Source organism: Bufo bufo, chromosome 3, assembly GCF_905171765.1.
Source record: "Bufo bufo chromosome 3, aBufBuf1.1, whole genome shotgun sequence".
NCBI lineage: Eukaryota > Metazoa > Chordata > Amphibia > Anura > Bufonidae > Bufo > Bufo bufo.
In genome coordinates this window covers 637,819,443-638,972,052 of record NC_053391.1, presented here as the reverse complement: position 1 = coordinate 638,972,052, position 1,152,610 = coordinate 637,819,443, and the positions used below count along the sequence as shown (strand labels likewise).

At 44.8% G+C, this 1,152,610-nt stretch overlaps 3 protein-coding genes and 1 long non-coding RNA gene across 5 annotated transcripts; 3 read left to right on the top strand and 1 right to left on the bottom strand.

Annotated features, from left to right (window-relative positions):
• Nucleotides 1–11,586: 11,586 nt before the first annotated feature.
• On the top strand, nt 11,587–84,058 carry NUP58 (nucleoporin 58). 2 transcript variants are annotated; one of them, XM_040426189.1, is made up of 15 exons: nt 11,587–11,798; nt 22,287–22,420; nt 23,767–23,904; nt 25,591–25,728; nt 35,943–36,044; nt 41,532–41,556; nt 41,687–41,752; nt 44,635–44,809; nt 45,540–45,619; nt 52,841–52,959; nt 53,312–53,394; nt 58,897–59,098; nt 75,116–75,214; nt 79,657–79,752; nt 82,445–84,058. In XM_040426189.1, the coding sequence occupies exons 1-15, from the start codon at nt 11,686–11,688 to the stop codon at nt 82,612–82,614; spliced, it is 1,740 nt and encodes a 579-aa protein (XP_040282123.1). In that variant the 5' UTR covers nt 11,587–11,685; the 3' UTR covers nt 82,615–84,058. The 2 variants fall into 2 exon arrangements, with proteins under 2 accessions (XP_040282123.1, XP_040282124.1); XM_040426190.1 differs by lacking the exon at nt 75,116–75,214.
• Nucleotides 84,059–130,190: 46,132 nt separating this feature from the next.
• Nucleotides 130,191–151,054, top strand: SHISA2 (shisa family member 2). Its single transcript, XM_040426188.1, has 2 exons — nt 130,191–130,867; nt 148,775–151,054. Exons 1-2 carry the CDS (start codon nt 130,555–130,557, stop codon nt 149,329–149,331), a joined length of 870 nt encoding a protein of 289 aa, XP_040282122.1. The 5' UTR covers nt 130,191–130,554; the 3' UTR covers nt 149,332–151,054.
• A 59,818-nt stretch (nt 151,055–210,872) lies between these two features.
• ATP8A2 (ATPase phospholipid transporting 8A2) lies at nt 210,873–939,334 on the bottom strand. The gene is made up of 36 exons (XM_040422449.1): nt 939,234–939,334; nt 883,626–883,725; nt 875,069–875,167; nt 868,668–868,713; nt 867,164–867,204; nt 864,921–864,994; nt 856,574–856,643; nt 847,577–847,704; nt 845,600–845,711; nt 841,414–841,579; nt 839,242–839,369; nt 835,184–835,261; nt 828,636–828,724; nt 825,775–825,819; nt 814,869–814,941; nt 806,669–806,774; nt 803,676–803,758; nt 800,147–800,196; nt 779,956–780,025; nt 766,230–766,314; nt 755,217–755,356; nt 750,913–751,051; nt 748,647–748,711; nt 696,537–696,709; nt 582,527–582,710; nt 575,230–575,340; nt 441,542–441,616; nt 429,626–429,748; nt 422,854–422,932; nt 389,591–389,652; nt 389,440–389,496; nt 385,302–385,409; nt 267,763–267,851; nt 252,781–252,885; nt 215,462–215,553; nt 210,873–211,264 (listed from the first exon to the last, which is right to left on the bottom strand). Exons 1-36 carry the CDS (start codon nt 939,332–939,334, stop codon nt 211,167–211,169), a joined length of 3,444 nt encoding a protein of 1,147 aa, XP_040278383.1. The 3' UTR covers nt 210,873–211,166.
• LOC120996336 lies at nt 312,070–357,423 on the top strand. Its single transcript, XR_005777758.1, has 4 exons — nt 312,070–312,192; nt 317,333–317,423; nt 349,972–350,499; nt 357,122–357,423. It is a non-coding gene; the product is annotated as an uncharacterized LOC120996336 (long non-coding RNA).
• Nucleotides 939,335–1,152,610: the final 213,276 nt, after the last annotated feature.

The window sequence follows — 1,152,610 nt, the reverse complement described above, 5'->3', positions numbered from 1 at the left end:
CTTGGACAACCCCTTTAACAGCGACCTCACAGTACCCTGCTGCCTTAACAGAGACCTCCACAGCAGTTGCCCCTTTAATAGTGGCCCCTGCCCCCTTAACTGTGACCTCTACAGTGTCTGCCCCTTTAACAGCGACCTCCACAGCGGCCTGCCCCCTTAACTGTAACATCCACAGTGAACTCCTCTTTAACAGTGACCCCCACAGCGCCCTGCCCCTTTAATGCTAGGGCTACACGACGACATGTGTCGCGCGACATTTTGTCTCGACAATTTTAAGAATGATAGTATATGGTGTCGCAAGATGGATTTTTCTGCGACTGTCGCGTCGCAGTCGCAACATGTCACGTGCCCCATGGATTAGTTTTGCACCGGGGCCCCATGGATTGTGTGTACGCCACTGCGCACATGCTCAGTTTCAATCATCAACTGCCATCAGTTTTATCTACTGCTAGAATCTGTGACAGTTATTAAGGCTAGGTCTACACGACGACATTGATGTCGCGCGACGATTTTTATAATGATAGTCTATGGTGTCGCACTGCGACATACTGCAACTGCGACATTTTGAATGGATTTTTTTGCGACTGTCGCGTTGCTGTTGCAGCATGTTGCATGTCGCACTGCCACACTATAGACTATCATTATAAAAACCGTCGCGCAACAAATGTCGTCGTGTAGACCTAGCGTGAAGGAAGTCAGCAGCAGCAAGGACACCCCCTTGTGCTGTTATAGGGAGAAACCTGCAGCAGAAAGGACACCCACCCCTTGTGCTGTTATAGGCAGAGAGCTGCAGCAGAAAGTACATGCCCCCCCCGAGCTACCAGAGCAATTCTAGCAATGAATGGGAAAATCTCTGGATCGGGATAGAGCCGGTCCTGTATAATGACATATGATGTCTGATTTTCACATTTTACACTAGTCATAGGATAACCCTTTTAAGAAAACAAAAAAGTGGACCCCAGTCAGCACCTCCCCATATAGAGCATCTTGCTCTGCCAGCCACGCAGCAGCACTACTACTTTAGTATCTCAGATGCCGTGGATACAGCCATGTCCAAGTGATTTTCTCATTTTACATAGAGGGGGCAGTTTCTGACGATCTGGGGGAGTGGGTTCCAACTAAATCCACCCAAAAAAGCCAACTAGTAAGAAGAGTCCAAGAAACTGCCAAATAAAGTATAGGCCGCTTTATAGAATTTGAGTAGGCCTGCATGCTGAAACATTTCTGTTTTTGGCCTATATGCCAAGATGTCAACCTGTGAGAGCCCCTCATATAATGGTACTTGTGCTATGGCTAAATTGGAGTGGCCTTTTAGGGGTGTGGTTTACATAATGGGGTGTGGTTTACGTAATAGGGTGTGGCTAATCTAGACCATTCATGTGACTACAGCACTGATCAGTGGCTGAATAAACATTTACATTTAGTGATTTTCAGGTGAAGTTTCCTCCAGAGTTCTTCTATTTCCTTTACTTTCCATCTGGTTCAGACCACCATGATGACTTCCCCCATACACGACTCATCTCTGTATATACTCGTCTCTGCACCCTGTACAGTCGTGGCCAAAAGTTTTGAGAATTACATAAATATTGGAAATTGGAAAAGTTGCTGCTTAAGTTTTTATAATAGCAATTTGCATATACTCCAGAATGTTATGAAGAGTGATCAGATGATTTGCATAGTCCTTGCCATGAAAATTAACTTAATCCCAAAAAAACCTTTCCACTGCATTTCATTGCTGTCATTAAAGGACCTGCTGAGATGATTTCAGTAACTGTCTTGTTAACTCAGGTGAGAATGTTGACGAGCACAAGGCTGGAGATCATTATGTCAGGCTGTTTGGGTTAAAATGGCAGACTTGACATGTTAAAAGGAGGGTGATGCTTGAAATCATTGTTCTTCCATTGTTAACCATGGTGACCTGCATAGAAACGCGTGCAGCTATCATTGCGTTGCATAAAACTGGCTTCACAGGCAAGGATATTGTGGCTACTAAGATTGCACCTCAATCAACAATTTATAGGATCATCAAGAACTTCAAGGAAAGAGGTTCAATTCTTGTTAAGAAGGCTTCAGGGCGTCCAAGAAAGTCCAGCAAGCGCCAGGATCGTCTCCTAAAGAGGATTCAGCTGCGGGATCGGAGTGCCACCAGTGCAGAGCTTGCTCAGGAATGGCAGCAGGCAGGTGTGAGCGCATCTGCACGCACAGTGAGGCGAAGACTTTTGGAAGTTGGCCTGGTGTCAAGAAGGGCAGCAAAGAAGCTACTTCTCTCCAAAAAAATAGATCAGGGACAGATTGATCTTCTGCAGAAAGTTTGGTGAATGGACTGCTGAGGACTGGGGCAAAGTCATATTCTCCGATGAAGCCTCTTTCCGATTGTTTGGGGCATCTGGAAAAAGGCTTGTCCGGAGAAGAAAAGGTGAGCGCTACCATCAGTCTGTGTCATGCCAACAGTAAAGCATCCTGAGACCATTCATGTGTGGGGTTGCTTCTCATCCAAGGGAGTGGGCTCACTCACAATTTTGCCCAAAAACACAGCCATGAATAAAGAATGGCACCAAAACACCCTCCAACAGCAACTTCTTCCAACAATCCAACAACAGTTTGGTGAAGAACAATGCATTTTCCAGCACGATGGAGCACCGTGCCATAAGGCAAAAGTGATAACTAAGTGGCTCGGGGACCAAAACGTTGACATTTTGGGTCCATGGCCTGGAAACTCCCCAGATCTTAATCCCATTGAGAACTTGTGGTCAATCCTCAAGAGGCGGGTGGACAAACAAAAACCCACTAATTCTGACAAACTCCAAGAAGTGATTATGAAAGAATGGGTTGCTATCAGTCGGGAATTGGCCCAGAAGTTGATTGAGAGCATGCCCAGTCGAATTTCAGAGGTCCTGAAATAGAAGGGCCAACACTGCAAATACTGACTCTTTGCATAAATGTCATGTAATTGTCGATAAAAGCCTTTGAAACGTATGAAGTGCGTGTAATTATATTTCACTACATCACAGAAACAACTGAAACAAAGATCTAAAAGCAGTTTAGCAGCAAACTTTGTGAAAACTAATATTTGTGTCATTCTCAAAACTTTTGGCCACGACTGTATACTAAGGCTACTTTCACATCTGTGAGTTTGCTGTCCGGTTTTGAGATCCAGTATTGTAAGTCAATGGGCGCTGGATCTGTTTTTTTTCGTGTCCGAAAAAACTGGATCTAGCACCATTGACTTACATGGTTTTTGTTCAGTATCCCATGCCACACAAAAAAAACGCTGCTTGCAGCGGTTTTGTGTCCAGTATGGGAATGCGACAAACCGGAACGGAATGCATTCTGGTGCACTTCATTCCAGTTTGTTCAGTTTTGTCCCCATTGACAATGACTGCGGACAAAACTGAAGCGTTGTGCTACGGTTTTAAGAGCCTGTGCCGGATCTCAAAACCGGACAGCACAATGCAGATGTGAAAGTAGCCTAACACAAACTCCTCTTAGTCCCACGCACTGTGCCCCTGAATACAATCATGTCACATATTATGCCCCCTGAAAATGAAGACTCACACAGTGCCCTTTAAAGGGGTTGTCTGGGTTCAGAGCTGAACCCGGACATACCCCCATTTTCACCCAGGCAGCCCCCCTGACTTGAGCATCGGAGCAGTTCATGCTCCGATGCACTCCTTTGCCCTGCGCTAAATCGCGCAGGGCAGGTATTTTTAGGAGTTCCGGTGACGAACCGTGCTCTCCATGGGGCTGCCAGGAAGCCCGGTGACGTCACCGGCACTGATGGGCAGGCTTTAGCGCTGCCCTAGCCAGTAAAACGATCTAGCGCAGGGCAAGGGAGCGCATCGGAGCATGAGATGCTAGCCTCAGGGGGCTGCCTGGGTGAAAATAAGGGTATGCCCACCCCTTTAAGAATAGAGCCGCACACTGTCCCACCTGTAAATGGTGCCATAGACTGTGTCTGGAGCTCTGAATGTTCTCCAAATAAAGCAGCTTACACTTCATTGGGCTGTGCCTTGGACTCTTCATGCATCTAAAGCTGCATTCACACACGGCAAATTGATTGCAGAAACTTCTCCTATTGATCTGAACTTGCTGTGCAGACACTCACGCATCAAGTCATATGGCTGGAACTGATTTTCAGGACCAGAAATGTCTGCCACCAATGTGCGGTGTATGAGTAAATGCGCCTCGGAAGGGGATTTTCTGGTGGAGGTTGGAACATATTAAACATGGAATCCTCATCCCGAGCATGCAGATGGAGTCATCCCGAGCATGCAGATGGAGTCATCCCGAGCATGCAGATGGAGTCATCCCGAGCATGCAGATGGAGTCATCCCGAGCATGCAGATGGAGTCATCCCGAGCATGCAGATGGAGTTTCTGCAACACAGTTCACAGGCATAAGAAATGTTCCACCATGGAAAGAATGGCGTGTCCTTCAGGCTGAGAACACAGGGATTAGCCCCACTGAATGCCAATGGGGCTAATCCCGGGGCAGCTCTAAGTCAGTGCACAGTGAAAAGCTGATGAAAGTTTATTTCTTGGATTTCTGCTATGGAAAATACACGTCAGGTTTCAACAAATCATGTGAACAGAGAAGCTAAGACCTCATTCAGATGCATTTTGGGCTGGGGCTATCTCCCACTGTGAACTAATAAATAGCAATGAGGTCTCAATGTGACACAAGTAACAAAAAGAATCCAACACTTGCAACGGTTGTCGCAGGTCGCATGTAGACCACAATGCAGGTTGCATGCGACTGTGACTTTTCTCCGTTTTTTTTTTTGTTTTTTTTTACGGCCCAATCACAAATCTAAAATAGTTGCCCAAAAGCAACTTGCAGAGAAGTCGCACAAATGTTTTGGCCGCAGACTTTTCTGTGACTTGCTATCGTACGACATATGTCCCGTTGCTGCCCCAGCCTTAAAGGGGTATTCCCATCTTAGACAATTGGGGCATATCGCTAGGATATGCCCCCATTGTCTGATAGGTGCGGGTCCCACTTCTGGGACCAGCACTTACAAGGAGAACGGAGCGGAGAAAGTTGAGAAGGGCGCACTGCGCAGCCGCCCTCCATTCATTTCTATGGAGTCGCCGAAAATAGCCGAGCACTGGCTCGGCTATTTCCGTTGGCCCCATAGAAATGAATGAGAGCGGTGGCCACGCATGTGCGGTGTTCGCTCCCATTCACTTCAATTGGAGAGGCGGGGAGCTGCGCCTGGAGGTGGACCTGGGGTCCTCCAGCCACAACTCGTGTGTCTACTGACCAAAACTATCAGCATCTTAAGGATATAGACTGCCGGAAGTTCAAGTCATTAGACTCACAGTCGGGCCAAGATTTGTAATAATAATGATAATAATCTTTATATATATACGTATATAGATAGCTCCATTTACAGTTCAGAGGGTACATGTACAAATCAAAATAGAAATCTCAGGATAAGGCCTCATGCACACGGCCGTTGTTTGGGTCCGCATTTGAGCCGTCGTTTTGGCGACTCGGATGCGGACCCATTCACTTCAATGAGGTTGCTCCGTTCCGTGGCCCCGCTAAAAAAATATAACATGTCCTATTCTTGTCCGCGCTTTGCAGACAATAAGCATTTATATTGAAGGCTGTCCGTGCCGTTCCGCAAATTGCGGAATGCGCACGGACGCCATCCGTGTTTTGCAGATCCGCGATTTGAGGACCGCAAAACACACCACGGTCGTGTGCATGAGGCCTAAGGATCCATCCACACATCTGCAAAATGGGTCCGCATCCGTTCCGCGATTTTGCGGAATGGGTGCAGACCCATTCATTTTCAATGGGGCCGGAATGTGCTGTCCTCATCTGCATTTGCGGATCCGCACTTCCGCATCTGTGCTTCCGTTTCCGCAAAAAAATTGAACATGTGCTATTCTTGTCCACAATTGCGGACAAGATTAGGCATTTTCTATTATAGTGCCGGAGATGTGCGGTCCACAAATTGCGGAATGCACATTGCCAGTGTCCGTGTTTTGCGGATCCGCAGAACACTTACGGACGTGTGAATGGACCCTTACAGGACAGAAAAGGTAAAGTTAATTGTTTTCTAAAGTGGTCCGGCCATCTTTGTACTAAATAGAGAAGTGCAGAGGGAGCTGCAGGAGCCAATGCACTGAATGTGGGGATAAGTGTCAGAAGATGGCACCCGTCTGAAGAATGAGGGGCGGAGGGGTAATTGGGGAAGCGTCAGTTTAGGGAACATAATAAGCCTGCCAAAAAAAATGTGTTTTTTTGGGCACGTTTGAAGCTAAGGAAGTTGGGAATCACCATAACCTGATTGTCTGGGGCAGTGCAATCCAAGAGAAGCTCAGGAAAAGTCTTGAAGACGGGACTGAGAGGTTCAAATTATGGAGGATGTTAATCTTAGGCCGAGTTCACACAAACGTGTGTGACCCGTGCCCGTGCTGCGCAATGCACGATCGCCGGCCGTAAGTCAGCCGCATCGGATCGCGGACCCATTCACTTGAATGGGTCCCCGATCCACCCGTTCTGCAAAAGGATAGGACATGTTCTATCTTTTTGCGGAACGGAAGTACAGGACGCAACCCCACAGAAGCACTCCGTAATGCTTCCGAGGGGTCCCGTTCCGTAATTCCGGATTTGCGGACCCATTGAAGTGAATGGGTCCACATCCGTGATGCGGAATGCACACGGAACTGTGGCCGTGTATTGCGGGCCACAATACGACCACGGATCACACACGTTCGTGTGAACTAGGCCTTAGATTGTAGAGCACAGGTAGGATGGAAGACAGAGATGAATGAGGAGATGTATGGAGGTGCAGCACTGTGGAGGATTTGGTCGGTGAGAAGTTTGAACTGTATTCTGTGGTGGATGGGCAACCAGTGACTGGCATAGGTGTAGTGGGTGGACAGATAGATGAGCCTGGCTGCTGTATTTAGGGCAGACTGAAGGGGGGAGTTTAGTGAGAGGGAGACCGATTAGTAATGAGTTAAAGTAGTCAAGACAAGAATGAATCAAGGCAACCACCGTGAAGTGAAAAAGGGCAGATCCTGGAGATATTTTTGAGGTGCAGACGACATGAGCGAGCATAAGATTGGATATGGGGAACAAAGGAAAGATCCGAGCCAAACATGACCCCAGGACAGCGGGCGTGCCCAGGAGTTATGATAGTACCACAGACTAAAATTGAAATATCAGGTTAGGTGAGTTAGAAGATGGGGGAAAGACAAGAAGTTCAGTTTTTGAGAGGTTCAGTTTCAGATAGAGAAATGTAAGAGACAGTGGACAGTCATTGGTGTTCTGTAGTAAAGCCGGAGTGATGTCATTGGCATAGGGATGTTACTGGAAACCAAATCTGTGGATGCTCTGTCCAATTGGGAATGCATAGAGAGAAAAGAGGAGAGGACCTAGAACTGAACTCTGAGGTACCCCAACAGCAAAAGAATGGGGAGAAGTAGAGGTGGAGAATGATACACTGAGCATCAAGAGCGTCGCTCCTGATCCCCGCACGGCCGCGGTGGGGGTACAGGCAATAGCAGGCTGCGATGGGTACGAGCCTCCCTAACATCGCAGGTGACGTTAGGGAGGCTCGTCCCCGTGGCGGCCTACTATTGGCTTAAACCCCACCATTCCCTCGCCAGATGTTTTGATCCGCGTGACGGGGGAACCAGAGCAACGTGGGTACCGGGATAAGTATAACCTATATGAGTTGCCCGGGCATTGGGGGGAGGGCGTTATAGGGGTTGGATAACCCCTTTAAAGGGGTTTTCCAAGAGTTTATAACTGATAACCTATCATCTACAGTCAGGTCCATAAATATTGGGACATTGACACAATTCTAACATTTTTGGCTCTATACACCACCACAATGCATTTGAAATGAAACGAACAAGATGTGCTTTACCTGCAGACTGTCAGCTTTAATTTGAGGGTATTTACATACAAATCAGGTAAACGTTACAGGACCAAAAGTAATGGGACATAATAATAATCATAAATCAAACTTTCCCTTTTTAATACTTGGTTGCAAATCCTTTGCAGTCAATTACAGCCTGAAGTCTGGAACGCATAGACATCACCAGACGCTGGGTTTCATCCCTGGTGATGCTCTGCCAGGCCTCTACTGCAACTGTCTTCAGTTCCTGCTTGTTCTTGGGGCATTTTCCCTTCAGTTTTGTCTTCAGCAAGTGAAATGCATGCTCAATCGGATTCAGGTCCGGTGATTGACTTGGCCATTGCAGAACATTCCACTTCTTTCCCTTAAAAAACTCTTTGGTTGCTTTTGCATTATGCTTTGGGTCATTGTCCATCTGCACTGTGAAGCGCCGTCCAATGAGTTCTGAAGCATTTGGCTGAATATGAGCAGATAATATTGCCCGAAACACTTCAGAATTCATCCTGCTGCTTTTGTCAGCAGTCACATCATCAATAAATACAAGAGAACCAGTTCCATTGGCAGCCTTACATGCCCACGCCATGACACTACCACCACCATGCTTCACTGATGAGATGGTATGCTTAGGATCATGAGCAGTTCCTTTCCTTCTCCATACTCTTCTCTTCCCATCACTCTGGTACAAGTTGATCTTGGTCTCATCTGTCCATAGGATGTTGTTCCAGAACTGTGAAGGCTTTTTTAGATGTCGTTTGGCAAACTCTAATCTGGCCTTCCTGTTTTTGAGGCTTACCAATGGTTTACATCTTGTGGTGAACCCTCTGTATTCACTCTGGTGAAGTCTTCTCTTGATTGTTGGCTTTGACACACATACACCTACCTCCTGGAGAGTGTTCTTGATCTGGCCAACTGTTGTGAAGGGTGTTTTCTTCACCAGGGAAAGAATTCTTCGGTCATCCACCACAGTTGTTTTCCGTGGTCTTCCGGGTCTTTTGGTGTTGCTGAGCTCACCGATGCGTTCCTTCTTTTTAAGAATGTTCCAAACAGTTCTTTTGGCCACGCCTAATGTTTTTGCTATCTCTCTGATGGGTTTGTTTTGTTTTTTCAGCCTAATGATGGCTTGCTTCACTGATAGTGACAGCTCTTTGGATCTTATCTTGAGAGTTGACAGCAACAGATTCCAAATGCAAATAGCACACTTGAAATGAACTCTGGACCTTTTATCTGCTCATTGTAATTGGGCAGATATTCAAACTTATAATTTGGTTCAAATAGCCTAGTTGCCTAGACTAATAAGCTCCCGTTTCTGGTCAGTTTAAAACGTAACGTTTATTTAGTTTCATTTATTATAAATATAAAATGGGAGGACAAGGAATAGTTTAAAATTCTAGGTGCGGTAGGGCGCTAGTGGCTGAGATAAGGGTTACTTCACCCATATATTTTAGATGGACATCATGCTGGAGGTTGATAGTATCTCCATCCCCTGAAGAAGCCACATGCAGTGGTGAAACATGTTGGGGGAGCTTTTGTCTTAGTTTTTAGATTAGGTGTAGGTAGGACTAAGTGTCATAATGCGGAGTAACTGCAGACTCAACTGTGCTTTGATACTAGTGGTGGAGAGTCGCACAAAAGAGAAAGTTATTTAAAACAAAATGACTTAAGGCGACTGAACAAGTGTTTCTCCAGCATGATGTCCATCTAGGTCAGGGATCAGCAACCTCCGGCACTCCAGATGTTCTGAAACTACAACTCCCAGAATGCTCTATTCACTTCTATGGGAATTGTTAGAACAGCTGAGCATGTTTGCATGCTGGGAGTTGTAGTTTCATCACAGCTTGAGTGCCGAAGGTTTCTGATCCCTGATCTAGGTGAATAAAGTACACCGTCGAATAAAAAGGGGGATGAACGGATGCTAGGAGGCAAAATATATGGGTGAAGTAACCCTTATCTCAGCCACTAGCGCCCTACCGCACCTAGAATTTTAAACTATTCCTTGTCCTCCTGTTTTATATTTCTAATAAATGAAACTAAATAAACGTTACGTTTTAAACTGACCAGAAACGGGAGCTTATTAGTCTAGGCAACTAGGCTATTTGAACCAAATTAATGAGGGAATAACACACACCTGGCCATGGAACAGCTGAGAAGCCAATCGTCCCATTACATTTGGTCCCTTAACAAGTGGGAGGCACATATGCAAACTGTTGTAATTCCTACACCGTTCACTTGATTTGGATGTAAATACCCTCAAATTACAGCTGACATTCTGCAGGTAAAGCACATCTTGTTTGTTTCATTTCAAATCCATTGTGATGGTGTATAGAGCCAAAAATGTTAGAATTGTGTCAGTGTCCCAATATTTATGGACCTGACTGTATATAGGTCATCATTACGTGATCGGTGGGGGTCCGACACCCGGCATCCCTGCCAATCAGCTGTTTGAGAAGTCATCAGAGCTCCTGTGAGCACTGCAGCCATCTCACAGCTTTGCCTAGGCCAGTGACCTAGGTGCAGCTCAGCCCCTATAGAAGTGAATGGGGCTGAGCTGCGATACCAAGCACAGCCGCTATACAATGTACAGAGCTGTGCTTGGTGAGCGCGGAGAAAGCCATGGCGCTTACAGGAGCACCGGTGCCTTCTCAAACAGCTGTCGGACCTCCACTGATCAGGTAGTAATGACCTATCCAGAGGATAGAGTCCAATAGAGTGGCCAATAGAGTGGAGCATGGTGAGGAGGAGATGATGGTCTACAGTGGGAAATGAGGCAGACAGGTCCAGAAGAATGAGTAGAGAATAGCTGACATTCATTTTCGCTGTCAGCAGATAATTAGACACTTTGGTAAAGGCAGTTTCTGTAGAGAGTAGAGGACGAAGGCCAGATTGTAAGGGCAGAGAGGTAACTTATTAGGTGAGTGTAGACCAGACTTCCCAGGAGTTTAGAGATGGAGAGATTAGAGACAGGTCAGTAGCTGGCAGCACAGGTCGGGTCAAGAGATGGTTTTTGGGTAGTGGGGTTATAACAGAATGCTTAAAAGAGGACGGAAATATGCCAGAAGAGAGAGAGGGGTTAAATATTGCAGTTAGGTGACTAATGACAGTCGGGGCGAGGGAACAGGATCACTGCTGCAGGCCGTGGGTCAGGAGGAAGAGAGGCCTGGAGACTACCTCCTATTTTATAAGGTCAAATGAGGAGAGAAAACAAGAGGGAGTGATGGAAGGGATGGAAGGACGGGGATGGAAGCTGTTTGGGGGCTGGGAGATTATTTCCTTGCGGATGGCAGCGTACACCTCTCAGCTCTATCTGGCGGCCCCGGAGCCCTGCCCATGCGTGACCTGCCGCCCCAGTCATTCGGGGTCCTTGTGGTCGGACTATCACCTGGTGGATAGGGGTATACCGAATAGCTCTAACCAGAATACCCCTTTAATCTGGAGGCTAGCATTCACCCAGGCCTAAGGAACGTTAGCTCCTTCCAAGAAAGCTCCTAAAAAGGCAACTCCACAGTATCTGGAATTGTCCCATGAATGGCACACAATGGGAGGAGTACTAAGACTCCAGACAAATAGTAGAAAGTACAGAAATATTTAGATGGCCACTGCATCAGTCTGAAGGTGGCCCGGTGTGCATGACGTCATCACCCCGCGCCCCACAGCCAGGACGAAGGAGAGGCGTGGCATAAGGAGTGTCGCTCTCCTGATGACGTCATTATCCGGCGCCTGCCTCTCACTCAGGCTCGGGACGCGTTTCTCCTCGGCTTGTTTCCGGTGTGCGTCTTGCATAGCGGGAAGACGTCTCCGAGACAGAAATGTCCAGCGGGTTCAGTTTTGGGGCGGGGGGCGCCTCCACCACCACCACTACCCTCAATCCGGCAACTGGCACGGCGGCGCCATTCTCCTTCGGAGGAACCCCAGCTGCGAGGTGAGGGGAGGCACATGGCGTTACGGAGGGTGTTCCTGCTATACTTACCTGTAGCTGCTCCTCTATCACCACCTGTGCCAGGGTGGCAGGACCCTTCAGCAGCACAAGTCACGTGAACTTAGAGCCGTGGCGCCACAAGTCAGGGAAAACTGCCTGTTTCCCATAGCAACCAACCGATTTTTTTTTTTTTTTTTTTTTTTATTGGTTGCTGTTAGCAACACCTTTCTGCCATTTGCACCAAGTGATGGAGGAGAAATCTTTCTGGTTCAGTAAATGATGGCCGTTACTAAGGCTCTTCTTACATGGCAGCAAACGGTGCAGATCGATGGTATTCTAGTCAATCGGCGCTCGTTTAATGGACCTTTCACTTGGCCCAATGTAAAGTGAAAAGGGGGATGAATGATCGTTATTACGATTGTTCACTTCCTGACTTGTTTGTTTTAGTAAATAGTTTTATTCCTCATAAAATGACAGTTCTGGAATATCTTTGCTTATAACTATGTTGTGCCGTTCCTCTGTTATTCCTGCTAGAAGTTTCTGAATACATTGACCACTGGCTATTAGCAGTTGGGGGGTGCACAGTCAGTCCTGCCAGTGGCGCACCCTGGTGTGAGACTTCCCTGGTCACTGCATTAACCCCTGTCGGGCACCTTCAGGGACTTCACTGATGAGGTGGTATGCTTAGGATCATGAGCAGCTCCTTTCCTTCTCCATACTCTTCTCTTCCCATCACTCTGGTACAAGTTGATCTTGGTCTCATCTGTCCATAGGATGTTGTTCCAGAACTGTGAAGGCTTTTATAGATGTCGTTTGGCAAACTCTAATCTGGCCTTCCTGTTTATGAGGCTCACCAATGGTTTACATCTTGTGGTGAACCCTCTGTATTCACTCTGGTGAAGTCTTCTCTTGATTGTTGACTTTGACACACATACACCTACCTCCTGGAGAGGTACCCTTTACCACCAAACGAATTTCATAAGCAGAAATTCGTTCATCTGTATTCAACACCATTAAAAAAAAAAAACTGTGCTTAAAAAAAGCATTTTTTTTTGTCACATTTTCATCACAAAAATTGTAATACTAAGCAATCAAAAAGTCATATGTACCCAAAAATAATACCAATCAAACCATCATCACGCAAAAAATGAGACCCTACATAAGACAATTGTCCAAAAGATAAAGATATGGCTTTCAGAAAATGGAGACATAAAAATTAGGGATCGACAGATATAGATTTTTTAGGGCCGATACCGATAATTTATACCGATATTTTTTTTAAAATCCTTCTTTCATTTATACTTAATATTTACTAACTTTTAGCCCCCTTAGGGACTAGAACCCTTGTCCTATTCACCCTGATAGGAGCTCACACTGTCCCTGCTGCTCTGTGCACACAGCAGCATGGAGCTGAACATGGCAGCCAGGGCTTCAGTAGCATCCTGGCTGCCATGGTAACCGATCGGAGCCCCAGGATTACACAGCTGGGGCTCCGATTGGAACTGCCACCAATGAGGAGGAGGGGACCCTGTGGCCACTGCCACCAATGTTTTTAATACTGGGATGGGGGTAGGGGGCGCACTGCGCCACCAATGATTAATTTGGGGGGGCACACTGCGCCACCAATGATTAATACTGGGGGGCTTGGGGGGCGCACTGCGTCACCAATGATTAATACTGGGGGGGGGGTGCACTGCGCCACCAATGAAGAGAAATCTCTCATTAATTCATATACAGGAGGCGGGAGCTGGCTGCAGAATCACATAGCTGGCTCCCGACCTCTATGAGCGGTAGCTGCGATCCGCGGCACCTGAGGGGTTAACTACCGCAGATCGCAGCTATTGCTCATAGAGGGTCCCCCCCCCCTCCTCTTGTCCTCCTTCCTCTCATTGGCGGCAGCAGCAGCACAGGGGGGGGAGACACTGCTTCCTTCTCCCCTGTGCTGCGGAGGGGACACGGAGAGCGCTGAGAGCAGCGCGTTCTGTGTTCCCAATACGTTATCGGAATATCGGCAAAATAGATGCCGATACCGATAACTGTCAAAATCCTGAATATCGGCCGATAATATCGGTAAAACCGATAATCGGTCGATCCCTAATAAAAACATGATTATTTTTTCTTTCAAAAATGCTTTTATTGTGTAAAACCAAAATAGATATAAAAATGTAGACATATTAGGGTACTTTCACACCTGCTTTGTTGGATTCTGGCAGGCAGTTCCGGCGACGGAACTGCCTGATCCGGCAATCTGTGTGCTAATGGATACCATTTGTAGACTGATCCGGATGCGGACCCGTCTCACAAATGCATTGCAATACCGGATCCGTCTCTCCGGTTGTCATCCGGAAAAAACGGATCTAGTATTCATCTTTTTCACATTGTTTAAGGTCTGTGCATGCACAGACCGCAAAACCGGATCGATTTTTCCAGAACACTTGGGGCTGGATCCGGCATTAATACATTTCAATGGAAAATAATGCTGAATCCGGCATTCCGGCAAGTGTTTCGGAATTTTGGACGGAGAAAATACTGCAGCATGCTGCGGTATTTTCTCCGTCCAAAAAACGTAAAGTGACTGAACTGAAGACATCCTGAATGGATTGCTCTCCATTCAGAATGCATGGGGATAAAACTGATCAGTTCTTTTCCGGTATTGAGCCCCTGTGACGGAACTCTATGCCGGAAAAGAATAACGCTAGTGCGAAAGTACCCTTAGGTATCGCTGCGTCCGTAACAACCTGCTCTATAAAAATATCACATGATTTACCCTGTCAAGTGAAAACCGTAAAAAATATAAAAACTGTGCCAAAAAATAAGTTTTGTCACCATACATCACAAAAAGTGTAATACCAAACGATCAAAAAGTAGTATGTACCCCAAAATAGTAACAGTCACCTCATGCCGCAAGAACTGAGCCCCTCCATAAGATAATCGTCCGAAAAATAGGGTTTTCAGAAAAAAAGACCCAAAAACATGATTTTTTTTTCTTCCAAAAATGCTTTATGAAAGTAGACATATTTAATATCGTCACGTCCATAACAACCTGATCTATAAAAATAGCACATAATCTAACCTGTAAAAAATAAAAACTGTGCCAGAACAGCCATTTTTTGGTTGCCTTGCCTCACAAAAAGCGTAATATAGAGCAATCAAAAGTCATATACAGTGCTGCCCATAATTATTCATACCCCTGGCAAATTTTGACTTAGTTACTTTTATTCAACCAGCAAGTAATTTTTAGACTGGAAATGACATAGGTGTCTCCCAAAAGATAATAAGACGATGTACAAGAGGCATTATTGTGGGGGGAAAAAACATTTCTCAGCTTTTATTTACATTTGAGCAAAAAGTGTCCAGTCCAAAATTATTCATACCCTTCTCAATAATCAATAGAAAAGCCTTTATTGGCTATTACAGCAATCAAACGCTTCCTATAATTGCAGACCAGCTTTTGCATGTCTCCACAGGTATTTTTGCCTATTCATCTTTAGCAATGAGCTCCAAATCTTTCAGGTTGGAGGGTCTTCTTGCCATCACCCTGATCTTTAGCTCCCTCCACAGATTCTCAATTGGATTCAAGTCTGGACTCTGGCTGGGCCACTCCAAAACGTTCATGTTGTTGTCTGCTAACCATTTCTTCACCACTTTTGCTGTGTGTTTTGGGTCATTGTCATGCTGAAATGTCCACTGGTGCCCAAGGCCAGGTTTTCTGCAGACTGCCTGATGTTGTCGTTGAGAATCCTCATGTATTGCTCTTTTGTCATGGTGCCGTTTACTGTTATTAGGTTCCCTGGTCCATTGGCTGAAAAACACCCCCAAATCATTAGGTTCCCACCACCATGTTTGACAGTGGGGATGGTGTTCTTTGGGTTGAAGGCTTCTCCTTTTTTACGCCAAATGAAGGAAACATCATTGTGACCAAACAATTCAATTTTAGTTTCATCTGACCATAACACAGAAGACCAGAAGTCGTCTTCTTTGTCCAGATGAGCTTTTGCAAAGGCCAAGCGAGCTTTTGTGTGCCTTATCTGGAGAAGTGGAACCCAGCAGTGTCCGTTGGATTGTCTGCCTTGAGACATTGCCACCAGCAGAGCCCAGATTCACCAGGATGGCCTTGGTGGTGATCCTTGGATTCTTTTTCACCTCTCTAACTATCCTCCTGGCCAGCACAGGTGTCACTTTTGGCTTCCGACCACGTCCTCTGAGATTTTCCACAGTGCGGAACATCTTGTATTTTTTGCTCAAATGTAAATAAAAGCTGAGAAATGTTTTTTTTCCACAATAATGCCTCTTGTACATCGTCTTATCTTTTGGGAGACACCTATGTCATTTTCCGTCAAAAAATTACTTGCTGTTTGAATAAAAGTAACTTTAAGTCAAAATTTGCCGGGTGTATGAATATTTATGGGCAGCACTGTATACCACAAAATAGTACCAATAAAAGTGTCACCTTATCCTGTAATTTCCAAAATGTGGTCACTTTTTGGAGTTTCTACTCTAGGGGTGCATCAGGGGGTCTTCAAATGTGACATGGCAGCTTAAAATTATCCCAGTGAAATCTGCCCTCCAAAATCCATATGGCGTTCCTTTCCTTCTGCGCCCTGCCGGGTGCCCGTACAGCAGTTTACGACCACATGTGGGGTGTTTCTGTAAACTGCAGAATCAGGCTAATAAGGCCTCATGCACACAAACGTATTTTGTTTAGTTTTTTTTTGCGGCTAGGATGCGGACCCATTTATTTCAATGGGTTCGCAAAAAATGCAGACAGCACACCGTGTGCTGTCCGCATCAGTATGTCCATTCCATAGCCTCGCAAAAAAAATAGAACATTTCCTATTCTTGTCCGTTTTAGGCATTGTTACAATGGATCCACAAAAAAAACAGATGGCATACGGATGTCATCCGTTTTTTATGCGGATCTGCAATTTGTAGATTGCAAAACACATACGGTAGTGTGCATGTAGCCTAAATATTAAGTTTTATTTGGCTGTTAACCTTTGATGTGTTACAGGAAAAATGAACAAAAATGGAAAATCTGCCAAAAAAGTTAAATTTAAAAATGTCATCTCCTTTTTCCTTTAAAGGGAACCTGTCATCAACTTTATGCTGACCGTACTGAGGGCAGTATAAAGTAGTGACAGAAATGCTGATGTCAGCGGTGTGTCACTCATGAGCTAAATGTAAGTGGTTGCCGAGAACCAGCATCATAATCATTGCAGCCCAGGCCTTGGAGTCCAATCTACCTGAGAAGAGTCCTGGTTATACATGAGTCCCTGCTCTCCTGCCCACCTGCTGATGACTGACCGTCTTCTACCTAGTTTTCTCCCTTTCTCTCTAGGAGAGAACTGCCAATCATCAGCAGATGGGCGGGAGAGCAGGAGATTAGGAATAACCCGGACTCTTCTCAGGTAGATTGGACTCTTCTCCAGGCCCGGGCTGCAATGATTATGATGCTGGTTCTCGGCAACCACTTACTTTTAGCTGATGAGTGACACACCGCTGACATCAGCATTTCTGTCAGTACTTTATACTGCCCTCAGTGAGGTCAGCATAAAGCGGATGACAGGTTCCCTTTAACCCTTTGTGTTCCACAAGAGTTAACAAAGTTTGTAAAATCAGTTTTGAATAACTTGAGGGATGTAGTGTCTACAGTGGGGTAATTTATGGGTGGTTTCCACTATGTAAGTCTCACAAAGTGACTTCAGACCTGAACTGGACCTTTAAAAAGTCTGTTTTGGAAATTTTCTTTAAAATTTTAAAATCTGCTTCTCAAATTCTAAGCCTTTTTAAGATCCTAAAAAATAAACGGGTGCCCCGCATGTACAGATATTTACCTCACTTACTACTAACCCATGAAAGGTCCTCTTTAAGGGCTCATGCACACGACCGTTATTTTGCGGTCTGTTTTTCACGGATCCATTGTTCCGCATCTAAGTTTTCTTCTGTTACGTTATTGCACAAAACATAACACTTATGGGTTCAGCATTTGATCCATTTTTTGCAGAACGGGAACAGTAACTTATTAATCATCAAACACATGAGCAATGTGGGCTGGGCATAGCATTTCTATAGTATGAATACAGATGACATACGGATGCGTTCCGTGTGCGTTCCATATTTTGTGCGTATTTTGTGTGAATGGGGCCTCAGATTGTTATTTGCGGACAATAATAGGACATGCAGTACTTTTTTGCAGAACGGAGATACGGAAATGGAATTCACACAGAGCACCTTCCCGTTGTTTTTGCGGACCCATTAAAGTGAATGGTTCCGCATACGGTCCACAAAAAAAAGTAACAGAAGCGGAAAGAAAATACGTTTGTAAAAGAAAGGAATCTCAGTATCTGGTTTTAAAGAGGTTTTCTGTGCTGTTGCTATTGATGACCTAGCCTCAGGATAAGTATTGAAGACGGGTCGGCACTGCGGTTTGCACGAGGTGCACGCGTCCAGGGAAGGCGTCCCACTAGTATATAGCGAAGAAGGATCGGCACTCACTTTCTTGACGATATGAAGACACTAATGACATCAGTGACTGCAGTTTGGAAAAGGCTCCGGCTTGAGTTGAAACCAGTCACTGATGATGTCATTGTTCCTTGAATAGAAGTGTCTTCATATCGTCAAGAGTGAGTGCCGCTCCTTCTTCGCTCTATCCCCAGGATAAGGGCTCATTCAGACGGCCGTGTGCTGTCCGCAAAAATGTGGGTCTGTTTTTTTGCGGATTAGATGCTGACCTGAGTCCCATTCACTTCTATGGGCCCTTTTCTTCCATTCTATGGCTCTGCAAAACAAATAAAACACGTCCTATACTTGTCAGTAAAAATCAGGACATGGCCCCATTGAAGTCTATGGGTCCGCAAAAATACGGAATGCAATCCGTTTTTTTGCGGACATGCTGAACTGTCCACAAAAGAACGGATCCGTATTTCAAATGTATGGGCTTCGGCATTCGATTGTACAACTTGAAAACCTTGTTAGAACAGGCACGTGAAGTCGGCTTCAGTACCGAATGGTACCTCCGTACCAAAGCCGGCTTCACATTCCTGTTCTAAAATGGTTTTCCAGTTGTACAATTGAAGTTCTTCACCGCTCTCACGAGACTTCAGCGATGACTAATTAGAACTCGCCGGAGCGCATGTACTTTAATAATATACAGAGACCGGTCTCCGTACAGCTTGAACGAAGCGACTTCAGATCTATGATCCAAAGTGCGCTTTGCTCAACCCCATACCATATGGCAGCACAATTTCCACTAGCGAGTCTACCTTTATTGTGAGCGGTTACATCACAGCTGGTGATGTCATCGCTTTCCATGTGATGTCACACTGCTCATGTGCAGTCGTTGATCCCCATTCTGGGGTTGAGGGCGTAGACCGGACGCCGTGTGAAAATGATAAACTTGTTGAGAATGTGTAAGAAATGTAGCACCCCCCAAAGAAATCTGAATGTGCCGGCCGAGACGAGGTGAATGGATTGTGGGGGGGGGGGGGGGGGTGAGGGGGAGGGGTGCTACTAAAATCTGTTTAATTTATGATTTTGTGTCAAATAAAAAGTAGCTCAGGCCCCGCTCTCGTATACTATTTGGTATCGCCGCCGGCAAATGTTAACTTTTTGAAGGTCATTAAGATATATTAAAAAAGAATAAGGCCCCTTGCAGACGAGCGTGTATGGATGCGTTCAGTGAAAACTGCGCGATTTCGCAAGCAAGTCTATTCAGTTTTGTTTGCGACCACGTTCAGATTTTATCGCGCGCGTGCAATTTGATTTAATGCGTTTTGCACGCGATAAAAAACTGAAGGTATACAAATAGCATCTCTTAGCAACCATCCGTGAAAAATGCATCGCATCCGCACTTGCTTGCAGATGCTTGCGATTTTCACGCAGCTTCATTCACTTCTATGGGGCCATGCGTGAAAATCGCAGAATATAGAACATGCTGCGGTTTTTACGCAACGCACAAGTGATGCGTGAAAACCAACGCACATGTACACAGCCCCATTGAAATTAATGCGTCCGGATTCCGTGCGGGCGCAATACGTTCGCATCACGCATTGTACCCGCGCAGAATACTCGCTCCTGTGAAAAGTTCTCATAGTCAGGAAGGTCTTTAAAGCGATCACAATCATTGTGAACGTGCACCTGACGGCAGTTAAGGAGGTTGTGGCTGTTTAATATTCATACCGTTTCCTCAGGCCTTAGGCTACATGCACACGACCGTATGTGTTTTGCGGTTGGCAAATTGCGGCTCCTCCAAAAAAAAAAAAACGTATGCCATCCTTTTTTTTTTTTTTTTTTGGCAGATCCATTGTAACAATGCCGAAAACGGACGAGAATAGGACATGTTATAATTTTTTTTTACGGTGCTATGGAACGCACATACGGATGCGGATAGCACATGGTGTGCTGTCCGCATTTTTTGCGGACCCATTGGAATAAATGGGTCTGCATCCTCTCCGCGTTGCCCCTGCTCCTGGAGGCTCCGTTCTCCCACCTCTGGCCACGCCCTGCTACACTAGATGACAGGGCCAGGCAGCCTTCACCTCCCATTGCCGACCCTGTGCGCTGGGGAAATCTCGCACTCTTCAGTATTCGGCGCAGGTGCATTGAGGCAGCCGGCAAGCGCCCTTCACTCACTGCACCGAATACTGAACGGGACGGTGCAGGCAGTAGGAGACCAACGCTGCCTGGCCCTGTCAATCTAGTGTATCAGGGCGTGGCCAGAGGTGGGAGAACGGAGCCTCCAGGAGCAGGGGCAACGCCCCCCTCAGTGCACCTAGAGGCTAATTAGAATATTATAAAAGTTATATTTCAGAGCCACTGCTCCGTACAGTATTAGAACAAAGTTTTATGCGAAATCGACTTCGGATGTTTTCATTTGAAGTTGATTCACTCATCCCTAGTTACCAATATGAAAGTACAACTATCGCCATGTAGAACAAAATACCTTATTTCTTGATGTACCTTTCATTCTGCGCTTCTGGATTTCATTTTTGAGTAAATCCACTTTTTGTATTATGCAAATTAGGAAGTAAGGTGCCCAGAGGGGCGTTATCTTTCTAAGGTGCCCAGCCCGCCCTCCATCAGAACCCAAGCACGCCTCTCCAGGGCCGAAACTACACGCCCACACCAGCACTGTTGTAACGCCCCCCTCCCCGCTAAATTATTCAGGTGATATAACTCCGCCCACAAATGTCTCCTACAACGCAGCAAAATCTCTGCGCTGAGCCCAGTGACACATTTGAAGCTGTTGCTTTTTGGAAGATCTGTATCGCGCATGCAGTCCGCGGTACTACTCCTGCGTGAGATTTCTCCGCATATGCGTTAGGCAACAGTGCTGGTGTGGGCGTGTAGTTTCGGCCCTGGAGAGGCGTTCTTGGGCACTAGAGGGGGGCGTTTCTGAGCACCTTAGAAAGATAACACCCCTCTGGGCACCTTGCTGCCTAATTTGTATAATAAAAAAGGTGGATTTACTAGAAAATGAAAGCCAGAAACGCAGAATGAAGGGTACATCAAGAAAAAAGGTATTATGTTCTACATGGCGATACTTGTACTTTCATATTGGTAACCCATGTGACGGATTTCCTTTGAAGTAGCACTCTCTCACAAAACATTTTATTCTCTGACCTGTTACAAAGGTCCATGATGTAAACTGTAGTGAAGGTAATCTTCTTACCAGTGACTGTACTTGTGAGATATAACCTCCCTTCTGATCCTCAGCTGTGTCATGTGACCAACACTCTGATCTTCAACTGACACAGGACAGGAAGTCGGCTACTTCTCTATTCATTCCTATGTGACTGACATTGAGGCTTCCATAGGAATACATTAGAGAAACTGGCTTCCTGTCCTTACATAAGATGCTGCGTTATTTGGAGAGTCAGTGTTGGTCACATGACACAGCTGAGCATTAGAAGTGAGGTTTTATCTCACAACTACAGTCACTTGTAAGATGATTACCTTCACTACAGATTACATTTTTTGGGGAGTGCTACTTTAAAGAGGACCTGTTGCCTCTCCTGACATGTCTCTTTTAGCAACTACTTGCATTCCCCATGTAATTCTGGAGAATCTATTTATATGACTCTGTGCAGTGCCATTCCTCTATTATTCCTGCTAGAAGTTATGAATGAATTACTAGCAGTGTGCAATGAAGGTCCAGCTGGGTGTTACCAGTGGGGGTTGTCCTTGTTCAGTCCGACATAGCGGAGCGCTCAGCTGTAGTCTCTTCAGACAGCTGATATGACCAAGGTAGCTGTGGCCAGCCAGGCATCTCTCCCTGCAGATATCTACCAGTATGACTGCCATTCAGGTGCATGGTTTTCCATCTAATACACGGGAGTCTGAGTAAATGGGAGCCCCTCATGCAGGCTGCCTCATCCTCTGGTCCACGGGATGAGGCCATCTAGGTTCTGGACCGGGGTTATCCTCCCCAGTGCAGTGTGGATGACGTAGGCCTGTGGACATCTAATCATGCCGATCTCTTCTGTCTTGCAGTAACACTGGTGCGTCGTTTGGTTTCGGTGCCTCGGCAACTCCTACAACAAGCGCACAGTCTACAACAGGTTTATCTGGAACTCTCTTTGGAGCAAAACCTGCCACAGGGTTCACATTAGGAATGACGAATACAGGTGCCATTTTTTAATATCTTGTATTGATGCTAATACCATCTCTGTGCCTATGACTTGAAAACACGCAGGTTCTTTCCCACTGAGGCACATGCTGCTTGGGGACATGTTAAAGGGGGTTTCTAGGAGTTTTATACTGACGACCTATCCTCAGTATCTGATCAGTGGGTGTCTCCCCCCGCAGATCAGCTGTTTGAAGAGGTACCGACGCTCGCAGTAGCGCTGCAGCCCTCTCTCAGCTCACCGAGTACAGAGCCGTACATTGTATAGCGGATGTGCTAGGTATTGCAGCTCAGCCACATTCAGTTCAATGTGACCTATGAACATGATGTGATCTGGCCTAGAGATGGCCGTGGCGCTACTGCAAGTGCCGCTGCCTCTACAAACAACTGATCAGTGGGGGTCCCAGAGGGTTGGATCACCATCTATCGGATACTGGTGACCTATCCAGAGGACTGGTCGTCATTGTAAAACTCCCAGAAAAACTCTTTTAACCCTGAAGCCAGTAAATTGCTGCAGTGGTACACATGGCCACGGACAGGTTGCCACTAGTCTTAAGCAAATCGAGCTTCTGATCATCAATCTGAAGTTGATTTAATCAAAAACTTCTCCGTAAAGCATGAAAATGTATTGGTTCCATGGAGCCAAACTTCATTTCAGCTGAAGTCGGGCGAGCCTTCAGTATTCAATTCTGCATCTTTAAAAACATTTAAAATTTAGGAATTTGAAGTCGGGTTTGGTACTGGCTGGTACCTCGGTACCAAGCCCGACTTTGGATTGCTATTTTAAAATGTTTTTAAAGACGCAGAAGTGATTACCGAATTAATTCATTAAATTCCTACACGACTTTGGCTGAAACGAATTCTGCCTACATGGTGGCAATACATTAGGCTAGGTCTACACGACGACATGTGTCGCGCGACAGGCAGGGCACCACTACACTGCGACATTTGTCATAATGGTAGTCTATGGTGTCGCAATGCGACATGCTGCGACGCGACAGTCACAGAAAAACCCATCTCGAATGGATTTTTTGCGACTGTCGCAGTGCAACACCATAGACTATCATTATAACAAATTGTCGGGCGGCAAATGTCGTCGTGTAGACCTAGCCTAAAACCGAAGTGTTCTCAGCGAATTGAGTTTCAGCATCGCTGTGAGGACCTATCTGGCAGGTCAGTTATTTGATGGCATTGCCTCTGTCACGTCCAGTGGGTCAGAAAGATGCCTTTATAGTGTTTTTGTATGGTCTATAGCTGATGGACTGCCCTGCTCCGGGAGCCCCTCATCTGCAGCAGTCTGATTTTGTATGTTTTCTATGATCTGACTTTTTCATTATTTGATTACAGCGCCAGCAACAACCTCCACAACGACCCCAGGCTTCAGCTTGAATTTTGGCAAACCTGCAGGATCTGCTACACCTTTCTGTTTGCCGGCTGCAACTACCTCAACCGCTGGGTTTTCCCTCTCCTCTACCCCAGCAACAGGTAGGAGCGAGAAGCCTTTATAGCCACTACAGGCTGGACTCTGACATCACTACATGACTGGTAGCAGGTAGATCCAAATATTTCACGTTTTCACCAGACTTTCATTGATACCTAGTCTATCCTGCATTATCGCCATTTGCACGAACCTGTGCGTCAGCAAATGCTACGGAGCCCATTGTATATTGGCAGAAGACAACGAAAATAGCTGACATTGTAGTTTTAAAGACAGGGTAAAAGTGATCAGCAGTGGATTACATTTATTTTCTGGAATAGTTGGTGTTTAAGCTGTTAATGTGCTCTGGTGACATAGGCAGATGATAATGGCAGACCTTGCGGCTATTGACTGCAGCATCTAAGTAGTAAACTGACCTGAATCTGTACACCAGCCCTGGTCACTGCTTGACACTGTCCATACTCGTGGCAGGGAGTGAGCAGAGTGGGACCGGGAAACAGGGGATGCATCTTCATGTCCTAATTAAAACTGGCACGTCCATTAGGGAGCATTCACGCGACCGTGTTTTTCTTCCGCGTCCGTTCCGCAATCTTTGAATCCGTTCCGCAATCATTCATTTCTATGGGTCCGCAAAAATTGCGGAATGCCTTTCATTGTCATCCGTGTGCTATCTGTTCCGTGTGTCCGTTGCTTTTATTTTAGAACATGTCCTATACTGCAAATTGCGGTCCGTGGCCCCATTGAAAGTCATTGGGTCTGTAAAAAACGGATAGCACACGGAAATGCATCCGTATGTCATCCGTTTTTTGCGGACCCCTGAAAACATTCTAGGAAACCCCATTTCAGTTTTTTGCGGACTGTGAAAAACTGATGACACACGGAAGCACTATATGACACACGGAAGCAGTATTATACGGACTAATGGAAACGGAAAGATAACTGAAGACATACGGAACACACGGATCCGTGATTTGCGGACCGCAAAACCAACACGGTCCGCATGTGAATGCTCCCTAAGGATGTGAAAAGGCAGTGGAGTGATGGGAAGTAGTTACAGGGAATGTGTCATCAGAAAATGACCTGCTGTTTAAATCCCGTTTTATGTTTAATTTTTGGTGATATTATTTTTAATTTTCCACGTCCATATCTATAATTTAAACAAAAACCATAAAATCCTGCCGTTTTCGCACTGGTCACTAAACCGAATAAAAGGCACCACTTCTTGGTCTGTACAAAACACTTCACTGCAGTCACCAGCTAATCTGTCATTCTAATCCTGCCTGTAATGATATCACCTCTGTGTATAGATAAGACTGGATCCACCATTCACAATAGGTGATTGTCAGAGCTCATCTCTTCTCTCCTTGTACAATAACCTCTGCACAGGTCACAGAGCGGCCTAGAAAACTCTCCCATAGAAGTCAATGAGGTCCCCTCCTGACCATTGAGTCTATGGACCATGGGGCTGCCCTAAAGCAATTTTCTTAATGCTGTGTAAATGCAACAGCTCAGGCAAGATGGCCGCCCCCATAATCATGTTCAGGAAACAGGATAAATCTATAATCGGAAAATAAAATCATTTTAGAAAAAAAGGAGATGTGTTACTATCGGGTTTTAACTGGCAAATACAATTTTTGGTGACTCATTCCTTTAAACTTCATGACTTCACAGCAGCAGAAGTGAAGGTGATCTTCTCACTTGTTTTTTGTTTTATATCTTTGCTTTTAATTAAGGAACTGGTTTTACATTGAATTTGGGTACGTCCGCACCTGCTGCTGCTACTACTTCTGTGTCCACTACTGGTCTGTCACTTGGTACCCTGTCCAGCCTGACTGCATTGCCATTTCAGAGTACAGGTGCAGTATCTTCAGGTAAATGTGATTTACTTTCCTAAATGTTACCTTAGTGGTAACTACTGAATGAAAACATTGATGGAAGTCTAAGGCCCCTTGCAGACGAGCGTTCCTCCTGCAGCGAGTCCGCATCGCAGCACCCGGCCTGACCTCCCAGCACTGACTGGATTAGCATAGCATTATATTGATTATATGATGCTATGTGACCCCCCCCCCCCCCCCCGTCAGTGCTGGGAGGTTAGGTCGGGTGCTGCGATGCGGACTCACTGCAGGAGGAACACTCGTCTTCAAGGGGCCTAAGGGTGCTGCTTTTTGGCAAACTTGGGGTCCATTCACATGGCCGTATGTGTTTTTTGCGAATCCGCAATACACTGACACCGGCAAAGTGCGTTCTGCATTTTGTGGACCGCACATCGCCGGCACTCTCTCATAGAAAATGCCTTTTCTTGTTCGCAATTGCAGACAAGAATAGGACATGTTCTATTTTTTTGTGGATTTGGAAGTGCGGATCCGCAAATGCGGACAGCACATTCCGGCACCATTGAAAATGAATGGGTCCATACCTGTTCCGCAAAATTGCGGACCCATTTTGCGGGCGTGTGAATGGAACCTAAGATTTACATTCACTAAGGTTTTGTTAGGGTGGTTTCAAAGGTTTTTTTTTTTCTTCTTTTTTTTTTTACTTTAGCAAAAATTAGGAATTTTGAGATGTCCTCTTTTCATTCCTTGATAGAGATAGATAGATATATATATATATATATATATATATATATATATATATATATATATATATATAATTTTTTTTTTTTTTTTTTAAATCGCAGAATGTTCTGGTTGTGACGTTTCTTAAGGCATTTTCCCATAAACCACTTTTTAGGGAAAAATACAAGTAAAACGTCACAAAAAAAAGTGCATGCCAGTAAAACCCCTTTAAAGGGGTTTTCTAACAAACGTGACGACCTGTACTAAGTGATGATTAGTAGTCGTCTGACTCCTGGACTCTCTACTGTTCAGCAAAAAGGGGCTGTGGTACATTACCAGGCAGAGTCACATGGAGAGTAACACCGTGAAGAGGCCATGGTCCCTGTCTTCTGCAGCTGAATTGACAGATTTGCTGTGTAGACTGGAACAGAGTTATTAGACGGGTGGTTTATAGGTCACATGATACAGAGAGATCAGTAGAGAGACGGCGGCAGAAGGGGGGGGGAGAAGTGGCTGCTACCGGAGACATCATGGCAAGGTGTGCAGTTACTGTGTCAGCATGATGTGCTGATGGAGATGTCTGTTCAGGCTCCTGAGAGGAGAGAAATAATAGTGACGATTGGGGGTATTTATTACATCAGAGGAACTTACATATACCGTACAGATCTTGTTTTTTAGCTTTTTAATGAGAAATGGTTGGCAGTCATTTGGTATGCAATGTTGTAAATTGTAGCCTGCTGCATTTCCCCATACAATTGGCCACTAGGGCTAATCCTTATTAGTTTGGGGCTACAAAAGTTATATATTATATTTGTGGTCAAGGCTAAATACGAAACTTGGGCAGCGTGCCTGCCTGGAACCTAACCGGCTGAGGTGTGCCTGGAGCCGGGTATGAGAGTAGCCTAAAAGGGGGCAAAATGACAACAAAATAGTTAAGGTGTAAGACTTTATTACCTTATAACACCAAAGACCGAAATGCCTGCGAAATCTCCACCTGCGGGTTAGGTATGTATCTGGTGAAGCAAGACGAACGCCATCTCCCCATCTTTCGAATGACGTGGGCGGGGACCCCCTGCCGGGAAGCCGTGGAGGCTGCCCCAATGCGGAAGGAATGACCGGACATTGCTCCTGAGTCCAACCCTAAGCCAGCAGCCACCGTGCGGATGTGGCTGATGAATTGCGCCGTGGTGAGAGCTCCCTTCAGATGGGGTAGCAGAGGGCTGTGAGGTGGCGCATCCCGGAGGGCGAGGATGAGCTGGTCAAATACCTGTAACGGGCACCATTCATTCCTAGTGGGAAAAAACTGGACCTCCACCGGGGGGCCTGTTTGACTGGTTTTGGAGATAATTATCTTCAGCGCGTAATGGTCAACCACCCTCACCAGCTGCTCTCGGTGCAGGCTGCACCGTCCCGCCGTGCTGCACGTGAACTCGCCTGGCCTAAGGAAGCCGTAAAAAGCTAAGTACATGGCAGCTTTGATGATTAAGCTGGAAAAGGGCCCAAAAGGAACACCATCCAGGGCTGAAGATAATTTCCGGAACATCTCTCCCGTGACGCCCTGCCTGCGGGACGAGGGATTGGACCCACCCTTCTGGACCCCTCGTAAGGTGGCCTTGACTGCATGCGCAGAAAAAATGGATCCGCCCCCTGGGTTGCGGAGCATGGTGTGGTGTTGGACGCCTGCTAGGTACAACTTAATGGTGTTGTAGGAGAGGTGTAACTGGTGGTGGCAATGGGCGATGAAGGCCATGATGTAAGGAATGTCCGCCAGGCCCGCCTGCGGGTGCAGACGTGAAAACTCCTGGAAGGTTTTCAGGCCTGAAAGGTAGTTCCTGGCCGTGTTTGGGGCAAGGGACTGCTGCGCCAGGTCCCTTGCTGACGAGACGAGCAAGCCTAGTCCATTGACAGGGAACTGAAAGGCGGGGTGGGATATCTGCGTGGCTCGGCCTCCGGCATGACCTGGAAGAAGAGTTCAAAATTAAACCTAGACAGTGCGTCGGCTGCTACATTCCTCTCCCCCGGGATGTGGCTACAATGCACATGGAAGTTATGTGACAGGGCCAGCCAAACCAGCTGGCGCAACAGCGCCATGGTCTTGGGGGACTTGGCCCTGCCCTTGGCCAAGATGTCGACCAAGGCCTGGTTATCTGTCACAAACATCACCGGCAAGTTAGCCCAGAGGTGGCCCCATGCCTGAGCAGCTGCCACGATGGGGTATAATTCCAACAGAGAGGAGGTGCGGATGGATTCAGCCTCCTCTAAGATGGTACTGTGCCAACGATCCGCTAGCCACTGGGAACCCCAAATGGCAGCGTAGCCGCAAGATGCAGCTGCGTCTGAAAAAATGGTCGGGCAGGAGGAAGACCAAGGTGACACGAAAAAGGAGACGCCGTTCCATCGGGACAGGAACAACTCCCACATGGCCAGGTCTGCCATGGCCTGGCCATCCAAACGGATGATGCTGTCCTGTTCGGGTGCTGAGGGAAGAAGCTGGAGCAGCCTTGACACAAAGGTTCTTCCCTGGGGCATAATCCTGGAGGCAAAGTTGAGCCGCCCCAGAAGAGACTGCAATTCGACTCTAGTGAGGCATCCCGTGGCTGCCGCATGGGAAATGACCTCCCGACACTGAGTGAGTTTCTCCTCCGGTAGGCTGGCTTGCAACAGAACCGAATCCAGGACGATGCCCAAGAATGAGACCCTCGTGGCAGGACCCTCAGTCTTTGACTCCGCGATCGGAACAGCCAGACTGGCGAACAATCCGAGGAGGATGGTGAGTATGCTGGACCCGCCCTGCGGATCCTCGACAACCAGAAAATCGTCGAGGTAGTGGATGACCGACCGGAGGCCCCCGTGATGGATCAGGATCCAATGCAGCGCCTTGGCCAGCTGGTCGAATAACCACGGGCTACTCTTGGATCCAAACGTGAGCCTGTTGGCGAAAAAATACTGGCCGGCCCACTCAATGCCGTAGAATTGCCATAACTGCGGCAGGATGGGCAGGAGTTTAAATGCATCCGCAATGTCAACCTTTGCCAGCCAAGCGCCCCTACCATGTGACAGGTTGGCCTGGATGGCGTCGTCCACCGAGGAATAACTCATGGAAAATTCCTCTGAGGGAATCAGAGAATTAAGGCTTGGAATACCGGACACATGAGGGGCGGACAGATCATAAATTAATCTTTTTTTATTAGTGTTCTTTTTTGCCACTAAGCCGATGGGGTTAATGCGCCATGAGGAAAACGGGATGCGTGGGAACGGGCCTATGAGGAACCCCTTGGAAACTTCCGACTGGAGCAACTCGCTAGTTGCTGGAGGGTCCAGGGTGGCGGACAGCAGATTCCTGCCCTGCCAGGGCACCTGCGGCAGGGTGATGAGCCCTGTGTGGAACCCCTGGCGGAAGCCTGCCAACAGGAACGCCACGAAGTCTTGATCGTGGTGATCGTGAAGGAGTGCCGCCAAGAGGTCCACGTTGATGTCCGCTAGTCAGGAACCTTTGGAAGATTTCTTTGGGCAGGCGGACCGTGGGTGAGCCCTGAAGCACAGGGAGCAGACGTGGAGTGACCTGCAGCTGGCATATGAGCACCCCCCTGAATTAAAGTTATTACAGACTTGGCTCTTCCCCAGGTAGACAATAGGTCTGCCGAGCTTGTCTGTGGAGGGGTTGGATGGAAATGACCCGGAGGTCCCCGGGATGGCCCTGTCCTGAGGCGGGTGCGCGGTATTGGGGCACCACTCTGAGGAGTGGAAAATCGACTGACACGTCGCACAGTTGGGAACCCTGAGGCCAGCGAAGTGACGGCAGAAGAGCTCGGTGTCAATCAAGGACCAGCTGGTGACATACTGGAACTGGGCCAGAGCTGCCGCCGCCTTAGCTGCAAAGGAACGGTGGTAGTCATAGAAGGCCGACCCACCATACTTGTGCCCTAGGTCAGTGACCAGGTACAAATAGCTGTCAAGCTCCTCTCTTCTCTCCGGCTGTGCGGTGCAGACGATGTCCCTGAAGAGGCTGAAGGCCAGGACAAATTCCGGAATGGACAACTTGCGGTTGAGCCGCGAATCCTTGGCCCGAAGGACCACCGACACATCGCCACAGTTGATGACCCGGTTCTCGGGAACATCTTGAGCGGCAATGAGGATTGATGCCAGATTGACATCTTTCCCTGCCAGGATGTCTCTCTTAAGGTTATCAGGAATGAAGTGAGAGGGGGACACATGTGGAATGGGTCTTGGCGTACCTGTAGCCAGCCAGCCTGATGTAGAGGGAGTCATCAGCGGAACGGGAGCCGGGGGTACAACGGGGGGCCGGGATTCGAGCTCCGAAACCCTTGCCCGCACATCCGCCACCGAGTCCACCAAGGAATTCAGGGTCGCCTGTAGCTGCACCAGGGACAAATAGATGGCCGACGCCTCTGGCTGCACTGTTGTGGTGCTGGGGCTGGTCATGAGCAGTTTGTATAGCTCTGCCTTTCTTGCGGTGGCCGGATGTGGAATGCCTCTTCGGTTCAACTCGGCCAACAGTTTTGGGATGGTCCAACTCCGAAGGGATGAGGGACCCGCTTGGCTTGACACGATTGAGCCGGAGATGGAAAGGCCGTCCTCCATGTCCGAGGCTCGAGACATGGCAGAGCAGCTAAACAAAAATACAAGGCATAACAAAATAAAAGGAAAAAAAAAACGAGGGTGACGATGTACTGGAATTTGGACTGGTGCACGACAGAGAGACACGTACCGGTAACGGAATTCACGAGACGGCTCAGTCGAACCTGGCCTAACCGAACAGACCAAGACAATTAACGCGTGGTTATGACTTGACTGGGACCGAGGTGGTGCCAGTGCGAACTTACCTGAACAGGACCGAAAGGAACGGAGAACTGGGAACAAACTTCTGTAAATAAAGCACAGGCAAAAAAACATTTGAAAGTGCAGAGGACACGGGTGCCCACCAACCTGCGGAACCAGGCGAACTGGCCAGGCTGGGGCTCACCCTAAGGCCAAGTGACCATCCGAGCGCATCGGATCGAACACCTGACCGAAAAGAGAGCCGCCTGAGCGTACCAGGCGGTTTGACAGGAGAGAAGGCGCGTAGCCATGAAATAGAGGCTGCGCGTAGCCATGAAATAGAGGCTGCGCGTAGCAGCGGCCCGCGAAGGGCAGTGGTAAGCCATAACCTAGGAGTTACGGAAAGCAAGAATGACCCGGGGAGAAGCCGAGGACGGCCCCTTTGGAAGACTTGAAAGCCGAAGGACAGGTGCGTGAACCCGTGTGATAGACAAGAAAAACATGAAGACCTGGGCGTACCAGGAGTGAACCGAGCCCCTGGCGTACCAGGGAAGAAGGAGGTGCCACCAACCGCGACCGGACACCTGACTGTGACCGGCCGACAATGACTTGGCAACAAGACAAAACCCGGTGGCCTGGGCGAAACCAGGAAGACCAGACACCCTGGCCGTAACCAGGTGCCCGAGGTGGGGCCAGATCGGTCCTACGTGGGACACCTATCCTTGTCCAACCGAGAAAATTAAATAATTCTTTTTTTTTTTTTTTTTTATTAAAAGGGGGTTAGTCGGTGTCGACTATATGGCGGGTTTGTGCCGCAAATACATATATATATTTATATTTTATATATATTTTTTTTTTTTCGGGTTGATGATCCGACTATATGGCGGGTTTGTGCTGTAAATACTCACATATACCCTTTTTTTTTTTTTTTTTGCGGACTATATGGCGGGTTTACCAACGTACTTATCCCTTTTTTTTTTTTTTTTTTTTTTATAGACCCTGTGGCGGGTTTACTGCACACACTGATACCAATTGTTTATTTCATTTATGTGAATTATTCCTTTACTTTCCCCTCCTTTCTTCCCCCCCCCTCCCCGTCTGGCCTGGCTGCCCGTGAGCCCGCGCCCAGCGTGGAACGCAAGCTGACATTGCAGCCAGGGAGACCGGCAGGGGGCGGGTGACGTCACAGAAGCGCCGGAAGAGGAGTGCGTGCTGGAACGCACGCCTATGTGCACCGGCTTCCATGCCGCACCCGGGGTGCAGCCTTGCCCAGGAACCCAACCCCCCCCTCCCCGATGAACGGGTATCCGCCGGCAGGCGCTGATTTGTCCCTGCTGCCGCCGGAAAGCAAGTGGAGCGGGCGGGGACCGGAACCAGGAAGTGCGTGCGTTCCACCCTGGAACGCACGCCTTCCTGCGCCGTGCCGGGAACAAGGTGAGCCGGCCAGACCAGGGAAAAACACCCCCCCCCCCCCCCCTCTCCAGCATGACGAGCCGACCGGCTGCCGGGTGCGCTACCTGACGCCATACCGCCAGGAACACAGGGAGACGAGTGGAGGAGGAGGGGAGCCGGAAGCCTGTGCGCTCCACGCTGGAACGCACCGGCAGCATGAGGCGGAGGGAGGGTGCCAGACCGCCGCAGTCCTTGCCCTGCGAAAGAGCCCCCCCCTCCCCTACTTACCACCAGGAGACACGAACTCTGCAAGAGGCGACCGTAGGTACCAGGAAACACACGAACACTAGCCAGTGAATAACCAAGAACCGGAACGCCCACTGTGATGAGGTAAGTGGGGGTTTAAATAGGCTCAAGCCCCTCCCACAAATGCAGGCTGAACCTCAGCCTTACATGAACACAAAAATAACACATCCTAGATCTGAATTAATTAAATATTCTTCTGAAATACTTTGTTCTTTACATAGTTGAATGTCCTGACAACAAAATCACACAAAAATTAAAAATGGAAATCAAATTTTTCAACCCATGGAGGTCTGGATTTGGAGTCACCCTCAAAATTAAAGTGGAAAAAGACACTACAGGCTGATCCAACTTTGATGTAATGTCCTTAAAACAAGTCATAATGAGGCTCAGTAGTGTGTGTGGCCTCCACGTGCCTGTATGACCTCCCTACAACGCCTGTGCATGCTCCTGATGAGGTGGCGGACGGTCTCCTGAGGGATCTCCTCCCAGACCTGGACTAAAGCATCTGCCAACTCCTGGACAGTCTGTGGTGCAACGTGACGTTGGTGGATAGAGCGAGACATGATGTCCCAGATGTGCTCAATTGGATTCAGGTCTGGGGAACGGGCGGGCCAGTCCATAGCATCAATGCCTTCGTCTTGCAGGAACTGCTGACACACTCCAGCCACATGAGGTCTAGCATTGTCTTGCATTAGGAGGAACCCAGGGTCAACTGCACCAGCATATGGTCTCACAAGGGGTCTGAGGATCTCATCTCGGTACCTAATGGCAGTCAGGCTACCTCTGGCGAGCACATGGAGGGCTGTGCGGCCCTCCAAAGAAATCACACCCCACACCATTACTGACCCAATGCCAAACCGGTCATGCTGGAGGATGTTGCAGGCAGCAGAACGTTCTCCACGGCATCTCCAGACTCTGTCACGTCTGTCACATGTGCTCAGTGTGAACCTGCTTTCATCTGTGAAGAGCACAGGGCGTCAGTGGCGAATTTGCCAATCTTGGTGTTCTCTGGCAAATGCCAAACGTCCTGCACGGTGTTGGGCTGTAAGCACAACCCCCACCTGTGGACGTCGGGCCCTCATATCACCCTCATGGAGTCTGTTTCTGACCGTTTGAGCAGACACATGCACATTTGTGGCCTGCTGGAGGTCATTTTGCAGGGCTCTGGCAGTGCTCCTCCTGTTCCTCCTTGCACAAAGGCGGAGGTAGCGGTCCTGCTGCTGGGTTGTTGCCCTCCTACGGCCTCCTCCACGTCTCCTGATGTACTGGCCTGTCTCCTGGTAGCGCCTCCATGCTCTGGACACTACGCTGACAGACACAGCAAACCTTCTTGCCACAGCTCGCATTGATGTGCCATCCTGGATAAGCTGCACTACCTGAGCCACTTGTGTGGGTTGTAGACTCCGTCTCATGCTACCACTAGAGTGAAAGCACCGCCAGCATTCAAAAGTGACCAAAACATCAGCCAGGAAGCATAGGAACTGAGAAGTGGTCTGTGGTTACCACCTGCAGAACCACTCCTTTATTGGGGGTGTCTTGCTAATTGCCTATAATTTCCACCTGTTGTCTATCCCATTTGCACAACAGCATGTGAAATTGATTGTCACTCAGTGTTGCTTCCTAAGTGGACAGTTTGATTTCACAGAAGTGTGATTGACTTGGAGTTACATTGTGTTGTTTAAGTGTTCCCTTTATTTTTTTGAGCAGTGTATAATATATATATATATATATATATATATATATATATATATATATATATATATATATATATATATATATATATTTTTTTTTACCATGTGGTAGTGTTTACAGCTTCATGTACTGACATGCATATGTGTCTTAAGTGTTAAAGGACTTCTGTCACCCCCCATTGTGCAATTTTCATTAGCCGACATTAGCTATTTGTTAATGTCAGCTGAGTGCAATCATGCATGTCCTGCCTTTGTCTGTGGCTTATTTCTTGTAAAAATCATACTTTTATCATATGCAAATTTCTTCACTACCAGCAAGTTGGGCGGTTACTTGCTGGTAGCCGCCGCATCTGCCGTTTCTAGACACGCCCCATCTCCTCTTGATAGACAGGGCCAGCGAGTGCTCTCCTCCTCCCGCTGGCCCCGTCTATTGCTGAATTCCCGCACCTGCGCCGTAACGTTCCTCAATCGGCGCAGGTGTACTGAGTGAAGGACGCGCGCTTGCCAGCTCCTTCCTCAGTGCGCCTGCGCCGATGACGTCACACTACACCTGGAAGAGAAGACTGCCGGCATCAGCGATAATCGGCAGTCTTCTCTTCCGGGTGTAGGCTGACGTCATCGGCGCAGGCGCACTGAGGAAGGAGCTGGCAAGCGCGCGTCCTTCACTCAGTACACCTGCGTCGATTGAGGAACGTTACGGCGCGGGAATTCAGCAGCAGACGGGGCCAGCTGGAGGAGGAGAGCGCTCGCTGGCCCTGTCTATCAAGAGAATATGGGGTTCCTTTTAGGGTTTATTCATACATCCGTTGTTTCTTTCCTGATCTGTTCCGTTTTTTGCTGAACAGATCTGGACCAGATCTGTACCCATTCATTTTCAATGGGTCCTGAAAAAAAATCAGACATTGAGCTGTCCGATTTTTTTTCAGGACCCATTGAAAATGAATGGGTACAGATCTGGTCCAGATCTGTTCAGCAAAAAACGGAACAGATCAGGAAAGAAACAACGGACGTGTGAATGGACCCTTAAAGGGGTTTTCTGAAATTTTACTACTGATGACCTATCTTCTGGATACGTCTTCAGTATCTGATCGGTGAGGATCCAATATCTGGGACCCCCACCAAACAGGGATTTTTGCTAATGAGGACAGAGGAAAATATGTATAATCTTGTTGTGTTTGTTTTTTGTTTTTTTTAATTAATTTATTTTATTTCCGCGGATTACCAAAATTGCTTGAAAACTGCCTGAAACATTAAAATTCCCTTGAAGGTCTAGAAGCCGAAGTATCAAAATTGTAATTTGAAATATTCTTGCTGCTGATGACACAGTCCAAGTAATAATCCCATCTTTATATTCAATTGCAGGTCTGGGACAGAATCCTTTAGGCTTGGCTGCTCCTGCCGCACAGACTACTGCCAATGAAGGACTCGGTGGAATCGACTTCAGCAGTTCTTCAGACAAAAAAAGTGAGTACTGAAGGGACCACAGATAGTCATAGTTCAGATCTCAGTGAACATGTGAGTCACAGAGTTGACATGGTCTGATTAGATACAGGAGGAGAGTAATCCTCTCTCCTTTAGGCCCCTTTCACACAGGCGAGATTTCTGAATCCGGACCCATTCATTTCTATGGGGCTGTGCACATGAGCAGTGATTTTCACGCATCACTTGTGCGTTGCGTGAAAATCGCAGCATGTTCTATATTGTGCGTTTTTCACGCAACGCAGGCCCCATAGAAGTGAATGGGGCTGCGTGAAAATCGCTAGCATCCGCAAGCAAGTGCGGATGCGGTGTGATTTAAACGCACGGTTGCTGGGAGACTATCAGGATGGGGACCCGATCATTATTATTTTCCCTTATAACATTGTTATAAGGGAAAATAATAGCATTCTTAATACAGAATGCTTAGTACAATAGGGCTGGAGGGGTTAAAAAAATAATTTAACTCGCCTTAATCTACTTGTTCGCGCAGCTGGCATCTCTTCTGTCTTCTTTGCTGTGCACAGAAAAAGGACCTGTGGTGACGTCACTGCGCTCATCACATGGTCCGTCACCATGGTAAAAGATCATGTGATGAGCGCAGTGACGTCATCAAAGGTCCTATTCCTCAAAGAAGAAGACAGAAGAGAAGCCGGGCTGCGCGAACAAGTGGATTAAGGTGAGTTAAATTTTTTTTTTTTTTTTTTTTAACCCCTCCAGCCCTAGTGTACTATGCATTCTGTATTAAGAATGCTATTATTTTCCCTTATAACAATGTTATAAGGGAAAATAATACAATCTACACAACACCGATCCCAAACCCGAACTTCTTCACAGAAGTTCGGTCTGGGTACCAAACATGCCGATTTTTTTCTCACACGCGTGCAAAAAGCATTACAATGTTTTGCACTCGCGCAGAAAAATCGTGCATGTTCCCGCAACGCATCCGCATCTTTTCCCGCAACGCCCGTGTGAAACCAGCCTTAGTAATTTTCCCTCTTTCATTGCTAAGGTAGGAAGGTAACATGAACAGGGGAGAAGTGACAGTGACGGGCTTTACTTCCTGATGTCACTTGCAACTACCATAGCACAGATATATATAATTTTTTTTTTTACACACATACACCATTTCTTTTGCCTTATAAGACGCCCCTAGGGATCAGAGGAGGAAAATAAGAAAAAAAAAATTATATATAATATGTATATATATTTCCCCAGTCGTCTCCATGATAGCACATCCTGAGACTGACTTCCTCTGATAGGACAGGAAAAAACAGAGAGGTTTAAAACCCCCACTCCTACCCCTCATCTCCAGTGTATTTTCCCGTCCAGAAAATATCTGAGGTTTGCAGTGAAGCTGAAAGAGAAGATTCTTCACTTTCAATTCAACTGTCTCCCTTTCGGAATATCTTCTGCTTCTCGCATCTTCTCCAAGATTATGGCAGAAGTAGTGGCCTCCCTAAGCCAAAAGGGAATATTAATTATTCCAAATCTGGACGATCTGTTAGTTATAGCAAAAACATCGGATCTCTTACAAGCTCCTCTTCAGGTGGTCCTCTCTCACCTTTAGAACCTGGGCTGGATAGTCAATTGGGAGAAATCCAATCTTATCCCAAACCATCAAAGAATATTTTTAGACATCCTCCTGGATTCTGTCCTCCAAAAATCCTTTCTTCCATCTCTGAAGGTCCAGGGTCTAAGGTTAGGGATCCAACAATTCTTTTGTTCGATCAGACAGGCCATGAAGATTTTAGGTCGCCTAACTTCTTGCATTCCAGCTGTCGCCTCGGCCCAATTCAACATGAGGCCTCTGCAGGACCTCATCCTCAGGAAATGGAACAGGTCTCAGTTAACCCTAGACCAAAGGATGTCCGTAACCAAAGAGGTAAAGACCTCCTTACAGTGGTGGCTCAGAGACAAGAATCTGGAGTCAGGAGTCTCTTGGAGCCAGGAGGAAGTGCTATCGTTGACAACGAAAATTACATACGACCCACTAGCACATATTGAGACTCTGTATATGAGAATATTTTAATTTGGTCAGTGAGACCATAATTTGTCTCTTGGTTGATACGTGCTACTAAATGTATTAGTTATTTATATATAAAATTTAACGTTTATTTCATCCGCTTAATAATAGATGCCTTTGAACTCACACATTAAAACGATCAGTGGTGCCTGCCCTATTGCAATGTATCTTATATTGTATCTTTTTATGATGTGCTTGTTGACCACTGGGGGGCCCTTAGACTATTCTCTTAAATAATTCCTGCTATCTCTGTTCAGCAGTGATCACCGTTATTTCAAGAGCACTGTTATTACCACAGTGTACTACTCTCAGTCATGGGCTTCTTCCCAGGGTACTAATTGATATCTGCGCACTGTTGTTTCCACAGTGCGCTACTCTGAGCGGCGGGCTTCTTCCCAGTGTACTGCTTAGTGACTAATATATGACGCTCCTGCTTGGCATGGCACTCACTGCCTAAACTAACATTAATCACACTCTGCCCCCCGACATGTTTCGCCAAGCTCTCTTGGCGTCTTCAGGGGAACGGGCAGTGTCACACTGCCCGTTCCCCTGAAGACGCCAAGAGAGCTTGGCGAAACATGTCGGGGGGCAGAGTGTGATTAATGTTAGTTTAGGCAGTGAGTGCCATGCCAAGCAGGAGCGTCATATATTAGTCACTAAGCAGTACACTGGGAAGAAGCCCGCCGCTCAGAGTAGCGCACTGTGGAAACAACAGTGCGCAGATATCAATTAGTACCCTGGGAAGAAGCCCATGACTGAGAGTAGTACACTGTGGTAATAACAGTGCTCTTGAAATAACGGTGATCACTGCTGAACAGAGATAGCAGGAATTATTTAAGAGAATAGTCTAAGGGCCCCCCAGTGGTCAACAAGCACATCATAAAAAGATACAATATAAGATACATTGCAATAGGGCAGGCACCACTGATAGTTTTAATGTGTGAGTTCAAAGGCATCTATTAAGCGGATGAAATAAATGTTAAATTTTATATATAAATAACTAATACATTTAGTAGCACGTATCAACCAAGAGACAAATTATGGTCTCACTGACCAAATTAAAATATTCTCATCGTTGACAACGGACGCCAGTTCCTGGGGCTGGGGTGCCCTTACTGCCACAGGTTCCTTTCAGGGGACTTGGTCCGAAGCTCAGAGTAGGATGTCGTCCAGCTACAAATAACTTTGGGCTATATGGGAAGGCGTCAAAGCAACTCAGACTCCATCCACGAACAGTCATGTACTAGTCCACTGAGACAATTCCACATCTGTAGCTTTCATCCTACATCAGGGAGGTACAAGACATGGTCACCTTCAAAACAGATTTTTCTATGGGCAGAGAAGAACCTAAAATCTCTGGCTGCGGTACACCTGAAGGGTTCTCTCAAGCTTCAGGTGGACTTTATTCCTCAACAGAGACTGGATCCAGGCGAGTGGTCCCTATCCCAGTCGGCCTTTCAGAGAATCCAAAATCAATGGGGCAATCGGAGTCTAGATCTGTTCGCCTCAAGAAGAAACCACAAAGTACCGCATTACTTCTCGCTCAATCTAAGGGATCCCTGTGTGGCATTAGACGCCTTTACTCAGGACTGGACGTTGGGGCTGGACCATTTTCTTAGTGGCAATATCCTCTGCGAGAAGAGTTTGTGAGCTTCAGGCTTTATCTATCCAGGAGCCCTTCCTTAGAGTGTTTGAAGACAAGCTCATATTCAAATTAGATCCCAATTTTCTCCATAAGGTTTCTACTTTCCACAGGTCACAAGACATTGTTATTCCCTCGTTTTCTGCGAACCCCAAAAACAAGCAGGAAACAAGATTTCATAATTTTAGATATTAGAAGAAGTGTACTTCATTATCTAGATGTCACCAGAGATTGGAGGATAGATAAAAACTTATTTATTCAGTTTTCTGGCCCAAATAAGGGTAAAAAAGCAGCAAAAAGCTTTATATCCCGCTGGATTAGGTATGCCATTTCTGAGGCCTATAGAGCCTCCGGTAAAGAAGCTCCTCCGTCCCTCAGAGCCCATTCAGTAAGATCAGTGTCTACTTCCTGGGCCCAGAGAGCCTCTGCGTCTTTAGAACAAATTTGCAGAGCGGCCACTTGGAAGAGGGCTCACGCCTTCACCAAGCATTATAGGGTTGATGTATTTGCCAATGAGGACATGGCCTTTGGACGCAAGGTCCTAGGTGCTGTTGTCCCCCCCCTAATGTTTACTTTGTTAGTTCTCAGGATGTGCTGTCATGGAGACAACTGGGGAAATGAGTATTACACTCACTGGTAATCCGGTTTCCTGAAAGTCTTCATGACAGCACACATATTCCCACCCTTTTGTTGATAATTTTACTTTGGTTTATGTTCTACCCCTTTTCCTGGTTCCGTTAAAAATACACTGGAGATGAGGGGTAGGAGTGGGGTTTTAAACCTCTGTGTTTTTTCCTGTCCTATCAGAGGAAGTCAGTCTGTGTGTGCTGTCATGGAGACTTCCGGGAAACCGGATTACCTTAGAATTTTGTGAAAAGGTTCATTATTCTAGGCTCAAAGTGTCACACTAGTCAGCTAATTAATCCATACCCCCTGAGCAAAGGGAACCTGAGATTGTGACTTTGGGGTTTCTTAAGCTGTAAGCCATAATCATCCAAATTATAACCAATAAAGGCTTTAAATATCTCGCTTTGCATGCAATGAGTCTATCTCCTATGTTAGTTTCACCTTTTACTGAAATAAATGAACTTTGCGTCCGAGACATCATATTGCGCAGGCGTGGAGTACTTCTCATCCCGCGATAGTATCCTAACACACAGAGGACATAGGAGCCCACAGCCAAAATGGCAACCTAGCACTACATATCAACTGGGCATGCTCCAGCCCATAGAGAGGTGGATACAGTCTGCCGATCACATGATCATGTCACATGACCGCCATTCACACACAAACAATCATTCTTCATATATATAATATAACAAAAAGGTAAGGCGGCACTCCGGTCTTCAAGTGAATCTTTTATTACACCCAACAGCATTTCAGCTCTCTCAATGGAGCCTTTGTCAAGCAGTGAACACAGTGCTTCAAGCTCCAAACATACTTAAATAGGGCTGAGTACATAAGTGTTACATAATTGATCACAATAGGTGAATTAACAGGATTACATTGTGAAAAACCTAATTACAAGTGTTAGACATTTCATAGGATTACATAAAGTCCAGTGATCGCTAATAAAACAAACAATTCAACCGTGTCCAAGATTGTATCAAAAATACATAATTATATCCCATCAAGACATAATTAATCAGTGCACCTGTGTATATAGTGTAGGGCGGCGACGACTAGGGACAGAGCCTGCAAGCACCATTATGTTCTATGCCCAAATCGTAAACCTTTGCACAGAATATGCAGAATAAATTGGATATATAGAGAGCGCTTCCTAACCTGTCGGTGTTCTCACTTTCAGGTGACAGAACTGGAACCAGACCAGAGTAAGTTACCTGAAGGTTGTGTTGTCGTCTTTGCTTTTCATTGCACATGAATATTTATAATGAAACCTGGTCCAAGTGCAGGAATAATCCGTTCACTTGGCAATTGTGACATCTTTGCTTCTCTTTATAGGGACAATAAAGCTCTGAAGGATGAAAATCTACCTCCGTTAATCTGTCAAGATGTGGAAATTTTTCAGTAAGTTAAGTGGTAACAGATTTCTTTTGGGTCTTTAGAATTACCATTTGTCTACTTTTACACTTTGCTTTTCTAGGTTTAGTTTTTCTTTATTTTTGGTGTGCATCAGAAAGTAGGAAAACCTCTTGCCGTGGTAAAGATTCTGCTTTCCTTTAATGGAAGCCAGTCATGCTTTTGCCTGGGACTATGACTCCCATGCTGATGTCGGATGTATTTTGATGACTTGCACACCCAAGTGCAGTTCTTTAACCCCTTCACTACCAACGCTGTACATGTACGGCGTTGGGCAAACATGGCGTCCGCTCCCACGTGCAGCGGGCATATGTGGTTTCAAACAGTAGAGACCCGCGGCTAATGAATAATAATCAATAATGCCGATCGCGGTCAATAAAGCCTTTAGATGCCGTGATCAGGTGAGATCACAGCATCTAAAGGGTGAAAAACCCAGAAGCTTGCGCTTTGCAGAGGATGCCGGTAATTGATTTGAATGCCCTAGGTCTCGCTGAAGAGACTAAGGGCATTGAAGCTGCAATTATTATTTTGGCCAGAAAGCCAACATAAGAAATTAGCGATTCTGAGAAATAAATGGATGTAAAAAACCCATGATTGTTTCGAATTAAAAAAAAAAAATTATTTGTATGCTCAAATACGAACTTCAATAAGTCATGGAGGTCAGAATATGGTGATGTAAAAAAAAAAGTTTACATTTATTTTTACACTACTTAGACATAAAAACCTATAGATATGTGGTATCGTTGTAATCGTACTGACCCAGAGAATGATGGGCACCGGTCAGTTTTGCCGCAAATGGAACACCGTGAGAACAAAACCCGCAAGACGGTGGAGAAATGTATTTTTTTTTTTTTTTCTTTTCTTAATTCCACCCCATTTGGATTTTTTTTCCACTTCCCACTACATTGTATGCCATATTAAATGGTGTCATTAGAAAGTACAACTTGTCCTGCAAAAAATAAGCCCTCATACAGCTATGTGAACGGAAAAATAAAAAAGTTGTGGCTCATGGAAGATAAGGAAGAAAAATGAGAACCCAAAAATGAAAAAAACCTCCGGTATCCTAAGGGTTGCAAAGGACCTGTCCCCTCTCCTGAGATGTCTATTTTAGTAACTACTTACATTTCCCCTGTAATAACAATTCTGGAGCATCTATTCTAATGACTCTGTGATGTGCCATTACTTTATTATTCCTGCTAGAAGTTATGGATGAATTACTTGCATTTGGCAGTGAAGGTCTAGATGCAGATGTCGCAGTAACGCCTGCACAAACGTCATAGACGCCTGCACAGGCCATTTAAAGAGGACCTTTCATCGGTCCAAACATTGTAAGATAATTATCACGCTACATAGAGCGGCGCCAAGGGATCTCACTGCACTTACTATTATCCCTGGGCGCCGCGCCGTTCGCCCACTGTGTCCTCCGGTATCTTCACTGAATTGGTTCTACTAGGCGGAGTCTGCCCTGTTTCTAACTGGGCGTTCCTTCTCCCAGGCTGTAAGATCTGCGATGCGATTGGACAGCGCTACAGCCTGGGAGAAGGAACGCCCAGTGAGAAACAGGGCAGACTCCGCCTAGTAGAACCAATTCAGTGAAGATACCGGAGGACACAGCAGGCGAACGGCGCGGCGCCCAGGGATAATAGTAAGTGCAGTGAGATCCTGGGGCGCTGCTCTATGTAGCCTGATGATTATCTTACAATATCTTCCTCTTTAACTCCCTGATAAAAGACTTGTGCGTATTTCTACTCATGGTCTTTTCTAGTCCGGAGTGCTGTATCAGCAGACTGCCAGGTCCTGCACAAAGGAAGCCCCTCCCATCTCCTAAGAAGCTCCGCCCCTCACTGGCACCTCCCTTACCAGGATCATCTCCATACACCACATTATGGTTACAGGACCTGTGGTGATGTCACAGCCATGTGATCAGCCACATGTGTGGGCGGAGTTAAGGGAACATGAGGCCAAAGAATGTGAAGGTACGTTGTGTGGAGCAGGGCTAGGTGTATGTGTAGTTTGCCTATTGTACCGTGTTCTGTGTGTAATGGGCATGTAGTGGAGCTGTGTATAAGATGTATATTGTAGTAAAGCCATCTATGTAATGGGCATGTAGTAGCCCTGTGCATGTAATGGGCATGTAGTAGCCGTGTGCATGTAATGGGCATGTAGTAGCCCTGTGCATGTAATGGGCATGTAGTAGCCGTGTGCATGTAATGGGCATGTAGTAGCCCTGTGCATGTAATGGGCATGTAGTAGCCCTGTGCATGTAATGGGCATGTAGTAGCCCTGGGCATGTAATGGGCATGTAGTAGCCCTGTGCAGCCTTTTTGCAGCTTTCCCTAGGACGTGTGATGTCGCGTTCATCGGTCACATGTCCTAGATGCAGCTTGGCCCCATTGAAGTGGATGGGACTGAGCTGTGATTCCGAGCACAGGCTCTATACAATGTACAGCAGGTGCTGGGCTTGGTGAGCTGAGAGAAGGCAGCTGCGCTACTATGAGCACCAGTGCCTTCTCAAGCCGCTAATCAGCAGGGGTCCTGGGTGTATGGCCCCCACTGATGAGATACTGATGACTTATCCAGAAGAAAGGTCATCAGTTCAAAAATCTTGCAAAACACTAAATGTCTTGTGAGAATAATGGAGGAATGGCGCAATTATAGTGTTAGAATAAAAGATGCTGCAGAATTCTTACATGGGGATTGCAAGTAGTTACTAAGGCATGTCAGGAGAGGGGACAGGTCCTCTTTACGCTTTGCAGCCTCTGTTGTGTAACTGATCACCTACGATGTTTATGTAAGGACTGACGTCCCGTTCTGCTACTTTGGTTATAAATACATTGTACTGATGAAATCATGTCTTTACTTTTGTGCAGGAAGTTTGTGAAGGAGCAGAAGCAAGTGCAGGAGGAGATCAGCAGAATGTCCTCTAAAGCCATGATGAAAGTACAGGAAGACATCAAAGCTTTGAAACAGCTTTTGTCTGTGGCATCCAGTGGCCTTCAGAGAAATACTCTGGCTATTGATAAGCTGAAAATTGAAACTGCTCAGGTATTTAACACATTTTCAGTGTATTGTATAGCTTATTGTTACACAGATGCTACCACAGGTTCACCGCTCATTACGGTCACGTCCAGATTTTACTGTGGAAGTATTTAAAGGGGTTATCCAACCCGGGCCTTCTCATATAGATTGTACTTGCCTCGCCTCCTGGCACCTGCGTCTCTTCTGACGCCCACACGGCTGCCACTTCATCTTCCTGTAGAACGGATGAAAACAGCAGGCCGCAACGGGGAAAACAGCGATGCTAGGGAGGCTCGTTCCAGACTGCTATTGGCTGCCCCCGTCCCATGTGACGGGGAGATTCAGCAGTGGCCATGCGGGTGTCAGAAGCGACGCGAGTGTCGGGGAGCGAAGTAAGTACAATGTGTGTGAGGGGCGCGGGCATATGGGGTGGCATTTTATTGGTTGGCTAACCCCTTTAATCATGACTGATCTTGGCGTAAGTGTTTTATTCCTCTATTAATAACCCTGTGGTAAAAGAACGCAGTCACAATAGGTTTTCAGCCTGTGGATGTAAACGAGAAGGTTTCTATTCGCTGACAGCAAATAGAGATTGGAAAATTAAATAGACGAAAAACTTGAATTTTACGGGGACACTAGTACTTTCATATGTCATGTGACATTTGTAGGCCCAGGGTTCACTAGTGGCTACTTGGTAGTAATATTTCTCATGAAGTGCTTTTAAAACCTGCTTATTGCCTTCCATTTTCCTTTCTAGGAACTCAAAAATGCAGAAATTTCTTTGCGAACACAGAAAACACCTCCCGGCCTTCAGCATGAAAATACGGCCCCTGCTGAGTAAGTTTGGGCAGTTTGATCATAAAAATGTGAGCGATTGGGAGATGCCTTGTGTAGTTTCAGCAGGGGTAAAATTCACTGCTTTAAATGAACACTCTGTGCAAAAATGAATTATCATCCGTCACAAAGGCTTTGTGCTTGTTGGTTTTAGCCATTACTACGTATTTTCCACCTTGTAAAATCAGATGGCTGCCATTTACATGACTCCATATTTTCAGACCAGTAGCTGAGTCAGCCGTATGTCAGTTACCTCTTCCTATATAGATGTCAGTGGGCAGGCGCACATTCAGTTGGACACCATGCGTTGTTGGCCAAACTGACATAAAAATGAGGTATGTACTATGCACATCTTAGGCTGGGTGCACATCATGTTTTGATGTGTATGTTAGAAGAAAAAAAAGATACAAAAACGCTGCACACCACATTCTTGTATTCTACACATCCGAAAAAAACAAACAAACATATACCGTATTTTTCGGCCCATAAGATGCACCTAGGTTTTAAAGGAGTACAATAAGAAAAAATATTTCTTACCCATTCCATTGGGGGGACACAGACCATGGGTATAGCTTAGGCCATTACTAGGAGGAGACACTATGCAAATAAGAAAAAACAGCTCCTCCTCCACTGGCTATACCCCCATGCTCCAACAGGAGGACCTCAGTTTTAGCTTAGTGTCGGATAAGGAGGTGACACTCCTGCTCCTGCAGGGTTGTCCCTGTAGTTTTTTCTTCTCCTGTTTGTTTTGTTTTTTTCTAATCAGAGGACGCAGGGTCGCATGGTGCGTCCCTGGTCTCTCAGTGGAACGAGCGCCGGGGTCGAATGGACGTCCCCGGCTACCTCCCCTTCCCCCCAGAAGATAAGTGGAACCAGGCTCGACCTGCAGCTTCGGTGGCCTACCAGATCCGGGTCACCTAGTCCTGCCCTCTTTCCAGATCACTGCCACTCCTTGTGCCAGATGACTGAAGAGGTGACCCCGCTGGTCCGGAACAGATGGTGAAGAGTGCAGGACTCGGATAAGTACAATGGCTCTCCTGCAATCTCCCCCTCCCCCCTGTACTAGCTGTGGACGCGGTTCTTTAGGGCTTACCTGTGGATCAGGGGTGGCCGCTGGATTGAGAGGGAGGAGAGATTTCTTCTTGGGGCTGTGATTAGTCGCAGCGCCTTGCTGCTGCGCCTTTTCCGTTTGCGGAGGGCTTTTTAACCCCTTCATTCTGGCCGGTGGACGCCATTTTCGGAGGCGGGGGTCTCCTTTTTTCATATTTCCCGGGTTTTCGCGCGATCTGTGACGCATCTGGGGGCGGAACCTATCGCGTCTGCTCTGGCGCTTCCGCTTTGCCGGCAGCGCTTCTCCACACTAGGCTGCTCCTCACAGGTCACGGTAGGACTCTAGCGTTCTGCAAAGCTTGGAGACCCTGACTCCAGGATTGTCGCCATCATGCCAAAACCTGGGGCCCCCCAAAAATCTAAAGCGGCCACTCAGCGCCCACTGGGATCCTGTAAGGTATGCTGCCTGCAACTATCGGTTACAGGATCCTCTGACTCTTGCCTTGCCTCAGTACAGGATCATCATCCTCCTCCTCCCCCCTCCACCAATCCAGCCCAGTCCCTACACCCCCCTTCGGAGCCCTCCTGGGCATCTGCTATATCTAGGGCGGCCGCGGACTTGGCCCAAGTCTCACGCGCGGCCATGGCCTTTATGGAACGCATGGCGGCCACTGATCCTGTGAATAGCACTGCTCCACCTCCTGGTGCCCCACACAGATGATGCCCGACTGTTAAGAGGCAGCGCACGCAGCAGCATCCCTCCTCGGATGACTCTGCTTCCCCCCCTCGCCTGGAGGCGTGTTCAGCCTCTCCCCCTCGCAGGGATTACAGGTCTGAAGGGGAAAGGTCCGGCTCGGACGAGGACACAGAGCCGGAACCCTTACCTAAGCTCTCCACCTTGGTGGCAGACTTGGTCACGGCGGTACGTGACACCTTTGACATCCAGGGGGAACCTCCTTCTACTAGTAGCCAGGAATTCCCCTCTTCCACTTCAGAAAACCGGAGGCAGTCACATTCCCCATTCATGGCGAGTTCGCCAAGGTCCTTTCAAAGGCTTGGGAACGCCCTAATCACGTTTTTCTGCTACAAGGAGCATGGATACTCTTTATCCTTTCCCAGCAGATAATGTGCAGCAGTGGTCTTCTCCTCCTAAGGTCGACCCGCCGGTGGCCAGATTAGCTAAGAATACGGCAATACCAGTCCTGGATGGGTCCTCCCTACAGGACTCCGTTGACAGGTGTTTGGACTCTTTCCAAAGCCATCTTCACTCTGGCGGGCACAGGTCTGCGGCCCGCGTTCGCCCCGGCCTGGGTAGCCAGGGCGCTTTCGGTGTGGTTGCAGCGCCATCATCAGGACCTCGCGGAGCAGGATTCCTCTGCGGACACCCTAAACTTCATCCTCCAGATGTCCCAGGCAACAACATTCCTCTGTGAGGCCTTATTGGACATCAGCACTCTCTTTGCGCGGATTTCGTCCCTCTCGGTCACGCAGCGCAGGGAGGTCCGGTTGAAGGTCTGGGACGCCGACGCTTCCTCCAAGCGTTCCCTCACTAACCTCCCCTTTGCGGGCTCCAGGCTCTTCGGTGCTAAGCTGGATGAGATTATCTCTGACGCTACGGGGGGCAAGAGTACACACCTGCCCCAATCTAGATCCAAGCGCACCTTCAGAGCTCGCCCCTCTGGCTCTAGAAACCAGTCCTTTCGGCGCTTCTCCTCCAGGTCTGCGTCAGCCCCCTCCTCCAGCGGCTCTCAGGACTCCCGCAAGAAGCCTTCCTTTAAGCCTCAACCTTCCTGGCGCCCGCGGGCATAGTTCCAGGGGAGTTCTGCCCGCCCCACGGTTCCCAAGCCGTCCTCCGCCTGAAGGGGCGGTGGAGCCTCGGCCCTTTTACAAGCGGTTTCTTCCCTTCTGGTCCGGGGAGTAGTTGTCCCAGTACCTCTGGAGGAACAGGGGGCAGGTTTCTACTCAAATATTTTTTTGTAGTGCCAAAAAAGGAGGGATCAGTGCGTCCGGTCCTAGACCTGAAGCTGTTAAACAAGTCCCTGCGGGTGCGGAGGTTCCGGATGGAATCCCTCCGCTCCGTTATTGCTTCTCTTCTTCCAGGGGAGTTCCTCGCGTCGGTGGACATCCGGGACGCATATCTGCATGTCCCTATCGCAGAATCTCACCACATGTTCCTGTGCTTTGCCATTGGCGACCGTCATTATCAGTTCGTCGCCCTTCCCTTTGGGCTGGCATCAGCCCCGCGGGTATTCACAAAGATCTTGGCGCCGCTCATGCCGCTTCTCCGTACCAGGGGCATATCTCTGCTGCCCTACCTGGACGACATTCTGATAAAGGCTCCCTCTCGTCCCCAGGCCGAAGACAGCATTCAGACTCTGCAATCTCCTGGACAGTCGTCACCACCGAAACCAGTCTCCTGGGTTGGGGCGGCGTTCTCCGGGCTCGGACGGTTCAGGGGGTGTGGTCAGAAGTGGAAGCCCGCCTTCTGATCAACATATTGGAGCTCAGAGCAATTTTCCTCTGTCTCATTGAACCCCCCTCCTAGCGGGTCTCCCGGTAAGGATCGAGTCGGACAATGCCACAGCCGTGGCCTACATCAATCATCAGGGCGGAACCCGCAGCCGGCCGGTGATGCAGAAGGTGAAGAGGATCCTCCAGTGGGCGGAGGCTCACGTTCCAATATTGTCTGCAGTGTACATCCCAGGGGTCGAAAACTGGACGGCGGACTTTCTCAGCCGCAGCAGGGTGGATCCGGGAGAGTGGTCTCTGCATCCGGACGTATTCGAGGACGTCTGTCGCTGTTGGGGCCGCCCGGACGTGGACTTGATGGCGTCCAGGCTCAACAACAAGGTTCCCACGTTCCTGGCTCGGGATCCGGACGCGAACGCGAACGGGATGGACGCTCTGGTGTCTCTGTGGCAAGACTTTGCACTCCTCTATGTCTTCCCACCACTGCCTCTACTCCCAAGGGTTCTTCGCAAGGTCGTGGCAGAAGGAATCCCGTCCATCCTCATCGCCCCCGATTGGCCTCGCCGCACCTGGTTCTCGGAGGTCACTCGGATGCTGGCGGACGTTCCGTGGCCTCTTCCTCTCAGGGAGGACCTGCTGTCTCAAGGACCTCTCTTCCACCAGAATTTACAACCACTTCGTTTAACGGCGTGGCTGTTGAAACCACCATCTTGAAGAGGAGGGGCTTCTCGGACTCTGTCGTGAAGACCATGATCAAAGCCAGGAAACCAGCTTCCTCCCGGATATACTATCGTACCTGGAAGGCCTTTCTTGCCTTTTGCGAGAAGATAAGCGTTTTTTCCCTTCATTTCTCCGTTCCGGTGGTCCTCTTTTCTCCAGTCGGGTCTTGAGATGGGAATGTCCCTGAGCTCTCTGAAGGGTCAGGTCTCCGCTCTGGCCATTTTCTTTTAGCGCTCTCTGGCTCTGCTAGGTCCGGTGAGGACCTTCCTGCAGGGGGTGGCGCATTTGGTCCCTCCATATGTCCCTCCTCTGCCCCCCTGGGATCTGAACCTGGTTCTGCCTTCTCTTCAGGTGGCTCCTTTAGAGCCCCTGAGGGACATTTCCCTGAGTCTTCTCACCTGGAAGGTGGTCTTTTGGGTGGCCATCACCTCTATTACGAGGGTATCTGAGCTGGCCGCCCTTTCCTCTATAGAGCACTTTTTGGTCTCCGCCTTCCACCTTAATGAGGACATAGTCCTGCCATCCTTTTGCTTCGCCCCGGCGAACCACAAGGAGCGCGCTCTCCATTCTCTGGATGTTGTCCGTGCTTTATGGGTGTACCTGTCAGTTACTGCCCCATTTTGCCGCTCGGACTCCCTTTTTGTGGTTCCCGAGGGGCCACGTAAGGGTCTGGCGGCCTCCAAGGCCACTGTGGCTCGATGGATTCGGTCCACTATTGCCATGGCCTATAGGTTCTGGGGTAGGGTTCCCCCAGCGGGGGCCTCCTGGGCTAGGCGCAATCGAGCCCCTACATCACAGCTTTGTAAGGCGGCCACCTGGTCGTCCTTACATACCTTTACAAAGTTCTACCAGCTGCACTCTCTGGCCTCGGCTGATGCTGCCCTAGGGCGCAAGGTATTGCAGGCTGTGGTTCCTGTTTAACCGTTGGACGTTTCCCTCTGGAGGTGCTGGTCTCCCACCCCATGGACTGCTCTAGGACGTCCCATGGTCTGTGTCCCCCAATGGAATGGAGCATGGGGGTATAGCCAGTGGAGGAAGAGCTGTTTTTTCTTATTTGCATAGTGTCTCCTCCTAGTAATGGCCTAAGCTATACCCATGGTCTGTGTCCCCCAATGGAAAAGACGAGAAAAAGATTTTACAGGTGAGTTTCACAAAAAATCTCCTTTTTTCATTAGACCTCAAATCAGACCCCCAATGTTACTCAGACCTCTGCTCACAGCTCCAATCAGACCCCCAATGTTAAGACCTCAGATGAGCCCCCTCCTGCCATTTATCAGCCCTCATGCCTCATAGCAAATAAAAAAAAAATACTTACCTCTCCTGCTCCGGTCGCCATTGCTCCTCACCGCCAGCGCGCTTTCTCGTCTTCCTGCCGTGGCTGTCAGAGAGAACCCTTACACTGTGCACAGCCGAGAGCCGAGGACCAGGAAGCGGTGAGTACAGAGCCTTCACCACTCCCTGGTCCTCCGGTACTAATGAGTGCTTATATGGAAGTGCTCATTAGTATTCTACCCATAAGATGCAGTGACATTTTCACCCCACTTTGCGGGGGAAAAAGTGTGTCTTATAGGGCGAAAAATACTGTGTTTTTATTTTTATAATGGACCTCTATGGTGAATGATTAATTTGTGGGTGGCAATACCCGCTTGGACTCCTTTTTAGGCTGGGAGTTTTTGTCATGTACATGCAATGATTACACAATAAATATATTTGTGCAAAAAGGCAAGAGATGGAAAGAATCAGAATAGAGTTCCAGTTGCATGCAACTCGCTTAAATGGGCTGAACGGCAAAGATGGTTTAAAATACCCCATCTCGTACCAACACCTTAACAATTTCCCTAACTTTGGATGTACCTTGTATGTCCTTGTTTCTGATGGCTGGGTTCCAGGCTGTGTAACAACAGTAAAATGCAGTCAATACGCGTCGCCATGGCTGAAACTACAAAAGTAAAAGGAAGCACAGTCCAACAGCACTCTGCAAACAAAGAATGTGTGAACTAATGCTTAACTTGCTACATAAAATGAATGATTTCCTTAACAAATATATTTTGATCAAAATTACGTGTGCCCATCCACCACAGCAAGGTGACCTTTCTGGATGGGAACCTACTTTATGATACTTCTCTCTGTGCCAATCAGCCTCTGATTTAAAGGGTGCAGTCTCCACGTGGACATTGTGTCTGATTCATCTGTTATCTGGCAGGCCATTTTTAATGAATTCAGGGAGGGCAGAGTACTAGGCCAATTTTGAGACTAGTCGCGATATATTGTGAGTTTGTTCCCTTAGAAAAAAATGTAACTTGTAATATATAGTTACTAGAGCCTCAGTTATCGGAAAGCACCCTCCACAGTCAAGACAGCTGCAGCAATCAGGTTGCCTGCTTTCAGGAAATATATAGGTTTTGGGGTGCACTTACTTTTCTGTAATCCCGGTATTTTATAGGTTGCTGCTATTTCAAAATTTCCAACTTAAAACCAGATTTTCCAGTTCTGGTTATTTTTATGACAATGTGTTCATGTGACTTTAGGCCTAAGTGGCATGTACGTACTCTGCACGTGTTGAAGGTTTATTTTTTAGAGGTGCAGTACTTATACATTCTGCTTGGGTCACACTTTTTCCCACTAATCTTGAAATTTTTATGCAAGGTTACACTGAAGCAAAGTTGCTTGAAGGAGTGTGTAAAGTGTTGAGTGGCATTTTTACAATGTGCTGGGTGTCTACTTACAGAAAATATATGGGGGTTTAGTGTAAGTTATTTGTACATGTCAAAAATTTGTCCTGGCTTTCAGAGGTGCAAAATGTCCAAACGCCTGGTGCCGTAGATAATGGCGAGAGGTTTTCATGGTTACTTTACACAAGCAATTTTATTAGGAGAGAGCAAGAGGAAATATGTGCAGCTTTTATAGCGGAGTTGATCTGTAATGTTGAAGGTGGGGCTTGCATTGGGAATCTACTACAAAAAAATCTATCTCCATATTTTCCAGCTACTTCCGGTCATTAGTTGAGCAGTTTGAAGTCCAGCTCCAGCAGTACAGACAGCAGATCGAGGAGCTGGAAAACCACCTAGCGACACAAGCCAACAGCTCGCACTTAACGCCGCAAGGTAGGTTATCTGTATCCGCTGTAAGATTGTGTACTTAAAGGAAAATATTCTACAGTTTTCAAACCAGCACCTGGATCTTTTTGTAATTGCTTGTAATTAAAAATTACGGTGGCGATAGCGAGGGTCAGAGACACGCCTCCTGAGCGGCGGCGGAAATGACATTTTAAAATATAAATCTAGCAGAACAGTGAATGTGGAGATCTCTGGACCCATGTGAGGTACAGGGCCGGTTCTAGCTTTGTTAGAAAGAGACTGTCATGTACTATATGATGTCTGATTTTCATTTTTTACATTAGTTATGGGATAGCCCCTTTAATAAAAGTCTTATCCACGTCTTTGTCTTGACTTTTAGATCTCTCCATGGCAATGCAGAAACTCTACCAGACATTTGTAGCCTTAGCAGCACAGTTACAAGTCGTTCATGAAAATGTTAAGGTATGTGCACCGGATAATGTTACAACCAGTACTGTAGTGGTATGTACAAAGAACTTTACAAGAAATGTGGATGATGTGTGGCTGCTGTTTCTTTATTTGACAATATGGTTATTGTTCAGTTATTAAAACATAATTTGGAATTTGCACAAGGGAAGGGTAAAAAGGTTACACTTAGCATCCTGATTCCAGTTACTATGCATCAGAGGTCACTGGAAAATAGAGACTATCTGGATTGGATGCTGTTGGTGTAAGGCTACTTTCACATCTGCGTTTTTCTTTTCTGGTATTGAGATCTGTCTAGGGTCTCAATACTGGAGGAAAAGGCTTTTGTTCAGTCCCCATTGACAATGAATGGGGACTGAACGGAACAGAGTGCACCAGAATGCGCTCCGTTCCTTTTGGTTGCTTTCCCATGCACGACAGAAAAACTGTCATGCAAGCAGCGTTTTTCTGTCCAGCATGGGATGTGGAGCAAGACGGATCCGGCATGAAACACAACGTAAGTCGATGGTGCCGGATCCATTTTGTCAGACACAAAAGAAAACGGATCAGCACCCACGAACGTGCCGTGTTTTGCGGTCCGCAAAAGACGGATGCCGCCCATGTGCCTTTTGCAATTTGGGAAACGGGCCGCCCATTATAGAAATGCCTATTCTTGTCCGCAAAACGAACAAGAATAGGACATGATCTATAATTTTTTGCGGGGCCACGGAAAAGAGCAACCGATGTGGACAGCACACGGAGTGCTGACTGCATTTTTTGCAGCCCAATTTAAGTAAAAATATGCGGCTTGGATGCGGAACCAAACCACGGTCATGTGAATGAGCCCTCACAATGGTTTTAATGCCGCATCCGTCATGGCCATTTTAAAGATAATACATTGGATGCAGACGTTTGTATTATCCAGACGGAAGCATTTTCGCTGATCCATCCTCCACCTCTCCCTTGCGTTAATGTTGATGGGTATATCTGAGTACCTCGTTTTCCATTTCATCCACCATGACGGCTACAGATGAGATAGACCCCTTGACCTCTGGGGGTAGGAATCCACAGACAGAGTTTAAAAGCCCCCACTCACTCTCTCCCTTTAGTGTTTCCTGTCCCTATGGGGGCATTGCACAAGAGAGGCCTCCCGGGAAGGAGGTGAAGAGTTTAAATTTTTATAATTTTGTTCTTTTTTTTAAATTTATTTTCCTTTTAAATATAACAGGAGGTTGACCAATCTTCTCCTCTGCCCTCCTGCATCTGCTGCTAAACCTGGGCAGAGGACATTAGGGTGATTCTAGTCCCTGAGATCGGGGGCCTGTTCTCACCCCTTGCTGCATGGTCTCCCTTCCCTCCGGTGAGAATGCAGACCAGTGAGGGTGGGACGTCGAAAGGGGGCGGAGCCAAGATCTAGCTCTCGGATTCCCAGAGGGGCAGAACTTCGGGACACGTGTGGGGACGAGTCATCGCACTTGGGACGCAGGCTGATGACACCAGACACCACTCCATGTGAAAAACAGCAGGCAATTCTGACAATGCTGTCTCCACTAATTCCAGCAGCATGTCTGCTCCAGAGGCTCATGGAACCCGCATGGACAGCGCAGATCCGTGAGTTCGGCTGTTGGGAATCTGCAAATTGTCGTCTCTTTTTACTTTTATGATACCTTCCGATACCTGGTTGCTCTTCTCTTTTTAGGGAGTGAAAAGAAACTAAAATCAAATCTAAATACAGGGTGGGCCATTTATATGGATACACCTTAATAAAATGGGAATGGTTGGTGATATTAACTTCCTGTTTGTGGCACATTAGTATATGTGAGGGGGGAAACTTTTCAAGATGGGTGGTGACCATGGCGGCCATTTTGAAGTCGGCCATTTTGAAGTCGGCCATTTTGAATCCAACTTTAGTTTTTTCAATAGGAAGAGGGTCATGTGACACATCAAACTTATTAGGAATTTCACACGAAAAACAATGGTGTGCTTGGTTTTAACGTAACTTTATTCCTTCATGAGTTATTTACAAGTTTCTGACGACTTATAAAATGTGTTCAATGTGCTGCCCATTGTGTTGGATTGTCAATGCAACCCTCTTCTCCCACTCTTCACACACTGATAGCAACACCGCAGGAGAAATGCTAGCACAGGCTTCCAGTATCCGTAGTTTCAGGTGCTGCACATCTCGTACCTTCACATCATGGACGATTGCCTTCAGATGATACGAGATGTGCATCACCTGAAACTACGGATACTGGAAGCCTGTGCTAGCATTTCTCCTGCGGTGTTGCTATCAGTGTGTGAAGAGTGGGAGAAGAGGGTTGCATTGACAATCCAACACAATGGGCAGCACATTAAACACATTTTATAAGTGGTCAGAAACTTGTAAATAATTCATGAAAGAATAAAGTTACGTTAAAACCAAGCACACCATTGTTTTTCGTGTGAAATTCCCAATAAGTTTGTGTCACATGACCCTCTTCCTATTGAAAAAACAAAAGTTGGATTCAAAATGGCCGACTTCAAAATGGCCGCCATGGTCACCACCCATCTTGAAAAGTTTCCCCCCTCACATATACTAATGTGCCACAAACAGGAAGTTAATATCACCAACCATTCCCATTTTATTAAGGTGTATCCATATAAATGGCCCACCCTGTATATTAAATGTGCCACTTGTGCTAAGAAACTCCCAGAAAGTTACAAAAAAACTATGCAAATCTTGCATTAGTGATCTGTTAAAAGAAGAGCAACCATCTATCCTTATGGAAGTAAAGTCCATGATTCAGAATGAAATTAAATCCTCCCTGGCCTCCCTTACGCTGGTTCCTCCTATGCCTCCAAGGTTATCTAGTCCATCCTCCTCTGATGCAGAGGACATGGATGAAGAGGCATCCACCTCTAGACCTGATATTGATGATCAGTTGTCAGAGGGTGAAATAGTCGGAGACGATAAAAAGTTTTTATTTTTATTTTTCCTCAGATGAAATGGAGGAACTACTAAGGGCAACCATGGGTATTGAAGACATCTGAAAACCACGATCGGTACAGGACGAAAAGAGATTGGGTGTCTCTAAGGAATTTAGAAATAGACTACTCTTTGATCTGTCTGAAACTAAGACCTTTAATGAGACCCCAAAAATTGATATACAGGTGGCAAAAGTTGTAAAGAAAACTTCCCTGCCATTCGAGGATTCATCGCAGTTACGCGACCCAGTGGAACGAAAGGCAGATGCCCTTTTGAGAAAATGCTGAAAAGCCTCCATGTTTGGGGTAAAGACAAATATTGCGGCAATTTCTGTGGCTAGGGCCATGTATTTCTGGCTTGATGAGTTAAAGAAAAAAGAAAATCACATTAAAAATAAAACCCCTAGGGAGGAAATTTTGCACTCTATTCCCCTTCTTAGGTCCGCCACTGCGTTTCTAGCAGATGCCTCTGCGGAATCAGTCAGATTTGCTGCCAAAGATGCGGCCCTTTCAAATTCAGCTAGACGAGCGCTATGGATGAAATCCTGGGGGGCGACAGGACCTCCAAAGCGAAGTTGTGCTCCATTGCTTTCTCTGGAGAATGTCTTCAACCCTGTACTAGATAAAATCTTCGAGAAAGCGGCCGATTAAAAAAAAAAAAGGTTTCCGGAAGAGAGTAAAAGGAAACACTTTTGTGTATTCAATTAGCAATCCAGACCCTATAGGGGAAAAGGAAATACAGGGCGCTGGACCTATCAGAAGGGGGACAAAGGAGGGGATTCCTCCTTAATCCCCAAAATAAGCAGAATGAAAAACAATGACGCCAGAGTAGGAGGGAGGTTGAGAGATTTTCTGACTCAGTGGGAATCTGTAACATCAAATCCTTGGGCTTTAGACATCGTGAGAAACTGTTATAAAATAGAATTTCCCTCAACTCCCCCAAGAAGATTTCAGACCACTTCCCACAGTTCCACTATTCTATCAAAGATATGGCAGGGCGTTCTAGAGTTAAAAAAAAAATCAGGCGTAGTAAAAAATTTACCCGAAAAAGGGAAAGGTTTCTATTGAAGGCTATTTCTAGTCCAAAAACCAGATGGATCTTTCCGTAACATCGTAAATTTAAAGGATCTAAACAAATCGATAATGTACAGAAAGTTCAAGATGGAATCAATTTTTAATCAAAAAGGGAGCCTACATGACATCTATCGATCTGAAAGATGCCTCACAAAAGTATCTCAGATTTGTACTAAAAGACCCCGAGGGCATATTGCATCATTTCCAATTCTCCGCTCTTCCATTTGGTATTTCCTCAGCGCCAAGAATCTTCACAAAGTTGGTAGTCGAGATGATATCCCCTCTCAGACAGGAAGGACTATTAATCTTCCCATACGATATCCTAATAGTAGGAAGTTCAGAAACAGAAGCAGTCAGACTATTTTTTGCAAAGGGTATCGGACTTAGGCTGGCTAATAAACATAAAAAAGTCATCCAACAGAAAGTTTCTGGGAGTAATGTTGGACTCTGTATCCCAAACATCATCTCTCCCACAGGAAAAGATAGAAGCTATCATAGCAAAGATGGAAAACTTCCAATCTCTAAACCGGTGCTCTACCAGAATGGCTATAAGAATTCTAGGTCTTATGACATCCTGCATACCAGCTGTAGCTTGGTGTCCGGCTCACACTAGAAATGTGCAAACCTGGATCCTAGGGAGTTGGAACAAAAAACAGTCGTCCCTAGACAGAAAGATAGTCATTCCATACCCAGTAAAGTTGGATCTAAATTAGTGGAAGAAAAAGATAAATCTATCAAAGGGCATCATCTGACTGAAAGACCCAGAAATACAGATTGTGACAGATGCAAGCAGTGTGGGGAGCAAAAGTAGCCTCCAACCTGGCAGGGAAGGTGGTCAGAAAAGATAAAAAAAAACAGATCCTCAAATTACAGAGTTGTGAGCGGTCTGGGAGACTCAAGATCTTCTAAGCAAAAAACATCTAAAAATATTCTCAGACAATACAAGAGCGGTCGCCTATTTAAAACATCAGGGGGGTACAAGGTCCCAAAGTTTGAGATCTCTAGCGGAAAAAAAAGTCCTATCCATTACAGCGGTTCAAGATGGAATAAATTCCTGCCCCTACATTGGTCAAGGGGTCAATCTCATCTGTAGCCGTCATGGTGGATTCAAGGAATTATGCCACTCCTTTTTTCCTGTTGCATTCTGTAGCAGTCTGATAGAAAAATAACCTTTTAAAAATGGAGGCGTCCAGAGATGCCTTACCCCCAGAGGCCTTTTCGGCTCTATACAATTTTTGAATTTGCATTTGGTTGAGTAACGTGTATGGGCCCCGAACGTTACCCAGAGACGTTATCTGAAATGTTAAGTGACTTCTGGCCTTTGCTTCTGGTACGTAACTCTTTTTTTCATGAATTACAGCCTCAGATTTATTTATATTTTTGGAGGGGGTTTGAGACGTGTCTCACTATCCACCGTCCACTTTATTTGTTCTAGTTGAATTCTGGACTTTACTGTTTCAAACTAAAATGGCTTTCCCTCAGATGCTCAAAGAACAGTACCTTGGTTACCGAAAAGCCTTCTTGGGCGACCCCACCGATGTCTTTGAAGCTAGGAGGGCCGAAGTGAAGAAATGGCAGAGCGCTCCCCGCGTTACCACTGGACCGACGCCTTTCGGCAACATCCCAAATGCGGCCGCCGTCGCAATGGCTGCCACCCTGACCCAGCAGCAGCAGCCTGCTACAGGTCTGAATGCATTCAAGTTCTAGATACTTTACAACTGTGCTGGGTAAACTTCTCTCTGTGCCCGGTCTAACTGCAGGCAAAGTGTTTTCTTTCCTTTTTTTTCTACTCCGTAGAGCTTCTAGAATAGGCAGGTCAGCCTTGGCAATAATTCTACCTTAGTCGTCTACTATGTGACTTCACTTTCTCCTGGAGTGAGCCGAGCTCCGTTTAGTACTCAGTACTGTTTGCTTGTCCTTAGGGATCTTTGGGTCTCAGCCGTAGTTGAATTGTTATACTTGAAGAGACTCTTATATGCCTATGCTGTAAAAACCTTCTGACCTGAAGTAATTGTGGCCTTGTGGATGCAATGGAGAACTAGTCTCAAACAACTTCATCTCAGAATGTAATTTATATTTAAAGCACGAAGGTAAAACGCATCTTGCCATTTTTACATGACTACTGCTTTAAGCCTAAGCTACATGGGCTCTTTTTATGTGTTTTTTTTTTTTTTTTTTTTTCAAAAGATTGATCAATAATCACCTCCTTAGGGTACTTTCACACTTGCGTTTTTCTTTTCCGGCATAGAGTTCCGTCCTAGGGGCTCTATACCGGAAAAGAACTGATCAGGCATATCCCCATGCATTCTGAATGGAGAGTAATCCGTTCAGTTTGCATCAGGATGTCTTCAGTTCAGTCGTTTTGACTGATCAGGCAAAAGAGAAAACCGCAGCATGCTACGGTTTTATCTCCGGCGAAAAAAACTGAAGACTTGCCTGAATGCCGTATCCAGCATTCTTTCCCATAGGAATGTATTCGTGCCGGATCCGGCATTCAGAATACCGGAATGCCGGAGCCGTCCTTCCGGTCTGCGCATGCGCAGACTGAAAAAAAGGTGAAAAAAATAAATGCCGGATCAGTTATTGCCGGATGGCACCGGAAAGACGGATCCGGTATTTCAATGCATTTTTTCGACTGATCAGGCATTTTTAAGACTGATCAGGATCCTGATCAGTCTTACTAATGCCATCAGTTGGCATACGTTTTGCCTTAGAAGTGTTGCTTGTTAAATCATTGCTTAAAAATAAAAAACAGTTAAAGGGGGTGGCCCATCTCATATATCAGTGGCATACGCCATCATTGTCAGGGGTCAGTCCTATCTCCAGAGCTGGGCCCCCAAAGTGATCAGTGAGGAGCTGTGCCTACGTGTCCGCCCTCTGGGACTTCCGAAAACAGCTGAACACGCTCGCTCTGCTATTTTTGGAAGTCCTATAGGGAAGAATGGAGTGCAGTCTTATCCGCTGTGTGCTCGCCTTCACTTCCGGGATCTGTTATGGAGGTAAGAGTGGATCCCAGAGGTGGGACCCACTCTTATCTGACATGGATCCTAGCGAGATGCCATCAGTGTCTCAGATGAGCCAACCCCTTGAAGCACTACCTTACCCAATGCATTGCTTTCTTACATTAGTAAAAGCGAGCAAAATATTGCAGCTATTTACTACAAAGGGATTCATTTGGGACATTGAGTTGCTCAGGATTTAATTACACGATTGTCAATTCTTAATATATATGTATATATTTATGTACTAAAGTAAGCAGTCGGTAGTTTTTATTTATTTTTTTTTTCATTTTTTTTTTTTTTTAGAAGCAAGATCTCGCTCTCTCTCGAGCTCTGTGTCTGATAAACCGAGCTCCGACCACTATAAAGCTTGTTATATTGCCAGATAATTTGGGGTTGTGTTAATAGCCAAAAGTTCACTTAGCAGCCGTGGGGTATATCTCTCTATTATATGACAAATCATGGCTTCAGTTACTGTGACCTTTATTACTCCGCTCCTTTCCTCAGTCTTTTTCTCTCGCTTTAACAGACTGAAAGAGAGCGGAGTGTAAATCCCCCTTGCTCATCAGTTTTCCCATATCGAATCGCTTCTTTCCTTCCAGTTTATGGAGCACTTTAGAGCAGGGATGCCCAACCTGGGGCTCTCCAGCTGCTGCAAAACTACAACTCCCAGCATGCTCTTACAGTCTACAGCTATCAGTCTACAGCAGGGCATGGTGGGAGTTGTAGTTTTACAACAGCTGGAGGGCTGCAGGTTGAGCATCCCTGCTTTAGAGAGTTGGGAGATTGTAGAACTTGCTGCTAAAAAAAGAAAAAGAAATCTGCATTATCTTTTCTATACCTTTCCCTCAGAGTAAAGCCTCATTCACACGTTGGTGTCCGTGCTCAAATCCGTGAGAAGGTGGTCAGTGATGCATTCGTGAAGGATCTGCGTGTCCGCTTTTTTGCTCTCTGTATGTCATCCGTGTTTCACTGACACTGCACAGCTGAAAAATAATTTTCAAAGCATCTCTTAATGATCCGTGAAACATGGTTGGCATCCATGGTTTTCACGGACCTATAGACTACAATGGGCGTGACGGACAAAATAGAGCATGCATCCGTGCTAAAAACACGGACCCACGGACAGTGCTATAGCACTGATGTCTAAATGCATACGTTAAAATGAAGGGGGACGTGTGCTACCCGTGGAACACTGTGGTGTGAATGAGGCTTTACCAGTCAGGTCTTTGGATGCTTTTTGGACCTGTTCCTTAGTACTTTTTGCACGGAGTATTAGTAATGCTGACATGTTGCTGTATTTTTTCCATAGGTGATAGCCCTCCTAATATATGTAGTGTATTCACTTTGCCTTAATAGGGCATGGATGTAATACAAGGTACAGGCCATGAACTAAAGTGGCGCCTTTTTTTTTTTTTTTTTCCTGGCTTTATACTACCCCTTAAAGAGGATGTCCAAGCATGCTCTTCCTGCCTGAACTTGTATCAAAAGCTGTGAATGCCTATTGCATGCTGCCAAGTCAACCATCTGACGCCCAGCAAGTATCGTGCATAGGACCCATTAATTAGAATAGAAAACGCGCACTATACTGGCGGGGCCTTGGACAGTTGCCTCATCTGTTATCTCACCCAACCAGCAGTAGCGGGTGTAAGGTCGGGAAGTATGTCTGGACAACCCCTTAAAGTTCAGACCGTTTTCCATTGACTTCTTATTGCCAGCCCACGACCATACTTGAAAGTGCCAAAAACCGCCATATTCCTTTGCAGAAAGTTGCTACTATTGGTCTTTCTACGTAGTCTGATCCAGTAGCCTGTCCAGAATGGCTGCCAGTACCAGTCAGCAGCATGAACCCTTCTTTTCATTATGTTATTGTAATTAACATCAAATTAGCAATCAAGTTTTATCTTTTCATGATTCCTTTTTAAAATATCTGTAGACGCCAGGCAAGATTTGTGTGTGAAGACTAGCTTATGCGGCCACGGTGTGCAGAATGCATATTTTATTTACTTTTTTAAAGAAATCCTTTAATGCTGCATACATATTTACTGCCAGTGTTTGGTTCCAGTGGTGATTTAAATGTGGTTTACATAGTTTGGATTCCTATTTCCATGCTGACTTAGACCAATATTTAAAGAGCATCTGTCAGCAGTTTTTTACCTATGACACTGGCTAACCTGTTCCATGTGTCCTTGGCAGCTGAAGGCATCCGTGTTGGTCCCATGTTCACATGTGCCCGCATTGCTGAGAAAAATTATGTTTTACTATATGCAAATGAGCCTCTAGGAGCAACGGGGGCGTTGTCATTACACCTAGAGGCTCTGCTCTCTTTGCAACTACCACAACCTGTGCATTTTGACAGGGCCAGGCAGTGGAAATGTCATCACTTTTGGCCCTGACGTCTTGTAAAGTCAGAGTGCAGAGGTTGTGGCAGTTTCAGAGAAAGCGGAGCCTCTAGGTGTAATGGCAACACCCTCGTTGCTCCTAGAGGCTCATTTGCATATATTAAACTATCATTTTACTCTGCCATACCGGCACATATAAACATGGGACCGACACAGATGTCTTCAGCTGCCAAGCGCACATGTAACAGGTCAGCCAGTGTCATAGGTACAAATCTTCTGACAATGCCTTTTAAAGGGGTTTACCCATTAACAACGTCTCTATCCATAAGAAATTGTCACCTGGGCTGTTGGAGCAGTTGTGCATGTACGTGACCACTGCCCCATTCACATCTCTGGGACTGCGGAGATGACCGAGGTTTGTACTCAGCAGTTTTATAGAAGTGAATGGAATGGTAGTCATGCGTCTGTGTGCACCGCAACTCCATTCAGACTGGGGACTTCGGGACCCCTGTTCTTGTGATTTGGTGGGGTTCCAGCGCTCAGACCTCGAACGATCATACATTTATCACCCTCTTGTGGATACATGTTAAATGTGATTAATGGTTAAACTCCTGTAACTGCTTTTTTAATCATGGTTGCTTTTTTACGAGTTGACATTTTTGGCAGCCATTATTTCCTCATGTTATTTAATAAGTTATATAAGTTATACATTAATGTTGTGTTAGAAGCACTACAAGAACCATTATTTTATTTGAAGTCTACCTCCAGTGAGGAAAAAGTCAGTGCTCCTCATGCACATTACCTTTTTTGTAGAGCCTTTTCCTTCAAACCTCAACCATTTGTGTTGTAGACCCTTCCTTCATCTTGACTGTCTCAAATTTTACAGCTACAGTGACGTTCCCTGGTCACTATGTACACAAGCCTGCTATCTCGCATTAATCTGGACAATCTCTCCCTTCTTTGTATACTTCTCCACACTGGTTGAATCAGTGCAGATGCTGCTGTAATCACAGGACTTCTTTAACTAGTAATTTCCCTCTACATACACACACACACACAAACACACACAGTTTGTCTTTCTGAGGGGCTAAATTTTTTTAAGCCATATCTCTTTTGATCTATCTACCAGTAGTAGTAGTAGTAGTAGTAGTAATAATAATGTAACAATATTTATACAGTACCAACATATTCCGTAGGGTTCATGTACTAACAAAATCAGACTTTAGACTAACAAGTCTACAATTGAAACGAGAGGCGTAAGGGCCCCGCTTGCAATCTGAAGTAGGCAAGGTACAAAAGGTATAAAAAGTGCTTGCGTTGGTTGTACAATGGTCCAATCATCTTAACAAAATAGTGGAGTACATATAAAGCTGCATGAGCCAGTCACTAGTTATCTCTCACCATGAATCAGTCGGCATCAGCAGGGAGAAAGTAAAGGGCTGTAGTAATTCAAATCTCCTGAATGGGATAAGCACTTATTTTTTATTTTAGATAAAAACTTGAATTTGCTATATTTTTTTCTGAGGTTTTTAACTGGATCTGGAGGTATGCTTTAAATACTCATATATTTTTTATTTTATTTATTTTTTTGTTTGTGTAATGTGGTACAAGTTCACCGGTAGATGCCCTTCTTGCCATTTGCTGAAGTGCTTAATTTATTGTACTGAGTAAAGGCAATAAACGTTGTATATATTTTATGGTGCATTACAAATGCAGATAAGTTATGGTGCTGCAGAATTGGTATCACTAAAATTTACGTTTGAAGTACGATTTATATTTTTATGTAAACTTGTGTGTGACTGTGTGTATAGTATTTTATACATCTATTTTACACACATACTTTAATTAGCACTTACTCATGTAACACATACCGATAAAACCAATACATTTCAGAAAATGCTTACCAGTTTGATCCTGAACTCTTGTTAACAACATGTTTGGGCTGTAAAATATTACAACAGTGTTAACTTTTTATAAATCACTCACCCACTGTAGGCAGCCAAACTGTCTCATTTTGGACTTTTTTTATTTTGTGTTTTACATACTTATATTTTTTTTAACTCTAGCTAAATTGAAAAAATTGTCACCCTCTTACGTTAGTAACATTTAAAAGGGTTGTCCAGGATTAGGCTATCAGTATCATATGCCTGCTGATCAGTTGTTCTATTGTAGCTCCAGTGCCAGAAGTTGGCATTGGGATTACACTGCCCTCCATTGTGTAGTGCACAGAGCCAGTTACTGCAGCACTGCTTCGCGTGAATTGGGAGAAGCTCTGAAGTACGAGCTCCATCCACTGCACAGTGGAGGGCCTCCATTATGGTATTGAGGCCTTATCCTGAGGATAGACCATCAGTGGCAAAATTCTGGAAAACCCCTTTAAAGTAGTGAAAGAAATTGCTGACTGCTTTATTATCAATCATGACTGGTAATATAGAGAATGCGATCAATCACTGATAACACCTCCCCGTGTACAGATATCAATACCTGACGGCTATCTCTGTATACACACTTATACAGAGAATGCTATCAATCACTGATAATACCTCCCCTGTGTACAGATATCAATAACTGACAGCTATCTCTGTATACACACTTACACAGGGAATGCTATCAATCACTGATAATACCTCGCCTGTGTACAGCTATCAATAACTGACAGCTATCTCTGTATATACACTTACACAGGGAATGCTATCAATCACTGATAACACCTCCCCGTGTACAGATATCAATAACTGACAGCTATCTCTGTATACACACTTACACAGGGAATGCTATCAATCACTGATAATACCTCGCCTGTGTACAGCTATCAATAACTGACAGCTATCTCTGTATACACACTTACACAGAGAACGCTATCAATCACTGATAACACCTCCCCGTGTACAGATATCAATAACTGACAGCTATCTCTGTATACACACTTACACAGGGAATGCTATCAATCACTGATAACACCTCGCCTGTGTACAGCTATCAATAACTGACAGCTATCTCTGTATACACACTTACACAGGGAATGCTATCAATCACTGATAACACCTCCCCGTGTACAGATATCAATAACTGACAGCTATCTCTGTATACACACTTACACAGGGAATGCTATCAATCACTGATAATACCTCGCCTGTGTACAGCTATCAATAACTGACAGCTATCTCTGTATATACACTTACACAGGGAATGCTATCAATCACTGATAATACCTCCCCTGTGTATAATGAAGTCATAAACAGCAGAGATATAACTGTATAAATTAGAAGTTATAGTGAGTATTTTCCCATAAAACAATATATCAATCTGCTCAGCTCCTCCTGATCTATAACATGCTGTCGGCAGATTGCACTGCATTTTGTGGTGACAGGTTCTCTTTAAATGAGTGCAGATTTTATTTTTATTTTTTTAATTTAGACCGATTTGTTATGGCATTTGCAGAAAAATGAAATCTAAACCTGTTAGGTCTTTCACACGTCAGTAAATTGGGGATGTTTGCTGTCTGTGGTATCCACGGACCACTAGTGTATCCATTGACTTCAATGTGTGTATTCACTCAATGGTTTTCCATAGACCGTGGAATATGCCCTGTTTTGTCCTTGATTATAGATCCCTCATGCATATTATAGTCTGTGGATCAGTGAAAACAATGTCCATCCCATCCGTGTTCTGTCTTTGATCTTCAAGGACCATTGGTGAGATGCTCTGTGAACCAATTTTCAGCCTATCGGTGTCTTTGAAATACAGATGTTACATGGAGACCATAAAATGGACACACAGACCAAACTCGAATGAACCACTGTCCATCTTGTCACCGATAACATATAGAGACCTAACCATAAAAATGTCTTAACAGAATAATGTAGGTCAAATCTTCAGGGTGCATAGATCCTAAAAAGGCTTTTCCAGGATTATGGCCAGTTTTAATTAGCTGCAGTAGTATATGGTACCGAATAAAAAAAAATATACAATCTTACTGCCCTGCTACTTCTGGTTCCCAGCTTTACTTCTGGATGGTGGTCATGTGCGCCGCTGCAGCCAGTGACAGGCCTTATCGAGGACATGTCCCCAAGTGGCACGTAACCCTTTAGTGATATGCTGCGTGGGGACACATCAACTCTGAGGACAGTCATTGGCTGCAGTAGTAAACAAGTCGTGGACCTAAAGATTGCAAAACAGAGCGTCGGGGAGCAGGTATTGTGATATAGATATATACAGTATATATATATATCTCTATCTATATTTATTTTTTCATAGGTTACTACACGCTTATAAAAATTGGCCATAATCCTGAAAAAAAACCTTTCAATATTTAAAAGATTTTTCACACTAGTTTTATAAAAGTACACAGCATCCTCATATTTCTGCAGATATTTTTTTTTTTTTTACACCCCCCCCCCCCCTCCTTAAGTGTGGATGGGGTGTAGCTATTCTACCACATCTGAATGTCATCTAAGTCTATAAGATGATAATTCTTAAATGGGTTCCCTTTTTTTTTTTTTTTTTTCTCCAAGAAACAGTGCCACCCCTATCTATAGGCTGTGTCTGGTATTGCAGCTAATGCCTTAGGCGTGAACCCAGTATATCTATAGAACGACTTCTACGTCATCTTTTTTTCTTTCTTTTGTTATTGGTATTGTGGCTAAGCCTCATTCATTTGAATGGAAAGTAAGTTACAATATCGGAAGCCAGAAAAGGCAAAGCTTTTTTTTCTAGTATCAGACAACCCCTTTAAGGTAACAGTTGACCACACCATCCGCTTTTATGACCAGTCGACTCGTAAATGCTGTAAGGCTGACGGGACCCCACTTTGTGACCATAATATTCCCTTATGGGCCATTTTATAAAGGATTGTTTTTTAATTTTTCTAATGATTGTAGCTCGTGAATGCTCTTAGTAATTAGTATTTATTCTCCTTTTTGTTAAGGTACACGATTTTATTTTTTTATGTTTGTTTTGCAAGCTTTGGCTTATATTATTATTTGAAAGATTGTTTTATTATTAAACTGACTTAACAGGTTGTTGGCTGGAGAACACTGGGAGTGTACTTAAAGGGCTTCTGTCACCCCACTAAACTTTTTTTTTTTTTTTGGTACTTATAATCCCTATCCTGCGATATATCCATACATTATGTTATTAATCATTTTTGTTCAGTAGATAATGCAAAAAACATACTTTTATAATATGCAAATTACCTGTCTACCAGCAAGTAGGGCGGCTACTTGCTGGTAGCAGCCGCAAACAACCGCCCCCTCCTCCTGTTGATTGACAGGGCCAGCCGCGATCTCCTCCTCCCGCTGGCCCTGTCTGCATTTCAAAAATCGCGCGCCTGTCTGGATTCGGCGCAGGCTCTCTGAGAGAAGGAGGCTCGTCTCCTCAGCACTCACTCAGTGCGCCGATGACGTCACCGAAAGAGAAGACGTCATCGGCGCAGGCGCACTGAGGGAGTTCTGAGGAGGCGAGCGTCCTTCTCTCAGAGCGCCTGCACCGAATCAAGACAGGCGCGCGATTTTTGAAATCCGGACATAGCCAGCAGGAGGAGGAGATTGCTGCTGGCCCTGTCAATCAACAGGAGGAGGTGGCGTTTTTTTGCGGTAATTTGCATATTATAAAAGTATGTTTTTTGCATTATCTACTAAACGAAAATGATTAATAACATAATGTATAGATATATCGCAGTATAGGGATTATAAGTACCCCCCCAAAAAAAAGTTTAGTGGGGTGACAGAAGCCCTTTAACCCAAAAATGTGATGTTTGATATTTCTCAAAGCTGCTGGTTGGTTATAAGGCTATATTCGTGTACAGTAAGACTTTGATTCTGGAATTACAATCTACATTGTGTAACTATTACTTGAGGTTTGAAGTGATTCCTTAAATATTAGAATAGCAGTTTTAATCCCCGATGTGCATGGCAAATCTCTAAGGGCTGTTTTTGTCTTCCGGTGCCTACACAAAGACTAGTTGTAAAGCGGACCTGTCCCTTCTGAGCCTGGGGCCTGTTCACATTGCCTGCTGCTAATCATTTCTAAAATGTCAGATGACGGACTGTATTTGACGGACTCCATTGAATATAATAGGGCCTGGTGTAATTGCACTTAGTCCCGAGCATAAAATAGCCAGGTGGCTTTATCAGTGTGACCGACACTGGGGCTGCCCATACACATTAGTCTAAAGTCGATGAAACTGACAATTTCAACCCAAACAATTGATTGTAGAGTGAAATTTAAAGGACGTGTCATCAGAAAATGACCTATTATTTAAATCACATTTTTAATGGTAACATATCTTTTAATGTTTTTAATTTTCCATGTCAAGATCTATATTTAAGCAAAAAACCCATAAAATCCTGCAGTTTTTGCACTGGCCACTAAGCCGAATAATAGACGCCACTTCTTGGACTGTACAGATCAATGTACTGCAGTTATCTGCTTATCTGTCATTCTAATCCTGCCTATAATGATATCACCTCTGTGTATAGATAATATAGGATCCACCATTCACAATAGGTGATTGTCAGAGCTCATCTCTTCTTTCCTTGTACAATGACCTCTGCACAGATCACAGAGCGGCCTAGAAAACTCTCCCATAGCATTGAATAGGGTCAGCACCAGACCAGTGTGTCTATGGACCGTAGGGCTGCCGTAAAGCAATTTTAGTAATGCTTTATAAATGCTGTTAAAAACGTCTCAGGCAAGATGGCTGCCCCCATAATCATGTTCAGGAAATAGGATTTTGAAAACATCTGCAATCAGGAAATAAAAACAGATTAGAAAAAAAAAAAGCAGATATTGTATCCGTTTTTAACTGATAGATGAATTTCTGGTGACACATTCCCTGTTACATCAATGGTTTTTGCTGACCAATGACTGGCATTACCTGGAAAGAAGTGGTTTAGAATTATTGGATGACAGTCGCTGGCGGTCTGGGAACACCATTCCTAGAAAACCGCTTCCTCCTCAGCACAGTGGTGTGGAAATGTACGGCCAATGTGGACTAAAATGTGTGTGTGGTGTCGGGGGAATCATCGTTTATTAGGTGTTCTGTCATCAGCCTACTTCTATGTAATGTGTATGGACACCTTTATGTTGAATCCATCATATTGTCTTAAAGGGTATCTGTCACCTTGATCAACCCTATTAAAGGGGCTGTCCGAGATTTCATTATTGATATCCTGTCCTCGGGATAGGTCATCCATATCGATTAAGCAGGGGTCCGACTTGCAACACCCACACCCATCAGCTGTTTGAAGAGGCTGCGGCACTGATATCACATTTATCGGCCACATGGCGTAAGCGCTGATCAGTCCTATTCAAGTGTATAGGGCTGAGCTGCAATACCAAGCACAGCCGCTATACGATAGACACCTCTGGTCTTGGTAAGCTGCAAGGAGGCTGTCTCACTCAAAGAGCTGATCAATGGGGGATGCCGGGAGTCTTATCCCGCCCCGATCCAATATTGATGACCTTTCCTGAGGAGAGGTCATCAGTATTAAATATCCAGACAACCCCTTTAAACCTGGTATGGTTGATCATGGTGACTAAAATGAGCCCATTTATTTTATTTTTATTTTTTTTCTACAACCAGTATTACTGATGCAGTGAAATTCTTATTTTTATTAACACGTAATTGAGGCGCTCGGAGAACCCAGGGGCTGGTCTTACCCCATGGAGTGCTGCTTCCCTCCACCCCTCCCTGTAGCCACTCTCCCTCGCAATGAGATTGAAACTTCTGACATGCGCTGGTGTTGGTACCATTGGTGCATGTGCATCTCAGAGTAGGGGCGATCACTGATGTCAGGGTCAGTCATCAGAGTAGTGTTGATGCCTCGCCATGTCAGACTCATTAGGAGAGGGAGAGGCAACAGAGATAGGAGGAGGGGAAGCAGCCCCACGGTGCTCCGAGCACCTCATTGCATCGGTAATACTGTTTGCACCGAAAATGGGCTAATTTTTATTCACCATGATCAACACTAACATCAGTCTCTGTCCTCACCGGGGCTCAGTGTAATTTTTCTATCTTGGACACACACAATTTCATTTTCGGTGTGTGGGTGTATACTAGAGCATAGTGTTGGATGGTGCTTCATGGAGGCGGCATAGGGATTGCTTATAGGTCTGTAGGGACTGTGCACTGCCGTATATAAACGGAGTCTGTGGACTTGTTCAGTCATGATTTACACCAATCACATTGACACTTGCTCAGCTATTAATGTGAGGTCATGTGATGGGCTAGATGCCGATCGGCATTTAGAGGAAGCCGCTAAATTGTGTAGTCGGAGAGGATTGGCTTCAAGCCGTTATTTACTAAAAGTACATTGACGTTCAGGAGGATTGCAGTGCAAGTTGTATAGTGTAAAATAGGTTGTAAAATAAAAAGCCTTTGAAGGCAACAGCTCATGACCGTTTACACCCATTATAGGCCGGCTATAAAAGTCTTTAGAGGTGGACGTCTAACGCAGCACTTATGGCTCATAAGGAATTTTCTTTGAGAAAGGTTGGTTGTTTCAGAATCGGTAACTCCCTGCTTTGTGTTCCCCAGGATTTATTGAAACTGGCTGCCAGCAACCCATAGGTGTGGATGGATAGGATGGGTTACATGCCATCGCCTGCACTCATCTTACAGCGCTGATCTCTACTGTTAGGCTGCTCAGTCTGGTGACTTATGGCAGGATCGCATCATTGATATCTTTTGTAGGGTGTAAACTCTTTGTGCTATAAGCCATCAGGCTGAGCAGCCTGACAGGAACGCTCAGTGCTGTGAGATGAAGGCATAGTGTGTGGTGAGCCCCGCAGCAGGACACAACCCGTCCTAATCCTATTCTAGGATGGGTGTTAGCTATTTTCAATAATTCCTGGGTAACCCCTTTAGATATGTTCCCCCGGCCATTACCACCAGCGTAACTTAAATCCTCTAACAGGAAGGCTTCACAGACAGTGTTTTTAAGAGAAAAGGCATTGATCTTTATTTATTTTTTTGACTATTTTTTTTAGCCAGAACCAGAAGTCGATTTAAACAGAATGACGGAATATAGAGGAAGGACTTCCTTCCTGCTGGATCCACTTCTTTCTTTGGCTTAAAAAATTCACTAGTTTTAGATGCAGTTTTTCATTTATTTTTTTATTCTGAGGTTTAGAGGTAATCTGTCAACTTGATTTACTGCTGGGAACTGCAGTACCACGTGAGTAATACAGCTAGCACTGATCACCGATTGGTACGTTTTAGTCTCAACCTCCCCGTGCTCTGTTCCAGCAAAGCTTCGATCTAGTACTTTGTTGGACTTGTAGTGGTAAATTGAGGTGACAGTCCCTTTAAAATGATACACATATTAAAGGGCATGTGTCATCAGATTTGTACCTATGAAACTGGCTGACCTGTTGCACGTGAAGAAGGGATCTGTGTTGGTCCCATGTTCATATGTGCCCGCATTGCTAAGAAAAATGATGTTTTAATATATGCAAATGAGCCTCTAGGAGCAACGAGGATGTTGCACTTTGATAGGGTCAGGCAGTGTAAACATGATTACTCCTGCCTGGTCCAGTCAATAGTGAAGAGGGCACAGCAGTTGCAGAGAGAGCAGAGCTTCTAGGAGTAATGGCAACGCCCCCGTTGCTCCTAGAGGCTCATTTGCATATATTAAAACATAATTTTTCTCAGCAATGCGGGCACATATGAACATGGGACCAACACAGATGTCTTCAGCTGCCAAGTGCATATGTAACAGGTCAGCCAGTTTCATGGGTACAAAACTGCTGACAGATGCCCTTTAACAAGGCCTAATCTATTGGATCGGCCTGTTTTTAAAGCCGATCAAATACATGTAATATCTTCTGCCATGTTATAGTATGTAATATTGCTGTCTTTTTAAAGGATAACTGTCATATTATTATTATTTTTTATTTGTTAGTTTATTAGAGCTAGGCTTGTATACCGGAGTTATTCTGTCAATGATTGTCAAAAGATCTGTAGTTACCTTATAAAAACAGCTTTTATTAATGTCCTCTGTCCCTTTCCACTGCTCCCTTAGTCCTTGCTAGGACTCATGTCTCCGGCTAGGAAGACAGAGGGGCGGTCCTTCACACTGCATGCCTGCATTAGGCTTCAGAGTGAGGAGGCGTGTCTCTCAGTAATCCAATCTGATTGGCTGGCAGGGAGCTGCTGGCTACAGCAAGTGTGTATGTGCAGTGAGGGGAAGCAGATTTGGCCTCAGAGAACTGGCAGAGGAGCCATCTCGAGAAGATCCTCATAATGTAGGATTGAAAAAAGTAGTATGTGAAGAAACTAAAGATTGCTTTATGCATAATGCTGCTGCAGCAGTAACATATGCTAACATTGATTTTCTTGATGAAAATGACAGTTATCCTTTTAAGTAAAGGTGTCTTATGTAGACATGCAGGCTAGGCTGGCCTCCCTACAACCTGACAGATTTATGATAATTTTATGTAAATCTCTGCCAGCTCATATCTAACATAGATCTGCTTTTCTGGTGCGTGGACTGCCGGAAGATGTGCCAAAGAGGCCCGCTCCTCTAAATACATTGGGGTCGTCTTACTGCACCATACTGATGTATGAAACCCCAGTCTTAGTTATTTTCCCCCATAGATCCAGCTGTCAAAAGGGTTATCCGGTAAATTAATATTTTTAACTTCAGGATAAGTCACCAGTATCAGATCGGCAGGTGGTCCCGGGTGTCAGACCCCTGCCGATCTCGCCAATCTGATATTTATGACCTATCTTGAGGGTAAGTCAAAAAAATTATGTCAGAAGAGGCTGGCACTACATGAGTTGCAGGACCCCTGCTGATGTGAGGATAGATCATTATTTACTTGGGATAACCCCTTTAAGTCACAGTTCAGACAGTGGAGGGAAGCTTATGTGTTGTCTACTTCCTAGGGAAACCTGCAGAATTTCTGCTCTTAACGAGAATGGCTAATTAACCTCAATTAGTACACCAGGGATGTCAAACCTGTGGCCCTCCAGCTGTTGTAGAACTACAACTTCCATCATGCCCGGACAGCCTACAGTTAGTTTTGCAACAGCCGTAGGGCTAAGAGTTTGACATCCCTGCAGAACACAATACGTAAAGGACTTCTGTTGTTTTTTTGTTGTTGTGTTTTTGTTATTTTTTTGTTTTGTCTTTACAACAAAACCTCTGAAATCTCCAGATGTGGAGCTCTCAGCAGCCCTGAGTGAGTGCATGGATCTTTCCTAAAGTACTACTGGACATAGGACCTGTCATCCTATTTCTTTTTAGTAAATACTTGCATTCCATAAAAGAGCAATTCTGAAGCATCTGAAAACTCTAAATGTATGTTGTTCCTTTGCTAGCACCTTCCATAATGACAAAGCGGAAATCTGGGAAATAGTTTGCAGTGCCCTCAAACGGCGCACAGCAAAAGCCAGAAAGATCCCTACGGGTCCAGTACAAGAGCCACAGGATAAACCATATGTATAGTTAAGGTTCGGTCCTGCTGTAGGCAATAAAACCTTGTATTCCTTGATATCAGTCTTCTCCAGCCTGTGGCTCTCCAGCTGTTGCAAAATGACAACTCCCACCATGCCCTGACTGCCTACGACTCTCAGGATACGCTGGGAGTTGTAATTTTGAGAGTCACAGGTTGGCGATCACTGCTTTTATATAATTTTTTTATTTTTTTTTGTTTTATAATTTGAAGCCTCTGTATTTGTACCCTGTACACCTATCTATGCTGACATGCTGGGGGCAGTAAGAAATCATACAGACACGATATAGAGCTTGCTTTGATCATGTATGTACCCTCAGCACACCGGCTTCCAGGCTACCCATGTGTGTGTGAAACTGAATTATCATGTTACCCTTTCTTTGAAACTGAAAATAAATGGTATAAACATTACTCTATGGTTGTGTTCTTTATATGCTAGTAGTCATTCTGTCTCAGGCCATCCACAGCTATCTCTCCCGATCCTTCCATACATATGCATGCTCGGCGCAGCCAAGCATGCATATGTAGTGAATGGGGAGTGGGAGAAAGACTGCTCTGGCAGCAGCTTATTCCCCAGGAGAAGAAAGGAAATCCAGCGTACCCAATCCTTATCTTCCCCGACACGTCATGTCGAGGGGAAGTCGGGAGGACCCATACACACTAGATGTTCGGCCGAAATGATCAGGTACGGCTGATAGACATCTAATGTGTATGACGAATGACTATGGGCGTTTGTCCTGTGCGGTGATGTCTTAGTTGGTCTTGCCTCTCTGCCTTTTAAGTTTTGTTTAATTTTTCAAGTAAGGAATTTTTTTTTTTTTATTCTTTTTTCTTTCTTTTTTTTTTTTTTTGTCTGCTTTTTTTTCTTTTTCTTTTCTTTTTGTTTGCTCTTCATACTAGGGCCTCGGCCTTCTCTGGGAGTGGGTTTTGGAGCACCATTCGGCTCTGCTATGAGTACTGCTCTGCAGCCGGCTGGCTTGGGCTCTTCAAATCTTGGAGGTACTTTTTTTTAAATATTCTATTATCATTATAAGTTTTTATATTACACTATTAGAAAGTGGTCTGAGACAGTTTTGCAGTTGCGTTCTACCTTGTAATTTATACCGTTAGGAAAAAAATAGAATCTCCATAGCCCTCTCTGGACGAATGCCTGTACAGGCAGAGTAAATGTGAGAAGTCCTTCTCCTCAAAACTCGGGAATCAACTTTCGGGATCGTTTTTATTACCATAGATATAGCAGTTCAGCTGAATTATATTAAGGCCCCATGCATACAACCGTATCAGTTTTGCAGACTACAAATTGCCGATCCTCAAAATACGGATGCAGTCCATGTGCTGTCCGCATTTTATTTGCAGACTTTGTTTGCAATGATTCCGCTGTCTGTATTTTGCAGGCATATTCTATCTTTGTACGGAACTGACCTATAGATGCGAATAGCACACGGAAGATCTTTGTGCTTTCTGCATCCTTTTGTCCGTTCCGCAGAAGAATAGAACATATCCTATGCTTGTCCCCAAAATTTGCACCCATTGAAGTCAGTAGATCTGCAAAAATGGGCATGTAACACAGACCTCATCCGTATTTTGCAGATCTGTTATTTGCAGACTGCAAAATGGACATGGTAGTGTGCATGGGGCCTTAAAGTGGTTGTCCCATCTTGGACATTGGGGGTATATCGCTAGGATATGCCCCCAATGTCTGACAGACCCCAGAGGTGGGACCTGCACCTATCCTTAGAACAGAGCTTGCATACTGACGCACAACATACGAGGGCACAACGTGCATGCGCAGCCATTCTCCATTCATTTCTATGGGAGTGCCGAAAATAGTCGAGCAATGCGTTCAGCTATTTTCGGAAGCCCACCGTGCAAGTGCAGACACTGCTCCATTCACTTCTATGGGGCTTACGGAAATAGTCGAGCCAGTAACATAGAAATGAATGGAGGGTGGCTGCACGTGCACAGTGCATCCTCCATCACTTTGCAGGTCCCAGAGGTGGGAGTCTGGGACCCGCACCTGTCAGAAATTGGCGACATAGCCTAGCAATATGCTCCAATGTCCAAGATGGGACAACCCCTTTAAGCGATGTTCCTATCTCTGGCATTCATAGCATATCTACAGGATATGCCATACATGTCTAAGATGGGAATACTGTGTTAAAGGGGTAGCGGTACCACTCTTATCCATGGCTGCGTCTGGTATTACAGATGTCATGCTGGACCCAGCCCATGGACAGGATCTACCATGACTAACCTCAGACCATGATGATCATTATGTCCATGTTAGGAAAGTTTGCTCATGCATTTTCTGGCCAGTTACAGACTAAATACTAATCATCTTGCAAAAAAATTGCAGTGCGCATCTAAATGATTTTGCCGCATGTCTATATAGCCTCTTGCATAGGCCTCTGTGTCCCTCCTGGCTCTGCTGCTTTCACACTTGAACACTTTTCCAACCGTATAAAACATATGGTTCTGCCATATAACCTCCCCCTTAACATTGATATCAGACAGAACCGCAGCTGACTATCACATGGCAGTAAAATGAGCGCGCCTCTGCCTGTAACTGTGGCATGTGCGGGGTTACAGCTTCATGTACAAGGGAAGGGTAGGGTCACGTTACACGAAATTGGGTGCGATTTGTGTACAGTCTATCTATCCTCCTTAGGCCCCGAGCTGGAGGGATCCACAGATTGAATGCTCGTGAACTTAGTACATACAGTAACTTGCAAAAGTGTATTTTTTTTTTTTCTTCTTTTTCTTAAAACCGCCCCATAGTTTATTTCTAAAAGTTACGTTTCTTGTCAGAACCAGACGCTCAAGTTTTATATGTTTGTGTCTTAAAGGGACTATTGTTTTATCTTTTCTTTTTAAGAAAGGAACCCTATTAATCAGCTGGTCGAACCCGGCGGCAGGTGTTTTATTTCCCTACAGCGCCACCACAGGAGAAATAAAGCATTGCATAGTGCCCATTAGAATCAGTGGGCCGTTTGAAGGCTCCATTATACCCATGCATTGCACAGAGACTCTCCCATAGCAGCTCTCTGTTCCTGCTATTTGTTGGAGGTTTTTAATGAAGCTCGTCCATTTATGAACTTCGACCCGGTTCCGCTTACTCTCGTGGGCTGTCCTTACGTATGTATTTTGGCAGTGCTTGACGATGACGGAAGCATTTATCAAGCTATGTCCTGGAATAGTAGAAGGGGATGGTAGTAGGTGGCCAATTGTTGGCTCTCATTTTATGTCCGAAATCTGCATGCAGTAGCATTGTGCCTTCACGTCTACGGGTTACTTCTGTTACTTCCCATTATGCTTCCTCTTCCGCTTCCTCTTTACTGTTGTTTCTGGCTTTGAGCTTTAGAAGAAGGGACATATTATTTATGTAGCATTGCCTATGGACAGTTTAATCACTTTTCAGCACCATCTGCTCATTTGGTAATGGCTCCATACTCCTCAGTGTGTACAGTGTGCGAGACGAGTAATGGAAACTGTTTTATCCCATGTTCTTTATCTGACCAGATGCAGAAGGGAAACGATGGGCAGTCTAATGAAGAGGAATCAGCGCCTGCATAGAAGGCGTCAAACAGCTGATCAGCAGGGGTGCCGGACCTTTAACGATCAGATATTGATGACCTATCCTGAGGATAGGTCATCCATATAAAACCCCTGCACAATCCCTTTTTAATATGAAGAATTCCTGTTTATATGAAGGTTCTGTGCGTGCCGGAAACATGGCACTCCGATGGAGGATCCCTTCCATCAGCGGCCACCATTCACTTATACTGGGTACTGACAGGGAAACTAGCGCATGCGCAGTCCATCCACAGTGGAAATGGATAGAGGCCGCTGACGCTCAGAATCCTCCATCAGTGGCCATGTTCCCAGCACAGCTCTGGCATGCAAGTCAGGAGATCTGAGTGTGAGCATCAAGTCAGGGGATCTGAGTGTGAGCATCAAGTCAGGGGATCTGAGTGTGAGCATCAAGTCAGGGGATCTGAGTGTGAGCATCAAGTCAGGGGATCTGAGTGTGAGCATCAAGTCAGGGGATCTGAGTGTGAGCATCAAGTCAGGGGATCTGAGTGTGAGCATCAAGTCTTCTCATTAAATGATCGGACATCAGTTCTGATTATGCGTATTGCTATCTGCATGTATGTGCAGCGAGTAATAGATACTAGACAATCCCTTTAAGTGTGCCTCATCCACCATGGTGCATTCGATCAGTGCTCAATGCCAGTATAGAGACCTGATCAATGGTAGACTGGTTAAGGGTGCACTGTAGAGCACCTATCGTACAGTGTTTTTTGTAGCAGTAAGTTTGTCTAAAATTGCCATCTAAACTGAGGCTTTTTATGATCGGGGGCCAACATTGATGATAGATCAGTCAGAAGTGACCAGATGGCTCACATGTGGTCTCCTCTCAGCTGGGTAGATCGTAGCATTTCTGGGTAGCCCTACAGTCAGTGGGATTGTTCTGCCTGGTGACCCTTGAAAGCAAAATATCACATCCATGTGGTATTCATAAAATAGGGAATCAGAAATATTACTCCAGTATCAATGATTGCACTTCACCTGAAGATATTGTGTGTTGGAGGAGCTGTCACAGCGGTCCTGATGTGTGTGGATTCCACCTTAAATGACCATTTTGAAGCCTCTGTTCTTATGACTCGATGTTGTGCTATTCCTTGATTTTTGTCTTACTATTTATAAATAAATTGTTAACTGGAGGGGTTACCAGTTTGGGGGGTGTCCCTGCACAATCTACCACTGATGGCACTGATTTATAGTGTCGGACTGTGCAGGGACACCCCCCCCAGTTGGTAACCCCCAGATGGCAATTCATAAACTTGGCGCAGGAATAATCGAGAACCGGTACGACCTGGAGTCATAATAATAGAGGCTTCATGGGGGTTACCATTATTTAGTAAAAAAAAAAAAAAAAAAGACTTGCCGGTAGGGGTCCTATTTAAAGGGAAAATAAATTTTTATGCCTTAAAGGGACACTCCAGGCAACACTAACTCTGTCTGATGGTCTATGCAGGGACTGAGGGTGCAGGGCATGACAAAATGGTTCTCTAGTGTATTTTGAATCCATGTTGTGATAAAATAATGGGGCAGATTCACAAAGACTGGTAAGATGTGTAAAAAACAACAACTATTCTACCATTGGTAAATCTGCCCCATAGTCAGGGTCATTTCCAGCACCTCTGTTCAGCTGCCGGCCCTAATGATCTCACAGAATACTTACTGGTGTTTCCTAGTTATGACTTGAAGCCCCCCAATCCTGCCCCCATTTTATAAAACGGTGTATATTTTCCTATTTAGTCCATGAGTTGGTGGAGGAGGGCGATGTCCATTGCTGATCTGTGTGTTATATATAACCCTTGTCTATGTCCATATTACCAATGATGTTACATGTCTTTTGTCTAATACTGTCCCACTAGGATTTGGAAGTAGTTCTGCTTTTGGAGGTAACACCTCCGGGGCCTCCACCTTTGGCTTTGGAGCAGCAAATAAACCATCTGGAAGCCTCAGCGCAGGTTTGTATTGTGTGTCTGTTATTCAGCAGCTCTGTGTAATAAAGCATGAAATCAATGTTATACAGATGACTAGAAATTCTTATGCCATCCAGCAAAATGCAGATTTACGTGGGGTCTAGGTTGTCATTGATCACTGTCATTTCTATGACTTTTCTTCTGGTGCTGCTTGTGTGCCATCTAGAGGTCCTCACCAGGTGGGTGCTTCTGCCCCTGCAGGGGAAATCTGGTAGTACATGCTAGCCTTTCAAATGAATGGCTCACCATGTTCTTCATCTATAAAGCAGGTTCAGCAAGATCAAGAGCTGCTCATTGCTGGGCACTGTAGCACATTGGGTGGGTGCAGCGTGGTCACAAGTGGCTGATTGCTGCAGAAAAATCTGTAGGTAAAGTCTCATCCACACATTGCTTAAAGAGGACCTGTCACCGCTCCTGACCTGCCTGTTTTAATAGCTTCATGCATTCCCCATATAATAACAATTCTGGACCGCCCGCAACATGTTACCACCCCTCTGTACCCTTACTGCAGACTTCTAGCAATGTCCTGTTACACGTGGAATAAAGAAAGTATAAAATTAGGTGAATTAAAGGGATTTTTCAGGTTTATGTGAAATAGTGCTTAACCTTTTACCTAGAGCAGGCATGGCCGACCTGCGGCTCTCCAGCTGTTGTAAAAGTACAACTTCCTCCATGCCCTGCTGTAGGCTGATACCTGTAGGCATCAGCTTGTTAGAGGCACAAGAAAGTGTGTGTGGAGGGGGTCTGAAGTTGAAGACCCTCCTGTAGGACCTCCATAAGTCCTATAAGGGCATCATATGGAAAGTGACTGTCCAAATTAAACATTAAAGGGCATCTGACAGCAGATTTTTAGCTATGACACCGGCTGACCTGTTCTATGTGCGTTTGGCAGCTGAAGACATCTGTGTTGGCCCCGTGTTCATATGTGCCCACATTGCTGAGAGAGATGAGACTTTACTATATGCAAATGAGCCTCTAGGAGCAACGGGGGGCGTTACCATTACACCTAGAGGCTCTGCGCTCTCTGCAACTGCCTTGCTCTTTCCTCTCTGACAGGGCCAGGCGTGGTGATGTTTTCACCGCCTGGCCCTGTGGCAGTTGCAGAGAGAGCAGAGCCTCTAGGTGTAATGGCAACGCCCCTGTTGCTCCTAGAGGCTCATTTGCATATGTTAAAACATATTTTTTCTCAGTAATGCGGGCACATATGAACATGGGACCAACACAGATGTCTTCAGCTGCCAAGTGCACATGTAACAGGTCAGCCAGTGTCATAGGTACAGATCTGCTGAGTATTTGAAGGCGACGGGTCGGCACTGCGGTTTGCATGTGGTGCACGCGTCCAGGGAAGGCGTCCCACTAGTATATAGCGAAGAAGGACCGGCACTCCCTTTCTTGACGATATGAAGACACTAATGACCTCAGTGACTGCAGTTTGGAAAAGGTTCCGGCTTGAGCAGAAACCAGTCACTGATGATGTCATTGTGCCTTGAATAAACGTCTCATCATATCGTCAAGAAAGTGAGTGCCGCTCCTTCTTCGCTAGGTACAAATCTGCTGACAGATGCCTTTTTAAAGAAAGTTCTGCAACTTTGTAAAATACTTTGTGCATCAGTTCCTCTGCCTTTGCAAGACATGGAAACATTCACAATCAATGACTGAAAAGCCATACAGTACTAATACTAAAAACTAGGTCTAGATAATCCTCAGTTAAAAACAGGAGTACAAATCTGTTGTACGCTTAGTGTAATAGAACATAAAAAAAAACTGTTAAAGTGTATAACGCACCTCACATGGCCTGAAGTGTCTAGCATGCATGTACAAGTGATCATTCTATGGTGGTGCCATGTATTACATTTGTACAAGTGATCGCCAGTGACCTGAATCTGTTAGTTTCCTTCTCTGGCCTCATGCACACGGCCGTTGTTTTGGTCCGCATCCGAGCCGCAGTTTTTGCGTTTCGGATGCGGACCTATTCACTTCAATGGGGCCACAAAAGATGTGGACAGCACTCCGTTTGTTGTCTGCATCCGTTGCTTCGTTCCGTGGTCCGCAAAAAAATTAATAACCGGTTTTATTCTTGTCCGTTTTGCGGACAAGAATAGGCAGTTATATCAATAGCTGTCCGTGCCGTTTTGCCAATTGCGAAACGGACGCCATCCGTGATTTGCGGACTGCAAAACACACAACGGTCGTGCGCATGAGGCCTCTCAAAAACGTATTTCCTCGCTTTTCATTGTGTCCTATGAGATTTAAAGTGAACCTGCCACTTAAATATGTGTAAGGGGCCAATTTTTCATCCAAGAAGCTCATTTTCCCAGGAGGCTGTAAGTTATTTGGCAGCGTCACACATAACTGCTAAAGGCACACATTTTTGGAAGGTGTAGTACTAGGCGCTTCTTTTTATTTTTTTTTCCCACGAGGGTTCCCAGCACAGACCAGTCAATCTGACATTTATATCTAAGCCCAAGGGAATGTCAGAGCGGAGCGAAACGTCATTTCTTTAAGTGATGGGGTTCACTTTAAATAACTTTTTGTGATGTTTTGTCACTCCTGAGTTTCACACGCTGCGAATGAGTGGAGGGGATTGTGTCTGGTGTTTTGGCTAGTGTAAAGTTATTTAAATGGAAACCCTTTCTCACTTAAATTAATGGTTTCAAATGTATTTTATCCCCTAAAGGATTTGGCAGTTCATCTACATCTGGATTTAACTTCAGCAATCCTGGGATCAATGCATCAGCCGGCTTAACCTTCGGAGTCTCTAACGCCTCATCGGCAGGTTTTGGGACTGGATCACAGCTGCTACAGCTTAAGAAGCCCCCAGCTGGAAACAAGCGAGGGAAACGATAGACATTTTAGGCAATCTCGTGTAGTTAGTGCGTTGAAAAGATCTATTTTTCTAAACAAGTGCTGTAATTGTTCCCCAAGAGGTTTATAAAAGTTTTTGAAATGTGTTTTTTTTTTTTTTTTTTTCCTCTTCGATTTATTTTCACGTCCGGAAGTCATTCATATATCTGTAGTGTCTACCCTGCAAACGTATCATGAAAGCTGTTCCCACGAGTTAATAAATTCAATACACACCGCTTGTCTTCACGAAGGCTTTCGCCTCAATGGTTTCCTATAGCTAGGAGTCGACCTTAAATGGTAAAGTGTTCCCAAAAATGTGCAATGTATAGTGTGTTTTGGCCTTTTATTACAGCGGTAGCAGTGTTGCCATATTGCGCTTACACCCTAAATTAATTGTACATGTTTATGACCACTGTTTTGCCACGGAAGGTATTTAAAAGCAAAGTAACCCCTCCAGGCAGACTGCTGTACTGCAGCACCCAGTCCGTTTGCATAGCTTTCTAATGCTATTTCAGCCATAGGTGCGGGAGTTTTTTATATATATATTTTTTTCCTTTCAAAGCGGTTGTGAAGCCCGTAATATTGTTGATTTCTTCTATGATCAGCGGGGACCCCAGCACCTCCGCAAATCAGCTGTTTGGTGGCGTTCCTGCAAGCACGGTTTCCTCTTCAAGATCGCGCTGCCTGTCGCCTCGTTTGCAGCTGTGGTGCAGTGTAATTACAAGCTCTCGTTCCATTCAAGTAATTACACTGCGCCTCCAAGACGACGCGCAGTGTAATGGTGACGAGGAAATAGCACTTGCACGAGTGCCACCTCCTCTCCAAACAGCTGATCGCATTAAACCAGATACGGAGGTGAAATCCATGATGTGGTCTCTGTGCTGGTTGTAGGTCCATCCAGATAGAGCACTAGTAAGGCCTCATGCACACGACCGTTTCTATTATGAGCGGCCCGTTCCGCCATTTGCATGCGTGCATGAGGCCTAATTCTAAAAACGATGCAGTGGAGTTTCTGTTCACATAAGATATGTGGATGCGATTCTCCTCTCCACCTTGTCTTTGGCCTTACTGTCATTAGGAAGGATGCACACGCATTGTATAGCTGCCTTTTTTTTTCCCTTTGCACACGTATGCATACATTGTGTAGACGATAAGCCGCATACATCAGTGCCGTTTTGTTGCCTGTGCCCCTGACAGCTACGGTTTGCGGACACTGAATTATATTTTCCATGAATAGATGTCTGTACATTTTGTATTAAGCCAGTGAGGGTAGTAACTCTTGATTGCATGTTTTTCACTGTATTGTGTATGTATATGTACTGCATACTGAATATGTATGTGAACCAGAGCTGCGTAATTGTGACAGTTTTTGTAGCACGTCTGCTTTTTCTCACCAATTTTTGTAATATTTCTTTTCCTTTTTAAAAAGTGATTAAAGTAATGTAAGGCATCGGTCGTGGTGCTGAATTACAGAGATGTATCTTAGTCTTGCTGTGGTGAAGTATCCAAAAAGACCATCGATGAGGATGGTTACCTTCCTCAGGCAGATTCTGCCAGTCTGTTCAATATCTGAGATGCCAGTCATACACATAAGCTAGCTGTTTGACAGATGCTCATATGGCTCACAGCAATGTCTTCTGACCCCCACCCCTATAATTGTGCATTCCTAAGGGCCCTTTCAGACGAGCGAGTGTCGCGCTGCGGACTCGCAGTGTAGCCCCCGTTCTGAACTTCCAGCGCTGCCGGGGTCACATAGCATTATATTGATTTATGATACTATGCAACACTTGCAGTACTGGAATGTATTAGATAACACTGACAGCATTATGTCAGTGTTATCCAGTACATTCCAGACCTCTAAGGGTTATATAGCATCAAAGATCAATATAATGCTATGTGACCCCGGCAGTGCTGGAAGTTCAGAACGGGGGCTACACTGCGAGTCCGCAGCGCGACACTCGCTCGTCTGAAAGTGGTCTAACTCAAAACAGAGAGAGAAAAAGCCTCTACCAGACATACATGGCAGCGTCTTATTCCCAGAGGGAATTAGTGGGTTCGTTAAAACCAAGCTAAGAGACAGGTTGAGTGCCTACAAATTAGATCATGGAAAGGCTTTCGCTGGATTATTGATAAATGTATAGCTACCTTGGGGGTCCCCAGTGATCTCAAAATTGTGGGTCCCCCTATGTGAATGCAGCGGCTGTGCACTTGAGTCACGTCCATTCTGTGGGGACCAACAGATAGCCTTGCGCTGTGCTCAGTGGTCCCATAGACTGTTTATGGTGCAGCACTACTGTTTCATGCGCAGGGGATTTTGAGACCATGGTGGCGTCCCGGTGATCAGAACCCCAGCAATCGTACATCCTGTGGGTAGATGATAAAGGTTTATGGGAAAACCCCTTTAACAAATGCAAATAAAATGCATCCACTTTCATAAGACCAGCATTAATCTAGTACAGGGGTCAGCAACCTTCGGCACTCCAGCTGTTGTGAAACTACACTTCCCAGCATGCTCCATTCATTTCTATGGGAGTTCTGAGAAGAGCAGAGCAAGTATACATGCTGGGAGTTGTAGTTTCACAGCAGCTGCAGTGCCGGACATTGCCTACCCCTGATCTAGTGTACTGCTGTGTCACAAGCTAATCTCGTGCCGTCCTTACCATGGCTGCCTTATGGATTCACTGCCGCTCTGGCTTATGAAATCCCTGGCACACAGCTGCGGGCCACATTTCCCTGCAGCAAAACCTTAATTGGACCACCCTGTAATTAAGGGGGTTGTTTAGTTTCAGGAGGAAATACACTGACGATGTGCCTGCAATAAAGAATAAATAATCGCAGATCCTGTGCCGCTCTGGTTCTGCCGGCTGCACCGCTGGCATCATGTCGACAACACCTGACCTTTGCAGCCAGACACACCCTGTATGGTTCGGTCCTCCAGGGCTGGAGTTGCTTTTTTTTATTTTAGGTGGTTCACGTCTATTACTTACTACTTTTATCCCCATTAAGTAACAGTAAATAGAAAAGTGTCTTAAAGGGTCTCAAACCCCCATAATTAAATTACCATGCAGCACTTCTCTACTACCCAGAAGGAAGAAACCAAATAAATGCATCCTGGATCACACGTCTTACAGAAGAAGGAATGGCATTGAAGAAGTCTAAAATATGACACGATAAAGATGGCTACCGCATACGATGAATGAGTGGAACGCTTGTTCATCAGGTGAAATGATCTGCGGTGCAGATACCTCAATCGTCGTCTCTGGGCAGCTGATCTTGCTGTCCAAACGGCACTCTGCTGCCCAGGGACAATGCAGCTGCACGATGACGATAAATAGCAGCAGCCGCCATCGCTTCTCTTCAGACTGTGGAGGTGATCGCTGCAGGTAGCTCTTACTTAACGAGCAGCCGGTTTTCGGGGAGGATCGCTTCCTTCCAGACAATCGTCTGCTCCTTGTAGTGTCTAAATGCGACTTAAAGATCTCTCCCTTCTTAGAAGCGGTGGCACTCTTGTTGGTATTACAGTTAATGACCCTGTGCACATGAACGTATTTTTGTTCTGCATTTTTTTTGCAGATCAGATGTGGAGCCGTTCATTTCAATTGGGGCGTAAAAAAAATTGCCGACTGCCCAGCCCTTGAAAAAAAGGGGTCTTGAGCTTATTTTTACGTCAAAAGCTGCCATAAAAAATTGTTTGTAAATGACCCCCTTGTTGTGTGTGGAAAATCCCCAACATTTAAACTAGGAAGAAAAAAAAAATTCTCATCCACACCCTCCGTCTGCAGGTAAATCCGCACGTAACGACATGCGGGGTGAATGTTTAATTTGCAGGATGTCAGTTTCTGCTTGCATATATATTGGCTGCGGATTTCACCCTTTGCAATCTACAATCACATCTACTACGTTTCTGCGCAAAAAGTGGCCAGTTCTGTTGTGGAAAAGCACAGCGGACCTTTGGAGACCTTTAACTTCAGAGCACCTATGGGCACCCGGGCTGCAGTATCCCAGGGCCACATTTCTGGGAGAAATCAGCCCCGTATGAGATGTGCGATAGATTTAGGCTACTTTCACACTAGCGTTCAGAGAGGATCCGTCTGGTGTCTGCTCAGACGGATCCGCTCCTATAATGCAGACGTTTGTATCTGTTTAGAACGGATCCGTCTGCATTATATTGTAGAAAAAATTCTAAGTCGGAAAGTAGCTTCAGACGGATCCGTCCAGACTTTACATTGAAAGTCAATGGGGACGGATCCGTTTGAAAATTGAGCCATATAGTGTCATCTTCAAACGGATCCGTCCCCATTGACTTACATTGTAAGTCTGGACGGATCCGTTTGCCTCCGCACGGCCAGGTGGACACCCGAACGCTGCAAGCAGCGTTCAGGTGTCCGCTTGCTGGGCGGAGCGGAGGCTGAACGCTGCCAGACTGATGCATTCTGAGCGGATCTACTCAGAATGCATTAGGGCCGGACGGATGCGTTCGGGGCCGCTTGTGAGACCCTTCAAACGGAGCTCACAAGCGGAGCCCCGAACGCTAGTGTGAAAGTAGCCTTTCTTGGTCTTCTGGGAGTCCTGCAGGTTCCCCCTTTTTCTGGGAGCCTCCCAAATGTTCCAGGAGAAATGGCAAGTATGAGCTATTCCTTAAGTTTTCTTAGCGGCTGCCTTTACTTGTAGTGTTGATGGTGTTCTGCCGATCGCAAGATCTCCGTGTCTTACAGCGAGGAGCCTGGAGCTGTATTTCAGAACTCATCTGCAATGGGAGCGACGTAATGGTAAAACCGCCTAATGTCCTCCATCAGCCCCTTATGTCTTGCTCTATATTGATCTTGTTCTACAACCCAGGGACAATGTGAAGTAATTGGGTTCCTGTGTCACATCCATCCAGAATAACGTCTTGCTCCAGTGGCTTGTTATCAGAGAAGGCATGTATTTTTATTTGGCGTTGTCGTATATGTTTTACTCTCCTTGAAAACTAAAGGACAGATTTCTGAAACTGTCTAAAACAGGGGAAATTATTTGCTGCCCAAAGCAGCCAATCACAGTGCAGTGTTCCTCCTTCAACAGGGGGATATGGAACAGTAGCTGTGCTGTGATTGGCTACCGCTTTTTTGTTTTGTTTGTTTTTTGGACCGTTTCATAAATCTGCCTCTAAGTTTATTATATACATGCATTAGTCCTTTCCTGCTTGGCGATGATCTGCTTCCAATGAATGCGTGAAAGAAACAGCCCAGGGTTGCAAAAACATGGCCGCTTTCTTCTGAAAAACACCTGTTCATAGGTCGAGTATGATATTGCAAGTCCTCTCTGTAAACTTCAGTAGTCCTGGCACAACCCACAGCATAATTCCAAAGTCAAAATAGGAACATTTAAAGGGGTTTTCTGAGACTTTTCTACTGGTCGGTGGCAGTTCGACACCTAGGACCCCCACCGATCAGCTGTTTGAGAAGGCATCGGCACTCACAGTAGCGCCATGGCCGTTTCGCACCTTTGCCTAGGCCATGTGATGGCACTGTACATCGGTCACATGGCCTAGGCACAGCTCAGCCCCATTGAAGTGAATGGGGCTGAGCTGCGATACCAAGCACAGCCGCTATACAATGTACCGCGCTGTGCTTGGTGAGCAGGGAGAAGACCGCCATGCTACTGCAAGCCTTCTCAAACAGCTAAGCCAAAACGCGTCACAGAAAATGAATTTGACAATAAAGAATACACAATAGCATCGATAAGTGAGTAGGTCATCAGTAGAAAAGTCTCAGAAAACCCTTTTAATTCTCACCACGGTAATGTGCCAAAATGACCACTTTTGGGCAGGATTTGCATAAGCACCACCTCTTTTGCAGGGATTGTGCCATCAGGACTGTTGACAAGTATGCCCATGGACAGGCATTTATTGAAGAAAGCCATGTTTTTCTAATCCTGGACAACCCCTTTAAAGGGGGTATTTCAGGTTCAGAGCTGAACCCGGACATACCTCCATTTTCACCCCGGCAGCCCCCCTGACAGGAGCATCGGAGCAGTTCATGCTCTGATGCTCTCCTATGCCCTGCACTAAATCATGTAGGGCAAAGGCATTTTTTGGAGATCCGGTGACGTACCGGGCTCTCCACGGGGCTGCCAGGAAGCCCGGTGACGTCACTGGCACTGATGGGCGGGCTTTAGCGCTGCCCTAGCCAGTAAAACGGCTAGGGCAGCGCTAAAGCCCGCCCATCACAGCCGGTGACATCACCGAACACACTGCAGTGTGTGATTGTTAATAAAAGAGCCCTTGACCTGCGCGATTTAGTGCAGGGCAAAGGAGAGCATCGGACCATGAAGTGCTCCGATGCTCAAGTCAGGGGGGCGGACTTGGTATGTCCAGATTCAGCTCTGAACCCGGACAACCCCTTTAAGAGTCAATACTCAGTCTTGGGTTGGACACCTTGAGGTTCTACAGAGCTTAGATGTCTATGGTGTTGTATGGTGAGGTCAGTAGACTGATGAGGGGGTTAATGTCATTTTTGGGGCTTTGCAGCCATGTTACACCCTTTTGAGACTGGTCTTAACCTACTTGTAGTAGTGAAAATATTTTATAGAAGCCATATAAATTCTTGCAATGATTTTTTTTTGTGTGTCTGCGTTGAAGCCATGGAGAGTTCCACGGTCTTTGTACCAGCCCAGGGATTTGTAATTCGTAGTATTAGTAGTGATTTTGGCAGCCATTTATCACAATCAACTATGTACCGGTGACGTACTCCAGTGACAAGACGCGTGCGGCCAAGACTTCTCCGTGAAAGCCAAGCTCACTGCATCCGCCTGGAAAGAATGAGTCCAGTATTGATCCTTTTGTTGTGGGCCAATTCCCGCTAGGTGATGCAAGCACACAAAGCAAAAACTACTGATGAGGTGACTCCAAGGAGCAAATCAGACTGAGCAGCAGAAGTGGAGACGTCCGTGAGGCGTAGCGCCTAGTGCTGCCTCACCAGACAGTGCAGACCGTGGAAAGTAAGTGGTTTCTTATGGAGCCTGAGGAAGTGTTGGTTCCTCTGTAAGACAGAAAGCTGGAATCGAGCTCTGCTATACAGAACCCGTTCTTCTGGATTTGGTTACGGCGAGGTTTACAATAGCATCATACAGATTGTATTACTAGTAATTAGCATGTTCACGGTAATCCCCGCTAGAGTGCCAGCTGCGGTGATGTTCCCCTGGCATCGTAACTCAATACCCCTGCGTTTACATGGAGGTGTAAGTAGATATCCACCTATATGTTTAGGCTTCACGCACACGATCGAATTTTGCATCTGTGTCCGATCCGCATTTTTTGCAGATTGCTCTTGGACCCATTCATTTCTATGGGTTTGCAAAAATAAAAAAACGGACAGCAAACGGATGTCATCCATCTGCTGTCCACATGTGTGTGTCCTTTCCTTATCCTTATTGCGGACAAGAATAGACATTTTTTATTAAGAGAAATGCAGATTGTTCACAGAAGGTGCGGCTCCATGGTTTGCGGACCACAATATGGTCACTGCCGTGTGCATGAGGCCTTAATAGAAGGGTTTCCTAAAGCTGGGTTCACTCAGGTCTTTAAGGGCATTTCGTGCACTTTTGCGTTTTTACTTCACCTGTGTTTTTTGGTGCATTTTTTCAGTAAAAATGCCATCTCCAGAGGTTAACTGAAAGTCTATGGGAAATCTGAAATGCAGGACACAGCATGCTGAAGTTTTTGGTGTTTTGACATCTCTATAGGGGGGAAAAAAAAAACATGATTCACACAGTCCATGCATTATGGAAAAACACCTGAGCAGTTTCTATGGTGTCTTTTTAATGGTGGAAAAATGCCAGTGCAAAATTATGTGGGTGAGTAAAAAATCAGGGCCTCCTGTAGCCATTTTTTCACGTCCCTTATTGGCACAGAGTTGTATAGAGCCATACTACGGCAGCCGCAGTGCTCTCATCTAGTCATCAGATGGCATATTAAAGGGGTTCTCCAGGCTCCTGACATTGATGACATATCCTCAGGGCAGGTCATTAATATCTGATCGCTGAGGGTTCTCCACCAATCAGCTGTTCCCTGCAGCTTCTGGCACTGTAAATGGAACAGGAAGGACAGCGCCGCTCAAAGTGTAGTGGTCTTGCTGGGTTACTGCAGCTCTGGTCCCATTCACTTCATGAGAGCTGAGATGCAGTAACCCGACACAACCACTACACTTTGGACGGCGCTGTACATTCTTCTTCATTCACAGTGCTAATTCCAGTGCCAGAGGCTGCAGGGAACAGATGATCAGTGGGTGACCCTCCCCAATCTGATATTGATGATCTACCCTGAGGATAGGTTATCAACGGCCTGGAAAACCCCTCTAAGAAGGTATTCTCCCCTTGAAACATTGCTTCTGGAGAAGCCAATCCAGCGCCAAATGAAGTGCCTTTGGCTCCATGTGTTGCCATACATCCTCTGCTTACAGCTGTCCCGGTGACTGAAGTTGCCCATACATGTTACATAAATGCCAACCTACTAATCACCCAAACTCTTCCCTGATGGCAGATAGTTTTGTTTCCCATGGGAGATAAGCTGATCAACGTGTAGCCCTCCCACCTTTGGAAACACATGTCCACACAGCACCTCTCCCATCCGGGCCTGCCGAAGTGACGCCCTCATCCATAGACCTTATCGGAAACTTGCAGCAAATCTGTCAGTAAACCCTTAGGCTCCATTCACACGTCCATGGTGTGTTGCGGACCCGCAAATTGCGGATCCGCAACACACCCGCCCTGCACCCCTATAGAAATGCCTATTGTCCGCATGTTCTATCTTTTGCGGAGCTGCGGACCGGAAGATCGGGGCCGCGCTCCGCGGATGCGGACAGCACACTGTGCTGGCCGCATCCATTCCGTCCCCATAGAGAATGAATGGGTCCGCACCTGTTCCGCAAAATTGCGGAACATTTGCGGACGTGTGAATGGAGCCTGAGGTGTGTAATGCCTAGTGCAGAGTCTGAGGGGATGGTCATGACAAAGAGATCCAATGGACAGGAGCAGATTTGCATTTCTGGGGGCCTCAGTCGTACCATTAAAGGGGTGTTTGAGCTGATGGCAGCATGTTACAGAGCAGGAGGAGCTGAGCAGATTGATGTATTGTTTTATGGGAAAAGATTCAGTAAAACCTGTAATTTATACGTTTATATCTGTGCTCATTTTGGGCTTTGAAGTCTGGGAGGCGGTCCTATCAGTGATTGACAGCTATCTCTGTATACACAGTCATAGAGGGAAGACTGTCAATCACTGATAGGACCGCCTCCCAGACTTCAAAGCCCAAAATGAGCACAGATATAAACGTATAAATTACAGGTTTTACTGATTCTTTTCCCATAAAACAATACATCAATCTGCTCAGCTCCTCCTGCTCTGTAATGTGATGCCTATAGCTTACATGGCACTTTTAAGGTGATAGTTTCCCTTTAAGCCCCACCCGACTACATTGGTAAGCTCTGCCCAGCGGCAACATAATCCAATTAATAAATGAAATGTGGAGGGGCACTCGCTAGATGGGAATGGGTGATAAGACACTTGCATAAAATATCCACATAAAATGGTTTATCCACATAAAATAGTTATTTAATACTCTATATAGTAGTACATAAAGCTAAAATGACATAAAGCCAGCAATATTAAAATATCAGACATAAAGTGGTGCAACTAATTAGAGTAAAAATCTTGCAGACCCCCTAATATCTCACAAGTCCGCAATCACCACATAAAACCACAGAAATACTGCTGGGTGGTTGGATATTATCATATATTGCACAAGCCCGCTATGTCCCATAGGTAGCATGGTAGACAGGATCCAGAGGAATGACAGTAGGTAAATAGCAGCAGGATCGTATTGGTGTATTTGATGGAGCCTCCACAACCGACAGCGGTAATGTACCATCATAGAACTACTGAAGAGGAGTATATCCTCCATCAAACACACCAATACGATCCTGCTGCTATTTACCTACTGTCACTCATCTGGATCCTGTCTACCATACTATCTATGGGACATAGCGGGCTTGTGCAATATATGATAATATCCAACCACCCAGCAGTATTACTGTGGTTTTATGTGGTGATTGCGGACTTGTGAGATATTAGGGGGTCTGCAAGATTTTTACTCTAATTAGTTGCACCACTTTATGTCTGATATTTTAATATTGCTGGCTTTATGTCATTTTAGCTTTATGTACTACTATATAGAGTATTAAATAACTATTTTATGTGGATAAACCATTTTATGTGGATATTTTATGCAAGTCTCTTATCACCCATTCCCATCTAGCGAGTGCCCCTCCACATTTCATTTATTATTGCTTTCTTTGGGACGGACGAGTCCAGTGAGGTGTGCACCCATTTTCATTGCGCCCAATTGGTGAGCCACCGAATCCACATAATCCAATTAAATTCTGCCCCATTGGTCCACTAAGCCCAGCTCTTAGCTTAGCAATTGGGCACCTCTGCTATTGTCCTACAGTTGGGAAGGGCTCCCCTGGCTCCTTGGGCCCCTGTGCGGCTGAGCCGGTGGCATTTCCAACCCTTTGGTTGTTTTTGAGCCAACCATTTGTGGCCAGCAGGTACCCCCTGATCTCTGGGGCCACAAGCATTTGTTTGGTTTGTGTGGTGTAAAGTCCGCCAGTGCAGTCATGCTCCACCAGCTGAATGCTCCTGAGAAGGACTGCTTGGAAAAACGACAGCACTGCTGGCTGTGTGCTATACGAGTAATCAGAAACATGTCTGAATATAAAGGAAATTAAAAAAAAAAAGAAAAGAAAATTACAATATATCCACAAACCATATGATCATCTCCATGTTTCCATCGATACATTCCTTACTTTCATTTTATAGATTAGCAAGATTGTGTTGGTTTGTGTTAGAGGAGACAAGTTTATTACGCTTTGGCCGTATCGCGCTCCACGTTAGGAAAGCCTTGTGTTCTACATGATCCCTTTGCTGACAGAACAGCTGAAGAAGAAATGTCTGAGGTTTGGAAGGAATGCTATCTGAAGAAAATCAACTCGTTCTGTTTCTTAAAAGAGCCTCCAGACATTTCAGATTCCACTGTTGTGGTCTACCCTCTGGTATCAAAGATGGATGACTCACAGGCACATGCAGATGCACTAAAATGTTCTAAAACCAGTGGGAAACCCTTCTCCATTTCAGAAGAGTCTCCACATGTATGGAAAAATAAATCTGAGGAACCATGGAGGAGACCACTTCCCGTAGAGGCTTGGGCGAAGCTGGCAATCATGTACACTTGCCAGCCACATTTGGTCCGGGTCGTTCTGGTTCACACTGCATCTGAGCCTTTTGTTTCTTGTATATGTTGAGAGGATATCCTGAAGCATACGTCTGGTGGAAGGCTCATACGTTTACCATAGCCATATGTGACCCAGAGCTTCCCGTGTAATGCACAGTATACATTTGTTGTGGTGGTCCTCTCTGTAAGAACAGCTGTCTACTTCACTTTCCCATACAGCTGAACAAAGGTATGCCAATGCACAGAGGCCCACCGGAGTCCAAAAGGACACTTTTTGGCCTTTTGTCAGGTGAATAGAGCCCTATGAATTCATAGACTAGGATCTTTTCCTGGTGTATACCCTAAATGCAGTAGTCAGACATTGGTAGAAAGAAGGATCGAACATATTGGGTTTCACAATCGATACATCACTGAGACATCTGACTGGGTTTTCTACCTCCTCTCCACATCGAAACAGATGAGCCGATTTAATTATATCTCCTATTTCAAGGGATTGCGCCACGTTTTAAGCGTATTGCTCTATCCACAGTATATCTGATCAGTTGCATTCCAACCACTGGGAGCCCCGCCGATCATGAACGCGGGTCCTGTGTCTTCCCATACAAATTAAACACCAATCTACAAAAAATGAGGTTCTGTAACTCATGTATTGTATAGGTAAGGCTCAAAGCTACAACTTACCTTACGGTACACCATCCATCAAAAATGAGTCACATTGTTTAAAAGGCCGAAAAAAGACATCTGTCTATCCAGTTCGGCCTGTTATCCAGCAAGTTGATCCAGAGGAAGGCAAAAAAAAAAAAACTGTGAGGTAGAAGCCAATTTTCCTCACTTAAGGGGGAAAAAATTCCTTCCCGACTCCAATCAGGCAATCAGAATAACTCCCTGGATCAACGACCCCTCTCTAGTAGCTATAGCCTGTAATATTATTACGCTCCAGAAATACATCCAGGCCCCTCTTGAATTCCTTTATTGTACTCACCATCACCACCTCCTCAGGCAGAGAGTTCCATAGTCTCACTGCTCTTACCGTAAAGAATCCTCTTCTATGTTTGTGTACAAACCTTCTTTCCTCCAGATGCAGAGGATGTCCCCTCGTCACAGTCACAGTCCTGGGGATAAATAGATGATGGGAGAGATCTCTGTACTGACCCCTGATATATTTATACATACTTATTAGATCTCCCCTCAGTCGTCTTTTTTCTAAAGTGAATAAACCTAATTTTGATAATCTTTCAGGGTACTGTAGTTGCCCCATTCCAGTTATTACTTTAGTTGCCCTCCTCTGGACCCTCTCCAGCTCTGCTATGTCTGCCTTGTTCACAGGAGCCCAGAACTGTACACAGTACTCCATGTGTGGTCTGACTAGTGATTTGTAAAGTGGTAGGACTATGTTCTCATCACAGGCATCTATGCCCCTTTTGATGCAATCCATTATCTTATTGGCCTTGGCAGCAGCTGCCTGACACTGGTTTTTGCAGCTTAGTTTGCTGTTTATTAAAATTCCTAGATCCTTTTCCATGTCAGTGTTACCGACAGGACCGTCTTTAACGCGGGGAAAAAGGGGCAGCTGCCCCTTGACGAGTTGCTCCTGGGGGGCCCAAGGCAACTGCCTTTTGAGCCCTGCTGGCCACTGGAGGACCTTTCATGGGTCCATACTTTATTAACTAAGTAGCAGGACATTTAGGGCATACATGGGGGATGTCCCTGCACTTGCTATTATTTCTGGGTGCCGCTCCATTGCACCGCTGTGGCCCCCGTTACATTCTCCCACGCTGTATGCCAAGTAACATCATCGGAACACCAGGGAGGAGACATCAGCTTTTCTCTGTGGGCGTTCCTTCTCTCTGGCTGTGACGTTCTGCGCTGCGATTGGACAGCGCTGCAGCCAGGGAGAAGGAACACCCAGGGAGAAAAGCCGATGTCTCCTCCCTGGTGTTCCAATGCTGTTACTTAGCATATAGCGCGGGAGAATGTAACGGGGCCACAGCAGCGCAACGGAGCGGCGCCCAGAAATAATAGTAAGTGCAGGGACATCCCCCATGTATTCCATACATGTCCTGCTACTTAGTTAATAAAGTATGGACCCATGAATGCGGCACTTGTGTTCTCCCTCTTGCCCAGGGTCCAATCAATATTAAATACGGCCCTGGTTACGCAGTGTTTTACCATTTAGTATGTACGGGTGACTTGCATTATTCCTTCCCATCTGCATAACTTTACATTTGTCAGTGTTAACCTCATCTGCCACTTCTCTGTCCAAGCCTCCAATCTATCCAGATCCCTCTGTAATAGTATACTGTCCTCTTCAGTGTTAATTACTTTACACAGTTTAGTGTCATCTGCGAAAATTGATATTTTACTATGCAAGCCTTCTACAAGATCATTAATAAATATATTGAGGAGAATAGGGCCCAATACTGACCCCTGAGGTACCCCACCAGTGACAGTGACCCAATCTGAGTGTGTACCGTTAATAACCACCCTCTGTTTTCTATCACTCAGCCAGTTACTTATCCACTTACAGACGTTTTCTCCCAGTCCGAGCATTCTCATTTTATATACTAACCCTTTATGCGGTACAGTGTCAAATGCTTTGGAGAAGTCCAGATATACGACATCCATTGATTCGCCGCTGTCAAGTCTAGAACTTACCTCCTCATAGAAACTGATTAAATTAGTTTGACATGACCGATAATCTTCACTGGTAATGTAATAAGATATATAAAAATATTAAAACATGGCATAATCCATCCACAGATACATATCTCAACCATTCCGAAGAGTATAAGGTCAAAGGTACCGTATATCATTCAAATGCAAGTAAAGGACCTGCGATATAGAAAGTCAAATGAGGAAGGTACCCTCTATTACATATAATAATTACCTGGCTTCAACATGTCACCCCATAGATAAAGTCCATAATAAATTGTTACTGATGCTGCGTTGAGAAAGCATCAGTGGAAGCAAAATGGTCCGTCGGCCGGTGGTTACCTGCTATGTTTGTTACCCGTTGCACTTTGTCTTTTTTTTTTTTTTTGCAATAAAAGAATATATCAAAGTGCTGAGTGCTGTGAAAATTCTCCTCTTCGTATGGACCAAGTCATAGAATTCTGTGGGTCTAAACTCTGATCCATATGGGATTCACTGTATAACAATATTCTCCCGAAGAAGCGCTGCTCTTGTATTCAAATATCTCTGTAAGGGCTCATGCACACAAACGTATTTTTTTTCCGCATCCAATCCCCATTTTTCTGGGTCGATGCGGACCCATTCACTTCCGCAAAAGATGCGGACAGCACATCCTATGCTGTCCGCATCCGTATGTCCGTTCTGCGGCACCCTCAAAAAAAATAGAACGCGTCCTATTGTATGTTTTATGGACAAGGATAGGACTGTTCTACTGAGGCCATATAATGCGGAGCGCACACGGTCGGTACACGTGTTTTGCAGATCCGCAAAAACGGCTATAGGCGTGTGCATGAGCCCTAATATGGGTCCATACAGAAGCATCATGCAGCTCTCTAGTGCAGACTCCATGCATACCGCTCTGCTGGGGATCATTTAAGGACTCGGGGCTGGTTGCCATGCTAGGATGTAATAAGCAATAGCGTATGGCAGAGCATTGATCACACATACGTGTACAATTCCATGTTACTGGTTTTCATTATATTACCACCAGCGCACATGGACTTTTTCCAAGCTGCCGGAGTGTCTGTGATGAGATCTGGAAGAGTTACCAAATCCTGAACTCATGGAAAATTAACCCTTGAGCTGCCCGTTAGAAAGCAATTTGTCTAATGTGACAACTTCCATATGATGCTTACTCAGCAGATGAAATTCTGCAAAAAGCTTAGATTACGTCATACTGGTAAGGTTTCTGTGTTTTATTTTCTGGTACGCTGTGGTCCATACAGGACTAGTCCTGACCTCTACGAAGAAAGCGACTACAGCTTCCAGCAGCTCGGCCTGACTTCTGTATGTATGGACTTGCCGTATCCGTGTTAGTTGTCTACTTGTTTTTCCTTTGATATGACATTTTAGGGGTTTTGAAACCAATGACTGATTTCCCATCGAGTTATGGTCTCAAATTTCAATATGTTCAACTTACGATGGTCTTCTCAGACCCAATTAATATTGTTGCACGAGGGACCACTGTGCTTGTGTCTACCAGAGTCAAAGAAGATCCTCTCAAGGGGATCGCTCTTTCGTGCAGTACTACTAAGCACAATTGTCTTGCAATTCTCTGCCTTGGTATAATCCTACCACAAGAGGGAGCAATATTCATATGTTTTTGCAATGTGTGGTTACGTTGTGTTACATTGTGCTACTGCTCCTTTTTCTCTTTTGAGTGGTTGTTACGTACAAAGTTGTATACACATGAGGAGGATAACTTGAGAAATATGGGGAATAAAATATATGTGTATATATATATATATATATATATATATATATCATTAAACAGGTGAACAGTCAGTTCCTGAAGAACAAATAGGCACACGTAAGGATCTAAGCGACTGACAAAGACCAATTTGTGACGGCTAGATCAATGGGTCAGACCATGTCCAAAAACAAGGTTTTGTGTAGTGTTCCCAGTATGCAGTTATTAGAAAGGTGAACCAGTGATAGAGTCATGGGTGCTTAAAGGGAACCTGTCATCAGCTTTATGCTGATCTCACTGAGGGCAGCATAAATTAGTGACAGAAATGCTGATGTCAGCGGTGTGTCGCTCATGAGCTAAAAGTAAGTGGTTGCCGAGAACCAGGATCATAATCATTGCAGCCCAGGCCTGGAGAAGAGTCCAATCTACCTGAGAAGAGTCCTGGTTATTCCTAATCTCCTGCTCTCTCCCATCTGCTGATGATTGGCAGTTCTCTCCTAGGGAGAAAGGGAGAAAACTAGGTAGAAGACTGTCAGTCATCAGCAGGAGAGCGGGAAGTCATGTATAACCAGGACTCTTCTCAGGTGGTCGTGACTCTTTTCCAGGCCCAGTCTGCAATGATTGTGATGTTGGTTCTCGGCAACCACTTACTTTTAACTTATAAATAACAGACCGCTGAAATCCACTCACCGGTCTCTACTTTATGCTGCCGTTAGTATGGGCAGCACAAAGTTGATGACAGGTTCACTTTAAGGCTCATTGATACACTTGGGGAGCAAAGGCTAGCCAATCTGGTCCAATCCCATAGAAGCTCTGCTGTAGCACAACTGGTTGAAAAAGTTCCTGCTGGCTATGATATAAAGGTGTCAGAACACATGGGATCACAGATTACTACAAGTGGGGCTGCATAGCCACAGACTGGTCAGAGTGCCCCTGCGGACCCCTGTCCAGTGCCGTCAGTACCTACATTGGGCACTTGAGCATCTGAACTGGACCATGAAGCAGTGGAAGAAGGTGGCCTTGTCCGATGATTCACATATTTTTTTGAAGCATGTGAATGGTGTGGTTTATGTGTCACTTACCTAAGGAAGAGATGGCATCAGGATGCATGAGAAGAAGACAAGCCAGCAGAGGCAGTGTAATGCTCTGGTCAGTGTTCTGCTCGGAGAGCTTGGGTCCTGGCATTCATGTGGACGTGACACATAATGTACCACCTACCTAAACATTGTACAGGTCAAGTAGCCCTCTTCATGGCAGAGTTATTCCCTAAAAGCAGTGGGTTCTTTCAGCAAAATATTGCCCTGAACACACTGCAAAAAGTGTTCAAAAATGGTTAGAAGAACATGACAAAGAGTTCAGGTGTTGACTTGGCCCCTAAACTCCCCAGATCTCAATCCAATCAAGCATCTGTGGGATGTGCTGGAAGTCCACTCCATGGAGGCCGCAACTCGCAAATGCAAACATCTTGGTGCCAGATACGAAAGGAAACCTCCAGATATCTTGTGGAGTCCATGTTTTAATGGGCCAAAGCTGTTTTTGTGGCACGAGTGCAACAGCCCAGAGGGGAGGATAGGAGACAGAGTGGTAGTGGTGTTGGGGTACTTAGTAGCCTCACAGTGGCTGGTCCCCTCTCCCTCACTCCCAGGGTTGTTACAGTGAGAAGGAGGTGCACCTGGTTGTTGGTGTCCCTGGGGGCACACCCTAGTTGGAGTCTTCTGTCTGATGGATGGTGGGGTGTCCTTGGTGTTGCAGTAGTGCAGTGCAACAGGAGGCAGAGAGGCTGGAGATTTCAGTTGAAATATAAGCACAAAGGGAGTGATTAATCAAACTGGTATAAAGTAGAACTGGCTCATTTGCCCATAGAAACCAATCATATTCCACCATTAATTTTCCAAAGGAACTGTCAAAAATGAAAGGTGGAATCTGATTGGTTGCTATGGGCAACTAAGCCAGTTCTACTATTATACCAGTATGATAAATCTCTCCCAAAATGTTTACTGAAGATTCATGTAATCTTCCACAAGAAAGAGGCACACTTCTTAAAGTTCCAACACAATTACAGCAGGTTCTGGGGCTGAATCAGTGTCATATCTTCAGGACATCCCTTCAGAGATGTGCTTTCAAATAAACTGTACTTTACGTCCCAGTCCAGCCTGAAGGTTGCAATTCCAAACAAAATGTCTACATTTCCCACTGCTGGGTGTAGACCCTCAAAATCAGCACTTGCAAGATGCCACAATAATATGACTGGGAGCTGGAAGGCTCTAGACCAAATCAACAGCTGTAAAGTCCATTAGCCTTAGATGAGCATTACCTTCACAGATTTCATGCACACCCTCTTTTTTATGGCTGCTCAGCCTTCTTAAAGGGGTTCTCCGGGAATTAAGAAAATGAAAATATGTAAATATTACTTTATTATAAATATATTCGCAAATACCTTTCATCAGTTATAATGGCTCATTTTGTCTGGGGAGCAATCATCAGGGGAAACAAAATGGGCGCTGTCCCATTAGTTTACATAAAACCTGTCCTGATCACACAGCAGGATAAGTTACTTCACAACACTGAGGTAAAGAGCTGCCTCATCCTCCTCTCCTACTTGTCAGGGATTATGATCCTGAATACAGATGAGAAGATCTTCATCTAAATCTCTGTGGGAATGGAGTTCATAAGGAGACATGAAGTACAGAGAGGAGGGACAGCACAGACTGGGGTAATGGAGACTGCGTACAAAAGCTGCTGCTCATTAGCCACATCTGCTCATGAACTCCATTCCTACAGAGATTCAGCTGATGACCATATTAAACTGTATTCAGGATGATAATTCCTGACAAGCAAAGCAGAGGAGGATGAGGCAGCTCTTTAGCTCAGTGTTTTGAAGTAACTTGTCCTGCTGTGTGATTAGGACAGGTTTTGTCAGTACCAATAGGACAGCGGCCATTTTGTTTCTCGTAATGATTGCTCCCCAGACAAAATGAGCCATTATAACTAATGTAAGGTATTTGGGAATATATTTATAATGAAGTAATAATTAAGTATTTTCATTTTCTCAATTCCCGGAGAACCCCTTTAAGGATTCTGATCTACGATCCATCCTTATTTGGGATGTTTTCTGGCTTTCTCCCTGAGTCCCAAAGTTGGTCTGATGCTGCTAGTTCCTCACACTCCTGTCTAACATCAATTAACTAACTTCATGGGAAACAGCTCAAGCCCGGTTGTTAAGGAACTGAAATTAACCCTGTGCTTCAACCTGAAGCACATGCAAATAACATAGTATAACACATCATAAAATTTGAAGGACAGGTAATGTATCCAATCCTATCAATAGCTGTGACATAGTGGGTCACTGCACAAGGGGAATCCACATAATATTAGGCATCTGGTTTTAATAGGGCTGTTAATGATTTTTTTTTATTTTATTTCCCCCTCACCCAGTGGGACCGGTGCAGAAATCTATAAATACCTGCTTGCTGACACTCTTCTCGAGCTCTGTAGCTCTGGGCAGGTTTTCAACGGAGTTCCAGTCCCTGTGTGTAAACTTCTTGCATGGATGGTTTCATGAACGCTGCTGCAGGCAATGAAAGGCCTCAGAGCGGTGATGTGTCCCCAAGAGGTGCTTTACTGCTCGGTCATGAGACCAAACATTGGCGGCAGCAGTAAACATCACCTGTTCACAGGACGTGGACCAGTAGATAAATAAAGGGAGCCAGAACGAAGTGGGGGGGGGGGGGGGGGTCAGATCAGTATGATTTTTGCAAAACGTAGAGCACGCTTCTACCGAAAGCTAAGAATGTCCAACAAGCTGGACAACCCATTTAAGGCCGGTTTTACACTAGAGTAATTTTTAGCCCAAATTTAGTTCTATTGATGTTAAGTCAGGATTTGTGAACATAATATGGGTGGAAAAATGCATTCATCTTACGCTTGGGTGATACAAGCCTTAGGCCTAATTCTGACATCCATAATATGACTGCATTATAGTTTCCAATCAGGCCCGACTACTGGTGTTATGGACTATTGATACAAAATGGATACTTGCTTGTTGAGGACTATGTTTAGCTAAGATGGCGGCCAGGCATTCAGCCAACACCTATAAACTAGAATCTTACTTTGTGTTTTATCATGTGTTTCTTTGTGGTTTCCGTTCAGCTCAAGCAAGCAGTTACAAAGAAAGAAGAAGTAACGGTTTCACCCACGAGCAAGGGGGGAGGGGGGAGGAATTTCTTCTGGCCGTCAAGGTTACAGAAAAGTATAGAGTTCATAGCCAATAGGAAAGATATACTTTATCTTTTCACCCCCCCCCTACTTCTCCCTGTCGTAAAACCTATGAATTGTCTGCTGTTTTCAGAAATAAACCAGAGATACTGTTTAACTCCGAGCTGTGGGTTGACTCAGTTTTGATCTCTCCGTGCACGTACATTAATTAATTTGGAGCAGTACATCAACCGAACTGGCAGCTTGGCCAGAACCAGAACAATTTTGGCGCCCAACGTGGGGCTCGAGGATTGGACCCTCTGTTCCCGTACCCCCAGAGACCAGACGAGGAGAGGCGCACTAACGGACACCGGGATCGTAACCCGTGATATGAGGTAAGAAAATTGAGTCATCTTGCCCATAAAGTGTCCCCTGGTGTAGCCTCTTGGTGTTCGTCTGAGGGAGGGGTGCGGAAGCAGTCTGGGACGTCCTCGAGGGCATGAAAGTAAGAACCCCATATGTTTTTTTAAAGTCTTGATGTACTGTGTTGTGCCTATAAGTTGTGAAGACCCTGTTGACAAGTATCACTGACTGAGACACGGAGTTCTCCTGTGTGCCTGTATCGGAGTTCAGCCCGGTGTCTGACTCGAATCTCCATAAAGGGGACGATCACAGATGGGTGGAGAGCGGTTCGCGGTAGCCCAGAGTGTGCTGACCGGGACTCAAAGGTCTTCACGTCCAGTGATTACTCTATACAGAGGTCTTTAGGCGGCTTCAGTAGGTACGAGAGATAATGGGAAATGAGGAAAGTGTCCCGAAGGGCTACTGTTCACCTGAACAGTACGTGGCGGACAGGAGAGGCAAACGTTTCATAAAAGGATTAACTAAGTTGGAGAAGAGTTATAGTGTCTGTAAAGGAGGCATCCTATGTAGTGCCACCTGGCAAGTGTTGTTAAACGAGAAGAGGGGGAAGTTAGAAGATGATAAATTGACAGACATGGTCCGTGTGTGGTTGGACTGTAGTAAAGAATTTGAACAGACCGGGGGGGAACTATATTTTGATGAGAAAAGACAGAGATATTTCTGTAAGCCTGGTGTTGCATTGATACAAGACTTGCCACCACCCTATAATGGCACCGGGAAGAAAGCAAGTGGGTGGACCTGCAAAACATGTGGTCAACAGAATCCCTCCTCCCCTGATACGTGCCTTCCCTGTGGGGTTCCCCACCCACAAAACCACACCTTGGTAACTACTCCCCGGCACGTCCCATCACTTCCCGTGTTAGCTACAGCGCCATCTTGTCCCCAGGCAACGCCCATGAACGGACCTTTAATATCATTCGGTCCGGACCCCCCCCCGTCACTCCTATGTTACCCTTGCCCCTTCCTACTACCTTGTACCCCATGGTTAACCCGGACGGTACATTCATGCTACCCCACTCACCTGCCACCCTTACTCCTATAATGGTAGGGGGGCAACCTGATGAAGCAGAACAGGGGGATGCAGACGGTGCTGCAGAATCCACAATGGGCATACAAAATGCACCGGGTAATATGCAGACTCCTTCGCGGGGTACCCCGACAGACTACGGTGATCCGCCAACTTTATCCCTGGCACCACAGTGGACTGTGCCCATGGTCGTGCGCCCATCACGACGTTCACAAGATCAAATACTGCAGGGTCAGATTACAGAGTTACAAAAGAACTTACAGAAAATTGAGCAGGGAAACCTTGAGACACTGAAAGAAGCCCTAGCACTTAACCGGCCACAGGGACCACCAAAATATGTGTCTTTCACCCCACAACAGTTATTCACCATAGTGAATTTACTGCCTGACCCTGAGACCCATCCCATGCCCTTTTTCAGGAAACTGTCCCAAGTGCATCAAACCTATGGGTGCACATGGTCGGACCTGCAAAGTATAGTGGAAAACAAGACAGGTGAATACTCCACACTGATAATGGATCAAATCCACATCCCTGAACTTAAAGGTGCTAACTTTGACCCCCGGGATCATGAGTCTGGAGAATTCTTTATAGAACAACTACAGAAATGGGCGAAAGCAAGATTAGCAGACCAATCCACGACATTACAGGATATGACACAGGAAAAAGTTGAAACTGTCGAGAAATTTGCTCAGAGGATTAAACAAAATTACAAAGACATGGGTTTTAGTCAGAATGAGCCTGTTCATCTCAGACTCTTGGCCCGCTCGTTTGTCGATGGTCTACGACCAGAGATAAACAAAGCCCTTGTGACCTGTCGCCCCGAGTGGAAATCCTTGACACTAGATATGTTGGAGCAGATTGCAAAGGGTCTAGAGAGTAACACAAAGAAAACCCGTGCTGCTGTGATAGCCGTAATGTCAGGAGAAGATGGTGGAGAACACCCACCCCCTTATGTCTGTTATGGGTGCGGCAAGCCCGGACACATAAAACGGCACTGCCGTAGCAAACATCTGTGGCCAACCAATCAACGGCGACAGGGGGGCACTCAGCCCCCTTCATCGCAATAGGACGCTGGCAAACCAGTGCAGGGAGGGGACATTCCATATATGACAGTCTCTACCCCTCCTACCGGTCCCACCCCTCGAGTGACTCTCGAGGTTGAAGGGAAGGAACTTTCATTTCTTGTGAACACTGGTGCAGCCCGCAGTGTATTATGTGAGACTGCCGTACCTCATTCTTGGCTCACTGACATTCAATTACCTTGTTCTGGACTAGAGGGGGTTGTGCAACATAACTCCGTGACCAAGCCACTCACAGTCACTTCCCCTAGATTCTCCCGGACTAAAACCCCCCAACTCCACCTCCCTGCAGGAGTCATGTCGCAGTTTGTTGTCAGCCAAACATGCCCCTTCAATCTGTTAGGCTCTGATTTTCTTCAGAAAATCCAGGCTAACATACAGTTCAAAGAGGATGGAACAGTCACCCTCGGTACAGCCCTACACCCGGAAGATACTTGCCTCCTTATGGCATTAACCACACTTCAGGACGCTGACTCATATGAACAAGGGGATTCGCTGCAAACCATTTTGCACCTCATCCCCGATACTCTCTGGACCAAAGGACCCCAGGATATCGGACGCCTCAATGTCCCACCGGTCACTGTGACCCTGAAGGATCCCAAGGTTCTGCCATACAAAGCGCAATATCCGCTTTCTATCTCACAACAGGATGCTATTACCCTCCAGGTGCAGGCCCTCCTGCAGAATGGGGCAATCAAGATCACTACTTCTCCCTGTAACTCACCCCTTTACCCAGTACGGAAGAAAAGGGAGAAAGGACAGCCTCCGAGCTGTCAATAAGGGCTACTGTTCTTGAGACACCTATTGTCCCCAATCCGCACACACTCCTTGCTGGCATTCCACCCACTGCCACTACTTTCACTGTCATTGATCTGGCCAATGCATTCTTTTCTGTTCCCTAACATGAGAAATGTCAGTTTCTTTTTGCTTTCACACATGCAGGCAAACAGTACACCTGGACTGTTATGCCTCAAGGGGCTCAAAACAGCCCTTCCTGCTTCAGCAAGGCTATGTCCTCTGTTCTACAACCCTGGCAAGCAGATCACCCGGATGTGGAACTCCTCCAGTATGTGGATGACCTTCTCCTCTGTGCGGTCTCTCCCCAAATCTGCATGACAAAATCTGTCTCACTTCTCCAGTTTTTAGCCTCTGCTGCATGTCGAGTCTCACAAGCCAAACTACAACTGTGTCTACCCAAAGTTGTCTTCCTAGGTCATTGCATCTCTCAAGGTCACAAGCACCTAACTGAGGCGAGGAAGAAGGCTATCTCTGACATCCAACTCCCGGACACTCCTCATTAGCTGCAAACCTTTCTGGGACTCATCTCCTACTGCAGGCCTTGGATATCTGATGCTTCTGTCCTCATGCAGCCCTTATATGACTGTATACCTCGTAATGCTGCTACTCCTTTCCAGATGACAATAGAGGCCGGAGAAGCTTTTCAGTCATTGAAGGCCGCCATTGCATCTGCCCCTGCTCTTGGCATCCCCAACTACAACCTTCCTTTCCGGCTGTATGTCATGGAACGCCAAGGTCACGCCACTGGAGTCCTCACTCAAACTCATGGTGGCCGCAATCGACCCTTGGGTTACTATTCTAAGCGTCTTGACCCGGTAGCCAGAGCTGCCCCTTCCTGTGTCAGAGCTATCCATGCTGCCAGCTCTCTTCTAAACGTCACATCTGACGTTGTGCTGGGTCATCCCCTCACTATTCTGGCTCCCCATGACATTTCTGCCATCCTCCAGCAGACTCAACCTAAACACCTCACTGCACAGCGCCACCTCCGGCTTCAGTGTAGTTTGCTTCTGCCAGATAATGTCACCATTCAGAGGTGCCACATCCTCAATCCTACTGCACTCCTTCCTCTTCCAAGGGGGGAGTATAATGGAGATTCTGAAGATTTTATTGATCTACATGCTGAAGAGGATCTTCAGGAAGAAGAACTATGGGCCTCAACCGACTCTCTTTACAAGGAACAAGAACATGATTGCATCACAATGATGGAAGCTGAAGTAGGGACACCACCATCAGTCCAAGACACTCCTCTGACAAACCCTCATTGGATTCTCTTTGTGGACGGCTCAAGGTACGCCGATGACAAGGGGAAGTTCCATACAGGCATGGCAGTCACAAGTGAGCATGAAGTGCTGTGTGCAAGACAATTGCGCCCAGACCAGTCAGCACAAGAAGCTGAACTCATTGCCCTCACTGAAGCCTGCCTCATGGCAAAAGACTCTACCGCCAATATCTACACAGATTCTAGATATGCCTTTGGAGTGGTTCATGACTTTGGACTAATATGGAAGGCCCCGGATTACATCACAGCTGCAGGAACCCTGATTAAGAATGCTGCAGCAGTAGCAGCCCTAATGGCAGCAGTACTCCTGCCCAACCAAGTGGCAGTGATCAAAGTAAAGGCCCATACTCGAGCTGACACCCCTGAGGCCAGAGGAAACGCCCTAGCTGACCAAGCGGCCAAGGAAGCAGCAGTGAAAGAGGAAAGAGTCCAGTCAGACCAGATTATGATAACACAGGAAGACCTGGAACAAGAAAAAATCACATGGGACCTCCTGAAACAAATGCAGAAACAGGCCACTCTCAGGGAAAAGGAAATCTGGCTGAAAGAATCAGCCCTCGAAGAAGAATCTGGACTCTGGACACAAGGAAAGAGAGTCTGCCTATCCAGAGCTCTTTATCCCCTAATAGCCTCAGTGGCCCATGGGCCCACCCACCAATCCAAAACCATCATGAAAGAACTAATTGACAAAATATGGGTGGCCCCAGGGATAACCCCTGTCCTGGTGAGACATACTCAAGCGTGTCTCATCTGTGCAGAGTGTAACCCCGGCAGAACCGAGCCCACTCCCAGAAAATGTCTCCCGAAAGCCTTATATCCCTTTCAGAGGATACAAATCGATCATATCCAGATGCCAATGTGCCAAGGGTTTCAATATGTGCTAGTAGTGATAGACTTGTTCTCTGGGTGGCCAGAAGCCTACCCCGTCCGAAACCAGACAGCAAACACTACTGCAAAAAAACTGATGCAGGAGCTTGTCTGTAGGTTCGGAGTACCTGAGGTCATTAAGAGTGATCAGGGCCCAGCATTCACTGCTAGTCTAACCCAAGAGGTCTGGAAGATGGTAGGGTCACACCTGGCGTATCATACCCCATACAGGCCCCAAAGCACCGGCAAAGTCGAAAGATTGAACGGGGTGTTAAAATCTAAAATGCTGAAGATGACCAGGGAGACAGGGCTTAATTGGGTTCAGTGTTTGCCTATAACCCTCTTTTCAGTTAGGCATACACCAAGGCCCCCACACAAACTAACCCCATATGAGATCTTATTTGGAACAGGGCCAAGAATGGGACAGTATTTCCCACAACAGTTACAAATGCATTATGAATCTGTTGCAAAATATGTGATAGCCTTGAGCAAGCAATTGTCTAATATACATGCACAAGTTTTCTCTTCCATTCCAGATCCTAACTCCCTGGAGGGAAGCCACACTCTCAAACCTGGAGAGTGGGTGGTGGTCAAGAAACACGTCAGAAGCACCCTCGAACCACGATACGAGGGACCTTACCAGGTGTTGCTGACCACCCCAACCTCTGTGAAACTCGAAGGGAGACCCACCTGGATCCACGCTTCACATTGTAAAAGAGTGAAGGCTGTCCCACCGTCCCAGGAACCATAAGCCATGAGGATTCACATACTGATCATGACTTTGACAGTGGGCATATCTGCAGTATTCACGCCACTGGGTGATGAATGGGACAATTCACTGATACGGCACCATCAAATTTTAGTCCAGGGGTTGAAGGAGACTGAAACTCTGAGAGATTGTTGGATCTGTACCCACAGTCCCGTGAGTTCAACCAGTATGCCTTATTTTGCAATACCCCTGGACCTTTCTGAACTGATTGACCTGTCTAATTCTACCATCTTTCTCACTAGTATACACCAAGTTAAATCCAGTACAAACAAGGACAGGGAAGTAGCCTTACCTGTTGCAGGGTGGGCAGATGCCCCATGGCTCATGATAAACAGATCAGGACCCTCGGTAGATTATAGCTCTACTCCTTGGCAAGAGGGACACTGGGCTAATGTCACATGTTTTCCTAGCTGGACACACTGTTATTGTCTCCAAGTACAAACCAAAGGTATGACATTTAGTCCACACATACACTCAGGTTGCAATGATTCAAAAACAGACAGCCACGTGCAGTGTATTGGTGTAGATGCTGTGAACGGAAAGGATCTGCCCTGTAACAACCATACTGTACAGGATCTCCGGACAGGTATATTAGCTAACGACACCGAAAGTCAGTCAAAAGGATATGAGTTGGCGAAAGGGACACAATTAGCCAAACTAATTACCCGATTATTCAATGGCACAGCAGTAGCAGTTCCAGACGACATATACTTAGTTTGTGGACACAAAGCATACAAATGGTTATCCGAGAATGTCACAGGACTGTGCACCATCGCCAGGCTTACTCCTGCTACCTTTATAGTACCACACTCTGAAATTGACATAAATGCAGTACCTAAACACACCTTGTATCGTAGGGCCAAAGATAACACACCCAGACCAAATGGCAAGCCACATGTAGTAGAGATGAGCATTACCAACAAAATTGTTAGTTCCATCTTCATATATCCCATGATAATGCAGATGTGGGAACATCTGGTAGTAGCAACAGACTACCTGGATGACCAAATATGGGAGGTGATGAGACTTATGAATACCTCAAACATTGTGCAAAACCAGTTAATCATCGTCACCAACCAACACACATTAGTTCTAGATTATGTTACAGCTAAAGATGGAGGTATGTGCCAGATTGTGGGACCCTCTTGTTGCCATTACATAGACCCGCAGGGTAATTTGCAAGTTAAGGTGGATATAGAGAAGATGGCGGATTTAAGAGATAAATGGCTGGATGCACATAAAGCTGATAAAGATACATGGTGGTCTGATACCTTCTCTTCCCTTAACCCCAATAACTGGTTCAAAGGTATTGGGGGTTGGCTCATGGGAATTGTCCAAGTAATATTGCAGGTAGCCCTAATGATATTGGTGATATATGTAGTGATAAAGCTCGTTCTTATTTGTGTGACCCGCTTTTCAAAAAGAATGAAGAAAACTGATGAACGACCTATCATGCTTCTCTACGATGAGGAAAGACAGAAGGAAACATCGTTCAACACAGCTCCCCCTCCTCACAATGATGCCTGGCTGAGATAGGGTGAGATGAATCCCAGGGTATTACCACAAGTCCGAGCAACCGGGAGCCTACCTATAAGGGGTAGGTTGTCGCCACTGCGGGTGAAGAGGATACGAATGGTATGCCCAGGGGATTCGCTAGGCGAAGGGAAAGTCTACAATCAAGTTTCCAAGGGGGGACTGTTATGGACTATTGATACAAAATGGATACTTGCTTGTTGAGGACTATGTTTAGCTAAGATGGCGGCCAGGCATTCAGCCAACACCTATAAACTAGAATCTTACTTTGTGTTTTATCATGTGTTTCTTTGTGGTTTCCGTTAAGCTCAAGCAAGCAGTTACAAAGAAAGAAGAAGTGACGGTTTCACCCACGAGCAAGGGGGGAGGGGGGAGGAATTTCTTCTGGCCGTCAAGGTTACAGAAAAGTATAGAGTTCATAGCCAATAGGAAAGATATACTTTATCTTTTCACCCCCCCCCCCACTTCTCCCTGTCGTAAAACCTATGAATTGTCTGCTGTTTTCAGAAATAAACCAGAGATACTGTTTAACTCCGAGCTGTGGGTTGACTCAGTTTTGATCTCTCCGTGCACGTACATTAATTAATTTGGAGCAGTACATCAACCGAACTGGCAGCTTGGCCAGAACCAGAACACTGGTCTAATGTCCTGAACATTGTCATATTAGATCCCTGTGATGATGTTGGTCAAATTTTGCTACCGTAACACGGACACTAACATGCGGAAGCATTATGGGTGTCTGAATGAGGCGTTACACAGAATCCACTTATCTAGCAGGGAAGTCGAAGTGTTGAGATCCAAGAGCACCACAGCTTGTCTGTCAGTGCTGTAACTTGGAGCACCCTCTCATCACCCCTTGCAGGGGCTGAAGCTGCAGTCACCTGCACTCTAAAGGGGCCAGGTGAGATGGAACATGACACTTCATGAAGTTCTGTGTATGTACCGGTAACATCTGAGACACATAGGTCAAGCAGAGTTGTTTAGAAGAATAATTAGAGAGTATGACCTGGGCACTTTCCTCTAGCTTCTGCCAGGTGATGGCATTATTTGATTACTGTGGAAGATGAACCTGTTAGAGGACGTTGCCCGCTGTGTAGTAGGTGCAGTCACTGCTCTATTGTATATGAGAAAGCTAAGATTACCTCTTCATCCTCTCTCTCTGCACCTGGAATAATCCACATAAACAACATACTGACAAAGAAAATCCGTTCTGGACGGAAGACAAGATGCTGAAACGGGACTAAGCCCAAAAACAACAACACTGCAGTGCACTGAATGGAAATACCAAGAAGTAATTGTATTATATCGTCTTACAGCAACCATCTCCACCACCCTCCCAAGTGTCCTTACCTGGATTCAGCAATCAGCATCTAGTGCCGCACACTTGAGACATATAATCCATTTCTATATGCTAATCAAATATTAATTTGGTGACATTGAGCGAGCTCTGCAATGCGTCCAATTTGGGAACTTACACTAAACATACAGTGGTGTTTAAAAGTTTGTGAAACCATTAGAATTTTCTATATTTCTGCATAAATTTTACCTGCATAAATTTGATCTTCACACAAGTCCTAAAAATAGATAAGGATAACCAAATCAAACAAATGAGTCAAAAATATTAGATTTATTTATTGCGGAAAATCATCCAATATCACATGTCTGTGAGTGTCAGAAGTATGTGAACCTTTAGGATTTGCAGGTAATTTGACAGCGAATTTAGAGTCAGGTGGTTTCATCCAGTGGGATGACAATCAGGTGTGAGTGGGTGACATGTTTTATTTAAATAACAAAGATCTATCAAAGTCTGAGGACCTGAGAAGAAGGGTTGATGATGCTCATCAGCAGGGTTGCCAACCAGAATTTTCCTTTTCTCTAAACAACGGACAGACAATATTTTTTTGCAGACAAATTGAAAAAACCATAATGAATGATAAATATTATAAGTAATACATGTCTATAGCTCAATATATTGATAAGAACTCATTACCAGCATTTACTGTGAACTGTAAAATGATGATTATTACCACCAAAATAATCTAGTCAACTACCACTAGCCTCAAAAAAAAATCACAGACACATCTAGGTTTTTTCACGGACTCGGCTATTTTTATGGACTGTTCATAAATTTCTGGATGGTTGGCAACCCCTCTCATCAGGATGGGAAAGGTTACAAAACTTTATAACTCTACCAATCCACAGTCAAACAGATTGTGTACAAATGAAGGAAATTCAAGAGCTTATTTAACCTCCCCACCGAATGGTCAACCAACAAAGATCACACGAAGAACCAGTCGGCAGCCGCCACTTTCCGTAAAAGGGGGCGTATGTAGTGCCCTGGAGCAGGAGTACTTTGAAGTCTGAACATTTGTGGACATTTGCCACTATTTCCCTTATGCAACATCATCAACTCCTTACTTTATTTCACTTTATAGGGTTAACTTGTATTGACTTATACTGTTTAATACTGTGTAACTGCATTTTATATGTATATTGTGATATATTTCCTGCTCATTTGCGCTATATTTGCACAGCACTGTGGAAAGGGTAAATGAATACTGAGAAACTTTTGGGACTCTCTAGCTAATAATGAGAAGCTGGTAATTTTCCACAGCTACCATAAGGTTTAAAGAAGAGAATTTTTTGGAGGGAAAAAGCCAAAGTTGCTTACTACCAAACCTAGACAGACTGACCTTTTGAATACCAGCTGCTGATACGCTATTATGTTTGAAAACCAGTTTTTGTCTGGAAAAACTGCTTTGTCATTGCCATTAAGTATCATTGAAGCTCTAATGCAAGTCTATGAGAGACTGAAATTGTAACATTGTATTTGTTTGTGCTGAGTTTCTCCACTCCACCCCTCCCACTAGAAGGTTCTAGTTCAGCTAGAAACTGTATATAAGGAGACCACCTAGTGTTCTGCAGTTAGAGAACAGTGCTTAGAGGTGGAGACTCTGCCAGACTACTTAAATGACCAGAAGAAGACACAGAGACAGGACACTCTGCCACAGACCCTGGGCCACCAGCCTTTGGCCAGGGTAACAGCCTTCTGACAGAGAGAGGGACAGCTAGCTCAGGCCTTTCCTCAGCATTAAACCCTTCTTCTGCCAGGGAGGAAACTGGAGAAGCTAGCCCTATGCCTCACCTGTACTGCACCTGAATTCCTCCAGTAAAGAAGCACACTGGTTTACTGCAGTCCCTGACTCTCTGGACTTTTTCCCCATTGGGGTGCACCATGCCATACCATCCCTTCTGGAGAGCAGCGAAACATGGTGACACCTCAACGGTGTCCGGGGGACCCAGCGTATCAAACTCGAACTTCAAAGCATGAAGTTCGCGCATTACTAGCCATAGGCTGTTAAGTAGTTCTGACACAACACACTCGGTTTTTTTACACATTGCGATCTTACAGTCCAGGTCTCTTTTGGGTCACACTTTTGTAAGATTCACTACCACCCCCATCATGTAAACCAGGGTTAAGAATGGGCCATGGCCTTAAACATACAGTACACTTCTTATTGAGTACTTCTTAGTGCGGTCACACTTCACATTCCAGGACGATGGAGCTGCTTCCGTACTTATTACACAGGATTTAGCCATAAATCTATTTTCAGTAAATTATGGAAATCCTTATATAAACCCCCCATCCCATGGAGAATAGGAATGACATAATATGATATGAAGCCTGGTCTGGTAAATGTCACCCTAACCATGGAGAGCTATCTTCTCTGTGTGGGCTGCAGACACTTGTGATGTCACCTCCAGACAGCTCTCTGTGAGGAACAGCTGAGCGGTGGTTGTTGACCCTCCTGTCAGCCAGCCGCTGGGCAGCAGGATAGGTGAGGCCTGTGTCAGGGGTTTATTTATGACCCGTGCTCAAGTGGTCAGGTGGGGATTTTAACTGCAGGCAGGTGTCACCAAACAGCGAGGGGCCCCCCAGCCTCGCAGCTTTCTGGAACTAATATACAGTAACGAGGTGTAAAATGACAAGTTTTCAAACTTTCTAATTCACTTCTAGTTTCAATTCCTCTTTCTTTTTGAATATTTCTGCTGGCTTTCAGTGAATAGAAACACTGGGGGAGATTTATCAAAAACTGGTGCAAAGGAAAAATGGCTCAGTTGCCCATAGCCACCAATCAGATTCCATCTCTAATTTTTCAGAGCTCCTTTATATTCCCTTTATATCCAGAGGCTCAAACCCTGTAGGAATGTGATACTATTCACAGCTGAAGGTTTGTCCCAGTGTACTAGTCAAGATAATCCTTATCTGTCCTCCCTTGATCCCGGAGAGGTACGATGCCATTACCCGCTTCGATAGGGCGTATTATGCGACTAATTCTGATGGTCGCTCACTATCCCTGTACACATCCACTTTACAAATTGTGATTGCAGAAAATATGTTTATCGGACCCCCTCCGATCAAATACTGACTACTTCTCCCGAGGATAGGCCATAAATAGTGAGGAGAAGGACCAAGCCTTTAAGGGGAATGTGTCATCAGAAAATGATCTATTGGTTAAATCAAGTTTTTGTGTTAAACATTTTTTTTTACATGTCACAATCTATATTTTACATTTTTTTTGCATATAATCCTGCAATTTTCACACTGGCCACTAGGCTTAAAATATTTTAAGACTTCCTGTCTTAAGCAGCCACATGGGCCATAGGCACAATGGACAGGAGGGGACCTCATAGACTTCTATGGCAGAGTTTTCTAGACACGCTCTGTGACCTGTGCAGAGGTCAGGAGGGAGTAGATGAGCTGTGATATAACCTATTGTGAATGGTGGGTCCTGTGTTATCAATAGAGAGGTGATATTTGTCATTGTAATCCAGCCTGTGATGATAAGGATAATGGCTACTGAAAGGTTTCCTGTACAGAACAGGAAATCATGACCTATTATTATGTCTACTGGCCGCCAGTGGTGTGGAAAATAGCAGGATTATATACATTTAAAAAAATATATATAGATAGTGACATGGAAAAAAGAAAACCTCTACAAAAATTATTTAAAAAAAATTCCATCAGTGTCTGACCTCGATTTCGTATTCCGAAAAAAGCAAACCAACAGCAAAAAGTGATCAAAATCGGCCAATATGGATGACAAAAATCACTATCGGCCAGCTTCAGGCTTCCTTCACACACAAATAAGCATAAAAACCGCTTGGACTCACATGAGTTTTTTATTGTGCCAAAATGTTTGGGTATGGTGGGTCTTCCAGTCAGGCTCCACCACAGTAGTCATGTAATATTAAGGCCGCCATACACATAAGGCCTCATGCACACGATCGTAGTTTTGGTCCGAATCCTATCCGCATTTTTTACGGATTGGATGCAGACTTATTCATTTCAGTAGGGCTGCAAAAAATGCGGACAGCACACTATGTGCTGTCCATATCCACACGCCGTACCTCGTCCCCATAAAAAAAATAGAGCATGTCCTATACTTGTCCATTTTGTGGAGAAGAATAGACATTTTGTTACATAGGGCGGGACCTGTGGAAGGGAAAATGCGGGATGCACATGGCCGGTATCCATGTTTTGTGGATCGGCGATTTGAGGACTGCAAAAGCGGTTACGGTCGTGTGCATGATTCCTAAGAAAAAAGTCATCTGCATCTGATTAGTGATGAGCAGGAGGGGTCATATTCGAATTCATGATATTTCGCGAATATTTTGTAGAATATTCATCATATATTTGCGAATTCGAATATTCGTTATATTCTACATTCTTTTTTTTTACGCAAAAATCGGCAAGGTAATGATCGCGTAATATGCGAATATTGCGCCCTCAATACAGGCGTGGGTCAAAAACGAATATATAGCACTGTAGAATATAGTGCTATATATTCGTTTTTAGAATATTCGTCATTTTTTCCATCTGAACACATGATTCCTCCCTGCTTCTTGCTTGTCGGCCAATGAGTCATTGGCCCACAAGCAACTTAAGCAGGGAGGACTCATGTGTTCACTTCAGATGGAAAAAAATGACGAATATTCGTCATTACGAATATATAGCACTATATTCTAAAAATGTGCGAATTCTCGAAGTGCCGATATTCGCGATTAAAATTTGTTATTTGAATATTCGCGCTCAACACTAAACCTGATGGTTTGGCAAAAGCGGCTGATTATCTTATGTGTATGGAGGTATGCCAACTCTACCCCCGTCAGCTGAAGGATTGGGCATGTTGAACTTCGACGTCCGGTTCTCAAAGATTCTAAGTGGCAGCAGCTTACTCCCCTCCCTCTACTGAGAACACATACACCCGCAGCTGAGCTGAACGCACATGAGTATGGAGGGGTCCAGACGATCATTCTGCAGACAACTATTGAAGGTGTAACAATAGGACCACCATGTTTCCTGCAGTGGGGATCAATTACTATGGATAATGACATTTACTAATATATGAAAAATTCTCATTTACCAATTTTTGGGCTCGGGCAGAGGTTACTCAGCGGGACTGGAATGCCCTGAATGCAGGTTGTTGGACTAATAGCGTGCCGTTGTGTAATTTGTGGTTCCCTCCATATGCGCTCCTGTCTAGTCAGGTTACCTCTCACAGTTATATTTATCTGTCTGCAACTGTATCGCTTCCTGAAAGCAGAAATAGACTGGACGTTTCATGGCCTCATACGAAGCATTTGCTCAGGAAGTTTTCCTCATCTGGGATACGATGATCCCAGGACAGTGAATGTGTTTTCACATACCAGGCAAGGTAAAGTGGTCAGCTGTTGTCACCATGCCGCTGCAAGGACTGGGACAGTCCAACAGATATATATATATATGCCCGGTATGTTTTCAGGAAGAAAAGGTATGCAGAGGTATAGCTATAGGGGGGCAGGCTCAGACTGGCCCACCGGGGAGGCGGGGGATTCCTCGATGGGCCCCCAGTCTCCTGCGCCCGGAGATAAGACAGAGGAGTAATTATTTCTCTTGTTTCTCAGGAGAGATAATTATTGTAGCCACTAGGTGCAGCCTCCTACTGGTGTAAATTGTACAGGAGGCCCCGCAGTATCTTCTAAACTTCCCGGCTGCTGGCAGTGAAGAAGGAGAGAACATGTCTGGCCATCCTCCTGCCCTCCCTGCTGTCAGGAAACTGTGGTTGCTGGAGAGAAGGACTCCTCTGCGGTGTTGGGCTGATTTCTCAGGTGCGTGACGGTAGTGAGCTGTAGGAATCACGTAGTGTTCACGGCACTCTATCTAAAGCTGACAGGTTTTGGGTGCACGTCTTGGTGCGTTCCTTGCTCCACCTCTTGGAACTTCAGAGTATTTAACAATTTAGACAGCACTCCAGTATTTGATTAAATTAGATGCCGGCAATACACTTACTTGGATACGCTACTAGCCTGATGAAGGGCATGCTTTTTGCCCGAAACGTTGCCTCGGTTCCAAAAAGGACCACTATGTCCGGCTAATAAAAAGCATTTAATCAAATACTGGTAGTGAGCTGTAGGAGACTGTAAGGGGGAAATAGGGGATTTGTTTATAGTAGACTATGCTTTAGGTGCACCCCCATTAGCGCCACAGCTCCAGATGCCCCCCAATGCCCCCACTCTAAACACACCCCTAATATTGCCTCTTTTCCAGTTGCCCCCCTAATACCTCTGCTCCAGGATCACCACTATTACCCTGCCTCAGGCGACCCTAATGCCTCTGCTTTAGGTGCACCCCCCTTAGTGCCACAGCTCCAGATGCCCTCACTCTAAATGCACCACTAATATTGCCTCTTCTCCAGTTACCCCTGCTCCAAGATCCCCACTACTACCCTGCCTCAGGTGACCCTAATGCCTCTGCTTCAGTTATGACCCTCAGTTTGTGCCCTTTGCTCACGTTGCTCCTCTAGCACCTTTGCTTGGGCTTTGTTAAAGGTTATGACCTGCAAAGGGGGTTGCACTTATGCCCGAAAAATTCTGCACAGTGCGTCACATTCTCCAGTATTGCCACGTATGGTTTACATGGCGGTATTGAGGATATTCCGTATTTACAGGCATCACTGCTGCCATGTAAACAGATACTGGTGGTGGAGTGGTGGAGGATTTAAAGGGGTGTGCAGGTTTTCAAGTTATCCTCTCCACACCATAGGGCATAACTATATGATTAGTGGGGTCCAATTAAGCAACCCCCCATTGAGCCCAGGAACGGGTCCTGGTCCCCCTTTTTGATGGTGTGACAGACCACACATGTCCTGCTGCTCCATTTATTCTCTTTGGGACCACTGGAAATATCCAGCGCTGTACTCTGCCATCTCCAGTGACCCCATAGAGAATGGATGGAGAGGCAGGGCATATGCTCGACCTGCCACTCAATCAAGGAGTGGGATCAGTGGGGGCTCCAGCGTTCAGACCCCCACAGATCTCTTAGTTATCCCCGATCCTGTGGATAGAGGAAAGGTGGACACAGGCCCTTTAACAGGCGAGCATTTCTATTTTAGTTTGACAGATATTTTGGGCCAGATTTTTAATTTTAAATTTCTTTTTACACCCAAAGAAAACCTTTTAGGATAGGGAATGTGAAAAGGTCCAACAGCTCTGACACGACAGGTGATAAGTGTCTGATTGATGGGGGTCTGACTGCTGGGACCCCCATGATCAAGGGAATGTGGTCTTAAGACCCTTGTGTACATAGGGTCCATGTTTTTATTGAACACACCATGTAAACATTCACAGTGCAGGTGGAAAAAGTATGTGAACCTCCTAGACTAATGACATCTCCATGAGCTAATTGGAGTGAGGTGTCAGCCAACTGGAGTCCAATCAATGAGATGAGATTGGAGGTGTTGGTTACTGCTGCCCTGCCCTATAAAATACACACACCAGTTCTGGGTTTGCTTTTCACAAGAAGCATTGCTGGATGAGAATGATGCCTCGCACAAAAGAGCTCTCAGAAGACCTACGATTAAGAATTGTTGACTTGCATAAAGCTGGAAAGGGTTCTAAAAGTATCTCCAAAAGCCTTGCTGTTCATCAGTCCACAGTAAGACAAATTGTCTATAAATGGAGAAAGTTCAGCACTGCTGCTACTCTCCCTAGGAGTGGCCGTCCTGTAAAGATGACTGCAAGAGCACAGCGCAGACTGCTCAATGAGGTGAAGAAGAATCCTATAGTGTCAGCTAAAGACTTACAAAAGTCTCTGGCCTATGCTAACATCCCTGTTGGCTTAACAGAAGAAAATACGCCTTCTGGAGTGGCCCAGTCAGAGTCCTGACCTCAACCTGATTGAGATGCTGTGGCATGACCTCAAGAAAGCCATTCACACCAGACATCCCAAGAATATTGCTGAACTGAAACAGTTCTGTAAAGAGGAATGGTCAAGAATTATTCCTGACCGTTGTGCACATCTGATCTGCAACTACAGGAAACGTTTGGTTGAAGTTATTGCTGCCAAAGGAGGTTTAACCAGTTATTAAATCCAAGGGTTCACATACTTTTTCCACCTGCACTGTAAATGTTTACATGGTGTGTTCAATAAAAACATGGTAACATTTAATTCTTTGTGTTATTAGTTTAAGCAGACTGTGATTGTCTATTGTTGTGACTTGGATGAAGATCAGATCACATTTTATGACTAATTTGTGCAGAAATCCATATCATTCCAAAGGGTTCACATACTTTTTCTTGCAACTGTATGTGTAAATTCTGCCACATGTATGTTTGTGCATTTTGCTGTGAGTGTCTGCCATCATGCTTCATCTGTAATATTTCTGTTTTCACTGTAAGTGCTCATGCACACGACCGTTGGATGTTTTGCAGTCCGCAAATTGCGGATCCGCAAAACATGGATACCGGGTGTGTGCATTCCACATTATGCGGAACAGAACAGCCGGCCTCTAATAGAACCGTCCTATCCTTGTCTGTAATGTGGACTATAATAGGACATGTTCTATCACTTTGCAGAACGGCCATATGGACATACAGACACAGAATGCACACGGAGTCATTTTTTTTTGCGGCCCCATTGAAGTGAAGGGAACGGTACGGACATGGAAAAAAATAAGTCTGTGTGCAGGAGCCTTATGGTGGGCCCCCAGAATCAGTTACACTGGTGGGCCCTAAGTACCCCAGTCCGACATTGTAGGGGGGCACCGAGGTCCTGGTACCCGAGACACATGGTGTGGGCCCAGGAACTTCAAAGTATTGCTCTGAAGGTATGCCTAGACATAGTCATCCCTCTTTATTATGCTATAAATCATTGTAAGCTTTGTTTTTATTTCCACAACAGGTTGCTATAAATTGTAGTGTAAGTGGAAACCATAGGCATGTAGAAGCCTCAGTATTGCAACTATGAAGCGTGATGGTACCTCAAACGCCCAATGCAGGTAGGCCTGGTGAAGAGGATGTTTGCTATGGACCAAGACTTTGCAGTTTTAATGTTAGGACGATCGGAAGGCTTTTCCTAATGCACATGACACATGTGCACCGTTCAATGATAGGGATGAACGAACCCAAACTTTGAGAGATCGGGTACCCGGACTTCAGTGAAAATAGTCCGGGTTCGGGTTCGGGTTCGTGTTCAGTGTTCAGGTAATTTTATTATTTTCTGTTATAACATGGTTATAGCGGAAAATAATAGCATTCTTAAGACAGCATCCAAAAGAATATGCCAATTTAGGGGTTAAAAAAAACAAACTCACCTCATCCACTTGATCTATCTATCTTTTTTCAGCAGGACCTGCAAAAGGACCTGCGATGATGTCACCGCACTCACCACTCCTAAATTGCCATATTATTTTGCATTCTGTCTTAAGAATGCTATTATTTTCCGCTATAACCATGTTTCAATGGGGTCTGGGTTCGGGGTCAAGTTCAGGTCCCAAACCCGAACTTTTGATCTAAAGTTCGCTCATCCCTATTAAAGAACCGAGAGGAGGAACAGTACTGATGGTGAGGGGGTGGTGGAATTTAATCCATTGAGTATGTAAGGGGGTCGGAAGGATCTCTTGGCCTGTGAGTGGTATATGTGGCTCCACACTCAAGAATGGTGGAAGGAGACAGCTGACACCGATGGAACGATGCACAGGGGCTTGTACTGGACTCACACAGGGCAACAAGCTTGGTGGTTACAGTCTTAGGGTCCATTCACACGTCCGTAGAATGTGTCCGCACCCGTTCCGCAATTATCCGGAATGGGTGCAGGCCCATTCATTCTCTATGTGGCAGGAATGGATGCGGACAGCACACAGTGTGCTGTCTGCATCCGCATTTCTGGAGCGTGGCCCCGAACTTCCGGTCCACGGCTCCGGAAGAAAATAGAACATGTCCTAATATTTTTCGCAATTACGGACAAGAGGCAGTTCTATGTGGGTGCCGGCCGGATGTATTGCGGATCCGCAATACACTACGGACGTGTGAATGGACCCTTATGTGTACAACATGCACTCTAGGAGGACGCTTCACCTCTTGCTTCATTTAACCCTTCACTGCCATCAATTTACAAGACATCTTTCACAATACAATGTGTTTCTCACAGTAAACCATTTTCACCAGCCGGAAACTGTAACCGCGTGATGGTCCCCTATACTTAATAGTTTCTTAAAGGGGTTTTCTGGGATTTTCAGTGCCTTGAAAAAGTATTTATACCCCTTGAAGCTTTCCGCATTTTTTCACGTTACACCCACAAACATAAATGTATTTTATTGGGATTTTATGTGATGGAACAACACAAAGTGAAGTCAAAAGAAAATAATACATGGTTTTCAAAATTTTTAATAAATAAAAATCGGAATAGTGTGATGTGCATTTGTATTCAGCTAACAGTGACACGACGCTGTCACCAGCTGCCTGTGACATCAGAACAGCAATATACCTCTACCATGGCCCCAGTATGCAGGGCGTTTTATCCATTTAGCTCACATAGGCTCAAATGGGTTTTCCAGTGGAATCATTTTATTTTAAAATGGAATGGGAATGAGTTAAAATAACAATTAGGCTTGAGCGAATTGAGCTTCGGATCATAGACCTGAAGTGGATTCGTTCATAAATAGGGTTGAGCGAACCCGAACTGCAAAGTTCGGGTTCGTACCGAACTTTGCGAGTTCGGGTACCCGGACCTGAACCCGGACTTTTTCACTGAAGTTTGGGTTTGGGTTTGGGTTCGGTGTTCGGGTGATTTTATTATTTTCCATTATAACAAGGTTATAACTAGTGTTGAGCGAACTTTGTGTTTCAAGTTCGGAGTACAAGGTTCGGGCTATCTAAGAATTCTATTATGGATTCCGCTCTTACGGACCATGTAAGTTATGGTCCGTGGTAGTGGAATCCATAACGGAATTCTTAGATAACCCGAACCTGAACCTTGTACGCCGAACTTGAAACACAAAGTTATAACAGAAAATAATAGCATTCTTAAGACAGAATGCTAAATAAAATGGCCATTGAGGGGTTAAAAATAATTTAAAAAAACCTCACCTCATCCACTTGATCGCACTGCCCATATCCTCTTCTTTCTTCTTTCTGCAGGACCTGCGATGACGTCACCGCGCTCACCACGTGGTGAGCGCGGTGACATCATTGCAGGTCCGGCTGAATAAAGATAGAAGGACCTGTGGTGACGTCATCGCAGGTCCATTTGCAGGTCCTGCAGAAAGAAGAGGATACCGGCTGCGCGATCAAGTGGATGAGGTGAGTTTTTTTTTATTGTTTTTAACCCGTCAATGGCCATTTTATTTTGCATTCTGTCCTAAAAATGCTATTATTTTCCGTTATAACAAAATAATAAAGTGAAGTTCGGCCGAACCTGGCGAACCCGAACTTCCACGGGTTCGCTCATCCCAATTCATAAACTTTGTTTTTAATGTTGTTTCCATACAGCAGGCTCCGTGTAGGCTTTGGTAATGGTGGTTCCCTCGGTACCAAAACCCACTTCCAATTCCTAACTTAAAATGTTTTTAAATATGCAGATAAGAATACCGGACTAATTCACCGAAGTCTCGCGCAACTTCGGACGTACATTTAGACCATTTTCTACGCCTATAACAGGCATGACCCGGCGTGAGCGGGGAAAAGTCGCGGATAGCGGAACTTTGCGTTGCAATCTGTGCCAGAAATACGTCTATAAATAACCCCCAATGTTTCCATGCAATGAATTCAAGCAGAGATCTTGAAAACTTTGATGGAAAGAATTTTAGTGCAGAATCTTCCATATACATTTATAAACAGGATGTAACCCATTATAAAGTTATTGCGCTGCTCTAAGAAAGAAGTTTTTTTACCATCTTAGTATGTCCGCTGTAACTAGTATTGAGCGAATCGTGGACTTCGATCCAAATTTCAGGAAAAATTCAATTCGCCGCAATGCCAAATTTCCTCGTGCTTCGTGGTAGCGAATGGATGTTCCCTGAATGGAGGTAAGAACGAAAAAAAAAAAATCATACAGTACTTACCTCATCCATTTGATCTCGACAAGCCGGCTGCCGTCATCTTGATTGAAGATCTTGCACGAAATCCTGTGTGCGGTGACGTATGATGTGTCACGGGCCGCACGAGATTTCGCGCTAGATCTTCAATTAAGACGGTGGCGGCCGGCTCGTCGCGATCAAATGGATGAGGTAAGTATGATCTCATTTTTTGATATTTTTTTTCACTCTGATATTACTGTCAGCTTTGAATGTGGCATCTGAGAGGAACAATGACGGGAAGGGGGGGGGGCAGCACAATCGCCGTTCCCTGTCATTGCACCCACAACTTGCAAAGAAATAGAAGTAATTTGTCACAAAGTGAATTTTTTTGTAAAATTCGGCGAAGCAGCCAAATCAGAGAGAATGTGGTCAGCTCTCCTTGTGAACCCTCCTGGAGATCAGTCACAGATATATTGCACCAGGCTTGGTGACACATCTCTCCAGGGACCACTGCCCCCTGCCCCGGCCCACCGGCAGCTGCTGGTGGTAATTACCTAAAACCCCTAATGATTGACATGATCATAAGATGTTTAGTGAGGGGCAAAAGGAATCCGAGTGCGCCATCCAGAACATTAATACTTTTTCAAGCTGAGGTCACAATGGGATGTAATGACTCCTGTATCCATAGAGGAAAAACACAACTTCCAGGGTCCAGGAAAGGCTGCTGACCACATCTCTAAGGCTAGGTCTACAAAACGACATTTGTTGCGCGCACCAATGTCGCGCGACAATTTTATAATGGCAGTCTATGGTGTCGCACTGCGACATGCTGTGACTGCGACAGTCGCAAAAAATCCATTCGAGATGGATTTTCCTGCGACTGTCGTGTCGCAGAATGTCGCATGTCGCATTGCGACACCATAGACTGCCATTATAAAATTGTTGCGCGACAAATGTTGCAGTGTAGTTGTGCCCTATCTGTCGCGCGACTTATTGTCGTCGACACATGTGGTCAAGTAGACCTAGCCTAACACATCAGTGCTTGGCTATGACCTTTAGGCTACATGCACACGAACGTATTTTGTTTCCGTGTCCGTTCCGTTTTTTTTGCGGATAGCATGCAGACCCATTTATTTCAATGGGTCAGCAAAAAATGCGGACAGCACACCGTGTGCTGTCCGCATCACTATGTCCGTTCCGTAGCCCAGCAAAAAAAAAAAAACATCCCCTAGTCTTGTCCGTTTTAGGCATTGTTACAATGGATCCGCAAAAAAAAAAAACGGATGGCCTACGGATGTCATCTGTTTTTTTTTGCGGATCCGCAATTTGCACAAAACACATGCGGTCGTGTGCATGTAGCCTTACATGGATATGGCTCATCCTTAGACTGGAAGGGGCTATGTTATACAATATGATCTCTTCACAAGACCACCTCATGAGGAATCTGTCTCCATGAAATCTGCACTCCACGTGTTATAGAGCGGGAAGAGCTGTGCAGATTGATATGTAGTTTTATGGGAAAAGATTCTGTAAAACTTGTAATTTGTACATTTATATTTCTGCTTTTTCCAACGTAAGACCAGTTCTAAAGGCTCTATTACATGTACAGATTATTGTTAAGATGATCACGTTCATATGAACACTCGTTAGCGATCATCTGGCAGTGTAATACTGCCGCCGATTATCCGATGAACAAGGTATTTGGGATCTTTTAACATGTTAAAAAATCCTGGTTTGTCGGCAGCAGATCGCCCCGTGTAGTAGGCGCTCTGCTGCCGGCAAACAATGAGACAGTATAGGGTCGAGTGATCGCTCATCCCTATACTGAGGAGTAATAGCAGCGTAATAGCAGCGGTCTTTTAGCGTATGTCAGTTGCGCAAAGAGATAGAATATGTCCTTTACTTGGCTGCAAAATGCAGAACATAGACCTATTAAAGTAAAAAAAAAATGAGGACGCAACACTGACCTTATCCGTATTTTGCGGATCCGCGATTTGTGGATAAAATGGATACGGTCGTGTGCATGAGGCCTTATACAGAGAATCTGTCTACTGATTGCTGTTCATGGGGGGAGGTCTTGTGTTACAGAAAGCAGAGATATAAATGATAAGTTTTAGGGCTCATTCAGAAGGCCGTATGAATGAGTCCGCATCCGTTCCGCAATTTTGCGGAACAGGTGTGGACCTATTCATTTCAATGGGGCCGCAAAAGATGCAGACAGTGTGCTATCCGCAACCGTGGTTCCGTTCCGCGGCCCTGCGGAAAATATAAAACATGTCCTATTCTTGTCCGCAATCGCAGACAAGAATAGGCATTTTCTATTATGGTTGCGGCCATGTGCGGTCCGTAAATTGCGGTGTGGTGTATACCATAAATACTGGCCATTTTCTCTCAGAAGACCACCCCTTTAATAACATGTATACCGGTTATCTTCTCTGAGAAGACCACCCTTCTAGAAAACCCATTTGGGTGGTCATTCCACTATATGAAAATATTGCCATAAATTAGAGTCACCGAGGTCACTGTGACCAAGAGATTTTACACCCGTCACAGATTGTACGGGGCAAAGTCACAGCTTTACAGAGTTGGCTAACGGGAAAATACATAGAGGGAGATTAATCAAAACTGGTGTAAAGTAAAACTGGCTTAGTTGCCCATAGCAACCAATCAGATTCCACCTTTCATTCGCCAAAGGAGCTGTCAAAAAATGAAAGGAGGAATCTGATTGGTTGCTATTAGGGATGAGCGAATCGACTTCGGATGAAACATCCGAAGTCGATTCGCATAAGTCTTTGTTTCAATACTGTACGGAGCGAGCACACTCCATACAGTATTGAAACAAAGTTTTATGTTAATCGACTTTGGATGTTGCATCTGAAGTCGATTCGCTCATCCCTAATAGCAACCAATCAGATTCCTCCTTTCATTTTAGACAGCTCCTTTGGCGAATGAAAGGTGGAATCTGATTGGTTGCTATGGGCAACTAAGCCAGTTCTACTTTACACCAGTTTGATAAAGCTCTCCCATAGTCTGGTGTGAAGCGCAATGCAGAAATTTTCCTGGGCATGGACCCGCGCCCTTGTTGATGACTCCGCCCCTTTCCTACGTAGCCATGACCCCTTTTGAGACGCATTACACCCCTTTCCCGTGATGCGATAGTACCTATGGTTTCCTGGCACTGCATACAGTTAGTGGTCCAGGAGGGGTGTTTTCTGGGAGAAGGCAGCCCTCCATGTGCTGTGCGGAGTTTTACCAGCTCATCCAGAGCCTCCCTTTTTTCGGGAGCCTTGGCAAGTATGGGTACATCAGTTATAAAGCACGAACTTCATATCATCCACTGAGGACATGAATGCCTTACTTCTTTTTGACCAAAGTGCCACAGAAAGTGCCAGCCACGGTGCCCCCTCCAGTGTAATATGTCCCCATTACCTGCTGCCCACAGTTACATGTGAGGGACCAACCTGGCAGTCACATCATACTCCTGAAGAACCAAGATGATGGAACTCCATGTATGCCTTAGGCTACGTCTACACGACGACATTTGTCGCACGACATTTTGTTGCACCAATGTTGCGCGACAATTTTGATAATGGCAGTCTATGGTGTCGCACTGCAACATGCAACATGCTGCGACTGCGACGCAACAGTCGCAGACAATACATTCAAGATGGATTTTTCTGCGACTGTTGCGTCGCAGTTGCAGCATGTTGCAGTGCGACACCATAGACTGCCATTATAAAAATTGTCGCGCGACATTGGTGCAACAAAATGTTGTGCTACAAATGTTGCAGTGTAGTTGTGCCCTATCTGTCGCGCGACTTATTGTCGTCGTGTAGACGTAGCCTTAGACACTGTATATTCTAACATAATTAGTAAAGCACCATTACCAGAGAGCAGTGTATCCTTTCCCAGCACTGGTGTGCTACAGCTCAGACCCCATTCACTTGAATGGGCGCTGAGCTGCAGTACCCCAATCGACCACTAGACGGTGTATGGAACTGTCTGCTTCAGGCTCCATTCACTGTATGGTTTCCAGCACTGGCAGCTGCTCAAAACAACTGATCGGTGGGGGTACCAGGTGTCGGACCCCCACTAATTTGATACTGCGGACCTATTCTCAGAATAGGTTATCAATACCTAAGTCCTGGAAAACTCCCTTCAAAAGGTTGTGCAGAATTTACAGATATATGGCTGCTTTTTACCAGAAATGGTGCCACACCAGTCCATGGGTTGTGTCTCGTAGCTTAGTTCCTTTGAGGTGAATGGAGATGTGCAGTACCATGCACATCCTGTGGTGAGGTGTGGCGCTGTTTTTGGAAGAAAGCAGCCAGGCCTCTTGCACACAAACGTTTTTTTTTGTTTTTTTTTTCGTTTACGTCCCGTTTTTTGCATTCCGTATACGGAACCATTTAATTCAATGAATCCGCAAAAAAAAAAACGGAAGGTACTCCGTATGCCTTCCGTTTCCGTATTTCCGTTCCAAGTTAGAACATGTCCTATAACGGACAATTGTCCGCATAACGGACAAGGATAGGACTGTTCTATCAGGGGCCAGCTGTTCCGTTCCACAAAATACGGAATGCACACGGACGTCATCAGTATTTTTTGCGGATCCGTTTTTTGCGGACCACAAAATACTGAAAAAGCCATACGGTCATGTGCAATAGGCCTAATAAATGTGGCACACGGTATAAAGCAGGGTTGATTTAGTAAACGTGCCCCTGTGTCTTACCACTACATGATATGAGCGATCTGTTATCTTTCCAGTATCAGTACATTCACATTCCGATCCTAAACATTTAGTCATTGGGTGAAAACTTTATTAATGAATGACTTTTCCTCCATTAATCCTACTATAAATCCTGACAATGTCCCGCAGTGGATCTGTCACTTGCACACTTGTGTCATGGAGAGCACACCACCCCCCAGGACTGATGAAAGAAGAGGATCATTTGTAGATTTGGCACCAAACAGTCCTCGGACTGTTTTCTGCAGAGCTCCTCAGTCACAGGGGACAAAACATTACGTCCCTCGTGACAGATCCTCATTACATGCTGCAAGTGCGGTGACAATGACGGGGGCCGCCAAGAATCCCATCAGTCCCTCTGGCGATGACACAGCGTATCAGTTTTACCTGGGGTGTTCCTATAATCCGGCAGCAGTAGAAGTCCCCGGATGGTCCATTTCTTAGGCTCTGTTCACACTAGCACCATTGCGTCTGATTATTACGGAAATTGTGTTGGTGTGCCGAATCCGTCAGACGGCGTCCTACAGGCTTTACCGAGTTAGGCCTCTTTCACGCGAATGATACGGATTGTGTCAGGATACGTTTAGGGAAACTCGCACCATTTCGCGAGCAAGTTCGGTCAGTTTTGTCTGCGATTGCGTTTAGTTGTTCAGTTCTTTCCACGCGGGTGAAATGCGTTTTGATTCGTTTTTTATGTGCGTGAAAAAAAAACGGAAGGTTTACAATCAACATCTCCTAACAACCAACAGTGAGAAAAGCATCGCACCCGGATTGCCTCCAGGTTACATCCGGATACGATGCGTTTTTCACTGATGGCGGACAAGAATAGGACATGTTCTATTTTTTGGCGGAACGGAAGTGCGGATCCGCAAATGCGGATGCGGGCAGCACATTCCAGCACCATTGAAAATGAATGGGTCCGCACCTGTTCCGCAAAATTGCGGACGTGTGAATGGACCCTTATAGAGCTCATGCACACGAACGTATTTTCTTTCCGTGTCCGTTCCGTTTTTATTTTGCGGACCGTATGCGGGACCATTCGCTTCAATGGGTCTGCAAAAAAAACTGAAGTTACTCCGTGTGCATTCTGTTTCCGTATTTCCGCCAAAAAATAGAACATGTCCTATTATTGTCCGCATCACGGACAAGGATAGTGCTGTTCTATCAGGGGCCAGATCTTCCGTTCTGCAAAATACGGAATACACACGGACGTCATCCGTATTTTTGCGAACCCGTTTTTTTCGGACCACAAAATACATACGGTCGTGTGCGTGAGCCCTTATACTCAGATACATAGAAAACAAGGCAAGGACTGTGTGAAGCAGTATCATGTATTGTCATATTATCAGTATTCTATAAATATATGAGCCCTGTATAGATTTATTATTGATATATTATTAGTGTTTTCAAGTGTATTATTAGTAGATATTATTTGTGTTCTATGTTGTATATTTTTATTAGTAGTAGTATTGTGCAGTATAGTCTTCAGTATATATTATTTATCATATTACAGTATTTGTAGTATCTAGTGTATTATATATTGTTTATATTTATTAGGATTATTGTTCCCATTATATTGGATATTTATCAGGAAAATCATTAGTATATTAGTATTATATATTGTGTATATTTATTAGGAATATTATTACTACTATTGCAGTATTTTGTATATGACTGATATTCCTGTAAGACTTTGCTGCTGTTCTTGTAAAGTTCAGCCAGAGTTCCCACTGCTTTTCCAGCCTCTGCAGCTGCTGGAGAACTACAAATCCCAGCCAGCCTCGGCAGCTGTGCCGCCAGGTCGGGGTTGCGGGAGCAGATGCGTGTCTTCTGAGTGCGGGTGAGGAGGAGGGGGAGGAGGAGGAGGAGGAGGCTGCAGGAGGCTGCTCTCCCCGCCGCACTCCGCTGTCACCTCCGCGCCGTCCACATCTCCGGCTCTCTCCTCTACGCGCCATGTGAATGGACTGCGGCGTTTTCGGGGCATCAGGATGCTGGCAGGGACGCGGGCTCCTCTCCGGGCAGGACTGCAGGGCGCCCACTTCTCCCGCTTCATGGTAGGGCAGGGAGGGTACGGTTGTCAGGTAAGCTGGGCACCCGCTGCCTAGCCCCGGGCACTGGACACTTCTGGAGAACTTCTTGTCTGCAGGATTACCGCGACCTTCTCGCTTTGTGTGAACCCTGGGCTAGAACTCCACTAGAAGAAGAGGCGATTTCTCCGGGACTTCACACTAGTTGTGCCCATCATGTGGGCTGAGGCTTCCCCCCTGGCACTGCTGACAGGCGCCTCCTTCCTGCTGGCCGTGCTGGCAGCTGCCCGGGGGAGCGGGGAGTACTGCCACGGCTGGACGGACACGCAGGACGTGTGGAGGGACGGCTTCCAGTGCCCGGAGAGGTTCGACGGGGACGACTCCACCATCTGCTGCGGGACCTGCGTACTGCGCTACTGCTGCAACAGCGCCGAGGCCAGGCTGGACCAGGGCTTGTGTAATAACGACCGGCAGCAGGGGGCGCCAGAGCACGGCAGAACCGACAAGGACAGCCCGGACTCGGCAGCAGGTAGGAGCGCCAGCCCGGGGAGCAAGTGGGTGGCATGTGCACGGAGGGGGCACCTGATGCCAGACACTGATCCTAGCTGACCCACCACAGGCTTTACCTCACAGCAACAGCATAGTCTGTAGTCACAGTCAGGTCTACTGTGGGGCCGAGCACATAGGAAGCCGGGCATAACAACAGTGGATATCTGTCTATGTCTATATCTATCTATAATCTATCTATCTTATATCTATCTGTCTCATATCTATCTCTCTCTCTCTCTATCTGTGTATATCTCTATCTATCTCCTATCTATATATCTATCTCAGATTTACAGTATATGTCTCGAACTGGTATGAGAAATATGAAATATATATATATTGGTTGGAGAAGGTCTCTGCCCCCACGGTCTGCACCTATATAAAGGCTTTTAGAAGAAGAGTTGCAGTAACAAGAGTAACAGATATTAAATATAAAGTCTATGTATCTACCAGGTATAAGACCCCATAGTGATCGGGGGTCCTCCTCTTTGTATAGTCATGGTCTAGAGTTCTTTTCTGGTCCATCAGACCGATCTTACAGATGATGAACTTGTTCTAGATTGGCCGTTAACACCCACGGGTATTTTCTTGGCACAGAACCAACAATCCTCATCTTCCTTATCTGCTATGGTCTTCCTAAAATAAAACCTTTGTATTCCCTATAATATAGTCAGTTGTCTGGCAAATGAGACATGAATTAGCCATTTACACCCCAGTGTAGGCTGATAATGGTCTGATTGGACGGAAATTGGTCAGATATCTGCTTGTGTAAAGGCAGTTTCATACTAAGCCAACAGTGAGGAGATCAGATTGCTGGGAGGAAGTCTACACAAACAGGGAGAACTTGGTTGGATGCTATCTATCTATCTATCTAATATCTATATCTATCTATCTAATATCTATATCTATCTATCTATCTCATATCTATCTATCATCTATCTATCTATCTTCTATCTATCATCTATCTCATATCTATCTATCTATCATCTATCTATCTATCTATCTCTTCTATATATATATATATATATATCTATATATATATATATATCTATCTATCTATATATATCTTCTATCTATCTATTTATCAATTTTCTTTTTCTTCTTTATTTATCAATCTATCTATATATCTATCTTTCCATATATTCTACTTTTATTTCCCAATCTTGAGCCTTTGTGAAGTCAGTAATAACATTTCGCAGCCACGACTCACGACGCCGTCGTTATCTGGACATTTATTACACTTGTATTACCAGGTTTTGTCTTTGAGTTGTGGTATTTTGCCGCTGAAGTGACCGGACTGGAGGGCATGGCATGGCATCATGAGTTTTACTTGTTTCATTGATAGGATACAGATTAAAACCAGATTTAAAATAAGGGTCTGTTCATGATGACGGGACGCCTATGGGCAGACTAGTGGCACTTGCCGTGGCAGGAGCGGGCTGTCACCCATTCAGGTGCCCCTACCTTGACTCTGTAGATTCTGCTCTCATTCCTGGTAAAATGTGTGACTATTAGGAGCGCTAAGAGTCGGCTCAGCGCTCAGAATGTGTTTCAAAGGTGTTAGTGTATTCATGTATTATACATGAGAGTGGTAGAAAACTGGCAGATCTTTCCACTTCTTAATACATAAAGCATTTCTCTGGGGTATTCCAAGATCAATACATGAGCTGTGCAGCGACTGAGGCTGGAAGGAGGTTTGGGGACTGAGATTTGATGAAAATATTTTCTGGGTATTGAAGGAAAGTAGAGCAGAAGCTGCGGTGCCGCTGGATGTGACTTGGACGGCATTGCACATGGTGTTTCTGAGCTGTTCGCTGGGAGAAAGGTGTCAGGAGCATGTTGTCTTGGAGTGGAAGTCCTCAGCCCAGGACACACCAGTGGGGAGCCTGCTCCGACTTTTCATATAGACACTACTTTCTCCACTAACTTTTGAGAACATGTTTTCTGATCCATATGCCGTATTTTTGACATCATAAAGGAGGGTTCCCTGCTCGAAAACCCTTTCTAGAAGACAAAAAGCTCAACTGATAAGTAAGAACCTACAGACCCTCTCAGCAGGCTTGGCCCAGCCATATATTAGATGGTCACTCATTTAGTTTTTTTCACAGATCGCGTGAAAACACCTTGTCAAAATTACACACCCCTTAATGGGGTTGTCTCATATAGGGTTAACCCGGTCCATATGACCTGCTAAGGCATATGGAAGTGTGAGGAGATCCCATCCTTGAGACCCTCTCTGTAGGTCAGAAATGCCAAAAATATTCACTTCGCCCAATCCTTCGAGATCCGAGTTGGGAGCTTTCCATACACATTAGACTGTTGACCCAAACCGCCATTCTTATCGGGTTCATGCGGACAATACACGAATGTGTATGGGGGCCTTAAGAGCAACTTCTGTTGAGGTGGACCTGGCTTGTCCATGTATTCCATGATCAGTCACTCATTGAAATGGCTACAATCAATGACTGAACAAAGTCTCCCCAGCAGTTCATCAGGTTATAGGGACTCAGATCCCACTACTTTTAGAGCAAGGCAACCCCTTTAACAAAATGATATATTGAATGACAGGGGTGTGGTGCTCTATGGAACTCCCACAGATTTCCAGGCCAAGGTGACTACTCATGCCTAACCATCTCTTTGCCAAAAACATACATCAGGGACTTCTGGTTCAAGACATTTTGGGGATTTTACCTCTTGAACCCCATAAATATGATTTTTACTTTTTACGTGTCTGATTGGCAAGTTAGAGGATCTAGTGATGACGCGTCATAGAATAACAGATGTCGTTATGTTGAGGTAAGCCTGGGTGTGAAGATATATGCAAATCTGGAACAGAAATGTTCTTTCTATGACAGAAATGAAGGATCATCTCAACGATTGCAGCTCCAACCATTAAATCACAATGTGATGGGCAGAATGATCTGTAGGTCCAAGCAAAATATCCGTATCTGACTCCGTGGAACCAGAGCTCAGGTTTGGTAGAATCGTGGTATCACTATGTATGGAGTACAAATACTGACAACCCGCCAACTACTGACCATCAATAACACAGGTCATAAGAGACTCCGATAATTCCTCAATATTTGAACTTTTTCCTTCAGACAAAGCCTTGGGTAACAGAAATGAGAGATAATTAGGAGATCCTAGTGAAGTCTCCTCTAGGTGGAAGTTCAGACACTGGAATGGTGAAGAACTGCAGCCCTACCATTCACATGCACTTACAAAAAGTGCAAAATGTGCTGTTTGGCCTAGATTTTTGGGTTGTCTTCTATTGATGTCTATGGCAACTAGACAAGGGGTTGTATCACAAAAAAATACCTTACATTTTTTTGAAACCAGCACTTGGATCTGAATACTTTTGTAATTGCTTGTAATTAAAAATTTAGCATAGCCACAGAGTTATTCAATAAAATGTATCTGTATAGCGCCACCTGCTGTTTGTTCTTCTCCATATTTTTTGTCCGTCTCCTCTGAGCTGGTCGAATGCGCTCAGTTTAAATCTTTAACTGCCACCAGCCGTACGCCCCTGAGCTCCAGGCTGAAGAAAGTCTAGCAGAACAATTGGAGCAGTGAATGTGGAGATCTCTGGATCCATGTAAGGTACAGGGCTGGATCTAGAAAGAGATTGTCATGTTCTATATGATGTCTCTGATTTTCATTTTTTACATCAGTCATGGCATAACCCCTTTAAACGTGGTTCTTAAGAGCCCTTCACACAAGCCGACTATACAAGCAGTTAAAGGAAACAAAATGGTCATTCCCAATAATTGCCTTCTTGTCAGAGTAGGTGAGATCTGCATATATATATATATATATGCAGCAATCACTTCTCTTGTATGGGGACCAACAATCACTTCTGCGATCAGTTGTCCCCATAGAGAACACAGCACAATCAACAGCATATAAGATGCTTTCACCTGATGAATGAGCATTTACTCTTTGATCAATGACACCTTTCCCCAGTGCAATTATTGGGAACAAGCGTTCCTAGCCTGCCGCTTCCCAAAAATAGCGATATAAAGCGGGTTTTTTTGGCTGTTTTTGTTGGTTTCCAGCTTATTTATGGTCCTAAACCTTGTACTAATTTTGAGCAGTGTTATGCAGTCTCTAATGTTATTGGTGCCCCATAGTAGCTGCCCCCTCAGGCCATGAGTGGTTCCTGAGCCCCACATTTCGGAGCACCACTTTTTTTAACAATCTTTACTTATTAGAATATATTGTCTTTTGCGATCTGTGCAGCTACATCTGCAGAATACCAGATCAGCACAATTCACCTGTTCTCCGTGGATAGTCAGACTCCTGAGGGTACAGCCACACCATCCAGTTTTTGAAGCAAAAAAAAAAGAAGAGAATTAAAAAAAGAGGAGAAGTCGTATCTGACCTTAGTACTTTCTCTCCTTTTATGATCAACTCCTGATTTTGGCTTCAAAAACTGCATCAGAGGCAGCAGCCTTAGGGTACATGCACACGTTCAGGATTCATGTGCGGAGAATCCGCACTGAAATCCGCAGGTGTTCGCAGGCAAATCTGGGCGGTCAATCCGCATCAATTGGTGTGGGTTTGGTGCGGATTTTACTAAGTGAATGAAGAAAATCCAGTCAGGAAAAATAAAATAAATTGACATGCTGCGGATTTTAAAATCCGCGCGGAAATAATCTGCATCGTGTGCATTTAGAATTTCAAATTCTCATAGAACACAATGTACATGACCTACGGGGTGGATTTTCCGCATGAAAATCCGCGCGCAATCCTGATCGTGTGCATTTAGCCTTAGGGTACTTTCACACTTGCGGCAGAGGATTCCGTCAGGCAGTTCCTTCGCCGGAACTGCCTGCCAGATCCGGCAATCTGGACGCAAACGGATGCATTTGTGAGACGCATCCGAATGCGGATCCGTCTCACAAATGCATTGCAGTACCGGATCCGTCTTTCCGGTTGTCATCCGGAAAAACGGATCCGGTATTTTTAATTTTTTTCACAGATTTAATGTTCTGCACATGCGTGGACGGAAAGAACGGATCCGTTTTGCCGGAACACTTGGGGCTGGATCTGGCATTAATGCATTTAAATAGCATTCCCGCAAGTGTTCAAAATTTTTGGCCGGAGAGAAAACTGCAGCATGCCGCGGCCAAAAAACATAAGAGGGACTGAACTGATGCTTCCTGAACGGATTGCTCTCCATTCAGAATGCATTAGGATAAAACTGATCAGTTTTTTTCCAGTATTGAGCCCCTAGGACGGAACTCAATACCGGAAAAGAAAAACGCTAGTGTGACAGTACCCTTACCAGAGATGGTCCAGTGCAGTATTCAATAGAGACTACTGCACCAACTACCACTGTAGGACCTCTAATCAGCCTGGCCCCAAGGAGCAAATGCCCCCGAGGCTCGAGCAGTGTGTATCTTCTGGAAAATCCACCCTTGATGTAATTGTGAGAGATGACCGCGCTCGATCAGGGAAACATGGCCCATGTATTGGCCGCATCTCCATGACCGACCGCAGCTCCTCTGACCCAAACTGACTGCATTATAGTGATTTATAATACAGTCAGTTCCTATCTGATTGTGGCTCTGTTGTACTGTGCTCACATCATCATTTGAGTACAGTACAATAGAGCAGTGATCAGATAGGAACTGACTGTATCATAAATCGCTAGGTCAGGGGATCAGCGGTCAGTCCTGGAGATGTGGCCCTTAGGAAGCCTCTCATTAATTCAGAGTGTACAGAGGAACTAATTATGTGATGCAACTTTCATTCTGTCACCTGAATGATGTGCCCCATTGATGCTACAGCTAACATGACCCCATAACGGCATCCATTCTCACTGGATCCGTCTTACCCACCAACAGTCTGTGCATCGCTTGTTTTTTTTGTTTGTTTTTTACCATCTGTAATGAGCAGGGGACACAACCTCTTCACAAGGGCAATAGTAACACCCGGTTCTCAATTTATTCCTACATTACCAGGAGGAGTAACAGAGGAATGGTCCAAGACAAAGTTGTAAGAATTGATATTTCATTGACTGTATTAGTATTTTCTAAAATAGACATGTCGAGAGAACTGATAGGTCTTGTTTAAAGGGGATCCCCAAGATTTTGTAAAATTGAGCAGGAAGAAGTGTTAAAAAAAACTACTCAACTTTAAAATCTCCCGCTAATCCTGTGCTCTTACTACAGTCCTTTGCTCTCCGATCCCTACGCGTTCATTGTACTGCAGCCGATCACTGGCCTTGGCGGTCACGTAGTGCATGAACAGCACATGACCACTGAGGCCATTGGTTGGCTGCAGCGTTCATGGGTACGATCAACGGCTCTCTGCCTAATTTTACAATATCTCGGAGTACCCCTTTAAGTGAATTATTTCCTCAATATTCTAGGGTGGTATACTCTTCCTATACTTCAGAGATAAGTTTAGGACATTAAAGGCCAACTACTCCCCACAAGGAGATGATGGCCATATCTTAGGACTTGGTAGCGGCTCCTGTGCGCTGCCCGACCCACCCCTTCCCCCTTCCTTAGTCTTATATTCTACAAATGCCTGTTAGAAAAACCAACACTTCAAACTGGAGAATTTAAGGAATGTGTTTGATGAATTGCAGGGATTATGACAGTATTACCGGGCACACCAATTATACTAGCAGCAATTTGAACACATTTTCTTTCTCCTAACCTCCAAGGTGATGAAGGGCTTGTAGATGCGGAGGAGCGAGAGGATTATAATGAGGACGGCCGTTTCAAGCTGGCCCCCTTTCGCTGACTTTCCTAAATTACGTTCCAATTAGGTCATTGACATAATATCTGTGGCCACTAATCAGCAATTACCACTACACGACATGGTAATTATTGTCTTAATTGCCCTTCATTGTGCTTGGAGGAGCGGTATACGCAGATACGGGCCCCTCCTGAAGGACATCAATGCACAGCAATTCGCAGCAATGCAGTAAGTCATAGGGTCATGGACAGTGGCGTAACTATAAATGACTGGGCCCCACAGCAAATTTTTGAATGGTGCCACCCCCAGGAACTTCTTTGCAACCCCCTTCTTCCGTGCAACCCCCACACCAGTCGCTAGTCAAAATTGCTCTCTCAAACGAGGCCCAACAGCCACTGTCTGTCCGTTTTCTACAGTGTCTCTGTATATTATGTCATTTTATAATACTGTTGGGGGGGCCCTCACAATAAAATCTTTTAGTCCTCCTCCTGGGTTGGCCCCTTCAGAGTTTGGGCCCCAAAACAGCTGCTTCCCCTGCTTTCCCTATAGCTATGCCCCTGGTCATGGATGTTTATGGGTTATATATATGTGTGTATATATATATTTATATAAGGAAAGGTTCATCAGCAAAATGTCCCCAAGGGTCCTCCTCCCAGCCATCATGTAGTTGGCTCATTTTGATGAGTAATTTTAAAGTCTACGGCTATAGTCACACGGCGGAATTTGACTTTGTCAAAATCCGCCCTTGATTCCATGCTATGAACCCCCTGGTTTCTGCCGCGGTTTTAGCCCCATCACTGGGGCTAGTCCGTGAGCAGACTCTCTTTCTTGTGGTGTCCGCAAGGAAACAGCGTAGAGTGGACATGTCCATTCTTGGCGCAGTCTGGAAAACCACACGTAAATGGTCCGTTGCCGCTTGAGCGGCAACGCGGACTACCATTGAAAATGAAAATCTGCGCTGAAATCCGTGGAACATGTCTGCCGTGTGAACATAGCCTAACTCTACTACAGAATACCTATGGGGCAGGTTTATAAAGTTACTAGCAGAAGGACCCGGCTTCACACGGGTATATTTCATCTATTTCATTTAATGTTTGTGTGTGTCGTTAAAAGATATCGACAGTATCCACTATAACAGTGACATCTACAGTACCCCGCCCCTTTAACAGTGACCTCCACAGCGGCCTGCCCCCTTAACAGTAACATCCACAGCGCCCTCCCCTTTATCAGTGACCTCCACAGCGACCGCACCTTTAATAATGACTTCCACAGTACCCTGTCTCCTTAACAGTGATTTTCACAATAACCTGCCTCCTTAACAGTGACCTCCACAGAGCTCTGTTCGCTTAAAATGTGACCTCCACAACACCCCGCCCCCTTAACAGTGACCTCTACAGCACCCAACACCATAACACTGACATCCATAGCGGACCGTCCCCTTAACTGTGACCTCCACTGTTCCCTGCCCCCTTAACAGAGACCTCCACAGCGCCTGCCCATTTAACAGTGACCTCCTGCACAGCATCTGTGCTGTCTGAGCATGAGCTGCAGGGAGAAAGCCACCCTCCCTTCCACCCCTGCAGCTGACAGAAGTTGATTTTTACCTTCCTTTTTTCAATCCCCCGTCGGCTGCGGAGTGGGAGGGGGTGTGGCCTAACCCGATCGGGGGCGTAGCTTAGCAGGGCCTGGGGGTGGTGTTTTTAAGTCCGTCTTTTGAGGGTGGCCTGAATGGCCCTACCTGCCCCCTAACTGTGACCTCCACAGCACTCCGCTCCCTTAACAGTGTCATCCACAGCGCCCTGCCCCTTTAAAGCTGACCTACAGCAGTGAAGAAAAATGGCTGGGTTGTTGTGGAAACTTGGTGTAAAACAGTGTGTATGTGGAGACTAAGGGCCTGCAAGCTTCTATTGGCTGATAAAGGTCATGTGACCAGGCTTCAATTGGCTAATGCATTCTTTGGGAATATCTCAGGAACGGTATGTGCTAGAGAGCTGGGACCCGGTCTAAAACCTTCCCGGACATCTGATGTACCTGTGTGCCAAATATCGTGATTGTAAATGTGACTGCGGATTCCTTTAGCGGACATACACACATACGCACATACACTCAGCTTTATATATTATATTTAAAAGAAAAACTCCCTTTTTGCCCACAGCAACCAATCACAGCACAGCTTTCAGTTCTAATAGTGCTCTTGGAAAATTAAAGCTGTGCTGTGATTGGTTGCTATGGGCAACAGAACCAGTTCTCTTTTAAACAGCTTCATAAATGTGCAACTTTATTTGTATTTATGTATTTGTAGTCCGTGTTCTTTGGCGCAGATTTAGCAAAACCTTTGCAACCTTTTTTATGCCATAAAATTATCATGGTGAACCTATAATTTGCCGAGAGAAAAGGGCAAGGTTTAAGTTGTAGGTGACAGGGTGAATCACGGTTCCTAATTTTCATACAGTCCCTTTCAACTTGGGCTTTTAGGGGCCAAAAATGGCCATGGCCTATGCACGGTTTAGGGGCCGGATCTATTCCATAATTTACCAAATTTACAGAAACAACTGAAGTAAATAATAGCTCATATCTACAGCACCTGTGAGATTTGGTTTTCTGGCAGTAGGTCTGTGAGAAAAGCACCAAATTAATCGAGAGGCCTCTTAATAAATGTAGTGCATTTCGTGGCGAAACCAGCTGAAAACGGCAGGTTTGTCCGATAGTCTAATGGGTATGGGGAGCTCCCGACTCTCCCACAACAGATGATGTTGGGGAAAAGAAGGATCGGGTGAAATGAATATTTTCTCCCGATCCTTTTGTTCTCCCCGGTTAAAAGGCGCGGCCTGAAGTGTCTGACAGCGGCTTTCTCTCCCCATTGAACACACATGCACATTCATTGGAGCTAAAAGGTTAGTGTATGGAGGAGCTGGTAAGGACAGCTGTTTGTTGAACGATTGTTTGGCCGACAGCTATTGAATGTGTATGGCCGCTCTAAAGGTGTCCATACACATTAGAAGTTGGTTGATGGTTGAACATCAGTTGAATTAAGAATCATCTGGTGAACATTTGTTTTGCAGACACGGCCATACACATTTTTACTCCATATTAGCCAATTATGAGTTTTTCAATCTGCCTGTACACATTCAATGAGCTGGCATTGAACAAAAGATCTTCCTGGGAACATTCTTTCAATGAAACATCTTTTGTCCACAAATAATCTTTCTTGCATGGCGTATGACATTGTATAGCACAGTGGCATAAGCTGGGTCTTTTCATACAGGGCATACGCCAGAAGATTCCCCCGGTGTGTATGCTGAACATAGCCCATAATGTGATGTGAACAGAGCAGGTTATCAAATTATAGGAACAGGCCAACTCTCCCACTGCCTTCACCATCTATGGACTTTTACTTCCTCCAGTCCTTCCTGGAAATTTCTAACAACAAGGCACCAAAAGTTTTAGGTGTATTGCAAACAGTATAAAAGAGGTGTCAAATTTTAATGGCCAGGGGCCTCCACCAAACTTGATCTCCCCCTGTACTGAGGTGGAGCTTGGGGGGAAATAGAAAGTTTGGAGAATCCGATCAGTCAAGTCCTACTCTCAGGCAAACCTGGCTTTTGCCCAATGTAAGGTCGGCAATCTATATCTGGTGCAAAGATTGAATATGGTTTCAAAATCCAAAACGTTTTTTGACTAAAATCTGTGTGAGATATGTACTGACTAAGCTTGTTAGCATGAAACTTTCTGCAGAAAGTCAAGAAAACACACCTGTTTCTACCAAAGATCAGCCAAACATATGGTTGTCAGCGGAAAGAATGCTTGTCACACCTACATAGTTCAACAAGGGTAGCGAGTAGACTCCCATGTGGGACCTCCGAGCAGTCATCACCCAGCACTTTTATAGGATAAACACTTTCAGCATCTCACAATTTGTTCAGATCTTAGAATTTAAATGTTGTTCAGACATAGAAAAATTAATCTGCTGGGGATGAAGGACCTGGAGGAGAATAAATCCTGGGTTATTATAGCTCAACAGCATTGGATATATGACCTATGGCGATTTCTCCAATACTCCTTTGTCATACACTCTCTAAGTGCATTAATTGAAAGAGGCCACTTAGCAGCTTCAATATTCAAGTGATGATGGACTCTACAAGCCTCAGTGAAAACACCTTAGCCTGCATGGTTTCCTCTAGATTTTAGTATCCTCTGCCTCCACTGAGGAGACATCCAACGTTTTTCTTCCTGCAGGGGACCAGCAATATTTCATAGTGTTCTGCAGACCACATCTTTAGACATGTGCCTGATGGACCAGGTTGTAAAAAAACAGAAGTAGTAATGGTAGCTCATTGTCAAAAGCATTGAATTCACCTTGGAAGTTCTCTTCTGGAGAGAAGATCCATTGAAGAATTCCAAGAAAGTTGTGGCCCAAGAATCCACATTCTACATACATCCAGTAGTCCAGAATATCTGCTTCTCCAACATCATGCACTTTCCTGTTGTGGCAGTTTACTATCCCTCATGTGTTATCAATATCTGTGTGGATAGGTGGCAGTCATGAAAATGAATATGTATAACCATTATGTGCTTGACTAGGATTATGTCATAAGGTGTGATGTAGACTGAAATAAAAGTAGCCTTCTTGAATTCTTTCTTCGATCCTTTCTTTCCGTCCCTACCTTCCTTTCTTCCATCCGTACTCCCTTTCTTCGTTCCTCCATCCCTGTATAGCCTCCCAACCTGCCTCAGCAGCTTCCTTCTTTTCTCTTTCCTGCCCTCCCTTCCATCCTTTCTTTCCGTCCCTACCTTCCTTTCTTTTTTTACCTTTCCTTCCTTCTTCCCCCTATTAACTCAGTTTTTTCTTTCTTTCACATCTTCCATTGTAAAGCATCTGAACATATATGAAGCCACAGAAATTAGGTGGAAAATAGAGAATTATGGGAATGATTTCAGCATAAGCCTGTTATTCAGTGCACATCCCAAACTGAGTATTAGAGGGATTAAAATGCACGCTGTGATATTAAATATCAATATATGGTGCCTGATTCCATATGCAGAGAGAAACAGATGTCTGGTTAATTTCCGAGGATAAATCACTCTGCTGTCAGATGGCATTAAGAGGGGAGGACATCCAGATCATCTTAGCTGCATTGCAAGCAGCGGCCATAGTGTACAGCTATGATCTGCAATCTACGCTTTTCAATCTGCTGTGAAACTACAACTCCCAGCATGGCAGGACAGCAACAAGATGTAGTGTACTGCTGCAGAAGGAAACGTTTGTCCAGCTCACCTATTCGGCATATAGTATCCCGTGTGCCCGGAGTCAAGCCAGCAAGTTCCTGGACGTATAGGCAAAGTGAAATGAAAAGGACGATTCCGGCACTTATTGTTCTTCCCATAAAATCTTCCTCTTTATTGAATCACATCATATGCGGAACAGTATCACAAACAAGCAGTTGTTTACGCGTTTCGGAGACCTTCTCCTTAGTCGTAACAATGTGGTCTGAGAGTTTGGAAAAATTTAAAGACCCATGTACCCTCCCCCAACTAGTGGGTGGTGGTAACATGATGTCATGAATTGAGCAACCCAAAGACTCACACCTGGAGTATCATTCTCAGTAGACATTAGTTCAAATGGCCCCACATGATGCTCTCCGCACAACCCTGCGCTTGGACTATGCATATCATAGCCGGAGGCTTTCACATATCAAGAGAGCAAGTACAAGCGCAAGGTGTGAGGAAACGCATCGTGTGAATAGGGCAGATACAAAATATCAATGACAGATAAAATATACAAACATATAACCTGTAGAGAACTGTCTGCAATCTTCAGGTTGTTATAATATAAATGAACGTGTTGGAATTAGCTTGCAAAACAAACCATGATAGACGGACATATGATATAGTATAACATATGACAAATAACATCCAATGGCAACTGGAAAATATATACTAACTTCCAGTATGAGAGGTTATTGGTAAATATACATCAATTCTTTCTTTTGGTTGAGACCTGTTGGCACCTTGTGTTTAAAAGGAAAATCCAAAAGGCCTCTCTCAAAAGTATTTTCTTTTGATGGTCCCCCCCCTGGCTGGCACCATTACCTTCTCAATTGCAAATGCACGGAGGGATCCCATGCTGCGGCTGTGTGTGTGGATGAAGTGTTTGGCAGCACCAGAAATATTAAGGATAGATGGATTTGAGATGTAGTTCAGATGTTCTAGTATTCTGTTTTTGAACTTACGTATGGTGCTGCCAACATACAACAGATCACACTCCACACATTGTATAACATAGATCACCCCCGTGCTATTGCAATTGATATATGTTTTTATAGGAAAAGTTGTTGAGTGATCAGCATTATGAAAGCTTTTTTGAACTGATACATACTTGCATGTTTTACAAGGATGGCTACCACACTTTGTAATTAATCCACATGCTCTGTAATTTTTTGTTTTTGTTGGCAACGTACAGGGAAGGGGAAAGGGAACCCGCCATAGATGATGCTTTTCTAGGTACTATCTTGCAGCCATTTTTCAAAGCATTGTACAGAATATTGTCATCAAAAAAATTGGCCAACAAAAACAAAAAATTACAGAGCATATGGATTAATTACAAAGGCTTCACTAAGGGCTCTTTCACACTTGCGTTCTTTTCTTCCGGCACAGAGTTCAGTCGTCGGGGCTCTATGCCGGAAGAATCCTGATCAGGATTATCCTAATGCATTCTGAATGGAGAGAAATCCGTTCAGGATGCATCAGGATGTCTTCAGTTCCGGAACGGAACGTTTTTTGGCCGGAGAAAATACCGCAGCATGCTGCGCTTTTTGCTCCGGCCAAAAATCCTGAAGACTTGCCGCAAGGCCGGATCCGGAATTAATGCCCATTGAAAGGCATTGATCCGGATCCGGCCTTAAGCTAAACGTCGTTTCGGCGCATTGCCGGACCCGGCGTTTAGCTTTTTCTGAATGGTTACCATGGCTGCCAGGACGCTAAAGTCCTGGCAGCCATGGTAAAGTGTAGCGGGGAGCGGGGGAGCAGCATACTTGCCGTCCGTGCGGCTCCCGGGGCGCTCCAGAGTGACGTCAGGGCGCCCCAAGCGCATGGATCACGTGATCGCATGGATCCATGGGGCGCTCTGACGTCATTCCGGAGCGCCCCGAAGCCGCACGGACTGTAAGTATACCGCTCCCCCGCTCCCCGCTCCTACTATGGCAACCAGGACTTTAATAGCGTCCTGGGTGCCATAGTAACACTGAACGCATTTTGAAGACGGATCCGTCTTCAAATGCTTTCAGTACACTTGCGTTTTTCCGGATCCAGCGTGTAATTCCGGCAAGTGGAGTACAAGCCGGATCCGGACAACGCAAGTGTGAAAGAGGCCTAAGTGTGGTAGCCATCCTTGTAAAACATGCAAGTTTGTATCAGTTCAAAAAAGCTTTCATAATGCTGATCATTCAACAACTTTTCCTATAAAAAGTTTTGCAAGCTAATTCCAACACGTTCGTTTATATTATAACAACCTGAAAATTTGCGGCCATATATAATCCATCTTTTTACCCATTTTTCGCATGTAGAGTTCTCTACGGGTTATATGTTTGTATATTTTATCTGTCATTGATATTTTGTATATGCCCTATTCACACGATGCGTTTCCTCACACCTTGCGCTTGTACTTGCTCTCTTGATATGTGAAAGCCTCCGGCTATGATATGCATAGTCCAAGCGCAGGGTTGTGCGGAGAGCATCATGTGGGGCCATTTGAACTAATGTCTACTGAGAATGATACTCCAGGTGTGAGTCTTTGGGTTGATCCATTCATGACATCATGTTACCACCACCCACTAGTTGGGGGAGGGTACATGGGTCTTTCAATTTTTCCAAACTCTCAGACCACATTGTTACGACTAAGGAGAAGGTCTCCGAAACGCGTAAACAACTGCTTGTTTGTGATACTGTTCCGCATATGATGTGATTCAATAAAGAGGAAGATTTTATGGGAAGAACAATAAGTGCCGGAATCGTCCTTTTCATTTCACTTTACTGCTGCAGAACACTGCGTACTATTATTTTGAATGGGCCTCATAATGAGTAATCGTAGCTCATCGATTATATAGCATGCATCTGTTCATCTGCTGTCTATGGCTGCCGGGCTGTAGAGAAACTGCATCTACTACTAAAAGGCAGTCAGAAAATGCTGAGTGTTGTAGTTTTTCAACAGCCACAGGTTTTGGGTCTATGATATGATCTTCTCAGTAGCTATTTACACGCTCGTGCAGAAGTGGAAACATTCTCCTTTCCGTTACTTGATGCATAGTCTTTCCCGTGGCGACCAGTAAAGACAAGAATTGGTTCAATAAGTGAATTGATCCCACCAGTCTAATCCCCTAATCCTATAATTACAGCCTCTGGTTTCGCAGGCTGCATTCATTTTAGGAGCTTACCCAATTATTAGTATGAACGAGGGGATAAGATTGCTTGGCCAAGGCGAAAAACATTGATTTACTCTGTAAAGGTCCTTTTACACGGATCGATGGTCTGGCAGATTATAGGGAACAAAGCTGACAACCCTAAGCAGCTCTAGTACCTTTCTTCTGATTGGTAAAACTGCCCATGGAGGTCATAATTTTGATCAAATATTTAGTGGATCCAATATTTTAAATAGTGCGTGACAAATGGGGTACCAGAAAAAAACAACACTCATACACGCCGCTATATTACAGCTCCTAATACAGTTTTATAATACAGCACCCATAGACACCTATAGGCTCATACCGGGTGCTTCATATAGTGCCTACAGACTACAGGCCCATAATGCGGATGCATAGGTTGTGCCAGACAGGGTTCTATGTTCATGAACCCTTAAAGGTGTTTTCACATTAACAATAGGACAAAATAGATGCTTTGTGATATGTAGATGGACAGCTTTACTAATCGGAAGAAATGTATATTTATTCCCCCTACCTCTTTTCTATGACCCTCGGGCCCGTTGTCCACATGTTTCTTTGGATAAAAAAATAAAGAAATTAGAAGCTCTTTGTGCATATTTTTTTATAAAGAATATGTATATTTTTTATCAAAAATATGCGCAAAGAGTTTCTAATTTTCATGTAGTAAGTATAGCAGTGATGCAGTTTACATTTATTCTTGTCTTTTATGTTTGCATACGTCGAATATAATAAAAGGCAGTGGATCAATCTGTACTGAGCCCCAATAGTGGCTACATGGTCTACCTTTATGAAATATTCACCAATGTGTCTTCCTGGCATAGGTTCCTCACCAAAACGTTGCAGTAAGGAGATGTTTCCATCTGGATAATGTCCAAGATTTAGAACGGACAGCACCCATACTGAACACTGACCCATTAAACTGAATGGGGGTAGTCACCTGGGCGAGCTTCCACACGGACCAGAGAGTGTCATGGCATGTTCTGTCTTTGTCCCATTTTCCCCACAAGACTCACTCATTCAAGTGTAGGAGTTTGCGGGTAAAAATGGACCACGCACAGATGCCATCCAGGTTCAGTCCATTAAAAAATGTGTCCGTGTTTCCATCTGGATGAGTTTCTCTGACACTGGCCTAAGAGACAGAGAAAGCCATGGGTTAATCCCCACCAGGACTCCTTGTCTCTCCTCTTCCCTTCATTAGCTGCAGTAGACATTCTCCATACCCAAATGGATGGGACGAATGATACCAGAGATGTAATTTGAGGTCCCTAGGCCTAAAAGCAAAATTTGTAACAGTGCCTCCCCCCCACCATGTGTCATTTATAAAACGGGTGTCCATAGAGCCGCCTCAGGAACAAGGACCTGGGTGTGACTGTTATCTCTGCAACCCTATTGATGATGACTGACATGTTGAGATATGGCATTACAGTCAGCGGTTAGTTCATTATTTATATGTTTCATTAGATGTCTCCTGCCATAGTGCGACCATGCATACACAGATTATATTCACTCACATGATATGTGACACGTCCAGTGCTTGGATATGTTGAGAAGAGCAGTGTTCCTTGCCTGAAGATAGAGTAATGGAATGATACAGTAGTTTGGTTGTTGGGTTAGGTTACCTCCAAGTAAGAGAGGTGCTCAGAGTCCCCATAACCAGACACCAGGTACAGAACGATCTGCCTAGGACAAGTTTATTGACAGGCCTAAGCATGATGCCGCCATCTATTTCTAGACTGTCGTCAAGTACTTAATTAATATTTGAGAATTCTGGTATGTGATACAATGTGTGGTGTACAAATTACTTGAAGTGTGATTGGTGGTAGTCCAACTATTGGGACACCCACAACCCCATGAGTCATGTGCCCAATCTTCAGTGGAGAAGTTGCCACCCATTCTCCACTCTCGATTTAAGTGTAGGAAAAGGACTTTGTGGAAACAGCCGAACTCCCTTGGGTTGAATAGAAAACCCAGAGGTAGCCCCCACCGGATCATGTGTTTATGGTATCTTAAAACATGTATTACTATTTAAATCAAGTTTTTATGTTAAATGTATTTTTAAGAAAAATTCTAAAATCTTGGGGTTTTCACTTTGACTACAGATCCCTATGTTCTGTAGAGATCTCTTCTCAGCAGTTATCTCATTATCATCACGGGCAAAATTACATTGAGAGATAACTAGGGATGAGCGAACTTCAAGAGGATTCCTGAATAACGGAAACCAGACGGATCCGTTATGCTGGCCATGCCTTTAGAGGCATTCCATTATGCATTCCATAATGGAATTGCGTTATGGTCCGTGGTAACGGAATCCATAACGCAATTCAGCATATACCCGAACTTCAAAACTTGAAGTTCGCTCATCCCTAGAGATAACAAATGTATATAGGTAAGACAGAAACCACACAATAGGGATGGACACAGTTCACCTCCTCCCCATCCCTGCACAATGACCTCTGCACAGGTCACAAAGCATACCCACAACACTCTCCCAAGTCAATGAAGATCTTCATTCTGAAGGTTTCTATGTCCACATGGCATCTGTAAAGCATATCTCTGTATGTATACTGTTAACAGTCCAAGATGACTGCTCCCATAATTATGTACAGAAAATAGAATACTAAAAATCTACTGCTAATTAGTAAAAGAACTGTAAGTAATACATTCCCTTTAATGGGAAACACCTCTAATGACCTACCAGAGCTTCGTTTCTCCATTCTAAACCTGCTGTTCTGTTTTTCTTCCAGTTCCCATCTATGTGCCATTCCTGATTGTTGGATCAGTGTTTGTTGCGTTTATCATCTTGGGGTCCTTGGTTGCCATTTGCTGCTGTCGCTGCCTGAGACCGAAGCAGGAACCCCAGCAGAGCAGAGCTCCGGGAAGCAATCGCCTTATGGAAACTATCCCTATGATATCCAGCGCCAGCACCTCACGTGGCTCTTCCTCTCGGCAGTCCAGCACAGCCACCAGCTCCAGCTCAAGTGCCAACTCAGGGGCAAGGGCTCAACCAACGAGATCACAAACCAACTGCTGTCTGCCCGAAGGTGCCATGAATAACGTGTACGTAAACATGCCCACCAATTACTCAGTGTTAAACTGTCAGCAGGCGACCCAAATGGTCCCGCACCAAGGACAATATCTTCACCCTCAGTTTATGGGATATGCCGTACCTCATCATGACTCTGTCCCCATGACCCCAGTGCCACCTTTTTTAGATGGACACCAAGTTGGATACAGACAAATGCAATCGCCGTACCCTCACAGTAACCCTGAACAGATGTTGTACCCGGCAGTTACTGTTTAAGGCGAGCCATAGGCGGCAGAATCTGTGCGGAAATGGACTCTATTGGACACATGGCATTTTACAGGGCAACTTTATTGTAAAATGCATGATGGTGACAAAAGTTTTTTTTTTTTTTTTAACAATTGTGCATATGCTTTTTATTTTATTGTTGAGGGGAAGGGGGATACGTATTACTTTAAATTGCCTGAGCCAATAACCTGCTCTCTGCAGAACTACGCTACGCCATTTCAGCAGGGAGCAGGTTTCGTATATTCTGGTATAGCAGGTATAGGGATAATTTTTTTTTCCATTCATTTGAAGTGTATAAAATAAAGTGAAAATAACATTTTTTTATATTTAATACAAAAAAAAGACAATCATTCAGACAATCAAAACATGAAGACAGTGCAATTACTCGTGTCAGGCCTGAATAAAAGTGATATAAATGTAATGATTCTTATCATTAAGGGTTAAAAAAGAAAATGAATCGGAAACAAGCCATGACAGTAGTTTCAGTAGACAGATGCGGTATTTGGTTCAAGGCCGGAGCTACTTGACGACTCGCCTCAATCTTCAAGAGACCAAAAATTGCTGTGTAGCAATGTAGCCTCACAAGTGAATGGAGGGGGGCAGTGCAACTTACCGATTGCTGCAACTGTGACCCCAGAATCCCAAACTGCTGGATTTTCTGTAATTCTAATTTGCAAGTCATGCAGTGATCCCATTCATTTATGAGGCTACACAAGGCCAAAGTTGTGTAGCCTCAGCCAAAAGAGAATCTCCAACATTATGATACTTCCACGGGTGTAGCTATAGGGTGGTGCAGGGGTAGCAGTCACACCCGGGTCCTGGTGCCCAAAGGCTCCTTTTCCACATAAGAAGGCACCACTATTATAAATGGCACATGGTAGGTTGGGAACCAAGTTATGGATTTTGCATTGGGACCCAAGAAATTCTGTTTATTCTTCACCTCATTATTGATGGAGTATGTCCTACCATAATGCCAAATCTCCTTGTTCCACCACAGATTAGGGTTCAGACCTCCATCAAATATCCAACATGCTGTATGAAGTTTCCTTCACCTGGGGGCAATATTCAGTTAGCTGTCTTTGCTTAATGTCTCTATACCTTGGCCATGGTAGAGTGTCTTTATTTCTCCACCCTTCCCGGCTTTTCGCACCAGGGGCACCTACACCACATGTCCCCCTACTCTAGCTATGCCATTGCATTATTGAAATAGACATGGAGGTCTGGATCTCTAGACCCTGGATTTTGCCCATGGAGGGAAGGTGGGGTTTAGGGTTGAGTATATCCCAGAGGCACAGCAGAGCATACTCCATTTCTGAGTAAAAAATGACCCACTGTGACAGTTTCTCTATTACGTGCATCAGTTACCTACAGTAGAAGAGGCCATCTTGTTATATGCTAATATTATTAAGAATTTCACATAGCATCCAGAGATGTAATTTTTTTTCACAATTATCCAGAAGGGATTTTCCTCCACATAATTGTTTGTTAGGATTCCATAATTTTGTGCTGAATCTGCCAGGAATTAACGATATAACCGAATCAAATTAAAAACAAACCAGGAACTATAAGAACTCTGCATAGATTGAATTCATGGCCTTATTAACATATATAGGTTGCTTTGTGATATGTGGTTTATATCATCATCCAGGATTGGTACAGATGTACACCTTTGGGGACAATTTTTAGTATTATTGCATTCTAGTCATTTGGGGCTTGGTTCAATTGGTCTTTATTAAAAATATTGAGCCGTTCTGTCACAAAGAGTTAAAATAGCTGTGTGACTGGCACTTTCACTTTGTGCCGGTCATCTAATAACCATTATCTTAAAATTACTAAGAGGTCATAAACACTTATTTAAGCCACATTCTTATCAGTAGCATAAGGATTGAGCTTTGATGAGTGTTTATAATGTCAGAGATAAGGAGCCCGTAAGCTCCCTCCTTGACGGAACAGAGACAAAATTCAGATCCTGCTAGTAGAGCATCTCAGCTCTGTGCAGAGAAAAGGACTCCATATTTTTAATAAAGACCAATTGAAAAAATTATTTTTAGATCATAAGTACAATGCACTAATAAAATTACCCCTAAAGGTGTACATAGACTTTAAATCTGCTGATCTTATAGGGCCCGTGCCCATGGGCCTATGCAAACTCTGCACAAGGGTCAGGCATTTAGTGCCAAGGGTGGGATTGGATTGAAAGCTTTGGAAACAGCTTTCCTCCTCTCATCCTGTCCTTGGCCCTAAATATATGGATGTTGCATGGAATCGTAATAAGGTCGTTAGTGCTAATGTAGATTTGTACTTTACACAGAAATGTTTTCCTTCAGCAGCTGTAAGAGCCAAATTCTTCTGGCGACTTCTCCCTCTTCTCTGATCCACCCTGATGAAGGACATGTTGTATCCAAAACATTGCTAATCCTGAATTCAATATGTATACATTACTACACATTGGATTGCGGGCTATCTCTTTTTAGACTTTTTGGCTGTTTGTCTTCATCATTTCAGGAGGAATATGCCAGTGAAAATTAGGTACAAGATATAGTCCTTCTGTAGCAGTTAGCCCAGGCAAATAAAACTCCTTATATAGATAGAAAACCCATCATCGGTTTACTGCTGCTGTAAGGGGAAGATACGATGGTCTGAGAAAGTCAAGTGAGGCTATTTACTGTGCTTAAAGTCCACAAAAGGGAGGAAGTTAAAGAGCCAGGGCAGAAGTAGAATACACTGAGCAACTTCAAAAATTATATCCAGAAAAACTATACACCAGTTTTTTTGTAAAAAAATAAATAAATTTTAAATACATAGAATATTCACACATAGGTTGCTAATATATGATTAAAAAATTGACGGAAGTGCATGTTTTAAAACACTAAAAACAGACCTTACTGTTTGGTCGCACCAACTATATTAGCCTTTTATACATGAGGCCATAAATGAAAATAGCTGCAGATAATAACATTGATGTTGCCCCTAAATTCCTGCTTTCATATTGGTTCTTTTCATAAATTATTCCTGTGCAGAAATATTTGTATTGGTCATACATTTCACAAACACCCACTGAATTTTACTGTGGTTGGTCACATTGAGTCCAATCTTTGTAAGAACCACTAGCGGTCCAGAGTAGACAAAGTACTGTAAACTTGGTGGGAGAATTTATAATGAGGGAAATTTTTGCCATTATTTGGGTCAAATTGATCAATTGTCACATGATATTTGATAAATGTGCTGCATCTTTATGTCTACCACTTCTGTCTTGAGATGTTTACTCTGCCTTGTTACTAAGATTGTGACAATTTTTGCAACTTTTTGAAAACCTGGAGTGAAACTAATCAGTTAGCTAACCATGCCAACTTTTCCACCCACTTTTCAAAACTGGAGTGACCGGTGTAAATTGCAAAATGTAAAAGGTTTTGCACAAATAAGTCCAAAAAGTCTCAATGCCGTCTTTTGAGACTTTTTTTGAAGCCAGACTTCTGGAGTGCAGTTTGTGATATCTCCCCCCCCCCCCCCCCCCCAAGAGCACATTAGACCACTACTGGAGCCAGTGTGATTTTTCTAGTAAGCAGGCAAAAATAAATTCCATGGACATCAATTGAAAAACTTGGAAGCCAGCAGCAAATTTCTAAGTATATTGGCAATTTGGTGCCTGTAATTTTCCAGCACTGTAGAGGTCGGGAGACTATTAGAATAATAGATGCTGTTTGGTGTACAAGAGTTCAGTTATAGGGGGTCACCTCTCCTAATTGTAGAAGTATCTCAATAGATTACATTGGAACCCCCCTCAGTTTTTCCTTCATCAATGAAAACTATGCAGGTGTCTCAGAACCACTCTACTTGTAATGTGCAGCTTGTAGTCCACCAACAATACATGACTTTATATTACTTCTACCTGCTCACCCACAATATGTACCAGTCAGGGGGCCTTATAATGCAAAAGCTCATCCCCGAACACTACCCATTTTGGCTATGCTGAATGGTTGAAAGAGCTCATAAAGCGGAATGGCATAAGTGGCAGGGTTTTCCATTGTCCCTTGATTGCCATTTGTGGGATTTATTAAAGGGGTTGTCCGGGTTCAGAGCTGAACCCGGACATATCCCCATTTTCACCCCTCCGGCCCGGCCCCCCTTACATGAGCATCTGAGCATTTCATGCTCCAATGCTCTCCTTTGCCCTGCGCTGGATCGGGCTTTTTTGTTTATATTATTACACTGCTGGCAGAGGCTTCCGCCCATCAGAGCCGGTGACGTCACAGGCTTTGATGGGCGGGCTTTAGCACTGCCCTAGCCATTTTACAGGCTAGGGCAGCACTAAAGCCCGTCCATTAGTGCCGGTGACGTCACCGGGAACACTGCTGGGCGGAAGCCTCCGCCTAGCAGTCCTTATGAAGAGCTCGGTACATCACCAGATCTCCCAAAAATGCCTTTGCCCTGCGCAAAGGAGATCATTTCATGCTGCCTGGGTGAATATAGGGATATTTAAGTGGGTACAATAATAAGATGTTATTATTAAGGCATCTGTGTTGAGTTTCCTGTCCCTTTAAATCAATATAAGGCGTGTATTTCCCTGCAGTGATTTTTTGGGGTACAGACTATAAATGTGCCAAATTGCTCAGAAACATCTTAACCATGCTAGGGCATCACCAGCATTTCCTATTCAATTCAAATAGAATAAAAAAAAAAAATATATATATATATATATATACTTTTATTAGCCCATTTTATAGACCTCCTAGAAAAAAAAGCACCCATTGCACAAACCTGCGTTTTTCTGAGTCATCTCGGTCAGGGGTCAATCATTTGTATATTATAGACTGTAAAAAATTAAACTAAGTTAAATTTCTAAAAGGTTAAAAAAATATTTTCCATTTGTTGGGGTTGAAAGAGATGAAATACAAATTGCGATATGTGGTGTTTTGCACAATTTCTATGTGTAACGTGTAACAGTGTAAAAGAAATATTCATGTTTGCCATCATTTTTTTGGAAAAGGGCACTTAGAGTGTTTCTTAAAGTGAAGTCAATAAATGTTTTATGGTGTGATATGTGAACGCTATCATTATAGCCTTATTTTTGTTTTTAAAGAAGTTGCCTGTGTTAAAAGGGTCTGCGACTTTAGAAGCTAGCCAAAACTCTGCTCTTCCTGCATCCTGCCGACTGCTCTGCACATTCGCAAGGTTTTGGCAAGACTCAGATTGAGCAGGCCGATGGAGTTTTGGCTAGCATCTGACATGGCAGAGGAGGGGGCGGTCATAATGGGGTGTCACTGGGAACTGATGTAGAGGTGGACCTGGGCTCTTCAGGCGGGCTTGGGCAGCCTTTACTCTCCTTGGGGCTCACCTTTAATCACTCCCCGGGCACTTGGCTAATTAGCATATCATAGAAACTTTATTTTCTGATGATCTGAAAACATGACAGCCGTATACAGCTCCAATGCAGACCTTGTAGGGTTAGAGAGTACAAAAACATTCTGTGCCCCTCTCAGGGGTGGACTGGCCATAGACCCTACAGGATAATTTCCTGGTGGGTTGACGCCCAAGGGTCAGCCAAAGCCCTCCACATGGCCGCCAGCCAGGTGCATAAAGATCGGATGCTCTCAGCATTAATTAGTGTAGGAGCATCAGGCACTTATGCACCTGGCCAGCGCCCACAGGTGCCCTCCTGAATTCAACTGTATTGACATCCTAAGGACAATGATACAGTTTTATACTGTGGCCCGTGGTATTTGGTTTTGCAGAGGCCGTATATTGTCCTGCACTGTGGTATTTGGTTCTGCTGGGGCGGTATTTTGTGCTGCACTATAGTATTGCTGGCCCCGCCTACTTCTGTTGGCCCTGCCTACTTGTGTTGCTCAGCCTTCTGTCAATTTTGATCAGGCAACAACATGTGGCCACTTTTAGGTTATTTTCCAGGGCCACTTTAAGTTCTCAGTCTGCCTTACTTCTTTATTAGCTAACATAAAAGAGGGGACAGAAAGGAAGTAACGCCCCACAGGACTAGACTAAACTAGACTGTGATCCTGAAAACACATAGGTCTGCATAGGAGCTGTATACATGGAAGGACAGTTTCTACGTTGCTTTGGGCAACTGCTATACCTGCGGATGGCTGGGGAGATAATTGCCTGTCTCTGGATCAGGATATCTAACAGCCGGTTCAAACCTGAGCGTTTTACAGCGCGTTCCTACACGCTGTAAAACGCTCAACAAGGAGAAACCAATGCTTCCCTATCGGTATGGTCCTCACCTCGCCCGACGCCCCAAGAAGTTCAGGAGCTTCTTTGGGGTGTAGTGTCGCGTGTTCCCGTACATAGACTTCCGGGAACACGCGACTATGGGCGTTGCTTGTTGCCGGAGCCGCGTCTGTAAACGCGCGATACAATCGCGCATACAGAGCGCTCCTTCGGTACGCTCAGGTCTGAACCCAGTGTTATATCTAATCATAGAAAGTAGTCACACATAATTGTATCAGTTTCTAACAATGGACCTGCAGATTAGTCAATGTCCATCATACAACCCCTGTCCACTCCTCTCTATAGGTTACATGGTGGGTGCTGCTCTTTTCTATAGGTTACATGATGGGTGCTGCTGTTTTCTGTGGGTTACATGGTGGGTGCTGCTCTTTTCTATAGGTTACATGATGGGTGCTTCTCTTTTCTATAGGTTACATGATGGGTGCTGCTGTTTTCTACAAGGTTACATGACGGGTGCTGTTCTGTCCTATAGGTTACATGATGGGTGCTGCTCTTTTCTATAGGTTACATGGTGGGTGCTGCTCTTTTCTATAGGTTACATGATGGGTGCTGCTCTTTTCTGTGGGTTACATGGTGGGTGCTGCTCTTTTCTATAGGTTACATGATGGGTGCTGCTGTTTTCTGTGGGTTACATGGTGGGTGCTGCTCTTTTCTATAGGTTACATGATGGGTGCTGCTCTTTTCTATAGGTTACATGATGGGTGCTGCTCTTTTCTGTGGGTTACATGGTGGGTGCTGCTCTTTTCTATAGGTTACATGATGGGTGCTGCTGTTTTCTGTGGGTTACATGGTGGGTGCTGCTCTTTTCTATAGGTTACATGATGGGTGCTGCTGTTTTCTGTGGGTTACATGGTGGGTGCTTCTCTTTTCTAAAAGTTACATGACGGATGCTGCTCTTTTCTATAGGTTACATGACAGCTGCTGTTGTTTTCTTCAGGTTACATGATGGGTGCTGCTCTTTTCTATTGGTTATATGACGGGTGCTGCTCTTTTCTATAGGTTACATGACAGCTGCTGTTGTTTTCTTCAGGTTACATGATGGGTGCTGCTCTTTTCTATTGGTTATATGACGGGTGCTGCTCTTTTCTATAGGTTACACGATGAGTGCTGCTCTTTTCTATAGGTTACATGATGGGTGCTGCTCTTTTCTATAGGTTACACGATGAGTGCTGCTCTGTTCTATAGGTTACATGACAGCTGCTGTTGTTTTCTTCAGGTTACATGATGGGTGCTGCTCTTTTCTATAGGTTACATGATGGGTGCTGCTGTTTTCTATAGGTTACACGATGAGTGCTGCTCTGTTCTATAGGTTACATGACAGCTGCTGTTGTTTTCTTCAGGTTACATGATGGGTGCTGCTCTTTTCTATAGGTTACATGATGGGTGCTGCTGTTTTCTGTGGGTTACATGGTGGGTGCTGCTCTTTTCTAAAGGTTACATGACGGGTGCTGCTCTTTTCTATAGGTTACATGACAGCTGCTGTTTTCTTCAGGTTACATGACGAGTGTTGCTCTTTTCTATGGGTTATATGACGGGTGCTGCTCTTTTCTATGGCTTACATGACGGGTGCTGCTTTGTTCTATAGGTTACATGACAGGTTCTGCTCTGTTCTATAGGTTACATGATGGGTGCTGCTCTTTTCTATAGGTTACATGATGGGTGCTGCTCTTTTCTATAGGTTACATGATGGGTGCTGCTCTTTTCTATGGGTTATATGACGGGTGCTGCTCTTTTCTATGGCTTACATGACGGGTGCTGCTTTGTTTTATAGGTTACATGACAGGTTCTGCTCTGTTCTATAGGTTACATGATGGGTGCTGCTCTTTTCTATAGGTTACACGATGGGTTCTGCTTTTTTCTATAGGTCACATGACAGGTTCCGCTCTCTTCTATAGGTTACATGATGGGTTCTGCTTTTTTCTATAGGTCACATGACAGGTTCCGCTCTCTTCTATAGGTTACATGATGGGTTCTGCTTTTTTCTATAGGTTACATGACAGGTTCTGCTCTGTTCTATAGGTTACATGATGGGTGCTGCTCTTTTCTATAGGTTACATGGTGGGTGCTGCTTTGTTCTATAGGTCACATGACAGGTTCCGCTCTCTTCTATAGGTTACATGATGAGTGCTGCTCTTTTCTGTAGGTTACATGATTGATGAGTGCTGCTCTATTCTATAAGTTACCTGATGGTTGTTGCACATTTTTATGGGTTACATAAAGAGTGCTACTCTTTTCTATAGGATAAAAGACGGGTGCTACTCTTTTCTGTGGGTTACATGACAGGTGCAATTTTTTTTCTTTAGGTTACATGATGGGAGCTGCTCTTTTCTCTAGGTTACATGGCTCGCGCTGCTTGGCGCTTACTCCAAAAATCTATAGGGAAATAATGCCTTTCATTTAAGAGTACTTTCACACTAGCGTTATTCTTTTCCGGCACTGAGTTCCGTCCTGGGGGCTCAATACCGGAAAAGAACTGATCAGTTTTATCCCCATGCATTCTGAATGGAGAGAAATCCGTTCAGGACGTCTTCAGTTCAGTCTTTTTGCCTTTTCAGGACGGAGATAAAACTGCAGCATGCTACGGTATTATCTCCGTCCAAAATTCCAGATCAGTTGCCGGATCCGGCATTAATTTACATTGAAATGTATTAGTGCCGGATCCGGCATTAAAAATACCGCAATGCCGGATCCGTCCTTCCGGTCTGCCCATGCGCAGACCTTTAAAAATGTGGAAAAAAATAATAAAAACGGATCCGTTTGTCCGTATGACAAACGGAGAGACGGATCCGTTTTTGCAATGCATTTGTGCGATGGATCCGTCTACAAATGCTTTCTGTTTGCAGGCAGATTGCCGGATCACTGTGAAAGTAGTGTTAGTCTAAGCAACTTAATTCTCAGCATGTAGCACTGGACTCTCAAGAAGCGGGCAATGTAAAACGTGTTACTGAAAATGAATGTTGACCAGTCTACCTTAAGGGCCATAAATCTCGGTGTCACGGAGTGAGAGCACATATTCAGTAGGAACCGTCCAAGTGAGCTCACTAGGAAGCGTGTTTATTCTGGCTGCTGGAAGAGCAGACAGAAAAATTGGGCAAGTCCTGGAAACTGAACAGAATGTGTCTGTGTACGGAAGACATATCTATACTTAACTGTCCTTCCATATGTGTGAGCCGCATTAAGCAGCTCCCTGTTTGTTGCTATGACTCAACCTTATTGTTGGAGACTATTTTTTCATGGGTTTCTGAATATTTTTCCGTTTCGGATATATTAGAGCGGACAAACAGATGTATTTTTTTTAGCAGCCAAAACGGAGCTTAGTTTGGAAAGCAATAGGTTATATTGTATTGTACATCCCGGCCATACAGTACGTGGTCTGTTTCTACAGGGGCAGCATAACGTATGTGCAACCTGTGCAGCCGCATAGGGGCCCTACAGGCAAATGGTGGCGCTACTTGAGGACCCGGCTCACCTGTGCATTATGCAGATGGGCAATCACTTTCTTGATCATGGGCAACAAAAATCCCCCTTGACACTCGTCCTCTGCAATCAGCTCATCATCTGTGGACAATGTTGGGGGAGATTGTCCAAACGGATATACTCACTGGATATCCCAGAAATGGGTCCTGCTTCTGGTACCCTAACATATTAGGAGAACCTCATGACCAGGGGTAGACTTTAAGCTAATGCGTGCACCCCACAGATCAGGGCGCCCCCTCCTGGCCACAAGTGGTTGCCTGAGAAAAAACAACTAAAGGGCCGCAGGGGGGCAGGTGGCCTTTCCAGCTGTAGCGCAGAAGCAGAGGCGACCAGGTTCCACTGCTAAGCTTAGGGTGAGGCTTGGCGGGCTCCTGGGGGGTGGGGCTTAGTGGTGCGATGGGGTGGGGCTTAGTGGTGCAATGGGGAAGACTTTAGCGGTACATTAGGACACCTCAGGCATAAGTTTGTTCGAGCCCCAAAGCCACCCTTGGTCATGAACACTGGTCACTGACTCATGCTGGCCTCTTTCCCCATACAAGTGAATAGAGAGGTGACTGTAAATGTTGAAAATGGGGATAACCCTCTAAAAAGGCCCTGTCACCTGTCATCTGACATATCTGCTTTATTAACTACTGGCATTCACCATGTAATAACAATTCGGGATCACTTTCTTATATAACGCTCTGTCGTTCCATTCCTCGGTTATAGCTACTACCAGTTTATAATGGATCTGGGTGTTACAATTTGGGGGCGTGTCCCTGCACAGTCTGATACTGGCAGCACTGATTGGACAGTGTCAGACTGTGCATGGACACCCCCGGCAAACTGGTGACACCCATTTGCCGATCCATTAATTAACTTCTAGCAGCGATAACAATAAATTAGGAATGGGGTAACATAGAGTCATATAAGAAAATGATCCAGAATCGTTAGTGCAATACAACAGACACGTTAGGAGAAGAAACAGGACCGCTTTACGTTGGCCAAAGACATAATTAAAAGAAAATAACAAAAAATGTAATTTATAGTGGTTTCTGGGAATTTCTCAGTTGAGTCTCGTCGCACAATACCATGCACAGCGCCGTACAGCATATAGTGGCTGTGCTTGGTATTGCAGCTCAGCCCGAATTCACTTCAATGAGGCTTAGCTACAACTAAGCCACATGACAGATGTACGGTGACAAAAGGAAACACGGATCGGCACTCGCTGTTAGTATATAATCTTGCGATTTATCGTCACATTCCAGTGACGCATTTTGGCATACAATCTGCCTTTATCAAACTAGCAGATTGTATGCCGAAACGCGTCACTGGAATGTGACAATAAATCGCAAGATTATATACTAACAGCGAGTGCCGGTCCGTTTTTCCTTTTATCTACATGGAACGCCTGCCCTGGGGACACGCGCACCGCCACTCTATTTCCCGCAGTGCCGATCACTATATTGTATACACAGATGTACGGTGACGTCACATGGTCTAGGAAGAGGCCACAGCGCTCATTGAGAAACCAACCTCTTCTAACAGCTGATCGGCGGGGGTCCCGGATGTCGGACTCCCGCCGATCAGATCATGATGATCTATCCTGGGGATAAGTCGTCAATATCTATTACCGGATACCCCTATAAATTCCCGAGTTAGACAACATACCACGTCCGCAGATCATAGAAAGTATTTTAATGACATGAACATCATTTTTATATAAAAATTTCGGACAAACTTGTATTTAGCGCAACAATGAATCAGTCATTAGCGACACATTTTCACCGCGTTGGCTGCGTTCTATTCCGCCACGCACAGAAGATAAGCCCAACGTATTATCTTGTCGGTGGTTAATGCAAACATTGCTTGAAGATTGTCCTCAGGTAACGTCAGTCATTATGCGGATTACCAGTGATTCGGAAGAGCGGAGGTGCGGACATAGCTGGAGGATTTTCACATGAAAGACAAACAAACTATAGGATTAATGTCAGACAGAAGATGCTGAGAAGGATGCGCAGCTCAGCCAAGGGAGATAACATTGTGAGGCTGCCCAGACGTATGCTCATGTCTGACTACACACGTTGTGGATGTCTTCAGGAGAGGAAACGCTCCCACCAAAGGAGACATCACGAAAATAGGTTCCAGCGAGATCTTCATCTGCAAGTTCTGTCCGTCAATAACCAAGCCATAGATTGTTTGGCTGATAGCTGCCTCCCTGACTACTACCTCATTAAAGATGGAATAAGCGGCTTCTAGACACTTTTGATGCCGCTTATCTCCAGGGGAACAAAAGATTGGACAGATATCCGGCAGAGGATCTCAATACCGGAATTAAACAGCAAAAAACGGCAAAAAAACAAAACGGAAAGTTAATGGGTGACGGATACGGTTTTTTTTTTAGACTCCTAAAAAAGCAGCTTGCAGCGGTTTTGTGTCCGGTCACAAAACGGAATGCTGACGGAACGGAAGACATCCTGACGCATCCTGAACGGATCTCTTTCCATTCAGAATGCACGAGGACTAAACGGAAACATATTTTTTTTTCGGTATACAGATCCTCTGCCGGATCGCAATACCGGAAAACAACAACACAAGTGCGAAAGTAGCCTTAGTTGCAAGGAATGTCTGTATCCAGTTTAATGGTCTTACTGCTGTTACATACATACTGGAGGTCATTTCCAGGCTTTATGCCATTTTTTTCCCCAAAAATTTTGAGCAAATTGCATTTTGCGCAGTAATTTTGCATCTTTTTCACGTTTTATGCCACTCGTGCTACGTTTTTAAAAAGTGGGTTAGGCTTAGCCAAAGGAGTGTTGCCACGACAGTCAAATAAATATTTAATATAATTTACGGCAGATGCAATAAATGTATTAAGATTGGTTGCATCTTTTTACTAAGTCTGTCATGTGAAACGCCAAAATTTCTTTTAAATGACCCCCAAACTGCTGTGTGAACTGGATGTATACCAAGTATGCAATCCATAGGACATCTGTATGTAAACCTGATGACTGCTGTGGAGTTGGCTGACGATCTGTGTATGGGGGCATCCTTACTGTGTCCTGGTGACAAATGTTGGAGAAAAGAAGGATTAAATGTCAATACCCCCGGTCTTTGGTATGTGAGACTTAAATGTTTTTTCAGAGATGTAAATACTGATGACCTACCGGTATCCTCTAGATAGGTCATCAGCCGAACAGCTCCGGCTCTCCTGTGAGCACCGCGCAGGCTTGTCAACCAGAATTTTTCTTTTTTCTGGACAACTGATCCCAAAATCACGGACAGCCAACATTTTTACGGACAAATTGGAAAACCATAATGACTGACACAAATTATATAGACCAGACCTCATGACCAGCATTTACTGTGAGCTGTAAAATGCTGGAAATTACCACCAAAATAATCTAGTCAAGTACCACCAGCCTCAAAAAAAATCACAGACACGTCTATTTTTTTTTCACGGACACAGAAAAAAAGTTGCCTGTTTTTACAGACTGTCCACGAATTTCTGGACGGTTGGCAACCCTGGCGCCGCGGCCTTCTCGCAGTGCCATACATTGGATAGCGGCTGTGCTTATTGCGCTCAGCCCCATTCACTTCAATGGGACTGAGCTGCGCCTAGGCCATGTGACCGATAAATGGGACGCCACTGGCCTAGGCAAAGCTACAAAAAGGCTGCTGGGCTGCTGCGAGTGTCGTTGCCTTCTCGAACAGCTGATCGTGGGGGTCCCGGGTGTCGGATCCCCACTGATCAGATCCGCTAAGTCTAAGAAAACCACTTTAAAGGGATAATCTGAGTGTTTTATACTAATGAGCTAACCTCGGGCTGGGTCATCAGTATGTGATTGGTACAGTCCGACTCCTGGCACGCCCGCTGATCAGCTGTTTGGAACGGCCACTGCGTTCCAGTGAGCATCACAGCCAGTGGCGTAGCTAGAAATGACTGGGCCCCACAGCAAATTTTTGAATGGGGCCCCCCTCCCCCTGTTTTTGCAACCCCTTCCTTTCATGCCGTTCAACCCCTTCCCCCATTCCTGTGGCTAGTAAAGATCATTCTCTCAGACCAGGCCTGGCAGCTGTTCCATCCGTTTTCTACACTGTCTATACTGTCACTGTATATAATTTCATTGTGTAATACTGTTGAAGGGGCCCTGACAAAATCTTTTAGTCCTCCTCCTCCTGGATGGGCCCCTTCTGGGTCAGGGCCCCAAAGCAGCTGCTTCCCCTATAGCTACGCCCCTGATCACAGCTTCTTTGTAGGCCAATGACATTGCGTTCATCAGTCACATGACCTGTGTGCAGCTCAGCCCGGTTCAAGTGAATGAGCCTGAGTAGTGATTCCAAGCACAGCCGCTATCCAATGGACAGTGCTTGGTGAGCTGGGAGGAGGTCAGAGCCCCACTGATCACATACTGAAGACCTATATCGTCACCTATCCTGACATCAGCCTTGTCATGTCTAATAGATCTATTTAATGCAAAAACATAAATGCAATCGCACTCTGCCCTGCCTCTATGCTGGATGTTGAATGGGGCATTGGTGTACATTTTGGCCAAAGCGTAATAAGCCACTCACCACGTCAAGGTCGCCTCCATGAGTGGTCCCTAACACTAGTTCCTACCTGTTATGGGCCATGACAGCCACACAAAGTCCAGAGAGCGTAGGTACAGCATGCACGCCAAGCACACTCTGCTTTTAACCCCGTCCGGTGCCATTACAGCTTTCATCGGATCCAGGGATGCAAGTATCAACATGCATGCTGAGCCCACTATATACTTCTCCTGGAGCCAAATGGCTACTGGTAGGTGCTATATAAGCAGACTCAGTTTTATACTGACTTTAAAACCAGCCTCCAGGGCAGACTAACTGGTCAGGTGTGCATGGCTGCTTGGAGATCGCCACGCCTCCAATATATACTACAAAGAGAAAAATGTGGGGGATTTAGCCAGCACAACCCTGTATGCAGGTGCACATTGCTATGGCGAAATACAGATACAAACGCAAAAACATAAATGCAATCGCACTCTGCAACCAGCATTCTGCCCTGCCTCTATGCTGGATGAGGCATTGGTGTACATTTTAGCCAAAGCGTAATAAGCCACTCACCACGTCAAGGTCGCCTTCATGAGTGGTCCCTAACACTAGTTCCTACCTGTTATGGGCCATGACAGCCACACAAAGTCCAGAGAGCGTAGGTACAGCATGCACGCCAAGCACACTCTGCTTTTAACCCCGTCCGGTGCCATTACAGCTTTCATCGGATCCAGGGATGCAAGTACCAACATGCATGCTGAGCCCACTATATACTTCTCCTGGAGCCAAATGGCTACTGGTAGGTGCTATATAAGCAGACTCAGTTTTATACTGACTTTAAAACCAGCCTCCAGGACAGACTAACTGGTCAGGTGTGCATGGCTGCTTGGAGATCGCCACGCCTCCAATATATACTACAAAGAGAAAAATGTGGGGGATTTAGCCAGCACAACCCTGTATGCAGGGGCACATTGCTATGGCGAAATACAGATACAAACGCAAAAACATAAATGCAATCGCACTCTGCAACCAGCACTCTGCCCTGCCTCTATGCTGGATGTTGAATGGGGCATTGGTGTACATTTTGGCCAAAGCGTAATAAGCCACTCACCATGTCAAGGTCGCCTCCATGAGTGGTCCCTAACACTAGTTCCTACCTGTTATGGGCCATGACAGTCACACAAAGTCCAGAGAGCATAGGTACAGCATGCACGCCTATTTAATAATGTATGCAGCTTGTATTGTAAAATCTGGTGGCAGAAGTTCTTTAAGCTGCTCCAATTCACTTCTCCTCATAAAGCCCATCATGCATGTTCATGTTGGAACTGGGAGAGCTGGAGATACATGTCTATGGCTAAATATAGTAGCACTCCATTGGACAGCTGTAGCACTATTTGTGTTCAGTTGCTTTATCTCTATTGAGTACATTAGGTCATAGGAGTCAAACCATAGACACCCATCTGTAGACAGCACGGTTTCAGGGTTCTTGACCCTCATCAGCACAGGGCAGGATACTGGCTGGATGAGATTAGACACAGATCACTGTCTCTTCAATGGAAAACTGTATCTAAGGCCACTCACCCAGCCAGCCAGTATCCTGCTCTGTACTGATGAGGGGCAAGAACCTCGAAACAGTGCTGTTTACAGATGGGTGTCTCTGGTTTGGCTGGTATGAGCTACAGTAATTTGCACAATTGTTTCCCATTAAAAATAAGGCCCTGATTTATCAAGGCCGACGTGTGAAGAACCAGCCTTAATAATGCCTGTCCTGCAGGAGGAGGCATGTAATATATGACAAGGCTTCCTCCAGCTCCAGGCTGCCGTAGATTTCATCAGTCATTATTTACTCCAGTTTCTGGCATAAATAATGATGATGGTCCAGTCCTTGCACGTCCTCACAACACCCCCTTTTCTTTGACTTGGGAGGGCAGCATAAAATGCACTGAAAAGTCACAAATACAGTATGTTAGACAGTCCTGGTACCCAGGCCAAAGAAAAGACATCAGGATACAACACACTTGTGTATGGACAGGTGGACAAGATTCACAAGTTCAGGTGTTGTTTGCAGCCTGAAGATAATGGCGCTTATGGACTGGCTGACACTGTCTGCTCTCATCCTAGATAATGAGGTCACATTGTGGATATTAACCTGATATCAGTGTGTGTGTGTATCTAGGGGATCTCTGGAGACAGCATTGAGTCACACAACGTTCATTACTGATCAAGAGATTGTAATGTGACAAATATTTATCAGTATTACATAATGCAGACCCTATCAGCAGGTACCATATATACATTAGATAATGCAGACCCTATCAGCAGGTACCATATATACATTAGATAATGCAGACCCTATCAGCAGGTACCATATATACATTAGATAATGCAGACCCTATCAGCAGGTACCATATATACATTAGATAATGCAGACCCTATCAGCAGGTACCATAAATACATTAGATAATGCAGACCCTATCAGCAGGTACCATATATACATTAGATAATGCAGACCCTATCAGCAGGTACCATATATACATTAGATAATGCAGACCCTATCAGCAGGTACCATATATACATTAGATAATGCAGACCCTATCAGCAGGTACTATATATACATTAGATAATGCAGACCCTATCAGCAGGTGCCATATATACACTGCTCAAAAGAATAGGGAACACAAAAATAACACATCCTAGATCTGAATTATTTAAATATTCTTCTGAAATACTTTGTTCTTTACATAGTTGAATGTGCTGACAACAAAATCACACAAAAATAAAAAAATGGAAATCAAATTTTTCAACCCATGGAGGTCTGGATTTGGAGTCACCCTCAAAATTAAAGTGGAAAAACACACTACAGGCTGATCCAACTTTGATGTAATGTCCTTAAAACAAGTCAAAATGAGGCTCAGTAGTGTGTGTGGCCTCCACGTGCCTGTATGACCTCCCTACAATGCCTGTGCATGCTCCTGATCAGGTGGCGGACGGTCTCCTGAGGGATCTCTTCCCAGACCTGGACTAAAGCATCTGCCAACTCCTGGACAGTCTGTGGTGCAACGTGACGTTGGTGGATAGAGCGAGACATGATGTCCCAGATGTGCTCAATTGAATTCAGGTCTGGGGAACGGGCGGGCCAGTCCATAGCATCAATGCCTTCGTCTTGCAGGAACTGCTGACACACTTCAGCCACATGAGGTCTAGCATTGTCTTGCATTAGGAGGAACCCAGGGCCAACCGCACCAGCATATGGTCTCACAAGGGGTCTGAGGATCTCATCTCGGTACCTAATGGCAGTTAGGCTACCTCTGGCGAGCACATGGAGGGCTGTGCGGCCCTCCAAAGAAATGCCACCCCACACCATTACTGACCCAATGCCAAACCGGTCATGCTGGAGGATGTTGCAGGCAGCAGAACGTTCTCCACGGCGTCTCAAGACTCTGTCACGTCTGTCACATGTGCTCAGTGTGAACCTGCTTTCATCTGTGAAGAGCACAGGGCACCAGTGGCGAATTTGCCAATATTGGTGTTCTCTGGAAAATGCCAAACGTCCTGCACGGTGTTGGGCTGTAAGCACAACCCCCACCTGTGGACGTCGGGCCCTCATATCACCCTCATGGAGTCTGTTTCTGACCGTTTGAGCAGACACATGCACATTTGTGGCCTGCTGGAGGTCATTTTGCAGGGCTCTGGCAGTGCTCCTCCTGTTCCTCCTTGCACAAAGGTGGAGGTAGCGGTCCTGCTGCTGGGTTGTTGTCCTCCTACGGCCTCCTCCACGTCTCCTGATGTACTGGCCTGTCTCCTGGTAGCGCCTCCATGCTCTGGACACTACGCTGACAGACACAGCAAACCTTCTTGCCACAGCTCACATTGATGTGCCATCCTGGATAAGCTGCACTACCTGAGCCACTTGTGTGGGTTGTAGACTCCGTCTCATGCTACCACTAGAGTGAAAGCACCGCCAGCATTCAAAAGTGACCAAAACATCAGCCAGGAAGCGTAGGAACTGAGAAGTGATCTGTGGTCAACACCTGCAGAACCACTCCTTTATTGGGGGTCTTGCTAATTGCCTATAATTTTCACCTGTTGTCTATCCCATTTGCACAACAGCATGTGAAATTGATTGTCACTCAGTGTTGCTTCCTAAGTGGACAATTTGATTTCACAGAAGTGTGATTGACTTGGAGTTACATTGTGTTGTTTAAGTGTTCCCTTTATTTTTTTGAGCAGTGTACTATAAGATGCAGGTACGATATAAACTGTACATTAGATAATGCAGACCCTATCAGAAGATGCCATCTATCAAAGTCTGTTATTGATGATAATTCCTAAGGATAGGAAATCCTCACTAATGGCAGAGGAGGCCGATATCTCAGGAGACATCTCAGTAGTTGTAGTTATCACACACATGCAACAATTGTGGCCAATTATAAATGAACTGTAGGCAATCACAGTCCCAGTTCTGCTACATCTGTATACCCGGAAACCTGTTTGAACATAAGTATAACGAGCAGTCATAGTTAGTGTAATGGCTGATGGATGCTCCAAATGTAACTAACCTTGTAATGGACTGGCACACAATTTCAATTTTAGTCTTCCGCGCTCATTTCCTGTTCTTTTATGCAAATGTTGCCAGGAGTGCAGATTCATTGCCATTGTAAATTTGGTTTGGCAAAGGGTATGGTTGTTGTACAATAGTATTGAATTCAACATTAATATCCCATTTCCATATACCCTGGCATTTTAACGTTCCACAGACAACCACTGAGGAAACATGCACCACTCCATTATTCCATTCCTGTACAAGGAGACTTGGCTTTCTCTAAGATCACAGACTGGTGGTTTTTAGATGAGGCTATATAGAGGAACATTACATAACTCATCTGTCTGCTCCGTTGTTCTAGATAGTGTGACACAGTGAGAGGTTTGGTCTGGGAAAACAGGTATTTTCCTCCCAGTATGTGCTGCTTAGCGGATTTACAGCCAGGTGAGGTCAAATACCGGACCGGATTTTAAATGCCGGTCCGGGTTTTGGCAGCACCTGGCTGTCCTTAAATAGGCAGCTGGGCTCAGAAGCCATGTTTCTGTGTTGGGATCTGGGAGTCTTGTGTCTGGATGAAGGCTTGCTACCTGTTTGGCATGAAAACAGGTTGGTGCTGCTATGGTCAAGGACTTTTTGAGGCAGAATTGCCTCATGGTGTGAATTACCACCAACACCGCAAGGTGACTTTTTGTTTGAATATGACTGCTTGTTTTGTCACTTGCCTAAAATGTGAATAAAACACTGAACTGTTTGATCCAAAGAACTTGTTGTTGCCTCTATACTGCGTCCGCTAATCCTGTCTACCAGAGCGAGTCCCCACAATATTTAACCACCCAAGTTGTATTCCTCCACAATGACATTGCCTATGTAGACTTCTGACTGGGTGTAGGTTAAGTATTGCACACTTCTTCCTTTTTGCTTTACTAAGCAAAGCTGTTTAGTAGTGTTGGGTGTGAATATTCGAATAGCAAATATTAATCGCGAATATCGGCACGTCAAGAGTTCGCGAATATTTAGAATATAGTGATGTATATTTGTATTTTCAAATATTCTAGATTTTTTTTCTTCTGAACCCATGATCCCTCCCTGCTTCTTGCTTGTGGGCCAATGAGAAGGCTGCAATGTCTTTGTCTGAGCTTAGCAACATCTCTAGTAACCAATAGGAAAGTTGCCTACCCCTTACTATATAAAAAAACTCCCCAGCAGCCATTTTCTACAGTTTTTTTTAAAGTTCTGAGAGAGACAGCAGTGTCATTGCTGTGCTCTGTGCTTTCCACTCATTACATTAGATAGCTAGTTAGAATGCTTATATATATAATACATGTAGTTAAGTAATAGTGGGAGATAGTCAGTGTAGGTTAGATAGTGATATAGTGTAGCTGATAGGTTCCAGTGCAGGGTGTTAGGTAGTGTGATAGGAATTACTGTTTCTCTGCTGTCCATACATACATGCTACAGACATAGTGTTCTGATGTCACAACAATACTTAGTGCACCAATCAGTAATATCTACTCAGACCTGATAAAATGTGAAGTTTCAAGTATTGCACCAAAATATGCGCATCATTAATTGCCGATTAGCGCAATCGCAAATATATTGGAGCACTCTAACTGCATATAAAGCCATTTTTAATGTTCTGCCGTGCCAACCATTTTCTCCATTCTCAGGAAATTTCTAGCAGCTTGGAAAATGTAGCAAAAGTGACCCACGCCTGTATTGTGCGCGCTTTACGCGAGTATTACATTGGCGATTTTCGCAATCAAGAAAATAATAGCGAATTCTCGAATTCGTGAATATATGATGAATATTCTACAAAATATTAGCGAATCAGCGAATTCGAATATTGCCCTTGCCAATCATCACTACTGTTTAGTAAGACTCATTTGAACCCACAAATGATTCTCACCCCAACCATTTATACTGCTTGACTTCTGAATCTTTACCCCTCAGCTCTCCTTCATTCTTTACACTATATTACTAGATACTAATCAACCAAACCCATTCTTGTATCACCACTCAACTGAGATTCTAGATTTTCTTCTTAAAGGGGTTGTCCGAGTTCAGAGCTGAACCCTTATTTTCACCCCGGCAGCATCCCTGAGGCTAGCATCGGAGCATCTCATGCTTTGATGCGCTGCCTTGCCCTGCTCTAGATCGCGCAGGGCAAGGGGTCTTTTGTTTATCATAACACACTGCCGGGCGGAAACTTCCACCCAGCAATGTGTTCGGTGACGTCACCGGCTCTGATGGGCGGGCTTTAGCGCTGCCCTAGCCGTTTTACTGGCTAGGGCAGCGCTAAAGCCCGCCCATCAGTGCCGGTGACGTCACCAGGCTTCCTGGCAGCCCCATGGAGAGCCCCTGTACATCACCGGAACTCCTAAAAAATGCCTATTTAGCGCAGGGCAAAGGAGAGCATCGGAGCATGAACTGCTCCGATACTCAAGTCAGGGGGGCTGCCGGGGGGAAAATGGAGGTATGTTCGGGTTCAGCTCTGAACCCGGACAACCCCTTTAATACCTATAACCCAATGAGGACCTTGACTTTATGGATGGTCTACACCACCGTTCTCCAACCAGTGGGTCTGGAGCCCTCTGGCTCTCTGTATGTGGCTGCTCGGCTTATGGCAGCTCTAAAATTGTGCTCTAATGGCACCGGGTTACCATACTATTACTGAAGGTTCACACTAGGTAACAATATCACTGACAGAATTAGGGTAAAAGCCATGTAAACTTGTCTTTCATACCCAGTGTGGTACACACACGTCATATTTGAGAATAGATCTTGGTTTGGAAGAGATTTGAAGGTTCTATATTGGACCAACTGATATTTATCATCTGCTTCATCCCACCAACCAGTTTCTAATTTTCCTTGTCAACTGTTTCCAGTAACAATTAGCTGAATTTTGAATGCACAGATGAAACTCGAAAAATTTGAATATTGTGCAAAAGTCCATTTATTTCAGTAATGTAAATTAAAAGGAATTACATTAATGCAGCTTAAAATTTGAATTTTGTGAAAAGGTTCAATATTCTAGGCTCAAAGTATCACACTCTAGTCAGCTAATTAATCCATACCCCCTGAGCAAAGGGTTCCTCAAAATTGTGATTTTGGGGTTTCATAAACTGTAAGCCATAATCATCCAAATTATAACAAATAAAGGCTTGAAATATCTCGCTTTGCATGTAATGAGTCTCATATGTTAGTTTCACCTTTTAAGTTGCATTACTGAAATAAATGAACTTTGTACAATATTCTAATTTTTTGAGTTTCACCTCTAGCTGTGGACCATACAGGATGCAACTAAAGGCCCTTTCAAGATAAGTAATCCAATATTTTTAACTGCAAAATAATGCCCAAATATGAACATACTCTTTAAAGAGGGTTTTCCGACACCTAGGTCCTCCACAAATCTAATGATAATCCCTTCCTCTATGGTATATAGAATGATAATTTTGTGTTTTTTTAAGCATTGTCCTGTTTACCTGCCTCTGCAGCATCTTCTCCTATTAATTTACCACCTCCACTTCATTCCAGAGCCGCTACATCAACAATTCTCATACTGCTTTTCTTCCATCTTTATTCCTCCCCCTACACCTTTTCTCTCCACCCCACGTTGCTGCTCCAAATGTCCCTTGTTCTACCACAATACCTTCCCTACACTGAGGTAAATAAAGTAACTAACCTCCCTCACCTCCTAAATGAGAATGCTTTACTGTTCATGCTCTTTGTAGAAAGAATCCGATAGGCTTGAGCATCTGGAAGATCAAGCCACGGCCTCTTGAAGTCCTGGCTAGGATGGTCCACTTTCCCTTACTGTCTGAGGGTGATGTTACATATACAGAGCCGCAAAGGCTCATGGATCTTAGTTTGCGGGATCTCACAGGAAGTAATGAGGACCTGAGTAGTGCGGTAACTTGACTACTGCTGAGAATAGTGGTGTGTTTACATGCCCCCATTGTCGGGCAGATTATCAGCAGGGTTGCCAACCAGAAATTTTCTTTATTCTGGACAACTTATCCCAAAGTCACGGACAGCCAACATTTTTTACGGACAAATTTGAAAACCATAATGAATGATAACGATTATAAGTAATACATGTCTATAGCTCAATGTACTGATAAGAACTCATTACCAGCATTTACTGTGAGCTGTAATATAATGATGATTACCACCAAATAATCTATAAAGTATCACCAGCCTCCAAAAAAATCATGGACACATAATTATTATTTTTTATGGACACAGGAAAAAGTTGCCTATTTTAACGGACTGTACAGAAATTTCTGGACAATTGGCAACCCTGATTATCAGGGACAGCACTCTACTGCCCAGAAACAATGCAGTTGTATGATGACGAGCGATTGCAACAGCGATCCCTCGTCCTAACCTCCACTAACAAGCAGCCAATTATCGAGAAGGAACGATTTCTTCCCGATAATCGGCTGCTCCTCGGGCTATGTAAACCCACCATAAGAGTAAAGTTAAAACAAATGCATTAAAAAATTGTTACGGGGGGAATATAAATGTAATTGAAGGTGAGTTTTGGAAACACCTTTAACGGACAACAAAGAACATGATATGTTGAAACAGAGATCATTATTACTCACTGTCCACAGTATAGCTTCTAGCCTAATTACTCAAACTCATAGTAACACAAGTCCCATTTCACTGGACAGTAGATTTGAGGTTTATTTAGGGTAACACTAAATAACTAATACAAATTACTAATCAATATATTAATTTAATAATTATTAAAACCATATTAAAACCAACCAATTGATGTAAACTTCATGGACCAAGTCCACCAAGCCCAACACCCCAACAAATAAACATTGCAACGAAGCTAAAATCAAGGGAGGGTGGGCAGGGGCCTGGTTTAGTAGCTCCTCAAGGAATTACATGCCAACCCCTATGTGGTGCACATATAAAGGAGATCCTTCCCACCATTGCCGTCGTCCTCAATCCAATAGCTATGAAGAGCTCTTCCCGCCACTGTAGTAGCCTACCAATCTGCCAACACATAGAAACAGCATGGTGATGCAGGAAGATTTTAGAACTTGATGATACTTCCATACAGCTGACCCATGAATGGCTCCCATCAGGAAATATCCATTAACACCTATAAAACAAAAGTAGGTTGGGGGGAGAGAGAACATATAGGGAGAAAAGAGAAAAGCATGGCACAAATGACCACTTTTACTTAATAATCAATCACCAGGGACTGTTACCATGCATCCCCTAAGCTATAACACTCTGTGGGGCCCCTTGTCATACACACTAGGGCCAATTTGTCTATCAGTATGTTTTTGGAGTAAGGCAACCCACACAAACATGGGGAGAACATACAAACTCCATATAGAGGTTTCCCTTGGTTGAATTCAAACCCAGGATCTAAGTGCTACAAGGCAAAGTCATAACCACTGAGCCACCATGCTGTCCACTATTACAAGAGAAAAGTAGAGCAGTTGCCCACAGTAAATTCGCTCCCAGAAAGCCCACTGCAGCCTCAGATGACAGGCCACCGTTCAGCACTTGACACCAGCCTCTGGATTTGAGACCACTTTCTCAGATGACTTTTGCTTCCTTGATGCCTGTCATAAGCAGGCAGTGAAGGGCAGGTTTCTCCTTGTTGATAGTGAGCCCTTAATTTCCTGGCTCACACATCCATGCATGCAAGGTGTCATGGAGGAAAGATGACCCTCCATGGTGTTTGTCCGTATGTCCCTTTGATTAGCATACTCTGCCGCATCATATGACCATGTCACTGAACTGTATACAGAATCTCTTCCGAATTTTGCTTCCTTCATGCAGCTCTCCGGTAAGCAGTACATATTGAGCCTTTCTATGCACGTTCTGCTCCTGTAAGAAGATTTCTATGTTCATCATGGGATTTCACTTAATATAAATTTTTCCTTTTCGCAACAATTTCCAGATTCCGAATCAATCCTCAAATCACACGACACCTTCATGTGCGCAGTTGTCAAAAAAAAACATTGCATCATGTATATCTCTGCGGGTGAAAATGAGCTAAAATGTCTTTTCAAAAAATCTGCGGAGCTGCTTGTGGATTTTGGACCCCGGGCTATCAACGAAATTATCCATTTTTAACGAAACTAGGACAATACGACCTTCTCTGGTAATTACTATGGGAAACGGGGGAAAAAAGGTCCAATGTAGTTTTGTATTTAAACTACCAGAAGGCATTTATGGGATGTGAAAATGACACTGATTTGAGAGGGGGAAAAACAAGCAATTGAAGCAGCCGGCGCTCTGCTGGGAGGCAATTAAACATCTCCCCACAGCGTGTCTTGCTCTGCATATCCAGATTAATACTTCCATGTCTAAGACAATATTTAGGCTGCATGAACAAGGCCGGGGAGCAGCAGCAAGCACATGATTCTGCCTGCTGATGAGATGGTCCCTAGGAGCATCCTGTCACTCAAGCAGCTAAGTATGTGACCCCCTACACAATGAGCCGTGCTATGCTGTCAGCATCATGCCGTTCACTTACTCACCCCCCTCCCCTTCAAGATGACACTTGTCGCCTTTCATTTTCTTACTATTACCACGGTTGCTAGAAACTCAGGGCCTTGCATTCAGATATATTATTATTATTATTATTAATGTATGTAAAACGATATCATTAAATTACAATGTATATACATTAGGGCAAATCAGAGACTATGATGAAACATGACAACATCCAGTATATGATAGCGATCATGTAGAAAATGCATGTTGTCTTCGCTGGGAGAGCGACTGTTATGTAATTAGTGCTTCAATGGAGAAAATTTGTAGAAAGATTCAATTCAAATTAGTACTGCCAAATTCTGATACAGAGAAAAAGTAGGAAGGAGTTAATACACAGTGGAGTCACACTATTATGACCAGGGTAACTAACGTGCGCAGCACGGACAGCAGCTAGACGGCCTGGGAGTAACTCAATAAGGTCCTGGTAGGTTAGATCGAGGTGGTCCCATAGATGCTCAATTGGGTTCAAGTCTGGGGAATTAGGAGGCTAGGGTAGTACTTGGAAGTCTTGGTCATGCTCTTCCAACCAATACTGACCTGGACATTTCTAGGCGTGTGACATGTTGCATTGTTTTTCTGGAAGATCCCATCTGTCCTAGCATGTATGGGTGTACGTGATCCGCAAGGATGGATTTATACCCAAAGCGGTAGAGTGCCTTCCACATGGATGAGTGGGCCCAGAGAATGCCGCAAAAACATTCCCCAGACCATAACGCCGCCACCGCCAGCTTGTGTGTTCTCTGATGTATCACGTCAACGTCTATCCGTTTGATGAAGTAGAAACGGGAATCATCGGAGAAGACAACCCTTTGCCAAATCAGCGGAGCTCCAATTCCAATACTGCCATGAAAATGTAAGTCTTTTCTGCTGTTGAAACTTTTTTAGCAGAGGTGCAATGACCATCATACACAGTAGGGTTCTCTGAACTGTTGTGTTAGACACATGTCTGGTTGCCCCCTGGTTCACTTTGGTGGGGAGCTGCTCCACTGTATTGTGTCGGTCTGCCCTTGTGCACCTTCATAGCCGACATTCACCTCTCAGCTCAATGGCTCGTGGTGCTCCACAGTTTCCACATCGCTTATTCTCAATAGTGCCATTTAGACACACTTTCACTACAGCCGCACGGGAACAGTTAACAAACGGCGCAGTTTACTGCAACCTTTGGCCCAAAAGCCAATAATCATCTTTTTGCAACTCTCATGAATCGCCCCTTTTACCGATGAGAGAAATTACAGATATGTGTGCAGACAGCCTACTGCACACCTTATATGCCCACCAAGCCGGCTCAGCACACATGACTTCCCTCATGAACTACGTGCTGCCGATGATAAAAATACGAAATGGTATTAACAATGTGACTTGATCGTGTAGTAGGATGTTCGACGTTCATGGCACGCATTATATACCCAACCAACAGATTATAATTGGCCTCCTGTAATGCCTTACTTTACCTGTGGTGGCACTGTAGGGGAATTAAACACTTGCAGCTGGGTTCAGCCGATCGATGGAGTTCCCAGCAGCAGAACCACCTCTGGGGATCTGTCTAACAAAAAGGGATTGTCCAAAGTGAACAAGAAAAATAAAAGAGCGTCAGTTAATACTCTTGGCCATATTGCTTTGATGCACTCTCATAGGGAATGCTATAAGGTTATCTTGAGCCCACTAGAGGAAATGAGTTTGAGGGCTCCTTGACTATTTTTGCAAACCATGTATATGTTAACATTTTACTGCATCATAAACTATGTTGTTATTATAGGAACTTAAAGGCTGTGGACACCTTTGGGAGCATTTTTTTATCATCAAATTTTATGCATTTTGGGCTAAAAATAGCTTGCTTGCCAAAATTTTTCTAAAGTTTTTTCCTCTACAGCTTTTATTTTTAGTGCATCTACAGACTATTGCTCTCTACCTCACACTGAATCTGTCAGGGTGCTTCTCTGTCGGCTTGATCTGCAGCCATCTGAAGTCCTGACAGCTCATAAACACTCATTTATACCATATTCTTATCAAAGTAATAAGAATTTAGCTGTTTTGGACTTTGATAAAGATTTTACATTGGTTTTACAGCGACTGCACTTGGTATTGCAGCTCAGCCCCATTCACTTCAATGGGACTGAGCTGTGCCTAGGCCATGTGACTGATAAAAGTGACATCCATGGCCTAGGGAAAGCTCGGAGAATGCTGGGGTGCTACTGCCAGGGCCAGTGCCTTCTCAAACAGCTGACCGGCTGGGTTCCTGGGAGTCGGACCCCTACCAAAATATCAGAAAACTCCTTTAAGTCATTCAGACCTTTTTTTATTATTATTCCCCTGGTCTGGAATAATTAATTTGACCAATTTTGGTGGGATTGGTCAACAATATTGTGTGTATGGGGTCTCCTAAGATGGCAGAAGTCAAAGGAAAGAAGTATCCGGCATATTGGATTACGGCATGCCCAGTCCTTCCTTCCCATGTGAGATTAGGCACTGCCATAAGAGGTACCCTTAGGGACCCCTTGTACAGCCATACAAAGTCGTGTGGGTCTGCCATGTGTATGGTCCCTTAATAACTGCATATATTTTTTACCAAAAAGGTCAACGGTTAGATCTGGCCATCCTGGTGTACATATCACTATGGACATTATGTGCATCAGAAATTTAGCAATGAAATACAAACCATTCTAGTCCCAGTATCCTGAATGCTCTATCATTTTAATGGTGGTTTTGTAGGGTATTGCACAATTGCGCCAGTCTCGTACAATGACATGGTTGTCTGTGTGTCTTGTGTCTGTGCGAAAAATCCTGGCGCCCAACCAGTAATTTATCACGATCAAGAACATATTGTTGCATCTCTCATTTCAGTTTGAGATAAAGATTCCCTTGCCCCCTCGCTGCTCTGTATGTCAGTAGATTACATTACTTCTCACAGAGATGCTATTTAGGAACCAGACAAAGATCTTTTATGACCTAAATCATTCGCATGGCTAAGTATTGTCAACATATATGATTTTAAGTCCTTGCTGAAACCAGGCCAAGTATGCACGAAAATGCAGACAGAGGGCATCGGAAAGAAATTATATTTTAATAAAAGCTCCAACTGGACATTCATTATGTCTCAGTATAAATGTACAATATGGTGACCTTTTGGCTGCCCCCGAAACAAGCAAAGTTTTGTTGAGCACACAATTACTTTAGTAACATAGTTTATAAGGCCAAAAAAAGACATTTTTCCATCCAGTTCGGCCTGTTATCCTGCAAGTTGATCCAGAGGAAGGCAAAAAAAAACTGTGAGGTAGAAGCCAATTTTCCTCACTTTCCGGCATGCCTGGAAAGCCTACAGCTATTAGGGCATGCTGGGAGTTGTAGTTTTTGTTGGCTGTCTCCAACAGTTTTGCCACAGCTGGAGGGCTGCAGGTTGAGTATTTAGGGGAAAAACATTCCTTCCCGACTCCAATCAGGCAATCAGAATAACTCCCTGGATCAACGACCCATCTCTAGTAACTATAGCCTGTAATATTATTACACTCCAGAAATACATCCAGGCCCCTCTTGAATTCCTTTATTGTACTCACCATCACCACCTCCTCAGGCAGAGAGCTCCATAGTCTCACTGCTCTTACCGTAAAGAATCCTCTTCTATGTTTGTGTACAAACCTTCTTTCCTCCAAACGCAGAGGATGTCCCCTCGTCACAGTCACAGTCCTGGGGATAAATAGATGATGGGAGAGATCTCTGTACTGACCCCTGATATATTTATACATACTTATTAGATCTCCCCTCAGTCTTTTTTCTAAAGTGAATAACCCCAATTTTGATAATCTTTCAGGGTACTGTAGTTGCCCCATTCCAGTTATTACTTTAGTTGCCCTTCTCTGAACCCTCCCCAGCTCTGCTATGTCTGCCTTGTTCACAGGAGCCCAGAACTGTACACAGTACTTCATGTGTGGTCTGACTAATGATTTGTAAAGTGGTAGGACTATGTTCTCATCACGGGCATCTATGCCCCTTTTGATGCAACCCATTATCTTATTGGCCTTGGCAGCAGCTGCCTGACACTGGTTTCTACAGCTTAGTTTGCTGTTCATCAAAATTCCTAGGTCCTTTCCTCAAGTTGTGGGTCGTGAGGTGACATGGTGGCCAAGCCAAGTAGGGGGTGCTAGATCAGCAAATGATACAATGCTACTACACTAAGCTGGAGACTTTTTGAGAAGAATTGTCTGTTAAACATCAAGAATCGATTAACACAGGCTAGACCCATGAATGTCCAACTGGACATTTATTATGTCTCAGTATAAATGTACAATATGGTGTCCATCATTAAGAATTGATTAACATACTTTAGACTCACGAATGTCCAACTGGACAGTAATTATGCCTCAGTATAAATGTACAATATGGTGACCTTTTGGCTGCCACCGAAACAAGCAAAGGTTTGTTGAGCACAAAATTACTTTCATCAAGTTGTGGGTCGTGAGGTGACATGGTGGCCAAGACAAGTCAATGGCCATCAGCCAATTAGGGGGTGCTAGATCAGCAAATGATACAATGCTACTACACTAAGCTGTACACTTTTTGAGAAGAATTGTCTGTTAATCATCATCAAGAATCAATTACCACAGTCTAGACCTGGCAATGCACATTATATCAAAGTTGGCCAAAAACACTGATTTTGGAAGGATTGGTCAACTGTCCACCAACAGAAGATGTGGGAGGAAGAAGGATCGGACACATTGGATTTTAACATGGGATAAGTCATTGTCAAAGATATCTGTCAGGAGCCCCCAGTCCCCCCCCCCCCCTATTGAAATAAACATGCACCCACTGCTGAGGCAGATCTGCATCTTAAAGGGAGAGTTAAGTAAAACAGTATTTGGCCAAATTCTATATTGTGTGAATAGCCAGCTTAAAGGGACTGCTAAGTATTTTTATATTCATGGTCTATCCTCATGATAGGCCATCAAAATCTGATCAATAGGGGTCCGACACGCTGCACCCCTGCCTTTTTCTTGAGCACAAAATTACTTTACTCAAGTTGTGGGTCATGAGGTGAAATAGTGGCCAAACCAAGGTTAGGGCATACAAGTCAATGGCCATCTGCCAAGTAGAGGGTGCTAGATCAACAAATGATACAATGCTATTACACTAAGCTGAGAAGAACTGAGAAAAACTGTCTATTGACCATCATCAATGTGTTAAATGGAGCACTTTTCTATAATCAATTAACACATTCTAGACCATGCATGGTAAATCAAAGTTGGCCAAAAACACAAATTTTGGTAGGATTGGTCCAATGTCCCCCAACAGCAGATGTGGGGGGAAGAAGGGTTGGACACCTTGGATTTCAACATGGATTAAGCCATTGTCAAAGATATCTGGCAGCAGCTCATTCCTCTCCCCCCACTGAAATAAACATGCACCCTCAGCTGTGGCAGGTGTCCATCTTTAATGGAGAGCAAAGTAAAACAGTATTAGACCAAATGCTATGGCATGTTAATAGCCAACTTTTTTAAAGGGGCTGTCCAGTATTTTTATGTTCATGGTCTAACCTCATGATAGGCCATCAATATCTCATCAGCGGGGGTCCAACGACCTGCACCCCTGCCAATTAGCTGTTCTACAATAGGTCCAACTCCTAGATGGAGCTGGTTATTGCAGCTCATCTCCCATGGGAGAAGCACTACAACAGACACTATGCAAGGGATGAAGCTGTGTGGTTCCAACACTGACTTGAGGATAGGCCATTAAAATAAAAATCTTGGACAACCCCTTCAAGGCTCGTTTTAGATGGTCATGAAGTGACCACTGGACTTGTCCCCCTTAGATAAGATAGGTTGAGTTCAATGCAACCATGTTGGATCCATGACTGCATCACAGCCTAAAACCCACAGAAATGATCTCATCGATATGCTGCTTTGATCTGACCACGCAAGAATTAGCACATTTCAGCATCATTGACTTGGGAGTCAAAACACTTTTGTCCCACGTGGAGCTTGACTTTAATGTCACCTCAAGTACTTTCTCTTTGAAGATCTTCTTACTACATGTTCATGGGTTTCCTGTCAGCTGCCTGGTTCAACACGTCCAAAGACTTTTTGGCTTTTGACAAACTGTGCTTGGCGTGTGTCCTGCAGTATTAATATCTGGATGCTCATCCAGTGCAGATGATGTACTGGAAGAAAGTTCTCAAGAAATGGAGCAGTAAATAGCTCCATCTGTCTCAGAGCTATAGAAAGTCTATATACAACTTCATGTATGTGGGCAATTCAGATATAATGACTACTGTTTTATTCTACCCTCTTGAAAAAGAGATATTGTAGATTGTAAGCCCTCGCGGGCAGGGTCCTCTCTCCTTCTGTACCAGTTAGTCACTCGTCTTGTTTATGCTTATTGTACTTGTTTTTTATTATGTATGTATACCCCTTTTCATATGTATAGCGCCATGGAATGAATGGTGCTTTGATAAATAATAATAATATTAATATTGGACTAATAGCATGGAAGTCCATTTTGAAGGAAACCTTTCTCTTTGAACATGAAGTCTGAGCTGCAGACATCGTGTTATAGAGCAGGAGGAGCTGAGCAGATTGATGTATAGTTTTATGGAAAAAGATTCAGTAAAACTTGTAATTTATTCATTTTAATCCCTTCTCTTTCTATACCTATGAGTCTATCAGTGAATGACAGCTATCTTTATGCACAGTCATACAGGGAAGAGTGCCTCTTGGGCTTTGAAGGACCCAACACATTTCTACACTACATGGACAGTCCATTGATGTCCATGGGAATTACGTAACAGTTAAAGGGGTTGTCTCACTTCAGCAAGTGGCATTTATCATGTAGAGAAAGGTAATACAAGACACATATATTGTGATTGTCAATTATCACCCTTCTCTTGTAGATTGTAAGCTCTTGCAGGCAGGGTTCTCTCCCCCTCTGTACCAGTCAGGGGGGTAGCTAAAGGCCTCATGCACACGGCCGTTGTTTTGGTCTGCATCCGAGCCACAGTTTTTGCGACTTGGATGCGGACCCATTCACTTCAATGAGGCAGCAAAAGATGCGGACAGCACTCCGTGTGCTGTCCGCATCCGTGGCTCCGTTCCGTGGCCCCGCAAAAAAAATATAACATGTCCTATTCTTGTCCGCGCTTTGCGGACAAGAATAGGCATTCATATTGCCGGCGCCAGTTTCGTTCCGCAAATTGCGGAAGGCAACACGGGCGGCTTCCATTTTTTGCGGATCCGCAGTTTGCGGACCGCAAAAAACGGAACGGTCGTGTGCATGAGGCCAAAGGCTCATGGCCCCTGGTGCAAGAGTTCCGCTAAGGCCCCCCTTCCCTCAGTGCTTTGTGGCCAGGGGCCTGAGGCAAGAATTGAAACGGCACCCCTGTCATGACCAATTCTGACCTAACCCCTTCCTTCCAGCCAGAGGTGTAACTTGACCAGCATGCACTTTCTATAATACCGGTGTCTTCGTATGCACCACAAGGGTCTTTGGGCCCCCTTGGGCTCCTGGACCCGGTAGCGACTGCTACCTCTGCACCCCTATAGCTATGGCCCAGTACCATTCTGTTAATAGTTTCTTATCGTATTTGTGTTTTTATATTATTATGTGTACAGTGCCATGGAATTAATGGCGTTTTCAAATAAATAATACTAATATTGCCTCCTTTGCTGGCTGGATTCATTTTTCCATCACATTATACACTGCTCTTTTCCAGGAGTTACGGCCACCGCTGCAGCGCAGATACAAGATGAGGGGCTGGCGCTTTTTCCTGCACGGCCACTGCTGCTGGATTGCAGGGTTGCCATAACCCCTGGATACGAGCAGTGTATAATGTGATGGAAAAATGAATCCAGCCAGCAAAGGAGGCAATATGGACAATCACAATACATTAGTAAGTGCCTTGTATTAACTTTCTCTACACGATACATGCCATTTTCTGAAGAGACACAACCCCTTTCTTTTCCCCTGTGGTTGCGCTATAGGAGAACCTATAAACCTGATCACTAAAGGCCCCCATTCATTTTATTATCTTGTTGCACGTACCTGTGGAGAATGGCCGACAAATGAATGTGTATGGGGAGCTCCTGATTCTCCCCCGACAGATGATATTGGGGGGAAGAATGATCGGGCGAACTGAATTTTTTCAATCAACCCTTTTGTTCTCCCAGGAGAAGCTCTCTCTCTCCCATGGTTTTCTCCTCTCCATTGAACTGAAGGTATGGTATGGAGGAGTCAGGAGAGATGGTCGTTGGCTGAACAATCTTTTGTTTGACAGCTATGGAATATGATGTGTGGCCGACTTTACTGCCGGGTTCCCTTGTAGCTTACTGCTGATCCAAAACAGCATAGAGGCCCCCTGTGATCAGGTTATCATTGAAAATGGTGTTGGACAGAAGCTGGGATGTCCTCTTCTAAAAAGCTATTAGTGGTGGCATGATGAAAAGTATAATGCCTCATTCACACGTCAGTGTTTGGTCAGAAATTTCCATCAGTGATTTTGAGCCAAAACCAGGTGCGGCTCTAAACACAGGAACAGGTGCAGATTTCTCCATTACACCTAATCTCTGTGCGGCCTACACGCTCACAATCACTGATGGAAATCACTGACCAAAACACGGATGTGTGAAAAAGGTATAAGAAAGAAAAAAAAACCTGTTAGGGTGCAGCCACACGGTGAGGTTTCCTTATGCAGTTTTGGATGCCAAAATCAGGAGTGGAACATAAAAGGTCTAAAAAAGCATAAAGGACAGATGCGACTTTTTTTATTTCCGCTTCTAAAACTCAATACAGAAACCTGACCAAGTGTCCATACCCTCAGGCCTCACGCATGCCATTGTATCCATATTTCGGTCCACAAAACAGGGATGCCACAGAGATCTGCAAAAAATACTGATGTGTGCATGGCCCCATAGAAATGAATATTTTGGTGCACTATCCACAAAAATTGCAGAAAGCGCAGATCAAAAACAGAGTCATGTGCATGAGGCTTTATAATGTGGGAGGGAAGGGATGCAAGTGAGCTCTTAACGAGCTCTGCCTCTAATGCCACCAGATGTAAGGCAGCTATCCTGTAAGTCAATGTTCAGCTCTTAAAATAAGCCTTGAGACATGACCTGGATATTAGAGGCAGAGCTCGTTAAGAGCTCACTTGCATCCCTTCCCTCCCAGAATTCCAGAGGAGCAGGTATGGCCTATAGGTCTCCTCACACTGATTAAGGGGCTCTCTCCCCAAGGAGAGTTAGTCCCCCCCCTTGCCTTATAATGTGGCATGGTGATTTCATGTGTGCTGGAGTTTTTCATTTAATCCAAATTTTCTAAAGATGCACAGGAGATGAATTTGATAAATTTTATTAAAAATAAATAATAAATCTGCAGTTCTGTAAAACTGGATGTCTCACCAGTCCTCATTGCGCCCTGCTGGAATATCGGAATGTAATAGAAATCCATTCCTGAATATTTGTCGCCTTCACATTCTGCATTGAGAACGTTTTGTCAGGTCAGCTTTAATAAGGGAGCGCGTCTAAAACGTCAACTGAGAAATGCCACTGCCCCAAAGCCCTGAAGGACAACTCCAGCTGACATAATACATTCCAGCAGATTCTATAGATCACTGGGTTGCCTTCTTCCCAGCATAAAACATGTCACCAGTCACATTATTGGACTGGACCGACCCTCAAAAAGAGGATTTTAAAAAGAAAACAAAGATGAATCATTGCTCCGTTCCGATCCCTGAAATAGATGCAGGGCCCCATGTTCTCTAGATTCATACAGGAATCTTTGGATCTGATACTCACTAATAATGTGTTCCAATTTGATCGGCAGTGGTACCGCCAGATATTAGGTACAGTGATGGGCACACCGGTGTCGTGTACTTTCGCGAACCTGCATCTGGCGGTATTCGAGGAGATGTACGTCTTCTCATTGGGGAACCCCTTTCTGAGACATATCCATCTCTACCTACGCTATGTAGACGATGTATTCCTGGTCTGGTCGGGCAGCGAGGAGCTGTGTCAGCAGTTTGTACATCATTTAAACAGTACTAACCACATGAATATGAGATTTACTCTCAATTTCGGTGGTGGCTCCTTGGATTATTTAGATGTAAGGGTCACCACAGAGAATGGTATTCTTCATACCACAGGCTTCCGTAAGCCGTTCATCCATCTGCGGTGAAGGATGCGGTCCCGTTCGGGCAATTTATCCGTCTCCGCAGAATTAATAGCACGGATCAGGGCTATTTTAACCAGGCCCATCAGCTTAAGGAGAGGCTCTTGGAGAGGGGTTATCCCCGGAGAGACGTCGTCGAAGCCTTACATCGTGCTAGCCATTATGCACGTTAGAATCTCCTCAGTGACAGGATCAAACAATGTGATAATGATAGACTTGCTTTTGTCTTTAAATTTAGTCCAGCAGCTGGTATAGTGAGACAGGCCGTGTTGAATAATTGGGACCTACTAAAGGGTGAGTCCGTTTTAGGGGACCTGGTTTCTAGAAAACCCTTAATTACGTTTAGAAAATGTCACACTCTGAGAGACAAATTGCTCCATAGCATGGTGAGACAGTCTAAGCAAATTAATTGGTTGCAGAGCAGGAAACCGCAGGGAAACTATAAGGCCCCTTTCACACGAGCGAGTATTCCACGCGGATGCGATGCGTGAGTTGAACGCATTGCACCCGCACTGAATACTGACCCATTCATTTCTATGGGGCTGTGCACATGAGCGGTGATTTTCACGCGTCACTTGTGCGTTGCGTGAAAATCGCAGCATGCTCCTCTTTGTGCGTTTTTCACGCAACGCAGGCCCCATAGAAGTGAATAGGGTTGCGTGAAAATCGCAAGCATCCGCAAGCAAGTGCGGATGCGGTGCGATTTTCACGCACTGTTGGTAGGAGACGATCGGGATGGAGACCCGATCATTATTATTTTCCCTTATAACATGGTTATAAGGGAAAATAATAGCATTCTGAATACAGAATGCATAGTAAAACAGCGCTGGAGGGGTTAAAAAAATAATAATAATAATTTAACTCACCTTAGTCCACTTGATCGCGTAGCCCGGCATCTCCCTCTGTCTCCTTTGTTGAATAGGACCTGTGGTGAGCATTAAGTACAGTTACAGGACCTTTGATGACATCACTCCGGTCATCACATGGTACGTCACATGATCTTTTACCATGGTGATGGATCATGTGATGATCGGAGTGACGTCATCAAAGGTCCTGGAATGAATGCTCACCACAGGTCCTGTTCAGCACAGAAGGAGACAGACGAGATGCCGGCAGCGCCAGCAAGTGGATTAAGGCGAGTTAATTTTTTTATTTTTATTTTTTAACCCCTCCAGCGCTAGTTTACTATGCATTCTGTATTCAGAATGCTATTATTTTCCCTTATAACCATGTTATAGGGGAAAATAATTCAATCTACAGAACACCGATCCTAAGCCCGAACGCGAGTGCAAAACGCATTACAATGTTTTGCACTCGTGCGGAAAAATCGCGGGTGTTCCCGCAACGCACCCGCACATTTTCCTGCAACGCCCGTGTGAAAGAGGCCTAAGTGTGGAACATGTTCATTTTACCCCCATAATTCACAGAGAAAAATGTTAAGTATGGGGGAGGTCACCCATAGGGTTAAAGACTTTATCACCTGTCGTACGTCCTACGTAGTCTGTCATAATGTGTACCTGCCAGAGGTTTTACATTGGCAAGACCATCAGACCCCTTTTCGAAAGAGTCCGGGAGAGTCCGGGAGCATTTGAGTTGCATTAGAACGGGACGGGGCTCCCCCCGCCTGATTGATCACGTCCGTGCAGTCCATGGCGGTGATCCATTGAGCCTCTCTTTTGCTGATATTGAGGGTGTGGGACCCATCCCGCCTCTTTCTGCAACGGGAGGCCCGATGGATCATCAGAACCAGCGCCATGGGTTTACAACGGTCTCAAAGATAAAAATGATATGGCAGTATTTCTATGAATATTCCTCTGTCTTCATGCGCTCCGTGATTACGACATTGTGTTGCTCATATACCCTGTTGCGCTTGTGTGTATGCGCACAGGATGTCCTTTTTGTTGTCTGATTTTAACTACACAGTTGCGCACCTGTGGGAGCGTCTCCTGGTTACCTTGGTGATGATCGGGTGGACGTCCATATATAGTATGGCGGTGCGCGTGTGTGTCACAGCGGTCCGAGGAAGCACAAAATGGCCGTCACCGCCGATTCACACTGAAGGGCCATCCCGCTCCCCAGCCTGCGAACTTACTGCATGAAATAAAGCATTGAAGTTCTTCCAAGACAGTGGTGAGTGCCGCGAATTCTTTCATCTATTTCCATGTCATAGATGCAGGACATTGCTGTCTATCCTCTTACTTCTGATACTGCTGGGGAATGACGTACTCAGCTTGTGGGTCTCAGTAGAGGTCTCCATGTTACTTTATACCGAGGCTTCTGCATTGCATTGTAATAAGCTCAGGATCAACAGAGACTAAAGTCAAGCAATGGATTTAGCGTTATAGTTCTTGGTAAAGCACATTGTGCTAATGTGGGATTTGTGTCGTTGTATCCCCCAAAACAGCTGGTTACATCCATCACAGAGTACAGGGCTCATAGAGGGTGGTGGTGGGCAGGAGAGGGTAGCCCTAAGGCTACGGCACCTCTAACTGGTGACGCTGAGAGCCTTTTCAGTGGCACAAATTATTAAAGGGATCCTGTCAACTTTTACATATAATTGTCCTTTCTGAAGTCTGCATGTTATAGAGCAGGAGGCGCTTAGACTGATCTCTGGACAGTTACAAGAAATAAATATGCACAGTGTATATGACCTGAAATAAATGCATAAGGCTACTTTCACACTAGCGTTCGGAGCGGATCCGTCTGATGTTTCATCAGACGGATCCGCTCCGATAATGCAGACGTTCGCATCCGTTCAGAACGGATGCGTCTGCATTAAAACTTAGAAAATTTTCTAAGTGTGAAAGTTGTCTGAGCGGATCCGTTCAGACTTTACATTGAAAGTCAATGGGGAACGGATCCGCTTGAAGATTGAGCCATATGGTGTCATCTTCAAGCGGATCCGCCCCCATTGACTTACATTGTAAGTGTGGACGGATCCGCTTGCCTCCGCACGGCCAGGCGGACACCCGAACGCTGCAAGCAGCGTTCAGGTGTCCGCTCACTGAGCGGAGCGGAGGCTGAACGCTGGCAGGCGGATGCATTCTCAGTGGATCCGTCTCCACTGAGAATGCATTGGGGCCAAACGGATGCGTTCGGGACCGCTCGTGAGCCCCTTCAAACGGAGCCCACGAGCGGACACCCGAACGCTAGTGTGAAAGTAGCCTAAGATGACACTATATAAGACCATAGGAGAGAGTAGCGGGGTGCAGAAGTGGTAATGCCACTCTGGGGCGTTACATTTACACAGACAGAGAGATAGATATTTTCATATACAGATGCTTCCTTCCTTACCTTGGCTTTTGGCTTGAGATGTCCTGAGATGAGTGGCGGAAAATTACCAGCTTTGGAAAAAAAGCAAAAGTTTTTTTTTTTTTTAACAGATGGTCATCTTGTGTCACTCATCTCGGGATACCTAGAACCAAGATAAGGGTTAAGGAAGGTAACATCTGTATCTATATTAAAGGGGTTTTCTGGGACTTATATACTGATGACCTATCCTCAGGATAATCAGTCTCTGATCGGTAGGGTCCAACACCCGAGACCCTGAAAAATCAGCTGTTTGAGAAGGAAGCAGCATTTGCAGTAGTGCCACGGCCTTCTCCAGCTTGACCTAGGCCAGTGATAGGCAAAGACTGCCTACAGCTTTCAGCCTACAGCAGGGCATGTTAGGAGTTGTAGTTTTGCAACAGCTGGAGAGCCGCAGTTTGCCTATCACTGACCTAGGCCATGTGATAACACGTTTATAGGTCACATGGCCTAGAAGCAGCTCAGCCCCATAGCAGCGATACCAAGCATAGCCGCTATACAATGTGCTTGGTGAGCTGAGAGAAGGCCACGGCGCTCACAGAAGCGCCAGTGCCTTCTCAAACAGCTGATTGGCGGGGTCCCGGGTGTCAGACCCCCACCAATTAGATACTGATAAACTATGTGGAGGATAGGTCATCAGTATTAAAGGATCAGAAAACCCTTTTAAAGGGGTTCTCCAGTTTGCATCAACATCCTTTAAAACAATCACTTATGAGGGCAGCTGTAATTTTGTAATGTATTTCTTGTATTGCTCCTATCTTCCGTTCTGAGCTGTGGTCACATGACCTTGTCCATGCAGCTCTTTCTTATTTCCTGTGATGTTATGTCCATGGGCGGGGCAGTGATATGGGAGTGTCTATGTAACTAGCTGGGTGGGAGGAGCTATAAACTAGCTGGGTGTTAGAGGCGGCGCTGGGGCTGTGGCAGAGAAAGGAGAGGAGCATCATAGGTTTGATTGGTTACAGCAACAAGAAGTTCTACTTACAGGATGTAAACAAACCAGAGATTGGTTTACATGGTGAAAGTGGGTCAGGAAAGACCAAACTAAAAAAAACATGGGAAAGGTGTACATCAGGTAAGCTACGTGATTCCAGAAAACCCCTTTAATGTTTGAAGGGGTTTTCCTGGTAAACACTTGTTTTAGCTCCCTAAAATGTAATGACCAAACATCTTACATGTAGATGATCACTCTAGAGAGGACATGGGTATTTTAGTCACATAACTACACAGTGCACAGTGTACGAGTTGCCTGCCTACAGCCCTGTACACCAGCCCAAACAGCTGATCAGTGGGGGTGTCGGACCCCCAACGATCTGATATAGGTGACCTATCCTGAGGAGAAGGAGCCCCTGGTGGAGTTATGAAGGAGGGCCTGTACCAGGTTGTACTGTAGTGGGATGAGGAGGGATTGGACAAGGTTTCTATAGCCATGCACAGGAAAGGTCTAAATGTGAAAGAACTGTCCCCCTCCCTTCAATCATATAAAAATATGTTTAGTATGTGTCATCAGTTTTTTGTCAAGATTTGGTTTTCTGCATTTACATTTACCCCTCTTTATGGGTGCCAAAGGATCCAAGCTCTAACACATTAAATGGGCATCCTGAAGACAAGCTGATTTGGAGGTGACTTTGTAGAAAATCACTTACCACTGTGGTCTATTTCTTGGGTAGATTCACATATATCCTATTAGATCTGATTGTGCAAAATGGTAACAGCCAAGGTCCTGGTGCAATTATAAGTCGATGTGCACATACTTGGAGGGTGGGACCTTTGAAACATTTCCTTTGGTGGACCCAGAAGAAAAAAATTCATTGGCTCCTCATACACAGGCCGATGCCGGGCCACTAAAATGCAGTGATCGACGATATTCAAGTTGACTGGTGTTTTTTTAAAGGGCCTTTCACACACTGCTCGATGCAATGTGAATGGGGGATGAATAATCGTCCTTACAATCGTTCATCCCCCGTTCATTTTCCATATTGTCGGCAGCACATCCCTGTTTACACAATGATTTTAGACAGGATCGTCCGACAAATGAGCGTTCTGCATTTAAACAGGCCAATTATAGGGAACAAGTGTTCAGAGGCAAGTTCATACTGATTAGGGATGAGCGAATCGACTTCGGATGAAACATCCGAACTCGATTCGCATAAAACTTCTCCGTACAGCATTAGAATGTATTGGCTCCGATGAGCCGAAGTTATTACTTCGCGAAGTAACTCAGTATTGGTTCCAAGTGGTACCTCGCTCTGTACAGTATTCTAACAAAGTTTTATGCCAATCAAGTTCGGATGTTTCATCCGAAGTCAATTCGCTCTTCTCTAATCCTGATATTTGACCAGTGGCGCACCTACAGGGGGGGTCCAGCGGGTCTGGACCCCCCCTAGAACAACCAGCCGAATTATTATTTTTTTAATCCTTCAGGGCCGCACCGCCGATCACCACAGGCGGCGCGGCCCTGGATGTAATTGCGGCGGCGGCCGCGGTGGTGGGGGGGCCCGGGGGCTGGCAGTAGGAGTACTAGGAGATGAGCGCTTCCATTGTGGAAGCGCTCATCTCCATATCTAATCCATCTGTATCGCCGTCCTTAGGACAGCGATACAGATGCCTGTGCTGTGCTGCGGCAGGGGAGGGAGAGGCGTGTCCCTCCCCTGTTCTTCTGATAGGCCGCAGGCACTAATGCCTGCAGCCTTTCAGAGGCCGGCTCAGGCGAGATGACGTCATCATCGCGCGCGCCTGAGCCGGGCAGCACACAGCAGGGACACAGGCCGGAAGAGCCTGCATCACTGCTGATGGAGGTAAGTATCAGTGTATTTTTTATTTTTTTGGAGGGGGGGGAGCTGGCACTATGGGGGCACTAAAGGGGAGAACGGCACTATGGGGCATCTGGTGGTACTTTTTTTTTAGGTGCCACTTCTTACTGGCACATTATGGGGGGGGGACACCATGGGGGGAGAGGAGCACTATGGGGGCTCTAAAGGGGCTTTTTTTTAATATTTTTTTACACATTATGGGGGGCACTATAGGGGAGAACGGCACTAGGGGGCATCTGGTGGCACTATAGGGGCATTATTTGGGGGGCACCATGGGGGAGAGGAGCACTATGGGGGCTCTAAAGGGGCTTTTTTTTTTTTACACATTATGGGGGGCACTATAGGGGAGAACGACACTATGGGGCATCTGGTGGCACTATAGGGGCATTATTTGGGGGACACCATGGGGGAGAGGAGCACTATGGGGGCTCTAAAGGGGCTTTTTTTTTTACACATTATGGGGGGCACTATAGGGGAGAACAGCACTATGGGGCATCTCGTGGCACTATAGGGGCATTATTTGGGGGCACTATGGGGAAGTGGGGGTTCTAAAGGGGCCTTTTTTTCTTAATGGCACATGGGGGCATTATGGCATCTGGTGGCACTAAGGGGGCATTTTTTACTGGCACATTATGGGAGGCACTATAGGGGAGGGCAGCACTATGGAGGAGTGGAGCACTATTAGGGCATATGGTGGCACTTTGAAGGGGCATTTTTTACTGGCACATTATGGGGCGGCACCATGGTGGAGAGGAGCACTATGGGGGCATCTGGGGGGTCTAAAGGGGCTTTTTTTTATTGACATATTATGGGGGCACTATAGGGGAGAATGGCACTATGGGGCATCTGGTGGCACTATAGGGGCATTATTTGGGGGCACTAAGGGGAAGTGGGGGCTCTAAAGGGGCCTTTATTCTTATTGGCACATTATGGGGGCATTATGGCATCTGGTGGCACTAAGGGGGCATTATTTTACTGGCATATTATGGGAGGCACTATAGGGGAGAGCGGCACTATGGGGGAGTGGAGCACTATTGGGGCATATGGTGGCACTTAGAAGGGGCATTTTTTACTGGCATATTATGGGGGACACTATGGGGAAGGGGGAGAGGAGCACTATGAGGGCATTTACTGGGGCACTATATAGGGGTATTTTATACTGGCATACATTATGCGGACATTAGCTCAACAGCGGGCACTAAGCGGGGGTATTTCATGTACTGTCATATTGTAGGGAGAATTATTAGTACTAGGAGGTATTATACGGAGCTTTGCTAATACTGGGGGGCTATGAGGAACATGATTACTAGTATGGGCACTATAGGGGCATTATTACTACTAAGTGTGCTCTGGCAGAGAATTATTTCTATTTTGGGGAGCCCTGTTACTTTGGGGGGCACCCTGCCACAGTATCAGCTTAGCACAATAATTTTTGGGGGACATTATCTTTATACTATTAGTGTCTGGGTGCAGTTATTTTTTTAGAGCACTGTGTGCCAATAATTGTTGAGGGGGCACTATCTGTGTGGTAGCAGTATTTCCAGGGGGACTGTTTCTGCAGTATAGTATTGGGGGCGGCAGGAAAGGGTGTTCAGAAGATGTGAAGATGATGGAAATGTGGGAAACTAATGTCTGTTTGTCAATCTCTGCAGAGACGGGAGATGGCTGAAAAATCATCATGGCGGTCTGGTCTGAATGGAGAAGATGAGGAAAGAGAACGTCTAGAACAAAGGTGACATCACTGGATGTAAGAGGTATGGGGCGCTATGTAGGAGAGGAGATGCTCCGGCTCCTCCCCCTGCCATTTGCAGAAGGAGGTTTCAGAGCTGGGTGAGGACGGTCAAGGGGGGCAGCAAGCCACGGGCGGGTGGCAGATGGTGGGGGGAACCACAGGCCTTGAGCAGGATCAGGGGAGGGAGGAGAGCGGAGGAGCTTCCTGGCTGTAGCCGGCTGTCTATTGTATAATGTGAAGCAGGCAGTGCAGCCAGGACAGGTCCCCCCTCTCCGTATGATGTGTAGAGACAGGCCGCAACTATAGAATGTCAGCTGTACAGTGTTTGTTGGGAGTGGCCTATTATATGTAGGAGGGGCTTTTAATAATGGGCGGGGCCAAAATTTTTGCATTGTTATATTCCTGCAGGGCTTTTAGAATTGCCAATTAAACAATCAGCACAACACACTACACCCTTTCACTGCATTTTTAAATATAAAGGGGGCTTTGAAAAATTGAATTATCACAGCGCACTACACATGCCACATTTTTTTGCCTTTCGGACCCCCCCTAAGCAAAATTCCTGGGTGCTCCCCTGTACTTGACCAATCTCATGCCCAAAAGGTGCCACCAATGGGATCCTGGATGTGAGTAAATAGTGATGAATTAGGGCAAAGTTCTTTCTGCATAACAAGCAAAGCCATGGACGACCCCCCCCCCCCTCCATTTCCCTCCAAGCACTTTGCTTATGCCTCTTTATTTGATTTCATTAGTATAATTGTTGGTATTAGGCAATTCTCACAGACCCCACACTTTTCCAGAGGTCTCTGCAGTCTGCTGGGTTCATCGAGAACATTCGCAGGATAAGTACACAGTGGGTAGTAGGTTCATTTAGACATCTCTACTTTAATTTCAGTAGAAGATAATCTTTTCATCCCTGGCCAACAAATCAGTGAACTGTAAACGCACCTTATACAGTATATCCCTTACATCTCAATTATCTCAAAATTATCTGGTAAAACCGTATCATTTTGTATTATGAATGTGCAACAGGAGATGGAAGCGCTTCTGACCTCAAATATGATGGTAGAACCAGAAACAAACAAAAAAAAAAAAACATGAAAAGCTACATAAATAGCTTTAAATGTGCTGGAAAATGATCACTCTGCTTCAGACAGTAATGATTTATGTCCGTTTGCTATCCGGCCAGCACCCACACAGCACATGTACTCATTAAAGGAAGCCTGTCACCAGCGACCTCCCTATCCAACTGTTTGCACAGACACATAGCTGTGGTTCACCTAGTAACACGCAAATTGGGCATTTGGTGCAACACGGGTGTCACCTTTGCACCCAAGCGCCGCTTCTTTCTGTGGCCTGCACCTCCCTGCAGCTTTGCCTCTTCCTGGCCCTGTCAATCAAAGCAGCGAGGGAGGGTCTGACCGCAGAAAGGAGAGGGCAATTAATTGGTTCACATTTATTACCTGTCAACATATACATCCAAGCTGTAAAAAATAGTTGGGCGTAAGGCAGCTCTCACCTGCTCCACGACACCCTCCGGGCCCGGACACCGCACCTGGATGCGGGAACGAACAACGGTTTAAAGGAAGGAGAAGTCCAGCTCAGGTCAGGTGTGAATACATGGCTTCTTTATTTCAGCGGTTTAAAATTCCATACAGCAAGGTGCAACAAGTGACGCGTTTCAGACCTCTTTGATATCAGGGTCCTTCTTCATGACAAACACAAAGTACTGTGGGAGCACCCCCTGATAAATCCCCGTCCGATCACAGACTAATGGTGATCACCTGAGAGAGGGGGAGGTCCCACATGTCCTCAATTAAAAAATTCAAGATACAAAGTATGGCTTAATAATAAATTAAAATCGTGGGAGGAGATAGTCTGTTCATAAATATTATCGCTTATGCCTAAGTAGATGTCCCAGTGCAAATATAACAAACAGAAACTGAAAAGGACACAATAATAGATGAGCATATAGTGCATAAAATAAAGATAAATATAAATAAAAATAATAACTTCAATATTGTAATATAAGGTCATGGCGTTTATTTAGACCTGACGGTTGGCGGGATCCCAATTGGAAAATCCAAAAGGCCTCTCTGTTCAGAAGCTTCCTTCTGTGATCCCCCCCTCTAGGTGGTAAGAAAACTCTTTCTATGCCTTGTACTTTTAAACCAGATGTATCCCCTGCATGTAATACCGCAAAGTGAAGACTAGCGGCTGAGACGTTGCGGCTCTTATAATGCGGCATGTCCGAGATGTGTTTTCGTATCCTGTTTTTCAAAGGGTTAATCGTGCAGCCTACGTACTGTAGTGAGCATGTTTCACAGGTAATCAGATATACCAGATATTTAGTGTTGCAATTGATATGCGATTGTATATTAAATGTTTTGCCATCTGCTGTAGATCTAAAAGCCTTGTCACTGACCATATATTCGCAACCAATACATTTGCGATGCCCGCATTTAAAACTACCTTTGGAACTAAGCCATGTTGGTTGTCTGGGCTTTCCATCAGTAAAGAAACTCGGACTGATTAAATTGCCTACGGTAGGAGCTTTTTTAGCAACGCATCTTATGCCATCAGATACCACATTTGCCCACTGCCCATCAAAACTTAAAACATGAAAATATTTCTGCACGATTTTACAAATCTCCGGAAATTCATGGCTGTAGTGTGTTACAAAGTGGGTAATGTGTTTATCCTTATTGGCAGCGCCAGCAATAGTCGGGTCTGGGTGGAGCATCGGAAATACCAGCTGATTTCTGTCTATATCGGACACAAGTCTGTGAGCTCGTTCTATGTTGCCGGGTGTATATGCCCTGCGCAACGACCTGGTTCGTACTTCAGATGCTTCCTTGTTGTAAGCATCAAGATCCGAACAATTGCGGCGTGCCCCTACCAGCTCTCCCTTTGGAATATTTCGGCTAGTGTGGGGTGGAAGGCATGAGCGCGTGAATAAGGTAGTGTTGCCAGCTAGTTCTTTGCGGTGAGTGGATGTGTCTACCCTGCCAGCTGAGGAGTTGCCCCTCAGGCACAAATCCAAAAATTGAATTTCTATGATGTCAAAATGAAAAATGAATTGGATTGAATCCAAACAAGAATTGAAATGGGCAGCCAACTCTGGTATGGACGCCACACCACCAGACCATACCATAAGCAGGTCATTGATGTAACGTCCATACCAGAGCAGGCGGTCAACAAAAGGGGAGGTGTCGATGAGGAGGAAGCGATGGAGGGAGAACTTGGCCCCCATCGACACCCCTGACAGCTGCAGAAAAAAAGTATTGTCAAATAAAAAATTGTTGTGGCCGAGGAGAAACTCCACAGCTGAAAGGATATATGCTCTAAGTTCAAGCGTATAGTTGCTATAATGGTTCATAAACCAATGTAAGGGCCACAAGGGCTAGATTGTGTGGGATGTTGGTATATAGGGACTTAATGTCTGCCGTAATCCACACAAAATTCTCCCTCCATTCAAAACCTGAAAAGGCCTGTAATACAGACCGTGAGTCCTGTAAAAATCCAGGAATAAAATGGACCAGGGGTGGAAGGAGGGAGTCTACCCACTCTGAAAACCGTTCAGAGTAGGACCCAATTCCAGCTACAATAGGCCTTAGAGGGGGAGGGAAGACATTTTTGTGAATCTTGGTGAATGCATGGAAAATTGGGGTTACCGGGTGTTCCACATAAATGTAATCCTTGTCTTTGCTACTAAGGCAACCCGATGACACTCCTGCTTCTAGAATACTCCTCATTTTGTGTTGAAAAGGTGTAAGAGGATCCCCAGATAATCGGGTGTACACCTGAGTATCCTGTAGCATGGTCATGACAAACTTTTTTTTTTTTTTTAATTCTTTATTTCTACTTTGCAAAAGTAACAAAATTATTGCATGTTGAATCACATACATTAGAAAATAATAGTCGAAGCCATGCCGACTGACAGTCATGGAGCACAATCCAACAATACACTAACAATTACAACACATAAGTCTGTGTATGATATTCAGCCTGCGGTGACATTAAAGCACCTTGATTCATCTGACAAGAACCAAATAAAACTCAAAGGGCCAGAGATGACGTGGCCTCAGCATGAAAATAAAAAATTCAACAAACAATAGGAACGGAGGGAGCACTGGACAAAGATACAATAGGGAAATTGGGGAACAAAGGGTTAAGGAAGCAGGGGGGATAAGTGAAGTGTACAAGAGTGTCCAGACGACACCCTCAAGCCAGCAAGTTCCGATACTCCGAGGAGTCTTGAAAAGTGAACCAGGGGGACCACATAGCAACAAAAGCTCTGTTACCACCTTTCAAAGAGGCTGTGAGTTCCTCCATTCTCCGTATCTCTTCAACCTTCTGAATCCACATTCCCATGGAGGGAGGAGAGACAGACTTCCACTTCGCAGGGATACAAGATCTAGCCGCTATAACCAGGTGACGCAAACAGGATCGTCGAAATAGGATCAACGGTAGATCCGAAAGAAAAAGTAAAAAAAACTCTGGTGTGTTAGGAATCGAAAAGGGGAAAATGGAAGCCAGGGTCTCATGAACAGATTCCCAGAAAGGTTTGATTTTGTCACATTGCCAGAAAATATGTAGAAGCGAACCTTGGTGGGAGTCGCATCGCCAGCATAGAGGAGATGCCGACGGGAACATTCTCTGGAGACGGATTGGGACATAATACCATCTCGATAGCAATTTGTAACTGGCCTCCTGATATTTACTGGCAATGGATGATTTATGGGCAAGTTGGAGAATTCTAAGCCACTGGTCGGAGGAGATATCCTTCTGCAAGTCCTGAGTAAGAAGGGAGATAATCCGACCCCGGCGTTACCAATGCCTTGTATAATTCTGAGAGAGAGTGTCGATAAAGACCGGAGCCAATACATGTCTTTTCAAAAGGAGTGAGTGCCCTATCAAACCCCTGAGAGGAAGGGATAGATGAAAGGAAGTGGTGTAGCTGTCTGGATCTCCATGGACCTAGAGGGCAGGGATCCGTCTGCCCTAATAGTTCCGAGTAAGTGTGCCACCTACCGGAGGGTCTAAAGAATGGTGCCCGACACCTGCCGCTCGATCTCCACTGTGCAAACGTGCCCCCGGAGCTACCCGCCGGGAAGTCCGGATGTCCCAGGACAGGGAACATCGGAGAAGGCGTGGGAGAGATTGTAGAGATCTGTTGGTACTTACGGAATTGAGTCAGGGTAGGGCCTATGAGAGGATGAGAGGAGAGGTCACTAGGAACTTTCCTATCCGTCCATAGCAGAAGGGCCAAAGGAGTCCGGGATGCAAATTGCTCAATGGAGATCCATTGTTTGAACGTGGTGTGTCGGCACCAGTCTACCACACGTTGAAACATAGAGGCTGCGTAATACTTCCTTAGGTCAGGAATCCCTAAACCCCCCCTTTCCTTTGGCACATGCAGTAAGGATCTAGACAATCTAGAACTCTTCCCGGCCCACAGAAATTTAAAGAGGTCACGATGTACAATAGAAAAGAAACTGGCCGGAATGTGGATGGGGAGGGTCTGGAACAGATACAATAGGCGTGGAAGGACATTCATCTTAAAAATGGCACACCTGCCAAACCACGTATAGAGGCCTTTGGACCACCTCTTGAGGTCTTCCCTGATCCGACTCAGGAGGGGGGTAAAATTCCTTGGGAACAGCTCCCGCAAATCCTTGGGAATCATCGTGCCCAGATATTTAATGGCACCTGTCGTCCAGCGGAAAGGTAAGGAGCCCACCAGTTCGGCTTCAAGAGCGGACGGAATGGAGACATTAAGCGCTTCAGACTTCTGTAAGTTAATTTTCAGATTGGACAAGTTATGGAATACTTTGAATTCCTCAATTAGGTTGGGGAAGGTGACCCGAGGTTTGGTAATCATAAACATCAGGTCATCTGCGTAGGCTGCTATCTTAAACTCCTGTCCTCCCACCATCAGACCAGAGATGACAGGGTTTTTCCTTATAGTCCTCAGAAGTGGTTCTAGAGTGAGGATAAAAATTTGAGGGGATAGAGGACAACCCTGGCGCATGCCATTCCTAATCTCGAAGGGAGGCGAGAGGACACCATTAACCTTTGTGGCTGCCGAGCGAGAGGAGTATAGGGAACGGATCCATGCCAATAGAGAACCCTCCACACCCACATGGTTAAGTACTGCAAATAACTATGGCCATCCAACCCTATCAAAAGCCTTTTCGGCATCCGTAGATAGGAGACATAGGTTGGAGCGTTGAATCTTGGCAAGATGGACCAAGTTCAAGACTTTTGTGGTGTTATCTCTCGCCTCCCTTGAGGGAATGAAGCCAACCTGATCTATGTGTATAAGGTCCACCAGGAAAGGGGTCAGACGGGTGGCCAAGACTTTTGCGAAAAGCTTAATGTCGACATTAAGTAAAGATATGGGTCGGTAACTGGCACAAGCGGTCGGGTCCTTACCTTCCTTATGGATAACAGTAATGTGTGCATGCGACATATCTTTAGGGAGAGGGACTCCGGAGCTTAATTTATTCAAGGCATTGGTAAGGGGAGTACGCAGAAGGGGGAGGAATCTCTCATAATAGGAGGCCGGTAGGCCGTCGGGGCCTGGAGCCTTACTAGGCTGCATCGACTTCAGAGCCTCCTCAATTTCATCAGCGGTGAACGGGCTGTTCAAACTCTCAAGAGCCCCACTTGGCAATTTGGGTAAACCCGACCTAGCTAAATAGGAACTCATGGCCGAGTCCAAAGCCAGACTCGCTTGACTAGACTGAGGAAGATTGTACAGGTTCTGATAAAAGTGGGAAAAAGCTTCTGTGATAGAGTCGGGGTTGTGTAGCACCGGTCCTCGCGGTGGGGCAATGCGTGGGACGTAGTTCCTTGCCCTTTGTTCGCGTAAGGATCTGGCCAAGAGTCTACCACACTTATTGCCATATTCAAAAAAGTGTCTCCTACCCTGCGAAAGGAGGTATTTTGTACGAGTATCTAGTTTATCTTTAAGCTTGCACCTTGCCTGTGTGAGCTCTGCACGAACAGATTGTGCAAGAGAGCGTTTGTGGACCTGTTCCAGATCGGAAATGTCCTTTAAAATCTGGGATATTTCCAAAGCCCTCTCCTGTTTACGCCGTGCCCCATGTCTGATGAACTCCACTCTAATCACACACTTATGCGCAGCCCACACCATGAGGGGGGAGGCATCGTCTACCAGGTTTTCCTCAAAGTAGTGCGAAAGGGCCGAGTCAATACCTTGTGCCACTTCCAGATCCTGAAGTAGGGACTCATTAAGACGCCACCTCCAGGACCGGGGCGAAGGCAGAGGGGATTTCAGAGAGACATGCAGCATGGCGTGATCCGAGAAAGTAATTGGGTCAATAGAGGAAGAGGCAATGAGGGGCACTGCCGAGTGTCTAAGCAAGAAATATTCCAATCTGGAGTATACGTCCCTAGGATTGGAATAAAACGTGAAGTCCCTGACCTGAGGGTTAATCACTCGCCACACATCCACCAACTGATTAGAATGAAGGAGGCTCCTAATACGGCGAATGTAAGAGTAAGGCAAGTGAGAGGAGCCCTTGGAGACATCCACCAATGGGTCCAGGGCCACATTAAGATCCCCCCCGACCAGAAGCGTGCCCTCCGTAAAAACTATCCAATTTAGACAGGATTCCCGTAAGGGCTCTCAATTGCTTCGTGTTGGGCAAGTACACATTGGCCAGGGTATACAACTGGCCCCCTATCTTGCCCTTAACGAACAAAAATCTGCCAGTATCATCAGCGCTAGAGTCCAGGAACTCCCAGGGGGCGGATCTAGCAATGAGGATACTCATACCTCTCGATTTAGAATCACTATAGCAGCTGTGATAAGCGTCAGGATAACGGGGAGAGCTAAATTTCGGCATAGCATCCCTGCGGAAGTGAGTTTCCTGAATGAAGGCGATCTGTACCTTTTTACACCATAGGAGTCGGAGAATGGAGGAACGCTTCTCAGGAGTGTTCAGCCCGTTGGCATTAATGGACGAAAAAGTGATCTCCGACATGGTCTGGACCTGTAAAAAACAGAAAGCAGGGGCGGGGGGATGTATGAGGGAAGGGAGAGGAAAGGAGACAAACACAAGGATGGGTAGACACCACTAGAGAGTAGACAAACAAATACAAACACGCCTGGAGGGCGAAGTATCAGAACCAGCTATTCCAGTTCAGATGACAATCCAAATTAAACAAATCAAACAGTGGAGAAAGCAATCCACTATGCGACTCTTGGGGAGCCCAAAAAGAGCCAACCAAGACTCACGGACCTAGTGGGGGTGAAGAAGAGCACTCAGTAAGGCTGCCCGTTCCCCCGGCCCAGTAATTAAAGCAACAACAATACAAAGTAAGGGAGGGGGTACAGAGAACAGGCTGAATTACAGGATACAAACAGCAAAAACGCCTAGGCAGCACCCTGTTCCCGCACCACCCCGCACACTGGCACAACATCAGGTATTGTGATCGAAGAGCAGGAGTCATGATCAACCCCTATAAACTAGAGCTATTCAAACCGAAGACAGTCCCCTATCCAGGTGAGTGTGGGACTGAAGGACGAGCTTGACGGAGACCATCAGACAGACGTGAAGGAGGCCCCCCCATTGGGGATGAGAGAACTGGGACATCTAGCCAGTCCGGCAGGGAGATGAGAGGACAGTCCAGGAACTGACTAAGCTCACCCGCCTGGTCTGGGGAGTGTAGAGCAAACAAAACACCATTCTTGCGGATGATTAGGTGAAAAGGGTGGCCCCAGCGGTACGTGGCCCCAGCATTTGTGACAATCTGCAGAAGGGGTTTGAGCGTACGTCTCATAAGCAGAGTTCTCCTGGACACGTCAGGTAGAAGTTGGATCTGGCATCCGCTGAATGGGATAGGACCCCGTCTCCAGGCCCGTTGCAAAAGGTCCTCCTTTTCCCTGAAGAAGTGAACTCTGCATAGAACGTCACGAGGAGCGGAATTCTCTGAACGTCTAGGGCCCAGAACCCTATGAACCCTGTCAAGTTGAATAACAGACTCCTCCGGCCTGTCAAGAAGCGAGTTAAATACAGCAGACACCACCTTCCTCAAATCGGCAGACGGGACCTCCTCCGGGATCCCACGGATTTTAATGTTATTACGCCTGCCCCTGTTTTCTTGGTCATCCATCTGTAGCAACAGGTGTCTGTTTAAAACCTGTTGTGATGAGACCATCTTTTCCACATTAGACAGGCGGGCATGTAGTTCAGACGAAATTTGGGCTTGTGAAGTCACTTTGGTGGAGATGGATGTTAAGTCCGCCTTGACCTCAGCAATAGCCTGATCATGTTTGGCCTCGACCCTCTGTATGATCCCCTCAAGGTCTGCCTTAGTTGGGAGCGTACTCATCAATGACCAAATGTCCTTCAGCTTGGGACGTTTAGCAGGTTTGCCATGAGAAGATGAGGTGGAAGACGATTCCCCCGATGAATCAGAGGCAGCTGACGGATGGAATATAGCCGGAGTGGAGGGAGGATCAGGCGAGTGAGCCTGGGCAGGCCGGCCACCTCTAAACACTACCTGCGCACCGCTCAGGGCCTGTAAATCAGGAGCGTGTATCAAGGGCCCTTGCGGGGTAATGGGTTCCCCCGACTGTGGGACAGGGGGTCCTAGGTGACTGAGAGGGTGCTTTTGGGCTGGTAAAGCGTTGGCTGGTAGCCTAGGTGGGGATTCGCGGCATGTCGCACTCACCGGGGTCAGAAGGTCAGAACGGAGGTCCCGCCAGAGTCCATAGGCCCGGGAGCGGACGCAGGAGGCAGCATGCGTGGATTGTCTCCAGACGCGGCGAGAGGTAAGTGGACCCTCTGCTGTGCAGCTTGTGGGACAGGGCCCGGTGAGCCTTCCGGCATTACAGGTGCCTCCATCTCTTGCGGACCGTCCGCCGCCATCTTAGGCCATAAAGCTGCTTGGACGTAGGACTTCCTGCCCGGCCCGTATGTATGGCCCACGGGCATGGAGGATACAGCCAGCCAGTCCGAGGACAGTCAGAGTGGCGGCGGGGAGTCCGCTTGTGTCTGTGCAGAACCGCCATCCCCCAACAGCGAGGGAGCGGCCTGCAGCGCAGCTCCTTCCTCCATCGGCGCCATCTTGGTGGGGACTGGCGCGGGAGTTGGCGTGGCCGTAAAATACCTCGCAATATGAGGATCCGAGGACATAAAAGTAGACCCACGGCGGCCCGAACGTCTGACCATGTTTTTTAGGCCAGTAGCATCAGAATCGTTATAAGGGCCAAGGGTCCAGGAGCTCTGTAACGTGCGTGTTCACTGCTGCATGCTCAGGCCACGCCCCCTCGACAAACTGTTTGTATAAGCCCCTATCCAAAATGACCACAGCCCCTCCTTTGTCAGCTTCTCTTATTATAATATCCTGTCTATCCTTTAGATCTCGAAATGCAGCTCTCTCTGCCCGAGTCATATTAGAATGACTGTTGGGTTGTATAGTATCATATAGGAGACATAGGTCCTTTTCTACAAGTTCCTGATACTTATCAAGTGCTGCAGATTGGGATTGTATTGGGTAGAAACCTGGATTGGAAGTCTTAGGCCCCTTTCACACGGGCGAGTATTCCGCGCGGATGCGATGCGTGAGTTGAACGCATTGCACCCGCACTGAATACCGACCCATTCATTTCTATGGGGCTGTTCACATGAGCGGTGATTTTCACGCATCACTTGTGCGTTGCGTGAAAATCGCAGAATGCTCTATATTCTGCGTTTTTCACGCAACGCAGGCCCCATAGAAGTGAATGGGGTTGCGTGAAAATCGCAAGCATCCGCAAGCAAGCGCGGATGCGGTGCGATTTTCACACACGGTTGCTAGGAGACAATCGGGATGGAGACCCGATCATTATTATTTTCCCTTATAACATGGTTATAAGGGAAAATAATAGCATTCTGAATACAGAATGCATAGTACAATAGCGCTGGAGGGGTAAAAAAAATAATAATAATAATTTAACTCACCTTAATCCACTTGATCGCGGAGGCCGGCATCTCCTTCTGTCTCCTTTGCTGAACAGGACCTGTGGTGAGCATTCATTACAGGAAAATGACCTGTGGTGACGTCACTCCGGTCATCACATGATCCATTACATGATCTTTTACCCCTCCAGCCCTATTGTACTATACATTCTGTATTCAGAATGCTATTATTTTCCCTTATAACCATGTTATAAGGGGAAATAATACAATCTACAGAACACCGATCCCAAACCTAAACTTCTTTGAAGAAGTTCGGGTTTGGGTACCAAACATGCGCGATTTTTCTCACGCACGTGCAAAACGCATTACAATGTTTTGCACTCGAGCGGAAAAATCGCGGGTCTTCCCGTAACGCACCCGCACATTTTCCCGCAACGCCCGTCTGAAAGAGGCCTTAAAGTGACTCGAAGAATTGACATGACCAGGCTCATGGTTCAGCATGGTCTGTAAGGAGTTCCAGTGGACCAGCTCAACAAATCCCAGCCCACTAATGCAGCTGGTGGCAGATGGTACACTGCAAGTCCCACTCTTCAGATCACTAGATGTATCTCGTACAGCTGTAACCAAAGGATGTGTGCTGGTTAACCCCTTACATACATTTACTTTAGATGTTAATGGCGAGGAGGGTATAACAGTATGACCATAGACGTCATTCATCGATTCATCCTGAAAGTGTTTTTTCAGGGTGAGATTACGGGCAAAACTATTAACGTCCAGGATAGTACGGTATAAGTCAAAATGATAGGTAGGGGAAAATGATAAGCCTTTCTTCAAAACACCGACCTGATCAGATGATAAAATGGACGCTGACATATTGAGGATTTGAATGTCCACTTTTACTTCTTCTGACGAGACGGGTAGCGGCGATTTTTTCCTGTGCCGCTTGCCTGCCCTTCGTTTTTTGACTGTCTTTCATGTTGGCCCGTTGGTCGTGGAAAGTGCTCCGAACTCCCCTCTCTCTCATCAGACAGATCACCAAATTCAGGTGAAGATTCCACTGAATCCCGTTCAGCTGAGCTAAATGATACCTTGGACGTGCGCCTGTGTCTCCTCCCACGATTTTAATTTATTATTAAGCCATACTTTGTATCTTGAATTTTTTAATTGAGGACATGTGGGACCTCCCCCTGATACCTCCCCCTCTCTCAGGTGATCACCATTAGTCTGTGATCGGACGGGGATTTATCAGGGGGTGCTCCCACAGTACTTTGTGTTTGTCATGAAGAACCGCTGAAATAAAGAAGCCATGTATTCACACCTGACCTGAGGTGGACTTCTCCTTCCTTTAAACTGTAAAAAATGGTTGAAAAGATGAATTAGAAAAATACCAGTTAAGATGAAATCCAATGATTTCTATTCATATCTTAGGGCTTGTCTTATGAAGGTAAGTCCCTTTTGAACTGAAGCCACCTCAGTGATCAAGGGGAAGCTACAGCTAGTAATACAGAATGATTGAACATGTAATACGTGCCGGGATGAAAGATTCTAGTATGATCCACCCTATGATGACTGTATCCCCTAATAGGGGTCATATGTAAGAGAAAATGAGGGCATCCTGCTGAATACTCACAGGGCCGACCCTGCCTCACCTCCCGGGAGGATACATCTCCATTGTACTTGTGGTAGCCACAGATCGCCCCATTCTCTCAATAGGTGAAGGTGCCAGAGCTCACATCAGTCAGGCCCTAAATAATAAATAATACTTCCCAAGATGAGAATCCCCCTTTAAAGAAAAAAAATATCTTATTGAGATGTATTGACAATTTTCCATCAGATCAGAGATGAGTGAATTTCCTAAACTTCACTTTAGTCGGATTCCTCAGAATCAGCCGAGAAATTTGATTAGAGTACAAATCGATTCTACCTCTCGAAAAATTCTACCCAAATAAATTTGAAGAAATTCTGATTCTACCAAATTAGATTATTTTTTTTCTTAAACTCGGTCCTAATTCTGATTCTAACAAATCAATTTGCTCATCTCTACATCAGATGAACGATGCCATCCAATTCCGTAGAAATTTGAAATGGATCAGTTTCTATATATTTTTGTCATGAACCTGGAAACTATTCCCACTAAAAAGTCCTATATTTTTTCTTACTAAAAAATTTATACTTTGGGTCAAGCCAAGCCCGCGTATATTCAGTAGCTGATCCTGCAGGAAGCATTAACTTCATCTGATTTCAAGTTTGTGCAAGAAAACAAAAGAATAAAGTATCAGATTGAGGTCAGTGACTCTGTTCACCTAGATAGAGTGCGGCAGGAGGAATGCAGGGTCCTGACCTGCCAGGATCTCCAGGCTTAGCATTGGTTTACTTTACTGTCTTAAAATGCTGATAAAGTGCGACCCTGTGTCACGCTGTCAATGACCAAGTGATGGGAGCCATGTGCAATTCCCATTGACTTCTCCCTCAGTACGCATGTAAAATAGCTTAGTCCATGGGAAGGAGCAATACCATTAGTGACTTCAAATAAAACAGAATTGAACTGCCTCAACTAATCACATAGTAAGGACAGCTGACCCACCTTAAAAAAAATTACAATTTATGGAAAACTTGAGTGAAAGAAAAACATATCAGCCAAATGACAAATTACAAATCAACGGTGTAGTTTAAATGGGTTTCATCATCAGATTGTGTGCCACCATGGTGATCAGCTGATCTTCACAAGTTCGGCCTCTGGCCAAGCTGATTTAGGCATGGGAAGCCTTGGACAGATGAAGAAATTGTCCATGTTTGGTACATAGGTGACTCAAGGTTGTCAAGAAAGGGAGCCACTATCATTCAGTTTGCTGTTCTAGCTCATAGAGTTCGGTCCCAAGCAGTGGACTCCCCCCCCTACCCCCATCATGTATTAGGGCATATTGACAGGGGTTGTCTTCATGCGACCACCCCATGGATGACAACAAAACTTGGGTCACCACCACAAAACATTTCCTGCAATGACATCATACAATACCTTACATGATGGCATCATTATCATAAACCAGAGTGGCCATATTTAATCATAGTTTATAACTCAAGGACGTTGTACATGTGAAATAGAAGGGATTACAGAGATTGGCCAGACCGTACTTAGCTAGTCCCGAGGTCCTACTGTATGTGTCATCTACTTGTTTTGGGCTGCAGATTGGAGAAAGGGGGCAGAGGTCTGTGCCCACCTTGTCAAGTTGGCGACAGCACAGTTAAGCGGGTTGTCTCAAACTCTGCCTGGAGTGTCAAGACAGAAGAAAAGGTCCTTTCCGTAATCTAAGGAAGAGAGGACCCAGACAGCAGTTGGGGCTGTAGAAGCTGGGTAGCTCCATGAAGATGTCCTTCACATCCAGGACCCCAGTGTAGTAATGCAACCACTAAACCCCAGAGCTGACCCTATAACTTGACTGTCTCTCTGACTTATCCATTAGTCACATTAGATGTCATTGGGGGAGATTTATCAAAACTAGTGTAAAGGACAACTGATTTAGTTGCCCATAGCAATCAGATTCCACCTTACATTTTCCAAAAGAGCTCTGAAAAAATGAAAGGTGGAATTTGATTGGTTCCTATGAGTGCCAGTTTTCTTTTACACCAGTTTTGATAAATCTTCCCCATTGTATTTTGATCCAAATAAAATTATTATTACTGACTTTTTGCTTCTCCTTCCAGCATTCCCTCCACATATTTTTTATCAGCGTTCTGTGCACCCACAAGAAACATCAACTGCATAGGAAATTCCATTTTATTTCTTTTTCTTTTATTTTTGGAAAGCTAAGTACATTTTTGCAAAACCAATGTAAACCAAAATATACAGTCAATAAGTGAAACACCACATGTTGTGAAGATAGAGGAAATGCCAACTTATAGTTCCAATAAAGCCAAGTCAGATATGGAGGCTTGAGAAGCACATATGGCCATTTATTTTTTCCTGGTTTTCCATTCTTCCTGCGTGATGCCATTGAGCCAAAGGAATCTTATATTTACTACGAGGTGTGCAGCGGAAGTGTAGCACTTATATGGCTATTCAAGAACTGGCTGCCAAGTCTCCAGTTAATCGCAAGCTCCAAGGTTATATATTATATAATTGCAAGCTTTGTAGTCAAGCAACCTGCCAGAAACTGGCAGATAAAGCACCAAGTCACAAAGGCGTTGTTTTTGTTGTATGCAAGTTCCTACAATTCCCCCATTATTGCCTGAAAGATTGGTGAGGGTCATATGCCACACGTTGGCCAATATAATGTGCTAATGCTGTAGAGCAACTTACCAATGCATATAATTTAGAAATTCAATCTCCACACAGTTGGGTGACATAGGGGTTGGAATGAGGCAGCTCCATGTTTATGATATGTACGTAGATTTCCACGAATGTAATCCACATCCAGAGCTATCTGTATGGTTGACCATATGCAAACAAAAATACTTCCCAGACCCCTTCAGTTCCTGAGACCAGAATTTGAGGACTATAGCTTAACATAGGATAAATGCTAGGATGCGCACTAATATATGAACATACCCAATGTAGACAGTAGGGCTCAGGTCGTGACTCTAAAGGGTTCTTGTATCTTCTGCGAAACTTGAGATTTGTGACATTTATAATTGCAGACTACGCAAAGAGATTTATATTCTTTTTATTATAGTAAGACTTTGTTCACATTTGCATCCAAGGCTAAATAGCAGTTTATACGGGGTTAATTTTCTCGTTAAAGCAACGGACACCGTGACAGAACCCGTCAGAAAACATAGTAAATCCGTGGTAGCAACAGATGTGATTACTATGAAAAAAGGAAACTGCAATGCAGATGTGAACAGAGCCTTAGACACAATCCCTGTAAATTAGTTGCAAGAATCTAGAATAGTAAGACAGACAAAATCATGGTGGAAATTTAGGCCGGGAATTGGGAAGCCAAGGAAGCTCCTTGGTGGGTCTAATCAAAAGTAGGCATGTAAAACATAATAAAAAAATAAATAAAAAATTCTATGCGATTTTGGGGTCATGTTAGGCTACTTTCACACTAGCGTTCGGAGCGGATCCGTCTGATGTTTCATCAGACGGATCCGCTCCGATAATGCAGACGTTCGCATCCGTTCAGAACGGATGCGTCTGCATTAAAACTTAGAAAATTTTCTAAGTATGAAAGTAGCCTGAGCGGATCCGTTAAGACTTTACATTGTAAGTCAATGGGGAACGGATCCGCTTGAAGATTGAGCCATATGGTGTCATCTTCAAGCGGATCCGTCCCCATTGACTTACATTGTAAGTCTGGACGGATCCGCTTGCCTCCGCACGGCCAGGCGGACACCCGAACGCTGCAAGCAGCGTTCAGGTGTCCGCTCACTGAGCGGAGCGGAGGCTGATCGCTGGCAGGCGGATGCATTCTCAGTGGATCCGCCTCCACTCAGAATGCATTAGGGCAGTACGGATGCGTTCGGGGCCGCTCGTGAGCCCCTTCAAACGGAGCGCACGAGCGGACACCCGAACGCTAGTGTGAAAGTAGCCTAAGTAAGTAGGAATAGGTTGTTATTTACTACTGATATGCCTTAAATGTCCAGATGGGAATACCCTTCAAAGTCCTGGACAATATATGTTAGTCTATCCAAGTAGATCTTCCAAATCTAGCACTGTGGGTCAATGGGAACCATTTATTGGCCAATGACCATAGATGATAATCAACCAGAACGTTGCATCTTTCATCTAAAGATGGCCACAGAAGTAGTGGTTGCATCGTACTGGTTTGTATAAACAATATGTGGCACTTCACTCTGATATCTGAAGAGTGTTTAGTTGTCAGTGATACCGTACCAAAACATAGACCATCACTTATTCATCTTTGTGTCCTGTCCCAAAATTTCCATTATTAAATTGAGACTTGTTAAGCTGGCCATACACATTGTACTTTTGTCTGCCAAACCTGCAGGTTCAGCCGGTACAGGAGGGAGAAGGGAGAGATAGATGTTGGCTGACAGCTATTGAAAGTGTATGGCCAGCTTTAAAGGGGCTATCCAACCCCTATAATGACCCCCCCATTGCTCAGGCCCCTCATATAGATTATACTTACCCCGCTCCCCGACACCCACATCACCCCTGATTCCTGCATGGCTGCTGCTGCATCTCGCAGGTGACGCTAGAGAGGCTCGTCCCCATCACACCCTGCTATTGGCTTTGGCTACCCTCCCCCATCACCAAATGTTTTGATCCATGCAACAGGGAGATGCAGCGGCAGCCGTGCGGGACTCAGGGGTGACGCGGGTGCCGGTGAGTGGGGGGAGGTCATTATAGGGGTTGGATAAGCCCTCTAAAGGACTTGTCCAGGATTTTTATATTGGTGGCTTATCCTCAGGATAGGCCATCAATATCTTATCAGCGCACCACTGCTGACCTGGCGCCATAGCTACACAGCTCTGTCCATTGTGTAGTGGATGGAGGTTACTGCAGCGCTGCTCCCATTGAGGAGAACGGGAGTGACATTTGTAGTCTATGCTGATATTTCTCAGCCCAATTTTTTATTTTCCACCTTGAGATAGGCAGCCACTACTCCCCCTCCAACGTTGAAATATCCTACACATTTGCCAAGTCTAAATTACGCTAGTCAGGAGATCAAGGTTGACAATTATTGTCCAAAACACATTTTGGTCTATGGTTATTTTAAGTATATGGCCTGCTTCGGGTCAACCATGTCTTAATCTAATGGAAAAAATCTCCAACCTTTACTGTAGATTCAAAAAGACTTTTTGTGAATTATTGGTGCTGACTTTTGCGTCTACAGAGCTAAGTTTACAACTTTGCCCGTTTTGTAAATTTTTCGTTATTTTGATGATCAGTCTGATTGATGGACCAATTTAGAAGTAAAGGTGAGAATTGCTGTTGGCCCAAAAAGTTGTCTTCTTTACTCCTTCTCCATTCGCATGCACGCTCAGTTGGCCGAATATGCATGCATTGCCAATGGAGAGATGCTTCCAGACACTCAACATGCACACCCATTCTTCTTGCAACATATTCTGTTGGAGAGGGTCAGAGGGGCCAATGTTTATCTTATGTGTATGAGGATCTTTAAGAGTCAAAACAGCAAAAAGTGTACTGACACAGGAAAAAAAAAAAAAAAATTTCACCTATTGCATCTTTGACAAACTTTTCTCCACAATGTCCCCTCGTTATGAAGAATGGCCCCTAACTGCAGCATTCCATTGTAGTAGCGATGGAAAAACGTGGCTGCGAGACAGGTATGTAATTGTGGTAGAAAAAAACAAAAAAAACAAGTCGGAATCAGGACACAGCCAAAGAATAATTTTTTAACAGGCTGTGCCCCAGCGAGAAGTACACAGCTTAACCTCTTAGCTCCCAGCCAGACCTGTAATGCATAGTTTAATTGAAATCTCATGCAGGTCCTGCTGGGGGAAAATAAAAGTTAAGAAATTTATTGGCAAAGGCCACAGAAATGGATTTCCCAGTTTTTGGCTGCTGCGGCCAAACGTAGTGAAATATCTCTTAACAGTAGAAGTATTGTCCAGAGCTCATTATTTCTGCCACCGGTCACTGAGGTCTTCTGTTATTCTATCCCACTTCTTTGTTTTGTTGTGTCATAAGATCGGACAACTTGAGACTGGGAAACAACGCCGTGTTCTTCTTGAGAAAAGGCAAATCCATCTGAAAAAATAGAAGTGAGAAAAGGTAGAAGAACATTTCAAGAACGGCACATTGGAACAAAAGGATGGCGGGTATTATCTGACCTATAGGGGAGACTGTGAAAGTAAGATTCCGAGGCATTTTTGCATTCATTTTCTGTCCATTTTAACGTCCGTTTTGCATCCATTTTTAACAGCCATTAAAAACAGCCAATCAAATCCCCCACCATAGTGCCCCTAGTATAATTAATTTCCTCTTCAGAGTCCACCACTGTTATTGATGTCCCTATTATTGCCCCCAGTATTATTAATACCCTCATTAGTGGCCCCTAGTATTATTAATTCCCCCATTAGTGGCTCCTAGTATTATTAATAGCTCCATTAGTTGCTCCCAGTATTATTTATGCCCCCATTAGTGGCTCCCAGTATATTAATGGCCCTATTAGTGCCCTCTAGTATTATTAATGCCCCCATTAGTTGCTCCCAGTATTATTAATACCTCCATTAGTTGCTCCCAGTATTATTAATGCCCCCATTAATAGCTCCCAGTATATTATTAATGGCCCTATTAGTGCCCTCTAGTATTATTAATGCCCCCATTAGTGGCTATCAGTATTATTAATACCTTCATTAGTTGCTCCCAATATTATTAATACCCCCATTAATGGCTCCCAGTATTATTAATGCCCCCATTAGTGGCTCCCAGTATATTATTAATGGCCTATTAGTGCCCTCTAGTATTAGTAATACCTCCATTAGTGGCTATCAGTATTATTAATACCTCCATTAGTTGCTCCCAGTATTATTAATGCCCCCATTAGTGGCTCCCAGTATATTATTAATGGGCCTATTAGTGCCCTCTAGTATTATTAATGCCCCCATTAGGGGCTATCAGTATTATTAATACGTCCATTAGTTGCTCCCAGTATAAAGAAGATTTTAACCCCTGAAAGGCCTATTTTTTACCTAGTGTATCCGGCTTTAACATATGTTAGACGGGTGCACTTCTGTCTAAACGGCCGTTAAAAAAAAAAAGGGGTCCACCAGGCCATGAAAACGTCCAAAAATAGGACATGTCCTATTTTTTGACAGCCGCTATTCACGGACCATTAAAAAAATGCCCATGTGAACAGTCCGATTGACTTAAATTGGTTCTAAAAATGGCCATGTGACAGGATTTACTTAAACAGCTGTCACATGCCATTTTGCCAGTTTGTGTGAATTAGGCCTAACAATTTAATGCATTGACGGACGTTAGAGATGTTTGTCAGCCATTTTGACAGGATCGGCAAACAATGTAATGTCTATAGACCTGGCCGATCCCTGGCTGAGGTCAGCTATCAGGGGAGTGAAACGCCAGCACGTGCCAGCTGCTTATCTCATGCCCCACTGTAATGGTAGACATCAGGTCTAATATTAGTGGTTGGCCGGATCACTATCGATTACGTTTATGGCCAAGCTCTTGGTTAGGCTACTTTCACACTTGCATTGTTGGTTTCCGGTATTGAGATCGGGCAGGGGATCTCAATACCGGAAAAAACTGCAAGCTGCGGTTTTTTGTCTGGTCATAAAAACTGAATCCGGCACTAAAAACAATGAAAGTCAATGGTAACTGATCAGTTTTTTTAGGAGCCTTACCCATTGACTTTCAATGTATTTAGTGACGGATCCTTTTTTTTTTTTTTTTCATTTTGATTTCACACAACTGCATCCTGATGTGCAAAATCAAAACGGAATCGTTTAATTCTGGTATTGAGGTCCTCTGCCATATCTCAATACCGGAATTAACAAAGCGGCGCGCAATTTTACAGGTTCCATGGCAACTGAAAGGGGAACAAACGATCACCACTACAATTGTGCGTACCCCCTTTAGTTCGCATACTGTTTATTCGAGGAGATGTGCTGCTGACAAAACATGATTTTGGTGCCGTATGAAAGATTAAAACACCCGGTAAAAAGGTGTTCACTCATTTGTCTGGTGATTGGTGGCGGCAGCATGTATACACGGGTCAATAACCGTGAACGACTGTTTTTGTTACCAATCATCAGCCTGGGCAAAAGGCCCCTTTCACACGAACGAGTATTCCACGGGGGTGCAATGCGTGACACGAACGCATTGCGCCCGCACGGAATCCAGACCTATTCATTTTTCAATGGGGCTGTGTACATGAGCGTTGGTTTTCACGCATCACTTTTGCGTTGCGTGAAAATCACAGCATGTTCTATATTCCGCGATTTAGAACATAGAAGTGAATGGGGCTGCGTGAAAATCGCATCGCATGCGCAAGCAAGTGCGGATGCGATGCGTTTTTCACAGATGGTTGCTAAGAGATGTTGTTTATATACCTTCAATTTTTTTAATTTAAAACGCATTAAATCGCATGGCACCCGCGCAATAAAAACTGAACAACTGAACACGATCGCAGGCAAAACTGAATGAACTTGCTTGCGAAATCGCGCATTTTTCACTGAACGCTCACGCTCGTCTGCAAGGGGCCTTAAAGGGGTTTTCCACCTTTGAGATATTGATGACCTCCACCAATCAGCTGTCTGCAGCAGCCACCGACGCTGGAAACCAGACGGCAGACAGAGCTGAAAGCAGAAGGCTCCATCCAGTGTGTAATGGACGTGCCACGTTCTGCAGCCCAGTTGAAGAATTGGACTGGTTGGATTTTAACCTGTTACAACCCTTTCTTTTCCAAGGAGATAAAAGGCAGAGATATCTGGCAGCCGCTTATCTTCCATGTGGGGTTGTCAGAAGAGACACCGGTCAGCTATCTTATGTATATGGCTACCTTATGGCAGAAACTGATTTTCTTGAGGACTTGCTATGTGTTGTGAAATCCTATACTCCCCCCCCCCCCTCCTTTCCTGACATTGTCCTGTGAAGTGTCCCTCGTTATACGTCTTCCAGCTGCCAGTGACTATCACATAAGACATGTCCAAGATTCCCGGCACCATTCAGCTTCAGCAACTCTTGAAGGGACCTAAAGCCCAATGACCGTGTGATGAATACTAAAGGCGCATTTACACGTGCTGCCAATTGTCGGGAAGGAAGCGTTATAATATGCTTCTATAGTTTACAGAATATTGGACATTTCCAGGAAGAACAACAGAGGAATAACACAAAGTAGAGTTCTAAGAAAAGATGGTTGAAAATGATTTCACTGGAAGTATACGTTTTTACTAAAGCAGTCCTCTTTAAAGATGTCTATTTTTAGCAAATCATTGTATTCTACATGAAATGACAGTTCTGGAGCTTCCATATTTCTGACTCTGTGTGTGCAATTCCTCTATTATTCCTTCTAGACGTCTAGGAGTAAAGCTACAACTTGGTTTTGCCAGCTAGGGGTGTGTCCCTGCACAATCAACCACTATCCAATCAGTGCTGCCTGTGCAGGGCCACACCCCCAACTGGTAACACCCAGACGGACCTTCATTCACAAAGTTCTAGAAGGAATAACAGAGGAACGGCATAACATAGCATTCAAAGAGAAGACAGTCAATAATTATTTCATGGAGATTAGAAGTATTTACAAAGTCAGCTCCTCTTTAAAAAGACTTCATGCAAGAGAATGGCTCCTGGATCTAGATTCCCAGGTAATTTGCATTATTTTAGGATAAAATCCCCACTGAGCCGCCTTTATCCAGTATAAGGGCTCATGCACATGTTCATGCGTTCACGCAAACAACGGGTCCACCATATATGGGCCCCACCATTTTTGCATCGCATCAAAGATGCGGACCTTTTCACTTGAATGGGTTCGCAATCCGGAAGGCGCAATGCGGAACGGAGGCACAGAACCCCACGGAAGCACTACCGAGTGCTTCCACGGGGTTCCGTGCCTCCGCACCGCAAAAAAAATAGTTGAATGGGTCTGGATCCGTCAGCGGAATCTGCACGAATGTTGCCCGTGCATTAGGGACTGCAAATTGCGGTCTCCAATGCACAGAATGGCCGAGCAACGGCCGTGGGCATGAGGCCTAACCTTTACCAACCAGGAAGCAGAATGCCTTTATGAAGCACAAGAAAACAGGCTTTACCTTTCTAACAAAGCGTACCTTCAAGCCTGGGGTCAGATAGAGATCCCAATGCAAATTCAAGTCTCCGAGCTCAAAGCTTCCTCTGGTATCGGCTCTACCTGCTTTAATTAAATTCAGACCCCCCCACCTGCCTGCAGGAAGCGGCCGGCCGGATTCTTTACGCTCACATACTTACATGATACACTTTGCTGGACGGAATTAGCACGAAACAGGCTCGGAGGGGTTTTTCTGCCAAGTCGCTTCAACAAGTGGTCACGTTCGTTCAAGCTGCAATGAGATCAAATAAACATTACTTTCAATGCTTGTCAACCCGGGCGGAAACAGCTGCTGCCTCCCTTCTCAGATGGGCTCCTCTTACCGGAGGGCAGGCTTTTCGGCAACCAAGGGGGAACTTTTCTTATCCAAGATGCAGAAAACTAACGCTAGGACTGCATCAATGGGGCGCAGTTACTAAAGTGTTTGTGCCTGTTTTAGTCTAAGAAATATAGCTGTTTTAGGGCTCATGCACACAAACACAATTTGCTGTCCCCAATGCACGGGCACCATCCGTGTGGCTGGCGCAGTCGGATGCAGACCCATTCCACTTGAATGGGTCCGTGATCCGTCCGCACCACAAAAAAACATATGTTCTATTTATTGCGGTCGGGCAGAAAACCACGGAAGCACTCAAGTGAATGGGTCCACATCCGTGATGTGGTGCACAAATGGCTGGTGCTATTGCAGACCTGCTATTCGTGGGCCGCAATACGGCCACCAGCCAACAGCGGTCGTGTGCATGAGCCCTTAGACAGTCTTATTTTTTTAGTCGCATTTACTACTGAAACTGCATCTGTTTTGGAGGCTTTTGCGCCTCGTTCTCCTATTTAGATTTTTTAGACCAAGTCAGAAGTTTTCAAACTTTTTCAACTTTTTCCGATCTATTTATGTAGGTGCGCCTTTTTTGCACCTGAATTTGTCGCACAACCAGTCTAAGTTCTTCCCCACCCCAGGGTTGGCGTACTTTTCTTTGTCTGTTTTCAGTGGTGAAGCATGACTTTTTTGCATTTAAAGTCACACTTCCTAGGAGACATGCGATTTTTCTACACAAAGATGCAACTTTTTTCCATGCACAAATAAACTAGACCAGTCTAAGTCAATATGATCCGCAAAACATGGATGACATGGATGACGCCCGTGTGACGTTCGGTGTTGCATCCATCTTTTTGCTCAACTGTTGACTTCAATGAATCAACATTTTGCAGCCAAGAATAGGACATGTTCTATCTTTTTGCGAAATGGACGTATGGATGCAGACAGCACACAGATGACATCTGTGAGCAGTCCAGTTTTTTTTAAAGGACCCATAGAAATGAAAGGGTTCGTGTGCAATCCTCAAAAAAATGTGGATCGGACATGGATACAAAATATGGTCGTGAGCATAAGCTCTAAGTATTATACTTGCAGAATAAGGCCTCTTTCAGATGTCAGTGAATAGCATACATATATGCTGGCTGTGGTCCATGGACAGCATACGTACCCATTGACTTTAATGTGTGTATAGTCTATGTGTCTATGGATGCCATCCGTGTTTGGTCCGTGGTTTTCATGGATCATTACTAGAAGATGCTCTGGAAACTAATATAGCAATGTCTGTGGAATACGGATGATGCATGAACTAAAAATCACAGAACCACAGATCAAACACGGATAAATCACAGGCAACGTCATGGATGAAAGACGGACCATGCCATCACGGACACGGATTTGTGAATGAGGCCTAAGTCTAGTTTCACATTAGAAGTTCAGAGATCCGGCAGGCTGTTCCGGCAGAGCTCTCTGGATCTGACATTGCCAGGCGCTGCCTGAATGCCCAACTATAACTATAATGGAGACTGGCGGAGATCTGGCCACCACCCGGCAAATATGCCGAGAATGAGCCGGACTAAAACTGTGTTGCGTCTGGATCTCCGCCAATCCCAATTATAGTTAATGGGGCTGACGGGCATTCACGCAGCGTCCGACAATGTTGGATCCAGAGAGCTCTGGAAGGCTGTTTCATGCCGGAACAGCCTGCTGGGTCTCTGAACACTAGTGTTAAAACTAGCCTAAGGGTATTACCACACGGCATGGCCGCATTCCGTTTGGAGCATGGCCAGCTTCAGTCAAGAACCACGAGGCCATTGGGGGAGAGTTGCCAGTCTCACCGGAAAATGGCAGGTCATCTGAGACTCAGATAATGTGTATAGCCCACTTTATATGTACTTTTATTCCTAATTTTGCTTTACTACAGAGATTTATCGAAACACATAGAGCAGGCGGCCATGTTCTCTGGTTACTAGAAGGAAGCATATCTTGAGGAAATAATGGAGTAATGTATCATCTCAGGCGCCAGCTTTGATGTATAACTGATACCGATACATAGGGAGCTCGCCCACTATAAATGTTTCATCTGCTCCGGGCGGTAAAGCGAATGTCAGCACATATCATATTCTGCATAGGAATCATAATACTCTATATATTCTCCAGCTATAGATGACAATCAGCAGACCTCAGGCCGGACTGACATGCAGCTTTTAATGTGTTTCATTTCCTGCTCGTCCATTGTCTTGAAGCTGCGTACGTTTACTGGAGGAGAGATGATTAGGACTCGATGGATTTACCTAACGCTGAGACACATGCTGCATATATTCAGTTATGCATATAGAGTAATATCAGTAGCAGGATTGCTATATACTGCAGGTATTCTTCAGCCCTCCATGTGATACAACCTCCCTGTACGGCCATATTTCCTTTTTAGTACCATAAAAACGACTTCAATATTTACTTAGAATGTGCACTGGAGTTTTCCAATACTTAGATATTCAAGATAGGTCATTAATATCAGATCTTTTGGGGGAACCACCACGGACTAGCTGTTTTGGGCAACCGTTGGCACCAGAAACAATACAGTGGATGGAGCAGGCTCTGTCCACCATGATGGGATATTGCAGCTCAGATCCCACTCAAGTGAATGGAAGCTGAGCTACAGTACCCCCAAAACTACAGTGGATGGAGCCTACTCTCCACTCTGTGGTGTCTGATGCCACAGGCTGACCAACCAAAACATCTGACTGGTAGGGGTGTGGGTTGTCTCACCCGCACCGATATTGACAACCTATCCTGAGGACAGGCCATCCACATCTGAGTACTGGAAAACCCCTTTAACATTCCTGAGATGACTAAAGAAAACAACCTTCCCACTAGGGGTGCAGTTATAGGGGGTACAAAGGTTGTCCTTGAACCCAGGTTCTGATCCACAAGGGGACCTAATGGTCTCTATCACATACAAAGCCACCAGTATAATAAATGACATGTAAGGCCCCTTTCTCACACTCAGGATCTAACACTGATTTTGCCACGGATTTAAGTGGAACTCTGCGTCAAACTTGATGAAAGCCCACCTTTAATCCAGATAAATCGGGTTTCTGTAAGCCTGTTCAAATGCACCGGAAGAAAAATCGGTGAAAATCTGTAGCGTGTGACATTTGTCACGCGACAAGAAAGTCTCGCAACATCTCATATAATGTATTTCAATGTTGTCGCAAGCTACTGCAACATTTGCAAACTAAACATCCAAATTGGAATTTTTTGCTAATTGCATCACAGTCCCAGCATGTCGCATTGTGACACCACTGAAACACATTATATGACTTTCTTGTAACCATACCCTAAGAATTTTAGAATTTTCTTGGAGGCTTTTCTTGAGGTTCTTTCCATTTATAAGTCAATTTTATCTAATTCCCTATGACTGTTTTATAATCCAGACTATTTCATCACCCACATAAACATAATGAAATGCAGGAATCTCTACTGAAGCTGCCCGTATATATATGATGGCATTAGAAATTCCTGACAACAGCAGAATCTACAAAGCTAATTTCATAATCCGTTTAGAAAATTGCTAGAGAAGAAAAAGGGTTAATTACTCTTACCGCTAATTGGATTTTCCAATAGCATCCACAACGGCACTCTCAGGAGGGTGTCCCCACCTCCCCAGGACAGGAAACAACGTAGAAGCTAAAGTTTAGAAGGCCCCCTCCCTTTACCTGCTTCAGTTAATGACATAGGACTTGTTAGTAGTGCAGGAAGTGTATTGAATATTTAACAAAACAACATAATTTACATAAAATAATAAGGATTGGGAAACTCCAGTGCCATTGTGGAGGCTATTGGAAAATCCAATTACCGGTAAGAGTAATTATCCCTTTTCCCCAGCGGCACTCTTAGGAGGAGTAACAGAGAAACAAAAGTTTTTAGGGTGGGACTACCGCAGATAATACTTTTCTGCCAAATGATAAATCATAGTTATGGAGCACATCCAACTTACAATGTTTAAAAAAAGTATTTGGGTTTGCCCACGTGGCTGCCCTGCATATCTGTTCTACAGACACAGAGGCATTTTCTGCCCATGAGGCCGAAACCGCCCTAGTGGAGTGAGCTTTAATCTCTTTAGAGTCAGGTTCTTGTGAAGATAGCAGAATTCTATGGTACTCTTGCTTGCTGCTGATCCTTTATGCTGGCCTTGATATTGAAGAAGAAGGTGATCTGAGCTCCTGAACTCTTTGGAGACCTCCAGGTAGGTTAATATACACCGTCTTACATCCAGGTTATGATATTTTTCCTCTATTTTTGAAGATGGATTTTGGCAAAAGGATGGAAGGGATACCTCCTGATGACGATGGAATTCGAAAACAACCTTAGGCAGAAACATAGGGGTATGTCTGAGAATAATACTGCCCTCCAACACCGTGAGGTATAGTGCTTTACGGGAAAAGGCTTGTATCTCCCCCACCCTTCTGGCCGATGTAATTGCCAATAAAAAGGTGTTTTTTAACGTTCGAAGTTTTAGCGAGATAACTTGTAAGGGTTCAAAGGGCACATCCATCAGAACCTCCAGCACCAGGTTTAAATCCCAAGGTGGAATAGTGCAATGAACAAACGGTAATCGTCTTGTTGCCCCTTTTAGAAATCGCTTTATCAGAGGTAGATCTGCCAGCTTTATTTCTAAAAAATTGCTTACTGCCGAGATCTGTACTTTAAGGGTGCTTGGTCTGAGCCCCCTATCCAGACCGGACTGAAGATAATCCAATATTAGTGGAATATCGGGATCTTGACTGGAATACCATCTATCCCCTGCAAATCTTAAAAAGGTTTCCCATGTTCTTGAATAGATTTTGGAAGTTGTATCCTTTTTACTATATAGAAGAGTGGGAATTACCGGTTCTGACAGACCCTTTCGTTTTAGCAGAACTTGTTCAGTCTCCAGGCTGTTAGGTGCAACTGGTATACACTTGGATGGAACACTGGGCCCTGACGCAGGAGATCTGGATAGGCTGGGAAGGACCAGAATTCCCCGGCAGCCAGATCGAACAGGAGAGGAAACCAGGACCTTTTCAGCCAGAAGGGTGCAATTAGTATCAGTTGAGTTGCGCCTTCTCCTCTATTGCCTTCATCAATACCCTCGGAATTAGACTGAAAGGCGAAAAAGCGTAAGGAAGACCTTTTGGCCATGGGGTAGACAGAGCGTCTACTATCAGAGGCTGATCCCAAACAGAGAGGGAACCAAATTCTTTGACCTGTCTGTTTTTTCAATCTTCGAAAAGGTCTACGATCGGGGTTCCCCACCTTTCTGATATTTGTTTGAACATTTCTGAGTCTAGCGACAATTCTCCTTCTTTCAGACTTTTCCTGCTGGGATAGTCTGTAACTGTGATTTCCTTGCCTCTTAGATGGACTGCTGTCAGAGTGGTTAAGTTTTTTTCTGCCCAACAAAAAAATCATTTTTGAAAGATCTTGCAGTGCCTTGCTCTTTGTCCCCCCCCTGCCGTTTTAGATAAGCCACTGTAGTGGCATTGTCGGACAGAACCTTCACATGTTGGAATTTTACAATTAATTGTAGGGAAAGAAGTACTTTGTATACCGCCATGAGTTATTTTAAATTTAATGATGCTGCTGCCATTCTTTGACTCCAAATACCCTGAACTGCTTGGTCTTGGGTGTGGATCCCCCAACCTCGACCGCTGGCGTCGGTTGTAATAACTATCTGATTTGTATGTCGCCAGAACACAACTTTTTGAAGATTTTTCTTTACCCTCCACCAAAGAAGGGACTGTTTTACTCTTAGAGGGACCTTTATTATTTTGTCTAAAGTGGGAAGAAATGAAAATGAGCTCTTAACAAGCTTAGCCTCTAATGCCACCAGATGTAAGGCAGCTATCTTATAAGTCAATATTCAGCTCTTAAAATAAGCCTTGAGACATGACTTGGATATTAAATAAGCCAGCACCTCATCTGCAGACAGCTGTTTCGGGGTGATTGCCCCCCATCAGTGCAGAGCAGAGAGTACTGGCTTAACTGGGTAGGAGGCCTGTGTCCGAGCAAGGGGGGGGGGAACTAACTCTCCTTATTTAATATCCAAGTCATGTCTCAAGGCTTATTTTAAGAGGTGAATATTGGCTTATAGGATAGCTGCCTTACATCTGGTGGCATTAGAGGCTAAGCTTGTTAAGAGCTCATTTGCATTTCTTCCCTCCCAGAATTCCAGAGGAGCATGTATGGCCTATAAGTCTCCTCACACTGATTAAGGTGCTTTCTCCCTAAGGAGAGTTAGTTCCCCCCTTGCTTTGTCTAAAGTGTCCTGATTTCCATCCCATGACTTTAGGAGGAACATCTGCAGTGTCCTCGTATGATGCTGGGCCCACCTGACTGCAGGGATTGCGGAAGTCAAATGGCCTAACAACGTCATGATATCTCAGATGGACACTATTCTGGACTTACAGAATAGCGCCACCTTCTGAGAGAGGGAGGTTTGGTTTTTTTGAGGGAGGAAGGACATGAGATTGTGGGAATCTAGCATGACTCCCAAGAATTTTTTCCGTTGACTGGGAACTAGGTCTGACTTCTCTTCATTTATCAACCAGCCTAGTTCCAGCAATTTTCCTTTTACAACCTGTAGATGAACTTGGAGGGATGGGGCTCCCACCAGAAAGTAGTCCAAATATGGAACAATTAATATTCCCTAGAGATGCAAAAAACTCGTCACTTCGGGCATAATTTTTAAAAAAACCCTGGGGGCTGACGACAACCCAAAGGGAAGGGCCTGAAACTGGAAATGACGTTTTTGCCCCTTCAGAAAAATCCCAATCCATGAGATATTTTTGATACTGTCTGTGTATGGGAATATGGTAATATGCATTGGAGAGATCCATGGTTACCATGTAGCAATCGCGAGTCAAGAGATTTACTGTCGATTTTATTGTCTCCATCTTGAACTTCTTGTAAGATGTGGCTTGTTTAACTTTTTTAGGTTTATTACTAATCTGAAGGATTTGTTTGGTTTTTGGATTAGAAGGATGGGAGAATAAAACCCCCTTCCCTCTTGATCTTTTGGAACCGGGACTATGACCTGTTTTTGTAGGAGACACATTATCTCGGATTCTAGAGCTTGCTGTTTTTATTTCTGAAGTAATGGTCTGTTGAAAGTGAAGTAATTTGGGGGAGGTGTACTGAACTCGAGCTTGTAGCCTTCTCTTATAGTGCTTATTACCCAGGGAGCGGTAGAAATATTTCCCCAGGCCAAGACAAATCTTGTTAGTCTGCCTCCTACCTGAAATCTGGCGTCATTGTGAGGGCTTTGCAGAGGTTTCTGGGGTAAATAGGAACCCTCTTTCCTAGAGGGCTGCCACTTTCCCGAGCTCTCTTTCCTTTTCTGGTCAGATATAGGTCTCCTTCGGTTTCAAAAGGACCGTCTTTGTTGATTTTTAATTTGACGGAAAGCCTTTTTTCTTGTCTCATGCCTTATCCAGTATATCTTCTAGGACTGAGCCGGACAGCTTATCCCCTTCACATGGGATGGAGCATAGACAACTTTTAGAACTGGCATTGCCAGACCAAGACCTGAGCCATATAGCTCTACGTGTGGCATTTAAAAGGGGAGAGGATCTAGCTGAGAGCTTCTACAGATCTGCCGAGGCATCAGACAAACAATTTGAGGCCTGTTTCAGAATGGGGATGGAGGCTAAGATTTCCTCTCTGGGGGTACCGGCTGCCAGATGTTCCTCCAACTGGGTTAACCAGACTGACAATGATCTGGAGGTACAGGTGGCCGCTATACTCGGCCTTAACATAGCCGTGTTCGTCTCCCATGCCCGTTTGTGAAGACCCTCAAATTTTTTGTCCATAGGGTCTTTTAAAAGGCCCATATTCTCAAAGGGCAGCGAGGTCTTTTTTGATATGCGGGCAACTGGGGCATCAATCTTGGGAGTCTTATCCCACAAAGTTGAGTCCAAATCTGCAAAAGGATATTTCTTTTTAAAGGCATTGGGGATTGCATTACGCTTCACAGGATTTTTCCATTCTTTAGCGATCAGCATTTTTATATTATTAAGAACGGGAAAAACCTTTTTCTTCTTTTCACCCAGTCCCTGAAACATCCTATCTTGAATTGACTGGGGCTCTTTTACTTCCTCAATTTTCATAGTGGCTCCTATAGTGTTCTCGGGGGTACAGAAGGGCTTCCGCGAATCATCTTAAGAGGATTTAGAGCCTACATCTGAGAATATTTCCCCATCATCAGAGTCAAGTTCAACTTGGAAATCTGTGATCTTTCTAAGGTGGTTGGGGTGAACACGGTGGTAGTCTTGCGTCTATGACTGTTTTTACTTCCTCCTTGATCATATTTTTTATAGATTCTAGGAAGGAAGGGGACTCTTCAGTCACTACTTTGTCCGTACATCTGGGACAGGCGCCTTTTTAAATTTTGACGGCAGGGATTTTTTGCAGATCGCACATTTTTTCCGCCCTGATTCTCCTCCAGAGGATTTAATGGTGCTGGCCTCCCTGCCCTACAAGGTAATAATATAAATCATGGCTAGGGGCCATAAAGTTAACTTGGGAGCAGCAGCACACCAGTGGGGGAATAAAATCAAATTTGTGCCCCCCCCTCCCCCGTAGCAGGAGTAATACATAGAAAAGAGAATGCAAAGAGAAAGTGAGCTGGAGTCTAACAATGGCTGGGTGCGGCCGGTATACTTGTCTACTCAGCACAAGGTACAGACAAGTCCTGTGGGATCCATGCCTGGTTCATTTTAATGAACGTGAGCTTGTCCATGTTGGATGTGGATAGGCGGCTGCGCTTGTCTGTGATCACCCCCCCCCCCCCATCGTGCTAAACACATGTTCGGACAATACACTGGATGCAGGGCAGGCCAGCACCTCCAAGTCTTCAAGGGCAAGCTCAGGCCATGTGCCCAATTTTGAGACCCAGAAGTTAAATGGGGCAGACCCATCAGTTAGTACATGTTGCTGAAATTCTGTAATCAGCACTGGTTAGAATGTGGGCAACTTGGCGGTCGTTGCGCAGGCACTGCAGCATGTAGTTGCTCATGTGTGCCAGGCTGCCCAGAGGCAAGGACAAGCTGTCCTCTGTGAGAGGTTTATTGTCTGTGTCCTCTGTATACCCCCAGCCACGCTCCAGTGATGGCCATGAGCTGCTTTGGGTACGACCCTGCTGTGAACACGGTTCCTCCTCTTCATCGTCTTCCTAATCCTCCAGAACTGTGTCCTGGCTGGACAATTGTGTACCTGGCCTCTGTTGGTGCAGGAACCCACCCTTCGAGCCACTTGTGAATGACTGGCCTAATAACCGTGGGAAGACCCCTCTTCCTCCTCCTCTTCGTCCTGTGCCACATCCTCTTCCATCATCTCCCAAAGTGTTTTTTCAAGGAGATATAGAAGTGGGATAGTAACGCTGAGGATTGCGTCATCTGCACTGGCCATGTTGCTGGAGTGCTCGAAACAGCGCAACACAGCACACACGTCCCGCATGGAGGCCCACTCGTTGGTGGTGAAGTGGTGCTGTTCTGCAGAGTGACTCCGCTATCGCCTGCTGCTGCTCACACAGTCTCAAAATGTGCAAGGTGGAGTTCCACCTTGTGGGTACGTCGCATATGAGGCGGTGAGCGGGAAGGCCGAAGTTACGCTGCAGCGCAGACAGGCGAGCAGCAGCAGGGTGAGAACACCGAAAACGCGCAGACGGCCCGCACTTTATGCAGCAGCTCTGACATATCGGGGTAATTTTTCAGGAACATCTGCACCATCAAATTCAGCACTGGCGCCAGGCAAGGGATGTGTGTCAAACCGGCTAGGCCCAGAGCTTCTACGAGATTTTGACCGTTATCGCACACAACCAGGCCGGGCTTGAGGCTCAGTGGCACCTTCCACTCATCGGTCTGTTGTTCAAGGCCCATCCACAGCTCCTGCGCGGTGTGGGTTTTTTCCCCTAAACAGATGAGTTTCAAAACAGCCTGCGGTCGTTTCCCCCTGGCTGTGCTGAAGTTGGTAGTGCAGGTGTTACGCTGACCGGATGAAGAGGCGGTAGAGAAGGAAAAGAAGGAGGAGGCAACGAGAAACGTCCTGCAATCCTCAGTGGCAGAAGGACATGAGCCAAACTGCTATCCGCCTCAGGCCCAGCCGCCACTACATTAACCCAGTGTGCAGTTAGGGAGATATAACGTCCCTGCCCGTGCTTACTGGTCCACGTATCGGTGGTTATGTGGACCTTGCCACAGATGGCGTTGCGCAGTGAACACCTGATTTTATCTGCCACTTGGTTGCAGGGGCGTAGCTAGAAATGCATGGGCCCCATAGCAAAAAAAAATTATGGGCCCCCCCCCCTCTGTGCCATCCACAGATCCCCCTCCCCTAAATAGTGCCATCCACAGATCCCCCTCCCCTAAATAGTGCCATCAACAGATCCCCCTCCCCTAAATAGTGCCATCCACAGATCCCCCCTCCCCTAAATAGTGCCATCCACAGATCCCCCTCCCCTAAATAGTGCCATCCACAGATCCCCCCTCCCCTAAATAGTGCCATCCACAGATCCCCCTCCCCTAAATAGTGCCATCAACAGATCCCCCTCCCCTAAATAGTGCCATCCACAGATCCCCCTCCCCTAAATAGTGCCATCCACAGATCCCCCCTCCCCTAAATAGTGCCATCCACAGATCCCCCCTCCCCTAAATAGTGCCATCCACAGATCCCCCCTCCCCTAAATAGTGCCATCCACAGATCCCCCTCCCCTAAATAGTGCCATCCACAGATCCCCCCTCCCCTAAATGCAATGCCTTCTTTATGGCTGTGAGGGTTAATGCTTTGCCTCTGATACACTGATACATTGGAGGTTGTGGGTTCGAATCCCAGACACATCAGGAGACTTTACAATACAGTAAGATTAGAGCACATTAGCGAGGGGGCCTGGTCAGCTGCTGTGAAGGGGCCCTGAACAGTAAGACATCGATATTTAACTAACTTGAAAATAAACTGTCGGGCCCCGAAGCAGCTGCTTCCCCGGTAGTTACGCCACCTCCTGGCTGCCTGTGTGTAGTGTCTGTGTGTGTTAATAAAAAATAAAAAAAATAAAAAATTTGAATGCGGTCGGACGGGCCCCCTAGTGGCGTAGGGCCCCATAGCCACTGCTATGGTTGCTATGGCGATCCCTACGCCACTGCTTGGTTGTGCAGGGCATGGATGGCTCGGCTGAAAAAGTAGTGGCGACTGGGAACCACATACTGTGGGACAGCCACCGCCATAAGGTGTTTAAAAGTCTCCGTCTCCACCAGACGGAATGACAGCATTTCAAAGGGCAGGAATTTTGAAATGTCGGCATTCAGGGCCAGGGATCGCTGGTGGGTAGGGGGGTACTTCCTCTTTCTCTCCAGTGTTTGGGGGATGGAGAGCTGAACGCTTCCATGGGACAGTGTGGTAATGGTGGTGGAGGTGGTGGTGTTGCTAGCAGATCTTCTGTTTGCGGGGTGGCAGGTGCCACTGTCACTCCAGAGGGGGATGAAGAGGCCGAGACTGCAGCGCAGGAGGAGCCTGAGATCTTTTGTGGTTTTTGAGGTGTGTACTCCACAGCAGCTCGTGCTTTGCACTTAGATGCCTGGTCATGCAGGTTGTGCTCAGGTTTAGAACATTTATGCCTTGCTTCAGGCTCTGATTGCACAGCGTGCAAACCACTTGCGTTTTGTCGTCAGCACATTGTCTGAAGAACTGCCACGCCATGGAACTTCTTGGAGCTGGCTTTGGTGTGCTCAGTCCCTGGGTGCAGTGGGCAGTAGCAGGCGTACTGGCTAGGGGACGGCCACTCTTCTTTTGCACCCTGCTCCCTCTTTTGCTGTGCTGGTGGCTCTGTGTGACCAAAACCTCTTCCTCTGAACTGCACATGTCACTCGCATGACCTTGATTCCATGTGGGGTCTAGGACCTCATCATCCTCCACATCATCTTCCACCCACTCCTCACCCCTGCCCTCCTTGCCGGTCTGCACACTGCAGAAAGCTGCAGCAGTTGGCACCTGTGTTTCGTCATCATCAGAGATGAGCTGTGGTGGTCCTCCCATGTCCACATCCTGAAACATAAGTGGTTGGGCATCAATGCACTCAATCTCTTCCACTTCTGGGGCATGGCTAGGTGGATGACTGACGAAAACCCTGCCAGCAGAGTCATCAAAAAGCATAAGAGACTGCTGCATGACTTGAGGCTCAGACTGCTTGCCTGATTTGCTAGGGGGTGAGGTGAAAGACAGATGCCCATGGGCTGCAGGTGCCAATTCTGCGCTTTCAGCAGCGGACTGGGTGGGAGACAATGTAAAGTAACTGGAGGCACTGTCAGCAACCCAATCTACTATCGTCTCTACTTGATCTGGCCTCACCATTCGTACACCGGTATTCGGGCCTACACAATAATGCTGAACGTTCTGTCGCCTACGTGCACCTGAAGAAGTTGTTTCATTTGGGCGTGTAGCTGGCACAGATCGACCACGTCCATGTCCTCTCGCTGCAACAGGCTCTCCACTAACACCAGCAGCACCACGACCAGGGCCACGTCCCTTATTTGATGCTCTCCTCATTCTTTGAGATCACCCACCAAACTAACAGATGGATTAACTAGATTTATTTCCCTGCCACGTATGCATTGCAGGGGTACCTCACACAAACAATAGGTATATGTCACCCACCAAACTAACAGATGGAATAACTATTTTGGTGGTGCACCCACAAATAAATCGCTATATGTCACCCACAGAATTAACAGACAGATTATTTATTATATTTGTGTCAGGGGTGCAAAGCTGGTGTATTGCACCCACAAAAAAATCACTATAGGTCACCCACAGTATAAATAGCCAGATGTGATTCCTAACACTGCCCCTCACTTCAGCTGCCTGCTTCCGGTCCCTGCAATACTCCCTGCTATAAGCAATGCGCCGCACAGACCTGTCACTTACCAGTAGGAGGAGCTCCTGGCCGGTCACAGACATCGCAGGTAAGTATAATGCTTCTATTTATTGCTAAGTAACCATGGCAGCCAAGACTGCAATAGCGTCTTGGCTGCCATGGTAACCGATCGGAGCCCCAGCAATTAAACTGGGACTCCGATCGGAACTCTCCGCTGCCACCAATGATGGGGGGGGGGGGTGATTTTAATTAGGGGGGGGGGGAGAGGGGAGGCCGCACTGGTCAGATTTAATACTGGGGAGGGAGGGAGGGGGGCCGCACTGGCCACCAATGAATATAGAGGGAGGGGGGCCGCACTGGTCACATTTAATACTGGGGAGGGAGGGAGGGAGGGAGGGGGGGCTGCACTGGTCACCAATGAGTTAAATACAGGGGGGGGGTCTGCCCCCTGCTGCCTGGCAGCACCTGCCAGGCAGCAGGGGGCAGTCATGTACACAGTTCTCAGTATATTCTAACTTGAAGCGTCCCCATCACCATGGGAACGCCTCTGTGTTAGAATATACTGTCAGATCTGAGTTTCACGATCTAACTCAAATCCGATGGTATATTCTAACATATAATGGGGGACGGATCCGTTTGAAATTGCACCATATTGTGTCAACGTCAAACGGATCCGTTCCCATTGGCTTGCATTGTAAGTCTGGACGGATCCATTTGGCTCCGCACGGCCAGGCGGACACGAAAACGCTGCAAGCTGCGTTCGGGTGTCCGCCTGCTGAGCGGAACGGAGGCCAAATGGTGCCAAACTGATGCATTCTGAGCGGATCCGCATCCACTCAGAATGCATTAGGGCTGGACGGATCCGTTCGGGGCCGCTTGTGAGAGCCTTCAAACTGAGCTCACAAGCGGAACCCCGAACACAAGTGTGAAAGTAGCCTTACAAAGTACCAAACATGAGGCCTGGAAAGGTGACTCATGGTACATTAAAGGGGTTTAATACTGATCAGTGGGGGGTCAGACTCCTGACACACCTGCAGATCAGCTGTTTAAAGAGAAAACCTTTTCCCAGGCCATGTCACATCATGTTCATTGGTCAAATGGCCACAGCTTAGTTCCTTTCAAGTAAAAGGGGCTGAGCTGCAAGACAAAGTACAGCAGCTATCCAATGGATGAGGCTGTGCTTGGTAAATTGCAAGGAGGCTCGTGGACCTCCACTGATCACATACAGATGATCTATCCAGACTGAGCAATACTCGGAAAACCCCTTTAACTGATCTGGGTTTGGAGAAAATTTAGTCCCAGTCATTTAGCCCTTAAATGACCTCCAAAATCGGTTTCAAAGTAACTGTACCACTATTTAGGGTAGGTTCTCTGAAACATAACCATACATAACCATCTCTTGAGAATAAAATCTGGTCCTTTAATCCTGATAAATGCTTTTATTATTTTTTATGCAAATGTGGTTTACGGTGCACTATTGGTTGGGCCACTCTTTTTCGTGCACTACCGATACGTCATAATGCAATGATGCGGGGCAAGCCAGGTGCACCACACGGAGTGGCCCAGGTGCACCACAAACCTTATTTGCATAAAAATAAAAAGAAGCATTTCTCAGAATCAGGGGCGTGGATTTTCACAAAAAAGATATGCTTATCTTTTGGGTACCTACCCTACATAACAATATGTTTACTTTGAAACTGATTTTGGAGGCTACAGACTCTCTTTAAGCTTCCACAATCAATACTGATTGTGTATCAAAACGAGACCAAAAGCCTTAGATATCTCTCAACCATTGAAGACAACAGCTATTCTGCGCAACCCCGGCCCCCCTCCACCCCCCATGCACATACACGCTCAGTTCATCTGAGCATACATGTGTTCTCAACAAGGAAAGGGGAATAAGCTGTTGTTAGACACCTCTGGTGAAATCAAAATGCCCCGACTTTTGCTATTGCAGGAGATTGAGTACACACCCAGACACCTTAAATGGCTGAATTAGACGGGTTTGGCTGATGTTCATCTGATGTGTATGGTCACTTGATACCTCTCTTTTTGTCACACCTGTCCAAACAAAGGCCCAAAGAACTATCCTGTAAAAATTCCTGTCAGGGCTTTCCTATTTTACTGGCCAGCTGTAATGTATGAACTGAATATATCAGTTCCTAGGCCAACAACCAATGGTTCCTTAGTGGTTTACAAAGGTGCCTTTAATAAAGCAGTGTACTGTATATGGAGAATTATCAATCACCTCTAGTGACCCTGCCATGTGGAGTTCAGTAGGGATGGTCTGAGATCTGGTAGACATCTCACAGTTGTCAATGACAAATCTAGTTTTGGCCTTTTTCAATTATTAGTAGACATTCTTTTTGAAGATAACCAGATAATGAGAAGGGAGCATGGGGTGGTGGAATTAATAGACCTATCACAGTTTTTCTGGTATTTTTGCCTTCCTGTATGTTCTCACGTACAAGAAAAAAAGAGACAGAAGGAGCTTGAAAATTCTTACTGATCTCTTACGGTTTACACAATAAGACCTGCCAGGTGTCATTCTCAATTTTTGTGGATGATCATAGGTTTGATCCTGTGTTGTCTCTCTGGACCAGGCAATTCAGAGCTTTTAAGTTTCCTATTTGATGTAAAAGGAGTGTGCCCCTTGGCTCTTGTATCCACAATCACCTCCACACCAATTACCCAACAAAAGACTAATTAGCACTAATGATATAATGGCACTGAATGATTACTCATTTATTTTGTCTGATGACTTAAAAACCAAGGAGTGACAAAGGTTTAAGTGGAGCCGATTTACCTGTTCTCCAAGTTCCTCAGTCATAACCTCTCCTGACGAACATTTTGAGAAAATCAGACAAGGTCACAATATTGATCTGAGCTTACCTGGTGTGATCTAAAATTTGGCAAAATGAAGGAGGACCAAAGATAACCCAATATTGTTATAACTTTTGCCACTCTGTCCAAGTGGCTTATCAATTATGGAAAATATCTTGATTCTCCATCCTATTATCATGGCCATCTCCAATGCTGACCTTTGGAAATTTCTACATGTAATCATAAGACGATCCATAATCTGGAACTACATAGGCTGCAAAGGTGACCATACACGTTTGATGAAAGCCCTACTGATCTCAGAGGGTCCGATGATCCAGTGCGTATTAGGGTGTCCAGACCAGATTTCGACATTTGAGACTATTGTCCCTTTCTCATTGAAAAAATATTTGCGCTCAGTGGAGCCTGCATATGGACTTGAGACTAATAGATGTTGACCAAACTGGAGTGAGGACATCGGCAAGGAGATCACTGAATCTGAATGTCTCCAAATAATTTTGGAAAAGACCAGTGGCGTAACTAGTTATGGTATAAATAAGCAAAAAGTCTAGCAGGCACTCTCTATATGGAATATAGCTGGACACCCTAGGTATATGTTAAATATACTAGTATATTACAAATAAATGGATGATGTACATAAATGCATATATCTTATTTGGCATATAACGATGCTATATAGTACTGATTGGGCGCCCAATATAAAATGACATAAAATGCAATTTAAATACAATAATGAAAAAGAAAAAAGAAATCTCCCAAAATATCTCGCTGGTGTTGCGCAATCCTGTGGTTGTAAAGTATAGCAATAGATTTGTATTTGTGCCACTATGGGCAAATAAACATGGGTTGATGTTAACGGCGTGATGTCTGTATTGTAGGTAACAGGCTTTGTTTGCGTTGTGCCTGGGCTGCAAATACTAGACTTGTACTAGTGTTCTTAGTCCACTCTATGTTATGGAATGAAAGTCCAGATTAAGAACGCTGGTATAAGGAAACAATGTATGGTCTTTTTGACAATGTCTCCAGTACTTCAGTATTGTGGCATTGTTTCAAAACCGTAGAAGATAAGTATCGACCTTGTATCTTATTTGTGATACAGCATAACATATGGATACACAAATACAAATCTATTGCTATACTTTACAACCACAGGACTGCGCAACACCAGCGAGATATTTTGGCAGATTTTTTTTTCCCAATTACCAAATTAATTTTTTATTTTTCATTATTGTATTTAAATTGCATTTTGTCATTTTATATTGGGCGCCCAATCAGTACTATATAGCATCATTATATGCCAAATAAGATATATGCATTTATGTACATCATCCATTTATAGTATACTAGTATATTTAACATATACCTCAGTGTCCAGCTATATTCCATATAGAGAGTGCCTGCTAGACTTTTTGCTTATTTATACTTATACTATTGGATAGGGTGATCCAATTAGCAGTATTGCCCCTGACTTATTTTTATCTGAAGAGTGGAGCTACCTTTTCCTATTACAAGCAGTCGGTAACTAGTTATGGCCCAACAGCAAATTTTTGAATGAAACCCGCCTCCCCCAAGCAGCTTCGTCGCAACCCCTTCCTCCCGTGCCAACCCCACTCCTGTGGCTAGTCAAGATTGCGTTCTCCCTCTCCCTCCGTTTCCTACAGTATTACTGTATGTAATGTCATGGTATAATTCTGTTGAGGGGGCCTTGACGATAAAATCTTATAGTACTACTCCTGGGTGGGCCCCTGCTGAGTTCGGCACCCAAAGCAGCAGCTTCCCCTATAGGTACGCCCTTGGAAAAGACAGAAATGGTGGTAAGTAAATCAGACCATTTGTGACTGCAGACCTCTATACTGTCCACTTTTATAATCAATTCATCGTAATTTTTGTAATTGGTCTAGTCCAGGCCTGGTCTACTAGAGCTACCTATGTAGCACATTCATAAGGCCTCATGCGCATACCTATATTATGCTTAGACAGAAGAATACTTATGTAATATGGCATGTTTTGGGGTATGCCACACTTCAATAAAATCAGAGGCATGAGGAGGAACAGCAGATGCCCACACATTTCTTTAGGTGTCATATTTGGGATCTGCAGACCTGTACAGATACTTTCTATACATTTGCCTGGATGTAGTAGCACCATTGTTTACATTGATGGCCATGTCCACAGAAGCTGAGAACGATGGACAATTATTTCATGACCGGGCACATGCTCATTCATAACCTATTCAACACACCCATAATTGGTAGATAAATAGTAATCCCCATCCATGTGTCATACTGAGCCACTGCCAGAATCTGTGTGGGCAGCGAGTCAGCTTTCATTGAGGGCAGTATTGATTGATGTCCAACATTGCAATCTTATCTAAACCCAGATAATCCCGAGCACTTGTTTATATCTGCTACAAATGATAAAACGGCCAGCGCCGGAGTATAATCTCCAGAGATTAATATCGGGAGCCGACTGGATGCCCTCATGTGATGTCAATAACTCCTTGGATTACTTATCTACACATTATCGGCCATTGCTGGGTGGTGGGAACAACTGTCTATACTACTGACCACTGTCTGCAGCTTTTATACCCAAAGTCATCCTCTATATTCTCTATACCCCCTATGTATTCTGGACAAGCACTGTTTACAATATTCATCCCATGTCTCAGTGTCCCTTGTGTCCCCATGTCCTGATGTTTGCCACATATTTAATATGGAATGTTAAAATTGTGTATTTTTTTTTTCAGAGGCTCTCCCATTACAAACCCGTGGCGGTTCGACCTGGGACAAATTGGGATCCAGAGTCCACATAATTGGCTGTTAGTGTCCTGTAACAAGGAGAACTGATCGATGATATACAAGTCTATTGGTGTTCATTCAAAGGACCATCAATATGGACCAATACAAAGTGAATGGGGGATGAACGATCGTTATTATCATCATTCATCACCCATTTTCTTTATATATTATTGGCAGCACATCTCCCGGTTTATAACATGAAAGATGCGATCACTTGATGACTGCACCTTTACATGGGCCAATTATGGGGTCCCTAAGACAAAATCTGTTACATATCCCCCACCATCATGTGCTATTTGTAACACTAAATGGGGTGTTAAAGGAAATGTATCTTCAGAAAATGACCTATTGTGTAAATCATGTTTTTATGTTTTACCATGCATCTTTAATGATACTTTTTAGTTTAACATATTTTTTTATGTTATTTTTTGTTTTTCATGTCAATATCAATATTTAAACTAAAACCATAAAATCCTGCAGTTTTCGCACTGGTCACTAAGCCTAATAATTGGCGCCACTTCTTGGTCTGTACAGATCACTGTACTGCAGTTACCTGCTTATCTGTCATTCTAATCCTGCCTGTAATCACATCACCTCTGTGTATAGATAAGGCAGGATCCTCCATTAACATTAGGTGATTGTCAAATCTTATCTCTTCTTTCCTTGTACAATGACCTCTGCACAGGTCACAGAGCGGCCTAGAAAACTCTCCCATAGAGGTCACTGAGGTCTGACCATTGTGTCTATGGACCATGGGGCTGCCGTAAAGCAATTTTCTTAATGCTCTCTAAATGCTGTTAAAGGGGTTGTCCAGGTTGAGAGCTGAACCTGGACATATCTCTGTCTTCACCCAGGCAGCCCCTGCTCCGATGCTCTCTCTTGCCCTGCGCTGTATCACGCAGGGCAAGGGCTTTTCTGTTAACATTTCTCATTGCTAGGCAGAGGCTTCCGCCTAGCAGTTTTCCCAGTGACATCACCGACACTGATGGGCGAGCTTTAGCACAGCCCTAGCCGTTTTACAGGCTAGGGAAGCTCTAAAGCCCGCCCATTAGTGCCGGTGACATCACCGGGCTCACTGCTAGGCAACAGCCTCCACCTAGCTTACCCATGGAGATCCTGCTACGCCACCGGATCTTCAGAAAAATCATGAAATACTCCGATGCTCATGTCAGAGGGGCTGAGTGGGGGTAGATGGGAATACGTCTGAGCTGTGAACCCGGACAACCCGTTTAAGAATGGCTCAGGCAAAATGGCCGTCCCCATAATCATATTCAGGGAAGGGAATAAAAAAAGTCTACGATCAGAAATTAAAAAAAGATTAGGAAAAAAGGAGATGTGTTACTATCTGCTTTTAACTACAGAAAAAACCTTTTGGGTGACAAATTTCCTTTAGGCACCAGCGCCTGGGTGTGACTGCTACCTCTGAATCTCTGATAGCTACGCCTCTCTCTTTTCTTACTGCCATTACCTTATCCCATTCTCACTTATAATGCCGTCAGTCATCCGCAGACACTTGGACAACCTGTACGTGAATACAAACAAGAAAGTCTCTGCTTTGAACCAGGCAAAGTGTTTGGCTCCATCCACCTCCGCGGCGGCACACATTAGCCGGGCCTCAGGTATGCTGGAGAGAGTCCTCTCACAATACTCTGAAGAGGGAGGCCCCGGAGCATTGGATTTCCTGCTTTCTGTTTGGAAGAAGTTCTCCATTACTTTTCTCTCTTTATGGATTCAAGAGGCCCATTGAGTAATTGGGCCAATAATAGGAGCTGACTGGTCGATGCTGGGGTCACGGCTATTGAAATGACTAGATATGCATCTGTATTCATTGGCGGAGCAGAAAGGAAGAGGAGATAAGTAACATACCTCGGTACAAGGGTGAAACTAGTCATGCAGTCCCTCTTAATCAGCCGTGCAGCGGCTTTAAAGTTCAGCAGAAAAACCACTTAAGTGAAAGGGAATCTCACAAGTAATTGTGTCCCTTGTTAAAAGGGACAAGAAAGGAGAACAGAAGGAGTGGCCCTGGCTCTTTAATCTGGGCCCAACATGAGCCGCCCATATCAAAGCTACAGAAAGCAATAAACGGCCATCTTTTCTTTAATGTAAAGACACATTAACATACTTTCCTGTTTATACTTCTGCGCTGGAGCTAATTTAATTGCATTGAACACTGAGGCTGCTTTGCGGCTGCTTCATGTCGCTTTACAATTAAAAAGTTATTTTTTTCCAAACTGATAATAAAAAATAATAAAAATAACAAAAAGTTCCCAATGTAATTTACGAAATTTGCCCACTCTTGATGTGTCATCCTGGTGATGCCTTTACCTATACTTTTATTTTAAAATAATTCCCTCAGTCCCCATTAATATCGTTGTTAGGCTGGCTCTTCTGATGACCATGACACAATTGCACTTTAGTGTCCGTATTATGGCGGCAGCAGGACCCACGGCCCCTGTAATTCTTCTAAACTGAACTTCGATCATCAGAGGACCCCATGGTAATCTAAATTTGGTATACATGTCTGCAGGGCCATAACAGGGAAGCTAAATCCGGCTGTGTCATGGTCATCTGAAGGGCTTGTCTGGTGGTCGGACTTGTTTTTCCAACACATTCCACAGATGCCCGATAGGGTTGAGATCTGGAGAGATGGAGGCCAAGTCAACACCTTAAACTCTATGTCATGTTCGTCAAACCATTCCAGGACAAGTTTTGCAGTGTGACAGGGCGCATTTTCACTGACAATGAGTAATACAGCTACCATGGTCTACAACAAGGTTTAGGTAGGTGGTAAATGTCAAAGTAGCAACCACATAATCTAAGGGTTTCCAGGCAGAGCACCCAGAGCATCACGCTGCCTCTACTGGCTTGTCTTCTTTCCATCCTGGTGCCATCTCTTACCCAGATAAGTTTTATTAATTATTACTTATATAGTACTGCTATATTCCACAGCACTTTACAGACATTAGGATCAAACTGTCCCCAATGGGGCTTACAATCTAAGTTTCCTATCAGTATGTCTTTGGAGTGTGGGAGTAAACCCAAGCAAACACAGGGAGGACCTACAAACTCCATGCAGATGTTGTCCTTGGTCAGATTTGAACCATAGGTGCATAAGTGCTCAGCTGTCCACATAATGTAAAAGAAAATGTGATTTACCAAACCAGGTCACCTACTTCCATTGGTCTAGTTGTGATGCTTATATGCCCATGTGGGCATTCTTTGTTGGCAGATATCACCATTAGTTCTCTGACAGGACTCTGACCACCCCATACACGGCAAGCAAGGCACAACGCCCTGTGTGTCCTGGTGCCTTTTTTTTATCACAGCCTGCAGGAACTTTTTCAACAAATTTATTTTACAATAGTTCTGTGTGACTGGACCAGACGGGCTAGTCTTTGCTTCCCATGTGCACGCATGAGCCTTGGGTGCCAATGACCCTGTTGCTGATTCACCAGTTGTCCTTTTTTGGACCACTTTTGATAGGTACTTACCACTGCATATCAGGAACACCTCAAATGACCTGCGTTTTGGAGCTCTAACCCAGCCATCTGTCATAATTTGGCCCTTGTCCTTAAAGAGGACCCATCACCTCTCCTGACATGTCTATTTTGGTAACTACTTGCATCCCCCATGTAATAACAATTCTGGAGCATCTATTCCTATGACTCTATGATGTGCCATTCCTGCTAAAAGTTATCAATGAATTGCTAGCAGTTTGCAGTGAAGGTCCAGCTGGGTGTTACCAGCTGGGGGAGGGGTGTCCTTGCACAGTCTGACACTGGCAGTACTGGCGTCATACTGTGCAGGGACAAACTCCCCATTGGTAACACCCATCTGATCCTTCACTGCAAACTCCTAACAGGAATAATAAAGGAATGACACAACATAGAGTCGTAAAAATAGAAACTCCAGAATTGTTAGTACATGGGGAATGCAAGTAGTGACTAAAACAGACATGTCAGGAGAGGGGACAGGTGCTCTTTAAGGCATTTTTAGATGGGCCAAGGGTGATTGTGCATGTAAATGCAGCTCTTACCTCCTCTGACGAGCAGGCAATTATCGGGAATGAATGGTTCGCCCATTTATTCTGCTTCAAAAACATCATCTTCAAGAACTGACTGCTCATTTGCTGCCCCCTATATCCCACTCTTTGCCAGGTGCCATTGTCACCAGATAATGTTTTTATGGCTTTTCTGTGTATATATTCATATCTGGAAAATGGCGTTCACAGGTAAATATAAACTTTTACAAATGTGATGACTTTTGTATCTGCGGGTAACTGGGGTAATGATAAATTGTGGAGGACATATTGATCTCCATGTTATCTGACATATCTACATAATTTTTTGATATACTGAATTTGGCGTATATGTATATTAAGAACCAACTTTATTCTCCAGATACAACTGTTCTTCATTTTACGTCCTGGAAATGGTGGCAATCAATCACCGGGCTTCGGCCAATTATATATAAGTGTAAATACACACATCTGTCACAACGACCAATTTGGTCCAACCTGGAGCAGGACATTTAACAGCCACAATTAAGTGTAACTAGCGGGAAACAAATGGATGAAGTGTGTGAATACCAGCATTATTCTGGGGGCACGGCAGATCACTAATGAGACGACACCACCAGCATCTCAGCTTCTGCTTTCCACAAACATTTATGGCTGGTGGATCAAGATGTACTTTTTCCAAGGACCCAAGCCATTTTCTCACCAAGGGGTAAGGAGACCGCTATTGCCTATAAGGAGATAGGCAATGACACAAATGTGTCCTGAAATCACCAATATGGATCACCAAGAACTGGATCATGTAGGAAAAGGTAGCGATAGCGAGCAGTGGCTTACATAGAGAAGTAAGGGCCCCATAGCAAGAATCAAACACAGGACAGAAGGGATTCTGCTGAAACCCTTTTCAGTGACCCTTGGGCCATTTTTCCACGGCCTCATTTGCTAAAAGTTGTTCCTTTAGAGCAGGGATGGCCAACCTGCGGCTCTCCAGCTGTTGTAAAACTACAACTCCCACCAGGCCCTGCTGTAGGTTGATAGCTGTAGGCAGTCTGGGCATGCTGGGAGTTGTAGTTTTGCAACAGCTGAAGAGCCGCAGGTTGGCCATCCCTGCTTTAGAGGGTAGAGTCCTGATCAAGTTTTAACCTTCAGTAGAAGAGGAGATGATCCCAACTAAGACTGGGCCCCCTCTTGCCCTGGGCCCCATAGCAGTCGCATGGTCTGCCGCTATAGTAGTTACACCCCTGGTAGCGAGTAATTCTGAAGAAATTCTAAAATGATAATGCTATATTCTTCTAGAAGGGAAAGCTGCCTATGGCCGCCCTTAAAGGGGGTTTCCAAAAGTTAACTATTGAGGATGTATCCTCAGGATAGCTTTGTTAGCACCCCCACTGATCAGCTGTTTGACAAAGCCGTCGTGCATAGCGCCATATATTTTATAGTGGCTGCGCTTGTTACTGCACACTATAAAATGTATGGCGCTGTGCACCACGTACTGTCCCACGTTCATATGTGCCCGCATTGCTGAGAAAAATTAAGTTTTAATATATGCAAATGAGCCTCTAGGAGCAACGGGGGCATTACCATTACACCTAGAAGCTCTGCTCTCTCTGCAACTGCTGCGCCCTCTGCACTTTGATTGACAAGGCCAGGTGTGATCATGTTTTCAGAGGGCGCAGCAGTTGCAGAGGGAGCGGAGTCTTTAGGCGTAATGACAACGCCCTCGTTGCTCCTAGAGACTCATTTGCATATATTAAAACTTAATTTTTCTCAGCAATGCGGGCACATATGAACGTGGGACCAACACTGAAGCCTTCAGCTGCCAAGCGCACATGTAACAGGTCAGGCCCTTTAAAAGCTAAATGTGGTCCATGCAGATTTCAGTGAGATTGTCGAAAAATATCTAATGCATTAGGGGGTCTCACAATTGCCCATGACAGTAGATATTAGGGAAAAAAAGAATCAGACATGTTACATTTCTACATACCTGTCAATTGGTTCTTACACAAGACCACCAGAGATGAACTATACATACTCAGCTGAGCTGGGTATGTACAGTACAGACCAAAAGTTTGGACACACCTTCTCATTCAAAGAGTTTTCTTTATTTTCATGACTATGAAGGCATCAAAACTATGAATTGACACATGTGGAATTATATACACTGCTCAAAAAAATAAAGGGAACACAAAAATAACACATCCTACATCTGAATTAATTAAATATTCTTCTGAAATACTTTGTTCTTTACATAGTTGAATGTGCTGACAACAAAATCACACAAAAATAAAAAAATGGAAATCAAAATTTTCAACCCATGGAGGTCTGGATTTGGAGTCACACTCAAAATTAAAGTGGAAAAACACACTACAGGCTGATCCAACTTTGATGTAATGTCCTTAAAACAAGTCAAAATGAGGCTCAGTAGTGTGTGTGGCCTCCACGTGCCTGTATGACCTCCCTACAACGCCTGTGCATGCTCCTGATGAGGTGACGGACAGTATCCTGAGGGATCTCCTCCCAAACCTGGACTAAAGCATCTGCCAACTCCTGGACAGTCTGTGGTGCAACATGACATTGGTGGATAGAGCGAGACATGATGTCCCAGATGTGCTCAATTGGATTTAGGTCTGGGGAACGGGCGGCCCAGTCCATAGCATCAATGCCTTCGTCTTGCAGGAACTGCTGACACACTCCAGCCACATGAGGTCTAGCATTGTCTTGCATTAGGAGGAACCCAGGGCCAATCGCACCAGCATATGGTCTCACAAGGGGTCTTAGGATCTCATCTCGGTACCTAATGGCAGTCAGGCTACCTCTGGCGAGCACATGGAGGGCTGTGCGGCCCTCCAAAGAAATGCCACCCCACACCATTACTGACCCAATGCCAAACCGGTCATGCTGGAGGATGTTGCAGGCAGCAGAACGTTCTCCACGGCGTCTCCAGACTCTGTCACGTCTGTCACATGTGCTCAGTGTGAACCTGCTTTCATCTGTGAAGAGCACAGGGCGCCAGTGGCGAATTTGCCAATCTTGGTGTTCTCTGACAAATGCCAAACGTCCTGCACGGTGTTGGGCTGTAAGCACAACCCCCACCTGTGGACGTCGGGCCCTCATATCACCCTCCCAGAGTCTGTTTCTGACCGTTTGAGCAGACACATGCACATTTGTGGCCTGCTGGAGGTCATTTTGCAGGGCTCTGGCAGTGCTCCTCCTGTTCCTCCTTGCACAAAGGCAGAGGTAGCGGTCCTGCTGCTGGGTTGTTGCCCTCCTACGGCCTCCTCCACGTCTCCTGATGTACTGGCCTGTCTCCTGGTAGCGCCTCCATGCTCTGGACACTACGCTGACAGACACAGCAAACCTTCTTGCCACAGCTCGCATTGATGTGCCATCCTGGATAAGCTGCACTACCTGAGCCACTTGTGTGGGTTGTAGACTCCGTCTCATGCTACCACTAGAGTGAAAGCACCGCCAGCATTCAAAAGTGACCAAAACATCAGCCAGGAAGCATAGGAACTGAGAATTGGTCTGTGGTCACCACCTGCAGAACCACTCCTTTATTGGGGGTGTCTTGCTAATTGCCTATAATTTCCACCTGTTGTCTATCCCATTTGCACAACAGCATGTGAAATTGATTGTCACTCAGTGTTGCTTCCTAAGTGGACAGTTTGATTTCACAGAAGTGTGATTGACTTGGAGTTACATTGTGTTGTTTAAGTGTTCCCTTTATTTTTTTGAGCAGTGTACATAACAAACAAGTGTGAAACAACTGAAAATATGTCATATTCTAGGTTCTTCAAAGTAGCCCCCTTTTGCTTTGATTACTGCTTTGCACACTCTTGGCATTCTCTTGATGAGCTTCAAGAGGTAGACCCCTGAAATGGTTTTCACTTCACAGGTGTGCCCTGTCAGGTTTAATAAGTGGGATTGCTTGCCTTATAAATGGTGTTGGGACCATCAGTTGCGTTGAGGAGAAGTCAGGTGGATACACAGCTGATAGTCCTACTGAATAGACTGTTAAAATTTGTATTATGGCAAGAAAAAAGCAGCTAAGTAAAGAAAAACGAGTGGCCATCATTACTTTAAGAAATGAAGGTCAGTCAGTCAGCCGAAAAATTGGGAAAACTTTGAAAGTAAGGGCTATTTGACCATGAAGGAGAGTGATGGGGTGCTGCGCCAGATGACCTTGCCTCCACAGTCACCGGACCTGAACCCAATCGAGATGGTTTGGGGTGAGCTGGACCGCAGAGTGAAGGCAAAAGGGCCAACAAGTGCTAAGCATCTCTGGGAACTCCTTCAAGACTGTTGGAAGACCATTTCAGGGGACTACCTCTTGAAGCTCATCTAGAGAATGCCAAGAGTGTGCAAAGCAGTAATCAAAGCAAAAGGTGGCTACTTTGAAGAACCTAGAATATGACATATTTTCAGTTGTTTCACACTTGTTTGTTATGTATATAATTCCACATGTGTTAATTCATTGTTTTGATGCCTTCATAGTCATGAAAATAAAGAAAACTCTTTGAATGAGAAGGTGTGTCCAAACTTTTGGTCTGTACTGTATGTTTAGGGTGGAGTCTGAAGAAATACCTGGCAGTGGACAAGTGTTCGGCCCACATGCTTAAGTTCAGTAACAAAATAATATGTGACTTATATACATCCCATGTGATGCCCTCTCCTGGTCCATATGAGGTCTTCTAAAACTGCATTCATTGACATGACTTCCTGCTCCAGTGACCACAGAGTCTTCTCTCCTAACATACCAAACTTTGGTGGTCACATACAGTAGTTCACCTGGAGACTTGGAAGAGAACCGGAGAGGGAGGCTCCACTGATGAGGCCACATCAGATATGGAAGGCTCCACTGATGAGGCCACATCAGATATGGAAGGCTCCACTGATGAGGCCACATCATGGAAGATGGCTTTGGGGGGATGGGATGTTTGCTTGAAACCAGTAGCTTTCCATTGATGTCTATGGAAATTTTTTGGGGTGGGCCACAAAAAAAAAGCCAATCTAGCTCCTGGCCTGATAGGCTCCTGGAGTTCATCTCTGATACACAGCATCTACAAAGGGCAGATTTGGGTGCCACCCTCCTAATGACAAAAGTAGAATACATGGAATATTTATGTAGTCATCATCTGCCTTTCCTGAAGGAAGTGAACACTAGTGCCAACTGCATGGTGACAACCCCTCTCTGTCCATAAGAATACAGATGCTATGAGTGGTGCTACATTCTGCGGATGCCCTTGCTCTGTTTGACAGATTCATATTTATTAAACTAGCTCAAGTGGGGAGTTTTCCTTTAAGTCACATAAAGAGCGTATATTTAAATAACCCCGTTTCACCGTTTTTCTCTCTGTTTTCTACTAATCTGCTTGCTCCCAGGAGTGTTTTTAATATAAAGCATGTGCATAATTCTGCACGCATAAACCAATGCATTAAAAAGAAAGACTAAGACACATGAAGAAAGACAGTCCTCTTAGTTTCCCAGGTTATTTCATAGCTAAAAGAGATGGAAACAAGTACCACTTTGTGAGGGAGCAACTCTGAAATGAATGAGGGGTGAGAGGTGTAAATGTGATAATATACAGCACATACAACAGATTTTTTTTCCACTTCTGTAATCCATGCATATTTGAGTCAGTAAAATAAGACCTGGTAGGAATATGCAGACGATCTGCACATCTGGACGGCTGCTCCAGGGGGATGGGGGTAAATTAATTCACAACGCAGAAGAAGTAGGTCTAATTGTATCATAAAAGTGCTGCATAGTATTACCAAACCATAAATAAGTCTATTCTCGCATGTGCCCAGTCCAACAGCAGATGACATGAAAATGATCAGACGTTATTGGAATGATTTTATGTATTATGTTACGCCCTCTTAGATTTTCTAGAGCTTATTGCATACAGCTTATACATTAAACTCAGCTCATACGGCTCCTAAGCTTCCTGTGGTGGTGGCAGCAGATTGGAGGTGTAGCTAGGGATTCAGCCCAGGGGGGAGGCAAAACACACCTGAGGCCTGCATGGTCGCCCAATTCAGGGAATGCTATGCTGCGTTATTTTGTCCTGCAAACTGACAAACGCCATGACAGAAACCTGATGTACTCCGTTACGGTCAATGGAGTTTATTGGCCAGACATGGTGTCCGTCATAAAACGGACCCAGCTCTGCTTTTATTTCCGTTGCTCTACTCCAGGGATCAGCAACCTACAGCACTCTAGCTGCTGTGAAACTACAACTCCCAGCATGCAAACATGCTTGGCTATTCTTCTAACTCCCACAGAAGTGATTGAAGCACTCTGGGAGTTGTCGTTTCTGGACAGCTGGAGTGCCGGAGGTTGCTGATCTCTGCTCTACTCCTATGATGGAGCAGAACAATGGAAACAACAACAGAAGTGAACAGAGCCTCAAAGGGGTGTCAACAACAACAGCCTGCTCATTTTTTGGGGGTGGCGATTGCACCTTTAAGTTGGTACATGCTACACACTTCATACAATTTAATGTAAAATTACCGGATACATGTTTGCAACCCCTCTGTCCCCATGGACCACCCGCTCCATGCACTCTTCTCCGGCCTAGCCAGCTACAACCTGCTCCCCTTCCATCTGCCCGTAATTGAAGGCTGTAATGGCAGTGGCTGTACTCGCAGACCATCTGCCTACAAAATGGACTTCTCTCCAGGTAGGAGACTTATTGACGTATTAACTAAGTAGCGGCATGGGAGAGCTGGCTGCTGCTTTGCAAGAAGAGGCTGCAGAACACTGGTGCGGACAATATAGGGAAGCTGAGTTCATGTCAAAGGGTCAATGGACTACCTTAATATCTGCACACAACATTTTTGTGCACTCTCCGGACCTCATTAAAACAGGTATTATGTAAGGTATAGAAATTTTGGGTGAGGGCTAAGGTTTTATGTAAGGAACCCACCAGAAAGAGAATTTTTGAGATTTAGATATTAATCATCTATCCTCAGAATAGGTCATCAATAACAGATCTTTGGGGGTCTCAAACCCGGCACCCCAACTGATCAGCTGTTTTGGGCAGGTGCTGGCACTAGAATATACAGTGGATGGAGCTGGAAGCACAAGGTTACGTCCACTGTGTAGCGAGTGTGTCGAGGTACTGCAGCTCAGCTTACATTCAAGTGAATGGGAGCTGAGCTTCAGTATGCTGGTGCCGGACACTATGCAGTGGATGGAGCCTGCCGTACACTGTATAGTTTCCGTCACCAGCAGCAGCCTCAAACAGTGAGGGTACCTTGTGTGGGACCCTCACCAATCTAATATTGATGACCTATGTCTTTCCAAATAGGTGAGCCTTAATGGATGATAACATCGAGAAAAATGCACACATTTTTTAGGGGAAGCTCACTGACAGTGGGTGACATGACTTGCCATGTTAATTTGCTATAATTTTTTGAACTGTATTTTATTCAAACTGTTTCATAATTGTGCTTTATGTTACTTTATATTATTGTGTTCTTCAGCAGAGGTCACGTCATCATCTCAGTTCTGTACATTGTTTCTAGAAATTCTCATTAAATATGATGTCCCCTGGATGGAAGTGAAACTTTTTATCAAAACTAGAGAGGATAAGGAGCAGAGAACGATAGACTACGGTATGAGAAGATGAGATCACACGCACGTACAAGATTCAGAGGAATTTCTTACAAATTATAATTGGAATGCTTATCTGGGAAATAATGTTTTTAGAAAGAGACTTAAGAAAGTACAGAGAGGTTCTTGACGAATACTAAAGGGCTAAGAGCCACAGAGATAAGTCGTGGGCTGGGAAAAAAAAAGGTTGGAGACACGATGGGCCGGTGGTGACAGAGTGTCTAGAGAAGATTGTACTGAACAAGAACAAGTGAGGGTGGAGCTGAAGATTACGTCTGACAAAGGGGAAAGGAAGGAGGTCAACAAAACCTAATATGAACCTAGGTGTCATCGATCAGTCCAAAAATCAATATATGTAGCAGTGCATCTATCAACAATCGGCAGGACTCAATATCATGCAAAAGAGCTATGTCCTAAAATGTCATATCTCCCTTCTCATCAGGACTTTGGTTTTGATTGTGGAAGCTATGAAGTGGGACAAGGACACTGGATTTGTGTTGAGGATGCTGATAATTTAAAGGGGTTGTGCAGTGCTATAATACCGATCACATATCCTCAGGATAGGTGTAAAAAATCAGATCAGTGGGGGTCCAACTCCTGGCGACCACCTGTCTCCATCAGCTGTGCATGCGCTGCTTCCGCTTCAAAGTTACCTGTGCATCATCTCACTTGTAGAGGCGGTACAATGTAAGTACAATTACACAACCTGAAACCGCTGATCAGCAGTGAAGCCGGGAGTCGGACCCCTGCCAATATGATATTGATGACCTATATATATATATATATATATATATATATATATATATATATATATATATATAATCTGTGTGAATCTGCAGCATGTCCCTAATTTTATAATGGTACAGGTTGGTATTTGTAGGGGAAAAAAAACCTTTGTATTTGTTTAAAACTCTTCCTAAGAGAGTTCCCTTGACAATAAGCTGCTTACAAAGTGTTTCCCCTGCTGGGAACCCCAGTGATCAGCTGTGATCTGTTGTAAAAAATGGCAGTAAATGTTGAGTTTTCCTGCAGTGCCACCACAGGAGAAATGAAGTATTACACATTCTTCATTCAAATCAATATGCTGTCTGTGTAACACAGGACAGCACAGGTCCTCCAGAGCAAGAGACGATCTATGTAACCGCTCTCCACTCCGGCCAAAGAGATCAGGATCCTGAGCAGAGGACTCTCCTTTATAAATTCAAAATTCCCTAGAAGGATTGTATGAAAGTATGTTTTTCTAAACTGGAAAACCCCTGTAAAGGAAACAGCGTTTGATTATCTGGAGGAATCCGGTTCTGTAAAAGTTTCTCTATCTATACACAATGTAAGGCTGTGATTTATCTTCATGATCCTGCAAATGGTTCTTGAAGCCATTTGGTCACAATTGTAAGGTAAACATGAAGACAGTGTGGTGGAAACATTGGAGAAATGCCACCTAGGCTCCCACTAGAAAGGATTTGTCATTTGGTATGGAATTTTCAGATTTTACACAAGAAAAAACAGGGATTTGCAGACTTTTTTTTTGGAGAAAATGTACCATCATTTCCCACAGTAGCATAGCCGCTAATCTATTGGCAGCAGGAGATGCTGTGACATGAGTGGGACATCCCCACCACTGCTTAGGGTGCCCATACACCCTCAATAGCTATCGGCCAAATATCTCTCCTGGTTCCCAAATACACAATTCTAGACACCTCTGACAGCAGCTTATCTCTCTGGAGAACAAAAGGATTGGGCGTTAAAATTCAAAGCACCTGATTCTTCTCTCCCCCGACATCATCTGTCAGGGGAGAATCAGGTGCTCGCCATATGCATTAGATTGATGGCTAACCCCGATCGAAATAGGTTGAAAGAGAACCTTTCACCTCGAAAATGCAGCACAATCTGCAGGCAGCATGTCATAGAGCAGAAGGAGCTGAGCAGAGCGATATATAGTTTTGTGGGAAAAGATTCAGTATAACTTGTAATTTATTCATTTATCTCTCAGCTCTTTGTATGCTTAGGTGTCCAGGGGATGGACTGGGCCTACTGGACTCCTAAGCATAGAAATCACCGGGATTTCAATCAATAAATGACAAGTTCTTTAGAATCTTTTCCCATTAAACTACAGTATATATCAATCTGCTCAGCTCATCTTGTTCTGTAACACAATGCTGGCGGATTTAGTAGCATTTTCATGGTGCCAGGTTCCCTCTGATGCCACCACTCCTTTTCTATTGTATGAACCATCTCAAGGGCTTCACTAGACTGGGCCAGCTTCCATGGAGGAGTGTCATGTTCTTCAACTGACTCGCACACAGACACATTTTAACAAACAATTACAGCACAACGAAAGCTTATTAGAGGAAGAAAATCCAATGAACAAACAATTGAGATGTTTTGCTAGAGGATCTAGAGCTCAGATGGCATGTTTACTGAAAATACTTCTATAGACCAGGTGTCGGCTTTTTGTATGTATGTATTTCCTGCTATCATTTTCGGTGCACATAGAACCTGACTTTGTTTTGAGGTTTTTTTGAGCTTTAACATGACAATAAGTCTATTCCTTGCTGCATGTGCGTATTGTCTTGGGTACAGGCCTTGGAATACAACATGTTCTTTCATCTCCGGTAACACACCTCCACTTGTGATCTGATCGGCAGTCCACTGAGGACAGGCAACATCAAACAGCGCTTTTCAATGAAGCAGGTAATCTGTGGACCTCGGCTAGGACTTGTAATCACAAGCTGACTTCTGAATGTTTGTTCACCTTTGTGTAATGTGGTTTCCATAAGTGTTCTTAAGAAAGAAAATCAAGATAAGAGATGTTTTCATCACTAATAAAGCAATGGTGACTGCCCCGCTAATGAGGGGGTCTCTCGCAGGTCTTGTTTCTACATTAGTGTAATGTATGTATGGCACTTATGCTGTCTCCTGCTCATCCTGTCTCCTTATGCCTCAGTGTCATTGTATTGTAAGAATACTGATGATGGGGTCATATCAGGCCCAATACTTCATTATACTGTAATGTGACTGACATTACATTGCATTCTTCCACATTGGCATTGATGCTTATCGTTAAAAAAAAATTGAATGCTCAGTTTGCAACCTACCCTTAGGAAATTGCATATGTAGCAGTTCCCTCGTGTAGCTTATCGCATTTTGAAGTAGCATTCAGGCTTATGTGAATTGTTTGGTTGGGCTTCCACTTGATTCCATTTCCAATAGACTTCTTTTTTAGGGGAGCGATTTTTATAACCCCCACAAAGTGACAAACACAGGGATTGGCATGTTGTAGCCTTTGGATAAACTTAAAGGGTTATTTGGGTTATATCACCCGGAAGTAAATGGAGTGGCAGGTTGAGAATTCACAATGACGCTTCATTCCTTTGTATCAGACTGCTGGATATAGCTGAGAGCTTGTACTTGGCCATCTTTGGTAGTCCCTTGGAGAATGAATGGAGTGGCACCGCACATGTCTGACCAGCAGCTCCATTCATTCCATGGCGACTTGGAGGGTGGGTGTCCCAGTGATGGTGGATAAGGGATAAGTTGATATCACCTGCACACCCCTTTTAGATTGCCATGCACATTAGATAGATGTAGGCCAAACCTGCTGATTTCAGTAGGATCGGCCAGTCACCTAATGTGTATGGGGGACCACTGCATATTTGCATGCAAAAAATCAGCATTAAATCGGCACCAAAATTGCATACAAAAATGTAGATAAGGCCTCGTTCACATCACCGTTTCTCGTTTCTCTTCTCCGGCTCCGTTGAGGAGCAGGAGAACAGAAAGGACGGATTCTGCAGATAACTGAGACCTAACTGAGCGTAACGGAGCCTAAAGACCCCAAAGACTATAATGGGGTCCGTTCGGTGTCCGCTCAGATGGACCCCATTATAGTCTATGGGGTCTTTAGCCTCCGTTACTCTGTTAGGTCTCAGTTATCTGCAGAATCCGTCCTCTCCGTTCTCCTGCTCCTCAACGGAGCCGGAGAACGGAAAGGAGAAACGGTGATGTGAACGAGGCCTACATCTGAACTCTTTATCGCATTTTTGGTGCCTGTTTTGTGCTAATTCTGGTGCAGATTTCCTGTTTACGTTAACAATCCCATCGAAGTGTATGGGGAAAACCACTATATCAAACAATTGATATGTTTGCAGATTTCAAAATCTGCACGGTAGATCGATATTTACATGGAACAAAAACACATAGTGTACATGAGATGTGTTTCACTTTGCCGATACTGTATACTGAGTACGCTGTGGTTTTTCTGCAAGAAAATCTAAACGGAAAAACCTGCATGTAATCCACAACGTGTGCAGGTGGCCTTCAGAACATACGATATGCAAGTGTATGGGGGGGGGGTGAAATAAGCAAAGTGTATAAGAGATTTGACATATTTCTTTCACTTTGCTGGTACTCTGTATTAGGCCTCAGGCACTCGATTGCATGTATTCTGTCCTCCACAAAACGTGGATCCACTAAATTGTGTTACATCCGTTTGCAGATCCATTGACTTCAATGGGTCTGTGGTCTGCAGTTTGCGGCCAAGTATAGACCATATTCTATCTTTTGCGGAACATACATACGAATGTAGAAAGACCATGGGCATCCTTGTTTGTGTACTGTGCCTGATACGGCAGTTCATCCTCTCTGACGAGAACAAGGCTGTGTTTTTCCTTGTCAACATTTTCATCTGCTTTTATTATTATTATTCACTGCGGGCGAATTCCCGCGCTGAAACCTTCTGCACCTTGTACACGCGATATTGAAAAAATCTCATCTACTAGGCAGGTACTGTATTGTACATACTATGAAGCTACAACCTGTTGTTTTCCAGCAACATGTGATAAATCAGTAAAGAAGCTGAGATGGAAAGAAGTGTCCCGGCGGGGAAGCTTCTAATAAAACTGGATCAAGGTTATTGGAAACAAAGAGATTCTGGTTACTTATTTGTACGGGAGCATTCCTGAGCTAAGAAAACGACGAGAGTGACTGGCAGGAGGTGCCCAGCAGGAGCGGGCAGCGGGGCGGTTATTACACAGATAAACACACTCCATGAGAACAGTGGGGGGTGCAGGCTGCAAACACAAACAAGCCTTAGAGCAAAATCCCACTCCACTACTCATCTAGTGGAGACTGCCAGCGCCCCCTCCCCGGAGACATGCACAATCCAAGCAGGTGTGAAAGGGCCAAGATGCAAACGGGGACAGATGAAAGAGAGAGCACTCCAGAGGCCACACCATGGCACACACTGCAAACTCTGCAAGATTTAAGCACTCCACCATTATCTAGATCACAGTTGGACCACCCAGTGAATCTGGCAGTAATTAGGAAAGAGGGGGGGGGGGGGTGTGTAAAGGGATGGCGGGAATTCAAGGGGGGAAAAGCAGAACGGAGGTGGACTGCTTACATCATATCTATGCATGCCTTGTGAATGTAATCTGCATGAGGGAACAGAAATGAAAGTCTGCGTTGAGAATACAAATAATACAAGGAGAAAAAAAAAAATTAACATAAAACACTGAACGTCATTATAAGGGTTACTGGCACGGAGGCCAGACACAAGGTGGCTCCATGGAACATGATACACAACCGCAGAGGTTCATATCATCAGTGCAGGGATAGGATCTCAAGCAAGAAATGAGCTCAAGTCAAGAACTCGTGGAAGTGTTGATTGGAAACATTTCTCACCCGGAGGAATTCACATGCAGTCATTAATTATATCTTGGGTTTATTAGGGTCCATATAAAACCACTTTTTATATATTGGTACAATTATCATCCCATAAAGGAGCTGTCCTATTATGACAATCCCTCCTTATACTGAAGAAGGACCAGCGGGTCTGACTTTGGACACCCCAACAATATAAGGCTCTGGCTGGCCATACATGTAGTATTACGTACAGCTAGTCATACAATATATTGATGAACTGGGCCACCAGTCTATGTTTTTAATGATGCACATCTGTATTAAACAGGTTTTATGGGAGTAAGTAGAAAATCGATGGTCTATCCTCAGGATAGGTCACCAATATCTAACCGGTGGGAATCTGACTCTCGGCACCTATGCCGATCACCTATTTGAAGAGGTGTGGCTCTCCAGTGATGTGAATGATGTCATATTCATTGGGAATGGTCAATGTGCAGTTCAGTCCCATTCAAGTGAATGGGCCTGGGCTGCAATACCAAGCACTGCCACTATACAATGTATGGCGCTGTGCTTCATATGTTGTGAGGAGGCTGCAGCGCTCACCAGAGGCAGGGGTTGCGGGTGTTGGAACCCCACCAATCAGATACTGAACTCCTGGAAACCCCCTTTAATGCGCTGCTAAATCGAATGTAATTCATGTGAATAGCAGCGCTGCTTACCTGCATTTACACTGCATTTGCAATGTATTAGTTCCTGATCTTTACCTCTGATGTGTGCCGCAGTTTAGCCATACAGTGACATATGTTGCCTATAGGCCTTCATGTTTAAAAAGTATACTGTATATAATCATAGAATGTTTGCACTGACCGCTAGGCCACAATTTCCTGTTCTGTACAGGTAACTTTTTAGCAGTCATCTCATTATCATGACAGGCAGGATTACAATATAGGGAATAGTACAGCAGACTGTGCTATGCCATAGAGCAGGGGGGAAAAAAAGGTACACTGACTTATACCAGCCAGACAAAAGCCAATAAGACAGTCTTTCGGCCTCCGTCAGGTGAATTGTGGCATCAAGATACATTTGATGTGTGTGCACAAGCTTCCCAAAAGTGAATATGGCGAACAGCCGCTGCAAATGTAGTGCGAAAGCAGCAGAACTTGCACAGATCATGTCCAGGACGAGGTATTTCTGGATATCCGGGGCACTGATCCTGTGCTCACCTCAGTGAACTCTACAAACCTGGTGAATCCCCTTCTTTGAGCCTCACTTTACTGCACTGCTGCTCACACCTAGCATCTGACAAAGGATGGAAATACAACAATTGTACCTTTTTCCATTGGAATCACGAAGTGCAGCTTTGCTCATCTCCCTGGACCTGGTCTCTATCTCCTGGACTTGCTCTAAAAGTGTTTTATGACAGCTGTTCTTGACTCTGCAAATAGAAAAGCATAAAAAACCATTCAGATATAATCTCATAAAAGCTTTCAATGTTATAATATTCACTGCTGTGATCCGAGAACTCCTGATCCTCTGTGGGTCGAGGCCATGGAAAGGACGTTAAGAGATCCAAACCTTGACAGGAACAATATAAAAATATATGAGTGACCTTTTAACAGATCAGATAAAAATATGCCAAATCCCGTCCTGGTTTTGATGAGATTAGTCAACCAAAGGTATAACTTTAAACTCTTGTTCGGTAGATCTAAACTCTTGTGCGGCATCTTTGGACCATTTCAGAAACCACGGCCTAGGTGCGACTTTTACCTCCACATTCTGCGGCCAACTACATAGTTGCCAACATTCATGAATTTGCAGGGACTGTTCCTAACTCATCAGAGAAAATTCCTGCAAATTTGGGCTGTCCTCGGCCAAAATGGGCAGGGTTTTTTAAACGGGCTGTTTCGTTCTGTTTGGGAACATTCCCAGGGCAGGCTTATCTGTCCAGTGTTATGACAGTGGGTGTGGAACCATTTTGCCAACCAACAGGTTTGACTTTGGGCTAAGCCTAAGGCTGTTATTCTGGCAGTACCCTGGTATTCACCCTTCAACCCCTTTAAAGGGATCTGGACTTTGTTGCAGGGGAACCACAAGGCCATTTCTTCCTGAAACAGTCTCTGTGTGGTTGACAACTGATCCACGGAGGTCAGAGACATTGTTGCAGAGCATAGAGGCTAAATTGTAGTCAGGGACACACTGAAGTCAGGGCAGGCAGAGTACAGGCAATCCAAAGAACAAGCTGAGGTCACAGCAGGCAGTAAAGGGCCAAATGGTAATCATGCACAAGTCGAGTCAGGAATTGGGCAGAAGTCAGCACATGGGCAGACAAATGGAACAGCAAACCTTTACATGAACTAGAAATCTAGAATAACCTATTGATCAGGTACATTCCCATAGCCTTAAATACTCAGAAGTGACCAGCCATAGGCTTGTGAAGAGTTAGGGTGTGCATGGGCTTGCTCTTTAAGAGCAAGAAGGAGCACGCTTGTGCCTTATAGACAGGAAGAAGAGGCCATTGCTGCCACAAAACAGGCTGAAGCCTGCCAGAGAAAGACACATGGGACTCCTGCGGCCAGGCCTGCTGCTGGAGGGCAGAGGAGGACCAGCAGGTTTTGACCCCCAGAACAGCAGCAGTGGCAAGGTAAGGACAGTGGTGGGCATGGGCTGCCGATATAATATCCTGAATAGGGATGAGCAAACTTCTGTTGTAGAAGTTCGGGTTCCGGGTACCAAAGAACTGCGTTATGGATCCCGTGACCATGGACCATAACTTATGTTCCGTAATGTAATTCTGCGGTAACCGGAACCCAAACCCGAACAGAAGTTCGCTCATTCCTAATCCTGAATTTACCAACTGCAAAGCTGGTCAGTATGCAACTATCTAATGTGTGTGAGGCTTCTCCACTGCAGGTGACAGCAGGTGACAGCAGGAACAGGCATGATGGACTTTAACATACATGACCCTTTGTTCTCTAGTAGATAAGCCCCTCTCTATTGAATTAAACATGCATGGTCAGCTTTGGAGGGGCAGGATAGATAGCCAACAGCTATGTTATGTTTATGGCTATCTTTAGGTCACTCTTAAAGGGAATGTCACAAGGTTTATGCTACCTTATCTGAGGGCGGCAGTGACAGACTCCCTGATTATAGCGGTGTATCACTTACTTGTCAATATGGTGTAATATTCATAAAATCACAATTTATCAGGTGCAGTGCAAGCCGACCACTCTGTGAGCCAGAAGTTCTCACAAAGATGTGCTCTCCCTCACGGGCTGCTGACTCTCAGTGTTGACTTGCTGCTCATTGACAGCTTTCTCCTTATGCAGAATAAGGCCTCATGCACACAACCGTTGTGTGTTTTGCGGTCCGCAAATCGCGGATCCGCAAAACACGGATGGCGTCCGTGTGCGTTCCACAATTTGCAGAACGGCACGGACAGCCTTTAATATAACTGGCTATTCTTGACCGCAAAGCGCGGACAAGAATAGGACAGGTTATATTTTTTTTGCGGACCACGGGACGAAGCAACGGATGCGGACAGCACACGGAGTGCTGTCCGCTTCTTTTGCAGCCCCATTGAAGTGAATGGGTCCGCATCCGAGCCGCCAAAACTGCGGCTCGGATGCGGACCAAAACAACGGCCGTGTGCATGAGGCCTAAAAGGGAGAAAGATGTCAATCAATGAAGGGATTGTAGGGGAAGCCTGCTGCTCATGAATGCTGACTCCTGGCCCTACAGCTGATGAACTGTGGTTTTATAAAAACGACACTAAGTAAGCGACAGACCGCCATTACGAGGGTGTTTGTCATCACTTTATGTTACTTGAAGATTGGGGAGCATAAACCTGAGACACCTTCCCTTTAAAGGGGAAAATCATCAGAAAATGATCTATTGTTTAAATCTTGTCTCTAGAGTAAACCATTTTTTTCATCTGTCTATAATCACGCAATTTTTGCACTGACCACTAGGCCTGAAATAGTTCACGACTTCCTGTTCAGTACAGGTAACTTTTCAGCAGTCATTTCATTATCATTACTGGCAGGATTATAATCATTACTATCACCTCTGTATAGATAACACAGGATTCACCATTCACAATAGGTGATATCACGGCTTATTTTCTCCCACCTGATCTCTGCACAGGAGCAGGCCTAGAAAACTCTCCCATAGAAGTCAGTGAGGTCCCCTCCTGCCCATTGTGTCTATGGCCCATGGGGCTGCTCTCAAAAAGCAGGAAGTCTTTACATAATTTAGACCTAGTGGCCAGTGCGAAAACTGCAGTTTTTTTTTTGTTTATCAAATCTTTTTTTTATTATTATTGACAGGGATATTTTACATGTATACAAAATGTACAATATAGCATATCAAGAAAAATTATTTTTCCACTAAGATATTTGAAATATAATAACCTCTAACAGCCCCCCCCCCGCCCCATCTAACACCTCCCCCCTCCCCCCAACTCACTCGCTTGTTACTCCGCTCCTATTCCCTATATCATGATATTGCTATTAGACAACCAATCACTCCATAGCTTGTCAAATTTTTGTGTGCATCCACAGACTAACATATTATTAACTTTAACCCTGAATTCCTCCAATGTTGGAGGACTTCCCTGTATCCAGTGTAGGGCTATTAGTTTTCGGGCTACGTATAACAGTCTACCCACCGCAACCTTTCTATAATCATCTGTCCCCACCTTAGAGACATATCCTAATAGACATATTTTGGGATCCCCATCTACCCTCACTGACATTTTATCACGTATCATCTCCAATATACCGTTCCAATATCCGTCTAAGCTCTGACATTGCCACAGCATGTGGATCAAATCAGCTGGCTCAAGAGCACCTTGGGCATTGTGCGTCTGTTCAGACGCCTATGTGCTTCAGAAATATTGGCATTTTGTACACTCTATGTACAGTCCAGATCAAAAGTTTAAAACCACTTGAAAAATGGCAAAAAAACATATTTAGCATGGCGGGATCGTAACAAGGTTCCAAGTGGAGCTTCAACATGCAACAAGAAGAAATGGGAGTGAGACAAAAAATTTTTGAGCATTCAATTTAATGAAAACAACGAATAAACTGAAACAGGCAGTTTTTCAGCTGATCAAAAGTTTAGGACCACACCTCCAAAAAAAAACTAACCCCCCCCCCCCAAAACAGAAATCCAACTTCCAAACATGAACTCAGTAATGAGTAGCTCCGCTGTTATTGTTTATCACTTCTTGATGCAAGGGTTTCCATGAGGTGAGTAGGAACATTTCTCCAAGTGGTGAAGACGGCCGCACGAAGGCCATCTACTGTCTGGAACTGTTATCCATTTTTGTAAACTTCCCTTTCCATCCATCCCCAAAGGTTCTCAATTGGATTTAGATCAGGGGAACACGCAGGATGGGCCAAAAGAGTGATGTTATTCTCCTGGAAGAAGTCCCTTGTCCTGCTGGCATTATGTACTGTAGCGTTGTCCTGTTGAAAAAACCAGTCGTTACCACACAGACGAGGGCCCTCAGTCATGAGGAATGCTCTCTGCAACATCTGGACATAGCCAGCGGCCGTTTGACGCCCCTGCACTTCCTGAAGCTCCATTGTTCCACTGAAGGAAAAAGCACCCCAGACCATTATGGCGCATAGAAAACATCTCAGGTGGGATCTGCTTGTCATGCCAGTAACGTTGTAAACCATCAGGACCATCAAGGTCACATTTTATCTCATCAGAGAATAAGGCCCCTTTCACACGGGCGAGTATTCCGCGCGGGTGCGATGCAGGAGGTGAACGCATTGCACCCGCACTGAATACCGACCCATTCATTTCTATGGGGCTGTTCACATGAGCGGTGATTTTCACGCATCACTTGTGCGTTGCGTGAAAATCGCAGCATGCTCTATATTCTGCGTTTTTCACGTAACGCAGGCCCCATAGAAATGAATGGGATTGCGTGAAAATCGCAAGCATCCACAAGCAAGTGCGGATGCGGTGTGATTTTCACGCACGGTTGCTAGGACACGATCGGGATGGAGACCAGATTATTATTATTTCCCCTTATAACATGGTTATAAGGGGAAATAATAGCATTCTGAATACAGAATGCATAGTAAACTAGCGCTGGAGGGGTTAAAAAAATATAAAAAATAATTTAACTCACCTTAGTCCACTTGATCGCGATGCCCGGCATCTCCTTCTGTCTCCTTTACTGAACAGGACCTGTGGTGAGCATTCATTATAGGTCAAGGACCTTTGATGACGTCACTCCGGTCATCACATGGTACGTCACATGATCTTTTACCATGGTGATGGATCATGTGATGACCGGAGTGACGTCACCAAAGGTCCTTTACCTGTAATTAATGCTCACCACAGGTCCTGTTCAGCAAAGGAGACAGAAGGAGATGCCGGGCCGCGATCAAGTGGACTAAGGTGAGTTAAATTATTATTATTTTTTAACCCCTCCAGCGCTAGTTTACTATGCATTCTGTATTCAGAATGCTATTATTTTCCCTTATAACTATGTTATAAGGGGAAATAATACAATCTACAGAACACCGATCCCAAGCCCGAACTTCTGTGAAGAAGTTCGGGTTTGGGTACCAAACATGCGCGATTTTTCTCACGCGAGTGCAAAACGCATTACAATGTTTTGCACTCGCGCGGAAAAATCGCGGGTGTTCCCGCAACGCACCCGCACATTTTCCCGCAACGCCCGTGTGAACCCAGCCTAAAACTTACTTTCACCTTTGAATGTCCCATGTTTGGTTCTCTCTTGCAAAGTCCAAACGAGCAGTTCTGTGGCGTACAAGGAGTTGTTTTTGAAGCCCTTCAGTCTCAGATGCCGTCTGATGGTTATGGGGCTGCAGTCAGCACCAGTAAGGGTCTTAATTTGGGTCGAGGATCGTCCAGTGTCTTGACGGACAGCCAATTGGATCCTCCGGCTCAGTGCTGATGAAATTCTTTTGGGTCTTCCACTTGACTTTTTTGTTCCATAACCCTCAGGATCATTTAAGAAATTCCAAATGACTGTCTTACTGCGTCCCACCTCAGCAGCGATGGCGCGCTGTGAGAGACCCTGCTTATGCAGTTCAACAACCCGACCACGTTCAAAAAGAGAGAGTTTTTTTGCCTTTGCCATCACAACGTGTGACTACCTGACAGAAAATGACAATGAATCCACATCTTTGCACAGATTTGGCTTTTTAAAGGCATGTGGTCCTAAACTTTTGATCAGCTGAAAAACAGCCCGTTTCAGTTTATTCGTTGTTTTCATTAAATTGAATGCTCAAAAAATGTTTTGTCTCACTCCCATTTCTTCTTGTTGCATGTTGAAGCTCTACTTGGAACCTTGTTAAGATCCAGCCATGCTAAATAGGATTTTTTGCCATTTTTCAAGTGGTCTTAAACTTTTGATCAGGACTGTATGATAAAGAGTTGAGATAGTTTCCCTTGTTCACTCAGTGAGGTCAGCGGGATCGCCTCTAAGATGTCTTCCCATTGATCTTGTCACAGCCCTCCCAGATCTCTCTCCCATTTTCTCATTCTAGTTAACGGATGAGAATCCAGGACCTTATCCAGTAATAAAGTGTACCGCATAGATATCAGACCTCTCCTTCCACCTCCTGTGAGAATTCGTTTTTGGGCTGTTTATTTAATGATGCTAGTACCTTTTTTTAAAGTAGTATCATACGCGTGTCTCAATTGAAGATATTGATAAAAGCTAGTGCGAGAAATCCGGAATCTCTCCTGTATATCCGTAAAGGACCTGAACACTCCATTGTCTAAAAGATCTCCTATTCTAAGGATCCCTTTGTTTTTCCATTCTTGAAGACCAGAGAGAGGAACTCGGGAAGCATGGGATTGTTCCACATGGGAGATATTTCACTAACACATTTGACCCCTTTCAGCTGCTTGACCTTATCCCAAACTTTTTTCATTAGTTCAATTAAAGGCAACTTTTCCTCCAAAATATGAATTCCCCTACCCTCCAAAATCCACACCAGGTCACTCTTACCTATTGTATGACATAATATCTGACTAGTCATATCTTTAAGCGTATACTCCATCCACCCCTTAGGATGCTGACTCTGCGCTGCTAAATAATAAATCCACGGCTTTGGTACCGCCAATCCCCCCGCTGTTTTAGCATATTGCAAAGTCTCCAGTTTAATCCTGGGCTGACCTCCTCTCCATATTAAGTCCCTAAATATCGCATTGATTTTATGAAATCTATCCAGTGGTAACCAGACCGGGGCATTATGGAGTATATATAACAGTTGTGGCATCATTATCGTTAGGATTTATATTTAAATATAGATAGTGACATGGAAAAATAAAAAAATCACCCAAAATTATTATTTTTTTTAAAGGGGTTTCCCAATAACTTTTTACTGATGGATAGGTCATCAGGATCTGATCGGTGGGGGGTCTGACACCTGGGACCCTGCTGACCAGCTGTTTGGGAAGGCGCCGGTGCTTCCAGTAGTGCTGCAGCTTTCTCTTGCCCAAGTGACGCCACGTTCATCGGTAACATGGTTGAAGTGAATGGGGCTGAGCTGCGATACCAGGCACAGCCGCTATCAAATGGATGACGCTGCGCTTGGTGAGCACAGAGAAGGTTGCGGCACTACTGCGAGCGCCGGTGCCTTCTCAGATAGCTGATTGGCGGAGCTCCCGGGTTGTCAGACCCCCACCGATTGGATATTGATGACATCATGATGAGGTCATCAGTATAAAGATCTTGGAAAACCCTTTAAACATAAAAACATGAATTTAAACAATAGGTCATTTAATAATAGGGAAAAGTCAGCCAGGATAGGAATCTTCATTACAGGTAACTTTTCATCAGTCATCTCATTATCATGGCATGGCAGGAGCTCAGAAGTTACCGCACAATGATTTAATGATGGGGCTACACAGCGACTCTGGCTATAGATCTCAGCGCCAATGTAGGTGAATGGCACCACACTGCAAAACGCAAGTTGCTACAACCACAACGCAACAAGGAATCCAAAAGTTTTTTCCTTCGATTTCTCATGTAAAAGAAAAAGCTCAGCACAGTTGACATTACGTGTAGATGGGGGGTTAAAATAACACAAAATCCTGTAACCAGAAAACCAATCTCAACTGAAAAGTCAAGACAAGACACAGATAAGGCAGAAATAAAATAATTGAGGCTCTCAGCACCGCGAGATACAAAAAGCTTCACTTCACAAACACAGATCCCATCTTCAGGGAATGACATTCTCTTCAATTATTGACAGTGAGAAATTGTACAGGAGCCGCCGCGCCAGAAGCGGGAGGTATAATTGTGCCTCCGTAATGTCATAGCATGTGAACTGAAGTGGAGCATGCCCCAGATTTGTTTATTCAGACAGGCACCAGGGATGTCAAATCACAAGAAAGGGAGCTAATCAGATAATAGAGCAATCATCTTCTACCAGGGTGTCCCGAAATGAGCTCGTCAGGCCACAGCGCAGATAGTTACGGAACGCCACAAATGAAGACAGAAGCGTACTGGAACAACAATGCATTAGTGCGCTGAGGGGATATAAAACAACATAAAACAAGACATTACAAAAATATGACAGCAGCAAAATGTAAGAAACTGGGAGAATGTAACTATATTCAACACGTGTCACTTGATGCGAAAGATGATTAAGTGCAAAGCGGAAAATGGATGAAAGCTGTCACGCTGCTCGCTGCTTGTCGGGGCTCGGATTTCCCGCATGTAGTACATAATCTTCTGCATATACCGCTGCTTATAGATTTTCACAAATGCAAATAATCCTCACGCACACAATCTTATCTGTTTTGAAGTCTGCAAATCGCTGATCCGCAAAATACGGATGCAGTTCGTGTTGCATCCATTTCATCCATTAACTTCAAAGGATCAGTTGTCCGTATGGATCATGTGTGCTTTCCGCATGCATATGTCTGTTCCGCAAAAAGTTAGATCATGTCCTCTACTTCTCCACAAAATACGGACTGCAGACCCAGTGAAGTCAATGGGTCCGCCACAAATGCTGATGCAACATAAACTGCATCCGTATTTTGGGGATCTGTGATTTGCAGACCGCAAAGCGGATATGGTCGAGTGCATAAGGCCTAAAAAAGTAGGTTCATTCAAGGATGAAAATGTGGGGTCTGGAAACAAATGCTGTGGCCCTTAACTCCGGGAATGATTAGGACCTAATGGGCCTAAAGTGTACTTATATTTTTTTCCTCCCACATGATCTGACCATCTGGCTTGGTGCAATGTTCAGCCATGTTGGGTAGTAACGCTTCTGTGGCAACTGTGGCACACCCAAAGAAAATTGTGCACTGGTCCATTTCATTAGAATTGAACCCCTTCATGAAAGTCTATGCATTTGCAGTAGTGTCCCACCACGCCAAATCCACATACCTCCCGACCGACCTGGATCGGCAGGACAGTCCTGGATCCTGGAGGCTGTCCTGCAGTCCCAGGAAGGCTGAAGTATGTCCCAATTTGAACTGTATCTGCATCCTGAGGATGCTGAGACAGTTGAATGCAATGGTGAAGCAGGGGGCAATCAGCTCCACCATTCATCAGGCCGGTGACCTTAATAACAGAGAGCACATGCCGAGAAATGATGATCATCCCGACCTGTGCAGTGACGTCACTTCATCGTGCCTGCTGCTGGGGAGAGCAGGATGAGGTCAATTCACCAGGGGAACAGGGCTAGGTGATTATTATTTCTATTAATACAGGCTTCAATGCACATCTACTGTGTGGGGCACTAAGGAGGCATTCTACTGTGTGGGGGCACTAAGGGGGCATTCTACTGTGTGGGGGCACTAAGGGGGCATTCTACAGTGTGGGGGCACTAAGGGGGCATTCTACTGTGTGGGGGCACTAAGGGGGCATTCTACTGTGTGGGGGTACTAAGGGGGCATTCTACTGTGAGGGTGACACTAAGGGGGCATTCTACTGTGTGGGGGCACTAAGGGGGCATTCTACTGTGTGGGGGTACTAAAGGGGCATTCTACTGTGAGGGTGACACTAAGGGGGCATTCTACTGTGTGGGGGCACTAAGGGGGAATTCTACTGTGTGGGGGTACTAAGGGGGCATTCTACTGTGAGGGTGACACTAAGGTGACATTCTACTGTGTGGGGGCACTAAGGGGGCATTCTGCTGTGCGGGGCAACAAGGGGGCATTCTACTGTGTAGGGGCATTAAGGGGTTATTCTACTGTGTGGGGCACAATGGGGGCATTCTACTGTGTGGGGACACTAAGGGTCAATTCTACTGTGTGGGGGCACTAAGGGTCAATTCTACTGTGTAGGGGCACTTAGGGGGCTTTCTGCTGTGTGGAAGCTCTAATAGGACATATCTACTGTGTGGGTGGCACTAAGGGGACATTTTGCTGTGTTTAGTGGCACTAAGGGGGTATAACTATGGTGTGAGAGCAATCAGGGGGCATAATTACTGTGTGAGAGCACTAAGGGGAAATAACTACTATGTGGAGGCACAAAGGGGACTGGGTGGGTGAGTGGGAAAGAGTTTGGCCTAAATGCACCCTTATAGGGGGTGTAAACCTTTTGATGCACGGACATAAATCTAGTGTACAGTCGTGGCCAAAAGTTTTGAGAATGACACAAATATTCGTTTTCACAAAGTTTGCTGCTAAACTGCTTTTAGATCTTTGTTTCAGTTGTTTCTGTGATGTAGTGAAATATAATTACACGCACTTCATACGTTTCAAAAGCTTTTATCGACAATTACATGACATTTATGCAAAGAGTCAGTATTTGCAGTGTTGGCCCTTCTTTTTCAGGACCTCTGCAATTCGACTGGGCATGCTCTCAATCAACTTCTGGGCCAATTCCTGACTGATAGCAACCCATTCTTTCATAATCACTTCTTGGAGTTTGTCAGAATTAGTGGCTTTTTGTTTGTCCACCCGCCTCTTGAGCCACAAGTTCTCAATGGGATTAAGATCTGGGGAGTTTCCAGGCCATGGACCCAAAATGTCAACGTTTTGGTCCCCGAGCCACTTAGTTATCACTTTTGCCTTATGGCACGGTGCTCCATCGTGCTGGAAAATGCATTGTTCTTCACCAAACTGTTGTTGGATTGTTGGAAGAAGTTGCTGTTGGAGGGTGTTTTGGTACCATTCTTTATTCATGGCTCTGTTTTTGGGCAAAATTGTGAGTGAGCCCACTCCCTTGGATAAGAAGCAACCCCACACATGAATGGTCTCAGGATGCTTTACTGTTGGCATGACACAGGACTGATGGTAGCGCTCACCTTTTCTTCTCCGGACAAGCCTTTTTCCAGATGCCCCAAACAATCGGAAAGAGGCTTCATCTGAGAATATGACTTTGCCCCAGTCCTCAGCAGTCCATTCACCATACTTTCTGCAGAAGATCAATCTGTCCCTGATGTTTTTTTGGAGAGAAGTGGCTTCTTTGCTGGCCTTCTTGACACCAGGCCATCTTCCAAAAGTCTTCGCCTCACTGTGCGTGCAGATGCGCTCACACCTGCCTGCTGCCATTCCCGAGCAAGCTCTGCACTGGTGGCACTCCGATCCCGCAGCTGAATCCTCTTTAGGAGACGATCCTGGTGCTTGCTGGACTTTCTTGGACCTCCTGAAGCCTTCTTAACAAGAATTGAACCTCTTTCCTTGAAGTTCTTGATGATCTTATAAATTGTTGATTGAGGTGCAATCTTAGTAGCCACAATATCCTTGCCTGTGAAGCCATTTTTTTGCAACGCAATGATGGCTGCACGCGTTTCTTTGCAGGTCACCATGGTTAACAATGGAAGAACAATGATTTCAAGCATCACCCTCCTTTTAACATGTCAAGTCTGCCATTTTAACCCAATCAGCCTGACATAATGATCTCCAGCCTTGTGCTTGTCAACATTCTCACCTGAGTTAACAAGACGATTACTGAAATAATCTCAGCAGGTCCTTTAATGACAGCAATGAAATGCAGTGGAAAGTTTTTTTTGGGATGAAGTTAATTTTCATGGCAAAGAAGGACTATGCAATTCATCTGATCACTCTTCATAACATTCTGGAGTATATGCAAATTGCTATTATAAAAACTTAAGCAGCAACTTTTCCAATTTCCAATATTTATGTGTTATGACTTTAGCGCCAATGTTAGAAAAAAGATGGAAATCTTGTTGCACATGATCAGACTGCACATATCCAATACATACCTCTGCCAAAAATTGTGAACAGAACAAAGCTTTTTTCTGCCTCCTGTCTTACATTTATGACTTAAAATCCCAGGTCCTACTCTCCCTGATGGTTTATAAATCATGGTCAAATCTTCCTTAATGTACCTTGTAGATAACAGCCCAGCGTGTACCCCCCACTATGCTGGATGTTTATCCTCCCATGGATTATGGCAATGCACAGACGCCAACACTCAGGCAGAGGTAGTAGAAGTGCTTGGGGTCACCTGGGCTGAGTTATGTTATTGCTACCCTGACAACCTTCTAATCCTGCTGTGTGCAACCGGTGATTTGTGGAGGACTTCCTAGCCCTGCCTGAGAAGATATTGAGCAAATCCATCACAATCGGCTTTGTTGTCTAATGGCTTGAGTAAGCTTGTTACATCAATTAGTTGGGAAGTGTTATGGAAACCCTGCTTAAAAGGGAATTTATTCTGACAGCTCCAGACTAAGCTATGACAAGTCCCATTTAAACGCCTCAGCTGTAGGACTCCATTGGTTTTCGGTTTACGTTCCAAATTCTATAACATTGTTTTTCTCGAGGAATATTTCTTGCAGATGTATAAATGTTTAATGATTTGCACATGTAAAATATTTTCTTTTATAAGTCATGGTAACGGGGCAAATATACAGTTTATTGCAGACTGTTTACTTGTGGTTAATATATTAATACAATTTATGTTCCGGTTTTAGGAAGGGCGCTGTATTTTTCCATAGACGGACTGCAGCTGTTATAAGTCATGCAATACTATGGCCACATATGATTAAAGTGGGCGCCCCATTACAACTTGTGAGAACAGGGGGGATAAGTTGTTTTAATGGAACAACCACTTTAATGACTGTTGGCCACCCAAAAACATATAACTTTGGGGTTTTCTTTGTTGTAAGAACATAAGTAGAGAAAATGGCACCCTATAGCAGAAAATGAATGTAGCTCCCCCACCAATCATGAGAATGGGGGTCTCATCTTCTCTACGGCCCGCTACCAACCAACACACGTTTGGTACTCTGGTTGAAGGAATCCACTAAAGTCACCACCTCACATCTCTACAGACATGAAAAAGGAGTCTTGTATTCCGAAACGCGTGGATCCATTAATGAATCTGCTTTCATCCCTTATGGTCATGTTGCACCATTTAAAGTTTCCCTTAGAGACTTGCTGTAGATCCACCCTGAGTTGAATCTACCTACCTGTTTAATGCTATCCCACTCCTCCCTATGGCTGTCACCCTTTTGGTGAGAATGTGATCCACTTTGGCAGCACCATCCGACTTCATCCTACCTTCAATGCATGTCCTTGGACAGTGTTGTGCCTTAGCACAACTAAATAAGGTGAGCACCATCTTACCTTTTGGGGATGCATTTTTTCCTGATGATTTTTACCCTATGAGCGCCTTCTCTAGTTCTGCCACAATTGTGCATGTGCACTGCCACTCCATTCAAAGTCTATAGGACTGATGCAGATAGCCGAGCATTGTGGATCGGTGATAAGTAGTGTTGAGTGAATCGAAGTTTCAGGGAAAATTGGACAGCCTTCAATGGTCATCTCAGCGATGAATGCGGCATCAGAGGGGTTCAATGACGGGGTGCGGCACCGTTCCCCGTCATTGCGCCCACTACTCACGAAGTAATTCATCACAAAATGAATTTCTTTGTGAAATTCGGCGAAGCAGCCAAATAGAAGTTTTAAGAACTTCGCCTATCTCTAGTGATAAGTTCTGATTCTTGGAAACACCCTTGAACCCCTTATTCCTATTGTACCCGTTGTATGTGGCTGCTAGAAGTGGTCTGTACCAAGGAAACAGCTGAGCTGGTTGTGCTTCGCTGCACAAGAGAGAAATAGGAGTTATGGTAAGAGCATAGCACAGCCCCCTTGGCTGTTTCAATAACCTTGACCACTGTGTAGAAGTATATTCAGATCTCTGGAACTTTTCTAGGAAATTGCGTCCGGAGTGACAAACACCACATCCCACTCACCAATTTTAGACAGTTTTCTCTAATTTTTAAAATCCATGGTGGTCTACGGCATTGAAAAGGTATTGGTAAATTCATGCAGCTCGTGGGAACCCTCTTCTTGAAGGTACCTAGGAAATGAAGGGTCTAGCTTGCCATTCTGGTCCTACATTTATGCTATATGTGATACTTGCCCTTCCAACACAGACTTCTTGTAGGGATATGCTGCACGATTATACTGTTTTGCCTTGGTAAAAGTGTGTAACTATTAGGAGCAGAGAGATTATTGTTCGGTGACTGGTCAGACTGTCGAGTAGGCAAATATTTGTATGAACAGATGTGCCCTTCTACTCTCGTCTTGCATCTGCACAGTTTAATGGGCTGACAGTTGTGCTGACTTCTTAGCTGCGCCTGGGAGCAATCTGTCTGCAGGAACAGTGACTCGTTGAGTCCAGACAAATTAGGAAACAGAACGTAGGATCAGCAGCAGGTGCCGTCATACAACGGGATGCAATATGTGCTTTACATTAGAAGGTTCTCTATGTGCAAATGTCATTTGAAGGAATGCAACGCTGAGAAACTCATGTAAGCTGCAATGTCTGGCAATGGTCACAGTCCAGTCTGAAGAGAAGCAAGATGATATCACCTCTAATTAAGGGGGATTTCTAGGTGAATTATATTGATGACCTATCCTCAGGATAGATATAAGCTGCATTTACATGGTCTAGTGTTATGGCCGATTATCTGGAACATGCATTCCTACGAACGCTCATTCCTGATAATCGGTCAGTTTAAAGGAAACGCTCATTCATCGAGGTGCGGGCACTTCAATCATCGTTCCCCGGCAGATCATGCTGTCTAAACAGAACTCTGCCCAGGAACAATGATTTTGTCTGGGGACGACTGATAGCAGTAGCCATTACTCGTCCTCATACTGTGAAGGTGATCGCTTAATGTAAATGCAGCACTTCACTTCCTTCCCAACAATTGGCTGCTCCTTGCAGCATCCAAATGCTCCCATAGTGTTCTGGTTGGGGCTCTGATATATACAGGTCCAACGTGTAGTGGCCGTGCTGGGTCACAGCAGCTCACGTGCTATGAGAGGGGAGAGGGAGGAAGAGCAGAGTGCAAAATATGATGGCAAATACACTGTAACTTACGCTCTCCACACCACGTCTCGTATGAGGCAAGCAGCAGGGACCAGCAGTAATCCAAGCCAGAAGTATCCACATTTCAGCACCATCCCAGCCTGGAATAAAGAAATAGCCATGAGGAAAGAGACAGCACCATAGCTCATATCTGTGAAGCTCAGAATGTTTGGTATGACAGAAAAGAGCCCTAGGACAGTGATGGTGAACCTTTTAGAGACCGAGTGCCCAAACTGCAACCAAATACCTACTTATTTATCGCAAAGTGCCAACACAGCAATTTAACCTGAATACCAATATAGTATATCTTCCATGTACTTTATCATTTAGCTATAATAGCTTAATAGCCTACATTTAGTGCGCTGCCTGTGCTGTTCATAGTGCGTCCTGTGCTGATGAATGGCAGGAAAAGTCTAAAGCATATTGGTACGCCATAGACTTTTTCCAAGGTGCGTGTGCCCACAGAGAGGGCTCTGAGTGCCGCCTCTGGCACCCGTGCCATAGGTTCGCCATCACTGCCCTAGGACTATGTATCCACGGAGGTCCAATGTACCGCACATGGCTTATTTGTATCTACCGGTATCGGTGGGTAATGAAGGGTTGTTGCTGAGCTGCAAATATCAGCTTCTTAAATTGCAGTTGGAAATAATTGAAATTCAGGTTTGATTCGCTAGCTGCATTTGCTTTGGAGTCAAACCTTGTGTGATAAATACACTTCAAGACTAGAGGTAATTGGCACAAGCAAGTTGGTCGCACGTGGACAGCTGTTGAATTTACAGTAGTTTGCAGAGACCATAAAACACAAATAGACTCAAGTTTTACAATTATTTAGAATCATTACATGAATTAATTTTATAATTTTTTATTATTAGTTCTTTTTTGTATAAAAAATCGTATTATGTACTGCCATCTTATTACGTTCAAGCCTATTTCTCCTTTTTGGGGAATCTTTTCTTAAACTTGCTTGAAATATGGTGCATTTGGATGAGGGATTAAAGAGGCTGTCCCACAAAAAAAAAAATCTAAATTTTTCAAACCAGCCCCTAGATTTGAATACTTTTGTAATTGCATGTAATTACGGTAAACATTTTACTAAATAGCAGTAAGAGCTATTCAGTAAAATGTATCTGTATGGCACCACTTGCTGTTTGATCTTATTCTTATTTCTTGTCCACATCACTGAGGTGGTCGCACGCTCTCAGTTTCATTCTTCAGCTGTCACCAGCCATTCTTTTGTTAGAAACTGGGGCAGTTATAGGGAAAGAGCTGCAGCAGAAAATAACACGTCCCCTGAGCTGTGATAGGGTGAGAGCTGCAACAGAAAGGCCTCGTCCCCTGAGCTGTGATAGGGTGAGAGCTGCAACAGAAAGGCCTCGTCCCCTGAGCTGTGATAGGGAGAGAGCTGCAACAGAAAGGCCTCGTCCCCTGAGCTGTGATAGGGTGAGAGCTGCAACAGAAAGGCCTCGTCCCCTGAGCTGTGATAGGGTGAGAGCTGCAACAGAAAGGCCTCGTCCCCTGAGCTGTGATAGGGAGAGAGCTGCAACAGAAAGGCCTCGTCCCCTGAGCTGTGATAGGGTGAGAGCTGCAACAGAAAGGCCTCATCCCCTGAGCTGTGATAGGGTGAGAGCTGCAACAGAAAGGCCTCGTCCCCTGAGCTGTGATAGGGAGAGAGCTGCAACAGAAAGGCCTCGTCCCCTGAGCTGTGATAGGGTGAGAGCTGCAACAGAAAAGCCTCGTCCCCTGAGCTGTGATAGGGAGAGAGCTGCAACAGAAAGGCCTTGTCTCCTGAGCTGTGATAGGGAGAGAGCTGCAACAGAAAGGCCTTGTCTCCTGAGCTGTGATAGGGAGAGAGCTGCAACAGAAAGGCCTTGTCTCTTGAGCTGTCAGCCCTAAAAAAAAAAATCTAGGAGAACAATTGGAGCAATGAATGAGGAGATCTCTAGATCCATGTGAGCTACAGTGCTGGTTCTAGCTTTGTTAGAAAGAGATTGTCTTACATCAATCATTACATATCTCCTTTAAACAGAGGCATAGCTATTGGAAGGGCAGGAGTAGCAGATGCACCCAGGTTCTGGAGTCTGAGGGAGGCCAAAAGGCCCCTCTGCTTCATATGAGAACGTCAGTACAATTACAGATTTTGCATTGGGGCATAAAGTATTAATTGAGGCTAAGTATCTGAGGGCAATGAGGTGGAAATTTCCTCAGCACAATATACAGTATTATTTATGGAGAATGCACCAGCCCTGCACCTTCTGGAACATCTGAAGTCATACAATTCCAGCTCTAAATGTGTCTGTAGACCCCATTAGCAACGTAGAAGTCAGGAGGTCTGTAGGCACAACACAAGGCAGGTTTATTTATGGGCGTCAGTGCATTAATTGAGTCCTACTTAGCAGCTCAGGGATGACAAAGGGCAGGTGGTCACATAGTCATTTGTCAGATGTTAGGTGCTAAATCCTTCGGCTGTTGTCAAAGTGACAAACTGGTTGTAAAATTGTTGCTGCTCTGTCAGCTGAAATCTCAGAGCGGCTGTTTTTGCTTAACTCACATACAGAAGAGAAGCAGGAGGCTCCTGGGCTGGTTTTGCATTGTCCAATGTCCTACAGTAGTTGTGGAATTAAGAAAATTCCCACAGGTTGGAAGATTTTATTTTATCTTCAAGGTACATTGGAAATGTGTTATTTCTTTAGACTATTTTTATTTAAAATCACAGTTTTGGTCAATAGCTATTAAATGTATATTTAAAAAAAATGCAACACCTAATGTATCTCTACACCTAATGTATCTCTACCCAAAGATGTCACCAGAGTGAGAACGAGGCTTCCCTTCATCCATGATAAAGATTCAGTTTACTCCACTCGCCCATCATTTAAATATCCTGGTGCCTGATGGTGCTTCCACCCCCAGGGCCTGGCCCAAAGGCCCCTCCACCCATTAGGTACACCCCTCAGATGCTGGAATCTGAATATGTGAATACAGAAAATAATAGCAGATCAAGTAATGGTCATAACCTAACCATGGCTCAGACTAGCATACAGCTGATGTTGGGTATGATGAATTGGGCATATTTTCAAACTTTGCTACAGGGCACTATAGTTACAGACAGCGTTTTGGTGTCCGCCCCTAGAGCGTAATGGTGACTGAACGGAGGCAAAGTGATGCATTCTGAGCGGATACTTTTCCATTCAGAATGCATTAGGGCAATACTGATCAGTTTTGGAGCCCTGAACGGATCTCACAAACGGAAGGCCAAAACGCTAGTAGTGTGAAAGTAGCCTAGAACTAAAATTTTAACTTTGTTTCTGTTTAGGCTGTGCTTCTCCACTCCACCCCTCCAACTAGAAGGTTATACTTCAGCTACAAATTGTATATAAGGAGAGCAGTAAGAGCCCTTAGTTGTCTGCAGATTGGGACCAGTGTTTAGTAGGAGAGGCTCTGCCAGACTGCATGAGTGACCAGAAGAAGATCCTATAATGGGGATGCTGAGCCAGAGACCTCAGGTTACCAGCCCATTGACCAAAGAGCCAGCTGAATGATTGAGCCACAGACCGTGGGCCACCAGCCTTTGACCAAGGTACCAGCCTTCTGAGTGGGACAGCTAGCTCAGGCCTTTCCTCAGCATGAACCCTTCCGTCTGGTAGGGGACTGGAGAAGCCAGCTCAATCCATTGCCTGTACTGTTTTGCATTTGCGTTCCTCCAGTAAAGACCCTAACTCTCTGGACTTATTTCCCATTGGGGTGCACCACACCTTACCATCAGTTCCAGAGAGCAGAAACACATGGTCACACCGTAATGGTGTCTGGGGGACCAAGCAAAGCACTATTGGACTACTGCAGCATCCTCCCCTGTGGCCTCCCATCTAGTACTCTTGCTTCCCTACAATCTATGCTCAACTCTGCTGCCCAGTTAATCCACCTCCCCCCCTTGTTTCTCCTCTGCCTCTCCCCTCTGCCAATCCCTTCACTGACTCCCCATTGCCCAGAGAATTCAGTTCAAAACACTAACAGCAGCCTACAAGGCCGTCCACAACCTTTCTCCTCCTTACTTCTCTGATCCGCCTTCCCAATACATCCCCAAACGTAATCTACAATCCTCACAGGACCTCCTCTTGTCTGTTCCTTGCACCATTGCCCACAAGATTTCTCATGTGCATTTCTCATACTCTCTACCCCAACACATCAGACTCTTCTCCAACATCCAAACGTTCAAAAGCAACCTGAAAACCCACGTCTTTGGAGAATCCTACCACCTGCCGCCACACAGCCAGATGAGCAGCTTTTACCCTCACCTACTGGGTCCTTCCCCTTCCTTTGTAGATTGTAAGCTCTAGAGCACGGATGCCCAACCTGCGGCTCTCCAGCTGTTGCGAAACTAGAACTCCCAGCATGCCCGGACAGGTTGAGCATCCCTGCTCTAGAGGATCCTCTTCCCCACTGTTCCCATCTGTTAATAAGTTCATGCCTATTGTACTTGTTTTTGCTCTTATTTTATTTTATATGTATAGGCCCATTGAAGATCTACAGGGCCTTGAACTTAATAGTGCTTGAAAATACCATAAATAATATTAATGATACGACTTGACAAAGCTGCAGTGCCTTGACTAATGAATCCCGGAATCCCTGTAAACCCATATTCTCCTTTGTCCTTCACATATCTCAAACCTGCTTATCACTTAATGATGACCACTAACGCACTGAACCTTTCTTTATAAATTGGGACCACCAGCTAATTTTCACAAGTGCCCTCAAAGATCTGTCAGGTGGAGATGACTTTCAGCCGCCGCTGTAACCTTGAATGAAATGTAAAAGGCGTCTTCTAGGTGTAAGGCTTTCTGGTCCTATGCAGAGTCACTGAGCCATGCTGTGTTGTAGGAGTTCCTGTCTCTTCTGATGGTTGACTGCCTTTAAAACACGTCGGTGTTGGAAAACAGCTTCTCCAGCCCAACACACAAGAACATGCGCTGTTACACTGCTTAACTGCGTATTGATGGCTTTATGTTACTTGAAGGGAAATCTGCTTTAAATATTAGGTTCTGCACCGTCTGGCTTTTCTCCTCTTTGGGTCCTATCAAACCCAAGCACAAAAGGCGCAGAGGATCCCCGGGGAACACTGAACAGAGGGTTTGGCACACACAGAAAGAGTTTATTTGTGTAACTTTTTTCAGCATCTTTCAAAGGCTCTATTATATGTTTAATAGCCTTATACACCTGCGAGGCAGCGGATATGGTGGACTCCTTGCAATAACAGTTAATGGGATCCTATCTTAAAGACACACATGGGGGGATGTGTGAGAAATGACATTCATAAAACAGAACATGTCTGACGTGACTCTGGCTGCAAAACAGGCAACGGGGGCCGTAGTATTCGCGTGCGGATCTTTAATCGGAAACGGTGCCTTTTCCAGCTTTAGTACACAGCATATGGGAGCATTCACATGACCGCATTTTCGGTCCGCGTCCGATTAGCATTTTTTTGGGATTGCACATGGATCCATTCATTTCTATGGGGCCACAAAAAATGCAGACAGCGCACCGATGTAATCCATGTGCTGTCCGCACCCGTGCAGCCGAGACGCAAATGATACAAACTGTCCTATTTTTGTCCATTTTGCAGACAGGAATAGGCATTTTTCAATGGGGCCTGAGAAAAGTGCGGGGTGCACACAGACCGCATCTGTATTTTGCAGAGTCGCAATTAGTGGACGGCAAAACGGATACGGGCAAATGAATACCCCCTAAGAGTATGAGTTATTTCATTAAATAATATAGAATATTCCATCAAATATCTATCTTATCTATCTCATATCCATCTGCCACAAAGGGGTTAATGTCTTGCTCCTCCAGTCTAGGACAGAAAATAAATCATTAGTGCATCATGCACACGACCGTATGTATTTTTCGGTTTGCAAAAAACGGATCCGCAAAAAATACTGATGATGTCCGTGTGCATTCTGTATTTTACAGAACAGAACAGCTGGACCCTAATAGAACAGTACTATCCTTGTCAGTAATGCGGACAATAATGGGACATGTTCTATTTTTTTTGCAGAACAGAAATACAGACATACGGAAACAGAATGCACACGGAGTAACTTCAGTTTTTTTTGCGGACCTACTGAAATGAATGGTTCCGCATATGGTCCGCAAAAAAAAACGGAATGGACACAGAAAGAAAATACGTTTGTGTGCATGAGCCCTAAATCAGACTAATTAACCCCCCTACAAAGGAGTGCACACCCACCAGGTAGATGTGTTTTTTCCTTTTGTCTAGGACAATGAAGCTCACACATACAGAGGCTCCTGCTGCTGTGAAGGTCAGTATGGTAGTTAAGCCTGATATTATATAGCTGGAAGTGGTTTCCAGAATATCATATGAGGTGCTGGAAGAGAGTCCATTGTTTTTGCATGTCATTGAGATGGAGGTGTGCTCCAAAGTTAACTGCAGATCAGGGCCGTCTAACACGGGGCAAAAGGGGCAGCTGCACCGGGCCCAGTTGCTCCTGGGGGGCCCAAGGCAGCTGCCTCTTGAGCCCCGCTGGCCAGTGGCATAGCGGGGGGGAGGGGGGGGGGCGGGCGTATCCGTATGGTCAGAAAGATTGTTTCCTTCTGAAACATAGTAATTCCTTGTCTATGGCGGAGAGCAGAGCTTCTTTGGCTTCAGTTTCCTAGTGTCATAGGGATTGCTTCCCCACGAAGTCTCGCTTAGTCACTAAGATTGGGGGTCCATTCATAGAATCATATCCGATTTTGCGGACCACAAGTTGCAGGTTCAAAAGGACACAGGTCCGCCGTGTGCATTCTGCAATTGTGGTTCAGAACTTCCTGCCCTATATGGTAATGCCCATTCTTGTCCTCAATATGGAAAAGGGTGGGACATTTTCTATCTCTTTCGGGGCCGCGAAATGGATGTGCGGATGTGGACGGCACACTGTGTGCTGTCCATGTCTCACAGTCCCATTGTAATAATGGATCCGTTTGGGATCTGCCAATTGCGGGACATGTCGGAATGAAAATATTATTTCATGTGAATGGGCCCTGAATGTCCCTCTCAGTTCATGTGATCCCCATAGACAGACGGACATTCTGTTAGCGCCATTTTTTTTCCTCACCAAATTAATTATATTTAGAATTGATCGTTAATTAATCGTTGTTACAGAGGGGTCTCCTTTCCACCTCTAGGTCTAGTTTCATTCTTCAAGCACTAGAAAGTAGAAATTTGGAACAGGGAAACATCAAATTTAAAACACCAGGCTTCCAGTGGGATTACAGAACCTTTTCTCAAATTGGGCAAGGATTATGTCCGACTCCTGAATGGAATCTTGTACCAGGTCACTCCCTTAGGTTAAAGAAGTAGCCCCCCAAGGCAAAATGGTCAACCCTTCACAAAGCCTCATATGGTGGTTGTTTCTGGTGTCTTTTCAAGAGTGTATGCAGTTGAAAAGCCACAGGTAAGATGGAGGTTAGATTTGACGTGTTTAAATAAATACCTTCTTGGAACAATTTCATGATGTAACATTCACCAGCAGGACTATTTTATAGCCAAGATCTCATATATACCTATATCACGTTACTGCCAACCCATCACAAGTTCTCCGGTTGGCCATCACTCACCAGGGTATCTCCTCTTCAATTCACTGGCCTTTGGTTTCATCGCCTGGTATTTTTACTAAGTGGTGGCACTAACTCAGCCCTTAGCTTCCAGTTAGACTCCAGAAACTGGTTGCTTAAGCTCTCACAGGAGTGGATCCAGAAATCAAGATGGATGTGAGTTCTAAGGTCCTATCACCAAGTGCCAGTGGAGTAACTAGAAATAACTGGGCCCTACAGCAAATATTTGAACAGGGCTCCCCCAGCATCTTCTGTGCAAGCCCCCCCCCCCTTCCCCTCCTCCCGTGCAACCGCTGCTCCTGTCACTAGTCAAGATCTCTATCAGATCAGGCCAGGCAGCCGCTCTGTCTACAAATATTTACTTTCCTGACCTCTTAGATAGAAGCCGTAACATGGGCATTAGTGTACATTGCAAACCAACATTGTTTCAGGAAGAAACCAATGTTTATCAAGTCTGGTTCGTCTTGTGGTGATCAAGCCAGAAACTCGGGAAGACCTGTATTGATGGCTTCGTCCAAGAAATACTAAACAAAGTAGATTTTTCTGGCCATTCCGATAACTCTGGTCGGGAAGTACACTTCCACATTCTTTGAGTTCAGGTTGAGGCGGTCTCCTCAAGAGATGTATCTCTGATCCAATATCCGAGACTTGGGAGCAATTTATCTAGCTCTTCATTTAGGGGAGGCTCAAGAATCAGTCAGTGGGGGAGCAAACAGATAATCTCCACCATGCGCTATATCAATAATTGGCACAGGACTCACTGTGATCCACGGTACAGTCAATGCAGTCAAATTTATACTTGGGCAGTGTAATGTCAAACCATAGACAGCCATCCACATTCAAGGTATTCTGAATATTCAGACGGATCTGTTAAGTAGGTCACTGTTGAAGCACCAGTAAGGTTGATATCTTGAAAGGTTTTATTTCTGGTGGCATGTGCATCAGCCAAGAAGGTGTCAGACTTTGCAAGGGCCATATCTGAAAGTACATCAAGACAACTCGATTTTAAGGTTGATGCCCTATATCCCACCAAAGCTCTCATCTGACATGAATGTAAGTTAAGAAATTCATCTGTCAGAATCCTCAATCAGCTGAACAAGACAAGCTTCATCTACTGGTCATTGGAGAACCAGGGTCCTTCAGGTCGGCTAACCAGCTGTTTATATAGAGTAGTATAAAAGCCAGCAAGCTATACTGCTTGGATTAAGAATACTATTAAAGTCTGCTTCTAAATTCCGAGTACTCCAGATACCAGGTGGAGTTACAGCACACTCAACTCAGTCCACTTAGTCGCTTGGGCAGAGATGAAAGAAAAACAAAACAAACCAAAAAACATTGGATCAATTATGCAGAACCTCTCCATGCATCTTTACAAAACAATATAAGTTGAATGTACAGTCCTGATCAAAAGTTTAAGACCACTTGAAAAATGGCAAAAAAATCATATTTAGCATGGCTGAATCTTAACAAGGTTCCAAGTAGAGCTTCAACATGCAACAAGAAGAAATGGAATTGAGACAAAACATTTTTTGAGCATTTAATTTAATGAAAACAATGAATAAACTGAAACAGGCTGTTTTTCAGCTGATCAAAAGTTTAGGACCACACCTCAAAAAAAAACTCAACCCCCCCAAAACAGAAATCTAACTTCCAAACATGAACTCAGTAATGAGTAGCTCCGCCGTTATTGTTTATCACTTCCAAAATTCGTTGCCGCATGCTTGATGCAAGCGTTTCCATGAGGTGAGTGGGAACATTTCTCCAAGTGGTGAAGACGGCCGCACGAAGGCCAGATACTGTCTGGAACTGTTGTCCATTTTTGTAAACTTCCCTTGCCATCCATCCCCAAAGGTTCTCAATTGGATTTAGATCAGGGGAACACGCAGGATGGGCCAAAAGAGTGATGTTATTCTCCTGGAAGAAGTCCCTTGTCCTGCGGGCATTGTGCACTTTAGCGTTGTCCTGTTGAAAAACCCAGTCGTTACCACACAGACGAGGGCCCTCAGTCATGAGGAATGCTCTCTGCAACATCTGGACATAGCCAGCGGCCGTTTGACGCCCCTGCACTTCCTGAAGCTCCATTGTTCCACTGAAGGAAAAAGCACCCCAAACCATTATGGCGCCCCCTCCACTGTGGCGCGTAGAAAACATCTCAGGTGGGATCTGCTTGTCATGCCAGTAACGTTGGAAACCATCAGGACCATCAAGGTAAAAAAAATTCTCATCAGAGAATAAAACTTTCTTCCACCTTTGAATGTCCCATGTTTGGTGCTCTCTTACAGTTCTGTGGCGTTCAAGGTGACGAGGTCTTTGAAGACGTTTTTTTTTGTTTTTGAAGCCCTTCAGTCTCAGATGCCGTCTGATGGTTATGGGGCTGCAGTCAGCACCAGTAAGGGCCTTAATTTGGGTCGAGGATCGTCCAGTGTCTTGACGGACAGCCAATTGGATCCTCCGGCTCAGTGCTGATAAAAAAAATTTGGGTCTTCCACTTGACTTTTTTGTTCCATAACCCTCAGGATCATTTAAGAAATTCCAAATGACTGACTTACTGCGTCCCACCTCAGCAGCGATGGCGCGCTGTGAGAGACCCTGCTTATGCAGTTCAACAACCCGACCACGTTCAAAAAGGGAGAGTTTTTTTGCCTTTGCCATCACAACGTGTGACTACCTGACAGAAAATGACAATGAATCCACATCTTTGCACAGATTTGGCCTTTTAAAGGCATGTGGTCCTAAACTTTTGATCAGCTGAAAAACAGCCTGTTTCAGTTTAATCGTTATTTTCAATTAATTGAATGCTAAAAAAATGTTTTGTCTCACTCTCATTTCTTCTTGTTGCATGTTGAAGCTCTACTTGGAACCTTGTTAAGATCCAGCCATGCTAAATAGGATTTTTTGCCATTTTTCAAGTGGTCTTAAACTTTTGATCAGGACTGTATCTGGTGCTTGCAATTCAGCCTTTGACAGATAAGTGATTATTAAGGCTGCGATTTCGACCCCCCCTTCTTTAATACTGCTTTTCAGATCCCTTTGTGTTGTGCTGTCTGTAGGACGATAAGGAAAGTCTAAATCTGCTTACCGTAAATTCTTTCCTTGAGTCCAAAGGCAGCACAAATATCCCTCCCTGAAAAAGACATTGCTTGGAAAAAACACATCTACCTAGTGGGTGTGCACTCCTTTATAGGGGGTTAATTAGTCTGATTTACTAATGATTTATCTTCTGTCCTAGACGGGAGGAGCAAGACATTAACCCCTTTGTGTTGTGCTGCGTTTGGACTAAAGGAAAGATACATTTTGTTATGCAAATTTAGTCTTTCTCGTAAATGTTCATGTATGTGAAAGGGTAGCACACACTTCCCTGCTCTGTTTGGATAGGATGTGGTATCATGCTGGTAACTTTATGGCGTTGTCCCCAGGCAGTCATTTTAGTGTCTGATATGAGGAAACAAGCACTTTACAGCAACTACTTTTTAAAACTTTACTTTCCTGAATCTGATTGCCCAAAGGTGTTACAAGCCAAGCTGTCGATACTAACGTACGTGTTCTGATTTTTATATTTAGGTACATTACAAGTTTAGGTGTTGCGCAGCAGAGATGTAATTTGAGACTCTTGGACACCTATGAAAAACCTGAAACAGGTCTCCCTGCCTACTATCTGCACCACAGCCCCCGTTCCACATCCACCATCAGTAGCCGTAGCTGGTCCAATCTAATTCACCAACCGTACTCAGTGAACATACACTTCATGGTAATTATTACCAATCCAACGGGAAACCATGACCATCTATGTCTAGGTCAATGGTAATGGTGTGACCATCAGATATCCGAGATCTGCAACACTGGAAACAGTCTTTCTCATGGAAAATCACTTTCATTGTGATAAATATTTTTCAGTGTAAACTCTGCCGCTGATCAGCACCCTGATAAAACACCGGGGGGATGTGTGGGAAAATCTTCCCTCTATGGAAGCCTCATCTATGTATCAAGCACTACAGAGGTCACACACCTCCATCTTCCACTGACTGGTTGATGCCAGTGGTTGAGCAGAAACAACAGGAAAGGACGACACTATAGAGCCAGCCATACAAAAGCTCAGATTTTGACCATTTTCTGTCAACCCTCACCTCTTTTTCATGACATGATCAGGTGTGACAGATGCTAGTCAGATATTTATTAAAAAGTTGATCTGCGTTGTTGGATTTTTTTGTTTTTTGTCATGCCTTGTGACAGATATGCATCTCATCAATGAAAGGCCAAGCCAGGCGACAGATCATGGCCGAGTTTCCAAAAAGGTTATCCGAAATAATAAAAAATCTTGAACAACCCCTACAATTAAGACGCTGCAGCCAATCATGGTCTTCCTGTAATTTGTTGAGAACAGTGACTGGCTGCAGCAGTCATGTACCAAATCCAGGTGGGAATATCGGACCAGCACCGCAGAGAACATCGCTGGAGAAAAAAGAAATACAAAACTGCAGGGATCACCAGTGCAATCACCAGTGCATACGATTTATAAAGAGTCTGTTAGCAGTTTTGACCCTCAAAGCTGCTGACAGAACCACCAAACCAACAGCGACAATCACGCTAGTTACGTGACCTAGAAAAACAATTTCTAATCCATCTGGGGCTGAGATCAAGGGTTCCTTCATGGCTTTCTGCTCTTGAATGAAGGGCTCTAGCCTTCACAGCAGGACACGTCACAGGAGGGGACCACCCAAGGAACATGGACTAAAATCTGCTTTCCTCTGTCATGCAATTAACATGATCCTTCGTGTTTTCCAAGCTAGTCCAGCGTTGGCATCTCTTAAAACTGGAGCCACACTTTTTATCGAAAAACCCTTTGAGCGCACAGCCCAGTTGTCTAACATTAGGCACCTTGTAGAACAAGGCATACCGTGTTTTCAAGCACTTTGATTTCCAGCAGCTTTGTGACACTGTCATATGACATTCATGGCATTAGCTGTCCTTTACTACCAGCTGCTTATCTTGTCCTGTAGAGACAGTGTGTTCAGACAGGACAATGTTATATGGCCGCCATGCAGGAGACAACACATTTTTTGGAGTACGTTACATTGTTTGTTTAGAAAAGCTCCATAAATCCTCACCACACAAATATCAGGCCCTGGAGCAAAAGGTAGCCCCATATATTCTAAAATGTTACCGCCCTGGGTGAGATGCTCTGTCCAGCTGACACCTGTTCCAGTGTAAACCAACTGTTGTCCGTGCTGGCACAGATGAATAAACATGCCAAGGCGCCTGCCAGACCTCGTGTGATTTCAGTTGAAATCTTGAGATTCCAAAACTTTCCACATCGAACACCTCAGCTATTCACGCTGGCCAACCCCACCCAAAGTATCTCCTCCACCACTGCACCCCTTAGAACACACATAATAATTTAACATGCAATCCCGACCTCAAAGGGAGAACGTTTAGTGGCTATGGTTTCTTCTTGTAAAATCAGCTGCCTGCTGAGGGACATGGAACTAGATGTCATTTAAAGGCATTATAGCTAGGGTGACTACAGTGCAGGCATTTGGTGGAGCTGTCTATCTGATATATATGGGGGGCCCCAACTCCTACTCAACAGAGGATGTCTGGGAAATGTAGAATTTTACATAGCTGATCCAGTTATTCTCAGCGGAGATAAGCTACGTAGCCTACCACTGCCCATTGAGAACACATGCACACTAAGCCCAGTTAAGTGTGCATGTGTATGGGGGAGGGGGCCGCCAAGAGTTATCCAAAATACATGGCCAGCCGAAGAGTTGGAGCTGAAACATGAGCTGATCATCATAAATTCTTATCTGTTCACTTGTCTCATCTTCAGGCTATGACCTTGTGTTTCTTGCCGTCTGCAAAATGCGGATCCGCAAAACACGGTAGACGTCAATGTGACGTCCATGTTGAATCTGTTTTTTGCAGACCTATTGACTTCATCTGTGTGCTTTCCGCATCCGTTTGTATGGATAGATCGTGTCCTATATTTGGCCGCAAAATGCAAACCACAGACGTCAATGGGTCTGCATGCGACACGGACGTCACCCGTATTTTGAGGATGAGTGTTTTGCGGACCACAAAGTACAAACGGTTATGTGCATGAGTCCTAAACGAGGACATCGCCAAAAGATGAGACAAGTGAACGGATATGAAGTTATGACAATCAGTTTGCATATTAGCTCCAACTCTTCAGTTCACCATGCGGTACATTTTAGATAGCTCTCGGAGGCCCCCCTTCCCCATACACATTCATACATAGCTGTGCATGAGGCCTTAGTCAGAGAGAGCCATTCATTTAGGCTTTGACATTTATTTTCATATTACATGAATGTATTATTTTAAAAAAAATCACAAGGTTCAAATTACAGGTCCTTCTTAAAAGACAATCGTGTAATGCTTCATTTCACCTGTAGGGGCGCTGCAGGGAAAGTGAAGAACTTGTTGGTGCATTCTCCTGCAGATCACAGCTGATCGCTGGGGGTCCCAAGGACCCATGCAACAAAAATCGACTATCTAACGTGGGCAACTAATAATAATTTATAATAGATATTACTGCCGACTATTAGAGTATTAATAAAGAGAACCTTGTGATGCCGGCTAGTGGTTTGCTGCTATACCTTTACCTCACTGGTGTTTGCATGAATCTCTTATTCATAGTTTATATACTCAGGGCATGGAGAAATAAGACACTGAGATCTTTGCCAGTGAGCGCTCCACTAACCTCAGTAACACATGTTAGCAGAGAAGAACAGCTGCAGCGCTGCCTTCTAGTCTTGGGTGATAACAGGTGTTGGGTGCTTATGTCTTAAACCCCTTGTATAATGTATCAGCCCAGACAGGACCAGAATCCACAGGGCTGACCTTAGCCTTTGCCTTGTGCAGAGACCGAATATGGTATTTGAGCAAGATCACTGCTGGGTCTGAGCAAATGGCGTAGTGCCCTGCCGGCTATTTACAGGGAGGAAAAACTGGAGTCTACTGGACCATTATATACAATGAAGATAGAAAGACCACTTCTATGCATTGTATTGATTACTGCACAGTAGTTGTGGTTGCGGTAGGATTATTCATGGTGTTTGGGCTTCTCGTCGGTGTGTCTGGACCCCCCTTCCCCCCATTATTAATCTCACATTCAGGGCAGGGTGGGAAAAGGCAGGCGTGGCAGGGGCACGGGTATTATATCTACCAAGGGATGCAGACAGGGTTGCAACAGAGAAATGTATAGTCCAAAAAGAAGGGAACATGAGGATCATATCAAAGTCAGCTGAGAGTCCAGAGAGTCTGATAATCTGGCACAACAACACAATGTGGACCTTCAGAAGACAGGGTAGAGGGAATTAGGAATACAAATAAAATCGTATTTTTAACTTTCAGAAGGTTCTCCATTTTTAGGGTACGTCCACACAGGATGGGTTCAATGAGGATTTTCTACAGCAGAAAATCCACAGCGTATCTGCCGGGAATCCTACAGCAGCAAAAATGACAGCAAATGGTGCAAATTTGGTTGCAGAATTAATTGTAAATGCTGTAGGTTTGCGGCAGATTTCAGCCGCTGCACTTCAAGGGGTGAAATCCATAGTGAAAAGTCGGAACATAAATCATTTAAATCTGCACCGTGGGTCAATATTTTAAAGGTGTTTTGCAATAAACTACTTTTTAATCAAAAGCGCATTTTCATTAATTACTCTAGCTCCCATTCCTTTTTGGATTGTTTTTTCCCCCCCTGCTGCTGCAGAGAGATAGCAAGTTAAGACACCTTATGCACCTCAGAATAGTGGACACTACAGCCACAGCTGCCAGGGCACTGCTATTAGCCAAAGAGCAGATATTTTAGCCAGAGTAATCTGAGGGTCAATACCGTATTCATCTGCTTAGGTCATGCTGGGATATATGGGAGGACTTTGCATTGTATACAAACTACTGCTGGTTATACAACAACTTCAATTCTGCATACAGTAAAGAGAGACTCTTGCATCTGGCCTGGTCTCTGACTCTCCTATTTGTATTTTATTTTATTTTATGCACTTATATAGTGCTACTGTATTCTACAGCACTTTACAGAAATTAGCATCAAGTTCCCTATCAGTATTGTCTGGAGTACCCAGAGGAAATCCACGCAAAGCCCGGGGAGAAGATACAAACTCTGGCCATTGCATCTCCTACATGTTCCCTGCCAAGCACCCACATGGACCTTAACACCATGGCCACCTCCAAACTACCATCAGGTAGGGAGCCCACAGTTCCAGGGAATGGTGCCCCTCCTTCAATGCTCTGACCCCTGGGAGTGATGGCGTGAGGGAGTATACTGTGGCACATTATCATTAGGCCCACTACCACTCCCATCCTCTGCTCTGGCTCCTCAGGGGCTCACTGTATATATATATATATATATATATATCTCAGTCCCCACTGTAGCTGTATTCATGAATCAGCTTATGCTACATGTAAATTGTGGGAGGACACAGACGTCATAAAACAGAAATATGAGCTACAAGTGATGCTTCTCCTTTATTTGGATCTTCAACAGCTTTTAATATAAATCACCATAGTGCCGTGCAAATCGATTACTTGATATGAATATTTCTCATATACTAAGCTTCGTTTTGTACATGCCATCGAGCTGACTCTCCTGCAATGGCAAGGATGAGAGATAACTCTGATCCCGGTGGTTTAACCCTTTAGATGCATCAGTCAATAGCGACCACTGTATCTAAGTGTTCAGAGGGAGGTCATTCCCTCTGTCACTGCTTTAAAGTACTGCAGTGTATTATACTAGCAATCAGAAGATTGGATCTTCAAGCACCCTAGTGGGACTACAAAAATAAATAAATCCCTTAGTGGGATTTTTTTTATCCTGCCCTCGGCACTTTCTGAAAAGGTGGAGTGGCGAGGAGGGGACAGAGTCATCCACATATATCTTCATTTGTGCCAGTCTGACGAGGCTTGTGCCTCATCATCATTTAGGTGCAGGCAGCGCAGGAGATTTTGAAGATCGGCGTAAAACGCCCCCATGTCCCGAAATAGGAAAAATAAAAACATTATGAGGGGAGATTTATTATCTTCCTGCGCCAGAAAAGTGCAAACACGGGTATTTTACTTTTTACATACAACTTTTTTTAAAAGTCGCCAGTAGCTTTTTTACGCCACTCTCGCCACTTTTCGAAAAGGGAGTCTGGCAAGTATGGGAAGGGGGCATGGCATGCTGCTGCGACAAATTTATCTTAATTTATGCCAGTTTTCTGGTGCAGATGAAGCCAGAAATCTACGGCAGCTCTGAGCTGTCGTAGATTTCTGTTTAGGCTCACGGACTGCTGGAGGATCCGCCTAATTTGTGATGAAGCCTGCGCCTCATCATAAATTGGGAGCATCCTGCGAAAGTGCAGGGACCATCCAGCCTGGCACATAAATCTCGCCCTATGGCTCTCAGAATATGGCAGCATAAAAACAAATGAATTTGTTTAAAATAGTTTTTAGTGTGCAAATTTTTAAAATCATAAGAACTATTGTAAATCTGGTATCTCATAATTGTACCGACCCACAGAAGAAAATTAACATTGTCATGTATAATGCTCAGTGAATGGCATAAAAACAAATCCCCCAAAATGGCAGAATTGCTGTTTAGCTCCAATACCCCCAAAGAAAAACTACTAAAAGTTTTTCAATACATTATATAAACCTCATTGGTGCGATGAGAAAATACAACTCGGCTTGCAACAAACAAGCCCTCATAAGGCCTCTTTCACACTATCATATGGCTATTTCAGTGTTTTGCGGTCTGTTTTTCACGGATCCGTTGTTCACCTTTTTTGTTTCCGTTGTGTTTCCGTTTCCGTTCCGTTTTTCCATATGGCATATACAGTATACAGTAATTACATAGAAAACATTGGGCTGGGCATAACATTTTCAATAGATGGTTCCGCAAAAATGGAACAGATACGGAAGACATACGGATGCATTTCCGTATGTGTTCTGTTTTTTTTGCGGACCCATTGACTTGAATGGAGCCACGTGATTTGCGGGCAATAATAGGACATGTTCTATCTTTCAACGGAACGGAAGAACGGAAACGGAATGCATACGGAGTACATTCAGTTTTTTTGCGGAACCATTGAAATAAATGGTACCGTCTACGGACCGTACACGGAACGCAAAAAACGGCCCGCAAAACGGAAAAAAAAAACAGTAGTGTGAAAGAGGCCTAAGGCTGTATCAATGAGAAAAATAACAAAGTTATGGCTCTCGGAAGGTGGGGATGAAAAAACTAAGTAATTGCTGCATCAAAAAAGCTAAAACTGACTGTAGTGTTAAAGCCTAGCAGCCGACTTATGAATGTCACACACATTTCCAAGACGTCTCTAAGACAAACAGAATGGAGAGAAGAACACGCACTTATTACAAGCAGCCAATACAAATCTTTTTCATGGGTTTAAAAGAAAAATCATAAAAATACTTCTTGTGTGTAGGACAAGATTTATTCGGCTTTATATGACAGCTGGTGCTAGGTCTATTATTTTCTCCTCCGTGTCAGTGAGGAAGATAGGAATCCATAGAAGCCGCTCGCTTATTAGGATCCTACAAGTCACTGACATATCTCTGGTGCCGGCCTGGAAGGCTGCTGTATCGCATGTGAATAGAGACTTTGATTGGGCACTTTCAACATATCTTTCAACAGTGCGAGACAGCTGCCTGTCTCATTAGAATCCCGCCAAGACGAAGAATGCCTTTAAACTCCAGAATGTATATAATCGCACTAAAATAAAAGCACATGCATTGCAATTTTGCCTAATGCACTAATAAAAAAAAATCCAGTGTTACGTCTTTCACTGCTGTTTTGAAACACTTTCCTTTCTACACAAAATTTTGGTTTCCCCTTTTCTATTAGAACATCCAGATGTAGCAGAGCTGAGTGTGTCCATATGTTATTAACGCTATATTTGTAAACTCGGGGTATGTAATACTCGTGCCTGGGAATGTCCCAATTGTGCTGGGAATATCTCTTAAAAATTAGGGACGGTTCTTGCTATTTCAGGACTTGGCAACTACGACCATGTGATATATGTGGTTTTACACTGTAGCTAAACCAACTGAATTATCCTAAAGAGCATTCTCATCTCAAACATTTATGGCCTAATAAACATAAATGTCTGATGCGAGTTCCACCTCCTCACGTCTTTCTCTAGAACGAGTCCCTCCCCATCGAGCCTGTGCTACCTGGAAGCATCAGAACAGTGCAGTTCATTTTGCTACACTCTTAAAGGGCATCTGTCAGCAGTTTTGTACCTATGACACTGGCTGACCTGTTACATGTGCGCTTGGCAGCTGAAGGCATCTGCATTGGTCCCATGTTCATATGTGCCCGCATTGCTGAGAAAAAGTATTTTTACATACATGTAAATGAGCCTCTAGGAGCAACGGGGGCGTTGTCATTACACCTGGAGGCTCAGTCTTCTCTGGCCTCTCTTTGATTAACAAGAACAGGCATGATGACGTTATCACTGCCTGGCACTGTCAATCAAAGTTGAGAGGGCACGGCAGTTGCAGAGAGAGCTGAGCCTCTAGGTGTAATGGTAACGCCCCGTTGCTCCTAGAGACTCATTTGGATATATTAAAACATAATTTTTTCAGTAATGCGGGCACATAGGAACATGGGACCAACACAGATGCCTTCAGCTGCCAAGTGCACATGTAACAGGTCTGCTAGTTTCATAGGTACAAAACTGCTGACAGATGCCCTTTAACGTTACCTCCCATTTACTTGTATTGGCGGTATGGAAACATAGCCACTCCTCGTTTTACACAGTCCCGTCTCACTTAAGGCTGGAATCACACATGCAGTTTTTGAAGCAGTTTTTTGAGCCAAAGATAGGAGTGGATTTGAAAGGAATAGCAAACAAAGGGCGACTATTACTTCTACCAGTGGATCTACATCTGGGTTAGGCTCAAGAAACTGCACTAAAGACTGTATCTCAAGCTGCATCAAAACCTGCATGTGTGTTTCCAGCCCAAAGAGTTTTAAAAGACTAGAAATAAACAGTTTTTTCCCCTAGAAGCAACACTACTTATGTTTGGCTGTGGTATTGCAGCTCATGAGCAAGACTGGCGCTGTTTCTAGGAAAAAGCAGATCCTTTCTTCTGATCTCCCTAACTCTGTGAGCCATTACCATGCACATATCATTCACTCCCAAAAAGTTCAATAACAGATTTGGTTTAGTTGATGCGCAAAACTAATAAGACATGAGAGAAGGACAAAGAAGCTCTTTAGTTTCTGTGTCATAGGTGGGTAAGTTCTTAAGACCATGTGCAGGTCCTCTTGCATATAGGAAGGAACTAGATGAGCAATGGTGGCCAAATTTTGACAAATATGATGTCAATGATGCCAACACATCTTAACTATTCAATGCCCAAATAAAACCACTATACAATGCTTACATAATATGAAGGTGTGGTCTAGTGCGATAAAGGGGTTATTGGTACAGTTTTGGTGATTTAGGGCAATGAAGTGGTCAAAGGCATATTCAGTGGTGGTCTAGGACTGTGATGGGTTGAATGGTAAAGTCCATGGTGATCTAGGCCAGCAAAGGGTGAATGGCATGTTTAAAGGAGATCAAAGGCAGTGAAAGGAACAGTAAGGTCCCTGGTGGTCTAGGAGAGTAACTGCGTGAATGTCAAGTTCCCTTGCAGTCTAGGGTAGTAAAGAAACTGGGACCCTTACCATTTGCTTAGTTTGTTGCCACCATATAAAAACTGTCCTTTTGTGGCAGGATGAAAAAAAAAAGTTTTTTCATTTATGTATACTGGCCTTTTATTTTTTTGCTAATAAGGGTATCGGTGCACTGTGAGTGGGGATGCACTGGTGCTCTGCTGTCAAGTGACTCCCCCTATTGTTTGATTAACAGTCGCTGAGGCATGTTGACACCTGTGAACAAGTGCATTATACTTGGCCATCTCAGTCAATCCCACAATCATGGTTGTCCATCTTCGGGGTCACCAAAGGGTTCCAGCTCCTTCATTTCCATGCTACCGCTGTCGTGGTCTGGTCCCGCTTGTCAGGATAAGGTTTGATAGGGGTCATGTGTCCCCCATGTGTCATGTCTATGGGTCACATGATGCATGAGGGACATGTCACCACTGCAGGCAGTCATTAGCTGCCGCAGTATACATAGCCCCCATCAAATGGATGTTGATGAGATGGACCAGAGAGCATTAGAGGACTGAAGGTGCCAGAACCCTGGAGGGGGAAGCAGATAAGTATGCTTCCCTCAAGAGGTTTGGCAACATTGGAGCGTCTGGCCGAAAGGCTCTGAAGGTAGACAACCCCTTTAGTACAGTGATCCCTCAAGTTACAATATTAATTGGCTCCAGAAAGACTATTGTATGTTGAAAACATTGTAACTATAGTAATCAGTTCTAAAGCTCTAAAATATAATCTAAGAAAAATAAGCAGATAACTAAGTCTGATAAAACAAGTCCTCCCATATAACATCCAGGACTAGCTGCTAACTAGCAACTAATAAGCTATTTTACCAGAAGTGGCCTTGATTGGTTGGATCTGAGTCTGAGACATTCTATGTTGAGTCTGGTTTAAACTTACGATGGGTCAGAAAAAAACATTGTATGTTGGAAATATTGTAAGTATCTGGAGGGATCACTGTATTACAATACCTAAAAACATCTTGCCTGTACAGAGGTCATCTGTAGGGTTGAGCGAACCCAAACTGTAAGGTTCGGGTTCGTACCGAACTTTAGGATTTTTGGACCCCGGACCCGAACCCGAACATTTCAGTAAAAGTTTGGGTTCGGCGCTTTCTTGGTGCTTTTTGAAAGGCTGCAGAGCAGTCAATCATTAAGCGGTTAACTGTCTGACCTTAGAAGCCATCACAGCCATGCCTACTAATGGCATGGCTGTGATTGGCCAGTGTAGCATGTGACCCAGCCTCTATATAAGCTGGGGTCACGTAGCGCTGCACATCACTCTGCTGTGCTTAGTGTAGGGAGAGGATGCTGCTGGTGATTTCAGGGAGAAAATAGGAGAGAGTCTTTTTATCCTGAGCCCAGTGACCAAAAAAAAATAACTTTAATAAGTCAGTTAGGTGGGAGGCGACGGCGGCGGCCATTTTATGCAAGTTCAGTGCACCAGCACTGCATCTGAGCTTTTGGGACATTGAAAATCCCAATTTTTTTGGGCAATTTACAACATCTGGATTAGTCAGTGTGCAATTTAAGCTAGAAATACACCCATCATTTTCTGGGGTTTTAAAAACACACTTTTTTGCCAAAAAACACTATTTTCAGGCCTTGCAGCATCAGCACGTGTGAAATTACAGGCTTATATACTGATGTCAAATTCAGTTATTAAACAAACACCCGTTTGGACAAAAAAAAATTAGTTGGCAGCCTTTGATGCAGATGTCATTGTGAGATACACCCTTAATACATTTGGGTTAGATTCAGATATTTGAAATACCGCCATTTGGTGTACAAATCTTTAATTCGGGCCTACTGTGGGTCAGGCCGTGTGAGATACACCCTGTATATACAGGGCTTATATTCTTTCATTAATAAAACACCCTTTTTGGGGCAAAATACACAATATTTCAGGCCTTGCAGCATCTTGACGTTTGACAATCCTGGGTTATATACTGCTGCCATATTGAGTTATTAAACAAACACCCATTTGGGCAAAAAAAGTTTATTTGGCAGCCTTTGCTGCATATGTCATTGTGAGATACACCCTTTATACATTTGGGTTATATTCAGATATTAGAAATACCGCCATTTGGTGCACAAATCTTTAATTCAGGCCTACTGTGGGTCAGGGCGTGTGAGATACACCCTTTACATACAGTGGTTTGATTCAGGTATTTGAAATACAGCCATTTTGGGCAAACAAATCTTTAATTGAGGCCTACAGTGGGTCAGGTCGTGTGAGATACACCCTTTAAATACAGGTGTTTGATTCAGGCATTTGAAATACAGCCATTTTGGGCAAAGTAATCTTTAATTGAGGCTTACAGTGGGTCAGGCCATGTGAGATATACCCTTTAAATACAGCGTTTTTATTCAGTTATTTTAAATACAGCCATTTTGTGCAAAGAAATCTATAATTGAGGCCTACTGTGGGTCAGGCCGTGTGAGATACACCCTGTATATACAGGGGTTTGATTCAGGCATTTGAAATACAGCCATTTTGGGCAAAGAAATCTTTAATTAAGGCTTACAGTGGGTCAGGCCGTGTGAGATACACCCTTTAAATACAGGGGTTTGATTCAGGAATTTGAAATACAGCCATTTTGGGCAAACAAATCTATAATTGAGGCCTACTGTGGGTCAGGCCGTGTGAGATACAACCTTTACATACAGGGGTTTGATTCAGGTATTTGAAATACAGCCATTTTGGGCAAACAAATCTTTAATTGAGGCCTACTGTGGGTCAGGCCGTGTGAGATACACCCTTTACATACAGGGGTTTGATTCAGGTATTTGAAATACAGCCATTTTGGGCAAACAAATCTCTAATTGAGGCCTACAGTGGGTCAGGCCGTGTGAGATACACCCTTTACATACAGGGGTTTGATTCAGGCATTTGAAATACAGCCATTTTGGGCAAAGAAATCTTTAATTGAGACCTACTGTGGGTGAGGCCGTGTGAGATACAACCTTTACATATAGGGGTTTGATTCAGGCATTTGAAATACAGCCATTTTGGGCAAATAAATCTTTAATTGAGGCCTACTGTGGGTCAGGCCGTGTGAGATACAACCTTTACATACAGGGGTTTGATTCAGTTATTTGAAATACAGCCATTTTGGGCAAATAAATCTTTAATTGAGGCCTACTGCGGGTCAGGCCGTGTGAGATACACCCTTTACATACAGGGGTTTGATTCAGGTATTTGAAATACAGCCATTTTGGGCAAAGAAATCTTTAATTGAGACCTAGTCTGGTTCAGGCCGTGTGAGATACACCCTTTACATACTGTCATTCTATTCTACTATTAATTAAACACCCATTTAGGGCAAGATCCTAAATTTGAGAAATATAAGGAGTGGTGGTGCTGGTGGAGCTCCTGTTGCCGGGAGAGGACGTGGTCAGATACACGCACAAGTGAAAAGTAACCCTTCCTCAGGTGCAAGTAGGCGACAGAACCTGCAGCGGTATTTGGTCGGGCCTAATGTGGCTCTATGAATGGTGAGGCCTGAACAAGTACAGGCGATAGTAGATTGGGTTGCTGACAGTGGATCCAGTTCATTCACATTGTCTCCCACCCAGTCTCCTGCTGAAAGACCACAGTTGGCACCTGCAGCCGATGTCCATCAGTCTTTCATCTCATCCCCTTGCAAATCAGCCAAGCAGTCTGAGCCCCAAGTCATGCAGCAGTCTCTTCTGCTTTTTGATGACTCTGTTAGCAGGGTTTCCCAGGGCCATCCACCTAGCCCTGCCTGGAAGGGGAAGAGATTGAGTGCACCGATGCCCAACCACTTATCTTTCAAGATTAGTACATGGGAGGACCATCGCAGCACGTCTCGGATGATGACGAAACACAGGTGCCAACTGCTGGGGCTTTCTAAAGTGTGCAGACTGACAAGGAAGGCAGGGGTGAAGACTGGGTGGAAGATGATGTGGAGGACGATGACCTATGTAGTTCGGAGGTAGAGGCGGTGGTCGCACAGAGCCACCAGCACAGCAGAAGAGGGAGCAGGGTGCAAAAGCGGAGCGGCCATCCTCTAGACAGTACGCCTGCTACTGCCCACCGTAGCAAGGGACCCAGCACACCAAAACCAGCTCCAAGGAGTTCCCTGGCGTGGCAGTTCTTCAGACAATGTGCTGACGACAAGACACGAGTGGTTTGCACGCTGTGCAATCAGAGCCTGAAGCGAAGCATAAACATTCTCAACCAACCTGCATGACCAGGCATTTAAGTGCAAAGCACGAGCTGCAGTGGAGTAGACACCTCAAAAACTCTGGCTCCTCCTGCTTCCTCTTCTGTTGCAGTCTCGGCCTCTTCATCCACCTCTGGAGTGACAGAGCCACCTGCCACCCTGCAAACAGAGGATCTGCCAGCAACACCAACACCTGGGTCACCAAGCATCTCCACAATGTCCCAAGGAAGCGTTCAGCTCTCCATCTCCCAAATGCTGGAGAGAAAGAGGAAGTACCCCCCTGCGATCCCTAGCCCTGAATGCCAGCTTTTCTAAATTACTGGCCTTTGAAATGCTGTCATTCCGTCTGGTGGAGACGGATAGTTTTAAAGGCCTTATGGCGGTGGCTGTCTCACAGTATGTCGTGCCCAGCTGCCACTACTTTTCCAGGAGAGCCATCCCTTCCCTGCACAACCAAGTAGGGGACAAAATCAGGTGTGCACTGCGCAACGCCATCTGTGGCAAGGTGCACCTGACTACGGATACGTGGACCAGTAAGCACGGTCAGGGACTTTATATCTCCATAACAGCACACTGGGTAAATGCAGTGGCGGCTGGGCCTGAGGCGGATAGCAGTTTGGCGCATGTCCTTCCACCACCGAGGATTGCAGGGCACTTCAATTTGCCTCCTGTTGCTTCCTCCTCCTACTCTGCTTCCTCATTCTCTACCAGCTCCTCATCCGGTCAGCGTAACACCTTCACCACCAAATTCAGCACAGCCAGGGGTAAACGACAGCAGGCAGTTTTAAAACTTATCTGTTTGGGGGACAAACCCCACACCGCGCAGAAGCTGTGGATGAGCCTTGAACAACAGACCGATGAGTGGTTGGTGCCAGTCAGCCTCAAGCCCGGCCTGGTGGTGTGCGATAATGGGCGAAATCTCATAGCAGCTCTGGGACTAGCCGGTTTGACGCACATCCCTTGCCTGGCGCATGTGCTGAATTTGGTGGTGCAGAGATTCTTTAAAAATTATGTCAGAGCTGCTGCATAAAGTGCGGGCTGTCTGTGCGCGCTTTCGGCGTTCTCACCCTGCTGCTGCTCGCCTGTCAGCGCTGCAGCGTAACTTTGGCCTTCCCGCTCACCGCCTCATATGCGACATGCCCACAAGGTGGAACTCCACCTTGCACATGCTGGCCAGACTGTGCGAGCAGCAGCAGGCGATAGTGGAGTTTCAGCTGCAGCACGCACGGGTGAGTCGCTCGGCGGAACAGCACCACTTCACCACCAATAACTGGGCCTCCATGCGAGACCTGTGTTCCTTGTTGCGCTGTTTCGAGTACTCCACCAACATGGCCAGTGCCGATAACGTCGTTCTCAATGTTATTATCCCACTTCTATGCCTCCTTGAAAAAATGCTCCTGGCGATGATAGCAGAGGATGTGGCACAGGAGGAGGAAGAGGGATCATTTCGTAGGGTTTCCGGCCAGTCATTCCCAAGTGGCTCCGAGGGTGGGTTCCTGCACCCACAAACGCCAGGTACACAATTGTCCAGCCAGGGCACAGTTCTGGAGGATGAGGTGGAGAATGAGGAGGAGGAGATGGAGGAGAAGGAATCATGTTCACAGCAGGGTGGCACCCAGACCAGCTCATGGCCATCACTGGTGCGTGGATGGGGGGATACAGAGGACACAGACGATACACCTCCCACAGAGGACAGCTTTTCGTTGCCTCTGGGCAGTCTGGCACACATGAGCGATTACATGCTGCAGTGTCTCCGCAACGACCGCCGGGTTGCCCACATTCTAACTTGTGCTGATTACTGGGTGGCCACGCTGCTGGATCCCCGTTACAAGGACAACGTACCGTCCTTAATTCCGTCACTGGAGCGTGATCGTAAGATGTGCGAGTACAAGCGCACGCTGGTAGACGCGCTGCTGGTGGCATTCCCACCTGACAGCGGGGGCACAGTGGAAGCACAAGGCGAAGGCAGAGAACGAGGAAGAGGTTGCCAACGCAGCTGGGGCACCGCCAGCACCTCAGAAGGCAGGGTTAGCATGGCCGACATGTGGAAAAGCTTTGTCAGCACGCCACAACAACCAGCACCACCAGCTTATATGCAAGGTCTTAGCAGGAGGCAGCATTTCACCAACATGGTGGAGCAGTATGTGTGCACACGCCTACATGTACTGAATGACGGGTCTGCCCCCTTCAACTTCTGGGTCTCCAAATTGGGCACATGGCCTGAGCTTGCCCTTTATGCCTTGGAGGTGCTGGCCTGCCCTGCAGCCAGTGTATTGTCTGAACGTGTGCTTAGCACGACTAGAGAGTTATATTTCCCAATGTTTTGGGGTGTACCCTAATTTAAAAAAATATAAATACATTTTAAACCAAAAAGCAGTGTAGGCTACCTCCTCCTCCTCCTCCGCCACTTCCACCTACACCGCCACATCCACCGCCTCCTCAACCTCCTACTCCATATGGACCTGGTCCTCCTAGATCAAGAATATTTATTTTTTATTTTTACGTATTTTATGTTATTTAAAGCAATTTCCCTATCCACATTTGTTTGCAGAGCACTTGCCATGCTCTTAACCACATTTTGATGACATTTGCAGCCCTCTAGCCCTTTCCATTACATTTTTACAGCCATTTAGTGCTCAAAAATTTGGGTCCCCATTGACTTCAATGGGGTTCGGGTTTGGGGTCAAGTTCGGGTCAAGTTTGGGTCCCGAACGTCATCTGCATTTGATTGTATCATACAACTTCAAGAAACTATTAGCTGTTGTAGTGATGGCGTTAACAATGAAACAGGAAAGTCTAGTGCACTGAACAGAGCGGCCCCGCCCATGGTGCACTCAGAGCCTATTTGCCTATAACTAAAAAGAAGCATTTCTCAAGATTGATGTGTTGAGGCACCTACCGTACATGACAGAATGCTTGCTTTGAAATGGATTATGGAGGTGAAAGACTCCCTTGAAATCCACAGTAGATATAACGAACTGCAGGTATGAAAATCTGCATTATGCCCGAAATGGTTACATGTGGGCAGGGCTGGTGTCATAACCCGGCATCCCCGGGCAAGTGCCGGGGCCCAATGCTCCTGGGGGGGCCCACTGAGCTGCTATGAGCACTTCCATCAATACAGATGGAAGCTCTCACTGCTGTCATTTCACTTACGCAGTACCCCTCTGGTGGGCCCCCTGAGCTGCAGAGACTTGGGACATGCCCCCTCTACACAGGACACGCCCCCTCTACACAGGACACACGCTGCCTGAGGAGAGAGACCGCAGGGCTGGAGCAGAGAAGTGTGAAGACAGTCTGTGAGTGAGTCTGCACTGTGACTGTCTCTTGTCTGTGGGATAGAAGGAAAGGGGGGGGGGGGGGAATCTTCGATCTGCTGCTGCTTCATTCAATTTAGTTGTGTTACTGTTTCATTAAGCAGTTTGTCTCCATGACACCTGCCCCCTCATATCCTGTCCTATCTCATCCTCATGGAGCCCCTGCTGTCTCCTTTCCGCCCTCATGTATCCAGGGCTCCTGTCCCACCCTCCTATCTCCTATTGCTGCCCTGCACAGACCTCCTGCCACTACTTGTATGAATCCCCCTCAGAGCCCCTTCCACCTACTTGCTGTGTCCACCCCTCCTGTCCATCCAGGGCCCCTGTCTCACTCCTCTGCCTCTCATTATGGTGGCATCTGAACCGCATTCACCATAAGGACCTTCTAACGTCACAGGGTCATGTGACTGTGCCCGCCACCCCGTACTGTGCCCCTTTATACCCTGCATTGTGCCCTCCTACCACACCCTGTGCAGTGCCCATAGTCATTCCCTGTACTGTGCCCTCTTATACCCTTTTATCCGGTCACTGTATGGCGGTGTTATCACTATATGGCGGTGTTATCACTATATGGCGGTGGTATCCAATAACATGGCCATAACTGTATCCCTTCCCTGCCCACACCACTTTTTTTAGACCTGGCATGAGCGGGAAAAGATACAGATTGCGGTGTTAAGGACCTTTGCGCCACAATCTGTGTCAGATATACGCCTAATATAGACGTATTTCTATATAATAAATGACCCCCTAATTGTATTATTATTCGGGGGTAGGGCTAATATCTTTATATTATATAGATTCTAGTGTATGATACTGTGCCCTGTATTTCCCAGTAGAAAATGATCCTTGGGAAACACAGTCCTCACCCCTGACCACCAGGACCAGGTAGCGCTCTGTCAGTACATGGCGGCCTACCCTCTCCGCCACGCTTCTCCGCTGTGTACTGGTGCTTATTCTGAGACTAGGGCTGGGTTCACATCCTATTTTTTCCATCCATTTAATGTATACCAAAAATGTATGCGTTAACAGATGCCTCAGACTGATGCCGTACAGTGGCGTCCGTTCACCATACAGATCCATGGTAGAAAAAACATATACGTTAACGTATGCATTTTTTACTTGACTCTGCAGGATACAAAAACGTGGAGTGCTGCACATGTGTATACATCAAACCGATAGGAAAAACGTAATGTGAACACACATTGGGGGGAAGGGGGGGCGTACTAAATTTCGCTGTGGGGCCCAGTCAGTTCTAGCTACATCACTGCACATCTCCTTCTCTCCTCCAGGCTTGGCCCAGGGGTGACGTCATGACGTGCGTCTCACTGCTGCAGCGGGCCGGAGGAGAGAAGGAGCGCAGGGAGCTGCGGTTAGTGAATGACATAACCACCAGCTCCCCTGCAATGATAGGTATGTGAGGGGGCCACTGGGGGGTCATTCATCACACTGTGAGGGCCCCTTACACAGTATAATGACTCCCAGTGCCCCCCATTTAGTATAATGATCCCCATTGACCCTCCATTTAGCATAATGACCACCAGAGCCCCCATTAAATATAATAACCCCTTGTGCCCCCTCCATACAGTATAACCCCCAGTGTGGGGGCGACTGGGGGTCATTATTCTGAATGGAGGGTCACTGTGGGGTCATTATACTGTGAGGGCCCTTTACATAGTATAATGACCCCCAGTGTCCCCCATTTAGTATAATGATCACCAATGACCCTACATTCAGTATAATCACCCCCAGAGCCCCCTCCATACAGTATTCCCCCAGTGTGGGGGCTACTGGGGGTCATTATTCTAAATGGGGGCGACTGGGGGTTATTATTCTGAATGCAGGGCCACATGTGGTCATTATACAGTGGGGGGGGGAATTGGGGGTTCATTATACTGTGTGAAGGGCCACTAGTAGTCATTATACTGTATAGGGGCCACTGGGGGTCATTATACCGTGTAGGAGCCACAGGGGGACATGTCAATGTAAAAAAATGCCTCATGGGGGATTTATCGCCCAAGGGCCCACATGAACCTGGAGCCGGCCCTGCATGTGGGGTTTGAAACCCCCTATCCATACGCATTGTAATTCTACATTGTAAATCCATGACGTGTGAATTCTCCAATATGGTTCATAGTCCAGATCTCCTGCCCCGGCCAACAATGTGTTCCAGAAATTAGACAATTAAACAAAAGAACATATTTATTAACTAAATGCTAGCCATGGGACAGCATTACATCCGACACACCTAAATAGTGGGAGTCGTAAGAACGCCTAATTATCTGAACATGCATCTTTACTATTTCCCACCGAAAACAGCCTCTACAGCTGGAACAATACCAAGCCATACTAAGCTTAAATTCACAAAAGCCGTTGTACTGCTGGAATAGCCATCAGAACACAATATCATGGACTCCTATAAATAATAAAACCTGAAGCAAGCACAATTTGTACTAATAGTTAAATTGTCTCTTGAAAAACCTCAACAGATGGATCATCAGAGGACAGTGAATTACTATAATTGAGGTAACAAAGCTAACTATAAAATCTAGGGTGAAAGATGTGCTAGATACACCCAGTGCTTTCAGAGACTCTTGTGGAAAGTTTCTGTCTGGGAAGAAAAGCTTTTATGACATTCTCCCGGGCCATTGTTGATGCAAGATAGACTTCCTTGGATGGGTATAACCTCCCAGACTCTACTGTCTCCTTCTCAATACCCAGTTAGTCTTGGAGGGTTCCACACCGTAGTGAAGAACAGAACAAACGTTGGCCATGTTGAGTAAATTGTTGGTATTAAATAAGAATTCCATAATGATCTATAATCATAATTACTGTGCAAAATAAATGAATGCATAGTTATTCATCCCCATTACCTTCATACACGTCATCACTAGAACAGCCAATAGTTTCTTGAAGTTGTATGATATAGTTAAATCTAGATGACCTCTCTACAGACAAGATGTTTTTAGTTATTGTAGTATTAAAAGGGATTCTCCAACTTCAGTAGCCCTACGTCCAGACCCCCCCCCCCCCCCCCATCGTGGAACCAGTGGAGGGAAGCATACTTATCTGCTTCCTGCTGCAGGATTCTGACTCCTTCGATCCCCTGCCATGTTCTTGTCTGTCAACATGCGGTTTTGACGGGGCCCATGTGTACTGCTGCAGCTAATGACTGGTTGCAGTGGTGATGTGTCCCTTATGTGACCTATTGACATGGGAAACATATAATTGGCTGTAATGGCACACGTGACCCCCCATCAAACCTGATTCCCAGCAGGGAAATAAAGGAGCTGGTACCCTACGATGGGGAGCAGGTATGTATGTTTTCCTCCACAGATCCAGCGACATGGGGGGGTCTGGTCAAAAGGCCGCCCAAAGGTGAACAACCCACATTGGACATTTATCCCCTATCCACAGTCCACTGTTGAGACCCCTGCAACCACTAGAATGGAGGTCTAAGCACTCCCATTGTTCCTCACTGGACAACAGCAAAGGGGTATCATGTCTGTGGGAATGACTAAGATGACGAGTACAATGCTGTTGTTCACATGTGTAAACATATCTCATGTCTAATGTGGTCCAATTATTGTCACTTACAGTATGTAGGAACAGAGAGCAGCTATAGAAGAACTTCACTCCCCTAGCGTTACATGGGCAGCACACTGATTTCAAGTCCTCTAGTGGGACAAAAATCAATAGTAAAAAAAAGTGTTTTATAAAAATAAAAAAATAAAAGTTTCAAATTAAAAAAAAGCATCCCTTTCCCCTCGATAAGATATTTACAATAAGAAAATAGACATATTAGGATTAATATCCATAATGACTTGCTCTATAAAAATATCTCGTGATCTATCTTGTCAAATGGACGGCATAAAAAACTAAATGCTAATGGTGCCAGAACAGCAACTTTCCTCACAGAAAGCACAATATCAAGCGATCAAAAAGTTCACATTTACCCCAAAATGGTACCACTGAAAATGTTACCTCAACAGCTCCTACACAAGACCATCACTAGAAAAATAAAAAGATATGGCTTTCAGAAAATGAGGACATAAAAATGTGATTTTTTTCTTTTTAAAAATGCTTTATTGTGTAAAGCTGAACAAAATGTTAAAAAATAAATATATGGATTAAAATTGAAAAACTGCAAAAAAAAAGGGAAATTTTGACATTTTCACTTACATTTTCCTTTAATGCATATGGAACACCTAAGTGGTTAACAACATTTGTAAAATCAGTTTTGAATAATTTGAGGGATGTTGTTTCTAAAATGGAGTAATTTATGGGTGGTTATTTTGTAAGACCCACAAAATGACTTCAAAACTTGGTTTTTAAAAGAGCCATCATTGGAAATTTTCTTGAAAACTTGAAAAAATGCTTTCAAAATTCAAAGCCTTCTAACATCCTTAAAAAACTAAAATGACGTTTACAAAATGATGCCAACATAACGTAGACATATGGTGAATATTAATTAATAACTATTTTATGAGGCATCATAATCTGTCGTAAATGCAGAAAAATTATAACTTTTAAAATAGCAATTTTTTTCAAAATTTTCTGTATATTTTTGATTTTTTTTTAAAGGTAAAACATATTGATGCTAATGTCTGTAAAGCGCTGCAGAATATAGTAGTTCTATATATGTACATAAAATAAATAGATAAATATCATCTCAAATTTATCACTAATATTAAGTACGATGTGTCACAAGAAAACATTCTCAAAATCGCCTGAATTAGTAAAAACATTTCAAAGTGGTAAAAAATAGGCTCTGTCGGGAAGGAGTTAAAAGGGTCATCCAATTACTTTATGTTGATGGACTATTGTAAGGAGAGGCCATAAATATCTGATTAGTGGGTGGCCTACACCCCACATCCCCGATCAGTTATTGTGAGCCAAAACTAGTAGTGAAGCCTACTCAGAGATTAGGTATACAGGAAAGATCTGCTTCTCTTCTGTTTTTGACCCACATCTGGTTTTGTCTCACAATAACTGATGGAAATAACTGACGCACATGACCGTTGTGTGTTTTGCCGTCCGCAAATCACGGATGGTTCCGCAATTTGCGGAACGGCACGGACAGCCTTTAATATAACTGCCTATTTTTGTCCACAAAGCGTGGACAAGAATTGGAAAGGTTATATTTTTTTTGCGGACCACGGAACGGAGCAATGGATGCGGACAGCACACGGAGTGCTGTCCGCATCTTTTGCGGCCCCATTGAAGTGAATGGGTCCGCATCCGAGCCGCCAAAACTACGGCTCGGATGCGGACCAAAACAACGGCCGTGTGCATGAGGCCTTAAGGGGTTATCTATAAAATGCTCTGCGATGCTAGGGAGGCTCGTCCCTGTCCCCACCTGTCATTGGCTGTGACCCCCCATGACACCGGATGCTTTCATCAGCGCAGAAGCTGCAGAGGCAGCGTGGGGACCAGGAGCGGCGCAGGGAGCCAGGTAAGTAGATTCAGTGTGAGGGGCCGGTGCATATGGGGGAGCATTTTATAGTCTTGGATAACCCCTTTAAGCTGTTTGGGAGTAGCTCCAGTGAGCTAGTGGACGAAGCTGGTTCCTGCAGCACTGCTCCCAATTGAACTACCCCGATTCGATGTTGGACCACAGATAATCAGATATTGATGGCCTATCCTGAGTGAAGGCCATCAATATAAAAGGAGTGGACAACCCCTTTAAGGATTTAATCATTCTATTTTTACAGGCACTAAACATAACGCTAACATAAATTTGACATAATACCGTTGTAATAATTGCAATGAAAATTTCACTTACAATATTGTAAGCTATATCAGGTAATGGACAGAGCTGACATTGCGGCACTATGAAATTCTGCATCTTGCTGGAAACCAGTGCAATGTACCTGTCTCAGTAGTCTTCCTTTGAAAAATGTAAAAAGCATCTCTTGGAAATCAGAACTGTCAATCACAGGTCTACTGACTGGCCAGGCTGTTAGGAGGTGAAGCGTGATTGACAAGTCTATTTTCTTAAAATAATTCCCTACAATGACCCGTCCTGTGGGTGACAGGCTTCCTGCGGCGAGTAAAATATTTCAAGGTATTCTAGGGGCCTTCATTGCCTTTGTATTCATTCCAGTGAATCCAATACCCGCCATTTACCAATTCTCCATGTAGTTCAAAACGAAGGAAAATATTTCGGCGGATAACAGTCTACAATTCCAGTGGGATGACTGATAATTTGATATAACTATGGCCAGTAATAATAAGCCTATAGCTCTTTCACCAGGCATAGAGCTATGTATGATTTCTACCTGGAGCGTTCCTTTTAGCCGTCTAGATAAACAAAATTTTAACGGCAGATTTTGCTTCCCCCCCAGATCCACTAATGATCCCATATCTATAGAATCTCCTCGTCCCCATGAAGTATGTCAGATATAGCCATATTCATAGAATATGTACAAGCAGGTTTTACATTTGGTTACTGAGGCACCTACATAATAATACATATATTACAAATTACAAATGAAGACAGGGAGTAAAAAGTGTCTAAAATTGAAAGTGGTGGTGGTGGTGGGGAAGCGAGGGGATTGTTTTAATGAAGGGCTTTTCCATACTGGTATAGATGTTGCTGTCCCTAGACATACAATTAAAGGGAACCTGTCATGTGGATATTTGATTATAATCTAACTAATTAGATACAATCATTAACTACTAAAAAGTGCCTTGGATGTATTCACTTACTGGTGTGACAGATGGTTATCTCATAATATACACACACAGATGCCACATGCTGCATGCTAATGAGCTGATTTGAGTCCAGCATATATTTAATTCACAGCTATAGCCACTCCCTTGCCCACCTGCTGCTGATTCATATGGAAAAAAAATTGTCATTCAGCAGCAGGTGGGCGGGGAGAGTCAGGAGCTCATGAATATTCATGACTCATCATTATCAGCTGGAGCTTTTCAATACAAGATGTTGGCAGATTGACTGGGTCAATTAAAGAAAGTGACCCAGCATTTTGCTAAGAGAATCAGTCACTTATTTATGTTGCCCTTAGTTAGGACACCATAAAACTGGTGACAGGTTCCCTTTAAGGAGTCAAGTTCTACTGATTGGTGAAGGTTCCAGAGATATGATCCCCACCGATCATACACTGATGGCCTATCCCAGTGATGGCTAATCTCCGGAACTCCAGCTGTGGTGAAACTACGACTCCCAACATACTCCATTCATTTCTATGGAGATCTGAGACAAGGCAAGCAAGTGTACATCTTGGGAGTTGTAGTTTTACCACAACTGGAGTGCCGGAGGTTAGCCATCACAGGCCTATCCTAACTTTTAGGTAAGTTCAATTAATTATGATCAATAGTGTTGTACGAATCCGTTCAGGATAAATTCGATTCGCCGCGAAGCCACGCTTCGTGGTAGCGAATCGATTTGACCTGAAATAGTGCAAAAGACAAAAAAAATCATACTTACCTGCTCCATTTGCTTGCAACAGGCCAGCCGCCGCCATCTTGCTTGAAGATCTCGGCCAAAATCCAGTGTGCAGTGACGTATGACGTCACGATGCCGGCCAGCATGATGACATGATCTCGGGCTGCGCGAAATTTCACTGCAGATCTTCAAGCAAGATGGCGGCGGCCAGCCATTGCGAGCAAATGGAGCAGGTAAGTATGTTTTTTTTATTTTATTTTATTTCATACCGTGTTATGTACATCAGATGCCATGATCATGTATGAATGCAGCATCTGAGGGGTACAATGACGGCACAATTACCGCTCCCTGTCACTGCACCCACTAATTACAAAGAAATGCGCTTTGTGACAAAATAATTTGTCACAAAGCAAATTTTTGGGTAAAATTCAGTGAAGCAGCCAAATTAAATTTCCCAATACTTCGCTCATCTCTAATGATCAATATAGAGATGAGCAAATTGATTCGTAATCAAAATTCGACCTGAAAGAAAGAGTTTTCCAGGCATTCAAAGTTCTTTCGATTTGGGTAGAAAAGATTCAATTACTACCCATATCTAATTTCTTGTCCAATTCGGACAAAACAAATTTTAGAAAATTTGCTCATATCTAGATCACTATTAAAGAATAGTTCTGTGGTTTCACGTCGATCTTTCTGTGCATTCAAGCTGGCCACGCACACATTAGATAAATGGTGGCTGTACCCACCAATTTCAAGTGAGACAGCCGACCGTCCCTACTCTCCCCCGATAGCAAATGTCAGGGGAAAGAAGGATTGGGAAGCTGTATCAAAATACCTGGTCCTTTTGTTGTCTTGAGTATTGAATTTTTTATTTAAAGGGGTTGTCTCACTTCGGTAAGTGGCATTTATCATGTAGAGAAAGTTAATACAAGCCTCTTACTAATGTATTGTGATTGTCCATATTGCCTCCTTTGCTGGCTGGATTTATTTTTCCATCACATTATACACTGCTTGTTTCCATGGCAAATTTTTTGCATGGAGGATTCGTTTGCGTCTTGTGACCACGGAGCGGGAGTGAAGCGCTTGCTATTACTTACCGCTCCGTGGTCACCCGCCGGCCCGTACTGCGCTGCTCTGGATCCTGACACATTTTCAGGTCATAGTGCACGTAAGCGCGGACTATGACCCGACGCTGTGTGACGTCAGGATCCAGTGCAGCGCGCAGAGAAGAAGAGGAAGGAGCTGTGGAGCGGCGCCCCTACAGGAAAGGTAAATATTTTATTTCATTGGCGCTGGGGACATGACACTGAAAGGGGACAGCCGGCAATGGATGGCATGGAGGGGCAGATGGCAGTGGGGGACGTGGAGGGGCTGATCTGATGGCACTGGGGGACATGGAGGGGCTGATCTGATGGCACTGGGGGACATGGAGGGGCTGATCCGATGGCACTGGGGGACATGGAGAAGCTGATCTGATGGCACTGGGGGACAAGGAGGGGCTGATCTGATGGCACTGGGGGACATGGAGGGGCTGATCTGATGGCACTGGGAGACATGGAGGGGCTGATCTGATAGCACTGGGGGACATGGAGGGGATGATCTGATGGCACTGGGAGACATGGAGGGGCTGATCTGATGGCACTGGGGGACATGGAGGGGATGATCTGATGGCACTGGGAGACATGGAGGGGCTGATCTGATAGCACTGGGGGACATGGAGGGGATGATCTGATGGCACTGGGAGACATGGAGGGGCTGATCTGATGGCACTGGGGGACATGGAGGGGATGATCTGATGGCACTGGGGGACATGGAGGGGCTTTTCTAATGGCACTGGGGGACATGGAGGGGGTGATCTGATGGCACTGGGGGACATGGAGGGGCTGATCTGATGGCACTGGGGGACAAGGAGGGGTTGATCTGATGTCACTGGGGGCGTGGGGGACATGGCAATGGATGGCATGGAGGGGCTGATGGCACTGGGGCAGTGCAGGTGAAGGCACTGGGGTGGGGGACAGCTGAAGGCACTGGGGGAAAGGAGCTGATGGCACTGGGGTAGGGGACAGCTAAAGACACTGGGGGAACGGAGCTGATGGCACTGGGGTGGGGGAGAGCTGAAGGCACTGGGGGAACAAAGCTGATGGCACTGGGGGATAGTGGAGCTGATGCACTTGGGTTGATCGCACAGGAGGGAATGAAGGGTGTTGGGGACTGATGGCAGGGACTTGATAAGTTTTTATAAAGGAAAGCAGTCTATTAATTCATTTTTTCTTATTAGATTACTCGATTAATCGTGAAAAAATAATCAAAAGAATACTCAATTACTAAAATAATCGTTTACTGCAGCCCTAGTAGGCACCACTTCTTGTTCTGTACAAATCACTTTTCAGCAGTCATCTCATTATCATCAAAGGCAGGATAACAATCATAGCTATCACCTCTGTACAGATAACACAGGATCCACCATTAACAATAGGTGATATCACAGTTTATCTACTGTGATTTGCTCCACATGCTGGGATAATTTTCAACATATACTCCAGCTCCGCAGTACACAACTGCAAGTTATACAGTGACATAAAATGTCCATTGACTCCTGTTATTTAAAAAAAAAAAAAATATTGTATGCCAAAAGGGCACTCTTTTGGGTCACATTAGGCTACGTTCACACCTCCACTAAAATAATCCAGTAGTCTGTCAGGCAGAGGAACAGACTACTGGAATGACTGTATCTGGCATATCATGATACTGCCGCACACCGCCAGGCATCACTGGAATCCCTATGACTATAATAGGCTTTATGGAATAAATGCCGACTTTCAGTAGGATAAATACATCTACATGTAGTGATATTGTCACGAACCAGGGGGTGTGAACCCACTGTGCCACGTGTCCTATCTCCTCTAAGGGCGTTGTCTAACTGAACCCCTTGATATTTACAGTACCCCTGATGGTGGGGATAGACTTTCCCAAGGGAAAGACCAGGTCGCTACCTCTTGAGGAGGATAGGCACACGAGGCAGCTGGTCCAGGCAGACCAGGAGGTACCTGAGAAAGGTTCCAGTGGTGCAGGACCAAAGGATGAGGCAGAAGCGTAGTCAGACAGGCAAAAAGTCAGGGCAGGCGGCACAGGTACAGGTCAGGCAATCCGGATCGGCAACAGGAGAGTCAAGGCAGGCAGGCAGTGATCTAACAGGTAGCAGAGTCTAGGAACACAGGAACACAAGTGGAAATCAGGAACCTTAGCAGGACACAAGGACCTTGACACTGAGGCATCTGGGAAGGGGGCTGAGCCACTTATATATGCGCAGGAGGGCTAGGATTGGTCAGCGGTCACATGATCTAACCCATAAAGCCCAGGAAGTGACGCACGCCGGCCCTTAAAGGGATTCTGTCATGAGATTTGAGCCCTATAAGCTAAACATATGGCCAGGTCCGTACTAATAACATGAATCCTAAACTGCCCTTATTAAACCTGCTTGTGGCTCTATTAGCCCAAAAAACAGTTTTTTATAAGCTGTCACTCGCCTACCTAAGGTGCCCAAGGGGTTTTACGTTAACCCAGGGTGCCCGCCCGCACCCCTCGCTGTCTGGTGCCCAGCGCAGCCTTCCTCACCTCAGCCCCGCCTCCGCAATCCTCCCGTCCCTCTGCTAGATCCGGCGCCTGCGCACTAGGCTCAGCCTGATGCGCCGCGGACTCCTGGCAGCAGCTTAGTTGAGTGAAGTGCGCATGCGCATCAGGCGGCGCATGCGCACTTCGCTCAACGAAGCCGCTGCCAGGAGTCCGCGGCGCATCAGGCTGAGCCTAGTGCGCAGGCGCCAAATCTAGCAGAGGGATGGGAGGATTGCGGAGGCGGGGCTGAGGTGAGGAAGGTGGCGCTGGGCACCAGACGGCGAGGGGTGCGGGCGGGCACCCTGGGTTAACGTAAAACCCCTTGGGCACCTTAGGTAGGTGAGTGACAGCATATAAAAAACCGTTTTTTGGGCTAATAGAGCCACAAGCAGGTTTAATAAGGGCAGTTTAGGATTCATGTTATTAATACGGACCTGGCCATATGTTTAGCTTATAGGGCTCAAATCTCATGACAGAATCCCTTTAAGAAAGTGCTGCAGGAAACAAGCAGCAAGCATGCTGTGGCCAGGGCCAAGAGGAAACTGTACCCAGAACAACAGTACCTACACAGACAGAGCCCAGGACTGCAGCGGTGAAAGGGAAATACTGGCCGCAGATAACCGCTAAACACGACGCCCGGGACTATGGCGGTAAGCAGGGGAACCGCTTAGTTTAGCTCTGTTGTTTATATCTGGAAACTGCTTAGTCATTCCCATTGACTTGTATCGAGGCACAATACAGGTCTATGGCAGTCAAGAATTGCAACATTGTTTCTGTTATGGGGTCTCTCTCCAGCAATAAACCTCCCGCTAAAAGGTTCTGGATCAGTTAGAAACTGTATGGAAGTAGAGCAGTCAAAGTCCCTATTGGTCTGCAGATAGGGACCAGTGTTTAGAAGGAAAGATTCTGCCAGACTGCATGAGTGACTAGAAGAAGATGCTGAGACAGGGATACCCTGCCTGATGACTGAGCCACAGTCCCTGGGCTACCAGATAGGAACCAGTGTTTAGTAAGAGCGATTCTGCCAGACTACATGAGTGACCAGAAGAAGATGCTGAGATGGGGATACCCTGCCCAACAGCTGAGTCACAGACCCTGGGCCACCAGCCTTTTGTTCAGGATAGCAACCTTTAGAGAGAGAGAGTGACAGCTAGCTCAGACCTTTCCTCACCACAGAACCTTCCTCTGCCATGGAGGAGACTGGAGAAGCTAGCTCAGTGCATCATGTCATGCACAATGCTATCCCTTCCCCCAGAGAGCAGCAACAAATGGCGACACCTCAATCGTGTCTGGGGGATCTAGGGTAGTGTTGGGGCCACCTCAAACCTAGCCACTGCAGATGCCTACTTTTCGAGCAAGCACAATAAAATTGTATTATGAGTATTTCCTGACACATACACTAAGTACTAAGAAAATAGCCCTTCTTCTCAAGCCCAGTCTGCGTAACACATACTCAGTCAAAACACTTTGCAATCAAACACTTGTTTTTTCAGAAAGCCAATTTAATGCTAATGTTGATATTGGAGTAGTAGGCACGCAATTTGGCAGTCGAGGTTTTCAACATGTTCTACCAAAACTATGGATATTCGCCCGGCACATATTCTGTTGGCTGCCTGGACAGATCTTGACAGGGTTCTCAGATGACTAAAATATGGAGGCTCAGTTCCTCTCATTATGGCTATGTGCCCTTTAACCAATTCTGAATGGAAAAAAAAAACATATAAGAGAAGGAAATCAAGTCAACGAGTAACATGAGCATCAGTATATTTTACAAATGCTGGACTCACATGACATAAAAGAAATTTACAAGCCATTTCCATCTGTGGGCCTTTCTATAACACACTATGAAGGCAAAGTCAATAGACTTCCCAATTTAATATCCACATGATAATTGTCCTCTAAATTTCTTGTCCTGTTCTTTTTGGAACGTGCAACTTCTTTTCTTTTTTCCCCCCATAATATATAGGAAAATAAATAATTAGCAAACTAATTTTGTGAGTCCAAGTTACAATATAAAGTATAAATTCCAGCAGTCAAAAATGTATAATTGTAGGTAAGATATTTCTTTCTAAGGTTAAAATTACATTGCATCTCTGATTTCTTGGGCACAGAAGTCTGATGTGGACTCTTCGATGGATGAGGTCTGGCAATTGCCAAATGGATGGAGGGGTCGAGCCATGCTGTCCAAATGTTGCCTTAGGCAAAGTGTTCCTGTTACCTCAAGATGGGATCTTATTCAACCTTTGGCACTAAATATGCAGATCCTATACAGAACCATATTATAGCCAAATGCACAGTGGGCTGAGACCAGCCTACATATAGTATGTTGCATCTACTATTTTCTAACGGTCAGAACTTTGTTGGAAACATATGTTGGGAACATTTTGGTTCAGTAGAAAGAATCTAGGAAACCTCTTGAAAGCTAAATGCCATTTTTTGGGGTAGAAGGATCTACCAACAACAGGGTAATCACAGAGTTCACCCCCCTAGCAATTAGCTGTAATCTGTGGGAGACCATAGCAGCAAGTGCTCAGTTCCCTTACAGCGCCTCAGCAGGGCACATCAAGCATTACACAGTTCCTATTGAATCAATGAGCTGTTGTTGTATTCCTCTGACATGTTAGTTTCTCCAGGGGAAGACAAGCTCTTCATAGCCATTCTCTCCTGAGGCTGATAGAAGTGGGTAATGAATGGGGGGACTCTCTGCTATTAACTTGGAATTCTTTCATAGGGTCTTCTATACTGGACAACCCTTTCAAATATGAATGTACTTGAGTTTAATGAGGACTAATTTGCTCAGGGGCAATAAAGACTTGGTTTGGTTTTTAGTATGGCTCTAGTCAGCCCTCAATATCTATTCTACCTCACTTCTTCTGATGATCTTGAATATCCCAGGAATTCCTATCAATAAGACAATACTCTTCTCCTCCTGTACCAGTTTGTAACTCGTTTTGTTTAGGATTAGTCAGACAATTGTCTGTATTATGTACAGTACAGACCAAAAGTTTGGACACACCTTCTCATTCAAAGAGTTTTCTTTATTTTCATGACTATGACAATTGTAGATTCACATTGAAGGCATCAAAACTATGAATTAACACATGTGGAATTATATACATAACAAACAAGTGTGAAACAACTGAAAATATGTCATATTCTAGGTTCTTCAAAGTAGCCACCTTTTGCTTTGATTACTGCTTTGCACACTCTTGGCGTTCTCTTGATGAGCTTCAAGAGGTAGTCCCCTGAAATGGTTTTCACTTCACAGGTGTGCCCTGTCAGGTTTAATAAGTGGGATTTCTTGCCTTATAAATGGGGTTGGGACCATCAGTGGCATTGAAGAGAAGTCAGGTGGATACACAGCTGATAGTCCTACTGAATAGACTGTTAGAATTTGTATTATGGCAAGAAAAAAGCAGCTAAGTAAAGAAAAACGAGTGGCCATCATTACTTTAAGAGATGAAGGTCAGTCAGTCAGCCGAAAAATTGGGAAAACTTTGAAAGTAAGGGCTATTTGACCATGAAGGAGAGTGATGGGGTGCTGCGCCAGATGACCTGGCCTCCACAGTCACCGGACCTGAACCCAATCGAGATGGTTTGGGGTGAGCTGGACCGCAGAGTGAAGGCAAAAGGGCCAACAAGTGCTAAGCATCTCTGGGAACTCCTTCAAGACTGTTGGAAGACCATTTCAGGGGACTACCTCTTGAAGCTCATCAAGAGAACGCCAAGAGTGTGCAAAGCAGTAATCAAAGCAAAAGGTGGCTACTTTGAAGAACCTAGAATATGACATATTTTCAGTTGTTTCACACTTGTTTGTTATGTATATAATTCCACATGTGTTAATTCATAGTTTTGATGCCTTCATAGTCATGAAAATAAAGAAAACTCATTGAATGAGAAGGTGTGTCCAAACTTTTGGTCTGTACTGTATGTATACCTCTTCTCATATGTACAGCGCTATGGAATGAATGGCGCTTTAATAATAAATAATAATAATAACATCATTAAGCTATATAAGACCTTCATACCATACACATTTTTGGTCGGACCAGCCGATCTAATGTGTATGGGAAGCTCATGACTTGCCCAAAAAGATGATGTTGGGGTGAGAAAGATCTAGCACGTTGAATTTCAACTCCCAATCCTTTTGTTATCAGGGAGACAAGCTGCCACCAGGTGTTTCTGTCAGTAGCCTTCTCCACTCTTTATTCCTCCCATAAGATTGAAAACACATAGGCTCCCAGGCGAGCATGTATAGAAGAGTCAGTGGAGATAGTTGTCCACTGAATAAGCACTTGGCCAACAGCTATTGAAGGTGTTCAGGTGTCAAGTCTGTAAAACTTTTACCATTTTGTATGGCTGTTTTTCTACCACTTTTCACTACCATGGCCCTGTTTGGAGCTATCAGCCCCAATTAATGGATGACCTTTCGACGTTAACAGATTTTTTTAAAGGAGTTGCCTAATCTGAGACTACATTTCTCTAAATGGATCCTTTGCAACTATTTACAGATTGCCTTGGGTTTGGTAAGATATTTCGCCATTGCAAAGGAAATGTATTAATGGAGGTCATTCAGATGGCTCATGGGGAGGGGGTCCTTAACAGGCATATGGATAGGGGTTGTCATCATGAGACAACCCCTTATTTTAGGCTGCTTTCATGAAGCAAAGATATTTATTGCTCCAACTACACAAGGCCATCATTAGGAATTACGTTCCTTTCATCTATACCCAAAACAGTCGCTAAAAATACATTTTGACTATAAAGTTCTCAGGACTTCATATGTAAAATCCAAACACTGCCTTAATGTACATAAAAGCATAATCATTGTGTTGGTATGTAAAGATAACAGTACATATCTCCCACATGCAAAATGGTAATCAATTATTATTGAAGTAAACCAGGTCCATTATTACGCTCACTTGGTTTAGGATTGATGAAGGAAGATCATGAAGGAAATTTGGCTGGAACATTAATTTTCTTGCACTTAGGCCCCTTTTACACAACATTACTACATGTCCGATTTCCATTTCATATCTTTAAACCAAACTTGGAATGGTTCCCAGCAAGAGGAACAAGGTAGGAATTTCCAAAAGGAAGGCTCTTATAGTTCCCTCTTATGAGATTCATTCTTGCTTGTGGTAATATGTACAATTATACCTTTCCAAAAGATTACTGCCTTGTCCAGACCAGTTTTCCTATGACACTTTTTCAGTTCAACCAAAAATTATGCATACTGGCCATCTTCTTTGAGAAGACAAACCCTTAGAAGATCACATTTCTATGCAATTTTGGGTGGTCGTCTTAAAGAGGTTTTGCTGTATGAGGTTAGGGTTATCTGACAATAATGATACGGACGTTGCTATATATTGTGAGAGATAACTATGTCTTATTCCTGCAATGCTCTAGTGACAGCGGTTTCCTGGTGTGCCTTTATATGATGGAATGTGTTATAAACACAGAGGTCCCAAAAGTCATACGTCCAGCTGACAAGATGAGAAGAGTAGACTCTCGAGCAGTGCAGTCAACTGATAAGAAGTCTTCATTTAGTCTGTCCTTCCTTATGGAACTAATCCCTCTAATAAGAACATCTGCTGGTGGGTTGAAATTCTTTTTCTAGGTGAGTGTGCGTGTAGTTTAATGATTGTGACATTTTTATAAACAAAATCCAATTAATGGCTAATAAAGCAATCATGAAAGTGGCTTTTATGTGCTGCTCCTATTGAGTGAATTCTCAGACCTGCTACCGGGGAGAGATCTTGGGAAAATTGTAAATTCTACCTACAAACTATCTTCAAAGTGCGAAAGTTCTGTAGTTCTTTGTTATTTTGTGTTGTTATTGGAGGGATCGAATGACTAATGTATGTAAAAAGAAGATTTTTTTGGTGTTGTTTGCATAGCAAATTACAGGTCTGATTATGCATAATGGGTCATGTATGTATATGGAGCATCTGGAAAAACAGGGTATGTTCACACAACAGATTTTGACCGTGTCAAAATCCGCTGCTTATCCCACAGCAGAAACCCCAGCGGTTTCTGCCGTGGTTTTTCATTTGGAATGCTGCGGTCAAATTCTCAGTTTGTCTCCATTGAATGGAGCTAAACCGTGGGAACGGCTTCCTGAGGTGTCCAGGACAAGTCCTGTACATTCTTGGTGTGGTCTGGAAATCCACACGTATAAAAAAAAAAATCCTCAGCCTCCTGAACCCTTATATTTAAAGCAATGGGAGGCGGTTTCAGAGCAGCTTCTGTGCGGTTTTCGCGCACCAGATCCACAACTGAAACTTGCGCTAAAAATGTGCTGTCTGATATGCCCTTAGAAGCATAGAACTTCTTGAGAATAATTAATACAAGTAACTTATGAAGAATAAAAGAGGCCCCCATAAAAGTCGGATGAACCCATTGACTTTGGTGGACCAGGACAACTATGTTATATGTATGGAAGCCCTCAAGCTCTCTTGTGAGAGATGACGTCAGATGAAAAGACAGATTGGGCTGGTTGAAGTTCAATGTCTGATCCTTTAGTTTTCAGATCAGATAAACTGCCACCACCAGAGGTGTCTGGCAGCAGCCAACTCCCCTCTCTCCACTGGCAACAGGTACATGATGACTATGGAGTAGTGGGGAAGAGTAGCTGACGGCTGAACAACCATCAATCGCCAATAGGTTTGAAGGGGTAAAAAGATTACCAATACTTTGAAATTACACAAATTTTAATGGTTGTAGATGGTCCCTAATGTAATAGTGAGTTCATGACTGTCTATCCAATAAGAACCAAGGCTACGTTCATATATGAAATGTGAACCTTGGCAACCTGATCCGGCAGAGGAAAAGACTTGCTGGAGTTCACCAAATTTGGCATAGCTGGATAGGGCTGCCCATAATTGATAGCTTTCAGCTGGCCAAAAAGTTGTGCACCATCCAAAGTTTTGTCTATCCGAAAGCCAGCATTTATACCGGAAAGCGATGGATCCTCATCAGATCCCACCTGTAGTCAAGAAGGATCTGGTGGTGCGCTACCATATCCAGCGATGTTAGATACGGTGAACTTTGGCAGTCTGTTCCCCTGAGAGATCAGGCTGCTGGAATTCACATTGCATATGAACACAGCTTAATTCTTCCATGTAAAGGGCTGGAATCTCATTTGATGTTCACCCCCTGGTTATTGTAGTAATACCTGTCTTTCAGATCCTGTCACACTGAGTTAATTACAAAAAGTGTTGATGAACCGTCTCAATTTCTTTAATGTACGAGTCTTTCATCTCACTCATGAGCCCAACATATAGTCTTGCAGTCTTTCAAATTAGTCCCTGATGTAAGGTCTCCACTGGGCAGATCCATGCATTCAGCCCAAAGATCTCACCTCGGTACCTGCTCCTGTGACTTGGCCTGTGCCATCATCAATTACCATTTACAAGTTCAATCTTAAAGGGTTTCTGTCACCTGAAAAATGGGTATTAAAGTGGTTGACATTAGTGATGTGCTAATGTCAGCTGAACATAACTATATTAGTGCCATCTCACTGCCGGAAGCCTTTATTGAGAAAAAATGAACTTTTATAATATGCTTATTAGCCTCTAGGAGCAGGGGAAGGGACGGTGCCCCTGCTCCTAGAGCAGGGATCGGCAAACTCGGCCATCCAGCTGCCTACAGCTATCAGCCTACAGCAGGGCATGATGGGATTTGTACTTTTAAAACAGCTGGAGGGCCGAGTTTGCCCATCCCAGTCCTAGAGGCTCCGTTCTCCCACCTCTGACCACGCCCTGCTACACTATTTTGACAGGGGCAGGCATAGTTGGTCTCCTACCTCCGGTCCTGTCAGTATTCGGCGCAGGCGCAGTGAGGAAGCTGGTAGCCGGCGCCAGATTTACATGGCAGACAGGACCGGAGGTAGAAGACCAACGATGCCTGCTCCTGTCAATCTAGTGTAGCAGAGCGTGACCAGAGGTGGCGGAACGGAGCCTCTAGGAGCAGGGGCAACCCCCCCCCCTGCTCCTAGAGGCTAAATAGCATATTATAAAAGTTTGTTTTTCTCAATAACGGCGGCAGGCAGTAAGATGGCGCTAATATAGTTATGTTCAGCTGACATTACCACATCGCTAATGTCAGCCAGCTTAATACCCATTTTTCAGGTGACAGAAACCCTTTAAGGGCCACTTACTCCATTGACAAGATTTATCAATAACCCGAGATCATTAAAAAGAGGCACTTGAGTGAATCTGGGAGCATATTGAAAGCAATATTTCTTCTTTTGTCGCAAAGGCAAAGCCCACTATTCCCTGGCAGACCTTGCCAATTAGCATCACTCACCAATGCCTGTCAGATGGGATTTAAAACCAGTATAAAAGAGGGTCAGTCAGATGCTAATTTAGATACAACTGTGACAGTGCAGTGTTCGGGGAGCACGCCTTCACGATTTAATGAAGCTCGGGTTTCTATGAACTTATATTGGTAATTAAAAAGCCTTGGAAGAGGAAAATCATGGGAGCTGGGAATTCAGATCCATGCAATATCATGTTTTTATATAAATATAGATTTATTTTTAACAACCTACAGTACACTGAATTTATATTTTCTATAAGAAAAGATCAGAGAAAGTATACACATATTTACAAGGGTACATGGCTCCAAGGCTGCATAAACCGGGGGGCCACTGACTTCGGGAATGTCAGCATTGAGGGCACTATCTAACAGTTAGTTATCTTGTGGGGCTTAATTTCTTCATTGGCTGGGGAGATCACATGCCCCAACCCCTCTTACTTAATAAAATCCTCAAGGGAGGAAGCTGCGCTCTTAAGGTTGCTCCCCAGCCAATGAATACAATCTCCAACCAACCTACTTGAGATTTATTATCCTCATTATCGTTAAGGTTCTTGCTGATTATTATCATCTTGTTGTTCTTTGGACATTGTTGAAGATTGTATTTTTTAACCTGCTGTACTATCACTCCCCTCCTCTTCTTGCTGTGTGTGCAGCTGCATAGCTACTTCTAATTGATTATCAGCTTCTGCTATAACATTGAGCTGCTGACCTCATTTCCTTGCCTGAGCAACTAGGTTCCAAGTGTGCCTGTTCCTTGCTAAGATTTTTGTTCTCTGTTTTCTGCCTGTGTACCGACCAGCGCCTGTTACCTTTGTGACCCTCTGCTGCCAGCCTTGACCTCTGATCTGTATCTTGGATACACATGTAGCCCTGACCTTGGCTTTTTTCTGACTATGTGTTTTACCTGATCACTTGGTGCCTTTAACCAGTGTCTCTGACTTTCATTGGTCAGCTGTCAACCACATTGGGACTACTCCACAAGGTACCGCTCTATTGGTTCCCTGCAGCAAAGTTCAGACCCCTGTATAAGGGATAAAGGGTGAATACCAGGGAGCCTCCAGGATAACGTCTTTAGATTTAACCCAAGTAAAACCGGTTGGTTGACACAGTGCTTCCTCACGCACTGCCATAATATATTGTAGTTTGTTTGAAAAGATTCTGTAAAACATGTCCTTTATTTATTACAATTTCTGCTCTATTTATCTATCTATCCTTAAGAGTCATTTGGGTGGTCCTATCAGTGATTGACAGCTATTTTTGTGTGCACAGTCATACAGAGATTGCTGTCAATCACTGATAGGCCGCCCACTGGACTCCTAAACCCAGAAGGAGCAGAGATTTAAATGAATAAGTTACAAGTTACACTGCATTTTCTCCATAAAACTATATAGCAATTGTGGAGATACGTATGGGAAAGTAGTGGAAGGAGTGTATATCTCCCCAGGTTCCTTAGCTGGGTGAGATAGCAGGAATCCAGAGGGATGGATTTGCTTCAGCAGAGCATAGTCTGCTAGAGCTCTTTGTTTAAGTTTATATGGGCTGGATTTCTTTAGACTGGGAGATAGGTTTGGTAGTGGGTAGTGGGGTGCCAGTCGGGGGGAATGAAGTGTGGAAAGCTGACTTGTGTGGTTATAGCTTGGTGACTGGCTGACCGCGATGGCGAGTGAAGCCTGATCTTCGCTGGTGTGAACGGGGCTCTATAGGTGAGACAGGAACTGTGTATTAGGTAGAGTCCAGACGGGCAGGTATTTATTTTGTTTTATGCTATGCTGGTGCTATAACTTCACTGCACCAAATGACGCTATAACTTGGATGTTACTCTGTTATGCTGAGGTGACCAAATAAAGTCATGTTGGCTCTCATGGGGCTTATATGTTGGGCCTCCCACTGTCAGCTTACTCTGGTAACTAGTCACTCTTATACAACCTTCCCCTTCACATTTTAACACTACTGGAGTGCCATTTTTTTCCGAACAGCCATAAGGCTGGCCATACACATTAGATTAATGTTAGCCAAACCCATTGATTGTAGCGGGAACATGTAATTTGTATGGGGGCCCCCTGAGTCACCCCTAACTACAGATGTTCCGGGAGATTTCAACAAGCCAGATCCTTTTGTTCTCAGTCGCAATGGGGGAGGAGGTCGAGAGGTCCACCATTCTCATGACAGTAGGTGTCCTAGTATTCAAAAAGAGCTCCACATAGCACGTGAACATAGCAAATATGCCAGTGTTCATTTTAAAAACGTCTCAAACAGAAGGGGCAGTAATTAACCCATTAAAGTTGTGTATATAAATCTACATTTCAAGTTGTCAGACCGAGGCCAAAATACACATCATTACATACAGGCAAAGGGTATTTTATTCAATAATGAAATAAAAATGTTCGAATGCATTTTCAGTAATATATCATTTTCCTCTTCATTATTTTATTTTGCAGAAATCTCCTGCTGTGCCACATTATAGCCTGTGAAAGTATCAGAGAGGAGATCTAGGAGCCAGTCCAAATATGAACGTTTCACTGCAACCTCGTAAGACCTGGAATCAATTCCAATCAGATCTTTATACAGTTTTAACAGTAATGGAGCCCTTAGCGCGAATGTAAATTGGGTCTTGTATCACCCAGTGTGATCTGTTGTCTCATTTGGAAGTAAACTTATCAAAAATTGAGCCCTAAGCATAAGACATGAAAAACAGCCTCAGTCCTTGCACTTCATTAACACTGCCATGTATGTGCAATGATGTCATGATCAGGCTGGTAACTGGGACATGTATGGGAACCATCAAGAACCAGTGAAGATCAAAACTAAACATTACAAGGAATCTCCTATAACATCAAGGCCGGACTGGGATTACAACAGCCCTGGCACACAAGCCCCATCAGCCCATATATGATAATACATAAAAATAGTGGTGTCAAATAAATGCTGCGACAAATTATCGTTTACTTGGCCTGCTCCTATGTAACCATCAATACAAGAATGGAAATAAAAGTGGAACACAGAAATGCCTAATCCTGCTGTCAGGGACATACGATACCTCCCCTATAGCACCACATACCAGGATAAACCTCTAAATACCTCGCCAGCATCCAATACCACCATGCACCACAAAATATCTCCCCAACAGCACCAAATAAATACCGCAGTGCACCACAAAATATCTCCCCAACAGCACCAAATAAATACCGCAGTGCAGCACAAAATACCTCCCCAACAGCACCATATAAATACTGCAGTGCAGCACAAAATACCTCCCCAACAGCACCATATAAATACTGCAGTGCAGCACAAAATACCTCCCCAACAGCACCATATAAATACTGCAGTGCACCACAAAATACCTCCCCAACAGCACCATATAAATACTGCAGTGCAGCACAAAATACCTCCCCAACAGCACCTTATAAATACCGCAGTGCAGCACAAAATACCTCCCAAACAGCACCATATAAATACCGCAGTGCACCACAAAATACCTCCCCAACAGCACCATATAAATACTGCAGTGCAGCACAAAATACCTCCCCAACAGCATCCTATAAATACCGCAGTGCAGCACAAAATACCTCCCCAACAGCACCAAATAAATACCGCAGTGCACCACAAAATATCTCCCCAACAGCACCATATAAATACCACAGTGCAGCACATAATACCTCTCCAATAGCACCATATAAATACCGCAATGCAGCACAAAATACCTCCCCAACAGCACCCTATAAATACCGCAGTGCACCACAAAATATCTCCCCAACAACACCATATAAATACCGCAGGGCAGCACAAAATACCTCCCCAACAGCACCATATAAATACTGCAGTGCAGCACAAAATACCTCCCCAACAGCACCATATAAATACTGCAGTGCAGCACAAAATACCTCCCCAACAGCACCATATAAATACTGCAGTGCAGCACGAAATACCTCCCCAACAGCACCATATAAATACCGCAGGGCAGCACAAAATACCTCCCCAACAGCATCATATAAATATCGCAGTGCACCACAAAATACCTCCCCAACAGCATCATATAAATACCGCAGTGCACCACAAAATACCTCCCCAACAGCACCATATAAATACTGCAGTGCAGCACAAAATCCCTCCCCAACAGCACCATATAAATACCGCAGTGCACCACATAATACCTCCCCAACAGCACCATATAAATACCGCAGTGCACCACAAAATACCTCCCCAACAGCATCATATAAATACCGCAGTGCACCACAAACTACCTCCCCAACAGCACCATATAAATACAGCAGTGCAGCACAAAATACCTCCCCAACAGCATAAAATAAATACTGTAGTGCAGCACAAAATACCTCCCCAACAGCATCATATAAATACTGCAGTGCAGCACAAAATACCTCCCCAACAGCATAAAATAAATACCGCAGAACCCCAGAACCAAGAGGAGCATTGACTGGCTCATGATGATACTCCTCATGCATACTCAGCAGCCTCCATAAGGAAAAATAGCACCCAACCAAGGCCTCTTAGACAGCCAAGCAAGTTTTCTTTGCTCAGTTCTGCTAAAGGGTGGTTCCTTGTATGAGACACTCCGTATTCCTTTCTTTTTGGAAAAGGGACTAGCTTGCAGGTCTCTTTTTCAGAGATTCATTATGTGGTGATTTAAGCACAGCAATAGATAAAAAATATTATTATGGAAAAATAACATACTAGAGTGATGGCTAACCTCCGGCACTCCAGCTGTGGTGAAATTACAAACCGGATTCCAAAAAAGTTGGGACACTAAACAAATTGTGAATAAAAACTGAATGCAATGATGTGGAGATGGCAAATGTCAATATTTTATTTTTAATAGAACGTAGATGACAGATCAAACATTTAATCCGAGTAAATGTATCATTTTAAAGGAAAAATACGTTGATTCAAAATTTCACGGTGTCAACAAATCCCCAAAAAGTTTGCACAAGTAGCAATAAGAGGCTGGAAAAAGTAAATTTGAGCATAACGAAGAGCTGGAAGACCAATTGACACTAATTAGGTCAATTGGCAACATGATTGGGTATAAAAAGAGCTTCTCAGAGTGGCAGTGTCTCTCAGAAGCCAAGATGGGTAGAGGATCACCAATTCCCACAATGTTGTGCAGAAAGATAGTGGAGCAATATCAGAAAGGTGTTACCCAGCGAAAAATTGCAAAGACTTTGCATCTATCATCATCAACTGTGCATAACATCATCCGAAGATTCAGAGAATCTGGAACAATCTCTGTGCGTAAGGGTCAAGGCCGTAAAACCATACTGGATGCCCGTGATCTCCGGGCCATTAAACAACACTGCACCACAAACAGGAATGCTACTGTAAAGGTAATCACAGAATGGGCTCAGGAATACTTCCAGAAACCATTGTCAGTGAACCCAATCCACAGTGCCATCCGCTGTTGCCAGCTGAAACTCTACAGTGCAAAGAAGAAGCCATTTCTAAGCAAGATCCACAAGCTCAGGCGTTTTCACTGGGCCAGGGATCATTTAAAATGGAGTGTGGCAAAATGGAAGACTGTTCTGTGGTCAGACGAGTCACGATTCGAAGTTCTTTTTGGAAATCTGGGACGCCATGTCATCCGGACCAAAGAGGACAAGGACAACCCAAGTTGTTATCAACGCTCAGTTCAGAAGCCTGCATCTCTGATGGTATGGGGTTGCATGAGTGCGTGTGGCATGGGCAGCTTGCATGTCTGGAAAGGCACCATCAATGCAGAAAAATATATTCAGGTTCTAGAACAACATATGCTCCCATCCAGACGTCATCTCTTTCAGGGAAGACCCTGCATTTTTCAACAAGATAATGCCAGACCACATTCTGCATCAATCACAACATCATGGCTGCGTAGGAGAAGGATCCGGGTACTGAACTGGCCAGTCTGCAGTCCAGATCTTTCACCTATAGAGAACATTTGGCGCATCATAAAGAGGAAGGTGCAACGAAGAAGGCCCAAGACGATTGAACAGTTAGAGGCCTGTATTAGACAAGAATGGGAGAGCATTCCTATTTCTAAACTTGACAAACTGGTCTCCTCGGTCCCCAGACGTCTATTGAGTGTTGTAAGAAGAAGGGGAGATGCCACACAGTGGTGAAAATGGCCTTGTCCCAACTTTTTGGGGATTTGTTGACACCATGAAATTCTGATTCAACATATTTTTCCCTTAAAATGGTACATTTTCTCAGTTTAAACTTTTGTTCCGTGATTTATGTTCTATTCTGAATAAAATATTAGAAGTTGGCACCTCCACATCATTGCATTCAGTTTTTATTCACGATTCGTATAGTGTCCCAACTTTTTTGGAATCCGGTTTGTACAATTCCCAGCATGCTCCATTCATTTCTGTGTGTTCCTAGAACAGCCAAGCAAGTGTGCATCTTGGGAGTTGTAGTTTTACCACAGCTAGAGTGCCGGAGGTTAAGTTATCACAGATCTAGAGTCATTCTCTCTGATTTGCCCAAAAACGAATCACAAAAACTTTGGATGCGTTAGAATCCAAAAATTTTGGAGAAATTTTCAAACCAGTAAAATTAGTTTGCTCATCCTTTCCCTCCAATCATGGGAACAAGGGTCCTGTATTCACCCGTTTAAATGGAGCAGAGGTGAACTGATGCCAAGGAAATGTTCACTTATGGGACCCTTCCTCCATTGTCTTCATGTCCTAACCAAGTTACTTAAAGTTTACTGCCCCTCAGCTGTTTCCATGGAATATGTCATGTATACCAAGTGGCTTCAAGTCACCATTCTGCAAATGTTCTTCCTTTGACACGTCTGGAATTTGTTGTCTACAGTGACAATTGCAGCGAACAGCTGTGCGAAGAGTTCCTTTGCTAATCTATCTATTATCTATCTATGTATCTAATATCTATCTCATATCTATAGTGTATCTCATATCTATCTATCTATCTCTCATATCTACAGTGTATCTCATATCTATCTATCTATCTATCTATCTATCTATCTATCTCATATCTACAGTGTATCTCAGATCTATCTATCTATCTATCTATCTATCTATCTCATATATATCTAATATCTATCTATCTCATATCTATCTAATATCTATCTATCTCATATGTATCTATCTATCTATCAATCATCTATAAATCTGTCTATCTAATATCTATCTCTATCTACCTGCATTGACCCGGTGGTTCTGCTAAAGAGTTAATGTAGTATAGTTCATTGCCGAGAGAGTTCATGTATGCTAAGTATGCATTTTCAGTGGTACAGATGGTTATATGTTTGTATTATGCACCTTATGATCCAAAAAGGCTGTATATGGGAAAGAAATGGTTAACTGGCCGTCCTTAGTAACAGTCAGTCAGCTGGCCCATTTTCCCCTGGTTAGGGGTTGTTTGCAAGTAGGCCAAGAGAGAAGACGTGCATGTAGTTGCTGCTGTGTGACCCATCCAATCTGAAGCTTATGCATGGGAACACCATCCCTGTGTGATCTAAACCTGCCAGGAAGGCAACTGCGCTAAGAGCAAACATCTGAGGGACAGAAGCATTGAATTTTCATTGAAGACCGTGCATGGACAGTGCATGGACAAGAAAGTCATTAAAGGTAACACGTATTTATGGCTTTGGACTTTATTGCACACGGTATGGGTTTTATTGCTTCAGGCACCTGCTACACTACTGGCCATCCCATCTAGGACTGAACCCTGCAGCTGGGCATTGCAGAAATATAGTGAAAGGAATTGCATGCTTGTGGTGAATTGGGAAGATCGCATTGTGAAGCTAGACAGAGGCTTAAAAGGGATCATACTACCTACTCCCTATACACAGCATTTTTGGAAACGTCTGCCATGTGATATACTTGAGAGCTGTGCCTACTGTTTATATGTGCACTATGCCACCCACCATTCAAGTAAAGAAAATGTTCTTTGTGGTAATCAATCCATATTGGTTATTGCCATTCCACCATCCGCTAACCTACTGCGCTCTCCTCAAGCCTTGAACCCTGCTACCCACCAGTAAAGGGCATCCCAGTCACCATCAGGCAGGAGCAGCACTGCAGCCACGGCCATGGCCTGGGGGATAGCTGGAGTAGGATTTGCCACCGTAAGAACTATAACTACTTGTATCGCCAACGCTACCATTCTCATCCTCTCCGCCTCACAAGCACCCCTCCCTTCAACTTGCAGGCCACACTCCCTGCATAACTATTTACTTATATCTATAGTTCTCTAATTCCTCTCCATATCTATCTATCTATCTAATTACCTATCCATCCATAATAATGGCACCTCCTGTGTTTAATCTGTATAATACAGATTAGGTAGTTGCACATGCTCAGTTCCATTTTCCAACTGTTATCAGCCATATCTACTGTTAAAAGCTGTCACAATTAGGCTTCATGCCGACATCCGTTTAAATGGTCCGGATCCGTTGCGCAATTATGCGGAACGGGTGCGGACCCATTCATTTTCAATGGGACTGGAAAAGATGCGGACAGCACACAGTGTGCTGTTCGCATCCGCACTTCCATTCCGCGGCCCCAAACTAATAGAACATGTCCTATTCTTGTCCGCAATAGCGGACAAGAACAGGCATTTTCTATTATAGTGCCAGTCATGTACACCTGCCGGCTGCAGCAGAAAGGACACACCACCTGAGAAAATACACACTGCCTGAGAAAGGACATGCCCCTGAGCTATGATAGGGAGAGAGCTGCAGCAGAAAGGATGAGCTGCAAGTGTGAAATAAATCTAGCAGAGCAATTGGAGCAATGAACAAGGAGATTAATGTTACTGGTTCCCGAAACAGCCTGCCTTTCCTTTATTATTTCTACTAGAAGTTATGAATGAATTGCTAGCAGTCTGCAGTAAGGGTACAGAGGGTTGTAACCAGTTGGGGGGGGGGGGGGGGGGTGTACCTGCACAGACTCACTCTTTCCAATCAGTGCTGCCATTTTCAGACTATGCTTGTACACACCCCTCTGTACCCTTACTGCAGACTGCTAGCAATTTAGTCATAACTTCTAGCAGGAATAATAAAGGAATGACACAACATAGAGACATAAGAATAGATGCTCCAGAATTGTTATCACAGGGGGAACACATGAAGCTATTAAAACAGGCATGTCGGGGGGTGACAGGTCCTCTATAATTGTAGCATCTGAGGGGTTAAATGACGGTACATCACGGTGGTTGAAGGGGGTTAAGGAATAAGGTGCTATAGTTTGAAACAAAATAATAAAAAAAAATTTTTGCTAATTTTTCCCCAAATAAAACGAATACAGGGAATTCTAACAAACATTACTCCCTTAGCGACCACCCATATGCCTTTTTATGGGGGTCACTAAGGGGCCTTAGGCTGGGCCGCCTCTTTTTTACGGCAGCCCAGTCTAAGCGCTGCACGGGTCCCCTGTGCAGCAGGGACCCAGCTCTTACATGAGAGCCACGGCCCTGCTCTAACAGCCCAGACCGGCAGGAGTGTCGATCCAGGCTGTTTAACACTTTACATGCCGCGGGCAATGTCGCCCGCCGCATGTAAAGTGCTGACAGAGGGAGAGGACTCCCTCTGCCTCCCATCGGCACCCTGCAAATACGATATGTGAAGGCTGCCTGGGGTCTGATGTAGGCCCCAGACCAGCCTTGAGTAATTTCCAGCAGGTCACACCTCTCTGGAGCAGCCTGCTGGTCAATGTCAGACTAGCATTGCCATTAAAATCCAAGGCACTATAGGGATAATGCATTGCATTTTAAAAGCAATCAAAAAGCTGTCTGTTATAGTCCCCTTGTGGGACTATTAGGTGGTAAAAAAAAATAAAAAATCATATATTCAATAAAAAAATCCCATAAAAAATGTATTACGCTAAAAATCTTTCCCATATGTTCTGTAACGACCCGGACTACATAAATATCATGTAAATTATCCCCTATGGTGAGCGTCGTAAAAATTAATTAAAAAAATTACAGAATTGCTCATTTATTCTTAGTTGCCACTGAAAAAAACTTAATAACAAGCGATCAAAAAGCGCCATTTACTCCAAAATGATACCAATAAAGAATACAAGTCATCCCCCAAAAATCAAGCCCTCACACAACTCCATATAAAGAAAAATAAAAAAGTTATGGGTCTTGGGAAGTGGCAATGCAAAAACATTTTTTTCTTTAAAAAAAATGGGGTTTTATTGCAAAAAAGTTGTAAAAACGTAAAAAAAACTATATGTATTTGGTTTCACTGTAATCGTACTGACCCGGAGAATAAAGATATTATGTTATTTATACCGAAAAATGAACACCGTAAAATTTATAACTTAAAAATGCAGTAGCAGTATTGCTGTTTTTCCCATCTCCCTCCCAGAAAGAGTTAAAGTGGTTCTGCAGTTTGTTTAAACTGATGATCTATCCTCTCGATAGATCGTCAGCATCTGATCGGCGGGGGTCCAAAACTCGGGACCCCCGCCGATCAGCTGTTTGAGAAGGCAGCGGCGCTCTGTTCACTTGAATGGATCTTAGCCCCGCCCAGGCCAGTTGATACTAGTCGTGACGTCACTGGGCCAGCGGTAAACAGTTAGAAGGCCGCGGCGCTCCTGACGTGCAGCTGCCTACTCAAACAGCTGATCGGCGGAGGTCCTGGGTGTCGGACCCCCGACGATCAGATGCTAATGATCTATCCAGAGCAGGTATCCTCAAACTGGAGGGCCGCAGTTTGAGGATGCCTGATCCAGAGGATAGATCATCAGTTTAAACAAACTGCAGAAGCCCTTTAATAAAAGTTAATCAGAAAGTTATGTGTACCCCAAAATGGCGCCATTAAAAACTACGCAGAAAACAAGCCCTCATAAAGCTATATAGATGGAAAAATAAAAAGGTTATAGCTCTTGGAACGTAATGATGAAAAAATGAAGAAAAATGCTTGGTCAGTAAGGCCCAAAACAGAGTGGTCACTAAGGGGTTAATACATAGCCCATGGTTTCCCATTAAAATGCAGCAAAAATTATTTTAGTATTCCAACAAATAATAAAGTTAGGACTGTTAAACCACTACATGCACTATATCACGAAAAAGTGTCTGGTCATCAAAGGGGTTTCAGGCACCTCCCCGGAGCCGCGGAGGGGAGCATACTTACCTGCACCTCTCCAGTCAATCCGTGTCAACATCCAGTTTGAAATGCGATACGTGGCTGCTGCAGCCAATCATGTGACCTGTGTTAAAACCTGATGTTGACACAGATAGAGCGGAGAGGTGCAGCCGGGAAGCAAAGGAGCTGAAAGCCAGCAGTGAGGAGCAGGAAAGTAAGCTTCCCGTTGCAGGTTCAGTCACATGGGGTGGGGGTCTGAACAGCCCCTTTAAAGTATTTTCAGGCCTGGTCATTAAAAGGTTGAATAGCATTGTTCTCCTAAAAAAGGTCTTTCCTGGAGAACACCAGATACTTCAGCTTCTACGGGTCTGAGATTCTGGACCACAGGAAAGCTGCGTGAAGCCTATGACATAGCAGTGATGGAAGTCATAATGTCCTTCCTATAACTAAATACAGAATATAGTTTGATAGAACAAAGAAGACATCTTAACTCGCTGAGTTTTCTGGGATTTTAATATAGATTAGCATGCTCTATCAATATTCCATTTTGAGAGTCCAGATCTCAGCTCCCCGATCGACCGACTGGATGAAAGGACTGTGAGCTCTGCATTCTCTGCATTGTTTGCCCAGGCACAGTGCCATACATAAGGCTGTGACTGTGCCATTCAGATAACTGGCTGGGAGTCAGATCTCAACCATTCAAAATAGCCTATTCTAATTAATATTAAAGCTCCAGAAAATCCCTTTAATTCTCTTCCTACTTATCACTACATAACTACACCCTCTTGCTATGTAGGACTCCAGGGGCAGCGGCCATATTGTCTATCCTTCAGGAATCTCAGAAATGACTGAATGGCACAAGGGTGGAGTTTTACATTAAGCAATGATGAAAGGGGGTAAGTCGGATATTTTACTAGGAAAAAGTGTTAAGTATCCAATTCATTCCCAATGTAACATTAAAGGGGTTTATCGGGGATGGGCATTCTATAAAAATGACTCAAAGTTGGTAAAAAAAATTCAAAAAGTGATATTAACCCCCACTGATCCCCCTCACTCCTGTTCTGACCTAAAGAACACCAGCCCCCCTCTATAAAAAAACAAAAACACTATTAACCCCGGTTTTTATTTTTGCACTTTTATTTTTTCCTTCCCTCATTCCAAGAGCTGTAACCTTTTTACTTATCTGTTCACATAGCCATATGAGAGCTTGTTTTTTTCAGGACAAGTTTTATATTTCTTTGGCACCACGTAATTTACCATATCATGTATTGAAAATGGGGAAAAAATATTTATTGGGTCATTTTCGAACGCTAATACAATAGTCTGCAATAGTATACTATTGCGGTCTATGGGAATTGGCTATACTGCCTTTTAAAGGCTTTGTTCCTCAAATGCAGTGTTCATGTCAATCAGCCTGATGAGGGAGTGGCCAGAGGAGGGGGATCAGACCTCCATTGGTTCATTTTTCACAAAAACTGAGGCACATAGAAAGAAGGGACAAAGACTTAGCTTCAGCTGACATTAGAAGACGTGTAAAGTCAGCCATTTTAATAACCATGTTTCTGATGACAGAAGCCCTTTAAACTCTTTTTTTTTTTTTAACTCAATTGTCTACTTATCGGGAGAACATTGAAAGGGGTTTAGGCAGAAACCCTTCTGCCCTGTGTGGGGGGCCTGGTTTTATCCTTGCTATGGGGCCCTCACTTCTCTATGTATGCCACTGTGGACAACCCCTTGGCCCGAATTGCATATTAATACATAGCAACATACATTACCAACATAACTGTGTTTGTGGTATAAAGATGCAAGGTGGTGTGCGCTCATCTGTAGCTATATATATATATATATAGAGCATATTCCTTATCTACCATGGCTCCAAGGCTTATACAGCAGGGCCAAAGTGCTTATCGTTCAGACCTGACTGTTGTCTACTTGTCACATAGAGAAAGGTGTCAGGACGCCCCGTGTTGCCCCATAGACAAGGACTGGCTCCATTCACCACTCAAATGTGATAGCAGAAGGAGAGAGGACAGTTTTAAGAGCTGACATTTGTGACCTCGTTATCCTCTTAAACCTCAAATAGCTTAAAAGTAGAAACATGTGAGCCGACAGATAAGAAACGAAGAGATCCAGGGGAGGACAGACACTATATCCAGCATGTGTCATCATCCGTTACTACCAATCATCGCTCCACAATATTTAAAGGGGTTCTGCAGTTCTTTTAAACTGATGATCTATCCTCTGGATTGATCATCAGCATCTGATGGGCGGGGGCGGACACCCGGGACCCCAGCCGATCAGCTGTTTGAGAAGGTAGCGGCGCTGGCAGCAGTGCCGCGGCCTTCTCACTGTTTATCACAGGCCCTGTGATGTCACGACTAGTATCAACTAGCGTGGGCGGGGCTAAGCTCCATTCAAGTGAACAGAGCTTAGCCCCTCCCAGGCCAGTTGATACTAGTCGTGACGTCACTGGGCCGGTGGTAAACAGTGAGAAGGCCGCGGCGCTGCTGGAGAGCCGCTGCCTTCTCAAACAGCTGATCGGCGGGGGTCCCGGGTTTCAGACCCCCGACGATCAGTTGCTGATGATCTATCAAAAGGATAGATCATCAGTTTAAAAGAACTGCAGAACCCCTTTAAAATTTATTCATTTAGCAAACTTTTGGACCCTTAAGGGCTCCGGTACACATTCAATAGCTATAAGCCGAAAGACCATTTAACGATAGCTGTCTCTTCCAACTTGTTCCTCGTGTATGTGTATTTAATAGGGAAATCTGCCAGACACCTCAGGCAGTAGCTTATCTCCTGGGGGATCAAAAGGATCAGGCGAAAATATTCACTTTAGCCTATACTTCTCTCCCCTGACATCATCTGTCGGGGAAGAGCTAAGAGCTCCCCACACATTAAATATCCTCTTAGCTTGGAACCATTAAAGGGATTATCCAAGATCTATAATGCCCCCCCCCCCCCATATGCCTGGACCCCTCACAGAGGTTGTACTTACCTCGCTCCACGGCTCCAGTGTCACTTCTCATACCAGCTTCTCAACAATTTTTGCTCAAGTGGCGTCACTACTCCGGCTTTGCCACATTCATCATCTTATAAGCCAGTTTTCTGCCGTAGAAGAACACTGAAATCTATGCCAGCCAGGGGCAGGCATCTGGTTATCATAGCCTGGCATATGCCACTCACCCTGTGTTTATATATGTTAGGAGAGGATGATACAGCTATGTTGGGGATGCACTATTGCAATTGAGCAGGATAGATAGACGCATAGTATGAACTGAGTCCACACCAATTGCTAATTAGCTGCTGGAAACAGTTACACCCAATATAAATGTGTAAGCGATTGCTTTTGATGATCCGGTCCAGAGATTTGAACCTACCTAAGAGGGTTTAAAGGATGTGTGTTAGGTCCCAGTAATCATTCATTATTCTTGTACCACTGAGGAAGGAACAGTAGGTTCCGAAACGCGTCTGATGGCGGTTTCCAAGCTGAAGGTGTGCATCGATATCTACCAGTGTTGCGGTACAGCAGAGCCCCGGCCGGCTCTTGGCGTCTTGACGATCCCAGTACGCAAGCACGGGGAAGCGCGAGAGGAGACGCTGCGTATTCAAGCCGGCATGTAACGAGGTCTGTCTGTGGGAGACGAGCGCTCATTGTATCAGGATCCGTGAGTAACAAATACATGAAGCATTGCTGAAAACAGCTACGGATTAAAAAAAGGGCTTTACTAATATAATATATGCGCATTAAATACGAGTTTACTGACAAACAATACAATAAGCCACTCAACTACATGGGAATATTGGAGCAGACTGTTAGGATGGTGAAGAGAGATACAATTGCCAAATATCAACTGACACTACTAACTGCACGCCAAAGTGAAGAACTACAAGACAAGGAAATCGTGGTCAGTGGGCTGGGCTCCAGCTCAACTGGTGAGCATCCTCTATTCTATTGCTAATTATTAGGATAATATCCCCCTAAGTGTTATATAAGCAAAAATTCTGATCCTGTAACTGTCATCTCCCATTTTATTGATAATCCCAACAAATAGGCAACCCACGCAATTCACTTCAAAGAAGGCATTGTGGCTCTGATTTATCAACACAGGGATGTGCTATCTCAATTTTGACAGGCCCTGCACTGAGAGCAGGCATTCCAATTTAAAAGGAGGCACAGGCCTCGTCATAAATTAAATGCCTCCCTCGGCAGTCCGTGCACCAGGCTGAAATCTACTCCAGTTTGTAGCTGCTGTAGATTCCACTCATTATTTACAACAGTTACTGGCATAAATAATGATAAATGTGTCGGAGGCGATGGCCCAGCCCAGACCTGCCCTCACTGCACCCACTTTTCAGAATCTGACGAGAGCAGTGTAAAAATGCCAGTTGTGACTTAAAAAGTTGCAATGGCATTTAAAAAGTAGCAAAACCAGATTTTGCTACTTTTTAATGCCAAATTCATGGCATAGGGGAAGATAAATCTCCCCCTTTAAACTAAAAGTATTTAAACCAACCAGCCCTGTACCTCGACTGGATCCAGGGATCTCCCATATTCATTGCTCCAATTGCTCTGCTAGATATATTTGAAGCTAGCAGATCAGCAGCATGTCCTTTCTCAGTCGGCAGTATCCCACTTCTGGGGCAGTGTCCTATCTCTGGGGTCAGTGTCCCATCTCTGGGGTCAGTGTCCCACCTCTGGGGCAGAGTCCCATCTCTGGGGTCAGTGTCCCACCTCTGGGGCCAGTGTCCCACCTCTGGGGCCAGTGTCCCACCTCTGGGGCCAGTGTCCCACCTCTGGGGTCAGTGTCCCATCTCTGGGGTCAGTGTCCCATCTCTGGGGTCAGTGTCCCATCTCTGGGGTCAGTGTCCCATCTCTGGGGTCAGTGTCCCATCTCTGGGGTCAGTGTCCCATCTCTGGGGTCAGTGTCCCATCTCTGGGGTCAGTGTCCCATCTCTGGGGTCAGTGTCCCACCTCTGGGGTCAGTGTCCCATCTCTGGGGTCAGTGTCCCATCTCTGGGGCGCAGGGTCCCATCTCTGGGGCGCAGGGTCCCATCTCTGGGGCGCAGGGTCCCATCTCTGGGGCGCAGGGTCCCATCTCTGGGGCGCAGGGTCCCATCTCTGGGGCGCAGGGTCCCATCTCTGGGGCGCAGGGTCCCATCTCTGGGGCGCAGGGTCCTTTCTCAGGGGATGTGTTCTTTCTCAGAAGCCGTATCCTTTCTGCTGCAGCTTTCTCCCTGTAACTGTCATAGTAAAACCGTCTGGTAGCAGTAGAAAGGTAGAATTGAGCATGTGTGTCCACCTCGGCAAGGAGGACATTAAAATGCAGAAAAGAAAAAACAACAGGAGGCACTATACAGATTATTTAATATCTCAGTGGCTATACAAAATTTCATGCAATTACAAAAATATTTAGATCCAGGTACTGGTTTAAAATTTTTTGAATATTTTTTGCGAGACAACCCCTTTAAGGTTTGAAGGAAAGCCGCCACTACATTAACAATCCTGGACTTTCATTACAGTTTACACGAGTTAAAATCTTCTACAAAGAACATTTCTTATTTTGCCAAAGGAAGAGAAAAAATGATGTAGCTGCTTTCATAATCCCATCATTTATGCACAGTAAGACCAAAGCTGACTGTGAGTTATCTATTTATGGAAAGGTCACAAGTCTTGAGGGGAACCTGATGGGAGTGGAGGCTTTTTGTGGTTCATCTGTAAATACTTACAAATGTCCAGAACGAAGCGCCAATTGTTATTAACCACAAGTGTGAGGGAATAAATGGAGAAAAGATGTGTTGGACATTTAACCTGCAACACAGCAGCTTTTGCGAAAGTTTCATGGTTTGACAATTTATTACTTTGGAAATTGTGCTATGGTTTGTATTTAAGAGATTCACAGCCCCGGGGGATGCAGCTTTTGCGTCTGGTGGGTAGATTTCAGGGCTAATGTTCACACTGTACTTTTGAGATTTTATTTGGATTCCTTGTCTGTAAGCAATTTTCATTACGAGGACGGTTTTGGCTGCAGCGGCGTTGCCGCTAGCATGGAGGAGCACACACGTCTTTTTTGGCAGCGCAGTCAATGGAGTCACTGCACTCTGTACTATCAGACGTTCAGCAAGCAACGAGGGACGGGAATAAGAACGGCTCAAGGCTTATCTTCTGAACTACGACTTCAGACTGTTTTGTTCATTTCTGTAAATAGATTGCTGAAATTTTCTATGTACTTATGTTAAAAAAAAATCCACTTTAAAGTGGCATTCCCATCAAAAGCATTTATCTCCTATCTACTGGATGAATGGGGGGCCCAAATGTTGGGAACTCCACTGATCACTATTTTCCAGTTCTCCACAGCTGCAAGATCACAGCTAGATAGATGGAGCCTGACTTTAGCATCCAGCATACGCCCTACCGCTCCATTCAGAGTCTATGGCGCTGAGGAAAACAGTTAGGCCCCTTTCACACGGGCGTTGCGGATTGGGGCCGGATGCGTTCAGGGAAAATGGTGCGATTTTGACACTAAAACAAGTCAGTTTTCACAGCGATTGCGTTCCATGTTTGCATTTTTTTTCCGCGCGGGTGCAAAACATTGTAATGCGTTTTGCACGCGCGTGAGAAAAATCTGCATGTTTGGTACCCAGTTCACAGAAGTTCGGGTTTAGGTTAGGTGTTGTGTAGAGTTTATTATTTTCCCTTATAACATGGTTATAAGAGAAAATAATAGCATTCTTGATACAGAATGCATAGTACAATAGGGCTGGAGGGGTTAAAAAAAATTAAAAATAATTTAACTCACCTTAATCCACTTTAAAAAAAAAAAAGGCTTTATTTTTCCATTTTCACAGAAATAAACAAACTTTAAATAGGGGAACAACCCCCTCAACAAGGTATAACCTTGAACATCACATTCAATTGATCACATATAGACAATATGTCTGCAAATGCAAAGGTTATAATGTAATTCACATCAGTCATAAAGCAGAATTATTGTCATAAAGTCGAATTGTTTCATTAAGACCTGTCTCCATTCACGCACACATTCATACTGGCAGTGACCTGGACATCTCAAAACTCCTCCAGCCCCATTACACAGTGACCGAGTTCGCAGATTTTCCTAAATTTTTCCGGTATGCCCCTAGCTTCGTAGGTTAGCTTGTATACTGATAATGTAGCATTAATAAGCTGAATCCAATGGGACAATGTTGGTTTCTTGGGGGGCTTCCAGTTTAGCAGAATTGACTTTCTCACATAAAACATCAGCAACCTATAAAGGATTTTGGTATGTTTAGTTGGAATAATATCTTTGACAAGACCTAGCAGACTAACTTCAGGTGTTATAACTGCTGGGAGCCCCAGACGAGCATCAAGATAGTCATGCACCTGCGTCCAGAATTCAGCAATGACCGGACACTCCCATACCATGTGCAGTAGGGTCCCCCTGCCATCATCACACCTTATACACGTATCTGAAGCAAGTTTATGCATGCGTACCAGTCTCATTGGGGTATAGTAGACTCTATGTAACCATTTCGTCTGAATCAGCTGATCCCGTGCACAAATCACCGTCCCCCTCCAAGAGGCGACAGCTCTTTCTCATGACAATCCTCCAATGCGGGAATATCAGCCCTCCACTTAAGAAAAGCTCTTGTCATCGGCGAAGGCCGGGAGGATAGAAGGAAAGCATAAAAAGACGACACAATTTTAGTATGGTTTGCCCGTCTGGCAATTTTTTCTACTGCATTATATTCTAGCCTCAAAGGACCAGCCCCAAACTGGGATTCGAAAGCATGTCTCAGTTGAAAAAAATCGAAAAAGAGATGCTTGTGGCAAGTTGTATTCTGTTTGCAAGGTTGAGAAGGTCTTAAAAACCCCGTCTTCATACACTTGAGTCAGGTATTTGACGCCCTCAGGGGCGTAGCTAAACGCTCATGGGCCCTGGTGCAAGAGTTAGGCTTGGGCCCCCCTTCCCTCAGTGCTTTGTGTGTCTTCTTATGCAGCACAAGGGTCTTTGGGCCCCCTCAGGCTCCTGCGCCCGGTAGCGACTGCTACCTCTGCACCCCCTATAGCTACGCCCCTGGACGCCCTTTCGCGGCCAGAACTCAATATCAAGCAGAGAATTTAGTTCCACCAGTTTGGGATTTCCCCACAAGGGCATCACTGGGGATAGTATATTGCTTTCCTCTCCACCGCCCCCCCCACCCCCGCAAAAGTATTCCACGCATTAATCACCCCCGCCATCAATGTAGTAAAATGTTTTACCGGGTACTTCCCTGCTCTATACATTAAGTTCGCCATAGCTTCATACGACCCCATGAGAGCCGCCTCCAATACCACCGCCGGGTTATAAGAGTCTGCCTTAATCCACCAAGCAGCATAATTTAGTTGTGTCGCAATATAGCATAGATTCACCTTAATCCACTTGATCGCGCAGCCCGGCTTCTCTTCTGTTTTCTTCTTTGAGGAATAGGACCTTTGATGACGTCACTGCGCTCATCACATGGTCCGTCACATGATCTTTTACCATGGTGACGGATCATGTGAAAGGACCATGTGATGAGCGCAGTGACGTCATCAAAGGTCTTTTTCCTGTGCACAGCAAAGAAGAAGACAGAAGAGAAGCCGGGCTGCGCGATCAAGTGGATTAAGGTGAGTTATATTATTTTTTATTTATTTTTAACCCCTCCAGCCCTATTGTACTATGCATTCTGTATTAAGAATGCTATTATTTTCCCTTATAACCATGTTATAAGGGAAAATAATATTGATCGGGTCCCCATCCCGATCGTCTCCTAGCAACCTGTGCGTGAAAATCGCACCGCATCCGCACTTGCTTGCGGATGCTTGCGATTTTAACGCAGCCCCATTCACTTCTATGGGGCCTGCGTTGCGTGTAAAAACGCTGAATATAGAACATGCTGCGATTTTCACGCAACGCACAAGTGATGCGTGAAAATCACCGCTCGTGTGCACAGCCCCATAGAAATGAATGTTTCCGGATTCAGTGCGGGTGCAATGCGTTCACGTCACGCATTGCACCCGCGCGGAAAACTCGCTCGTGTGAAAGGGGTCTTACTCAAAAATAAGACTGTGTCCATCCTTATACTTATTTTCTTCTGTTAAGGTGGTAAGATGCCACTATTCCCTCAGTTATCACTGGGTGTACACCAAGGTAGGACACAGGGGTTTCGCTATGTTCTTTAACAGTCCTGAATGAAAGTCTGACTATTAAAGCTGTGATGCCCCCCCCCCCCCCCTTCTGTGTCATTGCATGACCAGCCAAGTTTGCTTTCAGAAAAGACTAGTGTTGAGCGAACTTGTGTTTTAAGTTCGGCGTCTAAAGTTCGGGTTATCGAAGAATCGAGTTATGAATTCTTAATTCCGTTATGGTCCGTGGTAGAGGAATCCATAACACGATTCTTTGATAACTCGAACCCGAACTTTAGACGCCGAACTTAAAACACAAGTTCGCTTAACACTAGAAAAGACCAATAAACTCTTAAAGGGGTTACCCCATGAGTAATGTAAAAAATGAAAAAAAATGATAATCATGCATCATATAGTACATAACAATCTCTTTCTTACAAACGTAGATCCAGGCCTCTAACTCACATGGATCCAGAGATCTGCTCATTCATTGCTGAACTTTCTCAGTGGACACGTTCTTTTTTTGCATCTGGTGGCAGTTGAAAGAGGGAACTGAGCATGTGCGTCCATCTCAATGAGCTGGACAGAGAATTTAGAAAAAGGATAAACAGCAGGTGGCACTATGCAGATTTCAGTGAATAACTCATTGGCGATACTAGATTTTTAATGACATGGGATTACAAAAGTATTCAGATCCTGGTGCTGGTTTGAAAAATTCTGACTTTTTTCATGGGGCAACCCCTTTAAGAAAAGTGGTTATGCTGGTTGTCACCCAGATCTCTAGCAGATAGTGAGCCTCTACAACATGAACAGATGGGCACAGGCTAAACTGTGTGGGACATGAAGGTATGGTCATGATTTTTCCAGGGTACTCCCAAGATCATGTTCTCCAGGATGATCTCTAGTGGTAACTACATACCCAGCAGGTGAAGGTGAAGACAATGCACAGTCAGATCAGAGGGTCAGGTGGCAGTGGTACCAAGAGACAAATACAAGAGACAAACACTTCAATTTAAAGTCAGGATTTGAACTTAGCAGCTGAAATGTCACCAAGAATAGAGCACAGGGTCAGAGACAGGACCACCAAAGAATATACTAGGTGCTGTGCAAGGTATCATGGCAATCAGGCACTAAGGACTCATGCACACAAACGTATTTTCTTTCCGCTTCCGTTCCGTTTTTTTTTGGTGGAACGTATGCGGAACCATTCACTTCAATGGGTCCACAAAAACAACGGAAGGTACTCCGTGTGTATTCCATTTCCGTATTTCCGTTCTGCAAAAAAGTAGTGCATGTCCTATTATTGTCCGCAAATCACGGTCCGAGGCCCCATTCAAGTCAATGGGTCCACAAAAAATACAGAACGCACACAGAACCCATCCGTATGTCATCCGTGTTTTGCGGATCCATACTGGAGAAATGCTATGCCCAGCCCATATTGCTCATGTGTTTGGTGATTAAGGCTACTTTCACACCTGCGGATCCGTCTGGTATCTGCACAGACGGATCCGCACCTATAATGCAAACGCTTGTATCCGTTCAGAACGGATCCGTTTGTATTACCATGATAATGCAAACTGATCCGTTTTGACTTACACTGAAAGTCAATGGGAGGCGGATCCGTTTTCAATTGCACCAGATTGTGTCAGTGAAAACGGATCCGTCCCCATTGACTTACATTGTAAGTCAGGACGGATCGGTTTGTCTCCGCATCGTCAGGCGGACATGCTCCGGCGAACGGCTGGTTTTGAGCCGTTCGCCGGAGCATGCGCAGTAGTTAAAGCGATGCCGTGCCAACAATGGGCATCGCAGTGTGCATGCTCCGACTCGGCGAGGCAGTGCACAGTCGCGGGATCTCGGCCGGACCTTAGGATGACGCAAGGGAATAGGAGGGCGGGCATATGCAGAGGCTGGGGCGGGGGAACAATGAAAAAAGGCAGGGCAGCCTGGGCACCAACACATTAAAAGCCGCCCCTGGGCACTTGCGAGTGCAAGTCTAAAGACAAAGGTACCATAACATTCATGTATAGGTGTGCTATAGGGCAATGTAAGCACTGTATATGGCCATATGGAGGTGACAGACCCCCTTTAAAGTGTAGAAAATACGATATATATGTGGGTCAATAGAGGGAACTTAACACCTAATTATTTATACTGTAGAGCATCGGTCCCCAACCACCGGGTTGCTGGACCATCTGATACTGGTCCACATGGAGCACCGTTGTTGAGTAGCATTGATAGGAACTATTGGTTTCTGTGCCCCGCCGTTTGGCCTCATAGGCTGAAGGGTGCTAGGCTTGAGGTCTATGAGACAGTGCTAATGTGCAGGAGGTCGCCGGGTCATAGGTGGCCTGACTATGTCAGTAATGCAGCAGTGCCGTAATGCAGGCAGCCGGGGAGGAAGTAGCAGCAGGGTGGAAAAATGACGTGGACAGACAGCAGGAGCGAGGTGAGTATTTTGTTATTTTTGTATTTTTTTTTATTTGGTTTAGGGACGCAACTGGGAGCATCATATCCTAAAATGCACTACAGGGGGGGGGGGGGGGGGGGGGGGGGCTTTAGTTTAGAATTAAAGATACCACTACTGGGGGAGCATTATATACAGTTGCAAGAAAAAGTATGTGAACCTTTTGGAATGATATGGATTTCTGCACAAATTGGTCATAAAATGTGATCTGATCTTCATCTAAGTCACAACAATAGACAATCACAGTCTGCTTAAAGAGGACCTTTCACTACAATAAAAAATGTAAACTAAGTATACAGACATGGAGAGCGGCGCCCAGGGATCTCCCTGCACTTACTGTTATCCCTGGGCACCACTCCGTTCGCCCGGTATAGCCTCCGGTATCTTCATAGTTAGGCTCCACCCAGGGAAACCTGCCGGGGTCTCCTTCTCCCAGGCTGTAGCGCTGGCCAATCACAGCGCTCAGCTCATAGCCTGAGAGGCTTTTTTTTCCTCTCAGGCTATGAGCTGAGCACTGCGATAGGCCAGCGCTGCAGCCTGGGAGAAGGAGACGCCGGCAGGCTCCACCCAGTTGAGCTGAACATATGAAGATACCGGAGGCTATACCGGGAGAACGGAGCGGCGCCCAGGGATAACAGTAAGTGCAGGGAGATCCCTGGGCGCCGCTCTCCATGTCTGTATACTTCGTTTACATTTTTTTATTGTAGTGAAAGGTCCTCTTTAAACTAATAACACACAAAGAATTAAATGTTACCATGTTTTTATTAAACACACCATGTAAACATTCACAGTGCAGGTGGAAAAAGTATGTGAACCCCTAGACTAATGACATCTCCAAGAGCTAATTGGAGTGAGGTGTCAGCCAACTGGAGTTCAATCAATGAGATGAGATTGGAGGTGTTGGTTACAGCTGCCCTGCCCTATAAAAAACAGACACCAGTTCTGGGTTTGCTTTTCCCAAGAAGCATTGCTGGATGAGAATGATGCCTCGCACAAAAGAGCTCTCAGAAGACCTACGATTAAGAATTGTTGACTTGCATAAAGAAGGAAAGGGTTATAAAAGTATCTCCAAAAGCCTTGCTGTTCATCAGTCCACGGTAAGACAAATTGTCTATAAATGTAGAAAGTTCAGTACTGCTGCTACTCTCCCTAGGAGTGGCCGTCCTGTAAAGATGACTGCAAGAGCACAGACTGCTCAATGAGATGAACAAGAATCCTAGAGTGTCAGCTAAAGACTTACAAAAGTCTCTGGCATATGTTAACATCCCTGTTAGCGAATCTACGATACGTAAAACACTAAACAAGAATGGATTTCATGGGAGGATACCACAGAGGAAGCCACTGCTGTCCAAAAAAAACATTGCTGCACGTTTACAGTTTGCACAAGAGGATGTTCCACAGCAGTACTGGCAAAATATTCAGTGGACAGATGAAACCAAAGTTGAATTGTTTGGAAGAAACACACAACACTAAATGTGGAGAAAAAGAGGCACGGCACACCAACATCAAAACCTCATCCCAACTGTGAAGTATGGTGGTGGGGGCATCATGGTTTGGGGCTGCTTTTCTGCATCAGGGCCTGGACGGATTGCTATCATCGAAGGAAAAATGAATTCCCAAGTTTATCAAGACATTTTGCAGGTGAACTTAAGGCCATCTGTCCACCAGCTGAAGCTCAACAGAAGATGGGTGTTGCAAGAGGACAACGACCCAAAGCATAGAAGTAAATCAACAACAGAATGGCTTAAACAAAAGAAAATACGCCTTCTGGAGTGGCCCAGTCAGAGTCCTGACCTCAACCCGATTGAGATGCTGTGGCATGACCTCAAGAAAGCGATTCACACCAGACATCCCAAGAATATTGCTGAACTGAAACATTTCTGTAAAGAGGAATGGTCAAGAATTACTCCTGACCGTTGTGCACGTCTGATCTGCAACTACAGGAAACGTTTAGTTGAAGTTATTGCTGCCAAAGGAGGTTCAACCAGTTATTAAATCAAAGGGTTCACATACTTTTCCCACCTGCACTGTGAATGTTTACATGGTGTGTTCAATAAAAACATGGTAACATTTAATTCTTTGTGTGTTATTAGTTTAAGCAGACTGTGATTGTCTATTGTTGTGACTTAGATGAAGATCAGATCACATTTTATGACCAATTTGTGCAGAAATCCATATCATTCTAAAGGGTTCACATACTTTTTCTTGCAACTGTATACTGTGGCCTAAACGGGGATGATTACCAAGTAGGGGCATAAAAGGAGGCATTAATACTAAATATGTGTGTTCAATTATGCAGAAAGAAGTTGTGGTCAGGAGACGTCATCATGGTGATCTGTGTAGGACCGAGAAAAAGGAAAGAGAACGACTCCAGCCAGAGTAGACATCACTTGTAAGTCACTGAGTGGGGGCTTAAATGGGTTTATTCATGACTGGGTAATGGTGTAGCGGTATTACTTGTCCTTAATAAAGTGTTATTATTGGCCATGTATTCTGTTATGTACTTTATTGTATTTTATTATGTACGTGATTAACCGCCCCCCTTCCGCCGTCACTCCACGGATGAAAAAATATCTTGTATAAAATCGGCACCTGGTGTGAAAAAGTTGGGGACTACTGCTGTAGAGGACACCATGGCCCACTCTCACCAGCTGGGGGTTGAGGGAGAACAATGCCACACCACCTACTTACCAGTGTAGCGGAGAGCGGCTACTGCTACACTCACAGAGTGTGCCAAGTGGTTCCTGCTGCCCAGGGACGGGTAGGGGTGGATTCCACCAGTGTCTACGAAAGTAGTTCAGTGGGAAACAAGCAACCGCCACGTTGGTTTGTCCTGGGTATTCTGTGTATTGGAAATAGCCGATGCCTTTGCATTACAACCATTATTCCTAATTCTACTAAGTCATTTTCGTGAACATGGAGATTTTTAGACATAGATAGTAGTCGTTGTCCTGGAACAAGACCTCCGCATTTTCTATTACAGTCCGCGGCCTGGGACGGACCATCCACTAGTTTCTGATATTTCCGTGCACCATGTTATATTAATGGATGTATAATGAGGACACAATGACCCTTGTGTCATCAGTTCACGCCCCAGTAAAATAAGTGGCCCACTGGGTCAGTACCCGCACATATGAAAACACACAGCAAAAAGGGAAATGCAAAGGAGAGTGTTGGTGTGTAACAGACCATAGTCTATGAGGAAACCTTTCAATTACAGGCCACAGAATAAAATTCATATTCATTACAATGTTAACGTGCGCTGCGGAGCAGATGTGACATTTTGCAGGGGAGGACATTAAAGCTGAGGCACGGCCGCGTTCTACACAAACACTCGGTGCAAACTGGAGGATTCCAGGAAACAAGGGAATGGAGGGGACTTTTAGAGGGGACTAGTAATTGGATGTAAATGAAAGGAATGGTGATTGCAATCCGCCAGATGTGCACTGCCATTACTTTGCTACCAGTTCATACATAAGTGAACGGACATGATTAATTTCTTCCGTCCATCCAATAATTGGCTGCATCATGCAAAAGCCAGGAAGTGGGTACGCACGCAACGTTACATGTGTGCCCAATGTAGTCGTAGATCTAATTGTGAGCAGGAAGTTTTAGAAGTACAGTTTATAATGAAGTCTACCTAGGAAAGCAGATCACAGTGATGTGGTATTAGCATATCATGGTCAAGCCTGGCTGAGGATTCATTAAAAGGCATCTGTCAGCAGGTTTGTACCTATGACACTGGCTGACCTGTTACATGTGCACTTGGCAACTGAAGACATCTGTGTTGGTCCCATGTTCATATGTGCCCGCATTGCTGAGAAAAATAATGTTTTATTTATGCAAATGAGCCTCTAGGAGCAACGGGGACGTTGCCGATACACCTAGAGTCTCTGCTCTCTCTGCACCTGTCGCGCCCTCTCCACTATAAGGCCGAATGCCCACGGTAGTGAGTGGTCCACGGAACACGGCCTGGCATCCTGCTGAGAGCAGGAGCGCACGGCATCATTGGTTGCTGTGACGCCATGCGCTTCATGCCGCCGCTGCACTACAGTAATACATACACTCATATAGATCATACCAGTGTATTACTGTAGTGCAGCGGCGGCATGAAGCGCACGGTGTCATAGCAACCAATGACGCCGTGCGCTCCTGCTCTCAGCAGGATGCCAGGCCGTGTTCCACGGCCGTGTGCATTCGGCCTTATTGACAGGACCAGGAAGTGTAAATGCCATCTCACCTGGCCCTGTCAATCAAAGTGCAGAGGCTGCGGCAGTTGCAGAGAGAGCTGAGCCTCTTGGTATAATGGTAACAACCCCGTTGCTCCCAGAGGCTCATTTGCATATGATAAAACAATTTTTCTCAGCAATGCGGGCACATATGAACATGGGACCAACACAGATGCATTCAGCTGCCAAGCGCACATGTAACAGGTAAAAATGGATGAACTTTAAGGTAGGTGCGGATTGAATGGAGAATTGTAGAACCCTTTCTAAATACCGCCATACAGCACTACAGGGGAATGGCCGTTCATGGCATTGAACTGTTTCAGTAGCTCTCATTGCAACATATGGAAGCTAAGAAAACATTGTAGCACAGCAAGATATGCTGTTTATATAACTCGGAAGCAGGATAGCTTGCTGGGCTAGATCCCATGTACGCAATGAGAGCTACTGAAACATTGACCGCCGGCTCACTGTGGTGTTTCCTGCCCACCTGGTGGCAGCGACTTAGTCTCATTTCATTTTAGTAACAGCGAGATGAAACAAGCTCTTTAAGCCAGAATTATCAACTGAGACTCTTAAGAAAGTCATAAAAATTGCCTCAGTCTTGCTTCAGCAAAAAGGGTGTCATAGAAAGGGGAATAACATCTCAAGATAGAAGTGTTAGACTTAAAAGGGTGTTCTGAGACCTATCTACTGAAGACCTAGCCCTCAGTATCTGATCGGTGGGGGTTCGACACCAGGGACCCCCTCCACTCATCTGTTAGAGAATGCACTGGGTCTCAGAGTAGTGCCTCCACCTTCTCTCAGCACACCAAGCACAGCGCCGTACATTGTATAGTGGCTGTGCTTGGTATCACAGCTCAGCCCGATTCACTGCAATAGAGCTGAGCTGCGCCTGGGTCATGTGACTGATGAGCGCGACATCACATGGACTAGATAGAGCTGAGAGAAGTCTGCGGTGCTATTATGAGCGTCAGTGCCTTCTCTAACAGCTGATCAGTGGGGGTCCCGGGTGTGAGACCCCCATTGATCTGTAAAAAAGGCTCAGAAAACCACCTTTAACCTGTAAATTTTTCTAAATAAAACACATAAAATTGTAAAAAAAATAAAAAAATAAAGAAAACCAGACATATTGGGTATTGCCGCATCTGTAACGACCGGCTCTATAAAAATATCACATGAGCCACCCCTCACCTTAACGCCGTAGAAAAAATAAAATAAAAACTGTGCTAAAACAATCTTTTTTGTCACCTTACATCACAAAAAGTGCAACACTAAGCAATCAAAAAGGCGTATGCCCCCCAAAATAGTACCAATCTTAACCCACAAAAAATGATCCCCTACATAAAACAATCGGGCAAAAAATAAAAAAAACTATGGCTCACAGAAAATGGAGACACTAAACATGATTTTTTTTGTTTCAAAAATGCTTTTATTGTGTTAAAAGTGAAAAAAATAAAAAAGTGGATATATTCGGTATTGCCGTGTCTGTAACAACCAGGTCTATTAAAATATTACATTACCTAACCCCTCAGGTGAACACCGTAACATTACATAAAGTGTAATACCAAGCGATCAAAAAGTCATATGCACCCTAAAATAGTACCCATTAAACCGTCATTTCATCACGCAAAAACTCAGACCCCTACCTAAGACAATCGCCCCAAAAAAATAAAAATAATAATATGGCTCTCAGAATTAGGGTTGTTGCGGGTATCGAAATTTCGATACCCAATCGATACTTTTGTCCCGGTATCGATACGATACCGGGATTTCCGTTTTTTCGATACTGGGCTGCGCTGCTGCGCAGTCTAGTATCTCTGAACATGAGCGCGCTGCTATCGGCGCGCTCATGTTCTCTCAGCAGCACGGGGAGAAGGAAGCAGTCCTCCCTCCCCCCTGTGCTGCTGCCGCTGCCACCAATGAGGAGAGAGGGGCGGAGGAGGGGCGGCAATGAGAAGAGAGGGGCGGAGGAGGGGCGGCAATGAGAAGAGAGGGGGTGGAGGAGGGGCGGCAATGAGAAGAGAGGGGGTGGAGGAGGGGCGGGCGCACTGCGCCACCAATGATAGGATTACTATCGGAGCGATGGGAGGAGACATCAGCTTCACTAGTGGGCGTTCCTTTTCCCTGCGCTGCGATTGGACAGCGCTACAGCCAGGGAGAAGGAACGCCCACTAGTGAAGCTGATGTCTCCTCCCATCGCTCCGATAGTAATCAGCAGCATGTGGAGCAGGAGAGGAGACAGTAATGGGGCACTGCGGGCGAACGGAGCGGCGCCCAGGACTAAATGGTGAGTGCTGAGACATCGCTGGGCGCCGCTCTGTGTGGCCTAATAGTGAAAGTCTGGACTCATATACAGTAGTCAGTCTTTAACACATACAGGAGGCGGGTGCCGGCAGCAGAATCGCATTGCCGGCACCCTGCCCCTGACAGGGAGCTGCGATCAGCGGCAGTTAACTGCCGCTGATCTGCTAGTACCCGCCTCCTGTATAAAGGGGTAAAATCATTGGTGGTGCAGTGTGCCCCCCCCCCCCCTCAATCCCCCCATCCCATTAAAATCATTGGTGGCACAGTGCGCCGGCCCCTCTCAACCCTCCAGTATTAAAATCATTGGTGGCAGTGGCCACAGGGACCTCTCCACTCCCCCTCATTGGTGGTGCAGTGGCAGCTTCTGATCGGAGCCCCAGCTGTGTAAGCCTGGGGCTCCGATCGGTTACCATGGCAGCCAGGACGCTACAGAAGCCCTGGTTGCCATGGTAACATCCCTGATGCTGTGTGCACAAAGCACAGAGCAGCAGGGACAGTGTGGAGTCCTATTCACCCTGATAGAGATCTATCAGGGTGAATAGGAAAAGGGATGAAAGATCCCAGGTTCTAGCCCCTAAGGGGGGAAATAGTTATTAAATAAAAAGTGAAAAAAAAAAAAACACTAAAATATGAAGTATAAATCACCCCCCTTTTCCCAATTTCACATATAAAATATATAAATAAACATATTACATCGCCACGTCAGAAAAGTCCAAACTATTAAAATATAAAAAAAAAATCTAGGTGGTGAATGCCGGAACAGAAAAAATAAAATAAAAACTGCGCGATTCGCCATTTTTAAAAATGAGGAATGCACGTGGCTTTTTTTGTTTATTTTTTTCGCGTGGTATCGAATGGTATCGAGTATCGCAATACTTTTTCATGGTATCGAAACCGAATCAAAAATTTGGTATCGCAACAACTCTACTCAGAATATGGAGACACTAAAACATTATTTTTTTTGTTTCAAAAATGCTTTTATTGTGTAAAACTTAAATAAATTTTAAAAAGTATACATATTAGGTATTGCCGCGTCCGTAACAACCTGCTGTATAAAAATATCACATGACCTAACCCCTCAGATGGACACTGTAACAAAATAAAACAAAACAAAAACTGTGTCAAAAGAGCAATTTTTTTTTCACCTTACATCACAAAAAGTGTAATACCAAGCAATCAAAAAGTCATATGCATCCTAAAATAGTACCAATCAAACCGTCATCTCATCCTAAAAAAAATTAGCCCCTACATAAGACAATTGCCCAAAAAATAAAAGAAAACTGAAACAAACAACCATAAAAACTGAAACAAACAACCATTAGTCATATTTGGTATTGTCGCATCCGTAACAACCTGCTCTATAATAATAGCACATGATCTAACCTGTCAGATGAAAATTGTAAAAAATAAATAATAATAATAACAATCATAAATGGTGCCAAAACAGCTATTTTTTTATTACCTTGCCTCACAAAAAGTGTATTATAGAGCAACCAAAAATTACATTTACCCTAAAATAGTACTAACAAAACTGACACCTTATCCCGTAGTTTCCAAAATGGGGTCACTTTTTTTGAGTTTCTACTCTAGGGGTGCATCAGGGAGGCTTCAAATGTGACATGGCAACTTGGAATTATCCCAATGAAAACTGACCTCCAAAAACTATATGGCGTTCCTTTTCTTTCTGCGCCCTGACGTGTGCCCGTACAGCAGTTTACGACCACATATGGGGTGTTTCTGTAACCTACAGAATCAGGGTAATAAATATAGAGTTTTGTTTGGCTGTTAACCCTTGCTTTGTTACTGGAAAAAAATGGATTGAAATGGAAAATTTGTCAAAAAGTGGAATTCTGAAATTTCATCTACATTTTCCTTTAATTCTTGTGGAACACCTAAAGGGTTAACAAAGTTTGTAAAATCAGTTTTGAATACCTGGGAAATGTAAAGTAATAACTAGTATATGAGGTATCACTATCTGTTTTAAAAGCAGAGAAATTGAATTTTTTTTTTGTAAATTTGTTTTTTTTTTTTTATAAAAATGAAAAATATTGACTGAAATTTACCACTATCATGAAGTACAATGTGTCATGAGAAAACTCATCTCAGATTTGCTTGGATAAGTAAAAGCGTTCCAAAGTTATCACCACATAAAGTGACACATGTCAAATTTCCAAAAAACGGCCTGGTCCTTAAGGTGAAAAATGGCAGGGTCCTGAAGGGGTTAAAGATGCACCAAATTTATTAAACCATCCAAAGTTTGATAAATTTGCACAGACTCCTGTAAAAAAAATTCCCCTCATGATAATTCCCTCCATAGTACCTGACTGAGCAGCGCACTGGCAGAAGTGGATTGACCTATGTGCTAGGGCAAGTGATGTCCGTAAATGCTGCTTTATAGACGCCTTCACACATTACACAATGTGGAAAACATCTGGTGCAAAACGGTAGATCTTAATCCACTCCCCTTTATCATAAAACCATGCTCCTTTTCAGTGAACCCGCATCCCCTCGCAGGGCAATGTACGACAGAGTATTCTTTTTGGCTTACTTTGTTCATAAATGTATCTACATGAGAAAAGGCAAAAATGTGCCTAATTTTACCGCAAATTAACCCAGAATTCAGGAGCATCCACCATAGTAAATGCAGGCCATTTTTTTGTATTGGGAGGATAGTTAGTACCTGCGCAGATCTGCGTTAGGCTACTTTTACATCCCCAAATACCGGCAGGGTGTTCAGGCAGAGAACAGCCAGTCGGAATTCTCCGGATCCGGTGCTGCCAGATGCAGACGGAATGTCCGCTGGCCACATTAAGTATAATGGGGTCCGGCAGAGATCGGAACGCATTCCAGCAGGCAAACGGATAGCTGGCTGGACACAAACTGCTGCATGCTGCAGTTAGTGTCCGACTGATTCTCCGCAGGTGTCTGCCGGAACGGCCATGCCGGAGAGTCACACTGGAGGTGTGAAAGTAGCCTTAGGTAAAAAGATCAGCAGCACAAATATCTGTCTTGTCCTGAAAATGTGTAACAATGTATCAATCAATGTACAATATGTAATAAATAAATCACCCTGGAGTAAAGCCACGCCTCTTTCTCACTAAGCCACTCCCTTTATCACGCAACGTGCGCCAGAATTCTGGACCAATTTGACTAGTAAGGGCTCATGCACATGAACGTGTGCCGCCCATGCCGTGCATTAGGGGCTGCAAAATGCATCCGTGTGGCCTGTACTGACAGACGCAGACCCATTCAACTTCCGTCTGCACAGGAAAAAAATACAGCATCTTCTATTTTTTTGCAGTGCGGAAGCACGGACCGAAATGCCACGGAAGAGCTCCGTAGTACTTCTGTGGCCTTCTACTCCGTGCCTCCGCTCAAGTGAATTGGTCAGTATCCATGATACGGTGAGCAGACGGCCGATGCCTGTATATTGCAGACCCGCTGTTTACCTGCCGCAATACAGGCACGGCCGGCACACGTTCATGTGCATGAGCCCTAAATCTGGCTTAAAGCATTTTAGCTTTTCATTATACAATGAAAAAAAATAGAAAATCCCTATGAGGCTTCAGGCACGCCGCCATGTTCGTAGTTCAGTCCACAAACAACAGATCCACAAAACACAGGTATCTGAGCATTTCGTATTTTTCTCACTCCCATCAACAAAAAGGTTTCTATGTTCATGTTCTATAATTTGTGGAATGGCCACATGGATCTGCAAAAAATACGGATGTGAGCATGGCCCCATAGAAATGAATGGGTCACTGAGGATAGTACACAGATGGAAAATATGGCCGTATGGAGGATGCCGCTTGTGTGCAATCTGCATTTTTTCACTCCCATTTATAGAAATTGTTATTCTTGTCTGCAAAAAGGACAAGAACAGGGCATGTATCAATTGCTGGACGGATATATGGAGGCAGACACACAGATTTTTTTTACGGACCCATAAAAATGAATGAGTTGTGTGCATGAGGCTTCAGGCTGAAAACACACTTAGATGTTTTGTGGACTTTTTCTGCACTTTTCTGATTTTAGTGGTATTTTATGCACCTGCATTTTTTTGTATGGGAAATATGAAATGCAGGACCCACGAGTTTTTTTGCCTCTCCAGTGTTTTTTTTTGTTAAAGATGCATCATGTTGAAGCTTTTGCAGGTTTTTCATCCTCTTTTCTACACGGGAAAAACACCTGAACAAAATATGGCATCAACACGTTTGTTTAAAAAAACACACCATAAAAGCCGCATGCGCTATCTATCATGTTTTTTAGTGACCAAAAAATGCCAGAGCAAATTCATGTGTGTAGGGACCTTGAAGAGATGGTCTGATTACGATAAGCCCTGCCATTAGTGCATATGGACACCATAGAGGGGGCATCTGCTAAGGACCCACCTCTAAGCGTCAGAGAAGATCTGGTGGACTCTGTCCGTCTATTTATAAGGTCCGGACTATACTGTGAGGGTCATTTACACCGGTCTTTTACTTTCCTTTTGTGCTGGCTTTGCTGCCAGAAGAAGTGCAACATTTATGACGAGGCGTGCGCAGTGCGCCTCATCGTTATTTAGACGCACCTTCAGCAGACCGTGCGCCTGGTTGTATGCCTATTTCCAGGTGTAAATGTCGGTAAATTTGTCAGGGCCGATATCACCCTGGTCACCCTGTGACTTTTTGTAGTACTACTGAGTGACAGCTGGAGTCCACAAGATTGCAAATAACCTAAGGTACCGTATCTGCAACACATCTGCCATGTGTGAATTCATCCTTACTGTAACTAGAAGTGCAGTTACATTCCTTAAAGTAAATGTAATGGGTATAATTTTGATTAATTAAAAACAGGTACTGACACATATTCTGGAGATCTGTTGATTCTATTTTCAGTACATGTTGCCTGAGCTGTTAACCTATCATCATGTAATACGATTATGTAGAACGCCACACTTACAAACGGGTGTGTACGGGGATATATCCTGGATTTTTTTTTTCTGTGAGCACCTCTTTAGCAGCAATTCATAAATATGCTTTGATGAGTCGCTGATTTCTATTGGAGAGTGTTGTGAGCATGCTCTGTGACATGCACAGAGGTCATTGTGCAGGGAGGGGGAGGAGCTGTGCTGTGACATCACCTACTGTGAAAGGTAGATCCCGTTTTATCTATATGTAGGTGTAATTTTGCCTATGATGATAATGAGAGGACTGTTGAGAAGTGATCGCTATAGAACAGGAAGTGTCAGACTATTATGAGGCTTAATGGCCATTGTGAAAACTGCAGGATTTTAGGATAAAAAAAAAAATTCTATATATATATATATATATTGACAGCATATATTCTTAAAAAATATGTTTAACATAAAAGGCAAAAGCTGAAGGAAAAAGGTTAAAGGGGTTGTCCCATTTCACTTCTTGGACCTGCTCCTATCTCAAGAAAGTGAACAAGAGTATATTGCGCATGTGCAGAGTGCTTTCCATTTATTGCTATGGGAGATCTGAAAATAGTGGATCAAGCGCACTTGGCTATTTTCGGAGGTCCCATAGCGGTGACCTCTCCATTCCCTGCTACGGGATTCCCAGAAATAGCGGAACCAGCACTTGGTTATCTTTGGAAATCCCATACCTGTAAATGGAGGATGGCCACACTTGCGCAGTGTGCTCTACTTCACCTCAGGGGTCTGTTCAGGATATAGGAGCGGGTCCCGGAGGTGGGACCCGCACCTATCTGACATTGATGACATATCCTAGTGATATGATATCAACAACTGAGATAGGAATACCCCTTTAATACCTAATCTGCTACAGTTACGTAATTTCCTAGTTCAAGAGAATTTGCTAATTTCTTCTTTTTTTTCTACTATTAATGTAGTCAAATTACGTTTGTCATTCAAGGTTCGAAACAAGCGACTTTCTGGATGATCAAATGTCGGATTAAAGGAATTATGATATTAGGAAGATTGCTGAATTACCAATTCGAGAGGCAGCACTGGAGAGCAGCCGAGTCTGCAGGATCTAGATTTTATGGAAAATTTTGAAGCGGGTGAAAGCCATCTCAGGGCACAGATTATTGGATAATTAAAGAAAAAACACACAGAAAAAAAAAAACAGGGGTCTGCGACTTGGCAACCGCGAGATTCTCACCATTCAGCAAGGCAGGGAAAAAAGAAAATAAGAATTAAATGACACAGAATATGGTTACTGTCTGCGCTCCAATCCCGCTGTGTGGTCGGGTCCGTTACATTCTGACAGAGAAGCAAGAAATAAATTGGTGCCCAGCTCGGGCTTTGGAGAAGTGGTATAATTCAGAAGATAGCTGAGATCCTGTGTGTCCTGCATTCCTGGAGGGCCCTGAGAAATGGCAGCCGAGCAGCTGCCGCTGTTTATTTACGTACATTCCTGCCTTAAATTGAGCTAATGAAGGTAATTTTCGGGCGGTCGATGTCCTTTTAGCTCTTTCTTTGTATCATTTGACAACTCTTTCCTTGGCTGTGTTCTAAATTATGACACGTTGTAATTAACTGCACAGAACAGAAACGTTTCACGCTGACAAAACCGCCATGTGTTAGCCCCTTGTCTTAATAATCTTCATACAGTCATATCAGGTTTCCGCTGTAATTCACAGCGTAGGGTTACAAACTGAAGCTCAGGCTCATCCACTGTGAATTTTCAGTTCTATCTGTTTCGTATACAAGGTACTATTATTTATATTCTAAGAAAAAATGATCCTAAAGAGCCAGGTCTTCACTGTCTACTGGACGGAGGTCACTTTCATTGCAGAAACATGCATAGAAGAGGAAGCTGAGGAGCAAATGTGGGGATCTCCACCAGCACCAGCAAGTCCTGTAATGAGTGGGCTTGAGGCAGTTACCTAGAGCAGGAATGCTCAACCTGCGGCCCTCCAGCTGTTGCAAAACTACAACTCCCAGCATGCCCGAACTGCCTACAACTATCAGCCTACAGCAGGGCATTGTAGGAGTTGTAGTTTTACAACAGCTGGAGTGCCGCAGGTTGAGCATGCCTGACCTAGAACATAGAAGAATTTTGGTCTACGTAGTCTGCCCTTATATTATTTCCTATTTATCTATCTTTTAGGGTATGGCCACACGTTCAGGTTTCTACATGCAGTTTTGGAAGCCACTTCCCAGTGGATCGATACCCAGGGGACCGTCTGAGCCCTCCTCGTGGCTGACAGACAAGTAAGTAATGATCTGATGCTTCCAGAGCTCAGAGCGTTAAGTACCCAGCTGGTGGCTACAGCTGCCCTCCTGACTCCTGAATTGAACTGTATTGCCATCCTGAGGCAACTGGAGTAGGAGGAAAGAATATGGTTCTGGCCACCACAGCGGGGCATCTTTGGTGAGGTATTTTGTGCTGCTAGAGCATTATTTTGGGGTGCACTGCAGTATTTGGGTCTTTTGGGCCAGTATATTGTGCTTTACTGTGTATTTGGCTCTGCTGGGGTGGTATTTTGTGTTGTAAAATGGCATTGCTGTCTCCACCTACTTATGTTGGCTCCACCTACTTTTGTTGGCTCTGCCTTCTATCAATTTGGACCCGCCTATGACATGGGGCTACTTTTAGTTTTTTTCCAGGGCCACTTTAAGTTCCTAGTCCACCCCTGGCCACAATCAGGAGTGGATCATAAAAGGAGAAAAAGTACAAAGGACAGGAACGACTTCTCCCCTTTTATTTTTATTTCGCTCCTGGTTTTGGCTTCCAAAACGACATCAGGAAACCTGACAATGTAGCCGTATCCTTAGGGTACATGTAGGTTTATCCTAGGCATGTTATCGGACAGTTTTTTTCAAATTAGGATGACTTTTTCAAGGAATCTCCGGCATTAAATATTGGTGCCTCATGCTTCAGTCAGCATAATCTGTTTAGGTGTGAGTGAACTGCCTCAGGAGAGGGGTTAGAACAGTATTGTGAGTGGAAGACAATAGATGTCGCACCCCTCCATCTGTATTAAAGCTCGGTTTCTCTAATTTGTCATTTGTGTGGCATTCATCAAGGCTAAACAATTAAGTTCTTCAAATCTTTCTTGAAAAATGTTAGGCTTAAAGGGGTTATCCAGGAATTTATATTCATGACCTATCCTCTGGATAGGTCATCAATATCAGATCGGCAGGTGTCCGACACCCGGGAATCCTGCCAATCAGCAGTTAGAAGTGGCCGGCGCTCCAGATCTCCTCTTGTCAGTAATAAACGCTTAGGTTCAACACAATGTGTGACCATAGAATGAACATGGATGGCGCTCTGACCCAGCATGTGTGCTCTTGTAATAAATCATAAGACAAAATAATTTTTGCCTAAAATTGCTGTTCGTCTATGGTCGACCGTAGAGACAGTTCATTCCTTATGTTCCCACATCTCCATATCATATACAGATATGCTAATTTTGTACTTTTAATACGTGCACCATGAAAGTTCAAACAATGAGGCCCCTTGTCCACTGGAACCAAACAAATCACATGGAGCTAATTAGAAAGAAAAAAAGACTATCAAGTATCCGATAGTGTAAACAATGACATGTGTACGGGCCGCACGTTCTGTATACTTGATTGGAGTCGAACAACTGTATTTACATTAGCAAATGTAATACTGCCGGCTATGTTACATGTCTGATTATTTTCATAGAAGCAACCTTTATAGAAGGCCTACATGGAGATGTCATTGTTTATCATTTTACTGTGCATAATGGACACTAGCAGACACTGAAAGCCAGGGGTGGATTTTGAAATGTAGTAGGCATTGTATCTGCTATGTTATCTGCCATCTCATGGTGGACCACCAGGTTTGCAAGTCAGACAATATTATGATGGAATGCAATGTCTACTATGGGTCACCAGTGGCTGCAATATTCCTGGTCAACAAATCCTGTGATTACCAATACAGGCAGCATTAATGAGTTCAATCAAGGCAATGCTCTTCAGCTATTACAACATGGAGGATTCTGTTGGAAGAATTTGTGGTCAACCAAAAATAATTTGTTAAATTTGTGTTGGATTTTCTTTGGTCAAGCAAAGGATTTTGGCCACAATATTGCTTGGAAATTTTCATCACTGCAATTCATCTTAGTCTAATTCCCACATCAGCTGGTGTAATCAGTTCCCTCAATCGGATGGGAATGATGTACCTGGACCATCCCGATCTGGCCGTCTATTAATATCAATGGCCAGAGCCTCATACAGATGTCAGTGATACAAAACAGATCCTTTGGTCAGTTTGGTTCAAAAAAGTTGCCCTAGAAAACAACAGGATGTACACCTCCATGTCCCTCACTAAGTAAAGGCGTGAACTTTATTTTATAAGGGATTTATTTAATCCAAAAATTGGCAATTAGTTATTCTGCAAGACAAACTTTCAGGTAAGTGAAGACTGAATTGATTCTTCATGACAAGTAGTGGGAGAAGTTTCCTTCACAGTCCATCTAATGTCAGAGTTTGTCATATTGCAAGTGGATTACTTTATAGCCAAGGCAATGCACATAGATGTCATAGATAGTCGAGAGATAGTAAGTTAGTAGTAAGAAGTTCTGAGGATGAAATGTTCAGCTGGGTGCTCATATTTATGAAGGGATTTCTGGTACACGTAGATGTGGTTTTATAAAGAAGCAAAAAAGGGTTTTACAGTAAAAAAAAGATATTTTTTTAACACGTTCCCGCAGCATGGCCCCTGAAACTGAAAATTCATACTTACCTGCTCCATGCCGCTTCGTTGGTTTGCGCTGCCTCCAACTTCCAGTCTCAGAGCAGTTTATATTCAGCTGGCTATGGGCATGGTCTCCTGCACCGGTCCAGCCAATGACTGGCTTCAGCAGTGATGTGGCCACCAGCAGCACCAGCTAAGGTCAGTCATTGGCTGGAGCAGTGCATGTGACCATGTCCATAGCCAGCTGATGTAAACAGTGCAGGGACCAGAAAATGGAGAGAGCGGAGGCAGCGTGGACCACCAGAGTGGCATGGAGCGGGTAAGTATGAATCTTCTGTTTCAGGGGCCATGCTGCAGGAACATTTAAAAAAATGATTTTTACAGGAAAATCCCTTTAAGAACATGTCCTGTACTGTAAATTACCACAGTTCTGAAATGGCTTAACATATCCTTACATGGTGACCTTTCATACATAGCATTTGTTCTTCTGATAAGCAGTCTGACTAGGGCGGTAACATCTTGCAGGCTGTTAGAACTTTACACAAATGATTTAGAGCAGAAGAAACAATTATTTTAACTAGGCACTGCTTCAATGACACACTTTCCAGTAAATACAGGACCCATTTATAGCATTACAACTGGAAAGCATTGAAAACTGCATTCATGTATATAGCACTCGGGGCAGGGGAGAATAAAGGCTTTTGAGCTGCAGACAAAAGGTTCAGATGTCAATGGTTCAATTGGTTTGGTGCATAATACAACAATATAACTGGAAAGTGTATATTACACAGTGATTGTCATCATACAAAAGAGACTCCAAGCTATCTGCTCCAGAATATGTGATTTATAGAGAGGAGCACATTTCTTGAAATTTATATCATCTGATTCACCAAATTATTTTAAAAAAATAATTTGCATCCAAATCGATTTAAACCAAATCAAATATTCACCAATTGCCCTGAAAATTGGTATATAACACTCTAAGGTCTCCTAAGTCTAAGAAGATGAGAGACAGAGAGAGCATTATACCGTTGGGTTTCTGGGAAAGATATTCAGATTAGCTTTCTTTTCAAAATGAAAAGTACACTAAGCCTAAGAAGCCAAAGTCACTTAGGGGGAGATTTATTGAACTATGGGGCACATTTATTAAGACTGGCATTTTAGACACAGGTCTTAATAAATCCCTAAGCTGGCTGTGGTTCCGCCGAAGTTATAAAGAGGCGCCGAGGTGCCGAGTTCTAGTAAGATAGCTTCCGAGCTGTCTTACATTTAGACCTTTTTCTATGCCTGAAACAGGTGTAGAAAATGGTAAATGAGATGGGCCTGCTGGCCCGTCCACTTCTCCGCTCATACCATACACACAATTTTAGACCTGGCATGAGCTCGTAGATTTCGGCGCAACTAACCGGAGTCTGCTTCCGAAATACGCCTTATATAGGCGTATTTCAGCTTAATAAATGACCCCCTATGTGTTTACAACTTTTTAAATGCGACTTTAAAAATTAAAAAAATGCCACAATTATTTTAAGTCGATGTCATAAGGAGGTATGGTGTGGGCCTATAAGTTTCTGTCATATTATTGATGCATACAAGAATGGCTCTGTAATACAACCATGTGTAGGATGCCTAATGTTATAGTTAGTGTTGAGGAAAGCGAAGCATTCAAAGCAGAATTCGGATTTCCAACGAATACGAATTTCCTTGCGCTTCGTGGTAACAAATAAGTTTTTCCTAAAATGGCAGTGTTACAACGTGAAAGTAAGAAGCCCAGGAATGCGAGGTCACCTATAATGCTGTGCAGCCAGTCAGTCCGCAGATAGCCATACGCTGTGATGTCACAGTCCTATAAATACCTCATCCCACGTGACCTCTCCCATTGTCCTGTGAGCTGAGAATAGGGAGAGATGTGGCAAGCGCTCATGTACTAGGGACAGTGTTGCTGAAAACGACTAATAGAGGGGAATTGGAGAGGGAGACTGCAGGGAGAGTGCAGGGAGACTGATGAGTTTTATTTATTTATTCCTACATCAGCCATAAATGTAATTCAATACCAACTAGATGGAAGCCTTTATTATTCCACTGCCAGCGTGCCAACCTATACCATCCAGTCTGCAGCCCTTAGGTGGGGCGAGGTCTTAATGATAACCATCCTCATCTTTTGCTGGCTTTACTTCTTCCAAATCATCCTTCAAAGTCTCCATGTCCTAGAAAAGTCAGCAAGTTGCGGAGAGTGGAAGAGCTGGATGTTCCTGATGACATATTCTCATCGATATTAGATGATATGGAAAAGGAGGAAAAGCAGATGGCAGAAGGGGTCCCACCTGTAGGGTAGGAGAGCGCTAGGGTATGCCAGAGCTGATTAATATTCAGTGTTTACTGCCAAATAACCTGCAGGAGATTACAGGCCAGAACAGCAATAATATGCATATTGTGCCCCCATCTGACCAGCCAAACCCCATACCAGCAACAACCCCTGTTTAAAGGTGCTGCGTGGCCATTAACAATGACTATACAGTGCGGTCTTCATTATTAAATGAAAGGTAGCTGCGGGCTAATTGGCTGAGCGGTTCTTCACCACAGCATGGCCGCAACCCACCCACAGCACGGCTGCTCCGTGTGGCCATACCGTACGGCAGAGTGGCCTGGGCGTACCTTAGCGATTCGTGACAAATTAATTCAGAACGAATCAAATTTCTTGACTAATTTCGGCGAAGTTGCCAAATTGAATTTTTCAAAAATGCGCTCCTCTCTAGTTATAGTTCTACATGTACATCCATGTGTAAATATCTGATGGTTACATGATAACTCCTAAAGTCCAAAATCTTCTAAACCTCAGTTAAGGCTATGTTCACATCAGCGTTCAGCCTTTCCGTTCTCCTGCTCCGTTATAGGAGCAGGAAAACGGAAAGGACGGATTCGGCTCATAACTGAGCCAAACGGAGCCTACGGACCTCATAGACCCCCATAGACTATAATGGGGTCCGTTATGTTTCCGCTCAGAAGATGATTTTGAAGCGGAGACAAAGGTTGTGCATGCAGGACTTTTGTCTCCGCTCCAAAATCATCTTCTGAGCGGAAACCTAACGGACCCCATTATAGTCTATGGGGGTCTATGAGGTCCGTAGGCTCCGTTCGGCTCAGTTATGAGCCGAATCCGTCCTTTCCGTTTTCCTGCTCCTATAACGGAGCAGGAGAACGGAAAGGCTGAACGCTGATGTGAACAAGGCCTAAGGAGTAATATAAAAAAAAGTCCTCTTGAAAAGGTGCTAAAACTTTCCCACCAGAAATTAAACAGATCAATCCCAATTTTGGCGACCTTTCTCACATTGTGGCTTGTTTTCCAGCAGAAAATGTGAGCTCTGACTTTGTAACACTTTTGTTTTGCCTTCAGGTAAAAAAGGAAGACATGATACATTGTGAACGGGAAAGTAATACCTCGCACATGCTTAGATCTGCCCCCGGACAAGCAATGGATCTTTTCAATTGACTGACAATGAAACGTTTGAACAGTTTGATATGATGGATGAGAGGAGGAAATACACTTGGCTCCTCTTACGTTAATTTTTTCTTTTTGCCTATATTAGTAGATACATGTGTTATCAGCATGTCCGCTCATGGGAACTCAGCTGTCTTCACCGCGTGAAGGATAAAAGTCAATGGAAACAAAATTCACCAAAAATACTATAAGGTACTCATGACTGTAGGATGACATCGGGACTGTGCTAAGATTATGTGTCCCAGCTGTACCTTTTAACATTTTAATTGCATTGGCGTATTTCTCCAATAAATGTATTTTTCCTAAATAAAGTGCACCCATATGGTGTAAAAGTGTCCCATTAAACATACTGGCTGACTCCTGATCGCCATCAACCATGAGGATATATAAAAATGTAGCTGTTTTATGGGTGTAAAGAGCTCTGCAGCTGCCGCTAAAGTCAGAATACGCACCTCCTGACGCTTATGTAAATAGCTCCGGCCATAAAATAAGGTCTGAGTTTTCCATCTGGGTGCTATATGAGATGTATGACTAGATCATATTCACCAAGGACCCCCACCAACCCCGATGCCCCCTCACGATGGGAGCAGGTTTCAACAGAAGTACGTAAAATGCACGTAACTGTAAAGTGAAAAAAAAAATTTGTAGCGGCATCACAATACGAAAAGCATTACTAGACAACGGACTCAATATATTGCATTTATTGGCCCCGAAAAGGGTTGACATTAGCAAGTAAAACTCTATAACAGGGATCAGGAACCTTCATCACTCCAGCTGTGGTGAAACTACGACTCTCAGCATGCACACTTGCCTAGCTGTTTTCAGAACTCCCATAGAAGTGAATAGCGCATGCTGGGAGTTGTAGTTTCACCACATCTGGAGTGCCAAACGTTGCTGACCACTGCCCTATAAGTTAGGCCTGATGCATTTGATGGAGGTACATTAAGTCCCTGTGGCTCTGTACCACAGACCTGTAGGCACGCCATGTACCGCCATATGATTGTGATTTGAGAGTAACACCGTAATACGTTATTCAATAGAGTATGACACATTTTTCAGAAAACATTTTGCATAATTGACAACCGAATTGGGGACATTTAAAGGGGATGACCAAGCTACAGATATTGATGACCTATCTTCAGACTGGTGAGGGTCCGACACCCAGCACTCCCAACATTCAGCTGTTTCAGAAAGCTCTGTATCCTATGTAGTTTCCAGCACAGCTGAGCTCCAACTTGAATTTGAGCTGAGCTGCAGTACCTGGAATGGCCACTACACAGTGTACGGAGCTGTCTGCTTCCAGCTCTGTACACTGTATAGTTTTCGGTTGGGGTGCCGGATGTAGGGCCCCTATTAGTCTCATAATCACGAGGATGGGTCATCAATATCTGTAGCCTGGATGCCCCTGAAAAGCCCAGGAAACATCCACAGAATGCTCACTTTTGGGGTATATTTGCACAAACTTCACTTTGCAGTTGGCACACCCCTTCCTGCCTGTTTCTCATGACTGCGGGCAACTATGCCCTTGGTGCCTCCATATGAAATCCGAGGCATAATGTATTACAGGATTCCTTATTACAATTTCATAGAGGTTGCACACAGCCGTAACACAGTCATGTGATGAGATTTTACCGTAAGATATGCTATAAGGTGGTAGTGCAGCATAGTTCTGCATGAGTACAACTCCACAAAGTGTGAACTTGGCTGAATCACTTTGCTGGAGTTTTTCTGTAATGGAACATTAATTGAGAACACATATAAATATATAAAACAAAATACTGCCAATTTCCTCTTTTCATGTTTTCTTCTTTGATCTTATACTATTGAAATAGTAAAAAACATAAAAAATTCTTAGATATGGATTCGATGAGCAACCTCTTTCTTTTAAGAAACAGTGGTGGTGGTGGTGATGGGGGGCCTCAGGAGACGGACCCCCACTGAACAATGGCATGTCCACCGTTGCTAACTGTCCAGAATTTGCTGTGACTGCCTTGGGGTTGGGACTGGAATAGGAGAGGGGCTTAATCGGCCAGAATTTACCAACAAAAATGTTGCCAAGTATGCATGTCAGATACTTTCTGAAACGACATGTACACTTTAAAGCGGTTTGCCAGGACTACTATGGTATTTAACAGATATGCTAATGTAGTTGCTCACCTCGTGTACATCTTCATAATCGCTCTGGTTTGTTTCCATCCTGTATGTAGCACTTCCTGTATCCAACCAAACCCATGATGCACTTCTCCTTCCTCTGCCACAGCTCCAGCACCGCCCCTAACCACACCCAGCTAGTTTATAGCTCCTCCCACCCATCTATTAACATAGACACTCCCTTCTCACTGCCCCGCCCATGGACATAACATCACAGAAAATAAGAAAGAGCTGCATGGACATGGTCATGTGACCACAGCCCAGAACAGGAGATATGAACAATAAAGGCAAAAGAAATACATTACAAAATTACAGCGACCTTCATAAATGATTATTTTAAAGGATGCGTAAAGGGGTATTCTGGTTCCTTGAATTGGGTCTGCTTTGAAAGCATTGTGCCGGTTTTACAAAAGTCTAACATACTGTACTATACTCTCTAATAATATCTACTTACTTCTTAGTCTCCCTCAGCCTTGTTTACCTGCCTCCCTTAGTTATGCCCTGCCTGCTCTCTCCTGCTGCTGCTGGACCATGCTCCGTTTCTCTGCTATGTGTCTAGTCTCTTGCACCTGGGACTAGCTCTGGTCGGAGCTTCTATGCTCTGAACTTCCCGTCTGATGAGATCTGGATATGACAGCTGATTCCACAAGGCATGTAAGGAGACTGTGCTCTACATCACCTGAAGCTGGCTTGCCGAATAATCCTGACATTTAGCAGTAAACTGAGGTTTGTTGTTGCAGCTTTTTCTGTTTCTTTTTTCCACTTGCCTGTAGAGATCTTGCTCAGTGTCAATAGGTCTTTCCCCCATCTGCTTCATCTGTTGCTTGCTGTTTCAAACTGCTTTCCATGTCTGTGTCTTGAAGTTGGTAGGTTTTTGCCTTTTACATAGCTGTTTGTCTGTATTTGTTTCTCAATTATTGTGTGTCTGTCAATCTGTCTGTAAATCTTACAGTGTGTCTGTATGTCTTTCCCTATGTATCTCTCACTATTTTCCATATCTCTCTGTATGTATTGGGTTCTGTCTTTCTCACAAACATCATATGACAAAGGATGCTCTCTCCCCATGTGCTTCAAGAAAGAGAAGCAGACCTGAAAGAAGTGGGGTGAGTCCCTTCAGAGGCTGATAGATATCAGGTTAGAGGCTACAGGAGTTGAAAAAAAGTTACCAGAATACCCCTTTAAGCAAAACAAAAAACCCTCAAGACTCCTTAAATAGCTCTTCTTGTCTGTTTTCTCAGCTCTGTCTATCATCTACTCTTAGGCTCCATTCACACGTCCGTGGTGTGTTGCGGACCCGCAACACACCCGTCCGGCACCCCTATAGAAATGCCTATTCTTGTCCGCAAGCTGCGGACAAGAATAGGACATGCTCTATCTTTTTGCGGAGCTGCGGACCCAAAGATCGGGGCCGCTCTCCGCAAATGCGGATGCGGACAGCACACTGTGGGCTGTCCGCATCCATTCCGTCCCCATAGAGAATGAATGGGTCCGCACCCCTTCCGCAAAATTGCGGAACGGATGCGGACCCATTTTGCGGACGTGTGAATGGAGCCTTAGGCACAGGGAATCAGGGATACATGACACGAATGAAACACGAGTTTCCTCCCTCAATACAACTTCTATTCAGAATGTTATCTTTTATACTACTTTCCTATTAGCTTTTTCAATTCTGCTATTCAGATCCGTCTCATAGGATCTCAATAGTGGAGGAAAACGCTTCAGTTTTGTCCCCATTCATTGTCAATGGGGACAAAACTGAACTGAACAAAACAGAGTGCACCAAAATGCAAGCAAGCAGCGTTTTTCTGTCCGCAATATGGTGCGGAGCAAGACGGATCCGTTCTGACACACAATGTAAGTCATTGTTGACGGATCAGTTTTCTCTCACACAATAGAAAACGGATCCGGCCCCTATTAACTTTTAATGGTGTTCAAGATGGAGCCGCCATGGCTATAGAAGACATAATACAACCGGATCCGTTCATAACGGATGCATGCGGTTGTATTATTGTAACGGAAGCGTTTTTGCATATCCATGACGGATCCGCAAAAAAACGCTAATGTGAAAGTAGCCTTACTTTAATTTTACATTGCAGGTATAAATAGTCAAATGTTAAAGGGTTCTCCAGGAATTAAGAAAATAAAAACACTTAAATATTGCTTTATTAAAAATATATTCCTTTTATATGTATATAAATATAGGAATATATTCCTTTTATATTTATAAAAATATATGTCTTTTGGTCTTGCCCGAAACTGACGAAATTGAAAGGTGATATAGGTATACTAGTTAATATGATCACAGGTAAAACCCTTACTATCACCCCAGAACTGGTATTGCTGAATCTGGGAATAGACTCTATGGATTCATCGGTGCAGTTCCCCTTGATACACATCTTTATTGCATATAGAACGTTGATAGCAAAAAACTGGAAAACAGAAACAATACCAATTACTAAAAATATTATAGAGATGGTGTCAAGAAGCTGTATCAATGAAAAATCGTATGCAATATGTATGGACAGGTATACCATTATGCAACAAAAATGGGATGCATGGCTAAAGTACTTCCCTAAGTAAGGAGGGAGTCGGATGTGTGAAAGGAGCCGGTCAACCGAAAAGTCAGACAACATAAGAGAAAACATAAATATAATAAAGATTGTAATGCATAAAACCAATTTAGTATTGCCAGAAAAGATTAGTGATACATGTAATTAAAGATATGTTCTCAATGTATATGTAATAAAGATTCACTTTTCTTTATTCATTTAATGTTAAAGTTAACAAAGATTTAAGAAGGCACTTTTGTGTACATGTTTATTTTATTTTACTGCAATTTATTCTGATACATGCATAATCAATTATATTTGAAAAGTAGATTATGTGTCCCCACCTCATGTGATATGAAGTAATATTACATGTGAAAAATTAAATTTTTCTGTATGTTATATTGAAATTTCTTTGAAAATTGTAATAAAAAATTATTTTGTTCTAAAAATATATTCCCAAATACCTCTCATTAGTTATAATGGCTCATTTTGTCTGGGAAGCAATCATCAGGGGAAACAAAATGGGCGTCAGTACACATAAAACCTGTCCCAATCACACAAGAAGACAAGTTACTTCACCATAATGAGCCATAGTGCTGTCTCATCCGCCTCTCTGCTCTGCTTGTCAGGAATCATGATCCTGAATACAGGTGAGTCTCTGTGGGAATGGAGATGATGAGGAGACATGAGAGGAGGGTGAGGTGTGGCTCAGCAGCACTTCTTTACAGTCTCCATCACCATAGCAACACATTACCACATCCTTTCCTGTCCGACGTCTCTGTACTTCATGTCTCCTCATGAACTAAATTCCCCAGAGATTCAGCTAAAGTTCTTATCATCTGTATTCAGGATCATAATCCCTGACAAGTAGAGAGGAGGAGGAGGAGGATGGGGCAGCTCTTTACCTCAGTCTTGTAAAGTAACTTGTCCTCATGTGTGATCAGGACAGGTCCCTAATGGGATAGCGGCCATTTGCTCCCCAGACAAAACAAACCATTATAAATAATGAAAGGTATTTGAGAATATATTTATAATAAAATAATGTCTAAGTATTTTCATTTTCTTAATTCCCAGAGAACCCCTTTAAGAAAAGGCTCCATTGCTCTATGTGTAAATTTTACCTCCCGTATTCATGAGAGTAATGATCGCTGTCATCCAAAGAAAGGAACAGCGAGTGACTGTGGCCCAAACAGTAGTGATCACTTTACCAGTCCATCAGCTTAGGGTTTGACCTAACATGACCACACAGTTCACTTGTCACCTACGTGACTGTACAGATGGACGACGTGTATTATGTTTCATGCTGCGTTCTAAAGTCAAATGCTTCTAGGATCGTAGGTTTGTGCTTGTATATAAAGGAAGAGGAGGGAAGATTGTTGATACGTAATCACTCTAGTAGAGAATATGCACTCTTGCTTCTAGGTATGGATGTCTAGGTAGGAGTTGTCTGGTTTGAAACCCCATTAAGGCCTCATGCACACATCCGTTGCCCGGCTGTTCCGTCCATTGGGGACCACAGTTTGTGGTCCCCAATGCACGTCCAACATCTGTGTGGTTGCTGCAGATGGATCCAGACCCATTCAACTTGAGCTGCGGTGTGGAGGCACTGAGAGAAACCCCACGGAAGCACTCCAGAATGCTTCTGTGGAGTTCCGTGCCTCTGTTCTGCAACACATTTTTCGGATTGTGGACCCATTCAAGTGAATAGGGCGATGTTCACGTGGCCAGGGCCCATATTTTGCAGACCTGCTGTCACCGCAATATGGGCACGACCGGACAACAGCTGTGTGTATGAGGCCTAATAGATGGGCTCGTCCACAGATGTTCCTCAATAGCAATAGCGAAGAGTGAGCACAAAGAGCATCTACCTTAACACATCCATGCAATACACAGAGTCCCTTGATATTAAACAGGTTGTCAAGAAGTGATCGGTGGAGGACTGACTCTCGGCCCCCCTGCCAATCAGATGCTTCAAGAGACCACAGGGCTCCAGTGAGCTCTTCAGCTTTTTTCTAGGCCAGTGACGTCATATTCATTGGTCATGTGGCCTAGGTGCGTCCTCTTCAAACAGTCGTTCGATGGGTGGGGGGTTCTCGCACCCCCACCGACCAGATTACTTATAACGAGGATAATCCATCAATAGCAAAATCCTTAATTTCTTGCGTGGTGGCGCCGCAGGGATATTGCTAATTTATATCAGATCATTGAGCGTCACAGCCAGAAGTCAACCTGTGATTGTCTTATCATCTAACAAAAAAGGATAGTCCAGGGTGGACAACCCCTTTCACTGTGCAACATTCTGCAATGTGCTAGAAATGATCATCGGAATGTTCTGTTCATAGGCTGGAGCATAATGATCTACACCGGAGAGCAGCGTTTTGTGTTTTCCATATAGTTATAGTTAATATAGTTAATAATGGTGTGTGTTACTTCTGATATTTTTATTTTTTTCATCAAATCCATGGGATAACGCCATTAAAGATCATGACATGCTCAGTGTGAAACATAAGCAATACTAGGGGACAACTGGATGGGGACAAATTCTTCCTCTTGTGATACCCTCTGGCCCTGGATGCTTAAAGGGATGTTCTGTTGAGGGCGAGTTCGCACTTGCGTTAGAGTATTCCGTTAAAGGTTCCGTTTATAACGGAATATAACGTAATTTGTAGACGGAATGCAAAACGGACGCCTTTAAGAGGCATTCCATTTTGATCCGTCATAATAGAAGTCTATGGGCAAGCATAACAGATCCGTCTGGATTCCGTTATGCAGGAAGGAAAACAAAGTCCTGTCGACAGACGGATCCGTTATGCTTGCCCACAGACTTCTATTATGATGGATCTGGTTTGCTTGTGATCTTGTGTCTGTTTGGTATGCTTGGGTTCTGGCTGTGTGAATAAGTCCCTGCAGTTCTTACTGCGGTGGCTTGGACTAGGTCTCTACATTTACCCAGCATAAGGACTGTCAACCATTTGGAGGCTGTCATTTAGGACAAATTGTTCAAGCAGGTAGAGACAGTGGTCGGGTGAGACTAGGTCTGCGCTGCTCCCTACCTTTATGTCCAGTTTCAGTATGTTTGTTTAATGAAGCGTTCGTTTTTGCATATGCTGTGTGTGTACGTCTTGTCTGCAAACGCTTGGGATATGTTCAGTGGTTCTCTTAAACCCTGAACATGTCACACTGACAACTTAACCCAAAATCACGGACAGACAATATTTTTTACGGACAATTGCAAGCATTTACTGTGAGCTGTAAAATGATGATAATTACCAGAGATGAGCGAATTTTTGAAAAATTCGATTGGCCGGTTCGCCGAATTTTTGGGAAAAAATTTGGTTAGATCCGAATTTATTAGTGCCGAATAGAGTTAAAAAACTGCTATTTCCTGGCTGCAGAGAGCCTTTATAGTGGTGTAGGACACTGTGCCTTGCAGTAACAAGGGAGTCTGCTGTGGCAGTGTAATAATACTGTGAGTCAGTATGACATGCAGATGACAGGTGTCGCTATTAGAATCACTGCACACTTCACTTATTTGGGCAGTCAGGAGGCCAAAACTGACCAAATAACTCAAGTATCAACTCAGCCTTACAGGTCGATGTTAGCGTCAAGAAGAAGCGCACTCCTTTTACACCATCGGCAGCTGATTCCACATAGATGTCTACAGAACCTGTTCTATTAAAAGTAGAGCCCCCCGACAGAGTGGAGAGGGTGTCAGCAGTAAGTTTGTGTGGACGTCACTAATACACGCCACAAAAGGCTTTAGAACATATAACTGCACAGCTGAGCGGCAAATATATTTTACTTTTGCCACTAATACATGACAAAAAGGGCTGTAATTTTCGCACTTCACCACACAACGGCTAAAAAAGCCCTTTTTTCCCACTAATACAAGCCAAAAAATGCTTTAGAACATATAACTGCGCCGCACAAGGGCAAATAAGATATAGAAATATTTCCTTGTAATAAACCCTGTTAATGGTTGTATCAAACAGCACTTGCACCCCAATAACAAGAACGGTTTGCTGGAATTACAGAGCTGTATAATGGCAATTTGGATCCGCAGTCAGTGCAGCAAGGTGTAATAGGATTGTTCCTATTACCCAGGTTGTAAACTCCCCTACTGAACCCTGTTCTACATAAATGCTGTGGAATGATTCCTCCCTATCCTTTCCCTACACCTTGAATAATCTTTCCCTGAAATTGTAAATCGTTTTTTTTAGCACAATGAAGTCTTTCCTAGCACTGTCCCTACCGCCTACTGACGTGTCTCCCTGCCCTAAGTACACTGGAAAATGGCAGAATCCAAGATGGCTGAGGCTATTTATAGGGCTGTGAGATCACAGGGCTGGCTGGCTGCTGATTGGCTGCATGCATGGCATTATGGGTGATCCCGTCTTCCCAGAGTTCCTTGCTCCATATCCTCACACGTGCAGCAGCCATTTTTGGAAAAAATGAGATTCGTTACCACACTCATCTCTAATAATTACCACCAAAATAATCAAGTCAAGTACCACCAGCCTCAAAAAAAACATGGACATATCTTTTTTTTTCTCTCGGACACAGGAAAAAAGTTTTACAAACTGTCCAGAAATGTATGTGGGCAACGGTTGGTAATTGGCAACCCTGCAATAAGTTTTCCCCCTGAAAAAATTGCATATTCACCCAATGTTGGCCATGGGAATATCAACGGGGTGTAAAATATAGCAATATTTTTCTTGGTATCAAAACCAAATTTATGAGTTCGATATCGTGACAACTGTAATCTGAAGTATAGTGAAATTCACTTTCCAGACAAAGCCTCCATTACTCGAGAAATAGAAGCAGAAAGGAAATGGGGACAATCTTTCTCCTTGGAAACAAAGTTGTTTAGAACGGCCGTAAGTATCTAGTACAAAGAAATTGCTAATAAGGAATCTATTAGTAATTACTTAAGGTAGAAAAACATTATAAACCGCAGACTTCCTGCACTGAAAGAAATGAAAAAAAGAATAACAACAAGCCTGCACGCCTAGTAAACCGGCTCTGAAGTGCGCTAAATGGTATCCAACTTTGTGAGAACGTGCTCACGTGAAGAAAAACACATTCAGCTTCCCTCATTGCCTGTTCTTACATGAGAAGCACACAGGAGCCATTGTGAGCACATAGAAAGGTCCAATAAAGCCCCTGAGTATTAAAACAGGAGGAGATTTTAAATGTTATACAGAAAACATAAAAAGAACACAAATAGGATGCAAACTGCCACATAAGGGCTCTTTCCCACAGTTTTGGTCCTGGCGTTTTTTGGCCCCAAAAAATACCTGAACTGATCATTTTGTAGTGTTTTTAAGGCGTTTTTGCACGCATAGTGTGCATAAGTACCTGACGTTTTTAATGGAGTTTTTTTTGCGTGCCTAGGTTTTTTTTTTTGTTTGTTTTTTTAAGAGGAAAATATGTACCCCTGTAAGGTCACTTCCTCTGTAGAGCTATATGGGGAAAAAACTGCAAAAGCCCTAAAAAGGGCATGTTTAAATTAAATGTATTTAGTCTTCAGAAGAGACGTCTAAGGGGGGGCATGATTAACCTATACAAATATATAAATGGGCCGTACTAAAAATTCGGTGAAAAACTGTTTCCTATAAAATGCCGTCAAAAGACGAGGGGGCACTGCCTCCGACTGGAGAAGAAAAACTTCAGTCTTCAGAGGCGTCAAAACTTCTTTACTGTAAGAACTGTGAATCTGTGGAATAGACTTCCTCAGGACGTGGTCACAGCAGGAACAGTGGGCAGTTTTAAAAAGGGTTTAGATCAATTCTTAAAAGTAAATGACATTAATGCTTATGAAAATGTGTAGAAATCTGGGTCTCCCTTCTAGGATTCGCATCCCGACCTATCCCTTGGTTGAACTTGATGGACTTATGTCTTTTTTTAACCATATTAACTATGTAACGTATGTTTACGTCGCACAGAACCTCGATTGCAAGCTCCTTCAGACACTTAATAGAATGGATGACAAAGAATGTAAAGGGGTTCTTCAGAATTCAAAAATCATTTTTTCCTTCAGCACCATAAGGGCTCATGCCCACGAACGTAAGGGCTCCGTGCCCGTGCCGCAATGCACGGGCACAGACTGTGGGGCAGCCGTATGCGTATCACGAACCCCCATTCACTTGAATGGGGTCCGCGTTCCGCATCCGAGGGTCCGCACCCCAAAAAAGTAGTGCATGCGCTACTTTTTTGCGGTGCGGAGGCACGGTCAGAAACACCATGGAAGCACTCCGTAATGCTTCTGTGAGGTTCCGATCCGTGCCTCCGTTCCGCATCTCTGTGATTGCGGACCCATTCAAGTGAATGGGTCCGCGATCTGTAATGCAGAATGCACCTGGCCGGTTCCCGTGTATTGCAGACTCGCTGAATGCAGGCCTCAATACGGCCACGGGGGGCACACGGTCATGTGCATGAGACCTGAGATTACTTCCCCCCCTACTCGCTTGCAAGCCCTTTGTTGTGCATCCGGGGCCAAAGAGGAACCGCATCTTAAATATGGGCTCTGAATTTTGGGGTCAGTGATCAGAAAATTGGGGTCTATTTTGCAGGTCTCAATCTTATAGCTTGGTCTAGATTAAAGGGAGTTACCCAGCCTTTATAAAAAAAATATGCAATATTTAAAGTAGCCTCCTAGCCCAAACCATAAACTTGACTATAAATGGCACATATATAGACCAAAAACTGTATCTGTTGCCCTCCGTTCCTCCAATTTTACCTCTCTTTTTACCTCCATCAAATTTTTCTCATATAGGCCATCACCGTTATCAGACTTCCCCATGCAGCTTGTTTTAATAAAGTCTAAAACATACTTACACTACTTCTGAAGGGGTCTTTGGACCCTCTCAGGCTCCTGGGCCCAGTAGCACCTTCTATCTCTGCACCCCCTATAGCTCATACTTGCCAACTTTTGGACAAATGCTTCCAGTAGACGGTGTTGTGTGGTGCACTGCGCAAATTGGCAAAACATTTTCAAAGCCCTTTTTATTTCCTGACACAACCCTATACGGTCCAGGCCGCACCCCTTTATGTTCCGTGGCGCCGTCCCCTTACTCGTTATTTGTGTTTGATGATACAGTCCCGGCGCCACACGCAGCTAGGACCTAATGTCTGGAAGGTGGTGGGGGGCTTCTCTGACACCTCGGAAATTTGCAAACTCTCCCGGGAGTTCGGGAGGTCTCTCCTTTTCCCTGGACCCTCATGGACATTCCAGAAGAGATGGCAAGTATGCTACGAACTCCGACCCAGCCTGCGACACGAAGGCAGACTGCAGTACATTATATAGAGGGTGCTGCGACAGATTTTGCGTGGGACCCAAGAGTTTTAGGTTATACCTTTGCTGCGTCTTGTGAGCACTGCAGCGAAAACTGCTCACATTGTGTGACCTGAAAACAGAACCCAATAAAACAACAATAATTGACGTAAATGCAAAGTGAACAGAGGCCCTTGTAACATATCAGCCCAGGAATTTGGCTTTGACGTTGCCAATCAGACAATGGCGGGTCTCAGCTGTCATATATTTTCCATTAGAACAGGGCAGCGCTGTAACCTTATCTCCTTAAAACACATGTCATTTACACATTTTGATCTGATGCAAATGAAAAGAGGGGGAAAAAAAACCCTCAACCTCTTCCAAAGTAACTAGCTCGCGATTGAGTTGTGGTGTTCCCTGGGCCTCTTGTAACAAAGGCGACGATTCAGCCCCCTGGACACATGAACAGGCCTGCTCCCTATAACTGTAATGTTATTCCTCAGCCTACACACACAGAATGCAGTATTGTTGTTTGCATCCAACCTAAAGAGATGCTAGGGTGCGTTGAAGAATAGGGCTGTTGAGAGCGTAAGGGGTTTTGGTCCGGAATTCGTTGCCCGCACTGTTTTTTTTTTTTTCCCCCATGAATTAGTAACCTGGAAATGACCAGTTCCTAGAATAATTAGCTAAATAATCCCATACAAGGCGCACAGTATCCGTGCTTCCTATAAGGCGAGCTCTGCATAACGTAGGCATAAACACATAGGGGCTAACATCTTTAAGTAGGTTCCAGGCTCAGCGTGAATCTAAGCACTCTACATAGACCTTGGAGCACTACAAGGCACATACTGTCTTGTAGAATAATTGCGCACATTCTGACTTATCATCAAAGGGAATATAAACTATAAATGAAATCAGGTTTTATTTTAAACTTAGTGGGACAGATTTACTAACACTGCTGTTTCATACGTTAGACTTAGTAAAAAAAAAAAAACGCTGGAGTGAGATGCGCCAAATTCAATACGAGGCCTCGTAATAAATTTGGCACATCTTACAACAGTCCATTTGCAGGAAATTCAAATCTGCACCACTTTCTGGCGTAAAATATTGTCAATCTGACGTTCTGCGGAGGCCGAACCCTCCCACTAGTCCCCGTCCACTTTCCCTCCCCACTTTAGAAAACTGGCAAGAGAAGTGAAAAGTCGCAAATTATACTGTAAATATTAGTCTTAAATCTGCAATTATTTTTTAAACATCACTGATAAATGTGTCCCAATTTTATTTATAATCATTTTATTTATTATGCTCACTATTTAGCACTACTAAATTCCGCAACAACGCTTTACAGACCTTGGCATCAAGCTGTCCCCAATGGGCTCACAATCTAAGTTCCTTATCAGTATGTCTTTGGAGTGTGGGAGGAAACTGGAGAAAACCCAAGCAAACACAGGGAGGACCTAGAAACACCATGCAGATGTTGTCCTTGGTCAGTTTTGAACCCAGGACCCCAGCGCTGCAAGGCAACAGTGCTAACCACTGAGCCACCGTGCTGCCCATATTACCATTTTTTTAAAATCTTGAAATTGCATCTTTCAGCTTTGCTGTACATATTAAGGAAAGATAAGCAGAGTCAGCTCATTGTCATTATAGGTTGAGTTAGTGACAGGTCTGTCATAATGCTGGAGTTCTAGATAAGGCTCGAGAGCAACACTACATACAGAGATAATGCTGTGTATGCAGCATATAATTTTATATAAAAAAAATGTGTTGATGCTTTTCCAGATAGATTAAAAAAACACAAAAAAAAAACCATTCCATATATACCAGTCTTTAAATTTCTCTTTGTCTGGACATTTAGCACAGAAGAGAGTCTAACTTAACACTCTTTGTCAGAGCATCCGTCAGACCAGGGAGGAGTGGTGACATCACTTACGTCTTATATACATGGCTCTGTGTATAAATTCTACAAGATCGGTCAAATCTTTCCCAAAACAAGCTGGCTTCAAAGAAGCGATACAAGCTGCAAAATATGCAGTCAATTTAGAAGACTGAGCAGGAATTTAAAGGGGTTATCCAACCCCTAAAATGCCTCCCCAAATGCCAGGGCCGCTCACTCAGATTGTACCTACCTTGCTGCCCGGCACCCACGTCGTTACTGATGCCTGCGTGGCCGCCGCTGCATCTCCTCGTCGTGCGGATGAAAACATCCGGTGATGGGGGGAGTAGCCAATAGCGGGCCACGACGGGGACGACCATCCCTAGCATCGAACGTATGAATAAGTGAACAACTTGGTGCCACCATTCCCCTTTGTAACTCAAACCGCTTGTTTACATGAAGGCAGAAGTTGACCACTTATAGCAGTCACTTTTCCCAAGTCCTATTCAATGGCCCCTGATACTCAGATACTTCCAGGGCTTGAGTAGAAGCCAACTTTTACCTACCAACCAGATGGTCGCAAGAGCAGATATATGAAGCATGCATCAGACAATAAACTCCCCAATAAGTGACATAGAACTGGATGCAGATGACAATGGACAAGGGGGATGGAGCCCAGTAACGCAACAGATGGCAGGCAGCAATGTCATACAAGAGGAGAGCGATAAATGCGGGTGAGAGGAATAAAACGAAGCAGAACCTGAACCTAAACTGCTAAGTCCAACAAGATGGCAAAAAAAAAAAATCACAAAACCCAAACAGAAATTTGAAACCACAACAAACACACCTACAATACAGCCAACAATAAGACCATAGAATCACAAATCCCAGGATGAACTCAAACAAAACCAATGGACTAGGATGCTAGATTCTGGAAACAACTGCACATGGCATTCACTATACCCGGCAAAGAGGCACAGAAATGAAAGGTATTTAAAGGTATAAAAATAAAAAAATTCAGCTTCCAGAAAACACGAGACTAAACAAGTGACCAGATTCAGGTGTAAGGCAGTCACACAGCAACTTCAAACAACAGGCAAGAAATCCTTGTTGCCCGTAATACCCTTGTCAATCCTGTACGTCCTGACACTGTCTCAGATGCATTTGCTTGCAATTCATTACCACATAAAAGCTTCATCTGTCCCATTATTTTTGCAAAAACTGAAATGGAAAACAAATGTTTATCCTGCTCCTGCGGCATTTCCCCAGGAACCCTTGCGGAGTCTAAGGAAAGCTCCAGCGATAAGATCTTCCACTGTCATTACAGAGCTTATGTTGGATAGTTCAGGAATAATTACATGCGATATTCCTACAATACAGGGTGGAGATAACATCTAATGGCTTCTAACGTTTTCAGAGCTTTTCTTTTGGCTTTGTCATATTACTCTCTTTCTACTGCCAAATGTATAAAGTTACTGTGGGAATTAAAGTAAAATATATACCGCTAATGACCAATGAAAAGTGAGTGCCGCATGTCTTAGGAGCTGTCTGGAACCTTGTGCTGCAGTGTAGGGATAGCAGCTGCTTTGAAGACCCAAAACCACAAGTATGCCTTCACAACACAACAATTCCTGCTTCTCAAATGCTTACATTCATATTTTTATTCCACTGTTTAGTGCTGGATTCTAACCTTATATGCCCCCCTTTATAAAGACAAGAGATTTCTGTTTTGTAGCATGGCGTACAATATGCCTAATGTCTGTATACAGAGTACGCAGGGTAGGGTATGCTGGAGATCAGACCACCAAAGCTGCTGAAAGGATTATGCTGGCAGGAATTAAAGGACAGCATGTGTAACGCCCCAGAGGTGCATTACCACTTTTTGCACCTTACTACTATCTCTCATGGTTAATTTAGAGTCATCCTTTGTATTTACTCCCAGGTCCTGCACACTGTGTATTCGTGTTTCTTGTTTTGGTACTGTTTAAGTGCAATATACCTGGCTCACCAGCAGATGGCGGCATCAATGGCAGAGCTACCTAGCCTAGAATGGAACCTTCTTTCCATTCTAGCTAGCTATCCCTCTAGGGAGGAGTTTAGTGTTAGTTAGAGATCAGTATAGGGTACCCTCTGAGGGGGGAAGGGTGTGTCACAGCCAGCAGAGCACCCTAAGCTCTGCTGGACACAGAGGCAAAAGCTGCAAGCCTCTCCAGCCAGGAAGACAAGTTCCCTGGACAAAGATAAAGACAGACCAGACTACAGAAAGTAAAGTTTAGCAGAAAGGTAAATATTCCATTTAATTCAGCTAGCACAGCAGAGCCAAAGATCAACAGATGTAGCAGAGCTGAGTGTGTTTGCCTGCCAGAATTTATGCCAAAGCCTACTGGTAACCAAGACCAAGTTGGAAGATTGTTCCCTGATAAACGTTTATTCAAGTAAAGCTGTTATCAACTTCAACACAAGTCTGGACTCAATTTATTTCATCATCCCTCTCAGCAACTATCCCTTGCTCTGCTTCGCACGGCAACGTCTGGGGTTCTAGCGTATCCAGGTAGGAGCACCGTAACACGTGCAACACCATTAAGGGACATTTTAGGCCACCCTACTACACCACTGTGGCATTCCTACACTGGGTACCACCACCTGCAGTATCATTAAAAGGGGCCCTGTGCCCTTGTTGCTTCATTGCAACTGGCGTCACGACAAAACCATAGACTTTATTTTCCCTCTTAAAGGGATCCTTATGGACGTTTTTCTTGCTGCCAGTGTGCCGCAAATGGCGTCAAGAGCATTTCACTAAGAGGGACCCCTTGCCGCTGTGCGTGAGTCGCACATGCCTAAAAACTACAGCCGTAAAGTACTTGGAATATTGGAAGAAGAGAGTACAAACTCAATATAATTAGTACAATTTTTTCCCCCTAACTCACACCCCATTTCCCCCCTCCCCCCACCCCAACCCCGCGATGTGTCCACCCCTTCCTCCCCCCCAACATCCCTCAGAAGGAGATAAGGAGAAGGGAGAAAAGAAAATAAAAAAAGAGGGGAAAAGAAAGGAACAAAAAAAAAAATGCCATTGCATTGTTTTGGTTCTTGTGCTTGGACATCCAGTGGTGAGACTGCAACACCTAAGGGGTTAAACGACTGGGATCTGAGTCATCTCTGATCCCAGCCATCAGAGAAGGGATCCAGCTGAGTAGCACTGCCAGCACCTGCAAGTGGGACACCCTGAGATCCAGTTAATATCATCTTTCACTCAAGCAGCACCACTACTATTAGGATTTAATCATACATTTTTACAGTTAAAGGGGTTTATATAGGGATTTTTATATTCAAGACCTCTCCTTAGAATATCAGATTGGTGGGGGTCCGACTTCTGACATCCCTAGCGATCAGATGTGGCGTCAGAAATAGGCACCATAACTACACAGCACTGCAGCGCTGCTCCCACTGAAGTGAATGGGAAGAGATCTGCAGTAACCAGCTCCGTCCACTACAAAATGTATAGAGCTGCGTACTTCCAGCATAGGAGCTACCATAGAACAGCTGAACAGTGAAGGTGCTGGGAGTCAGACCCCTACCAATATAACATTGATGACCTCTCCTCTGTTTAGATAGTTTATCAATATAAAAATCCTAAAAACCACTTTAAAGAGGTTGTCCCACAAAAAATATTATACAGTTTTCAAACCAGCACCTGGATCAAAATACTTTTGTAATTGCATGTAATTAAAAATTTTGTATAACCAGTGAGCTATTCAATAAAATGTATCTGTATAGCGCCACCTGCTGTTTGTTCTTTCTCTTATTTCTTTGACCAGCTCACTGAGAAGTTGCACACGCTCAGTTTCATCATTCAACTGCTTCCTGAGTTGTGATAGGGAGAGCTGAGACACGCCCGCTTAGCTGCAGCAGAAAAGACACACCCCTTGAGCTGTCAGGTTGATAAATATAGCAGAGCAATGAATAGGGGAGATCTTTGGATCCATATGAGGTACAGGGCTGGTTCTAGCTTTGTTAGAAAGAGATTTTCATGTACTTATACTTCATTTTTTACATTAATCATGGGATAACCCCTTTAAGGGAAAAAACTGACACGCAACAATTCCGCTTCTGATGCTTACTTATACTCAGATGCAGCAGAAGATAGGACACGAATATGCCCAAGGCTGACATTTACTGTGCCTTTAGTCAAGCAGAAATCACATTACCTTTGCGTCCTTGAATATTCTCAGGTTGCAACAAGGAACACCTGTCAGATGTTGATCTTTTCGGCACACCCTCTACTGTACAAGACGTCTAAAATCAGCAAGGCTGAGAGAAGGGCTTCTCTTAAAGGGGTTGTCCTAAGAAAAATATTCTACAGTTTCCAAACCAGCATCTGGAACTGAATACTTATGTAATTGGATGTCATTAAAAATTTTGCATAGCCACTGAGTTATTCAATAAAATGTATCTGTATAGCGCCACCTGCTGTTTGTTTTTTTCTTATTTCTTTGTCCGGCTCACTGAGAAGGCCGCACATGCTCAGTTTCATCCTTTCACTGCCTCCTGAGCTGTGATAGATAGAGCTTGGACACGCCTCCTGAGCTGTGATAAGATGAGCATAGACACGCCTCCTCAGCTGAGGCAGAAAAGACACTCCCTTGAGCTGCCAGCTTGATATATATCTAGCAGAGCAATGAATGGGGAGATCTCTGGATCCATGTGAGGTACAGGGCTGGTTCTAGATTTGTTAAAAAGAGGGTGTCATGTACTATATGATATCTGATTTTCATTTTTTACATTAGCCATGGAATAACCCCTTTAAAAAAAAAGTGTAACTTGTGGAAGAGACGGCAGGATCAGAGAAGTCTACACCCTGTACAGAATTATTAGGCAAATGAGTATTTTGACCACATCATCCTCTTTATGCATGTTGTCTTACTCCAAGCTGTATAGGCTCGAAAGCCTACTACCAATTAAGCATATTAGGTGATGTGCATCTCTGTAATGAGAAGGGGTGTGGTCTAATGACATCAACACCCTATATCAGGTGTGCATAATTATTAGGCAACTTCCTTTCCTTTGGCAAAATGGGTCAAAAGAAGGACTTGACAGGCTCAGAAAAGTCAAAAATAGTGAGATATCTTGCAGAGGGATGCAGCACTCTTAAAATTGCAAAGCTTCTGAAGCGTGATCATCGAACAATCAAGTGTTTCATTCAAAATAGTCAACAGGGTCGCAAGAAGCGTGTGGAAAAACCAGGGCGCAAAATAACTGCCCATGAACTGAGAAAAGTCAAGCGTGCAGCTGCCAAGATGCCACTTGCCACCAGTTTGGCCATATTTCAGAGCTGCAACATCACTGGAGTGCCCAAAAGCACAAGGTGTGCAATACTCAGAGACATGGCCAAGGTAAGAAAGGCTGAAAGACGACCACCACTGAACAAGACACACAAGCTGAAACGTCAAGACTGGGCCAAGAAATATCTCAAGACTGATTTTGCTAAGGTTTTATGGACTGATGAAATGAGAGTGAGTCTTGATGGGCCAGATGGATGGGCCCGTGGCTGGATTGGTAAAGGGCAGAGAGCTCCAGTCCGACTCAGACGCCAGCAAGGTGGAGGTGCAGTACTGGTTTGGGCTGGTATCATCAAAGATGAGCTTGTGGGGCCTTTTCGGGTTGAGGATGGAGTCAAGCTCAACTCCCAGTCCTACTGCCAGTTTCTGGAAGACACCTTCTTCAAGCAGTAGTACAGGAAGAAGTCTGCATCCTTCAAGAAAAACATGATTTTCATGCAGGACAATGCTCCATCACACGCGTCCAAGTACTCCACAGCGTGGCTGGCAAGAAAGGGTATAAAAGAAGAAAATCTAATGACATGGCCTCCTTGTTCACCTGATCTGAACCCCATTGAGAACCTGTGGTCCATCATCAAATGTGAGATTTACAAGGAGGGAAAACAGTACACCTCTCTGAACAGTGTCTGGGAGGCTGTGGTTGCTGCTGCACGCAATGTTGATGGTGAACAGATCAAAACACTGACAGAATCCATGGATGGCAGGCTTTTGAGTGTCCTTGCAAAGAAAGGTGGCTATATTGGTCACTGATTTGTTTTTGAATGTCAGAAATGTATATTTGTGAATGTTGAGATGTTATATTGGTTTCACTGGTAAAAATAAATAATTGAAATGGGTATATATTTGTTTTTTGTTAAGTTGCCTAATAATTATGCACAGTAATAGTCACCTGCACACACAGATATCCCCCTAAAATAGCTAAAACTAAAAATAAACTAAAAACTACTTCCAAAAATATTCAGCTTTGATATTAATGAGTTTTTTGGGTTCATTGAGAACATGGTTGTTGTTCAATAATAAAATTAATCCTCAAAAATACAACTTGCCTAATAATTCTGCACTCCCTGTAAGTTGAGTTAGTGCCATTATTAGTAGCGATGTCCCATCAAACAGACCAAGCAGATTCCTCTTTGGCATTGAGAAAACTGAAAACTCACCCACAGTTATTCTCCACGTCCTAAATTCTGCCCTCTACTGGTAGCCTGATTGTATTACACATTGCTCATCCTCACAGCAGAGACAACTGGGCCCAAAGCCAAAGACAATTTGTCCATTTCATTTTACCTAAGACTGTGGTGGACAGTGATGTAGTGTTCTCGGTATGTGCCAAGTCTCCTCTTGCTTTCCCAGGCTGCGGCTTCTTCCCTGCTGATCGAGTCTCCATTCCTGGTGCTCTATAAATTTTCTGCACGCTAAGGTTTGTCACTTGGTTCTATTTATCTTACACGTTTATATAGCGCTACTATATTCTGCAGCGCTTTACAGACATTATCATCACACTGTCCACAATGGGGCTCACAATCTATGTTCCCTATCAGTATGTCTCTGGAGTGCGGGAGGAAACTGGAGAACCCGGAGGAAACCCACACACGGGGAGAACATACAAACTCCATGCAGATGTTGTTCTTGGTCGGATTTGAACCCAGGACCCCAGCGCTGCGAACTAGTGTTGAGCAAATCGTATCCAAATCCGATTTGTTTGTAAACTTCCTTAACGTCCTACCGTAAAATATATGGGCTCCGCGGAGGTCTTTGCAAACTTGGGGTAAATATCGCAAGACTTGCTTCGTCTCGCGTCTATGACATGACACTTTGTATATTCGCATAAATTACAGTGTCAAAATCAGAAGCTGAGCTCGGCTCCCTGCCTCATTAACGAAGCTGCGTTCAGCTTCGCATTTTGACAGTGTAATTTATGCGAATAAACAAAGTGTCTCGACATAGACGCAAGATAAAGCAAGTTTCGCGATATTTGCTGCAAGTATAAAAAAGACCTACCATTTTATGTTAGGACAGAGGCTATATTGTTAACGAAGTTTTCAAACGAACCGGGTTCGGATACAGCAATCCAAACTCTAAGCCCGATTAGTTGAGCACTACTGCTAACCACTGGGCTGTGATATTACATGGAGCGGTCTCTGTTGACTGGACAATATTTTAATTCGGTGAGTTATCCAGGTCACAAAAGCTACCGTATATGACAAATTTAGCTCTGCTACATTTTCACAGATTTAGCTATATACTTTAATGATAATGGGGCATTATGGCCGCCGCATGCGGCTGACATCCCCGCTCACCTGCGGCAGCCATTGGAGGGGGCGTCATCTGAATGCAGTCACCACAATGTTGGCACACCGCCTTATACTAGGCCAGCAATATTTGATTGACCAGAATCTGTCCTTGGAGACCCTCACAACCAGCATAATGGTGATCTTGACTAGCCACAGCAGTGGAGGTTGCAGGGGAGGAGGGGGTTGCAAAGAAGTTTCTGGGGGGAAAGGGAAGGGGTCCATTCAAAAATTTACTGTGGGGTACAGTCCTTTCTAGTTATGCCACTGATACCAGGCTCAGCTACTCGCATGGAAAATGAGGGGGCCGTCACTGTAAAGAAGACCTGTCCTCTCCCAAGCACCACATACGCCTGACCACACGCCTTAAGTGCGATTTGCTTGTCTGGAGGGAATTTTTGTGTTGTTACAATGGCCATACATGTTATCAAAGCGCAGAAGAGTCCTCTGTAGACCTGTCCTTTTTTACTGACGCAGCGGGATCAACTAGTTTTGGGGCCATATTCGGTCCTGAGTGGCATGCCGCCCCTTGGAGTGGCGCTCAGCAGGGTTCTGTTCCAATATTACACCCCTGGAGCTTTTCCCTATTATCGTTGGCATTAATTTATGGGGCCATGAATTTGGGAACAAACAGGTGTGTTTCTGGACGGACAACATGGCGGGGGTTTACCGTATTAATAGGTTGACATCTTCATCGCCTCCTGTGTTGGCACTGCTCCGTCATCTCGTGCTTCGATGTCTAGAGCTCAACGTATGGTTTCACGCTCGCCATGTACCTGGCGTACACAATGGCGCTGCTGATGCTCTTTCCCATTTTCGTTGTCTGGAATCCCGGAACTTCTTGCCGAAGGCGGACCAGGAAGGCCTTCCATGCCGGCAACAGCTTTGGGACTTGCCGATCAACGCATGATGTGGCTAGTGAGAGCATCGGTTACACCTGCGACTTGGACTGGGCATAGTAAGGCGTGGGAGGAATGGGGGGCACGTGTTGGAGATGTACCAGCAGGGGAGCCCCCGACTGCCTGGTTGGAGGTGACGATTTCGTATCTCTTATGGCTGAGGGACCAAGGTGTCTCTGCTACTGTGGCGCAGTGTAGGCTTTTGGGCGTGTTTCTATTTTAAATTGTACGGTTGGCCCGACGTCACCAAACATTTCATCAATTAAGGGCTAGCGCAAGGAGTATGTACGTAGCGAGTATAGGCGCCCAGTATCTTATTAGTTATGGACCCATTTATGCGAGGTTTTACCTTCTGTTTGCCCTTCGTTGGCGGAAGTTGTGCTGTTTCGTGCGGCTTATTGCTTAGCATTTTTTGCAGCCCTTAGGATTGGGGAGCTAGTTTCTCACTCGCGTTTCCGGCCGGGAGGTTTGCAGTTTGAGGACATGCTCCTCAGCAATTCTTCCCTCCGTATTTTCATCCGCCACTCAAAAACAGACATTTTCGCCCGGGGTGCTTGGCTTCCTTTGTATAATGTAGAGGGCCCAGCATGCCCCTATGCGGCGGTATCTTAATTATTGGCGTCTCGTCCCAAGGGCGCCCCCCTTTTGCTGCACGCCGACGGCACTCCACTCACCCGTTTTCAGTTTAAGTCAGTTTTTACCCGTTGCCTCGCGGCCGTAGGTCTTCCTGGCCCAGACTTCGGCACCCATTCCTTCCACACTGGAGCCGATACGGAGGCAGCTAGAGCCGGTTTCCCAGACTCTGAAGTGCAACGTATTGGCAGGTGGAGGTTGGCGTGTTTCTCCTCATATGTGCGCCCCCACTTATTAGTTTGATTTTCTTTGCAGACCCTGTCCAGCCGACCATCTGCTTTCTTGGACAATCTTATGTATTTTGGGCAGGCCAGCGGTCCGAATATCGGCCTGGTGGTCGCAGCCTTGGCTTCCAGAACACCCAGGTCTCTTGGCGTGGCATCCGGGGGTCTACGTTGGTTTCAAGTCTTGCCTGAAGCGGTCGAGTTAAGTAGAGCAGTCTTTCGTCTTAGTCATACATGCCGGGGGCAATGACCTCTGCCTGCTAAAATTGGCCGAGCTCATTACTATCATTAGGGCGGACCTGGAACGACTCCCTTCCTTTTTCCACAAAGTCGTAATTGTCTGGTCAGAGATCATCCCTAGAGTAACTTTGCAGGGAGCCAGGGCTGCGCAGGCTATAGAAATTGCCAGGAGGACGGTCAATGGCCGTATAGCTCGCTTTGTACGCTCCAGGGTGTGAATTGTGGTGCGTCACCGACAGTTGGAGGGTGATAATATGCGCCTCATGAGGCCCGATGGTGTACATCGCAACGATATCGGTCTCCACATCTTTCTTTCTGGATTGCAAGATGGCATGGAGCAAGCGTTGTTCTTGTTGGGTGGGGGTCGGAGCGCTGTGTAGGGATACATGGGCTCCTCCGTGGAGGTCGGTTGAGTCATTTAAGAAGGAGAAGAAGGCGGACTTGCCCACAGATGAATTCTGTGGGGCATACTGCTTCTTATACTCTGAAACAATTTGGTGTGACCGACCCTCACCCAACAAGATGGTTGTCAAGTGTTGTTATTTATTATAGGCTGCAAGATGGCCAAGGTGTTTGGGGGCAAGGGTATAAGTCTCGGCAGTCTGTTTTCCCCATGTAATAACATTTCTAGAACATCTATTCTTATGTCTCTATGTTGTGCCATTCCTTTATTAATCCTGCTAGAAGTTATGAATGAGTTACTAGCATTTTACAACAAAGGTCCAGATGGGTGTTAACTGTTAGGGATGTATCCCTGCACGGTCTGATATTATCCAAATCAGCGCTGTTAGAATGTGCAGGGACACCCCCTCCATCTGGTCACATCCAGCTGAACCATCAACGCAAACTGCTAGAAATTCATTCAAAACTTTTATAAGGAATAATAAAGGAATGGCACATCATAAGAATAGATGCTCCAGAACTGTTATTACAAGGGGAATGCCAGGGGTGCACCACCAATGAGGCCAGGTGAGGCGATCGCCTCAGGCAGCACCAGGTAGGGGCAAGAGGGGGGCAGCGGAAGGGCCATGGACAATGAGCACTCTTATTGTGGCGAAGGGGTTAGGTTAAGAAATTGGCATTGGGGGACGCTGTTTCAGTTTTCGCCTCAGGCAGCAGAAAGGCTAGGTGCACCCCTTGGGGAATGCAAGTAGTTACTAAAACAGACATGTCAGGAGGGAGGACAGATCTTCTTTAAGGATCTTGGAGCACCCCTTTAACATGCATTTCCTGCTAAAATCAGAACAACAGGTGACACCTCTGAAGGTACATCATGGGTTTAGCTTTGCAATAATTAGTTCAGGACAATATCTTGTGGGGAGATGTCGGCATTCATGTAAATTACATTACGTTAATATCTCCTCCGTACAACGACGTTTCTAATCCTCCATGAAAAGACGTTGGGGCAATGTTATCTTCACAGAGGAATGAGGAAATTAATGAGCCAACCACAGAACATAATTGTGTAGAGGAGCGGCCAGGAAATGTCATTACCACCTATTTACATCTACACGTTGGAGGTGAGATTATTTTTGGGGCTCACAATGAACATATTGAAATCCATGGCAACAAATCCGGCGTTATTATTTCCCATTCAGTCTGTGTCTGGTAGCGCTGCCAGACATTAGCTGACCGGCTAGTGGGTGTTTCTGGGAAATTCCGTATGTAATAATACATCATTAACTCCACTCACTCGTTTTTTTTCAAAGGATTTATGTTAAAGAGGCTGTGTCACCTGGCTCCAGCATACCCATGCCGCCCTGCATGTTCTACAGTAATAACGCCCCCAATGCATTTGACTGGCAGCGCTAGACTCACTGGTCTAGCACTGGGATCCTGCGCGTGCACACTCGCATGTATGATGGCGGGTGACCACTCAACTGTTCCCGTCCTTCTGGGCATGCCCTTGACTTCTAGTGCAGTGACATCTTATATTAATAACAGAGTGTACAATAAAAAAATAAAAATTGTACCTACCTGATCCATTTGTTCGCGAAGACTGGCCACTGCCATCTTGCTTGAAGTGCGCCAGTCTGGTGTGAACGGCCTAAGATGACATCATCGGGCCGCCTGGCGTGGTGACGTTATATGTCACCACGCACAGGATTTTGGCCGAGATCTTTAAGCAAGGTGGCGGCGGCCGGCCTGTCGCAAGCAAATGGATCAGGTAAGTATGATTTTTATTTTTATTTTTTACATTATTTCAGGTTAAATCGATTCGCTACCGTGAAGCACGAGGAGATTCGGCTTCGCAGCAAATTGAATTTATCCTGACTTGTGGACTTCGATTTGCTCATCACTAATCATAACTTGCCCGCAATAGAAAGTTTATGATCTACTTACTGTCTTGAAGTTGCGTGGATCGGCCACTTTGGAACCCGGTCATGTGACATGTCTCTCTTTGGAAATCCTACATCATGTTCTTCAGTCTGAATATCAGTTTTCTGGTCTGGTCTAGGGACAGGACGTCAGCCCAGGACGGGGGAGGTGCTATGGTCAGGGCCAGAACTATTCCTCTTCCTGGCACATGCACAGATGAGGTGGATTCACGAGTTTGCGCATGCGCCAGGGAGAAGAAGAGTTCTGGCTCTGTCCACTACACCTTCCTCATCCTGGGCTGCAAAACTGGAGAGAGGCATGTCACGTGACTAGGCCCCAGAGCAGACAGTAAGTTGAAACTTTCTTCTGCAGGCAAGTTATGATTAATTAGAGTCGTTGGTGGGTCTTACTGCATAGCTGCTAACAGTTCCAGATTTGTAGGGACTGTTCCCTGGCAATGTTGGGCTGAAATAAGAAAACCCATTTGGGGTCCATTCACATGACTGTATGAATGGGTCCGCATCCGTTCCGCAATTTCAATGGGGCCGCAAAAGATGCAGAAAGCACACCATGTGCCGTCCACATCGGTAGTTCCGTTCCGCAGCCCCACAAAAAAGATAGAGCATGTCCTATTCTTGACCGAAAGAATAGGTATTTCTATCATAGGGCCGGCCATGTACGGTCCACTAAATGTGGAATGTGGAATGTACACAGCCGGTATCTGTGTTTTGCTCACCGTTGTGTAAATGCACCCTTACTGAGCCAAGATCAACCCTCATTTTAGTTGTAGACATAATGTCCTACATGACCAGGGGCGGACTGGGCCGGGGGGCAGGGGGGCAATTGCCCCCCGGGCCTCTCTGTTGCCTCACTGTCCCGGCCGGCCGGGCCCGGAATGATCTGACAGACTGTCACTCTCACACTTTTTGGGCACTGCCTCCGCCGCCGCTGCTGTTAATAATACTACTTACCTGCGGAGGGAGACGGGGAGGCGTGCTGCCGGCAGCCTATCAGAGAGGCCGCCGGACCGGCACAGGCAGCGTGATGACGCCATCGCGCCGCCTGACTGAGCCGCTGCGCTGCCTTAAAGACATCAGCAGCGCTGGAGGCGGGACGGGAGTGAAGGTGCTCGATTCGCATTTCGCTCACTCAGGACAGGTCCAGGAGGTAAGTATAAGTCTGACTCTATTTATTTTATTTTTTTGTCATTTCTGTCACTGATAGGGAGCCCTATCTGGCTACTGGCACATTATAGGGGGGGGGGGGCTATCTGGCTACTGGCACATTATAGGGGGGCCCTATCTGGCTACTGGCACATTAAAGTGGGGGGCCTATGGCTACTGGCACATTATAGGGGGGCCTATGGCTACTTGCACATTATAGGGGGGGCCTATGGCTACTGGCACATTATAAGGGGGCCTATGGCTACTGGCACATTATAGGGGGGCCTATGGCTACTGGCACATTATAGGGGGCACTATGGGGACATTAGCTCAACTGGGGACATTACAAGGGGGTATTTTTTGCACTGTCTATTATAAGGAGAATTATTACTACCTGGGAGGGGGCATTATGGTGGGCTTTATTACTCCCCCATGGTATGACCCCCTAGTAGCAGCACCATCCTCTCCCTGCTCTGCTATCCCTCTGCCCCTTCTCCAAATCCTTATTATGAAATCTTTCTCATTAGGATAAAACACATCAGCTCCGCCGAGCCCCCGGCCAAAGTGTGGAAGTGGTGTCCGAGATCCCCAAGGGCCAAGTAATTGTAAGTTTTCATATGAAATATGTTTATGTTATACACATATAGCATATACCGTGCCCCACAATATACTGTTTCTTCTGCAAAAGTCATCAAGTGTCATGGGGGGGGGGACGACACAGAGCAGCGCCCAGCGGGGAGGAGAGAATACACGGATGCAACACTGTATCAGCCAGAAAATGACACTTTCGGCTGATATGTTTCGGCGGCCGATATATCGGTTCATCCCTAGTTTATTTTGTTTTCCTGTGTTGTAATTTACATGGCTGACGAAAGTGGCAAGGGGGGGTCAGGAGGAGGCAGGGGAAATGGGAAAGCAGGGAGGGGGGCTCAGTGGGCCTCTGGGTGTTACTTGCCCCCTGGGCCAAAAGTTGCCAGTCAGCCCCAGTACATGACCAGGAATAGGAACATGCATTTCATTTCTTTAGTTCCTCTTAAATGTACAGAATCCATCTGCCCCATAAGTGGAGATGTACAATATAAGTTATGCACAGAGATAACACAACAGATGACGTCACTGACCTGTCCCAGCATATCTGGAGCAATGGGAATTATAGGCCAAATCGTGGAATAAGCACCGAAAAACACCAGCCACATCAGCATGCTTCCCCAGACGGCCAGGTGACTGAACTGCAAGATGTCAAGTAATTCAGATTTTACATGTTTGTGATCCCACCTTTATTGACATACAGAAAATACAGAAAAACACAATGCTAAACCTAGACTCATTTGTCAAGCAGCACTGCCCAGGGGCACTTAGGCTAAATTGGTGCTTGGACTATCTAAGCCTGAAAAAAATGACTGCTTTCTTTCAAGAACAGTGCCACTGTTGTCTGCAGGCTGGTCCTGGTATTGCAGCTCAGGCTCATAGAAGTGAAAGGAGCTCAGCTGCAATACCATACAAGAGCGGCGCTGTATCTGGGGGGAAAAAAAAGAACGTTTTTCTAATCTCATAGGACTCCCTTAACTTCTAAAAGATATGTTATATAAAATGTATATCAAATCCATACTAAAAATCCCCTCAGTTCGGGCGGCAGTATAGTATTACATGCAGAATATATTATGGCAGGCAGTGAGTGTACAGAATAATGTCTGCAATTACCACAGTATTACAGAAACATTGCTAAAGGAGGAGCTTCCAAAAACATGACTGGTGCCAAAAAAGGTTGACGTAATGATTTGCTAGGGCATGGACAGCAGATGTGAGGTGCAGTGTAAGTGAAGGTATGAGGTGCAGTGCAGGTGAAGATATGAGGTGCAGTGCAGGTGAAAGCATGTGGTGCAGTGTAGGTGAAGATATGAGGTGCAGTGTAGGTGAAGATATGAGGTGCAGTGTAGGTGAAGATATGAGGTGCAGTGTAAGTGAAGGTATGAGGTGCAGTGTAAGTGAAGGTATCAGGTGCAGTGTAGGTGAAGTTATGAGGTGCAGTATAAGTCAAGGTATGAGGTGCAGTGAAGGTATGAGGTGCAGTGTAAGTGAAGGTATCAGGTGCAGGGGAGATGAAGTTATAATGTGCAGTGCAGGTGAAGATATGAGGTGCAGTGTAGGTGAAGGCATGAGGTGCAGTGCAGGTGAAGATATGAGGTGCAGTGAAGGTATGAGGTGCAGTGTAAGTGAAGGTATCAGGTGCAGTGTAGGTGAAGTTATGAGGTGCAGTATAAGTCAAGGTATGAGGTGCAGTGAAGGTATGAGGTGCAGTGTAAGTGAAGGTATCAGGTGCAGTGTAGATGAAGTTATGATGTGCAGTGCAGGTGAAGATATGAGGTGCAGTGTAGGTGAAGATATGAGGTGCAGTGTAGGTGAAGATATGAGGTGCAGTGTAAGTGAAGGTATGAGGTGCAGTGTAAGTGAAGGTATCAGGTGCAGTGTAGGTGAAGTTATGAGGTGCAGTATAAGTCAAGGTATGAGGTGCAGTGAAGGTATGAGGTGCAGTGTAAGTGAAGGTATCAGGTGCAGGGGAGATGAAGTTATAATGTGCAGTGCAGGTGAAGATATGAGGTGCAGTGTAGGTGAAGGCATGAGGTGCAGTGCAGGTGAAGATATGAGGTGCAGTGAAGGTATGAGGTGCAGTGTAAGTGAAGGTATCAGGTGCAGTGTAGGTGAAGGTATGAGGTGCAGTATAAGTCAAGGTATGAGGTGCAGTGAAGGTATGAGGTGCAGTGTAAGTGAAGGTATCAGGTGCAGTGGAGATGAAGTTATGATGTGCAGTGCAGGTGAAGATATGAGGTGCAGTGTAGGTGAAGAATGAGGTGCAGTGCAGGTGAAGATATGAGGTGCAGTGCAGGTGAAGGTATGAGGTGCAGTGCAGGTGAAGATATGAGGTGCAGTGCAGGTGAAGATATGAGGTGCAGTGCAGGTGAAGATATGAGGTGCAGTGTAAGTGAAGGTATGAGGTGCAGTGAAGGTATGAGGTGCAGTGTAAGTGAAGGTATCAGGTGCAGTGTAGGTGAAGTTATGAGGTGCAGTATAAGTCAAGGTATGAGGTGCAGTGAAGGTATGAGGTGCAGTGTAAGTGAAGGTATCAGGTGCAGTGTAGATGAAGTTATGATGTGCAGTGCAGGTGAAGATATGAGGTGCAGTGTAGGTGAAGGCATGAGGTGCAGTGCAGGTGAAGATATGAGGTGCAGTGTAGGTGAAGGTATGAGGTGAAGTGTAGGTGAAGATATGAGGTGCAGTGCAGGTGAAGATATGAGGTGTAGTGCAGGTGAAGATATGAGGTGCAGTGTAGGTGAAGGTATGAGGTGCAGTGTAGATGAAGTTATGAGGTGCAGTGTAGATGAAGTTATGAGGTGCAGTGCAGGTGAAGGTATGAGGTGCAGTGTAAGTGAAAGTATCAGGTGCAGTGTAGATGAAGTTATGATGTGCAGTGCAGGTGAAGATATGAGGTGCAGTGTAGGTGAAGGTATGAGATGCAGTGCAGGTGAAGATATGAGGTGCAGTGTAGGTGAAGGTATGAGGTGAAGTGTAGGTGAAGGTATGAGGTGCAGTGTAGATGAAGTTATGAGATGCAGTGTAAGTGAAGGTATGAGGTGAAGTGTAGGTGAAGGTATGAGGTGAAGTGTAGGTGAAGGTATGAGGTGCAGTGTAGATGAAGTTATGAGATGCAGTGTAGATGAAGTTATGAGATGCAGTGTAGATAAAGTTATGAGGTGCAGTGCAGGTGAAGATATGAGGTGCAGTGTAGGTGAAGGTATGAGGTGCAGTGCAGGTGAAGGTATGAGGTGCAGTGCAGGTGAAGATATGAGGTGCAGTGCAGGTGAAGATATGAGGTGCAGTGCAGGTGAAGATATGAGGTGCAGTGCAGGTGAAGATATGAGGTGCAGTGCAGGTGAAGGTATAAGGTGCATTGAAGGTATGAGGTGCAGTGTAGATGAAGGTATGAGGTGCATTGAAGGTATGAGGTGCAGTGTAGATGAAGGTATGAGGTGCAGTGAAGGTATGAAGTGCAGTGCAGGTGAAGATATAGGGTGCAGTGTAGATAAAGTTATGAGGTGCAGTGTAAGTGAAGATATGAGGTGCAGTGTAGGCGAATATGTAAGGTGGTGTGTAGGTAAAGATATAAGGTGCAGTGCAGGTGAAGGTATCGGGTACAATATAAGTGAGGGTATTAGGTACAGTGTGAGTGAAGATATAAGGTGCAGTGTAGGTGTAGGGTAAGCAGTATACTAGTCCCCTCTGAGTCTCTCTCTCTGATCGGGCAGTACAATGTCTCCAATCAGACCTAAGAGGTGCAGTTTCTCTATCTTCAGATTTAGATATCCACAGTACTCTCAGCATGGTGCAGCCTCTCCAAACAGATGGCCACTCTGTACATTAGTATAGTAGAGGTCCTGAAGTTTATCGTCCCAACAGTGAAGTCCAAAACGGGCATATACACTGTATGTTATATTTATTGGATTGCATTTTTCAGCACTCTTTGTATGGCCACCAAATCCTCTGTTATATCAGCAGGGTCGGCCTCGGCCCATATACTGTAGCTTTGTTGGCTATTCTCAGCCTAGGTCTGTAGCTGCTCCATCTGCTCCTTGCTCTCTGCTCTCACAGCCTATCCACAACTCCCGGCTTCCCACTAGAGAGAGGGGTGGAGCCAGCCTTCACCTGGCAATTGTTACTAAGGGACTCACTGGCTTGTTAACTCCATACTCTCCATACATAGCCTTTTCAATACCAAATGCACATTGACATTACATCAAGTCCTTAGGCATTGGACTGCCGGAACCCGGCAGGATAAAAAAAAAAAAAAAGCCAATGAAATTGATCTATTTTTAACAGCTGTTTAAAATGGATGCACAAAAGTACGTAAAGTGGGCATGAAAAACTGAAAGTTTATTCATTCTTAACGCCCTTTTTTAACTGTTGTGTAAATGAGGCCTGAGGTGAAGCTTCCTCCTACTTCTATCCCCAAGCAGATTGAGTGGAGCGCCCATTAAAGTCTGTTCGTTTGGGAGGCTGGTCACTATGTAATCGCTTTACGGCCATTCATAGACATAAAAGGCCTCATTTAACCCTCCATAACCTCCTGTGACAACCACATACTAGTGTCCAACCAGATCCTGCTTTTAGTACGTTAAGTCCCATCTGACCTGGATAAAACTAACGAGTCATGTATATTTATTATCTTCGCAACTAATTAAATTAATGGCAGGAAGGGTCACTTACTTTTGTCCACGCTGTGGTTTCTAAACCAGCTTTCAAGCAGACGGTCACCACAACATACTGTGAACAAGAAAACAAGATAAAATTTACATAAATGCTAGGCAAATACATCACGCACGGCATTCATCATCTGCTTTACCCCAGAAATACTTACAGTGTAAACTATGTTCCCAACAAATAGGTAATCCACAACATGTCCGCTGGTGAAGACGGCATCTACAAGAAGTATATAGAAGGCACTGATTAGACACACCATGCACACCGTTCATGTTCTGTGTATTCGGCGGTCTGCTCTGCTAGGCCTCGTCTGGGGCGACCGAAAATAAAAAAAATATATAGAACTATATTGTAATGGTAAAACATGATCCTCCTCATCATGAGACTGAGGCTGCTATGTATGGGGGTCTCCTGCCAATGACCACTAACCTCTGTAGGAACAAAGCCAGAGGCGTGACCTGAAGCTTTTGGGCCCCGATGTCAAATCGGCCTCTTTACCTACCATGTGCCTATTATAAAACTGGTGTCTTTGTATGTGGCAAAAAGACCTTTGGACCCCTCAGGGTGCGACTACTACCTCTGCACCCTCTATAGCTACAGTCCTGAATGAACCAAATATGATCTAAAAAGGGTCATACATAGACCTTATAGGGCCACATAGCAAAACTTCGGATGGGCTCCCCCTGTCCCATCCACTTTTCCAGTATGTGTTCATCAATCACACCCAGGCAACGCGAATAGCAAGGTGCAACACCACAGACTTCTGACGAACTTACAATTTTTTATAAGTGGAAGAAACGAAAAAATAAATAAAAAGATTGTAATAAAATAAGTTGCCCTTGGCCTCACCTACTTTATCCGACATTTATGTTGGAAAGAGTGGAATAGGTGCTTCAAAAATAGGGCAGTAATTCTGAACAGTCTATTTCGCAATATATTCACACCAAAAACGTTTATACAGTAAATCTTCCAGGATATAGCTCTAAATCACCGCTTTTTCGATTCACATGATATATTACAAAACTGGCGGCCTGAAGCCACCACTTGGGGAAGCTCAGTGCATAGAAATGTATACCGTTACCATTGACTGCAATGGTGGCTGTAATAATCTCTTTGCACTGAGCTTCCCCTAGTGACAACTGCATGAAAATGCAGTGTTTTAATTTTGGGAACAAAAGCTACAGTCAAGTGGTGGGCCTCCCATCCCCCCAGGCCCCATAGTAGTTGCGTGGTCTGCCTCCAGAGAGGGTACACCAATGAGTCTTACATCCAAGGTTTTTTATATGCTCATTTTTTATAGGTTAATTTATGTGCATTTTTTTTTATTTCTTCATTTATCAAAACATTACGAAATTATTCACAGAAAATGAGAAAAAAAATGATACAGACGAACAATACAATATAAGAAGAGGCAGGAATGGCGGCTCACCTGGGAGATCCCTATCGGTAGGTGCACTCCTCAAGGGTCACCCAGTACCAGGAGAAAAATGTATAAAGAGTAGGAGAGGGGCACCACTGAAGAAGGGGAGGTACCCCGAAACGCGTTTGGTTGGTTTGGACGGAGTAGCAAGCAACGATTCATATGGATTTTGCCGCAAGCGGCTTTCTTTAATGGTGCACTGCAGCAATTCATTATATATCCAGGAGCACAGACCAACTCCTTATTGAACTTTCCATTTGGAGATGCGGAACTAACAGACGCATCTCCCGGACCATGCGACCCCCCCGATCACGTGTACCTACTCCGAGTCATGTGAAACCACCGCCAAGTCACGTAGGACGCCACGTTGTTATCGCGAGACTACACGGGACGCCGGTAGCGACCTCAGCGGTGAAAGAGAGGAGGCATTCGATAACCACCTACCTCCTGGCGGCAAGACCCTAACCGACAGCGTGAATAGGGACCAAAAGGTTTCGGAACCGCGCTGCTATAGACTGTGTCTCCCAGTAAAAGTGGATGGTATAGGGTGTCAGCCCCTCTCCCCGGCACCCAAAGGATCGGATCTTCCACAGACCTCCTCCTCTGCAGGGTTAAAGGAGATAGGCAGAATAGTGAAGCACCCTTTGCAATCTTTTTATAAAAGGTTTTATTCTACTCACAAGAGTCGGTAGACAAAAAGCATGTAATACAAATCAAACGTCACGTTCCTGCCCGACACGGGTTTCGCTGCCTCGCTTCTTCGGGGGCGATAACTGCGCATGCTTGCAATCAGGCCCTTAAATAGCCCTGCTGATCTCATTCCATAAGCCGGTATGGTTACGGACCATATAACATATTTACAAACATCACTGGCATTTCATACATAGTTAAATTATCATTAGTGATCCTTTGTCCATTCACATTTAAAATAACATTAGAAATAAAAGACATTAGAAATAAAAAGGGGATTGCTCCCGCTATTACAAAATCGTCCGCATATATACCCTTTCGGGTTACCGCAAAAACATACACTCAATACATATTTCCAGCTTCCTTTCCACATTAACTATTCCCCATCATAACGGTACCATCTAATACTCTAATTCCCTCCAGCTTACAGTGTCTATAATACCGTCCCTTAAGCTCCGCCCACTCCTGGAGCATTGTTCAGGTACTCTCCACCCACTCCTATAGCGTCATCCAGGTATCCTCGACCCCGCCTCCTTCCTCTGACATGCACATCACGGGGCACCACTGCCCAATTGAACGGTCAGGCCAACATGACGTCACTCATGGGTCCTTAAGAAGCCAGGTAGAGAAAAGCCGGACGACGCTAATGGTGAGGACAATTTACAGTATACATGGTTTCAAATCAAATTCTATGTTTAGCCCACTTGGTTGTAGAGTTCCTAGTTGATAGATCCACTCTACCTCTTTTCTGTTAATCTGTGCCAGCGAATCCCCTCCTCGCCAGTGTGGCTTAACAGTTTCCACTCCGGCAAATTTTAAACCCCGCGGATTTTTGTCATGCATTAGCTTAAAATGAGCTGATACACTATGGGTCATCAGGCCTTTTTTTATGTTACGTAGATGTTCTTGTATCCTGACCTTCAGCTTCCTCACCGTCCTGCCCACGTACTGGAGCCCACATGGGCACTCCAGCACGTATACGATGCCCTCATTTTCGCACGAGCAGTTTCCTCTTATGCGAAACTCCACCCCTTTCTTTTTGGATATCATAGAATTAGTGTATCTCTGCCGTTCTTTTGAATTCCGATTTTTACACCCTGCACAAAATCCGCACCAGGTAAATTTTCCTCCTTCTTTGTGCATCTTTATATTCATTGGGAGGATGGCACTGTGTACAAGTTTAGTTCTAATGCTGGCGGCTTTCTTAAAAATAAAAGAGGGATTCACAGGTATCATTTTTCCTAATATTGGATCGTTCTTCAATATTCCCCAGTTCTTTTTTACCATTTTCTTGATGTTGTCAGACATAGAGCAAAATTTTGTCACAAAAGAGAACCTGTAGTCCCTCTCCACCTTTTTCACTTTCCCTTTCATGTGTTCTTTTTCTCCCCCTTTTTCTATCTCCACATTTTGCAGCATACGGGTAGGTTACCCGACACTGCTAGGTTTTATGTGTATTCCCCTTTAAGCCAGTTAGGCCTGTTGCAGGCAATCCTTGGTACAGTCAGCAGAGGGAGCTCCCAGTTCTGTATAAATAGGCAGGGCCTAGCCTAGGAAGGGAGTTCAGAAGTTTCTAGAGTCTGAGGAAGCTGAGAGAGAGACAGAGGCGTGTCAAGGAAAGCAAGAGGTACTCAAGACTACAGAGGAGGTACTTGATAAAGATAAAACCAAGGATATACGCCAGAGCTAGGGTATTGGACCTTGGAGAAGATTTTCTATGTTCCAGGATCAGTCAGGAATAGAGTGCAAGCCGCCTGTACTACAAATCCTGTGTTTAACACTCTGAAGTCACCTTGCTATATATTGCCTGCATCAAATGTAATGTAACCAGCTGTCTGCAAAGGAACTGCGTTTCCGTTATTGTCCCTATATGATGACTACTAAAGTTTGAGTTCTGCTTTAACATCACGTGGTTCCTCAATTATTCCTGCTATCAGCAAACGGCGTGCCACCGTTTAATTGGCACTGGCGTCACGAACATTTCTCATCATCACCTGCCCTTGCAGAGAGTCAGCCGTCTCAGGTTAGTGTCTATTGCACTACAACACCCAGGAACACTATTACACCTAACTTGAGTACGCTGCACCTCTCTTTTGGCGTCATGAACAGGATGCGCACGCTTTCTAGTGCAAGAAGCGTGGACTTTGTGCCTTATACAGTTGCCCTGTGACCAAAGTGACAAATTGCCTGTTTTATTAAAGTGAACTTTGTGGACCGAAAAACATACTAAAAGTGTCCCTAAAACCTCCAAAAAGCGCTGTGCAGTGTTGCGCTATCAAGAGGAAAGAAATCGCCACACCGGAGTGTGGTTTTATGGACTTTTTACCATCCTGCTTGCTGTCAGTGAATAGACAGCGTTTCTACCAAAGATGGCCGCTGAGGCTACTGAAATAGCTGCTGCGTCATCTTCATCCCGAAAAAGCGGGAAAAATTGGCGCCTTTCTGAGGAAATAGCGGGAAGGAGTTCAAGGTCAGGCGCCACTGCTTATCTGGACATTTGCATGTCGGCCAGCATGGACTCCGCCTTCCCCATACTGGAATACCTGGGGGGCGGCCTCCCAGTGCAATGGGAGGAGCTGGCTGATCTTATTGGCGCCACCCTATCGCTCTCCAGAGAAGCATCGAGCATGTTGGAGAGTGAGCACCGCTTTGCTGCAACGTCCACGCCTGAAATACCAAAGATGACTGATATTGGTGTAGAGCCAGAGGAGGCTCCGCCGGCCTACTCTCCGGGACCGGAGAGACCCGCCTGCCCGCCACGGGAGAAAGAACCGGAGCCCTGCTATGGCTCCTGGAGAGACTTCTTTCAGCCCTCTTTCAAGTGGTCTTCACTAATGGCAGAGATCCGGGAGGCCGCTATAAAGCGGAATACAAAGACTAAAATCTATTATGAGGAATTGACCAAGACTATCCATGAACGACACACTGACACCCAGCCCCGCCTGGAAAGGAGAAAGGGGTTGGTGGTGTCCTTTGACAAAACCCGTGGCTACGGGTTCATCCAAGATTATCTGACTGGCAGAGACTTGTATGTTAACAGAAGATCTGTCAAGAGAGACTACCTCCCTTCCTATCAGCACAGCCTCCGCGAGGGAGAGGAAGTGGAGTTCACCCCTGCTGAGAGCCTGAGAGGCCCTTATGCAACTGCCGTGACCCGTCCCAAGCGAGAACCTGAGGACTGGGAGGCAGAAGAAGACTACTCTGGCTGCGAGTGAGAACCTGAACGCTCTCCAGAGCCGGCCCATCACGCCTTCCAGGAGCGGAGCTCCTTCATTGGGCCTAATGTCTTCTGGCAGCCAACCGTGTTGGAAAAATGGGTGAGCCCCTATCCTTCCCCCGAGCTGCCTCGACGGGAGAAGACAATACAGGACCTGGAGAACTTAAAAGGACTTCGGGTTACCTTAGAGAACATCCGGAAGGGTCGGAGACCCGATGCTTCACCAGAACCTGCAGAGGCCGAGTCCGATCCATCGTTGACTGTACCTGCGCCGGCGGCGCCAGCAGACGACAGCGACTCCGACACGGAGAGCATCGGTCACCAGATTGTCCGGCTGGAAGAGAAGTTGCGGGAGCTGCGCAAGATTGCGACCGCCAGGATCCGGACGCCGTCAAAGAAGGACGAGGTAAGGGTGCCTGTCACCACCCGTAGACCACCTTTTGTCACCCCCGCTCCGTTGCGGCCCCAAAGAGGACCCGCTAGTGCTGTGAACTGCTGTACTGAGCCAACCGGACCGCTTGCGGCGGCGGTACCCAATGCAGCACCACCCACAATCAGTATGCCGGGACCGGTACGGTCCACAAGAGGGTTTACCCCTAGGCCCATGGGGCCAATACCTATTAGGGGCCCCTTTACCTTGCAGCTGCCCCCTGACACCGTTATGTGGGCACATCCTCCTGTAGAGGACTACTACAGGCCATATTTGCCAGCAGAGCCGGGTGATTATGACATGCCACTGTGAATCAGCCTGCTAGGCCTTTGCTTTATTTCACCAAAGAATTATGTTGTTAACCCTTCCAGGACAGGAGTCCTATGTTTCCTGGTCGTTTGTTGCTGCTGCCAGTTTATCCACAGCTCAGTGGTAGGTGTTAACCACTGAAATATCAAAGTCGACAAAGCCAAGTTTGTTTCCAGGACCTCCTGCCTGCTTTTGCTATTTTCCACCACGTTGTGCCTGTTCCGTTGTTGCACCTTTTACCCTTACCCCCCTTTTCAGGTTGATCAGGGGTATTACAGCACTTGTTTTATATTGTGCAACTTGATACTAAGGAACCGTGCCCGGAGACAGACTCAAAAGAACCTGAGCCTCTGAGATTCTTACTCTTTTTAAAGGAAATGTGCCCAGAGATGGACTCCACCGCACGAGAGCCTCTGTGATTTAATAGGAAAATAACCTGGGTACGGACTCATGTTTGTTCTTTGAGCCTCCAAGAACTTTTATACTGTTTTATCTATTTTGCTGTTCTAATATGGACTTATTCATTGAAATGGACTAACCTGGTTCACCCCAAGTCCGCTGTGCCAGGTCAGCGGCCGTGCCTAAGAAGCAAGAAGACGCCCCTTTTCCTTGCTTCACTTATTTATGAAGTTACCAATGTTATGTTTTTTATGTATGAAACAATTATTTATCATATTATAATGTAATGTCAATGTTATGTACCATGTTATGCCGATTCAGGAAGGTGTGTGTGAGTACGAGGGCTTACTCACGTTAAAGTCTGGGGGTGTGCAGCATACGGGTAGGTTACCCGACACTGCTAGGTTTTAGGTGTATTCCCCTTTAAGCCAGTTAGGCCTGTTGCAGACAATCCTTGGTACAGTCAGCAGAGGGAGCTCCCAGTTCTGTATAAATAGGCAGGGCCTAGCCTAGGAAGGGAGTTCAGAAGTTTCTAGAGTCTGAGGAAGCTGAGAGAGAGACAGAGGCATGTCAAGGAAAGCAAGAGGTACTCAAGACAACAGAGGAGGTACTTGATAAAGATAAAACCAAGGATATACGCCAGAGCTAGGGTATTGGACCTTGGAGAAGATTTTCTATGTTCCAGGATCAGTCAGGAATAGAGTGCAAGCCGCCTGTACTACAAATCCTGTGTTTAACACTCTGAAGTCACCTTGCTATATATTGCCTGCATCAAATGTAATGTAACCAGCTGTCTGCAAAGGAACTGCGTTTCCGTTATTGTCCCTATATGATGACTACTAAAGTTTGAGTTCTGCTTTAACATCACGTGGTTCCTCAATTATTCCTGCTATCAGCAAACGGCGTGCCACCGTTTAATTGGCACTGGCGTCACGAACATTTCTCATCATCACCTGCCCTTGCAGAGAGTCAGCCGTCTCAGGTTAGTGTCTATTGCACTACAACACCCAGGAACACTATTACACCTAACTTGAGTACGCTGCACCTCTGTATACACTCATCCAGACTAGCCTCATCATAACCTCTTTCCACAAATCTATCTTTTAATACCCCACATTGTACTCTATAGTCACTCGCTTCTGTGCAGTTACGGGCCATCCTCTTGAACTGACCTTTCGGTATGTTCTTGAGCCATGGGCCGTAATGACAGCTCTTCATATCAATGTAGGAGTTGACATCTGTTTCTTTGAAGTATGACCTTGTCATGAAGCGGCCATCTTCTATCCGTATGCACAGGTCCAAAAAGTTGACACTCACATTACTGATCTCCCCCACAAATCGCAGGTTCCAATCATAGTTGTTCAACTGGCAAATAAAGGACTCGAGTCCCTCTTTCCCTCCTTCCCACACTAGGAGACAGTCATCGATATACCTCCTCCAGAAGGTCAATTTGCCTCCTGGGGTGTCCGCTCCTAGTGTGGGAAGGATGGTACTCTCCTCCCAGGCCCCCATGAAAATATTAGCAAAGCTGGGGGCGAATTTCGCCCCCATCGCCGTGCCAATGCACTGTACATAATGTGAGTCTTTAAACCAGAAGTAATTATAGTCAATGCAGTAACTGAGGCACCCCAAAATAAAATTTCCTTGTTGATCCCCTATTCTTTCATCATTTCTGATCCTGTTCTCTACCGCCTCCATTCCTAATTTCTTTGGAATAACTGTGTACAGGGATGCCACATCGATTGTGGCCATCCATGTATTCACAGTGGGGGGGCTTAGGTCTTTAATGAGATGTAACACAGATCCCGTGTCTTTCAAATGCGAGGGGTTCTGTAGCACATATCCCTGCAGATAAAAATCAATATACTCCGTGATTCTGCACGTCAGCGAGTTGAGCCCCGAAATAATCGGCCTCCCCGGAGGATCAATTGGGTTTTTATGCACCTTGGGCAGGTGATATATCACCGGCACCAAGGGAAATGGAATGGTAAGGTACTCATACTCTTTTTTATTTAATATCCCTTTCTTAAAACCCTCTGATAGTATGCTATCAAGGATCCGTTTATACTCCTGCGTGGGGTTATTTTTCAGTTTTTTATAGGTTGTTGTATCTGATACTAATCTCGCCATTTCGGCTTCATATTTTTCTTTGTTCATTACAACCACCCCCCCGCCTTTATCAGCTGGCTTGATAATTATATTGGATTAATAACCCCGCACCACAGAATGCTAACCCTGCAGGGGTGATTATAAAGTCGGATAAGAATGAGGAGATCCTGCATACACAAATGAAAGAAAAATCTAAGTTTTTCCCGAAAAACCCAAATAATGAGTGTGTGGAGGCATTTAAAACTGGCCTATTAAAAGAACTGGAAGAGATGGATATGGATAAAGTAACGCAGAATCTAACTTATAAAGAGAGAAAATCCCTTAAAGATCTGGAAAAAAATCCAGATATAATTATCAAGCCAGCTGATAAAGGCGGGGGGGTGGTTGTAATGAACAAAGAAAAATATGAAGCCGAAATGGCGAGATTAGTATCAGATACAACAACCTATAAAAAACTGAAAAATAACCCCACGCTGGAGTATAAACGGATCCTTGATAGCATACTATCAGAGGGTTTTAAGAAAGGGATATTAAATAAAAAAGAGTATGAGTACCTTACCATTCCATTTCCCTTGGTGCCGGTGATATATCACCTGCCCAAGGTGCATAAAAACCCAATTGATCCTCCGGGGAGGCCGATTATTTCGGGGCTCAACTCGCTGACGTGCAGAATCACGGAGTATATTGATTTTTATCTGCAGGGATATGTGCTACAGAACCCCTCGCATTTGAAAGACACGGGATCTGTGTTACATCTCATTAAAGACCTAAGCCCCCCCACTGTGAATACATGGATGGCCACAATCGATGTGGCATCCCTGTACACAGTTATTCCAAAGAAATTAGGAATGGAGGCGGTAGAGAACAGGATCAGAAATGATGAAAGAATAGGGGATCAACAAGGAAATTTTATTTTGGGGTGCCTCAGTTACTGCATTGACTATAATTACTTCTGGTTTAAAGACTCACATTACGTACAGTGCATTGGCACGGCGATGGGGGCGAAATTCGCCCCCAGCTTTGCTAATATTTTCATGGGGGCCTGGGAGGAGAGTACCATCCTTCCCACACTAGGAGCGGACACCCCAGGAGGCAAATTGACCTTCTGGAGGAGGTATATCGATGACTGTCTCCTAGTGTGGGAAGGAGGGAAAGAGGGACTCGAGTCCTTTATTTGCCAGTTGAACAACTATGATTGGAACCTGCGATTTGTGGGGGAGATCAGTAATGTGAGTGTCAACTTTTTGGACCTGTGCATACGGATAGAAGATGGCCGCTTCATGACAAGGTCATACTTCAAAGAAACAGATGTCAACTCCTACATTGATATGAAGAGCTGTCATTACGGCCCATGGCTCAAGAACATACCGAAAGGTCAGTTCAAGAGGATGGCCCGTAACTGCACAGAAGCGAGTAACTATAGAGTACAATGTGGGGTATTAAAAGATAGATTTGTGGAAAGAGGTTATGATGAGGCTAGTCTGGATGAGTGTATACAAAATGTGGAGATAGAAAAAGGGGGAGAAAAAGAACACATGAAAGGGAAAGTGAAAAAGGTGGAGAGGGACTACAGGTTCTCTTTTGTGACAAAATTTTGCTCTATGTCTGACAACATCAAGAAAATGGTAAAAAAGAACTGGGGAATATTGAAGAACGATCCAATATTAGGAAGAATGATACCTGTGAATCCCTCTTTTATTTTTAAGAAAGCCGCCAGCATTAGAACTAAACTTGTACACAGTGCCATCCCCCCAATGAATATAAAGATGCACAAAGAAGGAGGAAAATTTACCTGGTGCGGATTTTGTGCAGGGTGTAAAAATCGGAATTCAAAAGAACGGCAGAGATACACTAATTCTATGATATCCAAAAAGAAAGGGGTGGAGTTTCGCATAAGAGGAAACTGCTCGTGCGAAAATGAGGGCATCGTATACGTGCTGGAGTGCCCATGTGGGCTCCAGTACGTGGGCAGGACGGTGAGGAAGCTGAAGGTCAGGATACAAGAACATCTACGTAACATAAAAAAAGGCCTGATGACCCATAGTGTATCAGCTCATTTTAAGCTAATGCATGACAAAAATCCGCGGGGTTTAAAATTTGCCGGAGTGGAAACTGTTAAGCCACACTGGCGAGGAGGGGATTCGCTGGCACAGATTAACAGAAAAGAGGTAGAGTGGATCTATCAACTAGGAACTCTACAACCAAGTGGGCTAAACATAGAATTTGATTTGAAACCATGTATACTGTAAATTGTCCTCACCATTAGCGTCGTCCGGCTTTTCTCTACCTGGCTTCTTAAGGACCCATGAGTGACGTCATGTTGGCCTGACCGTTCAATTGGGCGGTGGTGCCCCGTGATGTGCATGTCAGAGGAAGGAGGCGGGGTCGAGGATACCTGGATGACGCTATAGGAGTGGGTGGAGAGTACCTGAACAATGCTCCAGGAGTGGGCGGAGCTTAAGGGACGGTATTATAGACACTGTAAGCTGGAGGGAATTAGGGTATTAGATGGTACCGTTATGATGGGGAATAGTTAATGTGGAAAGGAAGCTGGAAATATGTATTGAGTGTATGTTTTTGCGGTAACCCGAAAGGGTATATATGCGGACGATTTTGTAATAGCGGGAGCAATCCCCTTTTTATTTCTAATGTCTTTTATTTCTAATGTTATTTTAAATGTGAATGGACAAAGGATCACTAATGGTAATTTAACTATGTATGAAATGCCAGTGATGTTTGTAAATATGTTATATGGTCCGTAACCATACCGGCTTATGGAATGAGATCAGCAGGGCTATTTAAGGGCCTGATTGCAAGCATGCGCAGTTATCGCCCCTGAAGAAGCGAGGCAGCGAAACCGACTCTTGTGAGTAGAATAAAACCTTTTATAAAAAGATTGCAAAGGGTGCTTCACTATTCTGCCTATATCCTTTAACCCTGCAGAGGAGGAGGTCTGTGGAAGATCGGATCCTTTGGGTGCCGGGGAGAGGGGCTGACACCCTATACCATCCACTTTTACTGGGAGACACAGTCTATAGCAGCGCGGTTCCAAAACCTTTTGATTTATATAAACCAGTGTGAACGACCTACCACACTATTCCGGGACCAGCAGCAGCGCAAGTAACTGTCCGTGTTGTGACACAGGACTGACTTTTCGTTCTGTGAATAGGGACCAGTCAACTGGCCTAAGATCCGGTGGTAACGTATGCTGTTTTCCACATGCATTTTTGATAGTAGAGATACGGACATACTCCGGTGAGTGTTGACTTCACAAGATACACACTAACAGGAGGCACGCTTCCTTCCACCTGTTCTTTTCCATCTCCATATGGAACAATAGTTCACAGTGCCTTCTGAACGGGCAGCACATCTTCTATCAAGTCTCACCGTTTTTTCAACTAAGGTTCTATTCGGCTACCTATGGAGCCATAGACTTGTCATACTACTGTCTACGATCATATGGATGTGCGAATATACCTCTGACCTGCATACTACCGTATTTGCGATTTTTATGTATTAAAAAAAGCTGAGCCGAATGGAGCCTACAGACCCCATAGACTATAATGGGGTCTGTTAGGTTTCTGCTCAGAATATGATTTTGGAGCGGATACAAAAGTAAAAAATCTTCTTCTGAGCGGAAACTATTATAGTCTATGGGGTCCATAGGCTCCATTCGGCTCAGCTATGTGCCGAATCCGTCCTTTCCATTCTCCTGCTCCTATAAAGGAGCAAAAGAACGGAAAGGCTGTACGCTGATGTGAACTCAGCCTTAGTTTAATACACAGTATTACATTATTATTATTATTTATTTTTATATTTTCATATTATTTTAAAATAGTATTATAGTGGACTCATTGGCCATTACATAAAAGTATTTTTTGACATTGTATTTAGAGAGTATATGACTATCCCAACCCCCTCTCCATACCACCACCCAATCTATTGGATTATTAGTAATGTTATATGTATCAAGAAGTCAGCGACTCCATGGCACAGTTTCTCCTATGAATGATCTACAAATGTGCAAAACTTAAACAGATTCACTATAATCTGTCTACCCAAAACCCATTATAAAAGCTGCAGCCAACAATGCCGGCCTGGGGGTCCAATAAATATTTTACAGTTTACAGAATGTGATATCGTTTATTAAGCCAATAAAACATGATTCTCAAATCACTGCTTCAGTGAAAGTCAAAGGGATTCCTGAAGAACAATTAAACCCGGGTGTTGAATTTGATTTATATTTGACTCATGGCATGAAATGCGCTTCACTAGAACAGGGGGTCAATTCAGGGAAAAGTTGTCTGAGGCATAGTCACTGCGTTTTCTTTATGCTTTTTTTGTTTTTCTTGTAAAAATGCTAGAAAAATATTTTTTGTCACTTCACTGACACTACTACAGGTCACTTTATGGAATATAGGTCTGAATGTTTTGTCCATTTGTAGCTCCTTAAGTTTGATCATGCAGTCATAAGAAAAACAAAGTGCGCCCTATGGTTTTACATATCAGGAGGACATAAAAAAAAATAATCTGGTCTTAAAATTAAGTACATTCAACCTCAGATGAAGAACAGCACATGGCAAACAATATCATGATACCATTTAACAAAAACTAGGCCAACATGCAGAAGCTTTGTGTGAAAAATTAAGTACACCTTTACTACTTCCATGGGAATTACGAGGGTAAGTAAGGTGCTGATAATCAAATGCCCTTGATTAACTAATCATCATCAAGTGCCTCTATAAAAGCAGAAGGTCTCTAGGAGAAAGCCTCTTCTTTCTAAAAAGAATACAGCAGCATTGCTTACAGAGGTTGGCTCATCTCAGACTGATGGCATATCGTGCAGGTGCAGGTCCTACCCCTGGGATCCGCTCTTATCTTCATAACGGGACCTCCAAAGTGAAAGAGAGTACACCTCGCATGCCGTGTGCGTCCCAGAGGCAGAACCTGACATCAATGGCATATCCTACCAATGGCTGAGATGGAAATGCTCCTTTATGTTTGCAAAGTTGCATATGAACAAACCACAAGACTTCCGGACAGATAAGACCAAAGTGGGGATTTTTGGCCATAGTACACAGTGTGTTGGGTGAAACCCAAACACAGCATATCAGCACAAACACCTCGTATCAACTATCAAGCACAGTGGTGGAGGGGCGATGATTTGCACTTGTTTTGCAGGCCAGGAACCATGTACCTTGTGGTCACTGACTCTTCTGTATACTAAAGTATTCTTGAATCAAATGTTAGGTCCAACAGCTAAGGCTAGTTTTACACTAGCGTTAAAACCATCCAGCAGGCTGTTCTGGCAAAGGAACAGCCTGCCAGAGTTCATTGTATCCGGCATAGCCGATTGGAGCACCGCCAGGCCTCATTGACTATAATGGGACCCGGCGGAGATCCTGTTTCCAGCATGAGTGTCAGGACGCAGATGGACAAAAAACGGTGCATAACTAAGTGGGATTGGATTCACCCGAAACCTACATTGTCTTTTAATATGGTTTAAATAAAGTATGCTGAAGATTTTTCTCTTTTTGGAAGTTTTGTAGTAGTGCAGGGGGGATGTCATGGAATAAGGTATATAGTTGGGTGTCACCAGCATAGAGATGGTACTGATAACAAAATCTGCTGACGTAGAGTAAAAGAGGAGAGGGCCTAGAACTAAACAATGAGGAACCCCAACAGCAAGAGGAGCGGAAGTAGAACTGGTGAATGATACACTGAAGGACTGGCCAGAGACTTAAAGGGGTTATCCAGTATCTACAACAGCCCCCCCCCCCATGTGCCGGGCCCCTCCATGGGAATATACTTACCCTGTTCCCCACTCCCTGGTCGCCGCACCACCGCTGCTGCTTCTCCCTGTACATGGATGAAAAGATCCGGTGTCTGGGGGGAGCAGCCAATAGCAGGCGGGGACGAGCCTCCCTAGCACCGCGGGTGACGCTAGAGAGGCTCGTCTCTGCCTGCCATTGGTTGCTCCCCCCGGACACCGGATGTTTTCATCCATGTACAGGGAGAAGCAGCAGCGGCAGTGCAGGGACCAGGAGCACCGCAGGGAGTGGGGAGCAGGGTAAGTATATTCCCTCGGAGGGGCCCGACACATGGGGGGGGGCTGTTGTAGATACTGGATAACCCCTTTAAGGTGGATGCACACAGCCTGAATATCATGACAATTATCTGGAACACAGGTTCCTACGAATGCTCATTCCCAATAATCTGCCAGTCTAAAGGTGCCACAGATCACCCAATGAACGAGCAATATGCTCTTTCATTGGGTAAAGTGATCTGAGGTGTGGACCCCTAAATCATCATTCCCGGCAGCCGATTGTGCGTTCTAAGCAGCCCAGGAGAAATAATTATGTATGAGGAAGAGCGATAGCAGCAGCAATCGCCTATCCTCATACTGTGGAGGTGATCGCTGCATGTAAATGCAACACTTAACGAGCAGCTAACTGTCGGGAACGAACGCTTCCTTCCTGACAATTGGCTTCTTCTCGCTGCGTCTAAATGCAGGTTCAGGTGACTACTTTCAATTATCCTACATAACCTGCAGTTGTCACTGAGAGATCCTCCAGTCTCCTCTCACCTATGTCCTTATGAAGAAGGCGCCATCAGAGCACATGTTCCTCTATCCTTTCTCCTTTTCCAATTCTTTACCTGAAAGCATGTGCCCAGGTTTACCAGGAGAAAGAAGAAATGGATATCTTCATATTGTGTAGAATTTGATATCTGTTAGTGACTGTGCCCCTGTTACAGAACAATCAGAGGTGTTACACAATTCACAAGTCCCTCACTTGCTACTACCATATAAGTTACTTCACGGGGGCTGGACGCAGGCGCGTTTAAGGTGTCGCTGGGACAAGCAGCATTGTGCAGACTGGTGGTTGTTGCTCTGATTAATGTAGCTTACTGTTTCAATAACCCTTTCTGCACACTCTTCTCGGGGGACACGGTGTAAGAGGAGACTGGCCAGGTGTCTGCAAGCAGACTGAATTATAAAGACGCTGCTTCTCCTACTTGCACAAAACATCACATTTTCTTTCCTGTTGCACTTGGCCAAACTTCAGACGCTACTCTAGCCGACCTTCAAATTCAACTCCACTTCACTAATAATGGACTTTTCATGACTAATTCTGATGACTTCTGGATTCCAACATGTGCTTCTATCATTTTTTAAGCGTTTGGGGACTCATTTGGGTAAAACCCAATTTTTGCCATTGTTATAGATGTTTTTATTATTCTCTATAAAGCTACATTCCACTCACCACATGCAATAGTTGTTTTCAAGCCCTAGTGTAAATTAGTCTATGGAGTCAACTGAAAGTAAGGTATGCAAGATTAATTCTTTAGCGGCCCGATTTTACTACCAGATCAAACTCTTAATTCTACTATATATAGTCGAAGATCATAAGTTCTTATTTAGTTTTTATTCTATAAGTTCATACTGTAGAGTGCTTACATATTTGCAATAAGAAGACTGTCCTCATACATCTCACATAAGTCTCTGTCTTCAGGGCTATAATCAAAATTCCAGATGACCCAATCTGAATATTTTGGAGGCTAAGATGAAACACATGGAGAACATACAAACACCATGGAGCTGCTGTTCTTGGTTGGACCCTGAGCTACAAGGCACCTGTTCTAACCAATGAGCCATTGTGTTTCTTACAAATGTACGTGGCAGATATTGCTCCAAGTATTGAGGGTCTGAGAACAGTTGGTGTCATGGAACCAGCTTTGAACTAGGCTACACAGGTTAGACCATGGCTTCCCATGCAGAGATTGTGGGTTCTTTGTGTAGTTATCTTCTGTACAGAATGGATCCTAAATTGAGGTTCATGAAGCAGACACGAAGAAGATGATCAAAATCAATAAGATCACAGTACCCCAATAGACTAAGAGAAGATTATGCCCCATAATAAGAATAAAAAATGGGTTTCCTCCAAGTGCTAGTTCATACCATCATTGTAAGAGGACAGTTTTGCACTTGAGTCTCGTATTAATCTCTTCCAAAACAAAATTGGGGGCCTTGGACTGATTTCTCTTCTCATTTTTTGGTAATACAGAGGTCCCTGTGCACCATCCCTACCTCCTGCTCTCCCAGGACATAATAATATGCTATGTCCATCAGAGTTGCTCTATCACAGATTCCTTCATCCAAGAAGATATGAAACGATATCTGAAAGGAAGTTCTAGGTGTGCAGGAGCACCCTTGACACTTCCTTCCATTCCACATCTACAGTACATGTCTCCCTTTGGACATTCTCATCAAACGCTTGTGAGGCCCAGATGTCACCATGGTTGGGTACTCCAGGTGAAGAAGAAATAGTCTGAGAAGCCTGGCACTATCATATATATGCCCTTGTATCCAACTAAGGCTGGATTACACATTAGATGGCTGTTGGCTGAATGTTCATTTGGCCAACAGATATCTCTTACTACAACTCCATACACATTGATGTTCAATATGGCCAAGCATGTATGTGTCACGAATGGGAAGAAGTGAGAAAGACAGCAGCAGCTTAAAAAAAGCATAATGATGAAAAAAACTAAAGGATCGGGCAGTTGAAATCAATCTGTCTGGTTCTAATCTCCCTCAACATCTGCCATCTGGGAGAGTCAAGAGCTCCTCAGAGATGGCCAGAAATGGTGGATCCAGATGACATTTAATGACCAATTCAACAAAACCATAATAGTAAAGTCCCATATAAAATTTTGGAAAAACTTGCAGAACACCATCTTTATATATGAAAATAAGGCAGGATGAAACAGTACAGATGAACCTCAAGCCCAGAACTGCTCTGTTATACATTTCTGCAGATAAATTTGCTGTTTCCATTTATTATTTCAATTCTCCAATGTATTTAATGGCAATAATTCCCATTATTTCTAGTGAGATCCCTTTTATATAAATATACAGTGGGAAATTCAACGTTCTTGGTCTGCTCTAATCTACAGTGAACCATTCTCAGGTTGATGCAGGTGGCAGGTCAAAGACATATGCAAATATCCACATTCACCGCAAAGCTCTCTTCCTGTACTGGAAGACTGCCGGAGTTCTTCCTGATTTTATCAGACCATCTACCGTACTTGACTTCTGGATTTCCCCCTTAGGATGTTTTCTCATACATGGGAAAGGATGTATATTCTGAAGCTTGTGTTATTCCCGCAGCATGAGCAAGATAAAATTTTGTTCTGTTTTCTCTCAAATAACTAGATATTTCTATTAATTTACAAAGTGGAAAAAATGTAAAACTGATAAGGAGGAGATTTAAAAAAATAAATAAAAATGCATGTATTTGTCAAGGTCTTCCCACAATTGCAGTTGAGCTTCTAAACAGGGAACAGTATCTTTCCAAAGACCGTGAGAAAAAAATACACATAGATGTTACATACTGTACGTGTTTTTATGCACAAGGGAGATGGTCCACCTTGCTGTGCTGCAGTACATGGCAAGTGTCTCCTGACTGACCAACAGGTGGTTTTTCTAGTTAAGGAAATCCATTTTTAAAATTTATAATTTTTAAAATAAAATAAAAAAATTCTGAGTTAAAAGACAAAAGAAAAGACTGGCAGACCAGCTAATGTGCATGGGAGCCTCCCACTTAACTCTGATGGAAGATGCCAGGTGGAATAAGGTCCAGGCAGTTGGATTTTGTTTTAGGGGATGGGGTCTGACCGCGGCTTTTGCTCCATTGAGGACATATGGTTGTGCAGTAACCCAGAATAGGCTACTTGAAAATTGTTTCTTGTTATTTAAATGCTAATGTATGGTCTTATCCAGTATAGTTTTTTATGGATAAGTCAGGGTTAACAATCCTTACAGGAAGCTAGGTGACAGACTTAGGTCTGCCCCTAGTTCAGTCAGAGTCATTCTAGTGTGCTAGCTGAGGAAGTGAGAGGAGCTACATGTGCTCAAAAAAAGCTATTGCTACTTTACAATACTTCAGAAAAAAGACAATAAAGAACTAGGAGGTCCAGAATTTGGGTAGCCGAGCATTGGAGTCAGTCAGTAAGGTATTCGCTGTTTAAGCCTGATAGAGACTTTACTGACTTTTCATTGCTAATATACCCTTCCATACTTTGACACCGTTTGGCCAGCTGTACAGTATCTAAATCCTGTGCCCCTCAGCTGGGAATTACAGACAAGTATTGCAAGAACTTTATTGCCAGCCTTAGACTCTGCAGAGAGAGAGAGAGAGATGGATAGAGTACTGTAATGGAGTACTACAATCCCATCCTGGCCTATATCTATACAATGTTACCTAGGAACATTTGCAATGACAATAGTTGGGAACTGCACTGCACTTTAGTAAAAAAAGACTTGTTTATTTTCTGCAACTGGTCTGGTTACTGACTAGCAGCCGTCCAACACTCATAATACCAAGGCCACCCCAACTACCATCAGGCAGGAGCCTGAACATCAGGGTGTGCCCTCCTGTCATTGCCTGGCCCTAGGGAGCATCAGTGTAAAGACTGCCACTGTGAATAACTGTTTCAGCCAGTGCCACTACCACTCCCATCGGCTCCCCCGTGGCATGTGGCAGATGGTTAGCAGAGTCAAATGTATATGTGTATGGTAGAGTTAGGAGAGACTGCCATCAGTCACACAAGTGTTTAACCATGAGGTATCTAATGTATATATATGGCCAGGAACACTCCTGTCTCCCCATGCATGCACATGTGCGAACGGGGGGGAGGTCGGTGTTGGGTTTGAAGAGAGCTGACCGCTGAACGACACCTATCTAACATTTGTGGCCAGCTTATATATTTGCTGGTATATCACTGCTCCAAATAGATCTTAAAGGGGCTGTGCAGTGAGAGATATTGATGACCTATCCTCAGGAGAGGTCATCAATATATTTGACTGCACAACCCCTTTAACTAGAGATATACAAATAAACAAACCCACTTTCCCCCGGAGACCACAGACCCAGAGATGAGCCCTTTTACCAATTTTCTATGCATCACAAACACCTCTACAGTATGTATGAAAAAATGACAGTCTATTTACTGCACTGTTATTAGACCCATTTAAAAGTTAGATGAACAGAATCACAAAGGCAATCCTTGAGGAAAATTCTTCTGTTTTCTCACAAGGAGGGCGATTCAATGAAGTTCCCTTCATGTGTTGCTAAGAAGTGGCTCCTTGGTATGCTCTGCTCATCTGTCAGGGATATCACATATCCAGGTGACGTGGAATTAAAATGTGAGACCCTCTTCCAATATTATGAAGTTGTACTCAACAGAGCCCTCCAGAAATGAATGAAATCCTAGACTATTGAGTGCGCTGGAAGCAGGAATTGAAGAGGCTTGATTCTTTGTGTTCATAATTACATTGCTGAAACAGGACTATTCTGCAAGCTTTTGTTGTACACACCAAGATTTAATGAACTGGGCTGTTCTGTCATTTCAAGAGATGGTTTTCTTATCCTTACATAAGTAAATAGAGACCTATAGGGTTGCGATACAATTAAGTAAATTGCACGTTGTGATGAAGGCTTGAGAATCCTGAGACGAAAAACCACACGTACAGGACAGGTATTTGAAGAAAACACTATTCATTGGTTTTGGCTGCAGGTTTACACTTCTAAACGTTGGTGAACCTATTGCTTAAACTTAGCCCGACAATCTGATAATCGTTCAATACAGTTTCCAGAAATCCTCCGGTAATCAGCTGTGATAGCGGGGAGCTATAGTTGGTCATACATTCCCCGGTGATGTCTATTCAAATAAAACGGCATTGGTATGTCAGAGTAACGGTTGAGATTTACTAACAGCTCTCTACTCTAGCTAATATTTGTGTTGAGAGCAACAGGGGTCTTTCTGTAGCTTCATGTTCACCTAGTTACTAACTTCATTTGGGGAGTTGCTTTCCACTGCTTTCCATCTGGATTTGGTTATCACCTAACTATGCCTGGTTGATTAGGGTGGAGTCGCTGATGGTTGAGCCTGTATGTATCCAGGCCTTACTCCATTCTGTGTATAGTGTTTTCTAATTGCCTTTTTTTTCTAGATATTTAGTATTTTATTCTGTAGTTCCACTGTGTTTTTTTGTTCTAATCTGATTCTGGGTATTCTGGCATCTGTAGTTATGCAGTCTTTCTTGCTATGTTCTGTTATATTGTCCTGGCTGATTTGCTGACTTGAATTCAGATAGGGTCAATTCAGTTTTATCCCAGTTCTGGTCACTGTCATTCATGCACTATCCACTCCATTGCTGGATCATCTCCTCCTTTCATGACCGTCAGCATTTGATTTCCATCATCTACTACTGAGTTTGTTTTAATACCTTGTTTTCTGATGGTTTTAATACATGCTTCATACATCTTGCTTTTCTGACTGAATGGCTGTTGTGTAGTTTAGCCCTACTGTAAGTCCTGGAGTATCTGAGTACCATGCCCATGATCCATTGTTAGGACTTTGGAAAGGCGTCTGATACAGATGAAATTCAGTTCTGTGGTCTTGTGCACAACCCCCGTTGTTATAACTGGGAATGTCCAAAGTGGACGATCCCTCTATGACAGGCATGCTAAACCTGCGGCCCTCCAGCTCTTGCAAAACTACAACAGCCTACAGCTATCACCCTACAGAAGGGCATCATGGGAGTTGTAGTTTTACAAAAGCTGGAGGGCCGCAGGTTGAGCATGCCTGCTCTATGATATTAAAGCAGTGTTTCAGCTAAACAAAAATAGTTGGCAACATGGTCATTTGAGCCTAAAAACATAAGCTTTGTCCCCCACTACTGATGTTCCAACGCTCCTATATCAACATCCAGTGCCTCAAAATGTCCTCTCTGGCAATCACTGTCCTCAGAAAGAGTACTTTGAGGCATTTCCTGCATGTAGAGACCCATCTCCCCCGACTACTTGGTTTGGTGGGGAGACCAGCTTTAGGAAGAGTCCTGGTTGTTCCAAACCTTTTTTTATTTACGAATTATGGAGGCCGCTGTGCTTTTGGAAACTTTCTGTACAGCAGAAATATACTCTTCTCCAGATCTGTGCCTCCACACAGTTCTGTTTCTGAGCTCTACAAGCAGTCCTTTCCTCCTCATGGCTTGGTTGCCATTGTCAGCTGTGAGGCCTTATATAGACAGGGCTGTGTCTTCCAAATCATGTACAATTAACTGAATTCACCACAGCTGGACTCAAAGTGTAGCAACATCTCAAAAATGATCAAGAGAAATGGGAGACCCCCAGAGCTAAATGTCAAGTGTCATAGTAAAGGGTCTGAAATGTCAATGCCAAATTTTAGAAAATTTGCAACACTTTCAAAAAGTTTTTCTATTCTGGAACATAACGAAATGTCAACAAAGTGAAAGGGTCTCTGAAGACTTTCTGAATTGATTGTATATTACACAGCCTTTATGAAGGGTAAACTAAGAAGTACAGCTATATCATAGAATACCAATGGGATGAGGGTGCTTTGGAATTTTAAAGGTAACCTGTCACATTGAAAATACAATCCAATCTGCAAGGAGTATGTTATAAAGCAGGAGGAGCTGAGCAGAACGATATACAGTATATTTCTGCTTATTCTGGGCTTTGGAGTACAGTGGGTGGTCCTACTCAGTGAATGACGACCTCTTCTCATTGATTGAGCCGCCCACTGCACTCCTAAACCCAGAATGAGCAGAGATTTAGATGAATGAAATATAAGCTATACTAAATCTATTCCTACAAAAACTATATACAGTGGGGTGCGAAAGTTTGGGCAACCTTGTTAATCATCATGATTTTCCTGTATAAATCGTTGGTTGTTACGATAAAAAATGTCAGTTAAATATATCATATAGGAGACACACACAGTGATATTTGAGAAGTGAAATGAAGTTTATTGGATTTACAGAAAGTGTGCTATAATTGTTTACACAAAATTAGGCAGGTGCATACATTTGGGCACTGTTGTCATTTTATTGATTCCAAAACCTTTAGAACTAATTATTGGAACTCAAATTGGCTTGGTAAGCTCAGTGACCCCTGACCTACATACACAGGTGAATCCAATTATGAGAAAGAGTATTTAAGGGGGTCAATTGTAAGTTTCCCTCCTCTTTTAATTTTCTCTGAAGAGTAGCAACATGGGGGTCTCAAAACAAATCTCAAATGACCTGAAGACAAAGATTGTTCACCATCATGGTTTAGGGGAAGGATACAGAAAGCTGTCTCAGAGATTTCAGCTGTCTGTTTCCACAGTTAGGAACATATTGAGGAAATGGAAGACCACAGGCTCAGTTCAAGTTAAGGCTCGAAGTGGCAGACCAAGAAAAATATCGGATAGACACAGCGACGAATGGTGAGAACAGTCAGAGTCAACCCACAGACCAGCACCAAAGACCTACAACATCATCTTGCTGCAGATGGAGTCACTGTGCATCGTTCAACCATTCGGTGCACTTTACACAAGGAGATGCTGTATGTGAGAGTGATGCAGAGGAAGCCTTTTCTCTGCCCACAGCACAAAAAGTGCCGCTTGAGGTGGGCTAAAGCACATTTGGACAAGCCAGCTTCATTTTGGAATAAGGTGCTGTGGACTGATGAAACTAAAATTGAGTTATTTGGCCATACCAAGGGGCGTTATGCATGGAGGAAAAAGAACACAGCATTCCAAGAAAAACACCTGCTACCTACAGTAAAATATGGTGGTGGTTCCATCATGCTGTGGGGCTGTGTGGCCAGTGCAGGGACTGGGAATCTTGTCAAAGTTGAGGGACGCATGGATCCCACTCAGTATCAGCAGATTCTGGAGACCAATGTCCAGGAATCAGTGACAAAGCTGAAGCTGCGCCGGGGATGGATCTTTCAACAAGACAACGACCCTAAACACTGCTCAAAATCCACTAAGGCATTTATGCAGAGGAACAAGTGCAACGTTCTGGAATGGCCATCTCAGTCCCCAGACCTGAATATAATTTAAAATCTGTGGTGTGACTTAAAGAGAGCTGTCCATGCTCGGAAGCCATCAAACCTGAATGAACTAAAGATGTTTTGTAAAGAGGAATGGTCCAAAATACCTTCAACCAGAATCCAGACTGTCATTGGAACCTACAGGAAGCGTTTAGAGGCTGTAATTTCTGCAAAAGGAGGATCTACTAAATATTGATTTCATATTTTTTTTGTGGTGCCCAAATTTATGCACCTGCCTAATTTTGTTTAAACAATTATAGCACACTTTCTGCAAATCCAATAAACTTCATTTCACTTCTCAAATATCGCTGTATGTGTCTCCTATAGGATATATTTTACTGACATTTTTTATCGTAACAACCAACGATTTATACAGGAAAATCATGACGATTAACAAGGTTGCCCAAACTTTCGCATCCCACTGTATCAATCTGCTCAGCTCCTTCTGCTCTATAGCATGCTCCCTGAAGTCTGGATTAAATTTTTAGTTTGACAGGTTCCCTTTAAAGGGGCAAATTATAAACTATTTACACAGAATTCTCAATATGGTATTTGAAAAGCAGCTTTCTAAACCAGAATTGTTTACATTTGTCCCAAAGTAAAACTCATGAACTTTAGAAGATGCCAAACATTCTGAAATATCAATGAACCAATGTGTTGTGTTTTAATTAATGATAAAGTCGCTGTTTTGACAGTGCATTCACTGGCTCGGCTAGACGTCTCTGTTTATTTTATGTCATTACTCTTTCTCAAGTGAATACATGACACAGACGTTGCAAGGAGATCAGTTCGTTCTGTGTTACGGTTCCTTTGCCATCACTACCTTGTCTTAGGCTGCAAATCAGAGAGTGATTTATGGCATTCAGAATCAGGCGTCCAAGTCGCCTACATAACAATACAATGATTAAATGTGTTTGGTTTTTTGTGATGATGGAGCTCTATGATATGATCCTCTAAAACAACTTTCCACATTGCTAGCATTGCCGTAGAGATTCATTTCATAATCTATTCTTGGTCCCTGTTCCAAAATGCATAAATCATTACACACATTGTAAAGCACAGGACGAAACATCTATCAGTGGATCTGCAGTGAAATAACGGAGTTCATAACCCATTGATGCCGACACTCAACACTTCACTGTGGTGGTAATCAGCTGGCTACATGTAGGTCATCAAAATCACCTCAAGCACAGAATATCTTGTATTACGTATTAATACCAGATTATTGGCCGATCGGTCTCTCTAGAGTGCTGTATAGATTTCTTAGCTTCAAAAACTCCTTTATAATACATACCGACATTCTCAGCGTCTCTTATTGACAAACTTAGTTCTGCTACATACTGTATTTTTCACCCGATAAGACACACTTTTTTCCCCCAAAGTGGGGGCGAATACTAATGAGCGCTTCCATAATGGAAGCGCTCATTAGTACCAGAGGACCGGGAAGCGGTTAATGCAGCGCTCCCCGGGCTCTGTACTTACAGCTTCCTGGTCCATTGGCTGCGCTGTGGCTACACACGCTGTGCACGTCGGGTCACAACACAGCCAACGGCAGGAAGAAGAGAGAACGCTGGAGGTGAGGAGCGGCAGCATCAGGAGCAGGAGAGGTAAGTGGATTTTTTATTTTATGTGATATGAGATGGGGGCTTACTATATGAAGAATGGGTGCTGATTATATGAGGCATGGGGGCTGATGATCTGAGGCATGGGGGCTGATGATCTGAGGAATGGGAGCTGATGATCTGAGGCATGGGGGCTGATTGTATGAAGAATGGGGGCTGATTATATGAAGAATGGGAGTTGATTATATGAGGCATGGGGGCTGATGATCTGAGGCATGGGGGCTGATTATGTGAGGCATGGAGCTGATTATATGAAGCATGGGGGTTGATTATATGAGGCATGGGGCTGATGATATGAGGCTGATGACATGAGGCTGGAGGCTGATGACATGAGGCTACGGGCTGATGATATGAGGCATGGGGGCTGATGATATGAGGCATGGGGGCTGATGATATGAGGCATGGGGGCTGATCTGTGGTCTGAATGGGGGTCATTCAGATTGGGGTCTGAGGTCTGATTTTGGGTATGATCTGAGGTCTTATTGGGGTCTTACTAACATTGGGGGTCTGATCTGAGGTCTGATTGAGGGTCTTATTAACATTAGGGGTCTGATTGGGGCTGTGAGCTGAGGTCTGATTAACATTTAGGGTCCGATTGGTGGTCTGACCTGGGGTCTAATGAAATTTTTTTTTTCTTATTGTCCTTCTCTAAAACCTTGGTGCGTCTTATGGGCTGGTGCGTCTTATAGGGCAAAAAATACAGTATTTAGATAGAACATTCACAGAAAAGGACCTATGTATTCAAGGGAGTTTTTGGTAAAAGAAGAAACATATTAATTAGGTCATTTGTCCAGGACAAGAAAACATGATTTTTTTTCTTTCAAAAAATCCACTACAATACCAGACACAACTGATAGACGTGCGGCACTGTAACCCTGGACAGCCCTATTGCATAGCCTAATGAACAAAAAGAACAGGTGCTATGTCGGTTGAGCAGGTTCTCTTTTAACCCCTTCAGGACCCTGCCATTTTTCACCTTAAAGAAGACCTTTCATCAGAATAAAGTATCTAAACTGACTATACAGACGTGTAGAGCGGCGCCCAGGGATCCCCCTGCACTTACTGTTATCCCCAGGCGCCGCTCCGTTCTCCGGTTATAGCCTCCGGTATGTTCATAGTTAGGCTCCACCCAGTGGAACCTGCCGGCGAAGTGCGCATGCGCCGGCACTTCGCTCAACCTCTCTATGACCTGCACACTGGCAGAGCCCTGTGCGCACGCGCGAGATGTTAACCATATTTTTATCTGGAGGGGGTGAAACCTGGTGACAGAATCCCTTTAAGGACCTGGACATTTTTTGCAAATCTGACATATCACTTTATGTGATGATAACTTTAAAATGCTTTTACTTATCCAAGCCATTCTGAGATTGTTTTCTCGTGGCAGTGAGATTATACTTCATGACAGTGGCAAATTTGAGTCAAAATATTTCATTTTTATTTAAAAAAAATATCAAATTTACCCAAAATTTGGAAAACCTTCCAAATTTCAATTTCTATTCTTTTAAAATAAATAGTAATACCTCCTAATATAGTTATTACTTTACATTTCCCATATGTCTACTTCATGTTTGGATCATTTTGTAAATTACATTTTTTTTTTTGGGGACGTTAGAAGGCTTTGAAGTTTAGAAGCAAATCTTACAATTTTAAGGAAAATTTCTAAAACCCAATTTTTTAAGGACCAGTTCAGTTATGAAGTCACTTTGTGGGGCTTACATATTATAAACCACCCATAAATCACACTATTTTAGAAACTACACCCCTCAAGCTATTCAAAACTGATTTTATAAACTTAGTTAACCCTTTAGGTGTCGCACAAGAATTGAAGGAAAATGGGAATGAAATTAAAAAATTTAACCTTTTTTTTGCAGATTTTCCATTTTAATCCATATTTCCTGCAACACATCAAGGGTTAACAGCCAAACAAAACTCAAAATCTATTACTCTGATTCTGGAGTTTACAGATACACCCCATATGTGCTAAAAACTGTATGTGACCCCATTTTGGAAACTACACTGCTCAAGGAATTTTCAAGGTGTGTAGTAAGCACTTTGATCCCAAAGGTGTTTCCTAGAATTAGGAAACACTTGGCAGGGAAAATGAAAAATTGCAATTTTTTCACAAAAAAGTTGCTTTACACCCAGATTTTTCACTTTCCCAAAGGATAACAGGACAAACTGCACCCCAAATTTTGTTCCCCATTTCCCCCCGAATACAGAAACACCCCATATGTGCTCAAAAACTGATGTATGGGCGCATAGCAGGGCTCTAGAGGCAAACCGCAAAATATGGATTTTGCTGGCCTGAATTGGCAGACATGGATTTTATGTGTCATGTCGCATTTACAAAATCCCTGAGGTCCCCAGAAATTAAAAACCCCAAGAAGTGATCCCATTTTGGAAAGTGCAACCCCGTACGAACATTTTAAGTGGTGTAAAGGGTACTTATCAGCAAACAGGTGTCTCACAGAAGGCAGAAACACTTGTTAAAGGATTTAAAACCACACGGCTGTGAAAATTACTAGCAGACCTCAATTTTTCACTTTCACGAGGGGTTAAAGGAGAAAATGCACCCCACATTTTGTTCCCCATTTTCTCCCCATTCAGGAAACACCCCATATGTGCTTGTAGCCTGCTGTATGGGTGCACAGCAGGCAAACAGCAAAATATAGATTTTGCTGGCAGGCCTGAATTGGCAGACATGGATTTTAGGTGTTATGTCACATTTAAAGGGTTTCTGTCATCAGAAATAACGTTATGTAGCTGACTGACATTAGCGATGGGCTAATGTCAGCAGTACATAACAGTATGCTTTATAACTCCCTGCCTGCCGTCGTTCTCTTAAAATAAAGATTTTTAAAATATGCTAATGAGCCTCTAGGTGCTATTAGGGCGTTGCTTTAGCACCTAGAGGCTCGGTCTACGCACCCTTTGGCACGCCCAGGTCCCGTTGATTGACTTTCGAGTTCTCCTCTTCGTCCAGTAAATACCGCGCCTGAGCCATCCCGTTTAGTATTCGGCGCAGTGAGTGAAGGACGTGCTCCTGCTGCCGGCTTCCTCACTGCGCCTGCGCCGAAGGAAGCTGGCAGCAGGAGCGTGTCCTTCACTCACTGCGCCTGCGCCGAATACTAAACGGGACGGCGCAGGCGCGGGACTTACGTGACAATGAGGAGAACTCGACAGTCAATCAACGGGACCTGGGCGTGCCAAAGGGTGAGTAGACCGAGCCTCTAGGTGCTGAAGCAATGCCGTAATAGCACCTAGAGGCTCATTAGCATATTTTAAAAGTCTTTATTTTAAGAGAACGGCGGCAGGCAGGGAGTTATAAAGCATACTGTTATGTACTGCTGACATTAGCCCATCGCTAATGTCAGTCAGCTACATAACGTTATTTCTCATGACAGAAACCCTTTAAAAGATTCCTGAGCTCCCTAGAAATAAAAAACCCCAAGAAGTGACCCCATTTTGGGGGAATATTTTAAGGGGTGGAAAGGGCACTTTTGAACAGGTGTTTCACAGAAATGAATATGTAGTGGTTGCTGAAAAGTGGATATGTAAGATTAAATCAGAGATATAAGGTGGTAAAACCACGGGGTACAAAGGATGAAATTAAATTACCGTATTTTTCGCTTTATAAGACGCACCCGATGATAAGACACACCCCAGATTTTAGAGGAGGAAAATAAGAAAATTATTTTTTTCATCAGACCTCATATCAGATCATCAGATCAGACCCCCATAAATATCAGGGCATCACATCAGACCACCATATCAGCCCTCCATGTCAGACCCCCATTAGACCTCAGAACAGCCCTTTTTTTTTTCAGACCCCCATTAGCCCTTTTCTTTCAGACCCCATCAGACCACCTTTAGCCCTTTTCTTTCAGACCCCCATCAGACCTCAGATCAGCCCTGTTCTTTCAGACCCCCATCAGACCTCAGATCAGCCCTGTTCTTTCAGACCCCCATCAGACCTCAGATCAGCCCTGTTCTTTCAGACCCCCATCAGAACTCAGATCAGCCCTTTTCAGACCTCCATCAGAGTAAAAAAAAAACTTCTCTTACCTCTCCGGCACCACGGCTCTGCTCCGGGTCTGGCGGTCTCTTTAGAAGTCGCGCTCCCCTGTCTTCTCAGGCCGGCGCTGCACTGTCACCTGACTGTGTGCAGCGTCAGGTCATAGTGTGCGCACTACGTCCTGACCAGGGAGGGTGAGTATCGGAGCGCTTGCAGCGCTTCTTCCCCGCTCCCGGCACCTAATGCTTACTAGTGAGCTCTTCCATAATCAAAAGCGCTCACTAGTATTCACTTTATAAGGTGCCCAGCCATTTTACCCCTACTTTTAGGGGGAAAAAGTGCATCTTATAAAGCGAAAAATACGGTAATACTCCACGGATGAGTGGTAGATTTTAAAACACTCCTGCATGCACAGGCCAGGTTTTTCAGGGCAGGTTTCGCAGTGGTAAATGGTGCCTTTCCTTATCCCCCTTTTGGAATACACCCTGCATCTTTTTTGGGTCATTCCCTTCCTTGCTACTGCAAAGAAAAAAAGGGGGTCAGTCAGCATGCATGTGGAACCTACATTCCCTAAATTGTATGGTAGCAGTCATGGCACATAACAGGTAGAATTTAGTGTTAGGTTCCCGTCTTACAGAGATCGCCTTGACGTGTGGCAGACGGGCTCAAATAATTTTGTACAAAATGTATTTGCCAAGCATCTCTAATTTATAAGTATAGCACTAGCAATTATTATGCATGTTTGTACTTTATTTGGTTTGCAGAGAGCTGTTGCATTGTATGTTTTGTTCTTCCCTTCCTTGCTGTCTGGGGGACTTGACCTGGAAAAGGTTGCCCTGGTACAGCACGGGCACCATGACTTCCTGAAGTACTGGGACCCTCCCCGGCCTGACTTATAAAAATTAGGGCCTTGATAACCACTTCTTGGAACTGAAGGAGTTCTTGTGTGGCCTGCAGATTAAAATAGCACGTACGCATTGCACATTGCCATCTGTACAATGTGTACGGACAGCTTTTTGTACCACACTTTTGTTTTTCACGTGGCACTGTAGGGCTTCAAAAGTTGATCTGAAAGATCCACCTCTCCCATGTGCCTGTTGTAATCAAGGATGCAAACTGGTTTGGGGGTAGTGGTTGTGGTACCTAGTACAGCGGCAGGGGAGCTGGCATTAGTGTGAATGGTGGTCAGCAAAAGGACGTCCCTCTTGTCCTTGTACTTAACCACCAGCATGTTCTCATTGCGGAGAGCCCTACTTTCACCCATTCTCAGTGGTTGCCCTACCAGGGATCTAGGGAGGCCTCTCTGATTTTTGCGCACTGTGCCACAAGCCACAGTACCTCTGGCAGTTAGGGACATGAATAGGGGTATGCTAGTGTAATAGTTATCCACATAGAGGTGGTAACCCTTATCCAGCAGTGGATGCAGTAAGTCCCACACTATCTTCCCACTAACTCCTAGGATGGGGGGCATTCTAGGGATTCTATCCGGGAATCTTTCCCTTCAAAAATGCGGAACTTGTGGGTGTACCCGAAGCTACTCTCACAAAGTTTGTAAATCTTAATGCCATACCTTGCCCGTTTGCTAGGCAGTTACTGGCAAATTCTAACCCTCCCTTCTTTAAAAGTAATAGGGACTCATCTACACATACATTTTTCTGGTGTTAAAGTGGTCAAGGACAGGCCTAACCTTGAACAGACGGTCAAATGTTGGGTCATTATGGGGTGGGCACTGTGCATTGTCGTTGTAGTGTAGGAATTTCCGAATTGACTTAAATCGTTTCTGGGTCATGGTGTTACTGTAAATTGGAGTCTGGTAGAAAATGTCCAAACTGCAATATAGTCTAATGTTTGGCTTAACAACACCCATATGCAGCACGAGTCCCCAAAATGTATTGGGGTCCATACTAGGGGTCTAGCGTATGCCGATGTAGGGTTCTGATCAATAAACTGTTGGGCATATAAATTGGTTTGGGCCACCATTAAATTCACAAAATCTTTAGAGAAGAAGATTTTGAAAAAATCTAGTTCAGTGAAGCCCGCACTATCTATCTGTATTCCGGAGCTTCCCACAAAATCTGGAATATGGGGCTGATAATCGTCAGGGGGTGGGGTCCATACGGGCTCACTCGGGGGGGCTGCCTCGGCTGTTGTTCTGGGGCGCCTTCTAGAGGGTCCCTCATCAGCGGATGATGATGATGATGATGAGGGGGAAGAGGAGTAGAGGAAAGTGGCATCCTCTTCTCCCTCACTGCCAGACTCAGTATCGGAGGCAAGCAAGATGTATGCCTCTTTAGCTGAGTATACTCGTTGGGATGGATGGGCCATTTTTATTTTATTGGGTTGTGACGTGTGAAATGTGTAAACCTTTATTTAGTGTGGGGTGTGTATGTAGTGTTTCCACACGTGAAGGTGCTTGTAATAAATTTGAAATACAGAGAAAAGTATAAAAAAAGTATTTAAAAAAATACAGGTGCAGGATGCACGCATACACAAAGCTGTTGCATACAAAAATCTACACTAACACTACCTAACTAAAATTTATTTCTATATATATGTATAGGATGCACGCATGCACACAGATATTATGTGCGTGCAAAAGTCTACACTAACACTTCCTAACTAAAATTTATTTCTATGTAACACTAAATATATTTTTTTCACCCCAAAAATTGAAAACTGAGCACAAAAGCGACAAGTAAAAAAAAAATGGTTCTTATTGGAGCCCAGGGCTGCAGAACGCACGCAAGCTGACGTTTGGTGCGTCCATGCAGACACTGCAGTATAAGAATTTACTACAGATACAAAAAAAAGAACACTATCTAAAAATTAACATTATATATATATATATATATATATATATATATATATATATATATATATATATATATATAAAAAAGCTTCTAAATATTACTTCTTAAAAAAAAAAAAAAGCCACAGATGAAAAAAATATATATCTGCACCAGGGCTTGGGAAGGCGGCGTGAATTAGTGATCTGGAACTTCTGCTGCTGCAAAAAATAAGATGTTCCAGATGTTGTTGTTCTTTACAGGTACCAGTAAAAGCTGATACAGCACAGAGGGGCACAGGTCCAATCTGCATGCAGTCTCCAGCTAGAATGGCTGCATGCAGAGGGATTCTTCCTGTTCCCTCTGATGCTGTAGCGCTGCCATTGGTTGGAGCGTTGTTCCAGCCAATTGCAGTGCTGGCAGGGGACGCCAAACACTGGAGTCCCCTGCCTGACCTCGAGGGAGACAGGTGCTGACTAGTTCAGTACCGGTCACCTCCACATGATGCCTCCCCTGCAGCTCCATACTGCTTCTGGCGCTGGGATGTGCCGGTCTTCATTGACCGGCCAATCGCAGCGCTTGGAGCTGCAGGGGAATGGAAATACACGATGCTGCGCTTACCCGGCATGGATGCCTGCCGGTAAGACCAGCCATTGACCTCCAGTTCCCTTGCGATCCTGCCCCAGAACCTGGAGGACCTTGCACCGTACATGTACGGCGCGGGCCCTCTATGGGTTAATATAACGTAAAGTGGTTGAAGCAATGTTAACGTTGTCTCGCCAAGCTGTTTTTATATAGTTATGTTTTCCAGGGTTTAGCTGGTCTACCAGAGTACCAGAGATTCTTCTGGTAAGCCCAGGCTTTAACACAACAAGGCCCAAACATCCAGCAGAAGACAACCTCTATCCTTTCCAAAAATTGCAACACAAATGGCTGCCATTGTATTTTACATTTGGGCCATTACCCTGCCTAACCAGACTCCTTTACGTCTGTTACTGCAAAGTTTTGAAATCATCCGACATAACATATAATATACAATGAAAAAAAACATCTCCATGCACTGTAAAAAAAAATGAAATACTTGTTTATGCCCCTAAAATGCCTTAAAATATACTGGCCATAAATCTGTTTATTTTGCCCCAGTACTTTTCTGTTTATGTCACTTTGAGAGGGTCCATTGTATAATCTGGTCATTTGCAAGGCTATAACAACATTGCTTCCATTCTTCCCAGGGAAGGAGCATCTTTAATAATAGGAGAAAGGAAAGTTTCCCGACAGTTAACAGAAAGTACCAAAAGTCAACAAAGTGCAAAAAGTTAAATGTAAGACAATGCTAGTGAGTGATTGATGAGTCAGAGAACTGGTAAGAAGTCACTTAATGGCCTGTCAGGCACAGACAATGATTTCAACCTCTCGTAACCTCGGTTTCTTTTCGTTATCTCTGCTAATAAAATCCACAATCACACTGGCAAGAATTCAGGCTTGTGTCCCAAGAACTGTAGTGAAAAAATAGTTACCGTGCTCCATCATTTTCAGCGGGAACCAGAAGAGAATAATAGAGTGGACCAAGGCGTTAATACAGTGACCCCAGAAAACCTAAAAACGACACAAAACAACAAAACGTTACATCTGTCCAGGACATAAGACTATATTAATCAGGCGCTATCAAAGGCGATAAGAAAATTACAGATTTTTCAGTATCAGTTTTCCATCTACGTAAAACCATTGTATGAACGGAACATGGTGCAAGCAGTATACAACATTATAGAGGGAGATACTTTAAAGGTGGTTGTCTGTCCGTCCGGTAATATTTTGTTCTAAGAAATGGTCAGACAAAAGGTTTCTTCAATTACAGGAAAAAAGAGGCCAAACAACCTTGGAAAACTTTAAAATGTAACATATTTTATCATATTTTTGGGATGGTCACTGAAAAAAGAAAAACGCTGTGTGAAAAAGCTAAAAAAGCTATTTTTATTAGAACACTCTAAAATACGTATGTGTGAACAGGATGGATAACCTCTACCTAAATTAAAAACTTTGCTAGTTGATAAACACCTGTCCACACCAACACAGGTGACAACCTCTCAAGCAGCCAGCTGGCCTGCCTGGAGCCCACGTAACACCACGTGCACAGTCGCAATGGTGTGGACACGAATCAACTAAAAGAACCACGTGAGTGTCACTACTAAACAGGTGGTGCAATCACAAGTAATAGCACCCTAACCCTGATGTAGTCTCTAGCAGTATATGACTGCTCCTGTGTTAATTACACCTCAGGCATCTCACAGTGGTGTTTCCGGCGTCAGTGCCATCAGTCAATAGCCCGGCAATCTGGTGACTTGATAAACCTATTGCTCTGGGTCTAAACTCACCCGTTGATAAACCTCTGCCCACACTGACAATTGGCTGATAATGAAAAGTAAGCACGTGTCCACTATTGCGCGACTGGTCACGTGCACACAGCCACTGCAGTGTAAACACGAATCAACGGGCATTGACTAGGCTAACTAAGCGACTCCGTTTGTCCTCACTCCATGCTCGACGCGTTTCGCCCTTGCAGGCTCGTCAGGAGCAAAGTATGAATGGGGGTAGACAAACAACATAGGAGCCGCCAGCCTCACGTCCTGAGGCTGCGGCAACAGCTTTAAAATGAACGTAAGCGTCCGCACGAACGCGCCGGTTATAAGGGAGAGGTCCTTCCTCTTCACAGGATCGAGCCCCTGGGTCGGCCAATCAAAGGACTGGAGGTGCGGCTGAGCCGCAGTACAACCCTGCCACTCCCGCCGGCACCACTCGCTGGAACGATCGCACATGGAGTATGAAAACGCTCCTACTAATAATAATGGACCAAACGGCTGTGTTTTTAAATGACATGACAAATGTCTTATAGCAGCGCAGCATCCGAATGAACGGGTGATGTGTTTGTGAGTATAACAATGGGACATAAAAGTATTAGACATCAGATATGTTATTGCCAAACATCCGAGAAGCATAACTGAATAGCTTCCGGTGTGTGTATTCAATTGTTCTTATGTACATTCCATTCCAAGAGGCATATGAGGGACCACTAAATCTAGGGATCCCCAAGAGCACCAAGAGGTGCCCCATGGACTCTTTAGGAAACCAAGGAAGCATAAAGATGAAAAATCGTGCGAAAACACAAGGGGATAAAAGAGAGAGAATGTAGAGGTCCAAAGGAAGCACAGCACAGGGATGTGGTGGGCAAACGGGTGTCACAGAGACCCATAAAGATTCCATTTAGAGGAAGCAGACAAAGGAATTATGTTCATTAAGGCCCTGTGGTTGAACCGTGCGCCACTGTGCCTCTTTTTGTAATAGTCTCTTGTCAAAGTACCCTCCTCTTGGGGATCTTCTGACCACCTCTACTCCTTGGAATTTAACCACATCCAAATCCTTGTTATGTAAGGTGGAAATGTGCCTTGCGATCGGGGTATCTGCATCTTTGCAAATATCATTGAGATGTTCCCCAATCCTCCTGCCGAACTCACGGAATGTTTTCCCCACATATTGTTTACCACAGTGATGCCCAACCTATGGCCCGCGGGCGAAATGCGGCCCGCAAAGCCGTGTTATGCGGCCCGCCTTCTAGCTAATTTATTCACTGCACTTGCCTCTGTGAAATTGAAGAGATGCGCCGTAATCTCCCACAGGCGCACTGGCAGAGGCATCGAAGTGTGCATGCACAGTCTTCCTGGCCTCTGCCAGTGCGTCTGTGCGAGATTACGGCGCTTCTCTTCAATTTCACAGAGGCAAGTGCAGTGAATAAATTAGCTAGGAAGCGGCTCTGGGTGGGGGGGGGATATCTGTGGACGACACTGAGGGGGGGATATCTGTGGACGACACTGAGGGGGGGATATCTGTGGACGACACTGAGGGGGGATATCTGTGGACGACACTGAGGGGGGGATATCTGTGGACGACACTGAGGGGGGATATCTGTGGACGACACTGAGGGGGATATCTGTGGATGACACTGAGGGGGGGATATCTGTGGACGACACTGAGGGGGGGATATCTGTGGACGACACTGAGGGGGGGACATCTGTGGACGACACTGAGGGGGGGATATCTGTGGACGACACTGAGGGGGGGATATCTGTGGACGACACTGAGGGGGGGATATCTGTGGACGACACTGAGGGGGGGATATCTGTGGACGACACTGAGGGGGGGATATCTGTGGACGACACTGAGGGGGGATATCTGTGGACGACACTGAGGGGGGGATATCTGTGGATGACACTGAGGGGGATATCTGTGGATGACACTGAGGGGGGGATATCTGTGGATGACACTGAGGGGGGGATATCTGTGGACGACACTGAGAGGGGGATATCTGTGGACGACACTGAGAGGGGGATATTTGTGGATGACACTGAGGGGGGGATATCTGTGGATGACACTGAGGGGGGGATATCTGTGGATGACACTGAGGGGGGGATATCGGTGGATGACACTGAGGGGGGGATATCGGTGGATGACACTGAGGGGGGGATATCGGTGGATGACACTGAGGGGGGATATCGGTGGATGACACTGAGGGGGGGGGATCTGTGGATGACACTGAGGGGGGGGGATCTGTGGATGACACTGAGGGGGGGGATCTGTGGATGACACTGAGGGGGGGATCTGTGGATGACACTGAGGGGGATCTGTGGATGACACTGAGGGGGATCTAGAGAGGGGTGTGGGGATGTTGGGGTGGGAGCTCTGGAAGGGGTGGGAGGTCCGATAGGTATGTGGGGGTGGGAGGTTCGGGAGGGGGGGGAACATACATTTTTTATGGGGCCCAGTCATTTCTAGCTACGCCCCTGATTGGTAAGATTGGGTGGGCACTGGAGCGATAGAGCGCCCTGCTGTAGGAGAAGCCGGCGGGAGATGAAAGGAGGAGGGGCCAGCTCCTGGTGGTGTTGGGCACACGGCGCAAGCATGGCGGTGGAGGATCTGACTGAAGCCTAAAGACCAGACATGAAGGTAGACCTGCAGAAGAAGGTGACAGCGCAGTATGTGATGTATACATGTGTGTAATGTATGTAGTGCAGTGTGTGATCATCACATACTGCACTACATACATTACACACATGTATACATCACATGCCCCCTCACAGTAATAATGCCAAGATATGTGCCCTCTTCACAGTAGTAATGCTCACACATGCCCCCTCACAGTAGTTATGCCCAGATATGTGCCCCCTCACAGTAATAATGCCAAGATATGTGCCCTCTTCACAGACGTAATGCTCACACATGCCCCCTCACAGTAGTTATGCCCTGATATGTGCCCTCTTCACAGTAGTTATGCCCAAATATGTGCCCCCTCACAGTAATAATACTAAGATATGTGCCCTCTTCACAGATGTAATGCTCGCACATGCCCCCTCACAGTAGTTATGCCCAGATATGTGCCCCCTCACAGTAGTTAAGCCCAGATATGTGCCCTCTTCACAGTAGTTATGCCCTGATATGTGCCCTCCTCACAGTAGTTATGCCCGGATATGTGCCCCCTCACAGTAGTTATGCCAGATATGTGCCCTCTTCACAGTAGTAATGCTCAGACGTGCCCCCTCACAGTGTTTGCATTTCTTTCTGGCAAAGCTACCTGGTTCCGGCCCGCAAAATTTATACCAAGTCTAGTGCGGCCCTCAGACGGAAAATGGTTGGGCACCACTGGTTTACCACATCTGCACGTGGCCAGGTACGCAACCCCTTTTGTTCCACAGTTAATAAAGGATCTAATGGTGAACGTTTTTTTCGTGACGGTACAGTTAAATTCATTACCCATCTGAATGGCACAACATGCCACACAACCCCCACATCGAAAAGTCCCTTTGAGGTTAGTGCTCAGTCATGTGGTAACTGTGGGGGCTTGAAAAAAGTTGTGAACCTCTTATTACATATCGCCAGGGACGTAACTTGAGAGATCGTTTGGTTCACAGCTTTTTTCAAGCCCCCACAGTTACCACATGGCTGAGCACTAACCTCAAAGGGACTTTTCGATGTGGGGGTTGTGTGGCATGTTGTGCCATTCAGGTAGGTAATGAATTTAACTGTACTGTCACGCAAAAACCTTCACCATTAGATCCTACGTGCGGCCGCGTATGGTCATTTTAAAGCTGTTGCCGCAGCCTCAGGACGTGAGGCTGGCGGCTCCTATGTTGTTTGTCTACCCCCATTCATACTTTGCTCCTGACGAGCCTGCAAGGGCAAAGCGCGTCAAGCAGGGAGTGGGTACAAACGGAGTCGCTTAATTAGCCTAGTCAATGCCCGTTGATTCGTGTTCACACTGCAGTGGCTGTGTGCACGTGACCAGTCGCGCAATAGTGGACACGTGCTTACTTTTCATTATCAGCCAATTGTCAGTGTGGGCAGAGGTTTATCAACGGGTGAGTTTAGACCCAGAGCAATAGGTTTATCAAGTCACCAGATTGCCGGGCTATTGACTAATGGCACTGACGCCACAAACACCACTATGAGATGCCTGAGGTGTAATTAACACAGGAGCAGTCATATACTGCTAGAGACTACATCAGGGTTAGGGTGCTATTACTTGTGATTGCACCACCTGTTTAGTAGTGACACTCACGTGGTTCTTTTAGTTGATTCGTGTCCACACCATTGCGACTGTGCACGTGGTGTTACGTGGGCTCCAGGCAGGTCAGCTGGCTGCTTGAGAGGTTGTCACCTGTGTTGGTGTGGACAGATGTTTATCAACTAGCAAAGTTTTTAATTTAGGTAGTGGTTAGGGTACTTTCACATTAGTGGCAGGGGACTCCGGCAGGCTGTTCCGGCGGGTGAACAGCCTCATGCAGTACTTTTAGACCGGCTGCCTCTCGCCGTGCGCTGCCATGCCGCCGCCGGAACTCTGCCCTGCCCCCATTATAGTCAATGGGGACGGAGCGGCAGTCCCGGGGCACTCGTTAACTAGCGGCAGGATGGATCAGACAGGCTGTTCACCCGCCGGAACAGCCTGCCGGAGTCCCCTGCCGCTAGTGTGAGACTAGCCTTATCTGTATTGTTCACACATATTTTCGAGTGTTCTAATAAAAATGGCTTTTTAGCTTTTTCACACAGCGTTCCCTTTTTTCAGGGATCAGTTTGGAGTGGAACGTAAACCATGACCAGTTTTTCAGTGAATCCTGGTCACAAGCTTTGTTGTAACTTTTTTCCCATAGGAATACACTGAAGTTGCACAAGTTGCAGTATATAACTCTGACTTGCGTGTAACTCTATCCTGTACATACTTGCAGTACATTCCATTTGATAACATTGGCTATATCGTCAGCAGATTTCCCTATCATTTTGCACTTAATTCCGCATAATGAGAAAGTAAAAACAGAATGTTCAAAATCTTTGCTAATTTATTGAAAAAGAAGAACTACAATATTACATTGACAAAAGTATTCAGACCCTTTATTCAGGATTTAGTTGAAGCACTTTTGGCAGTGATTACAGCCTCCAGTCTTCTTGGGGATGATGTCACAAGGTTTGCACACCTGGATCTGGGGATTTTCTGCCATTCTTCTCTGCAGGGCCTTTGAGGTTCTGTCAGGTTGGATGGGACCGTCGAGGAACACCCATTTTCTGGTCACTCCAAAGATGTTCGATTGGGTTCAAGTCAGGGCTCCGGCTGGGCCACTGAAGAACATTCACAGAGTTGTCTCTAATCCACTCCTGTGTTAGGGCGGGTTCGCATTGGCGTTACGGAATTCCGTTATAGGTTCCGTTGAAACGGAATATAATGGAATTTTAGGACAGAAAGCAAAATGGAAGCCTTTAAGAAGCATTCCGTTTCGCTCCATCCTAATACATTTCTATGTGGCCAAATACCGGTTCCGTTATACATGACGGTAAAAATAGTCCTGTCGACAGGACTATTTTATGAGGAGGCCTGAGCTGAGATTTCTGGCTTCATTTGCTCCAGGAAACTGGCTTAAATAAAGATACATTGGTATCAGCAGCTGGTCACACCCCTTCCTGCCCTTGCCACGACCCTCTTGGAAAAGTGGTGAGGGCGGCGTAAAAAAAAAAAGAACAACTTTTTTTTTTAAAGTCGCATTTAAACATTTATAAACACACAGCTTGCGACTTTTTAAAGCCACTTTTCTAGCACAAGGGAGATTATAAATATCCCCAAAAGGGCTCACTGATGAGGTTGGTGGGAGAGGTGGGGCATCCATGCTATTCTTTGATCGTTCCAAAGACCATCTCAAGGCTGCAAGAAGTTTCAGTTCTTTCTCTTACATCGTATGCTACATCCGTCACACTTACCCTTGTGTTAAAGCCATCTGCGTTCTGTGTAATTTTGTAGAGCTGTGGAAATTTTAACATGCTATCTTGGCTGCAGGTTCGTTCACAGATTCCCAGTGTGAAAGGTGGTAAGGCAGTGAAAATCTGTCAAGAGAATACAGGTGAACATTACAGAGGTGACAGCAATGTGAAAAGCGGAGAAAAAGTGGCTGGGGTTGGTAATGTATGACGGTCAATGACAGCTGAGAGGACAACTAATATGTCCCGGGGAATCTAGAAAATCAGATGGTATGATGCATCTAAGAAAAAAATATTTAAGCAACTTATTCTTAGTTAAAACATCCTATGTTTTTATTTATACAGCTCTAATGCAGATCTATGTGTCTCCATGGTTACAGACTACAAACAACCTTTGTGTGTAGTCTAATCCTGCAGTCGTGTTCCAGGATGTAACTAGAAATGACTGGGACTCATTGGAAATTTTTGAACAGGCCTCACCAGCTACTTCTCCACAACCCCCACTCCTGCAGCTAGTTAAGATTGAACAAGATCAGATCGCCATACAACCCCCCTCTCCCGCCCACTCGGTCATATAACCAGCAGGTTGGTATTTTTGGTGATTATGGGGTCGTGGTCATGGCAACCTGAGAGTCGCTCTGTGACCCAATTCTTTTCTATGGCTGCATTGCTACACTGCGCCCAAGATCACCGTGTACCCCAACCTAGAAGAAATACCTCCCTGGCCATGCCACTTAGGCTACTTTCACACTAGCGGCAGCTTTCTCCGGCAGGCTGTTCCGGCGGGTGACATGTCGTAGTTTTATTCCGGCCGCCTCTCGGCATGTTTGCTGCCGCCGGAACTCCGGTCCACCCCCATAGTCAATGGGGCCGGAGCAGACCTCCGGTGGCACAGTGCACTAGCAGCAGCACGGATCCAGCAGGCTGTTCACCCGCTGGAACAGCCTGCCGGAGAAGGCTGCCGCTAGTGTGAAAGTAGCCTTACTAACTGTAGGGTATGCCTGGCATAGACCCTCTGCTGCTGCCAGGGGGCCCTGTATGTAAAGAAGCAATAGGACTGGGTGCCGTACCAGCCCCTGTGGCACGGACCCCCTACTGGTGCAGACTCATAGCTACCAGCTACTGCTGCAGTAGTTATGCCCCTGGTCATGTAAATCCCCTCCCTTTGTTCTGCTTTCTACTGTCTGATTGTAGGTTAGCAAAAGAGGACTCTGATGGAAGAGAGTTAAAGGAAACCTGTCATTATGAAAATGCATTATAAGCTGCAGGCACCATGTTATAGAGCAGGAGGAGCTGAGCAGATTGATGCATAGTTTTGGAGGAAAAGAGTCAGTAAAACTTGACAGTCTTCCCTCTATAACTGTGGATACAGAGAGAGCTGTCAATCAATGCTAGGACCGCCTCCTGGACTTCAAAGCTCAGAAAGCGCAGGAATTTAAATTAATAAAATAGAAGTTTTACTGAATCTTTTCCTGCGAAACTATATATCAATATGCTCAGCTCCTCCTGCTCTATAACATGCTGTCCGCAGATCAGATACCGTGTACAACATAACAGGTTCCCTTTAAGGTATGCCTACACATGATGGAAATAAAATCTAATGTGGATTTTGACAAGGATTTTGTTGTGAATCTGTTTTACATGCGGGTTTAGTTACAGATTTGTCACAGATTTCACTTTATGCATTGCAAAGATTTCCGATCTGCACAAAGATGGGGCTAATCCAATGGATTTATCCCTCTCTATGGTTTATACGCGTGGAGTCTGTGATAAGAATGAGCATGTTCTTTCTTCTTGCAGACTCTTTCCGCAGCATGCACAAAAGTCTGTGAAGATATAAAATACCCCATCCACTTGTACTGGATATCAAATATTAGTGGATTTGATGTGGATTTGATCATAGAATCTGTGCCAAAATCCTCAACAAATCCTAAACATGTGAACGGACCCCAAAACAAGATTGCAAGATCTGACTACATAGGTCTGCATTGGAACTGTATACAAAAATGGAAGAATTTTTTTTTCCAAATTAAGACTAAGTTGCTTCATTTTTTTTTATTTTATATTGATTGAGCAGCTCAAAAAATAAATTGCAAAATTGTATATACTTTTTAAAAATGTAAGCGACTTGTATGCAATGTCGTATTAGACAAAGTTATGACACATTCAAAGACAGAACTTGGGGGAGTTCAGTGAACCCATCCAGTTCTACAGCAAGACTGACTCATCATGATTGGACATGGCTTGTACAGAAATACATTGTTTTATAAATACTGGTAAATGATTTGTATTGTTTTCTTTGTGGTATAATTTCCAAGTCTGTAGCTGCCACCAATTATTCTGCATACATTTTCCGCATCTTGTCTTTTTTTACCGATTTAGACAAATAAGGGCTTATTCACACTTCAGTGAATCACAGACACGTTCTGTCTGTGTTTTCCATGGACAGCGCACGTACCCATTAATTTTAATGTGTTTATTCACACATCAGTAATTTTCCACTGACCCATGGAGACATGCACTATTTTGGTCAGTGATGCAGACCAAATATGCCCATTGAAGTCTATGGGTCCGTGAAAACCACAGACACAACACGGATGACCAATAGATTGCATAAAATGGACACGGACCAAATACTTATTCTTCACGATCATCTTCACAGATGACCCACTGAACATCTTGTGACAGATATCATCATGGACATGTAAATAAGGCCTAAAACTGGCCTTATTGCTGAAGCCCATGTAATATCCAATGTTGTGATCTAATTACTATGTATAAATATATCAGGGGTCAGTACAGAGATCTCTCCCATCATCTATTTATCCCCAGGACTGTGACTGTGACAAGGGGACATCCTCTGCGTCTGGAGGAAAGAAGGTTTGTACACAAACATAGAAGAGGACTCTTTACGGTAAGAGCAGTGAGACTATGGAACTCTCTGCCTGAGGAGGTGGTACCTTGGAACCGAACCCGAATTCGGTACAAAGGTTTTTAACAGTAGAAATTGATTTAGAAAGTTATTACCCGAAGTCTCGCGAGACTTCGCGAAGTAATAAATTCGGCTCATCGGGGCCAATACATTCTAATACTGTATGTGTGTGCTCGCTCCGTACAGTATTCAAACTAAGCTTTATGCGAATCGACTTCGGATGTAGCATCCGAAGTCGGTTCGCTCATCCCTATTAATAACCATTTTGTGAGGTATGACTACCTGTCTTAAAAGCAGAGAAATTCAAGTTTATAGAATTGCAAAATGTTCCATTTAAAAAAAAAATTATTTAAATGAATAAAGGTCACGAGAAAACAATCTCAGAATGGCTTGGATAAGTGAAACCATTCCAAAGTTATTACTACATAAAGTGACAAATCAGATTTGCAAAATTAGGCTTGTCAGAAGGGAGGGTAAGAGGATAAACGCCCTGGTCTAGAAGTGGCTAGTAACCATTTTGTGAGGTATCCCTTTCTGTATTAAAAGCAGAGAAATTCAAGTTTAGAGAACTGCAAACTTTTTCCAATTAAAAAAATAAATAAATGTAACACGTATTGATCCAAATGTACCATTAACATGAAGTACGGTACAATCTGTCACAAAACAACAGTATCATATTCAGGTGCATAAGTAAAAGCATTCAAAAAATATTACCACATAAAATGACACATGTCAGATTTGCTAGATTACGCTCAGTCCACTGGGACCCGCACCTATATAGAGAACAGAGACCCGAAAAGTGAAGGTGGGTGCACCCATTCATTTTCTATGGGGCCAGCAAAAATAGCCAAGCGCTGGCTCGGCTACTTCCGTCAAGCCCATGAAAGTGAATGGGAGCGGTGGCCAGTCATGTGCGGTGTGCTCACATTTACTTCTAAGGGAGCCGGCTTGGTGGTGGCCAGACCGGAGTCCTCCAGCCACCAACTTGCGGGGCTCCGTTCCCGATATAGGTGCGGGTCCCACACCTATAAGACAATGGGGGCATATCCTAGCGGGAATTAATCTGTCAATTTCCTTAAAGGGGATCTCCGGAAATTAAGAAAATGAAAATACTTAAATATTACTTCATTATAGATATATTCCCAAATACCTTACATTCGTTATAATGACTTGTTTTGTCTGGGGAGCAATCATTAGGAGAAATAAAATGGCCACTGTCCTATTAGTACACACAGAACCTGTCCTAAACACACAGCAGGACAAGTTACTTCAGAACACTGAGCTAAAGAGCTGCCTCATCCTCCTCTCTGCTTGTCAGGGATTATGATCCTGAATACAGAAGATGAGATCTTTAGCTGAATCTCTGTTGGAATTGACTTCATGAGCAGATGCGACTAGTAAGCAGCAGCACTTGTATGCAGTCTCCATTACCACAGCCCCACATTACCACAGTCTGTCCTGTACATGCTTTCTGAACTTCATGTCTCCTCATGAACTACATTCCCACAAAGATTCAGCTAAATATATTAAACTGTATTCAATATCATAAACCCTGACAGGGGCGTAGCTAGAAATGCATGGGCCCCATACCAAAAAAACAGATCCCCCTCCCCTAAATAGTGCCATCAACAGATCCCCGTCCCCTAAATAGTGCCATCCACAGATCCCCCTCCCCTAAATAGTGCCATCCACAGATCCCCCTCCCCTAAATAGTGCCATCCCCAGACAAAACAAGCCATTATAACTAATGAAAGGTATTTGGGAATATATTTATAATAAAGTAATATTTACGTATTTTAATTTACTTAATTCCCGGAGAACCCCTTTAAGGAAATTGACAGCTAAATTAGTGTCCCGACTATCACCTGACTGGTAAAAGAAAACACAATGCAGCAGCACTCTGCAAACAAAGAACATATTGAATATAATGCTATATTCACCATATAAAATGAATACTGGGAACTTAGCAAATATATTTTGATCAAAATAATTTGTGTCCATCCACCACTGCCAGGTGACCTCTCTTTGGATGGGAACCTACTTTATATGATAACTCTCTCTGTGCCAACCGGCCACTTAATTCAGGGAAAGCAGAATCCACATGTATACTGTTTCTGTTCTATTTTGCCTTTCTCTGTGCCAGGAGGCCTCTGAATTCAGGAAGAGGTGTCTGGAAGCCACTTACTCCCCTCTCCCTATTGACAACACATGCAGGTTGAGTCAAGTGTGCATGTTTATGTAGATTTTGGAAGAAATAGCTGGTAGCTGAATGAGCATTTAGATGACTCCTTTTGAGTGAACATCAGAACAGACTTTTTAAAAACATGGGTGAAAAGAACACCACATGCAAAGCTGCCATCATTAGTATTCGGTCTAATACAGACACATAACTAGGACCTCTTGGCCTCTATTCTGTGAACGCTCCGTCTTAGACTCTACATTTGGTGGACTCTAAGGCTACTTTCATATTTGCGACAGCAGGGTCCAGCAGGCTGCTCCCCCACCGGATCCATGCTAACGCTAGCCCACCGTGACGCCGGAAGTCCACTCTGGCCCTATTCACTATAATAGGGGCGGACGGGAGGTCCGGCCGCAGCACGGCAAAGATGCTGAGGGGCGGCCGGACAAAAACTACAGCGCGCTGCGGTTTATGTCCGGTCACAAAACAAAATGCAGACGGAACGGAAGACATCCTGATACATCCTGAACGGATCTCTTTCCATTAAGAATGCATGGGGACAAAATTGAACTGTTTTGACCCGGTTTTGAGATACATGTGAAAGTAGCTTAACACAAGTACCCACTCCATTCAAGTGAATGGATCGCGCTCATTTCCTCTGGATAATGGCACTTTGTTCTTATGCCTTCAAATAACAGAAGAAAAACCCTTTCTTTACTCAGATAACTTGAAGATAATGTGTAGAGGAGATCTGAAGTACATGACCTGTATCTACTGTAACCAGGTCTTACAAGGTTTAGTTTTCCTGAGGACTCATGCTCCTTCTATGCTTTCTTCTAAACTTGGCCATAAATGTTGGCTTTGCTCGGCTCTTTCCATAACTTCCATAAGCTTAAATGGAGACAGACGGACACATGAACAGTCATTTTGCCTATGAGGCCTCATGCACATGAACATGTCCGTTTTGTGGTCCGCAAAACCTGGAAGCTGGCTGTGTGCCACATTTTGTGGAACAGAACATCCGACCCTCAATACAGCAGCCTTATCCGACCAACAAAAAATCTGGCTCAGATATGGACCCAAATCATGGTCCTGTGCATGAGGCCTAAGTCTGTGATCAACTTGTAAAATAAAAATAAGAAATGACTAAAAAGGCATATGTACCCCCAAATTATTAATAGAAACTATAGCTTGCTCTGTAAAAAAACAAACCATGTTGGCTACTGTAAAGCATACCTCTAAATGCTGTTATCAACAGCTCAGGCAAGATGGCCGCCTCCATAATCATTCTTTTAGGAAATAATCATTTTTTCAGGAAATAAATACATCGCCAGGACCATATTGCATACACCCCCGTATCCTAAGAGAATTAAGTAATGTCATAGTCAGACCCTTATTTCTGATATTTAAGGACTCTATACTTACAGGGAGTGTTCCACAGGATTGGCGGATATTCAAAAGGGTCCAAAAACAGAGCCCGGAAACTATAGGCCAGTAAGTTTAACATCTGTCGTGGGTAATCTGAAGGTTTTCTAAGAGATGCTATCTTGGAGTACCTCAATAAAAATAAGCAAAAAACGCCATATCAGCATGGCTTTATGAGGGATCGGTCATGTCAAACAAATTTAATCAGTTTCTATGAGGAGGTAAGTTCTAGACTTGACAGCGGCAAATCAATGGATGTCGTATATCTGGACTTCTCCAAAGTATTTGATACTGTACCACATAAAAGGTTAGTATATAAAATGAGAATGCTTGGACTGGGAGAAAATGTCTGTATGTGGGTAAGTAACTGGCTCAATGATAGAAAACAGAGGGTGGTTATTAACGGTACATACTCAGATTGGGTCACTGTCACTAGTGGAGTACCTCGGGGGTCAGTATTGGGCCCTATTCTCTTCAATATTCAATATTAATGAAGGCTTGCACAGTAAAATATCAATTTTTGCAGATGACACTAAACTGTAAAGTAATTGACACGGAAGAGGACAGTATACCGCCACAGATGGATCTGGATAGATTGGACTCTTGGGCAGATAAGTGGCAGATGAGGTTTAACACTGACAAATGTAAAGTTATGCACATGGGAAGGAATAATGCAAGTCACCCGTACATACTAAATGGTAAAACACTGGGTAACACTGACATGGAAAAGGACCTAGGAATGTTAGTGAAAAGCAAGCTAAGCTGTAGAAACCAGTGTCAGGCAGCTGCCGCCAAGGCCAATAAGATAATGGGTTGCATCAAAAGGGGCATAGATGCCTGTGATAAGAACATAGTCATTTTACAAATCATTCACTAGTCAGACCACACATGGAGTACTGTGTACAGTTCTGGGCCCCTGTGAACAAGGCAGACATAGCAGAGCTGGAGAGGGTCCAGAGGAGGGCAACTAAAGTAATAACTGGAATGGGGCAACTACAGTACCCTGAAAGATTATTAACATTAGGGTTATTCACTTTAGAAAAAAAGACGACTGGGGGAGATCTAATAACTACGTACAAATATATGAGGGGGCAAAACAGAGATCTATCCCATCATCTATTTATCCCCAGGACTGTGACGAGGGGACATCCTCTGCGTCTGGAGGAAAGAAGGTTTGTACACAAACATAGAAGAGGATTCTTTACGGTAAGAGCAGTGAGACTATGGAACTCTCTGCCTGAGGAGGTGGTGATGGTGAGTACAATAAAGGAATTCAAGAGGGGCCTGGATGTATTTCTGGAGTGTAATAATATTACAGGCTATAGCTACTAGAGAGGGGTCGTTTATCCAGGGAGTTATTCTGATTGCCTGATTGGAGTCGGGAAGGAATTTTTTTCCCCTTAAGTGGGGAAAATTGGCTTCTACCTCATTTTATTTTTTTTGCCTTCCTCTGGATTAACTTGCAGGATAACAGGCGAAACTGGATGGACAGATGTCTTTTTTCGGCCTTATAAACTATGTTACTATGTATAACTGTTTCCTCTACGGAAATTAGAAATATCTGCAGTCACAAAACCTAATCTGGTTTTATTTTCTAACTGTAGATTTTTTAAATTCTATTTTCTGTACATGGTTATGGAGCAGTCGTTGCCTGAGCTGTCGTTAACTGCATTCAGAGATATGCTTTACAGCAGTCACATGGACCATAGGAACCTGTGGTCTGAAGATAACTCATTGACTTATATGGGAGAGTGTTGTGGGCATGCTCAGTGACCTGTGCAGAGGTCATTTTGCAGGTATAGGGAGGAGGTAAGCGGTGACATTATCAAATGCGAATGGTGGATCCAGTGGGGTAACTAAAGTCCTATGGGACCCAGGGCAAACTTTGGATTGGGCAACCCCCTCGCCCAGCCCTGTCCTGGTTGCACCTTCCGCGACCACGATCAATAAATCCCTGGTCTCTGGCAATAATAATATCCCCTGACTACCCTCAGTAATGTCCCTAAGGAAACCATAGTAATATCCCTATACTGCCTCTAGTAATGTCCTCCACTGCCCCCAGTAATGTCCCCCTCTGCCCTCAGTAATATCCTTCCACTGTCCCCAGTAATCTTCATTCTCCCAATAATCTCCCTACAGTGCACCCAGTAAGTTTCCCCCAGTCTTCACTCACATGTAATGGGGCACAAACTGTAGTTCATGCTGGGCCCAGTCAGAGCGCTCATTACAGCAGCATCACATGCAGTCGGTCCAGCATCTATCAGGCCCCAGCGCTGCGCTACTAGCACTATTCACATATGACTTGTAGTATTCACAAACTAAGTGGGTGCTAAGCTCAAGTATTACAATCCCCGATTCCTATGACAAAAGACATTGAGCAGGTAACCCGGTAACCTGCACCTGTCAGCAAAGGGTCGACACACGGTAAGCCCTTCAATGCAGTGTGTGTGCAGCCCTGGACATGTAAGGGCAACACAGAACAGTTAGTGCTGAATGACACTTGGCCCTCAAGGAAGTTGGATGCAGAATGCCTGAGGTCAAATAACTCCTTGTATTAGGGTTAAAACCAGATGGGCCGAACTTGCTGGATGGATCAAACATGGACTGGATGGAGTATCGTTGGTTATTGGAATGAACCACACAAATCACTCCACCAACTGGACCCAAATTCATTGTAGCTAATATTTTCTTTTAGCAAAAAAAATTGTGTGCGTTGTTACTGCAATTGTTTATGGTCAGAGCTACGACAGTATCACCAGACAAATCGCTCCACCAACTGGACCCAAATTCACCATTTCTAGCTAGGTTTTACATCACTGTGTAGTGCAACGAAAATTTAGCCCATGGGGATCCTTCCATAGGGTCCAGAATCCATCCATACTATGAACGTAATTCTATTTTGCTTTCAACAAGTAATAGGGTTAAAACCAGATGGACCAAACTTGCTGGATGGATCAAACATGGCAGCTAGACTATTGCCATATGGGAGGACTCTCGTTGGTTATTAGATTGAACCACACAAATCGCTCCACCAACTCAACCCAAATTCATCGGCGTTAATTCGTTCTTTTAGTCAGTGTTTGGTCAGTATTTTGCATCAGTATTTAATCAGAATTTGTAAGCCAAAAGCAGGAGTGGGTCCAAAACATAGAACAGATGTAAATATAATTCCCGGCTTAGAGATCCACAGCTTCAGATATTACCAACATCGAGGGCGACTTATGTTTTACCATGGGGGTATGCAGCGTCCCACTCACGACACATAGGAACTGCAAAATTACTGTGAAAGGGCATTATCATATGCCACTCCTGTTTATGGCTTACAATTACTGATTAAATAGTGATGCAAAATACTGACTAAATACTGACCATCTGAAAAAGGCTTTATGGATGCTCAAAATACAGGACTTTTTGATTGACGGATCAGAAGAATGGAAACATAAACAGTGATGTTAACACAGCCTTACTGCCCCTGCTGCTGCCGCCACTGTCCCCACTCTGTCATGGGGGCACTACTGCCACTGCTATTGCCACCACCGTCCCCATGGGGCCACTACTTGAATCTTGGGGCACTGCACGGTTAAGTCCACAGCGATAAATTGGGCCTGGCACTTTTATTGACCTGTAATACTGACGCACAGTAATTTTACAGCTAACAGAAGGGATTAGCTATGAATCTTGGCGTCCTGCACAGTGATGTAGATGGCGATAAATTACAACTGCCTGTAATACTGATGGCACAATACCTACAGAACGGTTTAACTATGAATATGGAGGCACTAGAACGTCATGCACACGGTGATATCCTTTTCTTCAATGTCCCTGCAGTTTAAGTTCCATGCCTTCACACTGAGATTGGGCCACCAAGTGGAATGCATATGATTAGGCAGAGTGGTCTGGGTATACCAGTTTTATCATGATTCATGACAAATAAATTTGGAACAAATCAAATTTCTTGAAGAACTTCGGCGAATCGTCCTGATCAAAATTTTCAAAACTTCGCTCATCTCTAATAGTGAACATTGTGCTGAGCATAATGGTGTATTTGAAAAGGTCTACAGTGTCGTAAAAAAAAGTTTGAAACAGTATAGAGTGGTGACAGATTCCCCTTAATGCCTCTTAAAAATCCCTGTTGTGTAACATAGCAATACCATTTATCTGCTGTTATGTATTTTTCTGTTAGGCGACAGGCCCCTCTGCTGTGTGTTCTGAGGTTTCTTTCTCCCTAGCTGTCAGAGATCTGGTGACCACTTAGTCTATACACTTAATTGGCACAGTTTTTGTGGTCACCAGCAGTGATATTTTCTTCATAACCTCTAGGATTTGTCATTTTATATCACTGACTTATGGCAGCACTCATCCATTGTCATGGCCAGCTCAAGCTTCAGCTTTGGCCCAGCAGAAGCCACCAGAGGGTCTCTAGAATGGCTCCACTTTCGGGGCACATGGAGGACCACAATTACACCTAAATGTCAGTGTTAAATGGAATGAGACCTCAAATGGCTATTCCATTATTAGAAAAACATGCCTTCTTCAAATAGCACCACCCCTTCCCATACACTTCACGTGGAGCTGAGCTGCAATACCAGACATAACGTATAAGTAGGAGTTGTGCGGCTTCTGAAATAAAGTAGACATGTTTCTTTCAAATACCGGACAAGTCCTTTAAGAAACAGATATATCCGAGGTTTATAGTAATATCCAGATTAAACCTAATAAACACTGATGTATCCTTTAATTGTGTCGTCATAATGGTCGATGCCTTCTGGAACAGCCCAGGGAATAATACTAGCCCACAATTTAAAAAGTACAGTAGAAGAAAACAAACAATTTTTATTTTTTAACATTTTTCTGTATTAATTTTTTTTTACATTTTTACCAGGTATAACAAACAATAAAAATCTCCATGTAAAAAAAAAAAAAAAATCTCCATGTACTGGAGAAAAAAAAATGGCAACATTATTCTTTAAGAAAATGAAAAAAAAAAAAAAGCTATAGCTTTCAAAGCTGTGTGTAATGAAAAACTGAAAATTTGTCTGGCTATGAAGGGGAAAAAATGGCCAGTTCTTGATCTGGTTAGTCTACTTTCATATATTTATTTATACTGTCCTCAACAGTCTTTTAACAATACAAAAAAATTCCTTCAAAGGACCTTAAACCACGATGCACAAATTCATTTATGGAAAATGTGGTTTTCTATAAATTTAGTTCCCAACAACTGTTTCAAATATCGAGCCTACAATGCATGAGAACAAGATGTTTTTCTCATACCATACATTAACTTAACCTGTACGATAACTGACCTTGATAAACATCAGACCCGGGGGAGGTGGCCCTCCCTGAACTTTCATGTGCAATCAAAAACCAAAAATGAGTCACTTACCACATTGTACAATCCGATGCACCATCGTTCAAACAAAATTTGTCCAGAAAATCCATTAACAAATGCGAACCAAAGCTGAAACATAAGACAGAGGCATGATGTTACATTCTGATACTTCACAAAACTTTTCCATCCATGAAAGTAAAGAGTGGGATAGGGGGTTCAGAAGGAATGTGGACCACCAGCTGGAGGCAGCTGTGCAACATTGCCAGAACATAATTACAATCCTGGATTCAAATGTGTTCAGCCAAATCAGCCTGCTCTGGTATATTGACGATTTTTTTTTTTTACCTGAGTTGTATTGGATAACAGCTTGGTCTCAGTTCTAAGTACCGTTCTACCTATTAGAGGCGTGCACAAGGTAGACTATAGAGTTAATTTCCACCTGATGTAAGCTAAATCAATAAGGCCCTGATTATGCCTCCAGTTTTCAGCTATCAACATTGAGGGTACGGCCACACATTCAGATTTTTTTTAAGCAGTTTTTGAAGCCAAAACCAGGAATGGATTCTAAAAAGAGAAGTAGTAATTGTCCCTAACACCCTCTCTCCTTTCATTACCCACACCTGGTTTTAGCTTCAAAAACTGCATTAAAAAAACAGAACATGTGGCAGCACTCTATGGGTACGGCTACACAGTCAGGTTTCCTGTTGCAGTTTTGGAAGTCAAAACCAGGACTGAATTAAAAGAAGTTGTATCTGTCTTTTATACTTTCTCTTTTTTTCTTGACTTTGGCTTCCAAAACTGTATAAGAAAACCTGATCTTATGGACGTACTCTAAGGTAAGGTTCATGCAGAGTTTTATGGAGAACATTTTGAGGTAGATTTTCCTGCAATTTTTTTTAGCCAAAGCTAGAAGTGGATTCAAAGGGAACCGTAAATATAAAGAAAGGACTTATACGTCTCTTTCCTGTTTGATCCACTTCTGGATTTGACTGAACAGACCTCTGCAGGCAAATCTACCTCAAACCTTAAAAAATAAAAATAAACTCTGTGTGAACCTACCCTAAAGGATCAGGCTTATGGTTCTGTTATAGCTCTGTGCAACCTCCAAGATGTATGAAACCTTAAAGTGGGTCTGTTGCTAAGAAATTCACTGACAAATCACAAATTCACTGACAATTTCACATGGTCCTTAAATCAGTTGTCTGATAAGGACAACACTGGTCCATAAGCCATTCTATAAGCTGATCACTGAGGAGGCAGCAAACTGAATGGGGTTGTTTCAACGCCATTTGGGCAAAATTGAATTGGTCTTTAAAGGGGTTGTTCCACAAACAATGGCGTAACTAGAAATGACTAGGTCTAAGTGCAAATATTTGAATAGGGACCCCATCCCCCTGCAACTTCTTCGCAACCTCCTCCTCCCATGCAACTCCCACACCTGAGGCTTCTGTAAATTCATACCGTCGGTACAGGGAGGAGGAGACGCCATCTTTTCTCAGGGGGAGTCTCCTTCTCCCTGGCTGAGATCCTTCCTGTACCGACGGTATGAATTTACATACCAGGTGGGAAACCAGAACGGGGGGCACAGTGGGGGAACGGAGCAGTACATAGGGAAAATAGTAAGTGATCTCTCATGCCTTCAGTATGCCCTACCCTGCCAGCTATTTACATGATAATGTCAGGACTGGTGAAAGGTCCTCTTTAAGTTCCCAGTCCGCCCCTGCACAACACTGATGTGAACAGGGCTTAACATGAGTTTTACTTCTTTAAATTTCAAATCGTATCCCTTTTCTTGTGATTTTATGATGCAACCATAAAATACTATCAAACTTTCTGCAAATGTCGAGCGGTGTAAGTAAAGTTTGTACACTTTTTAGGCGATTTGCTCAATCTGGCTTGCATTATGCATGCTCTGTATACAAGTCACGAAAGGTTACATTTTAATGACTATGACACCAATTGTGTTCAGTGCCCGCTGTTATTATTTCCTGAGCATGCATGGCGCACGGCGGCTATATGCACAGCTCGCCTTTCATCGCTAATCACACAGATGAGCTGAGATGCTGACTCGAGCCGTAAACCCCAGTGGCTCTCAGGTTGTAGCTCACTTCTCTTCCATGCGGCCTCTCTCACTAGTGCAGTTCCTAAACTATAGCATCTTATTAAGTTAGGGTCATGTGACTCTTTTCTTATCTCATAAAATAATTTCTCAGCAGAATCGCTGAATTAATTCTACGCCATTTCCATAGCAAGGTCAGTTTAGGTCTGGAATAGCTGTCCCCTCAGGATTTATTATGATGGAAAACGTGAGCAGCGAGCTTCCTTAACAAGTCTTCGCCCCTTAGTAAGAGAGATAATCAATTTTTTTTCACCTTGGGTTTTTCTGCTCAATGGGAAAAAAAATCTGAACGGTTTGACAATGCTTGCCTTGGTGGATAGAGAAACAGCAGGTCTGGTAATTAGCGAAGCCTCGGGGCCCAACGAGCCGCGGAGTCTGCGTGTTCTCCAGCAGCTGTGTCCCGTGTCATGCTTTGCATAATCAGCCTGATGCCGCGATTAAATCATCTCTTCTTGAATTACAATGCAAATCAATGGTTGTAGGGACAGAGTTGTCCGCACCACCTTCCAGACAAGAAAAGGAAAAGTACTTGTGATGACTTCTGTCTGCTATGCGGATTCTATCAATGATTATTCTGAACAGTATGGGCTGCAGAAAACTAACCAGAAGGGAAGTACAAAAGGCTGCTCAGTGCACATGAAAATATCATAAAGTCAAATCTGTTTTATAGATCATTTCTTTGCCAGAACATGTAACTTGAAGTTTAAGGAACCCAGTACAAAACCTGTATTAAGGCACCTCACCTACCATGTACCACTGGCATCTTCCTATATGGCAGAGCAGACTTAGGTCCGGGGTGTGACTGCTACCTCTGCACGACACGATAGCTACATCCCTGCCAGAAGCAAACCTTAAAGAGAACCTATCACTTCTCCTGACCTGACTGTTTGCTTTGTTTCAGGTGCCGGCAGCTGACTGATTGGTGGGATTGCTGAATGTTGTGTCCTCACTGATCTGATATTGAAAGAAAACTTATTTAAAAAGGACCTGTCACCACTCCTGACCTGCCTGTTTTAATAGCTTCATGCATTCCCCTTCTAATAACAATTCTGGAGCATCTATTCTTATGGCTCTATGTTGTGCCATTCCTTTATTATTTCTACTAGAAGTTATGAATGAATTGCTAGCAGTCTGCAGTAAGGGTACAGAGGGGTGGTAACCAGTTGGGGGGGTGTACCTTCAGAGTATCATTCTATCCAATCAGTGCTGCCATTTTTAAACTGTTCAGATACACACCCCCAACTTGTTACCTCCCCTCTGTACCTGTGGTGACAGGTCCTTTTTAAATAAGTTTTCTTTCAATATCAGATCAGTGAGGACACAACATTCAGCAATCCCACCAATCAGTCAGCTGCCGGCACCTGAAACAAAGCAATGGACAGAGCTGGAAGCAGAAGGCTCCGTCCACTGTGTGGTGGCCATGTCGGGTTACCATTCACTTGAATGAGAACTGAGCTGAGGTACGCCGGCACATTCTTCTGCTTCTGGCTCCGTCTACCACTTTGTTTCCCAAGCCCTAACCAATCTGATATTGATGAAGCATCTATAGGATAGGTCATTCATGTCTACAGGCTTGGAAACTGTCATTCATATCATGCTGCCTGAATCACGTCACACAACATGAAATTCTGATGGGCTATCTCATTACAGAGACCTAGGCTTTACTCTGAAATGCTGCAGTGCTCTGAGAATATACACTGCTCAAAAAAATAAAGGGAACACAAAAATAACACATCCTAGATCTGAGTTAATTAAATATTCTTCTGAAATACTTTGTTCTTTACATAGTTGAATGTGCTGACAACAAAATCACACAAAAATAAAAAAATGGAAATCAAATTCTTCAACCCATGGAGGTCTGGATTTGGAGTCACACTCAAAATTAAAGTGGAAAAACACACTACAGGCTGATCCAACTTTGATGTAATGTCCTTAAAACAAGTCAAAATGAGGCTCAGTAGTGTGTGGCCTCCACGTGCCTGTATGACCTCCCTACAACGCCTGTGCATGCTCCTGATGAGGTGGCGGACGGTCTCCTGAGGGATCTCCTCCCAGACCTGGACTAAAGCATCTGCCAACTCCTGGACAGTCTGTGGTGCAACGTGACGTTGGTGGATAGAGCGAGACATGATGTCCCAGATGTGCTCAATTGGATTCAGGTCTGGGGAACGGGCGGGCCAGTCCATAGCATCAATGCCTTCGTCTTGCAGGAACTGCTGACACACTCCAGCCACATGAGGTCTAGCATGGTCTTGCATTAGGAGGAACCCAGGGCCAACCGCACCAGCATATGGTCTCACAAGGGGTCTGAGGATCTCATCTCGGTACCTAATGGCAGTCAGGCTACCTCTGGCGAGCACATGGAGGGCTGTGCGGCCCTCCAAAGAAATGCCACCTCACACCATTACTGACCCAATGCCAAACAGGTCATGCTGGAGGATGTTGCAGGCAGCAGAACGTTCTCCACTGCATCTCCGGACTCTGTCACGTCTGTCACATGTGCTCAGTGTGAACCTGCTTTCATCTGTGAAGAGCACAGGGCGCCAGTGGCGAATTTGCCAATCTTGGTGTTCTCTGGCAAATGACAAACGTCCTGCACGGTGTTGGGCTGTAAGCACAACCCCCACCTGTGGACGTCGGGCCCTCATATCACCCTCATGGAGTCTGTTTCTGACCGTTTGAGCAGACACATGCACATTTGTGGCCTGCTGGAGGTCATTTTGCAGGGCTCTGGCAGTGCTCCTCCTGTTCCTCCTTGCACAAAGGCGGAGGTAGCGGTCCTGCTGCTGGGTTGTTGCCCTCCTACGGCCTCCTCCACGTCTCCTGATGTACTGGCCTGTCTCCTGGTAGCGCCTCCATGCTCTGGACACTACGCTGACAGACACAGCAAACCTTCTTGCCACAGCTCGCATTGATGTGCCATCCTGGATAAGCTGCACTACCTGAGCCACTTGTGTGGGTTGTAGACTCCGTCTCATGCTACCACTAGAGTGAAAGCACCGCCGGCATTCAAAAGTGACCAAAACATCAGCCAGGAAGCATAGGAACTGAAAAGTGGTCTGTGGTCACCACCTGCAGAACCACTCCTTTATTGGGGGTGTCTTGCTAATTGCCTATAATTTCCACCTGTTGTCTATCCCATTTGCACAACAGCATGTGAAATTGATTGTCACTCAGTGTTGCTTCCTAAGTGGACAGTTTGATTCCACAGAAGTGTGATTGACTTGGAGTTACATTGTGTTGTTTAAGTGTTCCCTTTATTTTTTTGAGCAGTGTAGTTTTAAAAATGAGCTGGCAAAAGGATAAGGGTCAGGGCACAGGGAGAAGTTTCCGCGTGTGGCTCTCCTCGCCCTGCTTAGCTTAATTGACAGGTTTCTCCCTGTATACATAGCAAACTCTTCTTCTTATTCTTGGACTCTTCTCTGTTTGCCCAAGGCGTTTAAAACAATGGGAGTCATTTACTAAACACGCCTCACACCACTCTTTGGTATAAAAAAAGTTGAATAAACACTTTTTGCAACTTTTTTAAATGCCCGTGTAATTATATTTAGCGGCACAGGCTTTTTTGCAATGTGTTCACTTGTTGGGAGTAGCAGGGGTCAGGCCGGTGCTGGGACTTGGATCCCGGCAAACTAACTAATATTTATGTTGGCAAAAAATTATTCCACTTAGGGAGTCGAGTGATTTTTATCCCCAGGCGCAAGGCTGCCATACATGCTCCTAATTTATGACAAGGCACATGCCTTGTCATAAATTAGCCAAACCTTAAGACAGCGCAGGGGGGATCTTAGGCTGGCGTAAAGAGACGTTCTTAGCAAATGACCCCCGAATGTTTTCTCTAAAAACTGCTGTGTTGTTTCAAAGTAAAACATAGCTCCCTTTGAATTCGGGCAGCATGAAACAGATGCATAGTTTCCAACAATCCCAAATTTGCAGGGACTGTCCCTAAAAATTCGGGGTGCCCCAAGCCAAAAATGGTTGGGACTTATGTAAGCCCCCCCATAATCAGGAGGTCCAAATTTAGTTTGGGGTATTCCCCAGGGGCAGGGCTCACATGCCCTGTATTTAGCAACTACAATGTGCCATCGGGACAACTCTTCCTGCTTACGCCTGTTTTGTTGAAGCAATTCACTGTGTTTCCCTAAAATTTAAAAAAATTGACTCTCCTCTTCCAGCTCTCGGCTTTTAAAATGGAGAATGTGGGCAGACGCTGGTGAGTACTGTGGACGTCACTAGCAACGCTCCATACCCAAAACCGTGCTGAAAGGTATAACGGGCATTGGTATAGTCTTGGTCTACAGTTTCATCCTATATTGCAACTGGAAGGTAGCAGTAGTCTGACGGTCAAGGCGACACCCATCACAATGACTACCGCCAGTGTTGCAGCAGTAGCTAACAACTATTAAAATGATGCCGGTGACATAGCAGTAAATTAAGACAGCAAGTCACATACAAACCAGCAGCAATCTCTGTGCCTGTCTCTCTGCCTCCAGCAGACCCCCGCCATCCCTCCCCTCTCCATAGACTTCTATTTAATATGGTCCTTCAGTGAAGAAGACAAATAGAAGCATTGAACTAAGAGTTAGTGAAGAGGGGAGGGAGCAGAGGAGGAGCCTAATATGCATCTCTTTCTGATGAGATATATTATAAAGTTTTTTTTTTTTTTTTATAGTCGCCTGTACTATTCATTTCTGAAAAATGAAGCGACAGTTACTTTTTCATCGGTTAAGGGCTAATATGTGCAAGGGTGCTGCATCCCCTTCATTGGTTACATGGGCACAGAGGCTTGTCCGTATGAGCGGCTGTGCCTGGGACTGCAGCTCATCTCATTCACTAGATTCACGGGTCCTGGAGAGCCCTTTAAGCACTTTAAGGCCACAAAACACACTTTCGTATATTATATAACATTTGCATATTCTCCAATTGCTAGGATTTTCAGTGGAAGGAGACAAAAATGTATCTCCTAAGCAGCAACCACTGTTTGGTAGAAAACTACGATCCATGTCTATCAGGTTTTACTAAAAAGAACAGAGACAATAGAAAGTAATAGAGAACAGTAGAAAACTACTATGCTTTCTACTGAAACAATACATCCTAGCTTATTTATTTAAAGGGCAGCTGTCAGTAGGATCAACCCTATTAAATCAGGCATACTGCTGGTAGGGTTGATCCTGCTGATTAAAATGATACCTGTCTTGTGCAAATCCGATGCAGTGTTCCCCGCCCTTTTTGTATATAAAATACAAGTATTTTTTTACTTTGGAATGTGGCAATCAATTTTCACATGGCATAGTTATGATTTCAATAAGCAGGATCAATCCTACCAGGAACTATGTAGGGTTGATCCTGCTGACAAGTGCTCTTTAGGTTGCTAGCAGACTATTAAAGGGTTTGTAAACACAAGTATCTGCTCTTTCAAGAAAAGACAAAATATTGTCGGATTTTAGTTTCTATTTGATAGTGGAAGGTCTGAACACGTCCTGTGAAGGAAGCAGCTCCCTCTCCCTTTTTCCCAGGAAGAAGTCACTGCAGGATTTGAAGCAACAATCCAATTACATCCAGTCAATTTAGCTGCATGTAAGCAAATCCCTGTCTCCCTGTCTTTCCTGCACATGAGGAAATCCCTTCAAGCTAGTTATCACCTACCATGCTACACGAGCCTTGGCAGCTGTCAAACACTTTTGTGCTCAGAATTGAAATACATAATTTTGACTGGCTTGGAATAAATCCAATTTTAAATAATTATTATTATTTTTTTTTATATTAACAGATTGCTTAAATCCCATTGTATCCTAACATTAAATGGGAAAAACGCTAAAAAAACATATTCTGACGGCCAATGTCATGTCTTAAAATATGTCATCATTGCGGTGCTACTGCTAAATCGAAGAGACTGATTGCTCCGCAGAGGACCTGAACCCGTTCAGAGCTTGTGGATTTCAGTATCAGAAGGGCGTTCATTGGATCTACCAGAGTGAAGTCCTGTTAGGTCCGCTGTCTATGTCTGCCGCTGCCCTGCTCTCCCCTATGGGAATGATACCCGCGTTAGGCCTCTTTCACACGGGCGTCACGTTTTGGTTCAGGATGCGTCCCGGGTGCATTGCGGCAAACCCGTGCGAGTAGGTACGCAATTTCAGTCAGTTTTGACTGCAATTGCGTTCCATTGTTCAGTTTTTATCGTGCGGGTGCAATGCGTTTTGGACGCGCGTGATAAAAAACTGAATGTGGTACCCAGACCCGAACTTCTTCACTGAAGTTCAGCTTTGGGTTAGGTGTTGTGTAGATGTAATTATTTTCCCTTATAACATGGTTATAAGGGAAAATAATAGCATTCTTAATACCAAATGCTTAGTAAAACAGGGCTGGAGGGGTTAAAAAAATAAATAAGAAAATGTAACTCACCTCATCCACTTGTTCGCGCAGCCCGGCTTCTCTTCTGTGTTCTTTCTTCAGGACCTGGGTAAAGGACCTTTGATGACATCACTGTGCTCATCACATGGTCCATCACATGATCCATCACTACGGTGATGGATCATGTGACGGACCATGTGATGAGCGCAGTGACGTCACCACAGGTCCTTTTCCTCAAAGAAGAAGAAAGAAGAGAAGCCGTCTGCGCGAACAAGTGGATGAGGTGAGTTCATTTTTTAAATATTTTTTTTAACCCCCCCAGCCATATTGTACTATGCATTCTGTTTTATAACCATGTTAAAAGGGAAAATAATAATGATCGGGTCCCCATCCCGATCGTCTCCTAGCAACCATGCGTGAAAATCGCACTGCATCCGCACTTGCTTGCGGATGCTTGCGATTTTCACGCAGCCTCATTCACTTCTATGGGGCCTGCGTTGCGTGAAAAAAGCACAAAATAGAGCATGCTGCGATTTTCACGTAACGCACAAGTGATGCGTGAAAATCACCGCTCATGTGCACAGCCCCATAGAAATTATTGGGTCCGGATTCAGTGCGGGTGCAATGCCTTCACCTCACGCATTGCACCCGCGTGGAAATCTCGCCCGTGTGAAAGGGGCCTTACTCACAATGCTGATGCCCCCATGCTTCTGTCTTGTGCTCCAGCCTTTGCCTCCTTAGGTCCCTTTCACACAAGTGAGTATTCCGCGTGTATTCCGCGTTATGCGAACGCATTGCGCCTGCACGGAATCCGGACCCATTATTTTTAATGGGTCTGTGTACATGAGCGTTGATTTTAACGCATCACTTGTGCGCTGTGTGAAAATCGCAGCATGTTCTATTGTCTACGATTATCACGCAAAGGTTGCCACATAGAAGTGAATGGGGCTGCGCGAAAATCACATCGAATCCGAAGCAAGTGCAGATGCAATGCGTTTTTCACGGATGGTTGCTAAGAGATGTTGTTTGTAGACATTCTGTTTTTTATCACGAGCGTGCAAAACGCATTAAATTCCATTGCACCCGTGCGATAAAAACTGAACAACTGAACGCGATCGCAAACAAAACTGAATGGACTTGCTTGCGAAATTGCGCATTTTTCACTGAACGCATCTGCAACGCATCCAGACCTAATCCGGACATGCTGGTCTGCAAGGGGCCTTAGGGCGCTTTCAGTTCCTTCCCCTGCCAGTGGTTTGGGGGGTCATTGGGTATTTAAGGCAACCTCTCCAGGCAGGGGGTGCCTGAACTTTAGGTTCTCTGGTGACCAGCAAAGGTGTTTGATAGTCTAGTGCAGTGATGGTGAACCTTTTAGAGACTGAGTGCCCAAACTGTAACCCAAATCCCACATATTTATTGCCAAGTGTCAACATGGCAATTTAACCTGAACACTACATACCAATATAGTAGATCTTAGCATATTGGTACACCATAGATTTTTTCCAGGGTGTGGGTGCCCACAGAGAGGGCTCTGAGTGCCACCTCTGGCACCCATTCCATAGGTTCACCACCACTGGTCTAGTGCTATTGCGATTTACCTGCGTTTAATCTACATTTGTTCCTGTCTGTGCTCCAGCTTGTACCTGCCATGCCCATGTGTTCCTGCACTTCTAGTTTCAGTTCTGTCTGTGTTTAAGTTAGTCCTGTCCATCTGTCTGGTCTGTGCCTCGTCTGTATCTTCACTATCACTCTGCCAGCTTGTTTATCATGTGTCTCCAGCCATCTATGTTACAAGTGTGCTGTCCGGATCTCAGAAACCTGCATTTAAGTCTTAGTGACTGATCAGACTATACCTGCGCTTTTCCTGTGCTTTTTCTATATCCTGAGTTTCTGGTTCTTGCATTTGGGTCAAATACCAAATACACCGGGACTATCCAAGAGATAGTAGTCAAGTTGATTCCCTGCAGCGAAGGCCAGATCCCTGCACAGGGATTAAAGGGTTTATACCAGAGAAGCGCCATGGCACTATGATATTGGCACATGGGGGGAGGGGGTGTCACGGAACCATGAACCAGACGTACAACAAGAGATAAGTGAAAATAGAAGGCTTTATTGAAAATAAAGCTGTAAAGCAAAAGTCCAAACGGATGGTGAAACCGAGCAGAGTCTTTGCGAAGCCAGAGGTCAGGAACCAGAAGGGTAGTCAGACGAAGCCAGGATCAGGAACCAGCAGGGTAGTCAGACGAAGCCAGGATCAGGAACCAGCAGGGTAGTCAGACGAAGCCAGGATCAGGAACCAGCAGGGTAGTCAGACGAAGCCAGGATCAGGAACCAGAAGCAGCAGCAGTCTTAGAAGCATGTGAACACAAGAGGACCAAGCAAGGAACTGAAGCCACAGACCTCCTATATATATGAGCTAGGCATCCAGCTCCTCCCAGGGGAAGGAGGAGCCGCAGGGTGGAAGGCTACAAGAAACCCAGGACCCAAGATGGCCGCCAGCACATGTCAAACGAAGGAGAGCAGCAAGCAGGTAAGACCATGACAGTACCTCCCCCTCAAGGGCCCCTCCTCCGCGGAGCACAAAACGGTTTCTGAGGGAAGCGTGCGTGGAAGGCTCGGAGCAAGGCAGGAGCATGGACATCTGCGGAGGGAACCCAGGAACGCTCCTCTGGACCATAACCACGCCAATGGACCAAAAACTGCAACCGACCGCGGACCAGGCGTGAGTCCAGGATATTGCTCACCTCATATTCCTCACGATTGCCCACTTGGACCGGACGAGGCCGAGGAACCGAGGAAGTGAAACGATTACACACCAGTGGCTTCAACAGGGAGACATGAAACACGTTGGAGATCCGCATGCCAGGAGGAAGCGCAAGGGCATAGGCTACCGGGTTTACCCTGCGAAGCACTCGGAAGGGACCAACAAAGCGAGGCGCCAGCTTGGGAGTGGGCACTCGAAGGTTGAGGTTGCGGGTGGACAACCATACACGGTCTCCGACCTGGTAGGAAGGAGCAGGCGCTCGTCTGCGATCAGCCTGGAATCTCTGGCGCTGCGCAGAGACCTCAAGGGACTTCTGGATCTGTACCCAAGAAGCACGTAGGACGGAAAGGTGATCCTCCACAGCCGGAATATCCTGGGGAGAGAATACCTCCGGTAACACGGCAGGTTGGAACCCATAATTGGCCATGAAGGGAGACGTCCCAGAGGAAGAGTTCACCGCCGTGTTCCTGGCAAACTCAGCCCAAGGCAGGAGGTCAACCCAATTGTCTTGGTGATCGGAGACATAGCAACGAAGGAATTGCTCCAAGGCCTGATTGGATCGTTCTGCGGCCCCATTGGACTGAGGGTGGTAGGCCGAGGAGAAGGAGAGATGAATCCCCAACTGGGAGCAAAAGGCGCGCCAGAACCTGGACACAAACTGACTCCCCCGATCCGACACAATCTCCTTAGGCAAACCGTGCAACCGGAAGACCTCCCTGGCAAAAATCGTGGCCAACTCTTGTGCAGAGGGTAACTTCTTGAGAGGAACACAGTGGCACATTTTGGAAAACCGATCCACAATCATGAGAATGACCGTATGGCCTCGGGATGCAGGGAGGTCCACAATGAAATCCATCCCCAGGTGTGACCATGGGCGCTCCCCGGTGGCTATGGGTTGCAGAAGGCCCAACGGAAGGTGCCGAGGGGACTTACTCTGGGCACAAACGGAGCATGCCGCTACATATGCGGCGATGTCGGAACGTAGGGAAGGCCACCAGAACAGACGTGAAACAGCCCAGGACAGCTGATTCTTTCCAGGATGCCCCGCGGTCTTGGAGTTATGGTAGGTTCGCAACAACCGAGTGCGCAACTCCTCAGGCACAAAACATCTGCCGTTGGGTCTCCCAGAGGGAGCACCAGATTGAGCCGCCAAAATCTGCTCACCCAGGGGAGAGATCAGGCTGGTGCGAATGGCGGCCAGGATCTGATTCGGAGGTATGACCGAAGTCGGAATCGACTCCTCCCTGGACAGCTCGGAGTACTGCCGTGATAAGGCATCCGCCCTGATGTTCTTGGAACCGGGTAGGTAGGAGACCACGTAATTAAAACGTGACAAGAACAGAGCCCATCTGGCCTGACGGGGTGTCAATCTCTTGGCCTCAGAAAGGTAGGTCAGATTCTTGTGGTCCGTCAGGATGAGAACCGGAACCACCGAACCCTCGAGCAAGTGCCTCCATTCTTTAAGGGCCTGCACGATGGCCAATAACTCCCTGTCACCAATCTGATAGTTGCACTCCGCGGAAGACAGTTTCCGGGAGTAAAACCCACAAGGAAGCAGAGGACCCTCTGGTGTTCTACGCTGAGACAGAAGGGCGCCTACTCCCGTCTCAGACGCGTCCACCTCGAGGACAAAGGGCAACCCAGGGTTGGGATGCGACAGAATCGGAGCCGACACAAAGGCGGACTTTAGGGCCTCAAAAGCTCGGATGGCCTCGAGCGGCCAGACCTGGGAATTACTGCCCTTCCTGGTCAGATCCGTGAGAGGCTTGGCCAGCATGGAAAAGTCCCTGATGAACTTCCGATAATAATTGGCGAAGCCCAAAAAGCGCTGCAGGGAACGAAGACCACTGGGCTGGGGCCACTGTAAGACAGCCGAAACCTTCTCAGGATCCATGGAGAACCCCTCAGCGGAAATGATGTAACCTAAGAAGGTTACCTGGGATCGGTGAAATTCGCATTTCTCAAGCTTACCGAACAGCTTGTTCTCTCGTAACCGTTGCAACACTCGTCTGACATCCAGAATGTGGGCCTCCATGGATTCAGAATATACCAAGATGTCATCCAAATAGACCACCACACACTGCTGCAACAGGTCACGGAAAACATCGTTGATGAATTCCTGAAAGACTGCGGGCGCATTGCACAACCCAAAGGGCATAACCAAGGATTCGTAATGACCGGTCCTGGTGTTAAACGCGGTCTTCCACTCATCGCCCGCCTTGATCCTTACCAGGTTATATGCCGCCCTCAGGTCGAGTTTGGTAAAGACCGTGGCCCCTTTAAGGCGATCGAACAGCTCGGAAATCAAGGGTATCGGGTAAGCGTTCTTGATCGTGATGCGATTGAGACCCCTGTAATCGATGCAAGGCCTCAACTCACCGCCCTTCTTTTTCACAAAGAAAAATCCAGCCCCTGCCGGGGACGAAGATTTGCGAATGTGTCCGCGTGAAAGCGCCTCCCTCACGTACTCCTCCATGGCCTCATTCTCCGCTACCGACAGTGGATAGACTTTGCCACGAGGAGGAACGGCACCAGATTGTAACTCTATGGCACAATCGTATGGGCGGTGCGGAGGTAGGGCAACCGCGCGCACCTTATCGAATACATCCCGGTACTCCTCGTATTCAGGAGGCAACAGAGAGTCCGAGGAAGTACACAGCAACTTGACAGACCCATGGATGCAACTAGCCCCACACTGCGGTGACCACGAGAGGATCTCGACCGATCTCCAATCGAAAGTCGGATTATGCTTCTGGAGCCAGGGGTACCCCAAGACCACCGAGTAGTGTGGAGACGAAATAACCTGGAGGCAGACCGACTCTCTGTGAACGGCACCAATGGCTATCCCCACTGGAAGGGTCTCATGAGTCACGTGTGGCGGCAGAAGGGGTCTGCCGTCTATCGCCTCAAGAGCCAGTGGGGAACCTCGAGCCTGCAGAGGAATGGAATTGGCGGCAGCGAACACACTATCAATGAACAAACCACCAGCACCAGAGTCCACCAACGCCTGGGTCGTCACCGAGCCCCCGACCCAGGAGAGGACAACAGTGATCAGTGGTTTGTCAACACGGGAAACCGGGGACGAGGAGACTCCACCCAAGATCTGCCCCCGACAGGATCTCAGGGTACGAGCGTTTCCCGGACGGTTCGGACATGCCAACCGAAAATGCCCACCGAGACCACAGTACATGCATCGGCCCTCGCGTCTCCGGAGTGCCCTCTCCCCCTCGGACAGGCGAGCAAACCCCAGCTGCATGGGTTCACCCCCAGACAAGTCATCCCCAGGAGGCGTGGGAGGAGAGGGAGGCACGGGTGGGACAGCAAACGTAGGCACCAATCTGTTAGAAGACCTCCGCAGGTTCTCCTTAAAGGAAGGTCTCTCCCTGAGTCTGGTGTCAATCAAAATCAGGAAAGAAATAAGAGACTCGAGCTCAACTGGTAGGTCCTTAGCTGCAACCTCATCCTTCAAGGCATCCGAGAGACCATGAGAGAAAGCAGCGACCAGAGCCTCATTATTCCAGCCCACCTCTGCTGCCAGGGTACGAAACTCAATGGCGTATTCAGCTACGGATCGTGAACCCTGTCTGATGGACATAAGGAGCTTCGCAGCAGAGGCAGCACGAGCCGGCACATCGAATACCTTCCGAAGAGAAGCAACAAAACCGGAAAACTCGGCAACCACCGGATTGTTGTTCTCCCATAAAGGGCTGGCCCAGGCCAAGGCCTTGTCCGAGAGCAGCGAGATCAAGAAGCCCACCTTTGATCTCTCAGTAGGAAAGGCATGTGGCAGCAACTCGAAATAAATGCCCACCTGGTTAAGGAAACCTCGGCACTGAGTTGGCTCTCCCCCAAAGCGCTGTGGAAGAGGGGCAGAACCGGTCATACCCCGAAACACCGCAGGCGCAACAACAGGTGTCGGGGTAGACTCTGGCGCAACAACCGGAGCGGCAGTAGGAGCGAGCCCAGGAGCGACAACCGACCCATCGGCAACGGGAGCGAAATGAGCCGTGCGTTCAAGCAGGGTTTGCAACGCCACAGCGAACCGACCCAACAGGTGATCCTGCTGATCAAGTCTGGCAACCAGCGTGGGTAGCGAGGATGGCCCTGTACCGTCAGAATTCATGGCTTGGTCCTAATGTCACGGAACCATGAACCAGACGTACAACAAGAGATAAGTGAAAATAGAAGGCTTTATTGAAAATAAAGCTGTAAAGCAAAAGTCCAAACGGATGGTGAAACCGAGCAGAGTCTTTGCGAAGCCAGAGGTCAGGAACCAGAAGGGTAGTCAGACGAAGCCAGGATCAGGAACCAGCAGGGTAGTCAGACGAAGCCAGGATCAGGAACCAGCAGGGTAGTCAGACGAAGCCAGGATCAGGAACCAGCAGGGTAGTCAGACGAAGCCAGGATCAGGAACCAGAAGCAGCAGCAGTCTTAGAAGCATGTGAACACAAGAGGACCAAGCAAGGAACTGAAGCCACAGACCTCCTATATATATGAGCTAGGCATCCAGCTCCTCCCAGGGGAAGGAGGAGCCGCAGGGTGGAAGGCTACAAGAAACCCAGGACCCAAGATGGCCGCCAGCACATGTCAAACGAAGGAGAGCAGCAAGCAGGTAAGACCATGACAGGGGGGCAAGAAATGGATATGAATCATGAGGGGCAGAAATGTGAAATGATGGGGGGGGGGGGCAAGAAATGGATATGAATCATGAGGGGCAGAAATGTGAAATGATGGGGGGGGGCAAGAAATGGATATGAATCATGAGGGGCAGAAATGTGAAATGATGGGGGGAGGGGCAAGAAATGGACATGAATCATGAGGGGCAGAAATGTGAAATGATGGGGGGGGGGCAAGAAATGGACATGAATCATGAGGGGCAGAAATGTTAAATGATGGCCGCAATGCACAAGGACAGTCCGTGGGGCAGCCACAGAGGATCGTGGACCCATTCACTTGAATGGGTCCGCGATCCGGCAGTTGCACAAAAAGATAGGACATGTACTATTTTTTTGCGGAATGGAAGTACGGGACGAAACCCCATGGAAGTACTCCGTAGTGCTTCCATAGGGTTCCGTTCCGCACCATTCCGCATCTCTGGATTTGCGGACCCATTGAAGTGAATGGGTCCGCATCCGTGATGCGGAATGCCCACGAAACAGCGCCCGTGTATTGCGGCCCGCATCGCATTTTGCGGACCGCAATACGGCAACAGGCCGCACACGCCAGTGTGAAAGAGGCCTTAAAGGGATTGTCCAAGTTAACTTTGGAAAAAAAAAAACCACAGGAAACCTATTAGAATAAAAAAGGATACTCACATCCCAAACCTCCTCCATTCCACTGCCACCTCTCCTCTCCACCACTGCAGCCACAATATATGATTTTACATTATCATTTTAACACGTCCGTGTATTGCACGTTACAGCCAATCACTGTCCTCAGCAGCATCAATGCAGTTAGGAAGACAAAACCCATCAGAGAGGATTGATCGCTGGAATGAAAGGGTTCCAGGATGACGAGCATACGTTTTTTTTTTCTAAGGCTACTTTCACACTAGCGTTAATATTTTCCAGTATTGAGATCCGTCATAGGGTCTCAATACTGGAAAAAAACTCTTCCGTTTTGTCCCCATTCATTGTCAATGGGGAAAAAAACATAACTGAACAGAACGGAATCCTCCAAAATGCATTCAGTTCCGTTCTCATACCGGAGAGCAAACCGCAGCATGCAGCAGTTTGCTTTCCATCCTGAGATGCGGAGCAAGACGGATCCGTCATGACCCACAATGCAAGTCAATGGGGATGGATCCGTTTTCTCTGACACAATAGAAAACGGATCCGTCCCTCATTGCCTTTCAATGGAGTTCATGACGGATCCGTCTTGGCTATGTTAAAGATAATACAATCAGATCCGTTCATAACGGACGCAGATGGTTGTATTATCAGTAACGGAAGTGTTTTTGCTGAACCCTGCCGGATCCAGCAAAAACGCTAGTGTGGAAGTAGCCTTAACTTGTCCCTGCCATTTTTCTAAATTAACTTGAAAAAAAAAAGTTACCCTTGTGAAGCATCACATATTAGCACATGGAGCTCATATGGCTCTGTACTAGTGAGCTACATAGACTCTATGTGCTGCCCTTAAAGAACACTTGTCAGAAAAATCAACCCTGTCAAGACAGGAATACTGCCTTATAGGGTTGATCCTGCTGATTACCATGATACTTGTGAAAATTGGTTGTCATTGTACCCCTCAGATGCCGCGTTCATAGCTGATCGCGGCATCTGACACTGATATTACAGTGTAACATAAAAAATAAAAAATAAATTAAATCATACTCACCTCATCCATTTAATTGCAAAGAGTCGGCCGCCGCCATCTTGATTGAAGCTCTAGCTTGAAATCTTGTCATCACGTCATGCGTCACCGCGCACGGGATTTTGCGTTGGATCTTCAATCAAGATGGCGGCGGCCGACTCTTCGAGCTCAAACTGATGAAGTGAGTATGATTTATTTTTATTTTTTTTACTGCCATTCAGGGAAAATCGAGCATGATAAAATTCGGCTTTGGAGCAAATCAAATTTTCCCTAAAATTCTGATCGAATTCCTTCGCTCAACACTACCTTTAACTAAAGTCAACACTTTTTTTCTTTTTAAAATCTTTTTATTAATTTCAAGGTATACAGAAAGGACAAAATGCATCAATAATCAGAGGACTAACATTACCAGATCAGCAAATACTTTGTCAGACATTGATGCATACCAATAGGGTAAAAGTAAAACAGGAAACAAACAGACAAACAGAAGGAAGGAACTAAAACTCAGCTCCGGAGAAGGTGTAGATTAGATATGAATAGAAAGTAGCTTAAACGTGAGGGGGGGATCGGAGGGACATGGAGGTATCAGTGAGTCTAGGTTACGGATACATGTAGAGGGTCTCAGAGAAGCGTTCCTACGCGGCGTTGGACCAGTTAAGAAGGAAGGGGAAGGCCTGATAAATTTAGTCAAGGACATATTTGGATGACTTTCAGTTTTCTCATGGAGCCCAAATTAAGGAGTATCTATGGTGTGTTCTTAGTTCCCAATATGACAATTCCTCTAACCGTGATATAGATTCAACTTTTTCAGACCAGAGTGTGTAAGAAGGGGCTGTTTCGGATTTCCAATTAGAAGGAATTAATAGTCTAGCTGAAGCTAATAGTATTCTCATAAGGCTTTTCTCTGGTTTTGACAAAGTATCAGGTAATAAGTTTAGCAAAGCTAGCTTGGGACATGGTTGAAGGCTCTTACCATCTAATTTGAAATTGCTGTTTGAATTAATGAATAACATTTTCCAAAAGGACGTCAGAGAAGGGCAGGACCACCATATGTTTAGGAAGGTGCCTTTATCTGCCTTGCATCTCCAACATACCTCCGAAGACGATTCATACATCATTTTTAGCTTTGTGGGTGTTAAGTACTATCTGGTTATGACTTTATATGTGTTTTCTTGTATGTTAGAACATCTCGAGGTTAATTTGGGAGATGTTAGGATAGTTTGGACATCAATGTTAGTGAATTTCACATTAAGGTCTCTTTCCCATTGTTTTATAAAGTAAAGTGAAGATGGGGTTTCGATCATAAGTATGTTCTGGCATATAATGGAGATTAATCTAATAGGAGGTTGTACTTTGTTAATACATTTTCAAACCATGTTAACTCTGAGTGCTTGTTAGCATGTGGTAAGATATCTTTGATGGATGCACGAACACTTGCGTATTGTAGAGTGTTCAAATTAGGTACCTGAAATTTAGTCTTGATGGTATCTATGTCTAGGAATGCGCCATCCTGATCTAATAGGTCAGTTGGGGTGGCTTTCGAATTCCATAATTGTATTGGTAATGAGAAATAGCCACTGCCTAAGAATGGAAGACAGTCTCCTATAGATAAAAGATGTGAGGGATATTTGGAGCACAGCTCGCATGTCTCCTGGAGCTTCCATATTGCTAAGGTAGTTTTGGGGAGAGTGTTATCCCTTAAGACCTGGACAGTGTTCAGTGGGTTTGAGAAAACCAAACTTCTTAGTGGGTAGTTGACTAGACTCTCCTCTATCTTAATCCAATGTTTATAGGCTGGTTGTCTAATCCAGTCAACCACCCTCCCAAGATGAACTGCCTTATAATATCTTCTTAAGGATGGGAATCCAATTCCTCCCTTATTATGTGGCAATTGAAGGATTTTATATGAAATCCTGGGTCTTACTTGTCCCCATATATAAGCTGAGCAAATTCTACGGAAGGAGACGAAGAAGCTACATGGTATTGTAATAGGAAGGACATGTAGTAGATATGATATTTTGGGGAATATTAAGGAGTTAAACAAATGTTTCCGGCCATGAGATGAAAGTCGGTGACCATGATTTGAGTAACTCTGGGATGGATTTCATCATAGGAAGGTAATTTAGTTTGTAGAGTCTGTTGGGTTCTGGGGGTATGTTAATCCCCAAGAATTTTAAGTATTTATCAGTCCATTCAAAAGGTGACCCTGTGCGTAATTTCTGCAGTTCATTAGCTGATACATCATGTAAGTTTGCATTTACAGAGCCCTAATCGCGCTCTGTGCAGCATCTGTATTAGGGCTTCCTGGATGCAACCTTACATAGATCCAGAGACAGGACTGAATACCACCGTGTGCATCAGGAAATTGCTTCCCAAAACAGAACTGAATCCCATCCTGGCTCTAAGTACACGGTTATTGCACTGAGCATTGTGTCTATGCAGACTCATTTTACAAGGTCCACATTCCCTTTACGTTTGCGCTACAATTTCAGCATATTGTAAAGTGCAAAGATCAGTGTTTAAAACCTCCTTTACTGCATTGATGCAGAAATCCCCATTCTGGTTTTAATTAACCAAGCAAGAAAAATTAGTCTCGGTGTGTGTACATAGAGCAATGGTTCGTGAACACTTCATAGCATCTTAATGAGAGCTAAGACCAATGTCGTAGTGACCATCACTTGAAGAATGCTGGTGTTAATTTTCCGTCTAGCCAGACCGTTACAGAATAAATTCCCTTCTGTCTCCCCTTTTATCCCAACCATGGTCTGAATAGCTTTGTTTTTTTTTCCACCATGATTACTCAGGCTATAGGCAGAGAACATGATCAGGAGAGGCTCCTAAGAGGCAGAAGCTTTTTTTTTTATTCTAGATGACTAACAAATTACCTTAAATTTCGATGCGGGATATGACCTTATTCACCAGTGATGCTTTAATCCCATCTATACTAATCCCACACTGGAGTCCACTGCAAATCCCTTTCCCCTCAGAGTAACAGGAGGAAAAATGTAATATAAGATGTAAAAATTTCACGGTGAAAGGGTCAAGCTGAGTAAAACAGACACATTTTCGTATTGTTGTTGTAGATCTGCCAGTTCTTGGATAACTTTTTGTACCCCAATTTGGCTCCAAGAAATCTTTGCTTGGTAGATTATAAATACAATAAATAGTACAGCAAAAAGTCCCAGAGGAATAATACATCAATCTTATAACCATAATGATATTATGTATTCTGCAGCCTGGAGACCTTATATAAACTCAATACAAAATGGAAGGATGGGGATCATTGTAAGTGCCGCAAAGATTATTTTTGTCGTATCAAAATACAGTATTTTGATAGGATATTCATCTATGTATTACCTACATTAATTAAAATGTATTCCGAATTGAAATTAAAGAAGGTTCACCTTTAAGAGACTTGCAAAAAAATGTTAAGAGAATTGCTTAAAAGGGTTGTCTTGTCAGAAGCATTAACACCCAAGACATACAGACGTGTCCTTCTCCTGGTTTGAGATGTCTATGGATGACTGGGTTTGAAAAAAAAGCCTATTGCACTATCCTTTGAGAACCTAGCTTCCTCGGCAATCAGCAAATTCATCGCCCCAAACCCCTGCAAGGAGATATGGATTTCCAGTTTGTGGTCACCATTTGGAAGCTGAAAAATTTGGAGCAGAAGCATAGGTGAAGTCAGGAACAAAGCCAATGGTTGTCACTAGGATAGTAGTCAAGATGTGACATACCAGAGGATGAGATGAAGACAGAATCAGAAGACGAGTTTGCCAGAAGATAACTAAAAGTATCAGGTGACAAGGGCAGAATCTAGAGGCAAGGCTAAAGTCAAGGTCAAAGTCATACAATCAGAGTCAAATACAGTTAACTAAATCCACAGATAACGATGAAGAGATGGGTTCCTCGTAAAACATGCCACCACAAATAGGGGTCCTAACTACATGAATAAAGACATGTTCTTCTCTACCCTGCCTCTTGATTCAATGATGAGGATTCCAGGATGAGTGGCAGCACATGATCAACTTTGCATTAAAAAAAATCTGTTGTTTTAAAATGTATGACAGGATAGCACAAAAGGCTTTTTTTATTTCAAACCTGGTCATCTCGAAACACTCATCTATGGACATCTCAAACCAAGAGGAAGAATATAGAAGGATATGTCTGTATGTCTTGGGTGTTAATGGTAAAGTAAACATTCATATTTCAATCTTAAAAGTGTTGACTGAAACAGCTAGAACACATCAGAACTAACATTTTCTAAACTGGAAGTTTGTTTAAAAAAATTTCAGTTGGCAAACATCTTATTTAGTAAATATGGTGCCCCTTCCCCCTTTCAAATGTTCTTTGCTTTTTCTTTTAGGCACATTTGTGAAGACTTGGATGCTTTTCACCCTGTCCACACTCTAATCTGCCGTGTACAACAGGGGTGTTGCTAGAGTCACAAAAGATCCAGGGCTCAAGCCCCAATGTATATAGACCAGTTCTCTAAGTCCCCCCCCCCCACCCCACATTTTGTTGTACTTGCTATACAGCAGCACATACCTCTCACATCCAGGGCCTCCAGGTGACGTCTCCTCTGATGTAGATCTTCTCTGTCATCATCTTCTCCATTAGGCTCGTATAACTTCTTTCAGTCGTGCCTCGTCTCTGCAGAGTGTAACACACAGACATCTTAGCTTACGCACATTTCTATCATCATCCACCAACCTGGAGTCCCCACAGTGTTATTCTGCTGCTCGCTGTGCTCCCCAATACCCCCAAATACTATCCTGAATAAATATGAGTGCCCCCTATAGTAATAGTGTTCCTCATAGTCCCACCAATAGTAATTCCCTTCTAGAGTGCCCCATTAGTAATACTGCCCCCTACAGTGCCCCCAACAGTGATAATGCTCCCCAAGAATGCCTCCATTAGTAAAAGAGCCCTCCAGTATTTATAATACCCTCACAGAGCCCCCAGTAGAAATAAGGCCCCCTATTTTCCCCCAGTGGTAATAAAGCTCTCTACAGACCCCTCAGTAGTAATAAGGACCCCCATAGTGCTCTTAGTAGAAATAAGGCAGATCTATAAGTCCCTCCTATAGAGCCCCCAGTAGTAATAAGAACGCCTATAATGTCCCCTGGATTTATAATACCCCTACAGTGCCCCCAGTATTTATACTGCCCCCTACTGTTATAATGGTCACCCTGAAGTGCCCCCAGTATTTATAATGCAATGCCCCCTGTAATTATATTTCTCTGTCCACCATACAGGCCCATGTAAATAACATCACAGCATCTCTCCTGCCCCCTCCAAAATACAGTCCTATGTAAATAACATCACTCCCCTCCCTTCAGCCCCTCCAACATACAGTCCCATGTAAATAACACTATTTTCCTCTTTCCGCCATAGAGTCCCATGTAAATAACATCACACCATCTCTCCAGCCCCCTCCAAAATACAGTCCCATGTAAATAATATCATCTCCTCCCCAGCCGCCTCCAACATGCAATCTCATGTAAACATCACCCCCTCAACATTCAGTCCCATGTAAATATCATTCCCCCCACCAGCCACCATCAACATACAGTCCCATGTAAATAACATGACCCACTCCTAAGCCACCTCCAACACACAGTCCCATGTAAATAACATCCTTCCCTTCAGCCCTCTCCCTTCACTTGCCTCTCCTCATGTAGCAGATCTCACCACAGCTTCTTCCCCCAGGTCTTCTCCTCTTCACTGCTGTCCTCTCCTGCTCTGGTCACATGATGGTGAGGGCCGGGCCGACACAGAAGCTGGGGAGGCTCCAGCCTCTGGGCAGCAGGCAGGCCACTGACCACGTCGCTGCTGCTGCCGCGCCTGCCGGGCTGCCGGCCGCGCTGGAGGACGGAGGGAGTAGTGAGCACTTGGCACTGACTTACGTGCTCCCTCCCCGCTCCGCCTCCTGGCTCGGCCGCTCCGCTGCTCTGGTCTCTGCTCAGTCGCTTGCCTGACTGGCTGCGTACAGCGCGCACTTTGACCTGACGCGCTGTACGCAGTCAGGTCACATGTGCGCCCTCTGGAGACCAGGAGCAGCGCGGGCAGCAGCACAGCACTGTGCCCCAGCAGGGATAGAGCGTGAGAGTCTGCCCTGAAGTGAAGTAAGATAGTTCTTAAATAAAGATAATATTCTTTTCTGTCTGATCTGAGGTCTGATGGGGTTCTGGATGGGGTAAAATTACAAAAAAACGCCCCGGGCGGGGGAGTCACACTTGGGCAGCTCAGCCTCTGTTGGTGGTGGACCTTGTCCCAGCCCTGGGTGACATCATCGCAGGTACTTCTCAACCACTGCCTGTTTTGATGTCACCACATGTCCTTCAGATCTTCCAGTGTATCAGATTCAGCAATACAGTTGTACCTAGCAGACAGGCAGGACATTCGGGGCCTGGTGCAGCACGCCAGACCTGCAGGGTATTGCGAAGTGAGGTCACGGTTATGGGCAATCGAGGGTTACTCATTGTATTGGAGAACCCTGGGCAGGCATGCGGCAGTGAAGGAGAGGTAGACACAAGTTCCTCTGGGGCACACTCTGTATGTAGGGACTAGGCCTGATGGTGGATGAGGTGCCCTGGATGTTACAGGTATTTTGAGTGCCTGGGGCAAGGTCCATTTAAGAATCGTGACGCCAGGGCCTGTAACGGTGGCACACCGATTTATAGGAGCAGTAATTGAGGTACACAGATGGTATGATGAACCAAACGTTGCTTTACTTAAAACAGTCCAAACTTTGTACATACAGTTGGTAATGATGCAGTTCCTTATATCAATGTTCCACAAGCAGGCTTACTTTCAATAATGGCAGGTATAATCTTGCAAGATACTTGGAGGGTATACAATTAATGCTTCACAGTCCAGGCTGCACTATCTCCACAGCTATTCTGGCTGGCTGTATCCCAAGGCCCGGATGCCTAAATGCTGGCTTTAATCCTTGGTAAAATAATCTTCCTCCCGTATTGACCCTTGCGTCTATTTTAGAGTACCTCTGCCCATCAGCTTACTTATCTGAGCTGGTTGTACTGTCCTTGCTTGGTATGTAGATGGCTGCAGGTTTCTCCCAGAAGGTCCATCTCTACTACTAGGGTTACTTCATCTGTGCTAGCTGGATTCAGGGTCTCTAGGCAGGCTGTACTTCTCCACTCACTAGCCTCCTGGTGGCAACTAGAAGCCTAGACATCTAGCTGCATGTCAGGAGGAGGCCCTCAGCATATCTTTGGCTAAGATGCCCTCTCACTTCTGTGTCCACAGACTCCTGACTACAGACTTCTCCTCCCTGTCTGGGCCTGAAAATTTATACTAAGGGCTCCCTATCTCCCTCTAGTGTCTAGGATGCCTAACTACACCCCAATAGGCCTGCTATGCATGTCACAGGGGAAACAACACATGTAAAAACACATAGAAAATACATTAAAGTATACAGTTAAATATAATATCACTGTCCCGTAGGAGTAACACGTGACCCAATTGACCCTTGTGTAGTGCCCACCCCTACCTAGTGGGACACTACACTGGGACAAAACATCAGGGTCCTAGGCCCCGAATGTTTTAAGGCTACTTTCACACTGGCGTTTTGGTTTCCGTTTGTGAGAACCGTTTCAGGGCTCTCACAAGCGGTCCAAAACGGATCAGTTTTGCCCTAATGCATTCTGAATGGAAAAGGATCCGCTCAGAATGCATCAGTTTGCCTCCGATCAGTCTCCATTCCGTTCTGGAGGCGGACACCAAAACTCAGCTTGCAGCGTTTTGGTGTCTGCCTGGCGATGTGGAGGCAAACGGATCCGTTCTGACACACAATGTAAGTCAATGGGGACGGATCCGTTTTCACTGACACAATATGGCACAATAGAAAACTGATCCGTCCCCCATTGACTTTCAATGGTGTTCAAGACGGATTAGTTTTGGCTATGTTACAGATAATACAAACGGATCCGTTCTGGACGGATGCATGCGGTTATATTATCGGTGCGGATCCGTCTGTGAAAATCCCTGACGGATCCGCACCAAACGCGAGTGTGAAAGTAGCCTTACCTAGCAATGCCCCTGGTGTACAACCTCCTTCCCCACTATGCAGAGAGAAGGGAGGGGGAGAGCAAAGAGAACCAAAAGAGTCAGAAGCAGTGTGCTGTGGGATCTAATCTGTGTCTGAAGCAGCAGGACAGTCAGCTAGGTACAGGAGGTAAACAGGCTCTACCACAATTGTTACTGAAGACTATATAGAAACTTGATCAATTATACAAAGTTCCCAGCAGCAAAACAGCCAGAAATTGTAACTGAACTCTATTTAGAAAGTTGAAAAAATATAGCATTTTGGAAGCAAACATAAAAAAACTGCCTTTTAAATATTAGAAAAAGCACTGGCTTAACAGAGCTTGCAACAAAATATGCAATATGTAATAAAAAGTAAGCGGAGGCAGAAAGTCCCACAATGATGTGGCAGCAAGCACTAGATGTGTGGGAATTGTAGGAACCCACAGTGTCTAAAAGGGGAAAAGAGGACAGACAAAAAAACTAAGAAAATGTACATTTTCACATGTATGCAATATAAAAACCTTTACAAATGTTATTAAAGGGCTTTTCCAAGATTTTCTAAAATCATGAATCAGAGAAGCGGGGACTGGGTGGAAGGACATTTAAAGGTCAGGTTTTACGTTTTGTTTTTTTCATTCACTTTACACAGCCCCTGGCTCTCTGCAATTTGGGTGGCAAAAGGAGGCATGAGACAACCCCTTTAAATTTACAGCCAGATACATCATTTCATGGTTTGCGGCAGTAGATGAATACAAATGTGAAAAAACTGCGATAGGTAATTGATCCTTATCAGGTGCCGTGACTGTCGCTGTGGGATTCTGCATCTTCGTAAGTTTTATTACCCATCATTCTGAGGCCATATGGACATAGATAAAATAGAAAGATTTTAATAAGAACAGGGCGTCTGGACGATTAAAAGTGTACCAGTAACTGCAACTTGTGGTGTAGACTTCAGCTCCGAGTTTTGGAGCGGCGTGTAACAGCTGCAGGGTGCGCGACTACAGATGGTGATGGTTTCATTTAAATATTTTTAATGACACAAGCCATTAATTCATTCTATGGGGAAAACAGCTTTTTAATCCTTTCTGTATTGTTGAATTAAGGGGGTCAGCGTTACCGCACCCTGGCCTGTATTATACCCAGATGTATGGGGAACTGGAAATAATGATATCATTACCAGCAGTATTTATCTCATAATATATGCCAACCAGGGCGGCTACACTGAGAAGTCTAAACTTAAAACTGGGTTCCTGGAAAGGCACCCTTTGTCAGTATACTGGTGAAAATGTAAAAAAATATTCGGTAAAATATGTAAATACTGGAGCAAATGTAAAGTTAAAGGGGTTATGCAATGACTGATGTAAAACAATGAAAATCTGACGTCATCTAGTACATGACAATCTCTATTTAACAAAGCTAGAACCAGCCCTGTACCTCACATGGATCCAGAGATCTCCACATTCATTGCTTCAATTGTTCTGCTGGATTTATTTCAGGGGGCACGTCCTTTCTCAGGGGGGCATGTTTTTTTTTTGTGCTGTAGCTATTTCTCTGTAACTGTCACAGCTTCTAACAGAAGATACAGCTGGTGACAGTTGAATATTTAAATTGAGCACATGCGACCACCTCAGTGAGGTGGACAAGAAACGAGGAATAGAACAAACAGTAGGTGGAGCTATACATATATATTGTATCCAAAATTTTTAATTACATGCAATTACAAAAGTATCCAGGTGCTGGTTTGCAAAATGTAGAATATTTTTTCTAGCACAACCCCTTTAAATGTGACGTAAATACTAGAGAAAAGAAGCAGAACAAGTCTATTGACCCAGTATATGATCCAATGGGAAGTGTGATTTTTTTTTTACCCAACTTTACATATGTACTTGTATGTTATTACATTCACATATTTTTGAATCTTCAACCTATTTTTTGTTCAGCGCAAAAAAAAAACATTCATATTACATTTGTAGTTCTAATGCCTGGTTCCGTACCAGAGCACCTTCAAACAGCTGATCCGAGGGGGTGCAGCGAACCTCTTTAAAGAGGGGTTCCAGTATTTTGATATTGATTGGCTTATCCTCAAGATAGGCCACAAATATCAGATTGGCGGGGTCGGACACCCTGTACCCCCACCAATCAGCCATTCAGGAGGAGCTCAGGCACCAGTGCAACGTAGCTCCGTCCATAGTGGACAGAGATGGTTACTGCAGTGCTGCTCCTGTTCAAGTGGAACAATGAAAGGAGATGTGTAGTTCCAGCACCTACGTCCAGCACTGGAGCCAAACAGCCGATTGTCGGTGGTGTAGGGTGTCGGACCTCTACCAATCTGAAATTGATGGTCCCAAACTTAGGACAGGTCATCACTATAAAAGCCTATAGAACTCTTTTAAAGAACGGAGAGGGACAGAGGAACTTGGGTTAAAAGTAGGAACTGTTCCTACAAAAAAGGGACAATTGGGAGAGATGATGGCTGTAGGCACCAGTGCAACGTAGCTCCGTCCATAGTGGACAGAGATGGTTACTGCAGTGCTGCTCCCGTTCAAGTGGAACAATGAAAGGAGATGTGTAGTTCCAGCACCTACCTCCAGCACTGGAGCCAAACAGCTGATTATCGGTGGTGTAGGGTGTCGGACCTCTACCAATCAGAAATTGATTGGCCCAAATTAAGGACAGGTCATCACTATAAAGAACTCTTTTAAAGAACGAAGAGGGACAGAGGAACTTGGGTTAAAAGTAGGAACTGTTCCTACAAAAAAGGGACAATTGGGAGAGATGATGGCTGTAGCTTAGCAGATAGTATTGTATCCTTGCTGCACTGAGGTCACAGTCTGAACATGACCAGGGAAATATGCAGTTTGTTTCTTCTCCTTGTATAAGTTCTTCTGCTACTCTTTAAAAACTGGGAAAAAAAAAATCTCTACCTAACTGGCTTCCAGTGAAATTGGTTGTAACATGACTAAGATAGGGAACATAGGGAGCCCCACTACAGATGGGACCAACGTGAGTGATGTACAATGCTGTGGACTATCTCACTGCTACAGCAGTAACAGACGAGGAATAAGTCACACTTTTTTCTACATTTCCACTCCTGTCAGAAATGAGTAAGGGGATTTTGGTCATGGACCAGACATCTTAAAAACCCAACATCTGTTGGATTAAATCATTGCCAGTTGCTAATAGTAAAACATAACAGGTCCCCTGAACTCCTCAGGTTTAGCATTCGTTTGTCCTGCAGATATCTTTGAAATACAGAAAAATGTGCAGCATCCGGAGACACAACAGGGCAGATTTACTTCGGGCGAATGTGAAGATGGTGCTACTTGAGTCAACTTCATCAGGAAAATAGTTGAAGCGAAAAAAAATCTAAAATGTCTGATCCTGGAACAGATGGTGCAGGTTTCTCGACAGCTGTGGACTCTTGTGAATACAGAACACATGAGCTGGAGAAGAAAAAAAACCTTACCTATTGTATACAATGTATAGACCTTGTAGAATAGACAAGTAATTACTGTATACTGAATGCCAGAAAGTTTTTCATTAAAAAATACCACAAAAATTATCATTGAAAAATATCTACTATAATAATAGAGTAAATACCAGTGAAAGTTCTCCACATGCTCTCAATGTGCTATCAAAGGTCTACATTTGGGTAAGTGCCTCTTCTGTTTTTGAAGTACATGGACCGTCTGCTGGAAGCAGTTGAAAGGATCAAGAAAATTCCCTAAAGTGTCTGTTGCATGAAGACAACACCTGTCTAAGTGCCCGTTTAGAGCATATGGATGTGACAGAAGGGGAGTTCTTGCTGAGGACCCCCTCTATGAGCCTTAAAGGAGAGCCACTAACAAGCATTGGCTTGGACCATGTGCCATACTACTGGCATCACTGTTCAGCAATGGAAGCCATCATGGCAGTATTTTGGCATGTGACCATTGAGACTGCTGGTAAACAAAATCTAGGGGGTCCATTGGGGCAGGATCAGCTGAGCATTAAAGATTAAAGATTTTCAGTTCTTTGCCTATATAGTGCAGGATAGGCCATTATTTAAGAATAAGATAGAGGCTCTTGTGTATGCCTTGTGTATACCTGTTTTATTTGATGTGTAATTGTTGGTTGTCAGCCAACTTAATTCCTTCTTCTCCCTCAGATATGGTTTTCCTAAGTAATCCTACATTTCTCAGCATGCCATTGCAGAGACGGAGGCAGCCATACTGCACTGCTCTGAGTTCTGTGTAAGGGCAGCCATGACAGATCAGTGACACAGCTGCTGTCCCCTCACACTGCAGGGTCTCCATGTTTTCCTGTGTAATGATGCAGCTTGACACTGTCTGCCCTCTCTACCCTGTCATCTTCTCTCCCCTGTCAGCTCTTACATGTAAGAGGCAGAAAGACCAGTGTGAAGCTTTATCTCATAGAAGTACACTGGAGAGTCAGCACACACAGATAGTACAGACAGGCAGTGTGAGTCAGGAGGTTTATATAACTGCAGCCAATCACTGCATACACGCACCTACTAAATGTCTGCACTCCTGGTTCCCTACATAGGGGGAGACATTATATATTCTACAGAATACAGGGATATACAGAGGAACATGGAGGGTGGGGAGGGAAATGAGAGATCCAGGAGGAATTGGATTGGTGATGATGTCATTCTGTAGTTCACAGAGAGAGACTGATGTTCTGTTTACACATTAGAGCAAGCTCTGGGCTGCAGGTTAGACTAGGTCACGTGAGCAGGTTCCTATAATGAAAAGGTTCAAAATGTATGGATGCAACTGAATTAGGATGTAACAAATTACACTGCTAGAATACTGGTGATGACTTGAATGAGCAATGTATGTCAAATTAAAATAAAAAACAGAGCTACATTAAAGAGTTAAGTGGAGATTTTTTTTTTATTGCATTTGCTGCTTCCTTTATTATTTTTTAATTTTAATGGATAACCCCTTTATTTATGCACATGGCTATTTACAAGGCAATACTACAAAGACCAACTGAACTTCATGGGCCAATACTGTATCAGGTCTGAGAAACATCACTAAGCTCACTGCAGAAACAGAGGGGTAGATATGCCCCCGTAGGTGCATTGCTTTCAGCATTACTGTGCATAGGCACCATACCATGGCATACAGAGTACAACATGGGTCCAAATACTGCACCATAGTGCACTCCAAGCACCGCAGTATTAGGGTGCCTTCACACACAGCAGATTTTGTTGCAGAAAATTTCTGCAATTGAAAATCAGTTATATTCACCGGAACGGGGTTTGCTGAAATCCATGCGCTTGCCACCAAAATAATCCCAGATGAATGGAATCGACTTAAAGTTTTCTGCAACAAAGGGCTTATGCACACAAACTTATATGCTTTCCATGTCCGTTCTGTTTTCTTTGCCATTCATTTCAATAGGTCCGCAAAAAAAAAAATGGAAGTTACTCCGTGTGCATTTCATTTCTGTATGTCCGTATTTCCGTTCCGCAAAAAAATAGAACATGTCCTATTATTGTCCGCATTACAGACAAGGATAGTACTGTTCTATTAGGAGCCAGCTGTTCCGTTCTGCACAATATGGAATGCACACAGACGCCATCTGTTTTTTTTTGCGGATCCGTTTTTTGTGGACCGCAAAATATATATGGTTGTGTGCATGAGCCCAAACTATGCCATGTGTGAAGTTACCCATACCTAAATAGCTTAAATGTCATTTTCACTTCTGATCTTCAGCAAATAATATACATCATGGCTAAAATCAGATGCATGCCACTTATCAGAAAGTTTGCCCGGCTTCTGAAACGTATCCTGTCAGGCCTGCAGCAGTTATTCTCCTACCGTTTAGACCCGCGAGGCTTCTGAACAGCTTGTCAGAACCACAAATACCTCTGCCAGGCCAGCCAAGCCATTCAGATGGGAAATAAACAATGTAGAGACATATTATCCCAGCAATCAGTGCCGTTTCCAAACCTTCGGGAAAAAAAAACAAGCAAATAGGAACCAAGGAAACATTAACATTTCTGTATAATGTTTCTTTTTATTCGTAGAATGTTTGTTTCCGGTAATGGAAAAATCTGAAGCTAAAACTCTGGAAGTCAAACCATGGTCCTGATGTGGACATCTGGTGGGTCGTCCAACTCCTGACCATCTCCGCATTGGATGACTCTCTATATCATGCTGCATACGATGGATATTTGGTTCAATAACCCAGGTTAGTGTGAAGTTTGGCTTTGCTTGTACTGTGGTCAAGCGCAGATCAGGTTGTCCAGACATGTTCTCCAGCTACCACCTGTGCTGCCAAGTTGAATGATGATCGCACAAAGTAAGCATTGTGTTACTATGCAGAGAGAGGTCTACATAAACTCGGAAAATACTAACATTTGTTGAAATTGTTCTGATTACTCAAGCAAGTTAAGGTGGTCGGGAATATTTGCAAAAACATAAACTACTGGCTGCAGCTTTACTGGAAGAGTTTATGAACCCTGGAGAGATACAGTATCTACATTCTTGAATGAATGGTAACTCCAAACAAAATACTTGTTTCCTTTACCATTTTGATAGTTTAGCTTCACTGTACCAAATCGGGTGATTGTGAAACTGTATACTGTGTCTGCATCCAGCTGAAAAGGACTTTTGGGAGGAACATCACGAGATGGCCAATCAGCATTGCTGAGAACATTCCTAGTGATAGTGATTGGTAGAGAACAACTGACAGATAGGATCTCCAGAGTGCATTTTCAGCTGAATGCTTGTCACCAATTTTGTTTCTAGCTTTATATTCTTTATAGTGGGAGCTCTTATGACCCATTTTTTTTCCAGTTTAAAGTACCTTTACACAGAGATTCTATTAGATGTTATACTTCTCCTACTTACATTATTCTACTCCCTGAGCACAAAATTACTTGGCACATCCTTTAATGTATATGCCTTTAGCAGAAGCGCTCATGGCCGCCCACTGTGCACAGAGCCATAGTACAGTTGCATTCCAGTAAATGGGGGCATGCTGCAGCTCCCTGCAAAATTGGTTGCCTGGAATGCTGCTGTGCAGGGAAAAACTATGAAGGGGCTGCAGCCCCCCAAAAAATGCTCTACCCCTTCATTTTCAGGATGGGTGTCTCATTGCTGCTTTCTAAAATGAACAAATCCCTTTAAAGAAGTAATATCCTATAGGTCCCTATGCAATACCCCAGATAGGGTATCTGCAATTGTTTATTATATATTATAATGTCAGGTTATGCTATTTATCTGCCATGTGCTTCATGAATGATAAGGTATGGTTGGCATTAGGATTGGAACTTACCATTCTATTCCTCCCCTCTTGGCAGGAGTGGGCTGGTCCTGCTTCCTGCCAGGAGGGGAGGTTCTAGAGAGTTCTAGGGAGAGTTGGAAAGAAAAGCATAGTTGAGGATCGTAATAAAATATATGCATGGCATACATTTTTTAAACATGGGACCCCATACTTACCAATATTTGAATCGCCAAAATTAGGACATTCAAGCCCTCCCCCTGGAAAGCTCCACTATGACCACTTTTATGCAAACCCCACTTATTGGTGGTCTGGTACGCTGAATCATCCTACCAGTTGCATACGCCAGAGATTTACATCAGAGGTATAAGTTGGGCGTATAATGCATAGACATGTCAGAACCTCCAAAGCAAGACGTGTCCTTTGTCGTCTCTTCCTGCTTTGGCGGATAGATGAGGGTCCTAAACAGGGACCCCTATAGGGTTTCTAACGAGACAAACCCTGTTCTCAGTAATATATTGCCTATTATGTATACAGGGGTGCACCTAGCCTTTCTGCTGCCTGAGGCAAAAATTGAAACGGTGCCCCCCCATTCTCCAGCCCTAATGTTAAAGACATACAGTGATACAGGTTAATATAGAGAGATGAGCACTTCCACAATGGAGGCGCTCATTTCTTATGACCCTGCCACTGCCCCGCTTGTCTCTAGGTCTCGCCTCCTGAGGCAGCCGCCTCACTTGGCCTCATTGTAGGTGCACCCCTGTATGTATAGAGTGTCCGTATTGCATAACATTTTATTTCAGCCAAGACATTTTCACAATCTAATACGTGAAATACCTTTGATGTCCACATTCCCATTTATTGGCAAACAAGTCTTAATAACCTGGATCCTAACCAAAGATTACTTTTGATAGGCTCGTTCCTTACAATACCCTGCTGTTAAATTCTGTGTTCTGAAAAACTAACATCCAAATAACAGGTTATGTCCTACTTTTAGAATATGCTAAATGTCAGAATAAGAAGTAACCAACTTTGTGATAAGCCGGAACTGAAATCCATTCCCCTGCACTTACTTGACCGTATGTTACACATTTAAGTTCCTAACTTAAGCTATAAAAATAAAAATACTGAGACACAGCTGGGAATGATGCAAAATTATGCTATTTACAGATTTCTGCCATTAAGGGTTGTACAAAATGTTGACTTTGGAGCTGACACCAAATATGTCGTTTTAGAACATGGACCAGCTTCTTTCATGCTGAAATTTAAATATACAAGTTTCCAATTACTAAACACTGCCAATTTCACAAGAACAGAGAATTAAACTCTGGGGACGAATTTCAACAAATAAACTATTGTAAGGGGGTCGGCAATAAGTCTCCAGGACCCAGTGTACATGTATTCATACAGTCCATTAAAATGATCATTAGATCTTATCTACTGGAGCTTCTCTGCAGACTACATTGCACCATTACCCATAACACAGGCCGTTGTGGGTTTCACACTAAAAATAAAGGGGGAGATTTATCAGACTGGTGTAAAGTAGAACTGGCTTAGTTGCCCATACCAACCAATCAGATTTCACCTTAAATTTTTCACACTTCCTGATTGGTCACTATGGACAACTAAGCCAGTTGTACTTCACACCAGTTTGATAAATCTCCCCCAAAATCTCTACAAGTAAAAGGTCTCCAAGAAAAGACATGAAAGAGACAATATCAAAGGATATAACATCCAAAGGTAAAAAAACCCCATCAATTATAGTCTTTAATAAAAAGGAATTTAAATTAAGCTGCAATGATGGCCTACATGCTAAGTACACTAGAAGCGAGTACCCTAAAAGATGGTTTGGTCCTTCAGGAGACAGGAAGATCTGATAATAATAAAGACACCAACCACAACTGGGCCCATAATGTCAAGTATAGTGTATGATGCCATCAAAGTGGACATCTGTCTGTTCTGTATAGCTGGTTGCTGGACTCAAGGTAGCCCAGTCCAACCTTTGGAACGCTTCATCAGGTGATAGGTCTAAGCCTTTCATGTTGTGAATTAAAGCATAGGTCTCCTACACCTCTCCTGCCACTTCCTATCGTATCGGTGTATACACTATGAGGGTCATTTATCAAAGACCAACATTTTATGACAGTCTTTGATAATATCCTCGATGCTGTCAGAGGATGTGCTTAATTTATGGTGAGGTGCAGGCCTGGTCATAAATTAGGTACATCCTCCGGAAGTCTGTGCACCTGGACTGAAATTTACGCCAGTTCCTAGCTGGAGTAGATTTCAGTCGTCAGTGATGCCAGTAAACTAGCAACAACAGAGTCAATGTTCTGGACCAATGGCCCCATGCACACCACACCCCCACTACTCAAAAATACCACTTGCGCCTAAATATAGGTGCAATGGTGTTCAAAAAGTCACAAAACACTATGGGACTTTCAAAAATAGCTTGGTTATTTTTGGAAGTTCTATAAGAGTGAATGGAGAGGACACCACATATGCGCAGTGTGCTCTCCCTTCACTTTCAGGGTCCATTCTGGACAAAGAAGTGGATAGCGGAGGTGGGACCTGTATATATGTTATATGTTTGGCATACCCTAGCGATACGCTATAAATTTCCCAGATATGAAAAGCATTTTAAAGTATTTCTCAGGGAGGAGGCTGAAGCAGGACCAAAGTTTGCATTTATCATACCTGACTAGGACATAGGCAATCTACCCTTACTTTATTGTTATAGAGGAATATCATGTTGTCCAATTTAAAGGACATGCCACCAAAAACGTAAAACATGGCCAAAGATTAGTAAAATATGAGTAAAATAGAAGTTAATTATTTCATGAGCAGCCTAAAAGCCTTGTAATTCAGATTGGCCATTAGTGGCCAAAGGTCAGGACATTCAATTTGGTTTACTTACAAAGATATTACCAATTTCTGTTCAGCTACGGCAACCACATTTCCAAAAATGAAACTTTTTGACTTGCAAAAATTGGGCAAAACATAAATTGCTTCCTAATATACAAGTGTGTAATAACTTTTTTCAAGATCATAAACCTTTGGCTCAACAAAAGATTGATAAAAAGAACCCTTATGAAACGGTTCAAAGTCTTGTATGTTCTGTGGTTACATGCCACAACAGGAACACATGGAAAGTGAATGTTAATGTACCAAAAATAGTCATTGTTTAGTTCACCGGCGCCCAGTCTGATTCATGAGGCCACTCATGTAACTGCCAACTCAGACTCAACATACGGTATGCATACTACATTGTAACCACAGTGCATTTACAGTACTTGTGCATAAGACTGGATATACTTATAAAACCTGGAATTATTACATTTTACAATGTGCCATAAAGAACAAGCGCAAAAATATCACAAAATTATCAGATGTTCCTTCCTCTAGCAACCTCCCAATAAATATATAAGAATGTGAAACACATGTAAGCTATTGGAAGGTCATTACTTACTAGAGCCAACCCTGGTGAGAGCAGTCTGCTTCTCAGCAATGCCTATTTTTAGGCTAGGGCTACACGATGACATGTGTCGCGCGACATCGATATCGCGCGACAATTTTTATAATGATAGTCTATGATGTCGCACTGCGACATGCTGCAGCGACTATCATTATAAAAATTGTTGCGCGTCATTGGTGCGACAAAATGTTGTGCGACGCATGTTGTCGTGTAGCCCTAGTCTGTTAATGTCCCTATGAGTGGTGGTTACCAATCATGTCCTTGCTAAAAAACATTTTTAGAATGGTACAATGGATGAAGACGGATTTAAAGAGAATAGCTCTTTCATTTGTCATTGGACTTCTACATCGTTCAGTTACGATCACTGGGAAACAAGCAAATTGTAATGATAATTGGCCAGTGTAAACGGGACTTCTGCTATGGGATGACCACCTATGTACATTTCTATAAGTGCCCGACTGCACTGCCTGATGTTCGAGCTGGACAAGCACCAATCAACACTAATTTGCATCAGCCTATTGAACTGCCCTATGTAAAGCATATGGGGAAGGAATAATTTCTATTGCAATCATTCCTCCACAGTTCAGTTTTATTGATTATCCGCAGCACATCCCTGATTACACAGTGCGATGAGCAGCCGATAATATATTTTGCAGCATAAATGATTAAATCAGCTTTTACAAAAAAATTAGCTTTGTGACGATTTGTGAGCGCATTTTTTTGTAAGTAGTGGGTGCAATGACAGGGAGCTGCGACAGCGCTGCGCCCCGTTATACATGATCGCGGCATCTGAGTGTAAAAACAGTGTAAATTAAACATTAAAAAAAATTCTATCAAACTTACCGCCTCCATTTGCTAGCGACGGGCCGGCCACCGCCATCTTGCTTGAAGATCCGGTGCGAGATTACGTCATACATCACCACACACAGGATTTCGGCCGAGATCTTAAATCAAGATGGCAGCTGGCGGCCCGTCGTGAGCAAATGGAGGAGGAAAGTATAATTTTTTTCGTTTTTTACACTATTATAAGTTAAATCAATTCGGTAACGCGATACACAAGGAAATCCGGCTTCGAGGCGAATCAAATTTATCCTGAAATTCGGATCAAATTCCACTTCGTGGGATTCGATTCACTCATCTGTAAATATGACCTTTAGTCATTTAGGATATAGTCATGAAAACATTTTGCTATCAGAGTTCCTTGTCTTCCTGACAAGCCTGTTGAGGAAGATCTCGTACTGGCCATACACATGAGATGTTGGCTGAGATTACATGTTTATTTTAATGGGGATAGGGGAATAAGCTGCTGCCAGACTCTCCTTGAAATCCAACATGCCCAGGCTTCTTCCCCCTATCTACTATGGAAGATAATCAGGAGATTGACATATACATTACATCATGTGCCATTTCTGAAGAAATCAGTGGGCTAGGTCAACTTCATCTTTTATCATATCTATGGCTAGCTTTAAAGGGGTTGTCTCCCATTTGTCTATTTTCTGGTCCGTGGCCAGGGGCGTAACTAGAAGTGACTGGGCCCCACAGCAAATATTTGTAAGGACCCCCCCCCCCCCCCCCAGCGCGCTTCGCACCTCCCTCCTCCTGTGTAAACCCCACTCCTTTGGCACAGACAAGGGCCGGGGGCACAGGCCAGGGCCAGGGGGGCGCAGATAAGGGCCAGGGGCTGCACTGAAAGGGCCAGGGAGGTGCACACAGGGGCCAGGGGCGCAGACAAAGGCAGGGGGGCACAAATAAGGGCCAGGGCCCAGGGGTACAGACAGTGGCCAGGGAGGCGCAGACAGTGGCTAGAAATGTATGCGCCCCAGCCAGAGCAATTTTATCAATGCCCAGAGCAACTTCCCCACAACCCCTCCCTCAGCAGCGGCTTGTAAGTCGCCTACACTCACCACACAACTTCGGACGTCCCACTCACTCAGTAGGTATGCCCCTTAGTGCCCCCAAACAGTAGTTATGCTCCATTATTTCCCCTTCACAGTAGTTATGCTCCCTTATTGCCCCCACACAGTAAAATGTTATTATTCCCCATTAGTGTCCACACTCCACACACTAGTTATGCCCCTTTATTGCCCCACAGAGTAGACATTTTCCATTAGTACCTCACAAAGTAGTTACTAGCTACCAGTACCACACTCTGCGCTGGGCTGGGTGCTGGACCTGACGTGCTGCTGCTCTGCCTCTTCTCTACTGCTGCCGCCTGCAGCGCAGCTCCTCCTGTCCTCCTGCCTCTTGTCACGTGCTGCTGCCGCATGCCGCTCCCTGCTCTGAATCATCAGTATGTGCAGTGGCGTTGCTAGGGCTGGTGTCACCCGGTGCGGTAGAAAATTGTGTCGTTGCCATATATGGGGGCTATGGTGGTGCTACTGCCATAGGGGGCAGCCGTTAGCTCAGCAGACCCCCCCTAGCAGTCAGAGCCTGGTCTCGGGAGGGGCACTTCCAGATTATTTTCTGTCCGCCGCCACAAAACAATGGTGCTTATAGAACAGACTACACAGTGTAGCGGTATACTGTATATTGTGTGGCACAGTGTAGAGGTATACTGTATATTGTGTGGCACAGTGTATGCTATATGTGTATAACATAAACATATTTCATATAAAAACTTACAATTACTTGACTTGGCCCTTGGGGATCCCGGACACCACTTCAACACTTTGGCCGGGAACTCGGCGGAGCTGATGTTGTGTTTTATCCTAATGAGAAAGTTTTCATAATAAGGATTTGGAGAAGGGGCAGAGGGATAGCAGAGCAGGGAGAGGCTGGTGCTGCTACTAGGGGGTCATACCATGGGGGAGTAATAAAGCCCACCATAATGCCCCCCCCCACCCAGTAGAAATAATTCTCCTTATAATGTGACAAGCAAAAATACCCCCTTGTAATGCCCCCAGTTGAGCTAATGTCCCCATAGTGCCGCCATAATGTCCCAGTATAAAATACCCCTATATAGTGCCCCCAGTAAATTCCCCCATAGTGCTCCTCTCCCCCCTTCCTGCTAGTGCCCCCCATAATGTACCAGTATAAAATGCCCCATATATAGTGCCCCAGTAGATGCCCTCAGTGTCTGGCCTCTGATAGGCTGCCGGCCTAGTGTCCCCCATAATTCCCCCCAATAATGTGCCAGTAAGTGTCCCCATAGATGCCCCCCCATCATGTGCCAGTAACAAGTGCCTCTCTCCCCCCCCCCCACATGTCCCAGTATCATAGTGCCATCTCCCCCCGCCCCCAATGTGCCAGTATCAAGTGCCTCTCTCCTTCCCACCCCCATGTGCCAGTATCATAGTGCCAAACCCCCCCCATGTGCCAGTATCAAGTGCCTCTCTCTTCCCCCCCCATGTCCCAGTATCATAGATCATAGTGCCATCTCCCACCCAAAAAAGTGCCAGTATCAAGTGCCTCTCCCCCCCCCATGTGCCAGTATCATAGTGCCAAACCCACCCATGTGCCAGTATCAAGTGCCAAACCCCCCTCCCACGTACCAGTATCAAGTGCCTCTCTCCTCCCCCCCATGTCCGTCCCAGTATCATAGTGCCATCTCCCCCCCCAAAAAAAGTGCCAGTATCAAGTGCCTCCCCCCCCCATGTGCCAGTATCAGGTGCCAACCCCTCTCCCCCCCCATGTGCCAGTATCAGGTGCCTCTTTCCCCCCCCCATGTGCCAGTATCAGGTGCCAACCCCCCTCCCCCCATGTGCCAGTATCAGGTGCCTCTCTCCCCCCCATGTGCCAGTATCAGGTGCCAACCCCCCTACCCCCATGTGCCAGTATCAGGTGCCTCTCTCCCCCCCATGTGCCAGTATCAGGTGCCAACCCCCCTCCCCCCCATGTGCTATTATCAGGTGCCAACCCCCCTCCCCCCCCCATGTGCCAGTATCAAGTGCCTCCCGCTCCCCCCATGGCAGTAACAGTCGGGTATTAAAAAAATAAATAAACACTTATACTTACCTCCATGTCAGCGATGCGATGCAGCCTCTTCCTGTGTCCCGCCCTGTATGTCCATATATGGAGTCAGTGCTTGTATTTCAGAAAAGTTTCTGCTGGGATTCGAACCCACGACCTTCTGTATCAGAGGCTAAAGCACTTACCCACACAGCCATAAGAGCTGCCTTGCCACTGACTGAAAAAATATGAGACTTCTACTGTTATAGCTGGCTAAGTGTATATCTATACACATGACAGCTGTCCCAACACACCCAGCACTGCTTTATCTCTATATGACAGCTGTCCCAGCACACTCAGCTCTGCTACATCTAATGCACATGACAGCTGCACCAGCACACCCAGCTCTGCTACATCTAATACACATGACAGCTGCACCAGCACACTCAGCTCTACTATATCTTTATATATGACAGCTGCCCCAGCACACGCAGCTCTGCTACATCTATATGACTCTAGGTATTGCTATACAGTAGATAGATATATAGAGATATAGAAAAGCTGAGTGTGCTGGGGCAGCTGTCATGTGTATAGATGTAGCAGAGCTGGGTGTGTTTGGGCAGCTGTCATGTGTATAGATGTAGCAGAGCTGGGTTTGCTGGGGCAGCTGTCATATATAGAGATATAGCAGAGATGAGTGTGCTGGGACAGCTGTCATATAGAGATATAGCAGTGCTGGGTGTGTTGGGGCAGATGTCATGTCTATAGATTGCACACTTAACCAGCTATAACAGTAGAAGTCTCATATTTTTTCAGTCAGTGGCAAGGCAGCTCTTATGGCTGTGTGGGTAAGTGCTTTTGCCTCTGATACAGAAGGTCGTGGGTTCGAATCCCAGACACATCAGGAGACTTCAGGAGACAGTAAGATTAGATCACATTAGCGAGGGGGCCCGGTCCGCCGCTGCTGCTGTCAAGGGGCCCTGAACATTAAGACAAGAATCGATCATATTTAACTAACTTGAAAATAAACTGTCATACACGCTGCCGGGCCCCTTGGCAGCCCGGGCCCCGAAGCAGCCGCTTCCACGGTAGTTACGCCACTGTCTGTGGCTAATTTACCTCTTTCTAGGCATGTTCACCTGCTGTGCTGCAAGCCAATGTCTGGCTTCAGCAGTAACCTGTCCACAGGAGACACGTCACTGCTGAAGCCAACGGGTGGCTGCAGAGGAGCAGGTCACCATGCCTAGAAAATAAACAAGCCACAGACTGGAAGATGGACAACACTCAGGACCAGAGCGGCGTGGAGCAGGTAAGAATTATTTTTTACTCTTTTCATAGTAGGTTCCTGGCATCAGTTAGGTATTCCTGGACAACCCTTTCAAGGACCCTGATGATCACAGCAATTATCGGGACCGAAAATTTGCACAAATGCTTGTTCCTTATAATTCACCAATGTAAATGTGCTGCCAATATTGCTTCTGTGGCACAAAATATCATTGTTTATGGGCAGCACATCACCCTGCGTGAACAGGGATGTGCTGCCAACAAAAAATGAATCTTTTTGGGAGATGAACAATCATAGTAGCGATGATTCATCCCCATACAGCAATGACAACTGCTGCATTTAAATGCAGCTAACAAAGCCGATCATTGCCCAGCATATCACCCCTTGTTAAAGAGCCCTTAGACTGTTCTTCTCAACCATTCACCAAGTTGAGTACCCATTGGTTCAAAGACTTCTGATGAAAAACATCTGCTAAAGTCTAGTTTTGGCCTAATTATGTTATACATTTCCAACCTTCCAATCTCTGAACATAAGAGACCCAATGGACTCTACTCTGAAATGTACATCTATATGGGTTGCTGGCTGTAATGTTATGGTATTTTTTATAGAACTAGACCACATTTTTTCCACCGTCCCCAGCCAATGGGCACCATTCTGCCAAACTGAGCCGATTACTGCCAATACCAAAGTTACCAATAAACGTTAAAAAGCACATTAAAGGCAGTAATCAGATGAGCGTTAATGCAGATGCAATGCTACCTTAGGAAAATGTTTTTATTAATTTGCTATAAAAGGCATATCTAGGTGAAAACTGCCCTTAAACACCAAGACACTGGCTGTTTTAGATTTAGGGCTCGGGAAAATATAAATTTGTTTCCACAGACAGTTCTCATAAAAATTTCAGGTTGTGCGCAAATGTTCTGGAATTTGTTTTTCCCACATGAGGTCTTCCAAAGAACATTCGATTCAAAGTTTTCTGAGGCCAAATTGACTTAATGCAGCAAATCAACATGTCAATCTGTAACACTGTAAAGCAACGTAAAGCAAGCAAAAAAACATCTACCGTCTCCAAACAAATGTGCACCCGCTATGTCTCGTGTGTGGGTGTTTGTGTGTGTATGTATATTCATAGAACGCACGGATCTAAGTATATAGTTCATTCATTATGGGATACATTTCACTGATATACTTACAACTCCTGGGCCCCTTGATGAATCTGTAACAGGTCCCCAACCATAAACCATGTATGAGAATACAGTACAGAAGCCAAATGCTAATTAGGAAACAAATACATTTCATAATATTGTTATTATTATTTTTTTAGAGCCTCATTTATTCCAGGGCCCTGCAAAAGGATTTCTATGAACTTCCGTTCCCAATCATTGACCCATGGAAAAGGTTCTTAGGATACATCCACACTGGACAGGTAGGTTCCGTATTTTCCGCATTGGAAAATCCACAGTGTGTGTGCTTGAATTTCAGGGCAGCAAAATCTGCACCAAATGGAGTTCAACATATACATACTGCAGGTTTGCTGCAGATTTCACCCTCTGTGCAGCGAAGGGTTAGGTCCACAGTGGAAATCTGAAGCATGAATTGACATGATGTGGTTTTACAATCCAAATAGCACCTATAAGGGCTAAACTTCAATAGAGGCAAAAGATGCCTCTATTGACATGTTTAAAATCACTTCTGAGGTGGTCTAACTCCCGGCATCCCCAGCTGTTTGAAGGGGTAGAAGCACCTGTGCAAGTGCTGCTTCTGCTTCAAAATTACCTGTGCACCGTCTAATGTGCAGCGCCTGTGCAGTGTTGCTACAACTGCTTGTCTCATTCGTTTGAATGGGACGAGCAGTTGTAATTACACTGCGCCGCCTCTACAAAGGCGCTACCCCTTCAAACGGCTGATTGATGGGGATGCCAGGAGTAGGACCCCCAATGACTTGATATGAGGATAGATAATCAATATCTTTGCACTGCACAACCACTTTAAGCATTTGTGGAATATCCGTGGGTTATGCAAAAACTGCTTGAAAGATGAGGGTCCCAGAGGTTAGACCAGGAGAATGACCACTCTCAAAACTCTAATGGAGAACCTGCTCTATGAGCACATTAATGGCATACACTAGGAGAATTTCCCAGCTTACACAGGACAATCGGCACGCAAACTGATATTTTGTGCTATGTTTTCTCTGACCACCTGGACAGTTGCCACTGACTCGGGGACTGATCTGGAGTGGCACCTGGCAACTACCCTAACAGCCCAAGCCTATCCTCACCATCAGAGGCCCTAGTGAAGACCAGGTAGTTGCTTATTCACGCCCCCTCCAGAGTATAGCCAATCAGTGGCGCAGTGGGTCCACACCCGCTTGCATAACACACAATCATGCTTTTATGACAAAAGACCTAATGCACACAACCGTATCCTTTTTGCTGTCCACAAATAGCGGATCCACAAAACACGGATAAGGTTTTTGGTGGGCCTATTAACTTCAATTGGTCCGTCGTTACGGATGATGAAAGCGTTTCGTGCTTTCTGCATCTGTATGTCTGTTCTGTAAAAGGATAGAACATGTCCTATTACTTGGCTACTAAATGTGGACCATGAACCTATTCAAGTCAATGGGTCCACAAAAACACAACACAGACTGTATCTGTATTTTGTGGAGCTGCAATTTGTGAACTGCAAAATACATACGGTTGTGTTCATAAGGCCTAACTCAGTCAGTAGATCTCGAGAGATAACATATTTATGGTCTATAATGACATCGGTCATTGTTAAAAGCTATGTACACTTTTGCAACCAATTCTGCCAGGGACAGCTAGCTCAGGCCTTTCCTCAACATCAAACCCTTCTTCTGCGAAGGAGGAGACTGGAGAAGCCAACCCAATACCTTGCCTATATTGTTTTGCACTTGACCTCCTCTAGTAAAGAAGCACACTGGTTAATTGCAGACCTTGACTCTGTGGACTTTTTTCCCATTGGGGTGCACCACGCCTTATCATCTCTTCCGGAGAGCAGCAACATGTGGTGTCATCTGGATGGTGTCTGGGGGACCCATCGTAACGTTTGGGGCACCTCAAACCCAGCCACTGCAAGTGTAATGTGGTGTGTGTGGAGAAACAACTATAGAAAGTGAGGAAGCAGCCAGAGAGAGCTTAAATGAGAAGCAGCAGACAAGGATACACCAACCCTGAGAGTTAAAAGCACACAGAAAAGTCACTGTAACCAATATTTGAGATAAAGAGAGGGAGAGAGATGTTTCGGGCCTAACAGAAGGTTTTGAAGCCATATAAAAAGAGAGTGCTTGGAAAATACAAACCAGTGAAGGTAATGTATGTATATGGGCTGTGGATTTCACTTCATTTGGCTGGGTTAGTGGCTTTAGGCTCCCCTCCATTCTTAGGAGACAGACTGGCCATCTATTAAAAAATACTATAACCTGCAGCATTGCACCCCTGAATTAGGAAGATTGCTCAGATTAACAGCAAAGGAACGTAGAGAGTACTGACTCATTGCCTACTCTTTCATATACGCGGACTTGGGAAAAACTGTCTATGCAACCTATAGAGACTGTGGCTACTTTTGCAAGTGCCTGTGCATACAATCTACTGAGTTACTTTACTAAAGTAAAATGGACTTGTTTTACTATGAACGGCCTCATTATTGTACTGCATCATTACCTGCACTACCACAATATTTTCTTCTGCCGCTACAAGGGATCCCTGCCTTGTGTCCCCCGAAATCCAACAACACCAAGGACACTCCACCTACCACCAGGCAGGAGACCACAAAACAGACTGTGTCCCGAGGGGAAGAAAGGTTTTGCCCCTACCCTTACTGCACGGCCCAGGAGCACCACAGTCGGGACATCCATGGTGGGTACTAATGCCACCATCATTGCCACTACCACCACTCCTGTCCTCTATTTCTCCCCTCCCGGGCTCACTGCACATACAGCATTATCATGTGCAAATTCCCTGTATGATGTAGTCCCTTTGGGTTGGTTATACTCTATGTTCCACCATATGGTGCTTCTTTGAGGCACTATATTCTCTCCCAGCATCTGTGAGACAAAAACCTCTGCGTGTCTCCATATACAGGGTGGGCCATTTATATGGATACACCTTAATAAAATGGGAATGGTTGGTGATATTAACTTCCTGTTTGTGGCATATTAGTATATGTGAGGGGGGAAACTTTTCAAGATGGGTGGTGACCATGGCGGCCATTTTGAAGTCGGCCATTTTGAATCCAACTTTAGTTTTTTCAATAGAAAGAGGGTCATGTGACACATCAAACTTATTGGGAATTTCACAAGAAAAACAATGGTGTGCTTGGTTTTCACGTAACTTTATTCTTTCATGAGTTATTTACAAGTTTCTGACCACTTATAAAATGTGTTCAATGTGCTGCCCATTGCGTTGGATTGTCAATGCAACACTCTTCTCCCACTCTTCACACACTGATAGCAACACCGCAGGAGAAATGCTAACACAGGCTTCCAGTATCCGTAGTTTCAGGTGCTGCACATCTCGTATCTTCACAGCATAGACAATTGCCTTCAGATGACCCCAAAGATAAAAGTCTAAGGGGGTCAGATCAGGAGACCTTGGGGGCCATTCAACTGGCCCACGACGACCAATCCACTTTCCAGGAAACTGTTCATCTAGGAATGCTCGGACCTGACACCCATAATGTGGTGGTGCACCATCTTGCTGGAAAAACTCAGGGAACGTGCCAGCTTCAGTGCATAAAGAGGGAAACACATCATCATGTAGCAATTTTGCATATCCAGTGGCCTTGAGGTTTCCATTGATGAAGAATGGCCCCACTATCTTTGTACCCCATATACCACACCATACCATCAATTTTTTTGTTCCAACAGTCTTGGAGGGATCTATCCAATGTGGGTTAGTGTCAGACCAATAGCGGTGGTTTTGTTTGTTAACTTCACCATTCACATAAAAGTTTGCCTCATCACTGAACAAAATCTTCTGCGTAAACTGAGGGTCCTGTTCCAATTTTTGTTTTGCCCATTCTGCAAATTCAGTGCGCCGATCTGGGTCATCCTCATTGAGATGCTGCAGTAGCTGGAGTTTGTAAGGGTGCCATTTGTGAGTAGCTAATATCCGCCGAAGGGATGTTCGACTAATGCCACTCTCCAGTGACATGCGGCGAGTGCTACGCTGTGGGCTCTTGCTGAATGAAGCTAGGACAGCCACTAATGTTTCTTCATTAGAGACAGATTTCATGCGTCCACATTTTGGCAAATCCAACACTGAACCAGTTTCACGAAACTTAGCAAGCAGTTTGCTAACTGTAGCATGGGAGATGGGTGGTCTCGTAGGGTGTCTTGCATTGAAATCTGCTGCAATGACCCGGTTACTGCGTTCACCAGACATCAACACAATTTCTATCCGCTCCTCACGTGCTAACCTCGGCGACATGTCAATGGCTGTAAACAAAGAGAAACTTGTAAATAACTCATGAAAGAATAAAGTTACGTTAAAACCAAGCACACCATTGTTTTTCGTGTGAAATTCCCAATAAGTTTGATGTGTCACATTACCCTGTTCCTTTTGAAAAAACAAAAGTTGGATTCAAAATGGCCGACTTCAAAATGGCCGCCATTGTCACCACCCATCTTGAAAAGTTTCCCCCCGCACATATACTAATGTGCCACAAACAGGAAGTTAATATCACCAACCATTCCCATTTTATTAAGGTGTATCCATATAAATGGCCCACCCTGTAGAATGGAAGTAATTGTAGGTAAAGTATGGCCACCATATTCAGGGCCGGTTTTAGACAAACTGTGGCCCTCGGCAAAATCAAAAGTGGCGCCCCAAATCTTGTAATAATGTACTAACAACACAGTTACATTCTGTCGATTCTGTTCCTCACTCACAGATTTACACCCCATAAAGCTCCTCACACAGTTCTTCACCCTCATGGCTCCAGAATATGCCACATGCCCCCCCCCCCCCCCACACACACACACAGCAATGAGTTCTCCTCACTCACAGCATCTGAGAGTGTTAAAAACCGGAAGCGCGGGATTCCTCTTCAGGCACGCTTTCCCCCAGTGGAGATTGGGGAAAACAAACCTGTTCTATAAATAAGCCACAGCCTGTACTAGGCTTCCAGGCTCAGTGTTAGTATATACCAGTTCAGGCCACTAGATGGCAGCACTGAACTGTGATGTAGTGATTTCTATACAGAATAATGGAGCAATTTACATCTGATGATTGTAAGTCGTGATCCACTTGTGGGACTTAACAAAAAGTAAAAAAAGTAAAAAAAAAAAAGGTTTGTAAATATAAAAACAAAACGTAAAAATTAAAATCACCCCATTCCCCAAAATAAAAAGAAACAAAAAAAATTGCATTATGGGCATCGCCGCATGTGAAAGCGCTCATACTATTAAGAAATAAAAAAAAGTTAGCCAATATGGTGAATGGCATAACAGATTTTTTTTTTTAAAAGGCTGATTCGCGTTTTTTTATTACTTTGTCTCCCAAGAAAATTGAATAAAAAGTGATCAAGTCATACACACCCCAAAATGGTATTGTCAAAAACGACCTTTAAAAAATGAGCCCCCCCCACACATCTCCGTAGACATAACTTTAAAAAAATTTTTTTTTTTTTTACAAAGTGAGTCCTGATGAGGCTTAGCTTTATGCAGTGAGCGGGCCTATAGACATCCTGAGCGGGGGTGCTGTTAGGGTTGCCACCTTTCCCAACAAAAAATACTGGTTACACAAGTTAGAAAGGTTGGTGTGGGTTAATACGGGTGCTATTTTACGTTTTGCTCAATTTTTTTTCTCAATAAAATATAACTTTTCACTGTAGGGGGCACCCTGTGTATTTAAGTTTTATTTAGCCTCTATTTTTAAAATGTTTCTGTGGGGATTCGAATTCCCAACCTTCTACATTAAAGGCATGAACCTTAACCACTGGGCTATAGAGCTCAATGCTTAGGCATTGCTGAAAAACCTCATAGAAGTTTCTCTTGTGTTAAAAACTTCAGAGACATTTCTCTTGTATTATAAACTATTATAACTTAGCATTGAGCTCTATAGCCCAGTGGTTAAGGCTCTTGCCTTCAATGTAGATGTTTGTGAGTTTGAATCCCCACACAAACATGTCTAAATTAGATTTATATATACAGGGTGTTTCCAAGCATAGTGACCATGCTTGGGAATACCTCTTTCATGTTCATAATCTATATAAGGAGTCAGAGCAGAGACTCCTAAGCCGGGAAATTCCCAACTGACTGAAGAGGATCAGGCCCTGGGCAATAGCCCAGTTTGCCCCCCACTAATGCAGGCCCTGACCATATTACATATACAGTACAGACCAAAAGTTTGGACAAACCTTCTCATTCAAACTAGTTTTCTTTATTTTCATGACTATGAAGGCATCAAAACTATGAATTAACACATGTGGAATTATATACATAACAAACAAGTGTGAAACAACTGAAAATATGTCATATTCTAGGTTCTTCAAAGTAGCTACCTTTTGCTTTGATTACTGCTTTACACACTCTTGGCATTCTCTTGATGAGCTTCAAGAGGTAGTCCCCTGAAATGGTCTTCCAACAGTCTTGAAGGAGTTCCCAGAGATGCTTAGCACTTGTTGGCCCTTTTGCCTTCACTCTGCAGTCCAGCTCACCCCAAACCATCTCGATTGGGTTCAGGTCCGGTGACTGTCGAGGCCAGGTCATCTGGCGCAGCACCCCATCACTCTCCTGCATGGTCAAATAGCCCTTACTTTCAAAGTTTTCCCAATTTTTCGGCTGACTGACTGACCTTCATTTCTTAAAGTAATGATGGCCACTAGTTTTTCTTTACTTAGCTGCTTTTTTCTTGCCATAATACAAATTCTAACAGTCTATTCAGTAGGACTATCAGCTGTGTATCCACCTGACTTCTCCTCAACGCAACTGATGGTCCCAACCCCATTTATAAGGCAAGAAATCCCACTTATTAAACCTGACAGGGCACACCTGTGAAGTGAAAACCATTTAAGGGGACTACCTCTTGAAGCTCATCAAGAGAATGCCAAGAGTGTGCAAAGCAGTAATCAAAGCAAAAGGTGGCTACTTTGAAGAACCTAGAATATGACATATTTTCAGTTGTTTCACACTTGTTTGTTATGTATATAATTCCACATGTGTCAATTCATAGTTTTGATGCCTTTAGTGTGAATCTACAATTTTCATAGTCATGAAAATAAAGAAAACTCGTTGAATGAGAAGGTGTGTCCAAACTTTTGGGCTGTACTGTATGTACCATTCGAACTGTGGCCAGAAAATGGACACCAGAAACTGCAATTGTGAACAAGACTTTACAAGCAATGAGCACTAGAAAAGCCCTTTCTACCATATTACACAATGATGATCTGGACTATATACTTCACGATAATGGGTTTCCTCTCTCAGAATACACTACCCAGTACTACCCCTTTCAGAGACATCCTCCAAACCGCAGACAGTAAAAGCTTAGTTTGTGGACTTGATGTATTTATGTTGTAAATGAAGCTCTTTCCATGATAAATGTGGACAGCAGTGAATTACAGTATCATGCAATGTTTAAGTTGGAGGAGAAAGGGCTGAAAAAGCCAGCAGACTAGCGATGAGTTATAGTTATGTGAACACGGGCCATGCTGGGTTCTGCAGGATTCACACTTTATCTGCCTTGTCTCTGCCATCACTAATGTCAGAAAAAAATGTGTTTTCATTACAGTGCTAGTCACGTAAACCTCAGCCAGAATTTATTCCAGGTTACCCAGGGCATGCACATAACATCTATTATGAAACTAAAGGGTATTTTCCTGAACAAGATCTTTCCAGGGTACTGTATGTGTCTGAACACAGGTGTAAGCTGAGTCCCAAAGCAGTATCTGTAACCATAACAAACAAGTACATAACAAACAAGTGTGAAACAATTGAAAATATGTCATATTCTAGGTTCTTCAAAGTAGCCACCTTTTGCTTTGATTACTGCTTTGCACAGTCTTGGCATTCTCTTGATGAGCTTCAAGAGGTAGTCCCCTGAAATGGTCTTCCAACAGTCTTGAAGGAGTTCCCAGAGATGCTAGCACTTGTTGGCCCTTTTGCCTTCACTCTGCGGTCCAGCTCACCCCAAACCATCTCGATTGGGTTCAGGTCCGGTGACTGTGGAGGCCAGGTCATCTGGCGTAGCACCCCATCACTCTCCTTCATGGTCAAATAGCCCTTACTTTCAAAGTTTTCCCAATTTTTCAGCTGACTGACTGACCTTCATTTCTTAAAGTAATGATGGCCACTCGTTTTTCTTTACTTAGCTGCTTTTTTCTGGCCATAATACAAATTCTAACAGTCTATTCAGTAGGACTATCAGCTGTGTATCCACCTGACTTCTCCTCAACGCCACTGATGGTCCCAACCCCATTTATAAGGCAAGAAATCCAACTTATTAAACCTGACAGGGCACACCTGTGAAGTGAAAACCCTTTCAGGGGACTACCTCTTGAAGCTCATCAAGAGAATGCCAAGAGTGTGCAAAGCAGTAATCAAAGCAAAAGGTGGCTACTTTGAAGAACCTAGAATATGACATATTTTCAGTTGTTTCACACTTGTTTGTTATGTATATAATTCCACATGTGTTAATTCATAGTTTTGATGCCTTCAGTGTGAATCTACAATTTTCATAGTCATGAAAATAAAGAAAGCTCTTTGAATGAGAAGGTGTGTCCAAACTTTTGGTCTATACTGTATACTGTAGTTTTGTGGGAAAAGATTCAGTAAAACCTGTAATTTATACATTTATATCTCTGCTTTTTCCTCCTCCTGTGAGCAGCTATCGGTAAAGGAGGAAGAGGTTAACAGTAGTGTTGATCGAGCATGCTCGGCCGAACACCAGTTCAGCTCGAGCATCTCGATGCTCGGCACATGCTCAAGTCTCCTCCCTGCACGTTTGTTGGCTGCAACGCAGCCAATAAATGTGCAGGTAAGTACTGCCCTTCACTGTAATGCCGTAGCCATGTTGGTTACTGGGAATACATTAATTGGCTGGCCAGAACGCGTCATAAGGTGCTAATCATCCACGATACCTATCTTCATGTCCCAGTGTGCAGGGCGGCGCAGTACAATGCTCTCGAAGTCAGACCACTGCGACCAGGTGGTAGGTTGGATTGCAGCAGATAATGCTTCCAGTCGGTTAATCACCAGCCTGTCTTCCACCAAGTCCAGTCTCAGTAGCCAAGAGTCTGGTCAACACAATCTTAACCCTGATCCTCCTTCCTCCCACCATGGAGAGTCTTGCCAAACAAGTGATCCCACACTCGGATATTCCGAGGAGCTCTTTTCAGCACAATTCTTTCATTTGGGCCTCTCGACAAGCCAGTTTAAAGAGGGACATGAGTTCTTGTGCCCTAATTCCCAAAATCTTGAGCATCCACGGTCACAAGAAGATGACGGTGGGGAACGACAATTAGTGTTTCTCGAGGGGGATGATGATGATGATGAGACACAGTTGCCAATAAGTCAACGGCAATTAGTGTCTCAAGAGGTTGATGATGAGGATGAGACACAGTTGTCAATAACTGAGGTTGTTGTTAGGTCAACAAGTCAGGAGGATGACCAGAGTGAGGAAGTGGAAGAGGAGGTGGTGGACGATGAAGTCACAGACCCAACCTGGGAAGGTGGCAAGCCGAGCAAGGAAAGCAGTACAGAGGGGAAGGGATCCACAGCACCGCAACAGGCTGGAAGAGGCAGTGGGGTGGCAAAAGGGAGAAGGAGGGCCACACCAAACAGGCCCGCAACTGTTCCCCGGAGCACCCCCTTGCGGCAATCTCCCTTACCAAGGGGTAGGTGTTCCGCAGTCTGGCCCTTTTTTCAGGAAAGTGCGGACGACAAAAGAATTGTAATTTGCAAAAATGAGCAGGGGCGTGAACACCAGCTACCTCACCACCACCAGCATGATCCGCCACATGGCATCAAAGCATCCTCTTCCCCTGTGTTACGTGCTGGCCAATCCCCTGTCAAAGGTGCAGGCCCGGATGCCTGCCGCCCTGCACCTGGATCTTCGCAAGCACCATCAGCGACCACATCCACTTCCATGTCCCAGCGCAGCGTACAAATGTCCTTACCCTAGGCATTTGAACGCAAGTGCAAATACCCAGCAATCCACCCACAGGCCACAAAAATGCGCAACCTTCCTAATTACTGGCCCTGGAAATGTTGCCATTTAGGCTTGTGGATCCTGAGGCCTTCTGCAGCCTGATGTCGGCGGACGTCCCTTGTTACGCAGTCCCCAGCCACCACTATTTTTCACGGTGTGCCGTTCCCGCCTTAAACCAGCATGTGTCTCGTAACATCACCTGTGCCCTGACCAACGCAGTTACTGGAAAGGTCCACTTAACCACTGACACATGGACAAGTGCTTTCAGCCAGGGACGCTACATTTTCCTGATGGCACACTGGGTGAACGTTGTGGAGGCCGGGGCTAGTCGTACCCTGGGATGGCACAGGTGCTACCGACACCAAGGATTGCGGGCCCTAATTCCATCAGGGTTTCTGCCACCACCTACGTTAGTGGCTCCAACCCCTAGTTCTCCTCCTCCGCCTCTTCCCCAACTTCCACCTCAGAATTATCCTCTTGCAGCACCAGTCAGCCATCAGTTGGTAGATGGAAGCAGTGTAGCACTGCAGTGGGGAAGCGTCAACAGGCCGTGCTTAAGCTGGTCTTCTTAGGTGACAAACAGCACACCGCCGCAGAGCTGTGGCAGGGGATAAGAGACCAGACTGAGCTGTGGCTCTTGCCACTCAACCTAGAACAAGGCATGGTTGTGTCTGATAATGGCCGCAACTTGGTGGCGACTTTGGAGCTTGGGAAGTTCACACACATCCCATGCCTAGCCCACTTCTTCAACTTTGTGGTTCAGCGGTTTCTCAAAACCTACCCCAATTTGCCTGAGCTACTGGTGAAGGTATGCCGCGTGTGTGCCCATTTCCGCAAGTCATCGACAGCTTACGCCGGTCTGGCAATGCTGCAGCAGCGATTACAATTGTCAGCTCATAGACTGTTGTGCGACACGAGGACCCGCTGGAACTCGACGTTCCACATGTTGGCCAGGCTTTATGAGCAGCAGAGTAGTGGAATACCAGCTGCAACATGGTCGTTGCCTTTCCAGTTAGCTTCCGCTCATCACAAGCGAGGAGTGGGCATAGATGTCTGACCTCTGTGAAGTTTTAAGAAACTTTGAGGAATCAACACAGATGGTGAGCGGCGATAACGCTATTATCAGCGTCACCATCCCACTTCTGTGTCTACTCAAACGCTCACTGCTCACAATTTAGGCCGACGATTTGCATGTGGAAGAGGTGGAAATGGGGGAAGACATTACACAGGGTGATAGCCAGACCACCCTCAGTTCATCTTCTCAGCGTAAATTGGATGATGAGGAGGAGGAGGAACAGGAGACGGTTGCCTGCGCTACAGAGGGTAGTACCCATGAAAGTTTAATTCCATCTATTCAGCGTGGATGGGCAGAAGAGGAGAAAGAGGATGAGGAGATTGAGAGTCATCCTCCTGATGACGACAGCGAAGTCTTGCCTGCCTTTTCTGTGATCCACGCGTTTTACGTGTTTTCGACAACACCGATTACCGGTTGTTCACCCTTCTCGACCCCCGCTACAAAGAGAACTCATCTCTCATTCCTGTGGTGGAGAGGACGAGCAAAATGATGCAATACCAGAAGGTCCTTGTTGAGAAATTGCTCCAAAAATTTCCAACTGACAACACTGGCGGCAGAGTACGTAGTTCCTTGGGCAACCGAGGAGGGGAGATGAGGGGAACAAACAGAAGTTACAACAGAGGCAGGGCAACACTCTCGAAAGCCTGGGAGAGTTTCATGACACCCAGCCATTACCCTCACCTTGATGCACGGCCAAGTGTAACAAGGAGGGAAAAGTTTTGGATGATGGTGAAGGAGTACGTAGCAGACCGTGTTAGCGTCCTCAGTGATCCCTCTGTGCCTTACAACTATTGGGTGTCCAAGCTGGACACGTGGCATGAACTGGCGCTCTACACCTTGGAGGTGCTGGCCTGCCCTGCTGCCAGCGTTTTGTCAGAGCGGGTATTTAGTGCTGCTGGGGGCATAATAACTGATAAGCGCATCCGCCTGTCAACTGAAAATGCTGACAGGTTAACTCTTATAATACTGAACAAGGCCTGGATTGCCCCTGACTTCTCTACTCCACCAGAGGAAAGCGGCTGAACATAAAGGCACTTTAAATGTGTTTTTTATAATGTACTGAATACACTGTATATCCATGCGCCCCTTCCACCACAATAAAGGGTATATGGTTCAATCTTCCTTTTCTCGTCCTCCTCCTCTTCCATCATATCAACATGCTTATTAGTCTACCCTCGCTCCTAATGTTGTAGAGGGTCAGCTCACCTGCAGGCCCTTGCATATAATGTTTTAGAGGGTCAGCTCACCAGCAGGCCCTCTCCTACAATCTTTTAGAGGGTCAGCTCACCTGCAGGCCCTTGCATATAATGTTTTAGAGGGTCAGCTCACCAGCAGGCCCTCACCTACAATCTTTTAGAGGGTCAGCTCACCTGCAGGCCCTTGCATATAATGTTTTAGAGGGTCAGCTTACCAGCAGGCCCTCACCTACAATCTTTTAGAGGGTCAGCTCACCTGCAGGCCCTTGCATATAATGTTTTAGAGGGTCAGCTCACCTTCAGGCCCTCACATATAATATTTTAGAGGGTCAGCTCACCAGCAGGCTCTCACCTACAATCTTTTAGAGGGTCAGCTCAACTGCAGGGCCTCGCATGTAATGTTTTATATGGTCAGCTCACCAGCAGGCCCTCACCTACAATCTTTTAGAGGGTCAGCTCACCTTCAGGCCCTCGCATATAATGTTTTAGAAGGTCAGCTCACCAGCAGGCCCTCACCTACAATCTTTTAGAGGGTCAGCTCACCTGCAGGCCCTCACATGTAATGTTTAATAGGGTCAGCTTACCAGCAGGCTCTCACCTACAATCTTTTAGAGGGTCAGCTCACCTGCAGGCCCTCAACCATAATGTTTTACAGGGTTATCTCACCAGCAGGCACCCGCCTATAATTTTTTCAATGGTCAGCTCAGCAGCATGCACTCGCCCATAATTTTTTCGATGCTCAGATCAGCAGCAGGCACTTGCCCCAATGTTTTAGAGAGTCAGCTCTGCAGCAGACCCTCACCCCTAATGTTTTAGATGGTCAGCTTAGCAGCAGGCCCTCGCCCGTAATGTTTTTGAGGGTCACCAGCAGGCCATCAATCATAATTTTCTCAAGGGTGTATGATGCCCTCCTTTATGTGTAATAAAGGGTGTATTGGAGTGCCAGTTCCTTGTAATTTTTGGCAGCCCTTTCACTTAGTGCATAGGCTTTATGAGTGGAGGAGTCCCACTACCTTAACAATTGTATGACAATGTAAATAAGGCCCTCCATTATGTGATATACAGGATGTATCAGAGTGCCTCTTCTATGTAATGTTTGGCAGCACTTGCACTTTATAAACAAGTAAATATACATGAAAGAATGTTTCCTAACAATTTTTCCTCTAAAATCGATTTTATCTTCGGTTTTGTGCGTATTATTGTTAGTCTGTAAAAGTGGCGTACTACTCGGACAACATCGTTCCCAGCAGCGACCTGGGAGTCCAAGATGCATCCAGACATCCTCCCCATGCTGTTCCCGAACCATTTCAGTGGTGTTTCCATCAATTTCTAACCTTTTCCTATGAACCAGACACCCTCCCCTCTTTAGAGCAGGGGGTGCCTGGTTTAATGCTCGGGTTCTCCCATTGACTTCCATTGTGCTCGGGTGCTTTGTAGAGCATCCGAGCATACCAAGGTGTTCGACTCGAGCTTTCGTGCTAGATCAACACTAGTTATCAGTGATTGATAGCATTGTGTCTATAATTGTACATAAGAGATAGCTGTCAGTCAGTGATAAAACCTCCTCCTAAAAAGAGTAAATAAACCTTTGTGAGAGATCCAAAGTGGCCAGAGTACTGCTTTGCGATCTCTCCACCTTCGACTTTCATCGGCTCTGTTTAGTTGTCCAAGTGGGTGAGGTACGGATCCATAGATAGCCCCTTTGTGTTTTAACAAAGGTTTAGGCACCTATTAAGTAAAGGTATGTATTATACTAGAAATGATACCATGCACGTGCTCTCTGTCATGTCTCAGACAGTCCATTTGGATGCATTTATTGGACTGTTGATATGGGGTGATAATTAGCCCAATTACATAATTTACCCAATGTTTTCATGTCCTTATACTCCCTATTAGAGTAGAGATATGCTTATACCGAGTCACTAGCTATTTCTATCATGTAATCCTCCACACTAATTAATTCCCCTGTCTTTGGACACAATTAATATGAAACAAACCAGGTTCTTCTGCTCTGTTGTGCCTCGTTAGTTAACCTGACATGAAGATTAGCGAGACTGCAAATCACTCATTCTTCTGGAATTCTGAATTGGGTCACAGGCAAGAATACAGATTTTCACTCTCCACAAATCATGATAAGCAGTAAAAAAGTCAAGTTTTCACAGGACATTTGTAACTGATTAGACATGGTCTTAGATTATGCACCAAAATAGAACTGGCCCACAACAAACATCTGCTAGTTCGGGACACAAAGTCAGGATCAGTTCACCACTACAGCACTGCAAAAAGCAAGTCCAAAACTCTGACAGTGGTTTTGTATGCAAGAGGACTGCTGAGTAAGAGGGGCGATGAGCCTAAGGAAGTAGTCCTTGAGGATTCCTAGACCTCTACCCGTTAAATCTCTGTTGGGCACATTTATTAATAATGGCCCTCCTCAAGCAGTTCACTAATATATATTTACAGTGTAGTGTCTCCCATATTCCCAAAAATGCTATTGATTGAAGAATACTAGCTGGTATCGGTACTGGTATCGACTAAAGAATACAACATGGCTAATGTTGTAGTTGTCGGAAAAAATTTGGAGTGGCAAAATAACAAAGTACTCCATTCTTTTCAAGACAATTACTGTACATCAGTTATGTGTCCGAAGCTGTACGAAGACACATGAAGTCCCCATGTCCAGGCATACTGTATGGTGCTCCAAGTATTATGAACTAGAAACACCAGGGGCGGACTGGTAACTTAAAGTGGCCTTGGAAAAAAAATAAAGTGGCCCCACTTTGCAGTCTGGTCCAAATTGACAGAAGGTAGGGCCAACACAAATAGGTAGGACCAGGAATACAATATTGCGGCAGAGCGAAATAGCACAGTGCATCACAAAATACCTGCTCAAAAACCGCCCCTTTGTGGTGGCCGGCGCCAGCTACCAAGTTCTGTTCTCCTACTCCATTTGCCTCAGGATGGCAATACAGTTGAATTCAGGAGTCAGAAGGGGAGCATCAGATCATTACTTACCTGGCTGATGACCATGAGGAGAGCTCAGGCGGCCCCCTGGTCATTGACCCACTGGGAAATTTCCTTGTAGTATCTATGGCCAGTCTGGTCCAAATTGACAGAAGGTAGGGCCAACACAAATAGGTAGGACCAGGAATACAATATTGCGGCAGAGCCAAATAGCACAGTGCATCACAAAATACCTGCTCAAAAACCGCCCCTTTGTGGTGGCCAGCGCCAGCTACCAAGTTCTGTTCTCCTACTCCATTTGCCTCAGGATGGCAATACAGTTGAATTCAGGAGTCAGAAGGGGAGCATCAGATCATTACTTACCTGGCTGATGACCATGAGGAGAGCTCAGGCGGCCCCCTGGTCATTGACCCACTGGGAAATTTCCTTGTAGTATCTATGGCCAGTCTTAAGACCTAATAAAGCCCTAAGCTGGCAGTGGATCCGCCTAAGTTATGTAGAGGCGCCGGCCTCTCTGTAACTTCAACACATCCAGCGCCAGTTCTAAATGTAAGCTTCTGAGCTGTCTTACATTTAGACCATTTTCTACTCCTGAAAATGACGTTGAAAATGATGAATGAGATGGGCCTGCCAGCCCACCCACGTCAGGCCCACATTTTTAGACCTGGCGTGAGCGGGGTGAAGTCACAGATAGCAGCGCAACTAACTGCCTAATTTAGGTGTATTTCAGCTTAGTAAATGACCCTCATAATCCTTTCCATTGATGGGAGTGAGAAAAATGCAGAATGCACACAGAAGGTATCTATATTTTGCGGATCCATTGTTTGCAGGGGGAAATATGGACACAGCCAGGTGCATGACGCCTTACAAGGACTGTACTATTATCTCTGTTTGTTTCCGCTTGAAGGTAAAGTCTGCAGTTTCACAGCATACTACGAACAGCACATGCCACAGTCCTTGTCCTGGAGTTCACTACACATCTGTGCAACCCATCAAGGAGACGCTGCTAGTTTTAGTAAATGGGATCCCGCGTCCAACCTTTTCACAGATTCCTCATTGGTGATGTAAATAATTCTTGCATGTCCATCGCCCTAAACCGCTGCACGTTCTCACCTCATTTCTGTCATTTAGGTGTAATAATAGAGATTGAATATGGAATGGTAATGTATACCCTCTTCAGGTCGTGCATTTCCTGAGGGCTCTGCTCAATATTTCATTTATCGATGACACTGGGAACTCCTGACTATGGGAAAACATATGCAGACACAGCACCCAACTACTGCTATGATCCAAACAAGCAATTATAGCGCTCTAAACGGGGGGGCCACACGTGCAGAGAGCCTCCTAATAATTACCATTATAATAATTATGGACATCACAGTGACTCAGGGGTTAACACTGTTACCTTTCAGTGCTGGGATCCTGGGATTGATCCTAGCATCTGTGTGGCTTTTAATATGTCCCTCCTGTGTTTGCATAGGTTTCCTTCCAAAATATATCAATAATTTAAAAGGTCAGTCCTACCCCAGGATGTTATGGCATAGTTGCTTGGATGGAACCCCCTACCTGACCCAAAAAACAAAGGTTCCCTTAATATTTTTCCTGCATGGTGCAGTAGGCATCCTGAGCACCTCCTGTGCAAGGAACTGCAACCATAGCTCAGGTGAATGGGGCTGTGGTGTAGTTCAATGCATAGCGGTAGTGCGGAGAAAATCTGCAAAGAAGCTACAATGCTTAAAGGGGTTGTCCCATAAAAGACTTATCATCTATGCACATGATACGTGATAAATATCTGATTGTTGGAGGCCCCAACACAGGAACCCTCATTACTAGACCTGGGGTTCCCAAGCCCACTGTTTAAATGAAGTGGTGGTCAAAGGGGTTGAATGGAGAGGGAGGGTACACGCAAGCCCACGCCATTCAAACTTATCCTTACGTTGGTCGTCTAGTGATGAAGACCCCTGTTCTAGTATTTGGTGGGGCCACCAGAAGTCAGACATATTTCACCTGTCCTGTGGATAGGTGATAAATGTCCTTTGTAGAACAACCTCTTTAAAGGAGTTCTCCAAGATTTGTTAAAATTTGGCAGGGGCATAGTGAAATAAAAAAACAACACACAAAAACCTCACCTTTAAAATGTTTGTTCAGTCCCCGCTGCTCCGATAGGTCTTCTCAAGTCCCCGCTGCTGCCTGTAGTATTGATGTCACATTCATTGTTCCCATGACCTCTTCAGTCAATGTCTGGCCTCTGCAGTCCAGTGTGCATGAATGGCACGTGACCACTGAGGCCAGTGGCTGGCTGCGGACGTCAAAGGAACAAAACTACATGTGACTGCTGTGGGCACAGTGGGGATTAGAGTGGTGGATGGCCTCTGCTGACATCGGAGCCCCACGCCAATGAGGAGGTGTGTCGGGGCTCCCGAACGTCAGGGTGTGTGGGTGGCAGCTCCACCCGACATGCAGGCACGTCGGCGTGAGCTGCCTTCTTTTGGTATAAAAGGCATCTGCAGATGCCTGTGAATTTCTTGTCCTCTGGCTCCCCCCACTGGTTCCTTGCATTATTGAAGACTCCCCTGGCTTTGGATTTCTGTATTTGGTATTGCAACTACGTTTTTGGCTTCTCGTGTTTTGGTATTGTATTGACCTCCTAGTTCTGACTTTTTGACGTGTTTTGATTTTCTTGTTTGCCTCTGGTGTTACTTGTTCTATATTGTCCGACTGGCATTTGACCCTTTTTCTGCATGATGACTTAGTGTTTGTTTGACCCTGTTTGTGTGCTGTTCCTTCATGTATTGCAGTATAGGGACTGTTGCCCAGTCGTGGGGTCACTGCCCAGGGTGACCGTGGGATGGTGGTTCTGGGCAATTTTAGGGCTTCACTATCCCTGTTTGTGCGTGATAATAGTAGTTTTCCTGACAAATTAGCAGCAAGCCCCTTAGGAGCTGGTGCTGAGGATGGGAGTAGTAGTGCACTCCCTCAGGCCATAGCTCCCTGGTGTTCGGTGCAGTGAATAAGTGATGTGAAGAAAACAGGCAAAGATTATAGAAAAAAACACATGTTTCTTTACTGAGTGCAAAAAACAATTAACATCACATGCAACAGCAGTTTATACAAAGTGCAATTTCTCCTCTTAGATAATGGAGTATGGTGTCTGGCATTGTGGCAGAATATGACACTCAGAAGTTTGATAGCTGACAATGTCTCTCTCCTGATTCCCTTCCCTACGGCTGTACTCTGGCACCTGTGACTGTAGTTGTCCACCGTATGATGCCAGCTTCTAGCTATAACTGTCATAAATTGTAGTAGTGGTGTCTTAACGTGTTTCCCCTCACCTTGCAGTGGAGTCTGTACAGTTTTATCACTCTGCTGATAATAATACGCCATGGTTCACAAGATTTCTGTAAGCTCTGACAATGCAGACTCTCTGGAGTAGTGGTCCTCCCAGATGAGGAGCAGGATCTGAATAACATGCTCTATCACTCCTCACTCTCTTCTACACTCTCCTCTAACTAGCTGTGCCCCTCCCTTGGCAGGAAGTTGGACCAGCCCACTCCTACCAAGAGGGGGAGGAATGGAGTGGTTAGACCCATTCCTGTTGCCAGCCATACCCCATGTGCTGTTGTATGGCATGGCATTACATTACATTACAAACCATTTACAACAGTAGTGCTCCCATATATGGGGTCACAGTGCATGTTCTAGTGATATGACATCACCTTTTTTAGTAGGATAAATTTTGTATTGGCCTGCATGTATGTGTGTGTGTGTGTGTGTAGGACATAAGACTGTAAGCCCCACAGGGGACAGAGACTGACATGAATGATGACAGTCTATGTACAACGCTGCAGAATATGTTGGTGCGATACAATTAATCCCTATAAGAACACGACCATCATTATTCCTTTCAGATAAATAAAAGAGGTTGCGTCTGTGTCATCAATCCCCATTGAAAATCCCATGTCACCTGATACAAGCTGGCGTCTGTAGCACACGTGTGGCCCTTCCATTTGTTTATAGACGATTTGCACTTCAAACTAACACATCAACAAATGGCCCATTCTTCTGAAGGCTAAGAACAACACAGACCTGTCTTGGGGTAGGCCAGCACTTTTCTAAATGACCCATGTAACCTTCACAAAGAGACTCCTGACTACAGCGAGCTAGGGGTTAATATTTCCGTCAGTGCATACATAGTGACCTCTTTAACCCCTCAGGGCTATGTGTTGATAGATGCCAGGGAGAGCTGAAATCAGATCTGGTAAAACATGTATCCACAAGGCCTTCTTCACTACTCTCAGGCCTAAAAGGTAAACATGGCCGCAGCCTTCAATGGGATTCCGTACTTCCTAGTTTATTTACTCACCTAGGAAGACTCACAGGCCGCTGAGTGAAGCTGCCTGTTCCCGCTCACATATGTTGTGTTCTTCTGGGTGTACGTAGTGTGCACGCTCCCTATGTACCACTAAAATAAGCAAATACATTTTCGTTTCTTGACTTCCCTATGACAACACCGGCAGTGATCTCTGGCTACACTCTACCCAAGCAGCTCTGAGTCGGTGTCAAGATGCATGAATCAATGCGTGCTACTGTAAGCAGCAGGATTACTCCTGACACATTTTGGGCATTTGTGTCCGACTATGGTTTACATCTCCTTTTCCTTCGTACATTTCTCATGGGTTCATTTGTCTTAGTGAAGCTTTCACCGCTGAAAACAGATATTAACCTAAAATTGGTTAAGACTATCAATGTGTCATTATTTCCTCCGTTCTGCCTCTGTGTTTGACAACTTCCATATTCCCCGAAACATGATAGATTTGTCAATTTCCAGTAAAAAAGCTGCGAGGACAAGGTTTGGGTGCGCCGTAAGATAATTCTAAGAGAGAGCTCAGGATTAGAGATGAGCAAATCAAATTCGGCCACACATTTTCAAAAAATTTGGATCAGATCTGAATCCAAATTTTTGGTGATCTGATTCGGATGAATCAAGGAGGATGATCACATGACCCCAGGAGATGTGTGTGTGAAAAAAGCAAAAGCAAAATAAAAAAGTAAATTTAAAAAAGTCCTACAACGTAGTTTGTTTTTAAAGGGGCTGCTTGTTTTCACCAGCAGCCAAGCGTTTACCCATAGTTATATATGTTGCTGTCACGTTGAGATTACTAATGCATTAAAGAGATCGAAATGAGTTGTATACAGTCCTAGCAGATGTCAGAGTGTCATGCATGACATTGACATTTCAGGGCAATCTAAGCAGTTTTGATTCTGGTCGAATGTAATCTGACCCAAATTGAATTGCCTGACCAATTCGGCCGAATCCAATCCCAAACGAAATTCAAGAAATTCACATATCACTACTCAGGATTGCACAAAGCCAGAGAGGGCAGAGTAGGACACCAAACAGATTCCCTCCTCAGGTCCTACATTGCCATACTTGCTAAGAGTATGGCGCATAGACATGTCCCTTTTCTCAGACAACTCCCACTTTTAAATAGGCCATGCCTCCCTTTAGTCCATGTCAACACCCCCTCAAATGTGAGGGGTCCTGGCACCAGAGACAACCTTTATGGTGGTCCCCAGGAGATCTAGCAACCTGTATTACAGGACCACAAGAGATCCAGTAACTCCACTGGAAGTTTAGGAGGACTCTCTCATTTCTGGAAGCCCTCGGACGGAGAGTTTGCAAGAGTAGCAGTTTTTGGAACGGTCAATACAATTCAGGGTACTGCTGGTCTATCTTCAGGATGTCCACCTAAATGATCTGTGACAACCGCTGACTAGTTCTGGATTTACACAGCCAGATGTTCGGGCCGATCTTATGAACAAACGTTCATGATAATCTGCACATGTAAAGGTGCCGCAGATCACCCAATCAATGGGTGAAACAGTCGTTTTGCGGACACCTAAATTATCGTTTCTGGGCAGCAGATCTTGGTGTCTAAACAGCACTCTGCTGCCCCGGAACAATGCAGATGTACAAGGACAAGCCATACCAGTAGCCATCACTTGTTCCCATATTGTGTAAGTGATCGCTGTATGTAAACGCAGCTCTTCACCTCCAGTAATAAGCAGCCGAATGTCAGGAAGAAACGTTTCCTTCCCGACAATCGTCTGCTCATCGACACAGTGTAAATGCTCCTTAACTAATAGCATGGACTGATCTTCAGGCCCTGTTCACACATTGAAGATTCTGTCAGGATTAAGGCACAGCTTCTTCACCTAAATCCTGACAGAATATGCTAACATTACTATGGCAATGCATGTGAATGGGCTTAACCATGTTCAGTACTGCTGCAGATTTTGCAATGAAAAGTCTACTGAATTACTATGGGACTAATCTTTGGTCAAGCAACGTCAGAAAACTGACTTTCAGCTGCAGATTTCCGCTGTGGATTGCTTACAAAATTCATGGTGGTTTTACCTAGGGTAAAAAATCTGTACCCTGGGAACATATCCCAAAGGCTGGTTTACATGGCTCAATGGAACAGGCGATTGTCAGGACGGAAGCGTTCCTTCCCAACAACTGCCTGCTCGTCAGTGAAGGAGAGCACAGCATTTACATGGAGCGATCACCCCCACAGTACGGGGACAAGCAATGGCTACTACTGCTATCGCTCGTCTACATACAGACTCATTGTTTATGTGCAGCAGATAACCTGCCCGTCAATCAGGTAGTGTAAAGGGGTCTTAAAGGGAATGTGCCATCAGAAAGTGACCTGCTGCTTAAATCACTTTTTTATGTTTAACATATGTTTAAATATTTTTGGTTTTTAATTTTCCATGTCACTTTTTTATATTTAAACTAAAACCAAAAATCCTGCGGTTCTCGCACTGGCCAGTATATCTAATAAATGACGCCACTTCTTGGTCTGTACAGATCACTTTACTGCAGTTTTCTGCTTATTTGTCATTCTAATCCTGCCTGTAATGATATCACCTCTGTGTATAGATAAGACGGGATCCGCCATTCACAATAGGTGACTGTAAAAGCTTATCTCTTCTCTCCTTGTACAATGACCTCTGCACAGGTCACACAGCGTGACTAGAAAACTCTCCTATAGAAGTCAATGAGGTCTCCTCCTGACCATTGTGTCTATGGACCACGGAGCTGCCGTAAAGCAATTTTCTTAGTGCTGTGTAAATACTGTTAAGAACAGCTCAGGCAAGATGGCCGCCCCCTACAATCAGAAAATAAAAACAGATTTTAAACATATGTGCTGCTATCTGATTTTAAGTGACAGATAAAGTTTTTGGTGACACATTTCGCCTTCTAATCGTCTTCTTGAAATGGCGCCGTGTTACAGACATGTTCTCCCGACCCCAGAAGTTTTCTTATATGTGCAAAATGAAATGAGTATGACCCAATGGATGTCAATGGATTTATATTCTGGCTCCATGCTACTCAAAGGTTGTGCAGAGCCATGGATTGCTCTTCTTCATGAGCCCTTTGAATAGGTTTTTAGATATAAAACAGGTTAAAAGGGTTTCTGTCACCAGATTTAACCCTATTAAACTACCTGACATTAGTGATGTTCTAATGTCAGCTGAACCTAACTAGTCTATTCCTACTTTTATCTCTGCCCCCGTTACTGCAGAAATATAACTTTTATAATATGCTAATTAGACCTCTTTCACACGACCGTATGGCTTTTTCTGTGTTTTGCGGTCCGGATCCATCTTGAACACCATTGAAAGTCAATCGGGGACGGATCCGTTTTCTATTGTGCCAGATTGTGTCATAGAAAACGGATCCGTCCCCATTGACTTACATTGTGTGTCAGGATGGATCCGTTTGGGTCAGTTTCGTCAGATGGACACCAAAACGCTGCAAGCAGCGTTTTGGTGTCCGCCTCCAAAGCGGAATGGAGACTGATCGGAGGCAAACTGATGTATTCTGAGCGGATACTTTTTCTATTCAGAATGCATTAGGGCAAAACGGATCCGTTTTGGACCGCTTGTGAGAGCCCTGAACGGACAGTAATTACATAGAAAAAATTGGGCTGGGCATAACATATTCAATAGATGGTTCCGCAAAAACGGAACAGATACGGAAGACATACGGATGCATTTGTGCATGTGTTCCGTTTTGTTTGCAGACCCATTGACTTGAATGGAGCCATGGAACGTGATTTGCGGGCAATAATAGGACATGTTCTATCTTTCAACTGAACGGAAATACAGAAACGGTATGCATATAGAGTACATTCCGTTTCTTTTGCGGAACCATTGAAATGAATGGTTCCGTATACGGAACGAAAAAAACGGCCCGTAAACGAAAAAAAAAAAAAAAACGTTGGGTGAAAGAAGCCTTAGCCTCTTAGAGGAGTTGCCCGTGCTCCTAGAGGCTCTGTTCTCCCACCTCTGGCCACGCCCTGCTACACGTGTAAATCTCGCGTCTGCGCCGTCCCGTTCAGTATTCGGCGCAGAGAGTGAAGGGCGTTTGCCGGCTTCCTCACTGCGCCGAATACTGAACGGTGTGAGATTTCCCCAGCGCACAGGGCCAGGCAGTTGGAGGTGAAGGCTGCCTGGCCCTGTCAATCTAGTGTATCAGGGCAGGGCCGTTTTTAACAAGGGGCAAAAGGGGCAGTTGCCCCGGGCCCAGTTGCTCCTGGGGGGCCCAAGGCAGCTACCTCTTGAGCCCTGCTGGCCACTGCCTTGGGTGTCAGGCTGTCAGCTACACAGGGGGTGCTGCCATGCCATGCTATGCCTGCCTGCTGGTGTTCTGCCAAATCTCTATACCTTGCCAAAAGTCTATACCGGAAGTGACGCAGCTGCACCGGAAGTGATGAGATCGCCAAGGAATCAGCTGGAGGAGGGTGTGCGCGGTGCCCACAAATCATCAGTTGCAGTTCAGTTCTACTATGTGGTGAGCTTGGTTTCCAGCACTCAGCTCTGCGGTAAAGATGAACTGCAACTGATGATTTGTGGGCGCCTGCGCACTCAGGGGTAGGGAGATCTGATGCAACATTTTGCACTGCAAAATCTCTATACCCCTAAGTGCGCACGCGCGGTGTATGAAGTACTTCTATTGCGGCGCTGCAATAATTCTTTGCTAAACTGGTGGATGTGCGCTTGCCCAGCGCCGCGCACACCCTCCTCGTCACTTCCGGTATAGACTTTTGGCAAGGTATAGAGATTTGGCAGAACACCGGCACTCCAGGCAGCGAACTATGAGAGCTGTAGTTCTCTTAAGGACCTTAGATGACATTATCACCATGTGACCAGTAACCTAGCAATATTACTGGTCACATGGCTATGAGGTCATCAAAGGTCCTGTCTACCAGGAGTGTTGCTGCAGGAGAAGTTTGCCTTAACTGTGGAGCTTTTTTTGTGAAGATTACATCAGGAAAAGTTGACAGGGCCTGTTATACTAATATACTGTAAGCTACTGTATACTGTGGTGTGCTATACTGCTCTACTGTATACTGTGGGGGGCTGTATACTGTGGGGTGCTATACTGCTCTACTGTATACTGTAGGGGGCTGTATACTGTGGGGTGCTATACTGCTCTACTGCATACTGTGGGGGGCTGTATACTGTGGGGTTCTGTATACTGGGTGTTATACTGCTCTACTGTATACTATGGGATTCTGTATACTGTGGTGTGCTATACTGCTCTACTGTATACTATGGGGTGCTGTATACTGTGGGGTGCTATACTGCTCTACTGTATACTATGGGGTGCTATATACTGTGGAGGGCTGTATACTGTGGTGTGCTATACTGCTCTACTGTATACTGTGGGGGTCTGTATACAGTGGGGGTCTGTATACAGTGGTGTGCTATACTGCTCTACTGTATACTGTGGGGGGCTGTATACTGTGGGGTGCTATACTGCTCTACTGTATACTATGGGGTGCTGTATACTGTGGGGTTCTGTATACTGGGTGTTATACTGCTCTACTGTATACTATGGGGTGCTGTATACTGTGGTGTGCTATACTGCTCTACTGTATACTATGGGGTGCTGTATACTGTGGGGTGCTATACTGCTCTATTGTATACTATGGGGTTCTGTATACCGTTGGGTTGCTGTATACTGTGGGGTGCTATACTGCTTTACTGTATACTGTGGGGTGCTGTATACTGTGAGGTGCTGTATTCTGTATAGTTTGGGGTGCTGTATTCTGTATACCGTGAGGTGCTGTATTCTGTATAGTTTGGGGTGCTGTATTCTGTATACCGTGAGGTGCTGTATACTGTGGGGAGCTGTATATTATGGAGTGCTATACTGCTCTACTGTATACTGTGGGGTGCTGTATACCGTTGGGTTGCTATACTGCTTTACTGTATACTGTGGGGAGCTGTATATTGTGGAGTGCTATACTGCTCTACTGCATACTGTGGGGTGCTGTATACTATAGGGTACTATACTGCATACTTTAGGGTGCTGTATACTATAGGGTGCTATACTGCATACTGTGGGGTGCTGGGGTGCACTGTAACGCTAGGGTGAGCCGAGCCCCGGTCTCCTTCCTGCAGAGCGGTGCCCACTTCCAGCCCTGAGCCCAGCTGCCCAGAGCACTGATCCTGAGCCGCTGGAGTCTTCAGAACTGTGAGTATTTACAGTCATTCACTGTACTCTACCAGGTGTGTGGATTTTTTTTGTGTGTGTTGTGGTGGAGGGCGTGATTGCATGCTAGGGTGTGGGAAGGTGGGATCCAGGGAGCCCAAGTAAATTTTTGCCCAGGGTCCACATCACTAATGTCAGCTAGCTTAATAGGGTTAATTCTGGTGACAGGAACCCTTTAAATTGAAGGTATGAATTATAGCCGTTATTATTACTTATATTAAGATACATGGAATTGAAAACTAATCCAAGAAATAAAATTGGGAAAGTCAAACAAGGGTAAGCTTCAGTGTAAATTGCTTGGCATTGTGCAGGTGAGAATGAAATGAAGTGGCGGAAATGAAAAAGCTGATTACCTACACCGTCCGGTGCTATTTTAGGCAGGTCTAATTTTAATCAGCCTGGTGTAAGAGAGGCTAATGAAAGCAAAGATCCTACTGGAATTTGGCAGATGTTAAGGGGAAATCTCACCACCAAAGGGAAGAGGATGGCGAAGCGGAACACGTCCAGGGCTAAAGAATATACAGGGCAACAGACCATTGTAACATAGGGTCTGATTTATCACTTTTCTGGTGTGAGAAAGTTGCAAACTGCGTGTTTGTGACTTTTTAAAAGCCGCTTACGCAAATAAATAAATGTTAATGCGCATAGAATTTCTCCGTCACCTTTGACACTTTCCCCGAAAAGAAGGTATAGCGAAGTTGGGGAGGGGGCATGGCCAGTGGACCCGCTACATACATCATCTTTTACACCGCAAAAGAGCACTGAAATCTAAGCCAGCTGGGGGTGTGCGCAAATTTCAGTTTAGACACACAGACTGCCAGATGCTGCACCTGATTTATGACGAGGCGAGCACAGGGTTATCATAGACCGCCAGACCGGCAAAACAAACCGGTCTATGATGAATCAGGGCCATACTCGATTATAAGAATATATTATTTATAAGGTTTATTAGTAATAATTAAAACAACAACCATACAGAAGTATTATACTGCGTTTAGGACAACTGCAAGGACCCCCACCTATCACTAGAGCGGGGTATCCAAATACCCTGTATCTCCTCAGGATAAGGGGAATGAGGAAGACGAGGAGCTTGTATGGAGCGGTGGTAGAACATGTGCTAGACAATTTTTGCATACGGCCGTCTGAATGAGCCCTTAAAGGGGTTTTCCAGTATTTCGATTTTTATATCAAATGACTCCCGGCACCACCACTGATCAGCTGTGGAAACTATACAGCCACCAGCCACTGGAAACTATACAGCAGATGGTGCTGGAGACAGAAGTGTTCCGCCGCCTGTAGTACAATTCACTGGAGCTGTGCTGATCCACAGTACCCCAGCGGCCACAGTGGATGGCGCCTTTTGCTTCTGGCTCCATCCAATGTATAGTCTTCCACTGAGGACAGGCTATCAATACTACAGTAAGTAACGGAAAATTGCTTTTACACCTATTCTATTTTGTGTGAAAAAAACTAAGTTTGGTACAAAAAGAGCAAGCACCGAATTCTGTGGGCATCACATGGTTATACCATCGTACTTGTAGTAAGAAGACCAGCACTCCGTACTTCCAATAATGAAAAAGGATTTTCTTTATTCGTCACCCATATGTGATGGTTATACCATCGTCACGATGCAGTCATGATGTCAGATGCCACAATTTGTCCTTGAGCAATAGAATATCAGTCAGAATGTGTTCAAGCCATTGAGTTGGGGGGCACTAAAGAGGCATTCTACTGTGTGAGGGCACTAAAGAGGCATTCTACTGTGTGGGAGCACTAAAGAGGCATTCTACACTGTGAGGGCACTAAAGAGGCATTCTACACTGTGAGGGCACTAAAGAGGCATTCTACACTGTGAGGGCACTAAAGAGGCATTCTACTGTGTGAGGGCACTAAAGAGGCATTCTACTGTGTGAGGGCACTAAAGAGGCATTCTACACTGTGAGGGCACTAAAGAGGCATTCTACACTGTGAGGGCACTAAAGAGGCATTCTACTGTGTGAGGGCACTAAAGAGGCATTCTACTGTGTGGGAGCACTAAAGAGGCATTCTACACTGTGAGGGCACTAAAGAGGCATTTGTTGAGGAAGGGTGGCAGGTATGCATAAATATATATGCATGCCTACTGGGCATGCATATACACTGCTCAAAAAAATAAAGGGAACACTTAAACAACACAATGTAACTCCAAGTCAATCACACTTCTGTGAAATCAAACTGTCCACTTAGGAAGCAACACTGAGTGACAATCAATTTCACATGCTGTTGTGCAAATGGGATAGACAACAGGTGGAAATTATAGGCAATTAGCAAGACACCGCCAATAAAGGAGTGGTGATGCAGGTGGTGACCACAGACCAATTTTCAGTTCCTATGCTTCCTGGCTGATGTTTTGGTCACTTTTGAATGCTGGCGGTGCTTTCACTCTAGTGGTAGCATGAGACGGAGTCTACAACCCACACAAGTGGCTCAGGTAGTGTAGCTTATCCAGGATGGCACATCAATGCGAGCTGTGGCAAGAAGGTTTGCTGTGTCTGTCAGCGTAGTGTCCAGAGCATGGAGGCGCTACCAGGAGACAGGCCAGTACATCAGGAGACATGGAGGAGGCCATAGGAGGGCAACAACCCAGCAGCAGGACCGCTACCTCCGCCTTTGTGCAAGGAGGAACAGGAGGAGCACTGCCAGAGCCCTGCAAAATGACTTCCCGCAGGCCACAAATGTGCATGTGTCTGCTCAAACGGTCAGAAACAGACTCCATGAGGGTGATATGAGGGCCCGACGTCCACAGGTGGGGGTTGTGCTTACAGTCCAACACCGTGCAGGACGTTTGGCATTTGCCAGAGAACACCAAGATTGGCAAATTCGCCACTGGCGCCCTGTGCTCTTCACAGATAAAAGCAGGTTCACACTGAGCACATGTGACAGACGTGACAGAGTCTTGAGACGCCGTGGAGAACGTTCTGCTGCCTGCAACATCCTCCAGCATTACCGGTTTGGCATTGGGTCAGTAATGGTGTGGGGTGGCATTTCTTTGGAGGGCCGCACAGCCCTCCATGTGCTCGCCAGAGGTAGCCTGACTGCCATTAGGTACCGAGATGAGATCCTCAGACCCCTTGTGAGACCATATGCTGGTGCGGTTGGCCCTGGGTTCCTCCTAATGCAAGACAATGCTAGACCTCATGTGGCTGGAGTGTGTCAGCAGTTCCTGCAAGATGAAGGCATTGATGCTATGGACTGGCCCGCCCATTCCCCAGACCTGAATCCAATTGAGCACATCTTGGACATCATGTCTCGCTCTATCAACCAACGTCACGTTGCACCACAGACTGTCCAGGAGTTGGCAGATGCTTTAGTCCAGGTCTGGGAGGAGATACCTCAGGAGACCGTCCGCCACCTCATCAGGAGCATGCACAGGCGTTGTAGGGAGGTCATACAGGCACGTGGAGGCCACACACACTACTGAGCCTCATTTTGACTTGTTTTAAGGACATTACATCAAAGTTGGATCAGCCTGTAGTGTGTTTTTCCACTTTAATTTTGAGGGGGGCTCCAAATCCAGACCTCCATGGGTTTAAAAATTTGATTTCCATTTTTTTTTTTGGTGTGATTTTGTTGTCAGCACATTCAACTATGTAAAGAACAAAGTATTTCAGAAGAATATTTAATTAACTCAGATCTAGGATGTGTTATTTTTGTGTTCCCTTTATTTTTTTGAGCAGTGTATATATATGTATATATTAGCGGTGCATAATCCACTCAGAGGGCGATGTGCGCAGATGTGCCCAGCACCTGCGCCCATCTGCCTCTGATATTCCCCAGGGGCTCATTCATGCCCCTGTGGGAATTCATATATGTATGTGCCCCCTTTAATAGATATATATGTCTATAATGCCCCCTGTATCCTATAATGCCCCCTGTACATCATATATATCCCCATACCATATAAATCCCCCCCCCCCCTACATGGACACAGATGCATCAATGTAAATGTGCCCCAAGCATTTACATTGATGTAATCTGGGTGAAGGCGCCAGAATGACCGGACAAGGTCCGGTCATTCTGGTGAACTCAAAAGGATTCAAATTCAATAGAATTTGAATCCTTTTGTTCTAATTATCTGCGGCCCTGCTGGAGATAATTAAGCATAATAGAGAGAGAGGAGATACCTCCGCTCACTCTATTATGTGCATTCTGGCATCGCAATTACCATTGCGATGTCCGGAATGCTGAGAGCTACAGGCGGGAGATCAAAGGATCTCCCGCCTGTCAGCAAGTGCACGCGGCCCTGCGGCGCGCGTGCAGGTAGGCGCGGGCAGGCGCGGTGACGTCATCTCACCGCGCCGGCCCACGTGTCCTTCACGGTGGTGCGCGCTCGCGCGCCGCTGTGTGGGCGGTACGGCAGTGCGGGCGGCCGGACATATAAGTCCGGCAGGCCCTGCACTAAGTAGAGAAGAGCCGGCCGCCCACCCAGACTGAAGGAGACCCCCTGGACGAACGAGCAACCCCTAGACGAACGAGCATTAAACCCTAAGTATCTGGATCCCCTGCTATATCTCTCTCTTGAGATATACCCCCCTGCACTATATACCCTCTTGCTATCCCCTGGTAACCCTATATAATCCCCTGGTAACCCTCACTATATACCCTCCTGCTATCCCCTGGTAACCCTCACTATATACCCTCCTGCTATCCTCTGGTAACCCTCACTATATACCCTCCTGCAATCCCCTGGTAACCCTCACTATATACCCTCCTGTACCCTCACTATATATCCCCTGGTAACCCTATCCCCTGCTCCCCTGATATACACACCCCTGGTAACCCTACCCTATATACCCCTGGTAACCCTACCCTATATACCCCTGGTAACCCTACCCTATATACCCCTGGTAACCCTACCCTATATACCCCTGGTAACCCTACCCTACATACCTCTGGTCCCTACCCATTACCCCTATTACCCCTGATAATCCTACACACCTGGTACGCCCCTTGTTGCCCCGATCCCTGATTTACCCTAATCACCTCCCGCGGTATATTAATGCTTTGTGGTTGGCTTACACCCTTGTAAGACCACCGTCAACCTTCGTCTACCCCATAGTGATAGTATATAGTACTAGGTGGGTGGGCTGTTAATATTGAATGTGTGTATCGTATAGATAGTTTGTGGGTGGAATTTGGGAATGTGTAGTGTAGTTTAGGATTGTATATTATAGTGCTGTATTGTTAGTATTGCGTGCGTAGTGTATTGTTAGTAATAAATACTGTTACTTGTAACTATCTGTGTAACGTGTAATTATTGGCGATAGGTAGTAAGGCGCATGCAGCTAGTGTAGCGATCAGTGTAAGGCATAGTGAAAATATTGTTATTGTTATATAAAAGCATAAATAGGCGGAGTTATCACTAGACGCCTCCTCCTATTTATGAATATTAATTACTGATATTTGCATAAATATTGGTGATTAATATTCCCCCTTTACAGCATTCTACACTGTGGGGGCACTAAAGAGGCATTCTACTGTGTGGGAGCACTAAAGAAGCATTCTACTGTTTGGGGGCACTAAAGAGGCATTCTACTGTGTGAGGGCACTAAAGAGGCATTCTACACTGTGAGGGCACTAAAGAGGAATTCTACTGTGTGCGGGCACTGAAGAGGCATTCTACACCGTGAGGGCACTAAAGAGGCATTCTACTGTGTGGGGGCACTAAAGAGGCATTCTACACTGTGAGGGCACTAAAGAGGCATTCTAGTGCGTGAGGGCACTAAAGAGGCATTCTACTGTGTGGGGGCACTAAAGAGGCATTCTACACTGTGAGGGCACTAAAGAGGCATTCTACTGTGTAAGGGCACTAAAGAGGCATTCTACTGTGTGGGAGCACTAAAGAGGCATTCTACACTGTGAGGGCACTAAAGAGGCATTCTACTGCGTGAGGGCACTAAAGAGGCATTCTACTGTGAGGGCACTAAAGAGGCATTCTACACTGTGAGGGCACTAAAGAGGCATTCTACTGTGTGGGAGCACTAAAGAAGCATTCTACTGTTTGGGGGCACTAAAGAGGCATTCTACTGTGTGAGGGCACTAAAGAGGCATTCTACACTGTGAGGGCACTAAAGAGGCATTCTACTGTGTGAGGGCACTAAAGAGGCATTCTACACTGTGAGGGCACTAAAGAGGCATTCTACTGTGTGCGGGCACTAAAGACGCATTCTACACTGTGAGGGCACTAAAGAGGCATTCTACTGTGTGAGGGCACTAAAGAGGCATTCTACACTGCGAGGGCACTAAAGAGGCATTCTACTGTGTGGGAGCACTAAAGAGGCATTCTACACTGTGAGGGCACTAAAGAGGCATTCTACTGTGTGGGAGCACTAAAGAGGCATTCTACACTGTGAGGGCACTAAAGAGGCATTCTACTGTGTGAGGGCACTAAAGAGGCATTCTACACTGTGAGGGCACTAAAGAGGCATTCTACTGTGTGGGGGCACTAAAGAGGCATTCTACACTGTGAGGGCACTAAAGAGGCATTCTACTGTGTGAGGGCACTAAAAAGGCATTCTACACTGTGAGGGCACTAAAGAGGCATTCTACTGTGTGGGAGCACTAAAGAGGCATTCTACACTGTGAGGGCACTAAAGAGGCATTCTACTGTGTGAGGGCACTAAAGAGGCATTCTACACTGTGAGGGCACTAAAGAGGCATTCTACTGTGTGGGAGCACTAAAGAGGCTTTCTACACTGTGAGGGCACTAAAGAGGCATTCTACTGTGTGAGGACACTAAAGAGGCATTCTACTGTGTGAGGACACTAAAGAGGCATTCTACTGTGTGAGGGCACTAAAGGGGCATTCTACTGTGTGAGGGCACTAAAGAGGCATTCTACTGTGTGAGGACACTAAAGAGGCATTCTACTGTGTGAGGGCACTAAAGAGGCATTCTACTGTGTGAGGGCACTAAAGAGGCATTCTACACTGTGAGGGCACTAAAGAGGCATTCTACTGTGTGAGGGCACTAAAGAGGCATTCTACTGTGTGGAGGCACTAAAGAGGCATTCTACTGTGTGAGGACACAAAAGAGGCATTCTACTGTGTGAGGACACTAAAGGGGCATTCTACTGTGTGAGGACACTAAAGGGGCATTCTACTTTGTGAGGACACTAAAGGGGCATTCTACTTTGTGAGGACACTAAAGAGGCATTCTACTGTGTGAGGGCACTAAAGAGGCATTCTACTGTGTGGGGGCACTAAAGAGGCATTCTACTGTGTGGGGGCACTAAAGAGGCATTCTACTGTGTGAGGGCACTAAAGAGGCATTCTACTGTGTGGGGGCACTAAAGAGGCATTCTACTGTGTGGAGGCACTAAAGAGGCATTCTACTGTGTGAGGACACTAAAGAGGCATTCTACTGTGTGAGGACACTAAAGGGGCATTCTACTGTGTGAGGACACTAAAGGGGCATTCTACTTTGTGAGGACACTAAAGGGGCATTCTACTTTGTGAGGACACTAAAGAGGCATTCTACTGTGTGAGGGCACTAAAGAGGCATTCTACTGTGTGGGGGCACTAAAGAGGCATTCTACTGTGTGGGGGCACTAAAGAGGCATTCTACTGTGTGGGGGCACTAAAGAGGCATTCTACTGTGTGAGGGCACTAAAGAGGCATTATACTGTGTGGGAGCACTAAAGAGGCATTCTACTGTGTGAGGGCACTAAAGAGGCATTCTACTGTGTGAGGGCACTAAAGACGCTTTCTACACTGTGAGGGCACTAAAGAGGCATTCTACTGTGTGAGGGCACTAAAGAGGCATTCTACTGTGTGAGGGAACTAAAGAGGCATTCTACTGTGTGGAGGCACTAAAGAGGCATTCTACTGTGTGAGGACACTAAAGAGGCATTCTACTGTGTGAGGACACTAAAGGGGCATTCTACTTTGTGAGGACACTAAAGAGGCATTCTACTGTGTGAGGGCACTAAAGAGGCATTCTACTGTGTGGGGGCACTAAAGAGGCATTCTACTGTGTGAGGGCACTAAAGAGGCATTCTACTGTGTGAGGGCACTAAAGAGGCATTCTACACTGTGAGGGCACTAAAGAGGCATTCTACTGTGTGGGAGCACTAAAGAGGCATTCTACTGTGTGAGGGCACTAAAGGGGCATTCTACTTTGTGAGGACACTAAAGAGGCATTCTACTGTGTGAGGGCACTAAAGAGGCATTCTACTGTGTGGGGGCACTAAAGAGGCATTCTACTGTGTGAGGGCACTAAAGAGGCATTCTACTGTGTGAGGGCACTAAAGAGGCATTCTACTGTGTGGGGGCACTAAAGAGGCATTCTACTGTGTGAGGGCACTAAAGAGGCATTCTACTGTGTGAGGGCACTAAAGAGGCATTCTACTGTGTGAGGGCACTAAAGAGGCATTTTACTGTGTGAGGGCACTAAGGGGGCATTCTACACTGTGAGGGCACTAAAGAGGCATTCTACTGTGTGAGGGCACTAAAGAGGCATTCTACTGTGTGGAGGCACTAAAGAGGCATTCTACTGTGTGGAGGCACTAAAGAGGCATTCTACTGAGTGAGGACACTAAAGAGGCATTCTACTGTGTGAGGGCACTAAAGAGGCATTCTACTGTGTGGAGGCACTAAAGAGGCATTCTACTGTGTGAGGGCACTAAGGGGGCATCACTCCTGTGTGGGGGCAATAAGGGAGCATAGCTACTGTGAAGGGGCATTAAGGTGGCTTATACAGTGTGGGGCACACAGGGGACTTGACGGGATTGGGGCATGGATAGATATACATTGGGCGGAGTCAGAGGCATGGCTTAGCATGAAAAAAATTGCTGTGGTGCGAATGTCCCTCCTTTGGCTTTTTAAAAGTTGGGAGGTATGTATTAGAAAGTTGTATATAACGCCTTTAAGAAAAACAGTCACGTCATGACATGCTGGTGTCAGATATCTAATGTTGGGGGACTTCTGACCTCTTGACCAGTAAATATCTAGTTCAACAAGAAAAACCTCTGGTTCTGCAATTATCCATATAAATCACATTGCATTAGTGATGTCAGTGAGTGCACAGAATACAGTTCAGTGGAAAACTGCAGCAAACTAAAAAACACATGTTAAGGTCTTGAGGTCAGTATTTAGGGAGTTGTGTTAACCTGGGGTTCTGGAGCTTTGCTGGAGGACACATTAGTTGTCACTTGCAGGATTAGGACCTGTGACGTCTAGGAGCCTTCTACTGACCGATCACACAGGATGACACTTCTCAAGAACCTGCTCTTTATATATACATACTGTGAATAAAGCATGCGTGACATTCCTGCCTACAGCAAAATGAGTTTCCCAATATGAAGTTAGGAAACGTTCCAACATAATCTTGTAGGTCATGCCAGACAACAGCATAAATCATCTCTTTTCACTAAAAGTCCAGCTTTTATAATCATGTCATCTTAGGTCCAAAATTCTCTGCTGCTTAATGCTATAATACATTTCCCTACTGCAGTTATGGATTAATAATGAAATGTCACCACTAGGGGGAGCTTATTAATTGACTTTAATGTATAAGGAGTAGGCAGCCAACTTCTAAGCCCCCCAGCACCACCTAGTGGTGACTGCAAGCAGCCAGAATTGTATCATATGAATACTTCACAACTTTTGAAAAGTCGAAGGAGAGCAACACTATTTTTTTTAACACTAAGCCACGCCTCTAACTGTGCCCAATTCCTGTCTATACATGCCCAAACCTGCCTAGTCCCCTTAGTGCCCTCTTCACAACTGAATGTTCCCTTAGCACCCCCACATTTTAGGTATGCCGCCTCACAGTAAGAATGACCCCTTTGCGCTCCCCTCACAGTAGTGCTGCCCCTTTAGGGCTCTTACAAGAGGCCTTTTACAATAGTTCTGCTTCCTTAGTGCCCCCTTACAATTGTGATGCCCTCTTAGTTCTCCATTTACAATAGTGTTGCCCTCTTAGTGCCACCCTTACAAAAGTGCTGCCTCCTTAGTGCCCCTTCACAATAGTGCAGCCCTTTATAGTGTTGCCTCTTTAGTGCCCGCTCACAATAGTGCTGCTTCCTTAGTGCCCCCTTACAATCGTGATGCCCTCTTAGTGCCCCCCTTACAATAGTGTTGCTCCATTGGTGCCCGCTCACAACAGTGAAGCCCCTGTCGTTTAAAAAAAAATAAAAAAATACTCACCTAGCTCCATTCCCCAGATGAATGGAGCAAATTATCCCCTACCTGTGCTCTCTCCTGCTGGGGAGTGCACAGGCCAGTGAATGGTGGGGCAGGGAGCTGACAGCTTCCTGCTTCACCATTGTATTCAGTGGTATCTACAGCCTTTTTCTTCTCCTAGCACTTATAAAAAAGAATAATTTGTTTTTGTGTCACCACGTTTTGAAAGCCATAACAGTGTTTTAATTTTCTGCCAATGTTGCTGCGTGAAGGCACATTTTTCACAAGGCGAGAAGTAGTTTTCATTGGCACCATTAGGGTAAACAGGCCTTCTTAATTAACTTTTTTGTGCATGGGAAGGGGTGGAAAAATTCAATTGTGTTTTGTTTTTTTACAGTGTTTACTCTGCACGGTGCAGTAAAAACACACTTTTCAGCTAAGAAAAGCTCAGGCTGGTGTCAAATATAAGTTTTTTGGATAGCTCGATAGAAGTTTTGAGGTTTTTCATGGCTTTTTTTTGTTCATGCCGTACTTTTTAGGTAAAAAATGCGAGCTCCAGATGTTGCTGCAAAGTCTATGGGAAATATTAAATGCAGGACAGACTTTCTCTTTATTAAAAAAAATGCAATAGACCCAAAAAAGCACCTCAAGGAAAAAAAAAAAGCACTTACAAAATAAATTAATAAATACAACTGTGTGTATCATGTTTGTAAACTAGTTTTCTGGCGTACAAAAATAAAAAATTTTGGGCACTTGTACCAAAAATGGTGACGTTTTGCACTTTTTCTCCACCTTAACCCTTTTTTGCAAAAAGTGGGAGGGAAGAGGTGGGCCACAGACAGTATCCCAAATGGACAACTCATTTAACAACATGTACTGTACACTAGAAAAATGGCGCACCTTAGACCAGAAACCTAAACCATCTCCCGAGCTGGCGCAGTTTTCTTTTTCTGGAACTCTAAAAGATGCTCCAGAATTATTGCTTCTTAATAATTCTCACATCGTGCTCCAGTGGGGGGAGATTTACTATTTACTGCAGATGCTCAGCTAAAGGGCTCACGGACACAAACGTATTTTCTTTCCGTGTCCATTCCGCTTTTTTTGCGGAGCGTATTCGGAACCATTCATTTTAATGGGTCCACAAAAAAAACGGAAGTTACTCCTTGTGCATTCCGTTTCCGTATGTCCGTATTTCCGTTTCGCAAAAAGATTAAACATGTCCTATTATTGTCTGCATCACAGACAAGGATAGGACTGTTCTATTAGGGACCAGCTGTTTCATTCCGCAAAATACGGAATGCACACGGACATCTGTATTTTTTTCGGATCCGTTTTTTGCGGACCGCAAAATACATACGGTCGTGTGCATGAGCTCTTAATCTCAGCTATGATTCGGGTGCACATGCCGCACATCATATTTATCAGAACAGAGTTCGGTTTCGAGTTTTAAAAGTGGTTTCCACTTTAAAAATCAACTACTGAAGTTATTCAACAAAGTTTCATGTGACTTCGTGAATAACCAACTTCGCCTCATCGGAGCCCATACATTCTAATACTCTACGGAGACGGATCTCCATACAATATTAATCTGAAATTTTGAACGAAGCGACATCGGATGTAGCATCTGAAACACTAGTTGTCACTCCTGGAAACCGAGCAGTGTATAATGTGATGGAAAAATGAATCCAGCCAGCAAAGGAAGCAATATGGACAATCCCAATACATTAGTAAGTGCCTGGTATTAACTTTCTCTACATGATAAATGCCACTATCTGAAGTGAGACAACCCCTTTTACTTTGTGGTTATACAGGAAATTTAGAGAACTGCATTTAAACATGAGAAAATAATTTTAGAATTAAAATGCTATAAACCAAAACAGTGTTCAAGGATGGACATCTGGTTGCCATTGCCAAAACTTTTTAAACTTTTTTTTTTGTATACACCTCTGTATCATTTTGAGCATTTAAAGACCAATATAATAAAATCAATCTCTACTCAATCATTATGTTAACACCTGACCTGGCTAATGTAAAAGAGATAATGGTAAGGGACTGCTCATTCTGGCTGACACACGTGCTCCTCACAGGTATGCCGGGATTACTGATGATAGCGTGACTGATAAGGAAGGTGCAGAAAAAAACAATCTTACAAATTCCTTCAGTGTGAGGGGATTAAGGCTTCATTGTAATCACTATCATTGCAGCATTTGATTAGAAACCAGAGAATGAAGGAATGTGTTCCAGACTACTGAAGGTACAGGAAAAACAACCTACAGGAGAGGGTGCTAAGCAAACATGACACCGAAACACTACAAAAGAATGACAACTAGAACTGTAGCTATAACTACTGCTAGCACTACCGTCATACAGTATAACTACTATTATAGATATATTAGGCCCCTTTCACTCGGGTGCCATGTGTGGCGTGAACGCATAGCACCCGCACTGAATCCTGACCCATTCATTTTTTTCACGCATCATTTCTGCGTTGCATGAAAGACGCAGCATGTTCTATATTCTGCGTTTTTCGCGCAGCCCTGGCCCCATAGAAGTGAATGGGGCTTCAGTGAAAAACGCATTGTATCCGGAACCAAGTGTGGATGCGATGCATTTTTCACTAAAGGTTGCTAAGAGATGTTGTTTTTCACCCGCCTCAAAAATGCATCAAAATGGATTACATCAGCGCGGAAAAAACTCAACCACTGAACGGGAATACAGACAAAACTGACTAAACTTGCTTGCAAAATGGTGCGAGTTTCACTGAACGCATCCAGACCTAATCCGTATCGTTCCTGTGAAAGAGGCCTTAGAAACATAGGAATAAAAAAAAATAGTGCATGTCCTATTTTTTTCTAGTTTGCCGACAAGGATAGGCATTATTAGAATGGATCCGCAAAAAAAAAGGATGCCATAAGGAATGTCATCCTTTTTTTTTGCGGACTGCAAAACACATATGGTCGTGTGCATATATACGTACTGTCAATTTCCCAACTGTTCCAAGTCTCTACTAATCTTTTGGTGTAGAAATATTTCCTGACATTGCTCCTGATCTTCCCTCCTATTACATTTTTCATTACTATTATATATCTTAGTATATTACACTTACCAATCTCATATATATAAAAATGAGTTTCTGTCTGTCTAGACGTCTGTCTGGACGTTCTTTATGCGCGACCAAACGACTGGACCGATCTTTACCAAATTTGGCACACAGGTACATCAGGTGTCCGGGAAGGTTTTAGACCAGGTCTCAGCTCTCTAGGACGTACCGTTCCTGAGATATTCCCAAAAAATCACCCACATTAGCCAATACAAGCCTGCAAGTCTTTCTCTTCAAATCCCAACTGCCATAAACACAGTTTTACTCCAGGTTTCCATAACAACCCAGCCATTTTTCTTTACTGCTTAAAGGGGCGGGCACTGTGGAGGTCACTGTTTTTAAAGGGGCGGGCACTGTGGAGGTCACTGTTATTAAATGGGCGGGCACTGTGGAGGTCACTTATTAAAGGGGTAGGCGCTATGAAGGTCATTGTTAAAGGGGCGGGCACTGTGAAGGTCATTGTTAAAGGGGCGGGCACTGTGGAGGTCAATGTTAATGGAGCGGCCACTGTGGAGGTCAATGTTAAAGGGGCGGGCACTGTGGAGGTCATTGTTAAAGGGGCGGGTGCTGTAGAGGTCACTGTTATCTGGGAAACTGTCAATATCTTTTAACGACACATACAAACTTTAAATGAAATAGATGAAATATACCCATGCGAAGCCGGGTCCTTCTGCTAGTACTATTATAAAATTACTGTTGAGTGAGGCCTCTTTCACACAACCGTTTCTTTTTTTCAGTTTATGGGCCATTTTTTGCGTTCCGTATACGGAATCATTCATTTCCATGGTTCAGAAAAAAAAAAAACGATGTACTCCGTATGCATTCCGTTTCTGTATTTCCGTTTTTCTTTTCCGTTGAAAGATAGAACATGTCCTATTATTGCCCGCAAATCACGTTCTGTAGCTCCATTCAAGTCAATGGGTCCGCAAAAAAAACGGAACACATATGTCTTCCGTATCCGTTCCATTTTTGTGGAACCATCTATTGAAAATTTTATCCCCAGCCCAATTTTTTCTATGTAATTACTGTATACTGTATAAGCCATACTGAAAAACTGAACAGAAACGGAAACACAACGAAAACTAAAAACGGAACAACGGATCCATGAGAAACCGACTGCAAAACACGGAAAAAGCCATGTGGTCGTGTGAAAGAGGCCTGAAGCAAAGCATTCGAAGCAGAATTCGGTATGAAGTGTAGGAAAACTTCGATTCACATTGAATCTGAATTTCCTTGCGCTTCGTGGTAACATCAGTTTTTCCTAAAACGGCTGCTACACTTGTTACAAAGTGAAAATAAGAAGCCCGGGTACGTGAGATCACCAATAATGTCGTGCAGCCAGCCAGTCCGCAGATAGCCATCCCCTGTGATGTAACAGCCCTATAAAACCCTCATCCCGTGCATTCTCCGCCATTTATCATGACTATTATATAACTACTATTATAGGCATTTTACACTTATCTTTACTATTATATAACTACTTTTATGGATATTTTATGGCTGTCACTACTAGAGAATCAATTCCCCAAAAACCTGATTAATTTACAAATTTCACAACAATTCAAATTCCAAATGAATCCTAAGTTTTGGCAGGAAAGATAAAGATGGAAGATCGCATGATCCTGGGCAGGACCCTGACCGACAGGCTTGCCCATAATGCCTTGCAGTTAGGCCTCATTCACACGACCGTTGTTTTGGTCCGCATCCGAGCCACAGTTTTTGCGGCTCAGATGCGGATCCATTCACTTCAATGGGGCCGCAAAAGATGCGGACAGCACTCCGTGTGCTGTCCGCATCCGTTGCTCCGTTCCGTGGTCCGCAAAAAAAAAAATAACCCGTCCTATTCTTGTCCGTTTACGGACAAGAATAGGCAGTTATTTCAATAGCTGTCCGTGCCGTTTCACAAATAGAGGAACGCATGCGGACGCCAGCCGTGTTTTTCAGATTCGCAATTTGCGGACCGCAAAACACACAACAGTCATGTGCATGAGGCCTGGGAAGATAGATTTAGTTAGAGAAATTCAATTACTTTATAGAAAGTCAGGTTTTATCATTAGGGACAGAAGCTGATACACTGAGTGTTTGTCACAGTCATGTTGCACTGCATGAACTTTTAAAGAGACAGTACTCTTTTTTTATGTGTATGAGCCAGCCTTTTTTTCTAAAAACTTGTTGCAAAGTGTCTACAGTTAATACGTGCGCAATACGTGTATTTTTTTTTTTTAACAAAGAAAACGGGGGATAGTTTTCTGTATCCAATTTTGTAAAGTCACTCCCATGTATTCCACTTCCCGTCCTGGCTCTTCGACTGCCTTCTTCGTATGAACTTTTATCACAACAAATAGCCTCACCTTACTCTCTTAGTCAGACCATTCCTTGTGGCTCTTCGTGGACATCTTACTCTAGGGCCCATGAAGAGAACAATACAGGTGTCATACTGTCATCCCAATTCTACTAATCTATTTCCCTCATAGCAGCAGTAAACGAACAGTGGGCTACTTATCTACGGTACATAGGAGTTGTATCTCTTTGTGCTGACTGCTACACAGGGGCGGACACAGACAGCAGAGGGCCCCTGTGCAAAGAATGTGCCTGGGCCCCCTCCCCAAACCACACATACAGACATAAATATATACACAATAGATACAGTGACCCCTTTAAGGCTACACAGTGCTTTTGGCCAACAATGTGTCGTACAACCAAGGATCGCAGCAGACACAATGCTGCAATGCATCGAGTTAAAATGAATGGGGGTCGCATTGTGAACTTGAAGTTTCTTGAAATCACAATTAAAAAGTTGCAAGAAATTCAGCAGGTTGGATTTTTTGGTGACCGTCAGGTCAAGACCTCATTTACTCTTACTAGTTGTGATGTATCGTAGTATCGCTGCAATCTTTGGCTGCATAATGTGTGTCGCAGCCACAGCCACCTTGTGGGGCCAGCCTAAGGGCCCATTTTGACGGCTGTGCTTTACAGTCCGCAAATTGCGGATCCACAAAACACAGAGACTGGCCGTGTGCGTCCTATGATAGCAAATGCCTATTCTTGTCTGCAATTGCAGACATAAATAGGACATGTTGTATCATTTTTGCGAGGCTGCGGAGAGGACATGGATGTGGACAACACACGATGTGACGCACGCATCTTCTGCATACCCGTTGAAATATTCGGATCCACACCCATTCTGCAAAATTGCAGAACAGATATGGACTCCTTCATACGGCCACCTGAATGAGGCCTAACACACATACTGGACTTTCATACATGCAACCACACATCCTCACACATCCTCACACATGCAGGCTCTGTCACATACACATGGTCATACATCGTCACACATGCAGGCATTGTCACATACACACGGTCATACATCGTCACACATGCAGGCACTGTCACATACACACGGTCATACATCCTCACACATGCAGGCACTGTCACATACACACGGTCACACATGCAGGCACTGTCACATACACACGGTCATACATCCTCACACATGCAGGCACTCACATACACATGGTCATACATCCTCACACATGCAGGCACTGTCACATACACACGGTCACACATGCAGGCACTCACATACACATGGTCATACATCCTCACACATGCAGGCACTGTCACATACACACGGTCATACATCCTCACACATGCAGGCACTGTCACATACACACGGTCATACATCCTTACACATGCAGGCACTGTCACATACACACGGTCATACATCCTTACACATGCAGGCACTGTCACATACACACGTCATACATCCTCACACATGCAGGCACTGTCACATACACACGGTCATACATCCTCACACATGCAGGCACTGTCACATACACACGGTCATACATCCTTACACATGCAGGCACTGTCACATACACACGGTCATATATCCTCACACATGCAGGCACTGTCACATACACACGGTCATACATCCTGACACATGCAGGCACTGTCACATACACACGGTCATACATCCTTACACATGCAGGCACTGTCACATACACACGTCATACATCCTCACACATGCAGGCACTGTCACATACACACGGTCATACATCCTCACACATGCAGGCACTATCACATACACACGTCATACATCCTCACACATGCAGGCACTGTCACATACACACGGTCATACATCCTCACACATGCAGGCACTGTCACATACACACGGTCACACATCCTCACACATGCAGGCACTGTCACATACACACGGTCACACATCCTCACACATGCAGGCACTGTCACATACACACGGTCATACATCCTCACACATGCAGGCACTGTCGCATACACACGGTCATACATCCTCACACATGCAGGCACTGTCACATACACACGGTCATACATCCTCACACATGCAGGCACTGTCACATACACACGGTCACACATCCTCACACATGCAGGCATTGTCACATACACACGGTCATACATCCTCACACATGCAGGCACTGTCACATACACACAGTCATACATCCTCACACATGCAGGCACTGTCACATACACACAGTCATACATCCTCACACATGCAGGCATTGTCACATACACACGGTCATACATCCTCACACATGCAGGCACTGTCACATACACACAGTCATACATCCTCACACATGCAGGCACTGTCACATACACACGGTCACACATCCTCACACATGCAGGCATTGTCGCATACACACGGTCATACATCCTGACACATGCAGGCACTGTCACATACACACGGTCATACATCCTGACACATGCAGGCACTGTCACATACACACGGTCATACATCTTTACACATGCAGGCACTGTCACATACACACGGTTATACATCCTTACACATGCAGGCACTATCACATACACACGTCATACATCCTCACACATGCAGGCACTGTCACATACACACGGTCATACATCCTCACACATGCAGGCACTGTCACATACACACGGTCATACATCCTCACACATGCAGGCACTGTCACATACACACGGTCATACATCCTCACACATGCAGGCACTGTCGCATACACACGGTCATACATCCTCACACATGCAGGCACTGTCACATACACACAGTCATACATCCTCACACATGCAGGCATTGTCGCATACACACGGTCATACATCCTCACACATGCAGGCACTGTCACATACACACGGTCATACATCCTGACACATGCAGGCACTGTCACATACACACGGTCATACATCCTGACACATGCAGGCACTGTCACATACACACGGTCATACATCTTTACACATGCAGGCACTGTCACATACACAAGGTCATACATCCTCACACATGCAGGCACTGTCACATACACACGGTCATACATCCTGACACATGCAGGCACTGTCACATACACACGGTTATACATCCTCACACATGCAGGCACTGTCGCATACACACGGTTATACATCCTCACACATGCAGGCACTGTCACATACACACGGTCATACATCCTGACACATGCAGGCACTGTCACATACACACGGTTATACATCGTCACACATGCAGGCACTGTCACATACACACGGTTATACATCGTCACACATGCAGGCACTGTCACATACACACGGTCATACATCCTGACACATGCAGGCACTGTCACATACACACGGTTATACATCGTCACACATGCAGGCACTGTCACATACACACGGTCATACATCCTGACACATGCAGGCACTGTCACATACACACGGTTATACATCGTCACACATGCAGGCACTGTCACATACACACGGTTATACATCGTCACACATGCAGGCACTGTCACATACACACGGTCACACATCCTCACACATGCAGGCACTGTCACATACACACGATTGGTTTTCAGACCAATCAGCTCTCCTAGTTAGTAAGGTTGGGTCTACAAGGTCCTATTTTCAAGAAAATCGCATAAAAATGCGGTGTTTTTTTGCCGCGATTTTGTAAAAATCAGACCCTGTGGACACAGCCTTACTGACCAGGAGAGCTGATTACACTCCAGTGGACCAGTCCAAGCTGTATGGGCCCCCTCGCACGCTGGGCCCCTGTGCAGCTGTACCAGCTGCACAGGCGGTATGTCAGCCTCTGCTGCTACAGGAGGACAATATTCTGTTTTTAATGCTCAATACTATAGGACTGCCAAAATGAAAAACAGCCAAAATTATTTAATAATTTTTTTTCCATGTAGATTGAGTTTAAAAAATACCCCTTTCCGACAACGTCCCTTTAAATTCTTAAACGCGTTTCCAGGAGTTGAATGTATTTGTTTAAGCATCCAGTCCCCTTCAATGCTTAGTCAGACACAGCGCTGTATATAGTTGTGGATGTGTCTGGTACTGCAGTTGAGAACCACTTATCTTGGTTACGTAAATGACTTAAACTGCAGTACCAGGTACATCCACCCTCATATGGATGCTGATATATCAGATACTACAATGCCGGAGCCCTTGTGAGTACGGCTGTCCCTTTGTTCTGCTGATGGTTGTAGTCCTAAGGATAGACCACATGAAAATTCTGGGGGAAAAAAACTTTAAGTGCAAAGCTTTCAATGTGAAGAGCTGTAAAGGCTGAAACAACAGTAGAGTTTGTAAAGCTGCGGGTGACTATTTTTGTAGCACTAAATTCTATATTCTTATTATCTGGTGGGCGGAGGGCTCTTTTATGACCGAATAACAATAATCAGGTTTCTGTAGTGGTTTTAGGGGGATTGTTGCGGTTTGTCAGGAAATCATTTGCACCGAGGCAAATCTGATTTTGTTTTATGAATGTTTAAAATCTATATTTGCAGATCCGTTCTGGAGCAGTCGGCGTCAGCCGTGAAATAAAGGGCTATTTGGCATCTATCGGACGCTACAATAAACTGAAGGCCTCGAATACATCTGATGAACATCATATAAACCAGCGGAGGTCTATGCAAAAAATATATCAATGGATCCTATAATTGGGACTTTACATTCCTACAGAACGAGTCCAAGAATCAATAAAGCGTCTATATAATGTATTCTATGTATATTTACTTAAAAGGGTTCTGGGAATATTTCCACCAGTGACCTAATTTCTTCACCTTCTAAATTTCAACTACCATATGACTTGAAACAAGTAAAATTGGTTTTGTATTCCTTCATGCCACAGTTAAATATGCATAAAAATAAATAGGATTCCACTTTAAAAGCAAATTTAAGAACAAAGGCATCAAGTTGGAAAGCACAGACTGCAGCCAAACATGCAGATGTCTAGAGATCTAACATCTACTTCCGGCAGGTCCTAAAACGTCACCAAAAAATGTAATATTTATGTTGAATGGATAATGCAGCTGATTTATTGCATATATGTTTCAGGGCTCATGCTTAAAAACGGATTTTCTTTCCGTGTCTATTCCGGTTTTTTTGCAGACCGTATGTGGAACCATTCATTTCAATGGGTCCGCAAAAAAATGGAAGTTACTCCGTGTGCATGTCCGTTCGGCAAAAAAATTTAACATGTCCTATTTTTGTCCACATTACTGACAAGGATAGCACTGTTCTATTAGGGGCCAGCTGTTCTGTTCCGCAAAATACAGAATGCACACGGACGTTATCAGTATTTTTTGCGGACCGGAAAATACATACGGTCATGTGCATGAGCCGTCAGAGTGAGCAAATGAGGCAGGGAAGGTAGTTGGGCAGCACCGTGGCGCAGTGGTTAGCACTGATGCCTTGCAGAGATGGGGTCCTGGGTCTAAATCTGACCAAGGACAACATCTGCATGGAGTTTGTATGTTCTCCCCGTGTTTGGGTAGGTTTACTCTGTGTACTCTAGTTTCCTCCCACACTCCAAAGACATACTGATAGGGAACTTAGATTGTAAGCCCCACTGGGGACAGCGTGATGGTAATGTCTGTAAAGTGCTACGGAATATAGTAGCGCTATATCAGTGCGTAAAATAAATAAATAAGGCGGTGCGCACAGCGGCATTCCTCTGGCCAAAACTCAGGATTACCGCTGGATCCCAGTACATGGCACTATCTGGCTATGCCGGATCCAGAGAACTTCAGCAGGCTGTTCTATGCTCCAGCCAGATTGCTCTGCCATCTGTATAAAAGAAGCCTTAGCTGAAACATCATGGACAACAGTGCCGCTGCTTCTGGAAAAGAAGAGGGCCTTTTCTTAAAGAAGAACTACCGCCAAAAAATTTATTCTCTGACCTTAGAAAAGTGTATGATGTAATCTGTAGTGAATGTAATCTTCTCATCAGTGACTGTATTTGTGAGTTATAACCTCCCTTCTGATCCTCAGTTATGTCATGTGACCAACTGATCTCTAACTGACACAGGACAGGGAGTCAGTTACTTCTCTATTCATTCCTATGAGACTGACACTGAGGCTTCCATAGGAATACATAGAGAAACTGGCCCCCTGTCCACACAACATGCCGTGTTAGTTGGTGAGTCTGATTGCTGGTCACATGACACAGGTGAGAAGCATAAGGGAGGTTATAACTCACAAATACAGCCACTGGTGTGAAAATAATTAGAGATGAGCGAATTTCTTAAAAGTTCAATTTGGCTGATTGTCATGCCCTGCTCAGGTTATGTGCGGAGGTCTGCCAGGTTAGCAGCACGTGTGTAGCCTTTTGTTTTTGTTTTGGAGTTGAGCTGTATTCGCCTCCCTTCAGGTGCACTGGGTGGGGTCGTTGGTATGAGTTTAAATTACGCCCATTCCCAGTGTCCTGTGCGGGTTATAGCTTCTGTCTTGCTCAGAGGAAGGAAGGATTTGCTGTTCCTGCTCAGTAACAAGATAAGTTGGTTTTGTTTTTCTTGTGGTTTTCTGTCTAGGCTGTTAGAGAGACGCCTGCCCCCTCCAGGTCCTGAGGAAGCAGGCTGTCTCTTTCCCCCTTTCACCATCTTAGGGATTTTAGAGAATCTTCAGCCTAGGCACGGGGACACGTTTATTCCCACCTTTGGGGTCTGAACGTGGGCATAGAAGTCTAGGGAGAGCTGGTAGGGATTTGTCAGGAGGTGACCTTTATCCCCAGCTTCTTGCCTAGACACTTGTTTGGTGGTCTTCTGTGTATCTTGTATCCTGTCCAGCGTGACACTGATTCGACGAATGTCACAAAAAAATTCGCGTCGTGACAAATTACTTCGTCATGAAGCACATTTTTTTGTAAGTAGCGGGTGCAATGAGCAATGACAGGGAGCTGCGTTAGCGCCGCCCACGTCATTGTACCCCTCAGATGCCGCGTTCATACAAAATTGCGGCATCTGAGTGTAAAATTAACAATATAAAAAAAAATTTAATCAAACTTACCGCCTCCATTTGCTCATGACGGGCCGACCGCCGCCATCTTGTTTGAAGATCTCGGGCCAAATCCGGTGCGGCGCGAGATTACGTCATCACGCCGGCCTGCGTGATGATGTAATCTCGCGCCGCACGGGATTTCACTCGAGATCTTCAAGCAAGATGGAGGCTGGCGGCTCGTCACGAGCAAATTGAGGAGGTAAGTTTTATTTTTTTGTTTTTTATACTATTTCAGGTTAAATCGATTCGCTGACACGAAGCATGAGGAAATTCGGCTTCTAGGCGAATTGAATTTATCCTGAAATTCTGATCAAATTCCACTTTGTGGGATTCGATTCGCTCATCTCTAAAACTGACATTCACTACAGATTACATCATGTACCTTTCTAGCGGGTCAGAGAATACATTTTTTTGCTGGAGTTCTTCTTTAATTTTGGACAACCTCTTTAAAGGGAACCTGCCACGTTGTATCTGATCCGCAGGCAGGAGGTTATAGAGCAGGAGGAGCTGAGCAGATTGATTTACAGTTTTATGGCAAAAGACTAAAGGGGTTGTCCAGGGTAAGAATAAAATAGATGCTTTCTTCCAAAAACAGCTCCGCACCTGTCCACAGGTTGTGTGTGGTATTACATCTCTGCACCACTGGCTCCAATGGATCCGAGCTGCAATACTAGAAGACTCACTTTAAATAAAAATGGGGCTAAAATAACAAGCACTGAGCACTCCCATTACTGATCATTTTGCTTTGGACAGTGGTGGCGCTGCTTTTGGAAGAAAGCAGCCACGTTTTTCTAATCGTAGAAATCCCTGTAAGTAAAACTTGTAAAGTATTGACTGAAATCCCTGCTCTTTCTATGTTTGGGAGTCCAGTGGGCGGTCCTAATCAGGGAATTCTCATACAGTGATGGTCAGGCCTTAAGGGAGACTGCCCACTGGACTCCTGAGCATACATAGAGCAGGGATTTCTATCAATATATTACACGTTTTACTTAGTCTTTTCCTCCAAAACTATATGTCAGTATGCTCAGCTCCTCCTGCTCTATAACATGCTCCCAGAACATTATATAGCATGTTCACCGTGACAGGTTCCCTTTCATAGTTTGGCCACCTCCACTTGATTTTAATTTTTTGTTTGTCCCAGTCATCTGAAAATGTTATTAATGTTACTTTATCATTTTCTTAACAGAGAGACTTAGGCAATGAGTAGTACACAATGCACTTATTTACTAACCTCTGTCAATAAATTGATCAACCAGGTTTGATTTCTTTTGGCCAGTGGCATTGATCCTACTATGCTGGATGGGCATAGTCGCACATCCTCAGTTCTGCTCTTCAATTGCAACCAGCCATATCTGCTGCTATAAGCTGTGACAGTTATAAGGAGAGAGCTACAGCAGAAAGGACATACCTTCAATATTCTTCCAGATTCCCAGCTTGGTTGAGCATGCATGTATTCTCAGTAGGATGAGGGACATAAGCCACTGCCTAAGGGCTCATACACAGGAGTGTAAGGGCCTCGTGCTGCCAACCCCAAATACCGGCCCGCAGCGCATGGGCACCAGCTGCGTGCACTCCGTTTGGGTATGCGGACTCATTGATTTGAATGGGTCCACGGTCCGCCAGATCCGGGCAAAGATAGAACATGTTCTATCTCTTTGCAGTGCGAAGGAAGGGACCAGATAGCCCATGGATGCTCTTCGTAGTGCTTCCGACGGCTTCCGATCCATTATGAATAAAAAGGGATATGAGGTACAAGAGTGACTAGGGAACAACGTGAGGTGCACCCACTAACAGATGACACCCTATCTGAAAGAGGAAATAATGTAATAATGGATAACAGTGGGGCACTCTCTATATAGCAATGAGAACAGTGGATGATAGTACATATAAAATGTATTAATATGTCTAAAATAAATCGTTCACAGTTGATTAAATAATAGCAGCATTAGTAATAATATTAGGCATATTAAAACAGCAATATAAATAAAATGAATAGGAATAAGGATAAAGATAAAGATAAAGATGGTAGTCCGTCAATAGGTCACAGTTGGGCTGATACCTGGCACCAAAAATGTATGTATATATGTGCTCTGGGTATACGCAGTTAGTTTCCAGTTATTATTTGTATCAATTGGACTCCAATCTGAGGTGCAAGTTAGTGCTGGTTATATGCAGAATGGCTTCCCGCTCCTTAACCTGAGACAACGGCGTCCCGCTGTAAATTTCGAAAAGCGATCGCTTACTATTGTAGACACTTCGATCTTACCCGGAGGGCTTCGATGGAATCGCCTACCCTCGTCTCGGTCCGCCTTCTGTCTATCTGTGCTTCGGTGTCACAGCCAGACAGCTGAGAAGCGCTCATAGGAGCTTTTCAGATCCTCCTCCTTGAATTTCTTTGTTTTGGTTTAGTTTCTCATCTCGTTAGTCTATCTCAGCTGTCATGCAGTCGGACTGATTGCTGCCCTTTAAATTCCTCCCCATAATGCAGTAGTGTGTGGCTGATACAACTTCCTGGAGTGTGTGTGCATGCTGTTCCCAGTTCCCAGTTCCCAGTCGTCAGTCGTCTGCAAGTTAAGTGCTGTTTATGTATTTATGATTATCTCTTTTCTGGATCCAGGTGACCCTGACTCCCTCCGTGTCAGTGTAGGGAGCCGGTGGTCGTGTCCCCTCACTATTGTAGGGTCTTCAGGTAATAGATAGCCGAGGAACGTGGATATGCGCCCATCCACCTTTGGGGTGTTCGCATAGGCTGAGCAGTAAGGGAGAGCGGCAGGTCTATTGCAGGGGTCTCCCTTTGTTCCTTAGTTGTGGATCCAGAGAGACATTGTTTATATGGTTTTGTCTTGTTTCCTGTACACCATCCGTGACATTATCAGCCGCCAAAACCGTCTCAAGCATGGATCCGGTTTCACTTTTGGCTGAACGGTTTCAGGGTCTTGCTTTGGAGGTAGCTGATCTCCGTAAGACTTTTTCTCAGTTTCAAGTGACCGGTTCAGCTTGCGTTCATGGAGTTTGTGCTGAGCCTAAGATCTCGCTCCCGGATACGTTCTCCGGGGGTAGTGAGAATTTTGTGCATTTTAGAGAGGCTTGCAAACTCCATTTTCGCCTTCTTCCCCATTCTTCTGGTGATGAAGAACGGAGGGTGGGGATCATTATATCACTGCTCAGGGGTAACGCTCAGTCCTGGGCCTTTTCGCTGCCGGAGGAGGCACGGCCCCTCCGTTCAGTGGATGAATTCTTTTTAGCCCTGGGTCAGATATATGATGATCCGGATCGTATTGCTCTGGCTGAGTCTAGACTACGTCTGTTATGCCAGGGTAAACAATCCGCAGAGATATACTGCTCAGAATTTCGGAGATGGGCAGCAGATACGGGTTGGAATGATGCTGCACTCCGAAGTCAATTTTGCTATGGTCTTTCAGAGGGATTGAGAGATGCATTTGCCTTTCATGAGAGACCTACCTCCTTGGATTCTGCTATGTCTCAGGCTGTTCGTATTGACAGGCGTCTTAGAGAGAGAGGAGAGATCTCTCCTTCCTGTCATACTCAGTCCCGGGACAGTGCAGCGGTCTCATTCTGTGCACAGGGGTCTCAGTCGCTGTCAGCCCCTTCTGAGCAGGAGCCCATGCAGCTGGGTTTGATTGCCTCTGACAATAGATTCAGCCCGCAGGGGAGGGTTTGTTTTTGTTGTGGAGGTATAAATCATCTGGCAAATGTTTGTCCCTCTAGGAGATTCAGGCAGTTTTCTGGGAGCAATAAAGAGACAAAAAGGAAAAAAATCTTTTAAAAATGTTCCGTCTGTTACTATTGGCAGGGTTGAGGCGGAAATTGAAGGTTTCCCGTTTGCTTGTAGTTCCCGTTTTGTCCTGCCTGCTAGGGTGGCGCTAGAGAGCAATAGCATTTTTTGTGAGATTTTTGTGGATAGTGGAGCAGCTGTCAACCTCATTGATAATCAATTTGCAATAACTCATGGTTTCCAGGTATGCACTTTGGGAAAAGATATTCCTGTTTTTGCTATTGATTCAGCTCCACTTTCTCAGAAATCATTAAAGGGCATAGTTCACAATATCCGTTTAATTGTGAGTGATGCTCATGTTGAGGATGTGTCATGTTTCGTCCTTAGCGGTTTGCCTACTCCTCTAGAGTTGGGGCTACCCTGGCTCACTAAACATAACCCCACCATTGATTGGCAAGCGAGGCAAATAAATGGTTGGAGTAACTTTTGCAGAGAGAATTGCCTCATAACATCTGTTTCTGAGGTTTCTACTAAGGCCTCTTTCACACTTGCGTTGTCCGGATCCGGCGTGTACTCCACTTGCCGGAATTACACGCCGGATCCGGAAAAACGCAAGTGTACTGAAAGCATTTGAAGACGGAACCGTCTTCCAAATGCGTTCAGTGTTACTATGGCACCCAGGACGCTATTAAAGTCCTGGTTGCCATAGTAGGAGCGGAGAGCGGGGGAGCAGTATACTTACAGTCCGTGCGGCTCCCGGGGCGCTCCAGAATGACGTCAGAGCGCCCCATGCGCATGGATGACGTGATCCATGTGATCACATGATCCATGCGCTTGGGGCGCCCTGACGTCACTCTGGAGCGCCCGGGGAGCCGCACGGACGGTAAGTACACTGCTCCCCCGCTCCCCGCTACACTTTACCATGGCTGCCAGGACTTTAGCGTCCCGGCAGCCATGGTAACCACTCTGAAAAAGCTTAATGTCGGCTCCGGCAATGCGCCGAAACGACGTTTAGCTTAAGGCCGGATCCGGATCAATGCCTTTCAATGGGCATTAATTCCGGATCCGGCCTTGCGGCAAGTGTTCCGGATTTTTGGCCGGAGCAAAAAGCGCATCATGCTGCGGTATTTTCTCCGGCCAAAAAACGTTCCGTTCCGGAACTGAAGACATCCTGATGCATCCGGATTTCTCTCCATTCAGAATGCATTAGGATAATCCTGATCAGGATTCTTCCGGCATAGAGACCCGACGACGGAACTCTATGCCGGAAGACAAGAACGCAAGTGTGAAAGAGCCCTTAGACTGTACCACCTTTCCTCTCTGAATTTTTGGATGTCTTCTCTGAGAGTGGAGTTCAGGGTTTGCCTCCGCACAGGGAGTATGATTGCCCTATTAATCTCATCCCAGGCGCCAAGCTGCCTAAATCTCGTTTATACAATCTCTCCCAACCTGAGAGGGTCGCTATGCGTGCTTATATCTCTGAGAGTCTGAGAAAAGGACACATACGACCCTCGAAGTCACCTGTTGCCGCTGTTTTTTTCTTTGTTAAGAAAAAAGATGGTTCTTTAAGACCTTGTCTGGATTTCAGGGAGCTGAACAGTATCACTATTCGTGATCCTTATCCGCTGCCTCTGATCCCGGACCTGTTTAACCAGGTTGTTGGGGCTAAAGTCTTTTCCAAATTAGACCTAAGAGGGGCATACAACCTGGTTAGGGTCAGAGAAGGAGACGAATGGAAGACGGCTTTCAATACCCCTGAGGGCCATTTTGAGAATTTGGTTATGCCTTTTGGTTTGATGAATGCCCCGGCCGTTTTTCAGCATTTCGTCAACAGCATTTTTTATCATTTAATGGGAAAATTTGTATTAGTGTATTTGGATGACATTTTGATTTTTTCTCCTGATTTCAAGACTCATAGGGAACACTTACGTCAGGTCTTGCTCATCCTGCGGGAGAATAAATTATACGCGAAACTGGAAAAATGTGTGTTTGCGGTTCCAGAGATCCAATTTCTGGGGTTTCTTGTCTCCGCTTCTGGTTTTCGCATGGACCCCGAGAAGGTCCGCGCTGTGCTTGAGTGGGAGCTTCCTGAGAATCAGAAGGCGCTGATGCGTTTTTTGGGCTTTGCTAATTATTACAGGAAATTTATTTTGAATTATTCCTCTGTTGTTAAACCACTCACTGATATGACCAGAAAGGGGGTAGATTTTTCTTCCTGGTCGGTAGAGGCGCGTAAGGCCTTTTCTAATATCAAGGAGAGTTTTGCTTCCGCTCCCATCCTAGTACAACCTGATATTTCGTTACCCTTCATAGTTGAGGTTGATGCTTCTGAGGTAGGGGTGGGTGCGGTCTTGTCTCAGGGTTCCTCTCCTGCCAAATGGCAACCGAGTGCCTTTTTCTCAAAGAAACTCTCCTCCGCAGAGAGAAATTATGATGTGGGAGATAGGGAATTGTTGGCCATCAAGTTGGCTTTTGAGGAATGGCGCCATTGGCTAGAGGGAGCCAGACACCCTATTACCGTGTTTACTGACCATAAAAATCTGGCCTACTTGGAGTCAGCCAAGCGTCTGAACCCGAGACAGGCCAGATGGTCTTTGTTCTTTTCAAGGTTTAATTTTGTTGTTACGTTCCAGCCCTGGGGTTAAGAATGTGAAGGCAGATGCCCTGTCACGTTGTTTTCCGGGAGGTGGGAATTTTGAAGACCCGGGTCCCATTTTGGCTGAAGGTGTGGTGGTCTCTGCTCTTTTTCCTGAATTGGAGGCAGAGGTGCAGGCAGCCCAGTCAGAAGCTCCTGATCTTTGTCCTCCTGGGAGGTTGTTTGTGCCTCTCGCTTTGAGACACAAGATTTTTAAAGAACACCACGATACGGTCCTTGCTAGGCACCCGGGGGCAAGAGCCACACTGGATCTCATTGCTCGGAGATTCTGGTGGCCTGCGCTTCGTAAGTCGGTTGAAGGTTTTGTGGCAGCTTGTGAGACTTGCGCTCGTGCCAAGGTCCCTCATTCACGGCCATCAGGTCCTCTCCTTCCTTTGCCCATTCCTTCCCGTCCTTGGACACATCTGTCCATGGACTTCATAACGGACTTGCCTCGTTCCTCGGGGAAGTCTGTGATTCTGGTGGTGGTGGACCGTTTTAGCAAAATGGTGCATTTTATCCCTTTTCCTGGTTTGCCCAATGCTAAGACGCTGGCGCAGGCATTTATTGACCACATTGTCAAATTGCATGGGATTCCTTCCGACATAGTCTCTGATAGGGGCACGCAGTTTGTTTCCAGATTCTGGAAGGCTTTGTGTTCTCGCTTGGGGGTTCGGTTGTCATTCTCTTCTGCTTTCCATCCGCAGTCGAATGGCCAGACAGAGCGCGTCAATCAGAATCTGGAGACATATCTGCGCTGTTTTGTGGCGGAGATACAGGAGGATTGGTGTTCTTTTTTGTCCCTTGCTGAGTTTGCTTTAAATAACCGTCGTCAGGAGTCCTCTGATAAGTCACCATTTTTTGGTGCATATGGGTTTCATCCGCAGTTTGGGACTTTCTCGGGAGAGGGCTCTTCTGGTTTGCCTGATGAGGACAGATTCTCCTCGTCTTTGTCATCTATTTGGCAAAAGATTCAGGATAATCTAAAGAGCATGAGTGAGAGATATAAGCGTGTGGCGGATAAGAGACGTGTGCCTGGTCCGGACCTGAATGTTGGTGATCTGGTGTGGTTGTCTACCAAGAATATCAGATTGAAGGTTCCTTCCTGGAAGTTGGGTCCTAGGTTTATTGGGCCTTACAAGATCCTGTCTGTCATCAATCCTGTTGCCTACCGTCTTGATCTTCCTCAGACTTGGAAGATCCATAATGTTTTTCATAAGTCCTTATTGAAACCTTATGTTCAACCTATTGTACCCTCGCCTTTGCCTCCTCCTCCGATTATGGTTGATGGAAATCTTGAATTTCAGGTCTCTAGGATTGTGGATTCTCATCTTGTCTGCGGTTCCCTCCAGTACCTCGTTCATTGGGAGGGTTATGGTCCTGAGGAGAGGATGTGGGTCCCAGTGACGGACATTAAGGCCTCTCGTCTCATCAGGGCTTTCCATAGGTCCCATCCTGAGAAGGTGGGCTCTGAGTGTCCGGAGTCCACTCCTAGAGGGAGGGGTACTGTCACAGCCAGACAGCTGAGAAGCGCTCATAGGAGCTTTTCAGATCCTCCTCCTTGAATTTCTTTGTTTTGGTTTAGTTTCTCATCTCGTTAGTCTATCTCAGCTGTCATGCAGTCGGACTGATTGCTGCCCTTTAAATTCCTCCCCATAATGCAGTAGTGTGCGGCTGATACAACTTCCTGGAGTGTGTGTGCATGCTGTTCCCAGTTCCCAGTCGTCAGTCGTCTGCAAGTTAAGTGCTGTTTATGTATTTATGATTATCTCTTTTCTGGATCCAGGTGACCCTGACTCCCTCCATGTCAGTGTAGGGAGCCGGTGGTCGTGTCCCCTCACTATTGTAGGGTCTTTAGGTATTAGATAGCCGAGGAACGTGGATATGCGCCCATCCACATTTGGGGTGTTCGCATAGGCTGAGCAGTGAGGGAGAGCGGCAGGTCTATTGCAGGGGTCTCCCTTTGTTCCTTAGTTGTGGATCCAGAGAGACATTGTTTATATGGTTTTGTCTTGTTTCCTGTACACCATCCGTGACATTCGGTCCCGAGGGCTGTTAATCTTCAAGAAGATCCCACGCCAACACGGGATATCCACGTAGGAATTGAAGATTTCCCTTATACAGCAGAGACCTCCCACGGCTGGAGTTATCGGATCTATAGAATAATAAATCCTGCTCCTCCTAAATCGATCGAAAATATGTGTCTGTAATCCAATCGTGGGGGTCTGTACCAAACACGTTTCGGGGTTTAAAAAATTGACCCCTTCATCAGTGGTTAGTGTCCTCCCTATTGAGGCCCCTCCTTTATAGGGGTAATGGTTCATAGGAAAACCTGGTCATGGAATGAATCATCAGAATCTTAAATGTTCCAAAAAACCTGTATAAAGAGTCTGAATATATTGATTTTGCATATACCCGAGCAAATGTGCTTAATCGCATGTATACGATCATGTTTCGACAAAAAAGCATCGGAAAGTATATTGTTAATGAATACTTTTATGAACTTCAAAAAGTGTCAGAATCCGGCACATAGCAATCTCTAAAATCAAAATCCTTCCATACACTTATTGTCCCATCAGTCCAAAATCCTATGAAGCAAAAAATCCACCCCTGTCATTGCAGTTCCAGTGCGGTTTCGATGCTATTTCATAAAATTCAATAAAAAACAATAAAAACAATCAAATAAGTTACATGCAGTATGCATGAGATATAGAATACCCAAAATTACTGTTAAATACATTATTAAACAATCAGTTATAGTAAACATAATGTTAAAAACGAACATATAGTATGGCCATAGCAGGAGGGGTTCTTCTATAGCTAAGATGTTGATTGGGGCCCATTGCAGAGAAAAAACTGGGCAGAATATAAAAACTACCCAGTTAATCGTCTGCAAGGGGCGCCCATCTATAGGAAACCAAACAATTCAAACTCAGCATTTAGGCCCTGTGGTAAAAGAGTATTCAGTTCGAAAATACGTTTAGTTTCTAATCGGGACATCTTTTCAATATGGTTTCCACCTCTCCAATCTCTATGTACTCTGTCAATGGCCGTGAATTTCAAACATGAGGGATCTTGTTGATGTGCTATTTTAAAGTAGCTTGACACTGAATGGTTTTCAAAACCCTTCTTTATGTTTGCAATATGTTCCGAGATAAGTTTTTTAAGTGATCTCTTGGTCCTGCCTACGGATTGATATCTGCATGGACACTCAATTACATAAATGACATCTTCTGTACTACAGGTAAGAAATTCTCTAATCTTATGGCAGTATTTGTTGGTAGATGACACTAATTCTATTGTTTTCTTAGGTAAAGAGGTAATCTTGCAATTATTGCATTTTCCACAACGAAAAAAGCCTTGAATGCCTGCCCAATTTTGGATGGAAGAGATTGTGTCTTTTTTCTTTTGTATGGTAGGTGCTATTTTAGTATTTAAATTTGAAGCTTTTGTAAACGTGATTTTCGGATTTGGAGTTACCAGGGTTCCTAATATTTTATCTTTCTTCAAAAGGTGCCAATGCTTGTTAATAATAAATTGGATCTTCTTAAAATCCCCATTGAACGGTAAGACTAAACGTAGATCAGTATTCCCTGTGTCTTTATCTCTTTTTACATTTTCAATGAAAAAGTCCTCTCTGTTTATCTTTCTGACCTTATTTAAGGCTTTATTTAAAATTTCGGTGGGATATTCTTTTTTAAGAAATTGTTGAGTCATTATTTCTGCTTCTTTTTCGAATTCGATCTCCAATGTGCAATTGCGTTTAATTCTACGCAGTTGTCCTTGTGGAATATTTATTAAACAACATGGAAGGTGACAACTATTGAATAAAATGTAGCTGTTGCATGCTGTGGGTTTGACAAATGTGTTACAATGCAATTTGCCCTCTTTATTTGAAATGCGTATATCCAAGAACTCCACTGATTCCTGACTAGTGTCGCCCGTAAAAACTAAATTCCACTCATTGGAGTTAATAGCTTTTAAAAATTGATCCAATTTCTCCTTTCCCGCCTGCCAAATAAAAAAGACGTCATCAATATATCGTTGCCAGAGCACCAGGTCCGTCCCCAGCCTGGGCTGAATATGTTGCTGTTCCCACTGTGCCATAAATAGATTGGCATAGCTGGGGGCGAACCTGGTGCCCATGGCCGTCCCCTGTATCTAAAGGTAAAAGTCCCCTAAAAAATTAAAATAATTGTGAGTTAAAATGAAATTTATTGCCTCGATTACATATTCTATTTAAGTCTGGTTAAGTCTACCCTCCGATAGTAGTTGGGACATAATTGCTTCCTTGCCTTGTTCATGTCTGATAATTGTATAAAGAGATTGTATGTCGAGAGTGCCCATAATCCAATCTTGATTAAAATTTAATGCTTCAACAGTTTTGATAATTTGTGTGGTGTCCTTAACGTGTGATGGGACATTTTTAACTCTAGGTTGTAACAATATATCAATATATTTAGATAAATTTGAGGTCAGTGATCCAATCCGAGACACGATAGGACGTCCAGGTGGATTATTCTTATTCTTATGCACTTTTGGCAGACAATAAAAAACTGGGATACAGGGATGTTTATTGGCTAAAAAGTCAAATTCATTATCATTTCAAATCCTTATCTCTTTGCCCTTGGTACACAATCGCACCAATTCCAATCTGAATCGTTCCATAGGGTCATTAGGCAATTTCTTGTATGTTTTATCATCTGACAATTGCCGTAGGCATTCCGTGTTGTAACTATTCATATCTTGTATCACTATTGACCCTCCTTTGTCAGCAGGGCGAATGACAATCTCTTTTTCATTCTGTAATTCTTTCAGCGCTTTTACTTCCTCATTTGTTAGATTGTTCCGTTTGTATCTGACCTTATCTTTTATTTTGCGGATGTCGTGTTCCACACACTCTTTAAAACTTACCATTTCTTGACTCATTTCATTTCTGGGATATTTTTTGTTAATATTTTTAAGTTCTGTATGTATATATTCCTCACTATTAATAATTTCGCGACTGATTGGATTTAAAAAAAAATACTTTTTGAGACAAAGACGTCTCATAAACTTCTCTACTCCAATAAATGTGTCAAATTTATTGAGTTTGGTAGTGGGAGCAAACTTAAGACCTTTATGCATTAGTAAGTGTTTTCGTGCTTAAATTAATAATAGAGTCATTGTTAATCATCTCTTCTATCTGTATGCATTCCTTCTTCTTCCCCCCCCTCCTCTCCGTATCTTTCTTTTCCTTCGTGTTCCCTCGTTCTCAATCGGTGTTCCTGAGTGTTGTGATATTCTTGTGGTATGTGTGGTCTCTCTGATCTTTAATGTTGAGGCCTGCGTGTTCGCTGTGTGGTTTGTGGTCTGTGTCTTAAATTGTATTGGTGGTCTATGGGGGATTCCATATTCCGTGCTCGTCCCCTCTCCGGTGATTTCTGTTTCGTTCGACTCCTGTGGTGAGGTGGAGTCCTGTCTAAAAAATGTACATGTTCACCTAAAACCTCAAACCTATTTTGTGTCGGTATAGTGAAATTAACAATCTCTAATGTGTCCCTGTTATAAGTGTCTCCACCTTGTGTTGTATTTGTCCTATTCTCACCAGTTGATATGCTTCTTTGTGTTTCTCCCGTTACGTTCTTTCTTTTAATTAATTTATTTTCATAATTAAATTTCTTAATCTTTTTATCCATGATTTCCCGTTCTATTCTATCCAAATGATTGCATAGTCTAACTTGAAGTGTGTGGAATTCCTCATTCTGTGGTAATTTATCTACCATTGGTCTTATCTCATGGTCCAATCCATGTCTCCAAAAGATACGTGAAGTCCTATCTTCAGTAGTATCTTGCGAATTGCGGAGTTCACACGGCCAAAGAACATACATAGCGGACCACTGAGCCCTTAGGCAGTGGCATATGTCCCCCTCCCGACTGAGAATACAGAGTACCCACTTTTTACAGTCCACAATACAGGCACAGAGCGATTACGCTCATGTGCATGAGCCCTTATACCTACAATCTCCCCTGTGAACAAAAAAATAGGATATTGAAACTGAACATGCCAGATCCTTCTTTCCTCCAATCTGCCTGTCTGGGGAGAGTCAGGAGACCCCGATACACATAAGATAGTCAGCTGAAATCACTTGGTGTTTGGCCGAATTTGCTCTTATGTATATGGGCACCTTAAAGAAGACCTTTCACCTCCCCTGACATGTCTGTTTTAGCAACTATTTGCATTCCCGATGCAACAACAATTCTGGAACATCTATTCTTATGACTCCATAATGTTTTGTTCCTTTAATATTCCCGCTGGAAGTTCTGAATAAATTACTAGCAGTTTGCAATTGAAGTCCAGAAGGGTGTTTGCTACCAGTTACCATCTAATCTGTGCTGCCGTTGTCACACTGTGCAGGGACAACCCCCCCCCCCACCCTTCCCAACCGGTAACACCAATCTGGACCTTCATTGCAAACTACTAGTAATCTATTCATAACTTCCAGAAATAATAATAAAGGAATGGCACAACACAGAGTTATAAAAAAGGAGGGGAATGCAAATAGCTAGGCGAAGGGATTGGCCGTCTTTAAAGGGGTTGTCCCACAAAAAATATTCTACAATTTTCAAACCAGCTCCTGGATCTGAATACTTCTGTAATTATATGTAATTAAAAAGTTAGTATAGCCACTGAGTTAGGCCTCATGCACACGACCGTTGTTGTGTTCCGTTCCGCAAAATAGGGTTCCGTTGTTCCGTGATCCGTTTCCGTTTTTGTTTCCGTGTGTCTTCCTTTATTTTTGGAGGACGACCAGACATAAAAGGAAAGTAAAAAAAATTCTAAGACAGGTTTGCCATGCAAATGATAGGAAAAAACGGACGCGGACGCGGATGACAATATTGTGTGCCTCCGCGTTTTTCCGCGAGAATAATAATAGGACAGGTTATATTTTTTTGACGGTCCCGAGGGCTGTTAATCTTCAAGAAGATCCCACGCCAACACGGGATATCCACGTAGGAAGTGAAGATTTCCCTTATACAGCAGAGACCTCCCACGGCTGGAGTTATCGGATCTATAGAATAATAAATCCTGCTCCTCCTAAATCGATCGAAAATATGTGTCTGTAATCCAATCGTGGGGGTCTGTACCAAACACGTTTCGGGGTTTAAAAAATTGACCCCTCCATCAGTGGTTAGTGTCCTCCCTATTGAGGCCCCTCCTTTATAGGGGTAATGGTTCATAGGAAAACCTGGTCATGGAATGAATCATCAGAATCTTAAATGTTCCAAAAAACCTGTATAAAGAGTCTGAATATATTGATTTTGCATATACCCGAGCAAATGTGCTTAATCGCATGTATACGATCATGTTTCGACAAAAAAGCATCGGAAAGTATATTGTTAATGAATACTTTTATGAACTTCAAAAAGTGTCAGAATCCGGCACATAGCAATCTCTAAAATCAAAATCCTTCCATACACTTATTGTCCCATCAGTCCAAAATCCTATGAAGCAAAAAATCCACCGCTGTCATTGCGGTTCCAGTGCGGTTTCGATGCTATTTCATAAAATTCAATAAAAAACAATAAAAACAATCAAATAAGTTACATGCAGTATGCATGAGATATAGAATACCCAAAATTACTGTTAAATACATTATTAAACAATCAGTTATAGTAAACATAATGTTAAAAACGAACATATAGTATGGCCATAGCAGGAGGGGTTCTTCTATAGCTAAGATGTTGATTGGGGCCCATTGCAGAGAAAAAACTGGGCAGAATATAAAAACTACCCAGTTAATCGTCTGCAAGGGGCGCCCATCTATAGGAAACCAAACAATTCAAACTCAGCATTTAGGCCCTGTGGTAAAAGAGTATTCAGTTCGAAAATACGTTTAGTTTCTAATCGGGACATCTTTTCAATATGGTTTCCACCTCTCCAATCTCTATGTACTCTGTCAATGGCCGTGAATTTCAAACATGAGGGATCTTGTTGATGTGCTATTTTAAAGTAGCTTGACACTGAATGGTTTTCAAAACCCTTCTTTATGTTTGCAATATGTTCCGAGATAAGTTTTTTAAGTGATCTCTTGGTCCTGCCTACGGATTGATATCTGCATGGACACTCAATTACATAAATGACATCTTCTGTACTACAGGTAAGAAATTCTCTAATCTTATGGCAGTATTTGTTGGTAGATGACACTAATTCTATTGTTTTCTTAGGTAAAGAGGTAATTAGGCAATTTCTTGTATGTTTTATCATCTGACAATTGCCGTAGGCATTCCGTGTTGTAACTATTCATATCTTGTATCACTATTGACCCTCCTTTGTCAGCAGGGCGAATGACAATCTCTTTTTCATTCTGTAATTCTTTCAGCGCTTTTACTTCCTCATTTGTTAGATTGTTCCGTTTGTATCTGACCTTATCTTTTATTTTGCGGATGTCGTGTTCCACACACTCTTTAAAACTTACCATTTCTTGACTCATTTCATTTCTGGGATATTTTTTGTTAATATTTTTAAGTTCTGTATGTATATATTCCTCACTATTAATAATTTCGCGACTGATTGGATTTAAAAAAAAAATACTTTTTGAGACAAAGACGTCTCATAAACTTCTCTACTCCAATAAATGTGTCAAATTTATTGAGTTTGGTAGTGGGAGCAAACTTAAGACCTTTATGCATTAGTAAGTGTTTTCGTGCTTAAATTAATAATAGAGTCATTGTTAATCATGTCTTCTATCTGTATGCATTCCTTCTTCTTCCCCCCCCCTCCTCTCCGTATCTTTCTTTTCCTTCGTGTTCCCTCGTTCTCAATCGGTGTTCCTGAGTGTTGTGATATTCTTGTGGTATGTGTGGTCTCTCTGATCTTTGATGTTGAGGCCTGCGTGTTCGCTGTGTGGTTTGTGGTCTGTGTCTTAAATTGTATTGGTGGTCTATGGGGGATTCCATATTCCGTGCTCGTCCCCTCTCCGGTGATTTCTGTTTCGTTCGACTCCTGTGGTGAGGTGGAGTCCTGTCTAAAAAATGTACATGTTCACCTAAAACCTCAAACCTATTTTGTGTCGGTATAGTGAAATTAACAATCTCTAATGTGTCCCTGTTATAAGTGTCTCCACCTTGTGTTGTATTTGTCCTATTCTCACCAGTTGATATGCTTCTTTGTGTTTCTCCCGTTACGTTCTTTCTTTTAATTAATTTATTTTCATAATTAAATTTCTTAATCTTTTTATCCATGATTTCCCGTTCTATTCTATCCAAATTATTGCATAGTCTAACTTGAAGTGTGTGGAATTCCTCATTCTGTGGTAATTTATCTACCATTGGTCTTATCTCATGGTCCAATCCATGTCTCCAAAAGATACGTGAAGTCCTATCTTCAGTAGTATCTTGCGAATTGCGGAGTTCACACGGCCAAAGCACATACATTGCGGACCACTGAGCCCTTAGGCAGTGGCATATGTCCCCCTCCCGACTGAGAATACAGAGTACCCACTTTTTACAGTCCACAATACAGGCACAGAGCGATTACGCTCATGTGCATGAGCCCTTATACCTAGAATCTCCCCTGTGAACAAAAAAATAGGATATTGAAACTGAACATGCCAGATCCTTCTTTCCTCCAATCTGCCTGTCTGGGGAGAGTCAGGAGACCCCGATACACATAAGATAGTCAGCTGAAATCACTTGGTGTTTGGCCGAATTTGCTCTTATGTATATGGGCACCTTAAAGAAGACCTTTCACCTCCCCTGACATGTCTGTTTTAGCAACTATTTGCATTCCCGATGCAACAACAATTCTGGAACATCTATTCTTATGACTCCATAATGTTTTGTTCCTTTAATATTCCCGCTGGAAGTTCTGAATAAATTACTAGCAGTTTGCAATTGAAGTCCAGAAGGGTGTTTGCTACCAGTTACCATCTAATCTGTGCTGCCGTTGTCACACTGTGCAGGGACACCCCCCCCCCCCCACCCTTCCCAACCGGTAACACCAATCTGGACCTTCATTGCAAACTACTAGTAATCTATTCATAACTTCCAGAAATAATAATAAAGGAATGGCACAACACAGAGTTATAAAAAAGGAGGGGAATGCAAATAGCTAGTCGAAGGGATTGGCCGTCTTTAAAGGGGTTGTCCCACAAAAAATATTCTACAATTTTCAAACCAGCTCCTGGATCTGAATACTTCTGTAATTATATGTAATTAAAAAGTTAGTATAGCCACTGAGTTAGGCCTCATGCACACGACCGTTGTTGTGTTCCGTTCCGCAAAATAGGGTTCCGTTGTTCCGTGATCCGTTTCCGTTTTTGTTTCCGTGTGTCTTCCTTTATTTTTGGAGGACGACCAGACATAAAAGGAAAGTAAAAAAAATTCTAAGACAGGTTTGCCATGCAAATGATAGGAAAAAACGGACGCGGACGCGGATGACAATATTGTGTGCCTCCGCGTTTTTCCGCGAGAATAATAATAGGACAGGTTATATTTTTTTGACGGACTGGAAATTGAAAATCAATGGGTCCGCAGAAAATCACGAAAAACGGCGCAACGGACACGGAATAAAACAACGGTCGTGTGCATGAGGCCTTAGTCAATAAAATGTATCTGTATAGCGCTACCTGCTGTTTGTTCTCTTTCCTATTTCTTCGACCTGCTCACTAAGATGGTCGCACATGCTCAGTTTCATCCTTCAACTGCCTCCTGAGCTGTGATAGGGAGAGAGCTGCAGCAGAATGGACACGCCTCCAGGGCTGCAGCAGAAAAGACACGCCCCTTGAGCTGTCAGCTTGATATAAATCTAGCAGAACAATGAATGGGGAGATCTCTGGATCCATGTGAGGCACAGGGCTGGTTCTAACTTTGTTAGAAAGAGGTTGTCATGTGCTATATGGTGTTCATTTTTTGGATTATTCAGGGGATAAACCCTTTAAGTGGCTTCAAAATTCTTCTATCCTGCATTTGGCTACACTCCTAAAAAGCATCCCGGCAATATTTAAAAAAAAATAAAAAAAAATGACTTGGATGAGAAGTTAAAAATATTAGAAGCAGAACATATGTCAGGGCTGAATACTTGGAAATGATTCTTCAGCAGAAGTAATACAGATGAGATTAATTTTAGCAAAAAAAACAAAACAAAATACACACAAAAATATCAGAAATGAGCTGAACAGTCACTGACAATAATTACCAGAGAAGAGCGTTTGATAGCAGGACTACACACAGACTACCTGTCACCTGGAGACTTGGAGCTTGGGGTCCACATCATTCCTTTCTCTACTGTCAGTGTGATTTGCTTCTGACGGGCATATTTTTAATTACGTTCCTATTTGTACATGATTTCACATTTACAGTGGCGAGGATTTATATTATAGTTTGTCATTTAGTTTCCTTCATAATGTTAAATCCTGTCAAAATGTCATTTGCTTTCCTGCAGGAGCATCAAATATTAAAAGGACTCTAACCTTAAATATTTTTTTTTTATTCACTGTGTCTAGAAATGGAGACGCGCAGTTCTGACAGCTGATGGGATTTGGATGTACTGACTGTGAGAGAATGTAGAGCCGAGTCTGCTGCACCCCTACGTGGCCTTTGAGAAATCCAGGACCTAGAGATCTCAGTGTTTAAAGGGGTTGTCCGGGTCCAGAGCTGAACCTGGACATACCCACATTTTCACCCAGACAGCCTCCCTAATATGAATCACGCAGGGCAAAGGCATTTTTAGGAGATCCGGTGACTTATCGGGCACTCCATAGGGACTGCTAGTCGGAGGCTTGTAAAATGACTAAGGCAGCCCTAAAGCTGGCCCATCAGAGCCGGTGACATCACCTAATACTCTGTGGGGGGAAGACTCTGCCTAGCAGCGTAAAAACAAACATAAAAAAATGCTCCGATGCTCATATCAGGGGGGTTGTCTGGGTGAAAATGTGGGTATGTCCAGCTCTGAACCTGGACAACCCCTTTAAAAAGGGTATCTGAAAATGAGTCATCTAAAGGTCATCTTGCATGGGCCAATAATCTGCTTCTGGCGCCATGGTGCAAACATATTCATTCTCCCTTAGTCAAGGGAGCCTTCTTACTACTATTGACAGGGTAGACTGGTCATAGAACCTACAGACAAACTTCCTGGTGGGCCGATGCCCAGGTGGCCACCTGAGCCTTCCTCATGGCCACTAGTGAGAGAAGTAATGATCCCACAGTTAATTAATGCTGGGAGCATCAAGAACTTATGTAGTTGGCCAGTGGCTGCAGTTGTCCTCTTGTCCTCAGGTGACAGCTGACATTGGCCATCACAAAGGGAGCCCAAGGCCTGGCACTGAATTCCATCCTCTGCTCCTGACGTAAAAAAACACTGCAATTCCATGCACTAGGAGGAGCTCAGTGCAAACAAATTATTACCATGGACAGCTTTTATTGCAGTCCGTGGTAACTGTATAACTTCCTATGCGCTGAGCTCCCTCTAGTGAGGGGGAGAGGAAGCTATCAAACAGTACGGGGGAGATTTATCAGTGTATTTATGCTGATTGTCTGGTGTAAATACTTTGAGAAATATGGTGTTCAGAATAAGCACCACTTTTCCGACGTTAAAGTCAGATGAACTGGATGAGGCCAAAGACAACTTTGTTTAATAAACATTTTATTTTAATTAAAATGTATTCCCCTTAATAAAAATAATAATTAATTTGTCAGAAATATGGAGAGTCATGCTTTGCTTTCTGTGTTGCCTGAGAGTTATTGATGTACCCACACTGCATGGGGCTACTAAGTTTTGTTTTGGGGGCCGTATGAGATCTGTGGAGAATCTTGGGTAGGGATATCTGCAACTGCATCAGATTGTATATTTGTCAAGAACTATGGCCTCCTTGGAGAAATTTGGTTTGAAAATTTCCGTTCCACACAATGGGTTCAGCATGGGAGACAATGAAATAAGGGAAAACAATAGCAGTAGATCATTAGTTGAGATCCAAGTTGGTTGTAAATCAAAAACAAAGCAGTTCTGTAGCATCTTACAATGGAAAATTTACGGTAACTGGAGTAGGTACCCCATAAACCACCATGTATTGACCCACTTTTCACTGGATGAGGGACTGGGTTGTTTGACGGCTGCATCTAGGAAGAGGGATGGACCATGTGTCCACACTGTCAACTTTCTACAAGTTGGTTGGTATTATTATAATTTATTATTAAAGCGCCATTCATTACATAGCGCTGTACATATGATAAGGGGTGCACATACATAATACAGACAATTGCACTAAGCATAAACAAGACGAGTTACAAACTGGTACAGAAGGAGAGAGGGCCCTGCCCGTGAGGGCTTACAATCTACATGGTATGGGAGAAGGACACAGAAGGTGCGGGTAGATGGAGATGAGAGCAAAGACGTATGATGGGGCAGAATTGTGGACAGCTTTGTAGACTGTTAGGACAATTTTCAATTTAGTAGTAATAACAGAAAGCGTCGGCATTAGTAAGATTAACCTGGCTCGAAATAAAAACGGCTTAACCTTTTAGACTACTGTAGAAGAACCTGTACTGAGAAGGACCTGGTCTCAAGTGAAGCACCTGCATCCCTATGTGCTCTGCATCCTGTTCTCAGACTAATTTTCAAATAATACTTTCAGTGAAGTAACTATTACCAGACGTGGCATGGCATAATTGTATATGTTTATTGCACTTCTTCCATTCTCTGCCAAGTGTGACTACATCTGGAACAGTTACCAGAAGAAAGGAATCTAGATCTAGTTATCCGGCCTCCCACGTGGGACACTTTTAATCCTTGATCAAAACGTAATTTTCAAAAACACACCTCACAAGGATTCATTATTTAGCTAAAATCAAAAAGACATTAGTGGGTTTGCGGCTCTAGAGCATGACTTAAGAACAAAGACCGTGATTTAGAACCATGAAACCAAAATGATACAAAAAAGTCAAAGAGCACAGTAGTACATCGGGCCTCCAAAGTAATTCAGCCCTGCTTTACACATCTGTTTCGGGCGTGCCTGGATTTTATTTTCGATGTTAGAAAGAAAAAAAAAAAAAAGTGATTTGTTAATACTAAATTTATTTTAAAAAAAAAAGGAAAGTGACTCCTTTATTAGATTACATTTCAAGCCTGTCCCTGGAGATGGCTACTTATAAAGGTGAATTTTCCATACAAGTTTCCAATTTGTACGTCTAAGCTGCTCATAAAAAAGGGAGAGTAGAACAGGCAACACAAATGGATGCCACCTGCTTCTGGACGATGTGCCTCCTTTCCATTGTCATGCTGAGACGTTTGATTACATTAATCCTCTGCCATAGGTGTTTTTGCTATTAATAAAAAAAGCACCGTATAAAAGAGGTCATAAAAAGAGAAATAAGTGTAGGCAACCAAAAGTCAGACGTGTTTTCCATCAAGTATTTGGTGGCCTTTGAGTTATAGGAACCAGATTTTGTATCAGAATGATGTCTTTATTCAACATAGCCCGACATATAGGTCTGGATATAATATTTAAAAAAAAACATCCTACAGATTTCATCTGGCAGTTCTGCCACACGAATTATTTCGTTTTTTTACGGAATATTAGAATTTCACCATTGTTGTTTTCCAAAAGTATGTTTTGAGAATTTATCAAGCTATAAATGATTACCGCGGTTCCAATAATGTGTTATAAACCGAAACAGTACCAGTCTTGTGAAAATCGGTTTGGGCGTTCCTGAGAAAAAAACGAAACTTTTATTCTATAGGCACTGAGGAGCGGGGGCTTAACCCCTCGGTGCACTTCAGCTTTCCAGTGCTGGTCACGCCCCTTAGTGCACTGAAGTCCTCACTTGCATACAGAAAAAAAATGTATTTTTTCTTGGGAACATCACAACTGATTTTTACAAGACAGGTATCACGTTAATCAGCAGGGTCAGCCCTACCAGGTGGTTGATCCTGCTGACTAGTGTTGAGCGAATCGAAGCATCCGAAGTGGAATTCGATCCGAGTTTCAGGAAAAATTTGATTCGCCATGAAGCTGAATTTCCTCACGCTTTGTAGTAACAAATCTATTTTTCCTGAAATGGCGGTAAAAATAAAAAATACATACTCACCTCATCCTTGGCGTCGCGGCCATCTTGATTGCCGAAATCGTAATTCATCTCAAGCGGGGTGACGTATGATATCACCATGCCGCGAGCGTGATGACGAGATTTTACACGGTGTCTTTAGTGAAGATCGCTGCAGCAGCCTCTACACAAGCAAATGGATAAGGTGAATATTCAATTTTATTTTATTTTTACCTTAATTAACCCCTAAATTGTAGCCTCAGATGCCGCGATCAGCAATGAACATGGCATCTGAGGGGTTCAATGGCCAGGGATGGGGGGGGCGGCGCCATCGTCTTTAACCCTTATTGCACCCACTACATACAAAGGAATGTGCTTCGTAATGAAGTAATTCATCACGAATCGAATTTCTTTGTGAAATTTGGCGAAGCAGCCGGATCAAATTTTTCATAACTCCGCTCATCAAAACTGCTGACAGATGCTCTTTCAGTTTAGAACACATTTATGGAACCACTGTAATCATTTATAGCCTGATTGTTAGTCTCCTCTTATTAAGGCTACATGCACACAAACGTTTTTGTTTCCGTGTCCGTTCCGTTTTTTTGCGGATAGGATGCGGACCCATTTATTTCAATGGGTCCGCAAAAAATGCAGATAGCACGCCGTGTGCTGTCCACCTTAGTATGTCCGTTCCGTAGCCCCGCAAAAAAATTAGAACATGTCCTATTCTTCTTGTCCGTTTTAGGCATTGTTACAATGGATCAGCAAAAAAAAAAAAGGGCTTGTGTGACGCCCGTGCCCGTGCTGTGGACCGCAAATTGCGGTCCGCAATGCACAGGCACCGACTGTGGCCCAGCCGCATGGGGATCGTGGACCCATTCACTTGAATGGGTCCGCGATCCCTCCGTTCCGCAAAAAGATAGAGCATGTTCTATTTTTTTGCGGTGCGGAGACATCGAACGGAAGCCCAGAAAGCACTCCGTAGAGCTTCCGTAGTGTTCCGTTCCGTGCTTCCGTTCTGCATCTCGGAATTTGCAGACCCATTGAAGTGAATGGGTCCGCATCCGTGATGCGGAATGCACACAGAACGGTGCCCGTGTATTGCGGATCTGCAAATGCGGTCCGTAATTCGGCAACGGGCAGCACACGTTCGTGTGAACGAGCCCTAACCCTGAGGACATTGGAGTATCCAAAGGTCCATTCCAACTACTCAGTGTAAATAGAAATCCATAAAACAATATATGATGAATTTTTCATTTCCCCGACGAGCGAAACCATAATATACAGTACGCAGCTATGATCTGGATCCTGTCTTTCTCTGCGGGCCTGGACTGCCAAATGCATACAAATAAAAGGGTGAAAAGGCCTTCATTGTTCGCTATCTTAGCTGATTTGTTCTCATTATGTAAAGGTTTGGCGGAGATTGTCCCGTTCATCAGGTCATTCTGCAGATAGAGTAAAAGCTTTGGCTGAGGAGGGGCGCTCATGTTAGGAAGTAACTCTTAGGGGGCTATGTGGTGCAAATGGCATGGCACAGAATGGTGTATTGTCATGGAAAAGATACGATCTGCAGACATGCCATAAAAAGCAGCATGAGAATTTCCATCACAATCTATGTATGTAATGGAATCTGGCAGTGACCGAGAGGATCGGATTTAAAGGGCAATGATGCAGCTCACATTTGGAGACGTCTGCCAGACAAAACATTCTTCCACTTCCCTCGTATGGACAAGAGAAGAATGACTTTGTTTTACTTGCAACATTGCGAAGGAACTTACGTACTACACATTATTAGGAAGCTGGTATTGGAGATATGCTTGTGGTGAGGGAAACGAAAACTTTGCAAAACCCTTTTTGATCGCTAAATACACTATTCTGGCCTGTTCTTTTAATGGTCGATTAAATATAGAAACATTCCAGTTGGAGGTTTTAGGATAAAGACAAAACATGCTTTTATGAGGAAGCTCGTAATCAGGCAGGAAATGGAAGCACGGCTCTTAGAGATCCTCCACCGCACACTAATCTGCTTAAATTGTTAGCAATTGTTCCCTATACTTCTGAATCACTCAGGGTCAACAGATTTCTTTCATTTCTGTTGGAAACAAGTCATCATTGATTTCCTAACAGCGTAGAACTGAGGCATGGTGGACATTTCACATTAGCAGAAGCCTTACTTAGAATGATGGCAATATAGTCCACCAGATGTTCTCAAATCGAGGGGGCTTCTTCCTGTGCCCAAGAGCTAGGGGCGAACTGGCCAGTTGAACATTTGTACACTGCCAAGGGGCCCAACAGCCTAAAGTGGCTCCACAGACCTCCATTAGAAAGCCATATCATACATATTTATTGAGGGTCGGAGTTCAGTTTTACTTATACGATCCCCTGCATCCCATCATAGGATTAAAGGGGTGTCACGGCGGACAGGATATAGATACACAGATAACTAAACAAACAAGTTTCTAGGCGAGAAGCTGGGGATAAGGTCACCTCCTAGCAAATCCCTAACTGCTCTCCCTATTCTGCTTTGCCCACATTCAGACCCTAATGGTGGGAATAATGTGTCCTCATGCCTGGGCTGAGAATACGCTAGAATCCCTGAGATGGTGAAAGGGGAAAAGGGGCAGGCTGTTCCCTCAGAACCAGGAGGGGACAGACGACACTCAAACAGCCTATTCAGCAAACCAAAGAAATCAGAAAACCAACTTATCTTATCTGAGCAGGAAAAGCCAATACTTCACTCCTTGCTTCCACAGCCTGACAGAAGCTATAACCCGCACGGAACACTGGGAGGGGAGTAATTGAAACCAACGACCCCACCCAGTGCACCTGAAGGGAGGCGGATCTAGCACGACTCCAAAACAAATGATTAGACACGTGCTGCTAATCTGGCAGACCTCCATACATAGTCTGAGCAGGGCATAACAAGGGGTTCTCTAGGCTTTTTTTTATTGATGACCTGTCCTTCTCTCTGCCTGCTCTGCTGTATGTCTTAGGGCAAAACAGCAGCGGACAGGAAGACAGAAGGGAGACAGTACGTGCGCACAGTGCGTGCCGTCTCCTCAAACAGCTGATTAACGGGGTGCCGGGTGTCGGACCCCCGCTGATCTGATATTGATGACCTATCCTAAGCTTGAAAAAGGCTACTATGTAGCCGAAACGTTGCTGCTGTTATGTACACATTCCTTTTTAAGTACATGAAATAAAGATAGAACCGGAGATGCTGCCGTGACCGTGTTTTGATTGCTATCCTGAGGATAGGTCATCAATATAAAAAGCCCAGAAAACCTCTTTAAAGAAGGTTTATGCTGAATGCTGGGAATTTTCTAAAATTAAAATAAGTCTTACCCATGTGCTCAGTCACTCACCATTCCAACATCCCCTCTTTAGTGCTTCAGGTCGTCTATTCCATGTGATCGCTGCAGCCAGACTAGTCTTAGCAGTTACATGAGGTAGTCAAGAACAACATTACTGTAGCAAGATTGGTGTTCATTTTTGGGAGTCCCCTTTAAATGATAAAACTCTGACAGCCTATAACCACCACTAGGGGGAGACTCACTGCTTAAATATTTGTGCAACTCAAATTCAGTCTCAAGGCAAATACTGGTAGCTACTGATGTTACTTTTTAAACATTGTCACTGGGGTCTAGTTATTGCACTGGAGAAGACCTCTGACAAGTGACCAGAATTATTATTTTTTTTTAAATGAATATCCCAAAAATTCTTTAAGAAAAAGTAAGGACTCCATGTTCCCTCTTTCCCACACTGTGCACAGATATGTTGATGGTGACAAGCAGCTGACACTAAGGGGGGAGGGGGTGGAAATGTGCAGCTTAGTGGTTAACACTGGGGTCCTAAGCTCAAATCCAACCAAAGGAAACATCTGCATGGAGTGTGTATGTTCTCCCCATGTTTGGGTACTTCGGTGGTTCATCCTTTACTCCAAAAACCTACAGATAGGTTAATGTAGAATTTAGATTGTAAGCCAACAATATCTACAGTGCTGTGAAATAAGTGCTATATAAAAATGAAAAGATAAATAAATAAGTAAAAAAAGTATGGGAGTCATGGCATGGCTGGTATTAATAGGGGACATTGTGTGGCTACTACTAATACGGTGCACTGTGTTGCTGGCACTGTTAGGCGAGTTCTTTTTTATGAAACTTAAGGAAAGGAGCAATCCAGGCTATAATGGTACTGTGTTATATGAGGTTTAGGATTAAGGCCCTGCATGAGGCATAACACATGCATGAGTGTTACCCAAAGTGATATTTTAAAGGTGTATTTCTACCTGGGACATTTATGGCATATCCCTCATTCCCTGTTCGGCAATCCAAAGAGTATATGAGGTGGAGAGAAGGGCGCACGTACATCTCTCTCCATTGCAGTTTCTTTTTTTTCTTCATTGGCTACCCATTGCCCTGAGAATTCAGTACAAAACAAACAAAACTATTATTATTAATGTTGTGACAAGACTGTCCACAACCGGTCTTCTCCATACATCTGTGACCTGATATCTCTGTACCTTCCCACACTGAATCTCCGATACTCACAAGACCTCCTTTTTCCCATAATCGTCTCCAAGATTTCTCTCATGCACCCACAATACCCTGGAACTCCCTACCGCAACACGCCAAACTCCACCTTACTGTGGAAACCTTCAAAAGAAACCTGAAAACCGACCTCTTCAGATAAGCTTACAACCTATAATAATCCTACTGCCACTTTACCACAGCTCCCCTCACCTACTATCTTCTTCCCACGTCTTTTGTAGATTGTGAGGCATCATGGGCAGGGTCCTCTCCTTCTGTACCAGTTTGTAACTCATCCTAGGGTGGGTTCACATCAATGCTATTGGTTTCTGTGATGTACATTCATATGGATGTGCTGATCCATATGAATGTAGATCCCAAGAGTAGACCCTTCACTGTAAGACATCCTGGATGACATTCTGCCTCTTCTCTCTGCCTATCCCTTCACTGGCTAACCACTGTCCAGAGAACTCAGTACAAAACATTAACTGTGACATACAAGACTGTCCACAACCTGTCCCCTCCATACATCTGTGACCTGATATCCCTATACCTTCCCACACAGAATCTCTGATCCTCACAAGACCTTCTCTACTCTCCTCTCATCTGCTCTTCATAAAATCACCTCCAAAATGTCTCCCATATTCTGGAAACCTTCAAAATAAACCTTATAACCCACCTCTTCAGACAAGCTTACAACCTACAGTTACATGGCTGCCATTATACTGCAGTATGAGCAGCTTCAACCCTCACCTACTTCCCTTCCCTTGTAGATTATAAACCCTTGTGGTCAGAGGCCCTTTTCTCCTTCTGTACCAGTTTGGGTCAGTTCACATGACTGCTATTGACTTCTGTTCTTCTATTCTGTTACAGGGTCATCATAACAATAAAAATAATTGATTGATGGATTTAGCACATAACTGACCATAATAGAGCCAAACAGATCCCATTGACTATAATGGGTCTATTTGGGAGTCCGCTTTATCAGTGGAGAAAAAAGTCCTGCATCTCGGCTGTTTTTTTTACAGAATCAGGGACAAAAGCCCCAAATGGAGCCTCTGACGCAGATGTGAACAAGCCCTTATTCCTGCTTATTGTACTAGTTGTTGTATTATGTACTTACACCCTTTTCATACCTACAGTGTCCTGGAATAGATGTTGCTTTAAGAATAAATAATAACCGGCGGCAACTGTATCCCTCTATTTTGATATATTTGCTGTCTCTCCCATTAGCTATATTGGTATCATCAGGAGAACACAGGTTTGTACCTGTCAAGCTTGTCACAGAGAATTCGCACAGTGCAGTTTCCCAGTACATGCATTAATGCAGCGACAGAACACTTTCATATGTTACTCGATATTCTAAAGCAATGTGATACGGTGGAGGAATCCTTTCAGGATGTAACACGCTTCAATGGCGATGCTCTGGATTTACAAATTCTTCTTCCAGATCTGACACATTTCATACAGTTATATACATTAACTACTCGGAGGGCATGTTATACGTTGGAACATTCCTACTACTCACTTCATCATTTCAGATCATAACTAATCCCTATAATGGAAGAAGGAAGATTAACCCACAACCTAAGTGATGAACTGCAGATAAAGGAGGGAAGCCTGGAGAAACATTTCAGCCTCTCCAGAAAGACACATGTCAATCCCTTCAACATCCCTCAAAAGTCATCAGGATGAAGTGTCAATATCTGCAGAGGAAGAACTCCATCAGGCTCTTAGTACCATCTTAAACCTTCTCACACACCGGCAGGTCACCAACGTGTCACTTTATAGACTTCACGAGCAGTTACTTTATTTACTAAGCTGTGAAAATTTGGTTTCTAAGCATTTATCCCAAGGAGCCACGGTTGCACTGTGGAAATATTAATTGATGTACCGTATGCCTTCACTACAGACATGGGATGTTCTTACATAAGGGTACATGTATGATAGAGGTGGACCATGCAATAGCTAGGGGGCTCCTGGAGGAACATGGCCCATTACAGGCCTCTAATGCGTGCTGAGAACCAGGGGTGCACCTAGCCTTTCTGCTGCCTGAGGTGAAAACTGAAACAGCTCCCCTCCAGAGGGCCAATTTCTTAACCTAACACCTTCCCTTCAGTCCATGGCCCTTCGGCTGCCCTCCTCTTACCCCTACCTGGTGCTGCCTGAGGCGATTGCCTCACCTGGCCTTATTGGTGGTGCACTCCTGCTGAGAACCTGAACAGGAATGTGGTCTCCACAGATGCAACTGTGTTGGCAAAATGGAATTGTATTCAAGTGATGAAAATGTGACCCAGTATCTTGGGGAGTTAGGAAAACATAACTTATAATATATAATTTGGCTACCCTTTTTCATAACCCCATTTAACCCCTTCCTTATGCAGCGATATTCCTTTTTCTCATTTTTTAATTTTTTTTTTACTCCCTGCCCTCCCGGACCCATAACTTTTTTTAATATTTCCATTCACATAGACGTATCAGGGCTTGTGTTTTGCACCGGATGTACTTTCTAATGGCACCATGTAATATTGCATACCGTGCAGTGGGAAAGCTGATTTCCATTTCCAGATCTCAGGCAGAGAAATGGTTACGGAGTCGGCTGCAGCATCAGAAGCGTATCCCGCTGCCAGGCAAACACACTGAAATCTCTACACACTCCATTCCCAGGCTTACACTTCACATTCTCATTGTTCAGGATCTCAATCGGAAGTGTTGAGAAGCTTCATAAGAAGTGTATTATCAATGTGCCCCTCTAGAGATTTCCTAAATGCTTTGGTGCCCTCATTAAAATGATTTCCTAACAAGAAGACAAATTAGTATGAGAGTGTATCCAAGTGGAATCCACAGAATAATATCCCATTTCATTCATCTTGAATAGATTTTGATTGGCTAGCTTTTGCAGCGATTCTCTAGAAGAATGCTTTGATGGCTCATTTGCATGTCATTTGCATAATGATCTGTACGGTTTGGGGTAACACCAGGCATCTGTATGTGGGATTTTACGATCCCCTGTCGCAATTTTTCATTTTAAGTGCTACCTCAGATTCGATTCGCACATCTGTAAGACACAGCAGAATGGCGAAACTGCATGATCTATGAGCCGTCCGCACAGCTGCAAGGAACAGGTGTAAAAGTGACAGGAACCCATTACTTCATCATCAATCTCCACCGAATTGTGCGCAGTGGTCTCCGTAGCCTTATGTTTAAACACATAGGTCACTAATAAGACATGCTTCATCTACAGGTGATGAAATGGGCATCACGTGAGGACAGATGCCTAATAAAATTACGTGTAACCTCTGAAACGCACTGTGAAACATGTAGCAATACAGCGCGACCAATCGGCAGGGCGCGTTTATTTCTCAAATGCAAGTGATTGGTTGCAGGACTGAAACGTTTGACTATTTAGATATACAATCGACTATGTAAACCCAACCATGAATGGAAAGGTGATATTCAAAAAACAGATCGAGACACAAGACAATCCCACAACTGTGAAGGCATCAGAGAAAAACAGATTAAAGGCGCATTCACACAAACGCGTGACAGCCGTGCCCGTTTTGCGGATCCACAAAACACTGGCACCGCCCATGTGCACCCGGCATCACGGTGCGGACCCATTGACTTCACTGATTTCGGGCTTCTGGGTCCATGCCTCCGCGTCGTAAAAGATAGGACATGTCCTATCTTTGGTCATGGATCATGGACGCATTGAAGTTAATGGGTCCACATCACGATGCGGGGTGCACACTGTCCGTGTTTCGTGGATCCGGCACTGTGGTCACACATTCGTGTGAATGAGCCCTAATACAGAATTTTGGAGTTGGACCTATTTAAAGTTAAAAAAACAACTTTCACATCCACTTTAAGTATTGTCCTGGCATCTGGGGGGGGGGGGGGGGGGGCTTTAGACCTCTCCACCCCAAAGGATGATACCAGCATCATAACAAAGCACATGGTAGGTGCTTTTACAGGTTTTGCATCGAGTTACATCTCTGATTCTATTTAAAGAATTAAAGGGGTTACTGGGGCAGATTCTTTAGAGATGAAAATAAAAATAAAAGAAGGGATTTTACATCCTCACCAAACCCTTGCTGCCTTTCTTCCACTGCTTACTGGGTTCCAGCTGGTCTTTTATCTTGTCCGCTCTCAACCCAGGAAATGCCTGAAGATGCCTGCTCAGCCATTCACTGACTGAGGTGGGTCTGAGCTGATGGCAGCGATTGGTTGAGTTGAACAGGAATCTCCAGGTATTTCCTGTGTGTCGTTCAGGATTAGGTAGTAGAGACCAGCAGGGACCTGGTAAGAGTCAGAATGGGACCAGCAGAAGTAGGTAACATAACATAGGTATTGATATGACGAGGATCTTTTAAATGATCACCAATTTTTCAGACAACTTTATATAAATAAATAGTACAGGCAAATAAGAAAATTTTGTAATATATCTTATTAGAGACAAATGCCTCTTTCTCCACTCCCCCCACCCTTCCTACATATACTAACATTTACCATCTTGTAAGATTGAGACAGACTGTCAACTCACCCCCCTTCTCCTCTCCACTCTCCATAGACTTTTATGGGCAATACGTAAACTGATCCTTTAGTACGCTAAGGTAATTTTCTCTGATAAAATATATTACAAAGATTCTTGTATTTGCCTGTACTATTAAACTATAAAGTTGTGTAAAAATGTGTGACTAGTTATTATTACAAATAGTACTTTCCCATACTATTCATTTATGCCAAATTATTTGAAAGGTTATTAACCATTCAAGGATGATTTCATAAATTTGCTTTTAAGCGTATATTTTTCCTGCATGCCCCTCTATTGATGTTTATAAAACATCTTATCAAATATTTGGTTAAACAAATAGATTCAATCAGTTGATTTTGAATGTCAAGGGACACCCCAGGTCAAAATTACTGTTATTGTGAACAGCTAAGCAAGTTGAAGATGAAATGATCTGCAAAAGGCATAAAGTGAAACGCACTTTTCAACATTTTAACAATATCAGTGTATTATTTTGTTTTTGTACAATTTTAATATGAAAAAAGGAAAGGAGCACCTTGCAAAAGTATGGGAACCCAAGGAGATTTGAGCGCTAAGATAACTTTAACCTAAGTCTCACACCTTAAATAGCCTGTTAAGTTTAAGGCTTGTTCACAATCATTGTTGGAAAAGGCCATGTGATGCAAATTCCGAAGCTTTATAAATAGCCAGACCCCTTTAATCTTGTACCAAAAGACAGCACAAATTTTTCTAAGCAGCTGCCTAACACCCTGAAAATGAAAATGGTTCAGGCCCACAAAGGTGGAGAAGGCTATAAGAGGTTGCCATTTCCTCAGTTCAACATGTAATTAAGATATGACAGTTAACAGGAACAGTGGAGGTCAGGAGAAGGTCTGGAATACCAAGAAAAATGTCATAGACAGCCGCTCGTAGGATTGCTAGAAAGGCAAATCAGAGCCCCCGCTTGACTTCAAAAGACCTTCAGGAAGGTCTGCTTTAGCAGAATCTGGAAGTGTAGTACATTGTTCTACTGTTCAGCGACACCTGCACAAATATGGCCTTCATGGAAGAGTCATCAGAAGAAAAACGCTCCTGTGTCCTCACCACAAAATTCAGCATCAGAACTTTGCAAAAGAACTTCTAAACAAGCCTGATGCATTTTGGAAACAAGTCCTGTGGATCAATGGGGTTAAAATAGAACTCTTTGGCCACAATGAGCAAAGGTATGTTTGGAGAAACAAGGGCACATCATTTTATTAAAGGAACACCTCTCCAACCAAGCATGGGGGTGGATCAATCATGCTTTGGGGTTGTGTAGCAACCAAAGGCACTGGGAACATTGCACTGGTAGAGGGAAGAATCGATTCAAAGAAATTCCAGCAAATTCCAGCATATTCTAGATAAATTCTACATAAAACCAAATGCAAAAAAGCTGAAGTTGAAAAGAGGATGTCATCTACAAATGGTTAATGATCCTAAACACATCTCAAAATCCACAACAGACTACCTAAAACAGGCTCCTGATCTGAACATCGATGAAAATCTGTGGATGCACATGCAAGCCGGCCCAGGAATCTTACAGAACTGGAAGACATTTGCAAAGAAGAATGGATAAAAAAAATCCCTCAAACAAGAATTGAAAGGTTCTTGGCTGCCTACAAAAAATATTTAGAAGATGTGATACTTGCCAGAGTTTTGGTTTGGGTGCTTTTTCTTGTTTATTGTGAAAATGTAAAACATGAAAATAAAAACTTGTTTGTTTTTGCTTAAAATATAAAAGGAATGTGTCATTTTTAATGTTATGCCTTTTGGAGATTATTTTATCTTCAACTTGCTTAACTGTTCACAGTAACAGTAATTTTGACCAGGGGTGCCCAAACTTTTGAATGCCACTGTAGCCAAGTGAATGCCACACTATTGGAGATCGTAGTACAGTAGGGTGCCAGATAAAATAATTTACTAAGCATGCTCTTTAAAAAAAAATTGAAAGTTGACCTTTTCACCGAGAACAAAGAAGGTAATTCTTGTAACTGATAGGGTAATTAATATGCATATCTTATTGCCTGTGCTTTCATACAAAACATGTAGGATGCAAATGTGTATTGCTTCAAAAAATAGAAAAATAAACCAGTAGTAAGTTTGAGTCTGGCACAGCCACAATATGAAGAACATTCTTTCTAGACCACCCAAGTCTGTGCTTCTTGAAATACTTACTGAACTAAGAAAAAAATCTGTCCCATTTAACTTGTTGTGAAATTCACAACCCTAAAAGCAGTCAATACAGAAAATGTGACTCAAATAAGTGAACTGTACAAGTAAAATCCTGGCCAATGATTTAAAAAAAAATTATTTATAAAATGCTCAAAAGTATACGGTAAATGCCCAATCCTTTTCCATCAAATATCAAACCATGAAGCAGGACAAACGGTATTTCATGTAAAGCGGATGTCTCCCTATTAAACATGTTCATAGTATATATTATTAAAATGAACAATATTTGCCATTTATATGCTGGTAACTGAAGAGTTATGACACTTACATAGTATGGCACCACTTGGTGTTCACAGCGTATAGCAATGTGCACGTCCTCCTAATGAGATGCGTGCTGGTGGACACACATGCTCACTAAGCAGAGACCTGGCTGTTGGGAGAGTGACTGATCTTCTATTTCCTGCATAGCAGCCAACAGAAATAGCTTCCTGGCCTGCTTGTCAGAGAAGAAGCCGAGCTTCTGAAGTTGCATGGTAATATCACTGAGAAAACTCCTTCTGTAGGGGCAGCAAGAAGGGACTATATTGTCAGGTGCCAAAAGGGGGAAGGAGACCAATTTTGTCCGAAGGCTGCCTCCAGCAGCACAAAAAAACTGCAGCACTATGGAAGAACAAAATGGTGAAAAAGGTATATTTATGGTAGAAACACTGTAAATATCTTTAAAACAGTTTTTACCAGACTTTCAGGGCTTTGGGCAAGCAAATGATTCATAGGAAACATCTTTTGACTGTTCCTCTGAGGTTTTTGTAGCCAATCCAATTGCCTGCAGTACTCTGTACATGTCCAATGAAATATCCATTAACATAGAAATACATCTAAAAGATATCTTTTGGTATACCATTGAGACGTGCTAGAAGACTACAATCATGAACTCTGCGAGTTAAGGCTTCTAGCAATTTTCCAAATTATGGAGCAGCAAGAGACGCCTTTCCATGATGAGAAATCTCTGGGCAGGGCGTTCAAATCAATAGGGATCAAATCTACAATGCATTCGGAAAGTCTTTAGACCCCTTCACTTCCTTCACATTTTGTCATGTTGTGGCCTTGTGCTAAAATTAAAAAAAGTTTAGATTTTCCCCATCATTCTGCACTTTCCCCACAATGACAAAGTGAAAAGAGAACTTTTAAGGTCATGACAAAGGACACAAGGCCGAAACATGTGTGCTACCTACAAGGGTTACGGGACCTGAACATTTTTTCTTGTACTCTTGTTATATTTAGATTAAAGCTTGAAGTTTTTTCTTCTTGCCCTTGTTTGGATTACAGTCATATACTAGGCGCATGGAAATTCAATAAAAACCATCACGGCCATGAGTTTTTGATGGTCCATCACTCAGTGGAAAAAAAATTACAATTCAAAATTGCCAGGAAATTATCCTGTAGGCCTTCAAGAAACAAGGGTATGTGGCAGGCTCAGACCCTAGAAGTGGGTTTAGTAAGAAAGATCAAGCAAAAATCCAGATGATAGAGAGTATATATCCACACGCTGTATATTTCAGATGGAATGGGAAAGCTTCAGAAATTAATTCCAGTCACAGCTCAGTGTTTCCAGGCTATGGCCTTCTCCCAAAAAAGTCTGCCCTCTGACTTTCTAATGCTGTTTAGAATCCTATGAGTTGGCAGTGAACTAAATGAGTCCGCATAGTTTCCCATAGTGAAGTACTATATGTGCATTGGTAGGAAGCCAGAACGACGTATCTACAACATATTCAAGATTAGGAGCTTCTACCTGTTTAGATCATGTGGGTAATACAGTCGTGGCCAAAAGTTTTGAGAATGACACAACTATTAGTTTTCACAAAGTTTGCTGATAAACTGCTTTTAGATCTTTGTTTCAGTTGTTTCTGTGATGTAGTGAAATATAATTACACGCACTTCATACGTTTCAAATGCTTTTATCGACAATTACATGACATTTATGCAAAGAGTCAGTATTTGCAGTGTTGGCCCTTCTTTTTCAGGACCTTTGCAATTTGACTGGGCATGCTCTCAATCAACTTCTGGGCCAATTCCTGACTGATAGAAACCCATTCTTTCATAATCACTTCTTGGAGTTTGTCAGAATTAGTGGGTTTTTGTTTGTCCACCCGCCTCTTGAGGATTGACCACAAGTTCTCAATGGGATTAAGATCTGGGGAGTTTCCAGGCCATGGACCCAAAATGTCAACGTTTTGGTCCCCGAGCCACTTAGTTATCACTTTTGCCTTATGGCACGGTGCTCCATCGTGCTGGAAAATGCATTGTTCTTCACCAAACTGTTGTTGGATTGTTGGAAGAAGTTGCTGTTGGAGGGTGTTTTGGTACCATTCTTTATTCATGGTTGTGTTTTTGGGCAAAATTGTGAGTGAGCCCACTCCCTTGGATGAGAAGCAACCCCACACATGAATGGTCTCAGGATGCTTTACTGTTGGCATGACACAGGACTGAACAAGCTCTGCACTGGTGGCACTCCGATCCCGCAGCTCAATCCTCTTTAGGAGACGATCCTGGCACTTGCTGGACTTTCTTGGACGCCCTGAAGCCTTCTTAACAAGAATTGAACCTCTTTCCTTGAAGTTCTTGATGATCCTATAAATTGTTGATTGAGGTGCAATCTTAGTAGCCACAATATCCTTGCTTGTGAAGCCATTTTTATGCAACGCAATGATGGCTGCACGCGTTTCTTTGCAGGTCACCATGGTTAACAATGGAAGAACAATGATTTCAAGCATCACCCTCCTTTTAACATGTCAAGTCTGCCATTTTAACCCAATCAGCCTGACATAATGATCTCCAGCCTTGTGCTCGTCAACATTCTCACCTGAGTTAACAAGACGATTACTGAAATGATCTCAGAAGGTCCTTTAATGACAGCAATGAAATGCAGTGGAAAGTTTTTTTTGGGATTAAGTTAATTTTCATGGCAAAGAAGGACTATGCAATTCATCTGATCACTCTTCATATCATTCTGGAGTATATGCAAATTGCCATTATAAAAACTTAAAGGGAACCTGTCACCAGGATTTTGTGTATAGAGCTGAGGACATGGGTTGCTAGGTGGCTGCTAGCACATCCACAATACCCAGTCCCCATAGCTCTGTGTGCTTTTATTGCTTAAAAAAAAAACGATTTGATACATATGCAAATTAACCTGAGATGAGTCCTGTCCCTGACTCATCTCGGGGACAGGACTCATCTCAGGTTAATTAGCATATGTATCAAATCGTTTTTTTTTACACAATAAAGCACACAGAGCTATGGGGACTGGGTATTACGGATGTGCTAGCGGCCATATAGCAACCCATGTCCTCAGCTCTATACACAAAATCCCGGTGACAGGTTCCCTTTAAGCAGCAACTTTTCCAATTTCCAATATTTATCTAATTCTCAAAATTTTTGGCCACGACTGTAGATACGGAGATGTAGAAGCTCATAAATCTTGTGAGATGAATACAGTATGTCTATTTTAAGGAAGCTCCTTCATAGTTCACTTTGCACTGATATAGAGACCCCCACTTACTATTCAGTATCCCAATAGTTTCCCATATTTTAGGATAGAGCTAGATGGTCACGCGGTCGCCATCTTGGTTGGTATATTTTCAATACTATGTAACTCTTTACCCCTATTTATTTCGATTTTTCCTAATAAAATGACCAAATTAGTTTCACTTCAGTGATTGTGAGTCCAAAATCAGGAATGGAGGTTACACAGAGTTAGATATCATGGAAAGATTTGCCCCTGCTCTGTATTTTTGAACCGCACCTGGTTATGGCTCACCATCACTGATGTAAATCACTGACCAAACACTGATGTGTTAAATAGACCTAACCCTGCAGCTTTAATATGGTTTTATTACAATGCAGTACCTTAAAGGGAACTTGTCATCGTAGTGATAGTCTCGCTGATTTCAGTGGTCTGGCACTGCTGTGATGGCAGTTTTGGAGTACTGACCCACCGAAGCTTGCAGCATGTGCCAGCCCAATGAGGCTTGTTGTCCTCTCCCTCTTCCACCTCCTGGATGATTATTGACAGGTTTCTTTGCTATGCACAACGGGAAAAACACTTGTCACTCATTGACCAGAGGCGGGTAGGGGCGTGGCCTCCCATGGCCCGACAGAATCTGGCATAGATTAATCAAATTAAAATTTCTGGTATACAGACTTCCTGGAGATGCCCCAAATTTATTTAAAGGCCTGTGGGTCATAATAAATTTAGTGCACTCTACACTGGCAGACTTTATACTAGGACTGGAGTGTCAAGGACATTCCTGTGACAGGTGCCAGGAGATCAGTGAGACTGGCAACACATGGTTCCTTCTGGATCAATTTGTGTCTGTTGTTTCTGGTGATGGCCACACCCCTTGCCTCAGGTGTTGCTTATGTGGTCATTTAACCTCCCCTATTTATTGTGGCTGCTCCCACCATGCTGTGCGGTTTATAGCTTCAGTCTTGTTGTGGATTACTGGTGTTTTGATCTCAGTTTAGTTCCTGAGCTTCCATAGCCATTTGTAGCTAAGTGTCTTCTACCCCTTTTGTTTATTGTTTGGGTTTTCTTGTGTTGCTCTTTTCCCTGTCCTGTCCTGTTTGTCCTACCGTTTGGAGAAACAGGTTGTCTCTTGTCCTGACATTAGTACCAGGGTCCTATAGGGTGAGTTAGGACTTTAGGTTCCTGTGTACATAATCGCATGCTATGTCTTGAAACAATATTGGATGTAATGTGACACAAAGTGTTCAAAAAGAATGAATAAAACTACACTATAATATCTTTTAAAATTGGTGTGCCATAGATTTTCTCCTACCTGTGTATGAACTCGCCTACCTCTGGGGTCAGTTCATACTGGCAGTCAGTAAGGACTTTGATAAGGGTTTCTCTAGGAGGTGACCAGCTCCTTTCCATAGTTTCCAGGACGTTTCCCCTCACCCCTTTCCCTCCTACATTCGGTGTGGGTTTCCCTCCCACACCGAAGGGTGACATGGGGCTTGTAACACCAGTCTTAGTATATCTGCCCCACATCCATCTTCCTTCCTATCTTGCTTCCTATCTCTTTTCCTTCCTTCCTATCTTCCTTCCTTCCTATCTAATATGTATCTACCTTTCAATCTACCTTTCTAAAAATCTATCATCGCATACGTATCTATCAATATCTACAGTATAAATAGTAAGTAACACAATAACATAAAAAGAATCATTAAGATGTAAGGTCCCTGTTAGTTTATCTGCCCTTAAATGGGTTTTGCCAAGTTTTCAAGTGGATAGCGGATAATTAAGTGATAGGTAAGGGTCTGACCAATGGGAACCCCCACGATCCCAAGAATAGGAGTCCTGTTTCCCGGTCCTGATGGAACGGCAGGGCCCATTCATTCTCTATGAGACAGCTGGAGCACTGTAATCGGCTATCTCCATTGGTCCCATAGAGAAAGAATGGAGTGGCAGGGCGCACGTGCATCCTGCAGCTCCATCAGGAAAGAGGGAACAGGACTCTCTGGATCAGCCAGTTGCTGAGATTTGCAAAAAGTCAAAGTACAACCTCTACATACCCACGTATCCCCGTCCAAAAAAAAAAAAAAAGGCCAAATAAACAGAGAGGCCACAGCCAGGAAGTTTAGTCCTTCATCCATAGTAAACGAGCGGTGCACAGTCCCGGGCTTCATAGGGACCCATTCTAAACAATGTGCACAGGTGAAGAGAAGGAAAGTTGCAGTCGGTTTATTTTTGTACAAGAAATTCATCAGAAGGACGGACTCGATCCTATGTCTGGAAGTACAGCTCTTCCTGTTAGAAGACATCTGCTGAGCTATCTATTATGATTAGGTCCCATGAGCCGCGCGCTGGGCTCAGCTGCACCTACTGCGCCATTCCCCAAAATCATCCTAAAGTAAAAAGTAATTTTATGAGAAAAGTATTTTCAAGCATTTCACTGCCCCACCTATAATGGAATAAATCTGGAGACCACACAATGAGACTGAGCTGTTCATGCAGAAAAAAATGAATCACATCCGTATTACGTCTGTGTATCATCCGTTTTTTGCGGATCCATTGCAACAATCCCTGTCCATGTCCGCAAAACAGAGAAGAATAGGACATGTATTTTTTTGCGGGAACGGACTTGCAGACATACGGATGAGTCATTTCCGTTTTTTTTTTTGAAGACCCATTGAACTGAAGGGTTCCGCATACGGGCCGCCAAAAAAACATAACGGACATGGACAAAAAATATGTTCGCGTGCATGAGCCCTTATGCACATGATGTGGGTTGTTTCACACATTCGGGAGATCTGGGAAACTGTTGAAAAGGGAAAGGGCTTGTTGCCAACAGCAACCGATCACAGCACAGCTTTCAGTTTGTACTCCACTCTGGAAAAATAAAAGCTGTGATATGATTGGTTGCTATGGGCAGCAAAGACAGCGGGGGGGATATTTATCAAAACTGGTGTAAAGAAAAACTGACTTAGTTGCCCATAGCAACCAATCAGATTCGACCTTTCATTTTTCACAGCTCGTTTGCAAAATGAAAGGTAGAATCTGATTGGCTGCTATAGGCAACTAAGCCAGATTTCCTTTTAGGGTACTTTCACACTTGCGGCAGAGGATTCCAGCAGTCAGTTCCGTCGCCGGAACTACCTGCCGGATCCGTCAAAACGCATGCAAACTGATGGCATTTGTCAGACGGATCAGGATCCGTATGACAAATGCATTGAAATGCCGGATCCGTCTCTCTGGTGTCATCCGAAAAACGGATCCGGCATTTATTTTTTTCACATTATTTGCGGTCTGAGCATGCGCAGACTGCAATGCCGGATCCGTTTTGCCGGAACACTCCGGAATTTTGGACGGAGATAAAACCGCAGCATGCTGCGGTATTATCTCCGTCCTGAAAAGTCAAAAAGACTGAACTGAAGACATCCTGATGCATCCTGAACGGATTGCTCATATCGACAGCTTTCATACATCTACCCCTTTCTTTTCTTAGCGAAAACGCAACATTTTAAGCTGCACTTTTGCTGGTGTTTTTTTGCCGCACTGTTTGCTGCCAAATATTAGCTCAGCTGTAAGTCGAAGGAAACTATGAAACACAATACAAATGTGATGTTTAAATAGCATTTTTCTCGACATTACATTTTTAGGGCCATGGCGCTTTTGTCAAACTGCAGCAGCTCTGGGTATGGCCTTTTTCTCAGCTACTTTCCCACAGACATATGTATTGGAAAAAAGCTTTAAAAAGTGCAAGAATTGGTGGGGAGGTCGACTTCTGGGAGCCCAACTGATCGCCAGAGAATTAAGTATTCTCCACGTATTCCCTGCTCAGTGGTGCCCTGGTCACCGGGATGTGGTGGGAGCTGCAGAACTGCCCCAGACATGATACCACCCCTTTAATTAACCAGAAGCCTAAGCTATGTGAGGTCAGATACTATTAGAAGAACATCGTACTTACCAACATTCACAATCCTAAAAAATGTACATTAATGCCAGGGAACTTTCGCCAAGAGCGTCCCACTTTGGGTGCGGTTTACACTTGCATGCGTTGAGCAGGATGGCTTCCCTTCCTATACAGCACTTTTTTTCTGCTCGGTCTGTGTGAGGACCAGAGCTGCTGTAGAGGCCGTGTCAGTGTGGATACATATGCATGCTACATGTAGCTTTTCTACATGGTTACTTTTGGGTCTCCAATATATCGCCCTCCGGTTATTTTGTTACAGCTTGGCAGTAGCAACATTGAGTCTCACTAAGGGCTCATGCATATGCAGGTCCGCAAAAAATACGGATGATGTCCGTGTGACATCAGTATTGCATCCATATTTTTTTTTTTGTGCATCCAAAATGACATGTTCTATCTTTTTTGCGGCGCTATGGAATGGACATACGACCGCATTTTCTGCTGACCCATTGAAATAAATGGGTTTGCATCTTAACGGAACGGACACGGAAACAAAATACGTTTGTGCGCATGAAGCCTAAGGGCAGTCCACAAAACATACGGATGACGTCCGTGTAACATCCTTATTGCATCCATTTTTTTGCGGATCCACTGTAACAATGCCTGTCCTTGTCCGCAAAACAGACAAGAATAGGACATGTTCTACCTTTTTTTGTGGAACAGACTTGCGGACATACGGATACGGAATGTACACGGAGTCACTTCTTCTTTTTTGCGGACCCATTGAAGTAAATGGTTCTTCATAGGGGCCGCAAAAAAAAATACGGAACGGACACAGAAAAAAAATACGTGTGCATGAGCCTAAGGCCCGTGCATTGGGGACCGCAAGTTGAATGGGTCCATGGCCCAACGGCCGTGTGCATGGGGCCTAAGACTGAGTTCACACTTTTATCAGTTATTTCCATCAGTTGTCTAACACAGGCAATGATACGATTTAACTACAGAGACGGATACCGACCAATCTTTATCTCTTCATGTGAGGTTTACATTTGCAACAGCATTTTTAGCTTAAAGAAGCCCTGTCTCCTCTCCTGACAGGTCTGTTTTAGTAACTACTGGCATTCCCCATGTAGTAACAATTCTGGAGCATCTATTCTTATGGCTCTGTGATGTGCCATTCCTTGAATATTCCTGCTAGAAATGATTAATGAATTACTAGCAGTTAGCAATGAAGGTCCTGAAGGGTGTTATCAGTTGGGGGGGTGTCCCTGCCTAGTCTGACACTGGCAGCACTTATTTGATACTGCCAGACTGTGCAGGGACACAACCACAACTGGTAACACTCATCTGGACCTGCTATAAATTCATTTGTAACTTCTAGGAGACAGGTTCTTTTCAATCAAAAAGTGCAATTAGTACTTTTCATTAGTCATTAGGATTACATTTTTTCAACTTTTTGTCAATTATTTTATATGATTTTATGTAACAGTTTTCTTACTTCACCAGCCCTTCTCAAATAACCCCACCTTCTTCAGATACCCCCACCTTTCACTTTCAGATATCATTTATCATCTTCAGATATTATGCACACATTATTTTTCAAGAAAAACATATGTGAATTCGGCAGTATCATACCCAACCTGTGGACAGGGGTGGCACTGTTTCTAAAAGAAGCTAGCCTTGTTTTTCTAGTCCTGGACAACCCCTTTGAGACCATATAGACCTTAAAGGGGTTCTGCACTTTGTTTTAACTGATGATCTATCCTGATCAGCTGTTTGAGAAGGCAGCGGCGCCGCAGCCTTCTCACTGTTTACCGCTGGCCCAGTGATGTCACGACTAGTATCAACTAGCATGGGCGGGGCTAAGCTCCATTCAAGTGAACAGAGCTTAGCCCCGCCCACGCTAGTTGATACTAGTTGTGACGTCACTGGGCCAGCGGTAAACAGTGGAGCGCCGCTGCCTTCTCAAACAGCTAATCGGCCCGCCGATCAGATGCTGATGAGCTATCCAGAGGATAGATCATCAGTTAAAACAAAGTGCAGAACCCCTTTAACTTTCCTTACCACTCTTAGTAACAGGCAAGCAGTGCACATACAGAATTGGCGATATGATTACAATTTCAGGGTGTGCCGCAAACAACATTGTTGACAAGCTCTGGATGTGGCATGTCCCATGCAGAAGAGATGACCGCCTTTTGCTGACCCCTCCAGACACTGAAGGTCACCAGTATCATTTCACCAGCGATATACACATCAAAGCAGAAGACGTTTTTAAGTCGTATTTAGTAGCTGTGAGGTCTAGCCTGGGATTTATACGTGGATTTGGTTGCGGACCAGAAAGCATTGCTGCACTGCCCTACACCAGCCGAGGATGGAGCTATGCAACTCTGTGTTTGAAGTTGAAATATAAAGAGCTGGGAAGATCTACGGCTGGCACTAAGCAGCCGGGAACATGCACCTCTACAGTATTGTGGCAGCTGTCTTCATGCACTTAATGGATTTTGTGCTTGGTGCATATCATTCAGCTGAGCCGTATTTAGACGGAGCGTGCAAATGATGTGAAGGGAAATTCGCCACCTGATGAATGTCTGTGTCAGTCCTGTCTGTTATACTTGGCTTAGGTTAAGGCCAAGCAGCGGATGTCCCCTGCAGCCTTGTAGACAATACTTAGCATGCTGGCTTCATGTTCTCGTTCGGTTTGCCATTAATCTTACCTCAATGATGTACAGGACCACATTCTTGTAGAAACAGTAGAGGATGCATTTGGTAACTCGATTGTAACTCCAGGCTCCATGGACTAGAAGAAGTTTTTCCAAATACGAAAACTGTAAAAGGAGAACATAAAGAGATTTTCTTACAAAACGTATTTGCCAAGCATCTCTAATTTATAAGCATAGCACTAGCAATTATTAGGCATTTTTGTACTTTATTTGGTTTGCAGAGAGCTATTAGGTGGGATGGTTACAGTTTCAGGGCTCATCCACATGACCGTTGCCCGACCGTGGCCGTATTGCAATACACGGACACCGGCCATGTGCACCTCGCAGCACGGATGCGGACCCATTCACTTGAATGGGTCCGCAATCCGGGAGATGCGGTGCGGTGCGGAACAGAGGCACGGATCGGAAGCCCATGGAAGCAGTACGGAGTGCTTCCATGGGTTTTCTGTCCATGCCTCCGCATCGCAAAAAAGTAGTGCATGCACTACTTTTTAGCGGTGCGGACCGTCTGATGCGGATCGCGGACCCCATTCAAGTGCAATTTGCAGTCCGCAGCACGGGCCCGGTCAGCACACAGTCGTGTGCATGAGCCCTTACTCTACTAGACCAATATTTTAGACCCAGGCACAGTTGGATAGCTTAAAGAGCATATGTCAGCATGATCAACCGTATTAAAGCAGGCATATTGCCTGGTAGGGTTGATCATGCTGTTTGAAGCTATACCTTAGTTATATCTGCTTTTTTATTATTACGCAAACTAGACCTTTTGAGCACCAAGGGGCTGGGCAGAAAGCTTGGAGCACCGCTATTGTAATGCTCATCTCCTCTGTGCATTTCACCGCCTCCATCTTCTTTAGCCCTGTAGTCTCGCACCTACGAGGAAGCTCTGTGACTCATGTCATCGGTGCATGTGCAGTCAGAATCTGCGCTGCCTGAGAAGCTGCAGCAAATCAAGTGCACAGGCACCAAGTCACTGAGCCGTAGCGCAGTCCTGAGAATACAGGGCTAAATGAGAAGTCTAACCCTGTCAATCACAGGGGAGGTGCGAGTACACAGAGGAAATGGGAGTTACAATAGCGGTGCTCCAAGGCTTCTGGCTGGCCCCTTGGTGCTCAAAAGAGTTAAAAAAAACTGATATCTTGGGAACACTGCTACGTACAAAGATAACTAACATATGATTTTAATCAGCATGATCAACCCTACCAGGGAATATGCCTGGTTTATAGGCAATAATTCTCCACTGCTTAATTATTGATGGCTTATCAATAAATAGTAATCAGGATCATCCACTACACAATGGACAGAGCTGTGTACTTCAAGCACTGGAGCTACTTTTGAATAGCTGTGGACGTGGGATGTCAGACCCCCACCTATCAAATATGGCCTATCCTGAGAATACGCCTTCATTAGTAAAGGAGTGGACAACCCATTTAAAGGGGTGGTTCAACCCCATGGGCCTTTTGGGCAGACCCCCAGTGTGGCCAGACCTGCGGAGGGAATCATACTTACCTGATCCTCACCACCTGCTCCATAGCCCCCCCACCGCTGCTACAGATCTCAGGTCTCCGCACATCAACATCCGGTTTGACACAGGTCACATGGCTGCTGTAGGCAATGACTTGTCACGGCGGTGACGTGTCCCCCATGCGTCATATCACTGATATCACATTTGACATATCGTTGACACTTCACTGCTACGGTGGTCATGTGACCTACCTGAAGCTGGATGCTGACACGGGGAGGCCTGAGATCTGCAGCAGCAGGGGAGTGAAGGTGCCGTAACCCAATGGCCATGATCAGGTAAGTATCATACTCTCTGCAAGCCTGCCCATGCTCGAGGTTCTGCCAAAAAGGTCCCATGGGGTCAACAACCCCTATAAGGTACTGTAGCCATATTTATTAACTGATTGTAAAATTTGGATAGACTGAATTTTGAACATTGAAGACTGATCAGATCCCGTCCTTTTAGGCCCTATTCATGCATCAATGTTTGGTCAGTGAACCAAAAATGGTGTCAAAATAGTGGCTGCTCATCTACACCCATAAGAGAAGGGCACTGTGGAATGCAATTTAAAAGGAGCATTCTGACTGGCACTCTTATGAGGACACTGTGGCTGGCACTATTCTGTGTTTTCCAGGGATTAGTATTCGGGTGCACTGGTAAGGATTAAAGAACAGTTATTTGAGAGTGATGACTTGGGGAGACCAACTTACGCTCTGCCACAGTAACATGACCACCATTGGAAAAATCTGGGCCCCATACAGTCAAATGGCAGGGGAACCCTTAACTATCTTGTACCCCATAACGGACACTAGGTGGGCATCTGAGGACGGGTATGGTGTGTATGGTTAGGTAAGATGATCATAATGTACCAGAGATCATTTCACCCCCCCTTGCCTGAACAGACCCTCTGGCGGAAATAAAAGTTGGAATATGTGCAACTTTCAGATTAACTTTGACTAGAAATGTATGGGAATGGTATCTGCACATTATTGCCGAGTACATCCAGTAGGGCCCCATGTAGTCAGTGAGGAAGGTGGCAGCCAACAGCTAGTCTGTGCCATATTTTTGGACCTACAGTACCTTATGTTCTGGTCCTGCCCGATAGTACGAATGGGAAGTGATAGATCTTGATACAGAATCTGCATCAGGGATGGAAAGCATAAGGACTATATAAAGTAACCTGAAAGAGGTGAATCACGGTCTACTCCTATATATCCATGATCCTAAAGCCCCCCACTCAGACATGTTACAGCCAGAATGAAAATGTAACAGATGAGTAGCAAGCTCTGAAATGCAGTCTGGAAGGTGCTAAGTCCAGGCAGATAGCAGAGAATTTATAATACACACATTGCTTTCATAAGAGACGGATCGGGATTCATCTGGAAAGAATGCATCAGCAAATACAAATGTGCTGTAACGGGGGCTTTAACTATGCCATATAAATCATAAGGTAACGCAAGTTTAAGTATAAAAGCAAAAGGTTCCTTCCAAAAAAAGTCTGAAAAAATATCAAAAACATATAAAAACTAAAGCCCTGCTATCCTCCATAGTGGTGTTCTCCTTATCAAACATTGTATATGATGACTAGACCAGAAACGTACATCTGATGGAGCTTTACCCTTGGACCATCTACAAATTGCAGTTTTCAATGAAAATATCAGATGAGTGTAATGACTGTTAAATGTAACCCTATCCTTAAAGGGGTTGTCTCATTATGGACATCGCTAGGATATGCCCCCATTGTGTTATAGGTGCAGGTCCACCCTCCATTCATTTTCTATGGGGCCGGCGAAAATAGCCGAGCGCTGGCTCAGCTATTTCCGTCGGACCCATAGAAATGAATGGGAGCGGGGGCCGCGCATGCCCAATACTCTCCCATTCACTTCTATGGGGAGCCGGCTTGGTGGTGGCCGGACCGGAGTCCTCCAGCCACCACCTTGCGAGGCTCCGTTCTCGATATAGATGCAGGTCCCAGTGGTGGGACCCGCACCTATAAGACAATGGGGGCATATCCTAGCGATATGCCCCATTGTCCATGATGAGACAACCCCTTTAAAGTGTAACTGCCATTCTATTTTTATTTGTGTAATGTATAGGGGCAGTGATGCTGACCATTTTTTTTTATTACTGAAATCATACATTTCTATTAGAAAAATAGCACTAAAGTGGCCCATTTTTAGCCTTTTAGCGACGCTCCTCTGTCTTCTGTTTACATAACACAGTCAGTGTTAGCAAGTCTCCACAGTTATGTAAACAGAAGACAAAGCGTCGCTAAGGCTCAATATGGGCCACTTTAGTGCTATTTTTCTAATAGAAATGTATGATTTCAGTAATTAAAGTACATTACAAAAATGGTCGGCATCACTGCCCCTATACATTACACAAATAAAAATAGAAGGGCAGTTACACTTTAAAGGGAAATGTCATTAATAGGGTCATGGATCAATAGGCTTGCACAATTGCTTAATCGATGAGATTCAGATATTGATCTGATGCATGTAGCTCCAGATCTCCAGTTAACTCATAAACCATAAAATGAAAATTACCCTAGAACTATAGCTGCAGAAAAAAAAGTTATTTAAATGTCATTTTTAAAGGGGTTGTCCAGATTTTTTTTTTTATCCCCCACCCCCAGAAATCTATACTCACCTGCTTCCCACCTCTCTGTTCCAGCTCCATGGCTCTCAGGCTGTCTTCTCTGGACTTCCATTCCCATCTCTCTCAACTTCTGCATGGATGGGGCCATGTGTGCCAGCCACTGCAGCCAATGACTGGCCTTGTGGTGATGTGTCCCAAATTGGCATGCTACTCGTGGACATGCTATCACGGAGGCAAGTCACTTACTGCAGTGGTGCCTGTGATCTCGTCCATGCATAAGTTTACATACAGGGACCGAAAATCCAGTAAAGTTAGCCAGGGTGCTATGGAGTTGGAACAGAGGGGAACAGGTAAGTATAGATTTCTTCACAGGTACCGTTGGGGGGTGGAGAAATCTACACAGAAGATCCTGGACATCTCCTTTAAGGTCAGTATTCTGTACTGATAATTTTATAGCAGATGCATGTTCTTTTACTGATACACAGCTCCAAATCCTCTCCATAGACAGTGAAATGATAACATTCTGTCTGTGTGTACCACCACTAGAGGGAGCATGGGAGAATACTGCATACTGTTTACTGAATTCAATGCATAACAGCGCCTCTAGTGGTGGCAGCACGCAGTCAGCATTTTATCTCTAAGCCTATGTCTACGCAGGGGATGTGGAGTTCTGTATCAGTAGTGAGCCCTGCAGTGAGCACCTACAGTGTATGCCAATGAGTCATGCCAATGAGTCCTGATATTTATGAGGACCCAGTGGTGGAGTTCAGCAGTGGAGCCGGTAAGAGCTGGGACCTCATGAATATTAGGCATCAATGGCTTGCACTGGGTCAACTAAAGTGACCCAGTATTTTGCCTGGGGTATCACTACTGTAATTTATGTTGTCCTTTAGAGCACCATAAAACTGGTGACAGATTCCCTATAAAGGGAAACGGTCACCATGAAAATGCAGTATAATTTGCAGGCAAGTTACTGTACAGAGGAGGAGCTGAGCAGATTGATATATAGTTTTTATGGGAAATTATTTAGTATAATTTGTAACTTATATATTTAAATTCCTGCTCCTTCTGGGCTTTGAAGTCCAGGAGGCGGTCCTATCAGTGATTGACAGCTCTCTCTGTATACACAGTCAAAGAGGGAAGGCTGTCAATCACTGATAGGACCGCCTCCTGGACTTCAAAGTTCAGAATGAACAGGAATTTAAATGAATGAAATACAAGTTTTAATGAATCTTTTCCCATAAAACTATATATCAATCTGCTCAGCTCCTCCTGCTCTATAACATGCGGCCAGAAGACTGTATTGCATTTTCTTGGTGACAGGTTCCCTTTAAGCTACCTATGCTCACAATAGTTCTTGCCAGTTAATTGTTTCGCTGACAGCTAAAGAAGTTTACTTCGTTCCTTTTCCTTTGAGCTAAACATATCCAGAAATGAGTGGCGCAAGATGACTAGCTTTAAAAATACAACCTGTTTTTGTGATACTGTTGGGAGTTGTTTATGCTACATGTGTCTCCCAGTGGTCGTTATTTGAACTGCAGACTGTCAAGAGTTTCTCTAGCTTCTTGCGAGCATGTATTAGGCTACTTTCACTTGCGTTCAGAGCGGGTCCGTCTGATGTCTGCTCAGACGGATCCGCTCCTATAATGCAGACGTTTGTATCCGTTCAGAACGGATGCGTCTGCATTATAGTTTAAAAAAAATTCTAAGTGTGAAAGTAGCCTGAACGGATCCGTCCAGACTTTACATTGAAAGTCAATAGGGGACGGATCAGTTTGAAAATTGAGCCATATAGTGTCATCTTCAAACGGATCCGTCCCCATTGACTTACATTGTAAGTCTGGACTGATCCGTTTGCCTCCGCACGGCCAGGCGGACACCCGAACGCTGCAAGCTGCGTTCAGGTGTCCGCTCACTGAGCGGAGGCTGAATGCTGCCAGACTGATGCATTCTGAGCGGATCCGCGTCCACTCAGAATGCATTGGGGCTGTACGGATGCGTTCAGGGCCGCTTGTGAGCCCCTTCAAACGGAGCTCACAAGCGGAGCCCCGAACGCTAGTGTGAAAGTAGCCTTAACTTGTATCGTGAGAAACTGGAGTCTTTAATGAAATTTGCAGAAAAGTAAGGCTGGACACATCTATATGTTACCCAAGTTAGCTAAGCGTTTATGTCCTTTTTTATACTGGGAGGGAGATGATAATGAATACAAGGAGGATGACAAATGTATCCAGTCTGACCCTTCCATATATATCAGCATTCCCATCGTCATTACCATGTACAGCATAAGCACTCGCTTGTATATAGTTCCCAGAAGCACGGCCATTAAAAGGGTTTTCCGAGATTCCAGGGGACAGGTCACCAGTATTTGATCAGTGGGGGTCTGACACCTGGAGCTGTTTGAGAAGACACCGGCGCTCCTGTGAGTGCCGCATTATTTTTCTACTTACCAAGAACAGCGCCGTACATTGTATAGTGGCTGTGCTTGGTATTGCACTCAGCCCCATTTGCTTCTATGGGGCTCAGCTGCCCCTAGGCCACGTGACCGACGAACATGACGTCACTGGCCGTGATACTACTGCAAGCGCCGCTGCCTTCTCGAACAGCTAATTGGCGTCAGTCCTGGGTGTCTGACCCTCACCGATTAGATACCGAGGACCTATACAGAGAGTAGGTCATCAGTGTTAAAGTCTCGGAAAACCCGATTTATTTTAGCTTAGCACCCATATAGATCCATTTACTAGTTAGTGAAAGCAACAGATCTGTAGTTGGCCATCTCTGCCTGGGTGTGGTGGGAATGCTGATAATATCTTTGGATAAAAATCAATTTCTCTTCAGGAGTTATAAATCCCTTTGCTGACCATAGAACGCTGTCCAGGAAGGATATATCATACATGTTATTTAGGATGGGTGGTTCGACAAAAGCGTCCCGAGCGGCGCCTCTCCCCTGCTTCTTCCAGCCCCACATTTGCTAATACGAAATGTAATCTCTTCCCACATATGAGACAGTGTTCCACAGCCAAATTTAATGAAAGCTGCACAAGGGCATCCAAGGTGTTGGCTTTGGGGTTTTGGTGACGGCAAAGATGATACCCCCACATGATTTGTGTTGGGTTCAGGGGCTGCCTCGTGATACATGTATCTGATACCTCTGTCAGCAGTCTACAACAGCTGCTCATTTCAGCTCCTGACCTGAGCTATGGAGTAATCGGAGGAGTTGGTTGCCTGCATGCCCTCGTTCCCACTGATCCCAACTCCGACGTGTGCGGTCTGGATCATTCCTACGTCGTTGGCACCATCTCCGATTGCCAGTGTGATGGCATTTACATGTTTCTTTACCATGTCTACAATTTCAGATTTCTGCAGCGGAGACACTCTGAAAAGCAGAAGCAAATATGTCAGTCAGCTACTGTGAAATTACAAATCAAACATGTCTGTCTAATGACAGCTGTAAACCAGATTTAGACGGACCCAACCTGCCGCTCTTGGAAAATGCTTCAGTTCAATACTTGATACACGTTGCAGATGTCAAACAATGGGTTTTTGAAAAGAAATCTATTCCATGAGGATTCCCTTGCTAGCACTTCTATTATAATAAGCATCCCATGCTGCGATGTAATGCAAGCAACTTCCAAAACTATCTCTGCCCCCCACAGGAGTTAGGAGCTCTCTACCACAATATAAGACGGGGAAGATTACACTATTTCATACCTAAAACAGGAACTTAATAATGCATTGAAATTGCTGAAGACGGGGATATTATAGACTAAAAATATCATTTTCTTAGGTGGAATTTATGTAGAGCAGCCATATGCATGAGGTTAAAAGCCATCTGTCCCAAGTCCACCACAAGTATGCACGCTCCAATTGGCTGAGTATGCATATTTATTTCAATAGGGAAAAGAAGGGCTTAATAAAATTTGTGGGGTGCTCTCATCCCACTGATGGGAACCTTACGCCCTATTACAGCCAGATATAGGAGAAGTGGCTATGCATGTACTTGGCCTACTCCAATGAAGTCTGTGGGAGTTACTTGGACAGCCATGCCAACAACTCACTTCGACTTCAAGAGACACAGTGATATAAATGTATGACCACCTTTTTTAGGCTGGACATAGTTACAGGACAGCTATCAGGGAGTGTGGGAGGTAGAGTAACCCTAGATCGCCAACATGGTGGATGCCCCATGTGTCCTACCTATAATCCAGTCCTGGGGAGTGAGGAGTAAGGGCCCTTCTATATGGAACGATACACAGGCCAATGATCGGAAGTGAACGGTATGTTTCTGGTCATTAACTGCTTGTGTGAGCTGCATTTACTGTAGATACAGCCATCATCCCTTCTGTATGGGGATGAATGATCACTATTACGATTGTTCATCCCCTTGCGGATTCATTGTTCGTTGACAGCACATCCTTCTTTACACAGGACAATGTGCTGCTGACAAACAAGGATGTCATGTGCCACATAACCTATCAGTTCACCCGACAAAAGAGCATCTTGCTAGCTTATTGGGTTGGCCCATTTACACAGGACAATTATCAGGAATGAGCGTTTGTTCATCTCCGATAACGGTCCTGGTCATTGGACCATGTAAAGTAACGTCACTCGCGTTGCAGTGGAGGCCCTGCGGGGATCCGGATTAATGCAGGTGCTGGGAAGCGGGGTAAGTATAATCTATATGAGGGGCATGGGCATTGGGGGGCTTGTTTTATACTTTGGATAACCCCTTTAAGTCCCTACCAGACACCTTTAAGCAATGATTGGCATTCTGAAGAAAAAAAAAAACGCCTCATATTAAAATTACACGGAGATACAAGAGCCAACCAAATGACCAGTAAGCAAGTCAAGTCAATGACAGTCAAGAGGTGCTTAAAAAAAGGGTGAGGAGGGTGAGCACATACAGTAAGAGAGCTGGTGGACATTGAAGACCTATCTCTAGAATAGGCCATAGATGCTTGATCAACGGAGGTCTGACCCCCAGGGTCCCTGTGAAATCATATGAGCTGCAGTATCAGACACAGCCACGATGGACATTGAATTTCTAGCAAACAATCCAATAAAATAGGGATATATAAAAAAAAAAAAACTAGGTTAACCCCTTCCCCACTGCCCACTGAGTATATACATCCTATCTGCACATGCTCCGTGCAGATAACTTGTATATACACGTGCAGGCAGCGCTTTAATCCCAGTGCAGATCAGGATTAAGGCTAGGGCTACACGACGACATGTGTCGCGCAACAATAAGTAGCACGACACATAGGGCACAACTACACTGCAACATGTGTCGCGCGCCAATTTTTATAATGATAGTCTATGGTGTCGCATTTTGAATGGATTTTTTGTGACTGTCGTGTCGCAGTCGCAGCATGTCGCATGTCGCAGTGAGACACCATAGACTTTCATTATAAAAAATTTCATGCAACAAATGTCGTCGTGTAGCCCTAGCCTAAAGCTCCTGCAATCTAGCAGGAGCAGGTCGGGTCCTGGCTGTGGGACACAGCGGGGACCCTAAGGAGAAGACAGGAGCGGTTTATTACCGCGTCTGCCTTCTCTTGTGCCGGCAAAAGAACGATGCAGGAGCGCAGGGGGGGGGGGGGGAAAGCAGGAAGCGTGACCGCCGGGTGTCAGGGGCAGAAGCAGAGCTGCAGGGTCTAAGACCCTGATCAGGGCTGTTTTACCCTGTAACTGGGGCTCCTGTGGATGCCCCAGCTACAGTGGAAACAGTGGGGGGGAAAAGTCAGTGTCCTCCAGAGGTCTTTTAATGACCTCCTGGGGACATACTATGTGCCAAAAATAAATTAAAATGCAAGTAAAAAAAAATTATAAAAATTACAAATAAAAAATGTAAAAAAAAAAAAAAAAGATTAAAAATGCAGTCACCATAGTTTTTCAATCAAACGTATACATGTTATATATCAAAATGATCGTCACAGAATACCCATTGCAATAATTATTTTTTGTATCAGTTTTAATATTTAAGAAATAAAAAGCTTTAATTAAAAAGAATTACTTTTTTTTAATAAGAATTAGCGGTTTTACTCCAGATTAAACCTAAAAATAGAAAAAAAAAGTGTCAAGTAAAAAAAAAATTCAAAAATTATTTTGGTAATCAAACAAAAAAAAAAGTTAGGGTCACTTGCACAAAATCACTAAAGGTTGCCTGGACATTCAGGTATTTTTTAGGCCAGATCATGAAAGGGTTAATGAAAACATGTCAAGAATCCACATGGTGGAAAGCCCAAGTCCAATCTGTAGAAGGGTAGACTGATATTTTCAACCATTTCAGTTAGGGCTGTTTCACACGAGGGGATGCCGTGCGTGTCATCCGCAGCGTGAATGACAGCCAAGCCCCACTCTGGACAGCAGAGACACGGAGCAGGAACATGACTGATAATGCTCTGTGCCTCTCTGATCTTTTTACTACAAAATCACAGTGAGATAAAGCTGTCACTGTGGTTTTGTAGTAAAAAGATCACAGAGAGGCACAGAGCATTATCAGTCATGTTACTGCTCCGTGTCTCTGCTGTCCAGAGTGGGGCTTGGCTGTCATTCACGCTGCGGATGACACGCACGGCATCCCCTCGTGTGAAACAGCCCTTACAGATACTAATTCTGAACATCTTAATAACATAAAGGTCCTCCCGACCTTCACCGATGCATCCAACTTATACTAGTGATCCAATGGTGTCTTTTGTCAGACCAGATACTTTTTAAAAATGCACAATTTAGATTCTGATAGACAAAACATAAAGCTCATGAAATAATTTCTGTCAAGGGGAAGAGTAAATGTGTCTCGAATGCCACCGTTTTTCCTATAATCATAAGTCACATTGAAGGGTTATGTTCTAGCCCCTGAACCATTGTATTTATACTATTGCTCATGCATTGTGGCATTTGGGGATGTTTATGTACTGTACATATGTGCATCGGACAGATGGTTCTGACTCATATTATCAGGAGGAGGCCACAAGTTGTTTGCCTTCATGTCTTGCAGGAAAGTGTCATCCTTTCAAGTTGAACAAGGTGCAAAAAAATAAAAATAAATAATGAAATGAAACTGGAGATATAAAGTCTCTTATAGGAAGACGATTTATGGTCCTTTCCTCCAGACTGAGTTTACCTTTGTGTTCCAGGGTACGTACAGATCAAGCTCTCCACAGTTCATTAAGGATAATAAAGTAACACATAGGCCTTCCTGCTCTGTAACACTTAGCTGCTATTGTGTGGATTTCTGGTTTGACTATCATTTTCTATTGATAAATACCTTGTTATAAACTTATTTGCCAAGAAAGACTAGGCTTAGCCCCAGGTGTGCCAAGAGAGAGCTCCTGAAATGTGTTCCAGATGACTTCTGAAATAGCAAAAATCTACAAGATGACATTTCCACTTCCAGAGGCACCAAGGTTATTATTCCTCCAGCCCAGTCAATTTGTTTCAGACGGCTTTTGATAGAGTAGTTGCAATCCAGTCATTGCCGCTTGCTGCTCAGATGTTGGCCTCTGCCTTGTGCGGTTACATGGCTTGGACTGGAAATGCTTCACACCTGAAATGCTGGTAGGACTACACTAGGAGAAGGGTGTAAACGCCTTCCTGCTTTCTGTCTAACAACAAGGTAATTATACGGCCAGATGGATCGTTCGACTTTCTGTAAGGGAGTCTTTGGGGAACAAACTTTTTTATTTACTTTTGGAAAAATTTGATCGAATCCATCTTCATTTTTTTTTATTGCAAAGCCTTTGGGTACCAATTATGGATATTGTGTTAGTGTTTATGGCTCATACATATGGAAATGCATTTTTCTCACTTTGGCACAGGTTTTCTGCATAAACAAAAGCCCTTGACATATTGAGGCTTAGGCCTCATTCACACAAACGTGGATTTTCACGGACCACGTGTGGATGAGGCCATAAAGAACAGATCAACCAGATGACAATGTCCCTAGATGTCTACTGTATACGATGGCTGGTCTAATGTGCACAACCTCAGATTCACCTGAATGTTTCCTATCTAGCCTTGAAGAGGTTATGTCATGATTGATGTTAATAAAAATAAAATCAGACATCACATAGTACATGAAAATCTCTAACAAACCTCACATGGGTCCAGAGATCTCCCCATTCATTGCTCCAATTGCTCTGCTAGATTTATTTCAAGCTGGTAGCTCAGAAGGTTTACTTGCTCATATGGGTGTTTACTTTCTGCTGAAGGTTTACTCCAATCACAGATGAGGGGGAAAGTCTTTTCTCAGGGGGTAAGTCTTTTCTGCTGAAGCTCTTTACCTGTAACTGTTACAGCTTCTAACAAAATAATGACTGGTGACAGTTAAAGATTTACTGTAAACTGAGCGTGTGCGACCACCTGACTCAAGTGGACGAAGGAATATGGAAAAGAACAAGCAGCAGGTGGTCCTATACAGATACATTTTACTGGATAACTGTCACGCTCTAGTGTGGGAGTGAAACCCCCACACTCCACACCGAACATAGGAGGGAAAGGGAAAAAGAAATAAGGCCTGATAACTAGGGAAGGAAGATATATATATATATTTAAAAAATCTAACAAAATACCCACCTATGTCCCGTCCTCTGCTACTGAGTTGTCACATCCTGGTCCAGGAGGTCACAATCACATCACTGCAACTTCCTGTGCTGGCTCATGGACTATGTCATTGCGCCGCCGAAGACCCAGGGCAGGAGGTAGCGATAATGCCATCAGCCTGAGGCCTATGAGGCTGACTGGCAGGGATGGGAGCCTCGCTGTAAACTGCTGGCCCCCTCAGAGGCAGGTTGGCTACCGCCTGAGGCGAGATGGTCAACTCGCCTCATGGCAGAAGTGGCCCTGCATGTAGTCATACACTTCTTCCACACTTGAGATTTTGCCTATCGTTCTTATTTTTACTCCCAAATTATGGAAAGGTTCTGACTCTTGCATAAATGTACTATCTATATGTATCCTTCATACCTATGGATCTTTCACTATATTCGCTTAAACACTGATTGCCTGTGAAAGCCGTAGACCCTCTCTAGAAGTCTCTAGCGAAGTAATCGCACGTGCCATTGTGTTTAGGAAAGCTGGTCTGGAAACTGTATTTAGCAAGAGGATTGTTTTAATTGTGCCTCGCAGCAAAAATATTGGTTTTATTTCTTTCCAAAAACGTGCCTGAAGCCTTTGAAATGTTTATACAACTTGAAGCTTTATTTTTCACATATAACATTCACTACCATAAAAAATAGAGGCAAACTGAACTCCAGACAAATAGATCTCTACCAAATGTGACATACAGACAGAGGTTAATCTAAGGCACATTCTTCTGTAAATTACAAACCTGCGTCCTGGGACAATATCATTCTGGACAGCATCAGTAATAGTCTATGTACATATGTGAGTGGTACACTCATGCAAACCTTCATACTGCTGCTGCTGCAGTCCGAAAGCACATAGGGACTCTTTGTAACCGTATATCTTGGACTGTACAATAAAGGGGTATTCTCATCTAAAACATTTACGGATATTCAATAAATTATTGACAGGCACCCCACTAGGACCTGCATGTGGGTCACAGTCCCACAGTCATTTCTACAGGGACAGCAGGTGCCCAGGTATGACATATCCTACAGATATGCCAGGCATTTTTAGATTGGAATACCGCTTTAAAGTTAAAGGGGTTACCCCACAAATAATATTCTACAGTTTTAAAAGCAGCACATGGATCTCAATAATTTTGTGATTGCATGTAATTAAAAAATTTACTCAGTTATTCAATGAAATTTATCTGTATAGCGCCACCTGCTGTTTGCTCTTTTTTTTAATTTCTCTTGACAGGGTTATTGGTAATTTGTCACTCGACCCCTCTCCCCACCATCCCAACTATTTAATTGGCCCATGCCTCCCCCACCTGATCCCCACAACGCAAATTAACTAACCCCAAGAAGACACGGACACCAATGTTGGATTAAATCGGCCACAGCAGACGTTTTTATTAACATAACATACATATATATAAATAACCCTTTTAAAATTATAACCAACCATGAAACCAAAAGGGGGAGGTCCTTGAAGCCCCAAAATAAATGAGTTACCCCACCGCGTTGAGCCATCTTGCCACCAGCCGTTGACCGCCAGCTCGGAGGCACCAGTGACGGCCCCCCAAAATTCAGCTACAATCGACCATGGGAGTCCAGCCCCAACCGTGGAGCCCTCCCATCTTCACCACCTGATAATCTCTTCAACTTCAAGGACCTCCCCCCGCACTAGCCGCCGTGACAAGATGCATACCTACTGCTGCCCCTGCCTCACAAACCCCCCCACTACCCAATCAAGACCACAACCTGGCCTCCGCCATTGACCCGAAGCCTTCCAAACAGGGTGGGGGCTCACGCTGCTACACAAAATGGCCCCTTCTCTCCTGCAGCCACAGCTATTTAACCCCTTTGTTTCCGCCCCCTCTCCTTAAACTACCCAATCGCCACCGGGGGTCTCCCTCCCACCAACCCCCCAGTCATGACGGCCTCCCCTAAAGTCTCCCGCCCCTCAGTCCGGCCATTACTGTCTTGCTCACTGAGATGGAAGCACATGCTCAGTTTCATCCTTCAACTGCCACTAGGTGCAGCAGACAGGACATTGCTGCATCCCAAGACCCATAACTTAATTACACTTTATTTAGTTCCTGAATGGCAATGTCCTCTTTTTTTCAATTTTTTTTATTGTAATGGAATGTCATTCAAGCATTTCACCCTACCCTCTTGGTGGATCTAGGCTGGTCCGACTTCCTGCCATGTCAGTTTTAGAGTAATAAGTGAGAAGTGAGGGAGCATGCGATCCATCTCCCACTCCTCCAGGCCAGGTGGACCAGAGAGGCATCTCACCTAGATGGACTTAATTGCCCCTGGGAAACGCAGGGTCTTAGGCGTATTTAAGCCAGCAGAGTGATCAAGCAACCAAGCTATCAAGATCCAGTTTAGGACAGGCATATAGCTAGAAGTCTGTATCATTGTGTCTGTGGACATTTCTCTCCTCCAAGGTAATGGGGTATGGTGGCTTGCAAAGTGGCAGTAGATGACACTCAGAAGTTTGCTAACAACCATGTCTCTCTTCTGATACCCTTTCCTACAGCTTTACTCTGACACCTGTGGCTGTAGGTTTCAGGTTTATTTGTCACACACAGCACACGTTATACTATGTATTGTGCTGTGTGTAACAAATAAACTTGAAACTATATGATACAGGCTTGATGGTGTCTGAACATGTTACCCACCACTTTGCAGTGGATAATTGGTTGGCTACTGAAATGTTACTGTACATAACAGGGAACATAACAGGGAATCTCAAGATAATATTAGGCCTAGCGGTCAGTGCAAAATCTATATATATACAGTATATGTATATATATATATATATATATATATATATATATATATATATAGTGACATGGAAAATTAAATCAAAAATCACAAAAAAAAACTGCCTAACTAACATAAAAACATAATTTAAATAAGTAATTTTCTGATTACACATTTCCTTTAAATGCCAAATTTGCCTCTGTCCTAAATGGGTCAAGCAATTCTATTATATATTTCTGCAGGTCCACCAAATATGAACTTACAGTTATACTTTTAAATGTAAGAAAGAACAAATCTTTGGGGTATTAGGAGTACTGTAATTTGCACGGTTCAATGTAGTTTTAGTAGTAACTCTCAATAAATAGTATAAAATAAATACGCCAAATGGTTACCAGAAAAAAAAAAAAACATGTGGGATATTTCATGGCACTCAGGGATCATGTGTTTTAGTCTTTAATTTCTCAGTCTATGAAAGCCATTGAGATTTTCAGGTTTTTAACGTGGGAGTATAAAGTACTTCCTTTAATTTTTAATGTCTCTTTAGAGTGTGCTACGGTTTAACAACATTAAGTCAATTTTGGCCCAAAGCCCTGCCTGGTTAACTGCGATTCCATTATTAATAAAACACATCTGTTTTGCTATATATACAGCTCAACTAATAAGCAAGTGCTGATTAGAAGGAAATGTAATTGTTTTTCAGGGGATATCTTAATTTGCAGAGCTATTAGCGAAGATCAGTCGGATATTACAGCGGAAGCTAGAGAGCTTTGCAAAGTGACTTGTACATGTGGGAAAAAAACATCATGTAGGCTATTTTACGAATGAAATAGAGCATAAAATAAAGCAGAGTCGAAACTGCATGCAATATTTAATAACTCATCGAAATTAATGGAAACCACAAGAGGAGGAGTCAGATTGCTGATGTGTGCTGGTGCGGCCACACAGAGTTGGAGGAGTTGTGTAGTCCCGGAATCTATTTCTGGCTACTCCTGAACAGCTGATCGGTGGTGGTGCCAGGTTTTGTCCTTGACCAATCTGATATTGATGGCCTATCCTGTTGTTAAAGGGAACCTGTCATCAACTTTATGCTGCCTGTACTAACGACAGCATAAAGTTGAGACAGGTGAGTTGATTTCAGCGGTCTGTCATTTAAAATTTAAAAGTAAGTGGTTGCCGATAACCCACATCACAATCATTGCAGACTGGGCCTGGAAAAGAGTCACGGCCACCTGAGAAGAGTCCTGGTTATTCATAAATTCCCGCTCTCCTGCCCACCTGCTGATGACTGACAGTCTTCTACCTAGTTTTCTCCCTTTCTCTCTAGGAGAGAACTGCCAATCATCAGCAGATGGGCGGGAGAGCAGGAGATTAGGAATAACCAGGACTCTTCTCAGGTAGATTGGACTCTTCTCCAGGCCCGGGCTGCAATCATTATGACGCTGGTTCTCAGCAACCACTTACTTTTAGCTAATGTGTGACACACCACTAAAATCAACATTTCTGTCAGTATTTTATGCTGCCCTCAGTGAGATCAGCATAATGTTGATGACAGGTTCCCCTTAAGTCATCAATATAAAATTCGCAGAAACCCCTCTAAAAGCAAATTTGATCATGTCTAAATTACTGTGGAAATAAGTCATAGTTTGTCTTAAATCTGTTTTCACACAGCCACATTTCCTGGACTGACTGCGGCTCGTCTGAACCAGTGGCCACACACAGGTTCAATGTTAGATTTAAATAATCATGTAGGCCCAAAGAAACCATATGTTTTAGTCATAAAGACCTTCTTTAGAAATGTGTTCTTCAGCCATTTGAGCAGTGTCTTGGGTGACTACCTGGTGTCTGAAGGGAGAGCCTGATACCAGGCATTCACTCCAGATACTACAGTCGTGGCCAAAAGTTTTGAGAATTACATAAATATTGGAAATTGGAAAAGTTGTTGCTTAAGTTTTTATAATAGCAATTTGCATATACTCCAGAATGTTATGAAGAGTGATCAGATGAATTGCATAGTCCTTCTTTGCCATGAAAATTAACTTAATCCTAAAAAAAACTTTCCAGTGCATTTCATTGCTGTCATTAAAGGACCTGCTGAGATCATTTCAGTAATCGTCTTGTTAACTCAGGTGAGAATGTTGACGAGCACAAGGCTGGAGATCATTATGTCAGGCTGATTGGGTTAAAATGGCAGACTTGACATGTTAAAAGGAGGGTGATGCTTGAAATCATTGTTCTTCCATTGTTAACCATGGTGACCTGCATAGAAACGCGTGCAGCCATCATTGCGTTGCATAAAAATGGCTTCACAGGCAAGGATATTGTGGCTACTAAGATTGCACCTCAATCAACAATTTATAGGATCATCAAGAACTTCAAGGAAAGAGGTTCAATTCTTGGTAAGAAGGCTTCAGGGCGTCCAAGAAAGTCCAGCAAGCGCCAGGATCGTCTCCTAAAGAGGATTCAGCTGCGGGATCGGAGAGCCACCAGTGCAGAGCTTGCTCAGGAATGGCAGCAGGCAGGTGTGAGCGCATCTGCACGCACAGTGAGGCGAAGACTTTTGGAAGATGGCCTGGTGTCAAGAAGGGCAGCAAAGAAGCCACTTCTCTCCAAAAAAAACATCAGGGACAGATTGATCTTCTGCAGAAAGTATGGTGAATGGACTGCTGAGGACTGGGGCAAAGTCATATTCTCCGATGAAGCCTCTTTCCGATTGTTTGGGGCATCTGGAAAAAGGCTTGTCCGGAGAAGAAAAGGTGAGCGCTACCATCAGTCCTGTGTCATGCCAACAGTAAAGCATCCTGAGACCATTCATGTGTGGGGTTGCTTCTCATCCAAGGGAGTGGGCTCACTCACAATTTTGCCCAAAAACACAGCCATGAATAAAGAATGGTAACAAAACACCCTCCAACAGCAACTTCTTCCAACAATCCAACAACAGTTTGGTGAAGAACAATGCATTTTCCAGCACGATGGAGCACCGTGCCATAAGGCAAAAGTGATAACTAAGTGGCTCGGGGACCAAAACGTTGACATTTTGGGTCCATGGCCTTGAAACTCCCCAGATCTTAATCCCATTGAGAACTTGTGGTCAATCCTCAAGAGGGGGGAGGACAAACAAAAACCCACTAATTCTGACAAACTCCAAGAAGTGATTATGAAAGAATGGGTTGCTATCAGTCAGGAATTGGCCCCGAAGTTGATTGAGAGCATGCCCAGTCGAATTGCAGAGGTCCTGAAAAAGAAGGGCCAACACTGCAAATACTGACTCTTTGCATAAATGTCATGTAATTGTCGATAAAAGCCTTTGAAACGTATGAAGTGCGTGTAATTATATTTCACTACATCACAGAAACAACTGAAACAAAGATCTAAAAGCAGTTTAGCAGCAAACTTTGCGAAAACCAATATTTGTGTCATTCTCAAAACTTTTGGCCACGACTGTACTCCATGGTGCACAGGATATACTACTGAAGAAGGTCTGTATGACTAAAATGTCTGGTTGCTTTGGGCTTTCAAGTTTATTTGCCTTGTTTGAGCCTGAAAATATAATAGATCACTATATAGGACACGTCCTTCACAAGCAACCCAAACAGGTTTAAATGAGGTTTAAATGAATGAAATACATGCTTTACTAACTCTTTTTCCATAATGACACGTTCCCTTTAAATATTATCATATCTAACATAACAATGCCCGTACAGGTCACAAGCCAAAAGGGAACCTTAAGAAAATGATGTCCCAGTGCAAAAAAAAAAACACCACTGGATCCAGGAAGGATGTCACATGGAAACGTAATGCATCAACACGATTGATAGATGCATCAGGTCCTTCCAAACCCTCAACCAGAAGTTATTCAGCAGATAGTAAGAAGGTCCTGGCCTGATCCCAGAAATTGTGTCATAAGTTTCACATGCCGCAGAATGAAGAAAAGATTTAATCCACAGTTTGAAAGCCTTACTACAGACTTCTCTTGCTTTTATCCAGCATGTGTAGTGAACTGTGAAATCCATCCACACTGTCTTTGTAGTTGACAACGTTCTTTCCTGGACAGACGGAGAACATTCATGTTCAACTATTACTGTGAACTGTGATTTAATGAGCGCTCAATGCTTTACATATGTTGTTAGGAACACAATGTGTCACAACGTGTTTAATTCAGGGTCTATACTCTCTAGTTTATCTTGTCCAATTCTGACAGAACATAAATACATTTACGTGGTGTTTTGTGACATCATTGCAACACTGATGTCACTAGCCTACTCATGACTGTTAGATGTAGGGACCTTGAGGATAAAATCACATGGGAACGTTAAGTAATGCAACTTCCTAGTTGAGCTAATGAAAACCAAGAGAAGGAAAGACCAAACTGCTCCGGATAGGTTCTGAGTTTTGACTAAACAGTTTTATCAGCATCAATATTAACCCCAGTGAGACACCTAAGCAATGGTCAGATTAATATCATTGGTCAAGACGGAGATATCTGTTGAAGACCAGAACAAATCTTTGTGTAAGTCTTAGATCAACTGTTCTTAATATTGATATTAGTCTGATTGATGGTCAAAATGAAAGCATCTAAATTCAGTCCAAGGCCATTTTCAGACAGTTAGGACTCTGTCAGGATTAAAGCTGGCCATGCACATTAGATAGAAGTTGGTTGATGGTTGAACTCCAGTTGAACAAACATCTGGTGAACGATTTGTTTGCAGACACATTTTACTCTATATTAGCCATTATAGTTGTTCTCACTGACCATTCATGTTCAATGAAACAAGGTGATGGATGGAAGATCTTTCTGGGAGCGTTCTTTCAAAGAAAGATCCTTTGTTCACAAACAATCTTTCCTTGAACGAAACATCTTTTCTCTGGCTATTGGACAAAAATATTAACCGAGGCCGACTTCTTTTCAAATAATAATGGCCATCTGTCTGATAAAACATTCATTCATTGCTAAATTTCAACCTCCAAATGTTCGTTTTGGTTGAAATTGTCCATTTTGATCAGCTTTAGACTCATGTGTTTGGCCACCTTTAGATATGGATTCTGCAGCTGAATCTTGACCTAATCCATTGACATTCTGTCGACAATGCATGTAAATGAAGTATTTTGAGGGTTGAAAACAGACAAAGGTCCATCGAGCTTGACCCTTCTCGATTATGCAAAATTAATTGGTAGATGAATTATAACCCTCAATTCCAATTTGCTATTAGATAAGAACCTAGCCATTTTTTTTTTCATTTACAATGGGTTCTGTAGGAGAGTCCCCGGAATAATAATGGACGGACGATACGTGCCACCAGAGGTCCTGGCCTCGGTGGAGTAAGAACCGGATCATTGCGGTTACAGCGGCGAATGCTGCTGGCGCAGCGTGTCCGGGCCGGTTTTTACTGGGAACAGGTAAAGAGTTGGGGGGGGTGCCTGTTCCCCACGGCCAGCCCAGGTTTTTGGTGGAGCTGGGCCTTTAAAGAACCCAGCCTGCTGATGATGGGGGTGGGGTGTGTCTTGCTGTGCTGGAGATTTCCACAGACAGAGTCAGTGCTGGAGAAGGAGAGTCTGGGCGCAGCACACATTGAAGGATAGTCCTGGGACCTGTGGTGCTACGAGCCGAAGTGGCTCTGGCCTGAGGGAGACAAAGGCAGGTAGCCTACAAGCCTGCAGAAACTGCTGTGGTCTGTCCAAAACAAGGTGACTCAAACCTGCTGTTTATTTTCTATGGAAGGACTTTTGTTTTATGCACTATGTAGATATGCACCTGTGTGGTCTGCACACTGCCTGTTATGCCTTTGGTGTAAATAAAGTCACGGTGAACCACAAAGACTGTCTGTGATTGCCTCAATACTGCCGCCGCTACCGTAGCCTACCACGAGCACATCCCCACAATTGGTGGAGGATGCGGGCATTCCTGCAGTGAGGCAGGCCTGAGGCAAAAGTTGTGTTGGACTGCATGTCATATATCAGGCCTGCAAGTTTTATGGTTCCTGACAAGATGGAGGAGGCCATTAAGCACCTGATTCAGAGTAATGTACAGCAGCAACAGGCATTGCAGGCTCAGAGGGAAAATAATGAGCTACAGCAAAAAAGACACGAGGAGGCTATGTGTGCACAGCAGCAAACAAACAATCTCCTAATGCAGCAGCTGGTAGCCATGCAAGAGTCGGTGCGAACATCCCTGCAAGGAGTTTCAACCGCAACAACCCCGACTGTGTCTACCGCCAGGGATAAAGTCCGATCCGCCCTGAGGAAAATGGGTCCGGAAGATGATATAGAGGCGTTCCTGACGGTGTTCGAAAGTACCGCGGAGCAAGAGAGGCTGCCATTGGAACAGTGGGCCGAGGTGGTGGCGCCTTTTCTGGTGGGGGACGCACAAAAGGCCTATTTTGACCTCAGCCGCGATGAGGCCAAGGACTATGAGAGGCTAAAAAGTGAGGTGTTGGCCAGGTTGGGGGTAAACACCTATGTGCGAGCGCACAGGGTGTATCAGTGGGTGTTTGCCGAGTCCCGACCCACCCGGTCACAAGCCTATGACTTACTTCACCTAGTAAAAAAATGGCTTCAGCCTGAAATATTGAGCCCTTCTCAGATGGTTGAAAGGGTCGTGGTCGACAGGTTCGTGCGTACCCTCCCGAGAGCCATACAGCGCTGGGTGGGACAAGGCGATCCAGGCAACCTGGAACAACTGGTTAGCCTGGTGGAGAGGTATATGGCCACTCAGGATTTGGTGCGGGACTCAGCGGTACTACCGAAGTCACGTCAGCCCCCGTTGCCGACCCGGGATCCTGAAAAAGGGATCCCACCTCATAAGGAGGGGAGTGGATCTCCAGTCCGTGGGAGGAATACCCTGGGGAGGAGGGAGGCTGCGAGGATCAGATGTTGGCATTGTCAGGGTTGGGGACATGTGGCAGCCAACTGCCCTAGGGCATCCGAACCCATGGACTGCGGGTTCGCTCGCCGGTCCTCTTTTTATGCCCAACCGGTGTATATAGCTGACCCCCTGCTGGCTGCGGACACCCCTAGTTGTGTGATGTTGTTGTCAATGGTCACTCCGTGCAGGCCCTGCTGGACTCTGGGAGCCTGGTAACTCTGGTCCATGAATCGCTGGTAACGGAAAAACTCCCAGATAGGCGAACCCTTACCATTGTCTGTATACATGGGGAGCGCCGGGAGTATCCCACCACTAAGGTTACCCTGGCGGTGTGTGGGAAGGAGGTACCACATGTCGTCGGAGTGGGGAGACGGCTCCCTTATGCCGCAATATTGGGAAGGGACTTTCCCCTGTTCTGGACTTTGTGGAGGAACAGGTTGCCTACCTGTGGGGAAGAAAAATGTCCGGGTCCCGAGCCCGAGGACCCCGAGGCAGGGGCCCCAGCTGTAGGGGTCACCGTAGGGGAGGTAGAGTGTAACCCTGACCGGTTTCCCCTAGAAGTATTGGCGGGTGAGACAGTAGAAAGTTCGTCTATCCTGGATCTGGGGGTACCCCGAGAAACCTTCGGGACCGCACAGCTCCAGGATTCGACGTTATTGCGGGCTAGAGAAGGTGTGTCGGTGATTAATGGCGCTGCCCAGCGTCCCGGCGCCGATACCGTATTTCCTCACCTAGCCTATAACCAGGACCTGTTATATAGGGTAGACAAGGTGAGGCAGGAGGTGGTGGAACAACTGGTGGTGCCCCAGCCTTACCGGCGAATGGTCTTGGATTTAGCGCATGCGCATGTGTTGGGTGGTCATCTAGGGGTTAAGAAAACGCTGGAGCGAATTCTACAACGGTTCTATTGGCCTGGGATTTATGAGGAAGTCCGGAGGTTCTGTCAGTCCTGTCCAGTGTGTCAGGTGACTAGCCCCCACCCTCAGTATCGCAGTCCACTGGTACCTATGACCATTATAGAGGTGCCCTTCGAAAGGATCGCCATGGATCTGGTAGGCCCCATTATTAAGTCAGCCCGAGGTCACCAACACATACTGGTAGTGTTAGACTATGCCACTCGCTATCCGGAGGCGGTCCCATTGCGCCATACGTCGGCCAAGGTAATAGCTAAAGAGCTTATGAGTATGTTCGTCCGGGTGGGGATACCAAAGGAGATTCTGACGGACCAGGGGACACCCTTTATGTCCAAAATAACAAAGGAATTGTGTAAGCTATTAAATATAAAACACCTGCACACGTCCGTCTACCATCCCCAAACCGATGGGTTAGTAGAACGGTTTAATAAGACCCTGAAGTCCATGCTAAAAAGAGTCGTGGCTAAGGATGGGAGAGATTGGGACTTACTGTTGCCCTATGTTTTGTTTCCGGTACGGGAAGTGCCCCAGGCGTCCACGGGGTTCTCGCCCTTTGAGTTGTTATATGGGCGACATCCCCGTGGACTACTGGACATCGCTAAGGAGGCATGGGAGCAACAGCCTACGCCTCATAAAAGTGTGATAGAACACATAGGAAAAATGCAGGACCGAATAGGGGTCGTGTTGCCGATCGTCCGGGAGCACATGGAAGCGGCACAACTGGCCCAGAGTCGGGTATATAACCGGTCCGCCCGGGTAAGGACATTTCACCCGGGTGACCGAGTTCTTGTACTCGTGCCCACGGTCGAGAGTAAATTCCTGGCCCTATGAAGGACCCTATGAAGTTAAGGAAAAAGTGGGCCCAGTTGATTACAGGATATACCAGCCAGGGCGGCGGAAGCCCGAACAGGTATATCATGTGAATCTACTAAAACCTTGGAGAGACAGAGAGAATTTGTTTGGAGACAGCCCGCCCTCTGTCTGGACGGCAGGGAGTGACCCGGGGTCACCAGGTGTTCCGGAGAACGCCGCTGGGGTGACGATAGGGGACGGACTGTCGGCCAAACAGGCACAAGAGGTGAGAGAATTCGTTAGTCGGAATAGGGACGTATTCTCTGATCGAGCATGGGACGTACCACCTTGATCGAGCATGACATTGTCACCGAGCCCCGGGTGAAAGTCCGCCTAAGACCATACCGAGTACCGGAGGCTCGGCGACAGGCTATTTCGCAGGAGGTAAGATCGATGCTACGTCTAGGGGTCATAGAAGAGTCAAAGAGCGAGTGGGCTAGCCCGATTGTCCTTATTCCCAAACCGGATGGTTCATTACGGTTCTGTAATGATTTTAGGAAATTAAATGAGGTATCAAAATTTGACGCCTATCCCATGCCTCGGGTGGACGAGTAGATAGAGCGGCTGGGAAAAGCACGGTATTTTTCGATCCTAGATCTAACGAAGGGCTACTGGCAGGTACCTCTGACGGAGGCGGCAAAGGAGAAGACGGTCTTTGTCACCCCGGAGGGGCTTTTTCAGTATAGGGTGTTGCCTTTTGGGTTGCATGGCGCTCCGGCTACGTTCCAGCGTCTGATGGATGTCGTCCTTAAGCCCCATCACCAGTATACCTCCGCGTATCTGGATGATATAGTCGTGTTTAGCCCAGACTGGGAGGGTTATTTGTCAAAACTTCAGGCAGTGATAGATTCTCTAAGGAAGGCGGGGTTGACTGCCAACCCAAAAAAATGCTCGGTGGGACTAGAGGAAGCTCGCTATTTGGGGTATGTGATTGGACGCGGAGTCATTAGGCCCCAAGTGAATAAAGTTGAAGCAATCCGGAATTGGCCCAGGCCTTGTACGTCCAAGCAAGTACGGTCATTTTTGGGCCTGATTGGGTACTACATGAGGTTCATTCCCCATTTTGCCACCTTGGCAGCCCCGTTAACCGGCCTCTTGAAGGGTAGAAAGTCGGTGATGGTTCGCTGGGGGGAGCAGGAGGATGAGGCGTTCTCCCATTTGAAGTCGGCCCTATGTGAGTCCCCGGTTCTGGTGACGCCCGACTTCAAGCGGGAGTTTGTAGTTCAAACAGATGCCTCGGGAGTAGGACTAGGGGCTGTGCTTTCCCAGGAGCTCAACGGGCAAGAGCACCCCGTGGTTTTTCTAAGCCGCAAGCTTACCCCAGCAGAAACCCGGTATAGCATTGTGGAGAGAGAGTGCCTCGCCATCAAGTGGGCACTCGAGTCTCTCAGATATTACCTTCTGGGGAGAAGGTTCCGTCTGGTGACCGACCACTCCCCTCTCCAGTGGATGAGTCGAGCTAAGGAGGGGAGCGCTCGGGTCACCAGGTGGTTCTTGTCCCTCCAGAACTTTAAGTTCACTGTTGAGCACAGGGCCGGCCGCTTACAGGGGAACGCAGATGCCCTGTCCCGGGTACACTGCTGTGCATGTGTTCACCCCCTCAGGCTTGAACAGTATGTTCAAGCCCTCAGGGGTGAACAAAGGGGGGGGATATGTAGGAGAGTCCCCGGAATAATAATGGACGGACGATAATTGCCACCTGGCCTCGGTGGAGTAAGAGGTCCTGGCCTCGGTGGAGTAAGAACCGGATCATTGCGGTTACAGCGGCGAATGCTGCTGGCGCAGCGTGTCCGGGCCGGTTTTTACTGGGAACAGGTAAAGAGTTGGGGGGGTGCCTGTTCCCCACGGCCAGCCCAGGTTTTTGGTGGAGCTGGGCCTTTAAAGAACCCAGCCTGCTGATGATGGGGGTGGGGTGTGTCTTGCTGTGCTGGAGATTTCCACAGACAGAGTCAGTGCTGGAGAAGGAGAGTCTGGGCGCAGCACACATTGAAGGATAGTCCTGGGACCTGTGGTGCTACGAGCCGAAGTGGCTCTGGCCTGAGGGAGACAAAGGCAGGTAGCCTACAAGCCTGCAGAAACTGCTGTGGTCTGTCCAAAACAAGGTGACTCAAACCTGCTGTTTATTTTCTATGGAAGGACTTTTGTTTTATGCACTATGTAGATATGCACCTGTGTGGTCTGCACACTGCCTGTTATGCCTTTGGTGTAAATAAAGTCACGGTGAACCACAAAGACTGTCTGTGATTGCCTCAATACTGCCGCCGCTACCGTAGCCTACCACGAGCACATCCCCACAGTTCATATAAAAATTTTGCGAAAATGAACACATAAAAGAGCAACCAGGTATATCGTAAGAGATGCCAATTAGGGCTCCCGTGGAGCTAAAACACGTAGAAAATTTCAATGAAGATACAGCAAAATACTATCAATGCGCATGTTCAAAGTATAAGAAAGCTAACATATAGCCATAATACAGTGGATAAAGAGTCTAGAAAAATGGAAGCCCCAGCCAACGGGTCAGAGGTACCATGGATCCTAATAACACAGTAGAACAACTAGATGGGCAAAAAGAAAAACATAACAAAAGAAGGTCATCACCTTGCCCAGAAAGACAACTAAAACTCCTCCCGATAACCCAAAAATAACAAACGGAAGGATAGACCCTCAGTACATGGAGAGATACAGATTCTGAGGCACCAGTAAGAAGACCATCTAAACCTTTTTTTAATGCTGACATAGAACCTGCCATTACTGCCTCCTGGAGTAGGCCATTCCACAGTTTGACTTATTTAACTGTAAAGAATCCATTTCTGTACCGATATTTAAATCTACTTTCCTCCACAATCAAAGAATGTCCCCGCTCCTTTGTAAAGTCCTTTTAACGAATAAATCATGTGCCACGAATAAGAGATCTTTTATCCTATTAAAAGATGTAGCTTTTCGCCTGTGAACCCTCTAGAGCTAGAATGTGGAGTCTATAACTGAATCCCACATTCAAGATGTGGGCTTACAAGAGATTTCTAGAGGGGTAATAATAATACATTGAGAGCATGGTCTTTTTATACACCCTAAAAATGTATTTGCAGCTGCTGCCTGAAATTGAGTACTGCTGCTATCTTATACCTGTAACCAAAATACAAAACTCCTTTTCCTTTTCTGTTGTCCCTAGTTTTATTCCATTTATTGTATATGCAGTAAAACGGTTACAGAGGTGCATTATTTAACATTTATCAACATGAAAATTAATCTGCCATGTTCTTCCCCATACTGCCAGCTTAGGAAAATATCTGTACAGAATAAGGAATGTGCTGTGGATTAAAAAATCCACAGCATACTGATTATTCCTGTAGATTCCACTTAAAAACAGAGGTTTAGCTCCATTGAATTACAGTCAAGCTAATCTGGCTGTGCATCTATTTAGTGCAGTACCCCAGACCTAGGGTTTTTTGCAATTGTTTTATACGTATTGTTATGTGATGTTAATATTATGTATAATAATATACATGCCACATGTACAATTCACGCCAGCTAGAAGAGGTATGGTTGGCAATGGTTGGCAGGAACAGCGCTAACCATCCTGTTTCTCCACTCTTGGTAAGAGTGGGCTGGTTCTACTTGTTGTTGTTTTTTGTTTTGTTTTTTTGGGGGGAGTCAATTTATATATGTAATTACTGCAGCAAAACACAAGGTATACAGGCAATCTACCTGTGAGTGTTAATGTGAAATTGACTGTTTCCGTGAATTCAATTTGCACATGGTTGCAATAAAAAAATGTTTTGGGGGGGTTCAACTTAATCAACCAGCATATATATGTAATTACTGCAGCAAAACACCTAGTATGGCAGCAATCTACCTGTGATTGATAACAAGAAATTGAGCATCAGGCCTCAATTGTCCATTTCCTTGAATTTAATTTCCAAACAATTGAAATTACATTTTCTTTTGGGACTATTACATTTAATTAAACCAGCATATATCAGGGTGATGGATCATGTGACGGACCATGTGATGACCGCAGTGACGTCACCACAGGTCCTTTTCCTGTGCACAGCAAAGATGAAGACAGAAGAGAAGTCGGGCTGCGCGAGCAAGTTGATTAAGGTGAGTTAAATTTTTGAATTTTTTTTTTAAACCCCTCCAGCCCTATTATGAGTAATCATTTTTATTGATTTTGCAAAGCGTATGAGTTCAATCGTTATTCAATATGCAAAGAGAATATACAAACCGGATTCCAAAAAAGTTTGGACACTATACAAATCGTGAATAAAAACTGAATGCAATGATGTGGAGGTGCCAACTTCTAATATTTTATTCAGAATAGAACATAAATCACGGAACAAAAGTTTAAACTGAGAAAATGTACCATTTTAAGGGAAAAATATGTCGAATCAGAATTTCATGGTGTCAACAAATCCCCAAAAAGTTGGGACAAGGCCATTTTCACCACTGTGTGGCATCTCCCCTTCTTCTTACAACACTCAACAGACGTCTGGGGACCTAGGAGACCAGTTTCTCAAGTTTAGAAATAGGAATGCTCTCCCATTCTTGTCTAATACAGGCCTCTAACTGTTCAATCGTCTTGGGCCTTCTTTGTTGCACCTTTCTCTTTATGATGCGCCAAATGTTCTCTATAGGTGAAAGATCTGGACTGCAGACTGGCCATTTCAGTACCCGGATCCTTCTCCTACGCAGCCATGATGTTGTGATTGATGCAGAATGTGGTCTGGCATTATCTTGTTGAAAAATGCAGGGTCTTCCCTGAAAGAGATGACGTCTGGATGGGAGCATATGTTATTCTAGAACCTGAATATATTTTTCTGCATTGATGGTGCCTTTCCAGACATGCAAGCTGCCCATGCCACACGCACTCATGCAACCCCATACCATCAGAGATGCAGGCTTCTGAACTGAGCGTTGATAACAACTTGGGTTGTCCTTGTCCTCTTTGGTCCGGATGACATGGCGTCCCAGATTTCCAAAAAGAACTTTGAATCGTGACTCGTCTGACCACAGAACAGTCTTCCATTTTGCCACACTCCATTTTAAATGATCCCTGGCCCAGTGAAAACACCTGAGCTTGTGGATCTTGCTTAGAAATGGCTTCTTCTTTGCACTGTAGAGTTTCAGCTGGCAACGGCGGATGGCACGGTGGATTGTGTTCACTGACAATGGTTTCTGGAAGTATTCCTGAGCCCATTCTGTGATTTCCTTTACAGTAGCATTCCTGTTTGTGGTGCAGTGTCGTTTAAGGGCCCGGAGATCACGGGCATCCAGTATGGTTTTACGGCCTTGACCCTTACGCACAAAGATTGTTCCAGATTCTCTGAATCTTCGGATAATGTTATGCACAGTTGATGATGATAGATGCAAATGCAACACGCCAGACCTGCAGGGTATAGCAAAGTGAGGTCACGGTTATGGGCAATCGAGGGTTACTCACTATTTGAAGGAGAACCCTGGGCAGGCATGTGGCAGTGAAGGAGAGGTAGACACAAGTTCCTCTGGGGCACACTCTGTATGTAGAGACCTGGCCTGATGTTGTGTGAGGTGCCCTGGATGTTGCAGGTGTTTAGAGTGCCTGAAGCAAGGTCCCTTTTAGATTTGTGACGCCAGTGCCTGTAACGGTGGCACACCGGTTTCCAGTAGCAATAAGTGAGGTACACAGGTGGTATAGTGAACCAAACGTTGCTTTACTTATAACAGTCCAACTTTGTACAACAAGATGGTAATGCAGTCCCTTATATCACAAGCTTCACAAGCAGGCTTATTTCAAATACTGGCAGGTATAATTCTGTGCAAGATACTCAGAGGGTAATCAACAACACACTCAGAATCAGGTTGTACCTTCTCCTCAGAAATAGTGTACGCTGTTCTTTAGAACTGCTGTCTGGTTTCTATCCCAAGGCCCGGATGCCTAAATGCTGGCTTTAATCCTTGGTAAATATATCTTCCTCCCGTATTGACTCTTGCTCTTACTTTATAGTTCCTCTGCCCATTAGCTTACTTATCTTGGCTGGGTGCACTGTCTCTGCTTGGCTTGAGGGTAACTGCAGGTTTCTCCCAGGAGGTCCTGTCCTACTACTGGGGTGACTTCTGACCTAACTGAGGCTCACTTGGACTACAGGCAGGCTAGGGTTCTTCACTAGCCTCCTGGTCATAGCTAGCAGCCAGGACTATCAAGCTGCATGTCAGGAGGAGGCCCTCAGCATATCTCTGGCTGGTGCCTTCTCACTTCTGTCTCCACAGACTCCTGACTAAGAACTAACTCCTCCCTGTCTGGGCCTGAACATTTATACTAGGGGCTCCCTATCTCCCTCTAGTGTCTGGGATGTCTAACTACACCCAACTAGGCTTGCTAAGCATTAACACAGGGGAACATTGCATATAAAAACACATAGAACATACATTAAATGCATAGTTAAGTAGAAGATCACTGTCCCTTGTGAGTAGGAGTAACACGCTAACCAATTGACCCTTGTGTAGTGCCCACGCCTACCTAGTGGGACACTACATACGCCCACGCTATAACGTTGCCCGTCCTCGGCGCAACATGAAGGGGCCCTGCCCAGCTGGATACTGCACCTGAAAAAGAGAAATTATGCAAAGCAGGAAAAATACATCTCCATTTGCAAAAATACATTATATGCATAAATCAGGCAGTTCCACTGGCTTAGGAGCAAGTACGGTGAAAAGGGGCGTCGTTCTCTTCTCTCAGGATAACGTAAGGGAACAGGGGCGCTGACCTGGTGCAGCGTATCAGTAATACCAGGATAGTCCATATAATATTTCAAGTGCAAATTGTTCATAATAGAACAGTAGTAAAAATGAAAAAACAATTAAAAGTTCTTGGAGGCTCAAAGAACAAACATGAGTCCGTACCCAGGTTCTTTTCTTATGCAGTGAAAGTGACAAGTATAGCCACCTACCAAGCAAGGACAGAGGTATAAGATCACAGAGGCTTGCATCCAGTGGAGTCCATCTCTGGGCACATTTCTTTAAAGTAGCAATATCTCAGAGGCTCATGTGCATTTGAGTACATCTCTGGGCGGATTTCCTTGAAATTTAAGTTGCACAATAAAAAGACAGCACATAAAAATAGCCCACATTATTCCGTTGGCATTATACAAAAATAAGTGCTGCAATAACCTTAATCAACCTGAAAAGGGGGTTAAAGGGTTAAAGGTGCAACATAAAAATAGGCACAACTTGGTGAGATATTGTAGAAGCAGGCAGGAGGTCCTGTAAACAAGATGGCTTTGCAGCAATTGGTATTTCAGTGGGTGACCATACCACTGAGCCGTGGGTAACTGGCAGCAGCAACAAAGGACTAAAACAAAGGACTCCTGTCCTGGAAGGGTTAAATCCTTTTGAAGTAATCCCTTGGCAAAAAGGAAATCAAATCAATGGCCTAGCAGGCCAATTCACAGGGGCATGTCAGATTCGCTGGACATCACAGTGGTGCTCCCTGGCTCTGCTTGCAGATGGGGCCTGTAGTAAGCATCCACAGGCGGATGTGCCCACAACACGGTATTGGGGGGCAACTGTAGCATAAATGGACCCATAATAGGTATTGGCCCCATAGGCCTAGGGGTAATCACAGTTGGGGACCGCATCGGTCCAGGCATAACAATTGTAGGCTGTGCTGGCCTAGGTACCGCTGCTGCAAGTGGTTCAGCGGATTCCTGGACAACTGGCTCTACACGACGGTGCACAGTATAAAAGGGCCTCCTTGGGGGCCTCAACGCAGCTGCGGGTACAAAGGGTGGCTGAACGGCAGGTACAGGTACCCTTACCTCTGACTCAGCGACGTCCGAGTACTGAAGGCGGACCTCTTCCTTCCTAGGTGGCGTCCGGATTCTGGCGGTGGCAAGCCGGCGCAGTCCTCGCAGCTGTTCCTCCAGGCGGACAATCTGGTCATCCAGGCTCTCGGACTCGGGATCGCTGTCTTCCGGAGCTTCCGCTGGTACAGGTAGGAGAGTCGCATCCTGCGCAGCCGCTGCAGGTTCAGGTGACGCATCTGGTCTTTTACCCTTTCGGATGTTGTCCAGGATCACGTGGAATCTTTCCAGGTTCTCTAACTCCTTTATAGTCTTCTCCCGGCGAGGCAGCTCAGGGAATGGATAGGGGCTCACCCATTTCTCTACTACCGTTGGCTGCCAGAATACATTCGGGCCAATGAAAGAGCCCCGCTCTTGAAACGCATGATGGGCCGGTTCTGGAGAGCGCGCTGGTTCGTGCTCGCAGGCAGTATAGTCCTCATAGCTTCCCAGTCCTCCGGTTCTTTCTTGGGACGGGTCACGGCAGTGGCATATGGGCCTCGCAGGCCCTCGGCAGGGGTGAACTCCACTTCTTCTCCCTCGCGGAGGTTGTGCATGTATTCGGAGAGGTAACTCCGCTGGACGGACCTCCGATTTACATATAAGTCTCTGCCGGTGGTATAGTCCTGGATAAAACCGTAGCCACGGTTCTTGTCAAACGCCACAACCAACCCCTTTCTCCTTTCCAGGCGGGGTTGGGTGTCAGTGTGGCGCTCATGAACGGTCTTTGCCAGTTCCTCATAGTATATCTTTGTCTTTGTCATTTTCTTTATGGCGGCCTCCCATATCTCTGCCATCAATGCTGACCACTTGAATGAGGGCTGGAAAAAGTCTCTCCAGGAGCCATAGTAGTTCTCCGGTTGCGTCCTCGGTGGCGGGCAGGCGGGTCTCTCCGGTCCCGGAGAGTAGGCCGGTGGAGCGTCCTCTTGCTCCATAGTATTAGGATCCATTTTTAACAGATCAGGCGCGGACATCCCAGCAGAGCAGTCTTCACTCTTCAACATGCTCGATCCTTCTCTCCCTTTTAGATTTGTGACACCAGTGCCTGTAACGGTGGCACACCGGTTTCCAGTAGCAATAAGTGAGGTACACAGGTGGTATAGTGAACCAAACGTTGCTTTACTTATAACAGTCCAACTTTGTACAACAAGATGGTAATGCAGTCCCTTATATCACAAGCTTCACAAGCAGGCTTATTTCAAATACTGGCAGGTATAATTCTGTGCAAGATACTCAGAGGGTAATCAACAACACACTTAGAATCAGGTTGTACCTTCTCCTCAGAAATAGCGTACGCTGTTCTTTAGAACTCCTGTCTGGTTTCTATTCCAAGGCCCGGATGCCTAAATGCTGGCTTTAATCCTTGGTAAATATATCTTCCTCCCGTATTGACTCTTGCTCTTACTTTATAGTTCCTCTGCCCATTAGCTTACTTATCTTGGCTGGTTGCACTGTCTCTGATTGGCTTGAGGGTAACTGCAGGTTTCTCCCAGGAGGTCCTGTCCTACTACTGGGGTGACTTCTGACCTAACTGAGGCTCACTTGGACTACAGGCAGGCTAGGGTTCTTCACTAGCCTCCTGGTCATAGCTAGCAGCCAGGGCTATCAAGCTGCATGTCAGGAGGAGGCCCTCAGCATATCTCTGGCTGGTGCCTTCTCACTTCTGTCTCCACAGACTCCTGACTAAGAACTAACTCCTCCCTGTCTGGGCCTGAACATTTATACTAGGGGCTCCCTATCTCCCTCTAGTGTCTGGGATGTCTAACTACACCCAACTAGGCCTGCTAAGAATTAACACAGGGGAACATTGCATATAAAAACACATAGAACATACATTAAATGCATAGTTAAGTAGAAGATCACTGTCCCTTGTGAGTAGGAGTAACACGCTAACCAATTGACCCTTGTGTAGTGCCCACGCCTACCTAGTGGCACACTACACAAAGTCTTTGCAATTTTTCGCTGGGTAACACCTTTCTGATATTGCTCCACTATCTTTCTGCGTAACATTGTGGGAATTGGTGATCCTCTACCCATCTTGGCTTCTGAGAGACACTGCCACTCTGAGAAGCTCTTTTTATACCCAATCATGTTGCCAATTGACCTAATTAGTGTTAATTGGTCTTCCAGCTCTTCGTTATGCTCAAATTTACTTTTTCCAGCCTCTTATTGCTACTTTTCCAACTTTTTGGGGATTTGTTGACACTGTGAAAATTGGAATCAACGTATTTTTCCTTTAAAATGATACATTTACTCGGATTAAACGTTTGATCTGTCATCTACGTTCTATTACAAATAAAATATTGACATTTGCCATCTCCACATCATTGCATTCAGTTTTTTTTCACAATTTGTTTAGTCCCAACTTTTTTGGAATCCGGTTTGTATATATATAGAAAAACAGTTGGTGTTTACACCATTAACAATACAATACAGTTGAGGGTGAGGCACAAACCCTCAGTTAGCCTCATAGAGATCCTCCAGCCCTATTATACTATGCATTCTGTATTAAGAATGCTATTATTTTCCCTTATAACCATGTTATAAGGGAAAATAATAAAGATTGGGTCTCCATCCCGATCGTCTCCTAGCAACCGTGCGTGAAAAATCGCACCGCATCCGCACTTGCTTGCGATTTTCACGCAGCCCCATTCACTTCTATGGGGCCTGCGTTGCCTGGAAAATGCACAAAGAGGAGCATGCTGCGATTTTCACGCAACGCACAAGTGATGCGTGATAATCACGGCTCATGTGCACAGCCCCATAGAAATTAATGGGTCCGGATTCAGTGCGGGTGCAATACGTTCACCTCACGCATTGCACCTGAGAGGAAATCTCGCCCGTGTGAAAGGGCCCTAATTGTGATCATCAGAGGACAGCCATTTTCAGGTCTTTCCAGGGATATTTGATTGGGTTCAAGTCAGAGTTCCGGCTAGACCACTTAAGAACATTCACAGAGTTGTCCATAAGTCGCTCCTGTGTTGTCTTGGCTGTATGCTTAGGATCACTGTTTTGTTGGAAGGTGAACATTGGGCCCAGTCTGAGGTCCAGAGCACTCTGGATCAGGTTTTCAGTAAGAATCTCTCTTCAGCTTTCCCTCAACCCTTACCAGTTTCCCTGTCCCAGCCGCTAAAAAACACCCCCACAGCATGATTGTATTGGGCAGGGGATGAGCAATGCCTGGTTTCCTCCAGACATAATGCTTAAAATTGAAGCCTCAAAGTGCGATCTTGGTTTCATCAGACTAGAGAATCTTGTTTCTCATAGTCTGAGAGTCATGTACCTGCTTTTTTTCAAACTTCAGGTGGGCTTTCATATGTCTTTTACTGAGCAGCGTCTTCTTTCGGGCCACTTTTCCATAAAGGCCAGATTGGTGGAGTGCTGTCATGATGATTGACCTTCTGGAAGTTTCTGCCATCTGCACACAGAATCGTTAGGGCTAAGCCAGAGTGACCATTATGTTCTTGGTCACCTCTCTTACAAAGGTCTTTCTCCCCCTATTACATAGTTCGGTGGGGCAGCCAGCTCTAGGAAGAGTCCTGGTTGTTCCAAACTTCTTCCATTAAATAATTATCCTCCTTTTGGCTTGGTTTTTGCTTAGTATGCATGGTCAGCTGTGAGACCTTTATAGAAAGGGTTGTCTTTCAAAATCACGTCCAATCAATTTACCACAGGTGACTCCCATGAAGATGTACAAACATCTTAAATATGATCAAGAGAAATGGGAGGCCCCAGAGCAAAATTTCAAGTATCAAATCAAAGAATGTGAATACCTATGTTCAAGTGAAATTTTATTTTACCTTTTTAATACATTTGAAAAAATTTTTAAAAAATCTGTGTTCATTTTCTCATTATGGAGTATTGAGTGCAGATTGATTATTTTAAATTTGATTAAGTTATTTTAATTCATATGCAAAAGAGTAGTTAGGTGCTCTGAGGGTGGCACTAAATCACTCTGTGCACTTTTCCTCCTCCTACTTCCTCTATGAGGCCCTCCATCTTTGAGGCCAGTGAGATGACTATGCAGGATTCTGGCCCTCTAAAACAAGAAAAGGGAGGGTCTGGCCTGGTTTAACAGATTTTTCTGGTAACAGGCTCCCTTTAAAGGGGTTGTGTCAAATTATTTTTATTTTCAACCTATGAATAGGGGATAACTGAGTAATGAGGTTCCCATCTCTAAGACCCTATCAATCCCAAGATGTACTCTGCCAAGTCAAGTTTCTGGGGACAACTTGAAAACTTGCCACAACCTCTTTAAGAAAATGTAATTAGAAAAAAAATGTAATTGGAAAAAATGTAGTCATGACCTGCTAGGCAGAAAAAAAACAGACACTTAGAAAAAACTGTATTATATGCATGTAAAAAAATGAAATTTGTTTATAAAGGAGAACAGCACTGTGGATTTGTTACATGAGAAAGCGATTTAGACCAACAGACATGCTTTCAAAGGCATGTAAATGTCATCTGACAAAATGTAATTTGAGATTTCATATTACAAATCCCTTAAATGTGAGGGTGAAATTATTACTAAAGCACAGCAGCTGTTGGGGATATGGTAGAAATCAGCAGCGGATGTATTTTAATTGTCTTCAAAGTAAAACCAAATGCTGAAAGCAAGTACAGAATGGAGAAACATTCAAATGATCATTTTAAAGAACATTCCAGGCAAAACCTATACATTGTGTTATATCTATTCTAGTGCCTGAGGGGGCGGAGCATGACAAGAATTATCTCTGGTGTTCTATCTCCCTTTGGCATGCTCCTCTCCACCACGGGGCTGGCAATTGTCTGTAAAATCCTGAACAATCCATAAACATGCACAGATTACTTTATCATCATTTTACAGATGACGGAAATAGCTGTTAATGTGTTCATATCTGAGTTGTAAACATATATTACTTATAATCCTTATCATTCATACTGTTCTTTTTTTTAATTGTCTAAGAAATGTTAGGTAGCCATGATTTTTGGACAGGTTGTCAGAAAAAAAAAAAATCAGGCTGGCAACTGGGTCATCTCAGGACCTGGCTGCAATAGGTATAACACAGTGTATAAGTTGCAAGTGTTCCTGTAAGAGGTACTTCATCTAAAAATTAAGTGTGTCATTTATTACACTAAAATACACCTATTTTAGGGATATTTCAGGTGCAGATGGCGGCGCAATGTTTAGTTGCGCCGCCATCTGCAACTTCTCCCCACTTATGCAAGGTCTAAAATTGTTGGTGTGGTGTGGCGCAGGGAAGGGGGTGGGCCAGCAGGCCTGTCTCATTTACCATTTTCTACGCCTGTTTCTAGGTGTAGAAAAAGGTCTAAATATAAGCCAGCAAGGAAGCTGTCTTACATTTAGAACTGGCGCTGGATCCTCCACTAGCTATCGGGCTTTGTTAAGACACACACACAATTATGCTTGAAAAAGACCATTTATGGGTCAACAAGTGGTCATAATGTGTGAAAAGCATTAAAAAAAAAGAGGAATTTAAAGGCTATGGACACCTTTAGGGGCATTTTTTATTAGTGCTTTGTACTCATTTTGAGCTAAAGATTTAAGCCAAAGATTAGAGATGTTGAGCCCCTTTCTCTGTACAGCCTTCAGATTCTCTAGTAGGAGGCTCTGTTTTTTTACTGTGTTCTGTCAGGCAGCTCACCTGATGGGCTCCTTATCTCTGACCTTACAAACACTCATTATAACTCAATTATTATCTTCATGATAAGAATGTAGCTTAAACAAGTGTTTTTGAGCTACTAGTAATTTAGAGATAAGGTTTATTAAAGATGTTCAGCACAAAGTAAATGAATCATTCTTACAGCTAGGCAGAAGTTAACCCTTTATGACAACGCTGCTGAATATTTTTAATAAAGACCAATTTAAAAAATTATTTTAAGTCCAAAATAAGTAAAATGCAATCATAAAAAAGCCACCAAAGGTGTCCATAGCTTTAAATTCCTTGTGTTTATTGATGCTTTCCACACATTATGACTACTTGTTGACCCATATATAGTCTTTGTCAGCCATGTGTACATATATCTATTAGAGATGAGCGAATTTTGTTTCAGGTATAAATAATTTCTACCTGTATTAGGAGAGAAAGGGAGGGAGAGACATAAATCAATGTAACACTCCATTGGAAGAGATATGCAAGTCAGGTCTCCTTCCAAAAGAACAAGAGTACTTAACATTGAAAGTCCCCATATTACACGTCTCAGATGTGCAAGTTAGAAATTGCCTTGCTTAGCTGAGTGGCCTTTGTCAGGGTCTTGGGGGTTCTCTTTCTCATTAGGCAGTCCATCATGCACCAGTATGCATGAGAAGTATTGTAGTCCAGCTTACTCTGCTCTGTGTTTCTGGGAAAAATATTTGCAAATTAGCATATCTCACTACTAATGGCATCAGATAGGCTTAGTATTCTTTTCTTTTTGGAAAAGATAATTTGAATATCTTTCCCAGAAACCCAAATGTACGCAAATCTCACTACTAATGGCATCAGATAGGCTTAGTATTCTTTTCTTTTTGGAAAAGATAATTTGAATATCTTTCCCAGAAACCCAAATGTACACAAATTGGCTTTCCTTTAAGAAAAAACACTGATTTAACAGTTTGAGGGTACCACAAGTGTACTCCCTCAGACCATTGCACACCAGGGATTGGTGCAGTGGAAAGGTGATTTAAAGACTCAGTTCTAAAGTAAAAGAATAAAAGTCTCTCTTAACTCAGTGCAAAATATAACTTGTAGTATATCCAGCAGTAGTTTGAACAAAGTACAATTTCTATCCCCAGATGATGAGGTATGATAGCGGCATAAGTGGCAGATAATGGCATCTCTGATGTGCTATCTTGCTGATGACTCTTCCTTGAACTTCTGGGTAACAGCTGTATGGATGTGGATATAGGTGTCCACTGTGTAATGCAGGCTTTGAGTTGGGCCAGCCTGGGTGTTATCTAAGGATGGTTGTCGGAGCCATAGTCCCTCACTTCCAGCAGGGTCTGAAAAAGCTGTGGTCTGCTGGTCATTCTGCTGACTATGAATTTTATAGTTTCTCAGGAATCTGTATTTTTCGTACACTTGAGGTCTCTCTGGAGTATTGGTCTCGCAGGAAAGTAAGCCTCGTGCTGGTCCCTAAGAACCTTGGAGTAGGAACAATTGGATGTGCTTCCTTCCTCCTCACTATCCTAGCTAGAACTCCGCATCCTGGCATGAAACTTCCAACCATACCTTGTCATGCTGGTGTACATACATAACAAAACATAACATGGCTAACAATTGCAGATACCCCCAGACCTAAGGTAGTGAACAGGAGAAAATCTTTTTATGAAAAAGTGCTGATGGAACAGTGTGAGGCTACCATCAGGAGAAAATCTGATGTTAGCTTTGAACTGTTCAATCAGTGGTTTTTATTATAATAAGTTCTTTTTAGATATCCCAGCTATATACAGAGGAACCAAGTTTTTCCGTCTGCCCTGCTTCGCACCATCACTGGCAATTTTAACATTCTTTTGTCAAATGTCACGAATGTCAAAATTGCCAGTAATAGTGCAAAGCAGGGCAGATGGAAAAACTTGGTTCCTCTGTATATAGCTGGATATCTAATGGGAAGGTCATTTTCCACAACGATAGAATCTGGGGCTCAGAAAATCAGCAAGATGGTGCTTCTCTTTATTTCCAGTTTGGATATTCACCGATACCTGAATAAAACTCTACTGGAACAATAGATTGGCCATGCCGGAACCGGAATAAATGATTCAGCAGTGTTGCGCTGGCCTACATGATCACCAGATTGACCACCATGCGACTTCTTTCTGTGATGCTACATCAAGAACTTGGTTTATCTGCCCCCAGCCACAGGATCTGAACGACCTGAGAAAAAGCATCACCAAAAAATTTGAGTCCATATCCAAGGATAGGCTGGCAAGGGTCTGGACAGAACTACCTAGACATCTGCCATGTCACCTATGGAGCTCATATCAAACATTTGTAGTGTACAGGTAAAACTTGGATGGATAGTGTGTGTTTTCATATATTAATACATTTGCGTTATGTTCTCTCAGTAGTGAATAATTTTCTGAGGCTATAATTTTGCACCATCCTTTTTTAATCACTCTGTAATGTCAGAGTGACACTGACATATATGGCTATGGGCAAACACATGTGTCACGGGGTTCCGAAGGTGCACTTGGTCCCCCATTTCCCGCAGACCTGTTGCTTAGCTTTGGGAGTGAGGATCTGTGCTTGACCTCATTCCCAGGGCAGCTTTGCTGGCTGGGTGGCTCCCTGCTCCTAGTCTGCCTTGAGCGCCGAGCTGATCACTCGGTGCTCTACTGGTTGGTCTGTCAGTCATGTGACGCTGGCCACGTCATATGACCCTCACTCCCCACTATAAATACAGGCAACCTGCTGGTCACAGGTTGCCTGTTGATTTTTAGGTTCCTGGCTATCTGTTGGACTACTCAATATTTACCTGATCCTGTTCCCTGACGATCCTCTGCCTGCTCCTCCTGTACTGCACATCCATCCTGGTATTGTGACCTCGGCTCCCACCTGACTACTCTCTTAGGACTCCTCTTGTACTTCTCTGCTCTCCTGGTATTTGACCCCGGCTTCTCCTGACCTTTCTTTGCTTAATCCGTTGTACTGCGTAGCTCTCTTGGTTCTGACCCGGTCCGTTCATGTTCCGTATTTTGTCTTGTCTGTCTTCCCTGCACATATCCTAAGTTAGGGACTGCCGTCCAGTTGTCCCCTGTCATCAGGACTCGTGAGGCAAGTAGGCAGGGCCAGGGGTGAGGGTGGAGCGCAGTGGTCACTACCCTTCCCCCTGTGTGTGTGTGGACGTGACCGTTACAACATGTTTGACCGTGGTAACAAACAGCCTGTTTAAAAACACACAGTGCTGTCACATTTATTATACTTTGTAAAATAAAAAAAATGTTCCAAAAATTGTGCCTTATTGGAGACAGCAAAGTCCTGCTCTGAACAAGTAGTCCAAAAATTCTCCATTTTTTGGAAGCAGTAGCAGTGCAGTATGGAACCTGACAGACAGGAGATGTGTGGCAGTGTAGGGGTAGTAGTAGCAGCACCACAGTATGGAACCTGACAGACAGGAGATGTGTGGCAGTGTAGGGGTAGTAGTAGCAGCAGCACAGTATGGAACCTGACAGATGGGAGATGTGTGGCAGTGTAGGGGTAGTAGTAGCATCACAGTATGGAACCTGACAGTCGGTAGATGTGTGGCAGTGTAGGGGTAGTAGTAGCAGCACAGTATGGAACCTGACAGACAGGAGATGTGTGGCAGTGTAGGGGTAGTAGTAGCAGCACAGTATGGAACCTGGCAGACAGGAGATGTGTGGCAGTGTAGGGGTAGTAGCAGCACCACAATATGGAACCTAACAGACGGGAGATGTGTGGCAGTGTAGGGGTAGTAGTAGCAGCAGCACAGTATGGAACCTAACAGACGGGAGATGTGTGGCAATGGAGGGGTAATAGTAGCAGCACAGTATGGAACCTGACAGACAAGGAAACCTATGTCGGATAGACCTGGATTGATGTCTGCATACTATGCTACTCCAATATAGCTAATCTAATCTACACGGGTGTATACCCATTCAAACCTAGATCCTAACCTGACTATAGAGTCTACAGCAAAATAGACACTGATGCTGCATAGTATGCTTATTGCAGACTTATGAACTATAGAAGCTTTGCAACGGATTTTGGGGAAAAAAATCGCAATTGTGCAACATCTGCAGCAAAATATATGCTGATGCTGGAAAATATTCTTATTGCACGTTTGTAGAAACTTTGCTGCTGGTTTTTGGAAAGAAAAGGGCTGGCTTCAGCATATATTTTCTATCAAGTAATTCAATCTACTTAACCAAATATATCTTCTCCATCCCGAACACTGTCCCTGTAAGATCTTAACTTCTTTGGGTGATTGCTGTGTCTGTGACACATCAGTGGCTGAGCTCAGAATGGCGCCTCTGCTTGGGACATTATATAGTGCCTGATAGAACAGCCAATATCCTTCATCCTGACTGGCTGTCAGGCTAACTGCAGGTCATTGTGGGCAAGCCAGGGCCCCACCCGGGGTCATGTGATCCTTTGTCAGCATCTTTCCTGCCCTGTTTCCCTCACTAGTGTACTGAATTTGAAATGTAAAATGTCGGACACCAATCCAACCATGAATCAGATAACCAAAACTTTGGATTATTTAGGAAGTAAAATTTTTGTAAAAAAAAATTCTGTTTGTTTAGAATAGAATCACTCATTTTTATTCAGCTCCACTACATCAACTCTGCGATAACAAGCTCAACTCCCCTACATCAACTTTGCATTTCTAAGTTGAGCTCCACTAGAGCAGCTTTGCTATATCACATCCCTTCCACTACATCAGCTTTACCGCATTAGTCTTGTTCCACTATACTGGCTTTGCTATGTCATCTCTGCTGCACCACAACCTCAACCCCACTACTCCTATCCAGATCTGCTGCACCATTTCTGTTCTGCCAATCTGGCTCTGCTACATTCCTGCATCATCTCTGCTTCACCACAACCCTAACTTCACTAACCTTTTTAGCTCTTTTGCATGGTGTCTGCATTCTGCCCAACTTTACCTTTTCTATAAGTCATATAAAAGAACTGTGTGATCATCATAATGTGTGAAGTACCGGACCGCAGGGGCAACACGTGAGGCTCACAGTGGGCCGATGGGGGTAGTAGTTCATTTGCTCACGGTTAGCAGAGCCTCCCTGGGCCGGCAGTGCAGTTGAGGGGAAGACAGCACTAAATCCTCCGGGGCACTCTCTATTGCAGGGAACACCAGCCAGATGGAAATTGAGGTGCCCTTGATGGTATAGATGTTTAAGGTGCTTTGGCGGCTGGGCCCCTATGTTCGTGACCCCAGCACCGTAAGGTGCAAATGTTAAGAGTAGTAGAAAGGATGAGGGAACAGTTGTAGTAAAACAGCTGAACATTTACTGAATCAATCGTCTCAGGACAGTTGTTACAGTTCATTTATATAGCAAAGGTAATAATACAGATGTTACTTTAGCTGGAATTCCTTAATACAGGTCTGGCAATTGTCAGTTGAGGAGTTCTCTTAATACTTTGGCTTTAACTAGCAGAATGACAATTCTTGCTTAAGTAGTTTTGCACTTTCTAAAACTCAGGTACTGAATATAATAATTTCTTATTTATCTTGAGCAATCCAATAAGGGCGTTCTCCCTCATGACAGGCAAACTCTCTGCTACATTATTTGATGCAGAATGCTCTCCTGAAATATGCAGGTTCACTATGTCCCAGAAGGCATTTAGTGAAAAAAGGATAATTCTGCGCACTAATTATCCAGTTGTGTCCAGGTACCTTTAAGTTCCTCCTGGTCACTTGTGCTTGTGAAATCCCTTGGCTAGACTCAGCTCTAATCTTAAGTAGACTTGTTTTATATCCATACATAGACTTACTGTCTTGTGCTGGACTGCTGTGACTCCTTGGTCTGTCATCTTCAGGCATAATCAGGGCCCAGAGGAAAGAAAGGCAGCTACATTGTGGAACTTACCTGTTCTCCTCCTTCATTAACTTCCTCCTCCTCTCTCATGCCAACTAACTACTTCACTTCCTGTTCTAGCACACCCCAAGCTATATATATTATGTGGTGCCAGCACCACCTAGGGGCGAATAAATATAGTGACAATGCCAGCCTGATATTAGGAAAATACAATATATTAAATACATTGAATATGACATTTAGCAGCAATTTGAAGTGCCCGCATATAGCACATAAGTGGAACACTGCAAATGGATCCACGTTATGGAGAATGGTAGTGTATGACATCCAGCTAGATCCAGAAATATATGTCTGAAATATGACCAAGTGCAGGACGTTCTCCTCTATAAACACAAGATTATTTCAAATTAGAATTTCGTTTTTCAGTGTGCAGAATCTTATAGTCCGGGATGGCACACCATGTCGAGCTGCAGTCTCCAACAAACCACACTGCCGTCTCTTATTAGATACATATTGGAACCATGTGCAGACATAGTAAAAAAAAAATGGAACAATATAGCAAGGGAAGTATTCAATAAAGCCAGACAAATCACTTTCACCTTGTAACATTTGCACATTTGAGATGAACTGATCAGCTGCATATGTCTGTAAAGTTACAGAAGTAGTAAACTGTAGCATGATGCCGGGAACGTATTGCGTTTATATGCTATTTATACCCAACCAAAATACTTAAAAACAGACCCAATTTTTGCATAATTTTTCAGTTAATGGACTCAAATGTGGGGGTCATTTAGAGAGTATGGTATTACTGGAACAACCTCTTTAATACAGTGGTCACATATATGGCTCTCCGTTGGTTGGAGCTCTTATAATTCATCCATCTTTTGGGGCAGTTAGTGGTAGATACTTGATTGTTGTATAAAAATTATTTCACAAGAAATAAATAATTCACCACTGGTAAAAATCATTCATATCTTGGTAAGTACATTATGTCCCAAAAAAATATATATATATCGGAATTCTTGTCATTGTCTGTCTATGGCCAGCTTTATACTTCAGGTGTCTTCAAACCAACCTTAATAAAACCTATTCTAAATGTTCCAAAATTACATTTTCTAATATATTTCAATTACTTTTGTTTCCTTGCGAGTTCAGGTGCTTGTAGCGATTTGAAATCCGTACACTCCATACACTGCTGACGTGTCAGTAGTTTACTGGAGAACGGATTCCAGTGAGCAACATACTGGCCAGGGCACAGATTGCTGCTCCTGCCTGTACCAGCGCTGCTCTGTTAAAGCCTGGTATAGATGTGCTAGGCCAAGTATTAGCAGAGCGGGCACAGGCAGGAGCAGTGGTATGCTATGGAGAGCTCCTTCCTACGTCACCTAGCTCCACTCCAAGCCTGTAATGTCTTTTAGCAGAGCAGAGTGAGTTTATGGATTCCAAAGCGCACCAAACACCTAAACTTCAGCTGCCTATTTCGCAAAGGGAAAAAAATAATTTAAGTATATTCCAAAATTAAATTTTCACACAGACAGGTTTTTAATAAAGTTCATTTTAAAGTTTAGGTATGTTTTTAGTCATTGGGAAAGATGTATCAAAACTGGTGCAAAGTAAAAGTAGAGTAGTTGTCCACAGGAAGCAATCAGGTCACTGTTTTCATTTTCCAAAGGGACTCTGAACAGTGAAAGGTGAAATCTGACTGGTTACTCAATTTTTATTTTGCGCCAGTTTCGGTACATGTACAGCGCTGGTGGACATTACTTAAGGACCAGTGCAGACTGATCGGGCAGGTGCAGGAGCTGCGTCCGCCCGATCAGCGGCACTGACCCGGCAGTCAGCGGCACGGACCTGGCAAACACTGATGCCGGCGTATTAACCCCTTGTATGCCGCGGTCAAAGCTGACCGTGGCATGCAGAGGGTTTCCAGAGGGTACGGGTGCCCTCCGCATCTCCATCAGGTCCCCGCGCTGTAGTGGCGGTGACGCGATGGCAGAGAAGGCAAGCCCGATGCCTTCCATAGGCATCGGGGCTTTCCTTCTACGGAAGACTGTGAGATCCAGCCCTTAGGCTGGGTCTCACAGGCAGCCTGTCAGTATAAAAGCTGACATTCAATGTATTACAATACAGGTTGTATTGTAATACATTGCAGAGGGGATCAGACCCCAGAAGTGGGACAAAAAAAAAAAGTTAAAAATAAATAAAAAATAAATAATAAACAGACATAGATTACCGCATCCGTAATGACAGGCTCTTAAAAAATATCACATGATCCACCCCCTCACCTGAACGTCGTAGAAAAAAATTTCATAAAAACTCCTAAAACAAATTTTTTTGGGTCACCTTACATCACAAAAAGTGCAACACCAAGCGATCAAAAAGGTGTATTCCCCCCAAAATAGTACCAATAAAACTGTCACCTTATCACACAAAAAATGAGCCCCTACATAAAACAATCGGGCAAGAAATAAAAAAACTATGGCTCTCAGAACATGATTTTTTTTTTATTCAAAAATGCATTTATTGTGTAAAACTTAAATAAATCATTAGGTATTGCTGCGTCCATAACAACCTGCTGGTGAAAACCGTAAAAAATAAAAAAATTAAAACTGTCAAAAAAGCCATTTTTTGTCAGCTTACATCACAAAAAGTGTAATACAAAAAAAAAAAAACTTTGGCTTTTAGAATATGGAGACACTAAAAATATATTTTTTTTAAATGCTTTATTATGTAAAACTGAAACAAACAACCAAAAAAGTTGTTATAATTGGTATTGTCGCGTCCATAACCACCTGCTCTATAAAAATACTTCATGATCTAACCTGTTAGATGAACACTGTAAAAAACTAAAACTAAAAACAGTTTTGTTACCTTACCTCACAATAAGTGTAATACAGAGCAACCAAAAATCATATGTACCCTAAAATAAATAGTACCAACAAAAGTTTCTACTCTAGGGGTGCATCAGGGGGGCTTCAAATGTGACATGGCAACCTAAAATTATCCCAGTGAAATCTGCCCTCCAAAAACCATATGGCGTTCCTTTCCTTATGCGCCCTGCCGTGTGCCCGTACAGCAGTTTACGATCACAAATTGGGTGTTTCTGTAAACTACAGAATCAGGGTATTAAATATTGAGTTTTGTTTGGCTGTTAACCCTTGCTTTTTTTAGTGGAAAAAATGGATTAAAATCTGCAAAAAAAGTTAAATTCTGAAATTTCATTTACATTTTCCTCAAATTCTTGTGGAACACCTAAAGGGTTCAGAAAGTTTGTAAAATCAGTTTTGAATACCTTGAGGGGTGTAGTATCTAAAATGGGGCCATTTTTGGGTGGTTTCTATTATGTAAGCCTCACAAAGTGACTTCAGACCTGTACTAGTCCTTAAAAATTGGATTTTGGAAATTTTCTTAAAAATTTTAAGATTTGCTTCTAAACTTCTAAGCCTTCTTACGTCCCAAAAAAAGAAAATGTCAATTACAAAATGATCCAAACATGAAGTAGACATATGGGAAATGTAAAGTGATAGCTAGAGAAATTGAAATTATTTTGAAAATTACGAATTTGTTTTTTTTTTTGATAAATTTGGTATTTTTCTTATAAATAAAAATGAAATATTTTGACTCATATTTACCACTGTCATGAAGTACAATATGTGACGAGAAAACTATCTCAGAATGGCTTGGATAAGTAATAGCGTTTTAAAGTTATCACCACATAAAGTGACACATGTCAGATTTGCAAAAAATGGCCTGGTCCTTAAGGTGAAAAATGGCAGGGTCCTGAAGGGGTTAAGTATAACTAAAGGGGTATTCCTAGAATGTCAACTTATCACCTACTTATGGTGTCTGACTGCTGGGATGCCCACCCATCACGAGAATAGGGTGAATGAAGCCATGCTGGAGCATGCATACTGCCGCTCCATTCAAGCTCTATAGGACTGGTGGAGATAGCATACAGTTGTACATAGCTATCTTCACATGTTCCATAGACTTTAAATGGAGCTACTGCATGCATGCTCCACCAGGAGAGATAGGACCCCAGCAATCAGAGCCCCCACCGGTCAGACACTTGTCACCTTTCCTATGGATAGGTGACTAATTGTCATTCTTGGACATCATCTTTATTAGCAAAGCAAAAAGGAAGTGAAAACCATTAGAAACGTGGCTCCTCCATTCATCCTTGGAGCTACATGTATAATGTATTGCTTTGGACATGTGTCAGTAGATTTGACTTCTGGATGAACTGTAATTCAATTATTTATTAAATCCTTTTAGAGGAAACAGTATGAGATATAGAATCATTTGAAGTTTCCAGACATATATAATCTGTGGCATGTAAGAAAACTGCAAATCCTAAGCTTTCAGCATTTACAGTAGGAAAGGAGAATGCAGAGGAGGTAACTGTCTTCTCCTCGAGGTCCCGGTCTGCCACTGACAGCTGGGGATCTGACCTATTTCTGCTGATGCAGGAGCTTTAAAGGGGTTGTCTCACTTTAGCAAATAGCATTTATTATGTAGAGAAAGTTAATGCAAGGCACTTACTAATGTATTGTCCATATTGTCTCCTTTGTTGGCTGGATTCATTTTTCCATCACATTTAGGCCTACTGCACACGACCGTTATTTTGGTCTGCATCCGAGCCACAGTTTTTGCGACTTGGATGCGGACCCATTCACTTCAATCGGGCCGTAAAAGATGCGGACAGTACTTTGTGTGCCGTCTGCATCCGTTGCTCCGTTCCGTAGTCCGCAAAAAAAATATAACCTGTTCTTGTCCGTTTGGAAAATTGCGGAACGCACACGGATGCCTTCCGTGTTTTGCGGATCGGCATTTGTGGACAGCAAAACACACAACGGTCGTGTGCATGAGGCATTAGACTGCTTGTTTCTATGATTACAACCACCCTGTAATCCATCAGCGGTGGCCGTGCTTGCACACTATATAGGAAAAAGCGCTAGCATCTCTGGTGGTCGGGACCGTGGAACCGCACATAGGCTAGTGTTTTTTCCTACAGTATGTGAGCACGGCCACCGCTGATGGATTGCAGGGTGGTCATAACCATGGAAACAAGCAGTGTATAATGTGATGGAAAAATGAAGAAGGATCTGGTGCCTGTTTACCTCATTTCCCTTACTAGGATCCTTAGTTAAACGGGTTTTCCAGGCTTTTAATATTGATGACCTATCCTCAGGATAAGCCATCAATATCAGATCAGTGGGGGAAGAGAGAAGGGAGACGGCACGTGCGCACTGCGCGTGCATTCTCCTCATACAGCCGATTGGCGGGAGCCCTGCCGATCTGATATTGATTACCTATCCTGAGGATAGGTCATCAATATAAGAGAGCCCAGACAACCTCTTTTATATCCCACTCCCTTGTTTGTAGGACCTGTCAAGGTCCCTGCACATGTTCTCAGCACCCATTAAAATAAGGGATACAGCCAGCTTGGGCTCGGCCCCCTCTCTTTAGTGGTCTGCCTTTATGGTACTTATCATATGCGGTACAAAAATATGATATATTCATACAACACAAAAGGAAAACTTCATAAGATGTGTGTTCCCAACATGTTTCTTAATATGACACATTTTGGGCTTTCTTAGAGACTGTTCTAATGGTGGCAACGGCAAATATTTTTCAACTCACAGAAAACCTAGAAACGCCAAGTGACCTTGGGCCAAGCTGGCTGTTAAAATGACAGACTTTGTAAAACTTTCACTGAGATCATCGCCAAGAGAAGTTTCCTGAATTAAGTCAGTCCTGCACTTTCGATCCATTGTAACCACAGAGCTGTATGTAACACAGTTAGTATGCAGAAAACCGCTCGCCCTCCAACCACAGAGACATTAATTGGACTTTAAAACAAACTCCAGCCGCTCGGAGATCAAACCTGATTCTCTAGTCTAAGGACTAAAGATCTTCCTTTCACATTCATGTTTCATGATCAATAACTGGACACAAAGCCATTTTGAACTAAAGTCTATGGAAATTGACCAAATATAATTCACATAATTAGCAATAAAGCACAGGATACTCACTGATTCAAAGAGTACTCACTGCCATGAGAATCCTTTAAGCCCATGTGTCCCTGAAAATGACATGGACTAGACATGGAGTCACATAATAAATATCCTATAAAAGGTCTGTAATGTGGGTCTCGAAAATATTTCCCCATAAGTGAAGAGGAGATGACTGTTTTGTAAGTTGAACAGAAACTCAAAGATTAAGATGGCAGAGAATTGAATTGGTATGAAAATTCTGTGGTCATGAAGGATGGTTAGAGCACTATGGCACACTGGTAGTAGAGTGGCGAGTGGGTATGGAGAATGCAGTGGCAGCAGTCGCACCATGGTCCTGGTGCAAAATGCAGGTTTCACTGCTGTGGGTCTGCCACCACTTATCCTAATGGACAGGACACACCAGATGGACACTGGTTGTATGTTAAACAAAAACTTTTTACTTTGCTTAAGCTTCTTTAGGTCAGTAATCACTCCTCAAACAGGAGGGCATGGTTCTTCATAATGATTCCAAATTTATGGTTGGAGGTGGTGGCAACTGTCCTTTCTAGATTGGTAGCTCATGAACACTGAATGTTCTCTTTTACCACTTTCCTCACTCCCGACACCTGAAATGTCTGTTCCCCAGCACGCAACCTCTACTTCTCTATCCTGGTCTACACTGGTAGTCTGACTTAATCAGGACAACTTCAAAACCAGTATTTCTCACCACAGGTCACATGTACTAAAAACACTCAGGGCAAAAAAAAGCTGATCTAAATACTCACTACACCACCTCGACATTCTCATGCAGGCACATAGCTGTCTCCATCATGGTGCCTGGGGCGGAATTCCCCTGTGCTATGATGTCCAGGCAACTCAGCACCAGAGCAAGCTTGTCTCACCAGTACAGCATGTCAAAATGCACAAAAGTGCAGCTTCAACCTCCCTGGACCTGAGACCTGGGACCAAATTTCTGAATATCTGAATTAGCGCATTTATTTGCTAGACATCAGGGGGTCTTTGTTGCTTAACTCAACTGGGCAGAAAATATACCATTCATTTCTCACCCATTTTATATCCATGAGCAATCTGTTATCCTTGGAACTATTCATTGAAGGAATCTGTTTTTATTCTTGATTATTCTGTTAGGGGGGATGTCCCTTCCCTGTACATTCCAATACAAGTCAATGGGATCTTTAAAAAAAAAAAAAAAAAAGTTGTAGGTGGACAAAAAAGACAAAAAAACAACAAAAAAAACTGAGAGCCTGGTGAGGCACAAAAATACATTTTCATTCCAGCTGAAATGAATCAAGTCAAACTCCAACTGGACGATAGTGATGTCGCGAACATAAAATTTTCAGTTCGCGAACAGCGAACGCGAACTTCCGCAAATGTTCGCGAACTGGCGAACCGGGCGAACCGCCATAGACTTCAATAGACAGGCGAATTTTAAAACCCACAGGGACTCTTTCTGGCCACAATAGTGATGAGAAAGTTGTTTCAAGGGGTCTAACACCTGGACTGTGGCATGCCGGAGGGGGATCTATGGCAAAACTCCCATGGAAAATTACGTAGTGGACGCAGAGTCGGGTTTTAATCCATAAAGGGCATAAATCAACTAACATTCCTAAATTGTTTGGAATAACGTGCTTTAAAACATCCAGTGTGTGTATACGATCAGGTATGATGTTGTATCGATCAGGTAGTGTAAGGGTTACGCCCGCATCACAGACATTGACAGACCAAACTCCCCTTTTAATGCACCGCAAACAGTTCATTTGCACAACCGCAAACTCCCCATTTGCACAAGGTTGGATACCAAGCTAGCCACGTCCCGGTGATGTCATTGAAGGTTTCTTCCTCCACCCAGCCACGTACAACACCAAGGGTCCCCGAAAGGTCAATTGAATTGATTTTTCGAACGGGGAGATGGTTAAAAAAACGCTGGCTCCCTCCACTCTGTTTTAATCCACGGTGACTGCGTCTGCGCCGTGCAATTTACTGTCACACCCGATATGAGTGGTATTTTCTGTAGTACTATTCTCATCAGTTTAATCCCTCTAACATCCCCAATCTGGGGGCCATTTATTAAATAGATTTTTTGAACGGGGAGATGGTTAAAAAAACGCTGGCTCCCTCCACCGATATGAGTGGTATTTTCTGTAGTATTATTCTCATCAGTTTAATCCCTGTTACGTCCCATATCAGGAATTGCCTTTTATGAAAAAAAATTTAGGCCGGGTACCTTCGACTGCCTTCACAGTGACAGACCAAACTCTCATACACTAAACTGAATTGATTTCAGGAACCGGGAGATGGAAAAAGCAGCTTGGTCGGTCCTCTTACTCCCAAATTGGGGCACTGCGCGTGCACAGAGCAATGTGCTGTGACACCCTATATGAGTGGTGTCTTAACTAGTACTATTGCTATCAGTTTAATCCCTGTTACGGACCCTATCCGGTCGAATTGATTAACCATTGTCGAATCCCCCATTGACATCCCCCTTATAAGCTGTGTAAAGCATATTTTTTAGTTTGGTTTTGAACTGCTGCATCCTTTCCGACTTTTGGTAATTTGGTAACATTTCTGCCACTTTCTGCTTATACCGGGGGTCTAGTAGCGTGGCCACCCGATCGCTTTTGGTCTGACCATAATGAAGCAACGGCCTTATCATCTGGGGTGTGGCAACATTGCCAACACACTTTTATAGAGGTGATGATGATTGCTTCATTGTGATACGCAAGCCCCTTCACCACAACAAGGTAACGATCACGAAGGGGAATTGACACTTGTATGTGCCTTTTTTTTTTGGTTTGTTTTTGCAGCCACAGTGCTGCACCATAGGACAGAAAAATTAGGCATGTACACATGCCTGAAAAATAATGGCACTGTTGCAGACGCTATTGTAGCAGCGGCCGGAAAAATTTATGTTTTCCAGGCAGAAAAGTGACTAAAACATTACGGCTTGAACCCTAGTTGGTGGTGGAGAATTCACGAAAGTCATCCGGTATGCAGACATTAAATACAGCAGCGTGGGGACCATTTTGAGGCCAAGGCATGTAATCAGGCCTTTTGTTAGTCAAACGTATCCCCCACTGTCAGTCCCTTCGGGATCCATGCCTCATTCATCTTTATGAAGGTGAGGTAATCAACACTTTTTTGACCGAGGCGACTTCTCTTGTCAGTGACAATGCCTCCTGCTGCACTGAAGCTCCTTTCTGACAGGACACTTGAAGCAGGGCAGGCCAGAAGTTCTATCGCAAACTGGGATAGCTCAGGCCACAGGTCAAGCCTGCACACCCAGTAGTGAAGGGGTTCATTGCTCCTCAGAGTGTCGATATCTGCTGTTAAGGCGAGGTAGTCTGCTACCTGTCGGTCGAGTCGTTCTCTAAGGCTGGATCCCGAAGGGCTGTGGCGATGAGTAGGACTGAAAAAGCTCCGCATGTCCTCCATCAACAACACATCTGTAAATCGTCCAGTCCTTGCCGCCGTGGTAGGAGGAGGATTACACTCACCTCTTCCCCTGTTAGATTCCCGTTGTGCTGTGACATCTCCCTTATAAGCTGTGTAAAGCATATTTTTTAGTTTGGTTTTGAACTGCTGCATCCTTTCCGACTTTCGGTAATTTGGTAACATTTCTGCCACTTTCTGCTTATACCGGGGGTCTAGTAGCGTGGTCACCCAGTACAGATCGTTCTCCTTTATCCTTTTTATACGTGGGTCCCTCAACAGACATGACAGCATGAAAGACCCCATTTGAACAAGGTTGGATGCAGAGCTTCTCATTTCCCGTTCCTCGTCCTCACTGATGTCATTGACGGTCTGTTCTTCCCCCCAGCCACGTACAACACCATGGGTCCCAGATAGGTGACAACAACGAGCACCCTGGGGTGCCTGCTGTGGTTGGTCTTCCTCCTCCTCAAAGCCGCCACATTCCTCCTCTGACTCCTCTTCCTCATACTCCTCTTCCAGCGTTGCTGCAGGTCCGGCAAGCGATGATGACAAGGCTGTTTCTGGTGGTGATGGTGACCACAACTCTTCCTCTTCCTCTTCACGCTCATCTACAGCCTGATCCAGAACTCTTCGCAGGGCACGCTCCAGGAAGAAAACAAATGGGATGAGGTCGCTGATGGTGCCTTCGGTGCGACTGACTAGGTTTGTCACCTCCTCAAAAGGACGCATAAGCCTACAGGCATTGCGCATGAGTGTCCAGTAACGTGGCAAAAAGATTCCCAGCTCCGCAGAGGCTGTCCTAGCACCCCGGTCATACAAATACTCGTTGACGGCTTTTTCTTGTTGGAGCAGGCGGTCGAACATTAGGAGTGTTGAATTCCAACGTGTCGGGCTGTCGCATATCAAGCGCCTCACTGGCATGTTGTTTCGCCGCTGAATATCGGAAAAGTGCGCCATGGCCGTGTAGGAACGCCTGAAATGGCCACACACCTTCCTGGCCTGCTTGAGGACGTCCTGTAAGCCTGGGTACTTAGACACAAAACGTTGTACGATGAGATTCAACACATGTGCCATGCACGGCACATGTGACAACTTGCCCAAATTTAATGCCGCCAACAGATTGCTTCCATTGTCACACACCACTTTGCCGATCTCCAGTTGGTGCGGGGTCAGCCACTGATCCACCTGTGCGTTCAGGGCGGACAGGAGTGCTGGTCCTGTGTGGCTCTCTGCTTTCAGGCAAGTCAACCCCAAGATAGCGTTACACTGTCGTATCCGGGATGTGGAATAGCCCCTGGGGAGCTGGGGGGAATCAGTTGATGTGCAGCCAGACGCCGCAGCAGAAGAGGACTCAGCCGAGGAGGAAATTAAAGAGGATGGAGTAGGAGTAGAGGAGGTGGCAGTAGGTCTGCCTGCAAGTCGTGGTGGTGTCACCAACTCCGCTGCAGAGCCACGCATTCCATGCTTGTCAGCCGTCAGCAGGTTGACCCAATGCGCAGTATACGTGATATACCTGCCCTGACCGTGCTTTGCAGACCAGGTATCAGTGGTCAGATGGACCCTTGCCCCAACACTGTATGCCAGAGATGCCATGACTTCCTTTTCAATGACATGGTAGAGGTTTGGGATTGCCTTTTTTGAAAAAAAATTTCGTCCGGGTACCTTCCACTGTGGTGTCCCAATAGCGACAAATTTTTTGAAGGCCTCAGACTCTACCAGCTGGTATGGTAAAAGCTGGCGGGCTAAGAGTTCCGTCAAGCCAGCTGTCAGTCGCCGGGCAAGGGGGTGACTTTGTGACATTGGCTTCTTATGCTCAAACATGTCCTTGACAGACACCTGACTGTGGGCAGATGAGCAGGAACTGCTGAAGGTGAGAGATGGAGTGGCGGGTGGTTGAGAGGGGGCAGGGAGGACAGCAGTGGTTGACGTGGCTGAAGATGCAGGACCAGGAGGAGCATGGTGGCTTTGAGTTTGTGTGCTGCTTGTACTCATGTGTTGATCCCATAGGCGTTTGTGATGTGAGATCATGTGCCTTCGCAAAGCAGTTGTACCAAGGTGGGTGTTGGACTTCCCACGACTCAGTTTCTTTTGGCACAGGTTGCAAATGGCATTGCTTTTATCAGAGGCAGACACACAAAAAAAATGCCACACTGCTGAGCTTTGCAATGACGGCATTCTAGTGGTGGCAACAGCATGCGTTGACTGGCGTGCTGTCTGGCTGACCCCAGGTGCCGATACATGCTGTCTGACTGTGCCACTAACTCCTTGCGACGACCTCCCCCTGCTTCCAACTCGTCTCCTCATTCTCTCTGTCTCCCCTTCAGAACTTTCCCCCTCTTCTTCTCTTCGAGCAGGCACCCACGTGGCATCCGTGGACACATCGTCATCATCAACCGCTTCACTTGTATCTGACACCTCAGCAAAGGAAGCAGCAGCGGGTACAACATCATCATCATCACACTGTACGTCCATGTGTGTAATCCTGCCTGACTGAGACATATCCCCGTAATCTACATCATCTGGCAATAATGGTTGCGCATCACTAATTGCATCCAACTGATGTGTAAATAACTCCTCTGACGGATCAAGTGAAGCGGCTGTGGTGGCTGTGGTGGTAGTGGCGACGGGCGGGTGCGTGGTAACTTGAGAGCAGGTGACCGAAGCTGAGTTGGAGGAGGATGGTGCGTCAAGGTTCTTAGCGGAAGCTGTTGAAGATTGGGTGTCCTGTCTAAGCCAGTCAACTACGTCCTCTGAATTTTTCGGGTTCAGGGTACGTGGCCTCTGAAAACTGGGCATTATTCCAGGGACAGTGGAAATCACAGCACCACGACCACGACGGCCCCTGCGGGGTGGCCTGCCTCTGCCTGTCATTTTTTTTTTAGATAAGTGGTACTACGCGTGCTAGGTACTGTGCCACCCGGTATGAGTGGTTGGCACTGGCAGTGGGCACACTACAGTCTGTGGAAGTGGGCCTGACACACACTGGCAGCAGGCAAGCAACTGAATTTAGACTACTGTCTAAAAATTAAATGCCTTATTTATCGGCAAGCTACTGTGCCACCCGGTATCAGTGGTTGGCACTGGCAGTGGGCACACTACAGTCAGTGGAAGAGGGCCTGACACACACTGGCAGCAGGCAAGCAACTGAAATTACACTAAAGTGTAAAAATTAAATGCCTTATTTATCGGCAAGCTACTGTGCCACCCGGTATGAATGGTTGGCACTGGCAGTGGGCACACTACAGTCAGTGGAAGAGGGCCTGACACACACTGGCAGCAGGCAAGCAACTGAATTTAGACTACTGTCTAAAAATTAAATGCCTTATTTATCGGCAAGCTACTGTGCCACCCGGTATCAGTGGTTGGCACTGGCAGTGGGCACACTACAGTCAGTGGAAGCGGGCCTGACACACACTGGCAGCAGGCAAGCAACTGAAATTACACTAAAGTGTAAAAATTAAATGCCTTATTTATCGACAAGCTACTGTGCCACCCGGTATCAGTGGTTGGCACTGGCAGTGGGCACACTACAGTCAGTGGAAGCGGGCCTGACACACACTTGCAGCAGGCAAGCAACTGAATTTAGACTACTGTCTAAAAATTAAATGCCTTATTTATCGGCAAGCTACTGTGCCACCCGGTATCAGTGGTTGGCACTGGCAGTGGGCACACTACAGTCAGTAGAAGCGGGCCTGACACACACTGGCAGCAGGCAAGCAACTGAAATTACACTAAAGTGTAAAAATTAAATGCCTTATTTATCGGCAAGCTACTGTGCCACCCGGTATGAGTGGTTGGCACTGGCAGTGGGCACACTACAGTCAGTGGAAGAGGGCCTGACACACTGACTGGCAGCAGGCAAGCAACTGAATTTAGACTACTGTCTAAAAATTAAATGCCTTATTTATCGGCAAGCTACTGTGCCACCCGGTATCAGTGGTTGGCACTGGCAGTGGGCACACTACAGTCAGTGGAAGCGGGCCTGACACACACTGGCAGCAGGCAAGCAACTGAAATTACACTAAAGTGTAAAAATTAAATGCCTTATTTATCGACAAGCTACTGTGCCACCCGGTATCAGTGGTTGGCACTGGCAGTGGGCACACTACAGTCAGTGGAAGCGGGCCTGACACACACTGGCAGCAGGCAAGCAACTGAATTTAGACTACTGTCTAAAAATTAAATGCCTTATTTATCGGCAAGCTACTGTGCCACCCGGTATCAGTGGTTGGCACTGGCAGTGGGCACACTACAGTCAGTAGAAGCGGGCCTGACACACACTGGCAGCAGGCAAGCAACTGAAATTACACTAAAGTGTAAAAATTAAATGCCTTATTTATCGGCAAGCTACTGTGCCACCCGGTATGAGTGGTTGGCACTGGCAGTGGGCACACTACAGTCAGTGGAAGAGGGCCTGACACACTGACTGGCAGCAGGCAAGCAACTGAATTTAGACTACTGTCTAAAAATTAAATGCCTTATTTATCGGCAAGCTACTGTGCCACCCGGTATCAGTGGTTGGCACTGGCAGTGGGCACACTACAGTCAGTGGAAGCGGGCCTGACACACACTGGCAGCAGGCAAGCAACTGAAATTACACTAAAGTGTAAAAATTAAATGCCTTATTTATCGACAAGCTACTGTGCCACCCGGTATCAGTGGTTGGCACTGGCAGTGGGCACACTACAGTCAGTGGAAGCGGGCCTGACACACACTGGCAGCAGGCAAGCAACTGAATTTAGACTACTGTCTAAAAATTAAATGCCTTATTTATCGGCAAGCTACTGTGCCACCCGGTATCAGTGGTTGGCACTGGCAGTGGGCACACTACAGTCAGTAGAAGCGGGCCTGACACACACTGGCAGCAGGCAAGCAACTGAAATTACACTAAAGTGTAAAAATTAAATGCCTTATTTATCGGCAAGCTACTGTGCCACCCGGTATGAGTGGTTGGCACTGGCAGTGGGCACACTACAGTCAGTGGAAGAGGGCCTGACACACTGACTGGCAGCAGGCAAGCAACTGAATTTAGACTACTGTCTAAAAATTAAATGCCTTATTTATCGGCAAGCTACTGTGCCACCCGGTATCAGTGGTTGGCACTGGCAGTGGGCACACTACAGTCAGTGGAAGCGGGCCTGACACACACTGGCAGCAGGCAAGCAACTGAAATTACACTAAAGTGTAAAAATTAAATGCCTTATTTATCGGCAAGCTACTGTGCCACCCGGTATCAGTGGTTGGCACTGGCAGTGGGCACACTACAGTCAGTAGAAGCGGGCCTGACACACACTGGCAGCAGGCAAGCAACTGAAATTACACTAAAGTGTAAAAATTAAATGCCTTATTTATCGACAAGCTACTGTGCCACCCGGTATCAGTGGTTGGCACTGGCAGTGGGCACACTACAGTCAGTGGAAGCGGGCCTGACACACACTGGCAGCAGGCAAGCAACTGAATTTAGACTACTGTCTAAAAATTAAATGCCTTATTTATCGGCAAGCTACTGTGCCACCCGGTATCAGTGGTTGGCACTGGCAGTGGGCACACTACAGTCAGTAGAAGCGGGCCTGACACACACTGGCAGCAGGCAAGCAACTGAAATTACACTAAAGTGTAAAAATTAAATGCCTTATTTATCGGCAAGCTACTGTGCCACCCGGTATGAGTGGTTGGCACTGGCAGTGGGCACACTACAGTCAGTGGAAGAGGGCCTGACACACTGACTGGCAGCAGGCAAGCAACTGAATTTAGACTACTGTCTAAAAATTAAATGCCTTATTTATCGGCAAGCTACTGTGCCACCCGGTATCAGTGGTTGGCACTGGCAGTGGGCACACTACAGTCAGTGGAAGCGGGCCTGACACACACTGGCAGCAGGCAAGCAACTGAAATTACACTAAAGTGTAAAAATTAAATGCCTTATTTATCGGCAAGCTACTGTGCCACCCGGTATCAGTGGTTGGCACTGGCAGTGGGCACACTACAGTCAGTAGAAGCGGGCCTGACACACACTGGCAGCAGGCAAGCAACTGAAATTACACTAAAGTGTAAAAATTAAATGCCTTATTTATCGGCAAGCTACTGTGCCACCCGGTATGAGTGGTTGGCACTGGCAGTGGGCACACTAAAGTCAGTGGAAGAGGGCCTGACACACACTGGCAGCAGGCAAGCAACTGAATTTAGACTACTGTCTAAAAATTAAATGCCTTATTTATCGGCAAGCTACTGTGCCACCCGGTATCAGTGGTTGGCACTGGCAGTGGGCACACTACAGTCAGTGGAAGCGGGCCTGACACACACTGGCAGCAGGCAAGCAACTGAATTTAGACTACTGTCTAAAAATTAAATGCCTTATTTATCGGCAAGCTACTGTGCCACCCGGTATCAGTGGTTGGCACTGGCAGTGGGCACACTACAGTCAGTTGAAGTCGGCCTGACACACACTAGCAGCAGGCAAGCAGCTGAAATTACATTAAAGTGTAAAAATTAAATGCCTTTTTTAAGCAAAGTCCTGTGCCAGCCGGTATGAGTGGTGGGCACTGGCAGTGGGCACACTACAGTCAGTGGAAGTCAGCCTGACACACACTGGCAGGCAACTAACCTTAGATTAAAGTGTAAAAATTAAGTGCCTATTTTTTAAGCAAAGTCCTGTGCCACTCGGTATGACAGGGGTGGGCACTGGCAGTGGGCACACTACAGTCAGTTGAAGTCGGCCTGACACACACTAGCAGCAGGCAAGCAGCTGAAATTACACTAAAGTGTAAAAATTAAATGCCTTTTTTATGCAAAGTCCTGTGCCAGCCGGTATGAGTGGTGGGCACTGGCAGTGGGCACACTACAGTCAGTGGAAGTCAGCCTGACACACACTGGCAGGCAACTAACCTTAGATTAAAGTGTAAAAATTAAGTGCCTATTTTTTAAGCAAAGTCCTGTGCCACTCGGTATGACAGGGGTGGGCACTGGCAGTGGGCACACTACAGTCAGTTGAAGTCGGCCTGACACACACTAGCAGCAGGCAAGCAGCTGAAATTACATTAAAGTGTAAAAATTAAATGCCTTTTTTAAGCAAAGTCCTGTGCCAGCCGGTATGAGTGGTGGGCACTGGCAGTGGGCACACTACAGTCAGTGGAAGTCAGCCTGACACACACTGGCAGGCAACTAACCTTAGATTAAAGTGTAAAAATTAAGTGCCTATTTTTTAAGCAAAGTCCTGTGCCACTCGGTATGACAGGGGTGGGCACTGGCAGTGGGCACACTACAGTCAGTTGAAGTCGGCCTGACACACACTAGCAGCAGGCAAGCAGCTGAAATTACACTAAAGTGTAAAAATTAAATGCCTTTTTTATGCAAAGTCCTGTGCCAGCCGGTATGAGTGGTGGGCACTGGCAGTGGGCACACTACAGTCAGTGGAAGTCAGCCTGACACACACTGGCAGGCAACTAACCTTAGATTAAAGTGTAAAAATTAAGTGCCTATTTTTTAAGCAAAGTCCTGTGCCACTCGGTATGACAGGGGTGGGCACTGGCAGTGGGCACACTACAGTCAGTTGAAGTCGGCCTGACACACACTAGCAGCAGGCAAGCAGCTGAAATTACATTAAAGTGTAAAAATTAAATGCCTTTTTTAAGCAAAGTCCTGTGCCAGCCGGTATGAGTGGTGGGCACTGGCAGTGGGCACACTACAGTCAGTGGAAGTCAGCCTGACACACACTGGCAGGCAACTAACCTTAGATTAAAGTGTAAAAATTAAGTGCCTATTTTTTAAGCAAAGTCCTGTGCCACTCGGTATGACAGGGGTGGGCACTGGCAGTGGGCACACTACAGTCAGTTGAAGTCGGCCTGACACACACTAGCAGCAGGCAAGCAGCTGAAATTACACTAAAGTGTAAAAATTAAATGCCTTTTTTATGCAAAGTCCTGTGCCAGCCGGTATGAGTGGTGGGCACTGGCAGTGGGCACACTACAGTCAGTGGAAGTCAGCCTGACACACACTGGCAGGCAACTAACCTTAGATTAAAGTGTAAAAATTAAGTGCCTATTTTTTAAGCAAAGTCCTGTGCCACTCGGTATGACAGGGGTGGGCACTGGCAGTGGGCACACTACAGTCAGTTGAAGTCGGCCTGACACACACTAGCAGCAGGCAAGCAGCTGAAATTACATTAAAGTGTAAAAATTAAATGCCTTTTTTAAGCAAAGTCCTGTGCCAGCCGGTATGAGTGGTGGGCACTGGCAGTGGGCACACTACAGTCAGTGGAAGTCAGCCTGACACACACTGGCAGGCAACTAACCTTAGATTAAAGTGTAAAAATTAAGTGCCTATTTTTTAAGCAAAGTCCTGTGCCACTCGGTATGACAGGGGTGGGCACTGGCAGTGGGCACACTACAGTCAGTTGAAGTCGGCCTGACACACACTAGCAGCAGGCAAGCAGCTGAAATTACATTAAAGTGTAAAAATTAAATGCCTTTTTTAAGCAAAGTCCTGTGCCAGCCGGTATGAGTGGTGGGCACTGGCAGTGGGCACACTACAGTCAGTGGAAGTCAGCCTGACACACACTGGCAGGCAACTAACCTTAGATTAAAGTGTAAAAATTAAGTGCCTATTTTTTAAGCAAAGTCCTGTGCCACTCGGGATGACAGGGGTGGGCACTGGCAGTGGGCACACTACAGTCAGTTGAAGTCGGCCTGACACACACTGGCAGGCAACTAACCTTAGATTAAAGTGTAAAAATGAAGTGCCTTTTTTTTAAGCAAAGTCCTGTGCCACACGGGATGACAGGGGTGGGCACTGGCAGTGGGCACACTACAGTCAGTTGAAGTCGGCCTGACACACACTAGCAGCAGGCAAGCAGCTGAAATTACACTAAAGTGTAAAAATTAAATGCCTTTTTTATGCAAAGTCCTGTGCCAGCCGGTATGAGTGGTGGGCACTGGCAGTGGGCACACTACAGTCAGTGGAAGTCAGCCTGACACACACTGGCAGGCAACTAACCTTAGATTAAAGTGTAAAAATTAAGTGCCTTTTTTTAAGCAAAGTCCTGTGCCACACGGAATGACAGGGGTGAGCACTGGCAGTGGGCACACTACAGTCTGTGGGCCTGCAGCTCCTCACACACAGGCAGGCCAGGCAACTGCAATATGTATATAAAGGGAAAAAAAAAAGCAGACTAATGTTGCAGCCCTAAAAAGGGCTTTTTGGGGTGCTGTCAGGACGCTGTCCTTACAGCAGAGATCAGATGAGTCTTTCAGGACTGGAGTGGACACTGAATTCACTAGCCTAGCTATCGATTTCCCAATTAAATCAGCAGCAGTTACAGTCTCCCTCCTCTCACTAAGACTGCAGCTTCAGAATGAATCTAAAATGGATGCTGTGCAGGAGGTGGGAGGGTCTGGGAGGGAGGGTATGCTGCTGATTGGCTGGAATGTGTCTGCTGACTGTGAGGTACAGGGTCAAAGTTTGCTCAATGATGATGTATAGGGGGCGGACCGAACATCGCATGTGTTCGCCCGGCAGAGGCGAACGCGAACAAGCTATGTTCGCCGGGAACTGTTCGCCGTCGGATAGTTCGGGCCATCTCTACTGGACGACAGAACATGTTTAATGCTCCATTGAGAATGATAGGTAGGTGCTATATCATAGCTAGTCAACGGCCCTTGAAATGCAAGCTAGGAAGGCAAGAAGATATTAACCCAAGTCCATCCAGATACACCATTTCAAAAACTATATGAAATGGGCAGCTACCACAGCTTCTCCTAGCATAACAGTTGACCAATGAAGGTTAAAAAAGCAGGACCTGATGTGAATCAGCTGATTACTGGGACTTAGTAGAATGGAGTTTTACAGATGGAACAACCTTTTAGGCTGACCAAAAATATGAGATATTTAAAAAAAAAAAACGGAAAAGTCCAATTGTCATCCAAAACCTGCTAATCATGGAAAATTGTAACCTCAGTGGTGTCCGCTGCACTGGTCACATCCAGCTAAGATCATCATCACTAGAGGTCAGGATACAGAAACTGACAGAGGACCTGGGAAGTGGCGGCACAGCTGAGGCAGGAGCGGTAAAGTAAAGATTTTTCATTTTATAGCACGGTTAGATTTTGGTAACATTTTCCAAGCTGGAAACCCCCTTTAATGTTGCTTGTCTGCTCAGAATGAACTATATTTCCAAAAATAGCATACTTTCTGTCCATGGTTGGTAACGTGTATTACAGCTCAGCCCTATGCACTTGAATGGGGATGAGCTTCAACATCATATGCAACCCATGGATAAGCATGGTGCTTTTTATGGAAAAAAAAAAAAACTTATTTTTCCTAATCCCAGGCAAACCCTTTAAGCAGGAAGCAAATTATTTTTCTACCCTTCATTTATAGTCTTTATTTAAGTTAAAGAAATCCCTCTATATGTTAATAGTCCAAAACCAGATCCTTACAAATACCCATGAAAATGTGAGCTTTTGACTCGCTATTCCAAATTGTCCATGTGTGTTTAGAAAAAGAACGTTTCCAGCTAAGAAGGGGCTATTCACCTTATACAAACTTTACTTTGGATTCCAGCTGAACTGAAACTAAAGTGCTTTAGCCATTAAAGTACTGTATACATTAACCTTTACCATCCACGTCAGTCCCCCGGCACTCCACAAACTCTTTGTCAGCCATCCAAGTTTCAAAGTAAACATTTAAGTTCTCTCCCTTATATTATCTGCAGTACGTTGAGTCCCGAGGTACCCTTCCTTCACGAGGACCTCAAGACTATCCCTTGAGACATGCAAAAGGAAAGCCTTTGTCCGGTTTTCTATAAAGGGAAATCCAGATGAATAACGTGAAGCTCCTGGGCCCCAATGCAAAGCATGCAACACCCATGTGCCATTTATATTACTGGTATCTTCATGGAAGAGGGATTTTAGGCACCATCAGGCACTAGGACTATTAAGCCCTTCCCATGCTGCGATGTGCTATGATGTTTTTTTTACATAGTTAACACAAAGCAGCGCAATAGTAGCTGTGATGGTGCAGGCTCAGGAGCTGTGCCCACACCATCACCTGGAGATGCTAGCTGTACTGGGCAGCTGGCACCTCACTCCCCTCTCTATCCTATCACCCCTCCTCCATGTAAGGTGCTGCAATGGTAGCCAGGGGCCTGACAATGGCAGCTAGACCTGGCGTGTACATGCCTCAGCATTATATCAGTTTTAATAGTAACTGACGTGATACACTGCAATACAGAAGTACTGCAGTGTAATATAGGACCAATCAGAAGATTGAACGTTTAAGTCCCCTACTGGGTCTCAGGAAAATAAAAGAAATAAAAAAAAAAAAATCAAGGAAAAAACCATAAAAGTGCTTTTTTTTTTTTTAGCTTGTAATTATGTTTATTCATGTAAAAATTTAAAAAAGTTTAAAAACTGTACATAATTGATGGATATTGCTGCATCTATAATAACCCATACAATAAAATCAAATTTTTTGTACCCTATGAGAAACATAAAAAAAATTAAAAGCCAAAATTGTTTTTGATTATTCTTCTTCACAAATAGTGATCAAAAAGTTTAATGTGTTTGAAAATGTTATCAGTGAATATCCTGCAAAACACAAGCCTCACACAGCTCCATCAATGAAAAAATAAACATCCACTGTGCCAACTAACAAGTTTGACTTTGGGCTAAACCTAAGGGCGTTGTCCTGGCGGCTCCCTTTAAATGAATGTACATTTTTCCCACATTTTGTGTGTCCGATGCGGACCCATTAACTTTAAACGGGCTGTCCGCATCCGTATGTCTGTTCCGTGGCATCCACAAAAATATAGAACATGTCCTATTCTTGTCCGCATTATGGACAAGGATATGACTGTTCTATAATGGGCCGGACGTTCTGTTCCGCTAAATGCGGAATGCACATGGCCGCAACGTGTTTTGCGGATCGACATTCAGATATTTGGTCAGTTATTTCCATCAGTTTATTGTGAGCCAAGACCAGTAGTGCAGCCCAAACAGAGATCAGGTATATTTTGTTTATTGTGCTCACAATTATTGATGGAAATAACCGGCCAAATAACTGAATTGTGAAATCAGCCTAACTCCTATACAGGAATCTGGCTGCAGGGAACCAACCAGGCTGCTACATCCTGGAGAAGTCCTCGTGTAGTTGGCTGCTGACCCACGGGGTTCAGGGACACTGGTGCGAAGCACCAAGGAACCAGGAAAAAGGCGTAGTCAGAAAAAAGTCCAAAGTCAGGGAAGGCTGAGTACGTACATAACCCTGATAGCAATTCCGAGACTGCGGCAGGCGGCAAGGAGAAAAACGAGACGCTGACCAAGATTAGGATAGGAGACAAGAGAGCACAATCGGTAGTCAGGCTATGTAAGGTACACAGGTACTCAGAGAAGAGGACATCACACCTTCGCTGGTTACTAGACACTACAAAACTTCAAAGCCAAGGCAAGGAGGCGGAACCACAGCCCAGCTAAATAAGAAGGCTGATCAGTAACTACCTTAAGGCTCATGCCCAACAACGTAAAGGCTCTGTGCCCTTTCTGCAGACCACAAATAGCTGCACAAATGCACACAGGGTGAGTGGAGCGAAGCACGCTCCCGCCCAGGAAAGCGGCATAACGGTGGACACAGGCCTTCAGCGTAACAATTAGGTAATTTACACCACATAGTATAAACACAGTACCACACAGTATAAACCTCATAAACACAAAACCCTGCTCAGGGCTATGTTGATGGAAAAATATCAAAAAAACTATAAGGGAGATTTACCAAACTGGTGTAAAGTAGAATTGGCTTAGTTGCCCATCGCAGCCAATCAGATTTTCATAGGAGCTGTCAAAAATTAAAGGTGGAATCTGATTGGTTGCTATGGGCAGTTTACTTACACCAGTTTGATAAATCTTCCCCTATATGTCCATGTTTGAGGCAAAAATGCACCTAGTATAGCTATAGTAATCCACGGCTAAAAACTTTTTCACAAAGAGACACAAAGTATAAGGCCAGCCATACACATAAAACAATGACCAGCACAATGTGGCCGATCGGTGTCGTCTGTAGGATCAGTCCATGGGCAATCCTACCAGCAGCATGCCGGACTAAACTGGTCAACCAGGGAGTCCGTATTTCCCTGTTGACTTACAACTAACATCTAGCTGCAGCATTTTATGAGAAAAATATAAATAATCACAGGTAAACCAGAGATGGTTTTGTGCACAGCGTTTTTACTTTTACTCTATAAGTTTTTAAAGAAATTTTACCAACATGTTTTCAACGTATTTTCTGAGGTCAGATACATTCAAGTCTGTAGTGAAATTTCCACGGCAGATAAAATAAGTGTAACAAATGTTAACTAGTTAAAATGCAACCAAAAACACTTTCAATTCTTTTTTTTTTTAGAAGTGAAAAAATTAAAAATGATGAACAAAAAAAGTGTGTGCATGTGGAGGCTGAACATGAACATTATAATGAGCTGAGTGATCCCGAGTACACTGGTGCAATGTAAAGTATATATATTACATTATTAACCCCGCCACTTGCATTATTATTAATAACAACAATAATCCATCTGTTAGATCAATTACTGATAAACTTCTCTACTACTGAGGACGGTCAATTTCTTGGAAATAAAAATATATGAACATAAATTTTTTATTATTATTATTATTATTATTATTTTCTCTAGCAATATATACAGTGGTCAGTGCTAGTGCCCCTTTTAGTTGAGGTAAGGGTTATTGCACACGGCCATTGCTCAGCCGTTCCATGCATTGGGGACTGCAAATTGTGGTTGCCAATGTATAGGCGCCATCCGTGCAGCTGTCGCAGATGGATCAAGACCCATTCTACTTGAATGGGTTCGTGATCCGTTCGCATTGTAAAAAAATAGAACATGTTCTATTTTTTCTTTTTTTTTGCGGTGCGGAGGCACGGAGAGAAACCCCACGGAACAACTCCGTAGTGCTTCCGTGGGGTCCTGTGCCTCCGTTCCGCACCGCACCTTCCGTATTGCAGACCCATTCAAGTGAATGGGTCCACATTTGTGATGCGTTGCAAAAAACGTCTGGGGCCCGTATATTGCAGACCCGCTGTTTGCTGGCCGCAATATGAGCCCGGCTAGTGTGCATGAACCCTAAACATTACTCTGCCTGCGAGGGCAGCATTCTGCCAGGTATGTCGTCTGCCTCTGCCCTAAAACTAGTATTGTCCCAGCAAACGCAATTAGTCATTTAGATTTCCTTCCTCTAATCTATAATTATCAGCATAGAAGAAGAACACATGTAACAGCTGCTAATAGGGGGCTTGTATTTCAGAAGAAGATCCTCAGTAATCTCAAGTGGCTGCTGGAATGAGAGCGTGGAACAGGTGTCTTACTTTACTATTGGCGCGACAATAAACCTCATTATTTAGGCTACTATGAGGCCATCACTGTGATAACTACTATGAGACCATCACTATGATAACTACTATAAGGCCATCACTGTGACAACTACTATGAGGCCATCACTATGATAACTACTATGAGGCCATCACTGTGATAACTACTATGAGGCCATCACGGTGATAACTACTATGAGGCCATCACGGTGATAACTACTATGAGGCCATCACTATGATAACTACTATGAGGCCATCACTATGATAACTACTATGAGGCCATCACTATGATAACTACCATGAGGCCAACACTGTGATAACTACTTAAGGCCATCACTATGATAACTACTATGAGGATATCACTATGATAACTACTATGAGGCCATCACTATGATAACTACTATGAGGCCATCACTATGATAACTACTATGACGCCATCACTGTGATAACTGCTATGAGGCCATCACTATGATAATGTCACGAGTTGGAGGTCCCAGGAGAGACCTCTGCGTTGTCAAGCAAAAACAAATGGAAATCAGGTACAGACACACAAGAGTCTATTGCACAAACAGAATCCAAGGAGGGAAACACAGGGAAATGGAGAGCTCTATGTACCGTCCGCACAGTGGGAGGAAAACCGCCACTGTCTAGTAATACTCTAGAGGGGCATGACTAAGAAACTCCTGGTATTCACTAGGGCCCCAGATGGTAGGGTTAGGCTTTGCCGCAGGGAGTTGCCAGGGTCCACTCTGGAGCGTGAACTAGACAGTGACAACAGGAGCAAACGGACAACAGGTACCAGAAGGTACCGACGGTACATAGGCAAACATAACAAACAGGCAACTAAAAATACAAGCAGGAGTTCACGCAAGGGAACAGGAGTGGCAATGAGCATAGAAGCACTAGCTCCACCAGTGGTATACTGCGTGGCCTTGCCCATAGCACTCTGCAGCAAAGCACGCTGCAGCAATGGCTTGCTGAACAGAGACATATAAATACACACAAGGTGACAAACATAACTGGCAGAACAGATAACAGAACACAGGAAAGAGGACGGGAATGAACAAGTAGGAAACCCACAGACCACAGACAGACACAGATCCCATGGGTCAGCAGCATAGGAGAGTGAGTACAAACAAGGAGCAGAACAAGACAACACACACCAGAAGAGCTGACACAGAACTGAGAAAACCTCAGCCTTAGGCCTCATGCACACGACAGTTTTTTTTTAAGGTCCGCAAAAACGGGGTCCGTAGGTCTGTGATCCGTGACCGTTTTTTCGTCCGTGGGTCTTTCTTGATTTTTGGAGGATCCATGGATATGAAAAAAAAGTCGTTTTGGTGACCGCCTGGCGGTGCAAAGCCAAACGGATCCGTCCTGAATTACAATGCAAGTCAATGGGGACGGATCCGTTTGACGTTGACACAATATGGTGCAATTGCAAACGGATCCGTCCCCCATTGACTTTCAATGTAAAGTCAGGAGTCCCTTTTTATACCATCGGATCGGAGTTTTCTCCAATCCGATAGTATATTTTAACTTGAAGTGTCCCCATCACCATGGGAACGCCTCTATGTTAGAATATACCATCGGATTTGAGTAAGATCGTGAAACTCAGATCCGACAGTATATTCTAACACAGAGGCGTTCCCATGGTGATGGGGACGCTTCAGGTTAGAATATACTAAAAGAACTGTGTACATGACTTCCCCCTGCTGCCTGGCAGGTGCTGCCAGGCAGCAGGGGGCAGACCCCCCCTGTATTTAACTCATTGGTGGCCAGTGCGGCCCCCCCTCCCTCCCCTGTATTTAACTCATTGGTGGCCAATGCGGCCCCCCCTCCCTCCCTTGTATTTAACACATTGGTGGCCAGTGCGGCCGGCCCCCCCTCCCTCCCCTGTAGTACTGTAGATTGATTGGTGGCCAGTGGGCCCCCCTCCCTCCCCCTCCTAATTAAAATCTCCCCCCTATCATTGGTGGCAGCGGAGAGTACCGATCTGAGTCCCAGTTTAATCGCTGGGGCTCCGATCGATAACCATGGCAACCAGGACGCTACTGCAGTCCTGGTTGCCATGGTTACCTAGCAATTTTTAGAAGCATTATACTTACCTGCGAGCTGCGATGTCTGTGACCGCCCGGGCGCTCCTCCTACTGGTAAGTGAAAGGTCCGTGCGGCGCATTGCTTATAGCACAGACCTGTCACTTACCAGTAGGAGGAGCGCCCGGCCGGTCACAGAAATCGCAGATCGCAGGTAAGTATAATGCTTCTAAAAATTGCTAAGTAACCATGGCAACCAGGACTGCAGTAGCATCCTGGTTGCCATGGTTACCGATCGGAGCCCCAGTGATTAAACTGGGACTCCGATCGGTACTCTCCGCTGCCACCAATGATAGGGGGGGAGATTTTAATTAGGAGGGGAAGGGAGGGGGGGTCCCACTGGCCACCAATGTGTTAACTACAGGGGAGGGAGGGGGGGCCGGCCGCACTGGCCACCAATGTGTTAACTACAGGGGAGGGAGGGGGGGCCGGCCGCACTGGCTACCAATGTGTTAACTACAGGGGAGGGAGGGGGGCCGGCCGCACTGGCCACCAATGTGTTAAATACAAGGGAGGGAGGGGGGGCCCACTGGCCACCAATGAATTTAAAACTGGGGAGGGAGGGGGGTGTGCCCCCTCCTGCCTGGCAGCACATGATCTCTTACAGGGGGCTATGATACGCACAATTAACCCCTCAGGTGCAGCACCTGAGGGGTTAATTGTGCGGATCACAGCCACCTGTAAGAGATCGGGTGCTGCCAGGCAGCAGGGGGCAGTTATGTACACAGTTCAAAGTATATTCTAACTAGAAGCGTCCCCATCATTATGGGAATGCCTCTGTGTTAGAATATACTGTCGGATCTGAGTTTTCACGAAGTGAAAACTCAGCTCTGAAAAAGCTTTTATGCAGACGGATCTGCGGATCCGTCTGTGTGAAAGTAGCCTACGGCCACGGACCACGGACGCGGGTGCCAATCTTGTGTGCATCCGTGTTTTTTCACGGACCCATTGACTTGAATGGGTGCGTGAACCGTTGTCCGTCAAAAAAATAGGACAGGTCCTATTTTTTTGACGGACAGGAAACACGGATCACGGATGCGGCTGCAAAACGGTGCATTTTCCGATTGAAAATTAATGGGTCCGCGAAAAAAAAACGGAAAACGACAACGCCCACGGATGCACACAACGGTCGTGTGCATGAGGCCTTATATACAGGTTCCATGGGTGCAGCAGAGAGGCCACACCCATGGAGCAGACAGAGAGGATTAACTCCAGATAGGAACACAGGGGAGTTAACCCATAAAGAATCACAAACAACACACAGGAACGGAACTGCAGCGAGAGCATTGACAGAAGGTCACAGCCAGAGGTAACGACTGTGCCAGATAACTACTATAAGGTCATCACTGTGACAACTACTATGAGGCCATCACTGTGATAACTACTATGAGAATATCACTATGATAACTACTATGAGGATATCACTATGATAACTACTATGAGGCCATCACTATGATAACTACTATGAGGCCATCACTATGATAACTACTATGAGGATATCACTATGATAACTACTATGAGGCCATCACTATGATAACTACTATGAGGCCATCACTATGATAACTACTATGAGGCCATCACTATGATAACTACTATGAGGCCATCACTGTGATAACTACTATGAGACCATCACTATGATAACTACTATGAGGCCATCACGGTGATAACTACTATGAGGCCATCACGGTGATAACTACTATGAGGCCATCACTATGATAACTACTATGAGGCCATCACGGTGATAACTACTATGAGGCCATCACTATGATAACTACTATGAGGCCATCACGGTGATAACTACTATGAGGCCATCACGGTGATAACTACTATGAGGATATCACTATGATAACTACTACGTTGCTGGCATTTTTTTTCGTTTTTTGTAGAGTTTTTTTAGGCAGATTTTTTATGCTCTTTTTTAGACTCCACTGCTTGGTTTCTATGCCACCCTTCTTGGAGGGATACACCAAATGGAAAAGGATTTAGGAAAACTAGAGGAAGGGTCAAAAATCTGGCAACTAAAATTGAATGTTGATAAGTGCAAGATAATGCACCTGGGGCGTAAAAACCCAAGAGCAGAATATAAAATCAGTGATACAGTCCTAACCTCAGTATCTGAGGAAAGGGATTTAGGGGTCATTATTTCAGAAGACTTAAAGGTAGGCAGACAATGTCATAGAGCAGCAGGAAATGCTAGCAGAATGCTTGGGTGTATAGGGAGAGGCATTACTAGTAGAAAGAGGGAGGTGCTCATGCCGCTCTACAGCGCACTAGTGAGACCTCATCTGGAGTATTGTGCGCAGTACTGGAGACCATATCTCCAGAAGGATATTGATACTTTGGAGAGAGTTCGGAGAAGAGCTACTAAACTGGTACATGGATTGCAGGATAAAACTAAGGCTACTTTCACACTAGCGTTCAGAGCGGGTCCGTCTGATGTTTCATCAGACGGACCCGCTCCTATAATGCAGACGTTTGTATCCGTCTGCATTATAACTTAGAAAAATTTCTAAGTGTGAAAGTAGCCTGAACGGATCCGTCCAGACTTTACATTGAAAGTCAATGGTGGCGGATCCGTTTGAAGATTGAGCCATATAGTGTCATCTTCAAACGGATCCGTCCCCATTGACTTACATTGTAAGTCTGGACGGATCCACTTGCCTCCGCACGGCCAGGCGGACACCCGAACGCTGGTGTGAAAGTAGCCTTACCAGGAAAGATTAAAGGACCTTAACATGTATAGCTTGGAAGAAAGACAAGACAGAGGGGATATGATAGAAACTGCTAAATACATAAAGGGAATCAACAAGGTAAAAGAGGAGAGAATATTTAAAAGAAGAAAAACTGCTACAAGAGGACAAAGTTCTAAATTAGAGGGGCAAAGGTTTAAAAGTAATATCAGGAAGTATTACTTTACTGAGAGAGTAGTGGATGCATGGAATAGCCTTCCTGCAGAAGTGGCAGCTGCAAATACAGTGGAGGAGTTTAAGCATGCATGGGATAGGCATAAGGCCATCCTTCATATAAGATAGGGCCAGGGGCTATCCATAGTATTCAGTATATTGGGCAGACTAGATGGGCCAAATGGTTCTTATCTGCCGACACATTCTATGTTTCTATGTTTCTTCTTCATCCCAGGAGCCATTTTAGATAACATATAATAGCACATCTGTATGTTCATTATCAGCTCTTATAATCACATTAAAGTACGCAGAAATGAAATACGCTTTTTAATTAAAATTTTACTAGAATTGCACTTTTATGTACCAAAACAAATAAAACTACACTCATTTTTTTTTTTTTTTTTTAAACGTATTCAAAATTTTATTAGATCCTATAGTACTTTTCCCACAATACGCATATGTGCACATCGCAAATGGTGCATTTTTTTCTGCTTCCCATTAATTTGAGTGGGAAAATTAGCTCTGATTCTGCTCCAAGATAGGACACGCTACTTCTTATTTATACGCTTTTTTTTTTTTCAAGCAGTGCTGACTCCCATTCAAATTAATGAGAGGCTGTTTATAGTTGTTTTTTTACGCGATTTATGCACGCAAAAAAAAACTGTGCAAAAATCTGCAGTGTGACCCTAATCATGCAGGATGCTCGTTACCAACTTGACCAATTTTGATTCAATTCACTTCAATGGAAGCAAAGCTGAAGAAACCAGCTCCATCCACTACACAATGGACGAAGGCGCGCAGTTCTCCTGCTGACTTGTGACACCGAAGTTACTCTGAAACAGCTGATCGATGGGGGTATCTACTGATCAGATATTGACGGCTTCTCCTGAGGATAGGCCATCAGTGGAAAAGGAGTGGACAACCCCCGTAATGAAGGGAGATATCACATACAGAGAGGTTTGGGAATCCCCATTCCCACGTGACACCAAACACATGTATGTTCCATGTCCTGGCTCAGCGAGAGCTCATAGGCTTCATAGCCCCTCTGGGAAGTGCCTTGGCCAGTACCACATAAGAGATTGAAATCCGCTTTTATAAATCCCATTATTTATCTTTCAAGATTTTCATACTATACTGAGGAAACCTTTGAAAGTGAATGAATTTGAGATTACTATGGGGATCTCCTGCTTCTGAAATTACCTCCATCTGTTTTTGCATTCAGAAAGCTAGACCAGGGCACGACGAGAGGCAACCATTTGACATGTTTTTTTTTCAGTGTGCAATACAGTACTGTAAAATCGTGGTTAACAAGAGAATTGGGGAAAACAAACTTTTTTGAGCAGTCAGTATATTCTAATTCTGTAGAGAGTACAGGATCTGGCATAGAAATGTGTCCAGAAATGTCCTAGGAAAGTAACAACTATGTAAATCATATAATATACTTTTGGGATATACTAGAATCATTTAAAGGACATGTATCATAAAAATTACATTATTAAAATCAGATTTATATTAATAATAAATACATCGTTTTAGAAATGTTTGGTATCGTTTTCATTTCTTTATATCAAAAGACTCACATTGAACATAATAGGCCAGGGGTCGGCAACCTATGGTACTCCAGCTGTTGTGAAACCACACCTCCCAGCATGCTCCATTCATTTCTATGGGAATTCTGAGAACAGTCCAACAAGGGCGCATGCTGAGAGTTGTACTTTCACAACAGAAGGAGAGCTGGAGGTTGCCGACTCCTGCTATAAGCTGATGTGTCCGTTTTTTTGTAGGTCAGTTTTCAGATTTACTGTACAGATTGGGAGAGTATAAGCAGAGTCATCTCATTATTATAAGATGCTGGTTGAGTTGATTAAAGCTCTCATGCCTCCTAACTGTAGAAAAGCTCAAGGAAGGATAACAGAAGATTTTTTTTACCCTAAGCCATATCTCTAACCCCACTCAATGCCTATCTATACATGCCCTATCCTGCCCAGTCCCCTTACTGTCCCTACACAGTAGAATGCACAATGCTCTTTGTGCTCCCACACAGTAGAATGTCCCTTTTGAGATGCAAGAAGCAGCCCTACTGGTCTCCACAGGCTTTATCTGGTACTGTAGCTCAGCCCCAATCACCAAGGGGTTCTCCAGGATTTACATATTGATAGGGCATCAATTTGAGATCAGTAGTGGTCCGGCTCTCGGGACCTCTGCCGATCATCTGTATGAAGAAGCTACAGTGCTTGGGCCTCTTCTGTGACGTCATTCATCATGGCCTAGATGCAGCTCAGCCGCATTCAACTGAATGAGGCTGAGCTGCAAATACCAAGCACAGCTGCTATACAATGTATGGAGATGTGTTTGGTAAGGTGTGAAGAGCCTGCAGCACTCACAGAAGCGCTCCGACCCCCTCAAACAGCTGATTGGGGGGGTGCCAGGATTCAGACCACAGCGATCTTATCAATACAATAAATCCCAGGGAACTCCTTTAAAGCAAACCTGTCATGTTGAACATGGTGTCTGAGCTGAATGCAGCATGTTATAGTGCAGGAGAAGCTGAGCAGATTGATATATTAAATATAACTTATAATTTATTTATAAAAATCTCTGCTCATTCTGGCCTTTTAAGTCAAGAAGCGATCAGTGATTGACAGTCTTCCCTCTATGACTGTGTATACAGAGAGAGCTGTCAATCACTGATAGGACCGCCTCCTGGACTTCAAAGCCCAGAGTGAGCAAAGATTTAAATGAATAAATTATATTGAATATTTTCCCAGAAAACTTTACCAATCTAGTCCCCTCCTCCTGCTCTATCACAGGCTGCCTGCGGATTATTTTGTATTTTCATTGTGACAGGTTCCCTTTAAACAGTTAAGAACCATACTCTAATCGGTAAAGCAATCCCTCCATTTCCTCCCAACCACCAGATATGTGGAGATGCTCCTCATACTAATTCATAGGGCATATATGAGCCCCAACCAAAGATATTACATTTTTTTTGCTATGAAAATGGACTGAATAGAGGTGGCCCAGCCTAGAGCGGAAGTTTAAGTTATTTCTCACAGTGTGGGGTAAATACATTGTCCGGCTTCCCCGAAAAATTCACTCTAAGCTACATTCATGTTTTTCCTTAACCGCTTTATTACTCAGTGTTTGCCCCCCTTCTTTACTAGGCCAAGTTTTACATTTCAGCAGTGGGCTGCTAATAACTAATTTCTTAGCCAATCTACATGTATTTAATATTATTTTTCATAGACCACAATAGACTTTTGTGCCATTAGATGACAGGTGCAATATCTTATTTTTAAAAAAAATATAGATAATGAAGGAAAAATGATTGTGAAAAATTATTCAGAAAATTATAAAAAAATAAATATATTTTTACTTTCGTAATATTTTTTCTGTTACAAAAGATGTCAAGATACAACATTTCCAAAACCAAAATAGGTCATCTGAGGATAGGTAATCAGTATTAAAATATCGGAAAAACCCTTTAACCGCCTACCGTCACAATGTATAAACTCGTGCGGCGGAAGGCAAGTGGTTAACCACATTGTACTAGGAATGCCTACTGGGAAATTATCCTCCAGTCTCTGAATGTCCTGATATTCCTTATTTTTTTTATATACTTCTTTCGCCCGAATTAAAGTGGGGGTTCGTGCATAAATCTTGCAGAAAATGGGTGCTCTGCAACCCGATGGGGCTACAGAGCGATTTGAGCCCTTTGAGATTACTCTGATATGGTTTAGGTAGGAGAGATTAATGGGGTTGTGCAGCCAGTAACATTGATGACCTCTCCTCAGGAGTCGGACCTCCCTGCTGATTAGTTTTTTGAAGAGGAAGTGGCACTCGTAGGAGCACTACTTCCTCTTCAACATTACACTGAGTGTTGTCTTACTTGCAGTGGCGGCGACGCCGACTGTGCCGCCAAGAATTCCGAGATGAAGCGCAGTGTAATCTTCAACAGGAAGTAGTGCTTGTATGAGCGGCGCCTCCATTTCAGCTGATCTGCAGAGGTGCCAGGAGTCAGACCCCCACTGATCAGATATTGATGACCTATCTTGAGGATAGGTCATCATTATTACTGGCTGCACACGCCCCTTTAATGTGAGATGGGCCACTGTTGTATTGGCTTGGTTGGTTTTTACTGTTATTCTCCTTTGTTAGGTTGTTTGATTGTGAACTCATGCTGTCCTGGCATTTTACTGTTTCTGACCCCAGTGATATGTTACTATATTTTCGAATATAATCAGGATGCCCCATCCCCTCCCAATATGGAGATATTCTAACACATTATATGGGGTGTTGGGGGTGGCCCTAGTGGGTCAGAATGGGAAATAGATCTTGGTGTGTGCTTTGTGCACCATTTGTGCAGGTCTTGCGGATCTTCCAGGACCGAAAGAAACTCCTTTCATACTGTGCCATACTGCTAAACTAATTTACCTTTCAACTGCTGATTCTGTTACTGTATTTCTCTATTATGATGCTATTTTTTCTCGGCGACTGCTCTTTATGTAACACCTAATGATGCACTTAGCATTGCTCTTACATGCTGAGTTATAACTTATTCTTGATTTATTTTTATCAATGTTGTTTACATTCAAAATGTCAATAGAACAGTAAAAAATAAATAAATAATCAACCCCCTTCCCCCCAACCTAAAGTATATATTTTTTCTAAACAGTAAACTTCATATCTTTTTGGAAAACCCATATGTCATTGCTTAAAAGAGTTTTCCAGGTCTTGGATATTGATGGCCGATCCTCAGGTTAGCTCGTCAATATGAGCTCGGTGGGGGTGCTGTGTGTCGCACCCCGACCTACCAGTTGTTTCCAATGCCGGCAGCTGTCTAAAAAGATACAGTGGACAGAAGGCTCCATCCCCTGTGTAGTTTCCAGTGATGGTCTGCTGCAGCTCTGCACCCATTCATTGAAATGATAGCTCAGCTGCAGTACCCCAACATGGTCACTACACAGTGGATGGAACCTTCTGCTTCCGGCTCCATCCACTGCATAGTTGGTCGCTGCCCAAAACAGGGCTGCTGTCAGGAATTTCAGGGCCTCATACAGGCAAACCGTGTGCCCCACCTACTCCACCCTTCCCATAGCCATAACAACCATAACTTTTTTTCTGCTTTAGGTTATTTTGCCATACATATCTGTAAAATTTTAATCAACTTTTATTATAGGTTAAAGGGGTTCTCTGGACTTGCCATCCACAGAGCTGGAGTTTTCTTCACATTACCTTCTGCAATTTTAGTGCTTCAGGTATGATCCCGTCCGGAAGCACTCTGCTCTCTTTCTTGCCTCAGCAGTCGATGGGGCGTCACCCCTGAGGAAGATTTGGCTTTCATTCCGGACTCCTGTGCAGTAGGAAATTACTACTGCGCATGTACCAGAGGCTCTGCGGCAGACGTTATACCCGACATTAGGGTTCAGTCACAGGCTTCTGTGTGAAGCCTGTACATCCTGACACATGCGCAGTGCCATGGAGGGGCTGTGAAACATAGGGAGTCATTTATTATTAGATATACCCCAATTTGTGGCGTATATCTGTCGCAGATTCGGTCACAAAGGGGATTTGCGGCCGAATCTGTGACTTTTTCTCCCTCGTGCCAGGTCTAGAAAAGGCGGCGTGGTGTGGGCAGAGAAGGGGTTGGCCTAGTCGGTCCATGTCATTTATAATTTTCTACACCTGTTTTAGGAGTAGAAAATGATCTATATCTATGCCAGCAAGGGAGTTGGCGTGGATTTAGGCCAGCGGTGGATGCGCCTAAGTTATGTAGAGGCCAGCACATCATGCGCCAGCGCAAGAGGCATCTAAAACACTGGTCTTAATAAAGGACCCCAATAGTGTTCAGCAACTGTCGCTATACAGGACATGCGCTCGTCGAGAGAATCCTCAGCAAGCACTGCCTATTGTGGTTATTCTGCAGAGTTCAAACTACTAATTCCATTAGTTATTTGAGATTGTGAAGCAAATAAAGGTGATAAAAAAAATAATAATTGTGATTTATGCAACACTGCACTTGGGCAACAAAATATTTGGAAGCCCCTTTTCAGGTGTTCATGTATTTCCACTGTTAGCTTTCTCTGGTCATGTCTGCCACACTTATTTTTTACTTGAAAACAATTCAATTCTGGGGCTATCTTTAAAGGGGTATTCCGGTTGTATGAATTTATCCCCTATCCACAGGATATGAAATAATTATTAGATTGGTGGGGGACCTACCGCTGGGATCCTCGCCGATCATGAGAACTGAGACCCGTTTCTGAAATGAATGCATGCGTACAGCCACTCCATTCATTTCTATGGGAGTTTCGGAGATAGCTGAGTAGGGAGTCATAATAAATGATCCCCATTATTTATGTGTAGAATGAAATGGCCGACACTGCTCCTAGTAGTTCGGCGGTGCATGTGTCAGCGGGCAGGCATCCCAGTAATACAGCTGTAAAGGAAGGACCGGCACTCGCGCTTGATTTTAGATGCAGAATTTAATTTCTAGTCACATATTAATTCATAGTGACGCGTTTCAGCACTCAGACGTGCTTTCATCAGACTATGCACAAGTATCCTCATGACATGTCTTAAATAACAAACAAATGCAAAGGAACTGACGTCACATCCTCACTGACTCCTCCCCCTCCGTGAGTCTCCATATGTTGCAATGGAAAAAGTCCACGACCACACCTCCAGGTCGTCCCATTGTGGCATCGACTGACTCCATCCTGTCTCGCCCAGCAATCTTCTTAGAAAAGGTGTTGACCCCTTTGACCCAGACATCACCATCAGACATACGTGACACAGGTCATTTCTTATCTGAGATTCATCTTTTGACAATAGATAGGGACTGCATATTAGTCACATTTGACGTATGCAGTCTCTATACCTCCATAACACATGAGAAGGGACGTTGCAGAACTGTTAGAAGTCAGCACATATAAAGTAAAAGAAAAATAATTTTTTCTATCACTCTTGAGTACACTACTTGAACAAAACAATTTCTTATTCCAAGATTCCTTTTATTAATAGCGCCGCGGGACCGCAATGGGATCGGATGTCGCACTGCCGTACGCAAATAGCTACATGTCATATTTCGAGAGTCATTTTGTTTATTCTGACCCATTATACACACAGCATTGCATTTTCTGGCGTCGTTTCATCGACGATATTTTTTGCGTATGGCGTGGCGACATTCGATCCCTTACGGAATTTGCTACCCACCTGAACTCAATCTGGGCGGAGCTACAGTTTGTCATGCACTATGACATGGATAAGATTTCCTTTCTAGATACATGGGTTCTGAAAGGGAAAGAGGGTGGATTACATACTGATTTATTTACAAAGGAGACTGATCGCAATAGTTTACTTGCATTTTCCACCAGTCACCCGGTCTCTACAAAGAAATCTATCCCTTTATCCCAATATCAGCGGGTTAGGAAAATTGTTAGCAATCCGGAGGTCTGTGAAACTAGGCTACAGGAGATGACAAGTACATTTTTAGCCAGAGGTTAACCCTAGGCAACTTTTACAGGAACAGAGGAATAAGATAGACACTCCACAAAAAATCAGGACAGAGAAGCAACCACACATTCCATTGGTGGTCAAATACCACCCATTGACCCAACAACTAAGGGGTATTGTTAATAGACATTGGCATACCATTTCAAAATCATATCCTCAGATTGAGGAATTTCAGAAACCTCCCATGTTATGTTTTAAAAGGGCTGACAACATTAAAGATAAGATAGTCAGGGCCGACATTGGCAGCAACAAGCGAGAATCGAGACAGAGTCTGTTGTCCTCTCCCAGACAGGGCACATTTCTGGGCCTGAATTGTGTTAACTGCTCAAGCGTGATCAGGGGGACTCATTTTTCTCACCCACATTCTGGGGAGAGAATTCCTATAAGAGGTGTATTCACGTGTGATAGCAGATTTGTCATTTATATCCTGAAATGTCCGTGTGGACTACTATACATGGGTGAAACCTCTATGAGAATTAAAGATAGGCTGAGCAAACACAAGTCCACCATCAGAAAGGGTAATTTATTGCTCCCGTTCCATTTTCATGAGAAAAAGCATACAATAGCACAATTAAGCTACCAGGTGATTGAAAGTGTTCCATTACCCCGCCGTGGTGGTGATCAAAATAAATTGCTTTTAAAAAAAGAAGCGTATTGGATCCATCACTTGCAAACAATGGAGCCAAGAGGTTTGAACCGTGAATACAATATAAGCAGTCTGATCTGATACTTAAAATCCCTTTTTTCCTTCCTTTTCAGCTGAACTAATTATGGGACTTTTTCCATTGCAACATATGGAGACTCACGGAGCTTCCCTATCTATTAATGTATCTTGTCAGGGGGAGGAGTCAGTGATGTGACGTCAGTTCCTTTGCATTTGTTTGTTATTTAAAGGGAACCTGTCACCAGTTTTATGGTGTCCTAACTAAGGACAACATAAATAAGTGACTGATTCTCTTAGCAAAATGCTGGGTCACTTTCTTTAATTGACCCAGTCAATCTGCCATATGAATCAGCAGCAGGTGGGCAGGGGAGTGGCTATAGCTCTGAATTAAATATATGCTGGACTCAAATCATTAGCATGCGGCATCTTTGTGTGTATATTATGAGGTAATTATCTGTCACACCAGTAACTGAATACATCGAAGGTACTTTTTAGTAGTTAATGATTGTACAAACCGGATTCCGAAAAAGTTGGGACACTAAACAAATTGTGAATAAAAACTGAATGCAATGATGTGGAGATGGCAAATGTTAATATTTTATTTGTAATAGAACGTAGATGACAGATCAAACGTTTAATCCGAGTAAATGTATCATTTTAAAGGCAAAATACGTTGATTCCAATTTTCACGGTGTCAACAAATCCCAAAAAAGTTGGGACAAGTAGCAATAAGAGGCTGGAAAAAGTAAATTTGAGCATAACGAAGAGCTGGAAGACCAATTAACACTAATTAGGTCAATTGGCAACATGATTGGGTATAAAAAGGGGTTCCACAGGGATCTGTACTGGGACCGATTTTGTTTAATATCTTCATAAGTGATATTGCAAAAGGCCTCGCTGGTAAGGTTTGTCTTTTTGCTGATGACACAAAGATATGTAACAGGGTTGATGTTCCTGGAGGGAAACGCCAAATGGAAAAGGATTTAGGAAAACTAGAAGAATGGTCAGAACTCTGGAAACTGAAATTTAATGTGGATAAGTGCAAGATAATGCACCTGGGGCGTAAAAACCCAAGGGCAGAATATAGAATATTTGACACAGTCCTGACCTCAGTATCTGAGGAAAGGGATTTAGGAGTAATTATTTCAGAAGACTTAAAAGGTGGGAAGACAATGTAATAGAGCAGCACGAAATGCCAGCAGAATGCTTGGATGTATAGGGAGAGGTATAAGCAGTAGAAAGAGTGAAGTGCTTATGCCGCTGTACAGAACACTGGTGAGACCTCACTTGGAGTATTGTGCGCAGTACTGGAGGCCATATCTCCAGAAGGATATAGATACTCTAGAGAGAGTTCAGAGAAGAGCTACTAAACTAGTACATGGATTGCAGGATAAAACTTACCAGGAAAGGTTAAAGGACCTTAATATGTATAGCTTGGAAGAAAGAAGAGACAGAGGGGATATGGTAGAAACTTTTAAATACATAAAGGGAATCAACTCGGTAAAGGAAGAGAGCATATTTAAAAGAAGAAAAACTACCACAAGAGGACACAGTTTTAAATTAGAGGGGCAAAGGTTTAAAAGTAATATAAGGAAGTATTACTTTACTGAGAGAGTAGTGGATGCATGGAATAGCCTTCCTGCAGAAGTGGCAGCTGCAAATACAGTGAAGGGGTTTAAGCATGCATGGGATAGGCATAAGGCCATCCTTCATATAAGATAGGGCCGGGGGCTATCCATAGTATTCAGTATATTGGGCAGACTAGATGGGCCAAATGGTTCTTATCTGCCGACACATTCTATGTTTCTATGTTTCTCAGAGTGGCAGTGTCTCTCAGAAGCCAAGATGGGTAGAGGATCACCAATTCCCACAATGTTGCGCAGAAAGATAGTGGAGCAATATCAGAAAGGTGTTACCCAGCGAAAAATTGCAAAGACTTTGCATCTATCATCATCAACTGTGCATAACATCATCCGAAGATTCAGAGAATCTGGAACAATCTCTGTGCGTAAGGGTCAAGGCCGTAAAACCATACTGGATGCCCGTGATCTCCGGGCCCTTAAACGACACTGCACCACAAACAGGAATGCTACTGTAAAGGAAATCACAGAATGGGCTCAGGAATACTTCCAGAAACCATTGTCAGTGAACACAATCCACCGTGCCATCCGCCGTTGCCAGCTGAAACTCTACAGTGCAAATTAGAAGCCATTTCTAAGCAAGATCCACAAGCTCAGGCGTTTTCACTGGGCCAGGGATCATTTAAAATGGAGTGTGGCAAAATGGAAGACTGTTCTGTGGTCAGACGAGTCACGATTCAAAGTTCTTTTTGGAAATCTGGGACGCCATGTCATCCGGACCAAAGAGGACAAGGACAACCCAAGTTGTTATCAACGCTCAGTTCAGAAGCCTGCATCTCTGATGGTATGGGGTTGCATGAGTGCGTGTGGCATGGGCAGCTTGCATGTCTGGAAAGGCACCATCAATGCAGAAAAATATATTCAGGTTCTAGAACAACATATGCTCCCATCCAGACGTCATCTCTTTCAGGGAAGCCCCTGCATTTTTCAACAAGATAATGCCAGACCACATTCTGCATCAATCACAACATCATGGCTGCGTAGGAGAAGGATCCGGGTACTGAAATGGCCAGTCTGCAGTCCAGATCTTTCACCTATAGAGAACATTTGGCGCATCATAAAGAGGAAGGTGCAACAAAGAAGGCCCAAGACGATTGAACAGTTAGAGGCCTGTATTAGACAAGAATGGGAGAGCATTCCTATTTCTAAACTTGAGAAACTGGTCTCCTCGGTCCCCCGACGTCTGTTGAGTGTTGTAAGAAGAAGGGGCGATGCCACACAGTGGTGAAAATGGCCTTGTCCCAACTTTTTGGGGATTTGTTGACACCATGAAATTCTGATTCAACATATTTTTCCCTTAAAATGGTACATTTTCTCAGTTTAAACTTTTGTTCCGTGATTTATGTTCTATTCTGAATAAAATATTAGAAGTTGGCACCTCCACATCATTGCATTCAGTTTTTATTCACGATTTGTATAGTGTCCCAACTTTTTTGGAATCCGGTTTGTATATAATTAGTTAGATTATAATCAAATATCCACATGACAGGTTCCCTTTAAGACATGTCATAAGGATACTTGTGCATAGTCTGATGAAAGCACGTCTGAGTGCTGAAACACGTCACTATGAATTTATAGGTGCCTAGAAATTAAATTCTGCATCTAAAATCAAGCGCGAGTGCCGGTCCTTCCTTTACAACCCCATTATTTATGGTGACCGTTAAATGGTGTAAATACAAATGGTGTAGTTGTGTTTCCCTTCATTTCACTAATAAACTATTTAAACAAGGCAGGTCTATAGTGTAGTGGTAAATCTTCTACCTGCCATACAGAAGATCTAGGGTTCAAATCCTAATAAAAACCTATAGATTTGTTTCTTTAGTAAAAGGCCCCTCCCCCAACCCATATCAAGCCCAAGGGATACACAGTTTCATTAATATTTACTGCACTGAAATAAACATTAATGAGGCTGTCAATCTCAGGGACCCAAAGTGGCTAGGAGCCCAGGCTCTCCAGCTTCTCTGGGCCCCTGATTGCAGTATCACTAGTAGTGCCCTGATGGTGGCCCTGGGTGTTGTGTGTCAGTTCTCACAATGATCTGATCCTCAAAATAGCCCATCGATATTTAAAGGCTATGAACAGCTTGAATTTTTTTTATTAATGCATTCAACTCATTAAGAGCTACAATTTTTTTTTTCAATTTGTCTAATTTGAAAAATTCAGCCGCTTTCTCTGCAGAGATGTTAGTCTCTGTGAATTTGCAGAGTAGCAGGCTTTCTGTTGTCCTGTCAGATACAAGCCCTGACGGCTCCTGTGTAGCCCTTATCTGTGAATTCCTGACAGCTCATAAACACTCATTTAAGCCATATTCTTATCAGTGACAGTCTGCAAATAGATTCAAACCTAACCCAGTAGGGCAAAAACTGCTGAAATCTTTTCATAAAAACAAACTAAAAGAAATTATTTTAAGCAAAAAATTTGAAATATGCACACACAAAAAATTACCCTGAAGATGTTCATTGCCTTTATGTCCCAGAAAATCCCTTTAACCCGCTTCCTTTATGAACCTCACATCACCTCCATTTTTTTTTTCTAGAAAGTTTGCCAAGGGTCTTATAAATAAGGCTTGGGCTAACCGTATTGAGGAACACCCGTATCAATATAAATTGCAATGCCGCACTGCAGTGACATCACAACGTTTTTCTGAAGCTGATCGTAATTGACCCCAATTTATTTCACAGAACACATAGAAATCTTGGCTTCTCTCCGGGAACATAAGAAATTAATTATTACTGTCAAATCTACTGAATACACAGAAAAGTAACTCAATAGATCGCTGTAAAGGAACATTAGTACCCAGAGAGGATTAAATTCCATTAGCTCAACCAACAAAATACCACTTAGTGAAATTTGGCACAAACAAAACAAAATGTTCTGCTGTATTAACCTCCTACAAAAGTTGTCATAATCTTCTTGATTCTATACTTTATTTCTGCTCTCACGCTAAGAGAGGTCTTGTTTGTTTTTTTCACAAAGCAGCCTGACATCATCTCTCTCCTGATAGCCTTTTTTCTTCTGTTGCAACAGGTATTTCTCGCCATCTCTAATCCTGGTTGAAAGGTTTCTTGGCCGGTCTTGTAACGTTCCATCACCAACGCAGGCGACATATTTACACATCTCCACAGCCTTTACTCAGCCTTTTTACTTAATCTCCTAAGGGTGTACTGACTTTCTGTGTTACACCATTTCTGCTACATTCAATGCTAGAGCCAGTTTAATAGCCCAGTTAAAAGGAGAGGAGGATTTCATTTTGGCCTTTTATCAAAATATATATTTTTTTTTACTCTGCATATGCATGCCAACTATACACGGTATTTGTAGGAAACATTGTATAAAAGGCCTGCTATGGGAAAGCATGCCTAGTAAAAATACATTTTAAACCATCGCCTTATAGTTTAAAATCCTAATTTCATAGTCCATTTTCTAAATTCTTAAAGAGTTGAACGCTCCCCTTTCTGATACTCCTCTTCATTACATTACAGCTTTGGAGAAAGAATTATCTCTGGCACTTTCCAAACCAGAGATCTCCTAGATTTATACATTTTGTTGTGGCCCTTCCTGCTGTATAACGTTACCAGAAACCTCATGAATTAGTTAGTAGGCGGTAGAAAACCTCAGTTGTCTCAATCATATAGATCCTTCAATTCTGTCCACATTTTTGCTCATCTTATGTCGTTTCATATAGGCACATATGGTGGGATTGTGATCTCATAAAACCCTACTGGGCTAAGGTCCATAAATTAAAAGCAAAACTATGTCCTAATGCTACAAATGTTACTCCTAAACTGCTTTTCTTAAACCTACTTCTAGGACCTCTTTTAAAGGTAACCTGTCACCGGGATTTTGTGTATAGAGCTGAGGACATGGGTTGCTAGATGGCCGCTAGCACATCCGCAATACCCAGTCCCCATAGCTCTGTGTGCTTTTATTATGTAAAAAAACTGATTTAATACATATGCAAATGAACCTGAGATGAGTCCTGTACGTGAGATGAGTCAGGGACAGGACTCCTCTCAGGGTAATTTGCATATGTATCAAATCGTTTTTTTTACACAATAAAAGCACACAGAGCTATGGGGACTGGGTATTGCGGATGTGCTAGCGGCCATCTAGCAACCCATGTCCTCAGCTCTATACACAAAATCCAGGTGACAGGTTCCCTTTAACAAAACTAGAGATGAGCGAATTTCTTAAAAATTCGATTCAGCTGCTTAGCCGAATTACATATTTTTTTTCGCTTCGTGACAAATTATTTTGTAAGTAGCGGGTGCAAAAACAGAGAGCTGCGATAGCGCCGCCCCCGTCATTGTATCCCTCAGATGCTGCGTTCATACATGATCGCGGCATCTGAGTTTAAAAACAGTGTAAAATTAATAAAAAAACTATTACGTCAAACTTACCGCCTCCATTTGCTCGTGACGGGACGGCCGCCGGCATCTTGTTTAAAGATCTTGACTGAAATCCCGTGCCGGCGCGAGATTACGTCATCACACCGGCTGGCGTTATGATGTAATCTCACGCCGCACGGGATTTCGAGCGAGATTTTCAAGCAAGATGGAGGCTGGCGGCCCATCGCGAACAAATGGAGGCGGTAAGTTAGAATTTTTTTGTTTTTTACCCTATTTCAGGATAAATCTATTTACGGACACAAAGCACGAGGAAATTCGGCTTCTAGGCGAATCGAATTTATCCCAAAATTCGGATCTAATTCCACTTCGTGGGATTCGATTCGCTCATCTCTAAACAAAACTCTATGAATATCGTTGTTCCTAGTCGATAAACTATGATACCATTGTACTGGAGGGAAACCACTCCCGAATCTTCAAACTGACTACAGAAAGTTGCCCAAGTAGCTAGATTAGAAGAACTGTGCCATCTCGAACAACGCACAGTACATAAGTACAGACATATTTCTGACCTATTTTGAGTTTGCTAATATTTAAGAATAGATATACTTCCTTACCTCCAATGATATTCAGTGGCGTAGCGTGGGTGGGGGTGCGGGGGGGGCCCTTGCCCCGGGTGCAAAATTCCAGGAGGCGCTAGCAGAGCCGCACCGCCAATTAGGCAAAGTGAGGCGATTGCTCCAGGCTGCGCGGCCCTGGTGACAAGTGGGGGGGGGGGCGGCGGCAGGGCACAGAGAGTTGAGCTCTTCCATTGTGGAAGCGCTCATCTCCACAGTCATCTGAATCGCTGTCTTCAGGACAGCGATACAGATAGATGTGCTGCGGCGGGGGAGGGGAGAGGCATCTCCCTTCCCCATTCCTCTAATAGGCTGCAGGCACTAGGCCACTTGTTACTGGGACATGATTGGGGGCATCTGAGGCCACAAAGAAGGGGTATTTTACATGGGGGGGCTCTGTATAGGGGCATTTTATACCGGGGCACATTATGGTGGGTACTATGGGGAAGGGGAGAGAGGAGTACTATGGGCTCATCTATGGGGGCACTAAGAAGGGGTATTTTATACTTGCAAATTATGGGGGACACTGATGGCATCTACTGAGGCACTATATAGGGGCAATTTTTACTGGTACATTATGGGGGGCACTAGGATGAAGGGGGAGAGGAGCACTATGGGGGCATTTACTGGGGGCACTGTATAGGAGTATTTTATACTGGCACATTATGGGGGCACTATGGGCACATTAGCTCAACTTTGGGAATTAAAAGGGGGTATTTTTTGCACTGGCACATTATAAGGAGAAATATTACTACTGGGGGCATTATGATGGGCTTTATTACTACTTGGGTCTATGGAAAACATGATTACTAGTATGGGCACTATGGAAGCATTATGACTTCTGGGGCACAGTGGGGGCATGTCGGGGGCACTGTAGGAGCACTATTAATACCATGTGTGCTCTAGCAGAGAATTATTACTATTGATGGGACTGTTGGGAGCACTATTACTGTGGGGGCACCTTGGCACAATAATTATTGAAGGGGACCTTATCTCTGTGGCACTAGTATTATTAGGGGGTTTATCTGTTTCTGCAGTATAGTATTTGGGAGCACAGTGGCACAGTATTGGGGTGGTAGGATGATTTGTCCAGAAGATGGGAGGATGATGGAAAAGTAGTAAACTAAGATTTTGCTTGTCAAACTGCAGAGACGAGAAATGGTGGTCTGGTCTGAAGGTCTGAAAGGAGAAGATGAGGAAAGAGAACATCTACATCAAAGGAGACATCACTGGATGTAAGAGGTATGGGGCGCTGTATTACCCTGTATGTTCTGTAGTGATGGGAGGGTGGATGTAGAATATGGCCCACACTGTAGCAGCCTGGCCCCAGACTTCAGGTCACACTGTGTGTGTTCTGCATTCTGGGGCCTCACACCCATCTACTACATTATGTGTACACTGTGTTATCTGTGGTGTTATGTATGACTGCTAGTGATATCTACTGCATTATCTCAGAAAAAAAGGGGCGATTTCTCAGCATGGTCCTCCTATGATTCTTATGTCTTGTCCCACATTATACATTCCTTGTACTTTTTTCTTGTTCATTTGCTTTTTGGGTCTATCTCTGCTTTGGTATTTAAAGGGGTTATCCAATTTCTCAAAATCCCCCCCACATATGCCGGGCCCCTCACCGGTAATATACTTACTCCGCTCCCTGCGCAGCGATGTTCGGGAGGCTCCTCCCCCCCACCATTGGCTGCCCCCCCCTCCCCCGACACCGGATGTTTTTACCCGTGTGCAGGGAGAACCAGCAGTGGTGCGGGGACCAGGAGCGGCGCCGGGAGCGGGGTAATTATATTACCGGTGAGGGGCCTGGTACATGTGGGGGAGGGGGGGGGGGGGGTTGAGAAATTTGATAACCCCTTTAAGTACACCATTTATTCCTGCGTGAATTGACTATTTCTAATTTACGTTCAACTATGCCTGCACTATACTTAAATACCAATAAAAAAAATTGGCACAAAGTCCATTTTCTTAGGTGTTTCCTTCATGGATATGAGGGATACTACATCTTATTATGGAGAGTACCTAATCAGCGTGTGTAGTCTTTTAGACAAAGCAATGGTCCTCTGGAATTCTAAGAAGAGAGTATGCATATCAGCTCTTAGCAAGCTCTGCCTTTAATGTCACCGGATGTAAAGTAGCTATCCTATAAGTCAATGTTCAACCTTTTAAATTGGCCTTGAGACAGGACTGGTATAAAAACTAAGCCAGCACCTCATCTGCTGTTTCGTGGTTATTGTCCCTCATCAGTGCACAGCAGAGAGTAGTGGCTTAACTGGGTGAGAGGTCCAGGTCAGGATTCAGGGGATACTATATCTACAGCACCTAATTGGCATGAGGAGATTTATAGGCCATACATGCTCCTCTGGAATTCTGGTAGGAAGGTATGAAAATGAGCGGCTGTGCTTGGTATCGCAGCTGAGCCCCATTCACTTGAATAGAGCTGAGCTGTGTCGAGGCCATGCGACCGATGAACTTGACATCACTGGCCTAGGAAAAAGTGTAAGAAGGCTGTGGCACTCACAGGAGCACCAGTGCCTTCGCAAACAGCTGATTGGCAGGGTGTGGTGTTGGACCCCCACCAGATACTGATAACCTATCCAGTAAAAAAAAGTCTCATCAAAGTCCTTTAAGCATCTGTTTTGTGTTATTTTAGTAGTATATAGTAGAAGGGGGCATCAGTAGAAGGTTCTACACACAGCACCATCCAACTTAATGCCGATCCTGGTTGAACATACCGGGAAGATTATTTTGCACAGAGTGTCCAGGGACCTCTCGTCACACCACCTATCTATTACATGTTCAGTATCAACAATTAGTACTCATAGCACTGACATTTTGTATTGCAGTACAAGTCTTCTAACTTCTTACGTTGCAAAAACAATCGATCCTCATTTACTCCTTCATAAATTCCAAATCGGCAAATGATTTTGGTGTCCGGGTGTACCATTATGCAGGGTTTCGAGTTACAATGGCATGCATTTAAATGACATTGTTCTAAAGCACTGCAAGCATGAAGCTGTCATATGCAATCTCCAGAGGATACTGCTGTTCTGCCCTGTGCTCATCCCTGAATATGCAGTATCTCTAGTAGAAAACCCTTGGGGTCATCACTCATCTCCCGCTCTCCATCCTCAAGGGTTTTAACTCAAAGTCATCACAAATGATGGATTTATAGACAGTAGTTTGAAGATAAGGCTTCTATTCCTTGATGGATTACTGGGATATTTTTTTATTATTTTAAAATATGACATTCAGAATATGAAGCCAATGAAAATATATGAGGCCTATTTTAGTCACTGTCACTAAAGTTAGCTGCTGCTAAAATAATCTAAACATGGTTTTAATTAAAGTGAAAGATTTCAACAGCAGGTTTTGTCTAAAAATTATTATACGTTTCACAGATGGTTGATGCTTGCAAGACATCTACCCACTACCCCACCGGCTGGGGTTCCTTGGGCACACCAGAGGAAATCATCATAGACCACCATCCATCTATACAGAACATGGGCAATTTATCATCAGGGAGATTTTGAAGTCAATTTTCTTGAGTCTGCACTGGTGTAATTTGTACCAAATTTATAAAATGTTGCATGCTGCTTGATCTTTAAACAGGACACTAAAGATGTTATTCCAGTTTTTCTACTCCACCTTTCTAAAGGGCTTGATAAATTCCACCCATTCACTTTTCATGCCCTTGGATTCTTTGTTGCTACCATTGCACATATAGGAAATATCATCAATAAGATCTAATAGGTTATCTGTTAATCAACGCATATTATATTGATGGACTTGTTTCTTTTTTTTTCCTTTTTGAAGGTGTTGTCTCACTTCAGCAAATGGCATTTATTATTTAAGCATGGCAGACCCTGCTCCAAAGTCAGTTTCAAATGGGTGCATCTTCATATGGACCTTTGGGTTCCATCTGCATTGAAGGGGTTTGCCGGGGATAGACTATTGATGCCCTATCCACTGCCTCTCTGAATAGCCATCTTGCACAGATGTAACACCCCAGAGTTGTGTTACTACTAGAGTTGAGCGGACACCTGGATGTTCGGGTTCGAGAAGTTCGGCCGAACTTCCCGGAAATGTTCGGGTTCGGGATCCGAACCCGACCCGAACTTCGTCCCGAACCCGAACCCGAACCCCATTGAAGTCAATGGGGACCCGAACTTTTCGGCACTAAAAAGGCTGTAAAACAGCCCAGGAAAGGGCTAGAGGGCTGCAAAAGGCAGCAAAATGTAGTTAAATTCCCTGCAAACAAATGTGGATAGGGAAATGAATTAAAATAAAAATAAAATAAATAAAAATTAACCAATATCAATTGGAGAGAGGTCCCATAGCAGAGAATCTGGCTTCACGTCAGCAGAGAATCAGTCTCTTCATGCCATAGCAAAGAATCTGGCTTCATGTCAGCAGAGAATCAGTCTCTTCATGCCATAGCAGAGAATCTGGCTTCATGTCATAGCAGAGAATCATGCTTTACGTCACCCAAAACTGGAACAGTCCATTGTCAGATATTTAGGCCCCGGCACCCAGACAGAGGAGAGAGGTCCCATAGCAGAGAATCTGGCTTCATGTCAGCAGAGAATCAGTCTTCATGTCATAGCAGAGAATCAGGCTTCACGTCACCCACCACTGGAACAGGCCACTGTCACACATTTAGGCCCAGGCACCCAAGCAGAGGAGAGAGGTCCCGTAACAGAGAATCTGGCCTTATGTCAGCACAGAATCTGTCTTCATGTCATAGCAGAGAATCAGGCTTCATGTCACCCACCACTGGAACAGGCCACTGTCAGATATTTTTAGGCCCCGGCACCCAGACAGAGGAGAGAGGTCCCATAACAGAGATTCAGGCTTCATGTCAGCAGAGAATCAGTCTTCATGTCATAGCAGAATTAGACTTGGATCTGCACTGTAGCGTGTGTGTGAAATTATTGAGAATTACCCTATCAGCACCTTGAATCTAATATACCCTTTTAGGGATAGATTTAAAGTAGGCCTGATACAGCTGAAACCACTAATTTAGAGAATTGCAAAATTGGGAATTGTATTTCAACTCAGAACAAAAACTGTGCTTTGACGGACACTAAATAACTTGACCAGCTAAGGCTACTTTCACACCTGCGTTCAGGTGTCCGCTCGTGAGCTCCGTTTGAAGGGGCTCACGAGCGGCCCCGAACGCAGCCGTCCAGCCCTGATGCATTCTCAGTGGAGGCGGATCCACTGAGAATGCATCCGCCTGCCAGCGCTCAGCCTCCGCTCCGCTCAGTGAGCGGACACCTGAACGCTGCTTGCAGCGTTCGGGTGTCCGCCTGGCCGTGCGGAGGCGAGCGGATCCGTCCAGACTTACAATGTAAGTCAATGGGGACGGATCCGCTTGAAGATGACACAATATGGCTTAATCTTCAAGCGGATCCGTCCCCCATTGACTTTCAATGTAAAGTCTGAACGGATCCGCTCAGGCTACTTTCAGACTTAGAAAATTTTCTAAGTTATAATGCAGACGGATCCGTTCTGAACGGATGCAAACGTCTGCATTATAGGAGCGGATCCGTCTGATGAAACATCAGACGGATCCGCTCCGAACGCTAGTGTGAAAGTAGCCTAAAGCAGTAATGACAGATTTGGATGAATATAAATGTGAGGCCTATTTTTTAGGCGCTGGGTGACAGGTATACGTTTAATCACAGAATTAGACTTGGATCTGCACTGTAGCGGGTGTGTGAAGTTCTTGAGAATTTCCCTATCAGCACCTTGAATCTAATATACCCTTTTAGGGATAGATTTAAAGTAGGCCTGATACAGCAGAAACCACTAATTTTGAGAATTGCAAAATTGGGAATTGTATTTCAACCCAGAACAAAAACTGTGCTTTGACGGACACTAAATAACTTGACCAGCTAAAGCAGTAATGACAGATTTGGATGAATATAAATGTGAGGCCTATTTTTTAGGCGCTGGGTGACAGGCTCAACTTGACCCTGATGTAGGATATAGCCAAAAAATAACCACACTATTGATGGTTAAATGTACTTGGTGGCAGCTTGTGCTAGCGCACCACAAGCCACAAAATGGCCGCCGATCACCCCAGAAAAAAGTGACTGGAAAACGCTCTGGGCAGCCTAAAAACAGTGAGCAATTGAATAGCAGCAGTTCAATAATCCACAGCTGTAGATCGATCACTGAATGAAGTCTTTTGGAGGAGTTAATCACTGCCTAATCTCGCTCTAACGTCGCAGCTGCAACCTCTCCCTACACTTGTATCAGCAGATTGACGTGCAGCGCTACGTGACCCAAGCTTATATAGAGGCTGGGTCACATGCTGCACTGGCCAATCACAGCCATGCCAATAGTAGGCATGGCTGTGATGGCCTCTTGGGGCAAGTAGTATGATGCTTGTTGATTGGCTGCTTTGCAGCCTTTCAAAAAGCACCAAGAAAGCGCCGAACACCGAACCCGAACTTTTACGAAAATGTTCGGGTTCGGGTCCGTGTCACGGACACCCCAAAATTCGGTACGAACCCGAACTATACAGTTCGGGTTCGCTCATCCCTAGTTACTACACACCTCTACCCCGCTACTATTTGTTAAGAGCCTTTACATTTGTCATCTGATATGATTTTGCTCATGTCTTCACAACTGTGCATTTAAAACTATGTTAAATGTAAATTTCCTTGTAATTTTCCATGTTCACCAGCAGGTGGCAGCAATGCATTGGTAAGGAACTAGTTACAGTTTAGTACATCTAGGCTGGAATGGTTCATTCCTCTGTGGAGGTGTGGACTGTTCCCACATCCTGCACCTTGGGTGGAGAAGGAAGTTAGAGTCAGTGTCAGCCACCCCTGTTGGGGAAGGCTGTGTGATAGAGTTCAGGAGTCCCCCTGCATAGGGAAGAAAGCCAGAATCTTGTCTCGGCTGAGACATTGATCAAATACCCAGACTGAGCCCTGCAGCCTCAGTTGGATGACAAGAAAGCAGACAACCTCCAGAGTTCCAGGACGAAAGCATTCCCTGTGAGCCTATCTGTGAGTAAAGTCCAGAGACCTAGGAGAAGCCATATCCTCCTCAGTTAGTCTGTCCCCACAAAGCAGAAGATAAATTCCTGCCACAGTTACAGAGCTACTAAGCAGACGTCTTATCCTGCAAGCTCCAGATTTATAGTGCAGAAGATTTATTCCTGCCAACCATTGCCAAAGCCTGCTGGGACCAAAGACCAAAGCTGTATGCAGTTTGGATTCAAGTTATCATCAGTAAAGAAAAGTTTAAACTTCATCTAAAGGTCTGGACATAATTTCTGCTGCAAAATTCCTCTATTACTCCTACTATCACTACACTCAATTTATTGCAAGTGAGCCAGGAGTCCAGCGGTACCCAGGTAGGAGACACCGTTGACACTACTACCACTATCCTATAGAGACATTATAGGCCATTACACCACTCCGGCATTCCTAATCTGGGACGTGCGTTATAACACCTTGGAAGGGCCCTGGGATAGTACCCTGCGCACGCTGCAATTGGCGTCACAAACAAACTACAAACTATCAAAGTGTGGAGAGTAGAGAGAGAGGCGGCACTGCCAGACGTCACATTAAAATTGACACCCTGTCTTAAACTACCAGTCTCTCGCACGTCTCAGTGGTGCACAGCCTTGACAGTATGCATACAAAAATGGGGAGAGGAATAGAGAAAGCAGCACTCACCGGCGTGGTTCAAGTCCTTTATTCGTACAAAAAAGGGTAAAATCTTCAGGCTGGAGCGTATGGTGCGGCACAGCTGGAATCAGTTACAAATTACAAACTATTATCCACCCATATCCTGACCCACTGCAAAAGTGGCGTCAGCGTTCCCCGTTCCTGGTCATTGCACAGACATAGCTCCATGTACTCCCTAACGAGCTGATCCAGGCAAAAGGAATTGGAGGAGCAGCACAATATGGTCTACAGCCAGGATTTGGGTGCAGACAGGCTAGGGCAGTGATGGCGAACCTTTTACAGACCGAGTGCCCAAACTGTAACATAAACCCACTTATTTATCGCAAAGTGCCAACACAGCAATTTACCTTGAATTCTACAGTCCAATATAGAATATCTTCCATGTACTTTATCATTTATCTACAATAGCCTGCCTACATTCAGTGCGCTGCCTGTGCTGTTCATGGTGCGCCCTGCGCTAATGACTGACAGGAGAAGTCTAAGGCATATTGGTACAACATAGAAGCTTTCCAGGGTGTGGGTGCCCACAGAGAGGGCTCTGAGTGCCGCCTCTGGCACCCGTGCCATAGGTTCGCCATCACTGGGCTAGGGTTTAGGTTTGAGTACTAGCATCATTTTAATGGTGGGTGCTCCACTGGGCCAGTAGTAGGGCAGACTTGTACAACAGACCCGCTGATCAGGAGACTAGGGAACGTGCAGTTAACCCCAGCCAGAGTGTCTAATAGGCCTAATCCACTATATGAAACCTTTATGCTTGTTGGCTTTGGTGTTCACACAAGTTGACTCTTAATAGAAACAAATAAAAGTTATGTTTTAACATTCCCTCTGACCTGACACACTATCCTCAGAATAGGTAATCAATATCAGTTGAATGGGAGACTGACTCCCAGCACCCCCACTATCAGCTATTTGAAGAGGCTTCAGCACTCCGGTAAGCACCGAGACCAGAGAGGTCACATGGTCAATGTGCAGCTCAGTTCCATTCAATTCAATAGGCCTGGGCTGAAATACCAAGCACAGTCGCTATACAACGCATGGTGCTGTGCTTAGCATGACGTGAGGAGCACCGGGGCGCTGTGACCTCTTCAAACAGCCGGTGGAGGTGCCGGGTGTTGGACTCCCACCGATCAGATATTGATGACTTTTCCTGAGGATAGATCTTCAATATTCTACTCCTGGAAAACCCCTTTAAAGATCAATTATTGTATCAGAGCCAGAGGATCCTCCAGTAGTGGGCCAGTCTGAACCTAATGGCCACCCTTAGTGTAGGACTTCATACAGGTGACGTTTGACAGCTTCGATTTACACCTCAAGTGCCAGTTTCATCAGTAACTTTTTTGCAACTTGTGCACAACTTTAATGAGACTTTCCCAGTCTTCCACATTGATATTTTGTCTCAACAGTTGCATGAAAATCTTATAAAAAAGGTGATTATCATGTAATTCAGTGTATTCCAAAGGACTGCAACTGCTGCACAATAGTCCCTACAGTTACCACATTAGTATTAAGCATGCACTTTCTGTAGCATGAGAGAAAGTGACTTCTGCAACAAAAAAAAAACTGCAGGTACATGCAACTTTAATATTTTTATGCAATTCTCCTGTGACATACGGTATGGGAGGGGAAAGAAGCTGCATGCAAATACCATACTAGTCACACTTGAAATTCATACAATTGGTACTCAGGTTCTGAGATGGAATTGGCCTACAGTAAATGATATGCAAGGAGTGATTTAGAAATCATTGCACCTTAAAGGGATTCCTTGGGAATAAGGACATTATAGCAAGTGCCAGTAGCCTGCCTCCCTAAAGTTGAAGACTCATCCTTACCTGCTCCCCGCCGCTTCAGTCCTCTGTGCTGCCTACACTGTGTTCATGTTCCGGTCCCTGCACTCTTCACACCTGGCTCAGCGGGGGCATGGTCATATGCTCCCTTGCAGCTAATAACTGGCTTCAGAGGTCATGAAAAAAAAAAACGGTGGCCTATAGGCAAGGTATCTATGGCATACATTTGCATATGTCAGGAAGACTTCTCTGCTGTATGCGCCAAAGGCAAAGATAAAAAGGATATGTGAACAGAGACTAATAGGGTGTCATTAGAGTGGGCCCAAATTACCGTAATGTTTTTGGATCAATTTAAGATCCACATTTTCAAAATTCAGAAAAGCAAAAATCAGTCACAAATCATCTGCGCTATTACCAGGTGTGACATTTTTTATGTCTGCCTCTACAAAGAGTCCTTCATTCAGCTGTTGACTACAGAATAGGATAACAAGCTGGTCACATTGAAAACGAAAAAGTCAAATGTGGTCGCAATTTGGCTTGCGGACATTAACCTCGCTGTGACACGTACCACGACTTGTGATGCACCGTAACTCAAAATAGGGACCTCTGCGGAGAAAACTGCACCTGGCATCATTAGTGAAGGAGCTGCAAAGTATTTCCCCAGTAATACCTTGCAAATCATAATTTAATACTCTCTCGTTTCTTTCAGTGCTGTTAATTTAACATTCAAGTCCCATCCACTAAACTTATACATTACCGCTCCTCTAATCTGGCTTGGGGCTGTTCCAAGCCACAGCATTGCCGTTTGGCTCCTCTGTGGTTTCTCTTTTCCTGCTTCCCTGAAAACAATGTCTGCCCCCCTCTAATATCAGTCCCACAGAGTGCAGAGCGCAGTGGGCAGGGGCAGGACGCGAAACAAAGGATAATTAAAAGTAATGGTGCACCGTCACTTAATAACATGCTCGACTTCGGAGGGGATTTGCAGGAGCTGATGGCGGCAGTATATATTACATGACTAATCTGCACGTGGTTAAATGGACGACTTGATCTTACTCATCGTGAACAATATTGTACATTTAGGTGAGCCTTAGGAGTTTTGCTTTTAGCTAGAGGCATAGCCGAAAAGGTGGACTGACTGCTATATGAGACAAAGAAGGCAATATAAAAGGCGACCTGGTATGGGGTGGGATGTACAAAACTTATCATAAATCCACATCATTATTGTCTTCAAGGCTGGATTGGACTATAGGCAGAGGAGGCGGGTTCCTATGGGTGGCTCTGCTTGAGCGAGAGGGGCAGCAGAGGTGGTCACCTGATAGGTTTCTCTGCCCCATAGGCCATAAATATCTGAGATGGAGAGGAACGGGTGTAGCCAGACCTCCTAAGTGTCCCTTTTTTGGAGGGACAGTCCCTACTTTTGACTTAAAATCCCCTGTCACTCTTTGCTCCTTAAAGGGTTAGTCCGGGTTCAGAGCTGAACCCGGACATACCTCCATTTTCACCCCGGCAGCCCCCCTGACTTGAGCATCGGAGCAGTTCATGCTCCGATGCTCTCCTTTGCCCTACGCTAAATCGCGCAGGGCAAAGGCATTTTCAAGAGTTCCGGTGACGTACCGGGCTCTCCATGGGACTGCCAAGAAGCCCCGTGACGTCGCAGGCCTTGATGGGTGGGCTCTTTTGCTGCTCTAGCCAGTAAAACGGCTAGGGCAGAGCTAAAGCCTGCCCATCTGAGCCGGTGACGTCACCGAACACACTGCCGGGCGGAAGCTTCCGCCCGGCAGTGTGTTATTGTAAACAAAAGAACCCTTGCCCTGCACGGTCTAGCGCAGGGCAAAAGAGCGCATCGGAGCATGAGATGCTCTGATGCCAACATCAGGGGTGCTGCCTGGGTGAAAATAAGGGTATGTCTGGGATTCGCTCTGAATCTGGACAACCCCTTTAAATGTCCCTCTTTTTGATCTGTGGTATAGATTTGCATTATTACATTTACAATATAGAGCCAGAAAGTGTTTGTCTGGTTCCTATCTGTATATTATAGTCTGCCTTGTATATTAGGTCATTATTTGATGCAATTTGGATTTAAGAAATTTCCATATTCAGATAATATTTGCACTATTGTGTAAAAGAAAATTATTGATGTGTATAAATATGCAGGAAAAATTTATCTTTCCAACAATGAACCAAAAATGTCCCTCTTTAAAGGGGTTGTATCATCTCAGGCATATATCGTTAGAGGTGGGACCCGCACCTATCTTTAGAACTGAGCCCGCAAAGTGAAGGAGTACGCATCATGCATGCACAGCCGCCCTTCATTCAGTCGTATTGGAGCACCAAACATTTTCATCAGTCCCATTGAAATGAATGAGAAACGCACCACACAAGCGCAGCCACTGCTCAGTTCACTTCTGTGGGGCTGACGGAAATAGTCGATCTGCTGGCTCGGCTATTTACGGCGCTCCCATATGAATGGAGGGTGGCTGCACATGCATGGTGCACCCTCCTTCACTTTGCAGGCGCTGTTCTAAAGATATGTGCAGGTCCCAGAGGTGGGACCTGTATCTATCAGAAATTGGGGGCATACCCCTAATGTTTGAGACAACCCCTTTAACTTCCAAAAAGGAACATGGACGAGGAACGTATGGTGTAGCTCCCATAGGAAGCCGAAGACATGTTCTTTGGTTTGAGGGGTTCCAGAAGTGCACCTGTCACATAAGAAGACACCAGTATTACACATGATACATGGTTGGTGGGAACCCACTGCAGATTTTGAATTAAAGTGCTTTAACTTCGAGTTAAAAATCTGATGGGAGAAAGCTTGGGAACTTACTGTGTCCAACTTACACAATAAACTTAATAATGAAATAGTATATCAAGTATATCTTGGTATACACCATAAATCTTAATTTAAAGGGTTTATCCCCTGAGTAATGTAAAACATGTAAATCAGACATCATATAATAGATGACAACCTCTTTCTAACAAAGCTAGAACCAGCCCTGTACCTCACATGGATCCAGAGATCTCCACATTCATTGCTCTGCTAGATTTATATCAACCTGACAGCTCAAGGGGAGTGTCCTTTCTGCTGCTCAGGAGGCGTGTCCCTGTTCTCCGTATCACAGCCCAGGAGGCGTGTCCATGTTCTCCCTCTCACAGCTCAGGAGGCGCGTCCGTGTTCTCCCTATCACAGCTCAGGAGGCGTGTCTCAGCTCTCCCTATCACAGCCCAGGAGACGTGTCTTTTCTGCTGCTGCTCAGGAGGTGTGTCCATGCTCTCCCTATCACAACTCAGGAGGCAGTTAAAGGATAAAACTGAGCATGTGCGACCATCTCAGTAAGCAGGTCAAAGAAATAAGAAAAAAAACTAACAGCAGGTGGCGCTGTTTGGATACATTTTATTGAATAACTCAGCGGCTATAGTAAATTTTTAATTACATGCAATTACAAAAGGATTCAGATCCAGGTGCTGCTTTGAAAGCTGTAGAATATCTTTTGTGGGACAACCCCTTTAAATAGTCTAGCAGTATTTTTTAAACCTTGCAATATGCTGCTATCACATTACTTTCTGTGCAGTGTATGATGGTGGTGCTACTTTACAGCACTAGCCTTACTTAAGCAACAGTATGGAAGCATTATTTGGTAAGTGGCTTACCCCTCTTTACTGTGGAACTAGGTGCTCTGTCATAGGCCTACCCACTGCCAATAGAAAGATTCAATATGGTAGTGTGCCTGTCAATCGTTACATAGTACTGTTGCTTGGGTATCAGACTGCATTGTGATTATAATTAGGTGCCGTGTGCTATTCTTTATACTCTGTATGACAACATAGGGGATGCCTACAGAAGGTACTCCATAGGCACCATCCAGAGTAAGGCCAACAGTGGACTTGAAAAGGGTTTTCCCCTACAAAAAGTATTACTATGCAATGAACAGGGCATAGACAATGAAGTATTATTGCAATATACATGCAGTTTTTTTTTATTTTTTATGTGAACTACATTTTTCTATCTGGTAGCACCCCCTGCTGTCTATCCTTTTGGTCCACGTGCTCCTGCATTCAGTGGTGGACTAACATGCTCAGTAGCTTCCCTGCTCTCAGCGACAGCAAAGCAATCTCATAGTGAAGCAGCCCAGACATCTTTCTTTCTAACAAGAACTAATTGCAATGCTTCCTGGAATGTGCAGATGCTTGATTGTCCCAAGTGAGCTGCTGCCCGCCCACAGAAAGAAAAGAAAGTTTTCCAGTTAAACATACCAGAGGGTAAAAAAAAAGTTTTACATTTCTGCAATAACCCTTTAAACACAGACACATAGCTGTGGCTCACCTGACTAAAACACTGTTTTCCTTTTGTTGATCGGAGGCTCCATTCCCGAGTTACTTTTTCTTAATATGCAAATTTCCCTTGGTCTTGGCCTTTGGTGCACTGATGGCATCAGCATTGCTTTTGTTGCACCCAAGCTCTACTCCTGTCATCAGCCCCTCCCTGGCTGCTTTGATTGACAGGGCCAGGCCGGGGAAAAGCAGTGAGGGAGGGGATAGCCACAGAAATGAGTGGAGCTTGGGTGCAACAAGAGCAATTGTGACGCCCTCATTGCATCAAATGCATCAAATGCCTAATTTGCATATTACGAAAAAGTATCATAACTCAGGGAACGGAGCCTTGAATCAACAATTGATAAACAGAGTTTTACTCAGGTGAACCACAGCAATATGTCTATGCAAACAGTTGGATAGGGAGGTTGCTGGCGACTCCTTTAAATGGGTTGTGAAAGAATTGGGGAGAGGGTTTGGCAAACCTCCATCCATCCGCACCTGTAAAGGAAAGATTACTTACCTGATCTCTGGTGTCGGCAACCTGCTCCTTCTCCTGCAGGCCTGCGATGCTCCACTAGGTTCTCTCAATGTCAACACCCGGTTTGACATCGCTGCAGCCAATCACTGACTGTGGCGGTGACTGGCTACCTTTACGTAATGACAAATTGTCACATGATGCAAGAGGATCTGGTCTCCACCGCGGCCAGTGATTGGCTTTGGTGATGTCAAACCGGGCGTTTCCATCAAGGGAACCCAGCGGAGCAACCCAGGCTTGGAGGAGAAGGAGCAGGTTGCTGGAGCCAGGAAGTAGGTAAGTAATCACTTCATTTCAAAATGGGAGGGTTTGCCAAGCATAGGAAATGTATATTGCTACAATAGTTTGGTAAAGCCTCAAAGTTTTTTTTATCTGGCACCGTACAAGAAATATTTACGGCAATGGTTTTCTGCACCATAGCCTGCTTATGCATTTTCATACTGCTCTAAGGCCGCTTTCAGACGAGCAAGTGTCACGCTCCGGACTCGCAGCGCAGCACCCGTCCTGAACTTCCAGCACTGCCGGGGTCGCATAGAATTATATTGATTTATGATGCTATGTAACCCTTAGATGTCTGGAATGTATTAGATAACACTGACAGCATTATGTTAGTGTTATCTAATACATTCCAGAACTGTAAGGCCCCTTTCACACGGGCGAGTATTTCGCACGGATGCGATGCGTGAATTGAACGCATTGCACCCGCACTGAATCACGACCCATGTTCACATGAGCGGTGATTTTCACGCATCACTTGTGCGTTGAGTGAAAATCACAGTATGCTCTATTTTGTGCGTTTTTCACGTAACGCAGGCCCCATAGAAATGAATGGGGTTGCGTGAAAATCGCAAGCATCTGCAAGCAAGTGCGGATGCGGTGCGATTTTCACGCATGGTTGCTAGGAGACGATAGGTATGGAGACCCGATCATTATTATTTTCCCTTATAACATGGTTATAAGGGAAAATAATAGCATTCTGAATACAGAATGCATAGTACAATAGCGCTGGAGGGGTTAAAAAAAAAATATATAATTTAACTCACCTTAATCCACTTGATCGCGCAGCCGCCATCTCTTCTGTCTTCTTTCTTTGCTGTGTGCAGGAACAGGACCTGTGGTGACGTCACTCCGGTCATCACATGATCCATCACATGATCTTTTACCATGGTAATTGATCATGTGATGGACCATGTGATGACCAGAGTGACGTCACCACAGGTCCTGTTCCTGCACACAGCAAAGAAAGAAGACAGAAGCGATGCCGGCTGCGCGATCAAGTGGATTAAGGTGAGTTACATTTTTATTTTATTTTTTTTTAACCCCTCCAGCACTATTTTACTATGCATTCTGTATTCAGAATGCTATTATTTTCCCTTATAACCATGTTATAAAGGAAAATAATACAATCTACAAAACACAGATCCCAAGCCCGAACTTCTGTAAAGAAGTTCGGGTTTGGGTACCAAACATGCACAATTTTTCTCACGCGAGTGCAAAACGCATTACAATGTTTTGCACTCGCGCGGAAAAATCGTGCATGTTCCCGCAACGCACCCGCACCTTTTCCCGCAACGCCCGTCTGAAAGAGGCCTAAGGGTTACATAGTATAATAAATCAATATAACGACCCCGGCAGTGCTGGAAGTTCAGGATGGGTGCTGCACTGCGAGTGTGACACTCACTCTTCTGAAACGGGCCTTACAGAATATGGTTCTAATTGAAGCTAATGAACTCCATTCCAATATGGCCAGCTGTCACCTATTCTGATCAGAGAGAGCAGACCACAGCAGAATACATTCTGAAGACTGGATGCAGTAACACATACTTCTTGTTACCATGTTCCACTGGGTCTTTTGTATTTGTCGGTTTCTTCAGTGTTATGTTTTTGTAACTAGAAATTGTTTCTAATTGGAAAATAATTGTATTATTGTATGATGTAAAGCTGATAAAAAGACATAAAAGACCAGGCTAAAATTTCCCCACTTAGGAACTGGGGCTTGATTCCTTCATTTCTGCTCAAGTAATCAGTCATGGAAAATGCTGAGATCATTTGCTTCATTTCTACAAACCACTGAAATGTTAATTAACAGAAGCTTTCCTATTGCCTTCCGCTCAGTAAGTATTCCAGTATGTGCACATTCACCTTCCTTCACACCAGACGAATGCAACGACTACAGATCAACACCAGTACGAACTTTATGATCTTCAGTCATCCATATTAAGGCGCAACGCCTTGGACCCTTATCGCACTTAAATTATTGAGAGACTGGAGAAAATATCGATCTGCTCCATCAGCTGCAGGTCTCACCGCTCCAAGAAACGTAGATTCCACAAGACTCCGTCCACAGTTACTGTTCTCCGGCATCTTGTAAAATATAGATTTTTATAGTTTCCACTAAAAATCAATATCTCCCTTGATACATGAGATTGGCAGCAAGAGGGAAGAATATGTCTAACCGGAAGACATAAGCAACATAAAACATATATAAGAAGCTAAAACTTGCAGGCGCCATGCTACCAAAACATATGCACATGACGTGAGATACGTGAGTCACATTAAGGGTCAATGTGACGAACATCTACTAGTGGCTTCATCGTAAGTAATTTATTATTGAGAACCACAACATGGATGTTGTAGGACCTTTTTTTATTCTGATTGACCTATACATGAGATAAAAAAGAAAATCATTTATGCCTTTAGAAACATATGGTCATTTTTGGGACTGGACATATGTTTTTTATTAGTGGACCTGAAAGTGTAGCTAGGGTTTACCCAGAAGTAAAATATTGATGACTTATCCTCTGATCAGTGGGGGTTTGACTCCCAGCAGTCCAATCAACAGTTTGAAGAGGCTGCAGCACTCCGGTGAGTGCTGCAGCCTCTTCCTAGGCCAGTGACGTCAAGTGAATGGGTCCAGGCTGCAATATCAAGAATAGATTCTTTACAATGTACAGCACTGGGCTTGTTGTGCCACGAGGAGGCCACAATGCCACGGCCTCTTCAAACAGCTGATTGGGTATGGTAGGTTCTTGGACCACCACTGATTAGGTAATGATGACCTATCCTGAGAAGAGGTCATCAGAATTGTAACCTCTGGAGACACCTTGAACGGTTGCAAAATTCTTAGAGTAGGCTGGCCCTAGACTTCACATTTGCTTAAAATTCAAAGATCAAATTTTTGAAAAGATCAAGGCCTAAACCTCAAGATGGTTTATCTAAAAAAATTAACAGTCTGTTATAATTTGTTTTCACCGGTGTCAAAGTCAGCATTTCTGAGAAATCCATGACAGACCCATTTTTAAGATCTCATTAAGTTTAAAGGGTTTTTCCTGGCTCCACACTTTGATGGCCTATAACCTACAGTGCCAGAACTAGCACTGTGAACGGATCCTGAGCCACAGCTCCATTCAAAGCGTAGTGGCCATACCAGGTTATTGCAGCTCAGCTCCCATTCAATATGCTGAAGGACATAAAATACCACATAGGCTAAACTGTTGTGCCAATTTTTTTTTACAACGTACAGAAAACTCTAAATTTGGCATAAACTAGTGCCAAGACCGTTGGTATATAATTGCCTTGAATTGCTAACAGAGGCTCGACAATACGATCTCTGTATTGTTTTTCATGATGGTAAATCACCTCCCTGATAGACACAGATCCTCATACTGTATATTAGTATGATTTGCATCTCATGAAAAGTTAAGCTCAGGCGTTGGCAAACAAAAAAACTACCCTCTGCCATGGAAAAGACAACTTTCAAATATATGGTTTCAAGGAAAGACACACTGCAAGGAATTTAGGCGTTGCTAATTTGTAGCTTGTCTGTGTACCCAGAGCCCACTGACAGGATGCAAATTTACAAAATTGCAAATATATGTAAAAATTACCAAGACCACTAATTCCAAAGTGAGATGCATTTTCTACATTTTTTCATTGCCCTATGATCATAAAAAGGAATTCAATGGTCATAGAGATGAACCAAGTGAATCAAGGTATGCTGTTCTGGAAGATTTGAACCATAAGATTGTTTTTCCATCCTTGATATTAAAATTCAGAAAAATAAAACATGATTACAAATTATATATATATATTATTTTTTTTTATGTTATTTCTCAAAAAAAAAGTCTGTAACGTCTTTAATGGAGTTGTCTGAGAGTTAAAAAAAAAAAACTAAAAAAAAGCAACTTATTAAAGTTGTAAACCCCCCCCATCAATGAATCCTAGGCGCTTTGGTGGTCCATGCCAGTTTTTGTTAATTTCCCTGCAGCTGTGATGCACTGTCCATCCATGTGACACCTACAGCTTTCCTTAGCCGTGAAGCTGGCATGTACGGCATGAGACCTCCGAGGACAGTGGCTGCAGTGGTAGTGTGGATATACCGTAATGTCACCGCTACCAGAAAATAAACAAAGACTGTCTTCGACCACCCGAGTACCAGCATTGGAGCAGGAAAGGATTCAACAGGTGACTAATTTTAATTATTATATATTTTTTATTTTTATAACATTCTCTTAGCTTAATTTCTCAAACTCCTTTAAATTTCCCTGCAGTGGCGGGTAACATCCCTGGTGCTCAAGGTGATTGAAAAGGTCAATGGCAACATGGCTAGTCATCTAAAGCGTGAAGACATTACTAATAACAACCCTGGTGGACTAGTGTGGTGAAGGGCTTAAAGGGGCTTTCCAGTATTCTGATATGGATGGCCTATCCTCATGCTGTGTCCCTCAGTATTATACTGCTCTCTGTATACAGTATAAGCAAAGGCCCACCAGGATGTCAGTGTATGCTGAATGGCGAGATGATTTCCATAGCAAAAAAGGAATGATTAGGAAATCTAGTGTTGAGTGAAGCGAAGCATTCAAAGCGGAATTCGGTCTGAAGTTTAAGAAAACTTGATTTGCAACGAATCTTTATTTCCTCACGCTTCGTGGTAACAAATCAGTTTTTTCTAAAATGGCGGCTGCACGTGCTACAAAGTGAAAGTCAGAAGCCCGGGAACGTGAGATCACCCATAATGCCGTGCAGCCAGCCATCCGCTGTGATGTCACAGCCCGATAAAACCCTCATACCGCGCGGTCTCCGCCATTGTCCTGTGAGCTGAGCATAAGGAGAGACGGGCCAAGTGCTCATGCACTAGGGACAGTGTTGCTGAATCCGATTAATAGAAGAATATTGGAGTGGGAGACTGCTGGAGAGTACAGCATCACAGCCAGGGAGAAAAATAAACTCACCTTCTCCCTGGCTGTGACTCTCTCCGTTGCGATTGGACAGCGCTACAGCCAGGGGAGAATGAGACGCCCATTGAGAAACAGGGCAGTCTCCTCCTCCCTGTACCCATGCTATTCATTAGCATTTCAGGTGGGAAAAGTGAACGGGGGGCACAGCGGGCGAACGGAGAAGCGCCCAGACAAACTAGTAAGCGATATTACATCCCTGCACTATGCCCTACATAACCTGCTAGTTATTTCATATGGTCTGGACCCATGAAAGGTCCTCTGTAACCACCAGTAAGGAGAAGAAGGTAATTGTCACATATACAAAGCCAAAGGCCTCAACAAGGGTGAGGGGCTGGATCTTTTAATGTCCTCATACATGCTGTTTCCACTTATGTTAGATTTTTAAATCATATTTGAGTCTACATAATATTTTGTAAAATAATTCACCTTTGCCAACTGTGGGAAAATTGAATTCCCCTGCTGGCCATGTATGATAATTATCAGGTCAGTCCCCCAAATTTAAGAAAGTAATTGTGATAATTACATTATAATAGGTAATTGCAGTATAAACATTTGTTTAGTATGTACTACAAGGTTTAATAAAAGGTGAAACTTCACACAATGGCTTGAGCAGACAGGCTGCTGCTAGACCATCAAAGCATTCATACCCCATAGTAGAGCCTCAGAATTAGGCATTTCTGCTTTCTTAAAAGAGTTATGTCATGAAGACACTCCTGCCCTATTAGAGACCCCCCCCCCCCTACAAGCCATAATAGAATACCACACTATGAGACTGGGTCTCATTCTGAAGGTCTTGATCCATGCTTGTATTACATAAACCAACGGCCTTGTTTGCTGGAGGTGCCAGGAGCAGGACCAGTTACGATCAGTTGCTCCAGCCACATTCACAGGGGTTGTCTCTGATGAAGGCATCTCAAATATTACAGAAGAACGAAAGACCTTGAAACAAAAACATCTGTTTCCTAGAAATAAGATTGAATGAAAGAATGAAAACCTTTTTGGTTTTGATTAAGAGACGACCCATCTCACACATTGGTGGCATATTGGTAGGATATACAACCAATGTCTGATAGGTGCAGGTCCCACCCCTGAGACCTGCACCTATGTCTAGAACGGATCCTGCAAAGCAAAGGAGAGTGGACCACGCTTGTGCTGTCCTCCTCCATTCATTTCTATTGGACTGCCAAAAATGGCTGAGTGCTGGCTCAGCTATTTCCTTCAGCCCGATAGACGTGAATAGAGTGGTGGCTGCGCAAGTGTGGTGCGTTTCCCATTAATTTCTATGGGACTTCCGAAAATAGCTAAGTGCGCCGCTTGGCTATTTTTGGCACTCCCATTAAAATGAATGGAGGCATGCACCGTCCGCTCTCCTTCACTGTGCAGGCTCTGTTCTAGGGAAAGGTGCAGGTCCCAGAGGTGGGATCCACATCTATCAGACATTGATTGGTGGCATATCCTAGTGATATGCCACCAATATGTGAGATGGGAATAATCCCTTTAAGCATAGGTCCCTTTACACAGGACTAAAGATGAGCAAAACTATTTTAAAATTGGGAAATTCGACCAGAAATGTTTCAAAAAGTTCTGATTCTAATGAACCACAATTTTGTGTGATTTGATTTGGGAGAATTGGCGAGAGAGACAAAGACTTTTTCACGCAATCAGAGCACTTTCAATTAGGGTCAAAATTATTTCAGACCTGGGTCAAATCGGACAGCCAAGTCTGTCGTAGCCGGAGCTGCCCTTTGCTGCTTAGGTTTACAGAAGAGGGTCCCAATATAATTAGAGACGATTCGGTCGATTCGATTTGGTCGATTTTCCGAAAAGATTCGATCCAAATTTTTTCGTGGCGAATCGCGTAAAAAAACAGCTATTCCCTGGCTGCAGAGAGTGGTGTAGAACACTGTGCCTTGCAGTAACACGCATAGGGAGTCTGCTGTGGTAGTGAAACAATACTGTGAGTCAGTATGACACGCGTATGACACGCACATTACAGGCGTCGCTCTTAGAATCACTGTTCACTTCACTTATTTGGGCAGTTACGGGGCCAAAACTGACCAAATAACTCAAGTGTGAACTCAGCCTTACAGGTCGATGTTAGCGTCCAAAAGAAGCGCACTCCTTTTACACCATCGGCAGCTGATTCCACATAGATGTCTACGGAACCTGTTCTATTAAACGATTATACAAGTAGAGCCCCCCCGACAGAGTGGAGAGGGTGTCACCAGTAAGTTTGTGTTGACGTCACTGATTATTTTGCCCTTCTTCTGATCCGTCAGAACAATAACCCCCCAAAAACGGATCCTGTACGTTGAGCATCCGCCTTCAATTAGTCATCATTTGGTCAATAATCCATCAGTATTGCTAAAGCAAAAAAAAACAGGAGTGCATCCAAAACTTATATTTGCATGTCTTTTGTGTTTTGTACCCACTCCTGCTTTTGGCTACCAAGTCATAAACCAATTCTGATGGGACCATACAGACCTTACAGCTACCTTTCCCACTAATACACGCCAAAAAAGGCTTTAGAACATATAACTGCACCTCACCTCTGAACGGCAAATAATACTTTTTTTTGCCACTAATACACGCCAAAAAGGGCTGTAATTTTCTCAATTCACCACACAATGGCAAATAATACTTTTCTTTTGGCTAGTAATACATGCCAAAAAAGTTTTAGAACATGTAACTACACTGCTAAACGGCAAATACTTTTTATTTGCCACTAATACACGCCAAAATTTTATCACTTCACCACAAAACGGCTAATAAGCCCTTTTTTCCCCACTAATACACGCCAAAAAATGCTTTAGAACATATAACTGCTCTGCACAAGGGCTAATAAGGGGTTTTACTAATGACCTATCCTCACCTGTGACCACCGCCTATCAGCTATTTGAGAATGCACAGGCGCATCCTTCTCTCAGCTCACTGAGTACAGCTCCGTACATCGTATAGTGGCTGTGCTCGGTACCACACTCAGCCCCATTCACTTCTATGTGGATGAACTGCCCCTAGGCCATGTGACAGATGAACGTGACGTCACTGGCCTTGGGAAAGCTGCGAGAAGGCCGCAGCGCTACAGAGAGTGCCAGTATCTTCTCAAACAGCTGAGGATAGAAGATAGGTCATCAGTTAAAATATCTCGGAAAACTCCTTTAATGCTACGTTTGGGCATACTCAAAGGGATTGTGACACTTATCATGTAACGTTAATACAAGGCAATTACTAATGTATTGTGATTGTCCATATTGTCTCCTTTGCTGGCTGGATTAATTTTTCCATCACATTATACACTGCTTGTTTCCATGGATATAACAGCCCTGCAATCCATCAGCGGTGGCGGTGCACCAGCCTATGTGCAGTCCCAAGGTTCTGGCCACCAGAGAGGCCGGCACCTTTTCTATAGTGTGCAAGCATGACCACCACTGAAACTGGCAGTGTATAATGCGATGGAAAAATGAATCCAGTCATCAAAGGAAGCAATAGGGACAATCACAATACATTAGTAAATGCCTTGTATTAACTTTCTCTACGTGATAAATTCCACTTGCTGAAGTGAGATAACCCCTTTAAGTGCAGTGACTACTACCTACTGCATATGGTTAACGGTCTTAATTTTTGCACTTTGAGGGTTTCATCTGATAACAGAGTCTGTAGTTTCAGTAGTTCAACAGGAGGAGCATTTTCCTTGACTCGTATTTACAGCGCCGCTGCTCCTTTTATCGCATGCACTACAGACGACAGAATTTGTCATGGTTTAAGCTAAGCATGACTTATTAGGTCACCAGCTCTCATAAGTCTATTTCTACTAATCGTATGGAAATGAGGAAGACATGATTTATGCAAATCCATAAATGCTCATAACTGGAGGCTATACAAGCAATTAACACGATGACCATTAGTGCACAGCAAATCAAAATGATAATTATATCTACAAATTAGGGGCAACAGAAAGGGACACTTTTGAATGTACTACTCTAGAAATGTCTGTTTAGCAAGCCTTTGCCTAAAATATAGTACATGTATTTTTGCAACACGGTTTCCTCATTTTTTCCGAACAATGGGAATGTTACAATGTATTCCTACCATCCGTATATATTGTACATTTACAATTAGTTGTGAGCAAGAAAACAAGAGTATATGAAATAGAAGTTTAAACAGTAACGTTTATTAAACCTTTTTTTTTAAATGTCCCAAATGCCCTAAAAATAATTTTTCTAATATACAGTACAGACCAAAAGTTTGGACACACCTTCTTATTCAAAGAGTTTTCTTTATTTTCATGACTATGAAGGCATCAAAACTATGAATTAACACATGTGGAATTATATACATAACAAACAAGTGTGAAACAACTGAAAATATGTTATATTCTAGGTTCTTCAATTCTCTTGATGAGCTTCAAGAGGTAGTCCCCTGAAATGGTCTTCCAACAGTCTTGAAGGAGTTCCCAGAGATGCTTAGCACTTGTTGGCCCTTTTGCCTTCACTCTGCGGTCCAGCTCACCCCAAACCATCTCGATTGGGTTCAGGTCCGGTGACTGTGGAGGCCAGGTCATCTGGTGCAGCACCCCATCACTCTCTTTCATGGTCAAATAGCCCTTACTTTCAAAGTTTTCCCAATTTTTCGGCTGACTGACTGACCTTCATTTCTTAAAGTAATGATGTCCACTCGTTTTTCTTTACTTAGCTGCTTTTTTCTTGCCATAATACCAATTCTAACAGTCTATTCAGTAGGACTATCAGCTGGACTTCTCCTCAACGCCACTGATGGTCCCAACCCCATTTATAAGGCAATAAATCCCACTTATTAAACCTGACAGGGCACACCTGTGAAGTAAAAACCCTTTCAGGGGACTACCTCTTGAAGCTCATCAAGAGAATGCCAAGAGTGTGCAAAGCAGTAATCAAAGCAAAAGGTGGCTACTTTGAAGAACCTAGAATATGACATATTTTCAGTTGTTTCACACTTGTTTGTTATGTATATAATTCCACAGGTGTTAATTCATAGTTTTGATGCCTTCAGTGTGAATCTACAATTTTCATAGTCATGAAAATAAAGAAAACTCTTTGAATGAGAAGGTGTGTCCAAACTTTTGGTCTGTACTGTACTTTATTAACAGATTTTGAATTTTTAATCAAGACATTGGCACCCAAAGTCCTGATTTCTGCTAAGCTTTAAATTCACTATGAGGATAATTTATTATACTGAAATTTGCCTATATTAGGCATATTTCAGGAGCATATGGTGGCGCAACGGTTGCGCCGCCATCTGCGACTTTCCCCCCGCTCACGGCAAGTCTAAAATTGTGGGCGCAGCGTGGGACGGGAAGGGGACGGGCCGGCAGGAGTAGAAAAAGGTCTAAATGTAAGACAGCAAAGAATCGGTCTTAGATTTAGAAGCAGCGGTGGATCCGCCGAAGTTATGTAGAGGCCAGCGCCTCTTCATAATTTAGGCAATCCACCACCAGTGCAGGGCTTTATTAAGACCAGTGTCTCCAACGCTGGTCGAAATAAATGTACTCCTATATTTGCACATCGCTGACATCTCAGAGGTGTACGGCGTACAGTATCCTCCCACTGTAGCAATGGAGCCGGCAGTGAACGGTGTACGGTGTACACACACATAGCTGCTCCTGCCTGTGCCCGGTCTGCTCAGCTAATTCTGGCATGGCACATGGCACATGGCACATACCACATACAACCAAATATGCTCTACATTTTACAGGTGCAAGATATCAGGACAGATTTCTAATACCTGAGTCATTATACAGAGAAAAAAAACATTTCTTCATCAACTGCATACATGGATATAGTTAATACTCATGGAAATAGCAGGAATAGGCCAAGTTTGGGAAAGTTGTAAATTTCTAATATTCACTTAAGAAGTATAACTTTAGGATAGAACACCAGTTAACTGGATGTATTCACAGTGCTATCCTAGACATTAAATTCAATTCTTATGTGCTGAACTAAATGACTTAAAATTGCTGAGTAAACAAGAGCGCACCTCTTTCAGAAACATATCTTGGCACTTGTGATTATCAAAGTCTGGCAAAAGTTAGCGGAACAAAAGCCAGACCGCAGCACAAGGGTTATTTTCTCAATTTCCTCTTGACAGATACGCATAAGATAGGTAGTAATAATAACAATTTAAGGAGAAAAAAATCTTTAAGTGAATTTCAGCCGCAAACGTGTTGTACAGATTAGTACAAAGTGACCAAAATAATAAAAATGTGATATCTTGCAAGGACATTCTAGCTCTAGCTGTACCTATTAAAAGCATAATATCTACTTTCTTAAAGGGGGCTGGGCAGGGTTCAAAAGGTAAAAAACAAAAAGACTAACCTGTCACAAGTACTAGGGGTCCAGAGCCAAGCTCCCAGCTCTGCCGTTTCCAGAAATGTGACATAATGTCTACATGCACATCACCTCTGATGGCCATTGAAGTGGTGACTAGTGTTGGCCGAGAACTTGAGTAGAACACCTACTGCTTGAGTAGAACACCTCGGGATGCTCGGGTGCTCTACCGAGCAACCGAGCACAATGGAAGTCAATAGGAGAACCCAAGCATTAAACCAGGCACCCCCTGCTCTGAAGAGGGGAGGATGTTGGGTTTATAGGAAAAGGAAACACCACTGAAATGGTTCGGGAACAGCATGGGGAGGATGTCTGGATTCATCTTGGACTCCCAGGTCGCTGCTGGGAATGATGTTGTCCAAGTAGTAGGCCACTTTTACAGACTGACAATAATACGCACCAAACTGAACATTAAATCGATTTTAGAGGAAAAATTGTTCGGAAACATTTTTTCCTGTATATTTACTTGAATATAAAGTGCAAGTGCTGCCAAAAATTACAAGGAAGAGGCACTACCGATACAACCTGTATATCACATAAAGGAGGGCCTCATTCACATTGTGGTACAATTGTTCAGGTAGTGGGACTCCAACACACCCTTTGTTACACATAAAGGAGGACATCCTACACACCCTTGAAAAATTATGATTGACGGCCTGCTGGTGACCCTCAAAAAGTATTGGAGCAAGCGCCTGCTGAGCTGACCCTCTAAAACATTAGGGGCGAGTGCCTGCTACTGATCTGATCATCAAAAACATTAGAGGCAAGGGCCTGCTGCTGATGTGACCCTCTAAAACATTAGGGACGAGTGCCTGCTGCTGATCTGACCATCTAAAACATTAGGGGCGAGGACCTACTGCTGAGCTGACCATCTAAAACACTAGGGGAAAGTGCCTGCTGCTTAGCTGACCATCTAAAACATTAGGGGCGAGTGCCTGCTGCTGAGCTGACCATCTAAAACATTAGGGGTGAGGGCCTGCTGCTGAGCTGACCTTCTAAAACATTAGGGGCGAGTGCCTGTTGCTGATCTGACCATATAATACATTAGGGGCGAGGGCCTGCTGCTGATCTGACCATCTAAAACATTAGGGGTGAGGGTCTGCTGTTGACCCTCTAAAACATTATGGGCGAGGGCCTGCTGTTGACCCTCTAAAACATTATGGGCGAGGGCCTGCTGGTGACCCTCAAAAACATTATGGGCGAGGGCCTGCTGGTGACCCTCAAAAACATTATTTGCGAGGGCCTGCTGGTGACCCTCTAAAACATTATGGGTGAGGGCCTGCTGGTGACCCTCAAAAACATTATGTTTGAGGGCCTACTGGTGAGCGTCAAAAACATTATGGGTGAGGGCCTGCTGGTGACCCTCTAAAACATTATGGGTGAGGGCCTGCTGGTGACCCTCAAAAACATTATGGGCGAGGGCCTGCTGGTGAGCGTCAAAAACATTATGGGCGAGGGCCTGCTGGTGACCCTCAAAAACATTATGGGTGAGGGCCTGCTGGTGACCCTCAAAAACATTATGTTTGAGGGCCTGCTGGTGAGCGTCAAAAACATTATGGGCGAGGGCCTGCTGGTGACCCTCTAAAACATTATGGGTGAGGGCCTGCTGCTGAGCTGACCCTCTTTAAATATTGGAAGCGAGGGCAGCCTAATAAGCATGTTGATATTATGGAGGAAGTTGAGCAGGAGGAGAAAAGGGAGATTGAACCATATCCCCTTTTTAGTGGTGGAAGAGGTGCATGGGAATACAGTGTATTCAATACACAATAAAAGGCACATTTAGAGTGCCTTTATGTCCAGCCGCTTTGCTCTGGTGGAGTAGAGAAGTCAGGGGCAATCCAGGCCTTGTTCATTTTTAGAGTCAACCGGTCAGCATTTTCAGTTGACAGTCGGATGCGCTTATCAGTTATTATGCCCCCAGCAGCACTAAATACACGCTCTGACAAAACACTGGCGGCGGGGCAGGCCAGCACCTCCAAGGCATAGAGCGCCAGTTCGTGCCACGTGTCCAGCTTGGACACCCAGTAGTTGTAAAGCACTGAGGGATCACTGAGGACAGTGACACGGTCTGCTACGTACTCCTTCACCATCTTCCAAAAATGTTCCCTCCTTGTGACACTCGGCCGCGCATCAGGTTGAGGGTGCTGGCGGGGTGTCATAAAACTGTCCCAGGCCTTGGAGAGTGTTGCCCTGCCTCTGTTGGAACTGCTGTGTGTTCCCCTTGTATCACCTCTTCGGTTGGCCAAGAAACTACATACTCTGCTGCCAGCGTTGTCAGCTGGAAATTTTGGGAGCAATTTTTTCACAAGGACCTTTTGGTATTGCACCATTTTGCTAGTCCTCTACACCACAGGAATGAGAGATGAGAAGTTCTCTTTGTAGCGGGGGTCGAGAAGGGTGAACAACCAGTAAATCGGGGTTGGCCAAAATACGTACAACGCGTGGGTCACGGGAAAGGCAGCCTAACATAAAGTCAGCCATGTGGGCCAGAGTCCCAACAGACAAGACTTCGCTGTCCTCATCAGGAGGATGACTATAAATCTCGTCATCCCATTCTACCCATCCACGCTGAACAGATGGAATAAAACTTCCATGGGTACTACCCTCTGTAGCGGAGGAAACCTGCTCCTCCTCATCATCATCCAATTTGCGCTGAGAAGACGAACTGAGGATGGTCTGGCTATCACCCTGTGTAATGTCTTCCCCCATTTCCACCTCTTCCACATGCATAGGGTCCGCCTTAATTGTTAGCAGTGAGCGTTTGAGTAGACACAGAAGTGGGATGGTAACGCTGACAATAGCGTTATCGCTTCTCACCATCTGTGTTGATACCTCAAAGTTGCGTAAAACCTCACAGAGGTCAGACATCAATGCCCACTCGTTGCTTGTGAAGAGCGGAAGCTGACTGGAAAGGCGACGACCATGTTGCAGCTGGTATTCCACTGCTGCCCTCTGCTGCTCACAAAGCCTGGCCAACATGTGGAATGTGGAGTTCCAGCGTGTGCTCACGTTGCACAACAGTTGGTGAACTGGCAATTGCAAGTGCTGCTGCAGAGTTGTCAGACCGGCAGAAGCTGTCAATGACTGCAGAAATGGGCACACACGTGGCGTTCAACAGTAGCTTAGGCAAATTGGGGTAGGCTTTGAGAAACCGCTGAACCACTAAGTTGAACACGTGGGCTAGGCATGGTATGTGTGTGAGCTTGCCTAGCTCCAAAGCCGCCACCAAGTTACCGCAATTATCAGACACAACCAGCTCAGTCTGGTCCCTTATCCCCTGCCACAGCTCTGCGGCGGTGTGCTGTTTGTCCCCTAAGAATATCAGCTTCAGCACGGCCTCTTGCCGCTTCCCCACTGCAGTGCTACACTGCTTCCAGCTACTGACTGATGTCTGACTGGTGCTGCAAGATGATAATTCAAAGGTGGAAGTGGAGGAGGAGGCAGAGGAGGAGAAGGGGGGGTTGCAGCCACTAACGTAGGTGGTGGCGGAAACCCTGATGGAAGTAGTGCCCGCAATCCTTGGCGTCGGTAGGACCTGTGCCATCCCAGGGTACGACTCACTCCCGGCTTCCACAATGTCCACCCAGTGTGCCGTCAGGGAAATGTAGCGTCCCTGGTCACAAGCACTTGTCCATGTGTAAGTCGTTAAGTGGCTCTTCCCAATAACTGCGTTAGGGCACGGGTGATGTCACAGGAGACATGCTGGTGTAAGGCTGGGATTGCACACCGTGAAAAATATTGGTGGCTGGGGACAGAATAACGCGGGACGGCCACTGCCATCAGGCTGCGGAAAGCTTCAGTGTCCATAAGCCTAAATGGCAACATTTCCAGGGCTAGCAATTTGAAAAGGTGCACATTTATTGCTATGGCCTGTGGGTGGGTGGCTGGGTATTTGCGCTTTTGTTCAAAGGCCTGGGGTATAGACATCTGTACGCTGCGCTGGGACACAGAAGTGGATGTGCTAGCTGATGGTGCTTGCGAAGGTCCAGATCCATGGTGGGAGGCATCCGGGCCTGCGTCTTCAACAGTGGATTGGCCAGCACGTAACACAGAGGAAGAGGAGGCAGTGGTGTGCCCCGCAGACACTGATTGTGGACCCAAGCGTTCGGCCCACCTATTTGGGTGCTTTGATGCCATGTGGCGGATCATGCTGGGGGTGGTGAGGTTGCTAGTGTTCATGCCCTTGCTAATTTTGGTGTCCGCACTTTCCTCAAAAAAGCACCAGACTGCGGAATATCTACAATGGGGTGCTCTGGGGAACAGTTGCGGGCCTGTTTGGTGTGGCCCACCCTCTCCCTTTTGCCACTTCACTGCCTCCTATAGCCTGTTGCGGTGCTGCGGATCCCACCCCCTCTTTACTGCTGTCCTCGCTCGGCTTGCCACCTTCCCAGGTTTGGTCAGTGACTTCATCGTCCACCACCTCCTCCTCCACTTCCTCACTTGGTTATCCTCCTGACTTGTTGACCTAACAACAACCTCAGTTATTGGCAACTGTGTCTCATCATCATTATCTACCTTGTGAAACACTAATTGCCGTTCCCCACCACCATCTTCTTCTGACTGTGGATGCTCAAGAGTTTGGAAATCAGGGCACAAGATTTCCACGTGTCCCTCTTCAAGCGGGCTTGGCGAGAGGCCCAAATTAAGGAATGGCGATGAAAAGAGATCCTTGGATCACTTGCTTGCAAAGACTTTCCATGGTGGGAGGAAGGAGGATCAGGGTGAGTATTCTGTTGACCATGCTCCTGGCTACTGTGACTGGACTTTGTGGAAGACAGGGTGGTGCTTAACCGACTGGAAGCATTATCTGCTGCAATCCAACCGACCACCTGGTCGCACTGGTGTGACATCGAGAGTGGTGTCCTTCACCACCCTGCAAACTGGGACATGAAGCTAGGTATCGTGGATGAGTGTGTTTCTTGTGCTCTGGCAGCAGGCACAGTTTCACCGCGCCCAGAGCCATGGCCTCTGCGTGCAGCATCAGCAGCACGGCCACTTCCCCGTCCCATACTGCTTGCCTTGCGCATATTAAATGGTATATATGCTTGCAAGTATGTCAAACGTACAGTAGCGCAGGTTTTGTAAGTGTATGTGCAAATAAAGCACACAGAATATCACTGATATTTTTAGGATGCGCACACGTTAAACACGAGATGTAGCACAGATAATGTCGCTGTCCGCAGCGTCTATGAAAAAAGTACACTGAATATCACAGATAATTTTAGGATGCGCAAACGTTATACAGGAGGTATAGCGCAAATAATGTCGCTGTCACCACCGGCAAATAAAAAATTACACTGAACGAATGTCACTGGTATTTAGGTTGCACAAACGTTATGGAGGAGGTATAGCGCAAGGAATGTCGCTGTCACCACCGCCAAATAAAAAATGACACTGAATAAATGTCACTGATTTTTAGGTTGCACAAACGTTATACAGAAGGTATAGCGCAAGTAATGTCGCTGTCACTAGCGGCTAATAAAAAGTTACACTGAATTAATGTCACTGATATTTCGGATGGGCAAACGTTATACAGGAGATGTAGCGCAAGTAATGCAACTGTCCGCAGCGGCGAAAAAAATGACACTGAATGTCACTGATATTTCGGATGCGCTAACGTTATACTGGAGATGTAGCACAGGTAATGTCGCTGCCACCAGCAGCAAAAAAATTGTCACTGATATTTCGAATACGCAAACGTTATACAGGAGATGTAGCGCAGGTAATGTAACTGTCCGCAGTGGACACAGTCTACGGAAAAGTACACTGGATGTCACAGATATTTTTAGGCTGCGCACACGTTACACAGGAGATGTAGCACAGATAATGTCGCTGTCTGCAGCGGGCAAACATTTGCAAGCTATTTAGTGCAGGTTGAGCTAAAAATATATATTGCTGCCAGATACAATAGTCCTTTAAAGGACTTTTGGGTCTCTCTAAGAATTCCACGCAAATTAGCGCAGGTTGCGCTAATAATTATATTGCTGCCAGATACAACAATAGTCCTTAAAAGAACTTTTGGGTCTCTAACAAGTTTTTTCAATAAAAATATTAGTATTTCACTCCCTACACTATCTCTCCCTTCTTCAGCACAGCTCTCCCTGACTAAGACTGAGCCGAACACGTGTCATCGGGTGCTATATAGCACCTGATGACGCGTTTCGGCCAGCCAATCACTGTAATGCCAGTAGCCAACATGGCTACGGCATTACAGTGAATGGCAGTACTCACCTGCACATTTATTGGCTGCGTAACAGCCAACAAACGTGCGGGGAGGAGACTCGAGCATTGCACTCAAGCACACGCGGTGTTCGGCCGAACACCACGATGTGCCAAGCATCGCGATGCTCGAGTAAAATTAGTGTTTGGCCGAGCATACTCGCCCAACACTAGTGTTGACCTATGCAGGAATGGCCCATGACCACTATACATGTAGTCGGCACGTCACACTTCTGGTCCAAGAGAGAACAGAAGTGGTAGAGATGAGATCATGATGCTGGACACAGTGTCACGAGGGTGTCAAGAGCCACGTCTGAGTCGGTTATACGCGGGGTCAGGAAGTCACAGCGGGTGGCTGCGCGCTCTATGTCTAAAGATCGTGCTGTTTCTTAATGGTAGCTTTCTGCGTTTGCCTTGCAGTCATTTTTGTCTCACTCAGGGATCCGTAGCTTCTTCTCCTCAGCTGTTTCTTGTCCGTCAATCCCAACCTCCTTATATTCTCCCTCCCACTTCTCTGGTTGCCAGATATAGAGCTTCCTGCCTGGACTTCTATACTGACCCACTGTAGCTGTGTAGCTGTGATTCCTGGTTGTCGTTCCAGAGCGTTACCCTCCGGATCCCTGTTGGGCTTTTGTTGTCCGCTGTTGTCGCCCACCTGGGATTATATGTTTTGTCTGTATTGTCTGTCCTCTCCTTGGTGTTTTCCTTTAGTGTTAGTAGTGAGGACTAGTGTCCCCACCGCCCTATTCACTACTTAGGGCTCATTTTAGGGAAAGCCAGGGATTAGGCACGTGATCGGCGTATGGGTGAGAAACCCGTCTAGGGACGTCAGGGCAGTCAGGTGCCAGCCTCAAGGTGAGTTAGGGGTCACCACCTTTCCCTCTCCCTTGGACAGGGCCTTCCCTTTTCCCTCCCTTTGCGTCACGTATGTTATCGGCGCGCCAGTCGTGATACACAGATTGTTCATGACAGGTGAGTTTTTTGTTTTTTTTACTATTACACCCTGCCAGCTCCACTGATCATGCGTTCACGGTCTTGGAAAACCCCTTTAATCCTTTAAAACATCATTAAGCAACACTTTTGTCCAGGGGTTAAAGGCTATAGAGGTTTTTGTTTTTGTTTTTATTACTGTAATCTCATTATTTTGGAGTAAAATGATTTTTTCAATTGGTATTTATCACAAATTTCTAACAGTTTATTCCTCTGCAGCCTTCAGTTTTACTGCATCTGCAATCTGTGGCTTCTCAGTGAATCCATCAGAGAGCTGCTCTGATGGTTCAAACTGTAGCCCTTATCTCTACCTTCCTAACAGCTCATAAACATTCACTGAAGCTAAAGTATGATCAAGCTGATAAGAATTTAGCTTCAATGAGTATGTATGAGCTGTTAGGAGTAGAGTGATAAGGGCTACAGGTTGAGCCGTCAGAGCAGCTCTCTGACAGAATTCAGTGAGAAGGAGAGGCAACAATTTGCAGATGCAGTGAAACTGAAAGCAATAGAGGAACATGTTGACATTTTTAATAAAGATGAATTTAAAATATACATTTTTAGCCCAAAATAAATAGCATGTAATAAGAAAAATGCCCCCATAGGTGCCCATAGCCTTTCAGTAAAGTAATGCATCTCATCTGTATTCATGTTATGGGGCTGTGCTGCAATGACATGTATATACAACCTATGGACAACAGATGTTGTTTGTGGACAGAATAAGCCCTTTTATCCTATCCTTGCAATAAACTATTGACCTGTTTAGCAGGTTTAATGGTTAAACTACAAATGTAATAATTTAGAAATAGTTAAGAGGTGAAGAACATAAAGAAAAAAATATATCTTCTTAGTTGTCAGAAAAAGCAACATTTCCAAAGTATCTTCAATAAAATGCTGGAGGAAATATAAAAGAAATCAACATCTGCTTACATTGTAGTTTTCCAGCTGAGATTATCTAAAGTTTCTGTTTTGCTCATAAGAAAATGCTCCGGTTAAACACTCTTCCCTGTATTAATTTGGCTGTTAAGTCATTCTGCGCTATACATTTCCCAAACAAACTATTTTACAAGATCCAGTATGGCTTTAACAGCCCCAGCTCCAGACATAACTGCTTAAAGATTTTAGAGGCTTGTATGAAAATAAAGTACACATATAATGGTGCTGTACCTGCAGCAGATGACGGCCTTACAAGAGAGCGCCAGGTCTAAGAAGCACTGACGGACTTCAAATGACAGAGCGTACTTCAGGGTCTGCCCGTCGATGATTAAGGCAATGTCATTCTCTTTTCCAAGGGAGTCTCCAAGGTTATTGCAGTGATTCGTTAGAGTTTCTCTTGTTGCCTTGAGAAAAAAATATAGAGAATTAAATTTAGTTATGTAAATTCAATAACTAGTTTATGACTGTTGCATTTTGGGCCTTAAAGCCTCTTCTCATTTTTTCATATATCAGTAGCACATGGTAATAAGTGCAGGATCTGTACCTAATTGTCTATGTGAAACTCATGCTGTGAGATGGAAGAGGGAGGAGCAGCATCATGCCACAGTTTCCCTACCTCTGTGTAAGATTTATGCATGAGAGTGGAAGGGAAGCAACAAGAGGGGATACATCTGATTGGCTGAGATCATACAGCCCAGCGTGAGATTCACACCAAGAAAAGCCCACCCGCTGTCACGGACACTCCCGGGCCAGGAGATCAGAGAGACTGGCAACACATGGGTTAATCTGAATGGTTCTTTGTGGATCATTTGTGTCTGTGTTGTTTTGGTAATGACCACACCTCTGGCAGGTGTTGTTGATTTGGTCATTTAACTTCCCCTATTTTATTACTGCCTACCCCTTCTGGGGGTTGCGGTTTATAGCTTCAGTTTCTGGACTCTGGGCTAGCTGGTGGTTGGATCTTGGTTGAGCTTCTGGCGCTGCCTTTGCTCCACGTGAAGTTAAGTGTCGTCTTTCCTATTTGTATTTTGTTTGTTGTATTTCCCTGTATTTTGTATCCAAGCCTGAGGGAGACTCCTGTTCATCCTTCTATTGAAGGAATAGGTTGTCTCAAGTTCTGTCACTATACCAGGGCCCTACAGGGTGTGTTAGGGCTCTAGGTTCCTGTGTATGAACTTTCCTACCATCAAGGTCAGTTCATACTGATAGTTAATCAGGACTTGGATTAGGGTTGTTCTAGGAGGTGACCTTCTCTTTTACCCTAGTTTCCAGGCCTTGTTCCTATCCCCTTCACACCGAGCACAGGAGAGGAGTTTCCCTCCCATACCGCATCCGTGACACCCACTCAGTGGTGGGGAAGAGGGAAATGGAGCATCATGTTACAGTCTCCCTGCCTCTGTCTAAGATTCATGCTGTGAGAGGGTAAGGGAAAAATAGGAGGGGAGACATCCAATTTGCTTAGATCATACCACATAGCTTTGACATCACACCCACTCAATGAGGGGGATGAGGGAGGAGAGGCATCATGTTACAGTCTCCCTGCCTCTGCCTGTAACATTTATGCTATAAGAGGGGAGAGGGAACAACAGGAGTGAAGACATCTGATTTGCTCAGATCATACAGCACAGCTTTAACATCACACCAAGAAGAGCTTATACACTCAGTGAAAGGGGCAGGAGGGGCATCATGTTACAGTCTCCCTGCCTGTGCCTGTGTGTAAGATTCATGCTAAGGGAGGGGTGGGTGAGAAACACGAGGAGAGAGATGATATTTACACACCCACTCAGTGGGTGCTAAGCGGGAGGAGGGGCATCAGGTTAGTCTCCCTGTCTCTCCTTGAGTTTAAGAGCCATGCTGTGGGAAGAATGATGGATGAGGGAGGAGAGGCACCATGTTACGGTCTTCTTGCCTCTTCCTGTATGTTTCTATTAATAGATGGAGGAGGTGCAGTAGACATTGCTTATCTAGACTTTAGTAAGGCTTTTGATACTGTCCCACATAGAAGGCTTATCAATAAATTGCACTCTTTGGTCTTGGACTCCCATATTGTTGAATGGATTAGGCAGTGGCTGAGGGACAGACAACAGAGGGTTGTAGTCAATGGAGTATATTCAGACCATGGTCTTGTTACCAGTGGGGTACCTCAGGGATATGTTCTGGGACCCATATTGTTTAATATCTTTAGCAGCGAAATTGCAGAAGGCCTCGATGGTAAGGTGTGTCTTTTTGCTGATGACAAAGATTTGTGACAGGGTTGATGTTCCTGGAGGGATACACCAAATGGAAAAGGATTTAGGAAAACTAGAGGAATGGTCAAAAATCTGGCAACTAAAATTCAATGTTGATAAGTGCAAGATAATGCACCTGGGGCGTAAAAACCCAAGAGCAGAATATAAAATCAGTGATACAGTCCTAACCTCAGTATCTGAGGAAAGGGATTTAGGGGTCATTATTTCAGAAGACTTAAAGGTAGGCAGACAATGTCATAGAGCAGCAGGAAATGCTAGCAGAATGCTTGGGTGTATAGGGAGAGGAATTACCAGTAGAGAGAGGGAGGTGCTCATGCCGCTCTACAGAGCACTAGTGAGACCTCATTTGGAGTATTTTGCGCAGTACTGGAGACCATATCTCCAGAAGGATATTGATACTTTGGAGAGAGTTCAGAGAAGGGCTACTAAACTAGTACATGGATTGCAGGATAAAACTTACCAGGAAAGATTAAAGGACCTTAACATGTATAGCTTGGAAGAAAGACGAGACAGAGGGGATATGATAGAAACTTTTAAATACATAAAATGAATCAACAAGGTAAAAGAGGAGAGAATATTTAAAAGAAGAAAAACTGCTACAAGAGGACATAGTTTTAAATTAGAGGGGCAAAAGTTTAAAAGTAATATCAGGAAGTATTACTTTACTGAGAGAGTAGTGGATGCATGGAATAGCCTTCCTGCAGAAGTGGTAGCTGCAAATACAGTGAAGGAGTTTAAGCATGCATGGGATAGGCATAAGGCCATCCTTCATATAAGATAGGGCCAGGGGCTATTCATAGTATTCAGTATATTGGGCAGATACTGGATGGGCCAAATGGTTCTTATCTGCCGACACATTCTATGTTTCTATGTAAGATTTATGCTGTGAGAGGGGAAGCAACAGAGAGGAGAAACATCTGATTGGCTCATATCATACACCACAGCTTTGACATCACACTAAGAAGAACCCAACCACTTAGTAAGTACAACTAGAGAAATATATACATTTAAAGAAATTATATAGATACAAACATGCCTTTATACACAAAAATAGCTGAATTTTGTTTTTCTATTTAGTACAGAGGGACACTTATGGACATAAATCTCTGATAGATGAGAATTCTACTTCTGTGATCTGCACCTATGGTGACCCCTGTGCCTCCTGGTGCGGAGACCACTGTATCCAGACAGAGGATAAATGGTGAGCAGCCAGCATACTGGCTTGGTTGTTTCCGTAACTTCAACAGAAGCGAGGGAAGACAACCTTTCCATTCATTCACCCCTGGGTGCAATGGATGGGGGTCACTGCAAAAGGTGGACCAGGGATCAGGGGACATCTCTTCTAGCCAAAGGCACTAGTTTACAAGAAAGAGAGAGCACTTAGTCTATAAAAAAAACAGAACCACCAGGGAGCCCCTCAGAAATACTGAGATGGTTCACACCCCAACAAGTTTGCACGGTTGGCAGATGAGGGTGATGTCATTTCAGGGAGAGCACTGCTGCAGCCGGACACTTCCTCTGCCAGTCAGGGGAATGTCAGCTCCAGTAAGCAGGAGTCCAGGAGAGCAGGGCAGGCCAGACAGGTGCTGGTAGTGGGAGACTGAATTATTAGGGGTACAGATAGGGCGATCTGTTACAAAGACCGGGATCGTCGAACGGTGTGTTGTCTTCCTGGCGCTCGAGGATTACAGTCTGTTTAGAAAGGATCGCCAAACTGGAGAGGGGGAGGGGTCTGCCTTTATGTAAAGTCCTGTCTAAAGCCCACACACCGGGAAGATATAAGTGAGGGACATGAACATGTGGAGTCACTGTGGGTAGAAATACATTGAGGCAAAAACAATAATAAATTACTAATAGGAGTTTATTATAAACCACCAAATATATCAGAGTCCACAGAAAATCTGCTACTAAACGAGATAGACGAGGCGGGAAATCATAATGAGGTGGTTATTATGGGGGACTTCAACTACCCAGATATAGACTGGGAAACTGAAACTTGTATATCTCATAAAGGAAACAGGTTCTTGGCAATAACCAAAGACAATTACCTTTCCCAACTGGTTCAGGACCCGACTAGAGGGACGGCCATACTGGACTTAGTAATAACCAATAGACCTGACAGAACAACAGATGTGCAGGTTGGGGGACACCTGGGAAATAGTGACCATAAAGTAATAACCTTCCAATTCTCATTCAAAAGAGTGTTTCTTCAGGGAGGAACAAAAATACCAAACTTCAAAAAAGCTAAATTTAGCAAACTAAGAGAGGCCATAGGCCTAACTAACTGGGACAAAGTCCTCAAAAATAAAAATACAGCCACAAAATGGGATATTTTGAAAAGCATCCTAAAATCTAATTGTGAGAGGTACATACTTTATGGGAATAAAATGTGTTAAGGAACAAAAAAAAAAAAAAAAAAAAACAATGTGGATATATAGAACTGTAAAGAAAGCAATAAATGACCTAAAAGAAAGCATTTAAAATCACTAAAACAGGAGGGTAGCGAGGAAGCACTGAAAAACTATAAGGAACAAAATAGAATATGTAATATGTAAACAAATAAAATCAGCCAAACTAGAGACCGAGAGATTAATTGCCAAAGAGAGCAAAACTAACCCTAAAATGTTTTTCAATTATATACATGGTAAAAAGTGTAAATCTGAAGGTGTCGGCCCTCTACAGAGTAATGAGGGGTAAGTTGCAGAGAGTGATGAGGAGAAAGCAAAGCTATTAAATATTTTTTCTCCACTGTATTTACTGAAGAAAATAAACTGTCAGATGAAATGCAGAATGTAAAATTTAATTTCCCATTAAAAGTGCCCTGTCTGAACCAGGAAGAAGCACAGCGGCATCTTAAAAAGATTAAAATAGACAAATCGCCAGGACCAGATGGCATGCACCCCTGTATACTAAGAGAATTAAGTAATGTAAGCCAGACCCTTATTTCTGATATTTAAGGACTCTATACTCTATACTGACAAGGAGTGTTCCACAGGATTGGCGCATAGCAAATGTAGTGCTAATATTCAAAAAGGGTCCAAAAACAGAGCCCGGAAACTATAGGCCGCAAAGTTTAACATCTGTCGTGGGTAAACTGTTTGAAGGTTTTCTAAGAGATGCTATCTTGGAGTACCTCAATGAAAATAGGCAAATAACGCCATATCAGCATGGCTTTATGAGGGATCGGTCATGTCAAACTAATTTAATCCATTTCTATGAGGAGGTAAGTTCTAGACTTGACAGAGGTAAATCAATGGATGTCGTATATCTGGACTTCTCCAAAGCATTTGACACTGTACCGCATAAAAGGTTAATATATAAAATGAGAATGCTTGGACTGGGAGAAAATGTCTGTATGTGGCTCAGTGATAGAAAACAGAGGGTGGTTATTAACGGTACACACTCAGATTGGGTCACTGTCACTAGTGGGGTACCTCAGGGGTCAGTATTGGGTCCTATTCTCTTCAATATATTTATTAATGATCTTGTAAAAGGCTTGCACAGTAAAATATAAATTTTTGCAGATGAAACTAAACTGTGTAAAGTAATTGACACGGAAGAGGACACTATACAGCTACAGAGGGATCTGGATAGTTTGGAGGCTTGGGCAGATAAGTGGCAGATGAGGTTTAACACTGACAAATGTAAGGTTATGCACATGGGAAGGAATAATGCAAGTCACCCGTACATACTAAACGGTAAAACACTGGGTAACACTGAAATGGAAAAGGACCTAGGAATTTTAGTGAACAGCAAACTAAGCTGTAAAATCCAGTGTCAGGCAGCTGCTGCCAAGGCAAATAAGATAATGGGTTGCATCAAAAGGGGCATAGATGCCCGTGATGAGAACATAGTCCTACCACTTTACAAATCACTAGTAAGACCACACATGGAGTACTGTGTACAGTTCTGGGCTCCTGTGAACAAGGCAGACATAGCAGAGCTGGAGAGGGTCCAGAGGAGGGCAACTAAAGTAATAACTGGAATGGGGGGACTACAGGACCCTGAAACATTATCAACATTAGGTTTATTCACTTTAGAAAAAAGACGACTGAGGGGAGATCTAATTACTATGTATAAATATATCAGGGGTCAGTACAGAGATCTATCCCATCATCTATTTATCCCCAGGACTGTGACTGTGACGAGGGGACATCCTCTGCGTCTGGAGGAAAGAAGGTTTGTAAACAAACATAGAAGAGGATTCTTTACGGTAAGAGCAGTGAGACTATGGAACTCTCTGCCTGAGGAGGTGGTGATGGTGAGTACAATAAAGGAATTCAAGAGGGGCCTGAATGTATTTCTGGAGTGTAATAATATTACAGGCTATAGCTGCTAGAGAGGGGTCGTTGATCCAGGGACTTATTCTGATTGCCTGATTGGAGTCGGGAAGGAATTTTTTATTCCCCTAAAGTGAGGAAAATTGGCTTCTACCTCAGTTTTTTTTTTTGCCTTCTTCTTGCAGGATAACAGGTCGAACTGGATGGACAAATGTCTTTTTTCGGCCTTATAAATTATGTTACTATGTTACTTGACAGATCCCTTTGGCTCCATGGAGTCTTTCATGTGGATATGTGATAAATACATTTGGTGGACAACCCCATTTAATGCTACAAGCATCATTAAAGGTGGTAATGCGCCTGCACAGCAGAGATACGCTGCTGTATGTAACGTTTGACTTGAGCCATTTTCTGCTGCTTCCTGTTATAACAAGTCTAGACCATAATCATTCTTTCAACATTTCAGTCTTTAAAATCCACAGCTCCAGCGGATCATGCGATAAAGTTTCACATACACTCGCATTCTTTTGATCATTTGAACTTGTTCAGAGCTAATTTCGTTCTCTGTGTTTTTACTTGTATGGGGAAACGTTTTAGTTTCCATGCTCTATGTAAACAGTTGAATTATGCCAGGCGGCCTGTTATGCCACTGTAGCGCGCTGCTGTAAATCCATGTAAAAGAGTGTAATTTGTTGACAGGCAAAGTACTAAAATATCCTGAAGGAAAGATCATGTGTGGTCCCAGCTGTGCAGTCAATGTCAGGAATCACTACATTTAAAGCTCTATCTAGTACTACTGCTCACCCTAGACCTACCTGCAAATTACTGAATGATGGGACTTTACAAAAAGGATGATTAATCACTTAATGGATGTTGAGCTTTTTTAAATTAAATATAAGTACATTAGATGAGAAAAGAGGAAAATTATTTTTTCTACCAATATTCTTAGGACTGTGTAATCCTGTTTATAGCTCCAAGTTCTGACAGCTGTAGCTTAACACCGGTAGGATGGCAGCTAATTTAATTCATGTGGCATGTCTCTAGGAAGCCTTTTTTTTTTAGCAATTTATCCAAATAATCATAGTTACATGGTTGCTAAGGTTAGAAAAAGACACAGGACAGGTCCTTCAACCCCAATCTATAATAATAGTGTTGGTGCAGAGGAAGGCACAAAATCGGAGTAAGGCAGATGGCAATTTCCCCATATTAAAAAGGGCATCTGTCAGCAGTTTTGTAGCTATGAAACTGGCTGACCTGTTACACGTGCACTTGGCAGCTGAAGAAATCTTTGTTGGTCCCATGTTCATATGTGCCCGCATTGCTGCTCCGTGTCTCTGCTGTCCAGAGCGCGGCTTGTCTCTCTTTCACGCAGCGGATGACACGCACGGCATCTGCTCGTGTGAAACAGCCCTAACTGCTGCAGCCTCTGCCAGGCAGTAAAAACATCACCATATTGGGCCCTGTCAATTACTGCTCTGCTTGAGTCAGACGTTTCGTTACAAGCAGGAATTTCTATACTCTTTTTACAATAAAAAAAAAAAATGTACGCGTTGAGGCAAAAGTTGCATGAAGGTGCCCTGGAGTTTTAAGCACTGTCATTTTTTCAGTGTGTCATCTGTCTAATTTTGAAAAATGAGAGTATAGTAAGTTTTTTCATTTCATAAGATATTATTTTTACATCAGCAAGTTACCAGAGGACCAAATTGACAAGAAAGTACTACCAGAGAAAAGGTAAAAAAAAGTATTTGCAGTACACCTTCTCACACCTGCTCCACTGCATTCAAAATAAAGATCAGTAACTTTTAAAAAATATCCTACTGTTTGATGTATACAGCTCCAATGTAAATCTATGTATCATCCGAACCTTAGACCTCTTTCACACGGGCGTCACGTTTTGGCTCAGGATGCGTTCCGGATGCGTCTCAGGAAAATAATAGCATTCTTAATACAGAATGCTTAGTAAAATAGGGTTGGAGGGGTTAAATTTTTTTATTTTTATAATTTAACTCACCTTAATCCACTTGTTCGCGGAGCCCGGCTTCTCTTCTTTCTTCTTTCTTCAGGACCTGGATAAAGGACCTTTGATGACATCACTGCACTCATCACATGGTCCGTCACATGATCCATCACCAGAGCGCAGTGACGTCGCCACAGATCCTTTTCCTCAAATAAAAAGAAAGAAGAGAAGCCGGGCTGCGCGAACAAGTGGATGAGGCGAGTTAAATTTTTTTTATTTTTTTTTAACCCCTCCAACCCTATTGTACTATGCATTCTGTATTAAGAATGCTATTATTTTCCCTTATAACCATGTTATAAGGGAAAATAATAATGATCGGGTCCCCATCCCGATCATCTCCTAGCAACCATGCGTGAAAATTGCACCGCATCCGCACTTGCTTGCGGATGCTTGCGATTTTCACGCAGCCCCATTCACTTCTATGGGGCCTGCGTGAAAAACGCACAAAATAGAGCATGCTGCGATTTTCACGCAATGCACAAATAATGTGTGAAAAACACCGCTCATGTGCACAGCCCCATAGAAATGAATGGGTCCAGGGTTCACCATGGGTCCATGGGTCCACCTCACGCATTGCACCTGCGCGGAAAACTCGCCCGTGTGAAAGGGGCCTTAACCTCAGGGTGCATTTACATGACCGTATGTACTTTGCGGTCCGCAAAACGCAGATCTGCAGAAAAATACAGATGATGTCCGTGTGAAACCTGTGCTGCATCTGTTTTTTTGCTGACCCATTGTAGCAATGCTTATTCTTGTCCACAAAATGGCCAAGAATAGGACATTTTCCATCTTTTTTGCGGGGCTGCAGAATGGTCATATGGATGCAGACAGCACACGGTGTGCTGTCCGCATTTTTTGGGGCCCCATTGAAATGAATGGGCCGGAATCCGATATGCAAAAAATGCAGATCGGATGCAGAGCAAAAATACAGTCAGGGCCTTAAACTCAGGTCGATGCTAATTCTTCTCCATGATTACAGACTACAAAGGTCTGATCCTGCAATCAAGTACTCTCTTGTTAAACTCCTGAACTGAAAGCATCTGCGCCCCAAGTATGCTAATGTTAATCAGCTATGTGAAGAGGGTCCAGAACCCTTCAGGTACACAACCCAAACTACTATCACTTTTAAAGGGAGCCTGTCACAATAAACATGGTGTATGAGCTGTAGGAAACATATTATAGAGCAGGAGGAGCTGAACAGATTGATATATAGTTTTGTAGGAAAAGATTAATTTTAACTTGCATTTCATTGATTTAAATTCCTGCTTATTCTGGGCTTTGAAGTCAAGGAGGCGGTGCATCACTAGCTGTCAATCACTATAAGACCGCCTTCCTGACTTCAAAGCCCAAAATGAGCAGGACTTTAAATCAATGAAATTAAAGTTATAGTGAATTTTTTCCCACAAAGCTATATATCAATCCACTCAGCTCCTCCAGCTCTATAACATGGAGTCTGCACAATGCACTGCATACTCATGATGACAGGTTCCCTTTAAGTCAGATGAGTCTCATACAGTATGTTTTAATATTTCACCCTTGTCCACACTCTTACTGTTGATGTTCGTATAAGTCTAGAATGTCAGTAGATGACAATAGCAAGCAAATTGCTATGAAAAATAAATATTTCCTGAAACACAACCCAACTACTATGTTCTTTTACTGGAACCGATCACAGGCCAATTAGGCAGAGCTAAATAATGCTATGTTTGATATTAGTCATCAAGCAGGAAAAGACTTTAAAGAGCCACAAATCAGACAATTATTTCAGAATTACCAGAGGTCTGACATATTGACCTTTATGCCGGGCTAGCAACTACAGTAACACAAGCCAGACAACATATGGTATTTACAATACAGACAAAACAGAGACTAAAGAATTGGTCATACGGAAGGGCATAGGTGAAAAACAGAGAATGATTCCAAATGTAAAGAATTTTACAGTATGAAAATTAAGACTAGGGCGACCCTCTGCAATATGCCAGAATATCATAACTTTAGTTTCACACCTCCAGTGTAAATTCTGTTGGGCTATTCTGGCAGACAATGACGGGAATCGTCTGAATGCTGCGGTTTGTGTCCAGCCGATCCTCTGCATTGTTTGCCGGAATGTGGCCTGATCATCGCCCGACCCCATTATACTTAATGGGGCTGGCGGGCATTCTGTTGGCATCTTTCAGTGCCGGATCCACTGAAAGTACTGTGACACCTACACTTTACACATACAGGAGCTTTTATGACATCCCATTGTAAATCTATAGGCATTAATAGTTGTTCTCCCCTTTTGCAGCTAAAAAAAAACCTTCCGCTCTTCTGGAAAGGCTTTCTACAAGATTTTGGATTCTGTCTGTAGGAATTTTTGCCTATTCATCCAGAAGAGCATTTGTGAGGTCAAACATTGGTGCTGGATGAGAGGTCCTGGGTCATAATCTCCATTCTAGTTCATCCAAAAGATGTTGAATGGGGTTGAAGTCAGGACCTTGTGCAGCCAATAAAGTTCTTCCACACCAAAGTCTCCCAACCATGCCTTTATGGATCTTGCTTTGGGCACTGGGTCAAAGTCTTACTGGAACAGGAAGAGCCTTCCCCAAACTGTTCCCATAAAGTTGGAAGCATACAATAGTCGAAAATGTCTTGGTCTTCTGAAGCATTAACATTTCCCTTCACTGTGGAACTAAGGGGCCTAGGTCAACCCCTGAAAAACACCCCCATAGTATGATGCCTCCTCCACCAAACCTTACAGGTGGCACAGTGCAGTCAGGCAACGTTCTCCTGGCATTCCCCAAACCCAGACTCGTCCATCAGACTGCCAGATGAAGAAGTGTGATTCTTCACTCCACAGAACACATTTTCACTGTTCCAGAGTCCAGTGCCACCATGCTTTACACCAGTCCATCCTTCACTTGATATTGTGCTTGGTCATATAAGGCTTGCATGCAGCTGCTTGGCCATAGAGACCCATGCCATCAGGGGTGTAACAATCGCGGTTGCAGAGGGGTCCCACTGAACACTAAACTCACATGTAACGGGGCCCGGCACTGTCACTGCTACATCACATGCGGTCGGTCCAGGATCTATCAGGCTCCAATGCTGCCCTACTAGTACTATTCACAAATGAAGCAGGTGAGTGGAGCCTGACTAACATCGGTCTGGCTCTGCCCACCCACTTCATTTGTGAATAGTACTAGTAGGGAGCCAGATAGATCCTGGATCGACTGCATGTGATTCTGCTGTAATGAGCATTCTGACGGGGCACTGGGGGCAGTGGGGTACATTACTGGGGGCAGTGGAAGGACACTACTGGGAGCACTATAGGGATATTACTGTGGGCGCTATAGGTGCTTTAGTGGGAGGATATTATTATTACCAGAGACCAGGGGTGTAACGATCGTGGTCGCAGGGGGCCTCAATCCAAAGTTTGCCCAGGAGCCCATAGAACCCTAGTTACGCCACTGCATGCCATGAAGCTCCCACCACTGCACAGTTTTTGTTGCAGTCTACGGGGGAGGAGCAATCAGATGGTCCCATGTTAAAGTCCTCTAGGGGACTAAAAAGAAGTATAAAAAAAAAAAGTTTAAAAAAAGTTTAAAAATATATATAACAATTCACATCACCTCATTTCCCCATTTTATAAATATAGATAAACAATAAAGCAATAAAGACACATGATATCGCTGCATCCCAAAATGAAGATACTATTAAGATATAAAAGTGTTTATCCAGTCGTACGGTAAATGCCAGAACGAGAAAAAAAATCATAATTGCTGATTCAACATTTTTTTGTTGCTTCACCTCCCAAAAAATTAATAAAAAGCAATCAAAAGGTCGCATACACCCAAAAATGGTATGAATGAAAACCACAAATCGGCCTGCAAAAATGAGCCCCAATACAGCTTCATAGCTGTAAATATAATAAAGTCAGAATATGTCACTGCAAAGAAAACTTTTTTTTTTTCACTTTTTTTTAAAAGTATTAAAACACAAGAAAAACTATTAAAAATGTGATATAGCTGTAATTGTACGGACCCAATGAAATTAACAGGTCAGTTTTACCGCATAGTCAACGCTGTAAAAACAAAACCCATAAAGCTATAGAGGAATTTCATTTCTTTTCCACTTCCACCCCATTTGGATTTTCTTTCCAGCTTCCCACTACATTATAGGAAATATTAAGCAGTGCTTTTAGAAAGTACAACTTGTCCCTCACAAATCAAGCCCTCATATGGGTATGAGAATAAAAAATAAAAAAAACGGAAGCAAGAAAAAAAAAATATGGAAAATCACTGCATCAGTAAGGAGTAAATAGCACCATCCTGAGGGTGGTCAACAACACATGGGTTTCGGTCAGTGTAGAAAAAAATTAAAAATTAATTTTATTGTAATTTAAGGACAGTGTGAAGCTGGCTCTCTTGGTAAAGTACAGAACACATTTGAAGTCATGACTCATGACCATCTACAGCTCAGCATTTACAGGAGGTCAATTTTCATAGCCTTACAATGAAAACAAAAGATCATGCTTTATACTAACACCATCCATCATTGTGCTATAAACCCTACATACAGACATTTACTGCTCAAATTGACATTTACTACTGAGATTTATCCAAACGGGTGGCAGATCTTCACAGCCGAGTGTCCAGCCAAACCCTGAATCAGCCTCCACCAGTTTACAGCGAGGTACACTGAGCAGTTTCCTTCTGTTTGTTTTTCGGCCTTATCTCACACACATCAAAAGCTACTAATGGAAACATTAGCATAAGCCTTTCAAAATGACATTAACCATACCAAAACATAGATTCATAAGTGTCTGAATTGTTGCTGAACTGCTCTTCATTTTAACAACTACTTGTCGACAATGTCCTCATATCGAGGATTTACTGGAACTACCACTTTGTGAGTCCCTCAAAATCCACAGTTTTCTACATGTTGTAAATATTATTATATTCATACTCTCGCTGGCTTCAAAAGATGTCTGTGTATGTGTATACTGTGACACAGGAAAGGGAGTTGTATGGGGAGGCAGGTAATTTCCTCCCAGTGTGTGCTGCTGTACTGATTAGCGACCAGGTGTGGTCAAACACAGGACTGGACTCATGTGCCGGTCCGGGTTTTGACAACACCTAGCTGCCTTTAAAAGACAGCTGGGTTCACCTACCTGGCGGTATTCGAGAAAGTGGCCATGAGGGAGAATCTACCCTGAGATCAGTGGGCTGAGGTCGTCGCTCTGTTCCTGGCATCCAAGTCCCAGCAGGTGTATATCGACTTACCAGATGAGCAAGCGGCCGATTACCAGAAAGTCAAGGGTGAGATCCTGGCGAGGCTGGGGGTGAATGTGTCCGGACCTAGAGGGTGCACCAGTAGGATTTTAGCTGATATGTTCTGGAGGGCGTTGCCATACCCTCGTCAGCATTGGATTGGCCAGGCATCTCCTGTTAATGCCCTTGAGATGGTGGACCTGGTTGAACGATATGAGGCTACCAGGAAACTAAAGGGGGGCTCTTTCGGGAAGGGGGCAGTTAAACCCTGACAATCCCCACCCCAGACCCAAAGACTGGAGCTGAAAAAGTCCTCCCGGGAGGTACCCGCTGCGGTCCTGGCTCGGGTGATCTGTTGGCAGTGTCATGAGCCTGGTCATGTAAGGGCCGACTGTCCTCATAGGGTTGAGCCCATGGACACTAACTATGGCTACCGTCGGTCGCTATATGCCAGGAAGCTGTGTGCAAAAGGTACCAGCGAGAGTCTAGATAATAATCACCTGTGCCAGGTGGAAGTGGGAGACACTCCAGCGGTGGCTCTGCTGGACTCGGGGAGTCTGGTGACCCTGGTAAGGGCTACCATAGTGCGACCCGCTTAGTTTAATGGCCGGAAAGTCGAGGTAATGTGCATACATGGTGACTTAAAAGACTACCCCACCGCTCTGGTGTCTTTAACCACGATTGCCGGCAGGAGGATTCATGAAGTGGCCATTGCCACAAATCTACACTATAAACTAATAAAAGAAACTTCCCTGGCTTACCGGAACTGTGGCCAGCTATGAGACTTACTGGTCCCCAAGAGTCAGGGATAACCCCAGGGTATTGGCCTTGCTCAAGTGGGAGGCCAGAACCCTGGGAACCCAAGGCCGAAGGGCCAGCAGTAGGGGTGACCACCACTTTGGGGGATGAGGGGGAAACAACCCCGTTGAATGTGATGGTTGGGGAGGTGGAGGACTTGCCGCCGGGCCATGAATTGGCAGACTTGAATGTCTCCGGTGATAATTTCAGTACAGCACAACACAGGGACCCGACATTATCCTGAGTCTGGGAGAATGTGTAATTGATCGATGGAGAACCACAACAACCGGGGGCCGAGTCGATATTTTTACGTTTTGTGGTTCTCCATGATTTGCTGTATCGGGTCAACCAACTACGGGGGGAGAATGTGGAACAGTTGGTGGTGCCCAAGGCTTATCACAGACTGGTACTAGATCTAGCACACCAACATGTTCTCCGGTGTCATCTGGGATTGCAGAAAACACAGGACCGTATACTACAGCGGTTTTACTGGCCCAGTGTGTTTAGAGAGGTGGAAGAGTTTTGTAAGTCTTGCCCGACCTGCCAAATAACTAACCCCCAGCCCCATTTCCGTAGTCCCTTAGTACCTCTCCCGATCATCAAGGTCCCGTTTGAAAGAATTGCTATGGATCTCATAGGACCAGTACCAAAGTCCGCTAGAGGGCACCAACACATTCTGGTCATCCTAGACTACGCTACCCGGAGGCGGTGCCACTGCTGCATACATCGGCCAAACTCATAGCTAAAGAGTTAATGGAGATGTTTTCCCGCGTAGGACTACCCAAAGAGGTTTTGATGGACCAAGGGACCATTCATGTCCAAGGTCAGGAGGTAATTGTGCAAGTTGCTGCACATTAAACAGTTACAGACGTCCATCTACCATCCGCAAAAGGATGGGCTGGTAGAAAGGTTTAACCAAACCTTAAAAAATATGTTAAAAAGAGTGGTGTCCAAAGATAGAAGGGACTGGGATCTCCTCCTGCCCTATCTCATGTTCGCAGTGCGAGAGGTGCTCCAGGCCTCTACTGGGTTCTTTCCCTTCGAACTGCTATATAGCAGACATTCTCACGGGCTGTTGGACGTAGCTAAGGGGGCATGGGAACAACAGCCCACTCCGTATAAAAGTGTTATTGAATACGTCGACCAGATGCAAGAACGGATAGAGACTGTGTTGCCTCTGGTTCAGGAACATATGGAGGCTACTCAGCGAGCCCAGAGTCGAATCTATAGCTGGCAGGCTCGATTCCGGAGCTTTAACCCGGGTCTTGGTTCTGGTACCGACAGTGGACAGTAGTTCCTGGCCAGGTGGCAGGGGCCCTCCGAGGTAATAGAGAAAATTGGAGATGTAAATTACAAGGTACACCAGCCAGGTCGGCGAAAGCCACAGCAGGTCTAACATGTTAATCTACTAAAACCTTGGAAGGATAAAGAGACCTGCGCTTAGGACAGATCGCGGTCAGTTTGTCTAGCGGAAGAGGTTTTGGCCCCTCTGTCTGCTGCAGGGGAAGCGGTTGCCACAATAAGAATTGCTGACAGCCTCTCCTAAACAGGCTCAGGAAGCCAAGGAAGTTCGTTAGTCAGAACACGGATGTGTTCTCTGAACTCCATGCACTTCCATAATCCAGCATGATATTGTCACCGAGCACCAGGCAAAAGTCCGGTCAAAGCCGTATCGGGTGCCCGAGGCTCGGCGAAAAGCCATCTCGGAGGAAGTGCAGCTAATGCTGAGGCTGGATGTCATCGAGGAGTCTAAAAGTGAGTGGGCCAGCCCAATAGTTCTAATACCCAAGCCAGACGGGACATTACGGTTGTGTAATGATTTTCGTAAATTAAATGGTATTTCTAAATTTGATGCGTATCCCATGCCCCGGGTGGATGAGCTAATCGAGCGGTTACGGGTCCATTTACACGTTCGTAGTGTATTACGGATCCGCAATACACCCGGCCGGCACCCCCCATAGAATTGCCTATTCTTGTTCGCAATTGCAGACAAGAATAGAAAATGTTCTATTTTTTGCAGAGCCGCGGCCCGGAAGTTCGGGGGCCAAAGCCGGAAGTTCGGGGCTGTGGCACAGTGTGCTGTCCGCATCTTTTCTGTCCCCATAGAGAATGAATAGGTCCGCAGTTTTAGTGTTTTTCTTTTCTTTTCCGGCATAGAGTTCCGTCCTAGGGGCTCTATACCGGAAAAGAACTGATCAGTTTTATCCTAATGCATTCTAAATGGAGAGTAATCCGTTCAGGATGCATCTGGATGTCTTCAGTTCAGTCTTTTTGGCTGCGGTTTTATCTCCGGCCCAAAAAACGGAACACTTACCGCATTGACGAATCCGGTATTCCGTCAATGCGGAAAAATAAATAAATACCGGATCCGTTTTTGCCTGATGACACCGGAAAAAACGATCCGGTATTGCAATGCATTTTACAGACTGATCAGGATCCTGATCAGTCTGAAAAATGCCTGGTCAGTCAGAAAAAATTACATGCGTTTGAATACAGTTTGCCTGATCGGGCAACGGAACTGCCTGCCAGAATCAAACGTAAGTGTGAAAGTACCCTTAAGGGTACTTTCACACTAGCGTTATTCTTTTCCGGCATAGAGTTCAGTCAAAAGGGCTCTATGCCGGAAAAGAACTGATCAGGCATATCACAATGCATTCTGAATGGATAGAAATCCGTTCGGTTTGCATCAGTATGCCTTCCGTTCAGTCACTGTCAGGCATTTTGGCCGGACATAATACCGCAGCATGCTATGGTATTATGTCCGTCCAAAATGCCTGATTAGTCGCCGGAATGCAGGATCCGGCATTAATTCCCATTGACTTGCATTAGTGCCGGAACCGGCATTGCAAAACAACTGAAGGACGGATCTGTCCTTCCGGTCTGCGCATGCGCAGACCGGGAACACTGAAAAAGACTGCAAGACGGATCTGTCCATCCGCATGACAAGGGGAGAGACGGATACGTTCTTGCAATGCATATGTAGACGGAACTGCATGCCGGATCACACTAACGCTAGTGTAATAGTACCCTAAGACAGGCAAGGTATTTCTCGGTCTTGCACCTCACCAAAGGGTACTGGGCAAGTGCCCTTAACGGAGGCTACCAAAGAAAAAACTGCCTTCATCACCCCTGAGGGGCTGTATCAGTATAAGGTGTTACCCTTTGGCCTTCATGGCACCCCTGCCACGTTTCAACGATTAATGGACATTGTACTTCGTCCCCATCATAGGTAAGCCTCAGCTTATCTGGACGATATTGTCATTCATTGTACCGACTGCCCAAGGTGCAGGTCAATGGTCTAGGCTCAGGTATTTTGGTGGCAGAAACAAAAGGGACTATCCATAGACGCTACTGGGAAATTTTCTAGAGGGCCACTCAAACCTTCCTTACAGCTGCCAGTCAGGTACGTAGCACAATTAATGCTAGGAGCATCCAGTACTTATGCATCCGGCTGGCAGAAGAAACTACCCTCCTGCATTTAACTATATTGCTGTCCTCAGGGCAGTGATAGAGTTGAATGCTGCTGTGGTGGAGTCGGCAGTATTTTGTACTGCACTGTGTATTTCGTTCTGCAAGGGCAATATTTTGTCCTGCACTACAGTATTGCTGGCCCATCCTACTTATGTTGGCCCTGCTTACTTATATTGGCCCTGTCATCTGTTGATATGGACCCACTTTCAACATGGGGCCACTTTTAGGTCTTTTTTTCAGGGCCACTTTAAGTTCCCAGTCTGCTCCTAGACAGGACTATTCTTGCTAACAAAACAGCAGGAAATACTTACAGCCCCCCATTTACGCCAGTGTGAACAAAGTTTTTGAAAGAATCAGGTTAGAAAAAATACATAGGCCCTGATGTATCATACCTTTAATCCAAAATTCTGGTATCAAAAAGTCACAAAAATAGGGCTTTTGCGAAATGTAAGCAATTGCGCAAACGTTTGACTTTTTTGCACTTGCTTGCACAAAATTTTGCAACTTTTTGCATTTTTACACCACTCACTCCAGTTTTGTAATATGGGTGGAAAAGTTGATGTGAATTCGTTTCACTCCAGATTTATCATTAAGACTCAATCTCACTCAAATAAGAGGATGGAGTAGGACAACTGGAGAAGCTTTTGTAGACAAAAGTGTTAGGTTTAAGGACAAGACAAATTTATCACACATGAGACATTTGATAAATGTGACATGAAGTGCGATAACGCAGACTCAAGCAAAACTGACTTCAAATATATCCCTCATGATAAATTCCCACCATAGTTTCCAGTATGAAGGTTTTAAGGTACCTATAGCCCTGATTCTCTAAAATCTTACATAGACCCCATACTAGAACATCTGTACAAATGTGTATATGCCCTTTCCCATGGGCAGTAGAGAGTTAACAAAGAAAGGTCCAAACATGGTAAAAGGCCCCTCTTAATTCTCTTCTATACTAACATGATTTCCCAAATGGAAGGTAATTTAATAACACTTGAATTGCTCGAGCTTGCTTGTACTTAAATTCAAAAAAGCCAATTAGCATCAGGAATTCTGTAATTATTCCTTGTGCCTGTAATTTTAGACAATAGTCAACAACAGAGGAGAATAGTACAGTTAATTGCAGATTTGTATTACTCTCCTTAACTATACGTCTAATCAGCACTACAAAAGGGCGATACTTGTTCCCGAACCCTTCCAAATGATGAAGACATAGAATAGAAAGGCCTTCCCGCTCATTCATCTGTGGCGCTCATGTTTCCTCAGATTACTGGAGACAGCTCCTGCAACTTTTTATGAGTCGGCACTCTTTGATTTCAAAAAAAGACAAAAAGGTTAAGGAACTCTAAAAGCTCAAAGCATTACAAATAACACTCATCTGAAATCCCACTTGCCCGGAGGAAGCAATCTTTGGTTATTGCTCAATAGCGCTAGTGATTTTTTTTCTTTGACGGGACTCCCTTTCACTCTCGAGTGCTTTCTGTCTTATCACTCCGGGAACTCCGGTTTCCTCCCACAGTACAAAAAAAACCATACTGATTGGTTAATTAAAAATTTAGATTTTGAGCACCAAATAACGACACAGCGCTAATATATTGTGCCATATAAATAAAAAATGTAAATTATCACACGTTACCCACATAAAAGGGGCGATGACCCAACTAGTGAGCGTTTGCTTATTTGCCAGGTGAACGTCGATGACATGTTCAACTCAGCATTGAATACTTTATTAAAAATGCAAGGCTATGTATAACTGTCACCGCCAGTTCTGTGAGAAGATCTGGCAAACGTTTTTCTCTACCTCTTGTATGATGTTCTTTGTTTTGGTTTCACTTTCTCATCTCCTTTCCTTCTGCCAGGTGTCACTTATTTCGACTAATTGTCTTCCTTTATAATCCCTCCCATACTGCCTCACTTTGCGGTTTATACTACTTCCTGGATGAGGTGTTCACTGCTGGAGGCTGCTTCTGCTGTTTGTTCAGATAAGTCATTTACTTTATTGTGTTTCCTTGCTGGCTTGATTCTAGGTGACCCTGACTCCGTCCGTATTAAGTGCAGGGAGCCGGTGGTCATGTCCCCTCACTATTATAGGGTTTTCAGGTGTCACACAGTATTAGGTACGCGGGCATGCAATCGTCTGCAATACAGACCCTTGCATATGCATAGCAGTCAGAGAGAGCTCTTAGGCTTTTATAGGGCTCATCTATAAGCTCCTTAGTTTGGGATCAAGCCAGTCGCTCCTTTATTCATAAGTTCCAGCTATCTGCAAACTTCACCCGTGACAACACGTTTGGGAGCAATTTTTTTATGATTGCATTTTGCCCATTTTGGGCTAAAAATAGTTTTTTAAAATTGGTCTTTATTAAAAAATACTCAGCTGTTCTATCACAAAGGGTTAACTGTTTTCCTAGCTGTGTGAACTGTACTTTTTACTTTCACTTTGTGCCAGTCTAATAACCCTTTACTCTAAATTACTAAAAGGTCATAAACACTTGTTTTTATCACATTGTTATCAGTAACATAAGAACTGAGCTATAATGAGTTTTTACAAGGTTTATAAGGAGCCTGTCAAGTGAGCTGGCTGACAAAACACAGTAAAAACGGAGAGCCTGCTACTAGAGAATCTCATGGCTGTACAGAGAAAGGGGCTCAAAATGTTTAATAAAAGACAACTTAAAAAGTTATTTTTTGTAAAAATGAGTACAATATGCAATAATAATCATAATAAAAAATTGCCCCCAAAGGTGTACGTAGCCTTTAAATGTAACAAAATTAGGCTATTTTCACACTAGTTCTAAAACCATCCGTCATAGCTGGAAACTGCCAGAGCACCTCCATGCCACATTGACTAAAATAGAGTATGGTGGTGATCCGACCTGTTCCTGGCATTAGTGACAAGATTCAGCCAGACAAATACCGTTGCAAGCAGCGTTCTTTGTTTGGTTGAATCCTGACACTAATGCTGGAAACAGGCCAGATCCCCACTGGGTCCCATTATCGTTGATGGACTCCGGCAGGGCAAGGTAGTATCTGGCTATGCCAGATGCATTGAACTCCGGCAGGCTGTTCCTCTGCTGAAACAGCCTGCTGGAAGATTTTAGCGCTAGTGTCAAACTAGCTTTAGAGGGCTCTCTTTTAAGGGGATGTACAGGATTTGTGCTTATTTGGAAAAAAAAACTGTTCTGCACACTGTAGGAAATAAAAAGCTGCTTAAAATGCAATGGCCTCCCCAATGTTGGTCCTCTGTACAATGTCAGATTAATGTAGCATCACAAGACAATAATAGCACTGTGACGTTGCAGATCTTAAAATATGTCCCTCTAAGCATTTTCTTTTTAGGCATTTAATGATCTTACAGCTGGCAGAGTAAAGGAGTTTTCAGTAAATTGCACTAATTGCAGAAAATCATAACCGTAAATGTTTTTCAACCTTTTTAGAGCCTACTTATAGATATAAGTTACATAGAAAACGGAGCAACTTTGTAAATTTATAACTTATCTTGTACTGATCCTCTCTGATGTCTTCTTTAAAGGGGTTTCACCGGAGTACAATATGGACGACCTATCCTCAGGATAAGCCATCAAAATCTGATCCGTAATGGGTCCAGCTACTGGCACCCCACTCCTCAAAGCGGTGTACATTCTTTACTGGCAGTGCTTGGTATTGCAGCCCAGGTCCATTCCCATGAATAAAAATGAGCTGCACATGGACCATATGACTGTTGAACATAGCGTCACTGGTCTAGGAAAAGACCACAGCACTACAGTACTACAGGCTGTTCAAACAGCTGATTGATGGGAGTGCCAGTAACCAGACCCCCAACCATCAGATACTGATGACCTAAACTAAAGACATGTCATCAATATCTAACTCCCGAAAAACCCCTTTAATGTGTTTTCCTTGTGTTTTATAATGATGACCTATCCTCGGAATAGGTCATCAGTATCTGATTGGTGGGGGTCCAACTCCTTGCACGCCAGTTTATCAGCTGTGTGAAGAGAACACGGCCCTCCATTGAGTGTTTTGGCCTCTTCCTAGGCCAGTGACGTCACGTTCATTGGTCACACAGCTGCTATCTAAAGGATGGTGTTGTGCATAGTAAGATGCGAGGAGCCTCATCAAACAGCTGATCAGTGGGGGTGCCAGGAAACTGACCCCATCCAATCACATACTGATGACCATTCTGAGGATGGGTTACCAGTATAAAAAACGCAAAACCCCTTTTGAGAAGGTTTAGAATTAGTTTCGATTTTTAGATTTGTAGAACGCCATTGTGGTTTTTTTATGTCAAAAAGATGGCGTTGCTGTCATAGCTTTTCACCATTGAAGTCAGTGGCAGAGCTGTAAGAAAACTGCAAGATAGGGCATAGTACATTTCTTGGCTGCGTTTTTAATTACCATATAACATCTGGCATTGTGGTAAATGACTGCAGTGGCCAAACCACAAAAAAAAAAAGAAAAATGCAGCAAAACTTGTGAATGTAGACTTACACTTCCATTTATTGCCTACAGTTTAAATACTGGGTAGACGTGTTGATAAGTGGTATGGCATCCAAGAGGTAGATGATCCTTACTAGACACGGCAATGTTATCTTGGATATTTAAGTCACTAGTCTATTTTATTGATTTAACAAATAAGTAACGTATAATTTGCATGTATTATGATTTTGATCCACAGCTGAATTCACATTTCTGCTGGCTTTTGACCTCATATTTTCTGCAAGTGTCTTTACAGAGCCTGATACAAATTTTTGAGGACTTATTCACATACCTTAATGCCTCCTCAAAAAATCCTTTTGGCTTTTTATAAAGAGGATGACAAAGGGATGACTCCGATATTTATTTAGGGATGTCATCTGGGGTCTGAAATTGTTTTAGGGTCTGGTCTTAATGCATTTGTGTTGCTATAAAGGTTGGGGATTGGCTGCAGAATTGATGGTCTCTCCATCCACCTCTGCAGTGGTCAGGAAAAGTAATGGTCTGGGCTGGATGGAGAAGAAAAGAAAAAAAATTACTTTTTTTTTGAGAAAATGACTCAATTCAGAGATGGTCTGTCAGGTCTCTTGATATGCTTGTTTTACATAATTGTCTTACCCATGGGATTACACTTCTGGGGCGTAGAGCTGGTATTGTTATAAAAAGTTTCTCCCAGGCTGGAGTGCAACACAATGCATTTAATTATAGGTGCTTAATCAAAGGGGTTCGGCAAAAAAAATTGCCATAGGGAAAAAATGTGGTAAAACACTAAAAGAAGCATTATTAACCCCTATTATGCCATGCTGTCTTTCTGGCCCTCCAGACACTGGAAGAGAGGACCAAATAAGTATTGTGTCTTTTATTGTTTTGTTACATATTCCCTCCTTGGGCAATTTTTGCCCAACCTAGACAACCCCTTGACGCTCCTGTGAGTGTAGCTCTGGAGTATAATACAGGCTGTAACTCAAGACCAGTATAATTAATGTAATGTGTTTACAAAGTCATTACAACCACGTGTGAAGATTTTATACATATTGAACTCCAATATGAACATACCTATACTTGCATTTCCGGTACAAGGTGTGGGTACAGGAGCTGTGCCTGCACAATTTTCAGAGGGTACAAGCTGTGATATACAGCTGACATCTGGCAGAAACAGTCTGGATCAGAGGCAAGTCTAACGCAGGCTATTTAACCCCCTTGATGCCACGATTAATAGTCACATAGAAGTTGTGGTATCTAAGCCGTTAAAAAGAGAGCTAGGGGTCCCTTGGTATACCATTGGCATCCTTAATGTGATCACACTGGGCCGATGGTTTGCCAGTAGCCCAACAAAGGCACCCAGGCCTGCCATGGTTGCAATACTATGGGTAAGGCCTAATAAAATGATTATATCAAAGTATATCCAAACATAAAATGAAGGTAACATGTTATTTATAATGCAAGGAAAATTAAAACTGCAAATGAAGCAACAGTGGAATTGCTTTTTTGTGTCCCCCAGAGTCAATAAAGACATTGGGCGGTATTTATCATTTGCCGTGTTTTTGGTGTCAGTTTTAAGTCTTTTTGGTGTGTGTTGCTGCATAAATTTATGTAGTGGTGCGCGTTTTATAAAATTTTGTGCAAGTGCAATTTAGTTTCATTTGGTTTAGCCACTGTCAGCGAAAGTGCACCAGGGGATTGCCTGACATGGAGATGTGACTTTTTAAAGAGTGGCACATCATAAATGAAACATAACACTATTCTTCTCTCTAATTCCGATTCCCGATCAATTTTTTACTCCACTTCTGAAAGTGGCGAGGCTCACCAAATGACGCAAAAATATGCACAAAATGTTGCAAGAGACATCTTTTGATAAATGACCCCCATCATGTGCACCCGAAAATGATACTATTAAATATTGAAATCATCCTGCAAAAAAAAGAAAAGAAAAAAGAAAGCCATTATATGACCAAGTGGACAGAAAAATAAAAAAGTTACGGCTCTCAGAATGCACAGACGCAAAAATTTACTAAATTCCTGTTATCCTAAAAGTCAAAATAGGCCTGGCCCTGAGGGCGTTCAACTGTAAAATGAGGTTTCAATGCAATGTCCCATAGTGTACCTGAGCACTTAAACAGACCGGGTGGCCTCATTTTCCACAGATGAATCCCTGGTTGCCTCCTGTCAGCGCTGTCACTCTAATGCAGCAAGTGCAAGGCAGACAGGAGCAGGCGATTAACCCCGCCAGATCCCAGAGCTGCATTCAGGCTCATGCAGTTCCATTACATACTATACTGGACTAGCACTGACAGCAGGAAGAAGGGGGTCATCAAGCTGATGAAGTTTGTAGGCCTAACACATGACTGAGATTATAGAATAAATGGGTCTGTGAGAACAGAAATGTGCTGTAGTCAATTCCTGTGCGGAAAACCCACAGCGTATTACAGTACCAGCAACGTGCATGAGATTAAACAAATCTCAGGCACACTTTGCGTATGTTTTCCGTGCAGAAAATGACCTGCTGTGTAAATTCAGAAATCTGCAGCACGCCAATTATGTTTGTGGTTTTAGCTGCAGATTTCACCCTTTTCCAATGGAGGGGTGAGATCCACACCAAAAACTGCTGTTAGAAATGGCGGCTTTTGGTCCACCAGGTGCAGATTTTTATGCAGAAAATCCGCACACAAACCACACATACATTTGCACTATTTATTGTGGTTTTGGTGCGTGTTTTTTATTTTTGCATTTTTATGCACTGTTTGTTGCGGATTTTCTGTTTACGTTAACAACCCAATTGAAGCCTATGGGGGGGAAACCACCATACAATAGGTGCAGAATCGCACAAACAATTGGCGTGCTGCGGATTTTAAAAATCAAAACAGCAAGTCCTTTTACGCACAGAAGATAAATGTTAAGTGTACATGAGATATTTGTCAAATCTCATTCACTTGGCTGGTACAGTATGAGGGCTCATGCACATGATCGTGGTTTTGGTCCGCATCCGATCCGCATTTTTGGCGGATCAGATGCAGACCTATTTATCTCAATGGGGCTGCAAAAGATTTGGACAGCACACCAGTGTACTGTCCGCATCAGTAAGTCTGTCCCACAACCCCGCAAAAAAAATAGAACATGTTTTGCAGACAAGGATTGGACATTTGTGAAGAAGTAAAAATAAAAATGGCGGCAGGCTCTCGGCTGGTATACGTTTTTTGCAGATCCGTGATTTGACAGCAAAAATGGATACAGTCGTGTGCAAAAGCCATTATGCTGCAGTTTTTCCATGTGAAAATTTGCAAGAAAATACCTCACATAATTCACATCCGCAGGAAGGTAGCCTTAGGCCTCTTTCACACGGGCGTTGCGGGAAAATGTGCGGGTGCGTTGCGGGAACACCCGCAATTTTTCCGCGCGAGTGCAAAACATTGTAATGCGTTTTGCACTCGCGTGAGAAAAATCACGCATGTTTGGTACCCAAACCCGACCTTCTTCACAGAAGTTCGGGCTTGGGATCGGTGTTCTGTAGATTGTATTATTTTCCCTTATAACATGGTTATAAGGGAAAATAATAGCATTCTGAATACAGAATGCTTAGTAGGTGATCAATTGAGGGTTAAAAAAAATAAAAAAATTAACTCACCTTCTCCTCTTGATCGCGTAGTTCCCGGTCTCTTCTTTACTTCTTTAATGATGAGCTGTGGGCTAAAGGACCTTTGGTGATGTCAGATCACATGCTCCAATCACATGGTCCATCACCGTGGTGATGGAGCATGTGATCTGACGTCACCACAGGTCCTAGCCGGTAGTTCATCATTAAAGAAGTAAAGAAGAGACCAAGAACTACGCGAACAAGAGGAGAAGGTGAGTTAATTTTTTTATTTTTTTTTAACCCTCAATTGATCCCCTACTAAGCATTCTGTATTCAGAATGCTATTATTTTCCCTTATAACCATGTTATAAGGGAAAATAATACAGTGAATAGACTGTCACCTAGCAACCATGCGTGAAAATCGCACCGCATCCGCACTTGCTTGCGGATGCTTGCGATTTTCACGCAGCCCCATTCACTTCTATGGGGCCTGCGTTGCGTGAAAAACGCAGAATATATAGCATGCTGCGCTTTTCACGCAACGCACAAGTGATGCGTGAAAATCACCGCTCATGTGCACAGCCCCATAGAAATGAATGGGTCGGTATTCAGTGCGGGTGCAATGTGTTCACCTCACGCATCGCATCCGCGCGGAATACTCTCCCGTGTGAAAGGGGCCTTAGGGCTGGAATGGCACAGGATTTTTTTTTGGTGCAGTTTTTCAGCTGAAGGGGAATGGGAAATGTAGGAAAGCGCAAGTGTCCGCCATTGACGGAAGGTACGTTGACGATATAGGAACCGGTTATTTTGTGTGTCAGCCGCAGCTAGTGCTCGCCGACACTCTTTTACTTAGTGTGGCTGAAAAGCTGATCCGGGCCGGTTCTTATTGGGAGCAGCCAAAGAGCAGGGTGGGTGGATGTTCCCCACGTTCAGGCTAGGTTTTGGGCTGGGGCTTAAAAACCCAGCCAGCAGCTCAGCTGGGTGTGGAATGAACCTCCAGGTGATAGTGGAGCTCTGTGTTTTGGGAGCTGAGGAGTTCTGCCATACTGCGAGGCTGAGAGCCATCAGCTGGAAGCCAGGCGCCCTAAAGCCTGCTGTGGACTGCCAGGTGACGCGTTTCCTTGAGTTCTGTGGACTTTTGCTGTGTGAATTAACACGAGGATTCCTGCAGTGTGAATTAACACCAGGGCCGTGCCAAGTATTGTGTATTTTTTTCCTGCCTTTTTTGTGTGAATAAACACTGACTTTTGTTTATCAACCGTGGTTTTGCCTCTGTATTGCGTCCGCTTGCAGGTTACCGTATAACCATTTTACTGTGACCATCTGATCTCCTTGGTTATTTTATTTCCATATCACAGACAACAGTGTTTTTATTGGCAATAGTGTGGTTCTTTTTACACAGGTCTAGCCAATACTTATAGGTGGGTGCACCATTGTGGATGTTCACTTATTACAATTATATATCTATACCTGTATATTTTCCTCACTGCCATTATATTGCCTGTGATTGGACGTTTAATGGGTGATATAGAGATCACATGAGGCACAGGTGGTGTTTATTGGATTATATGGCTACTTCTAAGTGTGGTTGCACTTTTATTTTTTGATCGTTAAACACTGTATCCTCTTTTGGGGGGAACCTGTTTTTGTTCTACATTTCAACATCTCCTGCAACTTTTATGTAATTGTTTCTGATATATATATTTATAATAATAAAGATGTAATGTTTGTACCTTTTTTATGCGTGGCTTTGTGTATACATTCTTTTTTGGGGGCTTTGGTATGATCCCACACATGCTGTATTGTTTCTTATTTTTGTGGCTATTGAATATTTCAAGGTGTGTAGTGAGCACTTTGACCCATCGGGTGTTTCACAAAATTAGGAAACGCTTGGCTGTGAAAATGAAAAATTAAAAAGGTTTTCCAGAAAAAGTTGCTCTACACCCACATTTTTAATTTTCCCAAGGGGTAACAAGACAAGATGCACCCCACATTTTGTTCCCCATTTCCCCCCGAATGCGCCAATACCTCATATGTGCTCAAAAATGGATGTATGGGCTCACATCAGGCTTCAGAGTGGAGGGAGCACCATATGGCGTTAGGAGAGCGGATTTAGCTGGAATAGTAATTGGGAGCTATGTCGTATGTGAAGACACCCTGAGGTGGCCCTACAGTGGAAACCCCAAAAAAGTAACCCCAATGTGGAAACTACACCCCTCAAGGAATATTTCAAGGTGTGTAGTGAGCACTTAGACCCGTCAGGCGTTTCACCAAATTAGGAAACGCTTGGCTGTGAAAATAATTTTTTTAAAATTTTTACAGAAAAAGTTGCTTTACACCCACATTTTTCAATTTCACAAGGGGTAACAGGACAAAATGCACCACACAGTTTGCTCCCCATTTCCCCCCAAATACACCAACACCCCATATGTGCTCAACTGATGTATGGGCACATAGCAGGGCTCTAGAGTCAAACAGCTAAATATGGATTTTGCTGACCTGAATTGGCAGACATCTATTTTAGGTGCCAACAAGTGAAAGGAAAAACCCCAGAGCACCCCCGTACAAACATCTTAAGTGATAGGGTACTTTTCATCAGGTGTCTCACAGAAATACTTAGAAAGCATTTCAAAGCACATATTTGTGGGGGGAAAAAATTACTTGCAGACCCCAATTTTTTTTCACAAGGGGCTAAAGGAGAAAATGCACCCCAGTATATGTTCCCCATTTTCTCCCCATTATGGACACGCCCCATATGTGCTTGTACCCTGCTGTATGTGCGCACAGCATGTGTAGTGTCCCACTACGTAAGGGTGGGCACTACTCAAGGGTCAATTGGGTCACGTTGTTCTCCACCTCCTGTGGAATATGGTCATGGTATTTTATATTGCATTGTAATGTATACTTTCATGTTTATTTCCTGTGTACCAGGCCTGCTAGGGGTGTAGTTTCTCCTCCTAAGCTGTAGAGGGAGCTAGGGAACCCCCTAGTATATATAGTTAGGCCCAGACAGGAAAGAGTTAGTCGAGTCCAGGAGGCTATGTAGCTCTGTCTAGCCTGCCTGAAGTCCTGAGTAAGCAAAGCTCAGAAGTTAGTCCAAGAGAAGAGGTTTCCTCCTGAAGTTATCCTGCATCTTACAATGTACAGAGCAGTCCTAATTTTAACCAGCAAAGTAGAAAGCTGAAGGGCAGAAGGTTATTTGCAGCAAGTCGATTCATACCAGAGGAAGGTTCCCTCCCAAGGATAAAGACAGCTATTAGGCATTCGGGCCTTGGAGAAAGTCAGACAGGATTCTGCAGAAAGTACAGCCTGATCTGTGAGTTTATTCCCTCTGAGTTATCTTGCTAGGATTTTACCTGCCATTTATGTCAAGCCTGCCTGATACCATTATCCTGCATATGGAACTTTATCTGAAGCCTGTAAATAGTTGAACTGTTCAGTAAAAAGGAGTTCTGGTTCACTACAACTGTGTGTACCTCAATTATTCCTGCAACAAATCGGTGTGCCACCGTTACAGGCACTGGCGTCACGAACTATAAGGGATCTTGCCACTGGCACACTAAACTTCCAACACCCAGGGCACCTCACCTACCCACCCGGCCTGGTCCCTATATACAGAGAGTGCCCCAGAGGATCCATGTGCCAGCATCTCCATCACTGCTGTACGACTGCCCAGGGTCTTCTACAAATTGTGAGTACCAAGAGTAACCCTCGGTCTGCTAACTGACCCCCGTGACCTCACATTCGCTCACCCTGCAGGACTGGCGTACTGCATATGCAAATGGCAAAATATGAATTTTGCTGACAGGCCTGAATTGGCAAACATGGATTTTAGGTGCCATGTCGCATTAAATAAATTCCTGAGATCCCCAGAAATGAAAAACCCCAAGAAGTGACCCCGAAAGAGCAGATCCAAAAGACCGCTTTAAGTGGTGGAAAGGGTACTTTTCAGCAAACAGGTGTCTCACAGAAGGCAGAAACACTAGAGAAAGGATTTCAAATGAAAAAATTACTAGCAGACCCCAATTTTTCACTTTCACAAGGGGTTAAAGGATAAAATGTACCCCAGTATATGTTCCCCCTTTTCTCCCCTTTTTTTCAAACACCCCTTATGTGCTTGTAGCCTGCTGTATTGGCGCATAGCAGGCCTCTAGAGGCAAAGTGCAAAACCTGGTTTTTGCAGGCCTGACTAAACAGACATGGATTTTAGCTGCCATGTCACATTAAATACATTTCCTGAGGTCCCCAGAAATGAAAAAAGTGACCCCATTTCGGAAAGAGCACCCCCGTATGAACATTTTAAGGGGTGGAAAGAGCACTTTTGACCTAACAATTGTCCCACAGAAAAGAATATGGAGTGGTTGTTGGAAAGTGGATATGCAAGGGAGGTGGACTAAAGCAGAGATATAAAGTGGAAACATTACAGGGAGCATAAAGAATTAAATTAATATTCCATGGTTGAGTGGTATATTCTGAAACACTCCTGCATGCACAGGCCAGGTTTTTCAGGGAAGGTTTCACAGTGGTAAAGGGTGTCTTTCCTTATCCCCCTTTTAAAACACACCCTGCATCTTATTTAGGTCCTTCCCTTCCTAGCTGTCTGGGGGACTTTACCTGGAAAATGTTGCCCTGAAGTACTGGGACCCTCCCCGCCCTGGGTTTGAAAAATTAGGGCCTTGATTAACACCCCTTGGAACTGAAGGAAAGTTCCTCTGTGGCCTGAAGATTGAAATGGGATCTGTACAATGTGTACGGCCAGCTTTTTGTACCACACTTTAGTTTATCGTGTGGAACTGTAGGGCTTCATAAGATGATCTGCAAGATCCACCCCTCCCATGTGCCTGTTGTAATCAAGGATGCAAACTGGTTTGGGGACAGTGGAAGTGGTACCTCGTACAGCGGCAGGGGAGCTGGCATTAGTGTGAATGGCGGTCACTACAAGGACGTCCCTCTTGTCCTTGTACTAAACCGCCAGCATGTTCTCATTGCGGAGAGCCCTACTTTCGCCCATTCTCAGTGGTTGCCCTACCAGGGATCTAGGAAGGCCTCTCTGATTTTTGCGCACTGTGCCGCAAGCCACAGTTAGGGACATGAATAGGGGTATGCTGGTGTAATAGTTATCCACATAGAGGTGGTAACCCTTATCCAGCAGTGGGTGCAGTAAATCCCACACTATCTTCCCACTAACTCCTAGGACAGGGGGGCATTCTGGGGGTTCTATCCTGGAATCCTTCCCTTCCTAAACGCAGAACTTGTGGGTGTACCCGGAGCTACTCTCACAAAGTTTGTATATTTTTATGACATACCTTGCCCGTTTGATAGGCAAGTACTGGCGGAATCTAATCCTCCCTTTCAACAGTAGTAGGGACTCCTCTACACTGACATTTTTCTCTGGGTTGTACACCTCAGCAAACTTGTTGCTGAAGTGGTCTATGACAGGCCTAACGTTGAACAGACGGTCAAATGTTGTGTCATTTTGGTGTGGGCACTGTGCATTGTCATTGTAGTGTAGGAATTTCCTAATTGACTCAAATCGCTTACGGGTCATGGTCTGACTGTAAATTGGAGTCTGGTATAAAATATCCGAACTCCAATAGTGTCTAATGTTTTTTTTTTTTTTACTACGCCCATAGTCCCCAAAACTTCATCCTCTCTGCTGCATCTACTGGGGTCCAACCTAGGGGTCTAGCATATGGCGAAGTAGGGTTCTGGGAAATAAATTGTTGGGCGTACAAATTGGTTTGGGCCGATTTTGAAAAAATAGGCCTGCACTATCTATCTGTATTCCTGAGTTGCCCACAAACTCAGGAATTTGGGGCTGATATTAGATATTAGAGTGGGGCAGTGGCGTTGTAAGGGGGGTGCGGACCGCACCGGGTGACACCATTGATGGGGGTGACACCAGCAGGGCCGGCATTTACGAATTTGTATTGCCGTCCTCAGGAGAGAGAAAGATGTGTCTGGGATTCGAACCCACGACCTTCTGTATAAGAGGCTTCTATGAGACTTCTACTGTTATAGCTGTACATCTATACACATGACAGCTGCCCTAACACACCCAGCACTGCTATATCTCTATATGACAGCTGTCCCAGCACACTCAGCTCTGCTATATCTCTATAAATGATAGCTGCCCCAGCACACCCAGCTCTGCTACATATGATACACATGACAGCTGCACCAGCACACTCAGCTCTACTATATCTCTATATATGACAGCTGCTCCAGCTGTCATATGTATTAGATGTAGCAGTGCTGGGTGTGTTTGGGCAGCTGTCATGTGTATAGATGTAGCAGAGCTGGGTTTGCTGGAGCAGCTGACATATATAGAGATATAGTAGAGCTGAGTGTGCTGGTGCAGCTGTCATGTGTATTAGATGTAGCAGTGCTGGGTGTGTTTGGGCAGCTGTCATGTGTATAGATGTAGCAGAGCTGGGTTTGCTGGAGCAGCTGTCATATATAGAGATATAGTAGAGCTGAGTGTGCTGGTGCAGCTGTCATGTGTATTAGATGTAGCAGTGCTGGGTGTGTTTGGGCAGCTGTCATGTGTATAGATGTAGCAGAGCTGGGTTTGCTGGAGCAGCTGTCATATATAGAGATATAGTAGAGCTGAGTGTGCTGGTGCAGCTGTCATGTGTATAGATATAGCAGAGCTGGGTTTGCTGGGGCAGCTGTCATATATAGAGATATAGTAGAGCTGAGTGTGCTGGTGCAGCTGTCATGTGTATCATATATAGCAGAGCTGGGTGTGCTGGGGCAGCTATCATTTATAGAGATATTGCAGAGCTGAGTGTGCTGGGACAGCTGTCATATAGAGATATAGCAGTGCTGGGTGTGTTAGGGCAGCTGTCATGTGTATAGATGTAGCAGAGCTGGGTTTGCTGGAGCAGCTGTCATATATAGAGATATAGTAGAGCTGAGTGTGCTGGTGCAGCTGTCATGTGTATCATATGTAGCAGTGCTGGGTATGTTTGGGCAGCTGTCATGTGTATAGATGTAGCAGAGCTGGGTGTGCTGGGGCAGCTATCATTTATAGAGATATAGCAAAGCTGAGTGTGCTGGGACAGCTGTCATATAGAGATATAGCAGTGCTGGGTGTGTTAGGGCAGCTGTCATATGTATAGATGTACATTTAGCCAGCTATAACAGTAGAAGTCTCACATTTTTTCAGTCAGTAGCAAGGCTGGTCTTGTGGTTAAATGCTTTGCCTCCGATACAGAAGGTCGTGGGTTCGAATCCCAGCAGAAACTTTTCTGAAATACACAAGCACTGACTCTATATATGGACATACAGGGCGGGACACAGGAAGAGGCTGCATTGCATCGCTGACATGGAGGTAAGTAGAAGTGTTTTTTTTTTAATACCAGACTGTTACTGCCATGGGGGGAGCAGGAGGCACTTAATACTGGCACATGGGGGGAGGGGGGTTGGCACCTGATACTGGCACATGGGGGGGGGGGGAGATGGCATGGCACTATGATACTGACACATGGGGGGGGAGAGAGGCACTTGATACTGGCACTTTTGGGGGGGGATGGAATGGCACTATGATACTGGGACATGGGGGGGAGGCACTTGATACTGGCACTTTAGGGGGGGGAGATGGCATGGCACTATGATATTGGGACATGTGGGGGGGAGGAGAGAGGCACTTCATACTGGCACATTGGGGGGATGGGAGATGGCACTATGATACTGGGACATGTGGGGGGGAGGAGAGAGGCATTTGATACTGGCACATGATGGGGGGGCATCTATGGGGACACTTACTGGCACATTATTGGGGGGCATTATGGGGGACACTAGGCCGGCAGCCTATCAGAGGCCGGACACTGAGGGGCATCTACAGGGGCACTATATATGGGGCATCTACAGGGGCACTATATATGGGGCATTTTATACTAGTACATTATGGGGGCACTAGCAGGAAGGGGGAGAGGAGCACTATGGGGGAATTCACTGGGGGCACTATATAGGGGTATTTTATACTGGGACATTATGGGGCACTATGAGGGACATTAGCTCAACTGGGGGCATTACAAGGGGGTATTTTTTGCACTGTCACATTAAAAGGAGAATTATTTCTACTAGGGGGGGGGAGGGGACATTATGGTGGGCTTTATTACTCCCCCATGGTATGACCCCTAGTAGCAGCACATGCCTCTCCCTGCTCTGCTATCCCTCTACCCCTTCTCCACATCCTTATTATGAAATCTTTCTCATTAGGATAAAACACAACATCAGCTCCGCCGAGCCCCCGACCAAGTGTGGAAGTGGCGTCCGAGATCCCCAAGGGCCGAGCCAAGTAACTAAGTTTTTATGTGAAATATGTTTGTTATACACATACAGCCTTCACTGTGCCACACATTATACAGTATACCTCTACACTGGGCCACACATTATATAGTATACCTCTACACTGTGCCACACAATATACACTGCGTGCAGAATTATTAGGCAAATGAGTATTTTGACCACATCATCCTCTTTATGCATGTTGTCTTACTCCAAGCTGTATAGGCTCGAAAGCCTACTACCAATTAAGCATATTAGGTGATGTGCATCTCTGTAATGAGAAGGGGTGTGGTCTAATGACATCAACACCCTATATTAGGTGTGCATAATTATTAGGCAACTTCCTTTCCTTTGGCAAAATGGGTCAAAAGAAGGACTTGACAGGCTCAGAAAAGTCAAAAATAGTGAGATATCTTGCAGAGGGATGCAGCACTCTTAAAATTGCAAAGCTTCTGAAGCGTGATCATCAAACAATCAAACGTTTCATTCAAAATAGTCAACAGGGTCGCAAGAAGCGTGTGGAAAAACCAAGGCGCAAAATAACTGCCCATGAACTGAGAAAAGTCAAGCGTGCAGCTGCCAAGATGCCACTTGCCACCAGTTTGGCCATATTTCAGAGCTGCAACATCACTGGAGTTCCCAAAAGCACAAGGTGTGCAATACTCAGAGACATGGCCAAGGTAAGAAAGGCTTAAAGACGACCACCACTGAACAAGACACACAAGCTGAAACGTCAAGACTGGGCCAAGAAATATCTCAAGACTGATTTTTCTAAGGTTTTATGGACTGATGAAATGAGAGTGAGTCTTGATGGGCCAGATGGATGGGCCCGTGGCTGGATTGGTAAAGGGCAGAGAGCTCCAGTCCGACTCAGACGCCAGCAAGGTGGAGGTGGAGTACTGGTTTGGGCTGGTATCATCAAAGATGAGCTTGTGGGGCCTTTTCGGGTTGAGGATGGAGTCAAGCTCAACTCCCAGTCCTACTGCCAGTTTCTGGAAGACACCTTCTTCAAGCAGTGGTACAGGAAGAAGTCTGCATCCTTCAAGAAAAACATGATTTTCATGCAGGACAATGCTCCATCACACGCGTCCAAGTACTCCACAGCGTGGCTGGCAAGAAAGGGTATAAAAGAAGAAAATCTAATGACATGGCCTCCTTGTTCACCTGATCTGAACCCCATTGAGAACCTGTGGTCCATCATCAAATGTGAGATTTACAAGGAGGGAAAACAGTACACCTCTCTGAACAATGTCTGGGAGGCTGTGGTTGCTGCTGCACGCAATGTTGATGGTGAACAGATCAAAACACTGACAGAATCCATGGATGGCAGGCTTTTGAGTGTCCTTGCAAAGAAAGGTGGCTATATTGGTCACTGATTTGTTTTTGTTTTGTTTTTGAATGTCAGAAATGTATATTTGTGAATGTTGAGATGTTATATTGGTTTCACTGGTAAAAATAAATAATTGAAATGGGTATATATTTGTTTTTTGTTAAGTTGCCTAATAATTATGCACAGTAATAGTCACCTGCACACACAGATATCCCCCTAAAATAGCTAAAACTAAAAACAAACTAAAAACTACTTCCAAAAATATTCAGCTTTGATATTAATGAGTTTTTTGGGTTCATTGAGAACATGGTTGTTGTTCAATAATAAAATTAATCCTCAAAAATACAACTTGCCTAATAATTCTGCACTCCCTGTACAGTATACCGCTACACTGTACCACACAATATACAGTATACCTCTACACTGTGCCACACAATATACAGTATACCGCTACACTGTGCCCCACAATATACCTCTACACTGTGCCCCACAATATACAGTATACCGCTACACTGTGCCCCACAATATACAGTATACCGCTACACTGTGCCCCGCAATATACAGTATACCGCTACACTGTGCCACGCAATATACAGTATATCGCTACACTGTGCCACACATTATACAGTATACCTCTACACTGTGCCCCACAATATACAGTATACCTCTACACTGTGCCACACAATATACAGTATACCTCTACACTGTGCCCCACAATATACAGTATACCGCTACACTGTGCCCCACAATATACAGTATACCGCTACACTGTGCCCCACAATATACAGTATACCGCTACACTGTGCCCCACAATATACAGTATACCGCTACACTGTGCCCCACAATATACAGTATACCGCTACACTGTGCCCCACAATATACAGTATACCGCTACACTGTGCCCCACAATATACAGTATACCGCTACACTGTGCCACGCAATATACAGTATATCGCTACACTGTGCCACGCATTATACAGTATACCTCTACACTGTGCCCCACAATATACAGTATACCTCTACACTGTGCCCCACAATGTACAGTATACCTCTACACTGTGCCACACAATATACAGTATACCTCTACACTGTGCCACACAATATACAGTATACCGCTACACTGTGCCCCACAATATACAGTATACCGCTATACTGTGGAGTCTGTTCTATAAGCACCATTGTTTTGTGGTGGTGGACAGAAAATAATCTGGAAGTGCCCCTCCCGAGACCAGGCTCTGACTGCTAGGGGGGGTCTGCTGAGCTAACGGATGCCCCCTATGGCAGTAGCACCACCATAGCCCCCATATATGGCTAAAAAATAAATTTGCTTCGGGGAGGGGAAGGGGTGACACCATTTTCTACCGCATCGGGTGACACTAGCCCTAGCAACGCCACTGGAGTGGGGTCCATATGGGCTCACTCTGGGGGGCTGCCTTGGCTGTTGTTCTGGGGCGCCTTCTAGAGGGTCCCTCATCAGCGGATGATCATGATTATGAGGGCAAAGAGGAGTAGAGGAAAGTGGCATCCTTTTCTTCCTCACTGGCAGACTCAGTATCAGAGGCAAGCAAGACGTATGCCTCTTTAGCTGAGTATACTCGTTGGGATGGACGGGCCATTTTTATTTTATTGGGGTGTGATGTGTGAAACGTGTAAACCTTTATTTAGTGTTGGGTGTGTATTTAGTGTTTCCACACGTGAAGGGGCTTGTAACAAATTTGAAATATAGAGAAAAGGAGTAGAGAAAAAAAGTTGTAAAAAACAAAAAAGTATTTTCTGCCCAAAAGAGTCTTTTCCGCAAAAAAAAGGGCTTTTCTACACAAAAGTCTTTTCTGCAAAAAAATAAAAAAACTTGCAGTGCAAACTGAGCAGACGCGATCAGTAATGGACACTACTGATCAGTACTCAGTGGTTGCAAAATGCACCGACACAGATGGTGCGTTCGGGCAAAAACCTAAAAAACAAAAAATATTAAAAAATATATATATATTTTTTTTAATGTGCAGATGCTACTGAGCACACTACTGATCGGTGCTCTGCAGCACGCATGCACACAGATCGCGCGTGTGCAAAAACTGTAGTATAAAAATTCACTACAGTGCTCTGCAAAATGCACGCACGTAGATGGTGCGTTCGTGCAAAAACCTAAACTCACACTAACTGAAATATATATATATATATATATATATATATATATATCTTACTACCACTAACTGCAGCTCCTTTTTCATACCCAAAAATTTTTTGAAAAAAAACAGTAAAACCTCAAAAATGTGCAGATGCTACTGAGCACACTACCGATCAGTGCTCTGCAGCACGCACGCACACAGATCGTGCGTGCAAAAACTGTAGTATAAAAATTCTTTACAGTGAACACTGGCTAAAAATTTTACTTACAGTAGATCTATATATATATAGAAATATAGAACTCTATATATTTATATAAAGCCTTAACTACCAGTTCTTTTTTAACCAAAAAAACACCCTCTGCCCCCCCCCTGCAGCTCTGTATCGCAGTCGGAACTGATATGCGCACATGTTGGAATCCCTACCAATAGCAACGATCAGGGCTGCAGGGGGCGGTTCCGTATATGTACGTCACTGGTACTTAAGTCACGTCCAGTTATGACGTACATGTACGTCACGGGTCCTTAAGGGGTTAATAATGTCTGATGATAGCTGGGAATGCACTGTCGCCTACAATCATAAAACAAAAACCCAACATCTCCACTAGTTACTTGTGACTAGAGTTGAGCTAATTGAATCCAACAAAGTGGAATTCGATCCGAATTTCAGGATACATTCGTGCTTTGTGGTAGCGAATCGATTTAACCTGAAATAGTGTAAAAAAACATTGTTGTCTTGATTGAAGATCTCGTCTAAAATCCTGTGTGTGGAAATGTATGACGTCAACACCAGGCAGCGTGACAACGTCATCTCGGGCCGGGCGAGATCTCCAAGCAAAATGGTGGCGGCCGGCCCGTTGTGAGCAAATGGAGGCAGTAAGTATGATTAAAAAAAATTTCTGTTAATTTTACACTGTATTATTACTATCATGTATGAACGCAGAATCTGAGGGGTAAAATGATGGGAAGCGGCGCTATCGCAGCTCCCTTTCATTGCACCCACTACTTACAAAAAAATGTGCTTCTTGACGAAGTAATTAGTCACAAAAGGGAATTTTTTTTGTAAAATTTGGCGAAGCCAAATCGAATTTTCCAAAAACTTTGCTCATCTTAATACAGTATAAACTTTATATATAATTTACATAAATACACATTTTAGGGCCACCAACTGCTATAACTAGTGTGCCACAGGTCATCACACACGTCCCTGCGCACTTCACAAAATATATAAACCTCGAGCGATTCCCATGGCCCACAAATGTCAAAATGCTTAAAATACTGTCCAACTCTGAGCTTAACTTGATTCATTCCATGTCGGAAATAGACAGAAACTATTCCAAAATCACAAAGGCATAAGATGATTGGAAGCAAAACATTCCTTCCTCCAGTTAATCTACAAGGGATTGCTCTTCATAAAATAACACCATACCTTCTTATTCTATTCCTACAAAGCTGCGGGAATGACTCCCTGCGGAGAAGCCGTTTGCAATGGAAAAAACAGACGTGATTGATTGCATCTCATCAATAACCATTTTTTGAGGTGGTTAGCTGGAGAACAAAACAGTTACTCAATCACCAGTTTTTGCAACGCTTGAAGATAAGATTAAAAAACAAAACAAAAAAAAAATAAACACAAAAGGAAAATAAATAAAATTGTAGAAAAGGAAAACATCAAACTTAAAACGGAACGATTTACAATTATCTCAGAATTTCTGCACGCGCGATGGAAGCGAGTCCTTTGTTGGTCTGGATTTGCTTCATTTAGACAACATAACAATTACCCAAGAAAATATAAATATCTTCAATCCACCAGCATTTACTACCATCAGAAACACACATCAGCGCCGGCTTCAAAGGCTGAGCTCCAATTCTAAGGGTAGACACGTTATTTGTGTTTAATATCAAAATAATGATGAAGGGGAAAAAAAAATCAGAGAGCAGATGGAACAAACTGAATCCATAGTTTTGCAAGCAGGTCATCCCGACTATTCTAGGCCCGAGGTATTTATTTAGTATAACCTGACAAATGCCCCAGGAGACCAGAATATATTTATTTTAGGTTACTGGACAGTTGATAACTTACTTGAAGAGTAGGGTTGATCGTGCTGATTAAAACAATACCTGTCTTGTGAAAATCGGTTGCTGCATTCCCGAGAAAAAAATACTTTTATTCTTTAAGCATTTTTTATGCAAATGAGCCTCTAGGAGCAACGGAGGCGTTGTCGTTACACCTAGCGGCTCTGCTCTCTCTGTAACTGCTGCGCCCTCTCCACTTTGATTGACACACCGACAGACTGTCAGACCCTGCATCTGGGCCTGGTAGGCTTTGGTATATGGCAGACCCAGAGCCTTTTTAAGGCCTCTGGCTGCCAAGGCAACCATCAGGACCCTGCAATTGCTCCCTCTATAAACTCCTTAGATATTGCGGTCGCTACTGACGGTCGCATCTTAAGGGGTTAAGTGGCCAGAGGCACTTTCACTGATCTCAGTCATTGCAGGAGGTTGTCAGCCATATTTCATCTCTATGGCATAAATGTACAATATGGTGCGAGAACGTAATGCTTGCTGTGTTGTATATTTACGGCATGGTGCGAGAAGGTTTTTTTTTTCATTTATTATAATTTCTAAAATTTTACATGCTTCCATTCAGTGCTATATTTTTAAATATCACCGGTGAGCAGTATCAACTCTATTAAAACAGGCATATTGCCTGATAAGGTTGATCCTGCTAATTAAATTAATACCTGCCTTGTGAAAATTGGTTGCTGTGTTTATGAGAAAATACTTTACACAGCACCAAGGGGCAGGGCCTAGTCCCTTGATGCACCTCAGCTTTCCAATGCTAGCCACATTCCTCGGTGCACTGAAGCCTTCATGTGCATACAGAACAAAGGTCTTTATTTATTGGAACTGTGCAACCAATTTTTGTAAGAGAGGTATTATTTTTATCAGCAGGATCAGCCCTATCAGGCAGCAAGTCTGGTTTTATAGGGTTGATCCTGCCGACAGGTAATCTTTAACTTGTCAACTAAGAGAAATAAGCAGTAAATATACACATCCCTCTAAACCAGTGTTCCCCAACTCCAGTCCTCAGGGCCCACCTACCGGTCATGATTTGAGAATATCCCACAGAATGAATGCCTGAGGTAAGTACTGATGCATCAACACTAATTGTATCACCTGCTGAGTACTAAGGAAATCCTGAAAACATGACCGGAAGGTGGGTCCGGAGGGCTGGAGTTGGGGAACACTGCTCTAAACGACAGACATGTATATTACGTAGGCCGGCCCTGTGAATGCACCATTCATCCTTGGTGCCAGAATCAATGAAATACCACAGCCTTTGGCAAGTGCTGCCATACTAAAAAGTTGGCTAACATTTGATAGTGTGAGGCCCAATTTATTACTAAAATGCTTTATGGAGACCTTAAAAAATATAATTTGAGCACAGAATCAAAATGTGATCAAAATCTCATCAACTTTCAAAATAATCTTCCCTTGTTTATATAAAAATATTTGTGTAAAAGTTCTACAAACCACTTGTAATTAGTTTCTGTCCAAATATGTAAATTTGAGCAGAAGTGTCATTAATCACTGGACGGTTATGACATAATATATTATTGTAAATAGATTAACTATTCATAGGTGTACCGAACACTGCTGCAATAGTGAGCTTACCACTTTTAAACGCCAAGCGTGGCCACCCCCAGACCCAGACACTTCGAGTCTCTGACATCAGCAGTTAATATTCAGTTCAGTGCAGTAAACATTAAAGGGGTTTTCCAGTTAAGCTACTTTCACACTTGCGGCAGTGTGATCCGGCGGGCAGTTCCGTCGTCGGAACTGCCCGCCGGATCCGCCAATTTGGATGTCACAAATGCATTGCAAGAACGGATCCGTCTCTCCGCTTGTCATGCGCAGGCCGGAAGGACGGATCCGGCATTCTGGTATTCTAATACATTCCTATGGGGAAAAATGCCGGATCCGGCATTCAGGCAAGTCTTCAGCTTTTTTCGCCGGAGATAAAACGTAGCATGCTACGGTTTTATCTTTTGCCTGATCAGTCAAAACGACTGAACTGAAGACATCCTGATCAGTGATGGCCAGTTCGCAGTGTTCGCCGACGAACACATGCGATCTGCCATCTTTATTCCCAAGTCCGGCGATGCAGAGGTAAGTCCTTACCTGTGCCTGCGCCGCGAGCCGCTCTGAAACACATGCGTTCAACGGGAGCAGGCAGTTCCGAGAACAGCCCGATGAAGGCTGTTCTCGGAACTGCCTGCTCCCGGTGACCGCGTGCATCCTGAACGGATTACTCTCCATTCAGAATGCGTGGGGATAAAACTGATCAGTTCTTTTCCGGTATAGAGCCCCTGTGACGGAACTCTATGCCGGAAAAGAAAAACGCTAGTGTGAAAGTACCCTTACACACAAAAAAAAATATTATATAAATCAGATTATGACATTCAGAGTGCATTTTGACTCCTCCACCATAACTGCAATCTGTGTCTGTAGCCTCAGTTCTCTGCCTTTCGTTCCCCTCCCAGATGGAACATCACAGATGTAAGCAGGGTCAGCAGCCTCATTAGTATTTCCTTCAATGTAGAAATTATTTGACAGGTCTGAGATTTGAATACCAGACCTTCTGTATGTCAGGCAGAAGACTTACCATTAAACTACAGACCTGCTTTATTGGAAATGATGCATTTTCTGTGTTTAAAAAGCTATTTTCTTTACAGGCATAACCCTAAGGCCTCTTTCACACGGGCGTCATGTTTTTTGCCCGGATAAGATGCGGGAAAATGCACGATTTTTCCGCACGAGTGCAAAACATTGTAATGCGTTTTGCACGCGCGTGAGAAAAATCAGCATGTTTGGTACCCAAACCCGAACTTCTTCACAGAAGTTCGGGTTTGGGTTAGGTGTTCTGTAGATTGTATTATTTTCCCTTATAACATGGTTATAAGGGAAAATAATAGCATTCTTAATACAGAATGCATAGTACAATAAGGCTGGAGGGGTTAAAACAAAATAAAAAATAAATGTAACTCACCTTATTCCACTTGATCGCGCAGCCGGCATCTCTTCTGTCTTCTTCTTTGCTGTGCACAGGAATAGGACCTTTGATGACGTCACTGTGCTCATCACATGGTCCAATCACATGGTTCATCACCATGGTGAGGGACCATGTGATTGGATCATGTGATGTGACGTCACCACAGGTCCTTAGCCGGCAGCTCAACATTACAGAAGACGACAGAGTTAATTTTTTTAAATTTTTAACCCCTCCATCACTATTTTACTTTGCATTTTGTATTCAGAATGCTATTATTTTCCCTTATAACCATGTTATAAGGGAAAATAATACAGATCGGGTCCCCAGCCCGATCGTCACCTAGCAACCATGCGTGAAAATCGCACCGCATCCGCACTTGCTTGCGGATGCTTGCGATTTTCATGCTGCCCCATTCACTTCTATGGGGCCTGTGTTGCGTGAAAAACGCTTAATATAGAGCATGCTGCGATTTTCACGCAACGCACAAGTGATGCGTGAAATTCACAGCTCATGTGAACAGCCCCATAGAAATTAATGGGTCAGGATTCAGTGCGGGTGCAATGCGTTCAACCCGCGCGGAATACTCGCCCCGTGTGAAAGGGGCCTAAGTAAATGGTACATTACTGAAATTAAGGGAAAAACAAATTGCGGCATCTACCAATCACCATAAATAATATGTTCACTGTATTGTACAGCTTATTATGATTACAGGGATACCATATGCTGTTTTGTGATATTTCATAGTAAGGATGTTACAAAAATGGTTTTTGCATTGTGATTTTAACATAACAAAAAGTTTGCAGAAAATTTTAACTTTTATCATAGAAGGGAAAGTAAACATTCTTAATAAAAAAAAAAGCTATTTTAGAGTTATATACTGGCTATTGAACCCCAGACCTTCTGTATAGCAGTCGGCAGAATTACCGCTGCTCTATAGAAGTGCTCCGATGTATGGACAAGATTTTCTGTGACTAACAGCTACTAAATACTAATACTGTTTTCTTCACAGGCACCATATTAAGTATATAGTAATAAGCATTTAGGCAAAAAAATTATTTTTATTTATGGCAGAAAAATGAAAATTTTACTTTCCATTTTATGGTAAAAGTTAGTTTTCTGCAAAGTTAGGCTACTTTCACACTAGCGTCTTTACTGGATCCGGCAGGGTTCAGCAAAAATGCTTCCGTTACTGATAATACAACTATCTGCATTCGTTATGAACGGATCCGGTTGTATTATCTTTAACATACTAAAGACGGTTCCGTCATGAACTATATTGAAAGTCAATGTGGGACGGAACCGTTTTCTATTGTGTCAGATAGTGTCAGAGTTAAACGGATCTGCGTGCTGCGGTTTGCTCTCTGTTATGAGAACAGAACTCATTTTGTAGCGTTCCATTCTGTTCAGTTACATTTTGTCACCATTGACAATGAATGGGGACAAAACGGAAGTGTTTTTTTCCAGTATTGAGACCCTATGATGGATCTCAATACCGGAAAATATTAACGCTAGTGTGAAAGTAGCCTTAATGTTAAAAAAACAAAAAAACTAAGCAAAAACCATAAATGTGTTTTGTAACAAACTTACTATTATATTTCTCCCCTCATTTAACCCATAATAAAAGATGGTAGACATTAAAATCTAACTGATGTGTATGGCAAAATGGCCTGACCCAGAAAAAAAGTTATGGTTGTTATGGCTACTGTGGTGATGTGAACACTAAAGTGAATAAGGATCCCGGAAGAGGGGTATATCTCACCCAGGTTCCTCAACTGGGTGAGAAGTAAAATTCCAGAGTGGTGCTGGCTTCAGCAAGGCATAGTTGCTGGAGCTATTTTGTTTAGTATTAAAGGGCTGGATTTTAGTTGGATTGGGAGCTAGGTTGGTAGAGGGAGCTGCCAATCCACCCCTCCCATTCTAGGACAGGTTTTCCCTAGCATGAGGGATCCCCAGGTCTAATCACCTGGGATCATTACTGGGGAGTAAAAGCCCATCCCATACTGTCAGTCGGGGGCGTGGTTGCAAACAGAGGCCAGGTGAGGCTCTGGGTGTGGGGTTCCAGCCGGGCTAGGCTGAGAAACCACGAGGCTGGGACATAGCCTGGACTGACCGTGTTACATCCTGGGGGACTGGTATACGCTTGGCTGAGAAAGCTGGACCTGACACTGTGTCTGAACAGCACTCTATAGATGAGTCAGGGATTCTACCATATATTTAGTTAGATCCCAGCCGGGCAGATGTTTGTTTTGTATTATGTTTGTTTTCCTGAGGTGCCAAAAAAAAGTTTGTAGATGTTTGGACTTTAAACTTGGTGTCTGGCGAAGATACTTGTGTGAATGACCCCCGGAGAAGAGCTAATTCCCCACACTACAAATATGAGAAAGGCCTCGGGGAAGGGGGAGCCACATGATTTACCTGTATGGGGCCCTGCCTGCAAGCATCAGAATTAGAGTATGTTCACATGTTTTTTTTTTTCATGAAGATTTTGGCATGTACTGCAAGCAGAAATCCATGTAAAATCTACACCCATAGTAACAGGAGTCCACATTGCTGCTTACAATGCAGTGGGATAGCCACATGCAAATTAGAATGGGCATAAACCGAGAGCAGACCCACAGCAGTGGGAGATACAAATCTAAAGCAGAAATCCAAGGGTCATCCTCAAGTTTTTTGCTGTGAAGTCCATGGCCAATACACGTTTGATTTCTCATCGGATTTAGAGAAAAAAACTGGAGCAGAGGGAATGAAGACAGCTGGTTTGTGGAGGAGGAGAACTCTGGGGGGACAGGAAGTAGATAAAAAGCAGGTGGGGTCAGGCAGAAAGTACTAAGGAGAGCGAGGATTGTGGGAGAATGGCTGGAGAGAGTAGAGAAAAATTGCACTGAGACAGCTGGCAGAGTCACTAGGACAGGTGACTGGGAAGGCAGTGGCAGCCATCCAGCTTTGCAGCATACCAACCCATGCTAACTGGGCCTGAAGGCCACTTGAATTGACCACAGGTTGTACCGTATTGTGGGGCCATAGAAACTAGTGATCTCTCTGCAAAAGTGTGAACCAACAGGGCCAGCGGCCTAAACTGTGGAGAGAAAGGTTGAAGCAAAGAGGGCATCTGGTATACCAACAGGACAATACTAAGTGGAACTGAGTTTGTAAGCCAATCATCCAGGGATAGGGGCTACTCCAGAACTCTGGATCAGAGTGCACAATAAGCAATAAGTTCCTGCTTAGAGACTGAGTTGAGTCTGCTAATAGAAGTAGGGGCTAGCCACCATTCAGATCTATTTTGAGTGCCCAATAGGGTGGCCACTTGATTTATCAACAAAAGCCAGACATTGTAGGCAACACCCTCGACACAACAAGCCATGCCTCTTGTGACCGGCAAAAGAGGGGATAAAAGTATGTGAATACCTGAAGGTGAGCTGTGCTTCTCTCACCCTCAGTCACACAGTGATAAGTCTGCCTGTTCTAGTAACTGACTGGGGAAGAGAGAAGCCTCAGTCAGTTAATTTGTCTGCTGTCTGATCATGGAGCTACTGCAAAGGAGGACACCACTGCGTCTGTTCAGGCCATGTGTCGGGTGGAGGACAGCGCACCAGGAAACTGGACTGTCTGGTCTGAAACCGGACATCTGGCCGGCCTAGCGCCCACTGTGACCCACAGAGGCACTTAGGTGGCAATAGTGGAGTGTTCAGGTGCAGACAGACTTTGGTGGGACCTCCCATGATGGCTGAAGTTCCAAGTCCTTGTTAATGTCCTGTTATCCCTAAAAGGTATTGTCACGTTCGGGTGTGGGAGGGAAACACCACACCGAACATAGGAGGGAAAAGGGCAAGGGAATAAGGCCTGGGAACTAGGGAAAGGAGATGGTCACCTCCTAGAAAAACCCTAATCAAAGTCCTGACTAACTACCAGTATGAACAGACCCCAGAGGTAGGTGAATTCATACACAGGAATACCTAATGTCCTAACTTACCATATAGGACCCTGGTACTAATGTCAGGACTGAGACAACCTGTTCCTCCAAAAGGAAGGACGAATAGGAGTCTCCCTCAGGCCTTAATACAAATGACAGGGAAATGAAACACACAAAATAACCCAAACAAAATACAAAAGGGAAAGAAAACACTTAACTTCAAATGGCTATGGCAGCACCAGGAACTCAGCCGAGAGCCACACACCAGCTATCCACAACTCAAACTGAAGCTATAAACCATACAGCATAGTGGGAGAAACAACAATAAATAGAGAAGGTTAAAGGGAACCTGTCACCTGGAAAAGACAATTTACACTAATCACAGTACCTTAAAGTATCTCTCATAGTGTGCCCAAAGATGTATTCATATCTTCTTTCTGCGTTGGGCTGTCTCATAAAATCGACTTATAAAACTGTGTTTGTCACCTTTTTTAACACAGCATGATCCCGGCTACGGCTCCCTCCCTGGCATCTTCTTTTTCACTGCGCCTGCGCCGTTCCTATACAGCGCGCTCGCGCCCATCGCTTCTCCCCTGCGGCGTGAGCGCGATCACTGTCTGCTAGCATTGCAGCGCAGGCGCAGTGAACATGCAGATGCCAGGGAGGGAGGGAGCCGTAGCCGGGATCATGCTGTGGCAGGACACGCACAACGCATGCGCGAGAAGAGCGCGGTCACGGCTACAGGGAAAAATGTCCATCAATATGCGGAGGAGCGGCATAGGGGCGGCTTAACCGACGGTTAAGTCAAGGAGGCCGCTGCCCCCGTGACTTCAGCACGACTTCAAAAAGGTGACAAACACAGTTTTATAAGTCGATTTTATGAGACAGCAAAACGCAGAAAGAAGATATGAATACATCTTTGGGCACACTATGAGAGATACTTTAAGGTACTGTGATTAGTGTAAATTGTCTTTTCCAGGTAACAGGTTCCCTTTAAAAGACCATAATAGCCACACCTGGGGGAAGAAGGTGTGGCAATCACCAGAAACAACACAGACGTCATTTGATCCAAACGGAAAACATGTCAGTTCAAACCACGTGTTGCCAGTTTCACCGATCTCCTGCCACTTGGCGCGGGAACGTCCGTGACAGGTATTTACTATGTTGCTCGCTTTGGGCAAACTTTGGGTTTTTAGATTTTGGTACACTTTTCTGTTTGCTAGATTTACTGATGCAAACTAAGTATAGGAAATGCCAACAGTCTTTAAATTCCTCTGAAGTGTCAGGAACCAGCATAGCGGTCATGGACAGAAGCCATGAGGCAAATGTGAAAAGACCTTAAGAATATACGTAACATAAAGACAAAAGTTTGTACATTTGTGATATTTCCTATGGACAACATCTATGGCACGTAGAACACCAATAATGCCTAAATATTAATTGACAAATCTTGCTATCTCAACCCAATGTGATGACAGAAGTACTAAATATTATACAAGAATGCATCCTGCTGTGGGGTTTTCTCTGGCACTGCAGGAGGTTTGAGAACTGGAAGAATCTCATCGATCATAGTTGTAATGAGATATACTATGTATGGGTTTGATCAGTGTTCCTCAATTCCAGTCCTCAGGGCCCACCTGCCAATGAATACCTGTGTTAAGTCCTGATACATTGACACTAATTATATCCTCTGCTCAATACTGTGACGACCAATGGGCGGGACCCACTGGTCAAACCAGAGATAGTGTGGATTCTCTGTGTCAACCAAGTGATGGCAGACACTAACCCCTATGGTGTAATTCAGCATTCTCACAGGACAGGACAGAACAGAATGCACCAAGAGAGAAACTGAACCACTACCTACAGGATTAACAAATATGGTTGACAACTGACTCACAGACTCACCCACATGGTGGTGAGAAGTGGTATTGCAGAGAAGTATGGAGTAAAGGCAGCTGATGATAATGATGATGATGATGGTCAGAGGCAAAAGCTGAAGCGTGGTCAGAGGTAAGCAAAGGTCAGAAGCCAGTATCAGATAGCAGCGCCGTACAGAGGATCAGAAAGGCTCAGGGACAGATGGGTCCAGTAGTCAATGCAGGTGGCAGGAAAACAGAATGTTTCAAACACAGAAGATCACAACACCCCCCTTGCTATTACTGTTAGTAACTCAATTCTCAGGCAACTTCCTAGGAGAGGAAGCTGCTATTTAAAATTGTAAAAGCATACTCCCCTGGAATCATAAATTACAGGAAGCTGTGGGCGCCAGCATGGGATGGAGGCAGCATGACTGGAGGATGATTCTGGCAGGCGGGCACCTGCCCCATCTGGAGGAGACAGCAGTGGGCAACGTGGCAAAGGATGCTAGTAATATGACAGGTCAGACAGTGGGAGGTATGGCAGAAGGCCCAGGCCTAACAAATACTAAGGAAATCCTGAAAACATGGCCAGCAGGTGGACTCCGAGGACTAGAATTTAGGAACACTGGGTTAGATAGAAAAAGCACTTAAGTGTTTTTGTTTCTCACCAGCACTCACCAGCAATACTCTAGCAGTGTCATTTGTTTCATCCTAGCTAAGCCGCATGCATACATTTTGAACACTTTAATTATGGGTAACTGGGTCCTGTGGTCTTAAAGTGACTACCAGTCCAGTTTCCTCTCCTGTGTGGCTGACTTCCTGTAAATTGCAGGATTGCATCATCACCTATAAATCCCTCCTGTCAACTCTCAGATCCCTCCCCATCCAACCCCACCCTCCTTGATTCTTTGTATGCCTGACCGTGCATAGAGTATGGCTGAAGATATTATTTCTGCCGTATCTAAGGATAAAATGTGCATATGTACAGTGATTAGCTGCAGAGTTTCACAACTCCCCTGACTCACACTGCCTGTCTATACCAGTAGTGAGTTCTGTGTGCGGAATCTCCAGTGTATTTTATGAGACAGTTTCACACTCCTCTCCCCCCTGCCTGCTGCTTGTAAGAGCTGACAAAGAAACAAAAATCACAGAAAAAAAGAAAAAAAAAACAGAAATAAAAACATCCTGCATGATATGATAAATAAACATGCGGATGTCTATGGCTACATTTATAAAAACAAATCACAGAAAATAAATAATAATACACTAACAAAATAGATGCAAGCATTATATATGAACTAAGCCTTCATTCTGAGAATATAAAATCTGAGACTCTTAGCCAATATATTTTTTATCAAAACACATCTGTGCCCACCTACCCCCGCCAAGGTGGTCTCAGTCAGGCAGGTCCAACGCTAAACCTACATATATAATGCTTGCATCTATTTTGTTAGTGTATTATTATTTATTTTCTGTGATTTGTTTTTATAAAGAGAAACAAAAGCAAGAGACTGGGGCTCAGACTGAAGCTGCATCACACTCTGAGGGGAAGAAGGAATGAAGATGGCAGACCTAAATAGCACATCAACTAAAACTGGTATTAACAAGGCACACACAGGAGCCTCTGCATTATACTTTAATAATAGCCTATTCTGTACTACATGATTTAAAAAAATGCTGGAGTGCTTTCCTAAAGATTCATTTTGCACAGTATATTTAAATGCATTCCATGGGTTAAAATAATGATAACAATTAAAATGTTAAATGTACTGTTTTTAATGACATGATGTTTGATTCCCCTTTAAGACATTCTGAATTCTGCTGGATTACTGTTATAGGATAATAGTACTTTGTGGGATCTCAGACAGGTAGAGTTGTACTGTATTTACAATTAGGCACCTGAGGGCATGTGCCTAGGGTGCTAGGAAGTTGGAGGGTGGCACACTGTATTCTCCTGTATGTTTGGTAGAGCTAGCAGGCAGTATGCTGTTGACACAGCTGGCTGCTGCTCTGACCTGCTTCTCACCTCCTTAGCCCCCTCCTCCATATCTCAGAGACAAGCGGAGGAGGAGAAAACGTGGCAGGTGGCGCTGGCAACTACAGAGACGTAGTTTCTTAGGAGGTATTTTGGGGTGCTGGAACAGTATATTATGCAGCAGAACTAAATACCAATGTGCAGCATAATATACTTCCCCAGCACAACCAAATACCACAGTGCAACAAGGATTCTTTTGGGGCAGTATATTGTGCTGCGCTGTGGTACTTGGTGCTGCTGGAGCAGTATATTGTGCTGCGCTGTGGTACTTGGTGCTGCTGGAGCAGGATATTGTGCTGTGTTGTGGTACTTGGTGCTGCTGGAGCAGGATATTGTGCTGTGTTGTGGTACTTGGTGCTGCTGGAGCAGGATATTGTGCTGTGTTGTGGTACTTGGTGCTGCTGGAGCAGGATATTGTGCTGTGTTGTGGTACTTGGTGCTGCTGGAGCAGTATATTGTGCTGTGTTGTGGTACTTGGTGCTGCTGGAGCAGGATATTGTGCTGTGTTGTGGTACTTGGTGCTGCTGGAGCAGGATATTGTGCTGTGTTGTGGTACTTGGTGCTGCTGGAGCAGTATATTGTGCTGTGTTGTAGTACTTGGTGCTGCTGGAGCAGGATATTGTGCTGTGTTGTGGTACTTGGTGCTGCTGGAGCAGGATATTGTGCTGTGTTGTGGTACTTGGTGCTGCTGGAGCAGGATATTGTGCTGCGCTTTGGTATTTTATTCGGCTGCAGAACCAAATACCAAAGTGTAGCACAATATGCTGGTATTGCTGGCCCCATCTATGTGTTAGCCCCACCTACTGTCAATTTGGAGCCTTATAGATAGTATTCAGACAAGACTTGGTGCCTAGGGCGGTCCCAGCTATAAACACAGCCCTTCACACAGGTCAAACTGTCTGCAGAGTGCAGAAAAATTGGACACAGACTTGAAGAAGGAAGCAGCAGATTTTCTTACATTTGCTTCTCTGTCTTTTGGCTAAAATGAAGTCCAGTATCTGTTCTTTTCGTGTAGTAAGGAAGGGATGCAAATGAGCTCTTAACGAGCTCTGCCTCTAATGCCACCAGATGTAAGGAAGCTATCCTGTAAGTCAATGTTCAGCAGTTAAAATAAGCCTTGAGACATGACCTGGATATTAAATAAGCCAGCACCTCATCTGCAGACAGCTGTTTCAGGGTGATTGCCCCTCATCAGTGCAGAACAGAGAGTACTGGCTTAACTGGGTGAGAGGCCTGTGTCCGGGTCAGGGGGGGAACTAACTCTCCTTAGGGAGAGAGCACCTTAATCAGTGTGAGGAGACCTATAGGCCATACATGCTCCTCTGGGAGGGAAGGGATGCAAGTGAGCTCTTAACAACCTCTGCCTCTAATGCCACCAGATGTATTCCGTGTAGTAATGAATGGGCATACATATTTTACTTTATTTTTTACTTTTCAAGTCAGCCAAGTTCAGTGCCTTAAAATGCATTTGTAGCATATACATATGCTAAGATACAACCTATGGAAACACGATGAATGCCGAGAGATTTTCCTCTTCCACTTCACCAGTATTCAGTTTTCCGAAGTAGAATAGTTTGCAAGAGTAACACCAAGAAGGAATGACAGGTACTCACATCTAGAGAGTCTTCATTCACCAGAATGAGCGACATGGTCTGTGACACTAGCCTGCATGAGTATCCTGCCAAATACAAAGTGTCAACTGTCAGCAGCAAAACACTAAATAGAATTCTCTACATTGTAGTGAAGATAATGTAACTCAATAAGGCTACTTTCACACTGGCGTTTTGGCTTTCCGTTTGTGAGATCCGTTCAGGGCTCTCACAAGCGGTCCAAAACGGATCAGTTTTGGCCTAATGCATTCTGAATGGAAAAGGATCCGCTCAGAATGCATCAGTTTGCCTCCGATCAGTCTTTATTCCGCTTTGGAGGCGGACACCAAAACGCTGCCTGCAATGTAAGTGAATGGGGACGGATCCGTTTTCTCTGACACAATAGAAAACGGATCTGTCCTCCATTGACTTTCAGTGGTGTTCAAGACGGATCCGTCTTGTCTATGTTAAAGATAATACAAACTGATCCGTTCTGAACGGATGCATGCGGTTGTATTATTGGTGCGGATCTGTATGTGCAGATCCATGACGGATCCGCACCAAACGCGAGTGTGAAAGTAACCTAACCCAGGCAAGAAGTGGGGTTCCTTTCCTTTTAGGCTATGATCTCACCCAGCAGATTTGTTGCAGAAATTCCTTTCATTGTCCCATACACCTGAGCTGGGTTTACAGAAATGTATGGGCTTGCTGCAGAATCAATCCCATTCATATGTATGGAAATGTCTGCAACCAATCTGCTGCATGTGAACGTACGATACCCATGTATTGCCCTCTGGTTTATTTACACATTTCCAAAAGAACACCTCTTTGAGAAGACCAACCTCCAACTCCTACCAATATACCATCTCTTGCTGTAGTAAGTAGAAAGACCGCTTTGCAGAGACCTTGCTAATAAGGACTCATTCACACGACCGTATGGTCGCTGTGCCTGCAGACTACAGAGGTCCACAAAGCATAGGCAGAGGCTGTGTGAATCCCGTATTGCGGTGTAGACCCCATGGACTTAAATGGTTCTGCGATCTGCAAAATATGGCAAAAGATAGGACATGTCTCATCTTTTGTGGTGCGGAGGCACCAACCCGAAAACCCACGAAAGGGCTTCCGAGTGTTTCCTTGGGCTTCCGAGCAGTGCCTCCACTCCGCAAAAGATATAGGACATGTCCTATCTTTTGCTGTATGTTCCAGATCGCGGACCCATTCAAGTCAATGGGTCTGCATCCCAAGCATGGAGTTCACACGGCCGGTGCCCGAGTATTGTGTACCTGTTTGCGGATCCCAAAATGGGCACAGGGTCATATGGTCGTGTGAATGGGTCCTAAAGCACAGATGTCCTAATGTGTTTGCGTCTAGAATCAATCTAAAAAGTGGTAGAAATTGGCACAAGTAGGATTTCTACAACTTTTTTCTGAACTGGGGCTTATTGGGAAGGGCGTGGCTTGTTGGGAAAGGGGAGTGGTCTGAGAGGCAATATTTTGCACCAAAATTGCACCACAATTCAGGATTAAAATTCTGTCTCAAAGCAAGACGACCAGTAGTTGGTATAGAGTCAGGGGATAAATGTTTGATTGCTGGGGTCTGAATGCTGGCCATTCATGAGAACAGAAGTCCCGCACCATGACCACTGCTCCATTCCCTTCTATGGGACTGTCATGAGAACTGCTGTATTTATCAGTCCCATAGAAGTGAATGGGGCGGTGGTCACACATGTGCATCACTGCTCCATTCTCATTTGGCAGTACTTGCAGACCTCCATATTTGTGATCACTGGGGTCTGACTGCTGGGATCCCCAGGAACCAAACACTTATCCCCTTTCCTGTAGATTAATGTTATTAGCGGCACAACTCCCTTAAAGGGGTATTCCTGTCATTAAGATTCAAAGTTACCTTTTCCACAACGCTCCGGTCCTCCATGCTGCCTCCATTCTCTCCCTCTTCTGGGCCCTACACTGTTTACTTCCGGCAGTGCATGGGCATGGTCACATGCACCACTGCAACCAATGGCTGGCTTCAGAGGTGATGTGGCCACAAGCAGCACGTCTCTGCTGAAGTCAGTTGTGGCTAGAGCGGTGCATGTGACCACGCACTACCAGATGGAAACAGTCCAGGAAGATGGAGGAGATAGCAGAGAGAGCACGGAGGACCGGAGTGGCGTTGGGCAGGTAAGTATGAATCTTCTGTATCCGGGGGCACTTCCTTAAAATTCATTATAACAGAAAACCCCTTTAAGCATACGTATGCTTTATAATGTTACATTAGCAGCAATTAATACCTATGTTGATGGCGGTTTCTTGTTTGTCCCCAGTTAAAACCCATATTTTTATTTCTGCTTTCATCAATGTGGCTATGGTTTCTGGGACTCCACCTTGCAGCTGGTCCTCAATCGCTGTGGCCCCAAGAAGCATCAAATTCTGAGAAAAAACAAAAAGGAGAAGAAGCAATTCCAATTGGCTATGATGCGTTGTAAGGAAGGCTGATAAAGTGGTATGCTATCAGATAAAAGTAGCCCTTTAAAGGTTTTGCAGCAGGTGTCCAGTGCATATGATATAAAGCCTTATTCACACGTCAGTGTTTGGTCAGTGATTTCCATCAGTGATTGTGAGCCAAAACCAGAATTGGAGCCTCCACAGACATAAGGTATGATGGAAAGATCTGCACCTGTTCTGTGTTTAGAGCCGTATGGGGTTTTGGCTCAAAATCACTGATGGAAATCACTGACCGAACACTGACGTGTGAATAATCATGCACACGACCGTTGTTTGGGTCCGCATCTGAGCTGCATTTTTTGCGGCTCGGGTGCAGACCCATTCACTTCAATGGGGCTGCAAAAAAAAGCGGACAGCACTCCGTGTGCCATCTACATTCGTTGCTCCGTTTCGTAGCCCGCAAAAAAAGTAGAGCCTGTCCTATTCTTGTCTGTTTTGCATACAGGAATAGGCATTTCTATAATGGGCTGCCCGTTCTGTTCTGCAAATAGCGGAACGAAACACGGACAGCATCCGTTTTTTGTGCATCCGCAATTTACAGTCCACAAAACACGGCACGGTCGTGTGCATGTAGCCTAAGGCGTAGAGGGCTCATGGCGCTTGCCGAGCACAGTTTCTTTCATTCCTAGGGATGGGCTATCAATGTTTTACTCCTGGAAAACCTCTTTAATGTGGAAATGACATCAGCAGATGATTTAAAGAGGTTATCCCATGAAAAGTATCACTATGCTCATGAATAGGGCATTTCAAATGATGTAATATAGCAATATACATGCAATAAAAAATATTGTTCGTTTTTCATTTATGTACATTACATTTCCCTCTCTAGTAGCACCCCCTGCTGTTTATCCATCTGGTCCACCTTCTCCTGCATTCGGAGGTGGACTGACATGCTCAGTAGCTTCCCTGCCCCTTCCTCCTCTCAGCACCGGTGCAGCGACCCTACAGTGAAGCGGTCAGACATCTTTTTTTTTATTCATCACTACTTCTAAATTCACACAGCTAAATTTCTCTCTAGACAGTGGAGAAAGAAATTGTGTGGGGCATTACATACCATTTTCTTTGGGTCTATATGTGAGGGACTATATCCTATGTAGGGGAGGAAGGGGTTAACAAGAGCTAACTGCAATGCATCCTGGGAGCTGCCTGATGAGCTGCTAGCCACCCACAGAAAGGCAAGAAAGTCCTCTAGATATGCGAGTAAAAAAATAAGTTTTGAATCTGTGGGACAGCCCTTTAACAGGAAATTTATGTGACAGATTAAGTTAACTCTTTCATGACCGGGCTAAAAAGGCCTGAATGTCCAGGCAACTTTTTGTGATTTTGTGCACGCGGTGGTTTGGTGACCCTAACTTTTTTTATTTGTTTGACTACAAAAATAATTTTTGCCATTTTTTTTTCTTGACACTTGAGACTTTTTATTAGAATGTTTTTCAGTGATTTTTTTTTTTTTTTTTAGGTTTCATTTGGAGGAAAACCGCTAATTCTTATTGAAAAAAGTAATTCTTTTTAATTATATTAGGTAAAAGAAGGCAGCACTCCAAAAGTTCAGTGAAAAACAATGGATGGTTTATTTCCTGATGCCGACTGGGTCCTGGTTATCTCCGGCACCATGTGATTCCAGTCGCTCAATTGTTTTTTATCAGTTTTTATTTAGCACATTGTGTGCACCTGATTTTCTTTTTCATATTATAATCACGTTCTCTCACCATCAATGGACGTCACATGAATTTTATGTGGATATCTTCATTATAGACACTTTTATGAATCACGAAATGGAAGATGAATTATGTCATGGACAAGATGAAATTATACAGTTATATATTTTTACTATAATCATTAATTTTGGATCAATTATGTAATTATGTTTTTTCTGATTGAGATTGCTATATATGTATTGCACTTTGCACATGTCACTACAGCTTGACAAAGGCTCCATTGAGTACAGCTGAAACGTTGCTGCTAGATGGGTCAATAAACCATCCATTGTTTTTCACTGAACTTTTGGAGTGCTGCCTTCTTTTACTTAATATATTCAGGTGGACCCTGGTCGCCGATCTTTTGGAGGGATTGCACCCGTTGATTTGTGTGCTGCTCTTTACTTTTTTTGCTTACTTTTTAATTATAGCTTTTTATTTCTTAAATCTTAAAACTGAAACAAAAAAATCGATTAATTATTGCAATGGGTTCCCTATTTTGTTTGTCGTTTTGATATATAACATGTGTTGGTTTGTAAAAAAAAAAAATATTAAAATGCAGTCGCCAACAGAAACAGTGACTATGGTGACTGTTTCCGTTGGCGACTGCATTTTTAATTATTTTTTTTTTTTACATGTTTTAAATTTTTTTTGGCACATAATATGTCCCCCAGGAGGTCATTAAAAGACCTCTGAAGGACACTGACTTTTTTTTTTTTTAACTGTTTCCACTGTAACTGGGGCATCCACAGGAGCCCCAGTTATAGGGGAAAACATCCCCCTGTGGGGGCATTACACACAGGCAGAGCTGATCAGGGTCTCCTTATACCCTGCAGCTCTGCTCCTGTCCCTGACACCCCCGGCGGTCATGTGACCGCCAGTACTAACAGAGGAAGTGCTCTCCCCCCTGCGCTCCTGCATGGATCCTCTGCCGGCAAAGGATAAGGCAGAAGCGGTAATAAACTCCTCCTGTCTTCTCCTCAGGGTTGTCCCCGCTGTGTCTGTCAGCCGGGACACGACCTGCTCCTCCTATATTGCAGGAGCAGGAGCTTTAATCCCAGCACTGATCAGCGCTGGGATTATAGCGCTGCCTGCACGTTTATATACGTGGTATCTGCACGGGGCATGTGCAGATAGGACGTATATACCCAGTGGGCAGTCGGGAATGGGTTAAAAAGGATTGTCTCACTTCAACAAATGGCATTTATCATGTAGACAAAGTTAATACAAGGCACTTACTAATGTATTGTGATTGTCCATATTGCCTCCTTTGCTGGCTTGATTCATTTTTCTATTGCATTATGCACTGCACGTTTCCAGGGATTACGACCACCCACCCTGCAATCCAGCAGCGATGGCGGTGCTTGCACAATATAGTGCTTTTTCCTATAGTGTGCAACCACGATCACTGCTGCTGGATTGCAGGGTGGGTGGTCGTAACCCCTGGAAATGTGCAGTGCATAATGCAATAGAAAAATGAATCAAGCCAGCAAAGGAGGCAATATGGACAGTTACAAAGAGCGAAGTCTGCAGAAATTCCGTGGCAAATATGCATCTAAATCCGGTGTATGACATGCAGATTTTGCATTGGATTTGTCTGTAGTTTAAATTTACAGGACACATGAGGGCAGCCACCCATATAGTCAAAACTGCTTACATTCCAACATTGCTGCTACCTGATGGAAGCAGAAGTTGCCTGCCCCTAGCTCCAAGGCCAAGTACTGCAGCCTAATATCAGCAGTTTATCATGCTAGATAGGGTATGGTCACTCTCACAATCCTGTTACCAATTTAGCTTCAATTGCAGTATTAATAACCCGTGCTACAAGCCCTTCTTTCCGTCCATAATCCCTTCCATTTCACCTTAGCTCTGCCCTTCTGACAGTCAGCTATCCATAACTATTTAGAGGGATCTTCATACAGGATATTAATTGGTTTCATATTTTCAGGAAAGCCTTAAGGTCTTCCCTGCTTAACCCAACGCTTAAGGGACCACATGATAAAATATCTGCACTATGTTTTTCTTTTTGCAACAATTACAAAAGCTGTAATATCAAGTTCATGGTGATGTCATGGCTCGCTATATGTTTTTCCCAAGTGGCCCCGTTCCTTCTTAGTGCCGACAGTCACTGTAAGAAAATATCTCAAGGATCGAAGGGCCTTGTAGCCTGGAGTGCAAGTGAACGAAAACAATGTAAGAACACAGACAAGACTGTGAAAGTTTCCAGAATAAAGGTGTCATTGGTAATAAAGAGATACTGCCATATGCTGAGGAACTTCTAGCAAACACGACAGCGGGAACCAAACCTTTGCCACATGTTGGCTGAAGATCTTGGGAGTTGTAGTACAGAAACAGCTGGAAAGTCAAAGGTCATCTGACTATGCCTTACTCACCTTTTCAATAAGCTCATAACACTCCTCAAGTTTCTGAGGCCTGTCCTTCAGAACCACACTGGCTTCATTATGGACTTTTAGCCATTCCTTGTACTCAGATTCTTCAAGGTCCGCATATGCAATGCACAAGGTTCTCAAGCCTTAAGATAAGGAAAAAACAAATGCAGAACTCAAATACACAGTAGTTCAATAGCTTAGTGAGAACTTAGGTAAGGATGTTGGATGGATTGATGAGCAGATGATAGAGAATTAGATACACAAATAGATAAATAGATTTAAATGTATTTCCCAAAAGCTCCAATTATTAAGCCAATAAGAGGTAGCGAAACAACCGGTGTAAGAACTGCCAAGCTTTTTGCTACTTCTCTGTTATCAATTCAATCCCAATGAAGCTTTGGGCTGAAAACCTGGTCCTGAGGCGAAGTCGTGTCAATTCTGGGGCCCCAGTAGTCAGTTAGAAGAAGGTGTTACCAGTGCACAGCGGTATTAATAGTGCGTTGAAAGAGGGTATATTTTCCCAGCATGTATGCACATAGGCACAGTATATCTAAATACTGATTCATGATATTAATATAACCAGTCCCTAAAGCATACATAGCAAATTACTGTAGTTGCCCAGTTGACTTTTTTAGTAGCCAGACCATAAAAACTTCCATAGACATGAATAAAAATCAATCCGACGGTTCTAGGTTCATTGACACCCGTGTCCTGGGATTTGTCCATCTCTTGAGGCACAGTAAGTGCTCCTATAAAGTCCACTATTCTTTTGACTTCTAAATTCTGTTTCGGTCACCCTGAAGATATAATTTCTGGCCCTGGACATGGGGGAGATTACGACGCTGGTGTTTTGTTTAGCTGCAGCCAGCACTATCAGAGAGTACATAAAAAGTCATGGTGGTGAGACAGAGCTCCATTACACAGCCACTTATCAAACTCAACATGAAGTTAATACACTTAGAAGTGTCAGGTTTCGATAAAACCTTTAAATCATTCCTGTGCAGAGAACTTTCATCCAAAAAAAATGATCACTCCTTCAAGTTTCCTTTTAAGATATAGCAGTCCTTATCTCTCTTACACATTGTAGGGGTTTTGTTAGGCTGGACAATTATAACATATACAATACAGATGAGAAAATCAATTCTACTGATTCAGAATTCGTCCCGAATTTCCCCCAAAAAATTGATTCTAACAAACCCGATTTTTTGGTGATTCAATTCAGGCAAGTCACAGAGGGAGAAAAAGACCCATGAATAATACTTCTGAGTTCAACATGCAATCCAGTCCTCCTTCCAAAAGAACAAGAGTAATGGGTGTCTCAAGACAAAATTGCTCTGGTTAGCTGAGTGGTGTTGGGCGGTAGTCTTTCTCATTAGGGAGACCACCTGGTATGCATGCGGAGTATTGTAGCCCACTTCTCATGTCCTCTGATCACCCTGTTCTCCTCAGTCCTCCCTTTCTCCAAGGCTCTAGGATGATTCTTCTCAGTCACTGCATCTTGCTGTGTCAGGGAGGATGCAACTAGACAAGTAATGATTTGAGAGAAATGTATTTTTGTAGGGAGCCTAATAGTGCCTATACAGCTGCGGTGAGCTGGACCGGGTATGCACTCTGACGCCCAAATATGCAATGGCTAGGTCAGGTGTAGGTGATAATAGTCTATAGTTACTAACACAGGGCCCTTTAGGGTGTTGTAACTCACGTACCAGGTTAGGAATGCCAGAGTGGTGTAATGTCTCTGTATGGTAGTGGCAATAAACGGTGTCTCCTACCTGGGTACGGCTGGACTCCTGGATCCTGGCTCACTTGCAATAAAATGAGTGTTGTGCTAGTAGGCGTAATAGAGGGATTTGCAGCAGTAATTGAGATCCAGACCTTTGGTAAAGTTCAAACTTGTCTTTACTGGTAGTGGCTTTCATCCAAGCAAGATACAGCATTAGTCTTTGGTCCCAGCAGGTATTGGAAATGTATGGCAGGAATATATCTTCTGCGCTATCATGTGCCTGGAGCTTGCAGGAAAAGGACGTCTGCTTGTTAGCTCTGTAATGTGGCAGGAATTTGGCTTCTGCGCTTACTATCTTCTGCTATATTGGGGACTGACTTGCTGAGGAGGAATAAGGCTTCTCCTGAGGTCTCTGGACTTTGACTCACAGTTAGCTTCACAGGGTATGCTTCTTCCTAGAATTCTGGAGTTGTCTGCTTGCTTCTTCCAGCTGAGGCTGCAAGGCTCAGGCTGGGGATGATGATCAATGTCTCAGCTGAGACAAGATCCTGGCTTTGGATCCCTATAGCTTGGAGCTCCTACACGCACACCCTACCCCTAGCAGGGGGTGGGTTACACTAACTTTTATTTTCTTTCTCTCCCTATGAGGCAGGATGTGGGCACAGCCACTCTGCTCACAGAGGGGGGAGCTAAACTGGAATGTACTATTCCAGCCTAGGAACACTAAACTGGCTTAAAGAGATCCTTTCATCGGTCCAAACATTGTGAACTAAGTATCATGACATATACAGCGGCGCCCAGGGATATCACTGCACTTACTATTATCCCTGGGTGTTGCTCCGTTCTCCTGTTATGTCCTCCGGTATGTTCGGGGACTTGGTTATAGTAGGAGGAGACTGCCCTTGTTCTGCTGGGCGTGTCCTTCTCCTAGGCTGTAGCGCTGGCCAAAAACCTCCCAGGCTGTGAGCTCTGCGCTGCGATTGGCCAGCGCTACAGCCTAGGAGAAGGAGACGCCCAGCAGAACAAGGGCAGACTCCGCCTACTATAACCAAGTCCCCTAAGTCTCCGCCTACTATAACCAAGTCCCCGAACATACCGGAGGACATAACGGGAGAACGGAGCGGCGCCCAGGGATAATAGTAAGTCCAGTGAGATCCCTGGGCGCCACTGTATATGTCATGATACTTACTTCACAATGTTTGGACCGATGAAAGGTCCTCTTTAAGTCCCTGCTAACACATTGCTGCCACCTGCTGGTGAACATAGAAATTACAGCAATATACATGTAACAAGGCTTATAATGCACATTTGTGAGAATATGATGTGAAATTACATTAGATGACAAAGTTAATGCCCTTAACAGGTTGTAGCGGGGTAAAAGAGTTTCGTAACACAACTCTGGGGTGTTACACATCTTCAAATGCTTTTTTTGGCCTACAGCTATCTTTTTCAACAGATAACGGTTTGTCCAAATGTATATGTGTTTTTAAGAGGGGTTGGAAAAGAAAGTTGCGGCCAGACACTAGATAGCAGCTTAATTTCCAGGAGAATAAGAGGATCAGGTGCACATGTCTGATCCATCTCTTCACATCAGCGTAAGTCAGGAGCTCCCCATACACATTAGATTGTTGATGATCCTGTGATTCAGCTGTAAATAGTCTAATGTGTAGGGGTGCCATAAGTGGAGCTTCTACTGATGATGATTCATCAACTAGAGGTTTCTGAATCCCATCAACACATGCACCCAAGAGAAAAACAGGACTATGCTAACAGATTTTGTACAGCATATTTTGTCTTGGATATTTTTGAATATCAATGGATGAAAACTGCAAGAAATCTGGAAAAAAAATCTGCAACAGATGGACTATGCTGCAGATTCCTAAATCTACAGCATGCCTTCATATCCCACGCAGATGTTTTTTTCCCAGCCTGTGTATGCTGTTAGACCCATTCATATGCATTTTACTTTACTAGTGGATTTTAGGTGCCACTTCCTCCTTAAAGGGGTTGTCCAGGATTTTGATACTGATGGCCTGTGCACAAGATAGGTCATCAATACCAGACCGGCAGGGGTCCAAGCTACTGCATAACAGCTTGTTGGTGATGGTGCTGGGGTTCAAATCCGCGCCAATCAGATATTGATGATCTGTCCTGAGGATAGGCCACCAATATCAAACTCCTATGTCTAACCCAGTGCGTGTGAAAGACCTAAGGAGGTATATTAGGTAGTTAATGTGACTCCCAAGGCCCCCCATTCCCATTTGCGTCAGTACAGGCATGGCCATTACTGTTCCTGATCTTTTTCTCACTGGTCCTTTAGTAATCTCTACTTTATCATTATTCTGCCCTTGTTATGAAAGAAATCAGCTTTCCATGCACTGACTTTCTGGTAGGCTTGCAATGGGTTAGTGTTTACACACGGCAACCAGTCTGAAGATGTAGAATTGGAGGAGCAGGGAAAGACCAGTACTCTGAGCCAATCATGAGACAAGGGGAGTGTCTCAGACTACCTCAGACTCCCTGTAGGGACTGTGGGTAAACTGTAGTCCCAGATCACAGCTGTAATGGAGCGGAGATAACAAATAATGAGGAAAATTAATGGTAGGTTAATTATCACCTATAGTTATAAGCATATAGGGTGTCATTTATTAAAGGGGATATCCAATCCTAAAAAAAGCCCCCCCCATATGTATGGTCCCCGACCCTGAATATACTTTACTGGGTCCCCACTCCCTGTTCCGCTCCTGGTTCCCGCACCGCCGCTGTTGCTATTCCCCGTGCCCAGATGAAAACATCTAGTGTTGGGGGAGTGGGGGTCAGCCAATGGCAGGCGGGGACAAGCCTCCCTAGCATCACCCGCGAGGAGCGGCGCAGGGAGTGGGGACCCGGGTAAGTATATTCAGCGTGGGGGGACCAGCATATGGGGGGGGCTTTTTTTAGGATTGGATAATCCCTTTAAGACTGGCATTTTAGACGCCAGCCTTAATAAAGCCCCATCGCTGGCGGTGTATCCGCCGAAGTTATGAAGAGACACTGACCTCTACATAACTTCGGCGCATCCACCCCTGTCTAAATGTAAGTTAGCTTCCTAAAACCGGTGTAGAAAATGATAAATGAGATGGGCCTGTCGACCCGTGCCCTTCCCCGCCCACACCACGCCCACTTTTTTAGACCTGGTGTGAGTGGGGAAAAGTTGCAGATTACGGAGCAAATAACCTTTGCTCTGCAATCTGCGACAGATATACTCTAGAAAACTGGCGTGTATATCCAATAGTGAATGACGCCCCATAATTTTTAAGCGGGTGACATACCATTCCCTTTAAGATTTAATGAAAAGTGGTATATTTTAGCATCAAGTTTAAAAAAAACTAGGGGTGCACCGAAATGAAAATTCTGGTCCGAAACCGAAACCGAAAATTCAGGATGCCCTTGACCGAAAACCGAAACCGAAACCGAAACTGCCTTTTTGCCCAAATACTTTTAAAATACTTTTTTTTTAATGATTTTATTAATAATTCTTTTTCATGAATGAAATTCATCTGTGGGTGGCGCTGTTATGGAGAGGGGGATCTGTGGGTGGCGCTGTTATGGAGAGGGGGATCTGTGGGTGGCTCTGTTATGGAGAGGGGGATCTGTGGGTGGCGCTGTTATGGAGAGGGGGATCTGTGGGTGGCGCCGTTATGGAGAGGGGGATCTGTGGGTGGCGCCGTTATGGAGAGGGGGATCTGTGGGTGGCGCCGTTATGGAGAGGGGGATCTGTGGGTGGCGCCGTTATGGAGAGGGGGATCTGTGGGTGGCGCCGTTATGGAGAGGGGGATCTGTGGGTGGCGCCGTTATGGAGAGGGGGATCTGTGGGTGGCGCTGTTATGGAGAGGGGGATCTGTGGGTGGCGCTGTTATGGAGAGGGGGATCTGTGGGTGGCGCTGTTATGGAGAGGGGGATCTGTGGGTGGCGCTGTTATGGAGAGGGGGATCTGTGGGTGGCGCTGTTATGGAGAGGGGGATCTGTGGGTGGCGCTGTTATGGAGAGGGGGATCTGTGGGTGGCGCTGTTATGGAGAGGGGGATCTGTGGGTGGCGCTGTTATGGAGAGGGGGATCTGTGCACTGTTATGGGCATAACAGTGCACAGATCCCTTTCCCCATAACAGTGCACAGATCCCTTTCCCCATAACAGTGCACAGATCCCCCCTCCCCATAGCAGTGCACAGATCCCCCCTCCCCATAGCAGTGCACAGATCCCCCCCTCCCCATAGCAGTGCACAGATCCCCCCTCCCCATAGCAGTTCCATAGACCGATCCCCCCTACCCATAACAGCCCCGGCCCTGCTGCTCACAGCATCTTTATTTTACCTTACAATCGTGAGGCTCCAGTAACTAACAACTCTGCAGGCAGAGCGGAGGGCGGCGTAACGTCACTTACTCACGTGACGCACCTGCTCCGCCCACTTTATGAATGAAGGAGGCGGAGCAGGCGCGTCACGTGAGTAAGTGACGTTACGCCGGCCTCCGCTCTGCCTGCAGAGTTGTTAGTTACTGGAGCCTCACGATTGTAAGGTAAAATAAAGATGCAGTGACAAAGTAAACCGCCCGCCCGCAGATGGTGGGTGACAAATCCCACACCCCATATTTTCGGCCGATATGTAACAATATCGGCCGAAGTGGATTAGGTGCATTTTCGGCCGATATTTTCGGCTGCCGAAATTTCGGTGCACCCCTAAAAAAAACTGACTTTAATTCTCGTAAATGGAGAGATCGCAGGTTTGACAGCCTAATATTTGCTCTTTGTTATTTAAAGATGAAAATAGTTTCTCTCTCATTTGGATGGGGATGCATGGAAAATTGGAAGTTGTCTTTAAAACTTTCTGTGTCATTAATGGAGCTCTGTGGTGGGATGACACATGGCCAATAAAAGGAATTCAGTGTCTTTATGGAGCATTGACGACAGCATCTGCAGAAGGAGTAAAAACTGCCTGCACGGAAAGATTCTCCTCTCTGTAACGTGTTTTCCATCACTTGGACTGGAATTTTTCACTTGATATAATTCTGTCTAAAGAAAAATGCTATTTAAAGTTGGAGTTCTATGGATTTATAAGGTTGAAACCAACCACCCTGAACTCTACCCCTATCAATCTCAGGCTGGTGGAATTACAATGAATGTCAAGGTATGAACATCTCACATGCAGGATAGCAAGGGGTCATTAGTTGTATGTGTGTCACTTGTGCTGGGCATTTGTTACATTTGTCTAGTCATGAGCGGTAGGGGTCATATTCGAATTCGCAATATTTTGCAAACATTTTGTAGAATATTCAGCGAATATTCGCGAATTCGAATGTTCGTTATATTCTACGATTTTTGCAGGGAGGAATCATGTTTTTGCTCGGCAATTGAAAAATTTGCAATAAAAATTTGCAATAATTTTTTTTTGAATATTCAAAATTATGAATATATATCACTATATTCTAAATATTCGCAAATTTTCAAAGTACCTATATTCACGATAAAAAATTGCAATTTGAATATTCGTGATCAACACTACATTTGTCTAGGTGTGGCATGCAGTAGTTGTGTAACATCCAACTTAACAGACAGTGGGTGTGGACCCACTGTATCAGCGGTTTGACTTTGGGTTGATGCTAATGACGTTATCCTGATGATCCCCTGAATTTCACCGTTTAACCCCTATACAGGGATCTGGCCTTCGCTTCAGGGGACACACCAGGCCGATACATCTTAGAATAGTCCTGATGTAGCTGGTAGCTGATCCATGAGGGGGGGGGGGGGACCAGTGAGAAGCACCAAGGACTCAAGCAACATTGGTAGTCGGTAAACAGGCAGAGGTCAGGGCAGGCAAAATTCAAGCAATTCCATAAAACTATTCCAAGGTCAGAGCAGGCAGCAGTACAGTAGACAGGCTAAGGTCAGGGTCGGCAGCAGAGTATCAGAGTCAGTTAAAAAGTAGAATTTCGGTACATGGGCATACCATCAGAACACTGCACCTTCACTGATGAACTAGTAAACTAGGAAACTAATCTCAGGCAAGGAATGAGACGGCAGACCAGCATTTATAGCAGAAGCTGTTTAACACTTAGGAACAGCCGTGCAACTGCAAACAGAGCAAGGAGAGGAGTGGTGGTAACAAAAATGGTAGTAGTAGTAGTTAAATTAATAATATACCTAATAGAAGTAGCTGGACATCAATAGACATGGGCCACCAATGTAACATCCAACCTATAAAATTCTATGTAGTCAATATCACTATACTTACGTTGTGAGAGCTTACTTCTGGTCTACACACATCATTCATCCACAACCAATGTTTTAGTCTCCAGGATGCACAGAGAGACAACCTGCCAGCTGCCCATCTTGGACATTTAAAGCATAGCCACAGGAAATGCCATAAAAGTCCAGTAGATGTGAGTTCCTCTTCTGGGACCCACTCCTATCTCCTATCCTATAGCTCTGTGATGGCTAAAGTCCGGCACTCCAGCTGTGGTAAAGCTACAACGCCCAAGATGAACATTTGCTTGGCTGTTCACAGAACTCCATAGAAATGAATGGAGCATGTTGGGAGTTGTAGTTTCACCACAGCTGAAGTGCCGGAGGTTAGCCATCACTTCTATAGCCACTGGGACTGGAGAGGTGGGCGCACATGCACAATGCTCTCAATTCACTTTAATGGGAGCACACTTACTAATATCTATGGGACATTTATGGTATATCTTGTGTCCATGATGGTACCCTTTTAATTGTTACCTGATCACCATTTATTGACATGGTAGCGAAAATTAAATGTAATGTTAAATTCAACCTATATGTGTACAAGTTGTTATTTTCTGTGGTAAGTATAGAAACTGTCAGAAAAGTCCTTTAGGGAGTATGATATTACTCCCTTGTAATGTCTATCTAATTAATAACGTTGTTATGAGAGAACTATACAGCATGCACAGTAATGGAATAGATGTTCTCTGTATTGTCAGCACCATCAGAACAGATCCCACCCGTGTACATTACAGTTGAATGACATTCCCTTTAACAGGATATTAAAAGCCACAAATCTCCGGTATTCCTTTCTGGAGCTTCTTGTTTCTTGCTTTAGCATTCTCTCCTGCATTACTAGTGTATCTTGTTCCGCACATCTGGCCATTCTTGGCCTCCCGTTTTCAGTTAGTCTACTTTCTTCTTGAGGGACAGAATGTCCTCACACTGTTGTCCTCCCTATGTCCCCCTATGTCTCATCTAACCTCTGTGGTTATTCTCTTACTGTAACTGTGGACTGCACACTGTTCTCATCTATGAATTTGGTCTTACAGATGTTGTAGCTTGGTGGCCATCATCATATTGAGGAACAGAAACTTGGAAATATAATTTAGCAAACCTGAACCTTCCATTCATAACATTCTTAACCCTCTCAGACCACAACTAATTTTCATTTTCGTATTTTTCTCCCTAACTTCCGAGAGCCATGACCTTTTTACTTTTCTGTTCACATATGAGGGCTTGTTTTATGTGGCACAAGTTGTATTTTTTTTGTCACCATTTAATTTACAATATCTTGTATCAGACAAAAGGGAAAAAAACTCTTTGCGCTGGGATTAAAGAGTTGGCTGACCGTTTATATATACGTGCGATCTGCATGGGGTATGTCCAGATAGGACGTACTGTATATACTGTAGTCAGTGGGCAGTCGTGAAGGGGTAAAGGCAGTTAATGTCACTAAATATGACATGGTAACTTTATTCTGTGAGTCAGCATGAGTACAGTAATACCAAATTTATAACATTTTTAGTACATTTTACTACTTTAAAAAAATATCTTTGAAAGAAACTTTTTTTTCTCTTTGTTTTGTCATATTCTCACACCCATAACTTTTTGTATTTCCATCTACAGAGCTTTATAGGGGTCTGATTTTTTGCTGGCCAATCTCCAGCTTTTATTGGTATCATTATGAGGAACACATGACTTTTTGATCACTATTTATAAAAAATTTCGGGGGGGGGGGGGGGGGGATTGACAAAAAAATGGAAATTAGTTTTTTTTTTTAATCCCATAGTGATCATTAATACGCCTTTTTACTGAATTAAACAAAGGGGGTTTTAGCTAAACAGCTTGCTTTAATCAATCATTACATTTACTTAAAATGGTGCATTAAAAACTAGAACTTGTCCTGCAAAAAATAAGACCTCATACAAGTACATTGATGAAAAAACAAAAAAGTTATAGCTCTGGGAATGCAATTTTTAAAAAATGAGTGGTCACTAAGGGGTTAAGCAGTTTCCGAACATGACAGACATTTTTGGACACAGGGATACCAGTTCTGTTTAGTTTTATTTATATTTATTTTTATATTGGCAACTATGTTCTGCACGGGTCACAAAGCATGCCTAGAAAACTCAACTCATAGAAGTCAATGAGGTCAATGAGTTCAATGAGGTCAATGGGCCATGGGGCTGCTCTCAAAGAACATCAAGTCTTGACATATTTTAGGCCTGGTGGCCAGCTTGAAAACGCCAGGATTTTAGAATTTGAAAAAAATATAGATATGGGTGTGTAAATTGTAAAAAAAAAATAATCGAAAAAAAAAATATGCTTAATGTAAAATCTTGATTTAAACAATAGGTCATTTCCTGGTGACACATTCCCTTTAAGCCCAGCCTAAGGCAGGGCTTTACATACAGTATGCCTGGAAGTCTTCATAAAGCTACAGGCTGCCATAAAAAAAATCAGAGATGCAGGGGCTGCGATTGGACGATAGAGAGAGCCCCCCTTACTCTGTTTAACTTTTTGGATGGTATTAACCATGGCACATGAGGGTTTAAACAACCAGGATCAGAGTTATTTCTGATCCCGGCCATTGTAGCTGGGTATCAGCTACATTACAGAGCTAGCACCTGCCAATTATGGAGCAGGATCAGTTTGTGAGCAGCTCGATATATTCCATGAGCACCAATGACATACAGTTATGTTGTGGTGCACAAAAAGTTTAAAAAGGTTTTCTGACTCTTATCATTCATGGTCAATACCTAGGATTATGTCATCAATGTGTGATTGGTGATGGTCTCCCTGATCATGAGAACCAAGTGTACGAGGCTGAACTGCAAAACCAGAGACCAGCCTGGACAGGCAAGTTGTGTAGGCACCACTTCATTCATAGGAGGGTCCCAAAAATCACCAACACCAGCAATCATATATGGAAGGAATATCCTAGGGATATGTCATCAATGCTATAACTTAAAAGAGCCCATAATGGTGAACAATGGTAAGAAGTTGGAGTAATAAGAGTGTCATGAATTACCTTCAGAAGCAAATTGTTCGAGATGGTTTAACGTCTGCTCCGAGTACTGGGATTCTCTTGATAACCTCTCAAATATAACATTATCCTTAAAAGAATACAAAAACAAGTTGATTTCAGTAATACTGCCTAGAGATCATTTCAAGCTTGTAGTTATAAAATGTGCACATTTCAGCAAGTGTAACTGTGTCAGGTAATCTTTCATAACATGACATGTACAGATGAGGAATAACACTATTTCTGTGACTGATATGTGGAGTTATTAGCATTTTTCACTTTCTATTCTGTCTAATAGATCTTTGAAGCTGAAATCCACAATCTTAAAAAGGCATCTGTCAGCAGATTTGTACCTGTGACACTGGCTGACCTGTTACATGTGCACTTGGCAGCTGAAGGCATCTGTGTTGGTTCCATGTTCATATGTGCCTATTGCTGGGAAAAATGATGTTTTACTATATGCAAATGAGCCTCTAGAAGCAACGGGGGCGTTGCCGTTACTTCGAGAGGCTCCACTTTCTTTGCAGCTGCTGCGCCCTCTCTACTTTGATTGGCAGGGCCAGGAGTGATGACATTTCACTGCCTGGCTCTGTCAATCAAAGTGCAGAGGGCACGGCAGTTGCAGAGAGAGCAGAGCCTCTAGGTGTAATGGCAACGCCCCCATTGCTCCTAGAGGCTCATTTGCATATATTAAAACATCATTTTTCTCAGTAATGCAGGCACATATGAACATAAGACCAACACGGATGTCTTCAGCTGCCAAGCACACATGTAACAGGTCAGCCAGTTTAATAAGTACAGGTCTGCTGACAGATGCCCTTTAACCTTACTGTCAAGGGGAGCTGGTTTGGCCCAGAATCTGCAGAGCACATTGAGTCATTAAGAGCAGTTCAAATGGGCCATTCAGCTGCAGCATGAGAGATACTTAAACAAACAGTATTTCTGTAGTCAAAGAAAGTGCCTTATTTAAAAGACTTCAAACATTCCCAAAGAAATTAATAAGAACAACTACAAGCTCCAGGATCTGAGTGACCTGCTACAGGAACTGGAATTGGCTAAATCAGACCCCCAACTGCCAAGAATGAGTTACCTTGATGCATCTCATGGCATGAATCCAGTGGTGCCCAAACTACCACATAGCATGGAAGAAAATGGGCAGACCAGGCCTCCAGGTACAAAAGAGAACATAAAGGGGCACCCGTTCCACCCAACTGCCGAACAGAGCGTGGAACTGGCTTTGCTACTAAATATTGTCACATGGTTGTTTAAAATTGGATTTTGCAACCATACTGTCGACAAAAATTGTCGCAAATCCCTTAAAAAATGAGCCCAAAGTGTCCTTTCTACCTTTCTCCTATTTTGCATGTTTATCAGTTACCAAGCTTGCAAGAAGAATGATCTCAGCTTTGACGTTGCTGAACCTTTAAACAGTTAACAATAAACAAACTTTCCTAAATATATATATATATATATATATATATATATATATACATACATACATACATACATACATACATACATACACACACACCCCATATTTTGCTTAAATGGAGTCTGTCACCACATTTGAGCCTATTAGACAGATCCAATAGCGTTAATAGTGCCACCCAGAAGTTTAAAACGGTACCTTTGTTGCATATACCGGAGTCTTGTTTGAGCCAAAAATGAACTTTGTAGGTTCTGTAAATGCGCCGTCTCAAGTGCCCAGGGCGGCGTCTCAATCTTCCGAGCCCAAGACCGGACCTCCCCAACGGCTCATAACCCCGCCCTCCTTGTGCCTCTGCCCGCCCGTTTACACTCCTCCTCTCTCATTTTCCACTGCGCCGCAGGAGAGAGGAGGAGTGTAAACGGGCGGGCAGAGGCACAAGGAGGGCGGGGTTATGAGCCGTTGGGGAGGTCCGGTCTTGGGCTCGGAAGATTGAGACGCCGCCCTGGGCACTTGAGACGGCGCATTTACAGAACCTACAAAGTTCATTTTTGGCTCAAACAAGACTCCGGTATATGCAACAAAGGTACCGTTTTAAACTTCTGGGTGGCACTATTAACGCTATTGGATCTGTCTAATAGGCTCAAATGTGGTGACAGACTCCCTTTAATAAAATGCTCGCAATGATAAGAACCACATAAGAAAAAAATATAATTTCATCACATCTCCGATCAGACCCCCACATCAGACCTCAAATCAGAACCCATATCAGATCCGTAGATCAGATTCACATGTCACACCTCAGATCAGACCCCCATATCTAATCTCAGATCAGACCCCCATATCAGGTGTCAGATCAAAGCCCCATCAGAGCTAAAATAAATTAACTTACTTCTCCTGCTCCACCATTACTCTGCAGGGTGGCGTTCTCTCCTGCAGTCAGGCTCCTTAGTCTTCTCCGGGCCTGCGTTGCACTGTGACCTGACTGTGTGCAGCATCAGGTCATAGTACGCGCACTACATCCTGACATTGTACACAGTCAAGACAGTGCAACGCGGGCCCAGAGAAGAGCAGGCAGTGTTTGAAGCGCATCATTCACCGCTCCTCGCAACTTCCATAATGGAAGCGTTCACTAGCATTCCCTTTATAAGACACACTGACATTCCCCCCCCCCCCACTTTTGGTGGGAAAAAGTGAGTCTTATAAAGCGAAAATATGATATATAAGATCCGGAAAAAAATTAAGAGACCACTCCAAATTTTTATTAAATCAGCATTTCCACATGTACGGCAGCCATTCCATTCCAGAGTTGGACTAATTCCATCACAGGCACACATCATTCTAATTATTGACGTGCTGATTAGGTGATCACCTATGCCAAACTTTACCTAACGAGCGACAGTATAAAATCCCTATTCTCTTGTTATAGAATCAAAAAATCTGGGTTATTCCAGGAAATATTGATTTCTGGACTCCACAAGGTGAAATATTACTATGTTATTTAATGAATATGAACGTGTGCAATATTTGAGGTCTGATATCACTGCAACGGTTGTCTTATTTTGAGCAGTTAAAAAAAGATGCTCTAAAATACAATATATTTATCTGGAATTTGGGAGAAATGTCAGTTTATAGAATAAAACTGCTCATTTTAGTCAAACGCATACCCATAAATTGCAAAACTAGAGAAACTGATCATTTTGAAGTGGTCTCTTAATTTTGTTTCCAGAGCTGTAGATCATGACTCATAAGTTTCACTTCACATACTGTCCATACCACCAACAGTGGTCACAGAGATCAAGCCATAAACATAAATCCACCAATACAATGAAGCAATTATTAAACTTGCCAAAATAATTGAGTGTCAGGAGGCGTCAGACCCACAACCTGATTTATTCTACGTCTGGCACAGAATACATCGGTGGCTCTATAGCTTTACTCCGTAGCCATAGATGGTCACGTCTTATTCGGCAATGCTTTATGTATCTTTTTAGCATAATTCATCATATACAATAAAGCTCCTAATAAAGAGCTATCCTGGAATGTCCACAGAGTAAGACTGGATGTGAACATGATAATCTACTAATGTATTGCATTATAAAAGGCTGTGCTTTGGAAAGAGCCTTGATAAGTTTGATATATATGGATGTGTAACATACTTAATAGAAAGTGGATCTTTATCTTCATCTTGGAGACAAAAGGCTTTCTCTGGCATGTTGCCTCTGGTTTCTATCAAGCCTATAGGAGCTATAAGTCATTATGACAGCGGGGATAAATCCTATGTATAAATCACCTGGAACAATACTATATGCGGGGTGGTTACCCATAAAGATGTTTTATCATAGCCATGTCAGCGGCCAAAAGTGGAGATTTTCAAGCAGAATAAATTATATTCCTTCTTATCTCTCATAGGCGAAAAACACACTTCGTCTAACAATTTATCTAAATTAGCCATTATGCACTTAGAAGCTTTGTCCTGTGGATGATCCGCACAATAATAAAGATGGGATCTTGACTCACAGGGAGCCACTTCCAAGAGGTGGCGCTAGCGAGCTAGTTCTCATCTTTGGGAGATACCTCCGCTTATTTGTTTCCCATGGATCATTATATAGATGCCACAGATTACCATGTATTAGATGAAAATCAGTCCATGTAATGCACATGCAGGTGCAAGGCTCTGTACAGTTACAGTACAGTTATTAGCGTAGCATACTTAGCATGGAGGCAGACCACGCCACTGCTATGGTGCCTGTGGTAAGGAGGGCCCAGCGGTGGACTCCCGTCATAAATCCACCACATTTTCCTACGGCCACCATTAGGAAGAGCTCAGATTTTGCAGCTTTCATTGAGTTCAATGGTAACTGTATGCATTATGCACTGAGCTCCCCCTAGTGGTGGTTGCAAGCAGCCAGTGTTACCATGTAATTTGTGAAGGGGAGAAGGGGATTTATAGCTGCATGGGCGAGATGTATGATAGTTATCTAAAATCAATACATTAGGAAATATGGTGTTCAGAATGAGTGCCATATTTATGAAGCACTGTTCCACTTTTTCCAACATAGAGGCTGAAGAAAGTGCGGGAAAGTGGGACTTTTTTTTATTAAAAGAATAAAAAATAAGTAAATTAATTAGAAATCTCCCTGGCGAGCCCATACTAAGTTTTGCTGTGGTTCTCTATGATATCTGTGTGAAGTATACATTACAGTAATTTGTTTGTGGGATATGCAGTTCACTTTGTCTTGTAATGAGCCGAAAACCTGTGTGTCCTTCATGAAGAATCTTCATCTTTTGGATGTGCCGTAAACGTAGGCAGTGAAGATTCGTATTTCACTCTTACGTTGTCAATACCTGTCCAAATGACCTTATAAAATTGGCAAACCATAGGGGACATTTTTCAAAACTGAAGTAAAGGAAAACTAGCTTAGTTTCACTTAGCAGCCAATCAGATTTCCCCTTTCATTTTCCAAAAGAGCTGTGAAAAATGAAAGGTGGAATCTGATTGGTTGCCAGTACTTTTGATAAATCTCCCTCTAGGGTCTAGTATGCCTGTAGCTTTTGTAATATACAGAGAATTGTAGTTTCACACCATCTTTACATTTAGGGGTTGTAAATATATAAGGCACATGAATTGCGACTGATGTTATCTTAAAACGTGCATAGGCTCAGGCACCAGGAGAAATTAACCCATTGGGAGCTAATACGGCTGCCAAGACATTACGTCTTCTCGTGTAAGAAACTGAAGGTTGAAGATGCGGCCCAATTTGGGAAGACCGCACACAGTTACTGCATGTAAAGATTCAAAAGCACTGACTGTTTTTTATTTATGGCTGGAGGTAGCCTTTAAAGTCGTTGTCCCAGCTGGACAACCCCTGCCCATATGGCCTATTAGAGCATATAAAAGTCCTAGGGGGAATGCAGTGGGGTCTTCCCCTCTTTTTACTAGTACTGGTGAGCGTCAATACTATATGAAATGCATGTAGTATTACGGGAGCCAGGGGGCTCAGACTTGCGTGGCTTGCTTAAAGAGAATCTGTCAGCTCTGAAACTCTCTCCAAACTAGAGTATGAGGTGTATAGTATAAGTGACTATTATATCATTTTTATCTTCATATTCAAAATGCATTGAATGGACTCCCAAGCTCTTGCACGTAATGGAGAGGACCCAGAGAAGAGTTCTCTCAATACATGTTACTGCTGGCTTGTGGAAATGTATGAAAATAAAAATTACATAATCAGACTCAGCATTACTTACACTACACACCGCTTACTCCAGTTTGGAGGCTGTTTCGGAGCCGACAGATTTCATTTAAAAAAATGGGTACCTAGATGGGTTTGTTGATTTCTTAAAGGGGTTGTTTTGAGTTTTTTCAACCAGCACCTGGATCTGAATACTTTTCTAATTGCATGTAATTAAAAATTTAACATAGCCACTGAGCTATTCAATAAAATGTATCTGTATAGCACCACCTGTTTGTTTTTTCTTATTTCTGTGTCCTGCTCACTGAGAAGGCCGCACATGCTCAGTTTCATCCTTCAGCTGCCTACTGAGCTGTGATATGGAGAGCTTAGACATGCCCCCTGGGCTGCAGCAGAAAATACACTCCCCTTGAGCTATCTAGAAGAGCAATGGGGAGATCTCTTTGTTAGGGCTCATGCACACGACCGTATGCCCTCTGAGACATACGGTGTGTGAGCGGGCCATATTTCCCAGGGTGGCATACATCGTGAGCACGGGAGCGCATAGCATCATAGGCTACTATGATGCTGTGCGCATCGGGCCGCCCGCGGGGCTATTGTCCCGCACTCATATGATATTATGAGTGCGGGACAATAGCCCCGCGGGCAGCCCGATGCGCACAGCATCATAGTAACCCATGATGCTGTGCACTCCCGTGCGCACGATGTATGCCACTCCAGGACATATGGCCCGCTCACGGACCGTATGTCACGGAGGGCATATGGTTGTGTGTATGAGCCCTTAGAAAGAGGTTGTCATTTACTATAGGATATCTGATTTTAATTTTTTACATTAGTCATGGGATAACCCCTTTAAGTATTAGAAAGGGATGGATTTTTGAATTACAATATTTTACTCAGCTAGATTAAAGCAGCTGTCCACTTTGCACAGAAGGTCTATAAATAATAAGATCATAGAGAGTTCATCTGCTAAGGTTCCTCAACTATAACTAGGGAGAAGGTCTGGTAGCACCTCCACAGGAGAAAGTAAGTATTGCACGTTGCCCAATAACATGGACATCCCATGTCCTTCAGAGCAAGAGACACAATTTGAAGCCACACCCCACTGATAGCTATGGATTCTGAATAAAAGACCCTGCTCAATTTACTCAGAATTCGCATGTACAAAAAGTTGGGTATTGTCAGGAATACGGATTATTATTTACTGGCAGCCCTGATTGTCAGTTAATTCACCTTTTGGCTTGTACACAGTCAGTATACATGCAAAATATGTTCCCACCCCCCAGCCATCTGATTGCCAGCTAGCAAGGGAGAAAGCCTCAGGAGTCCAGGCTTCAAGGAGGCCCCATGTGGATAATGTCACACCTCAACCAGCCAGTTTGGAGGCAACCAAATCTGCAGGAAAACCCACAGCAGGGGGTCTCAGCTCTTGCCCAAGATCAATGATACCTCCCAGACATGTTGGCACCTACATTTCATAAGGAATTATTTATTGCCCGGCCATCGCAGGCGCAAACCGGATACATATTTGTGTCTCGGTGGCCACGAGGAACGTGCCCATGTTCTTGGTTTGATAGTGGGATGCCAGGGAAGGGAGATATACATATCTCCCCACAGAAACCAACTAACGATACCATGTTTGGACTCTAGTTGTAGCCATAACCCAGGCGGATCAGTTGGTCCCAGAACCATCTCCCTGTGATCTTCTGGACTGGAGCTATGAACCCTAAAGTGTTTTGTGGGTCATTTGTAGCCAGTCCAGCAGGGAGGAGTGGACCACTCCCAAAGGCCCGGGAAGGGAGGGCTGGCTACAGGTCAAAAGGCTTGTGCCAGCAAGCGGGTGTGTCTTTCATCTAAAGAAGGGTCACATCGTGTAATGTGTTTAGGGGGACTCAGGAACTAGCTGAGATCACTGCCCTTCATGTGACTACAGCAAAGAACACACCACAACCCAAAGGAACTTTCATCTTACCCGGTAACGGACTTTTGCTCTGCTTTAACCCTGTTGTACCCATATAACCTGTATCTGTAATCTCAGACCACTGTATATATTCTCTGTGTATATTGTGTTATATCTAGTGTGCTTTTACGGCGATTAAATATATAATTTAATCTTGTGCCATCTTGTATCTCGATCACGAATCCCCACGTCTGTGTTTTGGCCTAGTTATAAGCTACCGTGGGTTGGTTTCTCACCCTATATAATCCCGTTAGCGGACCGGGCTTATATCAAACGAGAAACTGGTGGCAGATACCAGAGCTGAGACAGCGCTGTCTTCACTGCGGAAGTGAAAAGGCTCTCTCAGCTTGTTTCCTCTCTGTGCCAGCGTGGACAGGAGGTGTATGTGTAAACTGTACTAAGCTGACCTTACCTGCTCCTTTGGAGGGCGTAACGTCACGTTCTTGGTAACCGGTGACCATACCGAGTCTCGTGAGCCCGACGTAGGCGACGTCAAGCGGGCACGAGGTGTTGTATTCGTCACAGGTATCACTAGGAATACACAGAAATTATGCGTGTACTGTTTAGTTCATATCAGATTCAGACAACGCCTAACAGGCCCTGCTGACTTTTAATGGGGTTCCACTGAAGTTTCCATCTTTTTAAAGAGGAGTACTGCATGCTGCACCTCTCAGGCAGTCCCAAGTGATAGAAACAACTGCAGCACGCCAGACCTGCAGAGTATTGCGACAGTGAGGTCACGGTTATGGGCAATCGAGGGTTACTCACTTTTTGGAGGACCCTGGGCAGGCATGCGGCAGTGAAGGAGAGGTAGACACAAGTTCCTCTGGCGCACACTCTGTATGGAGAGACCTGGCCTGATGTTGTGTGAGGTGCCCTGGATGTTGCAGGTGTTTTGAGTGCCTGAGGCAAGGTCCCTTTAAGGATCGTGACGCCAGTGCCTGTAACAGTGGCACACCGGTTTATAGTAGTAGTAATAGAGGTACACAGCTGGTATGGTAAACCAAACGTTGCTTTACTTGGAAACAGTCCAACTTTGTACATACAGATGATAATGATGATGCAGTCCCTTGTAACAATACTCCACAAGCAGGTTTACTTCACAATATCTTGCAAGATACTTGGAGGGTAAACAGTTAATGTTTAGCAGACCTATGCTGCACTATCCCCTTCAGCTATTCTAGCTGGCTGGATCCCAAGGCCCGGATGCCTAAATGCTGGCCTTAATCCTTGGTAATAAATCCTTCCTCCAGTATTGGCTCTTGCTTTTTATTAAAGTCCCTCTGCTCATCAGGTTACTTATCTGAACTTGTTGTATTGTCCTTGCTGTGAGGGATGCTGCAGGTTGCTCCCAGGAGGCACATCTCTTCTACTGGGGTAACCTTCTGAGCTAACTGAGGCTCACTTTATCTACAGGCTGACTACATTACTCTTCTAGCCACCTGGAATGAACTAACTCTCCCCTGTCTGGGCCTACCTATATATACTTAGGGCTCTCTAGCTCCCTCTAACGTCTAGGAGGCTGATCTACACCCTAACAGGCCTGACACCCAGATAACACAGGAAAATGCATAATTAAACATCACAGTAATGCAAAGGACAATGTTAACCTTGTGTAGTGCCCACCTTTACCTAGTGGGACACTACACAACTGGGCTGGGAACCCTGCCAGAGCCAAACACAAATGTGAACACAGTGTAAGATACCACAAGCATATGGATGATTTACCTTCATATTTTTCGATTCTGCAGTTTCTTTATTATATTATTTCTGTAGTGCTCAGTGTGACTAATACTGAACAATTCCTCTAAAATTATACAACAGAAACCACTTCTGGACATGAGATCCTAATTAAACCCTCAGTTTCCCATCACGTACCTACAGGAACATTTACCTCAAGGTCTCCAAATTCAATCTATTTTGTATCCCCCCCAATTAAGATAAATGATGATTTTTGTAACCAGAGGCAGCTCTGAAATAGTGCTTACACCAATCAAGCCATAAATCACATAAAGGAAAGCTCTGCGGCTCAGTGAGTAAGAGTAATGCAATGCCTTGTCGGGTGGTACAATTGTGATGGAACCGGCAGGTTGGATTGTGCGGTCTAATTTCTGGGAAGCCCGTTTACAAACCTTCCCTGGAGCCTCCATTATTTTTATTATATGACTTTTTGTCATGTTAATTTTATATTATAACACTCTCCAGAACAAGCTGCTCTTACTTGCTATGAAATTAATCACCTCAGAGAATTTTGATAATTAGGACAATTGCAAGAGGTATATATACACAGGACAGGAGTAAAAAAATACATCATTCAGGTGTTCAGCTATAAATTGTATAGCATTTGAAAAAAACTTGTATAGTCCTTAAAAAATCTAAAGAATATTGTATAGCACTTGAAAAATCTAAACCTATTTCTTTTGTACTTAGCTTTAAGAGGTATTCTGGATCGACTAGATGGGACATAACTGTTGGATCAGTGGGGACTGACCTCTGGCACCATTAGTGATCATGACAACGATGTGTCCTGTGCCCTCCTTTTGAAGGATTGGCAATCGAGCACCCACACTGCCGCTCCATTCAAACTATGGGACTGGTGGAAATAGGGACACAAGATCCCTCATAATCAGTGGGGGTCCCAGTGGTCGGACACCCACAGATCTATTCACAAATAGCCAACAACTGAGAAGTAACCGACAAGGCCACAATTTAAAGGGGTTGTCCCATGAAAAATATTCTACAGTTTTATAACGAGCCCCAGGATCTGAATACTTGTGTAAAAACATGCAAATAAAAATTTTGCATAGCCACTGGGCTATTCAATAAAATGTATCTGCATAGCGCCACCTGCTGTTTTTTTTTTTTTTTTAATTTTTTTCTGCTCACTGAGATGGCCGCACATGCTCAGTTTCATCAGTCAACTGCCTCCTGAGTTGTGATAGGGAGAGCTGAGACACACCCCCTTAAGGTCCATTCACACGTCCGTAGAATGGGTCCGCATCCGTTCCACAATTTTGCGGAACGGGTGCGGACCCATTTATTTCCAATAGTGACGGAAAAGATGCGGACAGCACACAGTGTGCTGTCCGCATCCGCATTTCCGGAAAAAAATAGAACATGTCCTATTCTTGTCCGCAGCTGCAGACAAGAATAGGCATTCTCTATTGGGGTGCCGGCGATGTTTGGCATCAGTGTTTTGCAGTCCGCAATTTGCGGACCGTAAAACACCACGAACGTCTGAATGGAGCCTTAGCTGCAGTAATAAGGACACTCCCCCTGAGCTGTCAGCTTGATATAAATCTAGCAGAGCAATGAATGTAGAGATCTCTGGATCCATGTGAGGTACAGGGCTGGTTCCAGCTTTGTTAGAAAGAGGTTGTCATGTGCTATATGATGTCCGATTTTGATTTATTTACATTAGTCATGAAAAAACCCCTTTAAGTCAATGAAGTGCATGAGGTGCTCGGGGTATGGGTCGTATAAGAGATCCAGCTATGCATTCTGATTTCCATTATAAAGGTAAACTCTGATGCAAGTACAAAAGTAAAAAAAAAAAGGCTCCATTAAAGTGTTTGGCTCCTCTGGGACATTGATCGCTAGGATATAATATACTATCAGTGTCATATAGGTGCAGGTCCTTTTTCCAGAATGGAGCCCCTGAACTCAACAGAGAGCAGCTGTGCATGTGCTGCCACCCTCTGATCACCCCTAGGGGAGTTCTGAAAAGAGCCAAGTGCCTCGCTCAGCTATCTGAGTCCCACATCAGTGAATGGAGCGTTGGCCTCGCTTGTGCTGTGTGCTCTCCATTCAACGCTATGAGACTTCCAAAAACATCTGAGCATGTTTACTTGGCTAATTCCTGAACTCCCATAGCGATGAATGGAGAACGCGCTCTTCTTCACTTCAGGAGCACCGTTTGGAGATGGGAGCAGGTCATAGAGGGGGGCCCAAACTTATCTGACACCGAGGGCATATCCTAGCATGATGCCATCAAAGTCCCAGATAGGCCAACCACTTTATGCTTAACCTTTCAATGTAAAGGGAGGAAAAACAAAAACAAAGGAGATGGCAGCAGTTTTTGTCCCACAAGGGTAAAAAAAAATCCTGGTGGTAATAATTCTCCTGGATCAATTAAACTTCCTTATTCCTCTTCAATTAAAAACTTTCCTATAACTTAATAATTGTAAGAGAATTATAACCCATAATACCACTAGGATATTTTGAAAAATATTACTTATTCCCTAGTTGACAGATAGGTTTCGGGGCTTCGTGTCCACATGACAACACTTCCTATTCAAGCATTGTGTTGGCATAGGGTCTTATAACAACCAGATTCCAACTTTCCTTCTTTGGCACAGAAAATAAAAATAAAAACTGAATTTGTTACAGAGCCCAGAGGTCCTATGATAAAACTAAGATGTCTAATTACAGGAACAGAAAATGCTGTTATAGGTAGTGATGAGCGAAGTATTCAAAAATATGATCTGGCAGCTTTGCCGAATTTTACTAAAAATTTCCCTTTGTGATGAATTACTTCTTCACAAAACGCATTTCTTTGTAAGTAGTGGGTGCGCTTATGATCACGGCATCTGAAAGTAATGACACAGTGTGTGTTTAAAAAAAAAAATGAAATCATACTTGTACCTCATCCATTTGCTCGCGACGGGCCGGCCACCGACAACTTGATTGAAGAAATAGTGCTAAATCTGGCTTGGCACATGATGATGTCATCACGTCGGCCGGCGTGGTAACGTTATATCTCACCAACACGGGATTTCGTGCAAGATCTTCAATCAAGATGGCGGCGGCCGGTCCGTCATGGGCAAATGGAGGAGGTAAGTATGTTTTTATTTATTTTTTTACTGCCATTCAGGGATAATCTATTCGCTACCGCGAGGCACAAGAAAGTTCAGCTTCACGGTGAAATGAATTTTCCATGAAATTCGGATCGAAGTGCACTTTGTGGACTTCGATTCGCTCAACACTATTTATAGGGGTAAATGCAGAGAAACTCATCTAAGAAATGTCCTGCACCGATAACTAAGATACAGATATGTATAAAGCACAACTTTGGGGTATTAATACAGATCCTTGACATTTTCACCAGAAGCTTCATAGAGCATGTGTCAGCAGGGTCATCTCTAGTAAACCAGGCATACTGCCTGGTGGGATTGATTCTGCTCATTAAGGGTACTTTCACACTTGCGGCAGAGGATTCCAGAGGATTCCAGCAGGCAGTTCCATTGCCGGAACTGCCTGCCGGATCCGGCAATCCGGACGCAAACTGATGGCATTTATCAGACGGATCTTGATGCGGATCTGTCTGACAAATGCATTGCAATACCGGATCCGTCTCTCCAGTGTCATCCGTAAAAACAGACCGAAAAGCCGGTTCTGTTTTGCCGGAACATTTAATGCCGGATCCAGCATTCCGGCAAGTGTTCAGTATTTTTGGCCCGAGATAAAACTGCAGCAGGCTGCGGTATTTTCTCCGTCCAAAAAACCTAAAAGGGACTGAACTGTAGACATCCTGATGCATCCTGAACAGATTGCTCTCCATTCATAATGCATTAGGATAAAACTGATCAGTTCTTTTCCGGTATTGAGCCCCTAGGACGTAACTCTATGCCGGAAAACAAAAATGCTAGTGTGAAAGTGCCCTAAAATGACGCCCGTCTTGTGAACATCAGTTGTTGCCTTCCTGAGAAAAAATACTTTTATTCTGTAAGCAAAATAGGGCTTCAGTGCACTGAGTGGCGTGGCCTAGCCCCACGGTGCACCGTGGCTCCTCAGCTTTTCAGTGCTGGCCATGCCCCTCAGTGCACCGAAACATTTATTTGCATAAAGAATAAAAGTATTTTTTCTTGGGAACACTGCAACCAATTTTCACAAGAAAAGTATCATTTGAATCAGCAGGATCAGCCCTACTTGGTAATATATCTGGTTTAACAAAGTTGATCCTGCTGACAGATGAATAGAACTACTGACAGCACCATTGCAGGATACAGAGACCGTCAGGGACTGCACAGGAGCGGCAAGGTATTGGTAAGGTGAGTATTACTGCATTCTAAGTTTTGGCCAGACAGCCCACAAATCATTCCGGAAATCTTAATATGAAGGAGCTACAACTAGTCAACCAGAAATACTCACTGCTCCTTTACAGTAGAGCCTAAGATGTCCTGATGGCGTCCGGACAATCACAGACATTCGTTTTCGGTTGCTGAAAGAAACCAGATGATTCTGATAAAAAGTCAGACAATTATATTATATACAGTATACTGCTTGCTGTCAGTGAATTGAGATATTTACATTTAGTGACTGTAAACCTGTGCAGACTTAAAGGTACAGCTACACGGTCAGGTTTCCTGATGCAGTTTTGGAAGACAAAACCAGGAGTGCCTTCCAAAAAGAGGAGACATTGGCCCAGATTCAGGTAGATTTGCCCATTACTTACACCTGAGCCGCTCAGCTGAATTTCTCTGCGCTGGAGCAATTTCGCCAAATTGCCACCTGATTCAGGAATCGTTTGTTCATTTAATTTGCTCCTGTTTAAGGCAAAGCTGAGGGCGCAAGGCCGTGCAAGTCAAAGTGGGTGTGCCCCTATGTAAATGAGGAATTTTCGGCTCAGCAGAGGTTTGCTAGCATAATTTCAGGGCAAATCCTGCTCAGCTGCTTGCACTGAGCAAATAAATAGGAGCAGACTTGCGCAGGTTCTTTGCTGAATTTCATCCTGCTTTTTCCTACCCCCCCTGAGCAAGGAAATTCAGCCCTTTTGCAAGACATGGCACCTCCCAAAGGGACCAAAATATTTTATATTACTGTATAAAGAATTTAAATTATAAAAGAACAGAAATAAACATACATAGCCTTTATTTTATTGGTGCAGCTGTTTTAGTGTAGTACTTGAATGAGATAAGTAAATTCTAGAAACATCTGAAAATGTCATTTTTCATTTGAAGAGCACAAGGAACACTTGTTTTTGTGTTTTATTCTCATAGGATAAAAAGGTATAAGAACAAACTGCCATCTAGAATAACTATTTAGATGTTCTTTAGATGTATTTCAAATCTGCTTGTTCAGATCGTCTGTCTAGGTGCTGCTGAAGTTGCGCGCTCCTTCAGATGACATTTGGCCATCTTTTGCTAACTTGCCCCTGCTTTTAACAGGAGCAAGTTTGCCCAGGGAAAAAAGCTTGCACGCTTCCAGCGCAAGATGCGCATCACACGCGCATGTTTCTGAATCATCGGCAGTACCTAATTTGCATATTCGCTGAGGGAATTCCATGAAGGCGCAACTTACACCCCGCGCAAAATTGCACGCAAATTGCGCAGGAACAGCTAGGCTGCGTGCGCGGGAAAATGGCAGCATTTCAGGCTTAACTGGTTTACAGAATCAGCCGCAAATTTGCATAGGAGCAAATCAGTACTTGCGCGGCGCAAATCACACTTGTTCCCGCGCAAGTGCTTCTTGAATCTGGGCCATTGTATCTGTCCTTTATACTTTCTCTCCTTTTCTGAACTCCTGAGTTTAGCTTCAAAAACTGCATCCGAAGACCTGATCACGTGGCCAAACCCTATACTTCTCACAGCTAGGGTCAGCTACAATTGTATCCAGTCTGGGCAGAACTCTGTGAGCTGAACAGCCTGAAATCTAAGTTGATACATTTTATGTGTACTGATTAGGGATCGACCGATTATCGGTTTGGCTGATATTATCGGCCGATATTGAGGATTTTGAACGTTATCGGTATCGGCATCTATTTTGCAGATATACCGATAACGTATTGGGAACACAACAGAACGCGCTGCTCTCAGCGCTCTCCGTGTTCCCTCCGCAGCACAGGGGAGAAGGAAGCCGTGTCTCCCTCCCCCTGTGCTGCTGCTGCCGCCAATGAGAGGAGAGAACATAAGAGGAGGGGAGGGGCTGTGGCCAGCGCTCCACCAATGAAGATGAGTCTTTCATTCATTCATATACAGGAGGCGGGAGCTGGCTGCAGAATCATATAGCCGGCTCCCGACCTCTATGATCGATAGCTGCGGTCCGCGGTAGTTAACTCCTCAGGTGCCGCGGATCGCAGCTACCGCTCATAGAGGTCGGGAGCCGGCTATGTGATTCTGCAGCCAGCTCCCGTCTCCTGTATATGAATGATTGAGAGACTTATCTTCATTGGTGGCGCAGTGCGCCCCCCCCCCCCAAGCCCCCCAGTATTAATCATTGGTGGCGCAGTGCGCCCCCCACCCCCATCCCAATCCCGGCCAATAGTAAAAACATTGGTGGCGCAGTGCAGATTATGGGTAGAGATGAGCGAATCGAAATTGACGAAGTGGAATTTGATCCGAATTTCAGGAAAAATTCGATTAGCATTGAATCTGAATTTCCTCACTCTTCGTGGTAACGAATTGCATTTTTTACAAAAATGGCTGCTGCACGTGTTAGGACATGGAGCAAGGAACTCTGGGAACGAGGGATCACCCACAATGCCATGCATGCAGTCAATCAGCAGCCAGACAGCCCTGTGATGTCACATCTAGTGTTGATCGAGCATGCTCGGCACATCACGGTGTTCGGCCGAATACCGTGTGTGTTCGAGCGCGATGCTAGAGTCTCCTCCCCGCACGTTTGTTGGCTGCTACCCAGCCAATAAACGTGCAGGTAAGTACTGCCACTCACTGCAATGCCGTAGTCATGTTGGTTACTGGCATTACAGTGACTGGCTGGCCGGAACGCGTCATATGGTGCTATATAGTACCCGATGACACGTGGTTTGGCCAGTCTCTCAGAAGACCTACGATTAAGAATTGTTGACTTGCATAAAGCTGGAAAGTGTTATAAAAGTATCTCCAAAAGCCTTGCTGTTCATCAGTCCACGGTAAGACAAATTGTCTATAAATGGAGAAAGTTAAAGATGACTGCAAGAACACAGCGCAGACTGCTCAATGAGGTGAAGAAGAATCCTAGAGTGTCAGCTAAAGACTTACAAAAGTCTCTGGCATATACTAACATCCCTGTTAGCGAATCTACAATACGTAAAACACTAAACAAGAATGGATTTCATGGGAGGATACCACAGAGGAAGCCACTGCTGTCCAAAAAAAACATTGCTGTACGTTTACAGTTTGCACAAGAGCACCTGGATGTTCCACAGCAGTACTGGCAAAATATTCTGTGGACAGATGAAACCAAAGTTGAGTTGTTTGGAAGAAACACACAACACTATGTGTGGAGAAAAAGAGGCACAGGACACCAACATCAAAACCTCATCCCAACTGTGAAGTATGGCGGTGGGGGCATCATGGTTTGGGGCTGGTTTGCTGCGTCAGGAACTGGACGGATTGCTATCAAAGAAAAATTTCATTCCCAAGTTTATCAAGACATTTTGCAGGAGAACTTAAGGCCATCTGTCGACAAGCTGAAGCTCAACAGAAGATGGGTGTTGCAACAGGACAACAACCCAAAGCATAAAAGTAAATCAACAACAGAATGGCTTAAACAGAAGAAAATACGCCTTCTGGAGTGGCCCAGTCAGAGTTCTGACCTCAACCTGATTGAGATGCTGTGGCATGACCTCAAGAAAGCGATTCACACCAGACATTCCAAGAATATTGCTGAACTGAAACAGTTGTGTAAAGAGGAATGGTCAAGAATTACTCCTGACCGTTGTGCACGTCTGATCTGCAACTACAGGAAACGTTTGGTTGAAGTTATTGCTGCCAAAGAAGGTTCAACCAGTTATTAAATCCAAGGGTTCACATACTTTTTCCACCTGCACTGTGAATGTTTACATGGTGTGTTCAATAAAAACATGGTAACATTTAATTCTTTGTGTTATTAGTTTAAGCAGACTGTGATTGTCTATTGTTGTGACTTAGATGAAGATCAGATCACATTTTATGACCAATTTGAGCAGAAATCCATATCATTCCAAAGGGTTCACATACTTTTTCTTGCAACTGTATATATTAGCGCAACCAGCACTAAATAGCTTGCAATTGTTTGGCCGCTGCAGACAGCGACATTATCTGCGCTACATCTCCACTATAACGTGTGCGCATCCTAAAAATATCTGTGACATCCAGTGTACTTTTTCCGTAGACGCTGCAGACAGCGACATTATCTGCGCTACATCTCCTGTTTAACATGTGCGCATACTAAAAATATCTGTGACATCCAGTGTGCTTTTTCAGTAGACGGTGTCTGCTGTGGACAATTACATTACCTGCGCTACATCTCCTGTATAAGGTTTGCGCATCCCAAATAGCTGTGACATTCCCTGTAATTTTTCTATTAGCCTCTGGTTACAGCAGCAACACAACCTGTGCTACATCTCCTGTATAACGTTTGAGGATCCTAAATATCAGTGACATTCAGTTTATTTATTTGCGCATACACTTACAAAACATGCGCTAGTGTATGTGCGACATACTTGCAAGCATATAAACCATTTAATATGCAGAAGGTAAGCAGTAAGGGACGGGGAAGTGGCTGTGCTGCTGATGCTGCACGCAGAGGCCGTGGCCCTGGGCGCGGTGAAACTGTGCCTGCTGCCAGAGCACAAGAAACACACTCATCCACGATACCTAGCTTCATGTCCCAGTTTGCAGGGCTGCGCAGGACACCACTCTCGAAGTCAGACCAGTGCGACCAGGTGGTCGGTTGGATTGCAGCAGATAAGCAGCAGCAGTGCAGTGGGGAAGCAGCAACAGGCCGCACTGAAACTAATATGTTTAAGTGACAAACAGCACACCGTCGCAGAGCTGTGGCAGGGTATAAGGGACCAGACTGAGCTGTGGCTCTCACCACTCAACCTAGAACAAGGCATGGTTGTGTCTGATAATGGCCGTAACTTGGTGGTGGCTTTGGAGCTTGGCAAGCTCACACACCTACCATGCCTAGCCCACGTGTTCAACTTAGTGGTTCAGCGGTTTCTCAAAACATACCCCAATTTGCCTGAGCTACTGGTAAAGGTGTGCCGCGTGTGTGCCCATTTCCGAAAGTCATCTACAGCTACTGCTGTTCTGGCAACGCTGCAGCAGCACTTGCAATTGCCAGCTCACCAGCTGTGCGACGTGAGCACGTGCTGGAACTTGTTGGCCAGGCTTTGTGAGCAGCAGAGGGCAGTAGTGGAATACCAGCTGCAACATGGTCGTCGCCTTTTCAGTCAGCTTCCGCTCTTCACAAGCGATGAGTGGGCATGGATGTCTGACCTCTGAGGTTTTACGCAACTTTGAGGAATCAACACAGATGGTAAGCAGCGTAACCATCCCACTTCTGTGTCTACTGAAACGCTCGCTGCTCACAATGAAGGAGGACGCTTTGCATGTGGAAGAGGTGGAAATGGGGGAAGACCGTACACAGGGTGATAGCCAGACCACCCTCCATTCGTCTTCTTAGCACAAATTGGATGATGAGGAGGAGGAGGAGCAGGAGATGGTTGCCTCCGCTACAGAGGGTAGTACCCATGGAAGTTTTATTCCATTTATTCAGCGTGGATGGGTAGAAGAGGAGGAAGAGGATGAGGAGATTGAGAGTCATCCTCCTGATGAGGACAGCGAAGTCTTGTCTGTTGGGACTCTGGCACACATGGCTGACTTTATGTTATGCTGCCTTTCCCGTGACCCTTGTGTTACACGCATTTTGGCCAACAGCGATTACTGGTTGTTCACCTTTCTCGACCCCCGCTACAAAAAGAACTTCTCATCTCTCATTCCTGTGGTGGAGAGGACTAGCAAAATGGTGCAATACCAGAAGGTCCTTGTGGAGAAATTGCTCCTAAAATTTCCAGCTGAAAACGCTGGCAGCAGAGTACGTAGTTCCTTAGGCAACCGAAGAGGGGAGACAAGGGAATCACACAGCAGTTTTAACAGAGGCAAGGCAACACTCTCCAAGGCCTGGGACAGTTTCACTGGTGCAGTTATACACTCACCTAAAGAATTATTAGGAACACCTGTTCTATTTCTCATTAATGCAATTATCTAGTCAACCAATCACATGGCAGTTGCTTCAATGCATTTAGGGGTATGGTCCTGGTCAAGACAATCTCCTGAACTCCAAACTGAATGTCAGAATGGGAAAGAAAGGTGATTTAAGCAATTTTGAGCGTGGCATGGTTGTTGGTGCCAGACGGGCCGGTCTGAGTATTTCACAATCTGCTCAGTTACTGGGATTTTCACGCATAACCATTTCTAGGGTTTACAAAGAATGGTGTGAAAAGGGAAAAACATCCAGTATGCGGCAGTCCTGTGGGCAAAAATGCCTTGTGGATGCTAGAGGTCAGAGGAGAATGGGCCGACTGATTCAAGCTGATAGAAGAGCAATGTTGACTGAAATAACCACTCGTTACAACCGAGGTATGCAGCAAAGCATTTGTGAAGCCACAACACGCACAACCTTGAGGCGGATGGGCTACAACAGCAGAAGACCCCACCGGGTACCACTCATCTCCACTACAAATAGGAAAAAGAGGCTACAATTTGCACGAGCTCACCAAAATTGGACTGTTGAAGACTCCAAAAATGTTGCCTGGTCTGATGAGTCTCGATTTCTGTTGAGACATTCAAATGGTAGAGTCTGAATTTGGCGTAAACAGAATGAGAACATGTATCCATCCTCTGATGGCTACTTCCAGCAGGATAATGCACCATGTCACAAAGCTCGAATCATTTCAAATTGGTTTCTTGAACATGACAATGAGTTCACTGTACTAAAATGGCCCCCACAGTCACCAGATCTAAACCCAATAGAGCATCTTTGGGATGTGGTGGAACGGGAGCTTCGTGCCCTGGATGTGCATCCCTCAAATCTCCATCAACTGCAAGATGCTATCCTATCAATATGGGCCAACATTTCTAAAGAATGCTATCAGCACCTTGTGGAATCAATGCCACGTAGAATTAAGGCAGTTCTGAAGGCAAAAGGGGGTCCAACACCATATTAGTATGGTGTTCCTAATAATTCTTTAGGTGAGTGTATGTTCTAAAGCATTTTTTGTTGTGTATTAGTGGGGAAAAAAGGGCTTATTAGTAGGGATGAGCGAACCCAAACTGTATAGTTCGGGTTCGTACCAAATTTTGGGGTGTCCGTGACACGGACCCAAACATTTTCATAAAAGTCCGGGTTCGAGTTCGGGGCTTTCTTGGCGCTTTTTGAAAGGCTGCAAAGCAGCCAATCAACAAGCATCATACTACTTGCCCCAAGAGGCCATCACAGCCATGCCTACTATTGGCATGGCTGTGATTGGCCAGTGCAGGATGTGACCCAGCCTCTATATAAGCTTGGGTCACGTAGCGCTGCACGTCACTCTGCTGATACAAGTGTAGGGAGAGGTTGCAGCTGCAACGTTAGGGCGAGATTAGGCAGTGATTAACTCCTCCAAAAGACCTTATTCAGTGATCGATCTACAGCTGTGGATCATTAAACTGCTGCTATTCAATTGCTCAGTGTTTTTAGGCTGCCCAGAGCGTTTTTCAGTCACTTTTTTCTGGGGTGATCGGCGGCCATTTTGTGGCTTGTGGTGCGCCAGCACAAGCTGCCACCAAGTACATTTAACCATCAATAGTGTGGTTATTTTTTGCTATATCCTACATCAGGGTCAAGCTTTCATCAAGTGCATTTAACCATCAATAGTGTGGTTATTTTTTGGCCATATACTACATCAGGGGCAAGCTGAGCCTGTCACCCAAGTGCATTTAACCATCAATAGTGTGGTTATTTTTTGCTATATCCTACATCAGGGTCAAGCTTTCATCAAGTGCATTTAACCATCAATAGTGTGGTTATTTTTTGGCCATATACTACATCAGGGGCAAGTTTAGCCTGTCACCCAGCGCCTAAAAAATAGGCCTCACATTTATATTCATCCAAATCTGTCATTACTGTTTTAGCTGGTCAAGTTATTTAGTGTCCGTCAAAGCACAGTTTTTGTTCTGGGTTGAAATACAATTCCCAATTTTGCAATTCTCAAAATTCTGGTTTCTGCTGTATCAGGCCTACTTTAAATCTATCCCTAAAAGGGTATATTAGATTGAAGGTGCTGATAGGGTAATTCTCAAGAACTTCACACACACGCTACAGTGCAGATCCAAGTCTAATTCTGTCCGTAAACGTATACCTGTCACCCAGCGCCTAAATAATAGACCTCAAATTTATATTCAGCTAAATCTGTCATTACTGGTGTGCCTGTATTAGTGTAATACGGTACCTAAATAGATAGCCAGATAGTGTTAGGTGTCTGTAAAAAAAAGGCCTGAATTTTAATTCAATACATTGCCCCGAATAATATTTTTCTTTTTGTGGTGAACGGTAACAATGAGGAAAACATCTAGTAAGGGACGCGGACGCGGACATGGTCGTGGTGGTGTTAGTGGACCCTCTGGTGCTGGGATAGGACGTGGCCGTTCTGCCACAGCCACACGTCCTAGTGTACCAACTACCTCAGGTCCCAGTAGCCGCCAGAATTTACAGCCATATTTGGTGGGGCCCAATGCCGTTCTAAGGATGGTAAGGCCTGAGCAGGTATAGGCATTAGTCAATTGGGTGTCCGACAGTGCATCCAGCACGTTCACATTATCTCCCACCCAGTCTTCTGCAGAAAGCGCACAGATGGTGCATGAAAACCAAGCCCATCAGCCTGTCACATCACCCCCATGCATATCAGGGAAACTGTCTGAGCCTCAAGTTATGCAGCAGTCTCTTATGCTGTTTGAAGACTCTGCTGGCAGGGTTTCCCAAGGGCATCCACCTAGCCCTTCCCCAGGGGTGGAAGAGATAGAATGCACTAACGCACAACCACTTATGTTTCCTGATGATGAGGACATGGGAATACCACCTCAGCACGTCTCTGATGATGACGAAACACAGGTGCCAACTGCTGCATCTTTCTGCAGTGTGCAGACTGAACAGGAGGTCAGGGATCAAGACTGGGTGGAAGACGATTCAGGGGACGATGAGGTCCTAGACCCCACATGGAATGAAGGTCGTGCCACTGACTTTCACAGTTCGGAGGAAGAGGCAGTGGTGAGACCGAGCCAACAGCGTAGCAAAAGACAAAGAGGGAGCAGTGGGCAAAAGCAGAACACCCGCCGCCAAGAGACTCCGCCTGCTACTGACCGCCGCCATCTGGGGCCGAGCACCCCAAAGGCAGCTTCAAGGAGTTCCCTGGCATGGCACTTCTTCAAACAATATGCTGACAACAAGACCCGAGTGGTTTGCACGCTGTGCCATCAGAGCCTGAAGCGAGGCATTAACGTTCTGAACCTTAGCACAACCTGCATGACCAGGCACCTGCATGCAAAGCATGAACTGCAGTGGAGTAAACACCTTAAAAACAAGGAAGTCACTCAGGCTCCCCCTGCTACCTCTTCTTCTGCTGCCGCCTCGGCCTCTTCTGCTGCTGCCGCCGCCTCGGACTCTTCCTCCACCTCTGGAGGAACGTTGGCACCTGCCGCCCAGCAAACATGGGATGTACCACCAACACCACCACCTGCGTCACCAAGCATCTCAACCCTGTCACACGACAGCGTTCAGCTCTCCATCTCACAAACATTTGAGAGAAAGCGTAAATTCCCACCTAGCCACCCTCGATCCCTGGCCCTGAATGCCAGCATTTCTAAACTACTGGCCTATGAAATGCTGTCATTTAGGCTGGTGGACACAGACAGCTTCAAACAGCTCATGTCGCTTGCTGTCCCACAGTATGTTGTTCCCAGCCGGCACTACTTCTCCAAGAGAGCCGTGCCTTCCCTGCACAACCAAGTATCCGATAAAATCAAGTGTGCACTGCGCAACGCCATCTGTGGCAAGGTCCACCTAACCACAGATACGTGGACCAGTAAGCACGGCCAGGGACGCTATATCTCCCTAACTGCACACTGGGTAAATGTAGTGGCGGCTGGGCCCCAGGCGGAGAGCTGTTTGGCGCACGTCCTTCCGCCGCCAAGGATCGCAGGGCAACATTCTTTGCCTCCTGTCTCCTTCTCCTCCTACTCAGCTTCCTCCTCCTCTTCTTCCACCTGCTCATCCAGTCAGCCACACACCTTCACCACCAATTTCAGCACAGCCTGGGGTAAACGTCAGCAGGCCGTTCTGAAACTCATATGTTTGGGGGACAGGCCCCACACCGCACAGGAGTTGTGGCGGGGTATAGAACAACAGACCGACGAGTGGTTGCTGCCGGTGAGCCTCAAGCCCGGCCTGGTGGTGTGCGATAATGGGCGAAATCTCGTTGCAGCTCTGGGACTAGCCGGTTTGACGCACATCCCTTGCCTGGCGCATGTGCTGAATTTGGTGGTGCAGAAGTTCATTCGCAACTACCCCGACATGTCAGAGCTGCTGCATAAAGTGTGGGCCGTCTATTCGCGCTTCCGGCGTTCACATCCTGCCTCTGTTCGCCTGTCTGCGCTACAGCGTAACTTCGGCCTTCCCGCTCACCGCCTCATATGCGACGTGCCCACCAGGTGGAACTCCACCTTGCACATGCTGGACAGACTGTGCGAGCAGCAGCAGGCCATAGTGGAGTTTCAGCTGCAGCACGCACGGGTCAGTCGCACTGCGGAACAGCACCACTTCACCACCAATGACTGGGCCTCCATGCGAGACCTGTGTGCCCTGTTGCGCTGTTTCGAGTACTCCACCAACATGGCCAGTGGCGATGACGCCGTTATCAGCGTTACAATACCACTTCTATGTCTCCTTGAGAAAACAGTTAGGGCGATGATGGAAGAGGAGGTGGCCCAGGAGGAGGAGGAGGAAGAGGGGTCATTTTTAGCACTTTCAGGCCAGTCTCTTCGAAGTGACTCAGAGGGAGGTTTTTTGCAACAGCAGAGGCCAGGTACAAATGTGGCCAGACAGGGCCCACTACTGGAGGACGAGGATGAGGAGGAGGTGGAGGAGGATGAGGATGAAGCATGTTCACAGCGGGCTGGCACCCAACGCAGCTCGGGCCCATCACTGGTGCGTGGCTGGGGGGAAACGCAGGACGATAACGATACGCCTCCCACAGAGGACAGCTTGTCCTTACCTCTGGGCAGCCTGGCACACATGAGCGACTACATGCTGCAGTGCCTGCGCAACGACAGCAGAGTTGCCCACATTTTAACGTGTGCGGACTACTGGGTTGCCACCCTGCTGGATCCACGGTACAAAGACAATGTGCCCACCTTACTTCATGCACTGGAGCGTGATAGTAAGATGCGCGAGTACAAGCGCACGTTGGTAGACGCGCTACTGAGAGCATTCCCAAATGTCACAGGGGAACAAGTGGAAGCCCAAGGCGAAGGCAGAGAAGGAGCAAGAGGTCGCCAACACAGCTGTGTCACGGCCAGCTCCTCTGAGGGCAGGGTTAGCATGGCAGAGATGTGGAAAAGTTTTGTCACCACGCCACAGCTAACTGCATCACCAACTGATACGGAACATGTTAGCAGGAGGCAACATTTCACTAACATGGTGGAACAGTACCTGTGCACACCCCTCCACGTACTGACTGATGGTTCGACCCCATTCAACTTCTGGGTCTCCAAATTGTCCACGTGGCCAGAGCTAGCCTTTTATGCCTTGGAGGTGCTGGCCTGCCCGGCGGCCAGCGTTTTGTCTGAACGTGTATTCAGCACGGCAGGGGGCGTCATTACAGACAAACGCAGCCGCCTGTCTACAGCCAATGTGGACAAGCTGACGTTCATAAAAATGAACCAGGCATGGATCCCACAGGGCCTGTCCATCCCTTGTGCAGATTAGATATTAACTACCTCCCCTTAAAGGGTTTCTATCACTTTGTTTCACCTATTTAGCTTTCAGACACTAGCGATCCGCTAGTGTCTGCTCTATCTAACCATCCTAATATAAGAGTTTATTGTCCTGCCGTTTAGCTAAAAAAATAACTTATATAGATATGCAAATGAGCCTCTAGGTGCTATGGGGGCGTCATTAGCACCTAGAGGCTCCGTCTACCTTAACAAACTGCCGCCGCCCAGCGCGTCCCTCCAGCCCGCCCATCTCCTCCGGAATGCGATGCTCCTCGTATTCGGCGCATGCGCAGTGAATGTCTGATCGCTTCCCTGCTCAGACATCTCCACTGCGCCTGTTCCTCGGAGCACTATGACGTCATCGGCGCAGGCGCAGTGGAGATGTCTGAGCAGGGAAGCGATCAGACATTCACTGCGCATGCGCCGAATACGAGGAGCATCGCATTCCGGAGGAGATGGGCGGGCTGGAGGGACGCGCTGGGCGGCAGCAGTTTGTTAAGGTAGACGGAGCCTCTAGGTGCTAATAACGCCCCCATAGCACCTAGAGGCTCATTTGCATATCTATATAAGTTATTTTTTTAGCTAAACGGCAGGACAATAAGCTCTTATATTAGGATGGTTCGGTAGAGCAGACACTAGCGGATCGCTAGTGTCTGAAAGCTAAATAGGTGAAACGAAGTGATAGAAACCCTTTAACAATATATTATTCTACTCCAGGGCACTTCCTCATTCAATACTATTTTTAATTTCATTTTACCATTATATTGCGGGGCAACCCAAAGTTGAATGAACCTCTCCTCTGTCTGGGTGCCGGGGCCTAAAAATATCTGACAGTGGCCTGTTCCAGTGGTGGGTGACGTGAAGCCTGATTCTCTGCTATGACATGAAGACTTATTCTGTGCTGACATGAATCCAGATTCTCTGTTACGCGACCTCTCTCCTCTGCCTGGGTGCCTGGGCCTAAATATGTGACAGTGGCCTGTTCCAGTGGTGGGTGACGTGAAGCATGATTCTCTGCTATGACATGAAGCCTGATTCTCTGCTGACATGAAGCCTGAATCTCTGTTATGGGACCTCTCTCCTCTGTCTGGGTGCCGGGGCCTAAATATATGACAATGGACTGTTCCAGTTTTGGGTGACGTGAAGCCTGAATCTCTGCTATGACATGAAGCCTGATTCTCTGCTATGGGACCTCTCTCCAATTGATATTGGTTAATTTTTATTTATTTTATTTTTATTTTTATTCATTTCCCTATCCACATTTGTTTGCAGGGGATTTAACTACATTTTGCTGCCTTTTACAGCCCTCTAGCCCTTTACTGGGCTGTTTTACAGCCTTTTTAGTGCCGAAAAGTTCGGGTCCCCATTGACTTCAATGGGGTTCGGGACGAAGTTCGGGTCGGGTTCGGATCCCGAACCCGAACATTTCCGGGAAGTTCGGCCGAACTTCTCGAACCCGAACATCCAGGTGTTCGCTCAACTCTACTTATTAGCCGTTGTGCGGTGAACTGAGAAAATTACAGCCCTTTTTGGCGTGTATTTGTGGCAAAAAATATATATATTATTTGCCGTTCAGCGGTGCAGTTATATGTTCTAAGCCCTTTTTGGCGTGTATTAGTGGCAAAAAAATATATTTTTTGCCGTTCAGCGGAGCATTTTTCTAAAGCCTTTTATGGCATGTATAAGTGGAAAAAAAATAAGGGCCTATTTGCCGTTCAGCCATGCAGTTATATGTTCTAAAGCTCTTTTTGGCGTGTATTAGCTGTTGTGTGGTGAAGTGAGAAAATTACAGACTTTTTTGGGGTGTTTTAATTTCCTTTTTATTTATTTATTTATTTAATATAACAGTATGTCAGACAGAGAAGTGCCAGGCCCTGCACAGGGGAGTGGCAGAGGCTTAAATATTTCTGGCCACAGAAGAGTAAGGGGGTGTGGCAGCAGGAGTCGCAGCGAGAGGCCTGAGCTCCGGGTGTTATCTAGCGGTCGTGTCTTGACCAGCAACCCAGCGGTTCTTATATGGTTGATTCGGTCAACCACTTCATCCCAAGTGACATCAGACATCCCCAGCCAAGAGTCAGTGGGTTCGTCAGACACAACCCTTAGTTGGCATGACCCGGGAGCAGGCCCTGTGCCCTCACCTGTCCTCAACCTGCCTCTGTTCTTTTCTGTTCCCTCAGCCAGACAAGTATTATATGCTGTGGGCTCAGCCCCACTATACAGTGAGGACGAGCTACTAGAGGACAGTCAGCAGCTACTGGCCAGCCAAGATGAGGAGACATTCCCCGCTTCCTCTGGTAGTGATGAGGAGAGTGGCGTGGGAGCTGGTGTTGCAAGCGGTCAGGCTCCTGACCCAGAGACCGTTGAGGAGGACATCAGTGACGTGCAGACAGTACTCGATGATGATGATATAGCTGATAGCACTTAGGAGCCGGGTGAATTAGGGGTTTCATCATCATCGGGAGAAGAGGGTGGCAGTTTGCCCGTGAGGCAGCGGTGGAGCTAGCAAGTTGCTAGCGTGGCCAGGAGTCAGCAGGGTGGCAGCAGTGGAAGGTCGGGAGCCAAACATGCCCGGATAAGACCACCTGCTTCACAGGAGCCTACCTGCCTGGAAAGTAGGGTGCAGGGGTTCACGGAAGCAGTGGCGGTAGCAGTCAGTCAGCTGCGGAGCGTTGGGGGTAAAAATTACCTACTCGGCGGTGTGGCAGTTTTTCGTTAAACTGCTGGAGAAGGTGAACTTAGCAATTTGTAGAATCTGTGGGCAGAAGGTGAAGCGTGGCCAGGGTGCCAATGTTGGCACCACGGCCCTGCGTCAACATATGCAGTGTCACCATAAAGTGGCCTGGGAGAACCGTGGCTCCTATGTGGTGGTCCAGCCTGCCGCAGCAACCGCTGCATCACCCAGTGACACGCACCCGATTTCAGTCAGTCATCTCAGCCGAAGGGAGCTGTCTGTCCTTCTCATCATCTGCTGGTCCTGATGCTCCTGCTCCTCCTAGTCCTCGTCAGTCATTCCGTCAGCAATCGATCGCCGAAGTGATTGCCAAGAGACAACAGTAGGTGTGCACTCATCCAACGGCGCAGAAGCGGAATGTGCTCCTGGCCAAGTTGCTGGTGCTGCAGTCCCTACCTTTCCAAGTGGTGGACTCTGCACCTTTCAGAGAACTGATGGCTTGTGCCGAGTCGAGGAGGAGAGTCCCAAGCCGTCATTTCTTTGCCAAAAAGGTAGTACCAGCCCTGCACATGTATGTAGAACAAAAGGTGGGCCAGTCCTTGAGCCTGTCGGTGTCTGCCAAAGTGCACGACAGAGCCGACGTGTGGAGCTGTAACTATGGTCAGGGACAATACATGTCCTTTAAGGCCCACTGGGTGAATGTGGTTCCTGCACAGCCACAACAGCAACTTGACCAGGTGATGCCGCTTCTGCCTCCAGGTACCAGAGGTACAGCCGTTGTCAGCAGGAGCAACAGTCTTTACCAGGAGCAACAGTGCAGGACCGAAGGATAAGGCAGAACCGAAGTCAGGCGGGCAATAGGTCAGGGCAGGCGGCACAGGTATGGGTCAGCCAATCCGGATCGGCAACAGGAGAGTCAAGGCCAGCAGGCAGGGATAAAACAGGTAGCAGAGTCCAGGAACACAAGTATGATTCAGGAACATAGGAACACAAGCGGATATCAGGACCCTTAGCAGGACACAAGGACCTTGACACTGAGGCATCTGGGAAGGGGGCTGAGCCACTTATATATGTGCAGGAGGGCTAGGATTGGTTGGCGAGGTCACATGATCCAACCCATAAAAGACAGGAAGTGACGCGCCGGCCCTTAAGGAAATGCTGCAGGAAACAAGCAAGCATGCTGTGGCCAGGGCTGAAAGGAAACACAGGCAGCAGATCCACAGCTGTAAGTAGGGGAACAGTGGCGCACAGCATCCGCTGTTACATCCTGATGCTGCTGCCACCTCCAGACTATGTCACCTAGCCACTCTGTGGTTTTCTGACGCTGCTGCCACCTCAACACTATATCACCTTGCCACTCTGTGGCTTCCTGATGCTGCTGCCACCTCCACACTGTCATTGTGCCACCCTGTGGCCTCCTCCTGATGCTGCTGCTGCCGCCACCTCCACACTGTCATTGTGCCACTCTGTGGCCTCCTGATGCTGCTGTCACCTCCACACTGTCATTGTGCCACTCTGTGGCCTCCTGATGCTGCTGCCACCTCCACACTGTCATTGTGCCACTCTGTGGCCTCCTTATGATGCTGCTGCCACCTCCACACTGTCATTGTGCCACTCTGTGGCCTCCTCCTGATGCTGCTGCTGCCACCTCCACACTGTCATTGTGCCACTCTGTGGCCTCCTCCTGATGCTGCTGCCGCCACCTCCACACTGTCATTGTGCCACCCTGTGACCTCCTCTTGATGCTGCTGCTGCCACCTCCACAATCTGTCATTGTGCCACTCTGTGGTCTCCTCATGCTGCTGCCACCTCCACACTGTCATTGTGCCACCCTGTGGCCTCCTCCTGATGCTGCTGCTGCCACCACCTCCACACTCTGTCATTGTGCCACTCTGTGGCCTCCTGTTGCTGCTGCCACCTCACCGCTATGTCATAGGGCCACTCTGTGGACTTATCATGCTGTTCCCACCCTCCCCACTTAATGACTGGGCCACTATTTTGCCTTTCGGCCTGGCTGACATCATTTATTTGACCCTTCTTCTGATCTGTCAGAAGGAAGGAAAAATGAGACACACAATGGATCCTGTCTATGTAACAGCTGTAAGGCCTGTATGACATGGTCCCTATTTTGTATCAGAATTGGCTAATTATTTGGTAGCCAAAAGCAGGAGTGGGTACAAAACACAGAAGACATGCAAATATTCCATTCACGTGTCATCTCTGTTTTGGATCCACTCCTGTTTTTTTGGGCTTTAGCAATACTGCTGGATTACTGACCAAATGCTGACCGAGTGAAGGTGGATGCTCCACAGACAGGATCAGTTTTTTGGGGGTTATTGTTCTGACGGATCAGAGGAAGGGCAAAATAATCAGTGACGTCTACACAATCTTACTGCTGACACCTTCTCCACTCTGTCGGGGGGCTCTACTTGTATAAGCATTTAATAGAACAGGTTCTGTAGAAATCTATGTGGAATCAGTGAATTGGTGTAAAAGGAGTGCGCTTTTTTACGCTATAGTAGGATCCTGGCCCTCTGCACGGTTATTTATACCTGGCGCTAACATTGACCTGTAAGGCTGAGTTCACACTTGAGTTATTTGGTCAGTTTTGGCCCCGTGACTGCCCAAATAAGTGAAGTGTGCAGTGATTCTAAGAGTGACGCCTGTTATCTGCATGTCATACTGACTCACAGTATTATTACACTGCCACAGCAGACTCCCTATGCGTGTTACTGCAAGGCACAGTGTTCTACACCACTATACAGGGTCTCTGCAGCCAGGAAAAATAAAGTATGTTAGAAAGTTGTAGAACTTTCTTCACTTGCATAAAACTGCAGGTTAGGGCTCGTTCACACGACCGTTGGTGTCCCGTTCCCGTGTTGCGGACCGCATTTGCAGATCCGCATTACACGGGCTCTGTTCTGTTGTCATTCTGCATCACGGATGCGGACCCATTCATTTCAATGAGTCCACAAATCCGGAGATGCGGAACGGAAGCACGGAACGGAACACTACGGAAGCACTACAGAGTGCTTTCTGGGGTTCTGTTCCGTGCCTCCGCACCGCAAAAAGATAGAACATGCTCTATCTTTTTGCGGAACGGAGGGATCGCGGACCCATTCAAGTGAATGGGTCTGCGATCCCCATGCGCCTGCCCCACGGAAGGTGCCCGTGCATTGCGGACCGCAATTTGCGGTTCACTGCACGGGCACTGGACACCAAGTCATTCCCAGAAAAGCTCAATTACATTTTCCATCAGATCAAAGTGTTGCCCACTCCCCTCAATCTGACTTCATGGGCATAAAGGACTATTTTGGGACTTGTTTTTGCCAATCTTTTTGAGTTGACTTGGCGTCAAATCATCTGCGTCCCCACAGAAGTAATACATCAGGACTAAACGGGGTAATATATCTGGACTAATTGAAAGTTACAATTTATTGTTTCCACCAGTGGAGCAAATCACAGTGTTTCACTACATATTTCAGAGAGTCAAAGGGCACTTTAGCTAAAAAGGTCATTATCCACACATCTGACATAAATAACCCATCGAGAAGGTTATTATTTCAGCCTTCACCATACAAGCTTCTGAGAAGAAGGGAACGGCGAGGTCTATACACAAATCAGGGCAGCAAGTAACAAGATGACCTTCTCTTTTATACAAATTCACAATTTGGCTCAGTGAATAAGTATGGCTCATGACTTTTGTTTGGCAGGAGGACCTGGATGTGGGCTCCTCATTAGTATAGCTTTCCTAGAAGACATTAAAGGAAACCTGTCATCACTTTCTAAGCCTATTTATCCACTCACTTTTCTATAAATACGTTTTAATACATTAATAATGATATTAAAATCAATTCTGTACGAACTATCAGTTCAGAGAAAAACCTAAAATTAATGTTCCCGCTATATATGTAAATGCACCTTAGATGAGTCCTATCTCCTCCATGCTTCAGAGATGAGTCCAGCGTTCTCGGACTCTCGGAGTGCAGCCACGCCCACAAACTAATAAGTCACACCCTCTACCGTTGCTCATCTCCACCCCTTCTCTTCCAAGTCTCGCAGCTGCGCAGTATACATTATATGATCAGTAGTAGTGTTGATCGCGAATTTTGCGAATTTTTTATCACAAATATCGTCACTTCGTAATCGTGAATATTCTAGATTTTTTTTCATCAGTGAGTTCGGTGACTGGTTCTGCACATGCACGGGATTTGGGACGTCAGTTCGGGAGGAGGGTAGGATCTTTAGATTCTGTCACTCTTATAACGGGAGGTGGGGGTTAGGAATGGGAAGTGATGAGGTAAGCATTTAATTGACATAAAAAGCGAAAGTGGACTGTAAAAGAAGTACTTGGACGTGTTAAAAAAAAAAAACTTTGAAAAATGATTAGGGTGGGGGAAGAACTCTCTCAGGATACCGATGATAGGTTCCCTTTAAAGGTGATGGAAATGAGGTCTTCTGGCTCCGGAAGCCGGGCCTGGTCATGGGATTAATGAGGACGTTGTGCAGTAAAGCATTTATTCCCAGCTTCATGTACAACATTCTTGACTTTATATGCAATCTATTAAAGGGGTTTTCCGGGGTTTTAAGATTGATGACCTATCTCCGGATATCAGACCGGTGGGGGTCCGACACCCGTCACCCCTGCCGATCAGCTGTTTGAATAGAAGGACACTCTCTGTGCGAGCACATCCTCCCTTCATTGTTTACCTGCTCGTCATCGACATCGCAGCGGTGAGCAGGTGTAACTACAAGCTGTTCCATTCACTTCTATGGGATGGCTCCTTCTTATTCAAGTGTATCGGAACGAGTCGTCCCATGGAAGTGAATGGGGCGGCTTATACTTACACCTGCTCACCACTGCGATGTCGGCGGCGAGCAGGTGAACAATGAAGGGAGGTTGCTCTCGCATGGAGCGCGACCTTATCTTCAACCAGCTGATCGGCGGGGGGTGCCGGGTATCAGACCTCATCCAATCTTATATTGAGGATAGTGATTGATATGATGATATAGGTCATCAATATAAAAATCCCAGAAAACCCGTATGCCATATAGCTGAGGGTTTAACTTCTGGAGAACGTTGGCCCAGTGTCCACTTTATCTTGAATGACACTGGCCGCCTTCCTCATAGAAGTGGAGAGCCGGTTGTACTTGTGTGCCGACCTCTCCATTGAAGTTTACAAGAGTTTTGATAAGGGTGAAGCCAACGCTCCATTCACTTCTAGTGGAAAATCTTGAAAATGACTCAAAATGCCCTCTGAGCCAATCAATGGCCGCAGTGGTGCTCCACTCGGCTGAGCGAAAGTACAGCGCAATGTGGACCCAGATGGCATTGGAACAGCAGAGACGAGGTAACCGTGGTGGTGTCACTTTAACCCTGCTGAAGTTCTGAAAATAGAAGAGCTTACTCAGCTATTTACAGAACTCCCATCGAGGGACATAGGGTCCCAGCAGAGGGTCCCACACCTATCGGACATTTTTGGCCATATGCTGTCAATATGCCACAAATGTCCACATTGGAATCCCCCTTTAATCCCTTTCAACCATTTCAGCCATGAACGCAGGAACCTGCACAACTGATAACTTCACCCTTTCAAAAGTCGCCACGATACACCGGGGCTTTGAAAACAGGAAAGAATACATTTATCTAAGAACTTCCCAATAATCAGTTCAATATTTCCCCTCTTGAAGTTTATTATCCTTAGATGTCTAAAATATCCTCTGCGCTGTCTTTAATTTTGCTGGAAATATTTTCCTTGTGATGAGAGGGGTAATGCGAACTAATACCCAGCCCCCCTTCTCAATGATGAAATAATAATTTAATAATATACATTATGGGGCGAAATATAGATTTAGCTAGACGATAGCGGGAACAAAAAGATAAACATGTGAGAGATAGGCAATTCATTGACTGATAAGCGCTGGCTAAAGTTACCTTGAGAATTCCAGTACATTGAGAAGTTCAAAGCTCTGCTCTGTCCCCATCTATGAAAAGAAAAATTCAAAACTTATTTATTTTTGCAGTTAACTTGTAATTGTGTTAACACTGCCACCTAGTGGCCAGAAGAAGATATTACTGTAAATGCACTAGTCCCTCATATTAGCAATATCCAGAGATAGATCCCATGAGCAATAGGGTCACAGAACCAGATTTTTGGCTTCACAAGCATTCAGTCCATTTGCCCAGATTGCAGTTGGAACCCCCGAAGCCCAGTGGGCCCTGGCAGTTGCTCAGGTTTGCCTGGTGTCGATGCAGACCCTGTTCATATCCTTAATTTACAGCTCCAAAATATTAAAAGATGCATAAATGAACCTAGATTTTAGGCCTCATGCACACGACCGTTGTGTTCCGTTCCGCAAAATGGGGTTCCGTTGTTCGGTTGTTCCGTTTCCGTTTTTGTTTCCGTGTGTCTTCCTTTATTTTTGGAGGATCACCAAACATGAAGAAAAGTAAAAAAAAATCTAAGTCAAGTTTGCTTTGCAAATGATAGGAAAAAAACGGACGCGGACGACAATCTTGTGTGCCTCCGTGTTTTTTCGCGGACCCATTGACTTGAATGGGTCCGCGAACCGTTATCCGCAAAAAAAATAGGACAGGTTATATTTTTTTGACGGATTGGAACCACGGATCACGGACGACAAACGGTGCGTTAGCCGAGATTTCAACGGACCCATTGAAAGTCAATGGGTCCGCAGAAAATCACGGATAACGGAACAACGGACACAGAACACAACAACGGTCGTGTGCATGAGGCCTAAGGTGAACATACAATTAAGTAATATTTTTCTTTTACATATGCTTTCTACAGATGTAGGACTTCTCCATAGAGAACCATGTACAGGTTCTGTCATGTCTTCTCCACTTGCAGCCATGGTCCTTAAGATCAGAACCTGTGGACCCAATTATTAAACTGTGTAAAGGAGGAAAGATATTTCCTTCATCTGTCCCTGTAGCTGCCGAGGGGACTGTGCGGTCACCAGGGATTTCTTTCAGAGATAAAGGGGTTCTTCGGTCTACAGAAACTGATGGCCTATCCTCATCAGGGTAAATGCGCGCGTTCAGGATTTATGTGCGGAGAATCTGCAGTTGTAGAAGAGAAATCCGTGCGGACAAGTTTTTTTTTGCCTTCCTCTGGATCAACTTGCAGGATAACAGGCTGAACTGGATGGACAGATGTCTTTATTCAGCCTTATAAACTATGTTACTATGTTACAATCCGCATCAACTGATGCAGATTTACTTGCGGATTTGCATGCGAATGTGGTGTGGATTTTCCGCATGCGATTTTTTCCAAATGAATGGAGAAAATCCAGTTAGAAAAAATTTAATCCGCATGGAAAAAATCTGCTTCGTGTACAAGAGAATTTCAAATTCTCATAGAATACAATGTGCGTGACCTACAGTGCGGATTTTCCCCCACGCAAATCCACACGGAAAATCTGCACAGAATCCTGATCGTGTGCATTTAGCCTTAGTGTTGAGCGAATCAAAGTTAGCGAAGTGGACTTTGTTCTGAATTTTAGGAAAAATTCAATTCGCCGCAAAGCCGAATGTCCTCGCGATTCCCGAGTTTTCATTTATATTTATTACCCTGATTAACCCCTGAAAGGCCTAAATTGTAGCCTCAGATGCCGCGATCAGCAATGAACGCGGCACCAGAGGGGTTCAATGACGGGAGGCGGAGCAACCGCTGTTCCCCCTAATTGCGCCCACTACATACAAAGGAATGCACTTCGTGACAAAGTAATCCGTCACAAATCGAATTTCTTTGTGAAATTCGGCGAAGCAGACAAATGGAATTTTTCATAGCTTCACTCATCTCTAATTCTCATGATAGGCCATCATCATCAGAATGGTGGTCTGATAGCTGGCACCCCTGCCTATCAGCTGTTTTGGGCAACCGCGGCGCTGGAAACTATACAGTGTTCAGAGCTGGAAGTAGAAGGCTCGATCCACTGTGTAGTTTCCAGGCGGGTGTCTCTTGGCTCTCGTTCACTTGATTCAGAGCTAAAGAGTCAAATTGTCAAAATCCACTTATTTGAACCTGCATAACAGGGATGTTTGAGCACTCAACATACAGCCCCCCATATCCCAGCTTCCTCTTATGAGAGGACTAGAGGAGATACAGTAAAACTGGTTGCCGCTGACTAGGCTAGTTCATTTACATACTCTTTTCCCATGGAGCATTGTCTGAAAAATAGGTCTCCATATACTACTTTGTCTAGGAGAAACAGACAGTACTCAGCAAGCAGTGTTTTTTTTTTACGGACGAATCCCAGAATATTTGCCAGGTAGAGGCCAGATCTCCACCGGACCAAATTATAGTCAATGGGGCCGGTGGGCAATCCGGTAACATCCAGCAATGCCAGATCCAGAGAGCGCAGGCAGACTGTTCTCTGCCGGAACTCTAAACGGCAGTGGGAAACAGCAATTTACTCTATAGCAGGGATGCTCAACCTGCGGCCCTCCAGTTTTTGCAAAACTACAACTCCCAGCATGCCCTAATAGCTGTAGGCTGTCCAGACATACTGGGAATTGCAGTTTTGCAACAGCTGGAAGGACACAGGTTGGGCATCCCTGCTCTATAGTGATGAGAGGCAAGAAACCCCTTGGTTTGCTGGTATGAGTTAATTTACATGCTGCTCCAGCTCTCTCCCTATCACAGCTCAGGGGGACGTGTTCTTTCTGCTGCAGCTTTCTCCCTATCACAGCTCAGGGGGACGTGTTCTTTCTGTTGCAGTTCTCTCCCTATCACAGCTCAGGGGGACGTGTTCTTTTTGTTGCAGTTCTCTCCCTATCACAGCTTAGGGGGCGTGTTCTTTCTGTTGCAGCTCTCTCCCTATCACAGCTCAGGGGGACGTGTTCTTTCTGCTGCAGCTCTCTCCCTATCACAGCTTAGGGGGGCGTGTTCTTTCTGCTGCAGCTCTCTCCCTATCACAGCTCAAGGGGGCGTGTTCTTTCTGTTGCAGTTCTCTCCCTATCACAGCTCAAGGGGGCGTGTTCTTTCTGTTGCAGTTCTCTCCCTCTCACAGCTCAGGGGGCGTGTTCTTTCTGTTGCAGTTCTCTCCCTCTCACAGCTCAGGGGGGCGGGGTGTTCTTTCTGCTGCAGCTCTCTCCCTTTAACTGTTACAGCTTTTAACAGTAGACACAACGGGTGACAGTTGAAGGATGGAGCTGAGCATGTGTGACCACCTCAGTAGATGGACAGAGAAATAAGGAAAAGAACAAAAAGATAGCGCTATACAGATATATTTTATTGAATAACTCAGTGGCTAAACTAAATATTCAATTATTAATTCATTTAACATGCAATTACAAAAAGTATTCAGATAAATATATTATTTCCCCTCAGGTTATGCCTGCCAAGTCTAGTCTTTATATTTTACCATATTAAAGTTCTGCACTGCCATATTGTCTGCATGAAGCATAAAAGAGCCATAAAAGCCAAAATAGTTGCACTTACTGCATCAATAATGACGGAGTCTGGTGTTCGGCCGGTGAATGTGTAGCCTAGTTTCCTGGCTCCTTTTACTAAAGCACTTTCATCTGCAGAACACAATTAGATTATATCAGACAATACAGAATACTCCACCAGTCTGCGGAAATGCTTTATATTGTGTCCAATAATATTCTAATTTTTAATTTAAAATATGGATATTAAAAACACACTGTTGATATCACCATATAAACCAACAGAACATGAGTGATGGGTATATAGGGCATCTGTCAGCAGATTTGTCCCTATGACACTGGCTGACCTGTTACATGTGCACTTGGCAGCTGAAGGCATCTGTGTTGGTCCCATGTTCATATGTGCCCGCATTGCTGAGAAAAATGAAGTTTTAATATATGCAAATGAGCCTCTAGGAGCAACGGGGGCGTTGTCATTACACCTTCAGGCTCAGCTCTCTCTGCAACTGCCGCACCCTCTGCACTTTGGTTGACAGGGCCAGGCAGTGGAAACATCATCACACCAGGAAATATCTAACTATTTGCAATTCTAATGTAATAACAATTCTGTAGCATCTATTGTTCTACATGTTCCTACATTGCTCAGTTATTGCTGGGTGTTACCAGTTGAGGATGTGGTCTCATACTGGGAGCACTGAAAGGATAGGGTCTGAGTGTGCAGGGATACACCCCCACCGGTAACACACCATTTCATATTTATTAATAAACTTCTAGTAGGAATAACTGAAGAAAGGCACAACATGACACTCACAGCTACCAACTGTCCCGAATTTGCCGAGACAGTCAACGCTGTCCTGGGTCAAAAATAGGCGGGGCTAACACAAACCTCACCCACAGGCGGGTGTTACTGAGCGGGTCCGGGGCGTTTCTGGGGGGGAGGCTTATATGCCACGATGTTGGTAAGTATGGATACTACATGAACAGCATCAAATGATTTAGCAAAACAGACACATATGGAGAGGCGACAGGTCCTCTTCTAAATCTGACCCAAAATCCTAATTAGTTTCCAGATGCCTGACACGCTCCAAAGTCATGCAAAGCTCAACTATACGGAAACCAGTGCGCTTCACAGTATTGATTAATGTAGAGGAAATACAATTTACAGGTGATGTGCTCATCCTATAGAGTTGTGCGAGAAATTGGCACAACGCTACTGAAGAGTCCATTCCTGCTGATGGAAATAAGACTCCCATTATTTTAGTGCAAAAATTGACAAATGGGCTCAACTGGCCACCTTCTGGTACCAGAAGATTGAAGGACAGGCAGAAAACAACCTGACTTGGGTATGTTTCCCACCCCTTGGGCCTGCTCCTAGTTCCAGAACGGGGCAACTCCTCCATTCTCCACTATGGCACTTACTAAAGTAGCTGAGCCAGCATTCAGCTATTTTTGGAAGTCCTAGCGTTGACTGGAGGGTGGCCACACACTTTTCTTTAATTTTTGTACCCTTACTGCAGACTGCTAGCAGTTCATTCATAACTTCTAGCAGGAATAATACAGGAATGGCACAACATACAGACATAAGAATAGATGCTCCAGAATTGTTATTACATGGGGAATACATGTAGCTATTAAAACAGACAGGTCAGGAGAGGAGACAGAGGTGTTGTCTAATGTATAAAAAACCCTCCCAGTGCCCAAAATGTGCTAAAATAATAAAAGATTGCATACTCCACGGTTACAGACTACAAACAAACTCTGTGCAGCCTGATTCTGGCGTCATACCCTAGTCCATTCCACCCATTCTTGCTACCATATACTTGTAGGGTAAAAATTGACTCCAGGATCGGACCACACACACAGTTTTTGTATTCTGTAGCCGTAAAGTCCCATAGGTCTGCATAGAAGCTGTGAACACATAGCAGCAGAATATTTTTAAGCATTGGATTATTTTTATTTAGGGAAGAGGGTGTTGCAAATGAGCTCTTAACCAGCTCTGCCTCTGATGCCACCAGGCAGCTATCCTATAAGTCAGGGATGCTCAACCTGTGGCCCTCCAGCTGTTGTAAAACTACAACTCCCATCATGGTCGGCTGTAGGCTGATAGCTGTAGGCTTTCCAGGCATGCTGGGAGTTGTAGTTTTGCAACAGCTGGAGGGCCGCACTCGAGCATCCCTGCTATAAGTCATTGTTCAGCTCTTTACATCAGAGCTTGTTAGGAGCTCACTTGCATCCCTTCTTCCCAGAATTCCAGAGGCGCATGCATGGCCTATAAGTCTCCTCACGCTGATTGAGGCGCTATCGGTAAGGAGAGGTAGTATCCCCCAAATCCTCACCTTTTATTTAAGACGCATTGAAACAATGAAAAAAATGTCTGAATTCTATTTGAGAAAAAAAGATTGGACCCTCATTTATCAGAAATTAACGGTAACAAATTGATATGTCATCAAAGCGTATGGTGGGTATTTCAGATTTTTTTTTTAAAATGCCATTTAGTGTACGTGTTTACATGCGCCAGTCTGGAGTGTATTTTTTTTATTGGTGGTTTAGAAAAAACTGCAGCAAGATATGTAGAAACAAAAAAACAAACAGGGCTGTATCTACCACTAGGCACTGGAGGTCCGGTACCTAGGGCAGCACTTGACAGGGGGCATAGAAATAGAAGAAAATAATAATATTTTCTTCCAACCCTCTTCCTAAGGCTACATGCACACGACTGTTGTGTGTTTTTATTGCGGTCCGCAAAACACGGATGGTGCCAGTGCGCATTCCGCAATTTGCGGAACGGCACGGACAGCCTTTAATATAACTGCCTATTCTTGTCCGCAAAGCGCGGACAAGAATAGGACATGTTATATTTTTTTGACGGGGCCATGGAACGGAGCAACGGATGCGGACAGCACACGGAGTGCTGTCCGCATCTTTTGCGGCCCCATTGAAGTGAATGGGTTCGCATCCGAGCCGCCAAAACTGCGGCTTGGATGCGGACCAAAACAACGGCCGTGTGCATAAGGCATTAGGGGGGCTCTGACAGTGATCACTCACCTGGGGAGGAGGCCTGATAGATTATTTTATCATCTTCTTTTTCTGGGACCACGGTGTGACACACAGCCAACAATGTAAGGAATTCCTTGATCACCAGGGCGGTAGGCTGAAATAAAATACAGCAGATAACTACTTGGTTTACATAGACAAAACAAATGGCAGCAATTACCGTATATTCACCTATATTAATAAGGTCGACCCATTATTAAATCTTTGGCAACCATGAGTAAAGCCTCATTCACACGTCAGTGATTCACGGACAGCACGCGTACCGAATCATTTCAATGTGTGTATTCACACATCTGTGTTTTAGCGCAGTCCGTGGGTCTGTGGTTTTAGCACGGATGCATGCTCTATTTTGTCCGTGTTCACAGATCCATCACGCCCTGTATAGTCCATGGGTCAGAGAAAAACATGTACGGTATGCAACACGGATCCCATCCGTGTTTTACAGACCATTAAGAGGAGATGCTCTGAAAATTTATTTTCAGCTGTGCAGTGTCCCTCGAACACGGATGGCACACAGACTGCAATACACGGACACACGGACGAAACAGGTGTGGAGAGAGGCTACCAAATGTATTTATTTTTTTGTGTAGGGGGCCTTACAGCGCGAAGTTGGGAGTGACACTGTTAGGCCGGGTGCAGGAGAATGCACATAAGATCCACATACTGTAAACATCCGTGCGGATTTCTGTACGTTTCTTCAGTATATCCGCCTCAAAATCAGAAATGTCTAATAGGAGTTTTTGAAGCAGATTTGACGCGTTTTTTTCATTGAAAAGGGTGAAATCCACAGCTAAAACCGCAAACATAATTGACATGGTGCAGATTTTAAAATCCATGCAGCAGGTCAATTTCCGCAAAGTGTACATGAGATTTGTGTAATCTCATACGCTATGCTGGTACTGTACTACGCTGCGGTTTTTCTGCATGGTAATACGGGACGGAAAAAATTCCCATATTCCGCAACGTGTGCAGGTGACCTTAGGCTACCTGCAAATGGGTGCGGGCTATCTGTGCAAATTTACATGCAGATTTCTGTGCGTTCCGGAACCAAATCCACACCAAAAGTCACGTGTTGCTGCACATCTCACCCTTGCATTGAAAAGGGTGAAATCCACAAAAAAGAATGGCAAAAAGAATTGACACGCCACGGAATTTCAAAATCCGTACAGCAGGTCAATTTCCAAATGGAGTGAACAAGCAAAGTGTACATGAGGTTTGCAAAACTCATATATGTTGCCGATACAGTGTTAGGCCTCATGCACACGGCCGTTGTTTTGGTCCGCATCTGAGCTACGAATTTGGCGGCTCAGACGCGGACCCATTCACTTCAATGGGGCCGCAAAAGATGCATCCGTTGCTCCGTTTCGTGGCCCCGCAAAAAAAAAATATATAACGTCCTATTCTTGTCCACGCTTTGCGGACAAGAATAGGCAGTTATATGTAAAGGCTGTCCGTTCCCATTCCGCAAATTGTGGAACGCGCACGGACGCCATCCGTGTTTTGCGGATCCGCGACTTGCGGACCACAAAAACACACCACGGTTGTGTGCATGCGGCCTTACGCTGTGTTTTTTCTGCACGAAAATCTGCGTGGAAAAAATGCACAGGATCCACGTTGATTTCACAAACCTCATGTACACTTTATTTTTTTGTTCCATGCAGAAATTGACCTGCCGTACAGAGATTGAAATCCGCAGCATGTCAATTCTTTCCGTGGTTCTTTTGTGTGGATTTTACCCTTTTCAACGCAAGGGTGAGATCAGCGGCAAAACGGCATCAAATACGCACCAAAAACCGCAAGTAACATATGTGGTTTTAGGGCAGATTTGGTGTGGAAATGCACAGAAATGACATGACCTGTACATGACCAGGTAATGTATGTATCAATGAATGTTTCTGTTCACTGACAGCAAGCTTGTGAGAAACTTTTTATGACACACTGAGGGTCATTTATTAAGACTGACGGTCTTTTTAGTTTCTTTTACCTCAACGTTCCTGCCATAAGATTAGCCTAATTTATAATGGGGGGGGGGGGGGGGGGTGCCTCGTCATAAATTAGGCGCATCTTTGGTAGTCCGTGCGCTTGCCGGTAAATCAGGGGCTGGGAGTCGTTTTTCCAGCAGCTTTTACACTTTTTTTTTACTCCCTTGACACTCCTATGTGTATGACAACAATATATATATATTTTTTTTAAATCGCAAAATAGAGGTAGTGGGATCATTTTACACCGAAAAGAGATGTAAAATATTTAGTAAATGACCCCCATTGAATAAACGATATTTACATGAAACCAGAAAACCCATTAAATGACAAAAACACCCCAGTCATGTAGGGGTTAATGGGCACACAGTAGCCGTAGCCCTGCCAAAAAGCAATAGTCTTTAAAATTCGTAGAAAAAAAATAAAAGAAATCCGAAAAAATAAGTAAAATAAAATATTGGTTAATAGCGCTAACTAATAGTGACAGCTCTGAACGCTCAGCCTGAAGGAGCCAAGCGTCTGTAATACCGAGGAGAGTTCTGCTTCTCCCCACTGCTCTTACCACAAAAACGCCAGAAAGACATAAAAATGTGAAAAAGCTAAAAATAACAGGAGGAAATCTCATGACACATGCTGCGACAGTCCCAGAGCTGTCAGTACATCATATCACATTCCATTTTATAGACATCAGACACCTCAGAGGGACACAGAGCCCCGCCAGCAGCATGTACCCGTCACGTGTAACCCCGTAGATCTCCTCAGCCTAAAATGCCGTTATAACTCTGTAGGTGTCACTCAGATAAGAGCGGCCATTTAATCACAGGCATCATAAATCACCTGGTGTCACCTGTCACTCATAACTTTCATCTTTCTCCCTCAGAGGTATCTGCTCTTATGTTGCCTTGTTCATGGCGGACTGCAGGGCCTATGTGTACTATTTAGTAACTTTTTATATTACTCCATGAAATAACAATGCAGGAGTAGCTTTTCTTAGAATGCTCTGTTCCTCTGTTACTCTTCCTGGAAATGTCAAAATAAATTAACACCTGGGTCTTCCCAAATGCAATGGCAACCATTGTGCAGTGACCCACTGGGTCACTGCTAACTGAACAAACAGGGTGTATTGTATGTAAAGTAAAATGTTCCTTGTGTTTCTATTGCTTTATTCCATACTGTTCTACTGCTTGGATTCACTGTAAGGGCTCATGTGCGCGACCGTTGTTCTCGTCCCCACCCGATCCACATTTATTGTGGGTCGGTGTTCTGTCCGCATCCGTAAGTCCGTTCTGCGGCACGCGCAAAAAAGAGAACATGTCCTATTCTTGTCTGCATTACGGACAAGGATAGGACTGTTCTACAGACGGAAGGCGTTCCATTCTACAAAATGCGGAATGCACACGGCCGGTATCTGTGTTTTGTGGCTACGGCCGTGTGCATGAGCCCTAAGGCCGAATGAAAGGGTTAAGTCCGGTAGCTTAGCTGCTGTGTCCAGGAAGGGGCCGGCCTCAACCCCTGGGCTTGACTCTTTCCTGTGTAGTTAGTCTGAGTTGAATGAAGAGCAGCTCTTAGCATCTGTAGCCATAGACCACATTTGGGCCAAGCCAGGAGGCATCCCAGAGAAGGACTGTAGACCAGTATCTAAAGGGAACCTGTCACATTGAACATGGAATCTGAGCTGAAGGTAGCATGTTATAGAGCAGGAGGAGCTGAGCAGATTGCTTTATTCAGTTAACCTTCTGCTCATTCTGAGCTTTGAAGTCCAGGAAGCGGTCCTATCAGTGATTGACAGGTCTCTCTGTATACACAGTCAGAGAGGGCAGGCTGTCAATCACTGATAGGACCGCCTCCCAGACTTCAAAGCCCAGAATGAGCAGGAATCTAAATGAATTATACACAAGTTTTACTGAATCTTTTCCTACAAAACTATATATCCATCTGCTCAGCTCCTCCTGCTCATTTTCATGGTGACAGGTTCTCTTTAAGAAGACTGAGCAGCCATAAAAGAGTAGTGGGGAATCTGTGAAGGTAACTCCTGAGGCTGTTGGACAGCACTTGACTAGGTATTGTAAAGGCCTTGGCCCCCTAGTCATACAAAACCATAGCGCTTGTCCAGGTCTAAAGGCTTCCGGCCTCTGTTCATATCCCTGCCACTTGAGAGAGAGTCTGTGCCGCTGAAGGAAACGCAGACAGAGTCGTGAACTTGTGACGCACCCCTCATCTGGAATGGAGCATATACAGTAGTACAGTTTATTTCGAAGTGCTTCTCTGCAGGGAGCTCCTGGGGTTAACCCATTTCCTCAACCTCAGGAACTGTTAGAACTGGTCAAGAGCTCTACTTCTTTTTACATGTGGAGTTGCACTATATAACGCCGTAAAGGCTCTCAGTTCTACCGTTTTTCACGTTCAGTACAAGTCTCCTGTTATCATGGCGCGGTGTGGGTGGCAATCTCCACACCGAACACAGGAGGGAAGGGAAAAGATAGTAGGCCTGGAAACTATGGAAAGGGGAAAGGTCACCACCTAGTGAATCCCTAAACCGAGCCCTGACTACTATCAGTATGAACAGACCTCGATGGTAGGAATGTTCATATGCAGGAACCTAGAACCCTATCTGACCCTAAAGGGCCCTAGAAATAGTGTCAGGACAAAAGATGACCTGTTCCTTCGCAGCTGAAGGAACAGGAGACTCCCTCAGGCCTAATACCAAAAGATAGGGGAATACAACAAACAAGAAATAGGAAAAAGACACTTAACTCCGAAGTACGCGGACGAGCAGAAACTCACTGGAGAACCAAACACCAGAACTTCCACAACCAGAAAGGAGCTATCTACCACACAACATGATGGGTGAAACCAAACTAAATAGAGGAGTTGGAATGACCACTTAAGCTACACCTGAGACAAGAGGTGTGGTCATAACCAGCTACAACACAGAAACAAGTGAAACCAAAGAGGCTGTCAGATCACATCACGTGCAGCCAGTCTCTTAGATCTTCTGACCCCTGTTATGGGAGAGACCGTGACACCTGTCTTTGCACTTCACCACCAGCAACACCAAGGTCACCCCTCCTTCCATCATGCAGCCAGGGTGTGCCCCGGGGGAATATCAACATTAGGTACACCCCAATTCACTGTGCATGGCCCAGGGAATGCAGGAGCAGGACAACCCCCACCATGAGTACTACCACCATTCGCCACAACTACCATTCCCGTCCTCTCTCCTCAATTGGACTGACCGGTTCAGAATGTGTAGGGGCACACCCTGTTGACAAGAGAAATGGAAATGCCTGGTAGCCAATTTATTCAAATATTTCAAGGAGGAATAACACAATACAGAATTCTGTGACAAAAGTGCTCCAGAATTGCCATTTCATGAAGAATGAAATTCTGCCAGCGGCTTATCTCCCTGCAAACAAAAAGATTGGGCAGTTGAAATCCTATGTGCTGAATCCTTATTTTTCCTGAAATGAGCAGTCAGGTTACAGTCGGGAGTCGCCATACACACAAGATGGTCAGCTGAACCTGCCCAGATTGGATCTAATTGGATCTAATATGTATGGCCAGCTTAAGACAATTTTGACACTTTTCGCCATCCTCGCCTCTTTTTTGAAAAGGGTCGAGGCAAGAATGGGGAAGGGGGCATGGCCCGCCACTGCGACAAATTTATCTTCATTCATGCCCGTTTTCTAGCGTAAATGAATTCAGAAATCTATGGCTGCTAAGAGCTAATTAGGCGCATCCTCCAGCAGCGCAGGGTGTATCCAGTCAGGCGCAGAAAGCGCCAGTCTTGATACAACTCCCCCATGGTATTGTGGGCATGCTCTGTGACCTTTGCAGAGGTCATTGTGGGGGAGGGAGGTGGCCATCTATGACAGCTATGCATGGTGTGATCCTAAGGCTGGTTTCACACGGGCGTTGCGGATTGGGTCCGGATGCGTTCAGAGTGCGTTCAGTGAAACTCGCAGTATTTTGCAAGCAAGTTCAGTCAGTTTTGTCTGCGGTTGCGTTTAGTTGTTCAGTTTTTTCCGCGCGGGTGCAATGCGTTTTGATGCGTTTTTCACGCGCGTGATAAAAAACGGAATGTTTACAAACAATATCTCTTAGCAACCATGCGTGAAAATCGCATCGCACCCGCACTTGCTTGCGGATGCAATGCGTTTTTCACGCAGCCCCATTCACTTCTATGGGGCCAGGGCTGCGTGAAAAACGCAGAATATAGAACATGCTGCGATTTTCACGCAACGCAGAACTGATGCGTGAAAAACAACGCTCATGTACATAGACCTATTGAAATGAATGGGTCAGGATTCAGTGCGGGTGCAATGTGTTCACGTCACGCATTGAACCCGCGCGGAAAACTCGCTCGTGTGAAAGGGACCTAAGGCCCCTTTCACACGGGCGAGTATTCCGCGCAGATGCGATGTGTGAGGTGAACGCATTGCACCCGCACTGAATACCGACCCATTCATTTCTATGGGGCTGTTCAGATGAGCGGTGATTTTCACGCATCACTTATGCGTTGCGTGAAAATCGCAGCATGCTCTATATTCTGCGTTTTTCACGCAACGCAGGCCCCATAGAAGTGAATGGGGTTGCGTGAAAATCGCAAGCATCCGCAAGCAAGTGCGGATGCGGTGCGATTTTCACGCATGGTTGCTAGGAGACGATCGGGATGGAGACCCGATCATTATTATTTTCCCTTATAACATGAAAATAATAGCATTCTGAATACAGAATGCATAGTAAAACAGCGCTGGAGGGGTTAAAAAAATAAATCAATCATTTAACTCACCTTAATCCACTTGATCGCGTAGCCCGGCATCTGCTTCTGTCCCCTTTACTGAATAGGACCTGTGGTGAGCATTAATTATAGTTCAAGGACCTGTGATGACGTCACTCCGGTGAATCACCATGGTAAAAGATCATGTGACGTACCATGTGATGACCGGAGTGGCGTCATCACAGGTCCTTGAACTATAATTAATGCTCACCACAGGTCCTATTCAGTAAAATTCTTTTTTTTTTTTTAACCCCTCCAGCGCTGTTTTACTATGCATTCTGTATTCAGAATGCTATTATTTTCCCTTATAACCATGTTATAAGGGAAAATAATACAATCTACAGAACACCGATCCCAAGCCCGAACTTCTGTGAAGAAGTTCGGGTTTGGGTACCAAACACACGCGATTTTTCTCACGCGAGTGCAAAACGCATTACAATGTTTTGCACTCGTGCAGAAAAATCGCGGGTGTTCCCGCAACGCACCCGCACATTTTCCCGCAATGCCGTGTGAAAGGGGCCTAAGTTATCTAGATATACAGGTGTTACCTTTCATTGTAATCCTGCCTGTGATGATAATGAAACAGCTGCTGAAAAGTGATCTTCAGGAACTATGACCTTACTATGAGGCTTGGTGGCCAAAGGGAAACACAGTAGGATTTTAGGAATTTTTACATATAAATAGTGACATGGAACATTAATAAAAACTCTGAAAATTCTTTAAAAAATAAGTTCAATATAAAAAATGTATTTAAATTATAGGTCATTTTCTGATGACACATTCCCTTTGAAGAGGTCTGAAAAAAAAATTTTTTTAGAAGAGTTCCACGCAACGGTAAACCGATGGTCTCGTGGTTGGGACCCACATGGATCAACTGCATTCTAAGAGGAAATTAGGGTTCCGTTGCAGCACCACCACCACGAAAAAATAGAGCCGTACAAAGTGCCCACTGAAAACCAAGGGCTATTCGTGTTATGCTCAAATGTGCCGAGTCCCCTCATTTTTAGGGTATTTGTTTTTGTAACCCAGACAACAAATTTATTCTGGCTATAGACAGATCCCACTAATTTCAGTCACACCTACTGATCAGTAAAGGGGCAGCCCAAGTGACCCCTGACATTCTGCACTGGGTGGGGGAGGATTGAGCAGGTTTGATTTCAGCATGCCTATTCATTTGCATACTTTTCAACGGTCCTGATACTGGCAAAGCAATCCTATGAACCAGTAATGTAAACCCCTTCCAAAGGTGGGAGTTTTGTGGGCATCCCCAGCATTTTTGGGTGGCTTAAAGGGGTTGTCCAGGATCAGAAAAACATGGCAGCTTTCCTGTGCATGGGTTGTGTCTGGTAGTGCAGCTCGCCTGCATTGGAGTCAATACTGCATATTTATGTATTCCCTTCTATCAATGGGCCTTACATGTGTTAATACTTACACTTTCCCCTTCGATGTTTTGGAATAGCTTTGGGTCATCAAAGTCACAAGATTCGCTTGTTGTTGGCAGCTGGCTGAAGACAAAATACGACATCACAGTTATTTCTATAAAGGGTTAAACATCACAGGAACGTATCGTCTGTAAGTATAAAGGTTCTAAGGCACTTACGTTGAGAAAACTACTATGTATATCTATCATTCAGCCAAACTGGACCACCTTTATGACGTGGTGGCAATGTGGGCATTGCCACTAACGGAGGGCACCTCATATTCCAGCCACCACGTATAGAGCAGCCATTGAATTTGAGACCGCATAAGGGCTCGTTCACACGACCGTGTGAAGCCCGTGCCCATGCTGTGGACTGCAAATTGCGGTCCGCAATTCACGGGCACCGACCGTGGCCCAGCCTCATGGGGATCGTGGACCCATTCACTTGAATGGGTCCGCGATCCCTCCGTTCCGCAAAAAGATAGAGCAAGCTCTATCTTTTTGCGGTGCGGAAGCACGGAACAGAACCTCAGAAAGCACTCCGTAGTGCTTCTGTAGTGCTTCCATAATGTTCCGTTCCGCACCTCCGATTTTGCGGACCCATTGAAATTAATGGGTCCGCATCCGTGATGCGGAATGGCCACGGAACGGGCCCCGTGCATTGCGGATCCGCAAATGCAGTCCGCAATACGGGCACAGGCTTCACACGGTCGTGTGAACGAGCCCTTAAATAGAGAAGTGCAGAGGGAGCTGCAGGAGCCAATGCACTGACTGTGGGGCTAAGTGTCAGAAGATGGCACTCGTCTGAAGAATGAGGGGTATTTGGGGAAGGGTCAGTTTAGGGAACATAATCACTCACAGGAGGTCCTCGAACAGCTGATTTGCAGGGGTCTGACTCCCTGATATTTATTACCTATCCTGAGGATAGACCATCAATATGAAAATCGCACAGAGCCCCTTGTACATGGATACGAGTGACAGAGAATGATAAGGGAACAAAATAAAGCAGATGACAATGTTTTCAACAGAGAAGTGTCCAAGACCTTACACAGCCTAAAAGGATATATTCACCTTTGAAATCATGTTTAGTGTTTTAATCAAAAAAGAAAAAGAAGAAAGAACAATTTAGACAATTTTCATTAAAAAACCTCTTACAGTTTTGCATGTCCTTCGCCTATGTAGACCTATATAGCTCCATGGTTTCAGACTATAATAACACCCTGTGTAGTATGATCTTGCAGACCTACTGCCTTCCATCTGTCTCCTACTTCTTGCTAGTGTTTGGTTTGTAGGATCAGACAACACAAGGTAAGTTTGTAGTCTGTTACCATGGAGACACAGAGAAATTGTAGACATAAAATAGTAGGACTGTCACTGGGACTTCTATCGTGTGTGAAATGTGCCCTGTGAATTGTGTGCTCCCAGTGTCTATTTAGGGTTAATGGTTCCCTGAGTTTGTTTCATTATCAGGTGGTCTGTCTCCAGGAGGGTGCTTGCTCTCCTGACCTGTGTCTTTGTTAGTCTTCACTGATTTTTGTGGTCAGCCTGGTTATTGATTAATGTCTTTATGTCCTGATCTGTATGTGAATGGCATGCTCCCTGTATCCCTTTCTGCATGGGTTCCAGGCATGTTTGCATCTCTGTCTGTAAACACCATGCTCCCTGCAACCTATCTACATGGGTTCCAGGCTACGATACCATGTTTCTCTATTGCAATGTGTTCATGTGCTGTCTGTTAAGGCCATGCTTCCGGTTCCGCATGGGTTCCATGCATGTTTGCATCTCTGTCTGTAAACACCATGCTCCCTGTACCCTATCCACATGGGTTCCAGGCTACGATACCATGTTTCTCTATTGCAATGTGTTCATGTGCTGTCTGTTAAGGCCATGCTTCCGGTTCCGCATGGGTTCCATGCATGTTTTTATGTCTGTCTGAGAATGCCAAGCTCTCTGTTCCGCATGGGGCTTGCTTGTATTTGTCTGATTATGTTCTGATCTGTCTATGTTCACCATGCTCCATGTATCCTGATTTGCATGGGTTCCTGACTATGTGTCTCTGTCTGTGATCCTGTATCCTGGTCTTGTGTCTGAACTGTGTTCTATATTGTATGCCTGGATTGCTGGTGCCTTGCACCAGTGTCTGTTTCCTTGCAGGTCAGCTGCCAAGTGTACCGGGACCATCCCAGGAGGTAGCAGTCCGGTTCCACCCCCTTGTGGCGAAGACCAGATACCTGTATAGGCGTTAGGGCTCATGCACACAAGTGTACTGGCTTAGTGCCCGTATTGCGGACTTGAATGGGTTCGCAATCAGTAAGATACAACCAAAGATAGGACATCACCTGTCTTTTGCGGAGCGGAAGCACGGACCGGAAGCCCATAGAAGCACTACGAAGCACCTCTGTGTGCATTCAGGTCTGTGCCTCTGCACCGCAAAAAGATAGACATGTTCTATCTTTGGCCGTATGTTGCGGATCCCGGACCTATTCAAGTCAGTGTACATAGCCTGTGCTCGTGCATTGTGGGACACTATTTGCTGTCTGCAGCACGGGCACTGAGCCATTACACTCGGGTGCATGAGCCCTTAAATGGTGGAAACCAGGGGGGCACTGGAATAATGCCCTTAGGGTTTGGTCCAAAGTCAAACCGGTCACTTGGCACAGTGGTTACACTTCTGCCACTGATTCGTACAGCTTGCTCAGCTATAAAACCTGCTGTCCTTCTTAGTTGTGGTTCCTTCCTGGCCTGGTTTATTTTGATTGCTTGTGTCTGGTACTTTTTGTTTAACCCCTTCCCAACCAGCGCCATACTAGTATGGCACTGGCCGGGTCTTTAAAGATGGCGTCTGCTCCTAAGTCTATGAGAGTCTATAAGAATAGCAATCTAACGATTGCTTGTTATAGTTCCCCAAGTTTAAAAAAAAATAAAGTTTTAAAAAATAAAATTGTAAAAAAAAAATATATAACAGTTCAAATCCCCCCCCTTTCTCCAAAATAAAAAAAAAAAACGAAAAAATAAAAAAATACATCTCATGGGTATTGCCCCATGCTATACAAAAATGTGCAATACAGCAAATGGCGAAACAAAAAAAATAACTTCCAAATGCCTGATTTGCCGTTTTTTGGTCGCTCCATTTCCAACAATTTTTTTTATAAAAAGTGATCAAAAAGTCGTACACACCCCAGAAGGGAATCAATGAAAAGTACAGATCGCACCGCAAAAAATGAACGCTCACACAGCTCCATACACATAATTACAAAAAAGTTTTAGGGGTCAGAATATGGCGACAAAAAAATAAAAGGTTTCCAAGGTTTTTATTATTTTCAGTATCAAAACGCAAAAAAAAAAAAAACTATACAATGGTATTGCTGGATTAGTACTGACCTGTAGAATGAAACTAACTGGTCAGTTTATCGCACATTGAACGTCGTAAATAAAAAACCTGTAACTGTGTCCAAATTTCTTTTTTTTTTTCAAATTCCACCACATATGGAATTTTTTTTCTGCTTCCCACTACATCGTATGCAATATTAAATGGTGGCGTTGGAAAGTACAACTTGTCCCACAAAAAAACAAGCCCTCATACGGCTATGTGAACGGAAAAATCAAAAAGTTATGGCTCTGGGAAGGCAGGGAGTGCAAAACAACAACAAAAAACGGAAAAACCTCCGGGGTAGAAAGGTGAATAAACCATTCGTTTTTGGCTCTCTGGATCTTTGTCTGTGTTGTGTACATTTGTGATATGTTGAGGGGTTTTCCGGACCCCGACACATGACAAGGACTATTTGTAAAGTTGCTTATTTATAAAACAAAGTTCATCACCAAGGTGGATATAACCTTTTTATGGCCAACTGAAAGATTACCGAAGTCCAATGACTGATACTACTCCAAAGACTGGCCTTCCTTGTAACTACTTTAGCAACATCATAGAATATTCTGAGGTAAACATCAAATACACAACATAAAAATACATAATACATGACAATCACAGTCTACACACATCTAATTAATGGGCACTCACTGGGGGAGAGTTACAAAAACTAGTGCAGGAAGAGTGTGTTAACCAATCAGGTCATTTTTGTCCAGTCTTCCTAATAAATTTAAATTTAATTACAATCTGATTGGTTGTTATAAACCACACCTCTTTTCATGTGCACTTTTTTTGTATATAATTCTTCCTACTTCTTAAAGGAACTCTACACTTTAATAAAATGATGGTCAGTAGACAGGAATGGCAATAATTAAAAGGGGTTATCCAATACGATAAACTGCCCCCCCCCCATGTGCCGGGCCCCTCACAAGGAATATACTTACCCCGGCCCTGCACCGTTCCTGGTCCTCGCACCGCCGCAGTTGCTTTTCCCCGTGCGTGAACGAAAACATCCGGTGTCGGGGGGAGCAGGCGGTGACGGGAATGAGCCTCGCTAGCGTCCTCTGCGATGCTAGGGAGGCTTGTCCCCGTCCCCGCCTGCCATTGGCTGCTCGCCCCTGACGCTGGATGTTTTCATCCGCGCACGGGGAGAAGAAGCAACGGCGGTGCGGGGACCAGGAGCGGTGCAGGGAGCGGGGTAAGTATATTCCCTGTGAGGGGCCTGGCACATGGGGGGGGGGCAGTTTATAATATTGGATAACCTCTTTAAACCGTTATATACACACTGCCTGGATTTTGTCTCACGATGTGGCGATGAGAAGGCATAGAGACAGAATTGGGGGGAAGGGCATATAAAAAGTTGCACAACTCCTGCCGTTAGGACACCATGGTATTAAAACGTAGGGCCCCTTCCATTATGGCTACTGATGCGACCCAGGTCAAACACTGTTTCACAGGCTGAATCTCTGCCTTTTATATCTTACTGCATTCTTTTAGAAATCCTTCCATATTTTAAAGAGGGGTGCAATTTTCTATATTTCAAAGAAAAAGAAAAACATGCCGTCACTTTTGTCCAAAAATGATAGGAAATGTCAACAATCACGTCTAAACTTAGGGCTCATGCACACATATGTATTTTCTTTTCATGTCCGTTTCCGTTTTTTTTGCGGCCCATATGCAGAACCATACATTTCAATGGGTCTGCAAAAAAAAACAACTGAAGTTAGTCCGTGTGCATACAATTTCTGTATGTCCGTTCCACAAAAAAATAGAACATGTCCTATTGTGGCATTACGGACAAGGATAGGACTGTTCTATTAGGGGCCAGCTGCAAAATACAGAATGCACATGGACGTCATCCATATTTTTTTGTGGATCCGTGTTTTGCGGACCGTAAAATACATACGGTCGTGTGCATGAGCCCTTAATCTACAATATCTGGAGAGTTTTGCAAGTGAATCTGCCCTGTTTTTAGAAACAGGTCTTGTAGAGGATCTGTCATCTCCGTCTATTTTAGTAAATGCTTGTATCCCCCATGACATAATAATTCTGGAGCACCTTTACTCAAAACTCTGCCTTGTGTCGCTCCTCTGTTATTTCTCCTGGAAATTCATGAATAAACTGACAAGTAGGCACTGTGTCCCTTCATAGTCCGCAAAACAGACAAGAATAGGACATATTCTATTTTTTTTTTGCGGGGCCACGAAACGGAGCAACAGATGCGGACAGCACACTGTGTGCTGTCCGCATCTTTTGCGGTTCCATTAAAGTGAATGGGTCCACACCAGAGCTTCAAAAAATCCGGCTCAGATGGGGACCAAAACAACGGCCGTGTGAATGTAGCCTAAGGCCTTTTTCACACGGCCGTAGTGCTCCCATGGCCGTATTGCAGGCCGCATACGGCGGTTCCGCAATACACGGGGCACCAACCAGTCTGCATCATGGATGCGGACCCATTCACTTGAATGGGTCCGCAAATCCAGAGATGCGGTGCGGAACGGAAGCATGGAACGGAACCCCACGGAAGCACTACGGAGTTGTTCTATCTTTTTGCGGAACGGACGGATCACAGCCGTCCGGGCCGCCGCATGGACAATACCCGTGCATTGGGGACCGCAAATTGCAGTCCCCAATGCACAGAATGGAACCAATACGTCCGTGTGAAAGGGGCCTAAGAGTATGGCCTGATGCAATTCCTGATGCAGTTTTGGAAGCCAAAATCAGGAGTGGATCATAAATAAGGATGAATATGAATTCTCCTCTTTTTTGAATTCATTCCTGATTATTGGCTTCCAAACCTGCATCAGGAAACCTGACTAAGTGGCCGTATCCTAACTCTATGTTGTGTCATTCCTTTAGGCCTTGCGGGTGCAATGAGTTTTACACGCGCGCGATAAAAAACTGAATGTGGTACCCGGACCCGAACTTCTTCACTGAAGTTCAGGTTTGGGTTCAAGGTTGTGTAGATGTAATTATTTTCCCTTATAACATGGTTATAAGGGAAAATAATAGCATTCTTTAATACAGAATGCTTAGTAGAAGGTCAATTGAGGGTTAAAAAATAAAAAATAAATTAACTCACCTCCTTCAATTGATCGCGTAGCTGCCGGTCTCTTGTTCTTTCTTCAGGACCTGTCAAAGGACCTGTGGTGATGTCACTGAGCTCATCACATGGTCCATCACAACGGTGATGGGCCATGTGATTGGACCATGTGATGTGACCTCACCACAGGTCCTTTAGCCGGCAGCTCATGATTAAAGAAGTAAGAAGAGATCAGCAACTACGCGATCAAGAGGAGGAGGTGAGTTAATTTTTTATTTTTATTTTTTAACCCTCAATTGACCTTATACTAAGCATTCTGTATTAAAGAATGCTATTATTTTCCCTTATAACCATGTTATAAGGGAAAATATTACAGTGAATAGACTGTCATCTTAGCAACCATGCGTGAAAATCCCACCGCATCCGCACTTGTTTGCGGATGCTTGTGATTTTCACGCAGCCCCATTCTCTTCTATGGGGCCTGCGTTGTGTGATAAACGCACAATATAGAGCATGCAGCGATTTTACGCAACGCACAAGTGATGCGTGAAAATCACTGCTCATGTGCACAGCCCCATAGAAATGAATGGGTCCGGATTCAGTGCGGGTGCAATGCGTTCACCTCACACATTGCACCTGCGCGGAAATCTCGCCCGTGTGAAAGGGGTCTTAAAGGTCCAGCTATTACCATTTGTGGGTGTGTTCCTGCAAAGTCTGACATTCTCCAATCAGTGCTATGACTCCTCCCAGCTGTTAACACCCAGATGGATCTTTAACACAGACTGCTGGCAATTCATTCATAACCGTCTAGTAGAAATACTAGAGGAATGGTACAACATAGAGTTACAGTCAGGTACATAAATATTGGGACAGCGACACAATTCTAACATTTTTGGCTCTATACACCACCACAATGGATTTGAAATGAAACGAACAAGATGTGCTTTACCTGCAGACTGTCAGCTTTAATTTGAGGGTATTTACATCCAAATCAGGTGAACGGTGTAGGAATTACAACAGTTTGCATATGTGCTTCCCACTTGCTAAGGGACCAAAAGTAATGGGATAGAATCATAATCATACTTTCACTTTTTAATACTTGGTTGCAAATCCTTTGCAGTCAATTACAGCCTGAAGTCTGGAACGCATAGACATCACCAGAGGCTGGGTTTCATCCCTGGTGATGCTCTGCCAGGCCTCTACTGCAACTGTCTTCAGTTCCTGCTTGTTCTTGGGGCATTTTCCCTTCAGTTTTGTCTTCATCAAGTGAAATGCATGCTCAATCGGATTCAGGTCAGGTGATTGACTTGGCCATTGCATAACATTCCACTTCTTTTCCTTAGAAAACTCTTTGGTTGCTTTTGCAGTATGCTTTGGGTCATTGTCCATCTGCACTGTGAAGCGCCGTCCAATGAGTTCTGAAGCATTTGGCTAAATATGAGCAGATAATATTGCCCGAAACACTTCAGAATTCATCCTGCTGCTTTTGTCAGCAGTCACATCATCAATAAATACAAGAGAACCAGTTCCATTGGCAGCCATACATGCCCACGCCATGACACTACCACCACCACCATGCTTCACTGATGAGGTGGTATGCTTAGGATCATGAGCAGTTCCTTTCCTTCTCCATTCTCTTCTCTTCCCATCACTCTGGTACAAGTTGATCTTGGTCTCATCTGTCCACTGTTCCAGAACTGTGAAGGCTATTTTAGATGTCATTTGGCAAACTCTAATCTGGCCTTCCTGTTTTTGAGGCTCACCAATGGTTTACATCTTGTGGTGAACCCTCTGTATTCACTCTGGTGAAGTCTTCTCTTGATTGTTGACTTTGACACACATACACCTACCTCCTGGAGAGTGTTCTTGATCTGGCCAACTGTTGTAAAGGGTGTTTTCTTCACCAGGGAAAGAATTCTTCGCTCATCCACCACAGTTGTTTTCCGTGGTCTTCCGGGTCTTTTGGTATTGCTGAGCTCACCGGTGCGTTCCTTCTTTTTAAGAATGTTCTAAACAGTTGTTTTGGCCACGCCTAATGTTTTTGCTATCTCTCTGATGGGTTTGTTTTGTTTTTTCAGCCTAATGATGGCTTGCTTCACTGATAGTGACAGCTCTTTGGATCTCATCTTGAGAGTTGACAGCAACAGATTCAAAATGCAGATAGCACACTGGAAATGAACTCTGGACCTTTTATCTGCGCATTGTAATTGGGATAATGAGGGAATAACACACACATGGCCGTGGAACAGCTGAGAAGCCAATTGTCCCATTACATTTGGTCCATTAACAACTGGGAGGCACATATGCAAACTGTTGTAATTCCTACACCGTTCACCTGATTTGGATATAAATACCCTCAAATTAAAGCTGACAGTGTGCAGGTAAAGCACATCTTGTTAGTTTCATTTCAAATCCATTGTGGTGGTGTATAGAGCCAAAAATGTTAGAATTGTGTCAGTGTCCCAATATTTATGGACCTGACTGTATGTGTAAAAATGCTTTATAATTGTCGGTACATGGAGAATGCAAGCATTTACTAAAACAAATATTTCAAGAGAGGTGACAGATGATGAGGCATTAGGACACAAACGCCCGAACGTTCAGCCAAAGCATTAAATTGCTGGAGAGGGATTTGCCTAAAACGAATTAGTATGTGGGAACCTTTAAATAAACCTAAAAGAAGACAAACACCTCATCAGTGGACATCATTGGGGTCTCTCCATGATGACTTTCCCCTGCATCTGGCCATGGAGAATAACGTATACACACAGTATGTCAATGAGGAGAGAGGAAGTCAAACACGCTGCTCTGCGAAGCCTCGAGTGGATTGAGAGACTGCTAAGAAATACTACACAGTATAAACCTTTCAGCTTTGAAAGAAGAAGCCTTGGCACGGGCTAAATGGAATATTTGCAGCCAAATTCTGCTAACTATGGGCCTGCTGACCACTAATGACAGTGTGGCCAATGTTCAGAACCAGGAGAATTTGCCAGGAACGGCTCTGTGTTAAGCATTAATGAGCAGATCTTACGCGTTTCACGATTACATAAGCACTAGTAAATGGCCAGCGGCAACAGTTAGAAGAATTCTGCCATTTTTTTCCCCATAGATTATTTTTCATGTAGTGCAGTGATAAAAGCTGGCACTTACATAGGAAGCATAATTACCAAACAAAAAATTCAATGAGACTTTAAGGCAGTTTACGTTTTTCCCAGTTCTTCTCAAGGCAGGTCCTTGTATAACCAGGCCAGAAACAGGGAGTGTCCTTCTGCCAGGAGTCCTACAAGACGCCCCTCTGTTATACACTCTGGCATTGGATTAAGGGGTAAAATAATTGTGTGAGAAGAATAAATACCAAGATGAAAGCAGTCCTGCTATGCAAACACATCAAATAGTCAGAGCTTCGGGGGTCTAGCAAAGTGGCTCATTGGAAACGGAAGAAACGAGGTTGTCCAACGGCGGGATTTTCAGTCCAATTATGAAATTATGACAAAGGATCACGTTCGCCCTCAGAAGTCTTCATAGGACTGGCAAGCAGTTCCTGTAGACTAAAACCGTACAACAGGGATCTGCAACCTGGGGTTCTTCCCAGATGGCTTTTTTTTTACCCTTGAGTTGCATTTTTTGGGTCACTCGCAGTATGCTCTGGGTCTTTTTCCCTCCTTGTCTGGAGTTTTTCTCCCAAAGACATCCACTGTCTTTTTTTTCCTGCTTGAAAATATGCATGTTCCAGCATGTGTTGTATTTTTATTGCATTTTTTTTTGTTTTGTAGTAAAAATGTATTTTCGCCCTACCTCTCTACAGAGAAAATGATATTACAGAGGAGTGCAGTCTTTCTGTATTTTCTACATTATTATGGGCAAAAAGGCTACAAAAACTCTGAGCAAGTCAGGTATTTTTTAGGCTTTTTTTGGCACCAAAGAATGCAGCACACAAAGCTGTGTGTGGGAACCCTCTTATAGTGGATGGAGCTTTATTTTTCTGATACAGAGCTCCAAATCACCTACATAAACATAGATTTAAAGAGGCGTTCCTAGGGAAAACATGCTACAACAAAATGGGACTACTGCTGGTCTAAGCTGCCCTTCTTTTCCGAGATTCACATGCTGGGAATGCCAGGAAAGGTCTGCTCAGTCTTTTACCGTCAGAGGCTAACTGTAGCCACCACTAGAGGGAGCTTAGGAGCTTACTGTATACTGCTTATAGATTGTACTCAATACATCCACAGCCTTCTGTGAGCTCTTAAGGTCCCCCTAGTGGTGGCTGCAGGTACCCAGCATATTATCTGTAAAAATACATGCTTATGTAGGGGATTTGGAGCTCCGTCTCAGGAAAACAAAACTCAGACCATTAAAAAGATATATTAAGAAAGGAATCTGCAGAGGAATTTGTACTTAAACAAAGGATCTAGATTTTATTTAAGTTCGTATCATAAATCAATTATGCCTGAATTATACCCGATAGCTACAGAGTCTGTGTATTAGCAAATGAAATTAAACAAAATTACCTGAAATCTTCAGAGGAGCGCTCTCTCTCAAATTCTGGGAAGTGTCTTCCAGTTATGTGAAAACAAGAAAAAAGGTAAAAACACACAAAGAAACGTTTCATACATCATTTTCAATAAATTGCTTTAATCAGAAATCTGATCATTCAGAATTTTCTAATAATTCATGTGACCAGAAGCAGTACAATCAATTTTTGCTGGACATACATTCCTCAACATTGAAATTGCAACACCAAGAAGGAAAAGTTGTGAAATTATGGAAATCTCAGGATCGATAGACATGTTAATGATATGCAAATGATAAAAAATGGAAGCAAAATATTCAAAACATCTCGATTTACTCAGTATAGTGTATGAGCGCCACAAGCAGAAATAGACACAATTACACGTCTTGGCATACTATCTGTGAGGTTATTAATGGTTGTCTTTGAGGAATATTCTTCCATGCTGTATGCACTTGGGCACGCAGATCATCAAGATCCACTGCTGGCATCTCCCTTTGCAATTGCCGACTACATTTAGTAGCACAAGCCGGGCATTGTCCTGTTGAAAAATAGCTCCTGGGACACTTTCAAGAAATGGCCATACCACTGGTTTTACAACTAAATCAATGTAATGTCGAGCTGTCAGTGTACCTGTGTACGGCTACTGTAAATTATGCCACACCTTACACCGTGTAGATGAGTTTTTGAAAATCCTATCTACTTATCTGGTAGCGTTTTATGCTGCAGGCTACATACACTTTTACACCATAAAGCACTAGACAGAGTAGATGCAGCCCAGGCATCCTGGCGAGCCTCCCATAACTGAAAGGAGCAGATTGTTTAAAGAAAAGGTGTCGCCAACATTTTTTCTAACAGTTAATAACAGATAGCAGCACAGACCTTTTTTCTAATCTGTTTTTATTTTCAGATTTTTTTTTTTATTCTCTTCGATGAACATGATTATGGGGCGGCCATCTTGCCTGAGCTGTTCTTAACAGCATTTAGAAAATTGCTTTACGGCAGCCCCATGGCCCATAGACACAATGGTCAGGAGGGGACCTCACTGACTTCTATGGGAGAGTGTTCTAGGCCGCTCTGTGACCTGTGCAGAGGTGATTGTACAAGGAAAGATAAGCTCTGACAATCATCTATTGTGAATGGTGGATCCTGTCTTATCTATACACAAGGTCAGTGATGACTCCCATACACCCCCCAGCTCTGGATTGGTGGAGCTAGGACAGAGCCCAGTGACGTCACTGGCTGTGTGGCTTGGCTATGTGTGAGCCGGGCTCACCGAGCAGTCATCTTACACTGTGAGGAGCATGGCAGCTTCCAACAGTGGCAGCCAGTGGCCAGGGACCTTGTCAGACTTTCTGGAAAAAATATCGGCTATGCTGGTGGAATATCGGCCAGGTGTAAACCCTACTTGAGATGTGATGACCAGTTTTACAAAATGGATCACTATGCACCATTCTTCTAATCAGACGCTCCGTCCATGCATATGTTCGCCTCTGTGTACCTCTTGCTGTCTTTCGAGTTTGTCGTTGTTCACTCAACCACCAGGCCACTGAACAGAGCTGACATCTCGGACTAGGCGCGTAGAATGATAAACCAAGCTCTCTCAGTCCAAGCATTCTGTCCCTCACAGTTTGTGACAAGTGGCGATAATAACTGGCACTTTGATGAACAGGAGACATTGCACATGACTTGATCCGATTTTTAAAGGTTTATGGTGGCAAAAAAAGTTTCCTTTCAATATGTCATTTATGCCCCTCCCACATACCACAGATTGGAGCTAGGTGCTTGAAAAGTTGATCATTTGCAGATCTTAGCAACGCCTGCTACTTATAGCTCGTCCTTCTTGGTGTTTCAATTTCAATGTTGATGAGTGTATTTAGCAAGGCAAGTGGTGTGACAGTGCGATCTTCATGTCAGGCAACCAAAGTCGACATGCAGCCCTAACCTAAGGCCTCTTGCACACGACTGTATGTATTTTGCAGTCCGCAAAAAACGGATCCGCAAAAAATAGGGATGACATCCGTGTGCATTCCGTATTTTGCGGAACGGAACAGCTGGCCCCTAATAGACCAGTCCTCTCCTTGTACGTAATGCGGACAATAATAGGACATGTTTTTTTGCGCAACGGAAATACGGAAACTGAATGCACACGGAGTACCTTCAATTTTTTGCGGACCCATTGAAATGATTGGTTCCGTATACGGTCCGCTAAAAAAACGGAATGTAAGAGGAATGAAAATATGTTTGTGTGCAAGAGGCCTAACTGGCACCAAGTGATAGTATATATTTGGGATGATTTATTTCACTGCCAGAATACTTTTTCATACTAAAAGCACTATAATAACTGACCACATCACCACAGATCTTCATACAGTTTCATGGGATATTTGGTGCATCTTAAAGTAAAAATTAAACTTTCCATCTAATTTTATTTTCATTGCTCCAATGCATCAAAAATTAAGCAATAAAAATCTTACATATATGCATATATTAACTTATCGTTTGATCCTGCAATCACTTTCACTGCCATCTGTTTTCTAAGGGCTCACGCACACAAACTTATTTTTTGGCCTCATGCACACGACCGTTCTGTTTTTTTGCGGTCCGCAATTTACGGAACGGGCGGCCCATTGAAGAAATTACTATTCTTGTACGCAAAACGGACAAGAATAGGACATGCTATATTTTTTTTTGCGGGGCCACGGAACGGAACAACGGTTGCGGATCTTTTGCGGCCCCTTTGAAGTGAATGGGTCTGCACCCGAGCCGCAAAAAATGCGGACCACAACAACGGTCGTGTGCATGAGGCCTTTGTCTGTGTCCGTTCAGGGTCATGTGACAGTATTGTGTGCTGACACTTACCCATAGGTGTTACCACCAATGCTGCATTTCTTAAAGTGCATTACATTGCAAGTTAATGTTCCGGTTTTGTCTGAGAACAAATACTTAACCTACAGAAGCAAGAAGAAATTGATCAGATAATGTAAAAATCTGTTATAATTTGAGAAATCTAGAATCTAAATCCTGCACTGGCTGCATGCAACTAGGGAAGGAAATTTTAAAAATTGTAATCGTAAAATGTTAAGTTGCAACTGTTTGGATACATATCTGGACCATCTTAAACTGGGAATAATCGTCTTTGTCAGTCAGTGGGGGGCTTTCTGGTTGCATCCATCCCATTGCAGTTATTCTCTCTGGTTACCCCTCAGACTCTAAAAAAATCTCTTTTTATATCCTGCACTGATGAGAACTAATAGGGTGGAAATATTTGTACATTTTGTTAATGACAAATGACAATTGCCATACTGCTTTTCCGCCAGTTGATGGCAGCACTTTCCCTTGCCATTTTTACAGTGACTATGGACTGCATTTCCATTTGGACTATGTCGATTCATATATTTCGACACATGTAACACCCCAGAGTGAGGTTACCACTCCTGCACCCGGCTACTGTCTGAATTGCACTAACAAAACGTCATCTTATGTATTTCTGTCCAGGTCCTATACACTGTGCATTCCTAATCTGTTTGCAACTGTTATGTTCATGTAAGGCTACTTTCACACTGGCGTTTTGGCTTTCCGTTTGTGAGATCCGTTCAGGGCTCTCACAAGCGGCCCAAAACGGATCAGTTCAGCCCCAATGCATTCTGAATGGAAAAGGATCCGCTCAGAATGCATCAGTTTGGCTCCGTTCCGCTCTGGAGGCAGACACCAAAACACAGCTTGCAGTGTTTTCGTGTCCGCCTGACGATGCGGAGACAAACGGTTCCGCCCTGACTTACTATGTAAGTCAATGGGGACAGATCCGTTTTTCACTGACACAATATGGTGCAAGTGAAAACGGATCCGTCCCCCATTGACTTTCAATGTAAGTCAGGACGGATCCGTTTTGACTTAGACTTTTTTTTAAAGAATAATGCAAACGGATCCGTTCTGAATGGATACAGGCGTTTGCATTATCGGTGCGGATCCGTCTGTGCAGATACAAGACGGATCCGCACCGAACGCAGGTGTGAAAGTAGCCTAATGTGCCTGGTTCACCAGCAGGTGGCAGCAAACACGGCAGAGCTGTACTTAGCTAGAATGGAACTTACCATTCCATTCTAACCCCCCTCTGGAGAGAAGTGGGCTTGTCCTACTTCCTGCAGGAAGGGTGGGGCAGAAGTTCTGGTCAGTCTAGCTTAGGATGCATTCACATCACCGTTAGCTTTCCGTTCTTTTAAACAGTCAGAAGAAGAGAGAGAGAGTAAAAACACGGATCCAGTTGCATCAGTTGTCATCCGTTTGAGACATTTCTGTCTGAGAATACTTTCACACTTGCGGCAGAGGGTTCCGGCAGGCAGTTCCGTCGCTGGAACTGCCTGCCAGATCCGTCAAAACGCATGCAAACTGATGGCATTTGTCAGACGGATCAGGATCCTGATCCGTATGACAAATGCATTGAAATCCCGGATCAGTCTCTCTGGTGTCATGCGGAAAAAACGGATCCGGAATTATTTTTTTTAAACATTTTTTGCGGTTTGAGCATGTGCAGACTGCAATGCCGGATCCGTTTTGCCGGAACACTCAGGGCCAGATCCGGCATTAATGCATGTCAATGGGAAAAAAATTTGGACGGAGATAAAAACGCAGCATGCTGCGGTATTATCTCCGTCCTGAAAAGTCAAAAAGACTGAACTGAAGACATCCTGATGCATCCTGAGCGGATTGCTCTCCTTTCAGAATGCATTAGGATAAAACTGATCAGTTATTTTCCGGTATAGAGCCCTAAGGACGGAACTCTATGCCCGAAAAGAATAACGCTAGTATGAAAGTACCCTGAGATCCGTGGAAACAAAAGTACTGCATGCAGTTTTTCCCCATGTAAGAAACGGATCTCAGACAGAAATGGCTCAAACGGATGACAACTGATGCAACAGGGTCCGTTTCTTTACTGGATCCTGTTTTTTTTTTTCTCTTTCTTCTTCTGACGGATCAGAAGAACGGAAAGCTAAACGGTGATGTGAATGCACCCTTACCCCCAGCTAGGGGAAGGGTGTGCAGGGGCACGTCTCTGCTAGACGTGCCCACACCAGCCAGAGCACCTTAAGCTCTGCTGGCCATGGAGGCCAAAGCTTGAAGCCTCAGGAGCCAGGAAGAAAGTTCCCTGGCATAACCTAGAGTCAGACTACAAAGAGAAAAAGTGCAGCATATGGGAGAAGCTGAGTTATACAGCCAGCCTGTCAGTACAATAGAGTCAGAGAGAAACAGATATAGCAGAGTGGAGTTTGTCTGCTAGTTTCATGCTAAAACCTGCTGGAACTAAGACAAAGCCTGTAAACCGTTTTGGAGAACATTTATGTAAAGTAAAGCTGCCATTGAACTTCAGCTCAAGGTCTGGACTCAAGTTATTCTTTTATCCCTCAATTAATTCCCCTATCTATTGCTTCGGAGCCAAAGCCTGGGGTCCAGCGGTATCCAGGTAGGAGCACCGTGACACACATAAAGAGAAATTTTGGGCCGCAACATATCACTCGGCCTTTCCTGCACCTGGGACGTGATTTATAGAGGGCCCTAGGGGAAGGCGCCCGATGCACACATAGAGGATGAGTGAGGGGAACTGCGTAAGCCCTAAAAAGTTACTTTTAGTGAAATAGCATGCTACCATATAAATAACTAGTTAGTACGCTTACTAAGATGTTATTTGCATAATTAGTATAGTAACCTATTATCTGCACTGTGGTATGATTGTCTGGTGCGTTTTTTTTTTTTTTTTATGGGTATTTTTTTATCCATGATGAATTAAAGGGATTCTGTCACCTCTTTTTACCCTATAGAGATGCGGACGTGCACGGCTAGATCGCCGCTAGCATGTCCGCAATATACCTGTCCCATATCCCTGAGTGGTTTTATGGAGTGTAAAAAATGATTTTATATATATGTAAATCAGCCTGGTAAGGAGCCCAAGGGGCTGCACTAACCGTTCTGGAGCCCAGCCACGCACCCCTGTGAAAGAGCCCAGCACCGCCTGTATCCAGGAATCTCCTCCTTTCTCACGAAGTCAGATTGCCGTAATTTCGTGATGCACAGTGCGGGCATAGTGTTCCTTCCCTGTGCTGGTATCAGCTTCAGGGAAGGAACTGCGCATGCGCGAGCTCGCGCACCGCGATATTACGGCGATCTGGATTTGTGAGCAGGGAGGAGATTCCTGGATACAGGCGGTGCTGGGCTCCTTCACGGTGGGCCGTGGCTGGGCTCCAGAACGGTTACTGCAGCCCCTTGGGCTCCTTACCAGGCTGATTTCACTTCAATGGGTCCGCAAATCCAGAGATGCGGAATGGTGCGGAACCGAAGCACGGAACGGAACCCTACGGAAGCACTACGGGGTGCTTCCGTGGGGCTTCGTCCCGTACTTCCTTTCCGCAAAAAGATAGAACATGTCCTATCTTTTTGCAGAACAGGTGGATCGCGGACCCATTAAAGTGAATGGGTCCGCGATTCACTGTTCGTGCATTGCGGTCCGCAATTTGCAAGCCACAGCATGGCCACGGGGCACACATGTTCATGTGCAGGAGGCCTAAACCAGGCATAGAAAATGATGAATGAGACAGGCCTGCCGGTCCTCTACCCCGGCCACGCTACGCCCACTTTTTTAGACCAGGCGTGAGCGGAGAAGAAGCCGCAGATTCTGCTGCAACATGGCGTGCAACAGAATCTGTGCCAGATGTACTGTATATCACAATGTGCTTGAAAAAAGCTCTGAGTAGGAGCTGAAACGTTGTGTTGTTACGGATCCAGGGGAATAAACTTACAACTTTTTTCATATTCCTAGAGTGTAAATGAGTTATGATTCTGATAAACTTTGGAGGTCATTTATCAAACTGGTGTAAAGTAGAACTGGCTTAGTTGCCCATAGCAACCAATTAGATTCCACCTTTCATTTTTTGACAGCTCCTTTGGAAAATGAAAGGTGGAATCTGATTGGTTGCTATGGGCAACTAAGCCACTTCTACTTTGTGTTTCATTTACTCACCATTAGGGTCCATTCACATGTCTGCATTATGGGTGCGGACCCATCATTTTCAATGGGGCCGCAAAAGATGCGGACAGCACACTGTGTGCTGTCCGCATCCGCATTTCCGTTCCGCGGCCCCGCAAAAAAATAGAACATGTCGTATTCTTGTCCGCAGCAACGGACAAGAAAAGGCATTTCTATTATAGGACCGGCCATGAGTGGTCCGCAAAATGCGGAACGCACATTTGCCGGTGTCAGTGTTTTGCGGATCTGCAAAACACTTGCGGACATGTGAATGGACCCTTTTAAAAATATATAGGCTTGTCGTGAATGAACTAAAATGGTTTCCATTCACAGACTATAACTTGTTCTGACCACGTCCAGTTCACACATATGTACAATATCTAAGGCCTAATGTCTCAGTCTAAGACCCCATTCACACAACCGTATTTTTGGTCCGCATCCAATCCGCATTTTTTGGTGTGTACACCGCTCCTGTCAGCCACGGCCACTGGGACCAAGACTCCACCATATTACTCAGGAGCACACAACACCCACCACTGCCCTAACCAACCCACCAAAAGGGCCCTACACACTCTGACCTGACATCCCAGAGCCGCAACAAGCCCTGGTGCAGTGATCCCAATGACCAAACATGTCTCAATAAAATATAATGGGGCAGATTGATCAAAACTGACTACAAGAAAAACTGGCTCTGGTGCTAGGGTGGCAACCGGCTTCACCCCAGAAATCCGGACCTCTCCGGCCACGCCCACCTCCGTGAAGCCATGCCCCCCATCGCCGGCTGGGAAAAAAAACGGGGGTAGGAGAGGGAAGAACTTGTTGAATGGAAGGTGAGCTGGGGCTTCTCTCCCCCTCAGTCAGCCACAGGGAGCCATGTCTGCGGCTCTAGTGACTGACTGGGGGTGAGAGAAGCCTCAGTCAGTTGCTGCAGCTCACGCTCAGACCGCACACTGCTGCTGTCTGAGTGTGAGCTACTGAAAGGGTGGACATCCCTGCGTCCGTCCAGGCCCTGCGCTGGACAGGGAGCCAGAAAACTGGACGTCTGGCCACCCTATCTGGTGCCGATAACAACCAATCACAGTGTAGCTTTCATTTTACCTCAGCAGTTAAAGAAATGAATGCTGAACTCTTATTGGTTGCTTTTTTTTTACACAGTTTTGATAAACGAGGCCTAATGTATGCTCCCGAGTAGAGATGAGCGAACTTCTGTTTTAAGTTCGGCGTCTAAAGTTCGGCTTCCGGTAAGCGGAGGATCCCCGATATGGATTCCGAATTCCGTTGTGGTCCGTGGTAGCGGAATCAATAATGGTCATTATTGATTCCGCTACCACGGACCACAACGGAATTCGGAATCCATATCGGGATCCTCCGCTAACCGGAAGCCGAACTTTAGACGCCGAACTTAAAACAGAAGTTCGCTCATCTCTACTCCTGAGTAATATGGACCCACTCCTGGTTTTGGCTTACAGATACTGATGAAAAATACTGACCAAATACTGACTGTGTGAAAGTGGCCTTACGCCAAGCGCATATGGATTTTCATTTCTTTCACTACAGTACAGTGAAATCCATAGTGAATCCACAGCCAAATTGGCATTTTGCGGGCGTGGATTTTGCTACTCATTTGCAGTACCCATGTCACCATTTGGTGCTCCACATGGTACTGTATTATGAGTTTAGGCCCATTTTTTATATTCAAATTCAGACTTCTAAAGTTAGAGTTGGGACCCAGAGAACCCAATTTGTCTGCAGATTTTTTGCACTGATTTTGGAGCATTTTTTGCCTCAAAATCAGCCCCTCAAAACAGCCTCCCATACTCCAATGGGAAACAGCACTTGTTTTTTTCCCACATGCTGAATCTCCCATTGAAATCAATGGGAACCGTTAAAAAAAACAGCTCCATATGTGTCCATGCATTTTTTGTGCATTTTATGCATGTTTTTTGGCGTGTTACGCGCCAAAAGTCAAAAGCTAATAATGAGGTTTTGTACTAAAGTAAACACCCATTACTTAAAAAAAAAAAAAAAAGCGTCAAAAAACACCCATGGATTCTGCACTAAATTTTTATTGATGCGGATTCCGTGCCTAAATTTTCAGAGTGCCAATACAATTGTGTGAACACGCCCTTATATTGCTCCTGCGAGAAAATGGCTATCAGATACACTGTAACAAACTGCAGCTGTGAGCAGGATTAGGTCGAGATGGGTTTTTAGTCAGTGCATGTAATTAGAAATTTTAAACTTTCCATTACAAAGTGAAAAAAAAAAAACAACAACTTTATTTCACAAACCTGGTTATGGTGACCTAATAATATATACAATAGAACAAAAGAAAATAATACAAGGACGGCTACAATAGAAAACAGCACATTGAAGACGTGAAGGTCCCCACCTGTCCCAGCTCTTCATTCAGGTTGGATGTTCTGGCCATTGCGGGGGTGTCTGTCTCTGCATAATACATATCTCTATCCTAAACACACAGGAAATCCACATTAATATTTCATGCTGGGATTACCCGACGTCCATGACTCCTGCTGGAAAACTGGTGATGACAATTATGTGAAGCCAGTAATGGCACCTGCTGCCAACTATCGTGGAGTGAAACCTCTTTGAGACGACCACCGAAAATTGCATTGAAAAGTGGTCTTGGGGAAGGGTCATCTGCTCAGAGAAGATGGCCAGTATGCATAAGGCTCCATTCACACGTCCGCAAAATGGGTCCGCATCCTTTCCGCAATTTTGCGGAATGGGTGCGGACCCATTCATTCTCTATGGGGACGGAATGGATGCGGACAGCACACAGTGTGCTGTCTGCAGCCGCAATTGCGGAGCGCGGCCCCGATTTTGGGTCCGCAGCTCCGCAAAAATATAGAGCACGTCCTATTCTTGTCCGCAGCTTGCGGACAAGAATAGGCATTTCTATGGGGGTGCCGGGCTGGTGTGTTGCGGACCCGCAATTTGCGGGTCCGCAACACACCACGGACGTGTGAATGCAGCCTAATACATGGTGGAAATGAAAACCTAATGTGCTCAACTCACTACCGCCCTCTACTGTCCATGAGCCCCATTATTTAGTAAAGACAGTGGGGGTCATAAGACCCCTGTGTTGGCGGTAGATCCGCCGAAGTCATGTACAGGCGCCGGCCTCTACAAAACTTTGGCGGATCCACCGTCGCTTCTAAATCTACGACAGCTCTCTTGGTGGCATAGACAATTTTTACGCCGAAAACAGGCCTAGAAAATGATGAATGAGAGGGGCCTCCCGTCCCGTCGCCTTTCCCCGCCCATGCCACGCCCACTTTTGTAGACCTGGTGTGAGCGGGGAAAAATCGCAGATAGTTCTTTGCTCCGCCATCTGCACCGGAAATATGCCTAATATAGACATATTTCTGTTAGTAAATGACCCCCATTGAGTTTTTGTCTTATTTAATGAATGATCTAGGTATTAGAACATTTAACAAAAATATCACCCATCAGGAGATGCAGAAAACATAGGGTGGCTCAGTGGTTAGCACTGGTGCCTTGCAACATCTGCATGGAGTTTGTATGTTCTCCCTGTGTTTGCGTGGGTTTCCTCCGGGTTCTCCAGTTTCCTCCCACACTCCAAAGACATACTGATAGAAATCTAGATTGTGAGCCCCATTGGGGACAGCGTGATGCTAATGTCTGTAAATCGCTGCGGAATATAGCAGCGCTATATAAGTGCGTAAAATAATAATAATTTATGCCTATCTGCCCGTATTGGTACAAGTCAAGAATATGCACTCTGCAGATTATTAGGGACAATCAATGCCATATGTAAGCAAGCATATGTGGGTTGGGCCTCCTGCACACGACCGTATGGTTTTGCGGTCCGTTTTAAACTGATCCGTTTTTTTGTTTCAGTAGTGTTTCCGTTTCCGTTCCGTTTTGCCGTTCCATTTTTCCATTCCGTTTTTCCGTTCCTGATCCGTTTTTTGCGGATCACAAACGGAAACGGAAGCATACAATAATGTTTAAACAGTAAGTACATAAAAAAATTGGGTTGGGCATAACATTTTCATCAGATGATTCCGCAAAAATGGAAGGGATACGGATGACATACGGATGCATTCCGTTTTTTTTTTTGCGGAACCATTGACCTGAATGGAGCCACGGAACGTGATTTGCGGGCAATAGTAGGAAATGTTCTGTCTTTGAACGGAACGGAAATACGGAAATACAGAAACAGAATGCATATGGAGTACCTTCCGTTTTTTTTGCGGACCCACTGAAGTGAATGGTTCCGCATACGGACCATAAATGGAACACAAAAAAACTGAACGGAAACGGAAAAAAAAAAATACGGTCGTGTGCAGGAGGCCTTATGCTGTGTCTCTACTAATCACCCTACTATCTGCTCCAGCAACTCTACCCATCTACACGTATAACCAATTACCCAAAATTCAGAGTCATAACTTAAAGGGGTATTCCAGTTTTTATTGTTTAATTTGTTTTTATAATAGGAAATCATGCAATTTTCTAAAATACATGTAGTTAAAATTCTGCATACATACATTTCTTATATCAGGCAATTGACCCCTGTATGCAGTAGAATGGTATAACCCATGTATCAGTCCTATGTTATGTACCCGTGGCCTAACAAACATGGCATCAATCATGTGACACTCTTCACATCATATAATCCCTGATATTCAGTAAGCAGCAGTGTGACATGACATACATGTGCTGGGTCAGCACACGGGACACATTCATGAGATAAGTGAATAGGACTAATATTGGAATTGTGATTGTTATTGTGTTTTTTACAGAAACTACATCACTTGGTGTATTTACATGGCTGCCTGTCATTAGGTGATGTTGCAAAATGACTGCCTGTCTCTAGGTGATGTTGTGCTGCTTCTACACAAACAATGACAGACCAGATGAGATACTGCTGCAGATAGTAATACTGTATATACTATACACTACCATTCACTTGTTAGATACCTGGGCAGTTAAAAGAAACCCAGGCCACATGATACTCGTGAGGGTCACATGACTGACGCCATGTTTAGTCCTATCCAGCTCTCCTATGGATTCATTTTACAAGACTAAAGTGGGCCATACCATTTTTTTTTTTATTCTTAAGGGAGAGGCTACTGTATGGATATAATAAGGGTCTGCAAGCAACATTTTAAATACCGTAGATGTATATTGGAAAATTGTCCAATATTCTATTCCATAAATAAATAATTTTAATCATTTAAACTGGAATACCTCTTTAAAGTGGTTGTTAATATTAATGACCTAAATTTAGAATAGGTCGTCAATATGAGAATGGCAGGTGTCTGACTCCCAGCACCCACACCGTCCAGCTGTTTGAAGAGGCACCTGGGCAAGCGCTGCAGCCTCTTCATTACCAGGCACACTGGTACGTCCTGTAGTGGCCGTGGAGGGTACTACACATAGTTCTGTCCTAATCACTTGAATAGAGAAAGATGTAGCAAGCTGCATTACTGCACACAGCACCTACAATATGTAAGACGTTGTGCCCAGTAAACAATGAAGAGGCTGCAGTGTTCACCAGAGTGTTACAGCCTCTTTAAACAACTGACTGGTGGAGGTGCCAGGAGTTGGACCCTCACCGACCTGATACTGATTAACTACCCTAAGGAGAGGCAATTAATATTAATATTCTAGAAAATCCATTAAAGGGGTATTCCAGCCCCATGAAAAAGGGTTGCAGTGAGATACAAATGGTGTAACAAAATAACAGAGCTTATACTTACCGATCCCACACCACTGCCGTTCCAACGGCTGGGTCTCCACTGTGCTCCACTTCCTGCTGATGCCCCACCACAGCAGAAGATAGAATGGTAATGGCAGGGGATTGGTAAGGAGAGTTCAGGCTGTGTTAATTTTGCTCATCCTTTGCATCCCACTGATCATTTATTTGCCTGGAATACCCCTGTAAAGCTGTACCCAGTGCAAAATTTGTAACAGGGCCCCAGCCCTTACTACCAGTATGTGTTATTTATAATACTACTATCTTCTTATGTGGCAAAGGAGCCTTTGGTTCCCTTAAGCACCGAGGCCTAGGTGCAAGTGATAGCTTTGCACCACCTATAGCTAGGCACTAGGCTTGAGCGAGCAGGTTCGGACTACTATATCTGAACCTAGTTTAGAATATGTGCTCCGTACCGCAATAAAATGTAGCTCCGCTAAGGCCTTGTTCTTCCCACTACAAGTAGCGCAAGACTTGCTTAGTAACTTGTTGATGTCACATTACATGTGGCGAGAAGAACAAGGCCTTAGCGTAGCCGATACATTTTATTGCGGTACGGAGCACATATTCTAAACAAAGTTTTCCAACGAATCAGATTCGGATATAGAGCCGTCCAAACCCGATTCGTTCAAGGCTACTAGGCACTTACAGGAACCATGACTAATAGGAGAGATGCTTCACATAAACTTTTATGTATTACTCACCCAGTTGATAAAAAGAGCCTGAGTAAACTTTACCACTTCCAGAGTCACCAGGAGACTGATAGGGATAAGGTTGTTGTACAAAATGATGAACGTGAGTAGATTGTACCCAAAATTGTTGGATATGGCCTCTGTGGAGAGAAATGGACCCATTGAGATAGATGCTCATTTTTAACATGAAGTCACAATCTATGACAGAGGTCTCTTTTAGTCAAGGTGGCATCCAGAGTATTGAGAAATTACTACCAACCTTTGCAGTTTCTCAAAAAGTATCATTCCATAACAAGACATCTAACATGGAAACCAAGAAGCCCAGACAATGTGAGTGAGGTTACGTAAACTATGGCCAACAGTATGTGGACAACCCACCATCGGTGAACTTGTTGGACATCCCAAAACCATGTTAGTGTTAGTGTTAATAAAAATTTCAGCCCCATTTTGTCATTATTAGGCCCCTTTCACACGGGCAAGTTTTCCGCGCGGGTGCAATGCATGAGGTGAACGCATTGCACCCGCACTGAATCCAGACCCATTCATTTCTATGGGGCTGTGCACATGAGCGGTGATTTTCACGCATCACTTGTGCGTTGCGTGAAAATCGCAGCATGCTCTATATTGTGCGTTTTTCACGCAACGCAGGCCCCATAGAAGTGAATAGGGGGTGCGTGAAAATCGCAAGCATCCGCAAGCAAGTGCGGATACGGTGCGATTTTCAAGCATGGTTGCTAGGTGACGATCGGGATGGGGACCCGATCATTATTATTTTCACTTATAACATGGTTATAAGGGAAAATAATAGCATTCTGAATACAGAATGCTTAGTAAAATGTCCATTGAGGGGTTAAAAATAATAAACAAATTTAACTCACCTTAATCCACTTGGTCGTGTAGCGGATCTCCTCTTATTTCTTCTGGACCTGGCTAAAGGACCTTTGAGACTGCGCTTATCACATGATCCATCACATGGTCCATCACCATGGTGATGGACCATGTGATAAGCGCGGTGACGTAATCAAAGGTCCTTTTCCTGCCAGGTCCTGAAAGAAGAAGAAAGAAGACAAGCAGGGCTGCGCAAACAAGTGGATGAGGTGAGTTTAACTTTTTTTTTTTGACCCCTCCATCCATAATTTGCTTACCGTAATTTACCATGTTATAAGGGAAAATAATAAAATCTACACAACACTGATCCCAAACCCAAACTTCTGTGAAGAAGTCCGGGTTCGGGTCTGGGTACCAAACATGCCGATTTTTTTCACGCGCGTGCAAAACGCATTAAAACGCTTTGCACTCTCGCACAAAAATTGAGCATGTTCCCGCAATGCACCCGCATCTTTTCCCGTAACGCCTGTGTGAACCCAGCCTAACAGTCTCCACTCATCTGGGCAGGTGTTTCACAATATGTTGGAGGGTGTCGGTCGGATTTTATAGAAAAGAGTACTTACAAAGTGAGGCACTGATGTTGGATGAGAAGGTCTGGATCACAATTGGCGTTCTAGTCCATCCAAAAGGTGTAGCATTAGGTTGTTCCTCAACGCCAAACTCATTAAAACTATTTCTATTATGTTTCTCACTTTGTGCACAGGAGCACAGTCATATGGGAACAGTAAATGGCCTTCCCCCACAAAGTCTACAAATTGCGGATCCGCAAAACACGTAATGGCCATGTAGAAAAACGGAAAAGGAATGCATGCAGAGTCATTTCTGTTTTTTTGCAGCCCCATTGAAATGAATGGTTCTGCATACGGGCCACAAAAAAACTGAACAAACACGGGGAAAAAAATGTCTGCATGAGCCCTAAGGGAGAGTTCACATCACTGTTATTTCTCTGTTGCTCTGATCCGTCAGAAGAACAGAAAAAAAAAAGAAAAAAAAAAGTTCTGTACAAAAACGGATCCCGTGCATCAGTTGTGCACATTGTACATCCGTCTGAGATCCGTTTATTTTAGACGGAAAACAAAGTACTACATGCAAGACTTTTTCTGCGTTCACAAATAACTGATCTGACGGAACTGACACAAATTGATGCAAACTGATCATAACTGGTGCTCAAAATAACGGATCCGTTTTTCATCTTTTCCTGTTCTTCTGATGGAGCAGAAGAACAGAAAGCTTAACGGTGATGTGAATATCTTATTTTAATAAAATGCTATATATCACACATGTTATGGAACTTACCATTAGTGCCCAGATACCAGTTAGTCTCCTCATATTTCCTGTTCCATAGCAAGGCCCCAACAGAGCTGACAAGAGCCATGACCAGGAGGATGCAGAACAGGACTAAGATCTGGACGTTGGTGACTTTCTCTACATTAGACCTCTTCAGTGGGGCCTTTGTAGAATTCTACACAAAAAAAAGAAGAAAATGAGGCACCCATGGTATACATGCTATAAACTGCATAATGACATAAATCTAGGTATCTAAGCCGTAATACTTGGGAAAGGGTTTTGGTAGTTCTGACCCCCACAAAAACAATCTTGATCCCCCTTCAATTATAGAATCAGGTACGTAATACAGTGATGATGCATAGCAACTATTTTATTCCTGGTCCCTTTAAATTAGGAAAAAGGATCTTGTTTTTAACCCGAAACAGTGGCATTTTTGTCAGCGGGCGGTGTCTGGTATGGCGGCTCATCCTCATTAAAGTGCGTAGAGCTAAGCTGCAATACCAGGCACAGCCCATGGACAAGTGGCGCTGTTTTTTTCTAACAAAAAGTAGACCCCTTTTTCTAATTTTATACAAGCCCTGAAATTACAGAGACATTTTCAATAGTTAACCTGAACGTCAATGTATTACCATTTCAAGGGAATGTCTGCGATGAGTGCACAAGAGTGCGGGATGGATAGAAACACTAACAGCTAGTTAAAAATGTTTAAAAAATACGTCTCTGGGACCGTTTACTGTTGTTATATTGAGAGGCAGTGTAATTGACAGAGGTTGGCACTTGGATCAGCATGGTATGAGCTAGCATTGGCGCGGATGGCACCAGGGTTCTCAGGAGGCAGACAGACAGTCTGGTCAGAGTCATAGAAAACCTCTGAGGTTACCAGGCTGCCCTGTTGTCAAAGCTAAAGTTAATAAAGGACAAGCACGTCTTTAGCATCCAAATTGGGATTAATATCATTCTTAACGATTGAAGGATTCCTTAACATTTTAGAGTTTTGTGCTTTTCCAATGGACAAACTGAATATGACGGAGGAAAATTTCACTTTTAGCATGGCTGCACACGGTACAGATTTGTATGCAAAAAATTTTTGCAAGGATTATCTGTTTATGTTAAAAAAAACATTGAAGTCTATGGGGAAACCTCTACAGAAGGTGCACAAAGAATTGACACGCTGCAGATTTTAAAATCCACACAACAGGTCAGTTTCTGCACCTAACAAAAAAGCTACTTTGTGATATGTCACATCTCCTTCACTGTGCTGCTCCTGTATTACACTGCGGTGTTTCCACACAAAACTCTGCATGGAAAAAGTGCTGTGCGTAAATATGCAGAAGAGGCGCACAAAGTTCTATGCAGATTTCTGTGCCTTTCTACACCAAAACCGCACCAAAAGCTGCACGTGTTACTTGCGGTTTTTGGTGCGGATTAGATGCGGTTTTGCCGCAGATCTCAAACTTCCATTGAAAAGGTGGAAATCTGCACTAAAAGTCGCAAACATAATTGACGTGGTGAATTTGGAAATCCGTAGTGCAGGTTCATTTCCACACAGAAACAATCTGTAAAGTGTACATGAGATTTGTCTAATCTCATACACTTTGCTGGTACTGTACTACGCTGTGGTTTATATGCGTTTAAAAACCGTGCGTAATCATCGTGACCTGGTAGCCAAAAGGTACCTACTAGGCTTGAGCGAATCAGAGATCCGAAGTTGATTCGTTTAAACACTTTGGTTTTAATACTGTCTGAGACTTGTCTCCGTACTGCATGACGGAGGTGTTGGTTACCTTCCACTCGACCCCTCTAATACTTACCTACTCCTTAAATATTCTCCCAGCCGATGCCACCTCAAACCCCATATTCCCTACGTGACTAACCCCAATAAAACACAGACACCAGGTTGGATTACATCGGCCTCAGCAGCCGTTTTATTACCATAAAATATAACCTTTATTATTACTAGTGTTGATCACGAATATTCACATTTTTTTCGCGAATATAGGTACTTCGAAAATTCTCGAAAATTTAGAATGTAGTTATATATATTCGAAATTTCGAATATTCGAATTTTTTCAGTTTTTTTTTTTTTTTTTTTATCAGTACACATGATCCCTCACTGCTTCTAGCTTGTGGGCCAATAAGAAGGCTGCAATATACTTGACTTTAGGAGTAGTAGTGTTTGCGAATTTTGCTCTATATTCGTTTTTTTTTGAATATTCGCTATATTGCTATATATTCTTGTTTTAGAATATTACGAATATTCGAAAAAACGAAGTTATAGCAATATAGAGAATATTCGAAAAAAAAACGAATAGTGCAATTTAGCTAATATAGTGATATAATCTTCTTTGTCTAATAGTTGTAAGTTGAAAAATTCGCAATAAAAAATTCGAATCCGAAAATTCGAATTCCGAAAATTTGCATATTACACAATCATTACCTTTCCGATTTTTTGAGTAAAAAAAAAAAAAATCGTGAATTTTCGAATTTGACGAATTTTCTACAAAATATTCGCTAAATATCGCGAATATGACCCCTGCCGCTCATCACTAATTATTACCATAACATTAGCATAACTGGAAAAAACAAACATATGCAACGGCATATGCAAAAACTACTAATCCCCCATATGTATAACATATGATAATTAATGAGGAGGTCCTTGAAGCCCCAAATAAATGATTTTACCCCGCCGGGGTGAGCCATCTTGCCTCCAGCCGTTGAGCGCCAGCTCGGAGGCACCGCTGATGGCCCCCCAAATTCTGCCACAACCGACCGTCAACCATGGGAGTCCAGCCCCAACCATGGAGCCCCTCCATCATCCCCACCTGACAATATTTCCAACTTCAAGGACCTCCCACCTCCACAGCCACCATGACAAATTGCCGCCCTACTATCACCCTACCCTACAAACCCAAACCATTACCTACATGTGACCCCCCTCTCCTGAAAAGGTTGACAGGAAACCTTCATGAAAACAGCCCTTCTTCTCCCTGCCTACTTATTTAACCCCTAATTCCTGCCTCCCTAAAATTAATCTACCCAATCCCTAACTCCCCCGGGGTCTCCCTGAACCAACCCCCCCCCCCCCCAGTCTACATAAGGTGCGGACTCGCACAAAGAATTGACATGCTGCAGATTTTAAAATCTGCACGGCGGATCAGTTTCCACATTGTACTGTTTTACGCTGCATCGTGTGAACTTATCCCATACAAGTTTTTCAGGATTATGGCTTTTCTTTCACCTAGCCCTGGAGCGTGTGGTACCTAATGAAAAAACCATACTCATCTGCCTGTTTATGTCCGGCCAGGGTATGGATGGGGGTCACATATGCTGCTGCATCCAATGACTGGCCTCAGCTGTGATGTGTCCCCATCACTGCAAGGAAACTGCCTACAAGCCCCACACCAGGCTGCCAACTAAGGCTTCATCCACATTTCCGTGTCAGTGTCACGTCCGTGTACATGTTTCATCTATCAGTGAAGGATCCGTGGTTGGGCCGTGTATCAGTTTTTACCATCTGTGTGTCATCCGTAATTCACCGACGTTGCTCAGCTAAAAATTAAATTCCAAAGAATCTCCTGTTAGTCTTCAGTGAAAAACAAACACGCCACAGATGCCATCCGTGGTGTGTCCGTGATGTTCACTGACCCATAGACTTCAATGGGCGTACTTGGTCCGCATCACGGATCAAATAGTGCATGTCTTCATGATTTTTCTACCGACCCATGGACAGTAAAAAATACTGAAATGTGAACAGACACATTTAAATCAATGGGTACGTGTGCTGTCTGTGGAAAATGCGGACAGTACACGTCAATGAAAAACGGAAATGTGGACGAGGCCTAAGAAAACTACTGTAAACGCTGGGAGTGGCTAATTCGGCCAATTACTGACTGAGAAGGTTCACCACATCAAAATGGCGGGGGCGGGGTACCGGTGGAGGTGAACACAGTTTTTTTTAACTGGTTCTACCCCAGCTTTTCTTTTTTTTTTTTATCTCCCCGGAAACCCCTTTAAATTATGTGCACAACTGCAATTTGACTTACGACCATGCTCTATCAGATCTCGCCTCCTTGACGAGGTGTCCATCGTCTCGACTGGAAAGTTATCAGTATTTTTTTTCAAATATGACAGCCTCTACGGCAAAGTCCCGGTACTATATTTTCAGAAAATCATGGCCTATAAATTGAATTACCTGCATAAGTTTGGTGTCATGTCCTGTGTACACAGCAATCCCCAGGACCCACTGAGTGTTCCTGATCTGGGCTCCTCTTAATAAGATCTGATCAGGACCAACAGCAACCGGGCTAGAAGAAGACGGATATGGGAAGTATTAGCATATTGTCCGATCGATAATTATTACATAACATAAAATGATATAACACCTATGAAATCTACCTCACTTCTAGACAAACATTGATCTACATAATGTGCAAGAAATTTCCAAGTCAAGTCAAGTTCCATATAGAGACGGTACAGATTGTCATGGGCGTAACTATAGCACTTTCTACGGGGCCCAGAGGTTTAAGGGCCCAACCAGGTGCAAGAACATAGTACCTTTTTGCAATAATGTGGTGTTTCTGATATAGGGGGCTATTATACATATGTTTAAAGGGGTTAACCCATGATTAATGTAAAAAAAAATAATCAGACACCATATAGCACATGACAATCTCTTTCTAACAAAGCTATAATCAGCCCTGTACCTCACATGGATCCAGAGATCTCCACATTCATTGATCTGCTATTTATATCAAGCTGACAGCTCAGGGGCGTGTCTTTTCTGCTGCAGCTCAGGGGCGTGTCTTTTCTGCTGCAGCTCAGGGGCGTGTCTTTTCTGCTGGAGCTCTCTCCCTATCACAGTTCAGAAGGCAGTTGAAGGATGAAAATGTGCGGCCTTCTCAGTGAGCAGAAATAAGAAAAAGCGCAAACAGCAGGTGGCGCTATACAAATTCATTTTATTGAATAACTCAGCAGCTATACAAAATTTTTAATTCAATGGAATTACAAAAGTATTCAGATCCAGGTGCTGATTTGAAAACTGCACAATATTTTTCATGGGACAAGCCCTTTAATTATTGCTACTTTTGCTGCCGTTTTAATTTTTCTTACAATGGCTGGGGGGAACCCCATATTATTTAGCCATGGGGCCCTATGAATTATAGTTACGCCCCTGTGGATTGTAGTTACACATTATCCATGAGCTGGTGGGGTTTTAATAGAAGGGTTGAAGGCAAACAATCCAAGAGACTGCTGAACCATTTACATTGTGTAGAACTAAGGGCAGCTGGGAGACAACAGAGAAGTCGAGACCCTAGGTTCTCAGCGTGGGGTACATGTCATATCTAAGGGGTCCATGCACTGACCCCATTCTGTGCTTCCTATAGGTGCAGCACAGTGTATGATCACATCCTTGGGGGTAAGCTGACGTAATATATTTGTGAGGACACCGTTGCTTTGGATCATTACTAACACTGGTCTACACTACAGCAAGGCCTTGTTATAGGGGTAGTCCCATTACAACAAGTTATCCCCCTATTCACAGGACTGGGGATAAGACCTCTGATTGGCTGACCACTGGGGCCGCCACCAATTACAAGACCGGGGGCCCATGATCCCCATTTGAATGGAGTGACAGACTTGCCTGTGTGTCCACCATTCCACTCTATGGGACTGTCGGAGATAACAGGGCACAGGTGCACAGCCATAGAGCTAAATGGAGTGACATGCACGACTGCTGCTCCATTTAAGTGGGGTAGCATGGGGAACCTTTCTTGTGATTGGCAGGGGCCTCACCGATTAGACACTAAGCCCCTGTCCTGTGGATAGATAACTTGTAACTGGACAATCCCTTTAAAGCTAGAGATATTCACATGCCAACTTTCTTTACATATCCACATATGCATAAGCCCTTTGCTTCACTGTACACATTATATTATAAAACTGTCTGTGCATCGGAATTTATAGTAACCATTGAACTCAATGGAAGCTGTAAAAAGCTCTATGCACTGAACCTCCCCCCAAAAAATGTTCTGGGTTTATATAGGTAAGAAGAAGAAGACTGCTCTCCAGCCGGGCAGCAAAGCATTGTGGTGGTCTGCGGGGAGTACCCCCAGAGCTCATCTTGATCTTGTTACCTTCTTCGTACTGATGACCAATGTCCATCACAAACCTGTTGCCGTCCAGCCATAGGTTTCCAGTAAAGTCATACAAATGACGATTAGGTCCTTCACACTCGATTCTTCCATTCAATTTAACCAAATCATCCACGGAGTGTAGATTGGAGGTTGCCGGTAAACCCTGCAGGACAGAGAACAGAAAAACAGCTGACATCGACGGTGACAAACAAATCACCGCGGACATAAAAGGGAATATACAGCTCTGAATACTTGATGAAGACATATGGACGTGTTTTCCATCACTGCGTGGAGTACAGCTGCTCTTCCTATGGAACAGAAGATTGATTTCTATTACGTTTTTCCAGTGATGAACGTAGAAGCCGTAGAGGACCCACAGCAAAGATAGAAATTAGGACTCTTTCAGATACCGACACCACCACACTTTGGTCTTGGTGCCCCCATCCCATAAGATGGTAGCCAGTATGGAGGCCAAAACCAACATGAAGTGTGCTCCTGTCATAAAGACTGTGACCTTAAACGGGGGGTCCATTTTTCTAAATCTGAGCTTGACCCCGCCTAGTGCTTTGTTAAGAATTGCATCAAAGTCCTTAAAAAGGACCATGTCACCATTCCTGACTGGTCTGTTTTAGTAAATAACTGCATTCTGCTTAAAATAATGTCTTTTTTACCAGGCATCCTTAAACTGCGGCCCTCCAGCTGTTGCAAAACTACAACTCCCAGCATCCCCGAACAGCCTACAGGTATCAGCCGACAGCAGGGCATTGTGGGAGTTGTAGTTTTACAACAGCTGGAGGGCCGCAGTTTGAGGATGCCTGCTCTATACAGTGGATGGGGGAGGGGAGGGGGTCAGGAGCTCACCATTCACAGAAGATTGTTGGTCGTCCCACTGAAAATCATCGGTTACTTCAAGATATTTAAAACAGACCTAGAAATGGCATTATAGTCCCAGAGAGGACCAGCATAAAGATCTAGTAATTGGTATTAATTTTGCCCTCTCAGCTCTCGTTAGCGGAGTACAGCACATACCAATTCCTATGGGGGGTGAGCTATGACTCCCGTCAGTTTAATCATGCACAAAGCATATTTCTATGTAGCAGAGGAATGGGACAGAGTGATTGTGGGTAGTTTATTGTGTTATTACCAGGAGTTGTGGAGATATTATTATAATGATCTTGCAAACTGCGGAGCTTTCTGCACTGAATCACAGAGAAAAACAAGCTAATTCACGCCTGCGAAATCGGATATTCCCAGAAGGGGCACAGTCAACGTATAGCCGCTTTATTGCTGGCGGAATCCAGAAAAACAACACAGCAAAGGTAATTTATGTTGTTGGATTTTTTTTCCGTCTATTGATTGCTGGGTTGAAGACGTCTGGTTGAAATCTTAGACAAAATTTATTGGATTTTCTGATCCTGCACATAGTCTTATCTTACACTAATACAATATTTTTTGTTTAGGGTCCTAGATTATAACATACAATACTGATATAATGATAGTGGGCACAGAAGTTATACTGAATGCCCACCATGGTGCCATTGAGCATTAGTTTAAGGGTTAATTTATTTATGTCTTTACTATTTTCCCGCCTTTTGTATTTTAATATACAATTCCCTTTACATTTTCTGAGGTAATTCTAAGTGAGGATTCTGATTGGTACCTGGTTGCTCACCTGTTGCTGAGGTACCTGTTTTCTGCCTCTTCCTGATTGGTTGTGGTTATTCTTGGGCGGGAAAATTGAATATTTAAAGAGGATCGCAGCAGGTCCGCAGCCTGTCCGCCGCGGAGCTTGGATGAAGAGGACGTCGTAGCCTGGAGGCAGAGGTCGTCGTCTGAAGCCCTGGTATATTGCCGGCGTAGCTGCAAAAGAGCTATTTGCTTCGTCGGCATCTCCAGGCGGAAGCGAGCGGCAGAGGGGCAGTAGCCGAATATAGCTGTAAAGAAGCGGAGAAGTAGCGGCGGACTGAAGAATATTAAAGAAAGCGGAGTCAAGTAGCAGTGTGGCGTTTGAAGGAGCGAAGCAGCGCCGAGGCAAGAGGTTCAAGTAGCCGAAGATTCTGAAGTAGAGTCCGCTTACTGTCCAGCTAGAAAGAAAGCCAGAACTTACCGTTCCTGATGGAAGAGCTCCTGCAGAGACTGATTCATCGCGCCGAGTCAAGAGGAGGGGAGGCGTGGCTTCAGCGATGTTTGGAGGACGGCTGCTCGGCTGAGGAAGAAGATGCGCGTTCACGTGACGTCGCGCGGCGTGATGACGTCAAGGAAGAAGCGACGGCGTCTGTGATGTCATCAAGAAGCGCGTCCCAGTGCGCTGAATCGCGTTCTTCAAAACGGATCAAGCGGCCGAAGAGGGCTTATTCGCCACCAGAAGCAAGTTCCAGGAAAGGTAGCAGTGTGCGCTCCTCCTCCAGATGTGCGGTATCGCAACCTGGGGTTTTGAGTAGAGCGCAACTGCCGGCCTCCAGCGCCCCCAGCATGGACCAAGGACCGGAGACTGGTGAGGAGATATGTGGGCAGAGCTTTGCTTTGCCCACCAACATAGGAAATAATGATAGTAAATTGTTAATTAGCTTAGCTAAATTGTTTTCTGAATGGGCTGCAGCTAGTGCGCCTGTTACAGTAGATCAGCCTGCGTCAGTGTGGAAGGATATTTCAGCTGATGCAGGTGCTGATATTGTGATCAGTAATAAGTCAGCTAATAGTTTAGTTTTAGATAATGGAGCTGGCATAAGTGAGACCTGTTTAAAGGAAGCGTTGACATGTGACGGCTCTCCTTTGGGGTTTCATTTATCTCAGTCGGTTAAGGAGAAAATTTGGAGGAGGGAGTACATTGATATTTTATCGTTGCTCCCTTCTGCAAAGGATTCATTTAAAATTGAGAAGAAATCATTTGAGAAGGAGGAAGATAGGAAGAGGGTTGCGCCAAGATCTTTTAATAATTGGCTACAGGCCTTTTTCATCTATTCTTCAGTATTTTGCGCAAAGCATCCTAATAGTAGTGTTGGTCTGTTTCAGCATATGGACTCCATTTTAGAGGCTTACCGCAATTTTGGGGGCTTCGCATGGTTTACATATGATGAAACTTTTCGTCAGAAATTAGCGGTACATAGTAACATGAGTTGGGGATCTAAGGACGTGGGTCTTTGGCTTAGTTTAATGTTGCCGCAAAAAAGTGGTTTTCAGGTTAGGTCTAATTCAATGGTGTCTGGTGCTGTTGCGAAAAAAGGTGTTTGTTTCGCATATAATGAGTCAGCGTGCAGATGGCTGAACAATTGTAGATACAGGCACGAGTGTTCATTTTGCTCGGGCGCACACCCTGTTTTTCGGTGTTTTAAGAAATCTAACCAAACCGCTGTACAAAATCAATCAAACAGAGATTTTTCAAAAAGCGCAGACACCAGTGAAATGGGAAAAAATGCTTCCATGGCTAGATTTGTTTCCAGACCGTCTGAAGGCGGAGCTAATTCATAGAGGTTTTGTTAATGGTTTTTATGTACCTAAATTTACTGGGAAAGGTTGTTTAATAAATGATAATTTGCCATCAATTAGGAAGCATTTAGATATTGTTGAGGATAAGATTGTGAAAGAGTTGAGAGAAGGTAGGATAGCTGGCCCTTTTGATTCCCCCCCTTTTTCTGATTTTAGGGTTTCTCCTTTGGGAATTGTACCAAAGAAAAATCCTAATGAGTTTAGATTGATCCACCATTTATCATATCCAGCTAAAGAGTCTTTGAATGATTCTTTGGACAAGGATATAGCGTCGGTAGCTTATACTTCTTTTGATGATGCTGTTTCTCTTATACGTACAGTTGGGGAAGGGTGTTTTATGGCAAAGGCAGACATTAAGGCCGCTTTTCGTCTTTTGCCAGTAGATCCAATAGGTTTTAATTCATTAGGTTTTCAGTTTAACGGTCAATTTTTCTTTGATAAATGTTTACCAATGGGGTTTTCTTGGTCTTGTTTTTACTTTGAGTCATTTTCTTCCTTTTTGAACTGGGTTGTTATTAAAGAGTTGGGTTCTATGAACGTTATACATTATTTAGATGATTTTTTATTTGTTGGTAATTTTAGTGATTGTTCTCGTTTATGTGAAGGATTTTCACAAATTTGTCAGTATTTTGGTATTCCATTAGCACAAGAGAAATCAGTAGGGCCTGGTCAGGTGATCGAGTTTTTAGGTATTATAATTGATTCCGTTAATATGGAAGTCAGGTTGCCTATGGAGAAAATTGAGAAAGCGAGATTGTTAATTAAGAAAATTGTTTCAGTAAAGAAAGCTCAGCTGAAAGAAGTGCAGAGCTTATTAGGTGTACTGGCTTTCGCGTCAAGAGTCATTCCAGTAGGTCGTGTCTTTTCCCGGAGGTTATATATGGCGACGAAAGGGTTAAAATCTCCATATGCTCATGTTAGGATAACCAGAGTTCTTAAAGACGATTTAGCAGTGTGGGATGAATTTCTAGTTCATTTTAATGGTCGTTGTGCTTGGCAGGAAGAATTCCGGGAGGCAGGCTCATTAGGTTTATTTACGGATGCCTCAGGTTCATGGGGGTACGGTGCATTTTTGAATGGCCAGTGGTCTGCTGAACCATGGCCGGATTGGTGGGTTGAGTTAGGTTTGAATAAAAATTTAGTGTTGTTAGAATTGTTCCCTGTAGTGGTTTCATTGGTAATTTGGGGTAATGTGTTTAGGAATAAGAGAGTTTTAATTTTTACTGATAATAAGGGTGTGCTATTTGCAATTAATTGCTTGTCTTCTCATTCAGAAGTAGTTGTTAGATTGTTACGTTATTTGGTTTATTGTTGTTTAGAGCTTAATGTTTGGTTGAAAGCTAAATATATTCCTAGTAAAGATAATAAAATAGCTGATTCACTTTCCCGCGCACAGTGGGAAAGATTCTTTTATCTAGTACCACAGGCAGAGAAAACTGGAATTCCGTGCCCAAAGCGAGTTTGGAATCTTATCCGGACGTAATCAACAGTTTTATTAAGAAGTCTGTAGCTCCGCGTACATGGGAAGTATACTCATTAGCGTGGAAGAGATGGTGTCAGTTTTGTATAGTTTTTAATCTTTCATGTTTTAATTGTGATTTGGATGTATTTTTTCAGTTTCTTTGTTCTTTGTTAGATAAAGGTTTCAGTTATTCAGTTTTACATTCATCAGTTGCAGGTGTGTCGTTCTTTTATAAAGTAGCTGGTTATCAGTCGTTTTCAAATCAATTCATAGTGAGACAATTTTTGAAAGGTGTTAGAAGGTCATTTATAAAAGCTGATGTTAGACGACCAATCACTTTTGAGTTACTCGGGTCTTTAGTGTCAGTATTAGAAGGGTGTACATATTCAATTTTTGAAGCGATTTTATTTAAAACTGCTTTTGTGGTGATATTTTTTGGGGCACTGCGAATAGGAGAGTTAGTAGCAGCCAATAGAAGGTCTGTGTCGCCACTAGAGGTTAGCGATGTTAAATTATTTGTTAATTCAGTTGAAATTTTTATTAAAAAATCAAAAATGGATCAGCTGGCGAGAGGCACATGGATTAAGTTAGCTATGTTGAACGAATCACGGCTGTGCCCAGTTAAAACAGTGGGTGATTTTCTCAGAGTTAGACCTCAGAACAAAGGGTCATTTTTAATTCATGAGGATGGGTCAGTTTTAACAATTTATCAATTTAATGCGGTATTAAAGAAATGTTTGGAATTACTGAATCTAGGTAAAGAGAAGTATTCGTCTCATTCTTTCCGAATTGGCGCAGCAACAGTTGCTGCCGGCCTGGGATTAAATGAAGCGTTAATTAAGAGAATTGGTCGATGGGAATCTAACAGATTTAAGTTGTATGTTAGGCCTAATCTGGTTCTTTAATGATTTTGATCTTTTTCAGGTCCAAAGGAGATGGTTATTTGGATTCTGGGCCATTCTTTTGTGTTCTGGGCAGAAAGAAGGGCTGCGGAGCGTAATTATTTGAAGAATAATTGTTTTGGTTCTTGTTTTATTTCCATTTTTTGGTTGGGTTTCAGGGGTTTAAAATGGTACCAAATCATTCCGATATTGAGGGGTGAGTTGGTTTCATTACCACATCCAGATGTTTTAATAATTCATGCTGGTGGTAATGATTTAGGCAAAATTAAGACCTTGGATTTATTAGATCATATGAAATCAGATATGTTAAGTATTAAATCTATGTTGCCTGATGTAACAGTGATATTTTCTGAAATTATACCAAGACTGATTTGGAGAGGGGAGCAGTTTGGTTTTATGGAAAAAATAAGGAAGAGGATTAATAGAAACTTGGAAAAATTTCTTCCTAAACTGAATGGATGGTCTTTAAGACATACTGAACTAGAAGGTTTTGTTACAGGCCTTTATCGGAATGATTTGGTTCATTTGTCTGATATAGGAAATGATATTTTTAATTCAGGTTTGCAGGACATGATAGAGAAGGCCGTGGTTTTTAGGGGGGGACATGTGGGATAATTCCCTCATGTCTGGTGGGTTAGTCACCCAGCTTTGCTGGGGGGATAATTTGTGGACTTATGAATTTTTAAAATGAGTATTTATTTATTTATTGGTTATTTATTTATTTAATTAATTATTATGGTTATGGTATTATATTGATGTAACCCTTAATAAAAGACCACGGCCAATTTCTACCACAATTTTGGTTTGTGTTTATTTTATTAGTATAAGATTTATTTATTAATTATTATATATATATATATGAGTATTGCTCATATGGCACCATGATAGTGGGCACAGAAGTTATACTGAATGCCCACCATGGTGCCATTGAGCATTAGTTTAAGGGTTAATTTATTTATGTCTTTACTATTTTCCCGCCTTTTGTATTTTAATATACAATTCCCTTTACATTTTCTGAGGTAATTCTAAGTGAGGATTCTGATTGGTACCTGGTTGCTCACCTGTTGCTGAGGTACCTGTTTTCTGCCTCTTCCTGATTGGTTGTGGTTATTCTTGGGCGGGAAAATTGAATATTTAAAGAGGATCGCAGCAGGTCCGCAGCCTGTCCGCCGCGGAGCTTGGATGAAGAGGACGTCGTCCCGCCCGCCCTCCCTGTTATTAAGAAGAAGAAGTCGTGGTCTGATATTGAAGGGGGGTTAGTCACCCAGCTTTGCTGGGGGGATAATTTGTGGACTTATGAATTTTTAAAATGAGTATTTATTTATTTATTGGTTATTTATTTATTTAATTAATTATTATGGTTATGGTATTATATTGATGTAACCCTTAATAAAAGACCACGGCCAATTTCTACCACAATTTTGGTTTGTGTTTATTTTATTAGTATAAGATTTATTTATTAATTATTATATATATATATATGAGTATTGCTCATATGGCACCATGATAAAAAAAAAAATTAGTATAGTAATAGCAACAACAAAAACATAGTAAATCCATTAACGGTAATCTACAACCCTAAAGTCCATTATTCTGTGCTGATGAAATTATTACTGTACCTATATAGGGTATGATTTTTTATTTTTTTTTAGAGCTTTAAATCCCTTGCATAGACATGAAATGAAGAAATTCTAGCTCTCAGCAGCCACCACTAGAGGGAGTGTAGGAGCTTACAGGATACATGGAGTTGAATGTATAAACAGTAGGCAGGAACCTGAGCACCCTCTAGTGGTGGCCAAAATGTCTTTACTTAAATGGGTTATCCCACAAATTTAAAACATCTAAAAATATCAGAGTAAGGGCTCATTCACACGGCCGTATGAACGGATCCGCACCCGTTCTGCAATTTTGTGGAAGGTCTGCGTATCCATTCATTTCTATGGGCCCCTTAAAAGATGCGGACAGCACACTGCGTGCTGTCCGCATCCGTTATTCCGTACCGCCGCTCCGCAGAAAAGATAGAACATGTCCTATTCTTGTCCGAGAGAATGGACACCCTCCCCTGAGCTGTGATAGGGAAAGCATGGACACACCCCCTGAGCTGTGATAGGGAGAGCTGAGACACACCCCCTAAACTGTGATAGGGAGAGCATGGGCACGCCCCCTGAGCTGCAACAGAAAAGACACTCCTCTTGAGCTTTCAGCTTGATATAAATCTATCAGAGCAATGAATGGGGAGATCTCTGGATCCATGTGAGGTACAGGGCTGGTTCTAGCTTTGTTAGAAAGAGATTGTCATGTACAATGTGGTGCCCGATTTTCATTTTTTACATTAATCATGGGATAACCCCTTTAAGTAACCCTTGTCTAGAGAGATATAGCTATATATTACTGTGATTTTAGAAGTAGGGATGAATGAAAAGTGTGTTAACCGCTTCTCTATGAGATCACTACAGCAACACCATAAAATTACTTTTACAGACATATCTCATGGGTTTAACTGAAACATTGAATTTCTTTATTCAAAAATTAGGGGTAACATGTCAGGATTAAACCTGATGTGTATTTTACAAGAGGATCCGCAGAAGAAATCTGAGGCTGAGAATTCGCTCGATCCACACAAGGATTATTCCCGTTGCCGTTCAATAGGACTACTCCATGGATCTTCCATGCAGAACTTCCCCCCCCCCACAGTCCAGACACAATCCTGCGTAGATTTATATATATATATAGCACAAAATATAAAGTACCCTATCCACTTGCACCGGATGCAGAAAGTTAGTGGATTTGCTTAGGATTTAAGTATGGAATCTGTGCCTAACTCTTTACCAAAACCTGATTGTGTGAACATACCCTGAAGTGGATAGGTTTGAGTAGCCATCTACCAAGGCGTATGTGGGCATCCTCAGCTTAGTGTAGGAGTGCCTTCCCAATCCATGAAGGTCTGCCCATACTTGTTTGTGCCCTGGGTGACTGAAGACCTAAGTTCAAAATGGCTGACTATGGTTGTAATTTTCTGTTCCATAGGAAGATCATCTCTAAACCACAGACTATTGCTCTACTGAAATCCTGAGCAAGAAGAGGAACATTCAGATGCACATCTTAGGGCTGGGAGTGCAACCACAACCTCCACACCTCGTACAGCTTCCACACTGGGTCAGTAAAGAGCTACAAGGTTTTACCTGCCGTATTTTTAAGTTTGTTTCACCATCAAGATTGGATGTCTCAATGTAGCACATGGCTTGAGGCTCACTGCGAAAGCAAGAAAGAAAGTTGCATGATAGGAAACAGATTTTGTATTGTAGACATGTAGCCTCTAGATCTAGGCACAGACACACAGATCTGATGTAATATTTGCATTGTCTCACTAAGAACATTCCTAGACATTAGCAGTAATAATAATAAAGCTCACTATCACATGGCTATCCCTCACCAATCATCGTCTCACCATGTGAGTTTAGTGATGCTGACACCTACAATTATTTTAGCATGTAGCATTCTACGTGTGACTGACGTGTGAAGGGGTTGTCCAAGGTTAGGACATATCCTCCAGATAGGATGTGCTCGGTGTGGAAGCTCTGTCCTATTTCTTGCAATTGAGCTGAGCTGCCGGACCTGACAATGTAAGGACAAATGCGGGGCCATTTGTGAAATAAAGCCGCCATGTTTTTTCTATCCCCGGACAACCCTTTTAAGCTAGTATTATAATATGGTCTGTCTTGTTGAGATGTTCCTGCAGTGTAATCGGAACAAGCATACGAGAATGTTATTTGGTCATGGGCACTGCATGACGGTATTATTTCAGCACATTACGGTAATAATATTTGGGCAGTATATGTTGGAATTATGTTGCATTGTTATTTAGTTACACTGCTGGTATCATTTTGACTTGGATACTATATGATGCTAATATTTGGCAATAAATATGTATGGCACTATTGCTTGGACAGTGTTGGCAACTGTTATTTAGGACAGTATACAGTATGTTTACGTATTTTTTGTCCGCATCCGATTAGCATTTTTTGAGGGTCAGGTGTGGACCCATTCACTTCAATAGGGCAACAAAAGATGCAGACAGTACTCCGTTCTACACTTCCGTTCCGTGGCACCACAAATAAGATGTCCTATTCTTGTCTGCATTACGGACAAAGATAAAACACTTCTATTATGGGCCGGACGTTCCATTCTGCGAAATGTGAAACTCATATGGCTGGTATCCATGTTTCGCCATATCCTTACTCACGCCCAAAATAACAGATCAGTTTTTTCCCCTGTTCTTCTGACAGATCAGATCCCTTGCTGGCGTAGATTTAGACAATTTTCTACTTCTAAAACAGTCGCATAAAATGCAAAATGAGATGGGCCTGAGATTAGACCTGGCGTGAGTGGCGGAAAAGGAAAAAAAGTTGCAGATTTTGGGATTCGCGTTTCCACCTATGCCTTGGTTGAACTTGATAGACTTATGTCTTTTTTCAACCGTATTAACTATGTAACTATATCTGTTCGTAAATAACCCCCTATATGTTTTCATTTTTAGCATTTTATAGTGCTATAGTTTTTGCAGCACTAAGCACTTTATGGCAATACCATATACTGTATTTTTCACCCCATAAGATACACTTTTTTGTCCCCCCCCAAAGTGTGGGGAAAAAATACCCCTGCGTCTTATGGGGCAAATACTAATGAGCGATTCCATTATGGAAGCGCTCATTAGTACCGGAGGACCTGGAAGTGGTGAAGGCTCTGTACTCACCACTTCCTGGTCCTCGGCTGGGAAGGCTGCGCACAGCGTGAGGGCGCTCTGTGACCTCACGCTGTGCACGCTGGTTCACAGCACAGCCGACAGCAGGAGGAAGAAGATCGCGAGCGGTGAGGGGCGGCGGCGTCCAGGAGCAAGAGAGGTAAGTGGGTTTTTTATTTTGTGATCTGAGGCTGAATTATGGCTGGGGGCTGCTCACATATGGCTGAGGGCTGAGTGCATATGACTGGGGGATGAGTACATATGGCTGGGGGATGATTATATGGGGCTGAAATGAGGCATGGGGGTCTCATTTGAGGTCTGATTGGGGTTTTCTTTATATTGGGCTCTGATCTGAGGTCTAATTGGGGGTCATTTACATTGGGGTCTGATCTGAGATCTTATTAACATTGGGGATCTGATTGGGGCTGTGAGCTGAGGTCTGATTAACATTGGGGGTCTGATTGCTGATCTGAGGTCTAATGAAAAATATTTTTTTCTTATTGTCCTCCTCTAAAACCTAGGTGAGTCCTATGGCCCGGTGCGTCTTATAGGGCGAAAAATATGATAGCAGTAATATTTTAAAACTGTATGCCATGCTTATTTCACACTACTTGGCACTATTTTTTCTTTTATACCTTTCATAAAAGGGGAGAGAACCCTAACGTTTTGCACCTTAATTCAATTAGATCATTGCTGCTACTAAAACTCCTAACGACAATCATTATGTGTACATAATACTGCAGTAGTTGTAACGGAAGGAAAGGAGAAGAGAAATATACTTCAGCAGATACATTATAACTATACTTCTTAAAAATTCACAAAGTACAGTACACAGACAACACAGAATGCACCACATTACTCCAAACACGCAGAACTTCTCCACTGAGCTGAAAGTTAGTATTATTAAACACTAAAAGTGGGAAAGTGATATCCATCCTGACTCCTAAGTCATACTCATGGGGGCCCAAGATCTGTACTTCTGTTGGTAGGGTTACTGCACTGAAAAGTGATCTAATTTAGCACTGTGCTTGTAACACTGATATAGAAAAACTGTTCTACATAGCCATAATAACATTATTTTAACCAGGAGTGTAACAAGTATCATGGAGCCCCATCAGAAAATTTGGAATAAAGCCCCACTCCACAAATATAGTCTTCAGTAGCGAGTTCAAATCATGAAAGTTTGTCCAATTTGTACCATGTGTCTTTTCATAAGGCACAGGGTTAATATTTACAGTGATATCACTGTATAGAGATAATCCCTTCGGCAATTTAGAGCCCGTTGTGGGATAATGCACATTGTGATGTCACAGTAGGAAAATAATACACACAATGTGATGTCACAGCATAGGGGTAATAAACAAAGTGATGTCACAGTACAGAGATAATATACACAGTGTTGTCACAGCACAGGAATAATAAACAGTGATGTCACAGTATGGAGATAATAAACACAGTGATGTCACAGTACAGGGATAATAAACACAGTGATGTCACAGTACAGGGATAATAAACACAGCGATGTCACAGTACAGGGATAATAAACACAGCGATGTCACAGCACAGGAATAATAAACACAGTGATGTCACAGCACAGGGATAATAAACACAGTGATGTCACAGTACAGGGATAATAAACACAGTGATGTCACAGTACAGGATAATAAACACAGTGATGTCACAGTATGGAGATAAACACAGTGATGTCACAGTATGGAGATAAACACAGTGATGTCACAGTACAGGGATAATAAACACAGTGATGTCACAGTACAGGGATAATAAACACAATGATGTCACAGTACAGGGATAATAAACACAGTGATGTCACAGTACAGGGATAATAAACACAGTGATGTCACAGTACAGGGATAATAAACACAGTGATGTCACAGTACAGAGATAATAAACACAGTGATGTCACACTACAGGGATAATAAACACAATGATGTCACAGTACAGAGATAATAAACACAGTGATGTCACAGTGCAGGGATAATAAACACAGTGATGTCACAGTACAGGGATAATAAACAGTGATATCATAGTATAGAGATAATAAACAAAGTGATATCACAATACAGAGATAATAAACACAGTGATGTCATAGTATAGGGATAAAACAAAAAGTGATGTGACCTTATAGGCATAAACATTATAGAAATAATGGGAAAGATTTATCAAACTGGTGTAAAGTAGAACTGGCTTAGTTGCCCATAACAACCAGATTCCATCTTTCATTTTTCACATCTCCTTTGGAAAACCACAGGAAAAAAAATGACAAGATAAACTACAGCACATCATCTACTCAATCCAGGGAACCTTCATACAGCAGTACAAAGGTCAGCCTCAGGTGAGTATGACTTAGGTGTGATACATAAGCATTTAAGGGGGTATTCCCATCTCAATGGGGCATATAGAGGTGGGATCTCGTAAACGCAGCCCATAAAGGAAGCCAGCAAAGTGCTGGCCGGCAGTGCTGGGTCCGGCCACCACCAAGCGTTCCTATTGGCCCGCAGAAAATATTTTCAGAATCACCATAGAAATGAATGGGAGCGCACCGTGCTTGCGCAGCCGCCACTTCCATTTACTTCTATGGTGCCAATAGAATTAGCCGAGCCAGTACTCGGCTATTTTCGGCAGCTCCATAGAAATGAATGGAGGGCAGCCAGCTGCATTTATGAGATAGGTGCTGGTCCCAGAGGTGGAACCTGCACCTATCAAAAAATGGGGGCATATCCTAGTAATATGCCCCCATTGTCTGAGATGGGAAAGCCACTTTAAGCACAAATTCATTAACATTTAGCCCAAATTAACTAAAATATATTACTACAATTTGGTAAGGACATGTTTTTGTTATATTATTAGAATCTGATGTGTATATTACTTTATCATTGACTGTGCCTTACAATGGAATGCAACAAATCTTCCATATACTGTTTCCTGGTAATATGGAGTATAGAGATGAGAAATTGATTCTAAATTAATTTCACATAAATTCTTCTGCCAAACTAATCTTTCTTTTGACGAATCGCAGAAAAAAAAATGCACCCAGCACCATTTACTGTGAAAACTGGGAATACGACAGGAAGGAAGAAGATGGAGGATCACATGACCTAGGGGGAGGGTCACCTTGCTGGCCAATCAGAGGCAGAATTCTAGCATTCCCTTCTGCTGAACACGCCATTACACACCATTCTGTTCTCAACCTGTGTTCTGATATCTGATGTGTTGTGGCTGTGTCTACCGGAAAGCAATTGCAGAGCAGACACAAGCCAGTAATCAAGCTGTACTAGGGACACACTATAGGGAGAGAACAGGGAGATATAATTGGGTAGATTTTAGGGTTTTATCAGGGAAAGCATTGCGTAGGGAGTGAGGGACTGGTTACTCTGAGTTGTGTGTTGTTTCCAGTCCATACAGCTTGCTGGCAAGTTCTATCCTGTAACAAACTAATTTTTTCTGTATATGGACAGCCAGACAGCTTTTTTTCTTTTTTTGTAAAACTAAAAATCTCAAGTTTCTACAGTTCATAGGGTTATTACCAGCACCCCAATAGCATACATTCTGCTGCAAATGCCCCTTTTTTTCCTACAAACCTCAATTTACCATTTGTAATTGGGCATTTTCAGAGCACAGAAGTGCATTATTATATCTATGTTAGTGAATTTGTTGTATTACTCCAAGATAATATTGAGTTACAGCAAAAGAATTTTAAAGAAAAAAATGTTAACCCATGTTAGTGAACCCATCTTAATGTAGAAACTGCATTACAATACCCATGTTATTGAATGCGTTTTACTGCAAAAAAACTGCATTACTATACCCTATTTAGTGAACGTGTTGTATTAATATAACATACCGTTCAGTCACAGCAAAAATGTTTTATTACAAAAACTGCATTCCTATCCCTGTGTTAGTGAATATGTTTTACTGCAAAAGCTGCATTACTCTAACAGTGTTAGTGAACGTGTTGTATTATTTCAATATACCGTTCAGTTACAGAAAAAGCATTTTACTGCAAAAACTGCATCATTACCATTATAAATTGTCAATAACTGTGTGCAGTGTGTTTGTAGAAGGGGAAGGACATTTAATTGTGCTCCTGTCTTTAAATTACAGAATAAAAACACTTGCAATTTTGCTACTTAAATTGCTTAAAGGAAAAGGGGGTAGAAAAAGCAAAAAGTTCTTTTCTTCCGGCATAGAGTTCCGTCGTCGGGGCTCTATGCCGGAAGAATCCTGATCAGTTTTATCCTAATGCATTCTGAATGGAGAGAAATCCGTTCAGGATGCATCAGGATGTCTTCAGTTCCGGAACGGAACGTTTTTTGGCCGGAGAAAATACCGCAGCATGCTGCGCTTTTTGCTCCGGCCAAAAATCCTGAACACTTGCCGCAAGGCCGGATCCGGAATTAATGCCCATTGAAAGGCATTGATCCGGATCCGGCCTTAAGCTAAACGTCGTTTCGGCGCATTGCCGGACCCGACATTTAGCTTTTTCAGAGTAGTTACCATGGCTGCCGGGACGCTAAAGTCCTGGCAGCCATGGTAAAGTGTAGCGGGGAGCGGGGGAGCAGCATACTTACCGTCCGTGCTGCTCCCCGGGTGCTCCAGAGTGACGTCAGGGCGCCCCAAGCGCATGGATCACGTCATCCATGCGCATGGGGCGCTCTGACGTCATTCTGGAGCGCCCCGGGAGCCGCACGGACTGTAAGTATACCGCTCCCCCGCTCTTACTATGGCAACCAGGACTTTAATAGCGTCCTGGCTGCCATAGTAACACTGAAAGCATTTTGAAGACGGCTCCGTCTTCAAATGCTTTCAGTACACTTGAATTTTTCCGGATCCGGCGGGCACCTCCGGCAACAGAAGTGCACGCCGGATCCCAACAACGCAAGTGTAAAAGAGGCCTAAAAAGGAAAGAAGAACATAAAAACAAAAAAAAAATCAGAGTCCTAGCAGACCTCAGAGTGTCATATACCAATTTTCTGGCCAATTGGAGCACTTTTGATTTGTGTAGAACCGATTCAGCCAAAAATGGAATTTTTTAAGAAAATTCGACTAATCAGACACAAAACAAATTTCAAAAAGGTTGCTTATCTCTAAGGCCCTTTTCACACGAGCGAGTATTCCGTGCGGATGCGATGCGGGAGGTGAACGCATTGCACCCGCACTGAATACTGACCCATTCATTTCTATGGGGCTGTGCACACGAGCGGTGATTTTCACGCATCACTTGTGCGTTGCGTGAAAATCGCAGCATGCTCCTCTTTGTGCGTTTTTCACGCAACGCAGGCCCCATAGAAGTGAATGGGGTTGCGTGAAAATCGCAAGCATCCGCAAGCAAGTGCGGATGCGGTGCGATTTTCACGCATGGTTGCTAGGTGACAGTCTATAAACTGTATTATTTTCCCTTATAACATGGTTATAAGGGAAAATAATAGCATTCTGAATATAGAATGCATAGTAGGTGATCAATTGAGGGTTAAAAAAAATAAAAAAAATTAACTCACCTTCTCCTCTTGTTCGCGTAGCTCCCTGTCTATTCTTTACATAAAGGGAATCAATTCGGTAAAGGAGGAGAGCATATTTAAAAGAAGAAAAACTACCACAAGAGGACACAGTTTTAAATTAGAGGGGCAAAGGTTTAAAAGTAATATAAGGAAGTATTACTTTACTGAGAGAGTAGTGGATGCATGGAATAGCCTTCCTGCAGAAGTGGTAGCTGCAAATACAGTGAAGGAGTTTAAGCATGCATGGGATAGGCATAAGGCTATCCTTCATATAAGATAGGGCCAGGGGCTATTCATAGGATTCAGATATATTGGGAACACTAGATGGGCCAAATGGTTCTTATCTGCCGACACATTCTATGTTTCTATGTTTACTTCTCAAAAGATGAACTATCGGCTAAAGGACCTTTGATGACGTCACTCCGGTCATCACATGGTACGTCACATGATCTTTTACCATGGTGATTCACCATGGTAAAAGATCATGTGACGTACCATGTGATGACCGGAGTGACATCAAAGGTCCTTTACCCAGGTCCTAAAGAAAATACAGAAGCAGATGCCGGCTGCGCTATCAAGTGGACTAAGGTGAGTTAAATTATTTTTTATTTTTCTTTAACCCCTCCAGCGCTATTTTACTATGCATTCTGTATTCAGAATGCTATTATTTTCCCTTATAACCATGTTATAAGGGAAAATAATACGATCTACAGAACATTGATCCCAAGCCCGAACTTCTGTGAAGAAGTTCGGGTACCAAACATGCGCGATTTTTCTCACGCGCGTGCAAAACGCATTACAATGTTTTGCACACGCGCGGAAAAATCGCGGGTGTTCCCGCAACGCACCCGCACATTTTCCCGCAACGCCCGTGTAAAAGAGGCCTAATGGAGAGAATCAGTCATATATTCAGTGATGCATTCAGTCAGGTGGGCACAAAGAGTGTGCAAAGTAGGAGATTGACTAAGGAGCCATGTGCAGAGGGCTATTGCTTGTACATTTCTGTCTACAGCCAATTGTACCCAATTCCGAATGATTTCTTGTGCAACTTCCCACCTCTTCCTTCTATAGAATATCACAATATCACAAACCAGACTTATTCATAGTCAGGTCTATCTTATATGTAATCACAGGCTTTATGGTTGTTCCAATTCTTTTTGGTATAGGAATGAATTTAAGTGACAATGCAAACACAGATTCTGTAGACAATGAATACTTGTGATCAGCTCAGTGGAGATGAGAATAGAGAAACCCAACCGTATAACATCTGACCTTGAAGATAAAATGATCATATCGGCTGGAAGATGCTGCCCGTTGGTCACCTTCGTAATGTCTCCCACTGCCACCTGTCAGTTCAGGGGCAGCCAAGCAGCAGACAGGAGAGAAAGAAAGTACACATTGTGTGTGCTTAATCATCACTCACACCATTAGTCCTTCCAAGAAGCAAAAGCAAAGCATAATAACACATAGGCTTGTTAATAGGATGGGTGCAAATGTACACAGAGCAATAACCACCAATGTGCTGATCAGTTCCTTCATATAATTTTCTGATACCGAGCTCCAGATTCCCTGCATGGACAGAGCACTAGGATGGGGAGCTCAGGAGCTTTCTGCACATTACAGTATATACAATTAATAATAAAATGGTATGCAACAACCTGCCCTTATTAGAAGTAGTAGGTAGACAGAAATATACCATTTAAAGGGCATCTGTTGGCAGGATCAAACCAGGCACAGTCTGGTAGGGTTGATCCTAGTGATTAAAATGATACCGGTCTTGTGAAAATCGATTGTGGCGTCCCTGAGAAAAAAAATGACTTTTATTCTTTATGCAAATTAACGCATCTCAGCTTTCCAGTGCAGGCCACGTTCCCTCAGCGCACTGCAGCGCTCAGCTGTATAAAGGATAGAAGTCTTTTTTCTCGGGAATGCCACAACCAATTTTCACAAGAAAGATGTCATTTTAAATCAGCAGGATCAAAGCAGTATGCCTGGTTTCATAGGGTTGGTCCTGATGACATGTGCCCTTTTAAGGGGTTATCCGAAACTATAAACTGCCCCCCCCCCCCCCATATGCCGGGCTCCTCACACGGAATATACTTACACCACTTCCTGGAGCTCCCAGGAGCAGGGTGAGTATATTCCGCCGCCGCGTGAGGGACCCGGCATATGGGGGGGGGGGGGGGGGGGTTAGTTTATAGTTTCGGATAACCCCTTTAACTCCATGTCAATGCAGGGGATTTAGAGCTCTGTCTCAGAAAATGGAGCGCGAATCATTGTAAATCTATATTAAGATATTAATCAGCACAGAATTTTCTGGACATTTGTGAGAATAACAATTACTTTTGACCATAAATATTGGCTGATTATACTGTATAGACTACACTATAGACGTTGGAAAATGTCATGGCAGCTGACACAATCCGAGTTTCTGAAAAGATGTTCACCAGCCAAGAGGTTCTAAAAAGTATCCAGCTCCTGATTGCTTGCTATTGGTGCCCGACCACTTCATTGCACCAATGTGTTATTAGTGATTGTCCAATGTCCTCCTGAGCTCACAGTGAGGCCCCTTTCACACAAGCGAGTTTTCCGCGCGGGTGCAATGCGTGACGCGAACGCATAGCACCCGCACTGAATCCTGACCCATTCATTTAAATGGGTCTGTGTACAGGAGCGTTGTTTTTCAGGCATCACTTCAGCGTTGCGTGAAAATCGCGGCATGTTCTATATTGTGTGTTTTTCACGCAGCCCTGGCCCCATAGAAGTGAATGAGGCTGCGTGAAAAACGCATTGCGTCCGCAAGCAGGTGCGATGCGTTTTTCACTGATGGTTGCTAGGAGATGTCGTTTGTAAACCTTCAGTTTTTTTATCCCGCGCGCGAAAAACGCATCGAAACGCATTGCACCCGCGCGGAAAAAAACTGAACAACTCAACGCAATTGCAGACAAAACTGACTGAACTTGCTTGCAAAATGGTGCGAGTTTCACTGAACGCACCCTGAGCCAATCCGTATCGTTCGTGTGAAAGAGGCCTTAGGCCTCTTTCACACGGGCGTTGCGGGAAAAGGTGCGGGTGCGTTGCCGGAACATGCGCGATTTATCCGCACGAGTGCAAAACATTATAATGCGTTTTGCACGTGAGAAAAATCGCGCATGTTTGGTACCCGCAAACACAAGTGATGCGTGAAAATCACCGCTCGTGTGCACAGCCCCATAGAAATGAATGGGTCAGGATTCAGTGCGGGTGCAGTGCGTTCACCTCACGCATCGCATCTGCTCGGAAATCTTATCTCACAGAACGTCTTTACCTCCTATCCACGCGTTTCTATCTACATGGCAGTCATGCTAAAAGCACTGTACTTGGATTTATTACTGGCCTGCCGCATGCTAAGAAGATAAGTCAGAATCCCTTCCCCTGAAGCGGGAGATCCGCAGATAGACATGACATAGAAAAGTGACAGCCCTCTTAGAGATTTATCGTCTGTCTCATGAGCAGGATGGATCGGATGTTCCTACCTCTCTCCATATCACGCTCTGCCATGTGCCGCCTCGTAAAACTGCAGGAGAAAAGACAAGGGATAAATGTCACCCTGAATCTTATCTAAGAACATGCTAATTATTTTATCCTCAAAAGCTAGGGGACATCTTTGAAGCTTTGTTTGGGTTCTGCAGCTTCTATGTATCACAGTACACAGCAGCCGCAGAATGACGTTTCGGCCTCATGGACAGGACCATATTTTTGGTCCGCGTCCGATCTGCATTATTTGCGGATCACATGCGGACCCATTCATTGCTATGAGTCAACAAAAAACGCGGAGGTCATCCCTGAGCTGTCCGCATCCGCAAATTACATGTCCTATTCTTGTCTCTTTTTAGCCATTTCTACTGACGGGTGTGGGAAAATTGCGGAATGCACACGGATCCGCGGTTTGCAGACAGCAAAATGGACACGGTCATGCGCATGAGGCCTTAGAGTGAGATCCTTCAGACTGTCCGTCCATTAGCTCACTCTCCAGCCCTTCTCTCTCCTCTCCTGAACGATCTTCTACACTAGTGCAGTTTCATTACTACTTATGGAAAAAACACAGTTTCTCTCTCATTCATACAACCAATTTTTTCCGCCCAGCTGCTGTCCAAGTGTAGATCGGACAGCACTCGGACTGAATACCGATGCATCAAGGTCAATGGGTCGATTCACATGAGTGATATTCTGCAGAATACTGACAGCATGCCGCTTCCCGCTCCCGTTTTCCCATAAGACTCATTCACTCAAGTGAATAGGTCTGCGAGAAAATCAGACAGCACAGGGATGCTATCCGTGCGCCAGTGATCCCCGAGAGCAGAAACAAGGAAATGATCCAGCAGAACGACCAACGTGAACAAATCTGTCCTTTCTTAAGTCGCCCATAGACATTAAATAAAGGCCGGCAGATCCTGTTCATTTTGGTGGGATCCACTAACAACTGTAATGTGTATGAGGGCCTCCCAACTGCTCCCTAATAGCAGTTATAATAGGGGGGAGCTAGTTTTCGGTATGCTGGATAAAAACATGGGTGACGCTTTATTCTGCGGTCTGGCAGTAGTTTGTATCAGTCACCCCCAAACAATAAACATGCACACTAACCCGAGGCACCTCTCAGCAGCATCGACCCTATTAAACCAGGTATACTGCCTGGTAAGGTTAATCCTGCTGATTAAAATGATACCTGTCTCGGTTCCAGTATTCATGACAAAAAAGGAATGTTATCCTTTATGCCAATGGGGGCTCCATTGCACTGGGTCTTAGACCCTCAGCATCTCCGTGCAATGAAGACCTAATTTGCACAGAGAATAAAAGTCTTTTTTTCTTCTTCTCAGGAATGCTGCAATCAATTTTCACAAGACGGGTATCAGTTCAATCAGCAGCATCAACCCTACCAGGCAGTATGTCTGCTTTACTAGGGTTGTTCCTGCTGACAGGTGCTCTTTAAATGATCAACATAGTATTCTATACATAGGTCCAGTGGAGCTAGTGACTTACCAATTGTTCTTTTGTTATTAACAGTATTGTCCGCTTTGTGTCTTTTCTGCACGGAGAAAATGAATCAGAGAAATCAATCACAGGAGATCATTAATAGGGAAGCTTCATGTTACATATTACACGTACATGCATCACGCATGTGGAGTTTATGAAAAAGGACACGGCGGGAGGCTGCATTGCCCATCATCTATCACCATCAAAATGACATGGAAGTAGTCCCCTGCCGGTCTTGTCAGTTTTGGAGGCTACAGGTTCTTTTGGATCATTCATTTTCTTTTGCCAGTTTAAAATTCTCTAATAGGATTTGCATTTGCCTTTAACATCAGCCGAGAGATTAGGGGTATGCCTGGCACAGGAAAGCGGAGACTATGAGGTGCACTGAGAGGCTAGTCCCGGCCCCTCAGTGCACTGATGCCTTCCTTTGCATAAAGACTATAAGGCCCCTTGCAGACGAGCGTGTCCAGATTAGGTCCGGATTAGGTCCGGATGCGTTGCGGCAAACCCGCGCGAGTAGGTACGCAATTGCAGTCAGTTTTGACTGCGATTGCGTTCCGTTGTTCAGTTTTTATCGCGCAGGTGCAATGCGTTTTGCACGCGCGTGATAAAAAACTGAATGTGGTACCCAGACCCGAACTTCTTCACAGAAGTTCAGGTTTGGGTTCAAGGTTGTGTAGATTGTATTATTTTCCCTTATAACATGGTTATAGGGGAAAATAATAGCATTCTTAATACAAAATGCTTAGTACAATAGGGCTTGAGGGGTTAAAAAATGTTTTAACTCACCTTAATCCACTTGTTCGCGCAGCCGGAATCTCTTCTGTCTTCTTCTTTGAGGAATAGGACCTTTGATGACGTCACTGCGGTCATCACATGGTCCATCACATGATCTTTTACCGTGGTGATAGGTCATGTGACAGACCATGTGATGAGCGCAGTGACGTCATCAAAAGGTCCTATTCCTCAAAGAAGAAGACAGAAGAGATGCCGGCTGCGCGAACAAGTGGATTAAGGTGAGTTAAATTATTTATTTTAACCCCTCCAGCGCTATTGTACTAAGCATTCTGTATTCAGAATGCTATTATTATCCCTTATAACCATGTTATAAGGGAAAATAATAATGATCGGGTCTCCATCCCGATCGTCTCCTAGCAACCGTGCGTGAAAATCGCACCGCATCCGCACTTGCTTGAGGATGCTTGCGATTTTCACGCAGCCCCATTCACTTCTATGGGGCCAGTGATGCGCGAAAATCACCGCTCATGTGCACGGCCCCATAGAAATGAATGGGTCCGGATTCAGTGCGGGTGCAATGCGTTCACGTCACGCATTGCACCCGCGCGGAAATCTCGCCCGTGTTAAAGAGGCCTAAAGTCTTTTTTTCCCATGAATGCAACAACTGATTTTCACAAGACAGGTATCACTTTAACCAGTAGGATCAACTACATGCCTCATTCAATAGGGTTGATCCTGCTGATACAGTTGTATTTAATGCTCATGGGCTACCTATCACTAAGGTCTCTTGCACACAAACGTATTTTCATTCCGTTTCCATTCCTTTTTTTGCGGACCGTATACGGAACTATTGATTTCAATGGGTCAGCAAAAAAAACGGAAGGTACTCCGTGTGCATTCCGTTTCCATATTTCGGTATTTCCGTTCCTCAAAAAAATAGAACATGTCCTATTATTGTCTGCATTACGGACAAGGATAGTACTGTTCGGCTACATGCACACGACCGTTGTGTGTTTTGCGGTCTGCAAATTGCGGATCCGCAAAACACGGATGGCGACCGTGTGCGTTCCTCAATTTGCGGAACGGCACAGACAGCCATTAATATAACTGCCTATTCTTGTCCGCAAAACAGACAAGAATAGGACAGGTTTTATTTTTTTTGCGGACCACGGAACGGAGCAACGGATGCGGACAGCACACGGAGTGCTGTCTGCATCTTTTGCGGCCCCATTGAAGTGAATGGGTCCGCATCCGAGCCGCAAAAACTGCGGTTTGGATGCGGACCAAAACAACGGTTGTGTGCATGAGGCCTTCTATTAGGGGCCAGCTATTCCGTTCCGCAAAATACGGAATGCACACGGATGTCATCCGTATTTTTTGAGGATCCATTTTTTGCGGACCTCAAAACACAGTACATAGTCGTTTGCAAGAGGCCTAAGGCCATGACACATAGATTAATATAGAATTTAAAGTTTTTTTTTCCGGAGACCCAATATACTTAGGTAAAGGCTACAGAGAGACGGCGCATACCCAACTATTTCATTTGACCACCAAAGTCAGTGATTGGCCACAGTGATCACATGGTGTACCCAGGGACATCATTGATGCAATGCTGAAACCCAACAGCAGCGAGGGGATCGGATAGGCGAATAAGGCTTAGTTTGTTATTTTATAACACTACCAGCCTATGCCTTAAAGGGGTTCTCAGAGACTTTTCTACTGATGACCTATCCTCCGAATAGGTCATTAGTATCTAATCCGTGGGGGTCCGACACCCAGGACCTCCACCGATCAGCTGTTTGAGAAGGCATCAGCAATCGCAGTAGTGCTGCAGCCTTCTCGCAGCTTAGCCAAGGCCATGTGACATCACGGTCATCAGTCATGTAGCCTAGTTGCAGCTCAGCTCCATTGAAGTGAATGGGGTTGAGCTGCCATACCAATCACAGCCGCTATACAATGTACGGCGCTCATCTTGGTAAGCTGTGAGAAGGCCTCTGCGCTACTGCGAGCACCAGTGCCTTCTCAAACAGCTGATCAGCGGGGTGCCGGGTATCCGACCCCCACCCATCAGATGCTGATGATCTATCCAGAGAATAGCTGTCACGGCTGAGGATGGGGAAAACCATCAGCCGTGCGATGACAGAAGATCGTGGTCGCTGCAAGGCCAGGACAGGAATCAGGTCACCTCCTAATACGTCCCTAATTCTGACCCTGTCTCCTAGCTGTATGAGCCGACCCTGATGGTAGGAGGGCTCATACTCCGGAACCTAGGGTCCCTACTAGCCCTCAGGGTGGCCCTGAACTAGGAGCAGGGTAAGACTACCTGTTCCTCCTAGGTGCGGACGAACAGGAGTCTCACAGGCCAAGCTGCAATGAAAGGGGAACAAATACAACATATGGATATGGCAGGTGAACTAAAGCAGTTCCAAACCTACCTGCCACAGCCACGGTGACTGGAACCCGTGCTTGACTACTGATGTCCACACAACACTAAGGGACACAGCACACAACACACATCACACAAGTAACCAAAACATCCATAGTTGCAATAAACAGATAGACCATAAAGACATCTTCTAACATCAGACACAAAGTTTATGACCACAAGGGTGGCCCTCACTGGCAGATGGTATATAACCAGGAGGATGACTTCAGCTAACCATGGCTGAAGTACCCCTCAGAGTCTGGCATCCAGCGGAAGCTAAATAGCCCAAGTGGCCACATCCACACACACACCCAGTGTTCACACACTAAGAAGGGAGTTAACCCTTCCTACACCAGGCAAGGGAAAAAGCCACTTAAAGGGGAAGTGTACAATAAACAATTACACTGCAGCTGTTACCGCAGGTAACGACATGCATGGCAACCATGTCCTGGGAGTCAGCCAGAAGGCCGAGACACTGCCACCACATGTACACAATACCACGGGCAGCCACAAGTGAAGGGAAGTGTCACAGTGCACACCTACATAAACCTCGTGCACAAACAGACAAACAAAGTGCATCCATACAAGGAGAGGTTGCCAGGAGTAACCGCATGCACTTGACAGCAAGCTGCCCAACAACAGCTCAGGCTGCTATACTGCCAAATACAAACATGTTGCCAGTGGCAACCACACGTGAGGCAACAATACAAGCAGCCCTCACCATGTGGTTGACAACAGACCAAACCGCAGGCAACTGCATGCGGGTCCAGGAGTCGCGACCATGACCATGGTCGTGACAATAGCTCATCAGTAGGAAAGTCTCTGGAAACCCTTTTACATTTTTGGGGTCTGGAAACCCATTTATATTTTGTTAGTTCTGGCTAAAAATCTGTGACATGGGCCACCAGGTACCATAATGCCCAGTCACGCGGTCTGACTCTACATAAAGTCCAGGCTTACAGTCCCTTGAGACATGTCAGAAATCCAAACAAATCGTCTATCACTATAATTGGATCTAAAATAAACTAAAAGCAAGTTTTTGTATATATAGCACTAGTATGGACCTGTGTGTCGTCATGGTTACAGACTACAACAAACCCTTGTGTAGTCCCATCCTCCTGTCATTGGAACCTGCTTGTTATACAGGAGGTTACACTGGGCAGGAACGTGATGTTTCGTGTCATCCGCACTGCATTGTGGAATACAGTCATCAGGCTTACAATTCCAATGGTATCGTGGGTATACACCCTTAAATAATCCAATATACTGACAAAAAGAGGGGGATGGTAAAATGGACCAGAACAAAAATCTTTATTTAATCACAAGGTTGTGGGGGTAAATAAATAAATAAAACTACACTTTGGTAGTAACAAAGTGTAGTTTTATTTACCCCCACAACCTTGTGATTAAATAAAGGTTTTTGTTTTGGTCCTTTTTCACATCCCCCTCTTTTTGTCAGAATACAGTCATCAGCACTGGACGCGTCACTGACTGACCGCGGTAAAAAGATCTACAAATTAATCCGGGTAAGTGCTGCTTCCCCTTGAGGCAGATGAGCATCGCACGCAGAGATTATAAACGCCTTTGGCAAATCAAAAATCTAATTAACAGTTGAAATTACCTGCAGTCCTGGCATTAATGGACTCTACATACAAATCCCGCTAATCCCTTTCAAAACAACAACGTATTCCCCGGTGCCGGGGTGCCCCATTTACCCACAATTACTGATGGCAAAAATAAGATATAAACAGTGGAATGTAATCTCGGAGGCTGTGCTGATACACGACATGGGGTTATCCGTAAAGCACAATAGCGGATTTGAGCACCGACCTGGGACAATCAGAAACTGGCGATGGGTTACTGCACCCAGAACGAGAAGCGGAGTCCCGAGGGGGGAGGGGCCCTCTCTATAATATACATATGTTCTAATAGATGTCACAGCTTTTTTTTTTTACAGATCAATGCATTTCTGACTCATAGCAGGGTTCTACCTTTTCTGAGAAACAGGAAGGATCGGGTCATCACACAGCCTGACATTATCAGGGCATGCTGAGACCATGGCACCACACACCATCAGCCACAGAAGCAAAAAAGGTAGGATGGAAGGGATCACACCACACACCAGACCCCTAAAATAAAGGGGTTGTCTCACTTCAGCAAATGGCATTTATCATGTAGAGCAAGTGAATACAAGGCACTTACTAATGTATTGTGATTGTCCATATTGCCTCCTTTACTGGCTGGATTCATTTTTCCATCACATTATACACTGCTCTTATCCAAGGGTTATGGCCATCGCTGCAACGCAGATACGAGATATGGAATCTTCAGCGTTTGCGTCCCTTTGTGCACTCCCACGCTACTGGCCACCAGAGAGGCCGGTACATTTTCCTATATTATGCAAGCATGGCCACCGCTGCTGGATCGCAGGGTGGTTATGGTCCCTGGAAATCCAGCCAGTAAAGGAAGCAATATGGACAATCACAATATACTAGCAAGTGCCTTGTATTAACTTTCTCTACATGATAAATGTCATTTGCTGAAGTGAGACAACCCCTTTAAATCAGACTCCAGACTGGACCACTAAATTTAAACCTTAGACCAGACCCCTAAATTAATTCATACCATAGACCAGACCCACCACTAAGGCTGGGTTCAGACCTGAGCGTCTTTGATATGCGCGTTTAACGCGCGTTTTTTGCAATAGTAAACGCGCGTTTGTGTGATTGACTGCAATGTCCTATGGCCACAAACGCGCGTCAAAACGCCCCAAAGAAGCTCAAGTACTTGTTTGAGCGTAGGGCGTTTTACAGCGCGTTTTTCAGCGCTGTAAAACGCTCAAGTGAGAACCAGGGCCATAGGGAAGCATTGGTTTTCATGTGTTGAGCGTTTTACAGCGCGTTTGAACGCGCTGTAAAACGCTCAAGTGTGAACCCAGCCTTAATTATTTCAGCCCCTAGGGCTAGACCTCAACATTCAGACCTCAGACCACTAATTGATTCAGACCCCAGGCCATACCCAAACTTCAGTCCTTAGACCAAACACCTAAACTGACTCAGACACCAGCCCCCCCCCCCCCCCCTAAAATTCAGACCTCAGATGTGACCCCTACATTTATTCAGACTTTAGGCCAGACCTCAAAGTTCAGCCCTCAGACAAGACTCCTAATTTAATTAAGGACAATATTAAATAAAAAAATAAGCCAAAAGCTTGATGCAAAGTTCTGCAGGAGGATATAACTCACATAGTCCTCTATGATTTCTTTGATGCCAGCTACAGTCAAGATGAAAATTAAGGGCACCAGAGTGGTGTATCTTCCTGTTGGAGACACATCAGGGATTTGCTGGAAAAAAAAAGACCATTAATACCTGTCAACAGTTACAATACTCCTATTATCACACATAAGACTGGCACCGTGTAAAACTGGAGAGATGTAAGGGTACGGCCACACTGTCAGCTTCCTGATGCAGTTTTGGAAGCCAAAATCAGAAGTGAAAAAAAATAAAAATAAAGTTGTACCTGTCCTTTATACTTTCTTTTATTGCTGTGTCCCACTTAGTGTGGTAGAGGGCACTTTAAACTTTTATATGCTTATCAAATGTATTTCTGTATTTACCTGTACTTCCTATGAACAGGCTTAGGTTGTCATTACATTTATTCGCCCCTAGGTGGTGCTGGCATCATTTACATATATACACTTGGGTATGTTAATTGTTAGAGTTGGAAGTGGAGAGAGTCAGTGTGTAAGGCCTCCTGCACACAGCCGTTTTTTTTTCCCCGTTTACTGGCCGTTTTTTGCGTTCCGTATACGGAACCATTCATTTCAATGGTTCCGCAAAAAAAAAACGGAATGTACTCCGTATGCATTCCGTTTCCGTATTTCCGTTCTAACATAGAACATGTCCTATTATTGCCCGCAAATCACGGTCCGTGGCTCCATTCAAGTCAATGGGTCCACAAAAAAAATGGAACACATACGGAAATGCATCCGTATGTCTTCTGTTTCCGTTCCGTTTTTTGCTGAACCATCTATTGAAAATGTTATGCCCAGCCCAATTTTATCTACGTAATTACTGTATATGCCATACGGAAAAACGGAACAGAAACACAACTGAAACAAAAAACGGAACAACGGATCCGTGAAAAACGGACCGCAAAACACTGTAAAAGCCATACGGTCGGGTGCAATAGGCCTAAGGCGGAGGAGGAGAACAGGCCTAGTCCACCATTCAGCTGCTATTCCACCCCCTTGGCTCTGGCCAGGCCAAGGGAGAACCAGAACAGCATTACAGCACAGACCAGTGAGTCTACGTCTGGAAAGTCTGGTGGAGATCAGAGCTAAAGTAGCCAGTGGACTTCACAAGCAACAGTGATCGGAAGAGGCCTACCATCACCTGGACAAAGCCGGATGATTGATGCGCAAAGTCGTCCTTTACCACATGCCTCTATGGACATTGTGGATCAGAGTTTTTCTGAAGGCATCCTGTACAAAGAATGACCAAGCCTGTTATAAGGAATACAGCTGAACCGATATTTGGATTATTTGTTTGCCATATGCATGAACTGTGCTGACTACCTGAAGATAAAGAATTGCTCAAGTAAAGTTCAACTGTTTTATTATAAGTGACTCCTCATCCTTTACACCACCTAACGGTGCTGGTGTCACGAACAACCAGGGTCCCAGCTTCAAAAGCACCCTAAACACCTATACCATAAAGGGCACCTCAACTACCACCTGGCTGGTGATCCCTGTACTAGAGAGTGCCCGGGAGGATTTCCCATCACTGCACGCCGGTCCAGGGAGCTACAATAAATCGTGAGTACAACTACTACCCCCATCCGCCCCCTGCGGACCGGTTCACAGCATTATGACTCAATCCTGATTTTGGCTTCCATAACCGCGTCAGAAAACCTGACCGTGTGGCTGTACCCTAAGGGCCAAGTGGGTTGGAGGGGGCCTATAGCACTCTGGATAAACATGCTTTATGCTTATCAAGCCAAGGGTGGAGTAGACGGCAGATATCTGACATATTTGTATCTTCACTAGTCTTTTATTGTAGTTTATAGTTATTGTTTCTTGCTGTAATGAGAATCATGTCTCTTGCACTGCCATCCTGGTTAGCTTGTGCTTTGCTCACAATATAGTGACCAATCTAAATGAGCACTGCTGCAGTGTAAAGTATAGGGAGGACAAAGGAACAGCTAGAGACATGATGTGAATTTCTGGCTGCCTCAGACTTACATCAAGATTCTAAATATATGTCAGACCAAAGCAGGAGTAGATTTGCGCCCATTGTGCACAATTTCAGTAACATAATATATGCAAATTCATCACAGTAAATGCATGCGATTCCGCGAGTGCCTAATGTACACAACGGGTAAAAACCTCATTAGGTTTCATAATGATATTTGGGCACGGTCTTTGCATCCAAAGTCTCATTGGACTTACTTACTAGGCGTTCCAGAGCTCTATTAGCGTGGTTTTACATCGTTTTTTTTTTTAAAATGCCACTGGAGTTTTTAGTACAGTTTTTGATGCTGATTTTTAAAGCAAAATCCATATGGATTCAGAAAGAATGGGAAATATTAAAGATGTCCAGGATTTATTTATTTTTTTATTCCTCTCCCTATTTTCCCTAGTGGCACCTGTGATGAGGTCTATACTTTCCCGCTCCCTGATGCTCCATTCTGGCTGCTTGGATCCCATGCTGTCTTCACTGGACTTCTGGTCCCCGCCTGTCTACGGCCCCACAGAATGACGTCGTATGTGCTGCAGCAGCCAATGACTGGCCTCAGCGGTTATGTGTCCCTTAGCGGCACGTCATTACTGGGTCACATGCCGATTGGGAACACATCACCGCTGAAGACAGTCATTGGTTGTAGCAATACATGTGACCCTGTCTGTCTGTTTTTCCAAAACATGCTGTGTGTGAAACCACCCTAAAAGGCAATCGGTACTTTTAGATTGCATAGTCCACGTGTCATGTGTAACGTGCTCTTCATTTATGCCAGGGCTCCATTCTTGAGAGGAGAGAGTCCCAGAGGTAGAACCCGCATCTATTGGATATTTATGGCATTTCTATCAATATGCCACAAATGTCTAGATGAGATATCCCTTTTTCACCCAGGCAGTCCCTTTGATTTCATGCTCCGATGCTCTCCCCTGCGCTCCGCTGAATTGTGCAGGGCAAGGGCTGTTTGGTTATATATTTTTTACACTGCTAGGCAGAGGCTTCCATCTAGCAGTGATCCCGGTGACGTCACCATCACTGATGGGTGGGCTCAGGGGCGGAGCTAAAGGCTCATGGGCCCTGGTGCAAGAGTTCAGCTTGGGTCCCCCTTCCCTCAGTGTTTTCTGGCCAGGGCAGGGAAGCACATAACCTTCGTGCTGCCTAAGGAAAAAATTGATACGCCCCCCCCCCATGCCAAATTCTTGACCTAACCCCTTCCCTCCAGCCAGAGCTATAACTTGACCTGCATGCAGTTTCTATAATACCGGTATCTTCTTATGCCACACAAGGGTCTTTGGGCCCCCTCAGGCTCCTGGGCCCGGTAGCGACTGCTACCTCTGCACCCCCTATAGCTACGCCCCTGGGTGGGCTTTAGTGCTGCCCTAGGTTGTTTTACAGGCCAGGGCAGCACTAAATCCTGCCCATCAGTGCCGGAGATGTTACCGGGCTCGCTGCTTGGTGGAAGCCTCCACCTAGCAGAGAGCCGGTATGTCACCAGATCTAATGAAAAAGCCCTTGCCCTGTGCAATTCAGTGGAGGGCAAGAGAGAGGGGAAGCCTGGGTAAAAAGGAGATATGTCCGGGTTCAGCTCTGAATCTGGACAACCCCTTTAACCACCTCAGCCCCCAGTGCTTAAACACCCTGAAAGACCAGGCCACTTTTTACACTTCTGACCTACACTACTTTCACCGTTTATTGCTCGGTCATGCAACTTACCACCCAAATTAATTTTACCTCCTTTTCTTCTCACTAATAGAGCTTTCATTTGGTGGTATTTCATTGCTGCTGACATTTTTACTTTTTTTGTTATTAATCGAAATTTAACAATTTTTTTGCAAAAAAATGACATTTTTCACTTTCAGTTGTAAAATTTTGCAAAAAAAAACGAGATCCATATAGAAATTTTGCTCTAAATTTATAGTTCTACATGTCTTTGATAAAAAAAAAATGTTTGGGTAAAAAAAAAAATGGTTTGGGTAAAAGTTATAGCGTTTACAAACTATGGTACAAAAATGTGAATTTCCGCTTTTTGAAGCAGCTCTGACTTTCTGAGCACCTGTCATGTTTCCTGAGGTTCTACAATGCCCAGACAGTACAAACACCCCACAAATGACCCCATTTCTGAAAGTAGACACCCTAAGGTATTCGCTGATGGGCATAGTGAGTTCATAGAACTTTTTATTTTTTGTCACAAGTTAGCGGAAAATGATGATTTTTTTTCTTTTTTTTTTTTTTCTTACAAAGTCTCATATTCCACTAACTTGTGACAAAAAATAAAAAGTTCTATGAACTCACTATGCCCATCAGCGAATACCTTGGGGTCTCTTCTTTCCAAAATGGGGTCACTTGTGGGGTAGTTATACTGCCCTGGCATTCTAGGGGCCCAAATGTGTGGTAAGGAGTTTGAAATCAAATTCTGTAAAAAATGACCTGTGAAATCCGAAAGGTGCTCTTTGGAATATGGGCCCCTTTGCCCACCTAGGCTGCAAAAAAGTGTCACACATCTGGTATCTCCGTACTCAGGAGAAGGTGGGGAATGTGTTTTGGGGTGTCATTTTATATATACCCATGCTGGGTGAGAGAAATATCTTGGCAAAAGACAACTTTTCCCATTTTTTTATACAAAGTTGTCATTTGACCAAGATATTTATCTCACCCAGCATGGGTATATGTAAAAAGACACCCCAAAACACATTCCTCAACTTCTCCTGAGTACGGGGATACCAGATGTGTGACACTTTTTTGCAGCCTAGGTGGGCAAAGGGGCCCATATTCCAAAGAGCACCTTTCGGATTTCACTCCTCATTTTTTCCTGAATTTGATTTCAAACTCCTTACCACACATTTGGGCCCCTAGAATACCAGGGCAGTATAACTACCCCACAAGTGACCCCATTTTGGAAAGAAGACACCCCAAGGTATTCCGTGAGGGGCATGGCGAGTTCCTAGAATTTTTTATTTTTTGTCACAAGTTAGTGGAAAATGATGATTTTTTTTTTTTTTTTTTTTTTTTTCAAACAAAGTCTCATATTCCACAAACTTGTGACAAAAAATAAAAACTTCCATGAACTCACTATGCCCATCAGCGAATACCTTGGGGTCTCTTCTTTCCAAAATGGGGTCACTTGTGGGGTAGTTATACTGCCCTGGCATTCTAGGGGCCCAAATGTGTGGTAAGTAGGTAAATGACCTGTGAAATCCGAAAGGTGCTCTTTGGAATATGGGCCCCTTTGCCCACCTAGGCTGCAAAAAAGTGTCACACATCTGGTATCTCTGTATTCAGGAGAAGTTGAGGAATGTGTTTTGGGGTGTCTTTTTACATATACCCATGCTGGGTGAGATAAATATCTTGGTCAAATGCCAACTTTGTATAAAAAAATGGGAAAAGTTGTCTTTTGCCAAGATATTTCTCTCACCCAGCATGGGTATATGTAAAATGACACCCCAAAACACATTCCCCAACTTCTCCCGATTACGGAGATACCAGATGTGTGACACTTTTTTGCAGCCGAGGTGGGCAAAGGGGCCCATATTCAAAAGAGCACCTTTCGGATTTCACAGGTCATTTTTTACAGAATTTGATTTCAAACTCCTTACCACACATTTGGGCCCCTAGAATGCCAGGGCAGTATAACTACCCCACAAGTGACCCCATTTTGGAAAGAAGAGACCCCAAGGTATTCGCTGATGGGCATAGTGAGTTCATGGAAGTTTTTATTTTTTGTCACAAGTTAGTGGAATATGAGACTTTGTATGAAAAAAAAAAAAAAATAAGCATTTTCCACTAACTTGTGACAAAAAATAAAAAATTCTAGGAACTCGCCATGCCCCTCACGGAATACCTTGGGGTGTCTTCTTTCCAAAATGGGGTCACTTGTGGGGTAGTTATACTGCCCTGGCATTTTCCAGGGGCCCTAATGTGTGGTAAGTAGGTAAATGACCTGTGAAATCCTAAAGGTGCTCTTTGGAATATGGGCCCCTTTGCCCACCTAGGCTGCAAAAAAGTGTCACACATGTGGTATCGCCGTATTCAGGAGAAGTTGGGGAATGTGTTTTGGGGTGTCATTTTACATATACCCATGCTGGGTGAGAGAAATATCTTGGCAAAAGACAACTTTTCCCATTTTTTTATACAAAGTTGGCATTTGACCAAGATATTTATCTCACCCAGCATGGGTATATGTAAAATGACACCCCAAAACACATTCCCCAACTTCTCCTGAGTACGGCGATACCAGATGTGTGACACTTTTTTGCAGCCTAGATGCGCAAAGGTGCCCAAATTCCTTTTAGGAGGGCATTTTTAGACATTTGGATACCAGACTTCTTCTCACGCTTTGGGGCCCCTAGAATGCCAGGGCAGTATAAATACCCCACATGTGACCCCATTTTGGAAAGAAGACACCCCAAGGTATTCAATGAGGGGCATGGCGAGTTCATAGAATTTATTTTTTTTTGGCACAAGTTAGCGGAAATTGATATTTTTAATTTTTTTCTCACAAAGTCTCCTGTTCCGCTAACTTGGGACAAAAATTTCAATCTTTCATGGACTCAATATGCCCCTCACGGAATACCTGGGGGTGTCTTCTTTCCGAAATGGGGTCACATGTGGGGTATTTATACTGCCCTGGCATTCTAGGGGCCCTAAAGCGTGAGAAGAAGTCTGGAATCTAAATGTCTAAAAAATTTTACGCATTTGGATTCCGTGAGGGGTATGGTGAGTTCATGTGAGATTTTATTTTTTGACACAAGTTAGTGGAATATGAGACTTTGTAAGAAAAAAAAAAATAAATTCCGCTAACTTGGGCCAAAAAAATATCTGAATGGAACCTTACAGGGGGGGTGATCAATGACAGGGGGGTTATCAATGACAGGGGGGTTGATCAATGACAGGGGGGTGATCAATGACAGGGGGGTGATCAATGACAGGGGGGGTGATCAATGACAGGGGGGGTGATCAGGGAGTCTATATGGGGTGATAACCACAGTCATTGATCACGCCCGTGTAAGGCTTCATTTAGACGTCCGGATGCGTTTTGCGGATCCGATCCATCTATCAGTGCATCCGTAAAAATCATGCGGACATCTGAATGGAGCTTTACAGGGGGGTGATCAATGACAGGGGGGTGATCACCACAGTCATTGATCATGCCCCTGTAAGGCTTCATTCAGACGACCGGATGCGTTTTGCGGATCCGATCCATGTATCAGTGCATCCGTAAAAATCATGCGGACATCTGAATGGAGCTTTACAGGGGGGTGATCAGGGAGTCTATATGGGGTGATCACCACAGTCATTGATCATGCCCCTGTAAGGCTTCATTCAGACGTCCGGATGCGTTTTGCGGATCCGATCCATCTATCAGTGCATCCGTAAAAATCATGCGGACATCTGAATGGAGCTTTACAGGGGGGTAATCAATGACAGGGGGGTGATCACCACAGTCATTGATCATGCCCCTGTAAGGCTTCATTCAGACGACCGGATGCGTTTTGCGGATCCGATCCATGTATCAGTGCATCCGTAAAAATCATGCGGACATCTGAATGGAGCTTTACAGGGGGGTAATCAATGACAGGGGGGTGATCAGGGAGTCTATATGGGGTGATCACCACAGTCATTGATCATGCCCCTGTAAGGCTTCATTCAGACGTCCGGATGCGTTTTGCGGATCCGATCCATCTATCAGTGGATCCGTAAAAATCATGCGGACGTCTGAATGGAGCTTTACAGGGGGTTGATCAATGACAGGGGGGTAATCAATGACAGGGGGGTGATCAGGGAGTTTATATGGGGTGATCAGGGGTGATTAGGGGTGATCAGGGGCTAATAAGGGGTTAATAAGTGACGGGGGGGGGGGGGGGGGTGTAGTGTAGTGTAGTGGTGCTTGGTGCTACTTTACTGAGCTACCTGTGTCCTCTGGTGGTCGATCCAAACAAAGGGGACCACCAGAGGACCAGGTAGCAGGTATATTAGACGCTGTTATCAAAACAGCGTCTAATATACCTGTTAGGGGTTAAAAAAAACACATCTCCAGCCTGCCAGCGAACGATCGCCGCTGGCAGGCTGGAGATCAACTCTCTTACCTTCCGTTCCTGTGAGCGCGCGCGCCTGTGTGCGCGCGTTCACAGGAAGTCTCGCGTCTCGCGAGATGACGCGTATATGCGTGACTGTGCGCAGCGCTGCCACCTCCGGAACGCGATCCTGCGTTAGGCGGTCCGGAGGTGGTTAAGCGAATTGAACTCGACGTGGATAATGGCAAGTATATTGGTCCCAAACTGTATATGGTAAGCTGCAGTATTACTTTATTCTATACTATAGTACTCTTCTATTCCAGGGCATCCATGTAAGAGGCTATCGGGTACCAATTATCCAGCTTTGGTTAATACCCAACCTTTATCTAAAGCTGTCATGTAGCCTAGGCCAGATAAAGGTTGGCACGTATGAAGCCCAGAGAAGCAATGGGGGATGGCAGAATATCAGTGGCGCTGTGCACTAGACAAAACACCAGACACCTGGATTCCTGCCTCCCACCATCAGCTTATTTGCAAGTAAAATAGAGGACCTTACCTGTAATAAGGCAATGAAGAGAAAGAAAGCGTTGGCAGCTCTCCTGATCTGCTCATAGAGGAATCGAGGTAGGAAGGTCAACACGCTGTACTTGGCTGTGCTGCGGGGACAATGGCAAAGGTCAGCTTACAGGGTGTAATAGTAAAAGATGTATACACGACAAAATAATTTACTGATATTTACATTAAATGCACAGTCAACATTAAAAAGTTAAATGAGTAACACACTTAGGCCTCATGCACATGACCGTATTTCGTTTCCGTGTCAGTTTTTTTTGCGGATAGGATGCGGACCTATTCATTTCAATGGGTCCGCAAAAAATGCGGACAGCACACCGTGTGCTGTCCGCATCAGTATGTCCGTTCCGTTGCTCCGCAAAAAAAATAGTGCATGTCCTATTTTTTTCTAGTTTGCGGACAAGGATAGGCATTATTACAATGGATCCGCAAAAAAAACGGATCCGTCATCCTTTTTTTTGCGGACCGCAAAACACATACGGTCGTGTGCATGTAGCCTTAGTGTCACTGTACTGTGGGAAAACTTTTGCTATGTCATAGAGACATATCAAACTATTTGGTGGCGGTCTGAGCGCTAAGTTCCCTGTCGTTCACAAGAACAAGGAGAGGGAAGTGATTACAGAGCACGCTTCCTCACTGCAGAAGACGGATTCTATAGAAATGATATGGACCCATCTCGATTCTTTCTCCCACAGGGAGGAAAGAGTGCTATATGAGTGCTTGTCTCTTCGCCGACCAGTGGAGGTCTCAGTGCTTGGACCCCGACCGATCGAAACTTTTTCTATGTCGCTATGACATCAAAAGTTTACCAATTAGCCAGGCATTAGGTTCTACTTCTGAGTAGAAAAGTGGACTGGGGGCACATGGAGAGAAAAGGGGAGGACCTCCTTTTACCCAGTCCATTCTAGTCTCAATGGAGAGCTTAACTTGCAGTCCTTCTTCTCGCTGTCAGGGAGTGAAGGACCTGTGATTAGGTCATCACAGGTCCTGACAGCTGCACCTTCCTAACCTGGGAACTACACCATTCTCTGTGCAGTTCCTTCACTAGACTGTGCAAAACCCGTGATTATGTCATCATAAGTCCTTTAGCTTTTGGAGTCTCCGGAAAGCACTGATGATGCAGAGTTATCATCATACGTGCAGTTACTGTCTAATCTTATCAGACAGTCCCCTTGACAGGCCGCAGCGCCTCCTGACAGGGACTCTGAACAGGAGTCTGTATTAAATGTAATTTGGGGTGAGGTCTTATTTCCACAACCAGGTGCTCATTCCCCATGGGCCCCATAGTAGCTGTGTGGTCTGCCTCTATTGCAGGTACGCCACTGGATAGCAGTCAAAGGAAAATCCTCTCCCCAGCTCTGTAATGCATATCTGACAAACAGAAAAGGACTACAGGACACAGGATATGAGCTCAGAGGAGGAGGAGTTACAGGCTGAATGACAATGAATTACAACATAGATAACTTACAAAACCAAATATAACAATGGTCGCTAGATGGTAGCAAAGTGCCCTAAGTATAGTCTTAACAGAAATAACACAATACAATCATACACTGTATAATGTGATGGGAAAATGAGACAAGCAAGCAAAGGAGGCAATATGGACAATCACAATACATTAGTAAGTGCCTTGTATTAACTTTCTCTACATGATAAATGCCATTTGCTGAAGTGAGACAACCCCTTTAAGATTTGTGGCATATATCTAGGATATGCCAGAAATGTCAGATAGGTGCAGGTCCCATTTCCAAGACCTGCTCCATTAGTCAAGCATGGAGTGAATGGAGAGGATGTAGCGCAAGAGCAGTGTGCTCTCCTTCACTTCAAGGAGCATGTTCTGGAGATGGGAGTGGGTCCCAGAAGTAAGACCTGCACACATATGGCCTATGCTAGTGATATGCCACAAAATCCTCAGATGAAAAAACCTCTTTAATGAGGTTTTATCAAGCCCTGCATTCCAGAATTTTGGCTTCAAAAACTTGTAAATGCCTCATTCACACGTCAGTGTTTTGGTCAGTGATTTTGAGCCAAAACCAGGTGCATCTCTGAACACAGAACAGGAGGAGATCTTTCCCTTCTACCTTATCTCTGTGGAGGCTCCAGTCCTGGTTTTGGCTCACAATCACTGATTGAAATCACTGACGTGTGAGTGAGGCATAAAAGGGCTTTTTCAACTTTTTGAGTTTACTTACACAAAAACTGCAACTTTATTTTTATACCACTCATTTCAGTTTTAAAAAGCAGGTGTGGTTAGTTTTGTTAGGTAATGAGGTGTAGACTTAAATGTAAAACTGCACAAATATTTCAAGTACGCTTCAGCAGAGGGAGGCATAAAAACATCTCTAGACATATTTAAAGATACACCAATCTTATCAAGCAATTTGATAGCAAAACTAACTCCAAAAGTTCCGCTCATGATAAGGGGGCACTAACACAGCCGTGTCAATTTTGTGGACTGAAAAAGGCGGACATCAGGTTTGTGCACCCAGCATCGCGGTGTGGACCTTATGACTTCAATGGTTCTGTGATCCGCATGTTGCGACCAAAGACAGGACGTGGCCGCATGGACCCAGAAGCACAAGGAAGCCCTACCATCAGGATAAATCATCAGTATCTAATCATTGGGAGTCCAACACCCAGCATCCCCGCCAATCAGCTCCATGGCCTCTTTCTAGACCTGATGTCCATTAGTCACATGGCCTTTGTGCATCTCAGCCCCATTCAAGTGACCAGGGTTCAGCTGCAATACCAAGTACAGCCACCATGCAAGGTACGGCGCTGTGCTTGGTATACTATGAAGTGGCCTTTCTCATTTTTATTTGTGGAGGAATTTGATGCCTCATGTACCCAATAAGCCCAGTTCAAGCCTTCTCGGCTGGCACCAAGGCCGAGACGATGGATAGGCATCCACCTAGTGCACCAACACGCTACCCAGAAGTGGGGATGCAATCATGGCCACATCTGCAGCCGTTCAGTCTCAGAGGCTTCAGGCAGTAGAGCGGCGCAAGAGGCCGCAATGATGTCACCACGACCTCCTGTGATGGATCTCACATGATCACGTCAGACCCAGACAGGAACTGTGATGTCATGTGGACCACCTGCGCTGGAACATGGCAACAAAAAAAACAGATCGCACTGATTGTACACTCTGCTCGTTCACATATGCTATGTGGATTGTGATTTCAAGCACTGAGCGGATTGGTCACAAACAGTTCACTAAACACACAACACTCTCTATCCATCAAGATTTTCCCTATTAATTCCAATTGGTACCCTCTGCTATTCCCGGTCTAAAATACAACAGCAAACACTAACCCTCCCGACATGTTTCACAGCTACTTGCAGCTTCGTCAGGGGAGTGGGGTAACCGAGGTGAACGAGCAGAGTGTACAAAAAGTGCGGATGGAATACCTCAGTAGCATCTGAGTCTCTCACCCCCAGAGCACAACGCGTCATACATTGCAAGTCTAAACAGGCTGCAAATGTCAATACATTAATAGGCTACATGTGGGGGTGTTGATATCACATAATTTTATTATATGTCATATTAATAATACACTGTTCATCCCTTGAAAACAGTGTTTATTAGTAACCTAGAGCTATAAAATAAAGCACTGAACGGACTACTGTTATACTAACATAGTAGTGGATTACAAATGTGTAGGTACATCAAACGATCAATATCGCAGTTGAATAACACTGCTAATAACCACCCCCATAATAACCACCCCCAGAACATATTGTTGCTGTCACCAGCAACACATTACACTATACACCGCTATACCATATAGGATGCAAAAGTGAATTTACAAAAAGGTTATATATGGAGGTGTTGATATTTTAGTATTATAATAAAAAAAAAAATACACACCACTTCGTTTTCAACAAGCAGCATTTATTATTAAACACAGTGTTACAACAAAAAGCACACACAGTCCTGATCAAAAGTTTAAGACCACTTGAAAAATGGCAAAAAATCATATTTTACATTGTTGGATCTTAACAAGGTTCCAAGTAGAGCTTCAACATGCAACAAGAAGAAATGGGAGTGAGACAAAACATTTTTTGAGCATTCAATTAATTGAAAATAACGATTAAACTGAAACGGGCTGTTTTTCAGCTGATCCAAATTTTAGGACCACATGCCTTTAAAAGGCCAAATCTGTGCAAAGATGTGGATTCATTGTCATTCTCTGTCAGGTAGTCACACGTTGTGATGGCAAAGGCAAAAAAACTCTCCCTTTTTGAACGTGATCGGGTTGTTGAACTGCATAAGCAGGGTCTCTCACAGCGCGCCATCGCTGCTGAGGTGGGACGCAGTAAGACAGTCATTTGGAATTTCTTAAATGATCCTGAGGGTTATGGAACAAAAAAAGTCAAGTGGAAGACCCAAAAAAATGTAATCGGCACTGAGCCGGAGGATCCAATTAGCTGTCCGTCAAGACACTGGACGATGCTCAACCCAAATTAAGGCCCTTACTGGTGCTGACTGCAGCCCCATAACCATCAGACGGCATCTGAGACTGAAGGGCTTCAAAAACAAAAAACGTCTTCAAAGACCTCGTCTCCTTGAACGCCACAGAACTGCTCGTTTGGACTTTGCAAGAGAGAACCAAACATGGGACATTCAAAGGTAGAAGAAAGTTTTATTCTCTGATGAGAAAAAAATGTAACCTTGATGGTCCTGATGGTTTCCAACTTTACTGGCATGACAAGCAGATCCCACCTGAGATGTTTTCTACGCGCCACAGTGGAGGGGGGGGGGGGGCGCCATAATGGTCTAGGGTGCTTTTTCCTTCAGTGGAACAATGGAGCTTCAGGAAGTGCAGGGGCGTCAAACGGCCGCTGGCTATGTCCAGATGTTACAGAGAGCATTCCTCATGACTGAAGGCCCTCGTCTGTGTGGTAACGACTGGGTTTTTCAACAGGACAACGCTACAGTACACAATGCCCGCAGGACAAGGGACTTCTTCCAGGAGAATAACATCACTCTTTTGGCCCATCCTGCGTGTTCCCCTGATCTAAATCCAATTGAGAACCTTTGGGGATGGATGGCAAGGGAAGTTTACAAAAATGGACAATAGTTCCAGACAGTAGATGGCCTTCGTGCGGCCGTCTTCACCACTTGGAGAAATGTTCCCACTCACCTCATGGAAACCCTTGCATCAAGAAGTAATAAACCATAACGGCAGAGCTACTCATTACCCACAGCAGCCTATTTATTACAAACATACATAAAATATTATATCAAATATTATAACACTGTAACCTCATAAATGCCAACCAAAAACACATGTCCCTTTTTTCCGAAGGGGGAGGTCCTTGAAGCCCTAAAACCAAAACCGTGCCGAGGTGAGCCAACTTACCCCCAGCCGTTGACCACTAGCTCGGAGGCACCCCTGATGGCTCACCCTGACAGTTCCGCCACGTCCACCCAACAATCCTGGGAGTCCAGCCCCACCTGTAGGGCCCTCCCATCCTCATTACCATCAAATCACACCGACTCCAAGGACCTCCCACCGCCACAAATGCACAGGCTTGACTTCCCTCAAGCCCGTGCGTCCCTCCACACCTGTACCGCAATCTCCATGCCCTCCTGTATCGCCAAGCTCCACATATCCAAACCCAGGGCGTTTAGGTGCACCCCGTCACTCCGCCAAAATCCCCCAACACCCCCTTCTAAATCCCTATGTCGCACCGCTAAACCCCCATTCCTCACCATAAACCTCCCAATAGCCCTATTAACCTTCACCCGGGCCTTGTTCAAACTCTCCACCGACCGAGCACCTCGCCAGACCGACCGCGGCACAATATCGGACCATACTGTGATCATACCCGGATACAACACCCATAACTTTAACAAATCTGATTTAACGTCTCTCACCAACTCCCTAAAGGGCCGAGCTCCCAAATCATTCCCCCCTACATGTAGCACCAACACATCAGGCGCCCTGTCTTGCCTAACAAATCTATTGAACTCCGGAAGAACCCCACTCCACATCATCCCCCTCCTGCCAATCCACCTTACCACCGCCACTTCACGAGCCAACCCAAGCTGCAAACCGTCCGGCCTAACCGCAGCCCTGGCAGCTCCCCACCACACATACGAGTGACCCAACAGCCAAACCAACGCTGGATCTGAACCTGCAACGACAAAGAAAACACAAGAAAACAGGAAGCAAACCAAGCAACTGTAAATCCCTTCATTCAACCACACCTTCAGGTCTTACATATGACCTAAAACGAATCGATTCCCACCTACCGATCCTTTTTATTACTTCATCCCCCAACCCCCATCTAGCTGCCTCTGTTGCCGCCCCAATTCTAAATGAATGGCTGGAAAAACCTACCTCCCCCACACCTAACCCCGCCAAACACCGCCTAAAAACTGCCACAAACTGAAATCGAGAGAGAAAAGAACCATCATCATGAACTAATAACGGATTGAGCCCTTCACCCACCTTGTCCCCCATGAAATTCTCCGCACAACGCACCGGGCACATCAAGCAACCCGGAATTGCAAACAAAACCACCCGCCGCCCTTTTCCTTCCATATCAGTCTTGGATCGCCTGATCACGAATTCAACCCTATCTGGCCAAACATCAACGTCATCTCTAAACAACCCCCCTTTTCTACTCACCGTCGGGCTAACTAATTCACCCAGCCGCAACGCCCCAAAAAACGCCAATGAAAACGCCAACCTGAATAACTTTACCTCCCCCCCTGACCTGCCCACCTCCCCCAACTGCTCCCCCATTCTAACCAGCAACGTAAATGACACCGGCCGCCGAGAGTCCACCCCTGCCTTCTCCCGCCGCCAACCCCTAATGGCCCGCGCCACCAAAAACGATTTAGTCACGTCCGTCACTTTCCTGAGCCTAAAACCAAAAGCCAGTCCCGCCAAACAACTATTCATCCTAGAAACGGACCAACCCTCATCCCTGCAATGCCCAATGAACAACAACATCGGTATCTCTAAATCCTCATTGCCCACCCCCAAACTCCCCTTCCACTGCTCCCAACGTTCCCAGGCCTTTGCATACCGCTCCCACGTACCAGGTGCCAGAGATGACCGAATCAGGCCTGCCACCGCTACTCCAGAACGTTCCACAGCAAGGCTGGACACTCCACCCCCACCTCCGCCGCACCAGGAGCTAGCTGACGGAAACGGTCCCACTGTGAACGAGAGAGGGCATCAGCAATACAGTTGTCAACCCCAGGCACATGCACAGCCACCACCCACGCGTTGAGTACAAGGCACTCCAACACCAACCTCTGTAACAACCTAACCACCAACGGCGATGAGGCCGACAAACCGTTAATCGCCTGCACTACCCCCAAGTTGTCACAATGAAAACGGACTTTCTTGTCCCTGAAACACTCACCCCACAACATTACCGCCGCTACAATTGGGAAAAGTTCCAATAAGGCCAAGTTCCGTACCCAACCCCTGTGCACCCAACTATCCGGCCACTCTCCTGCGCATACACGCCGAACCCGCACCCCCCAACCGCATCCGAAAATAACTCAAAATCCACTGCATTAACAACCTCCCCCATAAACAAAGACCTCCCGTTATACTTTACTAAAAACGAACCCCAAACCGCTAGATCAGCCTTTAACTCCCGCCCCAACCTAATGAAATGATGTGGGGCCCGCACCCCTGATGTTGCCCCAGCCAATCGCCTGCAAAAGATCCTGCCCATAGGCATGATCCTGCAAGCGAAGTTCAGCTTACCAAGGAGCGACTGAAGTTCCCTAAGCTTTATCTTTTCCAACCTCCCCGCCCTAGCCACCTCCTCCCTCAAATCCTCCAATTTATCCAATGGCAGCCTACACTCCATCCGCTCTGAATCAATCACAATTCCCAAAAAACTCAATTCAGCTGTAGGCCCCACCGTCTTCTCCCCCGCCAATGGAACTCCAAAACGCCCAAACACCCCGCACAGCGTATTCAGCAAAACTGAACAAACCCTCGAACCCGCTGGGCCCACACACAGGAAGTCATCCAGGTAATGGATGACGGAGTCACAACCTGCCGCATCCCTAACCCCATTCCAAGAAAGAGCTAAAGGCCTCGAAATACGCACACGACAGGGAGCAACCCATCGGCAAACAACGGTCCACAAAAAACCCCCCCATCCAAAAACACCCCAACAAATGTAAACAATCCGGATGCACCGGCAACAGACGGAACGCTGCCTCAATATCCGTCTTGGCCATAAGCGCCCCTCTCCCAAGCCGCTTCACCAATGCCACTGCGTCAAATGACGTATAAACCACGGAACACAAAGCCGGGTCTATGCCATCATTGACCGACGTTCCCCTAGGGAAGGACAGGTGGTGAATCAGCCGGAATTTATTGGGCTCCTTCTTCGGGACCACCCCCAGCGGAGACAGGCGCAGGTCCGCTAAAGGCGGCTCCGAAAAGGGGCCGGCCATCCTTCCTAACATAACCTCCTTCCCCAACTTATCCGTAACAACACCCTGATGTCCAATGCCGAACGCAAATTCTTCTTAACCAAACGAGCCCCTGACTGAACAAACGGAATCCGAAAACCTTCCGCAAATCCCGTTTCCAACAAAACCGCCGCCTGCCTATCCGGGTACCTATCGAGGTAAGGCCGCATCTTTTCCAGCCGCACTGGCGTCACCCCCTTTTCCAAAACCATCCCCCCTCTCTGCCTACCTCCCCGGAAACAACGCGAGGCTCCGTGTGACCCGCCGCAGGTAGAGCATTCGTGCTTGAACTTGCACTTTGCCCCAAACTTGCAGCTCCCTTCGTTAAAAAGGAAGCACAGCCCCTTTGCGGATGCCACCGCGAATCCGGACTGCCCCCCACCACTAGATTCCCCCCGAAAGGACTGCCCGGCCCTAGCTGGCGCTGTCACCTTCAACCACAAAGCAATGTCTTTGTGGTCCCATTTGATCCCTGACGCACTGCCTTCCGCTGCCTAAACTGCTCGTCGTACCGCAGCCACGCAATCCCTCCGTACACCCTATACGCTTCACCTATCGCATCCAGATAACAAAAAAGCGCGGAGCAGCACTCCGGCTCTTTTTCCCCGATAACACTGGCTAAAATCGCGAACGCCTGCAACCAATTGGCAAACGTCCGCGGAATCAGCCTGTGTCTCCGCCTCTCCTCTTCCTCTTTCTTGCCCTCATCCCGTTTCGCCCTATCCAGATTAAATTTTTCCAAGGGGAGCAGGGAAAAAATATCCACATACCCCCCTTTCCATATTTTTTCCCTCAAATCCTGTTTTAAATGAGCGCCCAACGGTCCCTCAAAACAGACATACACTTCCCCCTTAGCCCTGTCATCCAACCTTGCCACCTCTTCCTCCCCGGCCCCCCCGCCTGCGTTTCCACCGAGACCGAACTCGCCCGCGCCTCTGGGGCCCCCGATCCGACCGCCCCTACCCCGCCGAGGCCCCCAACACCCCAAGCCGGTAACGGGGACATCCCCCCCCTACCTAACCCCGCAACCAAACCCGCCAAACCCCCCAGCAACTGGCCCAAACCCCTACCTAAATCCAGCTGGGACCCCCCACCTACAACCGACTGGGACCCCCCATCCCTACCAGCTAACTCAACCCCCAACTGTACTAGAGAACCCCAGGATGCCTCACCTGGCTGCGTGGGTGCTGTGACCCCACCAGCCGCAGATCCTGAATCCTGACGCTCTGGTCTCCTCAGATCTTCTTCAGCCAGGTGTCCCCTGACCACGCTGGAGCCAGGGACGTCGCTGGCAGGCTGCCCTCGTCCATCTTCAGAGGAGGCGGAGCCACCCTCCTCCTCTCTCCCTGTTCCCGCCGAGGGCCTGCTGGCGGTGGCCTCCACACTCACAGCAGCCCCGTACCGACCGCCAACCTTCTTCTGCAGGGGGCCCCCAGCCACCGATCCGTGGGCTGGAGCCGCCGAACCCGGTCCTGAATCCAAACGCCGCGTCAACCGCCGGGCAGACCTGGCCTGGCCTGCAGGTGAGCTCCGCCGCATCCTAGGATTCCTCCCACGCCCGGGGGTACAGGGAGGAACAGTATCAGCTGTCCCCCGGCGTGAAGGGTCCCTGGTGGGGCTCCTTTTCCGGCGCTGAGCCCGAGGGGACGCCATGTCAGGGCTGGGGCGCGCCGGCGGCCTGGCCCGCCGCGGCCGGGATGCCACAGGCGGAGGAACAGCTGGGACCTCGAGTTCATGTTTGGAAGTTGGATTTCTGTTTTGGGGGGGGTGAGTTCTTTTTGGAGGTGTGGTCCTAAACTTTTGATCAGCTGAAAAACAGCCTGTTTCAGTTTATTCGTTGTTTTCATTAAATTGAATGCTCAAAAAATGTTTTGTCTCACTCCCATTTCTTCTTGTTGCATGTTGAAGCTCCACTTGGAACCTTGTTAAGATCCAGCCATCCTAAATATGATTTTTTTGCCATTTTTCAAGTGGTCTTAAACTTTTGATCAGGACTGTATCTTAGTACTGCCATATACTGGTGTTAAAACTGATACCCTATGCTTAGTCCTGATAGTTTTAAGGGTCCATTCACACGTCCGCAAAATGGGTCCGCATCCGTTCCGCAATTTTGCGGAACGGGTGCAGACCCATTAATTTTCAATGGGGCCGGAATGTGCTGTCCGCATTTGCGGACAAGATTAGGCATTTTCTATTATAGTGCCGGTGATGTGCGGTCTGCACATTGCCGGTGTCCGTGTTTTGCGGATCCGCAAAACACTTATGGACGTGTGAATGGACCCTAATCATACACATTTTTTATTTTCTATAATAGCAGTTTTAAGTGAATATAATAAAACATGTAGTTTTAGATACATATATAGTTAGGACCCCTAAAGGGATTTCTTGGTCAGAGGACCGTTTTGTTTGTTGTCAGCATTATATACTGGCACTAGGGTGGGAAGGATCATTATATACTGGCACTGTAGTGGGGGACGCATTATATACTGGCACTAGGGTAGGGCGAGCATTATATACTGGCACTAGGGTAGGTTGAGCATTATATACTGGTCACTAGGGTGGGGAGGAGAATTATATACTGGCACTGGGGTAGGGGGAGCATTATATACTGGTCACTAGGGTGGGGGGGAGCATTAGATACTGGCACTAGGTGGGAGGCAGCATTATATATGGGGGCACCAAGGAAGGGGGCTTTACTGGGCTCAGAGGGTGAAGAATAACGTCCCTCTGGGCACCTTCAGGGTTCATTTGCATAATACAAAAATCGCTTTTTTAGCTAAATGAAAGCATGAATATAAGAAAGAAAACCACTGCAGCAGAGAAGGTATTTTATTAAACATGGCAATGGTGACAGCTTAATATGGTCAAACCAGGTGACAGATTTCCTTTAAATATTACTTTATAATAAATATATTCTCAAATACCTTTCATTATTTATAATGGCTCGTTTTGTCTGGGGAGCAATCATCAGGGGGGAAAAAATGGCCGCTGTCCCATTAATTCACACAAAACCTGTCCTGATCACAAGTTACTTTACAACACTGAGGTAAAGAGCTGCCTCATCCTCCTCTCTGCTCTACTTGGCAGGGATTGCGACCCTGAATACAGATGATAAAAACATTAGCTGAATCTCTGGGGAATTTAGTTCAGAGGAGACAAGAAGTACAGAGAGGACGGACAGGACAGGATGTGGTAATGGAGACTGTAAACAAGTGCTGCTGCTGAGCCACACCTCACCCTCCTCTCATGTCTCCTCATCATCTCCATTCCCACAGAGACTCAACTGTATTCAGGATCATAATCCCTGACAAGCAGAACAGAGGAGGATGAGGCAGCACTATGGCTCATTGTGGTGAAGTAACTTGTCCTCCTGTGTGATTAGGACAGATTCTGTGTGTACTAATAGGACGGCGGGCATTTTATTTTTCCTAATGATTGCTCCCCAGACCAAACAAACCATTCAAACTAATGAAAGGTATTTGGGAATATATTCACTGTAAAATAATATTTAAGTTTTTTTTTTTGTTTTGTTTTTTATTCCTGGAGAAACATTTTAAGAACGCTGGTCTGAAACATTTATGCACTTGGTCACAGATCTACCCACTTGTAGTGGCGGACAGCTTCTACAAGATGGTGTGCTTTTTTTGGTGCCAGACTTGCCTTCTGAAGCACAACTGGCCCAAGTTTTTATATATATATTTTTTTTCTTGAAAATACTTTATTAACAATCAGTTGTCATCATCATACATACATTGTACTGATACTCTGCGCACATCAAACAATATACAGTACAGGCTACACTATACATCACACTATATGCTACAATAACATGCATCTGCATATACAGTGGTGGTCTTTACCACCGTCCAGACAGACAGGCCCCTGATAGACAGGCCACGGTCGCACATACAGTTGTGGACAGACAGGGAACCGCCGCTGGAAACAGCGATTCCTGGCTGGCTGTCCCAGCGGCAGTCCCTTTAACCATCAGTCCGACCCATCATTGACAGAGAGACATTGTGTGTGTGTGTACAGTGCAAGCGCAGTTCGCAGATGCCAGGGAGCAGCCGCCAGACACTGCTGAGCTGTTGTCTGTCTGGTGGCCGCTCCCAGGCCTCTGCGCCCGGCGCATCCTGCAATCAAAATGCTATTGGGTGCAGCGGGTCATGTGACTAAAGTCTGTGGGCGGAGACTGTGCTCCAGAAACAAGAAGCACAGTGTGAAATCCTGGCTGAATGATGCAGTGCTATGTGACTGGGCCGACTATGTAATCTGCTAGAGAGGCTATACACTCACCTAAAGAATTATTAGGAACACCTGTTCTATTTCTCATTAATGCAATTATCTGGTCAACCAATCACATGGCAGTTGCTTCAATGCATTTAGGGGTGTGGTCCTGGTCAAGACAATCTCCTGAACTCCAAACTGAATGTCAGAAAGGGAAAGAAAGGTGATTTAAGCAATTTTGAGCGTGGCATGGTTGTTGGTGCCAGACGGGCCGGTCTGAGTATCTCACAATCTGCTCAGTTACTGGGATTTTCACGCACAACCATTTCTAGGGTTTACAAAGAATGGTGTGAAAAGGGAAAAACATCCAGTATGCGGCAGTCCTGTGGGCAAAAATGCCTTGTGGATGCTAGAGGTCAGAGGAGAATGGGCCGACTGATTCAAGCTGATAGAAGAGCAACGTTGACTGAAATAACCACTCGTTACAACCGAGGTATGCAGCAAAGCATTTGTGAAGCCACAACACGCACAACCTTCAGGCGGATGGACTACAGCAGCAGAAGACCCCACCGGGTACCACTCATCTCCACTACAAATAGGAAAAAGAGGCTACAATTTGCACGAGCTCACCAAAATTGGACTGTTGAAGACTGGAAAAATGTTGCCTGGTCTGATGAGTCTCGATTTCTGTTGAGACATTCAAATGGTAGAGTCCGAATTTGGCGTAAACAGAATGAGAACATGTATCCATCCTCTGATGGCTACTTCCAGCAGGATAATGCACCATGTCACAAAGCTCCAATCATTTCAAATTGGTTTCTTGAACATGACAATGAGTTCACTGTACTAAAATGGCCCCCACAGTCACCAGATCTCAACCCAATAGAGCATCTTTGGGATGTGGTGGAACGGGAGCTTCGTGCCCTGGATGTGCATCCCTCAAATCTCCATCAACTGCAAGATGCTATCCTATCAATATGGGCCAACATTTCTAAAGAATGCTATCAGCACCTTGTGGAATCAATGCCACGTAGAATTAAGGCAGTTCTGAAGGCAAAAGGGGGTCCAACACCGTATTAGTATGGTGTTCCTAATAATTCTTTAGGTGAGTGTATAAGTGTAAAGAATAAACGGAACGGCTGCCGGGCCTGGTCTGGAAGAGCCATCTTCACTAGCCACAGGAGTGGGGGTCTCATGGAAGGAGGGGTTGCAAAGAAGTTGCCAAGGGGGAAGGGGGCACTGTTTAAAAATTTGCTGTGGGGCCCAGTCATTTCTAGTTATACCACTGGCTAGAGCTATGACATCACATGGCCTCTGATGTAATAACACAATATATTACTGATAACACAGGATATAATGCTGATAAAACGGTGTCTGTGAAGTAATAATGTGTTCTGCAGTATTACTGATAGCTTATTATTAGTAATATATCATGCTATTACCTCACAGATACCATTTTGTCCGCATTTGTATCCTATATTGATAATACGGGATATAACGCTGATAAAACAGTGTCTGTGAGGTAACAGCACAATATATTACTAATAATACCGTATTAAGACTGTATCTTGCTATAGAAAAAATGCCTTTGCTTGGGGCCCCAGAAATGCCAAGTCCGTCCCTGCATACAAAACATGGTCTTACAACAAAGCGACCGGGCGTGACAAAGGATGGGGAGCGGGAACGAGGGGGCAGAGAGGGGAAATCACATGCCTGAAGCTTTATTAAAAGACGGAAATCAACAGGGGAGAGGGGGAAGGAAAGGGGGGTTAATTCTCTACTTCATCGAGGTCCAGTCTGTCCGAGATGGAGTAGTCTCTTACAGCCGTAGCCAAGGCTAAAAAACGCTCCCCTCCCGAAATCAGAAGATAAAGTCTGGCTTTCTACTAAGAACATCTGTCTCAAAGTCACCTGTAGAAATCAAAATAGTTTTTGCTTGGAATTGCCTCCTACTCTCAGGATTCCTAAGGCCCCTTGCAGACGAGCGTGAGCGGATTAGGTCCGGATGCGTTGCGGATGCATTCAGTGAAAAATGCGCGATTTCGCAAGCAAGTTCATTCAGTTTTGTATGCGATCGCGTTCAGTTGTTCAGTTTTTTCGGCGCGGGTGCAATGTGGTTTAATGCGTTTTTCACGCGCGTGATAAAAAACTGAAGGTTTACAAACAACATCTCTTAGCAACCATCAGTGAAAAACGCATCCCAAGCACGCCTCCTTATTATGCGCACAGCCCCATTCACTTCTTTAGGGCCAGTGTTGCGTGAAAATCGAAGAATATAGAACATGCAGCGATTTTCACGCAAAGCACAAGTGATGCGGGAAAAACACCGCTTATGTGCACAGCCCCATAGAAATGATTCAGTGGATTGAGTTGTTTTTGCATTGAACTCAATGGGAGGCTGAAGCAGAAAAAAAAACGCTACAGGTTTTAGAAGGGGTTTTACAAGTATTTTTAGCAGCTTTTCTGCCCCCAAAAACACTGAAACGTAAATCCTCCTGTAAAACTGCTACCAACCTGTTTTCAGCTACTGATTCTTCTGCCATGGATTGTGCATACCCTTAGGATACGGCTACAAGGCGACAGCCAGGATCACAGGGGCATCGCAGTGTAATAGTCAGATTTTTTGCGATTCAGTGGTCGCAGGCACGGCACTCGTGCGACTCCTGTTGCAACCCCATTCACTTCTATGGGATCACCACTACGCTGCAATGCCCCTGTGATCCAGGCCACAACAGCTATCGCACGACCAGTGTCGCCATGTTTTTTCCACGCGGGTGCAAACCGTTTTGATGCTTTTTTCATGCACGTGAAAAAAAACTGAAGATTAACAAACAACATCTCCTGGCAACCATCAGTGACAAACGCATTTCATCCGGAATGCATCCAGATTACACTCGGATACAATACGTTTTTTCACTGAAGCCCCATTCACTTCTATGAGGCCAGGGCTGCGTGAAAAACGCAGAATATAGAACATGCCGCAATTCTCACGCAACTCAGAACTGATGCATGAAAAGAAACACCCATGTTCACAGACCTATTGAAATGAATGGGTCAGGATTCAGTGCGGGTGCTATGCGTTCACGTCACACATGGCACCCGTGCGGAAAACTCGCTCGTGTGAACTCAGCCTTACAGTCTCCATGTCTTTCTCCTCTGCCCTCTGGTTTTTAAGAAATTCTCTACTGAAATCAAGATACGGTATCTCCTGTGTCCATCCAGGATTCCAATGTTAAATATGAGATCAACCAAATTCTGGATTACAAAAGGAATGCTGTCCTGAAGAGAGAAGTCGGGTTCCTGGAAAGGACATTAATGCTTCAATTCTGTTCAAAAAGTTCCATGCCAGACATCGTCTCTCTTCATTGCCAGATTCTTCAGGGAGGGTCCTAAGAGGAGGGGTACTGTTACTCACCTGTCCCAGAGACGAGCTCTGCACTATCCCTTCCCCAAACCAGCTATATCTCTTCTGCTATGGCAGCACAATGCGCAGTGGTTATGTCTTGCCAACAGGTTCTGCAAACCCGGCTCTGTTGGCAAGATGCTGCCTGATTATTCAGTAGGTCTGTTCTCAGAATTCTTGCCTTTTTCCAATACAGTTCAGCCCCACTACATCAACCATGCAGCAGCAGTGCAACTCCACCACCACTACATCAGCTTTGCAGCATCAAGTCCAACTTTACTATATCAGCTCTACTGCATCAAGTGCAGCTGTACTACACCCGCTCTGCTGCATCATATTCAACTTTACTCAACCATGTTGCATCAGGTTCAGCACTGCTACAACAGCTCTGCTGCATCAAGTTTAGCTCCACTAGTCCTGCCCTGCTACATGAGTTTGGCCCTGCTACTCCAGGCTTGCTAAAATTCAGCAACAACTCTGCTACATCAACTTGGCTGCACCAAAACATCAACTCAGATACTCCTATTTAGCTCTACTGCATCAGATCTAGATTCTGCCACACCAGTTACCCAGCCCTGCTACATCCATCTCCGATCTATTCCAGGGATTGTCTCAGGACAAATATTCTAATTTTTTTTAAACCAGCACCTGGATCTGTATACTTTTGTAATTATTGCAATAAAAAAAATTATTTAGTTAGTCAATAAAATGTATCTGTATAGCGCCACCTGCTATTAGTTCTTCTCCTTATTTCCATGTCCACCTCAATAATATCTCTGAGGTGGTCGCGCATGCTCAGTTTCACCCTTCAACTACCACCAGCCGTATCTTCTGTTAGAAGCTGTCACAGTTACAGGAGAGAGCAGCAGCGGAAAGGACACACTCCCTGAGCTGTGAAAGGGGGAGAGAGCTGCAGCAGAAAGGACACACTCCCTGAGCTGTGAAAGGGAGAGAGCTGCAGCAGAGAGGACACACTCCCTGAGCCGTGAAAGGGAGAGAGCTGCAGCAGAAAGGACACACTCCCTGAGCTGTGATAGTGAGAGAGCTGCAGATGAAAGGACACACTCCCTGAGCTGTGCTAGTGAGAGAGCTGCAGCAGAAAGGATACACTCCCTGAGCCGTGAAAGGGAGAGAGCTGCAGCAGAAAGGACACACTCCCTGAGCTGTGCTAGTGAGAGAGCTGCAGCAGAAAGGACACACTCCCTGAGCCGTGAAAGGGAGAGAGCTGCAGCAGAAAGGACACACTCCCTGAGCTGTGATAGTGAGAGAGCTGCAGCAGAAAGGATACACTCTGAGCCGTGAAAGGGAGAGAGCTGCAGCAGAAAGGACACACTCCCTGAGCCGTTAAAGGGAGAGAGCTGCAGCAGAAAGGACACACTCCCTGAGCTGTGACAGTGAGAGAGCTGCAGCAGAAAGGACACACTCCCTGAGCTGTGATAGTGAGAGAGCTGCAGCAGAAAGGACACACTCCCTGAGCTGTGATAGTGAGAGAGCTGCAGCAGAAAGGATACACTCCGAGCTGTCAGCTTGAAATAAATCTAGTAGAGCAATTGGAGCAATGAATGGGGAGATCTCTGGATCCACGTGAGGTACAGGGCCGGTTCTAGCTTTGTTATAAAGAGGTTGTCATGTACAATGTGATTTGCGAGTTTCACTTTTTCACATTAATCATGGGATAACCCCTGGAAGCATTGCCAATATAGTGCCATACACAGGCAGCATATAGCGAGACATAAAATGAATATAGCTCCTACTACAGAACTGTTGGGACTCAATGCACATAGCTCCACAGAATATGCTAGAAGATTAAAGCAATCACTGGACCTATGTACTAATGGATCTAGGTAATAATGGATAAATTGGGGTCATTTTAAAAGTGTAGGGATGTGCCAACTGTTCTAGGGGCCATAAAATGTTACTAAAAGGGGTTGTCCAGTTTAGAAAACCCATTGCATATGAGTAAATAGAGGGGGGGGGGGGGTCCTCTGTTCAGCCAAGTGTAGAGCAATTACAAAGCACATCTCTCGCTCTGGGGATCATGTTCTGTGCTGCATTACACAGAGAACCTATTGATTTGAATGGGCTCAAGGCTTCCCCCCCCCCCCCCCCCCAGTGGGCAGAGGGCAGTGTTTGTACCCATATATGCACCCACCATATGTAAGATATAGCAAAAGCTCTTAGGAGGGCCATCCAAAACTGAACTGAAATGTGGTCTTCTGGGTGAACTTCTCAAAAAAGATGGATAGTCTGCCTAATATATGGTAGAAAATGAAAATCTATTGCAGGTAATCTAGTCTGGATAAGGGTGTGGTCTTGTCAAAGAGGTGGTTTTTTTGGACAGGGTTCACTGTATGTATCTGTCTATGTACTGCACGCAGCATTTTTTGTCAGACTGATTCCTTCTCTAATGGGATCCGTTGCATTTCCAGCTTTCTGCCCGGTGTCCGTCTACACCACATACAGGAATTCCAGTAGTCTGCTCATCTGCCAGGACAAGCTACCAGATTTACCGAATGCAGATATGGCATAAACACAGAGTCCAATTTCCACCACAGTCGCTGAGACCACCCAGTGGGACCTCATTTGGTCCATTCACACGTCCACAGAATGTGTCCGCAATTATCCGGAACGGGTGCGGACCCATTTATACTCTATGGGGCAGGAATGGATGCGGACAGCACACAGTGTCTGGAGCGCGGCCCCGAAACTTCCGGTCCTATTCTTGTCCACAATTGTGGACAAGAATAGACAGTACTATGGGGGTGCTGGCCGGGTGTATTGCGGATCCGCAATACACTACAGGCGTGTGAATGGAAGGGTTCATGCACACTTACGTATTTTCTTTCCGCGTCCGTCCCATTATTTTTGCGGACCGTATACGGAACTATTCACTTCAATGGGTCCGTAAAAAAAAACGGAAGTTACTCCATGTGCATTCCGTTTCCGTATGTCCGTATTTCCGTTCTGCAAAAAAAATAGAACATGTCCTATTATTGTCCGCATTACGGACAAGGATAGTAGAGTTCTATGAAGGGCCGGCTGTTCCGTTCCTCAAAATACGGAATGCCCATAGAAGTCATCCGTATTTTTTGAAGATCCGTTTAATACATACGGTCGTGTGCATGAGCCCTAAAGAGTCATTCTATTAGACCATGCATCTACTGCTCCTTTCACATGTTCTTCTGGCATTGGAGACATGCAGACACTGAGATATCATTGTGCTCTGTAATGCTGAATCAGGACATTTTATCCATTATTTAGATTAGATTGCTGGAGAAGGCAGCCCATGAATGGCCTCTTATTGATTAAAACACAGACCAGCAAAAACTGACAAAGCCGTAAATATATCAGAACGTCGTGAGCGATGCACAGTGTCTCAAATATTAAAAGCCCCATTTAGGTTCTGAAAGGAAAACAGAATATTTGTAAAGGCAGCAGGAAAAAGCGGGCACGGGGAAGCTCAGCTCGCCAGCTGGGTGCACTGCTTGGATACAGCTCCCTGGGCTCCACACTGGGCACACCCTGCCCCGGCACATAAACCCACATCTCATACTTTACTGAAAGAGAATCAATTCTATACTGATATGTACTACATATGTTACTATGTTACTATATGTGTATCATAAACAGAACAGCAGAATTGATACAATGTATCAGTGAACACAGAGCACAGGTGAGCGCGTATGGCCCATACTCTGCCCTAGGATCGTTACCTTAGTAATAAAGCATGTGATGGAGCACACCATGGTACATTTAGAGGCATATGAGGCACAGTATGTTGCCATTGCAGGGTATTGGTGTTAGGCTACTTTCACATCTGCGTACTTGCTGTTGCTGGATCCATCATTTATCAGCAAAAATTCTTCCGTCGTGATAACACAACTGTCTGCATCTGTTTGTATTATCTATAAAATAGCCATGACGGATCCGTCTCTAAGACCATTGTAAGTCGTGGGGGGATGGATCCATTTTCTTGTGTCAGAGAAAACGGATCCGTCTCCATTGACTTACATTGTGAGTCATGATCCGTCTTGCTCCGCATCCCAGGACGCACTCAAAAACTTGTGTGCGTCGTGAGAACGCAATGAAATGGAACAGAATGCATTCTGGTGCGCTCCGTTCCCTTTAGTTCAGTTTTGTCCCCATTGACAATGAATGGGAACAAAACGGAAGCGTTCCCCCCCCCCCCTTCCCCTATGACGGATCTCAATAGCGGAAAGGGTAAGTGAAAGTAGCCTTATCTGTATAACTAGGTTCCGCGGTACAGCCACGTACGGGTACGTCCACATGTGACTGAAATGCTGTGGAGTTGCCGTCTCCGATTTTCATGCAGCAAATTCGCAGGTGATAAGTTGTCATTCTGGGAAAACCCCTTTAAAATGTAATCCAGAATGTTCCCATTCACTAACAGCATAGAGAGAATTTAAATTAGGAAGTTGTAGATCCTCAGATATGATATCAGCTGCCACGTGCCTGGTATCGGTCAGGATGACATACGTCAATGCGCCCTCCAGTACCAATATAGAGGGAAGCGGCAGTCTAAGGCCTCACGCACACGGCCATTTCTGCATTTTCTAATGATCCATGGGTTTCTGCATCCATATCTCCATTCCACAAAAAGATGGAACATGTCCCATATTTGCCCGTAAAATGCAGACCATGGACCCACAGGTGTCAATAAGTCCGCAATAATAATGGCGAATGCAACACAGAGGGTATCCGTATTTTTAAAACAGATATGGTCATCGTCATGGGGCCTAAGATGACTGTCATAGACATCAGCGCAGCCTATATGAACCGTGTGGGCGAGGACAGCCAGTCATGTCACATCCTCCATTCTGAAGCTCGGGGTACAAAAGAGATCAAAGCGATGAGTTTATTCCCTCCCCCAGCTCACTTTAGATGGTCGGCCAATAATGACTGTCCAGTCTCTTATGATATATGATAATAATGATGACTGACCGGCACTTCCAAGTTGCTGTGAATTATTTCTTTACTGTCACTCTATATGTGACATGTTTCGGCACATCATGTTTGACAAAGGCACCAGGCGTGCCGAAACGCGTCACAGATAGAGTGACAATAAAGAAATAATTCACGGAAACTTGGAAGTGCCGGTCCGTCATCATTCTTACTATTGCCTGGGATCCCAACCCTAGGACGGCGCACGCGCACCCTACTACACAGTGCCGACTTCTGATATATGATGGTACAACACAACTGAGCCAAATATCACCACCCCAAGTGTTTGACAAAGTCCATGTAGCAGCTAATTCAGGAGATATTGGAATTACAGATGAGCGAATTGATAAATTGATAAAGCTAAACGAATTGGATTCATTACGAATTTCACAAAAATTCTACTTCCAAACAAATCTAAAGTTTTAGTGATTTGAAAGAATCACGCAAAACGGAGCCGACCGCTTTACATTTCACATTCTATACACTAATGAGGGAAACAGGGCAGGGGGAATGAAGGAGGCCTGTAATGCCTCGCAGTGAGCCTGACAGCCAATCAGGAGGGAGAACATAGGCGGGTCCGTTAGGCGCTGTGTAATCTCCCAAGCAGAGATGCCATTCTGAGCTCAGCCACAGATGTGACAGGACGTGGTTGTCACAAACACAACAGTTAACATAGTAACATACACTGCGTGCAGAATTATTAGGCAAATGAGTATTTTGACCACATCATCCTCTTTATGCATGTTGTCTAACTCCAAGCTGTATAGGCTCGAAAGCCTACTACCAATTAAGCATATTAGGTGATGTGCATCTCTGTAATGAGAAGGGGTGTGGTCTAATGACATCAACACCCTATATTAGGTGTGCATAATTATTAGGCAACTTCCTTTCCTTTGGCAAAATGGGTCAAAAGAAGGACTTGACAGGCTCAGAAAAGTCAAAAATAGTGAGATATCTTGAAAAGGGATGCAGCACTCTTAAAATTGCAAAGCTTCTGAAGCGTGATCATCGAACAATCAAGCGTTTCATTCAAAATAGTCAACAGGGTCGCAAGAAGCGTGTGGAAAAACCAAGGCGCAAAATAACTGCCCATGAACTGAGAAAAGTCAAGCGTGCAGCTGCCAAGATGCCACTTGCCACCAGTTTGGCCATATTTCAGAGCTGCAACATCACTGGAGTGCCCAAAAGCACAAGGTGTGCAATACTCAGAGACATGGCCAAGGTAAGAAAGGCTGAAAGACGACCACCACTGAACAAGACACACAAGCTGAAACGTCAAGACTGGGCCAAGAAATATCTCAAGACTGATTTTTCTAAGGTTTTATGGACTGATGAAATGAGAGTGAGTCTTGATGGGCCAGATGGATGGGCCCGTGGCTGGATTGGTAAAGGGCAGAGAGCTCCAGTCCGACTCAGACGCCAGCAAGGTGGAGGTGGAGTACTGGTTTGGGCTGGTATCATCAAAGATGAGCTTGTGGGGCCTTTTCGGGTTGAGGATGGAGTCAAGCTCAACTCCCAGTCCTACTGCCAGTTTCTGGAAGACACCTTCTTCAAGCAGTGGTACAGGAAGAAGTCTGCATCCTTCAAGAAAAACATGATTTTCATGCAGGACAATGCTCCATCACACGCGTCCAAGTACTCCACAGCGTGGCTGGCAAGAAAGGGTATAAAAGAAGAAAATCTAATGACATGGCCTCCTCGTTCACCTGATCTGAACCCCATTGAGAACCTGTGGTCCATCATCAAATGTGAGATTTACAAGGAGGGAAAACAGTACACCTCTCTGAACAGTGTCTGGGAGGCTGTGGTTGCTGCTGCACGCAATGTTGATGGTGAACAGATCAAAACACTGACAGAATCCATGGATGGCAGGCTTTTGAGTGTCCTTGCAAAGAAAGGTGGCTATATTGGTCACTAATTTGTTTTTGTTTTGTTTTTGAATGTCAGAAATGTATATTTGTGAATGTTGAGATGTTATATTGGTTTCACTGGTAAAAATAAATAATTGAAATGGGTATATATTTGTTTTTTGTTAAGTTGCCTAATAATTATGCACAGTAATAGTCACCTGCACACACAGATATCCCCCTAAAATAGCTAAAACTCAAAACAAACTAAAAACTACTTCCAAAAATATTCAGCTTTGATATTAATGAGTTTTTTGGGTTCATTGAGAACATGGTTGTTGTTCAATAATAAAATGAATCCTCAAAAATACAACTTGCTCAATAATTCTGCACTCCCTGTAGTTTATAAGGCTGAAAAAAACAGACATTTGTCCATCCAGTTCGGCCTGTTATCCTGCAGGTTGATCCAGAGGAAGGCAAAAAAGACCTGTGAGGTAGAAGCCAATTTTCCTCACTATAGGGGAAAAAATTCCTTCCCGACTCCAATCAGACATCAGAATAACTCCCTGGATCAACGACCCCTCTCTAGTAGCCATAGCCTGTAATATTATTACGCTCCAGAAATACATCCAGGCCCCTCTTGAATTCCTTTAGTGAACTCCCCATCACCACCTCCTCAGGCAGAGAGTTCCATAGTCTCACTGCTCTAACCGTAAAGAATCCTCTTCTATGTTTGTGTACAAACCTTCTTTCCTCCAGACGCAGAGGATGTCCCCTCGTCACAGTCACAGTCCTGGGGATAAATAGTTAAGGGTGTATAAGACACCCCGATCACGCAGACGATTGTCAGGAGGGAAGCGTTCCCTCCTGGTAATTGCCTCCTTGCTTGCTGAGGAGACTGCTGCTATTACATGCAGTGATCTCCTCAGCAACATGGGGAGAAGTGATTGCAATGCCATCTCTCGTCCCCATGCTCGTCCCCATGCCGGCGGCAGACCGTAATTAGACAGCACAATCTGCCGCCGGCAAATCCTGATGTGTCAGCATGCTGAAAGATCAGGATTGTCCATTGAACAAGTGTTTGCTTGTTCATCGTGCAATCTGCAGCAGTATTACTCTGCAAGAAGATAGCTAACAAGCATTCGTACGAACGCTCATTAGCTCAGGAGCTTTCACTCCTCTGGCCCGCCCTAGGTTCTTCTGATTACGTCCTCCTCTTAGTGAGAAATCCAGCGCCAGCGCCGTTCAACAGATTCTCGCACTTCATTCCCCATTATGGGCAGAGGCAAAAGCCCGGCTAGATCGGGATGTACAGGCCGGCACATGCGCATTAAATGCTCTTGTGCCTCTGCCCAATAATAAGGGGGGGGGGATTAGTCGGGGGGAATGGATAATAGTTTTTTGTGAATATTTGGAATATGGTGTTGGAGTATACCCTGTCAGAAGTCAAGGGAATATCCATGATATCGGTATTTGGATGATAGTTTATAGGGAAAGTAGAAGAGATTAAAGTCTCTGACTCGAGGAAAATTTATTATCAATGATATGATTCGTATGAATTTTCTTATGTTTTACTGTGTACTTTTTCTCGTGTAATGAAATTGTAATCATGTTGATAATGGGATTGGATTGTATGTATGCTCCTCTCTTTTTTATTAAGTAATAAACTGTTTATAAAAAAAAAAGTTATATTTGGTTACGTAGATTGAAATAATTTATAGAAAGTCAGAAAGTTTTAGCACTAGAGACATTATAGGGGCAGTTAGTGTATTGTGTGCTCATTACAGACATAAAGCTGTTCATACACAGACTGTGTTGCGCTGCACATCTGCTTTTAAAGGGGACAGTACTCTTTATCATGTGCAGGAGCCAGTGTTTTTTATTCCCCAAAAAACATTTGAAAAACCTCTCCAGTTAATACATGTGCAATATATGTATTTTCCAGCATTGCATATTGTGGCGAAACCAACCTCGCCACTGGGTTTTGGAGAGGCCTGTTTACCAGCCTCTTGCCTCAGGATTATGGCCCATACTAACTTTAAAGGAGAAGACAGACCGGCCGCACAGCTTAAATCTGTCTTTGGAATTGTATTTTGTTATGTGAGGGTACCCAGATAGCTAATTTTATTGTATTCGTGTAGTCTGAGTGCCATTCACCTAATGATATGCACTCAGACTTGAGCTATCTGGGAATATGTTAAATGTCTGTGTTTGCTGTGGGGGTGTGACATTGTGTGTTTGGGTGGTGATTTCTGTCCTGTTGTCCCCACATGTGTATTGGCGATTTCCCTTTGTCCTGAGAGATAATTGAATTGCTCCTCGGGTGTTTCCAGGGCAGAGAGGAGGAAACCATGATGCATTGTGGGGATGTGTTGTGTCTGTGTATCCTGCAGTGCTGCATATCTGTCCTGTGTCACAGTCTTCCTTCTGGTCCCCTAGGGGCGTGTCCACCAGATGGGGACCTGCATAAATACGGGCGGGTAGCCCTCAATAAAGTGTTCCTGTTTTACCCTTTATCATGTTGAGGCTGGTGTTTGGGTAACTGATCGACGCTGGGGGATTGCTATACGCTGGGAGATTTGCTATACTCCCCTGGCTATAACTACTAGCTCTTTTAAGAGCTGTTCCTGCTCTCTGGTTTTAGGAGAGGTTCACCCACTGGAGCCTGGAGCCTTGTCGTAGGTCCAGGGTGGGTAGGAGACGGTGAGACCTCAACCAAGCTTCGGCGGTTCGTGGGGTCTGCAGTGCATACGGTGTCAAGTGGAGTGCTTGGAGTCCTCGGAAAGCACTAGGAGCATCCAGTCAACAGAGTTTCCCGGTCGGGGTGCTAGGCGTTCCGTTACACATATTGATACAGAGGTTGCACAATTGTACCTTTTTTCCCAATAACCAGTTTCTTTTTTTTTTACAGTTAGTGTGCAATAAGTGTATTTTAGTGTGTCAATAGCGTATATTTGGTTGCAGAGGTTCAATTACAAAGTTTCCTTGCAACATCATTAACCTTGTGTTTACCCATAGCCATACATGTCCCTGTCAGTCTAACATTATTTAGTATGGCGCTTAAAAGTCGAGAAAGAAAGAAAAGTAAAAACTTCTAAAGAAAGAAAAAAGAAAAAGACAAGATAAAGTATGAGTCCTAGGAGACCTCAGACACCAATTTTCAGGACAGTTCGAGCTTTTGTGATTCAGGATGAATTTATTCCTACCTGAATCAAATCTTCTGACCGATTTGTTAGAAACTGACCCGAAACAAATTTGAAGAAATTTGCATAAATCTAACTTTAATGTAATTTTTGGGCAATTATATTATAGAAATATAAACAGTAAAACAGGAAACCTTGATCAATACAAAGACGAGATCACCTTACGGGCACATAATGCACTATTGTGTTAGGCTGTGCCAGAAGAAAGCTGAGACGCCATCCTGGAAAGCTACGGTGGCAACTTAGAGGCTGATGAGGTTTTCATTCCGGGAAAACCAAACTTACAGTACAAAAGGCCAACTAACAGCATTCTTCACACGAGGAAATCTCATCCGCCGGCATTGTGTTATCTTTCAGAATAGAAATCATTCGTTGTAGTTAATTATTAACAGTACGGGGTCAAATACAATCTCTCTGCACATGGTGTGAAAAGCAGAAGGAGATCTATACCGTAGCAGCATCACGAGCAGAACAACGAGGTTCTGGTCACGGCTGGGCCCTGAAACATTATAGGACCCAAAAACTGATGGTGGGTACCCTGTTACAATGGTAATGGCAATTGTGGCCAGGAATATGCCTTACCATTAAAAAAAAAAAAGACCCTCACTCACCTTTGGTTGTTCTTCCTCCCCTGCATTGCCGCTCTGGTATCTGGCAGGTCAGGAGACTGGGGGCTTTTTCATACAGCCCCCTGCTTTCTGGCAAGTTTTAAAAAAATCTTTCAAAAACCCTTTAATACATTACAAGGCATATTCAGGGGTGGACTGTGCATTCAAACATTAAGGCAATGTCCAAGGACCTCCTGGCCAAAAGCCAGCCCATGATTGAAACATACTAAGGGCTCATGCACACAACAGTATTTTGCGTTCAGTATACTGGCCGTTTTTGTAGTTCAGTATGCGGTACTTATACTGATCCATTCATTTCAATGGTTCAGCAAAAAAAACTGAAGTGTCTCCGTGTGCATTCCGTTTCAGTATTTCCGTACCGTGAAAAGATAGAACATGTCCTATTCTTGTCGACAAATCAGGGTGCTTGGCTCCATTCAAGTCAATGGGTTCGCAAAAAAAAACGGAACACATACGGAAATGCATCCGTATGTCTTCCGTTTCCGTTCCGTTTTTTACAGAACCATCTATTGAAAATGTTATGCCCAGCCCAATTTTATCTATGTAATTACTGTATACTGTATATGCCATACGGAAAAACGGAACAAAAACGGAAAAAAAAAACGGAACGGATCCGTGAAAAACGGACCGCAAAACACTGAAAAAGCCATACGGTCGTGTGCATGATGCCTAACCCAGTAAGGACAGGCCTGTTTTAGGCCTTAAAGGGGTTGTCCAGTTTGGGGACTTGAACTGGTGACAGCAGTGTATTGTACCTGTTGACAAAATCATACTCACTTGCTCCCCGACACTCTGTCCTAGCTCCCCGAGTCCCTTCTCATCCTGTCAACTATCAAATGGATAAGCTCAAATATGCCACTGCAACCAATGACTGGCCTCTGAAGTGACGACTCCTCAAGCAGCATGCGACCCGGTAGTGACATGTAGTTTGGAGACATATCACTGCTGAGGCCAGTCATTGGCTGCAGAGATGCACCTGACCTTGTCTGTCAGGAAGTTTACAGGACTGGGACCAGAGGACCACTGATGGGACCCAGGGAGCAGTTAAATATGTTTTTTTTTTTTGTTTTTTTTTAACAGGTACAACAGACTGGTGCCACCAGTTAAAAAATAAAGTCCCAAAGCTGGACAACCCCTTTAGGGTATAGACATAGTCAGTTTTCCTGATGCAGTTTTGGAAGCCAAAATCAATAGTGGATCATAAAAGGAAAGAAAGTATACAGAACAGATAGGACTTCTCCTCTTTTTTGAATTCACTCCTAGTGATGAGCGGGAGGTGCCATATTCGATTTCGCGATATTTCGCGAATATTCGCATGAATATTCGTGTTATATTCGTCGAAATCGAATATTCGCAATTATTCCAATTATCGCGAAATAATTTTTTCGCATATTGCGAAAATTTATCTTGATAGTATAAGGCAACGTTCCTATGCTAATGACTATGGCTAGGCTAATATGTGTATTTTACGAAATTTCGTAATATTGCTCTAACTTCGTCTCTTAGAATATTACGAATATTCTAAAAGACGAAGTTAGAGCAATATTAAGAACATTTGCAAAAGTCGAAATTGCGATGCGAGTAATATAACACGAAATAGTCGCATGAAGATTTAAACTTAGCACTGCTATATTCCATATTAGGCTAGAATATGGAATATAGCTGTGCTAAGTTGAAATCTTCATGCGACTATTTCGTGTTATATTACTCGCATCGCAATTTCGACTTTTGCAAATGTTCTTAATATTGCTCTAACTTCGTCTTTTAGAATATTCGTAATATTCTAAAAGACGAAGTTAGAGCAATATTACGAAATTTCGTAAAATACACATAGATTGTATTTAAGCTAATATACTGCTATAGTAATAATTTTTAATAGTGTACATATTTTACAAAACTTAAGTTCAGAAGAGGCAAAAAAAAATTACAGGAAAAAAAAGGGATTATAGCACTATATTAGCTAAATTACAATCTATATGTGTATTTTACGAAATTTCGTAATATTGCTCTAACTTCGTCTTTTAGAATATTCGTAATATTCTAAGAGACGAAGTTAGAGCAATATTACGAAATTTCTAAAAGACGAAGTTAGAGCAATATTAAGAACATTTGAAAAAGTCGAAATTGCGATGCGACTAATATAACACGAAATATTCGCATGAAGATTTCAACTTAGCACTGCTATACTCCATATTCTAGCCTAATATGGAATATAGCAGTGCTAACTTAGCACAGCTATATTCCATATTAGGCTAGAATATGGAGTATAGCAGTGCTAAGTTGAAATCTTCATGCGAATATTTCGTGTTATATTACTCGCATCGCAATTGCGACTATTGCGAAATTTCGTAAAATACACATATAGATTAGATTGTAATTTAGCTAATATGGAATATAGCAGCAAGTTGAAAACGCCACTGACTGGAGCAGCCAGGAAGCCAGGAATCCAAAGGACAGGTAAGAACAACTTTAGGGAAGTGGGAAAGAAAAAAATATAATAAAAAAAAAAAGAAAAAAAACGAATATTCGATTTCGCGAATATATAGAACGATATTCTAAATATTCGCGAAATCTCGAAATTGCGATATTCGAGAAAAAAATTCGCAATTCGAATATTCGCGCTCAACACTATTCACTCCTAATTCTGGCTTCCAAACCTGACCCTGTGGCCTTACCCTTAAGGTCCAGTCCACTTTTTCCCATTTCTTCACTGTTACATTCCAGGAGCCATAACTTCTTAAATTCTCAGTGGCGCTATAAGGGCTTGTTTTCCCTGAGCTATATTTTAATGGCACAATTTTGGGGTACATATAATTCATTGACTAGCTTTTGCTAATTGTTTTGTTTTTTCCGGAACTAACTGTTCCACCATTTTCCTCTTGCTTACCGTGTGATAAAAATAACAAGTTAAACTTATTCTATGAGCCAGTAATAATACAGCGAAAACAAGTAAGTACTGGATTTATTTTAGCACTTTTAGGTTGATAAAAACATGTTTTGTGGAATAAAGCCATTTTTGTGTCCCTGCATTCCTAGTGCCTAATAGGCAGAAGCTCCTGGCAGACCCAGGTGCCATGGCAACCAATCAGCACCCACAGGGTGCCAATGGGCTAGGTGGGAGGGCCTCCTCCTCTGTCCAACACCTTAGATGTCATGGTCACATTTGACTACAGCATGCAGGGGTTAAATGCTCGCCGTAAGTTAGCTTCCCAGATCCGTGAGAAGCTGATATTTATTTATCTGCCTATATTGCACCAGCATATTCGGTGGCGCTGTACAAAGATTGTTATCAGTCACATCAGTTCACAATCTAATTACCCTATATATGTAAAATTGGGCAAATGTCGTAGGAGAGCAATACACCTATCCGTTTTTGAAGTATTGGAGGAAACCGGAGAACCCGGAGGAATCTCATGCAAATATGGTGACAACATACAAATTGCTGCCGACATGGAAGGAGGAAGAAGCTTATTGAGTTTAATGGCGCATACACCTATATTTTTAGGTTTTGGGCAGATTAAAAGTAGGGATGAGTGAACCCGAACCTCACCGGGTTCGGGTACAGAAGGAATTCCGTTATGGATTCGGTTACAACGGAATTCGTGACGGAATACCTTTTAAGAGGCATTCCGTTTTGATCCTTCATAATAGAAGTGTATGGCCAAGCATAACGGAACTTCTTCTGTACCTGAATGCCGACCGGGAAAAGGTCGGGTTCGCTAATCCCTAATTACGGCCTTTTGCACACTAATTTTCATTCCGTTTCCGTTCCGTTTTTTTAGCGGACCGTATACGGAACCATTCATTTTAATGGGTACACAAAAAAACAGAAGGTACTCCGTGTGCATTACGTTTCCGTATTTCCATTCCGCAAAAAAAAATAGAACATGTCCTATTATTGTCCGCATTACGGACAAGGTTAGGACTGTTCTATTAGGGTCCAGCTGTTCCGTTCCGCAAAATACGGAATGCACACGGACGTCATCCGTATTTTTTGCGGATCTGTTTTTTGCGGCCCGCAAAATACATACGGTCGTGTGCAAGAGGCCTAAAAGTCCTTTTTCACTGACTGATAACGAGGCCAATTATTGGGGATAAGCATGTATAGACATGCCTGTTCCCGATAATTTGCCGATACCTTTTACACAGGCAATCACCAGATTAACGAACAAACGCTTGTTCATCGGGTGATCCCGTCTTTCCGCCGGCACCTAAAGGCATTTTTTTGGGGCCACAGATCGTGCTGGGTAAACAGGGTATGGGTAAATGGTTTTCTGTTGTGATAAGCAATCACTTGTACCAATACAGCAGACGTGAGTGCTGCATTATTGATGTGTTCCCAATAATTGCCTAAAACATCAGTCTGTGTAAAAGGACCATTATTAGACTATTGTTTCAGAGTGTGCCCTATTGAATATTCACATGGAACATTTTGGGCAGGACAACTGACCTGGAGATTTTTCTTTTATTTCTTGCCATCCTAATAGGGTTATGAAGAACTGTTCCTATCTGCTGTATGTACAACGGCTGAGCACTTCCTACAGTGTCTACTGTACTTACCTGCAGTCCTTTTTTAACTCCTCATACATTTACAGAGTGCTGGATTTCTTATTTAGCCATATCGCATTTTCTGTCCTTTTCATTTCAAAATGTAATTGTCTAAACTCTAAAAAAACAAAAAGGTCACCAGCTGGAATCACAGTCGGCAAACTCAAACTGCTACCAGTCTTCCTCAGTCCGAATACCGGGAGAATCAGCAGCAAACAAAGGGTTAATCCAGAAAACAGGCTACAGTCAGTTACCAGGAGGTCAGGTGCAGTAGTAATGAGTAGCACAAAGCGAAGGAGACAAGATGCAACAACATCACAGACACCTGCAGACTTAACCAGTAGGATACCAGCGTCGTAACTGTACGGCGCTGGGAACTGTGACTAAAATCCCAGCACCGTAAAAGCTGCGCCCACCCGATCAGCAGCATGGGTCCAGCAGTCACTGATAGCCAGACCCCTGCTTTATGCGCCAGCATCGGTGAAAACATTAACACTCACAATGCCACGGTCAGCGCTGACTGCGGCATGTGTGGTATCCCTATCGGGTCCCGGTGTCCATTGGGTCCCTGCGCTGCGGTGATGGGGACCTCGATGGCTGGGAAGGCAACCCGATGACTTACAGTTAATGCATTACACTACAGATGGATTGTATACATCAGGTGAATGCTGTAAAAAATAAATTAAATAAAAACAATGACAAAACAGCCTTTTTCTGGAATTTGGCCCTTCCATTGGCATATGTTCTAGCGTCTTTTGCACTGTGTATACCTTTGAGTAGGCTTAGGTTTTGCATCTGGGGTTGCCCTTCATTGTCTGCTTGGTGTGGACTTTTCGAGCTCTCCCTTGAGCGTCTCCTCATTAGGATTGGGTTACCCTGGGGTCTAGCAGGTGAGCCGCTTGTCGCAGCGCCAGCCTGCATTGCTGCTGCCTTTATTATTTTTCTATGTATTATGTATGTTGTAAGGTTTATTACTCAATAAAATATGCGATTATTTTACATGTGTGTCCTTAGAGATTATTTGGTTTAGTTTGAAATTATTGTCACACATTGGCTCATCTAATTGATGATTTAGTAGGTTGTACTAAAATTCTAAGCGTTCTAATGTCCTAAAAAAAAAAAACGACATTAACAAAAGCATGCCAACATAAAGCAGACATATGGGAAATGGTGATTGATAACTATTTTATGAGGTATTGCTATCTGTCTTAAAAAGTAGAGAAATTCAAATTTAGAAAATTGTGAATTTTTCCAAATTTTTGATTCTTTTATAAATAAAAAGGTGAAATATATCAAATTTACCACTTTCATAAAGTACAATGTGTCACGAGAAAACAGTCTCAGAATGGCTCGGATAAGTAAAAAGTTATTACCACATAAAGTGACACATGTCAGATTTGCAAAAATCGGCCTGGGGTTTAAGGTGAAAAGTGGCTCGGTACTGAAAGGGTTAACACCCTGCCTAGCTCTGAGTCAGGAACCTGATTGGCTCGACCTCCAGCCTCACTAGCGGGTCAGCAAGTCTGGTCAGCATGGCAATTCGATAAAGACTATATTAGTAAGTGCCATATAATCATCTTAATCATGTTGATACTGATGACCTATCCTCAGGAGTATTTGACTTTGGATTCCTATTTTAAAAAGTCAAAGCCTGAAGTTATTTACCGAAGTCTCACGCGACTTCGGACATATTTTGCTTCCGCAAGACACATACATTTTAATGCTGTACTGAGACAGGTCTCCAAACAGCATTAAAACAAAGTTTTTGAATGAATCAACTTTGGATCTATGATCTAAAGCTCGATTTGCTCAACACTAATTGTGAGCCAAAACCAGATACGGGTCATCCCATTATTCCTTATCTGAGTGGGCTTCACTACGCGTTTTGGCTCCCAATAACTGATGGAAATAACTGAAGTGTGAACTCAGCCTTATATTTCAACTGTCCAATCCTTTTGGTCTAGGGGAGATCAGCTGCTGCCAGTGGTCCGCCCCCCTCCTCCCCATTCACTACATATGCATGCTTGGCCAAGTGGAGCATGCATATGTATGGGAGGATCGGGAGAAATAACTCTCGCTCGAACAAGCATTTGGCCGACAGTTACCTCTTGCGTATGCCCAGTCGTTACCTACTGAACATTTTGCCGATATGACCCAATGCAAAGTGTGTACGTGAACCAGACGCAGAGTCTGTGTGTCTCAGGCATTACCAAAGGGTCCTGTACCTGTTTATGTCATTACATTTCCAGTGAGATCATAAATCCAACAACTGGTTTCATATAAACATTACTGGCCGATTATGCAAATCACTGTTTCGTTAATTAACACTGGGCTTTAAAGGCTCCTCCGCGGATTTTCCCTTCGCTATTCTTAGTTAATTTTGCCCTAAATCACTGGCTGCTAAGTTGCTAACTCGGAGAGCGAACTCTTGGAAGCAGACGTCAGTGCGCGCACAGGGGATATCTCACTGACTTTCTGATGCCTTCTGAATTGGCTATGTAGTTTATAGCTCCTAGTATAATGATGCTGTTTGTTAATGAAAGGGAAATACTAAAATTTTGGATAACGTTCATCCAGCAGATCCTCAGCTCAAATCCATCGGTCGTGATGCCATTTCAAATGTGCACATTTTGTCGCCGTATTATAATGCTACAATTCTGTGCACCGGGATTTTCTGCCTCCGGTTTGTTGCGTGTGTGTAACGGTCACATACACACACACACACACACAGGGGGGAGGATAGTGACCACTGCGCTCCACCCTCACCCCTGGCCCTGCCTACTTGCCTCCCGAGTCCTGATGACAGGGGACAACTGGACGGCAGTCCCTAACTTAGGATACGTGCGGGAAGGACAGACAAGACAAATAACGGATAGTGAACGGACTGGGTCAAAACCAAGAGGACAACGCAGTACAGAGGGATAAGCAAAGAAAGGTCAGGAGAAGCCGGGGTCATAAATACCAGGAGAGTCGAGAAGTACCAAAGGAGTCCGCAAAGAATAGTTAGGTGGAAGCCGAGGTCAATATACCAGGAAAGATGCGCAGTACAGGAGGAGCAGGCAAAGGATCGTCAGGGAACAGGATCAGGTAAGTACACAGGTATCCAACAACTGCCAGGAACCTAAATTAACAGGCAACCTGTGGCCAGCAGGCTGCCTGTATTTATAGTGGGGAGTGAGGGTCATGTGACATGGCCAGCGTCACATAACTGACAGACCGACCAGTCGAGCACCGAGTGATCAGCTCAGCGCTCAAGGCAGACCTAGGAGCAGGGAGCCTCCCAGCTAGCAAAGCCGCCCTGGGAACGAGGTCAAACACAGATCCTCGCTCCCGAAGCTAAGCAGCAGGTCTGCGGGTGATGGGAGACTGAGTGCGCCTTCGGCACCCCGTTACAGTGTGCTGAGCCCTCGCTTCTTACATGCAGCCTCACATGCACAGTGAGGGAGAGATACTGCAGCTGCACTCCACCCTTCCGTCTTAGATTCCATGTTTTACAGCAGATAGATTTTTTGGTTACTGAGATGGTCTCTACTTCTAGGAGTCATGCACACAACCTTATTTTTCTTCAGTGTTCCAGCCGTTTTTAAAACAGATAGCCCGCTGACCCATACAAGTCAATGTAGCTATTCACACATCTCCTTTTTCACAGACTCATGTGCCCAATCTGAGAATTTCACCCCAGGTCCTACTCTTGTCTTTTTTTGTGGAAGAGAATAGCCCTTTCTATTGATGGGGTGAGAATAAAATGGAACACAAACATTTTTTTTTTTTGTGTGAACGAGGTGGTATACTGGACAATGAAGATTATGTCACTTTCCCCTCATAAGATATGTCACATATGGAGGAATGCATTACTGGGTCACCTGACACATGCGTGATGTGTCACTGCTGCGGGCAGTCATTGGGGGCAGCGGTCACATGACCGGTGTCAAAACAGATCTTGATGCGGGGAGACCCAAGACCTGCACTGCCGGCGAGGCAGAGAAGGAGCAGGAACCCAGGGTGGGGGTCAGGTAAGTATTATTCCCATCGTGGGTATGGATACACTGGGGGATCTATAGAGAACATCGCGAGGGGTCTACAACCCCTTTAAGACAAATTAAAACTAATTTAGCAGTTCTGTTCCAAACTAGAATCAGCGATAATGGGCAAGTATATTGTATGTATCACAGCAGGTTTGTCCCCACCATGTAAGTGGGTCATCAATATCTGATCGGTGGGGGTCCGACACCCGGGACTCATGCCAATCAGCTGTTAGATTGGGAAGCGGCACTCGCAGTAGCGCCACGGCCTTCTCTTGGCTTTTCCTAGGCCAGTGATGTCACGGTCACTAGTCACATGGCCTGCCCTAGGCGCCGCTCAGCCCCACTCACTTCAGTGGATACCATGCACACCCGCTATACTATGTACAGCGCTGTGCTTGGTGAGCAGGGAGAAGGCAACAGCGCGACTGCGAGCGGCGGTGCTTTCTCAAACAGCTGATCGGTGGGGGCCCCGGGTGTCGGACACCCACCAATCAGGTACTGATGACCTATCTAGAGGATAGCTCATCAGTACAAAAATAGTGTCGTAAAACCCCTTTATATCTATCTGATGATGCATTCTCAGGGTGTCCAATAGTCCTGTGTGTACATCCCCCTTTCCATGTGGGTGAAAAATCTAAGGATCAGAGCACGAGATAATCCCCCACACCCATGCTGGAAAACATTGTAGGGTCTGTGGAGCTTTGCTTATGTCTGCTTTGCTGTTATTTGTGCCAAATTTATCAAATGGTTTGGAAAGTTTGGTGCATCTTGGGGTCCTAGGTTTGAATTTGACTAAGGGCTCATTCAGACGGCCGTCTGTTGATTTCCGCATCTGATCTCCAATTTTGCGGATTAGATACGGACCCATTCACTTCTTATGGGGCCCTTTTCTTCTATTTCACAGCTGCGCTAAACAAATGAAACATGTCCTATACTTGTCAGTGAAAATCAGGACGTGGACCCATTGAAGTCCGCAAAAATGCGGAATGCAATCCGTTGTTTTGCGGACATGCTTAACTGTCCGCAAAAAATAAACGGATCCTCATTTTTGCGGACAGCATACGGCCATCTGAATGAGCCCTAAGGATAACATCTGCTTATCTGCAGGAACTCTGATACCCACAATCTATACCGAATTTAGATTGTGAGCTCCGCTGCGGACAGTGACTGATGAACATTTTGCTGCTATATTAGCAAGGAAAACAAATAGACCAAGGATGCTCAACCTGCGGCCCTCCAGCTGTTGCAAAACTACAACTCCTAGCATGCCCTAATAGCTGTAGGCTGCCCAGGCATGCTGGGAATAGTAGTTTGGCAACAGCTGGAGGGCCGCAGGTTGGGCATCCCTGTAACAGACAATCTTTCAATATGTCTACAGATGTTACTCCAGCTTTTATGCTTCCCCTGTACTGCAGAGAAATTGTTGACATTTGTGCGACTTTTACAACAAAAAAAAGATGAATCTATTAAATGTAGAGTACACCTCACTGACATCGCTAACCATGACGAGAATACTGTAAAATCACAAAAAGTCACAAAAATGATGTGCAACAGAAAACCAGCAAAAATCCAATGATACATTCTCTAAATTCTCCCCCCCCCACACTTCCCCAAATTGCAACAGATGGCTGCTACAGCCGGTGTCTCTCTCTGCTCCTTTTGCTATGGCATCCCATACTACATATGGCCTGTATAGGGACACAAGTAGGGAATATGCTGCACGTATTCTCTAAAAGTGGCGCAGCACAGATTGAAGAGTTTCTGCTCACCCAATGACTGAGCAAACTTCTAGCAATTTATTCATAACTTCTAGCAGGAATAATTAAGGAATGACATATCATAGCGGCAAAATAATAACTCCAGAAATGTTATTATGTGGGGAATGAACGTAGTTACTAAAACAGACAGGTCAGGAGAGGTGACAATGACAGGTCCTTCTTAGGCCTAATTGCACATGATGCGGATTATGTGCGGGTTTTTCCACTTTTCATGCTGAAAAACCCGCAGCTTAAGGCCTCATGAACACGGCTGTTGTGCGGCCGTTCCGTGCATTGGGGACTGCAATTTGCAACATCTGTGCGGCGGCCGGGACGGATCGAGACCCATTCAACTTGAATGGGTCTGTGATCCGTCCGCACCGCAAAAAAATAGAACATGTTCTATTTTTTTGGTGGTGCGAAGGCACGGACAGAAACACCACGGAAACACTCCATAGTGGTTCAGTGGGGTTCCGTGCCTCCGTTCCGCACTGCAGCTCCGGATTGCGGACCCATTCAAGTGAATAGGTCCGCATCCGTGTGCATGAGGCCTAATACAGTACCAGCAAAGTGAATGAAATTTGACAAATCTCATGTACACTTTGTTTTCTACTTACGTGCGGAGACTGACCTGCCGTGTGGATTTTCTTTGTGCAATTCCGAACCTTTTGTAGAGGAGTTTTCCCTCATAGACTTTAATGGGCTTGTTAACATAAAGACAAAGGGGCTCATTTATCAAACTGGCTTAGTCACCCTTAGCAACCAATCAGATTCCTCCTTTCATTTTCCAAAGGAGCTGTCCAAAATGAAAGGTGGAAGCTGAGTGGTTGCTATGGGCAACTAAGCCTGTTCTACTTTACACCAGTTCAATAAATGACCCCCAAAATTTGCACCAAAACGGCAATAAATAGTGAAGATTTTTGTGGGATTTTGGTGCAGATTTCATGCTGATTTTCTGCACCGTGTGCAGGTACCGTTAAGGTGAAGGTCATACCGTCCCATAGACTCTGCCTCCTGAATCACCACTGTGTGTTCACGTCCTGTCCAGACACCAGTGTGTGATAGACTGGATACATTGGTATAATACAAATATAAGTAGCCCTGGGGCATATGAGGTAAGTCCAACCAGTGGTATAGCGGTGTAGTATCCCGTAACCGTGCAGGACCTTGATCCAGATCAACCCCGCCTAGAGAATTGCACTGTCCAAATGCATTTCTCAATGAAGATGCTGTGTAAGATGCAAGCAGTAATATAATCTGACGCCTATTAAAGACATGATGATACATTTTACGATTGCAACGTCTCCCTCCAACAACTCACTTAATATTCGGAAACAAGACAGTGAAGCCATATCTTTTATCTTTAATAAGCTCAGTCACATCTTAAGGTTGGCAGCACAGAGGAGATAAGCACAGCAGAATTATAGGACGTTAACAAGAAGAGACGTCTTAGGCTACTTTCACACTCGTGTTTGGTGCGGATCCGTCATGGAACTGCACAAACGCTTCAGTTCAGATTATATAACCGCAGGCACCCGTTCAGAACGGATCCGTTTGTATTATCTGTAACATAGCCAAAACTGATCCGTCTTGAACACCATTGAAAGTCAATGGGGGAAGGATCGTTTTCTATTGGATCTCACAAACGGAAAGCCAAAACGCCAGTGTGAAAGTAGCCTTATGGCATGGGAAGACGCGGGGCACTTTCTCTCATATATTGGATTTGATTAAATAATTTACTCTCAATCGAGTGAATGAAGACGCGGAGCCCAGTCCATCAAGTATCGACAAAGGTGACAGGTTTGTAAACGGAGGGGTCCCAGGTAAGAAACTATACTTCAAGTGCGAATGACCGATGCCATCCTTTGCCTTTTCAGTTACCGCACATACATATTCCTAAGAGCAGTACAGTATTTTGGGAGGTAGTAGTATGTGTGCGGGAAATATACTGTCCCCCAGCTTAAGGCTACATGCACACGACCGTTGTGTGTTTTGCGGTCCGCAAATTGCGGATCCGCAAAACACGGATGGCGTCCGTGTGCGTTCCGCAATTTGCGGAACGGCGCAGACAGCCATTAATATAACTGCCTATTCTTGTTTTCCGCAAAATGGACAAGAATAGGACATGTTATATTTTTTTTGCGGACCACGGAACAGAGCAACGGATGCGGAAAGCACACGGAGTGCTGTCCGCATCTTTTGTGGCCCCATTGAAGTGAATGGGTCCGCATCCAAGCCGCAAATACTGCGTCTCGGATGCGGACCAAAACAACGGTCGTGTGCATGAGGCCTAAAACATACAGCTATTCTCCTGCTGTTTTCTGCTCCTTCCCCTTGGAGCCATTTCCCATTTTTGCTCTTCATCCCTGCTGTCCCAAAAACATAACTTTTTTTTTTCTATTTACATAACCGTTTGAGCGCCTGTTTCTAATGGCATCATTTAATATTCCATACAACGTAGTGGGAAGCTGGAAAAGAACTATTAGAGGGGTTATCCTATAAATTTAAAGGCTACGGACACCTTCATGGCATTTTTTTTTTTAATGATTGCATTATACCCAATTTGGGCTAAAAATTATTTTTCCAATTGGTCTTTATTAAAAATTTCCAGCCATTTTTGGGCAGCAGAGGTTAAAATTCAGTCTGTTTTAACCCCTCATTTAAGCCATATTCTAATCGGTTGATAATTTAGCTATAATGAGTGTTTATAAGGTCAGGAGATCAGAAATAAGGCTTCACATGAGCTGTCAGCCGACATGACTGAGAAGTGATACTCTGCAAACAGATTCATTTTTAACCCCTGGAAATGGCAGAAAATGTTTAATAAAATTTTTTTTTGCCTAAAATGGTTAAAATGAAATCATAAAACAAATTGCCCTGAAGGTGTCCATAGCCTTTCAAACTCTTTTTTTATTCACTTATCTGGTTATCTGGAGGACTTTCATCCCTTTCTGTGGGTGGGCAGCAGCTCATCAGGTACTTGCATCTACCGGGAAGCATTGCAATTAGCTCTTATTAACTCCTTCCTCCCCTGCACAGAAAATAGTCCCTCACATATAGCACCAGAGATACATATGGCATGCCGTGCCCCCACAATCTCCTTCTCCACGGTCTAGAGAGATGTATATGTCTCCGGTGTTGGACTGGTCCACTGGAGCACCGGTGGGCACACTGACACTGTCACATTGCCGCCGCGGCCGCCTACCTTCTATAATTCACAGGGCTTCCTCTGCATTCCATCCCGGCTTTTTGCGTTCTGTGACCGGACGCGAAACTGCTGCAAACTGCGGTATTGTGTCCGGTTTGCAAAACGAAACAAGCTAGATCCGTCACTAAAAATAATGTAAGTCAATGGTGCCGAATCAATTTTTTTTTTGGACAGAAAAAAAATGGATACAGCACTAACACCATAAAAGTTTTTTTTTTTTTTTCATTTTTGATTTAATACAACCGCATCTGAACATAACAGATGCAACCGTTTGTATTAAATTGAACTGAAGCGTTTTTCTCCGGTTTTGAGATCCTCTGAAGGATCTCAAAAACTGCAAGGAAAATGCATATGTGAAAGTACCCTTAGTGAGGTTTTTTTTAAGCAATGTTAAAAACAGTGGAGGTTCCTTACAGTTGCACATATACGTAGGACTTTGCCTGCATGATATAGAGCTAAGATTCCATGGGTGACTGTACAGAGTCAACAAGGCCTAGCGCATAGTTAAAGGGGTTGTCAAGTTAACTAGAACTTTTCCCCATGCCACCAAATGCTTTAAAATAAAAAAAATGATCACATACTCACCTGTTTCGGTCTTCCTCCTGTTCTTTTTATGCAAGGCTTTGACTTACAGGTATACGGCACCTGACAATCTCAGTGGTGTACGGCATACCGTACGTGGTACGTGTGCTGTATACAGGGGTGCACCTAGCCTGTCTGCTGTCTGAGGCGAAAACTAAAACGCCCCCCTCCCCCCAATGCCAATTTCTTAACCTAACCCCTTTGCCACAATGAAAGTGCTTATTGCCCATGGCCCTTTTGCTGCCCCCCCCTTGCCCCTACCTGGTCCTGCCTGAGGCGATCGCCTCACCTGGCCTCCTTGGTGGTGCACCCCTGGCTGTATACCTCTACGACCCTGGAGTGGCCTTCTGGAGAGGAGGACTAGTCCAGGGGCGCTGAGAACAGCGCAGGACAAACAGGTGAGTACATAATACATTTTTAATTTTAAAGCATTCAGTTGCACAGGGAACATTTCTAGCAACTTGAACAACCCCTTTAAATTTTCACATAAAATAGAAACAGCTGCATCCGTATAATACATTGGAGCGATCAGGTAGTTCACAGTTTCTATCACGACGTACATACATTGAAGCTATCCTGCCTGAAAACATCTTCTATCAAAGCAGATTAAACACCTGCGTCACACACCTACTGGATCGGGAGTGAAAATACCGAAATATACAAGAAAAGTAGAAAAGAAAATCAAGACAGAAAATGTTATTCATAAAAAGATCTTCCCAAATCTCCTATACACCACAGTGGAAAGCCAACGAGGCCAGCCACTTCAATTTCTTGGATTGATGGAGAGGTCAGACCCAAAGAGCTGGTGATATGGCACAGCACATAACCATGACTAATAAAGGGGTAGTACAGCTTTATCGAACTAATGCCTGGTCATTGTGCAACAGAAGGTTTCTAACATACTGTACTTGCTTCAGTCATTATTTCCAAGATTTTCCCTTCCTCCAAGTGAGCACAGACACTGCATTGCTTATCCGTTCCCACCACTCCAAGTTTCCAGTGCTTCTGACCCGTCCGCATCCCTCTCCTCCTGCCTGGCAGGCCTGGCCACCAGAATCCCACTGGTCCACGCAGTCCTACTTCCTGCTGCTATGCTTTCTTCTGCCCATAGGGTTGCTGCGTCTTGGGTTCTTAAAGAGCCAGTGCACACCCACACCCTGATCACCTCCAGCCTATGGCAGACCCCCCTAGGATACTTAAGTCGCCTTCCCCTGAGGAAAGATGTCTTGGCAATAGGTTCTAGTTCTCTTGTTTCCTGCAAAGGTGTGCTACTTACTCGTCTTGCTTGCTCTCCCAGGTACCAACTTCTGCTTGACTCTGGATGTGACCCTTCACTGACTAACCTGACCTCTACCTGATCTCTGTACTGACCCCGAGCTGCCTGCCCTAGCCCTCAGACTGACTTTGGATTACACAAACTTCGCCTGTCCTGACTTCAGCTTGTCTATAGTCTTGCCTGATGCTTTGGGGCCCAGCACCGATGTCTCTTGACCCCCGTGGTTCAGTAGTCTATTGAACAGAGACTGTACATGGGTTAAAGGGTATCTGTCAGCAGATTTGTACCTATAGCATGTGCACTTGGCAGCTGAAGACATCTGTGTTGGTCCCATGTTCATATGTGCCCGCATTGCTGAGAAAAATCATGTTTTCATATATGCAAATGAGCCTCTAGGAGCAATGAGGGCGTTGCTGTTACACCTAGAGGCTCTGATCTCTCTACGACTGCTGCACCCTCTGCCGTGCACTTTGATTGACGGGGCAAACAGTGAAAACATCACCAATACTTGCCTATCCCTGCAGCACATGTATCATCCAGCCTGAGCCCCTGTGATAAATCTGCTGCAGGTCTGGACGGCCGGTCTAAGCTTACACCATCTATAGGATTATAAATCTGGACCTTCAATGGGGAAAGAGGAGAAAGCCGCTGCCTGGGAGAAGAAGAGGACGGAGCATAGAAATGTAAAAAGTCTGACCCTTCTCTCCTCTGACATCTTCTGTTGGGGGAGAGTCGGGATCTCCCATACACATTAGATGCTTTGCCGATTCCCACTGAAAATGGGGGTTAGGTCGACAATACTCTGATGTAATAATTAGTCTAAAAGGCCAAATGCACATTAGAGTTTATGTTTATTTTTTTATGTGACTGACCTATATGTCTTAACTGAATTGGCAGATAGAATAAATATGGTGCAAATCAATGCATGGAAATTTCAATGCAAAGGATCGGTAAGTGAAAAGGAAACTTGACCAAACAAATTTACAATGTTGCACTAGGAGACAAGTGATAAGCATCATCTCCTATAGTAAAGGGTTGTCTCATAAAATCAGTAAGCTGTGTTCCTGCCTTAGGATCCCCCTCTGAGTCTGAATGGAGAGGCACTCTGGCCGGTGTAGGAAGGTGCAAGGGTCCGTCATTGACGGAAGGTATGTGTCACCGAGATTCCTGGCCTCGGTGAGGTAGGAGCCGGTCCTTTTAAGTGTCAGCGGCAGTTAGTGCTGACTGACACTATTTGTTGTTTAGTATGGCTGTAAAGCCAATCCGGGCTGGCCTCTGCTGGGAGCAGCCAAAGTGCAGGATGGGTTGGCTACTCCCCACGTTCCAGGCCGGGTTTTGGTTTGGGATATAAAAACCCAGCCAACAGTCTCAGCTGGGTGGATTATCCTCTACTTCACAGTGAAGCTGTGGTTTTGGGATCTGCATGAGGTGTGCCGTGCTAAAGGGCTGAGAGCTGCATTGCTGGAAAACAGGCCCCCTAAAGCCTGCAGTGGATGGCTGATGAAAAACTGCTAACCGGGTAAACGTTTGTGTTCTGTGGACTTTCCATGGTGTCAACATACACCAATACTGCGAATTGTTATTTTGTTTTGCCTTCTGTGTGAATAAATACTGAACTATTTAAGTAAAATACTTTGTAATTGCCTCTATACTGCGTCCACTAATCTGCCTACCAGAGCAAATCCCCACATTGGTCATTAATTTATATGGGCTCATACCCCCCGAGAGTTGTCTGGCCAAGAAGTGGCTTTCCCCTGTGAGAACAGATGATCACCCTGTCGTCCTTCATTACAAAGAACGGTTGTCTTCACGTCTTTTATTGTGTTTTCCAATACACCTGTTAGGTTCTGTTCACATTACTACTGACATAACCATCTATGTGACACATAATTGTACACTGTAATGTCAAGTGTATACCAACACAGTGACTTTGTGGCCTTATGTTCTCAAAGCAGGGTTGTAACTATAGGGGGGCAGAAGTGTCAACAAGTACCCATTAGAGGGAGCCCTTTTATAAAGTTGCAAGAAAAAAATAAGTGAACCCTATGTAATTACCTCAATATCTGCACATGTGTTCTGATTGGTATCCAAGTCACAAGTATAGACAAACACGACTTAACTAAATTAATACCACACAATAGTTGTATGATCCATGTCTTATATTGGACAAACATCCATACTGCAGGAGGAAAAAGTAAGTGAACTCGTGAATTTAATAACTTGTAAATCCCCCTTGTGCAGCAATGATCTCAAACATTTTCTGTAGCTAGAAAGGAAGAATTTTTGGACCATTCTTCCCTGCAAATGTGCTCCAGGTCATCAATTTCTTCAATGTCTTGGGCTCTCTTTGGGTCATGCCACTGTAATCAATGATCAATTTTTGGCTAGGGATTTTCCAGGATTTTTATATTGGAAGGGTCATCGATATCTGATTGACTCGGTATTCCAACAGTTCCAGCCTTATTTACGTAGCTCCGACGGTGGAAATAGGCACAAGAACTACACAGCTCCATCCATTGTGTAGTGGATAGGGCTGATATCTGCCATGAAGTGAATGGGAGCAGAGCTGCAGCAACCACCTCTGTCTACTACACAATGGATAGAGCTATGTAGTTCTTATGCCTATTCCTGGCCCCGGAAAATAGTTGACTGGCAGGGTTCGCTGGGGTCGGACCCCCGCTGATCAGTCATTGATGACCCATTGAAAGGGTAGGCTATCAATATATAAATAAAAAAAAGACTAGAAATTAGTATTATGATAAATGTAATCTGCTTGATAGTAACCAGCTAAGCCTGGGGCTAAATTTAGGCTTTTTGTAGCACTTTTGATGGATTTTAAAGTGTAACTGCCATTTCACTACCAAAAATAAAATTCCTAACATATGTGATGCTGAAGGGAAGATATTCATGAAGCTACATTTTTTCAGCTAATTTTACCTTTCTGATGTCTGTATTTAGCACTTAGTAACCATATTTCTCTGTGCCTCTATTTCAGCAACTTCCTAAGATGGCCTCTGCTGCTCTTCCTGTGATGATCTTTGCCCTTCCTTGATGGCCATCCTCTATTTCCCTCACTTCCCATAAGCCCTTGCTCTCCTCACATGAACTAGCAGGACCAATCAGAAAGCAGATAACTTCCCACAGTACCCAGAGCAGTGTATCCTCAGATACAGCTAACCAGAGACAAGCCCTGCAATTACATTAAATCAATAAAGCATTTATTTTAACCTCTTAATAGCCAGCTGTCCCTCATTCTCTTCCAGACTGACAGGGAGGGAGGGGCTGCTTATATCTCTGGTTTGGTACCAGCTAGAAATATGGGCTTTGTATTGTCTGAAAGCTGACAGTCAAGCTTTCAGACAATACCAGAATGACATAAATCTGTTCAGTACAGGGGAATATATCAATGATAGAAATCGGGATGCTGTGAATGAAGCTGAAAGTAAAAGCAGATTTTACCGGTGATTATTCCCGACTCTATTTCTAACTGTGATTTCTCCTCTGTTGCTTGGACTAGAGCTGTCAATCTGGTCTTGTATGAAACTGGACTGTCAGCTTTCAAACAAGACCAGTTGCATATTTCTGGCTGCTAGCATTGAGAAGATATCACCATCTAAAGCAGCCCTCCCCTCCACTCTCTGCCTCAGCCCAGCTCCAGGCTGTCAGGGCTGAGCTCATCCTCCCAGAACTCATCCCTCTCTTGTTATAATACTGAGAAGACGGACTGCACATGGCAACGCTGTGAGATGAGAGCTGCTGGATAGGAAAGTAGCATGCATTTGTGGGAGTTATTAGCAGGTAAAACTAAAAAAGGTTAAAATTTTAAAGCACAAAAGCACTTATACAGCAGAGTGTACTATACCATTAAGCAATAAAAAATGAAACGCCAGTTACACTTTAACTACTGAGTGACAGCTGCAGTGCATAAGATTACTGTGAGAGCTCGCTCGGGTAGACAGGATTAGCGGACGCAGTATAGAGGCAACAACAAGTTCTTTGGATCAAACAGTTCAGTGTTTTATTCACACTTTAGGCAAGTGACAAAACAAGCAGTCATAATCAAGCAAAAAGTCACCTTGTGGTGTTGGTGGTAATTTACACCATGCGGCAATTCTGCCTCAGAGTCCTTGACCATAGCAGCACCAACCTGTTTTCATGCCAAACAGGTAGCAAGCCTTCATCCAGACACAAGACTCCCAGATCCCAACACAGAGACCCGGCTTCTGAGCCCAGCTGCCTATTTAAGGACAGCCAGGTGCTGCCAAAACCCGGACCGGCACTTAAAATCCGTCCGGTATTTGACCTCACCTGGTTGTAAATCAGTCCTGCAGCACATGCTGGGAGGAAAATACCTGTTTTCCCAGACCAAACCTCTCACTGTGTCACATTACATACAAGTAACAATTTACTGCTTTGGACTACAGTTTTCATTAAGGCTACGTCTACACGACGACATTTGTCGCGCGACAGATAGGGCACAACTACACTGCAACATTTGTAGCGCAACTTGCACTAATGTCGCGCAACAATTTTTATAATGGCAGTCTATGGTGTCACATTGCAACATGCTGCGACTGCAACGCAACAGTCGCAGAAAAATCCATTCGAGATGGATTTTTCTGCGACTGTTGCGTCGCAGTCGCAGCATGTTGCATGTTGCAGTGCGACACCATAGACTGCCATTATAAAAATTGTCGCGCGACATTAGTGCAACAAAATGGCCCGCGACAAATGTCGTTGCGTAGACGTAGCCGAATGGATCTTCTGCGACTGTTGCGTCGCAGTCACAGCATGTTGCATTTTGCAGTGTGACACCATAGACTGCCATTATAAAAATTGTCGTGTGACAAATGTCGTCGTGTAGACGTAGCCTTAAGCCTAAATGTGACCATTAGGCTACATTCAGTGTCCATTCCGCTTTTTTTTTGCGGATTGGATGAGGACCCATTAATTTCAATGGGTCTGCAAAAAATGCGGACAGCACCGTGTGCTATCTGTACGTCCGTTCCATAGCCCCGCAAAAAATATAGAGCATGTCCTATTCTTTTCCGATATGTGTGCAGGGCCCCTAAGGCATCATGCACATGACAGTATTTTCATCAGTGTGCTATGCACAATTTTTGCGGACATCACACTGACCCATTCATTTCTTCCATGCACACACGTTTTTCCGTTATGCAAATTATAGAACATATCCTATTCTGGTCCATTTTGTGGATGTGAATAGTCTTTCCTATTAACGGAAGTGAGAAAGACACTGAATGCACACTGAGGGTATCCATATTTTGCAGACCAAAATACTGACACGGTCATGTGCTTGAGGTCTTACATAGTTAACGTTTCCCTGCAGGAACTCTTAGGCCCCCTTTCCACGTGGGTGCAATGCGTGACATGAACGCATAGCACCCGCACTGAATCTTGACCCATTCATTTCAATGAGTCTGTGTTCTATATTCAGCGTTTTTCACGCAGCCCTGGCCCCATAGAAGTGAATAGGGCTGCGTGAAAAACGCATTGCATCCACAAGCAGGGGCGGATACGATGCGTTTTTCATTGATGGTTGCTAAGGCTGTGTTCACACGGGCGAGATTTCCGCGCGGGTGCAATGCGGGAGGTGAACACATTGCACCCGCACTGAATCTGGACCCATTTATTTCTATGGGGCTGTTCACATGAGTTGTGATTTTCACGCATCACTTATGCATTGCGTGAAAATCGCAGCATGCTCTATATTGTGCGTTTGTCACGCAACGCAGGCCCCATAGAAGTGAATGGGGCTGAGTAAAAATCGCAAGCATCCGCAATCAAGTGCGGATGCGGTGTGATTTTCACGCATGGTTGCCAAGATGACAGTCTATTCACTGTATTATTTTCCCTTATAACATAGTTATAAGGGAAAATAATAGCATTCTTTAATGCAGGATGCTTAGTAGGTGGTCAATTGAGGGTTAAAAAATAAAAAATTATTAACTCACCTTCTCCTCTTGATCGCGTAGCTGCCGGTCTCTTTTTACTTCTTTAATCATGAGCTGCCGGCTAAAGGACCTGTGGTGACATCAGATCACATGGTCCAATCACATGGTCCATCACCACCATTTTTTATTTTTTAACCCTCAATTGACCACCTACTAAGCATTCTGTATTAAGAATGCTATTATTTTCTCTTATAACCATGTTATAAGGGAAAATAATAACATCTTCACAACACCGAACCCAAACCTGAACTTCTGTGAAGAAGTTCGGGTCTGGGTACCACAGTCAGTTTTTTATCATGCGTGTGCAAAACGCATTGCACCCGCGCGATAAAAACTGAACAACGGAATGCAATCGCAGTCAAAACTGACTGCAATTGGGTACCTACTCGCGCGGGTTTGCCGCAACGCATCCAGACCTTATCCGGACACGCTCGAGTGAACTCAGCCTAAGGCCTCTTGCACACAGCAAACTGATTTCCGTTGTTCAGTGATCCGTGACCGTTTTTTCTTCCGTGGGTCTTCCTTGATTTTTGGAGGATCCACGGACATGAAAAAAAAGTCATTTTGGTGTCCGCCTGGCCGTGCAGAGCCAAACGGATCTGTCCTGACTTACAATGCAAGTCAATGGGTACGGATCCGTTTGACGTTGACACAATATGGTGCAATTGCAGACTGATCCGTCCCCCATTGACTTTCAATGTAAAGTCAGGAGTTAATATACCATAGGATCAGAGTTTTCTCCGAACCGATGGTATATTTTAACTTGAAGTTGAAGTTCTTAGTATATTCTAACTTGAAGCGTCCCCATCACCATGGGAACGCCTCTATGTTAGAATATACCATCGGATTTGAGTTAGATTGTGAAACTCAGATCCGACAGTATATTCTAACACAGAGGCGTTCCCATGCTGATGGGGACGCTTCAAGTTAGAATATACTAAGAACTGTGTACATGACTGCCCCCTGCTGCCTGGCAGCACCCGATCTCTTACAGGGGGCTGTGATCCGCACAATTAACCCCTTAGGTGCCGCACCTGAGGGGTTAATTGTGCGTATCATAGCCCCCTGTAAGAGATCGGGTGCTGCCAGGCAGGAGGGGGTAGGCCCCCCTCCCCTGTATTTAACTCATTGGTGGCCAGTGCGGCCTCCCCTCTCCCCCCCCCTAATTAAAAACATTGGTGGCCAGTGCGGCCTCCCCTCTCCCCCCCCCTAATTAAAATCACTTTCCCCCATCATTGGTGGCAGCGGAGTGTTCCGATCGGAGTCCCAGTTTAATCGCTGGGGCTCCGATCGGTAACCATGGCAACCAGGACGCTACTGTAGTCCTGGTTGCCATGCTTACTTAGCAATTTTAGAAGCGTTATACTTACCTTCGCTGTCTGTGACCGGCCTGGCGCTCCTCCTACTGGTAAGTGAAAGGTCTGTGCGGCGCATTGCCTATAGCACAGACCTGTCACTTACCAGTAGGAGGTGCGCCCGGCCGGACACAGACATCGCAGGTAAGTATAATGCTTAATTAGGGAGGGGGGGGGAAGAGGGGAGGCCGCACTGGCCACCAATGATGGGGGGGGGTGATTTTAATTAGGGAGGGGGGGGGGGAAGAGGGGAGGCCGCACTGGCCACCAATGATGGGGGGTGATTTTAATTAGGGGGGGTAAGTGGGGAGGCCGCACTGGCCACCAATGATGGGGGGGTGATTTTAATTAGGGGGGGGGGGGAAGAGGGGAGGCCGCACTGGCAACCAATGATGGGGGGGTGATTTTAATTAGGGGGGGGGGAAGAGGGGAGGCCGCACTGGCCACCAATGATGGGGGGGTGTGATTTTAATTAGGGAGGGGGGGAGAGGGGAGGCCGCACTGGCCACCAATGATGGGGGGTGATTTTAATTAGGGGGGGTAAGAGGAGAGGCCGCACTGGCCACCAATGATGGGGGGGGTAATTTTAATTGGGGGGGGGAAGAGGGGAGGCCGCACTGGCCACCAATGATGGGGGGGGGTGATTTTAATTAGGGAGGGGGGGGGAGAGGGGAGGCCGCACTGGCCACCAATGATGGGGGGTGATTTTAATTAGGGGGGGGGGTAAGAGGGGAGGCCGCACTGGCCACCAATGATGGGGGGGTAATTTTAATTGGGGGGGGGGGGAAGAGGCTAGGCCGCACTGGCCACCAATGATGGGGGGGTGATTTTAATTAGGGGGGGGGGGGGGGAGATGGGAGGCCGCACTGGCCACCAATGAGTTAAATACAGGGGAGGGGGGTCTGCCCCCTCCTGCCTGGCAGCACCTGATCTCTTACAGGGGGCTATGATACGCACAATTAACCCCTCAGGTGTGGCACGAAGTGAAAACTCAGCTCTGAAAAAGCTTTTATGCAGACGGATCTGCGGATCCGTCTGTGTGAAAGTAGCCTACGGCCACGGACCATGGACGCGGATGCCAATCTTGTGTGCATCTGTGTTTTTTCACGGAAAATGCGGGTGAACAACGGTGCATTTTCTGAGTTTTCAACGGACCTATTGAAAGTCAATGGGTCCGCAGAAAATAGAACAATGGTCGTGTGCATGAGGCGTAAGAGATGTTTGTAAACCTTCAGCTTTTTATCACGCGCGTGAAAAATGCATCAAAACGCATTGCACCCGCGCGTAAAAAAATGAACAACTGAACGCAGTCGCAGACAAAACTGACTGAACTTGCTTGCAAAATGGTGCGAGTTTCACTGAACGCATCCTGAACGCATCCGGACCTTATCCGTCACACTCGTGTGAAAGAGGCCTTAGGGCTCATGTACAAGAGTGAAATTAAACATGCCCCAATTCTGTCAGCAAAAAACTGATGATTTTTGTTTCCATGACTATAATGGGTCAGGTTTCACTGCAGATTGCTTATGTGCATTAGCCCTTAAAATCATCCCAACTTACTGCATATTACATTGATTGCAATTTATTTTCAGACAGATTGCAGCGAGACTATTTCACGCTACTGCATGGATAGCAATTCCCAAATACATTGTTATTACTGGATTAAAGGACATCTGTCAGCAGATCTGTACCTATGACACTGGCTGACCTGTTCTATGTGCACTTGGCCGCTGAAGACATCTGTGTTGGTCCCATGTTCATATGTGCCCGCATTACTGAGAAAAATGATGTTTTAGTATATGCAAATTAGCCTCTAGGAGCAATGGGGGCGTTGCCATTACACCAAGAGGCTCTGCTCTCTCTGCAACTGCCACATTCTACACTTTGATTGACAGGGCCAGCTGGTGAAAATCCGATCATGTCTGCCTGATCCTGTCAATAAAATGCAGACGACGCAGCAATTGCAGAGAGAGCAGAGCTTCTAGGTGTAACGGCAACGCCCCCGTTGCTCCTAGAGGCTCATTTGCATATATTAAACCATCATGTTTCTCAGCAATGCGGGCACATATGAACATGGAACCAACACAGATGCCTTCAGCTGCCAAGTGCACATGTAACAGGTCAGCCGGTGTCATAGGAACAAAACAGCTGACAGATGCCCTTTTCTTTATAAGACTACTTTCACACTTGCGGTATCCGTGCTACTGCAAGTCCACCGTGCCGCCAGAAGTCCGCTCCGGCCCATCTCACTATAATGGGGGCGGTCCGGAGGTCCGGCCGCAGCACAGCAAGCATCCCGAGAGGCGGCCGGACAAAAACTACAACATGCTGCCGTTTTTGTCCAGCTGCCTCTGGGCTTGTTTGCTGTGGTGCGGCCGGACAATTATAGTGAATGGGGACGGAGCGGACTTCCCGCAACACAGTGCACTGGCGGCAGCACGGATCCGGATGCCCCCCCGCGTGCCTTCCACAATTTGCGTAACGGAACAGGAGACCCATTATAGAAATGCCTATTCTTGTCCGCAAAACGGACAAGAATAGGACAGGACTCATAATTTTTGTGGGGCCACGGAATGGAGTAACGGATGCGGACAGCACACGGATGCGGAACGCAGAAAACGGCCCGTATATGGAACGCAAAATACGTTTGTGTAAACGAGCCCTAAGGGCGCATTCACAGGACTGTTGTATTTTGTGGATCCGCAAAACATGGATACCGGCCATGTAAGTGCCTATTCTTGTCCGTGATTGCAGACTAGAATAAGAAATGCTTTATCTTTTTTGCGGCGCCATGGAACGGCCATCTGAATGAGCCCTAACACTTGGATTTCTGCAGCAGATGTTCCAACATATGACACATTTGGGGTACCCCTACACGGCGACATCTGTTTAGAATAGCAGAGTAGTGGCGATCCTATGGAAATGAATGGAATTACTGCACGAGTCGCAAAAAATCCAGCAGTCCCATTCATTTCTATGGCATCACTCTACTCTGCGACAGACGTCATGCGATTGTAGCCGTACCTTAAAGGGGGCTGAGTGGTACAAATCTGCATTGGCATTTAGATGCACATGGAGGACTCACAAAAAGGGCCAACATATAAAGAAGAAGCCCCCGAAGCACACGGACTGGGCAAGTAATGCGCATATAGTGAGCCAAACATGCATTGGGGGCCATGTAATGGGTGCCGCTAATAAATTCCACAGCTGAGGGTGCAGCCACACATGGGACACTGTACACAGTGAAATTTCTGCTGCAGATTTGTCACCAATATTGCAGCAGATTTCACTCCGTTCCAAAAAGTGAACTTGGTGGTGGATCTGCACGTCATACAATTTTAATGCTGTATATTTAAAATCTGCATCGCAGACCAATTTATTCTGTAGATTTATTTTATCGCATGTAAGAGGGCATCCAGTGCACATAGAAGTTTACGCCCGAGGCCGATCTTCCACAGCAGGAATTTCTGCTGTCAACTTTGCTGCAATTTCTCGGCAAAACCCACAATGGATCCGCTGCAAAATCTGCACGTGTTATATACCGTACGTATGTATCACAGGTTTTGCTAAAGATTTGCCACGGATTTTACTAGAGGCATTGCAATGGAGGAAATCCGTGGCAGAAATACATTCGTACGTCAGTGTTCCACGTATGTGTGCTGTCCGTGTTCTCCACGGACAGCACACGTCCCCAGTCATTTTAATGTGTGTATTCAGACATCAGTTTTTTAGCGCGGTCCGTGGGTCAGTGTTTTTAGCACGGATGCATGCTCTATTATGTCCGTGTTCACGGATCCATCACTTCCATTATAGTTTATGGGTCCGTGAAAGCCACGGATGCCAAACGTGTTGTATCCGTGTATCACGGATCATTAGGAAGAGATGCTTTGAAAATGATTTTTCAGCTGTGCAGGGTCAGTGAAACACGGACAGCAAAAAAACAGACACACGGACCCAACATGGATCCTTCACGGATGCATCACTGACCACCTTCTCACGGATTTGAGCACGGACACGGACGAGTGAATGAGGCTTAAAATGACATGCTGCAGATTTAAAGTTGGCGCGGCAGGTCAATTCATAATACAGATTTTTTTTGAAGCTTTGTAAAAAAAATTGCATACACTTTGCTGGCACAGTAAGTCTGTAGGCTAGCTACAGCATCACGTGTGAACATACCCCAAAGAGTTTGTTTCAGGACTGACAATGATAACAGTTCACAAGGATATGCCGTGGGCTAAACGCTATGATCCCCAAAGACCAGTATAACAAAGTAGCAATGGCATTAAGGCTCCATTCACACGTCCGCAAAATGTGTCCGCATCCGTTCCGCAATTTTGCGGAATGGGTGCGGACCCATTCATTCTCTATGGGGACGGAATGGATGCGGACAGCACACAGTGTGCTGTCTGCAGCCGCAATTGCTGAGCGCGGCCCCGATTTTGGGTCCGCAGCTCCGCAAAACGATAGAGCATGTCCTATTCTTGTCCGCAGCTTGCGGACAAGAATAGGCATTTCTATGGGGGCGCCGGGCTGGTGTGTTGCGGGTCCGCAACACACCACGGACGTGTGAATGTAGCCTAAGGGTCAGTTCAAAATACACGTGTAAAAAAATAATCTGCGCTGAATCCAAGCAGACGCCTTAAACTTACATGAGTTTTTTGACAAGTTTTTTGTAAAGCGTTTTTCTGGCAGACAGTACTTTTCCCACAAGCGGTTGTTTTTGCGTGTTTATGCTACATCCCATTAGTTTGAATGGGAAAATCAGCGCTGATTCTGCCCCAAGATAGGACATGCGGCTTCTTTTTCCCCATGTGTAAAAAAGAAGCAAGCGCTGCTTCCCATCAAAATGAATGGGGGGCTGTTTAGAGGCGTTTTTTGGAGCAGATTTCTGGCTTATCCGAAATCAGCAGCAGAAAACTCAGTGTGAACTGACCCTAAGAAAGCACAGGGCCACTATGACTCCAGCTACACTACAGCTTCATTTTGCATTTTCTAGACGCTACATTTTGGGCCCATTTTAGTCAATGGCTTTTTACGGGACCTCCAGAGAAAGGCAACGTTTCTTCATTCTCTTCAGCAGAGGTCTCTGAGGTCACCCACCGACCTGAAAGTGCTTGCATTTCCAAGGTTTCTCTGCGCAAAGACAACCCCTGTAATTATTGCATAGGATATTTGCAGCAGAAATCACAGTTTTTACAAGCAGCAAATCAAGTACATTTATCACTAAAATGTAATGTTTGTAGCACGTCACATCGAATACTAATATAAATGTATAACAACATGCACCAGCAATGCATCATGAACCAAGTGCATCGGGCTTAGGTTATAGCAGGTGGCATTACTGCAAAACTTATGCCAAGTCCTTCAACCCGGCAAGGCTCCTGACATGGAGGGCCATAGGACATTCACCCAGTGGATAACAATGATTACACCGCCATATAATCACCCTTCACTCTGGGCAATTGCAAGGTGACAGGCAGGTGACTGCAAAAGACCCCTCTGATCAGGAAACCCACATGATTACGGTTCAATCTACACCAATTACCCTATGGACTATTCTAAATTACAATAATGACAGCAATCGGGCTTAGTAGAAGAAGTTGAAGCAACACGGTGTAAAATAAGCCTGGCACTGAAGAACTGGGCCAATTGCCCGAGCACTGGGAGGGCAGAAACTTAAAGTGGTCCCCTAGCCAACATGGCCAGGATCACTCTCCATACAGTTCTATGGGCCTGACGAGCACACGCTGCAGCTGCTCCACACAATGGCTTTCTGCACATGTATGTAAATAAGCACATCATGTCCATGTGATTTGTCAGCCACCCCTTTAAGGGGCATATACTAGATTGCTCTCTCTACAATTGACTGGTTCCTAGGACAGTGTGGACAATAACTTGCAACAATGTTGCAATCTGCAGGAGCATGTTTATCAATATGTATCAAACAGATGTGTCTGTATCATAATATTGTGGAGAATACAATAATAGTGCAGCTCAGTTCCTAGGCTCCTAAGTACAAGAAGTTTGGAGCAGCCTGGTCACAATGCAGTAATGCAGAACATCACTTGTAGGTCTGTTGCCCATCAGGTGTAAGCGGCATGAGGAAGGGCACAGCATGGGGGCTTCTTACCTGACCCAGTTGTCCCTGAACTTGCAGGTCTGGGGTTGATTGAGGAGAATGATGCGGGCAGCTGCCTCCACCTGGTCAGCACTGGACGTGGCCCCGGACATCTCATCATCTGCCTTCTTGTAACCAGAAGAGGAGTAGACTGGACCTGCAGACAGATTACACACAGGCTGTGATGGGGGGGCTGATATACTGGGAGGGGGGCAGGAGGCTGCTGAGCACAGAGGAGTGGCTGGGGAGGAGGCAGGAGGCACCGCTGTGTGAGCACTGGTGGAGAGAGGCAGAGGGTGGAGAGACAGCACCACTGGGGGGGGAGGAGACGGCAGCACTGAGGAGAATCCCTGCTCAGGAGACAGCTGATGCTGGGGTCATCTAATGCATAGCTGGGGAGGATAGGGTCAATCCGCACAAACAAGGGCCTAAACCAGCATGCAACACTGGACCAGGCTGACATAGAACAGCACACAGCACACAGCATATACAAAAGATACATGTCACAGGCTGGCACATAGTCAACATAGATATATGCTGGCACACAGCATATACAAAGATGTCACAGGCTGGCACACAGCAATGTCATAGTCACAGGCTGGCACACAGCATATACAAAGATGTCATAGTCACAGGCTGGCACACAGCATATACAAAGATGTCACAGGCTGGTACACAGCATGTACAAAGTTGTCATAGTGACAGGCTGGCACACAGCATATACAAAAATGTCATAGTCACAGGCTGGCACACAGTATATACAAAGATGTCATAGTCATAGGCTGGCACACAGCAATGTCATAGTCACAGGCTGGCACACAGCATGTACAAAGATGTCAAAGGCTGGCACACAGCATATACAAAGATGTCAGTTACAGGTTGGCGCACAGTATATACAAAGATGCCATAGTCAAAGGCTGGCACACAGCATATACAAAAATGTCATAGTCACAGGCTGGCACACAGCATATACAAAAATGTCATAGTCACAGGCTGGCACACAATATATACAAAAATGTCATAGTCACAGGCTGGCACACAGTATATACAAAGATGTCATAGTCACAGGCTGGCACACAGTATATACAAAGATGTCATAGTCACAGGCTGGCACACAGTATATACAAAGATGTTACTGGCAAACAGCAAGTAGAAATCTCACTAGCACAGGTTGGCACATAGCCAACACTGATATCTCACTAGCATAGTCTTGCACATGGTGTACCATTGTCACAGTTAACTCAGACATAGGCTGGCATGCAGCATATACAAAGATGTCATTGTCACAGGATGGCACACCACATATACAAGTATGTTATTGCAAAACAGCATGTATAAAACCTGATTGGCACATGCTGGCCCTCAGCCAGCTCACTGGCACAGTCTAACACATGCTGTACCAATATCACAGGTTGGCACACAGAATATAAGTATAAAGAGATATTACTGGCTCAAAAACCTGACATAAGAGGGCAGTCAACATTGGCATAGCTGGCACACATCATGTACAAATATATCTGTACATCAAAGAGCATGGCCATCTATCATATACACTCCTCCACACTGAAACTGCAACACCAAGAAGGAGAAGCCGTACGTTTATGCAAATCGAGGAATTAGCAGGTGTCGCTAAGATCTGCAGATGATCCCATTTTTAAGCACCTAGCTCCAGTCTGTGGCGTGTGGGAGGGGCATAAAAACCAGCTGAAAGGATTTTTTTTTTTTAGCTACATGAAACTTAAATTCAGATCAAGTCATATGGGATGATAGTGCTATGCCTCTCGTCCTCCAACGTGTCAGTTATCCCCATTTGTTGAGAGGGACAGAATCCTTAAACTGAGATACCTTGTGTAACGGATCTCCTGGCACCCCGACCGGGTACCTCCGTTGATAGATGCTCCTAGTGCTTCCCGAGGTCTCCAAGCACTCCACTTGACACCGTACGCACTGCAGACCCCACGAACCGCCGAAGCTTGGTTGAGGTCTCACCGTCTCCTACCCACCCTGGACCTACGACAAGGCTCCAGGCTCCAGTGGGTGAACCTCTCCTAAAACCAGAGAGCAGGAACAGCTCTTAAAAGAGCTAGTAGTTATAGCCAGGGGAGTATAGCAAATCTCACAGCATATAGCAATCCCCCAGTGTTGATCAGTTACCCAAACACCAGCCTCAACATGATGAAGGATAAAACAGGCACTCTTTATTGAGGGCTACCCGCCCGTATTTATGCAGGTCCCCATCTAGTGGACACGCCCCTAGGGGACCAGAAGGAAGACTGTGACACAGGACAGATACGTAGCACTCAGGATACACAGACACAACACATCCCCACAATGCATCATGGTTTCCTCCTCTCTGCCCTGGAGACACCCGAGGAGCAATTCAATTATCTCTCAAGACAAAGGGAAATCGCCAATACACATGTGGAGACAACAGGACAGAAATCACCACCCAAACACCCAATGTCACACCCCCACAGCAAACACAGACATTTAACATATCCCAGATAGCTGAAGTCTGAGTGCATATCATTAGGTGAATGGCACTCAGAATACACAAATACAATAAAATTAGCTATCTGGATGCCCTCACATAACAAAATACAATTCCAAAGACAGCTGTGCGGCCGGTCTGTCTTCTCCTTTAAAGTTAGTATGGGCCATAATCCTGAGGCAAGAGGCTGGTAAACAGGCCTCTCCAAAACCCAGTGGCGAGGTTGGTTTAGTCACACCTTGGTTTATCACTCCAGCAGATCACTACGCACCTAGTCTGAGATGTTAGACCTGTTCAAAGTTGCAAGTCCCATTGGTTGGCAGAACAAGGACAGACTGGAATGACAGAAAGAGGTGCACAGAGGAGAACCTCTACACGGATAGATCGTCTGATTAGAAGAATGTCGCATAGTGATCCATTCTGTACTGCAAGTGAAATTGGACGTCACATCCCAAGCCTAGGGCAGCAAATACTGTCTACACAAACCATAAGGCGTTTTCATAACATTTGGGTATGAGCCAGACATCCAGCTATAGGTGTTCCATTGATCTCATGTCACTGCTCTCAAAAGCTGTCATGGTGGACAGCAAGACAGCAATGGAGGCTGGAATGGAGGTTCCTCCTCTTCAGCAATGAGTCCCACTTTTCTCTTGGATGCAATGATAGCTGAAGATTGGTCTGGAGACCATGTGGGCCACACCATGACTAGGCTTTCACAAGGAGACATCCCACTAGTCCTTCTTCCGGGATTATGGTGTGGGGTGGCATAATGTATGGTATCTGTACCCCTCTAGTCTTTATTTCTGGCGCACTAACAGTTGGGAGTTACATTGATTTGGTCGTGGAACCAGTGGAGCCATTTTTCAACAGGACAACATCAGGCCCTCATGTTGCTCATGCTACTGTTAGCAGCCTGTGTGGCTCAAATGTGCTACCATGGCCTGCAGTGTCTCCAGACTTGTCTCCCATCAAAAACTTCTGGGACGTCCTTTATCAGCAACTGCAAAGGTAGCTGCCAGTAGCGGATCTTGAAGAATAGCGTGCCCAAGTGCATTCAGTGTGGCAGAACATTCTTCGGACAACCATTGATAACCTCACTGATAGCACGCCAAGGTAAGTGTGTGCATTACTTCATGTGATGCTTGTGCTCGATACTGAATAAATCGGGATGTTTGGAATATTTTGTTTACATTTTTTATAATTTGCATATGATTAACATGTCTTATATATCCTGTGATTTCCACAATTCCACAGCTTTCCTTTCTCAGTTTTACAATTTTAATGTTGAGGAGTGTATACGTATAAGGCCTCATGCACACAACAGTTGTTTTTTGCGTCCGCTAAAAAAAACGGATGCGGCATCTTTTTTTTTGGAGGATCAGTTTTTTCCCCACAGATCCCTTGTAATAAATGCCTATCCTTGTCCGCAAATGTGAAAAAAGTAGGACATGCACTATTTATTTTGCTGAAGGGAAACACGGACAACGGACGCGGAACACAAATGGATGAACTATCAGCATTTTTTTTAAATGAATGGGTCCCCATCCTATCCGCAAAAAAAACTGAACGGAGGCCAAGATAAAAACAACTGTCGTGTGCATGAGGCCTAACTGAGATACAGTAGAATGCCGCATATCTCAATGCCATCACTATTCGACCCTGGCACACAGTTAACACATCATTGTAACCAACTGGCACACAGTATATTGTGGTAGAGGCTGGAAAGCTATACATATAATTATCACACACATATGGTGGCACACACAGTGTACCTGAGCCTATTGCTACATGGGCAGGCAAACTGTTGGATTAACACCTACTATAGAACAGATTGGTACAATAGGTAGAAACCAATCCCTGGCACATGCTGCCACATAGTATGTATAAACATATCACTATCCCAGGCTGGCACAAAGTACAAATAAACTTAGCACTGTCACAGGCTGGCATACATAAAAGCTATTGCTAGCACACGCTGGCACACACCTTAATAGTAAACACAAAGGTAACAATGTAAAAACCAACAAACAAAAGATGATCCCAGCCACCCACTTCCATTATCACTGTCAGCAGCCTTTTCTACATTACTGCTATTGAATGAAAGGGATTAAGGGATTTTTGGCTCAGTTAACACAAAAAGGATACAAAGTTCAACATTAAAAGTAGATCCCCAGGGTATAAAGGACACTCTCATGGTTAGTGGATAGGTAGACAGATAGATATTAGATAGATAGATAGATAGATAGATAGATATTAGATAGATAGATAGATATTAGATAGATAGATAGATAGATAGATAGATAGAAGATAGATATGAGATAGATAGATAGATAGATAGATAGATAGATAGATAGATAGATAGATAGATATTAGATAGATAGATAGATAATAGATAGATAGATAGATAGATAGATAGATAGATAGGTAGATGCATAGATAGATAGATAGATAGATAGATAGATAGATAGATAGATAGATAGATAGCAGAGCTGGAGAGGGTTCACAGAAGAAGAACTAAAGTAATAACTGGAATGGGTGGACTACAGTACCCAGAAAGATTATCAAAATTAGGCCTCATACACGCGACCGTTGTGTGTTTTGCGGTCCGCAACTTGCGGATTCGCAAAACACAGATGGCGTCCGTGTGCGTTCCGCAATTCGCGGAACATCACGGACAGCCATTGATATAACTGCCTATTCTTGGCCACAAAACGGACAAAAATAGGACAGGTTATATTTTTTTTGTGGACCACGGAACGGAGCAATGCATGCGGACAACACACGGAGTGCTGTCCGCATCTTTTGCGGCCCCATTGAAGTGAATACTTCGGACTAAAACAACGGTCGTGTGCATGAGGCCTTAGGGTTATTTAGAAAAAAGACAACTTAGGGGCGATCTAAAAAACGTGTATAAATATATCAGGGGTCAGTACAGAGATCTCTCCCATCATCTATTTATCCCCAGGACTGTGACTGTGACGAGGGGACATCCTCTGCGTCTGGAGGAAACAAGGTTTGTACACAAACATAGAAGAGGATTCTTTACGGTAAGAGCAGTGAGACTATGGAACTCTCTGCCTGAGGAGGTGGTGATGGTGAGTACAATAAAAGAGTTCAAGAGGGGCCTGGATGTATTATAATAATATTACAGCTCATATTAGATTTTTGGAGAAGGGTCGTTGATCGAAGGAGTTATTCTGACTCATTGGAGTCAGGAAGTAATTTTTTCCCCCTAAAATGAGGAAAATTAAGCCTACTTCATGAGTTTTTTTTTGCCTTCCTCTGGATCAACTCTGCAGGATAACAGGCTGAACCGGATGGATGTCTTGTTTGAGCCTTTCAAACTATGTTACTATGATATATATCAGGGGTAGACAACCTCCGGCACTCCAGCTGTTGTGAAACTACAACTCCCAGCATGCACACTTGCTCTGCTCTTCTAAGAATTCACATGGAAATGAATGGAGCATGCTGGAAATTGTAGTTTCACAACAGCTGGCGTGCCGAAGGTTGCTGATCCCTGATATATATGATAGATATGAGATACTGTAGATAGATGATTGATAGATATGACAATAGATTATAGATATGACGATAGATAGATAAATAGATAGACAGACATTAGACAAATGTCAAAATCAGCTTTGCTATATCCTTACATTTACACAGCTCTGTACAGACGGCAGACGGGACATTTATTTTCGGTAACAGCTTCATATGTAAAAGCAGCAAGGTAATGCCTGTTCAATAATGCAAAACTAAATGGACAATGATTTGGCAGAATTTCCCTCAGATACTATAAGTTGACAAAATGTTGAAGGTCCAAGGACTGGCCCCATTCAATGATTACTTGTCTCAGGGGCCCCTGGCTATTATACAACGTATGAGGTGGTAATTCCACTGCAAAGTCAGTTACCTCATAAATAGTTCTTATAAATAGATGTCAGAAGTTGCATATATTTATATCGCCGCTCTATATATCTCCGCTGTTTAACATGCTTTAGAATAGAGCTCTAAACCTTTAAAACATGGTGATTCAGAAAGCCGCAATTGCATTATGAAGAGAAGAGTGTTACAGTAATTACACCAGGCTGCAATATTGATCTGTATGAAAAACTGCTCTGAAGGATTCACCCTTTCACCACTTCCCCCTAGGTACCATCAACTGACTATGGGCACTATTAATCCCAGACTGGTGTTCCTTGGGTCTGTAAAGTGGGGGCTTGGACACACCTTAAAAAGAGTGTCCCCTTTTAGACCTGTGGCCATGCTGCTCCAGCGTGAGGAGGATGATGTGCTGGCCATGCTCTATGTATTATTTGAGTTGTAGTGGCATCCGACCACTCAATGGCCAAGGCGCCATAAATAAGGACTCTGCACTGTTCTCCTATGGAAGAGAGCATTGACGGATGATGTCGGCCTCCTCTGTCACGTAAGCAGCCATAATGTCACGGCTGTATGTGAGCAACAATAGTATACACAGTAAAAGAGCTACTGACCGGACCCAAACTAGGGAGGATAAAGGGTGACCCCTGTCAGACCCTCAAAGCTCTCCCTATTCTGCTAAAGCACATGCCCGGATCCAAATGGCGGAACGAGGCATGCCCACGTGCCTAAGACTGATGACCACTGTAACCCCTACAATAGTGGAAGGGGCACGGCCACCGGTGCCCTACTCAGTATATGGAGGGAACCGTGGCCACCTCAGATCCAGTCAGAAAATAATCAGGTACACAACAATGTCTGTACACTTAGCTGAAGGTGTTGCAGCCGCAGAGAAGACGGATCCAAGGACAGTTGGCAATATCCGGAGTGCTTGCTGCAGCAGAACACAGGTCCAGTGAACTGATAGCTACAAGTGAAGATACTAAAGCAAGAGCTACAACTGAAATGAGAACTATAATCCACGCCCTACAATAGGAGGAGGGGTGATATAAAGAGAGGGAAATCAAACGCATGAGGAACAGCTGGGAGGAAGGAAACCAAAAGTAAACAGAGCAGTGAGAACTCCTCCCAGCTCTAGTAGTGACATCATCACAGGGGTGGAGAAACAGAGCTGTGAGAACGTCCCAAAGCTCTGGTAGTGACAGTACCCCCCCCCCCTCTACGGGTGGACTCCGGACACCCAGGACCCACCTTCTCAGGATGAGCCCTATGAAATGCCCTGATGAGGCGAGTGGCTTTAATGTCCGACACCGGAACCCACATCCTCTCCTCAGGACCATAACCCTTCCAATGAACGAGGTACTGAAGAGAACCGCGGAAAATGCGAGAGTCCACAATTCTGGAAACCTCAAACTCCAGATTGCCATCAACCAAAACCGGAGGAGGAGGCAAAGAGGAGGGTACCGTGGGCTGGACATATGGTTTTAAGAGAGATCTGTGAAATACATTATGTATCTTCCAAACCCGTGGAAGATCAAGACGGAAGGCAACAGGATTGATGACTGACAAGATTTTATAAGGCCCAATAAACTTGGGACCCAATTTCCAGGAGGGAACCTTCAGTTTAATATTTCTTGTAGACAACCACACCAGATCACCCACATTCAGGTCCGGACCAGGCACACGTCTCTTATCAGCCACACGCCTATACCTCTCACTCATCTTTTTAAGATTACTCTGAATCTTTTGCCAAATGGTAGACAAAGACGAGGAAAATCTCTCCCCCTCAGGTAAACCAGAAAGAGCCCCTCCCGAGAATGTCCCAAACTGCGGATGGAACCCATATGCACCAAACAATGGTGACTTATCAGAAGATTCCTGACGACGGTTGTTCAGAGCAAACTCAGCAAGAGGGAGAAATGAACACCAATCCTCCTGGTTCTCTGCCACAAAACAGCGCAAATATGTCTCCAGATTCTGATTGAGGCGCTCAGTCTGACCATTCGACTGCGGGTGAAAAGCAGAAGAGAAGGACAGCCGAACCCCCAGGCGAGAACAGAAAGCCTTCCAGAACCTGGACACAAACTGCGTGCCTCTATCGGAAACAATATCAGAGGGAATGCCGTGCAATTTAACAATATGGTCGACAAAAGCTTGCGCCAACGTTTTAGCATTGGGTAAACCAGAGAAAGGTACGAAATGAGCCATCATGCTAAAACGGTCCACCACCACCAGGATCACCGACTTTCCCGAGGAACGAGGAAGATCCGTGATAAAGTCCATGGACAGGTGTGTCCAAGGACGGGAAGGTATGGGTAACGGGAGAAGGGAACCTGAAGGCCGTGAACGAGGGACCTTAGCGCGAGCGCACGTCTCACAAGCAGCCACAAAACCCTCCACCGACTTACGAAGAGCCGGCCACCAAAATCTCTGAGCAATGAGATCTACCGTGGCTCTACTCCCGGGGTGACCAGCAAGAACCGTATCATGATGCTCCTTAAAGAGTTTGTGACGTAGCTCAGGAGGCACGAACAACTTCCCAGAAGGACAACGGGCAGGTGCCTCAGTCTGGGCAGCCTGGACCTCGGCCTCCAAATCGGAATATAGAGCAGAAACAACTACCCCCTCCGCCAAAATGGGACCCGGGTCCTCTGAGTTTCCTCCTCCCGGAAAACAGCGAGAGAGAGCATCAGCCTTCACATTTTTTATCCCAGGTCGGAATGTAACAACAAAATTGAATCTGGAGAAGAACAGAGACCATCTGGCCTGTCTCGGATTCATACGCCTGGCCGACTCCAAGTATGCCAGATTCTTATGGTCTGTAAAAACGGTGATAGGGTGCCTGGCCCCCTCCAACCAATGGCGCCATTCCTCGAAAGCCAACTTGATGGCCAACAACTCCCTATCTCCCACATCATAGTTTCTCTCTGCCGGGGAGAGTTTTTTAGAGAAAAAGGCACAGGGTCGCCATTTGGCAGGAGAAGGGCCCTGGGACAAAACCGCACCCACACCCACCTCGGAAGCATCCACCTCAACAATAAAAGGTAAGGAAACATCGGGATGCACCAAGACGGGAGCAGACGCAAAACTCTCTTTAATCTTAGAAAAGGCTGCAAGCGCCTCCTCCGACCAAGAGGAAAAATCCGCCCCCTTTTTTGTCATGTCAGTAAGGGGTTTGACAACAGAGGAATAATTCAAAATGAACTTTCTGTAATAGTTCGCAAAACCCAGAAAGCGCATCAATGCCTTCTGATTCTCAGGAAGCTCCCACTCAAGTACAGCACGGACCTTCTCCGGATCCATGCGAAAACCAGAAGCAGAGAGGAGAAAACCCAGAAATTGAATCTCCGATACCATAAAAAGACATTTCTCCAGCTTGGCGTATAATTTATTTTCCCGCAGAATCTGCAGAACCTGAAAAAGATGATCCTGATGGGTCTGAACATCAGGGGAAAAAATCAAAATATCATCAAGATACACCAATACAAATTTCCCCATTAAATGGTAGAAAATACTATTAACAAAATGCTGAAAGACGGCCGGAGCATTCATCAGGCCGAAAGGCATAACGAGATTCTCAAAATGCCCGTTAGGGGTATTAAAGGCCGTTTTCCATTCATCCCCCTCTCTGACCCTGACCAGGTTGTACGCGCCTCTCAAATCCAATTTGGAAAACACCTTGGCCCCAACAATTTGGTTGAAGAGGTCCGGGATCAGAGGAAGGGGATAGGGATCGCGAATCGTGATACGGTTCAGCTCCCTAAAATCTAGGCAAGGTCTCAGAGAGCCATCTTTTTTTTTAACAAAAAAAAAACCCGCGGCCACAGGTGACTTTGAGGGACGAATATGCCCCTTCTCGAGACTCTCGGAGATATAAGTTCGCATTGCGATTCTTTCCGGTTGTGAGAGATTGTAGAGGCGTGCTTTTGGCAGCTTGGCGCCGGGAATGAGGTTAATGGGACAGTCAAACTCCCGGTGAGGAGGTAGCTCCTGAACACCGCTCTCGGAAAACACGTCCGAGAAATCAGAGAGAAATGATGGCACAGTTTTAGTAGACACCTCTGCAAAAGTCGCTGTGAGACAATTCTCTCTACAAAAGTCACTCCACTCATTTATTTGCCTTCCTTGCCAATCAATAGTGGGGTTATGTCTAGTGAGCCAGGGTAACCCCAAAACTAGAGGAGAAGGCAATCCGTTAAGGACAAAACAAGATATATCCTCCACATGAGTGTCACCTACAGCTAGCCGGATATTGTGAACAATGCCCTTCAGAGATCTCTGTGAGAGTGGAGCAGAGTCAATAGCAAAAACAGGTATATCCTTTTCTAATGTGCAAACCTGAAAACCATGCATGGCTACAAATTGAGTGTCAATAAGATTGACGGCCGCTCCACTATCGACAAAAATCTCACAAGAAATGACTTTGCTCTCTAGCGCCACCCTGGCAGACAGGAGAAAACGGGAACTGCAGGTCAGAGGAAAAGCATCAATTCCTACATCAACTTTGCCCAAAGTAGCAGATGAAGCAGAATTTGATGATTTACCTTTTGAGGTTTTTCTCTTATTATCGCTCTTAGTACAGTTCAAGAATCTCCTAGAGGGACAAACATTTGCCAAATGACCTATGCCCCCACAACAAAAACACACCATACTCTGAGGACTAAATCCTCTTTTATCAGGGGCAAGTCGACCTAGCTGCATGGGCTCTTCCTCAGAGGGCAGCGAGACAGGATGAGGCCCCTGCACACTGAATGAGTCCGCACCACTGCCCCTAGACTGACAATGGCTGGACAGAGAGGTCTCGTTTCTTTCTCTTAGACGCCTGTCAAGGCGTACCGCCAATGACATGGCAGACTCTAAGGACGTTGGTCTCTCATGGAAAGCAAACGCATCTTTCAATCTCTCTGAGAGACCATGACAGAACTGACTCTGGAGTGCAGCATCATTCCAACCCGAATCAGCTGCCCATCTCCGAAATTCAGAACAATAAAGCTCCGCAGACAGTTTGTTCTGGCATAAAACACGTAAGTTAGATTCGGCCAGAGCAACACGATCCGGGTCATCATAAATCTGCACCAGGGCCACAAAAAATCTTTCCACGGATCAAAGGGAGGGATCCCCTGATGGCAGCGAAAAAGCCCAAGTCTGAGCATTACCCCTGAGCAGGGAGATGACAATCCTCACCCTCTGCTCCTCCTTACCAGAGGAGTGGGGACACAAGCAAAAATGGAGTTTGCATGCCTCTCTGAAGCGAACAAAATTCTCACTGCCCCCGGAGAACGTTTCCGGAAGTGAGACCTTTGGCTCGCAACAGACTCCATGAGCCGGAGCAGAGCCCAATGCTTGAAGCTGAGTCATAGATTGACGGAGATCCGCTACTTCCAAAGAAAGACCCTGCATGCGGTCAACCAGGCCAGAAAGCGGATCCATGTCAAAAAAGGATGGTTTTGGTGGATTATAATGTCACGGCTGTATGTGAGCAACAATAGTATACACAGTAAAAGAGCTACTGACCGGACCCAAACTAGGGAGGATAAAGGGTGACCCCTGTCAGACCCTCAAAGCTCTCCCTATTCTGCTAAAGCACATGCCCGAATCCAAATGGCGGAACGAGGCATGCCCACGTGCCTAAGACTGATGACCACTGTAACCCCTACAATAGTGGAAGGGGAACGGCCACCGGTGCCCTACTCAGTATATGGAGGGAACCGTGGCCACCTCAGATCCAGTCAGAAAATAATCAGGTACACAACAATGTCTGTACACTTAGCTGAAGGTGTTGCAGCCGCAGAGAAGACGGATCCAAGGACAGCTGGCAATATCCGGAGTGCTTGCTGCAGCAGAACACAGGTCCAGTGAACTGATAGCTACAAGTGAAGATACTAAAGCAAGAGCTACAACTGAAATGAGAACTATAATCCACGCCCTACAATAGGAGGAGGGGTGATATAAAGAGAGGGAAATCAAACGCATGAGGAACAGCTGGGAGGAAGGAAACCAAAAGTAAACAGAGCAGTGAGAACTCCTCCCAGTTCTAGTAGTGACATCATCACAGGGGTGGAGAAACAGAGCTGTGAGAACGTCCCAAAGCTCTGGTAGTGACACATATAAAGCACCAAGGCATGGCATCAACTTAGTGCAGTGTAACCATGCAGTGTGCTCTTACTTACCTTCTGGGGGCAGCTGCCCCGGGCCCAGTTGCTCCTGGGGGGCCCAAGGCAGCTGCCTCTTGAGCCCTGTCAGCTACACAGGGGGGTGATGCCATTCCATGCCTGCCGACACTCCAGGCAGCGAACTGTGAGAGCTGTGATTCTCTTAGTAGAAAGGACCTTAGATGACATCATCACCATGTGACCAGTAACCTAGCAATATTAATGGTCACATGGCTATGAGGTCATCAAAGGTCCTTTCTTTCTACCAGGAGTGTTGCTGCAGGAGAAGTTTGCCTTAACTGTGGAGCTTTTTTGTGAAGATTACATCAGGAAAAGGTGACAGGGGCTGTTATGTGAATATACTGTAAGCTACTGTATAGTGTGGGGGGCTGTATACTGTGGGGGGATGTATACTGTGGGGTTCTGTATATTGTGGGGTGCTATACTGCTCTACTGTATACTGTGCGGGGCTGTATATTTTGGGGGGCTGTATACTGTGGTGTGCTATACTGCTCTACTGTATACTGTGGTGTTGTCACGACCGCTAACCCAGCAGCAGTCGTGTCGCACCAGACGGAGGGGAAGGGGGACCCTTATCTACGGATGGGAAATAGAATGGCCACCCCTGACTAACCCTAAGCTGGAACCTGTCTGCCCTGATACCCTAGACGGGGTGTGAACCCGTGCGGCGAGCAGGATGCCTAAACCCTCAGTCGCCCTAACAAGACTGGACTGGGGAAAGGCCGATGGGAGCGCTAGTCACCATCACTCACGTCTAGGAAAACAACAGGGGAAGACAGCAACAAACAAACTATAGCAAAGATAGACTTATCCAGTCACGAGCAGAGAAGGCGATCCCAAACATGACAGTCCACGCCGGACAAGAGCTCCACAGCAACACCATCAAACGATCTCCTTCCAAGGTCAGAGTAGCACTGGAAGTAAGGACTATATCTGGCAATGACTGCAAGTGAAAGTGAAACTAATATAGTAGCTGGGAGTGGCAGACAGGACTCACCTGAGGAGGATGCCTACAAACTCCCAGTCAGGACAAAAAGGTTCACAAGGCAAAACCCAGATGACATACCCTGAACCACGGAGAAAACTCACAAGCTATCGCGAGTAGCAAGTCGCTGCGACCTTCTCCTCCCAGACCTGTCTGGATCAGTCACAGTCGTGACAGGTGTGCTGTATACTGTGGTGTGCTGTACTGCTCTACTGTATACTGTGGAGGGCTGTATATTGTGGTGTGCTATACTGCTCTACTGTATACTGTGGGGTGCTGTATACTATGGGGGGGCTGTTTACTGTGGTGTGCTATAATGCTCTATTGTATAATGTGGGGTGCTGTATACTGTGGGGTGCTATACTGCTCTACTATATACTGTGGGGTGCTGTATACTGTGGTGTGCTGTACTGCTCTACTGTATACTGTGGAGGGCTGTATATTGTGGTGTGCTATACTGCTCTACTGTATACTGTGGGGTGCTGTATACTATGGGGGGCTGTATACTGTGGTGTGCTATAATGCTTTATTGTATACTGTGGGGTGCTGTATACTGTGGGGTGCTATACTGCTCTACTGTATACTGTGGGGTTCTGTATACTGTGGGGTGCTATACTGCTCTACTGTATACTGTGGGGGGCTGTATACTGTGGGGGGCTGTATACTGTGGGGGGCTGTATACTATGGCGTGCTGTATACTGTGGGGTTCTATACTGCTCTGCTGTTTACTGTGGGGTGCGGTATACTGTGTACTGTGAGGTGCTGTATTCTGTATAGCTTGGGGTGCTGTATAGTGTATACTGTGAGGTGCTGTATACTGTGAGGTGCTGTATACTGTGGGGTGCTGTATATTGTGGAGTGCTGTACTTCTCTACTGTATATTGTGGGGTGTTGTATACTGTATACCGTGAGGTGCTGTATATTGTGGGGTGCTGTATATTGTGGAGTCCTATACTGCTCTACTGTATAGGCGTGCTATACTGCATACTGTGGGGTGCTGGGGTGCACTGTAACACTAGGGTGAGCTGAGCCCCGGTCTCCTTCCTGCAGAGCGGTGCCTACTTCCAGCCTGAGCCCAGCTACCCAGAGCACTGATCCTAAGCCGCTGGAGTCTTCAGAACTGGAAATATTTACAGTCATTCACTGTACTCTACCAGGTGTGTGGATTTTTTGTGTGTGTTGTGGTGGAGGCCGTGATTGCCTGCTAGTGTGTGGGAAGGCGGGATCCAGGGGGCTCAAGTAAATTTTTGCCCAGGGTCAAATCAATATTAAAGACGGCCCTGTCTGGGGGTGAGAGCTGAAACAGGCCTGTTGTAACTGCTGCTGCAACAGGTGAGTGCTGAAGTCAAGTGTTCAGCTACAGAGGGAGTCTACTTCAAATATACTCCCTTCCCACCCTAGCATCAGACCCTGGAAAAACTGGAACAGCTGGAGGAGAAATGTCCCAGGTAAATGTGACAGCTAAAACTCGGGGGAAGACACCAAGCTGGCACTCGAAGCCCAATTGCCAAAACATGAGTAAAATTGCCGATGGATCAGGGGGATATGCCTTGGGACTACCACAGTGTATACTACTACAGCAAATACAGACTGTGTCCCTCCCAACGGCATTTTAGCGCCTTTGTAGAAGAGGGGTGCATATGAAGGGGCTAATATCTGAGCTATACTCCATTTTGTTGACCCTTCTTCCCGGAACGGATTCTTAGACACTCTTACATGGTCCGATGGGAGGAATATTTAGGGAGAGCGCTACCAGACGCACTGTGGCGCCTTATATGGAGGAGAGCAGCGAAATCCTCAATGTCAGTATAAGATCCTGATGTACTGGTACCATACTCCTGATCTCTCCATAGACTGAACCTGGCAGTTGCGAAGGTCTGTTGAACATGCGGGACACCTGGAGATACGTTACATCACATTTTCTGGGACTGCCCCTTAATACGCACCTTCTGAACCAGAGTCAGCACTCTCTTGAGTGATATTTTTGCCTGCAGTATACCACCTGACCCCATATCCTTCCTACTTAATATCACACCAGCACATATAAGGAAACATTCACTTAAACTGTTAATACAAGTATTGACTGCAGCCCGCTGCCTTATTGCCCGTTTCTGAAAACGATCTGACCCCCAAAAAATCCCCGACCTATATGCCAGGGTGACGGAAATCTGGACCCTGGAATACACGACTGCTATGTTCCAGGAGAAAGTAGGTCTATTTCATGCTATTTGGGATGTTTGGGACAATTATTGGGCTACTAGGCAACCCTGAGATGAGCCCAAGAGAATAATGTAACCCCCCCCCCCCTCCACTTGATGTGTCATTGTCTGTATTGTTTAAGTCTTTCTTTACTCTGTTGTTACAGTGTTGTTCAAATACAGTGGGCTTCAGCATAGATCACACTCGCCCTAATAATAGATTTATGTAGCTACTTCTTTTGAAACGTTCTTTATACGGTGGGACGCCGTTGATAATGGTCTTTTTTTACTTTTCTTTTTTTTCAATATCTATTCTTTTCAAAGAAATAAGTACGACAAGACGCTGGATTTTCATGTAACCTTTATTGTTTTTTGTCTGATTTACATTGCACATAACACGTGATGTTATAGTTTATGTTCCTTTGTTGAATATGTCGTGCATTTTGCCTTGTTCACTTTACCTTGTACTATTGTGCATACAGTTGAAACAGATTAGTATTGTTGTATTTCAATAAAAATACAATTATATAAAAAAAAAATACAGACTGTGTATAGTTAAAGGGAACCTGTCACCAGTTTTATGGTGTCCTAACTAAGGGCAACATAAATAAGTGATTGATTCTCTTAGCACAATGCTGGGTCACTTTCTTTAATTGACCCAGTCAATCTGCCAACATCTTGTATTGAAAATCTCCAGCTGATAATGATGAGTCCTGAATATTCATGAGCTCCTAACTCTCCCCGCCCACCTGCTGCTGAATGACAGTTTGTTTCCATATGAATCAGCAGCAGTTGGGCAGGGGAGTGGCTATAGCTCTGAATTAAATATACGCTGGACTCAATGACATCACGCCGGACTCCAATCAGCTCATTAGCATGCGGCACGCGGCATCTTTGTGTGTATATTATGAGGTAACCATCTGTCACACCAGTAAGTGAATACATCTAAGGCACTTTTTAGTAGTTAATGATTGTATATAATTAGTTAGATTATAATCAAATATCCACATGACAGGTTCCCTTTAAAGTACTATGCTGTTAAGAGATAGTACTTCTATGTGAGAAACATAATGCGCAGTCTGCCTTTTAAGAGACTGTAACCACCAAGACTGCAATGCCCTCACATTGAGTCAGGAAACCGTCAAGTTGTGTACCTCGTGAATATGCTTCTGTTGCAGTAATTTCAAGCGTCGTGCCCTCCCATGGCACGACACTAACGTGTAAATATTGCTGCAAAATGTATGTCTCTGTCTGTCTTTTTCAGCACCATCAAAAGAACCTGTAGAGTGCCCCACTTTACAACTCCACCAGAAGAAGTGATATACAGAACATGTATACACAGCATGTTCTGTACATGTCCACTTTTAACTGTATCAATATGTTGTTGTCCATACCTCCCAAATTTAAATAAGTGTAAAGAGGGAGAACACCAGCGTCACGTGTAGTGTGCTGCTGGAAATGTTTTTTACATTACATTCGGCTGATTCTCACCACAGTAATAGTGCCCCTTTAGGCCCCCATTACACAGGAAGGATGCCCTATTAGTGCCCCCACACAAAAAGGATGCCTCCTTAGGGCTCCAACACAGTAAGAATGTTCCCTTAGTGCCCCCTCGAAAAAGTGAAGCCCCTTAGTGCCCATTAACACAATAAAGGTGCCCCAGGGAAAAATGATGCCCTCCTAGTGCATCTCAGAAAGTAATTATGCACCCTTAGTGTCCTCCACACAGTATGATTCCCCCTTTAGTGTCCCCAATGCAGTATGTGATGCCCTCTAAGTGATTCCCAATGCAGTATGATGCCCACTTTCTGTCCAACCACAGTACAATCCTCCATAGTGACCCCACACAGTATAATGCCGCTTAGTGCTCCCATGCAGTATGATGCCCCCTAAATGCCTCTCCCTGTAGTATGATGCCCCTTTAGTGCCTCTTAGACATAATGATGTACTATTAATGCCCTCCACACAGTATGATGTCCTCTTAGTGCATCCAAGTTGTATTAAGGATCCTTAGTGTCCCCAAAACAGCATGATGGCACCTTAGGCTAAGGCTACACCTTGACCTTTTTTTATGTTACCCTCACCCCAACACTCCCTGGGGACAATGCAATGAATGGAGGGCACACCTTTTGTTCTCTCAGGGCACTCCCTGTTATTGGGGCTCTTGCCTGGCGGTAGTTGGGGTGCCTTTGATGTTGGATAATTGGCAGGGTGCAAAGCAGGAGGTCAGATACAGGGTTCTAGTGGACAGATGGTTAAGTCAGTACTCAGGCCTGTTTGGTTGCAATATAGTCTTTTTTTAACTGAATAGATAATGGGAGTAGTACTTCATACAACAGCAACGCTATGAGGCAGTTCTGAGGTATAACATATAGCACTTTTCCCAATAGCTGTATATGGTCAGCAATGATAGTAGATGTAGTATTCCCTGTCTCTCTCCAAGTACACTTTGCAGTGTCTCCAAATAACCATAGACCCAGGCCCAGGCCCATTCTCATTAACTCTTTATACAATTCAGGGGCTGAGGGGTGCAAATATAAGATCCGGATGCCGACTCTGTCTCAAAGTTTGGTGGGTGCTGAAGCAATAATATACCCTTTCCACAGCAGTAAAGTCTTTTGCCATAAATGAGCGGATACCTTATTAGTTTTATTCTGCATGGCCTTTATGGTTCTTGACCTTCAATGGTCTGTTCTCTTTCTCTAGGTTACTTTGGCAGCTTTTCAGTCCCAAGATAGGTGTTTTCCCAGACGAGGCTTCATTTTGAGCCTATTCAGTACTTGCTCACACATGCACTTTTATCTGTAGCCCATATCCTAGCAAGTTACTAGAAGACTACCAGACTTACAATATCTCACACAAGTTAGTACACCCTCAAGATCAACTTGTACCAGAGTGATGGGAAGAGAAGAGTATGGAGAAGGAAAGGAACTGCTCATGATCAAGTGTTTCGGGCAATATTATCTGCTCATATTCAGCTAAATGCTTCAGAACTCATTGGACGGCGCTTCACAGTGCAGATGGACAATGACCCAAAGCATACTGCAAAAGCAACCAAAGAGTTTTTTAAGGGAAAGAAGTGGAATGTTATGCAATGGCCAAGTCAATCACCTGACATGAATCCGATTGAGCATGCATTTCACTTGCTGAAGACAAAACTGAAGGAAAAATGCCCCAAGAACAAGCAGGAACTGAAGACAGTTGCAGTAGAGGCCTGGCAGAGCATCACCAGGGATGAAACCCAGCGTCTGGTGATGTCTATGCGTTCCAGACTTCAGGCTGTAATTGACTGCAAAGGATTTGCAACCAAGTATTAAAAAGGGAAAGTTTGATTTATGATTCTGATTCTGTCCCATTACGTTTGGTCCCTTAACAAGAGGGAGGCACATATGCAAACTGTTGTAATTCCTACACCGTTCACCTGATTTGGATGTAAATAGCCTCAAATTAAAGCTGACAGTCTGCAGGTAAAGCACATCTTGTTCGTTTCATTTCAAATCCATTGTGGTGGTGTATAGAGCCAAAAATGTTAGAATTGTGTTGATGTCCCAATATAAGAAGTTTTGTATTAAATCACAAATTTAACCTGGTAACATGCAGTGATTCACTGGGGTACTGCACTAAAAGATTGATTTTAACTATTAAGTGACAGCTGCAGGAAACTGGAGTAAGTCAGCAAGGGATTGTGCACGTTTATGGCGGAAAGAGACTTTGCTGCTAAGAGAAGAAACACTGCTAACGCACCCTTCTACACTTTGAGGCAGTTTTGCCAACTGTATCTTAAATCTGCTCCCGTCATCCTGGGAAATTGTCAATGAATTTAACAAGAACCTCATCACCAGCCTAAGATTCTGCAGATAGACTTTAGAGAGAGACCGGGAGAAGGATTGCACTGTGCCCTGTCCCTGTCAGATGTACTACTACGCCTATCCTGCACTTTAGTAAAGAGAGACTTATTTATTTACACCAATTGGCCTGGTTATTGACTCCACATGCTCTCCTGCCTGCTCCCTCCTGTGACTGCACGGCCCTAGGGAATGACAGTGTGAGGATTGTCACTGTGCCACTCCCATCCTCCATCCGCATCTCCTGAGCTCGCTGAAAGTGCACCAAGTTGCATGTGACTTAAAGGGGTATTCCCATCTTAGACAATGGGGGCATATCGCTAGGATATGCCCCCATTGTCTGATAGGTGCGGGTCCCACCGCTGGGACCTGCACCTATATCAAGAACTGAGCGGGTAGAGCTGTGGCTGGAGGACCCCAGATTTCCTGGGGTCTGTCCACCACCAAGCGCTAATCCCCGCCTCTCCCATAGAAGTGAAGGAGAGCACACTGCGCATGCGCGGCCCATGCTCCCATTCATTTCTATGGGGCAGATGACAATAGCCGAGCCAGCAATCGGCTATTTTCGGCGGCCCCATAGAAATGAATGGAGGGCGGCTGCGCATGCGCAGTGTGCTCTCCTTCACTTTTGGGGTTCCTTTCTCGATATAGGTGCGGGTCCCAGTGGTGGGACCCGCACCTATAAGACAATGGGGGCATATCCTAGCGATATGCTTCCATTGTCTGAGATGCGAAAACCCCTTTAATGTGTAACTTTGGATAGCAGCTGTAACTCAATGGTTGCAATCGTAAAAAGGTCTGTGTGTACCCTCAGCTTCAGTGCCTTAGATATTAATAGTTACTTAGCCCGTTCCTCATCCCTTAGTGTAGGCCTCTTCGGGTCTCTGCTGCCTGTGGCTCGCAGGAGGCGCCATGACATCACTGCATCTCCACCAAACTGCTGACGGCAGTGGTTGCATGGTGAATAGTGGAGCAGCGTTGCCAGTGTCACAACCTCACCAAGTATCACCCAGAAGGACCGTTATTGCAGACGGTTGGAAATTCATTCATAAACTTCTAGTATGAATAACAGAGGTTCAACATAGTGTCATAAGAAAAGGTGCTGCAGGATTGTTATTACATGGAGAGTGCAAGTAGTTACTAAAACTGTTTTAATGATTAAAATAATATATAATCCAAAATTCTGACATTAGACATAATCCAGTTAAAATATTCTGGAGAAGAGATGGTGAGGGCTGCAATGGCAGTGTGTACTGTGCAGATCGTAAAGTCAAGATTAGCCTGGCACTGGTCCTGTATATTTGTATACCTGTTTGTATTATGACTAACTGTGATGTGAGTCTGTACATATCATCAACCATTGCAAATCAATTATCAATCATAATAAACAGTGATGCTGAAAAACAGATCATTTTATTATAAGGAATCAGAAAGGCTACAACTCAGTGAGACACCATGTGGCACTTCCTGGTATTACATGTAAAGCAGCATACATCAAGATGTGAACAACTGAAATATATCTCCAGAGTGGTGGCACGGGCGTGTGAATATCGGCGAACTACATTATGAATGATTATTTTATGCAGTATATAGGCACCTATTTGGCATGCGGAGGTCTGCTGAACCCCATTCACTGATATCTAACCACCACATTCTTAATATACTTCAATGGAATGATGAGACACCCTTTCCTTGAGGTCTTTGAGAATTATGGGGGGGGAATTCTGCTGTTTGGATACACCATAAATGCCTTAGATGTTATGCCTTTCCCTCCTGTCCCGGATCCAACGGGATAGTCATTGATTTGTGCTGCTGTCCCAGGGTACTAAGAGCTGCAACGTGTCCCAAATTCAACTGTATCTGCATCTTCGCCTATGCTGACATGCTATCTACATGTAAAGTGATGTGGAAGTATCAGCTGTTACATACACATGGGGAGATAAAGTACACTGGACTGGTGGTCAGAGTGGTGACTTCATGAAACAGCTACCCACAATGGAAGGGTTCAAAAAGAGAATTGTGATTTAGCATTATAAGGTTTTCTCAGAGATGCTATGTTAGAGCATCTTAACGGAAATAAGCAAATAACGCCATATCAGCATGGCTTCGTGAGGGATCGGTCATGTCAAACTAATTTAATCAGTTTCTATGAGGAGGTAAGTTCTAGACTTGACATCGGCGAATCAATGGATGTCGTATATCTGGACTTCTCCAAAGCATTTGACACTGTACCACATAAAAGGTTAGTATATAAAATGAGAATGCTCGGACTGGGAGAAAACGTCTGTATGTGGGTAAGTAACTGGCTCAGTGATAGAAAACAGAGGGTGGTTATTAACGGTACACACTCAGATTGGGTCACTGTCACTAGTGGGGTACCTCAGGGGTCAGTACTGGCCCCTATTCTCTTCTATATATTTATTAATGATCTTGTAGAAGGCTTGCACAGTAAAATATCAAATTTCGCAGATGACACTAAACTGTGTAAAGTAATTAACACTGAAGAGGACAGTATACTACTACAGAGGGATCTGGATAGATTGGAGGCTTGGGCAGATAAGTGGCAGATGAGGTTTAACACTGACAAATGTAAAGTTATGCACATGGGAAGGAATAATGCAAGTCACCCGTACATACTAAATGGTAAAACACTCGGTAACACTGACATGGAAAAGGACCTAGGAATTTTAATAAACAGCAAACTAAGCTGCAAAACCAGTGTCAGGCAGCTGCTGCCAAGGTCAATAAGATAATGGGTTGCATCAAAAGGGGCATAGATGCCCGTGATGAGAACATAGTCCTACCACTTTACAAATCATTAGTCAGACCACACATGGAGTACTGTGTACAGTTCTGGGCTCCTGTGAACAAGGCAGACATAGCAGAGCTGGAGAGGGTCCAGAGGAGGGCAACTAAAGTAATAACTGGAATGGGGCAACTACAGTACCCTGAAAGATTATCAAAATTAGGGTTATTCACGTTAGAAAAAAGACGACTGAGGGGAGATCTAATTACTATGTATAAATATATCAGGGGTCAGTACAGAGATCTATCCCATCATCTATTTATCCCCAGGACTGTGACTGTGACGAGGGGACATCCTCTGCGTCTGGAGGAAAGAAGGTTTGTACACAAACATAGAAGAGGATTCTTTACGGTAAGAGCAGTGAGACTATGGAGCTCTCTGCCTGAGGAGGTGGTGATGGTGAGTACAATAAAGGAATTCAAGAGGGGCCTGGATGTGTTTCTGGAGCGTAATAATATTACAGGCTATAGCTACTAGAGAGGGGTCGTTGATCCAGGGAGTTATTCTGATTGCCTGATTGGAGTCGGGAAGGAATTATTTATTCCCCTAAAGTGAGGAAAATTGGCTTCTACCTCACAGGTTTTTTTTGCCTTCCTCTGGATCAACTTGCAGGATAACAGGCCGAACTGGATGGACAAATGTCTTTTTTCGGCCTTATGTACTATGTTACTATGTCTTAAAAAATGCTGGCGTGCTTCTTTAAATGATCATTTTCCTGCAGCCAGGACTAGAAGGGGATAACAGTATACTGTTTAATTATAAATTTAAATCTATAAGTAGTTGTAATGATAGGTAGGGAACAGTGCAGCCCTGAATTTTACCCACACCACTTTCCCTACCTACTTGGATGATCCGCTCTAAATAGCGGCCTCCAACTTGGCGACGGTCCCTATTCTGACTAATTACATGGGACCAAACTGGGAAGAAAGAGACTAATCAGGTCAGAAAGCAACACCAGAGATAAACACAGAGTCCAGTAGTAAACCGTGAGAAAACCAAGGCAAAACGTCTTTAGCGAAACCATGAGGCAAAATCAAAGTAAGGTCAAATAAGGTAAAAGTCAGGTACACAGCAGTTCCAAAGAGTAGTAACAATGCTAGTGATACAGGAACAACAATCACAGGCAACTATGTCCAGCATTTGCCTGTTTAAATCTCCCTCTGGAAGGAAGCATGTGACGCCAGAGCCACGCCTGATTGGCCGACGCCTCTGTTCCCTGGTTCATTAATGCACATTTATTTCCCAGGTCAAAAAGAGGGACATTTACAAAGCAGGACAGAGGGACAGGTTAAAAAGTGGGACCGTCGCTCCAAAAGAGGGACACTTGGGAGGCATGGTGTCATAATAGAGGGGGAATATTTTTTTTTTTTTAAGCCGATCTCAGTCCACTGCCAGCAATTTTTATTTACTGAAAAACTCTTTTAACTAAAGATGTGCCCTTTGCTTTAAATAAATGGCAAGTAGTTGCTATGGCAGAGCTTGCTTCAGTGCATGCAGGCTGCATGTTGTTAACTTTGGGAATTGTGATGTGACATTTACACTGAATCTATTGCCAGTCTAAAATATTGTATCACCATTTGCTAAGTAGCATAATAAAGTGTTCATAAAATGTTAAAGAGCTGACTGTTTTGCATATTCCTCCTCAGCTTCACTGTGCAGTTTGCAGCTTAAAGGGCCCCACTTATGTTAAAAATGCAGCGCAATCTGCAGGCAGCATGTTCTAGAGCAGGAGCTGAGCTGACCTGCTCCCCTTAGGTCATGTGACCATTTGTCATAAGGAAAAGGGTGCAGGTCACCACTGTGGTCAGCGTTTGGCTGCAGCAGCGTAAAAATGGAAGTTTACATCCAGGGACTTGAGTGGAGCAGCAGCAGAGGCTGGAGAGCTCAGGAGCCAGCGCCGGGAAGCAGGTAAGTATGCTTGCCTTTGCAGGTCTGCCCAGGAGGATAGAGCACGCTAACCCACCGCCCAAATGTGCACAACCCCTTTAATATTATGCCAGTGAACAGAAGAGTGATATGAATTAGCTTTTTAAGCACAAAAAAATTGTAGCTTTTAAAAGTAACCGGTCCATAGCCTAGTGGTAGAGTTTATGCCTGCCATATAGAAGCTCTGGGGTTCAAATACCCACAAAGGTCTATAAATTGTATTTCTGAGAAATGACAGTACCTCTCCAACCCACATCCATTCCAAGGGCGCCACAGCTTAAAGCGGACCTTCTACCTGTTCTGACATTACAGTATCAATACCTCGCACTGTAGGGAATGTTTACTAGATGTGATATCGCTATTTTCTTTTTCTGATCAGCTGCTCCGTTGCATTGCTGTGCCCCCGTTCTGTTTTGGAACCCTGTATGCTAATGAACAGCATTGGTACAGGGAGGAGGAGACGGACGCTTTTTTCAGGGGGCTTCTCCTTCTCCCTGGCTGTGAGTGGTCCAATCACAGCGGACCGTGTCACAGCCAGAGCGAAGGTGGGTTGTTTTTTCTCAATGTATCACATTCAGCCCCATTCACGTCTGAGCTGCGCCTAGGAGATGTTACCGCTTTCCCTAGGCCATAACTCGGCCTAGTGAAAACAGCGAGAAGGCCTTGGCACTACTGTGAGCGCTGTCCCTTGTAAAACAGCTGATCGGTGGGGGTCCTGGGTTTCAGACCCGCCACCAATCAGATACTGTTGACCTATCCCCTTTAATTCTTATTCACTGCACGGAAATAAATATTAATGAGGCTGGGAATGTCAGATATAGAAGTGGCTGGGCCCCAGCTTCTCCTGGCCCTTAATTGCAGTACCACCAATACTACCCTGGTGGAAGCCCTGCATACAAATGAAAAAAAATGGTGTGGTGTTAAACAGGCAGGAAGTGCTCAAACCCATATGCAGTTGTGCATATATATATATATATATATATATATACACTGCTCAAAAAAATAAAGGGAACACTTAAACAACACAATGTAACTCCAAGTCAATCACACTTCTGTGAAATCAAACTGTCCACTTAGGAAGCAACACTGAGTGACAATCAATTTCACATGTTGTTGTGCAAATGGGATAGACAACAGGTGGAAATTATAGGCAATTAGCAAGACACCCCCAATAAAGGAGTGGTTCTGCAGGTGGTGACCACAGACCACTTCTCAGTTCCTATGCTTCCTGGCTGATGTTTTGGTCACTTTTGAATGCTGGCGGTGCTTTCACTCTAGTGGTAGCATGAGACGGAGTCTACAACCCACACAAGTGGCTCAGGTAGTGCAGCTTATCCAGGATGGCACATCAATGCGAGCTGTGGCAAGAAGGTTTGCTGTGTCTGTCAGCGTAGTGTCCAGAGCATGGAGGCGCTACCAGGAGACAGGCCAGTACATCAGGAGACGTGGAGGAGGCCAATTTTATCATCAGTTTGAGGGCTTAGTAAGTCTGCAGAGTGCACCTGTCTTTGCTATTATTATCTTGTTATATTGATTATCACATCCACATAATTGCAATCTTGTGTAGGATGTCTATTGTAGTACTTGTGGTCTTCTTCTTTGATGACAAGGGAGGAAAAGGACCTTTGGTGACGTCACTGCGCTCATCACATGATCCATCACCATGGTGATGGATCATGTGATGGACTATGTGATGAGCGCAGTGATGTCACCAAAGGTCCTTTTTCTCCCAGGTCATCAAAGAAGAAGAAAGAAGAGAAGCCGGGCTGCGGTGAGTTTAATTTTTTTATTTTTTTTTTAACCCCTCCATCCCTATTTTACTAAGCATTCTGTATTAAGATTGCTATTATTTTCTCTTATAACCATGTTATAAGGGAAAATAATAATTGTAGTGTCCCACTAGGTAAAGGTGGGCACTACATAAGGGTTAATGTGTTTATTGCATTTACTGTCATGTGTTGTATTTCCCTGTTTTATCTGGGTGTCAGGCCTGTCAGGGTGCAGTTTAGCCTCCCAGACGTTAGAGGGAGCTAGAGAGCCCTAGTTATATATAGGTAGGCCCAGACAGGGAAGAGGCAGTGCATTCCAGGGGACTAGAGGAGTCACTTAGTCTACCTGAAGCTCCTGAGGCTAAGGATAGCTCAGTTGAGATACCCCAGTAGTAGGACAGCACCTCCTGGGAGAAACCTGCAGCCACCTTTCCAAGCCAGCACTGAAGACAGCTAGGAAAAGAAGGTATTGTAACCTTAAGCAAGTGCCAATACTGGAGGAAGGATTTTATACCAAGGATTTAAGCCAGCAATTAGGCATCCGGGCCTTGGGATCCAGCCAGCTAGAATAGCTGTGGGGATAGAGCAGCATTGCACTGCAAAGCATTAACTGTTTGCCCTCCAAGTATCTTGCAAGATCGAAACCTGCTGTGAAGTAAACCTGCTGTGCATTTTGTATGACAAAGGACTGCATTATATACCACTGCAACTGTATGTAAAAAGTTGGACTGTTCCACCAAGTTAAGCAACGGTTGGTTTACCAACTGTGTACTCAATTAATCCTCCTACAAATCGGTGTGCCACCGTTACAGGCACTGGCGTCACGATCCTTAAAGGGACCTTACCTAAGGCACTCAAAACACCTACATCATCCAGGGCACCTCACATACCATCAGGCCTGGTCCCTTTCTACAGAGTGTGCCCCAGAGGAACTAGTGTCGGCCTCTCCTTTCACTGTTGCATGCCTGCGCAGGGTTCTCCTCAGAAAAGTGAGTAACCCTCGATTGCCCATACCGTGACCTCACTGTCGCTATACCCTGCAGGTCTGGCGTGCTGCAATAATGATCGGGTCCCGATCCTGATTGTCTCCTAGCAACCGTGCGTAAAAATCGCACCGCATCCGCACTTGCTTGCGGATGCTTGTGATTTTCACGCAGCTTCATTCACTTCTATGGGGCCTGTGTTGCGTGAAAAACGTACAATATAGAGCATGCTGCGATTTTCACGCAACGCACAAGTGATGCATGAAAATCACTGCTCATGTGCACAGCCCCATAGAAATTAATGGGTCCGGATTCAGTGCGGGTGCAATGCGTTCAAACTCGCCGTGTGAAAGAGGCCTAAAGCTATGGCATGGCCAATCTACCATGTGCAGCATGGTCAAGAAGTAGAAATGGCCATCAGTTTGAATTGATTATTTCAGCACTGTGGTAGGACAATATACTGCACTAAAAACTGTACTGTAACGAGTCGCGCTGCTGTGAGCAGATATCTTGAAAACCATGAAACATTGAAAATTGTACGGGAAACTTGTATAGCTTTTCCTTATACAATGGATAACCATAAAAAGGTTTTAGGCTAGGGTTACATATACTGGTAGTTTTTTTATGGCGTTTTGATGACTTTTGCACATACTTCTTTTGGTATATATTAGCGGACACAATATAGAGGCAACAACAAGTTCTTTGGATCAAACAGTTCAGTGTTTTATTCACACTTTAGGCAAGTGACAAAACAAGCAGTCATATTCAAACAAAAAGTCACCTTGCAGTGTTGGTGGTAATTCACACCATGCGGCATATCTGCCTCAAAGAGTCCTTGCTGACAGTAGCACCAACCTGTTTTCACACCAAACAGGTAGCAAGCCTTCATCCAGACACCAGGCTCCCAGATCCCAACACAGAGACCTGGCATCTGAGCCCAGCTGCCTATTTAAGGTGCTGCCAAAACCCGGACCGACTTTTAAAATCCGGTCCGGTATTTGACCTCACCTGGCTGTAAATCAGCCCAGCAGCACATACTCCAGACCAAACCTCTCACTGTGTCACAACCCCCCCCCCCCTTCCCCCCCCCCCGCTGTTTGTCCAACCCTGAGGGGGTGAACACACGACAGTCTACTCGGGACAGGGCATCCGTGTTTCTCTGTAACCGGCCTGCCCTGTGTTCCACCGAAAACGTAAAGTTTTGTAGGGAGAGAAACCATTGGGTGACCCGTGCATTTCTGTCCTTGGCCTGGCTTATCCACTTGAGAGGGGAGTGGTCGGTCCCCACCAAAACCGGTGAGCTGCACAGGGCCGACTTCAAAGTGGAAAACGCCCCTTCCACCCGCTCATCTCGGCGAACCATCACTGACTTGTGTCCCTTTAAGAGTCCTGTCAACGGCACGGCTTGAGTAGCAAAGTGTGGAACAAACCTCATGTAATAGCCCACCATTTGCAGGAATAACTTTACTTGCCTATTGGTGACAGGTCAGGGCCAATTCCTTATCGCCTCTATTTTGTTCACTTGGGGTTTGATGACTCCGCGCCCAATGACATACCCCAGGTACTTAGTCTCTTCTAACCCTATCGCACATTTTTTTGGGGTTAGCGTTTAGGCCCGCTTTCTGAAGGGAGTCCACTACAGCCTGCACTTTGAGTAGGTGACTTTCCCAATTGGTACTGTGGATGACAATATCGTCCAGGTAAGCCGAAGCGTACCGACGATGTGGATGAAGCACAATGTCCATAAGTCGCTGAAAAGTGGCGGGGGCACCATGCAGACCAAAGGGTAAGACCTTATATTGATACTGCCCCTCAGGCATGATGAAGGCAGTTTTCTCTTTCGCAGCCTCCATGAAGGGAACCTGCCAGTACCCTTTTGTAAGGTCCAAAACAGAAAAATACCGGGTTTGTCCTAATCTCTCGATGAGCTCATCCACCCGGGGCATGGGATATGCATTGAATTTGGAAACCTCGTTAAGTTTTCAAAAGTCGTTACAAAACTGCAATGTCCCGTCCGGCTTGGGTATCAATACTATAGGACTGGCCCACTGACTTTTTGACTCCTCAATGACGTCTAGCTGCAACATTAGCAGCACCTCCTCCGTTATGGCCTGTCACCGAGCCTTGGGCACCCGAGAATGGATTTAATCTAACTTTTGCCTGAGGGTCAGTGACAATGTCATGCTGGATTATAAAAGTGCGTCCAGGGAGGTCCGAGAACAAATCTGTGTTCCGACTAACGAACTCCCCGGCCTCCTGAGTCAGTTTAGGCTACTTTCACACTGGTGTTTCTGGGTCGCTTGTGAGATCCGTTTCAGGGCTCTCACAAGCGGCCCAAAATGGATCAATTAAGCCCCAATGCATTCTGAATGGATAAGGATCCGTTCAGAATGCATCAATTTGGCTGCGTTTGGTCTCCGTTGCGTTTTTTAGACGGTCACTAAAACACAGCTTGCAGCATTTTGGTGACCGTCTGACTATGCGGAGCCTAACGGATATGGTGCAATTGAAAACGGATCCGTCCCCCATTGACTTTCAATGTATGTCAAGGCGGATCCGTTTGGACTTAGACTTTTTTTTGAATGAATAATGCAAACGGATCCGTTATTAACGGATACAAGCATTTGCATTATTTGTGTGGATCCATCTGTGCAGATACAAGACGGATCCGCACAAAATGCGAGTGTGAAAGTAGCCTTAGAGGAGAGGCTGTCAGCAATTTTTACTGTGGCAGCCGCCTCTCTTACATCAGACAGAGGGGCCGGTACCTCTTCTCCTAGAAAACCCGGCCGCAGGCTGTCTTCTGTACAGGTTTCCTTATCTTTCCACAGTTTGAGTAAATTCACATGGTAAACCTGCTCCGGCCTTCGCTGCCCTGGCTGGTGTACCTTTGAGTTTACATCTCCAATTTTCTCGAGGACCTCGTAGGAACCCTGCCACCTAGCCAGGAATTTACTGTCCACGGTCGGCACCAGAACCAAAACACGATCTCCCGGGTTAAAGATCCGGACCCGAGCCTGCCAATTATAGACCCGACCATGGGCTCGCTGAGCTGCCTCCATATGCTCCCTAACAAGAGGCAACACTGTCTGTATCCGATCTTGCATCTGGGTAACGTACTCAATGACACTTTTATGTGGAGTGGGTTGTTGTTCCCACACTTCTTTGGCCACGTCCAAGAGACCGCGAAGGTGTCTTCTATATAGCAGTTTCAAGGGTGAGAACCAAGAAGAGGCCTGGGGTACCTCTCTCACTGCGAACATGAGATATGGCAGAAGGAGGTCCCAGTCCTTCCCATCTTTAGACACTACCTTTTTCAAAATATTTTTTAATGTTTGGGTAAACCGTTCTACCAGACCGTCCGTTTGCAGATGGTAAACGGACGTCCTTAGTTGTTTTATGTGCAGCAACTTACAGAGGTATAGAGGTATGTGGGAGCTTGGCTGTAAGTTGTATCTTAGCACCTCTCAGACCGTGTTCACACACCTTAGGTAGTCTAGTGGTAGGAACCCATGCCACACTGAGATACCTTGACGGTGGTGCAAAAGGGCTCCGATGTGTTCCTGACAGGAATATATTGGCTAAAGTCTCAGCTCTTAACATCAGCTGTAGGGATTAGCCAGAGTTGTCAGTTGCATATCATTGTGGTGCGCCTTTCGCAGTGATTTATGCAACTTACAGAGTTCCCTCATAACCTTGGTCATAAAAGGGGTCCTTTGGTCTGTCAGAACCTCTTTAGGTAGTCCTACTCGGGAAAACATCTCCATTAACTCCTTAGCTATGAGTTTGGCCAAGGTATGTCGCAGTGGCACCGTCTCCGTGTACCCAATGGCGTAGTCTAGAATGACTAAGAAGTGTTGATACCCTCTGGCGGACTTCAGTACTGGGCCTATGAGGTCCATAGATATTCAGTCAAACGGTACTTCGATAATCAGGAGAGATACTAGGGGACTACGGAAATGTGGCTGGGGGCTAGTTATCTGGCAGGTCGGGCAAGACTTACAAAACTCTTCCACTTCTTTGATTATGCCAGACCAGTAAAACCGCTGTAGAATATGATCCTGAGTTTTCTGCAGCCCCAGGTGACCCCCGAGAATGTCTTGGTGGGCTAGATCTAACACATGCTTGTGATAAGCCTTGGGGACCACCAACTGTTCAATAGGTTCACCCTGTAGTTGGTTTACCGAATACAACATATCTTGATGAACCATAAAACGGGGAAACACTGACTCTGCCCCAGGTTGTTGTGGTTCACCATCTACTATTAATACATTTTCCCAGGCGCAGGATAGGGTTGGGTCCCGATGTTGGGCAGTACCGAAATTATCCCCGGAGACACTGAGGTCTGCCAATTCACGACCCGGCGGCAAGTCCTCCATGTCTCACATCATCACACTTAGCGGGGTTGTCTCCCCCTCTTCCACCGAAGTGGAAGTCACCCCTACCGCTGGCCCTTTGGTCTCAGGTTCCCATGGTTCTAGTCTCCCCCTGAGCTGGGCCACCCTGCTAGGGTTACCCCTGTCTCATGGGTATCAGTCACTCTCATAGCAGGCCACAGTGCCGGGAAGTCTCTCCCTATTATGAGTTCATAATGTAAATTGGTGGCAATGGCCACCTCGTGAGTCCACCTGCTGACAGAGACACGTGGGATAGTCCTTTAAGTCTCCATGGATGCACACGACCCCGACTTTTTGACCAGTATACTCGGCGGGCTGCACCAGGGAAGCTCTTACCAGGGACACCAGACTCCCTGAGTCCAGCAGAGCTACCGCCAGAGTGTCTACCACTTCCACCTGGCACAGGTGGCTATTGTCTATAGTCTCTGGGGTACCTGTTGCACACAGCTTCCTGGCATACAAGGAGTGGTGGTAACCATAGTTAGTATCTATGGGTTCGCCCCGATGGGGACAGTCCCCTGATCGGAGCTAGATCTGTAGGGGATATATCCAGGGCGGGTTTTGCTGGCACCAGTTGCCGGGTCTGGGGTGGAGATTTCCGGGGTTTGACTGCCCCTCTCCCAAAATAATTCCCCTGTAGAGTCCTGGTAGCCTCATAGCGCTCCACCAGGTCGACCATCTCAAGGGCATTACCAGGAGACACCTGGCCGATCCAGTGCTGGAGAGGGTACGGAAAAGCCCTCCAGAATACATCAGCCAAAAGATGGTCCAGCATAGCAGTGGAACTCAGCACGTCAGGCTGCAGCCATTTTTGCAACCGGTCATAATACTGAGGTCTCGCGGGTTCAGCTGGGTTAAAATCCCACTGATGCACCCGCTGGGCCCGGACCAACAAATTCACCCCCAGTCTTGCCAGAATCTCACCCTTTACTGTTGTTTAATCGGCCACCTGATCATCTGATAAGTCGAAATACAACTGCTGGGGTCCGGATGCCAGGAACGGAGCGACAACCTCAGCCCACTGATCTCAAGGAAGTCTCTCCCTCACAGCTACCTTCTCGAACACAGCCAGATAGGTCTCGAACGTCGTCCGAGGGGGTCATCTTATGAATCGCCGCACAGAACGCTTTTAGGGCATCGTGGACACTTTGGGATGCTCCTACCGCTTGTAAAGCCATCACATGTTGTAACAGCAGCTGATTTGTTTCCTGCTATAGCTTATTGGCCTCCCACTGTTGCAAGTTAGCCTCCACGAGGGCTTTCATGATAGCTTCCATTTTGTCGAGAGACACGGGTTGTAATCTCGCTGGTGTAAGACATACAACCGTGCCCGGAAAAACAAAAGTATTTTGGCCTTCACGTCAGCCTCACTGCACTTGCACGTATCCACCTATTGTGGGGACTCGCTCTGGTAGACAGGATTAGCGGACGCAGTAGAGAGACAACAAGTTCTTTGGATCAAAACAGTTCAGCAATTCTGCCATGCAGCAATTCTGCCTCAAAGAGTCCTTGCTGACAGCAACACCAACCTGTTTTCACGCCAAACAGGTAGCAATCCTTCACCCAGACACCAGGTTCCCAGATCCCAACACAGAGACCTGGCATCTGAGCCCAGCTGCTTATTTAAGGACAGCCAGGTACTGCCAAAACACAGATCGGCATTTAAAATCCGGTCCAGTATTTGACCTCACCTAGCTGTAAATCAACCCAGCAGCACATGATATGAGGAAAATACCTGTTTTCCCAGACCAAACCTCTCACTGTGTCACAACACGTTTTTTTCTATAGTGGAGTTCCTTTTTCAATTGTGGGGTGTTTTACTTGCCTTACTGACCAGACGCATATTCTGTTTTAAGCATATGAGTCTTTAAAAGCCGTAACTCTTATGTAGTTTAGTTAGGTATATAATTTTGATGTGTTTTTTTCACTAATTAATTTAGCTTTATTTATTACATAATTTTTATTTTTGTATATTTTTTTAAATTATTTATACCTAGAAAAATGCAAAGAAGAAAGTGAAAATACATGTTTTTTTAATTCTTTTTAATGCAACTAAAATATTATTTAATTTATGTCTTCTTTCTATAGTTTTGATATATGGGATGAATGGGTTATGGTCACTGCAGTGTGGTGGTGTTTCTTCATTATTTTTTCTTTATTTTTTATTTTGTCTTTGTGTGTTTTCTTTTGTTTTCTTTTAACAAATTTGAATATGTAAAAGACAAAAAAAGCAGCCAAGCTAGATACAGAGAGATTCATTGCCAAAGAGAGTAAAACTAACCATAAAATCTTCTTCAGTTATATAAATGGTAAAAAGTATAAATCTGAAGGTGTCGGCCCTTTACAGAGTGATGAGGGGGAGTTGCAGAGAGCGATGAGGAGAAAGCAAAGCTATTACATTGTTCTCCACTGTATTTACTGAGGAAAATAAACTGTCAGATGAAATGCAGAATGTAAGAGTAAATTCCCCATTAAAAGTGCCCTGTCTGACCCAGGAAGAAGTGCAGCAGCATCTTAAAAAGGTTAAAATAGACAAATTGCCGGACCAGATGGCATACACCCCCGTATCCTAAGAGAATTAAGTAATGTCATAGACAGATCCTTATTTCTGAATTTTAAGGTATCTGTATTGACAGGGAGTGTTCCACAGGATTGGCGCTTAGCAAATGTAGTGCCAATATTCAAAAAGCGGTCAAAAACAGAGACTGGAAACTATAGGCCGGTAAGTTTAGCATCTGTCATGGGTACACTGTTTGAAGGTTTTCTAAGAGATGCTATCTTGGAGTACCTTAATCAAATAACGCTGTATCAGCATGGCTTCATGAGGGACTGGTCATGCCAAATTAATTAATCAGTTTCTATGAGGAGGTAAGTTCTACACTTGACCGCAGCAAATCAATGGATGTCGTATATCTTGACTTCTCCAAAGCATTTGACACTGTACCACCTAAAGGGTTAGTATATAACATGAGAATGGACAATGGACAGTTTTAAAAAGGGTTTAGATGAATTCTTAAAAGTAAACAACATTAATGCTTATGAAAATGTGTAGAAATCTGTGTCTCATTTCCTTCTGGGATTCGCGTCCCCACCTATCCCTTAGTTGAACTTGATGGACTTACAGTATGTCTTTTTTCAACCGTATTAACTATGTAATGCTTGGACTGGGAGAAAATGTCTGTATGTGGGTAAGTAACTGGCTCACTGATAGAAAACAGAGGGTGGTTATTAATGGTACACACTCAGATTGGGTCACTGTCACTAGTGGGGTACCACAGTGGTCAGTATTGGGCCCTATTCTCTTCAATATATTTATTAATGATCTTGTAGAAGGCTTGCACAGTAAAATATCAATTTTTGCAGATGACACTAAACTGTGTAAAGTAATTAACACAGATCAGGACATCATACAGCTATAGATGGATCTGGATAGATTGGAGGCTTGGGCAGAGAAGTAGCAGATAAGGTTTAACACTGACAAATGCACATGGGAAGGAATAATGCAAGTCACCAGTACATACTAAATGGTAAAACACTGGGTAACACTGACATGGAAAAGGACCTAGGAATTTTAGTCAACAGCAAAATAAGCTGTAGAAACCAGTGTCAGGCGGCTGCTGCCAAGGCCAATAAGATAATGGGTAGCATTAAAAGGAGCATAGATGCCCGTGATGAGAACATAGTCCTACCACTGTACCAATCACTAGTCAGACCACACATGGAGTACTGTGTACAGTTCTGGGCTCCTGTGAACAAGGCAGACATAGCAGAGCTGGAGAGGGTTCAGAGGAGGGCAACTAAAGTAAATTACTGGAATGGGTGGACTACAGGACCCAGAAAGATTTTCAAAATTAGGGTTATTCACTTTAGAAAAAAGACGACTAAGGGGCGATCTAATAACTATGTAAAAATATATCAGGGGTCAGTACAGAGATCTCTCCCATCATCTATTTATCCCCAGGACTGTGACTGTAACGAGGGGACATCCTCTGCGTCTAGAGCATGGGTGTCAAACATGCGGCCCGCAATGAATATCTTTGCGGCCCGGCAAAGATATTCATTGCTCTGGTTACGCTTCCATAGCAGGCAGAGCGGACGGCACCAGTAACGTCACTCACTGACTTCGCGCGTCTGCTCCGCCTGCTTCATTCACAAAGTGGGCGGAGCAGGCGCCAGTGAGTGACGTTACTGCTGCCGTCCGCTCTGCCTGCTATTGAAGCTTAAGTAAGTGCTTTATTTATAAATGTGAATCCTTATCCTGTTATTAAGTTGAATTAACGCTGCCCTCTCCCATGTCCCCATGTTCCCCTGTATCCCCATAGCACTTACTTAAGCTTCAATAGCAGGCAGAGCGGACGGCAGCAGTAACGTCACTCACTGACGTCGAGCGCCTGCTCCGCCCACTTTATGAATGAAGCAGGTGGAGCAGACGCGCGACGTCAGTGAGTGACGTTACTGGTGCCGTCCGCTCTGCCTGCTATGGAAGCGTGTTCGTAAGTGCTGTGGGGATACAGGGGAACATGGGAGAGCGCAGCGTTAGTTCAACTTAATAACAGGATAAGGATTCACATTTATAAATACTTCGGTGAGCAGAGGGCCGGTGTATTGGGGGACACTGTTATGAGGGTGATCTGTGGATGACATATAGCAGTGTCATCCAAAGATCCCCCCATAACAGTTCCATCCACAGATCCCCCCACCTCATAACAATGCCATCCACAGATATCCCACCCCATAGCAGTACTATCCACAGATATCCCACCCCATAACAGTTCCATCCACAGATCCCCCACCTCATAACAATGCCATCCACAGATCCCCCATAACAGCACCATCCACAGATCCCCCACCCCATAACAATGCCATCCACAGATCCCCCCACCCCATAACAATGCCATCCACAGATATCCCACCCCATAGCAGTACCATCCACAGATCCCCATAACAGTGCCATCCACAGATCCCCATAACAGTGCCATCCACAGATCCCCCATAACAGCGCCATCCACAGATCCCCCATAACAGCGCCATCCACAGATCCCCCATAACAGTGCCATCCATAGATCCCCCATAACAGTGCCATCCACAGATCCCCCATAACAGCACCATCCACAGATCCCCCACCCCATAACAATGCCATCCACAGATCCCCCCACCCCATAACAATGCCATCCACAGATATCCCACCCCATAGCAGTACCATCCACAGATCCCCATAACAGTGCCATCCACAGATCCCCCATAACAGTGCCATCCACAGATCCCCCATAACAGTGCCATCCACAGATCCCCATAACAGTGCCATCCACAGATCCCCCATAACAGCGCCATCCACAGATCCCCCATAAAAGTGCCATCCATAGATCCCCCATAACAGTGCCATCCACAGATCCCCCATAACAGTGCCATCCACAGGTCCCCCATAACAGTGCCATCCACAGATCCCCCACATGACAGTGCGTCATCCACAGATCCCCCATAATAGTGTCATGCACAGACCACCATTAATTCAAAGCCCACCAAAAGCACAACTTTTGGTTAAAAATATTTTTTTCTTATTTTCCTCCTCAAAAACCTAGGTGCGTCTTATAGTGAAGTTTAATATTTGTATATATATATAGGTCTCACTTGTGTTATTGGGCAACGGGATGTTGGGGGTCAGCAGTCATGAAACAACAATGTTGTTCTATGAAAATGTACTATTTTTTTTTTTTTTTTTTTTGATGCGGCCCACATAAACTTAAATTTAGTTTTTTTGGCCCATGTTAGCCTTTGAGTTTGACATGCTTGGTCTAGAGGAAAGAAGGCTTGTACACAAACATAGAAGTGGATTCTTTACGGTAAGAGCAGTGAGACTATGGAACTCTCTGCCTGAGGAGGTGGTGATGGTGAGTTCTCTAAAAGAGTCCAAGAGGGGCCTGGATGTATTTCTGGAGTGTAATAATATTATAGCTCATAGTTACTAGAGAGGGGTCGTTGATCCAGGGAGTTATTCTGATTGGAGTCGGGAAGGAATTTATTTCCCCTAAAATGAGGGGATGAGGAAAATTGGCTTCTACCTCACAGTATTTTTTTTTACCTTCCTTTGGATCAACTTGCAGGATATCAGGCTGAACTGGATGGGCAGATGTCTTTTCTCAGCCCTATAAACTATGTTTAACTAAACTATTGTCACACCTGTCACAGGTCTTAGAAGGTCTGAAAGATTATCTGCACATTAGTGATCTGACAGCCTCTTTTGGTTTCACTTTGTCTGTGTGTTGCTGGTATGTCCACACCTCCTGTTCAGGTGTGGATCATGTGACCTTTACCTATCCCTATTTAGTTTGACTTTACCCATCACTCCTGGATAGCTTCATTTGGTTTTGGAAGAGCTGGAGTGTGGTTCTTGTTGAAGACCTGTTCATCCATCATCCTCAGAAGTTAAGTGTTCCGCTTGTTGTGTTTTGTATTTCCCCTTCCTGGTTGTTTACTAGGCCTCAGCAAGACGCTAGTTCCTTCACCAGTGAAGCAACGGGTTGTCTCTGCCCTCTCATTACCTTTAGGGTATCCGAGGGTCACCCGGGTTTTCTAGGTTCCTGTGTATGGGCATATCTACCATCGAGAGGTGCCCATATGGATAGGAGTTAGGACCAGGAGCAGCATTTTATAGGTGGTGACCCTTTTCCTTCCCTAGCAGTAAGGCCTAGTGTCTTTCCCCTTCCTTCTTGTTGTCTTTTGGTGTTCTCCCCTACTACATTCGTGACAACTATGTTACACTACAAGACCTTTAGGGGGATATTTAACATGAGACTTTTATTTTATTATTGCTGCTTTCTCCTGTAACTGGGACTGACATATTACCCCCAGTTACAGGGAGAATAAAGCCCCCAGAGAGGTTGTATAAGACTGTACAGCCTCACAGCAGAGCTGTTCAGACCCAGCAGCTTGTGCACAAATCTGGCATCCAGTAATCACATGATCACTAGGATTGGAGCAGGAAATGGCATTGCCACTTCCTGATCTGTATAGATAGCGCTAATTGAGCACTGAGTATACAGCAATATAGAAGGCAAGGATAGTATAAAACTGCCCGTGCCTTCTTTATGGGGAGCCCAGCTGTCACTGAAATCTGTCTCCGTGCTCCTGCAGCTACACTAGTAGCATGCAGATGTCATGCAAAGGCGTTCAGCAATGACCATGTGGACTACCCAGACGTTCATAGACAATGGGCGGTCCGCAAGTGGTTAAAATCGCAGCATGCTCTAGCACAACATAAAAATGCATGCAATGTTTAACAGCAAAAAAAAACAAAAAACTGAATAAATATACGTGTGTACGTGCCCTAAAGGGATTTGCCAATGATTGACATTTATCAATAGGAATATGTTATAATTAATTGGTGGGCATCTAATCAATAGGATCCCAGCTAATCCTGAGAACAGAGGAGGTTTTGACCCTCACCGACTGAGTATTAAATATCCGTTGACAGAAAAACCTTTTTAATTTTATTATTCGCTACTGGAGGAAATTTATGAAAACTGAAGGTGTTGGCAATCTGATTTATGTTGTCCATTCCCAAATTTTATTAAATGTTTAAAGACTTCTTTTTGAACGCTATGGTAGGATATAGAGAGGCATATGGAGGTATAATACTGTGTCTTCCATATGGACTCCATATGCCGCCATACAGACACATGACTATACCATTTGCCATTACTGTGACTGTAGCGCCATATCAAAGAGCACAACATGTAGTACGTGGTTTCCGCTATCTACGTACTGAAGTGTCTAAGACTTTTCTACAAACTTCTGAGGTCTTTGACTGCTCCTGACAGTTAATACAGGATTAAAGCATTACTGACTGCCCATCTGTCCTCAGTCCAGCTCTTTTCGTCTTCCTCTCCAAGCTCACACCTGTAATATTAACTAACATGAAGTTAGAATCAAATGACAAGCGCAGCAGGATTACTTCTATTGTTGGAACATATGAAGGTCTGACTGTGCTGCAAAGAGACAGATACGATGCGGCATGTCAGCACGCACTGTTATGGCAATGGGATTACACGGAATCTGATTACATGCGATCCCTCTGGTAATGATCTGGGTTGGTGCCGCATTATGATAAACCAGCTTACTGTGATATCTGGATACAGAAGGAGCTGTATCTTCATCACCGAGAACAAACAATGTATCTGTCACGGCCTTTGGTTGGGGTCAGTTTTCCTCCAGCCTTGCTGTGTGCTGGAGCTGTGCTCCTGCCAGGCCTCTACTATCTGCCCAGTGCTTGAGGGTCACCTTGTGGAACATCAAGGTCATCATGATGTCTCCCCTATGTTCCCGTTGTTCACCTTACCTTCACTACCCTTGCATATGTTTAGTGTTGTTTATGTATGGGTGGTTGTTGTCTTGTCTAGTGGTTGTTACATGTCTGGTCTGTTGGTGTCTATAGTCCAGCATGTTTGCTAGACATGTTCCCTGTGTGGTGTGCCTCCGGAAGGGGGTGTCAGGGTTCCCCAGAGGGGTTACTACATGCCTGTATGCTGCTCTGCCTGGGGCCGCCATGCATCCTGTTTGCATGGGGGTTTCCAGGCAGTAACTGATGTGCTGGATACCTGTGTGTGGTTGTTTGTACTGTGTCCTGTATGGTGTGTGGGCACCAGTACTCATGCTCAGGTTCCAGTCGGTGTTGCTGTGGCAGGTAAGTGTGTTGTATGGTGTGCTTACCTGCCGATCCAGTTACTGTATACAGTCTCCTTTTTTTCCTTGCAGCTAGGCCGGTGGAGACTCCTGTTCATCCGTGTCTGGAATGAACAGATCGTTTCTGCCCTTTCTTTATTTGAGGGATTATCAGGGCGAGGATTAGGGATGCTTTAGGAGGTGACCTATTCCCTTATCCCAGTCGGTGGCCTAGTTGCTACCCCATCTGCTCCACATTGTACGGTGGGGAGTTTCCCCTACTCCCCAACGTGAAAGTATCTATTTCAGGACTATAAGAAGGGGACATCAGTGAGGTTTCCTGTCCCTGGAGCAGGAGACTTGTAGTTTCTTTCCTTCTAGGGGCCCATGGCTTGGAAATCCTAGGAAAGCCTAGAGAGTCATGGGTCTTACCAGCCTGAGACCGGGTGCCGGGTCTTGTTTCTTTAGAGATGGAGGTTGGTCCGGGCCAATTCTTCGTCCAGAGGCTGAGGACACCGGTCCCTCAAAGGAGTGAGACCGTGTGGGAGCCGCAGAGAGCGGCTCAGATGGAACATGCCAGAGGGCGGTAGTTCCGGGTGCGCACGTGTGAGCTGCAGACTGCCGACGCAGGAGCAGTGGAGCGCGCCGGAGCAGAAACCGGAAGTCACGGAATGATGTCACAAAGGTGAGACGTGCGTTCCACAGACAAGTTCCGGTCAGGTGGCCGGAAATAAAAAGCAGAACCAGGCTGTGCAGCGTTCTCAGTGTTTGCAGACACCATTGTAGTCTGCAGTGAGTTTTCTAACGCTGGGCTGGTAGTTATTCCTTTTTCAGGAAGCGCTCTACAACTGGATCGACGTCGGGTGAGAATCCCAGATGGTTTCTGGCACAACAGCTCCCAGGGAACATGTGGAACTCTCCAAGGAGAGGTGCTGTTCCCTGCTTCACATTTATTCTAAACCTCTATGCCTCTAGGAATATCATGGAGGAGGACAAGAGGTCGGAAGAAGTGGAGTCAGAAAAAAATGACGCCAGACTGCAGGTAGGCGGGAGATTAAAATTCTTCCTTTCTGCCTGGAAAGAAATAGCAGGGATTTGTGTAACAGATATTATGGCAGAAGGCTTAAGACTGCAATTCAAGGAACATTATCCACAAAGGTTTGTGGTTACAAGAGAATCCAGAAAATTGACGGAAGAAGTGGATCAACTGATAGTCAAAAGAGTGTTAATACCAGTGCCAAAATTGGAGTGGGGGAGAGGTTTCTACTCGACTCTGTTTTTGGTGAAAAAACCGGACGGCTCCTTTCGGTCAATTATAAATTTAAGGCAATTAAACAAATCCCTAGTCATAAAAAAATTCAAGATGGAGACCATAAAATCGGTAATTCATTTAGTCTTTCAGGGGTGTTTCATGGCGGTGTTAGATTTGAAAGATGCCTATCTGCATATCCCGGTGCATCCTTTCTTCCAGAGATTTCTAAGGGTGGCGGTAATCGAGAACAACAGAACCAGACACCTACAGTTCCAGGCTATGCCTTTCGGACTATCAAGCGCACCAAGAGCCTTTACCAAGGTGATGGCAGAAGTGGAGGATATTCTTTTCCTGCCGTATCTAGACGACTTTTTAATAATAGCAGAATCACGGGAGAAATGTCAGAGTTCCGTCCAGAGAGTGATTCAGATTCTGGAGCATCTGGGATGGATGATCAATGTAAAGAAATCCAGGTTAGAACCCAGCACGAACCAGACCTTTTTGGGGTTGCAGCTGGACTCCTTGCGACAGAGGACCTTTCTTCCATTAGAGAAAATAGAGAAGATTCAGAACGAGGCCCGGAGAGCTCAGGAAAATCCGGGGATGTCTGTCCGGAAGGCCATGTCCCTACTAGGGTTAATGACAGCCTGTATGCCAGCAGTCCAGTGGGCACAGTTCCATTCAAGACAGTTGCAGGAAAATATTTTGGAAGTAAGAAGACGGAAGGGGATTACCTTGGACTCCCAGATGATTCTCTGCAGGAGGACACTTATCTCCCTCAACTGGTGGTTGGAGGTAAAGAATTTGGACCAGGGTATCCCATGGAATTACCCAGATCCTGTAGTTATTACGACAGACGCCAGTTAAGGCAGGGAAATTGGTCCCCGTTACAGAGACAATTCTCCTCCAACAGGAAGGAATTAAGAGCTGTGTTATTGGCCTTAAGAGCAGCTCTTCCAGAGATACATCACCAACATGTCAGGATTATGTCAGACAACAGGACGGTGGTGGCATACCTGAACCGTCAGGGAGGTACAAGATCCCGATCTTTAATGAGGGAGACAGAGTTAATATTCTGGGAGATAAGGAGTCATTTAACACACATATCCGCTCTTCATATAAGAGGAAGAGAGAATGTCCAGGCCGACTTTCTAAGTCGCCATCGCCTAAGACAGGGAGAGTGATCCCTAGATCCCTTGGTATTTGCGAAAATTGTGAAGTTATGGGGGATCCCAGAAATAGACCTGTTCGCCACCAGGGAGAACAGACAAGTGGAGAAATTTTGCTCTCTCAACCCTTACGAATCTCCGGTTGGGGTGGATGCCTTCCTCCTGGAATGGAAGTTTCATCTGGGATATGCCTTTCCCCCGCTTCAGCTCCTCCCCAGGGTGCTCAAGAAAATAAGAGAGGAGAGGTCAGACATGATAGTGATCGCCCCTTTTTGGCCAAAGAGAGTATGGTTCTCTCTTCTCAGGTCCATGTCAGTAGTGGAACCTTGGGTTCTTCCCGAAATTCAGAATCTCCTAAGGCAGGGCCCAGTAATGCATCCGGAGGTAGAGTCCCTACATCTTACTGCTTGGAGATTGAAAGGGCGCACTTAATCAAGGAAGGTTTTTCGGACGCTCTAGTTTCCACAATACTTAAAAGCAGGAAAAAAGTGACTAACACTATTTATGCTAGAATATGGAAGAGATTCTTATCCTTTGCAGGCCTCGACACCAATGTTTGGCCAGAAAGGATTTCCACTAGACAGGTGTTGGAGTTTTTACAACGAGGGTTGTCCTTAGGTTTAGCGAAAAGCACTCTGAAGGTTCAGGTTTCAGCCCTCTCGGGATTAAGCGGTAGAAGTCTGGCCATGGATCCCTGGATAGTCAGATTTTTCAGGGCAGTGGATAAGATTGTTCCAGTTAAGGGACCTAGATTTCCTCCCTGGGATTTGAATTTAGTTCTAAAAGCCTTGACTAGTCATTCATTTGAGCCTATCGAGGATAGTTCCATAAAAAGTCTCACTCTAAAACTGGTTATTCTGATAGCTCTCACTTCTGCGCGGAGAATTAGTGAGATTCAGGCCCTGTCTATTAATCCCCCGTTTATGACCATACGAGAGGATAGGGTAGTATTAAGGCCAGACCCAAAATTCATTCCTAAAGTCCCTTCTAAAACCAACAGATTACAGGAGATAGTTCTCCCAGTTTTTTTTCCAGATCCAAAAAATGAGGATGAAGAAAAATGGCATCTCCTAGATGTGAGAAGGTGCCTGATCCAGTACCTAGAAAAAACCAGGGACTGGAGAAAATCCTCATCCTTATTGATCCTGCATACGGGGGCTAGGAAAGGTAATGCTGCCTCTAGGAGTACCATCGCTAGGTGGATTCGAGAGCTAATTTCTTTAGCCTACTCTTATTCTGGGGCTTCTCCTCCGCTATCCTTGAAAGCTCACTCTACTAGGGCGGTATCTACCTCCTGGGCAGAAAGATCCAGCATGTCAATTGACCAGATCTGTAGAGCTGCCACCTGGGCTTCTGCATCTACCTTTTATAGGCACTATAGATTACAGCTTGACTCTATCTCTGACCTCCTTTTTGGTACAAAGGTGTTAGAAGTTGGTACCCACCCTTGAAATTCTATGAAATCTCTCTCAGTGGTGCTGTCGTGGGGGAGGGGAAAAATGATGATTACACTTACCGGTAATCGGATTTTCCTGACCCCATGACAGCACCCGTCTAATTCCCTCCCTAAGGTGATGGTTGGTGTTAAAATTTCACGTGGTGAGATGCAAAAAAAATAAAAAATAAGTATTTAGATATTGTATTAACCAAAAGGGGAGTCCCTCTCATACTCTGTAAACCCACTGAGGTGGGAGAGTGGCTCCACCTTTTTTATGCTACAGGTTTCCTGTCTTTGGAGGCGGAGCCATCTCTCAGTGGTGCTGTCGTGGGGTCAGGAAAATCCGATTACCGGTTAGTGTAATCATCATTTTCTGGATCAGTAGATAATAGACAATTATACATGTCTTTTTTCAGCCTTACAAACTATGGGGGTCATTTATTAAGACCAGTGTTTTAGATGCCCCTATAATAACCCCTATATCTGGAGGTGGATCCGCCAAAGTTATGAAGAGGCACAGACTTCTACATAACTTCCGCGTATCCAGCGCCAGTCTAAATGTAAGACAGCTTCCTAGCTAGCTTACATTTAGACCATTTTCTACACCTAAAACAGGCGTAGAAAATGATGAATGAGATGGGCCTGCCAACTGGTCCCCTTTGCCACCCACACCATGCCCACTTTTTTAGACCTGACCGGGGAAATTCGCAGCTTGTGACTCAACTAATCATTCCCATTGCTGCGCCAGAAATACGTCTAATAAAGGCATATTTCTGGATAATAAATGCCCCGCTAAGTTTAATGGGTAAAAGAGTCAATTAGACCATCTTGAGCTTTGTCATGCGAATCAGAAAATGTAACTGAATCAGCGAAGTGAATGGAAGAGACCTTCCGCATATTCATTACTTAAATTTATGGAGCTACCCCTAGTGGTAAAATGTATTCTACTCTGGCTATGGTAATCAAAAATCGAAATCGAGACTCATCAGACCAGGCAACATTTTTCCAGTCTTCAACAGTCCAATTTTGGTGAGCTCGTGCAAATTGTAGCCTCTTTTTCCTATTTGTAGTGGAGATGAGTGGTACCCGGTGGGGTCTGCTGCTGTTGTAGCCCATCCGCCTCAAGGTTGTGCGTGTTGTGGCTTCACAAATGCTTTGCTGCATACCTCGGTTGTAACGAGTGGTTATTTCAGTCAACGTTGCTCTTCTATCAGCTTGAATCAGTCGGCCCATTCTCCTCTGTCCTCTAGCATCCACAAGGCATTTTTGCCCACAGGACTGCCGCATACTGGATGTTTTTCCTTTTTCACACCATTCTTTGTAAACCCTAGAAATGGTTGTGCATGAAAATCCCAGGAACTGAGCAGATTGTGAAATACTCAGACCGGCCCGTCTGGCACCAACAACCATGCCACGCTCAAAATTGCTTAAATCACCTTTCTTTCCCATTCTGACATTCAGTTTGGAGTTCAGGAGATTGTCTTGACCAGGACCACCCCCCTAAATGCATTGAAGCAACTGCCATGTGATTGGTTGACTAGATAATTGCATTAATGAGAAATAGAACAGGTGTTCCTAATTATTCTTTAGGTGAGTTTATATGCCACATCTTATTAAATTGTGTCTCCTAAAAAAAAAAAACTTTAGGGTACGTTGACATGTAATTTGCGGCAGAAAAATCCACAGTGCTTCATAGATTTTGCCACTGATTTCTCAGGGCTAGCCCTAAGTCAATCCGGTTGGTTGGCACAGTGGACCCTCAACCACTGTCTTTAAAGGGTTTCTGTCACCCCAATTTTCGCTATTAAACAGGCTGACATTATAGATGTGAAAATGTCACCTGAATTTAACTCTGCATTTCTTTTATTTAAGTATGCCCCCGTTTTCGTGTAATTTTAACTTTAGCCAGCTTTCTCACTGCGCCTGCGCCGAATACTGAACGGTGCGACGCAGGCGTGAGATTTACACGGCAGACAGGGGCAGCAGGAGAACCAACGCTGTTCTGGCCCTGTCAATCAAGACAGAAGGGAGTGGAAATGAGGTGTGCGAACGGAGCCTCTAGGAGCAGGTGCAATGCCCCCCCCCTGCTCCTAGAGGCTCATTTGCTTATAATTAAAGTTACAATTAGACGAAAACGGGGGCATAATTAAATAAAAGAAATGCAGAGTTAAATTCACGTGACATTTTCACATCTACAGTACAACAAATTTTAACTGTGTGAACACAGCCACACTGGTCAAAATGAGCCTAAGTAAGGTCTAATGCCCTTACATTGTTCCTCAGAAATTAGCTAATTTATGCGTAACAAATTTCCATACTGTATACTGTACATGAGATTTTTTAAATCTCATCTACCTAGCTGGTAATTTATTACACAGTGCATCTGGAGCACAAAAATTCAAGTGCCAAATCTATGCATTATATAGTAACATAGTAACATCTAATATATAAAGTTGAGTGTATGTATGTGTGTGTGCATGTACAGTACAGACCAAAAGTTTGGACACGCCTTCTCATTCAAAGAGTTTTCTTTATTTTCATGACTATGAAAATTGTAGATTCACACTGAAGGCATCAAAACTATGAATTAACACATGTGGAATTATATACATAACAAACAAGTGTGAAACAACTGAAAATATGTCATATTCTAGGTTCTTCAAAGTAGCCACCTTTTGCTTTGATTACTGCTTTGCACACTCTTGGCATTCGCTTGATGAGCTTCAAGAGGTAGTCCCCTGAAATGGTTTTCACTTCACAGGTGTGCCCTGTCAGGTTTAATAAGTGGGATTTCTTGCCTTATAAATGGGGTTGGGACCATCAGTTGCATTAAGGAGAAGTCAGGTGGATACACAGCTGATAGTCCTACTGAATAGACTGTTAGAATTTGTATTATGGCAAGAAAAAAGCAGCTAAGTAAAGAAAAACGAGTGGCCATCATTACTTTAAGAAATGAAGGTCAGTCAGTCAGCCGAAAAATTGGGAAAACTTTGAAAGTAAGGGCTATTTGACCATGAAGGAGAGTGATGGGGTGCTGCGCCAGATGACCTGGCCTCCACAGTCACCGGACCTGAACCCAATCGAGATGGTTTGGGGTGAGCTGGACCGCAGAGTGAAGGCAAAAGGGCCAACAAGTGCTAAGCATCTCTGGGAACTCCTTCAAGACTGTTGGAAGACCATTTCAGGGGACTACCTCTTGAAGCTCATCAAGAGAATGCCAAGAGTGTGCAAAGCAGTAATCAAAGCAAAAGGTGGCTACTTTGAAAAACCTAGAATATGACATATTTTCAGTTGTTTGTTATGTATATAATTCAACATGTGTTAATTCATAGTTTTGATGCCTTCATAGTCATGAAAATAAAGAAAACTCTTTGAATGAGAAGGTGTGTCCAAACTTTTGGTCTGTACTGTATGTCCGCTAAATGAATCCGGACCGTCGCATTTACAATCACGAAAACTGGCACACAGGTACATCAGATGTTCAGGAAGGTTTTAAACCGGGTCTCAGCTGTCTAGCATGTACCTTTCATTAGATATTGTGAGATTGACAAACAGCTCTCATTGTTTGAACACTGTGTGTGGATTAAGTTAAATGATCAGGACTGATATTCTGCTGTTTGGCCACAAGATGCCGCTGTTTCTTTAACACAGCTAATAGACTGCAGATATTTGAATATTTAAAGAAGGTGGAGTTTGAAAACTTGCTAGAAGAAACTGCAGCCATCTTAGAAGCGAGCTGAGAGCTGAGGAACTGTGTGTGAGCAGAGAAACTGATGGATCCAGGAGTGAGATGACCCCTCAGTGACCACAGCTGCAGCTAAGTGAAGCTGATCATTGTCCAAGACCCAAATCCTGTCCAGGGAAAGGAGGATTGTTTCCAGGAAGGCTGACAAGAGCTAAGGAACAAAGCTGCATACCCTGCGGGACCTCATGTTTGATGGACAGTCTGGTTGTTCGGTTCAGAGTTATCAGTGGATAAAGAGCAGACCTGGGTCGGTAAGATCGTGCACGCATCTCACTGAAGTGTTGGCGCCAAGAGACTGAGACCAGGCTTGTACTTAGCTAGTTAGCGTCTCTGCTTTGTGTCAGGTCTAAAGTGTTGCTACTGGTATTACAAGGACTCCATTACTTAAAGGGACATTGCACATTTGAGGGCTGATAAACACCCCCACGATCTCTATCCAGTTCAGCGTTTTGCTCAGGAGTAATAATCAGGCACGTGTTACCGGACTAGTTATGGGAGGGGGAATACTATAGAGCACAGTAAGATTGTAAACTGTTGTGTTGCACCGCAGGCTAGCCCGTACTCAGCACCAAAACAATTGTCCGTGTTGGGTTCAGGGTAATAATAGGTACTGCGAGGCAGTTTTAGTTGTGCCCGCCGGTAGGTAAATTACCGCAAAATTTCCTCCAGCATCCATCAGGGGGCGCCATGCTGTGCAACACAGGGGTCTCAGCCTTTGGGCTGGGTGTATGTAAATTTATTTTATGTTCTCAGCATTTGTGGTTGTGTTTATTACCACGTTTCAGAAAAATTCTGTTTTGGCAAGTTGGAGTTGCTTTCCTCGTTCGTGACTTCGCTGTATCCTGGGGAGCCCACCCCGGTACACGGCTTACAATATTCCCAAAAAATGCATTAGCCAATAGAAGCCTGGTCACATGACCCTTATCAGCCAATGGAAGCTCAAATGGACATCCCGTCCTGAGCCGGACAGAGGACAGGGAGTCTGAAAGCCGAACTGTCCGCCCTAAAAACTGGACCTCTGGCCACCCTAGGGGCAGGCTGCTGTGGAGGTCACAGTTAAAGGGACGATCCGCTATGAAGGGCAATGTTAAGGGGCAGATTGCTGTAGGGCCACTATTAAGGGGGCGGGGTGTTGTGGAAATCACTGTTAAGGAGACTGGGTATTGTGGAGGTCACTAATAAAGGAACGGCTGCTGTGAAGGTCACTGTTAAAGGGGCGGGCCACTGTGGAGGTCACTATTAAGGGGACAGGATGCTTCGAGGTCACTGTTAAGGGGGCAGGGAATGGTGGAGGTCACAGTTAAGGGGACGGTCCGCTACGGAGCTCAGTGTTAAGGGGCGGGGTGCTGTAGAGGTCACTGTTAAGGGGGTGGGATATTGTGAAAATCACTGTTAAGGAGACTAGGTACTGTGGAGGTCACTAATAAAGGGACGGCCGCTGTGGAGGTCACTGTTAAAGGGGTGGACCTGCACGATCCCCTGAAGACGCTGGGTGTCCAGCGAAACATGTCGGGAGGCAGGGGCTCTATGTGTGTGTGATTTTAGTAACAGTGGTTAGCAGAGAGGGAACTCCTTAAGAGGAGTAATTTATAGCTAGCATAAAGACGCAAATAGGTCCAAAGGACCATCAGTAGTGCACTAGCAAAGTAATCGGCGTACACAGGGCTTTTTTTCTCAGAGAAAAGGTGGTGGAACTCACCCCCCCCTCCCCTGGCCACGCCCCTACCCACCCCTAGGACCGCCCCCTAAAAACCGCCCCTTTAGAGAACAGGGATGCAAGTAAAATTTGGGGGGGCTATAAAATTCCAGCCCAGCAAAGAAACCCCCCAGATGGGGATGGCACTGTTAATGGGGGATCTGGGGATGGCACTGTTATGGGGTGGAGGATCTGTGGATGGCACTGTTATGGGGGATCTGGGGATGGCACTGTTATGGGGTGGAGGATCTGTGGATGGCACTGTTATGGGGGATCTGTGGATGGCATCCACAGATCCCCCATCCTATAACAGTGCCATCCACAGAACCCCCATCCTATAGCAGTGCCATCCACAGACCCCCCCATCCTATAACAGTGCCATCCACAGACCCCCCCCACCCCATAACAGTGCCATCCACAGACCCCCCTTAACTGTGCCATTTACAGACCCCCCCACCCCATAAAAGTGCCATCCACAGACCCCCCACCCCATAACAGTGCCATCCACAGACCCCCCCACCCTATAACGGTGCCATCCACAGTCCCCCCCTTAACAGTGCCATCCACAGACCCCCCCACCCCATAACAGTGCCATCCACAGACCCCCCCCACCCCATAACAGTGCCATCCACAGACCCCCCCCACATTCATAAAGTAGGCCGGGCAGGCACGTGACGTCAGTCAGTCACTCTGCCGCTCGTCTGCCCGGCCGGCCTGCATTACGATATAACAGTAGCCCTGTGAGTAGGATATATTGAATGTTATACTACAGAGGGGGCAGCATGAATCATTATTAATTGAATTACACATTTTATAACTGTACTGGAGCTGCGGGGCCGGAGCACAGTGAACGCACCGGCCCCCAGCTCCTCCTCCCAGTCCCTCCCCGCTGATACATCGCAGCCTGCGATGCTGGAGCATGGCAGGCTGCGATGTCAAAAGGTTGCGGAACGCCGCTCCGGTGCGTTCCGCCAGAAAAAAAGCCCTGTGCGTACATGTGCTAGGAGGTTCTATGATTCCTTAATAGTACACATTTCTCATCCCAACCCATGTCACATCACCCCCTCCATGTCACATTTCTCCCCCTCCATGTCACTTTTCCCCCTCCATGTCACATCACCCCTTTCCTTTGTACATCATCCCGAGTTCTGGTGTGTGTGTGAGGGGGGGGGGGGGGTTGCCAAAATGTAGCTTCGCTTGTGTTGGCAAAAATCCTTGTACCGACCCTGGGTCTGACTAGTGATTTGTAAAGTGGCAGGACTATGTTCTCATCACGGGCATCTATGCCTCTTTTGATGCAACCCATTATCTTATTGGCCTTGGCAGCAGCTGCCTGACACTGGTTTCTACAGCTTAGTTTGCTGTTCACTAAAATGCCTAGGTCATTTTCCATATCAGTGTTACCCAGTGTTTTACCATTTAGTATGTACGGGTGACTTGCATTATTCCTTCCCATCTGCATAACCTTACATTTGTCAGTGTTAAACTTCATCTGTCATGTCTCTGCCCAAGCCTTTAATCTATTCAGATCCATCTGTAGCAGTATAATGTCTGCTTCCATGTTAATTACTTTGCACAGTTTAGTGTCATCTGCAAAAATTTATATTTTACTATGCAAGTCTTCTACAAGATCATTTATAAATATATTGAATAGAATAGGGCCCAATACTGACCCCTGTGGTACCCCACTAGTGACAGTGACCCAATCTAAATGTGTACCATTAATAACCACCCTATGTTTTTTATCACTGAGCCAGTTACTTACTAGTGTTGATCACAAATATTCTAATCGCAATTTTTTTTTATCACAAATATTGGCACTTCGAGAATTCACGAAGATGTAGAATATAGTGCTATATATTTGTAATCGCGAATATTCTAGATTTTTTTTTCATCAGTAACCTCCCTTCTTTCTTGTGGGCCAATGAGAAGGCTGTGATGTCTTTGTCAGAGCTTAGCAACATCCCTAGCAACCAATAGGAAAGTTGCCTACCCCTTTACTATATAAGAAACTCCCCAGCAGCCATTTTCTGCTATTTCTTTTGCAGTTCTGAGAGAGAGAGAGAGCAGTATCATTGCTGTGCTCTGTGCTTTCATCTAGATCCTCTTCCTTTTCCAATTACATTAGTTAGTTAGCTCACATATATAATACAGATAGTTAGTGGGAGATAGTCAGTGTAGGTTAGATAGTGATATAGTGTAGCTGATAGGTTCCAGTGCAGGGTGTTAGGTAGTCTGATAGGAACTACTGTTTCTCTGCTGTCCATACATACATGCTACAGACATAGTGCTCTGATGTCACAACAATACTTAGTGCACCAATCAGTAACATCTGCTCAGACCTGATAAAATGTGAAGTTGCATGTATTGCGCAAAATATATGTGGATCATTAGTGCCGATTTTCGCAATCGCGAAAATAATCACGAGATCGCGAATTCTTGAATTTATTGAGAATATTATACAAAAAATTAGTGAAAATATCACGAGAACGAATATTGCCTATGCTGCTCATCACTATTACTTACCCACATACAGACATTTTCTCCCATTCCAAGCATTCTCATTTTATATACTATACTTTTATGTGGTACAGTATCAAATGCTTTGGAGAAGTCCAGATGTACGACATCCATTGATTCACCGTGGTCAAGTGTAGAATTTACCTCCTCATGGAAACTGATTAAATTAGTTTGTCATGACTGGTCACTCATGAAGCTATGCTGATATGGCGTTATTTGCTTATTTTCATTGAGGTACTCCATAGAAACATAGAAACATAGAATGTGTCGGCAGATAAGAACCATTTAGCCCATCTAGTCTGCCCAATCCATGATAGCATCTCTTAGAAAACCTTCAAACAGTTTACCCATGTCAGATGTTACTTACTGGCCTATAGTCTGTTTATGGACCCTTTTTGAATATTGGCACCACATTTGCTAAGCATCAATCCTGTGGAACACTCCCTATCAGTATAGAGTCCGTAAATATCAGAAATAAGGGTCTGGCTATGACATTACTTAATTCTCTTAGAATACGTGGTGTATGCCATCTGGTACCGGTGATTTGTCTATTTTAATATTTTCAAGATGCCGCTGTACTTCTTCCTGGGTCAGACAGGGCACTTTTAATGGGAAATTTACTTTTAAATTCTGCATTTCATCTGACAGTTTATTTTCCTCAGTGAATACAGTGGAGAAAAAAAATATTTAATAGCTTTGCTTTCTCCTCATCGCTGTGTGTACCTCTCCCCTCATCACTCTGTAAAGGGCCGACATATTCAGATTTATATTATTTACCATTTATAAAATTGAACAACATTTTAGGGTTAATTTTAGTCTCTTTGACAATAAATCTCTCTATCTCTAGTTTGGCTGCTTTTATTTGTCTTTTACATATTCTATTTTCTTCCCTGTATGCTTTGTGTGCAGGTATCCTTAGGGGAGAACATTTCTCTAGGTGTTTATTCATACTGTGTTCGTCTGTGGAGGAGGCAGGATTTCCTGATGCATACCTGTTTTTGTGTGTGTGCACTGTGCAAACTTTTCAGGAGGAGTTAACTCACAGGATCACCATCTCAGTGGTGTATATTACGGATGAGCAAATCGACTTCGGATGAAACATTCGAAGTCGATTTGCATAAAACTTCGGTCCAATACTGCTCCGTACAGTATTAGAATGTTTTGGCTCAGATGAGCCGAAGTTATTACTTCGCAAAGTCTCGCATGACTTTGCGTAATAACTTCATAGATTAATTTTTTTATTTTTTTTTTAAACATATTTTTATTAAATTTTGCCACAAAATTACAATTTTAACTGTAATACACCGCTTACATAAGTTTACATGTACACTTGCGATCAAGACAATTGTGTAATACGGATCATTTCAGCATTCCAAGCATCTATCCCTCCCCTCCCCCCTCCCTAAGTGAACAAACCCACAATGCAAATTAACAACCCAAATGGGTTAATAGAATACTATCCTTCTAATCTTAGCTCATGTTTCATACCATCACTATCACTTTAGTTAATTTACTTTGTGTATATAACCCTTGTGCTATTCTAGTCACATGCCTTTGTTTATATCAAATCCCTTGTGTCATTTTCTGAAAAAAAAGCCATTATAAACGCGAGCCATTTTGCTTGATATCTTTTTGTGGCTTTCTGGCCTTCCCTGTCTGCCGCCCATTTATCTGCCAGTATGCACTTCTTTGTATGTTTTATTATTTCTTCAAAAGATGGGACCGTTGCCTGTAACCAGTGTGTTAGAATACACCTTTTTGTGGCTAGTAGAACTACCTGTACTGTTAAGGGAACCCTTGGGCCTGTATCTTGGAACAAGATGTCTTTTGGATCCATAGATAAGTCTGTTTTTAACTTTATATTTAATTCTTTGGTTATCTTTTGCCACAATTTCCCAATGTCCCTGCATTCCCACATGCAATGATACATGTTTGCATCTGGGAGCGAGCATTTAGGGCAAGCGTTCAGCCTATCTCTAACGGCATCAGTACTGTTACCTTTGATATCAAAGCCATATATTGCTCTATGCATCAATTTAAAGTGGGTCTCTCTCCATATTTCGCTAGAAACTGCTTTACGCACATTTTCCCATCCCCTCAATATATCCTCTGTTTTTGCTTTTATATTCATTCCTCCTGTCCATTTCTTAAAGAGAGTATCCACTATGCCTGAGGATAGTGTTTTCCTCACCCTCTGATATAGGGAGGCAATGGAAGGTTTACCATATCCTGGAGACAGTATATCATCAAAATTATTCTGAGAAAATTCAAAAACAGTATTTCTGAGTCTCTCCTTCAAGAATCCCATGATCTGATGGTATGCTAGAAAGTGTTTTGAGGGTATACCATCATAGATTAATTTTTACTGTAAAAAAACATTTCCCGGTCTTAATAAATGTGCCCCTTTATCTGCAAGCAGGTTTGCATGTATGGCCTGTCCTAAAATAGAGGGACGTACTGGGGGCTTGTGCTTTGGTTGCTTATTGGAAGGGAGGGCACCGAGAAGCCATTTTACCTGGGTCAGGGCATTTAGATTAAAGGCTAGGGCAGCCAGCTGAACCTTTGTTACAGGAGAAAGAAAGTCTACCTGCGCCTGCTGGGATATCGAATCCGATTATAACTTTTAGAAAAAATTTAGCAAAGCAGCATTTGCCAAAACATAAAACATCTGATGACACTCAGCGGATAATGGGGAACTAGTGTTATGATTATAACTCATCTCCGTAGAACCAGAACTTCCATAAAGAGTATAATTATAAAACATCAGATGTCACTCCGATCTCAAATCATCAGTGTTTTAACTGTTTCTGGATGATAAAAGCTGCAAAACGAAACATCCCTCTGCTAGTTGCATCTGATTTTTGGGAACAGGAAGGGGCCTTCACCTTGTTCTCCATGTTCTTGGCTACAGCAATGGACGAACAGATCATAAACCTCAAAGCAAAAATAACATTTGTTCTTCCTCTGTGCTATAAATGTTGTCAGGAAATCAAAATAAATCAATAAAATTGAAGTAGAGTAGCAGCGGTTCTTCTCAGCAGGAAAAGTCATTCTATCCTGCCTCTGCTGACAGACTCTTTTCATAATAGGCCTCACATAGAATAATCAAGAATTATGATTTTCTTTTTATTTAATACTACAATAGACTAATAAGATCTTAAAATGTCTTAGGCTGTGTGTACACTTTGTAGTTTTGTAGTTTTTGAAGGAGTCTAAATGTAAAGGTTACAGTGTATTCCATTTCCATCCTTCAAGTCCTGAAGATCTAAATATATTTCACATGCGTATTGCTGGATGGACTTGTTCAGTCTTTTACTATTGTGAGTTTTGCCTCAAGCCAACTTATTCCAAGTGTGTTTATAGTCTTTAGTTTTTCCTGTTTTTTTTTTTTGTGATACAACTGGATTTAAAGCTGTCCATGACTATGCTCCTTTGGTTACTATGTTTGGTTCTTGTACTGGTCTCCTAGTGACAACTTTTGGCTACCTGTCTATGCTCCAGTTGTGTGTTTATACTCCAATTTACATGCTCCAGCGTCTACGCACCAACATATTGTATCTGTTTTCCTGATTCTAGATCATGTCTGTGCCCTTTTTCTTCACATTTTTGCCCCTGTGCGCTACACCTGGAATCTGCTACTCCAGAGTTACGAACTCAACTCTTCTACTCCCCAATTATGAACTCAGCTGGTCTACTCCACAATTCAACTCTGATATAACACAATTACAACTGGCTCTGCTGAGCATTCTCTGCCTGTTCCTGGATGGCATGGCTGTCTTATCTGTTCCTGTGTTCACATTTCACTTTCCTATTTTATTATCACTATCCCATCCGCCTAAGGATCCACATTCCTTGTCCTACAATGTTACTTATGCTAAAACAATGACTATTGCTTGATGACTGCCTGCATGATCTGTCTGTAATAAAATAACGTTTAACCATGACAGTCTCCATAGGCACCTTCAAATTGGGTTGTCTTCTGATGGACCTTTGAGAACCTTTATTGTGTCAGTCTGGGCCTGCTGGATGATCCTCTGGTACTCTGGTGGGCCTTCCTGACCTTTCATAGTTACATAGTAAATACTGTCAATACTGTCCCCTGTTACTGCTGTGACCACTTCTTGAGGTAGACTATTCCATATATTTATAGTTCTTACTGGAGAAGAACCTTTAGAGACTGAAGTTTTTCTTCTTCCGTCGGAGCCAGTGCCCCTTGTATTTTGCGGGAATTTTACATGGAACAGCTTTTCACCATATTTTTTGTAAAGGCCATTTATAAATTTGTATAAGTTCATCATCCCCTTAGTCATCTCTTCTCAAGACTAAATGTAATTCTTTTAAATTTTTCTCATAACTAAGACTCTCCACGCCTCTTATCAGTCTAGTAGCTCTCTTTTGTACTTTTCCAGCTCCAGGGCATCCTTTCTATGGACTGGTGGCCAGACCTGAACTGCTTAGTTCAGAGGAGGCCACACCAAGTGTGACAAAACCAACCTCGCCACTGGGTGGTGGAGAAGCCTGGCTACCAGCCTCTTGCCCCAGGATTATGGGCCCTCTCATCAGCCAGGCTTCCTTTGTTCACAAAGGACTTTTACAAACTTTTGAACCCCTGGTCTAATTTGTGCCATTTTGGGATATGTTAAATGTCTATGTGTACTGTAAAGGGTGGGACATTGTATATTTGAGTAGTGATGTCTGTCCTATTGTCTCCACGTGTGTATTGGTGATTTCCCTTTGTCCTGAGAGATAAATGACTTACTCCTCGGTTGTCTCCAGGACAGAAGACACTGTGTATTCTCCTGCCTGTGATAATTACATCAACCCATTGTGTAAGGTAATTATATCACAGGCAGAGGGGAGGATTTTGTGTGGGAGTGTCTGAGTGTATTGTACGTGTTTATTGGTTGTTTTTACAAAACCCTGTGGGTGGTAACCTTGTTGGAAAGTGTGTATAAGTCAATGCTTGTGTGTTCAATAAAGAGTTCCTGTTTTACCCTTCATCATGTTGAGGCTGGTGTTTGGGTAACTGATCGACACTGGGGATTGCTATACGCTGAATATTTGCTATACTCCCCTGGCTATACTATTAGCTCTTGTAAGAGCTGTTCCTGCTCTCTGGATTTAGGAGAGGTTCACCCACTGGAGCCTGGAGCCTTCTCGTAGGCCCAGGGTGGGTAGGAGACGGTGAGACCTCAACCAAGTGCAGTGCTTATGGTGTCAAGTGGAGTGCTTAAAGTCCTCGGGAAGCACTAGGAGCATCCATCGACGGAGGTACCCGGTCGGGGTGCTAGGAGATCCGTTACATTTGGTGGCAAGCAGTGGTATGGCGTCCTAGTCAGAGGAGAAGCAGCTCGGAGACACTGTTCGTGGATTGACAAAATTGAGGGCAACGCTAGTATCCATACAGCACCCCTGGCTACAGCAGCAGGATGGAACCAGCAGTGGCATACGATGAGGAAAACCTGGATGGCCGGGATGCATTAAGGAAAGGCATCTGGTACCAGGCCCTGGGTAATGTACAATACCAGCGAGATGAGAGTCTCCCCAGTGGAGAGCAGCGATTGCAGAAGCAAGTGGCCCTGCGGATGCCCTTCCTGGGAGAGCAGCCCCTGGAGGAATGGGTGAAGGAACTAGAGTACCGGGTTTGGCAGGAGCTATGTTTGGAAGAGGCCTACCAGGCGCTTTGTTGGTATATGGCACAGTATATACCCTGGACAGCTGAGCATGACAAGCCAGAGGGAGAGGAGTTTGATGGTCCTGGCTTGTTATGGGAGTCCTTTGCAGAGCCTGACTTCGGGAACCCTGCACAGTCCAGACTTCAGAACATTTTCTACGAGAGGGAGGCTAGGCAGGATTGGGATGACCCCCACGAGGTAGAGAAAGACCTGGCTCACCTAGCAACCCTGGAATGGGAACTGGAGCAGGACTACCGAGATGTCTTCCTCTCCATTGGGAAGGCTCAGCAGGACAGCAAGAAGTCAGACCCAGGTCCAGAGCCCTTCAGCTGGGAGGATATTGTGGAGGTTTACTGGGAAGAACCCCAGGTGGCCGGTGGAGATGGGACCGAGGTCTCTCCACTGCTCCTGCAGGGAATTGGGAGCCCAGTCTCCATTCCCCAGTGGCAGGCTGAGTTACAGGGGGCAGAGAAAGTCGGTCCTGTCCCCTAGCGGCAATGGGAGTTATTGGGCATTAGGAGCCCAGTCTCCATTCCCCAGCGGCCGTGTGATATGCAGGGAATTGGGAGCCCAGTCTCCATCCCCCAGCGGCCGTATGATGTACAGGGAATTGGGAGCCCAGTCTCCATTCCCCAGTGGCAGTGTAATATGCAGGGAATTGGGAGCCCAGTCTCCATTCCCCAGCGGCCGTGTGATCTACAAGGATTTGGGAGCACAGTCTCCATCCCCCAGCGGCAGTTTAACGCACCAGGGGGAGACAGTAAGCCCCACAACAGTGCAGATGGGACCATTGTCTCTGCACTCACAGCACAGGGGGTAGGGACAGTCGGTCCTGTCCCCCAGCAACCGGGCAGTTTAGCCAAAGGGGAGACAGTCTGTCTCCCCCCACAGCAGCATGGTGGTCTATCTAAAGGGGAGACAGTCGGTTTCTCCCTACAACAGCAGAGCGGTGTATCTAAAGGGGAGACAGTCGATCCCCTCCAACAACCAGGCTACAACCAGGCTTCTTCCGTGGTAGTGCTGGCACCAGGGCAAAGTACCGCTGGTCTCTGCCCACTCAGCAACCCACCAAGGCAGTCTACCAGTCCCCCACACAGCCGTGGTGAGGCACATGGACATGGACAGGTTTATCCCTTGCTCAGGTGTAGTAACCATTTATTGTGGGTGGGCTGTACTGCTGTTTCTGTTTTGTGGGTGGGCTGGTGGACTAACAAGGGCACTGACCGGCAGAGGGTCAGATACCCTGTTAGTCTGTTTGTAAAAGGGGAGAAATGTGATGAAACCAACCCTGCCACTGGGTGGTGGAGAAGCCTGGCTACCAGCCTCTTGCCCCAGGATTATGGGCCCTCTCATCAGCCAGGCTTCCTTTGTTCACAAAGGACTTTTACTAACTTTTGAACCCCTGGTCTAATTCGTGCCATTTTGGAATGTTAAATGTCTGTGTACTGTAAAGGGTGGGACATTGTATATTTGAGTAGTGATGTCTGTCCCATTGTCTCCACGTGTGTATTGGCGATTTCACTTTGTTCTGAGAGATAATTGACTTACTTCTCGGTTGTCTCCAGGACAGAAGACACTGTGTATTCTCCTGCCTGTGATTCAATTACATCAACCCATTGTGTAAGGTAATTGTATCACAGGCAGAGGGGAGGATTTTGTGTGGGAGTGTCTGAGCGTACTGTACGTGTTTATTGGTTGTTTTTACAAAACCCTGTGGGTGGTAACCTTGTTGGAAAATGCTTGTGTGTTCAATAAAGAGTTCCTGTTTTACCCTTCATCATGTTGAGGCTGGTGTTTGGGTAACTGATCGACACTGGGGATTGCTATACGCTGAAGATTTGCTATACTCCCCTGGCTATACTATTAGCTCTTGTAAGAGCTGTTCCTGCTCTCTGGATTTAGGAAAGGTTCACCCACTGGAGCCTGAAGCCTTGTCGTAGGCCCAGGGTGGGTACTGTAGGAGACAATGAGACCTCAACCAAGCTTCGGCGGTTCGTGGGGTCTGCAGTGCTTACGGTGTCAAGTGGAGTGCTTAGAGTCCTCGGGAAGCACTAGGAGCATCCATCAAAGGAGGTACCCGGTCGGGGTGCTAGGAGATCCGTTACACCAAGGCTTTGTAAAGTGGTAATATTACATCCCTGCCCTGCGAGTCCATGCCATGATTAATACATCTATAATCTACAAGTACACCCAAATTCTTCTCTACAAGTGACTTTCCCAGTGTTACTCCCCCTAGCACATGTGATACAGGTAGATTTTTACTACCTAGATGCAGAACGTTACATTTATCTACACTAAACCTCATTTGCAAAGTTGATGCCCAAACTCTCAGAGTGTCCATGTCAGCTTGTGGTTTATTGACATCTTCCATAGACTGCATAGTACTACACAGCTTGATGTCATCTGCAAAAATGGAAAGTGCTATTAATCTCATCATCGATATCCTTAATGAATAAACTACATAATAGGGGTCCAGCACTGAACCTTGGGGTACACCACTTATAACCGGGGACCATCCAGAATAGGAATTATTAACCACAACTTTCTGGACACGGTCCTTCAGACAGTTTTGAATCCAATAATACACATACAACAATGACAGGACATCTTGAGTGACAGAATTGTTTGGGATCTGCCTTTTGAGGACAAACTGTCTGCACAATATGTGATTCTTAGACCAAACCCCCCAAAAAACTAATTTAGATTCCTAGAGTATAGACAGCTGGGATTTCTCTAGTCTTAAATAATCAATTGGTCTCCATTTGCTAGGTTCTTCACAAAGTGTGTTACGGCGCACCGCACCTTAATTGCTCCATTTTTACAAGAAACGTCAATAGGACATTCATTTATTATTGGCCTTGTAGTGTATTTTAAGTAAAACAAAATCAATTTTCCTTTTTCCTATGTCCAGCTTTATGCAAGTCAGAAAGGGAAAAATTGTCATCAATGCCCTGACCTGCTGTCTATGGAGCATGACGCGGTAAATGACTTTGGAAACTACAATATCACTCCATAAGCAAGCCATGGATTGCTTTTCTTGTTTGGTTAAGAATTTATCATTTTTATTATTAGATTAGACAATTAGTGCCCTTATACTGCAAACTTCATAGGTTTGTCCCCTGCTGCTCTCCACTGCAGGAGATGAGTCTTTCTGGCAAGGGAGAACAAGAGTGATCCAAGATTACCTGACTGGATAAGATTCAGACCTTCAAGCAATTCAGAAGATCACTGGAGGCTCCAGTAAAATCTTCTCCATTGCATACGATAAATTTATACATAATCCAATGGGTATACATGAGACGAACATGATGCATAAGACAAAATCATTCACAAACCTGCTGTGGTCAATATGCATAGTACATAGCAATCCAAATGAGGCACAGAGGGGTCACAAACAATTAAAGTAGTCAGTCAATCTGGGTTAAATACAGGTAATGGTTTTAAAAGGGGCATCCTCTAGCGAGAGTGGCCAAGAAGTCCACAAAATAAACCCTAGTGGCAATTGCATTATACCGAACTGTGTGGAGTCTATTGAAGATGATTGTAAGTTAAACTGAATATCTGGGCTTCCACTTGGCAAGTAAGGTGTAGCCTGGATAAAAATAAAGCATCTGAGGACTAATAATCCGCATGCATTGTCATAGGCGCCGCATGGCATTGGGGGATGGCAAAAGTGTAGCGTGTGTAGTATGCAACACATTTTTATAGGGTGTGCCTCATGGGACTGGGGGGAACAATATTGTGGCACTTGAAGCATGTACAGTGATCCCTCAAGATACAATGGACTTTAGGATACAATATTTTCAACATACAATGTTTTTTTCCGACCCATCGTAGGTTGATACTAGACTCAACATACAATGTGTCAGATTCAACCAATCAAGGTCACTTCTCTGGTAAAATAGCTGTATTAGTTGCTAGTTAGTAGCTATTTCTGACTGTTACAGTATATGTAAGGACCTGTCTTATCTGTCTTAGTTACCTTCTTATTTTTCTTAAATCTTAATTTTCTCTTATCTTGGATGACATTTTGGGGCTTTGGAACTGATTACTGAACTTACAATGGTTTCAACATACAATGAACCGATTAATATTGTAGCTTGAGTGACCACTGTATAATACATTTCTATAGGGTGTTCCTCGGGGAGGGAGATAGATAAGGCAACACTTTTAGCATGCATTAAACATTTCCATAGGGTCTGCCTAATGGGGGAGAGGATAGTGCAACAGGTGTAGCATGCAGCACACATTTTCTGTTTGCTAGCTACACTCTCTTGATACAAACAGTACAGGGGTATTACGGGATTTAATTTTTTTTTTACAGATGACCTATCCAAAACAGGGCTTAGACAAGGTATTTTGGTGCTCTGGGCACATTTGGCAACTTGCCCCCCTTCCCACCCAATTTAAAAAAACTCATTGATATCCATATATATTGCTCATATACTTGCTTTAAACAGGTGTTATACAGAGTAACATCATCTTGCAGACTATACAAAAGAATTATGCACAGACCAGTCACAGGCATGATTGTAGTCTGACGCTTCTTCTCCTTTCGCCCAGACCACTATGATGACTTTTTCTTACAAGACCACAAAATTAACCAGACATCTAAATTAATGCTCACCACAAACTAGACCTGTTTATTAATTTACATCCCTAACCAGAAACCAATATTCAGACCCAAGACTAGACCCCAATATTCATACTGGAGATAACAAAAGTCAGACCCCATCAATTACAGTAGTCTTCCTACAAATATATCTATGAAGTGGAGATTAAACTTAGTTGAATAGAATAGAATGTGTAGCAACATCAATCAGGCTAGGAAAGACTGGGGCCCATACCAAACTTGTGAATGAGCTCCCTCTACCCCCTTGAGCATGAATTTTAGGGGCGAAATTATACTCCGTTGAGTAGATAGGGCTTTTTGAGTGTTTTATAAATTAGCATAATAGTAGGAAATGTGATAAAATACTCACTTGTTTTATCCCCCGCCACTCCAGAGCCATTACTACGGTGGTCTCTGCTGTTCTTAAATGGGTTATCTCATGATTAATGTTAAAAATGAAAATCTGACATCATATAGTACATAACAATACCTTTCTAACAAAGCTAGAACCAGCCCTGTACCTCACATGGTTCCAGAGATCTCCATATTCACTGCTCTGCTAGATTTATATCAAGCTGACAGCTCAAGGGGAGTGTCCTTTCTTCTGTAACTCTCAATTTGGCGCATCTAGGTTTAGAGGAAGCTTCTGTGCCTAGTCTGAAAAGGGGGCATGGCTTAATGGATAGGGGGAGTGGTTTGTGGGGAAGGCACGGCCTGACATGCAAAATTCTGCGCCAAAATTGCACAATTCTGGTGTACAATTCTGTCTCAAAGTAAAATATTTGGTATAGAGCTGAAGAACAGTGCCTATCCCCATCATCCAGTCTGAGCCCCTGTGATAAATCTGGTACTGGTCTACACAGCCAGTCTAAGCTTACGCCATCTACAGACTTAGGCTACTTTCACACTGGCGTTTTGGCTTTCCGTTTGTGAGATCCGTCATTGGCTCTCACAAGCGGTCCAAAACGGATTAGTTTTGCCCTAATGCATTCTGAATGGAAAAGGATCCGCTCAGAATGCATCAGTATGTCTCCGTTCCGTCTCCATTACGCTTTGGAGACGGACACCAAAACGCTGCCTGATGAAACTGAGCCAAACGGATCCGTCCTGACACACAATGTAAGTCAATGGGGACGGCTCCGTCTTGGCTATGTTATAGATAATACAAACGCGAGTGTGAAAGTAGCCTTAATAAATCTGCCCCATGGTATCAGCTTCTCTTGAAGTGTTCCCTTAGGTTAATTTCCCATGTGCGTGTTCAGTCCAGGAAACAGAATTATGTGTTTCCTGGACTGACTAAGCTCATGTGAAATCAGCCTTAATTTTGAACACTTGATCCAACACAACGTAACTAGAAGGATGTACCATATGGCCGTGTTTTGCTGGCAACATAGACTGCTACCTGGCAGAAAACTGTGCTTGCAAAAATGAACATTCAGTCTGGCACTGACCCTATTATTGCGTAAAGGATTATTATAATTCCATCTGGCAAATGCATGGAGAATGGAGTTGACAAAACTGGGGAGAAGTTCAATAAAACAATTATAATTTTTTATTACTTCTATGCTTAAAGGGGTTGTCCAGGTTTAGAGCTGAACCCGGACATAAGCTCCCCTTCACTCATTTAGCATGTCTGAGTAGAGCATCAGAGCATTTCTAGCTCCAGTGCTCCCCCTTGCCCTGAGCTGCATACCCGGCTTTTTCTCAGTATGCTAGGCAGAGGCTTTAGCCTAGCAGTGATCCCGGTGACTAGTGAACTTCAATCATAATTTAAGGATAAATTCTATTCACCGCAAAGCCGAATTTCCTCGTGCTGCGTGATAGCGAATCAATTTAACCTGAAATAGTGTAAAAATATTTAAAAAATCATATTTACCTGATTCATTTGCTTGCAACGGGGCAGCCGCCGCCATCTTGCTTTAAGTTCTCAACCGAAATCTCGTGCGTGGTGATGTATGACGTCACCACGCCGGCCGACATGATGACGTCATCGCGGGCCGCACAAGATTTCGTGCCAGTTCTTCAAGCAATATGGAGGCAGCATGATTTTCTTATTTTTTTGATTTTACACTCTTATTTATATCAGATGCCGTAATCATGTATGAACGCGGCATCTGAGGGTACAATGACAGAGGGCGGTGTAATCGCCGCTCCCTGTCATTGCACCCACTACTTACAAAGAAATGAGCTTCGTGACGAAGTATGTAATTCGGCACAGAGCACTAATATGCAGCCTTTAGCGCTGCCCATATCCTGTAAAACAGCCTAGGGCAGCACTAAAGACTTCCCATTTGTGCTGGTGAGATCATTGGTAGTAAAGAAAAAAGCCCTTGCCCTGCGCTATGCTCCGACATGCTAAATGAGTGAATGCGAGCTTATGTCTGCGGTCAGCTCTGAACCTGGACAACCTTTTTTAATTTGAAGGAGCTTCCTTTTTGGACATAATCATGAAAAGTTTTTTATCTATTACTTTGTGTTTATTTGTTATGTTTTATTTTTGTTATGTTTAAAAATAAATTCATAAAAATAATGCCACATTGCAGTTACTATACTGTGCACACGTACCCATTGATTTTTATGTGCATATTCACACATCAGTGATTTTCCACTGACTCTACCGTAGGCGAGTGGAAAAACCAGACACATCCACTACTTTGGTCCGTGATGTGGACCAAACAGGCCAATTGAAGCCTATGAGTCTGTGAAAACCACTGACACAACCCTGATGGCATCCGTGTTCTGTCAGTTACTTTCACGGACCATTGGTAGGAGATTCTCTTGAAACCAATTTTCAGCCTAGCAGTGTCCGTGAAATACGGATGACATATGGAGGACAAAAAATGGACACATGGATCAAATAAGGATCCTTCACAGACATCTTCATGGATGAACCACTGTCCATCTTGTCATGGACGAGTGAAAGAGGCCTAACTTAAAGGGGTTATCCCATGACTAGGGTTGAGCGAACACCTAGAAGTTCGGGTTCGCCGGGTTCAGCCGAACTTCGCCACACAGTTCGGGACCCGAACTTGAGCCGAACTTGAACAAGAACCCCATTGAAGTCAATGGGGACCCAAACTTTGGGGCACTAAAATGGCTCTAGAAAAGTCATAAAAAGGGCTAGAGGGCTGCAAAAGGAAGCAAAATAGGGGTAAGAGCAGAACAATTGCCCTGCAAACAAATGTGGATAGGGAAATGACTTAAAATAACATAAAATACATAAAAATTAAAAATAATAATCTTGATCTAGGAGGATGAGGTCCATATGGAGTAGGAGGTTGAGGAGGCGGTGGAGGTGGCGGTGTAGGTGGAAGCGGTTTTTATTTTTTATAAATTTGGGAAGACCCTAAACATTGGGAAATATAAAAAAGAAAACAAAGAGAAAGTGCTCTGGAGTATGACAAATGACTGTGTGTGGCCAGTATCCTTGTCTATTTAGTACAAGGTACGGACAAGTCCTGTGGGATCCATGCCTGGTTCATTTTAATGAACTAGAGCTTGTCCACATTGGCTGTGGAAAGACGGCTGCGCTTGTCTGTAATGACGCCCCCTGCCGTGCTGAACACACGTTCGGACAATACACTAGCCGCAGGACAGGCCAGCCCCTCCAAGACGTAAAGGGCAAGCTCAGTCTATGTGCTCAATTTGGAGACCCAGAAGTTGAATGAGGCAGACCCATCATTCAGTACGTGTAGGCGTGTGCACACGTACTGTTCCACCATGTTGCTAAAATGCTGTACTCACGCATCTTCTGATCACGCACCAGTGACGTTGTCCTTGTAGCGGGGATCCAGCAGGGTGGCCACCCAGTAAACGGGCAACGACAAGCTGTCCTCTGTGGGAGGTGTATCGTCTGTGTCCTCTGTATCCCCCCAGCCATGCTCCAGTGATGCCCATGAGCTGCTTTGGGTGCCACCCTGCTGTGAACACTGTTCCTCCTCCTCATCTTCCTCCTCATCCTCCAGAACTGTGCCGTGGCTGGACAATTGTGTACCTGGCCTCTGTTGGTGCAAGAACCCACCCTCCGAGCCACTTGTGAATAACTGGCCTGATAACCGTGGAAATGATCCCTCTTCTTCCTCCTCCTCCTCCTGTGCCACATCCTCTTCCATCATCGCCCGAAGCGTTTTTTCAAGGAGACATAGAAGTGGGATAGTAACGCTGAGAACGGTGTTATCGGCACTGGCCATGTTGGTGGAGTACTCGAAACAGCGCAACACAGCACACACGTCCCACTCGTTGGTAGTCAAGTGGTGCTGTTCTGCAGAGCGACTCACTCGTGCATGCTAAAGCTGAAACTCCACTATCGCCAGCTGTTGGTCGCACAGTCTCTCCAGCATGTGCAATGTGGAGTTCCAACTTATGAGGCGGTAAGCGGGAAGGCCGAAGTTACGCTGCAGCACAGACAGGCGAGCAGCAGCGGGGTGAGAACGCCGAAAGCGTGCACAGACGGACCACACTTTCTGCAGCAGCTCTGACATATCGGGGTAATTTTTCATGAACCTCTGCACCACCAAAATCAGCACTGGCGCCAGGCAAGGGATGTGTGTCAAACCGGCTAGGCCCAAAGCTGCTACGAGATTTCACCCATTATCGCACACCACCAGGCCGGGCTTGGGGCTCAGTGGCACCAACCACTTATCGGACTGTTGTTCCATGCCCGTCCACGGCTCCTGCGGGGTGTGGGTTTTTTCCCCCAAACAGATGAGTTTCAAAACAGCATGCTGTCGTTTCCGCCTGGCTGCGCTGAAGTTGGTGGTGCAGGTGTTACGCTGACCGGATGAGGAGGCGGTAGAGGAGGAGGCAAAAGGAGGCAAAGAGAAACGTCCTGCAATCCTCGGTGGCAGAAGGACATGTGCCAAACTGCTATCTGTCCCAGGCCCAGCCACCACTGCATTTACCCAGTGTGCAGTTAGGGAGATATAACGTACCTGCCTGAGCTTACTGGTCCACGTATCGGTGCTTATGTAGACCTTGCCACAGATGGAGTTGCACAGTGCACACCTAATTTTGTTCGCCACTTGGTTGTGCAGGGCAGGGATGGCTCGCCTGGAAAAGTAGTGGCGGCTGGGAACCACGTACTGTGGGACAGCCACCACCATAAGTTTTTAAAAGTCTCCGTCTGCACCAGACGGAATGACAGCATTTCAAAGGCCAGGAATTTTGGCATTCAGGGCCAGGGATCGCGGGTGGGTAGATGGGTTTGGGAAATGGACAGCTGAACACTTCCATGGAACATTGTGGAGATGCTTGGGGATGATGACAGACGTGTAGAGATCTCCCGAACAATTCGCCGGCGAACAGTTCCCGGCGAACATCACTTGTTCGCGTTCGCCGCGGCGGGCGAACATATGCGATGTTCGGTCCGCCCCCTATACGTCATCATTGAGAAAACTTTGACCCTGTACCTCACAGTCAGCAGACACATTCCAGCCAATCAGCAGCATACCCTCCCTCCCAGACCCTCCCACCTCCTATAAAAAAGCAAGGACGGCAGCCCTCTTAGATTCATTCTGAAGCTGCAGTGTTAGTGAGAGCAGGGAGAGTGCTGCTGCTGCTGAATTAATAGGGAAATCGTTAGCTAGGCCAGTGTTCTGTGTCCACTCCAGTCCTCAAAGACTCATCTGCTGTAAGGACAGCATCCTGACAGCACCCCAAAAAGCCCTTTTTAGGGCTGGTACATCAGTCTGCTTTTATTTATTTTTTCTATATATATATTGCAGTTGCCTGCCCGTGTGTGAGAGGCCACAGGCCCACAGACTGTACTGTGTGCACACCACTCATTTTTCCTCTGTAATATAATTGCAGTTGCCTGCCAGTGAGTGTCAGGCCCACTGACTGTACTGTGCCCACTGCCCATCACTCATATAGGGTGGCACAGTACCTTGCAGATAAAAAAAGTCATTAAATTTTTCCTCTGTAATATAATTGCAGTTGCCTGCCAGTGAGTGTCAGGCCCACTGACTGTACTGTGCCCACGCCCACCACTCATACAGGGTGGCACAGCACCTTGCAGATAAAGTGATTTAATTTTTTCTCTGTAATATAATTGCAGTTGCCTGCCAGTGTGTGTCAGGCCCACAGACTGTACTGTGCCCACTGCCCACCACTCATATAGGGTGGCACAGTACCTTGCAGATAAAAAAAAGTAATTTTATTTTTTCTCTGTAATATAATTGCAGTTGCCTGCCAGTGAGTGTCAGGCCAACTGACTGTACTGTGCCCACTGCCCACCACTCATATAGGGTGGCACAGTACCTTGCAGATAAAAAAGTTATTTAATTTTTCCTCTGTAATATAATTGCAGTTGCCTGCCAGTGAGTGTCAGGCCCACTGACTGTACTGTGCCCACGCCCACCACTCATACAGGGTGGCACAGCACCTTGCAGATAAAGTGATTTTATTTTTTCTCTGTAATATAATTGCAGTTGCCTGCCAGTGTGTGTCAGGCCCACAGACTGTACTGTGCCCACTGCCCACCACTCATATAGGGTGGCACAGTACCTTGCAGATAAAAAAAAGTAATTTTATTTTTTCTCTGTAATATAATTGCAGTTGCCTGCCAGTGAGTGTCAGGCCAACTGACTGTACTGTGCCCACTGCCCACCACTCATATAGGGTGGCACAGTACCTTGCAGATAAAAAAGTCATAAAATTTTTCCTCTGTAATATAATTGCAGTTGCCTGCCAGTGAGTGTCAGGCCCACTGACTGTACTGTGCCCACGGCCCACCACTCATATAGGGTGGCACAGTACCTTGCAGATAAAAAAGTCTTTACATTTTTTTCTCTGTAATATAATTGCAGTTGCCTGCCAGTGTGTGTCAGGCCCACAGACTGTACTGTGCCCACTGCCCACCACTCATATAGGGTGGCACAGTACCTTGCAGATAAAAAAAAGTAATTTCATTTTTCCTCTGTAATATAATTGCAGTTGCCTGCCAGTGAGTGTCAGGCCCACAGACTGTACTGTGCCCACTGCCCATCACTCATATAGGGTGGCACAGTACCTTGCAGATAAAAAAGTCATACAATTTTTCCTCTGTAATATAATTGCAGTTGCCTGCCAGTGAGTGTCAGGCCCACTGACTGTACTGTGCCCACTGCCCACCACTCATATAGGGTGGCACAGTACCTTGCAGATAAAGTCATACAATTTTTCCTCTGTAATATAATTGCAGTTGCCTGCCAGTGAGTGTCAGGCCCACTAACTGTACTGTGCCCACTGCCCACCACTCATATAGGGTGGCACAGTACCATGCACGCATAGTACCACTAATCTAAAAAGAAATGACAGGCAGAGGCAAGCCACCCCATAGGGGGCGTCGTGGTTGTGGTGCTGTGATTTCCTTTGGCCCTAGAATAATGCCCAGTGTTCAGAGGCCACGTACCCTGAACTCGAAAAATTCTGAGGACATAGTTGACTGGCTAACAAGGGGACACCCAATCTTCTACAGCTTCCGCTCGGAACCTTGACGCACCATCCTCCTCCAGCTCAGCTTCGGGCACCTCTCAAGTTACCACTCGCCCGCCTGCCACCACCACAAACACTAGCACCACAGCTGCTTCACTTGATCTGTCAGAGGAGTTATTTACACATCAGTTGGAAGAAATGAGTGATGCGCAACCATTATTGCCAGAGGATGTCTATAACAGGGATATGTCTCAGTCAGGCAGCATTACACACATGGACGTACGGTGTGATGATGATGATGATGTTGTACCCGCTGCTGCCTCCTTTGCTGAGTTTTCAGATACAAGTGAAGCGGTGGATGATGACGATGTGTCCGTGGATGTCATGTGGGTGCCCGCTCGAAGAGAAGAAGAACAGGGGCAAAGTTCAGATGGGGAGACAGAGAGGAGGAGGAGACGAGTTTGAAGCAGGGGGAGGTCATCTCAAGGAGCTAGTGGCACAGTCAGACAGCATGTATCGGCACCCGGGGTCAGCCAGACAGCACGCCAATCAACGCATGCTGTTGCCACCACCAGAATGCCGTCATTGCAAAGCTCAGCAGTGTGGCATTTTTTTTGTGTGTCTGCTTCTGATAACAGCGATGCCATTTGCAACCTGTGCCAAAAGAAACTGAGTCGTGGGAAGTCCAACACCCACCTAGGTACAACTGCTTTGCGAAGGCACATAATCTCACATCACAAATGCCTATGGGATCAACACATGAGTACAAGCAGCACACAAACTCAAAGCCACCATCCTCCTCCTGGTCCAGCATCTTCAGCCACGTCAACCACTGCTGTCCTCCTTGCCCCCTCTCAACCACCCGCCACTCCGCCTCTCACCTTCAACAGTTCCTGCTCATCTGCCCACAGTCAGGTGTCTGTCAAGGAAATGTTTGAGCGTAAGAAGCCAATGTCACAGAGTCAGCCCCTTTCCCGGCGTCTGACTGCTGGCTTGTCGGAACTCTTAGCCCGCCAGCTTTTACCATACAAGCTGGTGGAGTCTGAGGCCTTCAAAAAATTTGTAGTTATTGGGACACGGCCAAATTTTTTTTTCACAAAAGGCAATCCCAAACCTGTACTCTATTGTGGAAAAGGAAGTCATGGCATGTCTGGCACACAGTGTTGGGGCAAGGGTCCATCTGACCACTGATACCTGGTCTGCAAAGCACGGTCAGGGCAGGTATATCATGTACACTGCGCATTGGGTAAACCTGCTGACGGCTGCCAAGCATGGAATGCGTGGCTCTGCAGCGAAGTTGGTGACACCGCCACGACTTGCAGGCAGGCCTGCTGCCACCTTCTCTACTCCTCCTACTCCATCCTCTTCGCTAACCTCCTCGGCTGAGTCCTCTTCTGCTGCCTCTTGCTCCACATCAAATGCACCCCCCCCAGCTCCCCAGGGGCTATTCCACATCCCGGTTACGACAGTGTCATGCTGTCTTGGGGTTGACTTGCCTGAAAGCAGAGAGTCACACTGGACCAGCACTCCTGTCCGCCCTGAACGCACAGGTGGATCAGTGGCTGACCCCGCACCAACTGGAGATCGGCAAAGTGGTGTGTGACAATGGAAGCAATCTGTTGGCGGCATTAAATTTGGGCAAGTTGACACATGTGCCATGCATGAGACATGTGTTGAATCTGATCGTACAACGCCTTGTGTATAAGTACCCAGGCTTACAGGATGTCCTCAAGCAGGCCAGGAAGGTGTGTGGCCATTTCAGGCGTTCCTACACGGCCATGGCGCACTTTTCCGATATTCAGCGGCGAAACAACATGCCAGTGAGGCGCTTGATTTGCGACAGCCCGACACGTTGGAATTTAACACTCCTAATGTTCGACCGCCTGCTCCAACAAGAAAAAGCCGTCAACGAGTATTTGTATGACCGGGGTGCTAGGACAGCCTCTGCGGAGCTGGGTATTTTTTTACCACGTTACTGGACGCTCATGCGCAATGCCTGTAGGCTCATGCGTCCTTTTGAGGAGGTGACAAACCTAGTCAGTCGCACCGAAGGCACCATCAGCGACCTCATCCCATTTGTTTTCTTCCTGGAGCGTGCCCTGCGAAGAGTGCTGGATCAGGCCGTAGATGAGTGCGAAGAGGAAGAGTTGTGGTCACCATCACCACCAGAAACAGCCTTATCATCATCGCTTGCTGCACCTGCGGCAACGCTGGAAGAGGAGTCTGAGGAAGAGAAGTCAGAGGAGGAATATGGCTTTGAGGAGGAGGAAGACCAACCACAGCAGGCATCCCAGGGTGCTCGTTGTCACCTATCTGGGACCCGTGGTGTTGTACGGGGCTGGGGGGAAGAACAGACCTTCAATGAGATCAGTGAGGACAAGGAACGGGACATGAGTAGCTCGGCATCCAACCTTGTGCAAATGGGGTCTTTCATGCTGTCATGCCTGTTGAGGGACCCTCGTATAAAAAGGCTGAAAGAGAACGACCTGTACTGGGTGGCCACGCTACTAGACCCCCGGTATAAGCAGAAAGTGGCTGAAATGTTACCGAATTACCGGAAGTCGGAAAGGATCCAGCTGTTCCAAAAAAAGTTAAAAAGTATGCTTTACACCGCGTATAAGGGTGATGTCACAGCACAACGGGAATCTAACAGGGGAAGAGGTGAAAGTAATCCTCCTCCTCTCACGACCACGCCGGCAAGGACAGGACGCTTTACAGACGTGTTGTTGATGGAGGACATGCGGAGCTTTTTCAGTCCTATGCATCGCCACAGCCCTTCGAGGTCCACCCTCAGAGAACGACTCGACCGACAGGTAGCAGACTACCTCGCCTTAACTGCAGATATCGACACTCTGAGGAGCGATGAACCCCTTGACTACTGGGTGTGCAGGCTTGACCTGTGGCCTGAACTCTCCCAATTTGCGATAGAACTTCTGGCCTGCCCCACTTTAAGTGTCCTGTCAGAAAGGACCTTCAGCGCAGCAGGAGGTATTGTCACTGAGAAGAGAAGTCGCCTAGGTCAAAAAAGTCTAGATTACCTCACCTTTATTAAGATGAATGAGGCATGGATCCCGAAGGGACTGACAGTGGGGGATAGATTTGACAAAAAAATGCCTGATGAGATACCTTGGGCTAAAAATGGTCCCCACGCTGCTGTATTTAATCTCTGCATGCCGGATGACTTGCGTGACTTCTCTGCCACCAACTAGGGTTCAAGCCGCAATGTTTTAGTACACTTTCTGCCTGGAAAACATCCATTTTTCCAGTCGTTCCTAAAGCAGCGGCTGCAACAGTACCTAATTTTTCAGGCATGTGTACATGCCTAATTTTTCTGGCCTCTGGTGCTGCACTGTGGCTGCAAAAACAAAACAAAAAAAAAAGGCACATACATGTGTCAATTCCCCTTCGTGATCGTTACCTTGTTGTGGTGAAGGGGCTTGCGTATCACAATGAAGCGATCACCTCTATAAGTGTGTTGGCAATGTTGGCACACCCCAGATGATAAGGTCGTTGCTTCATTGTGAACAGACCAAAAGCGATCGGCTGGATAATTTTTCATAGAAAAAACATTTTCTTTGTGATCGTCTAAGGTGATCATTAAAGCCTACTAGGCCAACAATGGGCCCACACTGCAGAATCATTGTTTTCTGGGTCACTTAACTGTCACTGAACTACTTCAGCACTACTATAGGCTTTGAAAAACCGCCATCGCCTGCAATCTCCCGAACATGCACACGAGCACAGTCATAACTACACCAAGATTGACGCATAGAGGAATAAAATGTATGTCATGAGTGTGTCAACTATTGACAACTCTTTGCTGTTTGCGGTGCGTTAAACGGGGAGTTTGATCTGTCAGAGTTTGGTCTGTCACTGTGAAGCGGGCGTAACCCTTACACTACCTGATCGATACAACATCATACCTGATCGTATACACACACTGGGTGTTTTAAAGCACGTTATTCCAAACAATTTAGGATTGTTAGGTGATTTATGCCCTTTATGGATCAAAACCCAACTCTGCATCAACTACGTAATTTTCCATGGGAGTTTTGCCATGGATCCTTGGATCCCTGGATCCACAATCCAGGTGTTAGTCCCCTTGAAACAACTTTTCCATCACTATTGTGGCCAGAAAGAGTCCCTGTGGGTTTTAAAATTCGCCTGCCTATTGAAGTCTATGGCGGTTCGCCCGTTCGCGAACGGAAAATTTTATGTTCGCGACATCTCTACAGACGTGGTGGGGTTGCTGCCACAACCTCTGTTTGCGGGGTGGCAGGTGCCACTGTCACTCCAGAGGGGGATGAAGAGGCCGAGACTGCAGCACAAGAGGGACCAGGAGGAGCCAGAGACCTTTCTTGGTTTTTGAGGTGTGTACTCCACTGCAGCTCGTGCTTTGCATATAGATGCCTGGTCATGCAGGTTGTGCTCAGGTTTAGAACATGTATGCCTCACTTCAGGCTCTAATTGCGCAGCGTGCAAACCACTCGCGTTTTGTCGTCAGCACATTGTCTGAAGAACTGCCACGCCAGGTAACTCCTTGGAGCTGGCTTTGGTGTGCTCAGTCCCTGGGTGCGGTGGGCAGTAGCAGGCGTACTGGCTAGGGGGCGGCCACTCTTCTTTTACACCCTGCTCCCTCTTTTGCTGTGCGGCCGGTGCTGTGTGACCACCACCTCTTCCTCCGAACTGCACACGTCACTCGCATGACCTTGATTCCATGTGGGGTCTAGGACCACATCATCTTCCACCCACTCTTCACCCCTGCCCTCCTTGCCACAACAGTTGGCACCTGTGTTTCGTCATCATCAGAGATGTGCTGCGGTGGTCCTGCCATGTCCACATCCTGAAACATAAGTGGTTGGGCATCAGTGCACTCAATCTCTTTCACTTCTGGAGCAGGGCTACGTGGACGGCCCTCGTAAACCCTGCCAGCAGAGTCATCAAAAATCATAAGAGACTGCAGCAGGACTTGGGGCTCAGACTGCTTGGCTGATTTGCAAGGGGGTGAGGTGAAAGACAGATGCCCATGGGCTGCAGGTGCCAATTCTGCCCTTTCAGCAGGGGACCGGGTGGTAGACCATGTGAAGGACCTGGAGGCACTGTCAGCCACCCAATCTACTACCGCCTCTACTTGTTCTGGCCTCACCATTCATACATCGGTATTCGGGCCTACAAAATAACACTGAATGTTCTGTCGCCTACTCGCACCTGAGGAATGTGTTTCATTTGGGCGTGTAGCTGGCACAGATCGACCACGTCCTCTCCCTGCAACGGGAGCTCCATCAACCCCAGCAGCACCACGACCATGGCCATTTCACTTATTTGATGCTCTCCTCATTCTTTAAGGTCACCCACTGAACTAACAGACGGATTAACCATATCAATTTCCTTGTCACGTATGCAGTGCAGGTGTACTTCACGGAATAAATGAGTATATGATGTGCACCTAACTAACAGACGGATTAACTATTATATTTGTGTGTCAGTGGTACAAAGTACAATGTTGCAGGCGCGAGAATTACACGGCAGACGGGGCCATCAGGGAACCAACGCTGGCCTGGCCCTGTCAATCAAGACAGAAGGGCGTGGAAATTAGGTGGGCGAACGGAGCCTCTAGGAGCAGGTGCAACGCCCCCCTACTCCTAGAGGCTCATTTGCATATAATAAAAGTTAAAATTACACGATAACGGGGGCATAATTAAATAAAAGAAATGCAGAGTTAAATTTAGGTGACATTTTCACATCCATAATGTCAGCCTGTTTAATAGCGAAAATTGGGGTGACAGAAACCCTTTAATTATTGTTTTCTATTAGCACATTCAAAGTAGTAGACATGTTGTGTACATCAAATGGTACAATTCTCTCCAAATCCATTTTAATTCTTGATTGTAATGCAAAAAAACCAATAAAAACACCAAGGGGGTAAATGCTTTCTAAAGGCACTGTACAAACCATTCAGGATCAAAGCAGGAGGATATTCCTTATGGACATTTTATGTCAGTGTCCTTCAAACAATGTTGCTTTGATAACAGTGTATAATAATATTATTGCTGCAGATGTAGAAGTGACTAACAACATTTTATTTTTTAACAGGTTAAGTATAAATATTGGAATCTATTCCTAATCTGCACAAAAAGGTGCCTAAGAAAATTAAAAATCAATGAAATTAAATTGTAAGGCGTCCCGGACTTGCTCCGGATGCGTCGCGTGTGCATTACGGGAAACCCACGCAAGTGCGCACGCACTGCGTTTGCATTGCGTTGTTCAGTTTTTATCTCGCGGGTGCAATGCGTTTTACACGCACGTGATACAAAACTGAATGTGTTACTCAGACCAGAACCCGGACTTCTTCACTGAAGTTCGGGTTTGGGTTCGGTGTTCTGTAGATTTTATTATTTTCCCTTCTAACATGGTTATAAGGGAAAATAATAGCATTCTTAATACAGAATGCTTACTAAAATGTCGATTGAGGGGTTAAAAAAAGAAAAAAAATTAACTTACCTCATCCACTTGATCGCACAGCCGGCATCGTCTTCTTTTTTCTATCTTCATTCAGAAGGACCTGCGCTGACGTCACCGCGCTCACCACATGGTGAGCGCGATTACGTCATCAAAGGTCCTTTTGCAGGTCCTGAAAGAAGAAGAAAGAAGAGGATGCCGTCTGCGCGATCAAGTGGATAAGGTGAGTTAATTTTTTTAATTTTTTAACCCCTCAATCGACATTTTAGCAAGCATTCTGTATTAAGAATGCTATTATTTTCTCTTATAACCATGTTAGAAGGGAAAATAATACAGTGAATTTACTTTAATGGGGTCCGGGATTGCTCATCCCTATCATCTCATAGCAACCATGCGTGAAAATCGCACCGCATCCACACTTGCTTGCAGATGCTTGCGATTTTCACGCAGCCCCATTCATTTCTATGGGGCCTGCGTTGCGTGAAAAACGCAGAATATAGAGCATGCTGTGATTTTCACACAACTAACAAGTGATGCGTGAAGATCACCGCTCATCTGCACAGCCCCATTGAAGTGAATGGGTCCGGATTCAGTGCGGGTGCAATGCGTTCACCTCACGCATTGCACCCGCGCAGAAAACTTGCCTGTGTGAAAGGGGCCTAAGCCAGATTCAGGAATGTTTCTGCTTTATTAATTTTCTCCAGAGAATTATAAGTATTATAAGCTTTTATCATCTTGCCTGTGTAATTGAATTCAGTTAAAGATTCAATTTGCCATAGAAGAAAATGCTGGGAAATTAAGTTAAATGTGAGCAGATAAAACGCCGCATGTGATTTGTTTTCCTACCACAGGACGCTGTAAATAAAAGACAAGGTCAAGCCAAGACTGTAAAGCAATAGCTGCATTGGTCACAGATATTGAATTATAAATGTAATGCAGATGCAGAAACTATTTATAAGAAAATACAGCCACATCTACAATGATGTTAGATGTCATCATTACTGCATACAAAAAGAATTAGAAATACACATTAGGAAACATTGTAAATGTTCAGATATCTTCATTTTGCTAACGTGTTTCATCTTCGTCTAAAACAATTACAGTAAAATTCGTCTTTTTTCCAAATTTCTCATAAGCGGTTAGAGTGTGAAGTCATTTTCTACTGTCAAGTGTATGTATCTCATCTTGGTCTCCTGGTCTTCATTTCAGCTTATAAGCCTGCATTATTGTACCTCCATGTTTCTAGAACTCTCCACTAGGGATGAGCCAATCGACTTTGGATGAAACATCCAAAGTCGATTCGCATAAAACTTTCTTTCAATACTGTACAGAGCAGGAGCCCCGTACAGTATTAGAATGTAGCCGAAGCTATTGCTTTATAAATCGAGTAATAACTTTGATTTCTACTGTAAGAAAAAACATTTCCCGAACTCCGGTTCGGTTCCAAGTGGTACCTTGGAACCGAACCCGAGTTTAGAAAATGTTCTTTTACAGTAGAAATCAATTTATGAAGTTATTACGCGAAGTCTCGCAAGACTTCGTGAAGTAATAACTTCGGCTCATAGGAGCCAATACATTCTAATACTGTATGGAGTGCTCGCTCCGTACAGTATTGAAACAAAGTCTTATGCGAATCGACTACGGATGTTTTATCCGAAGTCGATTAGCTCATCTCTACTCTTCACCTATCTCCCCTCATATCCCTATCTGTACATCCTATTGGTATACCCAAAGCAGAGAACCTGTTCTCGTTGGGCCCCGTCGCAGTGCAGAATAAGGCGATCTGTACATAGTGCAGATTTGTGTGCAGAAAATCTGCACCAAAACTTCACAAAAACACACACATAAATCTGCACTATTTGTTGTATTTTTGGTGCTCTTTTTGTATGTTTTTATGTGTTTTTTTTGTGCTGATTTGATGCCGTGAAATTCACACAAAAAACACACAACAATTGACAACAAAAGATCATTTTCTGCACCTAAGAAAAAAAGCTAATTGTACATGAGATTTGTCAAATCTCTTCCACTTTACCGGTACTGTATTACGGTGCTGTTTTTCTGTACAGAAATCAGAGTGGAAAATCCTCATGTAATCCGCATTGTGTGCAGGCAGGCACCCTGCAGATTTGCATGCAGAAAATATGCATGAAATCGGCACAAAAAAATGCAAATAAAATCACACTATTTATCGTGGTTTTGGTGCGTCTTTTGTGCAGTTTTTGTTGCAGATTTTCATGTGGATTTTCTGTTTATGTTAACAACTAGTGATGGACGAACATCGGCCGGGACGATTTGTGAACGCAATCAAATATTTGCTAACCGTGCGTTCACGGCAGGTCCCAATAAAAAATTTACTGTAGGCCACTGGAGTAGAGGCCCCAAAAATTAGGCATTCACCTGACACAAAAGAACTTGTGATTCTGTGGCTGGAGGTACATTAGGCGGTCACTTGATAAAAATTGCACTGTAGGCCACTGGAGTAGAGGCCCCAAAAATTAGGCATTCACCTGTCAGGTGAATAGGCCTTTTATGCCTCTGTATATACGTAAGGCAAGGACCATTCTTTGTTCTAGGTGTTGGCGGATATGTGTGGGCTGGCATGAGGAAATTCAATTACACGTGGTAGTCACAGGTGTTGAATTCCACCGAGATCCATGCCTCATTCATTTTTAGAAATGTGAAGTAGTCCACAATGTTGTGAGCTAGGCGAGTGCGCTTATCAGTCACGATCCCCCCTGCTGCGCTGAATGTCCTTTCGGACAAGACACTCGGCGAGGGGCAAGTCAAGAGTTCCATGGCAAATTCTGCCAGCTCTGGCCACAGGTCAAGCCTACACACCCAGTAGTCCCCGGGTTCCTCGCTTCTCAGAGTGTCCACATCGGCCGTTAACCCGATGTAGTCGAACACCTGTCGGTCTAGGCGTTCCCTGAGGCTGGATCCGGAGGGCGGCTGTCGATGGGTTGCTTGCAAGAATAATTTCACATTCGAAGTGACCAACACATCTTCAAACCGCCCTCTTCTTGCAGGTGTGGTAGGATTGGGACCCGCACCTGTTTCGCTGTGGGTGGAAATTCCTCTGTCAGCGCCCGCAACAGCAGAATGCACAATCTCTCACAGCAAGGCCTGTAAATGCTGCATTCTGCCAGTCCTCTGTGATGCTGGTAACATGTCCGCCATTTTGTGTTTGTACCGGGGGTCTAAGTACGTTGCCACCCAGTACTGGTCCTTGCCTATTATGCTTTTTATACGGGTGTCCCTCTGCAGACACTGGAGCATGAAGGCCCCCATTTGCACTAAATTGGAAGTGGTGGAGCACCCTGGCTCCTGCTCATTGCCCAGGAGAATGTCGTCCTCGGTCTCCTCCCCCCAGCCATGGAAAACACCATGGATCCCCGAAAAGTTTGAAGTCCCCCTCAACGTCTGCTCTTCTTGCTCCTCCTCCTCCTCCTCCCCCAGCCACCATCCTCCTCTTACTCCTCTTCAGACTCCTGCTGTCTTGTCTCAGATGGAGTATCCCTCCTGGGAATTCATTCAGCACTGCGAATTCCTCATCTTCCTGCTCCTGCTTCTCGACGGCTTGATCAATGACACGACGCAATGCACGCTCCAGAAAGAAGGCGTAAGGTACGATGTCAATGATGGCAACCTGGCTACGACTGATCAGTTTGGTGATCTCATCAAACGGCCACAGAACTCTGCATGTGTCGCGCATGAGCAGCCACTGGCGCAGTGAAAAGAAACCAAACTCCCCAGAACCTGTGCTGCTGCAGAGTTTGTACAGATAGTCATTAACGGCACATTGCTGCTGGAGCAGCCTATCAAGCATATACAAGGAGAAGTTCCAGCGCGTTGGGCTGTCACAAATCAGACGTCTGATGGGGAGGTGGTGTCGCCGCTGAACATCAGCAAAGCGAGCCATGGCCGTGTAAGATCTGCTAAAATGGCCAGAGATTTTCCTGGCCTGCAGCAAGACGTCCTGGACCCCGGGGCATTTGGCAATGAATCACTGCACAACTAAGTTCAGGATGTGTGCCATGCACGGCAAGTGTGTCATCTTGCCCTGTTTCAGCACGCTCAGCAGATTGGCACCGTTGACGCACACCACTTTACCAACTGTCAAATTGAGCGGGTTAGCCACTGATCAGCCTGTGACCGCAGAGCTGAAAGCATTGCAGGACCGGTGTGGCTCTAGGCTTCCAGGCACAACAGCTGCAGCACAGCATAGCAACGTCTTACCTGACACGTCAGGTTCTGGGGAGCTTGGGGGTGCAGCGGAAGATTCGGTAGCAGTGGAAAAGGAGGAGTCAGCCTAGGAGGAGACGGAGGATGGAGTAGGAGGAGGAGAAGAAGAGGCATGCCTGCATGCAATCCGTGGCAGTAACACCAAATCCACAAGGGAGCCACAGGTTACATGCTTGACGGCCGTCAGAAGGTCCACCCAGTGGGCAGTAAAAGTTATGTACCTTCCCTGCCCGTGTTTGCTAGACCACGTGTCTGTGGTCAGATGTATCTTGGCAACGACACTGTGTGCCAGAGAATCATTCACTTGCTGCTGAACGTGGCCATATAGCTCTGGGATGCCCTTCTGGGAGAAATATTTCCTTCCGGGGACCTTCCATTGCGGTGTGCCAATGGCCAAAAATTTTCTAAAGGCCTCCGAGTCCACCAGTTTATATGGCAGTAGTTGACGGGCTAGAAGTTCCGACAAGCCAGCAGTCAGCCGTCGAGCAAGAGGGTTATCCGGCGTCATCATCTTTTTACGCTCAAACATTTGGACCACAGAAGCCTGCCTTATGCCAGATGAATGCGACGATGGCACGGTGGAAGGTGGAGTGGAGGACAAATGGGAGGAGAGAGGAGAAAGAGAAGAGGCAGGACGTGGAGCACCAGGAGTGTGGCTTTGTGGGTTCTGACAGCATTGCTCCCACTGGGCTTGGTGATGGGAGGCCAGGTGCCTTCTTAAGGCAGTTGTCCCTAGGTGAGTGTTGGGCTTACCGCGACTTATGCGTTGACAGAACAGGCTGCAGATAGCAACACTATTGTCAGCAGCTGACACATAAAAAAAAAGCCCACACTGCAGAGCCATTTGCCAGCATCCTGAAAGCGCCAGAAGTGACCGTGCATGGTGGATGGCTAGCTCCAGATACATTAGCAGTCTGCTTTTTGCCTCCTGTGCCCTGCAAGCTGTGCCTGCTTCTCCTCCTTCTCCTCCCTCTCTGCTGCTCCGTCTCTCCCTCTGAACTCCCCTCCTCTTCCTCTCTTGTCGGCACCCACATGACGTCCATCAACACGTCATCATCCTCACCTTCACCACCACTGACATTTGAGATCTCGGAGTAGGCAGCAACAGCGGGGACCTCTCTCCTTGGGCTGATCTGGGTACTGTTGTCAGACCGCTGGGTGGCGGCCATTGCTACCTCCTCTTCCTCATCCGATGTCAAGAATGGCTGCGCATCGGTAAGGTCTGGGAATGGATGAGAAAATAATTCCTCTGACTCGTGTGGAGGGGCTATGGTGGTGGTGGATTTGGGGGTGCACACAGCTAAGAGTGAGGAGGGTGCATATACAGAGCATGAGGAGGGTACAGAAGCAGAAGGGTGAGTGAGACACTCAACCAACTCTGGTGCGTCCTTTGAAGTAATCGCACGTGCCTTATCCAGTTTCCTACTTAGGCTCCTGGTGCACCTGCCCGACCCCTACTACCCCTGCGGAACAGCCTGCCTCTTCCTCTGTCTGTCATTTTAAAAATGACCCTGTGCCTAAGTCCCTAGAGAAGAGCAGTATTTGTGGAAGCCTTTATATCTAACCCCTTAATCAGTCTTTTGTGGAAGCAGGTATAACACACCCCTCAATCAGATTTTTTGGTATATCACACCCATTGCAATTAATTGTTCCAATAGCGTTTGTCCCTCTATATAGCTGCGGTATCGCAGCAGAACCGTACACAACTGCTGCACAGTTCAAATGCACTATATAGAAAGTATATTATAGGTATGTACAGTATTACACCCCTGCCTCAATTAGTTTTTTTGAGGGGCAACTGGTATGACACACCTGTTGCAATTAGTTGTTCCAATAACGTTTGTCCCTCTATATAGCTGCGGTATCACAGCAGAACCGCACACAACTGCTGCACAATACAAATGCACTATATAGAAAGTATATTATAGGTATATCACACCCCTGCCTCAATCAGTTTTGCTGGGACACTGCTGGGACTCGGATCGAAACTACCGCTGCCACCAATTATGGGGGGGGGCCGGGGGTGCACTGCCCACCAATGATTTTTAATACTGGGAAGGGCGGGGGGAGGGCACACTGCCTACCAATGATTATGGGGGGGGGGAAACTGCCCACCAATGATTTTTAATACTGGAAAGGGCGGGGGGAGGGCACACTGCCCACCAATGATTACTGGGGAGGGGGGGGGGGGAGGACACACTGCACACCAATTTTTTTTTTAATACTGGGGAGGGGAAGGGGGAGGGCGCACGGCCCACCAATGATTTTTTTTTTTTTTTCAAAACAATTTTTATTCAGTTTCCAGAATAACACTTTTGACAAGTACAGTTGTCATAAATACAAAAAAAAAATACACAAGATATCAATTTAACATATTCAATTCTCTACCCTCTCCCCACCCTTAAACCCCTTATTTCATCTGGTTACAGCTAGCTCTCCATATTCTGGTGTATTTAATGACGTCTTGTCAACACTTCAGATCCCTACTCAACCTTTAAATTTCCTAAAGTTCCCTTTAAGTCCCTAACCAAGTACCATTCTGTAAATTTGAAATTATTCATAAGCATGTGAACATCTTCTGCCGACAGATACTTGGAAATATAAATGTAACGGACCGTTTATGCAGACAAGGGGTTAAAATCCGTTTAGGCGATAAGCCCCTTTCTGAGAGACAGTCACAGCTACTGCAGAACACCAACTCCCGAACTGGATACAAAATAGCACTCCCAACTGGAACCTCACGAATAGCTGCTAGCAGACGAACAGGAAAAGCATACAATCCTGGCAATCGGTCCTCTAACAGCATACAGCGAATCCCCCCAATAACGAGACAAGGCTCCGTGTTGAGGGTCAAACAGTGGTCTGACTGTACTTGAAGTACAGCCTCTTTTATTCACAAAAAACAAACATAGTACTGCCCACAGGGGTTTGAAATACAACCAATCAGTATATTACAAGACATACAATGTAACTACAGCAACCAATCGTTCACGCCCCCAGAGGACCAGAATGAAGATTGTGACATAGGACAACATATCCCCACAATGCATCATGGTTTCCTCCTCTCTGTCCAGACAACCTGAAGAGCAATCCAATTATCTCTGAGGACAAAGGGAGGTCGCCAATACACATGTGAGGACAACAGAACAGACATCACCATTTTAAACACACAATGGGACAATAGAAACACACCCAGCATATTCCCTCCCCTTATCCTGAGAGGAGACTCAATTATACATACAGTTAAACATACTTTCTACCCAACTTTCAGAACTCTAAAACCATACATCACATTCACATAAAAATTACATATTCACAATCAATCCATTCAGGGGAACAACATATTAAAAAATGGCATGAATCAGACCAGGGGTTCAAAAGTTAGTATATGGCCCATAATCCAGGGGCAAGAGGCCAGCAGCCAGTCCTCTCCAAAGCCCAGTGGCGAGGTTGGTTTCGCCACACATCTCCCCCCCCCCAGGAAAGACTAACCAGGTACCTGACCTCATGCCGGTCGGTACCTGAGTTAGTCTGGCAGCCCACCCTCAACCCAATACTGGACCTGTTGCATTTGGTAGCCTGTCTCTGTCCAGTGAGTCCACCAAGGTTATGTTGGAAGCTGGTACTCCTGGTCTCTGTGTTGCTCCCTGGCTTAGAATGGAGGTTGCTTTGTGGGCAGGTATCAGCGGTACTCTGCCCTGGTGCCAGCGCTACCACGGAAGAAGCCTGGTTGGAGCCTGGTTGTTGGAGGGGGAGACCGACTGTCTCTACCCCCTGTGCTGTAAGTGCAGAGACCACGGTCCCATCTGCACTGTTGTGGGGCTTACTGTCTCCCCCTGGGGCGTTAAGCTGCCCCTGGCTAGAGGGGGTAACAAGCTCCTCTCCCATACATACTTCCAGCCGCTGGGGAGGGCGACCGACCGTCTCCGCTCCCAATACAGTGTCCTGCTGCTGGGGAAAGGAGACTGGGCTCTCTATTCCCAAAAAATCATGCTGCTGCTGGGGGACAGGACCGACTGTCTCTGCTCCCAATACAGTGTCCTGCTGCTGGGAAAAGGAGACTGGGCTCTCTATTCCCAAAAAATCATGCTGCTGCTGGGGGGCAGGAACAACCACCTCTGCCCCCTGTAACTCAGCCTGCCGCCGGGGAGGGAGGACGCTGCTCTCCTCTCCCTGCATTTCACACTGCCTTCCCGGCACATCACTCTGCTGCTGGGGGGCAGGAACAACTACCTCTGCCCCCTGTAACTCAGCCTGCCGCTGAAGAGGGAGGACGCTGCTCTCATCTCCCTGCACTTCACACTGCCGCTGGGGAATGGAGACTGGGCTCCCAATTCCCTGCAGGACCGGTGAAGAGACCTCGGTCCCATCTCTACCGGCCACCTGGGGTCCTTCCCAGTAACATTCTACAATATCTGCCCAGCTGAATGGGTCTGGGTCTGTCACCTTACCGTCCTGCTGAGCCTTCTCAATGGAGTGGAAGAGATCTCGGTAGTCCTGCTCCAGTTCCCACTCCAGGGTTGCTAGGTGAGCCAGGTCTTGCTCTACTTCATGGGGGTCATCCCACTCATACCTAGCCTCCCTCTCATAAAAAATGTCCTGCAGTCTGGACTGTGCAGGGCTCCCGAAGTCAGGCTCTGCAAAGGACTCCCATAACAAGCCAGGACCATAAAACTCCTCTCCCTCTGGCTTGTCATGTTCGGCTGTCCAGGGTATATACTGTGCCATATACCACCAAAGCGCCTGGTAGGCATCCTCCAGCCATAGCTCCTGCCATACCCGGTGCTCTAGTTCCTTCACCCATTCCTCCAGGGGCTGCTCTCCCAGGAAGGGCATCCGCAGGGCCACTTGCTTCTGCAACCGCTGCTCTTCACTGGGGAGACTCTCACCCCGCTGGTATTGTAGATTATCCAGGGCCTGGTACCAGATGCCTTTCCTTAATGCATCCCGGCCATCCAGGTCCTCCTCCTCGTATAACACTGCTGGTTCCATCCTGGTGCTTTTAGGGTCGCTGTACTGAGACATGCGTTGTCCTTAAATTGTAGAATCCACAGAAATGGTGTCTCCTGTAGCTGTCCTTCTGGCTGTAGGAACGATCCCGCTGCTTGCCACCAATGTAACGGACCGTTTATGCAGACAAGGGGTTAAAATCCGTTTAGGCGATAAGCCCCTTTCTGAGAGACAGGCACAGCTACTGCAGAACACCAACTCCCGAACTGGATACAAAATAGCACTCCCAACTGGAACCTCACAAATAGCTGCTAGCAGACGAACAGGAAAAGCATACAATCCTGGCAATCGGTCCTCTAACAGCATACAGCGAATCCCCCCAATAACGAGACAAGGCTCCGTGTTGAGGGTCAAACAGTGGTCTGACTGTACTTGAAGTACAGCCTCTTTTATTCACAAAAAACAAACATAGTACTGCCCACAGGGGTTTGAAATACAACCAATCAGTATATTACAAGACATACAATGTAACTACAGCAACCAATCGTTCACGCTCCCAGAGGACCAGAATGAAGATTGTGACATAGGACAACATATCCCCACAATGCATCATGGTTTCCTCCTCTCTGTCCAGACAACCTGAAGAGCAATCCAATTATCTCTGAGGACAAAGGGAGGTCGCCAATACACATGTGAGGACAGCAGAACAGACATCACCATTTTAAACACACAATGGGACAATAGAAACACACCCAGCATATTCCCTCCCCTTATCCTGAGAGGAGACTCAATTATACATACAGAAACATACTTTCTACCCAACTTTCATAACTCTAAAACCATACATCACATTCACATAAAAATTACATATTCACAATCAATCCATTCAGGGGAACAACATATTAAAAAATGGCATGAATCAGACCAGGGGTTCAAAAGTTAGTATATGGCCCATAATCCAGGGGCAAGAGGCCAGCAGCCAGTCCTCTCCAAAGCCCAGTGGCAAGGTTGGTTTCGCCACAATAAATATTCCACTTTTCTAAAAATCTGGAGGATTTGTGGTTTTTATGTTCTTCTGCCTCAAGTTGATCCATCAATATAAAGTGTCTCATTTGATTTTGAAATTCTGCTTCGGACGGTATTTGGGGAGACAACCAATTGCGCAACAAGCATCTTAGAGCCACTAGTAACGCTCCATCTACTAGCCCCGGGATCTTGAGATTTTATGGGAAAACATGGAATAGAAGTACTCCCGGATCACAGGGCAGAACCAACTTCCAAGTGTCCTTAACCCACGACAAGACCCATTTCCAGAATAGTTGGACCTTTGGACATAGCCAAATACAATGATCAAGGATAGCTTTTGGAGCGTCACATTTAGGGCACGCAGTCAGTCTGTCCTTATTATCACTTGAGCCCGGGATGTTAAAGGCATAAATAGCTCTGTGAATTAATTTTAACTGCGACTCCCTCCATCCCTCGCACGCTACTGCCTTCCTAGTTCACTTCAACCCATGCATGATTTTATCATTACGGTCTTCTTCTTCACCTATTAACGCCTTCCAACCCCTACATAGTTGACCAAATGTTTTATCGTTTTCTCTATCTCTCAAATACTTATAAATCTCTGACAGTGTCACCTTACTACCAATCTGTCTAAGCAGAATATCAAATCTATTTGCTGTAAATTCACGGCTAACGTCTCTCAATCTGCTTTTACAAAAGTGAATGAGCTGATAATATTGAAGTTCATGGCCCTTTGGAATCACAAATTTCTCCTGAAACTCCTGAAAAGTCAGATACCTTGCATCCTTATCGTGAAGAGTATGTCTAAACACCCTCACACCCTTGTCTTTCCAAATATTAAACAGTTTATTTTGACTGCCCATTGCAAAATCAGGATGATTCCAGAGTGGCATAAACTTAGACGCTAAAAAGGATAAGTTATACAGCTTCCTCACCTCCTTCCAAGTAATTATTGTGTCTCTAACTGTCACTGCCGATTTAATGCTTACTGGTAAGGATACCAATTTAGTGTGCAAGAGCGCCCCTAGATCCCAACCCTGGACTAATTCCCCTTCGAGTTTAGTGTTAGCGTAATGGGAAGTCTGTGCCAACCAATCTTTGCAATGCCTAAATAGACTTGCTAAGTTATATCTACGTATATCTGGAAAACTCACTCCACCTTTATCTACAGGCAAGAATAATGTTTTTAAGGCTACTCTTGCTCTTTTCTTTGACCACATAAAAAGAGAGAAAGCGCTATTTAGTTCTTTTATGTCCTTATGCCGAATCAAAATAGGTAAACTCTGCATGGGGTATAGTAATTTTGGAAAACTGACCATTTTTATCAAATGGCACTTGCCTAAAAGCGATAAAGGGAGACTCTGCCACCTATTTAATTCTTGAGTAATTTGCTTTATAAGGGGAGTATAATTTAGATTGTAAAGTGAGTGAGTTGAGTGACCAATTTTAATTCCTAAGTAGGTGATATATTGTTTGGCAATTGAAATTGGATATCCTTGTATAACCTTCGGTCTCCTTGGATCTGGAGGCCCAATGTACAGCAATTCGCATTTACTAGTGTTAACTTTGAAACCTGAAGTCTTCCCAAAGTCTTCTATAACTTCCATTATTTTGCCGATGTCTTTCTGTGGATTAGCCAGAAAGAGAATTATATCATCCGCAAAAAGAGATATTTTCACCTCTTGCATTCCTATATGAATCCCTTCAAATACTTTAGATTGTTCTAGGAATCTTGCCAGGGGTTCAATTGCAATATTAAACAGGAGTGGGGAAAGAGGGCACCCCTGCCTAGTTCCTTTTTGTAGTGGGAAGGGCTTTGACAAAAATCCTGGAAGGGCTATCTGCGCTCTTGGGTCTGAATATAGTGCCGATAGGTAAGCTCTAAACTCCCCCTTTATATTCATGGAATCCAAGACCTTCATTAACCAATCCCAACACACATTATCGAATGCCTTTTCGGCGTCAATCGTCAACAAAGCCATGGAGCCTTTCTTAGTTTGTTGCCTATTAACATAATCCAATACTGCCATCACTCGTCTTATATTAAAGACTGCTGATCTTCCTTTTACAAAGCCCACCTGAGAAGATCCTATCAGATCCGGTAACATGGTGGCCAATCTATTAGCCAAAATCTTTGAAAAAATTTTTGGGTCAACATTAATTAAGGAAATTGGCCTATATGATGATGGCAGGATTGGATCTTTTCCAGGCTTGGGCAAAAGGCGAATGTTATTGGTCAACGAAGGCACCTGGCCATCCAGAACTTTATTGAAACCCTCCCTTAAAACTGGGATCAATTCTTCTCTTAATGCTTTGTAAAATTCCCCTGTGTACCCATCAGGTCCAGGTGACTTTCCTGACTGCAGGGATTTAATCGTTTCAGAGATCTCCTCTAAGGGAATAGCTTTATTTAGTTCCTCCAGTTGACTATCTAGGAGTTTTGGGATTTTTACTTTATTTAATAAGTTTGTCAAAAGGTACCTGAGTCTGGGAATCCTCCTCGTATAATTTTTGAGAATATTTCCTGAAGATCTCCAGGACTTTAACTGGGTCACTATGTTTTATTCCTAGGCCATCTGAAACTGTGGGAATATAAATAGGACCCCTTGGGGCTCTAGATAATCTAGCTAGAAGACTGCCAGACTTATTCCCATATGTAAATAACTTAGATTCCTTTTTAGTTCTATACATATTTTCCCATCTACTATACCACAGCTCGTAATTTTTTTTAGCCATTACCCAATCTAGTTTGTGTTGTTCAGAGGGGTTAATGAGAAAAGTCGTATACTTCTCTCTCAGGGAGTCTGTGATCTCACTTAATTTTTTGGAAGTTTTCGCTTTTAGAGAGTAAACATAGGAAATAATTCTACCTCTCAACACCGCTTTTTCCGTATCCCATAATAGTATGGGGTTATCAACATGCTGTGCATTGTCTGCTGTGAATTCCATGTGCCACCCTTTTAACATATCTATAAAATTCTCATTTTCCCCCAAGAATGATGGAAATCGCCATATGAAATCTGAACCTTTGCAGATTTGGTCCTTCAAATCTAGTTGGATCGGTGCATGGTCAGAAATGACTAGATCTAATATTTTTGAGTTGCTGACTCTTCCAAGTAATCTAGCAGAAATCAGAAAAAAATCAATTCTAGACCATGACCTATTAGGCGCAGAATAAAACGTATATTCCCGACCTTCTGGGTTTTGAATTCTCCAGGGGTCAATAAGGCCATTATCCTGCGCTAAATTTTCCAATGCTTTTACTCTTCTTGTTCTCCCTTGTTTTTGGCTTTTTACAGTTTTCCTATCTTCACCCTCATTCATGACTGTGTTCATGTCTCCCCCTATTATGACATTGTGTTTCTGGGACGTTCCTATAGAAGAACTAAGCGAGTTAAAGAACTGAGCGTTTTCACCATTTGGGGCATATACATAAATCAAACATGTTTACTCACCTGAGGATTCTACGATCGCTATTTGCCATCTCCCCTCTCCATCTGACGTATGCTGCACAATCCTACACTTCAAGGATTTCTGAATTAATATTAGCGTACCCGCTTTCTTATTTACAGAGGCTGACCCCAATACTTTTCCCACCCACATCTTTTCCAATGCGAACAAAATCAACTTCTTCAAGGTGGGTTTCTTGCAACATAGCAATATCTACTTTACAACGTCTTAGATGCTTCAGGACCATATTACGTTTTTCAGGGGAACGAAGCCCTTTTACGTTCCAGGAGACTAATCGCATAATCTAATTGTCACATGAACTAGATGTGGATGCGAAGATATAGCACATAACCAGATGGAAATAACCTTACACCCCCCCATTCCCAACTCCCCCTCCCCTCCCTATATAACAGTGACTTCAAACTATCACCTAAACTGTATAAGGCATCTTCTCTGCTCTCTATTGTAAACCTCATTAATAATTTCAACAGACTCCACTTTTTTCCGACATGTTCGGTCAGTGCAAATACTGCGAATTTAAGACATACAATTCTCAGTGACAGGATCATTGCTACCTATCAGCAATACTAAATTATATTGTAATATAGTATATTACATTACACTACATTATATTAACGCTGGTATGGTATATAACCTGCATTTGAACAGTAAACTATGTACTAAATGAACATTCTATTAATGTTGGCAATTTTTAGATAAAACTCTCAATCTATAATATATTATAGAAGAAAAAACATGGCGACAGTCACCAGTCCTTCAGGTTTCGCCAGGGAACATATCACTCCTTCTCTTGGCTGCATCCGCATAAGAGATGCCATTTTCGGTGCTTGATTCTCTTACACTCCCATTTCTCTCCGAGCGTAAATTCCGACCTAGTGGTCTTTGATCAGGAATGTCCAATTCCAAACTGCGTCTCGCTTCTTCAGACGATGTATATGTGGTAACAGTCCCATCACTGAGGAATACTTTAAGTATTGCAGGATATAATAAAGTAAATCTCATTCGCCGATCATATAGCTTCGAGCATATAGACGAGAATTCACTCCTCTTCTTCTGGACCTCCACAGAATAATCGCCGAAGATTAGGATCTTGTGGCTTCTTAACTCCAGAGGTGACTTTTGGCGCTTAAACATTCTCAGAATGGCTGTTTTATCTGTAAAGTCCAGATATTTAACTATGACCGGCCTCGGTCTTCTCGATATCGCTGAAGGACCCTTAATATTTCGGTCAGTACCTTCTCGCAGGTCAGGACCTATGCGATGAGCTCTCTCGACTTTACAATTGATATCCAGTCCCAAGGCTTTCGGAATTTCATGTTCACAAATTCGAACTAGAACATGTGCTGGAATTGACTCTTGTAGGCCCAAGATACGCAGGTTATTTCTACGCGACCGATTTTCCAAGTCGTCAACTTTTATTTTAAGGACCATATTATCACTTGCCGCTTTCTCCAGTTTCAATTGGAGGTCAGAGTAAGTTTCCTCCAGCGTCTGGATTCTATGTTCGGCGCCGTCTAGCCGTTTGCCATGCTCGGCTGTGGCTGCTTGTAGTGTCTGAAGTGTCAGCCCCACTGTGCTTGCCAGGGACTCTTGCAGGTCGGGTAGGATTCGATTTGCTACCTCGATTGCCAGTCGAACGTAGTCCACCTGCTGATCTTCCCCTTGAGACTCAGATTCTTTTTGAGAACGCTGGTCATCCATTTCATCTGGTAGTGCGAGCGGGAGAGATTCCTCCTCTGCTATCTCAAATTCCTGCGCTGCAGATTTTCCCAGGTTCTGAGATTTTGTCTTATTTCTCGTCCCCATGTTAGTTATATAACGATCCATACGCTCTTACCAGCACGGTAAGCTCGATTTCCCCGGATTTACACCGGTATGTATGGGGGTTTTAGCAAATTTGCACACCGACCTACACGGAGCTGAGGTTAGCTACGTCTCTCCATGTCGGCGCCGGAAGCGGAAGTCGGAAAACTCCCACCAATGATTTTAATACCGAGGGGGGGGGTAGGGCACCCTGCCCACCAATTATTTTTTTAATACTGGGGAAGGGAAGGGGGAGGGCGCACTGCCCACCAATGATTTTAATACTGGGGTGGGGGCGGAGGGCACACTGCCCATCAATGATTTTAATACCTGGGAGGGCGCACTGGGGGCTGATGGAGAGGCACTGGGGGCTGGTGAGAGGCACTGGGGGCTGGTGGAGAGACACTGGGGGCTGGTGGAGAGACACTGGGGGCTGGTGAAGAGACACTGGGGGCTGGTGGAGAGGCACTTGTCACAACCAGACAGTTGAGAAGCTCTGACAGGAGCTTTCCAGATCCTCCTCCTTGAGTTTCTTTGTTTTGGTTAAGTTCCTCATCTCGTTAGTCTATCTCAGCTGTCATGCAGTTGGACTGATTGCTTCCCTTTAAGTTCCTCCCCATAATGCATTAGGTTGCGGCTTATACAACTTCCTGGAGTGTGTGTGCTTGCTGTTTCTGTTTCCCAGTCCTCTGCAAGATAAGTGCTGTTCCTTTATTTGTGATTTTCTGTCTGCTGGATTTTCAGGTGACCCTGACTCCCTCCGTGTCTAGTGTAGGGAGCCGGTGGTCGTGTCCCCTCACTATTGTAGGGTCTTCAGGTATTAGATAGCCGAGGTACGTGGATATGCGCCCATCCATCTTTGGGGTGTTCGCATAGGCTGAGCAATTAGGGAGAGTGGCAGGTCTCATGTAGGGGTCTCCCTTTTGTTCCTTAGTTGTGGATCCAGTGAGTCATTATTGTATTGCATTGTCTTGTTTCCTGTACACCATCCGTGACAGCACTGGGGGCTAATGGAGAGGCACTGGGGGCTGATAGAGAGGCACTGGGGGCTGATGGAGAGGCACTGGGGGATGGTGGAGAGGCAATGGGGGCTAGTCGGAGGCACTGGGGGCTGGTGAGAGGCTACTGGGGGCTGCTATGAGGCTACTGGGGGCTGCTATGAGGCATGGGCTCTTATCTGAAGTCTGATTGGGGGTCATTCATATTTGGGTCTGAGCTGAGGTGTGATCTGAGTTCTTATTGGGGTCTTATTAACATTGGGGATCTTATTGGGGCTGTTAGCTGAGGTCTGATTAACATTGGGGGGTCTGATTGGTGGTCTGATCTGAGGTATAATGAAATTATTATTTTTTCCGGAGCAGCTTGGAGAAAAATGGCCTCACAGTCTCCCACACTCCTTCTGCCCAGCCAAGCCACTCAGCACCCCTGAGGCCAAGCCTGTCAGCACCCCTGAGGCCAAGCCTGTCAGCACCCCTGAGGCCAAGCCAGCCAGCACCCCTGAGGCCAAGCCAGCCAGCACCCCTGAGGCCAAGCCAGCCAGCACCCTTAAAGCCAAGCCTGTCAGCACCCCTGAGGCTAAGCCAGCCAGCACCCCTGAGGCCAAGCCTGTCAGCACCCCTGAGGCCAAGCCAGCCAGCACCCCTGAGGCCAAGCCAGGCAGCACCCCTGAGGCCAAGCCAGCCAGCACCCCTGAGGCTAAGCCAGCCAGCACCCCTAAGGCCAAGCCACCCAGCACCCCTGAGGCCAAGCCACCCAGCACCCCTGAGTCTTCAGAACTGTAAGTAAATTAGGGGAGCTTATAATATGAAAGACGAATAATGTCTGAACAGACATAGCGCAAATTCCAGTTTTTGTTTACGTTTTATGTTGCACTGAATTTTCAGCGAAATATATATATAAATATACATATACATATATATATATATATATTATTTTTTTTTGGGGGGGGTTGGGGTGGCAGTGGATCTTGGGTGAGTTCCCACACTTTTTTTCCCAGGACTTGACCCCTGACTATATAGAAAGTATATTATAGGTATATCACACCTCTGCCTCAATCAGTTTTTTTGGGGGGCAACTGGTATATCACACCTGTTGCAATTAGTTGTTCCAATAGCGTTTGTCCCTCTATATATCTGCAGTATCGCAGCAGAACCGCACACAACTGCTGCACAGTACAAATGCACTATAATATACTTTCTATGTTAGAAAGTATATTATAAGTATCTCACACCCCTCTGTATATCACACCTATGCCAGTCCTTAAAAGGACTTTTAGCTAGCGTTTGGTGTCCCTAACAGCCTGTCCCTGTGCAGCACGCCAGACCTGCAGGGTAGTGCGAAGTGAGGTCACGGTTATGGGCAATCGAGGGTTGCTCACTATTTGAAGGAGAACCCTGGGCAGGCATGCGGCAGTGAATGGGAGGTAGACACAAGTTCCTCTGGGGCACACTCGGTATGTAGAGACCTGGCCTGATGTTGTGTGAGGTGCCCTGGATGTTACAGGTGTTTAGAGTGCCTGAAGCAAGGTCCCTTTTGAGTTTCGTGACGCCAGTGCCTGTAACGGTGGTACACCGGTTTCAGCAGCAATAAGTGAGGTACACAGGTGGTATAGTGAACCAAACGTTGCTTTACTTATAACAGTCCAACTTTATACATCAAGATGGTAATGCAGTCCCTTTTGTCACAAGCTTCACAAGCAGGCTTATTTCAAATACTGGCAGGTATAATTCTGTGCAAGATACTCAGAGGGTAATCAACAACACACTCAGAATCAGGTTGTACCTTCTCCTCAGAAATAGCGTACACTGTCCTTTCTAGAACTCCTGTCTGGTTTCAATCCCAAGGCCCGGATGCCTAAATGCTGGCTTAAATCCCTGGTTCAAATAATCTTCCTCCAGTATTGGCACTTGCTTTGCTTTATAGATCCTCTGCTCATCAGGTTACTTATCTGATCTTGGGGTGCTGTTCCTGTTGTGAGGGAAGCTGCAGGTTTCTCCCAGGAGGTGCTGTCCTACTACTGGGGTGTCTCAACTGAGCTAATCCTAGCCTCAGGAGCTTCAGGTAGACGAAGTAACTCCTCTAGTCCCCTGGAATACACTACCACTCCCCTGTCTGGGCCTACCTATATATATATCTAGGGCTCTCTAGCTCCCTCTAACGCCTGGGAGGCTAAACTGCACCCTAACAGGCCTGACACCCAGATAACACAGGGAAATACATTGCATGTAAAACATATTAACCCTTGTGTAGTGCCCACCTTTACCTAGTGGGACACTACACCTGCTCCACACAGCAACCTCTCCCTACACTGACAAAATACACAATGTAAAATGGCAGCCAGATAGGGTTCTGTTATAGGGTGGGGGGGTGTCCATGTGCTGAAACGTCTCAATTGGCTGTCCTGTCCCACCTGATGGATGTGTCATGGGTCAAATATTCGCATGTTCGGCGGATCGCAAACGCTCACAGTTCACCGCAAACCGACCGCCGGACGAACCGCAAGGCCATCACTATTAACAACAACATCCACGTCTGTGGGGAAAACCACTGTACAAAAGGTGTGGAATCACACAAACAATTGACATGCTGCAGATTTTAAACTCCACACGACAGGCCAATTTCAGCATGGAAGAAAAAAAGGAAAATGTACATGAGATTTGTTAGATCTCATCCCCCAAAAATCCATCGTCTGCAGGTATCCAGAGGACCAACCATGCCCACTGTTGTGTAAATGGTACTACCAGATTATGGGATCTTAGATTGTTCTTAATGTGGAGAAATGTCCATATGACCAGTGCAGGCATAAAACGGTTGCTGGCAGAAAAGTAGCCACATTTTGTGCCAGTATCCCTGTTACTGCCACCTACCATTTTTTGTCCTGTTTCCTCTTATGTGACATAGGACGGGGTTTCAAACTGGGCAGGATATATTGGCCACATATAGAAATAATGTCCAGTTGACAGGCCTGGTTCATTTCAAATACAATACAGTACTGTATCGTTAATAGAATACAACACTACATACCTCTTACATCCAGTGTTGTCTCCTCTGATGTAGATGTTCTATTTTATCTTCTCCAATTGGCTCAGACCATCTTGACGACTTCTTTTTGCTGCATCTCGTCTCTGCAGAGTTTGACACATAGACATCTTAGATTTCTCACTTTTACATCATCCTCCCCCTCCTGGTGCCCCAACATAGTCATCCTGCTGCTACCTCCAATACTGTGCCTGCTATACTCCCAATGCCCACAAATAATATACTGCAAAAATAGTGCCATACAAACAGTCCCTCCATAGTAATATGGCCCTCAATAGTAATAGTGCCTCTTACAGTAACCTCAATAGTGATAGTGCTCCACAAGAGTGCACCCATTAGTAGCAATCCCCACCATATTGTGCCCAATAATAATGCTCCCACAGTACCCCAGTGGTAATGCCACCATAGTGTCCCCATTAGAAATAGACCCCTCTATAAGGCACCCCTTTAGAGCCCCCATAAGGTACCCCTATAGTATCCACCACAGTAGTAATAAAACCCCCTTTCCCCAGTAGTTACACTGCCCCTTTAGTGGCCCTAGTATTTACTATGCCTTCTGTAGTAGCTACAGTAGTTGTAATGCCCTATGTAGTAGCTTCAGTATTTTCTGTATAAAGCCCCCTGTAGTGCTTCTGCAGTTCTAATGGACCCCTGCAGTGCCCCCTGTAGTTCTAATGCCCTTATGCAGTGCCCTCTGTAGTTCTAATGCCCTCCTGCAGTGTACCCTGTATTATGCCCCCTGAAGTGCCTGTATGTACAGTATAATGTCCATCTGTAATGCCTACTATATTATAATGCCCTTCTTTAGTGCTCCATCCTGTATTGACGCCCATCTTGTAGTTCCCCATGTATTAAAATATCCTCCTGTAGTGTACCAGCCTGTATTAATGCCCCCACATATAAAAATAAAAATAAACTAACCTGACTCCCGTTCTCTGCTTACGTTTGCAATGCAGGCCACGCTCAGTCATGGGCTTTTTCTCTGCCGACCGGATCGCAGTCTCTCTGGTCGGTGGATGAATTTTTCAAAGCTCTGGGTCTCATCTATGATGACCCTGATCGGACCTCCCTGGCCAAGACCAAGCTACGTGGCCTTCGTCAGGGTGAGTGTTCTGCTGAGATCTATTGCTCTGAGTTTAGGAGGTGGGCCACGGATACTGAGTGGAACGATCCGGCTCTCCGTACTCAGTTCTGTCAGGGATTGTCAGAGAGGATGAAGGACGCTTTGGCCTTTCATTAGAATCCTAAGTATCTGGAAGCTGCTATATCTCTTGCAGTACGCATTAATAGACGCCTGAGAGAGATCTAGGAGCTCCCACTCTCAGGACGTACTATCACATAACGTATCGTCTTCCTCTGACACTTTGGGTGAAGATACTCCTGGGTTTATATCTGGGGATGAACCCGTGCAATTAGGAGGAGCTACTCCTGGATCTGCTTTTAAGCATATTAGTTGCAGGAAGGGAGTGTGTTTTTTCTGCAAACAAAAGGGACATTTTATTGATGTACAGTACAGACCAAAAGTTTGGACACACCTTCTCATTCAAAGAGTTTTCTTTATTTTCATGACTATGAAGGCATCAAAACTATGAATTAACACATGTGGAATTATATACATAACAAACAAGTGTGAAACAACTGAAAATATGTCATATTCTAGGTTCTTCAAAGTAGCCACCTTTTGCTTTGATTACTGCTTTGCACACTCTTGGCATTCTCTTGATGAGCTTCAAGAGGTAGTCACCTGAAATGGTCTTCCAACAGTCTTGAAGGAGTTCCCAGAGATGCTTAGCACTTGTTGGCCCTTTTGCCTTCACTCTGCGGTCCAGCTCACCCCAAACCATCTCGATTGGGTACAGGTCCGGTGACTGTGGAGGCCAGGTCATCTGGCGCAGCACCCCATCACTCTCCTTCATGGTCAAATAGCCCTTACTTTCAAAGTTTTCCCAATTTTTCGGCTGACTGACTGACCTTCATATCTTAAAGTAATGATGGTCACTCGTTTTTCTTTACTTAGCTGCTTTTTTCTTGCCATAATACAAATTCTAACAGTCTATTCAGTAGGACTATCAGCTGTGTATCCATCTGACTTCTCCTCAACACAACTGATGGTCCCAACCCCATTTATAAGGCAAGAAATCCCACTTATTAAACCTAACAGGGCACACCTGTGAAGTGAAAACCATTTCAGGGGACTACCTCTTGAAGCTCATCAAGAGAATGCCAAGAGTGTGCAAAGCAGTAATCAAAGCAAAAGGTGGCTACTTTGAAGAACCTAGAATATGACATATTTTCAGTTGTTTCACACTTGTTTGTTATGTATATAATTCCACATGTGTTAATTCATAGTTTTGATGCCTTCATAGTCATGAAAATAAAGAAAACTCTTTGAATGAGAAGGTGTGTCCAAACTTTTGGTCTGTACTGTATGTCCATGCATTCAGCGTCAAAAAGAAAAAGAAAAAAGGGGACGTCTAATTCCCATTGACTCTTGGAGGGGTGAGAGGGGAGTCAGAGAACGTGCATTTGTCTTTGACTGGTAGTACCCGATTTATCCTGACTGCCGGGGTGGCGCTAGAGTCCAAGACTGTGGGGATTGAAGTGTTTATCGACAGTGGGGCAGGGGTAAACCTGATTGATGCTCAGTTCGTCCGTATGCACGGGTTGTCTCCAAGTGCATTAGAGAAAAACATTTCCATTTTTGCTATTAATTCTGCACCTCTAACTCAGAAGTGTTTATCTCAGATGCTGCATAACATCTGATTAAGAGTGGGTGACTTTCATAAGGAATTCATCTTGTGTTTTGTGTTGGAGGGTCTCCCTGCTCCGTTGGTTCTGGGATTACCGTGGTTAAGCAAGCACAATCCAACCATCAATTGGCAAGCTAGACAGATTCTGGATTGGGGTGATTATTGCGTTGACAATTGTCTGAATACATCTTTTTCTGCTTTAACCACTAAAACATTACCCTCTTTTATATCTGATTTTGCCGATGTATTTTCTGAAAGTGGATGCCAGGATTTACCTCCGCATCGGGAATATGATTGTCCTATCAACCTTATTCCCGGAGCTAAATTGCCCAAATCTAGGTTGTATAACCTTTCTGGACCCGAAAGAACGGCCATGAGAGAGTATATTACCGAGAGTTTGGCTAAAGGACACATAAGATGTTCAAAATCTTTTGTGGCAGCAGGGTTTTTCTTTGTTTAACCGCCTCACGTCCGCCCATAGGATATAAACGTCCTATGGGTGGACGTCTATTTCTGACAGCACGTTTTAAAACGTCCTGTCAGAAATAGCAGCTGCACGCTAATCGTGCAGCTGCTGATCGGGTTGCCCGCTGTCAGTGACAGCAGGGCAACCCTAAGACAAGGCAGGGACAGTGTCCAGGTGTCCCTGCCTTCACGATCGCTGCAGACACAGCGCTCACCGAGCGCTGTGTCTGCAGAGCAGGAAGCGCTGTGCGCTTCCTGTTCCGGCCCGGCGGTCATGTGACCGCCGGGACCGGAGAGTGCAGGGGCTGTGTGAAGTCTCTCAGAGACCTCGATCAGCTCTGCTGTAAGGCTGTACAGCGCAGGATTGCTGCTGTACAGCCTCTATAGGGGTGCATTTGTCCTGTAACTGGGGCTACTATGTCAGCCCCAGTTACAGGAGAAATCAACAGTGAAAAAAAAAAGAAAAAGTGAAGTAAATGTCCCCCAGAGGTCTTGTATGACCTTATGGGGGACGAAAAGTGTAAAATAAAATAAAAATAAGATAAAGGGTTGAAAAAATAAAATAAAAAAAAGTTTCACATGTAAAAAATAAATAAATCCCAAGTAAGGAATAAAAAAAAAAAAATAAATAGAAAAAATAAAATAAAATAGACATATTTAGTATTGCCGCGTCCGTAAAAACCAGCTCTATAAAAATATCACATGACCTAACCCCTCGGGTGAACACCGCTCTTAGAACATGGAGACACTAAAACATCATTTTTTTGGTTTCAAAAATGCTATTATTGTGTTAAAGTGAAACAAATAAAAAAAGTATACATATTAGGTATTGCCGCGTCCGTAAAAACCAGCTCTATAAAAATATCACATGACCTAACCCCTCGGGTGAACACCGTAAAAAAAAAAAAAAAAAAAAACTGTGTCAAAACAAGCAATTTTTGTCACCTTGCATCACAAAAGGTGCAACACCAAGTGATCAAAAACGCGTATGTCCCACAAAATAGTACCAATAAAACAGTCACCTCATCCCACAAAAAAATGAGCCCCTTCATAAGAAAATCTCTCAAAAAATAAAAAAAACTATAGCGCTCAGAACATGGACACATTAAAACATAATTTTTTGGTTTCAAAAATGCTATTATTGTGTACAACTTTAATAAATCAGAAAAAGTATACATATTAGGTATCGCCACGTCCGTAACAATCTGCTCTATAAAAATGTCACTTGACTGAACCCCTCAGGTGAACGCTGTAAAAATAAATAAATAGAAACTGTGCTAAAACAACCAATTTTTTGGTCACCTTGCCCCATAAAGTGTTATAATGAATGATCAAAAAATCATATGTACCCAAAAATAGTACTAATAAAACTGGCACCTTATCCCCTAGTTTCCAAAATGGGGTCACTTCTTGGGAGTTTCTACTGTAAGGGTGCATCAGGGGGCTTCAAATGGGACATGGCATCTAAAAACCATGTGGAGTTCCTTTTCTTCTGTGCCCTGCCGTGTGCCCATACAGCAGTTTACGACCACATGTGGGGTGTTTCTGTAAACCGCAGAATCTGGGTAATAAATATTGAGTTTTGTTTGGCTGTTAACCATCGATGTGTTAAAGAAAAAAATTGATTAAAATGGAAAATCTGCCAAAAAAGTGAAATTTAAAAATGTGATCTCCATTTTCCTTTAATTCTTGTGGAACGCCTAAAGGGTTAACAAAGTTTGTAAAATCGGTTTTGAATACCTTGAGGGGTGTAGTTTCTACAATGGGGTCATTTATGGGGGTATCCACTATGTAGGCCCCACAAAGTGACTTCAGACCTGAACTGGTCCTTATAAAGTGGGTTTTGGCAATTTTCTTAAAAATTTGAAGAATTGCTTCTAAACTTCTAAGCCTTCTAACGTCCTAAAAAAATAAAATGACATTTCCAAAATGATGCCAACATAAAGTAGACATATGGGGAATGTTAAATAATAAATATTTTATGAGGTATCACTTTCTGTTTTAAAAGCAGAGAAATTGAAATTTAGAAAATTGCGAATTTTTCAAATTTTTGGGTAAATTTGTGATTTTTTCATAAATAAAGGTGAAATATTTTGACTCAAATTTATGACTATCATGAAGTACAATGTGTCACGAGAAAACAATCTCTGAATGACTTGGATAAATAAAGGTGTTCCAAAGTTATTACCACATAAAGTGAGATATGTCAGTTTTGCAAAATTTGGCCTGGTCAGGAAGGGGGCAAAGGGCCCAGATGGGAAGTGGTTAAAAAAAAGGATGGAACTCTTAGGCCATGTCTGGATTTTCGTGAACTCAATCGGATTACTTTCCATGATCCTTAACCCCTCCCTTTGATTCCTGATTTGTTTAACCAGATAGTTGATGCCTTTTGGGTTGACCAATGCTCCTGCGGTTTTCCAGCATTTTGTGAATGACATTTTTCATCACCTGGTGGGGAGATATGTTGTCGTGTATTTGGATGACATACTAATTTATTCTCCAGACGTGGAGACTCATCAGGATCACGTTAGACAGGCGTTACAGATCCTAAGAGATAATAAATTGTAATCAAAATTTGAGAAGTGTGTCATCTTTAGGTTTTTGAATGGATCCAGAGAAAGTCCGTGCTGTATTGGACTGGAATCAACCCGAAAATCTGAAGGCTCTTATGCCTTTTTTGGGGTTCACCAACTATTACCGAAAATGTATTCAGAACTATTCGACAGTGGTGAAACCCTTAACTGACATGACTAAGAAAGGGACAGATGTTTCAGTGTGGTCTGATTCGGCGTTGTGAGCCTTTTCTGCGCTTCTGCCCCTATATTGGTGCAGCCAGATGTATCGCAACCTTTCATTGTGGAAGTGGACGCGTCCGAGGTGGGGGTAGAGGCAGTCTTATCGCAGGGCCTGTCAACTGGAAAATGGCGCCCATGTGCATTTTTCTCTTAAAAACTCCCTTCCCCTAGAGAGAAATTACAATTTGCGTAACAGAGAGTTGCTAGCCATTAAGTTGGCTTTTGAGGAGTGGCGTCATTGGTTGGAAGGGGCGATTCATCCGATCACGGTGTTCAAAGATCACAAAAATCTGGCTTACCTGGAGTCGACTAAATGACTGAACCTGAGGCAGGCCAGATCATCTTTGTTTTTCGCCAGATTCAATTTCATTGTCACTTATCGTCCTGGGGTTAAGAACGTCAAGCCAGATGCCTTGTCACGTAGTTTTCCTGGAGGAGGTGTTTTCGAAAATTCGAGTCCGATACTGTCGGAGGGGTGGTAATATCTGCTCTATACCCTGTCCTAGAGGTGAAGGTGTTAGAGGCTCAGGGAGACACACCAGAGTCTTGCCCCTCTGGGAAATAGTTTGTTCCCTCAGAATTGCGTCATTAGATAGACAGTAGTAAAGTAGATATAGTGCAGGTAGAGAGCAGTACAGTGCATGTAGTACAAGTAGAGAGCACTACAGTACATGAAGTATAGGTAGTGTAACGGGATTAGCTCACGGGATCACAGTCTCCTGGGATAGACGGGTGCTGTTGGCACACAAAACACAGTCCAGTCCAAGGAAGTATGGTGCAACTGGCCTCAGCCAATTTTATTGGCTTTTGCAGACAAAAATATTAAACAATACAACATAAAAGAAAAACCTGGCCGTCTGGCCGCTACCTCTATACACCAAGCAGTTCCTAACTAGGGGAAGCCGAGCCTTGTACCCAGTACTTTAAACAAAACACACAACTGCTTTTTATTTTTACTCACATCGGAGCTTCCCGGGAGCAGAGAGCCCTCAGCTAGTGAGCTGTCTGCCCTTTTATAGCACACCCAGCTTCTCAGGTGATTAGCCACAGTTACCACGAATACCTGGAATGGCTAAGGCTACTTTCACACTAGCATTTTGGATCCAGCAGAGTTCAGCAAAAACACTTCCGTTACTAATAATACAACCATCTGTATCTGTTATGAACGGATCCGGTTGTATTATCTTTAACATTGCCAAGACGGATCCGTCATGAACTCCTTTGAAAGTCAACGGAGGACGGATCCGTTCTCTATTGTGGCAAATTGTGGCAGAAAAAACGGATCCGTCCCTATTGACTTGCATTGGGGGTCATGCCAGATCCGTCTTGCTCCGCATCCCAGGCCGGAAAGCAAAATACATGTTGCGGTTTGCTCTCCGGCATGGGAACTCAACTAAATGGAATGGAATGCATTTTGGAACATTCCGTTCTGTTCAGTTCAGTTTTGTCCCCATTGACAATGAATGGGGACAAAACGGAAGCGTTTTTTTCCGGTATTGAGGCCCTAAGACGGATCTAATTACCGGAAAACTAAAACGCTAGTGTGAAAGTAGTCTTATTGGAGCAAGGACCCACCCAACTCTTCCTGCTTCAAGCAGCCAGGCCCTTCTAACAATTTTTTTTATATAAAACCTTACACACAGAAAACATCGTTTTCCTTGCTGCTTCAACTCCCTGGCTGCTATTTTAAATGTACAGTGTAAGGCAGGAACCTAGGTGAAATGTAGACTTCTTCTACCACTTTCCCCCTTGTCCTGTCACAGTAGACAGTAGTAAAGCAAATGAAGTGCAGATAGAAAACAGTGCAGTACAGGTAGTGTAAGTAGAGGACAGTAAAGTACATCTACTTATTGTATCTACTTAGGTACAACCATATATAATGTATATACTGTAAATATGGATATAAAAGAAACAAATAATTGGACTTAAAAATCTTGAATCTCCATAACACAATAAAACAAAACATGCAATGCAACAGCTCTCTGCAAACCAAATAAAGTACAAAAATGCATAATAATTGCTAGTGCTATGCTTATAAATTAGAGATACTTGGCAAATCATTTTGTACAAAATTATTTGAGCCTGTCTGCCGCACGTCTAGGCAATCTCTGTAAGGCTACTTTCACACTAGCGTTCGGAGCGGATCCGTCTGATGTTTCATCAGACGGATCCGCTCCGATAATGCAGGTGTTCGCATCCGTTCAGAACGGATGCGTCTGCATTAAAACTTAGAAAATTTTCTAAGTGTGAAAGTTGTCTGAGCGGATCCGTTCAGACTTTACATTGAAAGTCAATGGGGAACGGATCCGCTTGAAGATTGAGCCATATTGTGTCATCTTCAAGCGGATCCGTCCCCATTGACTTACATTGTAAGTCTGGACGGATCCGCTCGCCTCCGCACGGCCAGGCGGACACCCGAACGCTGCAAGCAGCGTTCAGGTGTCCGCTCACTGAGCGGAGCGGAGGCTGAACGCTGGCAGGCGGATGCATTCTCAGTGGATCCGCCTCCACTGAGAATGCATTGGGGCCAGACGGATGCGTTCGGGGCCGCTCGTGAGCCCCTTCAAACGGTGCGCACGAGCGGACACCCGAACGCTAGTGTGAAAGTAGCCTAAGACTGGTTCCTAACACTAAATGTTGGTACCTGCATTCCTTGGATATAATGGAGGCCATTTTGGCACCAAAGATGACAGAAATTAAAGCACGCCCAGCATGCATGTGGAACCTACACTCGCTGAATTATATGGTAGCCGTCATGGCACGTAACAGGTAGAATTTGACGTGCGGCAGACGGGCTCAAATCATTTTGTACAAAATGATTTGCCAAGCATCTCTAACTTATTAGTATAGCATTAGCAATTATTATGCATTTTTGTACTTTATTTGGTTTGCAGAGAGCTGTTGCATTGCATGTTTTGTTTTACAGTGTTGTTTTCAGCCATAGCAACGTGCCCCTGCGCTTTGGGATGTGCTGACTGACCCCCTTTTTCTTTGCAGTCCATAACACAATAACTCTATAACCAGTTATTGCGTAATATAGTCAAGATAGAAGTGAACCCAGTACGGGGTTAGGTAATTGTAAAAGACCATGAAGTGATTTCTCACTGCACTTGTCTATCTGCCCATTGATGTGCACATCTTTTATTTACGTGATGGAAGAATTACTTTGATCTCCTTTTTGCACTTAAATCATGTTCTGTTTAGTCGCTAATTATTCTCTTTGTTATTGCACCCAGAGATGTTTCTGCTCCGCCACAAGCAAGATAAAAGGAGATGTATTTATTGTTTCAGTTATGAGCAACCAACAAAAAGTCAAATGCACAAAAAGTCAAGTATTGAAATACAATTACGTTTAATAATACCTAGCTGCCAAGAAAAACTTGTACAATTTAGGAGTGAGATAAAGAAATCTAAAAGATGAAGGAATGATTAAAGGGAATTTGCCTTTTGTAGTCTGGCCAGAAAGAGATGGTCCTACCAAGCCTGATACTAATACTCCAGCAAGCTCACAATTAATTATAATAACAAGGTGTACACCAAAAAATTAGATGTGCTGACGAAACAAGGGATGCCAAAGGGTCCTTTTTATTACTCCAGCAACTTGTCATCAGAGGATCTTAAAAGATATGGACTCCCTTTGTAAAAAAAAAAAAAGAAGAAATCCGTCATCTGATGGATTTTCTGTAACTCCTCCTGTCTCTTCACTGGAGCGCGCAGTGTCTCCCTGTCCCTGCTAATGACTGCCCCAGTTAAGGACAGCTCCTAATACACATCCCAGGCGTCTGCACTTTCATTATCAGCCCTGCCATGTGTATTAGGGGCTGTAAAACACATCTCTGGCCCATGCTGTCATTAGCATACACATTGCATGCTAATGACAGCGCTTTCGCCACTGATACCACTTCACATATAGTGTGGTCAAACTGGGGGACCTGCTCATTGTCCATCATCCCATTGCCAGAAATTCATAAAAAGATAGCCACGCTATACTACCAAATTCATGAGGACCCCACCGGCAGAAGGAGAAGCAGTGCGGCAGTCAATAGGAGCGGCACAGCGGGACACAGTAGCACAGCAGTCAATAGGAGCGACACATCGGGACACATCACTCGCTTTTTCAGATATGTGCCCGCTGCCTGCTTCTCCCCTTGCCCTTGCCTGCGCTCACTTGGGTCTTTTTTACAACATACTTCTGGGCATGAGGTGGATGGACGGTGATCAGTGTCTAGTGGAATAGACCAGACCGGTCTATTCCACTAGACACTGATCACCGTCCGTCCACCTCATGCCCAGAAGTGTGGGCTTGGAGAGCAGAGGATGCTGGATGACCGGGGTAGGTGGTGCGATCAGTGGGCAGTGAAAGATACCAGTCTTGTTTGGAGAGCAGAGGATGCTGGATGACACGAGGGGATGAGGGGGCAGAGGATGCCGGATGGTGTGTGGAATGAAATCTTTCTACCAGGTCACTTGCAGGTTCCAGCAGCCTGTATGTAAGTAACTGATAGCTGTGCTATGTAACAGGATGTGGGGAGGGGCAGCAGAGCTTGTGCGTGTGAAATCAACAGGAACACCCACAGAGTCTAAGGAGAGATGACAACAGTGAGCAAAACTCATAGAAGGGCATTTCTGAGAGCATGTTAAGCAAAGTCGATAGCAGTAAACAAACAAGTGAAATTTTATTATGTGCTGCATTACAGTAAGATATGGGGTCAATGATTTTTAATGCACAAAGGTGTCCATAGCCTTTAAAGGGTTATGTCAACCATGTACATTTAGGGCACGTCAATTTTTGATTTATGGGGATCCATCCAGTTTAACCCTCACAACATAAGAGAATGGGAGTCATTTGACCCCTTGTAGTCCACCTCTATGCAAAGAAGAAGAGAAGACTGGAGAACCTATGGGAGATGTGTAAATAGTTGAGCAGTGGTTGAATTTGAGGGCAGCTCCAAGTAGAGTTGCTCTTCAAAGGTTTTGTCCCCTTTGGAAACTAATACACAAGACACTAATTTAGATGAGGTCCATCAGCAGCCTAATGATCCAGAAGAAATAAGGCAGGGTTCACACTGACTCTTGTCCACCTTGGCTTTCCATTTGGGTTGATTAAGTTTGTAACAGTGCCCAACAAATGGGCAGGTAAACTATTGACGAAGCAATGATGACAGCAATATCAAGGAAACAAAAATAACAGGAACTAAATAATACATCAATGTGGTTTACTATAAGATGTAAATCAGGTGCCATTAGCAGAACAAGTGCTTATGAATAAACAAGGTCACCATGGCGATAAATCTTGATCATTAGCAAGTTGCAACTAATTGGATTCAGGAACAAATTGTCATGAAATGTGAGATGCAGAACATTTGGCCGAGGATACACCTCACACTTCACAATACAGTGGGAAAAATAAGTATTTGATACACTGGTGATTTTGCTAGTTTTCCCACCTACAAAAAGAATGGAAGGGTCTGTAATTTTTATCGTAGGTACACTTCAACTGTGAGACAGAATCTAAAAAAAAATCTGAAAATCACATTGTATGATTTTTAAATAATTAATTAAATAATTAATTTGCATGAAATGAGTATTTGATAACAATAGAAAAACAGAACTTAATATTTGGCACAGAAACCTTTTTTGCAATTACAGAGGTCAGACGTTTCCTGTAGTTCTTGACCAAGTTTGCACACACTGTAACAGGGATTTTGGCCCACTCCTCCATACAGATCTTCTCCAAATCTTACAGGTTTCAGGGCTGACGCTGGGCTACATTGAGTTTCAGCTCCCTCCAAAGATTTTCAATTGGGTTCAGGTTTGGAGACTGGCTAAGCCACTACAGGACCTTGAAATGCTTCTTACAGAGCCACTCCTTAGCTGCCCTGGCTGTGTGTTTTGGGTCATTGTCATGCTAAAAGACCCAGCCACAACCCATCTTCAATTCTCTTACTGAGGGAAGGAGGTTGTAGGCCAAAATCTATCGATACATGACCACATCCATCCTCCCTTCAATATGGTGCAGTCGTCCTTTCCCCTTTGCAGAAAGGCACCCCCAAAGTATGATGTTTCCACCCCCATACTTCACAGTTGGGACGGTGTTCTTGGGGTGTACTCTTCTTCTTCCTTCAAACACGGTGAGTGGAGTTGATACCGAAAAGTTCTATTTTGGTCTCATCTGACCACATGACCTTCTCCCATGCTTCCTCTGGATCATCCAGAGGGTCATTGGTGAACTTAAAACAGGCCTGGACATGTGCTGGTGTGAGCAGGGGGACCTTACATAACCTGCAGGATTTTAATCCATGACAGCGTAGTGTGTAATCTTTGAGACTGTGGTGCCAGCTCTCTTCAGGTCATTGACCAGGTCCTCCTGTGTAGTTCAGGGCTGATTCCTGACCTTTCTCAGAATCATCCTTACCCCACGAGGCGAGATCTTGCATGGAGCCCCAGACCAAGGAAGATTGACAGTCATCTTGTGTTTCTTCCATTTTCTAATAATTGTGCCAACAGTTGTTGCCTTAAAAATCATACAATGTAATTTTCTGGATTTTTTTTTAGATTCTGTCTCTCGCAGTTGAAGTGTACCTACAAAAAGAATTACAGACCTCTCCATTCTTTGTAGGTGGGAAAACTTGCAAAATCGACAGTGTATCAAATACTTATTTTCCCCACTGTAAATTGCCTATTTTGTGATACAATCCATATGATCCTTATCATTCAAGGCACTCTTGGAATGAGCACTGCTTTCCCGCAATGAAAGTGTTGGTCCGATAGTTGCCAAGGGAATGGGGACATTGGCCAGCATAAATAGAGGAAGGATGGGCTGGCTAAACAGCCTGGCCCAAGTGTGAATAGGGATCGCTGCCCAAATGGTGTGCTAACATGCCCCAGCTAGGGATGGGAGTGCATTGGGCCCTGCTACAGAAGAAAAGTGCAGTTACAGTGCCAAGGCTGCTGAAGAAGACTGTTGAAGCATCATGGTAGCCAAGAGGAAAGTGTTCTCCTGCAAATGTGACGCAGGATAGCCAGGAGTGGAGTATACCATGCCCAGATGCATAGGCCAAACACTAGGCTAAAGTGAGGTCCCTGACTGAGACAAATTGTGGTGGTGACCAGGAGACGCCAACATGTGGCAGAGCACATTGACCACAACGGACAGGGTAGACCAAAGCATCTAGAGCTCTGCAGCAGAACAATGTGAGGAGTGGGGCTCAGAAGATATCTCCAGTCTATCTGTGGGATGCTATTGTGAGGATGCAAGGTGCCACAGAGGTGGTGGGAGTGTTGTTGAACAGGAACCACCATCTGATTGTATAGCCTAACATTTCCCCTTGGGATATCTCCCTTGGAAGTATTATATGGACTACACTGGGTGTAAAAACTGGACCACTTTATGATTACCACTTCAAGTGTTGTGATCTCCCTAAGTAACTGCAACTGTTACCTAAATGCCTATTGTGTTAGCAAACATTAAGTGGATATGCCCTCTGTGTTAGACAGTAATCTTTGTGCATTTGTGCCCTTTACTAGATAAATAAGCAAAATGTATGTTGTCTACATGTCTCCACCAGCCTTTATTCTATTCACCATAAAAATAACCTGCATCCCCCAGTCATTACAGTTTTACAGAACTTAGGGCTCTTTCACACTTGCGTTGTCCGGATCCGTCGTGCACTCCATTTGCCGGAGGTGCCCGCCGGATCCGTAACAACGCAAGTCAACTGAAAGCATTTGAAGACGGATCCGTCTTCAAAATGCGTTCAGTGTTACTATGGCACCCAGGACGCTATTAAAGTCCTGGCTGCCATAGTAGTAGTGGGGAGCGGGGGAGCAGTATACTTACAGTCCGTGCGGCTCCCAGGGCGCTCCAGAATGACGTCAGAGCGCCCCATGCGCATGGATGACGTGATCCATGTGATCACGTCACCCATGCGCGTGGGGCGCCCTGACGTCACTCTGAAGCACCCTGGGAGCTGCACGGACGGTAAGTATACGGCTCCCCCGCTCCCCACTACATTTTACCATGGCAAACAGGACTTTAGTGTCCTGGGAGCCATGGTAACCATTCAGAAAAAGCTAAGCGTCGGATCCGGTAATGCGCCGAAACGACGTTTAGCTTAAGGCCGGATCCGGGATTAATGCCTTTCAATGGGCATTAATTCCGGATCCGGCCTTGCGGCAAGTGTTCAGGATTTTTGACCGGAGCAAAAAGCGCAGCATGCTGCGGTATTTTCTCCGGCCAAAAAACGTTCCGTTCCGGAACTGAAGACATCCTGATGCATCCTGAACGGATTTCTCTCCATTCAGAATGCATGGGGATAATCCTGATCAGGATTCTTCCGGCATAGAGCCCCGACGACGGAACTCTATGCCGGAAAAGAACAACGCAAGTGTGAAAGAGCCCTTAGAGCCTATATTCAAGAAACAATGTATTGCATATCATCACTAAAGATATTTAGTTTCTATTTTTCTTACAAGATGTAGCCAAACATTGTCACAGTCTCAAGACTATGTTAAAACCACAGCCCCATGATCCAAATTTGTTGTGTTATTTGGCCTTATGTGACTTTATTAAAGGGATGTCGGGCCTTGCAGTAAACAACCACTTTGGTCTGGACCTGTACCCCTGAACATAAAAAACTCAACTGTCCGCTGTTTCACCGCTGCTCCATTTCGGGCACTTACAATCTGTACGGGACCAGGAAGTGGTAGAATCCTGGTGACGGATATGCAATGGATATTCCTTTAAGTAATTTATTGAATGTAACTTGAGAAATAATAGAGGTCAAATGAAAATCATCTCTCCATCTCTTTGATGCATGTCTGGAAAGACTGCAAGACACAGGATAAGAGCTCACAGAGGAGTAGGAGAACTTGAATTACATAATGAATTAAAACCATAGATAACTTCATAAGCCAGATATAATAATCTCCACTAGATGGCAGCAAAGTACACAAAGTATAGTGGATAACATACAACACTGAATATAATTATATGAATTCTAAATGAGAGCCATAGCTGCAGGGGCGGATTGGCCATAGACCTTACAGGAAAATTTCCCGAGGGGCTGATGCCCTGGGCCCTCCTCACGGCCGGCCAGTAGAAGTTTTTGGGGGTGTATTTGTGCTGCTGGCAGTATTTTGTGATGGACTGTGGTATTTGTTTTTTACCAGATTTAATTTCATTGTCACCTATCGCCCTGGGAATAAGAACATCAAGGCGGATGCTTTGTCGCGTAGCTTTCCTGGGGGGGAGGTGATTCAGAAGATCCTGGTCCGATATTGCCTGAAGGGGTGGTAATATCCGCCCTTTATCCCGACCTTGAGGCAGAGGTGTGGGAGGCCCAGGGAGATGCACCGGATTCCTGTCCTCCGGGGAAGTTGTTTGTTCCTTCCGAATTACGACACAAGGTGTTTGAAGAGCATCACTGTAGAGTTCTTACAGGACACCCTGGGAGCAGAATCCACGGTCAAACTCATTTCTCATAGATTCTAGTGGCCGGGGTTGTGTAAATGTGTTGAGGGCTATGTGTCAGCTTGTGGTACTTGTGCACGTGCTAAGGTGACACATACTCGGCCTTCAGGATCTCCTCTTCCGTTTTCCATTCCGTCCCGACCTTGGATTCATTTATCCATGGACTTTATCACAGATCTGCCGAATTCCTCAGGAAAAACTGTGATTTTGGTGGTTGTTGATCGCTTCAGCAAGATGTCGCACTTTAAAGCATTAACAGGTTTACCCATAGGCGTGCGCACGGGGTGTGCCTGGGCACACCCTAATCACACCCCTGTGCTCCGCCTCCTGCACTACCGCCTGCCACTTGAGCCCTGGCTGCCAGCCCCGCACAGCTTCAATGACATACATCTGCTCAGACTGCTCGACTGACGACTCAATACTGTATGGGACTGATAGGACTGCTCACTGCTCCTATGCTCCGTCTCCCGGCGGCCGGCCGTGTAACGTCACTCACTCCGACGTCACGCGCCTGCTCCGCCTGCTTCATTAATAAAGTGGGAGGAGCAGGCGCGTGCGGCGTGACGGAGTAAGTGATGTCACATTACGCTGCCGCTGGCCGGCCGTCTAGTTTGAATGTTTGAAGAGCCTGCCTGCCCGCCCAGTGCCCATGCCCAGGCAGCCTAGTGAATGGTGATTGTGCACTGTGAAAAAGAAAAACTGTGAATCCTAGCTGGAGTCCTGTCCCAGTAAGTTAGTAATAGATTAGATAGTAGTACGTACAACTTGGCACAAGTTTAATTACAACACTTTACATAAGGAACGCAGCGGGGTCTTACAATAGGTGCCGGCCTCCACCCCCTATTGGGGGTCACTGTCAGGGACAATGTTATGGGGGGGGGGGATCTGTGGATGATGACACATATATAGCACAAGATGCTGCTATATATGTGTCATCCACAGATCCCCCCCGGCCCCCCATAACAGTGTCATCCACAGATCCCCCCCGCATCTGTGTCAGATTCCACACAGATGCCCCCATAACAGTGCCATCCACAGATATCCCCTTAATAGACTGTTAAGGGGATATCTGTGGATGACACTGTTATGAGGGGGGGGGATCTGTGGATGATACTGTTATGGGGACATCTGTGTGGAATATGTCACCTTTTATGGGGGATCTGTGGATGACACTGTTATGGGGGGGGATCTGTGGATAATACTGTTATGGGGGGATCTGTGGATGACACACTGTTAATAACAGTGCGTCATCCACAGATGCCCCCATAACAGTGTCATCCACAGATGTCTCATAACAGTGTGTCATCCACTGATGCCCATAGCAGTGTCATCCACAGATGCCCATAACAGTGCGTCATCCACAGATGCCCCCATAATAGTGTCATCCACAGATGCCCATAACAGTGCATCATCCACAGATGCCCCCATAATAGTGTCATCCACAGATGCCCATAACAGTGCATCATCCACAGATGCCCCCATAACAGTGTCATCCACAGATGCCCCCATAACCGTGTGTCATCCACTGATGCCCATAACAGTGTGTCATCCACAGATGCCCATAACAGTGTGTCATCCACAGATGCCCATAACAGTGTGTCATCCACAGGTCCCCCATAACAGTGTGTCATCCACAGGTCCCCCATAACAGTGTGTCATCCACAGTTCCCCCATAACAGTGCGTCATCCACAGATCCCCCATAACAGTGCACCTGCGCACTGAGGAGAGACAGAAAGGAGGGCAAATAATCTGTGGAAGCAAGCAGAGGACGGCACAGCAAACGACTGAATAGCTTCTTTTGTAAGTAAATTGTTTTATTATAAATGTAGTTTAATGTTTTTGTATTTTTTATTATATTCTGGCTTTTGCTTAAAGGGACAGTAAAAATATATATATTTTTTGTTAGTTAGCTATGATGCTTTTTGATAATAAGTAAATGTAGTGGTGCTATAATGTGGACCCCAGGCCTCTCTGATGTCCTGCAGGCTGGGCTGGCGCTGTGGCAGCATACGGTTGGTCAGGCAGCAGAAAGGCTCTGGGGCTGTCATTGTGTGTTCTGGAACTTTTCACTTCACAGCCACTGCTATCTCTCTCTCGTACAATGCAGACAGTGCAAGAGGCTTTCCGTTTGCTCTCCGCCCTCATAAAAGTCTATGGGAATCAAAACGGATCCATCTGGTTCCCGTTATGCAAGACGGAAAGCAAAGTCCTGTCGACAGGACTTTGTTTTTCGTCTTGCATAAGGGGACCCAGACGGATCGGTTATGCTTTCTCATAAACTTCTATTAGGACAGAGCAAAACGGAATGCCTCTCAAAGGTTTCTATTTTGCATTCCATCTGGCCATTCCGTTATATTCCGTTTGAAACGGAACCTATAACGGAATGGCATAACGCAGATGTGAACCCACCCTTAGGAATAGATTGATTCTGAATACTCAAGCGTACCGAGGAAGAAAGTAAAACTCTTGAAAGCTTGTCTTTTAAGTATTAGGTTAGTACAATAAAAATTTACACACTGTTATGGAGGATCTGTGGATACAATATATATTTGTGGCAGGGGCTGAGGTGTACATTGGCGTGGAGTCGGGAGGGATGCCTATCACCCTCCATGATCTATCTGGCTGAACTGTGCCTGGAGCCAGTGCGGGGTAGGCCTGAATAAGTGGGCAAGAAGACTACCCACGCTGTAGGAGGGAAATAGTTAATTGAACCGAATGACACGGGAGATAACAAGGGCCTGAGAGATACAGGCCAGAGCTGGGTTGTTAAATGACCTGAGCGAATCGGGAAGGCACTGGGTAGTTAGTAACGTGACGGTCCAGGATGAGAGCGGAAGAGCAAGCTTGGGTGATCCAGGATGAGAGAGGCAACGTGAGCCTGGGCGATCCAGGATGACAGGAGCAGCGCGAGCCTGGGCGATCCAGGATGACAGGAGCAGCGCGAGCCTGGGCGAACCAGGATGACAGGAGCAGAGCGAGCCTGGGCGAACCAGGATGACAGGAGCAGAGCGAGCCTGGGCGAACCAGGATGACAGGAGCAGAGCGAGCCTGGGCGAACCAGGATGACAGGAGCAGAGCGAGCCTGGGCGAACCAGGTTGACAGGAGCAGAGCGAGCCTGGGCGAACCAGGATGACAGGAGCAGAGCGAGCCTGGGCGAACGAGGATGACAGGAGCAGAGCGAGCCTGGGCGAACCAGGATGACAGGAGCAGAGCGAGCCTGGGCGAACCAGGATGACAGGAGCAGAGCGAGCCTGGGCGAACCAGGATGACAGGAGCAGAGCGAGCCTGGGCCCCCCAGGACGACCGAGGCAGTGTGCGCCTGGATGATTCTGGATGGCAGCGGCAGAGCGAGCCTGGGCGATCCAGGATGACAGGAGCAGAGCGAGCCGGGGAGAACCAGGATGACAGGAGCAGAGCGAGCCTGGGCGAACCAGGATGACAGGAACAGAGCGAGCCTGGACATACCAGGATGACAGGAGCAGAGCGAGCCTGGGCGAACCAGGATGACAGGAGCAGAGCGAGCCTGGGCGAACCAGGATGACAGGAGCAGAGCGAGCCTGGGCGAACCAGGATGACAGGAGCAGAGCAAGCCTGGGCGAACCAGGATGACAGGAGCAGAGCGAGCCTGGGCGAACCAGGATGACAGGAGCAGAGCGAGCCTGGGCGAACCAGGATGACAGGAGCAGAGCGAGCCTGGGCGAACCAGGATGACAGGAGCAGAGCGAGCCTGGGCGAACCAGGATGACAGGAGCAGAGCGAGCCTGGGCGAACCAGGATGACAGGAGCAGAGCGAGCCTGGGCGAACCAGGATGACAGGAGCAGAGCGAGCCTGGGCGAACCAGGATGACAGGAGCAGAGCGAGCCTGGGCGATCCAGGACGACAGAACGAGCCAGGGCGATCCTGAATGACAAGGGTAGAGGGAGCCTGGGCGAACCAGGATGATAGAGACAGAGCGAGCCTTGGCCAGCCAGGATAACCGAAACAGAGAGAGCCTGGGCGATCCAGGAAGACAGAGGCAGGGCGAGCCTGGGCGCCCCAGGACGACCGAGGCAGTGTGCGCCTGGATGATTCTGGATGGCAGCGGCAGAGCGAGCCTGGGCGATCCAGGATGACAGGAGCAGAGCGAGCCTGGGCGAACCAGGATGACAGGAGCAGAGCGAGCCTGGGCGAACCAGGATGACAGGAGCAGAGCGAGCCTGGGCGATCCAGGATGGCAGAGACGGAGCGAGCCTGGGCGCTCCAGGATGGCAGGCGCGGAGCGAGCCTGGGCGATCCAGGACGACAGAATGAGCCAGGGCGATCCTGGATGACAAGGGTAGAGGGAGCCTGGGCGAACCAGGATGATAGAGACAGAGCGAGCCTTGGCCAGCCAGGATAACCGAAACAGAGAGAGCCTGGGCGATCCAGGAAGACAGAGGCAGGGCGAGCCTGGGCGCCCCAGGACGACCGAGGCAGTGTGCGCCTGGATGATCCTGGATAGCAGCGGCAGAGTGAGCCTGGGCGATCCAGGATGACAGAGACCTCAGATGACATGATAGTGAGTCCAGAAGCAGGGAAGACAGACAGAAGGCGTATGCATGATACCTGAAGAATTCGGGAAGCAGATGAGCAGCTACTTGGCTGATCGGGAGGACTGAATATCAGAGAGTACTGCAGCCCTGTTTGTTTTAAGAAAAGATTGCCCAAAAAGGTACTTTAGGAAACCGGAAAATAGCACAGCAACAAACCCCACCACTAAAACAACATTCATGGAGTTAGCTACACTAGAGGGGATAACTTGTGTTACGTCTGTCGGCAGCAGTGGAAGGTGCAGTTTCTAGCCCTGGTCGAGGAGGCATAGAGCGATTGTGCCGCAATTGATTGGCACTTGTGGGTATAGGGGTCCACTGGAGGTACCAACTTAAACTTAACCTGGGCTAGTGGTAGCATAGGTGATGGGAATCAGAGCAGCAGTCCCTGACCCCGCAGCAGTGTCCGCAAGGCAGCACCTTACTGATCACACCGGTGTCTGGTCTCTCCGCTGCGTACTTTTATTTTATTTAATATTTATTTTTATATATATATATTTTATTTTTATTTTTTCATCGGAATGGAGAAATAGGCCGGCAAGCCTCGCGCCTGCCGACCATGGCTTCTCGGCTGGAATGTACTGAAAAATAAAAATAGAAAACAACACATGCAATTATACCTAATTACAGTTGTAGCTATCCCCAGGTCCGGTGTACTGAAGAAGTACTTGTACCAATTAGATTTCATTAATATTATTATTTTAAACAGCGCTTTAGGAGAGCCGGGAAGAGAAGGAAGATGAGGGAACGGAGGACCGTGGACGGGGAGCAAGGAAGGATGACAGAGGCAGCGTGAGCCTGGGCGATCCAGTATGACAGAGGCAGCGCGGGCCTGGGTGATCCAGTATGACAGAGGCAGCGCGGGCCTGGGTGATCCAGGATGACAGAGGCAGCGTGGGCCTGGGCGATCCAGGACGACCGAGACGGGACGAGCCTGGGCGATCCAGGATGACAGAGACAGCATGTACCTGGGGGATCCGGGATGACAGAGGCAGAACGAGCCTGGGCAATCCAGGATGACAGAAACAGCGTGTACCTGGGGGATCCAGGATGACAGAGACGGAAAGAGCCTGAGTGATCCAGGATGACAGAGACAGCGTGTACCTGGGGGAAGCATGGAAAACAGACAAAATGACGTGTGCGTGATACCTGAAGAAATTCAGGAAGCTGAGCAGCTACTTGGCTGAACGGGAAGACTGGATATCAGACGGCACTGCAGCCCTGTTCATATTGGAAAAATGTATCCGCACCTAGGTAAAGACAACAAGCTAATAAATTAAGTCCTGAGCCCGAAATGGTATATTAGACAACCGAAAAAACAGCATCTTCCCCCAACCTGGAAAGAGAAGGACCCGTTTAAGGGACATCCCACCCCCCCGCATATGCGTCAGCCAAGCGGAGATGGGCGACCGGAGAACTCCCTGAAGTGCTCGGCAGCACCTCCACCTTATGCCCAGGCCCAGAGCATGGGATGGGTCAGAGACCCACCGGAGCAATGCTGAGGACCCAATCCATGAAAAACTCTAAAAAAGCCCCTTTAAAACAAATAATATATGTAGAGCATGCTGCTCTATGGGTAAATACCTATGCAAACAATGAAAACCTGCAAAAGCCCTCCTGAAAATAATTTAACGTTCTTAGGCTACTGTCCATGTTCATTTATGAAACTGTTTGGTAGATAACCTCATTAGAGGGAACGAGAGGCCACAGAGCAGTGCGGCTTTTTACCCCCCAAGAACACACTAGCTAGCTACTGCTATTAAGGCCGTGTGTGGTTTCAAATGAAATATACACACCAATAGAGCCAAAAACCACCCCACTAATTAACCAATAACAAAGATCTTAATCAGTACACATCAATAATGTTATTATGTCAAAATCAATCACAACAGCAGCATACATATACAGAAAAAGGAAGTTACATTGGTCATGTAGTAAGTAGCTTCATATATCACATGGGCTTAGTACATCATAATAAAGCGCCTAAACCTATCATCTATTCACATGAGTTACAGTACATAGAAGCAAGTAAAGTGCATAGTGCAAACCAGAAGGCTAATATAAGTAACAGATATCCCAGGACAATAGGAAATAAAAGGCAGCCGTGCATGCAAACACAAATGGAATCAAATATTACGAAGACAGAGCATAGTCCATAAAGATTGTAAAATACAGACCAGTGTGCCTCCAACCTCGACGAACGTTTTAGCTAATAAGCTTTCTCCGAGCCCTGGAGCGCCATGGACGCCGGCCCTGCCGAAAAGGCCCTAAACAGGAAAAAAAGATTGCACTCTGCGAGGAGGCTTCCCAGGAGCTGAAGGAGAGAGGAAGCCCCGGCCGAGCCCGGCTGGGCAGGCCGGACGGACGCAGCCCCCGGCCGATGAAGCTGGAGAGCCGTAACTTAACCGGAAGTGACGGAGCGGGCTGGAGGCAAAAGCATGCAGCGACCGTCCTCAGGGTGAGGACGTGAGGGAAGTTATAGTCAGCAGCCCCGCCCACAAATACAGGCTGTAACCAGCCTTAATACATACATACTGCAATGCAATAGGCTGCGCACGCCTATGGGTCTACCTAATGCTAAACTCTCGCCCAAGTGTTTGTCGATAACATTGTGAAGCTATATGGTATTCCCTCTGATGTGGTGTCTGATAGGGGGACTCAGTTTGTTTCCAGATTCTGGAAGGCGTTCTGTACTCGCCTGGGGGTACAATTGCCCTTCTCTTCAGTCTTTCATCCTCAGTTGAACGGACAGACTGAACGCACTAACCAGAATCTGGAGACTTATTTGAGATGTTTTGCCTCAGAGAATCAGGAGTAGTGGTCTTCATTTTTGTCTTTGGCGGAGTTTGCCATAAATAACCGTAGGCAGGAGTCCACTGATAAGTCGCCATTTTTTGGGGCATATGGGCTCCATCCCCAGTTTGGCACATTTTCTGGTACTGAGACTTCTGGTATACCTGAAGAGGAAAGATTTTCCTCTTCTTTGTCATCTATTTGGCGGAAAATTCAATATAATAATTTTAAAAAAAAGGGCAACAAGTATAAAAGGATGGCTGACAAGAGACGTACGAGTGGTCCGGACCTGAGAGTGGGTGATTCTGTATGGCTGTCCACAAGAAACATTAAGTTAAAGGTACCTTCTTGGAAGTTGGGTCCAAGGTTTATTGGTCCATATAAGATCACTTCCATTATTAACCTGGTAGCCTTTCGTCTTGAACTTCTGCAGGCTTTAAAAATGTATAATGTTTTCCACAAATCATTGCTGAAGAGATATTTCGAACCTGCTGAACTGTCCTTCCTCTTGAATTTCAGATTGCCAGGATAGTGGATTCACGAATTCTCCATAGAACCGTCCAGTATCTCGTTCACTGGAAGGGTTACGGTCCAGAGGAGAGAATGTGGGTTCCAGCGGCCGACGTTAATGCCAGTCGCCTTGTGAAAGCCTTTCACAGGGCTCATCCAGATAAGGTTGGTCCTGGGTGTCCAGAGGTCACCCGTAGAAGGGAAGGGGGGGGGGGGGGTTACTGTCACTGTCCCTCCTATGACAGAGGTTAGAAGATGTGAGAGACTGGCTGCACGTTAGGTTATCTGACAGCCTATCTGTTTTTACTTGTTGCAGTGCTGTTGGTAATGACCACACCTCTTGTCTCAGGTGTAGCTTGTGATCATTACTGCTCCTCTATTTAGGCTACTTTCACACTAGCGGCACGGACCTCTGGCAGGCTGTTATGTCGGGTGAACAGCCTGTCGGATCCGTCCTGCCGCTAGTGAACGTGTGCCCCCGGACTGACAATCCGCCCCCATTGACTATAATGGGGCAGGGGCGGAGTTCCGGTGGAGGCACGGCAGCGCACGGCGAGAGCCTGCCGGAATAAAACTACGACATGTCCGAAATTTTTTTTTCCGGCAGCCTCTCGCCGTGCACTGCTGTGCCTCCGCCGGAACTACACCCCGCCCCCATTATAGTCAATGGGGACGGAGCGGCAGTCCGGGGGCACACGTTCACTAGCGGCAGGACGGATTCGACAGGCTGTTCACCCGACAGGACAACCTGCCGGAGGTCCGTGCCGCTAGTGTGAAAGTAGCCTAAATAGAGGAGCAGTAATGACCACAAGCTACACCTGAGACAAGAGGTGTGGTCATTACCAACAGCACTGCAACAAGTAAAAACAGATAGGCTGTCAGATAACCTAACGTGCAGCCAGTCTGTCAGATCTTCTAACCTCTGTCATAGGAGGGACAGTGACAGTAACCCCTTTGTATTTTGTTGTTCCCATTTGCTCGTTGTTTACTAGGCCTCAGGGAGATGCTGGTTCGTTCATCTGGGAAGGATCCAGTGGTCTCAGACTCCTAGGGATATTAAGGGTTACAAGGGCTTAGGTTTACGGTGTATGAATATTCCCACCTTCAGGGTCTATTCATACTGACAGGATTTAGAGCTAGGTTTAGGGTTTCCTAGGTGGTGACCTTTTCCCTTTTCCTAGCTGTGAGGCCTAGTTTATGGTAATTTTCCTTCTGTTGTCATTCTGGTGTTCCTCCCTTCCTCCCACATTGTGACACCTTGTTGGCTAGCAGTACCTCCCAGGTTTCATAGGAGGATGTGTTGCCAACGAACAAGGATTTTAGGTCCTGTATCAAAGATGTGATCACCCAACAAGCATTTGTTCTATTATCATGTAATCGGTGGCACCTTTACATGGGGCAATTATCGAGAATAACACTTATCCCCAATGATAGTCCAGATCCCCTGGACATGTACAACACAGGAAAATAGATTAAATTAAGTGCTCTGATGCAGTGATCTCAGAGAATGGAAACCATCAGAGAAGTATTAGCAGCCACACAATGGAACTCCGGCAACCGCTGACTGGTCAATGACTGGTATTAATGTATGCCATTTGTCACAGGCCTCAATCAGACATCCATGACCTGAGTGTATATGTTCGATGGTAGGCTCAAACATAATGTGAAGAACCTTAGAAAAACTTGGAAAAGATCTGAAGAAAGGTCTGCTTGATTATGGTCAACAGTTCCTTGCCAGGGGTGCAACTACCATAGCGGCAGACCATGCGACTGCTATAGGGCCCAGAGCAAGAGAGGACCCAGTCTTAGTTGGGATTATCTCCTCTTCTACTGGAGGTTAAAACTTGGTCAGGACTCTACCCTCTAAAGCAGGGATGACCAACATGAGGCTCTCCAGCTGTTGCAAAACTACAACTCCCAGCATGACCAGACTGCAGCAGGGCATGGTGGGAGTTGTAGTTTTACAACAGCTGGAGAGCCACAGGTTGGCCATGCCTGCTCTAAAGGAACAACTTTTAGTTTAGTTGTTTAAATCAGGCAGTAGAAAAAATGGCCCAACGGTCATTGAAAAGGGTTTAGGCAGAAACCCTTCTGTCCTGTGTGGGGGCCTGGTTTGATCCTTGCTATAGGGCCCTTACTTCTCTATGTACGCCACTGTTCCTTGCAATAATTTTAATCCATGATGTCCATTGTATCTCTAACATCAGCAAGGTCTTGATGGTAGCTTGGAAGGATATTGGCCTAGTTGGCATCATCCCATCTATTAGTCAGCAGTAGTGCTGATCTGACAGGTGAGCTAAGCAGCTGAATGTGCCTGTGTTATCCCCATGCAGATTACATCTACAAAGAGTTAAGTTACGTGGCAAAGATATTGAGCGTCTTCTAAAAGTAGATGATTATGACATCTTTCTTGTCCAGTGAGATGTTAATAATTGCAGCTATAAAGTCAGCCTCTACAAGTATGCAGGTAAATATTACACTTGTGTAAGACCAATTCATGACCTTCAAAAACCACCACAGGCATAAAGGGGACACAATGGCCAAGAGGGGACCCTGCTGACTTCTATTAAAGAGTTTTCTAGTCATGCTCTGTGACCTGTGCAGAGGTCTGGAGGGAGTAGATAAGCTGTGATATCACCTATTGTGAATGGAGGATCCTGTGTTATCTATACACAGATGTGCTATCTGCTATTCTAAACCTTCCTGTAATGATAAGGAGATAACTACACCAAAGTGATCTGTAGAAACCAAGAAGTGTCACCTCTTTTTGGGCCTAGTGGTTAGTGTGAAAAGCAGGATTTTATGTTTAGATATTGACATGGAAAATTATTCTAAGGACACAATACGCCATATCATCAGTAAAGCCCAATAGGTATTGATTAAAAAAAATAAACGCTAGTGGCAGTTGTTTGGCTCCAAAGGCATCTCAAAATGTTTCTCCTGGACCTTTGGGGCTAACTGTGGCCAACTGTAGCTGGCCAGCTAAGACCTGTGCTAGGTTGCAAACATAGCTTATATGTTTATACAGATAGACCTGCCAATAACCTTAATACAGTTCCTATGTTTGTGTGTTAAAGACAAAAGCAGAGTTATTTACAGGGACTTCATGTTTGGATGTCATATAACTGTTATATATATTGTGTTCACAGAAGCAGAAAAGATAGTATGCCTTTAAGCAGGGGCGGGCTGGGACGAGGGGCATGGAGGCAATTGCCCTCCAGGCCGTCCTAAAGTATGTTAAAAACGGCTGCCCGCTGAGCACCAGAGGACCAGGAAGCGGTGAAATGACTTGCGCACCGCCGGTCAGGTCCTGGTATCTTCTCTCTGGGCTCTCGACAAGTTGTTAAGGACCTTTCCCACTCAGCCAATCAGTGGCTGCAGCTGTGTCACGTGTCAGGCCAGTGATTTCCTGGTGAGCCAATCACTGGCCTGACACATGACACAGCTGCGGCCACTGATTGGCTGAGTGGGATAGGTCCTCAACAACTTGTCCGGAGGCCAGAGAGAAGATACCAGGACCATACAGAGGAGAAGGGGAGCTGCTGCAGACAGGGCCAAGTGAGCATAATGTTTTTTACACAACATTAATAGAGGGGAGAAATGTGACATGGAGGGGGGGTGAAATGTGAAATTGAGGGGGGTGAAATGTGAAATTGAGGGGGAGAAATGTGACATGGAGGGGGGGGAATGTGACATGGAGGGGAGAAATGTGACATGGAGGGGGAGAAATGTGACATGGAGGGGGAGAAATGTGACAGGAAGGGTAAGTGTTTTTATTTTATTTTTATGAGGCTGATGGACACTTCTGGGGGCAGATGAGAGGCACTGGGGGCTGATGGAGAGGCTGCTGGGGGCTGAGAAGCTACTGGGGACTGGGAAGCTACTGGGGGCTGATGGAGAGGCTGCTGGGGGCTGAGAAGCTACTGGGGGCTGATGGAGAGGCTGCTAGGGGAGAATTATTACTACTAGGAGGTATTATGCGGAGCTTTACTACTACTGGGGGCTATGAGGAACATGATTACTAAAATGGGCACTATAGGGGCATTATTACTACTAAGAGTGCTCTGGCAGAGAATTATTTCTATTGGTGGGATTTTGGGTTGCACTGTTTTGGGGGACATTATCTTTATACTATTAGTGTCTGGGCGCAGTTATTTAGAGCACTGTGTGCCAATAATTGTTGAAGGGGGCACTATCTGTGTGGTAGTAGTATTTCTAGGGGGACTGTTTCTGCAGTATAGTATTGGGGGTGGCAGGAACAGGTGTTCAGAAGATGTGAAGATGATGGAAATGTGGGAAACTAATGTCTGTTTGTCAATCTATGCAGAGATGGGAGATGGCTGAAAAATCATCATGGCGGTCTGATCTGAATGGAGAAGACAAAGAAAGAGAACGTCTACAACAAAGGTGACATCACTGTTTGTAAGAGGTATGTGGTGCTATGTAGGAGAGGAGATGCTCCGGCTCCTCCCCCTGCCATTTGCAGAAGGAGGATTCAGAGCTGGGTGAGGATGGCCAAAGGGGGCAGCAGGCCACAGGCGGGTGGCAGATGGTGGGGGGAACCACAAGCCTTGAGCAGGATCTGGGGAGGGAGGAGAGCGGAGGAGCTTTATGGCTGTAGCCTGCTGTTTATTGTATAATGTGAAGCAGGCAGTGCAGCCAGGACAGGCCCTCCCATCTCCGTATGATGTGTAGAGACAGGCCTCAACAATAAAATTTCAGCTGTACAGTGGCCTATTATATGTAGGAGGGCCTTTTAATAATGGGTGGGGCTAAAATGGGCCACTTGACTGGATTTGCAACCCAGGACTAAGGCTGCCTTTAAGATTCATTATTTGTATGTGAGTTAAGCTCAATGACACAGCAGAAACAACAGCACAGCGTTAAACTGTTGTTGCTGGGCAGGAGTCTAGACCAATCACAGCCAGCCTTACCCACAGCAGGAGTCTTGGCCAATCACAGCCAGCCTCACACACAGCCTGTGTGGGAAATTCCCTAGCAGGAGCTGCTAGAAATTATTATTCACCAGAGAGAGAAGCTGAACAGACATTCACTCCACTAAGAGCTGTGTTTTATGGAAGCTGAGAGGCCAAAATAGGTATTTAAAACAGTTATATAATGTTCCTACTGTTAATATAGTGATTAGAACTGTATACTGAACCAGTTACAGTACAGACCAAAAGTTTGGACACACCTTCTCATTCAAAGAGTTTTCTTTATTTTTATGACTATGAAAATTGTAGATTCACACTGAAGGAATCAAAATTATGAATTAACACATGTGGAATTATATACATAAAAAACAACTGTGAAACAACTGAAAATATGTCATATTCTAGGTTCTTCAAAGTAGCCACCTTTTGCTTTGATTACTGCTTTGCACACTCTTGGCATTCTCTTGATGAGCTTCAAGAGGTAGTCCCCTGAAATGGTTTTCACTTCACAGGTGTGCCCTGTCAGGTTTAATAAGTGGGATTTCTTGCCTTATAAATGGGGTTGGGACCATCAGTTGCGTTGAGGAGAAGTCAGGTGGATACACAGCTGATAGTCCTACTGAATAGACTGTTAGAATTTGTATTATGGCAAGAAAAAAGCAGCTAAGTAAAGAAAAACGAGTGGCCATCATTACTTTAAGAAATGAAGGTCAGTCAGTCAGCCGAAAAATTGGGAAAACTTTGAAAGTAAGGGCTATTTGACCATGAAGGAGAGTGATGGGGTGCTGCGCCAGATGACCTGGCCTCAACAGTCACCGGACCTGAACCCAATCGAGATGGTTTGGGGTGAGCTGGACCGCAGAGTGAAGGCAAAAGGGCCAACAAGTGCTAAGCATCTCTGGGAACTCCTTCAAGACTGTTGGAAGACCATTTCAGGTGACTACCTCTTGAAGCTCATCAAAAGAATGCCAAGAGTGTGCAATGCAGTAATCAAAGCAAAAGGTGGCTACTTTGAAGAACCTAGAATATGACATATTTTCAGTTGTTTCTGTAATGGTCACGTACACACACACACAGGGGGGAGGGAAGTGACCACTGCGCTTCACCCTTACCCCTGGCCCTGCCTACTTGCCTCGCGAGTCCTAATGACAGGGGACAACTGGACGGCAATCCCTAGCTTGGAATAAGTGCAGGAATGACAGACAGACAAACAACAGAACGTGAACGGACCGAGTCAATACCAGGAAAGCTACAAAGTACAAATGGAGCAAGCAGAGAATTGTCAGGAGAAGCCGGGGTCATAAATACCAGGAGAGTCGTGAAGTACCAAAGGAGTCAGCAGAGGATCGTCAGGAGGAGGCCGGGGTCAGAATACCAGGAGAGCAGCAAAGTACACAAGGAGCAGGCAGAGGATCGTCAGGAATTCAGAAGGAGGTAAGTACGCCAGGAAAGACAAAGTCACAGGTGGAACCTAAATTAACAGGCAACCTGTGGCCAGCAGGCTGCCTGTATTTATAGTGGGGAGTGAGGGTCATGTGACGTGGCCAGCGTCACATGACCGACAGACCAACCAGTCGAGCACCGAGTGATCAGCTCGGCGCTCAAGGCAGACTTAGGAGCAGGGGGCCTCCCAGCTAGCAAAGCCGCCCTGGGAACGAGGTCAAACACAGATCCTCGCTCCAGAAGCTAAGCAGCAGGTCTGCGGCTAATGGGAGATCGAGTGCACCTTCGAAAACCCCGTTACAGTACCCCCCCTTTTACGAGGGGCCACCGGACCCAAGACTTCAGGCAATGGCTTTTCAGGATGTTCTAAATGAAATTTTCGAACAAGTCTAGGAGCATGAACCTCCCTGGCAGGTACCCAAGATCTCTCTTCAGGTCCATACCCCTTCCAGTGAATCAGGTACTGCAAGGAATTACGCACCTTCCTGACATCCACTATTTTAGACACCACATACTCGACAGCATCATTAACAAGAACCGGCAGAGGCGAGGCTTTCGATGGTACTACCGGTTCAAAATATTTTTGAAGTAGAGATTTATGGAACACATTATGAATGTGGAATGACTCGGGCAGCTCCAACCTAAATGATACCGGGTTAATCACCTCCGTGATCTTATATGGTCCAATAAAACGAGGAGCAAACTTTTTAGAATCTACCTTAAGAGAGAGATTCTTGGAGGACAACCATACCTTATCTCCAACCTGGAAATTCACCCCCCTTGAACGTCTCCTATCGGCCTTGAGTTTCTGAGAACCTTGAGCCTTTTCTAAGTTTGATTGAACCCGGGCCCAAACTGTGCACAGTTCAGAGGAGATCCTATCCGCCTCAGGGTTAGAGGAGGAGACGGATGACCCAGAATGAAAACGGGGATGGAAACCATGGTTACAAAAGAAAGGTGAAACCCCAGCAGAAGAATTGACACAGTTATTCAAAGCAAATTCAGCCAATGGAAGAAATTTCACCCATAATTGCTGGTCATCAGCAACATACAACCTCAAGAATTGTTCCACAGACTGATTAAGGCGTTCAGTCTGCCCATTACTCTCAGGGTGGTAGGCAGAGGAAAAAGACAATGAAATTTTACATTTTTGACAGAAGGCCCTCCAGAATTTGGACACAAACTGCACACCCCTGTCAGAAACAATATTTTCCGGGATACCATGCAATCGAACAATTTCTTTCACAAAAATAGACGCCAGGGTTTTGGCATTCGGGAGTTTAGACAGGGGAATGAAATGGACCATCTTGCTTAGCGGATAGCTGATTCTCCCTCAACACCTCTAATACTTGTTTAACATGAGACACATGGGATTCGAAGTCAGGAGAGAATATTAAAATGTCGTCAAGATAGACAATAACAAATTTACCTAAGAACTCCCTAAGAATGTCATTCATGAAGTTTTGGAACACAGCTGGGGCATTGCTGAGTCCAAAAGGCAACACCTGATATTCAAAGTGTCCTACCGGAGTATTGAATGCCGTCTTCCATTCGTCTCCCTCCTTGATTCGGATTAGATTATATGCCCCTTTCAGGTCAATTTTGGAAAACCAGGTTGCCCCCAGAACCTGGTTAAATAAATCCGGAATCAATGGGAGGGAGTATCTATTCTGGACAGTGATTTTATTTAATCTCCGGTAATCGATACATGGCCTAAGACCACCATCTTTTTCTTAACGAAGAAAAACCCCGCCCCCATAGGAGAGACAGAAGGTCTAATATGCCCTTTACCAAGGCTCTCCTTAATATAATCTTCCATAGCCTTGCGTTCGGGCTTAGAAAGATTATAAATTCGCCCCTTAGGAAACTTGGCCCCCTCTACTAGCTCAATAGTACAATCATAAGGTCTATGGGGGGGTAGAACCTCCGGGGTTGGTGATGAGAATACATCAGAATATTCCCTAACAACAGTGGGTAAAGTATCAGACTTTACTGAGACCCCAGCCTGTACCACGGACAAGCACGAGTCACACTTAGGACCCCATCTCACCAACTCCCCATTGGACCAATCTATAGTGGGGTTATGTAGTCGGAGCCAAGGCAACCCTAGTACCACCTCAGCCGGTAGGTTCTCCAGGACTAAAAGGGAACATCTCTCTGAGTGGCACACACCCACGGTTAGAGAAATCTCCGAGGTACATGAGCTCACCGTACCACCAATAAGAGGAGTAGCATCAATAGCCATGACATGTTTAGGAGTTGGTAAAGCAAACATTGGAATACCCAATCTTACAGCATACTCAGAGTCAATAAAGCTGGCCGCTGAGCCAGAATCAATAAAAGCCTTACCCGGCCATTTATCTACTCCCAGAGAAATCGTAATGGGTACCAAAAACTTACATTTAGAAAAATCAGGGTGTACCTGGTCTTTAGGCTGCCTTGCCTTAGGAGACTTGACAGAGAGGACCTTCTTAGGACACTGGTTGATATAATGGTCAGGATCTCCACAGTAAAAGCATTCTCCACGTCTGCGGCGAAGATTCCCTCGGGTCATGCCAACCTACATGGGTTCCTCGGTGGAGACCTCAGCATTGTCTCTGGGATAGGCCTCTGGCTGGACCACCATCTGGGAAGAGAATTGTTGTTCCTGTCGTCTCTCTCTAACCCGTCGGTCAAGTCGGACAACAAGGGTCATCATCTCCTCTAAGGTCTCTGGAAGTTGATAACTGATCAGAAGATCCTTTAAATTATCAGACAGACCTGACCTGAACTGACTCTTCAGGGCTGGTTCGTTCCATCCTGAGGGGACACACCACCTTCTGAATTGGGTGCAATAATCCTCTGCAGGTAGATTGCCCTGAACCAGTGCCTTTAGAGCCGTCTCGGCTACTAGAGCCCTGTGTGGTTCATCATAGAGGGTACCCAGGGCCTGAAAGAACCCCTCCACAGAATATAAACAACTGGCGCCGGCAAGTAAAGAACGCCCAGTCCTGGGGATCACCCTGTAGTCAGGAAATGATAATGCCCACGCGTTGACTCTCGGGGCCAGAGGACACGGGGCGCAAACGGAAGTAAAGTTTGCAATTCTCCTTAAAAGAGAGAAACTTCTCCCGGTCTCCAGAAAAGGGTTCTGGGAGCTTAATCTGGGGCTCAAAATGCGGACTGGAGGCCTGAGGAGTGGAAGAACCTTGCCTTAACTCAAAAGAACTGAGTTTTTCCCCTAACTCCTGCACCATCTGCGTCAGATTAGAGACATGGTCAGTCAGGGTCACCAGAGGATTCATTATACAGTGGTTATTGGGCCTGTTAATCTGTAACGGTCGCGTACACACACACACAGGGGGGAGGGAAGTGACCACTGCGCTCCACCCTTACCCCTGGCCCTGCCTACTTGCCTCGCGAGTCCTAATGACAGGGGACAACTGGACGGCAATCCCTAGCTTGGAATAAGTGCAGGGATGACAGACAGACAAACAACAGAACGTGAACGGATCGAGTCACTACCAGGAAAGCTACAAAGTACAAATGGAGCAAGCAGAGAATTCTCAGGAGAAGCCGGGGTCATAAATACCAGGAGAGTCGTGAAGTACCAAAGGAGTCAGCAGAGGATCGTCAGGAGGAGGCCGGGGTCAGAATACCAGGAGAGCAGCAAAGTACACAAGGAGCAGGCAGAGGATCATCAGGAATTCAGCAGGAGGTAAGTACGCCAGGAAAGACAAAATCACAGGTGGAACCTAAATTAACAGGCAACCTGTGGCCAGCAGGCTGCCTGTATTTATAGTGGGGAGTGAGGGTCATGTGACGTGGCCAGCGTCACATGACCGACAGACCAACCAGTCGAGCACCGAGTGATCAGCTCGGCGCTCAAGGCAGACTTAGGAGCAGGGGGCCTCCCAGCTAGCAAAGCTGCCCTGGGAACGAGGTCAAACACAGATCCTCGCTCCAGAAGCTAAGCAGCAGGTCTGCGGCTAATGGGAGACCGAGTGCACCTTCGGAACCCCGTTACAGTTTCACACTTGTTTGTTATGTATATAATTCCACATGTGTTAATTCATAGTTTTGATGCCTTCATAGTCATGAAAATAAAGAAAACTCTTTGAATGAGAAGGTGTGTCCAAACTTTTGGTCTGTACTGTATATGTGTGTTTACTCACAGTTCCACCAATTGCAAATACCATACAAACGAACTACTGAGCCATACAATCATACAATCCAAACAAATTGCATACAAATGCAAACTGCTCATACCAGATCATAAGCAATTGTATAGAGCAAACTGCAAACCAAGTAGAGCAAGTGAACTATTGGTTAACCTCAGATATACCTCTCAGAGAGATCATAAAGTGCTTAAATAACTTAAAGTCAGAGTACAGATACTGAAGAGAGAAATATATCCATCATTTTATGTTGAATGACAAGATTGAACAGTTGAACCACCATCTTATGCATACCGCCATTTTATGATACTTTATTCAACATGTGTTTTGTACATGGACTATCCACATGGACTATCTGCTGAAGAGGCAGCAGTGTTATATATAAAGAAAAGTTGAAGTTAATAAAGAAGTTATTTCAAGCATTTGGTGTGCTCTTTAAACCTACTGTTTCCATAGAATGGCGCTAGAGTAATAGACAGAGTAATAGACAGTCTGGTTAGACTAAAAAGTCAGAGATATTAAAATTCTTCTAATGCCACAGCGCAAAAGACACTTCATAGTGTTGCACCTGCCACACTAACCGAAGGATCCTCTGGTACTCTGGTGGATCAGACCGATGCTGTTGCCATCCCTAGGTGGCCGGGCTTACGGAAACAGCTAGGTGGGCCGATGCTTTGCTGTTTCCATAAATCCCATTCCAGTGAATGGACACTACGAAAACAGTGTAGCAGAACAACCTATGCTGCTTCGTTAAATCCGGCCACCTAGGGCCTGCACTTTTCCCATCTCGTCCATATAAGGCCTCATGCACACGACAGTGTTTTTTCACTGCCAGTGATTTGGCTTCAGTGGTCCGTGTCCGATTTTGCTTCAGTTGTGTTTCCTTGTGTCTTCTTTTTTTTTTGTCTGACATGGGAAAAAAAGGAAGGTTAATGAAAAGTGTAATTTTATTGCACCAAGGTCTTGTAGAAAAAAACGGACACGGACGCGGACACGAATGACATACCAGTTGTGCATCCGTTTTTTTTGACGGACCCATTGACTTGAATGGGTCTGTCCTCCGTTTTCCACTGACAAGAATAGGACAGGTTATATTTTTGACACACTGGAATCGCAGATCACGGACGCGGAGAAAAAACTGAGGACTATCAGTTTTTTTTCACAGCTCCATAGAAATGAATGGGACCTCCGCTAAACTGTGAAAAATGACGGAATGGACGCGGATGCACACAGCAATCGTGTGCATGAGGCCTTATAAAAACCATAGTTATGCTGCACACTGAGCGGCCCAAAATTTACAATGCAAAAGCAATGGTGGAATTTCTGGTTTTATTTCCCTCCCTGGAAAGAGTTAACACAAGTCAATACTTGAAAATAGTAGTACTAAAAAATACAACTCATCCTGCAAAACAGAAAAAAAATGTGGCTTCTGTCGACAGGACTTTGTTTCCGTCCTGCATAACGGAAACTAGACGGATCCGTTATGCTTGCCCGTAGACTTCTATTAGGACGGAGCAAAGCAGAATGCCTCTTAAAGGCTTCCGTTTTGCATTCAGTCTTATGGATTCTGTTATATTCCGTTATAAACGGAACCTGTAACGGAATGGCAAAATGCTAGTGCGAACCCACCCTTATCTTCTGACGGATCAGAAGAACAGAAAGCAAAACAGTGATGTGAATGCACCCTTACCAGGCACAGCGCCATACATTGTATAGTGGCTGTGCTTGGTACTGAAGCCCAGGCCCATTCACTTGAATTGGATTGAGCTGCACATACACCATGTGACCGATAAACGTGACATCACTGGCCTAGGAAGAGGCTGCAGCGCTCACCGGAGTGCTGCAGTCTCTGCAAACAGCTGATAGACTAGGGTGCTGAGAGTCGTACCCCCCAATCGGATACTGATCATTTATCCTGAGGATAGGTCATCAATATCCTACTCCTGGAAAAACCCTTTAACACGGATACTATATATATTGAAGCGATGCTGGACCTATGTGTCAGCCCTCCTATCATCATACAGTCCTACTGAATTGGACACATGTCCACCATAATAATACCCTTCAGTAACATAGTAGTACCCGGTATAGCTACCGCCATATCGTTATGTGTTACCACCTATACAATTACAGAAGCGATGAGTCAGTGTTTCCTGTCTGAAAATGATCCTGTAGTGCAGGAAACAGGAGCATGGGGCATGACAGATACTTGCAGCACATCAGGGGTTTGTTGCATCCCCTGGCAATCACATAGAAAGATAAGAATAACCTTTATGTACGGTATATAGCGCCAACATATTCTACAGCACTAAGGAGGCGGTAAACATGCAAAATAACAATCCCTGTGACTCCGATACTGACTGACGGAAATTTAATATGGAGGAGGGGGCAAAAAAAGGCCAGAAATAGCTTTCCTAACGAATGCTAAAGATAGGACAATGTATGGACATCATGAAGCAAATGAGAGCCTGCAGTAACATGCAGCGGAGACATTGCACCCGGATGGCAGAGGATGTCATTATGCTAATAGCACGCCTTCCTCTGCTCAGCCAACCCCCACTCCTCTCTATTAAAGAGCCACTTACCCCCCGAGGAGTGGATCTTCTTTGATTTCCTCTGCAAGGACATTTTTAAAGAGCACGAGATATGTGATCATGCAGAAAACCTGGCTGCAGCTAATGCATCCCTCTGCCTCGGCTCAGTGACAGGAGGGAGGGAGCACAGGAAGTCACTGAAACACCGGGGACGCTGATGCTGGCCAGGGATAAGAGCTTTATACTCACGGCACAGGTATTAGCATTACCAGGCTTGGACAACATCTGCAGAGGAAAAGACATCATTATTTTTTTGTTTGCTTGTTTTGGAGCTTTTTTTATTTTTTATCATTTTTAATCCACCAGGCATAAAGAGTGTGACCACAAAATTGTATGGTTTTTCATAGAGCGGTTTTACCACCATCTGTAGTCTAGAAGAGAAGATTTACAGCACTCTAGAGGACTATATAGCACAGTAATATGCTAAATTCACACGGTCATATCTATTATGTGGTCCGCAAATAGCAGATAGTGCTGGCATCATAAATTAGCAGAGTGGGAACCAACATACAATAGAAGCTGTGGAACTTCTGCTGTTGCAGGTCATGGTATGGAAGTGGCCCCATTGCCTCCTCCTTCTTGGTTCTTTGTCCAGCATAGCAGACTGCCATCCGTGTCACCGAGAATGAGACAGTACAGTTGCGTTCGCCATGGTGAACCAGAAGTAATCGCCAAGCAGAGCAATCTGGACTTCCTATGCTGTGAAAACTCAAAATAATGGTGTTGAAAAGATCATGTGATCTTTCAATGGGTGTTGAGCCTAAAAAAAATGACTACTTCCTGCCTTTCATTTTTTTGCGGACAGCAAAAAATTTAACACAAATTGTTACATGAAGGCTAGAGATGAGCGAATTTCTAAAAAATTCGATACAGCCGGGTTGCCGAATTTTCCTAAAAAATTCGCTTTGATCTGAATATATTCGCGACGAATCACGATAAAAAAACGGCTATTTCCGGGAATGCATAGAGCCTTTATATGGATGTAGAACACTGTGCCTTGCAGTAACACGCATAGGGAGTCTGCTGGGGTAGTGCAATAATACTGTGAGTCAGTATGACATGCAGATGACAGGGGTCGCATTTAGAATCACTGCACACTTCACTTAATAGGGCAGTCATGGGGCCAAAACTGACCAAAAAAATGAAGTATCAACTCAGCCTTACAGGTCGATGTTAGCGCCAAGAAGAAGCGCACTCCTTTTACACCGTCGTCAGCTGATTCCACATAGATGTCTACAGAACCTGTTCTATTAAACACTTATACAAGTAGAGCCTCCTGACAGAGTGGAGAGGGTGTCAGCAGTAAGTTTGTGTTGAAGTCACTTATTATTTTGCCCTTCCTCTGATCTGTCAGAACAATAACCCCCAAAAAACGAATCCTGTCTGTGGAGCATCCGCCTTCACTCTGTCAGCATTTGCTCAGTAATCCATGAGTCGATGCTCGACTAGGGATTCATCCTAGAATTAAAGACCCACACTGCACTTAATGATGAAACATATAGCAGATTTGTGGCAGTCAAGTCAATGCTAGAGGACAAGATATCACAACAATATGAAACTGCGTCCCGCCATTCTAACTTTTTAAGGCACTCCAAGGCTTCATCCCGTTCCTCGAAATCTATTGCTCAGTCCTTATCACTAAGGTCTCACTCACAGCACTCTTCACTGAGTAACTCACTGGTGTTAGCACGCGCAAAAGCGGAAGCAGCGAAGGTACAAGCTCACTGCATTAGAAAGGAAGCAGCCATTAAGGCACAAGTCGCAGAGACACAAGCCCAATCTCAAGCTAATCAAGCAGCCAGCTATACAGGCTCAAGCGCAAGCGACCAAAGCCAAGGCCGAAGCTGAGTTGGAGGCCCTTCAGAAGGAAAGGGAAGAAGCAGTAGCCATGGCTGAACTCAGAGTTCTAGAAGAAGCTTCTGAAGAAGAAGAAGCTTATCGTCCTATGTCCAAGATATCTAATGACTCAGAAAGGCGTACCCTGCAATTCGTCCTAAACCAAAGCAAGGTCAATGCATGTGCACCAGAAGATTCGGCCTCTGCACACCAGCCTGCTGAACTCATGCGAGTAGAAAAAGAGGCAGCCTATAACTATACAGTTTACCCCAGTCCAGTGGACATTTCTCTTTCTTTCAAACTTCTGGCACCTTACACAGTATTTCATGCGCCTTTAGAGACCAAGCGTTTCAAGCTCATTAAATCACATTAAACCCTCCTGAGACTAGTCGCATAGCGACCAAGACGCTGGCACCAAGATTACCAGATGTGAAGCTTTCACTTACGCTCAACCCAGCTGCCACTCCATTCCATCTTCCAACCCCCAAACAGTTGAACGTGCCTTATTTAAACGACTATACGACTTTCCTGAATTATCCAATACAGACCGCCGAGGGTTCAAGGAATTAAGCGACCTTCTTCTTGAGTTTGAAATCATGAATGATGCCTCACACAAAAGAGCTCTTAGAAGACCTATGATTAAGAATTGTTGACTTCCATAAAGCTGGAAAAGGTTATAAAAGTATCTCCAAAAGCCTTGCTGTTCATCAGTAGCCTTGCTGTTCATCAGTCCACAGTAAGACAAATTGTCTATAAATGGAGAAAGTTCAGCACTGCTGCTACTCTCCCTGAAAGTGGCCGTCCTGTAAAGATGACTGCAAGAGAACAGCGCAGACTGCTCAATGAGGTGAAGAAGAATCCTAGCGTGTCAGCTAAAGACTTACAAAAGTCTCTGGCATATGCTAACATCCCTGTTAGCGAATCTACGATACGTAAAACACTAAACAAGAATGGATTTAATGGGGGCATACCACAGAGGAAGCCACTGCTGTCCAAAAAAAACATTGCTACACATTTAGTTTGCACAAGAGCACCTGGATGTTGCACAGCAGTACTGGCAAAATATTCTGTGGACAGATGAAACCAAAGTTGAGTTGTTTGGAAGAAAAACACGACACTAGGTGTGGAGAAAAAGAGGCACAGCACACCAACATCAAAACCTCATCCCAACTGTGAAGTATGGTGGTGGGGGCATCATGGTTTGGGGCTGCTTTTCTGCATCAGGGCCTGGACGGATTGCTATCATCGAAGGAAAAATGAATTCCCAAGTTTATCAAGACACTTTGCAGGAGAACTTAAGGCCATCTGTCCACCAGCTGAAGCTCAACAGAAGATTGGTGTTGCAAGAGGACAACAACCCAAAGCATAGAAGTAAATCAACAACAGAATGGCTTAAACAGAAGAAAATACGCCTTCTGGAGTGGCCCAGTCAGAGTCCTGACCTCAACCCGATTGAGATGCTGTGGCATGACCTCAAGAAAGCGATTGACACCAGACATTCCAAGAATATTGCTGAACTGAAACAGTTCTGTAAAGAGGAATGGTCAAGAATTACTCCTGACTGTTGTGCACGTCTGATCTGCAACTACAGGAAACGTTTGGTTGAAGTTATTGCTGCCAAAGGAGGTTCAACCAGTTTTTTAAATCCAAGGGTTCACATACCTTTTCCACCTGCACTGTGAATGTTTACATGGTGTGTTCAATAAAAACATGGTAACATTTAATTCTTTGTGTCTTATTAGTTTAAGCAGACTGTGATTGTCTATTGTTGTGACTTAGATGAAGATCAGATCACATTTTATGACGAATTTGTGCAGAAATCCATATCATTCCAAAGGGTTCACATAACTTATCTTGCAACTGTAGGTGTAGGCTGTATACAGGTATATTTATCTCATATCTATCTATCTATCTATCTATCTATCTATCCATCCCACAGGGGTTATATTGTTCAGCATGGTGTAACCTCTATATATTTGATGTACAGTATACATTATAATCCCTGTACCATGCCATACAATATACATTATAATCCCTGCGCAACCCTGCCCCTTGCCATAAAGCACTGAGGGAAGGTGGGGTGGGGGGGGGGGGCAAGCTGAACATCAGCACCAGGGACCATGAGCCTTTAGCTACGCCCCTGTTCGCTGTCCTCATCAGGAGAATGACTCTCAATCTCCTCATCCTCTTCCTCCTCTTCAGCCCATCCACGCTGAACAGATGGAATAAACCTGCTATAGGTACTACCCTCTGTAGCAGAGGCAACCGTCTCCTGCTCCTCCTCCTCCTCTGACTATCACCCTGTGTACTGTCTTCCCCCATTTTCACCTTTTCCACATGCAAAGCATCCTCCTTCATTGTGAGCAGCGAGCGTATCAGTAGACACAGAAGTGGGATGGTTAAGCTGATAATAGCGTTATCGCCGCTCACCATCTGTGTTGATTCCTCAAAGTTGCGTAAAACCTCACAGAGGTCAGACATCCATGCCCACTCGTCGCTTGTGAAGAGCGGAAGCTGACTGGAAAGGCGAGACCATGTTGCAGCTGGTATTCCACTACTGCCCTCTGCTGCTCCCAAAGCCTGGCCAACATGTGGAACAACAGTCGGTGAGCTGGCAATTGCAAGCGCTGCTGCAGCTTTGCCAACCCGGCAGAAGCTGTAGATGACTTTAGGAAATGGGCACACACGCGGCGCACCTTAACCAGTAGCTCAGGCAAATTGGGGTAGGATTTGAGAATCCCCTGAACCACTAAGTTGAACACGTGGGCTAGGCATGGTAGGTGTGTGAGCTTGCTGTGCTCCAAAGCCGCCACCAAGTTACGGCCATTATCAGACACAACCATGCCTGGTTGTAGGTTGAGTGGCGAGAGCCACAGCTCAGTCTGGTCCCTTATACCCTGCCATAGCTCTGCGGCAGTGTGCTGTTTGTCACCTAAACATATTAGTTTCAGCACGGCCTGTTGCCGCTTCCCCACTGCAGTGCTACACTGCTTCCAGCTACTGACTGATAGCTGACTGGTGCTGCAAGATGATAATTCAGAGGTGAATATGGAGGAGGAGGTGGAGGAGGAGAAGAGGGGGTTGCAGCCACTAATGTAGGTGGTGGCGGAAATCCTGATGGATGTAGGGCCCACAATCCTTGGAGTCGGTAGCACCTGTGCCATCCCAGGGAACGACTCGCTCCCGGCCTCCACAACATTCAACCAGTGTGCCGTCAGGGAAATGTAGTGTCCCTGGCCACAAGCACTTGTCCATGTGTCAGTCGATAATTGGACCTTCCCAATAACTGCGTTGGTCAGGGCACAGGTGACGTTACGGGACACATGCTGGTGTAAGGTGGGGACGGCACACCGAGAAAAATAGTGGCGGCTGGGGACTGATTAACGAGGGACCACCGCCACCATCAGGCTGCGGAAAGCCTCAGTGTCCAGAAGCCTAAATGGTAACATTTCCAGGGCCAGCAATTTGGAAAGGTGCGCATTTAGTGCTATGGTCTGTGGGTGGGTGGGTGGCTGGGTATTTGCGCTTCGTTCTAAGGCCTGGGGTATGGACATCTGTACGCTGCGCTGGGACACAGAAGTGGATGTGCTAGCTGATCGTGCTTGCGAAGGTGCAGGGCGGGAGGCATCGGGACCTGCGTCTTGGACAGGGGATTGGCCAGCACGTAACACACGGGAAGAGGAGGCAGTGGTGTGACCTGCAGACAGTTATTGTTGACCCAGGCATTCGGCCCACCTATTAGGGTGCTTTGATGCCATGTGGCGGATCATGCTGGTGGTGGTGAGGTTGCTAGTGTTCACACCCCTGCTCATTTTGGTACGGCACAGGTTGCAACTGACAATTCTTTTATCGTCCACACTTTCCTCAAAAAAGCGCCAGACTGCGGAACACCTACCCCTTGGCAAGGGAGATTGCCGCAAGGGGGTGCTCCAGGGAACAGTTGCGGGCCTGTTTGGTGTTGCCCGCCTTCTCCCTTTTGCCACCCCACTGCCTCTTCCAGCCTGTTGCGGTTCTGCGGATCCCTTCCCCTCTGTACTGCTGTCCTCGCTCGGCTTGCCACCTTCCCAGGTTGGGTCAGTGATTTCAGAGTCCAGCACCTCCTCTTCCACTCCCTCACTTTGGTCATCCTCCTGACTTGTTGACCTAACAACAACCTCACTTATTGACAACTTTTTCTCATCCTTATCATCAACCTCTTAAGACATCATCATCATCCACCTCGTGAAACACTAATTTCCGTTCCCCACCGTCTCACTATCTGCTTTTGATTTGGAAACTGCGCACAATGTTCAAAGCCCCTGGTTATACGCAGCCAGTCTTCCGCCTTGGGCTGTGGCATCACCGTCTATCTGCTAGCAGAAATTATTTGCGCTGTCACCTCACTTGAGGCGCCCTTCCCAAGATGTGACTTGGACGACAGGAGGCATATCTTCAACTACCGGCTGACAAGAGCCTGTCAGTAGGTGGAGTGTGATTTTGAAATACCTACCACCAAGGGGAGGGTGTTCATGTTATCCATACAGATCAGGGCCGATTCTAGCCTTTCTGCTGCCTGAGGCGAAAGTTGAAATGGGCCCCCACCATGCCAAATTCTCAATCCAACCCCTCCCCCCCCCCCCCCACAGCCCTACTGTTAAAGACATATATTGATGGACATTACATACAGCACTATGAAACATAAAGTACAAAACAACACCATATACCTATTACATCGAGTGATGTCTCTTCTGATGTACATGTTCTCTTTCCTTATCTTCTCCATTGAGACCAGACCACCTTGACGACTTCTTTCGGCCGTGTCTTGCCTCTTCAGATTTTGACACAGACATTTTAGATACCTCACTTTTCGATCATCCTCCCCCTCCTGGTGCCCCAACCTTGTCATCTTGCCCCCAAGTAGTATACTGCAAAAATAACAGTGCCATACAGATAGACCCCCCATAATAGTGTTCTCAGATTTATATCAATAGCAATAGTGTGCCCTACAATGGCAACCTCATGAGTAGTAATGCCCTCCATAGTGTGCCCAATGACGATGCCCCCACAGTACTCCTAATATTAATAATGTCCCCATAGGGCGCCTAGTAGAAAAAAGGCCCCACTATATTGCCCCTAGCAGTAACATAGAGCCTCCAGTAGTAATAAGGCCAATCTATAAGGCACTACAATAGAGCACATGATTTATGTTTTCCTGATCCAACTAGGAAATAGGACAAAAAAACTATTTTAAACAGACATGTGAAAAATGCCTTTTTGAAATAATTTATATTATGGAATGAATAAAAATGACTGTACTCCATGTTAACGTAAAACAATGTATTTTACATGTTATATTGTTCTCATGCAAAACAAAAACGTTACTGAAATATTCCAAATAATATTTCTACATCTCCAACAGATCCCTAGTGAATGAGTGGGGACCTAGCGGAGAAGCCACCCTTCCTTGAGGTTGCTCCCCTGATACACCTGCTGAGACATGTGGAGCATGAAAAGACTGCAGTTGTGATGATGGCTCATACTTATCATGGTGATATAAAGGCACCCTGTCCAGGGGGAACAGTGATTGTGAGGTCTCAGCCATTCTCTGTGACAGTGGCAATGCATATTGAGAACCAGGTGATGTTAGGTTTGAAGGAATGGAAGTATAACCAGCTCTACAGTATTGTTCAACATGATGAAAGAGATAGCATGGTTCTTGTACTCCTACAAAAATCTATTGGGTGTCAATCTCCGAAAGAAAATTTCCTCAGAACATTCCAGGGCCCAGACATCTGTTAGTGTGCAAGTATCTAAAGAAGGTTGATTTTCTTGTGTCAACCTTCTCCATTACATTTGGACACGGACATACCTTTCCGCATCTACAGTAGTTTCTTGAGTTAGTGTAATCCTAGCTGTTGACTCCGACTCTGTGATTCATTAATGTTTGGCTTGGCAGATTCTTCGATGGGTGCCTCCTCCAGACTATCCACAGTTCTGTATTCTGTATTGTAAAAAGAATAAATGTTACATAAAGTGGTATATGTATATAAAAAGTCACTCACCTTTTTAAGATAAATGCAAACCATGGAGGTAGTCTATACAACCATCTTGGCCTGTCCAGCATATTAGGCTACTTTCACACTAGCGCTTGATCGGATCCGTTCTGAACGGATCCGATCATATTAATGCAGACGGAGGCTCCGTTCAGTACGGATCCGTCTGCATTAATAACTTAGAAAAATTTCTAAGTGCGAAAGTAGCCTGAGCGGATCCGTTCAGACTTTCAATGTAAAGTCAATGGGGGACGGATCCGCTTGAAGATTGAGCCATATGGTGTCATCTTCAAGCGGATCCGTTCCCATTGACTTACATTGTAAGTCTGGACGGATCCGCACGCCTCCGCACGGCCAGGCGGACACCCGAACGCTGCAAGCAGCGTTCAGCTGTCCGCCTGGCCGTGCGGAGGCGAGCGGAGCGGAGGCTGAACGCCGCCAGACTGATGCAGTCTGAGCGGATCCGCATCCATTCAGACTGCATCAGGGCTGGACGGAAGCGTTCTGCTCCGCTCGTGAGCCCCTTCAAACGGAGCTCACGAGCGGACAGCAGAACGCTAGTGTGAAAGTAGCCTTAATGTACCATAGTAGATTTTAAAAAATAGGTATATGTGCAGTGGCCAGGTATGGGGGGATAATATTCTGGTATTTGTTGTGACGTCAATTGCAGCGTGCGCAGGGTACTATCCCAGAGCCCTTCCAAGGTGTTATAGCGCACGTCCCAGATTAGGAATTCTAGAGTGGTGTAATGGCCTATAATGTCTCTATAGTTTTATGGGAGTTGGGTCACGGTGTCTCCTACCTGGCTACTGCCGGACTCCTGGCTCCTGGCTCACTGCAATAAATTTCAGTGTAGTGATAGTAGGAGTAATAGAGGAACTTTGCAGAATAATGATGTCCAGACCTTTAGATGAAGTTCAAACATTGCTTTACTTGAAATAACTTGCATCCAAACAGTATACAGCTTTGGTCTCTTGGTCCCAGCAGGTTTTGGCAATGATTGGCAGGAATGAGTACTTCTGCTTTAAATGTGGAGCTTGCAGGATAAAACATCTGCTTGGGGGTGGGCTACACTCTGACTCTAACTTCCTTCTCCACCCCATACTGCAGGATGTGGGTACAGCCCACCTCTGCACAGAGGGGGAGCTAAGCTGGAATAATCCATTCCAGCTCAGATACACTAAACTGTAACTGGTACCTGCCAATGAGTTGCTGCCACCTACTGGTAACCAGGCTAATTACATGAACAATTGCATTTAACATAGATTTATATGCACATTTGTGGAAGACATGAGCAAAATCATATCTGATGACAGTATAAAGGCTCCTAGGAGATAGGTGCGGGGTAGAGGATTGTAGTAACACACCTCTGGGGTGTTACATATCTAAAAAATACGACACGCAGAAATAACCGGAAGAAGGCATAGTACTCACATCTCAGGCTTGGGGTGGACACCTTGCCTCCCTGCCGGTGTCATGGCCGGCGTACGCAAAGGGAGGGAAATGGGAAGGCCTTGTCCAAGGGAGAGGGAAAGGTGGTGACCCCTGACTCACCTTGAGGCTGGCACCTGACTGCCCTGACGTCCCTAGACGGGTTCCTCACCCGTACGCCGATCACGTGCCTAAACCCTGGCTTTCCCTAAGATGAGCCCTACGTAGTGAACGGGGCGGTGGGAACACTAGTCCGCACCACTGACACTAAAAGGAAAACACCAAGGAGAGGACAGACAACACAGACAAAACATAAAATCCCAGGTGGACGACAACAGCAGACAACATAAGTCCAACAGGGATCCGGAGGGTAACGTTCTGGAACAACAACCAGGGAACACAGCCACACAGCTCTAGTGGGTCAGTATAGAAGTCCAGGCAGGAAGCTCTATATCTGGCAACCAGAGAAGTGGGAGAGGGGAATATAAGGAGGTTGGGATTGCTGGACAAGAAACAGCTGAGAAGGAGCTACGGACCCTGAGTGAGCCAAAAAGGGTTGCAAGGCAAACCCAGAAAGCTACCATTAAGAATCAGCCCTATCTTTATACATAGAGCGCGCAGCCACCCACTGCGACTTCCTGACCCCGGGTGTAACGGAGTCAGGCGTGGCTCTTGACACCCTCGTGACAGTACCCCCCTCTCTACGAGGGCCTCCGGACACTCAGGACTAGGTCTCTCAGGATGAGAGGCATGAAAAGCCCGAACTAACCTGTCGGCGTTTAACTCAGACGCTGGAACCCACATTCTTTCCTCGGGACCGTAACCCCTCCAATGAACCAGATATTGAAGAGAGCGGCGGACCCGACGAGAATCAACAATTTTGGATATTTGAAACTCTAGATTACCATCCACAACAACAGGAGGGGGCGGCAGCGGTGACGGTTCTAGAGGTGGAACATACTTCTTGAGTAACGACTTATGGAAGACGTTATGGATTTTAAATGTCTGAGGTAGCTCCAGGCGAAAAGCCACGGGGTTAATGATGGCTACTGTTTTGTAAGGGCCAATGAACCTAGGACCCAGTTTCCAAGAGGGAACCTTTAATTTAATATTCCTAGTAGACAACCACACATAGTCATTCACTCCTAGGTCCGAACCTGGCGACCGTCTCTTATCAGCCATGCATTTATATTTACCTCCCATATTTTTCAAGTTAGCTTGCACCTTCTGCCATACAGATGAAAGAGATGACGAAAACCGTTCCTCTTCAGGAACCCCAGAAGACCCCCCCTCTTTAAAAGTACAGAATTGGGGATGAAAACCATATGCACCAAGAAATGGTGACTTGCCAGTGGATTCCTGACGGCGATTATTTATGGCAAACTCGGCTAATGGTAAATATGATGACCACACCTCCTGGTTCTCAGACACAAAACACCTTAGATATGTCTCAAGGTTTTGGTTGGTACGCTCAGTCTGTCCATTCGACTGAGGATGGAAAGCCGAGGAAAAAGACAAGTGTACCCCCAAACGGGAACAAAAAGCTTTCCAAAACTTAGAAATAAACTGGGTTCCCCGATCCGAAACAACATCGGAAGGGACCCCGTGAAGCTTCACGATTTCACTGATGAATACCTGAGCAAGAGTCTTAGCATTAGGTAGTGCGGGTAACGCAATGAAGTGTACCATTTTACTAAACCTGTCTACTACTACCAAGATAACTGTTTTACCCGCAGACAAAGGTAAGTCAGTGATAAAATCCATTGACAGATGTGTCCATGGCCTATTAGGAATGACAAGTGGCAATAAAGACCCTGCAGGACGTGTATGAGAGACTTTCGCGCGTGCACAAGTAGAACAAGTAGACACAAAATCCATTACATACTGACGCAACCTTGGCCACCAAAAACGACGAGACAATAGCTCCAAGGTTGCTTTACTACCCGGGTGCCCAGCAAGTGCCGAATTATGATGTTCCTTTAATAATTCGAGACGCAGGTTTAACGGTACAAATAATTTCTCTGAGGGGCAAGAGACCGGGACGTCCCCCTGAGCCTCTAACACCTTCCCCTCCAGAACAGAGTGTACAGCAGAGACAACCACTCCTCTTTGTAGAATGGGTACCGGATCACTCACATTACCCCCTCCAGGGAAACTACGAGATAATGCATCCGCCTTAGTATTTTTTGGCCCAGGACGATAGGTAATAAAAAAGTTAAACCTGGTAAAAAATAGTGACCACCTAGCTAGGGGTGAGACGCTTAGCTGATTCGAGATACAGAAAGTTTTTGTGGTCTGTAATCACCGTGACGGGGTGGACTGCCCCCTCTAAAAAGTGGCGCCGTTCTTCAAACGCTAGTTTAATAGCCAATAGTTCCCTATTGCCAATATCATAGTTCTGCTCCGCTGCAGATAGTTTTTTAGAAAAGAAAGCACAAGGACTCCATTTGCCAGCAAACGGACCCTGAGACAGTACAGCCCCCACTCCCACCTCTGACGCATCTACTTCAACAATAAAAGGCTGGGAGACATCAGGTTGAATTAGTACAGGTGCCGAGGTAAACCTCTCTTTTAGAGAGGAGAAAGCAGTTTTAGCGGCGTCAGACCATTTAGAAAAATCAGTCCCCTTCCTAGTCATGTCAGTAAGGGGTTTGACAATCACCGAATAATTTTTAATGAACTTTCTATAGAAATTTGCGAAGCCCAAAAACCGTTGCAGTGCTTTGAGGTTCTCAGGAAGATCCCAATCTAAAATTGCCTGGACCTTCCCAGGATCCATACGGAAACCTGAAGCAGATAATAAATAGCTGATACATTTTGTAAACTGGGACTAATTAAAACGTAACCTTTACTAGGTCATTTAAAATATTGTTTCACACTTAGTGGGAGACGACAGTAACAGTAAATTACCTCCACTATATCACATTATATATGGTCATAGAAAAAATGCAAAAAGGGTAGATCTCACCTCGTCCGAGCTGGATCCACATCCGTGGAGGTAGGTCCTGGCAGTTAGTGGTGCCTATGACCGGTGTGACCAGGGTGCTTGTGTTGTATTGGCATTACATCCACTCCTACGCCACCCTATAATGGCTTTCCTGCCTGTCTAGGGGTAGGGGGCTGTAAAATGGACCTGCCTACCACACATGGAGCACCCGCCCCGATAGGGGCGACCCCACACCGAACCTTTCCCTGGGGTATGGGTCTAGTGTTCTATAAAGCCCTAATTACAATGCCCTACATGCCATGTTTCTGTCTTTCTTGACATCATCAGGGGCTTCACATATGTATTCAAGGACAAACTACAAAAAAAGTTACAGACATACACTCAATATAGGTCACAAATGGTACAGAGTACCGCAAACGCAAAAACTTGTAAGCAGACTCAATGTACTTACTAGAGATCAAGGTGGTTTTAGCCTCGTATCATCACACGGGATAGTGGGTAATTCTTATCCTCTCTGTATCATGGGAAGTGTCCCATGTCAGTCTGTGTCTCACCACAAATAACAATGATTTGGGTGAGCACTGAATACTTGTCAGCCGCCTCCTCATATACCTCTCCTCCCGGTGAGTGTACGCCCCCCTTAGTTACTTGCCTCACCTGTCCGGATCTATCCGAATGCATGTTACTCCATGTGGAACGCACGCCGCTCGCGTGCGTTCCACCGGACCGGAAGTTCAAGTCACATGGTGCGGGCTAACCGGAAGTGAGGTCATGGCCTGCGTCGGAGCGTTGCCAGTTGCATAGCAACCTCCAAGCTCATGACGCACGGCCTGATCACAAAGCAAATGATGACTTGCCTCCTCTTTGAATATGCACAATCGCATTACGGATTTAAAATTGACAGGACAACCAAGCACCTGCCGTAACACTAAAGGTGCCAGTTGATAGGAGAACCAAAGGCACAAGTATATGTATGCTTGAGTGTGATAGCATGGTACATTCAATACACTTGCCTCTATTAGCATTATACTTCCATCAAAAGGTCCCACGGGCATCAGTACATGAGATCCGAGGGGGCCTAAATTATGTTGTATTGAATACAGTCACCCCCATATGACATTTAACCAGAGTCCACCGTCGGGTCACATACGCTCATATTTTAGACGGGAGCACATGAGACACAAGGGAGGGACTCCAGCAGTCACCATCCTTTTATCGCACCTGAGATCATATAATGCAGCAATTGTTTTCTATGTCACAGTACATGAGATTCAAGGTGACCTGACCAACCTCATATTGGCTAACGACGCCCCCGTCTCTAGACTGGTCAGATTCTACCATCAGATCCCATATGCTCACATTAAAGAACGGGAGCACGTGAGATCCAAGGGAAAGAATCCCCCAGACACCCTCCTAACATTACAGCTTAAATCAAATAAAGCAGCAATAGTTTTGTTGTTCATTTAAACCAGATGGGTGGACCGTTCTAAGATAAAAGATCCATTTCGCCTCGCATTGCAGGATCCTCTTATCAAAGTCGCCCCGTCTAGTTCCTGGCTTGATTTGTTCAATTCCCATAAAGGAAAGGCAGTTCATTCTGCCGTCATGTTCGGTGTTCACATGCTGAGCCACCGGTGTGTCTTTCCCATTTCTTATATCACTCAGATGCTCTCCTATTCTTCTCCTCAATTCTCTACTTGTCTTCCCGATATATTCCTTTCCGCATTCACATGTGATTTTGTAGACTAATCCGACACTCCTACAGTTAATGAAGTCCTTCACTGTGTAGGTTTTGCAGGTATTGTTGCTCCTGAATGACCCCGCTTTGGTCACAAAGGGGCATGCCACACATCGACCGCATTTAAAATTACCACTGATGCCTCTCTCTAGCCATGTCTTTTTCTGGGGTGTTGGTGTATAGTGGCTATGTACCATCATATCACGGATGCTTCTGCCCCGTCTGTATGTAATGCTGGGGCGCCCCTTTATGACCCTACAGATGTCAGGGTCCATCAGGAGCACATGCCAATGTGTAGATATGATGTCTCTGATAGCAGAGGAACATCCGTTGTATGTACTGATAAGGTGAATCTCCCTATTCTCACTGGAGCCACTCTGCCTAGGGATATCCACCTGTGGGGTCAATAGAGACACTCTATCTTTATTCAAGGCCATTTGGTATGCTGGTGTGAGTACACCTGATGGGTATCCACGTTCCAGAAATCGAGTTTTCAATTCCCTCGCTTGTTTAATGAACTCTGATCGCCTGGAGCAATTCCTCCTCAGTCGCAAGTATTGACCTCTCGGTATAACCTTCCTGAGTGGGTACGGATGGCTACTTTCCCATCTCAGGAGGGAATTTGTCGAGGTGGGCTTGCGATATATGGATGTCTCCAAACGACCTGTGTGGTTTATGCTCACTCTGATGTCAAGGAAGGGAAGTTTAGATGGATCACATTCGGATGTGAAATGGAGACCTATCTCGTTTTGGTTTAGTTGTTGAACCCAACCCGAGAAGGACTCCGTACTTCCCTTCCAAATGACGAAAACATCGTCGATAAAGCGTGCCCATTTTTGGACGCACTGTAGCTCGATTGTGGACTCATCCTTGAATACTAGAGTATTTTCCCACCAGCCCAGGAACAGATTTGCATACGATGGGGCGCAGGGGCTCCCCATTGCAGTGCCCCTGAGCTGGTGGAAAAAACGCCCATTGAATAAGAAGTAGTTTCTCTTCAATGAAAATTCCAGCAATTCCAGAACGAACGCACTATGTGCCTGGAAGTGTCTCCCTCTTGAGGACAGGAAGTATGACACTGCATATAGACCCCATTTGTGTGGGATAGATGAGTATAGTGCTTCGACATCTACACTCCCAAGTATGCAGTCTTGATCTAACTGGATACCCTCTAACTGTCTAAGGAGGTCCCCGGTGTCTTTCACATGGGATGATAAGGAAAGGACAAATGGTGCCAGGATCTTGTCTATATATATTCCTAAGTTTTGGCTCAGGCTATCGATGCCCGAAACAATCGGGCGCCCTTTCAAGGGCTCGTAGCCCTTGTGTACTTTTGGAAGGCTATAAAAGGTGGCAATCTGAGGATGTTCTGGGTACATGAAATCAAATTCTTCCTGACTGATGAGCTTGGCAAGTTTTGCCCTATCTAATATTTTTTTAAGCTCTTTTTTATAGACGGAGGTCGGATCGCTCTGTAGGATTTCGTAGCAATCTCGTGGGGCTAGAAAGTTCTCACATATCTCTTCATAGTGCTTTGTATTTAGGATGACTGTATTCCCGCCTTTATCCGAAGGCTTAATAACAATACTTTTATTTTTGGACAAGTTGTCCAATGCATTCAGTTCATCCTGAGTACAATTTTGCGGTGCTGCATACAGGTGTGTGGTCTCCAGATCTTTACTGACCAGTTTAAGAAATACGTCCACGCAATTTGTTTCGCCTATTGGGGGTGCCCTCCTACTCTTATTTTTAAAAGGAGTGAAGGGTCCTTCACCCAAGATGGGTTCGTTAGCTGCTGTTAAGCTTTCTAGCAGTTTAATAATATAACCTAGGAACTGTATTTCCTGAACGGCGAAGACACTTTTCAATTTTCGCATATATGCAGTACCTGTCTGACATGCACCTCATGTATTTTCAGATCAGACGAATAAATTAAAATATCATCTAGGTATATCACCACAAACCTGCCGATAAGATGACTAAAAATGTAATTAACGAAATGTTGGAAGACAGCAGGAGCATTGGTCAGACCGAAAGGCATGACTAGATTTTCATAATGCCCCTCAGGGGTGTTAAAAGCTGTCTTCCACTCATCCCCTTCCTTGATATGAATCAGATTGTAGGCCCCCCTAAGATCAAGTTTGGAGAACCACCTAGCACCCGCAATCTGATTGAACAGGTCAGTAATGAGAGGAAGAGGTTATGGGTCTCGGATGGTTATCCGGTTTAGTTCGCGGAAATCTAGGCAAGGACGCAGGCCCCCATCTTTCTTTTTAACGAAGAAAAATCCTGCAGCCACGGGTGAAGAAGAGGGTCTGATGTGTCCCTTAGCCAAGCTCTCGGAGATATAATCTTTCATGGCTTGTCTCTCGGGACCCGAAAGATTATATAACCTGGTCTTGGGTAATTTTGCACCGGGAATCAGGTTAACCGGGCAATCATAAGGACGATGAGGTGGTAACTTCTGGCAACTCTTTTCAGAAAAAACGTCCTCAAAGTCCGAGACAAATGTAGGTAGAGTAGCTATGGAATCAACTAAGCAATTGCTATTTAAGCAATTTTCTCTGCAATGCTCACTCCACTCCAATATCTCCCTGGCCTGCCAATCCACCACTGGATTGTGCGCTACCAACCAGGGAAGACCCAATACCACAGGAGTGGGAAGCCCCTCCAGAACATAACATGAAAGCCACTCGTTATGGTGGTCCCCTACCCGAAGGTGTAAGTTATGGACAATGTGAGTGAGGTTTCTCTGAGACAGAGGAGCAGAATCAATAGCGAATATGGGAATAGGTCTCTGTAGCGTACAGAGAGACAAACCCATAGTGCGGGCAAAATGGGCATCTATCAAATTTACCCCTGCTCCACTGTCTAGAAAGAAAGAAATAGTCTCCTTCTTAACACCAGAAACAACAGCTGCTGGCAACACAAATTGAGATGTACGAATGGAGGAGACGTATACCCCCCAGCTGACATCCTCCACATAGCCTGGGGTTAGTAGTTTGGATGGTCTTTTGTTTTTTAGAAAGGAAGGACAGACATTAATGAAATGACCCCTCCCCCCACAGAAAAAACAAACCCCACGCCTACGGCGAGCCTCAGGAGGACGGACCTGATGAGTAGTTCCTCCTAGCTGCATAGGCTCGTCTAAGTCCGTACAGACTAACTGCTGCTTCGGAGGGGTTACCAATTGCTCAGGATTTTTCAATCTGTCCCTAAGACGTCTATCTATTCTGATAGAAAGGGACATAACAGCATCGAGGGAAAAGGGGGTCTCATACAGCGCAAGCGCATTCTTAACCCTTTCGGATAACCCAGAGCAGAACTGACTCCTGAGAGCCGGGTCGTTCCACTGGGTATCCGTAGCCCACCTACGAAACTCTGAGCAATACTCCTCTGCTGGCCGCTCTCCCTGTCTGAGTCTCCGTAATTTCGACTCAGCCAGGGCGACTCAGTCAGGGTTATCATATATGAGACCCAAGGCCTCAAAAAACTCATCCACTGACCGGAGAGCCTGGGAATCAGTGGGTAAAGAGAACGCCCAGGATTGCGGGTCCCCCTGAAGCAGGGAAGTAACAATCTCCACCCGCTGTTTCTCATTACCAGAGGAGTAAGGGCGCAGCTTAAAATATAACTTACAGGCCTCACGGAACGTCACAAATTTGTCCCTTCCCCCAGAAAATCTGTCAGGAAGAACAACCTTGGGTTCCGCAGCAACCTGGTTACCTATAGCAACCGCTGGGCTTGCGGTATGTAGCAATTGCTGCTGTTGCTGGAGGACCGACGCCTTCAATCCTGCCACCTCCATAGACAGGCCTTGAAGTTGTCTTGTCAAAGCAGCAATAGGATCCATAAAAGAAAAAGTAAATTATTATTATTATTTTTTTTTTTTCTACCTACACAAAAATAAGGGCCAGATATAATGTCATGACCGGCGTACGCAAAGGGAGGGAAATGGGAAGGTCCTGTCCAAGGGAGAGGGAAAGGTGGTGACCCCTGACTCACCTTGAGGCTGGCACCTGACTGCCCTGACGTCCCTAGACGGGTTCCTCACCCGTACGCCGATCACGTGCCTAAACCCTGGCTTTCCCTAAGATGAGCCCTACGTAGTGAACGGGGCGGTGGGATCACTAGTCCGCACCACTGACACTAAGAGGAAAACACCAAGGAGAGGATAGACAACACAGACAAAACATAAAATCCCAGGTGGACGACAACAGCAGACAACATAAGTCCAACAGGGATCCGGAGTTTAACGCTCTGGAACAACAACCAGGAATCACAGTTACACAGCTCCAGTGGGTCAGTATAGAAGTCCAGGCAGGAAGCTCTATATCTGGCAACCAGAAAAGTGGGAGAGGGGAATATAAGGATGTTGGGATTGCTGGACAAGAAACAGCTGAGGAGAAGGAGCTACGGATCCCTGAGTGAGCCAAAAAGGGTTGCAAGGCAAACCCAGAAAGCTACCATTAAGAATCAGCCCTATCTTTATACATAGAGCGCGCAGCCACCCGCTGCGACTTCCTGACCCCGGGTATAACGGAGTCAGGCGTGGCTCTTGACACCCTCGTGACAGCCGGCGAAGATGTTTTAGGCACTCTGCTAACTAATTTACATCCCATAAAATTTGGGTTGTGATAAATCGCCGTTAATAATGGCAAGAATAAACTATCATTACTGACCACCAGGCAGTTGTTAAATGTCAGAGCAGGCTGGCACAGTTTCAGCAGGTACCATTTCCTACAACAAGAAAAACAAAGCTAAATGAGCAAGCCTTTTCTGTGGTTACCATGCTTCTCAAGGGGAGCTACTAAAACAAAGATAGCCCAAACCACTGTTACCAAGCTGCCTATTGATCAGGGAACGTTCCTTCCCAACAACCGCCTGCTCGTCACTGGAGGTGAAGCGCTGTATTTACATGCTGCCATCACCTCCATTGTGTGCTCTACTGCCATTGCCTGTCGGCTGATCTACAGAAACCTTACAGGAGCAGATTATTGGAAAAGAGCATTTGTAAGATGGTTCGTCCCCAATACTGTGCCCAATTAGAGATGACTGTCACTCTTTCCAAAAAGATTCGATCCGAATTTATTTGTGACGACTCGCGTTAAAAAACAGCTATTTCCCCTGTATATTGGTATAAAACACTGTGCATTGCAGAAACATGCATAGGTAGTCAGTGGGGTAGTGAAATAGTTACTTTGCATCTGTATGACAGGCATTTGACAGGCATTACACTTAGAATCGCTTCATATTTCACTTATTTAGTCAGTTACGAGGCCAAAACTGACCAAATAACTCAAATGTGAACTCGGCCTTACAAGTCAATGTTAGTGTCAGCTATACAGAGCTGTGCAGTGGCCCAAGATTGTACTATAGAGTGAAAGAGCACACTCCTTTTACACTGTCGTCAGCGGATTTCACATAGATTTCTACAGAACCTGTTCTGTTACATGCTGATAAAAGTAGTTTCCCCATGACAGAGTGGAGAGGGTTTCAGCAGTAAGTTTGTGTTGACATCACTGTTTATTTTGCCCTTCTTCTCATCCGTCATAAGAAAAACCCCCAGAATAAAGGATCCTATCTTTTGAGGAGTCAACATAGTGGCCCAGTAACAGAGTGGTGAGGTGGCAACCGCATGATGAGTCAACATAGTGGTCAGTCAAAGAGTGGTGAGGGTGAGAAATGCTTGAGGAGTCAACATAGCGGTCAATTACAGAGTGGTGAGCGTGGCAAACGCATGAGGAGTCAATATAGTGGCCCAGTCACAGAGTGGTGAGGTGGTAACTGCATGAGGAGTCAACATAGTGGTCAGTCATAGAGTGGTGAGGATGGCAAACGCATGAGGAGTCAACATAGTGGTCAGTCACAGAGTGGTGAGGGTGGCAAATGCTTGAGGAGTCAATATAGTGGTCAGTTACAGAGTGGTTAGGGTGGCAAACGCATGAGCAGTCAATATAGTGGCCCAGTCACAGAGTGGTGATGGTGGCAAACGCATGAGTAGTTAACAAAGTGGCCCAGTCACAGAGTGGTGAGGGTGGCAAACACATGAGGAGTCAACATAGTGATCAGTCACAGAATAGTGAGGGTGGCAAATGCATGAGTCAACATAGTGGTCAGTCACAAAGTGGTGAGGGTGGCAAACGCATGAGGAGTCAACATAGTGGCCCAGTCACAGAGTGGTGAGGGTGGCAAACACATGAGGAGTCAACATAGTGGTCAGTCACAGAGTAGTGAGGGTGGCAAATGCATGAGGAGTCAACATAGTGGTCAGTCACAGAGTGGTGAGGGTGGCAAATGTGTAAGATGGAGAAACAGACACTGATTCTTGAATGCTGTTTCTGAGACTGTCATTTTGTTTTTCTGCCACAAGAGGCTGCTGTTTCCCCACACAGCGAAGTTACTGCCGGATCTAGATATGCAAAACAGATGATGACTCATGCTGATGACTCATGCTGCTGTGTGCCAGAATGAGCAGGAAATGGTGACATGAGGAGACATGCTTGTGCAGAGGCTGTATACGGGATCCAGGGCCATCCTCAGGTCTGTGGGACTTAGAGCGGTCAAAGTCACTGTCAGAAGTGACTGATGCCTGTCAGCAATGCAGATGTTGCCAAGGGAGATACGATCGGTTCCCGGAAGGTCAGTTGGACCGTGGAATGTGGTTACAGACCCTGTGAGGCCTCATGGTGGATGGAAGGACCTGCGAGTTGGTGTAAGTCCCCATCGGATAAGGACCAGGCCAGGGTCAGCGATCCAGAAGGCTTCCCAGAGAGAGAGAGAGAGAGAGGTCTGGGTCCTGGAAGGCTGGAAGAGCCGTGGAACTGTTGGAGCTACCAGGAGAGGTGGAGTTGCTCAGCTTGGAGAAGAATTAGTCCGCCATTTTGTGAGCTGCATGAGAGAACCGTGTGGATCCGGATTCTGTTCGCAGGAATGAGTATCAGCGTCAGGAAGCTGATCGGAACAGAGGGTCAGAGTACAGGTTCTGCAGGGTCACATGTTGTGGCAGGGACTTGCTGTCTGTCTGGAGCAACCAGTAAACGCAGGACATACCCAGGTCAGTGACTTAGCAGCACGGTTATTGACTTGTAGGCTCTGCCGTGTGCGCCAGCGGTCAGGTCCGTTACCCTGCGGCACAGTATCGACTTGCGGGCTCTGCTGTGTACGCCGCTTTGGGTATGGTTTTTCATTTGGGCTGGTACCGTGACTCTGAGCCTGGGGTATAGGGTATTCTGGACACTCCACTGTTGCTACACTACAAGGCCACTCCAGCGTCTAGGCTGAGAGTATTCAGGGCACGTGAACAGTGTCATTTGGGGGCAAGAGAAAGGAAGTGACATGTTGTTTTCATTGTATTTGATATATATGTGATATATATATATATATATACTCTCTGTAACTAGTGTTATTGTTATTTCTGTTAATACTACTGTTCAGTAAAGTTACTGTTTTTGCATCAGGAGCTGGTGTAAGTGTCGCTTACCTTATTCCATGACTTCGCTGTATCCTGGGGGTCCCTCCCCGGTTCACGGTCTTACAAACGCATGAGGAGTCAACATAGTGGCCCAGTCACAGAGTGGTAAGGGTGGCAAACGCATGAGGAGTCAACAAAGTGGCCCAGTCACAGAGTGGTGAGGGTGGCAAACACATGAGGAGTCAACATAGTGGTCAGTCACAGAGTAGTGAGGGTGGCAAATGCATAAGGAGTCAACATAGTGGTCAGTTACAAAGTGGTGAGAGTTGCAAACGCATGATGAGTCAACAAAGTGGCCCAGTCACAGAGTGGTGAGGGTGGCAAACACATGATGAGTCAACATAGTGGTCCAGTCACAGAGTGGTGAGGGTGGTAAACGCATGAGGAGTCAACATAGTGGTCAGTCACAGAAAGGTTAGGGTGGTAAACGCAGGAGGTGTCAACACAGTGGCCCAGTAACAGCAGAAGACGGTGGGTGAAGCAGGTGGCCAGAAGAAACGGGTCTCTGTTCACAAAGTTTTGGTGTGACACCCAGAATGATCTAGTCTGATGCATCAGGCACTGGCATTTGGAAATCCTGGCTGATCCATGCCTGATTTATCTTTAAAAAGGTCAGTCTTTCCACACTTTGGGTGGAAAGGCGAGTTCTCCTTGGGGTAACTATGCCCCCAGCCACACAAAACACCCGCTCTGATGCCACACTACTGGCGATGCAGGAAAGCTTGTCCAGGGCAAACTCGGCCAGTTGCAGCCACAAATCAAGTTTGGCTGCCCAGTAGTCCAGGGGATCTTGGATGTGGGGTGGCAGGGTGCAGTCCAAGTATGCCACAACCTGCTGGTTCAGGTTCTGCTCCATGTCTTGCTGCTGCTGCTGCTAGTGTGTGGTTTCTTCACTAGGCGGGTGAAGAAAAGTGCTCATCAGAGACTCTAGGCTTAAGTTGCTGCTGATGGAGCTGATACTGCTCCTGCCCCCCCCTCCCCACACTCCAGCAGCCATGGCAGTGGAACATGATCTCAGAGGGCTCCCCTGGTCAGACCTTCATGAGGATGGGCGATGGCACACATAAGCAGCGGCCAACTGACTACATAGGATGTCTCGGTAGGGGGCGTGGCCTGAGCATGCAGGGGGCGTGGCCTGAGCATGGACATGTGAGCAGTCTGTGTACAGAGCTCCCGGACCCTTGGCCCTCTTAAATACCTTTTGCAAGTCTCCTAGGGGCCCTTCTCTCTTCTTTTGGGCATGGTGAGACGTTCTGGACGCCGAGGGACCTGCTTCGTTCCTGCAGAACCGCAGATAGCGCAGTATTTCTCCCAGCAGCAGCCTCCCGTGCCACATGCCGGCACCACCAAGATGGCGCCGATCGAAGCAACGGGGCCGGACGCGCTGGAACAGCCGCGATTCCACTTGAACCAAGCCCCTGCTAACCTGCTCTCCTGCCATCACAGACCGGATCTCTGATGGGGCCTGCAAGGGCCTCCTTCACTTTCACCTCCGGCACATGGGCATCGCTGCAATCGGCCTTCCCGCCCGCTGCATCGGCTACAGGGAGCACTGGAACTGAGGTGAGACCGCCGCCTGACTCCCCCTGTCATGCGATGCAAAGGGCACAGATGCCCTCATCGCCCTCTCATTATGCAGAGACTTTGAGGGGAAACCCTCTCAAGACACTGGTGCCTGATATAGCAGGCCCTCAGTTGCCTCCCCGGTAAACCAACATTACCGGGTCATCCCCTATGGCCACAATAGGAACCTTGCCATTCAGTGCCCCTGAAGGTATCTCTAACTTAGTGGGGGACCCCATGATGGAACAGATGTTACTGAAGGATATGCCAGATACCCCTGCCATCTTTCATTCTCAATCAGTCTCAGAGGCCTCTGATTCGGCGTCCTCAGCCTCCGCCTCGCCTAACAAACGCGCTAAAAGACCAAAACTACGTGATATTTGGTCATTGCTCAGTACTCTTCCCACTAAAACGGACTTAGAGGCGATGTTATTGAAGCTTGAATCTAAACAAGACAAGGACATTGCCTCAGTCAAAGCTGATATTAGCGCCATTTCTACCAAACTGACCTCCCAGGAGCGTCTTTCTAACTCTCTGGACTCTCGTCTGACACAGGTGGAGGCAAGCGTGGCCTCTCAAAAAGCCCTAAACAGACACCTGCTGCTTCAACTTGATGACCAGGAGAATAGAGGGCGCTGTAACAATATTAAACTGCGAGGGATCCCCGAAGAGATTCAATCTTCAGAATTGTGTAAAGCAGTGACGGCTATTTTTAACACCCTCCTCGACAGGTCGCAAGAGTCCGAGATTGAGCTGGACAGGGTCCACCGAGTCACGGGTCCCCAACGTGTAAGTGCCTCTAATCCGCGAGACGTGCTGTGTCGCGTCCATTTCTTCAGAGAAAAAGAGGACTTGATACAATGAGCCTGGAGAAGAGGCCCAGTACCTTTTGCAAATTCTCAAATCCACATTTTACCGGATGTGTCTAGAAGAACCTTGATGATGAGGCGTATTCTGAAACCGATCCTCCAAGTTATTACTGAAGCTGGAGCCACGTATCGATGGGGACAGCCCTTCCACCTGATTGTCCGCAGGAATGGAACCAGATTCGCTCTTCTCTCGCCGGACCAGACGGAGGACTTGTCCCGCTTTTTAGATGTACCTATAGTATCACTACCGAACTGGTGGGACGTCTCGATCCCTGCATCTTTTGTCCTGGACTCATCTAGTCTTCAGGGTGTTGGTGACAACCGGACATTGCCTCAAGATGTATCAAGGGGAAGACGAGATCGTTCTCCCCGCTCTGTTCCGGATTAATGAGCCTGTGCTGGGGCTTGAATGCCTCTATTGTCATAGCCTCTCTCAGAGCCACTGTGTAGGATGATCCGAGTCCTACTATCTCACCCATGTCATGTGGGCTTATTGTTATTGTTTTTTCCACTAGCTGTTTTGTTCTTGTTGCCACTCAGATTAATATGACCTGGGCCCAGGGACTGGGATGCATTTTCTGATTGCTCTCCATCTCTCCAACTAGGTCAAGCGAATCTTGGTCGACACTCTCCGAGCCTTCCAAGATTTGCATAGTGGGGGTTCTTCCCACCTTTTTCTGCAGAGTTTTTCTCTGCAGGCTTTGTTTTACCCTCTCTGGACTAGCCGGTTAGGGTTATATTGTAAAGTCTTCTTTGTTTTGTCTTGTCTTTCCCCCTCCCACTTGTTTCCTCTGTCTGTTAGTTTGTATTTTTCACTCTCCCCTTTCTTAGCAGATTGAAGCCATGACTACTGTCCAGTTTGCGTCTATCAACGCCAATGGGCTGAATACCCCTGAGAAGCGCTCCATCATTCTCCGGCTCCTATGGAGCAAGAAGGTACAGGTAGCTTTTATCCAAGAGACCAACTTCTGCAGGGATACTATGCCGTCACCTAAATCCCCTAGGTATCCGGATACCTATCATATCTGTTTTTTGGGGTCAAAGTCGAGAGGAGTAAGCATACTTATTGCCAGATCTGTTCCATGGGAATTCTTAGATGCTTGCACGGATGACAATGGTCACTTTCTATTTCTCAAGGGACGTCTAGCAGGGCAGCTGTACACCCTAGCAAATGTATACCTGCCCAACACCAAACAACTCAAGGCCCTAACTGGGATCGGCACCTTGTTGGTCGGGGGGGGATCTCAATGTGGCACTAGACCCTGTCGTGGATGTCTCCAGAGGGACCTCTCACCTTGCCCATTCATATCAAAAAGCTTCTCCATCAGCTAGTAGACGCGTGGCGGGTTCTTAACCCTGAGGTCAAAGACTTCATGTTTTATTCAGCAGTGAGGGACACTTATTCCAGACTAGACTATTTTTTACTGAGACACTCGGCGGTGTCCCTCTTAGCTTCATCAGTTATAGACACGCTGACCTTCTCGGACCACGCGATGCTCCATGTTTCCTTGAAGTCCCCCCTCCCTGCTCCAAAATCTTGGCAGTGGCGATTAAATGAATCCTTACTGCAAGATCTGGAGGTAGCTCAGGAGGTACATACGGAGATCTCTCAGTACTTTGAAATAATCAAACTGATGATATGTCACCTATCTCGGTTTGGGCAGCTCACAAATGTGTAATCCGTGGGGAATTCATCAAGCATGGAGCGAGAAGTAAGAAAGAAAGGGCAGCTGAAATCTCTCAGCTTTTAGCGGAAATAGTCACCCTTAAACAGGCCCGTAAAAAGTCTCACGCGATGGCTGCACGCACTTCCCTCCTCTTAGCCAGAAGTAAGCTCAAGGAGAAGTTGGATTTACGCACAAAAACCATTCTAGCTAAGGGCCGCAGGCACTTCTTTGAGTTCGGAAACAAAAGTGGCAAATTGATAGCCAGATTACTCAGAGAGCAAAGAGCAAGAAATTATGTTCCCCGTATAGCCACTGCCCGAGGATCACTCCTTAACGACCCAGCCGCTATTGCAGAAGCCCTGCTCAGTATTACCAATCCTTGTACAATCTCTCACAGCCCAACGACACTACAGGGTCTCTGCACTCGGTGATGAACAAGTATTTTGCTGATTCGGGTATGCCAAAGATACCTACAGACTCCCTCCTAGACTTAGACAGGCCGATCTCTACCGAGGAAATAGCAGAGGCTTTAAAAGCTATGCAACCTAGTAAGGCCCTGGGTCCTGACGGCCTCCCTGCCTCCTACTACAAGAGATTTTTACCTCTTCTCCAGGCCCCACTAGCTTAAGCACTCAATGTACTGAGCACAGGGCATTCACTCCCTGCAGACATGTCACATGCTCATATCACAGTAATACATAAGGAAGGAAAAGACCCCACCCTCTGCGGCAACTCTCGTCGCATTTCACTTTTAAACGTGGACCTTAAATTGTTCGCTAAAATCCTGGCCACACGGCTGGTTCCGCTGCTATCTAATCTCATACACAATGACCAGGTGGGTTTCATTCCGTCGCGTGAGGCGAGAGATAACACCACTAAGGTTCTCAATCTGATTCACCATGCCAGGATCCGAGATGCCCCACTCTGTCTCTTGTTCACGGATGCTGAAAAAGCCTTTGACAGGGTGGGGTGGCCTTGGTTGTTCACGATATTGCGCTAAGTTGGCATCACCGATCCTCTAGCAACATGGATCCAAGCTCTATATGAGTCTGCGGCCATGAAGGTGAATGGTGTGCTCTCTCCGTCTTTTGCCATACGGAATGGGACCCACCAGGGGTCTCCCCACTGATCTTTGTTCTTACTCTGGAACCGCTCCTGAGGGCAATCCGACAGAACCCGAATATATCGGAACACTCAGTTGAGGGCAAAGAATTTAAGATAGCAGCTTATGCGGATGATTTGATATTAACGCTTACTAACCCCAAGATTTCTTGTCCGAACTTGATTGCGGAATTCCACACATTTCACGGCCTCTCTAATCTGAAGATTAACTTTCAGAAACCAGAGGCCTTGAATATTTCTCTACCGGACACGCTAGTGTCCGACTTGGTCGCTTCCTTCCCATTCAAGTAGGCTACCGGAGCAGTGAAGTATCTGGGCACGTTCATCGCCTCGGATCTGAAGGAGCTGTAAGTAAAATACAGTACAGAACCCTATATGGTGTACTGTACTGTATTATAAAGACATCAGACCCACTGGATCTTCAAGAACCAAGTGGGTCTGGGTCAAAAAAATGCAAAAAAAAGTTAAGAAAAAAAAATACACATTTATCACAGAATAAAAAAAAATTAAAAAATACACTACACATATAAAAAAAAAAAACACATATACACTACACATATTAGGTATCGCCGCGTCCGTAACGACCTGATCTATAAAACGGTCATGTTACTTTCCCCGCACGGTGAACGCCATAAAAATAAAAAAATAAAAACTATGAGAAAATTGAAATTTTGCCCACCTTACTTCCCAAAAAAGGTAATAAAAGTGATCAAAAAAGTCGCATGTACGCCAAAATAGTACCAATCAAACCATCATCTCATCCCGCAAAAATCATACCCTACCCAAGATAATCGCCGAAAAACTGAAAAAACTATGGCTCTTAGACTATGGAAACACTAAAACATGATTTTTTTTTTGTTTCAAAAATGAAATCATTGTGTAAAACTTACATAAATAAAAATAAAGTATGCATATTAGGTATCGCCGCGTCCGTATCGACCGGCTCTATAAAAATATCACATGACCTAACCCCTCAGGTGACCACCGTAAAAAAATAAAAATAAAAACGGTGTAAAAAAAGCAATTTTTTGTCATCTTACGTCACAAAAAGTGTAATAGCAAGCGATCAAAAAGTCATATGCACCCCAAAATAGTGCCAATCAAACCGTCATCTCATCCCGCAAAAAATTAGACCCTACTTAAGATAATCGCCCAAAAACTGAAAAAACTATAGCTCTTAGACTATGGAGACACTAAAACATTTTTTGATTTTAAAAATGAAGTCATTGTATAAAACTTACATAAATAAAAAAAATTGTATACATATTAGGTATCACCGCGTCCGTGACAATCTGCTCTATAAAAATACCACATGATCTAACCTGTCAGATGAATGTTGTAAATAACAAAAAAAAAAAACATGCCAAAAAAGCTATTTCTTGTTACCTTGTATACATTGCTTGTGCGTGAATGGCCTCCTCCTCCAGTTCAGCCCCCACAGGGCTCAGGTGGTCATGAGATGTAGGCGCCACATCTCCTGTCCCCTGGCCAGCTAGATTTATCAGCACCTACTCCAGGATGTGAAGGAGTGAAATTACGTTGTTCATCCCGTAGTCCTTGCGACTGACAAATAAAGTGGCCACCTCAAAGGGCCTGAGCAAACGGCAAGTGTCACGCATGAGCTGCCACTGACTCATGTCAAAGTTACACAGGGGAGTGCTCCTGTCCTCCTGCATCATCAAGAAATCATGTACAGCCTTCCTTTGCTCATATAGTCGGTCCAACATGTGGAGGTTGAAGTTCCAACGGGTGGCATATTAGGCGATGTTGGGGAACGCTATTCTACCTTTACAACTCAAGGAGGGCGTGTTTTGCAGTGTAAGAGTGGCTGAAGTGCATGCACAGTTTTCTAGCCATTTTCAGGATGTCTTTCAGTTGGGTGGAAGACTTCAGGAAGCTCTTTACAACCAGGTTAAAGACGTGCACCATGCAGGGCGCATGGGTCAGCCCTCCTTGACACAACGCTGACACAATGTTCTTCCTCTTGTCGATTACCAGGGTTCTGATTTTAAATTGGGAAGGAGAGAGCCAGAATTTGATTTCCTCTTGAAGGATGAGGAAAGGTTCCTCCCCGGTTTGACTCCGTTCACCCAGGCAAACCAGGTGCAGAACAGAGTGACACTGCCGTGCTCTGCACAGGTGGTATGCTGGAGTGGAACTCCAAATAGTGCCTGCAGTGGAGGCTGAGGACAAGGTGAAGGATGAGGAGGCAGGGGAGGACATTAGCGCAGAACTCACAGCTTGAGAACGCGGAGGCGGCAGTGCCTTCACCTTACCAAGTTGCTGGTGTGGCTGCACAGGAACCACATTTACCCAGTGGGCCATAAAGGACATATATTGTCCTTGACCGTAGTTACAGCTAAACACCTCAGCGCTGCTGTGAACTTTAGCAGACACCGAAAGGCTCAAAGACTGGCCCACCTTCTGTACAACATACATGTGCTTTCTTTGGAGACATAATGACGGCTTGGGACTTGGCTCGGCCATCAATTATCTGAAAGATGCAGAGTCCACCACATGGAAAGGGAGGGACTGTAGTACCAGCAACTTGGCCAGGAGCACGTTCAGCTTTTGCGCCGTTGGATGAGTGCACGCATACAGTTCTCTTTTTGCAATTGCCTCAGTGATCGATTGCTGACAAAACAAGTAATGAGAAGTAGGAGGAGGAGGAGGAACAGGAGGCCACTGGGTGATGCAGCGGTTGCTGCTTCAGGCTGTACCACTACATTAGCGCCACGGTTTTTCCAGGCAACTTAATGGTGACGCTGCATAGGTTCACGCAGGGCTATGGTGCCAACATTGGCACCCTGGCCACAATTCACCTTCTGCCCAAAGATTCTACAAAAGGCCACGTTGATGTCCTCCAGCGGCTTGATGAAAAATTCCCACACAGCCAAGTAGGGCATTTTACCCCCACCAATCTGTGCTGACTGCCTGCTGCTGCTGCCTCCGAAAACTTGTGCACCGCTAGTTCTTTCCAGAAAGGTAGGCTCCTGTGTAGCAGATGGTCTACCCTGGGCACATTTGGCTCTAGAGCTCACACTGCTGCCACCCTGCTGACTCATGGCTATGCTACCACCCTGCTGGCTAAGTCACAGCCTCACACGTAAGCTGCTACCCTCTTCTCCTGATGATGATAAAGCCCCCTCTTCACCCGGCTCCCACGTGCGATCGGCTACATCATCATCGGCTACTGTCTGCACGTCACTGATGTCACCCTCACCAGTCTAAGGGCCATGTGCTTGACCGCTCACAACACCAGCTCCCACTCAACTCTCATCGTCGCTACTTGCCTGCCTACCGGAGCAAGCAGAAGATCTCTACACCAGATATTGGCTGGGCAGTAGCTGCTGACTGACTCTAGAAGTTTGTCCTCGCTGAAAAAGTGGAGCCGAGCCAACGGCATACAATACTTCTCAAGCAGAAGGAACAGAAAATGAAAGAGGCAGATTCAGGACAGGTGGGGGTACAGAGCTTGTTCCCGGGCCATGCCAACTAAACGTATTGTCTGATGTCACTTGAGATGAGGTAGAAGACCGAGTCAACCATTCATGGACAGCTGGGTTGCAGGTCAAAACAAGACCACTGGATGACTTTGGCAGATCTGGTCTGTCGCTGCAACTGCTGCAACCACCACCCCCCCCTTCTTCTGCTGCTACTTCTGCCAGCTCCAGAAACATTTTGACCACTGCCCGTTCCCTTAGAAGGGCCTGTCACCTGTCTGTTGGACATACTGTACAGTAACAGTAACTGCAAGGGTAAAAGAGCAATAGTATGAAGCCGCAATTTCACACCAACTCCACAACTAGGGATTAACGATATATTTAATGTAGTATAATTTGAGCTCCCTAAAATCTGTAGTATCAGGCTGCAATTTCACCAGAGAATCAAGGATGAATGGATGTACTTATATACAGTTGCAAGAAAAAGTATGTGAACCCTTTGGAATGATATGGATTTCTGCACAAATTAGTCATAAAATGTGATCTGATCTTCATCTAAGTCACAATAATAGACAATCACAGTCTGCTTAAACTAATAACACACAAAGAATTAAATGTTACCATGTTTTTATTGAACACACCATGTAAACATTCACAGTGCAGGTGGAAAAAGTATGTGAACCCTTGGATTTAATAACTGGTTGAACCCTCTTTTGGCAGCAATAACTTCAACCAAACGTTTCCTGTAGTTGCAGATCAGACGTGCACAACGGTCAGGAGTAATTCTTGACCATTCCTCTTTACACAACTGTTTCAGTTCAGCAATATTCTTGGGATGTCTGGTGTGAATTGCTTTCTTGAGGTCATGCCACAGCATCTCAATCAGGTTGAGGTCAGGACTTTGACTGGGCCACTCCAGAAGGCGTATTTTCTTCTGTTTAAGCCATTCTGTTGTTGATTTACTTCTATGCTTTGGGTTGGTGTCCTGTTGCAACACCAATCTTCTGTTGAGCTTCAGCTGTTGAACAGATGGCCTTAAGTTCTCCTGCAAAATGTCTTGATAAACTTGGGAATTAATTTTTCCTTCGATGATAGCAATTCGTCCAGGCCCTGATGCAGAAAAGCAGCCCCAAACCATGATGCCCCCACCACCATACTTCACAGTTGGGATGAGGTTTTGATGTTGGTGTCCTGTGCCTCTTTTTCTCCACACATAGTGTTGTGTGTTTCTTCCAAACAACTCAACTTTGGTTTCATCTGTCCACAGAATATTTTGCCAGTACTGCTGTGGAACATCCAGGTGCTCGTGTGCAAACTGTAAATGTGCAGCAATGTCTTTTTTGGACAACAGTGGCTTCCTCTGTGGTATCCTCCCATGAAATCCATTCTTGTTTAGTGTTTTACGTATCGTAGATTCGCTAACAGGGATGTTAGCATATGCCAGAGACTTTTGTAAGTCTTTAGCTGACACGCTAGGATTCTTCTTCACCTCATTGAGCAGTCTGAGCTGTTCTCTTGCAGTCATCTTTACAGGACAGCCACTTTCAGGGAGAGTAGCAGCAGTGCTGAACTTTCTCCATTTATAGACAATTTGTCTTACTGTGGACTGATGAACAGCAAGGCTTTTGGAGATACTTTTATAACCTTTTCCAGCTTTATGCAAGTCAACAATTCTTAATTGTAGGTCTTCTAAGAGCTCTTTTGTGCGAGGCATCATTCAGATCAGGCAATGCTTCTTGTGAAAAGCAAACCCAGAACTAATGTGTGTGTTTTTATAGGGCAGAGCAGCTGTAACCAACACCTCCAATCTGATCTCATTGACTGGACTCCAGTTGGCTGACACCTCACTCCAATTAGCTCTTGGAGATGTCATTAGTCTAGGGGTTCACATACTTTTTCCACCTGCACTGTAAATGTTTACATGGTGTGTTCAATAAAAACATGGTAACATTTAATTATTTGTGTGTTATTAGTTTAAGCAGACTGTGATTGTCTATTGTTGTGATTTAGATGAAGCTCAGATGATATTTTATGACCAATTTGTGCAGAAATCCATAGCATTTCAAAGGGTTCACATACTTTTTCTTGCAACTGTATAACAAGAAAACACCCCAAAACTTAGGCTACTTTCACACTTGCGGCAGAGTGATCCGGCAAGCAGTTCCGTCGATGGAACTGCCTGCCGGATCCGGCAAAACGTAAGTCAACTGGTGGCATTTGTAAGACTGATCAGGATCCTGATCAGTCTGAAAAATGCCTGATCAGTCAGAAAAATGCACATGTGCAGACCGGAAGGACGGATCTGGAATTCCGGTATTTTGAATGCTGGATCCGGCACTAATACATTCCTATTGAAAAAAATGCCACATCGGGCATTCAGGAACGTCTTCAGTTTTTTTGGGCCGGAAATAAAACCGTAGCATGCTGCGGTTTTATCTTTGTCCTGATCAGTCAAAAAGACTGAACTGAAGACATCCTGATGCATCCTGAACGGATTGCTCTCCATTCAGAATGCATGGGGATAAAACTGATCAGTTATTTTCCGGTATTGAGCCCCTAGGACGGAACTCTCTGCCGGAAAAGAAAAACGCTAGTGTGAAAGTACCCTTATAGTATCAGGACTTAATTTCACCCAGAATCAAGGATGAATGATGTACTTATAGATAAAATAAAAGCACCCCAAAACTGGTTGTATCAGACCGCAATTTCACCCCAGAGTCAAGGATGAATGGATGTACTTATAGATAACAACAAAAACACCCCAAAACTTGTATTATGGAGCACCAGCGGTGTCGGTGGAGCATGCTCGAACTCCATAAGCCAGTCTCATGGTGCTCGAATACTTAATTTAAATATTTTTAAAAGTTTCTTTTTGTCCACCACCGGACCGCCGACAGCAGAAAGAAAGGTACCATTTTTGTCAGCGTCATCAAAGCTACTAGGCTATATGCCTGGTAGGGTAGCGTTGATCTGGGTGACAGAGCCTCTTTTAAACAGAGAACTAAAAAAGCGATGTGGATGGGGTGTGGAAAAGAGTAAATATCTCAAAAGTGAGAGTGGAGGACATAGAATTGACAGTTAAGGTTAGTTTCACCCTGGCTCCTCTCTGTAGGGATAGTGCCACAATTCAGTTTGGATGTTTGCAGAGGACTTTACATGACCCCCAGTGGCAGTATAATTAGATATCAATCTATGTAATGAGACTGAGGTCCTTATTGAGCAGGAAAACACTAGAGCCCCATGGTAGAGAACACCAATGATGCTTGGTGCCTGTGCAATGATACATTACAGCTGATCAATTATGCAGTGGAATTGTTGTTCTCAACACTAGTCTGGTTTGAATTACCCCCAGATATTTATATTGTTTGTGGCCACTTTGCATATAAATGGATCCCCTTTGTAGCTGAGGGTTCATTTATAGTTGCTAGATTAACTACTGACACTTGTATTATTCCTCATGAAGAGCTGATTGCCAGCAGATTCCCAATCACACTCTACCAGAGAGCAGTGTATAATAGGCCATGGCTATGTTACCTTGCTCATCTCTACCGTATAACTTTAGTTCTACTATGTTTACTGTTACTGTTTCAATTACTAAAGTGCCTTATACCTATGTGTTTAATAGTATGTAAGAAGTCAGTCCCTCAGGTTACGAGACAAATAAACCTGCCACCACGATTTTGGATGCCTGAAGAGGATTTCTACTAAGGCTACTTTCACACTAGAGGCAAGGAACTCCAGCAGGCCGTCCCGGCGGGTGAACAGCCTGTCGGATCCGTGCTGCCGCTAGTGCACACGTGCCCCTGGACTACTGCTCCAGCCCCATTGACTATAATGGAGGTGGACCGGAGTTCCAGCGATAGCACGGCAAACATGTCGCAGCCTAAGAGTTCAACTAAAATAATTGAAAGAAAAGAGAATATTGCACTACTTTCAATTGTTAGTGACCAGACCAGGTAAAAAAGAGGAAAAATGTGGTAGACCCCTATATAGAACAATTCACACACAATGCCTATTGTTTAAAAACCAACAAGATTAAGACCTAGAAAATAAGGTGCAAATCAAAGACATTATAAATATAACTTAGGCTACTTTCACGTTAGCGTTTTCAATTCCGCTATTGAGATCGGTCATAGGATCCACAAAAAACGCTAATGTGAAAGTAGCCTTAAAGTGGCCCTGTAAAAAAATAAAAAAAATAAAGTGGCCCAATGAGCGTCTATATTGACAGAGGGCGGGGTCAGCAATACCTTAGTGCAGCACAAAATACCACCTCGGAAGAACAAAATACCACAGTGTGTGTAACACCCCAGAGGTGCATTACCACTTCTGCACCCTGCTACTGTCTCCTATGGTTAACCTCATGTAATCACATTTATTTATTTCCAGGTCCCACATAATGTGCATCTATTATTTTGCAACAGTTTGTGTTCTCAAGTAATATACCTGGTTTACCAGCAGGTGGCAGCATAAACGGCAAAGCTATCTTGCATAGAGTGGAACTTTTCTATTGAATTCTAACACCCCCCTCTGTGGCGTGATGGGCATGTCCCGCTTGCTGCAGGGAGGGTGGAGTTCTAGTTAGTAGTCCAGTGTAGCTTGACACCTTCAGCACCTTCAGCTCAGCTGGACATGAAGGCAGAAGCCTGAAGCCTCAGAGACCAGGAGTAAAGTGTTCCCTGAACAAAGTTAGAGACAGACCAGATTACAAAGTGAAGTACGACATAAAGAAGAAGCTGAGTTCTAAAGCTACCCTGTCAGTACAGCAGAGTCAGAGAGCAACTGATGTAGCATGGAGAAGTTGGCCTGCCACAGTTTGTCACGGCTTGGAGGTAGTTTGCCGGTGGCATGTGCTTTCCCTTTAAGTTTGTTGCCCTTTCTTTCTGGTGTTCACAGGGTTAAGGTGTGAGCAAGGTGGAGCTGGGTGTGGTCTCAGGTCTCTTCATATACTGTTGCTGTGAGACTGAGATCATTGTTATGTCTGCCTTTGTATGAGAAGGAGCTTGCTCCTTTCTTGGATGCTATCTGAGGGCCATCCTAGTTTGACATCAATGTTATCTGCAATGTCATCCCCTTGTCTTCCCTTTGTTTCTATTCCTTTACCTTTCCTCACTTGTTCTTTTGAGTATGGTGTGTGATTTACAGGGTGTTTGTTGTATGTCACTTAGTGTCCCATGTCTGGTCTATTTGGTGTTAATAGTCAGCATGGTTGTTTGACTTTTCCCGTTTGTCTGTACCTCCAGAAGGGGGTCCCTGGGGTTCCCCGGAGGGGGAACTACAACTCAGTTAAGCAGCGCTGTTTGGGTCCGCCATGCATCTTGTCGCAGGGTGGTCATAGCAGTTACTACTGCCCCTGTGTTTGGTGTTGGTACTGAGTCCAGATTTGTATGTTTGGGCTTCAGTGCTTTTCACAGCATCCAGTGGTGGGGACGACTCGTTCCTTTTAGTTGTTGTGGGCAGGTAAGTGACATTGTGACATTGTGGTCCTGTGGTCTGTTATCTTTCTGCCACAGGACACTTATCTGTCGAGTTTGTCCTCTGCTTACTGTCTGCTCCTCTCCTTGCACCTAGGCCTGCTGGAGACTCCCGTTCATCTGTGTTGTGGATGAACTGGTCGTCTCCTTTTCCTGATCTTTATCCCAGGGATCATCAGGGCCAGTTAGGGTCTGAGGTTCCGGTGCATGAGCCCTCCTACCATCTGGGTCCGCTTATGCGGTTAGGAGGTCAGGGTGAGGATTAGGGATGCTATAGGAGGTGACTTGCTCCCTGATCTCAGCATCAGGCCTAGTTGCTTTTCCTAATTCCCTACATTGTACGGTGGGGGGTTTCTCCCACTCCCCACCGTGACACAGTTAATGCCAAAGCCTTCTGGGAACCAAGATAAAGCCTGAGTCTGTTTGGAGAAACGTTTATGCAAAGTAAAGCTGTTATCAACTTTATCACAAGGTCTGGACTCAATTTATTCTCCATCCCCTTCATCAACAACACCTTTTCATTTTCTGCGGAGCCAACGCCTAGGGTCCAGCGTATCCAGGTAGGAGCACCGTGACACGTGCGCAAAACATTAAGAGACATTTAGACCACCCTACACCACTCTGGCATTCCTACACCTGGGTACCATCTACTACATCACTAAAAAGGGCCCTGTGCCCTTGTTGCTTCACTGCAACTGGCGTTACGAAAACAAGTACCTGATGCTGCTAGCCTTAATTAAAGGGAGTCTGTCACCTGTTTTTCACCAATATTACTAAGAGCACTACCCCATAGAAGATTGTAGACACATTCCAAGCATACCTGTGTGCGCTTTTTGCCTGTATTCCATGTCCAGGGAAAGCACTTTTATTCTGCTGGAAAACAGCTCCCAAGTGCCCAGCTCTGCTGCTGGCTACAAGTGCCCAAAGCAAACCAGACTGAAAAGGGGAGTGCTGCTTTAATTGCTCATATCTTGGGATTGGTAGCCACTAGAAATATGACCTTGTTTGAAAGCTGGCATTCCAACCTTTCAAACGATACCAGAATCATAGCATTATATCCACTATATGAGAAGCTATAGCCGTTAGAAATCGAGTCAGGAGTGAAAGCTGTTTTTACTTTCACTTTCAGCTGGGCACTTGGGAGCTGTTTTCTAGCAGAATAAAAGTGCTTTCCTTGGACATGGAATACAGACACATGGTACACCCAGGTATGCTTGGAATGTGTCTGTAATCTTCTGTGGGGCAGTGCTCTTATATAGGTGAAAATTAGGTGACATACTCCCTTTAAAGAGGACCTTTCACTAGAATAGAAAATCTAAACTAAGTATACAGACATGTAGAGCGGCGCCCAGGGATCCCCCTGCACTTACTACTATCCCTGGGCGCCGCTCCGTTCCCCCGGTATAGCCTCCGGTATCTTCACATGTTAGGCTCCACCCAGGGGAACCTGCCGGCGTCTCCTTCTCCCATGCTGTAGCGCTGTCCAATCGCAGCGCTCAGCTCATAGCCTGAGAGTTTTTTTTTTCTCTCAGGCTATGAGCTGAGCGCTGCGATTGGCCAGCACTCCGGCCTGGGAGAAGGAGACTTTGGCAGGTTCCCCTGGGTGGAGCCTAACATGTGAAGATACCGGAGGCTATACCGGGAGAACGGAGCGGCGCCCAGGGATAGTAGTAAGTGCAAGGGGATCCCTGGGCGCCGCTCTACATGTCTGTATACTTAGTTTAGATTTTCTATTCTAGTGAAAGGTCCTCTTTAAGGGCTTGTTCATATGACTGTGCCGGGTTTTGCGGTCCGTAAATTGCAGATCCGCAAAACACAGATGCCGCCCGTGTGCCTTTCGCAATTTGCAGAACGGAACGGACTGCCCTTTATAGAAATGCCTATTCTTGTCCGCAAAACGGACAAGAATAGGACATGATTTATAATTTTTGCGGGGCTACGGAATGGAGCAACGGATGCGTACAGCACACAGAGTGCTATCCGCATCTTTTGCGGCCCCATTGAAGTAAATGGGTCCGCACCCGAGCCGCAAAAAATGCGGCTCGGATACGGAACCAAACCACGATCGTGTGAATGAGCCCTAAGGGTGAGAGGATGAGATCATTATGTACCCGGCTGGAAGCTATGAGGAGGGCTCAGATGGTCCCCTGGAGATTGTCCCACTGGGAAATTTCCCTGTAGGGTCTATGGCCAATCCACCCCTGCTCTTCTTTTATGCTAGAAGCAATCTGCACTATTTTTTCTGCCTATCTGTGACTAGATTGTGGCAGATTTCTGAAAGTGAAGCAAGGCAAAGTGGATTATCTGGAGTTCTGGAGGTGGTTTTGTGTACAGCATGGAACGGAGGAACATACATCTTTAAGATCTACATTGGACCTGCTGCAGGAATCAGTGGGAACTCAGAAAAATACTGTACATACTGTAGGACCTCACTGCATTACCAGCTAAGTGTCACGGATGAAGTTAGCAGATAGCTGGAACATATAAATAAACGAGCGACTGGCTTGATCCCAAACTAAGGAGCTTATAGGTGAGCCCTATAAAACCCTAAGAACTCTCCCTGACTGCTATGCACATGCAAGGGTCTGTATGGTAGACGATTGCATGCCCGCGTACCTAATACTGTGTGACACCTGAAAACCCTATAATAGTGAGGGGACACAACCACCGGTCCAGTTTGCGTCTAGCAATGCCAATGGACTGAATACCCCTGAGAAGCGTTCCTCCATTCTCCGGCTCCTATGGAGTAATAAGGTACAGGTAGCTTTTATTCAGGAGACCCATTTCCGCAGGGACGCTATGCCAACGCTTAAATCCCCTAGGTATCCTGATACCTACCATAGTTGTTTTTCAGGGTCAAAATCTAGGGGAGAGAGCATACTCATTGCAAGATCTGTTCCTTGGGAAATCTTAGATGCTCGTACTGATGATAACGGGCATTTTCTTTTTCTCAAGGGACGTCTGGCAGGGCAGCTTTTCACCCTGGCTAACTTGTACCTGCCTAACACTAAACAACTCAAGGCCCTAGCTGGGATACTGACTCGCCTGTAGGATTTTGCAGAGGGTACCTTGTTGGTCGGGGGGGATCTCAATGTGGCACTAGATCCGGTTGTGGATGTCTCTAGGGAATCCTCTCACCTTTCTCATTCGTATCTTCGGGATTTCAAAAAGCTTCTCCATTCTCATCAATTAGTAGACGCCTGGCGTGTTCTTAACCCTGAGGTCAAAGACTTTACGTTTTACTCTGCAGTGAGGGACACTTATTCCAGACTAGACTACTTTTTACTGAGACATTCGGCGGTATCCCTCCTGGCTTCGTCGGTCATAGATCCGCTGACCTTCTCAGATCACGCGATGCTCCATGTTTCATTGAATTCACCCCTCCCTGCTCCGAAATCTTGGCAGTGGCGATTGAATGAAACCTTACTGCAGGATTTGGTGGTGGCTCAGGAGGTACATACGGAGATCTCCCATTACTTTGAAACTAATCAAACGGATGACGTGTCACCCATCTCTGTTTGGGCGGCTCACAAATGTGTAATCCGAGGTGAATTCATCAAGCATGGAGCTAGACGTAAGAAAGAGAGGGCAGCGAAAATCTCACAGATTTTGGCGGAAATAGTTACCCTTGAACAGGCCCATAAAAAGTCTCATGCGGTGGCTGCGCACACTTCCCTCCTATTGGCTAGAAGTAAGCTTAAGGAAAAGTTAGATGTACGTACGAAAACCATCCTAGCCAAAGGCCGCCGATATTTCTTTGAGTTTGGAAATAAAAGTGGCAAACTCTTAGCCAGATTACTTAGGGAGCAAAGAGCTAGGAATTATGTTCCCCGTATCGCCGCTACATGAGGGCCCCAGCTTAATAACCCCGTCGCGATTGCAGAAACGTTTTCTCAGTATTATCAATCCTTATACAATCTCTCACAACCCAACGACACGAGTGAGTCTCTGCATTCAAGGATGAACCAGTATCTGGAGGATTCGGGCATGCCGAGACTACCTGCAGACTCCCTTCGGGACTTAGATAGACCGATCTCGACAGAAGAAATAGCAGAGGCTTTGAAAAATATGCAACCCAGTAAGGCCCCGGGACCAGACGGTCTCCCTGCGTCATATTATAAGAGATTCTTACCACTGCTCCAGACCCCTCTGGCTAAGGCTCTCAACACACTTAGCACAGGACGTCCTCTCCCCGCTGACATGTCACATGCTCATATTACCGTGATACATAAGGAAGGGAAGGATCCCACCCTATGCGGCAACTATCGTCCCATTTCCTTATTAAATGGGGACCTTAAGTTGTTCGCTAAAATTCTGGCCACGCGGATGGTCCCACTGCTCTCTGATCTCATACACAATGATCAGGTGGGTTTCATTCCGTCGCGTGAGGCGAGAGATAATACCACTAAGGTTCTAAACCTGATTCATCATGCCAGGATCCGAGATACCCCACTCTGTCTCCTGTCCACAGATGCTGAAAAAGCCTTTGACAGGGTGGGATGGCCTTGGTTGTTCACGGTGTTGCGATATCTCGGTATCACCGGTCCTTTGGCATCATGGATAATAGCTTTATATGAGTCCCCCTCTGCGTCCGCAAAGGTGAATGGTGTTTTTTCTCCGTCCTTTGCGATACGGAATGGGACCCGCCAGGGTTGTCCCCTCTCCCCATTGATCTTTGTTTTTACCCTGGAGCCGCTCCTGAGGACAATCCGACAGAATATATCGGGACTCTCGGTGGGGGGTAAAGAATTTAAGATTTACTAACAAATACATACAAGGCCGTCCATAACCTGTCCCCTCCCTACATCTCTGAGCTACTTTCCCGATACACCCCCACACGCACTCTCCGATCCTCACAAGACCTCCTTCTCTCCTCTCCTCTTATTGTCTCTTCCCACAATCGACTCCAAGATTTCTCCCGTGCATCCCCCATACTCTGGAACTCGCTACCCCAACATATCAGACTCTCACCTACAGTGGAATCCTTCAAAAGAAACCTGAAAACCCACCTCTTCAGACAAGCCTACAACCCGTGACCCTGCTGCCTCTATACCGCCATGACCAACTTAACCCGCACCTACTGTGTCCTTCTCCCATACCATGTAGATTGTAAACCCTCACGGGCAGGGCCCTCTCTCCTTCTGTACCAGTCTGTAACTCGTCTTGTTCCTGCTTAGTGCACTTGTCTGTATTATGTATGTGCACCGCTTATCATATGTACAGCGCTATGGAATAAATGGCGCTTTAATAATAAATAATAATAATAATAAGATAGCGGCCTATGCAGACGATCTGTTGTTTACTCTAACTAATCCCAAGATTTCCTTCCCGAATTTGATGGCGGAATTCCACACGTTTCATGGCCTCTCGAATCTGAGGATTAACTTCCAGAAATCAGAGGCCTTGAATGTGTCCCTTCCGGCCACGCTCGTGGCTGACCTAGTTGCCTCCTTCCCTTTCAAGTGGGCATCTGGAGCAGTGAAATACCTAGACACATTTATTCCCACGGATCTGAAAGAGGTGTACCACAGAAACTTAATCCCTCTCCGGGATCGGATTAGGGAAGATCTTAAGAAGTGGTCGAAAGGACTGCACACGTGGTTTTGACGATGTGCCATTTTCAAAATGAACATTCTCCCACGAGTGTTATACCTCTTTCAGACCCTTCCCATCAAACTCCCCGCTAGTTTCTTCAACAGGATTCATGGGGACATATTTAGGTTTATTTGGGCAAAGGGTAGCCCGAGACTCGCCAGATCTCTTTTACACATACCGAGGGACAAAGGGGGGCTAGGTGTACCTGACTTACGTAAATATCATTCAGCCTCCCTGTCCGTTAGCTTCCCTGCCCTGAGTGGATTTGAAACCACCTTTAGCCCTGTCTTATCATCCCACAATCGGCCCCACTATTTCACAGTTCCATAGAATTAGAGATAATCCCCTGATCTCCCCCTCACCTTTATTTCCCATCTTGGGGAATCCCACTTTCCCAGCGGGTTGCAAGGGCAGACCGTTCTTGCAGTGGAGGACTAATGGTAGGTCCCGCGCTCCCTTCTTCAGAACTTCAGGCAGATGGCGCACCTATGACGAGATTTTGAGTATAACAGATCCCTGCTCTTTGGGTTTCTGGAGATCCAGGCAACTGACGCATTTTTTATCCTCTATTCCGACCTCCACGGGGTATGACAGGGCTCTTACTTCGTTTGAAAAAATTCGTGTTGGGTTGGGCGCCTACAGACATTCCCTTTCTGAATGTTATCAGTCCTTGGTAGCCCCTCGACAGGACTATCTTCCACCGTTTGTGGCTAAATGGTCCCAAGACATGGGAGTGAACATCCCCCCCGATCACTGGTCAAAACTCTTCAGTCTGCTCTACAGGTCATCCATAGCGAGTAGGTTCCAGGAGGCGGGTTATAAGATAATGTCCAGATGGTACTATGTTCCAACCAGATTGCAGAAAATGTTCCCATCCGCGTCTCCTATTTGCTTGCGCTGTGACTCCGATCGCTCCATGATGCACATTTTCTGGGATTGCCCAAAAATTTGTCCTTTTTGGCAGTTGGTCCATAAGACCTTGTCCTCAATTTTCCGATTTACGATACCACACACCCCTGGTTTCTTGTTATTATTTCTCTCGGATCTGCCAATGATTGTGCTTTGGAAGTCATGTTTGTGCTCCCTGGTGATAGCGGCTAGGTCATGTATCCCTGCGAGATGGAAGCTCTCTGCGCCTCCGACAATCAGTTGTTGGATCCAAAAGGTGGAGGAGATCCGGAGAATGGAGGAACTCACCTCGCAGCTGCGAGCCAAGCATAAAGCCTTCCTTGATTCATGGCCCCCTTGGTTTTCTTTTCAGGAGTCTCAGGACCTTCTGGCCTAAGCTGCGGATCTTACTCTGTACTCTGTGGGTTTACCCCCTATCCAGTACCCACCCCCCCTTTAGTGTCTATTGTTTGTGTGTATTGTTTCCCTCCTTCTGTTGTTTATTGTCTAGTGGTTGTTCCTCCTAATCTGTGTGCATTTATGCTGCTTTACTCTTCCTGGTAGCTTTGTTTTAAGGCCAGGATTATGTTTTTACTTTTTTAGCCCGATGTGGTTATGGATCAGTCGAAAGGGTTCCTGCTCTGGCGAGGTTCCTATCATTATACCACAAGTGCCATTAGATATTGTTATGTTAGTTGACGTATAAGGTGATATCGTTGATGTGCTATATCTTTGATACAATGGATGTACTGTATTGACTTTGCTAATGCACGGTTGGACTTCCGTATTCATTTAAATAAAGAATAAAAAAAAGAAAAAAAAGAGAAAGTGAAACCAAAACAAAGAACATCATACAAGAGGTAGAGAAGAACGTCTGCCAGATCTTCTCACAGAACTGGCGGTGACACTAAGTGAGAAAAGCTTCCAAAATCTATTTATATGAATCTGGCCTATAAAAGTGTCTGTGATTCGCACCTTACTTCCAAGTTCTTAATCTTGTTGGTTTTGAGTGATAGGCATTGTGTGTGAATTCTACATCATTCGTGTCAATAAAAAGGCCTCAGGATGAACTATAGAGAAGTAGGAGGTGGGTTCAAGAATGGATTGAAGAGGAGGAATTAACTGTTTTATGATTATTGGTAAACATTTGCTGCAATATGAAGAGCATAATGATGATTGGCTACTTTTTTGATAATGTTTTCATAAAATAAACGGGTCACGAGACCAGAGAAAATATTGAACTTGGACAAAAACATATATGTTGAGTCCCTTCTCTCTCACTACAGTGATTATTGAGTATTTCTACAGATTTCGAACACCAGACGAAAGAACACTGTAGTCCTGATCTACAGTTCTTAAGGGAATTCTCGACACAGAAAATTTGACCACTCAGCCAAAAACTGGCCACAGGAGGGACTTGCCTTAGCAAGTGGTTGGCTGAACAGACACATTTCTGTTTCAACCCAGGAAGTGTTGAAACAGAGCAACGGGGGATCAGTGAGGTGAGTATGATTTCTTTATTTTTTATTGTTAAACTACTCTGATCCTTTTTTCAAAAATGGATACCGGTAGAGATTCCATTTACAGCAGAATGCTAGGTACTGGGTGACCTCTCCAAGGTGGGCTGTCCAAAACAAAAAGGATCCTTTTGATTCAAATAATGTTTCTGGCAAGACTATTGATTACCCGGGATTGGTTTTCTCGAAATATTCCAAATATTACTACTTGGCTAAACTTGGCTAATAAGATTCAGCGATATGAAAATATTCTATATAAACATAGAAATACTGAGGAAAAATGGATTAAAATTTGGGGGGATTAAAAGTTCTAATGTGTTCCTGGCACCATTCCCTCAATATCCCCCCCCCTTCTGTTTTTATGATGGGGGTGGACGGGAGACGCATCGCAAGAGGTGGGTTCTTTAGGTTTGAGTAAGGGGGTAAGGTTTATGGGGGGGGGGAATAAATAACTATGTGGAGGTTTTGACTGAATTGTATTCTTGGAATTTCTAATAAAAAAATAAAATAAATGGATACTGGCAAGAAAACAGCTTTGTTTTATAGTTTCAAGGCTAAAATGCAATTCTTCATTAGTATATGCCATAAATATTCTTTTCATTCAGTGTATGACAGCATGAATAAAAGAAAAGCTAAAAAAGAAAAGAGCCGGGAGGCCCCTCTATTGTGTACTCACCTGCCACTACCTGCGTCCAGAGGCTGAATAGAAGTTACTTGTCACTGACAGGGTGGAGAGGAAAGTGTATGGAGTCACTAAAGGATGACTTAGTGTTGGGCGAGCAGCAGGGCCGGACTGGCCATAGGGCAGACCGGGCATTTGCCCGGTGGGTCGGGCCGCCTGTCACCGCCAGCTCTGTGAGAAGGTCTGTTAGACGTTCTTCGCTACCTCTTGCATGAAGTCCTTTGTTTTGGTTTCACTTTGTCATCTTCTTTCCTTCTCCCAGCTGTCATCTATTTGTCTCCCTTTATATTCCCTCCCATACTGCCTCACTTTGCGGTTTATACTTCTTCCTGTATGAGTTGTTCACTGCTGGATGCTACTTCTCTTGATTCCTCAGATAAGTCTGTTTCCTTTATTTGTGTTTACTTGCTGGCTTGATTGTAGGTGACCCTGACTCTGTCCGTATTAAGTGCAGGGAGCCGGTGGTCGTGTCCCCTCACTATTATAGGGTTTTCAGGTGTCAGATAGTATAAGGTACGTTGACATGAAATCGTCTACCATAAAGATCTTTGCATGGGCATAGTAGTCAGGGAGAGCTCTAGAGGTTTTATAGGGCTCACCCATATGCTCCTTAGTTTGGGATCAAGCCAGTCGGATGTTTATTTATAAGTTCCAGCTTTCTGCAACACCATCCGTGACATTATAAACCGCCATAACCGTCTTAAGCATGGATCCGGTTTAAGCCTTCATTGACCACATGCAAGGTCTTTCACTGGAGGTAGCAGATCTCAGTAAAACTGTGTCTCAGTTTCAGGTGACCGGTTCTGCTTGCGTTCATGGAGTTTGTTCCGAGTCTAAGATCTCGCTTCCGGATACGTTCTCCGGGGGTAGTGAGAATTTTGTTCGCTTTAGAGAGGCTTGCAAACTCCATTTTCGCCTACTTCCCCATTCCTCTGGTGATGAGGAGCAGAGGGCGGGGATCATCATCTCGCTGCTCAGGGATAACGCTCAGTCTTGGGCCTTTTCGCTGCCGGTCGGGGCACGGCCCCTTCGATCGGTGGATGAATTTTTTGTAGCCCTGGGGCAGATATATGATGACCCAGATCGTATAGCTCTGGCTGAATCTAAACTGCGTCTTTTATGCCAGGGTAAACAGTCCGCAGAGATATATTGTTCAGAATTTCGGAGATGGGCAGCTGATACTGGTTGGAATGATGCTGCACTCCGAAGTCAATTTTGCCATGGTCTTTCGGAAAGATTGAAAGATGCATTTGCTTTTCATGAGAGACCAGCCTCGTTAGAATCTGCCATGTCTCTAGCTGTTCGTATTGACAGGCGTCTTAGAGAGAGAGAGGAGACTACTCCTTCCTGTCATATTCAGTACAAGGACAGTGGGGCTGTCTCATTCAGTGCGCAGGGGTCTCAGTCTCTCTCAATCCCCTCTGAGGAGGAGGCCATGCAGCTGGGTTTCCTTGCCTCTGATAGTAGAGGATTCAGCTCTCAGAAGAGGGTTTGTTTCTGTTGTGGGGGTATAAATCATTTTTACAGCATTAGAGATTTTATAATAAGATAAATTGTCACAATGGTTTTGTAGAAAAGAGCATGTGTGAAAAAAGAAAGTGACTTGTTAAAAATACCTTTAATAAATAATCAAGTAGGTATAGGTATAAATATACCAACTGTGAAAAAGCTACGTTGGCTGAGAAAACTCAGTAAGGGAGTAGTGGTCCCTTGGACAAAAAACATACATAATGACATGGTAAGCACGAAATTCAAATAAATAGGTACGCAGAAAATAATAGATGGATAATTAGTTATAGCCCGGATGATGCGGGGCTAAAAATACACACCAACTACCCCTAGAGTCCCTAGAGGTCTGCTGTGCCCAGGGCGGCCCCCTGAAGGTGGAGGTTCCCTGTCCCCGTACCTGGTGCTAACCGGTCCCTGGAATTCCCTAATTACAAAAGCTCCAGGATAAACAAAATAACGAATAACTGGTGCTCTATATGGATGTGTGTCACCGTTATTCTCTAGTAAACAAAATCTGTTGGTCACTGTTAGTTCCCAACAGAAAGATGGTCACCAGTAAAACCCGACGCGTTTCACCTAATGCTAATTAGGTTCATCAGGGGGTACAATGGATTGTGGTACTTAGCTTTGCAACCAGATGTTAAGACCACGATACTTTTTTCCGCTGCTGGTCCCCAAGAAAAGGAAATGAACCTCTTTCCGCTCAATGGTGCAGGCAGGAGAGATGGGGATTTGTCCAAGCAGAGGTCGAGCTTTAAGGGTCCAAAGCTTTTGGCTAATGTTTGCCCCTCTAGGAGATTCATGGAGTTTTCTGAGGGTAATAAAACAAAAAGAAAAAACCCTCTAAAAACTTTCCATTTGCTACTATTGGCAAGGTTGATGCAGTAAATGAAGGTTTGCCATTTACTTGTAGTTCCCATTTTCTCCTACCTGCCAGGGTGGCGCTAGACAGCAAGAACATTGTTTGTGAGATTTTTGTAGATAGTGGAGCAGCTGTCAATCTCATTGATAATCAATTTGCAATAACCATGGTTTCCAGGTATGCACTTTGGGAAAGGATATACCTGTTTTTGCTATTGATTCCACTCCACTTTCTCAAAGATCGTTAGGGCATAGTTCACAATATCCGTTTGACTGTGGGTGACGCTCATGTTGAGGATATGTCATGTTTCTTCTTAATCGGATTACCTACTCCTCTAGTGTTGGGGCTACCCTGGCTCACTAAACATAACCCCACCATTGATTGGCAAGCAAGGCAAATAAATGGTTGGAGTGAGTTTTGCAGAGAGAATTGCCTCACGGCGTCTCTTTCAGAGGTTTCTACCAAGACTGTGCCATCTTTTCTCTCTGAATTTTCGGATGTGTTTTCCGAGAGTGGTGTCCAGGAGTTGCCCCCGCACCGGGAGTACGACTGCCCTATTAATCTCATCCCAGGCGCCAAACTGCCAAAATCACGTTTATTCAATCTCTCCCAACCTGAAAGAGTCGCTATGCGTACTTATATCTCTGAGAGCCTGAGAAAGGGACACATCCGACCCTCGAAGTCACCTGTTGCCGCTGGGTTTTTTTTTGTTAAGAAAAAAGATGGTTCTTTAAGACCTTGTCTGGATTTCAGGGAGCTGAACCGTATCACGATTCGTGACCCATATCCGCTTCCTCTGATCCCGGACCTGTTTAACCAGATTGTTGGGGCTAAGGTTTTTTCTAAGTTGGATTTAAAGGGAACCTGTCATGTGGATATTTGATTATAATCTAACTAATTATATACAATCATTAACTACTAAAAAGTACCTTAGATGTATTCACTTACTGGTGTGACAGATGGTTATCTCATAATATACACACAAAGATGCCGCATGCTAATGAGCTGATTTGAGTCCAGCGTGATGTCATTGAGTCCAGCGTATATTTAATTCAGAGCTATAGCCACTCCCCTGCCCACCTGCTGCTGATTCCTATGGAAACAAACTGTCATTCCGGAGCCGGTGGGCGGGGAGAGTCAGGAGCTCATGAATATGCATGACTCATCATTATTAGCTGGAGATTTTCAATACAAGATGTTGGCAGATTGACTGGGTCAATTAAAGAAAGTGACCCAGCATTGTGCTAAGAGAATCAATCACTTATTTATGTTGCCCTTAGTTAGGACACCATAAAACTGGTGACAGGTTCCCTTTAAGAGGGGCATACAACCTAGTCAGGGAAGGGGACGAATGAAAGACGGCCTTCAATACCCCTGAGGGTCATTTCGAGAATTTGGTTATGCCCTTTGGTTTGATGAATGCTCCGGCCATCTTCCAACATTTTGTGAACAGCATTTTTCATCATTTAATGGGGAAATTTGTACTGGTGTATCTGGATGACACTTTGATTTTTTCTCCTGATTTCAAGACTCATCGAGACCACCTACGTCAGGTCTTGCTGATTCTGCGGGATAATAAATTGTACGTTAAACTGGAAAAATGTGTGTTTGCGGCTCCGGAGATTCAATTTCTTGGTTTTCTTCTCTCCGCTTCTGGTTTTCGCATGGACCCTGAGAAGGTCCGCGCTGTGCTTGATTGAGAGCTTCCTGAGAATCAGAAGGCGCTGATGCGGTTTTTGGGTTTTGCCAATTATTACAGAAAGTTCATTTTGAATTATTCCTCTGTTGTTAAGCCACTCACTAATATGACTAAAAAGGGGGTAGATTTTTCTATGTGGTCGGTAGATGCGCTTAAAGCCTTTTCTAGTATCAAAGAGAGTTTTGCTTCCGCTCCCATTTTGGTACAACCAGATGTCTTTCTACCTTTCATTGTTGAGGTGGACGCTTCTGAGGTGGGTGTGGGTGCGATCTTATCTCAGGGTCCCTCTCCTGCCAAATGGTGACCGTGTGCCTTTTTCTCAAGGAAACTCTCCTCCGCAGAGAGAAATTACGATGTGGGAGATAGGGAGTTGTTGGCCATCAAATTAGCTTTTGAGGAATGGCAACATTGGTTAGAGGGAGCCAGACACCCTATTACCGTGTTTACAGAACATAAGAATCTGGCCTACTTGGAATCGGCCAAGCGTCTGAACCCGAGACAGGCCAGATGGTCTTTGTTCTTTTCTAGATTTAATTTAGTTGTTACGTTCCGCCCTGGGGTTAGAAATGTGAAGGCAGATGCCCTGTCACGTTGTTTTCCGGGAGGGGGGAACTTTGAAGACCCGGGTCCCATTTTGTCTGAAGGGGTGGTCGTCTCTGCTCTTTATCCTGATTTGGAGGCAGAGGTTCAGGCAGCCCAGGCAGAGGCTCCTGATCTTTGTCCCCCTGGGAGGTTGTTTGTGCCTCTCGCTTTACGACACAAGGTTTTTAAGGAGCACCACGATACTGTCCTTGCTGGGCGCCCGGGGAGTAGAGCCACAGTGGATCTCATTGCTCGGAGATTCTGGTGGCCGGCTCTTCGTAAGACAGTTGAGGGTTTTGTGGCAGCCTGCGAGACCTGAGCTCGTGCCAAGGTCCCTCATTCACGGCCATCGGGTTCTCTCCTCCCGTTACCCATTCCTTCCCGTCCTTGGACGCATCTGTCCATGGACTTCATTATGGACCTGCCTCGTTCCTCGGGGAAGACTGTGATTCTGGTAGTAGTGGACCGTTTTAGCAAAATGGTGCATTTCATTCCCTTTCCTGGGTTACCCAATGCTAAGACGCTGGCGCAAGCGTTTGTTGATCACATTGTTAAATTGCATGGCATTCCTTCAGACATCATTTCTGATAGGGGCACGCAATTTGTTTCCAGATTCTGGAAGGCCTTCTGTTCTCGCTTGGGGGTTCGGTTGTCGTTCTCTTCTGCTTTTCACCCGCAGTCGAATGTTCAGACCGAACGCGTCAATCAGAATCTGGAGACATATCTGCGCTGTTTTGTGACAGAGAATCAGGAGGATTGGTGTTCTTTTTTGTCCCTTGCTGAGTTTGCTTTAAATAACCTTTGCCAGGAGTCCTCTGATAAGTCACCATTTTTTGGTGCATATGGGTTTCATCCGCAGTTTGGGACATTTACCTGATGAGGAGAGATTTTCCTCGTCTTTATCATTTATTTGGCAAAAGATTCAGGGTAATCTGAAGAGGATGAGTGAGAGATATAAGCGTGTGGCGGATAAGAGACGTGTGCCTGGTCCGGACCTGAATGTGGGGGATCTGGTGTGGTTGTCTATAAAGAATATCTAACTGAAGGTTCCCTCCTGGAAGTTGGGTCCTAGGTTTATTGGGCCTTACAAGATCTTGTCCGTCATCAATCCCGTTGCCTTCTGTCTTGATCTTCCTCAGACTTGGAAGATCCATAATGTTTTTCACAGGTCCCTATTAAAACCTTATGTCCAACCCACGGTACCCTCCTCTTTGCTTCCGATTGTTGTTGATGGTAATCTTTTATATCAGGTCTCTAGGATTGTGGATTCTCGCATTATCCGCGGTTCTCTCCAGTACCTCGTTCATTGAGAGGGTTATAGTCCTAAGGAGAGGATGTGGGTCCCAGTGGCGGACATTAAGGCCACTCGTCTCATCAGGGCTTTCCATAGGTCTCATCCTGAGTGTCCACCCGTAGAGGGAGGGGTACTGTCACCGCCAGCTCTGTGAGAAGATCTGTTAGACGTTCTTCGCTACCTCTTGCATGAAGTTCTTTGTTTTGGTTTCACTTTGTCATCTCCTTTCCTTCTCCCAGCTGTCATCTATTTGCACTGATTGTCTCCCTTTATATTCCCTTCCATACTGCCTCACTTTGCGGTTTATGCTTCTTCCTGGATGAGTTGTTCACTGCTGGATGCTCCTTCTCCTGATTCCTCAGATAAGTCTGTTTTCTTTATTTGTGTTTACTTGCTGGCTTGATTGTAGGTGACCCTGACTCCGTCCGTATTAAGTGCAGGGAGCCGGTGGTCGTGTCCCCTCACTATTATAGGGTTTTCAGGTGTCAGATAGTATAAGGTACGTGGACATGCAATCGTCTACCATAAAGATCTTTGCATGGGCATAGCAGTCAGGGCGAGCTCTAGGGGTTTTATAGGGCTCACCCATATGCTCCTTAGTTTGGGATCAAGCCAGTCGGATGTTTATTTATAAGTTCCGGATTTCTGCAACACCATCCGTGACACCGCCTCAGGGCTCGAGTCAAGGGGGAACGGGTGGGAACCATGGGTGTAGGAAGCGGGGGGGACGGATCCCCCCCAGGAAATAATGCGGGGGCTGGGGGGGACAGGTTTGGTCAAATCCCCCCCAGCAGCAGTGTGTGCGGCGGCGGGGCAGGCACTGAGATGAGCGCTTCCATTGTGGAAGCAAAGCGCTCATCTCCATAGTGATCTGTTTGTATTGCCGTCCTCAGGACAGCGATAGAAACAGAAGGCTGTGCGGAGGAGCAGGGCAGGGAAGTGTGTCCCTTTCCTGTTCCTCTGATAGGCTGCCGGCACTACTAGGCTGGCAGCCTATCAGAGGTCGGCGTAGGCGGCGCAATGACGTCATCGCGCCGCCTGAGCTGTACAGCGCTGGAGTAGGGACACAGGCCGGAAGAGCCCTGCATCGCATCGCTCCAAAGAGGTAAGTATAAGTGTTAATTATTTTTTTAACTATATATACTTTTTTTTTTTACTGGCACATAATGGGGGGGGGGGGGGCCTGTTATTACTGGCACATAATGGGGGCCGCCCTGGTATTACTGGCACATGATTGGGGGGGCCCTGGTATTACTGGCACATGATTGAGGGGGCCCTGGTATTACTGCCACATAATGGGGGCCGCCCTGGTATTACTGGCACATGATTGGGGGGGCCTTGGTATTACTGGCACATGATTGGGGGGGCCCTGGTATTACTGGCACATGATTGGGGGGGCCCTGGTATTACTGGCACATGATTGGAGGGGCCCTGGTATTACTGGCACATGATTGGGGGGTCTGTTATAACTGGCACATGATTGGGGGGGCTGTTATTACTGGCACATGATTGGGGGGGCTGTTATTACTGGCTGATGAGAGGTGCTGGGGGGGGGCTGATGAGAGGCACTGGGGGGGCTGATGAGAGGCACTGGGGGGGGCTGATGAGAGGCACTGGGGGGCTGATGAGAGGCACTGGGGCTGCTGGAGAGGCACTGGGGGCTGCTATGAGGCATGGGGCTCTTATCTGAGGTCTGATTAGGGGTCATTCATATTGGGGTCTGAGCTGAGGTGTGATCTGAGGTCTTATTAACATTGGGGATTTTATTGGGGCTGTTAGCTGAGGTCTGATTAACATTGGGGGTCTGATTGGTGGTCTGACCTGAGGTGTAATGAAAAATATTTATTTCTTATTGTCCCCCTCTAAAACCTAGGTGCGTCTTATGGGCCGGTGCGTCTAATAGGGCAAAAAATACAGTACTTGCTTGCTCCAGCCGACCTCCCCTTCCCTTTGCGAACACCGCGCGCTGTGACATCACGCGGAGGCACTTGGGTGAGTTCCCACACTTTTTTTCCCAGGACTTGACCCCTGGTTAGCCCGATGGACATGTTATGCCCGATGCACATGTTGAGGTAGCTCCTCCCTCTCATTGCCCTGTTCAGAGGCCGAGCAGGCAGATGTAAACGAGCATTGGTCATCTGAGCAGGCTGATGCATACTGCACTAGTACCTGACAGACCGGCGCTCTTTTACATCTGTCTGCTCTGCCTCTGATAACATTTTATTACCTGTATGCTAGCTCCACATTCTGCAAGCATCCACCTGAGTGTCAGCATTCTCTGCTACCAACAAAGCTTTCAATTTGGAGAGGAAATTGCGTATCACAGCAGACTTCCCAGCCAATAGAGTATTGTCTTTGACAGACCAGGAAAAAGCTGTCAGTGAGGTGGTGTTGTGGTTCGCCTGTGTACGGAATTGGTGGTATTTGCCAGAGTTGCTGGAGAACTGTGAGTGCTATTTCGGGGGCACTGACCTGTACAGGGTGTGGAGGATGGGGAGGTTGAGATCCACTGAGGATATTATAAGACTTTTCTGTAGCTTCCTATATTGTTGCAAGGTCTGTATGTTGGTTGTTGCAAAGCTTGTGTGTTGGCTGAAGCCTTCCTATCTTACTGGTGGCCCTGCCCCTCAATTATGCTTCCGGTTTTGGCTCCACCCCTAGACTGCTAGGGGGTGTGGCCTGTTGGGGGTCATGTGATTGGGCTGCTCAGTCAAAAATGCCCGGGCCTATTTTTTGGCCCAGACCGGCCCTGGCGAGCAGCCAATAAACGTGCAGGTGAGTACTGCCATTCACTGTAATGCTGTAGCCATGTTGGCTGCTGGCATTACAGTGATTGGCTGGCCGGAACGCGTCACCTGGTGCTATATAGCACCCGATGACAATCGTGCGGCTCAGTATTAGCCAGGGAGAGCTGGAGAGCAGAAGGGAGAGACAGTGTAGGGAGTGAAATAGCAATATTTTAGTTTTTATACTTGTTATATACCCAAAAGTCTTTTTAAGGACTATTGTTTGTGGCAGCAATATATATTTTTAGTGCAACCTGCACTAAATTGCTAAAACTTGTTAGAGACCCAAAAGTCAATTTAAGGACTATAGTTGTATCTGGCAAAAATATATATTTTTAGCGCAACCTGCGCTAAATAGCTTGCAATTGTTTGGCCGCTGCAGACAGCGACATTATCTGCGCTACATCTCCTGTCTAACGTGTGCGCAGCCTAAAAATATCTGTGACATCCAGGGTACTTTTTCCGTAGACGGTGTCCGCTGCGGACAGTTATATTACCTGAGCTACATCTCCTGTATAACGTTAGCGCATCCAAAATATCAGTAATATTCAGTGTCATTTTTTTTCGCCGCTGATGCTACATCTCCTGTGTAACGTGTGAGCAGCCTAAAAATATCTGTGACATTCAGTGTACTTTTTCTGTAGACAGTGTTCTTACATTACCTGCGCTACATCTCCTGTATAACGTTTACGTATCCAAAATATTGATTTGGGTTGGCTTATCTACTACTATTACTTGTCTATCTTCATTTGAATTTCCGCTCATGTGACTGATCATGTGATCGGTCGTGTGACTCTTTGCTCATTATCACGTGATTGTTCTGAGTGACATCACGGTCATGCCCAGTTCGACTTCCGGAACGCTGTATCCTCGAGTCATAATTCCATCATGCGAAGTTTACCGACAGCTGAGCGCGCCCAACTCCATCCCTGGCCCTCCTTCTTTGTTGAGTACACAGGTGAAGATTAATCACTATTAATTACCACTTATGAAAAATGTTGTTGTTTTTTCAATACTGAAGTATATGGACAATTTTTCTGTATTTGTCTATGTGCAGAATGACATTTATTATACGGCACTATGTTTTTTATATGTACACACAACTCTTTTCTAGTATATTTTTCTATGTATATTTGATTGATACTTATTTATGCAAATATGTTGAGACCCTATAAATATGCTCTTTGTACTGAGATGTATTGCTTGAAAATGGTCCCAGCAAGTGGACCAAAACGTTGCACGGGTGAATAAAAGGAGCCCACTATTTTCACCTACTGGAAGTGCTGCGGTGTATTTATTTTTTATCCAAAATATCAGTGACATTCAGTCACTTTTTTTGCTGCTGGTGACAGCGACATTACTTGTGCTATACCTCCTGTATAACGTTTGCCCATCTGAAATATCAGTGACATTAATTCAGTGTAATCTTTATTAGCTGCTGGTGCGCATCCTAAAAATATCTGACATTATGTGTACTTTATTTGCACATACACTTACAAAACCTGCACTACTGTACGTGTGACATACTTGCAAGCATATATACCATTTAATATGCACAAGGCGAGCAGTAAGGGACGGGGAAGTGGCCATGCTGCCGATGGTGCACGCAGAGGCCGTGGCCCTGGGCGCAGTGAAACTGCGCCTGCTGCCAGAGCACAAGAAATACACTCATCCACGAAACCTAGCTTCATGTCCCAGTTTGCAGGGCGGCGCAGGACACCACTCTCGAAGTCAGACCAGTGTGACCAGGTGGTCGGTTGGATTGCAGTAGATAATGCTTCCAGTCGGTTAAGCACCACCCTGTCTTCCACAAAGTCCAGTCTCAGTAGCCAAGAGTCTGGTCAACAGAATCCTCAGCCTGATACTCCTTCCACCCACCATGGAGAGTCTTGGCAAACAAGTGATCCCACACTCGGATATTCAGAGGAGCTGTTTTCATCGCCATTCCTTAATTTGGGCCTCTCGCCAAGCCCGCTTGAAGAGGGACATGAGGAGATCTTGTGCCCTGATTCGCAAACTCTGGAGCATCCACAGTCAGAAGAAGATGATGGTGGGGAACGGCAATTAGTGTTTAACAAGGTGGATGATGATGATAAGACACAGTTGCCAATAAGTCAACCGCAATTAGTGTCTCAAGAGGTTCATGATGAAGATGAGACACACTTGTCAATAACTGAGGATATTGTTAGGTCAACAAGTCAGGAGGATGACCAGAGAGAGGAAGTGGAAGATGAGGTGCTGGACGATGAAGTCCCTGACCCAACCTGGGAAGGTGGCAAGCCGAGCGAGGACAGCAGTACAAACAAGGAGGGATCCGGAGCACCGCAACAGGCTGGAAGAGGCAGTGGGATGGCAAAAGGGAGAAGGCGGGCCACACCAAACAGGCCCGCAACTGTTCCCCGGAGCACCCACTTGAGGCAATCTCCCTTGCCAATTGGTAGGTGTTCCGCTGTCTGGCGCCTTTTTGAGGAAAGTGCGGACGATAAAAGAATTGTCATTTGCAACCTGTGCTGTACCAAAATGAGCAGAGGAGTGAACACTAGCAACTTCACCACCACCAGCATGATCCCCCACATGGCATCAAAGCACCCTAATAGGTGGGCCAAATGCCTGGATCCACAAACAGTGTCTGCGGGTCACACCACTGCCTCCTCTTCCCCTGTTTTACGTGTTGGCCAATCCCCTGTCCAAGACGCAGGCCCGGATGCCTCCCGCCATGCACCTGGACCTTCACAAGCACCATCAGCTAGCACATCCACTTCTGTGTCCCAGCGCAGCGTACAGATGTCTATACCCCAGGCCTTTGAATGAAACACAAATACCCAGCCACCCACCCACAAACCATAGCACTAAATGCACACCTTTCCAAATTGCTGTCCCTGGAAATGTTGCAATTTAGGCTTGTGGACACTGAGGCTTTCCGCAGCTTGATGGTGCCGGCTGTCACTGATCTGCTTAGGTAACAAACAGCATACAAACAGGTATAAGGGACCAGACTGAGCTGTGGCTCTTGCCACTCAACCTAGAACCAGGCATAGTTGTGTCTGATAGTAGCCGTAACTTGGTGGCAGCTTTGGAGCCCGGCAAGCTCACACACATACCATGCCTAGGCAGCCTAGCCCACGTGTTCTACAATTACATTGGACCCACTCGCACGTGTTGAGACTCAAACACTATATTTTCAATTGGTCATAGACCACTAATTGTCTCTAGGTTGACACGTGCTCTGGGTTAGCAGTATTAAAATTTAACATTTATTATGTACCCATAAAATAATATTAGAACTCACACATTAAAATTATCAGTGGTGCCTGTCTTATTGCACAATTCTGAGGTGTAATTGTACTGATTGGCTACTAGGGGGCGCTGGAGCTCTGTTCTCTAATAATATCTGTGATCTAATTTTCCTAGTGGTCACAGTTATTTGTGTTGCGCACTGTTCATTCCACAGTGCGCTCCTTTACCTAAGAGCGTCCTCCCTAGGCACTAAGTACTGCTATACGTATCAAACGCTTTGGCTCGACATGGCACTTCACTGCCTAAAATCACATGTACAACACTCTGCCCCCCGACATGTTTCGCCAAGCTCCCTTGGCGTCTTCAGGGGAAAGGGCAGTGTTTGTATTGGGGGCGGGACTGGGCTTATAAAACCTCCCAGCATTAGTCATGACTGCATGGACCAATAAACATCTCTTTTACATCTCACCATATTCTCCCGGCCAATCGGTACTGGCATTACGTGGGATGTCCTATTATAAGACCTTCCCACCTCTTTTTCTACAAACCGGCAGTCAGCTGCGCGAACCGTCCGTGCGCATAGACTTGGTAGTGATCTTGAGTTCTCCCTCAATGCGCATGCCCAGGCACTCTAATGAAATTATCATTCTTATTTTCTTAGTTATGCGCCTGCGTCTAGACTTGTGCTGATAGTGCTTACCATATATTCTTTCAGTATATTCAAGGACTTTATAATCGTCCGTCTTACTTCCGGGTCTCGGTGCGCATGCGCCCAGACTTAGTGCCGATCGTAGAACTGCCTGTTCACTGGGCATGCTCAGACACTTGGTCTTGCGTTCAAAATAATTTCAGTGGGTCTGGTTTGCATCGCTTAGGTACAGTTTGCTCTCTAATTACTCATTTCATATATAGATTATGCCTACTGTTAGGCTGTTACACCTACTTATTCCAGGACTACCTCTCTACTTCTAATATTCGGCACCTTACATGGAGATATTTACTAGTCTAGTAGATAGTGATTTATTAGACAAATATATTTTTGCTATGTGATGCTCCCTGTATTTTTAGTATTATCTGTGTACCTGCTTAAGCACAGAAGGGAAAAGGTGGGGGAGGGGGGATTCCTATTCTAATCTAACACCTTCCGATCTGTATAATTTTGAATATTTAATGATATATGATTTTATAAGTTTATGCCTGGTTTACAGTTAGGTATTAATATCTGCTGGACTTTCATGTGGAATTATTAGATGTTCCTCTTGTGCTGATCTTAGCACTGATTTTCCTATTAGATCCTCTGTTCCAATAGTAGCTGATTAGCCTATAGTATAAAGTCATTGATCCACCAGTCTTCAATATACTGTTATATTTGTGCTCGCTAACCCTAAGTGTGTAAACTTTATATAACTAATTATGCTTATAAATTCCTGAGCGAGAATACAGGATGTCCACCTTCTAATCCCTAATTTTTCCCAATGTGGTTAATCGATCCTACAACTATTAAATTTATTATTATTATGTTTTTTATTTTTATTTTTTTTATTATATTTTTATATTTTTATTTTTTTATTTTTATTTTATTATTTATTAGTTTTTATATTTATTTATTTGTGTTATTTACTATTCTTTTTATTTTTGCTTTTTTACTAATAGGGGAGATTTGTAGTGAATCATCTATTCTCTTCCAACTCAACCTTGTGCAACTATTTATAGTGCCGCTATTAGTGATGTTGCTTGCTAATCCTATACTAATTCACCTATTGTGTATTTCTTATAGGTATCTGTCTACTACCGTTTTCCATATTCCACAGCTCTCCATCCAATCCAGCTCTTACCAGGTATGTATATTGGTACTTTTTATTTTTCATTTATTTTATTTTATTTTATTATTATTATGTGTATTATTTTCCCTTTGTTTTTAGACATGAATAAGTCCCTATATTGACTTGCATTTGTTGGTACTATTTTGGGGAGCTCCCTCACAGGATAAAATTAGTCCATAGCAATCTAACATGCAATCTTTATAAATGCTATATATGAGGTGCCTACTTCCCTGCTACCCCTATCTATTTAATGAAGTTCTATATTGATCCATTTTTTCAATATTATTTATTGCAAGTGTGATTTAGAATCTCTTTCATAGGTATGATACGTACGTGAAACCCTCATTTAGACCGTGCGGGGTTTGACTATGTAGGCGGTATATCCACCGAGCTTCCTCCTGTTGTAATCGTTTATCCAGATTACCCATCCTTGGGCCTAATTTTAATTTTTGAATCCCCCATACTTCCAAACTCTGGGTATTTCCATGATGTATATTTTGCACGTGTCTTGCAAGGGGTGTGTCACTGAGAGTGTTAATAGTACTAAGGTGTTTGGAGATTCGCCTTCTGAGTTCTTGTGTGGTTTTCCCCACATACATTTTTGGACAGCCACACTGAATGGCATATATTACCCCCATCGATTTACAGTTTATGTACTCTTTAATCCGATACTTTTTGTTATCGGCTGGATTTTGAAATTCTTTTTTCGGTATCATCCTTCCACAGAAATTACAGTCACCACATGGGTATGATCCCACCGTATGGAGCCAGGTATGTCTATCCTGTTTTTTGTCTTGCATGAAATGACTATGCACCAATTTTTCTCTTAGATTTTGCCCTCTCCTATACGTGATAGCTGGTCTCGGGGTTAGGACTTCTTTTAGTTCACTGTCTGAGAGTAGAATGTGCCAGTGTCGTCCCAAGATGTTATATATTTTTTCATGCTGTCCATCATAATTCCCTATACATCGTACCACTTCTCTATTTTTACTTTCACGTTGTTCGCCACTGTGAAGTAGAGTAGTTCTGTCACTTTTTTTAGCTCTGTTGTACGCATAGTGTAGAGTTTTCTTCGGATAACCTCTTGCCAAGAATCTATTATATAGGAGCTTACATTCCTCCTCAAAACTCTCCACGGTAGAGCAATTTCGTTTTGCTCGAATATATTGCCCTATTGGAATGCCCTTTTTAAGGGACGTGGGATGGTAACTTTGCCAATGCAAAAGACTGTTTGTAGAGGTTGGCTTCCTATATATAGTAGTATTGACACTCCCATCATTTTCTAATGTAATAGTAAGATCTAAAAAGTTGATAGTTTTTTTGTCAATTTCCGCAGTAAACTTAAGGCCTAGAAGATTATCATTTAATACCTTGACAAATTCAAGGAAATGTGTACTAGTGCTGTCCCACAGTATTAGGACGTCGTCTATGAAACGACCCCAATATAATATATTTTTGGTGAATTGATAATTTTCATCAGTGAATACAGTGCGTTCTTCCCACCACCCTAAAAATAAATTTGCAAAATTAGGGGCACAGATCGTCCCCATAGCTGTCCCGGTGGTCTGTAAATAAAACTTACCATCAAACAAAAAATAATTGTGTGTTAACAAAAATTGTAATAGTGATAAAACAAATGTGTTGTGCTCATGATACTGTGTGCCTTTTGTGTTTAAATAATATCTGATTGCTTCTAGGCCTAAGTCATGCTGAATACTGGTGTAGAGAGCTTCTACATCCAGGCTCGCTATCAATGTGGTGTGATTAACTTGGATATCCTGAAGCTTCATCAGCGTATCTTTGGTATCTTTAAGGTAAGAGGACAGACTTGGTACAAATGGGGATATCATCTGGTCCACATAACCACTGATCCCTTCACACAGATTTTGGTTACCCGACACTATGGGTCTACCAGGTATTGGGTCACGTTTTTTATGCACTTTTGGGATAGCATAGAACGTGGCTATCGTAGGATGAGGATTGTAGAGTACTTTCATCTCTTCTTTAGTAATAAGATCTTGCAGTCTTGCTTGGTCCAAAATGGCTTTTAATTCTTTTTTATATTTCTCCGTGGGATTTTCTTTCAATGGTTGATATGTATTGTTATCCTCTAGGAGAGCCATCACCATACGTACATAGTCATCTTTTTTAAGGAGCACTATGTTACCGCCCTTATCTGAGGGTTTTATCTCTATATCCTTATTTTCCATCAGATTGTCTAGAGCCACTTTTTCCTGAGGGTTTAGATTGGATCCCAATCGTGATTTTTTGGTCTTTATTTCCTGAAGATCTTTAGTAACTAAATCTACGAACGACTCAATTTTACCGTATTTCGTGAATGGTGGGGTATATTTGGATTGCGGGGTTAGAGTACTATGTGGTGCCCTCATTGGCACTAGTTCTCCCCTATGTTCTCTTTCTAGATCCTCTAAAATTTGTATTGCTTGTGTTTCTTTTGTATTAAATTTGGTTGGGTCTTTCTCCAAATTTTTATGTTCTTTATGTAACGCTAGCTTCCTAGCAAAGAGATTAATATCTTTTACCCAACTAAAACAATCGAAATAGGGTAAAGGTGTAAAGGATAGGCCCTTGCTGAGTACATTTTCATGTTCAGGTGTTAGTGTCAGGTCTGTAAGGTTGATAATTTGCATTCCTTTATTGGGTGATCTAGTGGCTATGTCCCCTGACGATATCCCCACTTGTCTCGATCTCTGAGTTGTACCCCAGGTACTAAAAAATGAGGCATGAATGTTTGTGTTGTATTCCCTGCTTGGGTAGTAGTTACTGCTGGGACTCCTCCTGATGCCTGAGGTAACAATAAACAGGATGAGGGCTGTCCTGTAGATGACTGTCCTTCTCCTCCACTGATTACTCCACTTGTGTTTGTTGGCACCGGATTGGGACATCTCAAGATATTTTGAGAGTTACCTTGATATCTCGCTTGGTTGTAATTTGATCTATTATTGCCTCTGCGTTTGTATCTAGGTCTATAGCCTGTTCTATATGCAGGGGTGTTACTTTCAGGTTCTGAGATATCTGATTCTGATATATCGGTATATTCGTTGCGGCTGTAATTTCCGCGGTAGTTTGTTTGACTATTTTTTGTTATATAGATTTTCCCTGTTTCAAAATCTTTTTTGTCCCTATTATATTTACGGTGCTTCCTATCTTTTACTTCGCTTTGTAGATATTCAATATTCTTCTGAAGTTTTGTTTCTAGGTTTGTAAACTCGGTCTGGGTACGAAATACTTGAATGTCATTAATTTCTTTCTCAAGTTGCAATGCAATTTTGCTCAGTATCTTTTTTTCATACTCTAACAGGTATGCCTGCATTCGCAGGGAGCTCTCTGTTAACAGGGCTTCCCAGCCTTTCTGGAACTCTGGATCGTCTTGATGGGAATTTGGTCTTATATTGATCCTGATCCCTCTGTACACAATATTTTGTTGCAGGTAAGTCTCCAGACTTGTTACTTCCCATATAGATCTTATATATTGTTTATAGGTTTTATTTAATTCCTTGAAAGCAAAATTGATATCTAAAGCATTCACTGGGAGATCTTGTGTGGAGAACACTCTACTGGCTTCAGATAAAAATACAGAAGTGGTAGGCTGGTTAGATAGGAAACTAGCCATCCTCCTACACTCACCTTATTTTACTTATTTTGGAGATTCTTATTTTTGGGGTCACTAAATTAGGGGTTTTCCCCCCTCTTAGATATACTACAATTACATTGGACCCACTCGCACGTGTTGAGACTCAAACACTATATTTTCAATTGGTCATAGACCACTAATTGTCTCTAGGTTGACACGTGCTCTGGGTTAGCAGTATTAAAATTTAACATTTATTATGTACCCATAAAATAATATTAGAACTCACACATTAAAATTATCAGTGGTGCCTGTCTTATTGCACAATTCTGAGGTGTAATTGTACTGATTGGCTACTAGGGGGCGCTGGAGCTCTGTTCTCTAATAATATCTGTGATCTAATTTTCCTAGTGGTCACAGTTATTTGTGTTGCGCACTGTTCATTCCACAGTGCGCTCCTTTACCTAAGAGCGTCCTCCCTAGGCACTAAGTACTGCTATACGTATCAAACGCTTTGGCTCGACATGGCACTTCACTGCCTAAAATCACATGTACAACACTCTGCCCCCCGACATGTTTCGCCAAGCTCCCTTGGCGTCTTCAGGGGAAAGGGCAGTGTTTGTATTGGGGGCGGGACTGGGCTTATAAAACCTCCCAGCATTAGTCATGACTGCATGGACCAATAAACATCTCTTTTACATCTCACCATATTCTCCCGGCCAATCGGTACTGGCATTACGTGGGATGTCCTATTATAAGACCTTCCCACGCGGCGCACCCACGTGTTCAACCTAGTGGTTCAGCGGTTTCTCAAAACCTACCCCAATTTGCCTGAGCTACTGGTGAAGGTGCGCCGCGTGTGTGCCCATTTCCACAAGTAATCGACAGCTTCCGCAGGGTCTGGAAACGCTGCAGCAGCGCTTGCAATTGCCAGCGACTGTTGTGCGACGTGAGCGCACGCTGGAACTCCACGTTGCCCATGTTGGCCAGGCTTTGTGAGCAGCAGAGGGCAGTAGTGGAATACCAGCTGCAACATGGTCGTCGCTTTTCCAGTCAGCTTCCGCTCTTCACAAGCGATGAGTGGGCATTGATGTCTGACCTCTGTGAGGTTTTACGCAACTTTGAGGAATCAACACAGATGGTGAGCGGCGATAACGCTATTATCAGCGTAACCATTCCACTTTGTCTACTCAAACGCTCGCTGCTCACAATTAAGGCGGACGCTTTGCATGTGGAAGAGGTGGAAATGGAGGAAGAAATTACACAGGGTGATAGCCAGACCAGCCTCAGTTTGTCTTCTCAGCGTGAATTGGATGAAGAGGAGGAGGAGGAGTAGGAGATGGTTGCCTCTGCTACAGAGGGTAGTACCCATGGAAGTTTTATTCCATCTGTTCAGTGTGGATGGGTAGAAGAGGAGGAAGAGGATGAAGAGATTGAGAGTCATCCTCCTGATGAGGACAGCAGTCTTGTCTGTTGGGACTCTGGCCCACATGGCTGACTTTATGTTAGGCTGCCTTTCCCGTGACCCTCGTGTTGTACGAATTTTGGCCAACACGATTACTGGTTGTTTACCCATCTTGACTCCTGCTACAAAGAGAACTTCTCATCTCTCGTTCCTGTGGTGGAGAGGATGAGAAAAATGGTACAATACCAGAAGGGGAGATGAGGGGAACACACAGCAGTTCCAACAGAGGCAGAGCAATACTCTCCAAGGCCTGGGACAGTTTTATGACACCCCGCCAGCACCCTTAACCTGATGCGCGGCCTAGTGTCACGAGGAGGGAAAAGTTTTGGAAGATGGTGAAGGAGTACGTAGCAGACCGTGTCAGCGTCCTCAGTTATCACTGTGTGCCTTACAACTATTGGGTGTCCAAGCTGGACACGTGGCACGAACTGGCGCTCTACGCCTTGGATGTGCTGGCCTGCCCCGCCACCAACGTTTTGTCAGAGCGGGTATTTAGTGCTGCTGGGGGCATAATAACTGATAGGCGCATCCGCCTGTTAACTGAAAATGCTGACCGATTGACTCTTATAAAAATAAACAAGGCCTGGATTGCCCCTGACTTCTCTACTCCTCCAGAGGAAAGCGGCTGAACATAAAGGCTCTCTAAATCTGGCTTTTTTGGTGTATTGAATACACTGTATTCGCATGCACCTCTTCCACCACTAAAAAAGGTATATGGTTCAATCTCCCTTTTCTCATCCCCCTCCTCCATCATAACAACATGCTTATTAGGCTGCCCTCACTCCTAATGTTTTAGATGGTCAGCTCAGCAGCAGGCCCTCACCCATAATGTTTTAGAGGGTCACCAGCAGGCCCTCACCCATAATGTTTTAGAGGGTCAACAGCAGGCCCTCACCCATAATGTTTTTGAGGGTCACCAGCAGGACCTCAACCATAATGTTTTAGAGGGTCAGCTCAGCAGCAGACCGGCACCCATAAAATTTTTAGATGGTCAGCTCAGCAGCAGGCCCTCACCCACAAAATTATTTAGATAGTCAGCTCGGCAGCAGGCCCTCACCCATAATGTTTTAGATAGTCAGCTCGGCAGCAGGCCCTCACCCATAATGTTTTAGATGGTCAGCTCGGCAGCAGGCCCTCACCCACAATTTTTTTTAGATGGTCAGTTCGGCAGCAGGCCCTGACCCCTAATGTTTTAGATGGTCAGCTGAGCAGCAGGCCCTCGCCTCTACACTGCGTGCAGAATTATTAGGCAAATGAGTATTTTGACCACATCATCCTCTTTATGCATGTTGTCTTACTCCAAGCTGTATAGGCTCGAAAGCCTACTACCAATTAAGCATATTAGGTGATGTGCATCTCTGTAAAGAGAAGGGGTGTGGTCTAATGACATCAACACCCTATATTAGGTGTGCATAATTATTAGGCAACTTCCTTTCCTTTGGCAAAATGGGTCAAAAGAAGGACTTGACAGGCTCAGAAAAGTCAAAAATAGTGAGATATCTTGCAGAGGGATGCAGCACTCTTAAAATTGAAAAGCTTCTGAAGCGTGATCATCGAACAATCAAGCGTTTCATTCAAAATAGTCAACAGGGTCGCAAGAAGCGTGTGGAAAAACCAAGGCGCAAAATAACTGCCCATGAACTGAGAAAAGTCAAGCGTGCAGCTGCCAAGATGCCACTTGCCACCAGTTTGGCCATATTTCAGAGCTGCAACATCACTGGAGTGCCCAAAAGCACAAGGTGTGCAATACTCAGAGACATGGCCAAGGTAAGAAAGGCTGAAAGACGACCACCACTGAACAAGACACACAAGCTGAAACGTCAAGACTGGGCCAAGAAATATCTCAAGACTGATTTTTCTAAGGTTTTATGGACTGATGAAATGAGAGTGAGTCTTGATGGGCCAGATGGATGGGCCCGTGGCTGGATTGGTAAAGGGCAGAGAGCTCCAGTCCGAATCAGACGCCAGCAAGGTGGAGGTGGAGTACTGGTTTGGGCTGGTATCATCAAAGATGAGCTTGTGGGGCCTTTTCGGGTTGAGGATGGAGTCAAGCTCAACTCCCAGTCCTACTGCCAGTTTCTGGAAGACACCTTCTTCAAGCAGTGGTACAGGAAGAAGTCTGCATCCTTCAAGAAAAACATGATTTTCATGCAGGACAATGCTCCATCACACGCGTCCAAGTACTCCACAGCGTGGCTGGCAAGCAAGGGTATAAAAGAAGAAAATCTAATGACATGGCCTCCTTGTTCACCTGATCTGAACCCCATTGAGAACCTGTGGTCCATCATCAAATGTGAGATTTACAAGGAGGGAAAACAGTACACCTCTCTGAACAGTGTCTGGGAGGCTGTGGTTGCTGCTGCACGCAATGTTGATGGTGAACAGATCAAAACACTGACAGAATCCATGGATGGCAGGCTTTTGAGTGTCCTTGCAAAGAAAGGTGGCTATATTGGTCACTGATTTGTTTTTGTTTTTGAATGTCAGAAATGTATATTTGTGAATGTTGAGATGTTATATTGGTTTCACTGGTAAAAATAAATAATTGAAATGGGTATATATTTGTTTTTTGTTAAGTTGCCTAATAATTATGCACAGTAATAGTCACCTGCACACACAGATATCCCCCTAAAATAGCTAAAACTAAAAACAAACTAAAAACTACTTCCAAAAATATTCAGCTTTGATATTAATGAGTTTTTTGGGTTCATTGAGAACATGCCTAATAATTCTGCACTCCCTGTAATGTTTTTGAGGGTCACCAGCAGGCCAGCAATCATAATTTTTCAAGGGTGTGTATGATGCCCTCCTTTATGTGTAATAAAGGGTGTATTGGAGTGGCGGTTCCTTGTAATTTTTGGCACCCCTTTCACTTAGTGCATAGGTGTAACGAGGTTCCGAATGTGCACTCGGTCCCCCATTACCCGCAAACCTGTTGCTTAGCTTTGGGAATGAGGATCTTCGTTTGACCTCATTCCCAGGGCGGTGTTACTAGCTGGGTGGCTCCCTGCTCCTAAGTCTGCCTTGAGCGCCGAGCTGATCACTCGGTGCTCGACTGGTTGGTCTGTCGGTCATGTGACGCTGGCCACGTCACATGACCCTCACTCCCCACTATAAATACAGGCAGCCTGCTGGCCACAGGTTGCCTGTTAATTTAGGTTCCACCTGTAATTTGGTCTTTCCTGGCGTACTTACCTCCTGCTGAATTCCTGACGATCCTCTGCCTGCTCCTTGTGTACTTTGCTGCTCTCCTGGTATTTATGACCCTGGCTTCTCCTGACAATTCTCTGCTTGCTCCCTTTGTACTTTGTAGTTTTCCTGGTATTGACTCGGTCCGTTCACGTCCTGTTGTTTGTCTGTCTGTCATTCCTGCACTTATTCCAAGTTTGGGATTGCCGTCCAGTTGTCCCCTGTCATTAGGACTCGTGAGGCAAGTAGGCAGGGCCAGGGGTAAGGGTGGAGCGCAGTGGTCACTTCCCTTCCCCCTGTGTGTGTGTGTACGCGACCGTTACAGATTAACAGGCCCAATAACCACTGTATTATGAATCCTCTGGTGACCCTGACTGACCATGTCTCTAATCTGACGCAGAAGGTGCAGGAGTTAGGGGAAAAACTCAGTTCTTTTGAGTTAGGGCAAGGTTCTTCCACTCCTCAGGCCTCCAATCCGCATTTTGAGCCCCAGATTAAGCTCCCAGAACCCTTTTCTGGAGACCGGAAAAAGTTTCTCTCTTTTAAGGAGAATTGTAAACTTTACTTCCGTTTGCGCCCCGTGTCCTCTGGCCCCGAGAGTCAACACGTGGGCATTATCATTTCCCGATTACAGGGTGATCCCCAGGACTGGGCGTTCTCTTTACCTGCTGGCGCCAGTTGTTTATATTCTGTGGAGGGGTTCTTTCAGGCCCTGGGTACCCTCTATGATGAACCAGACAGGGCTCTAGTAGCCGAGACGGCTCTAAAGGCACTGGATCAGGGCAATCTACCAGCGCAGGATTATTGCACCCAATTTAGAAGGTGGTGTGTCCCCTCAGGATGGAACGAACCAGCCCTGAAGAGTCAGTTCAGGTCAGGTCTGTCTGATAAATTAAAGGATCTTCTGGTCAGTTATCAACTTCCAGAGACCTTAGAGGAGATGATGACCCTTGTTGTCCGACTCGACCGACGGGTCAGAGAGAGACGACAGGAACAACAGTTCTCTTCCCAGATGGTGGTCCAGCCAGAGGTCTATCCCAGAGACAATGCTGAGGTCTCCACCGAGAAACCCATGCAGGTTGGCATGACCCGAGGGAATCTTCGCCGCAGACGTGGAGAATGCTTTTACTGTGGAGATCCTGACCATTGGATCAACCAGTGTCCTAAGAAGGTCCTCTCTGTCAAGTCTCCTAAGGCAAGGCAACCTAAAGACCAGGTACACCCTGAATTTTCTAAATGTAAGCTTTCGGTACCCATTACAATTTCTCTGGGAGTAGATAAATGGCCGGGTAAGGCCTTTATTGATTCTGGCTCAGCGGCTAGCTTTATTGACTCTGAGTATGCTGTTAGATTGGGTATTCCTATGTTTGCCTTACCAACTCCTATCCATGCCATGGCTATTGATGCTACTCCTCTTATTGGTGGTATGGTGAGCTTATGTACCTCGGAGGTTTCTCTAACCGTGGGTGTGTGCCACTCAGAGAGATGTTCGCTTTTAGTCCTGGAGAACCTACCGGCTGAGGTGGTACTAGGGTTGCCTTGGCTCCGACTACATAACCCCACTATAGATTGGTCCAATGGGGAGTTGGTGAGATGGGGGCCTAAGTGTGACTCATGCTTGTCCGTGGTACAGGCTGGGGTCTCAGTAAAGTCTTATACTTTACCCACTGTTGTTATGGAATATTCTGATGTATTCTCATCACCAACCCCGGAGGTTCTACCCCCCCCCCCCCCATAGACCTTATGATTGTACCATAGAGCTAGTAGAGGGGGCCAAGTTTCCTAAAGGACGAATTTATAATCTTTCTATGTCCAAACGCAAGGCCATGGAAGATTATATTAAGGAGAGCCTTGGTAAAGGGCATATTAGACCTTCTGTCTCTCCTATGGGGGCGGGGTTTTTCTTCGTTAAGAAAAAAGATGGTGGTCTTAGGCCATGTATCGATTACCGGAGATTGAATAAAATCACTGTCCAGAATAGATACTCCCTCCCATTCATTCCGGATTTATTTAACCAGGTTCTGGGGGCAACCTGGTTTTCCAAAATTGACCTGAAAGGGGCATACAATCTAATCCGAATCAAGGAGGGAGACGAATGGAAGACGGCGTTCAATACTCCGGTAGGACACTTTGAATATCAGGTGATGCCTTTTGGACTCAGCAATGCCCCAGCTGTGTTCCAAAACTTCATGAATGACATTCTTAGGGAGTTCTTAGGTAAATTTGTTATTGTCTATCTTGACGACATTTTGATATTCTGTCCTGACTTCAAATCCCATGTGTCTCATGTTAAACAAGTATTAGAGGTGTTGAGGGAGAATCAGCTATCCGCTAAACAAGAGAATTGTGTCTTTGGTGTACAGGAGATTCTGTTTCTAGGGCATGTTCTGACTCCTCACGCCTTCAAGATGGATCCTGGTAAGGTACTAGCAATTAAGGAATGGGTAAGACCTTCATCCTTAAAGGCCTTACAACGGTTCTTAGGTTTCGCCAATTACTATCGTAAATTTATTATGAATTTTTCCGTAATTGCTAAACCGTTGACCGACCTTACTAGGAAAGGGGTGGATTTGGAGAATTGGTCTACTGAGGCCATTTCTTCATTTGAAAAATTAAAAAAGGCATTCAGTAGCGCTCCCATTCTGATCCAGCCTGATCAGGAGAAACCTTTTATTGTGGAGGTGGATGCGTCCGAGGACGGCGAAGGAGCAGTCCTTTCACAAGGTCCTGCTAGCCTCACTAATCTGAGACCATGTGCCTTCTTCTCCACGAAGAGAAACTACGACATATGGAATAGGGAGCTGCTGGCCATTAAATGGGCATTTGAGGAAAGGAGGCATTTTCTGGAGGGGGCAAGGCATTGTGTAACTGTTGTCACTGACCATAAAAACCTTATGTTTCTCGAGTCTGCTAAGAGGTTGAATCCCCGTCAAGCCAGATGGGCTCTGTTTTTTACTCGTTTTGATTTTTCCATTACGTTCAGGCCGGGAAGTAAAAATGTGAAGGCGGACGCATTATCACGGAGCTTTTCAACCTACTGAGGTACCACCTGAATCCATCCTGCCAGCAAAAATCTTCTTAGCAGCTCTTACCAAGGATATCTCGGCTCGCATTAGGTCTGAACAACATCTGGCACCGGTATCCACCCCAACAGATAAGTTGTTTGTTCCCATACAATTTTGTCTCCAGCTGTTGGGTGAGTGTCACGATTCTGCCTTTTGTGGACATCCGGGTGTTGAGGGCACTAAGGATCTGGTTTCTAGATCTTATTGGTGGCCCACTCTAACTAGGGATGTCAAGTCCTACGTGTCAGCCTGTGAGGTTTGTGCCAGGTCCAAGACACCTAGGACTCGCCCTGCTGGTAACCTACGACCCCTACCCATTCCCAGTAGACCCTGGTCCCATATCTCGATGGACTTTATAACTGACCTACCGCCGGCGGAGGGTAAGACTGTAGTTTGGGTAGTGGTCGATAGGTTTAGCAAGATGGTCCATTTCATTCCCCTGTCTAAACTCCCGAATGCCAAAACCTTGGCGGCTATTTTTGTGAAAGAAATTGTTTGATTGCATGGTATCCCGGAAAATATTGTTTCTGACAGGGGTGTGCAGTTTGTGTCCAAATTCTGGAGGGCCTTCTGTCAAAAATGTAAAATTTCATTGTCTTTTTCCTCTGCCTACCACCCTGAGAGTAATGGGCAGACTGAACGCCTTAATCAGTTTGTCGAACAATTCTTGAGGTCGTATGTTGCTGATGACCAGCAATTATGGGTGAAATTTCTTCCATTGGCTAAATTTGCTTTGAATAACCGTGTCAATTCTTCTGCTGGGGTTTCACCTTTCTTTTGTAACCATGGTTTTCATCCCCGTTTTCATTCTGGGTCATCCGTCTCCTCCTCTAACCCTGAGGCGGATAGACTCTCCTCTGAACTGTGCACAGTTTGGGCCCGGGTTCAATCGAACTTAGAAAAGGCTCAAAGTTCTCAGAAACTCAAGGCCGATAGGAGACGTTCAAGGGGGGTGAATTTTCAGGTTGGGGAAAAGGTATGGTTGTCCTCCAAGAATCTCTCTGTTAAGGTAGATTCTAAAAAGTTTGCTCCTCGTTTTATTGGACCATATAAGATCACGGAAGTGATTAACCCGGTATCTTTTAGGTTGGAGCTGCCCGAGTCATTCCACATTCATAATGTGTTCCATAAGTCTCTACTTAAAAAATATTTTGAACCGGTAGTACCATCAAAAGCCTCGCCTCCGCCGGTTCTTGTTAATGATGCTGTCGAGTATGTGGTGTCTAAAATAGTGGATGTCAGGAAGGTGCGTAATTCCTTGCAGTACCTGATTTACTGGAAGGGGTATGGACCTGAAGAGAGATCTTGGGTACCTGCCAGGGAGGTTCATGCTCCTAGACTTGTTCGAAAATTTCATTTAGAACACCCTGAAAAGCCATCGCCTGAAGTCTTGGGTGCGGTGGCCCCTCGTAAAAGGGGGGGGTACTGTAACGGGGTTCCGAAGGTGCACTCGGTCCCCCATTACCCGCAGACCTGTTGCTTAGCTTTGGGAATGAGGATCTGTGTTTGACCTCATTCCCAGGGCGGTGTTACTAGCTGGGTGGCTCCCTGCTCCTAAGTCTGCCTTGAGCGCCGAGCTGATCACTCGGTGCTCGACTGGTTGGTCTGTCGGTCATGTGACGCTGGCCACGTCACATGACCCTCACTCCCCACTATAAATACAGGCAGCCTGCTGGCCACAGGTTGCCTGTTAATTTAGGCTCCACCTGTGATTTGGTCTTTCCTGGCGTACTTACCTCCTGCTGAATTCCTGATGATCCTCTGCCTGCTCCTTGTGTACTTTGCTGCTCTCCTGGTATTTATGACCCCGGCTTCTCCTGACAATTCTCTGCTTGCTCCCTTTGTACTTTGTAGCTTTCCTGGTATCGACTCGGTCTGTTCACGTCCTGTTGTTTGTTTGTCTGTCATCCCTTCACTTATTCCAAGTTAGGGATTGCCGTCCAGTTGTCCCCTGTCATTAGGACTCGCGAGGCAAGTAGGCAGGGCCAGGGGTAAGGCTGGAGAGCAGTGGTCATTTCCCTTCCCCCTGTGTGTGTGTGTACGCGACCGTTACAATAGGCTTCATGAGTGTAGGAGTCCAACTACCTGAACAATCGTACCACAATGTGAATGAGGCTCTCCTTTATGTGAGATACAGGTTGTATCGGAAGGGCCTCTTCCTTGTAATTTTTGACAGCACTTGCATTTTTTATACAAGTAAATATACAGGAAAGAATGTTTCCTAACAATTTTTCCTCTAAAATCGATTTTATCTTCGGTTTGGTGCGTATTATTGTCAGTCTGTAAAAGTGGCGTACTACTCGGACAACATCGTTCCCAGCAGCGACCTGGGAGTCCAAGATGCATCCAGACATCCTCCCCATGCTACTGTATTCCCGAACCATTTCAGTGGTGTTTCCATAAATTTCTGATCTTTTCCCATGAACCAGACACCCTCCCCTCTTCAGAGCAGGGGGTGCCTGGTTTAATGCTCGGGTTCTCCAATTGACTTCCATTGTGCTCGGGTGCTCTATAGACCAACACTACTTATATCATATGCGCATAATACAAACATGTGTCACCACCACAGTTGTCATCTTCTGGAGCAAACAACACTTCCAAAGCAGTTAAAGAACTATTCATGAGTCTACTTAGTTCTCCTACCCAACACTGTTAAGCAATATTTTTTTTTTTTATAGATTTGCAAAATCCCTTTTAATCCCTTCCCACTGCAGCTGTTATTACATTTTTGCATCTTCATTTTCTCCTTCCTGCCTTCCAAAAGTCATCATTTTTTTAATTTTCATTTACGTAACCATATTTAGCAGGATATGTTGTTCTTTATAATAGCACCATATAATATTCAATATATTGGATATATTGGAAAACTAGAACAAAATTATCAGTGTGGTGAAATTGGAAAAAAATGGATGTGTACCATTGTATTGTAGGTTTTGTTTTTGCACTGTGTGGTAAAAAAAAGATTGCTTTCAGTAGAATTACAGCGATAGCAAATTTATGGAGTATTTGATATGTTTTAATAATTAAAAAATGTAAAAATGTTTGGAAAACTAAATTTTCTCTGCATTTTTTCTCTGCTTCTATGGAGCTGTGTAAGGACATGTTTTGTGGGGCAAGCTGTTTTATTCAATTTTTTGGGGGAGACAAAGCCATCTGTATTGATTTTTTACAGTTATGGCGTTCACTGTATGGATAATTACTTTTATATGTTATTAGTTTTGGCATTTTCGGGCTCGGTGATACCAATGAACCTTTTATTATTTATTTATTTTATATGTAAAATTGTGAAATCCTGATTTGAATTTTTCATCCTTTTTGCTTTTAGAAAAACTTTTTTTTTGTTTTTAGTACCGCCAGGGGGAGTTGAACATGCGGTTGCTTATTCTATATAATGCAATGGTTTACCATTGCAGCCTGTGGGAAGAATCGCTGTGTTTCTATTAAGTCCCACAACGAACAGCAATCAAACAGGTCCCAAGATCTCATCACGGGAGTGTAATAAACTTACCTGTCCAGGCTCCAGCGGCACGATCCTCAGCTTTGGCGCAGTCGCGTTGGGAGAGACGCGCTTCTGATCCATGCCCTGTAGTGACGCGACCACATCCCTAGCAACGGGATGCAATGCTCTGTTTCTCCCCGCAGAGTGCGCGTGCTGGGGAACACAAGCAGTGGGCTGATTGACAGCTTAGGCTACTTTCACACTCGTGTTTGGTGCGGATCCGTTTGTATTATCTGTAACATAGCCAAGACGGATCCGTCTTGAACACCATTGAAAGTCAATGGAGGACAGATCCGTTTTCTATTGTGCCAGATTGTGTCATAGAAAACGGATCCGTCCACATTGACTCACATTGTGTGCCAGAACGTTTGGCTCAGTTTCGTCAGACGGACACCAAAATGCTGCGAGCAGCGTTTTGGTGTCCTCCTCCAAAGCGGAATGGAGATGGAACGGAGGCAAACTGATGCATTCTGAACAGATCCTTTTCCATTCAGAATGCATTAGGGCAAAACTGATCCGTTTTGGACCGCTTGTGAGAGCTCTGAACAGATCTCACAAACGGAAAGCCAAAACGCCAGTGTGAAAGTAGTTATAAATGGGGTTTGTGTTCTGATCTATGGAGCGCCAGGCCATTGGACCTATTCGGCTCTGATCCAGTGACCCGGTGCTCTATTTAAATCCTCTACTATCCATTCACCATTGCCAGTGATAGTCTTTGTTGGCTCACTAGCGTTGTTCCCGGTTCCTGAACTGCTATTGGTAATCTGTGTTTCTGACCCCGGCTTGTCTTTTGACCATTCTCTGTCTCACGTTTTGGTACTGCATAGCCTGTATGGTATTGACCCATTTCTGTCAACTCTGCTTATGTATACAGTACAGACCAAAAGTGTTTTCTTTATTTTCATGACTATGAAAATTGTAGATTCACACTGAAGGCATCAAAACTATGGATTAACACATGTGGAGTTATATACATAACAAACAAGTGTGAAACAACTGAAAATATGTCATATTCTAGGTTCTTCAAAGTAGCCACCTTTTGCTTTGATTACTGCTTTGCACACTCTTGGCATTCCCCTGAAATGGTTTTCACTTCACAGGTGTGCCCTGTCAGGTTTAATAAGTGGGATTTCTTGCCTTATAAATGGGGTTGGGACCATCAGTTGCGTTGAGGAGAAGTCAGGTGGATACACAGCTGATAGTCAGACTGAATAGACTGTTAGAATTTGTATTATGGCAAGAAATTAGCAGCGAAGTAAAGAAAAACGAGTGGCCATCATTACTTTAAGAAATGAAGGTCAGTCAGTCAGTCAGCTGAAAAATTGGGAAAACTCTAAAAAGTAAGGGCTATTTGACCATGAAGGAGAGTGATGGGGTGCTGCGCCAGATGACCTGGCCTCCACAGTCACCGGACCTGAACCCAACCGAGATGGTTTGGGGTGAGCTGGACCGCAGAGTGAAGGCAAAAGGGCCAACAAGTGCTAAGCATCTCTGGGAACTCCTTCAAGACTGTTGGAAGACCATTTCAGGTGACTACCTCTTGAAGCTCATCAAGAGAATGCCAAGAGTGTGCAAAGCAGTAATCAAAGCAAAAGGTGGCTACTTTGAAGAACCTAGAATATGACATATTTTCAGTTGTTTCACACTTGTTTGTTATGTATATAATTCCACATGTGTTAATTCATAGTTTTGATGCCTTCATAGTCATGAAAATAAAGAAAACTCTTTGAATGAGAAGGTGTGTCCAAACTTTTGGTCTGTACTGTATATATATATCGTGTCATCCAAAAAGCGGGACCAGTCCACTCACCTGAAGTCGCGTGAGACTTCTATTAATGAATTCGGTATTCATTTCTGCATCTTTAAAAACATTTAAAATTAGAAATCCGAAATCGGGTTTGGTACCAAGGTACCAACCGCTACCAAACCCGACTTCGGATTCTGAATTTTTTAAAGAGGACCTTTCACTACTCCTGACATGCCTATTTTAATGGCTACTTGCATTCCCTGTGTAATAACAATTCTGGAGCATCTATTTTTATGGCTCTATGTTGTGCCATCCCTTCATTATTAGCATTAGAAGTCATGAATGAATTGCTAGCAGTCTGCAGTAAAGGTACAGAGGGGTGGTAACCAGTTGGGGGGGTGTACCTGCACAGTGTGACAATGGCAGCACTGATTGGTTAGAGTGTGTCTGTGCAGGTACCCCCCCCCCCCAACTGGTTACCTCCCCTCTATACCCTTACTGCAGACTGCTAGCAATTCATTCATAAATTCTAGAAGAAATAAAAAAGGAATGGCACAACATACAGACCTAATAGGATTAGCTATTAACCCTTTCAGAACCCTGCCATATTTCACCTTAAGGACCAGGCAGTCTTTTGGAAATTTGACGTGTCACAAAGCAAGGGTTAACAGCCAAACAAAACTCAATATTTATTACCCTGATTCTGTAGTTTACAGAAACACCCCATATGTGGTCGTAAACTGCTGTACGGGCACACGGCAGGGCGCAGAAGGAAAGGAGCGCCATATGGTTTTTGAGGGCAGATTTCATTGGGATAATTTTAAGTTGCAATGTTACATTTGAAGACCCCCTGATGCACCCCTAGAGTAGAAACCCCAAAAATTTACCGCATTTTGGAAACTACGGGATAAGGTGGCAGTTTTGTTGGTACTATTTTAGGGTACATATGATTTTTGGTTGCTCTATATTACGCAAGAAATAGCTGTTTTGGAACAGTTTTTATTTTTTGTTTTTAACAATGTTCATCTGACAGGTTAGATCATGTGCTATTTTTTAGAGCAGGATGCTACGGACGCGACAATACAAAATATGACAACATTTTTGTTTGTTTCAGTTTTACATAATAAAGCATTTTTGAAAAAACAGAATTTTTTTTTGTGTCTCTATATTCTGAAAGCTATATTTTTGAAATGATGAATTGATTGGTACTATTTTAGGGTGCATATGACTTTTTGATCGCTTGGTATTACACTTTTTGTGATGTAAGGTGACAAAAAATTGCTTTTTTGACACAGTTTTTATTTTTTATTTTTTACGGTGTTCATCTGAGGGGTTAGGTCATGTGATATTTTTATACAGCAGGCTGTTACGGACGCGGCAATAACTAATTTGTACAAACCGGATTCCAAAAAAGTTGGGACACTAAACAAATTGTGAATAAAAACTGAATGCAATGATGTGGAGATGGCAAATGTCAATATTTTATTTGTAATAGAACATAGATGACAGATCAAACGTTTAATCCGAGTAAATGTATCATTTTAGAAGGAATCATTTTTATTGGCATTTTTGTAAATTGGCAAAATGAGCCATACTTCGCAATATTTCAAAGTATAACATTAGGTGCCTACGCAGTAGGCTTGCTCTTAAGACAATAGTATACAAGTAGAAATTGCATATCTGGTGAGGTCTGTAACAAATAGACCGTAACATTGAGGGAAAATGGGGAGGAGGAAAGAAAGGGGAGGAGAGAAGGGGTTTGGGATGAACCCTAACTCAGTCTATCCGAGTCAGAGAGACCTGTGTCCACTAGGCTTATCCTACTGTCTTCACTCTTAGTGCAGGAACGTCTTGGTTATTCAGGGGGTATAGTTGGAGTTATGGAGCCATGGATCCCAAGTGAGTATCCTGGATTTAAGGGAGATAATCGTGGGAGGTAGTAAACTCTCGTATCTACATGACTTGTTAATCTCCTGTATAACCTCTGCTATAGTCGGTGAGATGGATTGCTTCCAATAACGTGTAACAATCAATTTAGCGCTAAGTAGGACGTGACCTACCAGGTTTCTACAATTTAAGGGGATGGAATGTATACCCAAGAACAAGAGAGCCAACCCAGGGCAAGGATCCACAGCCCGAGCTAGTATCCCAGAGATCAGGTCAAAAACACTGTGCCAGTAAGGGGTAATTACGGGACATGTAAATGTATCATTTTAAAGGAAAAATACGTTGATTCAAAATTTCACGGTGTCAACAAATCCCCAAAAAGTTGGGACAAGTAGCAATAAGAGGCTGGAAAAAGTAAATTTGAGCATAACGAAGAGCTGGAAGACCAATTAACACTAATTAGGTCAATTGGCAACATGATTAGGTATAAAAAGAGCTTCTCAGAGTGGCAGTGTCTCTCAGAAGCCAAGATGGGTAGAGGATCACCAATTCCCACAATGTTGCGCAGAAAGATAGTGGAGCAATATCAGAAAGGTGTTACCCAGGGAAAAATTGCAAAGACTTTGCATCTATCATCATCAACTGTGCATAACATCATCCGAAGATTCAGAGAATCTGGAACAATCTCTGTGCGTAAGAGTCAAGGCCGTAAAACCATACTGGATGCCCTTAAACGACACTGCACCACAAACAGGAATGCTACTGTAAAGGAAATCACAGAATGGGCTTAGGAATACTTCCAGAAACCATTGTCAGTGAACACAATCCACCGTACCATCTGCCGTTGCCATCTGAAACTCTACAGTGCAAAGAAGAAGCCATTTCTAAGCAAGATCCACAAGCTCAGGTGTTTTCACTGGGCCAGGGATCATTTAAAATGGAGTGTGGCAAAATGGAAGACTGTTCTGTGGTCAGACGAGTCACGATTCAAAGTTCTTTTTGGAAATCTGGGACGCCATGTCATCCGGACCAAAGAGGACAAGGACAACCCAAGTTGTTATCAACGCTCAGTTCAGAAGCCTGCATCTCTGATGGTATGGGGTTGCATGAGTGCGTGTGGCATGGGCAGCTTGCATGTCTGGAAAGGCACCATCAATGCAGAAAAATATATTCAGGTTCTAGAACAACATATGCTCCCATCCAGACGTCATCTCTTTCAGGGAAGACCCTGCATTTTTCAACAAGATAATGCCAGACCACATTCTGCATCAATCACAACATCATGGCTGCGTAGGAGAAGGATCCGGGTACTGAAATGGCCAGTCTGCAGTCCAGATCTTTCACCTTTAGAGAACATTTGGCGCATCATAAAGAGGAAGGTGCAACAAAGAAGGCCCAAGACGATTGAACAGTTAGAGGCCTGTATTAGACAAGAATGGGAGAGCATTCCTATTTCTAAACTTGAGAAACTGGTCTCCTCGGTCCCCAGACGTCTGTTGAGTGTTGTAAGAAGAAGGGGAGATGCCACACAGTGGTGAAAATGGCCTTGTCCCAACTTTTTGGGGATTTGTTGACACCATGAAATTCTGATTCAACATATTTTTCCCTTAAAATGGTACATTTTCTCAGTTTAAACTTTTGTTCCGTGATTTATGTTCTATTCTGAATAAAATATTAGAAGTTGGCACCTCCACATCATTGCATTCAGTTTTTATTCACGATTTGTATAGTGTCCCAACTTTTTTGGAATCCGGTTTGTATACTTTTATAATTTATTTAAGTTTTACACAATAAAAGTATTTTTGAAACAAAAAAAAATCATGTTTTAGTGTCTCCATATTCTGAGAGCCATAGTTTATTTATATTTTTTGGGCAATTGTTTTATGTAGGGGCTCATTTTTTGCGGGATGAGGTGATGGTTTGATTGGTACTATTTTACGTGGTATGGCCACACAGCTGTTTTTCCCATTCATATGAATGTAGCCTAAGTCTTTTTTTAAACTGCCCACTGGCCCTGCTGTGACTCCTTCCTGAGGTAGAATATTCTACGGATTAAGGGCTCATGCACACGACCTTGTGCGGGCCGGGCTCGTATTGCAGCCCAAAAACAGCGGGTCTGCAATATATGAGCCCCGGCTGTTTTTGCACCGCATCACGGATGCGGACCTATCCGGAAGGTCCGGTCTGGAACGGAGGCACAGAGTGCTTCCGTGGGGTTTCTCTCCATGCTTCCGCTCCCCAAAAAACTTGAACATGTTCTATTTTTTTGTGGTGTGGACAGATCACTGACCCATTCAAGTTGAATGGGTCTGAATCCGTCTGTGGTATCTGCACGGATGTTGCCCGTGAATTGGGGACAGCAAATTGCAGTCAAAACAGCCGAGCAAAAGCCATGTGCATGAGCCTTAACAATTCTTATTACCTCTGGAGACTGAACTTTTTCTTTTCGAAACAGTTGCAGTGTCCCCTTGTCTATTGAGGGGATTTTACATGGAACAGCTTTTCACCATATTGTTTGTACGGCCAATTTATATTTGTACAGTATAGGTTAATCATGCCCCCCCCCCCCTTAGACAGCTCTAAATACATTTAAATCTTTTAGTCTGTCCTAATAACTAAGACCCGCCATGCCCCTTATCAGTTTAGTTGCTCATCTTTGTACTTTTACCAACTCCAGGGCATCCTTTCTATGTACTGGTGCCCAGAACTGAACTGCATATTCCAGATGAGGCCCTACCAAAGCTTTGTACAGTGGTAATATCACATCCCTGCCCAGCGAGTCCATGCCTAATTTAATGCATGACAATATCCTGGTAGCCTTAGAAGCAGCTGATTGACATTGTATGCTGTAATTTAGTCTAAAAGGACCCCCAAATCCTTCTCTACAAGTGACTCTTCCCAGAGTTACATCCCCTAAGACATATGATGCACATAGATTATTACTACCTATTTGCATTACTTTACATTTATCCACATTGAACCTCATTTGCCAAGTGGATATCCAAACACTCATGGAGTCATTTATTAAGAAGCCGGTCTTAAAGGGAGTCTGTCACCACTATATGACCATATACAGCACTTACATGGCGCTGTAGCACACCTATACAGGATTGTAATGGTACCTTTGTTATTTTCTTTAGACATCCAGAAGCAGGAAAAACTATGTTTATTTCATATGCAAATGAGCACTCGCAAGTGCCCAGGGGCGGTGTTCCGTGTGTAGGTGCCCAGGCTGCTCTGCCTTTTTAACCGTTTCTCCTCCCCCAGCCTCTTCCTTTGCCCGCCCTCCTATTCCCTTGTATCATCCCTAAGTCCGGTCGAGATCCCGCGCCTGCGCAATGCTTCGCCGGCTGGCGCATGCTCACTAGTTGAATTAATGCCGTACCCAAAATGGGCATTGCAGTGTGCATGCCCCGGCCCAGCGAAGCAGTGCGCAGGCGCGGGATCTCGGCTGGACCTAGGGATGATACAAGGGAATAGGAGGGCGGGCAAAGGAAGAGGCTGGAGGAGGAGTAACGGTTAAAAAGGCAGAGCAGCCTGGGCACCTACACACTAAACACCGCCCCTGGGCACCTACACACTGAACACCGCCCCTGGACACTTGCGAGTGCTCATTTGCATATGAAATAAACGTTTTTTCTGCTTCTGGATGTCTATATCTGTATATGGTCATATAGTGGTGACAGACTCCCTTTAATATCCCTTGTGCTGGCGCATAATGTGCATCCACCGCCGACCTAAATCTACACCAGCTCCCTTGCTGGCGTAAATTTCAATCATTTTCTATGCCTAAAACAGGCGTAGAAAATGATGAATGAGATGGGCCGGCCAGCCTGCCCCCTTCCCCGCCCACACTACACCCCCTTTTTTTAGACCTGGCGTGAGCTGAGAAAAGTTGCAGATTCTGCCGCAAATACCCTTTGCAACCGAATCTATGACAGAAATACGACAAAAATTGGCCTATATCTAATAATAACTGACCCCCTCAGTGTCCAAGTCAGTTTGTAGTTTATGGACATCTTCTTCCATAGACCGCACAGTACTACATAGCTTAGTGTCATCTGCAAAAGTAGAAATGGTGCTATTAATCCCATCCTCAGTATCATTAATAAATAAGCTAAATAATAGGGGACCCAGCACTGAACCTTGGGGTACATCACTTATAACCCGGGACCATTCTGAATAGGAATCATTGGCCACAATTCTCTGGACACGGTCCTTCAGACAGTTTTCAATCAAATTACAAACTATATTTCCTAAGCCTATAGACCTTACCTAGTACATGTCTATGAGGGACAGTATCAAATGCTTTTGCAAAAAAATGCCTAATTTAACATAGCTTGGACCATGTCTACAGAAAAGCTTTACATGCAATACTTGTTATGTCCTCTAGATGGCAAACGTATTCTTCTCAATTGAGCATTGAATAAAATAAGTCTGCACAATCAGGTAGTTGTTGTTCAGACCTAAGTAACTGCTTGGATTTTGCTGTGGTTCACCCAGTGATATCAGAGATGTTACAGCGGTTTACCTTACTTTAACAGACTAGCCTGACTAAAGCGCACTTGTGATGTCAGAATAGCTTACTCGACTGAAATAGTTGTGACATCACGGCAGCTCATCTAACAGAAACATATGTGATGTCATAGCAGCTGACCTGACTGAAATACACTTGTGATGTCACAGAAGTTACCTGACTGAAATACACTTGTGATGTCACAGAAGTTACCTGAGACAAACATAATTGTGATGTCACAGGAGTTTAC

Excerpts from the sequence above, each read along its gene's own strand:
- NUP58 (XM_040426189.1), top strand. The coding sequence starts at position 11,686 with ATGTCCAGCGGGTTCAGTTTTGGGGCGGGGGGCGCCTCCACCACCACC. Across the intron at positions 59,099-75,115 it reads GCAGCAGCAGCCTGCTACAG|GGCCTCGGCCTTCTCTGGGA; the intron begins GTCTGAATGCAT and ends TCTTCATACTAG. Across the intron at positions 79,753-82,444 it reads ATCTGGAAGCCTCAGCGCAG|GATTTGGCAGTTCATCTACA; the intron begins GTTTGTATTGTG and ends TATCCCCTAAAG.
- ATP8A2 (XM_040422449.1), bottom strand. The coding sequence starts at position 939,334 with ATGTCCGGGGCCACGTCCAGTGCTGACCAGGTGGAGGCAGCTGCCCGC. Across the intron at positions 845,712-847,576 it reads CTATGGCTGGACGGCAACAG|CCCGGTTGCTGTTGGTCCTG; the intron begins GTTTGTGATGGA and ends GTCTTCTTCTAG. Across the intron at positions 814,942-825,774 it reads CGCTCCTCTGAAGATTTCAG|CCAGCTGCCAACAACAAGCG; the intron begins GTAATTTTGTTT and ends TTTTGTCTTCAG.
- SHISA2 (XM_040426188.1), top strand. The coding sequence starts at position 130,555 with ATGTGGGCTGAGGCTTCCCCCCTGGCACTGCTGACAGGCGCCTCCTTC. Across the intron at positions 130,868-148,774 it reads CAGCCCGGACTCGGCAGCAG|TTCCCATCTATGTGCCATTC; the intron begins GTAGGAGCGCCA and ends TTTTTCTTCCAG.